The 1,153,433-nt window shown below is 48.8% G+C and overlaps 1 protein-coding gene across 4 annotated transcripts; it reads left to right on the top strand.

Moving 5' to 3' along the window:
- Positions 1–194,861: 194,861 nt before the first annotated feature.
- HDLBP (high density lipoprotein binding protein) lies at positions 194,862–1,128,786 on the top strand. Of its 4 annotated transcripts, none has more exons than XM_085634158.1 (28): positions 194,862–195,004; positions 270,697–270,763; positions 324,108–324,220; positions 333,291–333,436; positions 365,613–365,828; positions 387,802–388,008; positions 388,096–388,311; positions 407,159–407,365; positions 446,129–446,236; positions 502,837–502,941; positions 503,028–503,106; positions 560,310–560,449; positions 560,713–560,817; positions 624,464–624,577; positions 657,974–658,060; positions 713,112–713,243; positions 761,623–761,841; positions 794,546–794,767; positions 800,780–800,998; positions 801,411–801,552; positions 831,560–831,705; positions 925,196–925,300; positions 925,586–925,720; positions 967,244–967,387; positions 1,011,769–1,011,948; positions 1,012,622–1,012,738; positions 1,089,845–1,089,982; positions 1,126,143–1,128,786. In XM_085634158.1, the coding sequence occupies exons 3-28, from the start codon at positions 324,145–324,147 to the stop codon at positions 1,126,230–1,126,232; spliced, it is 3,795 nt and encodes a 1,264-aa protein (XP_085490284.1). In that variant the 5' UTR covers positions 194,862–195,004; positions 270,697–270,763; positions 324,108–324,144; the 3' UTR covers positions 1,126,233–1,128,786. The 4 variants fall into 4 exon arrangements, with proteins under 4 accessions (XP_085490284.1, XP_085490282.1, XP_085490283.1 ...); XM_085634156.1 differs by having other exon boundaries at positions 831,557–831,705; XM_085634157.1 differs by having other exon boundaries at positions 270,694–270,763.
- The last annotated feature ends 24,647 nt before the right edge of the window (positions 1,128,787–1,153,433 follow it).

The following is a 1,153,433-nucleotide window of genomic DNA, read 5'->3' as shown; positions in this document are numbered from 1 at the left end:
GATTTGGAGGGAGTGGATTGGGTGGAATGCAGACTCCCACTCTGGCTGCGTGTCTTACGTTTGCCCCCCGACCCAGTGGGTGTGCCTACTTCACCCTGTGTGTGCGTGCCAGGAGGTGTGCGTATGACCTTCCCTGCTGGTGTGGTGCCTGTGTCTGTTGTGGTGGGTGCATGCTGACGTCTGGGTGTACGTGGGACAGGCATGGGAGTGGGAAGTGTGGATGGGTCAGGGGTAGGGAGTTGGACGTAGCGCTGCAGGAGACCCACTGCTGCAGTCAGTGTCGAGTCAATGGACCTCAGCAAGTTGCGTTGGTCAGCCTGCGATGAGGAAATGCCCTCCAAGTATGCCTCCATGTTGTTCAGCACTTGGCTGTGGCCATGGAGGACATTAAGCATCGCAGCCTGACCAACCTGCAACTGCCGCTGGATGTCCACAGACTCGGCATTGGCGGCAGCAGTGGAGACAGGGGCAGGGGGTGCGGTGCCTGGCAGGAAGGAGACATGTGGTGACCGGGCACGCTGGGAAGGGACACGAGCAAGTGGGAGGCGGCTGATGGCAATGGAGGGGGCGGGGTGAGATGTTTTGCCGCTGTCAGCTGCTGGTGCAGCCTCCGCCCACTCGGAGAGATCATCCTCGGACCCGTCAGCTTCATATTCTGTTGTGCCAGTGGACAGGTCCTCGGCCTTACTCTCCTCCGCCTCAGTTCCACTCAATGTGCCAGCCACGATGTCAACGCTGGCACTGGTGCTCGGTCCCTCCGCTCCGTCTGTGCTCATGTCTCCCTCCGTGTCCCCTGACGATGCTGTAGGCAAGGAGAAGAGACAGCAATTAATCATACACCTGTATACATATGTCACATGAGTCCAATCTACATAGGTTACAGTGCATAGCCTGAAAAGAAAGATCAGTAACATCTAAAAAACAAGGTACAGATGTAGGGCATGCAACACACAGTTGGTTGACCCACCATGCCACTGAAAAACCATGGAGAGCATGACACAATAGCAAATGAAATGAAATGGAGTTTGACAGAGGAGCCAGGCCCTGGGGACAATCCAGCACTGCATCTGCACCACACAGCGTTGCCGAAAATAGGGATGAGCAGGGACCATATCCATGAACTTGAGGCACATGCTGCATAGGTAATACCGAAAACATGCCCACCATGACTGGCTCACTGCACCTTGAGTGTATGTTCAGAAAAACATCACACACTGGCCAGACCTAGCAAGGAGATATCAGGTTTTGACATGTAGGCTTTGCCCGCACCAACCACCCCCTACATGAGACAATTTGTTGAGACACAGGAAGCACTTACATCTCTTAGTCTGGGTGAAATACACAGGGGCTGCATAAATGCAAGAATGGACACCAAATACCCAAGGTGCGCCTGTCCAAATAATCATGTACAAATGGTCATCATCAGATGATTGTAACAAGACACACAGGCACTGGCCACCGTGAGTATGAACAAGGAAAATCAGGTCAGGCTGTACAGTGGACACTTGTACTACATATTACGTCAATATACATGGTGCCAGGGGACAATGGCACAGAGCACAACCTATGCTGTAGACACTGAGAGTGTCCACATTTTGTAATGACACACATGACACCTATAAAAATATGCCCCAGGGGACAGTAGTGGCCACACAACTCCATGGTCCTGAATGGGAATGACTGCAACACACGCCACCATCCCTGCACTATGCGTATCGCACACTCATGCACATCATGTCACAGGCCACAACATAGGACATGACTGCTGTAAGGCATGACACTTGAGAGACTAACTCCCATGTCTGGACTCAGCATCAGTGCCAACTGACATGGAACCCACAAGTACTGAACTGGACAGGGCACAGGCAAGGTCCCAAAACCTGTTACACACCACCCCCACACATGATGCTACAGGCATAGTTCACGTGGAGAAAGTGCCAGCCTACATAACCTTGTGAAGGAGTGACTACACACAGACCAGGGAACACATTGCAAGGAGGGAAAGGGAGGCAGGAGAGCACCGCTATACTGTGGGTAACAGGATCTGCACAGCACCTTTAAACCCTGGCAGTGTATACATGCAACTCTGCACTTACAAATGCTGGTGACACACAACAAACACACAGGTACCTACCCCCTTCCTGCTGCTGCTTCTCCTGTAAGCGCCTCTCCAAGTCTGGAAATACCACCGCCAGCACACGCTTGTGGATGTGGGTCAGACGGCGGCGCCCGCGGTTCTTATGGGTCTCAGGTGAGTCCCCCAGCAGGACCCGTGCGATCCTCCGCGTCCAGCACCGGATATCCTGCCAGCGTTTCCTCACCTGGGCCAGGCGCCGCTTGCGACCCTCCGTCCTCCTCACGGCACTGACGGCGTTCATCCATATCTGCTTCTTGGCAGAGGCGCCTACCTGTGAGGATGAACAAGTGACACTACATCAATACACCTGGCACATGTCACAGAGACACATATTAGAACCAATCTGCTGTTTACAACAAGGCATAGTATGCATCCAACGCATTGCACCTTTGTCATAGGGACATGATCCTCTGGGGAAGGGCAAAAGCAGTACGTGCCATTGAAAGTACACAGGTGGAATGAGGGCACCGACACAATCAATGATCCAGGCTCACACTGTGCATCACAAGCTACACCAGGATAATGTGCAGCACCTCTAAGCAGTCACATGCCACAGGCCACTGACGCTACCTCAGCAGAGTACACAGACACACACAGGCACAGGACATTCACCTGCCATTGCCAAATGCAGCGACAAACCTCACTCTGCACATGTGCCACTAGACGGGGGGGGCTCACAGGTGTGGGGCTGGCTCTGCACGTCAGACACACAGCACTGCTCCCTGCTCACATCACATGGCCAGGGTATATCCATCCCTCATGCAGCCCGGGTGCCACACTCCACATATGCACCCACCCACATGACAGGGGACTTACACACACACCGATGTCCAGGGTCCGAACACATCATGTGGACACTCTCAGCACAGGTACACAGAACTAACACACATCTGTGGGTACAGTCACCTGTCACAATGGGCTGACCACATAATCACATGAGGACTGTAGAGGCTACATTCCCAGGAGGACAAGACAGGCAGAATGTGGCATGCACCATGCAGTGATTGTCACAGTAAACACAATGCAGGTGAGGACGGCAGACATGCACCACAGCATGCTCTGGCTGGGAGACATCAGGCATTCCCCCCCTGGGACCCCCCCTACAGTACATAGCATGTGTGTCACACCTGTACACAATGGCAGAAGTCACAGTCACAAAAAAGGGACACAGTCTGTGCTAGTGGACTCTGCACTCACCTGATACCCTGGTCGCCCATACAGCAGGGGGTACTGTGGGAGGATCACATCCAGCAATGCCAGGTTCTCCTCCAGGGTGAAAGGCTGTGACCTCTCCACAGACCTTGACATGGTTCCAGGGAATCAGTAGCAGCAGCTGGGTCGTAGAATCCAAAGATGTGTAGGCAAGTGCTCCCTCATGGGACCTGGCTGCCTTATATCTGCCTTGCTGGCCTATTTCATGCACAGGAGTACAGTGTGATTGGTCACTCACATTTCCATCCTATGTTTCCTCCAATCCCTTCAAACCTAGCACAGTCAGTGTGTTCTGATTGTGTTTTTTTCTTGAGCATGATGTCAACTCCAGAACCACATTGCAACAAAGTAGATTTATTCAAACTGACTTCTGCTGTGCACCTGCTTAAAAAAATTCAAACTTTAAACTTGGTCTCCATGACAACCAGCATGCATGTAGGCCTTTATACTTGTCCCTCATGTGTCCCCTATGTAATTTGGAGTTTCACACACATGTACGGTGCGTACCAGGGCCCTAGGGCACCACAAAAGCATAGCAACGGCCCGTACAGGCGTGTGTACGGTCCGTATCACTATGGGTGTGCTCGCGTATGCGTACCCATAGTGATAGTGAGCGTACAGGCGTGTGTACGGTCCGTACCACTATGGGTACGCATACGCGAGAACACCCATAGTGATAGTGAGCGTACACGCGTGTGTACGGTCCGTACCACTATGGGTACGCATACGCCAGAACACCCATAGTGATAGTGAGCGTACAGGCGTGTGTACGGTCCGTACCACTATGGGTACGCATACGCGAGAACACCCATAGTGATAGTGAGCGTACACGCGTGTGTACGGTCCGTACCACTATGGGTACGCATACGCCAGAACACCCATAGTGATAGTGAGCGTACAGGCGTGTGTACGGTCCGTATCACTATGGGCGTGCTCGCGTATGCGTACCCATAGTGATAGTGAGCGTACAGGCGTGTGTACGGTCCATATCACTATGGGTGTGCTCGCGTATGCGTACCCATAGTGATAGTGAGCGTACAGGCGTGTGTGCGGTCCGTATCACTATGGGTGTGCTCGCGTATGCGTACCCATAGTGATAGTGAGCGTACAGGCGTGTGTACGGGGCGTATCACTATGGCTTTGCTCGCGTATGCGTACCCATAGTGGTACGGACCGTACACATGCCTGTACGCTCACTATCACTATGGGTGTTCTCGCGTATGCGTACCCATAGTGATACGGACCGTACACACGCCTGTACGCTCACTATCACTATGGGTACACATACGGCAGCACTCCCATAGTGATAGGGAACGTACACAGGCCCTCTGAGCGAATGTACGGTGCCTTTCACACATCACAGTGGTGACAGGCAGCACACAGGAAGGAATAGGGCTGACATACTTGTCCATGGATGGACATCAAGGCATTGTCTGGGCAGTACTACATGTGTGGGGCACAGGTGTGAAAGGCTGTGATGTGGCATATTACTCCTGAGTCGAGAAGGCACCAGATGTATGATGAGATGTGTACAGATGTCATGTGTGACGGTGCAATGTGTGCCAGGCATGCCCTTAACTCCTTTGACATGTGTGCATGTCGTACTGCACACTTGGGATGAGCGTCACTGGCATGGCACAGTCAACAACACACGCAAGTGTCCCCTGATGCCCGCTACAGGGGTTACCACACCAGACATGTGACTACCCACGGTGCACGATGTGTCTATGTCATGTATGTGTGGGGTGTTCCCATTAGCTTGATGTTGGTGCTCCCTCAAAAGCATCAGCTGTTGCAGCAACCAACATGTGTCTGTGTGTAGATGGACATGGCACACTGTTACGCACACCAGGCCACATGTGGTATCGGATGTGAGGTGCGTATGTATGCATGGGACACGGAGTAGCGTCACAAGGACATGTCTGCATCCTCTCAATGAATGTGTGGTGAGTCATTACATGTACACCTTATTGGCAAGGTGTGTGGGCTGTCCTAGTGTGATGTCATGTGACCTGTGGCTCTAGTGTTCCGCTACCAGTCTCTGAAATCGACATCCTACTTCTGCTGATGTGTTGATGTATGTCACTCCTGTGTTGCGTCTGGCTGTTCACTTACACTGGGACACAGCTAATCCCATGCCATGGCATGTGGAGGTTCCCAATCTCCGTGTGTAGCTGGGTCTTGGTAGGAGTGTCACCTGGCAGCCATACGTGTCCAGGGCATGTGGCACATACCTGACTCCGTATGTCGCATATGTGTGTTGACAGATTAACATGTGCCCAGTACAAATAAATTGGTGTTGTAGTGCACTCACTCTTCCTTGTCACTTCCAAATTACTGCAGAGCGCCGCCTCTTCCCCGACCAATTCCGGACTTGGCTGACATGCGGGAGAATGACTGTATCCGGTGCTACCGCTTCCCCCAACCGTTGATTGAGGAGTTGACGGCGAGGCTGGCACCACACCTGCAACCGCTGCACAGGTATCCTACGGCACTGACACCCAAGCTGAAGGTAATGGCAGCCCTACATTTTCTTGCCACGGGTACCTTTCAATATACCATAGCTCATGTTGGTGGCATGTCCCAGAGCATGTTCAGCCGTGTGCTGCATGATTTCTTAGAGGCCATGTTGCTTCACCTGGATGAGTTCATCCATTTCCCAACTCCTGAACTGTTGACTGGGGTCAAGCATGTATTCTATGCCCTGGGAGGGATGCCCCATGTCATTGGGTCCATAGATGGGACACATGTGGCTTTGGTACCACCACAGGCACAGGAGGTAGTGTACAGGAATCGCAAGCACTACCACTCCATCAATGCCCTTGTGGTGTGTCTGTCCAACATGGTGATTTCACATGGCTGTGCTCATTTTCCAGGATCAGCACACGATGCCTACATCATGAGGCGTAGCAGAGTGCCTGAAATGATGACGCAGCTGCGCAACGAACGAGCATGTTTTGTTGGTGGGTACACTCTGTCTGTCCTGTATTTTGCGTAGACTTCCAGCACGACCGCTTCTCCTGTCCTACTTATGTCCATGTGGTTTCCATGTAGGGGACGCTGGCTATCCCAACATGCCATGGCTGATCACACCTCTCCGCAACCCCATCACGCCGGCCCAGCTCCGCTACAACACCGCCCATGGCCGGACAAGGCGAGTGATAGAGAGGACATTTGGCCTCCTGAAGAGCCGATTCAGATGCCTCCACAAGACCGGCGGCGCCCTCCCATATGCCCCGGCGAAGGTCTGCAAAATCTTCATGGTCTGCTGCATGCTGCACAACATGGCAGTTGAGAAAGCTGTGCCACTCATCCTGGATCAAGATGATCAGGACCATCCACCCGTGGAGGACGAAGGGCTTGGCAATGGGGCTAGTGATGTGGAGGATGTGGTTCCGCAAGAGGACATCCGGAGTCGGCTCATACGCGACTTCTTTGCTTAGTGGTGAGTACCAGTGTCTGTGTGTGCACGCATTGGTCCCCGTGTGGCATGTGTTGTGATGTGTGTGTCCATCTGCATGTATGCCACGTGAGTCAGAGGTGTGTGTGGATGTGTCACTGGAGTGATGGTGCCAGTGATGAGTGTATTTCCCCAGTCATAATTGTGACCTAGCATGTTGTCATCCTTACATGTGTCGAGTACATGCACATGCAAGTGGCTGTGCTTTTTGTGGCTGACTTCTTGTGTGTCTCTCATCCCCAGGTACTTGCGCATGCCGTCTGCTGGTTGCATTGTTGTGGCACTGCTATTCCTCATGGACACGTCATCGTGTGCTGACTCAGCGTTACACGCACGGACAAGTTTGGAAGTCTCCTTAGGGTAAGGGATGCATCAGGGGTGTATTGGGTGTGGCAGTTGTTTACGATGTGTGCACACTGCCCCTGTCGATGTTTGGTTCCTCTGCAGACATGTCGCATCACCATGGGACACATGACATGCAGCTGGGTACACCTGAATAGATGGTCAGACTTGTTGACAGTCATCTGTGATGGGATTGTGGATTGTGATGATGGAATCAATGTGTGTTACACTGCCCTCGGACACATACGGTTTGCATTGGCTTGACATGGTGTGGGACTTCCACATCAGAGGATCAATGGTGTATGGCAGCCTCTCCGTGAGCAGCAGGGGGTGTTTAGCTGTTAGCCGACACTTGTGTGCCAGTTCCATGGCTATCACGCATTTGTGCTGCAGAAGGGGGGTTCCAGTGTTGGACCCACATGTTACTCCACATGACCTGTTCATGTGTACTCCGAGTTGCCTCTGCATTCCCAAATACATGACTAATAAAGGTGTCCCTATGCCTCCAAGGGGCCTCTTCTCAGTCAATGCTGGTGTGTTGCCACGGTGCATCCGGCATGTCTGGCATGGTTTTCCGTGATAGTGGCTATGTGTCTGGCTATGTGTCTATGTGTAAAGTAGCAAGATGCTAGCTGTTTGTGTGGGATTAGACTGTGTATTATGCATGATGTCCATGACTGTGTGGGTATTGTGACATGTGCCATCCCCATGCATCCGACGTTGGCCAGGCCACCATTCTCTGCATCCACCTGACTCAAGCTTGCAGGACATGGTTCTGCAACCTGTCCACACATACCAATATGTCTGTCGGCACGGTTGTGCGGCCACCCCCTCAGCTGGTTGGGCCCATCACGGGTGTGTATGGTGCTCCATGTCTGTCTTGCCTAATACAATGTGACCCATGTGTGTCCTGTGCCAGACTCAGGCCCCAGGGTGTGGATGGTTGAAGTCAAATGAGAACTCAGGCATGGTTAGACTTTACAAGACACATGTAAGGTAATAATGCAAAATGCAGGCATCTTCTCTTTATGGTGTAACTTTTTATTTTGGTTGGAGTACGTGGGGGGGGTATGACATGAGGGGCTTTCCGGGTGTGTGGAATCCAAAGTTCACTAGGGGAGTTGGTGTCCTTGCCATTGGAAATCCTCAGAGTCCATGCCACAGTTTTTGTCAACATTGGTCAGACAGTGACCAGCAAGTCCATGTGGCAGAGAATGTCTTTTGCTGCTGTGCTGCTGTTGGTCTAGTGGGCCAGGTGCCAGGCCAGGTGTCCTGGGAGATGGTGCTGTTGCGCTGACCCTTACGGTCTTTTCCGTGGACGACCCGCCCTCCTGCGGGGACCCTCAGAAGCAGGCCGTGACGATGTTTGAGATGCTCCGTCGGATGTCTCCTCCTCCTCCTCATCCCTCCCTGTGGGTGGTGATGTTCTACGCCTGCTGGCACAGGGAGGGTTGCCCATGTTGTCGGCTATCCGATGGAGTGTACTGTGAATTCCCGTGAACACCGTCACGAGCTCAGCCTGTCTGTCCTCCATCCGCCGTTGGTGTCGCAGTAGACAGGCATGTTGCTCCGCATGTTGCTGGGCCTGCTGGGTCTTGATCTCCTCGAGGATGAACACAACCTGGGCCATGCCCGTGGTGTCCTGCCGGTATGTGTCCAGGATGTTTCGGACATGGGAATATACCGGTTCCGCAGCCAACCAGTCAGGCTCGCACCTCCGCCGTCCTCCACTCCCACCACCCCTGCCCACTTGCACCTGGCATGCCCTTGTGGGCACATCGGGTCTCCGGGACCCCTGAGGGGTGGCATTGGCGTTGTCGCCTGCCTCCTCCTGGGTGCCCGGTACACCGTGTCCCTCCTGGCCAGCCTGGCTGCATTGTGGTGGTGGGGCAGGGATCCTGGGTGTCTCCTGGGATGTGGCAGGAGTGGGGGTGGTGGTTGGCCCAGTTGTACCTGACGCAGGTGCTGCAGGTGGTTGGACACCAGAGGGGCCAGGTTGGTCGGGATCGGGTTCGTCCACCAGAGTGGTGAGAGTCGTCGCTGCCGGTGGGTCCATCATCCCGCCGAGCCGGGTCCTGTGAGTCTTCCCCCCAGTGTTGGGGGGTGATCCACGACGTTGACCTGTGTGTGAGAGAGACAATGTTAATTTTGTTCCATGCAACATCCATGTTTCATTCGTTTCTAAGTTGGCACATTTCCTCTGGGAATTTGGATATGTCTTCCATTCCACTCACAGTGCACTTGTGCATGGGTATGTCCCTTGGCCACAGCTTTTGCGACTTTACCTATGTGTGGCACAGTCTTACTTGCTGCATCAATTGTGACTGCAGTCAGCAGTGGAGTGAGCAGGTGTGGCGAGCCATGCATTGGCGCCTTCCGTGTTGCACTGTACGTGGGCACATGGAGTTGTTCCACACACTTAGATAATGCAGGTAGCTGGCTTTGTGCTCGTGCACAGGTTGAGACATGGCCCTGTGTTTTGCCATGGAGAAGAGGGGGGGTTCAGGCACTGGCCAGCCTTGTCTACATGCACGCAGTCCACCTGCTGACGAGCACACATTCCCACACCCCCCAAGGCTGAATTGGTCTCCCTGTGTGTCCCTTTCTCACTCCCTCTCTATCCCCCTCTCCCTCCCTCTGTGTGTCACCCTCTGTCACCTCAGCCCAGCTTCCTAGGCACACACTTTTAGCAGATCTTTGAATGGCCCTTGGCTTGTTGATGTGAGTTTGTTTCTGATCTCCAGGCACCCATTGGGTGTAGTGTCTGTGTCTGCGCTGCTGCTGTGGTGGTGTGTGCTGCCACTCTTTCACAGTGTTGGCTGTTCATTAGCTGCTGTCATGTGCAAAAACGTGCCGTCACCCCCATGTGTTGATGCAAGGCTTGCGCCATTTGCTGGCAAGTCTTTCCTGTGTGGGGACACACTGTTTGTCTGGCTGTGACCTAGGCCATATGGGCAGGGGGCATTGTTGTCTGCTTCTGAGTTGCACTATGTGATTTTTGGGGCCCACACTCCCGCCATCCGGCTTACCGTGTCTTGTGTTGGTGTTTTCTGTGGCCTGTGACTTTGCATTGTCCAGCTGGGTGCATGGGGCATGGTGGCGCCAGTGGCATGTGCGTGTTCATGGAGTGTGGTTGAGTCATGCGATAGCTTGGGGTGGTTGTGTGCCTGTTTGTGAGTTTGGTTGTGGATGACGTTTCCCCCCATGTTAGGTGAGTTGTTTGTGTACTCACCCGGGTCTCGGAGTCCTTCTAATCCGTCCACTGCCACCACCGGCAGTATGGCCATCACCCTCTCCTCCCAGGGATGGTAGTGTACGGGTCTGCGGGGCGGCCCTCCTCCAGTGACGTTGGCCTGGTTGTGGTCGTCGGTCATTTTGGCTCGGACCCTCCTCCGCAGATCGTACCACCTGGCTTGGCATTCATGCCTGGTCCTTCTGGTGGCCGCAACAGCATTCACAGCATCGACAATCCTCTGCCACATGGCTGTTTTTTCGGTCATGCAGGTCTGTCTGACCAATGTTCCAAAGAGGTGTGGCTCGACTCTGAGGATTTCGTCGACAAGGACCTCCAACTCTTGGCTAGTGAACTTTGGATTCTTGTTAGTGGGCATGGTGAGGGGTGTGGGTGTGGATGGTTGGGGGGGTGTGGGTGTGGATGGTTGTGGGTGTGTGGGTGTGGTTGTGCAGGTGTGTGTGTGAATGTGATGAGGGGGTGTTTGTGAAGGTGTGTGTGTGAAGGTGTGCAAGTGTAAGGTGTAGTAAAGGTTCAAGTATGGTGCTGTAGGTTGTCTGTGGGGTCTGGCAGCAGTGAGTCTGTTGCAAAGGCTCATGGTTTGTGTGTGTGGGCCCTTTTTATTGGTCCATTGGTGGGTGTGGCTGTGTTTGAACTTTGGGTGGGTGTGTTATAAGGAGTGATTGTGTTTTGGGCCTCTGTTTTGGATTTTGGCAGTTGCAGGTCAGTGAATGTGTTGTTTTTGTGCTTGTTGGACATGTTTTGTGGCTTTGTGCCATTCGAATGGTGTATTCTTGTGTTGTTTTGCTTTGTCCTGGTTGTGTACGTGCGTTTTTAGCGTGTGTACGGTGTGTGCTTCGGGAATTTTGTTGTACAGTGCTGTTCTTGTGTCTGGCTTGGTACGACTCGTACATGCGCGATGTTGGGTGAAGGTGCTGGTGTTGGGGCCTGGGGTGCGCTCCGTACTTGGAATGTTGGGGTGGGGGTACGCTCCATACGTACGCGGGTGAGGGTATGGGTCGTACATACACGGTTGGGGTGGGGGTACGCTCCATACGTACGCGGGTGAGGGTACGGGTCGTACATACACGGTTGGGGTGGGGGTACGGTCCGTACATACACGGTTGGGGTGGGGGTGCGCTCCATACGTACGCGGGTGAGGGTACGGGTCGTACATACACGGTTGGGGTGGGGGTACGCTCCATGCATACGCGGGTGAGGGTACGTGTCCTACATACACGGTTGGGGTGGGGGTACGGTCCGTACATACACGGTTGGGGTGGGGGTGCACTCCATACGTACGCGGGTGAGGGTACGGGTTGTACATACACGGTTGGGGTGGGGGTACGCTCCGTGCATACGCGGGTGAGGGTACGTGTTCTACATACACGGTTGGGGTGGGGGTACGGTCCGTACATACATGGTTGGGGTGGGGGCACGCTCCATACGTACGCGGGTGAGGGTACGTGTCGTACATACACGGTTGGGGTGGGGGTACGGGCCGTACATACACGGTTGGGGTGGGGGTACGCTCCATACGTACGCGGGTGAGGGTACGGGTCGTACATACACGGTTGGGGTGGGGGTACGGTCCGTACATACACGGTTGGGGTGGGGGTGCGCTCCATACATACGCGGGTGAGGGTACGGGTCGTATATACACTGTTGGGGTGGGGGTGCGCTCCATACGTACGTGGGTGAGGGTACGGGTCGTACATACACGGTTGGGGTGGGGGTACGGTCCGTACATACACGGTTGGGGTGGGGGTGCGCTCCATACGTACGCGGGTGAGGGTACGGGTCGTACATACACTGTTGGGGTGGGGGTGCGCTCCATACGTACGCGGGTGAGGGTACGGGTCGTACATACACGGTTGGGGTGGGGGTACGGTCCGTACATACACAGTTGGGGTGGGGGTACGCTCCATGCATACGCGGGTGAGGGTACGGGTCGTACATACACGGTTGGGGTGGGGGTACGGGCCGTACATACACGGTTGGGGTGGGAGTACGTCTCGTACAAACAAGGGTGTACATACATGGGTGGGGATTCGACTCGTACATAGGAGGGCTGGGGGGAGTGATGGGCGCGTATGCGGGCACATGTCTCCATGGTTGCTATGGGAGTTCGGTGCGGACGGTGTTTTTTCCATGCGGTTGTAACATCGGACGCACGGGATGGATCGTACTTCCGCGGTCGGACTTCACTTTTCACATTTGTACGGTAAATCGTCCGAGGACGTGTCGGACACATTTTCCGACCCGAGGACGTGTGGGGAATAATTCCCAATGCGATTCGTATGGTCTTTTTCCCACGCGAATCGTAGTTGGCAGTTTGTACGGCACTTGTACGATTCGTACGGTAAAAAGACCGGATACGAGTCGTACGGGGAATTTTTTTACAGGATCGTAATTGGCACCAAGGACTGCACACACTCCCTCTCTCTCTCTTTCCACATGGTGGAACGGTACCACATGATTAAGCTCATTGGCAAGCAAGAAGACATTGCTCCTAAAAAACAAATACATTGGAGGCTGAAACAGACTGAAATAAATAAAATGAAACAAGATCTGGGTGCAAGGAAGTAGGTTAATGAACACAAGAAGGAAAATGAAGTAAAGAAAGGTTGGATCCAGCTGGTCGAATTACTACAAACCAAGTTAACAGATCAACCTGGAAAAGGACCAGACTAAGATAATGTCAGATTGATGTATTCTGCCAGACAGAAAGAACAGAGGCTAAGGAAAAACGAAACAAAGCCCTCCACCATCTCAGGAACAATAATTCAGATATGAAGGGGCATGAAAGAAAAAGTCAAAACACTAAGGCGAGCTTACAGGAAAAAGAAATGGGCTGATAAACATGTTGGCCAAAAGAAAAAAAAACTCCGAAAATCTCCAATAAAATCTCTCACTGCTTCAGCAGCAGACGCGGAGTCCGGTGCTCCTGGAGCTTTCAGCAGCCGCAGGGAGGGCCGCGGCAAGGGCGGCGAGAGTCCCAGCGAGAGTCATAACGGCAGCAACACCTCAGCCCCTTGTCTCCCACCCCACTCCGCTCCCTGAATCGAGGTGAGCGACGACGGGGGGGGATCTGAAGGAGCAGTTCTCAGGTTTTAGGACCCACAGAATCGCCCATAGGACGTGTGAAGAGGAGCTGTGTAAGTCGCTGTAAGACTCAAGTCTGAAAAAGCAAGCCCGCTGGAAGGGCCACCGGAAAGGGTCGAAAAGGATCACTAGTAGCTTGTCAGTGACCGCGGTGCTGTCGACCAAGCTGAGCCAAGAAGCAGCGGAGTTGCAGGGAGCGTTGAGCAGTAAACGGTGAGCGGTGGTGCATGGTGGTGCAGGGGAGCAGGCGAGAAACACACGCAGCAGTTTTTCCGGTTTACTGTGCCAGGGGGCCTGCCCAGTGTGTTCTTTGGTGTTCTTGGTGGTACGGACGTGACGGATACTTAGGGGTCAAGCGATTGTGGGGCAGTGAGGGTGAGCAGGACCTGGAGTGGGTGGCACCCTCCCTCGCCCACCACCGCGGCCACTTTCTCTGTCTCCTTCTGTTTCCTGCACCCGCACCCCGCACGCAAGACAAGATTGCTCCCAGCTTGCCGCTCCCCCTCCGCTTACGAACCTCTTGCTTGTGGCTCTCTTTGCCTTGTGCACCGGATCTAAGGCCGGATTAAAGGCCACTGTTAGTTGAGAGCTCATCTGGTGCTGGTGCCCCAGGCGCATGGTTAGGAGCAGAGTTTGGTTCCTGGAGCGCGGAAGGTTGCTGCCGTTGAGCTTGTGTCGACGATCTTCTCCGTCATCACGGTGGGGGTGCTAGGGAGCTGGGGGCTGGTAGTTCAACAGTTCAACAGCCTCCCAGTAACCGCGCGCACCTAGCAGCACCCACCCACCAGCCCTTCTCCCCGCGTTTGGGGCCAGTGGCCAGTAACCAGCGGTGAGCGATTCCCGCCATAGAGCCCTTTCTGGGCCAAAGGCAGGGTTGCCCAAATGAGATCAGGGACAGTCCGTCAAGTGGCGTTTGGCAAAAAACAAGGCAAAAAAACTAAACAAAAGGCCAAGGATTTAAAACCTAACTCAGCAATAGAGGAGGATTTTCTACACAAAGAATCAGTAAACGGAGCAGGTCAAAGTGAGAGGTTGATTTCAGTGACCACACCAACAATAGTACAACCGTCTAACCCGATTAATCAAACAGGGATTTGGAAATTTTTCTTCTTAAAAGATCCAATGGCGGCAATTTACGCCCCCTCAAAAGAATCGTCTCAGTTACCAAGCCCAATTCAGCCGGATAAACTAGAAACAATTGCTCCGTGGACTCCTGTAACCCCCACCAATGCATTACCAAAGGAACCTTCGGTGGGTGTAAAGATGGGCAACTTAGGTTCTTGGAAAGCTGCGATAACAACAGCTCAGGTGCATCAGACAGTCTCTATACCTTCTGTTTCAGCTTTAACGACTAAATATGAAACACCTGCCAACATCCTCTCCGAGAGCGATATAAAGTCAATTACAGTCGCAGATTCAACAGATTCATCAGAGACCATTGTTGGGGGAAGTTCTGAGCGTGAAAACTGTAACTTTAGTCGCACTCTTTCCAAAACAGCACCGAATGGAGTTTCCACTGCCTCGGCCTTAAAGGTCGGTAAACAACGTCGCAGTTCCAAAGAACCAGACCAACCTGACATAAAATGGTCCACACATGAAAAAATAAACCCAATCGAACCTTCAGGAAATGTAGTGCCCATGGAGTCAGCGAGTAGTAAATTTCTTCTGACCAAAACGACTCAAAATTGACGGAATTCTTGGAATTACTAGAATCTAATCGTCAGGTCAACGTCTGTTTTAGCCCAGGCTCAAGCAAAAAAAAAACACAATGGAGATCCAAGCTTACTTCATCTACACCGTTAAGCTCTTCGGGCATAATAATTCCCCAGGCACCAGAAATAGTGGAGATCAGTCATTGCTCATCAATGATTAAACAACAACTAAAAGATCCAAACTTTTCTTTACCAATAACAATTTCGTCTGAAAGCGGATCAGATCTCGGGCTAGAGGCCCCGGTGCAGCATCTTGAAGATCATCCACATTCGCAATGGGCACAAACCCTGATTCAGACCCTTGAACAAGCCATAAGGGTCCTAAATTATCAGTCGGATAAAATGGACGTCCAAATTGATCTCGTAAACCTTATTGCCAGCCACATTTCAGGCATAAACAGCAAAATAGATTTAATAACCACTCTCCTTTCAGGAAGGGAACATTCGGAGCAACAAAATCTCACAAATAAAAACAAGCCAATCTGCTGTTGCAGCCCAATTATTGAGAAACTGGCAACCCTTCCCGAAATGTTAAAAGACGTCCTTGGGGTAGTAAAACAATCCTTCACCAGTAAAGACCACATAAACACCCCCAAAAATAGCGTTGTTCAAGAGGTATGTGTAAAGCAAATCAAAAAAACAATACAAGAATTAGGTGACCCCAATGACGAACCAGTAAAAACAGAGACTGAGTCTCAACCCATTCTATCACACGCCCCAGAGAGTCGTGTCCAACAAGTACTTGAGGTCGCTAAACCCACAAAAAGGGAAAGAAAACGTGCAAGAAAGGCTCGGACTAAACATAACAAACTATCCAGTGCAGCTACGGAAAACCTTTTCCCGCTATTTATAGCAAAATCACCAAGGGAAAAGAAAAAGATCACTCCTTCCCCGTGCCGGGCGGTCTGCTCTGCAAGTGATCATCCACAAGATCTTCAGCTGCCCAATCAAAAGCAACAGGACTCTAGTCAATCCCTCTTACTTCAAACCTCTCCTCAAACTTCACAAGGGGCCACAAACTCCAACTCTAAGGACATAACAGCTCATAGAGACTCCCCGTTAGTGCAAGTCCAAGGAGCAAAAATAGGAGGTAATAAACGACCAGGTCAAGAAAAGTCCCCATATACCTCGGGAAGTAATAGCCCGAGGAGAGGCAAAGGACGAAAGTAACAAAGAGTTAGTACAGGAAAATTACAACTTGCCTCCGGCAAAAACGCTGGATCAGTTAATACCGCACAAGCCTAAAAATGAACTAAAACTAATCGCAGTAACGATTAGCGGTAAGTCCCGCCTATGTAACCTCCTCAACCGGCACCAACGAGATCCACAAAAAAGAAATTAATCGCAAAAAAGCCCGGAACATCGAATTTGAGCATAAGGGCAACGTCCCTGGACCCCCCCGTTTATGTCCCGCAATATGACAAAAACATCCCATTTACCTTAATAACGGAAGGTGGTAGAAAGGAAAAAGATCCCCGTGTGCAGACCGAGCATATTCAATCGGACGAGTCTGAATTGAAATGATCATTCATACCAGAATATTCGTCAAAGGGAATACAAGACGCGCTAAACAGAGGAAACCTCTTGAGGCTGTTTAACGAAATCCCAGAATTAAAAGGTACCCGTTCCAGTGATCTAACCACGGTTGAGTTAAAAAAAACAACTGGGTCAGGAATAGAAGAGACCCTCACAACCTGGTCTTTAAAGGACCTGGTGAAAAAGATAGTATCAACTAGCGAAATGTTCAGAGCATGGGGAATTACGTTAAAGGCTTTTGAACGCCCAAGGTATCCGCATTCTCTTCTTAAAAACACTATTGAAATAGATAGACCAGGAAAAAGCCACCCAACATGTGTACGTGGAGCACGTGCCATCTCACCAACAGCTCCCCCCAGTAATAACAGAAATGATTTAAGAGAAAGCCCCGACATAATCGAGGACTGCCCACTGGAACACAGGGACTGGTCTTGGGTGCCCAGAATATTAAACAATAAGCATCCCTAACCAAGCAAACTCAAGCAAAAAATTAGAGTTGATGATGACCAACAAAGCGGAAGCCGCTTGTACAGTTAACATCTCGCTTTGTTCATGGAATATTCATGGATTTAATGATACGGGGCAAGACCATGAAACAAAATCATTTCTGATTCAACATGACATCCTTCTGCTCCAGGAAACCTGGAATGTGGCTGTAATTTCAATTCCAGGATTCTCAGATCATCACTGTATGGCAGAAAGACACTCACGCTTCGGACACCCGAGAGGGGGCCTATCAACATTCATTTCACACAAACTGAACTGTGTAATGGAAAAATTAGACACTGGGGTCAACTGGATCCAAATGACCAAATTAAGTAGTAACCTGACGTCCAACGAAACAAACTGGCAACTTCTACTAATCAATGTTTACATCCACCCCGAGAGAAAAAAACAGAAGGAAAAATATACAACCTTAACTAAATTAATAACATCTATGCAGAGAAGCCACGAGAATTGTAAATTATTGATCTCAGGAGACTTTAATAGCAACCTTTTAGTCAATCAGTGGGGAAGCAAAAGAAAAACCACCCAGGGAACAAGAACATTCGTGAATAACCTAGATACACTTGACCTAACAATTTTGAACGGAAAAGTTATGGGGGACAAACCTGCAGCTGCAACATATCTAAGTGGAAAAACCTCCTCAACGATTGATTTTATAATCATCAGTAATAACCTGCTCCCACAAATTAACAAACTCAATATCATCCCAAGAGCTGAAAGCGACCATTTGCCTCTTGTTTTAAACATGATTAAAAAAGTCAATCATGCTCCAAAAATTTAATCCATTGTGCATCTGCCCGAAAAATATAATCTTCAAAAGCTAAAATGGCGGGGAGCGGTACCCCAAACCATTCAAGAGACAGCTAAGGTTTTTGTGGCTAAACAGGGCTGCAAAGTAAAGATGGACCGCGTTAAATCCTGGGAGTGTTTGGCTCATCTTGTAGTTCATAAATTCCCGGCCTCCTTGGGACGTACCCTAGGTACGGTGAACAGAAAAGATACCTGGTTTAATCACGACCTCAGAATTCAAAAAAGAGCAATTGCAAGAGAGGTGAATTTGCTATTACAAGCAAAAAAAATGGGATTTAAAACAGATCAAACGAAGTTGCATGCATTGAGGCGTATCTTCAGGAGGAACCTGAGGAAGGCAAAAACAGCGCACAGAGGATCCATTTGGCTTAAATTATTATCTGCCAGCAAAAAGCCTAACAGCAGCGACTTTTGGGGTATAATTAACAAGCTGTCAACTAGCCCAAAAATGCTGCAAGAAGCAGGAATTGGAGCAAACATTTGGACCAAACATGTACATTCACTGTATAATAAGGCAGGAACTGGACCTGTTGGAAGGTCCCCCGGGGAAGCCCAAGATCCAAAAGTAACCCAAGTCCCTATTATTCCACCAAATGCGGAAGATAGCTTATTACAATCAGCTCCTTCCACTTACGGGAAAAACATCTTGACAACTGGGAATGAGTTAAGAGGGCTTATACAGAAACTTAAACCCGAAGGAGCGGCTGGCCCCAACGGTATTCCCAATGCCTTTTTCAAGAACGACCCAGAGTTTTGGTCCTCCTACCTTGCTCCACTCTTCAATGGGATTTACAATCAGTCTAACATCCCGGCCTCTTGGAGGGGGAATATCATTCACCCCATATTTAAAAAGGGAGATCACAGTAAGCCCGGAAATTATAGACTAATTTCACTGATAGATGTGGAAGCAAAATTGTATGCCTCGTGCCTGCTAACTCAGTTGAAATGCTGGATGGAGGAAAAAAACATAATCCCCAAGTTTCAGACAGGATTCAGGCAAGGCATGGGTACCATAACTAACCTTGTAACCCTTGCTCTTTTAACAGAAAAAGCCCAAAAAAGGGATTCCCGACTGTTCGCCTGCTTTGTCGACATTAAATCTGCATTCGACAGGGTAAGCAGGAGCCAGCTATGGAAGAAACTTAATGAATGGGGCCTGCCAACCACAATGCTCAACGCTATAATTGCCTTATACACGGACACCTGGGCAAGAGTTAAGTTAGGCAACGGGTCGAGCACAACTGCAAGTATCCAGACGCAAAGCGGCTTAAAACAAGGCTGTGTTTTAGCCCCCAGCCTATTTAATCTGTTTTTATCTGATATTGCACCCTACATTGAAAAACCAGAGTCTCACCCCCCGAAAATGGGCAACGAGTCAATCTCCATATTACAATATGCGGACGATATAGTCCTGTTGAGCCAAACTGCCATCGGCCTTCAGAGATCAATAAATAACCTCGTGGCCCACCTGGATAAGGAACAACTGGAGTTAAATAAAGAAAAAACAAAAATAGTGCGCCTATTTGATCGTAAGAAACTCAAGTTCAAATGGACGGCTAAGGGGGCAACTGTCGAAGAAGTTAGCTCATATAAATACCTGGGTGTAATAATTGGGCAGGGTGCAACCCACAAAGATCACAAATTGGCTCTAACAAAAAAGGCACATTCTTTAATTTTTGCATACAAATTACTTCGCAAAAAGATGGACTGCCCAAACTTCTCTCACTTACTTAAAGTAATGGCCGCCCAAATACTTCCTAATTTGTCCTACGGCTTGGCTCCATGGTGTGGCAAAGAAGTGCACCTATTGAATACACTGCAGACAAAGATCTATAAAGCAGTTTTCGACCTGCCCAAATCAGCCTCGCCCTCGCAGGTCAGCCTGGAATTTGGGCTCCAGCACCAGAAGTTCCAAGGAATTAGCAGTTTTATTAAACTGTGCCACATGCTCCGCTCTTCTGACCCGGACACTCTAAATAACTTATGCTGGGAAGAAATCAAGCTCCAGGGGGATCCAGTAACATCTAACTCCTGGGGAAGCTTTCTGAGAGTGTCCCTGGCTGAGATGGACCTACAAACAGCATGGGTCAATAGGTTGGATAGAGGAAGCTTTGGCAAAATAGTAAACAGCGCAGCCAAAAATAAATCCTTGTGGGCTGACAAACAAGAGCTCTCCAAGCGGCGGCACGGGTGGACAGTTATTAATTCCTATAGATTTTTGAGGCCACAACCATATTTATCCACCCATTTTAGCTCACAGCTAAAAACGAGTTTTTTAAAGTATCGAATGGGTGTGCATGAGGCAAATGATTCATACCCTCAGTGGAAAACGCCACTCAAAACGGAGTCCTGCAGACTATGTGGCTCTAAAAAGGAAACATTAATCCACCTAACATGTGCCTGTACAGCCGTTTTAGACCAAAGGAGAAAGTACTTGAAACCTATTTTTAATGAGCTGAACATTCGTTCTAGCAGGCAAGCGGTGATTTGCTGGCTAGAGGGTACATACTAGCATGCCGTGGAACTAAATACATGAATCTAGTCAGCAGACATTTACGGCAATCTGAGGGAGATCTTAATTAACATGAGTCCAATGAGATCACCAGTATCCCCTTTGGGTTCTTATTTCCCTGGCGCTCCAAGTAAAAGTTACCAATGTAATTGTTTTTAAACCCTAATCTTACTGATAAGTGATGTGGATTTTATTCTGGATAATAAGGTTTTAGTTTATTGTAATATTTATTTAGGGGGGGGGGTTGTTTTGTTTTGTAATGATTTTAAGTAATCAAACAATAAAAACTTGTATTGTATTGTGTTGGTGAAGAGTAGAACTTGGCTAAACACCATGCAGCCCTCAAGCGAAAGGACTCAAGGAAATTCTGTGGCTTGGTAAATAAGCCTGCACAAACTATCTACCCTAAGCATTGGTCTGCCCATATAAAGCAATTGTACTTCACTTCACAGAGGACAAGTACTTCAATCCTGCCAAGTGACAAGCCAAATATGCATGAGAATAGGGAGTCTGGACACCCAGACCAATCTGCTGAAGCCACTCACTGCTGGGCAACCAAATGAGAAACAAGTCCCCCGTTTAGTCGCAAAAGCTGCACAACAAAATACAAATCTCCCATGCTGCAGATGTTCTGGGCCGGTCAACTGGATCAAAGGCAGCAAGTAAAACACAGGAGCCTCGGAATGACACCATATGACCAAACAAAATACAGGTGGGAAAGGCAATTAGCTTAATGAGGACAGCAGGCACACCAGTCCAAAAGGCCTATCTTCTGCCCTCTTAAAAACAGATTGTTGTGTATGATGTTATTATGTTCTCAGCAAGGGCCCTTCATTCTAACGCTGTTCTGGAGTCTTGGGTCTGTGCTGTAACTCTGATAGTCAGTTGGAAACTTGCCACTGACGGTGTTGGATGTTTTCTTGTGGTGCTGTATTTATTCTAATAAACTAGGATTCTACTCTACACCTGACTACTGGATGTTACATAACGAGCTTGGCGGCAATCCGGGACTCGACAGCACCACCATACGAATCTACGTGTGCATCTCGTTTTATTGGATTTTTTTTCCCCTTCAACTTAAATTCTCACGTGTGTTGCGGCTGGATCTACTTTGCTTACTTTTCGGCATGAGGACTTTTACAGGGATTATTCTACGTTTTTGCACTCTGTGGATGTTATACCTACGCCCTTACTTGTGGCATCTTTTGAAAACAAGTTTTGCCTGACACTCACCGTTGTTCCGAAGCTTCAGTTGAAGGAGAATTCCCTTCCTCCCAAGATTCCTGGTGACGACACGGTCTCACGGAACTCCTACTCCACTGACACTGGATTCTAAATTCTGGGTGATTTCATCTCTTCTACGTACTGACGTCAGAGAGATTACGAGCAACTCTGCTCCTACGTTCCACATGTTGCTTTGGCATTTGACATATCCACGCACTTTACACTATCTACATGCCGCCATCTTTATTTTATTTATTGTTGGGTCATTGCTAAGCAACCACCAGGCTTACACGTCGGACGTTTCTTCGTGGATTTATCACCTGATTTTGCCGTTTTTCAACTGTTTTACCAAAACAGTTGTACTTTTCTGGTGAGTTTATTCCCAGGTTATTGGACAATATTTGTTTTTGTGCACTTTTTACTACTTTTGCGAGACTATTATAAAGGGGTCAAGTTTGGACGCTATCCCCTCATTTGAATATATAGCAAACAATTCCCTTTTCTGGAATTTATATACTTATTTTTCGACTTTTAAATGTCTACACAACATCTCAATTTGGCATTTTGAGATACAAATTTTTCCAGAGAAAATAGAATGTTGATGAGTCGGTTGACAATTACGTTTCTGCTTTAAGAAAACTTTCTTGAGTTTGTCAGTTTGGAAATTTACAAGAAGATTTTATTAGGGACCAGGTAGTCATGCATGTAATGTATTACGCTATACAACACAGGTTGTGGGTCAATGGCGATTCTAAACTTGAAAATATACTAGCCATTGTAAGAAAAGCAGAAATGTCTTGTAGAAGCCATAAGGAAGTAAAGGTAGATGAAAGTAGTAGATCTGGTAATATTGTTGCCAAAGTGGTAAGTTCTGGTGTAAATCATTTTGAAAGAAAGCAGGTAACCACTTATGAACGTAATTCAGTCTCTGACAAAGATAAGTTTAGATGTTACAGGTGCGATAGTAATTCACAGTTGGCAAACAACAAAAGTTGTCCTGCCATTAAACAAAAATGTTCTGTATGTGGTGTCATCGGACATTTTGCTAAAGTGTGCAGAAAAGCCAAGAATAGAAAAGTGAATTATGTTGAGGAGACTGAATCTTGTGAGAGTGACAGTGACAACAAATATCCTGATTTTGAAAAATCGTATTTGTTGAACATTAGAGATACCTCTTCACCTATTTTGAATATTGATAACACATTAGTTAAAAAGAAACCTATCTGCGATATGATAATTGGAGGGGTTGAAGTACAAATTTACGCCGATTCTGGATCTCCGTATTCTATTGTTAACGAGGATATTTGGAAAAGCAAATTTGTAGACAAACTTGGATCTACTTTAGATTCTCCTGATATTAACCCTCAAGGGTACTAAGGTGAGCGGATTAAAATAATTGGTTATCGTTCACTTGTTTTCAGATTTAAAGACCGTGAATGTGTGGCTAAATTATATGTATCCAAACAGGGACCCTCTGTTTTAGGGTGGTCTGAACAAGGTAAACTGGATATCATTTTGAGCCCCAACAATCCTGACCCCATCATGGTTATTGGAGAATCTGATGAATATGGTAAAGTGGTACTAAACAGGTTTCCAGAAGTCTTCAAAGAAGACATTGGAGAATTACGCAATTTTAAACATAAAATTCTTCTAAAGGACAATGCTTGTCCCAGAATTCATAAAGCTAGGAACGTGCCTATTATGGTAAGAAATGAAGTTGAAAAATAACTTAATAAACTGGTTGAAAATAATATTATAGAAAAGATTGAATCTTCAGAATCGGTTTCCCCCATCGTCGTTGCTAGACACGCTAATGGGAACATTAGGTTATGCATTGATTTGTGCCATCTTAATAATATTATCATCGATCAGTTTCCTTTACCGTGCATTACTGAGATGTTGGCTATGGTAGGTAAAGCCAAGTTTTTTCTTGCATTGATTTATCAGCAACCTACCACCAAATTGTGTTGCACGATGATTGTGAAAAATACACTGCATTTATTACACCATTCGGTTGTTTTCAATTTAAAGAATGCCTTTTGGCCTTGTGTCAGCGGCAGCTGTCTTTCAGCGCATCATGCACAATATCTTTAATGATCGTAAAAATGCGGTGTGTTTTCAAGATGATATTTTTGTCTTCGCCAACAAAAAACTTGACCATGACCATGCACTTGATACAGTTCTAGGCAGATTAGCAGATAACGGTTTAACTGTGAAACATGCAAAATGTAAATTTGGTGTCACCTCTGTGACTTATTTAGGCCATGTGCCCTGTCAAGAGGGTATCAGCCCTAAACCTGATTTGATCAAAGCCATTTGGTTAGCACCATCTCCTACGACAAAAGATGACGTTAGGTCATTTTTAGGTTTAATTGAGTTTTACTCAAAATATATTCCGAATTTTTCTTGCAGAGTATTTAACATCAGACAGTTATTAAAAAACAAAAGCAAATTTGTTTGGAGCTGGGAATGTGAGAATGAGTTTAAAGATGTTAAATCAGCTATTGAAAAAGCCACTGCCCTCAATATTTTTGACCCTCACCTTTCGTGTGCCATTACTACTGATGCAAGTTCAGAAGGGTTGGGAGCTGTGTTAGCGCAAAAGCTTGAAAAAGGTGGTGAAGCGATTATTGCTTATGCAGCAAGAGCATTATGTCCCTCTGAGGAAAAGTATTCAACCATTGAGAGGGAAACCTTAGCCTGTGTGTGGGCGTTAGAGCATTTTAGAGTATTTGTTTGGGGCAAAGAGTGTGAGATCAGAAGTGATCATAAACCTTTAGTACGTTTACTTACCACAGATGGAATGTTAAATGCTTCTGCAAGGATTGCCAGAATGTCCATGAGGTTGCAGCACTTTGTTTACACAATAGTATATATTCCTGGCAAAGAAAATGTGACTGCTGATTTTTTATCAAGACTTCCCTTACCTCTTGAGGATAATATTCAAAATCCATGGGATAATTTTCAAATTGCTTTGGTACAGGATGAAGGCATTTTACCCATTAAAAATGAAGATTGGTGTGCTGAATACTTGAAAGATAGAACACTAACTACGTTCCAAAAGTGTTTACTAAATGGTTGGCTTCCCAAGAAACATTTTACTCCAGGACTTAGGAACTTTTGGGAGGTGAGAAATGAGTTAAGCTGTTCCTCCCATTGGTTTGAGACGCGTCATTGTGCTACACGGGCATGAAGGTCACAATGGTATTGTTAGAACTCAGCAATCTGTAAAAAAAACATTCTGGTGGCCAGGGTTAGATATTTTTGTGGAACGGGTTGTCAGAGAATGTGTTAGTTGTGCTAATGCTGACAAATCTCTGAAAACTCTAAAACCTAACATGGGTGACCATTCTATCCCCAATGGGCCTTGGCAAAACCATTGCCATGGATATCATGGGTCCTAAAAATTGTTGAGAAAGTTCATACGGATACTATTTTGTTGTTTTTAGATGAGACATTCACTCAAGAGGGGTTGCCTATACGTGTTATTACCGACAACGGTGTACAAGGCTAAAGACTATTTTCAAAGCATTGGTGTCACACACTCTACTACCTCATTATACAATCCCAGTGGGAATGGGATTATTGAGAGGTTTAATAGGGTACTATAGTGCTATTCAAATTGCTGGTGTTGAGAATGACAAATGGGAGACTCAAGTGATAAAAACCTTGTGGAAATATAAAACTACTCCTAATGACATGACTGACTACTCTCCATTTGAGATAATGAGAGGGAGATTCCTTAGGAAAAAGAGTAATCCTTCTTGGTTGATAACATCTTCCAAGAGTCATGTTGACAGGGTCAAAAGGAGAATGGAAAGATCACAAATGCGCGCGCGGAACGAAATTCATTTTATTTATTTATATTTTTTTCTTACCTCTAATCGGCCGTACTCCGTGGTTTACTAATTAACCAAATGCCTAGGATCCCACAATTTCATCAAACGGGGAAGCCAGGACTGATACCAGGTATCTCGTTTCACATTTTGCAATTCAGACACCATATGAGTATCTCTTTTCCTCTCACATTTTACATTGGGAGTTAATGCTTTGACTTTAATTCTTGGTCCATGAGAATAGAGCATTGGTGGCAGACAAAAGTCATGCGAAGGCTTGGTTTGTTGTCCACACCATGCATCTGCTTCAAGTCCCCTTACGCCCACCGTTCATCACCCGACCCTCTCATTGCTGGCATCAGTGCGGCCCTCGGGCATGCCACAGACAGTACTTTGCGGCCCCTGGGGCAATATTTGCGAGTACCCATGGTTTGGAGTGTGCTACTGACTTACCCTGACTAGGTGTGTGGTTCCGGCTTGGACAGGGTGCATACCTTTGCCAACCAGAAACCCAAGTTCTAACATTACACTAATGTTTTTAAAGGGAACAGGAGCGAATTTGCACATATAACGGAGCACTTTATATTGCGTACAAAGTTCTCATTTGCCACCCGTGAGAGCAACAGCACCCTGAAGGCCTGGCTGAACAACTAAGAGAAGTTCATGCTCTGTAAAAATGTAATATATAATTGTCCAACCATAATTCCTTCTTAAAATGTAATCTTGAGTGAATTTGCAACTTATATATATTTAACTCCAACCACTAGTATCTGTAGTAGATTTTTGTCCTTACTACCATTCTTATGTGAGTTTAGAGTTGAACTGTTTGTATCTTTTATGTTAGTCATGTATTCTGAAGTCCTTATGTAAAGTAACTGGTTCTTTTGTTAAGCACTCTGACACCTTCCAGGTATGTTTGTGCGGTATAAAAATGCACAAATAAATAAATAATTGGCTCAGGTGGGGTAGCTATGACGGATCAGCATTGACTAATGTTAACAAAGTGGCACGATGAACATAAACTAGACTGCGTCAACAGTAAAGATATAATGGTTGGTACAATGGAGCATGATACAACTAGGCTCCCATTGATCCATGATGGTTTTTCATGGTTTTCATACAGGTGAAGGGCAGAGAGAGTTGTTTGTATGAGAAATGCGTTTCAATCATTTAAAAGTGCCCCTTTTTGCATGGTTGTCCCCACTTTTTGCAAATCACAAAATGAAGAGGGGGGACTAGGAGCCAATTAGAGAAGGTCCTGAACCAATGCTCCCAAAATTATAACTTAAGATACAATGGATGGTATCAGTTCCTTTGGGTGAAGGGGAACACAGCCACTAATTATGTGGTGTTATAAAGAAGAGGGGTGGTCTCCTGGGATAGGTGAGTGTGTGAAGAAAGAGGAAGGTACTCCTAGGTTTTGTACGTAGTGCCCTCACACACCCTTTCGAGTGTATAGCATCATCATCGGGCAATGTTGCTCCTCGTGGGGGTGGCGCTGCAGTCCCTCACGGGCCCCAAGGGGCTCTCTAGCGGAGATCTTTTAGGAGTTTGCCACAGTGGTGAGTGCGGGTATGTGGGAAAAAGGTGTCAGTGAATGTGAATTAAAATGGAGCAGGAGGCCCTGTCAGTTTTATTCGTAGGACCCCTGCTTCAGAGTAAAAGTCAACGGGGATGGAGATGCACGTATGTGCCGTAATGAGAGGGGAAATTAAAACAAATAAATTCCCACTTCTCTCAACCCGAGTGTCAATGTGATAAGGTGTAGTTTAAAAAAAGGGGGTCGACATGTTTCGCGCTACAGATTGGTCCCTAGGGGATCCTTAGCGCTTCATCAGGACCAGTTAAAGAAAGAACCCAGGGATCAGGAAAAGACACACTGTATCCCTAGAAAGACCTGATTATGGTAATGATTGGAAGGACCCGTTCTTATACTAAAGTCCTACTTCTCAACCTAAAAAGGAGACAAAAGAGAGGGGGGGGGGGGGGCGGGGGGGGAAAAACAAAGAGAAAAAACACAGAAAGTTCAGAGCCCAGTTACATATTAGTTATATATGTTCCTTTAAAAAGAGAGCTCAAAGTCACAAGTGCACTGGTTGCGCCCAAGTGTCAGATGCATGGGACTGGTGAAGCGTCAGTGCGTCTTCGATGTGACGTGCATAGCAAAGTGAAAAAAAGGGGTGTGAGGTAGGTACTACCTGGGTAACGATGATTGGCAGTACCAACCACGTACTGTAGTGACGGAGGTGCATAGAATAGACTATGCTGCATAATAGACTGGTATGGTAACATCGTGCGTTGAGTAGTACAACTATGCCACCCAGTGCCATATATGTTGATAATAGGTGGCCACAGGTTTGGTGATACACACGGTGGGAAGAGGTAGTGGCGCTGGTTGCAATCACGACCCTGTGTGAGTCCGCTAGAAACGAGACTTACCTAGAGAACAAGGAACTAGATCCAGTGCAACTACGGTGCTCATGTGGGGTCTGGAGCTTAACTAAACCAGACCTGGAGTGAGATTCTCGACCCTGTGAGAATTAGAAGGAGGAGACATGCCTGGAGAGCAGGGAGCTTGGATTGAGTGCAATTGAAGGTGCTCGTGTGGGGTCTGGAGCGTGACTAGACCGGACCCGGAGTTAGGCGAGGCCGATGTGCCCTGCCTTCCCCAACCAGACTTTGTCCCTCGTGAGCACTGGATTTGTTCACCAACAGGCTCTGGCTCCAGCCAAATCTGTGAATCTGGACCACTCTGCACCAAACGTCCACAGCCAGAGTTTGAGTGGCCCAACACCACTAGGAGGTCCCCCCGGTGATCCTGACCTGGGATCTGGTGTTCCCTGACCTACCTCAAGTCTCGCGACGACACCTGCTGCCCCTTTCGGGAGCATCCCACCGACCGCGACTGGAGCTGGTAAGAAAAACCTGATGCCAAAAGACACACCTGCACCCAACTCCCCACGGCCTTGGGTTGCCCAATCAATGGTGTCGGCATTCCATGACATCCCAACTCACCTCACCAACAGGTGGTTGCCTCCAGAAAATCTTCGTCCCGAGCCTGCAGTTTGTTGCAATTGGAGAATCCCTAACAACAGGGCACGTGATGTCAACACAACACCCTGCACCCTGCTGCCCTTGAGCCGCTGTGGGTGCACTTTATTTGCTAACTTGAACCCCCTCTTTGCCCTGAGCTGAACCGCAGGAGCTTTGCTCCTACAACCTTGTTGCCTGCTCGTGAGCAGACACCATCCGGAGGCCCCTTATCCCTCGTTGGATAACATTGGGCCTCAGCACTCTGTACCCGGCCACCCTAGTGCCGCTGAGGGTGCTTTGAGAGTGCATCCTTGGCCCTGGGGGAACCCTTGTTCTAACCCCAGAAACCCAACTCCCAAAACCAAGTACTTCCCTATAAACTAAAAAATTCATTTCCTCCCATGGTATTGCATTGACTGCTTTTCTGTGAAAAATGTTTTAAGTGTGGAGTTGGAAAATTGTATGAAAACTTAACCAACTGTATATTTACAAAAACTGATTTACTCACCTTTTATTTCTGGAAATGTCCCAGTGTGATATCTAGGCATATCACACTGAGTGGGAAAAGTAGTCTGAAAAGTAATCTAAAAGGCATATCATACAGTAATTGCAAAGTAACTAAAAAGTAATATCAACTATTTCGGAATAATTGATCTACCTATATCCAAGCCAATTACATACAACTGCATTCAACTGTAATATTCCTGCAAAGTATTAATTCACTTAAATGTACCTGGCCTTGCTTGGTTCTAGAAATAAAATACCACTAAATAATATTCAGTCTTTGAATGTGTGACAACGTTTCTTGCTTGAGTGTGTACAATAAATGCTTAACACTGCCCTCTGATAAAGCCCACACTACCACAAATAGAGAGTAAGGTATTATCTACTTTTATCTCTGCCTACCTTTGGTGAACCACTGGACTCTGTGCACACTATATATGTATGCGTATATATGTGTGTATATGTGTGTATATATATATATATATATATTACCTACTGGCGGTCGCCAGTAGGTAGTTATAGTTAGGACCCTGTTTCCATAGGAAATCCGCAACATTCTATTTGGAATAACTTTGGCGCCGGTCGACGAATCCTCGCGAAATTTTCAAAATAGGTGGGGCGCTATGCTCCGCTCCTACCCTGAAAGTCTCGGGGGGATTCGTCAAGCGGGGGCTGAGAAAAAAGGGGGGTCCCAAAACGCGTTTTTCCCATGCATTTTTCCATAGGACCTTTAGACACAGCTACTTCCCGAACGGCCGAACAGAGTTACTTGAAATTTGGCAGAGAAGTAGTCTACAGGTCAAGGAAGTGCCTTTTGTAGGTCTGGTGTAAATCTGTTCAGTAGATCCTGAGAAAATAGCATTTAAATCAATATATATATCTGAGCCAGCTTACGGTGCGCTTACCGTGCGCTTACGGTAAGCTTACCGTACGCGTACGGTGCCGTGCGCGAGCACGATTCTGATTGGCTGTTAGATCTTAGTAAACATTCGAATCGGTCGAAACCAGGAAGCGGCGTCCGCCATTTTCTCTCTCGCACTCTGAGGGGGGGAGGAAAAACAAAGGCCAAAAACATGTAAAGGGGCTGTTTATACTGCTCCTAACCACATAGCCTTGATTAAGGTGTCCCAAAAGAACCCCCAATGTAAAAAATTCAATTTTATATTTTTTCGAAAAAACGCCGATTACGCTTACCGTACGCGTACGGTAAAAATTATTTTATAAAAAAAAAACTATCCACACTTGCCCCACCCCGTGTGCAAAAGGTGCCCGAAGGGCCCCTTTGGAGCATGGCATATCAAATTGTATCGGAAAAATTTAAAATATTACCTTTCGCAACGAAGCGCATAATATGTCCTCCATGTGCGGACGGTGCGCGAAGCGCATCGTGCGTACATGGCCCATCTAGCGTAACGTGGGCACGCGGTGCGCGTAGCGCACCGTGTGCCCACCGTGCGTGCACGGCACTAACTGCGTAAAGTGGGCGCGCGGTGCGCAAAGCGCACCGCGTGCTCACTGTGCGCGCACTGTGCGCGAAGCGCACCGTGCGCGCACGGAACGAACTGCGTTAAGTGGGCGCGCACGCCACGAACGGCGTAAAGTAACTTAGCATTTAAAAAACCGTACAAATTCACTGAAAAAACCATAGGTTTCACACACGTTATAGTTAGGAATTAGCATTTAAAAAAACCTTGCAAATTCAGTGAAAAAACCATAGGTTTCACACATGCTATAGTTAGCTGGACATTTTACTGATAAAAAAACCAATGAAATTCCCCCGTTATAGTTAGTGCAGGCAACTATAACTCACGCGACCGCAATCCTCTGCTGATGACATATGTGTCTTTATGAAAAAAAAATATTTGTAATATATGTATAGCTAAAATTTAATGGAAGAAGACATGGGCAAATAAGTGTCTAAATACAGTATTAGCATCAGCAGAGGATTGCGGTCGCGTGAGTTATAGTTGCCTGCACTAACTATAACGGGGGAATTTCATTGGTTTTTTATCAGTAAAATGTCCAGCTAACTATAGCATGTGTGAAACCTATGGTTTTTTCACTGAATTTGCAAGGTTTTTTAAATGCTAATTCCTAACTATAACGTGTGTAAAACCTATGATTTTTTCAGTGAATATATATATATATATACACTGACAAAAACATAGGTTGTAGGGAAAGTTATAGTTAGTTGGACATTTCACTTGTATATAACCATAGAAATTCCCCCGTTATAGTTAGTTCAGCTAACTATAACTCGCGCCCCGCAATGCACTGCTGATGACGTCACATATTACATCACTTATGAGATGGTCAGTGACATCACTGATGACATCACTGATGACATCTAAATGGCATCACTGATGACATCATCCAGTGACTTTGTGTTTCTGTAAAGTTTAAATACGTTTAATATATATATAAAGAAAGGCGTATTGAAGAATGAGTGGGTGTATAAGTCTCTGAATGGATGATTTAGTAGGTGCGTGACTGACTCTATAAGTGAGTGATTAAACTTATCTTACTGAATGCATGGGTTAGTGAGTAAACTGTGTGAACGTCTGTATCTGTCTGTCTGTTGGTGTGTAAGCGACTGCATGGGTTTGCGAATAGCTACATGAGTGTCTATATGGGTTATTTATTGGTTGTCTGAGTTTCTGTATGGGTGCCTGAGTGTTTGTGCGGGTGGGGTGTGTGTGACTGTACATAGATGTGTGAGTGGGTGATTCACTGGGTGCATGGTTTCAAGAGTGCATCTGTGATGGACTGTATGGGTTGGTGAGTGTGTGTATGGGTTTGTTAGTGAGTGAATGTATATCTCAGTTGTATATGTATGGGTAACTACATATGTGAAAGGTAGTATATATGTGTGTTGGAGTATATAAATGGCTATAAGTGAGAGTGGCTGTATGGATGAGTCTGTGCTTGTATCAGTGATTGTATAAGCGTGTAAGTATGTGCTAGTATCTGCATGAGTAAGTGAGCTGGTGTGTGTATAACTGTATAGGTGAGTAAATTGCAGTGTGATTAATTATTTGCATGACTGACTAGGTGTGTGAGTACCTCTATGGATGAGTGGCGGTGTGTGAGTTTCTATATAGGTGTATGAGTGCATATGATAGTCCTGTACTGAGTGACCATAAGTATGAGTGACTGTATGGGTGAGTGAGTGGATGTGTGTGTTAAACTAAGAATCAGTAAGTGTGTATGTAGTTATTGCTGTTGAAGTGTCTATGGTTTTGAGAATGGCACTGTAATTTAGAGTGGGTGTATCAAAGGTTATATTAGGGTGTGAGAAGATGCATCAAATTATCACATGGATGATGTCATCAGTGATGCCATCAGTGATGTCACTGACCATGTCATGAGTGATGTAATATGTGACGTCATCAGCAGTGCATTGCGGGGGCGCGAGTTATAGTTAGCTGAACTAACCATAACGGGGAAATTTCTATGGTTTTATGCGAGTGAAATGTCCAACTAACTATAACTTTCCCTAAAACCTATGGTTTTTTTCAGTGAATTTCTAAGGTTTTTTAAATGCTAATTTCTAACTATAACGTACCTGAAACCTATAGTTTTTCAGTAAATATCAAAGGTTTTTTAAATGCTCATTTCTAACTATAACGTGCCTGAAACCTATGGTTTTTACAGTGAATTTCAAAGGTTTTTTTTTAAATGAAAATATGTAAAGTCTAATATGCCTCAATTCTATAATTTTTTTTATTTTCTCTCTCTATAAATATATATATATATATATATATATATATATATATATATATATATATATATATATAGATAGATAGAGCTGATCTTTCAACCATTGTGTTACTTCATGAGTTAGAGGATGAACAAGAAGATAGCACCATAACTCAGAGATTGGAAGAAAGTGGCATCCCACAAAAAACATGTAAAAGTAATCTTCAATTCAAATCTAAAACGATACCAAGGACAGCATATGATGCGATTGATACTTTCCAGGATATGGTTGTCGAAGAATTAAAAAATCTTTAAAAAAATAAATTTAATGCCAAAAGAAGAAATTTAACGAAACGACAATGGGAAACTATTGAGGAATTAAAAAGAGATGAATCAATCATCATAAAGCCCTCTGACAAAGGGGGGAATGTAGTAATCCTCAGGAAAACACAGTATGAAGATGAAGCATTATCCCAATTAAAGAAGTTGGAGCATTATATTCCAATCAGCAAACAACAGTACACCAAGAGTATTTCGGACTTCCATGATCTTATCATAAAATGGAGGGACGAAGGAACTCTAGATCAGAATGATTGGAACTTCTTGAAATGTGAACACCCTGAATTGGCAACTTTCTATCATTTACCGAAAGTGCATAAAAGCAAAACTTGGCCTCCTGGACGACCAATCGTATCATCTAAGAACAGTCTTTTGGAGAATACCTCAATTTACATTGATTGTTTTATTTCTCCTATGGTGAGGGATTTAACATCTTACTTACGTGACACTAAGGATTTTTTGCGTATCATACAAGGAATTACATGGGAACCTGGTATGCTATTGATAACTTTGGACATTGTTAGCTTGTACACATCCATTAATCACACTAAGGGCTTCTTTCTGGAAAGGAGACCACTAAAATATCGAAAGCATAATGAGATGCTGATGGAACTGACGGAGTTTTGCTTAACAAATAACATTTTTACTTTTTCTGAACAACTCTACTTGCAGAAACAAGGTACGGCGATGGGGACGTGCTTCGCCCCCAGTTACGCGAACTTGTTCGTGGGCTGGTGGGAGGAGCACGTTGCCTGGACCGGTACCAATGCAAAATGGATGGACAACATCGCTCTGTGGACTCGGTACATTGATGATTTGTTCGTCCTGTGGCGTGGTCCACAGAGCGATGCAGAAGAGTTTATCAAAGCTCTAAATGTTAATGATCAGAACTTGCAATTTACGAGTTGCATCAGCAATAAGGAGGTGGTATACCTTGATCTCAGAGTGTACATCGAAGGGAACAACATAGAAACTGCCCTTTATCGAAAACCTACAGCAGGAAACACAATCCTGCATGCAGGAAGTTGTCATCCGAGGAGTGTAGTTAACAACATACCCCTTGGGGAGTTTCTGAGAATGAAACGGAATTGTTCCAAGACCCCAGAATTTAGCAAAGCGATCAGCCAGGCCAAAGTGAGATTTCAGAAAAGAGGGTATTGCAAGGGAATTTTGAACAAAGCTGAGCTCCATTGCAATTCCATTGAAAGAAACGTCTTACTTGTGGATAAGATAAAAAGTAAAGACGATAAAATCAGGATTATCACCAATTTCACTGAGAAATCACCAGAGGTATTTCAAATTCTCAGAAGAAACTGGAGGATATTAAAATCTGATACCATAGTGGGTAAAGTGCTAACTGATAACCCCCTAGTAACATACAGGAGAGGAAATTCCCTCAAAGACCATTTGGTTCAAAGCCACTATATAGCCAAGAAGAAGAAACCTATACCTGTTAAGGGTTTCTTTCCTTGCATGAAATGCAAAGCTTGCAAAAATAGCCACAAAGTGAAAGATTATGCAATACCAGGTAAAACAGGGAGAACCCCGATTTCCAAGCTTTTAAATTGCAACTCGGATCACACAGTTTACTGTTTGGTGTGTCCATGCGGGAAACAATATGTGGGAAGTATGATACATCCCACAAAAAAAAGAATTTTGGAACATCTAAGGGCAATTAATAATAAGGACCATAATTATCCTGTTGCCCGTCATTTTGAAATGGAACACCAAAGCAACAGCAATCTTCTCAGGTTCTTCTGCCTAGACCAGATTGCAAAATCTGAAAGGGGAGGAGACCAGGTGAAGAAATTAGGTATCTTAGAATCAAAATACATCATCAAGTTGCAAACTAAAATACCTAAAGGACTCAATAATGAAGAGGAAATGTGGGTCCATATAGGTTAAACTGAAGGTTCTCCGTATCCAATGAAAATTCAAGGGGGAGCGTTTTTCTTTAAAATGAGAAATATCTTGTAGAATGAACAAGAATGATTTTTATTGTCCAACCAATGAAATAATGCAGACTCCTTGGAGTGTAAGCCCATACAGGGCGTAATCAAAAATACGCGGGGAGGAGGAGCCAAGATGGCGACCGGAGCAGACGCTTGAGCGCCCGGCTCCGCCGGCCCTTGGCCTCGGACTATCATCCTGATTCCTATCCTCGCCGATTTTCGAGGTGCAACGTGCGCGACGACGCGCTGACCGCGCCGCCGCTTTCCCGGAGTCTGAGCCCGCCCGGATGCCGGAGCTCTTGGTGCCTTTGTTCTCCGCGCTGGACCCCTGCTCCATTGTGGCCTTGGCCGGCCCCCTGGAAGCTCCGCAGTCACTGGACCCCCGGCGCAAATCTGAGCCCCGCGGCCCCGATCCCGCCTCACACCACGGACTGTCGCCAGACGAGCCGGGGGAGAGACGCCCGGACACCTCCTTCACCTTTCACCTGACGGGCTGGAGCTATAGGGTAAGCCCCGGTGTGGCGGGTCTCCTGCCCCGCTCTGTGGCCCGCGCTGTGGAAGGCTGCAGACCCCCTTCTTCTATTGCCTAGTCGGCTGCTAAGAGAGTCCGAGGGAGGGGAAGCGACTGTTGGCTTTCACCTGTTGCGGCGCAGACCTGCGGGGAATTGCCTCCTTGTTACGACCCCCCCCCCTGGCCACTGTACCGTTCAGCGGTAAAACATGGCGTTGATTGCCCGCTCGCTGCTGGGGGGTGATGCTCCGGTCTCGCCCGCTGCCCGCTTCGCCCTCCCTCTACCAGACTCCAGCTCCACAGTGCCGTCCCGGATTGCTGCCGATGTGGGGGCGCAGCTTCCGCTGACATGCGGCTCCGTTCTGGCTGCCCTGCGGGACTTTCGTCTGCAATTGTGTGTTGGCTTGCAAACGCTGAGTGAGCGGTTCGACTCCATACTGTCGGCTGCGGGTCGTGAGCGCCCCGTTTGTTCTCAACAAGACGTGGGTCTGCCAGTGCTTCTGTCCTCTTGCGGGGACGCAACGACTGGGTATAACCGTGCTGCACTGGTGTCTGCATCTGGCTTTCCCGGCACCCAGGATCAATCGATCTCCTGCTCAATTGTGGACGCTTTGTTTCCCCGTTCATTGCTGCCTGCTTTGTTGTTGCCTGCCTCACCGCGCCCGCAAGAGTATCCAGCTGAGCGATACCTGACGTCCTCGAGGAACCGTTCACGGTGGCCTACGGCTTCTTTTATGTGGAACTCCTGTACTTTGCAGGCCAGGTCTGGATTTTATATGGTGCACAAGGGGACCTCAATAGATGATCGGCGGCCATTTTGTGACTCTACTTCTCCATCTTCTCCCAAGCGGCCATATTGTCTTTGTCTGCACGGGCTGCGGGGCCTTCATGTGGGGGCTAGTCTAATCTTACGCCCGCGATCGGGCCAGGGCTAGATTGATTTCTATCACCATGGTTTCACGGATGGGCTGGACTGGGACTGGAACTGTCTGCATATGTTGTGCGCACTCGTCGCGATTTGTCTGCCTTCCTTATATTGTTGTGACACGTTATCCTCACACGACCGCCTTTGGGTGTAGTGGGTTCTCAGTGTGTGGAGACGTAGTTGGCCGGTGGTTTCGGGCGCTCCGAGGTTACGTGGGCTCCTCCCCGCTTTCTTCTTTGTTTTCTTATTTTCTTTCCTTTATTCCTACTTTCTCTCTTGTCTATATTTCGGGTTCATTGGGCGACAGGCACTATGCTGGGGGGGGGGCAGGCCGTAGCCTCCGCATTGGTGTAGGGTGGGGGGGTAATTAACTGTTTCTTTTTAGTTCTATGGGCCTTTTTCTTCTATGTTTCTGCGCTATCCTTGTTTCCGATTCGGGGTCCGGGTGTGGGGTGGATTGAGTGGGGGCGGCTTTGGAGGGGTGCGTATTTACCCATGTGACTATCCTGTTATATAACTGCATCGCCTCACTGTCTGAGATTTTCTATGGCCGTTTTTAATGATGCTGCTGCTCTCCCGTGTGATGAAGCCATCTTGCGGACTCGAATCTCCTTGGTTCTATCCTCTACTGACTTTTTCCTCGATAAAATTATTTTGAAAACCTTAAAATTAACCTTCACTTCTCCTTCCCCTGGTGTCAAGGATCTCTCCAGTGTATAACTCCTGAATCGTTGCTAATCTTGACCATTGATGCACAGGGGATGTAATGTTTGTCTCAGTGCTTAACCGTTTTGTGGCCGGCCTGATGGTTGTAGGCCCGTATTTGTTCTTTTAGTATGCACAAATAAAGGTTTAAAAAAAAAAAAAAAAAAAAAAAAAAAAATACGCGGTCAAAAATTTCAAAAAATATTTTTATTAATTTAGTGGCAATGGATTGCTACAATAGTATTTCAAAATTGATGAATAATAATCACAATGAAATGTAAACAAGTGATATTCAATACGTACATGGTATATCCAAGAAATGATTTCATGACATGAATGAAATGTAATGATCGTTCAAAGATGGCCGCCGCAGTAATGATACCTGTGTCTGCATCACTGTACCTTCTTCTATGTTTATTTAAAAACAAATTATTTTCTATTTCCATGAATTGTATGAAAACTTTATTTAAAAAAAGCTCATTATGTAACTGTCGAATAGACACTGACGAAGGCGGTCACGCCGAAACGCGTTTGTCTACTCGTATGCAGTCGAGACGAAAATAAATTGAAACTGGCTTACTAAACGCTGATGGCTTTGAGTGCGCTCCATTGAAAGAGGTTCCTGGGAAGTGAGAACCTGAGTTTTGGAATTGATTTGCGCGATCCTCCAAGCGCTGAGCATGCACCCGTGACGCTGAGGCGCAACGGCTGGTGGACTTGTGTTGGTGATATATATATATATATATATATATCTCCAACACAATCGTTATTTTATTGTTCCGAAAAAAACGATGCCACAGCCACGTATTCCTTTTCCATAGCGTGTTTATTTAATCTTGTTCGGCCAGTCACTCGACGCGTTTCGGAGTACAACTCCTTTGTCACGAGTAAGAGTGCATTGCAAATAATCGTGTTTATACAAACTTAACATGCCACACCCATTTAAGAATAAACAGTGAAAAGAGACCTAACGGCATATTACAGTGCAAGGAGCTAAAGAAAAACAGACTTATCAGTCAAGTCAAATAAATTTTATTTATACATTAATCGGTGTTTGTTTACCTAAAGTCATTCATGGTAACCAATGGGGTACAATTATTTTTTAATATATAAACAACTGTTCATTCATCGATCTTTTGTACAAACTTTATTGTTCCATGATAAAATAGAACAATAAACAAAACGACTCAACAAAGGCCCAAGTGGGCATTCAAAATTCTTTATAAGAGAACTATTTTTTTGTACATGAAAATTGGCCCATTAGTTAATTTTAAACCATAAATACAAATTAATCCAACCCAAGTGGGTGATCGTGATTTCATCCAGAAACTCTTGATTTTATACATTCAGAATGAAACAACAGTAGTCAAATACTTCAAATCAGTCTTATATTCAACTCTCCTCCAGTACCCTGCCGTGTGTCTGTCAAATCAAACAGAAATAAACAATGATGAAACACAGATTTAAAATTTGTGAAAAAATTCACAAGCACTAAATATCATTTAAAGGGCAAACAGGATAGACAAGCTTACTAGTGAATGTACATTTAGATCTATACGGGGAGATGCAGCCAGAAGACAGACATTAACCTAAATGTGTTGAGAGCCCCTCATCATAATTGTGGCCATCAGGTTGTAGAGTGTGATACTTGATAATAAACTTCGATTCCAATCGTCTAAGTTCTTGTACTCTATCTCCTCCTCTTGTTCCGATTGGGATATTATCAAGAACGCAGAAGGACAGAAGTGTATTGTCACCCTTATGATAAGTGGCAAAATGCCTTGCGATTGGATACTGTTTATCGTTGTTCTTAATTGCCCTTAGGTGTTCAAGAATTTGTTTTTTGGCTTTGTGGATGGTACTACCGATGTAGTACTTATCACATGGACACCTAAGGGTATTTCCCCACGAATTCTGAGTTACAAGAGTAGTGTTTAACAATTTTAAAAGGTTTACAATAAGATAACAATTGCACTTCTTTGACGTTGTAACTGTATTTACAGGCTTTACATTGCCGGCATGTGAAGAAACCCTGAATGTCACTTTTCTTTTTCACTGTTTGTGTTAATGCTTGACATAGTGAGTCTTTGAGAGATTTAGCTTTACGGTACGTAACTTGGGGATAGTCCTGAAGACACTCTGATAAATCATGATCGGTTTGTAGAACTCCCCAAAATGTATTCAATGCTCCTTTTACATTCCACGACTGCTGGTTAAAGGTAGTTATGAACCGTATAGTTTCTTTATCATCAAGAATCCCTGTCACTTCTTTTTCTTGTTTGTCTTTAGACTTGATTAACATAGCCCTTTCTCTAGTCTGGACCTCAGACAGTGCTGCTTCAATACATCTAGTACTGTAACCTCTGTCTCTAAATCTTTCACACATGATTTTACTCTCAACCACAAAATCTTCCTCAATGCTACAATTTCGTTTTGCTCGTAACAGCTCACCCATCGGGATACTTTTGATGAGACTGTCAGGATGACAACTATGTGCATGGAGCAGGCTATTACCAGCTGTCTTTTTTCTAAAGAGTTTAGTCACGAGTTTATTATCTCTAGTACTGACTAAAAGATCGAGGAATTAAATTTTTTCTGTATCAATATGACTTGTAAATGTCAAATTGAAATCATTTACATTTAGAATATCAACAAATTCCTCCGCTTCCTCTTTGCTGCCGTACCACACACAAAAAATGTCGTCAATATATCTTACCCAAGTTTTTACATGTATTATATATTGTTCCAGTGGCCTGACCACTTGCTCCTCCCACCAGCCCAGGTACAACCCGGCAAAGCTGGGGGCGAAACAAGTGCCCATTACCATACCAAGGATTTGACGATAGATAGTTCCATCAAACAAGAAAAAATTATTGGTAAGAAAAACGAAAATCATGTCCAAAATCATTTCAGTATGGAAAAAGAAAGATAAGGATCTTGTGTTTAAAAAATGTCGACAAGCCTCTACTCCTCTTTCATGGGGAATACTTGTATAGAGGCTGTTGACATCCAAACTCATGAGTAGGCATCCCGGGTGCCATTCAATTGTGTCAATTAATCGTACAAAATCACCTGAGTCTTTTAAATACGAAGGTAAATTTTGTACTAGAGGCTGTAAATAAAAATCTACATACCTCTACGTGTGTTCAAGACAACTCCCTCTGGAAGACACAATAGGTCTTCCAGGAGGGTTTGTCATACTTTTGTGTACTTTGGGGAGGAGGTAGAGCGCTGGAAGTTTAGGATATTTACATTTAAGAAAATTGTGTTCTTCTAATTCAAGTAGGCCTCTGTCTTTCCAATCCTCCAACTGGTCGAGGAACTTATTGTTTGCCAGTTCATAATCTTTCCTTGTAGTGGTCTCATATTTATTTTTATCACTTAATTGTTGTAAGCCTTCTTTAATATACATTTCCTTTGGTAATACTACAATATTTCCTCCTTTATCTGATTTCTTAATCACAATGCTCTCATCATTTTGTAAAGTTTTGAGCGCAATTGTCTGAGCTTCTGAAAAATTATTTTTCACATAACTCGTATGTTTTGAAATTATTTTCAACTCATTAATGACACCCTTCTCAAATATATCAATTGCTTCATTTACTATTTGCGGTAAAAATATAGATTTCGGCCTAAATCCACTGTCGTGGTTTAAGTCCAATCTTATATTCTCATTGACCAAATTTAAAATATGATTTTGGTCAAGAGACAGATTATCATCTAGCTCATGTAATACCTGAAGGAGGTCAATATCTTGTATAACCAATGCACTCGGGCTCTCAGGATTAATTGGCCTTTGATCTTTTACTTTGGTCTTGAACCATTTTTTTAAACCTGAGTTTTCGAGTAAATTGGAATAAATCAATGCGACATTGTGTGTAATCAAAATGAACTGTAGGGCAAAAGGAAAGACCAAAAGACAGTACCTCAATTTCCATTTCTGTAAGCTTCCGCTCAGAGAGATTAATTACATTTTTTATATCCATTATATATATATGTATATATTTTTTAAAAAAGTTGTAAATCATTTTTAGTTTGGAAAACTATACTTATTCTTTTTTTTAATTTAAATTAGATAGACGTCGTGCAACCTACAAGATCGCTACGCGTAATCTGGTAGCCATGTTGAAAGGTTGCGATTTCGACGTAATTTCTAAAGAATAAAATATTGTACAAATATCATATAAATAATAGTTTTCCTTTAAGTGTTTCTCGAAATTTAATCGTAAAGGTATTTATAAACTATTATTTACAATATGATATTGACGAAAGGAAAGTTAGGAAATGCGTGGTGTAGTCGCTTAGTTTGCGCGACCTCTCCCCGCATGTATTTCCGGGGTCGCACTGTAATCGTGCGAAGATCGCGCCAAAGTCGCAACTTCGGCGTATTTTAAAAGTTGAAAAAATTACTATAGAAAGTTTGAATATGATAATAGAATTAACAGTTTTCGTAATAAACTTATTAAAAGTTTATAGAAATGTCTATTTTACTGTATAATGATATATATGTGTTTCGCGGGTTCGCGATGTGTGCGTGACGACTGCGCGCACCCTGCGCAATGTCCTATTAGCAAAAGAAAAAAGTAATCTGATTGGTTGAAATAATTTTTATTATAGAAAAGGGAGGGTCCATCTTTCAGATATTTCCCTTTCTTTTTGATGTTAGCAGAGAGAAGACCCGTTTGTTCCTTCTCTTCAAAAATTCATCTTTTTTTGTGTGTAAATTTATTTTTAAATTGCAATGGCTTCCAGCTTAACTGAAGTGGATCCTGTTGCTGTGGAAGAAGAAGGGAGGATGGGGCAGTCGAAGAGACAAAGGAGAGAGACCATTGTTTGGGCCTTTTTTACAGTGCCAGAAGGGGAGAAGAAAGGGAATGCAACCAAGGTTACTTGCAATATATGTAAGAGAGTACTCTCAAGAGGATCGGACAAGAAATACTCAAGTGGGACGAGCTCAATGAAAAAGCATATGGAGACTATCCACCCTGTCCACCTTGTGAGAGAAGAGACGAGGAGACAATTAAACTCGAATTCTCTTCAAGACCCCAACAGTCCATCTACCTCTGCAGGAACTCGATCAATACCAAGGCCACATATTATGCCTGAGTTTCTAAATGCTTCCATCAGTTGCGTTAAGTGCGCCGCTGAACTTTGCTTTGGGGAGCAATGTATCGATGTGATTTCAGCTGCCCTTAAAGCGCAGAAATGTAAAAAAAAAATTATAATGCACTTTTGTTTTTGTTCAGCAGTTGATTACCTGTTCATCATTTTTTGTTGTTCTTTGTTAAAATAAAAAACACACAAAAAAAGAAAAAAACTTTTAAAAAATACAAAAAGAAATTTCAACTGTTCCGGAAAAAAGAAACGGTTCTTACAGAACCACATATACTGGTTAAAAAAAGAAAAATTACCTGAATGATTGTATGAGAGTATGCATACTATGTGAGTGATTGGAGGAATGCAAGTGTAGTACATGGTTGTTTTATGAATGTTTGAGAAGTGGCAACGTGATTAAATGAGTTTATAGATAATAGCAGCATAATTAGAGGAGTGCATGAGTACTGTGTAAGTGATTAGATGAGTGCAAGTGTAGTGCACAAGTTATTGTAGTTGTGGATAGTTACTGTCTGAGTTATTGCATGAGTACATGGCTACTAACTGGATGATTACAGTATTGAAATGAAAGTGCATGGTGAATTTATAAGTGCTTGCATATTTGCACACTGATTGGTTAAGTACATGGTGCATGATCGGTGATTAGACGAGTGCTTGGAAGTGATAGGGGGATTGCAGGTGTGCATAAGTACTAGGTGAGTAATTTGAGGAGTAAATCAGTAGTGTATAGGTGGTTAGAGTTCTGCATGAGTAGTGTATGGAATATTGTTACAGTGCATGAGTTAGTGCCTGGGTCATTGTATGAGTACATGGGTAGTGGCTGGATTATTAGAGTACTGCAAAGAGAATGCATGGTGAATTTATAAAGATTTGTGTATTGACAGAGTGATTGGAAAACTACATGATGGTAGATAGGTGATTAGAGAAGTGTACGGGAAGTTACAGTGTGATTGCTGCACTGTATTGGTACTACCTGAATAAATGAAGGTGTGAATGAGTAGTGTGTACATAGTTACAGGACTGCATGTCTAGTATATGGTACTGGCTGGATGAGTGGAGGTGTGTACAGAGAGTGATAGTGTGATTGGGGCACTGCATGAATACTACCTGGGTTATTGCAAGAGTGAATCAGTAGTCTGCAGAGGGTTAGGGGCCTGCATAGATTGTGCACATTTGACTGTAGCACTGCGTGTCTTAATGCACGAGTCATTGTACAAGTGTATGGATAGTGACTGGATAGTTAGAGTGGTGGTAGTTGAGAGCAGGGAGAGTTTATAAGTGCTTGTGTTTTGTCGCAGAGATTAGATAAGGACATGGTTCTGTCAGGATGATTGCAGGAGTGGACAGAGAGTGACAGTCTGATTGGGGCACTGCATGAATACTACCTGGGTTATTGTAAGAGTGAATCAGTAGTCTGCAGGGGGTTAGGGGCCGGCATAGATTGTGCACATTTGACTGTAGCACTGCGTGTTTTAATGCCTGAGGCATTCTACAAGTGCATTGGTAGTGACTGGATAGTTAGAGTACTGGTAGGTGACAGCATGGAGAGTTTATAAGTGTTTGTGTTTTGGCACAGTGATTAGATAAGGACATGGTACTGGCTGAATGATAAGAGTATTGCCAGGAGATCATCTGAGGAAATACATACATGTTTGGGTATTGATAGAGGTATTGAATTAGTACATGCTTCTAGTAGAGGAGTAAAGAACTGTATTATGAGTAACAGAGTGATTGGTGGACTGTATGGTTAGTACCTGAGGTATTTTACACTTTAATGAGCTGTGAATAGGTGGTTAGAGGTTTGTATGGATAGTACACAGGTGAATGTAGTAGTGGGTGGATAGTGTTTGGAGCACTTAACGTTGCCTTTACAGTAGTAGATATCAAAATAATGAAAACATTTTTTGCAGTTGTTTTTTATATTTTAAAGTTTAAAAACTGTTGAACTTTAGAATTAGGATCTGTAAAAGAGAAGAAGAAAAAACACAACATAATTTTAGCATTATAAAAATTATTTAGTTTATCTTTTTTGCTGTTCTCAGAATATATTGAATTTCACTATTAATAGTGATTTCAATGTTACTCATCACATAACAGCGGGCAAAAAAAAACAATCAATAAGATTGCTAAAAAAAAAATCTGTTTCAAAAATAATTTCAACATAGTCAAGTATCTCTGCACACTGAGTAAAATTCTCAATAACATTGCATATAATACAAATATCAAATACATAAAATGCTTCGTGGTAAGAGAATGTTGTCACTATAAAAATATGAAAGAACAAAAACAATAATTCAATCAGGTATTTTTCTTAACTTGCATGTACTCCAAATGAAGTTCTTTAAAACATTTGGGTGCCGATTCCGATCCTGTAAAACCCGGGTACGAATGGTCGTACGGAGCGTTTTCTCCGTACAACTCGTACCCGGGAAATCCTCCTTACAAACCAGCAAGTACGAATCATACAGAAATACCATTTCTGTACGATTCGTACAAAAGTGCGTGCGGCGAAAAAATACCCACAATTCCGATCCGGGACATCGCGTACGTGACGTCCGGACGGAGTCAGGCAGCGTTTTATGGACCAGCAAGTACGATTCGTGCCTATGTCACTCCGCACGGACCATTTTTTACGGCAGCCAAAAACTGCCGGGAAATTGAGGACGAAGCGAAGAACGAGCACCGGTACGCGACGGACAGCCATGGACCCCATCCTACGTGTCATCCCGGCCCTCCTAGCCTACGACCTGGTGCACAGAAACCCACGCAGACGCCGCAGAAGGTCAGAACAACACCCAGGGGCAAAGGGGGGGGGCAGGGGCAGGAAACATAACCCCCACCCAAGTTAAATTGTAAATATGTCCTGTACATACATGACCTCCTGGTTCTGGTCACTTCGGGGGGGGGCATGTCCACCACTCCCTACGTACCGTCACAACGGAAGTGGACGTGGACGCGTACCCGTCACCACGACAATGGTGGTACGGAGCGTACCCACGCTGTGGGGGCATGGGTACGGCACGTACCACCATTGGAGTGGTGATGGAGGTGTACGCGCCGTACCCACGCCTTCAGAGCGTGGGTACGGCCTGTACCACCATTGGAGTGGTGATGGAGGTGTCCGCGCCGTACCCATGCCCTCAGAGCGTGGGTACGGCCCGTACCACCATTGGAGTGGTGATGGAGGCGTACGCGCCGTACCCACGCCCTCAGAGCGTGGGTACGGCCCGTACCACCATTGGAGTGGTGATGGAGGGGTACGCGCCGTACCCACGCCCTCAGAGCATGGGTACGGCGCGTACACCTCCATCACCACTCCAATGGTGGTACGGGCCGTACCCAGGCCCCCACAGCGTGGGTACGGCGCGTACACCTCCACCACCACTCCAATGGTGGTACGTGCCGTACCCACGCTCTGAGGGCGTGGGTATGGCGCGTACACCTCCATCACCACTCCAATGGTGGTACGGGCTGTACCCACGCCCTCAGAGCGTGGGTACGGCCCGTACACCCTATGAATGCGGGGTTAGGGTCCGTCCCACCCGTACCCCTATGGCACCAGTACAGAATGGATACAAGGCGTACACACGCCACGAATGTTGGCATAGGGCCTGGTGCAGCATATAAGCAGTATATTGGTGTGTGTGTATGCACAGGAACAGCAGTGTACTGCACCAAGGGGGCGGGTGGGATGGTGGGTGGGTGGCTGCAGAGGACTCCCAGCAGTGGACAGAGACATGGGGGTGGGTGCCTAGGACTCCCAGCAGTGCCCAGACATATGAGGGGTGGGTGCAGAGGCCTCCCAGCAGTGCCCAGACATACGAGGGGTGGGTGCATATCACTCCCAGCAGTGCCCAGACATATGAGGGGTGGGTGCCAATTACTCCCAGCAGTGCCCAGACATATGAGGGGTGGGTGCATATCACTCCCAACAGTGCCCAGACATATGAGGGGTGGGTGCAGAGGCCTCCCAGCCGTGCCCAAACATATGAGGGGTGGGTGCAGAGGCCTCCCAGCAGTGCCCAGACACATGAGGGGTGGGTGCATATCACCCAAAGCAGTGCCCAGACATATGAGGGGTGGGTGCCTATCACTCCCAGCAGTGCCCAGACATATGAGGGGTGGGTGCCAATCACTCCCAGCAGTGCCCAGACATATGAGGGGTGGGTGCAGAGTCCTCCCAGCAGTGCCCAGACATATGAGGGGTGGGTGCATATCACTCCCAGCAGTGCCCAGACATATGAGAGGTGGGTGCATATCACTCCCAGCAGTGCCCAGACATATGAGGGGTGGGTGCAGAGGCCTCGCAGCAGTGCCCAGACATATGAGGGGTGGGTGCATATCACTCCCAGCAGTGCCCAGACATATGAGGGGTGGGTGCAAATCACTCCCAGCAGTGCCCAGACATATGAGGGGTGGGTGCAGAGGACTCCCAGCAGTGGCCAGACATATGAGGGGTGGGTGCATATCACTTCCAGCAGTGCCCAGACATATGAGGGGTGGGCGCAGAGGCCTCCCAGTAGTGCCCAGACATATGAGGGGTGGGTGCAGATGCCTCCCAGCAGTGCCCAGACATATGAGGGGTGGGTGCCAATCACTCCCAGCAGTGCCCAGACATATGAGGGGTGGGTGCCAATCACTCCCAGCAGTGCCCAGACATATGAGGGGTGGGTGCAGAGTCCTCCCAGCAGTGCCCAGACATATGAGGGGTGGGTGCATATCACTCCCAGCAGTGCCCAGACATATGAGAGGTGGGTGCATATCACTCCCAGCAGTGCCCAGACATATGAGGGGTGGGTGCAGAGGCCTCCCAGCAGTGGCCAGACATATGAGGGGTGGGTGCATATCACTCCCAGCAGTGCCCAGACATATGAGGGGTGGGTGCAAATCACTCCCAGCAGTGCCCAGACATATGAGGGGTGGGTGCAGAGGCCTCCCAGCAGTGCCCAGACATATGAGGGGTGGGTGCATATCACTCCCAGCAGTGCCCAGACATATGAGGGGTGGGTGCCAATCACTCCCAGCAGTGCCCAGACATATGAGGGGTGGGTGCCAATCACTCCCAGCAGTGCCCAGACATATGAGGGGTGGGTGCAGAGGCCTCCCAGCAGTGCCCAGACACTTGAGGGGTGGGTGCAAATCACTCCCAGCAGTGCCCAGACATATGAGGGGTGGGTGCAGAGGCCTCCCAGCAGTGCCCAGACATATGAGGGGTGGGTGCATATCACTCCCAGCAGTGCCCAGACATATGAGAGGTGGGTGCATATCACTCCCAGCAGTGCCCAGACATATGAGGGGTGGGTGCAGAGGCCTCCCAGCAGTGCCCAGACACATGAGGGGTGGGTGCGTATCACTCCCAGCAGTGCCCAGACATATGAGGGGTGGGTACATATCACTCCCAGCAGTGCCCAGACATATGAGGGGTGGGTGCCAATCACTCCCAGCAGTGCCCAGACATATGAGGGGTGGGTGCATATTACTCCCAGCAGTGCCCAGACATATGAGGGGTGGGTGCAGAGTCCTCCCAGCAGTGCCCAAACATAGGAGGGGTGGGTGCATATCACTCCCAGCAGTGCCCAGACATATGAGGGGTGGGTGCATATCACTCCCAGCAGTGCACAGACATATGAGGGGTGGGTGCAGAGGCCTCCCAGCAGTGCCCAGACATATGAGGGGTGGGTGCATATCACTCCCAGCAGTGCCCAGACATATGAGGGGTGGGTGCAGAGGACTCCCAGCAGTGGCCAGACATATGAGGGGTGGGTGCATATCACTCCCAGCAGTGCCCAGACATATGAGGGATGGGTGCCAATCACTCCCAGCAGTGCCCAGACATATGAGGGGTGGGTGCAGAGGCCTCACAGCAGTGCCCAGACATATGAGGGGTGGGTGCATATCACTCCCAGCAGTGCCCAGACATATGAGGGGTGGGTGCAGAGGCCTCCCGGTAGTGCCCAGACATATGAGGGGTTGGTGCAGAGGCCTCCCAGCAGTGCCCAGACATATGAGGGGTGGGTGCATCATCCTCAGATGACCACAACTCCATGGTCCATGAACGCATCCCCAATGTGCGATTATGTTGAGAGTGCCATATCAACACATCACTGACAGCAGTGTCCCACTCCCATGAGGATGGATGTCATTCCCCCACTGCATGACACACCACATATGGGTGCGATGACAAATGACACATGCATACCCACCCCTGGCGGATGCAGCACAATACACACACTGAGATCATGTCACAAGACTGTATAGTTATGTGAAACCCACTAAACTAAGAGAGCGAAAGGGAACACACACTGTCACGCACATTCCAGGACTGATAGGAATGTACAGGTGCTGGCACAGCCACCAAGTTGTTGTCTCCCATGGAAGGAATAGGGTGGACGTCCCACAGATACAATGCCCACAATTGTCAGTCAGGTGACCAAATACCCTGCAGAACAAGTACCATATGTGTGCTAGGCTGGGAGTACACACATGCATAGTGCGGAAAAGGGACCATTTCCCCATGGAGGCATGGCAACATACTCCATACACAAGTACAGTGACTACCAAGGATGGCACAGACGATGCAGCCGGACACATTGCTGAGCAGGCATGGACATAGTTGAAGGGATCCATCAGCCACCAAGCGAATGTAGACACAGGTCAGCACAACAATGGTACAACTCCCTGCAGGGAGGATGTCAGGTGCCACAGAGGAAGGAACACTCCTTGGGACAATGTCTCAAAACACAAAGAGCATACACGACCAAAGAATCATTGCAGAGACCTTGTGATACCATGCAGATACCAGGGTCCACCCCATGAGCAGCAGACTACTACATTTCCCAGATACCCAACACATGATCACCACCCCAACTCATGGAGCATCAGCACCAACTTCAATACCTGAAAAGCAATCATGTGCAAAGTAAAAACAAAATGCTTTATTCAGCATGAAAACAAAAAGTAGAAAAGGACACTATTTACAAAGGCCATAGGCCAGTCCAGACACGAAGTCCTGGGGGGAAGACACATGGCCACACGTCTCCCCTAGCTTGCCTACACATTAGATACCTCTGTACCTCTGGTTGATCGACTGGGGTGGGGGCATCATGTGGGGAAGGACCAGGCACCGCAGGGACAGGAGGGGGTAGGGCAGGTGTTGGGGCTGCAGGGACGGACGACTCCACCACAGGGGGTGGGGCAGCGCCAAAGGTGGAGGTCAGTATTGCGCTGCACACGTCCGCAAGCTCTTGCAGCGTCTCCCCTGCACCCGAAGGAACCACAGGCCCCAAGGAGGGGGGGGTCGGAGGGATGGGTTGCAGCGCTACTGGAGGAGGTGGTGGACAGGGGGGGGACTCAACTCCCCTACCCGTGGAGTGCCTTGCCCGTTTGCGCGCAGGTGAAACAGTGGGGCTGAGGCCCAGCACAGCCAAGTAGGTCTCCTTCTCAGACTGTGGGGCAGGGGAGCCGAGGGGAGTGACATTGGAGGGACTGGGGAGTGAGGCATGCGGACTCCGACTGTGGCTGCGTGTCTGCCTGTGTGCCCTAGACCCAGTGGGTGTGGCTTCTTCCCCCTGAGTGTGCGTGACAGGAGGTGTGCGCTTTCCCTTTCCTGTTGGTGTGCTGCCTGTGTCTGGTGTGGTGCCTGCCTGGGAAGGTGTGTGTGTGGGAGTGGGAAGTGTGGATGGCGCAGGGGTAGGTGGGGGGAGCAAGCACTGCAGGACACTCACTGCTGCCATCAGTGACGAGTCCATGGACCTCAGCAACATCCGTTGGTCAGACATCGCTGATGACATGCCCTCCATGTACGACACCATCTGTGTCAGCAGTCTGGTGTGGCCATGGAGGACAGTCAGGATCGATGTCTGCCCAACCTGCAACTGCCGCTGAATGTCCACAGACTCGGCAGTGAGGGCAGCAGGGGAGACAGGGGCAAGGGGTGCGGTGCCTGGCACGAAGGAGACACGTTGTTGCCCTACACGGACAGAAGGGGCCCGAGCAACTGGGAGGGTGGTGATGGGAATGGAGGGGGCGGTGACAGTTGTAGTGCTGCTGCCAGCTGTTGGAGCAGCCTCCGCCCCCTCAGGGAGTTCAGCCTCGGACCCGTCTGCGTCGTAGTCGATGGTGGTACTACCCAGGTCCTCCGCCGAACTCCCGTTGCCCTCCATGCCACTTGATGCTGCCGACTCGCCAGGAGTGGTGGCACTGGTGCTGGATCCCTCCTCCACGTCCGTGCAGGTGTCTCCCTCGGTGTCCCCCGATGATGCTGTGGGCAAGGTGAAGAGACAGGAAATAATCAGTCACCTGTGTACATCTGACACATGAGTCCAAACTAAATAGGTCACAGTGCATATCATGAAAAGCATCATGAGGTACATCTAGAATACCCAGCACATATGTAAGCCCTGCACTCCCCAGTTGGTTCACCCAACATGCCCCCTGAAATAATGAAAATCAGGACACCACAGCAAATAACTGGATATCCAATTATACAGAGAAGCTAGTGTCTGTGAACAGTGGAGCACAGGCAGACCATGACGGCATGCCACCTCCTGGTCACTGTGAACGAAATAGTTTTGGTGCACCCAATGCCAAATAACAGACACCAATGCTGAAGGGGTCCCCACACTCATAGACCTGTGAGTACTGTAGAAAAGCAAAAGTAATACTATCTGATCCATTGGGAAGCACAAAACTTTACACAATTGACATATTTGGAATGTGTGAATGTCCCACCTGTGGAACAGAACACACATGTGCATGAATATCAGAAGGCACACAAAACTACATTTACACAGTCATTGTATGAGCTGCCCGCCTAATGCCAAGAAGCCAATGTTAAGAAGAAATGTGGTATCAGGAAGTACATATACATGGCACCACGGTGGTCGGGATGACTTGACACCGGTAAGTTGGCATCAGCAACAACCAAGGACTAACCCAAATGCTAACACACTGTGGGAACATGGATATGTATAATTCCTAAACAAATTTTGGACAGAAATGTGCCCATGTTCTAATTGTGCCAGCGTGTTCCACAAAAGTGTAAAAGTGGTACTTGTGCACTCCCTGGGGAGGCATCTGTCATGCAGGTACATCATTGTCCTTCACAAAAATCAAAGTGAAGCATATAAACTATTGGGACATGTTGACAAGTGCAGTGAGTGCCAGGGCACATGACTGCTTGAATAACAACTTAAAACATGCCACCGGTCACATGGCCATCTGTACCATGATGACACAGTTGGCAACATATCTGACACACTACCTGTCATGTGGAGTGGCACACATGTCCAGACACAGGACAATGCATTAGCAAATGGCCCTGAAATTGTGTTGGAATAAGGAGCACCTGCACTGAGGAGACACCCTGATGTGATCGAAGAATGTCCACACAGATGTCAGCACACACAGACCAAACCACATAGCATCTGGAGCACACACCCGTGCCAATAATGGATGAGCAGGAAACATGTTTTTTAACTTGTGACACATGCTGCAAAGCACAAACATGACACCCTGCACAACATGCCTGGGTCACTGCACGTTGAGTGCCTGTCCAGACAATCATCACACACTGGTCAGACCTGGCAAGGAGACATAAGGTTTGGACATGTAGTCCTTGCCCGCAAAAACACCCCATACCTGAGACAATGTGATTGAGACAGTTCAAGATGTGACACCTCTCAATCTGGGTTTACTAAAAAGTGCATCAGGAAATCCTAAATGTACTCCATATCACCTCGTGAGGCTGCCAACACATATTTGTGACAAAAAACCTCAACAGATTGTTGTACATAGACACACAGGCACTGGCTAGTGTGAGGATGCAGAAGCAAAATGGGGTCAGCCTGTACAATGCGCACATGTAGCACACTTTAGATAAATACAAATGAGGCCAGGGAACAATGCCACAGAGGCAAAACTATGCTGAACACATTGAGAATGGGCACAGTGTTGGATGACACACATGATACCGAGGCAAGGGTGTCTTAGGGTACTGTAGTGGGCACACTGCTCCATGGTCCTGGAATTATCTGACTGTAACATGAGCTACCGTCCCAGCACTATGCATATCTCCCACTCATGCACATCATGTCTGAGGCCACAACATCGGTCATGCATGCTGCAAGTCTGTTCACTTGAAACCTCACACTCCTATGTTGAGACGCAGCATCAGTGCCAACTGATATGGACCCCCAAATGACTGAACAGGACAGGGCACAGGCAAGGTAACAACACGTCTCCGACCCCACCCCTACATGATGCAGACAGCAATGTGCACTTGGATTAACTGCCAGCCTAGATGACCATGTGCAATAGTGATTACACACAGACCAGGGAATACATGTCAAGGAGGGGAAGGAGGAAGAACAGCTGCGGATGACTTTGGGGAACAGAAAATGCAATGCACATATTAACCCTGGCAGTGTATCCATGCGACTGAGCACTTCCCAAAGCTGGTGACACACAACAAACACACATGTACCTACCCCCTTGCTGCTGCTGCTTCTGTAACCGCCTATCCATGTCAGGGAAGACCACCGCCAGGACACACTTCATTTGGTGGGTCAGGCACCGGCGCCCGCGGTTCTTGCCTTTTGGTGAGTCCCCCAGCAGGACCCGGGCGATCCTCCTGGTCCAGCAACGGATGTCCTGCCAGCGTTTCCTCACCTGTGCCAGGCGCCGACTGCGACCCTCCACGGAGATCACGGCCCTGACGGCCCGCTTCCATATCTTCCCCTTCTCGTAGGCGGTTACCTGTGAGGATGCCAAAGTGAGAATGGATCACTAAACCTGCCCCATGTCACAGAGACACACATTAGAACATCTTTGATTTGTTGAACAGGGCATAGTATGCTGCAAAATAATAGCACCTTTTTCATAGGGACATTGGCCTCTGTGTAAGGCCCAATGCACTACATGGTATTGGAAGTACACAGGTGGCATGAGGGGTGCGACACACTCCCTGATCATGGCACACACTCTACATCACAAGCAACACAAAGCTGATAGCCAGCACCTCCAAGCAGTCACATGCCCCAGGCCACTGACCCAACATCAGCAGACTACACAGACACACACAGGCACAGATCATTCACCTGCCAGTGGCAACAGCCGATACAAACCTCACTCTGCACATGTGCCACTTGCCTGGGGGGTGTCACAGGCGTGGGGCTAGCCCAGCAAGTCAGACACACAACACGGATCACTTCTCACATCAGATGGGTAGAGCTATTGCCTCCTCCATGCAGATGTGGTGCAACACTCCACATAGACACTCACCCACATGACAAGGAACATTCACACACATCAATGTCCAGATCATTTGGACACTCTCACCACAGCCCCACTCAACTCACACACATCTGTGGGTACAGTCACCTGTCACACGGGGAGAACACTGAATCACCTCAGGACTATAGAACAAGAAGGGCCAAGAGGATTAGCTATGCTGAATGTGCCATGCAGCATGCAGTGAATGTCACAGTAAGCACAATGCAAGTGAGGAGTGCACACATAAACCACATCATGCTCTGCATGACAGACATGAGCCATTCCCCCCCCCCCCGGGACCCACTCTAAACAACATTTCATGTCTGTCACACCTGGACACAATGCCAGAAGTGCCAGTTACAAAAAGAAGGGGCACAGTCAAAGGCAACGGAGTCAGCACTCACATGCACCCCAGGTCTATCATACAGGCTGGGGAACTGTGGGAGGATGACGTCCAGCAACGCCTCATTCTCTTCCTGTGTGAATGGCTGGACCCTCTCCACAGTCCGCGACATGGTGCCAGAGGAATCACAAGCAGCAGCAGTGGTGTCGAATCAAAGGTTGTGCAGGCAAGTGCCCTCTCATGGGTTCTGGCTGACTTATATCTGCCTTGCTGGGCTATTTCAGTAACAGGAGTACAGAGTGATTGGTCAGACTCATTTGCATCCTACGTTTCCTCCAATCCCTTTAAACATACACCAGTGACAGCATTAGCATTTTTTCAAATTTGCAGCATCATGTCAAGTCAACAACCACTTTGCAACAATGTATAATGTGGCCAACTGCTTTTTCCAGGCCACATGATGGAAAAATTTGATCTTTAAACTGGGTATCCATGACAGCATGCATGTAGGCCCTAATACTTGTCCCTTATGTGTCCCCATTGTAATTTTCAAATCCCCACACAGGTACGGTGCGTTTCACACGTACCCCTAGGCCACCACTACTCTAGTGATACGGCCCGTACCCGCGTGTGTAGGGCCCGTAGCACTATGGTAGTGTTGGCGTAGGCGTACGCCATAGTGCGACGGGCCGTACACGCGTGTGTACGGCCCGTAGCACTATGGTAGTGTTGGCGTAGGCGTACGCCATAGTGCTACGGGCCGTACCCGCGTGAGTACGGCCCGTAGCACTATGGTAGTGTTGGCGTAGGCGTACGCCATAGTGCTACGGGCCATACACACGTGGGTACACACGCGGGTATGGCCCGTAGCACTACGGCGTACGCCAACACTACTATGGCGTACGCCTACGCCAACACTACCATAGTGCTACGGGCCCTACACACGCGTGTACGGGCTGTATCTCCATAACGTACGCCTACGGCGACACTCCCATAGGGATAGGACCAGTGTGTACACGTACGTGTGTACGGTCCGTACACACATGCGTACTCCTACCCAAACCCCATATAGTGATACGACCGTACACACGCCCTCAGAGCGTGTGTACGGTGTGTTTCACAGCTTACACTGGTGATAGGAGGCGCACAGGAAAGGAATGGAGGTGTCTGACTCGCACAAGGATGGACATCAAGTCATTGTCAGTGCAGTGCTTCATGTGTAGGGCCTAGGTGTGTCAGGCAGTGAGCTGGCACATGTCTCCTCATGTTTTAACCCAATAGTTGTTTGATGACCTGTGTACACATGTCATGTGTGATGCGGCACTATGTGGCGCACTACCCCTTCACACCTTTTACATGTGTGCATGTAGTTCAAACTTGTCAAGCACTGCATCACTGGCATGGCACAGTCACCAACACCCGTAACTGTCCCCTGATGCCAGGTACACGGATGATGACACCTGACATCTCACTACCAGCGTGCCACGATGTGACTATGTCATGTGTGTGTCATGTGTTCCCATGATCTTGCTGTTGGTGTTCCGTTAACGGCATCTGCTGTAGCTGCATCCAACATGTGTCTGTGTGTAGACGCCCATGTCACACTATTACGCACACCAGGACACATGTGGAATAACACATAACGTGTGTCTGTATGCATCGAACAGGGACTTGCGAGCTTAGGACATATCTGCGTAGTCTCAATGTCTGTGTGATCATTTTTGACATGTACCCCTTCATGGCAAGGTGTGTGGTCTGTCCTTTTTCCATTACATGTGACCTGTGCGTCTAGCTTGCCGGCAGCTGTCTGTATGAGATAACATCCTTCAAATGCACATATGTGGATGTATGTCACTCCTGTAATGTGTCTGGCTGTTCACTCACACTGGCCCACAGCTACTTTCATGGCATGTCATGTAGACCTTGACAATCCACGTTTGTAGCTGGCTTTTGGTAGGAGTATCACCTGGCTGGCATACGTGTGCAGGATGTATTGCACAGGCCAGACTCTGTATGTAGCATATGTGTATTAGCTGTTGAACATGTGCTCAGTTCATTGACATTGGTGTGGTAATGTACTCAATCTTGGTTATTCCTTCCAAATTTCTGCAGGGCACCGCCTCTCCCCCGACCAATGCCAGACTTGGCTGCCATGAGGGAACGTGACTGCATACGCCGCTACAGATTCCCCCAACAGTTAATTGAGGACCTGACAAACAGGCTGGCACCACACCTCCAACCGCGACACAGTTATCCGACTGCGCTGACCCCCAAGATGAAGCTGATGTCAGCCCTACATTTCTTTGCCACCGGTACGTTTCAATTCACCATAGCTGATGTGGGTGGCATGTCCCAGACCATGTTCAGCCGTGTCCTGCATGATGTTTTAGAAGCCATGTTGGAGCACCTGGATTAATTCATCCATTTTCCAACTCGTGAGCAGTTGACAGGTATCAAGGGTGAGTTCTATGCCCTGGGAGGGATGCCCCATGTAATTGGGTCCATTGATGGGACACATGTGGCTTTGGTAGCACCACAGGCACAGGAGGTAGCCTATAGAAACAGAAAACCTTATCACTCCATTAATGCCCTTGTGGTGTGTCTTGCTAACATGCTGATTTCTCATGTCTGTGCACGTTTTCCAGGGTCAGCACACGATGCCTACATCATGAGGCGTAGCAGGGTACCAGAAATGATGCTGCAGCTGCACAAAGAACGAGCATGTCTTGTTGGTGGGTAGACTCTGTTTGTCCAGTATTCAGTGGTATCTTAGTATGTGACAGCATCTCCTGACCCACTTCTTTACATGATGTTTCCATGTAGGGGACTCTGGCTATCCCAACATGCCATGGCTGGTGACGCCTCTCCGCAACCCGAGAACAGCTGCAGATCACCGTTACAACAACGCCCATGGGCAGTCCAGGCGAGTGATTGAGAAGACGTTTGGACGCCTGAATAGCCGATTCCGTTGCCTCCACAAGACCGGCGGGTCCCTCCCATATGCACCGGTGAAGGTCTGCAAAATCTTCCTCGTGTGCTGCATGCTGCACAACATGGCAGTGGAGAAAGCTGTGCCACTCATCCTGGATCCCAATGAACAGGAACATCCACCCGTGGAGGATGACGGCCTTGGTCACGAGGCAAGTGAGGAGGAGGAGGAGGAGGACATCCGGAGTCAGCTCATACGCAACTTCTTCTCATAATGGTGAGTCCCTGGGTCTGAGTGTGCACGCTTGGAGCCTTGTGTGGCATGTGTTGCAATGTGTGTGTCCAGCTGACTGTATGCTAAGTGACTTTGAGGTGTGTGCTGATGTGTCACTCAAGTGCTGATGTCATTCCACACATTTTAGCTGACACACTCAATTGACAACTAGCATGGTGTCAACCTTATTCATGTAGAGTACATGACCATGCATGCGGATGACTATGTTTTTCCTGACTTCTTGTGTGTCTCTCATCCCCAGGTAGTTGCGCATGCTGTCTGCTCGTGGCATCGTTGTGCTCCTGCTATTCCTCATGAGTAATGCAACGTGTCCTGCATCAGCGTTACATGCACGGACATGGTGAAAAGTCTCCTTTGGGTAAGGATTGCAGCAAGGCATTTTGGGTGTGGTAGTTGTTTGTAATGTGTGGGCACTGCTCCTGTGCAGGTTTTGTTACTATGCATACATGTCGACTCACCATGGGGCACATGACATGTAGCATGACTCACATGAATTGATAGTCACATTTTGTGACAGTCATCTGTTATGGGATTGTGGTTTTTGATGAAGGCATCAATGTGTGTACAACTTCCCTCGGAAACATACAGGAGGCTATGGGTGGATATATTGCGGGACATCCCCATAAGAGGCTCAATGGGGAATTGCAGCCTCTCCGTGTGCAGCAGGGGATGTTTGGCTCACCCCCTTCACTTGTGTGCCACTCCCATGGATTTACAGCATCTGTGGTGCGAAGGGGGTGTCCAGTGTAGGTCCCACATGTTAATCCAAATGACCTGTGAGTCTGTTAATATTGATGCATTTCCATAGGTGTGAGCCTGAGTAATAAAGGTGTTCCTCAGCCTCCAAGGTGCCTCATCTCTGTCAATGCAGGTCTCTTGCTACTATGCATGCGCCATCTCTGGCATGGTTGTCAAGGATTGTGCATATGAGTCTATGTGTAGATTAGCAACCTGCATGCTGTTCTACATGTATTTGATTCTCTATTGTGCATGAAGTCCATGGCTGTGTATGTGTTTTGGTATGTTGGTCCCCACAACGGGCCTTCAACACCTTCTGGGGTGTGTTTCCTGTGCGCAGCTTGGCCTTCAGTTTCATGATCCGGTGTCAGTCATCTTTGGGGATTGTGCATCCTTTGTCTCTGGGTGTGCCATTGAAAACCGGTCACTCCTTCCTTGACATACACCTGTTGCAGTAGTCCTCTCTGACATCCTAGTCTTTGTTTGGAAATTGTGGCATAGTTCCCAGGACATGCCGCCTGCTGTTGCAGCCACTGCAGCAAGGGCACACGAAGTTTCCTGATTTGGCAAAACACACACATCAAAGATGCTCCTCCCTTCCTCCATCAACCCATTCATTTGGCTGTCATCAGCTTGTCTGTGCCACAGTTGCGGCCACGCGGTGCCACAGGCTGGACCGTCTGCACATGCAACGTGCACATTGCACGAGCCTCATGTCCTTGCATGACCCACATCACACTACAGTCTGATGTTGCAGCCACCCTCCAAGCAATGTCCAGCCACACATCTGCCGCCAGCTCTCAGAAATACACTAAGCGCACACACAACACCTTTGTATGATGAGTGTGCAACTCCGACTGCCTACACAGCGCTGCCACGCCTTCCAGGCCCTGTCACACCCACCAGGTCATGTCCCTCCTACTCCCCACTGGCTCTGTACCCCGGCAATGCCATGGGAGTGGGACTCAAGGCTTCTGCATGTAGTATGCTGTCGTTGTGAGGCACATGGCACAAGTATCATCTCTCAGTGTGTCAATCTACAATGTGTCCAGGACCCCCCTCTCCACCATCACATGCGCACACAACCTCATCATCAACTCGTATGCCATTGACAGCCAGGTGCTCCTCACCCTCACCAAGGACGCAGACATTGCCAGTTCCAATATTCTAGATTGCATGAGATCCATTGATGAATGGCAGAACAGCAGCAACCTGAGGTTGGACTTGTACAGGACTGAGATCAACATCTGAGGATTGTCCCCTTACAGCTGGGTCCACTGCTTGTGTCCCACCCGCAGAAGCCCCGCACAAGCACCCAGTGTCCATGCACACAAGATGGTGTGCATCATGGATTGCTTGCTCACATTTGCCATGGTAATCACCAGCATCTGTGCCTCAGACTGAAACAGCCTCTGCATTATGCACATGATCTCCAGATAGATCCACTCCAAGGAAAGATGGACCATCCCCCAGGTCCACGACAACATCTGTGTCAAATACTGCCCTGCCCTCTACGGGGCAGCCACATCCAAACTCCCAGGACACTTGTCCACATCCAGGCTGCATCTGCACACCTCAGCTGCAACATCCCACGCCCCAGCCACATCACTGTCCAGCAGAGATAGCTGCAATGGATCACTGTGTGCTGCAGGATGACCTTCAGACTCCCCACCCACACTCAGGAGGCAGGCCACAACCCCGACCCAACACCAACCTTGTACCACTGTCATCCGAGAACGCGTAGTGCCATCTCCGTGCATCCAACCTTGAAATGGCCACCATTCTTCGGATCCACCGTACTCCAGCATGCAGGACATAGTTCTCCCACCTGGGAACACATACCTGGGACTCCCTCCCCGGGAACCTCCAAATGAGGTATGACCTCTATGCCTTAATGATACTCTTCCAAATAGATCTGTCCGCACAGTATTGCAAGCAACCCCTCGGCAGCTTGAGGCCATCACAGGTGAGTATTGTGCTCCATGTCTGCATTGACTGATAAATTGTGACCTATGTGTGTCCTGTACCAGACTCAGATCCCAGGGTATGGATGGCTGGAGTTAGTTCAACACTCAGGCATAGTTTGACATTTACACACACATATGTTGTGGACTAATGCAAAAAGACAGCAACATCTCATGAAAAAATAAAGTTTTTTATTTAGGGTGGGGTACGTGTTTTGGTATATAAACTAAGGTGCTCTACCGGGTGTATAGAATCCAAAGTTTACAGGTGGAGATAGGATCCTTTGCTTTGGAAGTCATCAGAGTCCAGACCACAGTGTTGGTCATCATTGGTCAGACTGTGACCAGCATGTCCATGTGGCAGAGAATGTCATTGGATGAGGTGCTGCTGTTGCGCCAGAGGGCCAGGTGCCAGACTAGGTGACCTGGGAGATGTGGATGGTCCGCTGACTCTCACGGTCTTTTCCGTGGACGACCCACCTTCCTGGGGGGACCCTCAGATGCAGGCCTTGACGATGTCTGTGATGCTCCGTCGGACGAATCCTCCTCCTCCTCCCTCCCTGTGGCTGGTGGTGGTGTTCGCCTGGTGGCACAGGGAGGGTTGCCCATGTTCTCGGCGATCCGACGGAGTGAACGGCTCATGTCCCTTTGCACCGCCAGGAGCTCAGCCAGTCTTGCCTCCATCCGTCCTTGGTGTTGTTGTTGACTGGCATGTTGCTCGGCCTGCAGGTTCTTCATCTCGTCGAGGGTCCCCTTCATCTCTGTGAGGCTCGACACTACCTGGCTGATGCCCCTGGTGTCACGCCGGTATGTGTCCAGGATGTGGCGTATGTGTGACATACCGGTTCCCTCAGCTGCCTGGTCAGGTTCTCGCCTCCGCCTGCCTCCACTCCCACCACCCCTGCCCACACGAGCCTGGGTTGCCGTTGTGGGAACATCGGGTCTACGGGACCCCTGAGGGATGGCATTAGCGGGGTTGTCTGCCTCCTCCTGGGTGCCCGGAGAACCTTGTCCCTCCTGGTCAGACTGGCTGTGTTGTTCAGTGCGAGCAGGGCTCCTGTGTGTCTCCTGGGATGTGGCAGGAATGGGGGTGGGGGTTGGCACAGATGTACCTGACGCAGGTGCTGCAGGGGCTTGGGCACCTGAGGGGCCAGGTTGGTCGGGGTCATCCACGGAGTGGTGAGAGTCGTCGCTGCCGGTGGGATAATCTTCACACTGAGCCTGGGACTGTGATTGTTCCCCCCCCATTGTTGGGGGGAGGTCGATGACGTTGCCCTGTGTGTGAGAGAGAGACAATGTTAATGCTGTTTCATGCCACATCCATGTTTCATACATATTCAAGTTGTCACAGATCTTTCAGGTAGTTGGATGTGCCTAGCATTCCTCTCAATGTACACTTGGGGATGGGTATGTTGCGGGGGACAGATTGGTATGTTCTCCTGAGTGTTTGACCAGTAGAATTTTGGCTCGGATGCTTATTTGGCGATGGATTGGTCTTGTTGTGTCACATGTCCATTGTGAGAGTGGGTAAATCTGTCGGCTGCCCCGGGGGTGTGTGCTTGTGTGAGGGGGGGTGTGTGACCGGGCCTGCTGTTGGGTGTAGTGTGATTTGTCATTGGGTCTCCCAGGTGATGTGTCTGTCCCCTCATGGTGCATGCTGGCATGACAGTGAGTTTGAGTGCCTGTGCTAGATATCTGAGCTTGTGTAGTTGGTGTTTGAGTGTACAGTGGTCACAGGAAGACCTTGTGCTGCATACAGCAGGGCCAAGTGTCAGCTACCTTGTCGGTACTTTGCCAGTCCCTGTGCATTGGGCATGGTGCATGGGTATGTACCTAGGCCATATGGGCTGAGGGCATTGGTGTCTGCTTCGGAGTTGCACAATGTGTTGTGTGAGCCCCACCCTCCCAGCAACCCGGAAATCCAGTCTTGGGTTTGTGGTTGGTGTGGCCTGGGACATGGCATTGCCTTTATTTGTGACTGGGGCATGGAGACATTAGTGGCATGAGCGTGGTTTTTGAGTGTGGTTGTGTGGGGTGAGGGCTTGGGGAAGTTGCGTGCATTTTGTGTATTTGTGGTGTGGATGGCATTCCCCCCATGTTACGTGAGTTGTTTGTGTACTCACCAGGCTCTGCGACTCCTTCGACTGTATTCCCACCGACGGAAGCATGGCCATCACCTTCTCCTCCCAGGGATGGTAATGTACGGGTCTGCGGGGCAGCCCGCCTCCAGCGATGTTACTCTGGGCGTATTCCTCGTTCATTTTCATCTTGACTGCCCTGCGCAGATCGTACCACCTGGCTTGGCATTCATGCCTGGTCCTTCGGATGGGCGCAACAGCATTCACCTTATCGACAATCCTCTGCCACAGGCTTGTTTCTTGGGCTATGCTGGTCTGTCTGACCAATGTTCCAAACAGCTGTGGATCGACTCTGATGACTTCGTTGACGAGGAGGTCCAGCTCCACCCTTGTGAACTTTGGATTCTTGTCTGTGGGCATGGTGTGGGGTGTCGGTGTGGACGGTTGTGGATGTGTGAGTGTGAATGTGACGGTGTGTGTGTGAATGTGAAGAGGGGGTGTTTGTGAATGAGGTTGTGTGAAGGTGTGTAAGTTAAGGTGTAAGTAAGTTGCAGTTGTTTGTCTGTGGGGTCTGTCAGCAGTTGGTATGTTGCAAAGGCTCATGGGTCGTGTGTGTGGGCCCTTTTTATTAGTCCATTTGTGGGTGTGGCTGGGTTTGAATTTGTGGTGGGTGTGTTATAAGAGGTGGTTGTGATTTAGGGCCTCTGATTGCCTGTTTGGATGTGCCAGGTCAGTCATGGAGATGTATTTTGTCATGTTGACGTGTTTTGTGGTGTTGTGCGAGTCGAATTGAGCTGTTTTACAGTGTCCTTTTTCTGTACGAGTATTTTTCACGTAGGTAAGGTCCGTACATATGCGATGCTGGGTGAGGGTGCTGGGGTACGGTGTTGGGGTATGGTGCGTACAGGTACGGGGCTGGGGTACGAGCCTGTGGTGTGTCGTGTACAGGTGGGGGGCTGTGCTACGGTGTTGGGGTACGGTGCGTACAGGTGCGGGACTGTGCTACGGTGTTGGGGTACGGTGCGTACAGGTGCGGGGATGTGCTAGGGTGTCGGGGTACGGTGCGTACTGGTGCGGTGATGTGCTATGGTGTTGGGGTACGGTGCGTACAGGTCTGGGGATGTGCTAGGGTGTTGGGGTACGGTGCGTACAGGTGCGGGGCTGTGCTACGGTGTTGGGGTACGGTGCGTACAGGTGCGGGGATGTGCTAGGGTGTTGGGGTACGGTGCGTACAGGTGCGGGGCTGTGCTACGGTGTTGGGGTACGGTGCTTACTGGTGTGGGGATGTGCTACGGTGTTGGGGTACGGTGCGCACAGGTACGGGGCTGGGCTACGGTGTTGGGGTACGGTGCGTACAGGTACGGGGCTGGGCTACGGTGTTGGGGTATGGTGCGTACAGGTACGGGGCTGGGAGATGGGCCTGGGGTACGGCGTGTACAGGTGGGGGGCTGGGGTATGGGGCGTACAGGTACGGGGCTGGGGTACGAGCCTGGGGTGTGTCGCGTACAGGTTGGGGGCTGTGCTACGGTGTTGGGGTACGGTGCGTACAGGTGCGGGGCTGTGCTACTGTGTTGGGGTACGGTGCGTACAGGTACGGGGCTCGGCTACGGTATTGGGGTACGGTATGTACAGGTACGGGGCTGGGCTACAGTGTTGTGGTACGGTGCGTACAGGTAGGGGGCTGGGAGACGGGCCTGGGGTGCAGCGCGTACAGGTGGGGGGTGGGGTACGGTCCTGGGGTACGGGGCGTACAGGTGCGGGGCTGGGAGATGGGCCTGGGGTGCGGCGCGTACAGGTGCGGGGCTGTGCTACGGTGTTGGGGTACGGTGCGGAGGGGGGGTACGGTGCTGACATATGGGGGTACGGTGCTAACATGTGCGGGGTGAGGGGGGGCTGTACGACTCGTATCCGGGCACAAGTTTACCCGTGTACATGTGTGCTACAGCATTCGCTCTGTACGGTGCCTTTTACATGCGGTTGTGTAATTGGACGGGCGGTACGGATCGTACTTGCGCGCTCGGACCTCTGTTTTACGATTTGCACGTAAAAATGTCCTGCTCCCTATCGGACACTTTTCCCAACGCTATTCGGACGTAAACATTTACGGCTCCCTCTCGGACCATTTTCCCGACGCAATTCGTATGTATTTTTCACGTACGAATTGTACTTCGCAGTTTGTACGGTACTTGTACGATTCCTGTGAATACCAAAATAGTAGTAAGTTTAGGATTTTGTCTTAAGTTAGTTCTGTGAATCGGGCCCACTGTTTTACAGTCTGGTATTGTCAAATATATGAATCTTTCAGTGTCTATGTTAGTGGTAGAAGTAAATCTACAATTTTCACATTCATGTTCCCATTTATAACGAAGTCCAAACAGATTTTCAATTTGTATTCCTTCATCTTCCAATACTGCAAGCATATACATTAGAAATTCCTGAGCATCTTGTTGCACATTCTGTGTAAATTGCGTAGAAACACAACATATATCCAGAAGATTCAAAATATCAGAAACACTTTTGGATTTTACTTTTATCAGTTTTCAATTTTTCAAAAATAGAATGCAACAAAGAACAAAACCTTTTTTCTTGATGCTCCATAATTTGCTGTTGCAGATATTCTAGAAAAAATACAACATTTACCACTACATTAGCATAGCAGTTGATACCTGAACTATTTTCTAACTGATTTACAACAATCTCTTCAATAGTCTCCTTTTTCTTTTTGCTTGGAATCTCAACATTATCTTGATTTTTTTTCTTCTCTTTAACTTCACTACAGATATTCTCATATCTCCATTTTTGACCTACTACACGCTTTTCAATTACAGGATATTCACCTAAATTGGGAGCATGCAATCTTCTTAACCGATTATACTCTCTTACACAATTTGCATCTGCACTAATCTTTCTCTCATCAAAATCAATCAAATGCAATCCAGATAAACTTCTGACTCGAGATAAAGCAACATATGCCATACCCTCTTTAAATACGGTACTTCCAATGTTTACCAAAGCACTGTCTACACTTAAACCTTGAGATTTATGAATAGTCACCGCATATGCCAAAGAAAGAGGAAACTGTTTTCTTCAAACATACAAATCTTTAACTAGCAAAAAACAAGCAGAACAACGAGCAATTTGTTTTACTTCTTCAATCTGATCAAATTTGATTTTCAAACATTCAATTCCATATCTTTTTTGATATTTAACAAAATCAACAACTTTTCCCATTTTTCCATTTACTAAACCTTTTTCCACATCCAAATTATGCCGTAAAATAACCTGACAGTTGACACATACATATATATTCTTTTCTAAATCAGCAGTTTTAGATATAGATTTTTAATTTCTCCGTCAAAATAATAGTAATTACTTCATGTTCTATTTTATCAATGGCTTCCATTTTTATTATTTGTTCATTTTCCAGCTTTAAATGTTCTTCATTGAATGTAGAACACTCTTGCAGTGTTGGCATTAGGACGATTATAGATTTATTTTCGGCAATTTGTTTGTATATTTTTTCAGGAACTATATTTTCATTTGGAAATAAGTTTGTAAGTAGACGACTTTGCCATGTTCTGTCAATACTCCAATTCTTATATCTTGAAGAATGGTGCCATAATCAACATCATTTGCCTGTTGCATATTTTTAATGAGTTCTTTGTATTCAAAATATGACCAAATGTTAACGTTTCCAACACTTCCCAAAGACTTTCTGGTGTCTTCATGCACAAGCGTTTTAAATACTGGTTGCCCTTTTACAGGTGTAAGTTGCAGTAGATCACCAAAAACTATCACGTTTTCTTCCAAATAAGACATCGTAGTCTGTTTTTAGAATTTTCTGCATTCTTAAATGCACAAAGGCAAGCATTAAGTTTGAGACCATGCTCACCTCATCAATAATCCGAAGTTTCATTGTCTTTAGTAATTTTGAAACTTCATAACAAGCTTCTCCAGGTAGCTTATGATATTCTAATTTATTTTCATGCTCTACAGGTAGCATTAGTAAACGATGTAATGTAATTCCTTTAATGTTGTGTGCTGCCAACCCAGTTGGAGCAGTTACAACACAAGACAAAAGTGAGTCAGTTGTTTTCTGTAGGTAACTGGGCAAAAGTTTAATTTAAAAACTTTTTCCTGTACCAGCTTGACCACTGACATACATTCGGATAGGTTAAAATAATGTGCATGTGCATCCTTTTTTTCATGAAGAAAACCATGGTCGATCTGTTGTTTCACTTGCTCATATATTTCTTTCTGTTCAATATTCAGTTGTTCTTCCAAGTTTCCTAAGTCCATAATGTCTTCTTGAGCTTGATGCATTGCTGTTTCCACTTTAGTCATAGCAATTGTTGCTTCATTTTCAAGAATTGGTTGTCCTAGTGGATCTTGACTCAGTGAAGCCAAACTTTGGCTGTCTTGAAAACTGTCTCTAGCAATCTTAGCTGCAATAGTATCTTCTTGATCAATTTCTTCATTTAACATTTTGAGATAATTTGCAAGAGCAGTGCATTCAATGCTATATTTACATGCATTGAAAGAATCTTCATAGCACAGAAAATCTCCAAGTAATTCCAGTACCGTACGCCAAGGCTTGAAAAGTTGCGAAAGTGCTAAATAGTAAAATTCTCTTTTATCAGCAGTATCACAACTCAGTTTCCTGTGATTCCTCAGATTTCCTTTACTATGTTTCACCAAGCATCCTTCTGAACCAATCACTGCATATCTTTCTTCATTTATGTTCTCTGTAGTATTTCTCTTAAAACTTTAATATTGCAGCACTTCATAGAGACATTTGTTCTCAAGATGAGGACTTCTATTTGGATAGTATGTATCCAACATGATTGTTTTGACAATATCTGTGCTTTCCGGTTCATTTAATGCTAAATATTCAATTTCTTGTATAGATTTAAGTACTTGATTTCGCTTTGCAGCAAGACCTAGACTAACCCAAATAATTCCTCTTGACTTTGAATATAAACTTGCAGAGGACAACCAATCTGAGCATTCGTACGGTCCAATCTCTCGATGGGACAGCATCTTCAAACTAAAACTATACAATTTCTTACCTTGTGTAAAATTTCTTCCCACATTTCTTTCAACTCCGTCTTTTCTGATTTTGTTATGCATGATGTTACATACCGAGCAACAGTAATGGAATTATCCGCAACATACTGGATATCCATATTAGTATTCCACATTGAGAGAATAACTGGATTATAATCATTGATATACTTTGATTCTTCACTTCTTTTCAAATTGTAAGTATTTTGGGGTGATTTTCTAGTGATGGTATGTCTCACTGCTGACATGAAACTGTTTACTCTTCCTTTGGATATTACTGGACTTGGAACTCCAAAACGACATTTAGTATAAAACTTTTCCTTTGACTTATATTTCCGTCGACAATATTTGCCACATCGATGACTTTGGAATCTTAACACTTGTTGCCTTAGGGTGTTTTCTTCTGTTCTTTTAGGTATAGCACATGTAACATAATCTTCAATAAAAGATAAAACAGTGTCATCCGAATCAGTTCCAAATTTGGGTGCATCCTTGATCCATAAAAGCATATGTATATGAGGAGCACCTCTAGCTTGATACTCCTTTCGCCAAAAAAAATCAATAACTTCTACCAGAGGAGGATTCTTTTTGTTGCAGATAAAAGACATCAAAGCTTCAAACCTATGATTGAAATATCTGCATACATTTACAGGATCCAAAGAACACAATTCTCCAGGAGTCTTGAATTCAATGTTTTTAATATTTGAATTTGCTTCTTGAAGAAATTGAAGTAAATCATCCCATGCGTATTCAGCACAGCTTAGGGTAACAAACCACGTAGGAGTTCCTAAGTTCCTTAGCATACATTTAAGTTCTCCATGACAATGATCCCAATACTCATTAGTACCTCGCTGACATGCCATCAAATTAATCAGTTGAGATTCTAAATGATCATCTCTCTGATGTAATTTTTCCATAAATTCCTTTGCAGAGACATTTCGAAGATTTTCTCCTGTTTTTAATATGTGGTTGATTGCAAATGAAAGTCCATACAAGTCACTCTCAAACAAAAGATTAAATATATATGGGATACATTGTCGAAATGTAGGATCTTCGGCATACACTCTTGTTGTCCGATATTCTGATGCAGGAATCTGTACTGATCGTTCGTCATATCGTCCACCTTTTCCAGTTGGGAACAGCTGAAGAAAATAACGAGCTTCCAAACTTTTTTCCCAAACACTCACGGGACTCCCCTTCGCTTTCTTCATTTGGAATAATTCAATAGTATTTCCCATCACTTCTTTTGAATGTAATGGATGTGCACTATAATGTTCATAAATTTCTTCAGTTTTGGACATGTCCACTTTCTCAATTTGACTACTTGACATTTCACTATCATCTCCTAAAAGTATTTCTTCTTCTTCCACATGCATGTTTTTGTAGTAATCATTGTTTTTTGTAAGATACAATATTGTCTTTTGCACTTTTCTGACATCCACTAATTCCTGCCAGATCTTCTTACTCTTAGTAGGAACACCATTAACTAAATGTGAGAAGGAGACAGGTTCACCCCGTCACTTACCTTCCGGGGGCCCCCGTATCCCCTGGTCTCGGGGAGCCCGGAGAGCCGACACCCGATGTCACAGGTCCGTCGAACGTATGACGGAAAGGATAACCGCCCCCCCTTGTCCTTCCCCTTCGCAGGGACGAATCAGCGACGTGGAGAGCGTGGTAGGAGGAGGGGCTAACCCCGAAGCACAACGGACCAGACCGTAAAAAGAGACGAGGGACACAAGATCGAGGAGGAAGCGGTCGAAGGACTAGGAGAAGAGCAAGGCGGAAGCAACGGAGAAGAAGGACGCGAGGACCGAGATCGAGTCGGGAGAAAGACCGAAGAGGACGGAAAAGCCAAAGAAGACGAGACGTGGTGCGAGGAGTGGTGGTGCCCACAGGAGGAGGCTGGAGAGCGGCCGCAACTCAGGGAGAGTTGCGGCGGAGCCTGTGAGTAACCCTGAGCGAGGGCGCAAGAGGAGCGGGTGGAGGTTGGGACCGGGTACAGGAAGGGAGGGATTGGCTGACGAGAGGGAGCACTGTTTTGAGTAAAGTCCGCAATTGTCTGCACTGTAATGACTAGTCATCCCTAGGACCGCACTTTCCTGAAACCCCTTTTTCTCCCATGTTCTGTTTGTTGTTTTGAGTTGCCTAAGGGTCATATACCCGAGTAAGGAAGAGAGTACGAACCCTTTCCCGATCTATACCTTACTCCCTTCGTTTCCCCCCCCCTTTTGTTTTACCTCTTCACCGTTCTCGCCCAAAATCACCTGTAAATACAAACACCCTCATAGGAAAGGAGGGCAGCACAATTCTCACGTGGTGTTGCGGTGAAGGGATACAACCTTGACACATACCATATACGTTACTGACAGCCGTCTTTTCCTCTCTCCTATGAGCCTCCCTGGGACGAATGTGGGTCCGGATATACAACTAGAAGAAGAATCTCACAAAGTACTCGGAGCGGTCGGAAGAGGCGGAGAACCATCAGTCGAAGGACCAATAACAGAAGAAGAACCACAAGGGACCGTTGAGACATCCATACCACCCTCGTGTGGCCCATTACCTGTCATTTCGAATAAAACTCGCAGAGCATCTCACTATATACAGCCTCCTCGTCTGATTATCCGACCCGCCCTCCCACAAGTGGTGTCAGAAGTGGGATCCCGAGGAGACATGGAGGCCGTATTAACCAAAATGGCAGAAAATCAGGAGAGCCTAGGAAAGGCGATGGAGAGGTTCCTCACGGTGGTGGAAGAAGATCGTGGGAAATTACAACAAGTCATCACCAATCAAGGACAGACTCACGATACGACCATGGGGAAAATAGCGGATGCCCTTGGACAACAAAGAGGCCCCAGTACATTACCCTCCGTCATCCTACAAAAATACGTCAGTGGTGAGGATCCGGAGTTCTTTTTCAATAACTTTGAGCGCATGGCATTAGCCGCCGCATGGCCAGCTGATAAATGGGGACAATACCTAGGGGCTTTGCTTTCGGGAGAACTACAAGCCTCTTACCAATCAGCGAACATCACGGGACTGACCCCATATCAGGATATCAAACATTGTATCATGGAAAGACTAGGAGTCAATGACGACACATACCGATTGAGACTCAGACAGATCAAAGAAGGGCCCCAAGAAACACCCCGAGCCCTTTACTTTAGAGTAAAAGATATGGCCGACCGGTGGCTAAAACCTGCCACAGCTACCAAGGAGGATATTATGGCCAAAGTCTATTTGGAACAATATTTGTCCTCCCTTCATCCTCCCATACAGAAATGGGTGAGACAGCACGCTCACTTGACCCTGGAAACAGCGGTAGAGATCGCTAGTGCCTATAGCCAAGCCCAAGAAGCACAAAAGGGACGAGAAGAACATCCTTGGAGAACAGGAATAAGCGGGACCCTTCGACCCTCTCGTCCGACGTTAAATCGAAAACCCGATCCTGCTATAATCATCCCAGGACCTCCTCCCTTCAGGCCTCAGGGTCCACCGGTGTTCAGACCTCCCCCCCCTGGGCCCCAATGTTTTCACTGTGGGGGGCTAGGACACATAGCCCGGTTTTGTCCCCAAAAGGAAGAACCCATGGAGATCGGCGTAGCACGGAATTACAGTTGTCACACCTCGACCCGACAAACCCCTCCGTATCACTGCGGGGTCTACGTAAATGGACAGCCCCTGACCGCGTTGGCCGATACAGGCTGCCGACAGAGTGTCGTACGACCCCAGGATCTAGGTCCAGCGTGTGGGGATCCAGATGGCACGGTGCACATCCAGTGCGTACACGGAGACACTAAATCGTACCCCACCACTCATGTTCACATACAGCATGCCTCTGATTCCGGCTCAGATCTCAAAGTGGGCCTGATTCCCCGACTCCCGGAACCCATTATACTGGGGAGCGACTATAAATATCTACCCGAGCTACTCACGAAAGCCGTTCCTGAAGAGAAGGATTGGTGGAAGATAGCACCTTTCTCTCAGGACGAGAATCACGAATGGCCACCCTCCAAGAGTAGAAAAACCAGGAATCAAAGAAGGAAAGAAAAGGGTCATCCAGCGTCCGTTTTTCCCGTCAGGACGGAAGAGGGTCCCTGGGAAACCAACCGAGACTTTCGAGCCGCCCAGAGAGAGGACCCTGTACTACAGGAAGCATGGAACCAAGCCAAGGACCAGGTAGACCCCCTTCATGTAGGACCTCAATTCTTCATCCAGAATGGTCTGTTGTATAGACAGGCCAAAGCCACAGCCAATCCCCAGTTGTTAGTGCCTACCCCGTTTAGGGACAAAATACTCTACCTAGCCCATAGTCATTTACTGGGAGGACATTTTGGAGACGAGAAAACCGAACAATTAATCTTAGAACAGTTTTATTGGCCAGGCATATATAAACAGGTAGAAACCTATTGTCGTGAATGCCCTATCTGCCAAAAAAACAGTAGGTATAGACCTCCAAAAGCCCCATTACAACCCCTCCCAATAATCGATGAGCCGTTTTGTAGGATCGGAATGGATATCATAGGACCTTTACTTCCTTCCCGGAGTGGGTGTCGCTATGTATTGGTACTGGTGGATTATGCGACCCGGTTCCCAGAAGCTGTTGCCTTAAAACATCCCGATGCCACCAGTATCGCCAAAGCAATGATCGCCATATTTGCTAGGGTCGGGTTCCCGAAGGAAATTTTAACTGACCAAGGAACGCCGTTTGTGTCCAAATTAATGAGACAAGTATGTGCCCAATTGGGGATAAAACAGATAAGAACAGCAGCGTATCACCCACAGACCGACGGTCTGGTGGAGCGATACAACGCCACCCTCAAGATCACCCTAAAAAAACTATTGGAACTAGAAACAAGGAAATGGGAGGATATGTTACCCTTAGCCCTATATGCCATCCGCTGCAAAACCCAGAAAAGCACGGGTTACTCCCCCTTCGAGCTCCTGTATGGTCACCAACCTAGGTCCTTAATGGACATGATGCGGGAGACCTGGGAGGCAGAACCCAACCACGCTAAACCGCTAGTAGAATATGTATCCCAACTACGAACCCATCTGGGACAAATAAGAACGATAGTAAGAAACAATCTGGAAAAAGCACTGGAAGCCCAAAAAGTACAATATGATAAAAAGGCGAAGAGTAGAACCTTTGCTGTGGGAGATGCCGTTCTGCTCATGTTGGCCTCCTCTGACCACAAATTATTAGGACAATGGCAGGGTCCCTATATAGTGTTAGAGAGAGTGACCCCTGTTACCTACAGGATCGAATTAGATAAGAAGCGTGGAACCAACCAGGTGTATCATGTGAACCTTTTGAAACGATGGGAAGGACCTCTTCCCTCTTTAGTAGGGGTTGGGAAGGATCTTCCCTTATATGTCCAATGCATTGATGCGGAATTGCCCTCTGACTTACGATCGGAATTAGTCAACTCTCTCTTACCCCTCCAGCCCGTCTTCTCCTTGACCCCTGGACGAACCACTTTGGTGGAACATTCGATAAAAACCCAGGCAGGGAAAACGGTACGCCTTCGTCCGTATCGGATACCGGAGGCCCGTAGGAATACTATACGTGAGGAAGTTCAGCAGATGTTGCAGATGGGCATTATCGAACCTTCCACCAGTGAATGGAACTCCCCAATAGTATTAGTACCGAAACCAGACGGTTCGGTACGCTTTTGTATTGATTTCAGGGAGGTCAATAAAATCTCAGAGTTCGACACCTACCCCTTGCCCCGCGTAGATGAGATGATAGAGCGGATCGGGAAGGCTAAATACATCAGTACCCTGGATTTGTGTAAGGGGTACTGGCAAATACCCCTTCGACCCCAAGATCGAGAAAAGACAGCCTTTTCCACTCCCGATGGGTTGTTCCAATTTGTAGTACTCCCTTTCGGGTTGCACGGGGCTCCGGCTACCTTTCAGAGGGCTATGAACCGGATATTACAACCACATGAAAGGTATGCCGGGGCATACATCGATGACATTGTCATCTACAGTGAAACCTGGGAACAACATTTGACTCATCTCTATGAGGTAATCCAGACCTTGGGCAGTCAGGGACTCAAAATCAACCCGGCCAAAAGCCATCTAACCGCCCAAACTGTAAGATACCTGGGGTATCTGTTGGGAGAAGGAGTCATACGACCACAAGACAATAAACTAGCGGCTATTACACAAATTCCCTTCCCACGTACCGCAAAAGAACTCAGGGCCTTTTTGGGGCTCCTGGGGTATTATAGGAGGTTTATACCCCGGTTCTCCCAGATAGCTGCCCCCCTGACAGATCTATTACATAAATCAGTAAAAACAGAAGTCATGCTAAGGAATCCCAGCCCCACAGTAGTGCAAGCATTTCACACCCTGAAAACCACCCTAACCTCAGACGCTGTATTGGCTAGCCCTGATTATAGCCTGCCGTTTATACTCCAAACTGACGCCTCCGATCAAGGGCTGGGGGCGGTCCTGTCGCAAGTCACCCAACAAGGGGAGGAGAAACCCATACTGTATATCAGTAGAAAACTGTTCCCCAGGGAACAGAACTATGCAGTCATCGAAAAGGAAGCCCTGGCCATCAAGTGGGCCATCGATGCCCTGAAGTATTACCTGGAAGGAAGGGACTTCACCCTGTATACCGATCATGCGCCATTAGAATGGTTGGCGTGGAACAAGGGGAACAACGATAGAGTACTACGGTGGTTTTTATCCCTCCAACCATATCGCTTTCATACCAAACATCGGAAAGGAAGTGAACAAGCCAACGTAGACTTTCTTTCTCGATTTCCTCAAACCCAAACCCCTACGAGAAGGACAGCAAGGGAAAGGGGATGTGAGAAGGAGACAGGTTCACCCCGTCACTTACCTTCCGGGGGCCCCCGTATCCCCTGGTCTCGGGGAGCCCGGAGAGCCGACACCCGATGTCACAGGTCCGTCGAACGTATGACGGAAAGGATAACCGCCCCCCCTTGTCCTTCCCCTTCGCAGGGACGAATCAGCGACGTGGAGAGCGTGGTAGGAGGAGGGGCTAACCCCGGAGCACAACGGACCAGACCGTAAAAAGAGACGAGGGACACAAGATCGAGGAGGAAGCGGTCGAAGGACTAGGAGAAGAGCAAGGCGGAAGCAACGGAGAAGAAGGACGCGAGGACCGAGATCGAGTCGGGAGAAAGACCGAAGAGGACGGAAAAGCCGAAGAAGACGAGACGTGGTGCGAGGAGTGGTGGTGCCCACAGGAGGAGGCTGGAGAGCGGCCGCAACTCAGGGAGAGTTGCGGCGGAGCCTGTGAGTAACCCTGAGCGAGGGCGCAAGAGGAGCGGGTGGAGGTTGGGACCGGGTACAGGAAGGGAGGGATTGGCTGACGAGAGGGAGCACTGTTTTGAGTAAAGTCCGCAATTGTCTGCACTGTAATGACTAGTCATCCCTAGGACCGCACTTTCCTGAAACCCCTTTTTCTCCCATGTTCTGTTTGTTGTTTTGAGTTGCCTAAGGGTCATATACCCGAGTAAGGAAGAGAGTACGAACCCTTTCCCGATCTATACCTTACTCCCTTCGTTTCCCCCCCCCCTTTTGTTTTACCTCTTCACCGTTCTCGCCCAAAATCACCTGTAAATACAAACACCCTCATAGGAAAGGAGGGCAGCACAATTCTCACGTGGTGTTGCGGTGAAGGGATACAACCTTGACACATACCATATACGTTACTGACAGCCGTCTTTTCCTCTCTCCTATGAGCCTCCCTGGGACGAATGTGGGTCCGGATATACAACTAGAAGAAGAATCTCACAAAGTACTCGGAGCGGTCGGAAGAGGCGGAGAACCATCAGTCGAAGGACCAATAACAGAAGAAGAACCACAAGGGACCGTTGAGACATCCATACCACCCTCGTGTGGCCCATTACCTGTCATTTCGAATAAAACTCGCAGAGCATCTCACTATATACAGCCTCCTCGTCTGATTATCCGACCCGCCCTCCCACACTAAAATAATTAGTGGTTCAGTTTCTTCTTTCTCTACACCTATAGTTTCAATATTTTTCTTTAAATCTAGAGGTAAATATACAACTCTTCCTTTTAATCCTCTCTGTAAATCTGTGGGAGGCAATTTATCTGTTTTAGGCTCCATACGAACAATAGCCTGAAATGGGTGTACAGATTGAATCAGAATTGACTCATACGTGTTTAAATCTATCAGTTCTGCAGGAAATGCTACCAACTCTAGATTATTATGGACAGCTCTAGCAGGTATTTTATTATCGTCTAATTTGTTACAACAATATTTACAAATACGCTGATCAGTACCCAAATCAAAGCAATCCTCTACCAACAAATAAGTCACAAATTCCTTCCACTTATAATTATTTTCTCTTTTACTTTTTAAATACAGATCAACAGTCCTAGTCTGATTTTTATAGTGAGTTCGTCAACAACAAATACAGGTATAATTTGGCCTTTCACACGAAATTACCTTAAACTTTGAAATTTGTTCTTCAAACTTCTCTGTACTACTATTTTCCACATTTTCTTCAACACCTTCTTCTAGCAATGTCTCACTTTCTCTACTCTTTTCTTCAGGACCAAAGTAACGAAACTCTATTTCATCACTAACTTTTTATACATCTGATACTGACCCATGCAAAAGAGCACTATTTAAATCATTTAAAAATATTACTGGACTTTCTACGTAATACAATCTTTCTACGTAATACAATCTTCTGACTAACTTCCGCATTTGAGAAAGATGTACTGCTAACATTCTAAAATGATGAAAAACACTTTGACATACTTTTCTAGAAAGACAAGCCATAGAATGACCTTGCAAACCAGTATTTTTTCTCACTCTGCAAGGATCTAGTCCTTGCAACATCTTAATCTTTTAACACTTTATTTTAGTATAGACTCGTAAGAAATTGCATAAAATATCAATAAATTCCTGTCGTATACTGCATATACTACTACAATCCCAAGTATACACTGGGGCAGACCTTCATCAGCTATCACTTCTTCTACATTTCTGGGTATCATCTTTTCTTTTTCAATTGGACAACTGTTTTTAACCTCATAAACACGACCAGAGGTATCAACTGCATGCAATAAAGTATTGATTTGAAAATAGCTTTCTTCATTGAAAAAAGGCTCTGAACTTGAACTGTGTTTCCATTCACCCCAAAAAATATCACAAAAGTTAATTCTGTTAATTACTCTCTTCTTTTTACTTTTGGTCTTCATAAAATTTATTGGCTTATCTAGTGATCGATTTCTGTTTAAAACTAAAATGAATAATTTCCTTTTTAAATCAAAAGCCTTCTCAACAATAGTTTCAATCTGTTTCTTCTTTTTATAAAATGCTGATTTTTTTATATTTCTTCACATCTTTCAACAAATTAAAGATAACTCTATTGTAAAGCATTCTCTTTCTTATTTCTTCAAACTGATTCCTTCTCCTTTAACCATACATTGTTTCTTGGGAATGCAATTTTCAATTAACTTCTCCTTTTTTCTTCTTCTTCTTTGTTGTTGGGACATTCTTTCGACTTTCCACATTGTGCACACTGTTTTTAGCCTTTGAAAGTTTTTTAATAAATTCTTTTGTTTTCTTACCAGAAGACTTTTTCTTTTTCCTCACATGTTGTTGTTCATCTAACTCTTGCTGTTGTGTTTTCTTCAAATAATAGTCCTTTTTTTGTTGTTTCCTCTTTTCTGTTTTTCTAGCCATGGTAAATGTTTCGTAATGATGTTGAACAATACCTGTTTAAAAAGAAATATATATATAATATCATTAAAATATATCTATAAAATATACTATTATATCAGTATACAAACATGTTCTACATAAAATCCATTTAAACACTTTGTTTTCAAATCACTATCCATTTACTGCAGTACACATGTACCAATTGGATAATTATAGCACTGAATAAGTGAATAAGTAGAGTTTATGTGTATAGTGGACTGCATCAATACTGTATAGATGATTGTAACACTGTAAGTATTAGTACCTGGGTCATTGCATGAGTACATAGCTACTAACTGGATGATTACAGTACTGCATCAAAAGAGAATAGACAAATTATTAATGCTTGTGTTTTGCACAGTATGTTTTGCCTGAGGCATTCAACAGGTGTATGGACAATGATTGGATAGTGAGAGTGCTGGTGTTTGACAGGAGGGTGAGTTTATAAGTGCTTGTGTTTCTGCACAGTGATTATATAAGGTCATTGTTCTGTCAGGATGATAGGAGGAGTGGACAGAGAGTGACACTGTGATTGCTGATCTGCATGGCCACTACCTGGATGTTTCTAGGTGTGAATCAGTAGTCCGCATGGGGTTAGGGAACTGCATATATTTTGTACATTTGACTGCAGCACTGCATGTCTTAATGCATGAGGCATTGTACAGGTGCATGGACAGTGAATGGATAGTGAGAGTGCTGGTAGTTGACAGGAGAGTGAGGTTATAAGTGCTTGTGTTTCTGCACATTGATTAGATAAGGACATGGTTCTGTCAGAACGATTGCAGGACTGGACAGAGAGTGACAGTGTGATTGGAGCACTGCATGGTTACTACTTGGATTTTTGAAGGTGTGAATCAGTAGTCTGCATGGGGTTAGGGGACTGCATATATGTTGTACTTTTGACTGCAGGGCTGCGCGTCTTAATGCCTGAGGCATTGTACAGGTGTATGTACAGTGACTGGATAGTGAGAGTGCTGGTAGTTGACAGGAAGGTGAGTTTATAAGTGTTTGTGTTTCTGCACAGTGATTAGATAAGATCATTGTGCTGTCAGGATGATAGGAGGAGTGGACAGAGAGTAACACTGTGATTGCTGATCTGCATGGCTACTACCTGGATTTTTGCAGGAGTGAATCAGTAGTCTGCATGGGGTTAGGGGACGGTATATATTGTGTACATTTGACTGTAACACTGTGTGTCTTAATGCCTAACTACAACATTGGACAATATAGAACCACTAAATCACTACTTATGTAATTACAAAATCACATATTCACTACCTTTGCAATCCTCTAATCTGTCCGTCACCTCTCATTAATTTAGTAAATATACATACAACTATATGTTAGGTTGATAACAGGAGTGGACAGAGAGTGCCAGTGTGATTGAGGCACTGCATGAGTATTATCTGGATTATTGCAGGAGTAAATCAGTAGGCTGCAGGGGGTTATGGGATCGTATAGATTGTGCACATTTACCTACATACTAACTACGAAATTAGACATTAAAGACCCACAAAAACACTTCTCATGCACTTATAAAATCACATATTCACTACCTTTGCACTCCTGTAATCTATCAGGTACCTCTCATTAATTCAGTAAATATAGATACAACTATAGAAATACAATCTAAACAAATACATTACTCATGACATACTATCTACTTAAAGAGACAACTACTACATACCATAAAGAGTAAAATTAACTACATATTGCCAATTAAATCTAGAAATATGCAACATCATCAAACTGAACCTCTCAACAGACTTAATTAAGAAGAGTAATCAACAACACCTTTTTTTATGAGGATTTCTAAAACCACACAAACTGTACAAACTAATAACAGAATTGTAATCATTAACACCTTATATGATCATCTTGCAAACACAGTTGTACCTAATTTTACCAAACTATCTGTAATAATGCCATTTTATTAAACTATACCTCTTTACTGAGAAGAAATATGCATGCCTATTAAACTGCACCTTATATGAACATTTTTGAAAATACACATTCTTCGTGCATATTTAACCAATTAATAACAAATAAGAAGCACCATTCAACTATAACTTTCAAGACACTTAATAATATATATTAGTGCACATACTATTTTTTAAACGAAGTTCAAATACAATAGAAATTATCCCAATATATATCTGTACATTTAATAAATTAATTTAACCAGCAGATTTTCATAAAAATGTCAAATCTATATTACATAAATCTCTTAAAAATATAACTCCCCTTTTAAATAAATCTGTTGAATGAAAAATCTCACACACTCAGTCAGGATTTTCTTTTAGTCACAGAGAATGTAGATGAGCACACTCTTCAATTTAAAAACAGTAAAGCCAAACTTTCCCTCTAATTTTCCATACATATACACATAACTCACAAATGACATTGCTTCCCAGTGTTTTTCAAATTGAAAAACGAATATACATTGGTCACAGAGAATAATACTTTTCAACTGACATCTTCACCCCTTGTCCTTAATGTCAGTTTCCATAGCAACAGGTCATGCAACATTCAACTTAGCTGCCAGGTCACAAGTTCACCACACAATGTTGCAAATGACAACAGCAGGTGTGGTTGGCTTTGCAAAGCATGCCCTTATCCTTTCTGCTGTACCTTTCAAACATTTCTTAATAACTAATAAGAAACATGCTTTCTAAACAAAGTAAAATGCACCCTATATTTGAATGTAGAGTGTTCTTAAACAGCTAATCAAATCTCTACTTTCTTAAAAACAGCATGTTGTCCACCATTTTAGATCGATTTCATTCTACCACCTGCCTACCTCAGCTACAGAAATCTTCTGATTACCTACAGAGATCCCTTCAAGATACTTTCTGTGTGGATTACTGGACACAGCTATGTTTTCTGGTGCAAAAGGTATGCTGAAATCAGAGGTATTGACAAAGACCTAGCTTTGCAAAATGTAGACATTAAATGGATTGGACAGAGAGGATTAAAGTGGCACCAATTGATGCCATTGGTTAAATCCTTTTTGCATCTCGAACCCACTGACCTCATGATTGTGCACTGTGGTGGCAATGACCTAGGCACATTGACTGGGGTAGGTCTGGAAATTCTAATGAAAGATACCTGTGCAGAGTTGATGTTGCTTTTCCCTCAAACTGCCTTTGTCTACTCTAACATATGCCAAAGACAGAAATGGAAGTGGTACAATCAATTTTGTCCACAGATTGAGAAAGCTAGAAAAAATTTCAATAAAGCGGTTTCTGCTTATCTCAGAGACCATAGTATGGGGTCCATTTACAACAACAATCTGCGTTTTGATATAGATCTACAGGAGTGATGGTGTACAGATAAGGGAAACAGTCCTTCTCAACAACTTAAGTTGGTACTTACATATAGCTACAAAAATCTCCCAATAAACATAAGGGCTCTTTTTAGAGCCACCCAAGATGCTAACATATAATATAGCTTTTTAATGAAAAAAATCTTAATTTTTTGTATTAGGAGTCACGCACCCAGTGCGAATAGGATTCGCGCACCCCTCACGTTCACACCAGGGGGCCGCACTGAGAGTCGCGTACCCCTCGCGTTCACACCAGGGGGCCACGCTGGGTGTCACACACCCCTCGCGTTCAAGCTAACCGGGCTCCACACCACACCCCGATCTGGCTCCCCGGGACCGGGTCACTCAAGTTTCATGCCCGCAGCACCGCCGCACCAGGCGCTGATTGCAGCAATTGAGCGGACGCCAGAGAGGCAGGCAGCCCGTCCCGCAACCACCAGGCTGTCGTGCCGCTGCGTGGCCATCACTCCATCTCAACGGGTGGTTTCCAGAAGACTTTCATTCACTGTGGTGCAGTCTCTCCAGGCATCTGCAGGCACTGAGACAGGAGGATGCACACCCAAAAGGAAGGATAAGCAACCGATTAATGGCAGGCTGCGGGGGCTCCGCTAGAGCACATCCGCTATGCTAGATGGCCAAGCCATGCCCCCCCCCACCTTCTGTCTTAAACACAAGCAAACAATATAAGCAATGTGCCACACCTTACAACTTTGCTTCTCCATGTCTCCTGAACAAAAAGGTTACACCACAAAAACAACACAGTGTACCAACTCACTCTCAAACACACTCTCCACTACCTACACACACAGACCCATCAAAATGCCTTCTTAGCCCGCTAGGCGAGGAACACAATACAGAACAGATACACTATTGCTATCTTCATAAAGCTAATACCAGCACTAATGACACCTGCTGCAAGCCAACAAAATACTGCTCACTTTTCTACAAAACAAAGTCACACTATCGCCAAAGCACATTTGCTAAACTGTCTACTAATGAATGCTCAGTCGCTCTCTAAAAACAAACATCACATCTACAACCTTCTCAACGACGCAAAACCAGACATACTATTCATAATTGAATCATGGTTGGGATATAATATGGGTCCAGTCCAGCATGAAGCCGTTCCTCTAGGTCAGATGTCTTCAAACTGGGGGATGGGCCCCCCTGGGGGGGCCCTAAGTGATATCACGGGGGTGTCAGTCTCTTGCCAAGATAAGCCTCATGCTTTGTTTTGAGTGTTAAAAACATGAGCGTCAGTAAGCCACTTTGTAATGGGCCATCACTAACAACTTCTGTCATGTATATCCTGACTGGTAGTAAGTGTAAAAAGAGGTAACAGAGCTAAACTGCAATGTTTAAACATGTTTAGACCTATTTAAATACTGACAATTTAGCAGAATAAGTGTGAAAAAATCGAGGAGGGCCCGAGGATTTTGTTTTCTTCACAGGGGGGCGTAGCATTAAGAAGTTTGAAGACCAATGCTCTAGGCTATCAAACGATCACCCAAAATCGTATAGGAAAAAAGGAGGTGGCCTAGTTGTGTGCAGGCAAACATTACAAATCAATAAAGTTGACGAGGTCTCCATAAAAAATTATGAGGCTCTTTTCACCAGATACAATCCTAAATCGTCTTCCTACTGTAACTTCTTGCTGCTTTACAGACCTCCACCTAGCAAAGCGACAATCCCAGAGAAGCTTCTAAACATGGTTTAAAACCTCATACCACTCCACTCCAACCTATGCGTTCTGGGTGACCTCAACATTTGGTTTGATAAACCCAATATGCCCTATCAAAAACAATCATCGCTGGTCTAGAGGCACTGATCCTGCATCAGATTGTCCACAAACCCACACACAACGCTGGACACATGCTAGATGTCAATTTAGCAAATACCGAACTAGTTACCTTTCAAACTATAACTCCAGTCACATGGTCAGACCACCATTTGCTTGCTTTCCAACATAAAACACACTAAGCGATGCTCCTAAAACCACCTATCATGCATCCACCTATTGACCGTGGAACAAACTCAATTGGAACACTTACAAACACAACTAACATCCAGTACAGATCTAGAAAAAATAAATTCTGTTAAAAAAGTATATGAGTGGCTACAGGAAGCTTTTGATATCCTGATACCACTAATAACCACACAACAGAACAAAAGAAAATGTGCACCTTAAAGAAATACAGAGATAAAAGACATATAAAAACAAATTAGACAGCTAAAACGTGCCTGGTTCAAAACAAACGCCAATCAAGACAAACTTTGCCTACAGAAAATTAAAAGATTATACAAGTCAGCTATCAAGAAAGCTAAGAAAAGATACTATTTACACAGAATTCAAAATGCGAAATGTGCAATTAAAGAATTCTATTAAATACTCAATGAATTTTGTAAACCAAATTGCCTAGAAGGAGCTCATCCTGTTACTCAAGATTTCACAGACAAACTGGCAAATCATTACACAACCAAGGCAGACAAATTGGACTCATACTTAAAACAAAGACAAAGTAACCAGCACTGACCCTTTTACAAAACAACAATCCAATAATACTCTAACCTACCTCTCTGTTCCTTCCAACACACTTCACACTATGAATTTAAGGACCTGGTCAAAGCAGGCAGGCCTGCCAGCAGCCCTTCTGACCCGTTTCCACCGCAAACCTTCAGGACAATTCTTCTAACAACCTGTGCTGCCACTCCAGTAAGAAGAATCATCAACAACTCCTTAACTACCGGAATATTTCCAGAAGAACTCAAAAAGTCATATATACGCTCATTCCAGAAGAAAACAAACTTGGACCCGCTGAACCCTGACAACTACAGACCGATTAGAAATGGACCTTTCCTCAGCAAATTGATAGAAAGAGCAGCGTTCACCCAGATGTCACAAGTTATTGAAGAGAATGCCATACTTTCAGACTTCCAAATGGGATTCCGTCCAGGAAGAGGCACAGAATCTGCCCTCCTTGCCATCTGGGATGGCCTGAAGAACACAGTTGACCACGAGGTTGCTACAATACTTCTCTTGGACCTCTCGGCTGCCTTTGACATGGTTGACCATGACACTCTGATACAAAGACTCTAAAAAGCCGGCATAGAGGGTACTGCCCTAGACTAAATCGCATCCTACCTTCGAAACAGAACGAATGTCATCCTTACCCCACTTTTCTCATCCAAACCATACTCCACAAAAGCAGGGGTCCCTCAAGGCTCTATCCCCTCGCCCATGCTTTTCAACATCTACATGAAGTCATTACCGGTGATGGACCAGGGTTTTCCATAAATAAAACCTGCTCGGATTAAACCTTCCATTGTGTGAAAATTATTAACAAAGTTTTGAAATTAACTTAAAAATCATTATTCATTTTTAGTTTTGGAAAATAATATAAAAACGGCGTAGGAAAATGACAATAGGTTTAAGTAGACCACAAATGATTCCTGCACGAAAAAACAGCAAAGAAGGCGCAAATATTATTTTCATGACCAAATGTGGAATGAAAATGCGTTTATCGTTTAAGCGGGAAATAACCTTTACAACGCAGTCATTACATCGCACTACATTTACAACGCAGTCCATACATCGCAACATCCTTTACAACACATGTCACTACAACGCATCCATTACATTGCATGTCACTACAATGCATGACACTACATCGCATGTCACTACAATGCCGGTATTACATCGCATATCATTACAACACATACCATTACAACGCATACTACCCCCTACACTATCCAACACTTACCCTACTGTTCTACCCCCTGGAGTTGGAATAGTAATTTTTAACCCTACTCTATCCAACACTTACCCTACTGTTGCACCCCCTGGAGTTAGAATAGTAATTTTTACCCCTACACTATCCAACACTGACCTTAAATGCAATGTAATGGTATGCGTTGTAAATGTATAATGCGATGTAATGGAATGCGTTGTAAGTGTAGTTTAAAAACATGTTGTAGTGGTATACGATGTAAATGTACGTGTTGTACAGGATGTTGCGATTTAAAAACTGCGTTGTAAGGGCATGTGTTGTAAATGTATGCGTTGTAACATCATACATTCAATTAAGCTATATTAATCACATAGAATAATAGTTTTAAATGATTGCGCTCATATTAGACTAATGAAAGATTTAAATGAAATTTGAAATGGAGCTTTTATTTTGAGCAAATGACTGAATCTGTTTATTTCTCCTAGAGAAAACGGCATGCTTTACAAAGAAGGACTCAAATCTATCATTAGGGTTAATTTTGCTTTAAAATATAGAAATGCAGATATTTCTACATCTATAGTCATAGATGACTATTGTATTCTTGTTGTTGATGGCTGCTAAGTGTTTGGAGTATCAGTGGAACTTTCTATCGTCCGAGGAAATATTTAGTGTCGTGGATAACTATACTAGTGAAATGCTACAACATTTGTTTGAATGCCCATGTGTCGAGGAAGGAGAAGATTTTGGTTTCCTTTGCTGAAGGACGATGACGACAGGGTGAATTTAAATCAAATAACTTTTGAAAGAGAAGAGTGACGGAAGTGGTGTTTCTTAACACCCTATGCTTCTAGACCACTAAGGAGAGAGACTTTTTCGGATTTCGATACAAGAGTAGGGATGAAATTTTAACTTTAGGGTATAACTATTAGTGATAGAATCCATGTTTTTTGGAGAGAACAAAATGACTTTAGCCAAGAGACTAGGTGAGGTGTGGCGTTTATGTGAGCTGTTTCATTGAGATCCTTTAGCTGATGCTGTCTGTAAGCTGACTCCTTAACTTTGCTCCTCATACTTTAGTGAGAATTGCCGCTTTCCCTTCCGGACAGAGGGTTAGCATTTCCAGCTATTAGCACGCTGTGCTATAGTTTTTTTTAGGTTGGTATGAAATTCTGTACTTGCATTGAGGTTATAAAAATGCTCTTGTGTCTTTTACACTTTCCACTCAACTCATGCTCCTTAATTGAGATGTTATTGTGAATTACTGAATTTGTGTTCTCTAGTGTGATTGTTCTAATTTGACGCAGTACCTTTATTTGACCATTCCATATGCTTTCAAAGAAAATAGATAAAAGCAAAGTAATAGAGAAACTGAGTCTGTCGTTATTGATTATTGTAAATAATGATATATATATATATATTCACTGAAAAAACCATAGGTTTCAGGCCTGATGTAGTTAGGAATTATCATCTAAAAAACCTTAAAAATTCGCTGAATAATATGGTTTTAGGGGTGTTACAGTTAGCTGGACATTACACTCGTACAAAACCATTGAAATTCCTCTGATATAGTTAGTTGTACTAACTACATCTCGCGCGCCCGCAATCCACTGCTGATGATGTCACATATTACATCATTCATGACATGGTCAGTGACATCACTGATGACATCTCAAATGACATTACTGATGACATCATTCAGTGAATGTGGTTGGTTCGTTATTCAAATATGTATTATATATATATAGCAATTTGCATTGAAGAATGAGTGGATATATAAATATTAATATCTGGATGGAGGATTTAGTGGCAGTGTGATTGACTGTTTACTTGAATAATTTATAGTGTCTCACTAAATATATTGGATAGTGACTAAACTGTGTGAATATCTGTATCACTTTGTCAGTTGTTGTGTAAACTGCTGCACCAGTTGGTTACTAGCTACGTGAAAGTCTATATTAGTTATTGATTCGTTAACTGAGTATTTGTATGGGAGAGAGAATGTGTGTGTGGTTCGGTGGGGGGTGTGTGACAGCCCAAAGATGTGTGAATAGTTGATTCAGTAGGTATATGAAGTTAAAACTACATGTTATAACAGTTGTTTGGGTGAGTGAATATCTTTATAGGTGTGTAGGTGTGGTGATGAGCAAATATATGTCTCAATGGTACATATCCAACAAACTAGAAAAATAAAAGCCAGTGTATGTGTCAGTTGTTGTATATAAATAAGTATACATTAGACTCAGTGATTGTATGAGTGACTGTATGGATAACTGTATACTGATTTTATAACACACTAAGTATGAGTTACTATCTATATGAATAGATGAAGTGGTGTTTGTATAAGTCTGTAGCTAAGTATGATCCATTGTTTGCATAAGTGAGTAGGATGACTTCATAAGTGATTAGGATGTGTGCTGGTGTGTAATGTCGATATAGGTGTATAAGTATATTTGATAGTGTTCTATTGATCATTGACAGCATGTATGAGTGAATCTATAGGTAAGTGATTAGATGTGTATAGATCTAGGAATCACTGAGTGGGTGTTTAGAAACTAGTATTGGTGTGTCAATGGTTTCAAATATGGCACTCTGTATTTTACAGTGAGTGATGAAAGGTTATACTAGTGTATGATGAGGTGTATCTGATTGTCAGGTGGATGATGTCATCAGTGATGTTATTTGAGATGTCATCAGTGATGTCACTGTCATGAGCGCATACGGCAAGCGCACACTGCATGACGAAACATTCTAGGAGCGCATCCAGTGCCGGCGTCTTGAACTACACTACCCACGAGCACTCGCGCGTCACGTCTAAACGTCGCGAGAAGTCGGCATAAAGGGCAATGGAGTCCGGAGAACTGTGTCGGAAATTCTTCGTCCCTGGTATAGCTGGCATCGTTCCTGTTCTTGGTGTATTGCAGAACGGTAAGGGTGCCTTGCACCAATTACTTTCCCCTGGCGTTGTTCCACCAACCTCCGTTGGAGAGTGGCTGCTCATGCGGAAGCTGGTGCACTTCCTGAGTGATTCCTCGGCTGGCGTTGCCGACCAGCGGCGAGGAGTTTGCACTTCCTGAGTGATTCCTCGGCTGGCGTTACCGGCCAGCGGCGAGGGGTTTTGGTTTACTGTCTTATTCCTTTTGGGGGCACTTTGACCTTATGTTTCTGCATTACCTATGACTCTACGTGTAAGAGGCATTACACTAGAGGCTCTTCTGTGTCTATTTACTTTGAAATACAAACTGCTGTTTTTTCGAGAGTAAAGCCTAAGGACTTCATTACCACTGCAGTGGTAACAGTTTTGGATTGCTGTTGGTTTACATGTATGGAGGACAGCTAAAGGTCTCGTTATAAGTAATTCTTCTGGCTCTATCTTTAACAGGGGTTGGTATGAGTGGTAGGAGCCTACGCTCTATCCTTGTGAAGTGCGGTGGAGTCTAGACATGGGTAGGTTTGTGCTCCATAACAGAGTACAGGTCATTACAGTTGCTTCTGGCTACTAGGAGTGTGTATATGTCCATGTAAGGCTATATGTTCTCTTATTTTCTCCCTGCTGTTATAACATTCCGGTCCCGTCCACATAGAAGGCATCCCCTTCTATCCAAGCAACAGCCATTACAAGGATGTTTTCCTTTTATTTTCAGGTATAAGAGGTGTATCCACACCTGGTAAGGGTTAGTCTTTGATTTTGCCTTTGTTCACATATCAGTATAAAGAAGGTGTTCTCAGGCTGCTGTTCTTTTCTTTTTTGTTCCAGATCTCCTTCCCTGCTGTTCCCTCCCTTTCAGTGCTGGGCTAAAAGATGCAGCACTGGGTTCTCTCCTGATAACAGGTGAGTAAATCGGAATTCGTAGTTCGGCTGATTTTAGAGGAATATTTGTACAATGGTGAAGGAAGGGGGCGTGGCCTGAGGTAATGAGTGCAAACACGCCCTTTGGCGCGTTTTAAGTTGGGGAATTAATTCCTCTTCAATGCTGCGGTCCCCTGGGGGACAACTAGCCCACCAGGTACCTCCAGTATGCGCCAGGGAGCTGCATTGCAGAGAGGTGTACAATGGTGAAGGAAGGGGACGGGGCCTGAGGTGACGTGTGCAAACACGCCCTGTGGCGTGTTTTAAGTTGGGGGATTAAGTCCCCTTGAATCCTGAGGTCCCCTGGCAGCCAACTAGCCCATCAGGTACCTCCAGTATGCGCCAGGGAGCTGCGTTGCAGAGAGGTGTTCAGAGGCCACGCCCCTTTTGACAACACTCTGTAACGCAGCTCCGTGGCGCTTAGTGGAGGTACCTGGTGGGCTAGTTGGCCCCTAGGGGACCTCTGGATTGAAAAGGAATGAATTCCCCAACTTAAAACGCGCCACAGGGCGTGTTTGCACACATATCACCTCAGGCCCCGCCCCCTACCTTCACCACTGTGCAAACGCGCCCGTGGCATGTTTTAAGTTGGGGAATTAAGTCCCCTTGAATCCTGAGGTCCCCTGGCGGCCAACTAGCCCACCAGCTACCTCCAGTATGCGCCAGCGAGCTGCATTGCAGAGAGGTGTTCAGAGGCCACACCCCTTTTTACAACACTCTGTAACGCAGCTCCGTGGCGCTTAGAGGAGGTACCTGGTGGGCTAGTTGGCCCCTAGGGGACCTCTGAATTGAAGAGGAATGAATTCTCCATCTTAAAACGCGCCACAGGGCGTGTTTGCACACATATCACCTCAGGCCCCACCCCCTACCTTCCCCACTGTGCAAATGCACCCCATGGCGCATTTTAAGTTGGGGGATTAAGTCCCCTTGAATCCTGAGGTCCCCTGGCGGCCAACTAGCTCACCAGGTACCTCCAATGAGCGCCACGGAGCTGCGTTGCAGAGAGGTGTAAAAAGGGGTGTGGCCTCATTACACCTCTCTGCAAGGCATCCCCCTGGCATATACTGGAGGTTCCTGGTGGGCTAGTTGGCCCCCAGGGACCCCCAGTATTCAAGGGGAACTAGTTCCCCCTTTGCAAACGCGCCAGGGGGCGTGTTTTCAGAGTGGTGCAAGGAAGGGGCATGGCCTCTGGCCCGAACCCGTTTTTTTTTTTTAAGAAGGGGGGCTGTGTAGCCCCCCTCCCGGGCCTCTACTAGCCCTGGGGACCCCATCCCCCGGGGCTCTACATTGGGGGCCGTCCCCAATCCCCCCATGGTCCAAGCCGGCTCCCCGCATCCTGCTGGAGCCGGCATTGCTTTTCCACATGGGAAGCAGCTAACATGCTGCTCCCCCTGTGGAAAAGCAATCTGCTTTCCTATTTGGAAGAGAGAGCAGGTTTCCTGCTCTCTCTTCCAAATAGGAAAGCAGTTTGCAATGACAGGGTGGGAGCCGCGAGGCTCCCGCCCTGTCATTGCAAACTACAGTGTCCCGGGGGTGGGCACCCTGGGACACTGCAGGAGCCGGCCCTAGGGGGTGGCGGTCCCCAGGGCCTAGAAAAGGAGCCAGGAGGGGGGCCGCGCGGCCCCCTCCCACATTTTGAAGAAGCCCCGGGGGGTGGCGGTACCCGGGGCTGGGGGGGCCTGATAGCCCCCCCACCCAATTTTAATAAGCCCCGGGGGTGGTGGTCCCCAGGGCTGGGGGGGCCTGAGAGCCCTCCCACCCAATATTAATAAGCCCCGGGGGGTGGTTAAGTCCCCTTGAATCCTGAGGTCCCCTGGCAGCCAACTAGCCCATCAGGTACCTCCAGTATGCGCCAGGGAGCTGCGTTGCAGAGAGGTGTTCAGAGGCCACGCCCCTTTTGACAACACTCTGTAACGCAGCTCCGTGGCGCTTAGTGGAGGTACCTGGTGGGCTAGTTGGCCCCTAGGGGACCTCTGGATTGAAAAGGAATGAATTCCCCAACTTAAAACGCGCCACAGGGCGTGTTTGCACACATATCACCTCAGGCCCCGCCCCCTACCTTCACCACTGTGCAAACGCGCCCGTGGCATGTTTTAAGTTGGGGAATTAAGTCCCCTTGAATCCTGAGGTCCCCTGGCGGCCAACTAGCCCACCAGCTACCTCCAGTATGTGCCAGGGAGCTGCATTGCAGAGAGGTGTTCAGAGGCCACACCCCTTTTTACAACACTCTGTAACGCAGCTCCGTGGCGCTTAGTGGAGGTACCTGGTGGGCTAGTTGGCCCCTAGGGGACCTCTGGATTGAAGAGGAATGAATTCTCCATCTTAAAACGCGCCACAGGGCGTGTTTGCACACATATCACCTCAGGCCCCACCCCCTACCTTCCCCACTGTGCAAATGCGCCCCATGGCGCATTTTAAGTTGGGGGATTAAGTCCCCTTGAATCCTGAGGTCCCCTGGCGGCCAACTAGCTCACCAGGTACCTCCAATGAGCGCCACGGAGCTGCGTTGCAGAGAGGTGTAAAAAGGGGTGTGGCCTCATTACACCTCTCTGCAAGGCATCCCCCTGGCATATACTGGAGGTTCCTGGTGGGCTAGTTGGCCCCCAGGGACCCCCAGTATTCAAGGGGAACTAGTTCCCCCTTTGCAAACGCGCCAGGGGGCGTGTTTTTTCAGAGTGGTGCAAGGAAGGGGCGTGGCCTCTGGCCCGAACCCGTTTTTTTTTTTTTAAGAAGGGGGCTGTGTAGCCCCCCTCCCGGCCCTCTACTAGCCCTGGGGACCCCATCCCCCGGGGCTCTACATTGGGGGCCGTCCCCAATCCCCCCATGGTCCAAGCCGGCTCCCCGCATCCTGCTGGAGCCGGCATTGCTTTTCCACATGGGGAGCAGCTAACATGCTGCTCCCCCTGTGGAAAAGCAATCTGCTTTCCTATTTGGAAGAGAGAGCAGGTTTCCTGCTCTCTCTTCCAAATAGGAAAGCAGTTTGCAATGACAGGGTGGGAGCCGCGAGGCTCCCGCCCTGTCATTGCAAACTACAGTGTCCCGGGGGTGGGCACCCTGGGACACTGCAGGAGCCGGCCCTAGGGGGTGGCGGTCCCCAGGGCCTAGAAAAGGAGCCAGGAGGGGGGCCGCGTGGCCCCCCTCCCACATTTTGAAGAAGCCCCGGGGGGTGGCGGTACCCGGGGCTGGGGGGGCCTGATAGCCCCCCCACCCAATTTTAATAAGCCCCGGGGGTGGTGGTCCCCAGGGCTGGGGGGGCCTGAGAGCCCTCCCACCCAATATTAATAAGCCCCGGGGGGTGGCGGTCCCCGGGGCAGGGTGGGGGGATTGGGACCCCCACCCTATTTTTTTAAAATTCCCCCGGGATTTGGCCCCACCGGGGGCTAATACCCTTTAAAGCGCGGGAGACTGGGTTTCTTTTTTTTTATTTATCGGCAGGATGCACGCATCCTGCGAGCATTGTCCCATTTGGGGGTCCTTGTGGGTCCCCCTGAGCAGGCCTAGGGGGGTCAGGGTGTTTCACCCTCCCCCTTTTCGCGTTTTTCGCATTTTTTTTTTAGGTTTCTTGTGCCTCGGCTCTACCGAGGCACAAGATGGCTGCCAACACTTCCTGATTTGGAGTGTTGACAGACAATTAGAATGCAGCTCGTGCTTGGCAGGGTGCGCTTAGGCTGCACTTAGGGTACGCGGACCCTCCGAGGCCATAGATATATATGTACTTTTAAATGTCATTTTCTCAGGAACTACTGAACGGATTTACACCATTTAAGCAAAAGACACGAGTCTGAACTAAGGACTACCTCTTTGCCAAATTTGGTGTAATTCCGTTCAGCAGTTCGGGTTGTAGCTGCGGCTAAATGTCCTATGGGAAATTGCATGGGGAAAACGCGTTTTGGGACCCCCCTTTTTTCTCGGCCCCCGCTTGACGAATCACCGTGAAACTTTCAGGATAGGAGCGGACAGTAGCTGGCTAAAAGTTTTGAAACTTTTGTGAAGATTCGTCAATCGGCGCCAAAGTTATTCCAAATAGAATGTTGTAGATTTCCTATGGAAAATAGGTCCTAACTATAGCTACCTACTGGCGACCGCCAGTAGGTAATATATACATATATATATATAGTTGTATATAGTGTGGTTTGTATGAATATTTCCTTTGTTCTAAGTCCTCATGAGGGGGATATTCACCTAAATGTTTTGCCTAATCCCTGTCAGCTCTCTGATCTGTAGGAAGACCTGATGTTGATATGGGCCAAAATTCAGTTTTATAAAATGTAGATTTTTATAACTGTTTCAGCACGTGGTATGAATATTATACACTCTGCCTTAGTTAGCCAAAACCCATTTTCCGCTGTGCCACGCACAATTACCGGTACTGATCAATCTATTTCACATGACGTGCTATAACTATACAGATGACACGCAAATACTCCTTCAACTGGAATGCCTCGAAGACTTTGGAAACTTGCCAATTTTCAGTTGTCTCAGAGCTGTGGATCAATGGATGTCGCGCAGTCATCTCAAATTGAATGCTTCCAAAACAAAAAATACTCAAGTGTGCCGATAGGAAACATTATGACCCGCTCACCACCTGGGCTGATGATCTGGGAACACCGCCTAAAGTATGTAAGGAAGGAAGAAACCTCAGAATGACCACGGACTCCAAGTTATTGATGAATGCCCAAGTGGACCCACGATCAAGCTTTGTTACTATAAAAACTCTGCGAGAAATCTTCCCCCATTTGGGATTTCCACACAAGGTCCAAGCTACCATCTCCCTTGTTCTGTCCAAACTTGATTACACCAATAGCCTCTACCACGGATCACCTTTAACGACCATGAAAAGACTACAACAGATTCAAAACTCGACTGCCAGACTACTCGTACATATAAAACCGCAAGACCACAACTCCCCTGCCTTGAAAGCTCATCATTGGTTGCCGGTTGCCAGAAGATCCATGTTCAAGCTGCTTTGTATCACCCACAAAGCGATACATGGAACAGGATCGCTCTTCATCAGGTATTAAATCACCAAACACATTCAACAAATGAAGCTCTGCTCTAGAGTGGCACCTCACCTCAAAATCCCAAGATACAAGAAAAAACATGGGTGGCACATCCTTCTCTGTTCAAGCAGCCAAACTATGAACTCTTTACCCCCCAAAATAAGATCCACAGATAACCACCTTATCTTCAGAAAACAACTCAAGAATTGGCTCTTCCTCACAAAGCCACCATACGCAAACAGAAATTTACAGCATATCCATCTGTATATAAACATTTATTTGTACTATAGATACGTAACTATATATGTGTATTGCTTTGTATAAATGTGTAGAATAATTATGTTTTTAAAAATATATATATAGATATTTATTAGATCTGCGAAACAAATGTACATAGTACTCTCAAGCTTAAGTGTTCAATTTTCAGTGTTTTTGTTCTGTTAGATCTCTTTTTATGCATGTATTACCCCACAGAGAAAAGACTCTTCTCTCTATATATATGCTGGGCTTTCAGTTTCAATGTCATATATACATTTTGAGGGTGTTTTCAGGGGATTTACTGTGGCCTAATGGTTAGGGTATGACACTCTTACTCTCAAGGTTAAGTGTTCTATTCCCGTAGTTTTTGTTCTGTTAGATCTCTTTTTAAGTATATATTACCCCACAGAGTAAAAACTCCTCTCTATGTATATATGCTGGGTTTTCGTTTTGAATATCATATAGAAGTTTTGAGGCTGTTCTCCAGTGAGGCACTGTGGCCTCATGGTTAGGATCGGAGATTCTTCGTCTCAAGGTTAAGTATTTAATTCCCAAAGTTTCTGTTCTGTTAGATATCTTTTTAAGTATGTACTACCCCACAGAGTAAAAACTCCACTCTTATATATATGCTGGGTTTCCGGTTTGAATATCATATAGAAGTTTTGAAGGAGTCCTCCAGAGAGTCACTGTGGCCTAATGCTTAGGGTCTGACACTCTTACCCTCAAGGTCAAGTGTTCAGTTCCCAAAGGATCTCTTCTGTTAGATCTCTTTTTAAGTGTGTATTACCCCACAGAGAAAAATCTCCTCTCATAATATAGGCTGGGTTTTCGGTTTGTATGTCATATATCTGTTTTGGAGGTTTTTTAAACAGTCACTGTGGCCTAATGGTTAGGGTCTTACTCTCAACATTAAGTGTTCAATTTCCAAAGTTTCTTTTCTGTTAGTTCTCTTTTAAAGTATGTATTACCCCACAGAGAAAAAACTCCTCTCAATATATGCTGGTTTTTCGATTTGAATATCATATATACGTTTTGAGGCTTCTCTCAAGTGATTCGCTGTTGCCTAATGGTTAGTGTCTGCCACTCTTACTCTCAAGGTTAAGTGTTAAATTCCCAATGTTTTTGTTCTGTTAGATCTCTTTTTAGGTATGTACTACCCCACAGAGAAAAAACTCCTCCCATAATTTAGGCTGGCTTTTCAGTTTAAATGTCATATAGATGTTTTGAGGGTGTTCGCGAGAGAGTCACTGCGGCTTGATGGTTAGGGTCTGAAACTCTTACTCTCAAGGTTAAGTGTTAAATTCACAATGTTTTTGTTCTGTTAGATCTCTTTTTAAATATGTATTACCCCACAGAGAAAAAACTCCTCTCTATATATATGCTGGGTTTTCGGTTTGAATATCATGTATATAAGTTTTGAGGGTGGTTTCAGGCGATTTAATATGGCCTAATGATTAGGGTCTGAGACTCTTATTCTCAAGGTTAAGTGTTCGATTCCCAATGTTTCGGTTCTGTTGGATCTCATTTTAAGTATGTACTACCCCAGAGAGAAAAAACTCCTCCATATATATATGCTGGTTTTTCAGTTTGAATATCATATATAAGTTTTGAGGGAGTTTTCAGGAGATTCACTGTGGCCTAATGGTTAGTATCTTACCCTCAAGGTTAATTGTTCAATTCCCATTGCTTTTGTTCTGTTAGATCTCTTTTTAAGTATGTACTACCCCACAGAGAAAAAACTCCTTTCATAATATAGGCTGTGTTTTCGGAATGTATGTCATATATCTGTTTTGAAGGTATTTTAGACAGAGTAACGGTGGCCTAATGGTTAAGGTCTTAGACTCTTACTCTCAAGGTTAAGTGTTAAATTCCTAGGGTTTTTCTGCTGTTAGATCTCTTTTTAAGTATGTATTACCCCACAGAGTAAAAACTCCTCTCTATGTATATGCTGTGTTTTCGGCTTGAATATTATATAGAAGTTTTGAGAGTGATTTCCAGGGAGTCACTGTGGCCTCATGGTTAGGGTTGGAGACTCTTACTCTCAAAGTTAAGTGTTCAATTCCCAAAGTTTCTATTCTGTTACATCTCTTTTTAAGTATGTACTACCCCAAAGAGTAAAAACTCCTTTCTCTCTCTATATATATGCTGGGTTTACGGTTTGAATATCATATAGAAGTTCTGAGGGGGTCCTCCAGCGAATCACTGTGGCCTAATGGTTAGGGTCTGAAACTCTTACTCTTAAGATAGAGTGTTCTATTCCCAAAGTATCTGTTGTGTTAGATCTCTTTTTAAGTATGTATTACTCCACAGAGAAAAAACTCCTCTCTATATCTGCTGGTTTTTCGGTTTGAATATCATATATAAGTTTTGAGGGTGCTCTCCAGAGATTTGCTGTCGCAAAATGGTTAGGGTCCGACACTCTTACTCTCAAGGTTAAGTGTTAAATTCCCAATGTTTTTGTTCTTTTAGATCTCTTTTTAGGTATGTATTACCCCACGGAGAAAAAATTCCTCTTTATATCAGTTCAGTTCATAAAGCTTTATTGGATTGTTACAAATTTACAATCATAAAAGCACAATTTAAAAATCATTTTTACATTACATTCAATAAAATAAAGATTACAGAGTAGCAGCTATCGTGTTGTGCAAAATGCTTTCATACAAATTACGATATTATTACATAAAGAGTTGAAAACAATTCGAACAAGGATTATAATTCGTCAATGGTAATTAAACTCTTCCTAAAAAAAAATACTCTCTTTAAAAACATGGCAAGTCTCCATACTACATGATCATTATCCAGTAACTGTAGTTTTAAAAAAGCAGGACAACATTGTCTTAGCCCATAAGTCTTTAGGAGCGGGACCAGCCAGAATTTTCTTAATTCACAGTAAAATTTACAGAAGAGAACGGTGAGGATTGTAGACTTGCATGATTGGTTATCACAGGAACACGGTGGAAGTTGTCTCGACCAATCATTCATCTTGGGCCACGACACCATTCTATGGAATGCATTTCACCTACATCTAGCCAATAACATTCTATCAAAGGTAACAGTTACATAAGACAGGTATGGCTCCATTCCAAAAGTAGTTCAAATCATTTGATGATGGTTAACAGTGGGCTTAGTGAGTTCGCTAGACAGTCTGGCCTCTTCTAACATGCAAAGCCCCTCTCTTTTTAATGTTTCCCGTGAGATCTTCTGCAAGGAGCTTGGGTTTATAAAATACTCTGGGTGCCCTAAATAAGTCATAAAATCACAAACAAATCTGATCCACGGTATTTTTAAGGCTCCATCTAATTTAAGACAATCAGCAAGAATATCCCGGTTTAACTGTGTCTGCTCCTTGATCCAGAAACTATGCCACAATAGTATTGGTTCTATTTTAATTAGATCAGATAAAAAAGGGAGACCCAGCTCTTCATGACAAACAAAGGTTGATGTACTCGGGGGACCGATAATATAAAACTTAAAGAATAATTCTCCACTTGTTGCAGCTGCGTGGTGTTTGCTAGCCCCAAAACCCTGCTCTGTACATTGTGGAGCTGATACACCTTGCCTTGTAGATTTGTATCAGCTCCGCCGGGGGTTTCCGGCCCAGTTTCTTAGAAAACCCCACCAAGGCGTTCATTGTGCGGATAAGCATCAGTTTTTTGGCAATTATAGTTTGGGCCCGCGATTCGTTATGATTAAACATAACGCCCAAATATGAAAAACTCTTGGTTGAGCTTAATTTCTGCCCCTCTACAAAGATGTCCTTCACTTGCATAGGTCCATGGACACATCTCATTACATATGTCTTTGAGATATTAATGCTGAGGCCTAGATCCTTCATAAAAACACAGAATCCATTAAGGACCCTTTGGAGAGCAATTTGAGTTCTAACGGGAAAGTTAACTGTGCGTTCCCCCCCTGTTCCAAAGCGTACACTAGCTGACACCTTGCTATAAAGATTCCTTAAAAAGACAATAATTTGAGGATCTACTTTTAAGTCCTCAAGAACAATCTTGCATGTTTTACCGAATCAAAGGCTGCAGTTAGGTCTACAAAGACCATATACAATCTACTATTGTTTGCCCTCGTGTACTTTCCTATAAGTAGGGCCAGATTTAAACACTGCTCAGTGGTTCCGAGCCCCTTTTGAAAGACGTATTGTAGGTCAGTTAAAATCTTATTCTCTTCTGACCATTCCTGCAGATGTTCTAAAATCACACGCCCCACCACTTTCACTATTGAATCTAATAAGGAGATCGGTCTATAGCAGCCCGGATTCTGACAATCCCCTTTTTTAAAAATTGGTACTATTATTGACCCACCCCAGGTTTCAGGCAGTTTTGTTTGACAGCTTGCATTTATGACCTGCGCAATAATGGGCCCCCATAATGCAATATTAAATTTAAACAAGTCTATAAGGATGCCATCCGGGCCCGGTGCCTTACCGGTCTTACTCCCGTGTAACACTCTAATTACTTCATCTAGGGTGAAATATAAATTAATATTTGAGTGGTCATTCTCTAGATCATCGTCAGGTCCAATATAGGAAGTGTCAATACCATTGTATACCTGTGCGAAATGGATTATCCATTCCTCCTCTGAAATAGCAATGGCTATTGAAGGACCCTCGTGCGTGACTAGGAGTGGTGTCTTCACTGCCCTCCAGAAAGCTGCGCTATCCTTCATTACTGCCGCTGTATGAAGGGCTTTCCATGCTTCATTTCTCAGGGCATTCTTCCTTTCCTTTATTGCCTGACGATATTCCAGTCTTACGAGTCTGATGTTATCCATTATTCTAGGTTGCCTATGTAATTCTACTTTTAAATTGGAATAGGCTCGGGTGTATCTTGAATTGAACCAGCCTGATTCCTTATTTTTCTTGCGATGTTGCACTAGTAGTAATTTTTTAAGGGCATTCGATATTTCAGCATAAGATGCTACTATACTTTTAGCAGGTGCTGACTCAGTCAGGCAAATGTCCATTGCTGACTTGCAGTTAACCACAAGAGATCTGGTTATTTCTGTGGGATCCACCTTTGACCATTTAAGTGTATACCCATTAATCTTATCTAATTCCAGTTCACCTGCTTCCTCACTGTCCTTATTTGTAATAGATACCTTCTTTACAGGTAAGGCAACAACCAAGTGTAGCAGGAAATGGTCACTTAGAGAATTCTGGTCGACCTCAAAGGAAAGTAATCTTAGAGCATGATTATGGGAGGCTAGTATATAATCAATTATAGAGGCACCTCTCCCATTATAAGTATAGGGCATCGTTACTGGGTGATCCATAATCTCATTCACAAAGCCTAGATCATTTGTAACTAAAAATTCATTAAACAATTCTCCCGCCGGGGAATGACAAAAATGAGTTAAATGAGTTGGTTCCTCATGTATATGGCCACATAATCTCTTGTCATCGGTGGGGCACATTGCACAGTTAAAATCGCCCATCATTATTATCATAGTATTGGCAGGGCTAGCATTACCAATCATATTTAATTCCTCACTTAAATTTTTTAAAACCAGACATAGTTCTGTTGAGATCGCGTTATTATAAAAATTTACAAATATTACACATTGATTCATAGTTATGGACACCTTAATTATGTGATAAAAACTGCTCCTCAAAAATGCCTGTACTTTAGTAATTACCAGCTTGTTAGAAATGTACAGGCTCAGGCCGCCCTTAAGCCTGCCCCTAAACCCTTCACGGCCGGTGTATTGAAGATTTTAAAACCATTAATATGATATGATATTTATTCCCCGTGTAGAGACGTACCTAGATCCAGCTCTCTCCAATATGGTTTGAGTAAGGCTAGGTGAGCCAAATGTTAGTACTATGCAATCTCATGACAAGGATTTACTAGACCCTCCTACCCAGGCAATTCTTCTAGCCATTTTAAATTTGGCAAATAGGTTGTTAGTAAGCCCGGTCCTTGCCCCCAGGAGGTGAAGCGACATATTTTTCAAAGTTGTCCAGTGCTCTGCTGTTCCAGTTGGAAGTGGGGGAACATTCGCTAAGACTACAGTATATGGTGTTGCTTCGGGCGGGAGATGCAAGTTCCTGGTTTCTAATGAACATTCCTGCCCTGATATTACATTACCTATTATATTTGCGGGCTTGCCAGCCGTAACGGCAGTCTGCGTGGGATTCTCTGCCACCCTCCCTTTCCCTGTCCCTGGTAATGTGCCTTGTCTGGCATAGGTTGCCTGCATTTGAGTATGAGAAGTGTTTGGTGCACTTATTCTCGGCAACTCTGATCTAATCAGGGCGTTTGTGGTATTCGTGTCTGGCTGTGTCTGCTGCTGTTGTATAACCCCACTCTCATTGTTAGCTAAGTGATGGCTACCTGGCATCGCTCTATTTGAACTGGGGTGAGCTGCTTGATTACAGCAGCTACACACCGTTGTGTTAGTGTTCATTAAGCTCTCCAGTGATGTCAACCTGATGTCAATTTGTGTTAGCATTTGTTTTAATGGATCCAGCATAGACCCCACAGTAGATTTGAGTTTTAACCAAAATTCCTCCTACCCAATATCAGACTGAAGACCTGGACGTAAACTTTCTTGACCACTCGTAGTTGGAACCTTCTCCTGATGTGGCATCTTTCCCACAGGCTTACTCTTATAGGCCTGACATTTTACAGGTTTTCTTTGTTTGTTTACACCCTGTCCCTTTTTCGTATTAGATGAGGGGGTGAGTCTATCACAATCAGTGGATTTGGCCTTTTGGCCTCTAGTGGTCACATTTGTCCTGGGCCTTTTGTTACTGATCTCTGGGTTCTCTATTAAGGCTGCATCCTCTGAGTCCTCCACGATCGACTGAGACACTGAGGTTATACATGGACCACTGTTATGAGGGCTTTTTGCTACGGGGGAAATTTCTACTGGGCAGGCTGTGCGATTTTGTGGTTCCAGCGAGAGCCTGCTCTCAGTAAGCTGTATTAAATTGGATTAACGCTGACTCTGCCCTTGTTAAAAACGCATTTAAAGTTCCCACCACCCCCCTCCCAGTAAGAGATTTTCGCCTGTTCATTGTAAATTGCGGGTCCTCCGCAATAACTTAGACGAAGCACTGTGCTCAAATAACGAAGAAACCTGCCCGACCTCCTCAGATCGGTCCCTGTGCTCTACCAAATTCAAACTATTAGGATCCTGCCTCAGTATTTTTTAGCCCAGTCCATATACGTTAGTAAAGTCACACGTAACAGTACCTTCGTTCCTGGACTGAAGTGTGTGTGCAGGACAATCCGATGAATTTTTCAAAAAGTAAGGGAGGTGGCCCAGCCTTTCTCGGCCCCTGACGGGCAAAGATGTGCCCGCCCTTGGCCCGGGTTTCGACCGGGCTAAGTCCCGCGTCGCGGTGGGAGAGGCTGCGCTATGAGCGCGTTGGCCCTGCCTCTCCCTCACTCGTGACAGCTGCAGAGTCCTGCGGTGCACTCTGGGGTTTGGAGTCCACCCTAGAGTGTGCAGATGGCGTGAAAGTGGCGGTGTTTACCCCTGGGACCATCGTCCCACCAGGGGTTCGTTATCAGGCAAATGCGGGCGGATCAAAGACACCACGGGCAGGCAGGCAGGCAGGCAGGCAGATCTCCCAAGGCTCTGTGGCAGCTCAGCAGCAGTTAGTGTCATGAAATAGAGCTGTGACCACCACGGTTTCGAATAGATGCCACCCAAGACTATGTGGACCCCAGCAGCAAACCTGTCATCCAACACAGCTTTGACCACCACTGTTTACAATAGCAGACCTCCTAAGGCTCTGTGGCAGCTCAGCAGCAGTCACCGTCAGAGCAGCTCAGCAGTAGTCAGTGTCATCCAACAGAGCTGTAACCACCACTGTTTCCAATAGCAGACCACCCAAGGCTGTGGCAGCACAGCAGCAGTCACTATCATTCAACATAGTTGTGCCTATCATTGTTAGCAAATGCCGATCTATGCCCGCGTGGCACGTACGTGGTAGCCACACCATTTTCTAGAACCATGCCCCCGGTTTCCAACAGCTGACATACGACTGCCTGGTAGAGGAGTGGCAGCCGCTGGTATCACAAAATGAAGAACTGTGACCAATGCTACTTAATTCAAGATCCGTGAGACACCAACGTCCACCATCGGTCAGCGGTAGACAAATAATTCACAGGATGGCAGTGCCCAACCAGCCCGTAGCATACTACAGTGCCTACGCACCTCCACGTCGTCTTTGCATGTCTTATATTTTACACAGAGTCACTGTGGCCTAATGGTTAAGGTCTGAGACTCTTACTCTCAAGGTTATGTTTTCAATTCCCATTTTTTCTGTTCTGCTCGATCTCTTTTTAAGTACGTATTACCTCACAGAGAAAAAACTCCTCTCTATATACATATGCTGGTTTTTCGGTTTGAATATCATATATAAGTTTTGAGGGTGTTCTCAGGAGATTCACAGTGGCCTAATGGTTAGGGTCTGACACTCTTACTCTCAAGGTTAAGTGTTAAATTCCCAATGTATATGTTCTGTTAGATGTCTTTTTAAGTATGTATTACCCCATAGAGAAAAAACTCCTCTCAATATATATGCTGGGTTTTCGGTTTGCATGTCATATATCTGTTTTGACGGCATTTTATACTGAGTCTCTGTGGCCTAATGGGTAAGTTCTGAGATGCTTAATGTCAAGGTTATATGTTCAATTCCCATAGTTTCTGTTCCGTTAGATCTCTTTTTAAGTATGTATTACCCCACAGAGAAAACACTCCTCTGAATATATATGCTGGGTTTTCGGTTTGAATGTCATATATCTGTTTTGAAGGTATGTGATAAAGTGTCACTGTGGACTAATGATGAAGGGCTGAGTCTCATACACGTAAGGTTACGTGTTCAAGCCCTGGTGTTTCTGGTTCTACAATTACAAGAGTAAACAATGGTAACTTACTTGCCTGAGGTTGAATTTTTTTTTTTGTCTTTAAACTTCTTTGATTTTTTTTTTTTTTTAAAATGTTATTTGGAGTTCCACATGTACATATATACATAAACAAAGAAAACATACAGTACAATTGACTTTTCCATCGAATACTAATGGAGAAGAAAAAAACAATTCAGAAAAATGATCTATTAATGGTTGCCAAATAGCCATACCAAATTTCTTTGTACGCGTTTTTTTCAACAAATACATACTAATTTCTAAATTATAAAGATTAAATAGTTTGGCTCGCCATAGATCAAAACTCGGGGCCTCAGGTTGTAACAAAGCAGTGGCGATAGAAAGTCGTGTTACAGCCGCAATAATGAACAAAAAATAACGAAATTTACAAAAAGGCTGTCCAATAAATGAAACCCCATCAATCCCTAATAAAATCATACTTGAAGAGATAGTGATTGGTTTACCTAAAATGTGAAACAAAAAACTTTCAATTTGGTTAAAAAAAGAACGTAAGGAGGGGCAAGAAAAAAAAATGTGCACTATATCAGCGTTGCCAGCTTGGCAGCGAAAACATTCCCAAGATTTTGAAGCTTGTGAAGGTTTGCCCCATTTCATAATAACCGCAGGAGTGTAATATAAATTAAATAGAGTTTTAAAGTGCTGGGCTTTTAATGAAGCGGAATAAAAAATCTTATGAGCTATGCCGATGGAATCTTCAATATGGATAGAGGGAGATGAAAGCCAAGTCCTCCATTTCGCATTTGTTTTATCGAGATCGTCTGATCTAGAATCCAATAATATATGATAGATAGAACCTATTCGTAATTGCGATCTCACAGCATCTATAATACGAATAGAGACAAGATGAGAAGTATGTTTCTGCAGAAAATCCCGAATCTGAAGAAATTAAAAAAATTGAGTGTTGACTAGATCAAATTTCTTTTTAAGTTCATCAAAAGAAAGATAAACGCCTTCTGTAGAAACAAAAGCCCCTAACTGAGTAATCCCTTAGATATGCCATTGGCGCGCTATTGAATCAAAAAAAATTGGAGGTAACAAATGAGGTGCAGCAAGAGGAGTATAGTAATAAATGTGGAATAACGGGGCAAGATGGCGGCCGATGCTTCGGCCGAGTGAGCTGGACTAAACTCTCCCTGCCGCTGGTGCTCCCCCACTGACGCCGTTACTGAGAGGACTGAGCGGTTTGACCCTCGGCGCGAGATGCAGGTTTCACCGATTACTTACGTATAGGAGGTGGTGATGTTCGTGGTTCTTCGACGATGATCTGGCTTGCAGCTACATCCCTGCTGACTCCGCACAGAGGCAATTGGCATCTCGGAGTTGTCGGTGCTCTTCGTCTCTCTGCTTTTTTGCCGCTTCTGTTTCTGTGGTGCTCGGCGGTCTTCAGGGGGCTTGTGGAGAGATGCCGCCTCAATCAATCAGCAAGACTTCTGCCAGGAGTAATAAGCCCCGCAGTGCTCAGCCCACAACTGGTACGGATACTTTGGGAAATCCCGGCGGGCTCCCGAAGACGCAGAAATCTCCCTCGGCAAACGGTCAAATAGACTTAATGAAGACATCTGCTGGTAAGACCCCGGCTGCTTCAGCAAATTTTGCTAAGACTACTGCCCCCCTGTTTACCAAACGCTCTTTGAAACAAAGCGTATCTAAAAATGTCAGCACTGAGCTTCCCCCGGAGGTATCTTCTAACCCCCTTCTGTTCGGCACTCAATTGAATTACTCTCTGGGCCAAGAGTGTGGGGGAGCACAAACCCCCTTGGACATCACAGCTTCTGAGCTTAAGGTGGATAGCCAACCTGCAGGATGCATTATGGGACTTGCAGTCCCCATTATTCCTATTATCCCTCCTCCCCCTGCCGGAAGGGCTATTGAGGTGTCAGATGCTATTCTTGAGGCCGAGCCCCCGTCGGGGGCTAGCGGGGGAGGTCCAGTGGTCAAGGTCAAGGTCATAGGAGGAACTGAGCCCATTCATGATAACAATGTGCTGGACACATTTTTTTCTCTTTCCGACGGGTCATCAACCTCCGATGACGATGATGTCACTGGCGGAGACTGGGCTGAGTATGATGCTGGATCTGTTAGCCAGGGCGAGATCGATGATTGTTTGATGGGTGGTGTTGGAAACAGCCCACTCCCACTCCGCAGGGTGGTGGTGGACTCCCCGAACACACTGTGGTAGCTTGGCCCGAGTGGTCAGGAAACAGGCGCAGTGCTAAGCATACAATATACCCATACAAGAACCATGCGTGCATCCGTTCCAAAAACGACTCTACACCGTAAAAATTATGAAAATATTCTTTCTTTATCTTTTTCTCTTAGTTGCTGATTGGAAAAATAAATAAGACAATCACAATATACAAATTTAAATAGTGCAGGTCAAATAAATACTGGCTGTTTGATGAAATAAATAGGGGTGATCATAAATAACAGGGCATAAATACAAGTGCAATATATACAGACAATTAAATACTTTGAGGCAATAAATACTGTACCAATAAATATTGTACACCATCAAGTCCTGAGGACCTATAAATATAGTGCAGCAATAAATAGGTAAAAACTCAATAAATACAGTATCCCCAATAAATAATTAAAAGTATACCGCAACCCTCATATAATCAGATGACACTTCAATTCTTAAGGGCTGATATTGCCCAGGCACAGCTTGTAGGGTTGTGGAAGGCTTGAGGGGGGCTACTCCCTGGCTGGGACAAGGCTGAGGCCTAATCTGAGGTAGATCCAAGGGGGGTATACCAGTGCCCTGGCTTTCTCTCTCCACACAACCTCTCTAGGTTAGTCCCAGTTCACCCCAGGCACAGTCAGGTGGGTTTCAGCACCTCCCTAGCCCCTTAGAGCAGTCTCTCAGGTCTCCACAGGGCCTTAGGCGCCCTCTACTCCACTTACTGCCCTTTTTCTGATGTTCCGACGCCGCTGGAGTCGTGTCGACGCCGTGAGGCGGTTCCGGTTCGGTCTCGGCGGCCTCGGCACAATGTCAGTTCTTTGACGACGCCGGCAGGCGGTTCCGGTCCGATGTCGGTGGCCTCGGTTCGATCTCGACCTCCGATTCGACGGCGTCGGGCAGTCTCTTCACGATGTCGACTTCGGGCGGCTCCGGTCCGATGGCGCTCTCGGCTCCGATGACGTCGGCCGGCCTGGCCTCGATGTCGACTTCCGGCGACTCCGGGGTGCGATCCTCACCCCCGACCTCCGGTGCTCCTCTACCTCGGTCTCCGACGACTCCGGAGGGCGGACTTCACTCCTCCGATGACGCCGCTCGCTCGACCTCGGTTCACTTCCTCCTCGACCTCTGGTATTCCTCACGACCTCCGTCGGCGCCCTCTCACGACCTCAGGCGGCTCCGGGTACGACGTCTGCTACTTCAGTCAGCGCCGCTTCTCCACCTCGGGCTCCAGGTCTTCAGGCTACTCGACGCCGGACTCCAGGGAAACCAGTTCTCAGGTCAGAATCTTGCTGTTTTCTTGGTTCTAAGGCCTGTTCCTGCTGTCCAGGTCCTTAGGATAAGTTTCTTCTGTCTTCTTCCCACACAGGGCTATAGGCTGGGATCCATCAGTAGGGACAAGTATCAAGGGTGGGTTTATGGACCCCACTCCAGGCACAAGTTTCCACCCCTGCTGCTTCACTCCTTCCTCCTTCACTGTTGTGCTCCTCTCTCTTCACCAGTCAGGTGCCAACTGCCAGCTCCAACTGCCAACACTCTGTCTTAACCTCCCAACATTCTAAACGGTCTCCAACTGTCACAGAGTTCTGGAATCTCCTGGAATGTTCTGGAAGGTGCTGGTAGGTTCCAGTGGATGCTGGTGATGTCACAGGTGGCCACCATTTTGTGCTCCAGGCCCTCAGACAGAAGTTTCAGGGGTAGCTAAAATGGCTCCCTGAATCTGTAGCAACACGAAAAAGTCTGGTGGTTCCCAAAAAGGAAAAATTCAAACAGGGTTTGAGGCAAAAGTGGGACAAAATAAATAATGATGAGGAGGGACCACCCAAAGGGCTGACAGGTCTAACACGCGTCCCCCCCAGCTGAAAGTGGGGAGAGCTACCCAACCCCTTGGGAGTTCTCATCACTAAGGCGGAAATACCTTGAGAGACCGTCTGCATTGGCGTGGTCCACTCCAGGCCGATGTTCCACCTGAAAGTCCATCCCCTGTAGGGAAATAGACCACCTCAACAACTTGGGATTCTCCCCCTTCATTTGCATCAGCCAACGAAGGGGTCGGTGGTCGGTCTGAACTAGGAAGTGCGAGCCAAACAGGTATGGCCGCAACTTCTTCAGAGCCCATACCACTGCAAAGGCTTCACGCTCTACTGCACTCCACTTCTGTTCCCTGGGAAGTAGTCTCCTGGATAGGAAGACCACGGGTTGATCCAGACCCTCTTCGTTGAGTTGCGATAACACTGCCCCAATGCCATGTTCTGATGCATCTGTCTGGACAATGAACTTCTTGGAAAAGTCTGGGGCCCTTAAGACCGGGGCCTCGCACATGGCTTTCTTCAATTTCTCAAAGGCTTGCTGACAAGCCTCCGTCCAGACTACCCGTCGAGGTTGTTTCTTGGACGTGAGCTCCGTGAGAGGGGCTACGATGGTACCGTACCCCTTCACGAAGCGGCGATAGTATCCCGTGAGGCCCAAAAATGCTCGGACCTCAGTCTGTGTCTTGGGGGGTTCCCAGGCCATGATGGCCTCGATCTTCGCCTGGAGGGGTTGCACCGTTCCCCTACCCACCAAGTGTCCAAGGTACACTACCGACCCCTGCCCGATCTGGCACTTGCTGGCCTTGATCGTCAATCCAGCTTGTCTCAGGGCCTGGAGAACAGCTTGCAGGTGACGCAAGTGATCCTCCCAGCTGCTACTGAAGACGGCTATGTCATCCAGATAAGCAGCAGAGAAACTCTCCATTCCGGTGAGGATCTGGTTTACCAGGCGCTGAAACGTGGCAGGTGCGTTCTTGAGCCCAAAGGGCATCACACAGAACTGGTAGTGGCCATTGGGCGTGGAGAAGGCTGACCTTTCCCTTGCTCCATCAGTCAAAGAGATCTGCCAGTACCCCGAAGTAAGGTCAAAGGTACTCAGATATTGGGCAGCTCCCAGCCGGTCAATTAATTCATCCGCCCTAGGGATCGGATGTGCATCAGTCTTTGTCACTGAATTCAGTCCCCGGTAGTCCACACAGAACCTCAGTTCTGGTTGGGCACCCGGTGGTGCAGCTTTCGGTACTAACACCACCGGACTGGACCAGGGGCTGCTGGAAGGTTCAATCACTCCTAGCTCCAGCATCTTAGTGACTTCACTATGAATGCTGGCCTTCACCTTGTCTGACATCCGGTAGATCTTGGACTTCACAGGTGGGCTGTCTCCTGTGTCCACGTCATGGACGCACAGGTGAGTCCTACCCGGGACAAGGGAGAACAACGCAGAGTACTGCCCCAGGGCCTGGCGACAGTCCTCCTGCTGTTCAGGAGTTAGAGATGGGGAGAGAATCACTCCCTCCACCGACCCATCCTTTTCCTGAGACGCAAACAGATCAGGGAGAGGCTCGCTTTCCACGTCCTCTCCTCCGTCAGTCACCATCATCAAGATGACTTCGGGCCTCTCGTGGTGGGGTTTGAGGCGGTTGGCATGCAGCACCCGCAGGGGCTGACGAGGGGTCTTCAGGTCCACCAAGTAGGTAGCCTTACCCTTCTTCTCCAACACCTCAAAGGGTCCTGACCAGCGATCCTGGAGGGCACTAAGCTCTCCTGGTTCGATCACCCACACCTTCTGGCCAGGCTCCAACTCCACCGGGTGAGCGTTGTGGTCATACCACGCCTTCATTACTGCTTGGCTGGCTTCCAAGTTGTCAGAAGCTTGCTTCCACAACTTAGCCATTTGGCTCCGGAAGGCCAGCATGTAGCTCACCACATCCTGGGGGAGCTTTCTGGGAGTTCTTTCCCATCCGTCTCTCACCAGGTTAAGAGGTCCACGTACAGGGTGCCCATACAGAAGCTCGAAGGGGCTGAAGCCCACTCCCTTCTGTGGCACTTCCCTGTAGGAAAAAAGTAAACAGGGTAGGAGGACGTCCCATTTCCTCCGCAGGCTTTCAGGCAGACTTCGGATCATGCCTTTTAAGGTTTTGTTAAACCTTTCCACCAGACCATTGGTCTGGGGGTGGTAAGGAGTTGTGAACCGGTAGGTCACTCCACACTCCTTCCACATTGCCCGCATATATGCTGACATGAAGTTGGTCCCCCTGTCGGACACAACTTCCTTGGGAAAACCCACTCGGGTAAAGATTCCCATCAGGGCCCTAGCCACAACAGGTGCTGTTATGGTCCTCAGAGGTATTGCCTCTGGGTACCGTGTGGCATGATCCACCAGAACCAGGATAAACCTGTGACCAGCTGTAGTCGGTGGATCTAATGGACCCACAATGTCGATGCCCACCCTTTCAAAGGGGGTGCTAACGACAGGAAGTGGTTCCAGGGGAGCTTTCAGCTTCACCCCTGTTTTCCCACTGGCTTGGCAAGACACACATGTCCGGCAGTAGGTATCGGACGACACTTTCATCTGAGGCCAATAAAAGTGTGGGACAAGACGGGCGAAGGTCTTGTCTTGCCCCAGGTGTCCTGCCAAGGGTATCTCGTGAGCCAACTCTAAAAGGAAGGCTCGATAACGTTGAGGAACTACCAAGGCTCGTGACGATCCATGTAGGGGTGCCTTGGGTTCACTGTAGAGGAGGCCATCCTCCCAGTAAACACTGTAGTTCCCTTCAACGTTCCCTGCTGCCTGGGCTTCGGCCTGTCGCCTCAGCCCCTCAAGGGTAGGGCACTCCCTCTGGCCCTGGCAGAATTCCTCCCTGGACGGGCCTCCCTCCACGTGCCACTCGGCCGGGATGGGTAGGTCCTCCAGGTTGGTAACGTCCCCCTCCGCAGACTCCTGGTCCACCACCTCCGGTGGCCTATCCGTCCTACGGGGTGGAGACGCCGAGGCAGGCTCCTCCTGTCCTTGGTTCTTCCCTTGACTGGCAGCTGGCTGGGCCTTTGTTCCAGGCTCCAGCCGGAATGAACTCCCTCTTCGGGTAGTCGCGGACCTTGTGCTAACACAGGCCCAGTCAGGTGTACCCAGCATCTCGGTGTGAGTCCGGTATTCCACCTCCTTCCAAGCGTTGTGCTCCATGTCATTGCCCAGCAGACAATCGACTGGCACGGCAGGGCTTACGGCAACTCGAAGTGAACCTGCAACCCCCCCCCATTCAAAGGGAACCTCGGCCACTGGATAGTGACCTGTTCTGCCATCAGCCATCGCGGCTGGGTGGAGTACATCGGGAATTACCTGCTCTGGAGACACCAGCTGGCTACGCACCATAGTCATACTGGCTCCTGTGTCTCTCAGAGCCTCCCCTCTTTGGCCGTTGATGGTGATCCACTGCCCATACTTTGCGGTATTTGCGGGCACCTGGATCTTAGGAACCATCTCCCGTTCTCCCAGGGACACTAAAGTGACACCCGCCCACTCCCTTCCCTTAGTTAAGGGCATCTCCTCCCCGAGCACTACACTAGCTACTCCGGGGGGCTTTCCTCCAGTGGGAGGGGGTGATCGTTTCTGACACTTCGGATCTCCTTTATAGTGTCCAACGCCACCGCACTCGTAGCAATGGACAACCCTTGGCTGCTGACTCTGGCCAGGATTAGGGTTTCTGGGTGGGTTAGCCTTAGAGGTGAATCCTGTTCCCTTCCCTTGGAAGTTATTTTGGGGGCCTTTGGAGAACTCCTTTTTCTTTTCCCCTCCCTCTTTCTTCTGGGGGGCGCCCTGTCCGGCCTTTTGAGTATCCCCTCCAGTCCCCCTTGTGGACACCCGGGTACTAGCCCAAATGTCCGCCTCCTCAGCAAGCTTCCGGGGACTGGTCAGCTTGCTATCCACCAGGTGTTGCCGCAGTTCAGGGAAACATTTCTCGAGTAGGTGTTCCTTCAGTACTAGGTCAAACAGCTCCTCGTAGTTCCTTACTTCACTGCCCTGAATCCAACCTTCCAGTGCCTTCTTTGCATAGTCCAGGAAGTCCACCCAATTCTGTGTGCCCAGCTTGTGACTACCCCTGAACTTCTGTCTGTACTTTTCAGGTGTTAGTCCAAACTTTCTGATGAGCGCCAGTTTCATGGTGGGGTAGTGGGTCTGCTCATCCTCTTCGAGGGCCAATAAAGCATCCCTACCAGCTGGAGGCATGTACTTATACAATCCCCCTCCCCAGTACTTCACTGGAACCCCATGGGCCCTCAACAAGACCTCATAGGCTGCTAGCCACTTGGCGATGTCGTCACCCGCCCCATAGCTAGCTACTATGTCCTTTGGCAGGTAAGGTTTGGGTTCCCTGGTGGACTCTTGGATTTGGCTGCCACCATTAGGAACAGTTGGTGCCCCAATTCTTAGGATCTGAAGCTCTATCTCTTTCAGTCTTATCTCATGAGCCATCCTCTCTTTCTCCGTCTCATGAGCCAACCTCTGTTCCTCCTTCTCCTTCTCCAGCTTTGCTAAATCCCATGTGAGCTGTCTTTTCTCTCTCCGATCTGCTAACTCCACGCTGGATAAGCCCCCGCTAGAGACAGTGCTGCCCTTCCTAGAAAGTGTCCTGGGCCCTGCTGACAGGTTCCCCACCTCAGGTTGGTACATCTCAGCCCCCTCGGGGTCAGGCTCTCCATCCCTGTCTTCCTCCTCAGCCTTGCTTTCTCGGCGTGCCTCCCCCCAAGCCCTTAAGCTGGTTTGGAGTGCACCCTTCTTTGCTCCTGGGGGACAGTACACCCCCTCCCGCTGGCAAAACTCCCTGAGTTGGGCCACAGTGTACGTTTCTAGATTCTCTAGTACAAACTCCATCTTGCCCACTCAGGTTAGAGGACAGGTTTTGTGCAGTAACAATGCAGGGGGGTACCTTTAATAATACCTCCTCCCACCACCAGAGTAAATTTGAAAAAAACAAAAACCCACAATTAGGAAGGCCGCTGTGAGAAAACTCCCGGTGTAGGCCTATGGACTACCCACAGTTATTGTTGAGTATATGTAGGCACAGCTCTATCCCACCACTGAACACCAATTTATGTTGGAAACAGCCCACTCCCACTCCGCAGGGTGGTGGTGGACTCCCCGAACACACTGTGGTAGCTTGGCCCGAGTGGTCAGGAAACAGGCGCAGTGCTAAGCATACAATATACCCATACAAGAACCATGCGTGCATCCGTTCCAAAAACGACTCTACACCGTAAAAATTATGAAAATATTCTTTCTTTATCTTTTTCTCTTAGTTGCTGATTGGAAAAATAAATAAGACAATCACAATATACAAATTTAAATAGTGCAGGTCAAATAAATACTGGCTGTTTGATGAAATAAATAGGGGTGATCATAAATAACAGGGCATAAATACAAGTGCAATATATACAGACAATTAAATACTTTGAGGCAATAAATACTGTACCAATAAATATTGTACACCATCAAGTCCTGAGGACCTATAAATATAGTGCAGCAATAAATAGGTAAAAACTCAATAAATACAGTATCCCCAATAAATAATTAAAAGTATACCGCAACCCTCATATAATCAGATGACACTTCAATTCTTAAGGGCTGATATTGCCCAGGCACAGCTTGTAGGGTTGTGGAAGGCTTGAGGGGGGCTACTCCCTGGCTGGGACAAGGCTGAGGCCTAATCTGAGGTAGATCCAAGGGGGGTATACCAGTGCCCTGGCTTTCTCTCTCCACACAACCTCTCTAGGTTAGTCCCAGTTCACCCCAGGCACAGTCAGGTGGGTTTCAGCACCTCCCTAGCCCCTTAGAGCAGTCTCTCAGGTCTCCACAGGGCCTTAGGCGCCCTCTACTCCACTTACTGCCCTTTTTCTGATGTTCCGACGCCGCTGGAGTCGTGTCGACGCCGTGAGGCGGTTCCGGTTCGGTCTCGGCGGCCTCGGCACAATGTCAGTTCTTTGACGACGCCGGCAGGCGGTTCCGGTCCGATGTCGGTGGCCTCGGTTCGATCTCGACCTCCGATTCGACGGCGTCGGGCAGTCTCTTCACGATGTCGACTTCGGGCGGCTCCGGTCCGATGGCGCTCTCGGCTCCGATGACGTCGGCCGGCCTGGCCTCGATGTCGACTTCCGGCGACTCCGGGGTGCGATCCTCACCCCCGACCTCCGGTGCTCCTCTACCTCGGTCTCCGACGACTCCGGAGGGCGGACTTCACTCCTCCGATGACGCCGCTCGCTCGACCTCGGTTCACTTCCTCCTCGACCTCTGGTATTCCTCACGACCTCCGTCGGCGCCCTCTCACGACCTCAGGCGGCTCCGGGTACGACGTCTGCTACTTCAGTCAGCGCCGCTTCTCCACCTCGGGCTCCAGGTCTTCAGGCTACTCGACGCCGGACTCCAGGGAAACCAGTTCTCAGGTCAGAATCTTGCTGTTTTCTTGGTTCTAAGGCCTGTTCCTGCTGTCCAGGTCCTTAGGATAAGTTTCTTCTGTCTTCTTCCCACACAGGGCTATAGGCTGGGATCCATCAGTAGGGACAAGTATCAAGGGTGGGTTTATGGACCCCACTCCAGGCACAAGTTTCCACCCCTGCTGCTTCACTCCTTCCTCCTTCACTGTTGTGCTCCTCTCTCTTCACCAGTCAGGTGCCAACTGCCAGCTCCAACTGCCAACACTCTGTCTTAACCTCCCAACATTCTAAACGGTCTCCAACTGTCACAGAGTTCTGGAATCTCCTGGAATGTTCTGGAAGGTGCTGGTAGGTTCCAGTGGATGCTGGTGATGTCACAGGTGGCCACCATTTTGTGCTCCAGGCCCTCAGACAGAAGTTTCAGGGGTAGCTAAAATGGCTCCCTGAATCTGTAGCAACACGAAAAAGTCTGGTGGTTCCCAAAAAGGAAAAATTCAAACAGGGTTTGAGGCAAAAGTGGGACAAAATAAATAATGATGAGGAGGGACCACCCAAAGGGCTGACAGGTCTAACAGGTGGTTATAGGAATATGGCTGTACTCGATGGCACAGTTCGGAAAGTCATGCCTTCAAGCACACAGGTTTTGTCTGTAAGTTCCGCACCAGCTAACACCACCTCTGACCCTCTGGTGGAGAATCTGGCCTGGGACTACTCATTCTCAACCACTCAACCACCAGCAATTTGCAACGACGGGAGCGAGGGGATCTCAGCCGCTGCTAGCTCTTCCGATCCTAATAAGCCGATTACCCTTGAAATGGTCTATGACACAATGCTTTCACACAGGGCTGAGTCAAGACTTGAGAATGCCAGAACGCAGGGGGCCTGCCGTAAGCTGCAAAACGCAATTAGACGCATAAGCAAGACATGTTCTGAGATCGGCACCGGAGTAGGGGAGACAGAATCTCGCATATCTATTCTAGAGGACGAAGTAGCAACACAGAGAGGAGTGGTCAACGAGCTAAGGACCCAAAAAGAAGATGTCTCATGGAAACTAGCCGAATTGGAAAACCGGTTGAGACGTAATAATCTACGGGTTTTAGGTATTCCGGAGGGGGCAGAAGGGGTGGATACGAGACAATTTGTCATCCAGCTGTTTGTAGATGCTTTCCCTGAACTCTCCCACTGGGACTGGGAGGTCGAGATTCAGAGAGCCCACCGTTTTCCCTTCCTTAGTAAACCGCAAGCTGCTCGTCCTGGACTAGAGACTCCCTACTCCCGCGCCATTTTGATTTCTATAAATAATTTTCTTGCACTAGAAGCCGTTTACGATCTAGCTAGACCTAACCAGAAGAGAACTGCCAAAGGGGTTAACTTCTTTGTAAGGCCTGACTTTTGTCACGAGACAGTTGTCCGGAGGTGGCAGCTCCGCCAACTAATACCTCTCTTTCAAGCCAAGGGGGGGTCAAGCATTTCTTCTTAATCCTGCAAAGTTGAAAATTGTGTATCAGGGCCAGAATAAGTTTTTTTCTTCCGAAGTTCAGGCCAAAGATTACTTACATTCACTTAAGTCTGGCTCCTGAAGCAGGAAAGGCATAAGCTGGGCATACAAATAGGTCCTCTCCGTAGGTTGTCTTCTTTTGTTTGGTATGTTGATGGTCCAGGGGGGGCACCGCAGGGAGCGTCACCAGCTTCCCATCACAGGGGCTTAGGTCCCATTGCCTCAGGGAAGGGAGGGTGTAGGGGGGTGGGGGTTCGAAGGGAGGCCGTGTGGGGTGGGGGTGGGAAGGTCCGGGGGGGTCTATAATTAAAAAATTGTTCCACAGTACATTTTCAGATTTTTACTCTTTTTCTGTCGTTGTTTATCAGTTTTTTTTTCATGAAAAGGTTTAAACTTATTGATAACTCATTACATGTCGGTCTATGGCTAATAAGGGGATAAGAATAGTCACATATAATGTTTGTGGCCTCAACAATTATGATAAGCGCAAGAAGATTCAGGCTGAATTAAAAATTATTAATCCCGATATCATTTGTTTGCAGGAGACGCATATCTCCTGGACTTATAGCCAGAAATTAGTTGATCTGGGATATACTACACTTGCTATCTCTAAACAATCTGATACGACGCGAGGGGTGGCCATTTTAGCTCGACCCTCTTTAGTCCTTTCGGGGCGTTCTTTAGTAGATAACCATGGCCGGTGGGCAATCCTTGAATGTTTAGTGGGGGAGACAAGATTCACCCTTTGCACGGTATATGGCTCCAATGCAGATGAACCGGACATCTTTAACTATCTAAATGGGGAACTTGCTCTCTGGCCCACTCCACTAATCTTCTGTGGAGATCTGAATATTCATTTATCTGGTGACTGGGCTTGCTCCGCCTCCTTATTACTATATGGGTCGTAAACCCAAAGTTTTTCGAGCTCTGCATAATTTAATGAATGATCATGGGCTGGCAGATGTCTGGAATATAATTCATCCGCATGACCCTGGGTATACTTTTTTTTCTTCACCTCATAGTAAATTATTTCGCTTAGATTATTTTTTTGTATCCGAGGCCTGGGCTCATAGTATTCAAATTCAAATTTTTCCTAGATTAATGTCTGACCATGCTTCCTTAGTTATTTCCCTTTATAATGTTGCTATTTCTAGAGGTGTTAAGGCCTTCTCCTTTGACAGAAAATTGCTATATGATCCTCTTTTTGTAGATCATATGAAAAAATGGATTCAGAACTTTTTTTTGTGTAATCGCGGATCTGCCTCCCCGGCGGGTGTATGGGATGCTTTGAAGGCCTGTTTTCGTGGTGAAGTCTTTAGTTATGGATTATTTGTTCAAAAGTCACTTAATCAAGAAATGTCAGAGCTTCTTTCTCTTCTTCGGAACGCTGAATTGGACCTCGCCACCCAGCTTCGGGCAGAAGCAGATCCTAAAGAAATCTTAGCTAAGCTTGCCCAGTGTAAGGCCAATATTAATCTTACATGGGCCCAGGAGATAGCACTTAAACATCACCTTTACCGGAGACAGCTTTATGAATTCGGCGAATCTTCAGGGAGATTTTTAGCCCAAAGAATACGTGCCAAAAGTCAGGTTTCAAAGATTAATGCCATCTATGATGCTCAAGGTTCACTATTTCATGATCCTCAGACTATTATGAAGGTGTTTCAGTTATATAGCCAACCGAACACCGGTAATCTTCCTATGGATCTGGGGCTTCCTGCACTGACTTGGGAACAACTAGACCCGACTGATGTAGAGAAAATGGATATGCCGTTCACCTTTGAGGAAATTGATCAGGCATTATTTAAAATGCCTTCGGGAAAGGCTGCTGGGCCAGATACTCTCCCTATGGAGGTCTATAAGGTATTTTTTCACGAACTCCAAGAGGATATGCTGAAGACTTTTGAGGCGGCCAGGCAGGGATCCCCTCCTCAATCTTGGGATGATGTGCATATTGTTATATTTCCTAAAAAGGGGAAGCCTCCTGATCAGCCGGGATCCTACCGTCCCATCTCCTTGGTTAACTGCGATGGTAAGTTGTATGCCAAACTCCTTGCTAATCGAATGGCCCCGTTTGTTGCTGGATTGGTTTCATTACAGCAGCATGGGTTTGTTCCTGGTCGGGGTACAGTTGACCATGTTAGCCGGGTTCTCGCTCTTCTCTACGTCGCGCAGGTGGAGTCCAGATCTCTGGGTCTCGTCCTGCTCGACGCCGAGAAGGCTTTTGACCGGGTTGCATGGAGTTTTCTTTGGGAGATAATGGTGCGTATGGGGTTTGGGGGTGGTTTTATCCGTGCTCTTCAGGTTTTCTATCAGGCTCCTACTGCGAAGATATGCGCCATGGGAATTAAATCGGAGGTGGTTCAGATTTGCAGGGGGACCCGTCAGGGTTGTCCCTGTTCTCCTCTTCTTTTTGCATTTTATATTAATCCCTTTGTGAAAATGCTGGAATTAAACACGCAGATTCCCCCTTTTATTGCTCAGAACCTGCCCTATATTGTTTTTGCTTATGCGGATGATATCACTGTGGTCACCTCTAACCTTGATATTGCCTTGCCAGTCATTGAACATCTTGCTGACTCCTTTGGTAGATATTCAGGCTATAAGTTAAATTCTGCCAAAACTCAATGCCTTTGTATAAATCCGGCTACAGCAATCGATCCTAGGGTAGTGGAGGAAGTGGTGTACCTCGGCATTAAGATTAGATCTAATTTAAATTATATGATCTCAGTTAACTGGAATGATATTTTGGATAAAACTAAGTCCACCCTGGATTCTTGGCAGAGTCTTCATCTTACTCTTGTGGGCAGATCCAACCTGCTAAAAATGGTTATTTTACCAAGAGTACTTTACTTCTTTCGCGCTGTTCCCTTACTAGTCAAAAAGCCTCAGATCCGGCAGCTTCAGTCACTATGCGAAAAATACCTGTGGGCCCCTGGTAAGATTCGAAGAGCCTCCCGTTTGATGATGCTACCAGTTGCTCGTGGTGGATGGGCTATCCCTGATTTTGGATTATATCAAATGTCATGTCTACTTTTGAAGATGCGTATCCTTCTTACAGGGGAAGAAGCAGGTAATCCCTCAGAAGCCCCTACTATCTACCAGGTGGCTCTAGGCTGTTGTGCTAAGAACTGTCTGCAAATTGAAGTTGATGGCAGTTATTATAAACACACTCGTTTTAAAATTATTGCTTCTGCCTTTTCTGTTTGGAAAAGTCTTATAAAGATGTCTTTAACCTTCTTTGAATAGATCTCTTTTTAATTATGTATAACCCCAGAGAGGAACAAATCATCTTTATCTCTCTCCTACCATGTCTCTGTCCTTCAGTTTCACACTGTAAACCATTTTACTCTATGTGCACTCTAACCTACAGCTCTATACATGCAGTTTTTTTATGTGAATGTCATATATAAATGTTGTCTCCTCTTGGTAGTGAGTTACTGTGGCCTAATGGTTAGGGTCTGATGCTTTTGCTCTCAAGTTTAAGTGTTCAATTCCCAATGTTTCTGTTCTGTTAGATCTCTTTTTGAGTATGTATTACCCCACAGAGAAAACACTCCTCTCTATATATGCTGGGTTTTCGCTTTGAATATCATATATAAGTTTTGAGGAAGCTCTCAAGAGAGGCAATGTGGCCTAATGGTTAGTGTCTGAGACCCTTATTCTCAAGGTTAAGTGTTCAATTCTCAATGTTTTTGTTCTGTTAGATCTCTTTTTAAGTATGTATTACCCCACAGAGAAAAAACTCCTCTCATAATATAGGCTGGGTTTTCGGTTTGCATTTCATATATCTGTTTTGAAGGTATGTTACACAGAGTCACTGTGGTCTAATGGTTAAGGTCTGAGACTCTTATCCTCAAGATTAAGAGTTAAATTCCCATTGTTTTTATTCTGTTAGATCTCTTTTTAAGTATGTATTACCCCATAGAGAAAAAACTCCTCTCTATATATATATATGCTGGGTTTTCCGTTTGCATATCATATATAACTTTTGAGGGTGGTTTCAGGAGATTTAGTGTGGCCTAATGGTTAGGGTCTGAGACTCTTACACTCAAGGTTAAGTATTCAATTCCCAAAGTTTTTGTTCTGTTAGATCTCTTTTTAAGTATGTATTACCCCACAGAGTAAAAACTCCTCTCTATATATATATGCTGGGTTTTCGGTTCGAATATCATATATAAGTTTTGAGGGTGTTCTCTAGAGACTCCCTGTGGCCTAATGGGTAGGCTCTAAAATTCTTAGCCTCAAGGTTAAGTGTTCAATTACCAAAGTTTTTGTTCTGTTAGATCTCTTGTTAAGTATGTATTATCCCACAGAGAAAAAACTCCTCTCTATTTATATATGTTGAGTTTTCGATTTGAATATCATATATAGGTTTTGAGGGTGTTGTCTAAAGAGTCACTGTGGCCTAATGGTTATGGTCTGAGACTCTTACTTCCAAGGTTATGTGTTCAATTCACAATGTTGTTGTTCTGTTAGATCTCTTTTTAAGTATGTATTACCCCACAGAGAAAAAACTCCTCTCTGTATATGATGGGTTTTTTGGTTTGAATATCATATATAAGTTTTGAGGGTGCTCTCAATGGATTAATTGTGGCCAAATGGTTAGAGTCTGACACTCTTACTCTCAAGGTTAAGTGTTCAATTCCTATTGTTTTTGTTCTGTTAGAGATCTTTTTAGGTATGTATTACCCCACAGAGAAAAAACTCCTCTCTCTATATATATATATGCCGGGTTTTCGGTTTGAATATCATATATACATTTTGAGGGTGAAGTCAGAAGATTTACTGTGACCTAATGGTTAGGATCTGAGTCTCTTCCTCTCAAGGTTAAGTTTTCAGTCCCCAATGATTCTGTTCTTTTGGATCTCTTTTTAGTATGTACTACCCCACAGAGGAAAAACTCCTCTCATGATATAGGCTGGGTTTTCGGTTTGAATGTCATATATCTGTTTTGAAGGGATTTTGTATAGTCACTGTTGCTTAATGGTTAAGGTCTGCGACTCTTTCTCTCAAGGTTAAGCGTTCATTTCCCAATGTTTTTGTTCTGTTAGATCTCATTTTAAGTATGTAGTACCCCACAGAGTAAAAACACCTCTCTATGTATATATGCTGAGTTTTCGGTTTGAATATCATATAGAAGTTTAGAGGGTGCTCTTCAGAGAGTCACTGTTGGCCAATGGTTAGGGTCGGAGACTCTTAGTCTCAAGATTAGGTGTTCAATTCCCAAAGTTACTGTTCTGTTAGATCTCTATTTAAGTATGTACTACCGGGGGAGGAGCCTAGCGCGCAACCATGATGGACGCGTAGGCACAGGGCTCCCGAGACTCACGCAGCCTCCCACGATTATCCTGGATTTCTTCCTGATCTTTTGAAGGAATACTACGGGTGAACCTACGCTGAGGACACCCCTGTTCTCAAAACTCAAATCGGACTCTGGGAACTTTACTTCTTCGGTCTTTGGGAAAGACGCCTGCTCCGCGGCGCTGCCCCGGGCTCGGGTTGGCATCATCCCCGTGTCCCAATTGAACAACAACGGATCCGGAGCGTCAGGCTGACCCGTGCACCCCGGGTTTCACTTTCGCTTTTGACTCTCTTCAGTGACGTGGGGAGCGTGTGCCTGTGAAGGCTCCACATCTGAGCAGCCCGGAGGCCGGCGGGCGAGATCGGTAGCGGGAGCTGTCTACCACTGATTGCGGTGTGCCCCCCCAGGGAACCACTGCAACACACGGGCATCCGGTGGTTGGTTTCCCCTGTCGTGTGATGGCGGCCCGAATAGACGGGGACAAGCTAAGGCCCAAGGCTACCCGGAGAGGTGGCTATGTGCAGACGAATAACATGGATCGGTATGCCCATCAGAAGGGGTGTCCTGGTCCGAGTGGGCCAGCAGAGGGGGCTCGAGAGGGACCGTCATCCTCGGCGGAGCTGACACTTAACGATGTCATGGGTGCCATCGACGCCATGAAAGAATCGGTTGGCCAGCGGTTTGACTCTCTGGCCCACAAGCTGGACACCGTGTCAATTGATGTTAACCTACTCAGAGCGGACCTTTCGAAAACCAGCGACAGGGTCAATTCACTTGCTCTCACGACCTCGGGCCTCACGAAAGATGTTACTGACCTGCAGACGGAGCTTCACAGTCTGAGGGCCCTCACCGACCTCTCGGTCAAGCGGTTGGAGGATTTTGAAGGCCGGGCACGACGAAACAACGTGCGCATTGTAGGTGTGCCAGAGAGGTCGGAGGATGGGTCGTTGGATCTTTTTGTGGAGGAATTGATCCTGAATCAACTCGTGCCGAAGAGCCTCAGCAAATACTTCATGGTGGAGCGGGCCCACAGAGTCCCGGGGGGTCGACCGAAGCCGGGGGCCCCACCGCGTCCCATCATCGCCAGGATCTTTAACTTTAGGGACCGCGATGCCATCCTACAGACCTCCCGTGTAAATGGCCCGCTGAAGTACGAGAACGTGGACGTTAGCTTTTATCCTGACTTTACTCAGACAGTCCAAAAACAGCGCATGGGGTTTCTGACTGTGAAACGGCGTTTAAGAGACATGGGCCTGAAGTACGCCATGCTTTTCCCGGCTAAGCTTCGTGTTGAACTGGAGGACCAAACCCACTTCTTCGACCGGCCTGATGCGGTGGAGGAATGGCTTGATACATTGCATCGTCGGCGCGGGGGGGATGAGCGGACCGAGGACGGCAGGGGTGGCTCGGCGGAGCACCCGTGAACTACTGAACTATTGTTCCTGGCTAATCGTGTGTTGAACTCAGACTTTGGTCAGGGGTGACCTAGCACATGGGACTGCATTGCCCTTCCTTGTGTTGGGGGGCTGCGGGGTATCTGGTGAGACTCTTCCTCCTCCGGGGGAGTTTTCTTTCTTTTCGTAGACTAGGTTTATGTCGGGGCGACAGGCACACTGCGAGTTGGGGTGGCTAGATGTTCTAGTGCAGGGGTGCAGGGTGGGGGGGTGTGTCATGGGAGTTGGGGGGGTGGTGGTGGGGGTGTTGTTGTTGTTTCAGGTTAGTTTTACACCAGGCGATCGATGTTCTGTTTTTTGCTCTCGTAGTGGGTGGGACGATTGCTGTGGCTGGGATGGGGGGTAGGGGGTTGCATATTTTAACATGGAATGTCAATGGCTTGGGGGATCGTGTGAAGCGAGGGGTGGTGCTACAATATCTGAAGCGTCTCTCTCCTGACATCGTCTTCTTGCAAGAGACGCATTTGGTGGGCAACTCCTGTCAGGCATTGAATAGACGGGGCTACCGTTTGGTGGCCCATTCCGGCTTTACCACTGGGTCCAGAGGGGTAGGCATTATGATCCGAGCCTCTCTCCCGCTGGAAATTGATGAGGTGAAGCACGATGACCGGGGGCGTTACGTAGGGCTGGTTGGCCGGTGGGAGGGTAGAACTTTATGTTTGGTTTCAGTTTACGTCCCCCCTGGGTTGCAGACTACCACCTTCGCTGATCTGGGAGGTCTATTGCTTGGGCTCCCTGAGGGCCTGTTGCTGGTTGGTGGGGATTTTAACTCTGTTGTGTCTGGTAGAGAGGATCGACACCCGCCCAGAGACCTCCCTGGGGCGCACTCTTGGTTAGGTGGTTTTATTGACACTATGGGACTGGTTGACTGTTGGAGAACGATGCACCCGGGGCTGGCTCAGTTTACGTTTCACTCTGGGGCCCACGGCTCCCTGTCTAGATTGGATTATGTACTGATGCCGGCCGCCCAAGCCCCAATGATTGGGGAAGTTAAACATCTTGCTCGTGGCATCTCGGATCACTCCCCGGTGCTGCTCCACTTGGATATTGCCTTGGGGGCTGGGTGGCACCGATTAACCCCTGGTATCTCCGTGACCCCACAGTTCGTGCCCAATTGGTGAAGTCCCTGGACCGGTTTTTCGCGGAAAACCAGGGTTCCGTCGCGTCAGCTTTGACATCGTGGGAGGCCTTTAAGGTGGTGATCCGTGGGCAGGCACTATCCCTGATCTCCCTTGCTAAAAAGCGCAAAAACGAAGAGGTAGTGCACCTAGAGTCTGACATAACTAGTATGGAAGGGGATCTCGGGCGGGGAGTCACGAGGGAGAAACTTCACGCCCTTAGCCTTAAGCAGTCGGACTATAGGGCGCTGGTTACGAATGCTGCGAAGCTTGCTAGTCGGGAACAGCAGGGGCGCTTGTATGATGTGGGTGACAAGGCGGGAAAATTGATTGCGTGGCTGGAAAAGAGCGAAAGAGTGAATCGAGTGGTTCCGGTGATTGTGCGTGCTGACGGTGTGAGTATCACGGATCCCGGAGAGATAGTGACTTGTTTTGCAGATCATCTGCGTGACGTCTATACGTCGGTTTCGGATAGGCCGGAGGATGACTCTCGTCAATTGTTACGAGATATTACGTTGCCATGCCTCTCCGTCTCCGACAGAGATTTGATGGACGCGGCATTGACGAATGATGAGATAGCACTGGCGATTCGCACACTCCACTCCGGGAAGGCTTTGGGCCCGAATGGTCTGCCGATCGAGTTATACAAGCTTCGTCCTGAGACGTTGGCGCCTCATCTCCGTGAGATGTTTAATACATCGCTTAAGGTGGGCTCCCTTTCGCTGGACCAACGGCTTGCAACGATTGTGGTTCTCCACAAAGAGGGGAAGCCGCGAGACGGTTGTGCGTCTTATAGGCCTATCTCACTCCTGAATGCCGAACCCAAAATTCTTGCGAAGGTCCTGGCAAATCGACTGGTTACTGTAATTGGCGACCTGGTTCATCCGGATCAGTCTGGTTTTATTCCGCATCGCAACACCGCGCTGAACCTGCGGCGCTTACATGGAGTTCTCGCAAGAGTCGACTGTATCCAGGAGCCCACCGTTTTGGCGTCTTTGGACGCCACGATGGCGTTCGATACGCTGGAATGGTCGTATCTTTGGGCAGCACTGGCTAAGTTTGGTTTTGGATCCGGATTCATTAAATGGGTGAAACTGTTGTATGTGGAGCCGCTGGCGCAGGTGGTGGTGAATGGTAGGGTGTCTGCCCCCTTTGTGCTCGGGAGGGGCACCCGTCAGGGTTGCCCCTTGTCCCCGCTTCTTTTTGCTCTTGCGCTCGAACCCCTGGCGGCATGGCTGAGGTGGGAACCCTCTATGGCGGGTATCCGGTGGACTCCGACGTTTGAGGACCGTGTGTCACTATACGCTGATGACATTTTACTCTACCTCACCTCGCCGCGGAAATCATTGCTGGTGATGTTTGACGTTTTGACCTCCTTCGGCCGCAATTCTGGGCTTGTTATTAATTGGGCTAAGTCCTGTGTATATGTGTTGGTTGGCGACCCCCCTCTTCTCCCTCGCGGCTGTCCGATTCAAATCGCTCAGGCTGGATTAAAATATTTAGGCATCCACGTCTCCCTGAGTTCAGCGGATCGTTACTCTCTGAACCTGCTGCCGCCGCTACAGCGGCTTCGGGCGGACGTGGTTCGGTGGCAGCGGCTTCCGTTATCGCCGCTGGGCAGGGCGGCCTTATTTCAAATGATGTCTCTGCCACGTTTTTTGTACGCCCTACAGAATACGCAGGATGTGGTGCCTGCACGATATTTTCGGGAGGTGGAAAGCCTGCAGCGACAGCTGGTGTGGGATGGGAGACCACACATCGCTCTTGCTAAGCTGACTCTTCCATGGTACGATGGTGGCATAGCTCTTCCTGATATCAGACGGTATTACTGGGCGTCCCAGCTGGTGGCAGTGAACCATGGGACGTATGGCCCGGCCTTGAACCCCGCGTATGAGATGGATAAGCTACTGTTGCCGGGTGGGGATTTCAATCGAATGCTTTATTCCAAGAAGGGACGCGCTAAACTCACGGGCCCCACGAACAATGCTGTACGCGCGTGGCATGGCGCCACTGCTGCTACGGGCTGGAAGGGTCGCCTGACTCGGGCGACTCCGCTGTATGCTTCTGAAGAGTTGGGCGGGCTGTGGCGCACTAAGGGATTTGAGAAGTGGGACACGATTGGTATTAGCCGCGTTGGGGATCTGTGGGCGAAGGGCGCTTTTAAAACGTTCGATGTCCTTCGGGCCGAATATAGCCTGAGCGATAGGGAATTCTTTCGTTACGCGCAGATCCGCCACGCCCTGCTTTCTGCCTTTCCAGACCCGGCTGATATCCCTGAGGCCTCCCCTTTGGAAGACCGCATACTTGATGGTTACTTGCCGGACAGCACCATTTCCCTGATCTATAAAAAAATGATTAATACTCGCGCTGACCTCCTCACCCGCCTGCGAGAAGCATGGGTCGCTGATGGCCTAGAACTGGATGACGAGGACTGGGTCGCGGCTGTAGCCTCGCCGAGAGAGGTGGCCATACCCGCTCGCCTCAGATTTGTGCAGTTAAAGATACTACACAGGGTCTATGTTACCGGTCCCCGCTTGCTTCGCTTGGGATATTCGAGTGATGGTTTATGTAGGCGTGGCTGTGGCCTGCTTGGTACTTTTCTGCATATTTTGTGGGAATGCCCAGTGGTTGTCCGGTTCTGGACTAGGGTGCATGCAGTGATGGAGGAGGTCACTGGTGTGGCCCTACTCCCGGAGGCGCGGCGCTGTGTGTTGAATGTGTGGGAACCGACTGATTGTGACGCGGCCCAGGAGCGCTGGGTGACTCTGGGTAATATGATAGCCAAAAGAGACATCGCGCAGCTGTGGGGCTCGGGTAGGTCTCCTACGGTGTCGAAGTGGAGGGAAAACATGGACTGGTACATGTTCCGGGAGAAAACCGTATATGTTGCTAGAGGCAAACCCAAAAAATGGAATAAGATGTGGGGTCCGTGGAATTCTTACCGTGGTGATATATGCACGCCCCCCCTGGTGATCGCCTCCGATGTGGCCCTGTCCCCTTAGCTCGGATATTCCTGTTCCTCCCTGTAATCGGTGCATGTGTGCTCCCCTGTCCCCCCTCCCGCCTCGCCTAATACTAGCTTTTCCTTATAGTGCCGCTGAGAGGCGGCTGCCCCCCCCCCCCCGCCCTGGGAGAGCAAGTCCCTGCTTATATAGTTTTTATGCCTGGTTTTAGTTTTGCTTGGTTGTTTTTTCTTATAAAATGTTAATTCAAAACCTTCTTGTTGTATGGAGTTTAGTTGTGGGCCGATTAGCTGCCCCCCCGTGCAGGTTGCTCATTTGCTCATTGTAATGATTTTCCTTTTTGCACACTAACGGCCGGCCTCGGAGGTTGTAGGCCCGTGACTGTACATAACTGCTGTGTCAATTAAAGGTTAAAAAAAAAAAAAAAAAAAGTATGTACTACCCCCACAAAGTAAAAACTCCTATATATATGCTGGGTTTTCAGTTTGAATATCATATATAAGTTTGGAGTCACTATGGCCTAATGGTTGGGGTTTGAGACTCTTACTCTCAAGGTTAAGTGTTCAATTCCCAAAGTTTCAGTTGTGTTAGATCTCTTTTAAGTATGTATTACCCACAGAGAATAAACTCCTCTCTATATATACTGGTTTTTCGGTTTGAATATCATATATACGTTTTGAGGGTGCTTTCAAGCGATTCGCTGTGGCCTAATGGTTAGGGTCTGACCCTCTTACTCTCAAGGTTAAGTGTTAAATTCCCAATGTGTTTGTTCTGTTAGATCTCTTTTTTTAATTTTTTTATTTTTTTTATTTTATTGATCGTTTCTCAACAAGAAAAAAACAAGCATCACAATGATGTACAGTACACGGTACAAAGGTGTGTATCTATATAGTACACAATGATAAAGAATCCATTGGGAGCAGGTCAGGATTACACATACAATCATAGAACGGGCATTTCAGTCGGAACATAAGGGAGATGAATATGGACAATGGGGTACAGTGCAGCACAGTCATATAGTAAACATGTCCATCACATTATCCAAAAGAACAGGAGATTAGGTAGTAGGCACAGATAGTAAGTAGGTTGTGAGGGGTGACCAAATGTTCCGTGGCCGTGATGGTGCAGGCAGCTCCTCAGCATAACAGACCAGTTGATCTCGACAGTAGGTTAAGTCCTGCAGCCACAATTTGGTAGTGGGGGCCAGCCTACTCTCCCAACACATGGAAACCCTCCGTTTGGCCACCAGCAACGCAATAGCCACAAATCTTCTACAGGAGGCCTTGACACCAGCAACAAGACCGAGGAGACATAATTGAGGGGTACAATCCAAAGGAAGCCCAACCATCAGGCGCATAATCTTTACAACATCTTCCCAATATGATAACACCTTGGGGCAAACCCATGCCAAGTGATAAAAATCAGCGTCAGGGGCTCCACAGCGTCTACAGGCAGAAGAGTCACGCAGACCATATTTGTACAATTGGGCAGGTGTATAATACAGCTGATGTATATATTTAAAGTGAACCATTCACAGATTCCCGTTAGATGTTAAGTGCCCAGTTAGGCGGCAACAACACGCCCATTCGTCCTCAGCCAAAGCGCGCGGCAAAACTGCATTCCACTTATGCAATGCCGCCACACCGGAGGCAGCATCCTCCCTCTGCGATATCCGATATAATCTAGTGACCAGTTTCACCCTATAGGGAGTAGTTTATAAAAATTGCAGTGCCTCCAGCGTAGGCGGCTCAGCAGGAAATTGCGAGTACAGCACGTGCATGGCCGACCGCAATCTGGTGTAAATGAAGAGGTGCATAGTAGTGATAGGACCTTCAGCAACCAAGGATGCTGAGGCAATGAACCGGCCCCCAGGGTACACATCTCTCATGGTCACCAAGTTCATGCCTCTGAGGATCCGCAGAGCACCCACCTCAGTGGTAACTGAGAGACATGTATGATGAAGCAGAGGCATACTGGGTGCGTAAAGTGGCAGCTTCTGCGCCCGCCGACCTAACTCCCGCCATGCTTTAACCGTGGTCTGAAATGTATCAAACTCCCCCTTCTCGAACACTGTGTGAGTATTAACAAGTATGGCCTTGAGTGGTATGGGGTGCACCGCCCCAGCCTCGACCGCCACATGGGGAATATAAGCAGGGTTATGTTGCCAATAATACGCGAAGTGGGCTTGCGCGCACAGATAGCATAACTGAAAATCAGGTGCCGCAAAACCACCCTGGTCATAAGGAAGCGTGAGATTTTCCCACTTGAGACAAGGCTTTTTGCCCCCCCCACGCTAATGTAATTAAAAGTGATCGAAGGGAGTTAAAAAATTGACGTGACAAATGTATCGGAATATTTAAAAATAGATACAAAAAGCGGGGGAGGATTACCATTTTTATTAAAGCTAGACGGTCAGCAAAAGAGAGGGGCAGCTTAATCCAGCGGGTGACCTGCTCTTCGAGGCGCGCGATAGCCGCTCCATAGTTGGCTCGCACCACCTCCTGGGGATCACGGTGCAACCACACACCCATGTATTTCACTGTATCAGTACACCACACCAGGGGGAAATCTAGGTCAATGGGAGATGTACAATCCGTAAGGGGCAATATCATGGATTTAGACCAGTTTATACCTAGCCCAGAGAACCACTCAAAGCGAACGTATTCCCGGAGGAGGGGTGGCAAATGGAGGGCAGGCTCACGCACATACAGCACCATGTCGTCTGCGTACATGGAGACTGCCAAAGGGCGCTGGAGGAACCGCAATGCCGTCTGGGAATAACGCTGCCTCAAGATACAGGCCAGAGGCTCAAGTATGAGTGTAAACAGTATTGGGGAGAGCGGGCAGCCCTGTCTCGTGCCGCGATGAATAGGGATCGATTGAGATAAATCACCATTAACCCTCACTCGCGCTGTAGGGCAAGTGTAAAGCAGTTTGCTCCAGTTGGTGAAGACAAAGGGCACATACATGTAAAATCGCAAGCATGTAGGACCAGGAGACGAAATCAAAGGCCTTAGCGGCGTCAATGAGCACTGCCACTGCAGGCAACGTAGGTTTCAGGACGTGCATAACCGCGAAGAGCGTCCTAAGATTATGGGAGGTGGAACGAGTGGGCACAAAGCCAGATTGATCCAGCAGGACCATGACCGGCAGAAGCAGCTGTAGTCTGGTCACCAGGACTTTAGCTAAAATTTTAACATCTGTATTAATTAAAGACAGTGGTCGGTAGGAGTCACATCTGTCAGATGGCTTGTCCGGCTTGAGAAGCGTGACCACCAGTGCTTCGCGTAACGTTGGAGGTAGGCATTGAGTCTCATAGGCCTCCTCATAGACCTAGAGCAAGCAAGGGGCAAGAATGTCAACATAGGTTTTATAAAATTCCACTGGCAGACCATCAGCGCCAGCAGATTTACCATTAGGAAGAGCTGCAATAGCATCCTGTATTTCACCTAGGGTGATAGGGTGCATTAGAAATTCCTGAGAGAGCCACACTAACGCGATGTCATCCAAATATTGCTGCAGTTCAGCTTCACTTGCAGCTGGGCGATGAGCATACATGTCTTTATAAAAATCGGCGAATGCTTGCAGGTGTTGTGATGAGTGACGCCATCAACTGTGATCCAACTAACCATGTATGCGCCACCCCGGGGTTCAATAATACGGGCAGCTACTGCTCTGCCAGGCCTACCACCCTCCCCATAGTATCTGGCCTTGCTTCTCCGAGACATGTGACGTACCTCTTGGTCTGCCACTGCGTTATATTCTGCAACTTTCTCTTTAATGAGTGCAAGCACAGAAGGGTCGGGTACACTTTCATAGCGCCGTTCCAACTCCTTCAACACACGTTCCAGTGCAGACATTGTGCCCCTGAGTGACCGAAGAACTCCTGCTTGAAGACCAATACAGACCCCACGTATGGTCACCTTGAAGGCTTCCTGTCACGATCCTTGCGAGACAAATGAAATATGCCGGACGGAAGACCGGCGCCCCCAGCTATTGCCCAGCAGCGCGCAGTGGAATGAGCAACGGGAGCCACACTACAATTCCCAGAAGACTCTGGGGCACTGAGTGCCGGAATACAGGGAGCGGTGCCGCTCACGTGACCGCCGTTATAAGGCCCTCCCCCTCTGTGGGAACGGGGCTTGACAATCCATCAGAACTACCCAAATGCGGCGCTTAGCGGATGGTGTTCCCCGCTGGAGGACGAGCGCGCGCAGAAGCCCGAGACCGCAACCCGTAGACTCGTCATCACAAATCTTGAATCCGAACTTCCCCGAAGTCTTCCGTGGTGGAAACCTCTCGAACCTTGTTTGGGGGCGCCAGTATCAGGTATTTAGGTGGGCGCCGTGGGAGGTGCGGGAGCACTCATTCAACGGACTTTGCCGTGGCAGTGGAGTCAACTGCTTCGGACACTTCTATTGATTTCTTTCCATTGTGGGACCGTGCAGCTAGCGCTGGGAACGCGCTTGTGCTGCAAACAGAACCGGGATAGTGCTGATAACTATCGTAACGGTTGCCGCCTAGGAAAGGCGCTGTGTTCGCTTTCAGTGGACAAGAAACATTGCGGGGTGACTTAAGGAGGATTGCACGTGGCTGTGAATTGAACAGCTTCGTAGGCTGTGGGTTTCGTGGACTCAAAAAACCTTTCTTTTCCTGAGAGAGTTACACCTTTCTTTTCACGAGAGACTAATCACCTCTGGTAAGTGTTGGACCCAGAGGGATGGGAAGGGTCAGAGGGTAGGTTGCATTCTCTTCCCTAACAAGCTCTCTGTTTGTCTCCCCCTTTTCTACAGCCAGCCAAGAGAGTTAATCCCATAGTTCCGCCCCGTTTTGATGGTAGATGACACCACATTGACACTAACAAGTCGTTTGTTTATTTCTCTCCTTTCCCCAGGTGTGCCCCTTCCACGCTCTGGTGTTTTTTTAATACATTGGCGTGGGGTTGCACACGGGTGAAGTAGGGACTTCTCTGCATGTCATTGTTCCCGCCGGCCGACTTCCAAGGTTAGTGGCTTCCATAGTATCCAGCTACTGACGGCCTGACACTTCCCATAGTGTCCCCACCATGTCAACCGACCCGGTATTACGCGCAAAGTTGTCAGCAATGGCCTCCCGAACACCCTCACAGAACACCAAGTCCAGCATGGCAGAGGGCTGGAGCCGCCACTGGAAAGGGGGGGAGTGTGAGCCGGCAGGGCCATACGGAAATGCACAGGGGAATGATCCGAGAGTGTTCTAGGTAAATGTTCAACATGTACTATCCAGTCATTTGCGTCCCGGGTCAGCAACCAGAAATCTATACGGGACCAGGCAGGACGGAAATAGGAGTGACAGGTACCCTCCCTGGTACAAGGATGACGCAGACGCCAGACATCCACAAGCCCCAGCGTCCGCATACTGTCCCGCAGCGCAGTTGCTGCCTTCTTAGGAGGCCTGTCCGTAGTAGACACTCTGTCCATATCGGGGTCCAAAGCCACATTGAAATTGCCCCCACATATAACAGTGGAAGGGGGCAGTTTATAGAGTTTCCCCCATAGGTTGTCATAAAAGGCAGGATCGTCAATGATGGGACCATATACATTAACTAACACCAGAGACCTACCGTACAATGTACCCTGCACTATTAGGTATCTCCCACCATCATCCTCCTCTACAGAGAGTGGTATAAAGGGGGTGCCTTTTTTAATCAGAATCATTACCCCCGGGCATAAGAGGAGTAGGAGGCAGCAAGCCGCACCCCGGACCATCTGGTGGCAACAGTAGATACCGCCTGCTTGGTAAGATGTGGCTCTTGTAAGAGAGCAATTCGAATATGGTGACGGTCAAGATAGGAAAGCACCTGGCGCACTTTTCGCGGATTATTGAGTCCCCTTACATTCCAACTAAGCCAAGATGTTGTCTTGTCAGTGGAGTCAGTTATGTCCCGTCAATGAAGTGCAGATTCCTGTCATAATGTTCATAAACAGCCCCCATCATTGCCCCACCGCAACCGCAGTGTACAATTCAAAACATAGCAATCCCCAACAGCCCACCCCACCCACTCCAGCAGCGCAAACCTGCTGTGACACCCCCGAAAGCAACACTGAAGAAAGTACCCCAGAACATGTTGCATAATTGACAAAGCATACAAGTAGGATCTCCAATCAAAAGGTAATGCAACCAAGACACAGAAATGTGCCAAAACAGAAAGAACAACTTTGTGGGGATTTCCCATTCAGAGAAGCGCTAGAAGCCACTGGCACCCCGTGAAGTACAGGGTGGGTCGAGACTTAGAGGATTGGGCCATCCAAAGCCAGTCGCAAGTGCAGCTGGGTGGCCACATACATTACAACGACAAAAAGGGCCCTCAAACTACCAGCAAGCATCACAACAATCATTACATTCCAATCAGCAAAGACAATGTAGATTGAGATATCAAAGCAGACATAATAAGACATAGTGATATATCTAAAATTGCGCCCCAAGGCAATGGAGGCGATCAAATCTAACATGTGGAGACAGCCAAGCCAATAACGTGCAAGGCAAGTGTATGGCACACAATGCAAAAGGATACCAGGCCCATCCACTCAACCATCAGAATCAGAGTCTCCCACTCTTTCACGTTGCGGCGAGCGACGCTCCAGCTGCCGAAGGTATTGAAGTGCTTCCTTAGGTGTCAAGAAGATGCGGGCCTTCCCATTATGCTGAATGCGTAGGCGCGCAGGGTAAAGCATCTCATATGGGATGCTTAGCGATTGCATTTTTTTTCTTCACAGCATGGAATTCCCTGAGCGCCTGCTTTACCGCCACTGTGAAATCAGGAAATAGCTCCACCTTAATTCCCTGGTAATTCAGGCTGCCCTTCTCTCGCGCCAGACGTAGAGCAGTGTCCCGATCGCGGTAATTTAGCAATCGGGCTATAATAGGTCGGGGTGGCGCTCCCGGAATAGGCCTGGCAGCCAAGGAACGATGAGCTCTTTCAACAATGAGAACTTTCGAAAAATGTTCCGCCCCTAACAGAGAGGTAAGAAGCGTCTCCACATACAACTCCATGGGCCCAGTGTTGGTCGATTCCGAAATGCAGGTAATTCGCAGATTATACCTTCAAGACCGGGCCTCAATGTCCTCATTTTTAGCTCTAATGACCTCCAAGAGCTTTTCCATGCTCGCACATGAGGTACTGACTGCCTTAAGCCGATCCTCAGCGGTAGAGATCCGTTGTTCGGCCTCAGCCAGCTGTGCGCAATGTTTGTCCAATTTGGACGCCATTGTGTCCATACGCAGATTCAGTTTGTCAATTTTGGCATCAATTGTGTGAAGGCTCTGCTGCATGGACATCATCAAGTGCACTGTCAAGAATTCCTGTCATACAAGGGAAACACGCCCTTATGTAAACAGGAGAGCTGTTACATAACTCAAGGGAAACACGCCCTTATGTAAACAGGAGAGCTGTTACATAACTCAAGGGAAACACGCCCTTATGTAAACAGGAGAGCTGTTACATAACTCAAGGGAAACACGCCCTTATGTAAACAGGAGAGCTGTTACATAACTCAAGGGAAACACGCCCTTATGTAAACAGGAGAGCTGTTACATAACTCAAGGAAAACACGCCCTATAAAGGGAGGAACCGGGAGGTACAAGGCTGTCGGATATTGTGTTTACACCGACGTACCTGCTTCGTGAAGAGCAGTGTTCCGGAGTGGTGCTCCAGTAAGGCAAGAACGGAGGTAGGTCGAGTCGTTACTCCCTGGGCCGTGTCTTGCCCCATCGTCACCTGTGAAGGACCCGGAAGCTCTACCGGTCAACCATTGAGCTTCGCTTTTTGACTCGGCTGAGTCCAAGCGCAGTGGCGCTTTTGCTGGTTGGAGTCGTAACTCCCAGCCCGACCAGAGACACAGGGACTGCCAGCTGTAACGCACACCAGGAGGTGTTTGCCGCGTTACAGACTCGGAAGTCCACAGGATCGATCGAGCGGCTGCTCTCGGTTCAGTCTTCTTGCTTGTGATTGGGGTATCGGTGACGCATCACCAGGAGGTGACTCCGCGTCCCGGTGCAGTCTGAGGAAGAGGTTGAGCGGCTGCTCCCTTCAGGTAGAGACCCCGGCTGGGTGTTTCCCTGACTCCTCGATTCTCCCCAACACTCTTCGTGCCCCTCACAGCCTACCGATTGGCATTGTCGGCCATTTCATTTCTGCCCTCTGTTGGCATACGCCGGGATCGGCGTATATGCAGAGGACGGTTAGGACCATCCGTGCTGTGGGCTGGTAACGTACTTAGCCTGGAGGATTCCAGTGACTATAACTTTTGTTTGTTCTTTGTATTTTATTTGCCTTCATTAAAAGAACTAACCCTTCACAAGTGGTTGCGTCCTCATTGTCGTGTCTGTTAAACGATCCTGAGACGTTCAGGGCGTTACAAAATATCCGACCTTAATAACACTAACTGTCTCCCGGTCGATAACAGACATGGCAACACTTGATGATGTGCTGGCTGCTTTAGCGGCCATGCAAGTTGAAGTGGCTGCCTCTAGGCAAGAAACAGCCGATGTAAAAGCCAGACTGGATGCTATCCAATTGGACCCGCTCACGCCCAGCACCTCCCTCACGAACCAGACCCCTGCGGTAGTAGTGGAAATGCCGGTAGCCATCCCCTTGGCAACACCAGAGAGGTACAGTGGGGATCCTAACACAGTGCAGGTATTCCTCACACAAGTGGCGCTACATTTATCGTGCAAACCAAAGGCGTTCCCCACGAGTCAGGCTCGTGTGGCTTTCCTTATATCCTATTTGGCTGGAAACGCGGCACAATGGGCCGTACCTCTGGTGAGCAGGGACGACCCCCTCTTATGTGATTGGGGTGCTTTTCGCGAGGAATTCCTGAAGGTATTCGACAGAAGGGCTGACTCGTACACGGCGGACCGTGAAATGCTTGAGTTGAGACAGGGATCCAACGACCTGGTGCAGTATCTCAACGCGTTCCGAAGGCTGGTTGCGGAAACCAAGTGGCCTGTTGCTAAACAGACGGCGCTCTTCCATCAAGGGCTGTGCGATGAGCTCAAGGACGCCGTGGCTCATATTGACCCTCAACCCAAGACATGTGAGGGCCTTATCAACCTGGTATTACGGCTGGAACATAGGCTAAGTGAAAGAAAGGGGGATCATGGGAGAAAAGGAAAATCCCTTCAATCCTATGTGACGGTGGGAAGTCCTGAAACTTCCACCGCATCCAAGGGAGAACCCATGGACATCAGCGCAATACGAGCGAGCCTCACAGCCACGGAGAAAGAGTCACGCCGTAAACAAGGATTGTGCCTATATTGTGGCAAAAAAGGCCACTACGTACGTGAATGCCCTGCCAAACCGAAGACGTCACGTTATCGGGCCAACCGGTCGGTAACAGCCGTGGTGGACATACCGGCGGAAAACTAGAGGACTCCAAGACCAGAGAAGGGGCATCTCGGAGTCACTCATCCATCCCTTCACTTTCCAACTCGGTCACTAAGGGACAACGACACCTGTTTATCACGGTGCACGTGGGAGTGCATGACCAGTGGATACCCGTTGTAGCCATGGTGGATTCAGGGGCCACTGGCATGTTTATGGACCACAACGAGGCATGCAGGCTAGGGCTAGTGCTTCTTCCCAAAGCAGTACCCGAAGACGTCTATGCGGTAGACGGAAGGCGATTGGTGACGGGGCCCATCGGACAGCACACGGGGGTCCTTCCGATGAGATATGGGAGGAACCATTTGGAACAAATCGATTTTAACATCATCCGAGCGCCCCAATATGGCGTCATATTGGGATTGCCGTGGCTACAGAAACACAACCCCTTTGTGGATTGGCCAACACATCGCATCGAAATGACGTCACCGTATTGCATCCTGCATTGTGGAATAAGAACGGAATCCCTTGACGCAGATGAGAGCGGGAGTCAGACGGTGGCTACAGCGGCAGAAAAAGATGTGGCTCTCCCCCAGGCTTATCACAGTTTTGAGGATGTATTTGATGAGGTGAAGGCGGAAGTGCTACCACCACATAGACAGTTTGACTGCCAGATCGACCTGGTGCCAGGGGCCAGCGTTCCCAGCGGCAGGCTGTATGCCCTGACGGAGCCTGAAAACGTGCATCTCCGGGGGTACCTGGATAAACTCCTCAAGCTAGGATTCATCCGCCCGTCCAAGTCTCCGGCCGCCTCGCCGCTCTTCTTCATCCCGAAGGCTAATGGGGAGCTGAGAGCCTGTGTGGACTTTAGGGCATTGAATGCGATAACCATAAAAAATCGGTACCCCTTGCCTCTCATCAGTGTACTTCTGGAACAGGTCAAGAAAGCTCGTATCTACACCAAGTTGGATTTGAAAGGGGCATACCATCTGGTGCGCATGAGGGACGGAGACGAGTGGAAGACCGCCTTTAAGACCAGGTTCGGCCTTTTTGAGTACCTCGTCATGCCGTTCGGTCTGTGCAACGCCCCGGCAGCCTTTCAGTACTTTTTGAATGAGGTATTCAGAGAGGAGTTGGATATCTACGTGGTCGTATATATCGACGACATCCTCATCTATTCGTCCAGTGTGGAGGAGCACGTACACCACGTCAAAGCAGTGCTCCAAAAGCTGAGGGAAAACATGCTGTTTTGTAAACTCAGCAAGTGTGACTTCCACGTCACATCCGTGGAATTCCTCGGAGTGATGCTGAGTCCAGAGGGACAGGAGATGGCAGAACAAAAGATCAAGGCGGTGAAAGAATGGCCGGTGCCCCAAAGCGTGAAGGACGTCCAAAGTTTCATTGGCTTCGCCAACTTTTACAGGCGGTTTATAGATGGATTTTCAGGAGTGGTGGCCCCAATCACACAGCTACTGAGGAAGTCCAAGGAGTTTGTCTGGTCCCCTGAAGCGAACAAAGCCTTTGAGGCCCTGAAAAGCGCCTTTGGTAAGGCGCCGGTGTTGGCTCACCCCGATCCGGATCTCCCCTACGTGGTGGAAGCGGACGCGTCGGATGTGGCGCTGGGGGCTATCTTGTCCCAACGCAACCACGACACAGGGGTGCTTCATCCCGTTGCGTACATGTCCCGCAAACTCAACGACGCCGAACGCAACTACCATATTGCGGAGAAGGAGCTTCTCGCAATCAAGGACGCCTTCACCGAATGGAGGCATTGGTTGATGGGGGCAAGACATGTGGTATCGGTGTACATGGACCATCGGAACCTACAGTTCATGACGGCCACTAGACACCTTTCTCCCAGGCAGCTGCGGTGGATGATCTTCTTTGCGGGGTTCAACTTCCGCATCACATATCGGCCGGGGACGGAACACCGGAAGGCGGACGCCCTGTCCCGTCAATCTGCAGTTAAGGAACCATTGCCTGCAACCGAGCGTTCCATCATTTCCCCGAGGATGGTATTGGGGGTTATCCAACCGGATACTTTCCTGAGGGGAATAAAGAGAGGGATCAGGTCATTCGCATGGCGGAGGTGGCTCCTCAGTCACAGAGAATGGCAGCTGAAGGACGGGATACCCCTGAAGGGCAGGTGCCTATTGATACCCACGCCTAGGCTAAGGAAACAAGCATTCATCTGGTGCCATGACTCTCCATGCGCAGGTCATTTGGGCTTTGAAAAAACGGTGGCTAGCATGGGACGGCATTTCTGGTGGCCAACCATGAGAGTGGATGTCAGGAGGTGGGGACAGGAGTGTCCTACGTGTGCTACCATGAAGGCCGACCATGGCCGAACCCAAGGGCTCTTACATCCACTTCCGACCCCGGATAGACCATGGGATAGCATATCACTGGACTTCGTGGTGGGCCTACCGGTAGACCAGGGGATGACGGCAATACTGGTGGTGGTGGATTACTTGACGAAAATGGGGCACTTCATCCCCTGCAAGAGAGTCCCTACGGCCGGGGAATTGGCGTCACTACTCCTAAAGAATGTGGTACGACTGCATGGATTACCTGGGGTGATCGTGTCGGACCGGGGATCGCAGTTTACTGCGCAATTCTGGAAGACTTGGTGCACTGCGCTGCATGTTAAGACCGCCCTGTCCACCAGCTACCACCCTCAAACGGACGGCCAAACCGAGCGCCTGAACCAAACGCTCAAACAGTATCTGCGATGTTTTGTGGACCAGGGCAGGGAAGAATGGGTCGACTTGCTATGGGTTGCAGAGATAGCCTATAACAACGCCACTCACAGCTCCACACAGTCATCTCCGTTCTATAGCAACTATGGCCAACATCCCAGGTTCTTGCCATTTCTACATCCGTTCAGAGAGGACAGGATTCCCGCCACAGCGGACAGGGTGGCACACATAAAAGACACGTTGATGCGCTCAAGGGCTGTCCTAATAGAGGCCAAGAGAAGATACAAGGCTGCGGCAGATAGGAAGAGAAGGCCCGGGCCACTGTACCGCACTGGAGACTACGTCTGGATATCCACAAGAAACATGAGGTTTCGAAAGAACAGTGTGTTCCATCCCAAGTACATGGGCCCCTATCGAATTACCAAGTGTATGGGTCCCGTGAACGTGAAGGTGTGCTTGCCCCAGTCATTGCGGATACACCCTGTCTTTCATGTATCATTGCTCAAACCAGCACCCTCCAAGCCGTCTGGGACACCTAGGCCGGTATGCGTGGAGTCGGAGGTGGAGTATGAAGTGTCGGGCATACGGGCGTCCAAATGGCGCAGGGGGAAGCTGTGGTACCTGGTTGCGTGGAAAGGCTATGGCCCGGAGGAGCATTCATGGGAACCGGCTGAAGGGGTTCATGCTCCGCGCTTGGTCTCCTTGTTCCATCGGCGTTTTCCTGCCAGCGCTGGACCCGTGGGGAGCCGCTGAGAGGGAGGATGTACTGTCAAGAATTCCTGTCATACAAGGGAAACACGCCCTTATGTAAACAGGAGAGCTGTTACATAACTCAAGGGAAACACGCCCTTATGTAAACAGGAGAGCTGTTACATAACTCAAGGGAAACACGCCCTTATGTAAACAGGAGAGCTGTTACATAACTCAAGGGAAACACGCCCTTATGTAAACAGGAGAGCTGTTACATAACTCAAGGGAAACACGCCCTTATGTAAACAGGAGAGCTGTTACATAACTCAAGGAAAACACGCCCTATAAAGGGAGGAACCGGGAGGTACAAGGCTGTCGGATATTGTGTTTACACCGACGTACCTGCTTCGTGAAGAGCAGTGTTCCGGAGTGGTGCTCCAGTAAGGCAAGAACGGAGGTAGGTCGAGTCGTTACTCCCTGGGCCGTGTCTTGCCCCATCGTCACCTGTGAAGGACCCGGAAGCTCTACCGGTCAACCATTGAGCTTCGCTTTTTGATGCGGCTGAGTCCAAGCGCAGTGGCGCTTTTGCTGGTTGGAGTCGTAACTCCCAGCCCGACCAGAGACACAGGGACTGCCAGCTGTAACGCACACCAGGAGGTGTTTGCCGCGTTACAGACTCGGAAGTCCACAGGATCGATCGAGCGGCTGCTCTCGGTTCAGTCTTCTTGCTTGTGATTGGGGTATCGGTGACGCATCACCAGGAGGTGACTCCGCGTCCCGGTGCAGTCTGAGGAAGAGGTTGAGCGGCTGCTCCCTTCAGGTAGAGACCCCGGCTGGGTGTTTCCCTGACTCCTCGATTCTCCCCAACACTCTTCGTGCCCCTCACAGCCTACCGATTGGCATTGTCGGCCATTTCATTTCTGCCCTCTGTTGGCATACGCCGGGATCGGCGTATATGCAGAGGACGGTTAGGACCATCCGTGCTGTGGGCTGGTAACGTACTTAGCCTGGAGGATTCCAGTGACTATAACTTTTGTTTGTTCTTTGTATTTTATTTGCCTTCATTAAAAGAACTAACCCTTCACAAGTGGTTGCATCCTCATTGTCGTGTCTGTTAAACGATCCTGAGACGTTCAGGGCGTTACATGCACCAACTTACCCCTGAGCCCTGCTCAAGATCGGGTTCGGCGTCCGAAGTAGCAGAGGTGTGAGACTGAGGGTGTTTTTTGGCTTCAAAATTAAGTTTGCTTTGCTGCTTGTCTGTGCGCCCCATGGCTGGCCAGGAAAGCTACCAGACGTATGCGGGAGAAACTAGCAGCGTCAGAGAATGCCAGCAGGGAGCCGTCAACACTGCCTGATAAGACCCTGTAGTTATTAAGTGGGGTACCGTGGGGCTGAATGAGGCGCCAAACGGCGTAATGGCGCCAGCACCAGGAGTCACAGGGTGCAGGCCGTGCCACAAAGCTGCCAGGTATCCGCAAAGAGGGCCCCACAAAGCTTCAGTAGCCTGCCGATTAATAAATGGCCGTGGAACAATGCGAGCACAGGTGGCCACACAATATACAAGGAAGAGAATGCTAGCACTCCTTTAGGCCCACCCACCGCCAGCATCCACACTGTGCGGCCGAAAGTCACTGAGTCAGGCAATGCACCGTACAACACATGCACTTAGCGCCAATGACAGTAGCCCCCACACAGTAGGCCCCAAGATTTTGTCAATCCGGGGAGTGCACAATGAAGCGCGGGCAGGCAGCAACAGGGCTCAGACAGGCGCCGGTCTCAAATGGAGAGATGAGGTGCAGGCAAACTTGCGGAGTGCAGCGCAGAAGGACCAGGGTCGCGTTAAGCAGCACGGTGAAATACAGCTGCCCCGGTGGCAGCAGAGCAGGCCGAGCAAGGCCCGAGAGGACCGCGACCTCACCTCTTCGTTGCACGTGAAGTCAGGAGCGGCCGCCGCAGCCGGCAGGGGTGCAACGCAGCCTTCAAGGCCACGCAGCAGCCGCTAAGAACAGCAGAGGAGGGTCCACCGATCACCGCCGCAGCCTCTCCACCCACAACCAGGGTTCGCGGCCACACACCAGAGGCCAGACGGGCGCAGGGCGGGGAGCCCGCCCCCACGCTACAGGGCCGCAGTCCCCAGCAACACACAGCTCCGCAGCGCAGCCGCCACCAGAGCAGTCCAGGCACAGCCCCACAGCGCCTCAGGGGACACCCCGCCCCACAGCCAGAGGAGCGCTGCACTCGGTACCAGGACAGCAGCCACTTAGTCAGCAGCCCAGCAGAGGGTGTAGAGCAACGCCGCCATTTCACGCTGGAACCTGATGAGGGGCAGAAATGCAGTTGCGAGGCAGCTATTTCCAGCAAAAGTACACCAGAGTGATCCTCAGGCGGTAAGGAGGGTAGATCCGTTCAGCGGAGCCGTGGATGGCACTGATTAGGAAGGATAATAGGCGGATTGGAGCCTCGGCCAGCAGAGCAGCACTAAGATGCGGCCATCTTGCTCCGGGCACTCTAGCGCCCCCGATCTCTTTTTAAGTATGTATTACCCCACAGAGAAAAACCTCCTCTCATAATATAGGCTGGGTTTTCGGTTTGCATGTCATATAGACGTTTTGAGGGTGTTTTCTAGAGAGTCACTGTGAACTAATGGTTAGGGTCTGAGACTTTTACTCTCAAGGTTAAGTGTTCAATTCCCAATGTTTTTGTTCTGTTAGATCTCTTTTAAGTATGTATTACCCCACAGAGAAAAAACTCTCTATATTTATATATATGCTGGGTTTTTGGTTTAAATATCATATATAAGTTTTGAGGGCGTTTTCAGGAGATTCACTGTGGCCTAATGGTTAGGGTTTGACTCTCTTACTCTCAAGGTTAAGTGTTCAGTTCCCATTTCTTTTGTTCTGTTAGGTCTCTTTTTAGGTATGTATTACCCCACAGAGAAAAAACTCCTCTCTCTATATATATATGTTGGGTTTTCGGTTTGTATATCATATATAAGTTTTGAGGTTGTTTCAGGAGATTTAATGTGGCCTAGTGGTTAGGGTCTGAGTCTCTTAGTCTCAAGGTTAAGTGTTCAATTCCCAATCTTTCTGTTCTGCTAGATGTCTTTTTAAGTAGGTATTGCCCTACAGAGAAAAAACTTCCCTGTATATATATGCTGGGTTTTCGGTTTGCATGTCATATATCTGTTTTGAAGCTGTTTTGCACAGAGTCACTGTGGCCTAAAGGTTAAGGTCTGCGACTCTTACTCTCAAGGTTATGGTTCAATTCCCATTGTTTCTGTTTTGTTAGATCTCTTTTTAAGGATGCATTACCCCACAGAGAAAAATACTCCTCTCTAGCTTTATGCTGGGTTTTCGGTTTGAATATTGTATATTAGTTTTGAGAGTGTTTTACAGGAGATTCACTGTGGCCTAATGGTTAGGGGCTGACACTCTTACTCTCAAAGTTAAATGTTCATTTCCCAATGTTTTTGTTCTATTAGATCTCTTTTTAAGTATGTATTATCCCCCCAGAGAAAAAAGTCCTCTCTATATATATATATATGCTGGGTTTTCGGTTTGAATATCATATCTATGTTTTGAGGGTGTTTCTCAAAGAATTGCTGTGGCCTAATTGTTAGGGTCTGAGACTCTTACGTGCAAGGTTAAGCGTTCAGTTACCAATGTTTTTGCTGTGTTAGATCTCTTTTTAAGTATGTATTGCCCCACAGAGAAAAAACGTCTCTAAATATATATGCTGGGATTTCGGTTTGCATGTCATATATCTGTTTTGAAGCTATTTTGCACAGCGTCACTGTGGCCTAAAGGTTAAGGTCTGGGACACTTACTCTTAAGATTATGGTTCAATTCCCATTGTTTCTGTTTTGTTAGATCACTTTTTAAGGATGTATTACCCCACAGAGAAAAATACTCCTCTCTAGCTTTATGCTGGGTTTTCGGTTTGAATATTGTATATTAGTTTTGAGAGTGTTTGACAGGAGATTCACTGTGGCCTAATGGTTAGGGGCTGATACTCTTACTCTCAAAGTTAAATGTTCATTTCCCAATGTTTTTGTTCTGCTAGATCTCTTTTTAAGTCTGTATTACCCCACAGAGATAAAACTCCTCTCTATATATTTGTGGGAGGGCGGGCCGGATAAACAGACGAGGAGGCTGTATATAGTGGGCTAGTTGTTGGTTTTTATTATCAAAGTCAGAAGTAGGAAGATAGGTTGTAAGTAATCCCTCGGGATCTCCGGATGGTCGTTCGCTAGGAATAGGTACGGTGGTCTCTTTAACTTCCCCGTCGTCTCTGGCTTCTTCTGGGTCTTCGGGTCGACCACGGAGGCTCATAGGGATAAACGAGAGACAAAAGGAGCCGTCAGTCCTATCTTCTCATTACCAAACCCATTCTGGGCAAACCCGTCACCATCTCCAGTGGGTGATGTAAATTACGAGTGTGTAGCCGGTCAGGATCACATGTGAGGGTAGGGGATTTTAAGTGCAAAAAGGGATCAGGATAGGAACAGGGGTATGTGAGGATTCTTGTCAACTCTTAGGGGTATCTCAGGGTGAACACTACTGAATAAGGCCTGTGGGTTGGCCCTCCTACCCAGATTCCACCCCTCCCTTCTCTTCCCCTTCAATGTCTTCTACCGGTCCCTGAATCAGGGTACTCACCAGCTCCGCCGCAACTCTCCCCTGGAGTTGCGGCCGCTCTCCAGCCTCCTCCTGTGGGGACCACCAGTCCTTGCACCACCGTTCGTCGTCCCCTTCGTCTTCTCCGCTACTCGCTCTGGTGTCTTCGTTCTCCTCCGTCTCCGCGATCTCCTGTGTCTCCGTGTCTCTCCTCTCCGATCTCCGTCTCTCCCCGACGTCTTCCTCCTCGTTGGGAGCTGTTTGGTCCTTTTTCTCTGTTGCCGGTCTACTGCTTCCGGGGTTGTTCCCTTCTTCTGTGATGACGTCCGCAGGAAGAGGTTCCTGTATGGGCAAAAGACGGAGGGGTGTGTTTATCCTCCTGTAGGAGGTCGTAGGAGACTGCGGTACCAGGGTCCTAATTCCCACAGGTATGTGTCCGTTATTACGATATGCAGCCCGTGTGTGGGATTCGCTCGGTACCCCCTCACAATATTATCTACTGGCGGTCGCCAGTAGATAGTTATAGTTAGGACTGTGTTTCCATAGGAAATCTGAAAATTCAATTTTGAATAACTTCCGCGCCGGTTGAGGGATCCTTGCGCGCTCTCCAGTCCACGGGATTTGTGGCACAGAGACCCTGTCTGCAGCATAAAGCTGCAATAGTACTTTCGTGTTAAATCTATGGTGTCTCCCATTGCCTAAGGACCTGCCAGGACGCTCTGCTGCTAGAAGGGGGATGGCTGCTGTATCGCACTGTTGCGGGACTGCGAGGACCACGGTGCTCAGCGCCCAGCTGATTGGACTCACCTGGTTCCTCTTCCCGTTCCTGCCTCCACCATCCACGCAACGCCTCGCGGCCCCCGCTTCGCGGGAGCCGCTCGTAGGGCTTGGTTGCATAAAATCTCGGCTGGTGTTCATTCTGTGTGTGTCTCCCATTGCCTAAGGACCTGCCAGGACGCTCTGCTGCTAGAAGGGGGAAGGCTGCTGTATCGCACTGCTGCGGGACTGCGAGGACCACGGTGCTCAGCGCCCAGCTGATTGGACTCACCTGGTTCCTCTTTCCGACCCCGCCCCCTCTTGCCCTTCTGTTCTTTTGCAAGACCCCGCCTGAACGCGCTAGCGGTACGCGCGCGGGACGTAGCACGGGGCGAAGACCGGGCAAAGAGCGGGCCGTTTGTGGCCGTTCGTGGACGGCCGTGGACGGGACGGGTCTATACTCATAGGGGTGTCACTGCCTATGTCACACGAACTGTTGTGCTAGCGTGAATTATCCTCCTATTACTTGTAGATTGTTAGCTAGTTGCAGCAGTTGCTGTAATACCCTCACTGTTTACTAAGTGTTTTTAGATTCTTTCCCGTGCACCCCTTCCCCGGCCGCCCCCGGTTCTGTGTGTTCTTCTTCTCTAAGAATGTCTTCCTTAAGGTCTGGTAGGAAGTTCACGCAGGACAGCACTGTGGGTCGTGTTACAGGGACCCTGGACAACTTTATCACGAGAGCAGCTAGGGTTCTTGAACAGGAAATTATCTTGACAGAAAAAAGATTGTCCTTAGAAATTTCTGCTAAGAGATCGTCCCTTGGTAATATTATGGTAGCTACTTCCCCTGATTCTAGGTCGCCCCAACCACTCATCGATCAACCAGGTAACAACGAGCTTGGGTCAGTGGCCCCTCTAACCTTGAGTTCGTTGGATAACTCACCTGCTATTACCAATACTTCTGCACCCTGTGGTCAGCCTTCTAATACGAGTGATAACCACTCGCTGCTCACTAATAAGCAGCCCGGTGACGATATTACGATTTCGGTTAGTAAATCTCCGTCCATCAATAAGAAGAGAAAATGCGGGGGGGCGCATCCTAGGGGTAAACGTGCTAAAGTGTCCAAATTGTCAAAACCTGTAAATCCTTGTCTACCCCCTCTCCCCAATTTGTCTTGTGGCACCCTTACCACCGTTGGGTGTCCCACGCTATCCCATACTCCCCTGCCCCTTGGACATCTTGAATCCCTAGAGCAACTACTTAAATCTTTTTTTCTACCCCTTTATGAGAGAGTTAATCGTCTTTCTACTTCTCTAGAGAAATTAGAGAGTATGATGTTGTCTAACTCGTCCTTAATGGAGAAGATCATAGTGACACAATCTGTCCCCAAGATTTCATTAACTCCTGATACAGCTCTTGAAGTAGGGGTTGTTTCTAGTGGCACCACCCCCCAGGTTAGCGCATCCTCCGATCTACCTGTTCCTAATGTACATGTTGCGGAAGTATCTCATACTCCATCTACTCTCGCCATGACTGTCGATCCAGTTAGAAATGCTGTTACTAATTTGAGTAACTCTGCAACTGGACAATTTAACACTGAGGACGACAGTCCCTTTCTCAAATTTCCCTGTATTAATCTCCCCCCGGAGTCGAATCCATACACAGTCATTATGGCGGGCGTTCCCAGGCTCCTGCAGGTCAAGACTGAATCTCACAGTGAGTTGAAGAATAAAGTAATTCATTGGTTAAATCGTTATAGGCCACTACCGGCTAGTCTTTGTGCTGAAATTCTTACTGTCCGCAGGGTGTGTTGGTTGGGTAAAGGGGTTAAAAGAGTGGAGGGTGATTGTGTGATTATTAATTTTCGGGATCCTATGGTGGTGACCCATATATGCTCCCATCCTAATACTACGAATGTCACTGGAATAATCACCCTGGATTTGTCATATTTTTATCCTCTTGGCCAGCGTGTTATATCTGGTGATGTGGCACCTGGCTGGGAAAGGGTCAATAGGGTTTTTTTCCGCCAGCCAGGTTTAGATTTTCATCTTCCATTGTTTAATTCCTTTGCCCCTCTGAATAATTTGGACGGGGTCGATTGACCATTCATAAACTGTCATAACCAGGGTAGTGTGTTTAAGGTTTCAGATGACTTTGTTCATCCCGGGTTTGTTAGTTGGGGTGGGCCTAGGAGGGTATTTTCGGGTCCGGGTGCTTTGCTTTCTGATCCTGTTTGTGACCCTGTTATAGCCCCCCCTAGCATTCTAGATCTTCTTCCACCCGCCCTGGCGTGCCATGATAATTTTCTGTCTTCCAGTTTTATAACTGGCAACACCCAAAGAATTGAGCGGACACCTTGCGTTGGTGTGTCGCTTATTGCTAAACCAGCAACCACGCCCACTGTTCCCTGTGTTCTTGAGACTGAAAGTATGGCACCTGATATTAGTGTTTCCTACCCAGCAGTCCCGCGGTCCTCACCCTCTTTATTGTCACCTGATATCCCCAGCTCCCCCCCCTTACCCTGGCCTCATGGAACATTGCCTGTCTCTGAAGCAAAATCTCCACGGAGGACTGGTCTGCTTGGGTAATCACCCACGATATCCTTGTTTTTCAGGAAACGTGGGCTGTGGACCCTATTTGCTTCCCTGGGTATGTGAACTTTTTTAAGGGGGCATCTAGTGGCTCAAGGGGCCGTCCTTCGGGGGGACTCTGCATATGGGTTAGGCAAGCCCTTAGGTATCGCCTCACCGAAACGGCCATTGATAGCCCCGATTTACTGATCATCTCTTTGCAACACAATAATGACCCCAAAATTTTGATTATAAATGTATATAATAGGGGCCTACCTGGTGGGCGTGGCTCAAACACCTTTTTACAACTGGAAGGGTTTTTGGATACTGTCGATCCAAGCATAAATCTGGTAATAGTGGGTGACCTAAATTGTTGTTTTGAGCCAATGCACCCTGCTTGGGAATCACTCACTTTGGATGTGGATACCATTTCGAACATCCCCTTTCTTGACCTCCCACCCATCAAGCGGTGGACTGAGTCCGCCGTTCAGTGGATGAGTCTTTGTATGGAACGTGGTTTTCGGGCTGCTAATGGACGTACTCCATCTGATAAAAATGGCAAGGTGACTTTCTCTGATGGTCGTGGTCGTAGTAGTAGAATCGACTACGCCTTAATTAAAGTGGAGTTCTGGTCCTCTCTATGCGATATGATGGTTTTAGACCGCCCGGAGAGTGACCATAATCCCCTAGTTTTGACTTTCCTGCTCTGCCCTGACCACAGAAACCCACAATCTGAGTTAGTAACAGCAAATGTTCTCCTTACCAACAACCAGCGGAGAGTGCGTTGGGAAAAAGTCGGCCTTGATAGTGCAGTACTTTCTGAGATCAGTCAAAAAGTTTCCTGTGCGCTGGAAGATCTGCAGTCTCTTCGGAACCTGGAGGATGTTGTTGGTGAATCTACTAACATTCATGTAACCCTATTTTCAGGCCTTAAGTCCCTTTTTTCCAAACCTTGCAAGGCCAAGAAACCTTTCACCTTAAAACCAAGTTCTTGGTATACCAAAGCTTGTCGGGCGTCATATAGTAAACTGAAAATTGCCTTTAATACTAAAAATCAGGCAATTATTAGATCTGCCAGGAAAGACTATAACAAGGCCAAAGTACAAGCCAAGCAAGATTGGGACAATGACCACTGGAATGATCTTTTGGCGGCCAGCAAACATAGGAATCTAACAATGTTTTGGCACATTTTGAAGTGGGGCAACTCTCCGAGTATGCAGGTTCCCTCTAACAATGTACCCCCGGACATATGGGTGTCACACTACGAATCTCAGTTCTCGGTCATTAATCTGGCTGAGGCCCCCGTTCTTCCACTTAGTAGGGATTTGACCATTTCTTCGAACTTCAAATTCGAGGATGAAGAGATCAAGACTGCTCTTTCAAAGGTGCCTGGTGGCAAGGCTCCAGGAATTGATTGTGTCCCTGCGGATCTTTTTAAATCTGACCTTGGCAATTGGGTGCCCTATATTGCTTTCTTGGCTAATGCCATAGTCAAGGGGGCTGCCATTCCGGAATCTTGGAAGGGCGCCGAGATTCTACCTATTTTTAAAAAAGGCGATCGCTCCTGTCCGGGGAACTATCGTCCAATCAGTCTTATTGACTCAGTCCAAAAAACTATTGCAAGAATGATCCTGGCAAGGATCCAGTTATGGATCGAGCAGGACGATATTATCTCGCCCCTGCAGGCCGATTTTAGATCCCGCACTAGTACCATAGACCAGGCATTCAAATTCCAACTGATCGTCTGGAAAACGGTATATCTCTGTGGTGGAACAATATATGCTGCTTTTGTAGATCTTCGGTCAGCTTTTGACCTAGTCAACAGGACCAAACTCTGGGAAGCATTAGCGGTGCTTAGGATGCCAGTTGATCTTTTAAACATCATTATTAGATTGCACGAAAACAACTTTGCCCAAATTAGATGGGGAAATCAAGGTCAGGTCACAGAAAGATTCAAAGTTAGTAGGGGTGTCAGGCAAGGGTGCGTCCTTGCGCCCACTCTATTTCTGCTTTTTATAAATAGAGTTGTGCAATATTTTTCTTCTACCTCTACGGACGCCCCCACGTTGGGTGGTTCCAAAATACCCCTCCTCATGTTTGCTGACGACACCCTACTTTTATCCCAGACTTTGTCCGGGTTGCAGACGGCTTTGAATGTGTTTGCCAATTTTTGTTCTGATTTTGACCTTCTAGTTAATGTTTCCAAAACCAAATATATGGTCTTTAACAAAGGTAAACATGTGAAAGGTCATGTGTTCATGAACAATGATACACTTGAACGAACTAATATCATGACCTATTTGGGGGTAGTGTTTGAAAATAAGCTGAATTGGAGGCCACAAATAGACGTTCTCTCTTTGAAATTTGCTCAACTTTCTGGCTGCTTGGTTAAGGATCAGAGGCAATCCCAGATGAAATTGATAGGCCCTCCTATCAAAATCTACAATGCTAGGATAAACTCAGCCATTCTCTATGGTGCCGAACTCTGGGGTTTTGCCGATCTTTCTTCCTTGGTCAAAGCACAATACAAATTTTTTAGAAAGCTTAAGGGCCTCCCCTGTTCTACCCCACTGAAACCGCCCTTGTTGGACCTTGGATGCCATCCCTTCGATGACATCGCAAGGTTCAAACCCTTGGCCTTTTGGAGGAGACTTTGGACGATACCGGAATTAGGTCCCTATGCCAAGGCATTTCTAGATGTCCGCTCTATTTTGGGTTCTGATAACATCACATGGTTCAGGCAAGTTAGATTACTATTGGAATCTATGGGTTTGGGATTGCTTTGGACTGACCCAGGTGCCAACCCTTTCCCATCCAAAAAAGACTTTAAAAATCTTTATTGGTCAATGGTTTTACAAAAACAATCCTCCCTAGTTCCTGTAGAGTCTTTGTCCGGCAGGTTTTATGAACATAAAACAGTTTCTTCCCTTGAAGCCTACTGGGACATTATCTCCAGGCCTAGTGATAGGAAACTTTATCACCAATTTAGGGTCGGCACTTTACCAACTAAATCATTTACTAAAAAATGGAAGGGCGGGTCTTGTGAGTTTTGTAGCTGGTGCCCGGACTGTGTTGAGTCGGTAGGGCACATATTCTTTGCCTGCCCGACTTATGCCGCCCCCAGGGCCAAATGGCTCAAACCCATATGCCGTAATTTGGGAACTAGACAGGGGTTTGCAGCCCTTAGCATCTTGAGATTTGATACTAGTGAACGTGTTGTTGTTGCTGTGGCCAAATTTTTAGCCTGGGTATGGATAATCAGGAATAGGAGGCAATAGACTACTTGTGCGATGTTGTGTTTTTGATTGACCACTATCGTGTTTTTCTGGTTATGTTTCTAATATCTATTTTGATTGTATTTTTAAATGTTTGCAAATGTCTTTTATGATGAAATGTTATCGAAAATAAAGGCAAAATGAAATGAAATAGAATCCTTGTGAAATTTTCAAAACTAATGGGGCGCTCCGCTCAGCTCCTACCCTGAAAGTCTTGGGGGGATTCGTCAAGCGGGGGCCGAGAAAAAAGGGGGGTCCCAAAACGCGTTTTCCCCATGCATTTTCCCATAGGACCTTTAGTCGAAGGTACAGCCCGAACGGCCTTACAGAATTACTTGAAATTTGGCAGAGAGGTAGTCCTTAGGTCAGGGAAGTGCCTTTTGCATATATGGAGTCAATCTGTTCAGTAGTTCCTGAGAAAATTGCAGATAAACGCACATACATATCTATAGCCGCGCACCGTGCGCGTACCGTACGCGTACCGTACGCGCACGGTGCGTGCACCCTAACGTGCGCGAGCGTAATTCTGATTGGTGGATTCATGACAGTCAACATTCGAATCGGTCGAAATCAGGAAGTGTCGGCCGCCATTTTGTGTGTTGTGTGTGTGACAGGGAAAAAGAAAGGTGGGGAACGTGAAAAGGAGGCAGGGTAGAGAGTCCCTGACCCTCTAGGCCTTGTCAGGGGGACCATGAAAGACCTTTTAGGTCTCAAAAAAAAATAAAAAATATCGCGGGGTGCGCGCACGGTGGCAAAAAAAACATTAAAAAAATAGATTAAAAAATCAAGTATAAGTGTTTAGACGTTGGTTGGCTCTAAAAAGAGCCGTTGTGTTAATTGAGTGTTTTTTTGTACCTACAAGTAAGTACCGATGCAGAGTCTGAAGTTCAAGAGGAAGACTCTGTTGCCTTCATCTGTGAAATGAACACCGTCTCCTCTATAAATGCCTTGCATGTTGTAACGCAAGTTTTTGTGGTATATAGAACCCATACCATAGTCTCTGAGGAAAGCAGAAACAGACTTATTGACATGCTTTCTTGCTTTGTCAATCTGTGGACAATAATGGTTGGACCAGTTCCACTTTTGCCTTTGGCATATATTAGAATATACAAAGGTAGTTTGTGGAAAAAGTGACATCAATTGCACAAAGGTGTCCTTAACTAGCATTTCCAGACCTACCCCAGTTAAAGAGCCAAGGTCATTTCCACCACAGTGCACAATTAAAAGGTCAGGCTGTGGGAGATGTAGAAAGGATTTCACCAAGGGCATTAATTGGTGCCACTTTAACCCTCTCTGACCAATCCATTTAATGTCTACATTTGGCAAAGCAAGGTCTTTGAAAATACCTCTTTTTTCTGCATACTTTTCACACCAGAAGACATAGCTATGACCTACAATCCACACTGTGAACATCTTTCAAGGAGATCTGGATGCACTCAGAAGGTGTCTTTCAGTAGAATGGCAATATGAAAAGCAAGATAGTTGTAAAATGGAGGCTAACATACTTTTTTTTTATAAAAAGAGCTCATTGGCTGTTTCAGATCATTCTACACAAAAAACTAGGCTGTAAGTTTAAATTTTTAAAAGCAAGTTTTGTATTGGTTCAGAAAAATGTGTACCCACAGAACATTACTTTAGATTTGCTGTTAGGTTTGAAAAGTCAAGCACTCTTGCTCTTTGGATTAGAAACATTGTGTGCTGAACTTCTGACCTCTCTGCTCCCACCAGTGTTCCATGACCTGTTGCTATGGTAGCAGGCAGAAGTCATGTTGGGGGTAGGGATCATTTGCAAAGGGTTGAAATTTGCAACCAATAGAAATGTGTGTTTCCATTTGAAAAAATGTGGGAAGCACTGTGATTTGAAATTAACATGTATATGTGTGAAAAAAGAGAGGGAAAGATTGCCATTTACTGGTTCTGCTGAGAGGTGTACAGTTCAGAGATTCTGGCTCTGATAATCTGCTGTGTGAGTGCCACATTTCTTTCTCAACTAACTACTTTTAAAGGTGAGTTATGAATTTGAGAGGGGATGTATGTGGTGCATTTTGATATAAAAAAAATATAAATGTGATTCTTGTTTTAAAGTTGTGTTTTACATTTTATGTTTTGGAAGAAATTTAACTGCCATGAACTTGTCAGATAATATGGAGTATGTCTTCAAAATAAGTCAAGGTGTACTGGTATCAACCAGGAATATTGTTTTATGCCTAGAATCACACCATGAGTCTGTGTGCACAGAGGAATTTGTTGTCAGAGATTTAATATGTCGTGGTTTGGTTCTGTGAGACTTGCATTTGTAGGAAAGGGGCAGCTTGTTTTCTTGAACTGTGATGGTTTGCACTGTGTGGTATTTTAGATAGTAGTGTGTAACGCTAACACATTTAGAAGGTGAGTTATGAATTTGAGAAGGGATGTATGTGGTGCATTTTGATTAAAAAAAATTGTAAATGTGATTCTTGTTTTAAAGTTGTGTTTTACATATTATGTTTTGGAAGAATTTTAACTACTTTGAACTTGTCAGATATTTTGGAGTATGTCTTCACCATAAGTTAAGGTGTACTGGTATCACCCAGGAATTCTGTTTTCTGCCTAGAATCACACCATGAGTCTGTGTGCACACAGGAATTTGTTGTCAGAGATTTAATTTGTGGTGGTCTGGTTCTGTAAGACTTGCATTCGTAGGAAAGGGGCAGCTTGTTTTCTTGAACTGTGATGGTTCGCACTGTGTGGTATTTCAGATAACAGTGTGTAACACTAACACATTTAATGTCTCTAAGGCTCATTTCCTTTGCTGTAGTCTAATCACTCACCCAAGTTCCACATGCTCATGCTCTTAAGTAGCTGTTAGGACATGTGCTCTTTTCTGCCTCTCTAAACTATAAGGAAAATGTGTCAGACTCTTACAGTAATTATCACATGCAAAACCACAGCAGAAAATGTGCTTTGAAATTGCCAATGAAAAATCGATTTCTGCCTAGAATTACACTATGAGTCTGTGTGCAACATCTATATTTGAAGACAACTGGACAACAAAAATTAGTTGGAGAACCTCATGTTGGAAAGAAGAAAAAGCCTTCTAGTAAGCAGACTAAGGATTTTTTTTTAAATATCTTCAAGCAAAGAAAAAATGTAACAAAAATATCCACTGGAAATAGTGTTTCAAGTACAAAACAACCAGACAATCGACAGAATACACTAAATGCTAATGTACAAACAGAAGTAAGAAAGAATGACTTAAAAAGAAAAATAGATTTTAAAAACATTCGTAGAAAAATGTTTGAGAGAAGAGTGATGTTCAATTTGTTGAAGGATGTGAAAAAATATAGGAAGAAAGCCAAATTTTATAAGAAAAGGAAACATATTGAAACAATTGTTGCCAAGGCTTTGGAATTAAAAAGAAAACTATTCATTTTAATTTTGAACAGGATCCGTACATTAGATAAATTCGTGAATGTAATGAAGTCAAAAAGAAAAAGAGAAGTGAAGAAAAAAAACTTTTGTAAAGTGTTCTTAGGAGAATGGAAGCATAGTTCAAGTAGTGAACCATTTTTTAATGAAGAGAGTTATCTTCAAAGTAATAGTTTGCTGCATGCAGTTGACACCAGTGGTCGAGCTTATGAAGTTAAGGATGGTTGTGTAATGGAAAAGGAGAAAATTGTTCCAAGAAATGAGGAAGAAGTGTTATCTGATGAGGTTATGGGGAGACGTCCTAAAGCCCCAGTGTACACTTGGAATTGTAGTAGTATTTGTACTGTACGACAGGAATCAATTGATAAATTTCGTGATTTTCTAAGAGAATATAGTTTAAAAAAAAGTGTTAAACAGAAGATTAAGTTGCTTCAAAGACTAGATCCATGCAGAGTGAGAGAGAATACTGGTTTGCAAGGACATTCTCTGGCTTGTCTTTCTAGGAAAGTTTGTCAAAGTGTTTTTCACCATTTTAGGATGCTGGCTGCTCATCATACTGAAAAGAGAAAGTTTGTGAGAAGATTGTATTTTGCTAAAAGTCCAGCTTTAAAGTTAAATGAGTTGAATAATGCTCTGTTCCGTGGATCTGTAACAGGTTTGTGAGGATATTGAGTTTTGTTACTTTAGTCCAGAGCAAGAAAGTGTAGGAAATGACACAGTTATTGAAGAAAATGTGGAAGAAAATGTAGAACTCACTGTTAGTAAAACATTTGAAGATCAAATGACAAAATTTACTATCCTCTCTAATGAAAGACCAAATATTACTTGTATTTGTTGCCGGAGAAGCCATTATAAAAATCAAACAAGGTATGTTGATCTCTATAAAAAAAGTGAAAAAGAAAATAATACTAAGTGGATGGATTTTGCTACATATTTATATCTGGAAAATTGTTTTGATTTGGGTGAATATCACCGTATTTGTAAATACTGTTATAACAAGTTAGAAGAAAATAAAATGCCAGCAAGAGCTGTACATAATAATTTAGAATTGGTTGAAATTCCTGCAGAACTTAGTGATTTACATACGTATGAGTCTATACTCATTCAATGTGTCCATCCTTTTCAGACTATAGTTCGTATGGAGCCCAAAATAGGCAAATTACCTTCTACAGATTTACAAAGAGGTTTAAATGGAAGAGTTGTCTATTTGCCATTAGATTTGAAAACAAATATTGAAACAATTGATGCAGATAGTTTGGAAACTGAACCATTAGTTATTCTGGTTAATGGTGTACCTACAAAGAACAAGAAAATTTGGCAGGAGCTGGTGGATGTACGAAAAGTACAAAGAGCAAATTTATATTTGAAAAGAAATAATAAATGGTATGAATCAATTTATATGGAAGAAGATGAAGAAGTTTTACTAGGAGACTCAGGAATACCAACTGGGCAAATTGAAAAAGTGGATAAGTCAAAAGAAGAAGAAATTTATGAACATTTCAGCATACATCCTCTTCATTCTAAAGAAGTTATGGGAAACACTATTGATCTCTTTCAGATGAAAAAAGCAAAAGGAACTCCTGTGAGTGTATGGGAGGAGAGCTTGGAAGCTCGTTGTTTTCCCCAGCTGTTTCCTACAGAAAAGGTGGACGATATGATGAACGTCCAGTACAGATTCCTGCTTCTGAGTATCGGACTACAAGGTTATATGCAGGAGATCCAAGATTTCGTCAAAGTATTCCTTATTTGTTCTTTTATTTGAAAGTGACTTATCAGCACTATCTTATGCAGTAGATCACATTTTGAAAACTGGAGTACATCTACATAATGTGTCTGCAAAGGATTTTCTGAACAAAGTGCAACAGCGAGATGATCATTTGGAATCACAATTAATAAATCTGATGGCTTGTCAGCGTGGGACTAATGAATATTGGTACCGACGCCATGGAGAATTGAAATGTATGTTACGGAATTTAGGAACTCCTACATGGTTCCTTACCCTAAGCTGTGCAGAGTACGCTTGGGATGATTTACTGGATTTTCTTCGAGAGGCAAATTCAAATATTGAAAACCTCCAATACAAGACAGCAGGAGAATTGTGCTCATTTGATCCGGTTAATGTTTGCAGATATTTCAATCACAGATTTGAGGCTATGATGTCCTTCATCTGCAATAAAAAAAAGCCACCTCTTGGAGAAGTTGTGGATTTCTTTTGGAGAAAAGAGTACCAAGCAAGAGGTGCTCCTCATATTCATATGCTGCTGTGGATCAAGGATGCCCCAAAATTTGGAACAGATTCTGATGATGCAGTTTTATCTTTCATTGAAGGATATGCAACATGTGCTATACCTAAAAGCACAGAAGAAAATTTTTTAAAAGAGCAAGTTTTACGTTTCCAAAGTCATCGGTGTGGAAAATACTGTTGAAGAAAGTACAAGAGTAAAGATAAATTCTACACAAAATGTCGATTTGGATTTCCACGACCTGTTCTTTCAAAAGGAAGAGTAAACAGTTTTATGACAGCTGTGCGACATACTATTACAAGAAAATCGCCTAAGAATACCTATAACCTAAGAAGAAAAGAAGAGTCAAAATATATAAATGACTACAACCCAGTCATATTATCCATGTGGAATGCTAACATGGATATTCAGTATGTAGCTGACAATTCTATTGCTGTTGCTCGGTATGTCACTTCTTACATCACTAAATCTGAGAAAACGGAATTGAAAGAAATGTGGGAAGAGATTTCTCACGAGAAGACTATCAGTAAAAAGCTATACAGTTTCAGTTTAAAGATGTTATCGCATCGAGAAATTGGATCCTACGAATGCTCAGATAGGTTATCATCTGAAAGTCTGTACTCCAAATCCAGAAGAATAATTTGGGTAAGTTTAGGGCTTGCAGGAATGAGAAATCGGGTACTAAAATCTATTCGAGAAATTGAATATTTAGCAGAGTTCGAACCTGAAAGTACAGACATTTTAACAACAAACATGTTGGACACATATTACCCAAAGAGAAGTCATCATCTTGAGAACATGTGTCTCTATGAAGGGCTGCAGAACTACATTTATAAACGGAATGCCACAGAAGACATCAACAATGGAAAATATAAAGTCATTGGTGAGGAAGGATGTTTGGTAAAACAAACAAAAGGAAGTTTGATTAATCACAGAAAGCTGAGTTGCGACACTACTGACAAGAAGGAATTTTACCACTTAGCACTTTTACAGTTGTTTAAACCATGGTGCTCAGAGGATGAATTACTTGGACATTTTCAAAGCTATGAAGATTCCTTTAATGCATGCAAAGATACCATCGAATGCAGTACTTTCACAACTTATGTAGAAATGTTAAATGAAGAAATTGAACAAGAAGCAACAATTGCAGCTGAAGTAGCTAGAGACAGTTCTCAAGACATTCAAAGTTCTGGGATCGCTCAGTCAAGATCCCCTAGGACAACCAATCGTAGAAAATGAAGCTGAAATAGCTATGGCTGAAGTGGAAACAGCTATAAATCAAGCTCAGGAAGATTTAATAAACTTACCAAGTTTGGAACAGCAACTGAATGATGAACAAAAACAAATTTATGAGGAAGTCACAAAACAAATTGATCATGGTTTACTACATGAAAATAAAGAGTGCTCATGCACATCGTTTGAACCAATCAGAATGTATGTGAGTGGACAAGCCGGAACTGGAAAAAGTTTCTTGATTAAAATAATTAGAAGCTACCTACAGCAAAAAACAGATTCAACTTTGTCTTGTGTTGTTACTGCTCCAACTGGGTTAGCAGCATATAACATAAAAGGAATTACCCTCCATCGTTTGCTAATGTTACCAGTAGAGCACGAAAACAAAATACAATACCACAAGCTAACAGGAGAAGCATGTTTTGAAGTTGCCAAGAGTATTGAAAAAAATGAAAGTTCTCATCATTGATGAGGTAAGCATGGTATCAAACTTAATGCTTGCCTTTGTGCATTTAAGAATGCAGCAAATTCTAAAGACAAACTATGACGTGCTATTTGGAGGAAAACATGTTATAGTTTTTGGGGATCTTCTGCTGCTCACTCCAGTTAAAGGACAACCAGTATTTCAAACTCTTACACATGAAGACACAAAAAAGTCGTTAGGAAGTATAGGTAATGTGAATATGTGGACATACTTTGAGTATAAAGAACTCATTACCAATATGCGGCAGGCAAATGATGATGATTATGCAAGTATTCTCAAAGATATCAGAATTGGACTACTCACAGAACATGGCAGAAAAGCTTTACAGAGTCGATTGCTATGTAATTTGTTCCCAACAGAACAAATTGTTCCAGAGAAAATATATAAGAAAATTGCTGGAAAAAATACTGTAATCTGCTTAATGCCAACACTACATGAGTGCTCTATATTCAATCAAGAACTTTTGAAATTGGAAAATCAAGAGATTGTCAAACTGGAAGCTGTGGATAAAATACAACATGAAGGAATAACAATTATATTAACAAGCAAATTGACAACTAAATTGGATTCTCTAGAGAAAAACATCTCGAAAACAGCCGGTTTAGAAAAGAATCTTTATGTATGTATGAACTGTCGAGTAATTTTAAGACGTAATTTGGATGTAGAGAAAGGTTTAGTGAATGGAGCTATGGGTAAAGTTGTGGGTTTTGTAAATTACCAGAAAAAAGTTGGAATTGAATTTTTAAAAATAAAATTTGATCAGATTGAAGAGGTTAAAGACATTTGTCTTTGTTCAGTTCGTTTCTTGCTTGTGAAAGACTTATATGTACGTAGGAAGCAGTTTCCATTTTCTCTAGCATATGCTGTAACTATTCACAAATCTCAAGGATTAACTGTAGATAGTGCTTTTGTAAACATTGGATCTACTGTGTTTAAAGAAGGTATGGTATATGTTGCTTTGTCACGAGTGAAAAAATTATCTGGTTTATTCATGATAGACTTTGATGACTCAAAAGTTAGTGCTGATGCAAACTGTGTAAAGGAATATAATAGACTAAGAAGAAGCTATGCTCCTCATTTAGTTCAGTATCCTGTGTTTGAAAAACGTGTTGTTTGTCAGAAAAGGAGAATTGAGAATATCTGTAATAAGGATGTACAGAAGAGAAAACAAAAGGAGAGTGATGTGATTGCATGCAAAAAGAAAAAGGACAGTGTTGAAGAGGTTGTTGGTTGTCATTTTGAAAATAGCTCTGGTGTCAACTGCTACGCTAATGTAGTGCTGAATGTTGTATTTTATCTTGAAAGTTTGCAAGAGCAGATAATACTTAATCATGTAAAAAGATTCTGTTCTCTGTTAAGTTTTCTTTTTGAGAAGCTGAGTAATGATAAAACTAAAATAGAAAGTGCTTCTGATGTTAGAAAACTTTTAGATGTATGTTCAGGATGCACACAGTTTACTCAAAATGTCCAGCAAGATGCACAGGAATTCTTGATGTATATGCTTATGGTACTGGAAGATGAAGGGGTAGAAATAGAAAATATGTTTGGTCTCTCTTATAAATGAGAACATAGTTGTGAAAACTGTTTGAACACATGCAGCTCTAATGTTGATTCTGAAAGGTTCATATATTTAACATTACCAGAGAGTAAATCAGTGACTTTTAGTAAATTAGTTAAAGATGCCAATCACAACATGGAATGTTCTCAATGTAAATCAGACATGTTATCAACGTTATTTTTAAATAAATATGGACAGTATGTAATTTTAATGATGCAACGTTGTAGAGCTGATGGTACAAAATTGGACACTTTAATAAAGAAGTTTACAGGACATCAATTATCAATATCTGGAAAAACTTTTGTTGCAGTTGCAATAATTTTCCATGATGGACCTTCTATAACTTCTGGTCATTACACAGTTTATCTAAAATGTGAAAAAGGCTGGACACTGTGTAATGATTCACAATTGATTTTCAAGCAACGTTTGCCTGCAGAATTACCAAATTCCTACTTAATTTTTCTAAAACCAAAATTTTAGATACAAATTGCAGCATCTGAACAAACCATTATTTCGATTTTATTGGATTACCATTGGATATTTCACCAAAAAAACAATTTAAAAATTACCATTTGGCCTCATGGAAAGGTAAAAATTTCTCTTGTGGACTTCTTTGACAGATATTATTTGGGTGTATGTGCTTAAGCAACAAGATTTACAGACGATATTTATTGCAAATAGTTATTGTTGTTAGATGATATTTTTATTATATATATTACATTTCTATCAAGGTATGTTTTACTGAGAAGAGATTCAGGGCTTTTTTTAAACAATCTTTCAGATTGTTAATTTTTTTGCCCGCTGTTAAGTGATGAATGCAATTGGTTTCACAATTTGCAGTGAAATTCAATATATTCTGAAAACAGCAAAAAAGGGCAACAAATGTATTTGATAAATATGAAAATATGTGTACTGTATTCTAAAATGTATTGTTAAATATTAATACTTTTTTTCTTTTTTTTCAGATCGAGAAAGAAAATTTAGGAAAATTAATCCATTTTTTCTAGCATTTAATAAAAACCATTAATTTATAATTAAGTTATTTTATTGGTCAGGTAAGTTTGAAATATCTGTATTTCTCACCCCTTCACTTTCATGCTCCCTTTTCTTCACTTCTCCTCACTCTGCTTTTCTCATTCCCCTTCTCTCTGTCTTCTTCATTTACTGCTGTTTCGTAACTCCCTCGCTCCTTCTCTACTACTCCCCTAGGTTTACTGCCTCCATCACTACTTTTTCAAATATGTATCTCTCCCTGTCTCCATGTGTCTCAGTCATTCTAACTGCCTTACTCCTTCTCAGTTCCTTCCTCTCTGTGTCTGATTCTGTCTCTCTCCCTTTGTCTGTCTTACCCTTAATTTCCATTACATCTCTGGGGCAGATTAACAAGGCCTCTGCGCCACCACTACGTCACTTTTCATAACGTACTGGTGGCGCAGGGAGCTCCTTCATATTTACAAGGAGAGGAAAAGCCACCCTGAGTGACTTTTCCTCTCCTCATAAATACAGCCACTTCACACACAGCACTGTGCGTTGAAGGGGCCTTCCATGGGTGTTGTTTTGGGTGTTCCCACGCAACACACAAAGAACTAGACACATCTCCAGGTTTATGAGAAAATGTAACTGTAGAGATGTGTGTGAATGCTAAGCAACTCTAGAGGTGGTGTTGCGAGGCACAACGAGGAGAAATGTTTTTATTTCTTCTCGTTTTTTCCAATTTAAGTGCGTCCTCCATTCTACAGCACGCATTGAAAGAGGAAAAAGCCTTTTGTGGTTGTTTTTGTACAGGAAGGTATCCCTTCCTGCACAAGAACAATCTCCCCACCATGCAGGCATCCTTGTACCATGGTGCAAGGGAGCCTGCGCTGGCGCATGGCTGCAGTTTGTAGGCCTGGGCAGGGGAAGCATAGAGATGCAACAAAATAATTGTATAAAAAATAGAATTTAAAAAAAAGATTAAGTGTTTGGGTGTTGGTTGGCTCTAATAAGAGACATTGTGTTAATTGATTTTTTTTAAAAACCTATAAGTAAGTATTGATCCAGTGTCTAAAGATCAAGAGGAAGACTCTGTTCCCTTCATCTGTGAAATGTACTGTTGCTCTTTGGATTAGAATCATCATGTGCTGAAGTTCTGACGTCTCTACAAACACAACTGTTACATGATCTAATGCTATGCTAGCAGGCAGAAGTCATGTTGGGGGTAGAAATAATTTAGAATGGGTTAAAATATGCAAAAAAAGAAAAAAAAGTGTGTTTCAATTTAAAAAAAAAAGGTGCAGAACGTGAAAAGGGGGCAGGGTACTGAGTTCCTAACTCCCGACCTTTTGAAATGAGGTCCCTGAAGGACCATGAAGGGGGAATAAATATTTTATTTTATTTTAAAACACAAGGGGTGCGCGCACCGTGCGCGCACGGTGGGAACATTTTTTAAAAAAAAGATTATAAAAATTAAAAAAAAAAAAATGTAAGGTGGCTCTAAAAAGAGCCGTTGTGTTAATAGAGGGACAGAGGAAGGAAAGAATGGCAAAATTATATGGGGCCGCTGCTGTATCTTATTATCTAGTAGGAAAATGCTGGACTCCCCAATAGCAATAAGTGCATAACAAGTATTGCACCGTATATGCACCCTCTCAAACATAGAGTGAATGTCCAGAGGAGCAGAAGAAGGTGACGCTCCCACCGCAGAGGAAGTGCTCGGCTAAGCTGCCGATGATGTATTCGGCTGAGCTTCTGCGGATGTGCTCGGCTGAGCTGCTTGAGGGGTTCCTCTAGTAGCTCGAGCAAAAGTCACAGGATGTACATCCCTAATGTGCCTGAACATAGTGAAGATACTAAAAGAGTACTTCTTCTTAGGATCTCCTCTAGATAAGACGCGCCCACAAAGTTTGCAGGTGACTTTGGGAGCATTGACTTTCTTCTGCCCCTCTGGAAATGTAAAATATTGCCAGACAAAAAAATCTTTCTGTTTCCTCTGTCTCTGTCTGACAAGGCTCTCCTGCTCACTCCCAGAAGATGACTGCTGCTCTGCCATTGTATCACAAAAACAGTTCAGCTCCTTCTCCCAGGCAATCAGAAGTAATAATGAGGGGAATGGGTGTGGTGTAGGAAGTTTCTGGAAATGAAAGTACTTTAAACAAATGAAAAGTGTTGTTTCTTGATCACATGACTTACCGTGCGCGCAACGTACGCTTACGGTGCGCGCACGGTACAAGTATGCATGCGCTTACGTAAGACGCGCGCATGCGCATATGGAGCACGCGCGTACGACGCATGCGCGCATGCGCATTATGGGCATGCGCGTACGGCGGACCCACGTAAGGAGCACGCGCGCATGCGCGTACGGAGTCCGCGCGTATGCATCGCAGACGAAGTACGCATGCGTACGTAAATCACGTACGCATATGCACAAGGAGCACTTAGCCATGCAAACTACGTGCGCGCACCATACTTGTACCGTACCGTGCGTGCACCGTAAGCTTACGGTGCGCGCACGGTAAAAATCCCTTTTAAAAAAAACAATGTTTAGAGGTTTGTAGAAGATATTAACTATGCTGTTCAATTATATCTAAACATTTTTTAAAAAGAGGTGAGCCATTCCATATTGCAGGATACATTAAATCTATAATTAAATACATAGGTAGCATATTGTAAAAAAAACCTCAAAAAATAGCATTAAAAAAACCTTGCAAATTCACTGAAAAAAACATAGGTTTCACACACGTTATAGTTAGGAATTAGCATTTAAAAAACCTTTGAAATTCACTGAAAAAACCATAGGTTTCACACATGTTATAGTTAGCTGGACATTTCGTTCGTAAAAAACCAATGAAATTCCCCCGTTATAGTTAGTTCAGCTAACTATATCTCGCGCACCCGCAATCCACTGCTGATGACGTCACATATTACATCACTCATAACATGGTCAGTGACATCACTCATGACATCACTGACGACATCTCAAATGACATCACTGATGACATCACTGATGACGTCATCCATGTGATAAATTACAACATTTTCTCACACTGTAACATAACCTTTCAAACACCGACTGAAAATTTCAGAGTTCCATTCTCAAAACCATACGGACTCAAATACCAATAACTAGATACTCACTTATTAACTCTTAGGTCTACATACAACTCCACTTATTCACCTGTACAGTCACTCATACTTACAGTCACTCCATACAAGACTATCATATGCATTTAGACACCTATATAGACACTCACACACCGCCAATCATCCATTGAGGTACTAACACACCTACTCAGCCGTGCAAGTAATTAAACACAGTACAATTTACTCACCTATACAGTTAAACACGCTCAAATTCACTTACTCTTAAAAATAGTACCACATTCTTACGATCTTATACAATAATTGATACAAGCACACACGCATCCATACAGCCACTCTCACAATCACACACTCTCACATATACCCACTTGTATACTCTTACACGTAGTTAGTCACAAATGTACCAGTGAGATATACATTCAATCCCTAACACACCCATACATACACTCACTCAACCATACAGTCCATCACAGATGCACTCTTAAAACCATGCACCCATAGAATCACCCACTGAAACACATCTATGCACAGAGTAACACACACCCTACCCACACAAACACACAGGCAACCATACAGATACTCAGACAACCAATCAATAACCCATATAGACACTCATATAGCTAATTACACAACCATGGAGCATTTTCAACACCTACACACAGACACATACGGACATTTACACAGTTAAGTCACTAGTCTGCAGTAAGATACATTTAATGACTCACTTATAGACTCAGTTATACACCACAGAAAATCATCCATATACACACTTGTACACCCACTCATTCTTCAACAGGCCTTTCCCTATATATATTAAACATATTAAAATTGTTAAGAAACACATACTCAATGGATGTCATCAGTGATGTCATCAGTGGTCATTTGAGATGTCATCAGTGATGTCATGAGTGATGTCACTGACCATGTCATGAGTGATGTAATATGTGACGTCATCAGCAGTGGATTGCGGGCGCGCGAGTTATAGTTAGCTGAACTAACTATAACGGGGGGAATTTCATTGGTTTTTTACGAACGAAATGTCCAGCTAACTATAACATGTGTGAAACCTATGGTTTTTTCAGTGAATTTGCAAGGTTTTTTAAATGCTAATTCCTAACTATAACGTGTGTGAAACCTATGGTTTTTCAGTGAATATATGCTGGGTTTTCGGTTTGAATATCATATAGAAGTTTTGAGGGTGTTCTCCAGCGATTCACCGTGGCCTAATGGTGAGGGCCTGAGTCTCTTACTCTCAAGGTTAAGTGTTCAATTTTCAATGTTTCAGTTCTGTTAGATCTCTTTTTAAGTATATATTACCCCACAGAGAAAAAACTCCTCTCAATATATATTCTGGGTTTTCGGTTTGTATGTCATGTATCTGTTTTGAAGGTAGTTTAGCCGGAGGCACTGTGGCCTAAAGGTTAAGGTCTGAGACTCTTACTCTTAAGGTTATGGTTCAATTCCCATTGTTTCTGTTCTGTTAAATCTCTTTTTAAGTATGTATTACCCCACAGATTAAAAACTCTCAATAAATATGCTGGGTTTTCGGTGTGCATGTCATATCTCTGTTTTGAAGATATTTTACACAGAGTCAGTGTGGCCTAATGGTTAATGTCTGAGACTCTTACTCTCAAGGTTATGGTTCAATACCAATTGTTTCTGTTCTCTTATATATCTTTTTAAGGATTTATTACTATATATATGCTGGGTTTTCGGTTTAAATATCGTATATTAGTTTTGAGGGTGTTTTATGCGAGAATTACTCTGGCATAATGGTTAGGGTCTGATACTCTTACTCTCAAGGTTAGGTGTTCATTTCCCAAAGTTTTTGTTCTGTTAGATCTCTTTTTAAGTATGTATTACCCCACAGAGAAAAAACTCCTATCTATATATATATATATATGGTGGGTTTTCGGTTGGAATATCATTTCTAAGTTTTGAGGGGGCTTTCTAGAGAATCACTGTGGCCTAATGGTTAGGGTCTGAGACTCTTAATCTAAAGGTTATGTGTTCAATTATCAATGTTTTTGTTCTGTTAGATCTCTTTTTAAGTATGTATTACCTCACAGAGAAAAAACTCCTTTCTATATATATATATGCTGGATTTTCGGTTTGAATATCTTCTAATTGTTTTGAGGGTATGCTCCAGAGAGTCACCGTGGCCTCATGGTTAAGGTCTGAGACTCTTATTCTCGACGTTAAGTGTTCAGTTCCCAATGTTTTTGTTCTGTTAGATCTCTTTTTAAGTATGTATTACCCCACAGAGTAAAAACTCTTCTATATGTATATATGCTGGGTTTTCGGTTTGAATGTCATATAGACGTTTTGAGGATCTTTTCCAGAGAGTCACTGTGGCGTAATGGTTAGGGTCGGAGATTCTTAATGTCAAGGTTAGGTGTTCAACTCCCAAAGTTTTTGTTCTGTTAGATCTATTTTTAAATATGTACTACCCCACAGATAAAATACTCCTCTCTCTATATATATATGCTTGGTTATCGGTTTGAATATCATATAGAAGTTTTGAGGCTGGGTTTTCGATTTGCATGTCATATATCTCTTTTGAAGGTATTGTATACAGAGTCACTGTGGCCTAATGGTTAAGGTCTGAAATGTATTTCTGTTCTGTTAGATCTCTTTTTAAGTATGTACTACCCCACAGAGTAAAAACTCCTCTCTCTCTCTCTCTCTCTCTCTCTCTCTCTCTCTCTCTCTCTCTCTCTCTCTCTCTCTCTCTCTCTCTCTCTCTCTCTCTCTCTCTCTCTCTCTCTCTCTCTCTCTCTCTCTCTCTCTCTCTCTCTCTCTCTCTCTCTCTCTCTCTCTCTATATATATATATATATATATGCTGGGTTTTCAGTTTGAATATCATATAGAAGTTTTGAGGTTGGTCTCCAGAGAGGTACTGTGGCCTAATGGTTAGGGTTGGAGACTCTTACTCTCAAGGTTAAGTGTTCAGTTCCCAAAGCTTCTGTTCTGTCAGATCTCTTTTTAAGTATGTACTACCCCACAGAGAAAAACCTCCTCTCAATATATATGCTGGGTTTTCGGCTTGCATGTCATATATCTGTTTTGAAGGCACTGTATACAGCGTCACTGTGGCCTAATGGATATGTTCTGATACTCTTACTCTTAAGGTTATTTGGTCAATGTCCATTGTTTCTGTTATGTTAGATCTGTTTTTAAGTATGTAATACCTCCAGAGAAAAAACTCCTCTCTATATATAGGCTAGGTTTTCAGTTTGAATATCATAGAGAAATTTTGAGGGTGTTCTGCAGAGAGTCACTGTGGCCTTGTGATTAGGGTCTGAGGCTCTTGCTCTCAAGGTTAAGCATTCAATTCCTAATATTTCTGGTCTGTTGGATCTCTTTTTAAATATGTATTACCCCACAGAGAAAAAACTCCTCTCTCTCTCTATATATATATGCTGGGTTTTCGGTTTGCATAATATATATAAGTTTTGAGGGTGCTCTACAGAGAGTCACTGTGGCCTAATGGTTAGTGTCTGAGACTCTTACTCTCAAGGGTAAGTGTTCATTTCTCATAATTTTTGTTCTGTTAGATCTCTTTTTAGGTATGTATTACACCACAGAGAAAAAACGAATCTCTATATATATGCTCTATATATATGGTGGGTTTTCGATTTGAATATCATATGTAAATTTTGAGGGTGCTCTCAGGAGGTTTACTGTGGTCTAATGGTTAGGGTCTGTGACTTTTACTCTCAAGGTTAAGTGTTCGATTCCCAATGTTTCTGTTGTGTTGAATCTCTTTTTAAGTATTACTACCCCACAGAGAAAAAACTCCACTCATAATATAGGCTGGTTTTCGGTTTGCATGTCATATATCTGTTTTGAAGGTACGTTGTACGGAGTCACTGTGGCTTAATGGTTAAGGTCTGAGGCTCTTACTCTCAAAGTTAAGTGTTCAATTTCCAATGTTTTTGTTCTGTTAGATCTCTTTTTAAGTATGTATTGCCCCACAGAGTAAAAACTCCTTTCTATGTATATATGCTGGGTTTTCGGTTTGAATATCATATAGAAGTTTTGAGGGTATTCACCAGAGAGGCAGTGTGGCCTAATGGTTAAGGTCTGAGACTCTTATTCTTAAGGTTATGGTTCAATTCCCATTGTTTCTGTTTCGTTAGATCTCTTTTTAAGTATGTTTTACCCCACAGAGAAAAAACTCCTCTCAATATATATGCTGTGTTTTCGGTTTGTATGTGATGTATCTGTTTTGAAGGTAGTTTAGCCGGAGTCACTGTGGCCTAAAGGTTAAGGTATGAGACTCTTAAGCTTATGGTTCAAATCCCATTGTTGCTGTTCTGTTAAATCTCTTTTTAAGTATGTATTACTCCACAGAGAAAAAACTCCTCTCTATATATAGGCTGGGTTTTCGGTTTGAATATCATATAGAAGTTTTGAGTGTGGGTTGCAGAGAGTAATTGTGGCCTAGTGGTTAGGGTGTGGAAATATGGATTCTTCTGGTCAGTTATGTCCCCTATCTTGGACCCCAACGGTTCTATGTGCATGTTACAAGTACATGTATGTTCCCTCCAGTTCCAGTTATGAAGACGCAAACACATGTGCGTCCACCGTCAACATGTCCTCTGTCAGATCCGCCATGAATAGGCCGGATATTCCATTCCTAAGTATGAAAAGCCACCGGCTTTATATGGTTCACTTATGCCATTTTACAGTCCAGGCAAGTAGGCCCTGATTCTGTCATCAAGCTTTTCTTGCCTTCTGCCTCTGAAACCTCCAGTCTGAGCCTGCATCTGTGACCATGAACTTTGTCTCATTCTCTGCGCGGCTCACGAAGCCTGACATCAGCCTATTCTCTGCCAAGAACTGTATTTCACCTTCGAGTTATCTGCTCCCCCCTCAGCCGATGCATTCCTGTCTAGTAGTTTAAGTAAACATTCTTCCAGCTACCGAGCAAAAGGCCCGGCTTCTCTGTCTTTATACAAGTAATTCATAGCCTTGTTACTATGGAAGATTCCGCCCTCGCATCTAGTGTAGACACTTAGACGCTTGTACACGCACGCACAGTCAGTATAGAATAGATTCTGTCCGAGAGTCCTTCTTTTGTGGATAACATAGTTCTTTAAACATAGGATGTTAGATATGATTTGGGATTAGGTTGACTTGACCCCCCAGACTTTTCGTCTCCACATGTAGAGCTAAACGTCAAGTCCCCTTCACCCCCTAGTTGCACGTCAATCACACGTCATGCTGCTGCGCGCGCATCTATGCCAAGTATTATCTTATAGATCCACCTATATATGACATCATAACCAATTATGTTCCTTTTTACTCCTTATTACACCCATTTTCGGTTACGCATATGAATCGTCATTTTCCTTATCAATTGTTACGCCTACTGTATTCGCTTCATTGTAATGTATGTACTATAAAAGTCATTTCTTGTCAATAATGTATGTACTTCACTTCCTGAACCTCCGTGGTGATGGAACTTGGAGCAACCGATTATAATCGTTCATTGGAATAAAGCCCATTCCGAACCTCTAATACCACGGATTCTGCCTCTCATTTTACTGAGCTGTTTTATTATGTTTCCGTATCAAATTAAGTCCCGGTAAAGGAAAATTATTTACCACATGAATGGCGCCCGAATAGGGACACTTTCTCATCTCACGCGCCGGCGGTGAGTTGCAGGCCCGGTTTCCTGCCACAGCTGGACGGACAATAACGCGTACCAGCAGGATTTCCTGTATCTCCCTCCGGTCAAGCGGGGGCGACTGAGGCTGCGATCAACACCCAGACGAGGCGGTGAGAAGTGCGAAGTATCCCGACCAGAGCCTAGCTGAGAGAGCAAGATCCGAGGTATACAGAGGCCCACCAGTTTCCGAAGTCCCAAGTCGAGTCCAGTTTCCGACGAGTCGAGTCGAGTCCAGTCCGGTCCAAGTCCAGTTTCCGAGGCCTTCCGTTTCCGAAGCTACCCGGTGAGTACCATTGCTGGGGAGGCATTTCTGACGTGCACATAGGTTGTGCCGGTCAAGACGGGTTTGGGTACACAAATCCGGTCTGCACTGTTTTAGCAGTGTATATGTACTGTTTAGCAGTATATCAAGTATTCCGAAGTATCTAGTTATTGTCAAGAATTATGCTTGGTGATTAGTTATGCAGACGATCATCATTGTTGGTTATTTTAAAGGTTAAGAATGTTTAATGTTTAATGTTTAATGTGTTAAACGTCCTGCATATTGTGGTATGAATGGTTGTTCATTATTGTGCTTTTGTACTAAGTGTGTTCAAGATTAAGTATCAGATCAGTTCTCAATATGCCGCTCTTTTCGAAACTAAGACAGATCACTACAAGAAAAGGGGTACTCGAAGAAGCCGTCCCTATTCCTCCTAGGGACACTCCAGGGTACTTCATGTATCATAAACATGGCTTAGATGCTATATTATTTCTTGATTTATGGGTAGACTACACCAAGGAATTACCAGAAAGTCAGAGGTGGCCCACAGCGGGAACCTGGGATGCAGAGTGCATCATGAAAGTAGAAGAAGAGTTATGGAAAAGGAAAGTCAGACAGTCACAGAAAGATGCCATTGAATTATGGCGTAAAGAATCACATAGACGAACAGAAAAAGCACGTAGACAGGAAGAGAAGAGTAAAGAGAATTCTAATGAAGTCCGAGAAAATCTATTAATTGAGGAAGGTATCCGAGTGAAATCAGAACAAGTAGATAGACAAAGGAATGCCCTTATGAATGGTATGTATCCCCTTCTGGCCGAAGGATTACCTAAAGCTACTCCAGAAATACCGAAAGACTTGCCGCCCCCATTATTCCCAATAAAGGTACATCCTAAGGGGCATCCTAGAACCGCAGAAGATGTTTTTCTTTCCTCATATTTAGATGACGCAGCTCCCGAGTATGCTAATTCCGCCCCACATAGACCACCTATCAGGGAGGTTCAACGCCAAGATCCGGTACCCGTATCTCTACAGCAACGAGTTCCGGCAAGCACATCTGTTTCTACATCTGTTCCCACAGCTGCTTCTATAGCTGTGTCCACACCTATAGTTGCTGTATCACGTTCAACGAATCCTTTCACACCCGACACCCCAGATGGGGCTACGGGAGGTGCTACCAATATTTTTTCTACGCCACCCAGAATAAATAAACTTACTTTTCAAGAGTCAGCACATTCACGTACACCCAAACTCATAAATGCCCGTACGCTTAAGGAACTTCTGATAGATTGTAGATATGACCCTGTGCCCGGAAAAGAGGACGAAATGACCCTAGCATCATTACGTATCAGACGAGCCGCAGTGTACTTAGGGAAGTTACCAGGAATGACTGCGCATCTAGATAAAATATACCATTTTGTCCAAACAGGGCGAGATCCAGAATGTATTAACAGAGCTATGGAATACCAGAAAGTGGAGATACAGGGGGAACTGTTACGTTTCCTCATAAATTGTGTGATCAGAAATGAAGACCGACCGGGGGTAGACCCGGAAGCAATGCAAATTCTTACCAGATGGAGCCAGAATATATCAGAAGGTAGACATGATAAACAAAATTGTATAATAGCCATGTGCCGAAAGATCCGTAAAGAAATAGGACGCCTACACGAAGAAAGATTAGCGGTAGATGAGTTCGAACAAAACGAGGAGGAAGGATCTGGACTGCCCACAGGACAGTCAGACACTATAGCCTATGTAGGTAGAGGAAGATCTTGTAATAGTAATAGATGTCCTATTGACCCGATACGTCCGATATGTCCAGACAATAACAGGAGTTTCCCAACACCCGTAGTCCATATGAGGTCTAACGAGCATTCGTTCCAAGTCGCCGACAAACTACTCCGAGAACGAAGGGGTTATCATTTCCTCGATTCTATGGATGAACAAGATTTAGCTAGGGCAGCTGTCCATTGGGTGGACAGTCCCGGAAAATATGGTGATGATACAGTAGCACGCACGTTTTTGAATCTCACCCCAGATGAACAGAGGTTAGCTGGGATTTATATGATTCAACAACTCATTATACTATATCGGAGTCAGCATTCGGACCCTGGTCCCTTACCTGACATATTGACTGAATTGCTTATGAATAAATGGAGAGGTTCAGGTACTAAATTAATTAAAGAAATTCTAGAATCAAGAAAGCAGTATATTCTTTTTGTATGTTCAGACCGTGTCTCATTACCCGTCAAGGAAAGAACCACGTATTACATGGATAGACAGAATCCCTTACGAGAAGTGCACCCAATAAAGGGCGAGGACAACGAGTTTAAGCGCGTATTTGTATATACGCCCATATCAAAAATAGAATTGTTAGAAATGAAGAAAGTGGTACCCAGTCATGACAAAGACCCAGCGGGTTTTCACCGAGAAATTAAAGACATGTTACTAATGGGAGAGTATACCTATCCCGACATTATGACAATATTAAAGGTATTGATGCCTGCTGGCATTTATGAGAAACTCAGGGAAAAAGAGTGGGAGGTAGGAGACCAAAAGATAGAATGGTCAGTATTAGAAGCAGAAGAAAAGGCCCGAACTGCAGGAGCAGGACTTGGGGATAAAACTAAAGCACTACCAGGTTTATTAGTACAGGTACTGCCACGTTTATTAACTACGAAAAAGGAAGATTGGGGTACAATTTCAGCCTGTAAACAGAAGCAAGATGAAGACACTAGTGATTACTATGCCCGATTTGAAAAATGTTTTGGTATAAATAGTGGCCTAAAAGCAAGTAGCGAATCATACCCACATCTGTTTGTAACAAAATTAGAAGAAAATGCTCTACCCCAGGTAAAGAATAGAGTATTAAAATTCGAGAGTACCTGGCAAGGTAACACTCCATCACAAATGTTACAAATGTTACAATACCATCACAATAGAATTAGAGAGGAACAAGAACATAAACACAGACGCATGAAAGACACGAAAATGAAAATGCTAGTTTCTCAGACAGTTCCAGCTGAAGGACATAAGAAGGGTATGACACATTCCGGTGATTCAGCAGGACCTGTAAAAGGGACATGCAATTATTGTAAAAAGCCAGGTCATTACGTACACGATTGTCCAGTTTTGAAACATAATATCGCCATAGGTAAAACACAAGAAAGATCACGGCCACCTAGACAGGACCAGAATGAACAAGGAGCTCCGCAGCATGCACAGTCCATGCCAGCTCCACCACAGTCTGTGCAGTTTGTGCCAGCTGCACCAGCGCTGCCTGTTGCTGCCACACAAACCACGACACGACAACTGTACCAGACCGCACAGTACGACTATCCTGATTATCAACGATACGCATGAACAAGCCTAGAGAGGGAAGTTGACTTACCCCTTATCGAGATCCCTGTAGATCAAGAAGGACCTTATATACATAGTGAATTATTAGGTCAAGACAGAAAATTTTTACTCGATACAGGGGCAAGTCGAACGACCATAAAACGTAGTGAAGTTCCAGGGGCACCCCTCTCAGGCTCACAGAATATTTCCCTTGGTTTTTCAGGAAAGCCTATTGTTAATGAAGTGTCACAGCCTCTCCCACTTACGATAGGACCTTTGACCCGAACTACCGATTTATTGCTTACTAAATCATGTCCAGAAAATCTGTTAGGAATAAAAACACTGAAAGCTCTAGGAGCCATAATATGTTGTTCTCCGGAAGGAGTAAGATTGTTTTTACGTGATTTTAAAGGTCATTATGTGTCTAGAGACATGGATCCCCGACTACAGACTTTACCTACACATCTATGGGCACAAGGCCCTACTGATGTTGGTTGCATGAATATTACACCATATCGAGTCACATTAAAGGCAGGAGTGGTACTACCACGAATGCGACAATACAAGTTACCACCAGATGCTGTAGTGGCTTTACTACAAATCATTGACGAGCTCATTGCCCAAGGAGTGGTTGTGGAAACAGACTCCAATGTATGTAATTCACCGATAATTCCGATTCTTAAACGAACAGATCCAAAGGCCCCGCCAGTCTATCGATTGGTTATTGATCTGCGCGAGTTAAACAAATGCATTGTGCCACAATTTCCTGTGGTCCCAGATATCTCGTCATTACTGACAGCTATTGATTCCGAAGCGACATTCTTTACTGTAATCGATCTCAAGAATGCCTTTTTCAGCGTCCCAATAGATCCGGAAAGCCAATATTTGTTCGGATTTAGTTTAAATGGACGTAGCTTTAAATTCTCACGCGCACCTCAAGGATTTACAGAAAGCCCCAGCATCTATAGCCAAGCACTGAAACGAGAACTTGACAGTATCCACATGCCAGTTAACACTGCTCTGCTTCAATACGTCGATGATCTGTTGATCACCGCGAGAAGTGAACCGGAATGTGAGAAAGCATCACTGACAGTTTTACAATTTCTAGCCGAAAAGGGGCACAAGGTGTCCCCTTCTAAGCTGCAATTCTGTGTCCAGCGAGTTATTTATCTTGGACACTCGCTGTCCAAGGAGGGAAGGCAGCTTACACCCGACCGCATTCAGTTAATAGCTAACATGCAAATACCCAAGACACAAAAGGAGGTGCGGGCTTTCATAGGCCTCACTTCATACTGTAGACAGTGGATCCCGCAATACGCATTTCTAGCAAAACCACTCATTCAGTTGACAACACAGGAGGCAGCCACATCGACTGTTCTCCCTTGGACCCAGGAACATACACAAGCTTTTGAAAGCCTAAAGAAAGCTTTATGTCAAGCACCTGTTTTAGCAACACCATGTTACAGAAAACAGTTTACACTCTTTGTTACAGAACGCGAAGGTACTGCCTTGTCAGTACTCACACAGGAACAAGCAGGAGCACACAAACCATGTGCTTATTTTTCTAGTACATTAGATCCCGTAGCTCAGGCTTTGCCTGCATGCCTAAAATCAGTGGCAGCGACAGCTTTAGCAATCAGACAAAGCGATGCCATAGTGTTAGGACATCCATTGACAGTTCAAGTACCACATGCAGTAGAGGTTCTTGTAAATAGAACGCAAACACAACACTTGACTATAGCACGACTTACAGGGTACGAGCTTACATTGTTTCAGCCACATATAGAAATCAGACGCTGTAACACATTGAATCCTGCCACACTTTTGCCAGTAACCGGAACAGACCCACTAGCCCATGACTGTATTGAAGTTATTACTATAACGACGAAACCCAGACAAGACTTAACCGATGTCCCATTGTCAGACCCAGACCTGACATTGTATGTAGATGGTTCATGTATGAGAACAAATACAGGAGAATTAGTGGCTGCTTACGCAGTCACAACAGATACTGAAATCATTGAAACTAATCGTATAAATACTTTGTCAGCTCAAGCCGCAGAGCTCATCGCTCTGACACAAGCCTGTATTCAAGCTACAAATAAAAAAGTCAACATATACACTGATTCACGTTATGCATTCGGAGTTGTACATGACTTCGGCGTGCTGTGGCGAGAGAGAGGTTATTTAACTTCCCACGGTGCCCACATTCAGCACGGACCCCTCATTCATGCCTTATTAGATGCAATACATCTACCGACTGCAATATCAATTATGAAATGTAAAGCTCATACGAAAGTTACTGATATCATTTCTCAAGGCAATGATCTAACCGACAGAACAGCTAAACAGACTGCTCAAACCCAAACATCCGACATGACAAAGACAATAGTCCCGATGCCGACACATTGTATGACAGTTAAAGATCCTACCCTTGACGTAATTGACATACAGACACATGCTACACCAGACGAAATAAAGAAATGGACTGAATTAGGAGGGATCCAAACGGACCAAGGATGGATGATGAAGGAAAAGTCTGTGTGGTTCCTCCCTGATTCAATGGTCCAAGTCATTATTAACACTATCCATAGTCCAGCGCATCTAGGAGAAAAAGCTATGCTAGATAGCATTCAACACATTTGGTTCAATAAACATTTACGAGCAGCAGCCAAACAAAAGGTCCGTACCTGTATGATCTGTTGCCAGTTCAACCCAGGAAAAAGTGTTCCCGTAGAACAAGGTGGATTTCATCCTCCTAATCACCCTTTTGAAGTCCTCCAGATGGATTATATCCAGATGGAACGATGTCGAGGATTCAAATATGTTCTCGTAGTTGTCTGCGCTCTGTCCCGCTGGACGGAGGCATACCCGGTTTCAGATTACACTGCCCCGACTACTGCCAAACAGTTGGTTCGAGAATTCTTCCCACGATACGGTTTACCACGTGTTGTTCACTCAGATAACGGCCAGCCGTTCTCATCCGAATTAATGAAACATGTTTCACTTTTGTTAGGTTATCAGTGGAAATTCCACTGTGTCCGACACCCTGAGGCAGCAGGTCTCGTAGAAAGACATAATCAGACACTGAAAATTAGATTGTCCAAAATATGCAGGGAGAAAGGTGTCGACTGGGTAGTAGCACTACCAGTTGCACTCTTTTTCACAAGAATGGTCGCACACTCTCGAACAGGGCTATCCCCGTATGAGGTGATCTTCGGCAGACCACTAAATATGTGGGGGACGCCTATACCACGCAAAATAACTGATATTGACTGTAATATGCTGACAGATTACTTGGCTTCCTTGATGTCTGCACTACAATCTTGTCGTTCACAGGTAGCTGCAGCCTTTCCCGACAACACTGAGGTGAAACCCCATGACGTAATTCCGGGGGACCTCGTCCTTGTGAGGAATTTCGACCGAAAGACTCAGCTGGAGCCCAGGTGGAAGACACCCAAGTTGGTCTTGCTGACCACAAGGACAGCCGTGAAGATCGAAGGCAGGAAAGGATGGATTCATTCAAGTCATATCAAGAAATTTCATGGACTTCCTTCAGATGTAAACAGCCCACCTCGTGTGTCCTCACCAATTGACTCAAAACTACCTCTGGCTGAGACCGACAGTAAAGAACTTTATAAACTAAAATTAAGGCCTAGACCGTCGGACGATTTGATTGTTTAAGTCCTCTCCTAGGTGAAGCGGTTGAATCTGTCTACGACATGTATCGCCTAGACCTGAATCATGGACAGTCGCGAAAAATAATGAAACGACAGGCGTATTGTAAATCACTGCGTAGCCATTGCATAGTGACATTATTAATCTTGTTTTTCTTGAGTCTTTTAATAATTACTGCAAGTATATTGTTGCACATATATTACCCTATTGCCAGAAATGTTTACAATGTTACTGCTGAACATTCTTTTAGTGACTTACCTCCGCATGAATTGTCTTATAGACTTGCGCTGCGCAATAACACTTTCATTAGTATGTTACATCATTCCCATCAGACTAGTAATGCAACTAATTGTTGGGTGTGTGGCCGGCTCCCTCCCTATCAGAATTATGAAGGAGTCTTGCCTTTCTTTCCACATCCGTTTACACATAATGGCTCCTGTGGAGCATGGTTTAGTTTAATCAATTCCATAGACTCAGACACAGCAGTTTACCAAGACCAGTGGGTATGGGGAAATCTGAACCTAGTTTTATTCAAAGTCTGTTACCCTGATAAGGAGGGTCGCCCCAAAGGAACAGGAACTGATCTAGAAAATGAAGTATATGGATTAGGTAACTTTACTCCTAATCCCATGGTTCTAAATGTCGAATCCAAAGTTGAACTAGTTTTACCAACCATGTCAGTATTCCCAGCGAAAGGTGAATTGTGTGTAAGAAAAGTTGGTTCCATACATATGGGCCATAGTAAATGCACTACTACAGTAGAATTCAGTGATCAAGGCAAATCTTCATTTAGAGCTTATCGCCACTCCTACTTTATATGTGGTCAGACTGCATATATGCGTCTACCTCTAGATTGGGATGGTACCTGCAACATTGCATTCCTTTTGCCACCTGTTTTCCTAGCTCCTCCTGATTATTATAGAAATATTCATTTAGTACACAACAGAGAGCGGAGAGATCTCCCAATTGTCGATTACACTGAAACAGCATGGGAAAAATACACAGATTTCAATAAAGGCATCTTTCCCTATATAGGTACTGTTACTAATAGTAAGCTGATACGTAGATTAACTAGAACCCTTGAAGCAGTAGTGAATGAAACTATTTCCGCCTTAGGCAATTTAACAGAAGAGCAATCTGCTATGCGGATTGTTGTGCTTCAAAATCGTCTTGTCCTTGACGTCATCCTGGCTGATAGGGGCGGAGCTTGTAGGGTCATCGGATCAAGCTGCTGCGTATTCATACCAGAAAATTCGCCATCTGTATATAAAGCTATAACTCGCCTTCACAAGATTGTAAGCCAGATACACCAGAACCCAGGCACCTGGACTTGGTCCGGTTGGTTTTGGAGTGTGATATCAGCCTGGGGATGGAGAGTTCTATCCTTCCTAGGTATTGGCCTTCTCATACTATTCAGTTGCTGTCTATGTCTACAATGTGGACCAGCGATCTGTGGTCTGTGTGCCACATCGTGCATTCCACATCAAGATTTTCATTCAAGATCACGGAAGAAGAAAGAAGAACAAATGATGTTATATGAACAGATCAATGGATTGATGAAGATTGATATCTCTTAACGGGCAAGTAGGGGACAAGGAGGGAATGTGGAAATATGGATTCTTCTGGTCAGTTATGTCCCCTATCTTGGACCCCAACGGTTCTATGTGCATGTTACAAGTACATGTATGTTCCCTCCAGTTCCAGTTATGAAGACGCAAACACATGTGCGTCCACCGTCAACATGTCCTCTGTCAGATCCGCCATGAATAGGCCGGATATTCCATTCCTAAGTATGAAAAGCCACCGGCTTTATATGGTTCACTTATGCCATTTTACAGTCCAGGCAAGTAGGCCCTGATTCTGTCATCAAGCTTTTCTTGCCTTCTGCCTCTGAAACCTCCAGTCTGAGCCTGCATCTGTGACCATGAACTTTGTCTCATTCTCTGCGCGGCTCACGAAGCCTGACATCAGCCTATTCTCTGCCAAGAACTGTATTTCACCTTCGAGTTATCTGCTCCCCCCTCAGCCGATGCATTCCTGTCTAGTAGTTTAAGTAAACATTCTTCCAGCTACCGAGCAAAAGGCCCGGCTTCTCTGTCTTTATACAAGTAATTCATAGCCTTGTTACTATGGAAGATTCCGCCCTCGCATCTAGTGTAGACACTTAGACGCTTGTACACGCACGCACAGTCAGTATAGAATAGATTCTGTCCGAGAGTCCTTCTTTTGTGGATAACATAGTTCTTTAAACATAGGATGTTAGATATGATTTGGGATTAGGTTGACTTGACCCCCCAGACTTTTCGTCTCCACATGTAGAGCTAAACGTCAAGTCCCCTTCACCCCCTAGTTGCACGTCAATCACACGTCATGCTGCTGCGCGCGCATCTATGCCAAGTATTATCTTATAGATCCACCTATATATGACATCATAACCAATTATGTTCCTTTTTACTCCTTATTACACCCATTTTCGGTTACGCATATGAATCGTCATTTTCCTTATCAATTGTTACGCCTACTGTATTCGCTTCATTGTAATGTATGTACTATAAAAGTCATTTCTTGTCAATAATGTATGTACTTCACTTCCTGAACCTCCGTGGTGATGGAACTTGGAGCAACCGATTATAATCGTTCATTGGAATAAAGCCCATTCCGAACCTCTAATACCACGGATTCTGCCTCTCATTTTACTGAGCTGTTTTATTATGTTTCCGTATCAAATTAAGTCCCGGTAAAGGAAAATTATTTACCACAAGGGTCTGAAGCTCTTGCTCTCAAGGTTAAGCATTCAATTCCTAATGTTTCTGTTCTGTTGGACCTCTTTTTAAATATGTATTACCCCACAGAGAAAAAACTCCTCTCTCTCTCTCTCTCTATTATCTACTGGCGGTCGCCAGTAGATAATTATAGTTAGGACCGTGTTTCCATAGGAAATCCGCAACATTCTATTTGGAATAACTTTGGCGCCGGTTGACAAATCCTCGCAAACTTTTCAAAATAGGTGGGGCGCTCCGCTCCTACCCTGAAAGTCGCGGGGGGGTTCGTCAAGGGGGGGCTGAGAAAAAAGGGGGGTCCCAAAACGTGTTTTCCCCATGCAATTTTCCGTAGGGACCTTTAGTCCAAGGTACAGCCCGAACGGCTGAACAGAATTACTTGAAATTTGGCAGAGAGGTAGTCCTCAGGTCAGGGATGTGCCTTTTGCAGGTCTGGTGTCAATCTGTTCAGTAGTTCCTGAGAAACTCAAAAGTAAAATCATATATATATGTGGGCGGAGCCTAACCACACATCTCATCCTGAGATCTGATTGGCTGTCAGCACTTCATCCAAGAAGTGTTGGCAGCCATCTTGGGACCAATATACATGATAGCACCTCATTAAAAAGCATTGCAGTTAATAGAAGGTTTTAAGACTTTAGTTACATTATAAATCATTTGTTGATGGTACCATACTCATTTTAGGAATTGTGGTATGTTCTAAGGTGATTTCACCATGTGAAAAAGCGTTCTGCTGGGATATCATGATTGAGAGAAAAATATTTTCTCATGCTTTTCCCACAGAGGTTTGGAAGGTGATCTATAAGCTAAACTGAGAGCTTATTTTCTGTAAATTCACATTATCTTTCTCAGTCATGTGAGAATGAAGTCTGACATTCTCAGTAAAACATGTACATCCAACAAGGGCAGAGACTGTCAGTTGATTCCTTTGTGTTCTACTGCAGCTTCCCAGATTGTTCCAAAGAACAACTAGAGCGCTAACAGTCCTACTTATGATAAACGTATGGCACACCTGAAGCCATCTTGCTTGGATTAAATTGGTAACTCTTAAAACATTTAATTTAAAAAGGAACAAAATGAGGGGGTTCATTTTTCCATAAAAAGTATGATTAGTGCTGCAGAAAGAAAAATTAGGGCACATTTTGAGTGACTTCTCAAATCCTCTTCTATTTCATTAAAACATTCTGACATGCAGACTGAAACATGCACTTTCAATACCAGCAGCAGTTTTCCCTGGTGAGCAGTAGCTTTACTACAGTGATCTAATGAGCAAAAAGAGTGCTAACATTCTGAATTTATGGCAAATGTGTGACACATCTGAATGTCTTCTTGATGGAATCAAAGTAAAAAACTGAAAGTATTTCCTACTGAGGAGACTGCAGTAAATGAGGAAATTAGGAAACTTCATAACAAATAAGTCTCCCAAGATGGCCACCAGAGACAAAAGAGCCCAAATGTAGCCCAAATATCACCCAGATGTAGCCCAAGTATAGCCCAATGACAGAATGTCCCAGAGTGTTCTTAAAAACAACTAGAGCGCTTACTGTCTTCATTATGACAAAAGTATGGCACACCTGAAGCCATCTTGATTGGAATAAACTGGTAACACTTAAAACATTTAATTTAAAAAGGAACACAATGAGGGGGTTCATTTTGCCATAGAAATTATGATTAATGCTGAAGAAAGAAAATGAGGGCACATTTTGAGTGACTTCTCAAATCCTCTTCTATTTCATTAAAAAATTCTGACATGCAGACTGAAACATGCACTTTTAATACCAGGAGCAGACTTCCATGGTGAACAGTAGTTTTACTACAGTGATCTAATGAGCAACTAGAGTGCTAACATTCAGAATTTATGGCAAATGTGTGACATATCTGAATACCTTCATGATGGAATCAAAGTAAAAACCTGAAAGCATTTCCTACTGAGGAGACTGCAGTACATGAGGAAATTAGGAAACTTCATAACAAATAAATCTCCCAAGATGGCCACCGGAGACAAAAGAGCCCAAATGTAGCCCAAAATCACCCAGATGTAGCCCAAATATAGCCAAATGACAGAAGTGTGCAAAACACTTATTATTTTGTGTTTTTGCAGTGTTATATAGTGCAGACTTGTCAGGTATTGGAGTGCTTTACATGAGCATTGGTTACATCACACAAGAACAAATTCATTTTGGTTGTAGACATGGGGAGACTAAGTGATTTGACCAGAATCACAGAATGTCGAGCTGAAGCAGAAACTCCAACCTGGTTCCCCAGTTGCAAAGTCTGCAGTTCTGGAAGTAACACCACATCCTCTCCCTTAAGTGCAACATTTAATCAAGTGGTCAACTGTATAAAAAAACATAAAGGTAACAAATAATTTAAAAGTGCTTTGTCGCTATTTGAAAACTCAGAAAATATGTCCTTATTTTAGTCTTTTAGAGCACTAACCATAATTTTGATGCCAATAAGACCCTCTCATATATGTAATTTCTAAAGGAAATGCTCTAGGTATTACAGTTTTGATTACATCAAGATGACGTCAGGCGTTCCACACTTTTGTAATAAATATAGAATGTTAGCAATCTAGTTGTTCATTAGGATACTGTTGAGAGGCAGAGGCCAGGGGCACGGACTCTGAAAATTGAAGGCAGGTAGGAGGGTGCAAAGGCATCAATTTAACCACACTGAGCAGGCAGGAAGGGCCGTGGCAACACAACAGACTATGGAGGGCAGTGGAAAGGGGGGCAGGGGCAACAAACCAACAATACAGGACTTGCAAGAGAGGCTGTGGCAATGTAATAGACCATTGTGGGCAGAAGGAAGATGCAATGGTAGTACAACCATACATGCCAACAGACCCGATTCAGCCAGGAAACGTCCAATGTTTTTAAGCTCAAATGGGCTTTATTTGATCTGTCTCCTGTCTACAATCTCCTCTTTTTCAATGTAACTCAAAGGGGAAAATCAATACCCCAGTTTTTTTTCAAAATCTCCCTCTTACCAAGTTCAAAATGTTCGCAAGTATGGTACATTGGATCATGGAAGGAAATGGGGTAGGGACATGGACTTGGATAACAGAGGACAGGAGGGACATGGAGAGGTGCACCAAACTGACCCTGCGGGGCAGGCATCAGGGTTTGCAGCAGCACAATACACCACACAGGGCATGCGGGACGGGAGTGCAGCACAACAATCCATAGAAAGCAAGAGGGAGGGGACAGGACCATGCACATGGACAACAGAGAACAGAGGGGCAAGAGGCAATGGTAGCTAGCTGACCATAATGGACAGACAGGAGAGAAAGCTGCAGCATAACAGACCATAAAGGGCAGGAGGGACGGATCAGGGGCATTACAATGGAACAGACAAGCCAGGAGGGAGGGAGTAGGGGTCTGCACATGTAAACAGAGGGCTGGGGGCAAGGGGGCAGGGCAGGAGCAGCAAGATAGCCATGGAGGTCAGGCAGGATGGGCACTAGAAGCAAGACACACCATGAAGAGCAACAGTGAGACTGTGATGGCATACACACAGACCATGGAGGGAAGGTGGGAGGGGTTCAGGGGCAGCTAACTGACCACACAGGGAAGGTGGGAGGGGCCATGGCAGCACAGAAGACCATGCATGGCAAGTGGGAGGGTTAGTGGCAGCACAATGGCTATGATGGGCCAGAAGGAGGGTGCAGGGGCATGCACAAAGGACGATGGAGGATAGAAGGGAGGGTCAGGACCTGTGCACAGACAAGAAAGTTCAGGGGAAGGGGCCTCACAACAGACCGCACGGGGCAGGCAGGAGGAGCAGTTGCAGCACAACAGACCAGGGAGGGCAGAAGGGTGTGGCAATACAATGGACCATGTAGGACAGGATGAAGAGGATAGGGGCATGGCATGTGGACAGGCAGGGTGGAGGTGGCAGGGACAGGGACAGGTTACAGTCATCTGACAATGCTAGGCAGGTGGGAGGGGAGTGGCAGCTCAACAGAACACTCAGAGTAGATAGGAGTGGCAGGTCCATGGAACATGGTGGGCAAAAAGGATGGAGCAGGGGCATGCACAAAGACATCGGAGGGCAGGGGGAAGGAGAATGGGGCAGCAGGCTAAGCACAGAGTTTAAGCAGGAGGTCAATGATGGGGCATAGAATTGGGCAATGGAGGGCAGGAGGAGTGGACTGGTACATCATACTAAATTGAGGGCAGTGGCAGCACATCAGACCATGCATGGCAGGAGGGAGGAGGCTAGTCCATGGATTCACACAACAGAGGATAGGGAGGAGGGGGATGGGGCAGCAAGCTAACTGTTCAGAGAAGGCGAGTATTAGGAACTTTATTGTTTTTAAAACGTGTGTCTGTGTGAACTACTTAAAATATGAACAAGTATGCAGCATAATCTCACTTTTATTCAGGAAGAAGAGGACGTTTGTGACTGTGACTCCGGGCTCACTTGGCAGAAACACCCCCTGACCCTCCACCCCCTATCGCAAAAATGTAATGCCCGTGAAAAGGGTAGGTGAACACAGTGTTATATAGAACATAGTCCTGAGAGCACGATTGAAAATGAAAACTAGATATAATGTATGGTATAAACTATGCACCAAAAAGTGTGATATAAGATGAACCGGGCGTGAAATAGAATATGCAATACATTGTGCGCAATGACAGATTCATTGGAGAGCGCGAGATAGCACAGGCACTAGCGCGTGCTATGCGATATGCGCCTTGGTGTGTAATATGCACAGGGCAGTGTTGTGTAACCTAACTAGTCTCTAAAGTTGTAATATAAAATATGTGCTGGGGAGTGTAACGTTGCATATGCACTGTGACAAAGATATGGATCCCAGATTGTAATATGTATGGCATAGCGCTGTGCGTTATAACATAGGCATCGAGGAGGGCACGTTAGATGGGGCAATATAACCCGTGCGAAGGCAAGTGTGGCATGACATATTCACGGGGTGGTGTTACAGTGCACATGGGCTAGAGAGTGTCATAGCATACGCACTAGCTATTGGAATACAACACAGAGGTGTGTGGCACTCAGCGGGCAATGGTGGGTGTAACACAGCATTGGGCTTTGCCAGGAGCGCGCTGTGACTCTCAAGTGATGTCGTCCCCTTTCCAGAGAGTAAAATAAAAAGTATTACACATCCGGCAGTGGATGTGTGTTTTATTACCCGTGAGGGGGATTTCTTGCATAGTTTTGGTCGAATTTTGGTCGAATCCCCTTTGAATGGCTTGGTGTGCATGTGTATTAAATGTGCCTGTCAATAGCTACCGATGTTTGTATAAATAAACGACAAGGGTGTCTACCGGGATTAGGCACGGTAGGGCATCAGACATGTCAGAGCTTCACTAGTGGTGTAAATACATTCCACGTGGATTCATTGTATGCATAGTCGCCTTTTAATGAATATCACGCAAATCGTCATGGTGATAGGTACGTACGGTTTGTCCAGCATGTCCTAGGTGTGTCTATAAATATATATTTTTTAAAAATAATAAAAAACAGTGGCCGGCCCTGGGGATTGGGGTCATAAAAATATAATTAGGAGACAGGCCCTGGGGGATGGGGTCATCAGGGCCAATAAATTAGAATAAGAAGGGGAACCACACAGCCCCCCTTCTTAAAAAATTAAAATAAATAAAAGACTGGCATCGTGCCGGAGGCCACGCCCCCTCCTTGCAGCACTCTGCAAACGCGCCCCCTGGCGAGTTGTAAGTTGGGGAATTAATTCCTCTTCAATACTGAGGGTCCCTGAGGGCCAACTAGCCCAACAGGCATCTCCAGTATGCGCCAGGGAGCTGCGCTGCAGACAGGTGTTCTGAGGCCAAGCCCCTTTTTACACCTCTCTGCAACGCAGCTCTGTGGCGCTTACTGGAGGTACCTAGTGGTCTAGTTTGACCCTAGGGACCCTTAGGATTCAAGGGGACTTAATCTCTCAACTTAGAACAGTCACAGGGCGCGTTTACACAGTGGTGAAGAGAGGGGACGGAGCCTGAGGTGACGTGTGCAAAAACGCACTATGGCACGTTTTAAATTGGGGATATAATTTTCCTTCAATACTGAGGGCCCCTGGGGGCTAACTAGCCCACCAAGTGCTTCCAGTAAGCGCCACTGAGCTGCATTGCAGAGAGGTGGTCCAGGCCGTGCCACTTTTTACACCTCTCTGCAACGCAGCTCTGTGGCACTTACTGGAGGTACCTAGTGGGCTAGTTGGACCCTAGGGACCCTCAGGATTCAAATGAACTTAATCTCCCAACTAAAAACGGACACTGGGCGTGTTTACACAGTGGTGAAGGGAGGAGACAGGGCCTGAGTTAATGTGTGCAAAAACGCCCTGTGGCCTGTTTTAAGAGGTAGTTTTAATCCCCCGGCCCTATTATATACTTGGGGCTTACAGAGGAGGTCATGCTAATCACAGGGGACCCCAACGCATAATGTTCCCTAGTGTATGTAGGTGTTTTCACTGTATTCTAAGTGTCTTTTAGCACTGGCTCTAGGACTGGTTAGTCAGACTCAGTTACCACCAGTATCCGTCTGAAAAAGTTGAGGGTACAGGATGATTTTGCAACAAGGCTTCTTTCTGCTCTTCTTTTTGTTCTTTCTGCACGTTATCCTTCTTCCTGAACTTTTCTTCGTCTTTGAGGACTTCTGTTGCTTCTTTCTGCACTTCTTTTTTTTCTTTCTGTGCATTTTTTCTTCTTTCTTCACATGTCCTATCTCTGTAGGCATAGTTAGAAATTAGCATTTAAAAAACCTTTGAAATTCACAGAAAAAACCATAGGTTTCAGGCACGTTATAGTTAGGAATTAGCATTTAAAAAACCTCAGAAATTCACTGAAAAAAACCATAGGTTTCAGGGGTTTTATAGTTAGCTGGACTTTTCACTTGTACAAAACCATTGAAATTCCCCCGTTATAGTTAGTTCAGCTAACTATAACTCGCGCGCCCGCAATGCACTGCTGATGACGTCACATATTACATCACTCATGACATGGTCAGTGACATCACTCATGACATCACTGATGACATCTCAAATGACATCACTGATGACATCACTGATGACATCATCCTTGTGATAGAGTGGCAGACCTCCTCTCACCCTAATATAACCTTTGATACACACATTCAAAAATAGAGACTAAACTTTTCAAAACAATGGACATACCAATACCAGTTACAACAACCTCTTCAGTAATTCTAAGATCCACATACACATCCACTCATTCACCAACAGTCCTATACAGTCACTCATACATGTACTCACTCATCATATGTACTCATACACCTATACATCCTGTTACACAATGCCACTCATCCATAGAGTTACTCACACACGTAGTCACTCATGCTAATAAAGAATCAAAGATACATTTACTTGCATATACAGTTATAAACACACCACCACACTTACTTCTACGGAAACTTACACATACTTAGTCTTTTAAACAATCACTTATAGAAACACATACTTATTCATACAGGAACTCTTTCAATCTCTCACTCTCACATATACTCACTTATATACACCAATAGTCACATATACTAGTTTAAAACATATGTAGTTACTCATAAAGACACTATTGAGACAGTCATTCACTCACTAACACACCCATACACACACTCATCCACCCATACAGTCCTGCACACATGCTGTCTTCAACACATACAAAGAGTGAGTCACTCATTCATGCACCTATGCACTACATAATACCCCCCACCGAACCATGCAGACACTCAGACTGATACTCAAAAAACCAACTAATAACCTATATAGACACCCATGTAGCTACTCACCGACCCATGCAGCCACTTATACACAAAGTGAGAGACTGATACAGATATTTACATATTTAAACATTACTCACTAAGCCATGTATTCACTATGATACACTTAATCAGTCAGTTACACAATCAATTTTTCAAAAACAAATCATCCATTTAGACACTTATATACCCATTTATTCTTCCATCGACCTTGAGATATACATATATAAAACATATTTAATTTTCAGAAAAACACACATTCACTGGATGATGTCATCAGTGATGTCATTTGAGATGTCATCAGTGATGTCATGAGTGATGTCACTGACCATGTCATGAGTGATGTAATATGTGACGTCATCAGCAGTGCATTGCTGGCGCACGAGTTATAGTTAGCTGAACTAACTATAACGGGGAAATTTCAATGGTTTTGTACAAGTGAAAAGTCCAGCTAACTATAACACCCCTGAAACCTATGGTTATATATATATATATATATATATGCTGGGTTTTCGGTTTGAATAATATATATAGGTTTTGAGGACACTCTACAGTTAGTCACTGTGGCCTAATGGTTAGTGTCTGAGACGCTTACTCTCAAGGTTAAGTGTTAAATTCCCAATATTTTTGTTATGTTAGATCTCTTTTTAAGTATGTATTATCCCACAGAGAAAAAACTCCTCACTATATATATATGCTGGGTTTTCGGTTTGAATATCATATAGAGGTTTTGAGGGTGTGCTCAGGAGATTCACTGTGGCCTAATGGTTAGGGTCTGACACTCTTACTCTCAAGGTTAAGTGTTCATTTCCCATTGTTTTTGTTCTGTTAGATCTCTTTTTAGGTATGTATTACCCCACAGAGAAAAAACTCCTCCCTCTATATATGTATGCTGGGTTTTCGATTTGAATATCATATGTACGTTGTGAGGGTTTCTTCAGGAGATTTACTGTGGCCTAATGTTTAGGGTCTGAGACTCTTACTCTCAAGCTTAAGTGTTCAATTCCCAATGTTTTTGTTGGGTTTGATCTCTTTTTAAGTATGTACTACCCCACAGAGAAAAATCTCCACTCATAATATAGGCTGGTTTTCGGTTTGTATGTCATATATCTGTTTTGAAGGTACTTTGCACAGAGTCACTGTGGCCTAATGGTTAAGGTCTGAGACTCCTACTCTCACGGTTAAGTGTTCAATTCCCAATGTTTTTGTTCTGTTAGATCTCTTTTTAAGTATGTATTACCCCACAGAGTAAAAACTCCTTTCTATGTATATATGCTGGATTTTCAGGTTTGAATGTCATATAGAAGTTTTGAGGGTGTTCCCTAGAGAGTCACTGTGGCCTAATGGTTAGGGTCGGAGACTCTTAGTGTCAAGGTTAAGTGTTCAACTCCCAAACTTTATGTTTTGTTAGATCTCTTTTTAAGTATGTACTACCCCACAGATAAAAAAAACTCCTCTCTCTATATATATATATACTATATATATATACTGGGTTTTCGGTTTGAATATCATATAGACGTTTTGAGGCTGGGTTTTCGGTTTGCATGTCATATATCTCTTTTGAAGGTATTTTATACAGAGTCACTGTGGCCTAATGGTTAAGGTTTGAGATTTGTTTCTGTTCTGTTAGATCTCTTTTTAAGTATGTACTACCCCACGGAGTGAAAACTCCTCTCTCTATATATATATATGCTGGGTTTTCGGTTTGAATATCATATAGAAGTTTTGAGGGTGTTCTCCAGAGAGTCACTGTGGCCAAGAGAGTCAATGTGGCCTAATGGTTAGGGTCCGAAACTGTTAAGGGAGAGGAGTTGGCCTAACGGCTAGGGTGCTCAACCTCAGACCTGAGGAAGTGTGTTTGAGTCTCAGTAGAGACACTGAACATCTTGTGATTCTGGACAAATCACTTAACCTCCCTGTGCCTAACAAAAAATGAGCATATGTCCTCATGTAACATAAGTGGTGCTATGTAAAGCACTCTGATACCTGATTGGATTCAGGTCAAGTTTGGGTGGTTAGGGTCTGAATCTCTTAGTCTCAAGGTTAAGTGTTCAATTCCCAATCGTTATGTTAGATGTATTTTTAAGTATGTATTGCCCCACAGAGAAAAAACTTCTCTAAATATATATGCTGGGTTTTCGGTCTGCATGTCATATATCTGTTTTGAAGCTATTTTGCACAGAGTCACTGTGGCCTAAAGGTTAAGGTCTGGGACTCTTACTCTTAAGGTTATGGTTCAATTCCCATTGTTTCTGTTTTGTTAGATCTCTTTTTAAGGATGTATTACCCCACAGAGAAAAATACTCCTCTCTAGCTTTATGCTGGTTTTTCGGTTTGAATATTGTATATTAGTTTTGAGAGTGTTTTACAGGAAATTCACTGTGGCCTAATGGTTAGGGGCTGATACTCTTACTCTCAAAGTTAAATGTTCATTTCCCAATGTTTTTGTTCTGTTAGATCTCTTTTTAAGTATGTATTATCCCCCCAGAGAAAAAAGTCCTCTCTCTATATATATATGCTGGGTTTTCGGTTTGAATATCATATCTATGTTTTGAGGGTGTTTCTCAAAGAATTGCTGTGGCCTAATGGATAGGGTCTGAGACTCTTACTCGCAAGGTTAAGCGTTCAGTTACAAATCTTTTTGCTGTGTTAGATCTCTTTTTAAGTATGTATTACCACACAGAGAAAAAAATCCTCTCATAATATAGGCTGGGTTTTCGGTTTGCATGTCATATATCTGTTTTGAAGGAATTTTATACTGAGTCACTGTGGCCGAATGGTTAAGGTCCGAGACCTTTACTCTCAACATTATGTGTTTAATTCTATTTGTTTCTGTTAGACCTCTTTTTAAGTATGTATTACCCCACAGAGAAAAAACTCCTCTCAATATATATGCTGGGTTTTCGGTTTGCATGTCTTATATCTGTTTTGAAGGTATGTTATACAGTGTCACTGTGCACTAATGGTTAAGATGTGAGACTCTTACTCTCAAGGTTATGGTTCAATTCCAATTGTTTCTCTTCTGTTAAATCTATTTTTAACCCCATGGGTGCTCAGGACAGCTCCGGGCCGTCATGATTCATGGTAGTCGTGTGCTCATGACGGCCGGGAGCCATCTGACCATTGCCGCTCCGCCCACGCGTGGCTAATTCCCCGTCTGTGCGTGCAAATTAATTAGTGGGCGGAGTTCGGACGGCTCCCGGCCGTCATGAACACACGCCCACCGTGATTCATGACGGCCGGGAGCCGTCCTAAGTACCTGAGCGCCACGCCTAGCCCCGCCCCCCCTCGCACCGCGGCAGTATTTGCCACGCGGCGAAGGGGTGAAGTATGTATTACCCCACAGAGAAAAAATCTCCTTTCTATATATATGCTGGGTTTTCGGTTTGAATATTGTATATTAGTTTTGAGGGTGTTTTACAGGTGATTCACTGTGGCCTAATGGTAAGGGGCTGATACTCTTACTCTCAAGATTAAATGTTCATTTCCCAAAGTTTTTGTTCTGCTAGATCTCTTTTTAAGTATGTATTACCCCACAGAGATAAAACTCCTCTATATATATATATATATGCTGGGTTTTCGGTTTGAATATCATATAGAAATTTTGAGGGTGTTCTCCAGCGTTTCACCGTGGCCTAATGGTGAGGGTCTGAGTCTCTTACTCTCAAGGTTAAGTGTTCAATTTTCAATGTTTCAGTTCTGTTAGATCTCTTTTTAAGTATGTATTACCCCACAGAGAAAAACTCCTCTCAATATATATGCTGGGTTTTCGGTTTGTATGTCATGTATCTGTTTAGAAGGTAGTTTAGCTGGAGTCACTGTGGCCTAAAGGTTAAGGTCTGAGACTCTTACTCTTAAGGTTATGGTTCAATTGTTTCTGTTCTGTTATACATCTTTTTAAGGATTTATTACCCCACAGAGAAAAAAACTCCTCTCTATATATATGCTGGGTTTTCGGTTTAAATATCGTATATTAGTTTTAAGGGTGTTTTACGCGAGATTTACTCTGGCCTAATAGTTAGGGTCTGACACTCTTACTCTCAAGGTTAGGTGTTCATTTCCCAAAGTTTTTGTTCTGTTAGATCTCTTTTTAATTATGTATTACCCCACAGAGAAAAAACTCCTATCTATATATATATATGGTGGGTTTTCGGTTTGAATATCATTTCTAAGTTTTGAGGGGGATTTCTAGAGAATCACTGTGGCCTAATGGTTAGGGTCTGAGACTCTTACTCTAAAGGTTAGGGGTTCAATTATCAATGTTTTTGTTCTGTTAGATCTCTTTTTAAGTATGTATTACCTCACAGAGAAAAAACTCCTCTCTATATATATATGCTGGGTTTTCGGTTTGAATATCTTCTAATTGTTTTGAGGGTACTCTCCAGAGAGTCACCGTGGCCTCATGGTTAAGGTCTGAGACTCTTATTCTCGACGTTAAGTGTTCAGTTCCCAATGTTTTTGTTCTGTTAGATCTCTTTTTAAGTATGTATTACCCCACAGAGTAAAAACTCTTCTCTATGTATATATGCTGGGTTTTTGGTTTGAATGTCATATAGACGTTTTGAGGATCCTTTCCAGAGAGTCACTGTGGCGTAATGGTTAGGGTTGGAGATTCTTAGTGTCAAGGTTAGGTGTTCAACTCCCTATGTTTTTGTTCTGTTAGATCTATTTTTAAGTATGTACTACACCACAGATAAAATACTCCTCTCCCTATATAAATATGCTGGGTTTTCGGTTTGAATATCATATAGAAGTTTTGAGGCTGGGTTTTCGATTTGCATGTCATATACCTCTTTTGAAGGTATTGTAAACAGAGTCACTGTGGTCTAATGGTTAAGGTCTGAGACTCTTACTCTTAAGGTTATTTGTTCAATTTCCATTGTTTCTGTTATGTTAGATCTGTTTTTAAGTATGTATTACCCCACAGAGAAAAAAGTCCTCTCTATATATAGGCTGGGTTTTCAGTTTGAATATCATAGAGAAATTTTGAGGGTGTTCTGCAGAGAGTCACTGTGGCCTTGTGATTAGGGTCTGAGGCTTTTGCTCTCAAGGTTAAGCATTCAATTCCTAATATTTCTGGTCTGTTGGGTCTCTTTTTAAATATGTAGTACCCCACAGAGAAAAAACTCCTCTCTCTCTCTATATATATATATGCTGGGTTTTCGGTTTGCATAATATATATAAGTTTTGAGGGTGTACTACAGAGAGTCACTGTGGCCTAATGGTTAGTGTCTTAGTCTCAAGGTTAAGTGTTCATTTATCATTGTTTTTGTTCTGTTAGATCTCTTTTTAGGTATGTATTACACCACAGAGAAAAAACTCATCTCTATATATATGCTGGGTTTTCGATTTGAATATCATATGTAAGTTTTGAGGGTGTGCTTTGGAGGTTTACTGTGGTCTAATGGTTAGGGTCTGAGACTTTTACTCTCAAGGTTAAGTGTTTAATTCCCAATGTTTCTGTGGTGATGAATCTCTTTTTAAGTATGTACTACCCCACAGAGAAAAAACTCCACTCATAATATAGGCTGGTTTTCGGTTTGCATGTCATATATCTGTTTTGAAGGTACTTTGTGCAGAGTCACTGTGGCTTAATGGTTAAGGTCTGAGGCTCTTACTCTCAAAGTTAAGTGTTCAATTTCCAATGTTTTTGTTCTGTTAGATCTCTTTTTAAGTATGTATTGCCCCACAGAGTAAAAACTCTTTTCTATGTATATATGCTGGATTTTCGGTTTGAATATCATATAGAAGTTTTGAGGGTATTCGCCAGAGAGGCAGTGTGGCCTAATGGTTAAGTTCTGAGACTCTTACTCTTAAGGTTATGGTTCAATTCCCATTGTTTCTGTTTTGTTAGATCTCTTTTTAAGGATGTATTACCCAACAGAGAAAAAAACTCCTCTCTATATATAAGCTGGGTTTTCGGTTTGAATATTGTTTATTAGTTTTGAGGGTACTTTACAGGCGATTCACTGTGGTCTAATGGTTAGGGGCTGATACACTTACTTACTGTAAAGGTTAAATGTTCATTTCCCAATGTTTTTGTTCTGCTAGATCTCTTTTTAAGTATGTATTACCCCACAGAGAAAAAACTCCTATCTATATATATATATGCTGGGTTTTCGGTGTGAATGTCATATCTAAGGTTTGAGGGTGCTTTCCAGAGAATCACTGAGGCATAATGGTTAGGGTCTGAGACTCTTACTCTAAAGGTTAAGTGTTCAATTGCCAATGGTTTTGTTCTGTTAGATCTGTTTTTAAGTATGTATTACCCCACAGAGATAAAACTCCTCTCTATATATATATGCTGGGTTTTCGGTTTGAATATCATATAGAAGTTTTGAGGGCACTCTCCAGAGATTCACCGTGGCCTAATGGTTAGGGCCTGCGTCTCTTACTCTCAAGGTTAAGTGTTCAATTTCCAATTTTTCTGTTCTGTTAGATCTCTTTTTAAGTATGTTTTACCCTACAGAGAAAAAACTCCTCTCAATATATATGCTGTGTTTTCGGTTTGTATGTCATGTATCTGTTTTGAAGGTAGTTTAGCCAGAGTCACTGTGGCCTAAAGGTTAAGGTATGAGACTCTTAAGGTTATGGTTCAAATCCCATAGTTGCTGTTCTGTTAAATCTCTTTTTAAGTATGTATTACCCCACAGAGAAAAAACTCCTCTCTATGTATAGGCTGGGTTTTCGGTTTGAATATCATATAGAGGTTTTGAGTGTGGGTTGCAGAGAGTAACTGTGGCCTAGTGGTTAGGGTCTGAAGCTCTTGCTCTCAAGGTTAAGCATTCAATTCCTAATGTTTCTGTTCGACCTCTTTTTAAATATGTATTACCCCACAGAGAAAAAACTCCTCTCTCTCTCTCTCTCTCTATATATATATATATATATATATATATATATATATATATATATATACTGGGTTTCCGGTTTGAATAATATATATAGGTTTTGAGGACACTCTAAGTTAGTCACTGTGGCCTAATGGTTAGTGTCTGAGACTCTTACTCTCAAGGTTAAGTGTTAAATTCCCAATGTTTTTGTTATGTTAGATCTCTTTTTAAGTATGTATTATCCCACAGAGAAAAAACTCCTCTCTATATATATATGCTGGGTTTTCGGTTTGAATATCATATAGAGGTTTTGAGGGTGCTCTTAGGAAATTCACTGTGGCCTAATGGTTAGGGTCTGACACTCTTACTCTCAAGATTAAGTGTTCATTTCCCATTGTTTTTGTTCTGTTAGATCTCTTTTTAGGTATGTATTACCCCACAGAGAAAAAACTCCTCTATATATATATATGCTGGGTTTTCGATTTGAATATCATATGTAATTTTTGAGGGTGTCTTTAGGAGATTTACTGTGGCCTAATGGTTAGTGTCTGAGACTTTTTCTCTCAAGCTTAAGTGTTCAATTCCCAATGTTTCTGTTGGGTTGGATCTCTTTTTAAGTATGTACTACCCCACAGAGAAAAAACTCCACTCATAATATAGGCTGGTTTTCGGTTTGTATGTCATATATCTGTTTTGAAGGTACTTTGTACAGAGTCCCTGTGGCCTAATGGTTAAGGTCTGAGACTCGTACTCTCACGGTTAAGTGTTCAATTCCCAATGTTTTTGTTCTGTTAGATCTCTTTTTAAGTATGTATTACCCCACAGAGTAAAAACTCCTTTCTATGTATATATGCTGGATTTTCGGTTTGAATGTCATATAGAAGTTTTGAGGGTGTTCTCTAGAGAGTCACTGAGGCCTAATGGTTAGGGTCTGAGACTCTTAGTGTCAAGGTTAAGTGTTCAATTCCCAAACTTTATGTTTTGTTAGATCTCTTTTTAAGTATGTACTACCCCACAGATAAAAAAACTCCTTTCTATATATGTATGCTGGGTTTTCGGTTTGAATATCATATAGAAGTTTTGAGGCTGGGTTTTCGGTTTGCATGTCATATATCTCTTTTGAAGGTATTTTATACAGAGTCACTGTGGCCTAATGGTTAAGGTTTGAGATTTGTTTCTGTTCTGTTAGATCTCTTTTTAAGTATGTACTACCCCACAGAGTGAAAACTCCTCTCTCTCTCTATATATAGAAGTTTGGAGGGTGTTCTCCAGAGAGTGACTGTGGCTAAGAGAGTCAATGTGGCCTAATGGTTAGGGTCCGAAACTCTTAAGGGAGAGGAGTTGGCCTAACGGCTAGGGCGCTCAACCTCAGACCTGAGGAAGTGGGTTTGAGTCTCAGTAGAGACACTGAACATCCTGCGATTCTAGGAAAATCACTTAACCTCCCTGTGCCTAACAAAAAATGAGCATATGTCCTCATGTAACATAAGTGGTGCTATGTAAAGCACTCTGATACCTGATTGGATTCAGGTCAAGTTTGCACTATATAAAACTCTGGTAAAAAGAAAAAAAAATTACTGATATTTACATTATTCTATGTTTTAACATGTATATAAGTGACTGCATAAATAAGTACATCTTTTATCATAACTATTTATCTACAATTGCTTCACTATTAAATTACAAAAAAATGATAAATAAATAAAATGTATTTTAAGTATAACATCACTTGAAAGCTGGATTTTATTTGATGCATCTTTAATCTACATATACTTACTTCTTTAATGCATCTAAATACCTTCCATGTATTTATGGATCTATATATTTATTACTTTTCTTCGAATTCAGCATGTCCAATGCACTACCCTATTCCTCACCCTGTACCTCTCTCAATATATCCTCTAACTCTGCTTTCTCATTCATCTCAAACCCCATACCACTACTATGATACCCAAAATAACCCTTTCTAAACTCTTCCCTACTCTACCCTTCCTTTCATCATCTCATACCTCTTTTACTATTACGATCCTCAAAACAAGACTTTACAAAGCCTTCCCTCTGACTCTTCCCCCTCCATACCCCTTTTAATCATCTCAAGCCTCTTCCTACTGCTATGACCTCCAAAACAAAACAAAAAGGTCTAAATCCTTTCCTCTTCTATCCCTCCACTATCCTTTTCAATCCAAATAACAGACTAACATGTGGACCTCTAAAATTAATTTCACATTTCACTATACTAATTCACCACTAATCCTTTCTGGGTTCCGAAGTACCTTTGGCGCCTCGTCAGGGGTAGTAAGCGCTATATACATGCAATTACAAAACAGTACGATACAGTAGTATATACAGAGTGAGCTTCTTCCAGTGGGGTAATGAATGTACGGATGCGTTATGTTTGAAGCAATACTTTTTGTGCATGCTCGTCGGGAAGTAATGATTTTAACTACTCGAACATCAATACATTTCAATATTTCTCTCTCTTTTATAACACATTCCCATATACAAAGTATATCTTTGTTTTTGTCTTCCGCTCCACCCGTCACGTCAGTTCCTTAGCGCGATAGACGAGGTGCGACTGTTAATCGATTTAATAGTGCTATAATCTAAAAAAAATCAGAAGGTATCTCACCAATATACAAAATACCGTAAACAAGAAGCTTCTGCAACACTGGTAAGAGGAGTCATACCAATAAAGTATTTTTTTATACTGACCTCCGCCTTGGAGGTGTTTAGATCTTAAGCTCTATTAACAGTGCAGGAATTAAAAAAACACAGACACAGGAACAACCCTAAGGAGAATTGCAGGCTGCCGCCTCAGGCAGCTTGGTTGAGCCGTGGAAGGAGTTTCCGCGTTTTTGGGGCCGCCCCCACTACGGAGTTGGGAAGATGGTGGGCGGGTTCTTGACGGGGCGGACTTTGCACATGGGGCGGGCATAAGCAGCGTGTTCTTGGGGCCGGGCTGACGTGTCTCTCCGGGATTGGCCTCTTCCTTCACCCATATACCCTGAGCAGGCCGCGGCCCTGCTTTCCAGCACGCTCAGCTTTTCCGAGCGGCAGTGGAGCCCGGCCGAAGTGAGTACAGAACCCTGGGAAAATCAAGGGCTTAAGGTTTCCTCTCTGAAGGTCTTGGGCCGGCGGGTGGGTGGTATAGCGGACTCTTCGGATAGAAAGAAGCGAAGGTCACGCCTCCCCTCAGCGAAAAGACTGACGGGAAAGGCTATGATCTCCCTTCCGTTAGAGCACAAGTGAGGGGGTTCGTATGGAAATCTTTATAGTTAACACAGGTTAGGGGAAGGCAGCGATGATATTGGGGTGGGTAAAGTAATGACAGTGAAAGCCCCTGACATACGCGTCTGTGATCAGGGTGTCGTGGGAAGAAAGACTCCATATGTGTCTCCGAAAGATGTGTATGTGGCACTGTATGAATATGTAAACCTAGGGAAGCGGGCTGGAAGGAATTATAATTTCGTCAAGTGGGGATATTTGGTACTCTGATATGTTTACCCCACAAGTTAACCTTCTCCCGCTGCCCGTGCAGGGATGGGACAGCAGGCCACGAAGGCTGCCACATCCCCGGAGTCACTCAGTTGAGTGAGGGGTGTAGCTGTTCCTAACTAGCCCCCGCCTCCTTACCCGAATGGTTGTGCCTTCGTCTCTAAAGGCAGAGTGCTGGTGTTGCAGATGACACTACCTCCGTCTAATCCAGAAACGCACGTTGCGAATGGCCTTCCTCAGACTGAGACAACTGCACCCCCACCCAAACCTAGGTGACCGATCACTACTCCATGAAGGCTACGAGTGTTAGTTCCTTTCTCCACGAATGTCGTTCACAAATAGCGTTATAGGGGCATTTGATCTGCTGCTGAAGACAGCACCGTTCTATTAAGTTGAAGCCGGGGTGTCCATTTCGACCCTTCATTCACAAGCGTTTGATGATGTATCAGAGTTCTTTTACCTCCTGCCCACAGAAACTGCATCACACGTAGATAGAGCCTTTTTTACGTACAATGCTTGGAAGCTCACTCCTCATCCTCCATAGAAGCAGTCTTTGGTGCACTCTAGCTGCTCTCAAGACTTGTACTAAATCACGATCTCTGGAAGAGTGCAAGTTTACTCCCCTAGAGGGCCGACCCTGTGCTATTTTTTTAACTCTTGGTAGGTTAGTGTCTTCTCTTGCTCACGTCAGTCTTCAATTACCGTCCCGGAAGTTTTTTTTTTTTTTTTTGTCGAGATGTGGCTACAATTCCGATTGTGACCGGGAGACGGCTCTTCCCTTTTCCGCATTATCTGACCATAGAGAAATTATAATCGCGACTCCTTCTGCGTGTGCCATGGTTCTTTTTCTTCAGAATGAACGCTTAATGCTTATTAAATGCATAACGAAGCTCAATGTAAAATTACTGGGCTTTTATGATAAACCGTCTGTTCGTCACCACTAGGGGCACTAACCCCACCATGCCTCAACAAACCCTCAGTTTGCAATCCCCGCTGGAGAGAATTACCGGGAGCCAGCTGCATTTCTCATACCCCGACGAATCCCAGAACAGTAATTGCATTTCATAAGTCGACATCCTTCTTTCCTGTGCAATGCAGCCGCTTTGTATAATAGGGTGACTTCCAAATGGCTGCACACCAACAAGTGTGCGTATTAAAAAGTTATTAGAAGTTTGAACTGACATGGGTTTGGAAGTGGTGACGTTGGCAAAACCACGGAGGAGGGATTGGGAAGAGGGAGGATCGTTTCTTAATATGACTCCCTCGCCCCGCCTTCATTTAGCTGGTTTTGCTTTTCGTTAGCCTCTACAATCGAACACTTTATTCGTCTACAGAGCCGTATTTTCATTAATACACCTTTTATGCTATTGAGTTTTTTTTAACAAGGAGGTGTTATTACGTCCTTCTAACTGCAATCGTTCGTTGTGTAGTGTGGCGTGAAAGGCAGTTCTGGTTGCTTGTGGTTTCTTACTAACTGAAACCGCAAGAAAAGTGGATATTCGTTCCTTTCTCTAGGTTAGGGTAGAGGAGGACTCTACACCTGTTCTTTGCCTCCTGAAGCCTGTGAGACATGCCTTTGGCTGGTTTCTGGTGCAGATGGTGGTAGACCAGCGGCGTAACTAAATTAATGAGCCCCCCCCCCTGCAGAATGTAGAGAGGTCCCGGAGTCTCCCATATATCCGCAGATTCATTTGCCTTAGGCTAAATAAGAACCCACTTCAAAGGTTGAGTGGCCCTTCCTGTGCCGCCAGGTCTTGCATTGTACCCCCGTTTTAGACCCTGGGATTTCATAACGCCTAGGTTTTTAAATAGTTCTCAGAGGAAAACATTTGAAGTTGTGTAATGCACTCTGTTATTGCGCAGCATTTTCAGGGGGATATTAATCACTGGCCCTTGTTCCTTTCTAATAGGAAGGTAACTTGAATGTTATTCATATTAGTCTACAGCGATCTCTGTTTACTGAGTTTATCAGCTGACCATTTATATTTTTTCAGATCCTTAAGTTTTATGCTGGAGTCTCGCTGAAGGGTTTCTGTGTGCCCTACTATTGAACCGACCTGAAAATCACATATATATTTTAAGCTTTCTGCTAGTATTTCTGCAGCCGAGAAAATAGTATTTTTGAATTAGTACGTTGTCTTTTTTTGTTGTTGTAGCCATTATTGCCGTTACTAGATTTTAAAGGAAAAGGACTGGAGTAAACTGTCAAATTTGGCATAGGATGATTTGAGTTTGCAGTTGCCACAATATATGGTTTAGCTCTTATCCAGGTCAGTTTAAAAGCCTGCAATGCATTTCCCTGCGAGAATAGGGAGTTAGGCGTAGGTGTCATTTGTTGTGTACCTACTTTTTGTTAACAATTTCTTTCGGAAGATCTTTCTCGCAACCTATGGCGTTTTAATGGGTCTGAGGTGGTTTAGTCTATCTTCCACCACTTGCGTTTTTTTTGTTTCTTATTGTTTTTTCACAGCTTTGTTGAAGGATTCCGTGCTTTTCAGAGTAAAGTGTAGCACTTCCTCCTGTGGCACATGAGCAGGAATGTTAAACTGATTTTGCTGAAGATCACAGATGATATGAATACACGGTTGTATGTTCAATCCAAGTAAGTTTTCACTTTCAGTTAGGTATCCCAGATGTCCAAGCCCACTGTGAAACCTAATTAAAGTCAACATCTACTTGGATTGGAACAATAAAAGCCCATTCATAATATTTAAGATGGTATTGCCCTTCTGATTAATAGTTTTGCCCTGGTCAGTTAACCACCAGAGAGATTTTAACTTCCTTTAAAGCGGAAGAACTCTGAACGGTAGTTGTTGAAATTGCAACTGTCTTTATAAATTGTTCAGATTATTTTGCAGAAGAGACAAAGTGCTGCTACAACATTCAAAACTGTTGTACATGAATGTTTCATTTCCCTGATTATTGCACCGAATGGGCTGTTTATTCAGTGATGGTTGTTGGCACATAAGGCGCATGTCAGAAAACAGATAGGTTTGACAGCATACCCCAGAAGGATTTTATGAAGTCTTTGGTCATGCTCCGTGACTGACATTGCATGTTGCTGTGATATATTCTCTGCGCTGAATCTTCTAATTTAGAAAGGCTAAATATTTTCCACCTAGTTAGATTCCGACGATTGTTTTCTTGTAATTCTACTATTGTATTAATTGTGGCAGGCTGAAGTCTCAGCCATTTCATTAAGTCAATGTAAATAATTTAATGGAAAACTATTCTGAGTAGGTTGTGGATAGTGAATACATAGAATTGGCGTGCCAAATTGAAAGAGCACATAAAATGTGTGTGTGTGTTGAGGAATGGTCCCACTACAATCTGACCAATGATTGATGTGATTTAATGCATCTTTTAGAATATCTGTTGAATACTAAAATTGTTTTTGCACCTTTTTCTCCATCCTAGTCAATGAAAATAAATTGGAATTGGTTATTAAAGAGACCGCACATTTAAAAAATGGTTTGCAAATGTATTAAGCTAAGCAAATTTCCTCCTGGATAATTGACTACAATATTGTTACTTGTCCTTCCAGTGTGAATTTCTTGTCCTTTCCCCACCTGCATATCATGAGGATTCATGGTGACTGTTAATAGTAGATGCTATCTCTGGGTACTTCAAACTAGCCTGTCTTTCATTCTCCAACATACTGTGCATTTTGCTGCTTGTCTTGGGCATGCCCCTTTCTGCTGAGTCCGTGTCTTCAACTTTTCCCAGTAGTCCCCTGACTTGGCAACCTCCTCTGGTAAGTTAATGTTTTGTAGCTTTGTGGACCAAGTTAACTTTTTTGGTCGCACAATCTCACTTTATTAGGTTGTGTACATAAGGGCAAAGTTAATAGTAATGCAGGGAAGGCTGGTGCAATAGAAATTGTCTGGCTTGCTTAAAATCAACTAAATCTTGAAACGAAGCAGTAACTTTCTACAAGAGCCTTTTAAAAATGTTATACATATTGAATTACTATTACATGCATTTACCACTGCATGCATGTGATCTTGATTAAGACCACTGTATGACCTGACTTAAATAGTGTTTTAATACCCTATGTGGAGTGCTTACCTGCATAGGCAGCTTGTCACGCCGTGTAGGGTCCGTGGATCGATGGTTAGATATGTTTTGTGGTCCTATGTGAGTAGCGTTTCCATGTCATGCGTAATGATCAGAGGTGCTGTTGTGTTCCATAAATTTCTCTGATTGACCAGCAATATGTGACTTATTTCTTCATTTACTTCGACTCCTGTTCATTTGGTGATGGCTGGTGTCTCAGCTGGTACAGTATTGGTGATGGACTAGACTTGTTGCAGATGTTTTACATGAGTGTAATGGGGATAAGCTACATTTGCCGAATTCAGTGTTTTAGTGTAGGGTAGAAATGTGATGCATGAATTGACCATAAATGTATGTAAGTGCAGGTAAACCAAGAAGGATTGACCTATGGTTTGCCTGGTCTGTTTCTTTCCCATTTGTGAGTTGTTAGCTTAAAATTGATCTTGAAGGGATGATTCTTTCTGGGATCTATCCCGGGGATGTGAATGTTTTAGCTATGTTGGGAATAGCTGTGTTTTTAACTGTCTTCTAGAGTGTATACGCTTCTGTGAGCTTAAATTGTTTGTTGGTAGTGGATTCCAGAGCTTAGTGGCTTGTACTGAGAAATCCGTGCCCCAAATGGATTTCTTATTAGAAGGTGATTTATAAGTAGTGTAAGCCTTGAGCACAGTGTCCTGTTATGCTTGCAGTGTTTGCATTTACCTTGCAGGTACAATGTTCCTTTTCCTTGGAAGGCTCTGTGGACAGAGCACAGGGCACTGGACATTGTCATTTACCCTTTAGGTAGCCAGTGGAGTGATTGCAAGGCTGGGCTGGTATTTTTTCACTCGACATTTGAAGTGTTGAGCTTTAGACGGTTATTCTTCACCTCTATGTATGCTTAGTGTGGAAGCAATACTCAAGTTTTGAGATGTAGAGCTATTCCTGGCCATCAGTTTTTAGAACGATTTGGATGACATCTGCATAGTTATGACAGGTGAGGTTGGATTTAATTAATCGGGTATGGTAAGGTTGATGAGGCTTTGTTAATGCAGGTTTCTGCAGACCTTCTTTTGTCTAGTCTTCCGTCAGGAAGGGCTGTAACATGCCTGACAACTCATGGCACGTGGTTGGGTCTTAAGAAAAATGAATTCTTTATGAAATCTGAAAACTGTTTATCAAGCTCACGAGTTATGGCTGTTTGTAAACCAAGACAATTAACAATGAGGTAGGTTTTTCTTCATGCCCTTGTATTGTTGGAAACTACATTTGATCTTCGCTTCATCACTTGTGCTCCTGCTAACAAATTATTGATGAGCAAAGCAGGAATGTTAGTAGTTGTTACCGTCCTATTTTGGTGGCTCTTAATCTTTTCAAAGATTTGCCATTCCAAAATTCAGGAGAGTCACTGACCAAGTTCGACAGGTATACTTTTGATGAGTGGTTCAGCATCAAGGCAATCAGGAAGAGTAAAAATATTGATTTTCAAGTTGTTGATAGTCCCATTTCCTGGTGCCAAATATTAAAGTGCCTGAAATGGCTAAGAGACTTTGCGGTGTAGTAACTAAGTCCATTACCAGCCAATTAAGCCAGCACTGCCATGCTAACATCCAGAATTAAAATTGTTTTCTAATCACTTCTTTATTGGTTTTATATCATAAGTGACACAATAGTGATCACATGCCATTCAGTTATGACACATATTTGTTCCTCACGAAAACAAGCGGTTAATCAAAGTCACAAATGTGAGTGATGGGTGCATGGGATATCCCACTTAGTTTGCTTAAAAATACCCAAGGGTGGATTAGAGATGTGTAGGCTTGCATCCTGTGCACTGTTGTAAACACAATTACCTTTACCACTAGTAAGCCAGAGTGAGTCCTGAAGTTTACAGCTCGATTAATTGTAGGGTAGTAATATAGTACACGGTCCCCATTCAAAGTGCTGCAAATGTAGAGAACACTTCCATAAAGTGTTTTTTTTTTTTTTTTTTTCCTCTGCAAAGCCAAGCCACCATGATTAACCATGTTAAAGTGAAATTGGCTTGTCTTCTGAATTTCTAATTTTAATGCACGGACAGGTGTCAGTTTTTATTATTTTATATTTCACGCACTACTAGCATCCTTGCATACAGGCTTTATGTATTCTTCTCCTGAAACTGAACTAGTTCTTGTCTGCATGTTAAAACTGAAACACTGTCTACCCACTGAATTGCAAGACTAAACATGTTCATAATGTGTGCCAAAATGTTTTTGGTCCTCTTACACTTCAATGGTAAAAACTTGAATTCTTTTACTTCATTAGTTAGTTTAGCAAACTGATTGGCACTAGCATAGCCAGTGTCTGACTTGTTGTATTTGTTTAGGTCGGCTCAAGAGATTTGCTTGGAGTTCTTTTTAGTTATTCTTGCCCGTAGGCAGCCCATTGCATGGGTCTGATACTGTAGGTGGCCTGTGAGGGATTGGGCTACCTATGATCTCTAGAAGGTTATAAGATTGCCATGCTTGTGGCATTATTTTGAAGGTATTTCTGGAGCATTTGCTAAAGCAATCTCCTTCCCCAAACATTTCCAGGGAGTTAGTTGCCCGTCCCTCAAGATATCCGTGTTATATGTAAATGGTAATCCTGTTCCAATTACAAAATTGGGTGGCCATTTTGTAAATGACTGTATTTTTGCTCCACAGGCAACTACATGTTTCAGTTGGAACACATGTGCTCACATCGCCCATAAAAAAATAAAATAAAAAAAAATCTTTTAATGTAACTACAGACATTGTCTCTACGATGACTTCTTTTACCACAAAATTATACATTGAAGTGTCATTCCAACCATGGGTAATGAGTCCGTTGTTAAACTGTACATGGCTTATTCCTCTTCACCTCTTCCCTACCCACCCGTCTCATTCATCTGTATCTTATTAACTCCCGCTCCTGTCTTGGTCATTCAATTGGTCTGCATATCATCCCCGATATTCGTTCCATTTCCCCTCCGATTTTTGTTCATTTTTGTGGGCAACCTTTACTCTTGTATACTGCTCTCTTCAAGCGTACTGCAGTCCATATCTGCCCTAATTTCATTCGTCTGGGTCGACTTCCCTCCACCTCTGAGCAAAATAGCGCTTAGCTACCATGAATCCCAATGTCACCCAAAGGTGTTAACTGTTGGTTAGATCCGACTCTTTCCATATGTTCAGAAGACACCACTTTGGCGATTTAATTGCCACTATATTATACTCTTCTCTCATACTTGTCAGTAGTGCCCCCAATATTCTTGGAGCAATTGACAACTCCGAATTGTGTGGAGGAATGTGCCGTCTTGTTCACACCCTCTAGAGCATAGTGGTGAAACAGCTCTCCACATCTTCGCCAGGGTAGTGCATGCAAAGTAGGCTCTGTGTAGAATCTTTAGCTGTACCAGAAGAAAGCGCAGGCGTATGGCCACCTCTTTAGGGAGGCAATTGCCTCTAGCCATTCCTAAAGAAGCTCTATATTTCTCCCCCGCCCCCCCCCTCCCAGCGGGCTCGAAGGACTGATAAACGTTCCGGGGCATTATTCGTAATTTTCCAATACACTAGGGAGATTACTTTCTTGTCTAAGTAATCGTCTAGAAAACTGTCTTTCAATTGGGAAGACTCTGGTATTTATGTTCTTTTCGGTAGCACTGCTCTCGGCACATGGCTGATTAAGAGGTAACAAAAGGTCTCTGACTGCACCAGCTGATATTCAGAGTTGTAAATTCTTTTGTCTCCTCCCTCCCATAGATCACCCACCCTCGAGATTCTGATCCTATCCCATTTGTCAAACTCCCTCTGCTGCACCAATCAACCCAACTTTGTGGAATCTCACAATGAGGTCACGTGTGTAACTTTCACCTGCCAAAGCTCTTGTTGTATCTTGCCATACCTGCAGTGTGGTCTGTCACCTCAAGGAATGAGCCTGCCCTTCTCCCACCATAGATTACTCTGAAGTAACCTCCTGATTGCATATTGCAGCGATCCATTCTATAGGCTGGATCATCACAGGGTCATTGGGACAAGCACTCGCGGAAAGAAGCCGCTTTGAGAGCTAAAGTGCGGTACGTACTAAGGTGTCTTTTCCTTGCAACACTCCGTGAGCATAGCCCTTTCACGAGCAGCCTCAACCAGGTATGAAGATCAAATAAAGACCAGACGAGGCAACCAAGGAAACGGCGATCAGAACAACATCATCTGGCAAGGCCAAACAAAATCAGACGGGCTCCCCAACCCTTGAGGGAAAAGGATGTTGCCACGGTTGACCCTGAGCATATGAGAAAAGGGGGGAAAATAGAGCCAACTATTAACATTCAATTGGATCATTTGGACCCCAAGTCTTCGCCAAGGGCAGAGGGCCATAGGAGCAACATGCCTATAGAGCTGCCTGGTAGCACTAAAATACCAAATCAGGCCAGCAGATTGCATAAAGATTATCTGGGCAACTCTACTATACTTGCGCAGGGCAAGGGAGGCGAAGCGCCAATTAGCCGTGGTGCAAAGAGTCAAAAAAGCCCTAGAATACTGAACACGTCGACTTCCACACTGATGCACAAAGTAACGAAGGAGGCAACCCTCGGACCCTTGGCAGGAATTGTCCCAGTGGACTGTATGCCAGGGCCGGAGACACTATCCGAACCTCCTGAGGTCCTCTCTCATGGAGCTACAACTTCCACGCTCTTCTATTCGGAGTACAAGTCCAAAGGAAGTTGCGACATATTAAACCGCGGAAACATCATGAAACTGATATAAGCTATAGGCCTGTCAAATGCTGTAACATCACAAGACATCACCTCGATAGAATTTATTGCACCAGCACAGGGTCAAATAAATGAAACCACGAAGGTCTCCTGGCGATCGGTTGAGGCAATGAACAAAATCTTAGGGCTCACGAAAACCTTCAAGCAGTGGGGAATTGCTATACTCCCCGGCAGGGAACCAGGCTACCCACATGTTCTGCAGGAAACCCGAGCCATTGAGCGCCCTAGCGCAGGACAAAGAGCGGTCTACTCTGTTCTGAGGAGTGCCCGGGATAAAAGTCCCATCTCCGACTCGAAAGAAAAAAAAGTAAGAGAGGGTCAACACATTCTAAACAGGGGACTGGAACAGGCCTGCACATAGTCATGGTTGGTGGGAACATTAAACTCAACCCGGCTGCTACGCCAACAAAACGACCTAATGGCTCAAGAAGCTTGCCCATTAAGGATCTGCTCATGGAACATAAATGAGCTATCGAACAAACTGGGGGATGATGCCATGACCACCTACCTACAGACATTTTGACATCGTATTGCTTCAAGAGACATGGCTCGCGGAGCCACAGCACCTTGAAGGGTTTAAAACTCGCCACACTCCAGCTTTGAAAACGAAATTCTCCGGACGAGGCAGCGGAGGCCTAGCCATTTAAATATCATCAAATAACGCAATTTCCTCATGGGACCTCGCAAGCTCTTTCCATTCTCTCCAGTCTGTGGGAATTTCTTTCAGTGCCTACAAAGGCCAGTACAGGACCATAATTTTATTGAATGTGTACATCCGCCCAAACTCTGCGTCCAGGCAAACCCTCTCAGACGAGGTGATAGCGACGGTGCTGGGAATGAGATCTGGATCCTCGGACGCAGATATTATAATATCTGGAGACTTCAACATGTGGCTAATGTCTGACCTACAAAAAAACGAGGTAATCAAATCGCAGGAATGCGACTGGGCCATACCACCGCAGGACCATCCCGGATGGACCCGAAGGGCCGCACCTTACAAGGAAATTTACAACATCTTGGCCTTAGAGCCCTTAACGGGCGTTTTTTTCCTGACAAGCCACCTGGCCTTTCATTTTTATCAAAAACAGTTGCATCCTTAATTGACTATACTTTCGTCAGCCTTCCCCTCTTGGATCAAATTTCCGGCTTCGGGCTTGGCAACAGACTCTAAAGCGACCACAGCCCTCAAGAAATACTGCTTAGCACTAGGCTGGTACAACATGCTAAGGCAGGGGCACAATCTTTTGAAAGCTTTACGATCAATTTAAAACTAAGTGCTCGGTCAAAAACCTAAAGCAGGTAGCAATGGAGGCAAAATACATGATTGAGAACACCAGCACAATAACTGAAGATCAAATTGCAAAATGGACAAACTTCGCGAGGATGCTGTCTGCCAAACACGCAAAACCAATAATGCATGTAAAAGCGACAGGTACCCAACAGTCGACCTCTTGGGATCCTGTGATACGATCGGCGAAAAGAAGCATGAACCGGTTATGGCGGGAACTAAAAATAAAGCCAATGGACTCACCAACTATAACCAAACTGAGAGAAGCTCGAAGACATTTAAAGTCTGTAAAAAGAGAACATCGAAGGGCTCATTGGAACTCCTTTTGGGCCAAATTATACAGCGACATCAGGACAACCTCTGCGAGGTTCTGGTGCACGATAAACCGTCTTGGAGGCTGTGTCCAGAAAGCTGCCTCATCAAACATACTGGAGTCTGAGTGGTTCTTCTTTCTGTATAGTCACTTTAATGACCAACAAACCCTCATCCATAATCAGGTTATTGGTATAGAGGGCAGTAATGTAGCAACAGTGGCTAACTTGCCTCCAGAACACTTTCGCAAAGTGCTAATCAGGGAAGAACATTTCCATAAAGGCCACCACAACCGAAAAGCATACAGACTGTCAAAACTATGTAAACCGCATTGAGCACAGTACAGCCCCAGTGGACCAAAATGAAAAGCGGTCCGAAAAGGGTTGGAAAGATGTCAACAGAACTGAGCACAGTTTAGTCCCGGAGGACGAAATTGAAAAGCTGATCAAAAAGGGTCGGAAAGATGGGGCCCCATGACCTGGAGGCATTCCGCCAGTTTTGTTTAAGGAAGATCCAGCCTTTTGGGCCTCCAAGTTAGCTCCACTCTTCACTTCATCTTAGGAAAGAACACCATCCCACACTCTTGGCAAGGATCAATTTTCGTTCCAATTTTTGAAGGAGGAGACAAAAAATCCCCAGAAAATTATCGGTTAGTCACCCTAATCGATAACGAGGCGAAGAACTTTGCAGGGATGCTGCTCAATTCTCTTTGGGCATGGGTCGATAAACGCTCAGTAATCCCTCCAAACCAAACTGGATTTACAAAAGACACTGGCACCACGGTCAATCTCATGGCTCTCTCTTGCTTGATAGATCAGGCAGAGTCTAACACTAGATCACACTACATGGGATTTATAGACTACAAATCGGCGTTTGATAAGGTCCATAGGGTGAAGCTATGGCAGAATCTCACCTTATTGAACATACCAAATGGACTACTAAGAGTAGTACACATGGGTCAGGATCAACATCGGTGACTGTTCTAGACTGTCTCGACCAATTTTAACAACGCAAGTACTCAAACAAGGATGCGTCTTGGCCCCCACACTTAAACTTATTTTTATTGGATCTACCGGAAAATTTAAATGCATTCAATTCGCATGCTCCTAATTTAGGCAGCCTACACCTGTCAAACTTACTATACGCCGACGATGTGGTCCTCCTAAGCAATACAAAGATAGGTTTACAAAGGATCATGGATGCAACTGCCGCATACTCCATTAAGAACGAGCTTCAGATAAACAATAAGAAAACTAAAATCTTGGCGGTTCGTCCGGGAAGGCCCAAGAAGTTGGCATGGGTCTTAAACTCGGAAAGCATCACAGAAACCAACTGCCAAAAGTACTTGGGTGTCCTCTTCAACAACGGAAGATACAAAAGCCAATTGGGAGACCAAAAAAAGAAAGGAACATGGCTAGCTTTTGCACTCTGCTCTATCCACAGGAAATTACTCTGCCTAACATTCGATCCAACACTTCAGGTGGCACAGGCAAAAATCATTCCAACTTGAACATACGGAAGTGAGTTGTTAAAAGGTCTGGACAGTGGCCAACTTGATAAAATTATTGCTAAAATCTTTAGAACAGTCTTCCAGCTGCTTTCAAATACGTCCCCGGCACAAATCAGGCTGGAATTGGGAATTTGCAAACAATCACTGGACAGAATGATGACTTTCCTAGTGAGCTGCCACAAACTGAGGATATCAAAGGAAGGCAGCCTAGCGCAACATTGGGCAAACCTGAAAACAAAACTATGGCTAGCGGGGCATGGCTATTTGTCAAGCGGGTTAAACATCTTAGGCCTGAGCAAAGTATGGGATCTACGCATTAGCCAAAATGAGTTCAAAAGGCTAGCAAAAATAAGCGCAAAAAGGCTCTCCTCTATGGAAGATAAGGCAAGTCTTGCAAAAAGAAGCCACGGCTGGAGGACCCTTAGATCCTATGAACAGCTGACATCTCAGAGTTGTCTAACTTTACCATTCAGTGCACGCACTAAACTCTGTTTCTTAAAACTAAGATTAGGGGTGATACCCTTGTCCTGCCACCTTCCCAAATGGAAAAGAGATCAAACTCAGGAACCATGTCGATTCTGCGGCTATCGTAGGGAAGATATAAATTATGTTTTATGTCTGTGCCCAAGCCTCATGAAGGAAAGAAGGTCCCTCCTACGGAGGGGCTGGAACAATAAGGAAGCTAGATCATGCAGAGCTGCAGTATTGGCATGTTTTGACCCAAGGAACACAAACTTAAACTGTGCAATGGTAAAGTTTATGGACCGTGCAGCAAAAAAATTGGTGGAGAAGAGAAGTTGTCCGCCACCTCAGGTAGCAACTCAGACTTCAGGATCTCTATACCAGCTGGACAAGCTTCCATGTGGGCATTTAGATGCATGGAAATCTGTTGGAAACCCCTAAACAAAACTGCTACAAAAAAAAAGGGATTGTCGTATAGGCTGGCTAATTCTGGGACTTACTATACAATCTAGTGACCACAAATGCCCTTAAGCCTTAAGTTACAGAGGCTTAGTTTTTTTCCTGGTTCCAGTACCCCCTGGGTCCCCACTAGGCCTATTCCTTGCATTTGTATTTTACATGTACTGCTGTAGTGAAAGAATGCATTTAATGAAAAGGAATATAAAGTAGGGTTACTAAAAGAAAAATGCCATGCCATGTTTTGTTTAGAGTCTGTAAAGATCTCCTCTTGACACTAAATAGACTTATAAATAAAAAAGTATGTATGCATCTGTTACGTGACTTTTCTGTCTTTGTTCTCTTTATCAGTATCATTGAGGCAGCCCTAGAACACAATTAAAAGTGCTTTCTATTTATTTTTGCTGTTCGAAGTATGCACAGATAAGTGCTGAAAATACAGCTTTAGGTGACTGCTTATTTTTGTACCGACTGGGCCATCAAAATAATCTGCTGGCAACCCTAACCATAGGACTGTAAGTTTGTTGCAGGATCAGCACATTATTTTTTTCCTTCACCCTCGATCCCCGATTAATGGCGCAATAGTTTAACTTGGATCTTAAACTCTACGCCGCCTTCTATAACATGCTGAGTTACTTCATGGGTCTGGGAATGCACCCTGCATTCAGACAACTCATTCCTCATTCTTGCCCTCCACTTTCACGTTCACCCTGCACTCACAGCGATCACAATGCACTCACAATGATCACCATGCACTCACACCATTCACCCGCTCACCCTGCACTCAGTGATCGCTCTGCACTCACAATGCACTTGCGCTGTTCACCCTATACCTCACCCTGCAGTCACACAAGTACACTACTCATCCTGCACTCATGTGACACTTCACTCACCTGTTCCCCTCACTGCTCAATATGCAACTCACTCAAACAAGCCCATCAGTAATCATACATTCATTCATCCCATTCTGAACTTGCATCCGCACCCAAATTCATACGCCACCTCACTCACCCTGCAGTCACTCCTCCTGCCCTACTCTCACACTGTTGTATCACTCACCGTGCACTCACATGGGCACTCAGGTCACCCACACAGTGCAGAGGGTTAATGTGCCTGCTACGAAGAATATGTACCATGCAGATCACAGAAATTAGTGTGAGTAAACTATGAGTAGCGCTATAAAAAAATTAAATGTTTGTCAGAAAGGTGCTATAGAGAGACGAGGTGCATTGTTGGTGAGTGCAGGTTTAGAAATTTTTGTCAGGAAGGGGTCCTTACGCCTCAAAATGTTGACAGGGGGGTCTCGGCATCCAAAAGTTTGAAGACCTCTGCCTTAAGGGATCATCATTACAGGCATATGTGGGTAGTGTAATTACAAGAGAGCTCGGACATGTGGGGGGGTCAGGCACCTCCTCCTTTTTTTTTTTCTTTTCTTTTCTTTTTTATAGGAATTGGGGTTCAATTTCATAAAACTCATCAATGTGTTACATTTTATTTTACCGATCTTCAGTTCAAGCGACCAGAGGCTCCGGTCTAGGCTGTGCGTATTTCTCCATTTTTGCCTGGAGGCCTGAGCGTTGCCCATTTGTTGCCATGTTTGTTTGTTATTCCTGGTATGCTCTCTCACACTGCTAGGAGCACGGCAAATGCTGGATGGACCGCCTACCAAAGGGTACTGATTCCCTTGTAGCCTGTCTGGTTCCTACCCCTCCCGCTCTTTTACTGCTGCTTTCAGTCAATGTGTTTCAGGCATCCGTTGTGCTAGCAGCAATCTTCCCTGACTCGAGCTCCCAGACTCTGGTGTACCACTGATTATCTGCTTGTTTGCTTTCTCAAGGTATCACATAATTTGTCCCTATTCACAGGGGGCAAGAAGGGAACCATGTCTGCCACTACTCCTTGCAGTATCTCATCCAGTACGATATGTGGCAGAGACTACAGTTCGAGGTGGGTCAGTCTGTTCTGTGGACCATTGGGAAGCACTGATCTCTGTGTGCTTTTAGCAGGCCCTCTGCACTGCTGCCATTTGCAATCCAGGTCTTGGTGGGCTGCCTCTTTCTTCCAAATTCCTCCCCCCCGTGACCATTGCCATCCTCTGTCGTGGGATCCTACAGCCTTTGTTCCAAGACTGGCCTTGTCCCTCCATGCCTGGTCACCCAAGTCTCTTCTTTAGGGCAACTCCCTCCTCATGCAGCACTCCACTCGGGGCCTGGACTTCTTGCTACCAACGCTTCGTGTGCACTTCAGCTTTTCACAGATCATCATAGCGGGGAGGAGAGCTGCCAGAGTGGTCTGATCCGCAGCAGCCGCATTCAGGTCTTAGGAGTTCCGCATCAGCAGCGGCACTTCATCAGATCTGCTGCTGTCCCTGCCTCCTGTCAATGTTCTCTGAGCCCAAGTGCCGCAGCTGCCGAAAATTACACATGGCCGCCTTACACGTCACGTCTCTTCGACTCCTCCTCACTGCACCTCCTGAAGTTTTCCTTTCCGGTGCAGGCTGCGGCGGGTCGCTCTTTGTTCGGACGGTTGTCCTGGAGGTTTCCACTCGCCCAGGTCCCCTTTGGATTCAGCTCCACATCTCCAGTCTTAGGTGGCAGCTTTCTGGATATTTAATGTGATGTTTGGCATTTTTTTTCCCCCCGGTGGTAGGTCAGAGATCTGCTACGCTCTGGCCCTCTTGGTCGGCAGCTGGCCACACTCCCTCCCATGGATAAGTTGTACTGTACATTACCTCAACCCTTATTTGGGCTATAATGGCGCCACAATTTCGCCCAGATCTTGTGGGTTTGTGCGTGCAGCCTACAACTTTATTAATGGGATCTTTAAGTTTTGGGCACCAGTTCATAGATTCCAGTTGTTATGCAGTCTGTAGGTGGGGTGATTGCCAGTAGCAATGCAATATCGCATCTGGGCAGCACTGTTCCAGTCTCATTTAGGGTACGCTCCTCTCTACATTCACCAAACGTGTTTAGGATGTTCAGGAGTGCAATATGGGGAGGGGGGGGGGGGGTTTATGGATAATTGATCTTCCTAGTATGTTAGACAGAGAGGTGAGTATGTATCTATGACTAGTATTTTGCAAAGACTAGACCATTGAAGACGATATGAAATAAGTCTCATTCACGTGCCTTACATTGCGAGCACCAAAATGGGGGTATTGCACCTGCTCACCATAACATCTTGGGAATCGCATGCCCCTCTTGGTCGTATGCAGTTGAGCTGTAAAGGGTGCAACCCCGAGGGGATAGTCAACTTGCATGGAGCGGTTTTAACATCTCTCAATGTGATGTCTTATAGCGGCCCCACCCAGCTTTTCCATCTTTCCTTTATCTCCACCAACCTGTTTTGCTTGTTAATGAGTACTTGTAGACGTGTCATGTGCATCCCTTCCCCATGGGGCCAAATGTAATTTAGGCGTGAGCAGACTGTATTCTGCCAGTTTGTGCACATACGCTTGATAGGCAATTAATGCATATCTCAACCATATGTATTTATAGAATTGAGTATTATGAAGCTCCAATTCCGCTTCACAGTGATGGTCTGCTTTGGTTGCCCCTCAAACCAATACATCATCCTGGTAATGGAACTCTCTGAAATTGTTTGAACATCAATGACCTAGCCCTTTGTAATACCGAGGCTGCAGAAATTGACCTGAAGGGTATACGTTTGAATCTGTCAGCGCCTAGGGGTGCGATGAAGGCAGTGGGATCTTGGACTCAGTGTGCAACCATAGCTGGTAATATGCTGAAGCTACGTTTAGAGGGTGAGAACTTTAGCCTCCCTTAAGTCTGTCAACATTTCTGTAATTGTTGATTGAGGAAAATTGTCCACAACTACTTTATTCAGTGTTCTTAGATCAACACATAAGCGTGCTTGTTGCCTGCTGTGCATTGTATCATAATGGGAAATAACCATTCTGTGCCTCCGTCTGGTTCGGTAACATTCAGATCACGTTTCTCAGTCTATTCTCCCAGCATCGTGTATGTTTACTGGTAGTCTTTGGACTTTGGATAACACCAAGGTTACATTGGATTTTAGCTCTATTTTGTGGATGTAGGATTTGAAGCATCTTAATTTTTCACTGAATTCTTTTAGGAACTTGTGTACACATCAGTTCTCCTGGATTGCCTTAACTTGGATTTGTGGTGAGGCATTGTAACCCAGAATGATTCCCAAGGTTTTTTGTACTGGTCAACATAAGAGGTCACCTTGCTCAGAGATTTGCACTTTAGTTAGGGTTTTCTTCCGACCCTACTGGAAGTAGCCTTCATGTTGATGAGTTGGCCCCCATATCCACTGGGTTGTATGTCCATGTTCATCAATAAGACCCTATTCATCAACTTGTCTCTGAATACCTGGTCGGAAATAATCGTTAGTTTGGAGCACAAATTAAACTGTGCATCTACCTTTACATCTATTTTCATATTGTTCTCTGAAATACCTTTATCATTACCTGTATCGTTCATTTGTAAGACAACTTTGTCACATATTTCAGATATGTTGGAGCTTTTATTTTTGTCCCCCTTTACTTTTATCTACAGCACCCAACAGAATACCCCTTCTTGTCACATTCCATGCAGGGCATTCCCTCCAGTTGGCCATATGGCCTGGCGTCACACCTGACGCACTGCCTTTGAATCTCTAATCATTAGTTTTAATCATCTCCTTCTCTCACATTAATTTCTCCCCTATTTTTATGTGAATTGCTTTATAGGATGGTGCTTTATTCTAGGTAATGTGTAAATAAAATTGGATAAACACATTTCATAAGCATTAGGATCTTCTAGCTCATCAACAGATCGATCTGATAGGTGTTCTAGAACCACCGGCTCTTCTGCTCCTAGGCAGTGTGGTGGCAACGCTACTTTTCTGTCAACCTTTATCTTTCACAGTGTGTCATCCAATTATAAACATGAAAGGAGTTATGAAGATTGAAGATACTGAGCTTGCGCGCAGGCCTCTGTCGCAAAGGGAGTTAAAGTAATTCCCACAGAATGCACAGTTTCCCGGACCATGCTAGTGAAATGAAGACCAAAGGCGTTGGAGTAAGTGAGATGTGAGCGGACGGGGAAAATGAGATTGAGACATTTTGGCAGAACAACCATTTTGACTATTTCCAAGTGTCCCGTTAAAGAAAAAAGGAGTGTATTCCATCTTGGAATTTTCTCCTCAAGCTCTCCATTGATCTCTCATAGTTAATGCCCCACAATTACTCTACAACTCAACTCTGCCATATACCAAGTCGGCTCCTGTGCCCATCCTAATGGAAACTCTGATTCAACCTGAGTAATGCGGTCAGTGAGCGGGAAAAGAATGGATTTGGCCCAGTTTATATGGCTGCAAAATCTTATGACCGCTCAGATGATGGGACCATGGCTTACTTGTGGGCCTCGAACATAGAATATGGTATCCTATGAGTACATCGAGATTAGGATTTTACGTGCTGTGAAAGTGAGCCTGCGCTGGGCATGATGTTTTCTCAGTCGGGCTGCTAGCGGGTTTATCACATTGGCAAAAACAGGGGACCAGGGCCATCCCTGACGGTGCCACACGTTATTGGGAATGGTTTCGATATCAAACCATTAAGTTCAAAGGTGGGACATTAGAGTGGTATCGGGCATGTGGAATTCCTATAGCCCGACACCCAGAATATATTATTTGGCGTCAAGGGAACAAGTTTTAATGTGCCTTAAGTCCTTGGGACAAGTGTGCCCAACCCCCTGTAGGACAAACCCTTTGGCTGCCAGTTTGCAGTACCACATTATGGGTCAGGGAATGGCACTGTCTGCATTTAAGGTAATATTTTTGCCCATATGTTAATGCTGTTCAAACTTGTATTTATGGTTCATTAATTGAAAGCCTTTATTATTAGGGTGAGCGCTCTAAGTAAATGTTGTAAGCTCCGACTGCATTACCGACAGTGGTTCCAGTATAAAAATGTGTACACATGTTTTCAAAGTTTAGCAATATGAGGCTATGTATAATGCGCTCTGATTTGATGCAAATATTTACAGAAGCTTGAAAGCAAGATTGGTTCTTTGCTTTCTAAATCAAATGTTCATAAAAAAATGAAAGCAGGAAAAAAAACATTTTGCTAAACTACTGTAAAATTTCAGGTACCCTTTCTTTGCAGCATCATTTAGTAATGTGTTGATGCATGCTAGTATTTCCCCAAAAATATTCATCCTGGAAAATCAGTGTAACCAGTTTCAATAAGATTATGGGAAACCAAAATAAACAAGCATTGGCAAAGCCGGTAGGTCTGAAATTGGTGGTCTGCTTTTTAGTTTTGTTTATGTGTAACTTGTGTTGGCATGGTTTTTGTAAAACCTTATTGGTGTGGGAGCTGCTGGGTCCTCACCATTTATAACAAACATTGGCAAAAGCAAAAATAGTTTTATGCTCTCAAAAAGCACACACTGCTACAGTAGTTACTAGCACTGAACCAGGGTGGCCTCAGCTTGATCAAGACAGGTGTAGAAGGAAGTACTTGTGTGTAACAAGTCAGTAGGGGTGGACTGCAGTTTCAGATGGTCATTAAGTAGTTCTACCACATAATCTGAGGCCCATGGCTTGCAGTGCATGTTGGCAAGCGTTCTGCCTGGTCGGTCGCCCTCTCCATATCGGTGCACTTTTGCTTTGAGTTAGAAATCTCAGTTCTCTGCCTGCCTCCTCATTATATTCGGTGAGTATTTCCCTGAATGTCGCCATAGTGATAAGAGATTTAGTGGCACAGTACTCCATCTCTAGCACCTGGAGGTGGCGCTACTAGGTGCCCTCTAATTGCCTTGGGGCGCCAGCCTGTTTCACAATGCACACCCCACAGATTACAGCCTTAAAGGCCTCCCGAAATATTGATGGAGAGGAGACTGAGCCTTGATTAAGGGTAAAATCTATTCTAGCAAGCCTGACTGTGGCTCGCATGACCGTCCCAAAGGGCCCTTGTTGGCAATCACCATGTAAATGCACTTTTAAGTCCAGGAGCGCTGGTGTGTGGTCGAAGAGTATCTGAGGTAGATGGGGGAAACAACAGTGGTCCGCGTCGGGACACCTCTAGTAGTAAGCCAGTATTCTGTACATGGCCACATGCCCTGGGTCAATGTAATGCATGTACCCTCCTCACTCTTCCCATGGAAGCTTCTCAATAAATCAGCCGGAGCGGTCGATCGCCGAGTCCAGTATCGCATTAAAGTCTCCTCCCACAGATCTTCGAAAAATATCGATGTGGTATCGGACTATATAGACATGTACCAGCCCAGTCTTTTGCTGGTCATTAAAACCCAGCACATTCCAAGTTGGACATCTAATTGTGGTAGTCATGAATTGTGTGGAATTTAAAGTAAGACATGATACTGTCCTGCGTCAACCCACAGTGAAAATTCCTCAGTGAGATGTAATGCGAGGGTTGTCAATTGGAATAAAGAGTGGTGAGATAACAGTAATGCAACCAGAGGTCTGTTTGGGAACTAGTGTATCGTTTTGTGTTGTATGTAAGGCCTGCCACTGGGGAAATAAAAACATCAAGTAAAATAACTTCCCACCCCCTCCCACTTCAGCTCCTGGACATGGTGGAAGGTAAATGCACCCGCCACCCCAGACCATTCCTGTGAAGAAACCGAATACATGGGGACCATTCCTCAGGGCGATGACTAGCCAGGCTGACTGCCCAGTCTGAATTCGACAGGGTGGCCAAAGGGGCAGAGTACCCCAAGTTGATGACCTGGGGCTCCCAAGTATGGCTGAGAGGTTGCTGGGGGTATTGGCGGTCGAAACAAAAATGTTTGATCATATGGTCTATTATTGACGCCACTTGTTCATTGTCTCTTCATATAAGGAGGATTCTACACCCCAGCGTTGTGCCAGCGAGTCCATGGCATTTTTTCTTCTGTTCCGCGGGGACGCTTGGGGAGTCTTCACATCTGCTGTGATGCTTTTGGCAAATTTGAGGGCGGCCTTTGGGTCAGTAAAGTAGTGGGGCTACCCCTCATATGGTATGTATATCTTGGCGGGGTAGTGAAGTGTTTAGGTAATATTTGCTTTTTGCAGGATTTTCTTGGCAGGCAGGAACTCCCATCGCGCTGTGTGCACCATGGTGGTGCAATCCAGTTAGAAGGAGAGTTAGGTTCCCTAATACTGCGCCTCTCAAAGTTTTTTGAGCTTGGCAAAGGACTGCATCTCTGCTCTTAAAGTTATGGGCGGGCTGACGCGGCCGTAGTGCCAGTTTGTGATGGGCTTGCTCCACAATGAAGTCTGGGGACCGGGCCTCCTCAGAGTTTTCGGGGAATGATTTTAGCATAGTTTTCCATTTTTGTCCATGTTGATGGAAATCAGGCACTTCTGTTATTCGCCGATTGTTTGCGCAATGAGCATGCCTCCGAATCTGCAATCCCCTTTTGTTGCCAAGTTTCCACAGATCTACATACTGGGGCTGAAGGTAGTGGTAAGCAATAGTTTCAGGGTTAGAATGCCCTTTTGAGTCTGTGCAAACCTACTAACTTGCATGTTTTAAGGGTTTTCAACAACTCTTTAATCTTTTCACAGACTGAGAAATGTTGGAAATGTTCTCCCGACAATGGCAGACTTAAACCTTCTTCCAGAGTTTTGGGGGGGGGGGGGGGGGGGGGGGGGACGGAGTGGTTGGATGGAAAGTAAACTTGCAAACACTCAAGATTTGTACATGAGCAAATCCACACATGCATATTTGCTCATGCTAAAATACAGTTTGCTATTTTCTAGGAGTACTCTATCTTGTCCTACTTCTGTAAGTTCTTGGGAATTCAGGAAAGCCGTATATCTGCAATTAATGCAAGGACATATACCCTGAGTGCACGTTTGGTATTTTATTTAATAATTGGGCCCCTGATTGGTCTGGCGTTGACAATGACCTTTGTTTTATTAAAATTCTGTTTATCTCTGGATCGGCTGCCTTCACTCCGAGTGACTGCATTCTGCTCTTTAAAAAGGAGCATATTGGCACAGAGTAGTTTTGTTCCGTGCCAGTAACTAATGTGGCTGTGCATGCTTTTTGAGACCAAAAAACTATTTTTGCTTTTGCCAATGTTTGTTATAATAGTGAGGACCCGGCAGCTCCCACACCAATAAGGTTTTTCAAAAACTATGCCAAACAAGTCACACATTGACAAAACTAAAAAGCTGACCACCAATTTCAAACCCGCTGGCTTTGCCAATGCCTATTTATTTGTGTTTCCCATAATCTTGGGAACTGGTTACACTGATTATCCATTATGAAAATTTTTGGGTAATACTAGCATGCATCAACACTTTACTAAATGATGCTGCAAAGAAATGGTGCCTGAAATTTTACAGTAGTTTAGTAAAATGTTCGTTTTCCTGCTTTAATTTTTTTATGAACCCTTTTTTTTTTTTTAAATCCAAGAATCCTCAATCTTGCTTTCAAGCTTCTGCAAATATTTGCATCAAATCGGAGCATTCTGAGAGTATTTTACATAGCCTCATATTGCTTAACTTTGAAAATGTGTGTAGACTTTTTTTTTTTTTTTACTGGAAGCCCTGTCAGTGCAGTCAGAGCTTACAACATTTACTTAAAGCTCTCACCCTAATAATAAAGGCTTTCAATTAATAAACCATAAATAAAAGTTTAAACAGCGTTAACATATGGGCCAAAATATATTCTTAACTGCATTACGGTGCCCTTTCCTGATCTATAATGTGTTATTGTAAACTGGCAGCCAAAGGGTTTGTGTTGCAGGGGGTTGGGCCTATTTGTCCCAAGGACAAAATACACATGAAAAAGTGTTGTCCTTGACCCCAAACAATATGTCCTAGGTGTTGGGCTATAGGAATTCCACTTCCCTGATGCTGTCGAAGGCAATGCAAACATTCACCCCCACTCTGGGTTGATTGCGTAGCACTTCTCACCCTAAGTTGGCAGGGTATGCCCAGACATGGGTCCCTTGTTCACTGTGCCACTGGATTCCAGATAGCCTGGCTGATGAGGGTTATGAACCCGAAACCAGTCCCAGGATGTTTGTTTCCGGTCCAGGGAAGACCTGGCTTGGCAGTTCGGGCTGGACTGTTACCATGAAGCACAGGGTCAGACTGAGTTTGCATATGGCCATATCTGAACTGGGGTGGTGGAGTGAGCTAAAGCATGATGGATTAAACCCAGATCAGTTGACTGGGGGTGAGTGTTTGATTTGCTCAAACACTCCGTCCATCATCCCCTTTGGTATAGCTTCGTCAAGTGCTCAATGGCCAAAGCGAATGGGAGTGGTGAAGGGGGACAGTCTTGCCTACTACCTCCGCAAATTCGGAAGGGCGGTCAGAGAGTGGCATTCACATTTACTTGTTTGTGAAGCTGCATGTGTACAACACGGGTGTGAGCCCATACGTCAGTACTTCAAACTGGAAGGGCCAGTCAAGAAAATCAAATGCTTTTTCAGTCTATAATCATGAGACTGGTCTAACATGGTGGACTGATCTAGAGCATCTCTATCTGCTCTATGCAGGGTATCTAATGGGAGTTCATCATTAAGGGGCTTGGAAAGTTCCATGGTAGATCTGCCATTGGGCATATAGATCCCTGTAGTAGGAAGCGTGTGCATGGTTCAAGCTGTTCTATCCAAGTTCCCTCTTTTGTCTTTATTACAGGGATTACACTGGAAGTAACTGCACTGGTTGCCAGCCAGTAGAGTTGTTTCCCAGGTTTTTTATAACATTCATACATTTGTCTATTTGGTGCAATGCAGCAGTCCTCGTCTAGGCGCAATTGATGTTGATGGTAGGAGCTAGATTTCCTCATTTTCCTGGCCATACTTTTATGCTCATATATGAGAATCCTTGCCTTGATATTGGTTAGCTGTTGGTTTTTAGCCTTGTCTCATGCATATTAGCTTTCCTGGGTCCCCAGAGCATCCCCGTAGATTCTTCTGACCCAACGTTGAGATCGAAAGATCTTCAGTTCTTGTAAGAGGTATTCCACAAATTGTGCATCAACAGGGCACCTTGCATTCATGCACCAAATCAGGCGACGGGGGACCCGATATGCAGCATAACTGGAAAATGGTCAGATTGGGCAGGATGGTCACAGCAGTTGTGTGTAACACATCCATGGCCGGTAGGAAGAGATTTTCAATTCTAGCTATACTTGTCTGTGTTGCCAAGAGCTGGGTTTACCTGGGTGCTAGATTCTCTAGACCTCACGAAGGGCTAGTGAATCAACCCATTCAGCTCGCATTAAGTCTGTTGCAGTCTCCTTGCCCGTGCTCCTGTGGTGTCTTATTTCTTGTTGTTTTTTTTTTCTTCTCGAGTGGGGTGAGTTCTTTGCTGGGCAAGAGCCAATGCCGAAGGCTGCCCCAATTCAACTCAGAGATGCAACACCGGGCCACTCCTCAGTCTGGGGCCTGTGGGATCTCCCCTGCGGCATGATTCCCTACACGGCAGTGTGAAGGGTGTTGCAGCACCCCCAAGAGCCACCACCATCTTGGCCACTTCCCAAAGTGGGTAGTCATGAACTGTGGGTTGCAGCCATGTTACCCACAATGGCAGTCAGTCTTTCTTTGTAAGCTTGGATTGGATATAAGGCAGCCCTCTTGAAGACTAGACCAGAGTTTGCTTAATTTAAATGCTGGTTTCCAAGAAAATCCCAATTGTTTTTTTTTTTATTCGGTATAGATCAGTAATTGCTCACATAGAATGAATGAGAGAGCTTTTAAATGTATTTACTCTTTCACTACTAAGAATGTCCTTCCTGTTGTCTCATTTAGGTACCCCTACAGTGATGAGGGGAACATCTGTAAATGAGACAAAACTGGGTGGGGGTTTCTAAGTGTATAGTGGTGACTCTCTCAAGAACTAAGTTACTGAGAGGATCAAAGAAACATAGAGCCAACCCACAACTGTGGGTGGGGAAGGGAAAAGACCCTTTTCTTTTAATTGCCCTCACTCACTGCTTCATCTTTGGGCAAACCCGACTTCTAAAAGTCGGGTGGGCTTGACCGTCTATCAGGGAGCACTTAGAGATAATTAGTAAGGGGGCTTACCATTAAAGATAAAATGTCTAACCCACTCCTAAGGGAATCTTTAATAGTGGGGTGGGTCGGAAGGTTAAAATATATACAAAACTGGTATTAAGGATGTGATGGTCCTATGACCCTAAAAACAGCACCAATATGTTTCAGCCCTACTTAACTGGCTTTCTATGAGTCCTGGGCTTTCGTCAGGCTGGGACTTTATGAGGTTACTTCCCCCAAAGACGTGAGTGCAATATGTACTATTTGTCAAGTGCACTAGAAATGTTATAGAAAAGAACAAGCCTACTACTTGCTACCGGACTGGATGAGGAATACCTATGTAGAAAAGAAGAACAAAATTGCAACCGTTAATATGTCCAACTTTGTTATAATTTGATCACCATCAGTACACCGGTACCCCCGAATTAGTAGTTGTGATGGTGTCAGGATTTCCCCCCCTATATCAGTGCGTCGCCTCACCAGCTTGTTGCTGTGGTCCCAAACAAAACGAGATCACAATCCTATCGCTTCACATGCACTTTAGTGGCTTTCACGAGTAGTGTATGAATGCATTATTTCATCCACACTACACTTAAATGTCTCAACACATTCATCCACAACACCAATAAGTATTTACAGTACGTATTAGTGTTCTGTAAAATTACCCCAGTGACTCGGTTATTGATTCTCAAGAGAGCGCAGAAGGGAGGCCTTGTAGTCGCACACTGTGGGTGACCTATTAAGAGTAATGGTATTGGTAAAAAAAGGTTAAGATAATGAGCACGATTGTTGATAAAGTATGGATCTAGCCTAGCGTCTCGCTCTAAAACTTGCCGCTCAAGCATAGGCTCTTTTGACTCAGTTACTGCCACTTACTTCATCAAAGGTCCTTCCCTGCCCGAACTTGCGTCTGCTTGTGCTCCCCGGCTTGTGCGGTTTGTTTGTGTACTATGAGGTATTCTTGCTGTCTAGGTAGTCTAATCGATGGGTAGATGAAGGTGAAGTCAAACCATCTCTAGACGCAAGAACGATATTGTGGGGTAGGAAGATGCGGCCCATGCAGGTGAGAGCAGTGGCCCGGTTGGGCTGGGGGGGGGGGGGCGGGTTCGAGAGGGGGATCTTTGATAGACTGTCTGGGAAAATGTATAATTTAATTTACCATTGTGGTAGTCTGTCAAATCCCCTCTTCCCCCAACCTGGCCCCACTGCTCTTACCTGCACAGGCTGTGGCTGGAGGTAGGAACATTTGCAGTCGAGTTTACTTTTTAGAGCTAGCGCCTGTGTTGCACTGCTCGCGCAGCGAGAGCCCTTTTGTATGGGGTTTTGAAAGCTGACCACACGCTCGCAGGGCTCGACAAATCCACTTGACCGCTCGTATTTGCGAGGTAAATTAAATGAGGTCGAGCTGTTTTTAGGTCCTACTCTCCCTTTCTGGTGAGTAGGAAAACATACTAACTTTTGTCCTCTGTCTTTGAAAACGGAGAATATGTGACAAGAAAACAAGATTTAAAGGCCTTTTTATTGCTTACAAAGCAAATGAGCAATAAAGATGCCTTTAAATCTTGTTATCGTGTCACATTTGCTCCGCTTTCAGAGACGGAGGTCAAGTAGGTTACTGTTAGGTCGAGGAGATTTTTCAAGGTACTAGACCTGCAGGACTAGTACCATATTTCAGATTTTTCGAGCCCTGGCTTGTGTGTGTGATCAGCTTTCGCCGTCGGGCATTGGCTTTCGCGTGTTTTTTCTTTCTTTTTTTTTTTCTCCAAAAAAAGGCACGCAATTGGGCAAAGGCGGGCACATGTCCCACCTTTGCTACGCCTATTCCCAACAGTGGCTAGCACGCGCAGCAGCGCGCGTTCACCTTGCTGTCGCTACCCCGCTCCCCCCACCTCCTCTTTGGTGCGTGCGCACCACTAGTTGTTGACCATCTCGACGCGATCTTTCAATGCTGCTTGTTTTCTTTACTGTTGGTATAATCGCGGCACCCGCGCTTTGCTTCTAACATTAAAATTAAAGCGTCAGTGCCGCGATGCTTGTTTTTTGGCTTTGGCAAGTGCATATTTCTGATCCACAGATCGGTTCATGGCTTTGTGTTTTCTCGCACTGGTAATAGCCAGAGAATACAGGACTTTGGGATGCTTATAGGTCGCCTGTTACTACTACTGTGATTGATAGCAACAATGTTCCAGCATTCCTATATATGTGCACATCCCCATACTAGAAGGTAAAGGTCTGCGACATTGATATTGGATCACTGGCACAGGTCGCATACTCAACAAAATATGTGCCTTTTATGTTTTGGGGACAGATGGGTTTAGTTTAAGTAATTGAACTGTGTGAATTTGATAGTGTGCATAAATACTTTGCATTACTTATAATCACAACTGATACGTAGCTGTGATTTATAATGACTGTCTCCCACTTTGCAACTCTGTGTTCACATAGCAGCACAGTCGCTCGTTACTAGCAGTATTAGCTTTGTATACTGAACTGTGAATTGGTGCAATTATAAAGCCTGCCAGTTAGCAATGTGAAGGCTTTCCCTCTAAAAAAAAAAAAACATTTTTGGACACCGTGTTAAGCGCAATTGGTATCACTACTTCTGATTTTAAGTTAGTTCTCAATTGCCCAGCTTTCTATGCCTTGAAAAGGTTTTGTGCCCCAATTGCAAAAGACAGTCTTCAGAAGTGTTTGTTTACCTGTTTATCTTTAAGACTGACATGCCCTCATATTAGATTTATCCATTACATACTTTAAACAAGTATTGAAAATGCAATAGGTCTCGCCTTTAAGTAAGTTAAAGCCATTTGCTTTGCTAATGGTATTGTACCTAATGAAAGGCGAGACCTATTGCATTTTCAATGCTTGTTTATATATGAGCCCAGGTCCAACCCATACACCTCTCCACTGATTGCCTCCTAAATAATTTGTAATAGATTCTGGCTATCTCTGTCACTATTTATTATGTTGGCCCCATTTGTTTACCCTACCTCCTCAACCCAATTGAGCCCATCTACTCTGCCAGGCCAAATTTCTTTCTACCATAACTGCTTCATGCAGTTTCCTTTTGGTAGCCAAGCAATGTTCTTTAGCTGTTATAGTTTTGGTGGTCCTGTCAGACACAGCACAGCTGCTATACACCTTTACCCAGCTACCTTCATGATCCAGCAGCAAGTTCTCATTTCTGCTGCCTGTTCCCACACCACATCCGGGGCCTCAAAGTCTGTGAATTACTATTTAATTTAATTTAGCAGGGAACAGGGGTACATTCGTAAGCTGCATCGCTGCTGGTTTCTCTTTTAATTCCGGAAACGACTTTTTTCCTTTGCACTCCTAGTGTGGTGTGGGAAGAGCAGAACGAGCCATTTCAAACATCACTTTTCCCAGAACGTGCTGAACTCTCAGGCATGAACCCTCTCCCTGTAATTGAGCAACCTGCCAGTTACTTGATGCAGGGGTACTGGTAGGCGAGCCCAGCGCCAGTGCTATGAGAACCCACTCCACTGCAAAGCATTGGGGTTGGCTCCTCCTCCAGTACTAACGTGTAGTAATTGCTTATATTCACTGTTATGAAGTTCCTCAAGGACCGCACCAATCTTCGCTGTCCCTTTAACTGTTCTGCTGATCTGAAATTCTCTTGAGGCTTTAGGAGCATGATAATTACAATGCGGGTTGTGTTTTAGTATTGGTACATCTGTTTCCACTTCCAAAGGCAAGTGGGTGGGTCTGTTGCTTGCAGCTTCACTTCTTTTGAGTGTAATGGTGTGTTTGCCCCCATGTGGTCAAGCTTACTTAGATTGTTGGTTGTCTGGTGGTACTGCTGGGCTGGTGTACTTGACCAAGTTAGCTTGGTTAGGTCATACATTCACAGTTAAAGTAAATGTAGGCTGCCCCCCTTTTCAGCTCTTCCAGCAGTCGCTCCCATTCTCATTGGTCTTTGTTTGCATCAGGTCTCATTTGTCTGTCTCTTTGACCTCTCCTACAGACCTCCGGTGTTTCTGGCTTTTTACTGCCTGATGTGGAGTGCAGTTTTGCATCAGCAGCTAATGTACAGTAGCAGGATCCACACCCTAAAACAACTTTTTGTATCTTCTGGTTGGGATTAAGGAAAGCCCAAATGACACAACCGGTTTTCCATACCCTATCTCTCACCCTTTTGCAGATTACCAATTTAAAACCGTGCTATTTAGTACTGACCTAGTGGTGCCAGAGGGGGAAATATCTTAAGAGCTTAACAGAACACTTCCACTGTGTGTTCCGTTAGGCCAGATACTCAACTGACCTAACTCACTTGGCCTTGCACAAAAGACAATTTTTCTCAGTTGCAATGCTGCTCAGATCATCCGTCTTAATTTTTCCTCTTATGAATTGGTTTTCTACTTGAAGACTAATTGTTATTTGGTATCAATCACTTAACTACTTTTGCCACTATTCAACCAAATTCCTCATCACGATCCGGGCAAATGTTTGCCATATCTACTACACTTTTTTTTTTTTTTTTGGGGGGGGGGGTTGAGCATACTTTACCGAATGTGTTTCGCTTGCGAGACACTTAAGACAAAGGACACGGAGACCTCATATTGTTAACCATTTGTTGGCTTGCGTGGCACTCTTCTTTTCAGTCTCTTAATTAGTCATGGCAGGCCTAACCTCATTTCCGTTCCTCACTGTGGAGCAGGGACCACGCAGTAATTGATTCAACATAAACAGTTGCCTTCCGCTGTTCCCGACACGATTAAATTACTGTTTTGTGCTGTTTAACTTCTAGTACCCTGCTAACAGAAGGCGTTCGACTGGCAAACGTGCCCAGCAGGACAAACAAAGTCGCAAACATTTATTTTCTATAGTTAACTTTATTTTGCCAAGGCTTCTTTTCTCACTTTGCACGCTTGTTTTCTTTTGTTTCTACTTATGGGCGCTGTTCAAAAAAAAATTTACTATTTTATTGCAGCCTGTCTGGTTACCTTGTATTGTATGGTTTTTCTCCTGCTCAGATTCCAGGTTCTCTTTTCCTTACCACACACCTGTGGCAGACTGTAGTTGGGCAGACCTTAATTGTACTCCAGCAGCGCTGCAGTCATTGGTCCATACTGTAGACCCAAAATGAAAACAAAATTAGAGATGCACCACTCTACAATATTGAGAAAAGTTCTTCGAATAATAATTCACTAAGGATCCACGCAGTCGTTGTAAACTGTTCAAGTTTTTTTTCTTTTTCTTTATTTAATTCTTTAAAACTCAAACGGCCAACTAGTTTCGTCCTAAAAACCAGCACTTCTTCAGGGCAATGTAGGCAAATAGACAGCGGGTTTGGCGTGATAACCTTGTCCCAAAAGTGTTTTATTTATTTATTTATTTTGTTTGTATTGCGGCTGGGATGGTATTCGGACCATTATATTCAACTAACAAGTTTGTTGCACTTATCCATCTGTGTCGGTGCGTAGTCCAATTCATCCAATCCAAAAACAGTTAGTTATCCTTCCGTTATATTAGATTTATTTGTTAATATTGTTATATAGCCGGGCATACGGCTTGCGTGGTATGATAGCCACAACCATTCAATCCAAATGTAGATATTGTCCCCTAGGTCATATCGAAAATGTAGCCAATTGCTTTCTTATTCGTTAATCCTGCACCATATTGTAAATGGCGTTTTCCTGCCGCCAAACACTACTACTGTAGACCCAGTATTGTGGGTGCCTTCTACTCATGCTTTTGGGGCTTTCTCTGCTGATATTGGTGTATAGAATTCAAGCCAAGACCGATTAATGGATTAGAGGAGTCGATGCTTCCTTCTTCTAAAACCACCAGGTTGTTTTGATTTGCGAATGGGCTGCATTCTAATGCACTGTTCTTTGGGATGGACCAGAGTGCCCCTCACCTACCTGTCTGCATTGCGCTACCTTTGGCCACATCTCATTCATTTTTGCGCTCTGCCAGTATAAACCATCTTGTCAGTGGTGCTCTGTAGCAAATGGTAGGGGGCGGGGTGGGGGAGGAGACAAATTGTCAGCGCGCGGTGGTAGCAGCTATATGTGGCTCCATGTAGTTACAGCCTGAAGTAGCCCAATGTCCAGGGCTCGAGGGCCAGACCAGGGGTATGAATGGGATGTGGCCAGTAGATGGGCTTCAAATGGGTTCTCTTTATTGGCAAGATCCTCTGCAGTCACAGTGTGAAGGAACAAGTCCATGTAATGGGCTGGAAAAAGAAAACCACAAAAAATAGCTAGACAGGAGTTGCCTCCAAAAAGAAACACAATAGTGTCCGGACTGTGAGAGATGGGTTCTGCTAGCGGTCTGCTCCTCACTCCGGGGCTTCTTTGCCTTCCCGCTTCTCTCTGAGACATGCTTTCTTCCCGTGGGCTCAAAAGGGGGGGTGGGGGGGGGAGGAAAGGAGAACAAAAAGAGCACTGGGATTAGGTTATGTCGGCTTCTGACTAAGTATTTTGTGCTACCGTTACCAAACGCTGTGAGGGAACCAGGGTGGGACTGTTTTGGGGGAGTGTGTGAGGGAAAAACCTGGTAGAATGTGGCAGTGGATTACCACCCTGTTGTTCACCCACCAGCCCCACCAAAATGATCCCCTTGGAGGCACTTGCCTGGTGCCACAACCCCTGAGCAGGGCTGTAGCGGCGGAACCCGGGGCGTCCTCTCCCTCCTTTGGGCCGCCGGGTTTGTCAGCGTTGTGCTCCTTCTCCGGTGTCTTCGGGATTTCGGGGGTCCTTCCGCTCGGCTCTCTGCTTGCCTCTGCTGTCTCTGGTCTCCTTGGGTCCTCTGGGGCTCCTCTGTCCTGCTCCTCGCGTGCCTAGACTTCTCCTCCTCGTATTCCTGGTTCCGTTGTCCGGTCTTCTCCGCTGCTCTCTGCATCCGCGCTGTTCCGGCCGCCTCCTTGCCATACTCCGCCGTTCTTGTCTTCCGTTTTCGCCGAAGTCCTGACGTCACGCGTCCCTAGTGCGACTAGACAGCAGGCTGCTTCCAGTTCCCTTTTTGTGCCCCAGTCCGTTTTTTCCGACTTCCGCCGGGCTGAACCCTCGTCGTCCTCACACCCAATTTGTCCGAAACAGGTCTGGGGTTGCATGTGTTATGGTTCAGAGAGGACCTGATTTGGCTGTTCGGGCTGGCCTGGTCCTATTGGAGCAGGATCATGATGGATTTGTTGTGGCTGGGTCTAATCAGAGGTGGCATTTAGGGTAAAAAACAGTGGGTTGGTATCATACCACGAACTATTGCCAGTGGTTACAATTATTGCAAGCATTCGTCTGATCACCTTTTTGTGTTTCATTTCTTGTGTATCCACTGCCTGGTTGCTGAATGACTCTGCTTTTGTCCAACCACACTTAAGGATCAGGATTTGTTTTGGGTACAGTACCTGCTTCAAACTGGATGTTGATGTTAGATTTGGGAGGACACTGGTGATTACCATAGTGCACTCGCTTATTAAATCTCTGGTTTAGTGTGGTCGAACCCTCTTAAATGCCCCAGCACATGGCATTTTGTGCCCCTTTGCAGCAAAGCAAATAGATTATTGAAAAATTGGGTATGGTTGTCCCTGTGACCTTTTACCCCATTGATAATGGAGCACCCAGGAGTCAAACTCACCGATAGCTGGTGCCAGACATAAATTTGGTATCCCCAGAAAACCTCTTCAGAATATTTTCTGGACCTGCGGAAGAACATAAGAGTACTGTGACCTGTGAGGAACTCTGAAGGGCTGGACCTTGCTCCCTCTTGTAAAGAGGACAAAACGTGCATCCCATGGGTCAGTTGACTTACTTCCTGTGTGACTACAAGGACCCACATTTTCAAAAGTCCTTCTCCCTTTCATTCCTGGTGAACAGTGGCATCAAACATGAACTGGACTTTCCTGGTGTCTTCTGCTTGGCTCCCTGAGAGTGTAGAGGCCCCTCTGAGATCCTGGGCGGCTTAGAAGTGTACTCCTGTGGTCGCTTGGCTACCCGAAAAGTTTGATCGCTTAAACTTTTAGATCCAGAGCCAAGGGGACCTAGCTCAGTGTCCAACCGGAAGTTCCACTAGTACCCAACTGGCAGTTCCACTCTGGCAATTTAAATTTCAGAGGGGAGTCCTAGAAATTCAGGATATGAATCTGATGTTTCAGCCTTAATCCTGGATTTATGTGAGACTAACTGCTGGGCCTCATGGCCTCCTGCATCTTGCTGGTAACGCATGCCTGCTGGCATCTGCTGGCTTCTCAGTGGGACATGAAGTCTCAGTGCGCACAGTATGAGGGGCAATCTCTTACACCTGGCCCAGATATTGGAGGGACATGCAAAAGAACTGCATTGGTGGCTGACAAACTGCGATTGGATCAGCGGCAGACCCTTCTTCCCTCCCCGTATGACGATCAATTTTGTCAGGTAGGCGAAAAATGTAACTGGGTACAAAAGAGGACTTGGTGGATCTACTTCTGCAGCAAGACCTGTCGCACCTTAGCTAAGAAAGCCTCCTGAAGGATCCTATCCCAATCAACCAGGGCTAAATTATTCACTTCTGCACATGATTGAGAAGCCCCAATTGCGGAGATCTGTAGTGTGGCAAAGTGGGCTTCCTATATCACCCTTTCAAAACACTATTGCATTTGGAGGTGTTTAGGCATGGACACTTAAACAATGAAATCCTGCCAGATGGACATGGTAAACCTTCCATCAACCCTCCCCTTGGCGGGGTATTGCTGTGAAATCTATTTTACAGGTGAGAGATCTGCAGGTAGAAGTTTCCATCTGAAGTTACTTACCTGCGGTAACCATCTTTATTCCTCACCGACCCGACTCTCCCAGTTTGATAGATGAGTTATAGGGCAAGGTAATAAGGTCCAATGTTCTAAATTCTGGTATTGCAATCATTCATCTATGTCACTCTGCCCTGTTGCCTTGAAGAAATTGTAAAGAGACTGCGATCCATGCACTGAAACTGGCTTTCTGTGGCCTTTGTGACTTAGCCTCATGCCGCTCCCATCGTTTACTGGGTTCAGTGTGCTCCACCAGTGACTTAACAGTTTTGAAGTTGTCTGGATCCAGTCTGATACCTGGTGTTTGTACTATGTGATGTATCTGCATGTAGAGTATTCACTAGAAAATCATTACTGCAGGTAAGTAACTCCCCCTCTCCCCTCTCCTTCCATTTCCGCCACCCCCTCCTCACAGTTACTGATTTCAGATAAAACTGGTCTGGTGCAACATCCTCACGACGTTGTAGAAGCCATAGTAGTTTCTCCACCAGCCCCATATTTAAATGAATGTTTTGGGAGTACCCTTGCTGCATAAATCAACTATTGCAGCCTCCATGTATATATTCATTCCATTTTGCTGGTCTTACTTTTGGGTGGTCCTCTAGGTGCCCCAGTATCTTGCTAGGTCTCACCTTGCCACTATCCTTGGTAAGAAACAAAGCACTACCTTGTGTCTTTGTTGTCATTTTTTCGTTTCCCAATGATATTGACCAAAGTGCTGGTATTTGAAAATCCAAAACCCTTCCCAGTTCCAAGCGTATGCTTCAACAGTCTTGCTTCTTGCTGTACTTTGCTACATGACCAGATAGTATGGGAAAAGGTGCCTTCCTCCCTTTCACATTCCGAGCAGTTTGGTGTGGGGGCACCATACTCATTTTAAATAACCTATTCTTCTTACAGTAGACCTTGTTGAGCATTTGTTTAACTTTTTGTTAAACAGTTGCTCAAAACATGTCAACACTTGATACCCCCTGATCCAGAGCGCCCTTGTGTCTAATGATTCGCAGAATCCAGTGACCCTTGTTCTTACCTGCATGCACACTCATCCCTCTATCCCCCCCCTCCCTTTTTAGCAACCTCTGTACTCACTCCACATACCCCAAACTTTGCCCCATTTCTGTGGACATTCTCTACCTTTATAGATTACTTTTACTGCCCCAGAGCACCAATCCAAGTCGGCCTCTCACTCCCTTAGGTCCGGTATTTGCGCCCCCCCCCCTATTTTTTGCTATATTTCTTTTTGCCACCATTGCTGCTACTTTCAGCCAAATTAATGTATACTTTGGCCAGACTTCTTCTCCTGCGACACAAAGTATTGGCCATCTCGGGTCTGTTGGGATCTCTACGTTTAGTGACTTTAGTCATGACTCTCGTCACCTCTCTCCGGAAGACTTGAATATCTTTACATTCCCATAGGATGTGAAAAAGGAACTTATTTCCCCGCATCACTGTCGCGCAATATTTAGACTCTTCATGCCCCATTCGGTGCAGTAGTGATCTGGATGCATAAGATCTATGGAGTATACGCAACTGGACCAGGTGAAACCGGGCCCTTACAGCTACCTCATGTTGGCTCTGTACTGCCTCTTCCCAGTCATCGTCCTCAAAGTCTCAACTCTATCTCCCATGCCGCCCGCAAGGGATCTATTGGATTGGGTGAGTTGTATTTTTTTTTCCCTATGTTAGTAAAGTGGCTTGTGCTGTCATTGGGTCCATCACCAATCTATATTCTAATGGCAAGCAGTCGGGTAGAGCTTCCCTCTCCCGGAGGTACTTTCGGGTAGCATGGCTCGATTGCATATATCAATATCGTTCTGTCTCTGAAGACTTAAAAAAAAAAAAAAAAAAAGAGTATGGAATGGCAAAGGTGTGTTGACTTTGTCCCCTCCAAATATTCTCCAACTTATCAATTCACAGCCTTTACCATTGTGTAAAGAATCTCCGTAGTGTTCCCACTTCCACCAGTTGGTCGCTATCCCACAATGGGATCGCTATCCCGTCAGTTTCCCTTCCCAACCAAAATGTTTTTGTACTTCTCTCCGGACTCGTACCACAGTTTGGTTGTGCGGTGGGAGTTATTTTTCCATGTGTCTATTGTACAGTGCTGCTAAATATCACCTATCACCCATAGCCCAGTGATCAGCCCTGAAAGCGGGGTCTTTCGGTCCGTAAATGCCCACTCATTCACTACTATTAATTGCGAGGCCCAGTAGTACTAATTGGAGTCACTCGCTTTTAACTGCTGCTGGTTTTCTGACGTCCGCTCCCGTGGTTTCCCTGCAGTCGCCCTGTTGAGACAAGGTCCCAGGGCCACATTGATTCACCTCCTGCTGCACCCTTGCCGGCACCACCCTGGGAGAGGACTCCAGTTCCCAGGGTGCAACCTTCTCTGTCCAGGTGCTGTGAGTGAGGGGGAGGCGTGGTCATTGTGCATTAAGAGCTGCCTCTCCCCCCACCCCCCTCCCCCCGCGTGGCCCGGACAAAGCCCGGGCCTGTCTTGAGACTGGTAGAGACTGGGCGGGGGCCATCCGTCCGAGGTTTTGCTTCCGAGGTAGATATTTGCAGTTTGTGTTACTCGGGATTTGTTTTCTTGTACAGGCCACTAATTATATTTTCTTGCGTCCATATTGAAAATGAGTAAGTGTAGATCAAACCAAGGTAGGGGGGCTGTGGGTACTAGACGCTTTTTTGCAAAGGGCTGAATCAGTGCTCATAAATGATATTAAACTTACTGAGCAAAGGTTGTCTCTAGAGCCTTTACCCGCACAATGTAGACTCTCTTTGACCACTGTACTTACTGAGTCTTGTGCGGAGATTAATAATGAGGAATCTTCTTCCCGGCCTGGTGGAATGCCATACGAAGCATCAATTAAACCGATGGATATTGTCTCTTCCTCTAATTCTGAACCAGAGCTCACCCCTGCCAGGTCCACAGTTACTACTAGAGGGCAAAAAGCTAACTTTAATACTGACCATACTGTAGAATTTCCCCCCCCCCCCCCCGAATAGAAAGAAAACCAGAAATACCAGGAAGCTGACTAAACCTGTGCAGAGACCAAAAGGAAAATCAGCTAAAACTTCCATTAAGGCAAGAGTACCCAATGAGGATCAATCGAATGCTATTAATCTTAAAGATACATTATGGTAAAAATAACCTGTGTTGAAGCCAAGTTAGCCAGGTTGGAGAACTACGTAAGTAGGTCAGTTGCCCTATTGGGTTGCTCTAAGCCAAGTCCCTGCGATACAAACACTAGGGAGGCAGGAACGGGGGCTGTCGCTTCATTGAGTTGTGCTTCTAATGGACAAATACAGGCTGGAAGTTCCACTAGTAATAAGGTTTTAAGTACAGCAAAAACGCTAGCTTACAATAAGTTTCCTCTCTCTAAAGAAGGTATTCCAGTAGCACCTATTAGCAACCCCACTAGTACTGAGCATGGAGTGCCGACTGTTGGAACGTCAAGCCAGAACGGGGAGAAAGTGAAAGGTACAAGTTCTGATGATCAATTAGAAACTCCCCTGCATCCTCCGTTCATCTTGAACCTGCCCCCAGCAGCTACACCTTTCACAGTGGTCTTGGCAAATGTCACCCCTTTGTCTCATAATGTTTTTGAGCACTGGGCGGCGCTAAGGAATAAGTCCCTTCATTTCCTGAGCTTAAGGACTGGTTTACATAATTTTCTCTTTTTGAAATTTAAAATGTTTCGTAGAAATGGGTGGGTTGGCCCCTCAGCCAAGTCATTTCGCTGTGACTGTGTTGTGCTGACCTTTAGTGCCCCTCCCCTCGTGCATACAATTTTGGAAAGGGGTAACAATGGACCTTGCAACCCTAACGATACACACATTCTACCTCTGGGCTATTTTTACAAAGCCCCGAGGGTATATGTGTGGGGGAGGCAATTCCGGGGGATTTAGGGAGCCCTTATTCTCGATTCCAGTAAATCGCTTTGAAGCTCTGAACTCATTGGAGGAAATCGATTGACTTCCTACGGGGAATCTGGTGCCCCCAACCCTGCTGTGAATGTGTCTGCTGTTAGGTAAATCTATGGTCCTTCTGTGGCGGTTGTTCATCCACCTCCACCCTCATCCTGAGACCTGATAGCATTGAGGGCCAAAGTCTGATAGATATGAAGTAAAAAAATATGACAATCTCAAGATACCTTGCATGTTTCTCCTCCTTTTCGTAATGAAATCGAGGTTCCAAACGAACAGTGCTGTAAGCGGTAAATAAGCCTTATGCAACGTTCTCTCCTGGAACATTGCTTGCATTTCTTCAAAGTTAAATAATCTTCTGTGGGGAGAATTTATTAGACTCTTTGAGATCCTATGCTTTCAGGAAACCTGGTCTAAGGAGGTGATCCATTTGAATGGATATAGGGCATACCATACCCCCGCAGTTGATAGTTTAAGTTGTAGATTAAAGCGGGGCCTTTGTATATACATATCAGCTAAAATATATTTTTCATATCAATGCTTGTTAATGATATTTATTACCAGCTTGTCAAAATGGACATGCACTCTATAGTTGTTACCAATTTTTATAATATCTCACCTGATAAAGTGAGAGTTGTGATCCCAAATCTACTGAAGGTGTTGAAAAATGTTGGCCGTAGGAAGGGGCAAGATATTATGTTTATACTTGCCGGACACTTTAATTGTAGTTTGTGTGAGTACGGGGGACAAACTATGTGAAGCTGTAAATGAGGACTGGGCATGCTCGTCCCATTTTCAGCACTCAGTCCTGGGAGTACAACTGAACGAGATTATTTTTTCCCTCGATCTGGGTTATGCAAACTAAGTATGCCCTGGACATTTAATTGCCGGGGTCTTCGCTCTATTTATGTTTGAGTCCCATAGTGATCGCTTCCCTCTATGCTTAGCGATTTTCCTACCGTCCACCACAATTTTAAGACGCAATAAGAAAAATAAACAGCTAGAAAACATAGCCATAGGAAGTACCAATGGTTATTCCCTATGTTGGTCCTTAGTGGATCAAGCTAATTTGATCTAAACTGTGGTGGGCAAATGTAACTCAGCTGTTGAAACCTGTCTGAGTGAGACAGCTACCCCAGAAAACATCTTGGCTTCATTTCCGGTAATGACTAACGCGGTCGGAGTCTCTAGACATAATAGCGGTAAGGGACCGCCGAAGGGCTGGTTCGACACTAGATGCACTAAAGCTTATTCCTATTTAAAATCTGAGCTACATAAAAATCGGAGAAATAAAAGTATTGTAAGGATGGCTAGAGATGCATATAAACACGCAATTCGGGACAGAAAAGCCACACTAAAGAAAGAGGCGTGGGACGCGTTACACTCTCAGCCTCAATAGCTAATGATAGTGTGGCTTTCTGGAAAACTATTGGGGCCCCTTTTTTGTCTAGAGAAGATGGTCCATCGCTTGAAATAGCGGAAGACCAATGGATAGCTCACTTTGCAAAAGTGTATCGGGGTGAGTGTAACCTAGACAAGCATAGTGCAAGAAAGGAAAGCATAGGTGGGGAAACAACACTGAAGCCAGGGGTGGGGTGGAGAAGCAATGAGCGATAGAGCAAAGTGGAGCTGGTGGGGAGAAGCACATGGGCGAGCAAGAAAGGGGGGGGGGGGGGAACTATGGGGATCGGGAGGAGAAGCAGTGGGTGTGAGGAGTGAGAGGATGGGGGAAGTAACAGGCGGCAGGGTGAAGAGGAGAAGACATTTGCGAGAGAGCAATTGGGGGTGAACGGGAGTACATGGGTGGGAGAGAGAGAGAAAGAGAGAGAAAATGGAGTGTGGAGGAGGGAAGAAAACACACTAGGAAGATAGCTGGAAAAAACATGCACGGTTGTATAGTGCTCAACTCAAAAGAAAACATAAGTCCATTAAAGTGTGCAATGGACAGCGGAACGACACAAGTAAAGAGACGGTGTTCTAGGACAGGCAAAAGATGGTCAAGGTAAGCCATCGCATTTTAAGCAAGAAAATGAGTGGCAGGTGAGCCAACCAATGGTTAGCAATGGGTGTGCTCCATGCCCAATATGTGCTTGGTAAGCCCACAATTTGTCTAGCAACAGACCGTGCATGTACGGTCTAATAGGCACAGCCTAAAACGTATTCCCCAATAAATAGAAAACCATTGTGGTATGAAGTAAACCTCTCTACTTCACTCAGCTAAGATGTATGCTCAACATATGTCACTGATCTGTCATAAAAATAACTATTTGAGGGCTTTCAGTCCATTCTGTTCTTTGAATGTATACAGAACACAAACATCCGAAGTGAGCAGTACCCAACCAACACATACTAGCAAACCCTCTAACCTCCTAATACCATCATTTTATTTTTTTAAATATGAGGATAGTGAAGTGACATAAGGCATCAGAAATCTATTGAGATAAACATGTTTTCTGTGATCCCAGTTTTATACTCACAGTGGTCCTGCCTCTTAGTTTCATCTGGTCTTGTGTATGTTGGTTAAGAAATATGTTGAGGGGCCCTAGTTCTTCTGAACTTTGCTACTAGATGATCAAACCTCTAATGTATCAAACAAGAGAACATCTGGAACTAAAAGTAGTTGTTCCTCAACGTGAATTAACATAATCACAGCAATTACCTTTTGCCTATACCTTCCTACTAAGGTGAAATCCTTGTATAGCGGGCAGCAACGGACCGTTTTCTTTGTAGGTTTTCATAAGGAATGAATTCACACTACTACACTCTATAGTGTGGTTTAGTTAGTGCTGCCTACTTGATTATGTGCATAGCAGCTGTATTCCTAACTTTTCTTCAGTTTAGGGTTTACTTGATGTTTACCATACAGGGACTTTAGAATAATGTCTTTCGAGCTAGAAACAGTCGGACAGAACGGTAATGTACATTACATGTTCATTACATACACTTCTCCCTAGGATCTACTTTAAGATTAATGACATCAGAGTTTGAAAAGGTACAACTCATGTAAGATTTTTTGCACGCTGGGTTCCCTCTTGGAAACAACTGCTGCTTTGACAACACTGGGGTGTAAACATGAACCTGCATGAAGAGTGAAACTAAATCTGATCACGAGATAGAAGAATCCTCACTATCTTTCTTTTTTAATTACTTTTAAATCCTGTGCAATTGTTTTCAACTACAGGCAAAACACCTGCCCACAGTCCATATTGATAACTGTTTAACTTTGTGTTTTACAACACCCGGAGAAGCAAATTAAAAGAAGGTCAGGGAAAGGAAAAGAGAAAAGAATAGAAAATAAAAGAATAACTGAGCAAGAAAAGTAAAGAAGTACATTGCAGAAGCTATGGCCACAGAAACATGTTTTTCCATGGGCACTGGGTGTTGCATTGACAGCAGTGCTAATGTTGATGTGCACAGCCACTGCACACGAGGGGACAGAACACAGCACTTCTAAACAGCACGTTGCAAAACGGTGTCGATGTGGACACCACACAGCACAGAGAACTGTATTCCACTGGGGCGAATAGAGAAGAGAAGGGGACAGTTTTAAAGAACAGCGAGAACTAAGGGGAAAAAAACTAGTGTTCGCGACCGAGTAATTGAAGGAGGCCGTGTCCCTCCGCAAGTAAAATATCCAATCCCGGTGGGAGAACGCAGCTCTTGCTCCAGGGCTTGTAAGGGTTTTAGACTCTGAAGCAGGATGACGCGTGTTTACACATGACAAACTATACGCCCAATCAAAGCCGCGTCTCTCTAAAATGATTTTATTTTTCAAACCAAGATTGGAGAGATGTGTTTAAAATAAGGAAGCGTGCAGAAAGTCAAAGGTGCTAGCGTCTTTTGGAGCCCTAGACGCAATTACAGCGCTTGCATAGTAAGTAACTATTCTTCCCCTCTTTCCCCTCTTTGAATATTGCGTGTCCTCCTCGGTATTTCGGGGCTCACGTCTTTGCCACACTACAGGGTTTGTTGTCCCCGTTCGGTCAGTGAGTAAAGGTGCTAGCATAGTGCCTTTGGCTGGGGAGTCAGGCCGCGCTGATGTGCCATGGGGGTGGGTCTATTGACATCTGTACACTGCACTCCGGACAGGCCAGAGACCCAGAATGGAGGAGGCCAGACCTGTTTGAACTGGAAGCTTCATCCCCCGCCAGGGAAGTTATAAGCCCTGGTTCAGGTGTGTGCAGGGGGTAAAGGAAGTGTCGCCCCCTGGTGGAAGGTCTCTGTTCCCACTGTATGTGTGCTGCTGCCACCAGCTTAAATACGAAGCATGGGGCGGCTCCTCATTTCACCAGAGGGGCCTCTGATAGTCCATGACCGTAAAGTGCAGGTGATGGTGACTGAAATTTCGTGAGGGGGTGGAGACAGAGGGCAGGGTCGAAGTAAGCGTAGGCCTGCTTAAGGGGACGCCATCATACACACAAAGGGGTCTTTCGTGTAACTAAACCTGGCCAAAGTCGCAAAGTGCCTACAAACAGCCTTCCTTCCTTCGACCACTCTCGCTTTATCAACTGGCACATGTTGAAAGCAGGAGTCTGCCCGAACTCATTCAAAGCACATGCATGGTTCTGGTTGCATACAATTGTCTCAAGCAGGGAGGTGACCCGACCGAGCTATCTCTAGAGGAAAGGACATGCCAGAAGAGTAGCCGTGGTAGCAGCAGTGGTGAGGCACGCCTGTGGCAGGCTTCCTGCCTCTCCCTGAACTGGAAAGTGTAGTTTGGCTAAAAGCAGGAGCTGCCAAGCAAAAGGTGGAGCCACACGTTGGGTGCGAGGGTGGGCCATGGCAGCTCAGGCTGAGGATAGGGGGTGGGAAGGGGGCAGCTCAGGTGGTGGTGGTTGGGGGGGGGGGCGAAGCATGATTGTATAGCGCCATGATGCTGTATCAGATGCACAGTGATAGGTGGGGGTGGGGGGGCAGCTCAGGATGTGACGGGAGAGGCACACTCATAACTGGTGGGGGGAAGCTCATTTGTTTGTTTTCCTGCATGTTTTCAAATAACTGCTGCTCGTGACCTTTGGAGTATAAGGCGCTTTATAAATCATGTTAATTCATCCTTGGGGAATGTGGAAAGAACACACTGGGAGCTAAAGGAGGAGGGGAGGGGTTAAGGGGGCTTTGCTAGTTCGTGGAGGCTGCGAGATGATGCAGATAATGAATCTGTGCATTCTGAGAGTTAGTCTTTTTATTCAATTAAATTGGAATAACTTGTGTGAAAAGATAATGAAGAGAGTAAAAACCGTGGTCTGGTGACGTGGACTGAACCTGAAACCAGTCACTTGGGGCCGTCCCTGTGATGTGCAGTCACTCAGTGTGTTAGCAGACATGGATTTTATGTTGTATATCTCTTGGAAAAGAACCACGACGAACGGTGTGATCTTGTGCAAGTCCTTTCACTCCTTCTGGCCCTTGGTGCCTGATCTGTACATCCAGAGACCTTGGTGGGGGTTGGGGTTGCGGTGAGGGGAGAAGGGGAGGTGGGGAGGGGTTGAGCCACATCAGTGTCCAATATATTGGTGCCGGGAGGATAACTGGGGTGAATGGAGAAGAGCAGGGGACAGTTTTAAAGAACAGCGAGAACAAAGGGGGAAAAAATACATTAAAAGCTCTCGGCTTTGGCAAAGGAAGCCGCATGTTTATAATTGCCTTGCGCTTTCACTTGAAGTGAAAGCGCGGTGCAATTATAAACACGCGCTGCCTTTGCCAAAGGAGAGTGATCACAAAACCGTGCGTAGCGGCTAATTGGGAGAGACTGTCTCCCGCCGCAAGTAAAAGATCAAATCCCGGTGGGCAGGGCTTAAAGGAGACTGGGTGGCAACAAGCTCCTATTGACATGCCTTCAGTGCAATCATTGCACTGCCTTGGGCATAATTCGTGACGTAAAACGACACGCACAAATCAAAACTTAAGGCGGAGCTGAGATGAGGTTTCTGGAATCGTATCGATTCCAAGAAGCCTTATAAGATGAAAGCAGCGCATGCGCTGCTTACGTCAGGCAGAGACCTAAAAAGGGTGACCGTTAAGACCCGGCGTGCTATAGGCCAATTTCCCTATTAGACGCCATAATGAAAGTAGCAGGCAGAATAATACTGGAACGTCTCCAGGACTGGGCGGAAGAAAATTCTGTCATGTCAGACCTGCATTACGGCTTTCGAGCTGGTGTAGGAACCGTAGAGCAGGGATTAAATTCGTCTCTCCTGGTTGGTAAATACACCAGGGCAAAGAAGGGGAACCTATTTTTAGCATTTGTATGCAGATGATGCGGTGCTTATGTCTCGCACACAGGAGGGTACTGAATAATTTTACCAATTTTATGAATGATTTAGGGTTAAGAGTTAACTCTTCTAAAACTTTTATAATTCGTTGTGGTTCTGGCATTATAAAACCCAAAGATGTTTGTGGGTGGACAAACGGTTGGGCCTACTAAAACATTCTCTTATTTGGGCATTTTCTTTGCCAATAACGATACTTGGACACCGGCTGTGTTTGCAAAAAAACTGGTATTATTATGTAGTACATTTGCCATTAGTTCCTTTCCTAAAAAAATTAGGCAAGAGACCTCCTGAGGAACTCCTTAAGATCTATAAAGCAAAATGTGGTTTCTGCGGCAGTTTAGGGGACTGGGGTATGGGGGCCAGTCGATCTGCTTCCCATTCAAAAAATAGAAAATTATTTTATCCGTCCCGAATGGTACCTCACCATACATATGTCATGCGGAGCTGGGCCTCACTTTTATTTCTGATTTGATTAAGCTTGAGCCTGTGCTGATATGGCACAGACTCTGGACCAAAGAAGAGGCAAAATTAAACCGATTCTTTTGGATGTCCTGAGATTGGACGGGGCCCTGAGGATTCCATGGATAAATTATGTTCGCAACTTTTTACAAGATCTTGGCCACCCAGAGTACTTTACTAATCCTCGCTCCATTGGTGACATAACCAGGAAGGATTTTTAAAAATTGGCCCTATTTATGCTGGACACTATCAGACTGATATCTGAGATAGTAAAGCCCAATGTCCTACACAATCAGATTTTAATTACTTTTAATATTCAACCTTACCTTACTTATGTCCCTGCGGCATATGATAGGTTCCTTCTAATCCGATTTCGACTGGGCATTTTCCATAGACTTCCCCCACAGTAAATGACTGGTCTCAAAACCTCCAGTTGTGCCCTTGTGACAATATCTCCAAACAAACTATGCTTCATGTTATTCTTTACTGTCAATTTTACTCCTCTGATGGGAAACTGTCTGGTCCCTGTGTTCAAAATGTTCGGGCGTCCATGTCGACCATCCCTTTTGGCATTGCAATATTTAGATAACGTACACAGTATTTACAGGGTCGTCTTATTCTTGAAAAAGGTTCGAAGTTTAAGGGAAAATCCTTATCTAATCGGTTTTTAATTTATAGTAAGAACTTAAAATTGTTTAAACAAATTTAACATGAATTTGTTCTACGTATAGTAAAGTAATTAATTTTTAATTCGAGGTGAGCCTTGACAATTTAATGTTTTATTTTCTTATGGAATGCTAAATATTTTTAATGTAACGAATTTGTATAACATATGAAATGTTGTAGTAATTATGTTTTATGTGCTTTTATGATGGTCTGTCTACAATCGAATAAAGCTCACTTTGAATTTGAATTTTGAGTTTGAGTCCGGTTCCTCTCTGGAGCTTACCAAGTGCAATTCTAGAACTGCCCCCATCCCATAAGAGTTTTTGTAATTCACTATTCATATCCTTGAAAGCCTTCTAAGGTATTTTATGAGGTATTCTGCAACACATATATAGTAACCGAGGCAGGGACATCATTTTGAAAATAACTGCCCTGACCATCAGGGACACCAGCAGTTTTCGCCAATGCTCCACATCATTTCCCAGTCGTTTTATTTGAGGATATAAATTGTCTGTTAGGAAATTGTCTTCCATTGTGGATATCTGGATACCCAAGTATGTAAGTCTTGTTTTGGTTATTGGCTGCGTGGAACCCTCCAGTCTCTGTGGTATTTTGCCGGTTAGTGGTAAGAGAAGGGATTTAGTCCAATTTATTGTATACATTGAATAGGTACCACACAGGTGGAATATTTGGAGTACCGTATGTACTGATGTGTACAGTTTGGTCAAGTATAAGAGGATATCCTCAGCATACAAGGGTTATCCTGTCTTCCCAGTTGCCCCATCCCTGTATACCTTGTATTATGGGGTCGTTCCGGACCCTTACGCGCGGAGGTTCTAATACCAGGGCAAAGATAATCGGCGAGAGCAGGCAGCCCTGCCGAGTGCCCTTTCCCAGCTGGAATGAACATGACCATTCTCAGTTAACCTTTAATTTTGGAGCATTTTTAGTTGAATGAGTGCAATCTGCTTTCAATTTACACTCACCTTGGGCACATCCGTGCTGCTTCCTAGGCTGTCATCCATCTTGCTTAGATTCTGATGCTTTAGTTTCTTTATTTCATTGGGTGCATAATCTAGATGTTTGTGTTTTTTTATTTTTTTTTTTACTATCTATGAACAAGGTTAAGGCTAAATATTTTGATATTAGGATTTGAGTTTCCAGAGGGGCACCATCTGCATTTCGGGACCAATCCAGGCCTGCTTCCTGGATGACCACTTTTCAATTGGCTGTACTTAAATATCTGGATCAGTCAGGCGGTTCTCGTTCTGTAGCGGCGTGAAAGACTTCATACAATTCCCTTCCTGCAAATTCCCCTAATTTCGTAATGCCTATCTTATCCCAGGCCATAAAGTCTTGCATCTTTGGCAGTCCTGGAATCATTTGATCTCCCCAGAGTGGAGTTTCTTTTGGGATTCTGCCATACCTTACCGTACATCTCCTGGCTTTACTTCATGCCCTTATTACCGTTATTATTTTGGGTATCAAACGAGTCTTCCCTACTCCCCATATCCCAGTAATGTAATGAAGATTGTTCTAGCAACCTCTAGCTTTCCAACATAACCGATGGGTCATCATATCGGGCGAAAATGAAGTCATTTTTTGCTATGACCTGTTTGACCATATAATATGCTCTGTCATAGGATTGTGTATCCCTGTTATATATTTACCTCATCAAGGTCTTACGCCAGATCCTGGGGGTTTAGTGCACAACCTGCAATATATAATCTGCACTATCTTGTCTACACGTTCAAGGTGTGTCTCTGGTGGTATGGTGTGAGGGGTGTTTTGCAGGACATGAAGTAATTTTGGCAGGGCCCTATTTCTGATGTTCAGGGGGTTTGAAATCTCCCGTCAATTTTCAGTTGAGTGCGGGGAAATAAATCACAAGGACTTTATAAAAATAAATTGGTTCTCAATTTTACTAAAAGTCTGATTTAAGGTAATGCGTGCAGCAGTTAAGATCTGGGATATATGGGCTTATGTAGTTTTTTACATTTTTTTTAATTTTATTTTTTTTACAGACTTTATTGAGGACCTTGACAACATGTCAATGCATAGATTTGTACCGAAGGTGTTTTTTCTTCAAACATCTACAAAAGATACATTGCATGAGTCAACTATACAGTGATTCGTCCAGGATGACTGAAAGTACTGCAAATACTTCCAAGTAATAGCTATAGGTTTCTAGAACATTACAGCAGTGTAATATGAATAATCCATAACATAAAGCATATATTTTCTATTAATTGCACTAAACCAACCCTACAACATCCCCTTCCATCCCATACTCCTGGTCTATCTGTTAATGCCAATAGTAACCGAAGGGGATCTAACTGGGTATTTCCTGGGGGTGCATATTATCCTTAAAGTACAGTATGTGGGTCAGGGTTTGGGAGCCTCAAATCAGTTGATCATGGAGCGGTATAGTAAATTATGTTGTTGAGGTACCTTGTAGGGGTAATGGGTCAAGTAGTTCGAATTAGTTTAGCATGAAATCCCATTCCATTGAAATGGGTTGTTATCGTAGTCCCTTCTCTTCCTCCCTCCGAAGGGCTACGCTCTCAGCTTTCCCTCACTGTATCATGTGGTCTTGCCAGCTGGATAACGTTGGGCACCTGGGGGACTTCCACCTCATGGTAAGGGCTCTTCTTGCCAAATTGAGGGCCAGATCTACAAATCTCAGTTGTACCTTCTGTGTTCTCGTATGTCTACGAAGGCCCATAAGGCAGTCTAGGATGTTGTCTGAGACAGTAATGTGTGTGACCCCACCTAACGACTGGGGAACGCCATTCCAGTAGTCCGGATGCAGGGGCAGGACCACAACATGTAAAGTAAGTCCGCCTCATCCCTTTTACACCGAGGGCAGCAATGGTGTGCTTCAGGGAACATATGATGGATCCTTTGTGGTGCGAGATGTGACCTGTGGATTACCATTGTTTGTATGAACTTTAGTTTGGCGTTACTTGCCACTCTTTTAGGGTGTTGAAGCATGCACTTCCAGGCTTTATCTGTGAGTTCCATAGCAGAATCCTCGTACCATCTTGTTCTAAGGGATACAAGTGTGGTTGCGGCATGTGCTCTTATACCCATATATAGCCATCTAAGTGTCCCCCCTTCCCCATATAATATGAGATGGACCAGGTTATGATGCGGAGGTTCATTACGTTGTGGGGCTTAAGTGTTCTTAATGTAATGAGAGACTGCAGTGTGTAAGAGATATAAATGTGTGGGTGCACCTGTAGCCTGTAAAAAGGATTCGTGATCAAGCAGACCCCCTTTGCCGAAAAATGCCCCGACATCCTCCACGCCCGTCTATACCCAATCGCAGATCCTGGCTCTTGTGAGTCTGCCCTGCGGTGTGGGAATACCCAATAAGGGAATGTTCGTCGAACATGGGGCTGCTGTAAAGGTATATGGCAATGCCTTCCTCCAGCACAGTAGTGCGGTCTTCAGTAGGGGCGGGCTAGCCACAGGGATCTTAGCCTTAGGCAGGAGCAGGGAGTGTAATGCGCCCCGGTTCACATCCCTAGGTGAATAGCCAGTTTCCTGTAGGTTCCTCCCAGCCGTCCAATAAGATAACCATTGGAGCTGACTGGCGTAGTAATAGGCTCTGAAGTCAGGAACTCCCAGGCCTCCACACTGAGGTTCCTACTGGAGTTACTGTAAACTCACTCCTACGGCCTGTCCCCTAGATGAGTTCCAATAATATAGCATTCAGGGTATTGAAAATAGACTGTGGGACGACAATAGGTAGGTTCACAAAATAATACAGTAGGCGAGGGAGCATTACCATCTTCGAGATGGCGATACGCCCCATCATCGATAGTCAGCGAGGTCCAAAAAGCCACACTGGCACGAAGGGCTGTTTTGGCCTTCATTAGGTTGCCATCAAGTTGATCTACCTATGTACGATAGACTTGAATGCATAAGTATTTAAAGGTGGTAGGGGCTACTGGCAAGGCGTACTCGCCAAACCGTAGTTCGTCTGGGTAAAGTATGCCCTGGAAGAAGTAGGCCAGAGATTTACTTGCATTAATAGCTAGGCCCGAGACCCGTTCGAACTTGGCAAAGATATCAGGATGGGGAGCATTGTTGGCAGTCAGATCACATAAATATAGTAGGATGTCATCTGCATAAATTGAGATGAGGTGGGTCGCGCCATCTATGGGAATCCCAAGGTGGTCTGCAGACCGTCTAAGTGCTATTACCAGGGGCTCTAGTGCAAGAACAAACAATAGGGGAGACAGGAAACATCCTTGCCTGTTACCTCAGTGAATTATATACTTCGAAATATATCAGCCTGTACGGGCGTGCGCTGTGGGGGGGAAGCATACAGTAGACTCGGCCATTTAAGCTAAGTGTTTGGGAATCCGAATCGCTGGAGTGTCGCAAACATGAAATCCCAGAAGAGGGAGTCCAAGGGCTGTCGTAGGTCTAATGTCAAGCAGCCCGCGGACTGGTATGCATGCGGGGCGGCCTTCATGACATAATGTGGCCGTCTCGTGTTAAGGGATGTACCCACATTGATCCCTATGGATGAGTGTATTAAGGTAGGGTTGAATGCGATTAGCAAGGGCCTTGCTCAGAATTTTATATTCTGTCGCCTGCAGGGAGAAGGGCCTATAATTAGACCTATCAAGGCCGTCTCGTCCCGGTTTGGGTAGTGAGGTGACCAATGCTTGCATGGTGGATTGAGGTAGATGGCCGGCTTCTAGGGTGGCACTTATACTGTCTCTGTGGGTACCAGGGTGTCTGAGTACGTATGATAGAATGTAATAGGCAATCCATCGAGCCCAGGTGCTTTATTGTGATTCAGCTCTTTGATTGCAGTTCGAATTTCCTGTTGGGTGATGGGCCATTTACTACTTTTTGTACTGTATCTGGGAGTACAGGGAAGGTAAGATCCTGCAAAAACTCTGCAATAGAAGTGTCCTCATCTAGTACGGGCGCAGCATAGAGAGTGCTAAGATGCGCGTAAAATGCTAAGTTTATCTCCTGTTGAGTGTGGGCCATACTTCCATCCAGTTTTCTAATTTGGGTTATTATCGGTGGGTCAGGCCTATCTCGCACTAGGCGGGCTAGCAATGTTCCAGTTCTATCCGCTTTTGAGTGTTTACGCTGCATGAATGCCCTATTATCAATTAACTGTAGGGACACTAGTATCTCAGCGTGGTCAATACGGGCACTCTGTAGTGCTTCTCTTTTATTCGGGTCCGTCACTGCCTCCAATTCTAGTGTGGTCATTTGTAGTTCAACTCTGAGCAAGCGTTGATATGTCTCCTGCTGGGCTCCCACTAAATTGCCGCCCCGTACCACTACCTTTAGTGCATCCCGTTCTATTAAGTTTGAGGGTGTGTTCCAATTTTCTGCTAGATAATTTGTGATGGTGGTGGAGAGTGCTGTTCTAAACGGAGCATCCTCTAGTTATTGTGGGTGTAGTTTCCAGGTAGGTACAGGGGTTGGTTCAGTACCCCAGGTTAGTGTGAGCTCTAGGGGATTGTGGTCCGAGAATGTTTTTGCCAGATATGTGGACTGGCAGACCTGGGTGACAATGAAATTGGAGCAGAAGAATCTATTGATCCTGGTATGGGGACCATGTACGGGGGAGTAAAAAGAATATTCTTTGCGTGCGGTGTAGATGTCTCCATGAATCAGAAAGCACCAAACCGTCTGCCCAAGTATTGAATGTCGGCTAGCTTACGGGCATTTGTACCAAGAAGGGGAGGGTGGGGATCTATCCATGTTTGTGTCTAAAACGGCGTTCCAATCGCCTCCCAACACCCATGGGATGCCATCCCATTCAGCCAACACTGCACTCAATCGGTGGAGAAATCGGTCTTGATCAAAATTAGGAGCATAGATACTACCCAGAATCACCATGGAGCCATCTAGCGTGCCCTTCAATAGGATGTATCTTCCTTAGTCATCGATTCGGCGTTCCAGTTCGATAAATTGGACCCTGTGGCGTAACCATATGGTCGCACCCCTAGCAAATGCCGAATAATTAGTAGAGTAAATCTGCCCTTGCCATTTTTTACGTGTTTTTTTGTGTTTCTGACTCTGTTAGATGGGATTCCTGCAGAAAGACTATATGGGCATTGCGCCTGAGAAGATAGGCGCGTATGCGGTGCCTCTTCTGAATCGCGCCCATCCCCGTACATTCCACGGTATTAGGGTATAAGACCCTATGGTGGCAGTGATATTAGGCATATAATAACAGACTGAATGAACCTCCACATTAAATCGACCAGCAGTCACTTTCCCCTCTAACATTAACAAAACACTGCACAGTGTCCGAACTATGCTGGGCCCAACAACAATTTGCAATGATCATACAACAGATAACGGTGCATACGCTCATAGGGGGCTCGCTGCAACCAGCCATGGTTGTGTCTATGCTGAGGCCAGAGTCCTGGCGGTTCTACGGAACTCGGGGGCGGGGTGTTTCTAATCGTGTCCAAGACCTCCTTACAGCTTAAGTAATCTGGTATAGGCTACAGCCGGTATCTCAGCAGTGATAAGTTCGCGGGGGCACAGTTGCCATCTGTCAGTATGTGCTCAGGAGATGACCCACACACAATTACATAATCATACAAATTAAGACATAGCGCTAGCATTATTGTTCAATACACGAAAAAGGATATAATGAATACAGGAAATCGGGGTCCGCATATTCTGCACAAGAGTTCAAAGTATAAAGTCTCTTGTGGTGTTTTATAGACTGTGTGACCATATCGTGTTTCAAGTGTCATTTTTATGTCAACAGCCGCCCTGGGTGTGATGGTGAAGAACAGAGTAATACTATATTCGGAGTCTGAATTTATAGTGCTATCCTCAGTCTGTGGGGATCTTGGTGGAGTACTCTCAATGTCCCGGCCACAGCCAGGGCCCTCTCCTAGTAGAGTCGCTGTTGCTCACGCGATGGTCCAGCGCTGCCTTTGTTCTGAGTGGATTGCTGTGTTAGTTGAAAACCCAGCCTTTGTAATTTACTCGAGCTCTGCGAGGAGTTGTCCGAATGGCTGATCTGACTTGAACCAAGGCACATAACCTCGAGCCATTCCTCTGCGTCCGCCGGGCGTTAGAAGTGGGTTTTTTTTTTGTCGTAAATAACTTTGTCGAGCTGGGTATAAAAAGGCGTATTTGAGTTGCGCTTTCTGGAGTTTCTTCTTCACTGCCTGATAGGACGATCTTGGTCTTTGAACCATGACTGTGTAGTCAGGGTACAGCGAAATGTGATGGTTCTCGTACTGGATCAGTGCTTTTTCTCTTGCCTTTTGTAGCAGCATATCACGATCCCTATAGTTAAAGATTTTTACTTTTAGGGGGTGAGGTGGTGCACCAGGCTTGGGTGCCCCGGTTGGTATTCTGTGGGCCCGCTCAACACAGAAGTAAGGAGAGAGACCCTCCGGTGCTATATTGTCCCTGAACCAGGCTTCCATAAATTCTACCGCCTTGGTACCCTCGCTGCGTTCCGGCAGACCAATGACGTGGATGTTGTGACGTCTATTCCTGCCCTCTGCATCTTCCACCCGGTCCAAAAGGCCAGTCACCTGTTGTTGTAGCTGATGAGTTGCGTTAGTCTCTGTTATTCGGGTATCCATGTCTTCGAGGGCTCGTCCGTGTTCTTTAACGGAATGGGCCAGTTTCCTGTGGTCCGTCCAGAGAAAAGTGAGGCCTGAGTAGAGCGTGTATATCTGCAGTTCAAGTGCCGCCCTGGAATCACGGATTTCTTTAAGTATCAAATCCAGCTTGTCGGGTGTATCATCGATAAACTCCTGAGACGCAGACCCCTGCAAAGGAGGCCAGTCGGAAAGCTCTGGCGCGGTGGAGGGGGTGCCCGTCCCTTGGTGTCCATCCAGTATTTTTGCTCTGACTCTGCCCATGTTGTGTGTCAACCTTGGTGGAGCGTATTATTTTCCGGGTGCTAGGGGTAGGCGGACAAAATTATAGGGGGGAGGGCCTATTCCGCTCCACGTAGCAGCTACCCGTGGGAGCACGCTCTGGCGTCGCCCCGGGAGGTCGTGCTCTTGCAACACTGAAGGACCAGTTAACAGAGGAGGTCTCCCGAAAAAATCAGCAGTAACGTCCCTCCACTGAGTGTCTGTGGGGTGGGTTGGGGGGGTTTCCACATAGGGGACCTCACCGTACAAAAACTCTAGGTACGCCGGCAGAGTCTGGGGGAGGGTGTGTGAGTCAGCTATTGTCTACCATAGCAATGGGGGAGAAAGCATGTATGACGCGCTGGCCGGTTCCAGTCACCTGAGCCTCCGAGATAATGTAGGGTCTTGTGGTGCTTAGTGTAGTCCACCTAGGCTGCTCCAACCAGTCCCAGGGCACGGCGCTGACAGCGCGGGGCCCGAGCTGCCACAAGGCAATGCACGTAAATAAAGGGGCGGCAGCACCCAGTTTCAAGCCCTGTGTAGTAGTGTTGCATCAGGTGGGCGGGGAGGGGTCTGCAGCAGCCAGGGAACAATAGCGCCGACAAGCCCCAGTCCCACCCCGACTTCAGCTCAGCCAGTCCAAGTCTGCAGCGCCAGAGCCACGCCGGACCTCAGGACGCAGAGGGGTCAACAATGCGCCCGGTAATGGAGGCCAGAATGGAGGATGGTGCAACCGAAGCAATGCGGGCGTACCAACTCACCACACTGTCTTCATTCGGATCCGTCCAGCGCCTCCAGGCAGCCAAGCTTATGTAGTTTATATAGATCTGCTCGTTTAGACCACAAACTGGGATTAGTGTCCAGACTGATTCCAGACATCCCCACCGGGTATGTTCGCCTGTATACCAGTTGGCTCACAGTGCCACTGTAAACTCCTATTATTCGGGAGAAAATAGTTTTTGCCAACTATCGAACACGACAACCCTGACCCCTCGAGGATCGTGGGAACATCACAGTACTTTTCCCTCAGTCACTTGTGCTCACTTTGTCTCAGAGATGCACAGAACAAACGGTGGGGACGTTTTCCAATAAGCATTTATTGAACCAGCGTAATGTGTTCTGAAACACCCATAAGACAGAGACCGATACAAACTATTATTAGCACCAACAGAGTAAATGGATGGTAGATTTCTGCCATCATTCTAAAACGATGAATATATGAATACATAACAGTAATAATGTGTACCCCTATGATTCAGGTCCTTACTAGATGTATGTACATAGCCAAGAATCTCCCTAGGATAAAACCAACAAAGAGAATGTATGACCCCTTCTTGGTCTACAGATGGACCCCCCCCCCCCCCCCCCCCCCCCTCGCGAGGGATGTCAGATCACTGCATGCTGGTGTCTATGTGCAAAAACCTCAGTGCCTCGTGTCAGTGTTTTGGCATCAAAGTCTTTCTCCTCTGCCCACCCCAGCAAAGATGTGGTGTTTATATACCCAAAAGGTACCTTCAGGGTGTCTGCCTTGCGGTGTCATGTAGGCAGAGGATAAGTAAAGGGATGGCCCTTATACCCTGTTATACAGAAGATTGAAATTCTGCTGTGATTCTGAGAATCCTCCTGCATACTAAATGAGGCTAGTTTTCTGGGAAAAACACTTGACGTTTATGCAGCACTCAACTAGGTAAAAGGTCTGCACCAAGCCAGTTATGTAGTACAATGGCATGGTAAATGTAGGTGAAAGGTTAGGTGACTACCCAGGCCTATATTGGGGTACATTACAAATCTGAACAGGCGAAGGTGTTTGGAACAAAGCTATATTACTATTAGCTACTGCTATGGAGCTAGAACCTATTTCTCCCCCCTCCCCAAATGTTCACGACCGTTGCACGAATTTGTAAAATGTGTTGATTAGTTGGCAAGGAGATTTATATGGTGGGACTATACTCCTAGTCGCAACTACAGAAAAAGTATGGCTTGCCTAAAGAGTCCCCTTTTAAATATTTACAATTAAAGACATTTTCCTATGTGAGTCAAGAGAGTTGCAGGCTTGTTCATGCATACTGTTAGATAATATGATCAAAGCTAAGAATCAGGAAATTGGAAATTACATTTTTAGAAACCACTGGCGATAGGCTTTGAGATCCAGGCAGGAAAGTGGCGCACCAGACTTGGAAATAAAAAAAAAACTGTTTCAAAACTATCAATCGGTAATCCTTGGGAATTTGTTGTTGCAAACCTCCATCTCGAACATCACAAAAACACGGTTTAATTCTATGTCCGGAACGAAGGAGAGGATTATCCTATCACTCTTCTTTTATTCAACTGCAGCCGTTTCATTAAGAGTCAACACCAACTACGGTGAACCACTCGGAATTTAGAATAATGCAGAAACTGACAACTCTGTATGAATAGTCTAGCACTTTTCAATCACAGGCCACTGCTGCTTATGTAATCCCTTGCCTGCGACCTCACAGCCTTTTTTTTTTTTTTTTTTTTCTGCTGCCAAAGCCAAGTTGCCTTTCTTTGTTGGTAAGCACATTGGTTTTCAAACTTGGATTTCTGATCTGTTGTGTGCTAGTATATGTTCGTCTGTTTTACTGCTGGGCCGCTCTTGCGCTCCTTCGCGGCTGTGCATCATGTGCTTGTTGGGGTTTGAGCTGCAGTGTCGCCTTCCACCCGCTAGTGTTTGTTTTGCGCCACACTATGGTCACGGCGTGCATCTTTGGTTTCCCTCCGCATCGGGTCCTGCGTTGCATGCAGTTTACTGAAGCCTTCCCCTGAGCCTTGCCCTCCTAGAGAATGATGCCCGTGCATGGGGTTGCGGAAGTGGGGGGAGGGAAAGAGGGAGGGGAAGAGGGAGACGGAAAGACAGTCAGTCATCCAAAGTGGTCTGTAATGTTTATTTTGCAGCCTGAATCTTTCTGGATTCACTATGCTGTGCATTATTCCGCGATCTTGTGGTTGGGTCCGGATTCGTAGTCTTTTTTCTTTGGGTTTTTTTTTGTTTTTTTGTAGCCCAGGTGGGCGGCGACGACCCACCATTTGGTGCACCTCCCGTGACGTCGTCGTGCTTCCCACCTTTGGGGCGCCATCTTCAGATTCTTTTTTCCGCCGTTGGGTCTGGATCGTCATCGGGAAGCTCCAGAATTACAATCGAAGGAAGAAGAAAGAAAAGCGAGTTTCGTCGATAACTACTACGAAAATATCACAGGAAAGGAAGAGATTACATCAGGAGCGCGAAGAAAGGAAGTTTTGCGCCTTTTTCTTCAACGCCCTTGGAGAATGCGCACTCAGAGGTCCTGAGCGCAATGGACAAGACGCCATTCAAGTTCTGCCCTAACTGCCACCACAAGTTCGCGCAGAAGGACCAGCATCCGGTCTGCAACCTCTGCCTACCGGTCGACCATCAGAGTAAGGACTGCAACGCCTGCTCAGCCTTCGCACCGAAGACGCTCCGAGTGAGAGATCGGCAGAGAAGAGCCAACGCCAGCATGGATGGCAAGGGTAAGGCCCCGTCGCTCTACGATCTGGGCCTATCCACGGACGATGAGGACAACGTCGCCGAGGGACCCGAAAGCTTCACGGTCGTAGAGACCGACAAGAAAAATGAAGACGAGGTAAGAGAATCGTCGAGCTCAAAACAGAAAATACCTTGAACCCGCGGGTGACAGGAGAAAATCAGAGTCAAAGTCCACGAAGGGAGCCCCGGCGCTGAAAAGTTTGACGACCAAGGGGGGAACCATGGACAAGAGGCAGAGCGGATCCTACGAAAAGGACTCCCTGGTGCCGAAAGACGCCGAAAGGCAAGGATCGTCGAAGTCGACCCATGAGACGGGACGCTCGACGCAGAAAGAGCGGTCGGCGTCGACGCAAGTTCCGTCAAAGGCCCGCTGTCGACGCCGAAAGCATCTCCGAGATGGAGAAAAAGAAGAGGCGGCTCGAGGCCGAAATGGATAACATCCTTCAAAGGAAGGAGTTCGATGCCAAGATGAAGGAATTCAAGATTCCAACGGCTCCACTGACGAACGTCGTCTAAATCGAGGACGAATTCGACACAGAGGGGCTGACAAGAGATCTCGAAGAGGAAGACGAGACATATTATGAAGGCGAAGCCGAGGAAGAAGACCAGCAGTCGTTCTACAGCTCGGCGCCATCTACCAGCCACGACATCGAATGGCAGGATCTCGACACCGAAAACCCGGAGGAGCCCGTAGACACGTACCCTTCGAGGCCTTCGCCACCCGACGACATCGGGGTGTACAACATGGTGGTCAGGAGCGCAGCGACAGCCTTCGGCGTCAAACTCGACGAAGAGAGGCCGAAAGCCGACTTCCTCCTCGAGACCCTGCTCCCCATCCAGACGAGGAGCCAATTCCTCCCCATGCTACAAAGTGTGATGAATCAGGGGAGGGAAGCCTTCAAGGAACCAGCGACCTGCCGTTCGGTCACGCCCAGGACGGAGAAGAAGTAGAAGCACTTTTCTCTGGACCCCCCCTTACATCAAGGGTAGCATCACCGCCGACTCCATCATAGCTTCCACGGCCAGGAGAAGGGCCAACGTACCAGCAACTTCAGGGCCACCACCTGATAAAGAAAGCAGGAGGATAGACCTCACAGGAAGAAAGGTCGAGAGGAACGCCGCAATGCACTGGCGCATGGCGACTTCCAATGCACTTCTCAATAGGCACCAGTACCAGCACTGGGATGAGATGGGGGAGCTGGTAAAGCACCTCCCCGAAGAATACCGCCAGAGAGCCTCGCACCTGGTAGACGAAGGTAAAAACATCGCCAACTCTTGTATAAAGACGGCGTTGGACGGGGCAGAGACTTCAGCAAGACTAATGGCCATAGGGGTCACCGAGAGAAGGCATGCATGGCTAAGAATCTCGGGATTCAAACCGGAGGTGCAGAACAACATCCTTAGCACCCCCTTCAACGGAGAGACACTGTTCGGAGCAACAGTAGACGAGAAACTCACCCAGCTGAAAAAAGAAAACGAAACGGCGAGGTCCATGGGGGCCCTACAGCTGAGGGGAATGAGGCGAGTCAATCCCTCAAGGAGACCCTACGGTAGGGGAGGAAACCAGCAGGGGGCTTCGCACCAGACGTTCCAGCAGGGTGATAGTCACGGACAACAAGGTCAACAGAAGCAAAACTGGCAGTACCAACCTTGGGGCCAGTCCTTTCGCGGGAGAGTGAACGGACGTGGCCAGAGGAGGAGAGGGGGTGACCAGCCCTCATCAAAGTGACTCGGCACGCAAGAGGGCCTACCCTCGACATGCCCCCAATGGTGAGGCGCAGTGCAGTAACATCAGGGGGGAGAGAAGATTCGAAAGCCTACGAGCATACAACACCAGTAGGCGGAAGACTGAGGTTCTACCTTCAGGAGTGGCGGCGTATAACCACAGACAAGTGGATACTGAACGTCATGCAGTACGGATACTGCGTGGATTTGGAGAAAAGACCTCCAAACAGAAGACCAAAGGGAAGGCAGAGATCGGCTCAAGAACTGGCCCTACTCAGAGAAGAAACACGAAAACTTCTAGAAAAGAGCCATAGAGGCAGTGCCGTTCAGAGAACGCAACAAAGGGGTCTACTCAAACTACTTCGTGGTCCCGAAAGTGGACGGAAACCTCAGACCCATCCTGGACCTGCGTTACCTAAACAAGTTCATCAGAACGCAGAAGTTCAAAATGACTTCGCTGCAGGAGGTACTGCCCCAAATAAGACGGGGACTTCATGGTCACCGTGGACCTCAAGGATGCCTACCTGCCCATCCCAATAAACCGAAGACACAAGGGCCTTTTAAGGTTCAACATCGACCAGGAACACTACCAGTTCACAACCCTGGCCTTCGGATTAAAATCGGCGCCAAGGGTCTTTACAAAATGCCTGTCGGCGGTCGCGGCCCACCTACGAAGGCAGGGAATCCATGTCTACCCCTACTTAGACGACTGGCTGGTCAAGGCAAACTCACGCGAGAAGTGCGAGAGGCACGCAAAACGCTTAACAGACACTCTGACGAACTGGGGTTCTCGATTCACTGGGGGAAGTCATCGCTGGAACCGGAGCAGGTGAAGATTTTCCTGGGGGCAAAGATCAACTCCCTGAACAGCACAGTGGTGCCCAGCGACAGGAGGACAGATGCCCTACTGAAGGAGACGCGGCTCTACCGGAAGGGGCGAGCTCTGACAGTGAGGTCAGTGAGCAAGATGATGGGGATGATGGCGTCGTGTATCCAGCTGGTGCTGAATGTACGCCTGCACATGAGACCTTTCCAGGAATGGCTACAACAGCAATGGTCACAAGCAAGCGGAAGTTGGGAGGATCTAGTGGTTGTTACGCACGCAGTGCAGGAGGAGATAACTTGGTGGAACAGAGACAACATGACAGCAGGGAGAAGCCTGACACCACCAAACCCAACAATGACCATTACCATGGACGCATCGCAAAAGGGATGGGGAGCGCACATGGACAACCTCCGAGTGAGGGGTCTGTGGGCTCCAGCAGATGCGGTACGCCATATCAATTACCTCGAATTGAAAACCATCCTGCTAGCCCTGAAGGCATTCCAGAGGCACCTGTACAACCAGAGGGTGTTGGTTCAAACAGACAGCACCACGGCAATGTTCTACATCAACAAGCAGGGGGGGACACAGTCGTTCCCTCTCTCCTCTCTGGCACAGGAGATTTGGAGATGGGCCATACCTCTCAGGATAGATCTACTGGCAATTCACCTTCCAGGGAAGGACAATGTGGAGGCAGACTGGCTAAGCAGGCAGACCTCGGCATCACACGAGTGGGAGCTCAATGGCCAGGAAACTCCCACAATAGACCTGTTTGCAACACGCCAAAATGCAAAATACCAAAGTTTCGCGTCCAGGCAACCAGATCAGCAATCCCAAGGAAATGCCCTATGGATAAGCTGGTCGAGGACATTTGCCTACGCCTTTCCACCGATACCCCTGTTGCACAGAGTGCTTGACAAGTGCAGAACCAGCAACATGACTCTGATCCTAGTGGCTCTGCAGTGGGCAAGGCAGACCTGGTTCTCACAAATTCAAGAAATGGCACAGGGCAATCCACACAGGTTCGAAAGCAGAAGGGACCTGCTCTCCATGCAAAACGGAGAGGTCCTACATCCGGAACCAGAGAGCCTCAACCTGGCGGCATGGCTCCTGAGGACCTAGAGTTCGCTCACCTTAAATTGCCTCCTAGCACTATGCGGGTGCTGCGGGAGGCAAGGAAACCAACTACACGAAAATGCTACAGCGCCAAATGGAAGAGATTTACTGTGTGGTGCAGGAAGAAGGGCCTGCAAAACAGAATGACTAGAGACTCAACCGTACTGAGGTACCTCACACACCTTCTAAAGAGTAACCTCTGCTCGAGCTCCCTAAGGGTACACCTAGCGGCGATCATAGCCTACACCAGAGGTGAGAAGGGTGGAAGTTTCTTCACTTCGCAGGTTGTGAGGATATTCATGGAAGGAGCCAAAAGAATTGCCCCTCCTAAACGGTTGCCGCCGCCGGCATGGAACCTCAACGTGGTACTGACGGAGCTCATGAAGGCACAGTTTGAACCCATTCACAAGGCCACGCTGCAAATGTTGACGATGAAAACGGCCTTTCTGGTGGCCATAACCTCACTACGCAGGGTGAGCGAGCTTCAAGCGCTAACGCTACAGGAACCCTACATTCAGATTCACGAGGACAGGATAGTCCTGAGAACAGACCCACACTTCATGCCCAAGGTGGTGTCGGCGTTCCACATGAACCAGAGTATCCAGATACCGAGTTTCTTCCAAAACCCAACTTCAAACGCAGAAAGGGCTCTGCACACCCTCGACGCTAGGAAGAGCGGTGATGCACTACAATGAGAGAACGAAGGAATTCAGGAAATCAAAGCAGTTGTTTTTGTCCTTTGCTACTAGCTTCATGGGTAGACCAGTGACTAAGGGCACCATCGCTAGATGGATTGCACTCACTATTCAATTCTGCCACAAACCGGCTGGACAGGAGCTAGCAGAGGGACCTCAGGCTCACTCCACAAGGAAGAAGGGGGCCACCGTTGCCTTCCTGGCGAACACGCCCATTCAGTACATATGTCTAGCGGCAACTTGGACATCTGTGCACACGTTCACAAAACACTACTGCGTGGACATTCAGATGAACAAGGAAGCACAGGTCGGACAGAAGGTGCTTCAACACATTTTCAACGACCAACGCTCATCTACCACCCACCCACTACAAAATTAGGAAAACCGCTACAAAGTCTATGCACAGCATAGTGAATCCAGAAAGATTCACGCTGCAAAACGAATAGTTTCTTACCTGTCGGTGTAGTTTTGCAGCTTGAAGATCTTTCTGGATTCACTAGCGAACCCACCCACCTCCGCCAGGAAGATGAGGCTGGAGGAAGAGGGCGTAAAATGGAAAAAATCAGAAGGAATGAAAACGTACAGAAAAATGAACAATAAGGATTAATCAATCGCCTAGGGTTAAAAAAAAAAAAAAAAAAGAGAAAGGAAAAAAGAACCCGAAGATGGCGCCCCAAAGGTGGGACTTCCGCAGGAAGCACGACGACGTCACGGGAGGTGCACCAAATGGTGGGTCGTCGCCGCCCACCTGGGCTACAAAAAAAAAAAAGACTACGACTACGAGTCCAGACCCAACCACAAGATCGCGGAATAATGCACAGCATAGTGAATCCAGAAAGATCTTCAAGCTGCAAAATGACACCGACAGGTAAACTATTTGTTTTAGGACTTGCGAGCCATTAATTGACCCACTCTTAGGCTTAAGTCCCAGTGAAATTGTTGGCACCAAGAGGTTGTCTGTCCCTGGGCAGAGACCCATCTGCTTGTGAGGCTTTGCCCACCAATTTCAGCGGCTGACACTCCATCTAATGAAATTTGTGCAGCTCTTCTGTTATGCTTTTACACACCATAGAGCCCTGAAATGGCACTCCTGCTGTAATTTTTGTGGGTTTATTGCAGTACCTGTTAGTGCCTGCCTAACTGCCCTCCCACTGGCTGCACTCTTGAGTATTCTGAAGATGTTTTGAGGATGCAGATTCTCTAGCTTCCCATCCTTGGGATGATGAGTTTTACCAGGCAGTGGGTGCCTCCATATATAGGGCATTGGAGGAGGCTATGGCCCCTATGGAATCATGCCAGTCCCAACAGGTGATGCATGGATGTGCAAAGCTTGTGAATGCTCCCCACCCTTTGGCCACCAGGCTCCGTCCCAGTCACTGCTAAGTGCCTTGGAGAGGCAGGGGTGGATTACGATGCTTTGGAGCGCTCACAAGAGGCTTTCTTAGCTCAGAACCAGCCCCCTATCCCAGCCTGGGCTTCGATTTGACCCTGATACTGTCGCACCTCTCCTACCCTCCTTTGATAATGATGCCCTCAAGTAGGCCTTCAATCGCCTTAAGGCAAAGTGCCAGTGCCCTTCTCTGGACTGGAAGGTAGCCTTAACACCAGAGCTGAACCCCCCCAGGATGTCCACCTTCTTTGCAAAGTTAATGAAGGGTCCCAAAAAGGTGATTGATTGGATCTTGGCGCGCATGCCAAGATGAGCTCCTTGGCGTCCTTGGGCTGCTCACCAAGATCATTGACATGGCTGAAGAGGCCAAGTCGTCGGGATCCTTTATCTTCCATGGGGTCCTTTCGGTATGGCCACAGCATTGTTGTATTCTTTTGCAGTTTTAACTGTGCCCTGTCTACGGAGCGTCTTTGCTCCTTAGTAATAACGGTGGGTCTGAAATTGTTCGACCTGGCCGACACAGAGGTCTAAGGGGGACTCTTTGGGGAGTCCTTAATCAAAGAGTTTGTTCAAATTTGTGAATACATTAACATTGTTGGACAAGTCACAGACCTCCAATTTAATGAAAGTGTTCTCTACTCTGGTTTTCCAAGGGGCTGGTCGAGGGCAGGGGCTGTTCAACCAGCCAGTCCTTCTTGTTAATTCCCCCTAGAGGGCAAGGCTCTCTGAGAGCACAGTACCTCAGCCAGAACAGGTTCATTTACTCTTACCCAACCCAACGGACGGTGCTTCAGGGAACTTGGAGGCAAGGGCTACGATCGAGCTGCCAATTCTGGTGAGTGTTCACCCTTATTCCCTTCTAAAAGTAGGGGGCTGTCTGGTGAAGTTTATCCCCTGTTAGGCAACGGATTACAACAGATGAGTGGGTCTTTCAGACCATTCCGGGGTTTCAGACAAGAGTTCTTTTAGTTTTCCCCACATAAACCCAGTGTCCCAGGCCACTCCAGTTCTCTGAACAGGAAACTAGCTGGTGGATGTAGAGATCACTGCGCTCCTGGAGAAAGGGGCCATCGGTCCCACCTTCCCTGAATCCCTGCGGCTTTATCAGTAACATCTTCCTGGTTGACCAGGCCGACAGGGAAGGTGGGCAGCAACGGCTGGTTATCAACTTGTGCAAGTTAAATGAATGGCTGGGATAGTTCCACTTCAAGATGAAGGTCTTGCATCTTCTTTGCAATATTATCTGTCCCTCTGACTGGATAGTCTGTTGAGACCGGAAGGACGCTTACCTGTCCATTTTGATCTTTCGGCCCCACAGGCGTTTTCTCCAGTTTCTCTGGCATCACCACACCTTCGAGTTTGTAACTGTTCCGTTGGGCCTCTCTTTTGCCTCTACAGGTTTTTCAAAGGTTCTCAAACTAGTTGTCTGTTCAGCTCCAGCCCTGATTATAGAGTCTGACGCCAGCAGATCAGGCTGGGGTGCTTGGTGTGGGGAATTCTCCTTAGGCGGTGTAGTCTCCTCCAGAGAAGAATTTACATGTCAATTGTTCATAGCTCCTGTCCGGCATGTTTGCGATCTGATTCTGTTCAGGGATGGGATTGTCATGTGTGTGCTTCACAAAATGATACATCAACCATTTGGAAGGCACTCTGTCAAAGGCGTTCTCTGATCTAGTGACCAGTTTTTGGCTTATTTGCCTGAAAGATCAGATCTTGGTCAGTGTGGAGTATCTCCCTGTTCAGGAGAATCAGGTGGTGAACTGGCAGTCTTGCCATTTTTGGGATTCCAGCCTGTGGAGGCTGCACCCAGAGGTCTTCACCATGCTCCAGACCTAGTGGGGCTTGTTCTCAGTGGACCTTTTTGTGTCCAGGCTGGACCTCCAACTTCCCTGATTCTCAGCAGGATTCCAGACCATTAGACGTCAGAAACGGATGCCTTCCTTCAGGGTTGGGAGCTGGACAAGAGTTACGAGTTTCTGCCATTTGCCATGATTACCAGGGTTTCAGCCAAAATGAGGAGCCAGCAGGCAGAGGTACTATTGGTCACCCTGATTTGGAAATCTCAAGTTTGATTTCTGGTTCTTCTGGAACTTTCTTGGTATTTTCCAATCCACCCCCCCCCCTCTTTCTGATGCTTTTGCTCAGTCCAGGTCTCCTCCCCCATCAAATGGTTCTGGAATATTCCTTGCGTCTCATGGCATTGAGGATTTCAGATCTCTATGGTCGGCCCCAGGCCTTTTGGACAAGGCTGAGGAGCTCCTATCCAAGGCCTGGGCCGACAGCACCAAGAAGCGCTATCGTTCTGCATGAACGCGACTGTGTAGTTGGTGTGCGCGAAGGGGGTTACCATCCTGTGGGCCCAGAGGTAGTCAACGTTCTAAATTTTCTGGCACAGGAGGGGTTGGCATAGCGCTCAATTAATACATACCTTTCAACTATTTCTCCAGGACATGCTCCCCTGGATGGCTTTCCGGTAGGGGAACACCCGTTTGTCAGCTGCTGCGTGGGATTCAGTTGTCGCTCCCATCGGAACAAAGATATTTGGTTCTCGGTCTATGTAAACAGGGTGCTCAACCTTTTCATATCCTGGCAACTGAACAGTTTCTTGTCACAGAGGAACTTTCTGCAAAGTTAACCTTACAGCTATGCTTGGTATCCTGTAGATGGACCTTGATGTGTGGGCCCTGGACATTACGTGAAGTCTTCTCTCCATTGGGCTGTTTATCATTAACAGGAGGACAAAATCCAACACTAGGGTCATTGATTACCCATCTTTTCCTGATTTGCCTAAATTGTGTGTAGGTCAGTGCTTCGAGGCTTATGAGGACGTGTCCTCAGTTTCGCGCTCCAGGTGAGAGACTGCTTTTGATGGCACTCCGTAAGCCCCACAAGGCAGTGTCTTTTCAGACTATAGCCTGCTGGGTATGTTGGGTCATGCAGGAGGTAGGTGTGAACCTCTGGATTTTCGGCGCGCACTCAGCGTGGGAGTGATAGTTTCAAAGGCGTTAAGTCTGTGAGCTTCCCTGGAAGACATTATGAATGCAGCAGACGGAGCCTCTGACTCAACTTTCAAAAGCTTTTATTTTAAGCCTGTGTTGGATATGGCGTTTGTAGTGAGCAAGCTTTAACCCCTTGAGTGCCCATGACGAGATAGTCTCGTCATGGGCCGCGGTTGCGCTGTGCCCATGACGAGACTATCTCGTCATAAACCCCGCCCGCTAATTCAACGCCCGGCATAGGGCGGGGCACACAAGGGGTTAAACTAGCATAATCCTCTCCTCCGATCTTGACCTAAAATGAAAGCTATTGTAACGGAAAGTTTCAATTCTATTAAGGACTCTGAGGCAAAGATTAACCCACCACGGAGCCTTGATATAATTCACCCACCCTGTGGCTAGTAAGTAACGGTTCTTTCCTATATTCCCTTGTGTTAACTTGATCGTGCTCTTCTTCATGCATTGTTTGATGCAGTTTACTTCACTAGGGCTGCCGATGTTTTGTCACATAAGATTTCCTCTGTGATTGGTTTCTTTTTTCCAGGCTTGAATTCCGGGAAACTGGACCAGTGAGGATAGCTATGACATAACTCGAGCGACAAAAGAGCCTGTGAGGTTGCAGACAAGGGATAACCTATAATGCTGGCCTGTGATTGGATAGTTCTGGACTGTTCATACAGAGTTGTCACTTTTTTCTTTCGACTAAATTCCCAGTGGTTTATGGGAATTGTAGTTTATGCTAAATCTTAATGAAATGGCTGATGTTGAATAAACGAAGAAAGTGATAGCGTGATCCTCGCATCCGAGTCCTTAATAGAATTGAAACTTTCCTTTATTCTATACTGGCAAAACTAGTTAATTGAGGACATGGAATCAATGACAGATGACCTCTCTTACAAGTGGAGTGGACTTACTACATGTGTTGTGCAAGTTGTTCAAAATTACTGCCTTATTAGGCAGAGGTTTTAAGCTTTACATGTAGATTATTGCAGGAAGCAGATGATACTCCAAAAATAATTATGTGTGATATTTTTATTTCCCAGTGGTGATTGCCACTGGGTAGGTAGGATCTCGATTCCATAGAAACAGTTTGACTGTTCGCCACAAAACTTTAAAAAAAAATAAAAAATTCTACTTTTAGACTAGGTTGCGCATGAGTCCTAAATCGAACGGAACGCACCTTGAATGTGAGGGTTTATTTACCTTTATTCCACCTCCAACAAGGCTGCATTGCATTTATTATGTTCAACAGCTTTAAATGATGACTGCATCTCAACCGCAACCAAATTTTTATTCTCCTCGAACAATCCTGCCTTTCAATTCTTCTTAGATCGCTTTAGTTTAAATAATAGTTGGGACTGCAAAAAAAAAAAAAGCAGGTTGTGTGCTAGGTACGCAGGTAAATGTTACCCTTCACTTACCTTGGTTTATGCATGTCTAAAAAGATACCAAGGGGGTAACCTTAACATTCAGCTTTCAATTTACCTTTATTCCACCTCTGATGTTGCTGCCTTTTTATTTGTTAAAGTTAGACAGCTGTAAATTATATTTGCGACTGCATCTCGCCTCACCCCAACCCAAGTTTTATTTTCAACTTTACTCTGCCAAAAAACCCGCTTCAAGGATACACTTTTTGCTGTGCTTTTAAAAACGAATATCATTCATTTTGTAGCTCAAGCACACGTTGTTCAGGGAACTGCTTGCCTGTTGTATATACACACTGTCCATTGGGTTTCGTTTGACATAAGAAAATGTGCTTCCCACCTCTATTCACTTGTAATGTTAAGGGGTAAATGTCATTAAACTTTTTTTACTAGTGCATGTTAATTTGCACCGTAAATGCAATAATGTCCATCAAATTATTTACAAAATTAAACATTCCTTTCCACTAAAAACTGTATATTCAAACTACCCATTATCCACCCTAGCCATTACCTACCACTACCCACCCCATTCTCCATATTAAGCACCCCCAACCTCCATAAAGTGTTCACTGTTCCATAATACTTTGACGGCCGTTGTTTGTGTCGTTACTTCGTTTCCATTTCCCATTTTAATTCAAATCTCTCGCACATTAAATAACAAGAGTGACTGTTAAATAGCAATTTAAATAAAACTTTAAACATACTTTACAACCACAGTACTGTACAACCTACCTAAAATTGTTATGTTTTGGTGTAAGTCCCTTAAGTAGTTTTGGAAAAATTTAAGGTTTGAAAAACTGTTCATCTCAGGCTGTGGCTGATCTGCAGAGCAAAGTTCATTTATTCATGGTTGAAAAGTTGAAATTCATTATTCCATATGACAAATTATGGCATGTTGAGTCAACAAAGGTACTGATGGATATCCTCTATGCATTTCGGGTAAAAACCCTTCGTCAGGAGGAATCCTGTAAACAGAAACAGGAGAAAAAGTTGCAACTTTTTCTCCTGTTTCTGTTTACAGATACCTTTGTTGACTCAACATGCCATAATTTGTCATATGGAATAATGAATTTCAACTTTTCAACCATGAATAAATGAACTTTGGTTTAACTAAAACGAATTTTGGTAACTTCGTTACCCCACAATGCTGTGCGCATAGAGGGACACCACCCTAGCAGGGATAGTGCAACTCTCGTTATTTCTTCGACCTTGGTTCAGGGGTCGCTCCTCTAGCAGCACGCCGCTACTCGAGTAAACTCAATACACATCAGAGATTAAAAGGGAGTGCGCGATATTTCAACACTTGTCTGATCTGCAGAGCAGACAGATCTCCTGAGGTCTAATTGGCTGCCACCACATCAACCAGGAAGTGGTGGCAGTCATCTTAGGACTCGGTCCTGGGGCCCCAAAACGTTTTTTTTATTTAAACTTTTGCAACTAATCCCGCTTTGCTGAGTGGGATATCTTTGAAGAGCCGCATAACCACTCCTCAAAATCAGTTTGGTCTGTGAGTTGCCCTACATTTAAGAAATCATCCTTCAATTTGCCAGTCCGTCTCTGGATCTGGTACCAAGTTCAGAGTGGGTGAACCCATGCTATGGGCATGAATTGTTTACACGCTCTGCTTAACTTACGCCCTGTAAATGTCCGAAGAGCCATACACAAAAATCTGGGCCCGCAATTATTTTACTGCCGTTGTAAATATTGTAGTTATCCTGTTTCGATCTCTCCCATCGGTTTACCAGGCTTCTTTCAGTTTTTTAACCAGCCTGGTAACATATGCATTTCTCAGCCTTTTGTTGAGTAGTGATGCTATCTTCATTAGCATTGACCTGAATTCGGATTGTTTGAATACCTCTTGCTAGTCTGACAGTGACTTGGGTATCTTTCATTGCTACTTGCAGATGTTCGGTCCCATTCTTTTGGTTGCATTTATGCAAGGCAAGCCGTTAAGTCCTCCTTTGTTTTTGAAACTGTTACTTTACACTTTTGGTGTTTGCCATTGTATTTTATAGTTGAGTAGGAAAAGCCTGTTGAGGAACGTGCTCAGTAGGCACAAGTCTGTGCCCATTAATCTTTTTCGAGCAGGATGTTTGGTTGTGTTGGACCTTGCCTTTTCTACTCTTCCCTTTTCCTGTTTTTGACAGCTCCCGTTAAACACTAGCAGCATTGATGATGTATTTGCTCGGTACTCTTGCCTTACTTACCCCACTTTTGTGGATAAGGCTGTGTTTTCTTCTTTCCTTTTGTCTTTAATCTACTAGGCTTTTGTTGCTTTTTGCTGTCTATTCTAGTTTTTACTCCCTTTTTCGGTGAATGTGGGTATTTATCTTTAGTCTCTTGTACTTTTTGGTGGGGTCAGTCGTGGCTCCCTGTTAGATCAGGTCTCTTGATTTGTGGGGGATGTAGTTTTGTCCCTTGAGTGGTGCAAGGCTTTGTACTATTTACACAAGCGCTCTGTGAATGTTATATTGTGCCCCAATATATGCATTTGTTCTGGCCCAAATCTTTCTTCTGGTTCTCATTGGGGGTTTAATTTAGTGGGTGCGTTTCTCCTGCTCCGTCTGGTTACCTTGCATTTTATGGTTTGTCTTCTGCTCAGATTCCAGGTTCTCTTTTCCTTATCCTCACATCTGTGGCAGACTGCAGTTGGGCAGACCTTAATTCAACTCCAGCAGCGCTGCGGTCATTGGTCCATACTGTAAACCCAGTATGGTGGGTGCCTTCTCCTCATGCTTTTGGGGCTTTCTCTACTGATATTGGTGTATAGAATTCAAGCCAAGAGCGATTAATGGATTAGAGGAGTCAATGCTTCCTTCTTCTAAAACCACCAGGTTGTTTTGATTTGCGAATGGGCTGCATTCTAATGCACTGTTCTTTAAGTTGGACCCAAGTGCCCCTCACCTACCGGTCTGCATTGCGCTACCTTTGGCCTCACCTCGTTAATTTTTGCACTCTGCCAGTATAAACCATCTTGTCAGTGGTGCTCTGTAGCAAATGGTGGGGGGGGGGGCGGGGTGGGGGAGGAGACAAATTGTCAGCGCGCAGTGGTAGCAGCTATATGTGGCTCTATGTAGTTACGGCCTGAAGTAGCCCAATTTGTCGGAAACAGGTTGCATGTGTTATGGTTTCAGAGAGGACCTGACTTGGCAGTTCGGGCTGGCCTGGTCCTATTGGAGCATGATCATGATGGATTTGTGTATGGCTGGGTCAAATCTGAGGTGGCATTGATGGTAAAAAAACAGTGGCTTGGTATCCTACGACAAACTATTGCTAGTGGTTACAATTATTGCAAGCATTCGTCTGATCACCTTTTGTGTTTCACTTCTTGTGTATCCACTGCCTGGTTGCTGAATTACCCTGCTTTTGTCCAACCACACTTAAGGTTCAGGATTTGTTTTGGGTACAGTACCTGCTTCAAACTGGATCCTGATGTTAGATGTGAGAGGACACTGGTGATTACAATAGTGCACTGACTTATTAAACCTCCGGTTTAGTATGGTCGAAATCTTCTAAAGTCTTGAAAATGCCCCAGCACATGGCATTTTGTGCCCCATTGCAGTAAAGCAAATAGACTACAGAACACATGGGCATGGTTGCCCCTATGAGCTTTTGATCCATTGATTATGGAGCACCCAGGAGTCACTCTCACCGTATAGCTGGTGCCAGACATACATTTGGTATCCCCAGAAAACCTCTTCAGAATACTTTCTGGTCCTGTGGAAGAACATAAGAGGACTGGACTATCTGTGACGTGTGACGAACTCTGAAGGGCTGGACCTTGCTCCATCTTGGAAAGAGGACAAAAAGTGCATCCCATGGGTCAGTTGACTGACTTCCCGTGTGACTACAAGGACCCACATTTTCAAAAGTCCTCCTCCCTTTCATTCCTGGTGAACAGTGGCAATAAACTTGAACTGGACTTTCCTGGTGTCTTCTGCTTGGCTCCCTGAGAGTCTCCAGGTGCCCCTCTGAGATCCTGGGTGGCTTAGAAGTGTACTCCTGTGGTCGCTTGTTTACCAGAAAAGTTTGATCGCTTTAGAAACTTTGGATCCAGAGCCAAGGGGAACCTATCTCAAAGTATCCAACCGGCAGTGTCACTAGTACCCAACCGGCAGTTCGACTCTGTCAGTTTAAATTTCAGAGCCCCCCGATACACTCCCTTTCATTTGAGCTGTCCAGACATGGTGTAGTTTTGGACCTAATCTCTTTTATACGGGGAGTCCTAGAAATTCAGGCTAGGATTCTGATGTTTCAGCCTTAATCCTGGATTTATGTGAGACTAACTGCTGGGCCTCATGGCCTCCTGCATCTTGCTGGTAATGCATGCTGGCTTCTCAGTGGGACATGAAGTCTCAGTGCGTGCAGTATGAGGGGCAATCTCTCACACATGGCACAGATATTGGAGGGACATGCAAAAGAACTTCAGGCAGAAGCTTCGGAACCTTAGGGAGACCAGACTATGGCATGTATCTGACTTCCTGTTTCTACCTCTGGAACTTCAATTTCACCCCCCAACTGTTTGTTTCAGTCGCAAATTGAGCACATTTCTGGATGTACACCTACTTGTAACGCATTCAAGTACATTATACTGCGTCTTAACACCGTCTTGCAGATCATCCATCTGGAGACCATACACCCGTAGCCCACCATTTTGGACAACTCTCACCAGAGTACAACCATTTGAGTGACAGTTCTGTTTGGATCTAAACTTCATGGACAAATCTATTCATTGTCTGAATTTGTGTGTTTTTTTTGTTTTTTTTTTTTGGCATTACTACACATCCCAAAAAACTGTGCAATATCCCTTGCTGATACCACCAACACAGGGAACACAGCATCAACTTTTTCCAGGCTAGGTATACCTCCTGAGATATTGAATTAAGTGGAACTGCCATCTGATTGCCACTTAATGGGTATACATCAAAGCACACTCAATCCATCTCGTCAAGGGCTCACACATCCCTCTCCCATCCTTGTCGTAGTGCTTTCATATTGCCGAGGATATTATAAATTTTATATTTAGAGGAAACTGCACCTTTTCCCAAAGGGCCCTGCACAACGTGACTTGAGGAGGGCAGAACGCAGTTGGTGGTTCCACTCAATGGCTCCTGCATGCAGGGTGTTCAAAGTTGGTTGTATTTCTAGTTATACCCCCCCCCCCCCCCCCCCCCTGTGTAGCTGCTCAACAAACTTCACGAGCCTCCTTTTACTCAAGGCACCCAGTTAAGATGCCAAGAAGTTATACCGGGTAATACCTCTGCAGCTACTGCTTCCCATGAGGTGGTGCCCGGGGTGGTTATACCCCCATCCAACGCGGGTTATTGCCCTATCCTACGCAAATAAGGCATCTGGCACAGGGGCTAGAAGATTCTTGTGTGTACACGTGTATTTTCCAGCAAGGCATGGTCATGCTGTTTGATCAAAGGGTCTGCTATCTTAGGCGGTGAATGTGCACCCAAGGAAGTAACCCGCTTCATTAGTGTCGGTCTTTTTTTATTTGTTTTGCCTCTAAGGTGATGGAGGTGCAGCCAGAGGATGACCACATACCTCCATATGTATACCCCGGGGGCGGGACAGGAAGATAAGATATATAAGATAAGTTCAGAGAAGAGGGACAAAGCCCCACCAGGCCCAAGCAGGATATATACAGGTAGATTCTGTTAACTGACTTTTATGCCTTTTTAAAAGTAGGCTGTTAAAGCACATTAAGTCAGCAGCAGAATCCAGACACATTGTGCGAGTCTGATTCAGCGTCCAATACAGGTTTTAATTTGCTAAAATACATGTCTGAAAATGACACGTGGTGTAACTGAACTACCTTTAAGAAAATCATTTTCTCTGCAGAAAACCCCAGAAAGGGTCATTTCCAGCCCTAGGCCAACTCCTACATTGTAATTACCACCTTTGTGTAGCTTTTCTCTCATTTGTCTACAAAACATCTTGGACATTGAAAACAATTGGTATTGCTTTAGCTTTATATGCTGCGATCAAAGAATGGAGTAGTTGATTTCTGATTGTTTACATTTAACACGGCCCCCAAATAATGTATCTAGCTGTGGACCATTTACTGTCAAAATAGATTTCCAGACAAACACATCCTCTGTAATGTGTACTTCTAGACTGACTAAATCTGTTCTACTTGACCATGCAGACCAATTTTGCCTTCACACCGCAGTTTTTGATATAACAGTTTATTTGAAAAGTACTAGTGTTGTAAATGGCGTGACCTCTTATTAAGCAGGCATGTTTTTTTAGTTTGTAACTGAGAATAACTATCATTGGTGTACTTTTATGCTGGTATCCATGAGTAGTACTTTTTGGCCAAACTTTTTTTCACTTGGGAGTTCAGCTCATACTTTGAATGTAAATGGCATCGGGGCTAAAAAAAAAAACATGCCTGCTTAACCCGTTGCACGGTTTCATCCCCCAGGCCCCCCTTTTATAGCCAGAAGTCCATGATGTATTGGTAGGTCCCCATAAAGCAACTGAATACCAGGCATTTCTTGATACCACCTTTTATGAAATTTGTACCAAAGAAGGCAGTGAGCTACATCTTCACAGGTTTCTTCCAGATTTGTGTAGCTGCAATGGAAAATCGGAGCTTTCTTAAGCAGGTTGTTGGTATAGCACAACTTAAACCTGGACTGATTCTTTAGAAATTCTAAATGTTGATGGTTAGGTTAGGATATGTTCGTATCACTCTTGGTGGGAAGGATCAGTGTGTGAAACATGCTGGTTCAGCTTAATTACAAAGTGATAATTTGAAAGATGACATTATTTTACTGTTTGTACACCTGTACTAAGAGGGCTCCATCGCACAGCTAAGCTGGAGCCCATCGATCCTATTGCTTAATATACCAGTGAAAGAATTGGAGTCTACCATTCAGGAAATTGTTACAAACTATGTCCGTCACACCACAAGGATCTAATTTTGTAGGTAATTTAATTCATTGAAGCCAAGTAGGTTCTTATAAACTTGAATGACATGAATCCTTTACCGTGGCGCTATCTAGTCTGTCAAGACAGACCATCGCACAGTGTTTTACTTTGCACTCTTGATGTCTCCTGCTCTTCCTTTAGTCTTTTCATGCGTGAAGTACCCTTTGATTTTCTTGGCTGTGATTCTTAAATTCAAATATTTATATTTTTGTCCTAATTTATTTACGTTTGAGATGAATCTTTGTCTTATAAAGCAACTTATTATGGAAACGCAAAATTTAATTTTTCTTCCAAAGAATTTAATCTTAGTGGTGTTCAAATTATAGAAGACCTCTTAATCCTAGATCTGCCCAAGATGTTACTGGCCAGTTAGTTTGCCTTGATCTTATTTGAGGCGATGTCATTGTTTCTGCTTGAAGAGAAATGACTCCAGGCGTATGGCCACTCTTTAGTTCAGTGCTTATTCTGAAGCCACTGGCCCATACTATTTTTGGACTAACATGGCATCCCTGCACTTACCCTTATAAATATCACTTTAAAGATAATTTTGTGCACAAGTCTGCTTTCCAGCTGCTATCCCCCTCCGCCCCCCCACCCCGTCCTCCCAAGAGGATTAGAAAGCATCCGAATTTGGGCTGTAAAGGGATGTGGTTATCTAATGGTTTGTAATGTAGAGTGGCTCATGCCACAATCCCTGCTACATCTCACCTGGCTGCTTGATAGTATTCCCACCAGGGTCCGTTCACATGCACCATTGTCGTTGTATTACTCCACCCCAATCCTCTTCCTCATAATCAATTGATTTGTAGTTTGGACCTCTTGGCTCAGACCTGTGACAACTGTAACCTCTGGAACTACTTGGTTAAGGTCCCTCAAAGTAGAAAACTGCATCGTCCGAATGCTAAGACAGCCTGGGTATCCACTCCTGTGATGTGTTCATTACGAGGAGCAAGATTGTGTTCTGCAAGTGTTTTCCCCCAAAAATTAACCCTGGGTTCAACTGACTTTTGGGGAGCTGGTGGTTGTGGAAGACCCTTGCATATATTGTGTGTATGCTGGTATAGGTGAAATCCATCACTGGGCTTATGTATGGGTAGCCTTCTGTTTAAATTCTGTGAAGTTATGTGGGGATCATTTAGGAGCTAAGCAACTAAACTTGTGGTGAGGGTAAAAGAGGATTTTGTTGAAGGCAATTTAAGGGTCTTTTAAAGGCCGCATTGGGTTCCGATGAGAGGCGTATGAAGGACATTTGGTGGACCAAATGTAGTGTTGTGGTTGTGCTTTTTTTGTAAAGCACTTATGCTGCATTTAGGCTGCTAAAAGAAGACTGTAAAGAAGATAAGAATTGGAGTTTTGCTGTTGTATGTTCTGCGCTGTAGTGGAGTGGTTTTCTTTCTACTACAATGTGGCAGATATGATGCATGCTTGTTTGTAATATAGCAGAAGTGATGTTTCTATTTACAATATATTAAAACTATGTATAAATAAAAGCGAACTGATGTAGGCTTGTCTGTTGTCTTAAGTCAAATGTATAACTTCTTGCAACAGAAGGTGTGTTGTTCCATTGTAAAGCAGTGGGTCTCAGCCATACATACCCTTGTGCTGTAAAATAACCAGTGATTCAGTTTTCACCTAGGGTTTTCAATCTGACATAGTTGATCAATCCCCAAAATGCTTTAATCTTTTTGTAAAGAATAGTATTTACTTCTGCTTTAGCCTTCTTGTAAAGAATAGATGGGTTTTTGCTTGTTGATAATTGTGAGTTCATGTTGTGAATTTGAGGTGGAATGAAATCTTGAAAATTAACGCTTTGTCTAAATTTTTCCCCCTATATTCCTTTTAAAAGAAGAAGCTGGCAGGCTGACGCAAACGGGCAACTTACAGGACGGACTTACTGGCTATTGACCATTTAGCTGGTGAGTATACTATCCAGTCTTTCCAGCCCCTCCAACCTTCAAAAGTTTTAAGAGTTTGGCTTTGCAGGATCTTTTTATCTCCCCCCCCCCCCCCCCCCCCCCCCTCAAAACCCCAGGGTTGCCATTGGTAATCACTTTATACTGTAAGATTTGATGTTAGGTCATGGTGTTTAACAGTAGCAGGGCCTCCTGCTAACTGCCAACCCTCTTGCTACTTAAGGAACGAGCGAATACATTAACGAGAGTGTTGTGAAAGGAAATTGTTTCTTTTAAGTAGAATGAAAAATTTCCTAGCTATAGTAACAAAGTCTCAATTCTATTAAGGACTCGGAGGCGAGTATTATGCCTGTTTTCACTTTAGTTTCACAGCAGCCATCCGATTTAAAACAATACAAATAACTTTTCCTATGAAACCTTGGGAAAAATATAGTACAAGAAACAACATCCAATCAGGAAACGGTCCTGAACATCCAATCGGGAGGCCCCAAAAGCCCAACAGTCCTGCACTGGCCCTTCACCCTCTTTCGTTTTGTGAAGTCAGCCGCTGGATCACTATCATGAATCCGTTTTTTTTTGCATCAGATCCTACAAAGATGAATATTTTGTCACCCCGTAGGCATTTAACCACTAAAGCCTCTGGGAGAAATAACAGCGAAAGCAGTTACTGTACAATCGAGTCAAACGCCTTCAACTAGATAATTTTAAACTCAGTGTATTACTAACCCCAATACGGGGAGGGCGATCTCCTGAGGGAATCCCTAGGGTGGGATAGTCCTCACCTCAGAGTCCTTAATGGAATTTACTTTTTTTTACATTTATTTGTTTATTTTTAAAAATTTTTATTTATTAGCATTTAACAGGACTTACTACGTCCCGAACAGTTTACAACTTACAGACTGTAAGACTACGACATCCTTCATCCAGTACCCTACAAATACATAGTGACATCTTCCAACTTATTTTTCAATTACAATTTACAATGTGATGCACAATCAATTAGTTTTATTCCCTTGTAAATAGTCCACCAGATATTTCCAATCGTCTCTAGGCTTGGATTCAGTAGGCAGCTCCTCCTCATACGTTTTTAGAGCATCCTTACAGTAGGCCATATCTTCAAGCTAACACTTTGTGGCGGGGGGCTTTCTTACTACCCCAGCATATCGAAATTCTACGCTTTGATAACAGCAAGGCTATGACACAAAAATTACGCTTCGTAGCGTGCACATCTTGGATTAGCCCCAACAAACGAGCACGGATCGTACATTCAATGTTGACACCCACCATCCTCCCCAGCATCTCCACAACTTGTACCCAGTAGGCATTGATCGGCCTGCAAAACCATGCCAGGTGTACAAAATTGGCGTCCTCATCACCACACATTTGACATCCGGCATCTGAGCGTAGGCCATACTTAGTCTGGATGGAGTGCAATAGGCTTGATGCAAGTATTTATAATGCAAAACTAGTAAATTACCATTTGGTGTAAGCATGCTTGTGAGCGCGCAGCACCTTGTACACTTGTTCTCCAGGCTATCATTCCATCTCAATAAGGCCTTATGCACGTTACCATCTATGTTGTCCTGCAATTTAGTGTACAGTTTCGACACCATATGTGCGCAGTGTCAGTTATCGGCAATTGCAACGTTTTTAATTGCGGCGGTTCATCGGGGTAAGATGGATATAGCTTTCTGATGGCTCCCTGTAACCTATAATACGTGAATTTTAAAAAGTAATGTCTGATTGCTAATATATGTGAGGTCCTTAGACTCAATAAAGGTGCCATAATTCTACAAATCACCCAATGTATCAATACCCACTTGTTTGAGTAGTTGTAAACCTACGTCCTCCTTTGTAACGGATATTTCCGGATGTTTAAGCAGGGGCATAGCAGGGGCATATAGTGGCAGTTTACGAGCCAAACTACCCATCTTTTGCCATGCTGCACTAGTGTCATCAATTGTATTAATGTCCCGGGAGTGGAGCGGGGGCCTGTTATAGGGCAAAATAGCTGTCAGTGTAGTTGGATGCGCATCACCCTCCTCTATTGCCACATGTGTTAAATAGGGGACCCTATGATACCAATAATGCGCATATTGAATAGAATCTTTCTGTTATGATAGCTAGCAAACTTTTCATTATGTCTGGACTGGTGGCGAGGATTATGGTAGCTCACCTCGTGGTGAGCAAGCTTTAAGCTATGTTGAGCACTGGCTTGTAGTAAAACCTCTTCAAGGTAGAGTCCAAAGACAATCTGCCGCGTTGAGGATATCCTCCAAACAGGCACCCAAGCCAAATGCTTTAGAGGCCATAGCTGCTCATGTCAATTGTGCCCCAGAAATCCTATCTACCTGCATAATCCACCTAGCTATGGTGGGGGAAGAAACCGCCTCGAAGGACTTGCGTAAGGCAATAATGAGTTATTGCTACCTGGGAGAACAGATCTCTTCAATCATTACCTCGTATGCCTTTTAAGCACCGGACAACACACAGCTTAGAGTCTGGGAATTCTGAGTAAGTAATGACTGGTGTGACACTTTGTACTTCTGTTCAGAGTGAAAGTTACTCCGGTTGGGGAGAATATCCTGCCCGTGATATCTAATGCTCTCACGTCAGAGGCGATGGAAAGAGATGCGGCAGAGCAGCATAGCCAGCTTAGATGACAATTCCTTACTAGACCGAAAAGGAGTTGTTTGACAGGAAAGGAACAGATTGAGAACTTTGTTAACACCCCAAAGAGCCTAGTAGCTCCGGTGGAAGGGAAAGCCTGATAACTCATAACAGACTGCATACCAGTGGGTGTTCCCTCACTGCCGCCTCATTGATTGGGACATGCCCGGCTGAAATGGCTTACTGGAAGGTGTTGATCTAAAAGCCAAACTGCCATGAGCTAAGTGAGCTAGAAAATTCAGAACGTGTACTACATCTGCGTCCAGCGGCTAAAGGTCCCTTTGCATACACCAACGGGACCATCTGCCCCATACAGATTTGTATCTCTTAACAGTGCGGTCTTCCCAAGCCTTGGACATGAAGGTTTCAGCCTTTTCCAAAAGGCCTGAGATCTCTCATCGTCTCCGCTAAGCTGCCACGCCACGCAATCAAGTTCCCTGAATCAGTGGATGGGGAACTTGTTTGTAATTCATGGAGTCTGAAACTGGGTGAGTAGGATTGGAGAGTTCCAGAAGAACTGGAAATCAAGTGTGATCACCAAAGGGGGGGCATCAGAACCACTTCCGCCCGTTGCCTCCTGACCTGTGCTGTCACCCTTGCAATCGTTACAAAAGGTGGGAAAGCATACCCCTTCTTCGACTCCAGTCCACTAGTGGGTCTGGCCTCCAGCTGAAGAAACTGGAAAGCTGGTGATCCAGTCTCGGGCCGAACCAGTCCACCGAGAAAGGACCACAACAGTCGCTCAATGTTGCTAACACCTCTGGGTCAAGCTTCCAAAGGCTACAGTCCCAGGAATTGCAGGACTGGAAGTCCACCTCTTGGTTCTCCCGTCCGGGCAAGTACTCAGCTGTGACCAAAACCTGATGGCCCAGGCAATACTGCCAAAATTCAGCCGAGCGGTCCGAGAGGGCTTTTGACTGAGTGCCCCCTAAGTGGTTGATAGAGCAGACTGACAAAATGTTGTTCATCTTCAGAAAGACACATGACTGGCTAGAGTCTCTCGACTAACAAAGTACTGCGTAGGAGCCTGCTAGATGTTCTATGCAGTTGATATGTAACCTTTGTGTTGAGACCGCAAACCTCTTGTAGAAATAGCGTCACATCTGGCCCCTCCAGCCTACCCTGCTGGCGTCTGATTCTATAACCAAGTCTGAGGCTGATCCGAAGATTGCTTGGGCATTCCAGGCCTCCATGTGGTCTGACCACCATTTGATTTCTTCTGAAGAAACTGGGAAGCTGGTGGATTTCTTCTCGAGCCTCCACTGGTCTTTGACCTCCGTCTGTCTTGTCGACCAGAAAAATATTGCTGATAAATGCTCTGGGGTGGTAGATGGGGGAGGGGGGGGGGCAGGAGGAGGAGAGGGAAATAGCGGCCTTGGAGAGGAGGGATGCGACCTCTTTGTCCACCAGGTGGCATCCTGTTAGAACTGGATGGGGCAAGGACTGGCTCGTTGGTAAGGTTCCCCCGAAAAAGTCTGTGAAATCCCCGAATAGTTTGAAGGACCCATGCATCCCCCCATGATGGAAGTCCAAACCTCGAAAAATTCACCAGCCACCCCCCTACCTTTAAGTGGGAAGAAGGGAGAACATTCACCGGTGCTTGAGAAGGTTGCTGCTTCTCAGTATCCTCTGCCTTAGCCTAGTCTACCCTCTCGTGGGGTACAGGTTCCTGAACCTGGATTGGTCCTGGTACTACCCTTGCCTGCAGCCATGCCCTTTTGTAGGGTACTGGTTGGAAGGGCACTTGTTGGAAGGGCGGCCAGTCGAGCAGCCCCTACCTCGACCGGCCCTGCGGGAACACTTTTCTGACTGATGTCTGGGCTTTATCAAGGTAGGTGAAGGTGTGCACGGGTTTTCCCACCTCCAAAGAGCCCTCCCTGTGCAATAGCCCTAGCTTCTGAATCTGCCAGGTGTCCCAGCTTGGGGTCCACCTTTGAGGAGGGAGCGGAGACACTCGGATAGGGCACAATGTGTGCTGCCCAAAAAAATAATAGCCCTTTGAGCGCACCCTGAGGGTCTTTGGGGAGATCGGGGAGACCTTTAGTATGGCTTCTTCAGCCATGTCGAGGATCTTGGTGAGGGGGCCCAGGGTATCCAGAAGCTTGTCCTGACATGCTTTGCCAGGACCTATCCATTCCTGTCTTGGGGATCTTTCATGAACGTTTGTAGAAAGGTGGCCATATGAGTGTCAATTTCAGGGGGGTGAGAGCCACTTTCCCCTCTAAGGAGGGACGAGGGCACTTGGCCTGTCGGCAGTTACGGGCTTCTTTCTCTAGCGGTCTGCGAATGTGCCCCGCCACGTAACATGCAACCTTGTCAATCTCAGCCCATTCAGAAGACCTGGGATGAATTATGTCATCGGGATCTAGCATGTCTGAGGTGCCCTGGGAGGTCTGAAAGGGGCAGGAGGGGAGCCAGGGCCTGGACAGCCTGTGTCTGTTGTCTGGATCCCCTGTACCTTTAGGAGGGGGAGGAAGAAACCGGAGGTCGTGAAACCCTGTACCCTACTGTTAAGGCTGGCTGGCCCAAGAAAGCTCGCCGGTCAAAGATCCACCCTGTATCACATGTACGTTTGGCTGGGGGTGGCGCTGTGTGGTAAGTGGGGCTGTTGGGGAGGGGGGGGGGGGCGCGAGGTTTGGAAATGTCTGGGCGATGTGGCCGGAGAGTCTCTCCTCTAAAGAGGTCATGGCCTCCTTCACTGCCTGGTAAATCGAGGCATTCACAGCATTGTAAAAATCGTCCCAAGGGAGGTCGGCCAGAGGGTCTTCCACCCCTTGGGAGTCATCCTCCCAGTGAAGGACTATGTTGGGCTCTTGGGGCCTCCTTATTGGATGTTTAGGACGGTTTCCTGATTGGATATTTCTTGTACTACATTTTTCCCAAGGGTTAATGGGAAATGTAGTTTGCATTGTTTTAAATATGATGGCTGCTGTGAAAATTAAGTGAAGAAAGAAAGCATAATCCATGCCTCCAGTCCTGACCTAGAATTGATACTGGATTATGGCAGGAAATTTGTTGCTACTTAACTCACTTTTTTGTATTTGCACATTTTGGATTTGTTCTTTATAAACCCACATCAATCCTTCTTACAGTGGGTAAAAGATAGTGCCGAGCCCAAATCCGTTTTCAATGTGGTTTATTCAATCCAATTCATATGCCAAACCGACGCATTTTGGAACAGCCGTTCCCTTCTCACGGGTCGGTTTACCATTTGTTTTTCCCATAACATTTAGTGCAGAAAAGTGTAAACCATAAAGGACTACATCGTTACCTTCAAATTTGAGGCAAAAACTGCATCCATTTTAGAGTGGTAAATTCGTAAATGACAACATGGTGTGTTAGTAGTGTAAATGAAAATCAAGTGGAAATCTCTTAATAAATTCATCATTATCCACATTAAATACATTTAGGACCCATCCATGTTTGTGTATCTCAAAATATTCCAGTATGGAGTTTGTTTCCATTGACCCTCCCATTGGGTAAAGACTGGATTTACTCCAGTTTATTTTGTAGCCAGTGTGGTTGCCAAACTCCTCAAATATTCGTAATGTCAGGGGTAAGGTTATATCAGGATTCGTGATCTTTAACAAAATATCTGCGTAGAGAGATATTCGTTCATATGCAAGATGATTCCCTATATCTTGAAATCCTCTGCGGTCCAGGTGGGCCCTAACCAAACAGGCCAGGGGCTCCAAGACCAGTGCAAAGAGGAGGGGGGACAGGGGCCAGCCTTGTGTTCCTCTCATTAGGAAAGTCTGCTGATTTTATCCCATTATCTCTGCATCAATGGAAAGGAACACATGCAGAGTAGGCCTGTCCTTGACTGCGTCCAGCCAATTGGCCAATTGGCCAATCTATGAAGGTTGAACCATGTGGCACGGTTGGGCATAAAGCCCGATTGGTCTTGATGAATGAGTGGCATGATCACCATTAAAAGTCTTGCCGCCAAGATTTTAGTTTCAGTATTAAGTAGGGACATTGAACGCTACGACCTGCAACTCTCCGGATTTGTACTGAGCTTTAGGATGACAGTGGCTTGGCAAAGATCTGGCGCGAGCGACCCCTCTTCTCATGCCCCTTGATACATGTTCAAGAGGTGGGGGCCTAGTAGGTTTAAGTTTTGCTTGAATAACTCCGCATGGAGTCCATTGTGTCCCAGGGTTTTCCCTTGTTTTTGCCTATTCATAGCACCCGTTACCTCTGCTACAGTAATATACTGAAGACTTCTGCTTCCTCCCATTGAAGGGCAGGGGTGTCAATTGTAGCAATGTATTTTGCGATCTTGGATTACTTGGCTAGTGGTCTGGCATCGTAGAGTTCCCTATATCGTTCGAATACCCCTGCAATGGTTTGTGCTGTTGCGTGTAACCCCTCTGCCTCTCTGATCTGAGCCACCCAACTCTCCTCTTTCCCTTCTACCCAACAAAGCTAGGAGCCTCCATGCCCTACCTCCTGACTAATAAAGACGGTGGTGCGTGGCTTGGATTTGAGTTGTACTTCATGCTCAGTCAATGCTCTAAGTTCCCTTCGGGTAATTGCTATTTGTTGTATTTGCACATCCTCGTTGTTCGGGGCAATATTACTCTCCAGTTCCAGCAGTTTGCATTCTAATGCCTCTATTTGACTCTCTTCCTCCTTTCTTTTTTGCGCAGTAGTATCCTGCACTCTTCCTTGGGTTACTGTCTTGTATGCTTCCCGGAGGGTGGTGGCCAAAGCCACCAAACACTAATTTTCTTGAAAGTATAGCTTGGTCTTTTTTATTCCCCTTGTAGTTTTATCCCTGAGTTCCCAGCCAGTCCGACCCTTTCTAATGCCCACTCCTCTGGCTGTTAACCATAATGTGGAGTGATCTTCAATTCCCCTTGCCAGATATTCCATTTGGTCTACAGCTCGTATCTCTCCCGCCAGGGCAAGAAAATAGGAGTCTGGAGAAAACTTTGTGGGCTCCCGAGAAGAATTATATTCAGTCTGATAATTGTTGCCACAAGTCAGTCAATCCCAGTGAAGCTACAAAGGTAACCAGCGGGGTGGGGGACACAGGTTCCTTCATTAATGTGCATACAATTTTTAAGTTTGGATCTAATACATCATTAAACTCGCAGCCTATTGGGTGTGTAGATGGGCCCGATTCCAATAATATCTTTGCTATTGCGTGTAGTGTTTGGGATTGCAATCCTGGTGTGGCATAGACACTAATCTGTGTTCTTGCCTTCCCTAGGTCTCCTGGACCACGACTAAACTTCCATCCCCCCCCCCCCTCCCCCAATCCCCCTTGGCCCTCGCTCAAACCCCCTAACTATTAATCACAACGATAAAGGATATGGTTTTCCATTAAGTCTGTGTTCAGGTACACTGAGTCCGAAAGTGTCTGGCGGTGGCTTCTTGGCAATGTTACAGTACATCTGCCTTTGGTCTAGCCCGTGTTTCATTCTTCATCTCCACTCTTATCTTACTGTTGACTCTGTTGGTCGATCATTGAAGCTCCCCGGTCTTCCATGTGGGTAATGTTATTAAGTAGTGGGTGATCACGGTCTGTGTCAGCGAGGTACTTATCTGAGGGTTCTGTGCGGATGCTCCCATGTTGCTTGGAGGGGGTCCTCCTGGCTTTAACGTGTGTGCAATCCTCCTCAGACCACACCTGTTTCTCGGACCATTTTGGAGTTTCTCACCAGGGTGTTCCCGTAAAAGTCTGACATCCTCCCAGGTGTAGGCGTGTTTGACCCTCTGTGGCTTGGGTACTGATCGCCCTGCTGCTTCTCCAGGTGGCATCGGAATGGACCCCGCCTCTCGCCTCAGATAGGGGAAAAGCTAATCTATTCATGCCCATAAATCCTCCGGAGATTGGAAGAAGTGGGACTTGCCCTGGAATGTGACTTTTAATTTGGCAGGGAAAATAAGCATATATTGAATCTGCATGGCTCGCAGTTTGGCTTTCACTGAATCAGACTTCTTTATCGTAGTTTGGACTTCTCTCGAATAGTCAGGGAAAATCATAATTTTTGTGTTGGATAGTTTATGCTCCCCTACTAGACGCAAGTCTGAGGATTGTATCCCGATCGTGGAAGTTGAGGAACTGTGCTATAAATGGGCGCGGGGAGGCACCAGGTGGTGGCTTCGCACTGGGCATCCTGTGGGCTTATTCTTTTATAAAGCAAGGTGAAAACATTGCTGCTGAAAGGGAGTCACAGAACCATGCCATTAAAAAAAACAAAAAAGTCACTGGATCAGAGCCCTCTGCTTCTTCCGCAAATTTGATAAAGAGTAAATTATTTCTGCACGGCCTGTTAACTGCATCGTCCACTTACCATGCCACCTCCCTCTTGGCAGCCTGCAGGTCCCTGATGTCTGTTACTGTATGTGTCGTGTCTTCCATCTCAGAGATGCGATTTTCAGTTTGCGTTACTCTGTCAGAAATCTTATGCATATCTTTACGGAGGTGGGACACCTCTGATCGTATTCTGCATTTTGCCCTCGATAGCTTCCCTCGAGGAGTGTATCGCCTGAAGAATGATCGCATTGTCAGGGGGGCCCGGAGGAACTCCGTCTGCGGGGGGAGTATCTCGGTGTACTTACCCAATTTGCCCTGCTTTTGTGTTCCTTATCTCGTGCCGTTGTCTGGGCCGGGAGAGTCGTCCACCTTCCTCAGTTCCCAGCCGCCGTTGAATTAGCTCAAGGGCTGTATGCACGTAACATGGGTCTTAGGAGGGTCTCTTACTTTCAGTGTCTAGAAGTCCTCGTAGTCTGTGCTGTGGTGGGGGCTCTTTGATTGTCCACACTGGTCCATCTCTGCCACCAGTAGTTTCTCCTCCACCCCTGTATTCACTCCTCGCGGTCTCTCTCACCAACCTAAGTCCCTCTTTCACTCCACCCTGGATCTCAGGTGTCCTCTAACTTCATATTGGCTTTCGTCCTCGGAGGTGTCCCTGCGTTGCCCTCCGCTCCAGTCCCCCTCCACTGGTTTTACTGTTCTTCCACGTCCCAAGGCTCTGGGAGTTCACCTCCACCCCCGCCCAGTAGTGATTTGGGGGGGTGGATGTCTGCAGCTCTCGTTGTCCCTTCTCAAGGTGGCTCAGTTTACTACAATTCACCCCCTCCGCGCTTGTGAGATCGCTAGTGTCCGTCCCACATTTGCTCCTTTCCTCCACATTTGCAATGTCTCAGTTAATGTCTGGCCCTGTTCTCCCTCCAGGTTCCGCAGGGTGTTCTATTTTCCTTTTCCGGCTGTTTTCTTGGTGTTTTTAAATTGTAGTACAGTCTACTATTATTATTATTTGGGGCATGGAGTATGGGTCGGTACCTGGGTCTCTCCTATGACCCCTCCGTTGTCAGTCTCACCCTTTCACCCTGTTTCAGCTGGCGTCCTGGTTGCGCCCTAGTCATTTGTCGGGGCTTTGGCAAGACTTGCCCAGTTATTCTTTTCGCTGCACCCCAGTGGTCGCAACTCACCAGCCTTAAATTCCTTCGAGAGTCATGTCTCCATCCACTCACGGCCTTCTCGGGATTGCTGTGTTTCACCAGGAGGGAACTGACTTTTCACCACCTGTTCTAGGATCATTTGTCTTCATCACTCTCCAGGCAGCACTCTGGGAGCCGCCCCCCTTCCACACACACCCGTCTGAGGACGGCCTCCCTCGCCCTGAGTCTTGTTAAAAGGTCTATTTCAGGGCAGGCAGACTGCTCACCCCCGCATTTCTTTCAAGGCAGGCGCACCCGGTCCAGCAATGTCACCCAGTAAACTCTACCCGGACAGGCGAACCCGTCCCCACATCTCTCCGGTCCCCACTCGGCCGATCCTCAGTCCTCTGTCCCTCTCGGTGTGCGGGGGTGCCCCCATCCCCTCTCTACCTAGTTTAAAACGGGGTGGCTCCCACCGGACCCTTCTCTGAGGCTGTGTGTCGGCAAGGATGGGCTTGTGTTATGTTGATTGCTCAGTGCATTTGCATCATGCTTGCCTCCTTCCACCGCGCGCCCCTCCCTCCTGCGCGCGGCAGCCACCAGCTGGAATGTTGACAGCTGGACGTTCTAAGGTGACAGTTGAGACAGTTGGAAGTATCGTGACTTGTTAGGTTTTGCACTTAGCCTCCGGTTGAGTGTGTCGTCCTGTAGAGCAATAAAGCTACTTACTGGTAAACCTTCTGACGTCTCATCTTTACAGCTTGGTCCTGCAAAACCCCCCCCCCCCCGCCCCCGGATGTTTCTTCCAAAGTTGCCCTCCTTGGATCTCGCCTCAGCTTACCACTGGAGGGTGCGATCTATGCCACTTGATGTCTCTCGTGCGCGGCACTTCTCATCCGCGTACAGACTGAGTCTGCGCCTCCGCACCTCTATTGGTCGCTCTCCTGTCGCTACTTTGGTCCTCAAGATCGGTGCTTGACTGGTTCTCCAACCGTGACCAGTCTCGTCGGGACAGAGCGCACTCTGTCTTCCGCTCTCACGGGTAGCAACTCTCCTCTGCTAGACTTACACGGCTGCCATCTTGGAGAGCCGCGTCTCGTCCCCACATGTTCACTCTACCTCTTGCGGGGCTCTCGGGTGTATGCAACAACAGAAAAGGAAGCCATTGTCTTTGTAGACCGGGGTGCATCACTTGTGTACAGCAAGTAAGGGTCAGAAGACCAGGATTTAGCCCAGGATCATGTTCGGGCTGCCGGAGCCCCGGCAGACGCAGCTAGTCAGCCTTGTAGCTGGCCCCGCCTTTATTCTTAAATTCTCAATATTCAAGAAGCTTTAAAAGTTATGGCATTGTGAGTCTTGTCTTTCTGTGTTATGGCATTGGAGACACCAGAGGGAAAGATGATTTGGAATTTATTATAAATGCAACTTAAATGTATCTGTAGGTACCTGTTAACAGGAAGGTTTTGTCTCGGAATTAAAAGCGTTCATTGAAGGGATGAACAATGGAAGTGTATGAAGATTTTGGACAGGTGATGCAAGTCAATGCGCCTGGAAGAAAAAGGAGTAGACTTTATAATATATTTGTAAGTTCTGTGGCTATACCGCTGGTAAACATGAAGAAATGGAGGCTTCCGTTAAATTAAGTTGTGGCACGCCAACCTTTGAAACTTGAACACCGGAGGCAGGGGGAGTGATGCCAGGCTGTTCTAACGCCGCCGTGAGGGCAACGGCCAACACACAAACTTCAATCCCCAGACGCCCCAGCCGGTCGCCGCTGTGACGCGGCCAAGAGCGCCCGCAGGCGCATAAAGCCTCCAGCAGCCTCCCGCAGCGCGGGACGCGCGCGGGCAGCGCCCTGGCAAAGCCCGGGCCAAGGGCGGGCCCGTCATCGCCAGGAGGAGGCTTGGCTGGGCCCCCCCTCCAACGTTTCCAGTGTGCAGGTGCCCTTAAGATACTGCGGATTAGCTGCTTCGCCCATCTGCTTAAACACTCATTATGGGGAAAAGGATACCAGTCGCGTCCAGAAGAAATGGTAAGCAGAAATTGCATGTATCAACCCCTTCTACCCCACTGCCTAGCCTGACAGCCATAGACAAAATGTTACAGAAGACGATCGGCATTGTCACCACGGCTATTCAGAACACTGAAAGGCGCATATCGCTTCCACCAAGTCTGCCCCTATTTATGCACCAAGAAAAGTTTTTAGAGTCCCTGCTTGCTACATCTTATGCGGGGCTCCCAGGTGCAGACAATAATGAGAACTGTATAATCATAGCTACAGCCCCTCAAGGACATTTGTCTATGGACACCAGGCTTTCGTCGACTCCCACCATGTTAAGGCCAAGCATGAATAGGGACTCTGACTTTTTGCCATCCCCAGTCAACAACCAGACACACTCAGAGGGGGTAGGATTACATCCCGACCTTGATGCACTGGTTATAGATGGGGATAAAAGTACCAGTGTATCGATGCAAACCAGGGGGCAGAAAGCTAAGAGGCAAAAAGCTAAGAGCAAACGAAAACACATAGAGCCAGCACCGAATAAACACAAGGTTGGGGATATCCAATCACGGAGGACTGTCGCCCCCGTAGAGCAAAATAAGGATAAGGGGGATGGTCAACTTGGCGAGAGACTCCCCAATTACAGAAGCCAACACAGTGTCAGGGAACGAAGGATTTTGGGGGAGAATGGAGACCTTGATAACTACCCTTTTAGGGCCAATAAATCAAAAAGTCCTGAATATAGAAAAGAGGCTGAGAGCATTAGATCATGTAATAAAACTGGGCACAGGGCGTAATCAAAAATCTACATCAAATCTGGGGGTAACTATTGTAGATAAACCTCAAACAATTGTGGCCAATACGAATAATAAAGCCCACACTAACGCCCTTTGCCTTCACCAAAACCAAGTACAAGCAAAAATTCATCAAATGTGGAATCTTTAGCCAAATGGGTACTTAAATCGAAAACAACCAAGGCTGCCACCCTTGAAGGTACGGATCAATTTGTTCCTAAAAGTAAAAAGGCACAATTTAGACAAGACAATACCGATAACCGAAACTGTCCAACCTCCCCTTTAGCTAAGCCGGACCAATCTATATCATTTAATACGAGACCGATTCCGGCTCGGATCAGCCTGCTCCCAGAGTGTGGAGCCTATGTATTGGTTCTAGTCAATGTGCCTAAATTAAGGAAGGACCAAGAGGAAAATTTTTAGCACCCCTGTTTATCATCTATATTAATGGTATAGCAAAAGCCCTAAAACAAGTGACTAAAGATGTGCCGATTATTCAGGGGCATCCTTTGCCAGTCTTACTATACGCAGACGATGCGGTCCTTATGGGCCGCACTCCAAATGCCCTCCGTTTGCTTGTGGAAACCTTTGTCCACCACATGGAGGGCCTAGATCTGCGTGTAAATTAAAAAAAAATCTTTTATCATGTCATGTGGGCCAGGGAAACGGAAGCTCAATACCATACATATAGGGTCAGACAAACTAGACTCTGTAAATTCTTTCCCATATTTAGGGTTGGTTTTCGCTGCGAACGGCTCATGGAGTGGGCATTTTGCCCATGCCATGGGCAAGTTCTCGAAAGCCACCAATTCAATATTGAGCCTCTCACGCCCCAAGAAATTAGGCGCTACTAGAGCCATTTTAAATTTTTTTAGATTACAGTGCATTCCAGTGGCTACTTATGGGGCTGAGCTTTGGGGTTCAGGAAAAAGTACCGGTGTCCAGCGCGAAGAGAATAGTTTTTGCAGGAAATTACTGGGCGCCCCAATCTCATCCTCTGAATTTATTTGCCATAAAGAGCTAAACCTCCCCAATGTCTGTGATTTCATTAGATCTAGACCAGCTCTATTCTGGTTGAGGATTTGGAGGAACAATTCAGCCACATTAACACAAGACATCATTAAAGACTGCCTCAAATGTGATCACGGCTTATTGATTCCCTGGCTCGCTGGTGTCCAAAAAACATTGTGTGCTGTGAATAGAGGTGATCTTTTCTCCGACCCACCCAGAATTGCACCTAAAGACAAGGCAGAGGTTAAACAATCACTATATGCACTTTTCGATACAGAGAGAATGGAAAGGGAAATCTCCAAACCTACCATTGCTAGATATATGGAGAATGATCTGTGTAAGCAACCATTTCCACTTTACCTTACTCTCCCCATGTCTAATTGGGAAAGGTCCTTGTTATTCCGATTAAGGGCAGGTTCTGTGAAATTTTTATTGGGCTCTCCGCTGGGTTACCATAACTCAACAGAATATAATCCATGCCCGTGTGATGGTATTAGTACACAGAATGACTTGCACTTCCTATTATTCTGTAAATTTTATTTAAAATATATTAACTGGTTTTTAACACCTTATTTTAGGAAACAAAGACCCCTTTCATTGGGGGAGTCTCGTTTAATGTTGTTCTCCCTGGATACGGATGAACTAATTTTTCGCACTAGCACTTTCTTGAGACTTGTAACACGTGTACGTAAAATGATGGAAAATCCCTGAATGATAGCTGTGCTGGTTTTTAATAATTATGAAATTGTATCCTGAAACTTGTGATAATGAATTGTTCTTGTGTGTACTTTTATGGATTTTATGAAATTCGAATAAAGGTCTTTGATTGATTTGGAATTTATTATTTTTGCTTTTATATAGCAATATGATTCCAGAAAAGCACTAGAGCATACAGCCAGAATGCTGCACCCTAGGAGAGTGCTTGGTTGTAAGGTGTTGAAACTGCTAGGAGGCCTGTGTAGATGTTCTACTAGTGACCAGAGATGTACACCTATCACGCTGTCCCTATATGTATAATCCGAGAAAGGCAGTCCTGGTAAATACCAACAATACGACTGCCACATATTGCATACAGCGGGGGGGATGCCGGAGAGCTTTGCCCAGCTCTCACCACTGAGCACTTCAGATACACATCTTAGTGTGGTAATTTCTCGAGGTGGGGAATAACTTGCAGACCACCTAAGGAGTACGGTCATTCTGATTGCTTCCACAATCTTATTTTCAACACTCCTTGATGTTAGTCTTTTCCCACTAGAACCCCCCCCCCTTCCACCGTACCCACCCCCAAGAGTGCATGGCATCCTTAAACTTGCAGACCTACTAAGCGCGCTGCTTGTGCTGCTCAGGGAAAAAACGTTTGCTCACTATTGTATTCCAAACACATCCGTCCTCTTCGACTCATTGCCCAAGATGTAGTCTGCTATCTACTATGCTGTTAGAAGTCAGGGATGTCTTACACGTTGCTACACCTACACTTAGTTGCCGTAGCTGCTTACTTGTAAAATTGAGAACCTAATTCATTATTTCAAATTCCTGTCATTAAAGCTTTTATGGTAGGCCTCAAGTCATGCTACAGTGTCCCATGTGTTCTCATGCGGAATCTTCTTGGCCTTTACATTTCCTCTCATGGAAAGTGGATTTCCTTGTGGCTGTTTAAATATTTAATTTTTCACTTTCAGCATAATAAGACAAGCAACATGTCAACAGCATTCTCATTAATTCGCGCAATAATCACAATCCACGAACTGTTATTACAGTAGAAAAGGCCACTTTTATCAAGACAGGTAAAAATTTTCGTCTCTTTTTAGGCAAAAACTTATAAACAACATTGACATTATCAAAACCCTTTGAATTGTACTTCAACAAAACCCTAAACATTTGAGCATAAGAATACCCCAAATAGTTCAAACAAAACTTGAAGAATACACCCCATGTAAATGCAAAATCACATCTTTTTCATCATTCCCCCTCCTTTGATAACTTAACCCCCCCCCCCCCCCCCCACACACCCGAGGGATGGATAAGCCTGCTCCAGACTATCCAACCCCCAAAAAACGCCACCGAGGAAAACCAGAGTTTTCCTGGCCCCACCTAAACGATTGCTGAAAAGAAAATAATCCTTAAACACTTTAATTACACCATAATTTTTCGTTCCAGAAATTAGCAAGCCAATCACCCATTGCCCATAAATAATAAGCTTGACTCAGTTGTGATAAATGAACACAATCTTCTCTAAATAAGTGGCCTTCAGAACCTGTAATATTGTCATGCGATAAAACTTTAATACCCATAGCTTGGCAAAACACCTTCATAGACCGATTGAGCTTCCGTCTGGCCTTTTCCACAACTGTGACTCCTTGCCACTCTCCAATGCTTCCTATACACAATCCCTGTCCAAATTAAACATGCCAGACCAATTGTTCTTTAAAATGGCGAGGTCCAACTTAATCTGCTTAATATGACGAACCAGACAAAGGCACTAAATCGTTCTCGTCTAAATGTATAATTAGCATGTCGGGAAAACCTCTTGCAGAAGACGGTTCAGATAGTGGGGAATACACCTTTACCCTTCCAAAATTCTTCGTGCCCAACGCTTGGACGTCCTAGTAATCTGCCATAATTCTGCTGCTCTGCAAAAGTCTCTGCTCATTTAATGGATGCATGTTCCACTATCCAGGTGTGCATTTTTGCTGACAATGGACCCTGCACACAACCTAAATAGAAAAACAAATATTAGCAAAGAAACTTGTTGAACAAAAACAAAATCTCATTTTCTGACATAGCGGGTACAACATGACTATTTCCACCTCCCAATCCTCCTTATACCATCCCAACCCAACCTGGCAGCGTCAGTGACTGCCCTAATACGAAAAGAATGTGTGCCAAACAGGAGAGTATCTTTACCAAGCCTAACCAGGGCCTTCCTTAAAACAACCAAAAAGTGAGCGCTACAAATCTTATTCCCTTTTGTGTGACAAAATATCGTACCAAGCCTGAACCAAGGATCCTTGGTGAATGATTCCCACTCTATCAAAGGACAACAGCCCACAAGCCTGCTACTGTTTGTTAACCCACATGCCTTTGCCTAGCTGATCTGTTTTTGACATCCTCAACCAGATCCTCAGCTTACGCCCTTGTAAGTCAACCGCATTGCTCTGAATGCCAGCCTGATCGCGCAGGCCCAATAGTTCAGAAACCCGGAAGGCACCAGAAAAAATCACCAAATCATGCATAACCTGAAACGAGAAACCTCCCATTCATAATAACAAAAAAAAGGTAACTGTAGCAACAACTGTTGAAATAAATCAAAGGTCACTGGTTCACGTAAAGGCAATGCATGGGTCAGCTCCTGCTGAGTCCTTTAAACATTTTCCTTACAAAACCTCATCAACCGGGTCGTGACCCCACCATAATTGTCCATAAAAGGAAATCCCTGCCAATTTCCCCGCAATGGTAGTGAGATAGGCCCTTGTTTATTAAATGCAACACAAACTGTAGAATGAATAGTTTACCATCTAACTTTCCAAGATAACATTGAGATTTTCCATAACTTAAAAATTCTTTCCAAGCCTGCTGATAGCTTCGTCTGGTGGCGGGAGCTACAGATTTCTCAACAAGCTTTACGATCCTCAATCCCCCAGCACCCAGGCGCTCCGGAATTAGAGTTTTGGAGAGGTCTGCCCCTGGCGCCAAACTGCGAAAACTCTGCCAATGGAAGCGTGATAAAGAGTCTGCTATAGAATTTTTGCTGCTAGGAATGTGCCTAGCTCTGAGAACAATGTTCAACGTTAGACTCTGTAACATGAAAACCCGCAAAAGGCATAACTCTTAAATCTTTCGCTCTGTTTGTTAATTAGATCTACCACAGACCTATTGTCAACGTGGAAAATAACAGATCTATCGCGAGATGTACCCCCCCCCCCCCCCAACCAGCAGAGCCACAATCCGAGGGAATAGCTCCAGGAAGGCAATACTACGCCCTTGTAAAAGCCAATAAGAAGGCCATCTTTCTGCACACCAGCGACCCTCCCAGAACAAGCCAAGACCATGTGCCCCTGACGCATCTGAAAAGAGTTGGATCCAACATATTTTGTTGTTCGCAACAAAATATAAGGACACTCCATTGAACTCATAAAGGAACTGTAGCCAAATATGAAGATCTTCCCTGATGGCTTTAGAAATCTTGATCCTGTGATGGGGGAGATAAGCACCAGACATTGCCATTCCCAAACGCCTGCAGAAAGTCCCGCCTGCACTGACCACTCTACAGGCAAAATTTAAATAACCCAACAAACGCTGGACTTGCCGGAGTTCAAGCTTTGCCTGATCAATGATACTCAACCAAAAAGACCTGATTTCTTGGACTTTCTCTGCTGGCAAATGGGCTGTCATATCCAGTGTATCAATTTCTATTCCCAGAAAGGTTAGCTTGGTGCTGGGACCCTCTGTCTTCTCTGGAGCCAACGAAACACCCAATTCCTGAGCCATGTCCTGAAAATTGCAGAATACCATCCTACACTGATCAGAATGAGCAGCTCCAATGAACAGTCATCCAAGTAATGGCAAACAGAAGCATGGCCGCTCCTCTTAGTAAAGCACCATTGCAGAAAAGTGCTAAACGTCTCAAATGGAGCACAAGAAACGGAGCAACCCATGCGAAGAACTTTGTCTACATACAAAGCCCCCTTAAACATGCCCAAGAGCTTAAAATTCGATGGCTGTATCGGCAATAAGTGGAAAAGCTGACTGAATATCACTCTTTACCAATTCAGCCCCAACCGCCCTTACCAACTTCAAGGCATCATCCACTTAAGCAGAAGACGCATTCGTATCAGAAGGGGAAATAAAATCATTAATGGACTGACCCTCCAGACAGGATAGATGGTGGATCAATCTAAATTCCCCTGCCACTTTCTTAGGCACTAAACCCAAAGGTGACACAATCAAGTTCTCAAGAGGACACTGCCAAAATGGGTCAGTTTGTAATTCCGCATCTAATTTCCTTTGCACAATATGAGGTGACTCTTTCGCGGATTTGAGGTTGTCTGCCCATCTATTCTGCCTTAGCCCTTGATTTCCAATCTGGAAACCGTCTCTGAAACCCCAATAATGTTTAGAAGCATCTTCAACATCTGGATAATCACGGAGCCGTAGTTCCAAAATAGACAGCCTAATTTGGGTATGAGCCCTTTGGTATAGGCTAAAATGTTGTACCCCTGCCTCTTTGGAATCTCCCTTGGTCACCGCACCTTTGCCCAGTGAAACATTGAGTGATAGCATTGTTACCCCCACATTGCGGGCAATCGTGCTTGAATCTACAAAACTGCCTGGTGCAAAAACCCCGGTTTAAGTTCCAACACTGGAGACTGTCCTCTTCCAAACCAACCCGCCCCAGTTTGGGCAGGGCGAGGCTGAAAGGGCCGATATGTAATTGGCAAACCACTTGCCTTATGGGTTGGTGCTGGTGGCTGAGTAGAGGACATCCATTGAAACCATAGCTCCGAGTCGACATCACCCCATGGTTTGTCATAAAATATGCTAACCCTGGCCCTAAATTCTTCGTCGTAGCTGAGCCATGCATAGCAACCGTAGTGCTTTTGGCACCTTACAAATGCTATCCATGTATTTGTACATGGCTATAGCCCCGTCTTGGTGTCTTTCGCAATATATACTCATATATTAAGAAGGCTGACATACAATTTTCAATGTTTTTGGGGACCCTGGGGCATTTTGCAAGCTTCTTCTTTGGACCCCTCTTTAGCCTTTATGTCCTTGTGTAGTAATTTAAAAACATTTACAAACTTGTGCTACTCAAATTCTATTTTCTTTTGTCTTATCGGAAAGATGAGCCCCCAATGGCATCACTATACCCATATAAGGGAGCTTCTTGTGAATATTCTGTTCTTAACTCTTTCACAGTAACAGATATTTGCCTCCTCAACCTTCTTAGCCTGACTACTAGAACTGATGTCAACTAAACCACTGCCTACAGTTTTGTCCTGTGTATTCCTATTCCCCAGGATGAACATACAAATCTGAAGAAAATGATGCCTCCCCAACACCAATTGAATGTGTAGTGTGCTTGTTATTAGCAGATTGAGACCAAGAAGCCCACCATTGTGGCTTACCTGTCGGCAACTGGGTGAAGCGTTTCTGAAATTCCTTAAGATCATCCAGCTTACGATGACCGCGTAGCTGTTCTTGATCTGTTGCTTTGTCCGCTCCTGACTTCTGCAACACACTAAGAATATTTGTTGCCTCCGAATCCCTTGAAACCATGTTCTTTTGTATTTGAAACTTTGCATTATCCGCACAGGGCTCCTCCCTCAATTCCCCCTTCTTCCAAATCATCATAATCTTCCCCATAATCCAATTGATAATCGTACAGATCCAAACCAATGTTGCTTACACCAGGCATTTCCCCATCACCCACACCCCGTCATACAACCTCCAATTGGACACAGACATCGGCTCCAGATGCCCGGCCGCCGGAGGAAAATCCGCTTGAGATCCGCCTTGCCTGTCTGGCTTTTGACTCAAAGCCGTATAGTGCTCTGACAAGGAAGAACTGGAGATTCCAGCCGTTGTCAATTCTCCTGATGTCACCTGTGCCTTCAAGCTGCACTTGCCTGAAGACCATACTTCCGAACCCCCAACCCCCCCCCCCCCCCCCCCCTTGACGAACTGCCACCCGTTGTTGCTGGAAGAGGGGCGTCCGAATGTTCAACCCACTGACCGGACGTAGGACCAAAAGAGGAATCTGGAAACAATGGAGGCTGTGTAGGGGGGGGGGGGGGCGCGAGGTGTAGGAAAAATGAATTCACTCCTTGAAGAAACCCCCCAACTGCCTCAATTGATGTTCTCCCTGACCACCGTGAGGAAGAGATTCAAAAACATCAACCCACTCTGAGGAAAAATCCTGAACCGAAAACCAAGCATCCTCTGACTGTAAGGCTACATTTGGGTCCACCTTTACAGGAGGTGCGTTATAAAGAGGGGGGGCCCCTGGGAACGGCAAACTGCGAAACTAAAGAATTATCTCCCAACAATTGCCCCAATTCAATATCACTGTTTAATGAAGGTGTGTCGACCAAATGATTAGGTGCAGACAACAATACAGAATCCACCATAACCTCATCTCCACTGTTGCTGGAATAACCCACCAGCGAAGCGGAGCGCCTGACAGGAATAACGTGAGGCGCAATGATTATTTTCCGGCTGCCCACACTTAAACAAGGACGATTCATGCCAGAAAATATCTGACATCTGTCCTGCCCTGTAGGGGAGGGGCTTGCCGGCAAAGAAATTGAGGCTGTCACCCTGCCTGAGAAACCCTGCCCCCGCTTCAACATTCCGCGAGAGAGCGAGGCAGAAAGCTTCTTCGCGGCGGTAACTCCTTTTAGGGAAGACCCTCACTTAGCTACCTGGGCCCTACAAGGGGCGGGGACTACCCCGCCTCTGCGACAACTGAGGGAGATCTGCATACCCGCACCACAGCAGCGCCGCTGCTCTTTAGGTAAGGACAGCAAACGTTCATTTGCCAAGATTTGTTCCCTATTTACTGCCGAAAGCGGGACTCTGTCCGACGCCGGCAAACAAGCGGCAACTGCCTCTGCCTGCCACCGCGCTGTCTTGCGTCTAGGGCGCACAGCCCCCCCCCCCCCCCAGCTCCAGCAGACGCACTGGGCCTCAACAGGTCCTCCCGCCCGCCTCACAAAGAACGCGTAACGCTTCTCACTGCCGTGTTCTCTGCCATGTCAAACTCTAGTGAAGAAAACCAAAACTACTTGACCAGAGAGAAATACCTCCACGAAGACTGGAACACTACCAGGCTCAACTGCCGAAGTGTCCTCCCGCCAAAAGCACTCCTACATATAACCTACCCAAGTCACACCCCTTCCACCTACCTACACCTATCGCGCAGCATGGTTTGTTCCACCGCCCCCCCCCCCCCCCCCCGTGTCCCGATTCAGTATTCACATTGCTAGAGTATGGTTATATTGCCCCCTTAAAATATTTCAGTCTTATCCATCAATACCATGTTATTACATAGTGCAGTGATCGACAACCGGTTACTCCCTCATAGTCCATTGGGGGGCCCGTATGTCTTCGGACGTGAGGCCTTTGGAAGTTCTTCTGCATAAATTACTTAGTTGGTTTCACAGTACACCAAGACTCGCAACCGTTTTTCATGTTTGGGTGTCTATCTTTTTTCCCCCCCCAGTGCCACCCTGCTTTTGGCCAATAGCAGCGCTATTGCAATAAGCTTAAGCTTTCCTAGCTTCAGCTAGTGGATCATTCTTAATAGGCACATATGTTGGATGCAAAGCCCGGTCTCAGACAACATGGATCTCAAGTCCCGTACCACAGTGTTCCAGAATCTTTGTACTTGCTCACAATCCCATGCTAAATGTACAAAGTCTGCTCCTCCTCCCCTGCATCTTTTACAGTTCCCATCATCTCTCAACCCTAACAGGTGTAGAGTACATTTATTGTAGGAATTTGAAATGGATAATGCGTAGATTGCAATTCGATGTTAGCATCCCAGTCAAATTACAACAGAATTCCCATTCTTCCAGTGATGATTGTGGGTCTAATGTGGATTCCGTCGATCAAGTACTTGAATGACTGTCCTCTTGAGCTGCATTATATAGTTTATTTACCAGGTGCCTATGTGTAGGGGTAATAAGTAGCGTTAGTAGAGCACAAAGCCAGAATGGGGGAGGGGGGGCGGGTGTAGGAAGGTGGATATCTGACTATGGTTACCCCCAACTTTTTGCCTAATGTCTAGCTGGTTTTTCGACTTAGTTGGCCTGAGATCCTGCCATTCAGGGTCTCAGGCTGTCTGCTCTCTCTTTAAAATGGACTCCATGTACCCTAGGTACATTCCCAATTGGTAAGGATCACCTTATTGGACCCTGTACAGTGTACCCTAGGTACCCAGGGCATAGGTGTACCCTAGGCCTCCCAGGGGCTGCAGCATGTATTATGCCACCCCTGGTCTGGCCTTCCAATCAGACACAACTGGCTGATCACTCAGCTGGGGCAAGGTTGTGTAATCACCCCTTGCTTAGATATAGTATACCTATATCTACCCTTAAAATAGACACATGTGTACCTATCAGTCACTCCTATGGCAGGCCTTAACAATCCTGGGGGCAGAGTGCTTGGTAACATGTGAGATGGTGCTCTAGCATGAGCTGAGCCTGTCTGCAGCTTTCGGAATCATGTCCTTATAGCTGTTCTATGATATAGCCTACCATATACTCTTAAAGTGCCTTATAATCTTAAACGGTTATGGTATCTATGGTTTGGCTTTATCAAAACATGTCGTGTAAGGTGTCTAACACTTTGGAATAATACCCCCATACCATTTCTGGTGATGAGGATATTATTCCCCCCCTTCTAGAGGAAGAGACATGTTAAAATCCTACTTTGCTGTTTAACACTAACCAAAGCCTCAGCATCACAAAATGGATGCTGCTGCCACAGACACTAGTCTGACCTGCTGCTGGGAGTGATCCCGGCAAGGGAGGCTTGGACAATAGGTTTCCTGCTTGGGGAGGTGCTAGCACCTCCCCAGACAGACTTTAGTGTATTGGGGCAGCGAGGGCTGAAAGGAATGAGACATGCCTGGGGCACACAAGGTGCCCCATGCATAGTCCAGTTCAAACCGGTGCTGGGGCACACCAGCCCCAGTCCTGGCGCGAAACTGGACAAAGGGAAGGGGGTGTAACCACCCCCCTCCCAGGTCCCACCCATAAGGCGTGACCTAGCAGGTAACCCAGCCCCCCAGATTAGTATAAGAGTGGTAGCTGGGCCCCAGGAGATTAGATTATCCTGAACCTGCAACTTGAACAGAAACTCTGGACCTTCGACATTCGACGAAAGAAGACTGAAGAATCTCCCTTGTGGCCAAGGAGTGGCTACCCTGTGCAAACAGGCACCATCAAGAGACTACCCTTTGCTTTGCTAAAGTTCTACGAGGGACCGACTGCAGAGCCCGACCAGAGCCTTGACTTCCAGACTTCTCCGACCCTGATCCACAGCCGAGCTGAGATCCGTGGAGGCGACGAGAGACGTGGGACCGGCTACCTGGGAAAAGTGGCTAGTATCTTGCAGCGCAGCTTCTGAGGCACCCTCGAAGTTGTGCACCGGGGATTGAGAAGCCCCAACCCCAAGCACCATCTGCACCGAAGATCAGCCCCCCCACACTCCACGAGTCCTGCGTGGGGCCCTTCTGCATTTTCCTGCTTGCCGCGTCTGTCCGGTTGCTTGCCCGTTGGCTAGTGGCCTTTGCGACGACGCATCCAGATATCTTCACCGCTGGTTTGGCTCCTCCAGACTGGCTCCCGCTTCCTTACAAAAGAGAAGCACCCCAGACCTTCCTGGTCTGCACCAGAAGCAAGTCCTCCGTTCTTCGTGGGTTCCGCTTGCCAAGGCTTGGTGAGTCCCAGTCCAACTCCGCCTCCGCCGACAGCAAGAGCCTTCGTGGGACAGCTCGCCTCCTGGTCCTGGTCGTCCTCTACGTTCCCTGGTCCTCCTGGCTGCAGCGACAAGCTTCACCTTCACCTGCAATCTTCACGACATCGCCTGGTTCCTTCCTGGTTCCACGTGGTCACTGGCTAGTGACCTTGACTCTGTCCCTTCTGCTTGCAGGTCTCCTCTCTTCTTGATCCCAGCCTTGGGATCCACCAGACACTCTTCACTGACTGCCTGTCAGCATCTTTCCTTCAGGCATCCATAGAAGTCCACGACGAAACCCGACGCAAGTTCACACCTATGCACCCGCAGCCTGTGGGCTAGGTAACTTGGGTACTTCGGTGCTCACAAGGGTAGTGACTATCCTAGGGTCTAGTTTCCGAGTCTCGACTCTCTAGCTGCTTCAGAAGTGTCCTTAAACTGTTAATTGCTAACAACTACTATTTCTATAGACTTTTACGCATTACGCGTGAGTGTTTCCACTCTGCACCTGAATCCCGTGGGCCTCCCACTTCCTAACTGTTGCTAGTGTAGTGTAGCCCCAGCGATTGCCTAGGCCTATCCTATTTCCGTGACAGTGGTCCTTATACCACTTACTTAGTATATGGTTTGCGTGGCCCCTAGGGCCTAACTGTATTACTTACCTGTGTGACTTAATGTATGCTTAAATAAGACTGTGTTGTACTTACCTCTAATCTCATAAAGAGTGCTGAGGGTTTGACTAGAATAAATACACTTTATTTTATATAAATATCTGTTGTGGTGTCCTTTCATTTGGTATTCAAGGGATTGTATATGGTATCACAGCTGGCTTCACATGCCATTCAGAGTTTAGCCTAAGACTGCTCTTGTCCATGCTACCACTAGGATAGCTGGTCTATAAGGTTGACTTTACAACCAATCACCATAAGGGTATTTGGACTGATATAAGGTGTACACTAGAACTAGTGACATCATACATCAGGCCAACTTCTCACAGCGGGCCCTCATCCCGAAACTTAGGATATAACTCCTTGTATGGCTGACCATAGACAGTAATATGTCAATATAAAGAGTGGTGCGATTTTTATTTTTTTCTTTGTACATTTTTCTTTGTGTAGGTTCAGTCATCTGGGTTTAGGAATTTCCCTTCAGGGTATATATCGCTCATGGTCTCTAGCCCAGCCTGTTTGAGTGTCATGAGTGCCCCAGACTACGGCGTCTGAGAGGTAAAGGATAATGTCCTAGGGAAAGTCTTGGGGCATATAATGGGAACTAGTTTACTCGCTGTAGGAAGCTGGCTCTATATATACTATACCAAAGTAAGGTGTAGTGTGCAAAGAGTCCAGTGGATTCCCAAAGGCTTACAGAGGTAAAAGTAGACCATGCCTTACTCTCTATTTGTGGTAGTGTGGGTGAGCAGTAAGTCTTTATCAGAGGGTAGTGTCAAGCATTTATTGTACGTACTCAGGCAAGAAATGTCACGCACTTAAAGACTGAACTCAGACCAATTGTTTGTATAAAAAAAAAATGTCTTTGTTGTACTTTTTATAGAACCAAGCAAGACTTGGTACAGGTAAATGATTGTACTTTTCAAGACAGATTGTTTAATAAGCAAGCTGGACGAATATTGTCTTTTCTTACAGGTTTGTAAAAATGTGCAATTACAGTTGTAATTACCTTTGGATTACTTTTTCTACTCTGAGATATTTCTAGATATCAGACCCCCTCCACCCCCGCTCGCTCCCTCCCAACCACCACCACCACCACCAGCAGTCCGGGGCTTCTTTGGACTTCGCCCGGGCCCCCTCCTGGGACCTGGGACTTCGCAATGAGGTTCTGGACTCTTTTCTCTCATCAGAGGCTGGGCTTCCCTCTACTCGCGGGAGCCCCGTGACACATTTCCTGTCTTCTGGGCCGCCTTCCCCCGGCCGGGGGAATTGATGCTTGCAAAGCCTGCCCACAGTCGGGTGCGGGTGCCTGACAGCTGGTTTTCGTGCTCTTCTCGGTGGCTCGGGCTGCGCAGTGAAACGAGGGGTAGGCTCCCTCTAAAGTCAAAATATAGAGCCGGTGGGTACCCGCCACAACAATGAAAGTACAAGCGGGGTGGGCACCTGCAATCTGAATCCAACCATAAGCGGGGTGGGCACCCACAAGGCACAGAAATGTGGGGTAGGCACCCACGAGGCACAGAAAAATGCGGGGTGGGCACCTGCTGTTGAGGCATCATGGGGGAATCCCTACTATGGGGATTCCCTCTCCAAAGGGGGATGCAGCCCAGTCTTGCGGAGCCATCGCGCTCCTGCTGGGAGAATAATGAAAATAACGCGCTTGAAATGCGCTAGAAGCACAGTCCTGCAGAAAGAAGCATCAGGCTTTAGATTAAGAGGCAATGCAGAGCCCAGGGAGACAAGCCCTCCTGGCAGCCTCCCCCTGGGCCCCAGCAGCAGCACGCCCCTCAGGTTCAGGAACAAATCCAGCACAGAACATTTTCCTGGGGTCCAGCCCCTATATTTATACTAAATTTCCCTTTGTGTAAAAGTGCAGGGCATGGGGATACCAGTCAGAACTGGTTTAGGGGGGATTTGGAGCACTTTGTTTTGCCCAGCTCCTCTCCCCTTTGTCAGGTGGGGGCTCAGTGATCAGACACACCACAGGGGGCGGAGCCAGCATTGTGAATTGAAGGCACAGCCTTATTTAGGTCCCAGGTGCAACTCCTCCCCATCTGCATGCAGATCTCTATTCATCACTGGGCTGACTCACCCTGTCTCCTGGAGCCACCACACCCCTCAGCTCCTGTCACTCACAAGCCAGACATGCAATTCACATCAGGCAGGCATACATATAGCACACAAATACCAATTTCTAAATGTGATATTTCTCCACCAGTTACCATAAATCTGCGCACACCATTGCGCAGCATTTATTCTCACGAGTTCATACATACTAAACTCACCCCTGCACTCCTCTCATACCAGGAATTACCATGGACACACATCCCCCATGCATTTCTATGGGAGGACAGGCCCATCTCACCACACGCACAGTGAGCGCACACACTTTACACTGGACCGCCAATACCAGGTCACAGGAAAGGCAAAAAGTTTAGAGGTGAACGTGTCAAAAAGGGACAAGTCCAACAGTGTATTCCGCAGATGCTTGAAGACTTGGTTCTTCAATTCCTAAATTCCTCCTCTTAATCTTTGCTTTCCTACGGGACAGTGCTGGGAAACCCCTTGGGTAGCTGTGCGCCGTACAAATTTGATGATAATAAGGTACACCTTGCGGCCATAATCCTGTAGTTAAAGGGTGTTGAGATTTTCCCTCCAGCTAGAACTCCTCTATGGGAGCTTAACATTGTTCGATTTCAATAAATGGGGCCTCCTTTCGAACCTATTCACAAGGTTTCTTTACGCCACCTAACATCAAAAACAGTTTTGCCAGTGCAGGTTACGGACTAACCTTGGGTGGGTAAACACAGGACTGTCTAGAAAAGCATACATGGGCTTAGTCTTTTACAAAGGCTTTTAGACCCATCAAGCATGGCATCAACGGGTTATGCTTGACACAGTCCTAAAAGCTGCTTCACCAGGCATGGGCTACATGAATCATTGGGTGAACCGAGGTCATATGGTCAACAGGTGACAGCCTGGATGGAAGACTTAAACAGTTTTGTCCAAAGAGGTATTTGCAAGAATACCCTATTTTCGGAAGCGTTTGGTTCGAGTCCGGTGTGACCTTGTATACTAATGCTTAGCATGATCTCTCCATCTAGTGTTGGGCCCGGATATGTGCTATTTGATTTTCTTCTAAGTCTTTTTGAGTCACGAGGTAGTGTTACTCCTACTCTGGCTGGTACTGCGCATGGTCATAGACTCCATTGTTCGATAGTTTTTATTTTTTTCACCATCTGGTTTGGGTGTGGCCTCTTCTGCTGCCGTTCAACAATCGTTCTGTAGCTTTCTGGGTCAGTACCTACTTCCTGTCAGTATTGTTTTTGATCGCAGTCCTTTCAGTCCCTCCGATTCGGTTTGACGTCCACTTCAATGGGGTGAAGCACAGGAGGGTGAGCGCATGTGAATCTACAGCACTGTATGCTTCGAACAGATGCTTACTAGGTCAGTAACCTTTCCCTTTCGGATGTACTCGTGTTTATGAAGGTGTAAAATAGTGTGAAGACAATTTTAATGCTTTAACATTTAATACAGCCTTTCATTTTCAATGCATTGTATGAAAGCTTATGCCTAGTCATTAACAGGGCTTGAAAAATCTACTTGCCCATTTATTTTTAGGGACTACTTGCCCCTTCTGGCAGAGTTGAAAATCCTCTAACTTCAGGGAAGACAAACTGACTTTTGTCCTCTGTCTCTGAAAGCAGAGTGAATGTGACAAGAGAAACAGATTTAAAGGCCTCTTTATTGCTCACAAAGTGAAAGAGCAATAAAAAATGCCAATAAATCTTGTCACATTTGCTGGCTTGCAGAAACCGAGGTCAAGTCAGCTTATCACATTTATTTTTCTTTCTGTGACTTAAGTTAGAGGATTTTGTCAAGTGAACTGTGTGAGAATTGAACTCTGCTAATCATTTTAAATAAAAGGCTGTAAGAAGTTAGGCTTTTTCCTAACACAATATTGAACTAGCTAATTGAACTGTTCAAACATTTCAAATATATTTCTCTAGTTATGAAGACCCATTTTTATAATTCTGTGTTGGATTTTTTTTTTTTATAGAATCAAAACAAATTGGAACACTTTACTTAGTGATGTGTGCAAATTTTAAATATTTTTGCTCAAGCCCAATTTCCAAAAATTGTTTATGCGCGATTATCAGCAAAACTATATGTAAGTGGGAAAGTTTTGTGCCCATTTCAATGGAAAATATGCAATCTGTAAATGACAATGCACTTCCACATCATGCTTTGGTAATATATTTGAGAGTTTTTAAACATGAACTGGGAATTATTACTGCTCCTGCCTAGATGACAATGCTATTAGTTAACATAGAGGTAAGCCAGGAATCGTGTGTACCCTATATATGGACTTGATTCTTGTTATACATAGAGCAAACATTGTCTAGTAAATAGGTTTTTTTGTACAGCAGAAATAGTGAACTTGCATGTTTGAAGGTGCTCTATTATCTGATAAGAAAAAGGCGTCTCCATAAGACAAAATATTTGCCTAGATTACACAATTTGAGACCAGTTGTCGGGTCAAGTACATTAATTAGACCGAGTAGATTATTAAAGTTACTAGACCTGCATGTCAACAGTTTTATGCTTTTTCGAGCCATGATTAATACAATTTTATTAATAGTTTACATTCTGCTGCTTGTATTAAACTGTTTTTGTATGCTGGCCGGTTATCTCTAAGGACTAATTTTGTAAATTGGTATCAAAGACATGTTAGTGATGGATTCCTTACCTTGGAACATCCCCAGGCGTCCGACTGGATCCGAAAAGGTTTTTGTCAGCAGTACCCCTGCGCGTCAGTAGGTGTCGTCGTGTGGCTCTGCGTATGTTGCTGGCGTCGTAGCCGCCGAGCTGATGTTGTCGGAGCTACTTAGACGTTCCCACGCGCGCTGACGTCTGTTTCTTTTTCCGCGTCAGCAAGCGCAGATCCGAGAGATCGGTACCCGTAGTTAAAATTTTTAATTTGGTTTCAGAGAACTTGTTTTGTCGAGTACTCTACTCCTGGTGCAGTAGGGATGCCTGGGTTTAAGCCCTGTAGGGCCTGCTGTCGGAACATGTCGGTAGCGGACCCGCACGACACATCTCTTCTGCTTGGGGCACACCCATGACCCCGAGGCGTGCCCAGATTGTTGGGCCATGGTGCCGAAAGCTTTGTGGGAGCATTCCCGAAAGTTGTTGGAGGTCTGGCAATCGGTTCCGCGCTGATCGAGGTCCTGCTCCCATGGGAGATCAATGGACTGGTCGCAGAGCTGACACCATCGCTCATATGAATCGGTGACGGGTAAGTCACAGTGCCATAAAGTCGAAGATGCGGCGCCGCGGTCACTCTCCCGCGGCTCCGATGGTGCCTCCGTTGTTGCCTGCGGCCTACCCACCCTTTCCAGGCCCACACACAACTCTGGACGAATTACAGGCCTTCCTGTAGGCCATGGGCCAATTGTTTGGCCCATCAGGTCCCTCTGGAGCGCCTTCAAGCCCCGTGGACCCATTGGGTAGTTCTACTGCCGTGCTGCCGCCTTTGGCCCTGGTTACGACAGAACGATGTCCTGTGGCGCCGCTGACTCCAGCCCCAGACGGTGTCGAACCAGGATTGGTCTATTACCCCACAATTCCACTTCTTGGTGGGGAGTTTATCCCATTTCCCTGGGCACCTCGTCCTTACCGGCTTATTACACAGCTGGTGAACGAAGGGGAGTACTGGGAGGCGTCTGAAGACCCTCTCGCAGCTCAATGCGAGGATGAGCCTGAGTGGGAGGGTGATATGCAAGGTCCAGGCGATCTGGATTTCTTTCTACACCCTGGTACACTGTCCCCATCGTCCGTGGCTACGGAGGAGGTTGGGGCTTTTTCTGTGGTGTTGCGTAGGGCGGCTGAGGTTCTTAATCTCAAGCTCCCATCGGTGCCGATCAGGACCAATCTCCTGACTGAGGTACTGCAGCCAGCGTCCTCCTCCGTGGAGCCGCTGCTGCCCTTCAACGACGCATTTACTTCCTGTTGAGCACCTGGAACAAACCTAACAAGGGGGTTCCTGTGAATAAGGGTGTGGCACTCCGCCATCGCCCGGCGACACCAGCTTTCTCACCCGACGCCCGAGAGTGATCGTCCAGGCCTCTGCCTCACCAAGTGCATTCCCTTCTGCTCCTCCGGACAAGGAATCTAAAATTGGAGCAGTTTGGGGGAAAAAGATTTTCACTTCTGCCAGTTCTGGGTTGCGGGCAGTGAATACGGTGTGCCTGTTGGGCCTCTATTGACATTCTGTGTGGCACAGTGCTGCCTCAGTGCCCTGTGGAAGCTCGGGCGGTGCTCTCCCAGGCCATTACCGAGGGGAGAGATGCTGCTAAATTCACTCCATTGTGGTCTTGACACGGCCGATTCACTTGGCAGGGCACTTTCCACAACGGTGGCGCTCCGCCGTTGCGCTTTGCTCAGAACTACGGACTTCTCCGGGAATGTCCAGAACACTTTGTTGGACATGCCCTTTGATGGCACATGCCTCTTTGGTGAACAGGCGGACAGCACCCTGGAACGGTGTAAGGACTTTCGAGCTATGGCCCAGTCCTTGGGTCTCGCCACCATGCGCGCACTCTCGGGGTCTGCTTTTCGCTCGTTTCGAGGTCAGGGTCGAGACGCCCAAGCGCATTCCTTTCAGAACCGCAGGCCTGCGCAGCCGCAGTCTCAGCACAGCAGTGGTCGTGGGGCCTGCTGTGGTGGGTCCTGAGGCCACCGGGCGGGTCAGTCCACCCCTGCCACCACTGGCGCTGCCACCACCGCCTCAAAACCTTCCTAGTCTTGTGTTTCAGGCCCACCAGACGCCAGTGGGCGGCAGGATTCGCCATTACCTCCCCCACTGGCGCACCATCACTTCCGCCAGGTGAGTTCTACAGATAGTCCGAAGGGGTTACTCCCTCCCCTTCGAGTCTACCCCTCCAACCATGCCACCTCAGTGCCACTGCATGTCGGGGGATCATTTGGCACTTCTCCAGCAGGAAGTTGTGTCCCTCTTAGCCAAGGGGGCCATCGAGCACGTTCCGACGCCAGAAGTAGGTCGTGGTTGTTACTCCCACTACTTCTTGGTTCCCAAGAAGGACAAAGGTCTGCATCCTATTTTAGACCTCGAACGTCAATCGCTTTCACCGGAAGGAGAAGTTCAAGATGCTCACGCTTGCTCAGGTCTTGTCTGCCCTAGACCCGCAAGACTGGCTAGTAGCGTTGGACTTGCAGGATGCTTATTGTCATATCCCCATCCTGCCAGCCCACCGGCGTTACCTACGGTTCATGGTAGGCCACTAGCACTTTCAGTTCACTGTGCTCCCTTTCGTCCTTACCAGCGCCCCTCAGGTGTTCACGAAAGTGATGGTGGTTGTCGCAGCTTATCTGTGCAGATCAGGGGTTCCAGTCTTCCCCCCCCCCCCCCCCCTTATGTCGACGACTGGCTGTTGAAGGCGGGCTCGCCTCAGGCAGTCGTCACCCACCTCCAGACTACGGCCGACCTCCTGCATTTGCTGTGGTTTTCCATCAACGTGCCAAAGTCGCACCTGGACCCCTCTCAGAAGTTCCTCTTCATCAGAGCGGTTCTTGATACGGCGCAGTTTCGGGTTGATCCTCCCGAACAGCGAGTCCGAGACACTCTGGCTACGATTCCAATCTTTCGGCCCTGGTCCTGGGTTTCGGTCAGGAAGACCCTGAGGCTGCTGGGCCTCATGGCCTCCTGCATCCTGCTGATCGATCATGCCAGATGGCATATGCAGGCTCTGCAGTGGGACCTGAAGTTCCAGTGGACGCAACATCGGGGAAACCTGTCTGACTACGTCCAGATCTTGGAGGGCACTGCACAGCAGTTGCAGTGGTGGCTCATGAACCAGCATTGGGTTAGCGCCAGTTTCCCTCTCCCTTCCCCAACCAGAGGGCACAGTGGTGACGGATGCGTCCCTCCTGGGATGGGGCAGTCACATGGGAGAGGCGGAGATCAGAGGCCTCTGGTCTCCGGCGGAGTCCAAGCTCCATATCAACCTTTTTGCGCTCAGGGCGATCCTACTTGCACTGAAAGCATTCCTTCCCTCTGTCAAGGAGAGAGTAGTGCAGGTTTTCACGGACAACACCACTGCCATGTGGTACTGCAACAAGCAGGGCGGTGTGGTGTCATGGACCCTATGTCCGGAGGCTCTGCGTCTCTGGACGTGGCTGGAACGTCAAGGCATTTCCTTGGTGGTTCAACACCTGGCAGGTTCCCTGAACGCAAGGACGGACGAACTCAGCCGCAGATGCATGTTGGATCACGAGTGGCGTCTTCACTCCGAGGTGGCGCTAGGTCTCTTTCAGCAGTGGGGAGAACCTTGCTTAGAAGTATTTGCCACCGAAGAGAACGCACAATGTCAGCAGTTCTGCGCGTTAGGTTCCAAGGCGGCACTCGCTTGGCGACTTTTAGTCACGAGTGGAGTTCCGTTCTGTTGTACACCTTTCCTCCTATACCACTTCTGCCCAGAGTGCTGAACATCAGGCTCGACCAGGCCCCAAGTTATTTTTGTGGCTCCGGACTGGGCTCAGAGTTTGGTATCCCGAGCTACTTAGTATGAGCGTGGATTCCCCTGATCCGGCTGCCTCTTCGGAGGATCTTCTGTCGCAGCAACCGGGGACGGTCCTCCACCCGAATCTGTCAGCCTCCACCTTCTTGCGTGGAGATTGAGCGGCGACAGCTAATTCCATTTGACTTGCATCCTGAAGTCTGTAATGTGATTCTGACAGCCAGGCGTCCCTCCACTAAAACGGTATACGCCTGTCGGTGGACAAAAAGTGTGGCATGCTGCACAGCGTAGGCTGTAGACCCCCTTTCTGAGGTCCTCTTGTTTCTTTTCTCCTTGGCCCAGCAGGGCTCTGCTCTGGGCACTATCAAGGGCTACCTTTCTGCTCTTTCAGCCTTTTAGGCTGCCTGATCAGTCCTCTCTTTTTAAGTACCCTATTGTCAATAGATTTCTCAAAGGCATTACTCACCTTTTCCCTCCTATTCCTTTTGTGATGCCTCAGTGGGACTTGAACTTGGTTCTCACATACTTAATGTGCGCTCCCTTTGAGCCTCTTCATAACTGTCCTTTGCGGTTATTGACTTTGAAAACTGTTTTCCTGGTGGCCATCACCTCTGCTCGGCGGGTGAGCGAGCTCCGGGCTTTTTCCTGCAAACCTCCTTTCTTGGCGATTCATCCGGACAAGGTGGCGCTTCTACCACGTCCCTCCTTTCTACCGAAAGTAGTCTCTGCCTTTCATCTTGGGCAAACTGTTATTCTGCCCACTTTCTTTCCGCCTCCGCACCCTTGAAGAGAAGAGGAGAGGCTCCACTGTCTGGACCCAAAACGTGCGCTTTCGTTCTATCTGAACCGCCCACAACAGTTCCGGTTGTATGACCAGCTCTTTGTTGGCTACGTGGGTGCCAAGACAGGCTGGGCTGTGCACCAGCGTACTATTGCCCATTGGGTTGTCTTGTGCATTGAAGCCTGTTACTCTCTGGCCAACAAGGAACCTCCGGTAGGGCTGCATGCTCATTCTACCAGGGCGATGGCAGCTACTAAAGCATTGGGACGCGGTGTCCCCCTGCAAGAGATCTGTAAGGCAGCCACTTGGGCCTCGCTGCATACTTTCACTAAGCACTATTGCCTTGACAGTCAAGTCCGGAGAGACTGCTTCTTTGGCCGTTCGGTTCTCTGGGACTTTCTGGTGTAATCTCACTTCGCAGACCCACCACCTGGGTTGGTATTGCTTGGGTATGTATTCTAAGGTAAGGAATCTATCACCAACGTGTCTTTCAGATGCACAAGTTACTTACTTGTGTAACGATATATCTGTAAGAGACATTAGTTAGTGATAGATTCCTTACCGCCCGCCCATCCTCCCCGTTCTGCGAACTGTTCTCTAGGGTTCAGGTCATCTTTCAGGGCGCTAGTTCTGTTGCACCAGTAGTCGTTCTCTGGCATGGCTCAGTGTTCCTGGCGCGGAAAAGTCATGTACAGAACTGACGTCAGCGAGCGTGGGTGCGTCTAAGTAGCTCCGACTACATCATCTCGGCAGCTACGATGCCAGCGACATACGCGGAGCCGCACAACGACGGGTACTGCTGACAAACTTTCCAGATCCAGTGACACCTGTGGATATTCTAAGGTAAGGAATCTATCACTAACTAATGTCTCTTACAGATATATCGTTACGTAAGGAAGTTGTGCTTTTGGATGCCATCAAACTTTTTTTAAATGTTGCCTCTCTCCCAATCATACATTAAATTTCTCCATAGAACATTTTAACATTTCAGTGCTTTTTAATCGGGTTTAGAGGTAGTCTGGGGGAACTTGGATAATCAGTAGCCAGTCTTTTATTTATTTTTTTGTTTTATTATGCATATGCGTAAATGTACAACAACCGGCTCATCAGTTAAAACTGACAGCAACGTGCTTTCCAACAGAAACTGATTCTCTGGAAGGTACTTAAAATCCATTCATTGAATTCACAATGTGGCGTGTGAAATCTCATCCTATTACAATCACTAATGTTCATTTCTGACTCTTTCGGAGGTGGCACATAGCCACAGTCTTGTCTACCATTGATGTCATAAAACACGAACAGCCCAGTTCTGGGATGAAGGTCCTCTCCATGGCCTGGAGAAGCAGAGGTCTACTGTCTTGCCTGGTTATTTTTTTCAGATTAGCTCAGTGGTTTTCCTGCAATGAACAAAATCCACTGGATGTTTCTATATTTTTCTTGATAGCCCCTTGTCGAATGTATTCTCTTCTAACACATACAGCATACCTTCATTCTGCATGAGGGTGGCAACTCTCTCCCTCACCCCAAGCTATATGGTGACCGGCAGTGGTTGGAGTCAGTGTTTGGAGGGGTTGCTGGTGCACGTTTTGTTTTGTGCGTATCTGCATCCGGCTCTTTCTGGCTAAAATATTTACGTTCACATAACATGGATTCCTTGCCATCCCCGTGTGGAAGCAGTCTGCATGTGTGATGTGGATACTTAAATAATGTTGCATTCGAACCCTGAGTGTGCTGTATGTGATGGTGGCTCTCCTGAATACAAACTAGCATTTTTTTGTGTAATGTTTTTCTTCCTTTTGTTTGCCTCATGAAACATTTTAAATAATGTTTTGTTTTGTATTCGCTATTCTTGAACTTTATTTTTGCTCAGGGATGTGTCCGATTCATTAACCTTTTCTCTGCCAGATGTTATCAGTCCCCAAGGCTTTACCTAGGTAACAGTTGGTATGTCTGAGCATTCATTAATGAATCATTGTACCTCAAGGAATTAACCTCAAACTTAGTCTTGACTGCTCCAAACATCAGGGGAGTCCAATTGCGTGCAGTGCCAGAAACTATGGTTGGGGAAAAAAGTCTGTGTATATGCATATTTGTTCGCTCAAGTGACTGATTCTTTGGTCTTTTTTGCATTCTTATTGGAATGTGTCCACTACAGTGTTGCTTTGGATTTCTTGCTTTGGTCTTTAAAGATATTCCATTTTAGTGCTTGCATTGATTTTCTGTTGCACATTCATGAACCACCGTAGGCTGATTCGAAAATCAGTGATGATTATGTAGCATTCAGGTAATGGATTCCGAGGCAGAAAGACATTTTAGAGTCCTGATGGCAATCAGTGGGGATTCCTTATTTTACTCCTTTTATTCTCCTTTTTTATTTCATATACTCCTTTTCCTTAATTTGTTTCTCCCTTCTTTGCAACCAGATTGATGGGAAGTTATTTCCAAAGGTCCTTGTGGGAATAACTTTAAAATGGCTTACTCCTCTTGTGATTATTTTTGTCTTGTATGCTATACCAATATAGACACTTAACTATAGTAAATATTCACTGAAAAAAACCATAGGTTTCAGGCTGGTTATAGTTAGGAATTAGCATTTAAAAAACCTTAGGAATTCACTGAAAAATCCATAGGTTTCAGGGGCGTTATAGTTAGCTGGACTTTTCACTCTCACAAAACCATTGAAATTCCCCCGTTCTAGTTAGTTCAGCTAACTAGAACTCGCGCGCCCGCAATGCACTGCTGATGACGTCACATATTACATCACTCATGACCTGGTCAGTGACATCAATCATGACATCACTGATGACATCATCCAGTGAATGTGTGTTTTTCAGAAAATTTAATGTTTTATATATGTATATCTCAAGGTCGATGGAAGAATAAATGGGTCTATCAGTGTCTAAATGGATGATTGTTTTAAAAAAATTGATTGTATAACTGACTGATTAGGTGTATCTTAGTGAATACATGGCTTAGTGAGTAATGTTTAAATATCTATCTTTGTGTAGAAGTGGCTGCATGGGTTGGTGAGTAGCTACATGAGTCTATATAGGTTATTAGTTGTTTTTTTGAGTATCCGTATGAGTGTGAGTGCCTGTATGGTTCGGTAGGGGTATTGCGTAGTCCATAGATGCATGAATGAGTGACTCACTGTTTGTGTTGAAGACAGCATGTGTGCAGGACTGTATGGGTGGGTGAGTGTGTGTATGGGTGTGTTAGTGAATGACTGTCTCAATAGTCTTTGAGTAACTGCATATGTTTTAAACTAGTATGTGACTATTGGTGTAAATAAGTGAGTATATGTGAGAGATTGGAAGAGTTCCTGTATGAGTAAGTATGTGTTTCTATAAGTGATTGTTTAAAAGACTAAGTATGTGTAAGTTTCTGTAGAAGTGTGGAGGTGTGTGTAACTGTATATGCAAGTAAATGGATGTTTGATTCTTTATTAGCATGAGTGACTGTGTGTGAGTAACTCTATGGATGAGTGGTGTTGTGTAACAGGATGTATAGGTGTATGAGTACATATGATGAGTGAGTACATGTATGAGTGACTGTATAGGACTGTTGGTGAATGAGTGGATGTGTATGTGGATCTTAGAATTACTGAACAGGTTGTTGTAACTGGTATTGGTATGTCCATTGTTTTGAACATTTTAGTTTCTATTTTTGAATGTGTGTATCAAAGGTTATATTAGGGGGAGAGGAGGTCTGCCACTCTATCACAAGGATGATGTCAACAGCAGTGCATGCGGGCGCGAGTTATAGTTAGCTGAACTAACTAGAACAGGGGAATTTCAATGGTTTTGTATGAGTGAAAAGTCCAGCTAACTATAACACCCCTGAAACCTATATTTTTTTCAGTGAAATTCTAAGGTTCTTTAAATGCTAATTTCCAACTAGGCCTACAGAGATTGGACATGTGAAGAAAGAAGGAAAAACGCACAGAGAAAAAAAAGAAATGCAGAAAGAAGCAACAGAAGTCCTCAAAGACGAATAAAAGTGCAGGAAGAAGGATAACGTGCAGAAAGAACAAACAGAAGAGCAGAAAGAAGCCTTGTTGCAAAATCATCCTGTACCCTCAACTTTTTCAGACGGATACTGGTGGTAACTGAGTCTGACTAACCAGTCCTAGAGCCAGTGCTATGTTAAAAGATACTTAGAATACAGTGAAAACACCTACATACACTAGGGAACATTATGCGTTGGGGGTCCCCCTGTGATTAGCATGACCTCCTCTGTAAGCCCCTAGTATATAATAGGGCAGTGGGGATTAAAACTACCTCTTAAAACGCGCCACAGGGCGTGTTTGCAAACGTCACCTCAGGCCCCGTTCCCTCCCTTCCCCACTGTGTAAACACGCCCTGTGGCCGTTAAAAGTTGAGAGATTAAGTCCCCATGAATCCTAAGGGTCCCTGGGGTCAAACTAGCCTACTAGGTACCTCCAGTAAGCGCCACAGAGCTGCATTGCAGAGAGGTGTAAAAAGGGCGTGGCATCAGAACACCTGTCTGCAACGCAGCTCCCTGGCGCATACTAGAGATACCTGTTGGGCTAGTTGGCCCTCAGGGACCCTCAGTGTTGAAGGGGAATTAATTCCCCAACTTACAGCTCGCCAGGGGGAGTGTTTGCAGAGTGCTACAAGGAGGGGGCATTTTTTTTTTTTTTTTAAGAAGGTAGGTTGCGTTGCCCCCTCCTCAGGCCACTTATGGCCCCGGGGCCGGCCTTTGTTTTTTATATTTTATTCTATATATTTATAGAAACACCTAGGACTTGCTGGACAAAACCGTACGTACCTATCACCATGACTATTTGCGTGATCTTCATTAAAAGGCGACTATGCATACAATGAATCCACGTGTAATGTATTTACACCGCTAGTGAAGCTCTGACGTGTCTGATGCCCTAACGTGCCTAATCCCGGCGCCCCCGCCGGTGGGTACTCTCCAAGTAGACACCCTTGTCGTTTATTTATACAAACATGGGTAGCTATTGACGGGCACATTTTAATACACATGCACACCAAGCCTTCAAAGGGGATTCGACAAAAATTCGCAAACTATGCAAGAAACCCCCCTCACGGTTAATAAAACACACATCCACCGCCGGATGTGTAATACTTTTTATTTTACTCTCTGGAAAGGAGGCGAACCTCACTTGAGTCACAGCGCGCTCCTGACTGAGCCCAATGCTGTGTTGCACCCACCAGTGCCCGCCGAGTGCCACACACCTCTGTGTTCCACCAGCTAGTGCGTATGCTATGACACTCTCTAGCCCATGTGCACTAAAACCACCCCGTGAATGTCATGCCACACTTGCCTTTGCACGGGTTATATTGCCCCATCTAACGTGCCTTCCTCGATGCTGGTTATAACGCACAGCGCTATGCCATACATATTACAATCTGCGATCCATATCTTTGTGACAGTGCATATGTAACGTTACACTCCCCAGCACATATTTTATATTACAACTTTAGAGACTAGTTATGTTACACAACACTGCTCTGTGCAGATTACACTCCAAGGAGCATATCGTATAGCACGCGCTAGTGCCTGTGCTATCTCGCGCTCTCCAATGAATCTGTCATTGCGCACAATGTATTGCATATTATATTTCACGCCCGGTTCATCTTGTATCACCCTTTTTGGTGCATAGTCCACTCCTCATGCCCTCCATTGCCCAATTATATGCCCCATCATTGACCTCCTGCTTAGCTTGCTGCCCCTATTCTCCTTCCCCCTGCCCTCCGATGTCTTTGTGCATGCCCCTGCTCCATCCTTTTTGCCCACCATGTTCCATGGATCTTCCACTCCTATCTACTCTGAGTGTTCTGTTGAGCTGCCACTCCCCTCCCACCTGTCTAGCATTGTCAGATGACTGTAATCTGTCCCTGCCACTTCCACCCTGCCTGTCCACATTCCATGCCCCTATCCCCTTCCTCCTGTCCTCCATGGTCCATTTTACTGCCACACCCTTCTGCCCTCCATAGTCTGTGCTGCAACTGCTCTTCCTTCCTGTCCCGCGTGGTCTGTTGTGAGGCCTCTTCCCCTGAACTCTCTTGTCTGTGCCCAGGTCCTGACCCTCCCTTCTATCCTCCATGGTCCTTTGTGCATGCCCCTGCACCCTCCTCCTTGCCCATCATAGCCATTGTGCTGCCACTAACCCTCCTGCTTGGTATGCATGGTCTTCTGTGCTGCCACGGCCCCTCCCACCTTCCCTGTGTAGTCAGCTAGCTGCCCCTGACCTCCTCCCACCTTCCCTCCATGGTCTGTGCGTATGCCATCATAGTCTCACTGTTGCTCTCCATGGTGTCCATTGCTTCTAGTGCCCATCCTGCCTGACCTCCATGGTCATCTAGCTGCTCCTGCCCTGCCACCTTGCCCCCAGCCCTCTGTTTCCATGTGCAGACCCCTATTCCCTCCCTCCTGGCTTGTCGGTTCCATTGTAATGCCCCTGATCCGTCCCTCCTGCCCTTTATGGTCTGTTATGCTGCAGCTTTCTCTCCTGTCTGTCCATTATGGTCAACTAGCTACCATTACCTTTCACCTCTGTTCTCTGTTGTGCATGGTCCTGTCCCCTCCCTATTCTTTCTATGGATTGTTGTGCTGCACTCCCGTCCCGCATGACCTGTGTGGTGTATTGTCTTCCTGCCTTCCATGATCCAATGTACCATACTTGCGAACATTTTGAACTTGGTAAGAGGGAGATTTTGAAAAAAACCTGGGGTTTTGATTTTCCCCTTTGAGTTACATTGAAAAAGAGGAGATTGTAGACAGGAGACAGATCAAATAAAGCCCATTAGAGCTTAAAAACATTGGAAGTTTCCTGGCTGAATCGGGTCTGTTGGCATGTATGGTTGTACTACCACTGCCTCTTCCTTCTGCCCTTAATGGTCTATTATATTGTCACAGCCTCTTTTGCCAGTCCTGTATTGTTGGTTTGTTGCCCCTGCCCCCCTTTTCACTGCCCTCCATAGTCTGATGTGCTGCCACTGCCCTTCCCGCCTGTCCAGTGTGGTCAAATTGCTGCCTCTGCACCCTCCTACTTGCCTTCAATTTTCAGAGTCCGTGCCCCTGGCCTCTGCCTCTCAACTGTATCCTAATGAACAACTAGATTGCTAACATTCTAGGTTTGTGTGGAACGCCTGACGTCATCTTGATGTAATCAAAACTGTAATACCTAGAGCATTTCCTTTAGAAATTACATATATGAGATGGTCCTATTTGCATCAAAATCCTGGTTAGTGCTCTAAACTAAAATGACTACCTATTTTCTGAGTTTTAAATCGCAACAAAGCACTTTGAAATTATTTGTTAACTTGTTTTTTTTTATCCAGTTGACCGCTTGATTAAATGTTGCACTTATGGGAGAGGATGTGGTGTTACTTCCAGAGCTGCAGAATTTGCAACTGGGGAACCAGGTTGGAGTTTCTGCTTCAGCTCGACATTCTGTGATTCTGGTCAAATCGCTTAATCTCTCCATGTCTACAACCAAAATGAATTTGTTCTTGTGTGATGTAACCAATGCTCATGTAAAGCATTCCAATACCTGACAAGTCTGCACTATATAAAACTGCAAATACACAGTGTTTTGCACACTTCTGTCATTGGGCTACATGTGGGTGATATTTGTGCTGCATTTGGGCTCTTTTGTCTCTGGCGATCTTGGGAGATTTATTTGTTATGAAGTTTCCTAATTTCCTCATTTACTGCAGTCTCCTCAGTAGGAAATGCTTTCAGTTTTTTACATTGATTCCATCAAGAAGGTATCGTTATGTCACACATTTTGACATAAATTCTGAATGTCAGCACTCTAGTTGCTCATTAGATCACTGTAGTAAAGCTACTGCTCACCACGGAAGTCTGCTGCTGGTATTTAAAGTGCATGTTTCAGTCTGCATGTCAGAATTTTTTAATGAAATAGGATTTGAGAAGTCAAAATGTGCCCTAATTTTTCTTTCTTCAGCACTAATCATAATTTCTATGGCAAAATGAACCCCCTCATTGTGTTTATTTTTAAAATAAATTTTATAAGTGTTACCAGTTTATTCCAATCAAAACTGCTTCAGGTGTGCCATACGTTTGTCATAAGTAAGACTGATAGCGCTCTAGTTGTTTTTTAGAACACTCTGGGAAGCTGCAGTAGAACACAAAGGAATCAACTGACAGGCTCTGCCCTTGTTGGATGTACATGTTTTACTGAGAATGTCAGACTTCATTCTCACATGACTGAGAAAGATAATGTGAATTTACAGAAAATATGCTCAGATTAGCTTATAGATCACCTTCCAAACCTCTGTGGGAAAAGCATGAGAAAATTGTTTTCTCTCCAACGTGATTCATGATATACCAGCAGAAGGCTTTTTCATATGGTAAAATCACCTTAGAACACACCACAATTCCTAAAATGAGTATGGTACCATCAACAAATGATTTATAATGTAACTAAAGTCTTTAAACCTTCTATTAACTGCAGTGCTTTTTAATGAGGTGCGATCATGTATATTGGTCCCAAGATGGCTGCCAACACTTCTTGGATGAAGTGCTGACAGCCAATCAGATCTCAGGATGAGATGTGTGGTTAGGCTCCGCCCAGATATGTTATTTTACTTTTGATTTTCTCAGGAACTATTGAACGCATTTACACCATTTAACCAAAAGGCACGACTCTGAACCAAGGGCTACCTTTTTGCCAAAATTGGAGTAATTCCGTTCAGCAGTTCGAGCAGTAGCTGCGATTAAAGGTTTCCAATGGAAAATTGCATGGGGAAAGCACATTTTGGAACCCCCTTTTTTCTCCCCCCCCCCCCACCCCCCCCCTTGACGAATCACCCCAAGACTTTCAGGATAGGAGCGGACCGGAGCGCCCCATAAGTTTTAAAAATTTCGCTACGTTTCGTCAACCGGACCAAAGTTATTCCAAATAGAAGGTTGCGGATTTCCTATGGATAATAGGTCCTAACTAGAACTACCTACTGGCGACCGCCAGTAGATAATTATATAACACCATATATTAGAAGTAGTGCAAAGATTGAATGTTTATGACTTATCCGTGACCGGAGTTAAAGAGTTTGCTTGTGAGTGGATTTGTATTTTCTGTTCTGATTTAGGATGTTTGGTTAAGAAGAGTAAGGAGGAAGCCCTTGCTATCACAGATGTTAGTTTCATAAACATGCCTTGCAAAATAATAATCTGAGAGGTCCAGCTAGACATATATTCGAACATCTGGAAGGCAATATGAGCTATGTGAGAAATGCTAGAGATGTTTAAGCCCTTTCAAATAATTGATTGTGTTAAGTATATGCTTGCCTATTGTGCAGCATCAATCTCATATGTATTTGCATGATTCATGTTCTGCCGTCTGATGGTTTGGTCCTGTGGCTTAAATTAATTGGGGGTGATACTGGACACCTCCTCAGGACCATTCCTATGCAAGGAGTCCAAGACATTTGGGCTATAGTCCCTATGTTTTAGGCTCCGTCCTGGATCGTTCACACTGCTGGGTGACGCATGCATTCTCTGCAATGGAATTTGAGATGCCAGTGGTCTAAACATCAAGGCAGCCTTTCCTATAACACCCAAGTCTTGGAGAATTTGGCTCCATATTTGCAGTGGTACCTGCTCAAAGGCAATTGATCCTACTGCAAGCCCCTTTCTCTTCCCAACCCAGAGCAGACAGTGATTGACAAAGTCCTGCTGACTGGGAAGGTCTGAGGACTGTGGAGCTTGCATCTGCAGGCCATAGTCAAACTCTGAGGCCCTTCCTGATATTTATCAAGGGGAGGCTGGCCTAGGTTCTCATGAACACCACTGCTATGTGGTACTGCAACAAGTAGAGTTGGTGGAGAAGGGTGGGGTGGGAGTGGGCCCTGTAAGAAGAGGCTTTGCATCTCTGGAGGTGGGTGGAGTGCCAGAACATTTTCCTGATTGCATATAACCATGCAGCATTCCTTAATGCTAGAGCTGACAAACTGGGCAGACATCCTGATACATATCACGACTTGCATCTGCATCCAGAGGTGGTGAAAGGCATCTCAACAGCATGGAGAACTTAAGTTTGATGTTTTTGCCACGGTCGAATGTACAGTGTCAACAGTTTTGATTGATTAGAGTATTCACAAGAACGCTCGTAAGTACTTTTTCTGGCCGGAATAGAACACTGGACACCTGTACACTATCCCGCCTCTCCAGCCTTAAGCATGGTCGATCTTGCTAATCTTTAGAGCTCATCCTAATGGCTCCATATTGGGTCAGGAGAGTGTGGTGGAGGGAACTTCTGTACATGAGCATCTGCACTGCGATCAGAGTACCACTTCATGAGCACCTCTTGTCGCTGCAACAGGACAGGGTCCTCCACCCTAACCTACACAATCTACACCTACATGTTTGGACATTGAGTGGTGGCAGTTGAAGGTGTGTAATTTGCTGCCTAAAGTAGTGGTTGTCATGGTTGCTGCCAAGTGGTCTTCCTCAAAATCCTTTAATGTCGGGTGTTGGGACAAATTTGTTAGCTCGTGAGGTGTTCACAACACTGACACCTTACAGGCAAAGCTGTCTTGCGTCCTTTTGTTTTGGTCTTTAGCCCAGGAAGGCCTTGCAGTTAGGACTATGTAAGGTTGTGTTTTTTTTTTTTTTTTTATTTTTTTTAATAATCTTGAATTGTAATTATAATCCAGGCACAAGTGAATCAGATAGTACATATAAGCATTATATCCAGACATAAGCGGGTTTTCGGCAATTGGCGTATTGATATTGCATATATCGCAACAGAGTACCATATTCCATCCATTAAATTCACATCTCCCCGTCATTTTCATCTTCAGACTCCCCCTCTGCCCGTACCTTTGGTGGCTCACAGATGTATCCCCTGAATTTATTCCAGGCCCCCCAGACCCTGCTCCACTTCGGAGGACATCCTAGATTGATAAACACTGCTTTTTCGGCCACCATGGCAGTATCCAGATCCCCACAGCATGTAGTGAGTTGGTGACTCTCCCGCACCCCATTTTTGCGCGATGTTGTGCTTCGCTGTCATTGTCCCCAGTGTGCCCCACTCCCGTGCCGGGCGCGTAAGATCATTTGGCTCCCATACGTTTAGTAAGCATCTCCTGGGTTCCGGCATTAACGACACCTCCACCGTCTGTAATATGGTCCTTATTACTTTTACCCAATACTCCATGATCTTTGGACACTCCCACACAGTATGGAAGAATGTACCCTCCTCCCCACATCGTCTCAGGCAGTATGGGTGTGATGCTGACCCTATTTTGTGAAGAGTGTCTCGTTTAATAGGTTCTATGTAGAATTTTGTGCTGCACTAATTTACGCCTTGAAGGTATTCCCACCTCCAGCTGGGAGGCCAGCGCTTCCCGCCATTCGGAATCCTCGCCCATGTCCCGGGACCACCTTTCTGAGTGCCACGTGTGGGTCAGGTAAATTGTTTACTAATTTTCGGTAGGTAAAGTAAGTCGCCCACTTATGCATGCAGTCTGTCAGCAGCCTATCCTCTAGAGGGGTGGCCTCTGGAACCTCAGTGCCGGATGGCAAGACTGCCTGTAACGCATGTTTTATCTGCAGATATCTAAAGATTTTCAGAGGGCGCTAATTCATACTGTGTTTGAAGACTCTCAAATGTAATCACCTCTCCCTTGTGCCACATGTCACCCACCGTAGATATACCAATTGTGTGCCATTTATCAAATCCTTTGTATGCCGAAGGGCGCCCAAACGTTGTGTGTCCCACAGAGGGGTAAGTTGGGTTATTGCTCCCCTCCAGCCTAATTTAGCGTGTGCTTCATGCCATAGGTTGACTAACTTCCTTGTGGGTCCGATTACCGCTGGTGTACGCTTCCTGTTATAAAGTGCAGACATCATGCCCTCAACCCCCAGTCCATTCCTATCTGCCTTGAAAGCGGGATCTGTCTGCGGGGCGTGTATCCACTGATTGATTACCTTCAGTTGGGCTGCCCGGTAATATAGTTGGATGTCAGAGTGCAATGCCGCCGTCGTACCACCCTCTAGTCAATTTGCACTGTGATATGCGTGCAGGTTTGTTCCCCCCACAACAGCCCGGAAACCTGAGCCGGTGAAAGTAGTCAGGTGGCACTGGGTATGGTGTATTTTCCAATGCGTACAGGAATTGAGGCAGCGCCATCATTTTAAAAAGCTCTGCCTTTCCCAGCAGCGTCAGAGGCCGTGCCCCCCAATGAGTTGCATCCCTTTTTAAACGCTCTAGGGGAGGCGCGGGATTTCTTTTAACAAATTCGCCCGGGTCCGCCGCGATATAGATACCTAGATACTTAAAGGCGTCCCCAGAGATCTGCAGTGGGCAGTCCTTTGGAAGTTGCGGTGGCGGGCCCTGGAGCACAAAGAGTATCGACTTGGACTAGTTTATAGTGTACCCAGACGCCCGACCAAACTGGTCATATATATATTTAGGAGTACCAGAATGGATCGTCTAGGGGAGGCCAGGTATAGTAAAACGTTGTCCGCTTACGAGATGCTGGCTTCCCATCTTTCCATCCACCTAAGACTCCGGATCATTGGCTCTCACCTGATCCATGCCGCTAACTGTTCCAAGACTAGGGCAAATAACAGCGGCGACAGCGGGCAGCCCTGACGCGTGCCCCGGGACAGTGGAAAGTCATATATATGACCATTAGCCGTCACGTGCGCCAGCGGTTTTGCATATAAAAGACGTACCCATGCGCAGAACTTTTGGCCAAAGCCCAAGTGCGTCAGCACAGCGAACAAGAAGGGCCACTCCACCATATCGAACGCCATAAGAGCGTCCAGTGATAGAAGAACGGCTGGATCTTGAAGATGAGGTATGCGGGCCATCACTCCATGCAGGTGCCTCAAGTTCAGTGCCGTGTTCCTGTTGGGCATGAACCCGGACTGGTCCGGGTGAATCATGGTTGTGAGGTGTGGGGTCAGCCTGATCGCAAGGAGTTTTGCTAGAATTTAGGCCTTAGCATTAAGTAAATGGGGCGATAGGAGGTACAGTCCTCCGGGGGCTTCCACGGCTTTGGAATCGTCACCACAGTGGGTAGGCGCTGACCCCGCGGGAGCTCTCCTGTTTGTAAACTGTCATAGTACAGATTAAGCAGGTGCATGGCCACTGTCCCCGCCAACCTTTTATAAAGTTCTATGGGTATACCATTAGGTCCTATCGCTTTCCCAGATTGTAATGAGCCAATCGCCGTCTGCAGCTCGTCGGTTGTAAGGTCTGCTTCCAGTGTAAGGGCCACCTCCGGTGTAAGTTTGGGCATTGCAATATCTTTTATTAAGGTCAGCGCCTCTTCTACGGACATCTCCGACAGTGATGTGTAAACCTGTTGGAAGTGTTGTGCTAACATATGCACTATTGCGCTACTAGATTATCCCCTGTTCGAAGCTGCGCTATCCACTTTCTGTCTCGCTCCCTTTTATCAAGCCCTGAGAGAAGCTTCCCGGCTTTATCGCCGGTCTCGTATCTTATGTCTCGTAGCCAAAAGTCTGAGTTTAGTCACATCCCTAAGATATTCCCTAGGCAGTTGTTGAAGGCGTAAGCGTTGGGCCGTGACCGGAGTTGGATTGTGAGTGTTGGGCGTCATCCATCTGTAACTCAGATTCTATAGTAGTGAGCGCCTGCTGCCGTTCTCGCTTATTTCCTGTAATAGAAGCGATGGCCTGCCCTCTTAGCACGGTCTTGTAGGCCTCCCACAGGTTGGTCGGAGAGTGGACCGATGAAGCATTTTCTTGGAAATAGTGTCCTGTTGTGGTTACCATAGTTTTCATGATCTTGGGAACCCTTAAGTATCCAGGGAGTATGGGAAAAATTTGCTGCGGCCCCCTTTGGTAATATGTGTATGTTAAAAGAATTGGGAGAGTGGTCAGAAATGCCCCTTGGTCTAATCTCAATCTTGTCCACATTTTTCAAACTATCTGGGGATGCAAGAAAGTCGTCTATTCTGGATAAACTGTTATGTCCGCAAGCCCTAGTGCATCCATAAAGCTCCCTAGGTGCGATACCCCCAAGGTCTGCTCCCTCGCAGGGTGCCGGCCAAGGTCCCGTTCACCGTGGCATTGAAGTCTCCCCAATCAGTAGTTCCCCCTCCGGGAGATTAAGGAGGAAGTCACTGGGGGCCGGGAGTGTGACTGCAAGCAGTGCCGGGGGAACATAAACTGACACTATATTGATAGGGTGCCCTTCCTACTGACCGATAAAAGCCGCAAATCAGCGGCCCATGTCAGTCTTTGTTTTATGTGTTATGAGTGGTGACTGTTTTCGAACTAGGATACCTACCCCTCTGTAACCCGATGAGAACTCAGAGTGGGCCGTCATCCTAAACCCCCACCTGTCCAATGCCCGGCAGGCGGTACCAGTGAGGTGTCTCTTGCAACAGGAACATCGTTTAAGACACTAAGACCAAACCTTTTAATTTTGTCCCCTAGGCCATGTACATTCCACGTAATTAGTGGTAGGGAAGCTACCTGTGTTGGGGACCTGCCCTCGATCAGATGGCTGTGAGTTTGGTGTTGTCACTACTGTTCATGTGAATCCGTTATACCCACTACACACTAACAGTGCCACTGCCAACCCATGTCTGGAAAGGTTTCCTATACGAGTGCCTGTGTGTTGCGCGCTAACAAGAAAAAACAACCATAACCACTTACCCTCTCCCTCCACCCCCCTGCCTGCTAGACAGATTTAAAACTACCCGCCACCCCAACATTGCAGAGCGCTTCATACCCAATCCCTGTAACGGTACTTGCGTTTCGGGGGTGAGAAGTCCGGGGAACGCCATAGTCTACCCCCTCCTTGAAGATCATTATGCATTTGAATCTCGCCTTAGCCGCACGGCTAGTCCTACAGCCGCGGACCCTGGTCTACCCACGTCCGAGGAAGGCGGTCACACTAACCGGATATCACCCGGCGGCGTGTCTATTACTACTTTATTGGCGGACCTTGGATACGTCCTTGAAGGTCGGCGAGGTCCATTAGCGCCATGTCCCCTTTTTTGATTCTTCAGCCTCCAACCTTTGTGTGCTGTCGTCTTCCTTCTCTTGACTGTGATCCTTGGGGTCCTCTTCCACCCTTCACTGTTGCTGGCGTCTCCAACTGTCTTGATCCGCCCACTCGTCGCCACCCCTAGAGCCAGTCGTGGGCCTCTTCAGGAGTGTCAAAAAACCAATTTTGCCATCTGCCACTTCTCGTACCTTCGCTGGAAATAGCATGGAGTAAGTAAATTCTCTGCGCCGAAGTTACTTTTTAATCTCGAAGAAGCTCCTGCGACGTTTGGTAACCGCAGCTGTGTAGTCCGGGAAAAAGGATACCACAGAGTTTTGGATGCGAATCGACGGGCCACTCTTGCTGTTTGCAGTATTGCTCCCTGGTCACGGAAATAAAACAATTCGGGCCAGGACTGGTCTGAGAGGTGCTCCAGGCTTAGGCTTACCACCTGGCACCCTGTGCGCCCTTTCTACTGAGAAAAAGGTGTGTCTGAGTTCTTCAACATAGAGGTCCATGGCCGGGCCCCCTTCACTCTCGGGAACGCCCGTGAGTCGGACGTTATTGCGGCGAGAGCGCCCCTCCTGGTAATCCAGCTTTGCCACGATTATTTGGTTTTCAGCCTCCAGGTGGCTAACTTTTTCAAGCAATGTGGCTGTGTCCCCGGCCAGGGTTTTCATTACTTGTTCCTCCTTCATGACCCTTGCGGTCATTTTCTGGAAGTCAGCCCGTAGGAAGGATACATCCGTAGCAATGGTGCCCACCGTCGACTGCACATTAGTGAGAGCGGCCATAATGTCATCCAGCGTCACTTTATTTGCCCCCTCCCGGGGCTTTGTCTGGCGTTTCTTTGCGGTCCGGCAGAGCCGGGAAGACTTTTGCGTACGCATACTTGTCCAGTTTGCCCTTGGTGGTTGTGCGTGGGCCCCTGCCCCCAATTCTTGTCTGGGGAACTTTGCGCCGGCCGGTAATCGCCGCCGCCGGCCGAGGGATTTTCCCTCCACCCGCGGCCTGTCAGTTTTCCTGCCGCGCAATTACCTGATAGGTGTCGGGGCAGAGGGCTGGTATTGGTCGCACCGCCAAGAAGCACACGGTCCCTGGGGGGCACCCCACCTGGCCGAGTGACCTCTGTCAGCTACTCCAGGCTTATAGACAGTCGGGGTGCAAGCATCGGTAATTATGTCCAGGAGAACCCAGTTCAGTAGGCCAGGTCTGCAATGGGCTCCGGGCGTTGACTCGGCCGGCTCTCCCCGGGGCCGTTGCCCCTCTGTGCAGTTGCCCCTCTGCGCAGTCTTCGTAGTTGCGGCTTAATGCTGCCCCGGGCCGCACTGCACACCCCAGGGGTCGCTTCCAGAGTTTATGGCATCAATAATGGCCCCCACCACGAGGCCCTAGTTAGCCTGGGCTGTGTCCGCTGGAGAGGAGCCTTCGTAGATGGGGCTCAGGAGTAGTGGAGGGCCGGGTCTCTGCTGGGCTTCCATGGCCCCACTCTTCACCAAGTGGTTTCTCTCATCTCTGTCCCGCACCTCGTGCCCAAGCATCCCCCCCCCCCCCCCCCCCAACCAAGGATTATTTTACGGATTATGTGCCGGATTTTTAGGGGAATCTATTTTGCCCCCGTAGCTCCTCTAGGATGCGGCCTTCTTAATCAGCAGCAAGCCAGGCCCCCTTGAAGACTCTTCTTATTGTGAATGTCAGTGAACTCTGCCACTTTCAGTGTGACTGCCCTACACTATTTTGCTGAGCGAGTTGGTGCTGGTGACTCTGGTCTTCATACTGAAAGTAGCAGCTCCCTTCCATGTTAAATAATATATCATTGAATCAGTTTTCTTTGCTCACCAGGTCCCTTGAAAGAGACGAGGCCTCATGGATGGACCCTTAAATACTTTAAGCTTTTACATTGATGGTCCCCTCGCTGGTCATTTGTACAGTCTACTTTTTGTTGGCTTCTCTTAAGCAAAAAAGGGAAGTGTGTGCAGAAGCGTACCTTGTTGAGGAGGATAGTCCTCTGCATTAAGTTCTGCTACGCACTTGCTAAGAATCAGCCTCTGAAAGGTCTGATTTCCCATTCCACAAGTGTTAAGGGTGCTAATACTTAGTCAGCATGCACAGTCCCTTACCTTGAAATTTACCAGGTTGTAATGTAGGTGTCTGCATATGTATTTTGTAGCTGTACTGCCTTGAACTCCAGGTCTGGCGGGAAGACACTTGGTGTGAGCCGACTTCCCAGACCCTGCTCCTAGGGTAGTACTGTTTGGGGATCTATCCTAGGGTGGGGGGGTCTGCTGTTAGAAGAACTCATCAAAGACTAGACACATGTTGTTCTGATAACCCTTGGTGGATACTCTATTCCTCTGTGCCCTCCCACCTCCCTCTTCTGTGGCGTGTCTTCTTGTTAACATTTAAAAGAAAAAGGTCCAGTGTTTGTATTCAGCACACTGTAACCTATAGTTCAACCTCTGTGTTTTGAGAGCATTGGAAGAGAAAAGACAAACTTATGTCTGTGCAGGGGTGGCTCTTATATGCACTTCTCTCCGTCACTTCAGGGAGGTATGGAGCCAACACAGAGTTGCATGGTGCCACCATGTTGACGCAGGAGCACCACAACCAGAATCGGTGTTACTAAAGGTCACGAACTTATCGAATACAGAGCTTTTTACCTTTACCCTTGAAGAATGCCATATCCGTGCGACGCCTGTGTACTTTTATTAAAAGGGGATTTTAAGTTCATGTTGGCTATATGAGTCTGGATTGGCTGCACACACGGACTATTAGTGCAGTCCTTTGGCTCAATTGTGTATGTTAAGATTCTTCACCTCTTTGTTTGAGACTTTCGGTGTTTGTCTCTGGGACAGGGTTGGTCAAGCTGTCCCATGAATGTTTCAGCAGCTGGCCTTTGCTGGTTTGTGAGGTAGGTCACTATCCTGGAAGGGGAACAAAAGCTGTTCAGCAGACAGTATTGTTTATGCACAGCTTCAGCGATGTGGCTTGACAGATGCTCCTCAGATTTGGGTTTATTATAAAGTGAGAGTAGGAAAATTTCACTGGGGATTCATTGCGCCCACTACTTACCATTTGCTTTGTAACTCAAATTTGCTTGCTTTCCATTTGCTGTTTTTTTGTTCTTTTTGTTTTTGGCTGTCCAGCTTAAGTTTTTCCCTCCCGTGGAGCATAGCGTGTTTACCATATTCCTTCTATTCGAGTGCTCGCTTTCTGTATACAGGCCTTTACATTTCTTCTGATCTTGCCACATTAACTGTGCATTCAAAGACCGTTCAAATGTCAGGATCTGTGTTCTGATGGAGCTTGGGGTTTACTTTTCTTTCTTGGAGTGAGAATTTATCTTGCGGAATATTAGGGATGGGAAAGGGGGGGGGGGTGTGTGTGTGTGTGTGTGTGTGTGTGTGTGTGTGTGTGTGTGTGTGTGTGTATATACATATATTTTCCCCTTGCGCTCGAATGTTAATGAAGTGCAAATATATTCGAATATATCAGTTAGGAAAGCATAAATGAAGCAACATTTTTGTAATTCTAAAACAAAACTATATAGTGCTTTGGAAATGCATCACCTAATGTATTTATTTATCAGTAAAGCTGTGTGCACAAATGTAATGGTCATTTCAGTTAATGTCTGTAATGACAGCACACTTCCACGCCACTCTGTGCCACGCTGAACAGTCACTGTAGTGTATAATATGGCTAAAACACATTTGCAAAACCAATAGCTCTTGCATTGACAAGACCTATTTGCTTTGCAAATGCTTGTTTGTGGATGCATTTTGAACATCTAACCTCTTACCACTCCTTCTTCAAAATAACCTTGACTACTCTATCCCAATACACTAAGAATGAGGTTTGAATTGCTATTGTGGCCATGGGACTGGTGAGAAATGGCTTTCATTTTTAAAATCCATGGCATGAATTCTGCTTCAACCATTTCTACCCAAGACTATTATATATGCAAAGTAGAGTTGAATAAGATTTTGACTGGAAGTGTTAATGTCTTCCTCTGTTTTCTCACTATAAATTGCAGTGGCATTCCCGGATTGGTTGTAAGTGGGAAATCGACAATGAGCTCCGTGGCAGTTTTGACCCAGGAAAGCTTTGCTGAACATCGCAGTGGCTTGACTCCTCAACAGGCGAAGGGTGAGATCACAGCCTCATTGTGCATTCATTTCTCTTCAATTGTACATGTTCATTTGTGTGCACTCATCTTTCTATTTCTACTTTGTGGTTCAAGTGGTAAGATAACGCCAACTTGTTAATGACATTGGCCAAGTCATGTATAAGATAGGGTTAAAGCTTCCACAACTTCCACGTGGTAAAAGTTTTATTTTGTATGTGGCTGGTCCTTAAATTTCAAACATCAAAGATAGTCACATAATTAAGTAAATTTAAATATGAAAAATAAAATCTAACTGGTTAAATTAGCAGGTTAAGTGGTGATGCAGTAGGTCATGACGCTCATGCCATCCAACTCCACTCTTGACCCCTTGTGACCTACATTGCTAATCTCTTCATATTGTGGCAGGTAGGCCAAAAAACTGTTTCACTAAACCCAGCATCTGAGGTAAGTCCTTATTTACTGGCAGCTGAACTATTCTCAAGACTCCATTATTCTTTATTAAAGCATTTAAGATCTATAAACAAGTGATGTGCTTTGCCAAGTAAAGTAAACGTAGCCAAGCACTGAATATGGTCAGTTACCTGCTCAGTTATTGAAGATCATGCAGCCCCACGGGCCAATGAGGGCCTATTTCCAACTTAACTCTTTAAAACTCCTAATTTTATTTTTATTGACCAGCTCAGTAAGCAAGGGCCCTTGATAGACTAAGATCCTCATTGCAATTTAGAGACCATCACCTTCACTCTCCAGGTGTACAACAAATGCTTAACACTACCCTCTGATACAGCCTTACTGCTCGACCACACTACCACAAATGGAGAGTAAGGTGCTATCTACTTTTACCTCTGTCTACCTTTTGGGGTTCCACTGGACTCTGTGCACACTATACCTTACTTTAGTATAGTATATACAGAGCCAGCTTCCTACGCATGCTTCCCCTTCAAGAATGCTTAGCAAATGAGTGGAACCAGTCGCAGGGTCTCTTAACCGATCTAGTGTTGGTAAACTGCTGTACTAGTTCCTCTCTGCAGTGGTGGAACCCTCAAACTGTCGCACCAAGCTCAAGGCATTTGGAAATGGGCCATACACCTCAAAATCGGTCTCCTATCCGAACACCTGCCAGGAGTGAACTATCAGATTGCTGACCTCAGTAGACATAGGCAGCAAATCCACGAGTGGGAACTTCACCCTCAAGTTCTCCTCCCCTACTTTCAAAGTTGGGGTCTTCGTCAAATAGATCTTTTTGCCACACACACACTAACGCAAAATGCCCACTTAGAAAAGGATTCGCTAAGTGGGACCGGATAGGCATTTCGAGGCTAGGGGACCTACATACGGGAGCCGAGATGATCACGTTTGAACAATTGCATTAAACATATATACTGGCACGCACTGAATACTTCCTTTACCTGCAGATCTGGCATGTTATACAGGCAGCAGCCCCCCAGGGATCTGAACTCCTGGAGTAGTCTCCCCTGGAATGTAGACTCCTCGAGGAGCACTTGCCCCGAAAAGCAATCTTGCTCACATAATGAAAGCTGATCAATAATCTGCTGGACACCCTCACTGCCCTGAAAAACCGCTGGTGTCGAGATGTAACTGATTTACAGGAAGACTGGCTCAAAGCTTTAGCCTCCCTGAGGGAAGTAGCCTTTAGAGCCTGTTTTATACTAGTTCAGCTCAAAATACTACATAGAGTATACATCTCATGCACAGCACTTGTGTAAATGGGACGCAGGGCAGATCAAACCTGTAATAGGAATTGTGCGGAAGCAGGATCGTTTTATCACATACTATGGGCATGCCAAGTGATCCAGAGCTACTTGTGAGCAATATTGTCCTGCATGTCGGAAGTGGTGGGAGAGGAGCTTAAACTTTCACCTAAATGGTGCTTTTTGAATGTCTGGGAGGATACAAATCTGGGACGACCAGACCAAACCTGGGTGACGTGGTGAGGAGCTTGAAGGTGATCCTCTTGTTGACGGGCAGCCAGTGCAGGTCTCTCGTGGGGTGTGATGTGGCTGTGTCGAGGGATGTCGAAGATCAGGCGGGCCGAGGCGTTCTGTATGCGTTGTAGTAGTGTCAGCAGTTTGGCCTGGGCTCCCGCATAGAGGGTGTTTCCATAGTCCAGCCTGCTGCTGACGAGGGCCTGGGTGACCGTTTTTCTTGTGTTGGGATCCACCTGTAGATCTTTCAGAGCATGCGGAGGGTGTTGAAACAGTAGGATGAGACTGCGTTGACTTGCTTGGTTATGGAGTGTTGAGTCGAGGATGAACCCCAGGTTGCGTGCGTGGTCGGTGGGCGTTGCTCCCATGGCGGTCGGCCACCAGGAGTCGTCCCAGGCTGAGAGGGTGGAGCCGAGGATGAGGACCTCCGTCTTGTCCTAGTTCAGTTTCAGACGGCTGTTCTTCATCCATTCGGCGACTGCTTTCATTCCTTCGTGGAGGTTGGTCTTGGCGCTGAGGGGGTCCTTGGTGAGAGAGAGGATCAGCTGTGTGTTGTCTGCGTAGCAGATGATGTTGAGGTCGTGCAGTCTGGCGACGTGGGCGAGTAAGGTCTCTGGGGAGCTACCCCCCTGCCGACACAAAGACTGAAAGAGACATAGACTGGTGCATGTTTGCAGAGAAAGCAGTTTGTGAAAAGAAGGTGCCTAAAAAAGTAGGGAAAGATCTGGACAAATGGAACAAATTCAGGGGGAATCTTTCCACGCCTCCAGTGGGTGAAACAATTCTTTTGGTGATTCATTCAGAGTCTGAGTGATGTCAGGTGTGCCTGGGCAATGTGGGTGGGGACCTCAGCAATGTTTAATGTTGTTGACCCGTGGCTCGCTGTACTACTGCTTGGTTGTGTAGTTAGTCAAGATGAGGTAAAGATGTTGTACTGCTCTTTTGTTATAAAAAGAAAGTTAAGAAAAAAAAAATGCAAAATGCCCAAGCTTTGTCATCCTGTATCCGCACCCGCTCTCCAAAAGCAATGCACTATGGATGAACTGGTCGGGTATATTTGCCTACGCTTTTCCGCGCTTCTCACTCTTTCCATCAGTGGTTCGGAAACTCAGGCTAACATCCCTCACACTGATTTTAGTAGCTCCCACATGGGCCTGTCAACCTTGGTTCACGACCCTGCTGGAGCTATTGGTGGTTCCACATCAAAAGCTGCATCTCTCATCCAAACTCCTCACACAGAGCTATGGAGAAATCAAACACCCAGATCCCAAAGAACTGAGTCTGGCGATCTGGCTCCTAAAGTCCTAGTTTGGTTATCTAAATCTTGTGCCAGACTGTATGAACATTATTAGAGAGGCCAGAAGACCCACTACAAGAGTTTGTTATGCAGCTAAAAGGAAGTGTTTGTTTATTTATTGTAATAACATCAATCCTCATGATGCTTCCATATGAAATATCATATGTTAGTTGTTAAACTTGCAGCAGTCAGAATTAGCTTACACTTCTATCCGTTTACACCTCACTGTGATAGTTGCGTATCTACAGGCCACACTTATCTCTTTAGAGTACCAGTTATCAAAGCTTTTATGGAAGTACTGAAAAGAGTTATACCACCAAGACTTCTGCCTACCCCAGTGTGGAATCTCCGCATACTCCTCACGCAGATTAATAGACCCACCTTTTGAACCAATGCATAAATGTGAACTGCAATTTCTCTCGTGTAAAATCGCTTTCCTCATTGCAATCACTTTACTGAGGAGAGTGGGTGTGCTACAGGCACTAACCATAGAAGAACCATTTTTCCAGCTTCACAAAGACCGTTCTTCGTACCAACCCTAAATTTGTACCTAAAGTAGCTTCTGCCTTTCACATCAATCAGTCCACCAGATTCAGTGGCAGAACGAGCTCTACACACTTAAGATGTCAGAAGAGCCCTCTTATACTACATAGAAAGGACAAAGTCCTTCTGTAAGACTAAACCACTTGTTGCTTTTGCTCTACCGCACAAGGGCAATCCTAGTTCCAAATCTGGTAGTGCCAGGTGGATCGTTAAATGTATTCAAACATGTTGTGCAAAATCAAAAAGAACTGTTCGAGGCATATGAGCTGCAGATCACACACTTAGGATAGTAGATCGCCATCTGGTGTTGGGCTCGGATGCTTGCAGGTGGTTGTTGTCTTCGGAAGAAGTCTTTGGTCACGAGATAGGTGACTCCTCCCTTGGACTAGAGTGCGCATGGGCATCCACTCCATCCTCAGATTGTTTTTTTCCGCCATTGGGTTCGGATGTAACTTTTCCACTCCGGTAGAAAACTTCAAAAACAAGCTTTCGAAGCGAAAAACTTTTACAAAACTACATCGAGGCACCTTCACTCGACATCGAATTCATCGAACCGGTTCCAGACGTAGACGCGGGCGATTGGACCTATCCGCGCCGTGAGGCCTGCGGCTCATGGAAAGGACGCAGTTTAGAAAATGCCCCCAGTGTGGAGCAAAATTCCCACACAGTGACCATCATAAGGTCGGCAACCTGTGCCTGTCGCCGGAACACGAGTCCAGCTGTCCAGCCTGCGCCGCATTTCAGTCCAAAAAGACCATTCGGGATCGAAGAGCTCTATGCCATATCATGGCACGCAGACCAGCCCCGGAACCAGAAAACATCTTCGATGAGGGTCCCGATGTCCAGGAAGAAGATTCCGAGGAACTTCAAATTATCTCAGAAGCCGACGACCCCATTACTCCGGGGCAACGCGTGAGTACCACTGCCCCTACCCCAACCCCTCCAAAACCAAAGGCATTGGTCGAGACTTTGCAAAAACCAAAGGAAATGATGGACTCTGCCACCCCAGTTCAGACATGGCCATATGCAAATCAGTCTGACCCTGTGCCTCATGGGAACAGTCCAGCCCGAGACAAGCTTCCTAGGACCGGTTTCTGGCACAGGGTCAGCCTGATTTGCATATGGCCATGTCTGAACGGGGGTGGCAGAGTGGGCTAAAGAACGGTGACACTTAGAAGATTTGTGAAGAAAAAGCCAGTCAATGTTACCCTATGAGGAAAATGAAGTTAGCGGTTTAAGGGTAAGTACTCGACTGGCAGAGTTGAAATTCCGGGCATGGACTCAGGGGTCCCCCAGTGTCAGGTAGGTACAGTTGGTTCACCCTCAGCGGTTTCAGGACGGCCGGGTGCAGGGAGAGTTAGGCCCAATGTTATCCTATGAGGGATAGGGGGGGCCTTGGTTGGTGGCTGCTGTCTGGCAAGCCACGCGGCTGTGGGAGCTGGGCTCCTGGTCACTTACTCAGGGCAAGTGGGGAAGTAGGTTAGTGTAGAGAGGGCACTGCCAGGGCCACTCGGGCGGCTGGGTGCAGGGTGCTTTTGAGCCTTCGGGCGCTCAATGGAAATCAATGGGAATGTTCCGGTTTGGAAAAAGGCTGCAGGCTCGGGGACGAGGATGTTTCAGGTGCCACCACCACTTCGAGAGGTAAGTTGGGTAGTTGTAGGTTAGGTGGGTACCCCGGGATTGGGCACAGGGGGCCGCCGGGTGCAGGGGTGCCTTTTGACGTCGGGAATCTTACCCTCTGGTTGATCGCGGTTGGGGTGGCACTTGGTTCTGAGGCTGCAGGCTTCTTCCGGGATGTCGAGGGGGGGTCCTTGGGTGCCGGACTCGGGGTCACAGTCGCCGTGGGGTCGTCCTCAGGGTCTTTGTCCACTCCGGCACTGTCCAGGCTTGGCTGGTGCAGAGTGTGTTGGGTCTGCGGTTCCGGGCTGCTGCCAGGGGTTAAAGAGGTTTCTTGAGTAGAGCCTCTACTCATGGGAGTCCCAGGGGCTTAGAGCCAAAAGGTAGCCAGGTCCTCCGGGGTTGGTGAGGTTGCTGGCCACGAGAGATGCCGCGCTGGTGCAGGTTCGAGAGTCGACAGGCCGGTAGGGCTGGGGCCTAAGCAGTTGGTGTCTTCTCTTTTTAGCAGCTGCAGGGCAGGTCTTTGTTCTTCTTGCTCTTCTTGTAATCTTCTATCTGGAATCTAAGGAAGGAAGGTCCAGGGTGCCCCTAAATACTAGATTTAGGGGCGTTGCAGGTAGGTGAAGGCCAGGGACCAATGGGTCCTTGTCCTGGGGAGGGTACACCCCCTATCCTGCCTCTCTCCTGTGGGAGGGGGGCAGTAGCCTAATCCTGATATGGTAGGGCCTCCCATCTTCAAGATGGCGAGAGCCCGGAGATGTGCTTCACCTCGCCTCCCCCACCTGAGGGGTGGGGTGGGCAGGCTGGCACATCCCCTGTCCTTGTATGGGGTTTCCGGCCAAGCTTCCCGCCAGAGTGGGGGGTTGCAGTGGCCTGGGGAAACTCCAAATGGCGGCCTGCCTTTGAAGCTTCCCTTTGCTCATCCTGGGGGAGGAGATTTCTCACCTCACCCAGGATGTGCATTGTTGCAGGCCCGGGAGAGCAGGGGCTCTCCCACCCAGGGGTCCAGCAACGTGTCTGCTGTGTGGCAGCCTGGGCAGCCTCAGAGCAGACGTGGATTGTAAGTTAGCTGTAAGGGGGCATCTCTAAGATGCCCTCTGGGGTGCTTAGTACATTAAATCCTACACTGGCATCAGTGTGGGTTCAATGTGCTGAGAAGTTTGATACCAAACTTCCCAGGCTTCAGTGTTGCCAATATGGTGCTGTGGAGCTCGTGTTTGACAAGCTCTCAGCACCATGTACTCTTAAATGACAGCACTGCACTTACAGTGCCCAGGAATGGACCCGGGTACTGTAGGGGCACAGGGCTCCTGCTCCTGTGCCCACACCATAGGCGTAATGCACCCAGCTAGAGGGGTGGCTGACATATGCCTTGGCAGTGTAGGTGATGGGCATGGTACACAGTGATGTGTGCCATGTCGACTTTGTTTTGTCCTGCACCCAGACACTCAGCCTGCTAGGGCAGTGTGTGTGTAAGGGTACAGGGCCTCTGAGGGTGCCACAATGAGTGCTGCAGCCCTTAGAGTCCTTCCCTGGCCACAAGGCCCTGGGTACCTAGGGTACCATTTACTAGGGGCTGACAAGTGGCTAGGGTTTGCCAATTTGGAGTTTGTGTGGTTTAAGGAAGGAACATAGGCCCTGGGTACCTGTTTGGCAGGAACCCAGGGTACACTCAATCGAAGTACATTCAGCAATTTAGCAAAAAGTGGGGGCATACCATGCAAGAAAGATGGCACTTTCTCACATCTGACCATCTTACATTTGCCCTGAAGAAGCCCTTGTGAAGGGTGAAACGCGTTGCCTGTTTGTGTACAAAGGACTCTCTGAAAATAGACTTACTACTAAACTTAATACGCCTACGGAGCGAACTTTGTTTTTAATGCACCACAATTTGTTGCCTGTCATCAATCTTTCTCTTGCAGATGGTCTTGCCTCTGGCATGCCAGTGGAGCGTGGCCGTGCTGTAGTATCTAAGTAGGTCTTGGGTAGAGGAAGTGGCACTGGGAGCCATGGGCGGAGCCAGTGAGGGTAGGAAGCAGGAGAGACCGACAGCAGATAAAACCAGCAGAAAGCAAGCAGAAAAAAAACTCCGCAGACTGAGGCAGCGAAGCAGCAGAAGGGGGGGGGGTGCCATCACAAAGGACCTGCTCAATGGGACTCAACTGAAAAGGCCTTGCAGAAGCAGACCATCTCACAATGGATCCTGCTTTGCATTAAGATATGCTACACATTGGAAAGGAAGCAACCCACTGGGGCTAAATGTGCTTATTTCACCAGAGCCAAGGCTGCGCTGCGACCACTGAGTCTCCACGCAGAGTCCCTGCTCTGGACATCTGTCAGGCAGCAATGTTGGCTTGGTCCAGATGTTCTCAAAATACTACTGCCTGGACTGTCAGGTTAATCGGGATGGGCACTTTGCCAGTTCGGTCCTGCAGGACTTTTTTGGTATGAAATGGTTTTCCCTAACCCACCTCTGGTGAGATATTGCTTAGGTATGTATTCCAAGGTATGGAATCAGTGGCTAGAAGTTTCTTATGAAATGAATAAGTTACTTGCCTTCGGTACAGCTTAGAGACTATCTAGCCACAGATTACTTACCGACCCACCCATCCTCCCCCCTCTGCAAATGGATTTCGAAGGACAATTTTTCCACATCAGTCATCCATGTTTTCTGTAGCTCCACGCTCTTGGTGTGTAAAGTCGCCGAAAGAAACGGACGTTAACGCGCCTGGGTGCCGCCCATATAGGCACCATTAACGCAGACAGCCTCATGTGGAGTCGATTGACGCTAACTACCGGCGCACAGGGCTCATGGAAGATTTCCACCTCCAGTGACCACTGTGGATAATCCTTTGGTAAGGAATCTGCAACTGGCTAGTCCCTAACAGGTAAGTTCAGTGCAGGTAAGTAACTTGTTTAGTCTGACTCATTGGGGAATTGATTGTTTGGAATCCTCCAGTGCATCCCACCCATCAAATATTTCTTGGGCTGGCACTGGCGCTGGAGTGAGTGTCAGCCTAACAGATTTCAGTTTATCCTAGTGCCCTAGGACGATCTTTCGTGTCCTGAATGGCACCCTAGTTGCAGATGAGGTACCCGTGAGGTTCGCTCTTATAGCGAAGTGTACTGGAGATTGACTGACTACTAGTGCTCATGCTTTTGATTTGTATACCGGGTTCGTATCCAACCAATACAGTCAATTATTAATCCTTAACAAATGTGAGGCTCTGTAGTAAGAGGACATCGTGAGTTTGAAACAATCAACTTTAAAAGGTCTAGAAAAGATCTTGCCTTGTGCAGAGCTCCTCCGGAATTAGTTTACCACCTGGAGACCGTGACCTCATTGCTTTAGATTCTCTTTAAGCCCCCCCACCTGATTAGTCCTTTTCACTGCATATCCTTATTTATTCTATAATGTATTAACTACTCTTTTCAAAGTAATTTCCTTTCAATAAGTTTAGGACCAGAAGCATTACATTTGTTTACCTGCCTGTGTAGACTGTTGTGTGTCGAACGCGAACATCATCTCATGAAAGAAACGTTGACTTCTTGCTTCCCGCTGCACTGCAACAAACTGCCCTAGGCCGCCAGTGGTAAATAATTTCTCAGTTAATGCCCAAGAATCTGGCAGGCCAAAAATAGTTATGTTGTGATGATTAAAGGTTTTTTTTGTTTTTGTTCTTCCAGTTTTAGGCTCTGAAGAGGAAAACGACCCCCCGACCTATAAAGATGCCTTTCCTCCACTCCCTGAGAAAGTTGGCAACGAAGCAGCTCAAGAACCCGCTGGGGCTTGGAGCAAAATCCGACCCATCAAAACTTCAGTTATCACTCAGGTAAGAACAGGGCTTTAAGTGGGATTAAAAAAACATGGGGGGAGGGGCGGAGGGGCGTGGCCAATGTAATTTAGGGCGTGGCTTAAAAACACAAGCTAAAAATCTTTGCTTAGCATAGTGTGCCGCCTGACTTGTATGTTTCGGTTTGTCATTGCCTCCAGATATGATACAACAAGTCACAACATACCAACAACAAGACAGGACTATTGGCTTTGTCAATGGTTGTAAGTTGCGTAAGATAAATAAGCAGCAACTATTGCTTGGTGTATATAATATTGAAAAAGATTCCACTCAAAGCCCTGGTGACACCAGCACAGTTTTGCTGCTCCTGAGTTTCAAAAAGAGAAGGGAAATCCAGAGAAAAAAATGACTCCCTTTAAAGGATTTCCCTTCCCCTACAACGCTCCCCTGGCATGGCCTCATGAATCCACTTCTCCACTAGTGAGCAGTGTGAGCACGCACACGTTGATGTGCCTGCTGTCACTGCAGTCCGGACAAAAAACGGACCGCCTGTGCCAGGGCACAAATCAGAGCCCGATAGACCCGTTTCGAGGCCCCCTTAAAAAAACTGCCGGTGCTCAGAACCGGTGAGACCCGGCGCACTTAAAGCCCTTGGTAGGAATAAGGAAGTCACTCTGGAAAGAGCAGACTACTTTTGTGGCTGAATGAAGTCAGTCTTCAGGTTTGACGTAGTGAAAAAGCATGCCCCTTCACTAAATTGAAGACGTTAGTCTAATTTTCAAATGGCGTGTCAGGAAGAAGGTGGTAAACAAGAACTGTAAATTATAGCTACCACAGGTGTACTTGCTTCCACGCCACTTTAAAGAGCCGTTTGCTCCAGCTATGGCTCTCCCAGGTGGGTGGTTGTTACTAGTGCGGCTGTTTCCAGGACTATGCTGTTCCCCAATGGCACTTCCAGAATGTGTGCCTCCGAGTATGCAAAGGAGAAATATGTTCATGTTTGCGCTGTTGGGAAACATTTATATGATGTAACTGCTGCATTGCAGCTTTAGTTGATTGTAAAACGTTTACAACTCATTTGCATTGCAACGAAATAACGCACATGGTGCTTCAAGCAAATGTTATGCATTTTCTTTAGAGTACACAGGACTGATTCCAACAGTTGAATAATGGTGTTCTGTACTGTGTTTTTTCTGGGGGAGGTGGGCAGTGCAGTACCGTTTTCTAACGATACTAAATGTTCATAGCTGAGGAATGCTAGCTAAATCGTTTGTGCCAAATGAATGTTGTAGGAAGCTGGCTCTGTGTATACTGTACTAAAATTAGGTATAGTGTGCACAGAGTCCAGTGGATCCCCAAAGTCTTTACAGAAGCTCGGGTAGATAATACTAATGCTCGCTCTTGTGGTAGTGTGGGCGAGCAGTTAGGCTCATCAAGAGCAGTGCTAAGCAATTTGTTGTACAGTCTCAAATGATTACTCACTCAATGACTGTCCTCTGATACTGATTTAGATTGGTCTCAGATTTAGTGTTAAGCCAGTCAGTCAGTCAATAAGTCTTTATTCGATTCACATCATAAAAGACATTCTACACATATTAAAACAATTCATATACAATGCAATTCATATTACAATACAAGATAAGACTCGTAAACCTTTAAAATATTACATAAAACAGTAGATTTAAAATAATCGCAACATGATAAAATACAATTAGGGACACGCCAGTTAACCCTAATGGTCCATAATATGATGCTGATTAATAGCAACTAACAAACACAAATCACGACTTGAGTTTCCTTGCCCTAAGGATCCATGCCCAACTAATAAATTTGGCAACACCTATTACTACAGGTTTTGAAGTATCTGTTTTCAATATTCTACTAGCAACCTGTGCAGAACGAGTGCTCATTAATCTGCAGACAGGTCGAAGCCAAACGCGTCGAGGGAGTTGGTAGATTGGGCAACAAAAAAGGAAATGGTCCACGGTTTCGATCTTGTCTACACAAAAGGGGCATTTATCACTACCAAGAGGACTCCAACTTTTGGTGAGTCCTCGCAGTGGTAGGGCGCCCACTCTAAACTGGTGATACAGTTTACGATCAAAATACTTCAGAATAGTATCCCAGTAACTTTCAAAAACAGACTTGTCCTTAAAAACTAGGAAGGTGACAGTCTTCGTGGTGCCTATGAGGGAAGCACAGCTCCTATTCTTAATAAAACTCCAGTATGCATCCTTAAGGACCTTTTTCGACGGGAAGACCTCTGAATCTGGGTTAGCCCATAGGTCACGCATCCCAAGGTCAATCAACAGGGTTTTAATACTAGACAGCCAGGGTATCCTGTACGACCCCTCCAACCCTTTAATCTCCAAAAGGGCTTTTGCGTAAATCGTTAGTTCAGGAGTAGTCCACAGGCGATGCCAAAACGCCAAAGGTCTATACCCTGCCCAATCCTCTATAGGCTGAATTCCCAGATCATACAATAAGGGGATGCGCGGAGTGGATTGAGGGAGCCCAATAGCTGACCGGAGGAATTTATTCTGGGCGGTCATCAATTTAGACAAGTTTTTAAAACCCCAAATCTCAGCACCATATAAAATGGCAGGTAGAATCTTGGAGCCGTAGATCTTCATGAGGGGAGCTATTGGTTTTGTTAAGGAATGTTTATGCTCTTTCAGCAAAGCTCCTCCCAATTGAGCATGTTTGAGAGCGAGAAGATCCAGCTGGTGAGACCAGCTGCAAGTCTCGCTAAAGGTGACCCCAAGATAAGTAAACACTGCCGTTTGGGATAAGTTGACACCACCCAGACACACCTCCGCCTTAATATGCCGGGGACCACGAAAAACCATAAACTTGGTTTTCCCAACATTTATCTCCAACTCATGCTCGTGACAAAAGATCTCGAAGCGAGACGGGGCTAGCTGCAGACCCTGTCTCGTCTTAGAGATCAAAAGGGTGTCATCTGCGAACATGAGTAGGGGAATCTTCATTCCAGCCAGGGTAGGTGCATCAGTAGGGTTGTTGGAAAAATAATTTATAACCCCATTGATGAATAATGAAAACAATGTGGGAGCGAGCACACACCCTTGTCGGACACCTTTAGACACTTTAAATCTATCCGTCACCTCCCCTGGTTTACCCCAGCGAACACTGGCATACGTATTTTCATGGATGGTAACCAAAAAAGATACCAATTCTTTTGGCATGCCCATATCCGAGAGTACTTTCCATAACTTATCCCTCGGCACAAGGTCAAACGCGGACCTTGGGTCCACAAAGGCCGCATACAGCTTACCACCCCCCAAAAAAACTTCCTTCAAGTAAAGAAGTACTACCCTGAATACTTGGTCCAGGGTCCCAATATGTGAGCGAAACCCTTCCTGAAGTGGGGACAGCACATCAAAATCGGACATCCAGATTTGGATACGACCCAGAACAAGACGGGCTATAATTTTTTGTACTGCGTCAATAAGACTAATAGGTCTATAGTTGCCCGGGGCAGAGCGATCGCCTTTCTTATAGATCGGCAATATCTCTGCCCTGAGCCACGAATCAGGGACAGCAGCACCACCCGCAAGGGCGTTAGCCAGCAAGGTCAAGTACGGGATCCATACATCTTGCTCCTGAATGAATAGATCAGCAGGAATACAGTCTGGTCCCGGGGCTTTACCACTCTTAATCGATCTTAGCACTAACTTAACTTCACAGGGGGAAAATTCTATAAAATTTTCAACACCAGATGGACGAAAGATGTGATTAGCCATCATATCACCAACCTTAAACTGTTCCTCGAAATACGCGACCCACTGTTGTGGCTCAACTTGATTAGTGGGGCGAATATCCGAGGGGCAGTTGCCCCATTTAAGGAGATGCCAAAATTGGACCATATTACGGTCGTGGCAAGCCTGGTATAAGTCCCTCCAGCGATCCTCATCCCAGTTTTGCTTGTTCTTAAATTGGGCAGTTTTGTATACAGATCTACATTTTTGAATAGTAGAAAGAGAGCCAGTTTTGATGGCCTGTTTCAGAGCACTTTGGGCCAATCTACAGTCCTTGTTGTACCACGTGCGAGGTCTCAACTCTTTGCCTTTACCGGTGGCGGGATGAGTTTTCACAAAAAAAGATTTAAGTTCGGCGAAGAGCTTATTGTGGATATCCCGAATATTGTCCTTAATCAGGCTTTGAGACTTCATCTGATTAAGTGAGGCCATAGTATTATTAATTAGTTTTCTAATGGCTGCCCGTGAGGTTTCACAAGTGGCGATTTTCGGCCATCTCACCCTTCTAAGATCATTTGTAAGGATAACATCCATAGGGGAATGGTCGTCAGGAAAAGTAGGGGGACAACAAAACTATTATCCTTAATACACAATGCAAGGGGATTGTGGTCGCTCTCGACTCTGCTTACTACCACCATGTCGTCTATGAGCGGCCACAATTCCAAATTGACTAATATATAGTCGATTCGGCTCCCTGTTCTGCCATTGTCAGAAGTCATCATCCCTATCCGATCAGATTTTGTTCGCCCATTAACTGCTCTCATGCCCTGATTTAGCAACAAGCCCTTCATAAAAAGAGCTGCATGAGTCCATTTACTTACAGGTTCCAGCTCCAACAGGGGAACACCCCAGGTTGAATCTTCTTCCTCCCTAAAGTCCCCGCAGTCGACCCCCAAAGGCTCAAAGCAGACGTTAAAGTCTCCAGCCACAATCTTATTAATGAACTTTGGTTCGGTCTCTAAATAATTCTCCAAAAGAAGACAAGTGGGAGAACATTTGCCTCCCGGGAGACCCCTTACATAGATGTTTATTATAAGGAGATTGAGACCGCTACGGGATTTAACCCTGATAATCAAATTATCTGGACTGTCAATTGGGACCTCTGTCACAGTGACGCCTTCACATTGTCGGACCCAAGTGGTTAAGCCACCCATGGGTCTGCCCCTATGACCCTTGACAGCAGGCTTATGAAAATTCAAGAACCCTGTGCGGAAGTGGGGAGACAATGCCCAGGTCTCTTGAAATGCCCATATCTCAAACTCATCAACAAAATTAGCCCAATCGGGAATATCAAGCCTAGACCCCAGCCCTGCGATGTTCCAAGAGCCCATTTTTAATGAAGAGTTTACGACCCCAGTGTCCACTGCTTGACCCGGAACAGCCTGGGGGTCAATCATTTCAGCAGAGGAAAGCTGTTTAAAACCAGGTGAGTTAACCATACAGGAGATATCATTGAGGGGTGGTAACTTGGTAGTAATATCCCGGCTCTGATGACAATTGGGACCCAAAGACCCTGGAGCAAGCATTAAAGAATAAGAAGAACCAACCATACGTCAATCATTATCCTCCAGTGATGAGAGGATATCAAAACGATTGGATGTCACAATGGGCATATCAGACCTTACAGGAATTATTGGAAAGACACGATTATCCCGTATAGGTTGTATGATGCCTGGCCTATAAAAAAAGCCCAATGGGTGAATTTTAATTGAATTTGAATTTGGAGCTGGGGGTAAGTGATGAGCAACATCCAATATATATTTGACTAAAGCAGGAGACTTAAAACTCAACACAACACAATCCCCAGAAAGGGACTTGTAGGACTGACCAATCCAATTGATGCGCCTAACCATGTTAAAATCATCAAACAGGGCCTTACTGTTTCCAATTTTAGAGCTCAGATAATGTAGGGATTTGTTCTTAAGGTTGGACCAGTGTTCGTAAGATGCTTCCAAGAGTGGTGGAACATTTGCCAAGACTATCGAATAAGGGGTGGCTTGGGGAGGAAGGTGTAAACTAGAGGGCATTGTAGAAAACCCTACTCCCACCCCCTCATTACCAGCCCTATTACCTAGAGAGGGGCGTCTTTGCACGTCACAATGGTTGTGAATACCCCTGACGGTAGCTACTTCATGACCTAAATCAGGGCCCTTCTCTTCCCCTATAGATGGTAAGGAAGGCATAACCCCCACTGGCCTTGATAGTCTAGCACAACCGGCCCCTTTGGACACCTCCACTGACGTCACCCTATTTGACAATGTGGGAGGCCCTGGGACTAAAGACTTATTACCAGCAAGTCTAGCTTCCAGTTTATCCAACCTATCGGCTACAAGGTCCAATTTGTGATGGAGAGGAACAAGGAGACAAGCTAAGTGATCTTTGAGGCCAACAAGAAGTAAATCCAAAAGAGGCTGAATCTGGTCCTGGCTCGGGAAAGTAATATTATGGTCAGAGCTGCGCCCTTCAACAGTGGGCCCACTAGGCTCGGAAAGAGACGGCACAACAATAGGCTTACTCGTTCCTTGACCTCTCTTGATTTTGTTAGTAACTTCTTTTTTTTTTTACCTTTATAAGCCAACCTCCCTCTTGTTGTAACCCTGGTAGGACTCTGGATAGCAACACTAGCCTGGGCGGGATCCAAAGACTCCTGAGCAGGGAGTATAGGTACTAGGGGGGTAGTAGTGCCATCAGCTAAACTAAGATGATCAGAAACTGGCGAGTCCATCTGTAACAGGGCACATGGGAGGGAGGAAGAAGTAGGGTCTAAAGAGAGTCTACGTTCCACCGCTAAGATCTCAAGATTCAGTGCTGACTCTGCTCTTATTAAATAATCATCTAGTGTCCCCCCCGCCTTATTGTGAGAAAGTGGCTCTGTATATACTGTTCCCTAATAGGTACAGGGTGTACAGAGTCCACAGTCCCCCAGAGGCTGATAGAGGTCAAAGTTAGGTATGACCTTACTCTCAAAAGTGGTAGCTTGGTCGAGCAGTAAGGCAGTACCAGAGGACAGTGTAAAGCATTTATTGTACACACTCAGTCAGCAAATGGTTTCACACACTCAATAACTGAACTCTAGGCCAATGGTTTATATATATAAAATATATGCTGGTTTTATTTTTAGAACCACAAAGGGGATAAAAATATACTTTCTCAGAATGAGAGGTTGAATATAAATACTTGTGTCTTGAGCAATAAATTGTTGTAAACCGTCACAGTTGGTTGCAATAAACAATCCTATTTCCTAAACATAACCATGCATTGAGCTCAATGGTAAATTCAGGTTATTTGTAATAAATTTCTTTTCAGATTACTTTTGGAATTCCAGGTCTGGCTCCTAGATCCAGCCCTGGGTCAGTACTCTGAATCAAGTGATGAAAGTCGACTTAATAACTGTAATGATTTTTAAATAATATTTAGCTATTTCAAAAGTTAGCACTTAGAAAATATTTCAAGGAAAACATTCAATGGATCTCTATGGCAAGAAATTCAAATTGCAGGTAGAGTACTTTATCGTTACTTTAGTAATCCAGGACTGGGTACCTAGACCCAGGACTGGGGTCCTTATCAAAAACAGGTAAGTAATTTCGTTTGCAGAAATGGTACGATTTTAAAAGAATATTTCAAATTTGCAAAAGTAGACACTTAGAAGAAATTTCACAGAAAAGCAGACAATGGTTTCCTATGGGAGAAAAATGAGTTAGAGGTAAGTATAATTGTGGACACTTTTCAGAGTCAGGGCTGGGCACCAAGATCCAGCACTGGGAGCTCACCTAGGAGCAGGTGAGTAAATTCGTTTTTGTCACTTGGCTGATTTTTGGTGAATATTTGCAGTTTTGAAAAGTTCACACTTAGAAGATTTTTCAAGAAAAAGCCAGTCAATGTTACCCTATGAGGAAAATGAAGTTAGCGGTTTAAGGGTAAGTACTTGACTGGCAGAGTTGAAATTCCGGGCATAGACTCGGGGGTCCCCCAGTGTCAGGTAGGTACAGTTGGTTCACCCTCAGCGGTTTCAGGACGGCCGGGTGCAGAGAGAGTTAGGCCCAATGTTATCCTATGAGGGATAGGGGGGCCTTGGTTGGTGGCTGCTGTCTGGCAAGCCACGCGGCTGTGGGAGCTGGGCTCCTGGTCACTTACTCAGGGCAAGTGGGGAAGTAGGTTAGTGTAGAGAGTGCACTGCCAGGGCCACTCGGGCGGCTGGGTGCAGGGTGCTTTTGAGCCTTCGGGCGCTCAATGGAAATCAATAAGAATGTTCCGGTTTGGAAAAAGGCTGCAAGCTCGGGGACGAGGATGCTTCAGGTGCCACCACCACTTCGAGAGCCAAGTTGGATAGTTGTAGGTTAGGTGGGTACCCCGGGATTGGGCACAGGGGGCCGCAGGGCGCCGGGTGCAGGGGTGCCTTTTGATGTCGGCAATCTTACCTTCTGGTTGATCGCGGTTGGGGTGGAACTCTGTTCTGAGGCTGCAGGCTTCTTCTGGAATGTCGAGGGGGGTCCTTGGGTGCCGGACTCGGGGTCACAGTCGCCGTGGGGTCGTCTTCAGGGTCTTTGTCCACTCCGGCACTGGCCAGGCTTGGCTGGTGCAGAGTGTGTTGGGTCCGCGGTTCCGGGCTGCTGCCAGGGGTTAAAAATAGGTTTCTTGAGTAGAGCCTCTACTCATGGGAGTCCCAGGGGCTTAGAGCCAAAAGGTAGCCAGGTCCTCCGGGGTTGGTGAGGTTGCTGGCCACGAGAGATGCCGCGCTGGTGCAGGTTCGAGAGTCGACAGGCCGGTAGGGCTGGGGCCAAAGCAGTTGGTGTCTTCTTCTCTTTTTAGCAGCTGCAGGGCAGGTCCTTGTTCTTCTTGCTCTTCTTGTAGTTTTCTATCTGGAATCTGAGGAAGGAAGGTTCAGGGTGCCCCTAAATACTAGATTTAGGGGCGTTACAGGTAGGTGAAGGCCAGGGACCAATAGGTCCTTGCCCTGGGGTGGGTACACCCCCTATCCTGCCTCTCTCCTGTGGGAGGGGGGCAGTAGCCTAATCCTGATAGGGTAGGGCCTCCCATCTTCAAGATGGCGAGAGCCCGGAGATGTGCTTCACCTCGCCTCCCCCACCTGAGGGGTGGGCAGGCTGGCATATCCCCTGTCCTTGTATGGGGTTTCCGGCCAAGCTTCCCGCCAGAGTGGGGGGTTGCAGTGGCCTGGGGAAACTCCAAATGGCGGCATGCCTTTGAAGCTTCCCTTTGCTCGCCCTGGGGGAGGAGATTTCTCACCTCACCCAGGATGTGCATTGTTGCAGGCCCGGGAGAGCAGGAGCTCTCCCACCCAGGGGTCCAGCAACGTTTCTGCTGTGTGGCAGCCTGGGCAGCCTCAGAGCAGACGTGGATTGTAAGTTAGCTGTAAGGGGGCATCTCTAAGATGCCCTCTGGGGTGCTTAGTACATTAAATCCCATACTGGCATCAGTGTGGGTTTAATGTGCTGAGGTTTGATACCAAACTTCCCAGGCTTTAGTGTTGCCATTATGGTGCTGTGGAGCTTGTGTTTGACGAGCTCTCAGCACCATGTACTCTTAAATGGCAGCACTGCACTTACAGTGCCCAGGAATGGACCTGGGTACTGTAGGGGCACAGGGCTCCTGCGCCTGTGCCCACACCATAGGCGTAATGCACCCAGCTAGAGGGGTGGCTGACATATGCCTTGGCAGTGTAGGTGATGGGCATGGTACACAGTGATGTGTGCCATGTCGACTCTTTGTTTTGTCCTGCACCCAGACACTCAGCCTGCAAGGGCAGTGTGTGTGTGTAAGGGTACAGGGCTTCTGAGGGTGGCACAATGAGTGCTGCAGTCCTTAGAGGCCTTCCCTGGTCACAAGGCCCTGGGTACCTGGGGTACCATTTACTAGGGGCTGACATGTGGCTAGGGTTTGCCAATTTGGAGTTTGTGTGGTTTAAGGAAGGAACATAGGCCCTGGGCACCTGATTGGCAGGAACCCAGGGTACACTCAGTCAAAGTACATTCAGCAATTTAGCAAAAAGTGGGGGCATACCATGCAAGAAAGATGGCACTTTCTCACACTTATTGCCTGCCCTCCTTTTAGACATGCTACAGGGGCAAAAGAGGACCGATCTTCTCTGAGCAGCCCACCTTCCCTTATAGTAACACAACAGCCTAGGGTGGTGCACAACAGAAATTTGTAACAAGTCAATACCCCACTCGGCCAACTCACAGTTCCTGGACTGAACCACCTGGACGCCGTTCCCCTCACGGCAGCGTCGAGTGGCACTTTATCTGGTCGAGTTCCCACCACAGATGTTAGGGGATTAGCCCAGCCCAGCGTTATCCGGGCTTTGACGGGCAAGGACGGCCCGCCCTTGGCCCGGGCTTCGCCCGTGCGCTGCCCGCGCGCGTCCCGCGCTGCGGTGAGCATCCTGGGCTTAAGAGGGATTCCCCTCAGCTGGTGATGTGCGCACTGCGAGCGCAGGGCCTTCTGGGGATTGTGGTTCTTGCGGTGCAACAGGCCGTTGCTGCTCCCTTCGCGGCCCTGGGGGCTCAGGCACAAGGCAGTCCAAGGACAATGATGGCAGCACTGGACAAAACCGTTCCCCTCACGGTAGGTTAGGAAAACTTCTTCGCGCGTAGAAGACTCAACCTCCGATCGAGTGCGCACTCTGTATTTCGCTCCTCAAACTTCACAAATCAGAAACGGTGATCTCTATTTTGCGTGTTCCCCAGTTTGTCTTGAAACACGGAAGCCTCTCGCCGAGCGAAGGCTGTACCAGCGCGAGAAGTGGTGCAGAGCTCGCCTGCCCCGCCCAGAGTGCCTCCAGTGTTAAGCATTTTTTGTACACACTCAGTCAGCAAATGAATTCACACACTCAAAGACTGAACTTTAGACCAATTGTTTTTGTATAAAAATATTACTATTTGTATTTCATAGAACCAAAGATGCTTTGTTGCAGTAAAATACGTTTTGCAAGATCTGTTATTCAATATAAAAAGAGGACATAGTGCATTTTTCAATCTGTACAATGTTATACTATGGCAGGAAACCATCCACAATATGCAAACTATTTATGGTATTGAGCTTTTGGATATAGAATCGGTGCCAGGTAAGGTTCAGATATGTGACAAAAATGACTACCAGTGGCACTGGGGCGGCCTGGTTCAGAGGTCAAACTTTGGATCTGGTGCCTTTGTTATCCAGTGGAAAAAGGGGGCAATCAAAGTGTTATTACTTACAGGTAAGTAGAACGGTTTGGTAACCTAGTCTCTAGGGGTTAAGGTAAGAACAGGGGGGGCCACAAGGCACCTCCAAACATACACCTTCAGGGGTTCTGGAGGTTGCTGGCTGCAGGACAAGACTATTTTTGGCTCAGGATCTCTGGAAACTGCAGACTGGCCTGTAGGGCTGTGGCCTGTAGGGCTGTGGCCAAGTCAGTTGTTCTCTGCAGTCTCCTCTGCTGGGAGTCTTCTTTCGTCCTCTTTCTTAGGTTGCGGGAATCTTTTCTTGGTTCAGGTTCTGATTGGGGAGTGCCTGTCATCTGCAAGATGGTGGGCACTGAAGAGAGGGCTTCACCTCTCCTCCCCCCACGTGAGGGGGTGGGGTTGGCGGAGGTGGGCACACCTTCTGGGCTGGCTGGTTTTTCCTGCCTGTCTTTCTGCCAAAAAGGAGGGTAGACAGGAAGGGGTCCTGCTCCTGATAGCAGGAGAGGCTGAGGGGTCGAATTACAAAGGCTGCAATGCCTTTGAAGCTCCACTGCCACAGATGGCTCTTCCTGGCCTGGGGGAGGTTGTGAGAGTGCCATCTTTCTTGCATGGTGTGCCCCCACTTTTTGCTGAATTGCTGAATGTACTTTGGCAGGCGTCCAGGGCACTCAGTCAATCAGGTGCCCATGGCCTATGTTCCTTCCCTTAAACAAACAAAATCCAAATTGGCAAACCCTGGCCACATGTCAGCCCCTGGTAAATGGTACCCTAGGTACCCAGTGCCTTGTGACCAGGGAAGGCCTCCAAGGGGTGCAGCACTCATTGTGCCCCCCCTTAGAGGCCCTGTACCATTACACACACACACACACACACTGCCTTTGCAGGCTGAGTGTTTGGGTGCAAGACAAAAACAAAGTCGACATGACACACATCCCTGTGTGCCATGCCCATCACCTACACTGCCATGGCATACATCAGCCACCCCTCTAGCTGGGTGCCTTATGCCAATGGTGTGGGCACAGGAGCAGGAGCCCTGTGCCCCTACAGTACCCAGGTCCATTCCTGAGCACTAAGTGCAGTGCTGCCATTTAAGAGTACATGGTGCTGAGAGCTCGCCAAAGACGAACTCCACAGCACCATAATGGCAACACTGAAGACTGAAGTTTGGTATCAAACTTCTCAGCACATTAAACCCACACTGATGCCAGTGTGGGATTTAATGTACCAAGCACCCCAAAGGGCATCTTGGAGAAGCCCCCTTAAACCTAACCTACAATCCACGCCTGCTCTGAGGCTGCCTAGGCTGCCACACAGCAGACATGTTTCTGGACACCTGGGTTGGAGAGCCCCTGCTCTCCTGGGCCTGCAACAATGCACATCCTGGGCGAGTTGCTAAATCTCCTCCCCCAGGATGGGCAGGGGGAAGCTTCAAAGGCATGCCGCCTCTGTGAGCTTTCCAAGGCCACTGCAACCCCCCACTCTGGCGGGAAGCTTGGCCGGAAACCCCATACAAGGACAGGGGATGTGCCAGCCTGCCAACCCCACCCCTCAGGTGGGGAAGGCGAGGTGAAGCACATCTCGGGCTCTCGCCATCTTGAAGATGGGAAGCCCTACCCTATCAGGACTAGGCTACTGCCCCCCCTCCCACAGGAGAGGCAGGATAGGGGGTGTACCCACCCCAGGACAGGGACCCATTGGTCCCTGCCCTTCACCTACCTGTAACGCCCCTAAATCTAGTATTTAGGGGCACCCTGAACCTTCCTTCCCCAGATTCCAAACTACAAAGAAGAGCAAGAAAAAAGACCTGCCCTGCAGCTGCTAAGAAGAGGAAGTCACCAACTGCTTTGGCCCCAGCCCTACCAGCCTGTCTACCTTCGAACCTGCTTCTGCTCCATCCCGGCATCTCTTGTGGCGTGCAACCTCACCAACCCGGAGGACCTGGCTACCTTTTGGCTCTAAGCCCCTGGGACTCCCATGAGTAGAGGCTCAACTCAAAACCTACCTCTAATCCCTGGCAGCAGCCCGGAACCGCGATCCCAGCCCACTCTGCACCAGCCAAGCCTGGCCAGTGCCGGAGTGAACAAAGACCACGAGGACGACCCCACGGCGACTGTGACCCCGAGTCCGGCACCCAAGGACCTCCCTCGACACTCCTGAAGAAGCCTGCAGCCTCAGAACAAGGTGCCCCCCCTACCGCGATCAACGGAGGGTAAGATTTCCCGACACCAAAAGGCACCCCTGCACGCGGCGCCCCACGGTCCCCTGTGCCCAATCCCGGGGTACCTACCTATCATCCAACTACCCAACTTACCTCTCGAAGTGGTGGTGGCACCTGAAGGATCCTCGTCCCCGAGCTTGCAGTCTTTTTCTAAACCGGAGATTTCCCATTGAAATCAATTGAGCTCCCGAAGGCTCAAAAGCACCCTGCACCCAGCCGCCCGAGTGGCCCTGGCAGTGCAACCTCTACACCTACCTACTTCCCCACTTGCCCTGAGTAAGTGACCAGGAGCCCAGCTCCCACAGCCGCGTGGCTTGCCAGTCAGCAGCCACCAACCAAGGCCCCCCTATCCCTCATAGGATAACATTGGGCCTAACTCTCTCTGCACCCGGCCGCCCTAGAGTCGCTGAGGGTGAACCAACTTTACCTACCTGACCCTGGGGGACCCCTGAGTCTATGCCCAGAACCTCAACTCTGCCAGTCGAATACTTACTCTTAAATCGCTAACTCTATTTTCCTCATAGAGTAACATTGACTGGCTTTTTCCTGAAATTTTTTCTAAGTGTGGACTTTTCAAATCTTAAAATATTCACCAAAAATCAGCCGAGTAACAAACTAAATTACTCACCTGCTCTTAGGTGAGCTCCCAGTGCTGGATCTTGGTGGCCAGCACTGACTCGGAAAAATACTTACAACTGTACTTACCCGTAATCCAATTTTCTTCCATAGGAAACCATTGACTGTTTTTCTGTGAAATTTCTTCTAAGTGTCGATTTCTACAATCTTTAAATATTCTTTAAAAATCGTATAATATCTGAAAACATAATTACTTACCTGTTTTGGATAAAGGTCCCAGTACGGAGTCTAGGCACCCAGTACTGGATTACAAAAGTAACGAACGTTCGAGGCATGTGGGCTGCTGAATTCATATCTGTGCATAGATCGCCGCCTAGTGTTGGGTCCGGATGATTGCACATTGTTGTCCTGGAAGAGTCTTCGAAGTATCATGAGATAGGTGGCTCCTCCCCTGGACTACAGTGCGCATGGGCATCCTCTCCATCCTCAGATTGTTTTTTTCCGCCATTGGGTTCGGATGTGACTATTTTAGCTCAACTTAGGAATACTTAGTTTTAGGCCAAAAGGCCTTTAGTTTTCGTCGGTACAGTTACCGTTCGGTGTCGACTACTAGCTTTAGTGCTCCACACCCTCTTCCGACTTTCGTACCGAATTGGTCCAAACTTCGAAGCTCGATAGACGATGGAATCGAGGACTCCGTTCAAGAGGTGTCCGTTATGCCACGCCAAGTACCCTCATATCGACGTCCACCCAGTCTGTAATAAATGTCTCTCGCCGGATGACGATGAATCTAAATGCATGGCCTGTGCATGGTTCCGATCCAAGAAGACTCTGCGGAACCGACGGGCAGCGAGGCTCGAGGCGCAGCAAGCAGCGCCTGCACCCACCAACATATTCAGCACCGAGGACGAGGACGCCGAGAGCGTGGAAGAAGTAGTCTCTAGCCCCGCTTCAGAACCTGATTCCCGATCGGACGACGACGAAGTGATCTTTCGACGTGAAGAAACCGTCGACGACGTAGGAGACTTCGACGAGGCCTACGGGGCCGAAGAAGACAGCTCTCCCGAAGAGCTAGGCCAATCCGTCGAAACGGAGGCCGAAACTGTACGTCGTCATCAGGCTCCGGTCGAGGGATCGCCTTCGGGCCTTACCCAAGATCAAATACATGGTTCCTCGGCCCCCACCTTCCGGTCCGGCCTCGAACACTCTGCAAGAGCCACTATTACCGAAGACGACCGGGTTATTAAACCCAAAACCATCCATCGCTCCAGTCCCTTCAAAATCGAAAGTGAAACTGGTGGTGGTCGGATCGAAGGCGTCCGAAACAATCCACTGCCCCGACGCCGAAAAAAGTCGTCGGCTCCGACCGCGTACAAAGGGACTTCGGCGCCGAGCTCACCGCAGCAGATGCGGTCGACACACAGAAAAAGCACGCCCTCTGGCACCACAAGGCACCGAGACCTTCGGCGCCGACACCGAAGGCCGTAACCTCCGCAGTCAAAATGGCCACCCCGGCTACGTCGACGCCTAAAGCACCGATGCCGAATAAGTCCTAGACTACGTCGACTGTCGATGCATCCCTTCAGGCCAGTGACCCCCCTCCGACAAAGTCGGGGCCGGCCTCCACGTCTACTACCAAGGTGCCCATCAAACCACCATCTGCGTTCGCTGTGCAGCAGGTCTCTGCATCTTTACAACGCATCCGTGACCGGGCAGCCCTCCACTCTATCTCGGGTCCCGACACTACCTCACCCTGTAGAGTGCACTCTGAGCCCACCAACATTACATTTGGGCTGCCACCGACATCGGCACCGAAGCTATTTCAAATTCGGACACGTGTCCTCCACACACAGTCCACCACCTCTGGCCTAACAGAACAAGACTCTTCGGGGCCACAATTTATCGACGACGACACTTGCAGGTTAATGCTCCACAAGCGCAAAATAACGCCAGTCAGGGAAGAGGAGCCATACAAAATTCCTCTTAAACGCAAGCTGCCAGCGGAGCAGGAACCAGTGCTACAAGAACACTTCCAACCCTTCCACTCAGATCCGCAGTCCTTTTTTTTCTACCCCTTCCGAATCGGACGCAATGCAGGACTATGGCGGGGAGGATACCATCTACCCCGGGGACGTAGATCCCGATGAACAACTACAAGACCCTGATCAGGCGTGGGATGATCCCACAGACCAAAGTGTCGCGCCACATACTCAAGATGCGCAACTCTACAACGTAAAAACGTCTCCTACAGAGGACACTGCTGCATTTAATGCCCTCATCGAACGGGCTGCTGCTCATCATGGGGTGGAGCTACATTCTGACGCCATTGAGGAAGACTTCCTGCTTGACACTTTCGCATCTTCAGAAAGAACTGTCAAAACTGCCCATGCTAAAAGGGGTTCTAAAACCTGCCAAAGACATTTTCAAGGACACCACAAGAGCCCGAGTGTTAAACCCCAGGATTGAAAAGAAATATAAGCCTGCACCCGGTGACCCTAAATACATTAGGGGTCAGTTGCCATTAGACTCTATGGTGGCTGCCAACGCTCGCAAAAGAGCCCACTCACAAACGACTGGTGATGCTCCTCCCCCAGACAAAGAGTCAAAAGTACTTGAAACATCGGGCAAACGCATTGCAGCGCAAGCAGCGAATATCCTGCGCATTGCCAATACACAGACACTCCTGGCACGTTATGACAGGTCACATTACGACACGCTGGAGTCACTGCTCCAACATCTACCAGAAGAGTATAAAGAGTCAGCGGAACTCCTCATTAGAGAAGGACAACTCCTCACTAATGCATCCATAAAATGCGCCCTTGACGCAGCTGACACAGGGGCCAGGGCAATAAACACAAGTGTCATGCTGCGACGCCACGCCTGGTTACGCATCTCAGGCTTCAAACCCGAGATCCAAAACAATATTCTGAACATTACCAGTTAACACAGAATTTTTATTTTGTCCGGACGTTGACACTACCCTAGAAAAAATAAAGAAAGACACTGACACTGCGAAATCAATGGGGGCTCTACAAACGCAACCATTTCGTATTGGCTCCTTTTGTCGCACCGGAAATAGGGGAACAACAAGGGGTCAGGGGTCACAACAGCAGTATACTAAAGGTGGCACACAAAGCACCTATGACAAAAAACAACAGGGGTGGATATCGTGGATCCAGCACCAAGGGCAGGGGACGTGGCTATGGCAACACCAGGTCCTCCCCAAAGAACAAACAGTGACGCCCTCTCCTTACCCCCGACCACATAATAACACCTGTCGGGGGACGACTCCAGCTGTTCCTGTCCGCGTGGAAGAACATCACCACGGACAGGTGGGTCAGGGACATCATCCAGCACGGGTACTGTCTAGAACTAACTTCCACTCCACCCAACATACCACCAAAGCACCGTCCTATGTCAGCCGAACACTTAGGTTTACTCCAGCAGGAAGTGCTTGCTATGCTCGTAAAAGGGGCAATAGAAGTAGTGCCCATCGACCAGCAGGGCGCAGGGGTGTGTACTCTGTACTTCTTAATCCCCAAAAAGGACGGCTCGCTCAGACCTATTCTAGACCTGCGACCCCTAAACCTATATATTCTGTCGGAGCATTTCCATATGCTCACCCTCCAGCAGGTTCTCCCACTACTCGGTCAGGGGGATTTCCTAGCTACGCTAGTCCTGAAGGATGCATACTTCCACATACCCATACACCCTTCACACAGGAAATACCTCAGATTCACTATTCAAGGGAATCACTATCAGTTCAAAGTTCTCCCCTTCGGAGTAACAGCACCCAGGGTCTTTACCAAGTGCCTGGCAACAGTGGCCGCGCACCTGCGAAGACAAAACATTCACGTCTTCCCTTATCTGGACGACTGGCTAGTTCAGGCCAAGTCAGCACAACAATGTGCCACCCACATGTCCCACACCATTCACCTTCTTCACGATCTGGGATTCTCACTAAATTACCCAAAATCCAGTCTCCAACCTGCGCACGTACAACAGTACTTAGGCGCAACAATCAACACTCTGGCTGCCACAGCTCAGCCAACTTAAATTCTTTTTATTTGCATTTTCAACAACAAAACAAACGTAATTCACTGCAGGGTGCATAGGATATAGTACCGACGAGACAGTTCCCCCCACACACAATGTTATCCAGAGGACCGACAAGTGTCCACACATTAGTGCTTGAGCAAAAATCAAAAGCATAGTCCACCTCAGTCTCAGCCCCCCCGTACACCCCCAATACCCCCCACATTTCCAGCGCCAATCGCAGTAACCCAGTTTCCACTCCGACATCCGTCTCCTCCCAGCCATCCACCGTGAAAATCAGTGTGCTACAGTGTATGAAGCGGTGTGTGAGTCAACCAATGTGAGAAAGGTTCCCATATATCCCTCGGGCGTGTGCGCGGTGGCAGGAGTTCCCAGAATAGGGTGAGCTGCGTCTGGCAGTATACCACACTCTTAAACCACTCCCTAATGGTGGGTGACGTGGTAGCCCCCCAATGTATCGCCACCTGGCGCTTGGCAAGTAAAATGAGCATGGCCGGCAGCCGGCGATGTTTAGGCTGAATCATATGCAAGATCCCCAGAAGCGCAGCCTGCGGAGTGCATGGGATCTGCAGCCCCGTGATGATACACACCAGCCGCATTACCTCGGCCCAAAAGGAGGCCAGCATGGGACATTCCCACGCCATATGCAAGAAATCAGCGCCGCGCGCAGTGCACTTCCAACAATTGTCCGTGTCTCTTAAGCCAATACGATGAAGTCTGCTTGGGGTGCGATATATCATGTGTATGTATTTGAAATGGATCAGCCGGAGTCTGTAGTTAGGGGATAGTGTCTTAAGCATTTTACAGCATAGGTCCCAGTGAGCGTCAGTGATGTCAACCCCCAATGCAGTACTCCACAAATCGCGTGCCGCCGGGGTCACTATTGGATGGTCACTTTGCATGCGTCCATATAGGCGGGAAATTAGTTTACGCCCCGAGTCTATCTTTAGGACATTCTCCAAAGCCATCAGACTCGGCGGCGGTTCCGGGAATGTAGGAAGCAGTGCCTGACATGTATGTCGAAGCTGATAATGGAGCAGGGTGTCAAGCATCGTCTGGGTCTCCGCAGCGCACATCCGCTCCAGCGTGATGAACACCATCAGGGAAGATGTCCCCCGCCGTATGAAGACCACGCGAAGTTGCGAGTTCTCCCGTTTTCATGCGCTGCAGCGAGGGCCACATAGGGTTCCCGCGCAGAGGGATCGACGAAGTGTAAAGGAAGTCCAGCTTAGCCCGGCGGCTTAACCCGTCCCAGGCCCACTGAAGCGCATGCACAGTGTCAATTTCATTCCGCCTCCTCTTGTGTGGCGCGTATAGGGCAGTGCTGAGTGGTAACGGGGCAACCATATCCGCCTCTATCACCACATGTGGCTGAAACGGCGTGGGGTGCACCCAATAGTGCAGGAATTGCGCCTGCGCACAGTACGCATATAGCGTAAAGTCTGGTGCCGCCATACCTCCCTGCCGCTGTGGGAGAGTAAGGGTCTCCCAGGCTACCCTCGGCTGTTTACCCCCCCACGCCAGTTCGATCATGAGCGAGCGTATCTTATTCAAGAAATGCTTAGTCAAGGGGAGTGGGACATTAACAAATAAGTATAGGAGCTTGGGCAGTATGACCATTTTGGCCACGGCTATCCTACCCGCCAGCGACAGGGGCAAGTGCTTCCACCGGCCGACCCTTTCCTCTATCCACCGCATCGCCCGCCCATAATTCTCCTTCCACAATGCTTGCAAGTCTGTGCTAACCCATACCCCCAGGTAGCGTACCGGACCGGTTGCCCATTCCAGCGGGCAATCCGGCGTGAAGCGGGGTGTCGCATCCGTCAAAGGCAGGATGACCGATTTCTCCCAATTAATGGTCACTCCCGATAGCAGGCCATACCGTATCAATTCACTCGTCATGGGGGAGAGATTATCTTGTGGGTCGGTTACATACAGGGTAATATCATCTGCGTACATTGAAATGGTCAACGCCCGGGATGAAAAACCAATGCCCCTGTCCGCATGGTGTTGCCTGATCCGGGCCGCCAGTGGCTCGGTGGCAATCGCAAATAGTAGGGGTGACAGGGGGCAGCCCTGTCCCGTGCCCCTACCGATAGCAAAGGGTTCGGATACAAGCCTGTTCACCCTCACACGGGCAGTGATGGTAGTATAGAGTAGTCGAATATAGCGGATAAACGCTTCACTGACCCCCATTCGCTGCAGCAATGGAAATAGGACTCCCCATTCCAGGGAATCGAACGCTTTCGTGGCGTCCAACAGCACCACCGCGGCCTTGACGTGAGGGGCTAAATAGTGCAGTACCCCAAACAGGGTCCGTAAGTTATGGGCCGTGGAACGGCCCGGCACGAACCCCGTTTGATCTGGGCGGATCATGAGTGGCAACACCGGCTGTAGCTGCAAAGCGAGCATTTTAGCAAATATTTTCGCATCTGTGTTTATTAGGGACAGTGGCCGATACGAGTCACACCTCTGGGCATTCTTATCGGGTTTTAAAAGGGCAATAATGAGGGCCTCTCATCGTCGTAGGGAGTACACCAGAGTCTACTGCCTCAGCGTATACAGTCAGCAGCCGGGGGGCTAGGAGGTCAGCGTATTCCTTGTAAAACTGCGCTGGTAGGCCATCCGGCCCCGGCGCCTTGCCGGGTGCCAAGGACCCAATGCCTCCTTGACATCTTAAAGTGTGAAGGGGCGGTCGAAGTACCCTTTTTGGTGCGCATTAAACCATATTAGCTGAACCGTGTCTAGGTAATCGGAGAAGTCTTCCGACGCGGGCCCACCCCGGGAGCGGTATAGGTCTTTATAAAAGGACCGAAATGTATCTAGAATCTCCGGAGGGGAGCACACGGTGTCGCCCGCGACGTTTCGATGGAGGGAATGTATGAGGAGCCCTTCTGCGAGCGCAACAACTGGGCCAGTGTTCTGCCCGGGCGATCCCCCCTCGCCATACCGGCGCGCCGTCGCGTGTTTATGTAAAAATTTTAGCTCCCTATCTGCCTCAGTTTGGTATTCCGTTAGTGTGGTGCGTGTTTCCGCTAGCGTGGTCGCTGAGGGGTCAGAGCTGTATTGTACTTCTAGAGTATGTAAGCCGTCCTCTAGTCTCTGGAGTGTATTTCTAATGTCCTTCAGCACTCTAGCCTGTCCCGCAATGCAGTGGCCCCGGATGACCACCTTGAATGCATCCCATAGGGTGCCCACAGACTCCACCGAGTTTGTGTTTAGTTCAAAATAGTCGAGTATATGCTGGTGCACTTCCTCGCGAAAAACCGGATCCAGCAGGGCCTGCGCCGGCAACTGCCACGTGAATGGGGTGATGTATGGTTTGGGGACCCGTAGCACCAGTTCAACCGGAGAGTGGTCCGAAAGGGTGCGCGCTCTATGATGAACTTCAGATGTCCAGGCATGGACATGTGGGGTTAGGAGCCAAAAATCCAATCTAGACCATGCCTTCCTGTGTGGTGTGAAGCATGTGCCCTCTCGCCCACCGGGGTGTAGGATCCTCCACGAGTCCAGCAGGTTGTATTCCTCCATTAGACCTCGAAGAAGGTCCGCTGTGTGCGGGTGTGTGCGCGCTGCCCCCTCCCTGTCGTGTTCCAGCGAGAGCACCGCATTGAAATCTCCTCTCCATATGTACTCCCCCGTGCCAAGGGACTGCGCCTTCAGCCAGACAGTCCTGAAGAAACCCGGGTCATCTGTGTTGGGACCATAAGTGTTAATTAAGATTATCTGCTTATGGAACAGTTTCCCCAGTATTATTAAATACCTGCCCTCCGAATCAGCATTCACTTTAAATGTTTGCCAGGGCAGGCCTCTACGTATTAATATTGCCACCCCCCGGGAATAGTTGGAGCATCCGGACGTGTGCACCTCACCTCACCCCACCTGGCATTTCGCAATCGGTCTCCCGCTTTCTGCAGCAGGTGGGTCTCCTGTAAAAGACAGATGTCGATGTGGTGTCTGGCTAGGTGCGCATGAGTCAACCTAATCTTGCGGTGGTCGTTGAGACCTCGTATATTCCACGTCAGACAGCGCAGCGCGGTCAGTGAAGTAATGGGTAATGTGCCCTACGCGGCAGTGTGTATCTGCGGGGTTAGGGGCAGGGCAGACTGCCAAATATCCAGCGTATCATATCTCGCACTTATCAGGAAAGTGTGTGCGTACAGGGATAATACCGTGTCATCCTTCAATAGTACATTACATTGCTGCAGCTCAACAACATCAAACAATACAAAACCCCCTCCCCTCCTCCCACTCCAACCCCCCAATTAGGTTGAGATGCTGTACCCCTCCCAATTCTAACCCAAAAATAGAGCGGCTGCACAGGAATCATCCCTTCGAGGGCGTGGGTTTACCGGCACACTCCCCCATCTGCAATCGATAGGGTGGCCGAACATTCTGCCGTCCAAAGCCCCAGCAGACCATACACAACAGGCAACGACTTTTGCATCGCCCAAAACAGTTGCGGTGTCACCCGTAGAGTCCATAAGCATCAGTAGTCTGTGTGGCGTCCGCCTCAGCGACCTCTTTCCGCATCCCCCACCCACCGCAGGTATCAAGGCACGGTCAGTAAACAAAGTAATGGGTACTTATCAGCCGAGTGTTAGGACGCCATTCAGCACAACAGAAGTTCAGGGTTCACAGAAACGTCTGTCGGTTCATTCCACATCACTCAGCCTGTCCACCGGGGAGGCCGCACGGCTTGCGCGATGCTCCCCATTTGCTCGTTCTGCTTTCCTAGCAAATTTCAGCGCCTCTTTCGCCTCCGTGAAGATCAGCGGCTTCCCTTTGTGATGAATTTTTAACTTGGCGGGGTACAACATGGCGTATCTGGTCCCCACTTTTTGGAAGATCTTTTTGGCAGGTATGAATTCGCGCCGCGCTGCCTGCACAGCCTGCGTGAAGTCAGGATACAGGGAAATGGCCATGTTCTGAAAAGTGAGCTCACCTTTTTCCCGGGATAACCGCAGTATGGTGTCCCGGTAGTTGAGAACGCGAGCCAGGATCGGTCTTGGCGGCGCCCCCGGCACCGGGCGCGGTCCCAGCGTTCGATGTGCACGCTCGACCAGGAACATTGCCGACAGCTCTGCCCCAAATAAATCTCGGAACATGCCCTCCACAAATTGCTCCATGTTGCCAATGTTTGTGGACTCCGCAATACCAATAATGCGCACGTTGTTTCTGCGGGAGCGGGCTTCCAAATCCTCATTGCGCCCACGTATTACCTCCAAGACTTTGTCCATGCGGAGCAGTTGTTCCCGGGTGTCCCCTTGGCCCACTCCACAGTCCGCAATCCGCGCCTCCGCCGCCGCAAGCCTTTCCCCATGTTGATCGACTGTGCGCGACAGGCCCTCCATGCGCTGTGCCATTGAGTCAAGCTTGGAGTCAATCTCCCTCAGGCAGCCCTTTAGATCACGAAACATACTTTTTATGTCGTCGTCTTGTGGGGGTTCCAGCTGCGTCTCGGGGACCACAGTCTGCGAGGCCGGCTCCACTTCCACATTCCGGGTGGACTTTCTTTCGAACTGCAGCCGCGGCTGTTTGCTATCCGGTTTTCCCATGATCAGCCAGGGGAGACCTCTCAGTGGGATATCGTGGGGGGGGGGGGGGGGGATATCCCAGCCAGCCACTCCAGGTAGTGATGCACTGCCACCCCGGTAGGCCTCACGTCCGAGGCACGTGGCCACCAGTCGCTCCCCGTGGTCCCCAGCACAGCTGCAGCGCCAACTGGCCCCCAGCGCTCGCAGCTAGCCGCTGTAACAGCTTCTCTGCTCAGAGCATACGTCCTTTGGCCGCTATGGGGATATTCAAATGTTGTGACCCATAGACGTAAGATGGAGGAGGGGGTCGATCACTGTTTGCATAGTTTTCTGGCATCAGTTTCCAAGACAATACCTCATTTAATTCGTTGCTTCTCCTACCGCCAAACCCAGCAAACACAGTGCTTCCATCAAGGTGCAGAAACAACTTGGGCATTGAGGCAGGAGTTTCAGGGTAGCGTAGTTTGTGGTGATGCACTACTTTCTGACTGCGGCACCCTAGGCACGGGCCGTCATCCCCTCCGGACAGCAGCAGCCGGCAGTACACTCCCTCGCAGGGCCGGCAAAGCAAGAGGCAGGCAACGACCCTCAGCAGCCAGGCAAACGCCGTCCTCGCAGGCCCTCTCGGCCGCCGTCTGCGCTTCGGCAGCAGCACTAGCCGCGGCAGCTCCCTCAGGCGTCTCCGCAGTGCCCAGGCCTCACCAGGTTTCTCCGTTGTGTCCCCGTGTAGCGACACCTTCCGGGGGTAGCCAGCACGCCTTCGCCTCAGGTCCACTGAGCGGCGATCTGGCCTCACGGGCCACGGCAACAGCAGCGCCGCAGGCCCCCTCCGCTGGGCCGCCCCACGTGTCAGATCGAAGGCCCCGGCCGGGGACTCGCGTAGCGGCGACGGCCGACGTGCGCCGCGTGGGTGTCTCGGCAGTACGGCGCAGGGCCCGTTCACCGGTAATACGCCGCCGATTTCAGCCGCAAAAGCAGCCTCCGGGTCTCCGACACCTCTCTTCTCAACTTTGTCTGCCCGGACAAGGAGGCTTATTCGGATGGGCCGTCGGATAGTGTGTTCGGCCGGCAGAGCCCTGTTATACGGTGGCCATCTTGCGGCTCGGCCACGCCCCCACAGCTCAGCCAACTTTCGTGAGAATCAACAGCATGCAACTGCTGATCTCAAAATTCAAACCTCAACACTCCCTTCCGGCGCGAGTGTTCATGCAGTTGATAGGCATGATGGCCTTCTGCATTTTCATAGTCCCACACGCGAGACTACATATGCGCCCGCTTCAGGAGTGCTTAGCACGTCAATGGAATCAGGCTCACGGGCAACTAAAAGACCTAGTGTTGGTGAGCGGTCGGGCATACAACTCTCTGCATTGGTGGAATCCACAAAACCTTTGCAAGGGCCGACCGTTCCAAGAGCCTGTTCCACAAATCACACTGAGAGCGGACGCGTCTCTCCAGGGATGGCCATTCAGAGGAACATATTCCTCATGGCAGAACACCTCCCGGGCAAGGACAACCACAACCAGATGGCGGATCTGCTCAGCAGACCCAGCCACCAGATGCACGAGTAGGAGCTACACCCATCAGTTCTCCAACCGTACTTCCAGCAGTGGGGTCATCCAGAGATAGACCTATTCGCCACAAAACAAAACGCAAAATGCCAAAGCTTTGCCGCCAGGTTCCCACAGTCGCAGGGCAATGCGATATGGATGAACTGGTCCGGCAGATTTGCGTACGCTTTTCCCCCAGCACCATTAATACCGCTGGTGGCGCGCAAACTACGGCAACACTCACTAACCCTGATCCTAGTTGCTCCAACGTGGGCACGCCAGCCGTGGTACACCACCTTTCTGGAACTTTCCGTGGTGCCTCATCAACGACTGCGGATAAAACCAGCATTTTTAACGCAGAACCATGGCGAAATTCAACACCCAGATCCCCAGCAACAGAACCTGGCGATCTGGCTCCTGAGGTCTTAGAATTTGGCTACCTAAACTTACCACCTGACTGTATGACTATCATCAAAGAAGCCAGGAGACCCACTACCAGAGCCTGCTATGCGGCCAAATGGAAAAGGTTTGTCATTTACTTCAACAATGACATTAACCCACTGGACGCATCTATTCAAAACATCATATGCTACCTCTTACACCTATACCGCTGTAATCTGGCATACAACTCAATACGCATCCATTTGACCGTGATAGCAGCCTACCTCCAAAACAGGCAGCACCTCTCCTTATTCAAGGTACCTGCCATCAAAGCTTTCTTGGAGGGACTCAAACGAGTAATTCCCCCAAGACACCCACCAGCACCAGTGTGGAACCTCAACTTGGTCCTCACCAGACTGATAGGTCCGCCCTTTGAACCTCTCCATTCATGTGAGATTCAATTCCTCACCTGGAAAGTGGCTTTCCTGGTGGCCATCACTTCCTTGAGGAGAGTTAGTGAACTTCAGGCACTAACCATTCAGGAGCCATTCATTCAGGTCCACGCAAACAGGGTTGTCCTACGCACCAACCCCAAGTTCATGCCCAAAGTCATATCACAGTTCCACATTAATCAAACTATCGAACTGCCCGTTTTCTTCCAAAATCCGCAAAATGTCGTGGAAACAATGCTCCATACACTAGATGTAAAGCGGGCTCTCATGTACTATATTGATAGGACAAAGGATTTTAGAAAAACTAAACAACTCTTCGTTGCCTTCTCTCCACAACACAAAGGCAACGCCATTTCCAAAGCAGGAATAGCCAGATGGATCGTTAAATGCATTCAGATTTGCTATCACAAAGCTAAACGCACATTAACGGTTCCCCCACGAGCCCACTCAACACGAAAGTTAGGGGCATCCATGGCTTTCCTAGGAAACATCCCTTTACACGAAATTTGTAGAGCAGCCACATGGTCCACTATACATACATTTACCAAACACTACTGCGTAGCTGTACGCTCAAGACAGCAAGCAGCTGTGGGACAGGCTGTTCTCAAAACTCTTTTCCAGACTGCTGCAGCTGGCACAGGTAGCCGCCGCTAGGGGAGGTACTGCTATATATTCTATGCACAGATATGAATTCAGCAGCCCACATGCCTCGAACTGATTATGCTACTTACCAGTATGCATCTGTTCTTGGCATGTAGGGCTGCTGACATTCATATCGCCCACCCTCCTCCCCGGCGCCTGTCGCGGCTGCAGCACTCAGTATTTTCTGTATAGCATGGTCATCACTTACTATATCTACTCCATCACTGCCACAATGGCGAAAAACAATCTAAGGATGGAGAGGATGCCCATGCGCACTGTAGTCCAGGGGAGGAGCCACCTATCTCGTGATACTTAGACTCTTCCAGGACAACAATGTGAAATCATCCGGACCCAACACTAGGCGGCGATCTATGCACAGATATGAATGTCAGCAGCCCTACATGCCAAGAACAGATGCATACTGGTAAGTAGCATAATCAATACTGTACCTGGAACTTGAATTTTCTGCCATAGGGAATCATTGACTGTTTTCTTTGAAATATTTTCTAAGTGTCAACTTTTAAAATAGCTAAATATTGTTTAAAAATCATCACAGTAATTAAGTCGACTTTCATCGCTTGATTCTAAAGTACTGACCCAGGACTGAATCTAGGATCCAGTCCTGGAATTCCAAAAGTAATCCTAAAAGTAATCTGTTGCAAATAACTTGAAATTTCTATTGAGCTCAATGCTTTGTTGTGTTTAAAATCGAGTTGCCTATTGCAACCACTTGTCACTGTTTACAAAAGTCAATTGCATATTACAAAAGTATTTATATAAAACATCTCATTTTGAGAGTGTATTTTACATCCAATTGTTGGTTCTAAAATAAAACAAGCATATATTTTTTATATATAAACCATTGGCCTAGAGTTCAGTTCTTGAGTGTGAGAGACCATTTGCTGACTGAGCGTGTACAACAAATGCTTTACACTGTCCTCTGATACTGCCTTACTGCTCGACCCAGCTACCACTTTATAGAGTAAGGTTATATCTAACTTTAGCCTCTGTCAAACCCTGGGGGACTGTGGACTCTGTACACCCTGTACCTATTAAGGAACAGTATATACAGAGCCACTTTCTCAGAGGTGTGAACACCTCTGCCCAGGAGAGGCTTTGTTTCTGGGCTCAGGGAGCTAAGGCCCCCACACTAGGGGTCCAGAAACATGTCTCGTGGTGTCAGGCTGGTGTGTACTAGTCTGGGAACCCACCATAGGCTGGCCTTTTTTCAGGGAGCATCTCGAAGATGCCCTCTGAGTGCATTTTTCTTTAAATCCTACACTGGCACCTGTGTGGGTTCAATGTGCTGAGAAGTTTTAAAGCAAACTTCTCAGTTTTCAGTGTTGCCATTATGGTGCTGAGTGGTTCGTGTTTGACGAGCTCTCAGCACCATGTACTCTTAAATGGCAGCCCTGCACTTACAGGGCCCAGGAATGGACCTGGGTACTGTAGGGGCACAGGGCTGATGCTCCTGTGCCCACAACACTGGCATAGGGCACCCAGCTAGAGGGGTGACTGATCTATGCCAGGGCAGTGGGTTGTAGTCATGGCACACAGGGATGTGTGCCATGTCGACTCTTCACTTTGTTCTACACCAAGGCACTCGGCCTGCAAAGGCAGTGTGTGTGTAAAGGTACAGGGCCTCTAAGGGAGACACAATAAGTGCTGCAGCCATTAGAGGTCTTCCCTGGTCACAGTGCCCTGGGTACCTGTGGCACCATTTACCAGGGGCTGATCTGTGGCCAGAGATGTAAATTGGGTTTGTTTTGGGAAACGCAGGCCCTGGGAACCTGATCGCAGGGACCCAGGGCACATCAAGTCAGTGCATCAGTAGTCTGACAAAGTGTGGGGGGGTTCCTGCAACAGAAACCCACTTTCCTACAACAGCCAATTCAACATACACTTTAGGTTCAGAGGACTGGCACTGAGGTTTGGTTTCCAGGCATCAGTGCACTCAGTCGAAAAGCCAACAGCATTAGTTGAAAAACCTGGGGGCAACCTTACAAAATGTAATTTCCTTCCACCCACTCTTCATCCTTCCACCCCCACGTGTGAAAACACGCACCTGCCACTGCTCGTGAAGCCCTTGAACAAGGCAGGGAGTCTAAGGGTTATGGGAGACTGCCCAGACTAAGGAGCTGTGAGTCCCAGATTATAGGAGTACAATTTCATAGGCCAGAACCCCAGACTATCACTTTGACTTGCTCCTCTGCCCAATCAAAAAGGCAGAGCCAGTTTGACAACTGGGTACACTTTGAGCCTCACTCAAAAGTAGATCCCACAGCTAATCTCGTATAACTGAAGTGCGTACTTCCTGTGTAGTTGTACAGTTGAGATCTCTGGGCAAAAAAGCACACAGGGGTGTTAGGAAAATTTCCAAAAATGGTACACCGCTTTAGCACTTCTGTCTCAACATGACCAAAAAGAATAACTTGACTATTCTACAAGGGTAGACCAGAAATGTTTCCTTGGGACGTCAGCAATAAACGGTATTCATAGGATAATTGTAAGAAAGTGCCATCTTTCTTGCATGGTATTCCCCCACTTTTTGCTGAATTGCTGAATGTACTTTGACTGAGTGTGCCCTGGACTCCTGCCAATCAGGTGCCCAGGGCCTATTTTCCTTCCTTAAAAACACAAAACACAAATTGGCAAACCCTGGCCACATGTCGGTCCCTGGTAAATGGTACTCTAGGTTCCCAGGGCCTTGTGACCAGGGAAGGCCTCTTAAGGGCTGCAGCATTCATTGTGCCACCCTTAGAGGCCCTGTACCCTAACACACTGCCCTTGCAGGCTGAGTGTCTGGGTACAAGACAAAACAGAGTCGACATGGCACACTTCCCCGTGTGCCATGTCCACCACCTACACTGCCCTGGCATATATCTGCCACCCCTCTTTCTGGGTGCCCTATGCCAGTGTTGTGGGCACAGGAGCATCAGCCCTGTGCTCCTACAGTATCCAGGTCCATTCCTGGGCCCTGTAAGTGCAGGGCTGCCATTTAAGAGTACATGGTGCTGAGAGCTCGTCAAACACTAACTCCACAGCACCATAATGGCAACTCTGAAGACTGAAAAGTTTGGTATCCAACTTCTCAGCACATTAAACCCACACTGATGCCAGTGTGCGAGTTAATGTACCGAGCACCCCAGAGGGCATCTTAGAGATGCCCCCTTACAACTAACCTACAATCCACGTCTGGTCTGAGAGGCTGCCTAGGCTGCCACACAGCAGACATGTTGCTGGACCCCTGGGTAGGAGAGCCCCTGCTCTCCTGGGCCTGCAACAATGCACATGCTGGGCATGCCGCCTCTGTGAGCTTCCCCAGGCCACTTGCAGCCCCCACTCTGGCGGGAAGCCTGTCCGGAAACCCCAAATAAGGACAGGGGGATGTGCCAGCCTGCCAACCCCACCCTTCAGGTGGGGGAGGAGAGGTGAAGCCCTCAGGCGCTTGTCATCTTGAAGATGGGAGGCCCTGCCCAATCAGGACTAGGCTACTGCCCCCCCTCCCACAGGAGAGTGGCAGAATAGGGGGTGTACCCTCCCCAGGACAGGGACCCATTGTACCCTGCCCTTTACCTACCTGTAACGCCCCTAAATTTAGTATTTAGGTGCACACTGAACCTTCCTTCCCCAGGTTTAAAAATAAAAAAGAGGATCAAGAAGAAAGCAGACCTGCCGTGCAGCTGCTAAGAAGAGGAAGACATCAACTGCTTTGGCCCCAGACCTACCGGCCTGTCGACCCTCGAACCTGCTCCTGCTACATCCCAGCACCTCTTGTGGCCAGCAACCTCACAAACCCCGGAGGACCTTGTTACCTTTTGGCGCTAAGTACCTGGGACTCCCATGAGCAGAGGCTCTGCTCAAAATCTGCTTCTAATCCCTGGCATCAGCCCGAAACCGCGAACCCTGCACACTCTGCACCCGCCAAGACTGGCCTGTGCTGAGTGAACAGAGACCACGAGGACAACCCCCACCGGCGACTGACTCTGAGTCCGGCACCCAAGGACTTCCCTCGTCGCTCCTGACGAAGCCTGCTGCCTCAGAACCAGGTACCCCCCCCCCCCAACCTCGATCAACAGAGGGTAAGATTTCCCGACACCAAAAGGCACCCCTGCACCTGGCGCCCTGCGGCCCCTTTGGCCCCCTGTGCCCAACTCCTGGGTACCTACCTATCCTCAAACTACCCAACTTGCCTCTCGAAGTGGTGGTGGCACCTGAAGAATCTTCGTCCCCGAGCTTGCAGCCTTTTTCCAACCAGGAGCCTTCCCATTGAAATGAATTGAGCGCCCTAAGGCTCAAAAGCGCCCTGCACCCAGCCGCCAGAGTGGCCCTGGCAGTGTAACCTCTACTCCTACCTACTTCCTCATTTGCCCTGAGCAAGTGACCAGGAGGCCAGCTCCCACAGCCGCGTGGCCTGCTAGACAGCTGCCACCAACCAAGGACCCCTGCCTCCCAATGGATAACATTGGGCCTAACTCACTCTGCACCCGGCTGCCCCTGTGCCGCTGAGGGTGTAACAACTGTACTTACTGACCCTGGGTCCCCTGAGTCTGTGCCCAGAACCTTAACTTTGCCAGTCGAGTACTTACCTAAAAGTCGATACCTCAATTTTTTCCATAGGGTAACATTGACTGGCTTCTTCTGAAATTTCTTTTAAGTGTGGAGTTTCTAAAACTTAAAATATTCACCAAAAATCAGCCAAGTAATGAAAACGAAAATACTCACCTGCTATTAGGAGAGATCCCAGTGCTGGATCTTGGTGCCCAGCACTGACCCTGAAAAATATTCACAACCGTACTTACCAGTAACCCAATTTTCTCCCATAGGAAGCCATTGACTGTTTTTCTGTGAAATTTCTTCGAAGTGTCGATTTTTACAAACTTCAAATATTATTCAAAAATCTTACCAACTTTGAAAACGTAATTACTTACCTGTTTTAGATTGAGGTCCCAGTACTGTGTCTAGGCACCCAGTACTGAGTTTTGGCACCCAGTACTGGATTACAAAAGTAACGAGAACATCTACTATACCTGCAACTTGAATTTTCTTCCATAGGGAATCATTGACTGTTTTCTATGAAATTTCCTCTAAGTGTCCACTTTTAAAATGGCAAAATATTGCCTAAAAATCATAACAGTAATTAAGTCGTCTTTTATCACTTGTTTCGAAGAACTGTCCCAGGACTGAATCTAGGATCCAGTCCTGGTATTACAAAAGTAATCCTGAAAGTAATCTATTGCAAATAACTTAAAGCTCCCATTGAACTCAATGCATTATTGTGTTGCCTATTGCAACAACCTGTAACTTTCTACAAAAGTCAATTGCATATTGCAAAAGTATTTACCTAAATCATCTCCTTCTGAGAAAGTATATTTTAATACCTATTGTTGGTTCTAAAATAAAACAAACCTAAAATTTTTATATAAACCATTGGCCTAGAGTTCAGTTATTGAGTGTGCGTGACAATTTGCTGAGTGTGTGCAACAAATGCTTTACACTGTGCTCTGATACTGCCTTACTGCTTGTCCAAGCTACCACTTTAGAGTAAGGTTATATCTAACTTTAGCCTCTGCCAGACCTCTGGGGACTGTGGACTCTGTACACACTGTACTTATCTGGGAACCGTATATACAGAGCCACTTTCTCACAATAATGTCCAATGACCACTGATTGTCACAGGGCTGTAAATAAAGGCCTTGGGCATATTTGGTAAAATAGTTAAGCATGTGTTTTCTATATTTTGTTTTTATTGCATATGTGTCAGTTGACAAGCTTTCTCTTACGATAGGACTATGGCAGTGTAGGCAATATGCTAAAAGTTATTTATACTTTGAATTGTATTTGTATAGGTCTTTCACGTGCCCTTGGAGGAGAGGAAGTACAAGGACATGACCCAGTTTGGGGAAGGGGAGCAAGCCAAGATCTGTCTGGATATCATGCAGAAGACTGGAGCACACCTAGAGCTGTCTCTTGCTAAGGATCAAGGGCTCTCCATCATGGTATCCGGCAAGCTTGAAGAAGTTATGAAGGCCCGGAAAGAGATAGTCACCAGACTTCAAACGCAGGTGCGTTCTTGGAGTCCCATGCTGGTTTGACTTGTACAGAAAATCTTTAGCAAAACTGTTAAGTGATTTTATAACTGTTAATAATTTGTGGCTGTAACTCTGTTGCTGTCAGATTCTACCGGTCTATGCAATCAAGCAAAGAATCATTTTCTTGCAATATATATTTAAAAATCAGAACTTCAGGTTTAGCAGCATCAGTCTTTCCTGGATTCACATTCTGTGCATTTTCCCGCCATTTATCGGAATTCTTCTTTTGCAGTCTTATCTTTTTTTGTCTCCTGCTGGGTGTCCTCTAAGACCATTTGTTGGTATGGCCTTCCTTTTGTTAATCAGATGTAGGACCTAGAAGCCACTGTGCTCTGTTTTCACCTGCACATTTATAACTGTATAGGAACTTCGAAGAATATCGATGAAATATGTGAGAACATTGACAATACTTTGAAGTTGGACCCTCACTGACCATGTGGTCGGAGAATATGCAACCAATGACCCGGAGGTGTTGGAGGGTAGATAGGGACGCTCCCTTTAAATTTTGCCCAACATGCAATCACAGGTTTGCTCAAAAGTATAGCACGAAGTGCATGTTGTGTATACCAATGACCATAGCACCAAGGGTTGTGAAGCTGGTTCTGAATTTCAGCCAAAAGCACTAAAGTTTTGGAGAAATAAAGGTGGGCATGTTATACAATGATGCAGTCACAGCAGAAACAGACTTGGCTCAAGGACATCTACTTCTCCAGTGAGTTAACCCTAATTGGTGCAGGCAAACAGCTCATCTACCACAAAATACTGAATGTGACACGGAGAGCATTAAAGTGTGGCAAGGCAAAGAAAAACCAACAGTTAACACACCCACACTCCCTAACCCCCCTAGCCCCCTAACCCCACACATCACCACACACCCCCACCCCACCCACCACACCTCCAAGTTTCCAGAGAACCTTCCGGGTTCAAAACAGTAAGCAGCTTAGGGCAAAAAAAGCACAAGAGCCCCACTGGTCCAAGACGAAGCACACTGCAGAAGGCTTCGATCCTTAAACGGGCTTGAAATGGGTCGAGGGGGAAAAAAAAGGCTAAAGACAAGGAAACGCAGAGGAGAAAATTGACAGTCAGTGCTGATCAACAAGCACTTAAGGTAGAGTATAAGAAACATTGACTGGTGGCCAAAATGGTTGCAAAGAGAGGGGTTTTGACATTTTGTTAAAAGGGTTTGGAATCCCAGTAAGGACACCAGAGACCAAATCTGTGGGAAGAGCAGATAGAGCATGAGTGTCTGACTAAGTTTGAACCACGCGAGGAGGATCAAATGAGTTCTTCTATGAAGATGAGGGCAACTTAAGGTACATTGCCTTTCAGGAAGTTGAAAGCTCACATGGAGGTTTGGCATGACCGAGATACTCGCACCCTGGGGGAGGAGGTAGACTCTTATCCTTTAGGGCCATCGCTGCCAGATCTAGTGGTGTACTACTTAAAAGTTAAACGAGCAGCAGACATTTACTGGGTGTAATTGGAACAGACTGAGCCCTCCTGCCTTCTATAAACCTTTTTTTTATTATTGATCATTTCTCAATAAAGAAAACAAACAGTGCAATGAAATACACTACACAGTGCAAAGGCGGGCATCTATACAGTACATGATGAGAATAAAAAATCTATTGGGAGTAGAGCAGGAGCACGCATACAATCATAGACTGACAGTACTGTCGGAACATCAGCGAGAGGAGCATGGACAAGGGGGTACAGTGCAGCACAGTCATATAGCAGATCTGTCCATCACGTAATCCGAAAGAACAGGAGATTAAATGGTGGGCACTGATAGCAAGTAGGCCGTGAGGGGTGACCAAATGTCGTGTGTCCACGATGGGGTAGGCAGTTGCTCAGCATAACATACCAATTGATCTTTACAGTAGGTCAAGTCCTGCAACCAGAGCTTGGTAGTGGGGGCCAACCTGCTCTCCCAACACATAGAGACCCTCAGTTTGGCCACCAGCAGCGCAATAACCGCAAATAGTCTACAGGAGGCCTTGACATCAGCAATAAAACCGAGGAGACATAACTGAGGCGTACAGTCCAAAGGAAGCTCAACCATTAGGCGCATAATCTTTATAACATCTACCCAATATGAAAATGCCCTAGGACAGACCCATGCTAGGTGATAGAAATCAGCATCAGGAGCCCCACAGCGTTTACAGGCGGCAGTCACGCAGACCATATTTGTGTAACTGGGCAGGTGTGTAATACAGTTGATGGATACATCTGCAGATTCCCATTCGACGTTAAGTGCCCAGTGAGGCGACAACTCACCCACTCATCCTCAGTCAAAGCGCGCGGCAAAACAGCATTGCATTTAGTCAGTGCCACCACATCTGAGGTAGCAGCTTCCCTCTGCGATATCTGATAAAGCCTAGTGACAAGTTTCACCCTGGAGGGAGTAGTATACAACAATTGCAGTGCCTCTAGCGTAGGGGGTTCAGCAGAAAATTGCGGATACAGCCCACGCATGGCCAACCTCAATCTGGTGTAAGTGAAGAGGTGCATAGTGGTGAGAGGACCGTCAGCAGCCAAGGATGCTGAAGTGATAAATTGACCCCCGGGGTATACATCTTTCATGGTCACCAAGTTCATGTCTTTGAGGATCCGCATGGCGCCCTCCTCAGTGGTAACCGAGAGACATGTATGATGAAGTAGGGGCATACCAGGCGCATAAAGTGGCAGCTTCTGCACTCGCCTACCTAACTCCTGCCAAGCCTTAACCGTGGTCTGAACAGTATCAAACTCCCCCTTTTCAAACACTTTGTAAGTATTAACAATCGTGGCCTTGAGTGGTATGGGGTGCACCGCTCCAACCTCGACCGCCACATGGGGAATATAAGCAGGGTCATGTTACTAATAATACGCAAAGTGTGCTTGTGCACAGAAATAGTACAACAGAAAATCCGGTGCCGCAAAACCCCCTAGCTCATATGGTAGCGCAAGCTTTTCCCACTGGAGACTAGGCTTTTTACCCCCACGCTAGTGTAATTAAAAGTGCGCGAAGGGAGTTAAAAAATTGACGCGACAGATGTATTGGCACGTTTAAAAATAAATACAAAAAACGGGGAAGAATTACCATTTTTATCAATGCTAGACGGTCGGCGAAAGAAAGGTGCAACTTAACCCAGCGGGCGACCCGCTCTTCAAGCTGCGTGATAGCTACTCCATAATTGGCTCGCACCACCTCCTGGGGATCACGGTGCAGCCACACACCCAAATATTTCACTGCATCCGTACACCACACCAGAGGGAAATCTAAATCAATGGGGGACGTACAATCCGTTCGGGGCAATATCATGGCTTTAGACCAATTTATGCCTAGCCCTGAGAACCACTTGTAGCGGACATACTCCCGAAGGAGAGGAGGCAAATAGAGGGCGGGCTCACGCACATACAGCACCATATCTGCATACATGGAGACTGCCAGAGGGCGCTGCAGGAACCTCAACGCCGCCCGGGAAGAACGTTGCCTCAAGATACAGGCCAAAGGTTCAAGTATGAGCGTAAACCGCAACGGGGAGAGCGGGCAGCCCTGTCGCGTACTGCGCTGTATAGGGAACGGCTGAGACAGAGCACCATTAACCCTCACTCGTGCTGTAGGGCAAGTGTGAAGCAGTTTTATCCAGTTGGTAAAGACAAAGGGTACCCCCATCCGGTGTAAGATCGCGAGCATGTAGGACCAGGAGATGGAATCAAATGCCTTGGCGGCTTCAAGGAGCACTGCCACTGCAGGCAACGTAGGTTCTAGGACATGCATAACCGCGAAAAGCGTCCTAAGCTTATGGGAGGTTTAGAGTAGTCACAAAGCCAGATTGGTCTGACAGAACCATGATTGGAAGAAGCAGCCCATGATTGGAAGAAGCAGCTGCAGTCTGGTTGCCAGGACTTTAGCTAATATTTTGACATCTGTGTTAATTAAGGACAGTGGTCGGTAGAAGTCGCAGCTATCGGATGGCTTGCCCGGCTTGAGAAGAGTGACCACCAGCGCTTCGCGCAATGTTGGAGGTAGGCATTGAGTCTCACAAGCCTCCTCATAGACCTGGAGCAAGCAAGGGGCAAGGATGTCCATATAGGTTTTATAAAACTCCGCTGGCAGGCCATCCGAGCCAACAGATTTACCATTAGGGAGAGCAACAATAGCATCCCGTATTTCACCAGGGTGAGAGGGTGCATTAAAAACTCCTGCTGTCCCCGAGAGAGTCACACTAAAGCGATTGTCGTCCAAATATTGCTGCAGTTCCGCTTCAGCTGCAACTGGACCCTGAGCATAAGTATCCCTATAAAAATCGCCAAACGCTTGCAGAATATGGGAAGTGTCGTGATCGGTAACGCCATCAACTGTGACGGAACTAACCGTGTACACACCCCCTCGAGGTTCCATAAGATGAGCCGCCAGTGCTCTGCCCGGCCGACCAACCTCCCTATAGTATCTAGTCCTGTTTCTCCGCGACATGTGGCGCACCTCTTGGTCTGCCACCTAATTATATTCAGCAAATTTTTCGTTACTGAGGGATAACACAGACGGGTCAGGTGTGCTCTCATACCTCCGCTCCAGCCCTTTCAGCTCACGTTCCAGACATTGTACCCCTGAGTGACCGAGGAACTCCAGCCTGGAGTCCAATGCAGACCCCACGTATGGTCACCTTGAAGGCTTCCCATAATGTCCCCACCGCGTCAACCGATCCGGTATTCCGCGCAAAGTAGTCAGTTATAGCCTCCCAAACACCCTCACAGAACACCAAGTCCAGCAGGGCGGAAGGTGAAGCCGCCAATGGAAGGGAGGGGGAGTGCATGCAGGCATGGTCATGCGGATGAGCACAGGGAAATGATGGGAGAGTGTCCTGGGTAAATGCTCCACATGCACAGTCCACGGGTCAGCAACCAGAAATCTATACGGGACCAGGCAGAACGAGCGACAAGTACCTTCCCTGGTGCAAGGGTGATGCAAGCGCCAAACATCCACCAGCCACAGCGTCAGCATACTGTCCCGCAGAGCCACAGCTTAGGAGGCCGGTCCACAGTAGAGATACCTTATCCATATCGGGGTCCAAAGCCACATCAAAATCACCCCCACAGATAACAGTGCAAGGAGGCAGGTTATAGAGTTTCCTCCATAGATCCTCATAAAAGGCAGTATCGTCGATGTTGGGACCATAAACATTAACTATCACTAGAGATCTACCATACAGTGTACCCCACACTATGAGGCATCCCCCCCCCCCCCCCCAATCATCCTCCTCTACTGAAAGTGGTATAAAGGGAGTGCCTTTTTTAACGCAGAGGGTCGTGAGTACTCTACCCCCCCCCCCGGCATAAGAGGAGTAGGAGGCAGCAAGCCTCACCCCAGCCCATCTGGTGGCAATAGTAGACACCGCCTGCTTGAGAAGATGCGTCTCCTGTAGGAGAGCAATTCGAATGCGGTGATGGTCAAGGTTGGAGAGCACCTGGCGTACCTTCCTCGGATTATTAAGCCCCCTTACATTCCAACTAAGCCAAGATATTGTCAGGTCAGCAGAGTTAGTCATGTCCTGGCAAGGAGATAGAGTCCTGGTACATCGTTCATAAATGGCCCCAAACATTATCTCACCACACCCGCAGTGCCCTACCAATGCACAATTCAGAACATTATAAACCCCAACCACCCATCCCACCCACTCCAGCAGCGCAAGTCTGCTGTGACATCCCAGGAAACAACATGGAATAAAACACCCCGGAGCATGTTGCAGCATGATCCACGCATACAAACATGATCGCCAATCTGGCGGTAATGCAACCAGTGCACAAGAATGTACCAAAGCAGTAAAGACAACTTTGTGGGGATTTCCCATTCAGAGAAGTGCTAGAGGCCACTGGCACCCCGTGAAGAACAGGGTGGGTCGAGACTTAGTAAATTAGGCCATCCAATACCGGCCAGAATTGCTGCTGAGTGGTCACTGACGTAACCCTTACAACAAAGGACCTCTCATCCCCAGCAAGTATTGCAGCAATCATTTAATTCCAAGGAACAGAGACAGTGTAGAGCAAAATATCAATGCGGACACAAACTAGAGAATACATCTGAACATTGCGCCACAGAGCAGTGGAAGCAAGCAAATCTAACATATGAGGACACCAGACCAGCAACGTGTAAGGCAAGGGTGTAACAAACCATGCACAGGGATACCAAGCCCTGCTGCTCAGCCCTCAGTAAACCATTTTCTCACATTGCGGCGATCGTCGTTCTAGCTGCCGAAGGTATTGAAGTGCATCCTTAGGTGACATGAAGATGTGGGCCTTCTCATTATGCTGAATGCGCAGGCGCACAGGGTAAATCATTACATAGGGGATACTGAGCGCATGAAACTCCCTGCACGCCTGCTGCACCTTCACTGTGAAATCAGGAAATAGCTCCACCTTCATTCCCTGATAGTTCAGGCTGCCTTTTTCCCGCACTAGACGCAGCGCGGTGTCTCGATTTGCAGTAATTTAACAATCCGGCTATAATGGGTCGGGCTGTGCTCCTGGAATAGGCCGAACAGCCAAGGAGCGGTGAGCTCTTTCAACATTAAAAAACTTTCGAGAAATGCTCCGCCCCTAACAGAGGTAAGTAGCGTCTCCACATAAAACTCCATGGGCCCAGTGTTGGTCGACTCGGAAATTCCTGTAATTTGTAAATTATTTCGTTGAGAGCGGGCCTCAATATTCTCATTTTTAGCCCTGATAACCTCCAAGAGCTTTTCCATGCCTGCACAGGAGGTACTAAGTGCCTCAACCCGGTACTCAGCTGTGGAGATGCGCTGTTCGGCTTCAGCTAGCTGCGCTCCATGCTTGTCCATCTTGGGTGCCATTGTGTCCATACGCAGATTCAGGTTACCGATTTTGGTATCAATAGTGTGGAGGCTTTGCTGCATGGACCCCATCATGCGTTCCAGCTTAGCTCCCGAGCCCTGCTCAAGATCGGGTTCGGCATCCGAAGTAGTAGGAGTGTGGGGTTAGGGGTGTTTTTTTGGTTTCAAAAGTGAGTTTGCTTTGCTGCTGGTCTGTGCGCCCCATGTCTACTCCAGAAAGCCACCAGATGTATGTAGGCCAAAAATATCGGTGGCGGATAATGTGAGAAAGTGCCCTCTTTCTTGCATGGTATGCCCCCACTTTTTGCTAAATTGCTGAATGTACTTTTACTGAGTGTACCCTGGACTCCTGCCAATCAGGTGCCCAGGGCCTATGTTCCTTCCTTAAAACACACAAACTCCCAATTGGCAAACCCAGGCTACATGTCAGCCCCTAGTAAATGGTACCCTAGGTACCCAGGGCCTTGTGACCAGGGAAGACCCCTAAGGGCTGCAGCACTGATTGTGCCACCCTTAGGGGCCCTGTACCCTTACACACACACACACACACTGCCTTTGCAGGCTGAGTGTCTGGGTGCAGGACAAAATGAAGAGTCGACATGGCACACATCTGTGTGCCATGCCCAACACCCACACTGCCAAGACATATGTCAGTCACCCCTCTGGCCGGGTGCCTTATGCCCATGGTGTGGGCACAGGAGCAGGAGCCCTGTGCCCCTACAGTACCCAGGTCCATTCCCGGGCACTGTAAGTGCGGTGCTGGCATTTCAGAGTACATGGTGCTGAGAGCTCGTCAAACACGAGCTCCACAGCACCATAATGGCAACACTAAAGACTGGGAAGTTTGGTATCAAACTTCTCAGCACATTAAACCCACACTGATGCCAGTGTGATTTAATGTACCATATTCCTAGCCTTAAAAGCATTTCAAAAACACATATCCGGCAAGGCTGTCTTAGTCCGCACAGACAAAATGACAGCCATGTACTACATACAAATAAAAGGCAGGACTCACTCTCTGCAGCTCTCTCAGCTAGCACAGAACATATTGAGGTGAGCTATTCCTCAGAACATTTTTCTCCTAGCCCAACGTGTCCCAGGAGTCCAAAACACCATAGCCGATCTGTTGAGCCATCAAACACAACAGATCCGCGAGTGGGTGTAGGAGAGTAGGGTCTGCTTTCTATGTTCACCCCCACTTTTTGCTTTTGCTTTACTGGTTTTCGACTTAGATGTGGCTGTGGGCCTGCCAACCAGACCCACAGCCCTGCTGTTCTCTCTCTAAATTGATACTATGTACTTTAGGTGCATAACCCATTTGGATAGGATCACCTTATTGGCCCCTGTACAGTGTACCTTAGGTACCCAGGGCATAGGTGTATCCTAGGCCTACCAGGGGCTGCAGCATGTATTATGCCACCCCTGGCCTGGCCTTCCATTATGACACAACTGGCTGATCACTCAGCTGGGGCAAGGTCGTGTAATCACTCCTTGCTTAGGTGTAGTATTCCTATACCTAACTTATATAGACACACCTGTACCTATCAGTCACTCCTATGGCAGGCCTTAACAATCCTGGAGGCAGAGTGCTTGGTAACATGTGAGATGGTGCTCTAGCATGAGCTGAGCCGGTCTGCAGCTTTCGGAACCATGTCCTTATAGCTGTTCTATGATATAGCCTACCATATACTCTTAAAGTGCCTTATAATGTTAAACGGTTATGGTAACTATGGTTTGGCTTTATCAAAACATGTCGTGTAAGGTGTTTAACACTTTGGAATAATACCCCCATCCCATTTCTGGGGATGAGGATATTATCCCTCCCTTCTAGAGGGAGAAGACGTGTTGTAACCTACTTACCCGGTTAAAGTTAACCAGAGCCCCAGCACCACAAAATGGATGCTGCTGCCACAGACACAAGTCTGACCTCCTGCTGCTGGGAGTGATCCCGGCAAGGGAGGCTTGGACAATAGGTTTCCTGCCTTGGGAGGTGCGAGCACCACCCCAGACAGGCCTTAGTGTATTGGGGCAGGGAGGGATGAAAAGAATGAGACATGCCTGGGGCACACAAGGTGTCCTGTGCATAGTCCAGTTCAAACCGGTACTGGGGCACTCCAGCCCCAGTCCTGGCGTGAAACTGGACAAAGGGAAGGGGGTGTAACCACCCCCCTCCCAGGTCCCACCCATAAGGCGTGACCTAGCAGGTAACCCAGCCCCCCAGATTAGTATAAGAGTGGTAGCTGGGCCCCAGGAGATTAGATTATCCTGAACCTGCAACTTGAACAGAAACTCTGGACCTTCGACATTCGACGAAAGAAGAAGACTGAAGAATCTCCCGTGTGGCCAAGGAGTGGCTACCCTGTGCAAACGGGCACCATCAAGAGACTACCCTTTGCTTTGCTGAAGTTCTACGAGGGACCGACTGCAGAGCCCGGCCAGAGCCTTGACTTCCAGATTTCTCCGACCCTGATCCACAGCCGAGCTGAGATCCGTGGAGGCGACGAGAGACGTGGGACGGCTACCTGGGAAAAGTGGCTAGTATCTTCAAGCGCAGCTTCTGAGGCACCCTCGAAGTTGTGCATCGGGGATTGAGAAGCCCCAACCCCAAGCACCATCTGCACCGAAGATCAGCCCCCCCCACTCCACGAGTCCTGCGTGGGGCCCTTCTGCATTTTCCTGCTTGCCGCGTATGTCCGGTTGCTTGCCCGCTGGCTAGTGGCCTTTGTGACGACGCATCCTGAAATCTTCACCGCTGGTTTGGCTCCTCCAGACTGGCTCCCGCTTCTTTGCAAAAGAGAAGCACCCCAGACCTTCCTGGTCTGCACCAGAAGCAAGTCCTCCGTTCTTCGTGGGTTCCGCTTGCCAAGGCTTGGTGAGTCCTAGTCCAACTTCGACGCCGCCGACAGCAAGAGCCTTCGTGGGATAGCTCGCCTCCTGGTCCTGGTCGTCCTCGACGTTTCCTGGTCCTCGTGGCTGCAGCGACAAGCTTCACCTTCACCTGCAATCTTCACGACATCGCCTGGTTCCTTCCTGGTTCCACGTGGTCACTGGCTAGTGACCTTGACTCTGTCCCTTCTGCTTGCAGGTCTCCTCTCTTCTTGATCCCAGCCTTGGGATCCACTGGACACTCTTCACTGACTGCCTGTCAGCAACTTTCCTTCAGGCATCCATAGAAGTCCACGACGAAACCCGACGCAAGTTCACACCTATGCACCCGCAGCCTGTGGGCTAGGTAACTTGGGTACTTCGGTGCTCACAAGGGTAGTGACTATCCTAGGGTCTAGTTTCTGAGTCTCGACTCTCTAGCTCCTTCAGAAGTGTCCTTAAACTGTTAATTTCTAACAACTACTATTTCTATCGACTTTTACGCATTACGTGTGAGTGTTTCCACTCTGCACCTGAATCCCGTGGGCCTCCCACTTCCTAACTGTTCCTAGTGTAGTGTAGCCCCAGCGATTCCGATGGCCTAGGCCTATCCTATTTCCGTGACAGTGGTCCTTATACCACTTACTTAGTTTATGGTTTGCGGGGCCCCTAGGGCCTAACTGTATTACTTACCTGTGTGACTTAATGTATGCTTAAATAAGACTGTGTTGTACTTACCTCTAATCTCATAAAGAGTGCTGAGGGTTTGACGAGAATAAATACACTTTATTCTATATATATATATCTGTTGTGGTGTCCTTTCATTTGGTATTCAAGGGATTATATATGGTATCACAGCTGGCTTCACATGCCATTCAGAGTTTAGCCTAAGACTGCTCTTGTCCATGCTACCACTAGGATAGCTGGTCTATAAGGTTGACTTTACAACCAATCACCATAAGGGTATTTGGACTGATATAAGGTGTACACTAGAACTAGTGACATCATACATCAGGCCAACTTCTCACAGTGGGAACTTCAGTCGCAAGTTCTTCAACCGTTTTTTCAAATGTGGGGGCAACCACAGATAGACCTCTTCGCCACCCACACACGCCAAATGCCCCAGCTTCGCCGCCAGATATCCACACCCATTGTCCAAATGCAATGCGATATGAACTGGTCAGGCAGATTTGCCTACGCTTTTCCGCTTCTCCCACTCATTCCACTAGTGGTTTTCGAACTCCAGCAACATTCCTTAACTGTCATCCTAGTTGCTCCAAGTTGGGCCAGACAACCGTGGTACACCACATTGCTGGAACTCTCTGTAGTTCCACACCGAAAACCATACCTCTCTCCATGCCTCTTAACCCAGAACCATGGAGAGATCAGACACCCGGACCCAGCTCAGCTCAACCTGGCGATCAGGCTCCTGAGGTCCTAGAATTCGGTTACCTTAACCTTCCCCCTGACTGTATGAACGTCATTAAAGAAGCTAGACGACCTACCACTAGAGCATGCTATGCAGCCAAGTAGAAACGTTTTGTAATATAGTGTCATAATAACACCAATCCCCTAGATGTCTATCCAACACATCATAGGCTACTTACTACACCTCCAAAGATGCAACTTAACCTACACGTCTATTAGACTGCATCTTGCTGCCATAGCGGCATATCTACAAAATAGACAACATCTATCACTCTTCAGAGTACCTGTCATAAAAGCGTTAATGGAAGGACTCAAAAGAATAATTCCCCTCAGAGTGCCACCTTCACTCGTGTGGAATTTAAACATCGTTCTCACAAGGCTCATGGGGTCGCCATTTGAACCTCTACATAAATGTGAGCTACAATTCTTAACATGGAAAACTGCTTTCCTAGTAGCTACTACGTCTCTCCGAAGAGTTAGCGAACTACAAGCACTAGCTATTCAGGAACCCTTTCTGCAAATGCATCATAATAAGGTTGTACTCGGAACTAATCCTAAATTCCTCCTTAAAAGTCATTTCTCCCTTCTACCTCAATCAATCTGTGGAGCTGCCGTATTCTTCTCGCAGCCACAAACAGTCGCAGAAAGAGCTCGTCACACCTTAGATGTCAATAGAGCACTGCTGTACTACATCGAGAGAACCCAACCTTTTCGTAAGACCAAACAACTATTTGTGTCTTTCTCACCACTACACAAAGGCAACTCCATATCAAAATCTGGGATAGCTAGGTGGATTGATAAATTCATACAAATTTGTTACCACAAAGCAGAACGTAAATTATCTGTTCCTCCTAAAGCCTACTCTACACGAAAGATAGGGGCTTCCATGACATTTTAAGGGAACATTCCCTTAGATGATATCTGCAGAGCAGCTACATGGTCCTCACCGCACACATTCACAAAACACTATTGTGTAGGTGTGCAAACTGAAAAAGCTAGTGTGGGCCAGGCTGTACTCAAAACACTATTTCAAACTACTGCGACAGATAGTGGTGGTCGCCGCTAGGAGCGATTACTGCTATACAATCTGTGCATAGTGTGTAATCTGCAGCTCATATGCCTTGAATGGGAAATGCTACTTACCAGTATGCATCTGTTTTTGGCATGTAGAGCTGCAGATCTACACACGCCCACCCACCTCCCCGGCTACCTTTATCTGTTCCAGTTTTATCTTATTTAGATACAGCACACATGGGCATCTTTACTATTTCTTACAAAGCTCCATCATTTACCTGCTGGCGAAAAACAATCTGAGGATGGAGCCGATGCCCATTAGCACTATGATCCTAAGGAGGAGTCACCTACCTCGTGACTTCCAAAGACTTTCCAGGACAAAAACAAGTGCAAACATCCCGGCCCAACACCAGATGGCGGTCTAAGCCGAGTGTGTAGATCTGCAGCTCTACATGCCAAGAATAGATGTATACTGGTAAGTAGCATTTCCCTTAACCCTTCTCCACCATACATTCCACCTTCACCCTTCGATCAAAATGTACTCATTACACCTACACATTCTCCTCCACCATCACCTGACCCACAGTATACAGGGGATGGGGATATAGATGACTACACCACAAGATAATGAGTCGTGGGATAATTATAATTCTGAGCCCCCAACCAGATAATGACCATGACCTAAGTCCATCTAGACCTTCTCCAGACAAAATTGGATATATTGAGCTCGTTAACAGCTGCACAATATCATGGCGTAGAGCTTCATAAAGAGACTTTAGAGGAGGATTTTCTGTGTGACACACTAAGTTCATCTCAAAAGGCTACACAAACTTTACCGATGTTGAAGGGTATGCTTAAACATATTGATATCTTTAAAGATCCTGTAAGAGCTAGAATAGTCACTCCCAGGGTGGAGAAAGTTCAAATCTGCACTTAATGATCCTGTATATATCAAAGGCTAGTTACCCTTGGACTCTCTGGCAGTTTCCAACGTTCGTGAAAGAGCTAATTCTCAAACAGGATAAGCCCCTCCTCCTGATAAAGTGTCCAAATTACTTGACGCTTTGGGCAAAAGAGTAACGTCACAAGCTGCTAATCATTGGTGCATTGCCAATGCTAAAGCACTATTGGCAAGGTATGATAGAGCTCATTATGATGATTATAAATATCTAAATTAACTAAAACCTCTATCTGGTGTTTCTTTGGCACAGCAGGGCTCTGCTCTGGGCACCCTTAAAGGCCATCTTTTGGCCATTTCGGCTTTTCTCGCCTTCCTGATCAGCCTTCTCTTTTTAAGTCCCTTATTGTAAATAGATTTCTTAAGGTCATTTCTTACCCCTTTCCTGCTATTCCTTTCGTAATGCCCCAGTGGGGCTTGAATCTGGTTTTAACGTACCTTATGTTCTCCTTCCGGGCTGTTACATAAGACTCTTAACTCTCAAGACTGCTTTTCTGGTTGCCATCACCTCTGCTTGCAGGTTGAGTGAGCTTCAGAATCTTTTTTCTAAACCTCCTGTTTGAGGCACTTGAGCTGTAGATCACATGCTAAGCATTAATCGCCATCTGATGTGTGGTCCTGACGTTTGCACTTAGTTTTTGTTCGAATAAGTCTTTCCAGTCACGTGGTAGGTGTCTCCTCCTTTCGGTGATAGTGTGCATGGGCATCGACTCCATTGTTAGATTGTTTCTGCCATCGGGTTCAGACGTGAATTAGTGTGCTCTGGTTCAACGCTATTCTCGGGTTCCCCTCTGTGCACAATCCACTACCCTCAACGGTATTGTCTCTATCTCGTATTCCTGCTTTCGCGTATCATATCTATTTCACAACTTCGATCGGAAAACCTTGTGTGAGGCCCTTGGGCCTAGTCGCAGTGACTGAATTCGCAGTAGATGGATCGGACCCCATTCCACTTCTGCACCAGGTGCCCCTCCAAGTACCCCCGCACTGATCTTCATAACGTGTGCCCGAACACATTGAAGACAACTGCGAAACCTGCCGATTCTTCTAATCGAAAAAGATGCTCTATGACCATCTGGCTTGACGTCACGAGATGTATCAACATGAAGACTACAAGGACTCCGCTCTGGACCTGTACGGGGAATATGTCAATGAAGAAATCCTCTAAGCACATGGAGCCGAGGAGGAAGAGCAAATTTACGTGTCTGAGGAAGACTCTGACATCGAGGAAGACATCGCACCCGGTCAGCCTACTGTGAGTAAAGATAATACTTTGTCCCAAAAAGTACCCCTTAAATAAGCTTCAATCCCTCCTCCGCCTTCGGGCCAAGATCGGCACCAAGATGAAGTTTCCAACGCCCCGCCATCGGGCTCGGCACCAAAACAGATAGTAAAGCCTTCAGGCTCGGGAACAAGTCTATCTTCGGGGTTCGGCACCGAAAGATGAGCTAACTGATCCCTCAAACTTCGGAACTGAAATACACCTCAGATCCAAAATCATTGGAGCTGAAATCCTCTACCCCAAAATCCCCGGCTCCGAAAACGCCGGCACCGAAATCTTCGATGCCGAAAATCATGGCCCCAAATGAAAAGACTGTTCCTCCTCCACCCAAGGAAACTAGTTTGGACGTTCCGCCTGCTAACACAAACCCCAAACAAAAGGAATTGGTTATTAACCCAAAAATAGGACACCTTTCTGCAAAGCTGCCAGGAAAAAGAAAACCAGAATTTGAGCAATCTTATCATATCTCTCTAAAGAGAGAATATGGGGACTAATACTTCTCCTCCACCTCTTTCACCATCCTGACCTCTTCCACCAATTGACCCTAACCTTCTTATACTTCCAAAAATTCCCCTCCGCCACAATCACCAGTTGAGCACGATGATGCGAATGGCGATCTAGATGATGCACATGGGGATGTACCACAAGATTATGCTTCAGACCGCCGAGTAGATTATAACAGTCCTCCTGACAATGATCCAGATCTATACCTATCTAGACCTTCTCCTCCAGATGATATTGTGGGGTTTATAGAATTGCTTAATCGAGCTGCACAGTATCATGGGGTGCAACTCCATAAAGAGCCTCTCGAGGAAGATTTCTTATTTGAGACACTGAGTGCATCACAAAAAACTACACATACACTACCTATGTTCAAAGGTATGTTAAAGCATGCAGATGAGGTGTTCAAAGAGCTAGTACGAGCTAGTATACTCATACCTAGAGTGGACAAAAAATACAAGGCAGCTTCTACAGACTCCATTTTTATTAGAGGTCAGGTTCCACTCGATTAATTTAATTGGTGGTTTCAAATGCTCGGAAACTAGCAAATTCTCAGTTAACGGGAGACGCTCCGCCTCCTGATAAGGAATCTAAATTAATAGATACCTCAGGCAAGAGAGTAGCAGCACAAGCAGCCAATCCTTGGCGCATAGCTAACACACAAGCACTCTTGTAATATATGACAAAGCTCATTATGATGGGCTAGAACAACTGATGCAATATCTGCCTGATAAACATAAACCCAAAGCTCATGACCTCGTTCAGGAAGGGAAACTTGAGTTCGAGGCATATGAGCTGCAGATTACACACTTAGCATTAGATCGCCATCGGGTGTTGGGCTCTAATGCTTGCACCTTGGTGTTTTGTTGGAAGAAGTCTTTAAAGTCACAAGATAAGTGACTCCTCCCTTGGTCGATCATAGGCATGGACTCCATCCTCAGATTGGTTTTTTTCCGCCATTGGGTTCGGATGCAATTTTGCGCACCGGTTCGAAACTGTTAAACTTTTTTCGACGCGCAAATCTTTCTATAACTCTTCAAATTGACTTCGAGCATCGAAAGCTTCGCGCCTTTCATTGGTTTGATTCCAGCTGTCGACGCGGGCCGCTGGGCCTATCCACGCCGTTAAGGCCTACGGCTCATGGAAAGGACGCGGTTCAAAAAATGCCCCCAGTGTGGAGCTAAGTTCCCACACAGTGACCATCATAAGGTCTGTAACCTGTGCCTTTTGCCAGAACACAAGTCCAGCTGCCAAGCCTGCGCCTCTTTTCGGTCGAAAAAGACCATTCGAGATCGTCTGGTTTGACGTCCCATCATGGTGCAGAGGTTCAGCTCCGGAACCAGTGGACATCTTTGACGAAGGCCCAGATGTTCCAGAAGAAGATTCCGAAGACGTACAAATCGTGTCTGAGGCAGAAGACTCAGACGATCCCATCACTCCTGGTCCAGGGCCTACGTTCCTTCCCTAAAATTGCATTGAAGCTTAAACCCAATTGGCATCTCTGGCCACATGTCAGCCCCTGGTAAATGGTACCAAAGGTACCCAGGGCACTGTGACCAGAGAAGACCTCTAAGGCCTGCAGCACTTATAGTGCCACCCTTAGAGTTCCTGTACCCTGACACTCACACATTGCCTTTGCAGGTGGTGTCTTGGTGCAGAACAAAGTGAAGTGTCGACATGGCATGGGACCTAGCATACCAGGGACAGGCTCCTGCCCCCTTTCCACAATATGGGGTGTACCCACCACAGTAAAGGGACCCATTGATCCCTGCCCTTACCTACTTGTAACGTCCCTAGATCTAGTATTTAGGGGGCACCCTAAACATTGCTTCCTCAGATTCAGCCTGACAATAAGAAGAAAAGGACAGAACAGCCGTGCACCCAGCTAACGAGGAAGACAGCTACTGACTTTTCCCCAGCCCTACCGGCCTGTCTCCCCTCGAACCTGCTCCTGTGAAATCCCGCTGTGTCCTGCAGCCAGCAACCTCAAAAACCCGGAGGACGTGCCTGCCTTCACTTCCCTATGCTGCTTCTCCTGTGAACACCAGATTTGTTCAACTGCAACCCGGCCCGAGCTAGAGTGGAAAAACACAACTAGGAGGTCACCCGGCGATCCTGACCGGTGATCCGGCGACCCCTGACCTGCCTCCAGCCGACGCCTGCAGCCTAAATCCAGAAGGCCCTCTTGACCGCAACCCGGAGTTGGAAAGAAGATCCGACCTCAAAAGGCACCCCTGCACCTGACGCCCCACGGCCTTGTGTGCCCAAACCAACGAAGCGTAATCAACCCTTATCTTCCCAACTTACCTCTCGAAGTAGTGGTCGCACCCAGAAGTCCTTTGTCTCCCTGCCTGCAGTGCTTTTGCAAACCAGACGTCAAAACAGCACCCTGCACCGGGCCGCCCTAGTGCCACTGAGGGTGCACCTTTTGGTGCTAGTTTGGTTCCCTCTTTGCCCTGCCCTAAAACCTAGGAGCTTTGCTCCCATAGCCTTGTGTCCTGCTTGCCAGCAGCCACCAACCGGATGCCCCATATCCTCCATAGGATAACATTGAGCCTCAACACTCTGCACCCGGCCGCCTTCGTGCCGCTGAGGGTGAAACAAAAGTGCATCACTGACCCTGGGGGACCCCTGAGTCTAACCCCAGAACCTTAACTTCCACAGACGATTACTTGTGAACCGATAACCTGTTTTTCCTCCATAGGATAAGTTTCTACGTGTGGAGTTTTGAAATCTAAAAATCTTTAAAAATCTCACAAATATCTAAAACTTATTTACTTACCTGTTTACAGGAAATGTCGAAGTGCTGAATCCAGGCATCCAGCACTGAGTAAGAAAAGTAACGTACAAAGTAACTTACCTGCAATTTACTGAAAAAGCCTATTCATTCCAATGTACTGTATTTGCGAAGTGTTGCAACCTACTGCATTCCCTGTAAATCAAACAAAGTACAATTTCTATTGCATTTTCAAACTGCTCTATATTCAGCAACTTATTACTTAAAAAGTATTTAATGCTTACCTGTGCCAGGCTTGCTTGGTTCTAAAAATAAAACCGTTTATATTTTTATACAAACACAATTGGCCTAGAGTTCAGTTCTTGGGTGTGTGATTTCATTTGCTGACTGTGTGCATCAAATGCTTAACACTGTCCTCTGATACTTCCTTATAGCTCGACCACAAATAGAGAGTAAGGTTCTATCTAACTTTAACCTCTGCCTACCTCTGGGGCCACTTGGACTCTATACACACTATACCTCATTTTGGTGTAGTGTATATATAGAGCCAGTTTCCTACACTAGCGGAACACCTCCCAGGAGTGAACAATCCAATAGCAGACTTCAGCAGGCAGACAAATTCACAAATGGGAACTTCACCCTCAAGTTCTCATCCCCTTCTTTCAGATGTGGGGGTTTCCAGTCATGATCTGTTCGCCACCCACCAAAATGCTAAATGCCCAAACTTCGCCTCCAGGTATCCACACCCGTATGCAAAGGCAATGCTCTATGGATGAACTGGTTGGGGATATTTGCTTACGCTTTTCTACCTCTCCCAGTCATTCCACCAGTGGTTCAGAAGCTCAGGCAAACATCCCTAACACCAATCCTAGCAGCTCCCACTTGGGCTTGCCAACTTTGGTTCACTACCCTCTTAGAACTAGCAGTATCTCCTCATCAAAAGCTACATCTCGCATCCAGTCTCCTCACGTAGAGCCATGGAGAGATAGGACATCCAGATCCCAAACCTCTCAATCTTAAAATTTGGCACCTAAAGTCATAGTTTGGTTATCCAAATCTTCCACCAGACTGTATGACTATTATTAAAGAGGCTAGAAGACCTACTGCAAGAGCTTGTTATTCAGTAAAATGGAAGTGGTTTGTTATTTATTGTAATAACCATGTTATTCACTTGAAGCTTCTATACAAAATATAATTTATCTGCTACATTTACAACGTTCAAATTTAGCGTACACGTCTATAGGCTTACAACGTGCGGCACTAGTGGCTTATCTTCAAAATAGACAACATCTGTCCCTTTTCAGAGTGCCTGCTAATAAAGGTTTCATGGAAGAACTCAAGAGTTTCACCTGCACCTGTGTGGAATCTTAATATTGTCCATACCAGGCTAATGGGTCCTCCCTTCTAGCCTTTACATAAATGTGAACTACAGTTTCGCACTTGGAAAGTAGCTTTCCTTATTGCTATCACATCAGAGTGAGTGAGCTTCAGGCACTAACCATAGAAGAACCATTTTTACATGTACACCAAAACAAAGTGGTTCTTCGTACTAATCCTAAATTAAAGTACTTTCTGCCTTCCACATCAACCAATCTGTTGAGTTGTCTTTGTTCTTTCCTCAACCAGATTCAGTGGCAGAACGTGCTCTAAACACTTTAGATGTTAAGAGCATTGCTGTATTACATAGAACAAAAGCCTTTCGTAACACTAAACCACTTGTTGTTGTTTTTGCTCCACCACCCAAAGGCAATCCCATTTCTAAATCTGGTATTGCACGGTTTATAGTTAAATGTATTCAGATATGTTATGCAAAAGCAAAAATAACTTTACTTTACAAATTCCCTCTAAAGCGCATTCCACTCACAAACTGGGGGCTTCTTTGGCTTTCTTAGGAAATATTCCCTGAGATGGCATCTGTAAAGCTGCAACAAGGTCTACACCACACACATTCACAAAACACTATTGTGTAGATGTGTTAGCCCGACAACAAGCTAATGTAGGCCAGGCACTTTTACGTACACTATTTCAAACCACTGCAACAGCCACAGGTTAGCCACCGCTTTGTGAGATTTACTGTTGTATAGTCTATGCATAGCATGTGATCTACAGCTCACATGCCTAGAACGGAATATGCTACTTACCCAGTTTGCATCTGTTCTTGGCATGTAGAGCTGTAGAGTCACATGCGCCCACCCACCTCCCCGGTTATGTGTATCTGTTCCCGTACGATCTTACGTAGATAATTACACGTGGGCAACTCTATTCTACTCTTACTTAATCCATTCTCACCCTTAGCGGGAAAAAAATCTAACAATGAAGTCGATGCTCATGATCGCCGAAAGGAGGAGTCACCTACCTCGTGACTGGAAAGACTTCTTCGAAAAAAACAAAGTGGAAATGTCCGGCCCCAACACCAAATGGCGATCTATGCATAGCATGTGACTCTACCGCTCTACATGCGAACAATAGATGCATACTGGGTAGGTAGCATTTTCCTTCCCTGATGTTCATCTGGACAAGGTTGTCCATCGAACTAGACCTTCTTTTCTTCCCAAAGTGGTTCTCTTTCCACCTAGGACAGACCATCACTTTGCCCACCTCCTTCCCGCCCCGCCCCGCCCCCTTCCAAGGAGGAAGAGAGACTCTACCGCCTGGATGCTAAACGTGCGTTATCTTTTTTGATCTGGATCGCACAAAACAATTCCGGGTAGATTATCAACTCTCTGTTGGCTATGTGGGTGCCAAGAAAGGTCTTGGTATGCAAAAACGGACCATCTCTCGATGGGTCATTCATTGCATTAAAATCTGTTATTCATTTGCACTTTGCCCAAAAAGGAGCCTCCGATAGGGCTGCGCACCCTTTCCACCTCTGCGTCCGTAGCTACTACTGCTTTAGGACCTGGAGTTCCCCTCGGTGACATCTGCCAGGCAGGCACGTGGGCATCCCTGCACACGTTCACAAAACATTACTGCCTGGATAGTCCAGTCCGGAGAGACCGCTTCTTTAACCGTTCAGTTCACACCAGAAAGTCCAGGAGAACTTGTGCGCAGACCTACCTCCTGGTTTGGTATTGCTGGGATATCTATTCTAAGGTAAGGAATCTATAAGTAATAGTCTTTCAGATGAACAAGTTACTTACCTTCGTTAGCGATATCTGTAAGACATATATTACTTATAGATTCCTTAACGCCCCACCCATCCTCCCCGTTCTGCGAACTGACTCCTAGAATAAGGGACTCCCTTTCAGGGGCCTAGTTTTGTGCCCTAGTGGGCAGTGTCTTGCATGGCTCTAAGCTTCGGCGTGGAATGTTATGTAAAGAACTAATGTCAGCCTGCAGGGGTGGCGCCTAAGTAGACACCGCGATGTCATTCTGGCAAACACAACACCGACGGATGTGGAGTCGACCGATGCCACCTACTGACGCGCAGGGGTACTGCTAACAAAAAAAATCCCTCATCCAGTCTGACTCCTGGGGGTAATTCTAAGGTAAGGAATCTATAAATCTATGTCTCCTACAGATATCTAGCTAACGAAGGTAAGTAACTTGTTGTTAAGTGCCTAAATCATTTACTGCTACAAATCAGACTGCCTTTGGGTAGTGAAATGGCCCATCCACGCCTGGAGATATGGTTTGTTTTGTGTGTTCACAGACTTTTATGTGCGTGTTGTAGGGTTCTCTGCACAACTGGATGGTAGAATCCGGGTGGACACTCACACAAGCAATTTACAGGTATAACAGCTTGCCCTCAAGATAGCTTCGCCTTGGCCAGGAATAGAAACATTTGTCATAAGGGACATTTCTTCCTTAACTTTTTCATGTCTGTTTATAGTATTTTTCTTTGAAAAGCAGAATGACAATTCTGATGTTTGCATTTGATGAAATTCATGTTTGAATGTAACTCTGCAGCGTACTTGACTGTAAATATTAACTGGTCCACATAATCACACTTTTTTGTAAAGCTGCTAGTGGTGTTCTCGTTTCTGATCTTTTGGAATACTATACTTAACGATTCATATTGTCCTGGTAGCCTGACTTGATATTTTGGACTGGAAGTCTTATATTTTCAACTATTTACTTTTTAGGGCTTATCTTGTATATGGTCATTAACTTTGATGTGAAATAACAGAAGTCACTAGGACTTCTTAGAGGCTTGACATGCCCCCTTACCATATGCTTTTTCAGAGAAAAATATTCAAATTACACTTTTCTTTTTCTTTCAGCTAGTACATCTGGTTCTACTTCTCTGTTAATGTGAATATTTTTAGAAAAGTGAACGGACTTTTACCTGATTTTGGAAAATGTAATGTAGACTGTTTCTCCTCTAGGCCTCTGCAACCGTTGGCATACCAAAGGAGCACCATCGCTTTGTCATTGGTAAGAACGGTGAAAAGTTGCAGGACCTGGAGCTCAAAACTGCTACTAAGATCCAGATCCCTCGCCCTGAAGACACCAGCAACCAGATAAAGATCACTGGAACCAAGGAAGGCATTGAGAAGGCACGGCATGAAATCCTGTTGATCTCCGCCGAGCAGGTACGTTACCGTGCTGTCAGTGCAGTTCTGTCCGTCATGGAACCATCTGCTTTTCAATGGCTTTTTTTCTCTGCTTCCTTCCACCAGGATAAGCGTGCTGTGGAACGCCTAGAAGTGGAGAAGGTTTACCATCCTTTTATTGCTGGCCCGTACAATAAACTGGTGGGCGAAATCATGCAGGAGACTGGGACGCGCATCAACATTCCACCACCAAGTGTCAATAAGACCGAGATCGTCTTCACGGGCGAGAAGGAGCAGCTTGCCCAGGCTGTGGCTCGTATCAAGAAGATTTATGAGGAGAAGGTATGTGCTACATGACCATGTTCAGCTCCTCCTAAGGCTTGGCGGGAGGATTCCTAACTTGTGATCTCTCAACCACCAACCTACTTGAAGGGTTTTATTTTTAAACCATATTTATAGCATCTTCAGTAGATACACAAGTAATATCTACCTTCAAGATTTGGCGGCTTAGGTTTTCCAGGAGCTCACAAGTTTAATGTAATTTTTCAGATTTTTTGCTCTATTGTTGGATTAGCCTAGCACTGCTGTTGATGGTTGCCTCATATTGAACTTGCAACTTGAGTGCTGCGCATAACTGGGATTTCATCCAGGCTGTGAAGGAGACTGATGTATGGGGCTATGTGGTTCTAGTCTAGGGACACTGGCTTGTTTAACTGTTCCAATGTATGCATACTGCGGATGGCTCTCCCTGGTAACTGGCTAGTCCCCCCCCACCCCCCCATAATGATCTTAGGGTTGTTACAATTTGTTCCCAGTGTAACAAGTGAGTAATAGGGTTTACCAAATGTACAAGTTTCCATCCTCCTTAAACATCACAATGTGATTTAGTCACTTGTGTGGGTTGTTTGTAGGCAAGTTATTTCATGATGAATATTAATGGCTCAATAAATACAATAAACCTTTTAGTGGACAGTACAAAACTATTTCTTTGTAAGTGTTTTATAAATATGTCCGAGGCACATGAGCTGTAGATTGTATACTTTAGCATAGATTGCCATCTGGTATTGGGCTCGAATGCTTGCAGTTTGTTTTTGTCGAAGTTTATGTAGTCACGATATAGGTGACTCCTCCTTATGGTGATAGTGCGCATGGGCATCTACTCCATCTACACCATGGTGTCGTTATCGAAACCCCTTCTAAACTCAATCACTCACTGTTGCAAAGTCATCCTGTGCCCTCGGCATCTCCCAACTTTTTGCTGACTGATGCTGATGCTCTGTCTAACCAGACCAGGCTCAGTGCTATGCTGAAAAGAACACATTAGAATACAATTAAAACACCTAACATACACTAGAGTACACTATGGTATGGTGGGGAACCCCTGTAATTGGCATGACCTACCCCATAGGCCCCTAGTATATAATAAAGGCAGGGGATTGAAACTACCTAGAAGTCCCCTGTACCCTGGGGCATGGCCGTTTAGAGGCCAGCAGCTTTTTCTACACTTGCATGTGTGCACTGCTGAAGTCTGAGGTCAGTTTTAAAGCAGCACTGAGTGCCAGGACTGCTTTTTAACAGTAAATTGAGCCCAAACTCGACTTTGGTGGTAGGGGCACTTAAAAATGGATAACCTACAATGTTTTGGCATATTGGGGACCCCCAGGGTCGCCCCTAGGTATCCCAGGGTTGGGGGGTCAGATATGTATAAGGTACACCCTAATGAAAATGAGTTTTTATATGCCTGGGTAAAGTGAAATTTCACATTTCACTCCCCACATTGTGTTAGTGCTGCTCAAATTCGACTTTGAAACTAGAAGCACTGTGGAAGGAGGATCTGCAATATGTCTGCAGATTCAGAACCCCTAAAGTCGCCCCTAGTTGCACATGGGGTGGGAGTCCTGTAGAAATTGGGGAAATACTATGTTTTTATAAGCCCTGGTGCTAGAAAACTGGCCCAAGTCATTTTCCCCATTGCAAATCCCATGGCCCATAGGTTTACATTGCAGGGAGTTAAGTAATAACTCCTGATAGGAAGGAGATAGAGCTACTATACAAACACTTCCTAGAATGGTAGTGAAAAATCCAACAGTATTATGTTGTTGAATTTCTTCTAAAATGTACAGACAAGAAGTTATTACTTTCTTGTTTGTAAGTCCAAATTCAGCCTTTCAGTGGTCTGCCCTGATGGGTCAGAGTTAAGTGGATTAGCCAGGCTGCTTTGAAGAGGTGATAAGGAGCCCTGGGGTTACCAACTCTGCCGGGAGGGCAGTGTGCTGTTCCATAGGAATGCCAGTCAAAAACAACAAGAACTGGTTTTTAAGGCACCTACTGTTAGGCTACACAATTTTGAAACGGAGGCGGGGGTTCACCAACTGTGAATTCCTACTCTTTCTTTTTATGAGGTAATCAAACGTTTTCCGCCTTTATTTAAGAATAAATCAGTTTTTACAACTGGCAGTCACCACTTCTTATAATATTTCCATCAACGTGTAGCAAATGTGAAAAGAGCCCAAAGGTTTCAAAAAGGAAGAAGGAAAAAGGAAAAGATGGGAAAAACAAAATGACCCCTTACGTGCACCACCGTGGTTGGCACTCACCAGCTGTTCCCACTTTTCTCATCATTGGTGGTCATTTTATCCGAAAAAATGAAGATTGGTGTCCAAAAGAAAATAACCAGCGCTGGAAACGGTATGCATGACAAGCAACCGGTTTGTTGCAGGTAGGACACGCGGATGGCTGGCGATATGGACCGGATTCAAGGCGGATGACGGAGGGGTCCGGAGCACTCTTAGAGTGCGGCCGCCATCTTGACGCCTCAGGCCATGCCCTCGCAATATGAATGTTATGATGACTCCTATATGCCCTTATTTTTAGAGGGCTGTAAAGACCTTGCACATTTCAGGATATGCTGTTAATATCTGACATCGTATTGATGTTGTGTGCCATGTGAAGCGGGTATGATACCATGAACTAGAGCAAGAGAAGAAAAAAGTAAAAAAAATGTGTACATTGCAATGTAATCTTAAGCAGGCTAGCTCTCAGATACTCCGTGACCAATAGGCCTGACATCTCCATAAACAATTTATTGAAAACTTAACAATTAAATTGGACCATTCATTTTGCATCAAAAGAGCAGGATCTAGCATGGTATAAGGTTCAGTATGTTCACATAGAGCTTTCACCTTCTGGAATGCGTGCCAAGCCTCCTGCATCCCTGGGGTAAAGTCATTGAAAATGGAGAGTTTAGAGTCTTCGTAAGAGAGGGCACCCCTCTACAGGACAGTGTCCCAATGGTGATAGTTCAGTAACCTGGTGATTGCGAGGCAGAGGGGCACGAGGTATGGGCCCAGTGAGCAATGAACATGCTCCACAAGGAAGCTTGTGGAGAATGAGCAACTTTTCAATGAATGTTTCAATCTTCCCAGTGTTAGTGGAATCCAGGATGGCCACCAGGTGCGAGGTATTCCTTCTAGAGCAGACCTCCAAGTCATCGTTCTTGGCTGCTACATTAAGGAGCACAGTGCCTAGCTTTTGATAATTACATGTTAATGTGTCTTGATCGTTTCGAGTGAGGATATGTGGTTTTCCACATCAGTGGTTCGCGTTTCCTGTCTAGCAAGTCGAGATTCCAATTTGTCTAGGTGTCCAGTCAAGTTATCAATTTGTGTCAGTTGTAGACTAGAACTCATCTGAAGCACCAAGGGCTGAGTGCCTTGTTCATTGCAGATGTTTTGGGCGTTTCCCATCGTACCCCGGTTGTCTTTAGTTTTTGTGGGATTTGTCCCTACGAGGTTCAAATCCTTGCTTGAGTTGGTTCTGGTCCGTTTTACCCATGGTTGAGGTGTATGTATGTGAGGCAAATCCCCAGTCCGCTTAGGCTGGGCACCCCCAGTCAGAGGACGGCACTTAACTTGCAAGCAACAAGTAGACATGGCTTGGCGGTCAATGTAACAGGTCAGTAAACGTAGAATCTGAAAGACACGTTAGATTCCTCACCTTAGAATATCCCCAGGCGTCCGGCTGGATCCGGAAAGATTTTTCGTCCGCAATACCCTTGCGTGTCGCTAGGCGTCATCTGCGGCTCCGCGTCCGTCGTCGTTGTGTGCCGGGATGATGTCGTCGGAGTACTTAGACGCTGCCCTCGCGCGCTGACGTCAGTTCTTCTTCTTCTTTTTTCCGCGCCAGACAGCGCCGATCCGGGAAGGGCATACCCCTTTTAGTCATTTTTTGACTAAACGGTTTGGACTCTTTTTTTTGGTCTATTCTCGTCGACTCGACTCTGGTGCCGGTAGGATGCCTGGTTTTAGACATTGTGACTCCTGTCACTGATGTCTTTTACGGCCCACCACCGCCAGTGCCTCTACTGCCTTGGGGCCGACCACGATGCTGAGTCGTGCCTCGACTGCTAGGCCTTGACTTCGAAGGCTAGGCGGGAGCGGTCCCGCAAGCTACTTGAGCTCAGGCTGTCGGCTCTGCGCCGTTCACGGTCCCGGTCGAGGGGGAGGTTGAGGGACCGGTCGCGGAGCCGCAGCCATCACCACTTGTCTGGTTCCAAGTCTTCGGGTAAGTCGAAGCATAGTAAGAAGTCCAAGAGGCGATAATCGCTCTTCGGACTCCCCTCGCCAGTCTCACGAGTCTGCTGAGGGTTCAGGTGGTACCACCCACGCGGCTCCGTCGGAGCCGCAGGAATCACGTCCGTCCCCATACCCGCCGGTCCCTTGGTCTGGCGCTACTCCGGCGGAGATCAGTGCCTTCCTCTCGGCCATTAGTGGCCTGGCTCCGCCGTTGAAGCCTGCCGGCGTGCCTTCGGGCCCCACGTGCTCGACTGGGAGGCCTAGCAAGCCGGTGGCTCGGGCGCCGTCGTCGACTCCGGTCCCGACGCCGCAGGTCCCCATGTGATCCAGGCCTGGATCCAAGTCTGCGCCGGATGACCTCACTCTTGTGCCGCCTTCGGACAATGCCGTTCCTCGGTTCATTCCCGGTCCGGGCCCGGCGTCGGAGCGGCGCTGCATCTGACGCTGATGGGTGGCAATTTCATCTTCTGCCCGGTTCTGATCATTCCACCGGTCTACCAGGAATCTGAGGACGGTGACGACTGGGAGGGGTCTGATGACCCTCTGGCCCGGCAGGGCCAGTTATCACAGGACTGGGCAGACAAGCTGGGGGATGCCAGTGGTCTTGACACCTCCCCTGTCACTGGCTTCATCTCTCCTCCGACCGTGGCTTCGGAGGAAGGTGCTGCACTTTCTGTGGTGCTGCGCAAGGAGGCCGAAGCCCTTGGGCTGGAGCTACCTGCTGTGGCCGTGAGGACTAATCTCCTCACAGAAGTGCTCCAGCCTTCCGCAAGCTCCTCGGAGCCTCTGCTGCAGTTTAATGAAGCACTAGTGGACGTTCTGCAGGGCACCTGCTCCAAGCCCTCTACGGTACCTCCTGTGCACCGGAACGTGGCCCGGCGCCACTGCCCTGCACCGGGCGACCCCAGTTTTCTGTCCATGCACCCCACGCCCCAGAACCTGGTTATCCAGGCCTCTACTTCCCAGACCTCCTTCCCGTCCGCTCCCCCGGATCGGGAATCCAAGAGACTAGAACAGTTTGGTAAGAAGCTGTTCTCCTTCCTTAGTTTGGGACTGCGGTCTATTAACACCGCATGTCTCTTGGACCGTTACTCCCACTCCCTGTGGGATACGGTGGAGGATGTGCTGCCCCAGTGTCCGAAGGAGGCCCGGACACTGCTCGCCCAGGCTCTTGCCGAGGGGCGGGATGCAGCGCAGAATGCAATCCGATGTGGATTGGACACTACAGACTCGCTGGGTAGGGCAAGGTCCACCACGGTGGCGCTTCGTTGCCACGCCTGTCTGCGGTCCACAAGTTTTTCTGCGGATGTCCAGTGCACCCTCATGGACATGCCCTTCGATGGCAGTCGCCTTTTTGGCGACAAAGCGGATAGTGCGCTGGAGCGCTTTAAGGACTCCAGGGCTACGGCCAAGTCCTTGGGCCTCTTGGCCCCGCGCCCGCAAATGTCCACTTTTCGCCCCTTTCATGGCCAAGGAAGGGGCGCCCCCTCACGTCTGCCTAGCCACAGGCCGCAGAACCAACCTCCACGCGGTTGAGGATTCCGCCGAGGCGGTACAGGGGGACAACGTGCTGGTCCGTCCACATCTACCCCAGCAGCATCCGCCTCAAAGCCCTCCTAGTCCGTGCTTTCAGGCCCATTCCACGCCAGTGGGTGACAGAGTTCGCGATCACCTGCTCCACTGGCGTTCCATCACGTAAGACAGGTGGGTGCTGCAAATCATCCGAAGGGGCTACTCCCTCCCCTTCGAGGCGACCCCCTCCAGCCATGCCACCGCAGTAGCAACGCATGTCGGGGGACCACTTGAAACTTCTACAGGAGGAAGTTACGGCCCTCTTGGCCAAGGGGGCCATCGAGCGTGTTCCTGGTCCAGAAGTAGGTCGTGGTTATTATTCCCACTACTTTCTGGTTCCCAAGAAAGGCAAAGGGGGCCTACTCCCTATCTTGGACCTCAGGAGTGTCAACGTCTTCCTCCGGAAGGAGAAGTTCAAGATGCTCAACTTAGCTCAGGTTCTGGCTGCCCTAGACCCTGGAGACTGGATGGTAGCGTTTGACTTGCAGGACTCATATTTCCACATCCCCCGTCCTGCCGGCCCACCGGCGTTAACTGCGGTTCACGGTGGGCCAAGAGCATTTTCAGTTTACCGTGCTCCCCTTCAGCCTCACCAGTGCCCCTCGGGTGTTCACGGAAGTGATGGCGGTGGTCGCAGCTCATCTGCGCAGATTGGGGGTTCCGGTCTTCCCCTATCTCGACGACTGGTTGTTGAAGGCAGGCTCGCCCCAGGCAGTCGTCTTCCCACCTCCAGACTACGGCCGACCTCTTGCATTTGCTGGGGTTCTCCATCAATGTGGTGCTGCGGCTTCTGGGTCAGATGGCCTCCTGCATCCTCTTGGTGCATCACGCCAGATGGTGAATGCGGGCTCTGCAGTGGGACCTGAAGTTTCAGTGGGCCCGGCATCGGGGCAACCTGTCCGACAAGGTCTTGATCTCGGAGAGCACTGCACGACAGTTGCAGTGGTGGCTCACGGACCGCGATTGGGTCAGTGGCAGATCCCTTTCCCTCCCCCAACCGAAGCACGTAGTAGTGATGGATGGGGGGGCCACATGGGAGAGGCGGAGATCAGGGGCCTCAGGTCTCCGGCGGAGTCTCGGCTCCATATCAACCTTTTGGAGTTGAGAGCGATCAGATTTGCGCTGAAGGCATTCCTTCCTTTTGTCCGAGGAAGTGTAGTGCAGGTGTTCACGGACAACACCACCGCCATGGGGTATTGGCAACAAGCAGGGCAGGGTGGGCTCGTGGACCCTTTGTCAGGAGGCTCTGCGCCTATGGACATGGCTCGAACATCAAGGCATCACCCTGGTGGTTCAACATCTGGCGGGCTCTCTGAACGCCAGAGCAGACTAACTCTGCCGCCGGTGCATGATGGATGACGAATAGCGTCTAAACTCAGATGTGGCGCAAGGCCTCTTTCGGCAGTGGGGAGAGCCTTGGTTAGATCTATTCACTGCCGAAGAGAACGCGCAATGTCAGCAGTTCTGCGCGTTGGCGTTTCCGAGGCAGCACTCGCTCGGAGCCTCTTTTCGTCGCGAGTGGAGTTGCGGTTTGTTGTACGCCTTTCCGCCTATACCACTTCTGCCCAGAGTGCTGAAGAAGATCAGGCGCGACCGGGCCCAAGTCATCTTGGTGGCTCCGGATTGGGCACGAAGGTACTGGTATCCTGAGCTACTCAGTCTGTTGATCGATCCCCCGATACGACTGCCTCTTCAGGAGGACCTTCTGTCGCAGGGGACGGTCCTCCACCCAAACCTGTCCAGTCTCCACCTCCATGCGTGGAGATTGAGCGGCGACTGTTGATGCCATTTGACTTGCCTCCTGAAGTCTGTGATGTGATTCTGGCAGCCAGGCGTCCCTCCACAAAATCTGTATACGCCTGCAGGTGGAACAAATTTGTGGCATGGTGCACAGCAAAGGCTGTGGATCCCCTTTCCGCCCCTCTTTCTGAGGTCCTCCTCTTTCTTCTTTCTATGGCCCAGCAGGGCTCTGCTCTGGGCACTCTCAAAGGTTATCTTTCAGCTATCTCTGCATTCTTACGGCTTCCTGATCAGCCTTCTCTTTTCAAATCCCCCGTTTCTCGTTTCTTCAAGGGCATTACTCACATGTTTCCTCCTGTCCCTTTCGTAATGCCTCAGTGGGATTTGAATCTGGTATTGACGTATCTGATGTGCGCTCTCTTTGAGCCACTTCGTCTGACACTCAAGACTGCTTTCCTGGTTGCCATCACCTCTGCTAGGAGGGTGAGTGAGCTCCAGGCTCTGTCTTCTAAGCCTTCTTTTCTTTCTGTCCATCCGGACAAGGTTGTTCTCAGGACTCGTCCTTCCTTTCTCCCTAAGGTGGTAACTGTCTTTCACATCGGGCAGTCTGTTACGTTGCCTACCTTCTTTTCGCCTCCGCATCCTTCGAAAGAGGAATAGAGGCTCCACCGTCTGGACCCAAAACGGGCGCTGTCCTTTTATTTGGACTGCACCAAGCAGTTCCGGGTGGACGACCAACTCTTTGTTGGCTACGTGGGCGCTAAGAAGGGGCGGGCGGTGCACAAGCGAACCATCTCTCGGTGGGTCGTTTTGTGTATCAAAGCTTGTTACTCCTTAGCTAAAAAGGAACCTCCTGTAGGGCTGAGGGCCCATTCCACTCGGGCCACAGTGACGACAACTGCCCTGGGTCGGGGAGCCCCATTGCAGGGCATCTTTCAGGCAGCAACGTGGGCCTCGCTGCACACGTTTGCCAAACATTGCCTGGACAGTCAAGTCCGGAGAGACTGCTTCTTTGGCTGTTCTGTTCTCCAGGACTTTCTGGTGTGATCTTGGTTCGCAGACCCACCACCGGGGTTAGTATTGCTGGGGTATCTATTCTAAGGTGAGGAATCTAACTAACGTGTTTCTTTCAGATGAACAAGTTACTTAACTTTGGTAACTATATATCTGTAAAAAACATTAGTTAGTTAGATTCCTCACCGACCCACCCATCCTTCCCGTTCTGCGAACTGATATCTAGGGTTGAAGTTATCCCTTTCAGGGCCCTAGAATTTTTTGGCACCAGTGTCGGTCTCTTGCATGGCTGTGCGTTCCTGGCGCGGAAAGCTGTGTACAAGAACTGATGTCCGCACGCGAGGGGGTTGTCTAAGTACTCTGACGTCATCCAGGCGCACGATGCCGACGACGGATGCGGAGCTGCAGACGACGCCTAGCGACGCGCAAGGGTATTGCTGACCATCTTTTCGGATCCAGCCTGACGCCTGGGGATATTCTAAGGTGAGGAATCGAACTAATGTTTCTTAGATATATCATTACCGAAGGTAAGTAACTTGTTAGAATGGTATCTTGTAGTGCGTGGCATAGCAATGCCCTAAGGGGCTGCCATCCAGCCATTGATATTTAAGTCCAGTCCACCTCTGGGATGTTCATATATTCCAACAGAGCTAGGTCACCTGGGAATACGTAGAAGTCTTAGGTTATCAGACTTGTAACTCGCAAGAGCCACCCCCTCTGCCACCTCCAGCAGTCCAGCAGGTCGGAGGATGTGTGGTCTCCATAGACCCCAGTGACCAGCAAGAGAAGGAATGGGCACGCCAGCAAAAGCAGCTCAGGTGGGTATTACAGCAAGCAGTAAGGTTGTGCCCACAGGTTACAATTCAAGACATCCAGCAATAGAGAGCATGCTATCCGCAAGGGCCCCACACTTCAGTATGATGACATTCCATATATAATCATGAGTTGAGGGTAGGCCCGCTCCCGTGCACCCTAGGATAGTAATGCAGAATAGTGGACAGTTTGGGGAAGGCCAGCCAGTGATGTCTTTTACCCGGGGAGCAGGCCACATCAAGGCAACCAAACAGCACCCACAGATCTTCTACAGGCTCAGCAGTAATCCCCCAGTGTAGATGTCGAGGGCCTTCTCACTCAGGATGCACTTAAGGGCAGGTCAGAGCAGGGCACCAGACCCTGCCAAGTCCCGAAAGCAAGCCCCGCCTGGTCCAGGGCAGAGGAGTTCCAGGCTCACTTGCAGGCACACAGGACATCCTACGCAGCATACCAGACCAGGCTGTGCCCAGGCTGAAACCAGAGGCCATCTGCCCCATTGCAGGCCTCACCCAATGTCCCCTCCCTGGCCCCATTAGGGGGGATGCCATGCACCAGCTGCTTACTGCAGCAGGAAAAGAGCCCCAGGGGCCTTCTGCCAGTACACTCCTGCCTACCTGGCCCGCAGCTGCACCTCCCATGCTGGTACCACTGAGTTGGCAGAAGAATCTGACCCAGAACTGCGAGTCATTGGGGCAAAGCTGTAGATGGACCACAGGGCCCCTTGGACACCTTGCCCACACAGCTGTACTGCAATCCCAGCCGGAAGTGGGCGGCAGCTGTTCAGGCCGCTTTCCATGAGGGATTGCCTCCAACCATCGCCGCTCCTGCCAGTGTTATTCAGCAGGGTAAGTTAATCAATTTTCATGGGGGGCAGCAGCTAGTCTCGTCCTAAACACATAGATGAGAAGTATGCATGTGATCATCTCTTAAGGAGGATGGATTCCATCGGATGATGAGGGGAGTGGAGCACACTTTCAGGTAGCCAACTTAGTCTGCTGTATGGCCACGCCTCCATGGGCCTAGTGTTTGACACTCGCCTGTTTGATGGCAAGGCGAATTGTGCTCTGGAGTGGTTCAAGGAGAGTAAGACCATGACGCACTCCCTTGGCTTATCTGCTTCACCTCGCCAACCACATCAGCCCAATTGCTATTCAGCCAATCCAACCTCAACGAGGTGCCCATCAGTGTCCTGGTCGAGGCTGTGGTGCCCACCACCGCAAAGGAAAGGGCAACTTGCAACTCAGTCCTCCACATCCCCCACCCAAGACTCCCCTTCACCAGGATCCCGCCTGCCAAACCCCTTTAGCGTGACATCAGTGAAGCTCAGCCATTTGTTGGAAAGCAGGATGTGACGTTTCTTGCTGGTGTTGGCCAATAACATTGGACAGAGGTGGGTCTTGTACATTTTTCAAAGGGGGCATATCTTGCCCTTTATTTCCACACACCACCTTCCCTTCCCCCCTCCAATGCCACCCCCTCCACCCCAAAACAACTGACTGAGGATCATCTGTCTGTTTTGCAGCAGGAAGTGCAAGCCCTTTTTGCCAAAGGGGCTACAGAGAGAGTGCGAGGCTGAGGTTCTTTCTGCAGCTTTCTGTTGCCATAGAATGGTTGAGTCTTATCTAATTTTACACCTGTGCCCTCAACGCGTTCCCCCGGAAGGAAAAATCCAAGATTACTTACTATAGCATAGGTGTTGTCCACCCTCGACCTCTTGAGACTGAATGGTGGTGTGGGACCTGCAGGACTGTTATTTCTATATACCCTTCATATGAAAGTGCCCCTTTTAAACCTGGTCACCCCCACATTTTGCCTGGTATATGATGTGATTTCGACTGGAAGTGCACTGGGTTCCTGCTAACCAGATCCCCAGTGCAAGATCTTTTCCTCCAAGTGTACAATTGTTTCCCCAATTGGTAATACCTTCAGCAAGCACTGTAAGTCCATAGTAAAAGGTATTGAGGGCCTTGGGTACTTAAGAGGGTACCCCAAGGGCTGTAGCACAAATTGTGCCACTCTAAGGGACGCCTCTCCAAACACATGCACAACTGCCATGCCAGGCTGCATGTTTTGGTGCATACAAAAGTGATAAGATTACATGACCCACATCTGTGTGCCATGTTGCCTCACACTGCATGTAATATGTGCAAGTCACCACTACAGCAAGCTTGACAGTGGTAAGGCAGGTTGCTTAGTACTACATGTGGGGGCATAACTGCATGAGAAGATGCCCCTGTGCTGGTCCGATCCATTACAACCAGTACAAGTGAACAGGGAATCCATTTTTATAACATTTGCTGGGCACTGGTCAAAACTAGTTCCCCAGCTACATGATGGCTTCAATAAAAATAGGGATGTTTGGCATCACACATCTTGTATTTATAAACCCACTCTGATTCCTGTAGTAGATTTATTAATACATACTCCCAGAAGGCACATTAGATTTGTCCCCTGAAAGCCTACCAGCCTCTGGTGTTGGCCGACTGGTCTCTTTGACTGGTCTCCTCTAGCCTACCAGCCGAGACAGATTTCTAACCTCCGAGGGTGATGGTCTTTGCCCTCAGGCGGTCAGGAGCCAGGAACAAAGCCCCTCTGTGAAAACCAGGTTGTTGCAAGAGAAATCTTGGGGATTAAATGGGCAAAACCCTTTGTTCGAGGCATATGAGCTGCAGATTACACACTGCATAGATCGCCATCTGGTGTTGGGTCCGGATGTTTGCACTTGTTTTTGTCCAGGAAAGTGTTTATAAGTCACGAGGTAGGTGACTCCTCTTTAGGATCATAGTGCGCATGGGCATCGGCTCCATCCTCAGATTGCTTTTTTCCACCATCGGGTTCGGATGTGTTTCTCACGCACCAGTGCGGAACAGTTACCGATTCCTGTTTGGACACGCAATCCTTCACCCTTTCGACGGTATTGTCTCGATCGCAAACCCTACTCGGCACGCATCTCTACTACTCTTCGATTCCGGTCATCGTACAAGGCCTTCGGGCCGACCCGAGACTTGGCATCTGGCTCATGGAAAGGACGCCTTTCAAAAAGTGTCCTCTATGTGGGTCGAAGTTTTCCCACACTGATCTGCATGAGGTGTGTAACCTCTGCCTCTCTCCCGAGCACGAGGCCAGAGACTGTCCGGCTTGTGCCTCCTTCCGCACGAAGAAGACCATCCGGGATCGACTAGCTCAAAGGACCATGGCACGTTCGTAGAGTTCGATCCACGACATCTTCCAGAAGGGTGTCTATGTGCCAGAGGAGCGGGTGGAAGAAGAGCTGATCAGTGCCTCCGAAGCCGATGACTCCGAAGAAGTGACTCCAGCTCAACGGGTCGGAAGTAGAGACGTTGACCCCGACCCACTCCCTACAACAAAGGCTTCGGTCACACCTTCACCTTCGGGCTCAGGTGCACACCGACACTGCTTCCCGTGCCCCGCCCCTGGGCCCGGCAAAGAAGCCTAGCAAGCCTTCCGGCGACTCAGGCTCAAGTCTGCCTGCCACCGGTGCCGAAACCCAATCTGCACCGAAAAAGAAGCCACACCCATCCTCTGGGCCGACCGCTACTTCCACCACGAAGCCCTCGGCACCGAAGACTCCAACCAGTGACTCCCCTGCACCGAAAAAACTATGAGCCGACGAAGAAGCCACTCCCCAAAAGTTCGGACTCAGACTCTTCGGAGCCGAAAAAAGCATCGACGCAGAAGCACACAGACTGGTAAATCACACGGCTCGAAGCCCAAAACCGCTCCGCAGCCAGCGCCGAAAAAGCCCTCGATGCCGACACCCAACCTTCTTCAGAACAGCTTTTTCGACCAGACCCTCAACAAAAAACTCTAAAGACCCTAAAACTGGTCAATTGACTCTCAGTTCCAGAAAAAGACCACTGGACATGCCTGCACCAGCTCCACCACCTAAAAAGAGGGATATAGCCACATCACCTCTTTGGGTCCCTTCTCCTCCTCCACAACCTCGTTCTCCTACGCCATCTCCTTCACCGGTAGATGACGACGACACATGATGACACAGGGGACGGTGACAACATGCCACTAGATGACCCCAGTCCACCAGGTTCCCCTGACCCCTGGGATGACTATAATACGCCTGATGTCCCGCAAGACGACATCTGCCCCTCTAGGCCTTACGCACCTGAAGATACCATGGGTTTTAATCAGCTAATACACCGGGCTGCCCAGTACCATGAAGTCGACCTACATACAGAACCAGTCGAAGATGATTTTTTTAATGGACCCTTTTGACACCACCCAAAGGTCCACATCCACTTTACCCATGCTCAAAGGGGTGATTAAACACCCTACAGAAGTATTTAAAGACCCTGTCAGGACTAGTATCATCAATCCTAGAATTGAGAAAAAATACAAAGCTGCCCCTACAGACTCAGCTTGCATTAAGGGCCCTGTTCCATTAGACTCCATGGTTGTCTCAAATGCTAGGAAAAGGGCTAATTCGCAGACATTAGGTGATGCAGCTCCACCCGACAAGGAGTCTAAACTCCTGGACGCCTCTGGCAAAAAAAACAGCGTCCCAGGCAGCTAATATTTGGCGCATCGCAAATACTCAAGCCCTGTTAGCCAGATACAATAGGGCTCACTATGATGAGTTGGAGTCCCTACTCCAACACCTCTTGGACAAATACAAACATAAGGCCAATGACCTAATACAAGAGGGTAAAATTATCACCAACACCTCTATCCAGTGTGCTCTCGATGTGGCAGAAACCGCATCCAGAACAGTAAACATAGGCGTCCTTCGCAGGCACACGTGGCTATGCATTTCCAGGTTTAAACCTGAGGTGCAAAGCTCTATCCTCAAACAACCGAAGAACCAGGCTGAATTAGGCCTGGCGGCGCAGGGTACACCTTAATCTCCTGAGTTCACCTGCTTCGTTGAACAGAGGCAAAGGACACTCTGAGCGTAGAAGATCAGGTTTGTTAGCTGCATCTAAGTACAGTTGTCACAGAAGTACACCTGGTATGTTCTTAGGAGACTGCCACTTTACTCCATGGCGCACAATCTTTTATAGCACATAGATTCACCAAGAACACTCCCAAAGCATACATGAATAGCCAATGAGAAGAGTTTGAAAACAAGGTATAACCAATGAAAAAAGTTTGAAAACAAGATATCAAGTAACCCAAATACACCTCTTTTCCAACTGTTTTTGTCACCCCTCCCCACAAGTTAATCAGTGGTAGTATCTACTACTCAACTTGCAGGTGGCAGGACACATTTGTAGGCTTTGGAGGACAGTTGTGAAATGAGAGAATACAAGTAGAGAATAGCGAAGGCCAGAAGATAAGATAAAGTCAGGAAAGAATGGTGCGAACCAACAGACAGTTGAGACAGGGATCAGTCGGAAAAGACGGGAATTAGTGGACTTAGCTAGTCCCTGACATCAGTCTTGTAAACCGAGGCAGGAGGTTATTTTGACACGTTGCAGTGAGATCAGCAGAAAAACTTTTGTTTATTGTGCTGCCTGAGTGAGGGCAACACAAAATGGCGGTGGAACACAAAATGGTGGCTAAATACAAGCAAGATCGAAAATCGAATTTCCTCACAACCATTCGACCAACACCACCTTTTTGGCCCTAATGTTGATGCATCCCTTGAAGATGAAAAAGGACACACACAACCAAATCAATGGGAGTCTTGCAATCACAAGCTCCCAGATGTTCTTTTCGTCGCTCATCCTACAAGGACAATTCCAGGGGATACTAGTCTGATACCCCATCCACCTCCTACAAGACTCCCACCCAATCCACCTTCACCAGAGGTTATCAGAGAGGAGGATACAGAGGCAACAATAACCAGGGTAGAGGCAAGACTAACACCCGCTCTGCCTCCACCACTGCCCAATCACTTCCCTCCGCTTCCCCCGGACCATTCCACTCCTGTCGGGGGAAGACTACAGCAGTTCCTTCCTGTGTGGACCAACATCACCACAGACAGGTGGGTGCGACAAATAGTGCAATCAGGTTACTGTCTCGAACTTACCTCTACCCCCAAACATTCCACCCAAACAGCGTCCAATGTCCGCAGAACCTTTGTCACTCCTCAAACAAGAACTAATTTCCTTACTACAAAAAAGTGCAATAGAACTAATTCCCCTGCACCAACAAAACACAGGAGTTTACTCCCTTTATTTTCTCAAACCAAAGAAGGATGGCTCTCTGAGACCTATTCTAGACCTCAGGCCACTAAACCTGTACATACAATCAGACCACTTCCACATGGTCACACTTCAGCAAGTCCTCCCACTACTTTCACAGGGCGACTTCCTAGCCACCTTAGATCTCAAGCATGCCTATTTCCATATTCCCACACGCTTCTCAAAGAAAATCTCAGATTTGTAGTGGACGGGCAGCACTATCAATTCAAAGTACTCCCTTTCGGAGTCACAACAGCACCACGGGTATTCACAAAGTGCCTAGCATTAGTCGCAGCCCATCTAAGAAGACCACACATTCAAGTCTTCCCATACCTCGACGACTGGCTCATAAAAGCCAGCTCGTACAACCAGTGTGTTCATCACACTCGCGCGACTATCCAATTACTCCACGACATGGGGTCACAATAAACCACACCAAGTCTCATCTGCAACCCTCTCACACACACAACAGTACCTCGGCGCCACAATAAACTCCTCAGAAGCGCTAGCCTATCCCAGTCCAGCCAGGATAGCAAGCATTCTCGCTCTCCTACCCAAATTTCAGCCGCATCACTCTTCCAGCTCAAGTGTTCATGCAGCTCATGGGGATGATGGCCTCCTGCATATTCATAGTGCCTCACGCAAGACTCCAGATGTGTCCTCTACGAGTGCTTAGCACGCCAATGGAACCAGGCTCAAGGTCAGCTAACAGATCTGGTGTTGGTAGACGGTCGCACTCATCGCTCTCTGCAGTGGTGGAACACCAAAAACCTTTCCAAAGGGCGACCATTCCTAGAGCCAGTTCCTCAGATTGTCATGACAGCGGACGCATCGCTCTCCGGCTAGGGAGCTCACCTATTACATCACACCATGCATGGCAGATGGACACCGCAACAGAAGTTATTCCACATCAATTACCTGGAATTACTGGCCATATTCCTAGCCTTAAAAGCATTTCAAAAACAAATATCAGGCAAGACTGTCCTAGTCTGCACCGACAACATGACAGCCATGTACTACATCCAAAAACAAGGCGGGACACACTCTGCAGCTCTCCCAGCTAGCACAAAACGTATGCAGGTGGGCTATACCTCAGAACATATTTCTTCTAGCCTAACGCATCCCAGGAGTCCAACACCATAGCCGATCTGTTGAGCCGTCAAACACAACAGATCCACGAGTGGGAACTCCATCCACAAGTTTTTCAACCATACGTTGAAATGTGGGGGCAACCACAGATAGAACTCTTCGCAACCCACAAACGCCAAATGCCCAAGCTTCGCCACCAGATACCCACACCCATTGTCCAAAGGCAATGCTATATGGATGAACTGGTCAGGCATATTTGCGTACGCCTTTCCCATTCATACCACTAGTGGTGCGCAAACTACAGCAACACTCACTGACTCATTTTAGTTGCTCCAACTCGGGCCAGACAACCGTGGTACACCACATTGCTGGAACTGTCAGTAGTTCCGCACCAAAGATTACACCTCTCACCACGCCTCTTAACCCAGAACCGTGGAGAGATCAGACACCCGGACCCAGCTCAACCTTGCGATCTGGCTCCTGAAATCTTAGAATTTGGTTACCTTAACCTTCCTCCTGACTGTATGAACGTCATTAAGGAGGCTAGACGCCCTACCACTAGAGCCTGCTATGCAGCCAAGTAGAAACGATTTGTGATGTATTGTCATAACAATAGCATCAATCCCCTAGCTGTGTCTATCCAACACATCATAACCTACCTACTACACCTACAAAGGTGCAACTTAGCCTATACATCTATACGGCTACACCTTACTGCCATAGCAGCATATCTACAAAATAGACAACATTTATCACTATTCAGAGTACCTGCCATCAAAGCCTTTATGGAAGGACTCAAAAGGATAATTCCTCCCAGAGTTCTACCCTCACCTGTGTGGAATTTAAATATCGTTCTCGCATGACTAATAGGACCTCCTTTTGAACCTCTACATAAATGTGAGCTACAATTCTTAACATGGAAGGTTGCTTTCCTAGTGGCCATAACTTCTCTAAGAAGAGTTGGTGAGCTACAAGCCCGAACTATTCAGAAACTATTCTTACAAATCCATCACAATAAGGTGGTTCTCCGCACTAATCCTAAATTCCTCCCTAAGGTCATTTCCCCCTTCCACCTTAATCTGTGGAGTTGCCCGTATTCTTCTCGCAACCACACAGTCGCAGAAAGAGCTCTTCATACTTTAGATGTTAAGAGCATTGCTCTATTACATTGAAACAACACAACCTTTTCGAAAAACCTTTTCGAAGAACAACTTTTTGTTTCTTTCTCACCACCACACAAAGGCAATCCCATATCCAAGTCCGGGATAGCCAGATGGATTGTTAAATGCATACAAATTTGCTACCACAAAGCAAAACGCACTTTAACTGTTCCTCCTAGAGCCCACTCTACAAGAAAAATAGGGGCTTCTCATCAAAACAACAAGCCAGTGTGGGCCAAGCTGTACTCAAAACCCTATTTCAGACTACTGCAACAGATCCTGGTGGCTGTCGCTAAGGAATGGGACTGCTGTACAATCTATGCATAGTGTGTAATGTGCAGCTCTCATGCCTCGAACGAAATATGCTATTTACCAGTATTCATCTGTTCTTAGCATGTAGAGATGCAGGTCTACACACGCCCACCCGGCTTCATTTATCTGTTCCAGTATTATCTTATTTAGATACAGCATACAAGGGCATCTTCCTGTTTCTTACAAAGCTCAATCATTTCCCGGCTGGCGAAAAACAATCTGAGGATGGAGCCGATGTCCATGCGTACTATGATCCTAAGAAGGAGTCGCCCATCTCGTGACTTCCAAAAACTTTCCAGGGCAAAAACAAGTGCAAACATCCGGACCCAACACCAGATGGCGATCTATGCATAGTGTGTAGATCTGCAGCTCTACATGCCAAGAACAGATGCATACTGGTAAATAGCATAGTCCTTTCAACGCTTACATTGTTTTGCTTTTAAGAATTTTATATGTGCAGAATAGAGTAGGTAAAAAAGACTGCAAGCAAAGAAAACATGATTGCCTCATGATGCACCAAGCTTCATCCACTGGGCAGCATAGCTAAGTACTTAGGCTTTGAGTGATGTGTTGCTACAAGTGACGACCTCTGCAAGTCCCTGTAGAGCTGTTTAACAGTTGTAAGAATTATGCATGTGCATATCTTGTTTTTGAAGCATCTTTCTTGACCTTCTCTGTAATTAGTTTGTTTGTCCAAGTATCTTCTAAACTAGTTGTAATAACTTCATTCTCCTGTCACCTTAACTCACTGTAGAAAAAGAAGACGACCACAATTGCTGTTGAAGTGAAGAAGTCTCAACATAAGTACGTCATCGGTCCTAAAGGCAATTCCCTGCAAGAGATCCTGGAGAAAACCGGAGTCTCAGTCGAGATCCCACCTACTGAAAGCAGCTCTGAGACGGTGATATTGCGTGGCGAACCTGAAAAGCTGGGTCAGGCATTGACAGAAGTCTATGCCAAGGTGAGAGGTTATATGCAATATATACTTTAACACCAGTCACAGGTACATCCGCACTGGTGTTAACTTTGCTTGATTTTAAAGGCCTGTTTGTAAATACTTTGAACATACCGGCAAGTATTTTCTTTGTTTTTTAATCTCTCTTCAAGGCTATGGATTAATAGTTTTTCAAAAATGTATTCACTTTGTGTTTTCAGTTGGTGGTTTAAAGGGACAGAATGTTTGTGTTTGATTTTGTTCTCCACGTAAGAAATCCGTTCCTTTGATCTTCTGCTGTGTACTTGGACAGCTGTGAATGCATTTCCAGTGAAACCTACCAATATAAATCATTCACAATTAAATGATGGAGGAAGCTAGCTCTGTATGTTCGAGGCATGTGGGCTGCTGAATTCATATCTGTGCATAGATCCTGAGATAGGTGACTCCTCCCCTGGACCACAGTGCGCATGGGCATCCTCTCCATCCTCAGATTGTTTTTTTCCGCCATTGGGTTCGGATGTGCTTATCTTGACTCAAGTTAGGAGTCTTTAGTTTTCAGGCCAAAAGGCCTTTAGTTTTCGACGGTACTGTTCCCGATCGGTATCGACAGTTTACAGGCTAGTTTTTCACGGCTTTAACAAATTTTCGGATCCATTAAATCCGACCATCGACCGAACTTCGACGATGGAATCGAGGACCCCATTCAAGCGGTGTCCTGTTTGCCACGCCAAATACCCCCATATCGACGTCCACCCGGTGTGTAACAAATGCCTCTCACCGGATCATGACGAATCGAAATGCATGGCCTGTGCCCGATTCAGATCCAAGAAGACTCTCCGGAATCGACGCGTCGCGCGACTGGAAGCACAGCAAGCGGCCCCCGGCCCCCGCCAACATCTTCAGCACCGAGGACGAAGATGTGGAAATCGTGGAAAATATACCCTCCAGCCCCACTTCCGAACACGGTTCCCGATCGGAAGATATCGATGAAGAGCTTTTTCACAGGGAAGAAGCAGACGACTAGGTAGGAGACTACGATGAGGCCTTAGGGGCCGAAGAAGGTAGCTCCGGTGAGGAGCAAGGCCTACCCGTACAGATTGAGGCTATCCCAGTGTGTCAGTCGACTGCTCCGGTCGAGGGATCGCCTTCGGGCCTTACCCAAGACCAATCCCGCAGTTCTTCGGCCCCGCCCTCCGGCCCGGCCACGGACATTCAGCAAGAGCCATTGTTACCTAAAAAGACTGTTTTCCCTACCACCAAACCGAAACCAATCATCGCACCGGTTAAACAGAAACCGAAAGTGAAACTGACACTGGTCGGCTTGAGGCCCACCACACCTTCGACGCCAGCCAAACCCGTCGGCTCCGACCGCACCAAAAGGGACATCGGTGCCGAACTCGCTGCAGCCGATGTCGGCGCCGACCCAAAAAGAAAAGCCGTCGGTACCGTCAAAGCGCCTCGGCCCCCGGCACCGAAGCAATCGGCACCGACCACCAAGGTGAAAATAGCCACTGCATTGCTATCCACCTCGGAGGCAGCGACTACGGTACACTCATCGATGCCGTCGACGGCTCCTACCCCTCCTCGACTCGATGACCCGGTCCCTTCGAAGAAGTCCACACCTGCCTCTACGGAACCACTCGGCGCCAAAGAACCGTCGGAGTTCCAGGTGCGACAAGTGGCAGCGTCCTTGCAACGCATCAGGGAAAAGGCAGCCCTCCAGACCTCGTCGGGCTCCGAACCGACACGGGCACAGAAGGCACCTTTGGCACCAGCCAACATCACCTTTGGTTTGCCACCATCCACGGCGCCGAAAATGTTCGAAATCAGAACCCACGTTACCCAGACAAGGTCCCCATCTACCGAACACTCGACTACTGGGACATTGCCGTCCCACTTCATCGACGCCGACACCGGCAGGCTCATGCTCCGAAAGCGGAAGATCACTTCAGGGCAAGCTTTGGACTCTTACAGGATCCCGCTAAAACAAAAAATGCCGGCGGGATCGGAACCAGTTCTTTATGAACGCATCCACACCTCTTTCACAGATCCATCATTCTCTCCAACGCACTCCGACACGGATGCAGTGGAGGACTACATGGGTGACGACACCACCTACCCCGAGGACATAAACCCTGAGGGGCAGCAAGACCCTGATCAAGTCTGGGATGACCCTGTAGACCCAGGCGCCGCTCTGGATACACAGGACACGCAACTTTATGGCGCAAAAACGTCCCCCACAGAGGACACTGCTGCATTCAACACCCTCATTGAACGTGCCGCAGCCAATCATGGAGTGCAACTCCACTCAGACACTTTCGAGGATGATTTCTTGGTGGACACTTTCGCATCCTCCGAGAGGACTGTAAAGACTCTGCCCATGTTAAAAGGTGTCCTCAAGCCAGCTAAGGACATTTTCAAGGAAACCACCAGGGCACGGGTAATAAACCCCAGGATCGAGAAGAAGTACAAACCCGCACCTGGGGACCCCCGTACATTAGAAGCCAGTTGCCTCTGGACTCCATTGTAGTTGCCAATGCTCGCAAACGGGCACACTCTCAGACAACTGGTGATGCTCCTCCCCCGGACAAAGAGTCCAAGGTTCTAGAGACCTCCGGCAAACTGATTGCAGCCCAGGCAGCAAACATATGGCGCATCGCCAATACACAGGCCCTCCTAGCTCGCTACGACCGCTCACACTATGACACGTTAGAGACCCTACTCCAACACCTGCCAGACGAGTACAAAGAGGCAGCGGAGCTCCTCTTCAGGGAGGGACAACTGCTCACAAACGCATCCATCAAGTGTGCACTGGATGCCGCAGACACTGCTGCAAGGGCAATAAACACCAGCGTCATGCTACGACGACACGCCTGGTTACGAATCTCCGGATTCAAACCGGAGGTCCAAAATAACATCCTCAATCAGCCGGTCAACCCCGACTACTTATTTCGACCGGAGGTTGACACCACCTTAGAAAAGATAAAGAAAGACACGGACACTGCGAAGTCAATGGGGGCTCTGCAAACGCAAACATTTCGTAGTGGCTCCTTTCGTCGCCCCGGAAATAGGGGTGCAGGTAGAGGACAGGGGGCACAGCAAACCTACAATAAAGGGGGCACACAGAGTTCCTACGATAAAAACACCCGAGGTGGATATCGTGGCTCCAGCACCAAGGGCAGAGGACGTGGTTACGGCAATACCAGGTCCTCCCCCAAGAACAAACAGTGACGCCCTCGCCCTTCCCCCCCCGCCCACATAACACCTGTCGGGGGAAGGCTCCAGCGGTTCCTGTCCACGTGGGATTCCATCACCACGGACAGGTGGGTCAAAGATGTTATCCAACACGGTTACTGTCTCGAATTAACCTCCACTCCACCCAACATACCGCCAAGGCACCGTCCTATGTCCTCAGAGCACTTAGCGTTATTACAGCAGGAGGTGCTCAGTATGCTGCAAAAAGACGCAATAGAGGTCGTGCCCGTACACCAGCAGGGAACAGGGGTGTTCTCTCTGTACTTCTTAATACCAAAAGACGGGTCACTCAGACCTATCCTAGACCTGCGACCCCTCAACCACTACATTCTCTCAGAGCATTTTCACATGCTCACCCTACAGCAGGTTCTCCCGCTCCTCCGACAGGGAGATTTCCTAGCCACGCTAGACCTCAAAGATGCGTATTTCCACATACTCATACACCCGTCACACAGAAAATATCTCCGGTTCACTATTCAGGGGCAGCACTATCAATTCAAAGTCCTCCCCTTCGGAGTGACAACAGCACCCAGAGTTTTCACAAAGTGCCTAGCTACCGTGGCTGCACATCTACGAAGGCAACACATTCACGTCTACCCTTACCTGGACGACTGGCTTGTTCAGGCAAAGTCAGCCCAGCAATGTGCCAGCCACATGTCCCGCACCATTCACCTTCTTCACAGTCTGGGATTCTCACTAAATTACCCGAAATCACATCTCCAACCCGCACACGTACAACAGTACCTAGGTGCGACCATAGACACTCTGGCAGCCACAGCTCAGCCAAATTTAGTGAGGATCAACGGCATGCAAATGCTCATTTCCAAGTTCAAACCCCAACGCTCCCTTCCTGCGCGAGTGTTCATGCAGTTGATGGGCATGATGGCCTCCTGCATTTTCATAGTCCCACACGCGAGACTACATATGCGCCCGCTTCAGGAGTGCTTAGCACGTCAATGGATTCAGGCTCAAGGGCAACTAAAAGACCTAGTGTTGGTGAGCGGTCGGGCATACGACTCTCTGCATTGGTGGAATCCACAAAACCTTTGCAAGGGCCGACCGTTCAAAGAGCCTGTTCCACAGATAATACTGACAGCGGACGCGTCTCTCCAGGGATGGGGAGCCCATGTACTCCATTACACAGTGCAGGGACTATGGACTACACAACAAAAAAAGATGCACATCAACCTTCTGGAACTGATGGCAATCTTCCTGGATATGAAAGCATTCAAAGTACACCTGTACAACAAGGTCGTGTTGATCCGGACGGACAACATGACTGCCATGTACTACATACAGAAGCAGGGAGGAACACACTCTCCGCAGTTGTCTCATCTGGCTCAGAGCATGTGGAAGTGGGCCATTCAGAGGAACATATTCCTCATGGCGGAACACCTCCCAGGCAAGGACAACCAGATGGCGGATCTGCTCAGCAGACACAGCCACCAGATGCACGAGTGGGAGTTACACCCATCAGTACTCCAACCATACTTCCAGCAGTGGGGTCATCCAGAGATAGACCTATTCGCCACAAGGGAAAACGCAAAATGCCAAAGCTTTGCCGCCAGGTTCCCACATCCACAGTCGCAGGGCAATGCGATATGGATGAACTGGTCCGGCAGATTTGCATACGCTTTTCCCCCAGCGCCGTTGATACCGCTAGTGGCACGCAAATTGCGACAGCACTCACTGACACTCATCCTGGTTGCTCCAACATGGGCACGCCAGCCATGGTACACCACCTTTCTGGAACTTTCCGTGGTGCCGCGTCAAAAGCTGCGGATCAAACCCGCGTGTTTAACGCAGAACCATGGAGAAATTCAGCCCCCAGATCCGCAACAGCTGAACCTGGCAATCTGGCTTCTGAAGTCCTAGAGTTTGGCTACCTAAACCTGCCACCTGACTGCATGGAGATCATTAAGGAAGCTAGGAGACCCACTACCAGAGCTTGCTATGCAGCCAAATGGAAGAGGTTTGTCATTTATTGTAATAACAATGACATTAACCCGCTAGACGCATCCACTCAAAACATAATCTGTTACCTCTTACACCTATACCGATGCAATCTGGCATACACCTCAATACGTATCCATTTAACCGCAATAGCAGCCTATCTCCAAAACAGGCAGCACCTCTCTTTATTCAGAGTGCCTGCCATCAAAGCCTTCTTAGAGGGACTTAAACGAGTAATTCCCCCAAGACACCCACCAGCACCAGTGTGGAACCTCAACTTGGTCCTCACCCGACTGATGGGTCCACCCTTCGAACCTCTCCACTCATGTGAGATTCAATTCCTCACCTGGAAGGTAGCTTTCCTAGTAGCAATCACTTCGTTAAGAAGAGTTAGTGAACTCCAGGCACTAACCATTCAAGAGCCATTCATACAGGTTCACCCAAACAGGGTCGTACTACGTACCAACCCCAAATTCATGCCTAAAGGAATATCGCAGTTCCACATGAATCAAACCATTGAACTGCCTGTTTTCTTTCAGAATCCACAAAATGTCGCTGAAAGGATGCTCCATACACTAGACGTCAAAAGAGCCCTCATGTACTATATAGACAGAACTAAAAACTTTAGGAAAACAAAACAACTTTTCGTCGCCTTTTCCCCACAACACAAAGGCAACGCAATCTCCAAAGCAGGTATAGCCAGATGGATCGTTAAATGTATTCAAATTTGATATCAAAAGGCTAAACGCACATTAACGATTCCCCCACGGGCCCACTCAACACGTAAGTTAGGGACCTCCATGGCTTTCCTGGGAAACATTCCTTTACATGATATATGTAGAGCAGCCACATGGTCCACTATACATACATTTACCAAACACTACTGTGTAGATGTACACTCAACACAGCAGGCAGCTGTAGGACAGGCTGTTGTCAAAACTCTTTTTCAGACCGCTGCAGCTGGCACTGGTGGCCGCCGCTAATGGGAGGTACTGCTATGTATTCTATGCACAGATATGAATTCAGCAGCCCACATGCCTCGAACTGAATATGCTACTTATCTGAAAGAAACACGTAAGTTAGATTCCTCACCTTAGAATATCCCCTAGGCGTCGTCTGCGGCTCCGCGTCCGTCGTCGGCGTCGTGCGCCGGGATGACGTCGTCTGAGTACTTAGACGCCGCCCTCGCGCGCTGACGTCCGTTCTTCTTTTTTCCGCGCCAGTAAGCGCAGATCCGGGAGAGCTACCCCTTTTAGTCTTTTTTGACTAAATCTTTTTTGATCCTTGTCTGTCGACATCTGGTGCCGGTAGGATGCCTGGGTTCAAGGCTTGCGAGGATTGCCATCGACTGATGTCGGTGACCGATCACCACCGCCGGTGCCTCTACTGCTTAGGCCCCGACCACGACGCGGAGTCGTGCAACGACTGCCAGGCCCTGACTTCGAAGGCTAGGCGGGAGCGGTCCCGCAAGCTTCTCGAGCTTCGCCACTCGGCTCCGTGTCGTGCGCGATCCCGGTCCAGGAGGAGGTCCAAGGATCGCTCGCGGAGCCCTAGCCGACGCCATCGATCGTCCGGCTCCAAGGCGTCGGGTAAGTCCAAACGCTCAAAGAAGTCCAAGAGGCGACACCGCTCTTCGGACTCCCCTCGCCGGTCGCGCGACTCGGCCGAGGGTCAGGGTGGTTCCACCCCTGCGGCTCCGGCGGAGCCGCAGGTGCCGCGTCCGCCCCCATACCTTCCGGTCCCTGGGACTGACGCGGCGCCGGCGGAGATCAGTGCCTTCCTCTCGGCCATGAGGAGCCTGGCCCCGCCGTCGACGCCCGCTGGCGCGCCTTCGGGCCCCGCGGACTCGACTGGGCGATCTTGCCTGCCGGCGGCTCCGGCCCCGGCGCCGTCGACGACTCCGGTCTCGACGCCGCAGGTCCCCGCGGGGACCATGCCTGGGCCCCAGTCGACGCCGGTTGACCTAGTCACTCCTCCACCGGCGCCGACGCCTGAACCACCGACTCCGTCACCGGCGCCGCCGACGCCTTTGGCGCAGACACCCCAGTTTAGCCCTCATCCGGACCCGGCGCCGACCGACGCCGCATCCGACGCCGCTTGAGTCCTACCATCTCTACAGTCCGGTTCCGATCATTCCTCCTGTTTATCAGGAATCGGAAGAAGGGGGCGACTGGGAGGGGTTCGAGGACCCTATGGCTGTTCAGTCACAGCTTTCTCAGGACTGGGCAGATGAACTGGGGGAGGCCAGTGGGCTGGACACCTCGCCAGACACTGGATTCACTTCTCCTCCGACCGTGGCTTCGGAGGAGGGTGCAGCATTTTCTGTGGTGCTGCGCAAGGCGGCCGAGGCCCTTGGGCTCGAGTTGCCTGCCGTGGCTGTGAGGACTAACATCCTCACTGAGGTGCTTCAAACCTCAGCAAGCTCCACTGAGCCTCTGCTGCCGTTCAACGAGGCCCTCACTGACGTTCTGCAGGGCACCTGGTCCAAGCCCTCCACAGTTCCTCCTGTGGATAGGAACGTTGCCAGGCGCCACCGCCCTGCTCCGGGCGACCCCCGTTTCCTGTCCCAACACCCCACCCCCGAGAGTCTGGTTATCCAGGCCTCTACCTCCCAATCCTCCTTCCCGACCGCTCCGCCGGACCGGGATTCCAAGAGACTCGAGCAGTTTGGCAAGAAACTGTTCTCGTCCCTTAGTTTGGGCCTGCGGTCCTTAAATACCGCCTGTCTCTTGGACCGTTATTCCCATTCCCTGTGGGATACGGTGGAGGACGTGCTGCCCCTGTGCCCGGAGGAGGTCCGGACGCGTCTTACCCAGGCTTTGGCCGATGGGAGGGATGCAGCACGGCACGCCATACGATGTGGGCTTGACACCACGGACTCGCTGGGTCGGGCGATTTCAACCACGGTGGCGCTCCGCCGCCACGCCTGGATGCGGTCCACGTCATTTTCCGGGGATGTCCAGACCACCCTCATGGACATGCCCTTTGATGGCACTCGCCTGTTTGGTGAGAAGGCGGACAGTGCGCTGAACCGTTTTAAGGACTCCCGGGCTACGGCCAAGTCCTTGGGCCTCTCGGCTCCGCGGGCGCACACCTCCGCTTTTCGCCCCTTTCGTGGCCAAGGAAGGGGCGCCTCCTCACGTCCGCAAAGCCACCAGCCGCAGAACCAACCTGCGCGCGGTCGCGGACGTGGCTTCCGCCGTGGCGGAAATGGAGGCCGACGTGGTCAGCCCACTTCCACCCCGGCAGCATCCGCCTCAAAGCCCTCCTAGTCCGAGCTTTCAGGCCCATACCACGCCAGTGGGCGGCAGAGTTCGCCATCACCTGCTCCACTGGCTGTCCATAACATCGGACAGGTGGGTGCTGCAAATCGTCCGAAGGGGCTACTCCCTCCCCTTCGAGACGACCCCTCCAGCCATGCCACCGCAGCACCACCGTATCTCGGGGGATCATTTGAATCTTCTCCGCGAGGAAGTTTCGGCTCTCTTGGCCAAGGGGGCCGTCGAGCGCGTTCCGAGCCCAGAAGTAGGTCGTGGTTGTTATTCCCACTACTTTCTGGTTCCCAAGAAGGGCAAAGGGGGCCTACGCCCTATCTTGGACCTCCGGAACATCAATGCCTTCCTCCGAAAGGACAGGTTCAAGATGCTAACGTTGGCTCAGGTTTTAGCTGCCCTAGACCCTGGAGACTGGATGGTAGCGTTGGACTTGCAGGACGCATATTTTCATATCCCCGTCCTGTCGGCCCACCGGCGTTACCTACGGTGGGCCAAGAGCACTTTCAGTTTACCGTGCTCCCCTTCGGCCTCACCAGTGCCCCTCGGGTGTTCACGAAAGTGTTGGCGGTGGTCGCAGCTCATCTGCGCAGATCAGGGGTTTCAGTCTTCCCCTATCTCGACGACTGGTTGTTGAAGGCGGGCTCGCCCCAGGCAGTCGTCTCCCACCTCCAGACTACGGCGGATCTCCTGCATTTGCTGGGGTTTTCCATCAACGTGCCGAAGTCACACCTGAGTCCCTCTCAGAAGCTCCTCTTCATCGGAGCGGTTCTCGATTCGGCGCAGTTCCGGGTCCATCCACCGGAACAGCGGGTCCGGGATATACAGGCCCTGATTCCCATCTTTCGGCCTCTATCCCGGGTTTCGGTCAGGCTAGTGTTGCGGCTTCTGGGGCTGATGGCCTCCTGCATCCTACTAGTGCATCACGCCAGGCGGCGCATGCGGGCTCTGCAGTGGGACCTGAAGTTTCAGTGGGCCCAGCATCACGGCAACCTGTCCGACCATGTCTTGATCTCGGAGGGCACTGCACAGCAGTTGCAGTGGTGGCTCACGGACCGCGAGTGGGTCAAGGGCAAGAGCCTCTCCCTTCCCCAACCGGAGCATGTCGTAGTGACGGATGCGTCCCTCCTGGGTTGGGGTGGCCATATGGGGGAGGTGGAGATCAGAGGCCTCTGGTCTCCGGCGGAGTCTCGTCTCCACATCAACCTGTTGGAGTTGAGAGCGATCCGGCTTGCACTGAAAGCCTTCCTTCCCTCTGTCAGGGGAAGTGTCGGCAGGTGTTCACGGACAACACCACAGCCATGTGGTATTGCAACAAACAGGGCGGGGTGGGGTCGTGGACCCTTTGTCAGGAGGCTCTGCGCCTCTGGACGTGGCTGGAACACCAGGGCGTCACCCTAGTGGTTCAACATCTGGCGGGCTCTCTGAACGCCAGAGCAGACGAACTCAGCCGCCGGTGCATGATGGATCACGAATGGCGTCTGAACTCCGAAGTGGCGCAAGGTCTCTTTCAGCAGTGGGGAGAGCCTTGGTTAGATCTATTTGCCACCGAAGAGAACGCGCAATGTCAGCAGTTCTGCGCGTTGGAATTTCCAAGGCGGCGCTCGCTTGGCGACGCTTTTCGTCACGAGTGGAGTTGCGGTCTGTTGTACGCCTTTCCGCCTATACCACTTCTGCCCAGAGTGCTGAAGAAGATCAGGCACGACCGGGCCCAAGTCATCTTGGTGGCTCCGGATTGGGCACGAAGATACTGGTATCCCGAGCTACTCAGTCTGTTGACCGATCCCCCGATACGTCTGCCCCTTCGGGAGGATCTTCTGTCGCAGCAGCAGGGGACGGTCCTCCACCCGAACCTGTCCAGCCTCCACCTCCATGCGTGGAGATTGAGCGGCGGCAGTTGATGCCATTTGACTTGCCTCCTGAAGTCTGTGATATCATTCTGGCAGCCAGGCGTCCCTCCACAAAGTCGGTATACGCCTGCCGGTGGAACAAATTTGTGGCATGGTGCACAGCAAAGGCTGTGGATCCCCTTTCCGCCCCTCTTTCTGAGGTTCTCCTCTTCCTTCTTTCTCTGGCCCGGCAGGGCTCTGCCCTGGGCACCCTGAAAGGTTATCTTGCTGCCATCTCCGCCTTCTTGCGGCTTCCTGATCAGCCTTCTCTTTTCAAGTCCCCTGTGGTTACACGCTTTCTCAAAGGCATTACACACACGTTCCCTCCTGTCCCTTTTGTAATGCCTCAGTGGGACTTGAATCTGGTATTGACATTCCTGATGTGCGCTCCCTTCGAGCCTCTTCACAATTGCCCTCTTCGTCTTCTAACTCTAAAGACTGCTTTTCTGGTAGCCATCACCTCGGCTAGACGGGTGAGTGAGCTCCAGGCTTTATCTTCAAAGCCTCCTTTTCTATCTGTTCATCCGGACAAGGTTGTCCTTCGGCCTCGTCCCTCCTTTCTTCCTAAAGTGGTGACTCCATTTCACCTTGGGCAGTCTGTCACCTTGCCCACCTTCTTTCCGCCTCCGCATCCTTCCAAAGAGGAAGAGAGGCTCCACCGTCTGGACCCAAAACGTGCGCTCTCCTTTTATCTGGACCGCACAAAACAGTTCCGGGTGGACGACCAGCTTTTTGTTGGGTACGTGGGCGCTAAGAAGGGGAAAGCTGTGCACAAACGCACCATCTCTCGGTGGGTCGTTTTGTGTATAAAAGTTTGCTATTCCTTGGCTAAAAAGGACCCTCCTGTTGGGCTGCGCGCCCATTCTTCTCGGGCCACGGCGACTACTACTGCCTTGGGACGGGGAGTCCCTTTGCAGGACATCTGTCAGGCGGCGACGTGGGCTTCGCTACACACGTTTGCCAGGCATTATTGCCTTGACAGCCAAGTCCGGAGGGATGGCTTCTTTGGCCGTTCTGTCCTCCAGGACTTTCTGGTGTGATCTTGGTTCGCAGACCCACCACCGGGGATGGTATTGCTTGGGTATCTATTCTAAGGTGAGGAATCTAACTAACGTGTTTCTTTCAGATGAACAAGTTACTTACCTTCGGTAACGATGTATCTGTAAGAAACATTAGTTAGTTAGATTCCTCACCGACCCTCCCATCCTCCCCGTTCTGCGAACTGACATCTAGGGTTAAGGTTGTCCTTTCAGGCCCCTAGATTTTATTTTTGGCACCAGTGTCGGTCTTTGCATGGCTCTGCGTTCCTGGCGCGGAAGGCTATGTACAAGAACTGACGTCAGCGCGCGAGGGCGGCGTCTAACTACTCCGACGTCATTCCGGCGCTCGACGCCGACGACGGACGCGGAGCCGCAGACGACGCCTAGCGACGCGCAAGGGGTATTGCTGACGAAAAATCTTTCCGGATCCAGTCTGACGCCTGGGGATATTCTAAGGTGAGGAATCTAACTAACTAATGTTTCTTACAGATACATCGTTACCGAAGGTAAGTAACTTGTTCACCAGTATGCATCTGTTCTTGGCATGTAGGGCTGCTGACATTCATATCGCCCACCCTCCTCCCCGGGGCCTGTAGCAGCTGCAGCTCTCAGAATTACCGTATAGCATGGTCATCACTTTCTGTATCTACTCCATCACTGCCACAATGGCGAAAAACAATCTGAGGATGGAGAGGATGCCCATGCGCACTGTGGTCCAGGGGAGGAGTCACCTATCTCAGGATACTTCGAAGACTCTTCCAGGACAACAACGTGCAAACATCCGGACCCAACACTAGGCGGCGATCTATGCACAGATATGAATGTTAGCAGCCCTACATGCCAAGAACAGATGCATACTGGTAAGTAGCATATTCAATACTACACCAAAGAGAGGTATAGTGTGCACAGAGTCCAGCGAATTCCCAAAGGTATAGCGGAGAATAAAGTAGATAATACCTCACTCTCAATTTAGTTTTACCTCGGCTGAGCAGTTAGGCTTATCAGAGGGTAGTGTGAATATACATTTGGTGTACAGACTCGTACAAAGCAGGAACACACACACACTCCGTGACCAACTCCAGGCCAATATTTGTGAAAATATTACTTTAGTTATTTTATTCTTAGGAACCAAGTTGAACTTAGTTATAGGTAAGTAGACTTTTCAATTATGCAATACTTTCAAGATTATTGGCAAAAGGTTGTATAGCATCTAACAATTATCATGCACATGAATTACTTTTAAATGTGATAAAAGATACGTTGTATTTAGAATCAACACTTGGTACAATGCAGTGAGACCTATGCAATCATAGGGGAGGAAAGACAGGTGAGTTACTTACAGGTAGGTAATTGATTTTCAAGTTCAGTGTCTGGGGGTTTTGGTCACACTAGGCAAGGTTCGGACCAACGTAGGTACTGCACCACTAGTGTCCCCACTAGTGTCACTGGGGTGGCAAGTTGCAGAGCTCACTTGGCCCAGTGTTATCCTATAGAGGCTTGGGGGCAACTCGAAGTGGCACTGGTTAAAGGCAAGTACCTGCTGGTCAGGGACACAGGCCCTGGGCTTTAAGGTCGGCATTGGAGGGGCTTCCAAATAGCACAGGGGTTGCCGGATGCCAAGTGCAAAGGATGCGTCGGGGAGTGGAGATCCTCGGAAGGCTGGGTGAAGGAATCACATGACTGGAGAGGTAAGTTGGATAGTGGGGGGGATGCCGGGACACTGTTGGTTGGGCACTCCTAAGCCTTTGGGATGCGGGTGCAGGAGTGTCTTTAGGTGTCTGGTTTCTCTGAAAAGATCTGGTTGTGGACGGTGGGATCCTCCAGTTTGAGCTTGCAGGTGCCATTGGGAGGGTCATGAGAAGATGTCCTTCGCTAGATCCCAGGTCCGGATTGCCGGGGAGACTTCACTGGGTCGGTGGGCCACCTGGACTCGGGCCGTGGGCGAATGGTGCAAGTGTTGCCGAACTCCCTGGATCTGGAGGCCTTGTGGTAATTTCTTGTTGGGCAAATCCAGTGTCTATGGGAGACCAGAGTCTTTGTTGAAGGCATCACTGGTCCCCAGGGTTCTTAGAGGTTGCTGGCTGCAGGCCACGCTGTTTTTTGAGGCAGGGTTGCTGGAGGAACAGACAGGCCGGTAGGGCTGGAGCCACGCCAGTCGTCGTCTCCCCTGCTGCATGGCTCTTCGGTCCTATTTCGTAGGTAGTCTAATCTGAGGTTCAGCAGAGTCCTTAAATACTAAGTTTAAGGGAGTTACGGGGGGGGGGGGGTTTATCCATAGTCTATTGTCCCCTAGGATGACTACACCCTTTGGGTGCTCCCTCCCTTTGGGGAGAGGGGCACATCCCTATTTGGCTTAATTCTCGATTTTCAAGTTAGTTTCTAAGAGCGCATTCACCTCGGCTCCTGGCGACCCTAGGGGTGTGCCAGGGTAAGGTGGACACTCCTACTCTCCTTACTAATTATCCTGCCTGTCCTGCTGCCAAAAGTGGGGCCTGGATAGGGGGTGGGCATCTCCACTAGTTGAAGCTGCCCAAATCGGCACATCTCGAGGTGAGAGCCTTTGAGGCTCACCGCCAATTGTGACTTTTTCCGCCAGGAGAGGTGTGAAGCACCTCCACCTAGATCTGGCTTTGTATCTTACCGCCGAGAGCCCAAAGGCTCTCACTCCATGAGGTCAAAAACATGTCTGGTGGTGGTTGGTGGGGATAAGTCAGCCAGTACACGGAGTAGGTAATTTTTAAGGGGGCATCTCTAAGATGCCCTCTGGGTTTATTATGCTGAGAAGCTTGGTACCAAACTTACCATCAGTTAAGCCATTATGGAGCTGTGGAGTTCATAATGAACCCTCTCAGCCCATATATACAATATGGCCTCATTGCATTTACAATATGCCCTCACTGCATTTACAATTTCTGTGAATTGGCACAGACACTGTAGGGGCATATTCCTTAGGCAACTATGCCCTCACCTGTAGTATAGTGCCCTCTGCCTTAGGGCTGTGAGGCCGGTTAGAGGGGTGACTTACCGATCCCACAGGCAGTGGTTGTGGGAATGGCACACATAGGTGTGTGCCATGTCGACTATATAGTTTGGTCTGCACCAAAACACGCAGCCTGCAATGGCAGTGTGTTGACGTTAAGGTGAGGGGTCTCTGAGGGTGGCACAATACATGCTGCAGCCCTCATAGGCCCTCTCTTGCCACAAGGCTCTTGGTACCAGGGGTACCTTTTTACAAGGTACTTGCATGTGGTCTGGAGGTGTGCCAATTGTGGAAACAAAGGTATAGTTTTGGGGGGATAAACACTGGTGCTCGGGCCTTATTAGCAGGGTCCCAACCCACACTGAGTCAAGTTGGCATCCGGAATCTGGCAAAAAGTTGTGGGTAACCATGCAAAAATAGGCACTTTTCTTGTGAACTGCACCATTTACTAGTTGGGTTGGGACACTTCTTTTTGTAGAGTGTGTTTTTGTATCTTTAAACTGCACAGCTAGTGATTCCTCTCATTAGGTTTTCCAGCCATGCCTGGGGCCACACATATTGCACAGTTGCTATATTATTTTCTGGCACCTCCTGACCCATTAAGTTAAAGATTGAGTGTAAAAGAGACATGAGTTACAAAGTTTTAAGAGTTGACCCGCGCACAGCCTAATTGGAAGGCAAGGGACGTTATTTTAAGTCTACCTCCTAAACAGCTAAAAACCTTAATTGGTCTGTCTGCCCCAGAAATTGGCTAATACATTCTTATTTTCTTTCTACATCCTATTTCAGCTTTCTTTATTTACCTATTTTGAACTTTAGTGTTATTTAGTGTGTTTCTAACCAGTTACAGATCCTGTAGTAAGGGCTTAACTGTTCCACTTTGGTGTCCCTGGACAGACAAGTGATGTTGCGGGTAAACTGTAATAAAGACAAGACGACTACTGGAAATGCAAAAGCAGATGTTCGAGGCATATGAGCTGTAGATTGTACACTTTAACATAGATCGCCATCTGGTGTTGGGCTCGGATGCTTGCAGTTTAAGTCGCAGAAATCTTTGTAGTCACAAGATAGGTGACTCCTCCTTCTGGTGATAGTGTTCATGGGCATCAACTCCATCTTCAGATTGTTTTTTCCGCCATCGGGTTTGGATGTGAATTTCTGCGCTCTGGTCGGTGTCGTTATCGAAACCCCTTCGCACAATCACTCACCTCTCAACTATATTGTCTTGATCGCGTTTCCCTTTCGACGCTCATCCTCTACAATCAAGCGACCGAGACTTAGATGCGGGCCGGTGGGCCTACCCGTTCCCACGAGGTTGTACGTCGATGGAATGGACTCCCTTCAAAAAATGTCCCCAGTGTGGTGCTAAGTTCTCACACTCTGACCTACACGTGGTATGTAATCTTTGCCTCTCGCCAGAGCACGAAAAATACACCTGCGAGGCCTTGTCTAACTTTCAGGTCCAAGAAAACCATCTGTGATCGTCTGTCTCGATGCCACTAAATGTCCTGGAGAAGCACTTCGATTCTGGACATCTTTGAACCAGGTCCTCATAATCTTCCAGAACAAGGAGTCAAGGAAGAACAGATCTCAGCCTCTGAAGCTGATGACTTGGTCAACGAGTCACTCCAGATCAACGGGCTGTGAGTACTGAGACCCCTGTCCTTCCCCAGGCCCACACAGTAGGCTCCTGTAACACCTTTGCTCCTAGGTCCACACCGGCTGAATATTTCGTGTGCCCCGCCCGCCGGCTCTGCTATGAAACAAAGATAAGCCTTCGGGCTCGAGCCAACACCGCTCCGGTACTGATAAAACACCTTCGGCACAGACGTCCAAACACATAAATGTGCCACCACCGGTGCAGAAAACACCTTCGCAAAAATCCTTGATGCCGAAACAGTCAAAAACCAAGCCGAAACAGCCTAAACCGAAGTCTTCGGAGCCTAAGAATGTCCCGGAACCATAAACTCTTACACCTAAGCCTAAACAGGATAAAACGCCTCATAAGGCAAAGGAACATGGGGACGAAAAATCTTCCGCTCCGAAAAAGGACACTGGATCCAAACACCCTTCTGTATCAGACCTTCCAGATCCAAAGTAGAAAACAATACATATTGATCCAGAGACTAGTCATATCACTTCCACACCAAAAAGGAAACCAGACTCTTCACAAGATTCTCCAGTTCCTCCTAAGAAACGAAATATAGGCAACAATACCTCTCCACCTCTTCCACCTCCTCCACCCTCTCCTCCTCCTACTGATCCCAATCAACTAATTTCTCCAGTACATTCCCCACAAACCTCGATTTCACCTCCATCACTAGACGAAGATAGTGATTATGGGGGTGGGGATGGGGATAGCGATGAGAACCCAAATCCACAAGGGGATGATGTCGACACACATACCATCCCACAAGATCCAGATCCCTGGCAGGATTATAATACTGATCCAGATCTACTCCATGACCCGGACCTATATCCCTCTCGCCCTTCCTCTCCAGATGACAATATGGGGTTTGCGCGACTAATCACCAGGGCTGCACAATATCATGGTGTACAATTACACTCGGATCCCTTAGAGGAAGACTTCCTATTAGAAACCTTCGCACAGCCACAAAAGTATACACACACCCTACCATTATTGAAGGGATTGTTTAAACAAGCATCAGAAGTACTTAAGACCCCGTCAGGGCCAGGGTTCTTAACCCTAAATTTGATACAAAATATAAGGAAGCTCCCAACAATCCAATATACATCAAGGGTCAGGTCTCTTTAGACTCCCTGGTGGGTCCAGTGCACGTAAAGGGGCCAATTCACTAACCACAGGAGACACACCACCTCCTGACAAGGAATCGAAACCTTTAGACTCATCCGGAAAACGTATTGCGTCACAAGCTGCAAATTATTCGAGAATTGCCAACACCCAGGCTTTGCTGGCAAGATATGACAGGGCTTACTAAATGTAAATGTCAAGGTACTTATAGAGCGACTGTCACCAGACAGCCACCTTGCGGTGTCGCCTTTGCGGTTTCCTGGCGCTGATACTCATACCGCTGTGGAACCCCTCCTGGCTTTCCCTGTGAAGTGTCCACTCCTGAGCACCCCCAGGGTGAAGCCAGGCATCCGTAGCGCTGTTGGGGCCGGTGTGGAGGCTAAGCAAGCTATTGCCCAGAGTTGCAGCGTGGGGCCCGTGATTAGAATAGGCACCGAGGCGAGAATAGACAGGTCCAAGGAAATTGAGCCCGAGCCCCGCCGAGGCCGGAATCGAACCCTGGTCCCTGGCCAGAACTCTGTTTCAGGGTCTAACCATTGAGCCACACTCCTCCACATGATGAGCTTGAAGCTTATCCAGTATCTCCCTGACCAATATGAGGACAAGGCAAATGGCCTGATATAAGGAGGTAAATTAAATACAAATACATCCGTTAAGTGTGCTCTTGATGCAGCTGATGCCGCATCTCGTGCCGTTAATTCCAGCGTTTTATTACGCAGGCTTCCTTGGCTCCGGATATCTGGTTTCAACCAGAGGTGCAAACCAGTTTTCTTAACCAGCCTTTCGACCAAGAACATCTCTTCGGACCTGCAGTCGACACATCTTTAGAAAAGGTTAAGAAAGGTAGAGATTGCAAAATCTATGGGGGCCTTGCAATCTCCTTTCCCGAGGTTCTTTTCGTCGCTCCTTTTTATAGGGGTGGCTCCAAAACCAATGCATCAGAGCAGCCTTTGTCATCCTACAAAAGGCCCAATCAAAGTTCCTTTTCCAAAGGATATTTTAGGGGAGGATACAGGGGTAACAACAATAAGGGAAGAGGACGTGGTAACAACACCCGCACCTCCCTTACAACTTAAATGATTTCCTTCTGATCACTCCACACCGGTCGGGGGACGTCTATCACAGTTCCTACCTGTATGGAATTTCATCACCACAGACAAGTGGGTAAGACAAATTATCCAGTATGGTTACTGCCTGGAATTCTCCTCCAATCCCCCACATATCCCTCCCAAACACCGCCCAATGTCCAGGGAACATTTGACCCTTTTAAAACAGAAGGTTCTGTCTCTTACAAAAAAACGCAATAGAACCAGTCCCCTTGCATCATCAGGGCACAGGGGTTTACTCGCTCTATTTTCTAATCCCAAAAAAGGACGGCTCTCTCAGACCAATACTGGACCTCAGACTCCTAAGCCTCTATATTCAATCAGACCACTTCCACATGGTCACTCTCCAACACGTGCTCCACTACGTCACAAGGCGACTTCCTCTCCACTTTGGATCTAAAGGGCGCCTACTTTCATATTCCTATTCATCCCTCTCACAAAAAATACCTCCGGTTCATAGTGGACGGTCAACACTATTAATTCAAAGTCCTCCCATTCAGAGTGACCACAGCACCCAGAGTCGTCACCAAATGCCTCGCAGTGGTGGCAGCTCACTTACAAAGGCAACACATTCACGTGTTCCCTTATTGGGATGACTGGCTCATCAAAGCTAAGTCTCACAACACTTGTGTACAACACACACACCAAACCATCCAATTACATCACGACTTGGGGTTCACAGTGAACCTCACCAAGTCTCACCTTTAACCATCCAAAATACAACAGTATCTAGGAGCCACTCTAGACACTCCAAAAGCCCTAGCATACCCCAATCCATTCAGGATCTCCACCATGCAGGCTCTAATATCTCAATTTTAGCATCCACATTCATTGCCAGCTTGAGTCTTTATGCAGCTAATCGGAATGATGGCCTCTTGCATCCTCATCGTCCCTTATGCAAGACTCCAGATGTGGCCATTACAAGAATGTTTGGCACATCAGTGGAACCAGGCTCAAGGCCAGTTGACAGATCTGGTGATGTTGGACAGCCACACACCTCACTCTGCAGTGGTAGAACACAAAATCTGTCCAAAGGGCGGCCGTTCTTTGACCCGGTTCCACAAATAGTGCTAACAGATGCATCGCTCACCGGCCGGAGAGCTCGTCTTCAAAACCAAACTGTTCAGGGCATATGAACCCATCAACAAAAACAACTTTGCATAACTCACTTGGAGTTACTGGCAATCTTTCTGGAACTTAAGTCTTCAACTTTTGATAGTAGGCTAAGCGGTCTTGGTACGTACAGACAACATGACCGTAATGTACAACATACAAAAACGGGGGGACACTTCAGCTTTCACGACTAGCGCAAAGCATATGGAGGTTGGCCATTCCTCAAAATGTATGCCTCCTCGCACAACATCTCCCGGGAGTACACTATCAGATCGTGGAACAGCTCAGTCGTCAAACACAGCAGATCGACTAATGGGAACTTTATCCTCAAGCTCCCCTTCCATTCTTTCACATGTGTGGCTACCCATAATTAGACCTGTTCGCCACACCCTAAAACTCTAAATGCCCAAGCTTCGCCTTCAAGTATCCACGTCCATTGTCCAAAGGCAATGCGCTATGGATGAACTGATAAGGCAAATTTGCATACGTTTTTCCGCCTCTCCCGCTCATTCCATTAGTGGTTCGAAAGCTCAAACACTCATTCACAATGATCCGAATTGCTCCAACATGGGTGTAAGAAACTGGCTCTATATATACTACACCCAAATGAGGTATAATGTGTATAGAGTCCAAGTGTCCCCAGAGGTAGGTAAAGGTTAAAGTTCAATAGAACCTTGCTCACTAATAGTGGTAGCTTGGTCGAGCAGTAAGGCAGTATCAGAGGATAGTGTTAAGCATTTGATGTACATACTGAGTCAGCAAATTAATTCACATACTCAAGAACTGAACTCTAGGCCAAATGTTTTTGTATAAAATATACTGTATTTTTAGAACCAAGCAAGTCTGGCGCAGGTAAGCATTAAACTTTTCAGTAATAAGACACTGGGTATAGAACAGTTTGAAAATGCAATAGAAATAGTACTTTGTTTGATTTACAAGGAATGCAGTAGGTTGCATCACTTAGCAAATACAGTACATTGGAATGAATAGGCTTTTTCAGTAAGTGCAGGTAAGTTACTTGTCTCGCTACTTTTCTAACTCCGTGCTGGATACCTAGATTCGGCACTGGGACATTCCCTGGAAACAGGTAAGTAAATACGTTTTGATTATTCACAGGATTTTTAAAGAATATCTTTAGTTTTCAAAACTCCACACATTGTCAATTTTTCTTTCAATGTTTCTGTTAACCTCTGGAGGAAAAACAGGTGTTCGAGGCATGTGGGCTGCTGAATTCATATCTGTGCATAGATCGCCGCCTAGTGTTGGGTCCGGATGATTGCACATTGTTGTCCTGGAAGAGTCTTCGAAGTATCACGAGATAGGTGGCTCCTCCCCTGGACTACAGTGCGCATGGGCATCCCCTCCATCCTTAGATTGTTTTTTCCGCCATTGGGTTTGGATGTCCTAATCTTAGCTCTTGGAGTATTTAGGCCTTTACATTCGTCGGTATTTTCGTTCGGCGCAAAGTATTTTTGTCGAGGGCGTTCTCGAGTAGATCATCGACGATGGAACCAAAGACATCGAATAGCCCCTTTAAGCGTTGCCCTCTTTGCAACGCTAAGTATGCTAGCTTCGACGTGCACCCGGTGTGCAACAAGTGCCTCTCTCCAATCCACGACGAAGCCACCTGTATGGCGTGTTCCCGGTTTCGCTCGAAGAAGACCCTTCGCATTCGTCGAGCAGCTCGGCTCGAGGCACAGAAAGCGACGCCGAACCCGGACAACATCTTCGGGACAGAAGATGAAGAGGTCGTGGACCTTGACGTTCGGGGGGAGCTCTCTGATCCGGATTCGAAGCGAGAATCAGACTATGATGCCGAAGACTAGCGGATAGTAAACTAACAGGAGGATGGTGTCGAAGAGGTAGGAGACGACGAGGAGGCCCTTGGGGCCGAGGAAGATGGCTCAGAAGATGAGCTAGGCCCACATGTCGGTACGGGGCCCAACGAGGCACTCGATAAGGCTCAGGTTGAGGGGTCGCCACAAGGCCTTACCCAAGATCATTCCTCTCGTTCTACAGCCCCGCATAAAGGCCCGGCTACAAACTACCCTAAAGAGCCATCGGTATCGAAAGCGCCATCATTCGATCAAATGCAAATTTCTGCGAGACTCATTCAAATCTTGTGGTATACGGACATGCAGACAGGCAGTCAAACTTTGCTTCAATCCCAGCAAAACAAAACTAAACTGTCAGGCCGTAAAATTCTTTGAACTGGCCGGAGACAGATACATGAGAGCTTGAGGACTGTTGATTTTGACAATGCAACACTTTAATCTGAATCAACTTGTCAAACTCACAGGACAGAGAGAACTTTTAAATACCCTTTGGTTAATTCTCTTTGCAACTTTTAATTGTCCTTTTAATGTTTTTTATTCGACTTGTAAAGATTTAATTAATCATGTACAAATATTTACTTACTTACTACTTACTTACATTCGATCAAATGAAATCGAAACTGAAGGCATAGGCACCTACATCGAAACCGAAAGTGAAAGAGGCTCTCATCGGCAACAAGGCCTCGAAGCCCTCTGAGCCTAACAAACAAAAGAAGGCCGTCGACGCACGGAGACTTCATGGGGACGTCGAGCCGAAGGCGGCGCCAACAACCAAGGTCAAGGTTGCCGTCCCGAAAAAATCGGCGCCGAGGATCGTCGACACAAAAATACAGAGCGCCTCGCGACAGCCGACCCATCCCGGTCCACGTGTCGAGAACACGGCGTCTGGTTCGGGGTTAGATGCCACGTCCAAAAGGGTATCGACGGAACGTGTCGACTCAACAACACAGTCTCCCTTCCTAAAGAAGGTGTCGGAGTCGTTACTCCGCATCCACGACACGGCTTCCATGCTCGGCGCAAAAGCACCCCCGCAGCCGAAGACGGTCAGCGCAGTTCACATCGCGTCGACGCACATAAAATTCGGACTACCACCGGCGGTACGACCGAAGATGTTCGACGCAAAGAAGGGTCTCGAGCCGCAAAAAGGGGTCGACCCGAAGAAACCTGTCGAAGCACCAACAGGAATGCCAATGGGGCAGAGCTGTCGAAGTACCTCAGGAAGATGAGGAGCCAAGGCAGTTTATCGATGCGGAGACTGGTAGACTGTCAATATATAAAAGAAAGATACTGCCAGAGAAATCAATGGAGCCATACAAAATTCCATTGAAAAAGAGGACCACGTCACCAGTTCTAGTAGAACATGTTCACTATTATGACCAGGAGCCTCAGTCATTCTCACCCACACACTTTGATGTGGATGCAGGGGATGCTGGTGAAGTTGAGGACACTTATCCTGTGGACACTGACCCTGAAGATCAAAACCAACCTTGGGTGGACGATATTGGTACAGGGGACCCACATACTGCTCCAGACACACCGGCATATGTGGTAAAATCATCTCCTACTGAGGATACTGCTGCTTTCAATGCCCTGATTGAGAGAGCAGCTAAAAGTCATGATGTACAGCTCCACACTGATCCTATTGAGGATGATTCTCTACCTCAGAAAGATCTGTTAAGACTCTGCCCATGCTGAAGGGGGCCCTAAAACCGGCTAATGACATTTTTAAGGAGACCACAAGGGCGAGGGTACTAAAACCCTAGGATTGACAAAAAATATAGGCCAGCTCCTGTGGACCCTACCGACATAAGAGGCCAGTTGCCTTTGGACTCGTTGGTGGTGTCCAATGCTCGGAAGAGAGCCAATTCACAGACAACGGGTGATGCTCCTCCCCCAGACAAACAGTCTAAGGTCTTGGAAAATTCAGGGAAAAGAGTTGCTGCACAGGCAGCTAACATCGGGAGAATTGCCAACACTCAGGCACTTCTGGCTCGTTACGACAGGGCGCATTATGATACCCTAGAGACACTGCTACAGCACCTCCCAGATCAGTTTAAGGAAGGAGCAGAGTCGCTTATTACAGAAGGTAAGCTCATAAGCAACGCTTCCATTAAGTGCGCGCTTAACGTTGCGGACACTGCAGCTAGGGCTATTAACACCAGCGTCATTTTAAGAAGGCATGCTTGGTTGAGAATCTCAGGATTCAAACCGGAGATGCAAACAACAATACTTAATCAACCTGTCAACCCTGACTCCCTTTTTGGCCCCGAAGTTGACACCACCCTAGAAAAGATCAAGAAAGATACAGAGACTGCAAAGTCTATGGGGGCTCTGCAATCACAGCAGTTTAGGAGTGGGTCCTTTCGTCGCTCTACCAACAGAGGACCCTCTAGAGGCCAGAACTCCCAACAGTCGCATTACACTAAACAAGGTACACAGACCACCTATAATAAAAATAATAGAGGTGGATACAGTGGAAACAACGTCAAGGGCAGAGGCCGAGGAAACAGCTCTAGGTCCTCCGCCACCAACAAACCGTGACGCCTTGTCACTGCCCCCCGACCATGTAACATCTGTCGGGGGGAGACTCCAGGAGTTCCTGCCGGTCTGGAAGTCCATCACTACAGACAGGTGGGTGAGAGACATTGTCCAGTACGGTTAATGTCTGGAGCTCACTTCCACTCCACCAAACATACCGCCAAGACACCGTCCTATGTCCGCAGAGCACTTGCACTTATTCCACCAGGAAGTTCTCAGTATGCTCCAAAAAGGAGCCATAGAACTCGTGCCAGCAGAAGAACAGGGATCAGGAGTGTACTCACTATTTTCTGATCCCCAAAAAGGACGGGTCTCTCAGACCCATACTGGATTTAAGACCTCTAAACCGTTACATTCTGTCAGAGCATTTTCACATGCTCACCTTGCAACAGGTGCTGCCGTTGCTCAAACAGGGAGACTTTTTCGCGACACTAGATCTCAAAGATGCGTATTTCCATATACCCATACACCCAGAAAATATCTCAGGTTCACTGTTCTCAACCAACATTACCAGTTCAAAGTCCTCCCTTTCGGAGTAACGGCACCCAGAGTGTTCACCAATGCCTGGCAACAGTGGCGGCGCACTTAAGGAGACAGCACATACATGTCTATCCTTATCTGGACGACTGGCTTATCCAGGGAAGGTCGGCCCAGCAGTGTGCCAACCACGTAACCCACACAATTCACCTTCACAGCCTTGGCTTCTCCCTGAATTATCCAAAGTCCCACCTTCAACCCGCCCACGTACAGCAGTACCTAGGCGCGACCATAGACACTCTGGCGGCCAAGGCACAGCCCAATTCAGTAAGGATCAACAGCATGCAGTTGCTCATAACAAAGTTCAAACCTCAACACTCACTACCGGCACGAGTGTTTATGCAGTTGATAGGCATGATGGCCTCCTGCATCTTCATAGTCCCGCACGCGAGGTTACATATGCGCCCTCTTCAGGAGTGCTTGGCACGTCAGTGGAATCGGGCTCACGGACAATTGAAGGACCTAGTGTTGGTGAGCGGTCGGGCATACAACTCTCTGCATTGGTGGAATCCACAAAACCTTTGCAAGGGCCGACCGTTCCGAGAGCCTGTCCCACAAATCATACTGACGGCGGACGCATCTCTCCAGGGATGGGGAGCTCATGTACTTAATTACACAGTGCAGGGACTATGGACGACACAGCAACAGAAGATGCACATCAACCTACTGGAACTGATGGCAATCTTCCTAGCAATGAAGGCATTCAAAGTACACCTGTGCAACAAAGTCGTGTTGATCCGGACGGACAACATGACTGCCATGTACTACATACAGAAGCAGGGAGGAACACACTCTCCACAGTTGTCTCATCTGGCTCAGAGCATGTGAAAGTGGGCCATTCAGAGGAACATATTCCTCATGGCGGAACACCTCCCGGGCAAGGACAACCAGATGGCGGATCTGCTCAGCAGACACAGCCACCAAATACACGAGTGGGAGATACATCCATCAGTACTCCAACCGTACTTCCAACGGTGGGGTCATCCAGAGATAGACCTATTCGCCACAAGGGAAAACGCAAAATGCCAAAACTTTGCCGCCAGGTTCCCACATCCACAGTCGCAGGGCAATGCAATATGGATGAACTGGTCAGGCAGATTTGCGTACGCTTTTCCCCCAGCACCATTAATACCGCTGGTGGCACGCAAACTGAGGCAACACTCAATGACGCTCATCCTGGTTGCTCCAACGTGGGCACGCCAACCATGGTACACCACGTTTCTGGAACTCTCCGTGGTACCGCATCAACGACTACGGCTAACACCCACGCTTTTAACGCAGAGCCATGGCGAGATTCAGCACCCAGATCCGCAAGAGCTGAACCTGGCGATCTGGCTCCTGAGATCTTAGAATTTGGCTACCTAAACTTGCCTCCAGAATGTATGAATATCAAGGAGGCACGGAGACCCACTACCAGAGCCTGCTACGCGGCTAAGTGGAAAAGCTTTGTCATTTATTGTAAAAATGACTATCAATCCACTGGATGCATTAACGCAAAACATTATCTGTTATCTATTACACTTGTACCGATGCAATCTGGCATACAATTCCATCCGCATACATTTAACCGCACTGGCAGCTTACCTTCAGAACAGGCAGCACCTCTCACTGTTCAAAGTGCCTGCCATCAGAGCTTTCTTGGAGGGACTCAAACGTGTGATTCCTCCAAGACACCCTCCTTCACCAGTCTGGAACCTACATGTGGTCCTCACCAGACTGATGAGACCACCTTTTGAACCTCTACACTCTTGTGAGATTCAATTTCTAACATGGAAAGTAGCTTTCCTGGTTGCCATTACTTCCCTAAGACGAGTTAGTGAACTTAAGGCACTAACCATTCAAGAGCCATTTATACAGGTTCATGCCAACAGGGTCGTACTACACACCAACCCTACTTTCACGCCCAATGTAATTTCGCAGTTCCATATGAACCAATCCATAGAACTACCGGTGTTTTATCCTAATCCTGAGAATATAGCAGAGAGAATGCTCCACACACTTGATATCAAAAGAGCTCTCCTGTACTATATTGACAGAACACAAAATTTCAGGAAAACAAAACAACTGTTTGTTGCCTTTTCTCCACAGTACAAAGGCAACCCCATTTCCAAAGCAAGAATAGCTAGGTGGATCATTAAGTGTATACAGATTTGCTATGAAAAAGCTAAGCGCACACTAACAATTCCTCCGAGAGCCCACTCCACACGGAAGTTAGGGGCCTCCATGGCTTTCCTGGGAAATATTCCTTTAGAGGAGATATGTAGAGCAGCCACAGGGTCCACTATACATACATTTACAAAACACTACTGTGTAGATGTACACTCAAGACAGCAGGCAGCTGTAGGACAGGCTGTTCTCAAAACTCTTTTTCAGAGTGCTGCAGCTGGCACGGGAAGCTGCCGCTAAATGGAGGGACTGCTATATAATCTATGCACAGAAATTAATTCAGCAGCCCACATGCCTCGAACCGAATATGCTACTTACCAGTATGCATCTGTTCATGGCATGTAGGGCTGCTGACATTCATATTGCCCACCCTCCTCCCCGGCGCCTGTCGCGGCTGCAGCACTCAGTAAATACTAGTTAGCATGGTCATCATTCACTGTATTCCACTCCATCTATGCCACAATGGCGAAAAACAATATAAGGATGGAGGGGATGCCCATGCGCACTGTAGTCCAGGGGAGGAGCCACCTATCTCGTGATACTTCGAAGACTCTTCCAGGACAACAATGTGCAATCATCCGGACCCAACACTAGGTGGCGATCTATGCACAGATATGAATGTCAGCAGCCCTACATGCCAAGAACAGATGCATACTGGTAAGTAGCATATTCGGCAAAGATCGCCATCTGGTGTTGGGCTCAGATGATTGCAGTTTGTTGTCTTGGAAGAAGTATTTGTAGTCACGAGATAGGTGACTCCTCCCCTGGACGATAGTGCGCATGGGCATCGACTCCATCTTTAGATTGTTTTTTTTTTTCTTCTGTCATCGAGTTCAGATGTGACTTTCGGCGCTCCGGTTTGGTACCTTGTTTCCAAACCTTTTCGACTCGCAAACCATCAGTACTCGATGGTATTGTTTCGATCGCGTGACTTCGACTCGCTAACCCCAAACTCCTCTATTCTGGTCGTTAACGCGTGCCGCTGGGCCTATCGGCGCCATTCGTGCCTATTGCTAATGGAAAGGACTCCATTTAAAAAATGCCCCCAGTGTGGAGCTAAATTTCCACAGTGACCACCGCAAGGTCTGCAACCTTTGCCTCTCGCCAGAGCACGAAGAAAAGGATTGCCACGCCTGCGCATCTTTTTTCAATCCGTGATCGCCGGGCTCGATGACGCGTTATGGCTCAACATGCTCCACAGGTGCCGCACGTCCTCTTCGAGGCTCCCGATGTTCCAGAGACAGAAGACTCAGAGGATCTTAATGGCAAAGTTGAGAACCCCCTTTAAGTACGAAAATTGAAGGTCAGGGAGAAGAGGGGAAAGCACAGTATAAAGGAGCTCCCTCGTGACCCATCTTGCTGCATCAAATCTGAGTCCATTTCAGCATGGGCTAACAAAGTGTGTCTGAACAACAACAAGGTATGAAGAGAAGACATGACATAATTCTATGAAGGCTCATTTAACTTTTTGGGTTTATTTCAATATCAAAAATTTCTGTTCGAGGCATATGAGCTGCAGATCACACACTTAGCATAGATCGCAATCTGGTGTCGGTCCCTGATGTTTGCACTTGTTTTTGTCCTGGAAAGACTTTGGAAGTCACGAGCTAGGTCACTTCTCCTTTGGATCATAGTGCGCATGGGCATCGGCTCCATCCTCAGATTGTTTTTTTCCGCCACCAGGCTCGGATGTGTTTCTCGTGCCCCAGCTAGGAACAGATTCATTTTCGACGCACAATCCTTCACCCTTTCTACGGTATTATCTCTATCGCGAACCCTACTCGTTGCGCATCTCTCAAAGTCGAAGTCTTTCATTCCAGTCTCCGTCGGGCCTTGGCATCTGGCGCATGGAAAAGACACCATTCAAGAAGTGTCCTCAATGTGGGTCGAAGTTTCCCACACCGATCTGCATGAGGTGTGTAACCTCTGCTCGTCACCGGAGCACAAGGCCAGAGGCTGTCCAGCTTGTGCCTCTTTCAGCTCCAAGAAGACCATTCGGGATCGGCGAGCTCGCAGGACCATGGCTCGCTCGTTGACAGCCATCCCCTACGACATCTTCCAAGAGGGCGGCGATGTACCGGAGCAGGAGCGGATCGAAGAAGGCCTGGTCAGCGCCTCCGAAGCCGATGACTCCGACGTCGAAGAAATCACTCCGGCGCAGAGGGTCGTAAGTAAAGACAACGACCCGACCCCCTCCATACAAAATAGGCTTCGGTCACACCTTCACCTTCGGGCCCAGGTGCACACCGACACACTGCTTCCCATGCCCTGCCCTCTGGCCAGGCAAAGAAGCCTACCAAGCCTTCCGGCGGCTCTGACTCGAGCCAGCCTGCCTCCGGTGCCGTAACTCAATCTTCGGCACCGAAAAAGAAACCGCCCGCCTCCTTCGTGTCGACTGCTGCTTCCACCTCAAAGCCTTTGACACCGAAAACGAGCACCGACTCGCCGGCACCCAAAAAACACTCGGAGCCGACCAAGAAGCCACTCCTCAAGAGTTCGGACTCCCACTCTACAGAGCCGAAAAAGTCGACACTGAAAAAGCATACAGAGACTGCAAAACAACACAGGTCCAAACCCAAGGACTCTCCGGAGCCAGTGCCGAAAAAGCCCTCTGAACCGAAACACTCGGCGCTGATAAACCAACATTCACCAGAAGAGCTTTTTCGACCAGACCCTGCACAAAAAAACTCTGGTTAAAGACCCTAAAACTGGTCAATTGACACCAAGTTCCAGGAAAAGACCACTGGACAAGCTTACACCTGCTCCACCACCTAAGAGGGACATTGCTACATCCCCTCTTAGAGTCCCTTCTCCACCTCCTCCTCCACCACCTCGTTCTTCTACACCATCTTCTACACCAGTAGATGACACCTCTGACGTGTGGGAGGGGTGGGGGAGGGCGAACGATCTGCCACTAGGAGATCCCAATCCACCTGATTCCCCTGACCCCGGGGTGACTATAATACACCTGATGTCCTTATTCTCCCGCAAGATGACATCTACCCCTCTAGGCCTTCCCCACCAGAGGACACCATGGGCTTTAATCAGCTTGTACACCGAGCTGCCCAATACCACGGGGTCGACCTACACACAGACCCCGTAGTGGAGGATTTCTTGTTGGACACTTTCGACAACACCCAAAGGTCCACATCTACTTTACCCATGCTCAAAGGAGTTATTAAGCATGCTCCAGATGGATTTAAAGATCCTGTTAGGGTTCGAGTCATCAACCCTCACGTAGAGAAAAAAATACAAAGCTACCCCTACAGACCCAGCTTACTTTAAGGGCCCTCTTCCATTAGACTCCATAGTGGTATCCAATGCCAGAAAGAGGGCTAACTCTCAAACATCAGGTTACGCAGCCCCACCCGACCAAGTCTAAACTCTTGGACGCCTCCGGCAAGAGAACAGCCTCACAAGCAGCTAACATATGGCGCATCTCTAACACTCAGGCCCTGCTAGCCAGATACGATTGGGCACACTATGATGAGTTAGAGTCCCTATTGCAACACCTCCCTGTGAGAAAGTGCCATCTTTCTTGCGTAGTATGCCCCCACTTTTTGCTGAATTGCTGATGTACTTTGTCTGAAAATACTCACCTGCTATCAGTAGAAATCCCAGTGCTGGATCTTGGCGCCCAGCACTGACCCTGAAAATTAATTACAACCATACTTACCGCTAACCCAATTTTCTTCCATAGGAAACCATTGACTATTTTTCTGTGAAATTTCTTCTGTCGATTTTTTTTTTTTTTTTTTTTTTTTTTTTTTTTTTTTTTTTTTTTTTTTTTTTTTTGGTAACTACAAATATTCTTTAATAATCGCACCAACTGTGAAAACGTAATTGCTTACCTGTTTTAGATGGATGTCCCAGTGCTGAACCTGGGAGCCGAGCACTGGATTACAAAAGTAACGAGAACATACTTTACCTGTAATTTGAATTTCCTTCCATAGGATAACATTGCCTGTTTTTTGCTGAAAAAGTTTCGAAGTGTCGATTTTACAAACTTACAAATATTCGTTAATCGCCTGTATAACAAACACATTCTTTCAACTGTTTACAGGCGATGCACCAGTGCTGGATCTAGGATCCTACACAGACCTAGAAAAACTAACCATAACTCCACTTACCTGCTAAGTGAATTTCCTCCCATAGGATAACATTGGTGATTGTATGCGAAAAGTTTCTAAGTGTCAACTTTAAAAATACAAAAATATTGCATAATTTCAACTGTAACCAACGCTTTTACTGAATTGTTTACAGGAAATGTCCCAGGACTGAATCCAGGGTCCAGTCCTGTGGTTTGAAAAGTAATCCTTAAAGTAACTAATTGCATTAGACTAGAAATTCCCATTGAGCTCAATGTATTATTGTGTTTGAAATTGTGTTGCCTATTGCAACCACTGTAACTGTTATATTCAAAAGTCTATTGCCTATTAAAGTATTTATCTAAGGCATCTCATTCTGAGAAAGTATATTTTGATACCTATTATTGGTTCTAAAATAAAACTATATATTTTTATACAAAAAAAACATTGGCCTAGAGATCAGTTCTTGTGTGTGAGACCATTTGCTGACGGAGGGTGTACAACAAATTCTTTACACTGTCCTCTGATACTGCCTTACTGCTCAACCAAGCTACCACTTTAGAGAGTAAGGTTATATCTAACATTAGCCTCTGCCAAGCTGTGTGTGTGTGTGTGTGTGTGTATGTATGTATGTATATATATATATGTGTGTGTGTGTGTGTGTGTGTGTGTGTGTGTGTGTGTGTGTGTGTGTATATATATCTGTTCCTGCTTGGGAGTAGGTTTGGAGCACCTCCACCCAGAGCAGGCTTTGTTCCCGACCCACTAGAGCAGAAGGCTCCCACCTCAGGGTGTCAAACCTGTCAAGAGGTAGCAAGCTGGTGGGGACCAGTTAGGCGCACACTAGCTAGTTGGTACGATTTCAGGGGCACCTCTGAGGTGCAGTCTGGGTGCAGTTTTTAATAAATACACCAAAGGCATCACTGTGGGTTTATTAAGCTGAGATGTTTGATACCAAACATCTTTGAATTCATGGAGATGTGGAACTCGTAGTGACAAGCTCCCAACCCATGTACTCAGTATGGTTTTGCTGTGCACTTATAATGTCTAAGAATAGATGTAGACTCTAAAGGGGCATTGTGAGAAAGTGGCTCTGTATATACTGTTCCTTAATAGGTACAGGGTGTACAGAGTCCACAGACCCCAAGGGTTTAACAGAGGTTAAAGTTAGATATAACCTTACTCTCCAAAGTGGTAGCCTGATCGAGCAGTAAGGCAGTATCAGAGGACAGTGTAAAGCATTTGTTGTACACACTCAGTCAGCAAATAGTTCCACACACTCAATAACTGAACTCTAGGCCAATGGTTTGTATAAAAAAAAAATATATGCTTGTTTTATTTTAGAACCAACACTTGGAATTAAAATATACTTTCTCGACAGGAGAGGTTTCATAAAAATACTTTTGTATATGCAATGGACTTTAGTAAACAGTTACAAGTAGTTGCAGTAGGCAACTCTATTCCTAAACACAATACATTGAGCTCAATGATAAATTCACGTTATGTGTAACAGATTACTTTTTAGATTACTTTTGTAATTCCAAGACTGGATCCTAGATTCAGTCCTGGGTCAGTTCTCAGAATCAGTTGATGAAAGTCGATTTTGGTACTGAAATGATTTTTAACTAATATTTCACTATTTTAAAAGTTAACACTTGTGAAATATTTCAGAGCAAAAAAATCAATGATTCCCTATGGAAGAAAATTCAGGTTATAGGCACAGTAGGTTATCGTTACTTTTGTAATCCAGTACTGGGTGCCTAGACTCAGTACTGGGACCTTTATCCAAAACAGGTAAGTAATTACGTTTTCAGATGTTATACGATTTTTGAAGAATATTTACAAATTGCAGAAATCAACACTTAGAAGAAATTTCACAGAAAAACAGTCAATGGTTTCCTATGGAAGAAAAATGAGTTAAAGGTAAGTATAGTTGTGGGTACTTTTCAGAGTCAGTGCTGGGCACCAAGATCCAGCACTGGGAGCTCATTTAAGAGCAGGTGAGTAAAGTCTTTTTTGTCACTCGGCTGATTTTTGGTGAATATTTGAAGATTTGAAAAGTCCACACTTAGAAGAAATTTCAGGAAAAAGCCAGTCAATGTTACCCTATGAGGAAAATAGTGTTTGCGGTTTAAGGGTAAGTACTCGACTGGCACAGTTGAGGTTCTGGGCACAGACTCGGGGGTCTCCCAGGGTCAGGTAGGTACAGTTGGTTCACCCTCAGCGACTCTAGGGCGGCCGGGTGCAGAGGGAGTTAGGCCCAATGTTATCCTATGAGGGATAGGGGTGGCCTTGTTTGGTGGCTGCTGTCTGGCAAGCCACGCGGCTGTGGGAGCTGGGCTCCTGGTCACTTACTCAGGGCAAGTGGGGAAGTAGGAAAGTGTAGAGTTTTCACTGCCAGGGCCACTCGGGCGGCTGGGTGCAGAGTGCTTTTGAGCCTTCGGGCGCTCAATTGATTTCAATGGGAAATCTCCGGTTTGTAAAAAGACTGCAAGCTCGGGGACGAGGACTCTTCAGGTGCCGCCACCACTTCGAGAGGTAAGTTGGGTAGTTGGAGGATACAGAGGGCCGCGGTGCACCGGGTGCAGGGGTGCCTTTTGGTGTCGGAAAATCTTACCCTCTGTTGATCGCGGTTGGGGTGGCACACTGTTCTGAGGCTGCAGGCTTCTTCAGGATTGTCGAGTGGGGTCCTTGGGTGCCGGACTCGGGGTCACAGTCGCCGTGGGGTCGTCCTCGTGGGTTTAGTTCACTCCGGCACCGGCCAGGCTTGGCTGGTGCAGAGTGGGCTGGGATCGCGGTTCCGGGCTGCTGCCAGGGGTGAAAGGTAGGTTCTGAGTAGAACCTCTACTCATGGGAGTCCCAGGGAATCAGAGTTCAAAGGTAGCCAGGTCCTCCGGGGTTTCTGAGGTTGCTGGCCACAAGAGATGCCGTGCTGGAGCAGGAGCAGGTTCAAGGGTCGACAGGCCGGTAGGGCTGGGGCCAAAGCAGTTGGTGTCTTCCTCTTTTTAGCAGCTGCAGGGCAGGTCTTGGTTCTTCTTGCTCTTCTTGTAGTTTCGAATCTGGGATCTGGGGAAGGAAGGTTCAGGGTGCCCCTAAATGCTAGATTTAGGGGCGTTACTGGTAGGTGAAGGGCAGGGGCCAATGGGTCCCTGTCCTGGGGTGGGTACACCCCCTATCCTGCCTCTCTCCTGTGGGAGGGGGGCAGGAGCCTAGTCCTGATTGAGCAGGGCTTCCCATCTTCAAGATGGCGAGAGCCCGGAGATGTGCTTCACCTCGCCTCCCCCACCTGAGGGGTGGGGTTGGCAGGCTGGCACATCCACTGTCCTTATTTGAGATTTCCGGCCAAGCTTCCCGCCAGAGTGGGGGGTTGCAGTGGCCTGGGGAGGCTCACCGAGGCGGAATGCCTTTGAAGCTTCCCACTGCCCATCCTGGGGGAGGAGATTTAGCACCTCGCCCAGGATGTGCATTGTTGCAGGCCCAGGAGAGCAGGGGCTCTCCTACTCAGAGGTCCAGCAACATGTCTGCTGTGTGGCAACCTAGGCAGCCTCAGAACAGACGTGGTTTGTAGGTTTAGGATTCAGGGGGCCTCTCTAAGATGCCCTCTGGGGTGCTTGATACATTAAATCCCACACTGGCATCAGTGTGGATTTAATGTGCTGAGCAGTTTGCTACCAAACTTCTCAGTCTTCAGTGCTGCCATTATGGTGCTGTGGAGTTCGTGTTTGACAAGCTCCCAGCCCCATATTCTCTTAGCTGGCAGCACTGCACTTAGTGCCCAGGAATGGACCTGGGTACTGTAGGGGCACAGGGCTCCTGCCTCTGTGTCCACACCACTGGCATAGGGCACCCAGCTAGAGGGGTGGCTGATGTATGCCAGGGCAGTGTAGGTTGTGGGCATGGCACACAGGTATGTGTGCCATGTCGACTCTTGTTTTGTCTTGTATCCAGACACTCAGCCTGCAAGAGCAGTGTGTGTGTGTGTTAGGGTACAAGGCCCCTAAGGGTGGCACAATGAGTGCTGCAGCCCTTAGAGGCCTTCCCTGGTCACAAGGCCCTGGGTACCTAGGGTACCATTTACCAGGGGCTGACATGTGGCCCGGGTTTGCCAATTTGGGTTTTGGCTGTTAGGCAGTTTTTAGGGAAGGAACACAGGCCCTGGGCACCTGATTGGCAGGAGCCCAGGGCACAACAAGGAAAAGTGCATCAGCTATTAGGCAAAAAAAGGGGGGGTTACTGCAACAGAAACCCACTTTCTTACAGGCATATCTGCTCATGCAGTTATGCCCTCACAAGAGGTATTGTGCACCCTGACTTAGGGCTGTAAGACCTGGTGTAGGGGTGACTTACCTATGCCTCTTGCAGTGCTGGTAGGCCTTGCACACAGAGATGTGTGCCAGGTAGACTTCACTTTTAGTTGCTCCAAAACACGCAGGTTGCTGTATGCCTGTGTTTGGGGGGGGGGTCCTCTTAGGGTGGAATAATATATGCTGCAGCCCTTAGAGATCCTCTCTGGTCACCAGGTCCTTGCTACTACTGGTACCTTTTACAAGGCAGTAATGTGAGCCTGAGGTGTGTCAATTGGGGAAACAAACGTAGAAGGTTTGAGAAATAACAGAGGCACCCGGAACCTTTTTAGCAGGGACCCGATGCACACTCAAAGGTGGATCATTCGGGCTAAAAGTGGGGTTAACCATGCCAAAAAGAATACTTTCCTACAGTCCTAATAAATTCAGTACTGGCAACCGTGTAGCTTTATTAAGACAGGGTTTTCAATACCATGCACCATGGCTTTCCTGTACACTTACAATAACTAGTAATAGACCTAGACTTCACAGGGGCATATATGTTGATGTAATGAGATAGATCCTCAAATTAAACACACCCTACCTTGGGGCTCCAAGGCCTGCTGTAGTGGTGGCTTAAATATATTTTATGCTATGAGTGTGCTATGTCATGTTTTCAATCATGGTTGCACCATGTCACACAGCCTGCAATGCAAGTCTGCATGCAGTTTGTCTCTTAGGGTGACATAATGCATACTTCAGCCCTTAGGGACCCTCTTTAGTACCCATGCCCTAGGTACCAGGGATACCATTTACTAGTTATGGGGTACTGAAGTGTGTGCTGATAGTAACGCAGACCGTTTTACCTGGTTTTTAGGGACAGAGCACTGGCACTGGGGCCTGGTTAGCAGGGACCCAGTGCACACCAGATGAAAAAACATCTGTACCAGTGGTGAAACGTGGGCGCGACATAAAACAAAGGAGCACTTTCTTACACGATCTACTTTGGGCCCTGGGGCCTGCACCTGTTTTTGGTGGCTTCTCTCTGTATGCCCCAGGAGGCCTCTGGCTCAGTTTCCGAGTCCGCGATGCCAGTCACGCAGGCATCGCCCCAGGGCCCTCAGCCTGCTATGTAAACATGGAGCGCTCATCAGGGGCCACACATCGCTCCGTCCTTAGCAACCACCTCTCAGCATCTTCGGGGACGCAGGCAAGGTTGCTGACAAGGCGGCGGTCCCACGAGGCTTTTCCTCTTGCTGGGTCTTTGGCCTGCACCAGGTCTTGCTGTGCAGAAGGCAATCTTAGGATGTATCATACTCTGCATCAAAATCTGCTATGCATTGGCTAAGAAGCAACCCTCTAAGGGTTTGGGTACTCATTCCACCAGAACTAAAGCTGCAACCACTGCGTTAGCTCACTGAGTTCTAGTCCTTGACATCTGCCAGGTAGCAGCATTGGCTTTCCTGCACACATTTACCAAACACTGTCTGGACAGTCCGGTCCGTAGGGATGGGCACTTTGTCTGTTCGGTCCTGGAGTACTTCATCTTGTGAAAGTGGACTGCAGGCCTACCTGCGAGAGGTATCGCTTGGGTATCTATACTAAGGTAAGGAATCTGCGGCTAGAAGTGTCACATAAACAAGTGAAATACTTATTGTAGTGCCTTATGTACCGACCCGCCCATCCTCCCCTCACTGTGAACAGATTTCTAGGGACAGTACTTTCCCCTTTCAGGGCACTGGTTTTCCATACCAGTGTTCAATGTACTTTGTGGCTCTGCACTTCTGGTGTGGAAAGTTGCAATAACAACTTGTCAGTGCACATATGTGGTGCTTATATAGTCCCTGCGAGCGTCTCTTCCGGCTTGGACGACGCCAACAACACCACACGTAGCCCAATGACTCAATCCACCGGTGTACAGGGGTACTCCCAACAATATTCCAGATCTAGTCTGACACCTGGGGCTAGCTCAAGTTAAAGAATCTGCAGCTAGATGGTCTGTACCAGATAAGGCTTTACCGAAGGTAAGTAACTTGTCATTCACTTCATGTCATGCTTTGCAAATCTACAAACTGCTTCTGAGTGCTCTATACCCAAATTGTTAATAGATAAGTATGCATCTAATGTATTGCAATGAAGGAACATTTCTTTATGCCTCTGAATTTTACATTTTTTCTTTACAAAACAGGGACAAGTCTTTTACCACGACAAGTTTTGCTTGCAGGAATGTAATCTGTATCCCCTTATGTTGGGCATTAGCTCCCACTTACTAAATTTAAATGATAATCACTTCCAGATTTATGCAGTACATTAGTATGTTTTAACCTGGCTATGTTTACTAAACCTTAGTATGTGGACATTTAGGTCTACTTGAGAAGCCGCACAATGGCACATATTAAGGAAAAGGTTTACAACTTTTATTGCATGCTGTTTTCAACAGAGGCTGGAGTACTGCTTTGTAGTGTATGCTCTACTGTTCTTTTGAGAGAAGATTTCTGTTCTATAAAGTCATTTAGCATAAAAAGGTTTTCCACCATATATTTACATGCAACTTTCACAACTACTGATGGAGAAGAAGAAATTCGTATCGTTCCAAAGCTATGCCTATCAAATCACATTGGTAACAAGCCATTTGTTTCATAATTCTGTCGAATATTGTTTGTCTGCATGACAGAGGACTGCTGTACATAATTATTCACTGCATTTGAAACGGGGAATGAGACCAGTAGACATTTTGGTGTATAGTTGTTGCATCTCACCATCTTAGTGTGGTGAACAAACCGTTCAATTTCCTGCCAGGAGTTCAGTTCAGGTATGCCCACTACCAATGTATTCAGAATCTAGGATCTCCAGAGTCACAAGTGCGAAAACAGTCTAATAGTTTACTGAATTGGTATTTTAAAGTGTAGTTGGTTTTAAATTAAACCTGTACCATAGCAGGTTTTGTTATGCCGTGTGGTGGGCCATGCCATCCAAATCTGCCAGGAGAAGATTTGCAAAACATGGAGATTTTTATGAATGTTTTATATAGCATGTGCATATATGACAAATTCATTACAGTGAAGTAACTTTAACTCTAGTAGTCTATTTGCTGTTTTCTCTGATAGATTCAAAAGTAACACACCCAACTTTGCTATGAATGTAAAGAGATTTAAACATATACATTGAATGAAGTGACCCGATTAGGGCCACCTGGGTCACCACTGACCACCTCTCAGTCTTCAATGGCAAATGAAGAGTCAAAGAAAACAGAGAATATACACAGATAATCATTTATTGTGCAAGCTCAGAGCGGGGCCCCGTCTGCAGTCTTGAGTGTTAGAGGCAACTGAGAAACTGTAAGCATAAAGATACATTATATGCATTGCATGGTCAACTAATCAAACTCACCATCGAATTTTCCAAACTGATGTGGATGAACAGCGTAAAGACAGAAAAAAACTTCTACTCTCGTATCTTGCACAACCCAGAACATTTTCAAGGCCGTTCCACCCTGCTCTGCAAATAAATTGCCAGACAGGTGGGAGAGGGCCTTTACCTAGAGAGAAAGTTATGCACTGGCACTAACAGTTTGTTGCAGAAACAAAACTTAGCAAGAAGCATTTCTCAGAATCGAGCAGGATTAGTTTTGAATAGCAGGAAAATAGCATCTAAAGGAAAATGGCGTAGGTAATGCTAACTTATACATGGCATTAAAAGGTATCGGCGAGCATAATCTAACAACTTATTGCAATTTTGTCACAGCCAAAGAAGTGGTCTCACATTTTTTTGACTACATTACTACTAAGATGTTATTCATGTTCAGAGGTACATGGTTGACCGCTAATAACTCGGGACAAAACCTTTAAAAACATTTGCACCATCTGAATTTAGAAGTGATGTCAGGCTGCATACACATTGTGACCGGAGTAAATAGTTAAATGTTAATTTTCTAAATTAATTTTACTTCTTTCTTTCAGGCCAACAGTTTCATCGTCTCATCTGTTTCTGCCCCATCATGGCTTCATCGTTTCATAATTGGCAAAAAAGGGCAGAACTTGGCAAAAATCACTCAGCAGATACCAAAGGTATGTGTGGGACTTTGACATTGCTTGGATAGTAGTGGTAATTGCTGTATGTCTCCCTTAAGGTACAGTTCATAAGAATATAGTGTTAGCAGGATATGTAGCTGTAGATATACATGCTATGCATACTCCTGCCATCTAGTGTTGACTTTGGAAGTATGCCAGTTTTTGTTCGAAGAAGTTTTTTGATTCATGAGGCGTAGTGGCTCTCCCTTAGTTGGCAAAGCGCATAGTCTCCAGGGTTAGATTGTTTTATTCTACTTTTGGGATTGGATGTGCTTCACTGGGTCTTTAAACCAACACTTTGTGGAGACATTTATTGGAGCTTCTCGAGTTTTCTGCTCCCAGTAACCCTCAACAATCCTTTGGTGCGCCTACGTTTTGCAGTGTGAATGTTTCCTGGATTCGCATGCTGTGCATTATTCTGCCATCTGGAACTCTCCTCTTACATAGTAGTCTCTATTCCTTAGTCAAGCCTCTCCTGATGTCAGACGTTCTCCCTGGAATTCTCTGTCCATGGTGGCAATCTTCATAATCTTTTTTCGTGCTTTTGGGTTTGAAAGTATCGCTGAAGCTCTCCATTTAAACCAAAGGAAGAAAAGAAATATACCGGGGAAGTTCATTTCCATAGCAAAAGGAAGTGAGCCTCACATAGAGATTCTGCTGACGTCCAATGACAATCACTAAAGTAGATGGAACATGTGTTGAGTGGAGGGCACAGACTGGGCGGACACTGAGCAGACTCCTCTGTGTGAGATGGAGAACACATCTTTCTGTTTTTGCTTGAAGTACCCTCAAGTTTGCCTAGAGTTACAACCACCAGATGGGCAAACTCTGCCTGCCAAGAGACATCAAATCTGACACCTGTGAAGTGTGAGAAAGTGCCGTCTTTCTTGCATCGTATGCCCCCCCTTTTTGCTTAATTGCTGAATGTACTTTGACTGAGTGTGCCCTGGACTCCTGCCAATCAGGTGCCCAGGGCAGATGTTCCTTCCCTAAAACCCAAATTGGCAAACCCTGGTCACATGTCAGCCCCTGATAAATGGTACCCAGGGCCTTGTGACCAGGGAAGGCCTCTAAGGGCTGCATCACTTATTGTGCCACCCATAGAGGCCCTGTACCCTAACACAAACACACTGCACTTGCAGGCTGAGTGTCTGGGTACAAAAAAAAACCAAGAGTCGACATGGTCCACATCCCTGTGTGCCATGCCCACAACCTACACTGCCCTGGCATACATCAGCCACCCCTCTAGCTGGGTGCCCTCTGCCAGTGGTGTGGGCACAGATAATGAGCCCCGTGCCCCCACAGTACCCAGGTCCATTCCTGGGCGCTGTAAGTGCAGTGCTGCCATTTAGGAGTATATGGTGCTGACAGCTCGCCAAACACGAACTCCACAGCACCATAATGGCAACACTGAAGACTGAAGTTTGGTATCAAACTTCTCAGCACATTAAACCCGCACTGATGCCAGTGTGGATTTAATGTACAAAGCACTACCGAGGGCATCTTAGAGATGCCCCCTGAAACCTAACGTACAATCCACGTCTTGTCTGAGAAGCTGCCTAGGCTGCCACACAGCAGACATGTTGCTGGACCCCCGGGTGGAGACCCCCACTCTCCTGGGCCTGCAACAATGCACATCCTTGGCAAGGTGCTAGGTCTCCTCCCCCAGGATGGGCAGGGGGATAGCTTCAAAGGCATGCCGCCTTTGTGAGCTTCACCAGGCCACTTGCTGCCCCTACTCTGGTGGGAAGCCTGGCCGGCAACCCCAAATAAGGACAGGGGATGTGCCAGCCTGCCAACCCCACCCCTCAGGTGGGGGAGGCGAGGAAGCACATCTCCAGGCCCTCGCCATCTTGAAGATGGGAGGCCCTGCCCAATCAGGACTAGGCTACTGCCCCCCTTCCACAGGAGAGTGGCAGAATAGGGGGTGTAACCACCCCAGGACAGGGACCCATTGGTCCCTGCCCTTTACCTACCTGTAACGCCCCTAAATTTAGTATTTAGGGGCACCCTGAACCTTCCTCAGATTCCAGATTCCGAAAAACAAAGAGCAAGAAAAAAGAAGACCTGCCGTGCAGCTGCTAAGAAGAGGAAGACACCAACTGCTTTGGCCCCAGCCCTACCGGCCTGTCGACCCTCGAACCTGCTCTTGCTACATCCCGGCACCTCTTGTGGCCAGCGACCTCACAAACCCCGGAGGACCAGACTACCTTTTGTCTCTAAGCACCTGGGACTCCCATGAGCAGAGGCTCTGCTCAAAACCAGCTTCTAACCCCTGGCATCGGCCCGGAACCGCGAACCCTGCACACGCCAAGCCTGGCCTATGCTGGAGTGAACAAAGACCCCGAGGACGTCCCCCCGGCGACTGTGACCCCGAATCTAGCACCCAAGGACTCACCTCGATGCTCCAGACTATGCCTGCAGCCTCAGAACCAGGTACCCCCAACAACCGCGATCAACAGAGGGTAAGATTTCCCGACACCAAAAGGCACCCCGGCACCCTGCGGCCCCCTGTGCCCAACTCCTGGGTACCTACCTATCCTCCAACTACCCACCTTGCCTCTCGAAGTGGTGGTGGCACCTGAAGAATCTTCGTCCCCGAGCTTGCAGTCTTTTTTCAACCCGTTGAAATCCATTGAGCGCCCGAAGGCTCAAGAGCACCCTGCACCCAGCCGCCCGAGTGGCTCTGGCGGTGTAACCTCTGCACCTATCTACTTCCCCATTCGCCCTGAGCAAGTGAGCAGGAGCCCAGCTCCCACAGCCACGTGGCCTGCTAGTCAGCAGCCGCCAACCAAGGCCCCCCCCCTGCCTCCCATAGGATAACATTGGGCCTAACTCACTCTGCACCCGGCTGCCCCTGTGCCGCTGAGGGTGTAACAACTGTACCTACCTGACTTACCTGATAGCCGATAAACACATTTTCTCCATAGCGTAACATTGACTGGTTTCACTTGGAAATTCTTTTAAGTGTCGAGTTTTTAAACTTTAAAATCACTAAGAATCAGCCCAACAACAAACTAAAATACTCACCTGCTATTAGGAGATATCTCAGTGCTGGATATTGGTGCCCAGGACGGACCCAGAAAAATATTCACAACTGTACTTACCAATAACCCAATGTTCGAGGCATGTGAGCTGCAGATTATACACTGTGCATAGATCGCCATCTGGTGTTGGGCCCGGATGTTTGCAGTTTGTTTTTGTTCTTGGACAGTCTTTGGAAGTCACGAGTTCGGTGACTCCTCCTTCGGTCCGTACTGCGCATGGGCTTCGGCTCCATCCTCAGATTGTTTTTTTCCGCCATCGGGCTTGGATGTGATACTTTGTGCTCCGGCTTCGAACCCTTCCAGTTCGACCTTCGATGAAAAATCCTCGTCCATCGAGATTCTTCAGACGAAATCGGCTTCTTCATCTCTCTCTTCGGCACTTCCTCGATTCCAGGCAGCGGCCTTCGGGCCTATCTCGACTCCGGTCTCGGCCGATGGAAAGGACTCCCTTCAAGAAGTGCCGAAAAATGTGGGTCTAAATTTCCCCACACCGAACTCCATCAGGTGTGCAACCTCTGCCTCTCTCCCGAACACGAGGCCCGAGACTGCCCCGCCTGCAAGTCTTTTCGATCGAAAAAGACTATTCGAGATCGACTAGCTCGACGCACCATGGCGCACTCATCGACCTGATATCTTCGGAGAAGACACCGGAGCTTCGGGACAGCAGCCCACCGAACAGGAGGACGATGTCGTCAGCGCTTCCGAGGCCGACGACTCCGACGTGGAGGAGATCACACCGGCACAGAGGGTCGTGAGTACTCTACCCCCTCCCACTCCCGCGCCCATACCGAAAGAGACTCCGGTTACCCCTTTGCCTCCGGGCCTAGGGAAAACCAAGCATACCGCTTCCATCACCCCACCTTCGGGCCCGGTGAAAAAGCATCACAAGTCTCCTGGCGGCTCGGGCTCGAGCCAGCCTCCTAGTGGCGCCGAAAAACACCCTTCGGCACCGAAGAAAACCACACCAAGCTCCGTTCCGAAGCCATCGGTGTCGAAACCTGGCCTCTCGGTGCCGACCAAACATAAATTCCTCGGCACCGACGCTTCCGTGTCGAAGCCTGCCTCGGCGCCGAACAAAAAATCGGAGGCCCCGAGAAAGCATGGCGCGGATAAAAGAATGAAGCCGTCGGTTCCGAAAACATCGGCACCGATAGAGGAATCTGTGCCGGAGGAGCTTTTCACGCCAGATCCTCTTCAAAAGACTTTAACAAAGGATCCAAAGACTGGACATTTAACTTTGTCTTCCAAGAAAAGACATTTAGACAAGCCAACACCTCCTCCACCGCCAAAACGGAAGGACTTTGCCACATCCCCATTCAGAGTACCCTCTCCACCTCCTCCACTCCCTCCATCTCCGCCCCACCTTCTCCACCCTTGCCTCATCGCTCTCCAACCCCGTCTCCAGACCCTGATGACCAAGGGGATCCATACTATGATCCAACAGATGCCCCGCAGGACCCCACTCTTCTGGGAACACAGACCCATGGGAGGATTATCACAATCCAGATGTCCCAGATGTGTCTCCTGATGATCTTTATCCATCCCGGCCATCTCCACTAGAGGAGTCCCTGGGGTTCCACCACCTCTTACAACGGGCGGCACATTATCATGGGGTGGAGTTACACAGTGATCCAGTTGAGGAAGACTTCCTACTTGACACGTTTGACATAGCAGATAAATCCACCGCTATATTACCCATGCTTAAAGGGGTGACCAAACATGCGACAGAGGTTTTCAAAGACCCCGTCAGGGCTAGGGTCTTAAACCCCAGAATAGAAAAGAAATACAAGGCAGCCCCCACAGATCCTGCCTATATTAAAGGACCTGCGCCCCTAGACTCATTAGTGGTTTCCACAGCTAGGAAGCGCTCCAACTCTCAGTCATCTGGTGAGGCTCCACCACCCGATAAGGAGTCCAAGCTCTTAGATGCGTCAGGCAAACGCACTGCCTCGCAAGCTGCCAATATGTGGCGCATCTACGATGAGCTGGAGGCTCTCATGCAACATCTCCAAGAGAAATATAAAAATAAGGCTCATGAACTAATACAAGAAGGAAAGATTATTACTAACACCTCTATTAAATGTGCACTTGACGCAGCAGACACAGCTTCCAGGGCTATAAACACCAGTGTTCTGCTTCGCCGCCACGCCTGGCTCAGGATCTCAGGCTTTAAACCAGAGGTCCAAGCATCTATATTGAACCACCCTTTTGACCAACACATATTTGGCCCAAAAGTAGTCGAAGCCCTGGAAAAAATAAAGAAGGGTTCGAGGCATGTGGGCTGCTGAATTCATATCTGTGCATAGATCGCCGCCTAGTGTTGGGTCCGGATGATTGCACATTGTTGTCCTGGAAGAGTCTTCGAATATCACGAGATAGGTGGCTCCTCCCCTGGACTACAGTGCGCATGGGCATCCCCTCCATCCTCAGATTGTTTTTTTTCTGCCGTTGGGTTTGGATGTCCTATCTTAGCTCTTAGAGTAGTTAGGCCTCTACTCGTCGGTATTGTTTTCGTTCGGCGCCGAGTTATTTCATCGAAGTTAGCCATTTGCCCTTCGACGTCCAAGGCCCGAGCGGGATCGACGATGGAGCCAAAGACTTCAAATAGCCCCTTCAAGCGTTGCCCCCTGTGCAACGCGAAGTATGCTCGCTTCGACGTGCACCCGGTGTGCAACAAGTGCCTCTCCAACCCACGACGAAGCCACCTGTATGGCGTGTTCCAGGTTTCGCTCCAAGAAAACCCTTCGCATTCGTTGAGCAGCTCGGCTTGAGGCGCAGAAAGTGGTGCCGAACCCGGACAACATCTTCGGGACCGAAGATTAGGAGGTCGTGGACCTTGGAGCTTGGGGAGAGGTATCGGATACGGCGTCGGGAGCGCGAATCCGACTATGATGCGGAAGACTAACATATATTAAAACTAGAAGACAACGTCGTCGAACAGGTAGACGACGAAGGGGCCCTTGGGGCCGAAGAGGATGGCTCAGAAGATGAGCTAGGCCCACAGATCGGCACAGGGCCCACGGAGACACTTGATAAAGCGCAGGTCGCGGGATTGCCACAAGGCCTTACCCAAGACCATTCCTCTCGTTCTTCCGCCCCGCATAAAGGCCTGGCGTTGAACTATCATAAAGAGCCATCGGTATCAAACGCCATCACTCGATCAACGGGAATCGAAACTGAAGGCGACGGCACCGAAATAGAAAGGGAAAGTCTCATCGGCAACAAGGCCTCGAAGCCCTCGGAGCCGAAGACACAAAAGAAGGCGGTCGACGCCGACAAATGTCATGGGGACGTCGAGCCGAGGGCGACACCAAAGATCAAGGTCAAGGTTGCCGACCCGAAACTATCGGCGCCAAGGATCGTCCACTCCGAGATGGAGAGTGACCCTCAAGAGCCAACCCATTCCCGTCGTGTCCAGAAGACTACGTCGGGGACAGGGTTTGATGCCACAACAAAGAAGGCGTCGAGGGACCGTGTCCAATCCACACCCTCTCCCTTTGTAAAGCAGAAGGTGTCGGAGTCGTTAGCACGCATCCACGACAAAGCTTCCATGCCGGGCGCAACCATAGCCCCCCAGCCGAAGACGGTCAGCACGGTGCACATTGCGTCGACGCACATCAAGTTCGGGCTCCCGCCAGCGGTGCGACCGAAGATGTTCGACGCCAAGAAAGGTCTAACCCTGCAAGACGGTGTCGACTCAAACAAATGTCAATGCACCGACAAATTCAAATGGGACTGAAAACTGTGACAGTACCTCACGAACATGAGGATCCGAAGCAATTCATCGACGCCAACACTGGTAGACTTTCCATTTACAAGAGGAAAATAGTACCAAAGACACCAATGGAGCCATACAAGATTCCATTAAAGAGGAAAAAAGCCACATCACCAATTCTGGTGGAACATATTCAATATTGTGCCCCAGAACCTCAGTCATTCTCACCAACACACTCTGATATGGATGTTGGAGATACTGGTGATATGGAGGACACTTATCCTGTGGACACTGACACTGACCATCAAACCCAACCTTGGGTGGACAATACTGGTGCAGGGGACAATACTGCTCCAGACACACAGGCATATGTGGTGAAAACATCTCCTACAGAGGATACTGCTGCTTTTAATGCATTAATTGAAAGAGCTGCTAACAATCATGACGTACAGCTCCACACTGATCCTATTGAAGACGACTTTCTAATGGATACGTTCTCTACATCAGAAAGATCTGTTAAAACTCTGCCTATGCTAAAGGGGGTCCTCAAACAAGCCAATGACATTTTTAAGGAGACCACAAGGGCTAGGGTTCTCAACCCTCGAATTGAGAAGAAATATAGGCCAGCTCCTGTGGACCCTGCCTATATAAGAGGACAGTTGCCTTTGGACTCATTGGTGGTTTCCAATGCTCGGAAGAGAGCCAACTCACAGACCACGGGTGATGCTCTTCCCCCCGACAAAGAGTCTAAGGTCTTGGAGACATCTGGAAAGAGGGTTGCTGCCCAGGCAGCTAACCTCTGGAGAATTGCCAACACTCGGGCACTTCTGGCTCGATACGACAGGGCGCATTAGGATACCCTAGAAACACTACTACAGCACCTCCCAGATCAGTATAAGGAAGGAGCAGAGTCACTTATTCGAGAGGGGAAGCTTATTAGCAACGCTTCCATTAAGTGTGCTCTTGACGCAGCTGACACTGCAGCTAGGGCCATCAACACCAGCGTCATGCTACGAAGGCATGCTTGGTTGAGAATCTCAGGATTCAAACCTGAAATACAAACCACTATCCTCAATCAACCTGTCAACCCTGACTCCCTCTTTGGCCCTGAGGTTGACACCACCTTGGAAAAACTCAAAGATACGGAGACTGCAAAGTCTATGGGGGCTCTGCAATCACAGCAGTTTAGGAGTGGGTCTTTTCGTCGCTCTAGCACCAGAGGACCATCTAAGAACCAGAACTCCCAACAGTCGCAGTACACTAAAGGAGGTACACAGACCACCTATAATAAAAATAATAGAGGTGGATACCGTGGAAACAACGTCAAGGGCAGAGGCCGCGGAAACAACAGCTCCAGGTCCTCTGCCACCAACAAACAGTGACGCCTTGTCACTGCCCCCCGACCACGTAACACATGTTGGGGGGAGACTCCAAAAGTTCCTGCCGGTCTGGGAATCCATCACTACAGACAGGTGGGTGAGAGATATTATCCAGTACGGTTATTGTCTGGAGTTCACGTCCACTCCACCCAACATACCACCAAGACACCATCATATGTCCGCAGAGCACTTGCACTTATTCCAACAGGAAGTTCTCAGTCTGCTCCAAAAAGGAGCCATAGAACTCGTGCCTGCGAAAGACCACGGATCAGGGGTATACTCACTGTATTTCCTAATCCCCAAAAAGGATGGGTCTCTCAGACCCATACTAGATTTAAGACCTCTAAACAAGTATATTCTGTCAGAGCATTTCCACATGCTCACTCTGCAACAAGTGCTGCCGTTGCTCAGTCAGGGAGACTTTCTCGCAACACTAGATCTCAAGGATGCGTATTTCCATATACCCATACACCAGGGTCTTCAAAGTGTGGGGCGCGACCCCCAGGGGGGGCGTGAAGTGATGGAAAGGGGGTCGCGCATTCCCGGTCACACTTCTGCCCAGGCACAACAAGGGATTCAGCCCCCCTCCTCCCCTGTAGTATGTCTCGGCTCGAGCTGTTGTGGGCTCCGCTGGGCTGTCTGCAGTCTTATCTCCTGAGTTTTTCACAGGTCGTTAAGGACCATTTGCATGTTTACATACCTTTTGTAAAGTGGTTACTGAGGCTTAGTTTTTTTTTTAGTTTCAGTACCCCCTGGGCCCCAACTCTGCCTTTTCCTTACATTTGTATTTTACAGTTACTGCAGTAGTGTGAGAATGCATTTCATGAAAATAAATATAAAGTAGGGTTGCAAGAAGAAAAATGCCAGCCATTTGATGTTTAAAGAGCCTGCAAAGTCCTCCTCTTGACACTAAATGGGATTGTAAATAAAATCATATGCATTCATTCGTGTGACTTTTCTGTCTTTGTTCCCTTTAATTATCAGTCATGGATCATTGTGGCAGCACTAGAACACAATTAAAAGTGCTTTCTATTTATATTTGCTGTTCCAAGTACGCACAGATGAGTGCTGAAATATACAGCTTTAGGTGACTGCTTATTTTTGTACCGTCTGGGACATCAAAATAATGAGCAGGCAACCCTAACCATAGGACTGGAAGTGTGTTGCAGGATCAGCATATTTATTTCCTCCACCCTGTATCCCTGATTAATGTCATAATAGCAATAGTTTAACTTGCATCTTAAACCCTACGCTGCCGTCAATAATATGCTGAGTTACTTCAAGTGTTTGGGAATGCACCCTGCATTCAGAGAACTCACTTCTCATTCTCACACTTCACTTTCACGCTCACCCTGCACTCACAGCGATCGCAATGCACTCACACTGAGCACCATGCACTCACATCATTCACCCTCACACTGCACTCACAGTGATCACTCTGCAATCACAATGTACTTGCGTTTTTCACCCTGTACCTCAGCCTGCAGTCACACCACTCATCTGCACTCATGTGACACCTCATTCACCTGTCCCTTCACTGCTCAATTTGCAACTTGCTCAAACAAGCCCATCATTAACCATGCATTCATTCGTCCCACTCTGCACTTACATCCACACCCAAATTCATGGTCACCTCACTCACCCTGCAGTCACTCCTCTTTCCCTACTCTCACACTGTTGCATCACTCACCGTGCACTCACATGGGCACACTTCTCATCCGCAGAGTGCAGAGGGTTAATGTGCCTGCAACAAAGAACATGTACTATGCAGATCACAGAACTGTGAGTAAACGGAGTAGCACTATAAAAAAAAAAAAATGTTTGTTAGAAAGGTGCTACAGAGAGATGAGGTGCTTTGTTGGTGAGTGGTAGTGAGGGAATTTATGGAGAAGGAGGAAACTGGGATGGGGCACCAAAAAAGACTGTTGCGCAGTGTATGGCCAGCCCTGCCTGGGAGTGTAGGACCCCTCGCGAAGTTTGGGGTCTAGTCGCTCCCATGCTTCTGCTTAATACTATTTTTTACATTTGTAGTGTGCTGCTATTACCAAAAGGTGTCCTGGGCGAATAGCCATCTGCTGCCTGAAGGCAAATGAGAAACATACAGAAGGGGAAGGAGAACCAGCCAAATGGGGTGACCTACAGAGCATAGAGCCAGGATTTTATATCTTCCTAAAGGATAATAGTCTTGGTGGAGCGAAGCAAAGGAGGGTGGACATTCCATAACTGTGTGGCCTGCACCAAAACAGCAAGACAGACAATTCGTGCCTTCCTGAATTAGGGAACAATGAGCAGAGTGGCACAGGCCAAGAGGAGCATACGGGTCCAACCCGTGTGCTCGGTGAGGAGAGATGATAGGATGAGAAAGGACAGCAAGGGAGTGAGGGAATTTGATTGAAGAGGTCAGGGATGAGGAGAAATGTGAAGTGCCGAAGGGAAGTGCGGACATGCAAGAAGTGAGTGTGAGGGAAAGCTTAGGGCACAGAGGAGGGCTACTGTCAAATTGTGAGAAGATAGCTGAGAGATGATCTGTGACCTAAAAAGTAATTTGATGCGACATTGGTGAGGGACAGCAGCGATAGGGGAAGAGAGGGAGTACTGGGGTGGGTGCTGAGCAGTGATTAATTTGCAATTAAACATGTGCCAGGAACCTCACCAGTAGGCCACTAACTTTAACCACCCACCCATTGCCTTGCATGTGCGGCCAATGTCAATACCTATGCAACTACAAACCATAACACTGTACAAGTGTGACTATATCAAGCCCCAAAGCTATAAGAATGGCATGGATGTCAGGAGTTTATCGTTTTTAATGTATATTGAATTAATAAACAGCTGTTCTGCTCATCTCTAAATTACACAGACCGAGCCATCAAGTGGCATGTGGCAGACGGTCATATTGCCAGTGTGCACAATTAGGTGCCAGTGCGGAGCAACGGAAACCACCTGCTCAAATTAGGCACTGGTGCTGAGGTAACAGGGGAGAGGGACATTGGTTCAAGAAGGTGTGAAAAAACAAAGGATAGATGTGAAAGATGAACGGGGGACTGGAGAGGTGTAAGATACAAATAGACAACTATTTGAACGGAGAGACTTGAGATGAATGAGAAGTGCAGATGGGCACGGGAGGTGACAGGGCCAGAGAGGCCATGAGATAAATGCGAGAAACTGTTTGAGATGAGGGCAGTGAAAAGGCAGAATGGCAAGAGGTGATTATGGGTGAAGTGAGAAGTTGAATGGGGAGAGTTTAGAAGTGGTAAGAAGGGGTGAAAGAAAATGGCCTGCAAAGTGAGAGAGGGATCCAGGATTGGGAGAGGAGAGGAGAGAGGGATGGAAGGGAGGGGTGAGAGGAAAGTGGCATGGGTAAATTGCTTAGCTCTGCACAAGACCGCCAGGTTTTTAAGGGACCCCTGCTGCTCCCGGCCAGGGCCAGGTGAGCTTCTAATGTGGCAACACGTATTCCTGCGGAGTGGAAGGCCCATCACAAAGGTTGACTCGACATCTTTCTGATGTTAATTGCTGTATTTTGGTTATAAACTGGTACTGATGGGGTGAAATCTTTTCTCAGTGTTACTGTGTGCAAAAAAAAATCAAAATAATGAAGCAATTCTATCCCAAAATAACGCTGCATCAGATAACATTATTTAAATTTTCGTCCCACACAATTTAGTCAAGCCTGTCGTGTAATTTGGTCCTCACCTGCCTCGTAATTCCAGAAGCCCTGCCTACAGGTTTAGAAACGTTTATCAGGAGGGGGTCCTTACGACTGAAAATGTTGACAGGGGGGTCTCGGCACCCAAAAGTTTGAAGACCTCTGCCATACACCCATCACACAGAAAATATCTCCGGTTCACTGTTCTAAATCAACATTACCAGTTCAAGGTCCTCCCTTTCGGAGTAACAACGGCACCCAGAGTGTTCACCAAGTGCCTAGCGACAGTAGCGGCACACTTAAGGAGACAGCACATACATGTCTATCCGTATCTGGACGACTGGCTTATCCAGGGAAAGTCAGCCCAGCAGTGTGCCAACCACATGTCCCGCACTATTCACCTTCTTCACAGCCTGGGATTCTCACTGAATTATCCAAAGTCCCACCTTCAACCATCCCACGTACAGCAGTACCTAGGCGCGTCCATAAACACTCTGGCAGCCACGGCACAGCCCAATTCAGTGAGGATCAACAGAATGCAGTTGCTCATAAACAAGTTCAAACCTCAACACTCACTACAGGCACGAGTGTTTATGCAGTTGATGGGCATGATGGCCTCCTGCATATTCCTAGTCCTGCACGCGAGATTACATATGCGCCCGCTTCAGGAGTGCTTAGCACGTCAGTGGAATCAGGCCCACGGACAGTTGAAAGAACTAGTGTTGGTGAGCGGTCGGGCATACAACTCTCTGCATTGGTGGAATCCACAAAACCTTTGCAAGGGCCGACCGTTCCAGGAGCCTGTTCCACAAATCATACTGACGGCGGACGCGTCTCTCCAGGGATGGGGAGCTCATGTACTCCATTACACAGTGCAAGGGCTATGGACTACGCAACAGAGGAGGATGCACATCAACCTTTTGGAACTAATGGCAATCTTCCTTGCAATGAAAGCATTCAAAGTACACTTGTGCAACAAGGTCGTGTTGATCCGAACGGACAACATGACTGCCATGTACTACATACAGAAGCAGGGAGGAACACACTCTCCGCAGTTGTCTCATCTGGCTCAGAGCATGTGGAAGTGGGCCATTCAGAGGAACATCTTCCTCATGGCAGAACACCTCCCGGGCAAGGACAACCAGATGGCAGACCTGCTCAGCAGACACAGCCATCAAATGCACGAGTGGGAGGTACACCCATCGGTACTCCAGCCGTACTTCCAACGGTGGGGTCATCCAGAGATAGACCTATTCGCCACAAGGGAAAACGCAAAATGCCGAAACTTTGCCGCCAGGTTCCCACATCCACAGTCGCAGGGCAATGCAATATGGATGAACTGGTCCGGCAGATTTGCGTACGCTTTTCCCCCAGCACCATTGATACCGCTCAGTGGCACGCAAACTCAAGCAACACTCTATGACGCTCATTCTGGTTGCTCCAACGTGGGCACGTCAGCCGTGGTACACCACGTTTCTGGAGTTCTCCGTGGTACCGCATCAAATGCTACGGCTCACACCTACACTTTTAACGCAGAGCCATGGTGAAATTCAGCACCCAGATCCGCAACAGCTAAACCTAGCGATCTGGCTCCTGAGATCTTAGAGTTTGGCTACCTAAACTTGCCTCCAAACTGTATGAATATCATCAAGGAGACCCACTACCAGAGCCTGCTATGCGGCCAAGTGGAAGAGATTTGTCATGTATTGTAAAAATAATGACATAAATCCACTGGATGCGTCCACTCAAAACATTATCTGTTATTTATTACACTTATACAGATGCAATCTGGCATACAATTCCATCTGTATACATTTAACCGCACTAGCAGCGTACCTTCAGAACAGGCAGCACCTCTCACTGTTCAAAGTGCCTGCCATCAAAGCTTTCCTGGAGTGCCTCAAACGTGTGATTCCCCCCAGACACCCCCCCGTCACCAGTCTGGAACCTGAATGTGGTCCTCACCAGACTCATGGGACCACCTTTCGAACCTTTACACTCCTGTGAGATTCAATTTCTAACATGGAAAGTAGCTTTCCTAGTTGCCATTACTTCTCTGAGACGAGTTAGTGAACTTCAGGCACTAACCATCCAAGAGCCATTTATACAGGTTCATGCAAACAGGGTCGTACTACGCACCAACCCTACTTTCATGCCCAAGGTAGTTTCACAGTTCCATATAAACCAATCCATAGAACTACCAGTGTTTTATCCTAATCCTGAGAATGTAGCAGAGAGAATGCTCCACACTCGCTCTCATGTACTATATTGATGGAACACAAGGTTTTAGACAGACGAAACAACTATTTGTTGCCTTTTCTCCGCAGCACAAAGGCAACCCCATTTCCAAAGCAGGAATAGCTCGGTGGATTGTTAAGAGTATACAAATTTGCTATGAAAAAGCTAAGTGCACGCTAACAATTCCTCCAAAAGCCCACTCCACACGAAAGTTGGGGGCCTCCATGGCTTTCCTGGGAAATACTCCTTTAGAAGAGATATGTAGAGCAGCCACATGGTCCACTATACATACCTTTACCAAACACTACTGTGTAGATGTACACTCACGACAGCAAGCAGCTGTAGGACAGGCTGTTCTCAAAACTCTTTTTCAGACTGCTGCAGCTGGCACGGGTAGCTGCCGCTAATGGAGGGACTGCTACATAATCTATGCACAGATATGAATTCAGCAGCCCACATGCCTCAAACCGAATATGCTACTTACCAGTATGCATCTGTTCTTGGCATGTAGGGCTGCTGACATTCATATCGCCCACCCTCCTCCCCGGCGCCTGTAGCAGCTGTAGCATTCAGTAATTACTAGTTAGCATGGTCATCATTCACTGTATTACACTCCATCTATGCCACAATGGCGAAAAACAATCTGATGATGGAGGGGATGCCCATGCGCACTGTAGTCCAGGGGAGGAGCCACCTATCTCGTGATACTTCGAAGACTCTTCCAGGACAACAATGTGCAATCATCCGGACCCAACAATGTGCAATCATCCGGACCCAACACTAGGCGGCGATCTATGCACAGATATGAATGTCAGCAGCCCTACATGCCAAGAACAGATGCATACTGGTAAGTAGCATATTCGATACAGATACGGCGAAGTCTATGGGAGCACTACAATCACACACCCCTAGACGCTCCTTTCGCCGTTCCTCCTTTCGAGGCTCTGGCATAGGTTACTCTTCCAATAACGCCACCACGTCCTATAAGTCCCCTCCTCAGAATACCTTCACAAAGGGCTATCAAAGAGGTGGATATCGAGGAAACAATAATAAAGGCAGGGGCAAAACCAACCCCGCCTGTTCTGCCACACCGCCCACACAATGACTTTCCCCCGCTCCCCCCAGACCATTCCACTCCGGTCGGGGGCAGACTACAAGACTTCCTTCAAACCTGGGAGACCATAACATCAGACAAATGGGTGACCCAAATTATTCGGTCAGGGTACTGTCTCAAACTAACTTCTACCCCCCCCCCCCCCAAATATTCCACCCAGACAACGTTAGATGTCACAAGAACATACCACACTCCTGAAACAAGAGGTACTCTCTCTCTCCTGCAAAAACAGGCTATAGAGCAGGTCCCCGTCAATCAGCAATATTTAGGGGTCTAATCTCTGTACTTTCTGATACCAAAGAAAGACTAGACCCTACGGCCCATTCTAGACCTCCGGCCTCTAAATGCATACATACATTCAGACCATTTCCATATGGTCACCCTCCAACAAGTTCTCCCACTCCTCTGTCAGGGCGACTTTCTCACTACACTGGATTTGAAAGACGCATACTTTCATATTCCAATACACCCTGCTCACAGAAAGTACCTCAGATTTGTGGTGGACGGCCAACATGATCAGTTCAAGGTTCTCCCCTTCGGGGTCACAACCGCACCACGGGTGTTTACCAAATGCCTGGCAGTAGTGGCGGCACACCTCAGAAGACAAAACATTCACGTCTTCCCCTACCTGGACGACTGGCTCATAAAAGCCGCGTCCTACCACCAGTGTGTGCAGCATACAAACACTACCATCCAACTACTCCACCAGCTAGGCTTCACGGTGAACCACCAAAAGTCCCACTTGATACCGTCTCGCACAAAGCAATACCTCGGTGCCACTATAGACACCCCAAAAGCCATAGCCTATCCCAACTCAGCCAGAATCGCAAGCATACAAGCCTTGCACCAAAGATTCCTCCTTCAGCACTCTCTCTCCCAGCAAGAGTGTTCATGAAACTAATAGGGATGATGGCATCTTGCATCTTCATAGTGCCTCATGCAAGACTTCACATGCGTCCACTCCAAGAGTGCCTAGCACGCCAGTGGAACCAGGCCCAGGGACAGCTGACGGATCTGGTGTTGGTGGACGGTCGCACCCATCGCTCTCTGCAGTGGTGGAACACCACAAACCTTTCCAAAGTGCGACCGTTCCTGGACCCGGTTCCTCAGGTGATTCTAACAGACGCATCGCTCTCCGGCTGGGGAGCGCACCTATTACACCTCACAGTACAAGGTGTATGGACCCCACAACAGAGGTTACTCCACATCAACCATCTGGAGTTATTGGCGATCTTTCTAGCACTGAAATAGTTTCAGAAACAAATCACAGCCAAGGCAGTCCTCATTCGCATGGACAATATGACTGTAATGTATTATTTTCAAAAACAGGGGGGGGGACACACTTTCCCCAGTACTCTCGCTTAGCACAGAGCATATGGAGATGGGCAATCCCACAAAAAATCTTTCTCCTGGCACAACACGTCCCAGGTATACAAAACACCATGGCAGATCTGCTCAGCAGGCAAACGCAGCAAATGCACGAATGGGAACTGCATCCACAAGTTCTTCACCCATTCTTTCACAAGTGGGGGCATCCTCAGATAGACCTCTTCGCCACCCACGAAAACAAAAAATGCCCAAGCTTCGCCGCCAGATACCCACACCCATTGTCCAAAGGCAATGCGATATGGATGAACTGGTCAGGCAAATTTGCATACGCCTTTCCACCTCTCCCGCTAATTCCATTAGTGGTAAGGAAGCTACAACAGCACTCCCTCACACTCATTCTGGTAGCTTCAACATGGGCCAGGCAGCCGTGGTACACCACACTGCTACAGCTCTCGGTGGTGCCACATCAAAAACTGCACCTGTCCCCATGCCTCCTAACCCAGAACCATGGAGAAATCAGGCACCCGGACCCAGCTCAGCTCAACCTTGCGATCTGGCTCCTGAAATCTTAGAATTTGGATACCTTAACCTTCCCCCTGATTGCATGAACATTATCAAGGAAGCCAGACGTCCTACCACTCGAGCATGCTATGCCGCAAAGTGGAAAAGATTTGTTGTTTACTGCCGTAACAATACAATCAACCCTTTAGATGTATCCATACAGCACATCATATGCTATCTGCTCCATCTTCAAAGGTGTAACCTGGCGTATTCATCCATCCGTCTACACCGTCTACACCTAGCAGCAATTGCTGCTTACCTGCAAAACAGACAGCATTTATCACTTTTCAGAGTGCCTGCTATTAAAGTCTTCATGGAAGGCCTTAAAAGAGTAATTCCGCCCAGGGCACCACCCTCACCTGTGTGGGTCCGCCTTTCGAACCAATGCATAAATGTGAGCTACAGTTCCTGACTTGGAAAACCGCTTTCCTCGTAGCTATCACTTCCCTTAGAAGGGTTAGCGAGATACAAGCGTTCACTATACAAGAACCCTTTTTACAGATACATCACAGCAAGGTGATACTTCGCACAAATCCGAAATTTCTGCCCAAGGTCATTTCCCCCTTTCATCTTAATAGGTGGAATTGCCGTTTTTTTTCTCGCAACCTCAATCTGTTGCGGAAAGGGCTCTACATACACTTGATGATAAAAGGGCCTTACTGTACTACATACAAAGAACGCAACCTTTCAGAAAGACTAAACAGTTGTTCGTCTCCTTCTCTCCACCGCATAAAGGCAACCCCATCTCAAAATCAGGGATAGCTAGGTGGATTGTAAAGTGTATACAAATTTGCTATCACAAAGCAAAAAGAACTTTATCTGTTCCACCTAAAGCCCACTCTACAAGAAAGATAGGGGCTTCTATGGCTTTTCTAGGGAACATACCCTTAGATGACATCTGCAAAGCAGCCACATGGTCAACACCGCACACCTTCACAAAACATTACTGTGTAGACGTGCACTCCAAACAAGAAGCTAGTGTGGGCCAGGCTGTACTAAAGACACTGTTTCAAACCACTGCAACGGATACCGGTGGTCGCCGCTAGGGTTGGGTATTGCTATATAATCTATGCACAGTGTATAATCTGCAGCTCACATGCCTCGAACGGAATATGCTACTTACCAGTATGCATCTGTTCTTGGCATGTAGAGCTGCAGATCTATACACGCCCACCCGCCTCCCCGACTACCTGTATCCGTTCCAGTCTATCTTATTTAGATACAACACACATGGGTTTCTTTACTATTATCACTACACTCCATCTTTTCCCTGCTGGCGAAAAACAATCTGAGGATGGAGCCGAAGCCCATGCGCAGTACGGACCGTAGGAGGAGTCACCGAACTCGTGACTTCCAAAGACTGTCCAAGAACAAAAACAAACTGCAAACATCCGGTCCTAACACCAGATGGCGATCTATGCACAGTGTATAGATCTGCAGCTCTACATGCCAAGAACAGATGCATGCTGGTAAGTAGCATATTCCTTTCTTCCATAGGAAATCATTGACTGTTTTCCTGTGAAATTTCTTCTAAGTGTCGATTTTTGCAAACTAAAAATATTCCTTAAAAATCGTACCAACTCTGAAAACTTAATTGTTTACCTGTTTTGGATAAAGGTTCCAGTACTGAGTCTAGGAGCCGAGTACTGGATTACAAAAGTAACGAGAACATACAATACCTGCAACTTGAATTTTCTCCCCTAGGGAATCATTGACTGTTTTCTATGAAATTTCTTCTAAGTGTCAACTTTTAAAGTAGCAGAATATTGCCTAAAAATCACAACAGTAACTAAGTTGACTTTTATCACTTGTTTCTAAGAACTGTCCCAGGACTGAATCTAGGATCCAATCCTGGAGTTACAAAAGTAATCCTGGAAGTAAGCTATTGCAAATAACTTAAAACTTCCATTGGGCTCAATGCATTATTGTGTTTGAAATTGTGTTGCCTATTGCAACAACCTGTAACCAGTATTTACAAAAGTCAATTGCATACTGCAAAAGTATTTACCTAAAGCATCTCATTCTGAGAAAGTATATTTTAATACCTATTGTTGGTTCTAAAATAAAACAAGCATATATTTTTGATATATATAAACCATTGGCCTAGAGTTCAGTTCTTGTGTGTGAGACCATTTGCTGACTGAGTGTACAACAAATGCTTTACTCTGTCCTCTGATACTGCCTTACTGCTCGACCAAGCTACCACTTTAGAGAGTAAGGTTATATCTAACTTTAACCTCTGCCAAACCTCTGGGGACTGTAGACTCTGTACACACTGTACCTATTTGGGAACAGTATATACCGAGCCACTTTCTCACACCATCTCCTTGATTACACAATCCAGGGTCTCTGGGAAAACAAGCACAGACATCTCCAATTAAGCTATCTAGAGCTTCTAGCAGTATTTCTAGTGATGAAACCTTTTCAGTCTCATCTCATAGGCAAAGTTGTCCTAGTCCGCACTGACAACATGACCGCTATGTACAAAAACACGGGGGGCACTCCCACTGTCATGCCGCTCTCAGAGCATTTGGACCTTGTCAATCCATCACAACATTAATCTTCTTGCAGAGCAGCTTCCAGGAGTAAATCAGATTGTCGACCTCCTCCGCAGAAAGAGGCAGCAAATACATCAGTGGGAGCTTCATCCCCAAGTTCTCCTTCCATACTTTCAACAGTGGGAATTTCCACCAAAAGATCTGTTCGCCACAGTGTACAACTCAAAATGCCCAAACTGTGCCTCCAGGTTCCAACACCCCTTATCAAAAGTCAATACTCCATGGATGAATTGGTCAGGGATGTTTTCCTACGCTTTTCCACCTCTGCCACTCCTTCTGTTTCAGGAACTCAGGCAAACATATCTCACACTGATTTAAGTAGCCCCCCCACATGGGCCCGCCAACCATGGCACACCACCCTGTTGAGTTGTCAGTAGTGCCACATCAAAAACTGCATCTCACTTCCATTTGTCTCACTCAGACCATGGAGAAATCAAGCATCCAACTCCAATGGAGCTCAGCTTAGCAATTTGGCTCCTGAAATTATAGTTTGGATATTTAAACTTGCCACCAAACTGTATGACTATTCTAAAAGAAGCAAGAAAGCCTACTATTAGAGCTTGTTATACATCAAAGTGAAAACTATTTGTAGTCTATTAACAAAATGAATCCTGGATGCTTCTGTTCAAAATATTATTTGTTAACTTCTGCACCTACAGCAAATTACTTTAGCTTACGCTTCTATTAGTTTGCACCTTGCATCAATAGAGGCGTATTTGCAAAACAGACAGATTTATCTTTGCTCAAATATCTGGTCATTAAAGCTTTTATGGCGGGCTAAAAGAGTAATACCACCCAGAATAATTCCAGCACCAGTGTACACCCTTTGAACCATTGCATAATTGTGCTTTACAATTCTTTTAATTGAAGGTTGCATTTCTCATTGCAATCACTTCATTAAGGAGAGTTGGTGAACTCCAGGCATTAACCTTAGAAGAACCCTTCTTTCAGCTTCATGAAGTTAGGGTAGTTCTTCGCACCAATCCAAAGTTCCTTCCTAAAGTAGTTTCTGCTTTCCATATTAACTAATAAGTTACTTGTGTTTTTCCTTAAACCTGATTCTGTAGCGGAACGAGCTCTTCACACACTTGATGTCAGTAGAGCATTATTGTACTATATTGAGAGGACAAAACTGTTTCGTAAGACAAAGCAACTGTTTGTTGATTTTGCTCCACCTCACAATGGCAATCCTATCTCTAAAACTGGTATTTCAAGATGGATTGTTGACAACTTAAAAACTTGCTATGCAAAAGCTAAAAACTTATCTATACCCCCTAGAGCGCATTCCACTCCTAAATTAGGAGCTTCTATGGCCTTTTTAGGTAACATTCCCATAGCTGACATCTGTAAAGCAGTAACAGGGTCTACACCATACACATTTACCAAACACTATTTGTGGATGTATTAGCACGCCAACAAGGCAGTGTAGTGCAAGCAGTGCTAAAGGCACTTTCAGACATCTACTGGTTAACCCCCACTTTGAGATAATACTGCTATATAGTCTATGCAAAGCATGTGTATTTACAGCACAGACTGGGCCCTCTATGGTCCCGCAGGATATCTATCTCTCTCTCTCTCTCATCCGTCCCGTCTGTCCGGTCTATCTAGTCTATTCTCGGAGATAACCACCTGCCATGCCTTCCCGAAAATGAAGTCAGACAGAGAATTCACACAAGCTTGTATTACCAATACTCTGCAGAGGAGTCTCATTAACTGCCCCCAAGATGACCAGAGAGACTGCCTCTTCCAGGCATAAGAATAACAATTATACATTTCAGCAGGAGCATAAGACAAACCCACCCAGTAACTTTCCACAGAAGGCAGCAAGGGCTCACAAGGATGAGCCAAGAGTCTGAGGCCAGGTACACACACGCTGGCAAGGTCATTCTGCTTGCCTGCAGCTGAGCCAGAGGGAGCAGGTTCCGTCTCTAGGGAAACATATGCTGGAGTATAAACAATATATCCATTAGTACAGCGAGGCCCAACCTTAGGAGAAAATGCACCCCAGCAGCTTTCTGCTGAAGCAAGCAGTACATACACATTCAGTCAGTCTAAAATGGCTTGCGAAATACAAAATAGAGTCACACGAGCTAACTAAAGCTTACATGCTGCGAGGATATCTCAGTGGGTTGCATAACAGGAATACAAATGACGTCTATTTAGCCACACATTTCTAACCTAATGTAGCTTAACAAGTGCATTACGGGAAAGGGGAATTTCAAAACTAACGCAAACGGATAATGTTACTTACTCAGTAAGCATCTGTTCTTGGCATGTAGAGCTGTAGATTCACATGTGCTCGTCGACCTCCCCGGACACTTTTAGTTCTTGCAGTTCTCATTTACATTACATATGCATGAACATCTCTTTATTTACGATTTTCTGTTTTACCTGTAAAAATCAAGGTCTAAAGGCCTTACCTAATTCCATTAATCTTGGTGTCGAAATTTATACAAAAATCTAAATAAATTGGTCTTGAGTGTTCGAGGCATATGAGCTGTAGATCACATGCTGTGCATAGATCGCCCACTAATGTGGCGTCTTGATGTTTGCACTTGTTGTTCTTTGAAGCAGTATTTCCAGTCATGAAGTAGGTGACTCCTCCTTTCGGTGATAGTGCGCATGGGCATCGAATCCATTGTAAAATTGTTTTGGGTTCGGACGTCTATCGTTGCGCTTCGGTTCAACACCATTCCTTCGGTTTCCCTTGATGCGCAAGATACTGACCCTAGACGGTATTGTTTTTGATCGCGTCTCCCTTTCTATTGTGTATCGTGATTACTTAAAATAATTTTTCAAACCAAGTTTGTGGAAGGCCATCGGGCCTACCTGTGTGGGGTCGACCTGCAGGCTATTAAACAAACTCTCTTTAAATTCTGCACTTGGTGTCACACGAAATACCCGCGCACCAACTCACACGAAGTGTGTAACCTGTGATTGTCCCCCGAACACAAAGAACTATACTGCAACGCATGCCAGGCTTTCCGCTCCAAGTAAACACTTTGCGACCATCTGGCTCGACGTTGCGACTAGCAGAGCCAGCACACAAGCTCCATTCTGGACATCTTCGGACAACAATCAAAGAGGCTGGTAAGGACATGGGAACGGAGCAGGAGCCGATCGCCATCCTGGAGCTCGACTCCTACCAAGAGGATGACATCCCACAGGTCAACGTACCATGAGTACAGCTCCCCCCAAGACACAATTTCAATTAAAAAGAAGGCTCCGGTCCAACCTGCGCCCTTGGGCCTAGTCTGCACTGAGATCACGCTTCTGACGCTCTGCCCTCTGCCCTCTGACTCAGCACCGAAGCCGAACAAAAAGCCTTCCGGCTCCGAAAAGGCTCCCTCCAAACAGAGTTCGGAGCCCAGTCCTGCAGTGTCGAAACACAAGTCTGGCACCGACCCCCACCATTCAGCCTCGAAAAAACTTCAGATCCGAAGACATAAACGGTTTCAACTCCGGCACCAAAAATTTCAGCGCTGAAACACAAAAGTGCAGAAAACTACAAAGCCCAGTTTCGATGCCCCAATTGAAAAACAGGATCTGAAACAAAAGCTTTTGCATATCCATCCACAGACTGGCCACATCGCCACTAAGGTGACTCTAAAGAGAAGGGTTGATGCAGAAGAATGTTGTAGGAAACTGGCTCTACATATACTACACCAAAATGAAGTATAATGTGTATAGAGTCCAGGTGACCCCAGAGGTAGGCAGAGGTTGGAGTTAGATAGAACCTTACTCTCTAAAGGGGTAGCTTGGTCGAGCAGTAAGGCAGTATTAGAGGACAGTCTTAAGCATTTGATGTACACACTCAGTCAGCAAATGAATTCACACACTCAAGAACTGAACTCTATGCCAATTAGGTTTGTATAAATAGTTTATTTTTATAACCAAGCAAGCCTGGCACATGTAAGCATAAAATACTTTTCAGTAATAAGTTACTGAATATAGAACAGTTTAAAAATGCATTAGAAATAGTACTTTGTTTGATTTACAGGGGATGCAGCAGGTTGCAATACTTAACAAAAGCAGTACATTGGAATGACTAGGCTTTTTCAGTAAATTACTGGTAAGTTACTTTGTACGTTCCTTTTCTTACTCAATGCTGGATACCTGGCTTCAGCACTGGGACATTTCCTGTAAACAGGTAAGTAAATACGTTTTGGTTATTTGTGCAATTTTTGGAGAATATTTTTAGATTTCAAAACTCCACACATAAACGTTTTGGAAGAAAATTGTCAATGTTATCCTACGGAGACAAAACAGGTCAACGGTTCACAGGTAAGTAATCGACTATGGGAGTTAAGGTTCTGAGGTTAGACTCGGGTCTCACAGGGTCAGTGATGCACTGTTGCACCTTCAGCGGCACTATGGCGACCGGGTGTAGAGTGTTGAGGCCGAATGTTATCCAATAGGGGGCCTCCGGTTGGTGGCTGCTGGCAAGCAGGCCACTGGGTTGTCGGAGCAAAGCTCCTAGGGTTAAGGTCAGGGCAAATAGGGAAACAAAGTAGCACAAAAGGTGCTCCTTCAGTGGCACTGGGGCGGCCGGGTGCAGAGTACTGATTCGATGTCTGGCACCCTGTTTTCAATGGAGAACCTCTGGTTTGCAAAAGCACTGCAGGCAGGGAAACTAAGGACCTCTGGGTGCGACCACCACTTGCCGGGGAGACCTCGTGGTGTTTTTCCGCGTGGGCCAGGTTTGGCGGGTGCAGAGTGGGCTGGATTCGCGGTCTCCGGCTGCTGCCAGATGTTGCAGTTGAACAAATCCAGTTTTCCTGGGAGAAGCAGTCTTTGGACGTGAAGGCAGGCAGGTCCTCTAGGGTTTTCGAGGTTGCTGGCTGCAGGACACCGAGATTTCGCAGGAGCAGGTTCAAGGTGAGACAGGCCGGTAGGGCAGGAGCCAAGCCAGTGGGTGTCTTCCTCTTGTTAGCTGGCTGCACAGTCCTTTTTCTTGTCTTCTTCTTGTCAGGCATGATCTGAGGAAGCAAGGTTCAGGGTGCCCCATAAATACTATATTTATTGGCGTTGCACGTAGGTAAATGGCAGGGATCAATGGTTCCCTTCCCTGGGGTGGGTACGCCCCCTATCGTGCCACCCTCCAGTGGGAGGGGGGCAGGACCCTGTCCCTGGTTGGTTGGGTCCCCCCATCCTCAAGATGGTGGGGGACTCAGAGTTGTGCTTCACCCCGCCTCCCCACCCTGAGGGGTGGAGTTGGCAGATGTGTGCACACGTCTTTCCCTCACTTTTTTTCCTGCCGGTTCTCCTGCCCAAAGTGGGGGGTAGAACCAGTGGGTACCAGTTGCTGAAAGCAGCAAATGGTCTGGCCAGGCTCTCAAAGGGGGCATGCCTTTGAAGCTTCCCCTTCCTGAACCCTACCCATCCTGTGGGACGAGGCTTGGCACCTCGTCCCTGGATGTGCATTGTTTCAGGCCTCCGAGAGCAGCAGGCTCTCAACCCAGGGGTCCAGAAATATGTCTCTTGGTGGCAGCCTAAGCAGCCACTCAGTCGGGTCACTAGAAGTTGGTCGAGTTTTCAGGAGGCATCTCTAAGATGCCCTCTGTCGTGCATTTTACATTAAATCCCACACTGGCATCAGTGTGGGTTTAATGTGCTGTGTAGCTTGATACCAAACTTCTCAGTTTTCAGTGCAGCCATTATGGTGTTGTGGAGTTCGTAATGACAAGCTCCCAGCACCATATACTCTTAAATGGCAGCACTGCACTTACAGTGCCCAGGAATGGACTTGGGCACTGTAGGGGCACAGGGCTCATGCACCCGTACCTTCACCACTGGCATAGGGCACCCAGCTAGAGGGGGTGACTGATGTATGCCAGGGAAGTGGTTTGTGGGCATGGCACACAGATGTGCCATGTCAACTCTTCATTTTGTTCTGCACCAAGACACGCAGCCTGCAAAGGCAGTGTGTGAATGTAAGAAAGTGGCTCTGTATATACTGCACCAAAGTAAGGTTCAGTGTGCAAAGAGGCCACAGTCCCCAGAGGTTTGGCAGAGGATAAAGTTAGATATAACCTTACTCTCTAAAGGGGTAGCTTGGTCGAGCAGTAAGGCAGTATCCGAGGACAGTGTAAAGCATTTATTGTACACACTCAGTCAGCAAATGGGCTCACTCTCAAGAACTGAACTCTAGGCCAATGGTTTGTATAAAAAATATAGTTTTATTTTAGAACCACAACTAGGTATCAAAATATACTTTCTCAAAATGAGATGCTTTAGTTAAATACTTTCAGTAGGCAGTAGACTTTTGAATACAGTAGTTGTTGCAACAGGCAACACAATTCAAACACAATTATCACATTGAGCTCAATGGGAATTTCTTAGTAAATGCAATTAATTACTTTTTGGATTACTTTTCTAACCACAGGACTGGATCCGAGATTCAGTCCTGGGACATTCCTGGAAACAGGTGAGTAAATGTGTTGTGGTTAAAGGCATGATTTTTAAGGAATATTATTGTATTTCAAAAGTTGACACTTCGAAACTTTTTCACATAGAATCACCAATGTTATCCTATGGGAGGAAATTCACTTAACAGGTAAGTAGGGTTATCGTTACTTTTTCTTACTCAGTGCTGGATCCTGGATTCAGCACTGGTGCTTCTCCTGTAAACAGTTGAAAGAAATAGTTTGTTATATAGGCGATTTTTATTTTTAAGGAATATTGGTTTCAAAAATCGACACTTAAAAGAATTTCTCATGAAAACCAGGCAATGTTATCCTATGGAGGAAAATCAAGGTAGCGGTAAGTACAGTTGTAATTACTTTTCAAGGTCCGGGCTGGGCACCAAGATCCAGCACTGGGATCTCTCCTGATAAGAGGTGAGTAATTTCGTTTTCGGGCTGATTTTTAGTGAATATTTTGAAGTTTAAAAACACGACACTTAAAAGAATTTCCAAGTGAAACCAGTCAATGTTACCCTTTGGAGAAAATGTGGGTTATCGGATATCAGGTAAGTACTCGACTGGCAGAGTTAAGGTTCTGGGCATAGACTCGGGGGGTCTCCCAGGGTCAGGTAAGTACAGTTCTTGCACCCTCAGCAGCACAGGTGCAGCCGAGTGCAGAGAGTTAGGCCCAATGTTAGCCTATAGCGGGCAGGGGGCCTTTGGTTGGTGGCGGCTAGCAGGCAGGCCACACGGCTGTGGGAGCTGGGCTCCTGGTCACTTGCTCAGGGCAAGTGGGGAAGTAGATTAGGATAGTTGTTGCACTTCCAGGGGCACTCGGGCGGCTGGGTGCAGGGTGCTTTTGAGCAGTCTGGCGCTCAATGGATTTCTATTGAGAAGCTACCAAACGAAGGCTGCAAGCTCGGGGACGGAGATTCTTCAGGTGCGACCACCACTTCGAGAGGTAAGTTGGGAATCTGTAGGACAGGTAGGCACCCAGGAGTTGGTGTGAGAAAGTGGCTCTGTATATACTGTTCCCTAATAGGTACAGGGTGTACAGAGTCCACAGTCCCCCAGAGGCTGATAGAGGTCAAAGTTAGGTATGACCTTACTCTCAAAAGTGGTAGCTTGGTCGAGCAGTAAGGCAGTACCAGAGGACAGTGTAAAGCATTTATTGTACACACTCAGTCAGCAAATGGTTTCACACACTCAATAACTGAACTCTAGGCCAATGATTTGTATATATAAAATATATGCTTGTTTTATTTTTAGAACCACAAAGGGGATAAAAATATACTTTCTCAGAATGAGAGGTTGAATATAAATACTTTTGTCTTAGGCAATAAATTTGTGTAAACAGTCACAGTTGGTTGCAATAAACAATCCTATTTCCTAAACATAACAATGCATTGAGCTCAATGGTAAATTCAGGTTATTTGTAATAAATTACTTTTCAGATTACTTTTGGAATTCCAGGTCTGGCTCCTAGAACCAGCCTGGGGTCAGTATTCAGAATCAAGTGATGAAAGTCGACTTAATAACTGTAATGATTTTTAAATAATATTTAGCGATTTCAAAAGTTAGCACTTAGAAAATATTTCACAGAAAACATTCAATGGATCTCTATGGCAAGAAATTCAAATTGCAGGTAGAGTACTTTATCGTTACTTTAGTAATCCAGGACTGGGTGCCTAGACCCAGGACTGGGGTCCTTATCAAAAGCAGGTAAGTAATTTCGTTTGCAGAAATGGTACGATTTTAAAAGAATATTTCAAATTTGCAAAAGTAGACACTTAGAAGAAATTTCACAGAAAAGCAGACAATGGTTTCCTATGGGAGAAAAATGAGTTAGAGGTAAGTATAGTTGTGAACACTTTTCAGAGTCAGGGCTGGGCACCAAGATCCAGCACTGGGAGCTCACCTAGGAGCAGGTGAGTAAATTCGTTTTTGTCACTTGGCTGATTTTTGGTGAATTTTTGCAGTTTTGAAAAGTTCACACTTAGAAGATTTTTGAAGAAAAAGTCAGTCAATGTTACCCTATGAGGAAAACGAAGTTAGTGGTTGAAGGGTAAGTACTCGACTGGTAGTGTTGAAATTCCGGGCATGGACTCAGGGGTCCCCCAGTGTCAGGTAGGTACAGTTGGTTCACCCTCAGCGGTTTCAGGACGGCCGGGTGCAGAGAGAGTTGGGCCCAATGTTATCCTATGAGGGATAGGGGGGCCTTGGTTGGTGGCTGCTGTCTGGCAAGCCACGCGGCTGTGGGAGCTGGGCTCCTGGTCACTTACTCAGGGCAAGTGGGGAAGTAGGTTAGAGTAGAGTTTTCACTGCCAGGGCCACTCGGGCGGCTGGGTGCAGGGTGCTTTTGAGCCTTAGGGCGCTCAATGGAAATCAATGGGAATGTTCCGGTTTGGAAAGAGGCTGCAGGCTCGGGGACGAGGATGTTTCAGGTGCCACCACCACTTCGAGAGGTAAGTTGGGTAGTTGTAGGTTAGGTGGGTACCCCGGGATTGGGCACAGGGGGTCGCAGGGCGCCGGGTGCAGGGGTGCCTTTTGACGTCGGGAATCTTACCCTCTGGTTGATCGCGGCTGGGGTGGCACTTGGTTCTGAGGCTGCAGGCTTCTTCCGGGATGTCGAGGGGGGTCCTTGGGTGCCGGACTCGGGGTCACAGTCGCCGTGGAGTCGTCGTCTGGGTCTTTGTCCACTCCGGCACTGGCCAGGCTTGGCTGGTGCAGAGTGTGTTGGGTCCGCGGTCCCGGGCTGGTGCCAGGGATAGCAAATAGGTTTCTTGAGTAGAGCCTCTACTCGTGGGAGTCCCAGGGGCTTAGAGCTAAAAGGTAGCCAGGTCCTCCGGGGTTGGTGAGGTTGCTGGCCACGTGGGATGCCGCGCTGGTGCAGGTTCGAGAGTCGACAGGCCGGTAGGGCTGGGGCCAAAGCAGTTGGTGTCTTCTCTTTTTAGCAGCTGCAGGGCAGGTCTTTGTTCTTCTTGCTCTTCTTGTCGTTTTCTATCTGGAATCTAAGGAAGGAAGGTTCAGGGTGCCCCTAAATACTAGATTTAGGGGCGTTACAGGTAGGTGAAGGCCAGGGACCAATGGGTCCTTGTCCTGGGGTGGGTACACCCCCTATCCTGCCTCTCTCCTGTGGGAGGGGGGCAGTAGCCTAATCCTGATAGGGTAGGGCCTCCCATCTTCAAGATGGCGAGAGCCCGGAGATGTGCTTCACCTCGCCTCCCCCACCTGAGGGGTGGGCAGGCTGGCACATCCCCTGTCCTTGTATGGGGTTTCCGGCCAAGCTTCCCGCCAGAGTGGGGGGTTGCAGTGGCCTGGGGAAACTCCAAATGGCGGCCTGCCTTTGAAGCTTCCCTTTGCTCATCCTGGGGGAGGAGATTTCTCACCTCACCCAGGATGTGCATTGTTGCAGGCCCGGGAGAGCAGGGGCTCTCCCACCCAGGGGTCCAGCAACGTGTCTGCTGTGTGGCAGCCTGGGCAGCCTCAGAGCAGACGTGGATTGTAAGTTAGCTGTAAGGGGGCATCTTCTAAGATGCCCTCTGGGGTGCTTAGTACATTAAATCCTACACTGGCATCAGTGTGGGTTCAATGTGCTGAGAAGTTTGATACCAAACTTCCCAGGCTTCAGTGTTGCCAATATGGTGCTGTGGAGCTCGTGTTTGACAAGCTCTCAGCACCATGTATTCTTAAATGACAGCACTGCACTTACAGTGCCCAGGAATGGACCCGGGTACTGTAGGGGCACAGGGCTCCTGCTCCTGTGCCCACACCGTAGGCGTAATGCACCCAGCTAGAGGGGTGGCTGACATATGCCTTGGCAGTGTAGGGGATGGGCATGGTACACAGTGATGTGTGCCATGTCGACTCTTTGTTTTGTCCTGCACCCAGACACTCAGCCTGCAAGGGCAGTGTGTGTGTAAGGGTACAGGGCCTCTGAGGGTGGCACAATGAGTGCTGCAGCCCTTAGAGGCCTTCCCTGGTCACAAGGCCCTGGGTACCTAGGGTACCATTTACTAGGGGCTGACATGTGGCTAGGGTTTGCCAATTTGGAGTTTGTGTGGTTTAAGGAAGGAACATAGGCCCTGGGCACCTGATTGGCAGGAACCCAGGGTACACTCAATCGAAGTACATTCAGCAATTTAGCAAAAAGTGGGGGCATACCATGCAAGAAAGATGGCACTTTCTCACAGTTGGGCACAGTGGGCCGCAGGGCGCTGGGTGCAGGGGTGCCTTTTGGCGTCAGGAAATCTTACCCTCTGCTGGTCACGGTTAGAAGGGTCCCTGGTTCTGAGGCTGCAGGCGTCAGGAGCGTAGAGGAGGGTCCTTGGAGCTGAATTCGGGGTCAGTCGCCGGGAGGACGTCCTCGTGATCTTTGTCCACTCCAGCACAGGCCAGGCTTGGTGGTGCAGAGTGTGCAAGAGTTGCGGTTCCTGGCTGGCACCAGGGGTTTGTTACTTGCTTTGAGCTGAACCACTGCTCGTGGGAGTCTATTTAGAGTCAGAAGGCAGTCTGTTCCTCCGGGGTTTTTGAGGTTGCTGACCACTAGAGACGCCGGGGTTTAGCAGGAGCAGGTTCGAGGGTCGACAGGCCTGTAGGGCTGGGGCCAAGTCAGTTGGTGTCTTCCTCTTGTTAGCAGCTGCACGGCAGGTCTTCTTTCTTCTTGTTCTTGCTTGTTTCGGAATCAGGATCTGACCAAAGGTTCTCAGGGCGCCCCTAAATACTAAATTTAGGGGCGTTACAGGTAGGTAGAGGTCAGGGACCAATGGGTCCCTTCCCTGGGGTGGGTACACCCACTAGCCTGCCACTCTCTTGTGGGAGGGGGGCAGGAGCCTAGTCCTGATTGGATAGGACTCCCTATCTTCAAGATGGCGAGAGCCCGAGGTCGTGCTTCACCGCCCCTCCCCCACCTGAGGGGTGGGGTTGGCAGAGGCTGGCACACCCCCTTTCCTCCCTTGGGTTGTCCCGCCAGAGTGGGGGTCAGAACCGGTGGGGGCCAGTTGCTGAGTACAGCAAGTGTCCTGGGGAAGCTCACAAAGGCGGCATGCCTTTGAAGCTTCCCCTGCCCATCCTGAGGGAGGAGACCTAGCACCTCGCCCAGGATGTGCATTGTTGCACACCCACGAGAGCGGATGGCTCTCTACCCCGGGGTCCAGCAACATGTCTGCTGGGTGGCAGCCTCTCAGGCAGGACGCTGGTTGTTGTTTAGTTTCAGGGGGCATCTCTAAGAAGCCCTCTGTTGTGTATTTTACATTAAAACCCACACTGGCATCAGTGTGGATTTAATGTGCGGAGAAGTTTGATACCAAACATCCCAGTCTTCAGTGTAGCCATTATCGTGCTGTGGAGTTCATAATTGTGAGAAAGTGGCTCTGTATATACTGTTCCCTAATAGGTACAGGGTGTACAGAGTCCACAGTCCCCCAGAGGCTGATAGAGGTCAAAGTTAGGTATGACCTTACTCTCAAAAGTGGTAGCTTGGTCGAGCAGTAAGGCAGTACCAGAGGACAGTGTAAAGCATTTATTGTACACACTCAGTCAGCAAATGGTTTCACACACTCAATAACTGAACTCTAGGCCAATGATTTGTATATATAAAATATATGCTTGTTTTATTTTTAGAACCACAAGGGGGTAAAAATATACTTTCTCAGAATGAGAGGTTGAATATAAATACTTTTGTTTCAAGCAATAAATTTGTGTAAACAGTCACAGTTGGTTGCAATAAACAATCCTATTTCCTAAACATAACAATGCATTGAGCTCAATGGTAAATTCAGGTTATTTGTAATAAATTACTTTTCAGATTACTTTTGGAATTCCAGGTCTGGATCCTAGAACCAGCCTGGGGTCAGTATTCAGAATCAAGTGATGAAAGTCGACTTAATAACTGTAATGATTTTTAGATAATATTTAGCTATTTCAAAAGTTAGCACTTAGAAAATATTTCACAGAAAACATTCAATGGATCTCTATGGCAAGAAATTCAAATTGCAGGTAGAGTACTTTATCGTTACTTTAGTAATCCAGGACTGGGTGCCTAGACCCAGGACTGGGGTCCTTATCAAAAGCAGGTAAGTAATTTCGTTTGCAGAAATGGTACGATTTTAAAAGAATATTTCAAATTTGCAAAAGTAGACACTTAGAAGAAATTTCACAGAAAAGCAGACAATGGTTTCCTATGGGAGAAAAATGAGTTAGAAGTAAGTATAGTTGTGAACACTTTTCAGAGTCAGGGCTGGGCACCAAGATCCAGCACTGGGAGCTCACCTAGGGGCAGGTGAGTAAATTCGTTTTTGTCACTTGGCTGATTTTTGGTGAATTTTTGCAGTTTTGAAAAGTTCACACTTAGAAGATTTTTGAAGAAAAAGCCAGTCAATGTTACCCTATGAGGAAAATGAAGTTAGCGGTTTAAGGGTAAGTACTCGACTGGTAGTGTTGAAATTCCGGGCATGGACTCAGGGGTCCCCCAGTGTCAGGTAGGTACAGTTGGTTCACCCTCAGCGGTTTCAGGACGGCCGGGTGCAGAGAGAGTTGGGCCCAATGTTATCCTATGAGGGATAGGGGGGCCTTGGTTGGTGGCTGCTGTCTGGCAAGCCACGCGGCTGTGGGAGCTGGGCTCCTGGTCACTTACTCAGGGCAAGTGGGGAAGTAGGTTAGAGTAGAGAGGGCACTGCCAGGGCCACTCGGGCGGCTGGGTGCAGGGTGCTTTTGAGCCTTAGGGCGCTCAATGGAAATCAATGGGAATGTTCCGGTTTGGAAAGAGGCTGCAGGCTCGGGGACGAGGATGTTTCAGGTGCCACCACCACTCCGAGAGGTAAGTTGGGTAGTTGTAGGTTAGGTGGGTACCCCAGGATTGGGCACAGGGGGTCGCAGGGCGCCGGGTGCAGGGGTGCCTTTTGACGTCGGGAATCTTACCCTCTGGTTGATCGCGGCTGGGGTGGCACTTGGTTCTGAGGCTGCAGGCTTCTTCCGGGATGTCGAGGGGGGTCCTTGGGTGCCGGACTCTGGGTCACAGTCGCCGTGGGGTCGTCCTCTGGGTCTTTGTCCACTCCGGCACTGGCCAGGCTTGGCTGGTGCAGAGTGTGTTGGGTCCGCGGTCCCGGGCTGGTGCCAGGGATAGCTAGTAGGTTTCTTGAGTAGAGCCTCTACTCGTGGGAGTCCCAGGGGCTTAGAGCTAAAAGGTAGCCAGGTCCTCCGGGGTTGGTGAGGTTGCTGGCCACGTGGGATGCCGCGCTGGTGCAGGTTCGAGAGTCGACAGGCCGGTAGGGCTGGGGCCAAAGCAGTTGGTGTCTTCTTCTCTTTTTAGCAGCTGCAGGGCAGGTCTTTGTTCTTCTTGCTCTTCTTGTCGTTTTTCTATCTGGAATCCCTGGAAGGAAGGTTCAGGGGGCCCCTAAATACTAGATTTAGGGGCGTTACAGGTAGGTGAAGGCCAGGGACCAATGGGTCCTTGTCCTGGGGTGGGTACACCCCCTATCCTGCCTCTCTCCTGTGGGAGGGGGGCAGTAGCCTAATCCTGATAGGGTAGGGCCTCCCATCTTCAAGATGGCGAGAGCCCGGAGATGTGCTTCACCTCGCCTCCCCCACCTGAGGGGTGGGGTGGGCAGGCTGGCACATCCCCTGTCCTTGTATGGGGTTTCCGGCCAAGCTTCCCGCCAGAGTGGGGGGTTGCAGTGGCCTGGGGAAACTCCAACTGGCGGCATGCCTTTGAAGCTTCCCTTTGCTCATCCTGGGGGAGGAGATTTCTCACCTCACCCAGGATGTGCATTGTTGCAGGCCCGGGAGAGCAGGGGCTCTCCCACCCAGGGGTCCAGCAACGTGTCTGCTGTGTGGCAGCCTGGGCAGCCTCAGAGCAGACGTGGATTGCAAGTTAGCTGTAAGGGGGCATCTTCTAAGATGCCCTCTGGGGTGCTTAGTACATTAAATCCTACACTGGCATCAGTGTGGGTTCAATGTGCTGAGAAGTTTGATACCAAACTTCCCAGGCTTCAGTGTTGCCAATATGGTGCTGTGGAGCTTGTGTTTGACAAGCTCTCAGCACCATGTATTCTTAAATGACAGCACTGCACTTACAGTGCCCAGGAATGGACCCGGGTACTGTAGGGGCACAGGGCTCCTGCTCCTGTGCCCACACCATAGGCGTAATGCACCCAGCTAGAGGGGTGGCTGACATATGCCTTGGCAGTGTAGGTGATGGGCATGGTACACAGTGATGTGTGCCATGTCGACTCTTTGTTTTGTCCTGCACCCAGACACTCAGCCTGCAAGGGCAGTGTGTGTGTGTAAGGGTACAGGGCCTCTGAGGGTGGCACAATGAGTGCTGCAGCCCTTAGAGGCCTTCCCTGGTCACAAGGCCCTGGGTACCTAGGGTACCATTTACTAGGGGCTGACATGTGGCTAGGGTTTGCCAATTTGGAGTTTGTGTGGTTTAAGGAAGGAACATAGGCCCTGGGCACCTGATTGGCAGGAACCCAGGGTACACTCAATCGAAGTACATTCAGCAATTTAGCAAAAAGTGGGGGCATACCATGCAAGAAAGATGGCACTTTCTCACACAACCCCCCCCCAAACGAAAGGTGATGAGACTAACCTTGTCCTATGGAGTCTTCATTGTCTAAGTGGAAGAACCTGGAAAGTCCATCTGCATTGGCATGGGCAGTCCCTGGTCTGTGTTCCACTTCAAAGTCCATTCCCTGTAGGGAGATGGACCACCTCAGTAGTTTTGGATTTTCCCCTTTCATCTGCATTAGCCATCTGAGAGGTCTGTGGTCAGTTTGAACTAGGAAGTGAGTGCCAAACAAGTATGGCCTCAGCTTCTTCAGGGACCAAACCACAGCAAAGGCCTCCCTCTCAATGGCACTCCAACGCTGCTCTCTAGGGAGTAGTCTTCTGCTTATAAAAGCAACAGGTTGGTCTTGGCCTTCATCATTGGTCTGGGATAGGACCGCTCCTATCCCTAGCTCAGAGGCATCAGTCTGCACTATGAACTGCTTGGCATAATCTGGAGCTTTTAGAATTGGTGCTGAGCACATTGCTTCTTTTAGGGTGTCAAAAGCCTTTTGACAACTAACTGTCCAGTTAACTTTCTTCGGCATTTTCTTGGAGGTGAGTTCTGTGAGGGGGGTCACAATGGACCCATACCCCTTCACAAACCTCCTGTAGTACCCAGTCAAGCCAAGGAATGCCCTGACTTGGGTCTGGGTTGTTGGAGCTATCCAGTCCATGATGGCCTGGATTTTGGGTTGTAAGGGCTGTACCTGGCCTCCACCTACAAGGTGGCCCAAGTACACCACAGTGCCCTGCCCTATCTGGCATTTGGATGCTTTGATAGTGAGACCTGCACTCTGCAGAGCCTCTAAAACCTTCCCAAGGTGGATCAGGTGATCCTGCCAGGTGGAGCTAAAGACAGCAATATCATCAAGATAAGCTGCACTAAAGGACTCCAACCCAGCCAGGACATGGTTCACCAACCTCTGGAAGGTGGCAGGGGCATTCTTTAACCCAAAGGGCATCACAGTAAACTGATAATGCCCATCAGGGGTGGAGAATGCTGTTTTTTCTTTTGCTCCTGGGGCCATGCCAATCTGCCAGTACCCTGCAGTTAAGTCAAAGGTACTGAGAAATTTGGCAGCCCCCAATTTGTCTATCAGTTCATCTGCTCTTGGGATAGGGTGAGCATCTGTCTTGGTGACAGAGTTGAGCCCTCTATAGTCCACACAGAACCTCATCTCTCTCTTTTCACCCTGTTGATGAGGTTTGGGGACCAGAACCACTGGGCTAGCCCAGGGGCTCTCTGAAGGCTCAATGACCCCTAACTCCAGCATCTTGCTGACCTCAGCTTTGATGCTTTCCTTGACTTGATCTGACTGTCGATAGATTTTGTTCTTGACAGGTGCACTGTCACCAGTGTCCACATCATGGGTACACCAGCTTGTCAGACCAGGGGTCAGGGAAAAGAGGCTAGCATATTGTTGCAAGACTTGCTTGCAGTCAGTCTGCTGTTGGGCAGAGAGGGTGTCTGAGAAAATCACACCATCTACTGACCCATCTTTGGGGCTGTAGGATAGGAGGTCAGGGAGTGGCTCACTCTCTGCTTCCTGTTCTTCATCAGTCACCATCAGCATGGTGATGTCAGCCCTATCATTGTAGAGTTTAAGGCGGTTCACATGGAGGACCCTTTTGGGTGTCCTGCTAGTGCCCAGGTCAACTAGATAGGTGACCTCACTCTTTCTCTCTAGGATAGGGTAAGGGCCACTCCATTTGTCTTGGAGAGCCCTTGGTGCCACTGGCTCCAAAACCCACACCTGTTGCCCTGGTTGAAATTCAACCAGTGCAGCTTTTTGGTCATACCAGTGCTTCTGGAGCTCCTGGCTGGCCTCAAGGTTCTTGGATGCTTTTTCCATATACTCAGCCATTCTGGACCTTAGGCCAAGCACATAGTCCACTATGTCCTGTTTGGGTTCTTGAAGAGGCCTCTCCCAGCCCTCCTTTACAAGACACAGTGGTCCCCTTACAGGATGACCAAACAGAAGTTCAAAGGGTGAGAAACCTACTCCCTTCTGTGGCACTTCCCTGTAGGCGAAAAGCAAGCATGGTAATAGGACATCCCACCTCCTTTTGAGTTTCTCAGGGAGTCCCATGATCATACCTTTCAATGTCTTGTTGAACCTCTCAACAAGGCCATTGGTTTGTGGGTGGTAGGGTGTAGTAAACTTGTACTGCACTCCACACTCTTTCCACATGTGTGTTAGGTAAGCAGACATGAAGTTGGAACCTCTGTCTGAAACCACCTCCTTAGGAAAACCCACCCTGGTGAAGACACCCAGGAGGGCCTTGGCTACTGCAGGAGCTGTAGTAGTCCTAAGTGGAATTGCTTCAGGGTACCTAGTAGCATGATCCACTACTACTAGAATGAATTTGTTCCCTGAGGCTGTGGGAGGTTCGAGTGGACCCACAATGTCCACACCTACCCTTTCAAAGGGGACCCCCACCACTGGTAGTGGAATGAGGGGGGCCTTTGGGTGGCCACCTGTCTTGCCACTGGCCTGACAGGTAACACAGGAGCTGACAAACTCCTTCACCTTTTGGTGCATCTGGGGCCAGTAAAAGTGACTCACTAACCTTTCCCAAGTTTTGGATTGCCCCAGATGTCCAGCTAGGGGGATGTCATGAGCCAAAGTTAGGAGGAACTCCCTGTACTTCTGTGGCACTACCACCCTCCTGGTGGCTCCAGGAGTGGGGTCTCTTGCCTCAGCATACAGTAATCCCTCTTCCCAATAAGCTCTGTGGGTACCACTGACATCTCCCCTGGCTTCTGAAGCAGCTTGTTGTCTCAGGCTTTCAAGAGTGGGACAGTCTCGCTGACCCTGGCACAGCTCTTCCCTAGAGGGTCCCCCTGGGCCCAAGAGTTCAACCTGGTAAGGGTCAAGCTCCATGGACTCAGTTCCCTCAGAGGTATCTACATCCTCTCCAGGGGGAGAGGGGTTCTGAGTGTTTGGCTGTACAGAAGCTGGTCCCCCAGTCTTCTTGCCCTTCCTCTTGGTTGGTTGGGCCATTATTCCAGGCTCCAAACCTACTTTTTCACCCTTCCTCTTGCTCTGTGCTCTGGTTTGCACACACACCAATTCAGGGATGCCCAGCATGGCTGCATGGGCCTTTAACTCAACCTCAGCCCAGGCTGAGGTTTCCAGATCATTTCCAAGCAGACATGCAGCTGGCAACTTTGGAGAGACCACTACCTGTTTCAGGCCAGTAACCCCCCCCCAGCCTAATGTTACCATGGCCATGGGATGACTAGTGGTGACACTGTCAGCGTTGGTGACTGGGTAAGACTTCCCAATCAAGTATTGCTCAGGGGAAACCAGTGTGTCTTTCACCATAGTGACACTGGCACCTGTATCCCTCAGAGCTTCTACCCTAGTTCCATTCACCCAGGGGTACTGTAAGTATTTCTTCAAGTTGGGGGGCCACACAGCCACAGTGGCAAACTCCACTTCTCCCAAGGAGACTAAACTTGCTTCAGTGTGTTCCCAGATTTGCTCAGGGTACACCTCTGATCCCATTTGTATACTTGCTGCCCCAGGAGTGGCTGTACTGGGTGCCTTAGGGGCTTTGTTTTGGGGGCAAGATACAGTTAGGTGTCCCTGCTTCTTACAGGTATTACAAAAGGCCTTTAAGGGATCAAAGTTCTTCCCCCTATATGGTTGGGGCACATAGGGAGTAGTTTGGGTCCCACCCACCTGAACAGGTTTTTGGGGCCCTTTGGAAGACTCAGACTTTTTATCTTGGGGATTCTCACCACCTTTCCCCTGGGGAGGTTTTGTGACCACCTTCTTTTGGTCACCCCCAGTGGTTGTCTTGGTCACCCTAGTCTTGACCCAGTGGTCCGCCTTCTTTCCCAATTCTTGGGGAGAAATTAGACCTAGGTCTACCAAATGCTGATGCAACTTTTCATTTGTGCAGTTACTCAAAATATGTTCCTTCATGAATAAATTGTACAATCCAGTAAAATCCTGCACACCATGTCCAGCTAACCAACCATCCAGTGTCTTCACTGAGAAATCTACAAAATCAATCCAGGACTGGGTCTGGGTTTTGTGAGCCCCCCTGAACCGAATTCTATACTCCTCAGTGGTGAATCCAAATCCCTCAATCAGATCTTTCTTCATGAGGTCATAGGATCCTGCTTCTGGCCCAGAGAGAGTCAGAAGCCTGTCCCTGCAGTTACCAGAGAACAGTTCCCACAGGAGTGCCCCCCAGAGAGGTTTCTTTACTTTCCTGATATCACAAGCCCTCTCAAAGGCTGTGAACCATTTGGTGATATCATCACCTTCCTCAAATTTAGGGACAATCCCTTTGGGGATTTTAAGGTCAGAAGTTTCCTCCCTATCCTTGTTTTTATTATTGCTGCCACCATTGATGGGTGCTAAACCCATCTCTCTCCTTTCCTTTTCTAGAGCCAGCAGCCTGGACTCTAGATCTATTCTTTTGGCCAGCCTCACAAGGCTGTCCTCTTCACTGGGGGGTCCCCCAGTGTTGTCTCTGGGACCAGAGCCACCTGTGTGGTCTCTAGGTGCCCAGATGCTATGTCTTGAGTTGGAGGGTATGGGTGCCATCTCCTCCCTAGGGAATAGTATGGGGAGGTTGCTGTCCTCCTCCCCTGTTTCCCTTTCCTCATCTGACTGGCCATCACCATGTTCAGATGGGTGGTCTTTAGCATACTCAGCCAGGAGCTCCTGGAGCCCTTGTTTGGATGGATGCTGACCCATTTGTAAATTTTTGAGTTTACATAAGGACCTCAATTCCTTGAAAGACAAGTGTAAGTAAGGTGTGAGGTCGAGCTCCTCCACCAGGTCCATGTTATTATTATCACTAATAGCTGGGTTTGTTTGAGACATTCTAACCTGACAGTTCTAACCCTCTACCCTGACTATAGTGACTTTTATTTTTCTAAAATTCTAATGGGACTTAAGCAAGGCCCTAGCAAGACTTTTAGTAATTTTGGAAAAACCAATCAGAATTCTAAAGGCAATTTTTAAGAGTTCTGTCGTGTGATCAGATGGTAACCAAGTAGTCCAACAAATGCAAGTTTGTATCCCACCGCTGATCCACCAATGTGAGAAAGTGGCTCTGTATATACTGTTCCCTAATAGGTACAGGGTGTACAGAGTCCACAGTCCCCCAGAGGCTGATAGAGGTCAAAGTTAGGTATGACCTTACTCTCAAAAGTGGTAGCTTGGTCGAGCAGTAAGGCAGTACCAGAGGACAGTGTAAAGCATTTATTGTACACACTCAGTCAGCAAATGGTTTCACACACTCAATAACTGAACTCTAGGCCAATGATTTGTATATATAAAATATATGCTTGTTTTATTTTTAGAACCACAAGGGGGTAAAAATATACTTTCTCAGAATGAGAGGTTGAATATAAATACTTTTGTTTCAAGCAATAAATTTGTGTAAACAGTCACAGTTGGTTGCAATAAACAATCCTATTTCCTAAACATAACAATGCATTGAGCTCAATGGTAAATTCAGGTTATTTGTAATAAATTACTTTTCAGATTACTTTTGGAATTCCAGGTCTGGATCCTAGAACCAGCCTGGGGTCAGTATTCAGAATCAAGTGATGAAAGTCGACTTAATAACTGTAATGATTTTTAGATAATATTTAGCTATTTCAAAAGTTAGCACTTAGAAAATATTTCACAGAAAACATTCAATGGATCTCTATGGCAAGAAATTCAAATTGCAGGTAGAGTACTTTATCGTTACTTTAGTAATCCAGGACTGGGTGCCTAGACCCAGGACTGGGGTCCTTATCAAAAGCAGGTAAGTAATTTCGTTTGCAGAAATGGTACGATTTTAAAAGAATATTTCAAATTTGCAAAAGTAGACACTTAGAAGAAATTTCACAGAAAAGCAGACAATGGTTTCCTATGGGAGAAAAATGAGTTAGAAGTAAGTATAGTTGTGAACACTTTTCAGAGTCAGGGCTGGGCACCAAGATCCAGCACTGGGAGCTCACCTAGGGGCAGGTGAGTAAATTCGTTTTTGTCACTTGGCTGATTTTTGGTGAATTTTTGCAGTTTTGAAAAGTTCACACTTAGAAGATTTTTGAAGAAAAAGCCAGTCAATGTTACCCTATGAGGAAAATGAAGTTAGCGGTTTAAGGGTAAGTACTCGACTGGTAGTGTTGAAATTCCGGGCATGGACTCAGGGGTCCCCCAGTGTCAGGTAGGTACAGTTGGTTCACCCTCAGCGGTTTCAGGACGGCCGGGTGCAGAGAGAGTTGGGCCCAATGTTATCCTATGAGGGATAGGGGGGCCTTGGTTGGTGGCTGCTGTCTGGCAAGCCACGCGGCTGTGGGAGCTGGGCTCCTGGTCACTTACTCAGGGCAAGTGGGGAAGTAGGTTAGAGTAGAGAGGGCACTGCCAGGGCCACTCGGGCGGCTGGGTGCAGGGTGCTTTTGAGCCTTAGGGCGCTCAATGGAAATCAATGGGAATGTTCCGGTTTGGAAAGAGGCTGCAGGCTCGGGGACGAGGATGTTTCAGGTGCCACCACCACTCCGAGAGGTAAGTTGGGTAGTTGTAGGTTAGGTGGGTACCCCAGGATTGGGCACAGGGGGTCGCAGGGCGCCGGGTGCAGGGGTGCCTTTTGACGTCGGGAATCTTACCCTCTGGTTGATCGCGGCTGGGGTGGCACTTGGTTCTGAGGCTGCAGGCTTCTTCCGGGATGTCGAGGGGGGTCCTTGGGTGCCGGACTCTGGGTCACAGTCGCCGTGGGGTCGTCCTCTGGGTCTTTGTCCACTCCGGCACTGGCCAGGCTTGGCTGGTGCAGAGTGTGTTGGGTCCGCGGTCCCGGGCTGGTGCCAGGGATAGCTAGTAGGTTTCTTGAGTAGAGCCTCTACTCGTGGGAGTCCCAGGGGCTTAGAGCTAAAAGGTAGCCAGGTCCTCCGGGGTTGGTGAGGTTGCTGGCCACGTGGGATGCCGCGCTGGTGCAGGTTCGAGAGTCGACAGGCCGGTAGGGCTGGGGCCAAAGCAGTTGGTGTCTTCTTCTCTTTTTAGCAGCTGCAGGGCAGGTCTTTGTTCTTCTTGCTCTTCTTGTCGTTTTTCTATCTGGAATCCCTGGAAGGAAGGTTCAGGGGGCCCCTAAATACTAGATTTAGGGGCGTTACAGGTAGGTGAAGGCCAGGGACCAATGGGTCCTTGTCCTGGGGTGGGTACACCCCCTATCCTGCCTCTCTCCTGTGGGAGGGGGGCAGTAGCCTAATCCTGATAGGGTAGGGCCTCCCATCTTCAAGATGGCGAGAGCCCGGAGATGTGCTTCACCTCGCCTCCCCCACCTGAGGGGTGGGGTGGGCAGGCTGGCACATCCCCTGTCCTTGTATGGGGTTTCCGGCCAAGCTTCCCGCCAGACTGGGGGGTTGCAGTGGCCTGGGGAAACTCCAACTGGCGGCATGCCTTTGAAGCTTCCCTTTGCTCATCCTGGGGGAGGAGATTTCTCACCTCACCCAGGATGTGCATTGTTGCAGGCCCGGGAGAGCAGGGGCTCTCCCACCCAGGGGTCCAGCAACGTGTCTGCTGTGTGGCAGCCTGGGCAGCCTCAGAGCAGACGTGGATTGCAAGTTAGCTGTAAGGGGGCATCTTCTAAGATGCCCTCTGGGGTGCTTAGTACATTAAATCCTACACTGGCATCAGTGTGGGTTCAATGTGCTGAGAAGTTTGATACCAAACTTCCCAGGCTTCAGTGTTGCCAATATGGTGCTGTGGAGCTTGTGTTTGACAAGCTCTCAGCACCATGTATTCTTAAATGACAGCACTGCACTTACAGTGCCCAGGAATGGACCCGGGTACTGTAGGGGCACAGGGCTCCTGCTCCTGTGCCCACACCATAGGCGTAATGCACCCAGCTAGAGGGGTGGCTGACATATGCCTTGGCAGTGTAGGTGATGGGCATGGTACACAGTGATGTGTGCCATGTCGACTCTTTGTTTTGTCCTGCACCCAGACACTCAGCCTGCAAGGGCAGTGTGTGTGTGTAAGGGTACAGGGCCTCTGAGGGTGGCACAATGAGTGCTGCAGCCCTTAGAGGCCTTCCCTGGTCACAAGGCCCTGGGTACCTAGGGTACCATTTACTAGGGGCTGACATGTGGCTAGGGTTTGCCAATTTGGAGTTTGTGTGGTTTAAGGAAGGAACATAGGCCCTGGGCACCTGATTGGCAGGAACCCAGGGTACACTCAATCGAAGTACATTCAGCAATTTAGCAAAAAGTGGGGGCATACCATGCAAGAAAGATGGCACTTTCTCACACAACCCCCCCCCAAACGAAAGGTGATGAGACTAACCTTGTCCTATGGAGTCTTCATTGTCTAAGTGGAAGAACCTGGAAAGTCCATCTGCATTGGCATGGGCAGTCCCTGGTCTGTGTTCCACTTCAAAGTCCATTCCCTGTAGGGAGATGGACCACCTCAGTAGTTTTGGATTTTCCCCTTTCATCTGCATTAGCCATCTGAGAGGTCTGTGGTCAGTTTGAACTAGGAAGTGAGTGCCAAACAAGTATGGCCTCAGCTTCTTCAGGGACCAAACCACAGCAAAGGCCTCCCTCTCAATGGCACTCCAACGCTGCTCTCTAGGGAGTAGTCTTCTGCTTATAAAAGCAACAGGTTGGTCTTGGCCTTCATCATTGGTCTGGGATAGGACCGCTCCTATCCCTAGCTCAGAGGCATCAGTCTGCACTATGAACTGCTTGGCATAATCTGGAGCTTTTAGAATTGGTGCTGAGCACATTGCTTCTTTTAGGGTGTCAAAAGCCTTTTGACAACTAACTGTCCAGTTAACTTTCTTCGGCATTTTCTTGGAGGTGAGTTCTGTGAGGGGGGTCACAATGGACCCATACCCCTTCACAAACCTCCTGTAGTACCCAGTCAAGCCAAGGAATGCCCTGACTTGGGTCTGGGTTGTTGGAGCTATCCAGTCCATGATGGCCTGGATTTTGGGTTGTAAGGGCTGTACCTGGCCTCCACCTACAAGGTGGCCCAAGTACACCACAGTGCCCTGCCCTATCTGGCATTTGGATGCTTTGATAGTGAGACCTGCACTCTGCAGAGCCTCTAAAACCTTCCCAAGGTGGATCAGGTGATCCTGCCAGGTGGAGCTAAAGACAGCAATATCATCAAGATAAGCTGCACTAAAGGACTCCAACCCAGCCAGGACATGGTTCACCAACCTCTGGAAGGTGGCAGGGGCATTCTTTAACCCAAAGGGCATCACAGTAAACTGATAATGCCCATCAGGGGTGGAGAATGCTGTTTTTTCTTTTGCTCCTGGGGCCATGCCAATCTGCCAGTACCCTGCAGTTAAGTCAAAGGTACTGAGAAATTTGGCAGCCCCCAATTTGTCTATCAGTTCATCTGCTCTTGGGATAGGGTGAGCATCTGTCTTGGTGACAGAGTTGAGCCCTCTATAGTCCACACAGAACCTCATCTCTCTCTTTTCACCCTGTTGATGAGGTTTGGGGACCAGAACCACTGGGCTAGCCCAGGGGCTCTCTGAAGGCTCAATGACCCCTAACTCCAGCATCTTGCTGACCTCAGCTTTGATGCTTTCCTTGACTTGATCTGACTGTCGATAGATTTTGTTCTTGACAGGTGCACTGTCACCAGTGTCCACATCATGGGTACACCAGCTTGTCAGACCAGGGGTCAGGGAAAAGAGGCTAGCATATTGTTGCAAGACTTGCTTGCAGTCAGTCTGCTGTTGGGCAGAGAGGGTGTCTGAGAAAATCACACCATCTACTGACCCATCTTTGGGGCTGTAGGATAGGAGGTCAGGGAGTGGCTCACTCTCTGCTTCCTGTTCTTCATCAGTCACCATCAGCATGGTGATGTCAGCCCTATCATTGTAGAGTTTAAGGCGGTTCACATGGAGGACCCTTTTGGGTGTCCTGCTAGTGCCCAGGTCAACTAGATAGGTGACCTCACTCTTTCTCTCTAGGATAGGGTAAGGGCCACTCCATTTGTCTTGGAGAGCCCTTGGTGCCACTGGCTCCAAAACCCACACCTGTTGCCCTGGTTGAAATTCAACCAGTGCAGCTTTTTGGTCATACCAGTGCTTCTGGAGCTCCTGGCTGGCCTCAAGGTTCTTGGATGCTTTTTCCATATACTCAGCCATTCTGGACCTTAGGCCAAGCACATAGTCCACTATGTCCTGTTTGGGTTCTTGAAGAGGCCTCTCCCAGCCCTCCTTTACAAGACACAGTGGTCCCCTTACAGGATGACCAAACAGAAGTTCAAAGGGTGAGAAACCTACTCCCTTCTGTGGCACTTCCCTGTAGGCGAAAAGCAAGCATGGTAATAGGACATCCCACCTCCTTTTGAGTTTCTCAGGGAGTCCCATGATCATACCTTTCAATGTCTTGTTGAACCTCTCAACAAGGCCATTGGTTTGTGGGTGGTAGGGTGTAGTAAACTTGTACTGCACTCCACACTCTTTCCACATGTGTGTTAGGTAAGCAGACATGAAGTTGGAACCTCTGTCTGAAACCACCTCCTTAGGAAAACCCACCCTGGTGAAGACACCCAGGAGGGCCTTGGCTACTGCAGGAGCTGTAGTAGTCCTAAGTGGAATTGCTTCAGGGTACCTAGTAGCATGATCCACTACTACTAGAATGAATTTGTTCCCTGAGGCTGTGGGAGGTTCGAGTGGACCCACAATGTCCACACCTACCCTTTCAAAGGGGACCCCCACCACTGGTAGTGGAATGAGGGGGGCCTTTGGGTGGCCACCTGTCTTGCCACTGGCCTGACAGGTAACACAGGAGCTGACAAACTCCTTCACCTTTTGGTGCATCTGGGGCCAGTAAAAGTGACTCACTAACCTTTCCCAAGTTTTGGATTGCCCCAGATGTCCAGCTAGGGGGATGTCATGAGCCAAAGTTAGGAGGAACTCCCTGTACTTCTGTGGCACTACCACCCTCCTGGTGGCTCCAGGAGTGGGGTCTCTTGCCTCAGCATACAGTAATCCCTCTTCCCAATAAGCTCTGTGGGTACCACTGACATCTCCCCTGGCTTCTGAAGCAGCTTGTTGTCTCAGGCTTTCAAGAGTGGGACAGTCTCGCTGACCCTGGCACAGCTCTTCCCTAGAGGGTCCCCCTGGGCCCAAGAGTTCAACCTGGTAAGGGTCAAGCTCCATGGACTCAGTTCCCTCAGAGGTATCTACATCCTCTCCAGGGGGAGAGGGGTTCTGAGTGTTTGGCTGTACAGAAGCTGGTCCCCCAGTCTTCTTGCCCTTCCTCTTGGTTGGTTGGGCCATTATTCCAGGCACCAAACCTACTTTTTCACCCTTCCTCTTGCTCTGTGCTCTGGTTTGCACACACACCAATTCAGGGATGCCCAGCATGGCTGCATGGGCCTTTAACTCAACCTCAGCCCAGGCTGAGGTTTCCAGATCATTTCCAAGCAGACATGCAGCTGGCAACTTTGGAGAGACCACTACCTGTTTCAGGCCAGTAACCCCCCCCCAGCCTAATGTTACCATGGCCATGGGATGACTAGTGGTGACACTGTCAGCGTTGGTGACTGGGTAAGACTTCCCAATCAAGTATTGCTCAGGGGAAACCAGTGTGTCTTTCACCATAGTGACACTGGCACCTGTATCCCTCAGAGCTTCTACCCTAGTTCCATTCACCCAGGGGTACTGTAAGTATTTCTTCAAGTTGGGGGGCCACACAGCCACAGTGGCAAACTCCACTTCTCCCAAGGAGACTAAACTTGCTTCAGTGTGTTCCCAGATTTGCTCAGGGTACACCTCTGATCCCATTTGTATACTTGCTGCCCCAGGAGTGGCTGTACTGGGTGCCTTAGGGGCTTTGTTTTGGGGGCAAGATACAGTTAGGTGTCCCTGCTTCTTACAGGTATTACAAAAGGCCTTTAAGGGATCAAAGTTCTTCCCCCTATATGGTTGGGGCACATAGGGAGTAGTTTGGGTCCCACCCACCTGAACAGGTTTTTGGGGCCCTTTGGAAGACTCAGACTTTTTATCTTGGGGATTCTCACCACCTTTCCCCTGGGGAGGTTTTGTGACCACCTTCTTTTGGTCACCCCCAGTGGTTGTCTTGGTCACCCTAGTCTTGACCCAGTGGTCCGCCTTCTTTCCCAATTCTTGGGGAGAAATTAGACCTAGGTCTACCAAATGCTGATGCAACTTTTCATTTGTGCAGTTACTCAAAATATGTTCCTTCATGAATAAATTGTACAATCCAGTAAAATCCTGCACACCATGTCCAGCTAACCAACCATCCAGTGTCTTCACTGAGAAATCTACAAAATCAATCCAGGACTGGGTCTGGGTTTTGTGAGCCCCCCTGAACCGAATTCTATACTCCTCAGTGGTGAATCCAAATCCCTCAATCAGAGCTTTCTTCATGAGGTCATAGGATCCTGCTTCTGGCCCAGAGAGAGTCAGAAGCCTGTCCCTGCAGTTACCAGAGAACAGTTCCCACAGGAGTGCCCCCCAGAGAGGTTTCTTTACTTTCCTGATATCACAAGCCCTCTCAAAGGCTGTGAACCATTTGGTGATATCATCACCTTCCTCAAATTTAGGGACAATCCCTTTGGGGATTTTAAGGTCAGAAGTTTCCTCCCTATCCTTGTTTTTATTATTGCTGCCACCATTGATGGGTGCTAAACCCATCTCTCTCCTTTCCTTTTCTAGAGCCAGCAGCCTGGACTCTAGATCTATTCTTTTGGCCAGCCTCACAAGGCTGTCCTCTTCACTGGGGGGTCCCCCAGTGTTGTCTCTGGGACCAGAGCCACCTGTGTGGTCTCTAGGTGCCCAGATGCTATGTCTTGAGTTGGAGGGTATGGGTGCCATCTCCTCCCTAGGGAATAGTATGGGGAGGTTGCTGTCCTCCTCCCCTGTTTCCCTTTCCTCATCTGACTGGCCATCACCATGTTCAGATGGGTGGTCTTTAGCATACTCAGCCAGGAGCTCCTGGAGCCCTTGTTTGGATGGATGCTGACCCATTTGTAAATTTTTGAGTTTACATAAGGACCTCAATTCCTTGAAAGACAAGTGTAAGTAAGGTGTGAGGTCGAGCTCCTCCACCAGGTCCATGTTATTATTATCACTAATAGCTGGGTTTGTTTGAGACATTCTAACCTGACAGTTCTAACCCTCTACCCTGACTATAGTGACTTTTATTTTTCTAAAATTCTAATGGGACTTAAGCAAGGCCCTAGCAAGACTTTTAGTAATTTTGGAAAAACCAATCAGAATTCTAAAGGCAATTTTTAAGAGTTCTGTCGTGTGATCAGATGGTAACCAAGTAGTCCAACAAATGCAAGTTTGTATCCCACCGCTGCCACCAATGTGAGAAAGTGGCTCTGTATATACTGTTCCCTAATAGGTACAGGGTGTACAGAGTCCACAGTCCCCCAGAGGCTGATAGAGGTCAAAGTTAGGTATGACCTTACTCTCAAAAGTGGTAGCTTGGTCGAGCAGTAAGGCAGTACCAGAGGACAGTGTAAAGCATTTATTGTACACACTCAGTCAGCAAATGGTTTCACACACTCAATAACTGAACTCTAGGCCAATGATTTGTATATATAAAATATATGCTTGTTTTATTTTTAGAACCACAAGGGGGTAAAAATATACTTTCTCAGAATGAGAGGTTGAATATAAATACTTTTGTTTCAAGCAATAAATTTGTGTAAACAGTCACAGTTGGTTGCAATAAACAATCCTATTTCCTAAACATAACAATGCATTGAGCTCAATGGTAAATTCAGGTTATTTGTAATAAATTACTTTTCAGATTACTTTTGGAATTCCAGGTCTGGATCCTAGAACCAGCCTGGGGTCAGTATTCAGAATCAAGTGATGAAAGTCGACTTAATAACTGTAATGATTTTTAGATAATATTTAGCTATTTCAAAAGTTAGCACTTAGAAAATATTTCACAGAAAACATTCAATGGATCTCTATGGCAAGAAATTCAAATTGCAGGTAGAGTACTTTATCGTTACTTTAGTAATCCAGGACTGGGTGCCTAGACCCAGGACTGGGGTCCTTATCAAAAGCAGGTAAGTAATTTCGTTTGCAGAAATGGTACGATTTTAAAAGAATATTTCAAATTTGCAAAAGTAGACACTTAGAAGAAATTTCACAGAAAAGCAGACAATGGTTTCCTATGGGAGAAAAATGAGTTAGAAGTAAGTATAGTTGTGAACACTTTTCAGAGTCAGGGCTGGGCACCAAGATCCAGCACTGGGAGCTCACCTAGGGGCAGGTGAGTAAATTCGTTTTTGTCACTTGGCTGATTTTTGGTGAATTTTTGCAGTTTTGAAAAGTTCACACTTAGAAGATTTTTGAAGAAAAAGCCAGTCAATGTTACCCTATGAGGAAAATGAAGTTAGCGGTTTAAGGGTAAGTACTCGACTGGTAGTGTTGAAATTCCGGGCATGGACTCAGGGGTCCCCCAGTGTCAGGTAGGTACAGTTGGTTCACCCTCAGCGGTTTCAGGACGGCCGGGTGCAGAGAGAGTTGGGCCCAATGTTATCCTATGAGGGATAGGGGGGCCTTGGTTGGTGGCTGCTGTCTGGCAAGCCACGCGGCTGTGGGAGCTGGGCTCCTGGTCACTTACTCAGGGCAAGTGGGGAAGTAGGTTAGAGTAGAGAGGGCACTGCCAGGGCCACTCGGGCGGCTGGGTGCAGGGTGCTTTTGAGCCTTAGGGCGCTCAATGGAAATCAATGGGAATGTTCCGGTTTGGAAAGAGGCTGCAGGCTCGGGGACGAGGATGTTTCAGGTGCCACCACCACTCCGAGAGGTAAGTTGGGTAGTTGTAGGTTAGGTGGGTACCCCAGGATTGGGCACAGGGGGTCGCAGGGCGCCGGGTGCAGGGGTGCCTTTTGACGTCGGGAATCTTACCCTCTGGTTGATCGCGGCTGGGGTGGCACTTGGTTCTGAGGCTGCAGGCTTCTTCCGGGATGTCGAGGGGGGTCCTTGGGTGCCGGACTCTGGGTCACAGTCGCCGTGGGGTCGTCCTCTGGGTCTTTGTCCACTCCGGCACTGGCCAGGCTTGGCTGGTGCAGAGTGTGTTGGGTCCGCGGTCCCGGGCTGGTGCCAGGGATAGCTAGTAGGTTTCTTGAGTAGAGCCTCTACTCGTGGGAGTCCCAGGGGCTTAGAGCTAAAAGGTAGCCAGGTCCTCCGGGGTTGGTGAGGTTGCTGGCCACGTGGGATGCCGCGCTGGTGCAGGTTCGAGAGTCGACAGGCCGGTAGGGCTGGGGCCAAAGCAGTTGGTGTCTTCTTCTCTTTTTAGCAGCTGCAGGGCAGGTCTTTGTTCTTCTTGCTCTTCTTGTCGTTTTTCTATCTGGAATCCCTGGAAGGAAGGTTCAGGGGGCCCCTAAATACTAGATTTAGGGGCGTTACAGGTAGGTGAAGGCCAGGGACCAATGGGTCCTTGTCCTGGGGTGGGTACACCCCCTATCCTGCCTCTCTCCTGTGGGAGGGGGGCAGTAGCCTAATCCTGATAGGGTAGGGCCTCCCATCTTCAAGATGGCGAGAGCCCGGAGATGTGCTTCACCTCGCCTCCCCCACCTGAGGGGTGGGGTGGGCAGGCTGGCACATCCCCTGTCCTTGTATGGGGTTTCCGGCCAAGCTTCCCGCCAGAGTGGGGGGTTGCAGTGGCCTGGGGAAACTCCAACTGGCGGCATGCCTTTGAAGCTTCCCTTTGCTCATCCTGGGGGAGGAGATTTCTCACCTCACCCAGGATGTGCATTGTTGCAGGCCCGGGAGAGCAGGGGCTCTCCCACCCAGGGGTCCAGCAACGTGTCTGCTGTGTGGCAGCCTGGGCAGCCTCAGAGCAGACGTGGATTGCAAGTTAGCTGTAAGGGGGCATCTTCTAAGATGCCCTCTGGGGTGCTTAGTACATTAAATCCTACACTGGCATCAGTGTGGGTTCAATGTGCTGAGAAGTTTGATACCAAACTTCCCAGGCTTCAGTGTTGCCAATATGGTGCTGTGGAGCTTGTGTTTGACAAGCTCTCAGCACCATGTATTCTTAAATGACAGCACTGCACTTACAGTGCCCAGGAATGGACCCGGGTACTGTAGGGGCACAGGGCTCCTGCTCCTGTGCCCACACCATAGGCGTAATGCACCCAGCTAGAGGGGTGGCTGACATATGCCTTGGCAGTGTAGGTGATGGGCATGGTACACAGTGATGTGTGCCATGTCGACTCTTTGTTTTGTCCTGCACCCAGACACTCAGCCTGCAAGGGCAGTGTGTGTGTGTAAGGGTACAGGGCCTCTGAGGGTGGCACAATGAGTGCTGCAGCCCTTAGAGGCCTTCCCTGGTCACAAGGCCCTGGGTACCTAGGGTACCATTTACTAGGGGCTGACATGTGGCTAGGGTTTGCCAATTTGGAGTTTGTGTGGTTTAAGGAAGGAACATAGGCCCTGGGCACCTGATTGGCAGGAACCCAGGGTACACTCAATCGAAGTACATTCAGCAATTTAGCAAAAAGTGGGGGCATACCATGCAAGAAAGATGGCACTTTCTCACAATAATTACAACCTCCCAGCACCATATACTCTTAATGGCAGCACTGCACTTACAGTGCACAGGAATGGACCTGGGCACTGTAGGGCTACAGGGCTCATGCACCTGTACCCTCACCACTGGCATTGGGCATCCAGCTAGAGGGGTAATTGATGTATGCCAGGGCAGTGGTTTGTGGGCATGGCACACAGGGATGTGTGCCATGTCGACTTTGCTTTGTTCTGCACCCAGACACTCAGCGTGCAAAGGCAGGCCAATGTGAGTGTCGGGGTACAGGGCCTCTAAGGGTGGCACAATACGTGCTGCAGTCCTTAGGGGCCTTCTCTGGTCACAGTGCCCTGAGTATCTATGGAACCATTTACCAGGGACCTACCTGTGGCCAGAGTTGCCAATTGGGTTTTGTTTTGGGGAAGGAACACAGGCACTGGGGTCCTGATTGGAAGGGCCCCAGAGCACATAGTTAAAGAGCATCAGTAGTCTGGCAACAAGAACAAAAAGGGGGCGGTTTACTGTAACATAAACTCAACTTTCTCACAGTGAGTGTCAGGGTACAGGACCTCTAATAGTGGCACATTAAGTGCTGCAGCCCTTAAGGGCCTTCTCTGGTCACAAGGCCCTGGGTACCTAGTGTACCATTTACCAGGGGCTGACATGTGGCCAGAGATGTCAATTGGGTTTAGGCTTCAATGGAGTTTTAGGGAAGGAACATAGGCCTTGGGTGCCTGATTAGCAGGAGCCCAGGGCACACTGTCAAAGAACATCAGCAATTCAGCAAAACGTGGGGGCATACCATGCAAGAAAGAGGGCACTTTCTCACAAATATCACATCCCTTTAAAGAAGAGATCTGTTGGAACTAACCCTTCCCCTCCTCCTCCTCTTCCTCCACCTGTTCTTTCTTCATCACCACCTTCCCCTCCGCTTCAACCAATTTCACCTGCACATTCACCACCACATACACTTGACAACCAGGATGATGGGGAGGATGATCAGGATAGGGATGATGATCATACATTACAAGACCCATGGGATGATTATAACACCAATTCGCCCATGGGCATTGATCCCGACCTGTACCCTACCAAACCCTTTCCACCAGATGATAGTGTAGGCTACATTGCTTGACTGGGTAGAGCTGCCAACTACCATGGGTTGCAGCTACATAAGAAGTCATTAGAAGAGGATTTCCTCTTTGAAAGCCTCAGTACCCCACAGAAGTCATCACATACACTACCCATGCTTAAAGGGATTGTCAGGCATGTAGATGACATTTATAATGACCCAGTCAGAACTTTTATTCTTACCCCTAGAGTGGACAAGAAGTAGTAGCCAGCACCATCGGACCCAGTATATATAAGGAGACAATTGCCACTAGACTCCCTGGCTCTGTCCAATGCAAGAAAAAGAGCCAACTCCCAGACAACAGGAGAGGCTCCACCGCCTGATAAGGAATCAAAACTTATTGAAGCTTCTGGGAAAAGGGTAGCTTCTCAAGCAGCCAATTTATGGTGCATCTCCAACACTCAGGCACTGTTACCGCGATACGATCTTGCGCACTGGGATGAAATGGAAAAACGGATCCAATATTTACCCCCGGAACACAAATCAAAAGCGGAAGATGTGGTTCATGAAGGGAAAATTATTGCTAACAATCAAATAAGATGCTCTCTAGATGCTGCAGACGCTGCTGCAAGAGCTATAAACACTAGTGTCCTTTTAAGAAGGCATGCCTGGCTCCGTATATCTCGTTTTAAACCTGTGGTTCAAACGCCATCTTAAAATCTCCATTCGATAAGGAACATCTATTTGGTCCTCTGGTAGATTATTCACTTGAGAAAATGAAGAAAGATACTGAGGTAGCCAAATCTGGGATCCCTTCTGTCCACACAGGGTTGTGCTTCCTTTCGATGCTCCTTTTACCAAGGAGGTGTCAAGAATACCTCATCAGAAGCCACCTCCCCCTAGAAGGGCAATAACCAACCATCTTCATTTAGTGGTTATTTCAGGGGAGGTTACAGGGGTAACAATGGTAAGGGCTAGAGCTGGGGTTCAAACACACGCACCTCCTCCGCCAACACAAAGCAGTGACTAGCCTTCACTCCCCCCAACCACTCAACACCTGTTGGGGGTAGACTGTCAGATTTTCTGGTAATCAAGAACAGACAATTGGGTACTGTGAGAAAGTGCCATCTTTCTTGCATGGTATGCCCCCACTTTTTGCTGAATGTACTTTGACTGAGTGTGCCCTGGACTCCTGCCAATCAGGTGCCCAGGGCCTATGTTCTTTCCCTAAAACAAACCAAACCCAAATTGGCAATCCCTGGCCACATGTTAGGCCCTGGTAAATGGTACACTAGGTACCCAGGGCTTTGTGACCAGGGAAGGCCTCTAAGGGCTGCAGCACTCCTTGTGCCACCCTTAGATGCCCTGTACCCTTACACACACTGCCTTTGCAGGCTGAGTGTTTGGGTGCAAGACAAAAACAAATTCGACATAACACACATCCCTGTGTGCCATACCCATCACCTAAACTGCCATGGCATACATCAGTCACCCCTCTAGCTGGGTGCCTTATGCCAATGGTGTAGGCACAGGAGCAGGAGCCCTGTGCCCCTACAGTGCCCAGGTCCATTCCTGGGCAGTAAGTGCAGTGCTGCCATTTAAGAGTACATAGTGCTGAGAGCTCGTCCGTCAAACATGAGCTCCACAGCACCATAATGGCAACACTAAATACTGGTAAGTTTGGTATCAAATTTCTCAGCACATTAAACCCACACTGATGCCAGTGTGGGATTTAATGTACCCAGCACCCCAGTAGGCATCTTAGAGGTGCCCCCTTAAACCTAACCTACAATCCACGTCTGCTCTGAGGCTGCCACCCCGCAGACATGTTGCTGGACCCCTGGGTAGGAGATCCCCTGCTCTCCGGGGCCTGCAACAATGCACATCCTGGGCAAGGTGCTAAATCTCCTCCCCCAGGATGGGCAGGGGGAAGCTTCAAAGGCATGCCGCCTCTGTGAGCTTCCCCAGGCCCCTGCAACACCCCACTCTGGCGGGAAGCTTTGGCCGGAAACCCCAAATAAGGACAGGGAATGTGCCAGCCTGCCCACCCCACCCCTCAGGTGGGGGAGGCGAGGTAAAGCACATCTCCGGGCTCTCGCCATCTTGAAAATGGGGAGCCCTACCCTATCAGGACTAGGCTACTGCCCCCCTCCCACAGGAGAGAGGCAGGATAGGGGGTGTACCCACCCCAGGACAGGGACCCATTGGTCCCTGCCCTTCACCTACCTGTAACGCCCCTAAATCTAGTATTTAGGGGCACCCTGAACCTTCCTTCCCCAGATTCCAGATTCAAAACTGCAAAGAAGAGCAAGAAGAAAGAAGACCTCCCCTGCAGCTGCTAAAAAGAGGAAGACACCAACTGCTTTGGCCCCAGCCCTACCGGCCTGTCGACCCTCGAACCTGCTCCAACTCGGCTTCTCTTGTGGCCAGCAACCTCACAAACCTCGGAGGACCTGGCTACCTTTTGGCTCTAAGCCCCTGGGACTCCCATGAGTAGAGGCTCTACTCAAAACCTACCTCTAATCCCTGGCAGCAGCCCGGAACTGCGAACCCAGCACACTCTGCACCAGCCAACCCTGGCCAGTGCCGGAGTGGACAAAGACCCCGAGGACGACCCCACGGCGACACTGACCCCGAGTCCAGCACCCAAGGACCTCCCTCGACACTCCTGAAGAAGCCTGCAGCCTCAGAACAAGGTGCCCCCCCCTACCGCGATCAAGAGGGTAAGATTTCCCGACACCAAAAGGCACCCGGCGCCCCGCGGCCCCCTGTGCCCAATCCCGGGGTACCTACCTATCCTCCAACTACCCAACTTACCTCTCGAAGTGGTGGTGGCACCTGAAGAATCTTCGTCCCCGAGCTTGCAGTCTTTTTCTAAACTGGAGCTTTCCCATTGAAATCAATTGAGCGCCCGAAGGCTCAAAAGCACCCTGCACCCAGCCGTCCGAGTGGCCCTGGCAGTGAAACCTCTGTACCTATGTACTTCCCCATTTGCCCTGAGCATGTGACCAGGAGCCCAGCTCCCACAGCCGAGTGGCCTGCTAGTCAGCAGCCACCAACTAAGGCCCCCCTACCTCTCATAGGATAACATTGGGCCTAACTCCCTCTGCACCCGGCTGCCCTTGTGCCGCTGAGGGTGAACCAACTGTACCTACCTGACCCTGGGAGACCCCTGAGTCTGTGCCCAGAACCTTAACTTTGCCAGTCGAGTACTTGTGTTTAAACCGATAACTCAATTTTCTCCATAGGGTAACATTCCGTGGCTTTTCCTGAAATTTCTTCTAAGTGTGGACTTTTCAAAACTTAAAATATTCACCAAAAATCAGCCGAGTAACAAACGCTCACCTGCTCTTAGGTGAGCTCCCAGTCCTGGATCTTGGTGCCCAGCACTGACTCTGAAAAATACTTACAACTGTACTTACCAGTAACCCAATTTTCTCCCATAGGAAATCATTGACTGTTTTTCTGTGAAATTTCTTCTGTGTCAATTTCTGCAAACTACAAATATTCCTTAAAAATCGTACCAACTCTGAAAACGTAATTGTTTACCTGTTTTTAGATAGAGGTCCCAGTACTGAGTCTAGGAGCCCAGTACTGGATTACAAAAGTAACAAGAACATACTATACCTGCAACTTGAATTTTCTCCAATAGGGAATCATTGACTGTTTCCTATGAAATTTCTTCTAAGTGTCAACTTTTAAAATGGCAAAATATTGCCTAAAAATCACAACAGTAACCAAGTTGACTTTTATCACTTGTTTCTAAGAACTGTCCCAGGACTGAATCTAGGATCCAGTACTGGAGTTATAAAAGTAAACCTGGAAGTAAGCTATTGCAAATAACTTAAAACTTCCATTGAGCTCAATGCATTATTGTGTTTGAAATTGTGTTGCCTATTGCAACAACCTGTAACCAGTATTTACAAAAGTCAATTGCATACTGCAAAAGTATTTACCTAAAGCATCTCATCCTGAGAGTATATTTTCATACCTATTGTTGGTTCTAAAATAAAATACTTATATTTTTTTATATAAACCATTGGCCTAGAGTTCAGTTCTTGAGTGTGAGACCATTTGCTGACTGAGTGTGTACAACAAATGTTTTACACTGTCCTCTGATACTGCCTTACTGCTCGACCAAGCTACCACTTTAGAGAGTAAGGTTATATCTAACTTTAACCTCTGTCAAACCCTGGGGGACTGTGGATTCTGTACACCCTGTACCTATTAAGGGACAGTATATACAGAACCACTTTCTCACAATACCATGATGGTTAAGCTCTACTCCAGGAATGGAGGACTGTTCATGGCTTGCTGAAAGATGTTTGTGTTCCTGCCTTGGAGCGGTTTCCCTGTGGCTTGTCTTTCGAGATGCTATGTTGTGTGGTAGGAGAGTCCTTGGGGAAAATAAGTATGTTCTTTCTGAATAATCACCTTAGAAATTGCTGAAGACCTTTTTGTTTTTATTCTCTGTTCTTAGGTGCACATAGAGTTCACTGAGGGAGAGGATAAGATCACCCTTGAGGGCCCCACAGAGGATGTGAATTTGGCTCAGGAACAAATGGAAGCCATGGTGAATGAATTGGTGAGTTAGGTTCTTGCTCAGCTGGGAATGTTGCAAGCAGGATGCACCGGACTGTCTCAAACTGATTGTGGTCTTTGCCTCCTTAGATTGCTCGAATGGATTTTACAGAGATCACTATAGACCATCGATTTCACAGACACCTCATCGGAAAAAGTGGAGCCAACAGTGAGTCAACAGCTGATACAAACAAAGCCTTAGTGATCCTTGTTGAATAGTTGGCTCTGCTAAACTAACTTATATCGTTCTTATTGCTCTGGTGCAGACGGAGGTTACCAGGTGGTATTCTGTGTGGGCATTGTCCTTTTACAGCAGGAATCTCAGGGCCATCCAAGTGGCCATTACTTCAATTTCTGTGGCAGTGTGGGGTTACAGGGTCTGTCTTTCATGGTAATTTGTTTTCCACTGGTATCCCATAGCCACAGTACTGTTCAGTTCCAGTTAAATAACTAAGATCTACTGCTTGGAAATTTTCAAAGATTTACCTGTTTGAATTCTTCATCGGGGCTGGGACTGCCCTGCAGTAAATGCTGAAACGGCATGTTAAAGGTTTAAAGGCTTTGGGCAAAGAGGATCTTTGCAAATTAGTTAAATGTTTTCCATCCATAATTGTGCCCTTGCCGCCACAAAATCTGTATGGCTGTGGCGCAATGCCGCCGTTGTTGTTGACTTTATCATCAACACAGTTCAGGAGAAAGTTGATTAACTATCTGTAGGAAGCTGGCTCCATATATACTATACCACAATGAAGTAGTCTGCACAGAGTCCAGTGGAACCCCAAAGGTAGGCAGAGGTAAAGGTAGATAGCAGCTTACTCTTGCTATTGTGGTAGTGTGGGCGAGCAGTAAGGCTTTATTGGAGGGTAGTGTTAAGCATTTGTTGTACACACTTAGGCAAGAAAAGATGTCACACACTCTGACTCAACTCAGACCAATTTGATTTGTATAAAAATATTATTTAGTTAATTTATTTCTAGAACCAAGCCAAGCCTGGTGCAGGTAAGTGAAATAATACTTTGCAAAATCTTATGCAGTGATTAGGTGTTGAATGCAGGTTCAAATGCAGTTGGTTGAATTACAGGTAAGTAAATATTTCTAAATTACTTTTCAGTTACTTCACAGATTACTTTGTATGTTACTTTTTAGATTACTTTTTGAGTTACTTTTTCTACTCAGTGTGACATGCCTAGATATCACACTGGAGCATATCCTAGAGAAAAGGTTAGTAAATCAGTTTGCTGTTGACTCCCACTGACACCAGGATCTTCGTGTGTGGGGGGGGGAAGCCGCAGGGGAAACTACAACTGCCACAACCCCCTGCAGCACTCGCGCATATAAGTGTGCACCACGCACGACACTCCGCGTGCCTGGGCCGAGGGAGGGCCTGTCCAAGCCCAGAGGAGGCTGGGCCACCTCTTGAACAGCCATATTCTGGGAGGATTCCAGCATTATAATAATTCGTAGGAAGGAGTGCCTCCTACAATGGATAAGAGGAAGGCAACAAGTGTGAGAAAGTGCCCTCTTTCTTGCATGGTATGCCCCCACTTTTTGCTGAATTGCTGATTTACTTTGACTGAGTGTACCCTGGGCTCCTGCCAATCATGTACCCAGGGTGTGTGTTCCTTCCCTAAAGCTGCATTGAAGCCTAAGCCCAATTGGCATCTCTGGCCACATGTCAGCCCCTGGTAAATGGAACCATAGGTACCCAGGGCACTCTGGCCAGAGAAGGCCCCTAAGGGCTGCAGCACTTATTGTGCCACCCTTAGAGGCCGTATACCCTGACACACACCCACTGCCTTTGCAGGCTGAGTGTCTGGGTGCAGAACAAAAGACGACCTGGCACACTGTGTGCCATGCCCACAAACCACTGCCCTGGCATACACCAGTCACCCTTCTAGCTGGGTGCCCTATGCCAGTGGTGAGGGTACAGGTGCACGAGCCCTGTACCCCTACAGTGCCCAAGTCTATTCCTGGGTCCTGCAAGTGCAGTGCTGCCATTAAAAGTATATGGTGCTGGGAGGTTGTCATTACGAACTCCACATCACCATAATGGCTGCACTGAAGACTGGGAAGTTTAGTATCAAACTTCTCAGCACATTAAACCCACACTGATGCCAGTTTGGCATTTAATGTAAAATGCAAGACAGAGGGTATCTTATAGATACCCCCTGAAACTCTACCAACTCCCAGTGACCGGACTGACTGCGCAGGCTGCCACCACCAGACTTGTTTCTGGACCCCTGGGACGAGAGCTTGCTGCTCTCGGGGGCCTGAAACAATGCACATCCTGGGACGAGGTGCCAAGCCTCCTTCCCCAGGATGGACAGGGTTCACAAAGGAGAAGCCGCCTTTGTGAGCTTCTCCAGACCACTTGCTGTACTCAGCAACTGGTCCCCACTGGTTCTACCCCCCATTTTGGGCGGGAGACCCGGTGGGAAAAACAGTGAGGAAGAGGTGTGCCCACCTCTGCCAACTCCACCCCTAAGGTGGGGAGGCGAGGTGAAGCGCAACCTAGAGTTTCTGCCATCTTGAGGATGGGGGGACCCAGCCAATCAGGGACAGGCTCCTGCCCCCCTCCCACTGGAGAGTGGCAGAATAGGGGGTGTACCCACCCGAGGGAAGGGACCCATTGGTCCCTGCCCTTAAACCTACCTGTAACACTCCTAAATTTAGTACTTAGGGGCACCCTGAACCTTCCTTCCTCAGATCCAGCAACCACAAGAAAAGGCGACGAAGGATTAGAAGCTGTGCAGAGCTATCAAGAGGACGACGGACACTGACTTGGAATTTCTTCTAAGTGTCAACTTTTAAAATCGAAAAATATTGCCTAAAAATCATAACAGTAACTAAGTCGACTTTTATCACTTGTTTCTAAGAACTGTCCCAGGACTGAATCTAGGATCCAGTCCTGGAATTACAAAAGGAATCCTGAATCTTCCATTGACCTCAATGCATTGTGTTTAAAATTGTGTTGCCTATTGCAACAACTTGTAAATATCTACAAAAGCCAATTGCATATTGCAAAAGTATTTACCTAAAGCATCTCATTCTGAGAGTATATTTTAATACCTATTGTTTGTTCTAAAATAAAACATTATATTTTTTTATATTTAAACCATTGACCTAGAGTTCAGCTCTTGAGTGTGTGAAACCATTTGCTAACTGAGTGTATACAACAAAATGCTTTACACTGTCCTCTGATACTGCCTTACTGCTCGACCAAGCTACCACTTTAGAGAGTATGGTTGTATTTAACTTTAGCCTCTGCCAAACCTCTGTGGACTGTGTACACACTGTACCTATTTGGGAACAGTATATACAGAGCCACTTTCTCACACCCTACTCCTCTTGTACCCAAGCTCCCATACTCACGACCAAAAAACAATGCCTCCTGGCATAATTTCCTCCCTATAACTGAGCACGAAGTCCACAGCAATATTACTTAACTAAAACCATTCTCCCATACCAAATACCCCTCCCTTCTAACCTTGTCTAAGACGTAAAGCACATAATCGTCCCATCCTGGACCACAATCCTCAACACCTCCCTTGCTACTGGAAAGGTCCCTAGCTCCCTCCAACTTGGTCAAATCTCCCCCATTATCAAAAACCCTGATGCTGATCCTAATGACTTAAACAACCTCCGCTCCATCACCAACTGCCCCCCTTTTTTCTAAAGCAGTCGAAAAATGCGTCTTGCTCCATATAGACAAACACAATGACAAATTCAACCTTCTGGATCCCTTACAATCAGGCTTCAGAAAAGGCTGCAGCACTTAAACTGCCATACTAAACATTGTTGATGACATCCACCACTCACTTAATGGTGAGCCATGTCTTCTTATCCTCCTTGATCTCTCCGCAGCTCTTGACACTGTTGACCACTCTGCCCTACTTAATGTGCTTAAAGATCGCTTCGTCCTCAATGGTACTACTCACAAATGGTTTGTCTCCTATCTTCAACATCAAACCCAACAAATTAAAATTCAAGACTCTCTCTAAACCCACTCCGGTCAACCTATGAATTCCCCAGGAATCTGTTCTCTCACCCTCACTCTTTAACCTCTTTATGGAACCCCTCACCTTCATTCTAAATCAAGCTGGTGTCCACTACCATCTGTATGCCGATGACACCCAACTCTATTACAAGATCAAAACCCACGCTGACATCATACACCTTCACTAAAATCCAATCCTGGTTCCACCTTAATCATCTCAAACCCAACTCCAAAAAAACTGATATCATCCTCTTCTCCACCAAAACAACCCTCTCCCCATTCAAACTTGGATCTCCGACCTCAATGCCCTCAACTGCTCTCTCTCCTTGTCCAACTCCGTAAAATCTCTTGGTATCCTCCATCGATAAGTCTTAACCTCAATGTCCACATCAAAAATTCGGCTGAAGGAGCCCTCTTCACTCTGCGTCATCTCAAGAAAATAAAACCCTTTCTCCCAACTGAAGATTTTAAATTAGTGGTTCAATCCCCTGTCCTTTCACGAATCGATTACGCCAATGCCATCCTCACCGGAATCCCCAAGGTCCACCTAGCTCCACTCTAATCTGTACTCAACCTTGCAGCCAGGCTCATCACAGACTGTAAACGGTTCGACCACATTTCCCCAGCTCTCAAAACTCTAAAATGGCTTCCCATCGAAGGCAGATCTGCCTACAAAAACGCATGCATCACACACAGTCCTCCATCAAAATGCACTACCATACCTTGCCAAAAAACTCTGCAAAGCGGGCAGCACACGACCCCTAAGAAGCACCAAGACCCTCCTCCTTGTCCCCACCCCTGCTAAAAAAGAAATCCACTCAATTTGCTCCTTCTCCGGAAATGCCCCCTACATCTGGAATTGCCCTCCCCAAAGACCTGTGATGCAACCCTTCCTACACCAGCTTTAAAAAAGATCTCAAAATTCACCTCCTCAATAAATGTTGGGGGTCTCTATCTGAGCCTTAAACTTGCTCTTCCATATCTTATAGGTATTTCAACTTTTCTCAGAGTATATGTTTACATATGTTTAACCTCAAGCCTTTTGTTCTCGGTTTTACCTGCTGTTTATCCTATGATGTTGTAATTTTGTTTTACCATATGTATCTGTCTTGTTAACCCCTTCGGTGCTCATGACGGAACGGTTCCGTCATGAGCGTCGGTTGAGCTGTGCTCATGACGGAACCGTTCCGTCATGACCACGCCCGCGCAAGCAACGGTCAGCACCGCGGGGGAATCCGCGCCGCATGGAAGGGGTTAAGCACTCTGATATTTTTGTTATTCTTTTATGCTGTAATTTATCTCTTACCGTAACTAGCTCTATCATGTAAAGCGCTCTGATAACTCTGGGTCCAGCCAGCGCTATATAAAACCTATAAAATAAATACTACACTGTGTAGGAAAAGTAATCTGTAAGTAATGTACTGGTCATTTTACTGAAAAGCCCATTCAAAATAAATGTCCTGTATTTACAAAGCATTGCGTTTCTCAGTAACAATACTGTGTCAAAACAAAGTGCATATACAATTACAATCCAAACTGTATTACAACTGTGTTCGAGGCATGTGGGCTGCTGAATTCATATCTGTGCATAGATCGCCGCCTAGTGTTGGGTCCGGATGTTTGCACGTTGTTGTCCTGGAAGAGTCTTCGAAGTATCCTTGGATAGGTGACTCCTCCCCTGGACTACAGTGCGCATGGGCATCCTCTCCATCCTCAGATTGTTTTTTTCCGCCATTGGGTTCGGATGTGCTATCTTAGCTCAAGTTAGGAAAAAATTTTGTCGAGGCCTTTAGTTCGCGTCGGTACTGTTTATCGATCGGTTTTCGATACTCTCTGTTAGTTTACTAACTTCCAGCACCGACTTTGTTCGCATTTACCTGTCCATCAACTACTTCGACGATGGAATCGAGGACGCCATTCAAAAGGTGTCCGGTATGTAATGCGAAGTACCCACACATCGACGTCCATCCGGTGTGCAACAAATGCCTTTCGCCGGACCACGACGAGTCGACATGTATGGCCTGTGCCCGGTTCCGTTCAAAGAAGACTCTGCGGAATCGTCGAGCGGCGAGGCTCGAAGCGCAGCACGCGGCACCGGCCCCAGCTGACATCTTCGACGACGCGGACGACGTCGAAGAAGTAGAAGTCTTACCCTCCAGTCCCGTTTCCGACCAAGAACCCGGATCGGACGAGGCCGACGAGTCACTCTTCCACAGAGGTGAAGACGACACCGAGGTAGGAGACGACGAGGAGGCCTTAGGGGCCGAAGAGAGTAGCTCCGATGATGAACAAGGCCTACCTGTTCAAACCGAGAATTCACCAGTGCCACAGACTATGGCTCCGGTCGAGGGATCGCCTTCGGGCCTTACCCGAGACCTATCACGCAGTCCTTCGGCCCCGCCCTCGGGCCCGGCCTCGGACGTTCAGCGGCAGCCATTACCGCTTAAGCCAGCTGGTTTCCCTTCCACGAAACCGAAACCGAAAGCTGCTCAGGTTCCTACGAAACCGAAACTGAAAGTGGCGCTAGTCGGATCGAGGCCTTCAACACCTTCGACGCCGGCGCACCGTGTCGGCACCGACCGCACCAAGGGGGACTTCGGTGCCGAACTCGAGACGGGCGACATGGGAGTCGACAAACGGAAGAAGGCCATCGGCGCCGAAAAACCTGCTCGGTTACCGGCGTCGACGCCACCGACACCGAGGGCCGTCCCGCCTGCTACGCCTCGCAGCACCCCCTCGACGACACCGAAACCTCACGTGTCGAAGACGTCGACGGTGATCTCCGCACCTCGGCTCGATGCACCACGGGCGCAGAAGATATCTGCAGCCGCCTCGACGACCCTGGCGGGGGCCACGACCTCTAAGGCGCCCCGAGTACGGCCTGGCGCAATGCCAGGCTGCAAAACCAAGGCTGCCCTCCAGGACCAGTCGGGTTCGATCGATCCAGCGGTTTCGTCGGTGCCGACCAGCATTACCTTCGGCTTGCCTCCATCCACAATCCCGAAGGCGTTTCAACTCAGGACACAGGCCACCAAAACTGCGGTTACGCCTGTCGAGCCGTCACCGTCACGCGTCATCGACGCCGACACTGGCAGGATGATTCTCCACGACCGAAGGATAACTTCGGAACCGCCATTGGAACCTTTCAGGATCCCGCTAAAGAGGAAGCTGCCTGTGGACACAGAACCTCTCCTGTATGAACCCTTTCATTCACCCTACCAGGATCCACACCGGGCCTCCCCCACACGCTCCGACACGGATGCATTGGAGGACTACATGGGTGAACAAGTCCCCTACCATGTGGACACGGACCCTGATGACCAGCAGGACCCTGACCAAACTTGGGGCGACCCTGCAGACCCCAGTGCACCTCTTGATGCACAGGACCCACAACTATATGGGGCAAAAACGTCACCCACAGAGGATACTGCGGCGTTCAACGCTCTGATTGAACGGGCGGCGAACAACCATGATGTACAGCTTCACTCTGATATCATCGAAGATGACTTTCTAATGGACACCTTTGCATCCTCAGAAAGACATGTAAAGACTCTGCCAATGTTGAAGGGGGTCCTTAAGCCAGCCACTGACATTTTCAGGGAACCCACCAGGGCACGAGTGATAAACCCCAGGATCGATAAGAAATACAGATCAGCACCTGGGGATCCTACTTACATCAGAGGACAATTACCACTCGACTCCATCGTTGTGGCGAATGCCCGCAAGAGGGCACACTCGCAGACAACGGGTGACGCTCCTCCCCCGGACAAGGAGTCCAAGGTGCTGGAGACCTCCGGCAAGCGAGTTGCCGCACAAGCTGCAAGCATATGGCGCATAGCTAACACTCAAGCGCTCCTCGCTCGCTACGATAGGGCGCACTATGACACAATGGAGCAACTCCTTCAACACCTCCCTGACCCCTACAAAGAAGGTGCAGAAATCCTTATCAGAGAGGGACAGCTACTCACAAATGCTGCCATCAAATGTGCACTAGACGCTGCTGACACGGCTGCCAGGGCCATCAACACTAGCGTCATCCTACGACGTCACGCCTGGCTACGTATCTCAGGATTCAAGCCTGAGGTACAAAACAATATCCTTAATCAGCCTGTCAACCCCGACTTTTTGTTCGGGCCTGAGGTTGACGCCACCCTCGAGAAGATAAAAAAGGACACGGACACTGCAAAGTCCATGGGCGCCCTACAAACTCAGTCCTTTCGGAGCGGCTCCTTTCGTCGCCCCGGAAACAAGGGAGCAGGCAGAGGACAGGGGTCACAACAAACATATAACAAGGGTAATACGCAGACCACCTACGATAAGAACACCCGAGGTGGCTATCGTGGCTCCAGTACCAAGGGCAGAGGACGTGGCTACGGCAACACCAGGTCCTCCCCCAAGAACAAGCAGTGACGCCCTCTCCCTTCCTCCCGACCACATAACACCTGTCGGGGGAAGGCTACAACGGTTCCTGTCCACGTGGAACTCCATCACCACGGACAGGTGGGTCAAAGATATTATAAAATACGGTTACTGTCTGGAGTTAACTTCCACTCCACCCACAATACCACCAAGAAACCGTCCTATGTCTTCAGAGCACTTGACGCTCTTACAGCAAGAGGTAGAAAGTATGCTTCTAAAAGGCGCTATCGAGGTCGTACCCGTCCACGAGCGGGGCACGGGGGTTTACTCCCTCTACTTCTTAATTCCAAAAAAGGACGGGTCGCTCAGGCCTATATTAGACCTGAGACCCCTGAACCAGTACATTCTTTCGGAGCACTTTCACATGCTCACTCTACAGCAAGTCCTTCCGCTTCTCCAGCAGGGAGACTTCCTAGCATCACTGGACCTCAAGGATGCGTATTTTCACATACCCATCCACCCCTCACACAAAAAATACCTCAGGTTCACTGTTCAGGGGCAGCACTATCAGTTCAAAGTCCTTCCCTTCGGCGTGACAACAGCGCCCAGGGTTTTCACAAAGTGCCTAGCTACGGTGGCGGCACATTTACGGAGACAGCACATACACGTCTACCCCTACCTAGACGACTGGCTCGTTCAAGCGAGATCGGCCCAGCAATGTGCAAGCCACGTGTCCCGTACCATTCACCTTCTTCACAGTCTGGGATTCTCACTAAATTACCCAAAGTCTCATCTCCAGCCCGCACACGTACAACAGTACCTAGGTGCGACTATAGACACTCTGGCGGCCACAGCTCAGCCAAATTTAGTGAGGATCAACGGCATACAAGCGCTGATCTCCAAGTTCAGACCCAACCACTCGCTTCCAGCGCGAGTGTTTATGCAGTTGATAGGCATGATGGCCTCCTGCATCTTCATAGTCCCGCACGCGAGATTACATATGCGCCCACTTCAGGAGTGCCTAGCACGTCAGTGGAATCAGGCTCAAGGACAGTTGAAAGACCTAGTGTTGGTGAGCGGTCGGGCATACAACTCTCTGCATTGGTGGAATCCACAAAACCTTTGCAAGGGCCGACCGTTCCAAGAGCCTGTTCCACAAATAGTACTGACAGCGGACGCGTCTCTCCAGGGATGGGGAGCTCATGTACTCCACTACACAGTGCAGGGACTATGGACGACACAACAGAAGAAGATGCACATCAACCTTCTGGAACTGATGGCAATCTTCCTGGCCATGAAGGCTTTCAAAGTACATCTGTGCAACAAGGTCGTGTTGATCCGGACGGACAACATGACCGCAATGTACTACATACAGAAGCAGGGAGGGACACACTCTCCACAGTTGTCTCATCTGGCTCAGAGCATGTGGAAGTGGGCCATTCAGAGGAACATGTTCCTCATGGCGGAACACCTCCCCGGCAAGGACAACCAGATGGCGGATCTGCTCAGCAGACACAGCCACCAGATGCACGAGTGGGAGTTACACCCATCGGTACTCCAACCGTACTTCCAGCAGTGGGGTCACCCAGAAATAGACCTATTCGCGACAAGCGAAAACGCAAAATGCCAAAGCTTCGCCGCCAGATTCCCACACCCGCAGTCGCAGGGCAATGCGATATGGATGAACTGGTCCGGCAAATTTGCGTACGCTTTTCCTCCAGCACCGTTGATACCGCTGGTGGCTCGCAAACTCCGACAACACTCCCTGACACTCGTCCTAGTTGCTCCCACGTGGGCACGCCAGCCGTGGTACACCACCTTCCTCGAACTTTCCGTGGTACCGCATCAAAGGCTGCGGATCAAACCCGCGCATTTGACGCAGAACCATGGAGAGGTTCAGCACCCAGATCCGCAACAGCTGAACCTGGCGATCTGGCTCCTGAAGTCCTAGAGTTTGGCTATCTCAATCTGCCACCTGACTGTATGGACATCATCAAGGAGGCCAGGAGACCCACTACAAGAGCTTGCTATGCAGCCAAATGGAAACGGTTCGTCATTTATTGCGGTAATAATGACATTAACCCGCTGGACGCATCCATCCACAACATCATATGTTACCTCTTACACCTATACCGATGCAATCTGGCGTACACCTCTATACGGGTCCATTTGACCGCAATATCAGCCTATCTGCAAACCAGGCAGCACCTCTCTCTCTTCAGAGTGCCTGCCATCAAAGCATTCTTGGAAGGACTCAAACGAGTCATTCCACCTAGTCACCCACCGGCTCCAATGTGGAACCTCAACTTGGTCCTCACACGCCTGATGGGTCCACCCTTTGAACCTCTACACTCATGCGAGATTCAATTCCTTACCTGGAAAGTAGCCTTCCTGGTAGCGATCACTTCCCTAAGAAGAGTTAGTGAACTCCAGGCACTAACCGTTCAAGAGCCATTTATTCAGGTTCACGCCAACAGGGTCGTACTACGTACCAACCCCAAATTCATGCCCAAGGTAATATCGCAGTTCCACATGAACCAGACTATTGAACTGCCCGTTTTCTTCCAAAACCCACAAACTGTTGCAGAGAGGGCATTACATACACTAGATGTACGGAGGGCCCTCATGTACTACATCGACAGGACTAAACCCTTCAGGAAGACAAAACAACTGTTCGTTGCCTTTGCCCCACACCACAAAGGTAACGCCATCTCCAAAGCAGGGATAGCCAGATGGATAGTTAAGTGTATTCAAATCTGTTATCAAAAGGCAAAACGCACATTAACTATTCCACCACGAGCCCACTCAACACGCAAGTTGGGGGCTTCCATGGCCTTCCTAGGAAACATTCCCCTGCATGATATATGCAGAGCAGCCACATGGTCCACTACACACACATTTACAAAACACTATTGCGTAGATGTGCAGTCAAAACAGCAGGCAGCTGTAGGACAGGCTGTTCTCAAAACACTTTTTCAGACCGCTGCAGCTGGCACGGGTAGCCGCCGCCAATAGAGGGCACTGCTATGTATTCTATGCACAGATATGAATTCAGCAGCCCACATGCCTCGAACTGAATATGCTACTTACCAGTATGCATCTGTTCTTGGCATGTAGGGCTGCTGACATTCATATCGCCCTCCCTCCTCCCCGGCGCCTGTCGCAGCTGCAGCTCTCAGAATTACTGCAAGCATGGTCATCACTTTCTGTATCTACTCCATCACTGCCACAATGGCGAAAAACAATCTGAGGATGGAGAGGATGCCCATGCGCACTGTAGTCCAGGGGAGGAGTCACCTATCCAAGGATACTTCGAAGACTCTTCCAGGACAACAACGTGCAAACATCCGGACCCAACACTAGGCGGCGATCTATGCACAGATATGAATGTCAGCAGCCCTACATGCCAAGAACAGATGCATACTGGTAAGTAGCATATTCAATATTTACTGTAAAGTATTTATCAACTTACCTGTGCCAGGCTTGCTTGGTTCTAGGAAATAAAGTAACTTGAATATTTGTATACAGAAACTATTGGTCTGAAGTTCAGTGTTTGAGTGTGTGAATTCATTTGCTGACTGTGTACACAACAAATGCTTAACACTGTCCTCCGTTAAAGCCTTACTGCTTGACCACACTACCACAAATCGAGATTGAGGTGATATCTACTTAACCTCTGCCTACGTTTTGGGTTCCACTGGACTCTGTGCACACTATACCTCACTGTGGTATAGTATATTCAGAGCCAGCTTCCTACACTTGGTTCACCACACTACTGGAACTTTCAGTAGTTCTATACGGGAAGCTTCACCTCAAGCAGAATCTTCTCACTCAGAACTATGGCGAAATCAGACATCCAAACTCAAAGGAGCTAAACCTTGTGATTTGGCTCATGAAGTAATGGAATTCAGGTAATTAAATGTGCTTCCATAATGTATGACCATTCTTAAGGAAGCACGTAAGCCTACCGCTAGAGCTTGTTATGCAACTGAGTGGAAAAGATTTGTTTTTTATCATTGTAACCATATATTGATCCATTCAATGAATCTGTACAAAACATTTGTTACCTTTTGCATTTACAGCACTTCGGTATTGCTTATACTTCCATAGTTTTACACCTTGCAGTAGTTGCATCCTATCTACACACTTTTGGCGGGAGAATAGTCAGGAAAACGGGAGGAGACGTGTGCCCAACTCTGCCAACTTAACCCCTCAGGTGGGGGAGGTGAGTCGAAGCGCAACTCAGTCCCCGCCATCTTGTAGATTGGGGGGGGAACCCAGGCAACCAGAGTGAGGCTTATGCCCCACTCTCACTGGAGGATTGCATAATAGTGGGTGTACCCACCCGAAGGACGGGACGCATTTGTCCCAACTTGTACCTACCTGAAACGCCTCTAAATTTAGTATTTAGGGGCAACCCTGAACCTTGCCTCCTCAGACGAGAAAAAACTAGAAGGACCGAAGAGCCATACTGAATGAAGAGTGGGACACCAACTGACTTTGCTCCAGCCCTACTCGCCTGTCCGGACCTCGACCTGCTCCAGCGGAATCCCAATGTGTCCTGCAGCAAGCAGAACCCGGAGGACCTGCCTTGCCTTCCCCAACAGTCTCCTGTGAGCACAGGATTTGCTCACCAACACACTCTGGCTTCAGCCAAATCTGTGAGTCTGCACCACTCTGCACCCGACACCCACGGCCAGAGTGCCAGTGACCCAAAACCACAAGGAGGTCTCCCCGGTGATCCTGACCTGGGATCTGATGATCCATGACCAATCTCAACTCTCCAGACGATGCCTACAGCCCCTTTTTGGAGGATCCCCTGACCGGAGCTGGTAAAAAAAAAACAATGCCAAAAGATACCCTTGCATTAGACGGCCCACGGTGTTGGGTGGCCCAACACTGTGTCACAGCATCCCACAACATCCCAACTTACCTCTCCAACCGGTAGTCTACTCCAGAATGTCTTCCCCGAGCCTACAGAGTTGGTTGCAACTGGAGAATCCCCATTGACAACAGGCACCAACTCCCAAACAGCGCTCTGCACCGGGCTGCCACTGTGGGTGCACTTTGTGCTAACTTGAACCCCACTTTGCCCTGAGATTAATTCCAAAAGATTTGCTCCCACAACCCTGTGGCCTGCTCGTGAGCAGCCACCAACCGGAGGCCCCCTATACCCCTCTGGATAAAATTGGGCCTCAGCACTCTGCACCTGGCCGCCCTAGTGCAGCTGAGAGTACTTTGAGAGTGCATCTTTGACCCTGGGGGAACCCTTGTTCTAACCCCAGAAGCTGAAGCCCAAAGAACGAGCACTTACCTGTTAACCAATGAGTTCATGTTCGAGGCATATGAGCTGCAAAATTCACTCTGCGCATAGATCGCCATCTGGTGTTGGGCTCGGATGCTTGCACCTTGTTGTCTTGGAAGAAGTCTTTTGTAGTCACGAGATAGGTGACTCGTCCCTTGGACGATAGTGCGCATGGGCATCGACTCCATCCTCAGATTTCGGGTTCGGATGTAACTTCTGCATTCGGTACTGTATTATCCAAACCTTTTCGATGCACAAACAATCAAACTTGACGGTATTGTTTTCGATCGCGTGCTCTTCGATGCGCTCCTGAAATACCCGATTCCAGTCGTCGACGCAGGTCGCTGGGCCTATCGACGCCATTCGGGCCTACGGCTAATGGCAAGGACTCCATTCAAAAAATGCCCCCAGTGTGAAGCTAAATTTCCACACAGCGCGACCACCACAAGGTCTGTATCCTCTGTCTCTCACCTAGGCACGACGAGAATAATTGCTAGGCCTGCGCCTCCTTTAGATCTAAAAAGACTGTCTGTGATAATCGGGACCGACGACACATCATGGCGCAACGAGCAGCTCCGGTGCCGGAGGACATCTTAAACGAAGGCCCCGATGTCCCGGAGGAAGATTCGGAGGATCTGAAAATAGTTTCCGAGAAAGAAAGACTACTCCGACCACATCACTCCAGGTCAACGAGTGAGTACAACTGCCCCAACCCCACCTGAAAAAAGAAGGCTCCGGTCAAGACTTTGCCTGTGGGCCCCAGTCACGACCGAAAGAGCTTCAGAAGCCCCGGCTCCGAAGACAGGAGAAGCCTTCCGGCAGCTCGAGACCGAGCAAGCTACATGTCAGTGCCCTGCAGATACTATCGGCACCGAAACCGGGAGCGCATCCTATTCCCTCAACCAAAAAGACATCGGCACCTTGGCGCCAAAAGTAAAGACCTCGGATCCGAAACCAAAACACTCAGAACCGGGAGATTTCCGACTCTGTGTCGAAGCCGAAGGATCCAAAAACCCCTTCGAAGGCTCCAGAGCAGAAATCGAAACCTCGCTCGGACACGAAAAATCGGCGCCGAAAACGACTGTCGAAGAGTAAGAACTTTTTCTACCAGATCCCATCGATCCAAAACAAAAAACACTCCACATTGACCACATGTCCTGTTTTTGGGGTCTATGTTTCACGCAAGAAGATGAAATTGGACGCCCCACACATCCCTTAAGTGCCTGTAAAGAAAAGACTGTGCCACTTCACCTTTAAGACCCACTTCTCCTGTTCTTCCTACTAAGCCTGTCTCTCCTCCAAATTTTCCCATACTTCCATCACGCTCACCACCATCACAGGTCGATGATGATTTAGGGGATGGGGAGGGAACAATGACCCTTTCACTGACCCTGATGACAACACAGATGTACCGCAGGACGATTGGGATGATTATAACCCAGTAGATCCTCCTGATCCCGATGCATACCCTACAAAGCCATCTCCCCAGATGACAATATTGGTTTTAGTCAGCTAATAAACAGAGCCGCCCAGTACCATGGTGTTCAAATGCATTCGGACTCCACAGAGGACTACCTAATACACATCTTTGCACAGTCTCAAAAGACCGTACTAACCTTTCCAATGTTAAAAGGCGTCATTAAACACAACCCAGACATATTCAAAGACCCTGTAAGGGCTAGAATTCTCAATCCTAGAATTGACCAAAAATATAAACCCGCTCCCAATGATCCCACCTACATCAAGGGACAACTTCCTTTAGATTCTCTAGTACTGACCAACGCTAGAAAACGTGCCCACTCTCAGACCTCTGGGGACGCTCCACCTCCGGACAAAGAGTTCAAATTATTAGATGCTTTGGGCAAACTATTTGCAGCCCAAGCAGCCAGTCACTGGAGGATAGGCAATGCACAAGCATTACTTGCTTGGTACGATGGGGCTCATTACGACCGACTAGCAACCCTATTGCAGCATTTGCCTGATCAATATAAAACCAAGGCCAATGATTTAATTGAGAAGGGTTCATTAATAACGCGTCAATTAAATGTGCCCTCGAAGCAGCACACTGCATCTAGATCCATTAACACTAGTGTGTTACTACGGAGACATGCCTGGCTACGCATTTCTGGCTTTAAACAGGAGGTACAAACAACTATCCTCAATCAGCCGTTCAATCAAGAACAACTTTTTGGCCCAGCTGTTGATACAGCGTTAGAGTAAATGAAAAAGGACACTGAGCATGCTAAATCCATGGGAGCCTTACAGTATCCATCTACACGAGGTTCCTTTTGATGTTCCTTCTATAGAGGTGCGTCCAAAAATATCAGCGCAGACACCGCTTCTTCCTCCTATAAAAACCCCTCGCAAACATCCCCCGACAAGGGATATTTTAGACGTGGGTACAGAGGAAACCACAACAAAGGAAGAGGCCGAGTTAACAACAGTCGCGCCTCTCCCAATAATAAACACTGTCTTCCCTCCAGACCATTCCACGCCGGTCGGAGGGAGACTTTCACAGTTTTGCAGCTTGAATCTTTCTGGATTCACTATGCTATGCATTCTTCCGCCATCTAGTGGTTGGGTCCGGAATTGTAGTATTTCTTCTTTTTTTTTTTTTCTTTTCTTTTTTTCGTGGCCCAGGTGGGCGTCGACATACCACCATTTGGTGTCCTTCGGGATGTCGACGCGCTTCCTCCGGAAGCTCCCACCTTTGGTTGCCATCTTCAGATTATTTTTTCGGCCGTTGGGTCTGGATCAACCGGAAGGAGCTCCAAGAACTTTGGAGAGAAGAATCGCCGAAAGATTGGAATACATCACCGGGGAAGACACCGGAGACCAAGTAGGAAGAAACTCTACTACAGTTCAGAAAACTTCGAAGAATTCAACGTTTTTCGAAGGAGAATGTGCATACAGGGGGCTCCCTGGGCGCGGTGATGGATAAGACTCCGTTCAAATTCTGCGCAAACTGCCACCACAAGTACATGCAAAAGGACCAACACCCGGTTTGCAATCTCTGCTTGCCGCTCGACCATCGAAGCGAGGACTGCAACGCCTGTGCAGCATTCACCCAGAGTAAGGGAGAGACAGAGAAGAGCAAACTACAACATTCAGGGGCAGGGGACGCCCCATCGCTACGAGATTTGGGACTCTCCAGTGGAGAGGAAGACAACGTAGCAGAAGGACCAGAAGACTTTTAGGTCGAAAAGAAAACGTCGAAGGAGGTAAGAGTCGTCGAACCCTAAACCCTCCACTGATACTCGCAAAGGCGAGCCAAAGTCCTCGAAAGGAGCAGGGCCGTCGAAGCACTCTACGTCAACTACTGCATCCAGGGACAAATAGTCCGTCGGATCCTCTGAGAAGGACCCCCAGGCGGCAAAATCCCAAGACCACGGTAAGGTGCCGAAGAGCAGCCACGAAAGAGGCCTCAACGTCGAAAGGCGAAGGCCCGAGACAGGTTTTGACGTCGACAACCGCGAAGAGGAAGGTCGAGGCCTTCGAAGCTGATCACCCGGCAGAGATGGAGACGAAAGAGGCTCGAGGCCAAAATGGATAACCTCTTGCAACGCAAGAAAGACTTCGACGAAAAGCTAAAAGTTCGAGGCATATGAGCTGCAGATCACATACTTAGGATAAGATCGCCATCTGGTGTTGGGCTTGGATGATTGCAGGTTGTTGTTGTCTTATGAAGAAGCCTTTTGGTCACGAGATAGGTGACTTCTCCTCTGGACAACAGTGCGCATGGGCATCCACTCCATCCTCAGATTGTTTTTTTCCGCCATTGGGTTCGGATGAACTTTTCCACTCCGGCTGAAAACTTCTGAAAATCCAGCTTTCGAAACCAAATACCTTTGCAACTCGACGTTGAATTCTAATCGGACCGGTTCCGGATACGGCTCATGGAAAGGACACCTTTTAAAAAATGCCCCCAATGTGGAGCAAAGTTCCCCCACAGTGACCACCACGAGGTCTGCAACCTGTGCCTCTCGCCGGAACATAACGAATCCAGCTGTCCAGCCTGCGCCGCATTCCGTTCCAAGAAAACCATCCGGGACTGAAGAGCTCAACGCCATATCATGGCTAGATCTGCTCCAGAACCAGAGGACATCTTTGCCCAGGATGTCCCGGAAGACGATTCCGAAGACCTCCAAATCGTATCCGAAACGGACGATTTTGATGACCTCATCACTCCGGGGCAACGAGTGAGTACCAGTGCCCCTACCCCAACCCCCCCAAAAAAGACATTGATCAAGACTCCGCCAGCTGGCCCCAGTCGTCTTCAGAAGCCCCGCCCTCGGGCCCCGGCTCCGAAGAAATACAAGTCTACAGGTGGCTCGAGCAAACCATATGTTATTGTGCCCACAATACCTTCGGCACCGAAGACTCAAGACCTCTCTGCACCGAAGCAGGCTCCGAAACCATCGAGGCCGAAATCTCCACCGGCACCAAAACATCCTTCAGCACCGAAATCCCCGCCGGCACCGAAACCATCATCGGTACCAAAAAAAGTCCGCAAAGACTCTACCAATCATCCAAAACATAGATCGGAACCAAAAAAGTCAGCACCAAAGCCACTTTCGGACAATGAAGAACTTTTTCGCCTGGATCCGAGGCAAAAAAGGATTTATATCAATCCAAAAACCGGACATGTCACCGCTGTGCCATACAAGAAAAGGAACCTGGAGACAACACCTCCTCCAGCTCCCATAAGGAAGAAGGACTTCGCCACCTCACCCATTCGTCCTTCCTCTCCTATATCACCTCTCATCCCACCCCCTCTGCCCCCATCTCCTTCTCCTCTACCATCTCCTTCACATACACCACCTCCACAGGATGATGATTAGGGGGGAGGGGGGGATCCGGATAACCTGAATGATCGTAATGATCCTTTCACACTCCCGGATACGGCACCCTTAGATAACTGGGCTTACCCTTTACCTGATATTCCTGATCCCACTACATACCCCTCCAAACCCTCCCCTCCTGATGACCACCTAGGGTTTGGGCAGCTGATAAACAGGGCGGCACTTTTCCATGGCGTCACCATGCATTCAGATACCCGAAGAGGACTTTCTTCTAGACACATTCGAGCAGTCGCAAAAATCAGTTCAGATCTTGCCCATGATTAAGGGAGTCATAAAACACGCCACAGAGGTTTTTAAAGACCCTTTCAGAGCTAGAGTTCTTAACCCCCGAATTGAAAAAAAATATAGACCGGCCCCACAGGATCCCGCGTACATTAAAGCACAGCTCCCTCGACTCTTTAGTCGTTTCAAATGCAAGAAAGCGGGCTAACTCCCAAACAGGAGACACACCGCCCCCCAGACAGAGTCTGAGCTATTCGAGGCCTCGGGCAAAAGAGTTGCAGCACAAGCTGCTAACCATTGGCGTATTGCCAACACACAAGCCCTATTAGCCTGATATGATAGGGCTCATTATGATCAGTTAAAAGATCTTTTGCAACACCTGCCAGATCAGTACAAATCCCAGGCCAATGACCTCATCCAAGAGGGAAAACTCATATCTAATGCATCAATCAAATGTGCACTAGACGCCGCGGACACTGCTTCTAGGGCGGTCAACACATGCATACTTCTTAGACGCCACGCATGGCTACGTATTTCAGGCTTTAAGCCGGAAGTACAAACAACAATTCTTGCTCAACCATTCAACCAAGAGCAACTATTTGGACCCGCAGTAGATACTGCACTAGAGAAGATGAAAAAAGATAACAAGACTGCTAAATCAATGGGAGCATTACAGTCTCCACAACAGCGAGGCTCCTTTCGACGCCCATTTTATAGGGGAGCCTCCAAAAATGTAGGAACAGACACCTCTTCCACTTGTAAAACCTCCGCACAAACATCCCCTAACAGAGGATATTTTAGAGGAGGATATTGGGGAGACAACACCAAGGTCCGAGGTCGGGGCAATACCAACACCCGCACCTCTCCAGCCACTAAACATTGACTTGCCTCCACTCCCCCCAGACCATTCCACTCCGGTCGGGGGAAGACTCCAACACTTCCTACCTGTCTGGAATTCCATTACAACAGACAAGTGGGTAAGACAAATTATCCAGTTTGGTTACTGCCTCGAACTCACAAACACCCCCCCACACATACCACCCAAACACCGTCCAATGTCACCACACCATCTTACACTCCTCGAACAGGAAATTCGGTCCTTGCTTCAAAAACACGCAATAGAACCAGTTCCACTCCAACATCAGGGTACAGGAGTATATTCTCTATACTTCCTAATCCCCAAAAAGGACGAGACGTTAAGACCCATACTCTACCTCAGACTCCTAAATCAGTACATACACTCAGATCACTTCCATATGATCACTCTTCAACAAGTGCTCCCACTACTTCAACAAGACTACTTCCTTGCCACATTGGACCTCAAGGACGCATACTTTCACATCCCCATGCATCCCGCTCACAAGAAGTATCTAAGATTTGTGGTAGACGGACAGCACTATCAGTTTACAGTCCTCCCATTCGGAGTAACAACCGCACCCAGGGTATTCACCAAACGCTTAGCAGTAGTGGCAGCGCACCTCAGGAGACAACAAATCCATGTCTTCCCGTATCTCGACGATTGGCTCATAAAAGCCAATACTCTCGACAAATGCGTTCTCCACACTCACCGCACTATTCAAACCCTACACGACTTGGGATTTACCATCAACTATCCCAAATCTTAACTGCAACCCTCCCAAATACATCAATATCTGGGAGCCACCATAAATACGTCCAAGGCCATAGCTTATCCCAGCACAGCCAGGATAACCAACATACAAAACCTCATCTTAAAATTTCAAACTCAACACTCTCTTCCAGCAAGAGTGTTTATGCAACTGTTAGGCATGATGGCGTCCTGCAGCTCCATTGTGCCTCACGCACGACTTCAAATGCGTCCCTTGCAAGAATGTCTAGCACAACAGTGGAACCAGGCTCACGGACAACTTACTGATCTGGTGTTGGTCGACAGTCGCTCACTTCGCTCACTGAAATGGTGGAATACCATCAACCTGTCCAAAGGGCGACCGTTCTTGGAGCCTCTTCCACAAGTAGTGCTGACGACCGACCCATCTCACAGGGTGGGGAGCCAATCTCCTTCAACACACCACTCAGGGCAGATGGACCACTCAACAAAAACTGCTACATGTCAATCACCTAGAACTTCTGGCGGTGTTCCTAGCACTGAAATCCTTTCAAGTACATCTAAGGAACCAAACTGTCCTCATCCGCACAGACAACATGATGTCAATGTATTACATACAAAAACAGGGGGGGACACATTCTCTCCAACTGTCCCAACTCGCACAGAACATCTGGAGGTGGGCAATTCCCCAAAACATCTACCTGCTAGCGGAACACCTTCCAGGGGTCCACAACCAGGTTGCTGATCTCCTAAGTCGTCAGACACAGCAAATCCACGAATGGGAATTACACCCCAAAGTCCTATTCCCATTCTTCCAAAAATGGGGCCAACCAGACATAGACCTGTTCGCTACACAAGAAAACGCAAAATGCCCAACCTTCGCCGCCAGGTTCCCACACCCACAGTCAAAGGGCAATGCAATATGGATGAACTGGTCAGGCAGATTTGCGTACGCTTTTCCGCCTCTCCCACTCATTCCATTTGTGGTACGCGAGCTCAAGCAACAGTCTCTAAAACTGATACTAGTAGCTCCCACTTGTGCACATCAACCCTGGTTCATGACACTTCTGGAACTCTTGCTAGTTCCACATCAAAAACTGCACCTTTCCCCGGCCTTATTAACCCAGAACTATGGAGAAATCAGACACCCAGATCCATAGCAACTGAACTTGGCAATCTGGCTCCTGAAGTCTTAGAGTTCGGTTACCTCAACCTCCCACCAGACTGTATGAATATCATAAAAGAAGCTAGAAGACCTACTACTAGGGCATGTTATGCTGCAAAATGGAAAAGATTTGCCATTTACTGCACTAACAATAATATACGTCCACTGGATGCTTCCATCCAAAACATTATTTGCTATTTACTACACTTGCAAAGATGTAGTTTTGCGTATTCCTCCATGTCTACACCTAGCAGCGTTGGCAGCCTACTTACAAAATCGACAACACCTGTCACTATTTAAGGTACCAGCCATCAAAGCCTTTATGGAAGGTCTCAAAAGAATTATTCCTCCAAGATTACCACCTTCCCCCAGTGTGGAATCTAAATATTGTTGTAACAAGGCTCATGGGCCCTCCATTTGAACCTATGCATAAATGCGAACTGCAATTCCTTACATGGAAAGTGGCTTTCCTTATCGCAATCACATCCCTACGAAGGGTAAGTGAGATACAGGCCTTAACTCTTGAAGAACCATTCCTCCAACTACATCGTAACAAAGTGGTTCTTAGGACAAACCCAAAATTCCTACCTAAAGTCATTTCCCCTTTCCATCTCAACCAATCAGTCGAGCTACAAGTCTTCTTCCCTAATCCAGACTCAGTAGCTGAGAGAGCCCTTCATAGCTTAGATGTTCAGAGCCTTGCTTTATTACATCTACAGAACCAAACCTTTTCGCAAAACCAAACAACTGTTCATTGCTTTCTCTCCACCACATAAAGGCAACCCCATTTCAAAATCAGGTATAGCCAGGTGGATAGTTAAATGTATCCAAATATGTTACCAAAAAGCTAAACACACTCTTACTGTTCCCCCTAGAGCGCACTCCACGCGTAAAATAGGGGCTTCCATGGCATTTTTAGGGAACATTCCCTTAGAAGATATTTGCAAAGCAGCCACATGGTCTACCACACACACCTTCACTAAACATTACTGTGTTGATGTGCAATCCAAACAACAAGCTTCTGTAGGCCAAGCTGTCCTAAAAACTCTATTCCAAACTGCTGAAACAGATACAGGTGACCACCGCTAGGGGAGACACTGCTATATAGTCTATCCTAAGTGTGTGATCTGCAGCTCATATGCCTCGAACGGAATATGCTACTTACCATTATGCATCTGTTCTTGGCATGTAGAGCTGCAGAGCCACACACGCCCACCCGCCTCCCCGGGACCTGTGTCTGTTCCAGCATTGTCTTAATTAGACATTACACATGGACATCCTTTCTCTTTATTCTTATACACCATCATTTCCCATCATGGCGAAAAACAATCTGAGGATGGAGTGGAAGCCCATGCGCACTGTTGTCCAGAGGAGGAGTCACCTATCTCGTGACCAAAAGGCTTCTTCCGAAGACCACAACCTGCAATCATCCGAGCCCAACACCAGATGGCAATCTTATCCTAAGTGTGTGGCTCTGCAGCTCTACATGCCAAGAACAGATGCATACTGGTAAGTAGCATATTCCTTCTACAGCATACCGTCGAAGACTACACACGAAACGGGAAAGGGCGTCTAGGAATTAGAAGCACCGAACACACCTGAACCTGGAGAGGAATAGGAAAAGGACCTGTACTACGGGACAGGCGAAGGGGAAGAAGATGAGACTTACCAAGAGTCTACTTCTTCGGAGGCTCACGACTTGCCGTGGGAAGATCTCGACGCCGAATCACCGGAAGAGGGCGTAGATTCATATCCGTTGAGGCCTTTGCCGCCGGACGACATATTGATCTACAATCAAGTCATCAAAAGGGCGGCTGAGACGTATGGGGTGCAGTTGGAGGAAGAGAAATCCCAGTCTTGCTTCCTCTTGGAGACCTTGCTGCCTTCATACTAAAAGCCAGTTCCTGCCCATGCTCCCAAGTGTGCTGAACAAGGGGAATGAGGCATTCAAAGAGCCTGCCTGTGTAGAGCTGTGACTCCACGAGCAGAGAAATATACACATTTTTCGAAGGACCCCATGTACATCGGAGGGTCCGTACCAGCCGACTCAATCATTACATCCACAGCTCGGAAAAGAGCAAATATACCCACAAACTCTGGCCCTTCACCAGACAAAGCAAGAGGATGGACATGATGGGTAGGAGGATGGAAAGGAGTGCAGCCATACAATGGCACATCGCCAACTCCAATGCGCTCATCAACAGACACGAATACCAGCACTGGGAAGAAGTGGGAGAACTCCTCAAGCACGTACCAGAACAATACCAGAGAAGAGCAAGCCCCCTGGTAGAAGAGGGGAAGAACATGGCTAATACATGTTTAAAGTCAGCCCTGGACGCAGCAGAGACATCGAGCAGGCAGATGATGCTGGGGGATCACAGAAAGGAGACCTGCCTGGTTAAGAATTTCTGGTTTCAAGAATGAGGTCCAAAACAACATCTTCAACACACCCTTCAACGGGGAACAACTGTTTGGAGCACCAGTTGATGAAAAGTTGAACCAGCTGGAGAAAGATAACGAAACAGCTAGATCTATGGGGGTGCTGCAGTTCCGAGGTATGAGAAGAGGAACACCTTCCAGGAGACCGACAGGCAGAGGAAATCATCAGCCTAGGGCAACACACCAAACCACCCAGCAAAGTTATCAAGGGAGTAACCAGGGACAGCAGCAGCAAAACTGGCGGTACCAGCCCAGAGGACAATCCTTTCGAGGGCACGGCCGTGGAAGGGGTAACGGCCAGAGGGGAAGTAAGCCTCCCACAGGAAAGTGACAACAGCAGAAACAACACACTCCTGGATGAGACCTCAGTAAGTGCAGAAAGAGACCAGACAAAAACCAGCAAAAAATCTAAAACTTTAACAGCTCCTCCAACACACATCACCGGTAGGAGGCAGATTAAGACACTTCCTCCAGGAGTGGAGGAAAATAACATCAGACAAATGGATATTAAACCTCCTACAATATGGATACTGTATAGACCTGGAAAGGCCACCGCAAAGCAGAAGGCCAACGGTCAGAGTGCGCACAACAAAAGAGCTGACACAATTTAGCGAAGAAGCAAGAGAATTGCTAAAGAAAAAAGCCATAGTAATTGTGCCACAAAAACAAAGGGTTATACTCAACCTACTTCCTCATACCAAAGGTAGACGGAACATTACATCAAATTCTAGTCCTCCGATTCCTAAACCGGTTCATAAAGACTCAAAAGTTCAAGATGACCGCCATCCAAGAGGTCATACCTCAACTACAAAGAAGAAACTACATGGCAACTATAGACTTAAAGGACGCCTATTTGCACATCCTCATCAGCAGCAAACGCACACCTCCTCAGGTTTACAAGAGGCACAAATCACTACCAGTTCACAGTGCTAGCTTTCGGACTAAAATCTGCACCGAGAGTCTTCACAAAATGTCTGGCGGCAGTAGCAGCACACTTAAGGAGGAAGGGGATACATGTATTCCCATACCTCGACGACTGGCTGGTAAAAGCAAGCTCATACCACAGGTGCAGGAAGCACATAGTGATACAGATGCTGGCCCAACTGGGGTTTTCGATCCATTGGGAGAAAACGTCAATAGAACCAGAACAATTGAAGAGGTTCTTAGGAGCAGAAATCAACACCATACAATGCACGGTGATTCCATGTGCAAGGAGACGCGGCTTTACCGCAAGGGGCAAGCTCTGACAGTAAGGACTGTGAACAAACTGATGGGGATGATCGCATCATGCATACATTTGGTACCAAATATTTGCCTACAAATGAGGCCATTCCAAGAATGGATCCAGCAGCAATGGTCACTAGTGACAGGGAGTTGGGAGGATCTAGTGGTTGTCACACAGACAGTACAGCAAAAAATAGCGTGGTGGAACCAGAAGAACTTAGCACAGGGGAGATCATTCACACAACTAACTCCAACTGTAACCATTACAACAGATGCCTCCCAGAAGGGGTGGGGAGCGCACACAAACCACCTCCAAAGTAAGGGGGTTGTGGGGACATCGGGATGCAATAAAGCACATCAACTACCTAGAACTCAAGACCGTGTTCCTAGCATTAAAGGCCTTTCAGAAACTGCTGTACGGGAACAGAGTACTGATACAAACAGACAATACAACTACCATGTTCTACATCAACAAGCAAGGAGGGACACGTTCAGTGACACTCTCACGGCTATCGCAGGAAATATGGAGATGGGCAATCCCCTGAAAGATAGACCTGTTAGCAATACATCTACAAGGGAAGGACAATATAGAGGCAGAATGGCTCAGCAGACAGACATCAGCATCCCACGAATGGGAGATCAACCAACAGGAAATCCAGAAGGTATTCCACATATGGGGGACTCCACAAATAGACCGCTTTGCAACACACCAAAATGACAAGCGGTTAAGACAAGCTATCCAGTATGATTACTGCCTGGAACTTACTGCAACCCCCCCCCCCCCCCCCCCCCACCCCCCCCCCCACAACATTCCACCCAAACTGCATCCCATGTCCACAGATCATCTAACGCTCCTCTAACAAGAAGTTCTTTCGCTGCTTCAGAAGCACGCGATAGAACCAGTCTTATACAACAACATGGTACAGGAGTTAACTCCCTGTATTTCCTAATCCCCAAAAAAGACGAAACCTTAAGGCCAATACTGGACCTCTGACCTCTCAATTTCTACATACAATCCGATCTGAAAGACACGTTAGTGATAGATTCCTAACCTTAGAATATCCCCAGGTGTCACTGCATCCGGAAAGTTTTCGTCAGCAGTACCCCTGCGTGTCTGTAGGCGGCGTCGTGCGGCTCCGCGTACGTCGCCGGCGTCTTAGTCGCAGAGATGACTTAGTCGGAGCTACTTGACGCGCCCATGTGCGCTGATGTCAGTTATTTCTTTTTCCGTGCCAACAAGTGCAGATCCGAGAGAGAGCGGTACTCCTAGTTAATATCTTAACTTGGTTTTTGTGAACTTGTTTCTCTTATTTTGTTGAGTACTCTACTCCTGGTGCAGTAGGGATGCCGGGGTTACGTCCTGTCGGACCTGCTGTTGGAACATGGCAGCGGACCCACACGACGTGTTTATTCTGCTCGGGGCACGCCCATGACCTCGAGGCGTGCCCTGATTGTCGAGCCATGGTGCCGAAAGCTTTGTGGGAGCGTTCCCGAAAGTTGTTGGAGGCCCTGCAATCTGTTCCGTGCCGATCAAGGTCCCGCTCCCGTGGGAGGTCGGAGGACCGGTCGCGGAACCGACACAATCGCTCATCTGAATCGGTGACAGGTAAGTCATTGCACTACAGGAAGTCGAAGAAGCAACGTCGCTGTTAGTCTACCCCTCCTTGGTCGCGGGACACGGTGGAGAGGGCGGGGGCCTCCCCCGCGGCTCCAATGGAGCCTCTGTTGCCTGCGGCTACCTGCCTTTCCAGGGCCCACACGCGACTCCAGAAGCAATACAGGTCCATTGGGTCCCCCCGGCATGCTTTCGGGCCCGTGAACCCATCTTCCTGTCAGCCATGGGCAGTTTGTTAGCCCCATTGGGTCCCTCCGGCGCCCCTACGGGCCCCGTGAAGCCGTTAGGTGGTCCTGTCCCCATGCTGCTGCCTTTGGCCCGGTCTATGCTGGCACAATACCCTATGGCACCGCTGGCTCCCGCCTCGGCGCTGCCGCTGGCTCCCGCCTCTGCATCTAAGGACCCTCTCCCAGCTCAGTGTGAGGATGTCAGGGGGATGACACTGGGGAGGATCCAGGCAATCTTCCTCTCCAAACCCTGGTACACAGTTCCCCTTCTTCCGTGGCTGCGGAAGAGGTTGGAATATTTTATGTGGTGTTACATGGAGCAGGCCGGGGCTCTTCACCTCGAGCTCCCGACAGAGCCTATCGGCACCACTCTCCTCTGAAGTGTTGCACACAATGCCTCCTTGGCGGAGCAGCTACTGCCCCCTTTCACGATGCACTTTCAGTTATTTCTTTACACGCCTGGTTCAAACCTAACGCAGGGGCTCTTGTGGGCGACCAGTTTCCTCACTCGACGCCCAACACCGGGGAGTCTGGGTGTCCAGGCTTCTCCCTCTCCGAGCGCATTCCCAGCCGCACCTCCGGATCGGGATTCCAAGCCACTAGAGCAGTTGGACAAACAGATCTTCCACTTCTGCCAGTTAGACTGCGGTTGGTGACTGCTGCTTGCCTTTTGGGTCGCTGTTCAAACACTCTGTGGGACACAATGGCGTCTGTGCTGCCTCACTGTCCGGCGGAAGCTCGGGCGGTGCTTTCCCAAGCCATTACTGAGGGGAGGGATGCGGCATAATTCACTATCTGTTGTGGCCTTCACATTGCTGAGTCCCACGCCTGGGCAAATTCCACAAAAGTGGCACTCCGCCGTTAAACCTGGCTCAGAAGGCTTCTTGGGAGAGGTCTGGAACACCTTGTTAGACATGCCCTTTGATGGCACGCACTTCCTTAGTGACAAAGTGCATTGCACGTTGGCACGCTTTAAGGACTCCCAGGCGACTGCCCAGTCCTTGGGCCTTTCAGCCACACCCAGTTTCAGCGCAAACGTGGGCGGGGGTTCCCCTGAGGTGGGTCACGGGGCCAGTGGGTGGTCAGTCCACCACTGCCCCGGTTGCCACAGCCTCCAAACCTTCCTAGTCCGATGTTTCAGGCCCACCTCATGCCAGTGGGTGGCAGGATTTACCATCGCCTCCTCCACTGGCGCCCCGTCACTTCGGACAAGTGGGTTCTGCAGATAGTCCGAAAGGGCTCCTCCCTCCCCTTCGAGACTACCCCTCTAACCATGCCTACTTCGTTCCACCGCATGTCGGGGGCTCACTTCGAACTTCTCCAGCAGGAAGTTGTGGCACTCTTGGCCACGGGGGGGCCATAGAGCGCAGTCCAACACCCACAGTGTCGTGGTTGTCATTTCCCACTACTTCTTGCTACCAAAGGAGGACACAGGTATGCATCCTCTTAGCCCTCAGGAATGTCAATCGCTTCCTCGGGACGTAGAAGTCCAGGATGCTGATTTTCCCCTAAGACGCTCCTCTTCATCGGAGCGGTTCTGGACACTGCGCAATTTTGGGTTTCTCCTCCCAAAATGCGAGTCCGGGACATTCGGGCTATGATTCCGATCTTTCAGCCCTTGTCCTGGGTTTCGTTCAAAACCCAACTGAGGCTGCTGGGCCTCATGGCATCCTGCATCTTGCTGATCCCTCAATCCTATTGACGTATGCGGGCTCTGCGGTGGGATCTGAAGTTCCAGTGGGCGGAGCATCAAGGGGATCTGTGAGTATGTCCAGATCTCGGAGGGCACTGCACAGCAGTTGCAGTGGTGGCTCACGATCCAGCATTGGGTCAGCGGAGGATGACTCTTCCCTAACCGGAGCGCACAGTGGTGACCGATTCGTCCCTCCTGCGATGGGGCAGCCACATGGTAGAGGTGGAGATCAGAGGCCTCTGGTACCCTGAACGCCAGGGCGGACGAACTCAGACGCAGGTGTATGTTGGATCACGAATGGCGTCTTCAATCAGAGGTGGCTTAAGGTCTCTTTCTGCAGTGGGGATAACCTTGGTTGGCTCTCTTCGCCACTGCACACATCGCACAATGTCAAAAGTTCTGCGCGTTGGAGTTTCCAAGGCGGCACTCGCTCAAGGACGCTTTTCGTCGTGAGTGGCGTTAATACGCCTTTCCGCCTACACCAATTTTACCCAGAGTGCTGACAAGGATCAGATGCCACCGGGCCAAAGTCATTCTTGTGGCCCCGGACTGGGCTCGAAGACTTTAATATCCCTCGCTACTCAGTATGAGCGTGGATCCCCCAATACGACTGCCTCTTAGGGAGGATCTTCTGTCGTAGCAGCAGGGGACGGTCCTCCACCCAAACCTGTCCGGCCTCCACCTCCTTGTGTGGAGATTGAGCGGCAACAGTTGATTCCATTTGACTTTCCTCCTGAAGTCTGTATTGTGATTCTGGCAGCCAAGCGTCCCTCCACTACAACTGTATACGCCTGCCGGTGGATCAAATTTGTGGCATGGTGCAGAACGACTGCTGTAGATCCCTTTTCTGCCCCTCATTTGATGTCCTATTGTTCCTTCTCTCTTTGGCCCAACAGAGCTCTGCTCTGGGCATTAAGGTCTGTCCTTTGGATTTTTCAGCCTCTCTCAGGCTGCCTCATCGGCCTTCTCTTTTCAAGTCCCCTGTGGTCAATAGATTTCTCGAAGGCATTACTCTCCTATTCCTTTTGTGATGCCTCAGTAGGACTTTAACCTAGTTCTCACATACTTGATATGCGATCCCTTTGTGCCTATTCATAACTGTCCTTTACGGTTATTGACTTTGAAAACTGTCTTCCTGGTGGCTGTCACCGCCACTGGGCATGTGTGTGTACTCCAGGCTCTTTCATGCAAACCTCCCTTCCTGGCGGTTCATCCGGACAAGGTTGTGCTTCGGCCGTGTCCCTCCTTTCTCCCAAAAGTAGTCACTGCCTTTCCTCTGGGGTAAACCTGTTTGAGAAAGTGCCGAATAGCTGATGCACTTTTCCTTGTTGTGCCCTGGGCTCCTGCCAATCAGGTGCCCAGGGCCTGTGTTCCCTCCCGAAAAACTGCCTAACAGCCAAAACCCAAATTGGCAAACCCTGGCCACATGTCAGCCCCTGGTAAATGGTACCCTAGGTACCCAGGGCCTTGTGACCAGGGAAGGCCTCTAAGGGCTGCAGCACTCATTGTGCCACCCTTAGAGGCCCTGTACCCTAACACACACACACACACACACAGTGCTCTTGCAGGCTGAGTGTCTGGATACAAGACAAAACAGAGTCGACATGGCACACATCCCTGTGTGCCATGCCCACAACCTACACTGCCCTGGCATACATCAGCCACCCCTCTAGCTGGATGCCCTATGCCAGTGGTGTGGACACAGAGGCAGGAGCTTTGTGCCCCTACAGTACCCAGGTCCATTCCTGGGCACTAAGTGCAGTGCTGCCAGCTAAGAATATGGGGCTGGGAGCTTGTCAAACACGAACTCCACAGCACCATAATGGCAGCACTGAAGACTGAGAAGTTTGGTATCAAACTGCTCAGCACATTAAATCCACACTGTTGCCAGTGTGTGATTTAATGTACAAAGCACCACAGAGGGCATCTTAGAGAGGCCCCCTGAATCCTAAACCTACAATCCACGTCTGTTCTGAGGCTGCCTAGGTTGCCACACAGCAGACATGTTGCTGGACCCCTGGGTAGGAGAGCCCCTGCTCTCCTGGGCCTGCAACAATGCACATCCTGGGCGAGGTGCTAAATCTCCTCCCCTAGGATGGGCAGGGGGAAGCTTCAAAGGCATTCCGCCTCTGTGAGCTTCCCCAGGCCACAGCAACCCCCCACTCTGGCGGGAAGCTTGGCCGGAAACCCCAAATAAGGACAGGGGATGTGCCAGCCTGCCAACCCCACCCCTCAGGTGGGGGAGGCGAGGTGAAGCACATCTCCGGGCTCTCGCCATCTTGAAGATGGGAAGCCCTGCCCAATCAGGACTAGGCTCCTGCCCCCCTCCCACAGGAGAGAGGCAGGATAGGGGGTGTACCCACCCCAGGACAGGGACCCATTGGCCCCTGCCCTTCACCTACCAGTAACGCCCCATAATCTAGTATTTAGGGGCACCCTGAACCTTCCTTCCCCAGATCCAGATTCGAAACTACAAGAAGAGCAAGAAGAACAAAGACCTGCCCTGCAGCTGCTAAAGAGGAAGACAGCAACTGCTTTGGCCCCAGCCCTACCGGCCTGTCGACCCTCGAACCTGCTCCTGCGCAGCATCTCCTGTGGCCAGCAACCTCCGAAACCCCGGAGGACCTGGCTACCTTTGAACTCTGATTCCCTGGGACTCCCATGAGTAGAGGCTCTACTCAGAACCTACCTTTCACCCCTGGCAGCAGCCCGGAACCGCGATCCCAGCCCACTCTGCACCAGCCAAGCCTGGCCGGTGCCGGAGTGAACTAAACCCACGAGGACGACCCCACGGCGACTGTGACCCCGAGTCCGGCACCCAAGGACCCCCCTCGACAATACTTAAGAAGCCTGCAGCCTCAGAACAGTGTGCCACCCCAACCGCGATCAACAGAGGGTAAGATTTTCCAGCACCCCTGCACCCGGTGCCCCACGGCCCTCTGTGTCCAATCCCGGGGTACCTACCTATCCTGCAACTAACCAACTTACCTCTCGAAGTGGTGGTGGCACCTGAAGAGTCCTCGTCCCCGAGCTTGCAGTCTTTTTCCAAACCGGAGATTTCCCATTGAAATCCATTGAGCGCCCGAAGGCTCAAAAGCACTCTGCACCCAGCCGCCCGAGTGGCCCTGGCAGTGAAAACTCTACACTTTCCTACTTCCCCACTTGCCCTGAGTAAGTGACCAGGAGCCCAGCTCCCACAGCCGCGTGGCTTGCCAGACAGCAGCCACAAAACAAGGCCCCCCTATCCCTCATAGGATAACATTGGGCCTAACTCTCTCTGCACCCGGCCGCCCTAGAGTCGCTGAGGGTGAACCAACTGTACCTACCTGACCCTGGGAGACCCCTGAGTCTGTGCCCAGAACCTCAACTGTGCTAGTCGAGTACTTGCCCTTAAACCGCGAACTTCATTTTCCTCATAGGGTAACATTGGCTGGCTTTTTCCTGAAATTTCTTCTAAGTGTGGACTTTTCAAATCTTCAAATATTCACCAAAAATCAGCCGAGTGACAAACGAATTTACTCACCTGCTCTTAGGTGAGCTCCCAGTGCTGGATCTTGGCGGCCAGCACTGACTCTGAAAAGTACCCACAACTATACTTGCCTCTAACTCATTTTTCTTCCATAGGAAACCATTGACTGCTTTTCTTTAACTTGAATTTATCATTGAGCTCAATGTATTGTGTCTAGAAATAGTTTGCTACTGCAACTATTTGTAACTGTTTACTAAAAAGTCTATTGCATATACAAAAGTATTTTTATGAAACATCTCCTGTCGAGAAAGTGTATTTTAAATCCAAGTGTTGGTACTAAAATAAAACAAGCATATTTTTTTATATACAAACCATTGGCCTAGAGTTCAGTTATTGAGTGTGTGGAACTATTTGCTGACTGAGTGTGTACAACAAATGCTTTACACTGTCCTCTGATACTGCCTTACTGCTCGACCAGGCTACCACTTTGGAGAGTAAGGTTGTATCTAACTTTAACCTCTGTTAAACCCTTGGGGTCTGTGGAATCTGTACACCCTGTACCTATTAAGGCACAGTATATACAGAGCCAATCAGGTGCCTAGGTCCCATGTTCCTTCCCTAAAACCCAAATTGGCAAACCCTGGCCACCTGTCAGCCCCTGGTAAATGGTACCCAGGGCCCTGTGACCAGGGAAGGCCTCTAAGGGCCGCAGCACTTATTGTGCCACCCTTAGAGGCCCTGTACCCTAACACACACACACACTGCCCTTGCAGGCTGAGTGTCTGGGTACAAGACAAAACAAAGTCAACATGGCACACATCCCTGTGTGCAATGCCCACAACCTACACTGCCCTGGCATACATCAGCCATCCCTTTAGCTGGGTGCCCTATGCTAGTGGTGTGGGTACAGGAGCACGAGCCCTGTATCCCTACAGTACCTAGGTCCATTCCTGGGCACTGGAAGTGCAGTGCTGCCATTAAGAGTGTATGAAGCTGGAGCTCGTCAAACACAAACTCCACAGCACCATAATGGCATCACTGAAGACTGGGAAGTTTGGTATCAAACTTCTCAGCACATTAAACCCGCACTGATGCCAGTGTGAGATTTAATGTACAAAGCACTGCAGAGGACATCTTGGAGATGCCCCCTGAAACCTAACCTACATTCCACGTCTTGTCTGAGAGGCTGCCTAGGCTGCCACACAGCAGACATGTTGCTGGACCCCTGTGTGGAGAGCCCCCGCTCTCCTGGGCCTGCAACAATGCACATCCTGGGCGATGTGCTAGATCTCCTCCCCCAGGATGGGCAGGGGGAAGCTTCAAAGGCATTCCGCCTCTGTGAGCTTCCTCAGGCCACTGCAACCCCCCAAACGTGTGAGCTTCTCGAAGCCACTTGCTGTACTCTGCAACTGGCCCCCTCCGGGTCTGACCCCCCACTCTGGCGGGAAGACTGGCCAAAAACTCCAAGTAAGGACAGGGGATGTGCCAGTCCTGCCAACCCCATTCCTCAGGTGGGGGAGGCGAGGTGAAGCACATCTCCGGGCTCTCGCCATCTTGAAGATGGGAAGCCCTATCCAATCGGGACTAGGCCACAGCCCCCCTTCCACAGGAGAGTGGCAGGAACAGGGGTGTACCCCCCACCAGTGGTCCCTGCCCTTTACCTACCTACCTAGAACGCCCCTAAATTTAGTATTTAGGGGCACCCTGAACCTTCCTTCCTCAGATTCCAGATTCTAAACTAGCAAAGAAGAAGAAAAGACCTGCCGTGCAGCTGCTAAGAGGAAGACACCAACTACTTTGGCCCCAGCCCCACCGGCCTGTCGACCCTCGAACCTGCTCCTGCTAAATCCAGGTACCTCCTGTGGCCAGCAACCTCACAAACCCCGGAGGACCTGGCTACCACTTTCTGATTGTTTACTCCTGGAAGATATTTTGCTAGAAGATATGTGAGAAAGTGGCTCTGTATATACTGTTCCAAAATAGGTACAGTGTGTACAGAGTCCACAGCCCCCAGAGGTTTGGCGGGGGCTAAAGTTAGATATAACCTTACTCTCTAAAGTGGTAGCTTGGTCGAGTTATAAGGCAGTATCCGAGGACAGTGTAAAGCATTTGTTGAAAACACTCAGTCAGCAAAATGGTTTCACACACTCAATAACTGAACTCTAGGCCAATGTTTTATATAAAAAATGTCTTTTATTTTAGAATCAATCATTTTTATTACGTGATACTCATCCAAAGTACACAGCTCAACAGCCTACAACCAAGGGCTGGAGAGAGCGAAACAGGATGGTCAGTACACAGCGCACAGGTCTACAGCCCGGCCCCCTCCCCCCCCCCCCCCCCCCCCCCCCCTGCAACAAAGGTTTAGTGTAGAACAGACCTGCAGGGCAATTGCTCATGTACCACTTTTATAAAAATTGACAACAAGACAAACCAACCCTCAACCCCTCCCAAAATCCCCACCCTCTCCGCGAGGTCAACAGTCCTAGTCCGAGATGAGTCAAACTGCCCCAGTAGCCCCTGCCGGTTCCAAAGGGATAAGCTGAAGAATTTGTAAATATTTTGGGCATGTGACTTCCCTCAATTCCTTTGACAGAAGCTGCAAGATGGGACCCCAGAGCTTTGCGTATTCTGACCCCTTCCCATCAACGCTGAGCGATAGGCGCTCCATCGCGAGAAGGTGCCAGAGCCTCCGTATCCAATCCCTCGGGTCCGGTGCAGTCAGAGCCCCACTGCGCCAGAAGAACCTGCCGCGCCGCAAGCAACGCTAACGCAAGTTGTCTGCCCCTCAACGAGCGGAATGGAAAGGACCGGGGTTGAGTAAGACCCAACAGCGTGTACACAGGATCCCGGGGAACGTGATCTGGAACGCCTCATCAAGGTCATCCAGAATCGCCGCCCAATACCGCACCAGCTTCGGGCAGTGCCACAGCAAATGAACTAGGGTGCCAGGATGACCACACCCCGCCAGCAGAGGCCGGACTTAGTGTTGTCCCAAGACTGAATACGCGCTGGAGTTTAGTACCAATATGCCGCCACCTTATAAGCAGATTCCGCACCCGCCGTGTCTGACGCTGTATGATGGGCGCGGTAGAAAATATGCTCCCCATTCCTTGCACGTCAGAGGGCGCCTCAACTCAGTCTCCCACTGTGAGAAAGTGGCTCTGTATATACTGTTCCTTAATAGGTACAGGGTGTAGAGAGTCCACAGACCCCAAGGGTTTAACAGAGGTTAAAGTTAGATATAACCTTACTCTCCAAAGTGGTAGCCTGGTCGAGCAGTAAGGCAGTATCAGAGGACAGTGTAAAGCATTTGTTGTACACACTCAGTCAGAAAATGGTTCCACACACTCTATAACTGATCTCTAGGCCAATTGTTTGTATATAAAAAATATATGCTTGTTTTATTTTAAAACCAACACTTGGAATTAAAATATACTTTCTCGACAGGAGAGGTTTCATAAAAATACTTTTGTATATGCAATTGACTTTTTAGTAAACAGTTACAAGTAGTTGCATTAGGCAACTCTATTTCTAAACACAATACATTGAGCTCAATGATAAATTCAAATGATATGCAACAGATTACTTTTTAGATTACTTTTGTAATTCCAGGCCTGGATCCTAGCACTTAGAAAATATTTCAGAGCAAACAATCAATGATTCACTATGGAAGGAAATGTAGGTTACAGGTACAGTAGGTTATCGTTACTTTTGTAATCCAGTACTGGGTGTCTAGACTCAGTACTGGGACCTTTATCCAAAACAGGTAAGTAATTACGTTATCAGATGGTATACGATTTTTGAAGAATGTTTAGAAATTGCAGAAATCAACACTTAGAAGAAATTTCACAGAAAAGCAGTCAATGGTTTCCTATGGAAGAAAAAGGAGTTAAAGGTAAGTATAGTTGTGGGTACTTTTCAGAGTCCGTGCTGGGCACCAAGATCCAGCACTGGGAGCTCACCTAAGAGCAGGTGAGTAAATTCGTTTTTGTGTCTCGGCTGATTTTTGGTGATTATTTGAAGATTTGAAAAGTCCACACTTAGAAGAATTTCCAAGAAAAAGCCAGTCAATGTTACCCTATGAGGAAAATGAAGTTAGCGGTTTAAGGGTAAGTACTCGACTGGCAGAGTTGAAGTTCTGGGCATAGACTCCGGGGTCTCCCAGTATCAGGTAGGTACAGTCAGTTCACCCTCAGCGGTTTCAGGACGGCCAGGTGCAGAGAGAGTTAGGCCCAATGTTATCCTATGAGGGATAGGGGGGCCTTGGTTGGTGGCTGTCTGGCAAGCCACGCGGCTGTGGGAGCTGGGCTCCTGGTCACTTACTCAGGGCAAGTGGGGAAGTAGGTTAGAGTAGAGTTTTCACTGCCAGGGCCACTCGGGCGGCTGGGTGCAGGGTGCTTTTGAGCCGTCGGGCGCTCAATTGATTTCTATGGGAAATCTCCGGTTTGGAAAAAGACTGCAGGCTCGGGGACGAGGACTCTTCAGGTGCCACCACCACTTCAAGAGGTAAGTTGGGTAGTTGGAGGATAGGTAGGTACCCCGGGATTGGGCACAGAGGGCCGTGGGGCGCCGGGTGCAGGGGTGCCTTTTGGTGTCGGGAAATCTTACCCTCTGTTGATCGTGGTTGGGGGGGGGGGGGGCACCTGGTTGAGGCTGCAGGCTTCTCCAGGATTGTCGAGGGGGGTCCTTGGGTGCCGGACTCTGGGTCACAGTCGCCGTGGGGTCGTCCTCGTGGGTTTAGTTCACTCCGGCACCGGCCAGGCTTGGCGGGTGCAGAGTGGGCTGGGATCGCGGTTCTGGGCTGCTGCCAGGGGTGAAAGGTAGGTTCTGAGTAGAGCCTCTACTCATGGGAGTCCCAGGGAATCAGAGTTCAAAGGTAGCCAGGTCCTCCGGGGTTTCTGAGGTTGCTGGCCACAAGAGATGTTGCGCAGGAGCAGGTTTGAGGATCGGTAGGGCTGGGGCCAAAGCAGTTGGTGTCTTCCTCTTTTTAGCAGCTGCAGGGCAGGTCTTTGTTCTTCTTGCTCTTCTTGTAGTTTCGAATCTGGGATCTGGGGAAGGAAGGTTCAGTGTGCCCCTAAATACTAGATTTAGGGGCGTTACAGGTAGGTGAAGGCCAGGGACCAATGGGTCCTTGTCATGGGGTGGGTACACCCCCTATCCTGCCCCTCTCCTGTGGGAGGGGGGGCAGTAGCCTAATCCTGATAGGGTAGGTCCTCCCATCTTCAAGATGGCGAGAGCCCGGAGATGTGCTTCACCTCGCCTCCCCCACCTGAGGGGTGGGGTTGGCAGGCAGGCACATCTCCTGTCCTTGTATGTGGTTTCCGGCCAAGCTTCCCGCCAGAGTGGGGGGTTGCAGTGGCCTGGGGAAACTCCTAGAGGCGGCAGGCCTTTGAAGCTTCCCTTTGCTCATCCTGGGGGAGGAGATCTATCACCTCACCCAGGATGTGCATTGTTGCAGGCCCGGGAGAGCAGGGGCTCTCCCACCCAGGGGTCCAGCAACGTGTCTGCTGTGTGGCAGCCTGGGCAGCCTCAGAGCAGATGTGGATTGTAGGTTAGTTGTAAGGGGGCATCTCTAAGATGCCCTCTGGGGTGCTTAGTACATTAAATCCCACACTGGCATCAGTGTGGGTTTAATGTGCTGAGAAGTTTGATACCAAACTTCCCAGTCTTCAGTGTTGCCATTATGGTGCTGTGGAGCTCGTGTTTGACGAGCTCTCAGCACCATGTATTCTTAAATGGCAGCACTGCACTTACAGTGCCCGGGAATGGACCTGGGTACTGTAGGGGCACAGGGCTCCTGCTCCTGTGCCCACACCATGGGCATAAGGCACCCAGCCAGAGGGGTGGCTGACAGATGCCTTGGCAGTGTAGGTAATGGGCATGGCACACAGAGATGTGCCATGTTGACTCTTCATTTTTGTCCTGCACCCAGACACTCAGCCTGCAAAGGCAGTGTGTGTGTAAGGGTACAGGGCCTCTAAGGGTGGCACAATGAGTGCTGCAGCCCTTAGGGGCCTTCCCTGGTCACAAGGCTCTGGGTACCTAGGGTACCATTTACCAGGGGCTGACATGTGGCCAGGGTTTGCCAATTTGGAGTTTGTGTGTTTAAAGGAAGGAACATAGGCCCTGGGCACCTGATTGGCAAGAGTCCAGGGTACACTCATTCAAAGTACATAAAGCAATTTAGCAAAAAGTGGGGGCATACCATGCAAGAAAGATGGCACTTTCTCACACCCACCTACTCTGTGCCTTCGACCGTTGCTGCTTAGGACGCGCCATTATCCTTGCATACAATTCCGATATGAGTTTCCGGTCATCTTTCTTACAAACCAACCAGCGCTCAAGTGGTCAGGGGACGCGACAGCAATGGGAAATTAGAAGGATGGGGTCACCCAGTGTGCCAATTGCGAGTAATGGAAGGTGTCAGACTTTGACAAGTCAAAATAGTCTTTGCGCACTTAGGCGATGGGGATCATGCCATCCAAATCAAAGAGGGAGTCCACTCTCTTACACCCCTCCTCCCTCCATCACTGAAAGACAGGAGACTCCCATCCCGGCGGAAAGTCAGGGTTGTCCACGATAGGGGTCATAGGGGATGGAAACGTGGTCCAACCCCTAGGGCCAGCCAACTGATCCCACGCTTTGAGAGTCGGGGAAGTCACTGGCGACTAGTAGAGGCCCCATGCCCTATGCTTCTGTGGAAGCCAGAATTCACGCCATATATTACACCCAGCGACCGTCTGATCCATAAAATTCCAGTGCTTGCTGGACAGCGGCCGATTCCACTCCGTGATATAGCGCAGGCAAGAGGCTTGGTAATACGAACTCAAGAGTGGAAAGCCCAGCCCCCCCCCCCCCCCCCCCCCCCCCCCCCGCGGCCTTCGGCGAGGTAACAAGGGATAAGGCGAGCCTCGGTCTCTTATTATTCCACAAAAACTTAAGAAGCCCCTGCAGCTTCCGGAGGATACCCGGTGGAGGCTGCGCAGGGAGCATCTGAAACAAATAAAGGACACGTGGTAGCACTGTTAATTTTATCGCCGCAAGTCTCGCATACCAGGCCAGATTAAGGCGAGACCAGTCGGAGAGCGATTTCGTAGTTTGATCCACCAGCAGGTTGTAGTTGAGGGTGACAGTTTTAGCAATGGAAGAGGTCAACCGGATACCCAGATAGAGAATGTCAGAATGCACCCACTGGAAGGCAAAGTCACGCTGCAGGTCATGAACCTCTTCCTCAGGGATAGAGTGTAAGAATCTGCGATTTCGAAAAATTCACTTTAAACCCTGCCACTGTTCCAAAATCATGAAGCTCCCTCGCCAAGTACCGCAGGGTGGTGTGAGGGTGGATAAGTGAAAGAATAACATCGTCCGCATACAGACTGATTTTGTGTATGTCGGTGCCGAAGTTAATGTCCTCAACATCCAGATTCGAGCATATGCGCTGGGCAAAGGGCTCCATATAGAGTGCAAATAATAGTGGAGACAGGGGGCACCCCTGCCTCGTCCCCCTGGAGATGGGGAAGAGGGAAGACCTACACCCATTCACTCTCACCGATGCCTTTGGGGCTGCGTAAAGACATTGCACCCAGCGTATAAAATTCTCACGGAGCCCAAAGGCTCGCAAAACGGCAAACAGGTAGTCCCAGTCCACTCGATCAAAGGCTTTCTCGGCGTCGATAGAAAGCAGACAAGCCTGTGCCCGAGACCGATTAACTACATCAATGAGATGGAGAATGCGCTTGGTGTTGTCCCCACCCTGTCGTGTAGGTATAAAGCCTGATTGATCCGGGTCTATGATACCATCCATCAAAGGGCTAAGGCGCACCGCCAGGATACTCGCAAACAACTTTGCGTCTATATTTAAGAGGGAAATTGGCTGATAAGAGCCACAGTCCCTCGGATCCTTCCCGGGCTTAAGGATGACCGTAATCGCGGCCTCCGACATGGAGGGTGTTACTTCCCCAGTATCCAGAAAAGAGTTGAAAAGACGCGTTAAAAACCGAGCCAGCTCAACGCAAAAGGTTTTAAAAAAACAGAGCGGAAAAGCCATCCGGCCCGGGTGATTTGGCTATCTTGAGACAGGCTATCGCAGATATGACTTCCTCAATGCGGCTAGCGGACTCCAAAGCGTCGGCCGAGGATGCAACGGCGTAATGCAGCAGGATGCAAGATAATCCTCCCTCCCCACTGGTCCCGACACCTCCCTGCTATACAAGCGCTGATAGAAATGGCGGAAAGAATCCACAATAAGGACTTCAGAGGTATGCTCAACCGCTTGGGAGTCCCTAATGGACTATATCGCTGTCCGCTGTGCGCACTCTCGCAACCTATGGGCTAACAGCAGCCCCCCTTTATCCCCACACAGGTAAAATTTATGACCCAAGCGCAGAAGTGCATGCTCGGCCCTATCGAGGTCTAAATGCTTCAGCATGCGCCGCTTCGTTTCAAGCTCCCTCCACCCCCTAGGAGCACCTGTTCTTTTGTGGACAGACTCTAAAGCTCCCACCTCCTTCTTCAGCTCTGCTTGTTTAGCCTGACGCCAACGCGTGAACGCAGCCGTCAGCGTGATGACTTCACCCCGCACTACCAGCTTTAGGGCCTCCCAGACTGCTGCCAAAGACGTACTCCCTTGGTCATTATCTGCCAGGTAAGCGACGATCATGTCCCGTATACGAGTAACTAACGATTCAGAGTGTAGCAAAGAATCGTGCAAACGCCAGCCGGGAGGTGTGGGCCTCGTACCTTGAGAGTTGAACTGCACCGATATGAGGGCATGGTTGTAGAGTGAGCGGGGGGTGATAATCGCGTCAGATAAGCAGGGCAAAAGGGATGTGGAGGCGAAGAAATGGTCGAGGCGGGCATAGGTTTTATGCGCTGCTGAATAGTAAGTGTAATCGCGCTCAGTGGGGTGTTGTACGCGCCAAACATCATGCAAACCGCCATCCCTCAGCCACTGCTTTCCCCCTTGTGAAAGGGCGTGCTTACGATTGGTCCGCTGCTCAGACCTATCCATACACGTATCTATCACCACGTTCAGGTCCCCACCCACATCAGGGTGTCTGGGGAAGCCAGAATCTCAGAAAAGGCCGTCCTCAGGAAGGGTTCCTGATGCTCGTTTGGGGCATACAACGACCCTATAGTGAAATGCGTATCCCCCCATTGCACACGAACCGCAAGGAATCTCCCCTTAATCTCAACAACCTGGGAGAGAACTTCACACTGAGCGCGCGCGCGCTCAAAAGGATTGCAACCCCATGCTTTTTAGCTGCGCCTGAAGACCACATCTGTAGAGGGAAGCGCTTGTCTCTCATCCGCTTAGTGTCCTTAGAAAGGAGATGAGTCTCCTGCAGTAGACACACGTCACCCCCCATGCCCTCCAGGAGGGATAGGATAGCGTAGCGCTTAACAGGGCTATTCAAGCCCCTAACATTCAGGCTCACCACCTTTATGCTCTTACCCATAGAAGTCGGGGAGGGAAGAGCCATGACCTAGTCTCAGAACACCAGAGCGAGAAGGTGGGCAAGAGGGCAGTGATCCCAGGCCATACATCTCACAAACCCAAGGGAGAACTGATGCGGAGCCCCAAAACATTCCCAAAAACAACCCCCCCCCCCCTCCCCCCAATCCAAACCCATAGGACACAACAAACACAGAAAATACAGATCAAAAAAAGGGGACACAGGAGCCCCGCAAAGGGACAACAGTCTGTCACAAAGATCAAACGATGATGGAAAATTACACCGCTCACTGAATGCGACATACATCCATCCCTCAAGGGGTAGTTGATGGTAAGAACGCTCAACCAAGGTCCTTTCTCCTCCGGTGCCGAGAAAGAGCCCGCCTGATGCCAGCCATGCGTAGCTCATGGAATGGCGTTGTTGTCCGTCACCTCTGCCACTGATGTGACAGCCGCCTCCCTCTCCATGAGACTAGTGGACACGTCGGGCCCCGAAGACTGCGGGGATCTCCCAACCCGCTGCCAGCCATCTGAGCGCCTGCGCCGCCGCGGGGGAGCGCCAGCCATCCCAGACTGAGAAGAGGGCCGGTCCAACCCCAGGACTTCGTAAGCGGCATCCAAAGAACGAAGCTGTAGGAGTTTGCCCTGGTACCTGAAGATGAGACGAAACGGGTGACCCCACGAATAAGGGATGCCTTTCTCACGGAGGTGACTAGTGATGGGCTTAAACTCCCTACGTTTAACCAGGGTGGAAGCAGCGAAGTCCTGAAAGAGTGTTGGCTGGTGACCCCGGAATTGCGCAGGGTTGAGATCGCGGGCCTTCCGAAGGATTTGCACCTTAAGCTGGAAATCGTGCACGCACACCAGAATGTCCGGCGGGGAGCTTTAGCACCCCTTGGCAAGCCAACACAGTGCATGCGATCCATCTGGATTTCCCTCTCTTCCCGCTCTCCCAAGACCTGCCAAAAGAGCTGGAGAACTTACTCGCGGAGGTCGTCCCCTTCTCCTTTCCATGGCACAGCCCGGATTCTGATATTATTCCGTCGAACAGTTTTCCAGGTCCTCTACGTGGGCTTGCAGATAAAGGTTTTGCTCTGTGAGACTGACATCCTGCTGGAGCTGATGCAGATAATCCTCGCGCCCCAAATCGTGCTCCTCCACAGTAGCAACGCGCTCCCCAAGGGCGTCCACGCCGCGCCGCACCTCACGGAGATCGGAGGAGAGCTGGGAGCGAAGCTCCAGAATATCTTCCTTGATGGCTGAGAATAAGTCCAGCATAAAAGCCTTAGTGGCCGGCTGATCACTATCCTCTGACTGCGGCGAATGTGGGCCCGATTGGGATGAGGCCGGGCCCGTTGATTTCTGCAAAGCGTCTTTTAGGATCTTATCACGCCTATGCTTGGTGGATGACATGGCAGCCAAATGAAGCACGCATAGCCAGTGCCCCAATGCGGCAACACAAAAAGGGGGGGGGCACGGACCATCCCACTCAGCAATATTCCACAAGGCCCTACAGTGAGGCCCCATGCGCGCTCCTCAGACGCGCGGACCGAGAAGCTCCACCCTGCGGCGAGCACTCCCCCTCTCAGCAGCACTCGCCATCGTCGCCAGGATTCCGCTTTCCGCCGGGGCATCAAAGGGCGCGGACTCACGCCGAGAGGCCGGAAGTCGCCGGGCCCTCCAGAAATGGAAATGGCGGCCAAGGAGCAGGCCGCTCCACTGTCTCCACGCTGGTTCCGGGCCAACCAAGAGGCGAGCCCCAGTCGACGCTGCTGTCACTGCCACCACAATGCCTCAGGGCGCCGCCAATGCCTCTCGAAGCCGCCGATCGCGGCAGGCGATCCGAGCCAGCAAGGCCGCCAGGCCGGGGCCGGATGGTCCCGCGGACCCTGCAGATCGCCGGCGCTCACCAAAAATAGGACAGCTGGAGGTACTGGGTAAGCCGCGCACACAGTGGCGCACCACGGCAGGCTCAGATGGGGGCCAGATAATTAAAGCGAAAGTCGGGCGGCGCCGGAGAGACAGAGAAACGCGTCTCACTCCGCTGCCATCTTAGTCACGCCCCCTGTTTTATTTTAGAACCAACAATAGGTATTAAAATATACTTTCTCAGAATGAGCTGCTTAATATAAATACTTTTGCAATATGCAATTGCTTTTTGTAGAAAGTTACAAGTTGTTTGCAATCGGCAACACTGTTTTAAACGCAATAATGCTTGAGTTCAATGGAAGTTTCAAGTTATTTGCAATAGATTACTTTCAGGATTACTTTTGTGATTCCAGAACTGGATCCTAGATTCATTCCTGGGACAGTACTTAGAAACAAGTGATAAAAGTCGACTTAGTTACTTCTAGGATTTGTGAGTAATATTTTGCTATTTTAAAAGTTGACACTTAGAAGAAATTTCATAGAAAACAGTCAATGATTCCCTATGGAAAAAAATTCAAGTTGCAGGTATAGTATGTTCTCGTTACTTTTGTAATCCAGTACTGCCTATACTCAGTACTGGGACCTTTATCCAAACAGGTAAGTAATTTTTCATACTTTTTACGATTTTTAAAGAATATTTAAAGTTTGCAGAAATTAACACTTAGAAGAAATTTCACAGAAAAACAGTCAATGATTTCCTATGTAAGAAATTTGGGTTACTGGTAAGTACGGTTGTGAATATTTTTCAGGGTCAGTGCTGGGCACCAAGATCCAGCAATGGGTGCTCACCTAATAGCAAGTGAGTATTTTTGTTTTCGTTACTCGGCTGATTTTTGGTGAATATATTAAGTTTTGAAAACTCCACACTTCAGGTAACATTGACTGGTTTCTTCTGAAATTACTTCTATCGAGAAAATTGAGTTATCGACTTTAAGGGAAGTACTCAACTGGCAGATTTCAGGTTCTGGGCATAGACTCGGGGGAGGGGGGGGGGGGGTCTCCCAGGGTCAGGATAGTAGCGTTGTTACACCCTCAGCGGCACAGGGGCAGTCGGGTGCAGAGTGAGTTAGGCCCAATGTTATCCTATGGGAGGCAGGGGGGGGGCCTTGGTTGGTGGCTGCTGACTAGCAGGCCACGCGGCTGTGGGAGCTGGGCTCCTGGTTGTGAGAAAGTGCCATCTTTCTTGCCTGGTAGGCCCTAACTTTTTGCTGAATTGCTGAATGTACTTTGACTGAGTGTACCCTGGACTCCTGCCAATCAGGTGCCCAGGGCCTATGTTCCTTCCCTAAAACACACAAACTCCCAATTGGCAAACCCTGGCCACATGTCAGCCCCTGGTAAATGGTACCCTAGGTACCCAGGGCCTCATGACCAGGGAAGGCCTCTAAGGGCTGCAGCACTCATTGTGCCACCCTTAAAGGCCCTGTAGCCTTACACACACACACACACACACTGCCTTTGCAGGCTGGGTGTCTGGGTGCAGGACAAAACAAAGAGTCGACATGGCACACATCTGTGTACCATGCCCATCACCTACACTGCCAAGGCATATAACAGCCACCCCTCTGGCTGGGTGCCTTATGCCAATGGTGTGGGCACAGGAGCAGGAGCCCTGTCCCCCTACAGTACCCAGCTCCATTCCTGGGCCCTGTAAGTGCAGTGCTGCCATTTAAGAGTACATGGTGCTGAGAGCTAGTCAAACACGAACTCCACAGCACCATAATGGCAACACTGAAGACTGGGAAGTTTGGTATCAAACTTCTCAGCACATTAAACCCACACTGATGCCAGTGTGGAATTTAATGTACCAAGCACCCCAGAGGGCATCTTAGAGATGCCTCCTTACAACTAACCTACAATCCATGTCTGCTCTTAGACTGCCCAGGCTGCCACACAGCAGACACGTTGCTGGACCCCTGGGTGGGAGAGCCCCTGCTCTCCTGGGCCTGCAACAATGCACATCCTGGGCAAGGTGATAAATCTCCTCCCCAGGATGAGCAAAGGGAAGCTTCAAAGGCATGCCACTGCAACCCCCCACTCTGGCGGGAAGCTTGGCCGTAAACCCCAAACAAGGACAGGGGATGTGCCAGCCTGCCTACCCCACCCCTCAGGTGGGGCGGGCGAGGTGAAGCACATCTCCGGGCTCTCGCCATCTTGAAGATGGGAGGCCCTACCCGATCAGGATTAGGCTACTGCCCCCCTCCCACAGGTGAGAGGCAGGATAGGGGGTGTACCCACCCCAGGACAGGGACCCATTGGTCCCTGGCCTTCACCTACCTGTAACACCCCTAAATCTAGTATTTAGGGGCCCCCTGAACCTTCCTTCCCCAGATTCCAGATTCGAAACTACAAGAAGAGCAGGAAGAACAAAGACCTGCCCTGCAGCTGCTAAAAAGAGGAATACACCAACTGCTTTGGCCCCAGCCCTTCCGGCCTGTCGACCCTCGAACCTGCTCCTGGTCCAGCGCAGCATCTCTCGTGGCCAGCAACCTCACCAACCCCGGAGGACCTGGCTACCTTTTGGCTCTAAGCCCCTGGAACTCCCATGAGTAGAGGCTCTACTCGAAACCTATCTCTAACCCCTAGTAGCAGCCCGGAACCGCGAACCCAGCACACTCTGCACCAGCCGAGCCTGGCCAGTGCCGGAGTGAACAAAGACCCTGAGGACGACCCCACGGCGACTGTGACCCAGAGTCCGGCACCCAAGGACCTCCCTCGACATTCCTGAAGAAGCCTGCAGCCTCAGAACCAGGTGCCCCCCCAACCGCGATCAACTGAGGGTAAGATTTCCCGATACCTAAAGGCACCCCTGTGTCCAACCCCGGGGTACCTACCTATCCTCCAACTACCCAACTTACCTCTCGAAGTGGTGGTGGCACCTGAAGAGTCCTCGTCCCCGAGCTTGCAGTCTTTTTCCTAACCGGAGATTTCCCATTGACATCCATTGAGCGCTCGAAGGCTCAAAAGCACTCTGCACCCAGCCACCCGAGTGGCCCTGGCAGTGAAAACTCTACACTTTCCTACTTCCCCACTTGCCCTGAGTAAGTGACCAGGAGCCCAGCTCCCACAGCCGCGTGGCTTGCCAGACAGCAGCCACAAAACAAGGCCCCCCTATCCCTCATAGGATAACATTTGGCCTAACTCTCTCTGCACCCGGCCGCCCTAGAGCCGCTGAGGGTGAACCAACTGTACCTGTAATCTGCATTTTCTTCCATAGGGTATCATTGATTGTTTTCTCTGAAATATTTTTTAAGTGTCAACTTTTAAAATAGCTAAATATTAGTTAAATATCATTACAGTACTTAAGTCGACTTTCATCACTTGATTCCGAGAACTGACCCAGGACTGAATCTAGGATCCAGTCCTGGAATTCCAAAAGTAATCTGTTGCAAATAACTTGAATTTACCATTGAGCTCAATGTATTGTGTTTAAAAATAGAGTTGCCTACTGCAACCTCTTGTAACTGTTTACTAAAATCTATTGCATATTGCAAAAGTATTTATATGAAACATCTACTGTTGAGAAAGTATATTTTAACTCCACGTGTTGGTTCTAAAATAAAACTAGCATATATTTTTTATATATAAACCATTGGCCCAGAGTTCAGTTCTTGAGTGTGCAAGACCATTTGCTGACTGAGTGTGTACAACAAATGCTTTACACTGTCCTCTGGTACTGCCTTGCTGCTCGACCAAGCTACCACTTCAGAGAGTAAGGTTATACCTAACTTTAACCTCTGTCAAGCCCTGGGGGACTGTGGACTCTGTACACCCTGTACCTATTAAGGAACAGTATATACAGAGCCACTTTCTCACACTGGTCACTTGCTCAGGGCAAATGGGGAAGTAGGTAGGAGTAGCACTGCCAGGGCCACTCGGGTGGCTGGGTGCTTTTGAGCCTTCGGGCGCTCAATGAAGTTCAATAGGAAATCTCCAGGATGAACAAATGCTGCAAGCTCTGGGACGAAGAATCTTCAGGTGCCATCACCACTTCGAGTGGTAAGTTGGGTAGTTGGCAGTGCTTAATTTGAGCCGGTGCTGAGCACCGGCACGTAATTGGTTTCCGGTGCGCTGCACCGGCACCTCATTGTCAACACCACACTTAGGGCAGTCTGCCACAAGATGGTGCTGCTAATGTAATTCAGAGATGAGCAGTATAACAGTTGTCTAGCAAAACAGTATACATTAAAAAATTGCTAATACCTACCTCCCCAGCCATTCCTTTAGCTTTGGGGACCTGGAATAATCTGAACTGTCACATTTACATGCAAGAGATATGGGTAGTAATTGTTATGGCAGCAATAACAAGGGTGATGCAGCTGCAGTGGCCGCTTGGCCAGAGCCCTGGCACTTAATATTTCACAAATTAAGCACTGGTAGTTGGAGGATAGGTAGGTATCCAGGTGTTGGGCACAGGGGGCCGCAGGGCGCCGGGTGCAGGGGTGCCTTTTGATGTCGCGAAATCTTACCCTCTGTTGATTGCGGGGGGGGGGGGGGGTACCTGGTACTGAGGCTGCAGGCGTCGTCAAGAGTGTCGAGGCGAGTCCTTGGGTGCCGGATTCGGGGTCACAGTCGCCGGCGGGATGCCCTCGGGGTCTTGGTTCACTCCGGCACAGGCCAGGCTTGGCGGGTGCAGTGTGTGCAGGTTTCGCGGTTCCGGGCTGATACCAGGGGTTAGAACTTGCTTTGAGCAGAGCCACTGCTCATGGGAGCCACGAGGTAGCCTGGTCCTCCGGGGTTTGTGAGGTTGCGGGCCACAACAGGTGCCGGGATTTAGCAGAAGCACGTTCGAGGGTAGACATGCCGGTAGGGCTGGGGCCAAAGCAGTTGGTGTCTTCCTTTTCTTAGCAGCTGCACAGCAGGTCTTCTTTCTTCTTGCTCTTCTTTGATTTTTCAGGATCTGGAATCTAAGGAAGGAAGGTTCAGGGTGCCCCTAAATACTAAATTTAGGGGCGTTACAGGTAGGTAAAGGGCAGGGACCAGTGGGTCCCTGCCCTGGGGTGGGTACACCCTCTATCCTGGCACTCTCCTGTGGGAGGGTGGCAGTAGCCTAGTCCTGATTGGACAGTGCTTCCCATCTTCAAGATGGCGAGAGCCCGGAGATGTGCTTAACCTCGCCTCCCCCACCCTCCCCTGTCCTTACTTGGGGTTTCCGGCCAGTCTTCCTGCCAGAGTTGGGGTCAGAACCGGTGGGGGCCAGTTGCTGAGTACAGCAAGTGGCCTGGAGAAGCTCACAAAGGCGGCATGCCTTTGAAGATTCCCCCTTCCCATCCTTGGGGAGGAGACCTAGAACCTCTCCCAGGATGTGCATTGTTGCAGGCCCATGAGAGCGGGGGCTCTCCACCCAGGGGTCCAGCAACATGTCTGCTGTGTGGCAGCCTAGGCAGCCTCTCAGACCAGACGCAGATTGTAGGTTAGGTTTCAGGGGGCATCTCTAAGATGTAGTGCTTTGTACATTAAATCCCACACTGGCATCAGTGCAGGTTTAATGTGCTGAGAAGTTTGATACCAAACTTCTCAGTCTTCAGTGTTGCCATTATGGTGCTGTGGAGTTCGTGTTTGACGAGCTCTCAGCTTCATATACTCTTAAATGGCAGCACTGCACTTACAGTGCCCAGGAATGGACCTGGGTTCTGTAGGGGCACAGGGCTCATGCTCCTGTGTCCACACCACTGGCATAGGGCACCCAGATCGAGGGGTGGCTGATGTATGCCAGGGCAGTGTAGGTTGTGGGCATGGCACACAGGGATGTGTGCCATGTTGACTCTCTGTTTTGTCTTGTACCCAGACACTCTGCCTGCAAGGACACTGTTTGTGTAAGGGTACAGGGCCTCTGAGGGTGGCACAATGAGTGCTGCAGCCCTTAGAGGCCTTCCCTGGTCACAAGGCCCTGGGTACCTAGAGTACCAATTACCAGGGGCTGACATGTGGCCAGGGTTTGCCAATTTGGGTTTGAGGTTTTAGGGAAGGAACATAGGCCCTGGGCACCTGATTGGCAGGAGTCCAGAGCACACTCAGTCAAAGTACATTCAGCAATTCAGCAAAAAGTGGGGGCATACCATGCAAGAAAGATGGCACTTTCTCACTCATGGAATGTAGCTTTCCTTGTCACAATCACCTCTCTCAGGAGAGTGAGATCTAGGCTTTACCCATAAAAGGACCATTCTTACAGATTCATCGTAACAAGGTGGTTCTTGGGACAAATCCAAAATTCCTTCCCAAAGTAATCTCTGCTTTCCACCTTAATCAGTAGAGTTAAGAGTATTTTTCCAAAACCCTGATTCGGTAGCGGAAAGAGCTTTTCACACGCAAGTCGTCAAAAGAGCTTTACTTTACTACATAGACAGGACTAAAGCCTTTGGAAAAACAAAGCAACTGTTTGTAGCTTTTTCTCAACCTCATAAAGGCAATCCTGTTTCCAAAACTGGAATTGCCAGGTGTATAATAAAATGTATTCAAATATGCTATCAAAAAGCAAAACGTATGTTAACAACCCCCCAACACCAGATGGCGATCTATGCACAGTGTGTGAATCTCTGCAGCTCTACATGCCAAGAACAGATGCATACTGGTAAGTAGTATTTTCCTTCTCTCGATAGGAATACATTGACTGTTTTCCCTTAAAATGTTCTGTCAAGTTGATTTTCATGAAAACCACCTGAAAATCTACTACTGTGCAAAACTGATTCTACTTACCTTTACTCCAGGAAGTGTCCCAGTGTGATATCTAGACATATCACACTGCGTAGAAAATAACTTAAGTAATCTGAAAAGTAATTTTGACAATTTAACTTGCCTGTATTTCAATCAACTGCATTTGAAACTGCATTCAATTGTGAAACACTGCATAGAATTTTGCAAAACATTTATTTCACTTACCTGTGCCGTGCTTGTCTTGGTTCTAGAAATAAAAAGAATACTGTTAATTCACCTTTGCCGTGTTAACCAATGGCAAAGCCCACACGTCCCTTAACCATATATATAGCTATCTATATATATATATATATATATATATATATATATATATCCTACTGGCGGTCGCCAGTAGGTAGTTAGTTAGGACCCTGTTTCCATAGGAAAACCGCAACATTCTATTTGGAATAACTTTGGCGCCGGTCGACGAATCCTCGCGAAATTTTCAAAACTAATGGGGCGCTACGCTACGCTCCTACCCTGAAAATCTCGGGGGGATTCGTCAAGCGGGGGCTGAGATAAAAGGGGGGTCCCAAAACGCGTTTTTCCCATGCATTTTTCCATAGGACCTTTAGACACAGCTACAGCCCAAACGGCTGAACAGAGTTACTTGAAATTTGTCAGAGAGGTAGTCCTCAGGTCAAGGAAGTGCCTTTTGTAGGTCTGGTGTAAATCTGTTTAGTAGTTCCTGAGAAAATAGCCTTTAAATCAATATATATATATCTGAGCCAGCTTACGGTAAGCTTACCGTATGCGTACGGTGACGTGCGCGAGCGCGAATCTGATTGGCTGTTAGATCTTAGTAAACATTCGAATCGGTCGAAACCAGGAAGTGGCGGCCGCCATTTTCTCTCTCGCACTCTGAGAGGGGGTTAAAAAACAAAGAGCAAAAACATGTAAAGGGGCTGTTTAGACAGCTCCTAAGCACCTAGCCATGTTGAGGGAGTCCCCAAAGTTCCCCTAAAGCCAAAAACGGAATTTTCATTTTTTCGGTAATTTCGCCGATTACGCTTACCGTACGCGTACGGTAAAAATTATTAAAAAAAAAAAAATATCCACACTCTCCCCACCCCATTTGCAAATGGTGCCCGAATGGCACCATTTGTGCATGGATTATGTAATATATTGAAAAAATAAAATATTACCCTTCACAACGAAGCGCATCATATGTCCTCCATGTGCGCACCGTGCGCGAAGCGCATCGTGCGTACATGGCCCATCTAGCGTAACGTGGGCACGCGGTGCGCGTAGCGCACCGCGTGCCCACCGTGCGCCCACCGTGCGTGCACGGCACTAACTGCGTAAAGTGGGCGCGCACGCCATGAATGGCGTAAAGTAACTTAGCATTTAAAAAACCGTACAAATTCACTGAAAAAACCATAGGTTTCACACGTTATAGTTAGCAGGAATTTTACTGATAAAAAACCAATGAAATTCCCCCGTTATAGTTAGTGCAGGCAACTATAACTCACGCGACCGCAATCCTCTGCTGATGACATATGTGTCTTTATGAAAAAAAAATATTTGTAATATATGTATAGCTAAAAATTTATGGAAGAAGACCTGGGCAAATAAGTGTCTAAATACAGTATTAGCATCAGCAGAGGATTGCGGTCGCGTGAGTTATAGTTGCCTGCACGAACTAGAACGGGGGAATTTCATTGGTTTTTTTATCAGTAAAATTTCCGCTAACTATAACATGTGTGAAACCTATGGTTTTTTCAGTGAATATATATATATATATATATATATATATATATATATATATATATTTTTCACCAAAGTGCCCCAAAGCAGCAGGAGAGCACTCGACAGCACTCTCATTAATAATTCAGCCTCGCTGCCGCTCGCTTCCCTGAAGCCATTAATTATTGTCAAAGCCGACGCGTTTCGAGGCATTGCGCCTCTTCTTCCTGGGCTGTCATGAATGCACTGAAAGTTCACCTGATTCATTAACTTTTATTAGCATAATGGCGCTTTAGTAGGCGTTCCCACACAATTAAATCTGTGCTTTTGTATGCTGGGACTTGTAGTCTTTTCAAGGTGAGTAATCACATTTTAAAATCCTATAGTAGGTTTCAGTGCGCAATTATCATGAATAATTTGTCCATTTAAACTCCTTTGTAGGATGGGAACAGGAAAGCGAGCTTACTTTCATGCTGAGAGCGCTGTGCTTCGTAGGGTAGAATCTTCCACTCCACAGCCTTTTCGTAGTACAGAAAATGGTGCATCTCCTCACGGCAAGGGCTGCCGTGTATAATATTTTTCACCAAAGTGCCCCAAAGCAGCAGGAGAGCACTCGACAGCACTCTCATTAATAATTCAGCCTCGCTGCCGCTCGCTTCCCTGAAGCCATTAATTATTGTCAAAGCAGACGCGTTTCGAGGCATTGCGCCTCTTCTTCCTGGGCTGTCATGAATGCACTGAAAGTTCACCTGATTCATTAACTTTTATTAGCATAATGGCGCTTTAGTAGGAGATGCACCATTTTCTGTACTACGAAAAGGCTGTGGAGTGGAAGATTCTACCCTACGAAGCACAGCGCTCTCAGCATGAAAGTAAGCTCGCTTTCCTGTTCCCATCCTACAAAGGAGTTTAAATGGACAAATTATTCATGATAATTGCGCACTGAAACCTACTATAGGATTTTAAAATGTGATTACTCACCTTGAAAAGACTACAAGTCCCAGCATACAAAAGCACAGATTTAATTGTGTGGGAACGCCTACTAAAGCGCCATTATGCTAATAAAAGTTAATGAATCAGGTGAACTTTCAGTGCATTCATGACAGCCCAGGAAGAAGAGGCGCAATGCCTCGAAACGCGTCGGCTTTGACAATAATTAATGGCTTCAGGGAAGCGAGCGGCAGCGAGGCTGAATTATTAATGAGTGCTGTCGAGTGCTCTCCTGCTGCTTTGGGGCACTTTGGTGAAAAATATTATACACGGCAGCCCTTGCCGTGAGGAGATGCACCATTTTCTGTACTACGAAAAGGCTGTGGAGTGGAAGATTCTACCCTACGAAGCACAGCGCTCTCAGCATGAAAGTAAGCTCGCTTTCCTGTTCCCATCCTACAAAGGAGTTTAAATGGACAAATTATTCATGATAATTGCGCACTGAAACCTACTATAGGATTTTAAAATGTGATTACTCACCTTGAAAAGACTACAAGTCCCAGCATACAAAAGCACAGATTTAATTGTGTGGGAACGCCTACTAAAGCGCCATTATGCTAATAAAAGTTAATGAATCAGGTGAACTTTCAGTGCATTCATGACAGCCCAGGAAGAAGAGGCGCAATGCCTCGAAACGCGTCGGCTTTGACAATAATTAATGGCTTCAGGGAAGCGAGCGGCAGCGAGGCTGAATTATTAATGAGAGTGCTGTCGAGTGCTCTCCTGCTGCTTTGGGGCACTTTGGTGAAAAATATTATACACGGCAGCCCTTGCCGTGAGGAGATGCACCATTTTCTGTACTACGAAAAGGCTGTGGAGTGGAAGATTCTACCCTACGAAGCACAGCGCTCTCAGCATGAAAGTAAGCTCGCTTTCCTGTTCCCATCCTACAAAGGAGTTTAAATGGACAAATTATTCATGATAATTGCGCACTGAAACCTACTATAGGATTTTAAAATGTGATTACTCACCTTGAAAAGACTACAAGTCCCAGCATACAAAAGCACAGATTTAATTGTGTGGGAACGCCTACTAAAGCGCCATTATGCTAATAAAAGTTAATGAATCAGGTGAACTTTCAGTGCATTCATGACAGCCCAGGAAGAAGAGGCGCAATGCCTCGAAACGCGTCGGCTTTGACAATAATTAATGGCTTCAGGGAAGCGAGCGGCAGCGAGGCTGAATTATTAATGAGAGTGCTGTCGAGTGCTCTCCTGCTGCTTTGGGGCACTTTGGTGAAAAATATATATATATATATATATATATATATATATATATATATATATATATATATATATATATATATATATATATATATATATATATATATATACAAAATTGGTCTGAGTTCAGTCTTTGTGTGTGTGACTTCATTTGTTGATTGAGTGTGTACAACAAATGCTTAACACTACCTTCTGATAAAACCTTACAGCTCACCTACACTACCACAAATAGAGAGTAAGGTACTATCTACTTTTACCTTTGCTTACCTTAGGGGTTCCATGACTTTGTGCACACTATACCTCATTTTGGTATAGTATGTACAGAGCCAGCATCCTACAACTGTGAAACCAGCTTCCTGCAAAGTGTGCCAAGTTTGAGGCCAGGTTCCGTGGTGAAAAGGCTCCAAGTGGCTAGGGCTCACCACCAGGAGTGAAATGAGCCGAAGACCAAGGGGAACGGGCCCGATGTTCCCTAGAGTCTTGAAAATGTGCCCATTTTAACGTGACTTAAAAAAAGAAAAATCAAGAGACTCCCGTGTTGGGCTCCTCTGTGTATTTACCCTGAGGAGGCTTAAGCCCCTTGAGGAAACCTGAACACTTTTTAAAAACAGAATGCCAGATGCTGTACTTTAATACTAGCCCCCCACCACTTCCCCATAGTAGGCCTCAGACTGCCCTGTTTGCTATCCTGTGAGTCAAGTGCTTCAAAGGGGTGTTTGGTTTCCAATGAGGGGACAATTGTGGACATGTTACTTGTGCATGCCTCAACTCACAACCTGCTTTCCTAGAACTATCAACTCTTCCTCAATTTCTCAGTCACAAGGGAAGGCTATGCACAGCAGTTTAGTAACACATTTGATGTGAAGTAATAGAAGCATCGCCATAAAGAGATTACAAGGTTTTTGTATTTCCAACCTTACACAACCACGTCGCAGTAACTGACTAAACAGTCGTTTTATGCCAACATTCCAGCACAGAAGGTACCAAAACGAAAAGGAACTGGAAATAGGAAGGGGCACAAAATAAGGGTAAAACTACACAAATATGAAGCAGTAGTGAGAGTATTCATTGGATGGATACAAAAGTACAAAATACCAGAAAATCATATGTTGCACATAACAATCCATTACAAAAACATTGGTTTCCTAAAGTGACATACTTTCTAGACAGTCAAGCTAATGAAGGTCTGATTTTTCTATAGCATAAATCTGGCTAAGCGGCAGAGGATCACTGTACAGGATCAAAGACCATCATGACATGAGAAATAGGAGAGGTAGCTGGTTTGTGGACTGTTAATGCTTTATGTATTTTTATTTAAAGAGGTGCTTCAACTCTTTCCTAAATTAGTGTTTGCATTGATGCGGTCCTGATGTTGCTTTTCCTGGGTGCACCAATGGAAAAGATTTGCTGCTTTGTTTTGCGTTTTACACTTGGTTATATTTGATCAAATTGCAGACTATATGAAGTGTTCCTATTTCTTAGACCTCACTTTTTTCAGATTTCAAATGGCGCTTAACCACATAGTGTGAGTTTATACAAGAGAAAACAATTTAGTGCGATGCCACAGGTGAGGGGAAAACCCCTAAACCTTCAAATTGGGACCTAAAGGTCCGACTAAGTACATACAAGTGCTATGCACACGCATGTGGGTAAAAAACAGTACAACACAAATTCTGTTCAAGAATGAAGACAGGTGTCATTCTTTTTCGAATGTTCACTTTTAATGCTGTTTCTTAGCAAGCCTGCCAACACGTGTTTCGTCAATAGGGTGTTAAACTCTTGACTTCTTCAGGTCTGTTAAGAGGCAAGTGGATTTTTAGACCTTGAAACCAGTGATACTTCCGACCCGGTGGGTCATAAATATTCAGCAGTGCCAGTCTTAATGTGTATCCTTATAGTTTCTGTGATGTGTCTCAGTTCAGGGTGTCCAGTACTATTCTAAGCCAAATCCATCGTATAGTAGAGTGAGGCACCTCCGGTTGAAACATGATCCCGGAGATACGAGGAGAGTCTGACATACTCGCTACGGACCAACTTACAGCTTATTGTGCAGCACTTACTGATTTGATACTGCTATACTGTGGCTTGACCATTTTTTAATCTAAGCATTGAGGTGCTGCACTCGGCTATACGATGGATTTGGCTTAGAGTAGCACTTGACAACCTGAGCTGAGACTCGCATCACAAACGATAAGGATTCACATTAAGACTGGCACTGCTGAATATGACCTACCGGGTCGAAAGTATCACTGGTTTCAAGGTCTAAAAATCCATATGCCTTGTAACGGCCCTGAAGAAGTCAAGGGTTTAACACCCTATTGATGTAACACATGTTGGTTGGCTTGCTAAGAAAGACAGCATTAAAAGTGAACATTTCCAAAAGGACACCCTTGTCTTCTTTCTTGATCAACAGAATTTGTGTTGTACTGTTTTTTACTCACATGTGTGCATAGGACTTGTAGTACGTACCATTTGGTTACTTTTCGATTTCCTCCTCTGTTTTTATCAATTATGACGTCCTCTACTTGTATAGCAGTACTTTCTATGCTTAAGCATTTCAGAGATGCTGTGATGGAGAAAATAAAGACCATTACCTGTAAGTTTAGTTCTCCATCATGGGTATCTTCTGTGAATTTAAAAACAAAATGCTTCCTTTCTTGGGTAAAATGTATTGTAATAGACTCAGAGATTTTTTTCAAACAAACTTACAAGGCAGAGTCATCAAAAAGAACTCTTCCCAGTCTTTGCACTCCATTTTGAGGGTTGGAAGCTGTTCAGCTGCTTATAGCAGTTGATTTTTACTCCTTAAGAGGCTGTTACCCTCCTGCCTAATTTGCTACTACTTGTTAGAATTAGATTATAAGTTTGTCAGTTTTATTTGATAATGTAATTGATTTGTGTTCAATTTCATGAAAAAGTTTCTGTAGGTATTCTGGAATCAGTGCACATAACCAAGAATATTCACTGTGTAATAATGATGCACCTGATGGAGAACTTGCACAACTTGCATATTCTTTTACTTCCAAAAGCTCCACATGGCAGCATGCCTTCTTAAAGAATATATATACAATAGGAGATACCCTGCTTACTGTTAATTGTTTGATATTCTTGTCCCTTAATTTGTGACACTCTGATGTCAACAGTCCTTACCTCGGAGGCTTAATCCATGCATTTCTAGATCTGCAGCACTGTTGGGCTGTGTATTTCCTTCATTAAACAGTTATTTTTTCAGTTAACAGAATCAAGGAGCAGTACAAGGTATCTGTGAGAATCCCTCCCGACACTGAAAAAAGCAACCTGGTCCGTATTGAGGGGGACCCCCAAGGGGTTCAGCTTGCCAAGACAGAGCTGCTGGAACTTGCATCGCGCATGGTAAGTGAAATGGAGCATGTGACGAGTATGTGGTTGTATGAATTCTTAACCATTCTAACTCTGTTACCTAAAGTGAGAGGCTGGAATGGCAAAAAAATACATTGTTTTAGTGTTTAATATTTGACTAGGGATTGTAACTGATGTAAATCCTTGCATCTTTCGTTCAAGTACCTTGTAATTCGATGGAAGGCAGTACACCACTTTGTCTAATTGATCCCATGCATTTGAGCCTTGAATAACTGTTCCAACACTTGCATTTCCAGGAGAATGAACGTACCAAAGATTTGATCATCGAGCAGAAATACCATCGAACTATCATTGGACAGAAAGGCGAGCGAGTCCGCGAAATTCGCGACAAATTCCCAGAGGTAAAGTTTTTCTTGATTTGTTATTGGCTCCTCAGCATTTACGACCTACCCAAATATTGTACTGAACTACTTCCAGATAGATCAAAGTGTGTTTGTAAGATAAATTGCTTGTTAGCACATAAACCTGTTGCAAGATCATGAAATGTGCAGTGCACTTAAACTGAATTCTGTAGTCTGTCTGCATGCACAGAGATGCAGTGGTATTGGCAAAAACTAAACTAGTCTTATTGACTTCACAGCCTTGGAAGTCATAGTGGTGCTGTTCTATATTGATCATGGTAAAGGACATAAAAGGGCAACAAACTAAATACTCAATGTTGAAAATCAAAATTTCGCACAAAGGAAGGTGCACTCAGAATTAAGTCCCAATAAACAAGTATATTCCCAAAATTCTTCTTTTATTCTTAAGATCATTTAAGAGACCGCAGACAGCCAACACATTTCGTTCCTTTTGCTACAGGAACTTCTTCAGGGTTTTGATCAAATGATATATATAAATCCTTCAGTAAGGCATAAGCAGATTGCTTGATATTCAAGTTGAAGCGTAAAATTCAAAAAGATCTTCAATGTTGAAGGTGCAAATGAAGCCCCACAGAGAAAGCAGATGTCGAAAATTGGGGTATTGTCCCTTAAAGACGGCAGCACACATAAATATATAAAGATCAGAAAAATCCTGACGTGACAAGCGGCATGATAACCGGCAGCAACCGGTTATCATGCCGCTGAATTTTTGGAATATATTTAGTTTATTGGGACTTAATTCTGAGTGCACCTTCCTTTGTGCGAAATTTCTTGGATCATTTAACATCTAACAACGGCAGATGTTGGAAGTAGTTGCACCAAATTGGCAATATATGTATACTTAGGAATTTAAGTGCTTAACCTTGGTCCGTCGTTTGTTTGTACATTTGAAAATCAAAATGTTTGAGTGTGCAATTTCATCAAAGCTAATGGCCTAAAAAGTATCTAAGATAATACACACCTATTAGCCAATACTCATTTTTAGCCTTCACATCCCTTTTACTTAAATGCTGATGTCGATACCAGGAGCGTTTTCAGGTGTAAGTGTTAACACATGCAATTAGTGTATATGTGTAACGTGCAGCTCAGTTTCAAGTCCAGTCCACCAGATGGGACAACCACATAGCATTTAGTTGTTCAGACAGTTGCATTTAAGCATTGAGATGCCTATGGCAGTACTGAAAGAAGGTGATTCCTAATTAAGACATTTTCTCCAGTATTTGGGGTGTCTTTCATAGATTCACATGCCTGAATCATTCTCTGTCGTCGGAGTGGGAGTCCCACGGTACATAAAAAAGCAATAATTATGCATATAATAACCAAAAAACCTTGCTAACGTAAAACCAGCAAGTAAAATAGCCTCAGCTATAAGAAAAAAGCTTCCACACCTATGACTGTCAGTCATTATATATAGTCCAAACTGCAGCCAATCAGGCGACAGCACCCACCAGAATGTTCTCCTCAGAGGCTCAGGCTCTCAGATTTTCTACCGCACGTCGTGTGAAGGGAATCTCCCTGAGCTCTGCTCAGTACTTCAGTTGTTTTCTGGATTTTTTGCTTACTTCATGATGTCAACTTCTAAGAGGTCTCTCTTTAGGCCTTGTGAATCCTGTGGGAAGCTCCGGCTAGTCTCTGAAGATCCCCACAAGAAGTGTATCTATTGCCTCTATCTGGAACATGAGGTGAGGGATTGTAAGATCTGCAGGACCTTCCATCAGAAAACCCTCTGGGATAGAGAAGGGCGCCTACTTCTGTGGCTACAGATGATTAAGGACTAAGATAACCCTTTATCTGAGGTGGAAAGTGCAGCCTCTGGGTCGTCTGTATCCTCCAGAAAGAGGATGGCTGAGGAGGACTTATCTCCTGGGGCAAAGGTGTTGAGGAAAGTTCAGCCTGCTAAAAGCTCTGGCTTGTCTTCTACTTCTTCAAAAAAGGCTTCTCCACCTTCCCAGTCTAAGCCTGCTACGCCCCGAGGAAGTCAGGGAAGTCTCTGGCACATAAATGACTCCCGGACAAGGAATTACCTCAGCAAAAAATGCCGTCGTCGTCGACGGCTCCTTCGTCGAAGATTATCATCATCGGCGCTACGTCGACGGTTACATTCTCGTCTCCGAGACCGAAGATGAGTATGACATCGGCTTCGTCTCCGTCGACACTGGTCTCCGTGGCTGTTAGACCCATTTCGTTGACGAAGGAGATTTCATTTCTAGTCTCCGCTCTGTCGACGGTAAGGTCAAAGGATCTAGTCAGCGACTGCTGCGTCGACGTCCACCTCGCCGACTAAGACTGCCGCGTCGTCGACTGCTGCCCAGTCGTCGACGAAGATTGCCTCATCGACTGCTAACCTCTCGTCGACGAAAGTTGCCTCGTCGTCGAAGACTGCTTCCTCATCAGCGCACATCTTAATGCCGCCATCGTCGGTGGTCCCGTCGACTGCGTACTCGTCGACTCCTCCTCTTTTGTCTTCCTGTACAGATTTACAGGTTTGGACTGCAACAACGGCTTCTGCTTCATCCATCCAGCCGTCGACAGCGGCTTAGCTACTACGTCGTGGCTCCTCTTGGGAAGCCCTGTCACCATTGAAGCTGCCGGAACAGCTATTCGATTCTGAGGAGGAGGATGAGGAGGACGAATCTGGAGAGGATGACAGATTCCGCATTGCAAGGAGTCCATCAGAACTATTTATTAAATACCAGGATGACAACCAGGAGGAAGAACCAGGTACTAAGCCTCAAGGTCCACCTCCTGTCACAGTTCCTTCAGCACAAATGTCTTTAGAATTTCTGAACAATTTACAGTATATGTTGCAGGACTATTATCGGCGCTTCCCTCCATCAGAATCGGCAGAGTCTCTTCCGTCTACGTCTATGCCAAGGGTTCCGATACCCTCTTTCCAATCTCCCAGACCACCTTCTCCACTGCCATCATCGTTCCCATGATGCAAATACAACTGATGAAGACAGGGAAGAGGGAGAGGTGGATGACCAGTCAGTGCTGTCTGAGTGGGATGAATCCCAAATCTAAACTGTCACTGTCCGCTCCGGCCCCCGTGAACTCTCCTCCAGTGGATATCGGAAGTTTTCATCTCCTTATGGAGAGGGCAACAAAGAGATTTCTAATCCCTATGGAGGCAAAGAAAGATGACTGCTTTCTTTACGATTTTAAGGATCAACCGCAAAAACAGATCAGGACAATTCCAATAATAGATTTTATCTGGAAAGAAGGCTTAAAAATCATGGCGACGCCAAATTCTCTTCCAGCAGTCTTGCCTCCGATTGAACAAAAAAATACAAGGCACCAAGCGATTCACCGGCATGCCCCATAGGCCAGCCTAAAGCTGACACTGTCATCGCCCAAGCGGCGCAGAGACGGGCCAGGAACCCCTAGTCTCCTATATCAGCTCCACCTGACACAGGGATGGCAGACGGTTGGATTCAATTGGAAAAAAGGTCTCCACGATGGCTGCGACGACGGTTCGGGCTGCAAATTCCCTAGCCATATTAGGGAGATACGATCGACAAATGTGGTCCGACATCTCCCCCTACATTAATATGCTGTCGGAGCCTTCCGAGGCCTTGAAGATCTTACAGGAGGGAGAATATACCTCGGCTGAAATCATCGACGCAGCCGTGGATGTGGCATCTACTGGTTTTAGACAATTGGTGGGTGCAGCAATATTGAGGTGACAAGGTTGGCTGAAGTCAACATCTTTCCGTCAAGAAGTCCAAACAAAGATCATCGATATTCCGTTCGATGGAGAGTCTGTTCGGACAACATGTTGATGAGGCCCTTCAGGCTATTAAAGATACAGAGACGGCGAGGTCTCTTGGTAGCCTGCAGTTTAGAAAGTCGTCTTTTCGTGGTGCCAAGGGACGTGGATCTTTCACCAACGGAGGATATAATCAACAACGTTCTTATCAGACCTCCCAAACTAATCAGATTCCAAAACTACAGGCAACAATCTTATGGACAACGAAGTAACTCTTATTCTCAGTCAGTCATGAATGCTTTATTCGACAACTTAATTTCATAAAAGTAAACATTTCATTCAATACTACAATTCATTTTAAAAAGAAGCCATCCTAATATCAGCTCGGTAGGCAGCTCATAACAATCCATGTAAAAAAGAAACTTAATGGGCAGGATTCAAAAATACAAGAAGTGCAAAACTTCAAGAGTCTTTTCCTTGATCCGTCTTATAGAGCTAGAGCTTTGCTAAGCATAAAGTACAGATTTTGTATAAAGTGCAAAATGTAGTTAAAGTTCATGGATTAAAATAGCGCGTTAGACCTCGAAATAAAATTTCAAAGTGCAAAAAGGCAAACATATTAAAATACAAAACTTCAATTTTCACTCCCTATAATATATCTTAAAGTGCAACGTGTTTTATAAAGTGCAAAATGCTTAAGATATAATCCATACGGGGCAAACTACAGAAATTTCATTCCAGACAACCATATAAAGACGTTATTTAAGGTGCTACGTGCATATAAGAAAAACTCATAGATTTATGATGATCTCTAGAATGTTGACACATTGTGGGCCTCCTAAAGTCCTTCATATGAAAATCATTGTTACTAAAATCACGGACCTATAAAATTACATGACAACATTTAAGAATCTAAGCAATAATCAAGTGGCAAACAGGGGTGGGGAATTCCTATCTCCCGACGCCCGAGACATCTAGATTTCTTACAAGGGCAAGAGGTTTTAATTTCTAACTTGTCCAAAGGACAAGTAGACAGGTTTACGGTAATCTGATACACAGCTGTTTAACCCTCTTGGTCACAGCCAGTTAATAAGGAGCTCTGAGCAGTTTATTGGCAGTGAAAGGGTCAATTCAAAAGCTGGGGCCTGCACTTTCATTTCACCAGAGCAGAACAACATGAGTGAGCTGAGCTCAAAGTTGCAGCTCCATATAAAACATCCACAGCACTGTCAGGCAAGAGTCATTTTGCTTTCTCCCCGAGGCTTCCAGGCCCTCCTCTGGCCCTTTCCTTTTCTTCGAGCACAAGATGCAGCTCCAGAACACTCACATCACTGAAATGTAAGAGGCTGGGCCTCTTGGCTCATGCTCTGACTTTAACCTTGTGACCCGTGCCTTTTGTTCTGTGCTTCACCCTTCAGCCTCAAATCAGCCCCAAGATCCCTCCTGCCCTCGTCTCCGGGGGCCTACAGTAAAGCCCATGCTTTCTCTTCTCTTGCAGCCCCTGCATAACCCTCCTTTGCACTTTGCCTTTCCTGTGCACCTTATGTTTCACCCAGTGCCTGTACTTGCTAACCCCGCTCCCCTTGGCCTCTCATATCTTACATCATCCAGGGCTTACATTAAAGTTCATTAGTTTACCCATGGGGAATTCATGCAATCCTCAGGTGCACCCTAATTTCTCTCCTTGCACTGGGCCTCTCCTCTCACTTTGTGCTTGCACCAGGGGCATCTGAACACGCCACTGTAGCTAACAGCAGCTGTGGAGTTCTTGATGGGCCTCTTCTTTCTGCAGTTCCATACAAAGGTTCATAATTTACTTGAAAGGGTTGATGGATATATACATGGGTGGATACAAGGCTGGATGCGTGAAAGGATGGATGGATGAGTGGATGGATGGATGGATGAGTGCAAGAATGGATGGTTGAATGAAAGGGTGGATTAATGGATGAGAGAGAGTGAGTGAATGAATGGCTGATGGAATGGGTGGGTGGGTGGGTGGGTGGATGGCTGGGTGGAAGGATGGATGGCTGGGTGGAAGGATGGATGGATGGTTGGATGGCAGGCTGGGTGGAAGGAAGGATGGATGGATGGCTGGATGGGTGGAAGGATGGATGGCTGGAAGGATGGATGGATGGATGGATGGATGGCTGGCTGGCTGGCTGGCTGGATGGATGGCTGGATGGCTGGCTGGGGGGGAAGGAAGGATGGATGGCTGGGTGGGTGGAAGGATGGCTGGATGGCTGGGTGGAAGGAAGGATGGATGGATGGATGGATGGCTGGGTGGAAGGATGGATGGCTGGGTGGAAGGATGGATGGCTGGGTGGAAGGATGGATGGCTGGGTGGAAGGATGGATGGATGGATGGATGGATGGATGGCTGGGTGGAAGGATGGATGGATGGCTGGGTGGAAGGCTGGGTGGATGGATGGGTGGATGGGTGGATGGGTGGAAGGATGGCTGGGTGGGTGGGTGGATGGGTGGATGGATGGATGGATGGATGGCTGGCTGGGCGGATGGATGGATGGATGGCTGGCTGGGCGGATGGATGGATGGATGGCTGGCTGGGCGGATGGATGGATGGCTGGCTGGGCGGAAGGATGTGAAGATTGATGGGCGGAAGGATGTGAAGATTGATGGGCGGAAGGATGTGAAGATTGATGGGTGGAAGGATGTGAAGATTGATGGGTGGAAGGATGTGAAGATTGATGGGTGGAAGGATGTGAAGATTGATGGGTGGAAGGATGTGAAGATTGATGGGTGGAAGGATGTGAAGATTGATGGGTGGAAGGATGTGAAGATTGATGGGTGGAAGGATGTGAAGATTGATGGGTGGAAGGATGTGAAGATTGATGGGTGGAAGGATGAGTGAAACGATGGATGGATGAGTCAAATGGTGGATGGATGGATGGATGAGTCAAATGGTGGATGGATGGATTTGAGTGAAAGGGTGAATGGATTGGAGTGAAAGGGTGGATGGATTTGAGTGAAAGACGGAAGAGCAAAAGGATGGATGAATGGAGGGATGAGTGAAAGGGTGGATGGATTTGAGTGAAAAGGAGGATGGATGGGGTGAAAGACGGAAGAGCAAAAGGATGAATGATGGGATGAGTGAAAGGGTGGATGGATTTGAGTGGGATGGAGGAGTGAAAGATGGAAGAGCACAGGATGGCTGGATGGAGGGATGAGTGAAAGTGTGGATGGATATGAGTGAAAAGGTGGATGGAGGGGGTGAAAGTGGGTGAATGGATGCGCAAAAGGATGGATGGATGAGTGGAAGGAGGGATGGATGAGTTTGAATGGTCGATTTGGAGCTGGAAGGATAGGTTTGGCCAGGGGTGTTGTGAACCACTCGCTTTAGCAGCTACAGCGGGGTGGAGCTCTTGATGAGCCTCTTCTGTCTGGAGCTCGGCAGACAAAAGCCCATAATTAACGTGTAAGGATGAGTGAGTGAAAGGATGGATGCGAGTGAAAGGGTGGATGAGTGACAGGGATGTTGGATGGACGATGGATGTGTTGATGAAGGAAAGGGTGAAAAGATAGATGGGTTGCAGGGTGGATGGATCAGTAAGCGAAAAGATGGATGAGTGAAAGGGTAAATTGATGGATGAGTGGAAGGATGGATGAGTGAAAGGGTAAATTGATGGATGAGAGGAAGAATGGGTGAGCGAAAAGATGGATGGATGGCTATGTTTGAAAGGATAAATGTGTAGGTCTGCAGAAAAGAGGCAAAATACGGAAATCACTAGTTTTCAAATCCTTCTATACTATGAGCCTGACATAACCAGAGAGGCTATTATCCGAGCTCTTCTATAATGATTGCTGCCATTATTTGACGGTGCACATCAAGGCACCAAAGGGACAAGTGGATTTTGTACAGGACATGTAGATTTATGAAGCTACCTGTCCCATGGACAAGTAGATATTTTACTAAATTCCACACCCCTGGGCAAATATCTGTTTTTCTTAATCCTCATAGCATCAACAAAAAACACGCAATATTAAAAAATTTCCCATGGAGTGTTCAATGTCTGGCGATAGAGTAATGCTGGTCTAACCTGCAGGAAACCCCTTCCACTCAGAATGGGAATTATATACTTCTTACGGATATCAGTATAAAAAGGACAAAACATAAAATGGAGGGTATTCTGAGAAGAAAAATTATCACAATGACAAGGAACCGCATATTCGGGGTTGCACCACTCCTGGAAATCACCTAATAAGAAAGGAACCAAATTAAAACTAAACCTAGTTAAAAGCCAACGATGGAAGGGCTTATTTACTATTACCAAATACGTTTCAATACAGATGTTCGTTTTTGTTAGAAAATGGGCCCTGACTGAGGGTTTATGCAACTCTGATTCTTCCCTTTCTGCAGACAATTTCTTAAAGCTTGTTTTCACCCACCGCACATCCTCCCTCCGAATCTTTTCAGGCGCTTCAAATAGCTCTGGCCGCTCCAATTTGGTTAACATACTTTTAACATAAGACAACCACTTAATCTTGTTAGACTTGTCTAAATGAACACAGTCTCGTAGGATCTCATGATTCAAAGTCAATTCTGGATTAATCCACGTTTTGAGCCAACAGAGCAACGGAGCTATGCTCAAAGTGTCCGAAATATAACCGATCCCCAGTTCCTGATGTATCGAAAAAACTGGCGTTGAATGTGGAACTGATAAGAGACAGCGTAAAAATTTGTTTTCGGCTATTTGAATACCAGGCTGTTCTTTAAAACCCCATATAGAGGAACCATAGACCGCAATCGCTACTCACTTTGCACTATATATTTTCAATATACTCTCAATCGGTCTAGCCCCCAGACGCTTTGCGAACCCCATTAATCCCGGGGCAGATCGAGTAATAGAATACTTTTTAATTTTCTTTTGAGGTAGCCAAGAAAACTTCTCATCAAATACAATCCCTAAGTAGGTGAAGGAAGAGACCGAAGACACTTCCAACCCATTACAAAAAAAAAAGAATAGGGTTTTCTTGCCCTACGACCAGAAGACAAAATGTGTGACTTGCTATTATTTACTACCAGGTCCAGCGACTGCATGTGTGCCCCAAAGGCATCCAAGAGCCACTGGAGACCCTCCGCCGTGCGTGCTAGAAGAACAGCGTCCTCCGCGTATAGGAGAACCGGGATAGATCGGTCTCCTACACGCGGGATATCCAAAGATGCCTTCAAAAGGGATCTGTCTAGTTCATTAATATACAAAGTAAAAAGAACCGGCGCCAGGATACACCCTTGACGAACTCCACGGGCTGATCTGAATGAGCTTGAGCATTTACCATCCTTTGAGATCCTGACCGAGGCAGTAAGATCTTGGTGGAGATCAGCCAGGAAATACACTAAAGATGGATCAAGACCTTTGTCCAACAGAATGTTCCACAGCTTTGACCTGTTAACCAGGTCAAACGCTGAGGATAGGTCCATAAATGCCATCCTTAAACAGCCTTCTTTTGCCACAGTGTATTTGCTAATTAGTAAAGACAAATTAAGACACTGATCGATGGTGCTTCTACCTTTTCTGAACCCATATTGTAAGACAGAAATCATGTTCTTCTCGGTGGCCCAATTCGAGATTTTAGTTCAAATAATTTTTCCTGGAATCTTCACAGAAGAATCAATCCGGGATATTGGTCTATAACACCGTGGGGTCCCCTCTCTGGCCCTTCTTAAATATCGGAATGATAATCGATCGAGACCATGATGCAGGGAACCCTGAGGTGCCAGAAGCATTAAAAACATTAACCAAGATCTTTGCCCAAAATTTAGTTTCACTTTTGTAGAGATCTGCAGGAACAGTGTCGGGACCAGGGGCCTTATGACTGATGGTCTCCATTATTGCTTTCTCCACTTCTTCTTCAAGGAACACAAATGGGACTCGGACTTGAGAAGGTGATGAACTAAGAAACAAGTCTTGAGTCTCTATTGAGGCATATATTGCCTTAAAATGGGACAGACATTGAGCCTCTGTGATGTTACCTTCCTGGATCTCATTATCCATGCCTGAGAAAAAAGGGGTATTGATAATTCCCCAAAATTGAGCTATCCCGGAGTACATCTACTGATAGCAACACGTGCCATGCCTCAGCCTTAATCTCTGCTTTCCGACTATTAATTACCATCTTGTACTGTTTCCGTAAATCAGCAATTAAGACCCTATCACGTGGTGAGTTTTTCAATGCTAGATTTAAAAGTCGATGAGCATGTGAGCATTTATTATCAAACCATTTTAGGCCACGTGTCGCTCTCTGCTTAGGGTGACTGTTAATTCGCTAGTTATTTGACTGCAAATACCCTCAAAGGCTCTAAAAATAGCATCTTTTGTGCTTAAAGGGTCGGCACATATTAAAATATTCCCTTTGCATTTCTCGCACAAATCTGTAAAGATGATGTCCGGCATAACTTTGGACCATCTGAGCCTTCTCCCCTGATCACAAGTAATTATGGGACTGGGTGTGAAGTGCCTACTACCAGGTGCTAATAGGCCGCAGCTTTTATCTAGATCCAAGATGACGGGGTTATGGTCACTAAAGGGCGATTCCCTGGCATTATAAAAAATTACTTTGTCTAAGAGCACAGGAGACAAGAAAATGTAATCAATAATAGTATCTCTGGCTATGGATTTAAATGTAGGACACCGGTCATGAACGTTAACAAAACCAGGTTCAGAGAGGTCAACTTCAGACAAGAGGGACTCTAAGCCCTCCCCCCGCTCTGAATGTTCAAAATGGGGGGGGGGGGGGGGGGGGAGGAGGAGTCATTGCAAAATTATAACCAAGATCATCTTCAATACAACAATGAGAGCAGCAAGGATGAATGCTAAAATCGCCCATAAGCACAACATTATATAGAGTGGTTTGCATTACCCTGTAATTTCCCTAAAAAAAAAATTCAAAGTATTCAAGTGTTGGTTCCTGTAGTCATTTTCCCCAGAGTTATAAAAATTCACAAGAAGTATCTTGGGGCAGTTTGGGGAACAGATTTCTACTGCCAGACAATTAAAGGAGTCTGTCAATCCTTTTCATAGATCCCCGTAAATTCAGAAACAGAAGTAACATAAGACCACCCTTAGCTCTTCCTGCTGGAGCTGCTCGGGCTGGTAAGAAATAGGAGCTAAAACCATCCAGCCAAAAATTATCCTCTCTATCCCAAGTTTCCTGAAGGGCAATTGCGTCAAAAGCTTCTATAAATTCTAGCCACTGAGGGTTATCTTTTACTTCTTAAGCCCCCAATGTTCCAGCTAATACTGCATTTGGTTAAATTTGCGTCGCCAGTAACTTCTTGGGCATAAATGATACGAGGCATAACAGATATTTTTCACTCCCGGTATCAATACCCTCCGACATTAAGACTAGGAACAGAAGAACTAACCGCTATCACTGGAAGTCAATCATTTGACTCCAGCTGGCTTAATGGATGAAATCTACTTGACAATGGTAAACCCTCCTCCTTAGAACCTGACCACATGTAAGGAGACAGGGCACCAACTCCACACAAACTTGCAGGACTAGAAACACTGCTTACAGGTCTTACAGGCCGGTGCGGCAGCAAATGGGAAGTAATATTAGCCTTTGACCTATTGCAAGAATAACCTGTACTTATTGGTGGTTAAAAATAACCCAACGGGACGGCCCTTATGCCGTCCACAGTTAGGTCAGTAGCAACCGGTCCGCTATATCTGGTTTGTTAAAATTGACTATTATACAATCACCAGCGATGATTTTTATTTTTTTATTTATTTTGGGGGGGGGGGGGGGGGAGGGGGGATGGGGATGATTACCCACCCAGGACACCAGTCTAGCCATATTATTATGGTCTGAGATCTTAGAGGAACCAGAACAATGATTACACCAACTTTTTGTTTTACGCAACAAACCATTTGTTGATTCTTTTTCCGGATGCTCTAGGGAAGGAACCCCAACAAGAACGGCAACCAAAGAAGTAGCTTCTGGGGGGGAGATCAATCCTATTGTGGTTATAAGATATAGAATTTTTATACTGCTCAGAATTCTCCCTCATGGCTATAGGCAGCCCTCTAGGTTGCCTTGTGTCGTTGCAGCGGGTAACATTCGGACCCCATTGGCTCACGGTAAGAGGGACATCCATCGTATCCCCTGAATTCAGGGTACCGCCCCTCCCCAAGGATGGCAGCAAGTCACTCGATTGGTTGTTCCGTCTATTAGCTAAACCAGATGCTGCTAGAAACACATCAATTTTGTTAACCATGGGACACGATTTTTCTCTCAGACGGGAGTCCATAATAGTGTTTAAATGTTCACATTTCTTTTTTAGATTAGCCACACAAGAATTCAAAGTGTCAATCATGTTCTTAGCTATAGTGGTCCGCATTAATTCGAATCTTGTACTAAAAATATCCTCAATAAGGGACCGCAAAGACTGTTAAGTGGATTCATCAATTCCCTGGACGGGCTTAGAGGTGCTGTTCTTAGAGCCCTTGGTGCGCTTTATAGTTTTTTTTGTGGGAAAGTTGTACTCCAGTAGGCCCCTCCAGGGGAGCCCTTTCTAATTTGCCACATGGTAAAGTACTAGTGCTCTGGGGGCTAGGCATGCCATCTATACCGGCCAAAGCAGAGGGAAGAGCATCGGTCTTCGATTTGGGAACATTAATCAATACCACAGGGTCCAGGGGTACGGGGGCAGATGCCAAGAATGCTGTCACCTCGATCCCTTCCCTAGGTGCTTCACTTGAGTCCAAGCCTAGCTCCTTTTCCGCGTTTGCTATTTCTTTATTCAAGGCTCCCACGGCAGAGGTTAGGTACGAAATTATAGATGGTGACTTTCTGGGTATTTTAGCTTTTAGACCCCCCTTATCAGAGTTACCCAGACGTTTGCGCTTACCCATCTGGAGTTAGAGGGATGGCCCAGTCCGGACTCCTTTGGGCTTCGGGCGCGGACAGGCCCGCCCTTGGCCCGGGCACGCCCGCGCTCATCCCGCGCTGGGTGTGCCCCGTGCTGATTAAGAGGGCTTTAGGCGCCCTCTGATGATGCCGATTCTCGGCGCAGAGCTGGGCCTTATGGGAGATATAGTCCTGCACCCAGAAGCCGTTCCCCTCACGGCAGCAGATTGAAGAAAGTTTGTTTCAGTGCCCAAAAGCCGTTCCCCTCACGGCAGCGTTATGTGAGCTGTAGAGCCGATCACCTTGCAGAGGTCGAAGAAATTGAAAGCAATCCTTTCGTGGACAGGAGTCCAATAAAAAGCAATGTGGTCAGCCAGCTGCCACCATTTCTGCCGTTGCCCCATACAAGAATTGGAGGAAGAATATCCCACTTCTACTCGAACTGGTCCAGAATTACTACAGGCAAGTGGGTTTTGGATATGGTAGTCAGAGGCCATGCCTTGGAATTCACAAAGATTCCTCCAAACTCTCCTCCCAAAGGACCACCACCTGCTCATCTCAAGGAGCTTTTTTCCCCAAATAAATCTGATGATCCGGAAGGGAGCAATCGAAAAAGTCCCTCTGTTGCAAAGAGGAACAGGATTTTATTCGAGATTTTTCCTCCTCCGAAAAAAGTCGGGAGAATGGTGCCCTATTCTCGACCTTCGCGCCCTCAACAAATTCTTAAAGAAGCTATCCTTCCGAATGTTAACACTTCAAGAAATTCTACAATTGATTTTGGCGAGGGATCACATGGCCACCCTCTACCTCCAAGACGCTTATTTTCATGTGCTGATCCTTTACAGGCACAGAATTTCTACGGTTCAGAGTGGCTGGCAGAGACTTTCAATTCAGAGTCCTTCCATTTGGACTCCGTTCAGCACCCCGGGTATTTACAAAGGTCATAGCGCCAGTGACCGCACACCTTCGCCTGCAGGGCATTCAAATTTTCCCGTACTTAGACGACTGCCTCATCAAGGCGAATTCTTTCAAAATATCTGAACATGTTCAGAAGTGTCTGCTACTTTTCTAGTCTCTGGGTCTTTCCATAAATTTCGAAAAGTCTCATCTGACTCCATCACAGAGAAAGACCTTTCTAGGAGCAACAATGGACACAAAACTGACCCACACCTTTATCTCAAAAGAAAGACAAATCAAAATCTGCAACCTCGCACGCTCCTTGCTGTCAAAAGAATGCGTTTCAGTCAGTTCGTACAAGTCCTTCCTAGGGATGATTTCTTCTGCATTCCTCTGATTCCCAACTGTCGTTACAGAATGAGGCCACTGCAGGAGGAACTCAACCTTCAATGGCTCCAGATTTCGGGATCGCTCGACATCGTTCGCATCACTCTTCGGATGCAGGAAGCCATTGGTGGAGCAGGATGGAGAACTTAAGAGAAGTATGTGCATTTCTAGTTGAAGTGCCGGATTTCACCATAACCACACATGCTTCCATCGAGGGATGAGGGGGGGGGAGCGCACCTTCAAGGGATGACAGTCAACAGCAGGTGGACTTTGGAACAAAAAAGGTGGCATATCAACCTTCTAGAGTTACGAGCCATATTCTTGGCTCTAAAATCGTTTTGAATCGTCATCAAAGGAACATCCGTACTAATATGAACGGACAATACGACAAGTATGCATTACTTGAACAAACAAGGCGGGAGAAAGTCAGCCCTATTATCTCAACAAGCACAAGAGATTTGGGATTGGGCGATTCGTCACAAAATCTGCTTCAAAGCCATTCATGTCCCGGGAGTCACCAATGTTCTGGCAGATTCCCTCAACAGTTCCACAATATCAAGCCACGAGTGGGAACTACATCAACCATCCCTAAACCAGGTGTTTCGAGAATGGGGGCATCCCGATCTAGACCTGTTTGCAACCAGCCAGAACCGCAAATGCCCATCCTTTGCAAGTTGGGTTCCCCACAAAGACTCACTCTGAAATGCCTTTTTGATGAATTGGTCACAAATATATGCCTATGCTTTTCCACCGATTCCATTGGTTCCGCGAGTTCTTAGCAAGATCAAGAAACAACCATGCCGCATGATACTCATCGCTCCCAGGTGGCCTCGCCAGTACTGATTTACGGAACTTCTCCTCCTCTCGGAGTGCGAGCCCATCCAGTTCCGGCCACTTCCGAACCTTCTGTCCATCCAGAACGGACACATTTGTCATCCGGACCCAGCATCGCTGAGATTAGCGGCATGGCTCCTCAACACCTTGAATTTGCACACCTAGATATTCCTCTGGACTGGTTTTAGCTAATGCTCGAGCACCTGCTACGATTAAAACTTACAAACTATAATGGAAGAGGTTTTCCATGTGGTGTCAATCTGCCAATATGCACCCTATTCAGGCAAGACCAGAACAAATTCTACCATACTTTCTTCAATTAGCAAGATCCGGCCTCTCCCATTCTACTCTAAAGGTATTCTTGTTGGCAATTTCAAGGTTTCAGCAGGATGGTGTTAACTCTCTTTATTCAAATAGTCATTCAACAATTCTTCAAAGGGTTGTTCCGAATATTTCCCCCTATTCGACGTTGTTAGACATGGGTGTCTCTAGTTGGCAATGGCTGGCCACTGTCCAAGTAGGGACCCTTCTTTCTAAGTCAGAGTAAGCAGCTTACACCCTTTGACAACCCCTGCGCAACCCTGTGGTAACGTAGCACGAGCAGCTAGGCTTATCTCAGAGGCAGTGTGTGAAGCATTTGACCATACACAGTAATATGAGGAACACTACAAATGGACACCACTCAAGTAGTTATAAAAAATAGGTATATGTATATAGACTTAATCACAAGACCAATAACAGTAAAAATCCACAATACTAGAAAATTATAGTTACTTTAAAAATGCTGCAAAAATAGTTCAAGGTGCACAACATGATGTTCAGTTCAATGCAGTGGTCTCTGCGACCCTTTTACTCACAAGGTATCTGAATTCTGTAGCAAAGCAACAAAAATGCCGCTAAGGAGTTGTAGTGATACATTTCCTCACGCTAACCAGCGATGCGTTGAATCCTTACCGCTAGGGAGGATGATGCGCTGGGTTGCGGGCAGGACAAAGTGACAAACTTCTTCATGCTAAGCCGGTGATGTGATAAAATCCTTGCCGCTAAGGGAGGATGATGCACCGAGCCTGTTGCGTGTACGATCTTGCTGCGATGTAAGAAAATGGCACTCCGCGAGGGAGCGACGATCCTGATGCGATGCGGGGAAATGGCGAACGCTCTGCGTCCGCGCTGCGATGAGCTTGATGCGATGATTTGGGGTTAGCAAGCACTTTGGGGCACGCTAACAGGCAATGCGACAATCCTTGGGTTAGCAAGCGTTTTAAGACCCGCTGAAAGGCTCTGCGACGATCTTCGGGATAGCGGGCGTTTTCAGGCCCGCTGATGGGTGATGCGATAATCTTCGGGGTTAGCGAGCGCTCGCCGGCAGCAGAGCGACTATTTTTCTCACGCTCACCAGCTGTAGCGGCCCGCTAACGGGGGTTAGTGACGATTTTCAGCTCTCTTTTCTTAGCAGTAGAACTAGAGGCCCTGGAACTCACAGGAGCCTCACCTGCAGATAGGAATCCTCGCTGGGAGGACACAGGAGGCTGGTGGTGGAGTCTGGTGTGCCTGAGACCCCTGCAGGAGGCTAGCTCTCTTCTAGCCCTTGGGTGATTGAAAGAACTTTTATTTTGTGGCTACAGCAAAGTCCTTTTCCTCTTCTTCCAAGTCCAGTAGTAACCACTGCAGGCCAGTCCAAGAAACAGCACACAAGCACAAGGACAGTCCTTCTCCTGCAGATTCCTGTAGTCACACGGACAGAGGTTCTTCTTGTTGTCCAGGAGCAATACAAATTGTAGGGGTTGGGGCACAAATATTTATACCCCCAAAGTCTTTGTTCTTAGGAGTCACAAGTCTCTGAACCCAGCCAGAACCAGTTCTGCCCAGCCCTGGAGCACTTTGTTTACCAGGCTGCACCCTTCCTTTCAGAAAGAGGCGGTTTGCCTTCAGACGCACAGTGGGAGGTGGAGCCAGCATTCACCTTGCCAGGCACAGCCCTATTCAAGTGCAGGAGCTACCCCTCCCCTCACTCCAAGGCAGATCTCTCTATTCAACCCAGGTCTGACTCAGCCTACCCTGTCCCTCCAAAACCAGGCAGCCAATACACAATAGCAGAGCACACTGGAAGGCTTGGTAGTTTCAAACACAGAATATAAAAATAACCTTCACTAAAAGATGTATTTTAATATTCTGAGCTCAGGCATACTAAATTCGTTTTTCTACCATGTTCTGTGGGTCAGTCAGGACTATAGGATGTAATAGCCCAGACCTCCCATTATGGCCTATGGAGAACAGGTAGCCTTACAGTAGTGAAAAACGAAATTGGGTGTAATTCACTACTAGGACATGCTACACACATCAGAGCATATCCTACCGTACACATACAATGCACCCTATCATAAAGGTGGCTTACAGGATGCCAAGGGAAGGTTCAGGGGCTGGGAAGTGGGTGCACTTCACAGCCAAGATGCCAGTTCTGGACTGCACACAGACGCTGCAGTGGCAGGTCCGAGACACTTTACAAGCTGCTTCTGTGGGTGGCACAAACCAGTGCTGCAGGCCCACCAGCAGCATTCGGTTTACCAGCCCTGGGCACACACAGGCCACGCTACTAGGGACTAACAGGTAAACCAAATAAGGCAATCATGGATGTACCAATTCACATGTCATCTTTACAAAGGGAGCATTCGCGCTGTGGCACTGGCACAGCGCCCAGAGCATCTATAATCAGCAAAAACAGAGGAGAGACAGCGAAAAATGGAAGGGAGACTCACGTCAATGGTGCCAGGTCTAACAGACGTCCACCTCCTTCTTGGCACCTTAATATAGCGCTTACACAACTAATGCGGCACCCTTTCGAACCCATTCACAAGGTGGATTTAAAGTTCCTTTCTTGGAAGGTTTCCTTGTTACTGGCTTTAACATCAACCAGAAGAGTTGGTGACCTACAAGCGTTCACTATTCATCCTCCTTTTCTACAATTTACATCGAAATATGTAGTGCTGCGCACTAACCTAAAGTTCATGCCAAAAGTCCCTGCGGATTTCCACCTGAATGAACCTATAATTGTAAAGACTTTTTTTCCCAAATCTGCTCACAGCTGCAGAAAGGGCTTTGCTTTCCCTTGACATCAAAAGATGTCAAGTTCTACTTGCAAGGGACAGTAACAATACGCAAATCAGACCAACTGTTTGTGGTATATGGCAAACCACACCAAGGACATTCGGTCTCAAAACCAACCGTTGCTCGTTGGATCTCTGCTGCAATTTGCTTATGCCATGATCAAGCGGGAAGACCATTGCAAGCAACCCCAAGAGCGCACTCTACAAGAACGATTTCTTCATCCACAGCTCTTTTTGCCGGTGTGCCTCTTCACCGGATCTGTAAAGCGGCAACATGGTCCAACAGACACACTTTTACCAGACACTGTTTGGAAGCCTCAAGCGATACAGATGCGTCAGGTTATTATATGCATAATTATTGCTTTTTTATGTACCGTGGGACTCCCACTCCAACGGGGAATGATTCAGGCATGTGAATCTGAAAGACACCAATACTGGAGAACCACAGGTAAGTAACTATTCTTCTATGACATAGAACAATTTAGCTCTGCGTGAAACTGTTCTAAGTTATCAATGTTAGTTCCTCATAAAAAACAAGGGTTGTAACATCTTAGGTTGGAATTGAAGTACAAGGCTGCCTCACAAGACCTACTGTAGGTAAAGGGACATTTCCTATCAGGTGGACACTGCCAGAAAGTTTATTTACAGTGTGTGGCTGCTTTTCTGCCACTGGTTTAAAAAGTAATCTGAGAAATAGCTGTTATCTCAAGGAACTGGAATATGGGAAGATTGAGCGTTCATGACGAGAGTGAGCCACAGATTATAATGGTGGCACAAGGAGAACCTATTGATGGGCAGATATTTCATAGAACCAGAGAAGCACGTTACTAGGGCAATGGATGCCTCACACACAATATTGCAGACCTATTTCTGACCTAAGGTTGCAGGGAAATTATCTGACTGAAAAATAAATGGTTGTACTGTAGTTAGTCATTCTGATCAGTCTCATTCCTGAGCACTTACTATTAATCAATAGCAGTCTTGATGATCTACTGAACAGGCATCATCAATGGATGAACAAGTGTAAAATCAGAGGTAGTAATACTAGGGAATTTAAGCCTTAGGGCATTGTAAGTAAACGGGTGTTTTGCAGGATTACTCCCCACATTTTGACTACTACGTGCTGGTGTAATGGCTTTGAAATGCTGAGCCCTGCTGAACAGGACCCAGTGCATGTGCTCTGACTTGTAAGATCCTGGTATAGGGTACCAAAGGAACCTTGGACCTGTAGGACCACTGCACTGGTTGTGCCCCCCCCCCCCCCGTAGTATAACAAGGTAAATCATGACTCCTGTCTACCACTGCAGACTGGAAGGGTAGCTTAAAACTGCCGACTTTACGATTTAATGTAATGTCAAAGCCCAAACCTCCTTTTTTAATTTATGCAGGTCACCCCTCTGGCAGGCCTAACAACCCCAAGGCAGGGCGCTGCATGTTAAAGTGGAAAAAGAGTACGTTTTGCAGTGTGAATCTTTCTGGATTCACTATGCTGTGCATTATTCCGCCACCTTAGCGGTTGAGTCTGGAATTGTTGTCGGCCTCCCTTTTTTATTTTTTTTGTTTATTTATTTTTGTGGCCCAGGTGGCCGTCGACATACCACCATTTGGTGTCCTTCGTGTCGACGCGCATCCTCTGGAAGCTCCCACCTTTGGCCGCCATCTTCAGATTCTTTTTTCCGCCGTTGGGTCTGGATCGTTACCGAAGAGTTCCAGAGAATCAACGAAAAAAGTCGACACAAATCGTAGATTTAAACACACCCCACCACAGGTCAGGTAACCGGGACGACGAAGGAGAAGGTTTTCACCGAGATCTCTACATTCAAAGGAAAATGCGCACACAGGGGGTTCCCTGAGTGCAGCGATGGACAAAACACCTTTCAATTTTTCCGACACTTGCCACCACAAATATGCCCAGAAAGACCAGCATCCTGTCTGCAACCTCTGCCTGCCGCACAATCACAACAGCGAGGACATACGCGTGCTCGACGTCCACACCCAAGACTCTCCGAGTAAGCGAGGCAGAGAAGGGCAAACTAAACCATGCAGGGGCAGGGGCCACCTCCATCCCTCTGAGACTTGGGCCTCTCCAGTGGGGAAGAGGACAACATCCCGAAGGACCCGAGGACTGCACGGTCTTCAAAGTCCAAAAGAAAACGTCGAAGGAGGTAAGAGTTGCTGAACCCCAGACACTCGACTGACACTCGTACGAGTGAAGCAAAGTCCTTGAAGGGAGCATTGCCGTAGAAACACTCGGCGAAAGCAACAGCACCCAAGGACAAGCAGCCCAGCGGATCCTTCGGGAAGGACTCCCAGACGGCAAAAAAAACCAAGAAAAATCTAGGTCGTCGGAGGCTGCCCTCGAAGGACACCTTGACTCTGAGAAAAGAAGGGTCAACAATGACTTTGACGTCAACTACCTCTAAGCGAAGCACTCAAACTCACGAAGCCGACCGAGCTGCTGAGATGGAGAGGAAAAAAAGGAGGCTCGAGGCCGAAATGGCGAGCATCCTGCAACGGAAAAAGGAATTCGACGACAGGATGAGCCAGTACACCATCCCCCCCGAAGCCCGTGATCGAAGGGGGCGACTAAGACTGAGCTGCCGAAAAGGCCCGAACCGGTCAAAACAGGAGAAAGAGGCCCTATATTACTTATGGGCAAAGGCGAGGATGATCAGCAAACCTACCAGGACTCGACGTCCTTGGAGGCGCAAGACTTGGAGTGGCATGATTTCTACGCCGAAATACCGGTAGGAGGAGAAGACACATACCCTTCGAGGCCTTCACCACTGGACAATATAGGGGTCTATAATATGGTGGTTAAAAATGCTGCAGAGACATATGGAGTGAAGTTGGAGGAGCAGAAGCCAAAGGCATGTTTTCTCCTGGAAACTCTGCTACCCACACAAACAAGGAGTCAGTTCCTGCCTATGCTTTCTTGTGTGCTGGACCAAGGCAGGGAGGCCTTCAGTGACCTAGCTGTATGTAAATCAGTGACCCCAAGGACAGAAAAGAAGTACAAGCACTCCTCAAAGGACGCTGCATACATTCAGGGATCCGTGCCAGCTGATTTAATAACCGACGGCTAGGAGAAGGGCAAATGTACCCACTAATGCCGGACCACCCCCAGACAAGGAGAGTAGAAGAATGTACCTCATGGGGAGGAAAGTAGAATGGAGTGCGGCAATTCAATGGCGCATCGCCAACTCAAACGCTATAATCAACAGGCACGCGTACCAGCACTGGGAGGAAGTGGGGGTAACTCCTGAAGCACTTACCAGATCAGTACCAGCAAAGGGCAGTCCACCTGGTAGAGGAAGGGAAAAACATGGCTAACACATGTTTGAAGTCTGCCTTAGATGCTGCGGAGACGTCCAGCAGGCAAATGATGATTGGGGTAACGGAGAGGCACGCATGGCTTAGGATTTCGGGATTCTAGCCTGAGGTACAGAACAATATCCTGAACACATTTCAACGGAGAGCAGCTTTTTGGAACGCCAGTTTGACGGCAAGTTAACTCAGCTCAAAAAGGACAATGAGACCGCAAGATACATGGGAGCACTGCAGTTCAGAGGGATGAGAAGGGGTACACCCTCAAGAAGGCCAAATGGTAGGGGAGGAAACCAACCTAGTAATCACACCAAACCTTCCATCAAGGTGATCAAGTAAACGGCCGGGACCAGCAGCAGCAGCATAACTGGCAGGACCAGCCACGGGGCCAGCCCTTTTGAGGGCGCACAAACGGACGAGAGCAGGCACGGAGAGGAGGACAAACCTACCACCAAGTGACTTTGCCGTAAGGCAGACGCCCACCCTAACATCTCTAGGGGGGGGGCATCAAAACATAAAACAAAACCACAACCTGATTCTACAAAACAAACAGTTCCTCGAACATATAACACCAGTAGAAGGTAGAATAAGGGACTTCCTCCACGAATGGAAGAAGGTCACTACGGACAAATGGATACTAAACCTCATACGTTACGGATACTGTATAGAGCTAGAAAGACTGCCTCCAAACAATAGACCAAACAACTAAGTGCACTCAGCAAAGGAACTTTCGCTCTTGCTACTAGAAGCGCAGGAACTGCTCAGCAAGGAGGCAATAGAGATGTTACCGTACATGGAGAGAAACAAGGGGGTTTACTCCACATACTTCCTCGTACCAAAAGTGGACGAAACGCTAAGACCTATTCTAGATATAAGGATCTTAAGCAAGTTCATAAGGACACAAAGATTTAAAATGACATCTCTGCAAGAAGTAATACCCCAAATACTAGAGGGGGATTACATGGCAACTATAGACTTAAAAGACGCGTACTTGCACATCCCCATCAACAAGACACACAAACGCCTACTAAGGTTTTTTTATAAACCATACTCCCTACCTGTTCACAGTACTAGCATTCGGACTCAAATCCGCACCAAGGATGTTTACAAAATGCCTAGCAGCGGTAGTTGTGCACCAAAGGAGGCAAGGAATACACGTATACCCCTACCTCGACAACTGGCTGTGAGAAAGTGCCATCTTTCTTGCATGGTATGCCCCCACTTTTGCTGAATTGCTGAATGTACTTTGACTGAGTGTGCTCTGTACTCCTGCCAATGAGGTGCCCAGGGCTTATGTTCCTTCCCTAAAAACTATGCTGAAAAGTAAAACCCAAATTGGCAAACCCTGCTCACATGTCAGCCCCTGGTAAATGGTACACTAGGTACCCAGGGTCTTGTGACCAGGGAAGGCCTATAAGGGCTGCAGCACTTATTGTGCCACCCTTAGAGGCCCTGTACCCTGACACAAACACTCTGCCCTTGCAGGCTGAGTGTCTGGGTATAGGACAAGACTGAGTCGACATGGCACACATCCCTGTGTGCCATGCCCACAACCTACACTGCCCTGACATACATCAGCCACCCCTGTAGCTGGGTGTCCTATGCCAGTGGTGTGGGTACAGGAGAATGAGCCCTGTGCCCCTACAATACACCGGTCCATTCCTGGGCACTGAACGTGCAGTGCTGCCATTTGAGAGTATATGGTGCTGGGAGATCACCACGAACTCCACAGCACCATGATGGCTCCACTGAAGACTGAGGTTTGGTATCAAGCTTCCCAGCACATTAAACCCGCACTGATGGTCTGGTCTGAGGGGCTGCCTAGGTTGCCACACAGCAGACCTGTTGCTGGACCCCTGGGTAGAGAGCCATCTGCTCTCCTTGGCTTGCAACAATGCACAGCCTGGGCGAGGTGCTAGGTGTCCTCCCCCAGGATGGGCAGGGGGGAAGCTTCAAAGGCATGCCGCCTCTGTGAGCTACTCGAGGCCACTTGCTGTAATCAGCAACTGCCCCCCCCCCTTGGCGGGAAGACTGGCCGGAAACTCCAAGTAAGGGCCCCACCCCTCAGGTGGTGAAGCACATCTCCGGGCCCTCGCCATCTTGGAATGGGGAGCCCTACCCAATCAGGACTAGGCCACTGCCCCCCTAACACAGGAGAGTGGCAGGATATGGGGTGTACCCATCCCAGGACAGGGACCCTGTGGTCCCTGTCCTTTACCAACCTGTAACGCCCCTAAATTTAGTATTTAGGGACACCCTGAACCTTCCTTCCTTAGATCCAGATTCTAAAACAGTAAAGTAGATCAAGAAGAAAAGACCTGCTGTGCAGCTGCTAAAAAGAGGAAGACACCAACTGCTTTGGCCCCAGCCCTACCGGCCTGTCGACCCTCGAACCTGCTCCTGCTAAATCCCAGCACCTCCTGTGGCCAGCCACCTCACAAACCCCGGAGGACCTGGCTACCTTGTGACTCTGAGCACCTGGGACTCCCACGAGCAGTGGCTCTGCTCAGAGCAAGTATCTCACCCCTGGCATCAGCCTGGAACCGCGAACCCTGCACACTCTGCACCCGCCAAGCCTGGCCTGTGCTGGAGTAGGCAATGACCCTGAGGACGTCCCCCCGACGACTGTGACCCTGATTCTGGCACCCAAGGACCCACCTTGACGCTCCTGACGACGCCTGCAGCCTCAGAACCAGGGACCCCCACAACCGCGATCAACAGGGGGTACGATTTCCCGACACCAAAAGGCACCCCGGTGCCCTGAGGCCCCCTGTGCCAGACTCCTGGGTGCCTACCTATTCTCCAACTACCCAACTTACCTCTCGAAGTGGTGGTGGCACCTGAAGAACCATCGTCCCCGAGCTTGCAGCCTTTGTTCGTCCTTGAGCTTTTCCATAGCAAGCCATTGAGCGCCCGAAGGCTCAAAAGCACCCTGCACCCAGCCGCCCGAGTGGCCCTGGCAGTGCAACTTCTACTCCTACCTACTTCCCCATTTGCCCTGAGCAAGTGACCAGGAGCCCAGCTCCCACAGCCGCGTGGCCTGCTAGTCAGCAGCCACCAACCAAGGGCCCCCTGCCTCCCATAGGATAACATTGGGCCTAACTATCTCTCTGCACCCGGCTGCCCCTGTGCAGCTGAGGGTGCAACAACTGTACTTACCTGACCCTGGGAGACCCCCGAGTCTATGCCCAGAACCTTAACTCTGCCAGTCGAGTACATACCCAAAAGCCGATAACTCACTTTTCTTCCATAGGGTAACATTGGCTGGTTTCACTTGAAAATTCTTCTTTGTAGAGTTTCTGAACTTTAAATATTCACCTAAAATCAACCGAGTAACGAAAACGGAAATACTCACCTGCTATCAGGCGAGATCCCAGTGCAGGATCTTGGTGCCTAGCACTGACCCTGAAACGTACTTGCGACCGTACTTGCCACTAACTCCATTTTCTCCCATAGGAAACCATTGACTGTTTTTCTGTGAAATTTCGTCTAAGTGTCGATTTTTGCAGACTACAAATATTCTTTAAAAATCGTACCAACTGTGAAAACGTAATTAATTATCTGTTTTAGATAGATGCCCCAGTGCGGAGCCTAGGAGCTCAGCACTGGATTACAAAAGTAACAAGTACATACTTTACCCGTAACTTGAATTTTCTTCCATAGGAAACCATTGACTGTTTTTCTGTGAAATTTCTTCAAAGTGTCGATTTTGCAAACTTATAAATATTCCGTAAAAATCGCCTAAAGTTTCTCAACTGCTTACAGGTGGTACACTAGTGCTGGATCTAGGATCCAACACTGACCTAGAAAAAGTAACCATAACCCCACTTACCTGCTAAGTGAATTTCTTTCCATAAGATAACATTGGTAATTTGATTAGAAAAAGTTTCTAAGTGTCGACTTTTGAAATGGCAAAAAATTGCCTAAAAATCAGAACAGTAACTAAAACGAATTTACTCACTTGTCCAGTCCTGTAGTTAGGAAAGTAATCCTGAAAGTAATCAATTGCATATAACTTAAAATTCCCATTGAGCTCAATGTATTATTGTTTGAAATTGTGTTGCCTATTGCAACAAACTGTAACTATTATCTGCAAAAGTCAATTGCCTATTGCAAAGTATTTAACTAAAGCCTCTCATTCTGAGAAAGTATATTTTGACACCTATTGTTGGTTCTAAAATAAAACCATATATTTTTTTTTTATACAAACCATTGGCCTAGAGTTCAGTTCTTGAGTGTGTGAGACCATTTGCTGACTGTATGCAACAAATGCTCTACACTGTCCTGATACTGCCTTACACTGTCCTGATACTGCCTTACACTGTCCTGATACTGCCTTACTGCTCGACCAAGCTACCACTTTGGAGAGTAAGGTTATATCTAACTTTAACCTCTGCCAAACCTCTGTGTACTCTGTACACACTGTACCTATTTGGGAACAGTATATACCGAGCCACTTTCTTACACATAGGGCACCCAGATTGAGGGGTGGCTGATGTATGCCAGTGCAGTGTGTGTTGTGGGCATGGCACACAGGGATGTGTGCCGTGTCGACTTTGTTTTGTTCTGCACCAAGACACTCAGCCTGCAAAGGCAGTGTGTGTCAGGGTACAGGGCCTCTAAGGGTGGCACAATAAGTGCTGCTGCTCTTAGTGGCCTTCTCTGGTCACAGTGCCCGGAGTACCTATGTACCATTTACCAGGGGCTGACATGTGGCCAGAGATGCCAATTGGGTTTACGTTTCAGTGCAGTTTTAGGGAAGGAACACAGGCCCTGGGCACCTGATTGGCAGGAGCACAGGGCACAGTCAAAGTGCATGAGCAATTCTGCAAAAAGTGGGGTCATACCATGCAAGAAAGATGGCACTTTCTCACACCTCCTCCGGATAAAGAATCTTAATTATTGGACGCATCTGGTAAACTGGTTGCGTTACAGGCGGCATATTTCTGGCGCATTGCCAACGCCCAAGTTTTGTTGGCCCGGTATGATAGGGCGCATTATGATGAGCTTGAGACACTCATGCAACATCATCCAGAACAATATAGGTCTAAAGATAACCTCGTACAAGAGGGAAAACTAATTACAAACACCACTATCAAATATGCTCTTGATGCAGCGGACACAGCTTCTCGTGCTGTTAACACAAGTGTTTTACTACTCAGGCATGCATGGCTATGCATATCTGGTTTTAAACAAGAGATACAGTCTCAAATTCTTAATCCACCTTTTTATCAAGAACACTTGTTTGGACCCACGGTAGACACAGCTTTAGAAAAGATGAAGAAAGACCCTGAAACAGCTAAATCCATGGGAGCCTTATAGTCCCCAACAACTAGAGGTTCCTTTTGTCGCTCCTTTGATAGCGGCGCCTCCAAGACCATTGGAACAGACAACACTTCTTCCTACAAAAGCCCCACTCAAACTTCCTCTAACCGAGGATATTTTATAGGTGGTTACAGAGGAAATGACAACAAAGGAATAGGCTGCGGTAATAACACCTGCACCTCCCCTAGCACAAAACAGTGACTTGCCTACACTCTCCCCCCCCCCCCCCCGACCAATCCACTCCGGTCGGGGGAAGACTGTCACAGTTCCCACCTGTCTGAAATGCCATCACCACAGACAGGTGGGTGACACAGATTATCCAGTATGGTTACTGCCTGGAACTCGCCTCTACTCCTCCACTAATACCACCCTAACAACGTCCGATGTCCACAGAACATCTCACGCTCCTAAAACAAGAGATTCTTTCTCTTGCAAAACCACGTAATAGAACCAGTTCCCCTACACCATCAAGGCACAGGGGCTTATTCCCTTTTCTTCCTTATCCCAAAAAAGGACGGTACTATAAGGCCAATATTAGACCTCAGAACGTTAAACCTGTACATTCAATCTGACCACTTTCACATGGTCACTCTCCAACAGGTCCTCCCATTGCTCCAACAAAGCGATTTCCTTGCCACTCTAGATCTCAAGGACGCCTACTTTCACATTCCTATTCATCCTGCTCACAGGAAATATCTACGGTTTGTAGTGGACGGTCAGCACTACCAGTTAAAAGTTCTCCCATTCAGAGTGACTAGAGCACCTAGTCTTCACAAAATGTCTCACAGTAGTAGGGCTCACTTGTGAAGACTACGCATTCATGTGTTTCCTTACCTCGACGACTGGCTCATAAAAGCCAAGTCACGCAGCGATTGTGTGTACCACATTGTGAGAAAGTGGCTCTGTATATACTGTTCCCAAATAGGTACAGGGTGTACAGAGTCCACAGTCCCCAGAGGTTTGGCAGAGGCTAAAGTTAGATATAGCCTTACTCTCTAAAGTGGTAGCTTGGTCGAGCGGTAAGGCAGTATCAGAGGACAGTGTAAAGCATTTGTTGCACACTCAGCCAGCAAATGGTCTCACAAACTGAACTCTAGGCCAATGGTTTATATATAAAAAATATATGCTTGTTTTATTTTAGAACCAACAATAGGTATCAAAATATACTTGCTCAGAATGAGATGCTTTTTATAAATACTTTTGCATATGCAATTGACTTTTGTAGAAAGTTACAAGTGGTTGCAATAGGCAACACAATTCTAAACACAATAATGCATTGAGTTCAATGGAGGTTTCAAGTTATTTGCCACAGATTACTTTTAGGATTACTTTTGGAATTCCAGGACTGGATCCTAGATTCAGTCCTGGGTCAGAACTTGGAATCAAGTGATAACAGTCGACTTAATTACTGTGATGATTTTTAGACCATATTTTGCTATTTTAAAAGTTGACACTTAGAAAATATTTCATAGAAAACAGTCAATGATTCCCTATGGCAGAAATTTCAAGTTGCAGGTATAGTATGTTCTTGTTACTTTTGTAATCCAGTACTGGGTGCCTAGACTCAGTACTGGGACCTTTATGCAAAACAGGTAAGTAATTACGTTTTCAGATATACGATTTTTGAAGACTATTTACAGTTTGCAGAAATTTACACTTAGAAGAAATTTCACAGAAAAAGTAAATGATTTCCTATGGGAGAAAATTGGGTTACGGGTAAGTACAGTTGTAAGTATTTTTCAGAGTCAGTGCTGGGCACCCAGATCCAGCACTAGGAGCTCACCTAAGAGCAGGCGAGTATTTTTGTTTTCGTTACTCGGCTGATTTTTGGTGAATATTTTAAGTTTTGAAAAGTCCACACTTAGAAGAAATTTCAGGAAAAGCCAGTCAATGTTACCCTATGGACAAAATTGAGTTATCGGTTTAAAGGTAAGTACTCGACTGGTAGAATTAAGGTTCTGGGCATAGACTCCGGGGTCTCCCAGGGTCCGGGCTGCTGCCAGGGATTAGAAGTAGATTTTGAGTAGAGCCTCCACTCATGGGAGTCCCAGGGGTTTAGAGTCAAAAGGTAGCCAGGTCCTCTGGGGTTTGTGAGGTTGCTGGCCACAAGAGATGCCGGGTTGGAGCAGGAGCAGGTTTGAGGGTCGACAGGCCGGTAGGGCTGGGGCCAAAGCAGTTGGTGTCTTCCTCTTCTTAGCAGCTGCAGGGCAGGTCTTCTTTCTTCTAGCTCTTCTTCGGATTTTGGAATCTGAGGAAGTAAGCTTCAGGGTGCCCCTAAATACTAGATTTAGGGGAGTTACAGGTAAGTGAAGGGCAGGGACCAATGGGTCCCTGTCCTGGGGTGGGTACATAGACATGGAGAAATATTCGACCTATATTTGGATAAAACCCAATTGAATTGGAAACAAAATTTAGGGTCGCTATGGAATATCCCTGCTGGTTTTACCCATTATCCCGTACCTACGGGTGTTTCCTTAACCCCTTCGCTGCTAGGACAAAAAAGCCATTTGTGCCAACGTTTTCAACTGTAACTTTTTCAAATTATGAGAGCTGTTTGAAAGCAATATACCGTTACATCCGCTGGACCTTTCTGATTGTGGGGATATATAGGACTTGTAGGTTCGCCAAGACCCCGACGAACCCTGAGCCAATAACTGAGCAGCATCTTGCAATGGTTTATTATGTAACTGGTATAGAGCAATTCATTTGGGAAAATATATACATGGAAAAATTGGTATGAAAGACACCTATGTATTTCTGAAATTGGAACAAAATATAGAGTTTAGAAATAGTAGATATTTGCACGTTTCCGAAATTGTGAGTCCCCATACTAGCATGAGAATTATAGGTCATTTTTCAAAATGACTTCTTTTTTATACATTGTCTTTCATTTGGAAGGCAGAAATGCATCGTAAGTCAAAAGGTAACAACAGTTGCTCGACAATTCTGTGTTTCCCTAAGTCTCCCGATAAAAATGGTACCTCACTTGTGTGGGTAAGCCTAGTGCGCGCGACAGGAAATGGCCCAAAACACAACGTGGACACAGCACAGTTTCTCAGTGAGAACTGACCCTTTTTTTCCCCAAAGTGCCTAGTTTTAGATTTTGAACCCTAGCTCTGCCGGCACCTAGGGAAACCTAGCAGACCTATACTTTTTGAATACTAGACATCCAGGGGAATCCAGGATGGGGTGAATTGACTGGCTCTCACCAGGTTCTGTTACCCAGAATGCCGTGCAAACCTAAAAATTTGTAAAAAACAAAAAACAAATTTTCCTCCTATTTCTGTGGTGGAAAGTTCTGGAATCTGCGTGGATCCACTAATTTCCACCCACCCAGCGTTCCCCAAAGTCTTCTGAGAAAAATGGTACCCCACTTGCGTGGGTAGGCCTAGAGCCCACGACAGATAATGGTCCAACGCAACGTGGACACATTTTTTTTTTCCTGTGAAAACGGACCCTGTTTTTTTGCAAAGTGTCTATCTGTAGATTTTGAACCCCAGGTCTGCCTGCACCTAGAGAAACCTAGCAAACCTATACATTTTTGAAAACTATACACCCAGGGGAATCCAGGCTCTCACCAGGTCCGGTTACCCAGAATCCCTTGCAAACCTACAAAATTTAAAAAAAAAAAAAAAAAAAACCATTTTCCTCACAGTTCTGTGGTGGAATGTTCTGGAATCTGTGTGGATACCCCCCCCCCCCCCCCCCTCCCTCCGGTCTCCTCATAAAAATGATACCTCACTCGCGTGGGTGGGTCAAGTACCCGCGACAGGCAAAGGCCCAAAACCTATTGAGGCGACATCAAAATTACCTATCACAAAACAACCCAGTTTTGCAAGGGGTGTCACCTGGGGTATTGTCCCCGGGCTCGGAGGCCATATTGGGAAACTACCAAACATTTCTGAAAACTAGACACACGGGGGAGTCCAGCGAGGTATGGCTTGCGTGGGTCCCACAAAGTTTTCCTACCCAGGATCCCCTGCAAACCTTAAATTTAGCTGAAAATCACTTTTTCCATACATTTTTGCATGGGATCACCGTGCCAGCACAAATGTCCTAACACCTAGCGTTCCCCTTGTTCTCCCGAGTAAAATGGTACCTCACTTGTGTGGGTGGGGCAAAGGCATGTGACTGGGTAGAGCCCAAAACACAGGGATTTAGGGTATGGCACCGAGAAATCTAAGCGCTACATTTTAAAAACAAAACTTTTTTTGCCAGTTCTGCTTTGGACACCCACACAAGTGAGGTATCATTTTACTCGGGAGAACAAGGGCAACGGTGGGTGGTAGGACATTTATGTTGGCACTGTGATTCCACACAAACATATGTTGACAATGTTTGTTCGAGGCATATGAGCTGCAGATTACACACTATGCATAGATAGCCATCTGGTGTTGGGCCCAGATGTTTGCACTTGTTTTTGTCCTGGAAAGTCTTGGAAGTCACGAGATAGGTGACTCTTCCTTAGGATGCTAGTGCGCATGGGCTACATCCTCAGATTGTTTTTTTCCGCCATCTGGCTCGGATGTGTTTCTCGCGCTCGAGTTCGGAACTGTTACTGGTTCTACTTTCGACGCACAATCCTTCACCCTTTTCGACGCACATTCCTTCACCCTTTTCGACGGTATTGTCTCGATCGCGTTTCCCAATCTACGCGAGTCTCAACAGGTTCGAAGTCTTCGATTCCGGTCGTCGACAAAGGACTTCGGGCCTACCTGGGCCTTATCTGGCTCATGGAAAGGACCCTGTTCAAGAAGTGTCCTCAATGTGGGTCGATGTTTCCCCACACCGATCTGCATGAGGTGTGCAACCTTTGCCTGTCACCGGAGCACAAGGCCAGAGACTGTCCAGCTTGCGCCTCTTTCCGCTCCAAGAAGACCATTCGGGACCGACTGCCTCAAAGAACCATGGCCCGCTCGTCTGCATCCATCCCAGACGACATCTTCCAGGAGGGCGTCGACGTGCCAGAGCAGGAGCGGGTCGAAGAAGGCCTCATCAGCGCCTCCGAAGCAGATGACTCTTACGTCGAGGACATCACTCCGGCACAGCGGGTCGAAAGTAGAGATGTCGACTCCTCCCCCAACCCCACCCCCCACCCCCTTCTATACCATCTAAAAAGTCTTTGGTCACGCCTTCACTTTCGGGCCCAGGTGTACACCAAGAGACTGCTTCCAATGCTTCGCTCTCGGGCCCGGCAAAGAAGCCTACTAAGCCTTCAGGCGACTGACTCTAGTCCGCCTACCCTCGGTGCCAAAACACACTTACCGGCACCGAGAAAGAAGTCATTCTCCTCCTCATCCTTGTCGACCGCTGCTTCCACATCTAAGCACTCTGCACCGAAGAGAAGCACCGGCTCCTCGACACCGAAACACTGGGGAGCCGAGCAAAAATCTCCCTCCAAAGGACTCTCATGCTCCGGAGCCGAAAAAGGCCTCGGAACCGAAGAAACAGGTTCCATAGGCCACAGAGACTGTAAAAACCCACGGTTCGAAACCAAAAGAGCACAGAACTGCTACAAAGCTGGCGCCGACAAAACCACCGAAACGGTCGGCACCTAGGGATCTGCCTCCTACAGAAGAACTGTTTAAAGCAGATCCAACTCAAAAAACTCTTAAAAGGATCCTAAAACTTCTCACTTAACTCCAAGAAAAGATTACTGGATACGCCTGCACCGGCTCCACCACCTAAAAAGAGGGACATTGCCACCTCTCCTCTAAGGATCCCTCCTCCTCCAACACCATGCCACTCTCCTACACCATCCCCAACTCCAGTAGATGATTACGATAACACCTCTGACATGGGGGTGCGGTCGATCAGCCACTAGAGGACCCTAGTCCACCTGCTTCCCTGGCCCCTGGGATGACTAGAACACTCCAGATGTCCCTAACGTCCCACATGATATCTACTCTTCCAGGCCCCCCCACCCACCCCCCGCCCCGAGGACACACAATGGGCTTTAACCAGCACATCCATAGAGCTGTCCACTACCACAGGGTTCAACTACACAGACCCCATGGAGGAGGATCTCCTTATGGACACTTTTGATACCACACAAGTCCCCCTCAATGCTACCCATGCTTAAAGGGGTCATCAAACATGCACCAGAAGTCTTCAAAGATCCTGTTAGGTCTCGAGTCATTAACCCCAGGATCAAGGAAGTATAAGGCTGACCCAGCTTACATTAAGGGCCCCGCACCACTAGACTCCCTCGTAGTCTCCAATGCTAGAAAGAGGGCCAATTCTCAGACCTCGGGTGAATCCCCCCCCCAACCCACCAGATAAGGAGTCTAAACTCTTAGACGCCTCTGGCAAGAGAATGGCGTCACAAGCAGCAAACATGTGGCGCATCACCAACACTCAGGCTTTATTAGCTAGGTATGATAGGGCAAATTATGATGAACTTGAGTCCCTAATGCAACACTTCCCAGAGAAATACAAAAATAGGGCCAATGAACTCGTACAAGAGGGTAAGGTTATCACCAACACCTCCATCTGTTGTGTCCCTAGACGTAGCAGATACAGCTTCAAGGGCAATAAACACAAGTGTCCTTTTGCGTAGGCATGCCTGGTTACGCATTTCAGGTTTTAAACCTAAAGTCCAAAGTTCCATCCTCAACCAACCATTTGACCAGGAACACCTATTTGGCCCCAACGTAGACCTATCCCTTGATAAAATGAAAATGGATACAAACACAGCAAAATCTATGGGAGCCTTGCAGTCGCAAGCTCCCAGACGTTTCTTTCGTCGCTCATCCTAGAAGAGCACCCCAAGAGGCTACTCCTCAGATAGTCCCTCCACTTCTTACAAAGCTCCCACTCAGTCCACCTTCACCAGAGGTTACCAGAGAGGAGGCTACAGGGGCAACAATAACAAAGGCAAATGTAAAACTAACAACACCCGCTCTGCCTCCACCCCTACCCAATGACTTCCCTCCACTTCTCCCAGACCATTCCACTCCAGTCGGGGGAAGAATACAACAGTTCATTCCTGTCTGAACCATCATCGCATCATAGGTGGGTGCAACAAATAGTTCAATCCGGTTACTGTCTCGAACTTACCTCTTCACCCCAAACATACCACCCAAACAGCGTCCAATATCACATGAACATTTGTCACTGCTAAAGCACGAGGTAATCTCCCTCCTACATAAAAGTGCAATAGAACCCGTTCCCCTGCACTAACAAAACACGGGAGTTTACTCCCTGTATTTTCTCCTACAAAAAAGAACGGGTCTCTGAGACCTATTCTAGACCTCAGACCCCTAAACATATACATTCACTCAGACCGTTTCCACATGGTCACACCTCAGCAGGTCCTTCCTTTTCTTTCACAGGGCGACTTCCTTGCTACCCTAGATCTCAAGGACGACTACTTTCATATTCCCATTCACGTGGCTCACAGGAAGTATCTCAGATTTGTCGTGGACGGGCAAAACTATCAATTCAAAGTACTCCCATTCGGAGTCACAACAGCACCATGGGTATTCACAAAGTGCCTAGCAGTAGTGGCAGCCCACTTAAGGCAAAACATTCAGGTCTTCCCATATCTCGACGACTGGCTCATAAAAGCCAGCTCATACAACCAGTGTGTACAACACACTCACGCCACTATCCAACTACTGCACGACCACTCCAAGTCCCATCTGCAACCATCCCCCACACAATACCTCTGCCACAATAGACACCTCAAAAGTGCTAGCCTATTCCAGTCCGGCCAGGATAGCAAGCATGCAGGATCTCCTCACCAAATTTCAGCCGCAACACTCTTCCAGCTCGAGTGTTCATGCAATTCATATGGATGATGGCTTCTTGCATATTCATAGTGCCTCATGCAAGACTCCAGATGCGTCCTCTCCAAGAGTGCTTAGCACACCAATGGAACCAGGCTCAAGGTCAACTAAAAGATCTGGTGTTGGTAGACTGTCGCAATCATCACTCTCTGCAATGGTGGAACACCAAGAACCTTTCCAAAGGGCGACTGTTCCTAGAGCCAGTTCCCCAGATAGTCATGGCAGCGGACGCATCGCTCTCCAGCTGGGGACCTCACCTACTACAGCGCACCATGCAGGGCAGGGGGACACCTCAACCAAAGTTACTGCACATCAACCACCTGGAGTTACTAGCCATATTCCTAGCCTTAAAAGCATTCCAAAAACAAATATCAGGCAAAGCTGTCTTAGTCCGCACCGACAATGACAGCCATGTACTACATCCAAAAACAAGGTGGGACACACACTCTGCAGCTCTCCTAGCTAGCACCGAGCATATGGAGATGGGCTATACCTCAAAATATTTTTCTCCTAGCCCAACATGTCCCAGGAGTCCAAAACAGCATGGCAGATCTGTTAAGTTGTCAAACGCAATAGATCCACGAGTGGGAACTTAATCCGCAGGTTCTTTAACCGTTCTTTCAAATGTGGGGGCAACCACAGATAGACCTCTTCGCCACCCACAAACACCAAATGCCCAAGCTTCGTTGCCAGATATCCACACCCATTGTCCAAAGGCAATGCAATATGGATCAACTGGTCAGGCAGATTTGCGTACCCTTTTCCGCCTCTCCCACTGATTCCACTGGTGGTGCGCAAACTACAGCAACATTCACTAACTCTCCTAGTTGCTCCAACTTGGGCCAGACAACCGTGGTACACCACATTGCTGGAACTGTCCGTAGTTCCGCACCAAAAATGACACCTCTCACCACGACTCTTAACCCAGAACCATGGAGCAACCTTGCGATCTGGCTCCTGAGGTCTTAAAATTTGGTTCCCTTAACCTTCCCCCTGACTGTATGAACGTCATTAAAGAAGCTTGACGTCCCACCACTAGAGCCTGCTATGCAGCCAAGTGGAAACATTTTGTAATATTTCCACAACAATAACATCAATCCCCTAGACGTGTCTATCCAACACATCATAGGTTACTTACTACACCTCCAAAGATGCAACTTAGCCTATACGTTGATTAGGCTACATCTTGCTGCCATAGCGGCATATCTACAAAATAGACAGCATCTATCACTTTTCAGAGTACCTGCCATAAAAGCCTTTATGGAAGGCCTCAAAAGAATAATTCCTCCCTGAGTACCACCTTCACCTGTGTGGAATTTGAACATCGTTCTCACACATTCGATGGGTCCTCCCTTTGAACCTCTACATAAATGTAAGCTTCAATTCCTAACATGGAAAGTGGCTTTCCTAGTGGCAATTGGCTCTCTACAGCGAGTTAGTGAGCTACAAGCACTAACTATTCAGGAACCTTTTCTGCAAATCCATCATAATAAGGTTGTTCTCCGATCAAATCCTAAATTCCTTCCTAAAGTCATTCCTCCCTTCCACCTCATCAGTCTGTAGAGTTTCCCGTATTTTTTTCACAACCACAGACTGTCACAGGAAGAGCTCTTCATACTTTAGATGTGAAAAGAGCATTGCTATATTACATCGAGAGAACACAACCCTTTCGTAAGACAGAACAACTTTTAGTGTCTTTCTCGCCACCACACAAAGGCAACCCCATATTAAAATCGGGGATAGCTAGATGGATTGTTAAATGTACACAAATTTGCTACCACAAAGCAAAACGTACTTTATCTGTTCCTCCTAAAGCCCACTCTACACGAAAGATAGGGGCTTCCATGGCATTTTTAGGGAGCATTCCCTTAGATGAAATCTGCAGAGCAGCTACATGGTCTACACCGCACACATTCACAAAACACTATTGTGTAGATGTGCAAATAAAACAACAAGCTAGTATGGGCCAGGCTGTACTCAAAACACTATTTCAAACTACTGCATCAGATACTGGTGGTCGCCGCTAAGGAGGAGTACTGCTATACAATCTATGCATAGTGTGTAATCTGCAGCTCATATGCCTCAAACGGAATATGCTACTTACCAGTATGCATCTGTCCTTGGCATGTAGAGCTGCAGAACTACACAGGCCCACCCGCCTCCCTGGCTACCTTTATCTGTTCCAGTAAGATCTTATTTAGGTACACCATACATGGGCATATTTCCTGTTTCTTACTAAGCTCCATTTCCCTGCTGGTGAAAAACAATCTGAGCATGCTCACTAGCATCCTAAGGAGTCTCCGCCTATCTCGTGACTTCTAAAGACTTTCCAGGACAAAACAAGTGCAAACATCCGAGCCCAACACCAGATGGCGATCTATGCATAGTGTGTAGATCTGCAGCTCTACATGCCAAGAACAGATGCATTTACTGGTAAGTAGCATATTCCTTTTCAGCTAAATTTGAGGTTTGCAGGGGATTCTGGGTAGGAAAATGTTGGAGGACCCATGCAAGCCATACCTCGCTGGACTCCTTCGGGTGTCTAGATTTCAGAAATGTGTGGGTTGGGTAGGTTTCCCTAGATGGCCGCCGAGCCCGGGGCCAAAAACACATGGGACCACCCCTTGCAAAACCAGGTTGGTTTGTGATGGGTAATTTTGATGTCGCCTCAATAGGTTTTGGGCCCTTGCCTGTAGCGGGTACTTGATCCATCCACACAAGTGTGGTACCATTTTTCACGGAAGACTTTGGGGGACAAGGGGTGGGTGGAGTTTTGTACATCCATGCAGATTCCAGAACTTTCCATCACAGAAATGTGAGGAATTTTATTTTATTTTTTTGTTGTTTTTTGGACACATTTTTCGGTTTGCAAGGGATTCTGGGCAACAGAACCTGGTGAGAGCCAGTCAAGTCAGCCCATCCTGGATTCCCCTGGGTGTCTAGTTTAAAAAAATGTATAGGTTTGCTAGGTTTCCCTAGGTGCTGGCAGAGTTAGGGTTCAAAATCTACAGCTAGGCACTTTGCAAAAAAAGGGTCCATTTTCACTGTGAAAATGTGGTGTGTCCACATTGCGTTTGGGCCGTTTCCTGTCGCAGGCACTAGGCCTACCCACACATGTGAGGTGCCATTTTTCTCGTGAGACTTTGGGGAACGCGGGATGGATGGAAATTTGTGGATTCACCCAGATTCCAGAACTTTCCACCACAGAAATGTGAGGAAAGTGGTTTTTTGGGACACATCTTTAGGTTTGCAAGGGCTTCTGGGTAACAGAACCTGGTGAGAGCCAGTCAAGTCAGCCCATCCTGGATTCCCCTGGGTGTCTAGTTTAAAAAAATGTATAGGTTTGCTAGGTTTCCCTCTGTGCCAGCAGAGCTAGGAACCAAATTCCACAGGTAGGCACATTCCGAATAAAAATAAGTCAGTGCCTAGTGGGCTTTCTTCCACCCTGGAGAGGGGGGAAATCAGGGGCTATTGCCCCAATATGTCCCCGAGGGGGTGCAGACTGTGGCTACTCTTTTGAGGGGTCGGGGGCATTGGGATGCCCATTCTGGTCAGCCCCCACCCCTGTGTATTAACCCCTTCGATGCTCATGACGGAACGGTTCCGTCATGAGCATCGGTTGAGCTGTGCTCATGACGGAACCGTTCCGTCATGGCCCCGCCCGCGCTCGAACCCTTCAGCACCGCGGGGGAATCCGCGCAGCGCTGAAGGGGTTAAGAAGCCAGCATTATCGCTGGCACATAGTGGGCTACTGCCCCCATCTGCCTCCCGGGGGGGCAGAAAGACAGTGGCATCTTTTTTGGGGTGGGTGGGGGCATTGGCATGTCCATTATTGGCAGCCCCACCCCGAACTTTATAAAGCAAAACTCCCTGGTGGCTAGTGGGCAGAAAGACTAGCATTTTGTTTGGGGTGGGGGCATTGACATGGGCTTTCTGGGCAGGCCCCACCCCTACCTATATAAAAAAATAAGAAAAATCCCTGGCTTTTAGTGGGCTTTCTGCCCCCTCCCTGGGGGGAGCAGATCAGGAGCCAATGCCCCAATCTTCCTCCTGGAGGGGTGGAAAGTCTTCTTTTGGGGGGGGGGGGGCATTTGCATGCCCACTCTGGGCAGCCCCCACCCCAGGCATATAAAAAAAATAATCCCTGGCATCTCGGGTGCTTTCTGAAACCCTGGGGAGGCAGAAAGGCTGGAATTTTGTGGGGGGGAGGGGTGGGGGCATTGGCATGCCCATCTTGGGCAACCCCAACCCCTAAATTTATCGGAGGGGTCAGATTGAGGGCTACTGTCCCCCAGGAGGGGCAGACAGACTGTACCTTTGCGACCCGGGGGGGGGGGGGGCATTGGCATGCCCATATTGGGCAGCCCTTACCCCAAATTATAATTAAAAAAAAAAAAAATCCTGGTATCTAGTGAGCTTTCTGCCCCCACAGATTGGGGACTACTGGTGGCTGAAAGACTAATTTTGTGGCCGGGGGGTGGGGGCACCGGCATGCCTGTTTTGGGCAGTCCCCACCCATAATAAATATCCCATGAAAAATCCCTATTTTCTAATGGGCTTCTACCCCCCAGGGGAGGCAGAATGACTAATCATGCCAAAATATTTATGTGGGAGCAAAGGCCCTTGCTCATGGGGCCGCTCCCCCCTCCCTGGTGCCTAGTGGGTGGATCCCTGCTTTGGGATTGCCCTCCTGGGTTGATCCCCAAGCAGGGACCCACTTGGGAGGGGTACAATTGGAAAGGAGATTCTCCCCTTTCCAACGATGCCTCTCCTGAGTTTCTCCGTGCTCAGGGGGCTGAGATAGCCCCCCTGAGCACGTAGAAACTGAAATGAGTCTCTTGGCTCATTTCAGTTTCGGTTTCACTGAAATGACATCAGCATGACGTGCGCGCCTATCGCCATTTCAGGGAAACCGGGGTGGGGGGGGCCTCGGGAGCTGGGGAAGCTCTTCCCCAGCTCCCGAGGCTTTAGGGGAGAAAAGGGAATCCCTCTGGTGCCCACACCAGAGGGATTTCCGGTGCTGTGTGCATTGACGAGCTGGAATCGTCATGAGCACTGAAGGGGTTAAAAGAGAATTAACATATCAATGAATAAGCCTTGAAAAAGTTACCGAAAGTAACGAAACGCGTGTCGGCTGCTCCGAACTGCCATCACTTGGAAGGTTCTAGAAATAGGACCCTTATTTGGCGACTGTACATTCTCTCCTTCTGTTTAAAAAAAAATAAATGTTATGGGCATATAATCTCTATGCTTAGTCACTTACCAACGTGTTATGACTATTTTGGATTAAAAATCTAGATTTACATAGGATTTATGTTTACCTGACGCGCATCAGAGGGGGGACGCGCATCAGAGGCACTAGAGGTTTTTCCTTTCGCCGCAAGTTTACCGGCAGGCTGCATTCCAAACTCTGTGAATTGGATACTGACTTTGGCACTCACCAGCAGCAGCGAAGCCGTGAGGGGAACGGCAGCCGCTTCCCAGCAACTACAGCCCCCAGAGGCCCTAGCGCGGGTGACGCGCCGAACACCAGCACCTGGAAGCCCTCAAATTACCAGAGCGCCTCCCGCAGCGCGGGACGCGCGTGGGCAGCGCCCGGGCCAAGGGCGGCCCGTCAAAGGCCGAAGGAGGCTGGGCTGGGCCACAACTCTTGGACGCTGACACTGGGTTAGTTTGGACTTCTATTCTTCGTTGGTTATTGATTACAAACTTTTGTTATATTATATGTAGCATTCAGCCATAAGCTGTGCATAGTGTTCTATTTTTAACAAATATTGTTTAGATATTAGCTATTTTCCCGCATAGGGGGATCTTTCTTGTACTATACCTGCTTGTCAGTACTGCGTCTGAACTATGGGGAAACACTCTAAACCTTCAACGAGTCAACCTATGACTAGACAACTAGCTAATTCAAATCCGCCGCTCCCAAGCCTCACAGCTATAGATAAAATGCTGCAGAAAACAATTGGGGTGGTTGCTACAGCCATTGAAAACACGGAAAGACGGCTGTCCATTACCCCTGCATTTACTATGGCACCACCTTATGACGGTTTGGCTGATTCGTCTTTAAATCAGGTGGACATAGAAGCTATGTCCTCTATGTTGCCCTCCTTTACCCACCTACCTTGTGCTCAGGTGACATTAGATGAGTCTGAGCAAGTGGAAGTCGGTCCATTATCATCCTCCTTGGTATCCATAGTGGCGCCCAAGAAACAGGAAAAGCCAAGGAAAAAAAAACAGAAAACAAAAAAGAGCATACATCTTGCCCCCTCTGCAGCTAGGCCTGTCCTTCCAGTTTTGGCCCAACACCCTCCTATTGCAAACCCACCGGTCTGGGCTACTGATCTACTAATAGACCTACAGTCGCATATAGACCACTCCCTAAACCATCTTTTAAAAACCCTGTCGTCCAAGATCGACAGGTTGGTATCTTTAATCAATACCAAAGGTATTGGGAAGAAGCAGCCAAATCATCACCTACTGCATAACTCTGGTAGCGTGGAGGGTGTTGGTACTCAAGCCACGATTAGCAATCCCACTCTACAGGGTCATTTTATTTCCCCCTCGCACCCTACTCCTTCTTCTGTTTTAGTTCAGCCATCCTCGGCGCTGCCAGCTCCCCCTCCTCTTTCTGGTGGTCCTCCTATGCCCTCGATCATCCCCCGAGCTTCTATCACTCCACCAGCATGTGATCAGTTCCACAGTAACAAGGATCGCATTTCACGGACCCCTGGTGGGGGTAGGCTTCTTTCAAATTTGGGTGGGAATTCAGTTTCATTGAGCCTGGCTAATTCCTCTCCCCTTTTACAGCTCCCCCTCGAGGCAGCACCCTATGTGATTGTGCTTACAGGAGTTCCTCCACTAACAAATGCTAAGGGGGAATCTTACTATTAACTAAAAAATAAAGTCATTCACTGGTTGTCTAAAAATAGACCATTGAATGGAGTAGGTCGGGGGGAGATCCTTTTTGTTCGCAGGGTTTGCTGGTTGTTGACTCGACCAAAGGATATCGGTGGGGATTGTGTCCTAATTAATTTTAGGGACCCTAGAGTAGTCGGGCATATATTGGATCTGGGCGGGAAGTTCAAACTAGGTTCCATTGATACTTGCCATTTGGGGTATTTCTACACTCACTTCAATGCTCTGAACCCTGTGGAACTACCCTACTTCCACGGAACTAAGCACATCAAAACGGTTGCCAACCGTTTTGATGTGCTTAGTTCCGTGGATTGACCATCATCTTTGAGGCATAATAAGGGAAGGCATATGCATATGAGGGGGAGTTTGGGCAGGGAGGGCCATGTTGTGGAGATGGATTTCTCCATGGCCGTACTTGGTACCGGGATAGGACTCACTTCCACCTCTTTTTCGTTTCTGAACAATAGCTCTACGGAAGGGTGCTCTGAGTTGGGTCCTCTTGACCAAACTGTTTCTCACTGCTCTATCATCTCTGTCCCCTTAGTGGCCAGTCCCCTCCATACACCTACACGTAGACCTCTAGTAGGGTCCTGGAATGTGGCTGGATTGGAGTCCAAACTCTCTGACCCAGAGTGGGGAGAGTTAATGGACAATTATGATATTTGCCTATTTCAAGAAACATGGCTACGGCACACTCCAGTGAGGGCGGGCTATGCATCTTTTTCTGTTCCTGCGGTCCAAGGTGCCAGGGGCAGACCTTCGGGGGGGTTAGTCGTTTGGGTTGCAACCCACTTAGGTTGCTCTGTAAAGCCCGTAGATTCAAAGTCCCCTGATATTTTATGTTTGTTACTCACTTTTCCTGCCGGATACTCGCTGGTAGTACTAAATGTCTACCTGCGTCCCCATCCGGTACAGCTGGGTCTGTCGATTCTGGGTGCTCTAGATGATATTTTATATTCCCTTCCCCCAGCGTCTCATAAATTAATAGGTGCTTATTTTAATTGCCACTTTGAACCCCTCCTTGGGATTCCCTCTCCTACCTGTGATGAGGACGAAAATTATAAAATTCCAGACCCTACCATCTACCCAGCCAAACGTCTTCTCCCATTGGCCCTCGAGATTAACAAGCTTGCCATCGCGCATTCCTTGAGGGCTTGTAATGGCAGACTTTTTCCCGAGGTCCCGGGTTTATACACCTTTAATAGACCCGGGAATTGTTCGACAATCGACTACATCCTGGTGAATGTGGAATGTTGGGGTTTTTTAGCAGCTTTCTCTGTTATACCTAGGGTCGATAGTGACCACAATTTATTGTCTTTGGAGTTGGCAAATAATATTGATGGTAGCTTAGTCCCTCAGGGACCAGCACTATCAAATAGTGAGAACTTGGTGCTAGCTACAGGAGGTAGACGCATTAGGTGGGCAAGGGTCGTGACCGATGAGTCAAAGCTTGCAGCATTATGTAGCAGTGTCACTCGCTCTCTGGAGGTGGTTTCCCACCTTTTGAGTCCCAATGGTGATATTCTGCAGAATAATTTCCCAGATTTCCAGAATATCCACAGGGAACTCCTAGGTGGCCTGGTTGGCTTTTTCTACAGTTCTAGTGTGCCAAGGATTTCAAGGCCTGAGCATTGGTACAATAGATCTTGCAGGCTAGCCAAGACTGCCCTGATTAAAGAAGTAAAAAAGGGTACACAGTCAAGCATCAAAGCTGCGAGGGCCTTCTACAAAAATCTGATTAAGGAGGCAAAATCTGAGTGGGAGGATTTAAGGTGGCAAAATATGAAGCAAGCATTAGTAGATCGTGATTCGAGGGCTTTCTGGAACATTGTTCGAACAGGTACGGCAGCAAGCTGCCCTGCTATTATTCCCAATCTCAGTGAGGAGGTTTGGCTTGCGTATTTTAAACCCCTCTATTCTCTCAGTAACTATAGTGGTGGATTTGACTCGGCAATCCAGCCTAATGCCACTGTAACGAATCAAACGGACCATGAAGATTCGGTGAGTCGGTCCTTTTCCCTTCCAGAAATAGAGTTGGCCCTTAGCACCTTATCAGTAGGGAAAGCTCCGGGGCTCGATAGGATCCCTGGTGATCTGTATAGAAGTGAAACAAAAATTTGGGCCCCCTATATTCGGGTTTACTTTAATGCTATTCTTCAGGGCCTTGAGATCCCGGATACCTGGTTGGGAGCAGAAATCATACCCATTCATAAAAAATCTTCCCCTTTGGATCCAGCTAATTATCGCCCCATACGTTTGATCGATGTCTTACAGAAGCTGTTTGCCCGAGTCCTTTTAACAAGACTGCAGACCTGGATGGAGGACCATCAAATCTTAACCTCCCTCCAAGCGGGGTTTCGAGCAAAGGTTTCTACCATTGATCAATTGTTTAGGTTACAGTTAATTCATTGGAAGACAGTTTGTATGGGTGCCGGTAATCTTTACTTGATTTTTGTGGAGCTTCGGTCCGCATTTGATATGGTCCAAAGGGAAAAACGATGGGCCTTATTATTAGAGATGGGTGCTCCCCCCTACCTTTGCCATCTATTTAAACGTCTGCATGAAGGCACTTATGCAAGGGTGAGATTTGGGAGATGTGGGGAAATTTCAGGCCCATTTCCAGTTGAAAAGGGTGTGAGGCAGGGTTGTGTCCTGGCCCCCACACTCTTCTCCCTTTTTATTAATGGGTTGATTGAGCACCTCTTGTGCGCCGCTAATCTGGATTCTCCAATCCTAGCGGGGCGTAAGATACCGGCCCTAATGTTCGCGGATGATACGCTCCTGTTGTCTAAATCTTACATGGGCATCCAGCGTACATTAGAGGCTTTCTGCTCCTTCTGTAAAAAAAGGCATCTGGAATTGAACCTACCTAAAACAACATTTATGGTTTTCAGCTCCAATTCAACCAATTGTCCTCACCACAAGATGGGAGATGAAGAGCTGGATAGGGTTTCTACTTTTGATTATTTGGGGGTAACCCTTAATGACAAAATGAAATGGGGGTCTCACATGCCGAAGGCAAATTTGAAGCTAACGCAATCAGTGGGGGGCATCCTGAAGGTTTTTAATAACACTTCTTCTAAACCTCTGGGCCCCCCCATAGAAATCTACAAATCCCAAGCAAGAGGGGGTGCGCTTTATGGCGCTGAACTCTGGGGACATTGTACTTCTGCTTCCTTATCGTCAATTGAGAATTCTTTTATTAGGCGATTGCTGAAACTACCCATGAGTACCCCCTTAATTCCCTTGAGATGGGATCTAGGTTTAGTTCCCATCGAAGAGATCGCCCTGAATCGCCCTCTCCTGTTTTGGAGACGACTCTGGTCAACGCCCGAGCTTGCAATTTATAGGCATGATCTCGGCGATATACTGTCAAGGGGGAAATTGGGAAAAATACTTTGGTTAATATATGTAAAGAACCTTTATCTCATAGGGATGGGGGACCTATGGTCCGCACCGGAAGAGACAAGCAGCTTGTTAACTAAGAAATCACTGCGTGAGGCTTTACAGCTGTACCGGAAGGAAATTTTATTGCATTCCTCTCTGGGAAGGCTTACTCACACCTTTCTGGATATTAAGATTAGTCCCCAGTTTGAAGTTTTTTGGATGTTATCCAACCCCCTATGGCAAAGAAACTTTACATTCAGTTTAGACACGGCTCGTTACCACTGAGGGCTTTCACACATAGATGGTCTAATGCATCTGACCCCTTAAGCTCGTGTCCCGAATGTATTGACATCTGTGAAACAGAGTTGCATGCTGTTCTTTTCTGTCCTTTATACACCAAGGCAAGGAAGAAGTGGATCATTCAACTCTGCAAGTCCAGGGGTTTCAGGGACTATCAGGAGGTGTTTAGAATCCTGAAGTACGACACTATCCCATTGATAGTGTTTGTGATGGCTAAATTTCTTCTTTCTATGTGGTTCACCAGGTCCAAAAAATTTTTATCTGCCACATAACATGCCTGCTTCTAGTATTGTCATTCTTCTTACTATAGAAGCTTGTGGTGTAGTGAGACTACTCTGGGCCTTGGATATAGTCTTAACAATATGTTTTCACGTGAATTTTTTTTTTTTTAATTGTCCGTGTAATTTCTTATTACAAAAACTATTAATGTTTTGATGGATTATACTCTATGCAATGTCTATTTAATCATGTTTTATTGTACATAATTATTTGTCTTTTTATGGTATTTTACCGAAATAAAAGCTTTGACTGACTGGCTTACCTGACGTATTTTTCCTGAGAGTATACATACACAAATATATGAAGAATTGTTCTTTCTTATGTGACCATATTTTTGCAGACTATTTTAGATACTGTGTATATTTGATCTATTAGTGCCGAGGTGCAATACTTTGATAAAAGTCTGAACTACCAGTCTTTTTTCCTCAACCAGACTCAGTAGCAGAATGGCTCTTCATACGCTTGATGTCAAAAGAGCTATCCCTTACTACATTGAAAGGACAAAAACTTTCAGGTAAACTAAACGACTTTTTGTATATTTCTCACCACCACATAAAGGCAATCCTATATAAAAAGCTGGAATTGCCTGGTGGATCGTTAAATTTATCCAGATATGCTACCAAAAAGCAAAGCGTTCATTATCCATTCACCCTAGAGCGCATTCCACACGCAAACTAAGGGCTTCTATGGCATTCTTGGGAAACATTCCCATAGATGACATTTGTAAAGCAGCAACATGGTCTACACCGCACACTTTCACAAAACACTATTGTTTAGATGTGCAGCCAAAACAGGCTAGTGTGGGCCAGGCTGTACTAAAGACACTTTTTCAAACCACTGCAACAGATACAGGTGGCCACTGCTAGGGAGAGTACTGCTGTACAGTCTATGCACAAGTATATATTCTGCAGCTCGTATGCCTCGAACGGAAAATGCTACTTACCAGTATGCATCTGTTCTTGCAATGTAGAGCTGTAGAATTATAGCTGCTGCTCTCGGGGGGCCTGAAACAATGCACATCCTGGGACGAGGTGCCAAGCCTCCTCCCACAGGATGGGTAGGGGATCACGAAGGAGAAGCTTCAAAGGCATGCCAACTTTGCGAGCCTCTCCACACCATTTGCTGCTTTCAGCAACTGGTCCCCACTGGTTCTACTCCCCACTTTGTGTGGGAGAACCGCCGGGAAAAAAAGTGAGGAAGAGGTGTGCCCACCTTTGCCAACTCCACCCCTCAGGTGGCGGAGGAGAGGAGCAGCACAACCTCCAGTCTCCTCGATCTTGAGGATGGAGGGACCCAGCCAATCAAGGATAGGCTCCTCACCCCCTCCCACTGGAGAGGGGCAGAATAGGGGGTGTGCCCACCCCAGGGAAGGGACGCATTGGTCTCTGCCCTTTACCTACCTGTAACGCCCCTAAATGTACTATTTAGGGGGCACCCTGAACCTTGCTTCCTCAGATCCAGAAACGACACGTAAAGAAGATAAGGACGAAGAGCCGTGCAGAGCTAACGAGGACAACGCCCACTGACTTGGCCCCAGCCCTACAGACCTGTCTCGCCTTGAACCTGCTCCTGCGAAATTCCGGTGTGTCCTGCAGCCAGCAACCTCAAAAGCCCCGGAGGACCTGCCTGCCTGCCTTCACTTCAAAGTCGGAATCTCCTGTGAACACCGGACTTGTTCAAACTGCACCTTCTGGTGCCAGCCAGAGCCCGTGAATCCAGCCCACTCTGCACCCTCCTAATCCTGCTCGAGCTAGAGTGGAGAAACACCATGAGGTCTCCCCGGCGAACCTGACCCGAGATCCGGCGACTCCTGACCTGCCTCAAGCCTCCAGCCGACGCCTGCAGCCTAAATCCAGAAGGCCCCCTCACCGCGACCTGGAGCTGGTAAGAAGATCCGACCCCAAAAGGCACCCCTGCACCCGACGCCCCACGGCCTTGTGTGCTTGAACCGACGGTGCCTAGCCAACCCTTAACTACCCAACTTACTTATCCAAGTGGTGGCTGCACCCAGAAGTCCTTCTTATCCCTGTCTGCAGTGCTTTTGCAAACCGGAGGTTCTCCATAGAAAACAGGGTGCCTGACGTCGAAACAGCACTCTATACCCAGCCGCCCCAGTGCCGCTGAGGGTACACCTTTTTGTGCTACTTTGTTTCCCCATTTGCCCTGACCTCAACCCTAGGAGCTTTGCTCCCACAACCCAGTGGCCTGCTTGCCTGCAGCCACCAACCGGAGGCCTCATATCCCCCATTGGATAACATTGGGCCTCAACACTCTGCACCCGGCCACCCTAGTGTCGCTGAGGGTGCAACAGTGTATCACTGACCCTGGGGGACCCCTGAGTCTAACCCCAGAACCTTAACTCCCACAGTCGTTTACTTACCTGTGAACCGTCAACCTGTTTTCCTTCCGTAGGATTACATTGACATTTTTCTCCAAAAAGTTTTGAAGTGTGGAGTTTCGAAACATAAAAATATTCTTTAAAATTCACACAAATAACCTAAACGTTTTTACTCGCCTGTTTGCAGGAAATGTCCCCATGCTGAATCTAGGTATCCAGCACTGAGTTAGAAAAGTAATGTGAAAAGTAACTTACCTGCAATTTACTGTAAAAGCCTATTCATTTCAATGTACTATATTTGCTAAGTGTTGCATACTACTGCTCTCCTGTAAATCAAAGTACAATTTCTATTGCATTTTCAAACTGTTCTATACCCAGTGTCTTATTACTGAAAAGTTTTTAATGCTTACCTGTGCCAGACTTGCTTGGTTCTAAAAATACAGTATATTTTTATACAAAAACAATTGACCTAGAGTTCAGTTCTTGAGTGTGTGAATTAATTTGCTGACTCAGTATGTACATCAAATGCTTAACACTGTCCTCTGATACTGCCTTACTGCTCGACCAACCTACCACTATTAGTGAGCAAGGTTCTATTGAACTTTAACCTTTACCTACCTCTGGGGACACTTGGACTCTATACACACTATACCTCATTTTGGTGTTGAGTATATTTAGAGCCAGTTTCTTATAACAAGCACTTTCAGTTTACCATGCTCCCCTTTGGCCTTACCAGCGCACCTCAGATGTTCACGAAAGTGATGACGGTAATCGCAGCTAATCTGCGCAGATCAGGGGTTCCAGTCTTCCCCTATCTTGACGACTGGCTGTTAAAGATGGGCTCGCCCCAGATAGTGGTCTCCCACTTCCAGACTACGGCTGACCTCCTGCATTTGCTGGGGTTCTCCATCAATGTGCCAAAGTCGTACCCGATTCCCTCTCAGAAGCTCCTTTCATCGGATCGGTTCTGGATACGACGCACTTTCTGGCCTATCCTCCCGAACGGCGAGTCCAGGATATTCAGGCTATGATTCAGATCTTTCAGCCTTTATCCTGGGTTGAGGCTGCTGGCCTCATGGCCTTCTGCAGGTCATTTATGCCAGATGGCATATGCAGGCTGTGCAGTGGGACCTGAAGTTCTAGTGGGCGCAGCATCAGGGCAACCTGTCTGGTTACTTCCAGGTCTCGAAGGGTACTGCACAACCGCTGCAGTGGTGGCTAACGAACAGTCATCAGGTCAATGGCAGATCCCTCTCCCTTTCCCAACCGGTGCACACGAGGGATGCGTCCCTCCTGGGATGGGGGAGCCACATGGGAGAGGCGGACATCAGAGGCCTCTGGTCTCCGGCGGAGTACAGGCTCCATATCAACCTTTTGGATCTTCGGGCGATCCGAATTGCACTGAAGGCATTCCTTCCCTCTGTCAAGGGGAAAGTAGTGCAGGTGTTCACAGACAACACCACCATGTGGTACTGCAACGGGCGGGGTGGGGTCGTGGACCCTATGTCAGGAGGCTCTACGCCTCTGGACATGGCTGAAACATCAAGGCATTTCTCTGGTGGACCAACACGTGGCAGGTTCCCTGAACGCCAGGGCGGGCAAACTCAGCTGCAGGTGCATGATGGATCAGGAATGGCAACTTCACTCAGACGTGGCACAAGGTCTCTTTTGACAGTGGGAGAGCCTTGGATAGATCTATTCGCCACCGAAGAGAACGCGCAATGTCAGCAGGTCAGCGCGTTGGAATTTCCAAGGCAGCACTCACTAGGCGACGCTTTTTGTCCAAGTGGAGTTGCGGTCTGTTGTACGCCTTTCCGCCAATACCACTTCGGCCCAGAGTGCTGAACATCAGGTGCGACCGGGCCCAAGTCATTATTGTGGCTCCAGACTGGTCTCGACGTGTTTGGTATCCCGAGCTACTCTGTATGACCATTGATATCCCGATCCGACTGACTCTTCGGGAGGATCTTCTGTCGCAGCAGCAGGGTTCGGCCCTCCACCCGAACCTGTCCACATCCTTGCGTGGAGATTAAGCGGTGGCGGTTGATTCCTTTTGACTTGCTTCCTGAAGTCTGTGTCATTCTGGCAGCCAGGTGTCCCTCCACTAAGTTGGTATACGCCTGCAGGTGGAACAAATTTGTAGCATGGTGCACAGCAAAGGCTGTGGATCCCCTTTCTGCACCTCTTTCAGAAGTCCTACTGTTCCTTCTTTCTTTGGCCCAGCTCTGGGCACTATCAAGAGCTACCTTTCTGCTATTTCGGCCTTTCTCTGGCTCTCTGATCAGCCCTCTCGTTTCAAGTCCCCTGTATTAAATAGAGGCCTCAAAGGAGTTACTTATCTTTTCCCTCTTATTCCCTTCATAATGCCACAGTGAGACTTGAGCCTGGTTCTCACATATTTAATGTGCCCTCTCTTTGAGCCTCTTCACAACTGTCCTCTTTGTCTTAACTTTGAAGACTGCTTTCCTGGTTGCCATCACCTCTGCCAGGAGAGTGACTGAGCTCCAGACTTTCTTGTAAACCTCCTTTTCTGTCTGTCCATTCGGACAATGTTGTGCTCAGAACAAGTCAATCCTTTCTGCCAAAGGTTGTCACTGCTTTGCACATCAGGCAGACCATCACTTTGTCCACCTTCTTTCCGCATCCTTCCTGAGAGGAAGAGAGGCTCCACGGTCTGGACACAAAATGTGCGCACTCTTTTTACCTGAATCGCACACAACAGTTCCGGGTTGATGTCCAGCTCTTTGGTGGCTATGTTGGTGCCAAGAAAGGTCGGGCCATACACAAGCAGACTATCTCCAGATGGGTTGTCTTGTGTATTAAAGCCTGTTATTCTCTGGCTAAAAAGGAGCCTCGGTTGGGGCTGCGCGCCCATTCCACCAGGGCGACGGCTGCCACTATGGCATTTGGACGTGGTGTCCCCTTACACGACATCTTTCAGGAAGCTACGTAGGCCTCGCCGCACACTTTTACTAAGCACTATTGCCTGGACAGCCAAGTCCGGAGAGATGGCTTCTTTGGCTGCTCTGTTCTCCTGGACCTCCTGGTGTGATCTTGGTTCACAGACCCACCACCGGGGTTGGGATTGCTGGGGTGTCTATTCTAAGGTAAGGAATCTATCACTGTGTTTCTTTCAGATGAACACGTTACTTACCTTTGGTAACGATATGTTCGAGGCATATGAGCTGCAGATCACACACTTAGGATAAGATCGCCATCTGGTGTTGGGCTCGGATGCTTGCAGGTTGTTCACTTCTGAAGAAGTCTTTTGGTCACGAGATAGGTGACTCCTCCCTTGGACTACAGTGCGCATGGGTATCCACTCCATCCTCAGATTGTTTTTTTCCGCCATTGGGTTCGGATGAAACTTTTCCATTCCGGTAGAAAACTTCTAAACCAAGCTTTTCGAAGCGAAAAACCTTTTATAATTTTCATCGATACACCTTTACTCGACATCGAACTCATCGGGCCGGTTCCGGACGTCGACGCGGGTGATTAAACCTATCCGCGCCGTGAGGCCTGTGGCTCATGGAAAGGACGCAGTTTAAAAAATGCCCCAAATGTGGAGCAAAATTCCTAAACAGTGACCATCACAAGGTCTGCAACCTGTGCCTGTCGCCGGAACATGACGAGTCCAGCTGTCCAGCCTGCGCCGCATTCCGATCCAAGACCATTCCGGATCGGAGAGCTCGACGCCATATCATGGCACACAGACCAGCTCCGGAACCAGAGGACATCTTTGAGGGCCCCGATGTCCCGGAAGAAGATTCCGAGGAACTTGACGTTATATCAGAAGCAGACGACTCCGACGACCCCATTACTCCGGGGCAACGCGCGAGTACAGATGCCCCTACTCCAACCCCTCCAAAAAAGGCATTGGTCAAGACTTCGCCAGCTGGCCCCAGTCGCGACCGAAAACAACCTTCAGAAGCCCCGCCTTCGGGCTCTGCTACGAAGAAATACAAGCCTTCAGGTGGCTCTGGCCCGAGCAAATATATTATTGTACCTTCGGCACCGAAGACACAAGACCTCTCGGCACCGAAGCTGGCACCTTTGGCACCAAAACCATCGAGGCCCGTAGACAAGCCGGCACCGAAAGTTCCCAAGCTTAAAGACTCCATTTCGGCACCGAAACCTTCATCGGCACCAAAACAACCGGCTAAGGTCTATACTACACCTCCTAAAGACTCTACCGATCACCCAAAACATAGATCGGAACCGAAAAAATCGGCGCCAAAGTCGTTTCCTGAAGACCAAGAACTTATCCACCCAGATCCAACGCAAAAAAGGATCTATATTAATCCAAAAACTGGACATGTCACTGCTTTGCCATGTAAGAAAAGGAAGCTAGACACAACACCTTCTCCAGCTCCTGTAAAGGACTTAGCCACTTCACCCATTCCTTCTTCCTCTCCTGTACGACCTTTTACCCCACACCCCCTGCCTTCACCACCATTTCCTCCACCATCTCCTTCACATACACCACCTCCACAGGATGATAATGATGACCTAGGGGAGGGGGTGATCCAGATGATCTTAATGGTCCTAATGATCCTTTCACAAATCCGGATATTGTACCATTGGACGACTGGGCTTACCCTCTGCCTGATGTACATGATCCTACTACATACCCTTCCAAACCCTCACCTCCAGATGACCACCTCGGGTTTGGACAACTAGTACACAGAGCAGCACTTTACCATGGCGTGACCATGCACTCAGATGCACCCGAGGAAGACTTCCTTTTCGACACTTTTGAGCAGTCTCAGAAATCAGTTCAAATTTTACCTATGATTAAAGGGGTCATAAAACACGCCACAGAAGTATTTAAAGACCCCGTACGGGCCAGGGTACTTAACCCTCGAATTGAGAAAAAATATAGACCTGTCCCAGAAGATCCTTCCTATATTAAAGGACAGCTCCCTCTGGATTCTTTGGTGGTTTCCAAAGCAAGGAAGCTGCTTAACTCTCAAACAGGAGATACACCACCCCCAGACAAAGAACCATTGGCGTATTGCCAACACACAAGCCCTATTGGCACGCTATGATAGGGCTCACTATGATCAGTTAGAAGATCTCATACAACACCTACCAGACCAATACAAGACCCAGGCAAATGACCTTATACAAGAGGGAAAGCTCATCTCAAATGCCTCAATTAAATGTGCACTTGACACCGCAGATACTGCCTCTAGAGCAATCAATACAAGCGTACTTCTTAGACGCCATGCATGGCTACGTATTACAGGCTTTAAGCCAGAAGTACAAAGTACCATACCTAGCCAACCATTTAACCAAGAGCAACTGTTTGGACCAGCAGTAGATACTGCACTTGAAAAAAATGAAGACAGACACAGACTGTGAAGTCCATGGGAGCATTGCAGTCTCCACAGCCACGTGGCTCATTTCAACGCTCCTTCTATAGAGGAGCATCCAAAAATATTGGAGCAGACACTTCCTCCACGTTCAAAACCTCTACACAAACATCCCCCAATAGAGGATATTTTAGAGGAGGATATAGGAGAAATACCAAGGGGACGAGGTCGAGGCCATACCAACACTCTTACCTCCCCCGCCACTAAACAGTGACTTTCCTCTACTCCCCCAGACCATTCCACTCCAGTCCGGGGAAGACTCAAACAGTTCCTACCTGTCTGGAATTTCATTACAACAGACAAGTAAGACAAATTATTCAGTATGGTTACTGCCTGGAACTCACAAATACCCCCCCACATATACCACCCAAACAGCGTCCCATGTCGCCAGACCATCTTACACTCCTCAAGCAAGAGGTTCTCTCCTTGCTTCAAAAACACGCATTAGAGCCAGTTCCCTTCCAACATCAGGGCACAGGGGTATACTCTCTATACTTCCTAATCCCCAAGGACGAGACGTTCAGACCCATACTCGACCTCAGACTCCTAAATCTGTACATACACTCAGATCATTTTCATATGATCACTCTTCAACAAGTGCATCCACTATTACAGAAAGGAGATTTCCTTGCCACACTAGATCTCAAGGATGCCTATTTTCACATTCCCATGCATCCTGCTCACAGGAAATATCTAAGATTCCTGGTAGACGGGCAACACTATCAGTTTACTGTCCTCCCGTTCGGAGTGACAACTGCACCGAGTATTCACCAAATGCCTAGCAGTAGTAGCAGCACATCTCAGGAGACAACAAATTCATGTCTTCCCATATCTCGACGATTGGCTCATAAAAGCCAATTCATTCAGCAAATGCGTTCTACACACTCGCCAAACTATTCAACTTTTACACAACTTGGGATTCACCATCAACTATCCCAAATCTCAACTACAACCCTCCCACATACATCAATATCTGGGAGCCACCATAAATACCTCCAAGGCCATAGCTTATCCCAGCCCAGCCAGGATAGCCAATATACAAGCTCTCATCTTAAAATTTCAATCCCAACACTCTCCCAGCAAGAGTGTTCATGCAACTCATAGGCATGATGGCGTCCTGCATCTTCATTGTGCCTTATGCACGACTTCAAATGCGTCCCTTGCAAGAATGTCTAGCACGTCAGTGGAACCAGGCTCACAGACAATTTACGGATCTGGTGTTGGTGGACAGTCGTTCACATCGCTCACTAAAATGGTGGAACACCATAAACCTGTCCAAAGGGCGGCCGTACTTAGAGCCTCTTCCACAGATAGTGCTGACAACCGACGCATCTCTCACAGGGTGGGGAGCCCATCTCCTAGGACACACCACTCAGGGCAAATGCACCACTCAACATAAAGTGCTCCATATCAATTACCTGGAACTACTGGCAGTGTTCCTAGCATTAAAATCATTCCAATTACATCTAAAGAACAAAACTGTCCTCATCCGGACGGACAACATGACAGCCATGTATTACATACAGAAACAAGGAGGCACACATTCTCTCCAACTGTCCCAGCTTACACAGAACATTTGGAGATGGTCAATTCCCCAGAACATCTACCTGCTAGCAGAACACCTTCCAGGAGTTCACAATCAGATTGCCGATTTGTTGAGTCGACAAACCCAACAGATCGACGAATGGGAATTACACCCACAAGTCCTACTCCCATTCTTCCAAAAATGGGGCCAACCAGACATAGACTTGTTCGCCACACACCAAAACGCAAAATGCCCAACCTTCGCCGCCAGGTTTCCCCACCCACAGTCGAAGGGTAATGCGATATGGATGAACTGGTCAGGCAGATTTGCGTACGCTTTTCCGCCTCTCCCACTCATTCCATTTGTGGTACGCAAGCTCAAACAGTCTCTCAACCTGATACTAGTAGCTCCCACATGGGCACGTCAACCCTGGTTCACAACACTACTGGAACTCTCTCTCTAGTTCCACACCAAAGACTGCGCCTCTCCCCGTCCTTATTAACCCAGAACCATGGAGAAATCGGACACCCCGATCCACATCAACTGAACCTACCGATCTGGCTCCTGAAGTCCTAGAGTTCGGTTACCTCAACCTACCACCAGACTGCATGAATATTATAAAAGAGGCCAGACGGCCTACTACTAGAGCCTGCTACGCTGCAAAATGGAAAAGATTTGCCATTTACTGCACTAACAATGATATACGCCCACTGGATGCATCCATCCAGAACATCATTTGCTACTTATTACACTTTCAAAGATGTAATTTAGCATACTCATCCATACGTCTCCACCTAGCAGCATTAGCAGCCTACTTACAAAATCGACAACACTTGTCACTATTTAAAGGGTCTGCGATCAAAGCCTTCATGGAAGGTCTTAAAAGGATTATTCCTCCCAGATTACCACCCTCTCCAGTGTGGAATCTAAATATTGTTCTCACTAGGCCCCCCATTTGAACCTCTGCATAAATGCGAACTACAATTCCTTACATGGAAAGTGGCTTTCCTTATTGCTATCACATCCCTTTGAAGGGTAAGTGAAATCCAGGCTTTAACCATACAAGAACCATTCCTACAACTACATCATAACAAAGTGGTTCTTAGAACAAATCCAAAATTCCTGCCAAAAGTCATTTCTCCATTCCATCTAAACCAATCAGTCGAGCTACCAGTGTTCTTCCCAAATCCGGACTCGGTAGCTGAAAGAGCTCTTCATTCCTTAGATGTTAAAAGAGCCCTGCTGTATTACATTGACAGAACCAAATCTTTCCGCAAAACCAAACAATTGTTTGTTGCTTTCTCTCCACCACATAAAGGCAACCCCATTTCCAAATCAGGGATAGCCAGGTGGATAGTTAAATGTATCCAAATATGTTACCAAAAAGCTAAACGCACTCTTACAGTTCCCCCTAGAGCGCACTCCACACGCAAAATAGGGGCTTCCATGGCTTTCTTAGGAAACATTCCCTTAGAAGATATTTGTAAGGCAGCCACATGGTCTACAACACACACCTTCACTAAACATTACTGTGTTGACGTGCAATCAAAGCAACAAGCTTCTGTGGGTCAGGCTGTCCTTAAAACTTTATTCCAAACTGCTGCAACCGATACAGGTGACCACCGCTAAGGGAGACACTGCTGTATAGCCTATCCTAAGTGTGTGATCTGCAGCTCCTATGCCTCGAACGGAATATGCTACTTACCAATATGCATTTGTTCTTGGCATGTAGAGCTGCAGAGCCACACACGCCCACCCACCTCCCCGGGACCTGTTTCTGTTCCAGCATTGTCTTAATTAGACATTACACATGGACGTCCTTTCTTTATTCTTACACACCATTTCCCATCATGGCGAAAAACAATCTGAGGATGGAGTGGATGCCATGCGCACTGTAGTCCAAGGGAGGAGTCTCCTATCGCGTGACCAAAAGACTTCTTCCGAAGACAACAACAACCTGCAAGCATCCGAGCCCAACACCAGATGGCGATCTTATCCTAAGTGTGTGGCTCTGCAGCTCTACATGCCAAGAACAGATGCATATTGGTAAGTAGCATATTCCATCTGTAAGAAACATTAGGTTCGAGGCATGTGGGCTGCTGACATTCATATCTGTGCATAGATCGCCGCCTAGTGTTGGGTACGGATGTTTGCACGTTGTTGTCCTGGAAGAGTCTTCGAAGTATCCTGGGATAGGTGACTCCTCCCCTGGACCTGTTTTTTTCCGCCATTGGGTTTGGATGTGCTTATCTTGACTCAAGTTAGGAAAAACTTTTTACAGGCCAAAAGGCCTTTAGTTCGCGTCGGTACTGTTCCCGATCGGTATCGATAGTTATTTGTTAGTTTACTAACTTCAAAAATAACTTTTTCGCATCTTACCCGACATCGACGATGGAATCGAGGACACCATTCAAGCGGTGTCCTGTATGCAATGCGAAATATCCCCATGCCGACGTCCACCCGGTGTGCAACAAATGCCTTTCACCGGACCACGACGAATCCACATGTATGGCCTGTGCCCGATTCCGATCCAAAAAGACTCCGGAATCGACGAGCAGCGAGACTTGAAGCGCAGCACGCGGCACCGGCCCCGACCACATCTTCAGCGCCGAGGACGAAGAGGTCGAAGAAGTGGAGAACCTACCCTCCAGCCCCGCTTCCGAACACGACTCCGGATCGGAAGACGTCGAAGAACAACTCTTTCACAGAGACGAAGCCGACACCTAGGTAGGAGACTACAATGAGGCCTTAGGGGCCGAAGAGAGTAACTCCGGTGACGAGCAAGGCCTACCCGTACAGACTGAGGATATCCCAGTGCGTCAGTCTCTGGCTCCGGTCGAGGGATCGCCTTCGGGCCTTACCCAAGACCTATCCCGCGGTTCTTCGGCCCTGCCCTCTGGCCCGGCCTCGGACATTCAGCGGCAGCCATTACTACCCAAAACGACTGGTTTCCCTTCATCGAAACCGAAAGCCGTATTGGTTCATCAGAAACCGAAACTGAAAGTGACACTGGTCGGATCGAAGCCCACTACACCTTCGACGCCAGCCAAACCCGTCGGCACCGACCGCACCAAACGGAACTTCGGTGCCGAGCTTGCAGCAGCCGACGTCGGCGCCGACACACGGAAAAAGACCATCGGTCCCGCCAAACCGCCTCGGCTCCCGGCACCGACACAATCGGCTCCGGCCACAAAGGTCAAAATGGCTGCTGCGTCTCACACTGCTTCGAAAGCAGCACCAAAGGCACACTCATCGACGCAGTCGACAGCTACTACCTCTCCTTGACCCAGTGGCGCCGAAAAAGTCCACGCCCGCCTCTACAGAACCGGTCGGCGCCAAAGAACCGTCGGCGCTCCAGGTGCGGCAAGTTGCAGCGTCCTTGCAACGCATCAAAGACAAGGCAGCCCTCCAGGACACGTCAGGCTCCGAGCTGAAAAAAAGCTCAAAAAGCTTCTCCGGCACCGGGCAACATCACTTTTGGCCTACCACCATCCACGGCCCCAAAACTGTTCGAAATCAGAACACGTGTCACCCACACCAGGATCACACCTGCCGAACGCTCTCCTGTGGAGACGTCACCATCGCACATCATCGATGCCGACACCGGCAGAATGATGCTCCACAAGAGGAGAATAACTTCCGAGCCAGCTTTGGACTCCTACCGGATCCCGCTAAAGAAAAAACTGCCAGTGGATTCGGAACCAGTTCTTTACGAATCTCTCCATACCTCTTACCAACATCCACTGTCCTTCTCTCCAACACACTCCGAAACCGACGTTTTGGAGGACTACATGGGTGACCACGTCCCCTACCCCGGGGAGATGGACCCTCAAGGCCAACAGGACCCTGACCAGGCTTGGGATGACCCTGTAGACCCGGGTGCACCTATGGATACGCAGGACACGCAGCTATATGGCGCAAAAACGTCTCCCACAGAGGACACTGCCGCATTCAACGCCCTCATTGAACGCGCTGCGGCCAATCATGGTGTGCAACTTCACTCTGACACCATCGAGGACGATTTTCTCATGGATACTTTAGCATCCTCAGAAAGGAATATCAAAACTCTACCCATGTTGAAAGGTGTCCTCAAACCAGAAAAGGACATTTTCAAAGAACCCACCAGGGCAAGAGTAATAAACCCCAGGATCGACAAATACAGGTCGGCGCCTGGGGACCCTACCTACATTAGAGGCCAGTTGCCTCTGGATTCCATAGTAGTCGCGAACGCTCGCAAACGGGCGCACTCGCAGACAACAGGGGATGCTCCTCCCCCGGACAAAGAGTCCAAGGTGCTAGAGACCTCCGGCAAACGGGTTGCAGCCCAAGCAGCTAACATATGGCGTATTGCCAATACTCAGGCGCTCCTAGCTCGCTACGATCGCGCACATTATGACACATTAGAAACATTACTCCAACATCTCCCTGACCAATACAAAGAGGGAGCAGAGATCCTCATCAGGGAGGGACAACTCCTCACGAATGCATCCATTAAGTGTGCACTGGATGCCGCAGATACAGCTGCCAGAGCCATAAACACTAGCGTCATGTTACGACGACACGCCTGGTTACGAATCTCCGGATTCAAACCTGAGGTACAAAATAACATCCTCAACCAGCCGGTCAACCCCGACTACTTATTCGGGCCAGAGGTTGACACCACCCTAGAAAAAATAAAAAAGGACACAGACACTGCAAAGTCCATGGGGGCTCTCCATACGCAGACCTTTCGGAGCGGCTCCTTTCGTCGCCCCGGAAATAGAGGAGCAGGTAGAGGACAGGGGTCACAGCAAACCTACAACAAAAGAAACACACAAAGTTCCTAAGTTCCTGGATATCGTGGCTCAAGCACAAAGGGCAGAGGACGCGGATATGGCAACACCAGGTCCTCCCCCAAGAACAAACAGTGACGCCCTCTCCCTTCCTCCCGACCACATAACACCTGTCGGGGGAAGGCTACAAAGGTTCCTGTCCACGTGGAACTCCATCACCACGGACAGGTGGGTCAAAGATATTATCAAACACGGTTACTGCCTAGAATTAACCTCCACTCCGCCCACAATACCGCCAAAACACCGTCCTATGTCCTCAGAGCACTTAACACTATTACAGCAGGAAGTGCTAAGTATGCTACAAAAAGGCGCAATAGAGGTCGTACCCGTCCACGAGCAAGGTACGGGGGTGTACTCCCTGTATTTTTTAATACCGAAAAAGGACGGGTCACTCAGACCTATACTAGACCTGAGACCCCTCAACCGCTACATTCTCTCGGAGCATTTCCACATGCTCACCCTGCAACAAGTCCTACCACTGCTCAAACAGGGAGACTTCCTAGCCACGCTAGACCTCAAAAATGCGTATTTCCACATACCCATTCACCCATCACACAGGAAATATCTCAGGTTCACTATTCAAGGGCAGCACTACCAATTCAAGGTTCTTCCCTTCGGCGTGACAACAGCGCCCAGAGTTTTCACAAAGTGCCTGGCTACTGTGGCCGCACATCTACGGAGGCAACACATTCATGTCTACCCCTACCTCGACGACTGGCTTGTTCAAGCAAAGTCAGCCCAGCAATGTGCCAGCCACATGTCCCGCACCATTCACCTTCTTCACAGTCTGGGGTTCTCACTAAATTACCCAAAATCCCATCTCCAACCCGCACACGTACAACAGTACCTAGGTGCGACCATAGACACTCTGGCGGCCACAGCTCAGCCAAATTTAGTGAGAATCAACAGCATACAAATGCTGATTTCCAAGTTCAAACCCCAACACTCCCTTCCCGCGCGAGTGTTCATGCAGTTGATAGGCATGATGGCCTCCTGCATTTTCATAGTCCCACACGCGAGACTACATATGCGCCCGCTTCAGGAGTGCTTAGCACGTCAATGGAATCAGGCTCAAGGGCAACTAAAAGACCTAGTGTTGGTGAGCGGTCGGGCATACGACTCTCTGCATTGGTGGAATCCACAAAACCTTTGCAAGGGCCGACCGTTCCAAGAGCCTGTTCCACAGATAATACTGACAGCGGACGCGTCTCTCCAGGGATGGGGAGCTCATGTACTCAATTACACAGTGCAGGGACTATGGACAACACAACAAAAGAAGATGCACATCAACCTTCTAGAACTGATGGCAATCTTCCTGGCTATGAAAGCATTCAAAGTACACTTGTGCAACAAAGTCGTGTTGATCCGGACGGACAACATGACCGCCATGTACTACATACAGAAGCAGGGAGGAACACACTCTCCACAGTTGTCTCATCTGGCTCAGAGCATGTGGAAGTGGGCCATTCAGAGGAACATATTCCTCATGGCAGAACACCTCCCGGGCAAGGACAACCACAACCAGATGGCGGATCTGCTCAGCAGACACAGCCACCAAATGCACGAGTGGGAGTTACACCCATCAGTACTCCAGCCATACTTCCAGCAGTGGGGTCATCCAGACATAGACCTATTCGCCACAAGCGAAAACGCAAAATGCCAAAGCTTTGCCGCCAGGTTCCCACATCCGCAGACGCAGGGCAATGCGATATGGATGAACTGGTCCGGCAGATTTGCGTATGGTTTTCCCCCAGCACCACTGATACCGCTGGTGGCACGCAAACTCGGACAACACTCACTGACACTCGTCCTGGTTGCTCCAACGTGGGCACGCCAGCCATGGTACACCACCTTTCTCGAACTTTCCGTGGTGCCGCATCAAAGACTGCAGATCAAACCCGCGCTTTTGACGCAGAACCATGGAGAAATTCAGCACCCTAATCCGCAACAGCTGAACCTGGCAATCTGGCTCCTGAAGTCCTAGAGTTTGGCTACCTAAACCTCCCACCTGACTGTATGGACATCATTAAGGAGGCCAGGAGACCCACTACCAGGGCTTGCTATGCAGCCAAATGGAAAAGATTCGTCATTTATTGCAATAATAATGACATTAACCCGCTAGACGCATCCATCCAAAACATAATTTGTTACCTCTTACACCTATACCGATGCAATCTGGCATACACCTCAATACGTGTCCATTTGACCGCAATATCAGCCTATCTCCAGAACAGGCAGCACCTCTCTTTATTCAGAGTGCCAGCCATCAAAGCATTCTTGGAAGGACTCAAACGAGTAATTCCTCCAAGCCACCCACCAGCGCCAATGTGGAACCTCAACTTGGTCCTCACACGCCTGATGGGTCCACCCTTCGAACCTCTACACTCATGCGAGATTCAATTCCTCACCTGGAAAGTAGCTTTCCTAGTAGCAATCACTTCTTTGAGGAGAGTTAGTGAACTCCAGGCACTAACGGTTCAAGAGCCATTTATACAGGTTCACGCCAACAGGGTCGTACTACGTACCAACCCCAAATTCATGCCCAAGGTGATATCGCAGTTCCACATGAATCAAACTATTGAACTGCCTGTTTTCTTTCAAAACCCACAAACTGTCGCAGAAAGAGCACTCCATACACTAGATGTAAAGAGAGCCCTCATGTACTATATCGACAGGACTAAGGTCTTTAGGAAGACTAAACAACTTTTCGTTGCCTTTGCCCCACACCACAAAGGTAACGCTATCTCCAAAGCAGGTATACCCAGATGGATCGTTAAATGTATTCAAATTTGCTACCATAAGGCTAAACGCACATTAACGATTCCCCCACGAGCCCACTCAACACGTAAGTTAGGGGCCTCCATGGCTTTCCTAGGAAACATTCCTTTGCATGATATATGTAGAGCAGCCACCTGGTCCACTACACACTCATTTACCAAACACTATTGTGTTGATGTGCAACCAAAACAGCAGGCAGCTGTAGGACAGGCTGTTCTCAAAACTCTTTTTCAGACCGCTGCAGCTGGCACTGGTAGCCGCCGCTAATAGGAGGTACTGCTATGTATTCTATGCACAGATATGAATTCAGCAGCCCACATGCCTCGAACTGAATATGCTACTTACCAGTATGCATCTGTTCTTGGCATGTAGGGCTGCTGACATTCATATCGCCCTCCCTCCTCCCCGGCGCCTGTAGCAGCTGCAGCTCTCAGAATTACTGTAAGCATGGTCATCACTTTCTGTATCTACTCCATCACTGCCACAATGGCGAAAAACAATCTGAGGATGGAGAGGATGCCCATGCACACTGTAGTCCAGGGGAGGAGTCACCTATCCCAGGATACTTCGAAGACTCTTCCAGGACAACAACGTGCAAACATCCGGACCCAACACTAGGCGGCGATCTATGCACAGATATGAATGTCAGCAGCCCTACATGCCAAGAACAGATGCATACTGGTAAGTAGCATATTCATTACTAATATTCCTTACCGCCCCACCCATCCTCTCCGTTCTGCAAATTGATTTCTAGGGTTAAGGTCCTCCCTTTCAGGGCCCTAGTTTCAATGCACCAGTGGTCAGTATCTTGCATGGCTCTGCGTTCCTGGCGCGGAAAGTAGTGTACAGAACTGACGTCCGTGCATGAGGGTGGCGTTTAAGTAACTGCTGCGACGTCATCTCGGCGACCACAAGGCCAACAGCGGACGCGGAGCCTCTTGACGCCACCTTCCGACGCGAAGGGGTACTGCTGACAAACTTTCCAGATCTAGTCTGACGCCTCGGGGTAATTCTAAGGTACAGAATCTATCACAAACTGTTTGTTGCAGATATATTGTTAACGAAGGTAAGTAACTTGTTCAACTCGCTACAGGCTCATTCCCAAAGAGGTTATGAACCACCATCGATTTTTCTAGGAAACATTCCATTTGCTGGTATGTTACTCTGCTACATGCTCATCAGCTCATACCGTCACATAACATTATTTTGTTGACTTTCAAAGTTAGAAAGTAAGGACGTGGGTCAAACACTTGAATATTTTAGTTTTTACTACCGCTACTAGATTACCTTGGCCACAGATTAGAGGTCTAGGTAATTGTTGACAGTCTTTTCCTCCATGTGATATGCAACACATCCTACAACCCATGTTCTGCTTAGTATTGTAAATTCACATGTGACTCGCTTCCTTTCTGAATGGAAATTGGTTTGTGTTAAAACAATGGATGACTTTTCATATATGATCTTTTGCATCACACATTAGATACATAGGCACAGTCCAGAGACATTGTGGGTTTGACCGCAGAAGGAAGCTATTCTATGCGCACTTGAAGCTAGAAGATAAACTGAGTAAACATAACTTGCAATATTCTAAACATGTCTTTAATTTTTCTTGCCTTAAGCATTCGTCTCATCCGCGTGTGTTGACTTTCACAGGTTATCATCAACTTTCCAGATCCAAACCACAAAAGTGACATTGTGCAGTTACGTGGGCCCAAGAATGAAGTGGAGAAATGTGCCAAGTACATGCAGAAGATGATGGTGGATCTGGTAGGTGGCATTGCACTTTCTGCCTCTATATACTAGTGTGATTCTCAGTTAAAGACCAGCAACATGACACACGGGTTTTGGTATTGTCTGGACTTTAAATTTTAATGTGAATTTAAATTTTTCTTTGAACAATAAGTTTATTAGACAAATCTGGGTATAACCAAAACAATTTTGCAGCATGAATCTTTTCTGGGTTCAGATGCTGTGCATTATTCCGCCATCTAGTGGTTTGTTAAGGAATTCTCCTCTTGTAGTCCGCACCGCCCCCTTGCGTCCCCACCCCCTTAGTTTTTTCAGGTCCAGCCTGGCCGCCCGCTTGCGACGTCTGCAAGACTGTTTTATTTACTAAAAGGACTGGGATCCCGCCTGCTGCTTACCATATGTTGACTCCAGCGTCGCTCTTCATTCCTGCCTCCTGATTTGGTCGGGCACCGGATACATCACTTCTGTTTCTCACCGAGGAGGGAGCCCCTCTCAAGTACAGATTAATTTGACTTGATTAGTGCCCCTCTGCTGATGCAGGTACTATTAAATAATTGTTGCATTTTGCCAGTCTGTCCCTTGCTCAATTTCTCCGTCCCTTTCACTTTTACACGCTGGTGTTCAGGAGCGGTGCAATGCTGCCATAAACCTCTTAGATGGGTCTTTTCTGTTTTCTGTGAGCGAGTGGAGCTTATCGTCTGATAGTTTCCTGCGCTGCAGTTTTGGGATGTGCTCCTTAACTGGCGGACGATCATTAGTTATGTTCAATGTTTGTCTTTTTTTTCCTTTTTTGCTGGCTCATCTTTATTTTCAGATCGCTTTTGCTTTACATAAACTTGTGTACTTTTCCAACATGGTGTCCATTCTAAGGGTACCTGTTTTTTTTCGTTTCATGTCTTTAGCCTCTTTTTAGGTGCGCGATTGCCGCCTTCGATCGGGCATTGCTAACAATGGCGTTGAGCCTACATGCCATATTGATAGTGAGCTTACTTGCATGGAGGTATGTGTGAGGTCTCGTGATGCGGCCTTGCTGTGGGCTTCGAGCTGCTGATGGCTGCAGAGTGTGAGCCGTGGAGGAGGAGGGTTGAGCGCGCTGGGGCCCGGTGGCTGTCATAGAATGAGACAGACTGGGCACAAGCAAAGCACCCTTTAAGAGCTGTGTCAGTTGAGTGTTGTAATTGTGAGAGTAAAGGTCACCCTTACGAGAGAACTCAATCTGTAACAGTTTTCCCCTCTTCCCGTGGCCATTGAGCCTTCTCTCCCTACGAAGAGATCCCCTCTCCGACCCAATTATAGGATCTGTGAAAGCGCATTCCTTCCCTTACAAGAGGCTGCAAAAAGTGGTCTTTTTGCAAGGGCAAGTAATCTTGTTTCTAACAGTGGGCGTGGTATGCCGATCGCTGCACACTGCCACCTCCCCGTTGCTGGGCGGATCTTTAGGTCTCGCCTGAGACAGCGCTTTAGCGCTGCTCTGACGAGACTTATAGTAAGTGAGTTTGGAAGTGCAAACGAGTGCTTTCAGGCCTCCAAATACAGTGCATGTGTGCCGGGCGCGCGCACCATTTGGAGGCCTGAAAGCACTCGTTTTCTTTCACTTTCGCCTGTCACACAGCCGCGCTTTGAAGTGTGATCGCGATTGCGATCACTTTCACTTTCACGTCCGCTTGTTATCATTGTTGTTCTCCTTCACGCAGCGCTCGGAAGAGTAGGTTGACTTCAGCCAACAGCTACATTTACATGTTATGCATTTGGCACACAAAGCTTTTCATGTGAGCCTTTCGCTCTTTTTTTTCCTGTCATTCCTTCTCTCCTTGTTCTGAAAGGAGAGTGTGTAACATAAAAACACCCGTGTGTTTAGACAATAACAACGGCAGTGCTTTCATAGAAAACGTGGTTCACTGTTTGCTAAACACGTCTTGAAGTTACAGAATACTCCAAATTTGGAGGACTGGGGTTGTAAATTTAATCTATAAAATTACGTTTGTGTAATTATTTATTCAGGGCTGCCGATAAACTACACACGCATATTTTGAAAATAGATTTCGTGAAAGGCCGTCAAATGCTCTCCACAAGCTGTGTTAAAGTTGCTCAGTTGATGCACTTTCCCCTCCCCCTTCCACGGACAGACCCCCCACCCTCTCCTCTCCCCAGAACAGAGCTCTGGTCCGATAAGGAGGGGTGAGGCCTCCAGCAGGGCGCTTATTTATGAATGTTCTGTGCTTGTTAGTAAAGTGCCCCGACTCACGACCGAGCACCAACAGGCTGGTCTACTCACACCACACAAATCCACAACAGACCTGTTAGCAAAGAAGAGGGGGTCTGGGGAGACCCCCTGCAGTCTCTGCCCATCGGGGAAGCCCAGTGCAGCGGGGGGCGGGGCATTCACACTGGCCTTCTAATTGCTTCACCGGCGACACCTCAGCCTCATGTCTGTGCTGTGAAGATGTTGGCTTGAATTCTGTGTGCCATGTGCCCAAACACAAGCACTTGTGTGGGGCGCTTCCCGCTCCCCCACCCTGCTCGAAGCACAGGGATGCTGGCCGCAGCCCAAGGCATGGAAGTTTAAGCCAACAAAGTCTGCTCCAGAAAATAATCCAGGGAGCAGAAGGTGTTGGGGGCCCTGCCTTTAGGGGTTCTTGTTTGCACTGCCTCCCGAGCAGGCCCTTTGCGCACTGCAAAGTGCTTCACAGCACTTCAGAGGCTGCTCACTGCTGGGGGGGGGGGGGGCGCGAGCCCTGCAACCACACACTCATTGTCTGTGAAGGGAACACAATAGGGGCGTGTGCATGTGTGCGCGTACCCGCCTGCGTGTACACACTTGTGAGTAGTCGTAAACATAACGATATGTCCATGCCTTACTCTTAATATCTGCGCACAAAAGTCCCCTTGCCTAGGTTTATTAAAATAATACACATAAAGCGTTATTTTATACATGCAAATATGACAGCGTTTAGGGGTTCATTGATTTCATATTTGTATGTAAATAAAAGTACTATGTTTTGGCCTGCAGTCCGTGTACTATAAATGTAAATTGTATATTTACACACAAGTAAAACATGCACAGAGTGCAAAATACTCACACTGCTGCCTCTCTTACATTGCTGTCTCTCTCATACTGCTGTCTCTCTTACACACCATGCTCTCTCTAGGGGACACACACTGCTGTCTCTCTCACACTTATCATATTTATCAATTGAATCGGTGGATGGCAAAATACACGTACACTAGGTGCTTGGAAATGGGTAGTGGGGATTTAATGACATTTGAGACAAGAATGGTTAACCCATAACATGTATACCCAGTTTAACTATTTTTATATACTGAACTCCTGCTGACATCCTAATTGTAATATTTACTATAGATTGGAAAACATAGCTGCTGTATGCTGCCCACCTCTTTCGGTAGGAACAGAGGCTGATAATTTGCAGGACCTCCTCTTTGGCCCAGTTCATAACTTTTCCATAGCTATCGTGCCCGCGCGCAAAGCAGCCATATGGCTTAACGTCGCTCTCCCTCGTAGCCCCTATCCGCCCCCTTCCCTGCTGCTATTTCACACTCCCGCTTCTCTCCCCCACCCCCTCCACCATCGCGTCTCGTTTCTTTTTTCCACAGTCCACAATGTTTTCCGCGATCATATCGCAACAGTCGCCCAAATATAGATGACTGTCTTCATTAGTCAACCATATATTTTAATAATGCAGCCTCACCTAATAAATAGTCTTTTGATTATGTCTGCATACCAATATGCGAATGGTGGGCTAGAAAGCTTTCCAAATAGTTTACAATCGGCCTCTTTTACAGTATTACGGCTAAAACCATAAACGTAACACTATACTTCGTTTTCCTCTTACTCGGTATCAGTCCTACAAGACTTGTTAACAACGCAAGAAATGCTTGCTTGTCAGTACAACTTTAAATACGAAATGCTCTCCTACTACAAAGTGCAGTGGTTCAAGTGTTTCCAAAATGTGACAAGCATATATTTGCTGCAGCTATAGCATTCGGTGGGCCTTTACCCAAACTGAGCCTATGCAGTTATTTGTATGCCAGGCAGTTCTGCTGTAATACCTCGAATTTTCTATCAAATGTAGCCTTTGTTGACACCAGTCTTGTATGGAGCTCTACCGTCGCCTCGTTTCATCTGAGAGATCTGTCTGCAGATTGCACTGACAATTATTTTATCCTGGTGGTGTGCACTGTAGGATATGACATTTGGGAGTATCATTATCTTTCCTTGGTGTAAACAGGCTCCCACTAGTCCCAGCTCCAGGCATTTTTAGGTTTATTCTGGGTTATGGACTATTTTTTAACAGGGCACTGTTTGAATCTTAATGTAGGTTATACATTTCCAATCTAGTATACTCTTTTCTCTAAAAGTCCTCAAAACGTAATAATACATTTACTTTAAAGCATCCGTGCACTGTACCATGTACATTTTTAAAACCTTGGCCCAGTTTATAATCTGTTTTGTATCATTGATGCTACATATTTTCCTCCCCCAGTCCTGCTGTTTTCTGTGCAGCATACATGTCACTATCTGTTGAAGGACTCCGCTGTCCCATAAGAGCAGCACAATACAGTAATTGTATCAGTATCCCTTTATGCACTGTGCGATGCATTCTCTGTACCTGGCTGTAGTTTTTGCCACAAAAGAGCACACACGTTAACGCTTCAATTCTTCGTCTGGCTTTTCCACAGACCTAACAAAGCCCCGGCCTCCTATCCGGCATTATAGGTGCACCAAAATGACGATGAGATTTTCAATTAGAGACTTATTTGGTAATGTCGGGGCATTAGAGCTGTCCATGCTTGTGGCCAGACATCTGGCATCTGACAAAAGCATTTCGACTATCCAATAACACACTGCTGCATTAAACATTGCTGCACGCCGCACACCGCCGCACACTGCTGCACGCCGCACACTGCTGCACGCCGCACACTGCTGCACGCCGCACACTGCTGCACGCCGCACACTGCTGCACGCCTCACACTGCTGCACGCCTCACACTGCTGCACGCCTCACACTGCTGCACGCCTCACACTGCTGCACGCCTCACACTGCTGCACGCCTCACACTGCTGCACGCCTCACACTGCTGCACGCCTCACACTGCTGCACGCCTCACACTGCTGCACGCCTCACACTGCTGCACGCCTCACACTGCTGCACGCCGCTCACTGCTGCACGCCGCTCACTGCTGCACGCCGCTCACTGCTGCACTCCACACACTGCTGCACTCCACACACTGCTGCACTCCACACACTGCTTTTATGCGAGTTTATGCTACTGACATTGTAAATGACAATGCCTTTTATTTGTTTTAAAACCAAAACATAAATAAAAGGCATTGTAATTTTACAATGCCAATAGCTCAAACTCTTATAAATGCGAGACCTATTGCATTGCAAATGCTTGTTCCTTGATATTGCTGCATGCTTGTGCCCGCGATGGGACTGACTTAACCACACGAGGTCGCCAGCTGTTGTGACCGGTTTTCCACTATCACTTCTTATCTGCGCTATTTTAGGGGTGTTTTCTTTTGATGGTTCACGCTGGCACTCCTTCCCCCCCCCCCCCCCACACACACACACACAAGTGGGGATGTGTTTTTATGCCCACCTTTATTGGAGCTCGGACCCGACACAATCGTTTGCAGGACATGTTCGTTCATTGAGTGATGTAATTCAGACGTCAGTACCCTCCAGACCCAGCTGCAGTATAAGGATAGGTTCTGTTCTCCCTTTTGGGTCTTATTTTTACAATTGTTTACTTTATTAACTAAATCGGTGCTGTTTGTGGAAGCCACCTAAACAAGGTTTTAATGTAGACGCTTGGCTACTTGATTGCAATGTGTAGGTTTAAGTTTGTCCGATTGCTAGCTTACAACCTAGCAGTATACATGTTGACATTTTGACATTCACAAGGCCCAAAAACACAATGCATCCTATATACGCCTCTTTTTTAACAACCTCGGTCTGTTAGATTCTGACGAACACGGTTCACAGTACAAAATACTGGCCTGCTTGCGAAATTTTAAGTTCTGCTTTTAGGTGCAACTTGACAGGGATTAATTGATACTCAACACAATAATACAATTGCACAGGTGATTTATAATCACCAATACCTTCTTACGTATGTGGGTTGTGATGCATTAAATTAGCTCAGTGTTAGGCACACTTGGAATTCCCTGTTCTTATTTGAGACAGACATGCACGTGCCCCATTTGACATTATGCTTTAATAGCTTCTCGTGTACAAAGTTGATGGAGGGTATGTTTATACTCCGACCTTTGTGGCAAGCATTTTGGGTTGCCTGTGATTGTCAGAAGGGGGTTTCAGCTTTTTGGTTGCAGTCTTCCTAGATTGTACAAGTCATTTTTATGAATCCGTATCTCCACGGGATATCCCATTGACTTATGGTAGATGTCCTGTCTCTGCTCTAGGGAGGTGGTTTCCATATATTTGTACATGAATGGAATTTTTTTTTGAGGTATTTGCTAGTTTACCTCTGGTATGGGAGCCATAAATTCATGATGCAAAAATGTATTGACCCACTAAAGGCACCAACAAGGTGCAAAATGCAGGCAAAAGAGAATGAGAAGAATGCCAATAGAGAGATCGATCTATAGCAGCCAAAAGCAAAGGCAGCAACTGGTTCTGGCATATTGTGGCTAAGGGAAATTGGAGCCAGGTTATAGAGGAAGATTATTATGTCCAACTGATGTCCTAGGTAACATTTTTTAGTACACTTTACGCCGAAGAGACTCAAAGGACTGGGGATAGATAATCCATTACAGGCAAGTAAAAACAGGCAATCCTTTGATACTGATATTGATTCTATTGACTTTAATTTGGAGGAAACTAGACTAGCCCTTACCACGCTTCAGAGAGTTAAGGCTCCTGGACTAGATAAATCCCTGGTGACCTTTTCCCTTCTGAAGTGAATGTATGGAGTGTTATCCTCCATCTTTGTTTTAAATGGTGCACAGGTTCCTGATTACTGGTTAGGGGCGGAGGTGTTCCCAGTGCATAACAAGCATTGAAAATGCAATAGGTCTGGGCTTGAATTAAGTTAAAGCCATTTGCTTTGCTAATGGTATTGTTTAACAAAGCATATGGCTTTAACTTAAAGGCGAGACCTATAGCATTTTTAATGCTTGTTTTGTTTTGTTGCCAGACTACTGATGCTTTGACTTAATGTGCTCTGGGGCCCTGCCAATCAGGACCCCAAGGCCTGTGTTCTTTCCCCAAAACAAAACCCAATTGGCAACTCTGGCCACAGGAAGGTCCCTGGTAAATGGTACCATAGGTACCCAGGGCGCTGTGACCACAGAAGGCCCCTAAGGGCTGCAGCACTTATTGTGCCACCCTTAGAGGCCCTGTACCCTGACATTCACATACGCTGCCTTTGCAGGCTGAGTGTCTGGGTGCAGAACAAAATGAAGAGTTGACATGGCACACATCGCTTTGTGCCATGCCCACAAACCACTGCCCTGGCATACATCAGTCACCCATCTAGCTGGGTGCCCTATGCCAATGTGAGGGTAGAGGTGCATTAGCCCTGTACCCCTACAGTGCCTAGGTCCATTCCTGGGCCCTGTAAGTACAGTGCTGCCATTAAGAGTATATGGTGCTGGGAGGTTGTCATTACGAACTCCACAGCACTATAATGGCTACACTAAAGACTAGGAAGTTTGGTATCAAACTTCTTAGCATATTAAACCCACACTGAAGCCAGCTCGAGTGGAAAAACACCACGAGGAGGTCACCTGGGCGATCCTGACCAGAGATCCTGCGACTCCTGACCTGCCTCAAGCCTTCAGCTGAAGCCTGCAGCCTAAATTCAGAATGACCCCCTGACCGCGACCCGGAGCTGGTAAAAAGATCCGACCCCAAAAGGCACCCCTGCACCAGACGCCCCAAGGCTGTGTGTGCCCAAACCGACAGTGCCTAACCAACCCTTAACTTCCCAACTTACCTCTTGAAGTGGTGGTCGCACCCAGAAGTCCTTTGTCTCCCTACCTGCAGTGCTTTTGCAAACCGGAGGTTCTCCATTGAAAAGAACAGGGCACCTGACCTCAAAACAGCACCCTGCACCCGGCTGCCCCAGTGCCGCTGAGGGTGCACCTTTTTTGTGCTACTTAGTTTCCCCATTCGCCCTGACCTAAACCCTAGGAGCTTTGCTCCCACAACCCAGTGGCCTGCTTGTCAACAGCCACAAACCGGAGGCCCCCTATCCCCCATTGGGCCTCAACAGTCTGCACCCGGCCGCCCTTGTGCCGCTGAGGGTGCAACAATAGTACATCAATGACACTGGGGGACCCTCGAGTCTAACCCCAGAACCTTAACTCCCACAGTCGATAACTTACCTGTGAACCAATAACCTGTGTTTGAGTCATATGAGCTGCAGAATTCACACACTGTGCATAGATTCGATCCGGTGTTGGGCTCGGATGCTTGCACGTGGTCTTGGAAGAAGTCTTTTGTAGTCACGAGATAGGTGACTCCTCCCTTCGACTATAGTGCGCATGGGCATCGACCCCATCCTTAGATAGTTTTTTTTTTTTCCTCCATTGGGTTCGGATGGAACTTCTGCGCTCCAGTTTGGGACTGTATTATCCAAACCTTTTAGACGAGCAAACCATCAAACTCGACTGTATTGTTTTCAATCGTGTGCTCTTCGACGCGCTCCTCAAATACCAGATTCCAGTCGTCGATGCGGGCCTTTGGGCCGTTCGACGCCGTTCGGCCTACGGCTAATGGAAAGGACTCAATTAAAAAAAATGCCCCCAGTGTGGAGCTAAATTCCCACACAGCGACCACCACAAGGTCTGTAACCTTGGTCTCTCACCGGAGCATGACGATAATAATTGCCAGGCCTGCGCCTCCTTTAGATCTAAAAAGACTATCCGTTATAGTCTGGCCCGACGACACATGTCGCAACGAGCAGCTCCGGTGCCGGAGGACATCTTCAACAAAGGCCCCGATGTCCCTGAAGAGGATTTGGAAAATCTGGAAATCGTTTCCGAGGCAGATGACTCAGACGACCACATCTCTCCAGGTCACCGAGTGAGTAAAACTGCCCCTACCTCAATCCCACCTGAAAAAAGAGAAGGCTCCGGTCAAGACTTCACCTGCTGGCCCCAGTTGCGACCGAAAGAGCTTCATAAGCCCCATGCACCCGGCTCCGAAGACAAAGGAGAAGCCTTCCGGCGGCTCGGGACCGAGCAAGCCACATATCAGTGCCCTGCAGGTACCATTGGCACCAAAACCGGGAGCGCATCCTACTCCCGCAACCAAAAAGCCATCTGCACCGAGCACCTCTGCGCCGAAAGAAAAGGCCTCTGATCTGAAACCAAAACACACGAAACCCGAAAAAGTTTTCCGATTCAACATCGACGCCGAAGAATCCAAAAACTCCTTTGAAGGCTCCAGAACAGAAATCTAAACCTCGCTCGGACCCGAAAAAATCGGCGCAGAAAGACTACTGAAGAGGAAGAACTTTTTCGACCGGATCCCATCGATCCGAAACAAAAATTCTTCACGTAGACCCCCAAAACAGAACATGTGGTCAATGTTCCACACGCGGAGGAAATTGGACATCCCCGAAGTGCCTGTAACGAAAAGAGACGGTGCCACTCACCTTTACGACTCTCTTCTCCTGTTCTTCCTACTAAATCGGTCTCCTCCAAATTCTCCCATACTTCCACCATACTCACCACCACCACAGGTTGATGATGATTTAGGGGATGGGGAGGGAACAATGACCCTTTCACTGACCCTGATGACGACAGACGTACCACAGGACGATTGGGATGATTATGATGACCCAGTAGATCCTCCAGACCTTCTGAACCTGATGCATACCCCACAACACCATCTTCCCCCAGATGACAATATTGGTTTTAGTCCGCTTCTAGACAGAGCTGCTCAGTACCATGGTCTTCAAATGTGTTCGGACCCCACAGAGGAGGACTTCCTCATAGACACCTTTGCACAGTCTCAAAAGACCCTACAAACCTTACCAATGTTAAAAGGAGTTATTAAACACCCCCCCAGACATATTCAAAGACCCTGTAAGGGCTAGAATTCTCAATCCCAGAATTGACAAATCTAAACCCGCTCCCAATGATCCCACCTACATCAAAGGTCAGCATCCTTTAGATTCTCTAGTGGTACAAACGCAAAAAAAGTGCCAACTCTCAGACCTCTGGTGATGGGCCACCTTTGGACAAAGAGTCTAAAGTTCGAGGCATTTGGGCTGCTGAATTCATATCTGTGCATAGATCGCCGCCTAGTGTTGGGTCCGGATGTTTGCACGTTGTTGTCCTGGAAGAGTCTTCGAAGTATCCTTGGATAGGTGACTCCTCCCCTGGACTACAGTGCGCATGGGCATCCCCTCCATCCTCAGATTGTTTTTTTTCCGCCATTGGGTTCGGATGTGCTATCTTAGCTCAAGATAGGAAAAAACGTTGTCGAGGCCAAAAGGCCTTTAATTCGCGTCGGTACTGTTTATCGATCGGTTTTCGATACCACCTTGTTAGTTTACTAACTTTCAGGACCGACTTTTTTCGCATTTACCTGTCCATCGACTACTTCGACGATGGAATCGAGGACGCCATTCAAGAGGTGTCCGGTATGCAATGCGAAGTACCCCCACATCGACGTCCATCCGGTGTGCAACAAATGCCTTTCGCCGGACCACGACGAATCGACATGCATGGCCTGTGCCCGGTTCCGTTCCAAAAAGACTCTACGGAATCGACGAGCGGCGAGACTCGAAGCGCAGCACGCGGCACCGGCACCAGTAGACATCTTCAACGAGGCCGAAGATGTCGAAGAATTGGAAGTCCTACCCTCCAGTCCCGTTTCCGAACACGACTCCGGATCGGACGAAGTCGACGAATCACTCTTCCACAGAGGTGAAGACGACACCGAGGTAGGAGACGACGAGGAGGCCTTAGGGGCCGAAGAGAGTAGCTCCAATGATGAACAAGGCCTGCCTGTTCAGACCGAAGAAAGCCCAGTGCCACAGTCTATGGCTCCGGTCGAGGGATCGCCTTCGGGCCTTACCCGAGACCCATCCCGCAGTTCTTCGGCCCCGCCCTCGGGCCCGGCCTCGGACATTCAGCGGCAGCCATTACTGCCTAAACCGGCTAGTTTCCCTTCTACAAAACCGAAACCGAAAGCTGCGCCGGTTCAAACGAAACCGAAACCGAAAGTGGCGCTGGTCGGATCGAGGCCTTCCACGCCTTCGACGCCAGTGAAACGCGTCGGCACCGAGCGCACCAAAAGAGACTTCGGTGCCGAACTTGAAGCGGGCGACGTCGGAGTCGACACACGGAAAAAGGCCTTCGGCGCCAACAAACCTGCTCGGCCCCCGGCGCCGACGCTACAGACACCGAGGACCGCACTGCCTGCTGCGTCTCGCATCGCTCCCTCGACAACACCAAAGCCTCACGCATCGAAGACGTCGACGGTCATTTCCGCACCTCGACTCGATGAACCACCGGCGCCGAAAAAGTCCACGGCCGCCTCTACGAACCTGGTCGGTGCAAAAGCCTCAAAGGCGCTCCAAGCGCGACCCGTTGCGGCACAAAGCAGCAAAACCAAGACTGCCCTCCAGGACCCGTCAGGTTCCGGACCGATCGACGCTCCGGCAGCCTCTTCGGTGCCAGCCAACATTACCTTTGGCTTGCCTCCGTCCACAATCCCGAAAATATTCCAACTCAGGACACGGGTCACCCAGACCACGATTACACCTGCCGAGACGTCTCTTGCACATGTCATCGACGCCAACACTGGCAGGATGATTCTCCACGAGCGGAGGATAACTTCGGAACCACCGTTGGACCCTTTCAGGATCCCACTAAAAAGGAAGCTGCCTGTAGAATCAAAACCTGTCCTTTATGAACCTTTCCACTCATCCTACCAGGATCCACAATTATTCTCTCCCACACACTCCGACACGGATGCGTTGGAGGACTACATGGAGGACCAAGTCCCCTACCATGGAGACATAGACCCTGATGACCAGCAGGACCCTGATCACACTTGGGGCGACCCTGTAGACCCAGGTGCACCTCTCGATGCACAGGACCCACAACTCTATGGGGCAAAAACATCTCCCACAGAGGATACTGCAGCCTTCAACGCTCTTATTGAACGTGCTGCGAATAACCATGGGGTGCAGCTTCACTCTGACACCATCGAAGATGACTTTCTTATGGACACTTTCGCATCCTCAGAAAGGCATATAAAGACTCTGCCCATGTTGAAAGGAGTCCTCAAACCAGCCAAGGACATTTTCAAGGAACCCACCAGGGCACGAGTGATAAACCCCAGGATTGATAAGAAATACCGATCAGCACCTGGGGATCCTACTTACATCAGAAGCCAATTACCACTAGACTCCATTGTCGTAGCGAATGCTCGCAAGAGGGCACACTCGCAAACGACAGGTGACGCTCCTCCCCCGGACAAAGAGTCCAAGGTGTTAGAGACCTCTGGCAAGCGAGTTGCCGCCCAAGCTGCCAACATATGGCGCATAGCCAACACTCAAGCGCTCCTTGCTCGCTATGATAGAGCGCACTATGACACATTGGAGCAACTACTCCAACATCTCCCTGACCAGTTCAAAGAAGGCGCAGAAATTCTCATCAGAGAAGGACAGCTACTCACGAATGCTTCCATCAAGTGTGCACTAGATGCCGCTGACACAGCTGCCAGGGCCATAAACACAAGCGTCATGCTGCGACGACATGCCTGGTTACGAATCTCTGGATTCAAGCCTGAGGTTCAAAATAATATACTCAACCAGCCTGTCAACCCCGACTATTTATTCGGGCCGGAGGTTGACACCACCCTTGAGGATAAAAAAGGACACGGACACTGCAAAGTCCATGGGCGCTCTCCAAACTCAGTCCTTTCGGAGCGGCTCCTTTCGTCGCCCCGGAAACAAGGGAGCAGGTAGAGGACAGGGGTCACAACAAACGTATAACAAAGGCAATACACAGACCACCTACGATAAAAACACCCGAGGTGGATATCGTGGCTCCAGTACAAAGGGCAGAGGACGCGGCTACGGCAACACCAGGTCCTCCCCCAAAAACAAGCAGTGACGCCCTCTCCCTTCCTCCCGACCACATAACACCTGTCGGGGGAAGGCTACAAAGGTTCCTGTCCACGTGGAACTCCATCACCACGGACAGGTGGGTCAAAGATATTGTCAAATACGGTTACTGTCTGGAGTTAACCTCCACTCCACCCACAATACCGCCAAGAAACCGTCCTATGTCCTCAGAGCACTTAACGCTCTTACAGCAGGAGGTGCAAAGTATGCTTCTAAAAGGCGCTATAGAGGTCGTACCCGTCCACGAGCAGGGTACGGGAGTGTACTCCCTCTACTTCTTAATACCAAAAAAGGACGGGTCACTCAGACCTATATTAGACCTAAGACCCCTGAACCGGTACATTCTTTCAGAGCACTTTCACATGCTCACTCTCCAGCAAGTTCTTCCGCTTCTCAAGCAGGGAGACTTCCTAGCCACGCTGGACCTCAAGGATGCGTATTTCCACATCCCCATTCACCCCTCACACAAAAAATACCTCGGGTTCACTGTTCAGGGGCAGCACTACCAGTTCAAAGTCCTTCCCTTCGGCGTGACAACAGCGCCCAGGGTTTTCACGAAGTGCCTAGCTACGGTGGCAGCACATCTACGGAGGCAGCACATACACGTCTACCCCTACCTGGACGACTGGCTCGTTCAAGCGAAGTCAGCCCAGCAATGTGCCAGCCACATGTCCCGCACCATTCACCTTCTTCACAGTCTGGGATTCTCACTAAATTACCCAAAGTCCCATCTCCAGCCCGCACACGTACAACAGTACCTAGGTGCGACTATAGACACTCTGGCGGCCACAGCTCAGCCAAATTTAGTGAGGATCAACAGCATGCAAATGCTGATCTCCAAGTTCAAACCCAAACACTCGCTTCCAGCGCGAGTGTTCATGCAGTTGATAGGCATGATGGCCTCCTGCATCTTCATAGTCCCACACGCGAGATTACATATGCGCCCGCTTCAGGAGTGCCTAGCACGTCAGTGGAATCAGGCTCAAGGACAGTTGAAAGACCTAGTGTTGGTGAGCGGTCGGGCATACAACTCTCTGCATTGGTGGAATCCACAAAACCTTTGCAAGGGCCGACCGTTCCAAGAGCCTGTTCCACAGATAATACTGACAGCGGACGCGTCTCTCCAGGGATGGGGAGCTCCTGTACTCCACTACACAGTGCAGGGACTATGGACAACACAACAGAAGAAGATGCACATCAACCTTCTGGAACTGATGGCAATCTTCCTGGCCATGAAGGCATTCAAAGTACATCTGTGCAACAAGGTCGTGTTGATCCGGACGGACAACATGACCGCAATGTACTACATACAGAAACAGGGAGGAACACACTCTCCACAGTTGTCTCATCTGGCTCAGAGCATGTGGAAGTGGGCCATTCAAAGGAACATGTTCCTCATGGCGGAACACCTCCCCGGCAAGGACAACCAGATGGCGGATCTGCTCAGCAGACACAGCCACCAGATGCACGAGTGGGAGTTACACCCATCAGTACTCCAGCCGTACTTCCAGCAGTGGGGTCATCCAGAGATAGACCTGTTCGCCACAAGCAAACGCAAAATGCCAAAGCTTTGCCGCCAGGTTCCCACATCCGCAGTCGCAGGGCAATGCGATATGGATGAACTGGTCCGGCAGATTTGCGTACGCTTTTCCCCCAGCGCCGTTAATACCGCTGGTGGCTCGCAAACTCAGACAACACTCCCTGACACTCGTCCTAGTTGCTCCTACGTGGGCACGCCAGCCATGGTACACCACCTTCCTCGAACTTTCCGTGGTGCCGCATCAAAGGCTGCGGATCAAACCCGCTCATTTGACGCAGAACCATGGAGAGATTCAGCACCCAGATCCGCAACAGCTGAACCTGGCAATCTGGCTCCTGAAGTCCTAGAGTTTGGCTATCTCAACCTGCCACCTGACTGTATGGACATCATCAAGGAGGCCAGGAGACCCACTACAAGAGCTTGCTATGCAGCCAAATGGAAAAGGTTCGTCATTTATTGCAGTAATAATGACATTAACCCGCTGGACGCATCCATCCAAAACATCATTTGCTACCTATTACATCTATACCGATGCAATCTGGCGTACACCTCTATACGTGTCCATTTGACCGCAATATCAGCCTATCTGCAAACCAGGCAGCACCTCTCTCTATTCAGAGTGCCTGCCATCAAAGCATTCTTGGAAGGACTCAAACGAGTCATTCCACCTAGCCACCCACCGGCTCCAATGTGGAACCTCAACCTGGTCCTCACACGCCTAATGGGTCCACCCTTTGAACCTCTACACTCATGCGAGATTCAATTCCTCACCTGGAAAGTAGCTTTCCTGGTAGCGATCACTTCCTTAAGAAGAGTTAGTGAACTCCAGGCACTAACCGTTCAAGAGCCATTAATACAGGTTCATGCCAACAGGGTCGTACTACGTACCAACCCCAAATTCATGCCCAAAGTAATATCGCAGTTCCACATGAATCAGACTATCGAACTGCCTGTTTTCTTCCAAAACCCACAAACTGTCGCAGAAAGGGCACTCCATACACTAGATGTACGGAGGGCCCTCATGTACTACATCGACAGGACTAAACCCTTCAGGAAGACAAAACAACTGTTCGTTGCCTTTGCCCCGCACCACAAAGGTAACGCCATCTCCAAAGCAGGGATAGCCAGATGGATAGTTAAGTGTATTCAAATCTGTTATCAAAAGGCAAAACGCACATTAACTATTCCACCACGAGCCCACTCAACACGTAAGTTAGGGGCTTCCATGGCTCTTCTAGGAAATATTCCCCTGCATGATATATGCAGAGCAGCCACATGGTCCACTACACACACATTTACTAAACACTATTGTGTAGATGTGCAGTCAAAACAGCAGGCAGCTGTAGGACAGGCTGTTCTAAAAACTCTTTTTCAGACCGCTGCAGCTGGCACGGGTAGCCGCCGCTAATAGAGGGCACTGCTATACATTCTATGCACAGATATGAATTCAGCAGCCCACATGCCTCGAACTGAATATGCTACTTACCAGTATGCATCTGTTCTTGGCATGTAGGGCTGCTGACATTCATATCGCCCTCCCTCCTCCCCGGCGCCTGTCGCAGCTGCAGCTCTCAGAATTACTGTAAAGCATGGTCATCACTTTCTGTATCTACTCCATCACTGCCACAATGGCGAAAAACAATCTGAGGATGCCCATGCGCACTGTAGTCCAGGGGAGGAGTCACCTATCCAAGGATACTTCGAAGACTCTTCCAGGACAACAACGTGCAAACATCCGGACCCAACACTAGGCGGCGATCTATGCACAGATATGAATGTCAGCAGCCCTACATGCCAAGAACAGATGCATACTGGTAAGTAGCATATTCATTATTAGATGCTTCGGACAAACTAGTTGCTGCCCCAGCTGCTGATCACTGGAGGATAGCCAATGCACAGGCATTACTTGCCAGGTATGTGTGAGAAAGTGCCATCTTTCTTGCATGGTATGCCCCCACTTTTTTGCTGAATGTACTTTGACTGAGTGTGCCCTGGACTCCTGCCAATCAGGTGCCCAGGGCCTATGTTCCTTCCCTAAAAACCTCAAACCCAAATTGGCAAAACCTGGCCACATGTCAGCCCCTGGTAAATGGTACCCTAGGTACCCAGGGCCTTGTGACCAGGGAAGGCCTCTAAGGGCTGCAGCACTAATTGTTCCACCCTTAGAGGCCCTGTACCCCAACACACACACTGCCCTTGCAGGCTGAGTGTTTGGGTACAAGACAAAACAGTCAACATGGCACACATCCTTGTGTGCCATGCCCACCACCTACACTGCCCTGGCATACATCAGCCACCCCTCTAGTTGGGTGCCCTATGCCAGTGGTGTGGGCACAGGAGAATGAGCCCTGTGCCCCTACAGTTCCCAGGCCTGCAACAATGCACATCCTGGGCGAGGTGCTAGGTCTCCTCCCCCAGGATGGATAGGGTGTAGCTTCAAAGGCATGCCGCCTCTGTGAGCTTCCCCAGGCCACTTGCTGCCCCCACTCTGGCGGGAAGCCTGGCCGGAAACCAAAAATAAGGACTGGGGATGTGCCAGCCTGCCAACCCCACCCCTCAGGTTAGGGAGGCGAGGTGAAGCACATCTCCGGGCCTTCGCCATCTTGAAGATGGGAGGCCCTGCCCAATCAGGACTAGGCTACTGCCCCCCCGCACACAGGAGTTGCACAATAGGTGGTGTACCCACCCCAGGACAGGGACCCATTGGTCCCTGCCCTTTACCTACCTGTAACGCCCCTAAATCTAGTAATCAGGGGCACCCTAAACCTTCCTTCCTTAGATTCCAGATTCCGAAAAACAAAGAAGAGCAAGAAGAAAGAAGACCTGCCGCGCAACTGCTAAGAAGAGGAAGACACCAACTGCTTTGGCCACAGCCCTACCGGCCTGTCGACCCTCAAACCTGCTCCTGCTACATCCCGGCATCTCTTGTGGCCAGCAACCTCACAAACCCCGGAGGACCTGGCTACCTTTTGGCTCTAAGCCCCTGGGACTCGCATGAGTAGAAGCTCTACTCAAAACCTACCTCTAATCCCTGGCAGCAGCCCGGAAGCGTGAACCCAGCACACTCTGCACCAGCCAAGCCTGGCCAGTGCCGGAGTGGACAAAAACCACGAGGACGTCCCCACGGCGACTGTGACCCCGAGTCCGGCACCCAAGGAACCCCCTCGACTATCCTGAAGAAGCCTGCAGCCTCAGAACAGAGTGCCACCCCAACCGCGATCAACTGAGGGTAAGATTTCCTTATCCTCCAACTACCCAACTTACCCCTCGAAGTGGTGGTGGCACCTGAAGAGTCCTCGTCCCCGAGCCTGCAGTCTTTTTCCAAACCGGAGATTTCCCATAGAAATCAATTGAGCGCCCGACGGCTCAAAAGCACCCTGCACCCAGCCGCCCGAGTGGCCCTGGCAGTGAAAACTCTACTCTAACCTACTTCCCCACTTGCCCTGAGTAAGTGACCAGGAGCCCAGCTCCCACAGCTGCGTGGCTTGCCCGACAGCAGCCACCAACCCAGGCCCCCCTATCCCTCATAGGATAACATTGGGCCTAACTCTCTCTGCACCCGGCCGCCCTAGAGCCGCTGAGGGTGAAACAACTATACCTACCAGTCCCTGGGAGACCCTTGAGTCTGTGCCCAGGACCTCAACATCGCCAGTCTAGTTCTTGCCCTTAAACCGCAAACTCTATTTTCCTCATAGGGTAACATTGGCTGGCTTTTTCCTGAAATTTCTTCTAAGTGTGGACTTTTCAAATCTTCAAATATTCACCAAAAATCAGCCGAGTGACAAAAAAGACTTTACTCGCCTGCTCTTAGGTGAGCTCCCAGTGCTGGATCTTGGTGCCCAGCACTGACTCTGAAAAGTACCCACAACTATACTTACCGTTAACTCCTTTTTCTTCCATAGGAAACCATTGACTGTTTTTCTGTGAAATTTCTTTTAAGTGTTGATTTCTGCAATTTCTAAATATTCGTTAAAAATCGTATAACATCTGAAAACGTAATTGCTTACCTGTTTTGGATAAAGGTCCCAGTACTGAGTCTAGGCACCCATTACTGGATTACAAAAGTAACGATAACCTACTGTACCTGTAACCTACGTTTCCTTCCATAGGGAATCATTGATTGTTTGCTCTGAAATATTTTCTAAGTGCTAACTTTTGAAATAGCTAAATATTAGTTAAAAATCATTACAGTAACAAAGTCGACTTTCAACAGCTGATTCTGAGAACTGACCCAGGACTGGATCTAGGATCCAGGCCTGGAATTACAAAAGTAATCTATAAAGCAATCTGTTGCATATAATTTGAATTCATCATTGAGCTCAATGTATTGTGTTTAGAAAGAGTTGTCTACTGCAACTACCTGTAACTGTTTACTAAAAAGTCTATTGCATATACAAAAGTATTTTTATGAAACATCTCCTATCGAAAGTATATTTTAATTCCAAGTGTTGGTTCTAAAATAAAACAAGCATATATTTTTTATATACAAACCATTGGCCTAGAGTTCAGTTCTCGAGTGTGTGAGACCATTTGCTGACTGAGTGTGTACAACAAATGCTTTACACTGTCCTCTGATACTGCCTTACTGCTCGACCTGGCTACCACTTTGGAGAGTAAGGTTATATCTAACTTTAACCTCTGTTAAACCCTTGGGGTCTGTGGACTCTGTACACCCTGTACCTATTAAGGAACAGTATATACAGAGCCACTTTCTCACAGGTTCTATCTAACTTTAACCTCTGCCTACCTTTGGAGTCACCTGGACCCTATACACACACTAGACCTCATTTTGGTGTAGTATATATAGAGCCAGTTTCTTACAGCAGTGGGAGTAGAGGTTCTGAAGGTTAACTTGGGGGTCCCTCAGTGTCATGGATGCACTCTTGTTACTCCTTTAGCTGCACTAGGGTGGCTGGGTGCAGAGTGCTGAGGCCCAGTGTTATCAATAGGGGATAGGGGGCCTCCGGTTGGTGGCTGCCTACGAGCAGGCCACTGGGTTGTGGGATCAAAGCTCCTGGACTTTAGCTCAGGGCAAATGGGGAAACAAAGTAGTTTCAAAGGTGCACCCTCAGCGGCACTAGGGCGGCCAGGTGCAGTTTCAATGTCGGATTCCCTGTTTGCATATGGGGAACCTCCAGTTTGCAAAGGCACTACAGGCTTAGGGACGACTGTCTTCTGGGTGCGACCACCACTTCGAAAGGTAAGTTGGGGGTTGGTTAGGCACGGTCTGTTTGGCCACTCAAGGCCGTGGGGCATCTGGTGCAAGGGTGCCTTTTAGGGTCGGATTGTCTTACCAGCTCCTGGTCGCAGTTGGGGGGGACCTTCTGCATTTAGACTGCAGGCATAGCCTGGAGGATCTACACCTTGTCCGGGGAAATTCTGACATACACATACATCTGTGGGTGGATCACTGTTTATTGATAGCCTGGAGGTTTGAGGCAGGTCACGGATCGCCGGATCTGGGGTTAGGATTGCCAGGGGACCTCCTCGTGGTGTTTGCCCACTCTAGGTCGGGCCGTGGACGGCAGGTGCAGAGTGGGGCGGATCAGGGGGGTCTGGCCGGAGCCAGAGGTTGCTGATGAACAAATTCGGTGTTCACGGGAGACAGTCTTTGTGGTTGAAGGCAGGCATGTCCTCCAAGGTTTTCGAGGTTGCTGGTTGCAGGACACACCGGGATTTTGCAGGAGCTGGTTTGAGGTGGAGACAGGCCGGTAGGGCTGGGGCCAAGTCAGTGGGCTTTTTCCTCTTGTTAGCTTCTGCACTACTGTTCGTCCTTATTCTTCCTTTCTTGTAGTTTCTTCTGGTCTGAGGAAGCAAGGTTCAGGGGTGCCCCTAAACACTAGATTTAGTGGCGTTTAAGGTAGGTAAAAATGTTAGGACCAATTTTTCCATTCCCTGGGGTGGGTACACCCCCTATTATGCCACCCTCTAGGGGGAGGGGGGCATAAGCCTGTCCCTGGTTGGCTGAGTCCCCCCCCCATCTGCGAGATGGCGGGGACTGAGTTGTGCTTCACCTCACCTCCACCACCTGAGGGGTGGAGTTGGCAGAGGTGGGCACACCTCTCTTCCTTACTTGTTTTTTCCCGCTGGTTCTCCCGCCCGAAGTGGGGGTCAGAACCAGTGGGGACCAGTTGCTGAAAACAGCAAGTGGCCTGGAGAAGCTCACAAAGGCGGCAAGCCTTTGAAGCTTCCCCTTCGTGAACCCTGTCCATCCTGGGGGAGGAAGCTTGGCACCTCGTTCCAGGATGTGCATTGTTTCAGGCCCCGGAGCCGCAGAATTTCAGCCCAGGGGTCCAGAAACATGTCTGGTGTTGGCACCTGAAAGCAGCCCCTCAGCCTGGTCACTAGTAGTAAGTTAGTTTTCAGGGGGCATCTCTAAGATGCCCTTTGGGTGCATTTTTCATTAAATCCCACACTGGCATCAGTGTGGGTTTAATGTGCTGAGAAACCAACACAAGGACTCTCGGTCCAGGCGAATCCGCTATACTTGTTCCACTCTGCACATAACGCCCACGGCCCCATCGCAGGTGGCCCATCTGCCCAGTGAAGTCTCCACGGTGATCCTGGCCTCGGATCCAGCGCTGGACTACCTCTCCTGACCTCCCCCTTGATGCCACAGCCTCACCCACCCCCCCCCCCCCCCCCCCCAAATTACTGTGAACAGATCTGATGAGAACCTGATGCCAAATCACATTACTTCACCTGCAAGGCCCCCCCCCCCCCCCCTCTCCCTTCCCAACCTTGGTGTCCCGGCATCTCCCCACAATCCAACTTAGCTCTCCCGTCATGGGATTCCTTTAGTCAACCTCCGGGACCAAGCCTGCAGCCTTTTTCCCCAGCCGAGGATCTCCAGTGCTCCGATGCCTTCTTTGCACTCTTAACCTCGCTGCCCCTGTGCCACTGCTTGTGCACTCTCTGTGCTCTTTGGTGGCCCTTCCAGTGCTGATCATAAACCCCCTAGGGGCCTATGCCCCTGACTCGCACGTGCTTAACGTTTATCTGTGCCTCTTCGAGGTGCCCCCAGTCTCCATAAGATAACATTGGGCCCAGTGACGTCCACACCCGGCCGCACCAGTGCATCTGGCGGTGCAGTACCTACTCTGGTCAGACCCTGGCACCGTGTTGACCACAATCCCCAGAGACTGAATTTGAGAACAGCTTACTTACCTAAGTTACTCACCTTTCTTTTTACCATATGATTGCATTGGTCTCACTGTATTGTACTGTGATCCAGCATACAAAGTATCTTTCTGTAATGTAAAGCATTTCATGTACATGCAAAGTATTGTTTGATACCATGCAATCCCATTGCCAGTAATTTAAAGTATTGCATAAAAGTCTACTTACCTGTAACTGAGTTCAACTTGGTTCCAAGAAATTAAAGTAACAATGTAATATTTTTCCACAAACATTGTCCTGGTGTCAGTCGTTGAGTGCGTTTCTGCCATGCATGAGTATGCACACGAAATGCAGTCACACTACCCTCTGATAAGCCTAACTGCTTAGCCCAGCTACCACTAAATTGACAGTAATGTTTTACCTACATCAGGGGTCTCCAACCTTTTCTGTAGTGAGAGCTACTTCTGATCAGTGAAAAGCGTCCTGAGCTACTAAAGGCGAAGCAACGCGCACATTTTTTCAAGGGACCCCACTTACCCAGCTTCATTGACTTTAAGTCTAATTTCTTTGGAGCCCATGCTGTGGTTTGAACAAAATACTTAGAGTTCCCTAGAATATATGTTCATGTGACACATTTTACTCTAGGGCACATGAAACGCTTAAAAAAAGTCTGCTTTATTTCAATGATTCCATAGTACTCATCCCATCTTTGATTAATAAAACATCACAAGTCACTCTCACACTCAAGCAGTACACCCTCCGGTTGAGCCACAAACAAAGCAGTGTTGGAGGGGAAAGACAAACACCTGGATGCTGTTATAAATGAGACAAAAGTTCTTCCCAGATTAGACTGCAGCGGAGTATGGGGTTCTGAACCCTGGAATGGGAAGATGGAGGCTGGTACTGAAGGTGTCTCAGTATTTCCATATGGAGTTTAATGTGCTCTTAAAAACAATACCTTGGAGTAAAACACGTATTGAACAGCAGGAGAAACAGGGTGTTCCATGTACCTCACATGCACAGCCTTGTGCATGCCTGCTCCCTGCATCTCACATGCGATATCATAAGTTTGTTCCCCATATCTTAAATGTAGTTCTGTTTGCTCCCTGCTCCTCACGCAAAGCATCATGCCAGCTTGTCCTTGTACTTCAAATGCACAGCCTCCTGTATGCCTCCCCGCTTTGCACATGTACAGCCTCTGTACCTGCACGTCACATTCAGTCATGTAATTTTTTTCCCTGCACCTCACATGCACAGTCATCTCTGCGTGTCATCATGTGTGCCAGCCCCTCAAGTGCAGCTTCTTAATTGCCCCCTTCCCTGTGCCCCACATTTGCAGTATCAGTGTGTTCCCTACACCACACATAGGCTCGTGTTTATCTGTCCCTTCACCTCACATACAGAGCTCCAGCTCTCTGCTGCACTTCAAATATTCAGCCATCATGTCTGGCTGTTTTAGAAGCCAGCAGTTCATGTGCAGAGTGGCATGTCTGACTCCTCATTGCACAAAATATTTTAATTCACGAGTGCATCATTAATCTCTTCTCCCCCTCCTCACCCTCTCCTCGGCACGCCTTCTCCTCGTTATTGACAGTGACTCTGGGCAAGAATATTTTTGGCGCCAGGGGCTGAGAAAGTCCAACACTTAAGCTAACACTTATTCAGCAATTAATTCAGTGGCCATGGCGCAGCGAATAAATCAAGACAGGACTTACCTCCCAAAAGACTCTGAGTCGGACTGAAAAAGGCAAGTGGTGCTGGCACTGATAGGGCGGTAGCAGTTCAATACTTCCTGTGCCACGCCACTTGCACGCCAACAAGCTTTTCGGCCCCTGCTGCTCTGCGCCGGCAATGCGCACGTCGCGCAGGATGTAAGCACAGTGCAAGGCTCCTAAAGGCAGTGGGAGCAGCTCCATTCCAGCAGTGCACACGTTGCACACAATGAAAAGCACGGTGGCAGGCTCTTAAAGGCAGGTGGAGCGGATGGGCTACGGCCGCTACGATGACTCCGATACGAATGTCGTCATCCTCTTCAGCCCGCCCCTGCTAAGCTTAGGCCCATCAGAGCAGCTGGTTTGAGTGAGGATGGGCAACGGCTCTTAAAGGCCTAAAACGATAAAGACTATAGAGGGCTAAAAAATTGAAAATGCCATCGTGAGCTACTCATGGGGCCTCGGTGAGCTTACCGGTAGCTCGCGATCGACCGGTTGGAGACCGCTGATCTACTTTAACCTCTGCGTACCTTTTGGGACTTACTGGACTCTGTGCATACTATACCACTTTTTGATATTGTATATGCAGAGCCAGCTTCCTATAGGGAGGTCATCTCTTTCAAGTCTATGCAAAGAATTAGATCTACAGCACTACTGTAGCTCAATGGGTTCTGCCCATTTAATCCGCCTTTATTTTTTGCTTTTGGATCAACTAGTTTTTTACTTTCTTTTGCGGGTGAGCCTCACAACTGGTGTCTCACCCATGGTAATCGAATGGCAAACGGACTGTGCGTGCTTATAGTCAGTGTCTGCCTTGTAAGATGAGGCTGCTGCATCCTGGTTAGAGTAACTTGACTGGTGTAAGAAACTGGCTCTATATATACTGCATCAAAGTGAGGTTCAGTGTGTATAGAGTCCAAGAGTCCCCAAAGGTAGGCAGAGGTTAAAGTAAGATAGAACCTTACTTTCTAATAGTGGTAGCTTGGTCGAGCAGTAAGGCCGTATCTGAAAGAAACACGTTAGTTAGATTCCTCACCTTAGAATATCCCCAGGCATCAGGCTGGATCCGGAAAGATTTTTGTAGCAATACCCCTTGCGCGTCGCTCGGTGTCGTCTGCGGCTCCGCGTCCGTCGTTGGCGTCGTGCACCGGAATGACGTCGTCGGGAGTACTTGGACGCCGCCCTCGCGCGCTGACGTCAGTTCTTCTTTTTTCCATGCCAGACAGCGCCGATCCGGGAAGAGCTTACCCCTTAGTCAATTTTTGACTTAACTTTTTGACTCTTCTTGGTCTTCTGTCGACTCGACTCTGGCTCCGGTAGGATGCCTGGGTTTAAAGCCTGTGACTCCTGTCATCGACTGATGTCGGTGACGGACCACCATCGTTGGTGCCTTTACTGCCTGGGGGCTGACCACGACGCGGAGTCGTGCCCCGATTGTCAGGCCTTGACCTCGAAGGCTAGGCGGGAGCGGTCCCGTAAGCTTCTCGAGCTTCGGCACTCTGCTCCGCGCCGCTCACGATCCCGGTCCAGGAGGAGGTCCAAGGACCGGTCGCGGAGCCGCAGTCACCATCATCGCTCGTCGGGCTCGAAGTCTTCGGGTAAGTCGAAGCGATCAAAGAAGTCCAAGAGGCGACACCGCTCTTCGGACTCCCCTCGCGCGACTCGGCCGAGGGTTAGGGTGGTCCCACCCCCGCGACTCCTGTGGAGGTCAGTGCCTTCCTCTCGGCCATGAGGGGCCTCGCTCCGCCGTCGACGCCTGCCGGTGCGCCTTCGGGCCCTGCGGGCTCGACTGGGCGACATCGCGTGCCGGCGGCACCAGCCCCTGTGCCGTCGACTACTTCGGTCCCGACGCCGCAGGTGCCCGAGGGATCCAGGCCTGGATCTCTGTCTGCGCCGGTCGACCTCACGACGCCTCCGGCGCCGACACCGGTTTCACGTCTGGCGCTGTCTCCTGACGCCACCGTTCCCCGGTTTAGCCCCTGTCCGGACCAGACGCCGGCGCAGCGCTGCCCAGCGCCGCACCGGACGCCGATGGATGAATGTTTCATCTACCATCCGGCTCCGATCATTCATCCTGTTTATCAGGAATCGGATGGAGGGGGCGACTGGGAGGGGTCTGAGGACCCTATAGCCCTCCAGGGCCAACTTTCACGGGACTGGGCAGACTAACTGGGGGATGCCAGTGGTCTGGACACTTCACCGGACGCTGGTTTCATCTCTCCTCCAAGTGTGGCTTCGGAGGAAGGTGCAGCTTTTTCAGTGGTGCTGCGCAAGGCGGCCGAAGCCCTGGGGCTTGAGTTGCTTGCTGTGGCCGTGAGGACTAATATCCTCACAGAGGTGCTTACACCGTCAGCAAGCTCCACAGAGCCTCTGCTGCAGTTCAATGAGGCCCTCATCGACGTTCTGCAGGGCACTTGGTCCAAGCCCTCCACAGTTCCTCCTGTGGATCGGAACGTGGCCCGGTGCCACCGCCCTGCTCTGTGCGACCCCAGTTTCCTGTCCCAACACCCCACCCCTGAGAGCCTGGTTATCCAGGCCTCCACTTCCCAATCCTCCTTCCAGTCCGCTTCTCCGGATCAGGAATCCAAGAGGCTGGAACAGTTCGTAAAGAAGCTGTTCTCTTCCCTGAGTTTGGGCCTGCGGTCCTTGAACACCGCTTGCCTCTTGGACCGTTTCTGCCACTCTCTGTGGGATGCGGTGGAGGACGTGCTGCCCCTGTGTCAGGAGGAGGCCCGGACATGTCTCTCCCAGGCACTTGCTGACGGGTGAGATGCAGCGCGACATGCCATACGGTGTGGACTTGACACCACGGACTCGCTGGGTAGGGTGATTTCCGCCATGGTGGCGCTCCGGCGCCACGCCTGGATGAGGTCCACGTCGTTTTCGGGGGATGTCCAGAGTTCCCTCATGGATATGCCCTTTGATGGCGCTCGCCTTTTTGGTGAGAAGGCGGATAGTGCGCTGGCTCGTTTTAAGGACTCCCGGGCTACGGCCACGTCCTTGGGTCTCTCGGCCCCACGGCCGCACACTTCCGCCTTTCGTGGCCAAAGAAGGGGCGCCGCCTCACGTCCGCCTAGCCACCGGCCGCAGAACCAACCTGCACGCGGTTGCGGACGTGGCTTCCGCCGTGGCGGTACTAGAGGACAACGCGGTCAGTCCACATCCACCCTGGCAGCATCCGCCTGAAAGCCCTTCTAGTCCGAGCTTTCAGGCCCATTCCACGCCAGTGGGCAGCAGAGTTCGCCATCACCTGCTCCACTGGCGATCCATCACTTCGGACAGGTGGGTGCTGCAAATCGTCCGAAGGGGCTACTCCCTCCCCTTCGAGACGCCCCCTCCAGCCATGCCACCGTATATCGGAGGATCACTTGAATCTTCTGCGGGAGGAAGTTACGGCCCTCTTGGCCAAAGAGGCCGTCGAGCGCGTTCCTGGTCCAGAAGTAGGTCGTGGTTGTTGTTCCCACTACTTTCTGGTTCCCAAGAAGGGCAAAGGGGGCCTACGCCCTATCTTGGACCTCAGGAGTGTCAACACCTTCCTCCGGAAGGAACGGTTCAAGATGCTAACTTTAGCTCAGGTTCTGGCTGCCCTCGACCCTGGAGACTGGATGGTAGCGTTGGACTTGCAGGACGCCTATTTTCACATCCCCGTCCTGCCGGCCCACCGGTGTTACCTGCGGTTCACGGTGGGTCAGGAGCACTTTCAGTTCACCGTGCTCCCCTTCGGCCTCACCAGTGCCCCTCGGGTGTTCACGAAAGTGATGGCGGTGGTCACAGCTCATCTGCGCAGATCGGGGGTCCCAGTCTTCCCCTATCTCGACGACTGGCTGTTGAAGGCGGGCTCGCCCCAGCAAGTCGTCTCCCACCTCCAGACTACGGCCGACCTCCTGCATTTGCTGTGGTTCTCCATCAACGTGCCGAAGTCACACCTGAGATCCTCCCAGAAGCTCCTCTTCATCGGAGCGGTTCTCGATTCGGCGTAGTTCCAGGCTTATCCTCCGGATCAGCGGGTCCGGGATATTCAAGCTCTGATTCCCATCTTTCGGCCTCTATCCTGGGTTTCGGTCAGGTTGGTGCTGCGGCTTCTGGGGCTGATGGGCTCCTGCATCCTGTTGGTGCATTACGCCAAATGGCGAATGCGGGCTCTGCAGTGGGACCTGAAGTTTCAGTGGGCCCAGCATCGAGGCAACCTGTCCGACTATCTTGACCTCGGAGGGCACTGCAAAACAGTTGCAGTGGTGGCTCACGGACCGCGATTGGGTTAGCGGCAGATGCCTCTCCCTACCCCAACCGGAGCACGTAGTAGTGACGGACGTGTCCCTCCTGGGATGGAGGGGCCATATGGGAGAGGCGGAGATCAGAGGACTCTGGTGTCCGGCGGAGGCTCAACTCCATATCAACCTTTTGGAGCGGAGAGCGATCCGGCTTGCACTGAAAGCCTTCCTTCACTCTGTCTGGGGAAGTGTCGTGCAGGTGTTCACGGACAACACCACCGCCATGTGGTATTGCAACAAACAGGGCGGGGTGGGGTCGTGAACCCTTCGTCAGGAGTCTCTGCGCCTCTGGACATGGCTGGAACACCAGGGCATCATCCTGGTGGTTCAACATCTGGCGTGCTCTCTGAACGCCAGAGCAGACGAACTCAGCAGCCGGTGCATGATGGATCACGAATGGCGTCTGAACTCGGATGTGGCGCAAGGTCTCTTTCGGCAGTGGGGAGAGCCTTGGTTAGATCTATTCGCCACCGAAGAGAATGCGCAATGCCAGCAGTTCTGCGTGTTGGCGTTTCCAAGGCGGCACTCGCTCGGAGACGCTTTGTGTCGCGAGTGGAGTTGCGGTCTGTTGTTCGCCTTTCTGCCTATACCACTCCTGCCCAGAGTGCTGAAGATCAGGCGCGACCGGGCCCAAGTTATCTTAGTGGCTCCGAATTGGGCACGAAGGTTCTGGTATCCCGAGCTACTCAGTATGTCAATCGATCCCCCGATATGACTGCCTCTTCAGGAGGACCTTCTGTTGCAGCAGCAGGGGACGGCCCTCCACCCGAACCTGTCCAGCCTCCACCTCCATGCGTGGAGATTGAGCGGCGGCAGTTGATGCCATTTGACTTGCCTCCTGAAGTCTGTGATGTCATTCTGGCAGCCAGGCGTCCCTCCACAAAGACTGTATAAGCCTGCCGGTGGAACAAATTTGTGGCATGGTGCACAGCAAAGGCTGTGGATCCCCTTTCCGCCCCTCTTTCCGAGGTTCTCCTCTTTCTTCTTTCTTTGGCCCAGCAGGGCTCTGCTTTGGGCACCTTGAAAGGTTATCTTGCTGCAATCTCTGCCTTCTTACGGCTTCCTGATCAGCCTTCTCTTTTCAAGTCCCCTGTTTTGCGTTTTCTCAAAGGCATTACTCACATATTCCCTCCTGTCCCCTTCGTAATGCCTCAGTGGGACTTGAATCTTGTTCTGACCTTTCTGATGTGCGCTCCTTTTGAGCCTCTTCACAATTGTCCCATTCGTCTTCTGACCCTGAAAACTGCTTTCCTGGTAGCTATCGCCTTGGCTAGACTGGTGAGTGAGCTCCAGGCTCTGTCATCTAAGCCTCCTTTTCTTTCTGTTCATCCGGACAAGGTTGTCCTCCGGACTCGTCCTTTTCTACCAAAAGTGGTGACCCCCTTTCACATCGGGCAATCTGTCACGTTGCCCACCTTCTTTCCGCCTCCGGAGCCTTCAAAAGATGAAGAGAGGCTCCACCGTCTGGACCCAAAACGTGCGCTGTCCTTTTATTTGGACCGCACCAAACAGTTCCGGGTGGACGACCAACTTTTTGTTGGATACGTATGGGCTAAGAAGGGGAAAGCGGTTCACAAACGGACCATCTCTCGGTGGGTCGTGTTGTGTATTAAACTTTGTTACTCCTTGACGAAAAAGGACCCTCCTGTTGGGTTGAGGGCCCATTCCACCCGGGCCACAGCGGCGACTACTGCCCTGGGTCGGAGAGTTCCCTTGCAGGACATCTGTCAGGCGGCGACGTGGGCTTCACTGCACACGTTTGCCAAGCACTATTGCCTGGACAGCCAAGTCCGGAGAGATGGCTACTTTGGCCGTTCTGTTCTCCAGGACTTTCTGGTGTGATCTTGGTTCGCAGACCCACCACCGGGGTTGGTATTGCTGGGGTATCTATTCTAAGGTGAGGAATCTAACTAACGTGTTTCTTTCGGATGAACAAGTTACTTACCTTCGGTAACGATGTATCTGTAAGAAACATTAGTTAGTTAGATTCCTCACCGACCCACCCATCCTCCCCGTTCTGCGAACTGACATCTAGGGTTAAGGCTATCCTTTTCAGGGCCCTAGATTTTTTGGCACCAGTGTCGGTCTCTTGCATGGCTCTGCATTCCTGGCGCGGAAGGCTATGTACAAGAACTGACGTCAGCGCGCGAGGGCCGCGTCTAAGTACTCCGTCATTCCGGCGCACGAGGCCAACGACGGACGCGGAGCCGCAGACGACGCCTAGCGACGCGCAAGGGGTATTGCTACAAAAATCTTTCCGGATCCAGCCTGACACCTGGGGATATTCTAAGGGGAGGAATCGAACTAACTAATGTTTCCTACAGATACATCGTTACCGAAGGTAAGTAACTTGTTCATCAGAGGACAGTGTTAAGCATTTGATGTACACACTCAGTCAGCAAATTAATTCACACACTCAAGAACTGAACTCTAGGTCAATTGTTTTTGTATAGAAATATAGTGTTTATTTTTAGAACCAATTAAGCCTGGTACAGGTAAGCATTAAATACTTTTCAGAAATAAGTTACTTGATATAGGACAGTTGAAAAATGCAATAGGAATTGTAATTTGTTTGGTTTATAGGGGAGCAGTAGTATGCAACACTTAGCAAATGCAGTACATTGAAATGAAAAGGCTTTTTCAACAAATTGCAGGTAAGTTACTTTTTTGTTACTTTTTCTAACTCAGTGCTGGATGCCTAGATTCAGCACTGGGACATTTCCTGAAAACAGTTGAGAAAATGCGTTTTGGTTAATGTTTCGATTTTTAAGGAATATTTCATGTTTTCAAAAGTCCACACTTAGTCGTTTTTTCGAAAGAAAATGATCAATGTTATTCTATGGAAGAAAAACAGGTTATTGGTTTGCAGGTAAGTAAATGACTGGGGGGGGGGTTAAGGTTCTGGGGTGAGACTCAGGGGTCCCCCAGGGTCAGTGATGTACTGAGATTGCACCCTCAGCGGCACTAGGGCGGCCGAGTGCAGAGTGTTGAGGACCAATGTTATCCAATGGAGGATAGGCGTCTTCCGGTTGGTGGCTGCTGGCTAGCAGGCCACACGGCTGTGGGAGCAAAGCTACTAGGGGTTAGCTCAGGGCAAGTTGGGGACCAAAGTAGCCTAAGGTGCACCCTCAGCAGCACTAGGGAGGCCGGGTGCAGAGTGCTGTTTTGAGGTCGGGTGCACTGTTTCCAATGGAGAACCTCCCGGACAAAAACACTGCACGCTCTGGGACGAGGATCATTTGGGTGCGACCACCACTTCGAGGGGTAAGTTGGGATGGCGTGGGTTGGTTAGGCACCGTTGATTTGGGCTCAAAAGGCCGGGGGGGGGGCGTCAGGTGCAGGGGTGCCTTGGGACGTCGGCCCGCTCTGGTCGCGGTAGGGGGGTCCTCTGGATTAAGGCTGCAGGCGTCGTCCGGAGGCTTGTGGCAGGTCAGGGGTCGCTGGATCTCTGGTCAGGATCGCCGGGGGGACCTCCTCGTGGTGTTGGTTTGCTCAGGCCGGGGTCGGCGGGTGCAGTGTGTGCTGGATTCGCTGTCTCTGCCTGGCACCAGAAGCTGCAGTTTAAACACATCCGGTGTTCTCGGGAGATAATCCTTGAAGTGAAGGCAGGCAGATTCTTTGGGGTTTGTGAGGTTGCTGGCTGCAGGACATGCCGGGATTTCGCAGAAGCAGGTTCGAGGGGAGACAGGCCGATAGGGTTGGGGCCAAGTCGGTGGGCGTCGTCCTCTTGTTAGCTCTGCAAATCTCTTCGGTCCTTCTTATCTTCTTTTCTTGTGGTTTCTAATCTGAGGAAGAAAGGTTCAGGGTGCCCCCTAAATACTACATTTACGGGCTTTACAGGTAGGTAAGAGGGCAGGGACCAACGGGTCCCTTCCCTGGGGTGGGTACACCCCCTATTCTGCCACTCTCCTGTGGGAGGGGGGCAGGAGCCTGTCCCTGGTTGGCTGGGTCCCCCCATCCTCAAGATGGCGGGGACTCGAGGTTGTGCTTCACCTCGCCTCCCCCACCTGAGGGGTGGAGTTGGCAGAGGTGGGCACACCTCCTTTCCTCACATGTTTTTCCCACTGGTTTTCCTGCCCAAAGTGGGGGGTATAACCAGTGGGGACCAGTTGCTGAAAGCAGCAAATGGTCTGGAGAGGCTCACAAAGGCGGCAGGCCTCTGAAGTCTCTCCTTGGTGAACCCGACCCATCCTGGGGGAGGAGGCTTGGCACCTCGTCCCAGGATGTGCATTTGTTTCAGGCCCCGAGAGCAGCAAGCTCTCGACCCAGGGGTCCAGAAACCTGTCTGGTGGTGGCAGCCTAAACAGACACTCAGTCCGGTCATTAGGAGTTTCAGGGTGCATCTGTAAGATGCGCTCTGTTGTGCAGTTTTTATGTTAAATCCCATTCTGGCATCCGTGTGGGGTTAATGTGCTGAGAAGTTTGATACCAAACTTCCCAGTCTTCAGTGTAGCCATTATGGTGCTGTGGAGTTCGTAATGACAAACTCCCAGCTCCATATACTCGTAATGGCAGCACTGCACTTACAGTGCCCAGGAATGGACTTGGGCACTGTAGGGGTACAGGGCTTGTGCTCCTGTACCCTTAGCACTGGCATGGGGCACCCAGCTAGAGGGGTGTCTGAGGTATGCCAGGGCAGTGGTTTGTGGGCATGGCACACAGGGATGTGTGCTATGTCGACTCTTCACTTTGTTCTGCACCAAGGCACTCAGTCTGCAAAGGCAGTGTGCGAGTGTCTGGGTACAGGGCCTCTGAGGATGGCACAATAAGTGTTTCAGCCCTTAGAGGCCTTCTCTGGTCACAGTGCCCTGGGTACCTGTGGTACCATTTACCAGGGACGGACTTGTGGCCAGAGATGCCAATTGGGTTTAGGCTTCAATGCAGTTTTAGGGAAGGAACATAGGCCCTGGGTACCTGATTAGCAGGAGCCTAGGGCACACTCAAAGAATATCAGCAATTCAGCGAAAAGTGGGGGCATACCATTCCAGAAAGAGGGCACTTTCTCACAACTGGCTACACGTAATCACACGTAAACATGTTGATGGGCTACATGTAAGTGCCAACAGATGTACGCAGCTTATGTGTCTTCCAGAATTGTCATTTTTCTCTGGGTCAGCTCAGGATCTGAGCCCAGGCCTCTTGTCACCCTGCTGGGCCAAACTATTTCCATTGCTCTCCAGCAGAAGTAACAAAGGCCTCGACACCAAAAAGGGAGCAATTAACAGTGCTTTTCTCCGTTCCTGCGGAGGAATGGGTGGAGAAGAAAATCTGCATCTGTTAACATGCTGTCACACTACCGGGGTTGGGACAGCAGAGTCCCACTGAATAAAGGAGCGATCCCAGTGCTCCTGAGCCAACAGAGGAGGAAAATTTCTATTGGAGTAGAACGCAGTTTGATTTGCATTAAGGTTGATCCTTTTTTGTAGAGATGTAAGAGGCAAACGAGTGACTGGCAAGTGGCTCTGACTGATTGCCACTGACTGACAATTTTACTTTTGTATTTTTGTTATCCTATTGAAGGACTTCAAAATGTGTATTTATTTGAAATAAATATATAGTGCTGTTCTATTGCTGTATACGTGGGAGGGATGTATGGGGTTGTTTCCCCTTAACGCTCAATGTGTGCTTTTTTTTTTTCTAGGTTGAAAACAGCTATTCTTTATCTGTCCCCATCTTCAAACAGTTCCACAAGAATATTATTGGGAAAGGAGGTGCAAACATCAAGAAGGTGAGGCACAAGATGTAGATCGGTGTCTATAGCTGTCTTCAAACACCATGTCTGGGAGGTGGTGAAATTGGTGGAGGCTTTCTGGCCTTCAAGTTTACACGTCTGCTCACATTTACTTAAACTATGGCCATGTGATGAAACCTGGTAGGAGCATGCATATTTAAATGGATATCTGACATAGTTAAAGTTTTTTTTAATAATAATGCTGGAAACTGAAGTTTTTAGCCATTGTTTTAAGCATAGTTTGCCATTTTGTAGGAAAGCTGATTATTTGGGGTGGGAGTGTCCACCTCAAATGAGATCACCACCTGCTAGATGTAACACAAATTTAATGTAATTACTCTGTGCTCAATCTTTGGTAACGAGACATGAAGCAGTCCGGCTTAAATAAAATGCAATGTGTAAAAGATTTATAAGGTTCATGCACGGTGCATACACAGTAAAGAACATCCAAGAAAACTCAGTAAAATTCCACAACCAATTTTAAAATAAACATATTTTATGTGAAAAAAAGAACAAAAAGCAACAAATATGAATGCTTAAACTTTAAAAATGTCTCTCAAAAGCACAAAATGCCTATGATCGTCCGTGGAAGTGGTACTCGGGAAGCTAGGTGTGCATTGAGGCAAACTGCAATGGAGCCCTTAATGAAGTCCAAAACTTTAAAGTTTTGAAGTCCTAACACACTTGTCACTTCAAAAAATATTATGTTCGAGGCATATGAGCTGCAGATTATACACTGTGCATAGATCGCCATCTGGTGTTGGGCCCGGATGTTTGCAGTTTGTTTTTCCTCTTGGAAAGTCTTTGGAAGTCACGAGGTCGGTGACTCCTCCTCTGGTTAGTATTGCGCTTGGGCTTCGGCTCCATCCTCAGATTTGTTTTTTTCCGCCATCGGGCTTGGATGTAATACTTCGCGCTCCGGTTCCGAACTTCCCAGTTCACCGATTGACGCACAAATCCTCGCTCATCGATCTTCAGATAATAAATCATCTTACTCATCTTCTCTTCGGCACTTCTTCGATTCCGGTCATCGACGGCGGCCTTCGGGCCTATTCCGGCTCCGGTCTCGGCTGATGGAAAGAACTCCCTTCAAGAAGTGCCCTTGATGTGGATCCAAGTTGCCCCACACCGATCTTCAGGAGGTGTGCAACCTCTGCCTCTCCCCAGAACACGAGGCCCGAGACTGTCCCGCCTGCAAGTCTTTTCTCTCAAAAAAGACCATTCGAGATCGTCGGGCTAGACGCAACATGGCGCACTCCTCGACCTCCGCTCCATTCGACAGCTTCGGGGACGACGTTTAAGCTCCGGGACTGCAGGACATCGAACAGGAGGACGACTACCTCGTCAGCGCTTCCGAGGCTGACGACTCAGATGTGGAGGACATCACCCCGGCGCAGCGGGTCGGGAGTACAATACCCCCGCCCACGCCGATACTGAAAAAGACTTCAGTAACACCTTCGCCTCCGGGCCTAGGCAAGACCAAGGACACTGCTTCTCACATCCCACCTTCGGGCCCGGTAAAGAAGCCTATTAAGCCTTCCGGCAGCTCGGGCTCGAGCCAGCCGACCACCGGTGCCGGGAAACACCCTTCGGCACCGAAGAAAAAATCGGCTTCCACCTCCACACCGAACCTGGCACCGAAGTCTTCGGTGTCGAAACCTGCTCCTCCGGCGCTGACCAAACATCACAAGGCCCTCTGCACCGGCACTCCCGTGCCGAGACCTTCTTCGGCACCGACCAAAAAATCGGAGGTCCCAAAGAAGCACGGCTTCGATAAGCCTAAAAGACCGTCTGCCCCGAAAACGCCGCCGACCGTACAACTAGTGTCGCAGGAACTTTTCACACCGGATCCTCTGCAAAAAACACTCACCAAGGATCCAAAAACTGGACACTTGACATGGTCTTCAAAAAAGAGACACTTGGACAAGCCGGCTCCACCTCCACCTCCAAAGAGAAAGGACATTGCTACTTCTCCTTTCAGGGTGCCTTCCCCACCTCATCGTTCCCCCACCTTGTCTCCTGTCCCAGACGATTTGGGAGACCCTTATTATGATCCAGCAGATGTGCCACAAGACCCCACCCCTACTGGATCTCCAGACCCATGGGATGATTATAACAATCCGGACATCCCAGATGTCCCACAGGATGACCTTTACCCATCTAGGCCATCACCACCTGAAGATTCCTTGGGTTTTCACCATTTTTTACAACTGGCGGCACACTACCACGGGGTGGAGTTGCATACTGACCCAGCGGAGGAGCATTTTCTCCTAGACACCTTTGACTATGCACATAGGTCTACTGCCATTCTACCTATGTTAAAGGGTGTAATTCAACATGCCCCTGAGATTTTTATAGACCCAGTCAGGGCCAGGGTCCTAAATCCTCGTATAGAGAAGAAATACAAAGCCGCCCCCACAGACCCTTCTTACATTAAAGGCCCTGCACCATTGGATTCCCTGGTGGTATCTACAGCTAGGAAGCGCTCAAATTCTCAGGCGTCGGGCGAAGCACCCCCACCTGACAAAGAGTCCAAGCTCCTAGACGCGTCAGGGAAGCGCACTGCGTCACAAGCTGCCAATATATGGCGTATTGCCAATACGCAAGCACTGTTGGCCCTATACGACAGGGCGCACTATGATGAGCTAGAGACCATCATGCACCATCTCCCTGAAAAGTACAAGACTAGGGCTAATGAACTGATTCAAGAGGGGAAAACAATAACTAATACCTCGATACGCTGTGCCCTAGATGCAGCAGATGCAGCAGATACAGCCTCCAGGGCCATAAACACCAGTGTCCTTCTCCGTCACCATGCCTGGCTCAGTTTCAGGGTTTAAACTGGAGGTACAAGCCTCTATATTAAACCACCCATTCGACCAAGATCATCTATTTGGCCCCAAAGTAGACGAAGCCCTCAAAAATGAAAGGATACAGACACGGCGAAATCCATGGGAGCCCTGCAGTCACATACTCCCAGGCGCTCCTTTCACCGCTCTTCCTTTCGGGGCACGGGCAGAGGCTACTCCTCGGATAGTGCATCCATGTCCTACAAATCCCCAGAGGCAGTAATAATAAGGGCAGAGGCAAGACAAATACCGCCCGCTCTGCCACACCTCCTGCCCAATGACTTCCCCCGCTCCCTCCAGACCATTCCACTCCGGTCGGGGGCAGACTACGACATTTCCTTCACGTCTGGGAGACAATCACCTCAGACAGATGGGTGACACAAATTATTCAGTCAGGGTATTGCCTAGAATTAACATCTACCCCCCCCCCCCCCCCCAACATTCCACCCAGGCACCGCCCTATGTCTCAAGAACATACTGCGCTACTAACACAAGAGGTGATCTCCCTCCTGCAAAAAGGAGCAATATAGCAGGTCCCCATAAATCAACAAAATTTAGGGTCTACTCCCTGTACTCTGATTACAAAGACGGACGAGACTCTACGACCTATCCTAGATCTCAGACCTCTAAACACCTACATACATTCAGACCATTTTCACATGGTATCCTCAACAGGTTCTTCCACTCCTCTCCCAGAACGATTTTCTCACCACTCTGGATTTGAAAGACGCATACTTTCACATCCCAGTACACCAGTCTCACAGAAAGTACCTCAGATTTCTGGTGGACGGACAACACTACCAGTTCAAGGTGCTCCCGTTCGGGGTAACAGCACCAAGGGTTTTCACCAAGTGCCTGGCAGTAGTGGCTGCACACCTTGGAAGACAGCACATTCACGTCTTCCCGTATCTGGACGATTGGCTGATAAAAGCCACGTCCTACCAACAATGTGTGCAACATACCGGCGCTACGGTCCAACTACTTCACCAGCTAGGTTTCACGGTGAACCATCAAAAATCCCACCTGGTACCATCACACACAAAACAATATCTCGGTGCCACCATAGACACCTCAAAAGCCATAGCCTATCCCAATCCTGCCAGGATTGCAAAAATACAGGCTCTGCGTCAAAAATTCCTATGTCAACACACTCTCCCAGCAAGAGTGTTTATGCAGCTCATAGGGATGATGGCCTCTTGCATCTTTATAGTGCCCCATGCAAGACTCCAAATGCGTCCACTCCAAGAGTGCTTAGCGCGCCAGTGGAACCACGCCCAGGGACAACTGACAGATCTTGGTTTCCAGAGGTCGACCGTTCCTGGACCCGCAAATAATCCTAACAGATGCATCGCTCTCCGGCTGGGGAGCTCATCTGTTACATCTCACAGCACAGGGCACATGGACGCCGCAACAGAAGTTACTCCACATCAACCATCTGGAGTTACTGGCAATCTTCCTCGCCCTAAAATCCTTCCAGACGCAGATTTCAGGCAAGGCAGTCCTCATTCGCACAGACATGACTGTCATGTACTACATTCAAAAACAGGGGGGTACACACACTCCACAGCTCTCTCAATTAGCACAGAGCATATGGAGATGGGCAATTCCACAAAAGATCTTTCTCCTAGCCCAACACGTCCCAGGAGTCCAAAACACCGTGGCAGATCTGCTCAGCAGGCAGACACAGCAGATCCACGAGTGGGAACTTCACCCACAAGTTCTTCACCCGTTCTTTCAGAAGTGGGGGCATCCACACACAGACCTATTCTCCACCCACGAAAACAAGAAATGCCCAAGCTTCGCCGCCAGATATCCACACCCATTGTCCAAAGGCAATGCGATATGGATGAACTGGTCAGGCAAATTTGCGTAGGCTTTTCCACCTCTCCCACTAATCCCATTAGTGGTGCGAAAGCTACAACAGCATTCCCTAACTCTGATCCTAGTAGCTCCAACATGGGCCAGACAACCGTGGTACACCACACTGCTGGAACTCTCAGTAGTACCACACCAAAAGCTACACCTCTCACCATGCCTCCTAACCCAGAACCATGGAGAGATCAGGCACCCGCACCCAGCTCAGCTCAACCTTGCAATCTGGCTCCTGAGGTCCTAGTATTCGGATACCTTAACCTTCCCCCTGATTGCATGAACATTTATCAGGGAAGCTAGACGCCCTACTACTAGAGCGTGCTATGCAGCAAAGTGGAAAAGATTTCTTGTTTACTGCCACAACAACACAATCAATCCTTTAAATGTATCCATACAGCACATTGTTATTTACTACATTTACAAAGGTGTAACCTAGCATATACTTCCATTCGGTTACACCTCGCTGCAAGTGCTGCTTATTTACAGAACAGGCAGCACCTCTCACTTTTCAAAGTGCCTGCCATCAAAGCCTTTATGGAAGGCCTCAAAAGAGTAATTCCACCCAGAGTACCACCCTCACCTGTCTGGATCTTGAATATAGTCCTCACACGGTTAATGGGACCCCCTTTCGAACCATTACATAAATGTGAGCTGCAATTTCTCACATGGAAAACAGCTTTTATAGTGGCCATCACTTCCCTCATAAGGGTTAGTGAAATACAAGTACTCACTATACAGGAACCTTTTCTCCAGATGCATCAGAACAAGGATGTACTCCGCACCAACCCCAAATTTCTACCCAAAGTCATTTCTCCATTCCATCTAAACCAGTCGGTAGAATTACCAGTCTTTTTCTCGCAACCCCAAACAGTTGCGGAAAGGGCTTTACACACACTGGATGTTAAAAGGGCTTTACTTTACTACATCCAAAGGACACAACCTTTCAGGAAAACCAAACAGCTATTTGTTTCCTTCTCCCCACCACACAATGGCAACCCTGTTTCTAAATCAGGGAAAGCTAGGTGGATTGTAAAATGCATACAGATTTGCTACCACAAAGCAAAACGAACGCTATTGGTTCCCCCTAAAGCCCACTCTACAAGGAAGATGGGGGCTTCTATGGCTTTTCTAGGGAACATACCACTAGATGACATCTGCAAGGCAGCGACATGGTCAACACCGCACACCTTCACAAAACATTACTGTGTAGATGTGCAAACCAAGCAACAAGCTAGTGTGGGCCAAGCTGTACTAAAAACACTGTTTCAAACAACTATAACGGATGCCGGTCGTCACCGCTAGGGTTGGGTACTGCTATATAATCTGTGCACAGTGTATAATCTGCAGCTCATATGCCTCGAACGGAATATGCTACTTACCAAAATGCATCTGTTCTTGGCATGTAGAGCTGCAGATCTATACACGCCCACCCGCCTCCCCGGCTACCTGTATCCGTTCCAGTCTTATCTTATTTAGATACAATACACATGGGTTTCTTTACTGTTACTACTACGCTCCATCTTTCCCTGCTGGCGAAAAACAATCTGAGGATGGAGCCGAAGCCCATGCGCAATACGAACCAGAGGAGGAGTCACCGACCTCGTGACTTCCAAAGACTTTCCAAGAGGAAAAACAAACTGCAAACATCCGGGCCCAACACCAGATTGCGATCTATGCACAGTATAGATCTGCAGCTCTACATGCCAAGAACAGATGCATACTGGTAAGTAGCATATTCTTTTCCTTGAATATTACTAACATAGATGAAAATAAAACAATCAAGCAGTGACAATGGAGGCAAAACAAGCACTGTCAAGGCAGTAGATATAAACGTTACATCTCTTATAGCTTTACTCCACAGGGCGATATTAATACTACATAATCTATACACAGCATGCAAGTCTAAAAAGAGGTTTCCTCTGCAATAGAAAGGTTAATTCACTTTTACAATAGTCTTGCAACGTGATGCTTATCTAGGTACCCGTATTCTTACCCACAACGTTATTCCATAGCGGAAAGGGCCTTGCCCACCTTGGACATTAAACAGGCACTTGTGTATTATACTGACTGGACTAAGACCTTCTGCAAAACTAACCAGCTGTTTCTAGCTTTTGCTGAACCTCACAAAGGTCACCTTTCCAAGGCTGGCATTACGAAGTGGATTGTCAAGTGCTTTCAAACTTGCCATGTGTAAGAAAGTGCTCTTTTTGCATGGTTGCCCCCACTTTTTGCCATACTGTTGATGTACTTTGATTGTGCCCTGGGTTCCTGCACACCAGATACCAGGTTCTTTCTTAACTGTACTGTTGCAAAACCCAATTGGCAACTCTCTGGCCACGTGTAAAAGGTGCCCTAGGTACCAAGGGCACTTTGACCAAAGAAAACCTCTAAGGGCTGCAGCACTTATTGTGCCACCCTTAGAGGCCCTGTACCTTTATACACGCGCACCCCCGCCTTGCAGGCTGCATGTTTTGGTGTAGAACAAAGTGAAGAGTAGACATGTTACAAATCCCTGTGTGCCATGCCTACAAACCCCTGCCCTGGCATAGGTAAGCCACCCCGCTAGTTGGGTGCACTATACCACTGGTGAGGGGTCAGTTGCATGAGCTGTTTTTGGACATTGTAAGTGTGGTAAAGCCATAAAGAGTATATGGCCTGGGGGTTTGTCATTCCGAACTCCACATCACCATAATGGCTTTACTTAAAAATGAGAAGTTTGGTATTAAACTTCTCAGCACATTAAACCCACACTGAAACACGATTTTCAGTCTTCACCATCTTGAAGATGGGGGACCCAGCCAACCAAAGTGAGGCTTATGCCCCCTCCCACTGGTGGGTGGCATAATAGGGGGTGTACCCTCCCCGAGGAAGGGACCCACTGGTCCCAACTTGTACCTACCTCAATCACCCCTAAATTTATTATTTAGGGGCAACCCTGAACCTTGCTTCCTCAGACAAGATACAAGAAAGACCAAAGAAGCCGTGCTGAAGGAAAAATAGAAGAATACCAGCTGACTTGGCCCCATGCCCTACCGGCCTGTCCCAAACTCGACCTGCTACTGCGAAACCCCGGTGTGTGCTGCAGTCAGCAGCTCCACTGAACCTAGAGGACCTGCCCTGTCTTCCCAAACCAGACTTTTTCCTTTGAGCACCATATTTGCTCACCAACAAGCTCTGGCCAAATCTGTGAGTCTGCACCAGACGCCCACGGTCCGAGTTTGAGTGGCCCAACACCACGATGAGGTCTCCCTGGCGATCATGACCTGGGATCTGGTGATCCCTGGCCTACCTCAAGTCTCCAGCTGATGCCTGCAGCCCCTTTCTGGAGGGCCCCCACGATCAGAGCTGGTAAGAATCAGCTGCCAAAAGACACCCCTGCACCCGATACTCCAAGGCCTTGGATGACCCAACCGAGAGTGTTCCGGCATCCCAACTTACCTCTCCAACCAATGGTCGCCTCCAAAGGATTTTCTTCTTCACGCCTGCAGTGTTTGTTGCAACCGCAGAATCCCTGTTGAAAACGGGGCACCCGGCGCCAAAACAGCACCCTGCACCCAGCTGCCCCTGTGCCGCTGTTGGTGTACCTTGTGTGCTTCTGTAGAAAGTTTTAAGTGTGGAGTTGGAAGTTAAATGAAAAAGTATACAAGTATATTATAACCTATTGCATCACTTTCCTTTTAACAAAAAAAAAAAACTAGAAGACATTTTTTCTGTTAATCTGTTTTTTAATCCGGTTTTTCACTTGTATATAATGTCGTCTTGGTTTGTATAAAGGTAACAAATGCTTAACACTTTTTATTATTACTTTTCAACATGATGCACAGCAGCCACAATGCTCTACAACATAGCCAAAAGTTCTGGCTAAACACATAAGGTCCCAAAGGCGAGACCTATTGGCTATGCCATTGCGTTTGTTTATTGCAAACAGTAAATATCTGGCCTCTAAACTTCTAACATGGCAGCAGATGCAGTTCACGTCTGCAAATGGCTCTAAGCAAAGGGACAGGGGTAAAAAAGAAAACGCCCCCTCCACTTCAAGCAAAGGGACCCCATAAAACTTGTGCTTATCTCAACAAAGCGCATTCCTCAAGCAAGCCGAGCAGAGCACTGATGCCCCAGCAACAGCACAAATCATTTGTTGACCATTACCAGGGCTCTCAGGCAGATTAATACAAACATTAACAGGGGGTAAAAATGCAACAGTTTGCATTCTCTGGGTCCATCAAAATATACAACTACACTGCAAAGCTTTTAATATTTAGAAAGCAACAGTTCACCACTACACTATCCTGGTGCCTCTAGCACGCACGAACACGTGGAGCACTGCTACATTTACCATGTTGGTTAGGTGATAAACTATAATGATACAAAACCAGTACAATCTTTATGCAAATTAATTTTTATGTTCGAGGCATGTGGGCTGCTGAATTCATATCTGTGCATAGATCGCCGCCTCGTGTTGGGTCCGGATGTTTGCACGTTGTTGTCCTGGAAGAGTCTTCGAAGTATCCTGAGATAGGTGACTCCTCCCCTGGACCACAGTGCGCATGGGCATCCTCTCCATCCTCCGATTGTTTTTTTCCGCCGTTGGGTTCAGATGTGCTTATCTTGACTCAAGTTAGGAAAATTTAGTTTAAGGCCAAAAGGCCTTTAGTTTTCGTCGGTACTGTTCCCGCTCGGTATCGACAGCTTACTTGCTAGTTTAGCAAACTTATCAAGTTTTTTCGGATCCGTTTAATCCGACCATCGACCATGGAATCGAGGACCACATTCAAACGGTGTCCTGTTTACCACGCCAAATATCCACATATCGACGTCCACCCGGTGTGCAACAAATGCCTCTCGCCGGATCACGACGAATCGAAATGTATGGCCTGTGCCCGATTCCGATCCAAGAAGACTCTCCGGAATCGACGGGCAGCGAGATTAGAAGCGCAGCAATCTGCACCGGCCCCGACCAACATCTTCAGCACCGAGGACGAAGATATTGAAAGCGTGGAAGACATAAACTCCAGCCCCGCTTCCGAACACGATTCCCGATCGGAAGACGCCGATGAAGCGCTTTTTCACAGGGAAGAAGCAGACTATGAGGTAGGAGACTACGATGAGGCCTTTGGGGCCGAAGAAGATAGCTCTGGTGAAGAGCAGGGCCTACCCGTCCAAACGGAGGCTATCAAAGTGCGTCAGTCTACGGCTCTGGTCGAGGGATCGCCTTCGGGCCTTACCCGAGATCAATCCCGCAGTTCTTCGGCCCCGCCTTCTGGCCCGGCCTCGAACATCCAGCGAGAGCCATTATTACCGAAAAAGACTGGTTTCCCTTCAACGAAACCAATCGTCGCACCGGTTCAACAGAAACCGAAAGTGAAACTGGCAGTGGTCGGCTCGAAGACCTCCACTCCTTCGCCAGCCAAAACCATCGGCTCCGAACGCACAAAAAGGGATTTCGGCGCCGAACTCGCTGCAGCGGATGTCGGCACCAACCCAAAAAGGAAGGCCATCGGTACCACCAAAGCGCCTCGGCCCCCGGCACCGAAGCAATCGGGCCGACCACCAAGGTTAAAATGGCCGCTCCATCGGAGTCCACTTCGAAGGCAGCAACTAGGGTCCAGTCATCGACGCCGTCGACCGCTACTACCTCCCTTCGACTCGATGACCCTGTGGCTCCGAAGAAGTCCACGCCTCCCTCTACAGAACCACTCGGCACCAAAGAACCTTTGGCGTTCTCGGTGCGACAAGTTGCAGCGTCATTGCAACGCATCAGAGAACAGGCAGCCCTCCAGTCCACGTCGGGCTCCGACCCGAAAAAGGCTCCAAAGGCACCTTCGGCACCAACCAACATCACTTCCGCCGTCCACAGCGCCAAAAATGTTCGAGATCCGAACACGTGTCACCCAGACAAGGTCCCCATCTACTGGACACTCTCCTACTGGGCCTTCACCGTCCCAATTCATCGATGCCGACACCGGCAGACTCATGCTCCGAAAACGGAAGGTCACGCCAGACCAGGCTTTGGACTCTTACAGAATCCCTCTAAAGCAGAAACTGCCAGCAGAATCTGAACCGGTTCTATATGAACGCCTGCACACCTCCTATCCAGATCCCCAGTCCTTTTCTCCGACGCCCTCCGACACGGACGCAATGGAGGATTACATGGGTGATGATACCACCTACCCCAGGGATATAGATCCTGAGGAGCAGCAGGTCCCAGATCAAGCTTGGGATGACCCTGCAGACCCGGGTGCCACAACAGATACCCAGGACACGCAGCTTTACGGCGCAAAAACATCTCCCACAGAAGACACTGCTGCCTTCAATGCCCTCATAGAACGTGCTGCAGCCAATCCTGGAGTGCAACTCCACTCTGACACAGTTGAGGACGACTTCTTGGTGGACACTTTCGCCTCCTCAGAGAGGACTCAAGACTCTGCCCATGTTAAAAGGTGTTCTCAAGCCAGCAAAGGACATTTTCAAGGAAACAACCAGGGCACGGGTGATAAACCCCAGGATTGAGAAAAAATACAAACCTGCGCCCGGGGACCCTATGTACATTAGAGGTCAGTTACCTCTGGACTCCATGGTGGTTGCTAACGCTCGCAAACGAGCGCACTCGCAAACAACTGGTGATGCTCCTCCCCCGGACAAAGAGTCCAAGGTGCTGGAGACCTCCGGCAAAAGGATTACAGCCCAAGCAGCAAACATCTGGCGCATTGCCAATACACAGGCACTCCTGGCTCGCTACGATCGTCCACACTATGACACGCTAGAGTCACTACTCCAACATCTACCAGACGAGTACAAAGAGGCAGCGGAGCTCCTCATCAGAGAGGGACAACTTCTTACAAACGCATCCATTAAGTGTGCACTAGATGCTGCCGACACAGCTGCGAGGGCGATAATCACCAGCGTCATGTTACGCCGACACGCTTGGTTAAGAATCTCCAGATTCAAACCTGAGATTCAAAATAACATCCCAAATCAGCCTGTCAACCCAGACTACTTATTCAGACCAGAAGTTGACACCACCTTAGAAAAGATCAAAAAGGACACGGACACTGCAAAGTCAATGGGGGCTCTGCAAACGCAGACATTTCGTAGTGGCTCCTTTCGTCGCCCCGGAAATAGGGGAGCGGCTAGAGGACAGGGGTCACAGCAAACCTACAATAAAGGGGGCACACAGAGTACCTACGATAAAAACACCAGAGGTGGATATCGTGGCTCCAGCACCAAGGGCAGAGGACGCGGTTACGGCAACACCAGGTCCTCACCCAAGAACAAACAGTGACGCCCTCTCCCTTCCCCCCCGACCACATAACACCTGTTGGGGGGAGACTCCAGCGGTTCCTGTCCACGTGGAATACTATCACCACGGACAGGTGGGTCAGGGATGTTATCCAGCATGGTTACTGTCTCGAATTAACCTCCACTCCACCCACAATACCGCCAAAGCACCGTCCTATGTCCTCAGAGCACTTAGCATTATTGCAGCAGGAAGTGCGAAGTATGCTGCAAAAAGGTGCAATAGAGGTCGTGCCTGTCCACCAGCAAGGGACAGGGGTGTACTCTCTGTACTTCTTAATACCAAAGGAGGACGGGTCACTCAGACCTATACTAGACCTGAGACCCCTCAACCACTACATTCTCTCAGAGCATTTCCATATGCTCACCCTACAGCAGGTTCTCCCGCTGCTCAAACAGGGAGACTTCCTAGCCACACTAGACCTCAAAGATGCGTACTTCCACATCCCCATACACCCGTCACACAGGAAATATCTCGGGTTCACTACTCAGGGGCAGCACTACCAATTCAAAGTCCTCCCCTTCGGTGTGACAACAGCACCCAGGGTTTTCACCAAGTGCCTAGCTACAGTGGCTGCACATCTACGGAGACAACACATTCACGTCTACCCTTACCTGGACGACTGGCTTGTTCAGGCAAAGTCAGCCCAGCAATTTGCCAACCACATGTCCCTCACCATTCACCTTCTTCACAGTCTGGGATTCTCACTAAATTACCCAAAATCACATCTGCAACCCGCACACGTACAACAGTACCTAGGTGCGACCATAGACACTCTGGCAGCCACAGCTCAGCCAAATTTAGTGAGGATCAACAGCATGCAGATGCTGATTTCAAAGTTCAAACCTCAACACTCCCTTCCTGCGCGAGTGTTCATGCAGTTGATAGGCATGATGGCCTCCTGCATTTTCATAGTCCCACACGCGAGACTACATATGCGCCCGCTTCAGGAGTGCTTGGCACGTCAATGGAATCAGGCTCACGGGCAATTAAAAGACCTAGTGTTGGTGAGCGGTCGGGCATACAACTCTCTGCATTGGTGGAATCCACAAAACCTTTGCAAGGGCCAACCGTTCCAAGAGCCTGTTCCACAAATAATACTGACGGCGGACGCGTCTCTCCAGGGATGGGGAGCTCATGTACTCAATTACCCAGTGCAGGGACTATGGACAATACAACAAAAGAAGATGCACATCAACCTTCTAGAACTGATGGCAATCTTTCTGGCAATGAAGGCATTCAAAGTACACTTGTGCAACAAAGTCGTGTTGATCCGGACGGACAACATGACTGCCATGTACTACATACAGAAGCAGGGAGCAACACACTCTCCACAGTTGTCTCATCTGGCTCAAAGCATGTGGAAGTGGGCCATTCAGAGGAAAATATTCCTCATGGCGGAACACCTCCCCGGCAAGGACAACCAGATGGCGGATCTGCTCAGCAGACACAGCCACCAGATGCACGAGTGGGAGCTACACCCGTCAGTACTCAAACCGTACTTCCAACAGTGGGGTCATCCAGTGATAGACCTATTCGCCACACACAAACGCAAAATGCCAAAGCTTTGCCGCCAGGTTCCCACATCCACAGTCGCAGGGCAATGCGATATGGATGAACTGGTCCGGCAGATTTGCGTACGCTTTTCCCCCAGCGCCATTGATACCGCTGGTGGCACGCAAACTGCGACAGCACTCACACTCATCCTAGTTGCTCCCACATGGGCGCGCCAGCCATGGTACACCACCTTTCTAGAACTTTCCGTGGTGCCGCATCAAAAACTGCGAATCAAACCTGCACTCTTAACGCAGAACCATGGCGAAATTCAGCACCCAGATCCGCAACAGCTGAACCTGGCAATCTGGCTCCTGAAGTCTTAGTTTGGCTACCTAAACCTGCCACCTGACTGTATGGAGATCATTAAGGAGGCCAGGAGACCCACTACCCGAGCCTGCTATGCAGCTAAATGGAAGAGGTTTGTCATCTACTGCAACAACAATGACATTAACCCGCTAGACGCATCCATTCAAAATATAATCTGTTACCTCTTACACCTATACAGATGCAATCTGGCATACACCTCAATACGTATTCATTTGACCGCAATAGCAGCCTATCTCCAGAACAGGCAGCACCTCTCTTTATTCAGAGTGCCTGCCATCAAAGCCTTCTTGGAGGGACTTAAACGAGTAATTCCCCCAAGACACCCACCAGCACCGGTGTGGAACCTCAACTTGGTCCTCACCCGACTAATGGGTCCACCCTTCGAACCTCTCCACTCATGTGAGATTCAATTCCTCACCTGGAAAGTAGCTTTCCTAGTGGCAATCACTTTGTTAAGAAGAGTTAGTGAACTCCAGGCACTAACCATTCAAGAGCCATTCATACAGGTTCACGCAAACAGGGTCGTACTTCGTACCAACCCCAAATTCATGCCTAAAGTAATATCACAGTTCCACATGAATCAAACTATAGAACTGCCTGTTTTCTTTCAAAATCCACAAAATGTAGCAGAGAGAATGCTCCATACACTAGATGTAAAAAGAGCCCTCATGTACTATATAGACAGAACTAAGGTCTTTAGGAAGACAAAACAACTTTTCGTTGCCTTTTCTCCACAACACAAGGGCAACGCCATTTCCAAAGCAGGTATAGCCAGATGGATAGTTAAATGTATTCAAATTTGCTATCAAAAGGCTAAACGCACATTAACGATTCCCCCACGAGCCCATTCAACACGTAAGTTAGGGACCTCCATGGCTTTCCTGGGAAACATTCCTTTACATGATATATGTAGAGCAGCCACATGGTCCACTATACATACATTTACCAAACACTACTGTGTAGATGTACACTCAACACAGCAGGCAGCTGTAGGACAGGCTGTTGTCAAAACTCTTTTTCAGACCGCTGCAGCTGGCACTGGTGGCCGCCGCTAATGGGAGGTACTGCTATGTATTCTATGCACAGATATGAATTCAGCAGCCCACATGCCTCGAACTGAATATGCTACTTACCAGTATGCATCTGTTCTTGGCATGTAGGGCTGCTGACATTCATATCGCCCACCCTCCTCCCCGGCGCCTGTGGCAGCTGCAGCTCTCAGAATTACTGTATAGCATGGTCATCACTTTCTGTATCTACTCCATCACTGCCACAATGGCGAAAAACAATCTGAGGATGGAGAGGATGCGCATGCGCATTGTGGTCCAGGGGAGGAGTCACCTATCTCGGGATACTTCGAAGACTCTTCCAGGACAACAACGTGCAAACATCCGGACCCAACACTAGGCGGCGATCTATGCACAGATATGAATGTCAGCAGCCCTACATGCCAAGAACAGATGCATACTGGTAAGTAGCATATTCAATTAGTGCTCTAAATATTTATTAACAGTTGATGCTCTATAACACAGTTAAATACCGTATGGCCCCGCTATTGCTGGTACTATATCAATATTTACCAGTCACTGTGGTAACTTAAAATAAGTGTTATAAACTCGATGCATAACATTGCAATATGCAGAATCCCTAATCAGAATTTACCAGGTTCGAGGCATGTGGGCTGCTGAATTCATATCTGTGCATAGATCGCCGCCTAGTGTTGGGTCCGGATGTTTGCACGTTGTTGTCCTGGAAGAGTCTTCGAAGTATCCTTGGATAGGTGACTCCTCCCCTGGACTACAGTGCGCATGGGCATCCTCTCCATCCTCAGATTGTTTTTTTCCGCCATTGGGTTCGGATGTGCTATCTTAGCTCAAGTTAGGAAAATATTTTGTCGAGGCCAAAAGGCCTTTAGTTTGCGTCGGTACTGTTTATCGATCGGGTTTCGATACAATCTTGTTAGTTTACTAACTTTCAGCACCGACTTTTTTCGCATTTACCTGTCCATCGACTACTTCGACGATGGAATCGAGGACGCCATTCAAAAGGTGTCCGGTATGCAATGCGAAGTACCCACACATCGACGTCCATCCGGTGTGCAACAAATGCCTTTCGCCGGACCACGACGAATCGACATGCATGGCCTGTGCCCGGTTCCGTTCCAAGAAGACTCTACGGAATCGACGAGCGGCGAGACTCGAGGCGCAGCATGCGGCACCGGCCCCAACAGAAATTTTCGACGAGGCCGAAGACGTCGAGGAATTAGAAGTCTTGCCCTCCAGTCCCGTTTCCGAACACGAACCCGGATCGGACGAGGTGGACGAGTCACTCTTCCACAGAGGTGAAGACGACACCGAGGTAGGAGACGACGAGGAGGCCTTAGGGGCCGAAGAGAGTAGCTCCAATGATGAACAAGGCCTACCTGTTCAAACCGAAGAAACACCAGTGCCACAGCCTATGGCTCCGGTCGAGGGATCGCCTTCGGGCCTTACCCGAGACCCATCCCGCAGTTCTTCGGCCCCGCCCTCGGGCCCGGCCTCGGACGTTCAGCGGCAGCCATTACTGCATAAACCAGCTGGTTTCCCTACCGCAAAACCGAAACCGAAAGCTGCTCCGGTTCCTCCGAAACCGAAACTGAAAGTGGCGCTGGTCGGATCGAGGCCTTCGACGCCAGCGCAACGCGTCGGCACCGACCGCACCAAGAGAGACTTCGGTGCCGAACTTGAAGCGGGTGACGTCGGAGTCGACAAACGGAAAAAGGCCATCGGCACCGACAAACCTGCTCGGCTACCGGCACCAGCGACACCGAGGGCCGTACCGCCTGCTGCGTCTCGCATCGCTCCCTCGACGACGCCTAAGCCTCACGTATCGAAGACTTCAACGGTGATCTCCGCACCTCGACTCGAGGAACCGCCGGCGCCGAAAAAATCCTCGGCCGCCTCTACGAACCTGGCCGGTGCCAAAGCCTCAAAGACGCCCCAAGTACGACCTGGTGCGACGCAAGGCAGCAAAACCACGGCTGTCCTCCAGGACACGTCGGGTTCCGGTTCGATCGGAGCTCCAGCAGCCTCTTCGGTGCCGGCCAACATTACCTTCGGCTTGCCTCCGTCGACAATCCCAAAAATGTTCCAACTCAGGACACGGGTCACCCAAACTACGGTCACACCTGCTGAGACGTCTCCGGCACGTGTCATCGACGCCGACACTGGCAGGATGATTCTCCACGACCGAAGGATAACTTCGGAGCCGCCATTGGACCCTTTCAGGATCCCACTAAAAAGGAAGTTGCCTGTAGAATCAGAACCTCTCCTTTATGAACCTTTCCATTCATCCTACCAGGATCCACACCGGTTCTCCCCCACACGCTCCGACACGGATGCATTGGAGGACTACATGGATGACCAAGTCCCCTACCATGTAGACACAGACCCTGATGACCAGCAGGACCCTGATCAAACTTGGGGCGTCCCTGCAGACCCCAGTGCACCTCTCGATGCACAGGACCCACAACTCTATGGGGCAAAAACATCTCCTACGGAGGATACTGCGGCGTTCAACGCTCTTATTGAACGTGCTGCAAATAACCATGGGGTACAGCTTCACTCTGATACCATCGAAGATGACTTTCTAATGGACACCTTTGCATCCTCAGAAAGATATGTAAAGACTCTGCCAATGTTAAAGGGGGTCCTCAAACCAGCCAAGGACATTTTCAAGGAACCCACCAGGGCACGAGTGATAAACCCCAGGATTGATAAGAAATACAGATCAGCACCTGGGGATCCTACTTACATCAGAGGCCAATTACCACTCGACTCCATCGTCGTAGCGAATGCACGCAAGAGGGCACACTCGCAAACGACAGGTGACGCTCCTCCCCCGGACAAAGAGTCCAAGGTGTTAGAGACCTCTGGCAAGCGAGTTGCCGCCCAAGCTGCCAACATATGGCGCATAGCCAACACTCAAGCGCTCCTTGCTCGCTATGATAGAGCGCACTATGACACACTGGAGCAAATATTCCAACATCTCCCTGACCAGTTCAAGGAAGGCGCAGAAATGCTCATCAGAGAAGGACAGCTACTCACGAATGCTTCCATCAAATGTGCACTAGATGCTGCAGACACGGCTGCCAGAGCCATAAACACAAGCGTCATGCTGCGACGACATGCCTGGCTACGGATCTCAGGATTCAAGCCTGAGGTACAAAACAATATACTCAACCAGCCCGTCAACCCCGACTATTTATTCGGGCCAGAGGTTGACACCACCCTTGAGGATAAAAAAGGACACGGACACTGCAAAGTCCATGGGCGCTCTCCAAACTCAGTCCTTTCGGAGCGGCTCCTTTCGTCGCCCCGGAAACAAGGGAGCAGGTAGAGGACAGGGGTCACAACAAACATATAACAAAGGCAATACACAGACCACCTACGATAAAAACAGCCGAGGTGGATATCGTGGCTCCAGTACAAAGGGCAGAGGACGTGGCTACGGCAACACCAGGTCCTCCCCCAAGAACAAGCAGTGACGCCCTCTCCCTTCCTCCCGACCACATAACACCTGTCGGGGGAAGGCTACAAAGGTTCCTGTCCACGTGGAACTCCATCACCACGGACAGGTGGGTCAAAGATATTGTAAAATACGGTTACTGTCTGGAGTTAACCTCCACTCCACCCACAATACCACCAAGAAGCCGTCCTATGTCCTCAGAGCACTTAACGCTCTTACAGCAAGAGGTGCAAAGTATGCTTCTAAAAGGCGCTATAGAGGTCGTACCCATCCAAGAGCAGGGTACGGGAGTGTACTCCCTCTACTTAATTCCAAAAAAGGACGGGTCGCTCAGACCTATATTAGACCTGAGACCCCTGAACCAGTACATTCTTTCAGAGCACTTTCACTTGCTCACTCTACAGCAAGTCCTTCCGCTTCTCAAGCAGGGAGACTTCCTAGCCACACTGGACCTCAAGGATGCGTACTTTCACATACCCATCCACCCCTCACACAAAAAATACCTCCGGTTCACTGTTCAAGGGCAGCACTATCAGTTCAAAGTCCTTCCCTTCGGCGTGACAACAGCGCCCAGGGTTTTCACGAAGTGCCTAGCTACGGTGGCAGCACATCTACGGAGGCAGCATATACACGTCCACCCCTACCTAGACGACTGGCTCGTTCAAGCGAAGTCAGCCCAGCAATGTGCAAGCCACATGTCCCGCACCATTCACCTTCTTCACAGTCTGGGATTCTCACTAAATTACCCAAAGTCCCATCTCCAGCCCGCACACGTACAACAGTACCTAGGTGCGACTATAGACACTCTGGCGGCCACAGCTCAGCCAAATTCAGTGAGGATCAACAGCATACAACTGCTGATCTCCAAGTTCAAACCCAATCACTCACTTCCAGCGCGAGTGTTTATGCAGTTGATAGGCATGATGGCCTCCTGCATCTTCATAGTCCCGCACGCGAGATTACATATGCGCCCACTTCAGGAGTGCCTAGCACGTCAGTGGAATCAGGCTCAAGGACAGTTGAAGGACCTAGTGTTGGTGAGTGGTCGGGCATACAACTCTCTGCATTGGTGGAATCCACAAAACCTTTGCAAGGGCCGACCATTCCAAGAGCCTGTCCCACAGATAGTACTGACAGCGGACGCGTCTCTCCAGGGATGGGGAGCTCATGTACTCCACTACACAGTGCAGGGACTATGGACAACACAACAAAAGAAGTTGCACATCAACCTTCTGGAACTGATGGCAATCTTCCTAGCCATGAAGGCATTCAAAGTACATCTATGCAACAAGGTCGTGTTGATCCGGACGGACAACATGACCGCAATGTACTACATACAGAAACAGGGAGGAACACACTCTCCACAGTTGTCTCATCTGGCTCAGAGCATGTGGAAGTGGGCCATTCAAAGGAACATGTTCCTCATGGCGGAACACCTCCCTGGCAAGGACAACCAGATGGCGGATCTGCTCAGCAGACACAGCCACCAGATGCACGAGTGGGAGTTACACCCATCAGTACTCCAACCGTACTTCCAGCAGTGGGGTCATCCGGAGATAGACCTATTCGCGACAAGCGAAAACGCAAAATGCCAAAGCTTCGCCGCCAGATTCCCACATCCGCAGTCGCAGGGCAATGCGATATGGATGAACTGGTCCGGCAGATTTGCGTACGCTTTTTCCCCAGCGCCATTGATACCGCTGGTGGCTCGCAAACTCCGACAACACTCCCTGACACTCGTCCTAGTTGCTCCCACTTGGGCACGCCAGCCGTGGTACACCACCTTCCTCGAACTTTCCGTGGTGCCGCATCAAAGGCTGCGGATCAAACCCGCGCATTTGACGCAGAACCATGGAGAGGTTCAGCACCCAGATCCGCAACAGCTGAACCTGGCGATCTGGCTCCTGAAGTCCTAGAGTTTGGCTATCTCAACCTGCCACCTGACTGTATGGACATCATCAAGGAGGCCAGGAGACCCACCACCAGAGCTTGCTATGCAGCCAAATGGAAAAGGTTTGTCATTTATTGCGGTAATAATGACATCAACCCGCTGGACGCATCCATCCAAAACATCATCTGTTACCTCTTACACCTATATCGATGCAATCTGGCGTACACCTCTATACGTGTCCATTTGACCGCAATCTCAGCCTATCTGCAAACTAGGCAGCACCTCTCTCTATTCAGAGTGCCTGCCATCAAAGCATTCTTGGAAGGACTCAAACGAGTCATTCCACCTAGCCACCCACCGGCTCCAATGTGGAACCTCAACTTGGTCCTCACACGCCTGATGGGTCCACCCTTTGAACCTCTACACTCATGCGAGATTCAATTCCTTACCTGGAAAGTGGCCTTCCTTGTAGCGATCACTTCCCTAAGAAGAGTTAGTGAACTCCAGGCACTAACCGTTCAAGAGCCATTTATACAGGTTCACGCCAACAGGGTCGTACTACGTACCAACCCCAAATTCATGCCCAAAGTAATATCGCAGTTCCACATGAATCAGACTATTGAACTGCCAGTTTTCTTCCAAAACCCACAAACTGTTGCAGAAAGGGCACTACATACACTAGATGTACGGAGGGCCCTCATGTACTACATCGATAGGACTAAAACCCTTCAGGAAGACAAAACAACTGTTCGTTGCCTTTGCCCCACACCACAAAGGTAACGCCATCTCCACAGCAGGGATAGCCAGATGGATAGTTAAGTGTATTCAAATCTGTTATCAAAAAGCAAAACGCACATTAACTATTCCACCACGAGCCCACTCAACACGTAAGTTAGGGGCTTCCATGGCTTTTCTAGGAAATATTCCCCTGCATGATATATGCAGAGCAGCCACATGGTCCACTACACACACATTTACAAAACACTATTGCGTAGATGTGCAGTCAAAACAGCAGGCAGCTGTAGGACAGGCTGTTCTCAAAACACTTTTTCAGACCGCTGCAGCTGGCACGGGTAGCCGCCGCCAATAGAGGGCACTGCTATGTATTCTATGCACAGATATGAATTCAGCAGCCCACATGCCTCGAACTGAATATGCTACTTACCAGTATGCATCTGTTCTTGGCATGTAGGGCTGCTGACATTCATATCGCCCTCCCTCCTCCCCGGCGCCTGTCGCAGCTGCAGCTCTCAGAATTACTGCAAGCATGGTCATCACTTTCTGTATCTACTCCATCACTGCCACAATGGCGAAAAACAATCTGAGGATGGAGAGGATGCCCATGCGCACTGTAGTCCAGGGGAGGAGTCACCTATCCAAGGATACTTCGAAGACTCTTCCAGGACAACAACGTGCAAACATCCGGACCCAACACTAGGCGGCGATCTATGCACAGATATGAATGTCAGCAGCCCTACATGCCAAGAACAGATGCATACTGGTAAGTAGCATATTCATTACTGCGGTAAAATAAAAAAAAATAAAAAAATCAACCTGTTGCATAGTATTGCAACAGGCGATGCAAAGGAGGTACTTCATACTACAAGGTATAAATACACGCATATGGTAGCATTACCTACTAGGCCTCTAGAAACTCTAAGGTGACAATGGCAGGTTAATATGAGATGTTAACCTTATTATACCAAGAAGTCCAGCAGTGCAAATCATTTAATCACCACATCTGCAACAAAAGGGAGTACAAAAAGGTTTATTATACATGCCAGGCTAATTCAGCTGGGAGAGTGATGTGCTATGAGCGAAGCACAAGTCAGTTTCAACTAACATACACTTCAAGTCTACTTCTTATAATACTAATTTTGGCCTAGATCCATGTTTAATACAATGTTCACAGTAGAAAAAGCTTCCTGCTTTTCCGTTATGTCCCACCCAGATTACATACATTTATTTAAAGAACAGCTCTTTCCTGTTTCTGAATTCTAATGCCTAACTAACGGACTACAATGGAAAACATTCTTGCTGATCTGAATTTCCTGTTAAATATTCTAGGCAGGACGTTCTCAGCTCGAATACAATGAAGCGGAAAAAACACTTAAACCAAACCGCATTGAGACCTTTTTTGAAAGCAGGCTGTAGGTTATTTCCAGATACAATTGTGCAACTTTAACATGCCCGTTTAAACAGCATTATACCGTTTTTCTGTCCTTACATAATATTTCAGTGTGTGGGCACGTCAGATAAAACTGAATAATTAGGTCCTAAATCTCAATTGGGGTATTGAGTCCTTTCAGATGTAAACCAGTGTTTCTTCAATGGGCATTTCTGTGGTGAGTTAATTGGGATGATCTGGTTCTTCAGCGAGCAGGGGACCTGGCAGGGACTGCCCGACACCACTAAGCTAGGTCACTAGACCGACATGCTTCCGGCCACTGCAAGAGCATGCCAAGTAGTGGTCAGTCGTGCGTGCAGAATCGGGCACTTGCCTCCCCTTCCATGCATCAAAGGCGACAGGTGCAGCGCATCCAGCACACGCGAAACACATTTATTATAATGTGAGAAAGTGCCATCTTTCTTGCATAGTATGCCCCCCTCTTTTTGCTGCATTGCTGAATGTACTTTGAGTGTGCCCTGGACTCCTGCCAATCAGGTGCCCAGGGCCTATGTTCCTTCCCTAGAACACAAAACCCCAATTGGCAATCCCTGGCCACATGTCAGCCCCTGGTAAATGGCACCCTAGGTACCCAGGGCCTTGTGACTAGGGAAGGCCTCTAAGGGCTGCAGCACTCATTGTGCCACCCTTGGAGGCCCTGTACACGCACACACTCACACACACACCCCCCCCCCCCCCCACACACACACACACACACACCCCCACACACACACACCACCATAATGGCAACACTGAAGTGAAGACTGAGAAGTTTGGTATCAAACTTCTCAGCACATTAAACCCACACTGATGCCAGTTTGGGTTTTAATGTACCAAGCACCCCAGAGGGCATCTTAGAGATGCCCCCTTAAACCTAACCTACAATCCACGTCTGTTCTGAGGCTGCCTAGGCTGCCACACAGCAGACATGTTGCTGGATCCCTGAGTAAGAGAGCCCCTGCTCTCCTGGGTCTGCAACAATGCACATCCTGGGCGAGGTGCTAGATCTCCTCCCCCAGGGTGGGCAGGGGGAAGCTTCAAAGGCATGCCACCTCTGTGAGCTTCCCCAGGCCTCTGCAACCTCCCCACTCTGGCAGGAAGCTTGGCCGGAAACCCCAAATAAGGACAAGGAATGTGCCAGCCTGCCAACCCCACCCCTCAGGTGGGGGAGGCGAGGTGAAGCACATCTCCGGGCACTCGCCATCTTTAAGATGGGAGGCCCTACCCTATCAGGACTAGGCTACTGCCCCCCTACCACAGGAGAGGGGCACGATAGGGGGTGTACCCACCCCAGGACAGGGACCCATTGGTCCCTGCCCTTCACCTACCTGTAACGCCCCTAAATCTAGTATTTAGGGGCACCGTGAACCTTTCTTCCCCAGATTCCAGATACCGAAATCCGAAGAAGAGCTAGAACAAAGAAGACCTTGTGAGAAAGTGCCATCTTTCTTGCATGGTATGCCCCCACTTTTTGCTGAATGGACTTTGACTGAGTGTGCCCTGGACTCCTGCCAATCAGGTGCCCAGGGCCTATGTTCCTTCCCTAAACAAAAACCTCAAAACCAAATTAGCAAACCCTGGCCACATGTCAGCCCCTGATAAATGGTACCCAGGACCTTGTGACCAGGGAAGGCCTCTAAGGGCTGCAGCATTCATTGTGCCACCCTTAGAGGCCCTGTACCCTAACACATACTTATTCATACAGGAACTCTTTCAATCTCTCACTCTCACATATACTCACTTATATACACCAATAGTCACATATACTAGTTTAAAACGTATGTAGTTACTCATAAAGACACTATTGAGACAGTCTATCACTCACTAACACACCCATGCACACACTCATCTCCCATACAGTCCTGCACACATGCTGTCTTCAACACATACAAACGGCGATTCACTCATTCATGCACCTATGCACTACGTAATACCCCCCACCGAACCCTACAGACACTCATACTGATACTCAAAAAACCAACTAATAACCTATATAGACACTCATGTAGCTACTCACCAACCCATGCAGCCACTTATACACAAAGTGAGAGACTGATACAGATATTTACACATTTAAACATTACTCACTAAGCAATGTATTCACTAAGATACACTTAATCAGTCAGTTACACAATCAATTTTTCAAAAACAAATCATCCATTTAGACACTTATATACCCATTTATTTTTCCATCGACCTTGAGATATACATATATAAAACATATGTAATTTTCAGAAAAACAAACATTCACTGGATGTCATCAGTGATGTCACTGACCATGTCATGAGTGATGTAATATGTGACGTCCTCAGCAGTGCATTGCGGGCGCGCGAGTTATAGTTAGCTGAACTAACTATAACAGGGGAATTTCAATGGTTTTTGTACGAGTGAAAAGTCCAGCTAACTATAACGCCCCTGAAACCTATAGTTTTTTCTGTGAATTTCAAAGGTTTTTTAAATGCTAATTTCTAACTATGCCTACAGAGATAGGACATGTGAAGAAAGAAAAAACGCACAGAAAGAAAAAAAAGAAATGCAGAAAGAAGCAACAGAAGTCCTCAAAGACGAAGAAAAGTGCAGGAAGAAGGATAACGTGCAGAAAGAACAAACAGAAGAGCAGAAAGAAGCCTTGTTGCAAAATCATCCTGTACCCTCAACTTTTTCAGACGGATACTGGTGGTAACTGAGTCTGACTAACCAGTCCTAGAGCCAGTGCTATGTTAAAAGACACTTAGAATACAGTGAAAACACCTACATACACTAGGGAACACTATGTGTTGGGGTCCCCCTGTTATCAGCATGACCTCCTCTGTAAGCCCCTAGTATATAATAGGGCAGGGGATTAAAACTACCTCTTAAAACGTGCCACAGGGCGTGTTTGCACACGTCACCTCAGGCCCCGTCCCCTCCCTTCACCACTGTGTAAATGCGCCCTGTGGCCGTTCTAAGTTGAGAGATTAATTCCCCTTGAATCCTGAGGATCCCTAGGGGCAAAATAGCCCACTAGGTACGTCCAGTAAGCGCCATTGCAGAGAGGTGTAAAAAGGGGCACGGCCTGCACCACCTCTCTGCAACACAGAGCAGTGGCACTTACTGGAAGCACCTGGTGGGCTAGTTGGCCTCCAGGGTCCATCAGGATTGAAAGGGAATTATTTCCCCAACTTAAAACGCGCCACAGGGCGTGTTTGCACACGTCACCTCTGGCCCCGTCCCCTCCCTTCACCACTGTGTAAATGCGCCCTGTGGCCGTTCTAAGTTGAGAGATTAATTCCCCTTGAATCCTAAGGGTCCCTAGGGTCAAACTAGCCCACTAGGTACCTCCAGTAAGCGCCACAGAGCTGCGTTGCATAGAGGTGTAAAAAGGCGCGTAGCCTCAGAACACCTGTCTGCAACGCAGCTCCCTGGCGCACACTGGAGATACCTGTTGGGCTAGTTGGCCTTCAGGGACCCTCAGTATTGAAGGGGAATTAATTCCCCAACTTACAACTGGCCAGGGGGCGCGTCTGCAGAATGCTGCAAGGAGGGGGCGTGGCCTCCAGTGCGATGCCGGTCTTTTATTTATTTCATTTTTTTAAGGAGGAGGGCTGTGTGGCACCCCTTCTTTTTCTAATGTACTGGCCCTGGGAACTCTATTCCCCAGGGCCTGCACCCTAATTATTTTTGTTGAAAAAAATAAATTTGGCCCTCCCAAGGCCTTAATCGGCCCCGGGGACCCCAACCCCCGGGTCATGGCCTTTTTTTTAATTTAAATTCTTTAGGAGGGGGCTGCGTTGCCCCCCCCTCCTCAGGCCACTTATGGCTCCAAGGACCCCATCCCCCAGGGCCGGCCTTTGTTTTTTATTATTTTGAAAATATATATATTTATAGAAACACCTAGGACATGCTGGACAAACCGTATGTACCTATCACATGACGATTTGCGTGATATTCATTAAAAGGTGACTATGCATAGAATGAATCCTCATGGAATGTATTTACACCGCTAGTGAAGCTCTGACGTATCTGACGCCCTACCGTGCCTAATCCAGGCGCCCCCGCTGGTGGGTACTCTCCAAGTAGACACCCTTGTTTATTTATACAAACATGGGTAGCTATTGACGGGCACATTTAATGTACACGGACACCAAGCGATTCAAAGGGGATTCGACAAAAATTCGACCAAACTATGCAAAAAAAAAAACCCTCCCGGTTAATAAAAAACACATCCACCGCCGGATGTGTAATACTTTTTAGGAGACTAAGCTCACTTTAGAGTCACAGCGTGCTCCTGGCTGAGCCCAATGCTGTTACACCCACCAGTGCCCGCCGATTGCCTCACACCTCTGTGTTGTATTCCACCAGCTAGTGCGTATGCTATGACACTCTCTAGCCCATGTGCACTGTAACACCACCCCGTGAATATGTTATGCCACACTTGCCTTCGCATGGGTTATATTGCCCAATCTAACGTCCCTTCCTCGATGTGTATGTTATAACGCACAGCGCTATGCCATACATATTACAATCTGGGATCCAGATCTTTGTCACTGCATATGCAACGTTACACTCCCCAGCACATATTTTATATTACAACTTTAGAGACTAGTTAGGTTACACAACACTGCCCTGTGCATATTACACTCGAAGGCGCATATCGCATAGCACACGCTAGTGCCTGTGCTATCTCCCGCTCTCCAATGAATCTGTCATTGCGCACAATGTATTGCATATTATATTTCACGCCCCGGTTCATCTTGTATCACACTTTTTGGTGCATAGTTTATACCATATACTATATCTAGTTTTCATTTTCAATCGTGCTCTCAGGACTATGTTCTATATAACACTGTGTTCACCTACCCTTTTCACGGGCATTACATTTTGCGATGGGGGTGGAGGGTCAGGGGGTGTTTCTGCCAAGTGAGCCCGGAGTCACAGTTACAAACGTCCTCTTCTTCCTGAATAAAAGTGAGATTATGCTGCATACTTGTTCATATTTTAAGTAGTTCGCACAGACACACATTTTAAAAACAATAAAGTTCCTAATACCCACCTTCTCTGAGCAGTTAGCTTGCTGCCCCATCCGCCTCCTTCCTATCCTCTGTTGTCTGAATCCATGGACTAGCCTCCTCCCTCCTGCCATGCATGGTCTGATGTGCTGCCACTGCCCTCCATTTAGCATGATGTACCAGTCCACTCCTCCTGCCCTCCATTGCCCAATTCTATGGCCCATCATTGACCTCCTGCTTATCCTCTGTGCTTAGCTTCCTGCCCCTATTCCCCTTCCCCCTGCCCTCCGATGTCTTTGTGCATGCCCCTGCTCCATCCTTTTTGCCCACCATGTTCCATGGACCTGCCACTCCTATTTACTCTGAGTGTTCTGTTGAGCTGCCACTCCCCTCCCACCTGCCTAGCATTGTCAGATGACTGTAACCTGTCCCTGCCACCTCCACCCTGCCTGTCCACATGCCATGCCCCTATCCCCTTCCTCCTGTCCTCCATGGTCCATTTTACTGCCACACCCTTCTGCCCTCCCTGATCTGTTGTGCTGCAACTGCTCCTCTTGCCTGCCCCGCCCCGTCTGTTGTGAGGCCCCTTCCCCTGAACTCTCGTCTGTGCCCAGGTCCTGACTCTCCCTTCTATCCTCCATGGTCCTTTGTGCATGCCCATGCACCCTCCTTCTTGCCCATCATAGCCATTGTGCTGCCACTAACCCTCCCGCTTGCCATGCATGGTCTTCTGTGCTGCCATGGCCCCTCCCACCTTCCCTGTGTGGTCAGCTAGCTGCCCCTGACCCCCTCCCACCATGGTCTGTGTATGCCACCATTGTCTCATTGTTGCTTTCCATGGTGTGTCTTGTTTCTAGTGCCCATCCTGCCTGACCTCCTTGGTCATCTTGCTGCTCCTGCCCTGCCACCTTGCCCCCAGCCCTCTGTTTCCATGTGCAGACACCCTATTCCCTCCCTCCTGGCTTGTCTGTTCCATTCTAATGCCCCTGATCCGTCCCTCCTGCCCTTTATGGTCTGTTATGCTGCAGCTTTCTCTCCTGTCTGTCCATTATGGTCAGCTAGCTACCATTGCCTCTTTCCCATCTGTTCTCTGTTGTCCATGTGCATGGTCCTCTCCCCTCCCTATTGCTTTCTATGTATTGGGCTGCACTCCCGTCCTGCATGCGCTGTGTGGTGTATTGTGCTGCTGCAAACCCTGATGCCTGCCCTGTAGGGTCAGTTTGGTGCACCTCTCCATGTCCCTCCTGTCCTCGGTTATCCAAGTCCATGTCCCTACCCCAATTCCTCCTTCCTACCATGATTCAATGTACCATACTTGTGAACATTTTGAACTTGGTAAGAGGGAGATTTTGAAAAAGAACTGGGGTATTGATTTTCCCCTTTGAGTTACATTAAAAAAGAGTAGATTGTAGACAGGAGACAGATCAAATAAAGCCCATTTGAGCTTAAAAACATTGGACGTTTCCTGGCTGAAACTGGTCTGTTGGCATGTATGGTTGTACTACCACTGCCTCTTCCTTCTGCCCACAATGGTCTATTATATTGCCACAGCCTCTCTTGCCAGTCCTGTATTGTTGGTTTGTTGCCCCTGACCCCTTTCCACTGCCCTCCATAGTCTGTTGTGCTGCCACTGTCCTTCATGCCTGCCCAGTGTGGTCAAATTGTTGCCTCTGCACTCTCCTACCTGCCTTCAATTTTCGGAGTCCGTGCCCCTGGCCTCTGCCTCTCAACAGTATCCCAATGAACAACTAGATTGCTAACATTCTATATTTATTACAAAAGTGTGGAACGCCTGACGTCATCTTGATGTAATCAAAACTGTAATACCTAGAGTATTTCCTTTAGAAATTACATATATGATGGGGTCTTATTTGCATCAAAATTATGGTTAGTGCTCTAAAAAACTAAAATGAGGACATATTTTCTGAGTTTTCAAATAGCGACAAAGAACTTGTAAATTCTTTGTAAAATGTGGTTTTTTTTATCCAGTTGACCACTGGATTAAATGTTGCACCTTGGCGAGAGGATGTGGTGTTACTTCCAGAGCTGCAGACTTTGTAACTGGGGAACCAGGTTGGAGTTTCTGCTTCAGCTCAACATTCTGTGATTGTGGTCAAATCACTTAATCTTCCCATGTCTACAACCAAAATGAAGTTGATCTCGTGTGATGTAACCAATGCTCATGTAAAGCCTTCCAATACCTGACAAGTCTGCACTATATAAAACTGCAAATACACAGAAAATAAGTGTTTTGCACACTTCTGTCATTGGGCTACATGTGGGCTACATCTGGGTGATATTTGTGCTGCATTTAGGCTCTTTTGTGACTGGTGGCCATCTTGGGAGATTTATTTGTTATGAAGTTTCCTAATTTCCTCATTTACTGCAGTCTCCTCAGTAGGAAATGCTTTCAGTTTTTTACTTTGATTCCATCAAGAAGGTATTCAGATATGTCACACATTTGCCATAAATTCTGAATGTTAGCACTCTAGTTGCTCATTAGATCACTGTAGTAAAGCTACTGCTCACCACGGAAGTCTGCTGCTGGTATTACAAGTGCATGTTTCAGTCTGCATATCAGAATTTTTTAATGAAATAGAAGAGGATTTGAGAAGTCACTCAATGTGCCCTAATTTTTCTTTCTGCAGCACTAATCATAATTTCTATGGCAAAATGAACCCCCTCATTGTGTTCCTTTCTAAATTAAATGTTTTAAGTGTTACCAGTTTATTCCAATCAAGATGGCTTCAGGTGTGCCATACGTTTGGCATAAGTAGGACTGTTAGCGCTCTAGTTGTTCTTTAGAACACTCTGGGAAGCTGCAGTAGAACACAAAGGAATCAACTGACAGTCTCTGCCCTTGTTGGATGTACATGTTTTACTGAATTTCAGACTTCATTCTCACATGGCTAAGAAAGATAATGTGAATTTACAGAAAATATGCTCTCAGTTAGCTTATAGCTCACCTTCCAAACCTCTGTGGGGAAAAGCATGAGAATAGTTTTCTCTCAAACATGATTCATGATATCACAGCAGAAGGCTTTTTCACATGGTAAAATCACCTTAGAACACACCACAATTCCTAAAATGAGTATGGTACCATCAACAAATGATTTATAATGTAACTAAAGTCTTAAAACCTCCTATTAACTGCAATGCTTTTTAATGAGGTGCGATCATGTATATTGGTCCCAAGATGGCTGCCAACACTTCTTGGATGAAGTGCTGACAGCCAATCAGATCTCACGATGAGATGTGTGGTTAGGCTCCGCCCAGATATGTGATTTTCTCAGGAACTACTGAACGGATTTACACCATTTAAGCAAAAGGCACATGCCTGACCTGAGGACTACCTCTTTGCCAAATTTCAAGTAATTCTGTTCAGCCATTCGGGCTGTACCTTCGACTAAAGGTCCTATGGGAAAATGCATGGGGGAAACGTGTTTTGGGACCCCCCTTTTTTCTCAGCCCCTGCTTGACGAATCACCCCGAGACTTTCAGGGTATAGGAGCTGAGCGGAGCGCCCCATTAATTTTGAAAATTTCACGAAGATAAGTCAACCGGCGCCAAAGTTATTCAAAATGGCATTTTCAGATTTTCTATGGGAACTCGGTCGAGAGCAGCACTCGAGACCACAGACCGCTTATTACCCCAAGAAAGCCTTTATTGGTACGAGCAGCTCACATAATCCAGTCCATTAAAAAGCAGCCGACCGCTGCCTGACGCGTTTCGAGATCAACTCTTCCTCAGAGGCTGTGGCGGTCGAAAGAAGGCATGGAGGGCTGCAACTTCCTGTTTATGGAAAATCGTGGGACCTGATTGGTCCACTCTGAATGAGATACACGTTGCAGTCTGGGATATGCAGTCCTTAATAAATCATTGCCCTTTGTGATGTATGCTCAGATAAAGCCCTCAGTGAGCCCTGGGAAATGCGCCTGCTCTCAATCCAAGGTCTGTGCTCCACAACTGAGTCCCGTATCGTCGAGCTCTGTGGCCCCCTGTTTCTGTGATGGTGCTTGCTCGGCGGCAGGACGGCCGCCAATTATATACCGCTCTGTGGGGTGTCCAACAAGAGAGCAGCACTCTAGACCACAGACTGCTTATTACCCCAAGAAAGCCTTTATTGGTACGAGCAGCTCACATAATCCAGTCCATTAAAAAGCAGCCGACCGCTGCCTGACGCGTTTCGAGATCAACTCTTCCTCAGAGGCTGTGGCGGTCGAAAGAAGGCATGGAGGGCTGCAACTTCCTGTTTATGCAAAATTGTGGGACCTGATTGGTCCACTCTGAATGAGATACACGTTGCAGTCTGGGATATGCAGTCTCATTCAGAGTGGACCCATCCGGTCCCACGATTTTGCATAAACAGGAAGTTAGCACTTAGAAAATATTTCAAAGAAAACATTCAATGGATCTCTATGGCAAGAAATTCAAATTGCAGGTAGAGCACTGGGAGCTCACCTAGGAGCAGGTGAGTAAATTCGTTTTTGTCACTTGGCTGATTTTTGGTGAATTTTTGCAGTTTTGAAAAGTTCACAGATTTTTGAAGAAAAAGCCAGTCAATGTTACCCTATGAGGAAAATGAAGTTAGCGGTTTAAGGGTAAGTACTCGACTGGCAGAGTTGAAATTCCGGGCATGGACTCAGGGGTCCCCCAGTGTTAGGTAGGTACAGTTGGTTCACCCTCAGCGGTTTCAGGACGGCCGGGTGCAGAGAGAGTTAGGCCCAATGTTATCCTATGAGGGATAGGGGGGCCTTGGTTGGTGGCTGCTGTCTGGCAAGCCACGCGGCTGTGGGAGCTGGGCTCCTGGTCACTTACTCAGGGCAAGTGGGGAAGTAGCTTAGTGTAGAGGGCACTGCCAGGGCCACTCGGGCGGCTGGGTGCAGGGTGCTTTTGAGCCTTCGGGCGCTCAATGGAAATCAAGTGGAATGTTCCGGTTTGGAAAAAGGCTGCAGGCTCGGGGACGAGGATGTTTCAGGTGCCACCACCACTTCGAGAGGTAAGTTGGATAGTTGTAGGTTAGGTGGGTACCCCGGGATTGGGCACAGGGGGCCGCAGGGCGCCGAGTGCAGGGGTGCCTTTTGACGTCGGGAATCTTACCCTCTGGTTGATCGCGGTTGGGGTGGCACTTGGTTCTGAGGCTGCAGGCTTCCTCCGGGATGTCGACGGGGGTCCTTGGGTGCCGGACTCGGGGTCACAGTCGCCGTGGGGTCGTCCTCAGGGTCTTTGTCCACTCCGGCACTGGCCAGGCTTGGCTGGTGCAGAGTGTGTTGGGTCCGCGGTCCCGGGCTGGTGCCAGGGATAGCAAATAGGTTTCTTGAGTAGAGCCTCTACTCGTGGGAGTCCCAGGGGCTTAGAGCTAAAAGGTAGCCAGGTCCTCCGGGGTTGGTGAGGTTGCTAGCCACGAGAGATGCCGCGCTGGTGCAGGTTCGAGAGTCGACAGGCCGGTAGGGCTGGGGCCTAAGCAGTTGGTGTCTTCTCTTTTTAGCAGCTGCAGGGCAGGTCTTTGTTCTTCTTGCTCTTCTTGTAATTTTTCTATCTGGAATCTGCGGGAGGAAGGTTCAGGGTGCCCCTAAATACTAGATTTAGGGGCGTTACAGGTAGGTGAAGGCCAGGGACCAATGGGTCCTTGTCCTGGGGTGGGTACACCCCCTATCCTGCCCCTCTCCTGTGGGAGGGGGGCAGTAGCCTAATCCTGATAGGGTAGGGCCTCCCATCTTCAAGATGGCGAGAGCCCGGAGATGTGCTTCACCTCGCCTCCCCCACCTGAGGGGTGGGGTGGGCAGGCTGGCACATCCCCTGTCCTTGTATGGGGTTTCCGGCCAAGCTTCCCGCCAGAGTGGGGGGTTGCAGTGGCCTGGGGTGGGGGGGGGGGGGTGGGGGGGGGGGTGGGGGGGGGGTGGGGGGGGGGGGGGGTGGGGTGGGGGGTGGGGGGGGGGGACACATTCTCTCCAACTGTCCCAACTTACACAACAAATCTGGAGATGGGCAATTTCCCAAAACATCTACCTGCTAGCAGAACACCTCCCAGGGGTTCAGAACCAGGTGGCCGACCTCCTAAGTCGCCACACTCGGAAAATACACAAATGGGAATTACACCCCAAAGTCCTACTCCCATTCTTCCAAAAGTGGGGACAACCAGACATAGACCTGTTCGTCACACAAGAAAACGCGAAATACCCAACCTTCGCCGCCAGGTTTCCACACCCACAGTCAAAGGGCAATGCGATATGGATGAACTGGTCAGGCAGATTTGTGTAAGCTTTTCCGCCTCTCCCACTCATTCCATTTGTGGTACGCAAACTGAAACAACAGTCGCTAACACTCATCCTAGTAGCTCCCACTTGGGCATGTCAACCCTGGTTCACCACACTTCTGGAACTATCTCTAGTTCCACATCAAAAATTGCATCTCTCCCCGGCTCTATTAACCCAGAACCATGGACAAATCAGACACCCAGATCCTCAAACACTGAACTTGGCAATCTGGCTCCTGAAGTCTTAGAGTTCGGTTACCTCAACCTTCCTCCAGACTGTATGAATATCATAAAAGAAGCCAGAAGACCTACTACTAGGGCGTGTTATGCTACAAAATGGAAAAGATTTGCCATTTACTGCACTAACAATGACATACGTTCACTGGATGCTTCCATCCAAAACATCATTTGCTATTTACTACACTTGCAAAGATGCAATTTAGCGTATTCCTCTATACGTCTACACCTAGCGGCATTAGCAGCCTACTTGCAAAATAGACAACACCTGTCCCTCTTTAAGGTACCAGCCATTAAAGCATTTATGGAAGGTCTTAAAAGAAATATTCCTCCAAGATTACCACCTTCCCCAGTGTGGAACCTTAATATTGTTCTAACAAGACTCATGGGTCCCCCATTTGAACTAATGCACGAATGCGAACTGCAGTTCCTAACATGGAAAGTGGCTTTCCTTGTCGCAATCACATCCCTGCAAAGAGTAAGTGGAATACAAGCCTTAACTCTTGAAGAACCCTTCCTACGACTACATCGTAACAAAGTGGTTCTTAGGACAAACCCAAAATTCCTCCCTAAAGTCATCTCCCCTTTCCATCTAAACCAGTCAGTCGAACTGCCAGTCTTCTTCCCTAATCCAGACTCAGTAGCTGAGAGGGCACTTCATACCTTAGATGTTAAAAGAGCCTTGCTTTATTACATCGATAGAACCAAACCTTTTCGAAAAACCAAGCAACTGTTGCTTTCGCTCCACCACATAAAGGCAACCCTATTTCCAAATCAGGTATAGCCAGGTGGATAGTTAAATGTATCCAAATAAGTTACCAAAAAGCTAAACGTACTCTTACAGTTCCCCCTAGGGCTTACTCCACGCGTAAAATAGGGGCTTCTATGGCATTCTTAGGGAACATCCCCTTAGAAGATATTTGCAAAGCAGCCACATGGTCTACTACACACACCTTCACTAAGCACTACTGTGTCGATGTGCAATCCAAACAACAAGCGTAGGCCAAGCTGTCCTAAAAACTCTATTCCAAATTGCTGCATCGGATACAGGTGACCACCGCTAGGGGAGACACTGCTATATAGTCTATCCTTAGTGTGCGATCTGCAGCTCATATGCCTCGAACGGAATATGCTACTTACCAGTATGCATCTGTTCTTGGCATGTAGAGCTGCAGAGCCACACACGCCCACCCGCCTCCCCGGGACCTGTATCTGTTCCAGCATTCTTAATTAGACACTACACATGGACATCCTTTCCCTTTACTTCTTATACACTCCATTTCCCATCATGGTGAAAAACAATCTGAGGATGGAGTGGATGCCCATGCGCACTGTTGTCCATAGGAGGAGTCACCTATCTTGTGTCCAAAGACTTCTTCCGAAGACGACAACAACCTGCAATCATCCGAGCCCAACACCAGATGGCGATCTTATCCTTAGTGTGTGGCTCTGCAGCTCTACGTGCCAAGAACAGATGCATACTGGTAAGTAGCATATTCCTTCCCATCACTAGAGCGACAGAACAAACTTCATTTGGCAAGTCACATAAAATCCAAGAAGTCTCTCAGTACGCCTTTTCAAATCCCTTCTCGGAATGATGTCATCCTGTATTCTGCTTGTTCCTTACTGTTGCCTCCACATGCGTCCTCTCCAAAAAGCACCATCTGCTCAATGGATTCAATCCGAAGGATCCTTCGATTTCGTTCAAGTGTCCCCTCCGATTGTCACTGCTCTGCAGTGGTGGACTCTTCCACGGAATCTTTCTCAAGGCCGGCCTTTCTTGCTCCAAGCTTCTCCACAGGTCATCACAACAGATGTGTCCCTGGAGGGTTGGGGAGCTTTCCTCCAAGAACTTCGAATCAGCGGGAAGTGGTCTCCTGCCGAACAAAAGCTTCACATAAACCTCCTCGCGCTACGAGCTGTCTATCTGGCTCTCCTGGCGTTCCTTCCCAGGATCAAAGGTTCTCTAGTGCTTGTCCGGACAGAGAATACTACGATGATGCACTACCTGAACAAGCAGGGAGGGACTTGTTCATTGACACTATCTCACGAATCTCAAAAAATCTGGAACTGGTTACTCCACCACAACATTTCTCTAAGAGCAGAATATGTTCCAGGAACAGACAACGTACTGGCCGATTTTCTAATCAGGCAATAAACATGCCACGAATGGGAGTTGAACCAGCGGACTCTCGACCGCATATTCTCCCAATGAGGCACTCCTCTCTTGGACCTATTTACTACCAAGCAGAACGCCAAATGCCAAAACGGGGGTCTCTCGGGAATGCATTTTCGATCGCATGGAAATCATGCTCTTGGGCAACAAATGGACCTCCATCCCACCATCAGTATGGCCGGATGCTTTTGGTGACATCCCCAAACCTAAAAAAGAGATTAAGACACTGGGGGTGTGGCTTGAACCTGACCTCACCATGAAGACCCAGGCAACCAAAACTGCTGGAACTTGTTTTGGCCTCTTGCGGTCAATTCGTAAGATTCTCCCCCTCCTTCCCCCTCTCTCCAGGAAACTATTGGTTCAAGGGCTCATCCTAGCCCGGCTGGACTACAGCAACGCCGTTTACCTCGGCGCACCAGAATTTACCCTGGCCAAACTCCAACGGACCCAAAACGCGGCGGCGCGGCTTATCATGAACCTTCCTCCCAGAGCCTCTGCCAAGCCGGCTCTCAAAGCTCTTCACTGGCTCCCTGTCCGCCAGCGTGTTGAGTTTAAAGCCCTGTGCACCACCCATAAACTTATCAACGGGGTTGGTCCAGCAGTCCTGAAAGACATGATCACCCCCTACAGGGCTTCCAGACTCCTCCGCTCTGACGGCGAACATCTGGCCACAGTCCCTAGGTTTAAGAAGGCACGCACCGGTGGCCGACGTTTCTCTGTCAAGGCCTCTGTAGGTTGGAACTCTCTTCCTCGCAACCTGCGTCTGGAACCCTGTCACGCTCTTTTCCGAAAAAAATTAAAAACTTTCCTGTTCCCCAAATAGTTCACTCGGTCCTCATCTCTTGGTTCACACAAAGTTATAGCGCGGGGATGCCTACGGGTCACCAGGCGCTTTATAAATCGCTAAATAAATAAATAAATAAACGTCTTTGCATACGCTTTTCCACCGATTCCCCTGATTCACAGGTCCAGGTTCTGCATCTGGTGTAAGTCAGCGAAAATACACCCTCTTTCGTCTTCCCCAGAACAAATACTGCCTTACCTTCTCCATCTGGCAACTTCAGGTCTTGCTCACGCCTCTATTAAAGTTCATCTAGCAGCAATATCCCGTTTCAGGAAATCTTCTGCAGGCCCTTCTCTTTGGTCTAGTAGGTTGGTTAAACAATTTCTCAAAGGCCTATTCAAGACTTTTCCTCCAGTGACGTCTCTGCCTCCCACTTAGCACCTCAACACGGTTCTTGCTCAGTGTGATAATGTTCTGGTTCCACGTGCGAACTTCGAACGTGGAACCAGGGTTTCGCAGGGTTCTGGGAGGACAGTTTGTTTGAGCTCGTCTGGATGGGGTTTACTTAAATAAAGCCTCACTCAAACTCTACCTATAAAAGGCTGTTTAGACTTTATTACACTGGCGACTATCGCGTGGGATGCGCAAGACTAAACCCGAACATCGGATACAAGAATATAAGCCTGAACGACGAACTGGTGCGTGACAGCGTTTAATGAGGGAAAAAAACGTAAACGAAGTTCGTACCTGATTTAAGAAGAGGAGGCGTTTTGAGCATGCGGCTGTTCTTTGGATCCGGTGAGGTGTTGTGGCTTAGAAAATAGTTAACGCGGTCGGGTTGAGTTTCTGGTGTGTGACGCGTCATTTTGCGGAGCCCAATTGCCTAAGGAAACAAGGCTGCAGACAAGTTCGACGCTGCGTGAAGAAATATGCCCAAATTCCTCTGGAAATAGGTCTAAAGGTTTACGGAGGCGGCCATCTTGGGTGTTTTCTTGGGTTTCTGGTAAAACAAGCCCAATTTCCAATAATAAAAGGATCAAAAGACTGTGGGCGGAAGTTGTACTATCAATCTCTTCAGAAGGCAACTAGAAAGGATTAAAAGTTGTATATTAATATCTTCTCAAGGAGAACAAGTGGGACACGGTATAACTAAAGTACAGTGTTAAAAAAAAAAGTGTCTCATCACGGTGATTGCACACCTTTGACATTAGAGAGAACAACATTTTTGTTTTTGGAAAAGTTTTTATATTTGGAGAAGAAAATAGAAGTTGAACGAGAACTTTTAACAATTGTATATTCTTTTTTTTTTTTTTGGGTGCGTGTGGTTTGAGAAATTATTTAAAGGACTTGTAGGAAAAGAACGTTTACATTTTTAAATTATTTTTTAAGATGCAAAATGTAACTGCACCTCCGTTTTTCCTGTCAAATCCAGGGGAACCCCCGGTGAGGTGGAAGAAATGGAGGAAAATTTTTGAAAATTATGCAAGTGTGTGGAACAAATTTGAGTGCAGAGAGGAAACAAGCGTTACTACTTCATTGTTTAGGTGGTGAGGGACAGGAGGTTTTGGAAAATTTACCACAGTTGAGCCCGGCGGAACAAGGGGGATTGAATGAGTACGAGATATGCTTCAGACAATTAGATTTGCATTATCTTCCAAAAGTAAGCACCATTATGGAGCGTTATTATTTTGGTAAAAGAGAACAAGGCAAGGAGGAAAAAGTGGAGGAATTTGTGACTGCTCTAAGAAAGTTAGCTTCGAGTTGTAAATTTGGTGATCTTGTGGAGGAGAGAATACGAGATCAGTTTGTCTTAAGATGCAGCAGTGATGAAATTAGAGAGGAGCTTTGGTTAAAGGATGAGCCACCATTGGAGGAGGTAATGGCTACTGCCAAACGGGTGGAACATATGCTCAAATGTGTGGGGGAATTGAGCAAAGAAGGAAGGGTATCTTCACATGAAGAGAAAGTTGAAGAGATTGTTTGTCAATTTAAAAAGAAAGGTGATTCAGTCAACTACAAGGGTGGAGAGGAAGGAAAAGAAAATAAGGCAGGGAGTGTACCTCAAGAAAGGAGGAGCATGTTGGTTTTTCAGGGCACATGTTATCGATGTGGTAAATTTGGTCACAAAGCAAATGCAAGGGAATGCCCTGCTCTTAAGGTTCTGTGTAACTCTTGTGGGAGGAAGGGTCATTTCACTAAGAATTGTCGTTTTCAGAATAATTCAAATAGTAAAAATGAAGTAAGAAAAGTCTCTTGCCAAGTGAATGAGTGTGGTGTGGAACATCCTACTGAATGGGTCAAGGTGGGGGAGGTAAGGATAAAAATAAAATTTGATTCTTGGTCTCATCTTACTTTCATTTCTAAAGAAGAGTTTGTGAAGAGTTTTAAAGGAGATGTCAAATTGTTAAAATCAGATGTTAAGCAACAGGTTATGGGGGTACTCCCATAAAAATGTTGGGGTATTTTTTGAGCTGTGTGGAGTGCAATGGAAGGTTTACTGATGCTAAGGTGTATTTGGCGGAGAAAGGAGACAATTTGTGGAGTTGGACTCATCAGGCTTGCCTGGGTATTAGCCTCAATCCAAATAGCAACCCCCCTGTGCAAGTAGTCCATTGAGAATGGGGATAACAAATTTATAAAGGAGTTTGAAGGTTTGTTCAGAAACGCTTTAGGCTGTTTAAAAGGGTATAGCCATAGAATTAAACTTAAGTGTGGTGCTAGACCCAGTGCAGCGAAAGTTAGGAGTATTCCTATCAATGTACAAGGAGCAGTTCAAACAGAGTTGGATAGGTTACTGAGTGTTGGGGTGATAGAGCCAGTGGAGGCTACAGAATGGATGGCGCCCATTGTGGTAGCGAGGAAGGCCAACAATGAGATTCGTCTATGTGTGGATCTTAGGGCTCTCAATAAAGAGGTGGTAGTGGACAGGTTTCCGCTCCCTAATATTGATGAAATGGTTTCGACATTAGAGGGTGCATGCTATTTTAGTACGTTGGATTTGGCATCAGCGTATCACCTGGTGTCTCTTAACAAAGACTCACAGGATTTGACTGCGTTTGTAACCCCCATGGGGGCATTTAAATTTCTAAGGATGCCTTTTGGGTTGGTGTCAGCAGCTTCGCTGTTTCAGAGGATTATGAATGATGTCATTAAAGGGATTCCTGGTGTGAGATGTTATCAAGATGATCTTTTGATATATGGGAAGAACTTCGAGGAGCATGATAGAAGAGTTAGAAAGGTTTTGGAGAGGTTACTCAAAGCCGGTCTAACTTTACGTCGTGACAAGTGTAAATTTGGGGTAACTGAGGTAGATTACCTTGGTCACCACATTTTTGGGTGTGGAGTCAGACCAAAAAAGGAGTTGGTTGATACCATAGTGAATTTGAATGAACCATGTTCAAAGGAGGAGCTTTCCTCTTTTTTTAGGCATGGCTGAATTCTATAACAAATTCATTAGAAATGTTGCTGATAAAACTGTAAATCTCAGAAGGTTGATGTGCAAAAATGCAGAATTTCTGTGGGATGAGGTGTGTAAAGAAGAGTTTTCGAGAATTAAAATGGATCTTAAGAATGCTCCTGATTTAAAAGCATTTAAACCAGGTGATGCAACTTTCATCATGACCGATGCAAGCAATAAGGGCTTGGGTGCTCTGCTTTTTCAGGTGAGAAATGGTCAGCGGTATTTGGTTGCATGTGCATCGAGGTGTCTCAGGGGTGCTGAGCTTAATTACTCGGTCATTGAAAAAGAGGCCCTTGACCTATTTTGGGCGCTCAATAAATTTAGGAAATTTGTTTGGGGCACCGCTTTTACTGTAAGATCTGATCACAAGCCTCTAAAGGAAGCTTTTGAAAAAAAAGGTCTTGATTCGATCTCCTCTAGGATCAGGAGGTGGGTTATCTCTTTACAGGAATATAATTTTAATTTTAAATATATTCCTGGAAAAACAAATGTCGGCTGACTGTCTCTCACGTTTAGTTAACAGCGTAAATTCAAATAACTTGTCTTGTGAGGAGGGGATGGAAGATGAATTTGAGGTTAAAGTGTGTGACATCACTTTAGGGGTGATAAAAGAAGATGAGTGGAAGGAGGCGTTGAAGGAAGATTCAGAATTGGTGGGTGTGATGGAGTTATTGTCACAATTTAAAGAAAACAGTCTTGAGAAACCATGGTTGTTAGTTTCTAATGAATTAGCTGTTGTGGATGGTATCTTAACTAGAGGCACAAGATTAGTTCCACCCAAGTGTTTTAGGGAAAACATTGTTCAGATTGCACACGAAGGACATATGGGAATTTCAAAAACCAAAGAGAGAATCAGACATGATTATTGGTGGCCAGGGTTGGATCTTATGGTAGAACGGGCAGTACGTGATTGTGTGCCATGTTCGTTAAGTGACAAAATTCATAAACCCAGACATCCACCTATGGTTTGTAGGAGATTACCCATGTGTCCTTGGGATGAAGTTGCGATTGATATTGTTGGTCCTCTTAAAGGTGAACATCAAACTCCTTATCTGATTGTTTTGCTTGATTTATACTCTCGGTGGGTCGAAGTAAGCTCTGTGAGAGACATAACTACTCAATGTGTAATCAAATTTTTGGATTCCATTTTCAAACTTGAAAGTTTCCCAAATTCTTTACTATCTGACAATGGGCCACAATTTTGTTCACGTGAAATGGAGGAATATTTGTTGAAGTGTGGAGTTGAACACAAGAGGATTTCGCTTTACCATCCTGAGGGTAATGGAGCAATAGAGAGGTTGAACAAAACATTGAAAGAGAGTATACAATTGGCGAGGGTTAACTGTTTGAACTGGAAGGATGAGTTACAACGTAGAATTTCTGCATACAGATTTTCACCTCATTCTACAACTGGAAAATCGCCTTTTGAGTTGTTCAAGGGAAGATCTCCGAACACCATTTTGTGTCCAGGGTGGATGACTTTGGACAAAGGCTTAAAAGATAATGGTATTAGTGATTGGAGGGAAAAGGAAATAACTCTACAAAGGAAAAGGTAGATCTATGTTGACAATCATAAATCCGGTAAGATTGTTAAGTTCAAAGTGGGGGACAGAGTCCAAGTCAAGGCTCCGGTGGGATGTCTTAATTGGTCGAAATTCACTGATACAAAAAGTGTGGTGAAACTGTTCAAAAATGCGGTTAAAACCAATGATGGACGTATCTGGAATCATAGTCGAGTTGTTCATGTTAGTCCAGGTTGTAACAGTTTTTGTGAGACTGATTTTTCCGATGGGACCTCCTCACGTGGGGAACTTAGGCCAATTCGTAAGAGTGTAAGGGTTTGCAAAAGCCCAGGTTATCTTCATGATTTTGTGAGAAGGAAGAAGTGTGATAATGTTCTGGTTCCACGTGCGAACTTCGAAAGTGGAAACAGGGTTTCGCAGGGTTCTGGGAGGACAGTTTGTTTGAGCTCGTCGATGGATGGGGTTTACTTAAATAAAGCCTCACTCAAACTCTACCTATAAAAGGCTGTTTAGACTTTATTACACTCAGCTTATGAAACACCCTTTTGAGCCGATACACAGAGCTGATCTTAAATATCTTTCTTGGGAGATGGCACTCCTTCTAGCCCTTACCTCTGCCAGGCGAGTGAGTGAGCTACATGCATTCTCAGTTCAAGACCCTTTTCTTCAGTTCAAACATGACAGGGTCATACTGCGGACTATGCCCAAAGTCCTGTCAGACTATCACCTCAATAAACCTATAGTCTTACGGACCTTTTTTCCGAATCCTCAAACGGCGGCAGAAAGAACTCTACACTCTCTAGACCTTAAACGCTGCCTTAAATTCTACCTTCACAGGACAAAATTGTTCCGCAAATCCAACCAACTCTTTGTGGCTTACAGTCGACCTAGGAAAGGTCTTCCACTGACTAAAGAAAGTATCTCTCGTTGGATCTCTGGAGCAATTACTTTCTGTCACCAGCAAGCAGGCCACCCCTTGTATTCCACGGTTCGAGCCCATTCCACTAGGGCGATGTCTACTTCCAGGGCACTCTTTGCGGGTGTCCCTATCACAGACATTTGCAGAGCGGCAACATGGAAGACACCGCATACATTTACCAAGCATAACTGCTTGGATACGGAACTCATGAAGGATGCTGCAGTGGGACAGACAGTGTTGCGTCCTCTATTTCGCTAGAGGTGAGCCCTTTTTTTCATCCCGCCATCCTTTCTTTTATACGCACATTTCTCTATTGTGTTCCATAATGTTTTCTTTGGTACTTTCAATGTATTACATTGATATTTTATTATCTGGTGAATTTTTATATGCTGTACCATCCAAAATGTGCTTATCATTGCTTACTACTCTGATTCAGGCATGTTAATCTATGAAAAATACCCTAATACTGGATAAGGAATGCGTCACTTACCTGTAACTGCAGTTATCCAGTATTGGTATCTTTCATATATTCACATGCAACCCACCCGCCTCCCCTAGTTCTCTGTGATGCACCTTCTTAGCACTATGCTTAAGAAAATCTGAGGGACTAGAGCTCCTTCCAGGTGGGTTCCAGAGGGTGGTGATAGCCGATTGGCTCTTCTCTAGAGTTCGGTCCTTTTTACAAAAGGACATGGAGATGTTACTAATGTGAGGTCCTTGGTCTATTACTATACATGTCTAATGGGACACTACTTTATTTATGTACCGGGGACTCCCATCCCGATGACGGGGAATGATTCAGGCATGTGAATCTATGAAAGATACCAATACTGGATAACTGCAGTTACAGGTAAGTAACGCATTCCATCTACAGCTCGCATGCCTTGAATGGAAAATGCTACTTAACCAGTAAGCTTCTGTTCTCTGGCATGTAGATCTGTAGATTCACATATGCCTATCCGCCTCGCCAGATACCTGTAACTGTTGCAGTACTTTCTTACTTAGATACATACGCATGTACATCTGTTCTACTCTTACTAACTCCATTCTCACCCTCTGCGGGAGAACAATCGAACAGAAAGGAAGAGTCACCTACCTCGTAACTGGAAAGACATCTTTGAAGAAAAACAACTTTCAAACATCCTGACCCAACATTAGATAGCAGGGGTATGCAAAGCATGTGAATCTACAGCTCTACATGCCAAGGACAGATGCTTACTGGGTAAGTAGCATTTTCCTTACATTCGGTAACGACTTATCTGGTAAAGGCAGGATCTAGCTGCAAATATTTGATCAATCCACCCATCCTCCCCACTCCGCGAACTGAGGGTCCTGTGGTCTCCTAGATACCTCTTTGGTTTCTACTGTAACTCTTTCAATTTGTATTGGTTGTTACAAGATTTTTCCCTTTTTGGCACACTGTTTTCTGAGACTCTTTTTCTATGCCGGTTCACATTGTTGGCACTGACATAACTACAAAAGAAACTGACCATAGCGTGTCGGGGGAGGGCTTTATATGGACTCTGTTGACGTCACATTTGGGAGACACCGCTGTGCAGTTGGTTGACTCCCTCTACTAACTTGCAGAGGTACTGCTGAAAAAAGGCCTAGCTCCTGGGGAGGATTGTAAGATCAGTAATCTGCGGCTAAATCCTGTCTCTACCTGATCAGGCTTTACCGAAGGTAAGTAACTACCATCCCAACAGATCTTTCCATCACTTCTTCCTTTAACCTTTGCCTGTTCAGGACCATACACTTTTACAGAATATCTCAGAATGGACAAACTAGTACAGTAACCAGCTCAGTGGAGTATGAATATAAGAAATATCAGAGGGATCTGCAGAGCTGCTCAAAACTGCCAGCTTACTGAAAACCATAAACTGCATGCCTAGCTCCCACACTTTATCACACTAAGTGGTTTATCCCACAAAATAGTAACCGCATCTCAGTTGCCCTTGCGCACAACTTCCTCATAGGATCAAAACAAAGACAACACACTTCAAACCAAACACCCTACATGGTGCAGTGTACTACTGGAGTAGGCAAGCGCTTCAGCGCCCCCTCCCCCCCCCCCCCCCCACAATAGGGGATTAAGTGCTATATAAATGATACAATACAACTTTTCTAAGCTTCTGTTGCCAGTATGCCTTAATTCTGTGCGAGCATTATTAATTGCAGGGTTATTCAAATGGTTACCATTATCCAGATATGTGAGGGTATTTCTTACATGTGATATAAAGAGACTTGCTGTAGCTCTTTCATATGATGGTACCTCAAACCAATCCAAGGTGCACTTGAGCCCATGGATTCCTGTTTGATCGTGCCCACTACACAAATTATCAAACGTCTACTACATCAGAATTCAAATTGATGTTTAGCTTTCAGATGTAAAGGAACCAGAGGGTTTCTGCTACCCATGGAAAGTAAAGATCTTAATTAAAAATAACTATCAGTAGTCCCCTGATCCCAAAATACCAAATTTCCAAGCCATAAATAACATTTTGACTGTATACTTGCAAGGTTGTAATAATGAGCTGGCTAATAAATAGCCTTTTGCTTCATTAGTATAGCACTAGTTTTTGGCATGTTTATGAGCAAGTCCTTTTCATTACTATGTTTGACAAAAGTAAACCGTGTTTGCAAACAGCAGGGTGAGGTTTTTTTCTCATAACTTTGTGGTATCAATGTGTTTGAGGTATATGAGCTGCAGAATACATACTTGTGCATAGTTCGCCATCTGCTGTTGGGCTCGGATGATTGCAGTTTGTTGTTTTGGAAGAAGTCTTTGTAGTCATGAGATAGGTGACTCCTCCCTTGGACGATAGTGCACATGGGCATAGACTCCATCTTCAGATTGTTTTTTTCCGCCATCTGGTTCGGATGTGACTTCGGCGCTTAGGTTCGGTACCGTGTTTCCAAACCTTTTCGAGGCGCAAACCATCACCACTCGACGGTATTGTTTTCGTTCGCGTGCCGTGCAACGCGCTAACTCAGAAAATCCACGATTCCGGTCGTCCATGCGGGCCGCTGGGCCTATCGGCACCATTCAGGCCGACGGCTAATGGAAATGACACCATTTAAAAAATGCCCCCAGTGTGGAGCTAAATTTCCACACAGTGAACACCACAAGGTCTGCAACCTTTGCCTCTCGTCAGAATACGAGGAAAAGGATTGCCAAGCCTGCGCCTTTTTCCAATCCAAGAAGACTATCCGTGATCGACAGGCTCAACGACACGTTATGGCTCAACAGGCTGCACCAGTGCCAGATTACATTTTTGATGAGGACCCCGACGTTCCAGAGGCAGATTATTCTGAGGAGCTCGACAGTCTCCAAAGCTGATGACTCCAACTCCGATGACCACATCACTCCAGGTCAACGAGTGAGTACAAATGCCCCTGCCCCACCCCATGAAAATTAGACTCTGGTCAAAACTTTGCCTGAATGCCTTAGTCGAGACCGAAAACTTCAGAAGCCCCGCCTCCAGGCCCGGCTCCGAAGACAATCAAAGCCTTCCGGCAGCTCGGCACTGAGCAAGCCACATATCGGTACCCAAAAAACACTGTCTGTGCCGAAATAAGGAATACATCCTACTCCCATTACGTCAAAAGAAGCCTCGGCATTGAGCTCTTCAGCACTGAAAGACCATAAGGCCTCGGATCCTGACAAACCCCAAAACCTTCGACACTGAAGCCAAAGGAGCACAAAACCCCTCCTACGGCTCCAGAGCACAAATCGAAACCACGTTCGGAACCGAAAAAATCTGCACTGAAAGGAGGCAACAACCAGGAAGAACTGTTTCAACCAGATCTTTTCGATCCGAAACAAAAGACATTGCGTGTGGACCCTAAATCAGGCCATATTGTTAGTCTCCCAACAAAGAAGAGGAAATTAGATAACTCACACTCCTGAGGAGCCTGTGAAAAAAGGAGACTTTGCAACTTCACCCCTAAGACCTCCTCTTGATATTCCTACTAAGCCTTTGTCTCCTACAAAGTCTTCCATACACTCCTAGAGTCTCTCCATGCTCACCCTTACCACCACAGGATGACTGTGACCTAGGGGATGGGGTTGGACATCATAATGACCCTGATGACACTGCTATACCACATTATACGTGGGCAGATTACAATGATCCTTCAGATCCTCCAGACATTCCTGATCCAGATGCATACCCAACAAGACCATCTCCCCCAGATGCAGATGCATACCCAACAAGACCATCTCCCCCAGATGACAACATAGGGTTTAGTCAACTTACTAATAGGGCTGCGCAGTATCATGGCGTACAACTACATTCATACCCCATGGAAGAAGACCTCCTGTTAGATACTTTTGCCCAGTCAAAAAAGACAATACAAACATTGCCCATGCTCAAAGGTGTCAAACAGGCACCAGACTTCTTTAAAGACCCTGTCATGACCAGGATTCTCAATCTTCGCATTGATAAAAAATATAAACCTGCCCCCAACGAATCAATCTACATTAAAGGACAACCCCCTTTAGATTCTCTGGTAATGTCCAATGCAAGTAAACGTGCTAATTCACAAACCTCTGGTGAAGCTCCACCTCCAGACAAAGAGTCTAAACTGCTAGACGCATCGGGCAAACAAGTTGCCTCCCAAGCAGCTAATCACTGGAGGATAGCTAATGCACAAGCACTACTTGCCAGATATGACAGGGCTCACTACGATGAGCTTGAGGACCTAATTCAACATTTCCCTGAACAATGCCAATGATCTAATCCAGGAGGGCAAGTTAATTACAAATGCATCCATTAAATGTGCCCTCGATGCAGCAGACACCGCATGGTTGCGCATTTCTAGTTTTAAACAAGAAGTGCAAACAGCTATCTTAAATCAGCCGTTTGATCAAGAACACCTGTTTGGCCCAGCTGTAGACACAGCTTTAGAAAAAAAAATTAAAAAATACACACTGCAAAATCAATGGGAGCATTGGTCTCAAACATGAGGTTCCTTTCCTCTCTCCTTTTATAGGGGCTGTTAGAACTGGGAGTCTCTAGTTGGCAGAGGTAGGTACCTTTGACCAAATAGGGACCCTTGCTTCTAAGTCAGAGAAAGGGGATTGCACTACTGGATAACCCCTACTCACCTCCTTGGTAGCTTGGTACAAGCAGACAGACTGATCTCCGAGGCAGTGTGTTAAGCATTTGTGAACACACACAGAAATACAGTGAAAACACTACGTATGGACACCACACAGGTTTTCTAAAAATAAGTATTCTTTATATAGACTTAACACAAGACCACAAACGACAAAATCCACAATAATGTACTCAAAATAGATTTAAAGATGGTAGAAGTAACTTAGTTCAAGTAGGTGATAAATGCGACATGTTTCTCTAAAAAGTACCTTGATGCATAACGCAAAACAAACAAAAGGTTCGCAGGGATAAAAATGCGTTTGTTCCTTGCTTCGGGGGAGTCAATGCGTCGCGCTTCAATGATTGCGCAGAGTAGGGGATGCGTCTTGGTCCTTACCGGAGAGGAGGTGATGCGTTGATTCTCGTACTGCGTTTCGGTTACGATGCAACAAGATGGCACCTCGATTCGACAATCCGATGCGATAAGATGGTGCCCTTGATGCAACGACGTGAAGACTATGCGTGCACGCCTGGTGGTCGTGGGGCGAACTCCAACTTTGGAGCTGCGACAGGCCCTGCAACACGCTTCTCCGGTGCTGCGACTGCAACATCTGTGGTGGCGACACGCTTCTCTGGTGATGCGCCGGGTAACATCTTTGACAATGGCACACGTCTCTGGTGATGCGGCGGCAACAGCTGCAACATGCTTCTCATTGAGTTGCGCTTCCAGCGACATGCAGGCTTCTGCAGACAGAATTCCCAGCAAGGAAATTCAGAGGGGAGCTGGTGGTGAAGTCTTTTGTCCCTGAGACTTCATCAGGAGGCAAGCACAAGTTCAAGCCCTTGGAGTAATATTCTGCAAGATGATGAAAGTTCTTTGAAAGTTCCTTCTCCTCTCCTTGGCACTGAAGACACAACTGTAGGCCAACCCAGCACACTGGCGGGGGACAGTCCAACTCCTACAGCTTCCTTGGTTCTTCTCCTTGGCAGAGGTTCGTCTTGTTGTTCCAGAAGTGATCTAAAGTCTTGGGGTCTGGGTCTCCATATTTATACTACTAAATCCTTTGTCTTCTGAAGGCAGAGTGGCCTGTACCTTATCCAAACCAGTTCTGTGCAGTCCTGGAGCACTTTGTTTACAAGACTCCTTCTTTCCTTTGGCAGGGTGGGCCAGGGACATCAGACGCACCACAGGAGCTGGAGCCAGCATTGTGGAAGGCAGGCACAGCCCTATTCAGACCCAGGTGCTAATCCTCCCACCACTCTACATGCAGATGGGTCTATTCAGCTCTGTGCTGACTCACCCGGTATCCAGGAATCCCCCAGCCCCTGTCACTCACAAAACCAGATACACAAGCTAGCAGAGGCAGGCTGGATGGATAGGTAAGAAAATACCTACTTTCTAGAAGTGGTTTTTCAAACGCAGAATTTTAAAACCAATTTCACTAAAAGATGTATTTTATCATTCTGAGTTCAGGCATACTAAACTCCAACTTCTACCATGTTCCCAGGGTCAGCTAGGATTATAAGGTGTTATAATCAAACTGTCCATTCTGGCCTATGGGGTACTGGTAGCCTTGCAATAGTGAAAAACGAATATGGCTGTAATTCACTATTAGAACATGGAGATGGGGCGTCATCTACGCCCCTGCCAATTGCACTGCTGAATATGCCATTATGGTACTTCTGTTCACACTACTTTTTTCTCACTTAATCTTTATAAACCATTTTTTTCAATATTTCTTTTTCAATTGTTCGTTAAATTCAGCCACGTGCGGAATTATTTGCCATTTTCCAGACTTCTTATGTTCCAATCGTGACCATCCGGACCTCAAAAAGGAACACGACCAATGCAACAATTCATCCAAGGCAGTGCTTTTATTAAAAAACCCAATGCATTTCGGGCACTCAAGTGCCCTTCGTCGGGGGTCACTATGAAATAACAGTAAAAACAATAATGTCAATTACTTTTTTGAATTAATAATTATATGTCTATTCGCAATATAATTGAAACATGTTCATTTTTTCAATACGTCATTTCCAAGTCAGCCCTCGCCTATTTTCCCATCATACCTTCACTGTATATACTCAAAAGAAAGCTCGCCCTCCTCCTGCCTAATCGTTATACTAAAGAGAAACATTCCGTGAATCGTTTCCATGAGATTCCCAACCTGCTGAACAGTCAACTTTCCCTTCCTTTTCTTTCGAATTCCATCTCACGTATCCTTATACTTCTTTCCACCAAATCACCATCCGGCACCCTTCCCCCATCATTCTATCTTGCTATAACACTAAACAAGACATACTTCCCCCAGAGGTTGTGTCCAAAACTGCAGCTTACGTGATATCAATGTTTACTAAGTTTTTATCCCTTATACCTATATCTTTTCATCCCGCCATAGCTCAAACTTTATCCACACGTTCACCCATCAATTAAATTACACAACCCCTCTCGTCAACGTACCTGCCGTGAAATGTTTAAAAATTCATCCGGCCTCTGGTTCGTCCCAAACTATCAGTACTCCCTGTGCCCCTCCCTTATTTAACCACGTGTTCATCTCTATACAACTTTCTGATAGGCTGGCGGCGAAAGCGTTGGGAATAAGCCTATCAGAAAGTTGTATAGAGATGAACACGTGGTTAAATAAGGGAGGGGCACAGGGAGTACTGATAGTTTGGGACGAACCAGAGGCCGGATGAATTTTTAAACATTTCACGGCAGGTACGTTGACGAGAGGGGTTGTGTAATTTAATTGATGGGTGAACGTGTGGATAAAGTTTGAGCTATGGCGGGATGAAAAGATATAGGTATAAGGGATAAAAACTTAGTAAACATTGATATCACGTAAGCTGCAGTTTTGGACACAACCTCTGGGGGAAGTATGTCTTGTTTAGTGTTATAGCAAGATAGAATGATGGGGGAAGGGTGCCGGATGGTGATTTGGTGGAAAGAAGTATAAGGATACGTGAGATGGAATTCGAAAGAAAAGGAAGGGAAAGTTGACTGTTCAGCAGGTTGGGAATCTCATGGAAACGATTCACGGAATGTTTCTCTTTAGTATAACGATTAGGCAGGAGGAGGGCGAGCTTTCTTTTGAGTATATACAGTGAAGGTATGATGGGAAAATAGGCGAGGGCTGACTTGGAAATGACATATTGAAAAAATGAACATGTTTCAATTATATTGCGAATAGACATATAATTATTAATTCAAAAAAGTAATTGACATTATTGTTTTTACTGTTATTTCATAGTGACCCCCGACGAAGGGCACTTGAGCGCCCGAAATGCATTGGGTTTTTTAATAAAAGCACTGCCTTGGATGAATTGTTGCATTGGTCGTGTTCCTTTTTGAGGTCCGGATGGTCACGATTGGAACATAAGAAGTCTGGAAAATGGCAAATAATTCCGCACGTGGCTGAAATTAACGAACAATTGAAAAAGAAATATTGAAAAAAATGGTTTATAAAGATTAAGTGAGAAAAAAGTAGTGTGAACAGAAGTACCATAATGGCATATTCAGCAGTGCAATTGGCAGGGGCGTAGATGACGCCCCATCTCCATGTTTGCATTTACCTGGTGTCGTTTGGGCAAAGACACTCATGCCAGATTGCACGCATTCTTGGATCAAAGGATAATGTATGGATAAACATATAAAAACGGTGTGCATCCCAGCTCCTATAATCGAATGTAATTCACTATTAGGACATGCCACACACACCAGGGCATGTCCTAACTTATACTTGCAATGCACCCTGTCCTTGGGCCTACCTTGGGGGTGTCTGGTATGAAGAAAAGGGAAGGTGTAGGGACTGGCAAGTGGGTGCACTTACCAAGTCAGCAGGGCAGTACTAGACCGCACACAGGCTCTGCAATGGCAGGCCTGAGACACACTTTACAGGCCCAGTGCTGCAAGCCCACCAACAGCATTTGATTTACAAACCTTGGGCACACATGGTGCACTGTACAAGGGTCTGACAAGTAAATCAAATAACCCAATCATGAAGTCCCTAATCAATACATCAATTTACAATAGGGAGAGCATATGCACTTTAGCACTGATCAGCAGCGGTAAAGTGCCCAGAGTCATAAAACCAACAAAAATAGGTCAGAGAAAATACAGGCGGAAGGCAAAAAGTTAATGGATTACCCTGCAAAAAGGGCCAAGTCCAACAGGGGCGCAGCCAAAAACATCAGTACAGAAACTACTTCCTCATCCTACGAAAGCCCAACACAAACATCCCCGAACAAGGGATATTTTAGAGGAGGGTACAGGGTAAGTAATAACAAAGGGAGAGGCCGAGTTTACAACAGTCGAACCTCCCCCACTACCAAACAATGACTTCCCTCCGCTCCTTCCAGACCATTCCACTCCAGTCGGAGGAAGGCTCTCAGTTCCTACCTGTCTGGAACTCCATCACTACAGACAGGTGGGTAAGACAAATTATCCAGTATGGTTACTGCCTGGAACTTACCACAACTTCCCCCGACATACCGCCCAAACTACGTTCATTGTCCACAGAACATAAATACTCCTCAAACAGGAAGTTCTCTCACTACTTCAAAAGCATGCAATATAACCAGTTTCCCTCCAGCATCCAGGGATAGGTGTTTACTCCCTTTACTTTCTCATCCCCCAAAAGGACGGTACTCTCAGACCAATACTGGACCTCAGACCTCTCAATATCTACATACAGTCAGATCACTTTCACATGATTCAGCAGGTCCTTCCACTGCTTCAACAAGCCAACTTCCTTGCCACTCTAGATCTCAAGGACGCCTATTCCATATTCCTATACACCCTGCTCACAGGAAATATCGAAGGTTTACTGTGGACGGCCAATACTATCAGTTCAAGGTCCTCCCATTCGGAGTAAAAACAGCACCCAGAGTCTTCACAAAGTTTCTCGAGGTGGTAGCCGCACACTTGCGGAAACAACAAATTCACATGTTTCCATACCTGGACGACTGGCTGATAAAAGCCAAGTCATACAGCCAGTGTGTTCACCACATTCTCCAAACTATTTAACTGCTCCACAACTTGGGGTTCACAATAAACCTCACCAAATCACATCTCTAGCCCTCCTGCATACATCAGTGTCTAGGGGCCACAATAGACACTTCCAAAGCTCTTGCATACCTCGATCCCGCCAGGATAGCTAGTATGCAAACCCTCATCACAAAATTTCAACTCCAACACTCGCTACCAGCTCAAGTGTTTATGCAGCTCATTGGAATGATGGCCTCTTGCATTTTTATAGAACCTCATGCAAGACTTCAAATGCGCCCTTTACAGGAATGTTTAACACATCCGTGGAACCAGGCTCAAGGTCATCTTTCAGATCTGGTGTTGGTGGACAGCCGTGCACATCGCTCTCTGCAGTGGTGGAACACACAAAACCTTTCCAAAGGGCAGCTGTTCCTAGACCCAGTTCCGCAAACAGTGCTGACAGCGGATGCATCCCTCACATGTTGGGGAGCCCATCTCCTAAACCTCACAGTCCAGGGCAGGTGGACCACTCAACAAAAAGTGCTCCACATCAATCACCTAGAATTATTGGCAATATTTCTAGCATTAAAATAATTCCAAATATCTCAACAAAACTGTCCTTGTCCGCACATACAATATGACAGCAATGTATTATATACAGAAACAAGGAGGAACACATTATTTGCAGCTGTCTCATCTAGCGCAAAGCATATGGAGATGGGCCATCCCAAAGACACACCAACTATTTGTAGCCATCTCTCCACCTCATAAAGGAAACCCCATCTCCAAAGCTAGAATTGCCAGGTGGATAGTCAAATGCATACCAGAAGGCAAAACTCACATTAACAATTCCCCCTAGAGCGCACTCAACACGCAAACTAGGGGCTTCAATGGCATTCTTAGGGAACATTCCCGAAGATGACATTTGTAAGGCAGCAACATTGTCTACGCCACATACCTTCACCAAACACTGTTGTGTAGATGTGCAGGTAAAACAGGCTTCTGTAGGCCAGGCTGTTCTTAAAACACTTTTCCAGACCACTGCAACAGATAAACCGCTAGGGGAGAGCACTGCTATACAGTCTATGCACAAGTATGTATTCTGCAGCTCATATGCCTCGAACGGAAAATGCTACTTACCAGTATGCATCTGTTCTTGGCATGTAGAGCTGCATAATGACATACGCCCACCCGCCTCCCTGGAACCTCTATCTGTTCCAGTGTTATCATACTTAGATACATTACACATGGACATCTTTTCTGTTTCTTACAAACCATTTCCCATCATGGCGAAAAACAATCTATAGATGGAGTCGATGCCCATGCACACCATCGTCCAAGGGAGGAGTCACCTATCTTGTGACTACAAAGACTTCTTTCAAGCCAACAACAAACTGCAATCATCCAAGCCCAACACCAGATGGCGATCTATACACAAGTATGTCATTCTGCAGCTCTATATGCCAAGAACAGATGCATACTGGTAAGTAGCATTTTCTTTAGCTACCTCCTTGAAGTAGTTAACCTCGTATAAATACAGACTAAAAGAGGAGCTCATCCACACCCCTGACGAGCTCCTTATGGTATTAGGAAGCTGTTGCTACATGTTCATAACAGACCCTAGTTTACCCAAGCAGGTCTGTGGCTGACTTAAAGATGCAGCTTTGGACTGTAGACCAGGTCAAAGGCTTTATTGTAGGTTTACAAATGTACTATATAGTGCAGTTTATTTTAATGTGCACACATTTTATGAAAATGTAAAAGAAAATTACTTGAAAAATGTGTTTAGTAGCGTGAGCAAATATCCTGGAAACAGGGTGCCCCGTTGCAACGCTCTACTAGGAAAAGATTAAATCATGAAGCAATTCATACAATGCTTGGATACCACAACTAGATGGCAGGGATATGCCCACTATTCTGTCTGAGACGTAAAATTGTGCACTGTTGCACAAGGAAATTGTTATCCGTGTTCTAACCATGATGTGCATTTTCCTGCCCAGTATTCCAGTACTCCCAGTTTGAGTTTAGTGTCTTTACCACTTATCGTAGGCATTTATCTACTTGCAGCTCTTTAATTGCCTCTGTTAGTCTTCATTTTGACCAGTCACATTGTTGCATTTTGTCTTCTCATCTTAAAATGTCCATTTCAGATCCGTGAAGAATGTAACACCAAGATTGATCTCCCGGCGGAGAACAGCAACTCGGAGATGATCGTAATCACAGGCAAGAAAGAGAACTGCGAAGCCGCCAGGAACCGTATCCTGGCTGTCCAGAAAGAGCAGGTAATCAAGATGGTTTATTCAGTTTGGTCTGTCTCCTGCCTTCCTTTTTCAGCTTCTTTTGTACCCTATAGGATATTTTTGGTTGCCAAAGGTCTTGGTAACAGTAGAATACCTTTAAGTTCTTTCTACTGGTTCATAAAGTTTTAAACGTTCCATAAATGTAAAATTATGTCTAAAATATGTATTTGTATGAAATACCAATTTTCATTAGTTTACTTTTGGAACATCACTCGGAGGAATGATTATTCTCCGTCATGCACATAGTCATTAATTCATAAACACTGAATTACGTCTTGGGACATATCACAAGTGCCTTATCCACATAATTATAACTAAACTTATTTGTGCCGAAGTTAATTAAAGCAAACCGATTCTAGCTGCTGATGGTTATTTGCCCGTTTTAATTTTCCGAAACTGAAAAGGCATGTGGGGCCTGCAGTTGTAGGTTCTCAGAAATTGTGTTCGATAGCATGTGGCTGTGGATACATATGCTCTTGCCTTCTAGTGTTGGGTTTGAAATTGTGCAATTTGTTTTTCTTAAAAGATGTCTTTTGAGTTACAAGGGAGAGTGACCCCTCTTGGTGATAATGTGCATGGGTATAGACTTCTTTGTTAGATTGTTTTCTCTCTGCTGTCTGGGTCGAACGTGTTTGTGTTTTTGACTGTTTGCTACGATTAAACGGTATTGATTTCTATCGTGCTTTTTTCACTTCTGCGCTGCTCTCGAATTTCGTCGGTTCGGCCTTTGACTAACCTCCCTTCGGGGCACTGCCCATCACTGGCCTAATCTCTTCCATTGAAGATGCCTTTCTGATGGAACGCATGCCCTTCTGATTTTTACGCATTTGCATGCGAAATAGACGCACGCCGATCAGCACCTCTCGCGTGCAATTTGTTTTTCTCCCAACCATCGTGGAACCGAATGAGACACGCAAGTCGCTTCGGTATAAGAAACTCTACTACAGCATCGTTGGTTGGAAATGTCTAACAAGCGGAAATGACACAACATTTTCAGCGAGGACCACACCCAGGAGGAGCCAGCTACAGAAGACGAGGAGGAGGCCTTCTCCGCTCATGAAAGCTCTGATGTGGAGGTGGATGTGCATAGCCTTCCATCCAGCCAGAGTGCGAGTACTGTGGCCCCAGAACCAGTCCCAATACTGTAGGAAAGTGCCCCTTTTTGCATGGTTACTCCCTAGCATGTTGCCAGCTACATGATGATAAATTGACTGAGTGTGCCCAGGGTCCCTTTAAATTATGCTTTCAAGGCCTGTGAATTTGTCCACAATTGGCACACCTCTGGGCCACCTAAACGTCCCTTGTAAAAGGTACCCCTGGTAACCAGAGGGGGCCTCTGAGGACTACAGCATGTATTATGCCACACTCTGTCCACTCATCTTAACACCCATCCACCCCCTCTGCAGGCTGCATGTTTTGGTGCAGACCAAACTAAATAGTTGACATGGCACCCATCCCTGGGTGCCATGTCTACCAACACTGCCTGTGGCATGGATAAGTCACCCCTCTAGCAGGCCCGGCAGCCCTAAAGGCGGTGTACACCATACCACTGGTGAGAGCATAGCTGCACAAACAATATACAGTGCCAGTGCCATTCACAGGCATAAGTGCAGTGAAGCCATTTATAGTATAGGTGCTGGGAGTTTGTCATTACTAACCCCGCAGCCCCAGAATGGTTCCACTGAACTTTTGGTACCAAACTTCTCAGCACATAAACCTACACTGATGCCAGTGTGGAATTTGATGTAAAATGTACTCCTAGGGCACCTGAAAGATGGCCCCTGAAAAAACGAACGGCCCAGGTGTGGTTCCTGACTGGCTACCTGCTGTTTGGCACCACCAGGCAGATTTCTGGACCCCTGGGTAGAGAGCTGACTAAGTGCCCTCATTTTGCATGGTTCCCCCCTACTTTTTGCCAAACTGTTGATGTACTTTGAGTGTGACCTGGGTTCCTGCCAAACTGGTACCCAGGGCCTATTCTTTTACTAAAACTGCATTAAGACAAAACCCAATTGGCACTCTTTGGCCACATGTAAGTCCATTGTAAATAGTACCATTGGTACCAAGGGCACTGTGGCCAGGGAAGGCCCATAATGGCTGTAGCACTTATTGTGCCACCCTTAGAGGCCCTGTACCTTTAAACACACCCACTGCCAGTGCAGGCTGCGTGGTTTGGTGCCGAACAAAGGCATGGCACTCATCCCTCTGTGCCATGCCTACAGCCCACTGCCCTGGCATAGGACAGCCACCCCTCTAGCTGGGTGCTCTATACCAGTGGTATACCAATCAGGTGCCCAGGGCCTGTGTTCATTCCATAAAAACAGCCCAACAGCCTAAACCCAATTGGCATCTCTGGCCACATGTCAGCCCCTGGTAAATGGTACCCTGAATATCCATGGCCTTGTGACCATGGAAGGCCCCTAAGGGCTGCAGCATTTATTGTGCCACCATTAGAGGCCCTGTACCCTAACACAACCACACTGCCCTTGCAGGGTGAGTGTCTGGATACAAGACAAAACCAAGAGTCGACATGGCACCCTTCCCTAGGTGCCATACCCACAACCTACACTGCCCTGGCATACATCAGCCACCCCTCTAGCTGGGTGCCCTATGTCAGTGGTGTGGGCACAGGTGCATGAACCCTGTGCTGCTACAGTACCCAGGTCCATTCCTGAGTACTGTAAGTGCAGTGCTGCCATCAAGAGCATTTGGTGCTGGGAGGTCGTCAACACAAACTCCACAGCACCATGATGGCACCACTGAAGTTTGGTATCAAACTTCTCAACGCATTAAACCCACACTGATGCCAGTTAAATGCCAATTTAATGTAAAATGCACGACCGAGGGCAACTTATGTATTTATGTCATTTGTAAAGCGCTTGAATCACCCCGGGTGGGGTATCTCCGCACTGAGGACGAGAAGGGTGAAAGCTGGAGGGAATTAGAGTGTTGTTTTAAGTTTTTTCCTAAAGGACAGGTAGTTGTTACACAGCCGGATGTCCAAAGGAAGCTGGTTCCAAAGTTGGGGGGCAAGGTAGGAAAAAGACTTGCCTCCCAATCTGGTTTGTTTTATCCTAGGAATGGTCAGGAGACCTTTCCCTTGGGAACATTGGGTACGTGAAGGTGAATACCTAACTAGTTTGTCCGCCAAGTATGTTGGTCCCATGTGATTGAGGCCTTTGAACACCAAACAGCAGATTTTAAACTGGATCCTCTTACGTATAGGTAACCAGTGAAGTTTACGGAGTAGGGGAAGAGAAGGTGTGCGGTAAGGTGCACTGGTCGTCAGACGAGCTGCCATGTTCGGGACCACCTGCAAGCTATTCAGGGAGGATTCCTTTGCGGCGATAAGTAGGGCATTGCTAAAGTCCAGACGGCTGAGTACTAGGGCATGTATCAATGTTTTCCGAGTGGACGTAGGGAGGAAGTGGAAAACTCTGCGGAGTAGGCCAAGGACATGGAAGCATGCACGTTTGTTGATTTTGTGTGTTCATCCAGATTAAGTTTACTGTCAATTAGAACTCCTAGGTTTTTAATCACTGGTTTAGGGGAGGGGGGCGGGTCTAGTTCTTCGGGCCACCAGCTTGGTGCCCAGCTAGTAATTGCCTCCTTGAATAACATTATTTCTGTTTTTTCCGCATTGAGCTGTAGGAAGTTATTGCTCATCCATGATGTTATAGACTTCTGAAAAGATATTTTTGGTGTTGGGGGGGGGGGGGGGGAGTCTTTATCAAAAGAGAGAAGAAGCTGAGTATCGTCAGCGTACGAGATTGGAGTGAATCCAATGTTTCTCAGAAGAGTGGCTAGAGGAGTGACCTACACGTTAAAAAGGGAGGGGCTGAGGCAGGAACCCTGAGGAACTCCCTTTGTGACCAACGTGGTCTTGGAACTAAAAGGACCTAGGTTTACTGTTTGTGTTCTTCCTTTGAGGAAGCTTCGTAGTCAGTCTAGAGCCATGTCCTGTATTCCTATATTTTGCAGTCTTTTCAGTAGAATCTGGTGTGAAATGGTGTCGAATGCAGCGGATAGGTCGAGCAGTATGAGAATTACTGCTCGGCCAGCGTCCGTCTGCATTCGAATGTCATCAATGACATTGACTAAAGCTGATTCTGTGCTGTGCCGGGGGCGAAATCCTGATTGTGAATGGTCGAGGCAGCCGGAAGATTCAATGAATGCGGACAGGTGGGTGTTGATATGTTTTTCTAGCAGTTTGCTGTGTAAGGGGAGTAATGAAATTGGGCGATAATTAGATATCACATCTGGAGATAATTTAGTGTTCTTTCTTATAGGCATGATCTGTGCTGCTTTCCAGTCATCGGGTAGCTTGCCTTCCTCAATAGATTTGTTGAGGATTTGACAAAGTGGTAAGGCAGGTTCCCCTGCTAAATTTTTCGAGATTTTGGCTGGAATAAGGTCCCTGGGAGCACCTGATTTGGCAGATCTCAATAGTGATTCAGTTTCTTGAGACGTGAGCAGAGGAAATTTATGAAGGCTGAGTGCAGTAGGAGATGGGGAGACTGCTGTAATGTGTAGATTCTGGGGCGAAGTAGTGTAAGTTATTTAATTATATATATCGTTTATTTTCTGCGAGAAATGATTGGCTATGTTGTCACAAAGTGCCTGAGTGGGTTCATCTTCTGGGTTACAGGCTTTGGGGCTAATGAGAGTGTTGAGTATTTGGAAAAGGACTTTAGGTGTATTGTCTGTAGCCTCTAAAAGATTGGCAATGTGGCTTTTCCGGGCAGCTTTAATGTTTTTGATAGGAGTCCAGGGCTGATTTGTATTTGCCCTTATCCACAGGGTCCTTAGTTCTGCGCCATAAACATTCTATTTTTTTGCAGAGGCTTTTTTCTAAGCGGAGGTTTTCGGAGTACCATTGGGCCTGAGTGCGTTTAGTGGTGGCTGAAGAATATTTCAGGGGGATTAAGGCATCTATGGAGGATTTGATTGAATTTTGAAGAGTGGTTATACATTTGTCTAATGAATCAGAGGCAGAATATTGAGGAGGGATGAATGTATCACGGAATAGTGTGGTGGTTAGTTTGTGCCATTGTCTGCATTCTCCTGATACTGGTTTATTTATGGTTATTTGGTCTGCAGGGCTTAATGGATTACATTCTATAGAGGAGTGATCAGACCAAGTCAGGGGATTAGTTGATGGGTATTTAATGTGTGATGTATTAGAAAGGACTAAATCTAAAGTATGGCCTCCGCTATGTGTAGGAGCAGTATTGATTTTGGTAAGAAGTAGTGTTGATAGTTCGGCCAAAAAAATAGACGCCTCTGGATCATTAGGGATCTCGCTATGGACATTGAAGTCACCCAGAAGAAGAAATTTACTGCAGGATATCACATGCGAGGCAATATTATTGAGGAGGTGGTGGATTGAATCTGAAATGGGTCCAGGAGGACGGTATACCAGTGCTCCTTTCCAACTTGGCCGCAAATGAATATCCATTCTAAAGGATAGAATTTCAATTTTATCACTAATATATTGATCAAGCATGGTTGCTTTTATCGGATCCTTGTATATGATGGATATGCCACCCCCTATTTTATGAGGTCTGTCAACTTTGAGCAGATGGTATCCATCAGGTATTGCGATGGCAATGGCGGGGGTGGAGGAGGGTTTTAACCATGTTTCGGTAATGAATCCTGTGAGAAGTTGGCCTGATATATGATGTCACTAGTTCTAGTGTACACCTTATATCAGTCCAAACAACCCTTATGGTGATTGGTTGTAAAGTCAACCTTATAGACCAGCTATCCTAGTGGCAGCATGGACAAGAGCAGTCTTAGGCTAAACTCTGAATGGCATGTGAAGCCAGCTGTGATACCCTATATAATCCCTTGAATACCAAATGAAAGGACACCACAACAGATATATATATATATATATATAAAATAAAGTGTATTTATTCTAGTCAAACCCTCAGCACTCTTTGAGATTAGAGGTAAGTACAACAGTCTTATTTAAGCATACATTAAGTCACACAGGTAAGTAATACAGTTAGGCCCTAGGGGCCACGCAAACCAAATACTAAAGAAGTGGTATAAGGACCACTGTCATGGAAATAGGATAGACCTAGGCCTAGGGAATCGCTGGGGCTACACTACACTAGCAACAGTTAGGAAGTGGGAGGCCCACGGGATTCAGGTGCAGAGTGGAAACACTCACGCGTAATGCGTAAAAGTCGATAGAAATAGTAGTTGTTAGAAATTAACAGTTTAAGGACACTTCTGAAGGAGCTAGAGAGTCGAGACTTGGAAACTAGACCCTCGCATAGTCACTACCCTTGTGAGCACCGAAGTACCCAAGTTACCTAGCCCACAGGCTGCGGGTGCATAGGTGTGAACTTGCGTCGGGTTTCGTTGTGGACTTCTATGGATGCCTGAAGGAAAGATGCTGACAGGCAGTCAGTGAAGAGTGTCCGGTGGATCCCAAGGCTGGGATCAAGAAGAGAGGAGACCTGCAAGCAGAAGGGACAGAGTCAAGGTCACTAGCCAGTGACCACGTGGAACCAGGAAGGAACCAGGCGATGTCGTGAAGATTGCAGGTGAAGGTGAAGCTTGTCGCTGCAGCCACGAGGACCAGGAAACGTCGAGGACGACCAGGACCAGGAGGCGAGCTGTCCCACGAAGGCTCTTGCTGTCGGCGGCGTCGAAGTCGAACTAGGACTCACCAAGCCTTGGCAAGCGGAACCCACGAAGAACGGAGGACTTGCTTCTGGTGCAGACCAGGAAGGTCTGGGGTGCTTCTCTTTTGCAAGGAAGCGGGAGCCAGTCTGGAGGAGCCAAACCAGCAGTGAAGATTTCTGGATGCGTCGTCACAAAGGCCACTAGCCAACGGGCAAGCAACCGGACAGACGCGTCAAGCAGGAAAATGCAGAAGGGCCCCACGCAGGACTCGTGGAGTGTGGGGGGCTGATCTACGGTGCAGATGGTGCTTGGGGCTTCTCAATCCCCGGTGCACAACTTCGAGGGTGCCTCAGAAGCTGCGCTGGAAGATACTAGCCACTTTTCCCAGGTAGCCGGTCCCACGTCTCTCGTCGCCTCCACGGATCTCAGCTCGGCTGTGGATGTGGATCAGGGTCGGAGAAGTCTGGAAGTCAAGGCTCTGGTCGGGCTCTGCAGTTGGTCCCTCGTAGAACTTCAGCAAAGCAAAGGGTAGTCTCTTGATGGTGCCTGTTTGCACAGGGTAGCCACTCCTTGGCCACAAGGGAGATTCTTCAGTCTTCTTCTTTCGTCGAAGGTCCAGAGTTTCTGTTCAAGTTGCAGGTTCAGGATAATCTAATCTCCTGGGGCCCAGCTACCACTCTTATACTAATCTGGGGGGCTGGGTTACCTGCTAGGTCACGCCTTATGGGTGGGACCTGGGAGGGGGGTGGTTACACCCCCTTCCCTTTGTCCAGTTTCGCGCCAGGACTGGGGCTGGAGTGCCCCAGCACCGGTTTGAACTGGACTATGCATGGGACACCTTGTGTGCCCCAGGCATGTCTCATTCCTTTCAGCCCTCCCTGCCCCAATACACTAAAGTCTGTCTGGGGAGGTGCTAGCACCTCCCCAATCAGGAAACCTATTGTCCAAGCCTCCCTTGCCGCGGTCACTCCCAGCAGCAGGAGGTCAGACTTGTGTCTGTGGCAGCAGCATCCATTTTGTGATGCTGAGGCTTTGGTGAGAGTTAAACAGCAAAGTAGGATTTTAACATGTCTCTCCCTCTAGAAGGGAGGAATAATATCCTCATCACCCGAAATGGTATGGGGGTATTATTCCAAAGTGTTAGACACCTTACACGACATGTTTCGATAAAGCCAAACCATAGTTACCATAACCGTCTAAGATTATAAGGCACTTTAAGAGTATATGGTAGGCGATATCATAGAACAGCTATAAGGACATGGTTCCGAAAGCTGCAGACAGGCTCAGCTCATGCTAGAGCACCATCTCACATGTTACCAAGCACTCTGCCTCCAGGATTGTTAAGGTCTGCCATAGGAGTGGCTGATAGGTACACATGTGTCTATTTTAAGGGTAGATATAGGTATACTATATCTAAGCAAGGGGTGATTACACGACCTTGCCCCAGCTGAGTGATCAGCCAGTTTTGTCTGATTGGAAGGCCAGACCAGGGGTGGCATAATACATGCTGCAGCCCCTGGGAGGCCTAGGGTACACCTATGCCCTGGGTACCTAGGGTACGCTGTACAGGGTCCAATAAGGTGATCCTTACCAATTGGGAATGTACCTAGGGTACATGGAGTCCATTTTAAAGAGAGAGCAGACAGCCTGAGACCCTGAATGGCAGGATCTCAGGCCAACTAAGTTGAAAAACCAGCTAGACACTAGGCAAAAAGTTGGGGGTAACCATAGTCAGATATCCACCTTCCTACAAATCCTATTTTGGGGAGGGTGGAGGAAATCAGATCCCAGATGTTAATTGCGTGTTTGGGCAATGAGCGTACATTGGCTAAAAAGCAGTTCCAGCTAGTTTTTGCTTCCCTTGTATTGTCGGGGTTGATCATTAGTGTCGGGTCGGTAGTCTGAGGAGGTGGAGTGATTTGAAAGCCGCAGGTTATGCATGCAATGGGGCCTTCGATGGCTGCAGGAAATTTTTGAGTACATAAGAGGGTTTGAGAGTGATAGGGGTGGGGGGGTATGTACTCTTTTAGGTATTTTAGCTCCACACTTGAGTAAATAATTCGCTTGGTGGGATGAGTGTTCAGCTGGGCGGTGGTTGGACCAGGGTTTATGGCTCCTGGCGACGGACGGGCGCAGACGGGCTTGCCTTTGGTGCGCTCGCTGCCCGCGTTCGCCATAGCATAACTTTTATCCTCGATGCCCCGGAAGTGAGGGGGAGGAGTCACGCCCAAGGTCCACCCTCCGTGCGATCGGCACTAGCCGCGACGGACCGGGGTGCAGGGCAGCTCCAGGTATAGCAGGTCAGTGTGTTGCGCCACAGAGTAAAAACACAGTATACGATCGAAGCGGAATCCTCGCTCTTCGCGGTATTGTTCAGATCCTGATCTCCTCAATCACCTTCTCTTCGACACACCTTCGATTCCAGTCGTTGACGGCGGCCTTTGGGCCTATCCAAGCTCCGGTCCCGGCTGATGGAGAGAACTCCATTCAAGAAGTGCCCTCGATGTGGGTCCAAATTACCCCACACCGATCTTCATGAGGGGTGCAACCTCTGCCTCTCCCCTGAACACGAGGCTCGAGACTGTCCCGCCTGCAAGTCTTTCAGATCCAAAAAGACTATTCGAGATCGAAGGGCCAGACGAAACATGGCACACTCCTCGACCTCCGTTCCAGTCGGCATCTTCGGGGACGACGTCGAAGCTCCGGGACAGCAGCACACCGAAGAGGACCTAGTCAGTGCTTCCGAAGCCGACGACTCTGATGTGGAGGACGTCACCCCGGCGCAGAGGGTCGTGAGTCAAATACCCCCTCCCACACCCGCACCGACACCCAAAAAGGCTTCGGTCACGCCTTCGCCTCCGGGCCTAGGCAAGACCAAAGACACTGCTTTGAACACCCCACCTTCGGGCCCGGTGAAGAAGCCTAATAAGCCTTCTGGCGGCTCGGGCTCGAGCCAGCCTGCCAGCGGTGCCGATAAGCACACTTCGGCACCGAAGCAGAGATCAGCCTCTACCTCGACACCGAGCTCCGCACCAAAGCCCTCGGTGTCAAAACCCAGCCTCTCGGTACCGACCAAACATCATAAGGCCCTCGGCACCGACACTCCTGCGCCGAAGCCTGCCTAGGCGCCGACCAAAAAATCGGAGGTTCCAAAAAAGCACGGCACAGACAAGCCTAAAAAGTCATCGGCCCCGACCGAACAGCCATTGTCTCAAGAACCGTTTACACCGGATCCTTTGCAAAAGACACTTACCAAGGATCCAAAAACTGGACATTTGGCGCTGTCTTCTAAAAAGAGACATTTGGACAAACCAGCTCCACCTCCAAAGAGGAAAGACGGTGCTACCTCCCCTTTCAGAGTGCCTTCCCCACCTCCTCCACCCTCTCCACCTCTGCCCCCTCTGCCTTCTCCACCCCTGCCTCATCACTCTCCGACCCCGTCTCCAGACCATAATGATCAGGGGGACCCATACTACGATCCAGCAGATGTGCCACAAGACCCCACCCCTTCAGGATCCCCAGACCCATGGGACGATTATAATAATCCAGACATTCCAGATGTCCTACAAGATGACCTTTATCCATCCAGGCCATCTCCACCAGAAGACTCATTAGGTTTTCACCACCTACTTCAGAGGGCGGCACATTATCACGGGGTAGAGCTACACACTGACCCGGTAGAGGAAGATTTCCTCCTTGACACCTTTGATACCGCACATAGGTCTACTTCTATACTACCTATGCTCAAGGGGGTAATAAAACATGCGCCAGAGGTTTTTAAAGACCCAGTCAGGGCTAGGGTCCTAAACCCACGCATAGAGAAAGTATAAAGCTGTCCCCACAGATCCTGCCTACATCAAAGGGCCAGCGCCACTGGATTCCCTAGTGGTATCCACTGCACGGAAGAGGTCAAATTCCCAGGCGTCAGGTGAAGCACCACCACCTGACAAAGAGTCAAAGCTACTGGACGTGTCAGGAAAGCGCACTGCGTCACAGCCAGCCAATATATGGCGTATCGCCAACACTCAAGCGCTATTGGCCAGATACGACAGATCGCATTATGATGAATTATAAACCATCATGCACCATCTCCCAGAAAAATACAGAAATAGGGCCAATGAATTAATTCAAGAGGGTAAGACCATAACTAACACCTCTATACGCTGTGCCTTAGACGCAGCAGACACAGCCTCCAGGGCCATCAACACTAGCGTCCTCCTCCGTCGCCACGCTTGGCTCAGAGTTTCAGGCTTTAAACCTGAGGTACAAGCCTCCATATTAAATCATCCATTTGATAAAGACCATTTATTTGGTCCAAAAGTAGATGAGGGCCTCGAAGATGAAGAAAGACACAGATACGGCAAAATCTATGGGAGCCCTACAGTCACACCCTCCTAGGCGCTCATTTCGCCGCTCTTCCTTTCGGGGCACAGGCAGAGACTACTCCTCAGATAGTGCGTCCACTTCCTACAAATCCCCTGTTCAATCCACCTTCACAAGGGGTTATCAAAGAGGCGGCTATAGAGGCAATAATAAAGGCAGAGGCAAAACAAATACCGCCCGCTCTGCCACACCGCCTACCCAATGACTTCCCCCTGCTCCCTCCAGACCATCCCACTCCGGTCGGGGGCAGACTACAAAATTTCCTTCACGTCTGGGAGTCCATCACATCAGACAGATGGGTGACCCAAATTATTCGTTCAGGGTACTGCCTAGAATTGACATCTACACCCCCCCCAACATTCCACCCAGGCAACGCCCAATGTCACAAGAACATTCCACGTTACCAAAACAGGAGGTAATCTCCCTCCTACAAAAAGAGGCGATGGAACAAGTCCCCGCCAATCAGCAAAATTTAGGGGTCGACTCCCTATATTTCCTGATACCAAAAAGAGACGAGACGCTACGACCTATCTTAGATTTCCGGCCTCTAAACACATACATACATTCGGACCATTTTCACATGGTAACACTTCAGCAGGTTCTTCCGCGCCTCTCCCAGAACGACTTCCTCACCACACTGGACTTGAAAGACGCATACTTTCACATTCCGGTACACCATGCCCACAGAGTACCTCAGATTTGTAGTGGACGGGCAGCACTACCAGTTCAAGGTGCTCCCATTCGGGGTCACAACAGCACCAAGGGTATTCACCAAGTGCCTAGCGGTAGTGGCGGCACACCTCAGAAGACAGCACATTCACGTCTTCCCATATTTGGACGACTGGCTAATAAAAGTCACGTCCTACAATCAATGTGTACATCACACCGCTACTACAATCCAACTACTTCACCAGCTAGGTTTCATGGTGAACCACCAAAAGTCCCAGCTAATACCATCCCACACAAAGCAATACCATGGTGCCACCATAGGCACCTCAAAAGACATAGCCTACCCCAATCCTGCCAGGATTGCAAGCATTCAGGCTTTGCGTCAAAGATTCATGCCTCAACACTCTCCCAGCAAGAGTGTTTATGCAACTGATAGGGATGATGGCCTCTTGCATTTTCATAGTACCTCATGCAAGACTCCAGATGCGTCCACTCCAAGAGTGCTTAGCGTGCCAATGGAACCAGGCCCAGGGGCAACTGACAGATCTGGTGTTGGTAGACGGTTGCACCCATCGCTCTCTGCAGTGGTGGAACACCACAAATCTTTCCAGAGGTCGACCGTTCCTGGACCCGGTTCCACAAATAATCCTAACAGACGCATCGCTCTCCGGCTGGGGAGCTCATCTACTACACCTCACAGTGCAGGGCACATGGATGCCGCAACAGAAGTTACTCCACATCAACCATCTGGAGTTACTGGCAATCTTTCTAGCCCTAAAATCCTTTCACACACAGATTTTAGGCAAAGCAGTCCTAATTCGCACAGACAACATGACGGCCATGTACTACATTCAAAAACAAGGCGGCACACACTCTCCACAGCTCTCAACTAGCACAGAGCATATGGAGATGGGCAATTCCACACAATCTTTCTCCTAGCCCAGCATGTCCCAGGACTCCAAAACACCATGGCAGATCTGCTCAGCAGACAGACGCAGCAGATCCACGAGTGGGAACTTCACCCGCAGGTTCTTCACCCGTTCTTTCAGATGTGGGGGCATCCACACATAGACCTCTTCGCCACCCACGAAAACAAAAAATGCCCAAGCTTCACCGCCAGATACCCACACCCATTGTCCAAAGGCAATGCGATATGGATGAACTGGTCAGGCAAATTTGCGTACGCCTTTCCACCTCTCCCACTAATTCCATTAGTGGTGCAGAAGCTACAACAGCACTCCCTCACACTGATTCTAGTAGCTCCAACATGGGCCAGACAACCGTGGTACACCACGCTGCAGGAACTCTCGGTAGTGCCACACCAAAAGTTAAGCCTCTCACCATGCCTAGAGATCAGACACCCGGACATAGCTCAGCTCAACCTTGTGATCTGGCTCCTGAGATCTTAGAATTCGGATACCTAAACCTTCCCTCTGACTGAACGTCATCCGAGAAGCTAGACGCCCTACTACTAGAGCCTGCTACGCTGCAAAATGGAAAAGATTTGTTGTTTATTGCCATAACACAATCAACCCTCTAGACGTATCAATACAGCACATCAAATGCTACTCACTCCATCTACAAAGGTGTAACCTAGCATATACATCCATTCGGCTACACCTAGCAGCAATTGCCGCTTACCTACAAAACAGACAGCACCTATCACTTTTCAGAGTGCCTGCCATTAAAGCCTTCATGGAAGGCCTCAAACGAATAATTCCCCCCAGAATACCACCCTCACCTGTGTGGAACTTAAATATAGTTCTCACAAGGCTAATGGGACCGCCTTTCGCACCTTTGCATAAATGTGAACGGTAATTTCTCACATGGAAAACACCTTTCCTTGTAGCCATCACTTCCCTTAGAAGGGTCAGTGAGATACAAGCATTTACTATACAAGAACCTTTTCTCCAAATGCACCCAAACAAGGTTGTTCTCCGTACCAACCCAAAATTCCTACCCAAAGTCATTTCCCCCTTTCATGTGAACCTATCGGTAGAATTACCGGTTTTTTTCTCGCAACCTCAAACTGTTGCAGAAAGGACTCTACACACACTTGATGTTATAAGGGCCTAACTTTACTATATCCAAAGAACACAACCTTTCAGAAAGACAAAACAACTGTCTCTTTCTCTCCACCACATAAAGGCAACCCCATCTCAAAATCGGGGATAGCTAGGTGGATCGTAAAATGCATACAGATTTGCTACCACAAGGCAAAACGCACACTATCTGTTCCCCCTAAAGCCCACTCTAAACGAAAGATTGGGGCTTCTATGGCTTTCCTAGGGAACATCCCATTAGATAATATCTGCAAAGCAGCTACATGGTCAACACCGCACACTTTCACTAAACACTACTGTGTATATGTGCAAACCAAGCAACAAGCTAGTGTGGGCCAGGCTGTACTAAAAGCACTATTTCAAACCACTGCAAGAGATACCGGTGGTCGCTGCTAAGGTTGGGAACTGCTATATAGTCTATGCAAAAATGTGTAATCTGCAGCTCATATGCCTCGAACGGAATTTGCTACTTACCAGTATTCATCTGTTCTTGACATGTAGAGCTGCAGATCTACACACGCCCACCCGGCTACCTGTATCTGTTCCAGTCTATCTTATTTAGATACAACACACATGGGTTTCTTCACTGTTATTACTACGCTCCATCTTTCCCTGATGGCGAAAAACAATCTGAGGATGGAGCCGAAGCCCATGCGCAATACGATCCAAAGGAGGAGTCGCCGACCTCGTGACTTCCAAAGACTTTCCAAGAGGAAAAACAAACTGCAAACATCCGGGCCCAACACCAGATGGCGATATATGCAAAAGTATGTAGATCTGCAGCTCTACATGCCAAGAACAGATGCATACTGGTAAGTAGCATATTCCTTCTATAACCAAGCAAGCCTGGTACAGGTAAGCATATAAATACTTTTAAGTAGTAAATTACTTGTATGAACACAATTCAAAATTGCAGGGTAACTTGTACTGGTTTTGGTTACAGTTTTAAGTAAGCAGTTTGCAACACATTGCGGATATAGTACATTCAATTGAATGTACTTTTTAAGTAAAATGCAGTTACTTTTCAGATTACTTTTCTAACCACATGACTAGATCCCAGATTCAGCCCTGGGATATTTCCTGAAAACGGGTGAGTAAATGCATTTTGGTTAAAGGTACGATTGTTAAAGAATATTATTGCATTTCAAAAGTGGACACAAACTTTTTCACATAGAATCACCAATGTTATCCTATGGGAAGGAATTCACTTAGCAGGTAAGTTATGTTATCGATACTTTTTCTTACTCAGTGCTGGATCCTAGATCCAGCACTGGGACATTTCCTGAAAACAGTTGAGAAAATGCGTATTCGTTAATCGGCTGATTTTTAAGGAATATTTGTATTTTCAAAAGTCTACACTTAGAAACTTTTTGGGAGAAAAAGTGTCAATGTTATCCTATGAGGGAAAATGAGTTATAGGTTTCGAGGTTAGTAATCGGTCTTGAGTTAGGATTCTGGGGTTGGAGTCCCCCAGGGTCAGTGATGCACTGTTGTTGCACCTTCAGCGGCACTAGGGCGGCCGGGTGCAGAGTGTTGAGGCCCAAATGTTATCCTATGGAGGATAGGGGGGGCTCCGGTTGGTGGCTGCTGGCAAGCAGGCCACTTGGTTGTGGCTCCTAGGGTTAAGCTCAGGGCAAGTTGGGGACCAGGTTAGCACAAAAGGGACACCATCAGCGGCACTAGGGCGGCCGGGTGTAGGGTGCTGTTTTGAGGTCTGTGGGTACACCCCCTATTCTGCCACTCTCCAGTGGGAGGGGTGCAGGAGCCTGTCCCGGGTTGGCTGTGTACCCCCCCCCATCCTCAAGATGGCGGTGACTCGAGGTTGTGCTTCACCTCACCTCCCCCACCTTAGGGGTGGAGTTGGCAGAGATGGGCACACCTCTCTTCCTCACTTGTTTTTCCTGCCGGTTCTTCCGCCCAAAGTGGGGGGTAGAACCAGTGGGGACCAGTTGCTGAAAGCGGAAAATGGTCTGAAGAGGCTCACAAAGGCGGCATGCCTTTGAAGCTTCTCCTTCCTGAAACCTGCCCATCCTGGGGAGGAGGCTTGGCACCTCGTCCCAGGATGTGCATTGTTTCAGGCCCCCAAGAGCAGCAAGCTATCGACCCAGGGGTCCAGATACATGTCTGGTGGTGGCTGTAGGAAAGTGGCTCTGTATATACTGTTCCCAAATAGGTACAGTGTGTACAGAGTCCACAGTTCCCAGAGGTTTGGCAGAGGCTAAAGTTAGATATAACCTTGCTCTCTACAGTGGTAGCTGGGTTGAGCAGTAAGGCAGTATCGGAGGACAGTGTAAAGCATTTGTTGTACACGCTCAGTCAGCAAATGGTCTCACACACTCAAGAACTGAAGTCTAGGCCAATGGTTTGTATAAAAAATATATGGTTTTATTTTAGAACCAACAATAGGTATCAAAATGTTCGAGGCATGTGGGCTGCTGAATTCATATCTGTGCATAGATCGCCGCCTAGTGTTGGGTCCGGATGTTTGCACGTTGTTGTCCTGGAAGAGTCTTCGAAGTATCCTTGGATAGGTGACTCCTCCCCTGGACTACAGTGCGCATGGGCATCCTCTCCATCCTCAGATTGTTTTTTTCCGCCATTGGGTTCGGATGTGCTATCTTAGCTCAAGTTAGGAAAATATTTTTTCGAGGCCAAAAGGCCTTTAGTTCGCGTCGGTACTGTTTATCGATCGGGTTTCGATAGAATTTGTTAGTTTACTAACTTTCAGCACCGACTGCTTTCGCATTTACCTGTCCATCGACGACTTCGACGATGGAATCCAGGACGCCGTTCAAAAGGTGTCCGGTATGCAATGCGAAGTACCCACACATCGACGTCCATCCGGTGTGCAACAAATGCCTTTCGCCGGACCACGACGAATCAACATGCATGGCCTGTGCCCGGTTCCGCTCGAAGAAGACTCTGCGGAATCGACGAGCGGCGAGACTCGAGGCGCAGCACGCGGCACCGGCCCCGACAGACATCTTCGGCGAGGCCGAGGACGTCGAGGAATTGGAAGTCTTGCCCTCCAGTCCCGTTTCCGAACACGAACCCGGATCGGACGAGGAAGACGAGTCACTCTTCCACAGAGGTGAAGACGACACCGAGGTAGGAGACGACGAGGAGGCCTTCGGGGCCGAAGAAAGTAGCTCCAATGATGAACAAGGCCTACCTGTTCAAACCGCTCAAACACCAGTGCCACAGCCTATGGCTCCGGTCGAGGGATCGCCTTCGGGCCTTACCCGAGACCCATCCCGCAGTTCTTCGGCCCCGCCCTCGGGCCCGGCCTCGGACGTTCAGCGGCAGCCATTACTACATAAACAGGCTGGTTTCCCTATCACAAAACCGAAACCGAAAGCTGCTCAGGTTCCACCGAAACCGAAACTGAAAGTAGCGCTGGTCGGATCGAGGCCTTCGACGCCAGCGCACCGCGTCGGCACCGACCGCACCAAGAGGGACTTCGGTGCCGAACTTGAGGCGGGCGACGTTGGAGTCGACAAACGGAAAAAAGCCATCGGCACCGACAAACCTGCTCGGCTACCGGCACCGACGACACCAAGGGCCGTACCGCCTGCTGTGTCTCACATCGCTCCCTCGACGACACCTAAGCCTCAGGTATCGAAGACTTCGACGGTGATCTCTTCACCCCGACTCGATGACCCTCCGGCACCGAAAAAATCTACGGCCGCCTCTACGAGCCTGGCCGGTGCCAAAGCCTCGAAGGCGCCCCAAGTACGACCTGGTGTGACGCAAGGCAGCAAAACCACACCTGTCCTCCAGGACACGTCGGGCTCCGGTTCGGTCGGAGCTCCCGCAGCCTCTTCGGTGCCGACCAACATTACCTTCGGCTTGCCTCCGTCAACAATCCCAAAAATGTTCCAACTCAGGACACGGGTCACCCAACCTACGGTCACACCTGCTGAGACGTCTCCAGCACGTATCATCGACGCCGGCACTGGCAGAATGATTCTCCAGGACCGAAGGATAACTTCGGAGCCGCCATTGGACCCTTTCAGGATCCCACTAAAAAGGAAGTTGCCTGCAGAATCGGAACCTCTCCTTTATGAACCCTTCCATTCATCCTACCAGGATCCACACCGGTTCTCCCCCACACGCTCCGATACAGACGCATTGGAGGACTACATGGCTGACCAAGTCCCCTACCATGTAGACACGGACCCTGATGACCAGCAGGACCCTGATCAAACTTGGGGCGACCCTGCAGACCCCAGTGCACCTCTCGATGCACAGGATCCACAACTCTATGGGACAAAGACATCTCCTACGGAGGATACTGCAGCGTTCAATGCTCTTATCGAACGTGCTGCCAATAACCATGGGGTGCAGCTTCACTCTGATACCATCGAAGATGACTTTCTAATGGACACCTTTGCATCCTCAGAAAGACATGTAAAGACTCTGCCAATGTTGAAGGGGGTCCTCAAACCAGCCAAGGACATTTTCAAAGAACCCACCAGGGCACGAGTGATAAACCCCAGGATTGATAAAAAATACAGATCAGCACCTGGGGATCCTACTTACATCAGAGGACAATTACCACTCGACTCCATCGTCGTAGCGAATGCACGCAAGAGGGCACACTCGCAAACAACAGGTGACGCTCCTCCCCCGGACAAAGAGTCCAAGGTGTTAGAAACCTCTGGCAAGCGAGTTGCCGCCCAAGCTGCCAACATATGGCGCATAGCCAACACTCAGGCGCTCCTTGCTCGCTATGATAGAGCGCACTATGACACACTGGAGCAAATATTCCAACATCTCCCTGACCAGTTCAAGGAAGGCGCAGAAATGCTCATCAGAGAAGGACAGCTACTAACGAACGCTTCCATCAAATGCGCACTAGATGCTGCAGACACGGCTGCCAGAGCCATAAACACAAGCGTCATGTTGCGACGACATGCCTGGCTACGGATCTCAGGATTCAAGCCTGAGGTACAAAACAATATACTGAACCAGCCCGTCAACCCCGACTATTTATTCGGGCCAGAGGTTGACATCACCCTCGAAAAGATAAAAAAGGATACGGACACTGCAAAGTCCATGGGCGCACTACAAACTCAGTCCTTTCGGAGCGGCTCCTTTCGTCGCCCCGGAAACAAGGGAGCAGGTAGAGGACAGGGGTCACAACAAACATATAACAAAGGCAATACACAGACCACCTATGATAAAAACACCCGAGGTGGATATCGTGGCTCCAGCACAAAGGGCAGAGGACGCGGCTACGGCAACACCAGGTCCTCCCCCAAGAACAAGCAGTGACGCCCTCTCCCTTCCTCCCGACCACATAACACCTGTCGGGGGAAGGCTACAAAGGTTCCTGTCCACGTGGAATTCCATCACCACGGACAGGTGGGTCAAAGATATTATAAAATACGGTTACTGTCTGGAGTTAACCTCCACTCCACCCACAATACCACCAAGAAGCCGTCCTATGTCCTCAGAGCACTTAACGCTCTTACAGCAAGAAGTGCAAAGTATGCTTCTAAAAGGCGCTATAGAGGTCGTACCCATCCACGAGCAGGGTGCGGGAGTGTACTCCCTCTACTTCTTAATTCCAAAAAAGGACGGGTCGCTCAGACCTATATTGGACCTGAGACCCCTGAACCAGTACATTCTTTCAGAGCACTTTCATATGCTCACTCTACAGCAAGTCCTTCCGCTTCTCAAGCAGGGAGACTTCCTAGCCACACTGGACCTCAAGGATGCGTACTTTCACATACCCATCCACCCCTCACACAAAAAATACCTCAGGTTCACTGTTCAGGGGCAGCACTATCAGTTCAAAGTCCTTCCCTTCGGCGTGACAACAGCGCCCAGGGTTTTCACGAAGTGCCTCGCTACGGTGGCAGCACATCTACGGAGGCAGCATATACACGTCTACCCCTACCTAGACGACTGGCTCGTTCAAGCGAAGTCAGCCCAGCAATGTGCAAGCCACATGTCCCGCACCATTCACCTTCTTCACAGTCTGGGATTCTCACTGAATTATCCAAAGTCCCATCTCCAGCCCGCACACGTACAACAGTACCTAGGTGCGACTATAGACACTCTGGCGGCCACAGCTCAGCCAAATTTAGTGAGGATCGACAGCATACAACTGCTGATCTCCAAATTCAAACCCAATCACTCACTTCCAGCGCGAGTGTTCATGCAGTTGATAGGCATGATGGCCTCCTGCATCTTCATAGTCCCGCACGCGAGATTACATATGCGCCCACTTCAGGAGTGCCTAGCACGTCAGTGGAATCAGGCTCAAGGACAGTTAAAGGACCTAGTGTTGGTGAGCGGTCGGGCATACAACTCTCTGCATTGGTGGAATCCACAAAACCTTTGCAAGGGCCGACCGTTCCAAGAGCCTGTCCCACAAATAGTACTGACAGCGGACGCGTCTCTCCAGGGATGGGGAGCTCATGTACTCCACTACACAGTGCAAGGACTATGGACAACACAACAAAAGAAGTTGCACATCAACCTTCTGGAATTGATGGCAATCTTCCTAGCCATGAAGGCGTTCAAAGTACATCTACGCAACAAGGTCGTGTTGATCCGGACGGACAACATGACCGCAATGTACTACATACAGAAACAGGGAGGCACACACTCTCCACAGTTGTCTCATCTGGCTCAGAGCATGTGGAAGTGGGCCATTCAAAGGAACATGTTCCTCATGGCGGAACACCTCCCTGGCAAGGACAACCAGATGGCGGATCTGCTCAGCAGACACAGCCACCAAATGCACGAGTGGGAGTTACACCCATCAGTACTCCAACCGTACTTTCAGCAGTGGGGTCATCCGGAGATAGACCTATTCGCGACAAGCGAAAACGCAAAATGCCCAAGCTTCGCCGCCAGATTCCCACATCCGCAGTCGCAGGGCAATGCGATATGGATGAACTGGTCCGGCAGATTTGCGTACGCTTTTCCCCCAGCGCCATTGATACCGCTAGTGGCCCGCAAACTCCGACAACACTCCCTGACACTCGTCCTAGTTGCTCCCACGTGGGCACGCCAGCCGTGGTACACCACCTTCCTCGAACTTTCCGTGGTGCCGCATCAAAGGCTGCGGATCAAACCCGCGCATTTGACGCAGAACCATGGAGAGGTTCAGCACCCAGATCCGCAACAGCTGAATCTGGCGATCTGGCTCCTGAAGTCCTAGAGTTTGGCTACCTCAAACTGCCACCTGACTGTATGGACATCATCAAGGAGGCCAGGAGACCCACTACCAGAGCTTGCTATGCAGCCAAATGGAAAAGGTTCGTCATTTATTGCGGAAATAATGACATCAACCCGCTGGACGCATCCATCCAAAACATCATCTGTTATCTCTTACACCTATATCGATGCAATCTGGCGTACACCTCTATACGTGTCCATTTGACCGCAATATCAGCCTATCTGCAAACCAGGCAGCACCTCTCTCTATTCAGAGTGCCTGCCATCAAAGCATTCTTGGAGGGGCTCAAACGAGTCATTCCACCTAGTCACCCACCGGCTCCAATGTGGAACCTCAACTTGGTCCTCACACGCCTGATGGGTCCACCCTTTGAACCTCTACACTCATGCGAGATTCAATTCCTTACCTGGAAAGTGGCCTTCCTAGTAGCGATCACTTCCCTCAGAAGAGTTAGTGAACTCCAGGCACTAACCGTTCAAGAGCCATTTATTCAGGTTCACGCTAACAGGGTCGTACTACGTACCAACCCCAAGTTCATGCCCAAGGTAATATCACAGTTCCACATGAACCAGACTATTGAACTGCCCGTTTTCTTCCAAAACCCACAAACTGTTGCAGAAAGGGCACTACATACACTAGATGTACGGAGGGCCCTCATGTACTACATCGACAGGACTAAACCATTCAGGAAGACAAAACAACTGTTCGTTGCCTTTGCCCCACACCACAAAGGTAACGCCATCTCCAAAGCAGGGATAGCCAGATGGATAGTTAAGTGTATTCAAATCTGTTATCAAAAGGCAAAACGCACATTAACTATTCCACCACGAGCCCACTCAACACGTAAGTTGGGGGCTTCCATGGCCTTCCTAGGAAATATTCCCCTGCATGATATATGCAGAGCAGCCACATGGTCCACTACACACACATTTACAAAACACTATTGCGTAGATGTGCAGTCAAAACAGCAGGCAGCTGTAGGACAGGCTGTTCTCAAAACACTTTTTCAGACCGCTGCAGCTGGCACGGGTAGCCGCCGCTAATAGAGGGCACTGCTATGTATTCTATGCACAGATATGAATTCAGCAGCCCACATGCCTCGAACTGAATATGCTACTTACCAGTATGCATCTGTTCTTGGCATGTAGGGCTGCTGACATTCATATCGCCCTCCCTCCTCCCCGGCGCCTGTCGCAGCTGCAGCTCTCAGAATTACTGCAAGCATGGTCATCACTTTCTGTATCTACTCCATCACTGCCACAATGGCGAAAAACAATCTGAGGATGGAGAGGATGCCCATGCGCACTGTAGTCCAGGGGAGGAGTCACCTATCCAAGGATACTTCGAAGACTCTTCCAGGACAACAACGTGCAAACATCCGGACCCAACACTAGGCGGCGATCTATGCACAGATATGAATGTCAGCAGCCCTACATGCCAAGAACAGATGCATACTGGTAAGTAGCATATTCAATACTTTCTCAGAATGAGATGCTTTAGTTAAGTACTTGGCACTAGGCTATTGACTTTTGAATGTATTAGTTATTGCAATAGGCAACACAATTTCAAACACAATAATACATTGAGCTCAATGGGAATTTCAAGTTAAATGCAATTGATTACTTTTAGGATTCCTTTTCGAACTCCAGGACTGGATCCTAGATTCAGTCCTGGGACAGTTCCTCGAAACAGGTGAGTAAATACAATTTAGTTACTGTTGTGATTTTTAAGAAATATTTTGGTATTTTAAAAGTTGACACTTAGAAATTTTTTCTAATGAAATCACTGAAATTATCCTATGGAAGGAATTCACTTAGCAGGTAAGTGGGGTTATTGATACTTTTTCTAGCTCAGTGTTGGATCCTGGATCCAGCACTAGTGTACCACCTGTAAGCAGTTGAGAGAATGCGTTTAGGTTATACAGGCGATTTTTAATGAATATTTAGAAGTTTGCAAAATCGACAAACTTTTTCAGCAAAAACTAGGCAATGTTATCCTATGGAAGGAAATTAAAGTTGCAGGTAAAGTATGTTCTCGTTACTTCTGTAATCCAATGCTGGGCTTCTAGGCTCAGTACTGGGACATCTATCTAACACAGGTAAGTAATTACGTTTTCACAGTTGGTACGATTTTTAAAGAATATTTGTAGCTTGCAAAAATCGACACTTAGAAGAAATTTCTCAGAAAAACAGTCAATGGTTTCCTATGGGAGAAAATGGAGTTAGCGGTAAGTATGCTTGTAATTACTTTTCAGGGTCAGTGCTGGGCACCAAGATCCAGCACTGGGAACTCTCCTAATAGCTGGGGAGTATTTTCGATTTTGTTACTCTGTTGATTTTAGGTGAATATTTAAAGTTCAGAAACTCCACAAAGAAGAATTTTCAAGTGAAACCAGCCAATGTTACCCTATGGAAGAAAAGTGAGTTATCGGGTTTTGGGTAAGTACTCGACTGGCAGAGTTAGGGTTCTGGGCATAGACTCGGGGGTCTCCCAGGGTCAGGTAAGTACAGTTGTTATACCCTCAACTGCACAGGGGCAGCCGGGTGCAGAGTGATTTAGGCCCAATGTTATCCAATGGAAGGCAGGGGGCCCTTGGTTGGTGGCTGCTGACTAGCAGGCCACGCGGCTGTGGGAGCTGGGCTCCTGGTCACTTGCTATGGGGAAGTAGGTAGGAGTAGAAGTTGCACTGCCAGGGCCTCTCGGGCGGCTGGGTGCAGGGTGCTTTTGAGCCGTCGGGCGCTCAATGGATTGCAATGGAAAAGCTCAATAACTAACAAAGGCTGCAAGAATCTTCAGGTGCGACCACCACTTCGAGAGATAAGTTGGGTAGTTGCAGGATAGGTAGGTACCCAGGAGTTGGGCACAGGGGGCTGCAGGGCGCCGGGTGCAGGGTGCCTTTTTGATGTCTGGAAATCTTACCCTCTGTTGATCGTGGTTGGGGGGTCCCTGGTTCTGAGGCTGCAGGCGTCAAGAGCGTCTAGGTGGGTCCTTGGGTGCCGGATTCCGAGTCACAGTCGCCGGGGGATTTCCTCTGGGTATTTGTCCACTCCAGCACAGACCAGGCCAGGCTTGGCGGGTGCAGAGAGTGTAGGGTTCGTGGTTCCTGGCTGATGCCGGGGGTCAGTTACTTGCTTTGAGCAGTGCTACTGCTCGTGGGTGTCCCAGATGCTCAGGTTACCAAGGTAGCCAGGTCCTCCAGGGTTTGTGAGGTTGCTGGCCACAGGAGATGCCAGGATTTAGCAGGAGCAGGTTCAAGGGTCAACAGGCCGGTAGGGCTGGGGCCAAAGCAGTTGGTGTCTTCCTCTTATTAGCAGCTGCACGGCAGGTCTTCTTTCTTGCTTTCTTCTTGATCTTCTTTGCTGTTTCGGAATCTAGAATCTAAGGAAGGAAGGTTCAGGCTGCCCATAAATACTAAATTTAGGGGCGATACAGGTAGGTAAAGGGCAGGGATCACTGAGTCCCTGCCATGGGGTGGGTACACCCCCTATCCTGCCACTCTTCTGTGGGAGGGGGGCAGTGGCCTAGTCCTGATTGGGCAGGGCTTCCCATCTTCAAGATGGCGAGAGCCCGAAGATGTGCTTCACCTCGCGTCCCCCACGTGAGGGGTGGGGTTGGCAGAGGCTGGCACATCACCTGTCCTTCCTTGGGGTTTCCGGACCGTCTCCCCACCAGAGTGGGGGTTTAGAACAGGTAGGGGCCAGTTACTGAGTACAGCAAGTGGCCTGGAGAAGCTCACAAAGGCGGCATGCCTTTGAAGCTTCCCCTGCCCATCCTGTGGGAGGTGACCTAGCACCTCGCCCAGGATGTGCATTGTTGCAGGCCCAGGAGAGCGGATGGCTCTCTACCCAGAGGTCCAGCAACATGTCTCCTGTGTGGCAGCCCCTCAGACCAGACGTGTATTGCAGGTTAGTTTCAGGGGGCATCTCTACGATGCCCTCTGTCGTGCATTGTACATTAAATCCTGCACTGGCATCAGTGCGGGTTTAATGTGCTGAGAAGTTTGATACCAAACTTCAGTCTTCAGTGGAGCCATCATGGTGCTGTGGAGTTTGTGTTGGACGAGCTCCCAGCACCATATACTCCTAAATGGCAGCACTGCACTTACAGTGCCCAGGAATGGTCCTGTGTACTGTAGGGGCACAGAGCTCATGCTCCTGTACCCACACCGCTGGCATAGGGCACCCAGCTAGAGGGGTGGCTGATGTATGCCAGGGCAGTGTATGTTGTGGGCATGGCACACAGGGATGTGTGCCATGTCGATTCTTCATTTTGTCCTGCACCCAGACACTCAGCCTGCAACGGCAGTGTGTGTGTGTAAGGGTAGAGGGCCTCTAAGGGTGGCACAATGAGTGCTGCAGCCCTTAGAGGCCTTCCCTGGTCACAAGGCCCTGGGTACCTAGTGTACCATTTACCAGGGGCTGACATGTGGCCAGGGTTTGCCAATTTGGGTTTTAGGTTTCAGCACAGTTTTTAGGGAAGGAATATAAGCCCTGGGCACCTGATTGGAAGGAGCCCGGGGCACACTCAAAGTACATTCAGCAAGAAGTGGGGGCATACCATGCAAGAAGGATGGCACTTTCTCACAGTGGCAGCCTGCGCAGCCACTCAGTCAGGTCACGGGAAGTTGGTCGAGTTTCAGGGGGCATCTCTAAGAGGCCCTCTGTTGCGCATTTTACATAAAATCCCACACTGGCATCAGTTTGGGTTTAATGTGCTGAGAAGTTTGATACCAAACTTCCCAGTCTTCAGTGTAGCCATTATAGTGCTGTGGAGTTCGTTATGACAATCTCCCAGCACCATATACTCTTAATGGCAGCACTGCACTTACAGTGCCCAAGAATGGACTCTGGCACTGTAGGGGCTCAGGGCTCATGCCCTTGTGCCCTCACCACTGGCATAGTGCACCCAGCTGGGAGGGGGGCTTGCTGATTCTAGGCCAGGGCAGTGGTTTGTGGGCATGGCACACAGGGAATTGTGCCATGTCGACTTTGTTTTGTTCTGCACCAAGACACTCAGCCTGCAAAGGCAGTGTGTGTTTGTCAGGGCACAGGGCCTCTAAGGGTGGCACAATAAGTGCTACAGCCCTTAGAGGCCTTCTCTGGTCACAGTGCCCTGGGTACCTGTATTACCATTTTACCATATGCTGACCTGTGGCCAGAGAGGCCAATTGGGTTTAGGCTTCAATGCAGTCTTAGGGAAGGAACACAGGCCCTGGGTACCGGATTGGCAGGAGCCCAGGGCACACTGTCAAATTACATCAGCAGTTCAGCAAAACGTGGGGGCATACCATGCAAGAAAGAGGGCACTTTCTCACACCGCGCCAGCAAGCGTAGATCCAAGAGAGCGGTACTCGTAGTTAATATTTTATCTTGGTTTCTGAGACTTGTTACTTTTGCTTTGTCCAGTACTCAACTCCTGGTTCAGTAGGGATGCCTGGGTTTAAGTCCTGTAGGCCCTGCTGTCTTACCATTTGGAAGCAGACCCGCATGGCGTGTTTCTTCCGCTTGGGGCACACCCATGGCGCCGAAGGCTTTGCAGGAGCGTTCCCGAAAGTTGTTGGAGGCCCAGCAGTCTATTTCGCGCCGCTCGCAGTCCTGCTCCCATGGGTGGTGGAGGGACTGGTCGCGGGGCCGACACCATCGCTCGTCGGAATAGAGGACTGGTAAGTCAAGGCACCATAAGAAGTGACGTCGCTCTTGGTCTACCCCTCACCAGTCTCGTGACGCGGTGTAGGGGGCAGATGGTCAATCCCCCGCGGCTCTGGTGGAGCCTCGGTTGTTGCCTGCGGCCTACCCGCCTTTCCCGGGCCCGCACTTGACTCCGGAAGAAATTCAGGTATTCCTGTCGGTCATGGGCCGTTTGTTTGCCCCAGCGGGTTCCTCCGGATCGCCTTCGGGCCCCATGGACCAGTTGGGTGGTTCTGCCCCCGTGTTGCCGCCTTTGGCCCCAGCTATGCCGGCAAGATACCCTGCAGCGCCGTTGGCTCCGGCCTCTGCGCCGGGCCCGACGCCCCCTCCGACGCCGTTGCCTACGCCGGACGCGACGCCATTGCCTACACCGGACACGACGCCGTTGCTTACGGGGCCGGACTACGTCAAACCTGGATTGGTCTATTATCTTCCAATTCCAGGTGGGGAGTTTATTCCCATTCCCTGGGCCCGTCGTCCTTACCAGCCTCCTAAACTGCCGGAGGATGAAGGGGAGTCCGAGGACCTTCTCGCAGCTCAATGCGAAGATGAATCTGAGTGGGATGGTAATATGGATGGTCCAGGCAATCTGGATTTCTCTCCGCACCCTTGTACACTGTCCCCTGCTTCCGTAGCTACGGAGGTGGTTGGGACTTGCTCTGTGGTGTTGCGTAGGGCGGCTGATTCTCTTAACCTCGAGCTCCCATCTGTGCCGATCAGGACCAATCTCCTGACTGAGGTGCTGCAGCCAGCGACCTCCTCTGCGGAGCTGCTACTGCCCTTTAATGCCGCGCTTACAGACATTCTGTTATGCACCTGGACCAACACAGGGGTTCCTGTGGATAGGAGTGTGCCGCGATGCCGTCGCCCGGCTACGGGCGACCCCAGTTTTCTCACGCAACACCCAACGCCTGAGTCTGGTTGTCTAGGCCTCTTCCTCTCCTAACGCATTCCCTGCCGCACCTCTGGACAAGAAATCTAAAAAACTGGAGCAGTTTGGGAAAAAGATTTTCATCTCTGCCAGTTCTGGGTTGTGGGCGGTGAATACTCTGTGCCTGTTGGGCCGCTATTCCTGCTCTGTGTGGGATGCAGTCGCACAGGTGCTGCCTTAGTGTCCAGTAGAGGCTCGGGCGGTGCTCTCCCAAGCCATTACCGAAGGGCGAGATGCTGCAAAATTCACTATCCGTTGTGGTCTTGACACAGCCGATTCCCTCGGCAGGGCAATTTCCACAACGGTAGCGCTAATCCGTTACGCTTGGCTCAGAACTTTTGGCTTCTCAGGGGATGTCCACAACACTTTGTTGGACATGCCCTTTGATGGCACACACCTCTTTGGTGACTAGGTGGATAGCACTTTGGAGCGCTTTAAGGACTCCCGGGCTACGGCCCAGTTATTGGGTCTTGCCACCACGCGCGCTCCCTTGGGGTCTGCATTTCGCTCCTTTCGAGCTCCGGGTTGAGGCACCAAAACGCATTCCTTTCAGAGCCGGCGGCCTGCGCAGCTGCAGTCTCAGCGCAGCCGAGGTCGGGGGTGGGGGGGGCGCCAAAGTGGGTCACGGGGCCAGCGGGCAGGTCAGTCCACCACCGCCCCTGCCACCACTCTCACAAAAACTTCCCAGTCCGGTGTTTCAGTCCCACCTGTGGCTGGCAGGATTCGCCATCCCTTCCCCCATTGGCTCACCGTCACTTCGGACAGGTGGGTTCTGCAGATAATCCTACGGGACTACTCCCTCCCCTTCGAGACTACCCCTCCAGCCATGCCGCCTCAGTACCACTGCATGTCAGGGGATCACTTGGCACTTATCCATCAGGAAGTTGCGGCCCTCTTGACCAAGGGTGCCATTGAGCGCGTTCTGACGCCAGAAGTAGGTCGTGGTTGTTACTACCACTACGTCCTGTTTCTGAAAAAGGACAAGGGCCTATCTTAAACCTCCACAACGTCAATCGCTTCTTACGGAAGGAGAAGTTCAAGATGCTAACGCTTCCTCAGGTCTTGTCTGCCCTAGACCCGCAAGACTGGATGTTAGCGTTGGACTTGCAGGATGCTTATTTTCATATCCCCATCCTGCCAGCCCACCGATATTACCTGTGGTTCACGGTGGACCACAAGCACTTTCAGTTTACTGTGCTCCCTTTCGGCCTTACCAGTGCCCCTCTGGTGTTCACAAAAGTTATGTTGGTGGTCGCAGCTCATCTTTGCAGATCAGGGGTTTTAGTCTGCCCCTATCTCGATGACTGGCAGTTGAAGGCGGGCTTGCCCCAGGCAGTCGTCTCCCACCTCCAGTCTGCGGCCGACCTGCATTCGCTGGGGTTTTCCATCAACGTGCCGAAGTCTCATCGGATTCCCTCTCAGAAGCTCCTCTTCATCGGAACGGTTCTGGATACAGCAAACCGCTGGTAACACTGGTGGGCCGGCCGGACGAGAATGTGAAATTAGGTGTCCTGCAAGTCCAACGCTACCATCCAGTCTCTAGGGTCGAGAGGTCCGGAGGAAGCGGTTGACATTTCTGAGATAAGATAGGACGCAGGCCTTTTTCCTTTTTGGGTACCAGAAACTAGTGGGAATAGCCACCACGACCTACTTCTGGGCCAGGAACTCGATCGATAGCCCCATTGGCCAAGAGAGCCAACATTTCCTGTTGGAGAAGGTCCAAATGATCCTCTGACATGCGATGGTACTGAGGTGGCATGGAAGGAGGGGTAGTCTTGAAGGAGAGGGGGTAGTCTCGAAGGGGAGGGAGTAGCCCCTTCGGACTATCTGCAAAATCCACTTGTCCGACATGATGGTGCGCCATTGGGCGAGGTGATGGCGGATCCTACTGCCCACTGGCGATTGGTGGCCCTGAAAGTTCAGACTAGAAGGGTTTGGAGGCTGCTGGAGAGTGGGCACTGGTGAACTGGCCTGTCGCTGGCCCCCAGAGCCAGGACATTGGGTTCCACGTCCCCTGCCGCGCAGGGGCTGGACAGCTTGCGCAGGGCCAGGCTCTGGGTTGAACATAGAGGGGCACCCCTTCCGTAGCCACGAAAGGGAGCATAAAGCAGATTGCGCAAGGCGGGTGGTGGAGAGGCCCAAGGACTTGGCCGTATCACGAGAGTCCTTGAAACGCTCTAGTGCGTTGTCTGCTTTGTGACCGAACAGGCAATGGTCATCAAGGGGCAGGTCCATCAGGGTAGCCTGGACATCCCAGGAAAAAAACAGTCACCCTCGGCCAGGCGTAGTGTCGAAGAGCTTCCAACTTTGAAATCGTCCTGTCTAGTGAGTCGGCGGTATCCAGCCCATATCGTACGGGAAAACTTGGCTGCCTCTCTCCCCTCGGCGACTGCACTGGAGAGCACGGCCAGGGCATCCTCCGGGCACTGGGGCAGCACTTGTTACTGTATCCCACACGGAGTGGGTGTAACGGCCCAACAGACATGTGGTGTTTTCCAACCGCAATCCCAAGTTTGAGGAAGAAAACATCTTCCCAAGATGGTCGAGCTTCTTGGATTCCCTATCGGGTGGAGAGGTAGGGAATGCACCTTTGGATGTCGAGGCTTGGACCACCAAGCTCTCAGGGTTGGGTTTTGGGAAAGGAAACTTGGGTCGCCCAGAGCAGGGCGGTGGCGTCGGGCAATCATCCTAACCAGAGGTCCCCTCTCTGGTCACGGCGCAACCTGCCAAGGTTCAACACTTGCCAGGTTCTTTGAACGCCAGGGCGGACAAACTCAGCCACTGGTGCATGATGGATCACGAATGGTGTCTTCACTCTGAGGTGGTGCAAGGTCTCTTTCAGGAGTGGGGACAGCCTTGGTTATATCTATTCACCACTGAAGAGAAAGCGCAATATCAGCGGTTTTGAGCATTGGAATTTCCAAAGCGCCACTCTCTCTGCAACGCTTTTTGTCACGAGTGAAGTTGCGGTTGTCTATATGCCTTTCTGCCTATTCCGCTACTGCCCAGAGTGCTGAATATCAAGGGCGACCAGGCCCAGGTCATTCTTGTGGCTCTGGATTGGGCACAAAGTGTGGTATCCCAAGCTATTACATCTGGCCATCGATCCTCCGATCCGACTGCCTCTTCGGGAGAATCTTCTGTCGCAGCAGCAGGGGACGGTCCTGAACCTGTCCAACCTCCACCTCCTTGCGTGGCGATTGAGCGGCAACAGTTGACAGCCTTTGACATCCCTCCCAAAGTCTGTAATGTTGTTTTGGCAGCCAGGCCTTCCTCCACTAAGACGGTATATCCCTGTGGCATGGTGCACAGCAAAGGCTGTGGATCCCCTCTCTGCCAGTCTTTCCTGAGGTTCTTTTGTTCCTCTTTTTATAGCCCAGCAGGGCTCTGCTCTGGGCACACTTTAGGGCGGTCTCTCAGCCTTTCCTAGGCTTCCTGATCAGCCTTTTCTTTTTAAGTCCCCTATTGAAAATAGATTTCTTAAAGGCATTACTCTTCTCCTTCCTCCTATCCCTTTTGTAAATTCTCAGTGGGACTTGAACTTAGTTCTGACATATCTTATGTGCGCTCCCTTCGAGCCACTGCATAACTGTCCTTTCAGACTTTTAACTTTCAAGACTGCTTTTCTGGCGCACATCACCTCAGCTCGCAGGGTGAGTGAGCTTCAGGCTCTGCCCTCTAAGCCTCCTTTTCTCGCTGTTCATCCAGGCAAGGTTGTCCTAAGAACCAGACCTTCCATTCTCCCCAAAGGGGTTACTTCTTTTCACATTACAAACCATTACTTTGCTCTCCTTCTTTCCGCATCCTTGTAAAGAGGAAGAGAGGCTCCACCGTCTGGATCCGAAATGTGCGCTTGAATTTTTTTTGGATTGCACCAAGGAATTCCGGGTGGATGACCAACTCTTTGTTGGCTACGTGGGCACCAAAAAGGTTCGGGCCATGCACAAATGGACCATTTCTAGGTGGGTCGTTTTGTGCATTAAAGCTTGCTACTCTTTGGCGAAGGAGCCTCCAGTGGGACTGCGTGCCCATTCCACCAGGGCGACTGCAGCTACCACTGCTTTAAAACGGGGAGTCCCCTCTCAGTAACATCAGTCAGGCAGCTTCGTGGGCGCCTCTGCCGATGTTCACAAAACACTACAGTCAGTACAGCAAAGTCCAGAGAGACTATTTCTTTGGCAGTTCTGTTATCCAGGACTTTCTGGTGTGAACTTAGTTCGCAGACCCACCTCCAGGGTTGGTATTGCTGGGGTATCTATTCAAATGGTAAGGAATCTATGACTGTCTCTTTCAGATGAACAAATTACTTACCTTCAATAACAATATATATCTGTAAGAGACATAGATTAGTCATAGATTTCTTACCGCCCCTCCCATCCTCCCTGTTCTGCGAACTGCCTTTTTAGGGTCAGGGAATACCTTTTCAGGGCCCTAGTTTTGTGCACCAGTGGTCAGTGTCTTGCATGGCTCTGCGCGTCTGGTGTGGACTTTCGTGTAAAAACTTACGTCTGCGCGTGAGGGCGGCGTTTAAGTAGCTACCGTGACGTCATCCCGGTGACGACGCCCCCAACGATGAACGCGAAGCCAACTGATGCCACCTTTCAACACCAATTGGTACTGCTGATGAGAAAATTCTACAGATCCATCTGGTGCCTGGGGTAATTCAAAAGGTAAGGAATCTATACCTAATCTGTCTCTTACAGATATATCGATACCGAAGGTAAGTTACTTGTTCATTAAGACAAGGCGTTTGATACCAAACACCATTAATTTCAGTGAAGCCATTGTGCAGCTAGATAGCCCGTAAAGACCAGTAACAGTACATAACATAAGGGTTTCCTGATCACTTACAATGACTAGCAGTGAAGCTAGGCATCACAGGGGCAGATCTGCTCACTCAGATGTGCCCTCAAATGCACTATAATGCACCCTGCCTTATGGCTCTAACGGCCTGCTGTACGGGATAATGTACATTATACATGTAGTGTACTTGGGCATTGCACACAGGGAATGGGCAATGTCATGTTTTCAGAATGGCTTGCACCATTCACGCATCCTGCAATGGCAGGCTACATGCAGTTTTTGTGTGGGTCCCTAAGGGTGGCATAATGCATGGTGCAGCCCTTGGGGACCTTTTTTAGTGCCCTTGGTACCAGGGGCATTTACCAGGCATTTAAAAGGGTGCTACATTCCTGGTCAATAGGGTTCCAATTAAGCATCTGTTTCATTTTAGGAAAAGCACTAGGGCCTGGCTAGCAGGGACCCAGTGCACATCCAATCAAAAGCATCACTATCAGTTAGCAAAAAGTGGGGGGTGGCAATGTCAAAAAGAGTTACACTCCTGCCTTTTGCCCAAGATCCTTCATAGCATGTACCCAGACAAACTGAAAAGATGTCTACATTGTGGGTTTGATGGGACTGTCATTCGCATAATTTGGCCATTTGTAGAAGTTGATAATGAGGGAAGTAGTAGTCTAAGGATTGGTCACTGTGGCTCGATATCCACTCACTTAAGAACCTAAACGTTATTTGCTGGGTACAGTGTAATGCATATTGCAGTGCCTTATGTTGCTTAGCAATGTATCCCATGCATTGCACTACGTCATCATTGCCTTGATTTGAGAGCTGGCTTAGAGATGTGCAGGAATAGTAATTTGCCAATAAAGTTCATAGGTTGGGTCCTAGATGTGAAGCTAAAACTCCACTTAAAATATGAGAGAATTCTGGCGATTCTATTTCCGGCAGAGCTCTCTTAACCTCTTCAGTGTACACTAAGTGCAGTCAGATTCCTTTCTGATAAATGCTCTCATCACTGCTTGTGCAAGTAAACTTATTTTCACATTGAATACTGTAAATGTTTGTGTAGGAAGCTGGCTCTTTGTATAGTATACTGTAAGAAAGTGGCTCTGTGTATACTGTACCAAAGTAAGGTTCAGTGTGTACAGAGTCCCTAGTCCCCTGAGGTTTGGCAGAGGCTAAAGTTAGATATAACCTTACTCTCTAAAGGGGTAGCTTGGTCGAGCAGTAAGGCAGTATTGGAGGACAGTGTAAAGCATTTGTACACACTCAGTCAGCAAATGGTCTCACACACTCGAACTGAACTCTAGGCCGATAGTTTGTATATAAAAATGTTGTTGTTTTATTTTAGAACCAACAATAGGTATCAAAATACTTTCTCAGAATAAGATGCTCTAGTTGAATACTTTCAAATAGCAATGGATTTTTAAATGCAATAGTTAGTTGTTGCAATAGGCAACACAATTCAAACACAATTATAACATTGAGCTCAATGGGAGTTTTTAAGTAAATGCAATTTCAATTACTTTGCGTATGATTTTCTTCCTCCGGGTTGGATCCTGGATTCAACCCTGGTGCATTTCCTGTAAACAGTTGAAGGAAATCGTTTTTGTTACACAGGCGATTTTCAAGGAATATTTGTATGTTTTAAAAATCGACAATTTCTTGCAAAAACCAGGCAATGTTATCCTATGGCGGAAAATCAAGTTATCGGTAATTACAGTTGTAATTACTTTTCAGGGTCAGTGCTGGGCACCAAGATCCAGCACTGGGATCTCTCCTGATAACTGAGTAATTTTGTTTTTGTTGATCGGCTGATTTTTAGTGAATATTTTAAGGTTTCAAAATTCGACACTTAGAAGAATTTCCAAGTGAAACCAGTCAATGTTACCCTATGGAGAAAGTCTAGGTTATAGGCTTTCAGGAAAGTACTCGACTGGCGGAGTTAAGGTTCTGCAAAAACAGTTGATGGACAGAATGCAGAACCATGTCATAGATTCACCCCAGTGCAGAGATCTGGGCCTAAATCCATCGTTTTTTTGCTCACCATGCTGTTCCAGTTTGAACCCAGCCATATGTAAATCAGTCTTGACCCTGTGCCTCATGGGAACAGTACTCGACTGGCAGAGTTAAGGTTCTGGGCATAGACTCAGGGGTCTGCCAGGGTCAGGTAGGTACTGTTGTTACACCCTCAGCGGCACAGGGGCAGCCGGGTGCAGAGAGTTTGGCCCAATGTTAGCCTATGGCGGGCAGGGGGCCTTTGGTTGGTGGCTGCTAGCAGGCAGGCCATGCGGCTGTGGGAGCTGGGCTCCTGGTCACAGGGCAAGTGGGGAAGTAGTTTAGGATAGATGTTGCACTTCCAGGGGCACTCGGCGGTTGGGTGCAGGGTGCTTTTGAGCCGTCGGGCGCTCAATGTATTTCAATGGAGAAGCTGCAAGATGAATGAAGGCTGCAAGCTCGGGGACGAAGATTCTTCAGGTTCCACCACCACTTCGAGAGGTAAGTTGGGTAGTTGGAGGATAGGTAGGCACCCAGGAGTTGGGCACAGGGGGCCGCAGGGCTCCGGGTGCAGGGGTGCCTTTTGGCGTCGGGAAATCTTACCCTCTGCTGGTCGCGGTTGGAGGGGTCCCTGATTCTGAGGCTACAGGCGTCGTCCGGAGCGTTGAGGAGGATCCTTGGGTGCTGGATTCTTCCTTAGTCGCCGAGGGGGACGTCCTCTTGGTCTTTGTCCACTCAGGGGCTCGGCAGGTGCAGAGTGTGCTGGATTCGCGGTTCCTGGCTGGCACCAGGGATTGTTGCTTGTTTTGAGCAGAACCACTGCTCGTGGGAGCCCCAGTCTATTAGATGAGCAAGGCAGGCAGGTCCTCCGGGGTTTTCGAGGTTGCTGTCCGCTGGAGATGCTGGGTTTTAGCAGGAGCAGGTTTGAGGATCAACAGGCCTGTAGGGCTGGGGCCAAGTCAGTTGGTGTTGTCCTCTTGTTAGCAGCTGCACAGCATGTCTTTATTTTTGTTCTTCTTTCTTGTTTCGGATTCGGGATCTGAGGCAGGAAGGTTCAGGGTGCCCCTAAATACTAAATTTAGGGGCGTTACAGGTAGGTATAGGTCAGGGACCAATGGGTCCCTTCCCTGGGGTGGGTACACCCCCTAGCCTGCCACTCGCCAGTGGGAGGAGGGCAGGTGCCAAGTTGTGATTGGGTAGGGCTCCCCATCATCAAGATGGCGAGAGCCCGGAGTTGTGCTTCACCTTGCCTCCCCCACCTGAGGGGTGGTGTTGGCAGAGGCTGGCACACCCCTTTTCATCACTTATGGTTTCACGCCGATCTTCCTGCCAGAGTGGGGGTCAGAACCGGTGGGGGCCAGTTGCTGAGTGTGAGGAAGTGCCATCTTTCTTGCATGGTATGCCCCCACTTTTTGCTGAATTGCTGATGTACTTAGACTGAGTGTGCCCTGGGCTCCTGCCAATCAGATACCCAGAGCCTATGTTCCTTCCCTAAAACGGTGTTGAGGCCTAAACCCAATTGGCATCTCTGGCCACATGTCAGCCCCTGGTAAATGGTACACTAGGTACCCAGGGCCTTGTGACCAGGGAAGGCCTCTAAGGGCTGCAGCACTCATTGTGCCACCCTTAGAGGCCCTGTACCCTGACACACACACACACACACTGCCCTTGCAGGCTGAGTGTCTGGGTGCAGAACAAAACAGTCGACATGGCGGAGTAGTGTGGCTCAATGGTTAGAGCGGCAGACCCTGAAGCAGAGTTCTGGCCAGGGACCAGGGTTAGATTCCCGCCTCGGCGGGGCTCGGGCTCCATTTCCTCAGACCTGTCTATTCTCGCCTCGGTGCCTATTCTAATCACGGGCTCCACGCTGCAACTCTGGGCAATAGCTTGCTTAGCCTCCACACTGGCCCCAACAGCACTAAGGATGCCTGGCTTCACCCTGGGGGTGCCCAGGAGTGGACACTTCACAGGGAAAGCCAGGAGGGGTTCCACAGCGGTATGAGTATCAGCGCCAGGAAACCGCAAAGACGACGCCACAAGGAGGCCGTCTGGTGACAGTGCGCTCTATAAGTACATTTACATATAGATCCCTGTGTGCCATGCCCACAACACACACTGCTGTGGCATACATCATCCACCCCTCTAGCTGGGTGCCCTATGCCAGTGGTGTGGGTACAGGTGCATGAGCCCTGTGCCCCTACAGTACTCTAGTCCATTCCTGGGCACTGTAAGTGCAGTGCTGCCATTTAAGAGTATATGGTGCTGGGAGATCGTCAACACAAACTCTACAGCACCATAATGGCACCACGAAAGACTGAGAAGTTTGCTATCAAACTTCTCAGCACATTAAACCCGCACTGATGCCAGTGTGGGATTTAATGTACAATGCACGACAGAGGGCATCTTGGAGATGCCCCCTGAACCTAACCTACAATCCACGTCTGGTCTGAGGGGCTGCCTAGGCTGCCACACAGCAGACATGTTGCTGGACCCCTGGGTAGAGTGCCATCCGCTCTCCTTGGCCTGCAACAATGCACATCCTGGGAGAGGTGCTAGGTCTCCTCCCCCAGGATGGGCAGGGAAAGCTTCAAAGGCATGGAAACCCCAAGTAAGGAAAGGGGGTGTGCCAGCCTCTGCCAACCCCACCCCTCAGGTGGGGGAGGCGCGGTGAAGCACATCTCCAGGCTCTCACCATCTTGAAGATGGGAAGCCCTGCCCAATCAGGACTAGGCTACTGCCTCCCTCCCACAGGAGAGTGGCAGGATAGGGGGTGTACCCACCCCGAGCCAGGGACCCATTGATCCCTGCCCTTTACCTACCAGTAACGCCCCTAAATTTAGTATTGCCGGAGTGGACAAAGACCACAAGGACGTCCCGCCGGCGACTGTGACCAAGAATGCAGCACCCAAGGACCTACCTCAATGCTCCTGACGCCGCCTGCAGCCTCAGAACCAGGGACCCCTCCAACCGCGACCATCTGAGGGTAAGATTTCCCGATGCGGAAAGACACCCCTGCACCCGGCGCCCTGCGGATCCCTGTGCCCAGCTCCTGTGTGCCTACCTAGCCTACAGCTTCCCAACGTACCTCTCGAAGTGGTGGTCGCACCTGAAGAATCTTCGTCCCCGAGCTTGCAGCCTTTGTTCGTCATTGAGCTACTCCACTGAAATCCATTGAGCGCCCGACGGTTCAAAAGCACCCTGCACCCAGCCGCCCGAGGGGCCCTGGGAGTGCAACCTGTCCTATTTTTCTTCCCCACTTGCCCTTATCAAGTGACCAGGCGCCCAGCTCCCACAGCCGCATGGCCTGCCTGCTAGCAGCCACCAACCAAAGGCCCCCTGCACGCCATAGGCTAACATTGAGCCTAACTCTCTCTGCGCCCGGCTGCTCCTGTGCCGCTGAGGGTGTTGCAACTGTACTTACCTGACCCTGGGAGACCCCCGAGTCTATTCCCAGAACCTTAACTCTGCCAGTCGAGTACTTACCCAAAAGCCGAGAACTCACTTTTCTTCCATAGGGTAACATTGACTGGTTTCTCTTAGAAATTCTTCTAAGTGTCGAGTTTCGAAACTTTAAAATATTCACTCAAAATCAGCCGATCAACGGAAATGAAATTACTCACTTGTTATCAAGAGAGATACCAGTGCAGGATCTTGGTGCCCAGCACTGACCCTGAAAAGTAGTTACAACTGTACTTACTACTAACTTGATTTTCCTCGATAGGATAACATTGCCTGGTTTTCACCAGAAATTCTTCCAAGTGTAGATTTTAGAAACAAACAAATATTCCTTAAAAATCACCTATGTAACACAAACTATTTCTTTCAACTGTTTACAGGAGATGCACCAGTGCTGAATCCAGGATCCAGCACTGAGTAACAAAGTAATGATAACCCTACTTACCTGGTAAGTGAATTTCCTCCCATAGGATAACATTGGTGATTCTATGTGAAAAAAGTTTCCAAGTGTCAACTTTTGAAATACAATAATATTCCTTAAAAATCATACCTGTAACCAAAACTTATTTACTTACCTGTTTCCAGGAAATGTCCCAGGACTGAATCTAGGATCCAGCCCTGTGGTTAGAAAAGTAATCCAAAGAGTAATTAATTGCATTTACTAAGAAATTCCCATTGAGCTCAATGTTATAATTGTGTTTGAATTGTGTTGCCTATTGCAACAACTGTATCTATTGCACTCAAAAGTCTATTGCCTATTGAAAGTATTTAACTAAAGCATCTCATTCTGAGAAAGTATATTTTGATACCTATTGTTGGTTCTAAAGTAAAACCACCATATAATTTTATGTACAAACCATTAGCCTAGAGTTCAGTTCTTGAGTGTGAGACCATTTGCTGACTGAGTGTGTACAACAAGTGCTTTACACTGTCCTCTGATACTGCCTTACTGCTCGACCAAGCTACCACTGTAGAGAGTAAGATTATATCTGACTTTAGCCTCTGCTAAACCTCTGAGGACTGTGGACTATGTGCACACTGAACCTTACTTTGTTGCGGTATATACAGAGCCACTTTCTTACGTCAAGGCACTCCTTGTTTGTCAGGACCTGCCATGTGTGCTCTTTGTGCTAGCCTCTGCAGTGCTGATGTCCCTAGTCAGCTGGCCGTCTGTGAGGGTGTTGGAGTCTGGACTGGACTTTCAACAAGCTTTGTTGTCGGCTAGGGGTCTTGTACCCAGTGTTTTGGTGCTGGAAGGCTCGTGGAGGTCCTGGTATCTTTAGGTTTGGCAGGAAGACCGATCTAACCACCTTGTGTGCTGACCTTCTGGCCGGCTACTGCTTGGTGTACCCGGTGGGCAGCATCTTCTTTAAGCAGTACGTCGCAGTCTGTGGCTGCAGAGTAGTAGCTCCTCCAGTCCAAAGGAGATGCTGGCTGATTGGCTAAGTCCTGGCACCCTTCGGGGGCTTGTGGGGGATGCACAGCTGCAGGATGAGTTGGTTCTTTCAATTGTCGAGTTTCTGTGCGACAGGCAGGGTTTTGCATCAGAAGTTCACAGCAGACTTCAGTTCTTGTTGGGATAAGCTCTTCAGTGTTGTCTTTGTAGTAAGTGGAATCTCAAGTTCTGGAATCGGGGGGGCTACCTAAATACTACATTTTGGAACGTTAGGGGAGTGAAGAGTAGTAGTCAGTGGGCTACCAACCCTTGGTGTCATTACATCCCCTATAGTACCAGTTCCTATGGGAAGTTGGTATAGCCCTGTCCCAGTTTCCTAATTTCTGCCAAGATGGTGGAATTTTCCTCGAGTGGGGCACATCATGCAGATCACCTATGGGGTGGGTCTGAGCTGGGTGTGCTCCACACCTACACTCATAATAATTTACACCAGTCCTGGTAACAAATGGGCCTCCGGGCAGGGTGTGGCATCTCCAAGGTCTGGGGGATGCTGAGTTTGCATATTTAAGAGGGCAGAGGCCTTTGAAGTCTCTGACCTAGGAATGCTGATTGCTAGCCATTCTGTTTCAAGGAGGTGTCGCGGGTCAGAAGCGCACCTGTGTTGGCAGGCTGGGCTGAACCAGACAGCCCACTACTAGACTAGTAGGTTTAAGGGGCTACCTCTAAGGTACCCTCTGGGTGCATGTATTAATAAATCCATCACTGGAATCCGTGTGGACATATTAATATGAGATGTTTGATACCAAACATCCTAGGTTTCAGTGAAGCCATCAAGTAGCTTGGAAACTCGTATTCTCCAGTTTCCAGTACATGTACTTAAGATGGCTTCCCTGTCCACTTTCAGTGCCCATGAATGGACTTAGACCTCTGGGAATATCTGCACATCAAGACATGTCAACACAGGTAATATAACACACCTTTCCTTAGGGCTTAAACCCCTGCTGTAGGGGTGACTTACATATATTGCCTGCAGTGTCTGCAGGCACGGTGCACAGGAGGTGTGCCATGTTATCATTTTTGTCTGCATCACGTCTCACAATCTGCCATGGCAGTTGGCATGACAGTGGTCAGGGGGTCCCTTAGGGTGGCACAATACAGGTTTGTGAGAAGCTGGGTTTGTGCCAGACTAATGATGCACCTTTGACTTGATGTGCCATGGGTCCCTGCTAATCAGGTTCCCAGGGCCTGTGTTCTTTCCTCCCAAAACAGTACCCTAACCCAATTGGCATCCCAGGCCACAGGTCAGCCCCTTTTAAATGGTACCACAAGTACCCAGGGCACTGTGACCAGTGACCACTTATTGTGCCGCCCTTAAAGGCCCTGTACATTTACACACACACACTGCCATTGCAGGCTCCTGCATGCTTTGGTGCAAAACAAAGTGACGAGTCGACATGGCATCCATCCCTGTGTGCCATGCCTACAACCCACTGCCCTGGCATAGATCAGTCACCACTGTAGCTAGGTGCCCTATACCAGTGTTTGGGTACAGGTGCAAGAGCTCTGTACCCCAATAGTGTTGAAGTCCATTCTTAGTACTGCCATTAGGAGTATATGGTGCTGGGAGCTTGTCATTACGAACTCCACAGCACCATAATGGCTACGGTGAAAACTGAGAAGTTTGGTATCAAACTTCTCAGCACATTAAACCTACAATGAAGCCACTGTGGGATTTAATGAAAAATGCACAACAGAGAGCATCTTGGAGATTCCCCCTGAAAAATGACCAGCCTCTGGTGGGTTCCCTGAGTGGTGCACGCCAGCCTGCCACGACAAGACATGGTTCTGGACCCCTAGGGTGGGAGCCTTAGCTCCCTGAGCCCAGAAACAAAGCCTTTCCTGGGTGAGGTGTTCACACCTCTCCCAGGCCAAGAAAAGCCATCTGTGTCAGGGGAGCTTCAAAGGCCTGGCAGCCTTTGTAATGCGACCCCCAGCCACTCCTGCTGTCAGGAGCAGGCCCCCTTCCTGTCTCCCCTCCTTTTCAGCGGGAAGACAGGTGGGAAAAATTAGCCAGCAAAGGTGGTGTGCCCACCTCTGCCAGCCCCACCCCTCAGGTGGGGGAGTAGAGGTGTAGCCCACTCTTTAGCGCCCGCCATCGTGCAGATGGAAGGCACTCCCCAATCCGGATTAGGGATTGTACTCACTCCCCCACATGGGGTGAGCACACCAAGGGTGTAGTCACCCAAAGGTCTGTAGCCCATTGGCTACTGACCTCGGGACCCCTAAAATGGCCCCTAAATACTGTATTTAGGGGACAGTCCTGAACCATGAACGCAGATTCTTGCAACCTAAGAAGAAAAAGAACTAAAGACGCCCAGCAGAGGAGACTGCAGAGAACTGACTTGGCCCCAGCCCTACCAACCCGTCTGCAGTTTCCAGAGATCCTGCGTCAAATAGTCTTGTCCTGCAGCCAGCAACTTCCAGAGCCCCTGGGAGAACTGACTGCATTCAACAAGGGAAGCTCGAGTGGCTCACCGGACCCAGCAAGGTCCCCCAGCGCTCCAGAGTCCGAGTCTACCATGGGATGACCGCTCCAGGACTCCTCGACGTCGCCTGCAGCCTCTGCACAGAGACAGCCCCAGCCCCCCCACCCCCAACTGCAAGTGGCCGGTAAGGTGATATCTGACCTCAAGACACCCTTGCATCCAGCCGCCCTGCACCCTGGAGAAAAAAACCCGAGGTGCGCATACATCCCCGAGCTAACATTAGACACCCCAGATACTAAAATATACAAGTGCAGCTTGCCCACTGCAAGGAGCGGATTATTGGGTAAGACAATCCAGAACATGCGTCCATAGAGGCTTAGGTGCTACAGAGGAAGATGGACCAGAGACCAATGTCACAACTATCGCACACTCACAAGTCATTCCCCGATTGGTCTCCTAAATCTGAGAACCAAATGGGAGAAAGATATCAGCGAAATGGAAGACATAGATTGCATCCTAGGGAAGTGACCATCGGGCAAGGCTATGATTAGTGCAAATTAAAATATTGTACAGGATCTATTCTAACAGAAGTGAACACTGTAATATGCGAAGGGCTGGTAGCTCTAATTGCATAAGATGGGCTGCTGAGGTGGAAACTTTTATACATACAATAAGGGGATGCCCCAAACTGGATAACTACTGAATGGGAGTAATCCGAGAGCTGGAGGAGGTACTGAGCCTGGAGATACCGGGAACACCCCAACCTGTAATACTAGAGATCCCTAACGACTTGGATATGTCGTGAATCCCAGGATATTATGCATTTTGGGGTTTATGGTGGCCAAGAAAGGTGTGACCCAAACTGTGGGGAGGGGCACCGATCCCTTGGTCACAAGATAAGAAGCAATGGATGTGAGTAGAACCAGAAAGGGTGGTGTTTCAAGGTAGGTGATGCCCTAAAAAATTTGAAAAAGTGTGGGGAACATGAAGAGCATCTTCAGGGATTGATGCTTTGCAGAAGCAGACACAGGCGATCTGAAAGTATAAGTTCCCTCGCATGGAGTAAGATGGTGGTATCACCAGGATGAAAGATGGGGACTAGCCTGTATGAGAGGCATGGAGGGTGGAAGCTCTGCATAACTGATTTAATCCTACTACACTGTATGCCATGTTGTATTTTTAAAATCAATAAAAGTGGAAAAGTAAAATAAATCCCTTGCATGGCTGTGTTAGAGCTGTGTTGGCCTCACCTTTCTTGTTTTAAACTGCCTAGTGTTTGGATAGTCTTGATAGTGTCCCATCTACTTTCTTGTAGGAACATGACTTATTTGGGGGCATGTCCAGTCAAAATTAATAGTCTGCTTTGGGATGTCTGTAAATAAGTCATTTTGGATATATTAAAGCGTCAAACTCAACAATTGTGTAGGCCCGTTAGAGGTGCTTTAGGTATTGTATGTTGATGTCAACTTGGAGCTAAGCTTCAATGCTGATGGGGTGCTTACATTTTGTCCTCTCTTCTGAGCGAGGCTAGTTACGGATTACTTAATCCAGAGCATGCAACATGTTTCTATCATAATTAAAGTGCAGGAGCCCATGTCTTTTTACTTGTACCCTGGAGCACTGGCTGTACTCAGTATGGTAAAGTACTCGCATCTGGGTTCCCTTTCTTTCATAATGTCTGATACGATTGTTTTTGTATGGGGTGGGAAGGTTATTAATAGGTTAAGTTAGTGGTCTGAGGTCCAAGTTGACCCTATCTGCTGTACACATTGTCGCCAGAGTGGAGCTCCTCTGTCCATTTCATACATGAAAGCCTCCATATCTGATGGACATCTAGCCACAGATTCCTTAACATAGTGTTATTTCCAGGCGTCAGACTGGATCCGGATTTTTTTTTGCAGCAGCACCTCTGCGCGCGGGGGTGCCACATGACCCCACCCTGACTTCGTCCACGGACATGACGTCAGCGAGGTCATATAAGTCCCTCCCGGCGCGCTGACATCAGTTTGCTCCTTTTCCAGTTTCTCTGGCCTGTGCGCGGGGGCAACTCAGACCCAGATGGCGGCCTATGCAGCGGCCCTACAGGCCTCTCTTGGGTCCCTCTCCTCTCCCTGGGGCGTCCTCGGACCCTCCGCTACGCGCGGTTGCTCCGGTGGACTCGCCGGTGGATCCGCCACCGGCGTCGACTGAGCCCCTTGCCTCTCTGGATGATGGATATATGGCGTCATCAGGGCGTGGCCCGGCTGGGTCCCCCTGTTCGCCCCATTGCACTCCTACTGCGCCGCATAGTCCTGTGGGGCTTCCTGTGGCGTCACAGGTGGTTGCTGGCGCTCGCAGCTCGACTCCGAGCCCGCCTCGGCCTTCAGGACAGGCAGCTGCATTTTCGTAGGCCGAGCCTGTGCCGGTTCGGTGCCGTAGGCTTGCCTCCCCGGCTCCGGCACAGTTCCTTTCTTCGGAACCTGAGCCTGTCGTGGTTGAGGTTGAGTCGGCGCCGGACAAGGCACCGCCTCGACGCAGGATCATTGACTTCTCTCCGGAGGCTTCCGGGGGGGAAATCAGCGTCACGTCGTTTTCCTGCGACACCGGATCCGTCCTTGTCAACCCCCCCCCCCCCCCCTCTGAAATGGGGGGGGGGGGGGGGGGTGGCTACCAGCTGCCAGGGCTGGTGCAGCATTTACAAGAATGGTTTCCTTGGCTGCCGTATTCTGAATATGCTGCCCCCTTCGGTCCCGCTGTTGACCTGCTGTTGGATGTCCTCCACCACGGTTCGGGGAATGTTGAGCCGCTTCTGCCGTTTGAAGCTTCTCTGTATGATGTCCTTTTGGGCACCTGGGCTCGGCCGGCGTCCGTCGGATCCGGTGGCTCGTTCTATCAGGCACCGCTGCCGCCCTGCTCCAAACGATCCAGTTTGCTTGTTTGTTCATCCAGACGTTCTGGGGCTTGTTCTGCAAACTGCTTTTCCTTCCTTGCCTCAGCTGCTTCTTCCTCCCTCCCGGGAGTCCAGATGGCTGGTGTCGTAATATTTTCGCATCCACTAGCGCAGCTCTTCGCTCACTCAATACAGTGTGTCTTGGCTCTGGCTACTTCGGCCCTTTGGGGGTTTGCCGAGTCTCTTCTGTCTTCCGCCTCTGAGGGCACTCGTATTGACCTCCTCCATTTTCTCCGTGATGGCCGTGATCTGGCTGAATTAACTATCCGTTCGGCCCTGGATACCTCCGATTCCTTAGGCCGAGCTGTTGCTGGTTCGGTTGCACTACGACGCCACGCTTGGTTGCGGGATGGCGTCTTCCCAGAGAATATTCGGCAACGCCTTGTTGACCTGCCCTTTGATGGGGTCCTTTTGTTCGATTCTCACGCCGATTCGGCGGTTAAGCGCCTCCTTGCGTGTCTTAGCCCTCCCCCATGGGTCTGTACTTACCAGTTCTCAGGCTGTCCTATCTTGGGGTGGTTACCCTTTCATTTAACATCCACCAGTTGGACTATGCATTTTTGGGCTGGCAGGAAGCCTACTGTGGCAGTGTTCCACAGGTTGTTGTGTTCTGTCCTCTGACTGTGGTTTGCCTTAAGAGGTGTTCCCCTGTTTTCTTGGGGGCGTGATATACTCCAGGTGGGGTAGCTGTATGCTATTGTATGGCTCCGCTTGCGCCACGCAGCCGTGGAGGTCCCTTTGGGCTCTCTACGTCTACTGACACCATTATCTTACCGTTGGACGTTTTTCAGTGTTGTGCCTTCTGGCGCTGCCTCCTACACGCCACGGGTCTCTCCTTGCTTGAGCCTTGCGTGTGTGCTTCATTCTCCTCTTCTAGAGGTTTTTTCCTTGTACTAACTTTTCTCAGTGTATTTCCACATGCTTCACATAATGTTGGCTCCTGCCACGTGTGCATTAGGTGGGTCCCTCCTATATAGCGCCTGAAGCTGCGTGGTCTCGGGGCTCGTCCCTCTTTTTTTTATCTATATACCCGCGGGTTGACAGTTGGTTTCCCTTTTTACACACCGCCACCTCTCCATTTCTGCAAGGTCTGGTCCTATATCCTCGTTTTTCGGGGAGCGGTTGGGTGCCTTGTACTCAAGCTTGCCATCGTTCTGCATGGCGGTGTTTTTCTTAGCACGGTTATAGTGCACTTTGATGCCCTTTCCTGCATCTTCGCACTAGGAATTCTTAGGGCTCCGGTTACTGGGATGGACTTCTCTTCTGTATGCTCTTTCCTTGGGGGTTTTGTCTGTCCCGTTCATGTACTGCACATTCCCTCTCTTCTGTGGGGGTGCATTTCCCCTCAGGTGGGAGGTGGTGACCTGGACATCTTATGATCTCATCAGCTATGTGTGTTCTTCTTCTTAGTTCCTATGGGCGCCTTCGGTGTATTGGATGCCACACCCTTCGGATGTGTCTTTTTTCTTTGGATGTCTCCCTAACCGGTGTCTGGTGTACTTGTGGGACAGCTCCTCTGATGACGGTCGTCCCAGGTTTTGTGCCTGCGTCTGTCTTCCGTGGGTGCGTTCTCCCCTTGGCCTTCCAACTGCCTTGTTGGGCAGTCCCATACTCGTCTTAGCTACGCCACTTTGTGGTCTCCGTAGCTGTCTATGTGCATGCTGTCTTTGTGGTCCACCTCGGTGTGCTTCAGCGTGGCGCTCTCCGCCCCTGTCGACTTTGTGACTGTGTGCACTTGGCGTGTCTTTTGTTGTTGCATGTCTTTCTGAGACCTTGCTCAATTCCTGCCTCTTGCCCATCGCTTCCTGGGTGCTGCCTGTCCGGTCTCCCTTGCAAAGTCTTGTCTAGTGGGCTCTGGTTACGTTCCTCCATATTACCCTCTAGCTTTCGTTGGTGCCAAATTCGTGCACCCTTGAGCTCTGGGCGTAGTTCGTAGTTATGAACTCTCCCTTCAAGTCTGGGATATGGCTTGGTGCAGTTTCTACGTCTCATGCTCACACTGGTATGGTCTTGCGCCATTCTGGCATTCTTGTAATACCTTGCCTCCCGTTGTCTTTTGCTCTGAGCTGCTTGGTTTACTGACTGGCTGATGCCACAGCTTTCCCCATAGTCCGTCCCTTTGTGGTTGGCTCAATGGTATTGGGCACTTTCTATTCTGTCGCAGACCTCCCCCCCCCCCCCTTGGGGTATGGCTATGGTATCTATGCTAAGTTAAGCAATCTGCGACTAGATGTCTCTATCAGATGTACGAGTTACTTACCTTCGGTAACGATGTATATGGTAGAGACGTTGTCTAGTTGCAGATTCCTTAACGCCCACCCATCCTCCCCGTTCTGCCAGGACCTCGCCAGGTGGGCTTCTCTATTTTGCCTCCTTTCAGTTGGCACTGGTCTTCATCCAAGGTGCTCACATTAGTGCACCAATTTTAAGAATTGCCATATGCAGTGGCTTCTCTTCCTGTAAAGCGGTGCTTTTTGGTTCACCTTCACCGGTAGATTCTTCCCTTTCACTGCATTCCTCCACTCGGGTCCTTCCAGTGTGGGGTCTTCTCCTGTTGCTTTTCCTCCCTCCCGCCTCCTCCATCGACCTAGAGCTCTCGTCTCCTCTACAATTGTCTTCTTTGGGATCTGCTGGGCTGTGCTTCGGTCTTCCATTTCTATCGGGGGGAAGTGCTGTTCTTGTACTACCTTCTTGCAGAAGATTGTTGTTCTTCCTGTGCTCGGCCCTTGTGGCCGACACAGTTCTACGTTGTATTAACAGTCTACCTTTTGTCCGTCGAGATATTCTTCCCTTGTTACTCAGCCTCTGGGGAGGGCCCACGCTTCGCTTTCAGGGGTTGTTTCTCAAAGCGATCCTCTGCCTTTACTTCTTGTTTTGTAAGTGGACAGTGTGTGTTACAGTCCTTTATGATGATGTTATGCGCCATCAGCTTTCCTTGCTTTACGGATCTTTTCCTTCTTTGCACACTGTTCCCATACTTTCAGAGTTTTGTTGGTGGGCCTGCGTTGTGCCGTGGAGAAGTTTCTCCGAAGAAAACTGATGTCAGTGCGCCGGAAGGGACTTATATGAACTTGCTGACGTCACATCTGAGGACGACGTCAGGGCGGGGTCGTGTGGCGCAGTCCCCCCCACGCGCACAGGTTCTGCTGCAAAAAAGTTTCCGGATCCAGTCTGATGCCTGGGGATAATTCTGAGTTAAGGAATCTGCGGCTAGACAACGTGTCTACCAGATAAATCGTTACCGAAGGTAAGTAACTCGTACGTCGATCACTCAAATACCTGTGTACCTGGTGAACAGAGGGGGGAGGGCAAGTTGTACATGAAAGGTGTATTGTTACCTTCTCCATTGCATTGAGTTGATGCAGCATTCAGTCTGATCCCAGTTTATATCGCACCTAAACAGTAAGAGTTGGTCTGAAAGTAGACTCTCATACTCAGAAGCCTGTGAAAGGTTTGAAGAAGCTGAATAACTTTCGAATATTGGAGACCCTCTTGTCTTACATTTCACATTGGGAAGAAAAGGGGCACTTGACTCCTTGGCCTCTTCTGGGTTAGTTTTCAGTGTTTATGTATTGTATCAAAGATCCCATTATAAACCTTGGAATTAAATAGACCCACTGCTAAATCATCCCCTCTCGCAGCCTTTCCGGATGTCTTTATAAGAGTGCAAGTTGGACTTTACTGGTGGCCTTTTTCTAAAGACTCTACCCTTTACTATTTTGTTTCTTCCAGGCAAACATTTCTGAAATGGAAGTCTCCATCCCTTCCAAACTGCACAACTCACTTATCGGAGCCAAAGGACGCTTTATTCGCTCAATTATGGAGGAGTGTGGGGGAGTGCACATTCACTTCCCGACTGAAGGATCTGGTAGTGACACGGTCACCATCCGTGGCTCTGCTGAAGAAGTGGATAAGGCAAAGAAACAACTTATGCAACTAGCTGAAGAGAAGGTGAGTCTCTTATCCACCTAACCTAGATGAACCTTGGTGCACTTTATCAAAGACCTCAATATTGAAACAAATGTTTTCAGTAACATTACTGATCAAAAATGTAGTTTGGTGCCAAGTGTTTGTGTTCTATATTTTTTTTTTCCCCTGGGCCTAGAAACCAAGCAAAAAAAAGTAAGAGAAACTGCAGAAACATATTTTATATTAGATGTGTGGCTATAGATTCACAAGCTTAACATACTCCTGCCTTCTAGTGTTAAGGTCAGATGTTTTCAAGTTTTTCTTGGAAGAAGTCTCATGGGATGTCCTGTGACTCCTCTCGCTGTGCAAAGCGCATGGGCACTGACTCAATGTTAGATTGTATTTTTTTTCTGCTATTGGGTTCGGGCATGCACCGAGTAGGCTGCGAGATTGCTGTTATTAATTTGTTCTTCAGGCCCAGTTAGTGTTGCTCTCTACCTGTGTCAGGCTCCTTCAACGTTAAGTATTTTAGCAGCTGAAAACGGTGAGGGCTTAGCTGCATTTGGGGACCAACACAGTTTCTGAACACCCATCGCCTGAGAATGGAGCACCAATTATGGAAAACATACAATTTCAATTTTGCCCTTGATGCCACATGTAGTTTCTGTTGACAGACTGTAGGTAACTTCTGTTGCAGTACCCACTCCTCCCCCCCCCCCCCCCCCCCCCTCTTTTTGCCAGATTACTGATGCACTTTTGACTTGATGTGCCCTGGGCCCCTGCCAATCGGGTCCCCAGGGCCTGTGTTCTTTCCCCCAAACTAACCCAAACCCAATTGTCATCTCTGGCCACAGGTCAACCCCTGGTAAATGGTACCACAGGTACCCAGGGCACTGTGACCAGGAAAGATTTGTAAAGGCTGCAGCACTTATTTTGCCACCCTTAGAGGCCCTGTACTTTTACACACACACACACTGCCTTGGCACACTGCAGGTCTTGGTGCAGAACAAAGTGAAGAGCCGACATGGCACAGTGTGCCATGCCTACAACCCACTGCCCTTACATAGATCAGTCACCCCTCTAGCTGGGTGCACAATGCCAGTGGGGAGGGTACAGGTGCATGAGCCCTATACCCCTAAAATGTCTAATTCCATTCTTAGACGTTGTAAGTGCTGCCATTTAGAGCATATGGTGCTAGGAGTTTGTCAATGCGAACTCCACAGCACCATAATGGCTACAATGACGACTTGGAAGTTTGGTATTAAACTTCTCAGCACATTTACCACACAGCAATCTGATTCGCATCGAGCCATGATACACAGGCCCCATGTCGTTGTCACAGGTGCCTCAAATGCATGAGAAACCCCCCACGCAGCAACTACCAATCATATCTTGGAATGTTAATGGTCTTCAAGATAAGCTAAAAAGAGGACTAGTTCTACAATACTTGAAACGTAAGGCACCGGCAGTCACCCTGTTGCAAGAGACCCACTTAACGGGGACAGTCTGCAAAGCCCTGGATAGATAGGGCTTTAGGCTCGCGGTGCACTCGGATTTTACATCTGGTTCGAGGGGGGTGGGAATCCTCCTGAAGAAGCAATACCAGATTGTCATTAAATACATAATCACGGATGATCAAGGTAGCTTTGCGGCGCTCTCGTGCCAGTGGGAGGGACGCATAGCTAACATAGTGTCTGTCTACATCCCACCTGCACTCCACTCCATGGCTTTTCCGGCGCTTAGCGAATTCCTTCTCCGACTCCCGCAGGGCTATTTAATAATAGGAGGTGACTTCAATGCCACTTTAGATGATACTCTAGATCGCACACCTCCTCGACAGCAACATCGATCACACTCTGTCTTAACTGACTTCCTGGACACCATAGGCATGGTGAACATCTGGTGATCCTGCTCCCCCCGGACACGGCAATATACTTACTACTCGGGGGCGCACAATAGCCTCTCCCGAATTGACTACTTGCTGGTGCTTGCAGCAGAACTTGGAAACTTCTTAACAGTAACACATTTACCAAGAGACATTTCTGATCACTCTCCGCTTAGCGCACTCTACACTTGGCACTCCACAGCGCAAAACCGCATTTTCCCCATATACTCCAGATACTTTAAGGCCCCAGAGATGGGGAAAGGACTTACCGATACTACCAAATATTTTTCCGAAAATGCACGCTTTGTCTCCTCTGGGATCGTCCTCTGGGAGGCGTACAAAACAGTGCTTCGTGGGCAGGCGGTCTCCCTAATCACCCATCGTAAAAGAGAAAGTCAGAACTTCGACGCAAACGCTCACTTATTACAACTTAAGAAGCAGGGGTATAGGGAATATCTATGGGAGGCAGCGAAAACTCGACTTTCCAAGACCCAACATACCATCTATGAAAGCGGAGACAAAGCTGGCAAGCTTTAGGCCTGGCTTGACAAAAGAGAGGGCAGATAGATGGATCGCGGAACTTCAACTCCCCACTGGTTACACCACACAGAACCCCCCAACACATAGTAGACTTATTAGCGTATCATTATGAACAGATTTACACCTCCACCCTCACAATCGCACAAACGTACGCGGTGGCGCTCCTCCACGATATTAAACTCCCCAGACTAGGCGAAACGGAGTCCCACTCTTTAGAGGTAGAGTCCTGTGCGAAGAAATTGCGATGGCATTAGGTAAACTAGAGTCCGGAAAAGCGTTTGGGCCGAACGGAATTCCCATTGAGTGGTACAAGCCTAACGCGATGACACTCACACCGCACATGGTGGCAATGTATGAGGCCAGCTTGGAGGGGGGGGGGGGTGGTACTACCACGCGACCAGAGGACGGCAACAATAGTAGCTATCCATAAACCCGGAAAACCCGCACTGGAATGTTCATCCTATAGGCCCATATCGCTGATCAACGCGGAGGCCAAAATATTTTCCAAAACCCTGGCCAACAGACTTACTTCGCACTTAGCAACACTGATACACCCGGACCAATCCGGGTTGATGCCCGAAAGAAATACAGCTCTAAATCTTCGGCGCCTCCACAACGTGATGGGCCATAGACCTACCATTCGAGAAGCAGCAATAGTTTTGTCCCTAGATGCAAGCATGGCCTTCGATACAGTCGAGTGGCCCATCGTCTTCGCTGTTCTCCGAAAACTAGGATTTGGACCGAAGTTTTTCTCCAGGGTCCGGCTACTCTACACTGCTCTTGTCGCCCATGTAGTGGCCAACGGGCATAGGTCTAGGGATTTCCCTTTACATTGCGGCACAAGACAAGGCTGCCCGTTGTCACCCCTTCTTTTTGCCCTAGTGCTGGAGCCTCTGGCAGCCTGGGTACGACAGGACCCGGTCATCTGAGGACTTAGATGGACTGAGGACTACGAAGACCGCATATCTTTATATGCGGACTACATCTTTCTATACATGGGCTCTCCCAGACGTTCAGTGTCCCGTCTGTTAAATATCTGTAGCTCCTATGGACGTCATTCGGGATATACGATCAACTGGACGAAATCAGTGCTCTGTCCTGAGGGGTTCCCCCCCCCTCCCTCACTTCTCCAGGCTGGCTGCGTAGTCAAGATAGTGGAAGACACCTTTAAATATTATGGGATTCATGTCGCTCATGACCCAGAAGTGTTTACGACCCTAAACCTCCAAGCCCCTCTGAAACGATTACAAAGACTGGCAGTCGTTGCCTTTCACTCCTGGGAAAAGCGGCACTTTTCAAAATTATGGTGCCCCCCCAGGTTTCTCTACGCTCTCCACAATACACCTTTTCCAGTCCCCCAGGCCTACTTCCGTGCCATTGAGGTGGAAGTCACCAAACTCCTTTGGGACAACAAACCAGCCCGTATAGGTTTGGAGAAATTATACCGCTCCTGGTATGATGGGGACATCGCACTCCCAAACATACAATCGTATTACTGGCCGCTCAAAAATCGGTGGATTCATGTCCCCCACACGGACCGTGTCTATGCTCTTGATAGGCTGAAGCTGGGGGTGACAGGGCCCCACCGGGCGCTCTACAAGATCCATTCTATGATGGCCCTGACAACATACACTCCAGATCTGGAAAACAGTGCAAAAAAAGTTAAATGGCACAACGCACTCACACGAGCAACACCCCTATGAGTAACGGACAAGCTGGGTAGGTTGGTAAACAGTAAGGGCTTTCACAAATGGGATCTCATTGGGATATCTAAGGTGGGTGACCCCTGGGTACGAGGGAAACTGATCCCATTAACACAACTCCAGACAAAATGGCACCAATGGAATACTTCCGGTACCGACAGATTAAACACGCTCTTGAAGCGGCGATTTTCCCTTGACACCACCCTGCCCGAGTCCTCCCCATTTGAGGACAGACTACTGACGGACTATATGGACAAAAAGACCATATCCCTGACCTATCGGAAAATTATCAATAACATGCCAGATCCGATTACGAAGCTTAAAGACAAACTGCAGGCAGACCTGGATGAATTAGACGACACAGATTGGCAGGAGGCGCTGGAGTCCCCTAGAGAGGTAGCGTTCAGATCTAAGCTTCGCCTTGTACAACTCTAGATTCTCCATAGAATTTATTACACTGGAACTACCCTCTGTAAGATCAGAAAAATAGACAACCCGCTCTGCCTGCGACAATGTGGGGAGGTTGGCACGTTTTTTCACACTATATGGACATGCCATGCAATAATATCATTTTGGGAGTCTGTTTGTCCCTTATCACAAGGGTAAGCGCGAACCTGGTCCCTGCGGAGCCTAAATGCGGTTTACTTAACATCTGGGTGTGAGAAAGTGGCTCTGTATATACTGTTCCTTAATAGGTACAGGGTGTACAGAGTCCACAGACCCCAAGGGTTTAACAGAGGTTAAAGTTAGATATAACCTTACTCTCAAGTGGTAGCCTGGTCGAGCAGTAAGGCAGTATCCGAGGACGTGTAAAGCATTTGTTGTACACACTCAGTCAGCAAATGGTTTCACACACTCAATAACTGAACTCTAGGCCAATGGTTTGTATATATAACAAATATATGCTTGTTTTATTTTAGAACCAACACTTGGAATTAAAATATACTTTCTCGACAGGAGAGGTTTCATAAAAATACTTTTGTATATGCAATTGACTTTTTAGTAAACAGTTACAATTAGTTGCAGTAGGCAACTCGATTTCTAAACACAATATATTGAGCTCAATGATAAATGCAGATTATATGCAACAGATTACTTTGTGGATTACTTTTGTAATTCCAGGCTTGGATCCTAGATCCAGTCCTGGGTCAGTTCTCAGAATCAGCTGTTGAAAGTCGACTTTGGTACTGTAATGATTTTTAACTAATATTTAGCTATTTCAAAAGTGAGCATTTAGAAAATATTTCAGAGCAAACCATCAATGATTCCCTATGGAAGGAAATGTAGGTTAAAGGTACAGTAGGCTATCGTTACTTTTGTAATCCAGTACTGGGTGTCTAGAATCAGTACTGGGACATTTATCCAAAACAGGTAAGTAATTACGTTTTCAGATGTTATACGATTTTTAAGGAATATTTAGAAATTGCAGAAATCAACACTTAGAAGAAATTTCATAGAAAAGCAGTCAATGGTTTCCTATGGAAGAAAAATGAGTTAAAGGTAAGTATAGTTGTGGGTACTTTTCAGAGTCACTGCTGGGCACTAAGATCCAGCACTGGGAGCTCACCTAAGAGCAGGTGAGTAAATTCGTTTTTGGTACTCCGCTGATTTTTGGTGAATATTTTGAGTTTTGAAAAGTTCACACTTAGAAGAATTTCCAAGAAAAAGCCAGTCAATGTTACCCTATGAGGAAAATGAAGTTAGCGGTTTCAGGGTAAGTACTCGACTGGCAGAGTTGAAGTTCTGGGCATAGACTCGGGGGTCCCCCAGTGTCAGGTAGGGTACAGTCAGTTCACCCTCAGCGGTTTCAGGACGGCCAGGTGCAGAGAGAGCTAGGCCCAATGTTATCCTATGAGGGATAGGGGGGGCCTGGGTTGGTGGCTGCTGTCGGGCAAGCCATGCGGCTGTGGGAGCTGGGCTCCTGGTCACTTACTCAGGGCAAGTGGGGAAGTAGGTTAGAGTAGAGTTTTCACTGCCAGGGCCACTCGGACGGCTGGCTGCAGGGTGCTTTTGAGCCGTCGGGCGCTCAATTGATTTCTATGGGAAATCTCCGGTTTGGAAAAAGACTGCAGGCTCGGGGACAAGGAGACTGCAGGCTCGGGGACAAGGACTCTTCGGGTGCCACCACCACTTCGAGGGGTAAGTTGGGTAGTTGGAGGATTGGTAGGTACCCCGGGATTGGGCACAGAGGGCCGTGGGGCGCCGGGTGCAGGGGTGCCTTTTGATGTCGGAAATCTTACCCTCTTGTTGATCGCGGTTGGGGTGGCACTCTGTTCTGAGGCTGCAAGCTTCTTCAGGATAGTCGAGGGGGGTCCTTGGGTGCTAAACTCGGGGTCAGTCGCCGTGGGGTCGTCCTCGTGGGTTTAGTTCACTCCGGCACCGGCCAGGCTTGGCGGGTGCAGAGTGGGCTGGGATTGCGGTTCCGGGCTGCTGCCAGGGGTGAAAGGTAGGTTCTGAGTAGAGCCTCTACTCATGGGAGTCCCAGGGGATCAGAGTTCAAAGGTAGCCAGGTCCTCCAGGGTTTCTGAGGTTGCTGGCCACAAGAGATGCCGGGTTTGGAGCAGGAGCAATTCCGAGGTCGACAGGCCGGTTGGGCTGGGGCCAAAGCAGTTGGTGTCTCCCTCTCCTTTGCAGCTGCAGGGCAGGTCTTTTCTTCTCGCTCTTCTTGTAGTTTCGGAATCTGGAATCTGGGGAAGGAAGGTTCAGGGTACCCCTAGATTTAGGGGCGTTACAGGTAGGTGAAGGCCAGGGACCAATGGGTCCTTGTCCTGGGGTGGGTACACCCCTATCCTGCCCCTCTCCTGTGGGAGGGGGGCAGTAGCCTAATCCTGATAGGGTAGGGCCTCCCATCTTCAAGATGGCGAGAGCCCGGAGATGTGCTTCACCTCGCCTCCCCCCCCCTGAGGGGTGGGGTGGGCAGGCTGGCACATCCCCTGTCCTTGTATGGGGTTTCCGGCCAAGCTTCCCACCAGAGTGGGGGGTCGCAGTGGCCTGGGGAAACTCCTAGAGGCGGCAGGCCTTTGAAGCTTCCCTTTGCTCATCCTGGGGGAGGAGATCTATCACCTCACCCAGGATGTGCATTGTTGCAGGCCCGGGAGAGCAGGGGCTCTCCCACCCAGGGGTCCAGCAACGTGTCTGCTGTGTGGCAGCCTGGGCAGCCTCAGAGCAGACGTGGATTGTAGGTTAGTTGTAGGGGGGCATCTCTAAGATGCCCTCTGGGGTGCTTGGTACATTAAATCTCACACTGGCATCAGTGTGGGTTTAATGTGCTGAGAAGTTTGGTACCAAACTTCCCAGTCTTTAGTGTTGCCATTATGGTGCTGTGGAGCTCGTGTTTGACGAGCTCTCAGCACCATGTACTCTGAAATGGCAGCACTGCACTTACAGGGGTAAGCACAATGAGTGCTGCAGCCCTTAGGGGTCTTCCCTGGTCACAAGGCCCTGGGTACCTAGGGTACCATTTACTAGGGGCTGACATGTGGCCAGGGTTTGCCAATTTGGAGTTTGTGTTTTAAGGAAGGAACATAGGCCCTGGGCACCTGATTGGCAGGAGTCCAGGGTACATTCAGCAATTTAGCAAAAAGTGGGGGCATACCATGCAAGAAATAGGGCACTTTCTCACACAACCCCCCCCCCCCCACCCCCCCCCCCCAAACGAAAGGTGATGAGACTAACCTTGTCCTATGGAGTCTTCATTGTCTAAGTGGAAGAACCTGGAAAGTCCATCTGCATTGGCATTGGCAGTCCCTGGTCTATGTTCCACTTCAAAGTCCATTCCCTGTAGGGAGATGGACCACCTCAGTAGTTTTGGATTTTCCCCCTTCATCTGCATTAGCCATCTGAGAGGTCTGTGGTCAGTTTGAACCAGGAAGTGAGTACCAAACAGGTATGGTCTCAACTTCTTCAGGGACCAAACCACAGCAAAGGCCTCCCTCTCAATGGCACTCCAACGCTGCTCTCTGGGGGGTAGCCTCCTGCTTATAAAAGCAACAGGTTGGTCTTGGCCTTCATCATTGGTCTGGGATAGGACCGCTCCTATCCCTAGCTCAGAGGCATCAGTCTGCACTATGAACTGCTTGGCATAATCTGGAGCTTTTAGAATTGGTGCTGAGCACATTGCTTCTTTCAGGGTGTCAAAAGCCTTTTGGCAACTGACTGTCCAGTTCACTTTCTTGGGCATTTTCTTGGAGGTGAGTTCTGTGAGGGGGGTCACAATGGACCCATACCCCTCACAAACCTCCTGTAGTATCCAGTCAAGCCAAGGGATGCCCTGACTTGGGTCTGGGTTGTTGGAGCTATCCAGTCCATGATGGATCTTAGGTTGTAAGGGCTGTACCTGGCCTCCACCTACAAGGTGGCCCAAGTACACCACAGTGCCCTGCCCTATCTGGCATTTGGATGCCTTGATAGTGAGGCCTGCATTGTGCAGGGCCTCTAAAACTTTTCCAAGGTGGATCAGGTGATCCTGCCAGGTGGAGCTAAAGACAGCAATATCCTCAAGATAAGCTGCACTAAAGGACTCCAGCCCAGCCAGGACATGGTTCACCAGCCTCTGGAAAGTGGCAGGGGCATTCTTTAACCCAAAGGGCATCACAGTAGACTGATAATGCCCATCAGGGGTGGAGAATGCTGTTTTGCAGCATGAATCTTTCTGGATTCACTATGCTGTGCATTATTCCGCGATCTTGTGGTTGGGTCCGGATTCGTAGTCTTTTCTTTTTTGTTTTATTTGTAGCCCAGGTGGGCGTCGACGACCCACCATTTGGTGCACCTCCCGTGACGTCGTCGTGCTTCCTGCGGAAGTCCCACCTTTGGGGCGCCATCTTCAGATTCTTTTTTCCGCCGTTGGGTCTGGATCGTCATCGGGAAGCTCCAGGATTTCAGTCGTAGGAAGAAGGAAAAGCGAGTTTCGTCGATAAATAACTACGAAAAGATCACAGGAGAGGAAAATATAACATCCGGAGCGCGAAGGAAGAGTTCCACCTTTTCTTCGACGCCCTTGGAGAATGCGCACTCAGAGGCCCTGAGAGCAATGGACAAGACGCCATTCAAGTTCTGCCCTAACTGCCACCACAAGTTCGCACAGAAGGACCAGCATCCAGTCTGCAATCTCTGCCTACCGGTCGACCACCTGAGCAAGGACTGCAACGCCTGCTCAGCCTTCGCGCCGAAGACGCTCCAGGTGAGAGAACGTCAGAGAAGAGCCAACGCCAGCATGGAAGGCAAGGGTAAAGCCCCGTCGCTCTACGATCTGGGCCTCTCCACAGATGATGAGGACAACGTCGCCGAGGGACCCGAAAACTTCACGGTCGTAGAGACCGACAAGAAGACTCAAGACGAGGTAAGAGTCGTCGAGTTCAAAACACCCGAAAACGCCTCGAAAACCCGAGGGTGACTCGAGAAAATCTGAGTCAAAGTCCACAAAGGGAGCCCCGGCGCCGAAAACTTCAACGACCAAGGGTGGAGCCATGGACAAGAGGCTGAGCGGATCCTTCGAAAAGGACTCCCTGGTGCCGAAAGACGCCGAAAGGCTAAGTTCGTCGAAGACAACCCATGAAACGGGGCGCTCGACGCAGAAGGACAAGCCGGCGTCGACGCAAGTTCCGTCGAAGAGGCCCGCGGTCGACGCCGAAAGCATCTCCAAGATGGAGAAAAAGAAGAGGCGGCTTGAGGCCGAAATGGAGAGCCAAGATGAAGGAATACAAAATTCCAACGGCTCCGCCGACGGACGTCGTAGAAATCGAGGATCAGAACAATTTCGACACCGAGGGGCTGCAGAGATATCTCGAAGAGGAAGACGAGACCTATTATGAGGGCGAAGCCGAAGAAGACGACCAGCATTCGTTCTACAGCCATCAACCAGCCACGAGATCGAATGGCAGGATCTCGACACCGAAAACCCCGAGGAGGCCGTGGACACGTACCCTTCGAGGCCTTCGCCGCCCGACGACATCAGGGTGTACAATATGGTGGTCAAGAGCGCAGCAACAGCCTTCGGCGTGAAACTGGAGGAAGAGAGGCCGAAAGCCGATTTCCTCCTCGAGACCCTGCTCCCCATCCAGACGAGGAGCCAATTCCTTCCCATGCTACAAAGTGTGATGAATCAGGGAAGAGAAGCCTTTAAGGAACCAGCGAGTTGCCGTTCGATCACGCCCAGGACGGAGAAAAAGTATAAGCACTCTTCTCTGGACCCCCCTTACATCAAGGGTAGTATCACGGCCGACTCATCATAGCTTCCACGGCCAGGAGAAGAGCCAACGTGCCAGCGACTTCAGGGCCACCACCCGATAGAGAGCAGGAGGATGGACCTCACAGGAAGAAAGGTGGAGAGGAACGCCGCAATGCACTGGCGCATGGCGAATTCAAATGCACTGCTCAATAGACACCAGTACCAGCACTGGGACGAGATGGGGGAACTAGTAAAACACCTCCCCGAAGAATACCGCCAAAGAGCCTCCCACCTGGTGGAAGAAGGAAAAAACATCGCAAACTCTTGCATTAAGACTGCGTTGGACGGGGCCGAGACTTCGGCCAGACTAATGGCCATAGGGGTCACCGAGAGAAGACCTGCATGGCTAAGAATCTCGGGATTCAAACAGGAGGATCTGAAAGAAACACGTTAGTTAGATTCCTCACCTTAGAATATCCCCAGGCGTCAGACTGGATCCGGAAGATTTTTCGTCAGCAATACCCCTTGCGCGTCGCTAGGCGTCGTCTGCGGCTCCGCGTCCGTCGTCGGCGTCGTGCGCCGGGATGACGTCGTCGGAGTACTTAGACGCCGCCCTCGCGCGCTGACGTCAGTTCTTCTTTTTTCCGCGCCAGTAAGCGCAGATCCGGGAGAGCTACCCCTTTTAGTCTTTTTTGACTAAATCTTTTTGATCATTTTTGATCCTTGTCTGTCGACATCTGGTGCCGGTAGGATGCCTGGGTTCAAGGCTTGTGAAGATTGTCATCGACTGATGTCGGTGACCGATCACCACCGCCGGTGCCTCTACTGCTTAGGCCTCGACCACGACGCGGAGTCGTGCAACGACTGTCGGGCCCTGACTTCGAAGGCTAGGCGGGAGCGGTCCCGCAAGCTTCTGGAGCTTCGCCACTCTGCTCCGCGTCGTGCGCGATCCCGGTCCAGGAGGAGGTCCAAGGATCGCTCGCGGAGCCCTAGCCGACGCCACCATCGCTCGTCGGGCTCCAAGTCGTCGGGTAAGTCCAAACACTCTAAGAAGTCCAAGCGGCGACATCGCTCTTCGGACTCCCCTCGCCGGTCGCGCGACTCGGCCGAGGGTCCAAGTGGTTCCACCCCCGCGGCTCCGGCGGAGCCGCAGGTGCCGCGTCCGCCCCCATACCTTCCGGTCCCTGGGGCTGACGCGGCGCCGGCGGAGATCAGTGCCTTCCTCTCGGCCATGAGGAGCCTGGCCCCGCCGTCGACGCCCGCTGGCGCGCCTTCGGGCCCCGCGGACTCGACTGGGCGACCTCGCGTGCCGGCGGCTCCGGCCCCGGCGCCGTCGACGACTCCGGTCTCGACGCCGCAGGTCCCCGCGGGGCCCTTGCCTGGGCCCCAGTCGACGCCGGTTGACCTTGTCACTCCTCCACCGGCGCCGACGCCTGAACCACCGACGCAGTCACCGGCGCCACCGACGCCGACGCCTGTGACGCCGACGCCCCGGTTTAGCCCTCATCCGGACCCGACGCCGTCACGGCGTCCGCCGACGCCGCATCCGACGCCGCTTGAGTCCTACCATCTCTACAGTCCGGTTCCGATCATTCCTCCTGTTTATCAGGAATCGGAAGAAGGGGGCGACTGGGAGGGGTTCGAGGACCCTCTGGCTGTTCAGTCACAGCTTTCTCAGGACTGGGCAGATGAACTGGGGGAGGCCAGCGGACTGGACACCTCGCCAGACGCTGGATTCACTTCTCCTCCGACCGTGGCTTCGGAGGAGGGTGCAGCATTTTCTGTGGTGCTGCGCAAGGCGGCTGAGGCCCTTGGGCTCGAGTTGCCTGCCGTGGCTGTGAGGACCAACATCCTCACTGAGGTGCTTCAAACCTCAGCAAGCTCCACTGAGCCTCTGCTGCCGTTCAACGAGGCCCTCACTGACGTTCTGCAGAGCACCTGGTCCAAGCCCTCCACAGTTCCTCCTGTGGATAGGAACGTTGCCAGGCGCCACCGCCCTGCTCCGGGCGACCCCAGTTTCCTGTCCCAACACCCCACCCCCGAGAGTCTGGTTATCCAGGCCTCTACTTCCCAATCCTCCTTCCCGACCGCTCCGCCGGACCGGGATTCCAAGAGACTCGAGCAGTTTGGCAAGAAACTGTTCTCGTCCCTTAGTTTGGGCCTGCGGTCCTTAAATACCGCCTGTCTCTTGGACCGTTATTCCCATTCCCTGTGGGATACGGTGGAGGACGTGCTGCCCCTGTGTCCGGAGGAGGTCCGGACGCGTCTTACCCAGGCTTTGGCCGATGGGAGGGATGCGGCACGGCACGCCATACGATGTGGGCTTGACACCACGGACTCGCTAGGTCGGGCGATTTCCACCACGGTGGCGCTCCGCCGCCACGCCTGGATGCGGTCCACGTCATTTTCCGGGGATGTCCAGAACACCCTCATGGACATGCCCTTTGATGGCACTCGCCTGTTTGGTGAGAAGGCGGACAGTGCGCTGAACCGTTTTAAGGACTCCCGGGCTACGGCCAAGTCCTTGGGCCTCTCGGCTCCGCGGGCGCACACCTCCGCTTTTCGCCCCTTTCGTGGCCAAGGAAGGGGCGCCTCCTCCCGTCCGCAAAGCCACCAGCCGCAGAACCAACCTGCGCGCGGTCGCGGACGTGGCTTCCGCCGTGGCGGAAATGGAGGCCGACGTGGTCAGCCCACATCCACCCCGGCAGCATCCGCCTCAAAGCCTTCCTAGTCCGAGCTTTCAGGCCCATACCACGCCAGTGGGCGGCAGAGTTCGCCATCACCTGCTCCACTGGCGGTCCATAACATCGGACAGGTGGGTGCTGCAAATCGTCCGAAGGGGCTACTCCCTCCCCTTCGAGACGACCCCTCCAGCCATGCCACCGCAGCACCACCGTATCTCGGGGGATCATTTGGATCTTCTCCGCGAGGAAGTTTCGGCTCTCTTGGCCAAGGGGGCCGTCGAGCGCGTTCCGAGTCCAGAAGTAGGTCGTGGTTGTTATTCCCACTACTTTCTGGTTCCCAAGAAGGGCAAGGGGGGCCTGCGCCCTATCTTGGACCTCCGGAACGTCAATGCCTTCCTCCGAAAGGAGAGGTTCAAGATGCTCACGTTGGCTCAGGTTTTAGCTGCCCTAGACCCTGGAGACTGGATGGTAGCGTTGGACTTGCAGGACGCATATTTCCATATCCCCGTCCTGCCGGCCCACCGGCGTTACCTGCGGTTCACGGTGGGCCAAGAGCACTTTCAGTTTACCGTGCTCCCCTTCGGCCTCACCAGTGCCCCTCGGGTGTTCACGAAAGTGATGGCGGTGGTCGCAGCTCATCTGCGCAGATCAGGGGTCCCAGTCTTCCCCTATCTCGACGACTGGTTGTTGAAGGCGGGCTCGCCCCAGGCAGTCGTCTCCCACCTCCAGACTAAGGCGGATCTCCTGCATTTGCTGGGGTTTTCCATCAACGTGCCGAAGTCACACTTGAGCCCCTCTCAGAAGCTCCTCTTCATCGGAGCGGTTCTCGATTCGGCGCAGTTCCGGGTCCATCCTCCGGAACAGCGGGTCCGGGATATACAGGCCCTGATTCCCATCTTTCGGCCTCTATCCCGGGTTTCGGTCAGGCTAGTGTTGCGGCTTCTGGGGCTGATGGCCTCCTGCATCCTACTAGTGCATCACGCCAGGCGGCGCATGCGGGCTCTGCAGTGGGACCTGAAGTTTCAGTGGGCCCAGCATCACGGCAACCTGTCCGACCATGTCTTGATCTCGGAGGGTACTGCACAGCAGTTGCAGTGGTGGCTCACGGACCGCGAGTGGGTCAAGGGCAAGAGCCTCTCCCTTCCCCAACCGGAGCATGTCGTAGTGACGGATGCGTCCCTCCTGGGATGGGGTGGCCATATGGGAGAGGCGGAGATCAGAGGCCTCTGGTCTCCGGCGGAGTCTCGTCTCCACATCAACCTGTTGGAGTTGAGAGCGATCCGGCTTGCACTGAAAGCCTTCCTTCCCTCTGTCAGGGGAAGTGTCGTGCAGGTGTTCACGGACAACACCACCGCCATGTGGTACTGCAACAAACAGGGCGGGGTGGGGTCGTGGACCCTTTGTCAGGAGGCTCTGCGCCTCTGGACATGGCTGGAACACCAGGGCGTCACCCTGGTGGTTCAACATCTGGCGGGCTCTCTGAACGCCAGAGCAGACTAACTCAGCCGCCGGTGCATGATGGATCACGAATGGCGTCTGAACTCCGAAGTGGTGCAAGGCCTCTTTCAGCAGTGGGGAGAGCCTTGGTTAGATCTATTCGCCACCGAAGAGAACGCGCAATGTCAGCAGTTCTGCGCGTTGGAATTTCCAAGGCGGCACTCGCTCGGCGACGCTTTTCGTCACGAGTGGAGTTGCGGTCTGTTGTACGCCTTTCCGCCTATACCACTTCTGCCCAGAGTGCTGAAGAAGATCAGGCGCGACCGGGCCCAAGTCATCTTGGTGGCTCCGGATTGGGCACGAAGATACTGGTATCCCGAGCTACTCAGTCTGTTGACCGATCCCCCGATACGTCTGCCCCTTCGGGAGGATCTTCTGTCGCAGCAGCAGGGGACGGTCCTCCACCCGAACCTGTCCAGCCTCCACCTCCATGCGTGGAGATTGAGCGGCGGCAGTTGATGCCATTTGACTTGCCTCCTGAAGTCTGTGATATCATTCTGGCAGCCAGGCGTCCCTCCACAAAGTCGGTATACGCCTGCCGGTGGAACAAATTTGTGGCATGGTGCACAGCAAAGGCTGTGGATCCCCTTTCCGCCCCTCTTTCTGAGGTTCTCCTCTTCCTTCTTTCTCTGGCCCGGCAGGGCTCTGCCCTGGGCACCCTGAAAGGTTATCTTGCTGCCATCTCCGCCTTCTTGCGGCTTCCTGATCAGCCTTCTCTTTTCAAGTCCCCTGTGGTTACACGCTTTCTCAAAGGCATTACACACACGTTCCCTCCTGTCCCTTTTGTAATGCCTCAGTGGGACTTGAATCTGGTTTTGACATTCCTGATGTGCGCTCCCTTCGAGCCTCTTCACAATTGCCCTCTTCGTCTTCTAACTCTAAAGACTGCTTTTCTGGTAGCCATCACCTCGGCTAGACGGGTGAGTGAGCTCCAGGCTTTATCTTCAAAGCCTCCTTTTCTATCTGTTCATCCGGACAAGGTTGTCCTTCGGCCTCGTCCCTCCTTTCTTCCTAAAGTGGTGACTCCATTTCACCTTGGGCAGTCTGTCACCTTGCCCACCTTCTTTCCGCCTCCGCATCCTTCCAAAGAGGAAGAGAGGCTCCACCGTCTGGACCCAAAACGTGCGCTCTCCTTTTATCTGGACCGCACCAAACAGTTCCGGGTGGACGACCAGCTTTTTGTTGGGTACGTGGGCGCTAAGAAGGGGAAGGCTGTGCACAAACGAACCATCTCTCGGTGGGTCGTTTTGTGTATAAAAATCTGCTATTCCTTGGCTAAAAAGGACCCTCCTGTTGGGCTGCGCGCCCTTTCTACTCGGGCCACAGCGGCTACTACTGCTTTGGGACGGGGTGTCCCTTTGCAGGACATCTGTCAGGCGGCAACGTGGGCTTCGCTACACACGTTTGCCAGGCATTATTGCCTTGACAGCCAAGTCCGGAGGGATGGCTTCTTTGGCCGTTCTGTCCTCCAGGACTTTCTGGTGTGATCTTGGTTCGCAGACCCACCACCGGGGATGGTATTGCTTGGGTATCTATTCTAAGGTGAGGAATCTAACTAACGTGTTTCTTTCAGATGAACAAGTTACTAACCTTCGGTAACGATGTATCTGTAAGAAACATTAGTTAGTTAGATTCCTCACCGACCCACCCATCCTCCCCGTTCTGCGAACTGACATCTAGGGTTAAGGTTGTCCTTTCAGGCCCCTAGATTTTATTTTTGGCACCAGTGTCGGTCTTTGCATGGCTCTGCGTTCCTGGCGCGGAAGGCTATGTACAAGAACTGACGTCAGCGCGCGAGGGCGGCGTCTAAGTACTCCGACGACGTCATCCCGGCGCACGACGCCGACGACGGACGCGGAGCCGCAGACGACGCCTAGCGACGCGCAAGGGGTATTGCTGACGAAAAATCTTCCGGATCCAGTCTGACGCCTGGGGATATTCTAAGGTGAGGAATCTAACTAACTAATGTTTCTTACAGATACATCGTTACCGAAGGTTAGTAACTTGTTCTTCAGAACAACATTCTCAGCATCCCCTTCAACGGCGAAACACTGTTCGGAGCAACAGTAGACGAGAAACTCACCCAGCTGAAAAAAGAAAACGAGACGGCAAGGTCCATGGGGGCCCTACAGCTCAGGGGGATAAGGAGAGGCAATCCCTCTAGGAGACCCTACGGTCGGGGAGGAAGCCAGCAGGGAGCGTCGCACCAGGCATTCCAGCAAGGGCAGCAGGGTGATAGTCACGGACAACAAGGTCAACAGAAGCAAAACTGGCAGTACCAACCTCGGGGCAGTCCTTTCGCGGTAGAGGAAACGGACGTGGCCAAAGGAGAAGAGGGGGTGACCAACCCTCATCCAAGTGACTCAGCACGCAGAAGGACGCCTACCCACAACATACCCCCAGGGGTGAGGTGCAATGCAGTAACATCAGGGGGGAGAGGAAAACCAAAAGCCTACGATCATCCAACGCCGGTAGGCGGAAGACTGAGTCTCTACCTTCAGGAGTGGCGACGTATAACCACAGACAAGTGGATACTGAACGTCATGCAATACGGATACTGCGTGGATTTGGAGAAAATACCTCCAGACAGAAAACCAAGAAGAAGGCGGAGATCGGGTCAAGAGCTTGCCCTACTCAGAGAAGAAACACTGAAGCTACTAGAAAAAAGAGCCCTAGAGGCAGTGCCGTTCAGAGAACGGAACAAGGGGGTCTACTCGAAATTCTTCGTGGTGCCGAAAGTAGACGGAAACCTCAGACCCATCCAGGACCTGCGGTACATAAACAAATTCATCAGAACGCAAAAGTTCAAAATGACTTCGCTGCAGGAGGTGCTGCCCCAAATAAGGGACGGGGACTTCATGGTCACCGTGGACCTCAAGGATGCCTACCTGCACATTCCAATAAACAGAAGACACAAGGGTCTTCTAAGGTTCAACATCAACCAGGAGCATTACCAGTTCACAACCCTGGCCTTCGGGCTAAAATCAGCGCCAAGGGTGTTTACGAAATGCCTGTCGGCAGTCGCAGCCCACCTACGAAGGGAGGGGATCCATGTCTACCCCTACCTAGACGACTGGCTGGTCAAGGCAGACACACGCGAGAAGTGCGAGAGACACGCAAAACGCGTGACAGACACTCTGACGAACCTGGGGTTCTCGATACACTGGGGGAAGTCATCGCTGGAACCAGAGCAGGTGAAGATTTTCCTGGGAGCAAAAATCAACACCCTGAACAGCACAGTGGTGCCCAGCGACAGGAGAACAGATGCCCTACTGAAGGAGACGCGTCTCTACCAGAAGGGGCGAGCTCGGACAGTGAGGTCAGTGAGCAAGATCATGGGGATGATGGCGTCGTGTATCCAGCTGGTGCCGAATGTACGCCTGCACATGAGGCCATTCCAAGAATGGCTACAACAGCAATGGTCACAAGCAAACGGAAGTTGGGAGGATCTAGTGGTTGTTACGCACGCAGTGCAGGTGGAGATGACTTGGTGGAACAGAGACATGACAACAGGGAAGAGCCTGACACCACCAAACCCAACAATGACCATTACCACGGACGCATCTCAAAAGGGATGGGGAGCGCACATTGACAATCTCAGAGTGAGGGGTCTGTGGGCTCCAGCAGATGCGGTACGCCATATCAATTACCTCGAATTGAAAACCATCCTGCTAGCCCTGAAAGCATTCCAGAGACACCTATACAACCAGAGGGTGTTGGTCCAAACAGACAACACCACGGCAATGTTCTATATCAACAAGCAGGGGGGAACTCAGTCGTTTCCCCTCTCCTCGCTGGCACAGGAGTTTTAGAGATGGGCCATACCTCTCATGATAGATCTACTGGCAATTCACCTTCCAGGGAAGGTCAATGTGGAGGCAGACTGGCTAAGCAGGCAGACCTCGGCATCGCACGAGTGGGAGCTCAATGGCCAGGAAACGGAGAAGCTTTTCCAGAGATGGCGAACTCCCATAATAGACCTGTTTGCAACACGCCACAATGCAAAATGCCAAAGCTTCGCGTCCAGGCAACCAGAACAGCAGTCCCTGGGGAATGCCCTATGGATACGCTGGTCAAGGACATTTGCCTACGCCTTTCCACCGATACCCCTGTTGCACAGAGTGCTCGACAAGTGCAGAACCAGCAACATGACACTGATCCTAGTGGCTCCGCAGTGGGCAAGGCAGACATGGTTCTCACAAATTCAAGAAATGGCGCAAGGCAATCCCCACAGGTTCACGAGAAGAAGGGACCTGCTCTCCATGCAAAACGGAGAGGTCCTGCATCCGGAGCCAGAGAGCCTCAACCTGGCGGCATGGCTCCTGAAGACCTAGAGTTCGCTCACCTTAGATTGCCTCCAAGCACTATGCGGGTGCTGCGAGAGGCAAGAAAAACTACACGCAAATGCTACAGCGCGAAATGACAGATTTACTATGTGGTGCAGGAAGAAGGGGCTACAAAATACAATGACAAGAGACGCAACAGTACTGAGGTACCTCACACACCTTCTAAAGAGTAACCTCTGCTCGAGCTCTCTAAGGGTACACCTAGCGGCGATCGTAGCCTACACCAGAGGAGAGAAGGGTGGAAGTTTCTTCACATCGCAGGTTGTGAAGAGATTCATGGAAGGAGCCAAAAGAATAGGATAGGGTAAGGGCCACTCCATTTATCTTGGAGAGCCCTTGGTGCCACTGGCTCCAAAACCCACACCTGTTGCCCAGGTTGAAATTCAACCTGTGCAGCTTTTTGGTCATACCAGTGCTTCTGGAGCTCCTGGCTGGCCTCAAGGTTCTTGGATGCTTTTTCCATGTACTCCGCCATTCTGGACCTTAGGCCAAGCACATAGTCCACTATGTCTTGTTTGGGTTCTTGAAGAGGCCTTTCCCAGCCCTCTTTTACAAGACAAAGTGGTCCCCTTACAGGATGACCAAACAGAAGTTCAAAGGGTGAAAAACCTACTCCCTTCTGTGGCACTTCTCTGTAGCGAAAAGCAGGCATGGTAACAGGACATCCCATCTCCTTTTGAGTTTTTCAGGGAGCCCCATGATCATACCTTTCAATGTCTTGTTGAATCTCTCAACAAGGCCATTGGTTTGTGGGTGGTAGGGGGTAGTAAACTTATACTGCACCCCACACTACTTCCACATGTGTGTTGGGTAAGCAGACATGAAGTTGGAACCTCTGTCTGAAACCACCTCCTTAAGAAAACCCACCCTGGTGAAGACACCCAGGAGGGCCTTGGCTACTGCAGGAGCTGTAGTAGTCCTAAGGGGAATTGCTTCAGGGCTCATTTTGTAATCACTCTACCTGCCACAAGGAAGGATCACGGAACGCTGCTCACGGAGGGCGCATTGCCACTTGTCTTGATCACGAAGGGTCGTGCCGCTGGTGGGAGCTTCTCCGCAATCGGCGGACAGCCTGCACGCTCCCAGCGTGCACTAGACTCCAGGGCTACCTGTTGGCTTCACCGGGGGACTGCGAGGACCAGCAGCCCCTACATCCAACAGCTGGTGCCTCTTCCCCCGGAGGCCACGCCCCCCTCAGACGCCTACTTACTTTTCGCGACACCCGCTTCGCGGGTGCCGCTCATTTTGTAATCGCTCTACCTGCCACAAGGAAGGATCACGAAACGCTGCTCACGGAGGGCGCATTGCCACTTGTCTTGATCACGAAGGGTCGTGCCGCTGGTGGGAGCTTCTCCGCAATCGGCGGACAGCCTGTACGCTCCCAGCGTGCACTAGACTCCAGGGCTACCTGTTGGCTTCACCGGGGGACTGCGAGGACCAGCAGCCCCTACATCCAACAGCTGGTGCCTCTTCCCCCGGAGGCCACGCCCCCTAACTGTCTTATTATAAACTGACCAGCCCCAAACGCAACGCGGGACGCGCGCGGGGAGAAGCGCGGGCGAAGCCCGGGCCAAGGGCGGGCCCGTTTAAGCCCGTTCAAGACCGGGCAGGACTGGACTGGACCACCCCATTTGCAGTTCGTGCTTTAATATTCTGCCATTGTCATTTCACATTAACTTTTTACTATTGGCTTGAGAATATTCATTGTTCCTCACGATCGTAATAATTTTCACGGTACAATGTCCCCGAGAACCACTAGGAACACAGTTAAAAAGCAGGCTCAATCCGCTGGTGAGGTCATTGGCCCAATTGACCAATTTATAACTAAAGCCAACGATGCTATTGAGCAGGGCATTATCCTACTGGATCGGAGGATCTCACAGGACTTGGTGATTGCCAGACGCTCTTCGATGGGCCTACTGGCCACTGCAAAAACCCCCTTACGTCCTGTTGATCTACCTCCTCCAGTGACAGTGCATGCAGAAACGCACACTGTTCCCTGCACAGTGGACCTTTCTGCATCTTTAGACTTGTCTGATTCCCATCTCTTCCTGGAAAAATCTCCTGCTATTTTTGTTACTCAACTAGATAACACCCCCTCTTCCTCAATGGCTAGGGGTATACGAGAAGGAGCAATCCCTAAAAAATCAAAGAGGAAGACAACCACTAAGCTCCCCCATTCCACCATTCCTCCTGTTACAACCATCCCTGCAACTCCTCTTGCCTCTAATTTTCCCCCGCAAAACCCTAACCCTTCATCCCTCCATCATTCTCCTTCACTGTTAAATGTTCAAATAGTGGATTCTATTCCTGCTAATCTGAACATCAGCTGCACCAGCTCAAGTAGCAATTACAGCGGAGGAGATATGGTAAATGGTAATCTTACAATCAATGCATGTAGCAACGACAGCCTATTGCTCACCAGAATTGGCGATCTATTTAAATTTCACTTGGAACCCATAGAAAAGGCCCTACACATGGTTCAGTCTCAACTTACCCAACTGTCCCTTGCACTATCCCAAAGTACAGGAAACAAGAAGGATTCCAATTTGGCGAAAGGCAGGCCCATTACTTCAAACACTCCAAACGCCAAAGCGTTAAAACCTGGAACCTTCGCGCAGAACCCCAATTCTAACAAACAAAGTCCCTGAGAAGCCTACTCAAAATTATTCCCTAGCATCTACAAACAAGCCGCAACCACCTCCTAAATCCTCTAACCCTTTACCACCCCGCCCCGTAACCAATCCTAAACCAACAGCACTTTCCCTACCAAACCCTCCTTCTTCCCTTCCCACCTCTACAGCCCCCACTCCCGCTCCTGTTCAATCCAATAATGCTACTGGATTCAACACCATTCCTAATAATCGTAAGAGAAGGATTCCCCCTATCCATCTCCCACCTGAGGCCTCTCCATATGTAGTAATAATGACTGGGGTTCCGGAACTCCCCCCAAACCAAGATGAACCGGTTTGGTCCCTAAAAAATAAAGTAATATTCTGGTTGTCCAACAATAGACCGCTTCCAATCTTTATGGACAACAGAGTTACTACAGTGCGTAGAGTGCCTTGGTTAGGCAACCTACCAAAAAACACACAGGGCGACTGTATTATAGTAAATTTTGAAGATCCAAATACAGTCGAGCATATTTGCTCCTGGGGTGATCAAATCTCTACTGAAGGGATAGCTACCCATAATTTGTCGTATTTCTATCCCCCTAATACACGACGTAACGCAGGTCCTCCGTGGTCCTGGACGAGGGTAGGAAACTGGGGCGGAATCAGAGACCGAAACCAGTGGTCGGGGTATGGCTTTAGCAACCCACCACCAGGCCACTTTAGCAATTGGAGAGGTCCACTACTATCCAATCGATATGATTGCCTGGATATGGTGGACTGACTACCATCTCTACCCATGACAGACAGCAGTTACAACAGCGTCTTTCCTAACCCAAAAGACCCCTGTAAGAGCATTCGGGCGGCTGGCTCCTTCTCGCCATCTTTGTATGGTACCCAGCTTGAGTCTTCCCCTCCCCAGTACACCCTGACCCAACAGCAGTCATCTTCTCCTCACCAGGTCGCGTGTCACACCATGTCAGCTACCCCCGCAGACCCGCTCCCAAATCTACAATCTACTACTCCCCAACCCAGTGAGCCTAAACCCAACCCTCCTCTTTCTGCTATAACCACTCAGTCCCCGTCCCAACTCCCACATTCCTCTGCTGAACCTCAGCCTCCAAATTCTACTTTTTCATCAACCCAGGACCTTCCAATTTTATTCTGGAACGTAGCTGGCTTAAGATCGAAAATCCATCTTCAGTCTTGGGTGGAAGTAACCAACAAATTTAAGTTAATCTGCCTAGAAGAAACTTGGGCAATTGACCCTATTCATATTCAGGGTTTTAAAACATTTCACCTCCCTTCCTTACCGTCCACTCATGGTAGATCCAAGGGCGGCTTAGCCATCTATGTTTCCAACTTAATTCCCTTTACGATCACGGAAGTTCCGTTAGTCTCGTCAATTTCTCAAATCCTCAAAATAGTTCCAGACAATAACTCCTGTTATTATCTCATCAATATGTATAATAACTCTTCACCCAGCGACTGTGTAAAATCTCTGTCGGAAATTACTTTGTATTTACAAGACCAAAAAGCTACGAATCAAGAGTTAAATTGTCATATTGTGTGGGGTGGGGATTTCAATGTGTATTTGTGTAACAATCATAGCAAAGGTATTTGTGGGCTTTTAGATGAGCATGATGTCCCCCTGGCCCACTTCACCCACAGTACAGTGGGTCACGCACTAAACATCTGTATTTTCGCACTAGAACTTGAATTCGCGAACATTTTAGTGTGTCCTGCTGTAGAGTTCAAGACTACTTTTCATGGTAGAGGTGCTACCACAATCATCGATTTTATTTTATGCTCTCAATCCCTAAACAACCGACTGAAGCAATTTACAACTGGCACCGACCCCTCAAGCGACCACTACTCAAATAGCATAACCATAGCATTAAATACTCCATCCTCAGCCTGCCCAAAAACAAGCCTCTTAGCGCAGCACTCTCTGGAGATGAATAAAATGAACGGTTATACTGTTAAGTGGACGATGACCAACCCCACAGAGATCACCAGTAAGATCATCCAAAAAACCCTTCCTTTAATCCACCACTGTCTGGAGAAGTCATCTTCCCCCCAGCTGATCCTCTCCAGCTTTGTCAAGATATTAGAAGTCATCAGACAAGAGCTTACCCGTCCCCATAGGACTCACGACAATGATAAGGACTCAAGAGGGTGGTTTGATTCCCGTTGCCGTAAAGCGCAGCGTGCACTGAAAAATGCTCTACACAATCAGACTAGGGACCAGCCCCAAATCGCCTCCTTAAGGAAAAACTATAAGATGGCACAGCAATCCCGTAAACGGGAAATAAAAAATAATCTCTGGGCCCAACTACACCAGAGCACTCTAACCAAGGACTCCACCATGTTTTGGAGAACAGTTAAGGCCCCTTTCCTAGCTGATGAAACCGCGATACAGCATCTAGATGTGGCAGTACCCGCTGATAAATGGGTAGCACACTACTCGCAGATCTTCGGGGACAACCCCTTGACAACCGAGGCTCCCAGACCAGATGCGGAAGCTCCCACTAGCAATAACATCTTCCCTATTGACCTCCACTTCGATCTAGAGGAGATAATCACAGCACTGACTGCCTCAAAGACCGGTAAGGCGCCCGGTCCAGACGGGGTCCCCTTAGACATATTTGTGAGCAATATAGATCTTTGGTCTCCAATTGTCACACAGGTCATGTCTGCAGTTACCCAGATCGGCCTTATTGATTCTTGGTCTACTTCTGTGCTCCTGCCCATTTTCAAAAAGGGAGATCGGGACAACCCAGCCTGCTACAGGCCCATCTCCCTTTTGGATTCCCTAGGTAAGGTTGCTGGCAGACTAATCCTGGAGCGATTAAGGGACTGGGCCACAGAGAATAAGATCTTAACTGACTTACAGTTTGGGTTCCAGGAGGGCCTGGGCACTGTGGAACAGGCCTTAAACCTGACTTTACTCATAGGCAAATATGCTGGGGCCAAAGGCGGTAAACTTAATCTAGTCTATGTGGACTTGAGTTCCGCATTTGATTGCGTAATTCATTCCAAGCTATGGGCGATCCTGAAAAATCTGGGCATAGATCTTGCACTGCTGAATTTTCTCCGAGAGCTATACTCGGACGCAAAAGCTTGTGTGAGATACGGTATCAAAGGGGAGCTTACTGAATCCTTTAACATCGAAAAAGGCGTAAGGCAGGGATGCGTCCTTGCTCCATTCCCATTTAACATCTATACTAATGGACTGGAGCAAGCGATGCTAGCTGATAGCAAAGATCTCCCCTGCATAAGCTCCCGCCCTATCCCTGCATTACTGTATGCAGACGATTCAGTCATCCTAGCAAGGACACCTAATCAACTTCAGACCCAACTAGAAAAATACTGCGAATTTATGTCTTCTCTTGGTCTCAAAGTCAATAAGTCCAAGACTTTCGTTATGAATATCGGGAAGAGAGCCCAAAAATGTAAATCTCTCTTTATTGAGAAGACCAGATTAGAAACTGCCACTACCTACCCCTATCTAGGTATCCTTATTGATAACCACCTGTCCTGGAAATCTGCCATATCCAGCAAAAAACTGCAGTTTCAACGCACAACATCTGCACTGACTTCGTTCTCTAGGAAACTGGGTAAGCCCGCTCCTACTGTGCTTTTGAAGATCTACCAAGCTAAATGCATGAGTGTGGCTACATACGGCGCCGGAGTCTGGGGCTATGTGTCCGCAGACGAGCTACAAATTATAGAAAACTACTTTCTGAAATACATATTAGCCCTCCCCCGTAGTGCTCCTACTTTCGGCACCCATGTGGAACTCGGTTGGGAGTATCTGACTGACATCATTAGTTACCAGCCGATTCTACTATGGCATCGTATATGGACTCAGGAGCAATGTCATCTAACTAGGTCACTAATATCTGACTGTCTCACTTTGTCCCATTGGAAAAAGATTCCTTGGCTGTTATATGTTTCAAAATTTTTGACAGATTTGAATCACCCTGCATATTTCACTGACCCTGAATCTCTATTGGACATATCCAGAAAATCTTTGAAAAAGCTATGTGCTGACCACCTAAGCGATCTTGGTTTGTGTTCTGAACTTGTCAAAAAGCCAAATGTTCATTTAACGATGGTCCAATCTTCTTATGGCATTCAACCTTATTTGTCATTTTTTCTGTCAAATTATGAGAGGTATGTTTTAACCAGATTTCGGTTTGATGTATTTTATCGCCTTGTCTCACTGCCTGTGCCCTTAGACTGGTCACGGGAACTAACAAACTGTCCCTGTGACGGTCTTACTCGCCAGTCAACTCTGCACGTAACCTTTTTCTGCGGTTTCTATAAATCCCCGCGGAAACGATGGCTGGTTCCATTGCTCCGACACTTAGGACTGAGAAGATGCAGACCGGCCCTTTTGGCACTTCAATACCTAGACACCCCGTACGTTGCCAAAACCGTAGCCTGCTTTCTCAAAGCCTGCTTGAAAACTCATTCCCAACTATTGGCAACTGTTTCCTAAGATTTTACTGACTACTGTGCTATTATTCTTGTATATAGAGTGTTAGTGTTTACTTGTAAAATGCCTGCCTTCCTTAGCAGCCAATGAGCAAACCGAATTTTTACTGACTACTGTGTTATTATTCTTGTATTTAGAGTGTTAGTGTTTACATGTAAAATGCCTGCCTTCCTTAGCAGTCAATGAGCAAACTGAATTTTTATAATATTGTAATGTTTTAAATGTACTTTTTATGATTGTAAATTCAATCGAAATAAAGTTAAAAGTAAGTAAGCTTCAGGGTACCTAGTGGCATGATCCACTACCACTAGAATAAATTTGTTCCCCGAGGCTGTGGGTGGCTCAAGTTGACCCACAATGTCCACTCCTACCCTTTCAAAGGGGACCCCCACCACTGGTAGTGGAATGAGGGGGGCCTTTGGGTGGCCACCTGTCTTGCCACTGGCCTGACAGGTGACACAGGAGCTGACAAACTCCTTCACCTTTTGGTGCATCTGGGGCCAGTAGAAGTGACTCACTAGCCTTTCCCAAGTTTTGGATTGCCCCAGATGTCCAGCTAGGGGGATGTCATGAGCCAAAGTTAGGAGGAACTCCCTGTACTTCTGTGGCACTACCACCCTCCTGGTGGCTCCAGGAGTGGGGTTTCTTGCCTCCGCATACAGTAATCCCTCTTCCCAATAAGCTCTGTGGGTACCACTGATATCTCCCCTGGCTTCTGAAACAGCTTGCTGCCTCAGGCTTTCAAGAGTGGGACAGTCTCGTTGACCCTGGCACAGCTCTTCCCTAGAGGGTCCCCCTGGGCCCAAGAGTTCAACCTGGTGAGGGTCAAGCTCCATGGACTCAGTTCCCTCAGGGGTATCCAAATCATCTCCCTGGGGAGAGGGTTCCTGAATGGTTTGCTGTGCAGAAGCTGGTTCCCTAGTCTTCTTTCCTTTTCTCTTGGTTGGCTGGGCCATTATTCCAGGCTCCAGACCTACTTTTTCACCCTTCCTCTTGCTCCTTGCTCTGGTTTGCACACACACCAATTCAGGGATGCCCAGCATGGCTGCATGGGCCTTCAGCTCAACCTCAGCCCAGGCTGAGGTTTCCAGATCATTTCCAAGCAGACAGGCAGCTGGCAACTTTGGAGAGACCACTACCTGTTTCAGGCCAGTAAACCCCCCCCCCCCCCCCCCCCCCCCCCCCAGCCTAATGTTACCATGGCCATGGGATGACTAGTGGTGACACTGTCAGCGTTGGTGACTGGGTAAGACTTCCCAATCAAGTATTGCTCAGGGGAAACCAGTGTGTCTTTCACCGTAGTGACACTGGCACCTGTATCCCTCAGAGTTTCTACCCTAGTTCCATTCACCCAGGGGTACTGCAAGTATTTCTTTAAGTTGGGTGGCCACACAGCTACAGTGGCAAACTCCACTTCTCCCAAGGAGACTAGACTGGCTTCAGTGTGTTCCCAGATTTGCTCAGGGTACACCTCTGATCCCATTTGTAGGTTTGCTGCCCCAGGAGTAGCTGTACTGGGTGCCTTAGGGGCTTTGTTTTGGGGGCAAGCTACAGTTAAGTGTCCTTGCTTCTTGCAGGTATTACACCAGGCCTTTAAGGGATCAAAGTTCTTCCCCCCCCCCTATATGGTTGGGGCACATAGGGAGTAGTTTGGGTCCCACCCACCTGAACATGTTTTTGGGGCCCTTTGGAAGACTCAAACTTTTTATCTTGGGGATTCTCACCACCTTTCCCCTGGGGAGGTTTTGGGACCACTTTCTTTTGGTCACCCCCAGTGGCTGTCCTTGTCACCCTAGTCTTGAACCAGTGGTCTGCCTTCTTTCCCAATTCTTGGGGAGAAATTAGACTTCGTTTGTGCAGTTACTCAAAATATGTTCCTTCATGAATCAATTGTACAATCCATTAAAATCCTGCACACCATGTCCAGCTAACCAACCATCCAGTGTCTTCACTGAGAAATCTACAAAATCAATCCAGGACTGGGTCTGGGTTTTGTGAGCCCCCCTGAATCTAATTCTATACTCCTCAGTGGTGAATCCAAATCCCTCAATCAGAGCTTTCTTCATGGGGTCATAGGATCCTGCCTCTGGCCCAGAAAGGGTCAGAAGCCTGTCTCTGCAGTTACCAGAGAACAGTTCCCACAGGAGTGCCCCCCAGAGAGGTTTCTTCACTTTTCTGATATCACAAGCCCTCTCAAAGGCTGTGAACCATTTGGTGATGTCATCACCTTCCTCAAATTTAGGGACAATCCCTTTGGGGATTTTAAGGTCAGAAGTTTCCTCCCTATCTTTCTTTTTATTATTGCTGCCACCATTGATGGGTGCTAAACCCATCTCTCTCCTTTCTTTTTCTAGAGCCAGGAGCCTGGACTCTAGCTCTAATCTTTTGGCCAGCCTCACAAGGCTGTCCTCTTCACTGGGGGGTCCCCCAGTGTTCTCTCTGGGACCAGAGCCACCTGTGTAGTCTCTAGGTTCCCAGATGCTAATCCTTGGATTGGAGGGTATGGGTGCCCTCTCCTCCCTAGGGAATAGCATGGGGGGGTTGTTGTCAACCTCCACTGCTTCCCTTTCCTCATCTGACTGGCCATCATCATGTTCAGATGGGTGGTCCTTAGCATACTCAGCCAAGAGCTCCTGGAGCCCTAGTTTGGTTGGATGCAGGCCCATTTGTAAATTTTTAAGTTTGCATAAGGACCTCAATTCCTTGAAAGACAAGTGTAAGTAAGGTGTGAGGTCGAGCTCCTCCACCAGATCCATGTTATTATTCTCACTAATAGCTGGGTTTGTTTGAGACATTCTAACCTGACAGTTCTAACCCTCTACCCTGACTATAGTGACTTTTATTTTTCTAAAATTCTAATGGGACTTAAGCAAGGCCCTAGTAAGACTTTTAGTAATTTTGGAAAGACCAATCAGAATTCTAAAGGCAATTTTTAGGAGTTCTGTCGTGTGGTCAGATGGTAACCAAGTAGTCCAACAAATGCAAGTTTGTATCCCACCCTGATCCACCAATGTGAGAAAGTGGCTCTGTATATACTGTTCCTTAATAGGTACAGGGTGTAGAGAGTCCACAGACCCCAAGGGTTTAACAGAGGTTAAAGTTAGATATAACCTTACTCTCCAAAGTGGTAGCCTGGTCGAGCAGTAAGGCAGTATCCGAGGACGTGTAAAGCATTTGTTGTACACACTCAGTCAGCAAATAGTTCCACACACTCAATAACTGAACTCTAGGCCAATGGTTTGTATATATAAAAAATATATGCTTGTTTTATTTTAGAACCAACACTTGGAATTAAAATATACTTTCTCGACAGGAGAGGTTTCATAAAAATACTTTTGTATATGCAATAGACTTTTTAGTAAACAGTTACAAATAGTTGCAGTAGGCAACTCTATTTCTAAACACAATACATTGAGCTCAATGCTAAATTCAAATTATATATGCAACAGATTACTTTGTAGATTACTTTTGTAATTCCAGGCTTGGATCCTAGATCCAGACCTGGGTCAGTTCTCAGAATCAGCTGTTGAAAGTCGACTTTGGTACTGTAATGATTTTTAACTAATATTTAGCTATTTCAAAAGTGTGCACTTAAAAAATATTTCAGAGCAAACAATCAATGATTCCCTATGGAAGGAAATGAAGGTTACAGGTACAGTAGGTTATCGTTACTTTTGTAATCCAGTACTGGGTGTCTAGACTCAGTACTGGGGCATTTATCCAAAACAGGTAAGTAATTACGTTTTCAGATGTTATACGATTTTTGAGGAATATTTAGAAATTGCAGAAATCAACACTTAGAAGAAATTTCATAGAAAAGCAGTCAATGGTTTCCTATGGAAGAAAAATGAGTTAAAGGTAAGTATAGTTGTGGGTACTTTTCAGAGTCAGTGCTGGGCACCAAGATCCAGCACTGGGAGCTCACCTAAGAGCAGGTGAGTAAATTCGTTTTTGGTACTCGGCTGATTTTTGGTGAATATTTTGAGTTTTGAAAAGTTCACACTTAGAAGAATTTCCAAGAAAAAGCCAGTCAATGTTACCCTATGAGGAAAATGAAGTTAGCGGTTTAAGGGTAAGTACTCGACTGGCATAGTTGAAGTTCTGGGCATAGACTCAGGGGTCTCCCAACGTCAGGTAGGTACAGTCAGTTCACCCTCAGCGGTTTCAGGACGGCCGGGTGCAGAGAGAGTTAGGCCCAATGTTATCCTATGAGGGATAGGGGGCCTGGGTTGGTGGCTGCTGTCGGGCAAGCCACGCGGCTGTGGGAGCTGGGCTCCTGGTCACTTACTCAGGGCACGTGGGGAAGTGGGTTAGAGTAGAGTTTTCACTGCCAGGGCCACTCGGGCGGCTGGCTGCAGGGTGCTTTTGAGCCGTCGGGCGCTCAATTGATTTCTATGGGAAATCTCCGGTTTGGACAAGGACTCTTCGGGTGCCACCACCACTTCGAGGGGTAAGTTGGGTAGTTGGAGGATAGGTAGGTACCCCGGGATTGGGCACAGAGGGCCGTGGGGCGCCGGGTGCAGGGGTGCCTTTTGATGTCGGAAATCTTACCCTCTTGTTGATCGCGGTTGGGGTGGCACTCTGTTCTGAGGCTGCAAGCTTCTTCAGGATAGTCAAGGGGGGGGGTCCTTGGGTGCCGGACTCGGGGTCACAGTCGCCGTGGGGTGGTCCTCGTGGGTTTAGTTCACTCCGGCACCGGCCAGGCTTGGCGGGTGCAGAGTGGGCTGGGATCACGGTTCCGGGCTGCTGCCAGGGGTGAAAGGTAGGTTCTGAGTAGAGCCTCTACTCATGGGAGTCCCAGGGGATTAGAGTTCAAAGGCAGCCAGGTCCTCCGGGGTTTCTGAGGTTGCTGGCCACAAGAGATGCCGGATTTGGAGCAGGAGCAAGTCCGAGGTAGACAGGCCGGTAGGGCTGGGGCCAAAGCAGTTGGTGTCTCCCTCTCCTTTGCAGCTGCAGGGCAGGTCTTTTCTTCTCGTTCTTCTTGTAGTTTCGGAATCTGGAATCTGGGGAAGGAAGGTTCAGGGTGCCCCTAAATACTAGATTTAGGGGCGTTACAGGTAGGTGAAGGCCAGGGACCAATGGGTCCTTGTCATGGGGTGGGTACACCCCCTATCCTGCCCCTCTCCTGTGGGAGGGGGGCAGTAGCCTAATCCTGATAGGGTAGGTCCTCCCATCTTCAAGATGGCGAGAGCCCGGAGATGTGCTTCACCTCGCCTCCCCCACCTGAGGGGTGGGGTTGGCAGGCTGGCACATCTCCTGTCCTTGTATGGGGTTTCCGGCCAAGCTTCCCGCCAGAGTGGGGGGTTGCAGTGGCCTGGGGAAACTCCTAGAGGCGGCAGGCCTTAGATCTCCTCCCCCAGGATGAGCAAAGGGAAGCTTCAATCACCTCACCCAGGATGTGCATTGTTGCAGGCCCGGGAGAGCAGGGGCTCTCCCACCCAGGGGTCCAGCAACGTGTCTGCTGTGTGGCAGCCTGGGCAGCCTCAGAGCAGACGTGGATTGTAGGTTAGTTGTAGGAGGGCATCTCTAAGATGCCCTCTGGGGTGCTTGGTACATTAAATCTCACACTGGCATCAGTGTGGGTTTAATGTGCTGAGAAGTTTGGTACCAAACTTCCCAGTCTTTAGTGTTGCCATTATGGTGCTGTGGAGCTCGTGTTTGACGAGCTCTCAGCACCATGTACTCTTAAATGGCAACACTGCACTTACAGTGCCCGGGAATGGACCTAGGTACTGTAGGGGCACAGGGCTCCTGCTCCTGTGCCCACACCATGGGCATAAGGCACCCAGCCAGAGGGGTGACTGACATATGCCTTGGCAGTGTGGGTGTTGGGCATGGCATACAGGGATGTGTGCCATGTCGACTCTTCATTTTGTCCTTCACCCAGACACTCAGCCTGCAAAGGCAGTGTGTGTGTGTAAGGGTACAGGGCCCCTAAGGGTGGCACAATGAGTGCTGCAGCCCTTAGGGGCCTTCCCTGGTCACAAGGCCCTGGGTACCTAGGGTACCATTTACTAGGGGCTGACATGTGGCCAGGGTTTGCCAATTTGGAGTTTGTGTGTTTAAGGAAGGAACATAGGCCCTGGGCACCTGATTGGCAGGAACCCAGGGTACACTCAATCGAAGTACATTCAGCAATTTAGCAAAAAGTGGGGGCATACCATGCAATAAGGAGGGCACTTTCTCACAGGGCATATAAGTGGTAGGAGTTTAAGTACATTTTCTTGGGTAAGGATATGATGTGCACTAACCTAATTTGTGATTTTCTTTCGATTCAATGCTTGAAGCACTACTTACAGCCCCGGTTTACTATTCTTAAACTTTACTTGCTTAAGGGAATCCAATAAAATAAATCTCTTGTGTTGAATGCAGGTGTTGGATATTTCCTGTTGAATGCTAAATAGTTTTGTTGGAAATATATAGACAGTCTTAGTGTATTGTGATACTGCTTACCTGATATCAGTTAACTGTGAACATTATATAAAACTTGAGCAAAGTATTAGCCAATTCAAAGAGCACATTCCAAGCTCCCCTCTATGGAGATCATTGACTGAAAACTGAATATAAATATCAAGAATTTGAAAATGTGTTTTTGCTAAAACATTTTTCTGTTACAATTAAAGTACTAGTTCTATTTATACTCTGCATATCTGTAACAGAGATTCTTATTGTGTTTTAGTTTGCACATGTTCATGTGACTACTTTTAAAAGCATTCTCAGGTGTTCTCAATATTTTCTTTAGTCCTGTTAAATTTGTGGCAAGAGATTACTCAGTAACCATTTTCTTGTATTCCTTTGTGGCATAGCAAACTAAAAGCTACACAGTAGAACTTCACGCTAAGCCGGAGTACCACAAATTTCTTATTGGTAAAGGCGGCAGCAGCATTCGCAAGGTGCGAAACGATACTGGTGCCCGAATCATCTTTCCAATGCCAGAGGATAAAGACCAGGAGCTGATAACCATCATTGGTACTGAGGAAGCTGTGAAGGAAGCACAGAAGGAGCTTGAGACACGCATTAAGAACCTGGTGAGTAATGCCAAACTTTCATAGCTTCCCTGCTTTGCATTTGTCTAACCAAAATATGTACATGTATTTGGCATCTGTACTGTGGCAAACAGTGGACTGTGAAGCAGTTGCATAATTATACATTGCCAGTTAGACGCTCTTTGAAATAGTGATGATGCCCTGTTTAAACAGAAAAAGCTTAAAAGTTATTGTAGGATTTTTTTGTTTGTGCAGAGCAGGCTAGTTGAGGCTTAAAATCTATTTTCGTATTGTAGGTACAGTATCAGAACATAAATGATTTGTAAGGTAAATATATATTACACCAACTTTCACTTTCTATCTCTACACGGGTAGTAAATGCACTGGGCAAATTTCTTAAAACTTGTTTGAATCTATACTTCCTGAAAAGGTACTTTAACGTTCCTCCAGAGTAAAGTTAGAGTTGAAACTAGGCATAGTGAGTTCCATTGTATGGTGTAGCAGCAAGAGAAAGGTTTATGGTTTGTTGTTTTCTGAATCGCAGTGTTTTCAGATGCAGCATATTACTGCTGCACAGTTTCATTGTGCCACTGTATATTCCAGGTTTGTTCGTTCTTTAAAAGAGTCTTCTTAATTAGAGGGTCATGGAGGGCCACTAAGACAGCAATCATTGATTACTTGCATTTTGCCAATCATTAGGTTGTATGCTGTACTTTATTGAATGCATCAAGTTAATTCATGGTAACTAACATGTTCATGGCATGCGTGGCTGCTATAGATTCACATGCTTTACAAACTTCCACCATCTAGTTTTAGGCTCCAACATGTACAACTTGTTTTGCTTCTAAGGAAACATTTTCGAGTCACTGACCTAGTTACTCCACCTATTAATGGTAAAGTACATCCGCATTGTTTCCATTGTTGTTTTTTTTCCCCCTGTTTAAATGTAGGGTTGGTTCTACGCCGCGTGGTCTCTCCAGGCCTTCAGATCGGTTTCTCATTGGTTGTTGAAACAGGCATGCTTTCTCATCCGTCTTCACTGGCGCGTTATCTTTGATTCCATCCTGTTGGACTACTTTCTGGAATTTCATCACAGAGGTCAAGAATGCCTCTGTGATGTAAAGGACTCCACTTCGGTTCTACTCTACTTGCCACGCCAAGTATCTAAGTACGGACTTCCACGAAGTCTACAATCTGTCTCCTGAAAACTATGAAAACTTCTGTTCAGTGCATCTTGTGTTGTGGAATAAAAAGACCCTTTGGAACTGAAGAGCTAGCCACATCACTTAGGCCACTATTGAGCACAGAAGGGAGGTGGAAGACACTCCTGACCTCTTCAGAACTAGAGAGGAGCTGGATGTTCAACAGTTGGAAGCCCCAGCTGTCAAAATCAAGGTGGATTATCGCTGGAAATTGTAGACTCTGAGGTGGATGTCAAAGCAGAAGAGCCTCCACTGGCCCAGCGCCTGCCAAAAACCATGGTGAGTACTGTCTCCTCCTCTATTCACCAAAGACGCACCAACTTTGACTTCCTGGGTTACCTCTGAGGCCTCTGGTGCTCCCCTGCCTTCCTGCAATGGTAGACACCGCTATTTCAAGCTGGACCTGATGCCCATATTTCACTTGATGCCAAAGTCCTCCCTGAGCGTCTACGTCGACTACTGCCTTTGTGCCATATCTAAAGTTGCAGGCTCGGCCCCCATCTGAAACGAAACTGGGTTACCCAAAGCATTCAGAGCGGAGATCGGCTTTGGTGCTGTCAGAACATCTTACCTCGTCTGCTCTTTCCAGACTGCCATATGCAGTTGTGTACTCTGCTGCTTCTTAAGATTTCGGGAAAAAAAAGGTCCATTCGGCTGCAAGATCACCTTAGTGCTGAGGAACAGTGGATCCATATCCAACCGGGCACTGTTTGGGTTCTGGCAAAGCCTCCTCAGGTGCTGAAAGACAGTTTCTGAGAAAGTGCCATCTTTCTTGCATGGTATGCCCCCACTTTTTGCTGAATGTACTTTGACTGAGTGTACCCTGGACTCCTGCCAATCAGATGCCCAGGGACTATTTTCCCTCCCTAAAAACTATGCTGAGACCTAAAACCAAAATTGGCAAACCCTGGCCACATGTCAGCCCCTGGTAAATGGTACCCTAGGTACCCAGGGCCTTGACCAGGGAAGGCCCCTAAGGGTTGCAGCACTTATTGTGCCACCCTGTACCCTGACAGACACTGCCCTTGCAGGCGGAGTGTCTGGGTATAGAACAAAACAGAATCAACATGGCACACATCCCTGTGTGCCATGCCGACAACATACACTGCCCTGGCATACATCAGCCACCCCTTTAGCTGGGTGCCCTATGCCAGTGGTGTGGATACAGGAGCATGAGCCCTGTGCCCCTACAGTACCCAGGTCCATTCCTGGGTACTGTAAGTGCAGTGCTGCCATTTAAGAGTACATGGTGCTGGGAGATCGTCAACACGAACTCCACAGCACCATGATGGCTACACTGAAGACTGAAGTTTGGTATCCAACTTCTCAGCACGATAAACCCGCACTGATGCCAGTGCAAGATTTAATGTACAATGCACTACAGAGGGCATCTTAGAGATGCCCCTTGAACCTAACCTACAATCCACGTCTGGTCTGAGGGGCTGCCTAGGCTGCCACACAGCAGACCTGTTGCTGGACCCCTGCGTAGAGCCATCCGCTCTCCTAGGCTTGCAACAATGCACATCCTGGGCAAGGTGCTAGGTCTCCTCCCCCAGGATGGGCAGGGGAAGCTTCAAAGGCATGCCGCCTTTGTGAGCTTCTCCAGGCCACTTGCTATACCCAGCAACTGGCCCCTACCAGTTCTAAACCCCCTCTGTGGCAGGAAGACTGTCCGGAAACCCCAAGGAAGGACATGGTGTGTGCCAGCCTCTGCCAACCCCACCCCTCAGGTGGGGGAGGTGAGGTGAAGCACATCCCCGGGCTCTCGCCATCTTGAAGAGGGGGAGCCCTACCCAATCAGAACTAGGCCACTTCCCCTCCCCCCCTCCCACAGGAGAGTGGCAGGATAGGGGGTGTACCCACCCCAGGCCAGGGACCCAGTGGTCCCTGCCCTTTACCTACATGTAACACCCCTAAATTTAGTATTTAGGTGCACCCTGAACCTTCCTTCCTTAGATTCCAGATTCCGAAACAGCAAAGAGCAAGAAGAAAGGAGACCTGCCGTGCAGCTGCTAACAAGAGGAAGACACCAACTGCTTTGGCCCCAGTCCTATTGGCCTGTCGAACCTGCTCCTGCTAAATCCCGGCACCTCCTTTGGCCAGCAACCTCGCAAACCCCGGAGGACCTGGCTACCTTGTGACCCTGAGCATCTGGGACTCCCACGAGCAGTGGCACTGCTCAAAGCAAGTAACTAACCCCTGGCATTAGCCAGGAACTGCGAACCCTGCACACTCTGCACCCGCCAAGCCTGGCCTGTGCTGGAGTGGACAAAGACCCAGAGGACGTCCCCCTGGCGACTGTGACACCGAATCTGGCACCCAAGGACCCACCTCGACGCTCCTGATGACGCCTGCAGCCTCAGAACCAGGGTTCCCCCAACCGCGATCAACAGAGGGTTAGATTTCCTGACACCAAAAGGCACCCCGGCGCCCTGCGGCCCCCTGTGCCCAACTCCTGGGTACCTACCTATCCTCCAACTTACCTCTCGAAGTGTTGGTGGCACCTGAAGAACCTTCGTCCCCGAGCTTGCAGCCTTTGTTCGTCCTTGAGCTTTTCCATTGAGCACCGAAGGCTAAAAAGCACCCTGCACCCAGCCGCCCGAGTGGCCCTGGCAGTGCCACTTCTACTCCTACCTACTTCCCATTTGCCCTGAGCAAGTAACCAGGAGCCCAGCTCCCACAGCCGTGTGGCCTGTTAGTCGGCAGCACCAACCAAGGGCCCCCTGCCTCCCTTAGGATAACATTGGGTCTAACTCACTCTGCACCCGGCTGCCCCTGTGCCGCTGAGGGTGCAACAACTGTACTTATCCGACCCTGGGAGACCCCGGAGTCTGTACCCAGAACCTTAACTCTGCCAGTCGAGTACTTACCCAAAAGCCAATAACTCACTTTTCTTCCATAGTGTAACATTGACTGGTTTCTCTTGAAATTTCTTCTAAGTGTGGAGTTTCTAAACTCTAAAATATTAACCTACAATCAACCGAGTAACAAACGGAAAATACTCACCTGCTATTAGGAGAGATCCCAGTGCTGGATCTTGGTGCCGAGCACTGACCCTGAAAAGTACTTGCAACCGTACTTACCACTAACTCAATTTTCTCCCATAGGAAACCATGGACTGTTTTTCTGTGAAATTTCTTCCAAGTGTCGATTTTGGCAAACTACAAATATTCTTTAAAAATCGTACCAACTGTGAAAACGGAATTACTTACCTGTTTTAGATAGATATCCCAGTACTGAGCCTAGCCCTGGATTACAAAAGTAACGAGAATATACTTTGTAGCTAACAGAAGGGTCTTGTACTGTCAATATAATACATTAGCGCCCTCATGACATCTAAAGTATGCAGAGCATGTTCCGCTACAGTCTCTTGGTGTGGAAGGAAAACTGGGACCTCTATGGTCTGATTAAGATGAAAATTGAAGACTACTTTAGGGAGGAATTTGGGATTGGTTCTGTGAACTACCCTATCATGATGAACTTGGAAGAAGGGCTCTTCTATGGTGAGAGCATGCATCTCACTAACTCACCTGAGGGAAGTGATAGCTACAATGAAAGTCTCCTTACAAGAAAGGAACTGCAATGGGAAAGCGTAGTGGTCTAAAAAGTCCGCTCATGAATCTTGTGAGAACTATATTAAGATTCCACGCAGGAGGCATCCGAGGTGGGATAATATGTTTGAAGCCTTCCATGAAAGCCTTAATGGGTTTTATTCTGAACAATCAAGTATGTTGTCTGCTCGGGAAGTAGGTGGCTACAGCAGCCAGATGTACTGTGAGAAAGTGGCTCTGTATATACAGTTCCCAAATAGGTACAGTGTGTACAGAGTCCACAGTCCCCAGAGGTTTGGCAGAGGTTAACGTTAGATGGAACCTTACTCTCTAAAGTGGTAGCTTGGTCGAGCAGTAAGGCAGTATCAGAGGACAGTGTAAAGCATTTGTTGTACACCCTCAGTCACCAAATGGTCTCACACACAAGAACTGAACTCTAGGCCAATGGTTTATATAAAAAATATATGCTTGTTTTATTTAAGAACCAACAATTGGTATTAAAATATACTTTCTCAGAATGAGAGGCTTTAGTTAAATACTTTTGCAATATGCAATTGACTTTTGTAGACAATAGTTACAGGTAGTTGTAATAGGCAACACAATTTCAAACAACAATACATTGAGCTCAATGTGGTTTTTTAAGTTATTTGCAATAGATTACTTTCAGGATTACTTTTCTAATTCCAGGACTGGATCCTAGATTCAGTCCTGGGACAGGTCTTGGAAACAAGTGAGTAAATTCGTTTCAGTTACTGTTATGATTTTTAGGCAATATTTTGCTATTTTAAGAGTTGACACTTAAAAGAAATTTCATATGAAACAGTCCATGATTCCCTATGGGAGAAAATCCAAATTAGAGGTAACAGCTATTTCTCCTACTCCAAGCCACACTAGGGGCCTGCTATTTCCAAGGCAGATGTTGCACTTTGGCTGGTCAAGTGCATTTAGATCTTTTACACTAAAGTTAAAAGAAAGCTGTCTGTATCAAACAATTGAGCTGATGTCCATGCGCATTGTCGCTAATCGATGGTCACTAGGTCATGTGACTCAGAATTACTTAGAAGAAAAACACGTTGTACACATCCGAGCCCAACACTAGACAGCTGAAGTTTACACAGCATGTCAATCTACAGCACTACATGCCACGAGCAAATACTTATCGTAAAGTAACATTTTTCTTGTATGGTATTTATTATTTGTAACTCTGAAGGAATTAGCTAGTGTTTAGCGACACAATCAAGTGTATAGAGGACATGGCACTAGTACAGTACCCCTTTCCTCTCTTTTTCCCCAATCTGCAGGAGAATGTTGTGGAAGACTCCATGAGCGTGGACCCAAAGCATCATCGCCATTTTGTCATTAGACGTGGTCAGGTTTTGCGGGAGATTGCTGTAGAGTATGGGAATGTAATGGTCAGCTTTCCTCGCTCTGGTGCCCAGAGTGATAAGGTCACCTTGAAGGGAGCCAAGGAGTGTGTGGAGGCAGCAAAGCACCGCATTATGGAGATCATAGAAGATCTGGTACAGTCCTGTGTCTATAGTAATACTACTTTCCCTACCCTGAATGTTATTGTCTTTCTCTCTGTTTCGCTGGAATCTTTCTATATGTGGACACATTCCCTTTCATGCCCTCTGCAGCCTACACACTATTCCGTTGACCTCATATAAAGTACTTTTCCTCACTTGAGCGTATATATTTTTCTATCTTACTTTTGAGCCAATTCTGACTTTTCAGGCTTTAATGTTTAATTTTCTCCAGGTCAAGTAGCTCTACTACTGCCTATAACACTTCTCAAAGCAGTTCCCATGTCCAACACACAAGGATATAATTTTACTGCTTACATCAAGGGAAGATTTAAATTCCTGTTCTTTAAAGAATTTTAACCTTGTCCTGCACTTACCAGTTCTGCAATTTATCATATTTTCTCTGCAGGAGTCCCAGGTGACAATTGAGTGCCTGATACCTCAGAGATATCACCGTTCCATCATGGGTCCCAAAGGCTCCCGTATCCAGCAGATCACTAGAGATCACGGAGTCATGATCAAGTTTCCTGACCGAGAAGAGAACCCTGCTGGTATGTGTTCTACAACATGTTGTACAGATATCAGTCGTTTGAAAAGCATGATATGGGAAAAGCCGCTCTGTTTTGGAGGTGTTGCCCTGCTAAACCATCACTGCTCCCCAGATTGGACTCCAGTGTTTTGTGGCATTTGCTTAGTACCCATTCCACAATTGCACAGTGAACAGTGCCCTTAGCAGCTTTACGAACTGACAAGGTGGCAGACCAAGAAGATTTTAATATTAATTACATTGTATTGTAATTGCAGTTATACAGTGCATACTACCCCTGATGAAGTGTTGAAGAACCAAGTTCAATAGAAGGCCAGGCTAAGGTTTGAAGGAAGAGGAGACTGTTGTAGTGTTCACCCTATCTGAAAGAAACAGTTAGTTATAAAGTCCTTACCTTAGAATTACCCCCAGGCGTTAGACTGGATCCAGAAGGTTTTTCGTCAATAGTACCTCTGCGTGTCGCAAGGTGGCGTCTGTCGGCTCCGCGTTGGTCGCCGGGATGATGTCGCAGTGGCTACTTAGATGCTGCCCTCGCGCACTGATGTCAGTTCTTTCTTTTTCCGCTCCAGCCAGCGCAGATCCGGAGAGAGCGGTACCTCCAGTCACTTTTTGACTGACTTTTTCTCGACTTTTGTCCACTTCGTTTTTTAGTCCACAACTCCTGGTGCACGAGGGATGCCACTCTTCAAGGCCTGGGGTTCCTGTAACCGACTGTGATGGATCCGCCCTGCGTGTGCCTCTACTGCTTGGAGTGCGACCACGACCCCAAGTCGTGCTCCAACCATGGCCCGAAGTTCCGAAAGCTACTTGAGGCCCGGCAGTCGGCTCCGTGTCAATCGAGGTCCAGGTCGCGTAGCAGGTTGAGGGGCCAGTCGCGGAGCCAACATTATTCTTCTAAGTCTTCGCACTCTGGGTCAGGTAAGTCGAAGCGCAAGAAGAAGATGAAGAAGCATCGTCGATCTTAGACTTCTCCCCATCCGTCGGCCGATGCGACAAGGGAAGCGGGTGGTGCGGCTCTGTGTGCGGAGCCTGTATGGTCTGCTTCGGGTTTCCCCCCTTCCAGGGACTGGGAGCAGCCCCTGTCCAGCTTCGTCAGTTTTACAAAGCGATGTACACGGTCTTCGGCCAGCTTCACTCTGCCGGTGGCTTCGGCTTTGGTGCCGCAGGATCCAGGCCTGGATCCGAATCTGCACCGGTCGACCTTGTTACACCTCCCCCCGCGCTGATTCCCACAGCACCACGTCTGCAACCAGCGTCTGCTGTGTCCCCAGGAGACGTCAACCCCGGCCTCCACCTCGAGGTAGACACGGAGGTTGACGCCGGATCTGGCTTCGAAGGGTTCTTTTGTGCACCTTTTCTACCCTGGCTCTTTGAGACCAGATTGGCAGCCAGAGGGGAGTGAGGAGGACTGGGAGGGGTCTGGGGCCCTTTAACTGACCAGTTGGTTTGTGAACAGGACTGGAAAGAGGAACTGGGGGAAGCTAGTGGTTTGGATACCTCACCAGACCTTGGCATGTTGTCTCCTACCATAGCTATGGAGGAGGGAGCGTCATACGCAGTGGTGTTGCCTAGGGCGGCCGAGGCTATCCACCTCGAGCTTCCTACTGGCAGTCAGGACTAACCTCCTGACAGAGGTGCTTCAACCGCAAGTTTAATGAAGCCCTCACCGACTTCCTTTTGGGCACCTGGTCCAGGCCCAACACGGGGGCTCCCGTGTATAGGATGATTGCCCGACACCACCAACCAGCCCCGGGCGACCCCACTTTCCTCTCCCAACACCTCACCCCTGAGAGCTTGGTGGTCCAAGCCTCTTCTTCCAAGAGTGCATTCCCTAACGCTCCACCAGCCAGGGAATCCAAGAAGCTAGATCATCTTGGAAAGAAGATTTTTTTTCTTCCTCCAGCTTGGGACTTCGGTCGGTAAACACCGCATGTCTATTGGGCCGTTAATCCAACAGGCTCAGTGTCCGGAGAAGTTCCGGACTGTGCTCTCTCAGGCTGTTGGCGCTGGGAGGGATGCAGCAAAGTTTACCATCCGTTGTGGGCTGGATACCGCCCAATCTCTAGACATGACTATTTTCACGTCGGTACGCCTGGTTGAGGTCGACTGGCTTTTCTGGGGACGTCCAGAATAACCTCATGACATGCCTTTTGATGACCGTCTCCTTTTTGGCGACAAAGCGGACCACGCTTTGAAGCGTTTCAAGGACTCACTGGTTAAGGCCAAGTCCTTGGGCCTCTCCAGCCACCCTGCGCAGTCTGCTTTTCGCCCCTTATGTGGCTACAGAAGAGGTTCCCCACTACGTTCCACCCAGAGCCACAGGCCGGCGCAAGTTCCCCAACCTTCGTGTGGCCGGGGACGTGGAAACCACTGCCGTGGTTCAGGGGGTCAGCGGGCGGGCCAGTTCACCAAACCTCCCCCTCTACAGCAGCCTCCTTCCTAGTCTGACATATCTGAAAGAAACACGTTAGTTAGATCCCTCACCTTAGAATATCCCCAGGCGTCCTGCTGGATCCGGAAAGATTTTTCGTCCGCAATACCCTTGCGCGTCGCTAGGCGTCGTCTGCGGTTCAGTCGTCGGCGTCGTAATCGCCGGGATGACGTTGTCTGAGTACTTAGACGCCGCCCTCGTGTCCTGACGTGAGTTCTTTTTTCCGCACCAGTAAGTGCCAATCCAGGAAGAGCATACCCTTTTAGTCACTTTTTGACACAACTTTTTTTGAACTCTTTTGGTTCTATTCTTGTTGACATCGACTCTGGTGCCAGTAGGGATGCCTGGCTTTAAGGCTTGTGACTCCTGTCACCGACTGATGTCGGTCACGGACCTCCACCGTCGCGGACCTCCACCGTCGGTGCCTCTATTGCCTTGCAACCGGCCATGACGCTTAGTCGTGCCTCGACTGCCGGGCCTTGACTTCGAAAGCTAGGCGGGAGTGGTCTCGCAAGCTACTCGAGTACTGGCAGTCAGCTCCGCGCCGCTCAAGGTCCTGGTCGAGGGACCGGTCGCGGAGCCGCAGCCACCACCACTCGTCAGGGTCCAAGTCTTCGAAATCCGGTAAGTCGAAGCACAGCAAGAAGTCGAAGAAGCGACATCGCTCTTCTGACTCCCCTCGCCGGTCGGGCGACTCGGTCGAGGGTTCGGGTGGCACCACCTGCGCGGCTCGACTGGGAGGCCTAGCGATCCGGCGGCTCTGGCGCCGTCGTCTACTCTGGTCCCGACGCTGCAGGTCCGAGGGGGATCCAGGCCTGGATCCTAGTCGACGCCGCTCGACCTCACGACCCCTCCGCCGGCGCCGACTCTTCCGGTGCCACCCCCGGCTCCGTCCCCGGACAACGCTGTTCCCCAGTTAAGTCCCGGGCCCGGCGTCGGAGCGGCACCGTCCGGTGCCGCACCAGACACCGAAGGGTGGCAATTTCATCTTCCGCCCGGCTCTGATCATTCCACCTGTATACCAGGAATCGAATGGCGGTGACGACTGGGAGGGGTCTGAGGACCCTCTGTCCCGGCAGGGCCAGTTATCTCAGGACTGGGCAGACTAGCTGGGGGATGCCAGTGGTCTTGATTGTAGGAGAGTAGGTTCTGCTTTCTATGTTCACCCTCACTTTTTGCTTTTGCTTCACTGGTTTTCGACTTAGATGTGGCTGTGGGCCTGCCAATCAGACCCACAGCCCAGCTGTTCTCTCTCTAAATTCACACTATGTACTTTAGGTGCATAACCCAATTGGTAGGGATCACCTTATAGCCCCTGTATAGTGTACCCTAGGTACCCAGGGCATAGGTGTACCCTAGGCCTACCAGGGGCTGCAGCATATATTATGCCACCCCTGGCCTACCATTATGACACAACTGGCTGATCACTCAGCTGGGGCAAGGTCGTGTTATCACCCCTTGCTTAGGTGTAGTATTCCTATACCTACCTTGTATATAGACACATGTGTACCTATCAGCCACTCCTATGGCAGGCCTTAACAATCCTGGAGGCAGAGTGCTTGGTAACATGTGAGATGGTGCTCTAGCATGAGCTGAGCCTGTCTGCAGCTTTCGGAACCATGTCCTTATAGCTGTTCTATGATATCGCCTACCATATACTCTTAAAGTGCCTTATAATCTTAAACGGTTATGGTAACTATGGTTTGGCTTTATCGAAACATGTCGTGTAAGGTGTCTAACACTTTGGAATAATACCCCCATGCCATTTCTGGACATGAGGATATTATTCCCCCCTTCTAGAGGGAAAGACATGTTGAAACCTACTTACCCGGTTAAAGTTAACCAGAGCCCCAGCATCACAAAATGGATGCTGCTGCCACAGACATAAGTCTGACCTCCTGCTGCTGGGAGACCTTCCAGCGAGGGAGGCTTGGACAATAGGTTTCCTGCCTTGGGAGGTGCTAGCACCCCACCAGACAGGCCTTAGTGTATTGGGGCAGGGAGGGATGAATGAAACTAGACACTGCCTGGGGCACACAAGGTGTCCCATGCAAAGTCCAGTTCAAACCGGCGCTGGGGCACTCCAGCACCAGCTCTGGCGCGAAACTGGACAAAGGAAAGGGGGTGTAACCACTCCCCTTCCTGGTCCCACCCATAGGAGGGACCCTGCAGGTAGCCCAGCCCACTAGCCCAGTATATCAGTAGGTAGCTGAGCCCTGCTAAATTAGATTAACCTGAATCTGCAACTTGAACAGAAACTCTGGACATTCGACCTCAGGAAGAAGACTGAAGAAATCTCCCTTGTGGCCAAGGAGTGACCACCCTGGGCAACCAGGCACCATCCAGCGACCGCTGCTTGCTTTGCGACTGATCCTACGAGGGACGACTGCAGAGACTGACCAGCGCCGAGACTTCTAGACACCTCTGAACCAGATCCACATCTCCAGCGAAGCTGAGACCCGTGGAGGCGACGAGAGACGTGGGACCGGCGACTTGGGAAAAGTGGCTAATAACTGACTAGCGCGACTTCCGAGGCTGTGCTTGGGGAATTGAGAAGCCCCAATCCCGAGCACCATCTGCAAAGAAGATCAGCTCCCCACACTTCACGTGTTCTGCGTGGGGCCCTTCTGCAGCTGAGTTGCTCGACGTGTTGTCCGGTTGCTGGCCCGTTGGCTAGTAGCCTCTGCGACGACGAACCTTTGATTTCACCTTGCTGGTCCGGCTCCTTCAGACTGGCACCCGCTCCTCTGTGAAAGAGAAGCACCCCAGACCTTCCTGGTCTGCACCAGAAGCAAGTCCTCCTTCCTGCGTGGGCTCCGCTTGCCAAGGCTTGTCGGGTCCTAGCTCGACATCGCCGCCGCCGACAGCAAGAGCCTTCGTGGGACAGCCCACCTCCTGGTCATCCTCGATGTCCCCGGATACCCGTGGCTGCTGCGACAAGCTTCACCTCTTCACCTGCATCTTCACGACATCGCCTGGTTCCTCCTGGTTCCTTCCCAGCTCCTGGCTGGTGACCTAGACTCTGTCCCTTCTGCTTGCAGGTTCCTTCCTTCTTGAGCCCCTCCTTGGGATCCACCGGACACTCTTCACTGACTGCCTGTCAGCAACTTTCCTTCAGGCATCCATAGAAGTCAACGACGAAACCCGACGCAAGTTCACACCTATGCACCCGCAGCCCGTGGGCTAGGTAACTTGAGTACTTCGGTGCTCACAAGGGTTTTGACTATCCTATTGTCTAGTTTCCGAGTCTCGACTTTCTAGCTATTCCAGAAGTGTCCTAAAACTGTTAATTTCTAACTGCTAGTAATTCTATCGACTTTTACGCATTACGCGTGAGTGTTTCCACTCTGCACCTGAATTCTGTGGTCCTCCCACTTCCTAACCTTTGGTAGTATAGTGTAGCCCCAGCGATTCCCTAGCCCTATCCTGTGTTCGTGACAGTGGTTCTTGTACCACTTACTTAGTATATGGTTTGCGTGGCCCCTAGGGCCTAACTGTATTACTTACCTGTGTGACTTAATGTATGTAAATAAGACTGTGTTGTACTTACCTCGAATCTCATAAAGAGTGCTGAGGGTTTGACTAGAATAAATATTCTATTTTTATATATATCTGTTGTGGTGTCCTTTCATTTGGTATTCAAGGGATTATATATGGTATCACAGCTGGCTTCACATGCCATTCAGAGTTTAGCCTAAGACTGCTCTTGTCCATGCTACCACTAGGATAGCTGGTCTATAAGGTTGACTTTACAACCAATCACCATAAGGGTTGTTTGGACTGATACAAGGTGTACACTAGAATTAGTGACATCATATATCAGGCCAACTTCTCACATTGGCTTCATCTCTCCTCCGACCGTGGCTTCAGAGGAAGGTGCTGCATTTTCTATGGTGCTGCGCAAGGCGGCCGAAGCCCTTGGGCTAGAACTGCCCGCTGTGGCCCTGAGGACAAACCTCCTCACCGAAGGGCTTCAACCATCAGCAAGCTCCTTGGAGCCTCTGCTGCAGTTCAATAAGGCACTCATTGACGTTCTGAAGGGCACCTGGTCCAAGCCCTCCACAGTTCCTCCTGTGGACCAGAACGTGGCCCGGGCGCCCCCAGTTTTCTGTCCCAACACCCCACGCCCGAGAGCCTAGTTATCTAGGCCTCCAACTCCCAGACCTCCTTCCCGTCCGCTCCCCCAGATCGGGAATCCAAAAGGCTAGAACAGTTTGGGAAGAAGCTGTTCTCTCTTAGTTTTAGGTTGCGGTCTACCAACACCGCTTGTCTTTTGGACCGTTACTCCCACTCCCTGTGGGATACGGTGGAGGATGTGCTGCCCCAGTGTCCGGAGGAGGCCCGGACACGACTCGCCCAGGCTCTTTCCGAGGGGCGGGATGCAGCACAGCATGCCATCCGATGTGGACTGGACACAACAGACTCGCTGGAGAGGGCAATGTCTACCACGGTGGCACTTCGTCGCCATGCCTGGCTGCGGTCCAGGAGTTTTTCCGGGGATGTCCAGAGCACCCTCATGGACATGCCATTCGATGGCAGTCGCCTTTTTGGCGACAAAGCGGATAGTGCGCTGGAGCGCTTAAAGGACTCCAGGGCTACGGCCAAGGCCTTTTGGCCCGTGCCCGCAAACTTCCGCTTTTCTTCCCTTTCGTGGCCAAGGAAGGGGCGCCCCCTCACGTCCGACTAGCCACAGGCCGCAGAACCAAACTCCGTGCGGTCGCGGATTCCGCCGAGGCGGTACAGGGGGACAACGTGCCGGTCCGTCCACATCTACCCCAGCAGCATCTGCCTCAAAGCCCTCCTAGTCCAAGCTTTCAGGCCCATTCCACGCCAGCGGGCGGCAGAGTTCGCCATCACCTGCTCCACTGGTGCACCATCACATCGGACCGGTGGGTGCTGCAAATCGTCCGAAGGGGCTACTCCCTCCCCTTCGAGGTGACCCCTCCAGCCATGCCACCGCAGTGCCACCGAATTTCGGGGGATCACTTGCAACTTCTGCAGGAGGAAGTTACGGCCCTCTTGGCCAAGGGGGCCATCGAGCGCCTTCCTGGTCCAGAAGTAGGTTGTGGTGGTTATTCTCACTACTTTCTGGTTCCCAAGAAGGGCAAAGGGGTCCTACGCCCTATCTTGGACCTCAGGAGTGTCAACTCCTTCCTCCGGAAGGAGAAGTTCAAGATGCTCACCTTAGCTCAGGTTCTGGCTGCCCTAGACCCTGGAAACTGGATTTTAGAGTTGGACTTGCAGGATGCTTATTTCCACATCCCCATCCTGCCGGCCCACCGGTGTTACCTGCGGTTCATGGTGGGCCAAGAGCATTTTCAGTATACCGTACTCCCCTTCGGCCTCACCAGTGCCCCTCGGGTGTTCACGAAAGTGATGGCAGTGGTCGCAGCTCATCTGCGCAGATTGGGGGTTCCAGTCTTCCCCTATCTCGACGACTGGTTGTTGAAGGCGGGCTCACCCCAGGCAGTCGTCTCCCACCTCCAGACTACGGCCGACCTCTTGCATTTGCTGGGGTTCTCCATCAATGTGCCAAAGTCTCATCTGAGTCCATCCCAGAAGCTCCTCTTCATCGGAGCGGTTCTGGACTCGGCGCAGTTCCTGGCCTATCCTCCTGAACAGCGGGTCCGGGATATTCAGGCTCTGATTCCCATCTTTTGGCCTCTATCCCAGGTTTCGGTCAGGTTGGTGTTGCGGCTTCTGGGTCTGATGGCCTCCTGCATCCTGTTGGTGCATCACGCCAGATGGCGAATGCGGGCTCTGCAGTGGGACCTGAAGTTTCAGTGGGCCCAGCATCGGGGCAACCTGTCCTACCACGTCCTGATCTCGGAGGGCACTGCGAGACAGTTGCAGTGGTGGATCACGGATCGCGATTGGGTCAGTGGCAGATCCTTGGATGGGGGGGCCACATGGGAGAGGCGGGGATCAGAGGCCTCTGGCGGAGTCCTGGCTCCATATCAACTTTCCGGAGCAGAGGGCGATCCGACTTGCACTGAAGGCATTCCTTCCCTCTGTCTGGGGAAGTGTGGTGCAGGTGTTCACGGACAACACTACCGCCATGTGGTATTGCAACAAACAAGGCGGGGTGGGGTCGTGGACCCTTTGTGGAGGCTCTGCACCTCTGGACAGGGCTGGGACATCTGGTCATCACCCTGATGGTTCGACATCTGTCGGGCTCTCCGAACGCCAGAGCAGACTAACTCAGCCGCCGGTGCATGATGGATCACGAATGGCGTCTAAACTGAGACATGGCGCAAGGCCTTTTTCGGCAGTGGGGATAGCCTTGTTTAGATCTTTTTGCCACCGAAGAGAACCCACAATGTCAGCAGTTCTGCGCGTTGGAGTTTCCAAGGCGGCACTCGCTCGGGGACGCCTTTCGTCGCGAGTGGAGTTGCGGTCTGTTGTACGCCTTTCCGCCTACACCACTTCTCCCCAGAGTGCTGAAGAAGATCAGGCACGACTGGGCCCAAGTCATCTTGGTGGCTCCGGATTGGGCACGAAGATACTGGTATCCCAAACTACTCAGTCTGTCGATCGATCCTCCGATACGACTGCCTCATCAGGAGGACCTTCTGTCGCAGCAGCAGGGTACGGTCCTCCACCCGAACCTGTCCAGCCTCCACCTCCATGCGTGGAGATTGAGCGGCGACAGTTGATGCCATTTGACTTGCCTCCTGAAGTCTGTAATGTTGTTCTTGCAGCCAGGCGTCCCTCCACAAAATCGGTATATGCCTGCAGATGGAACAAATTTGTGGCATGGGGCACAGCAAAGGCTGTGGATCCCCTTTCCGCCCCTCTTTCTGAGGTTCTCCTCTTTCTTCTTTCTTTGGCCCAGCAGGGCTCTGCTTTGGGCACCCTCAAGGGTTATCTTTCAGCTATTTCTGCTTTCTTACGGCTTCCTGATCAGCCTTCTATTTTCAAATCCCCTGTTTCTCGGTTCTTTAAGGGCATTACTCACATGTTTCCTCCTGTCCCTTTCGTAATTCCTCAGTGGGATTTGAACCTTGTTTTGACCTTTCTGATGTGCGCTCCCTTTGAGCCACTTCATAATTGTCCCCTTCGTCTTCTCACTCTTAAGACTGCTTTCCTGGTTGCCATCACCTCTGCTAGACGGGTGAGTGAGTTCCAGGCTCTCTATTCCGGCTCCGGTCTCGGCTGATGGAAAGAACTCCCTTCAAGAAGTGCCCTCGATGTGGGTCCAAGTTTCCCCACACCGATCTTCATGAGGTGTGCAACCTCTGCCTCTCCCCAGAACGCGAGGCCCGAGACTGTCCCGCCTGCAAGTCTTTTGGCTCAAAAAAGACCATTCGAGATCGACGGGCTAGACGCAACATGGCGCACTCCTTGACCTCCGCTCCAGTCGACATCTTCGGGGACGACGTTGAAGCTCCGGGACAGCAGGACATCGAACAGGAGGACGACTACCTCGTCAGCGCTTCCGAGGCCGACGACTCAGATGTGGAGGACATCACCCCGGCGCAGCGGGTCGTGAGTACAATTCCCCCTCCCATGCCGATACCGAAAAAGGCTTCGGTCACACCTTCGCCTCCGGGCCTAGGCAAGACCAAGGACACTGCTTCTCACACCCCACCTTCGGGCCCGGTAAAGAAGCATATTAAGCCTTCCGGCAGCTCGGGCTCGAGCCAGCCGACCACCGGTGCCGAGAAACACCCTTCGGCACCGAAGAAAAAATCGGCCTCCACCTCCACACCGAACATGGCACCGAAGTCTTCGGTGTCGAAACCTGTTCCTCCGGCGCCGACCAAACATCACAAGACCCTCGGCACCGACACTCCCGTGCCAAGACCTTCTTCGGCACCGACCAAAAAAAACGGAGGTTCCAAGGAAGCACGGCTTCGACAAACCTAAAAAGCCGTCGACCCCGAAACCTTCGGCGTCGACAGAGCAACCAGTGTCACAGGAGCTTTTCTCACCGGATCCTTTGCAAAAAACCCTCACCAAGGATCCAAAGACTGGACACTTGACATTGTCTTCAAAAAAGAGACACTTGGACAAGCCTGCTTCACCTCCACCTCCAAAGAGAAAGGACATTGCTACCTCTCCTTTCAGGGTGCCTTCCCCACCTCCTCCACCCTCTCCACCTCCACCCCCTCCACCTCATCGTTCCCCCACCTTGTCTCCTGTCCCAGACGATTTGGGGGACCCTTACTATGATCCAGCAGATGTGCCACAAGATCCCACCCCTACTGGATCTCCAGACCCATGGGATGATTATAACAATCTGGACATCCCAGATGTCCCACAGGATGACCTTTATCCATCTAGGCCATCCCCTCCTGAAGATTCCTTGGGTTTTCACCATTTGTTACAACGGGAGGCACACTACCACGGGGTGGAGTTACATACCGACCCAGTGGAGGAGGATTTTCTCCTAGACACATTTGACGATACACATAGGTCCACTGCCATTCTACCTATGTTAAAGGGCGTAATTAAACATGCCCCTGAGGTTTTTAAAGACCCAGTCAGGGCTAGGGTCCTAAACCCTCGGATAGAGAAGAAATACAAAGCCGCCCCCACAGACCCTTCATACATGAAAGGCCCTGCACCATTGGATTCCCTAGTGGTATCTACAGCTAGGAAGCGCTCAAATTCTCAGGCGTCAGGCGAAGCACCACCACCTGACAAAGAGTCCAAGCTTCTAGACGCGTCAGGGAAGTGCACTGCGTCACAAGCGGCCAATATATGGCATATTGCCAATACGCAAGCACTGTTGGCCCGATACGACAGGGCGCATTATGATGAGCTAGAGACCATCCTGCACCATCTCCCTGAAAAGTACAAGACTAGGGCTAATGAACTTATTCAAGAGGGAAAGACAATAACCAATACCCCGATACGATGTGCCCTAGATGCAGCAGATACAGCCTCCAGGGCCATAAACACCAGTGTCCTTCTCCGTCGCCATGCCTGGCTCAGGGTTTCAGGGTTCAAACCAGAGGTTCAAGCCTCTATATTAAATCACCCATTCGACCAAGATCATCTATTTGGCCCTAAAGTAGACGAAGCCCTCGAAAAAATTAAAAAAGATACAGACACGGCGAAATCTATGGGAGCCCTACAAACAGACTCCCAGGCGCGCTTTTCGCCGATCTTCCTTTTGGGGCAGAGGCTACTCCTCGGATAGTGCATCCACGTCCTACAAATCCCCTCGTCAATCTACCTTCACAAAGGGTTATCAAAGAGGCGGATACAGAGGCAATAATAATACGGGCAGAGGCAAAACAAATACCGCCTGCTCTGCCACACCTCCTGCCCAATGACTTTCCCCCGCTCCCTCCAGACCATTCCACTCCGGTCGGGGGCAGACTACAACATTTCCTTCACGTCTGGGAGACAATCACCTCAGACAGATGGGTGACACAAATTATTCAGTCAGGGTATTGCCTAGAATTAACATCTACCCCCCCCCCAACATTCCACCCAGGCACCGCCCTATGTCTCAAGAACATACTGCGCTACTAACACAAGAGGTGATCTCCCTCCTGCAAAACGAGCAATAGAGCAGGTCCCCATAAATGAACAAAATTTAGGGGTCTACTACCTGTACTTTCTGATCCTAAAGACGGACCAGACCTTACGACCTATCTTAGATCTCAGACCTCTAAACACCTACATTCATTCAGACCATTTTCACATGGTAACCCTTCAACAGGTTCTTCCACTTTTCTCCCAGAACAATTTTCTCACCACTCTGGATTTGAAAGACACGTACTTTCACATCCCAGTACACCAGTCTCACAGAAAGTACCTCAGGTTTGTGGTGGACGGACAACACTACCAGTTCAAGGTGCTCCCGTTCGGGGTAACAGCACCAAGGGTTTTCACCAAATGCCTGGCAGTAGTGGCTGCACACCTCAGAAGACAGCACATTCACGTCTTCCCCTATCTGGACGATTGGCTGATAAAAGCCACGTCCTACCAACAATGTGTGCAACATACCGCCGCTACGGTCCAACTACTTCACCAGCTAGGTTTCACGGTGAACCATCAAAAATCCCACCTGGTACCATCACACACAAAACAATATCTCGGAGCCACCATAGACACCTCAAAAGCCATAGCCTATCCCAATCCTGTGAGGATTGCAAAAATACAGGCTCTGCGTCAAAAATTCCTATGTCAACACTCTCTCCCAGCAAGAGTGTTAATGCAGCTCATAGGGATGATGGCCTCTTGCATCTTTATAGTGCCCCATGCAAGACTCCAAATGCGTCCACTCCAAGAGTGCTTAGTGTGAGAAGTTGGCCTGATGTATGATGTCACTAGTTCTAGTGTACACCTTATATCAGTCCAAATACCTTTATGGTGATTGGTTGTAAAGTCAACCTTATAGACCAGCTATCCTAGTGGTAGCATGGACAAGAGCAGTCTTAGGCTAAACTCTGAATGGCATGTGAAGCCAGCTGTGATACCATATATAATCCCTTGAATACCAAATGAAAGGACGCCACAACAGATATATATATATAAAATAAAGTGTATTTATTCTAGTCAAACCCTCAGCACTCTTTGAGATTAGAGGCAAGTACAACACAGTCTTATTTAAGCATACATTAAGTCACACAGGTAAGTAATACAGTTAGGCCCTAGGGGCCACGCAAACCATATACTAAGTAAGTGGTATAAGGACCACTGTCACGGAAATAGAATAGGCCTAGGCCTAGGGAATCGCTGGGGCTACACTACACTAGCGTTAGTTAGGAAGTGGGAGGCCCACGGGATTCGTGTGCAGAGTGGAAACACTCACGCGTAATGCGTAAAAGTCACTAGTAATAGTACAGTTTAGAAAACTATAGATTTAGGACACTTCCGGAGTAGCTAGGAAGTTGAGACTGGAAAACTAGACACTAGGATAGTCACTATCCTGATGAGCACCGGAGTACCCAAGTTACCTAGCCCACAGGCTGTGGGTGCATAGGGGTGAAGATGCGTCGGTTTTCGTCGTCGACTCCTATGGATGCCTGAAGAAAGATGCTGACAGGCAGTCAGTGATGAGTGTCCGGTGGATCCCAAGGCTGGGATCAAGAAGAGAGGAGACCTGCAAGCAGAAGGGACAGAGTCAAGGTCACTAGCCAGTGACCACGTGGAACCAGGAAGGAACCAGGCGATGTCGTGAAGATTGCAGGTGAAGGTGAAGCTTGTCGCTGCAGCCAGGAGGACCAGGAAGCGTCGAGGACGACCAGTACCAGGAGGCGAGCTGTCCCACGAAGGCTCTTGCTGTCGGCGGCGTCGAAGTTGGACTAGGACTCACCAAGCCTTGGCAAGCGGAACCCACGAAGAACGGAGGACTTGCTTCTGGTGCAGACCAGGAAGGTCTGGGGTGCTTCTTCTTTGCAGAGAAGCGGGAGCCAGTCTGGAGGAGCCAAACCAGCGCAGAAGATTTCCGCGTGCGTCGTCACAAAGGCCACTAGCCAGCGGGCAAGCAACCGGACAGACGCGGCAAGCAGGAAAATGCAGAAGGGCCCCACGCAGGACTCGTGAAGTGTGGGGGGCTGATCTTCGGTGCAGATGGTGCTTGGGGTTGGGGCTTCTCAATCCCCGGTGCACAACTTCGAGGGTGCCTCAGAAGCTGCGCTTTAAGTTACTAGCCACTTTTCCCAGGTAGCCGGTCCCACGTCGCTCGTCGCCTCCACGGATCTCAGCTTTGATGTGGATCAGGGTCGGAGAAGTCTGGAAGTCAAGGCTCTGCAGTCGGTTCCTCGTAGAACGTGGGCAAAGCAAAGGGTAGTCTCTTGATGGTGCCTGTTTGCACAGGGTAGCCACTCCTTGGCCACAAGGGAGATTCTTCAGTCTTCTTCTTTCGTCGAATGTCGAAGGTCCAGAGTTTCTGTTCAAGTTGCAGGTTCAGGATAATCTAATCTCTTGAGGCCCAACTCCCACTCTTATTCTAATCTGGGGGGCTGGGATACCTGCTAGGTCACGCCTTATGGGTGGGACCTGGGAGGGGGTGGTTACACCCACTTCCCTTTGTCCAGTTTCGCGCCAGAGCTGGGGCTGGAGTGCCCCAGCGCCGGTTTGAACTGGACTATGCAAGGAACACCTTGTGTGCCCCAGGCATGTCTCATTCCTTTCAGCCCACCCTGCCCCAATACACTAAAGGCTGTCTGGGGAGGTGCTAGCACCTCCCCAAGCAGGAAACCTATTGTCCAGGCCTCCCTGGCTGGGATCACTCCCAGCTGCAGGAGGTCAGACTTGTGTCGTGGCAGCAGCATCCATTTTGTGATGCTGAGGCTTTGGTCAGAGGCTAACAGTGAAGTATGATTTTAACATGTCTTTCCCTCTAGAAGGGGGGAATAATATCCTCATGTCCAGAAATGGTATGGGGGTATTATTCCACAGTGTTAGACACCTTACACGACATGTTTCGATAAAGCCAAACCATAGTTACCATAACCGTCTAAGATTATAAGGCACTTTAAGAGTATATGGTAGGCTATATCATAGAACAGCTATAAGGACTTGGTTCCGAAAGCTGCAGACAGGCTCAGCTCATGCTAGAGCACCATCTCACATGTTACCAAGCACTCTGCCTCCAGGATTGTTAAGGCCTGCCATAGGAGTGACTGATAGGTACACATGTGTCTATATGTAAGTTAGGTATAGGAATACTACACCTAAGCAAGGGGTGATTACACGACCTTGCCCCAGCTGAGTGATCAGCCAGTTGTGTCGGAATGGAAGGCCAGGCCAGGGGTGGCATAATACATGCTGCAGCCCCTGGTAGGCCTAGGGTACACCTATGCCCTGGGTACCTAGGGTACACTGTACAGGGGCCAATAAGGTGATCCTATCCAAATGGGTTATGCACCTAAAGTAAATAGTATTAATTTAGAGAGAGAACAGCAGGGCTGTAGGTCTGATTAGCAGGCCCACAGCCACATCTAAGTCGAAAAGCAAAAAGTGGGGGTGAACATAGAAAGCAGACCCTACTCTCCTACACTTAGCGCGCCAGTGGAACCAGGCTCAGGGACAACTGACAGATCTGGTGTTGGTAGACGGTCGCACCCATCGCTCTCTGCAGTGGTGGAACACCACAAACCTTTCCAGAGGTCGACCGTTCCTGGACCCGGTCCCACAAATAATTCTAACAGCAGATGCATCGCTGTCCGGCTGGGGAGCTCATCTGTTACATCTCACAGCACAAGGCACATGGACGCCGCAGCAGAAGTTACTCCACATCAACCATCTGGAGTTACTGGTGATCTTCCTCGCCCTAAAATCCTTCCAGGCGCACATTTCAGGCAAGGCAGTCCTCATTCGCACAGACAACATGACTGCCAAAAACAGGGGGGCACACACTCTCCACAGCTCTCTGTTAGCACAGAGCATATGGAGATGGGCAATTCCACAAAAGATTTTTCTCCTAGCCCAACACTTCCCAGGAGTACAAAACACCGTGGCAGATCTGCTCAACAGACACAGCAGATCCACTAGTGGGAACTTCACCCACAAGTTCTTCACCCGTTCTTTCAGAAGTGGGGGCATCCACACATAGACCTATTCGCCACCCACGAAAACAAAAAATGCCCAAGCTTCGCCGCCAGATATCCACACCCATTGTCCAAAGGCAATGCGATATGGATGAACTGGTCAAACAAATTAGCATACGCTTTTCCACCTCTCCCACTAATTCCGTTAGTGGTGCGAAAGCTACAACAGCATTCCCTAACTCTGATCCTAGTAGCTCCAACATGGGCCAGACAACCGTGGTACACCACACTGCTGGAACTCTCAGTAGTACCACACCAAAAGCTACGCCTCTCACCATGCCTCCTAACTCAGAACCATGGAGAGATCAGGCACCCGGACCCAGCTCAACTCAACCTTGCAATCTGGCTCCTGAGGTCCTAGAATTTGGATACCTTAACCTGCCCCCTGATTGCATGAACATTATCAGGGAAGCTAGACGCCCTACTACTAGGGCGTGCTATGCAGCAAAGTGGAAAAGATTTGTTGTTTACTGCCACATCAACGCAATCAATCCTTTAAATGTATCCATACAGCACATTATATGTTATTTACTACATTTACAAAGGTGTAACCTAGCATATACTTCCATTCGGTTACACCTCGCTGCAATTGCTGCTTATTTACAGAATAGGCAGCAACTCTCACTTTTCAAAGTGCCTGCCATCAAAGCCTTTATGGATGTAATTCCACACAGAGTACCACCCTCACCTGTCTGGAACTTGAATATAGTCCTCACACGCTTAATGGGACCCCTTGTCGAACCATTACATAAATGCGAGCTGCAATTTCTCACATGGAAAACAGCTTTTCTAGTGGCCATCACTTCCCTCAGAAGGGTTAGTGAAATACAAGCACTCACTATACAGGAACCCTTTCTCCAGATGCATCACAACAAGGTTGTACTCCGCACTAATCCTAAATTTCTACCCAAAGTCATTTCTCCATTCCATCTAAACCAGTCGGTAGAATTACCGGTCTTTTTCTCTCAACCCAAAACAGTTGCGGAAAGAGCCGTACACACACTGGATGTTAAAAGGGCTTTACTTTACTACATCCAAATAACACAACCTTTCAGGAAAACCAAACAGCTATTTGTCTCCTTCTCCCCACCACACAAAGGCAACACTATTTCTAAATCAGGGATAGCTAGGTGGATTGTAAAATGCATACAGATTTGCTACCACAAAGCAAAACGAACGCTATCTGTTCCCCCCCCTAAAGCCTACTCTACAAGGAAGATAGGGGCTTCTATGGCTTTCCTAGGGAACATACCACTAGATGACATCTGCAAAGCAGCGACATGGTCAACACCGCACACCTTCACAAAACATTACTGTGTAGATGTGCAAACCAAGCAACAAGCTAGTGTAGGCCAAGCTGTACTAAAGACACTGTTTCAGACAACTGCAACGGATGCCGGTGGTCGCCGCTAGGGTTGGGTACTGCTATATAATCTATGCTCAGTGTATAATCTGCAGCTCATATGCCTCGAACGGAATATGCTACTTACCAATATGCATCTGTTCTTGGCATGTAGAGCTGCAGATCTATACACGCCCACCCACCTCCCCGGCTACCTGTATCCGTTCCAGTCTTATCTTATTTAGATACAATACACATGGGTTTCTTTACTGTTACTACTACGCTCCATCTTTCCCTGCTGGCGAAAAACAATCTGAGGATGGAGCCGAAGCCCATGCGCAATACGAACCAGAGGAGGATTCACCGACCTCGTGACTTCCAAAGACTTTCCAAGAGGAAAAACAAACTGCAAACATCCGGGCCCAACACCAGATGGTGAGCTATGCACAGTGTATATATCTGCAGCTCTACATGCCAAGAACAGATGCATACTGGTAAGCAGCATATTCCTTATTTGCATTTTAATCACTCAAAAAAACAGTACAATAAAGATCCAGCGCTTACATGAGGCATACTAAGGTACAGCTTCCTTTATACTATCATCCCTATTGCAAGTCAATGGTATACTAACTGTTTCGGTGCTCCCCCAGCAAACCTTGCGGAGTAATCCCTTGTAAGTCCGCCATCCAGTTTCCACATGCTGGCAGATCGTACACATATAGATCGCGGAGACTCCACTCAGAAGGCTCCACGGTGCAATTGATACAACTTATCTAAAACCTAACAACTACCCTGTGGTACTTCCCTCCCCCCAACCACCACCCCCTACCCACACCCCCCTCCGGCGTGACTTATTGACTGGATACATATCAAGGCACTCAAGACTTTTACTCTACTCCATAGACTTTCCCAACACAGGACCACCAACAACCCAAGTGTGCTATTGTCTGATCCCTCAGCTCTCTTCTAACCAGACTCCGAGGAGGGCAGGACCCGCGCCACCTCCGTTTCAGAGGCCACGTCCGTATCGGTGTCAGCAGCTTTTAAGAGTTCCGCCAGTACACCCCAAGCACGGGCTGATTCCAACGCCTTATCACTGAGCATGGGTAGCCGACTGCACCCGAAGAACCGCTTCACAATCTGCCCACCGAGTAAATTCCGCCCTCCACTTCTGCAACAATAAAAAACAATTGTATTGAAAGAATGATAGCAAGGTGAAAAAACACATGATTCTATTGTGCTAATGGTGAGATGAGAACCCTGACTGTATCAAAGTAACAGTATTATAGAAAACCACTATCTAATTTGTCGTTAAGTCCAAATGGCATCATGGTGTTCATTTTTTTTATCCAGTAAACTTCTTTCTGAGATAAAATTTGACTGGGATCAGCGCCCTCTCTAGGTGTAACTTTTTCCAATACTATAAAACAAACTTGTGCTATTTTATGGCTGTGATCCAGCCAGTGTACCACCAAATTGGAGTTAGTGTTCTTTGTGCGAATCATACTTTTGTGTTCAGCGATTCGGATTTTGATGGCTCTTGCAGTTTTACCTATATATAGCAGGCCACAAGGACATTTGATGCCACAGATCACGTTGACAATGTTTTCGTCCGAAGTTTGTTTAAGGGTAATTTTTTCTCCGGCTCTGGGGTGTTTAATGAAATTCTGTTGGAGAACATTATTGCAGTGAGTGCAGTTGTAAAATTGTTTCATACAATCATAGTTTTGGATGCAGGTACTCTTTTTGACTGCAAGGAATTCCTTGATTTTGGCTTCTGGTAAATGCGAATAATGGCCGCTCTTGGAATGAATTGCCAAAATCGTGTTAGTGTTGCTACAGTTCCCACCTCTTGGTAATGATTTTTTGAATGCTTCTGTATCTCGTGGAAAATTTCGACACAAAAACCATGCGGTTGGTAGTAGGTTTGCCTATGGTGGTTAATAGTGCATCTGATAGTCTACTAGCCGCAGATTCCTTCACGTAGAATTATCCCCAGGCGTGAGACTGGATCCGGAAACTTTTTGCCACAGCATCCGTGCGTGCTGGGGGTGGGATGACATCACACGACTCCGCCCAGGTGTTGTCCACGTACGTGACGTCAGCAAGGTCACAGACCCGCCCCGGGGCACCCACAGACCCGTCCCGGCGCGTCCACATCAGTTTTTTCCTTTTCCGTGTGCAACGCGGATCTGTTCCTTGCTTAGGGCCCCCTTTCTTCCATTCTTTTTGGTGGAACAGTGTGCGAATGCCTTCGGGTTTTAAAACTTGCACGTTTTGTGGGTGTCTTATGTCGGCGACAGACCCTCACCTCATTTGTATGTGATGTTTGGGGGAGGATCATGGCATCACAGATTGTGCGTCGTGCCAAAAGTTGAAGTCGTGGCTGGAGCGCCGAATGAAACTTCTCTCGGCGCGTCTCTCCAGCTCGACGTCCTCCCTTCGGTCTGCTTCGGCGGACGGCTTCAGGTCCGGCTGTGGTCGTCGTTCTCGCCTTTCTCCGATGTCACGCGAGCGTCGCTCCCCGGTGTGAAGTGTTGCAGTTCGTCCCCAGGGGCTGGTATCCGGCCTACCAGGGGCGTGGACTCTCCGCGGGTAATGCGGCCCCGCGTGTCGTCCTACCCACCGTTTACCGGTGTTGGGGCATCGAGAGTCTAGATGGAGACTTACGCGGCGGCTTTGCAGGCCTCGCTAGCGTCTCCTCCTCCTTCCTCTCCTGGGGTGTTGTGAGAAAGTGGCTCTGTATATACTGTTCCCTAATAGGTACAGGGTGTACAGAGTCCACAGTCCCCCAGAGGCTGATAGAGGTCAAAGTTAGGTATGACCTTACTCTCAAAAGTGGTAGCTTGGTCGAGCAGTAAGGCAGTACCAGAGGACAGTGTAAAGCATTTATTGTACACACTCAGTCAGCAAATGGTTTCACACACTCAATAACTGAACTCTAGGCCAATGATTTGTATATATAAAATATATGCTTGTTTTATTTTTAGAACCACAAGGGGGTAAAAATATACTTTCTCAGAATGAGAGGTTGAATATAAATACTTTTGTTTCAAGCAATAAATTTGTGTAAACAGTCACAGTTGGTTGCAATAAACAATCCTATTTCCTAAACATAACAATGCATTGAGCTCAATGGTAAATTCAGGTTATTTGTAATAAATTACTTTTCAGATTACTTTTGGAATTCCAGGTCTGGATCCTAGAACCAGCCTGGGGTCAGTATTCAGAATCAAGTGAAGAAAGTCGACTTAATAACTGTAATGATTTTTAGATAATATATAGCTATTTCAAAAGTTAGCACTTAGAAAATATTTCACAGAAAACATTCAATGGATCTCTATGGCAAGAAATTCAAATTGCAGGTAGAGTACTTTATCGTTACTTTAGTAATCCAGGACTGGGTGCCTAGACCCAGGACTGGGGTCCTTATCAAAAGCAGGTAAGTAATTTCGTTTGCAGAAATGGTACGATTTTAAAAGAATATTTCAAATTTGCAAAAGTAGACACTTAGAAGAAATTTCACAGAAAAGCAGGCAATGGTTTCCTATGGGAGAAAAATGAGTTAGAAGTAAGTATAGTTGTGAACACTTTTCAGAGTCAGGGCTGGGCACCAAGATCCAGCACTGGGAGCTCACCTAGGAGCAGGTGAGTAAACTCGTTTTTGTCACTTGGCTGATTTTTGGTGAATTTTTGCAGTTTTGAAAAGTTCACACTTAGAAGATTTTTGAAGAAAAAGCCAGTCAATGTTACCCTATGAGGAAAATGAAGTTAGCGGTTTAAGGGTAAGTACTCGACTGGTAGTGTTGAAATTCCGGGCATGGACTCAGGGGTCCCCCAGTGTCAGGTAGGTACAGTTGGTTCACCCTCAGCGGTTTCAGGACGGCCGGGTGCAGAGAGAGTTGGGCCCAATGTTATCCTATGAGGGATAGGGGGGCCTTGGTTGGTGGCTGCTGTCTGGCAAGCCACGCGGCTGTGGGAGCTGGGCTCCTGGTCACTTACTCAGGGCAAGTGGGGAAGTAGGTTAGAGTAGAGAGGGCACTGCCAGGGCCACTCGGGCGGCTGGGTGCAGGGTGCTTTTGAGCCTTAGGGCGCTCAATGGAAATCAATGGGAATGTTCCGGTTTGGAAAGAGGCTGCAGGCTCGGGGACGAGGAGGTTTCAGGTGCCACCACCACTTCGAGAGGTAAGTTGGGTAGTTGTAGGTTAGGTGGGTACCCCAGGATTGGGCACAGGGGGTCGCAGGGCGCCGGGTGCAGGGGTGCCTTTTGACGTCGGGAATCTTACCCTCTGGTTGATCGCGGCTGGGGTGGCACTTGGTTCTGAGGCTGCAGGCTTCTTCCGGGATGTCGAGGGGGGTCCTTGGGTGCCGGACTCTGGGTCACAGTCGCCGTGGGGTCGTCCTCTGGGTCTTTGTCCACTCCGGCACTGGCCAGGCTTGGCTGGTGCAGAGTGTGTTGGGTCCGCGGTCCCGGGCTGGTGCCAGGGATAGCAAGTAGGTTTCTTGAGTAGAGCCTCTACTCGTGGGAGTCCCAGGGGCTTAGAGCTAAAAGGTAGCCAGGTCCTCCGGGGTTGGTGAGGTTGCTGGCCACGTGGGATGCCGCGCTGGTGCAGGTTCGAGAGTCGACAGGCCGGTAGGGCTGGGGCCAAAGCAGTTGGTGTCTTCTTCTCTTTTTAGCAGCTGCAGGGCAGGTCTTTGTTCTTCTTGCTCTTCTTGTCGTTTTTCTATCTGGAATCTGAGGAAGGAAGGTTCAGGGGGCCCCTAAATACTAGATTTAGGGGCGTTACAGGTAGGTGAAGGCCAGGGACCAATGGGTCCTTGTCCTGGGGTGGGTACACCCCCTATCCTGCCTCTCTCCTGTGGGAGGGGGGCAGTAGCCTAATCCTGATAGGGTAGGGCCTCCCATCTTCAAGATGGCGAGAGCCCGGAGATGTGCTTCACCTCGCCTCCCCCACCTGAGGGGTGGGGTGGGCAGGCTGGCACATCCCCTGTCCTTGTATGGGGTTTCCGGCCAAGCTTCCCGCCAGAGTGGGGGGTTGCAGTGGCCTGGGGAAACTCCAACTGGCGGCATGCCTTTGAAGCTTCCCTTTGCTCATCCTGGGGGAGGAGATTTCTCACCTCACCCAGGATGTGCATTGTTGCAGGCCCGGGAGAGCAGGGGCTCTCCCACCCAGGGGTCCAGCAACGTGTCTGCTGTGTGGCAGCCTGGGCAGCCTCAGAGCAGACGTGGATTGCAAGTTAGCTGTAAGGGGGCATCTTCTAAGATGCCCTCTGGGGTGCTTAGTACATTAAATCCTACACTGGCATCAGTGTGGGTTCAATGTGCTGAGAAGTTTGATACCAAACTTCCCAGGCTTCAGTGTTGCCAATATGGTGCTGTGGAGCTCGTGTTTGACAAGCTCTCAGCACCATGTATTCTTAAATGACAGCACTGCACTTACAGTGCCCAGGAATGGACCCGGGTACTGTAGGGGCACAGGGCTCCTGCTCCTGTGCCCACACCATAGGCGTAATGCACCCAGCTAGAGGGGTGGCTGACATATGCCTTGGCAGTGTAGGTGATGGGCATGGTACACAGTGATGTGTGCCATGTCGACTCTTTGTTTTGTCCTGCACCCAGACACTCAGCCTGCAAGGGCAGTGTGTGTGTGTAAGGGTACAGGGCCTCTGAGGGTGGCACAATGAGTGCTGCAGCCCTTAGAGGCCTTCCCTGGTCACAAGGCCCTGGGTACCTAGGGTACCATTTACTAGGGGCTGACATGTGGCTAGGGTTTGCCAATTTGGAGTTTGTGTGGTTTAAGGAAGGAACATAGGCCCTGGGCACCTGATTGGCAGGAACCCAGGGTACACTCAATCGAAGTACATTCAGCAATTTAGCAAAAAGTGGGGGCATACCATGCAAGAAAGATGGCACTTTCTCACAGGTGTCGATCCTTCGCCCTGTGCAGGGCCCTCCGTGGCACCGCCCTTGGCTCCGGCGCTGACTGGGTCGGATCCAGGCTTGGAGGATGTGGTGCTGTTGGGGTGCAGCTCCTCTGGGGCACCTCCTTCAGGCCACGGCGTCTCTGCCTCGCCGCAAACTCCAGCGGGGGTCCCTGTGGTGTCGCGGGAGGTCGCCGGGGCTCGGCTCGCATCTCCGAGCCCCTCTCGGTCCCTTGGCAGGGTGGTCCTGTCTAAGGCTGAGGTGACGCCGCTACGGCGCCAGCAGGAGCTGGACCGTGTGGAGCCACAGGGGTCGGTGGACTCTCCTCGCCCTGCTCTGGGCCGAGGGCAGACCCCTCGTCCCTCTCCGGGCCCCTCTCGTACCTCATCATACAAAAAGAAGAAATCTATGGTCTCTAAAGCAAATATCTAAGTCTACTAGAAAATACTCAGTAGAATGAAACTTTTTAGGGAAACAACGGAATACCATCACCCACCGAGATGGCTTGCTTCATCATTTGGGATATCCACTCCACTGCATGCCCTTATTGGATCAAGAGGCTGCAGACTTTCCAAAAGTAGAAGGGAGTTTTGAAAAAAGTTTCCATCAGTACGATATCAAAAAATGAGGAGCTCATAAGAATATTGGGAAGGGTGATGGTTGCAGTGCTTGTAATGTGATAACGTAAGAAAACATGTGATGTTAAAATTGGCTAGCAGGATACTGACTGACTTTAATTAATGCTACTGTGATGCCAAAACTAAAAACAGTGCAACTACAGTTTAAAAGAATAACTGTAGTAAGTCCATAAGGAGAAGGTCTACATGTACCTCCCCACGGGCGGCTGACTCGTTGGAGGGCGAGTCGGAGGTTATCGTCCCTGGCGCCGCCACAGGTGTTGCTGGGTGACCTTCGCCTCCTTCTGGGCCGCTGCCGGCAGAGGGCTTCGGGCCCGTCCCCCCACGCTGGAGGTTGCCTCGGCGGGGGTCAGGCCGGCGTTGTCCCGGTGCCGCTCCGGGGCCAGTGCGACTCCAGCTCTACTCCGGTCCCCGCTCCGGTCTCCGGTGCGGGGTGACTTGGAGGTCCCTTGCCCAGTGACGCCGGATGGCGCCGGCGTCCTGCCTCAAGCAGCGGACTCTACGGCTCCGCACAGGGGTTGTACCGCGGATTCGTCCTCGGACGCTCCTTCCCCGAAGGCAGGCTGCATATTGGTGTTGTCCTCCCCGGAGACTTGTCGCCGTGTGGTGTCCTTTTCACTGGCGTCTAAGGGTGGCGGCTCCCCAGCCCTTCCTGAGGCAGAGGTGTTCGTCGGAAGAGCAGCAGGTCCCTCATTCTTCGGCTCCTCCTGACTTCCAGGTCTGGCCCTTGCCCGCCCCGCTTTGCCTCAGGGATGGCCGCCTTAGTTTGCAGCCGTCGCCCACGGAGGAACTGCTTTCTCCACCGCGGGGCCCTACGGATGCGGGTGCGGCCTTCGCTCACGCGGTGTCCACGGCTGTGGGCATCCTACACATGGGTGAGCCAGTGGCTCACTTTCCGGCGGTCCGTCTGTTGGAGGTCCTCCACCAGGGCTCTGGTGGGAGGGAAATCTTGCCTCCCTTTGAAGGTTTGCTCCTTTCTGCCTTGACGGGGGCTTGGAGGCGTCCTACCTCCAGGGATCCGGTGCCTCCTCATCTTCTGCATCAGCACCTTCTGACGCCGCGTGACCTGGCATGTCTGTCCCTTCACCCCTCAGCCGCCAGCCCCCTTTTGCAGACTGCTTTTCCCTCCCTGCTGCCCCTGTTGGTTCCACTGTCCCGAGAGGCCCGCTGGCTGGACACTTGGGGACGCAACACCTTGTGTGTGCTGGCTAGGGCCTCCTCCTGTTAGTGGGACTTGGCTGAGTCTTTGGGGTCTGCGGCGTCCCAGGAGTCTACTCCGGTGGATTTGCGTTATCATGCATTGGATGGCCGGGAGCTTGTGGCATTTATTCTCCGCTCCGCTCTGGACGTCTGAGGTGCTGGGCAGGGCCATGGCTTCCTCAGTCGCTCTCCGTCGCCATGCTTGGCTTCGGGACGGCGTCTTCCCCGAAAATATTCAGGAGAGGCTCATTGATCTACCATTTGATGGCAGTCTGTTTTTCCATGCCCCGGCTGACTTCGCCATCCAGAGGCTCTTGGCAGGGCTCCATCTTCCTCCTCCGCCTTGTCCTCCTCCTCCTCCTTCTCTGTCCCCTCAGTGCTTTCGGAGTTGGGTTGCTTCTGGGCCTTCTTAGGCCGGCTGTTACGATTGTGGAGTACGTTTTTCTGCCAGTTTACGTCCATCCTTGGGACTTTAACATTGTTGGCTGCTAGACGGCCCTCTTGTTGATGTGTGAGAGTTCTGCAGGAGTTGTTGTGCAGCCTTGGACATGAGATTGGGCTTTCTGCTTTGCTTTGGCTGCTGTCAAGCCTGCAGCGGTGTGCTTTTTTTTCCCCCTTGGTTCTTTTGTTTCTTTCTCTGCTGCGGAAGTTCTTCCAAAGAGGGTTCCCATATCTTGGGACTTCCCGTGCCCTATGTGGAGTAATGGTAGCTGTCATATGGCTTGCGCTCTGCTGGAGGGTTCTGGTCGCCTTCGGGTACGTGTTCTCCATGGTGTTTACGTAGGTTGCTTTTGCTCCCTGAGGTCGTGTGCGCGGCCACTCGTGGTGGTGGCACGGGCCGCTCCCTTTTTGCGGTCTGGGATGTCCCTGTGTTCTCCCTTGCCAGGCGTTGCCTACTCGGCCTTCCTGGGACCTCTGGCTGTTCTGCTTGCTTCTGGCCTTGACTGCCGGCATTGTTCTGGCTGGCAGGCTGCTCTCCATCTGGAGTGGGTTTGCCTTCTTCTCCCTAGTTTCCTTGGGCCCTCTAGGCTTCTTCTTCTATCTTCCTGTCTTGGCATTCGGCGGAAGCTATGTTGCCTTGTGGGGGTAGCGGGGTGCTTCGGCCTCAGTCCTTGCCCTTGGTTCCTCTGCTGTGAGTGTACAAGCCTCTTCAGCCTTCTTTCCCTCCTACATCCCCTTGGGGTCGGTGGGGTTCTGCTTGTGGGGGTTCCCTTGGCCTGGCAGGGGCGAGGTTCTACCTGGTCCACAGACCTGGTCCCCTGTGGTGCCCTCTGTTCTGCATTGGCTGGTGGGGTCCTTTCGCAGACCCTCCTTCCCAGGGGGTTTTGCTAGGGTATCTATTCTATGTGAAGGAATCTGCGGCTAGATGTAAGAGTTACTTACCTTCGGTAACGATGTATCTGGTAGTGACGATTCTAGCCGCAGATTCCTTCACGGCCCGCCCTTCCTCCCCTATTCTGCGAGTACCCCGGGGTTAGTCTTCGGTGCTTGCCTCCCGGTGGGGCGCTGTCTCCTGTGAGTGCCTTCCTTGTTCTGGGCGGGTGGCTCCGTCTGGGGGCGGTTCATTCCTCTTTTTGCCCCTTTGGAGGATGGGGTTCCGGTGCGCCAGTGCCCTGCTGCTCTGGCTACTCCAGGTTTGCTTCTATCCTTGTCCTCCCTCCCCTCCCTTCCTTCCATTGCTATCCTCTGGCCATGTCTTGCCCTTGTCCTTGTGGGGGTTGCCCTCTAGGCTGGGGTGGCTTGGAAGTATGTTGTCCCGTCTGACTTGGGACGGGTACCATTCCTTGCTCAGGATGGGGGGGGGGGGGGGGGTTGCCTACGTGTGCCATGACTTTTACTTATGCTCTTGCCTCCTGGGCACAGGGATGGGAGGTTGTCTGGGCTGGCAGGGTGACTGTGTAGGTTCCTGCTTCTTCTTTCCCTGCCCTTGGGTTCTGCAGTGTTTGCACTACTCTGGTGTTGTTTTTTCACCGTTTCTTTCCAATTTTCCTGCTCTTCGCACACTGTTCCCATGCTTCCACAGTTTATCTGGTGATTCCGCGTTGTGGTGCGGCAAAGTTCTCCGAAGAAAACTGATGTGGGCGCGCCCGGGCAGGTCTTGTGTGTCCTCACTGACGTCACGTACGCGGACGACGCCTGGGCGGAGTCACGTGATGTTTCCCCGCCCCCGGCGCTCAGGGATGCTGTGGCAAAAAGTTTCCGGATCCAGTCTCACGCCTCGGGATTATTCTACGTGAAGGAATCTGCGGCTAGAATCGTCTCTACCAGATACATCATTACCGAAGGTAAGTAACTTGTACGTCTCGTGAAATGGTTTTCATACGTGCTTCCACTTTATCAATGGTCTCCTTGGGATAACCCCGTTGTCAAAATCGATTTCTGATCTGACTGACATCCCGGTCACATTTATCTTGTGTAGATTAAATCCCTTTGATACGCAACAATTGAGAATAAGGCAAATTCTGAATCAATTTAGGTGAGTGGAAACTGCGGAACAACAAAGTGTTGTTGCGGTCAGTTGTTTTAACAAATACACTGGTGTTGATCCCGGTTTCATTTTTCTCTACCAATACATCCAAAAATGGCAATTAAATATTGCTGATGGTGTGAGTGAATTGTATTTGGTTGTTTTTAGTGTTTAGAGACCTGATGTTGCATTCAAAGGCTGCTTTGGTGTGAGACCAAATTAAAAAAATATTGTCTATCTATCAACAATACATCACCAAATGTTGACTCCAAGCGAGATCTTTGAAAATGTATTAATCTCCGAAAGCAGCCATGAGGACGAACTCAGCCGCAGATGCATGATGGATCACGAATGGCATCTTCACTCGGAGGTGGTGCTAGGTCTCTTTCAACAGTGGGGAAAGCCTTGGTTAGATCTATTCGCCACAGAAGAGAATGCATAATGTCAGCAATTCTGCACGTTGGAATTTCCAAGCGCGCACTCGCTAGGCGACGCTTTTCGTTGCGAGTGGAGCTGTGGTCTGTTGTACGCCTTTCCACCTAGACCACTTCTACCCAAAGTGCTGAAGAAGATCAAGCGTGACAGGGCCCAAGACATTCTTGTGGCTCCGGACTTTGCACAGAGTCTGGTATCCAGAGCTGCTCAGCATGGCCATCGATCCTCCGATCCGACTGCCTCTTTGGGAGGATCTTCTGTCGCAGCAGCAGGGGATGGTCCTCCACCCAAAACTGTCCAGGCTCCACCTTCTTGCTTGGAGAGTGAGCGGCAGCAGTTGACGTCATTTGACCTGCCTCCTGAAGTTTGTGACGTGAACTTGGCAGCCAGGTGTCCCTCCACTAAGACGGTATATGCCTGCAGATGGAACAAATTTGTGACAGGCACCTCTTTTTGGGGTTCTCTTGTTCCTCATTTCTTTCGCCCAGCAGGGCTCTGCTCTGGGCACTATCAAGGGCTATCTTTTGGCCATTTCTGCTTTTCTTCAGCTTCCTGATCAGCCTTCTCTCTAAGTTCCCGGTTGCAGATCGTTTCTTAAAAGGCATATCTCATCTCTTTCCACCCATTCCCTTCGTTATGCCTCAGTGGGACTTCAATCTTGTCTTTACCCATTTTGTGTGTGGTCCCTTTGAGCCGCTTCACAACTGTTCTTTAAGACTTTTAAGCCTTGAAACTGCATTCCTGGTGGCCATCACATCTTCTAGACGAGTGAGTGAGCTCCAGGCTCTTAAATCCAAATCTCCTTTTCTGGCTGTACATCTGGACAAGGTTGTCCTTAGGACTCGTCGATCCTTTCTCCCCAAGGTGGTTACTTCTTTTCACATCGGGCAAACCATCACTTTGCCCACCTTCTTTCCGCCTCAGATTCCTTATAAAGAGGAAGTGAGGCTCCACCGTCTGGACCCAAAACGAGCGCTTTCTTTCTATCTGGATCGCACAAAACCGTTCCAGGTGGATGACCAACGTTTTGTTGGCTACGTAGGCGCTAAGAAAGTTTGGGCCGTACACAAACAGACCATTTCTAAATGGGTCATTTTGTGTATTAAAGCCTGCTATTCTCTGGATAAAAAGAAACCTCCAGTGGGGCTCTGCTCTCTTTCCACCAGGATGATGGCAGCCACTACTGCTTTGGGATCAGGAGTTCCTCTACATGACATATGTAAGGCAGTCACATGGCATCACTGCACACATTTACGAAACACTACTGCTTGGACAGTCAAGTCCGGAGAGACGGCTTCTTTGGCCGTTCTGTTCTCCAGGACTTTCTGGTGTGAACTTGGTTCGCAGACCCACCTCCGGGGTTGGTATTACTGGGGTATCTATTCTAAGGTAAGGAATCTATAACAGACTGTTTCTTTCGGGTGAACAAGTTACTTACCTTCAGTACCGATATATCTGTAAGAAACATAGGTCAGTTACAGATTCCTTACCGCCTCACCCATTCTCCACGTTCTGCAAACTGATTTCTCAGGTTAAGGACATCCTTTCCGGGCACTAGTTTTGTGCACCAGTGATCAATGTCTTACATGGCTCTGCGTTTCTGGTGCAGAAAGTCGTGTACAGAACGGACGTCAGTGTGCGAGGGTGGTATCTTAAGTAGCTACCGCAACGTCAGCTGGGTGACCACAATGCCAACGACTGACGCGGAGCCGACCGACGCCACCTTCCGACGCGCAAAGGTACTGCTGACTAAAAACTTTCCGGATCCATTCTGATGCCTGGGGGTAATTCTAAAATAAGGAATCTATAACTAACCTATGTTTCTTACAGATATATCGTTACCGAAGGTTAGTAACTTGTTCTTTAACAAGCCAGAGTAAGTAACTTTGTTTTTTATTAGGAAAAAAAGGATTGTTTCTTCATCGGTGGTGGTCTGTAGTAAAAATTTTGACCTTTTTTTCATGACTGTGAGGCAGCTCATATGCATCATTTGCTGTACAAGACAGTTTACTCTGACCTCGAATTGGGGACACAGTTAACATGGCATTTATCTCTTAGTAGCCCCAGGTGCTGAGGTGACTTTGCCAGAGCTTGCAGAGGAGAATGGGGAGGTGAAAGAGGTAGATCCCAGCTCGCCAAAGAAGTGTGATGTCATTGTCATCTCTGGGCGCAAGGAGAAGTGTGATGCGGCAAGAGAAGCCCTTCAGGTGAGAAAAGGTTCTACAACAGCATGTGTAGTTTCTGTGAAAGGACTCCATTTTTAGCATTCTGCAACTGCTTGTACCTGGAGTGCTTGTCTCCATGCAAGATGTAAAATAAAAAGATTTCAAAGGAAAATAAACAAAATGCAGTCCAAATTGATGGTTTCCATAATGTAAGAGTAGCACCATTGTTAGGTAGGTGTTGAATCCTGAAGGAATCGAGACTCCCCATTTCTCCTCTTCACAGGCTATGGTGCATTGTTATCCTAAACTGCGATGTCTCAACTTCCAAAGGCAGAAGGCCTTGGAAATCATGCAGCCACCAGCTATGGCAGAGGGCAAACTCTGTGGCGACACTGGACTGATGCAACTGGCTGGTATGGATGCAATAATAGCCAAACTCTGGGCAGGCTTTTGGGCCATCAACAGCCACTTAGAGACCCTCAGCATATGCCTAGATTCCTTTGGTGAGATCCTTGAAAGCCATGACAACGGACTGGAAGCCACTGAGGGGAGCGTGTCGAACCTAGACGATGGGGCTGTGCAATCTATGAAGCGGATGGAAAAACTTACATCTGTGGCCATGAAGAACGAAGATCTCCGTTTTGGGGTGGGCACATCGCTCACTGAGCCCCAATCATGGCCTCTCCCCAAGGCGTATAATTGCCCACCTCCTAAACTTAATAACCGTAATGTTGCCTCGAGACTGGCCGATGAACATAGCCCGTTACAGTGGCAGGGCCCCACCATCTCCTCATTCCCACACTTCACAGCTGTGGTCCAAGAGGCTTGCTGGAAATTTACAGACGTCAAGGCCACTCTCCGGAAACTGGGACTCTGGTATGGTTTGATCTACCCAGCAAGCCTTGGGGGTCTAGGTCAACCGTAAGCTAAATTTACCCCAGTATTGGAACTTTCATAGATTCTCATGCTTTGTATCATTCCCCGTCGTCGGAATGGGAGCCTCGGTAACAAAATATATATATATATACATATGTATAACCATAGAAACAAAAGAGAAAAATAGGCCTAGGCCTCATCTCATTTTGTAGTATATCACCCTCTTTGTGTAAAAGAGCCCAAACTTTTGCCAGGGCCAATCAGCACAGCCTCACCCTCTGGAACCTTCCTGAGAGAGCTCAGAGCCTCAGATTTTTCTACCGCACGTTGTGCTAGGGAGTCTCCACTGAGCTCTGCTCAGTTTTTCACAGAGGACCTTGAGAGACAGAGAGGGGCGCTTGCTGACGTGGCTGCAGAAGATAAAGACCAGGGAGGTCATTTCTTCGGATGAGGAAGGATCTATCTCTGGTACCTCCTCCAGGAGATCGAAGAAGAGGGGTAGGTCATCGCCCTCCACTTCTGCGGAACCCCCTCTCAAGGTTCCTCTCAAAGCCCCTCACGGGATCTCTGACAGGTCTGAGGAGGCTGGTCCCAAAAAATCTCCTCACGACAGTGTAAAGGAGAGGCAGGGACGGGCTACTGTGGACATAGCCCCTAAGGACAATAAGGGGGTTGCTACATCTACCCCTCCGTCCCAGAAGGAGAAACCTGTAAAGAAACAGGCTGCAGAAACTCCTCAGTCGGTGCCACTGAAGAAACCGCGTCCGTCGACGCAGGCGGCAGCAGGTACGTCGACGACGATCTCCTCAATTAAGCCTATTTCCATGGGGTCGTCCACGAGACCGTCGACAATATCTACTTCGTCGACGACGAGGACCACGTCGACGATGACGACGACGACGACGAGTTCGTCGATGTTGATGACTACAAGTTCGTCGACGAGACTGTCGACGGGTGCTCCGCCGACGATGAAACAGACTACGTCGACGAAAAAGAAAGCTCCGTCGACGACTGCTCCGTCGACGACTGCTCCGTCGACGACTGCTCCGTCGACGACTGCTCCGTCGACGACTGCTCCGTCGACGACTGCTCCGTCGACGGCTGCCCCGTCGACGACTGCCCCGTCGACGACTGCTCCGTCGACGACTGCTCCGTCGACTAGGATTACAGGACTGTCGACGGCCTCATCGTCGACGACGATTTCAGCTCCGTCGACGACAGTTGCCTTTCAGTCGTCGTCGAGTGCGTCGACATTGGAAATCCCGTTGCCATCGACTCCGTCGACGAGACCGCCGACGGGACCGTCGACGACGAAAAATTTGGATTTTTCAACCCAAAGATTAGTGATTACACCGGACATGACTTCCCCTAGGCGGGTCACGCCTTTGCCACCATCCATGCTTCTCGAGGACTCGGAGGAGGATGAGGAGGATGGGCAGTTTGGGGACGCATACAGCCTTTCAGACCTGAATGTTAAACAGCAGGACACAGATACGGAGGAGTTTTATGGCCCAGAGGGGCAGGAGAGGCACCAACAGGGATTACGCCCCCGCCCTATAAGGCAGGACCTAATTGCCTTGCCAGTGGCTTTGGTGTCGGATTTGCAACAGATGCTGCAAGACTATAGATCTCGTTTTCCGACGTTGCCGGATCGCACTCCAGTGCGTCCTTCTCCTTTGGAAGTGCCACGTGACATACCAATGGACTTGCCACCTCTACCAAGAGAGGTACCTCGGTCCATTTCACCAGTGCTGCCCTTAGTGGTTCCCCAACCTTCAGGTACGGAACCTGCTGATGATGACGCGGACGATGGAGATACGGACGAAGACGACGAGGGACAGGTGATCCCTCTTACAGATCCAGGCGATCCAGATGGGGACCCTGATGATACACAGGATCTTGATGCTGTAGGCCGAGAGACAAATATATCGCCTCCGGTGGACATTGGGGGTTTCCATAATTTGATGGAACGGGCATCCAAGAGGTTTGGTTTGCCCTTTACGGCGGAGCAGTCCGACTGCTTCCTTTATGACTTTAAAGCCCAATATAAGAAGTCTGTAAGATCAATTCCCATTATAGAACATGTCTGGGATGAGGGACTGAAGACAATGCAGAATCCAGCAACCGTCATTCCGGTTCTTCCCCGGCTGGAGAAGAAATACAAGGCACCAGAGGGCAGTCCTGCGTGTCTTCTAGGACAACCTAAGCCGGATTCTGTTATTTCTCAAGCTGCTCAAAGTAAATCTAAGAATCCGTCCACTCCTTTAACCACGCCTCCAGATAAAGAAGGCAGAAGACTGGACAATGTGGGTAAAAGATTCTCCACCATGGCCAGCTTGTTGGTGCGGGCAGCTAATTCTCTGGCTATTCTGGGCAGATACGACCGCCAGATGTGGTGTGATATGGAACCATTCCTGGACCAGCTACCAGAAACTAGTCAAGACGAAGCCAGACAGGTGCTGTTGGAGGGAGAACGATGCTCTTCGGAAGTCATCGACTGTGCGATGGACATTGCCTCAACTGCTTTCAGGGCTTTGGCGGGCTCAGCCGTCTTGCGCCGCCAAGGCTGGTTGAAGGCGACTTGGTTTCGCCAGGAGGTCCAGAATAAGATCTTGGACCTCCCCTTTGACGGAGAGATGCTTTTTGGAAAGCATGTGGATGACGCCCTCCAAGGCATTAAAAAGGACACCGATACAGCTAAGTCCTTAGGCTCTTTGACCTACCGTAAGGTGCCATTTAAGGGGGCACGTGGTCGGGGGTTTTCTAACTACAGAGGAAACCAACGACAGTATTCCTCTCAATCTGGACAGTCCTATAAAGGACAATATTCCAGCCAGCGCCAAGGACAGTCGGCGTCTTTCTCTCGGCAGTCCCAGAGAGGACGTCAGAATCGTCAGGGACGAGACAACGCCAAGAGGCAATAGCGGCCTCCTGGCTCTGGCTACTGTTCCTCCACTGCCACAAACACCGATCGGGGGCAGGATATCTTTTTGTCTGGACAGCTGGGTGCGTTTAACATCAGACCGGTGGGTCTTGAACATAGTTCAGAGTGGCCATACGTTGGAGTTCCAAGATCTTCCTCCAACAAGAGCTCCAGACGCCCGTGCAGCGAAACATCTCCGACTCTTACATCTCGAAGCCCACCAGCTTTTCATCAAGGGGGCGATAGAGCCTGTGCCACTTTCACAAAGGGGCAAGGGGTTTTATTCCAGGTTCTTCCTGGTTCGGAAGACGGAGGAGGCATGGCGTCCTATACTAGACCTCAGGGAGCTCAACACCTATCTCATCAAGCTCTCTTTCAGGATGGTCACACTCCAGGATATTCTAAGGCTGCTCAATCCGGGAGATTTTTTGGCATCCCTGGATTTAGAGGATGCTTACTTTCATGTTCCGATCCACCCAGCTCACAGGCAATATCTACGCTTCACAGTAGGCAAGAGCCATTTCCAGTTCAAGGTGCTCCCGTTTGGCCTTCGGTCGGCACCCCGCATTTTCACGAAGATGCTGGCACCAGTCGCTGCTTTCCTGAGAAAACAGTCCTTGGAAGTGTTCCCGTACTTGGACGACTGGCTCATCAAGGCTCCATCGTTCAGGGCAACGTCTCAGGCTGTGTCAACTTGCATAAGATTGTTCGCCCATTTGGGTCTTCAGCTCAATGTGTCCAAGTCGGAACTGATACCCTCCAGGTCACGGAAGTTCCTTGGGGCAATTCTGGACACGAGACGATGCACGGCTCGTCCGTCAGAGGAGCGTCAGGGCAAACTGGCCGCTTCCGCTCGTCTAATACTGCACAAGAGACATGTATCGGTTCGACAGTACAAGTCCTTGCTCGGATCAATCTCATCCTGCATACCTTTGATACCGCATTGCAGGCTACATATGCGTCCTCTACAGGAGGAGCTGGACAAACAGTGGCGTCAGGCAGAAGGATCGTTCAACGACAAAGTATGGATAACACCTGCCATGCGCACGGCTTGCGAATGGTGGCTGGTGAAGGAAAACATCGCAGGAGGATTAACGTTCCGAGTCCCTCCTTCGCCTATGGTGGTGACCACGGATGCTTCCCTAGAAGGGTGGGGAGCTGTCCTCCAGGAGCTTCAGGTCAGCGGTCACTGGAGTCCAGCAGACAGACTGCGCCACATCAATCTTTTGGAGCTGAGGGCCATTCACTTAGCCTTGCTGGCGTTCCTCCCCAGACTTCAGAACCGTGCAGTGCTGGTCCGGACAGACAACACTACGGCCATGCACTATATAAACAAGCAAGGGGGAACGAGATCACGGACGCTGTCCAAAGAAGCTCAGGTGATCTGGGAATTTGCCATCTCTCACGGGATCACTCTGCGAGCCGAGCACCTGGCGGGGTGTCTCAACATCACAGCGGATGCTCTAAGTCGGCAGACGAAGGTGACACACGAGTGGGAGCTGGATCAGGCCACTCTGGAGGCAGTGTTCAAGAAATGGGGTACTCCGACCATAGACCTCTTTGCGACCCCGGAGAACGCCAAGTGCCGGTTTTACGCAAGCAAGGTTCCCCAGCGAGAGTCTCTGGGGAATGCCCTTTCGATTGCTTGGTTCGGCGCATTTTGCTACGCCTTTCCTCCAATTCCCCTCATTCCTCGAGTTCTCAGGAAGGTCAGGGCAGAACCATGCAAAATGATCCTCATTGCTCCAGCATGGGCGCGGCAGTTCTGGTACTCGGAACTCCTACTTCTCTCCCAAGATCGCCAGATTCGCTTGCCACTGATTCCATCTCTGTTATCGAGAAATCAGGGGCAAGTCCTCCATCCGGATCCGGAATCACTTCACTTGTCAGCGTGGCTCCTGAACACAGAGAATTCCGCCATCTGAATCTGTCTAAGGAATGCAGGGATGTTCTATCTCAAGCACGGGCACCAAGCACTAATAAGACCTACAGGGCAAAGTGGAAGAGATTTTGCCTTTGGTGCCAGAGGAATAAACTCCATCCTTACAAATCCCGGCCACATCAGATTCTGCCCTATATCCTGTCCCTGGCAAAATCAGGTCTGGCGCACTCTTCGATCAAGGTGCATCTGGCTGCCTTATCCCGCTTTCGACGGAAGACATCGGGGCCATCTCTATGGTCTGCAAGAATTGTTAAGCAGTTCCTTAAGGGGTTATTTCGGATGTATCCTCCGGTCCGGCCACCTCCGCCTATCTGGCAACTTAACCTGGTACTGGCTCAACTGATGAAAGCGCCCTTTGAGCCGATTCACAAAGCGGATTTGAAGTTCCTATCTTGGAAGCTGGCCCTTCTCCTAGCATTGACTTCGGCTAGGAGAGTTAGTGAACTCCAGGCTCTCTCTATAGTGGAGCCTTTTCTACAGTTCAAGAGGGATGTCATGATTTTGAGAACCAACCCAAAATTCATCCCGAAGGTGCCTTCGGAGTTTCATTTGAATGAACCCTTAATTTTGAACTCCTTTTTTCCGCGTCCTTCCACTCAAGCGGAACGAACATTGCATTCTTTGGATGTCCAAAGATGCCTGAAATTCTATCTGGAGCGCACACGCTCTTTCAGAAAGTCTACTCAACTATTTATCGCCTACAGTGCACCACGGAAGGGGTTACCGCTCGCTAAGAGTGGCATTTCCCGCTGGATCTCCAGTGCAATTCAGTACTGTCATCAGGCTGCGGGCAAACCTTTGGATAAAAGGGCCCGGGCGCATTCTACGAGAGCGATGGCGTCTTCAGTGGCTCTCTTTGCTGGAGTGGCGATTAAGGACATCTGCAGGGCAGCAACGTGGAGCAGTGTACACACCTTCACGAAGCACTACTGCCTGGAATCGGTGGGACGAGCTGACGCTGCGGTTGGTCAAGCAGTCCTCCGGAATCTTTTTCAATGAGAGGTGAGCTTTCCCTACAATCCCTCCATCCTGGTAAGCACATTTGGTTTCAGTAATGGTTGTTTTATCATGTGCACTGAGATGATTTTGTAAAGCCATGTAATTACCGAAATGTGCTTGTCGTGATCTACTGCTTGCTATTCTGATACAAAGCATGAGAATCTATGAAAGTTCCAATACTGGGGTAAGAAAACAAGTTACTTACCTGTAACTTTGGTTCCCCAGTATTGGTAACTTTCATAGATTCTCATGCGCCCACCCACCTCCCCTGGGAAAGCTCTGCCGGTTTACTAAGGTAGTGGCTGTTGGCACAACGGCTACGAAAATCTGAGGCTCTGAGCTCTCTCAGGAAGGTTCCAGAGGGTGAGGCTGTGCTGATTGGCCCTGGCAAAAGTTTGGGCTCTTTTACACAAAGAGGGTGATATACTACAAAATGAGATGAGGCCTAGGCCTATTTTTCTCTTTTGTTTCTATGGTTATACATATGTATATATATATATATTTTGTTACCGAGGCTCCCATTCCGACGACGGGGAATGATACAAAGCATGAGAATCTATGAAAGTTACCAATACTGGGGAACCAAAGTTACAGGTAAGTAACTTGTTTTCTTCTTTGACACTCCAGCCGCAGTCCAAACATTCTGCCAACAATACTCCAGCAAATGACCATTCTTTCCGCTCCACTCTGGACAGAACCCGCCAGACATTCATTCTAGCGCCAGGTCTGATCTCTTCCCCACAGGCTGAAGGCTGTATTTCTCCCTACCTTACTGCCGCTCTGCTTAACCAGCGACACTTTATTTTAGCATCCATGTAGGCACGTTCATATGAACTGTTTCCACTTGGAGGCTCACAGAATCTCATTAGACTGTTTGCTGATCTTGTATATAAAAAGGTATATGTTGTAGCATTGTCACCCCCTAATGGTACACACAAATATTATATTGTTTTGCTTAGTTGGGATTAGCTTGTTGGGTCTATAGTGGGCCTTCCTGAGCCTGGTCTGGGTGGGGTTGTTGTTATGACAGTTCGAGTCATTGCTTGTTGTTTGCCGTGCTGCCCTAATGTATATAATGTTCGCTGCCTATCCTTCTTTAGTTTTAATTGTACCACGTTATGAGCCATACCCACCTCCCTGAACCAAATTCTCTCCCTATCACACTTGTATCCTGTGAGCCTAATCCAACATGGCTGCTTGGAGCTTTTGCTCCGTAGAAGCCCCGTGCTCTACAACCTAGCGCGGTGCTTTAACTCCACCAATACAGCTGATGGAGTCATCCCCGGTAATCGGAAGTTGGGGAGCGTCTATCGAGGTGGCCGCCGTGACATCTAGTCCCTGCATCGCCAGGTTTATCGCGGAAAGTCCTGCCGTACGATCCCACCTCAAGATGGCGCCTGGGATGTTTTCAGAGCTGGGGCTGCGACATTGAGAGCGGAACCCCGGGAGCCTGCCCTCCCGCTTCCCTGATGGGCGCCCGCAACGGAAGTTTTTCGGCTACACCTGCGATGCAGTCCTGTTCATCAGACCTGCACCCAGTTTGTGTCTGGCACACTGTGAGCCTCCCTACGCTTGTGTGGCCCAATAGTTGCGTGCAGAAGACACCCGTCGGACGCAGCGGACATGCCAGAGTGTTTCCATGGACCTTTGAGACTCTTCTTGCCCAGGTTGGTGGTGAGCGGATCCCCCGCCTCCCCCTCCCCCCCCCCCACCCCCCTTCCTGTCTGTCCGTCTGCTTCCCAGCGCGAAGCCAGTAGACAGAAGCTCTGCCGCGCATGGTTTGAAAAGGGTCCCAGGATGCCTGACCCTAACATGGCTGCCAATGGTGACTGTTTTTCCCACTCCTGATCTTCTTCCAGACATTACCTCTACCAGGACTACGCCTGACCGCAAGTTGACGCCTGTAACTCACTGGGACAATGGCACTCCCTCCCACCCCGTCCCCACGCACTAAGCTGACTACCTCGGAGTCCCTGAGTGCTCTTCAGCTCTTTCCCGACAGCGGAGTCGGAGCACCATGTCCGACGCCCAGTGGAGCTGCTCTGCTCAGCTATAGATGAGATTGGCCTTGGCTCACCCCCTGACCGTCACCTACCCAGCCGGACCTTGGGCACAGTTTCTCTCCGTCTCCCTGTCTCATAATCCACCCCCCAACCTCTTTCCCCCTTTTCATTCTGTCTACCGCCCATGCTGCTATCCTCTCTCCCCTGAATCTCTTCCCTTGCCTGCTTTTTCACTTACGTATATGTTTTTAACTCCTGTAACTACACTCCAGCAACTTGTAACAATGCTCTGTAACTGTTTAACTTGTAACTATGACCTGAAACAATTGCTCGTCCTCATGTAAAGCGCTTGGATACCTCTGGTTCTAGCCAGCGCTATATAAAATTTTTCAAATCAAATATTAGGGGTCCTAATGACAGTCTGTAGGAAGCTGGCTCTGTATATACTATACCAAAGTGAGGTATAGTGTGCACAGAGTCCAGTGGAACCCAGAAGGTAGGCAGAGATAAAGTTAGATAGCACCTCACTCTCTATTTGTGGTAGTGTGGTCGAGCAGTACGGCAGTATCAGAGGACAGTGTTAGGCGTTTTTTGTACACACTCAGTCAGCAAATGAAGTCACACACTCAAAGACTGAACTTCAGACCAATTGTTTTTGTACAGAAAATGTTCTTTTAGTTATTTTATTTCCTAGAACCAAGCAAGCCTGGCACAGGTAAGTGTTATGTACTTTGCAGTAAATATACAAATTAAATACAGTATGGATTGAAATGGTATATGCACTTTGTTTTGACTTACAGTATTGTTGCAGAGAAATGCAATGCTTCGTAAATAGAGTACATAGACTTGAATGGGCTTTTCAGTAAAATACCAGGTAAGTTAGTTTTAAGATTACTTTTCTTACTCCGTGTAGTATACCTAGACAATAATCTGGGACATTTCCTGTAAACGGGTAAGTAAAATAGTTTGTGATGTACAATTTTAAAGAATTGTTTTTGGTTTTCAAACTCCACACTTAGACACTTTCCCCAAAAAAACAGTAAATGTTATCCTATGGAGGAAGATAGTGTTATCTGTGTTAAGGTAAGTATTCAGTAGTTGGAGTTGAGGTTCTGGGAGTAGACTCAGGGGTCCCCCAGGGTCAGGGATGCACTCTCGTTACACCCTCAGCGGCACTAGGGCGGCCGTGTACAGAGTGCTGAGGCCCAATGTTATCCAGTGGGGGATAGGGGGCCTCTGTTTGGTGACTTCTGACGAGCAGACCACTTAGTTGTGGGAGCAAAGCTCCTGGACTTTAGCTCAGGGAAAATGGGGATCCAAAGTAGCACCGAAGGTGCACCCTCAGCGGCACTAGGACGGCCAGGTGCAGGGTGCTGTTAGTCGTCTGGCGCCCTGTTTGCAATGGGGAACCTCCGGTTTGCAAAGGCACTGCAGGCTTGGGTATGAAGGTCTTCTGGGTGCGACCACCACTTCCAGAGGTATGTTGTGGGTTGGTTAAGCACCATCTGTTTTGTCACCCAAGGCCGTGGGATGTCAGATGCAGGAGTGCCTTTTAGGGTCTGATCTTCTTACCAGCTCCTGGCCGTGTTTGGGGGGGGGGCTTCCAAATTTAGGCTACAGGCTTGAAGAAGGCAGGGGTTGGCGGGTCTTGGATAAGATCGCCGGGGGGATCTCCCGTGGTGTTTGCCCACTCAAGCTCGGGCCGTGGACAGCGCGTGCTGAGTGGTGTGGATTTGCGGTGTCTGGCCGGAGCCAGAGGTTGCAGGTGAACAAATCCAGTGTTCACAGGAGACCATCTTTGTGGTTGAAGGCGGGTAGGTCCTCCGGGGTTTGAGGTTGCTGGCTGCATGACACACCAGGATTTCCCTGGAGCAGGTTCGAGGAGGAGATAGGCTAGTAGGGCTGGGGCCAAGTCAGTGGGCGTCTTCCTCTTGTCAGCTTCTGCATGGCTGTTCGGTCCTTCTTCTTTTCTTGTAGTTTCTTATTGTCTGAGGAAGCAAGGTTCAGGGGTGCCCCTAAATACTAGATTTAGGGGCGTTACAGGTAGGTAAAAAGGTTGGGACCAATAGGTCCCTTCCCTGGGGTGGGTACACCCCCTATTATGCCACCCACCAGTGGGAGAGGGGCATAAGCCTTTCCTTGGTTGACGGAGTCCTCCTATCTGCAAGATGGCGGGGCATGAGAGTTGTGCTTTACCTCACCTCCCCCACCTAAGGGGTGGAGTTGGCAGGGGTGGGCAGACCTCTCTTCCTCACTTGTTTTTCTTGCCGCTTCACACGCCCAAAGTGAGGGTCAGAACAAGTGGGGACCAGTTGCTGAAAGCAGCAAGTGGCCTGGGGAGCCTCACAAAGGCGGCAAGCCTTCATGAACCCTTCCCATCCTGGGGGTGGAGGCTTGTACCTTGTCCCAGGATGTGCACTGTTTCAGGCCCCAGGAGGCAGCAGGCTCTTGACCCAGGGGTCCAGAAACCTGTCTGGTGGAGGCAGCTTTAAGCAGCCACTCTGCCTGGACCCTAGTCATAGGTTAGTTTTCAGGGGGCATCCCTAAGATGCCCTCTGTGCGCATTTTCCATTAAATCCCACACTGGCATCAGTGTGGGGTTATTGTGCTGAGAAGTTTGATACCAAACTTCTAAGTTTTCATTGTAGTCATTATGGTGCTGTATTGTTCGTAATGACTACCTCCCAGCAACATATCCTCTTAATGGCAGCACTGCACTTACAGTGTCTAAGAATGGACTTAGAAACTGAAGGGGTACAGGGCTCATGCACCTGTACCCTCACCACTGGTATAGTCAACCCAGCTATAGGGGTGACTGATCTGTGCCAGGGCAGTAGGTTGTAGGAATGGCACACAGGGATGTGTACCATGTCGACTCTTCACTTTGTTCTGCACCAAAATACGCAGCCTGCAAAGGCAGTGTGTGAGTGTAATGGTAGTGTGAGAAAGTGCCCTCTTTCTTGCATGGTATGCCCCCACTTTTGCTGAATTGCTGATGTTCTTTTACTGAGTGTGCCCTGGGCTCCTGCTAATCGGGTACCCAGGGCATATGTTCCTTCCCTAAAACTCCATTGAAGCCTTATATACTGTTCCCTAATAGGTACAGGGTGTACAGAGTCCACAGTCCCCCAGAGGCTGATAGAGGTCAAAGTTAGGTATGACCTTACTCTCAAAAGTGGTAGCTTGGTCGAGCATTAAGGCAGTACCAGAGGACAGTGTAAAGCATTTATTGTACACACTCAGTGTGAGAAAGTGGGTTTCTATTGCAGTAACCCCCCCTTTTTTTGCCTAATAGCTGATGCACTTTCCCTTGTTGTGCCCTGGGCTCCTGCCAATCAGGTGCCCAGGGCCTATGTTCCTTCCTTAAAACACACAAACTCCCAATTGGCAAACCCTGGCCACATGTCAGCCCCTGGTAAATGGTACCCTAGGTACCCAGGGCCTTGTGACCAGGGAAGGCCTCTAAGGGCTGCAGCACTCATTGCGCCACCCTTAGAGACCCTGTACCCTTACACACACACACTGCCTTTGCAGGCTGAGTGTCTGGGTGCAGGACAAAACAAAGAGTCAACATGGCACACATCTCTGTGTGCCATGCCCATTACCTATACTGCCAAGGCATATGTCAGCCACCCCTCTGGCTGGGTGCCTTATGCCTATGGTGTGGGCACAGGAGCAGGAGCCCTGTGCCCCTACAGTACCCAGGTCCATTCCTGGGCACTGTAAGTACAGTGCTGCCTTTTACAAGTACATGGTGCTGAGAGCTCGTCAAACACGAACTCCACAGCACCATAAGGGCAACACTGAAGACTGGGAAGTTTGGTATCAAACTTCTCAGCACATTAAACCCACACTGATGCCAGTGTGGGATTTAATGTACTAAGCACCCCAGAGGGCATCTTAGAGATGCCCCCTTACAGCTAACCTACAATCCACGTCTGCTCTGAGGCTGCCCAGGCTGCCTCACAGCAGACACGTTGCTGGACCCCTGGGTGGGAGAGCCCCTGCTCTCCCGGGCCTGAAACAATGCACATCCTGGGTGAGGTGAGAAATCTCCTCCCCCAGGATGAGCAAAGGGAAGCTTCAAAGGCATGCCGCCTCTAGGAGTTTCCCCAGGCCACTGCAACCCCCCACTCTGGCGGGAAGCTTGGCCGGAAACCCCATACAAGGACAGGGGATGTGCCAGCCTGCCCACCCCACCCCTCAGGTGGGGGAGGCGAGGTGAAGCACATCTCCGGGCTCTCGCCATCTTGAAGATGGGAGGCCCTACCCTATCAGGATTAGGCTACTGCCCTCCTCCCACAGGAGAGAGGCAGGATAGGGGGTGTACCCACCCCAGGACAAGGACCCATTGGTCCCTGGCCTTCACCTACCTGTAACGCCCCTAAATCTAGTATTTAGGGGCCCCCTGAACCTTCCTTCCCCAGATTCCAGATAGAAAAACTACAAGAAGAGCAAGAAGAAAAAAGACCTGCCCTGCAGCTGCTAAAAAGAGGAAGACACCAACTGCTTTGGCCCCAGCCCTACCGGCCTGTCGACCCTCGAACCTGCTCCTGCTCCAGCGCGGCATCTCTTGTGGCCAGCAACCTCAAAAACCCCGGAGGACCTGGCTACCTTTGACCTCTGATTCCCTGGGACTCCCATGAGTAGAGGCTCTACTCGAGAAACCTATTCCTAACTCCTGGCAGCAGCCCGGAACCGCGGACCCAACACACTCTGCACCAGCCAAGCCTGGCCAGTGCCGGAGTGGACAAAGACCCTGAGGACGACCCCACGGCGACTGTGACCCCGAGTCCGGCACCCAAGGACCCCCCTCGACATCCTGGACGAAGCCTGCAGCCTCAGAACCGAGTGCCACCCCAGCCGCGATCAACCAGAGGGTAAGATTCCCGACGTCAAAAGGCACCCCTGCACCCGGCGCCCTGCGGCCCCCTGTGCCCAATCCCGGGGTACCCACCTAACCTACAACTACCCAACTTACCCCTCTAAGTGGTGGTGGCACCGGAAACATCCTCGTCCCCGAGCCTGCAGCCTTTTTCCAAACCGGAACATTCCCATTGACTTCCATTGAGCGCCCGAAGGCTCAAAAGCACCCTGCACCCAGCCGCCCGAGTGGCCCTGGCAGTGCACTCTCTACACTAACTTACTTCCCCACTTGCCCTGAGTAAGTGACCAGGAGCCCAGCTCCCACAGACGCGTGGCTTGCCAGACAGCAGCCACCAACCAAGGCCCCCCTATCCCTCATAGGATAACATTGGGCCTAACTCACTCTGCACCCGGCCGTCCTGAAACCGCTGAGGGTGAACCAACTGTACCTACCTGACACTGGGGGACCCCTGAGTCTATGCCCGGAATTTCAACTCTGCCAGTCGAGTACTTACCCTTAAACCGCTAACTTCATTTTCCTCATAGGGTAACATTGACTGGCTTTTTCTTGAAAAATCTTCTAAGTGTGAACTTTTCAAAACTGCAAATATTCACTAAAAATCAGCCAAGTGACAAAAACGAATTTACTCACCTGCTCTTAGGGGAGCTCCCAGTGCTGGATCTTGGTGCCCAGCCCTGACTCTGAAAAGTGTTCACAACTATACTTACTTCTAACTCATTTTTCTCCCATAGGAAACCATTGTCTGCTTTTCTGTGAAATTTCTTCTAAGTGTCTACTTTTGCAAATTTGAAATATTCTTTTAAAATCGTACCATTTCTGCAAACGAAATTACTTACCTGCTTTTGATAAGGACCCCAGTCCTGGGTCTAGGCACCCAGTCCTGGATTACTAAAGTAACGATAAAGTACTCTACCTGCAATTTGAATTTCTTGCCATAGAGATCCATTGAATGTTTTCTGTGAAATATTTTCTAAGTGCTAACTTTTGAAATAGCTAAATATTATTTAAAAATCATTACAGTTATTAAGTCGACTTTCATCACTTGATTCTGAATACTGACCCCAGGCTGGTTCTAGGAGCCAGACCTGGAATTCCAAAAGTAATCTAAAAAGTAATTTATCACAAATAACCTGAATTTACCATTGAGCTCAATGCATTGTATGTTTAGGAAATAGGATTGTTTATTGCAACCAACTGTGACTGTTTACACAAATTTATTGCTTGAAACAAAAGTATTTATATTCAACCTCTCATTCTGAGAAAGTATATTTTTACCCCCTTTGTGGTTCTAAAAATAAAACAAGCATATATTTTATATATACAAATCATTGGCCTAGAGTTCAGTTATTGAGTGTGTGAAACCATTTGCTGACTGAGTGTGTACAATAAATGCTTTACACTGTCCTCTGGTACTGCCTTACTGCTCGACCAAGCTACCACTTTTTGAGAGTAAGGTCATACCTAACTTTGACCTCTATCAGCCTCTGGGGGACTGTGGACTCTGTACACCCTGTACCTATTAGGGAACAGTATATACAGAGCCACTTTCTCACACTCAGTCAGCAAATGGTTTCACACACTCAATAACTGAACTCTAGGCCAATGGTTTATATATATAAAATATATGCTTGTTTTATTTTTAGAACCACAAAGGGGATAAAAATATACTTTCTCAGACTGAGAGGTTGAATATAAATACTTTTGCCTTAAGCAATAAATTTTTGTAAACAGTCACAGTTGGTTGCAATAAACAATCCTATTTCCTAAACATAACAATGCATTGAGCTCAATTGTAAATTCAGGTTATTTGTAATTAATTACTTTTCAGATTACTTTTGGAATTCCAGGTCTGGCTCCTAGATCCAGCCCTGGGTTAGTATTCAGAATCAAGTGATGAAAGTCGACTTAATAACTGTAATGATTTTTAAATATTTAGCTATTTCAAAAGTTAGCACTTAAAAAATATTTCAAAGAAAACATTCAATGGATCTCTATGGCAAGAAATTCAAATTGCAGGTAGAGTACTTTATCGTTACTTTAGTAATCCAGGACTGGGTACCTAGACCCAGGACTGGGGTCCTTATCAAAAACAGGTAAGTAATTTCGTTTGCAGAAATGGTACGATTTTAAAAGAATATTTCAAATTTGCAAAAATAGACACTTAGAAGAAATTTCACAGAAAAGCAGACAATGGTTTCCTATGGGAGAAAATGAGATAGAGGTAAGTATAGTTGTGAACACTTTTCAGGGTCAGGGCTGGGCACCAAGATCCAGCACTGGAGGCTCACCTAGGAGCAGGTGAGTAAATTCGTTTTTGTCACTTGGCTGATTTTTGGTGAATTTTTGCAGTTTTGAAAAGTTCACACTTAGAAGATTTTTGAAGAAAAAGCCAGTCAATGTTACCCTATGAGGAAAATGAAGTTAGCGGTTTAAGGGTAAGTACTCGACTGGCAGAGTTGAAATTCCGGGCATGGACTCAGGGGTCCCCCAGTGTCAGGTAGGTACAGTTGGTTCACCCTCAGCGGTTTCAGGACGGCCGGGTGCAGAGAGAGTTAGGCCCAATGTTATCCTATGAGGGATAGGGGGGGCCTTGGTTGGTGGCTGCTGCCTGGCAAGCCACGCGGCTGTGGGAGCTGGGCTCCTGGTCACTTACTCAGGGCAAGTGGGGAAGTAGGTTAGTGTAGAGAGGGCACTGCCAGGGCCACTCGGGCGGCTGGGTGCAGGGTGCTTTTGAGCCTTCGGGCGCTCAATGGAAATCAATGGGAATGTTCCGGTTTGGAAAAAGGCTGCAGGCTCGGGGACGAGGATGCTTCAGGTGCCACCACCACTTCGAGAGGTAAGTTGGGTAGTTGTAGGTTAGGTGGGTACCCCGGGATTGGGCACAGGGGGCCACAGGGCTCCGGGTGCAGGGGTGCCTTTTGATGTCGGAAATCTTACCCTCTGGTTGATCGCGGTTGGGGTGGCACTCTGTTCTGAGGCTGCAGGCTTCTTCCGGAATGTCGAGGGGGGTCCTTGGGTGCCGGACTTGGGGTCACAGTCGCCGTGGGGTCGTCCTCAGGGTCTTTGTCCACTCCGGCACTGGCCAGGCTTGGCTGGTGCAGAGTGTGTTGGGTCCGCGGTTCCGGGCTGCTGCCCAGGGTTAAAAATAGGTTTCTTGAGTAGAGCCTCTACTCATGGGAGACCCAGGGGCTTAGAGCCAAGAGGTAGCCAGGTCCTCCGGGGTTGGTGAGGTTGCTGGCCACGAGAGATGCCGCGCTGGTGCAGGTTCGAGAGTCGACAGGCCGGTAGGGCTGGGGCCAAAGCAGTTGGTGTCTTCTCTTTTTAGCAGCTGCAGGGCAGGTCCTTGTTCTTCTTGCTCTTCTTGTAGTTTTCTATCTGGAATCTGTCGAAGGAAGGTTCAGGGTGCCCCTAAATACTAGATTTAGGGGCGTTACAGGTAGGTGAAGGCCAGGGACCAATGGGTCCTTGTCCTGGGGTGGGTACACCCCCTATCCTGCCTCTCTCCTGTGGTAGGGGGGCAGTAGCCTAATCCTGATAGGGTAGGGCCCCCCATCCTCAAGATGGCGATAGCCCGGAGATGTGCTTCACCTCGCCTCCCCCACCTGAGGGGTGGGGTGGGCAGGCTGGCACATTCCCTGTCCTTGTATGGGGTTTCCGGCCAAGCTTCCCTCCAGAGTGGGGGGTTGCAGAGGCCTGGGGAATCTCCAAGAGGCGGCATGCCTTTGAAGCTTCCCTTGGCTCATCCTGGGGGAGGAGATTTATCACCTCACCCAGGACGTGCATTGTTGCAGGCCCGGGAGAGCAGGGGCTCTCCCACCCAGGGGTCCAGCAACGTGTCTGCTGTGTGGCAGCCTGGGCAGCCTCAGAGCAGACGTGGATTGCAGGTTAGCTGTAAGGGGGCATCTCTAAGATGCCCTCTGGGGTGCTTAGTACATTAAATCCCACACTGGCATCAATGCGGGTTTAATGTGCTGAGAAGTTTGAGGCCAAACTTCCCAGTCTTCAGGGTTGCCATTATGGTGCTGTGGAGCTCGTGTTTGACGAGCTCTCAGCACCATGTACTTGTAAATGGCAGCACTGTACTTACAGTGCCCAGGAATGGACCTGGGTACTGTAGGGGCACAGGGCTCCTGCTCCTGTGCCCACACCATAGGCATAAGGCACCCAGCCAGAGGGGTGGCTGACATATGCCTTGGCAGTGTAGGTGATGGGCATGGCACACAGAGATGTGTGCCATGTCGACTCTTTGTTTTGTCCTGTGCCCAGACACTCAGCCTGCAAAGGCAGTGTGTGTGTGTAAGGGTACAGGGCCTCTAAGGGTGGCACAATGAGTGCTGCAGCCCTTAGAGGCCTTCCCTGGTCACAAGGCCCTGGGTACCTAGGGTACCATTTACTAGGGGCTGACATGTGGCCAGGGTTTGTCAATTTGGAGTTTGTATTTTAGGGAAGGAACACAGGCCCTGGGCACCTGATTGGCAGGAGCCCAGGGCACAACAAGGAAAAGTGCATCAGCTATTAGGCAAAAAAGTGGGGGGTTACTGCAACAGAAACCCACTTTCTCACACCCTCTGGAAGGGGAGGAATAATATCCTCATCACCAGAAATGGTATGGGGGTATTATTCCAAAGTGTTACACACCTTACACGACATGTTTTGATAAAGCCAAACCATAGTTACCATAACCGTTTAACATTATAAGGCACTTTAAGAGTATATGGTAGGCTATATCATAGAACAGCGGCGTCTAAGTACTCTGACGTCATTCCGGCGCACGATGCCGACGACGGACGCGGAGCCGCAGACGACGCCTAGCGACGCGCAAGGGGTATTACTGACGAAGAATCTTCCGGATCCAGTCTGACGCCTGGGGATATTCTAAGGTGAGGAATCTAATGTTTCTTACAGATACATCGTAACCGAAGGTAAGTAACTTGTTCGTTAGCCTTTGGAATCTGTAAAAGACAGTGTTTATATCCTGGTGATAGAGCACATTCAATTTCACTCACCGCACCATCTACCACACTCATCCACTTTAAACTCATAGAAATGATTAGATAAGTAATCTCAACGGAGGGGTAAAAAAACATTTCCTCCACCCCCCAGGAGAAGGGTGCCTATACATGTCTTGATGATTTCTATTTGTTATAGAGTAAAAACTCATGAGGGTTAAGATGATCAAAAGCCTCCATTTTAGATGGACTTTTCAAATATAATAAAGTGTCTACCTGTCACGGTATCAGGCTGTACATCCAAAATGAACTGCAGTAACTATTGTCCGCAGGCCCATACATGAGGATTAACTATTCTCTCCGTAGGGCTTCACTCTCGGAATTCAGGATTGATCTATGGAGAATAACTACCCTTATTCCTTGAAACATTGCTCAAAATCATACCTCTAGTTATAGGGTGAGTGCTCAGTAGCGAAACAAACATACCTTCCAATTGTCTATTCAAGGTGCTTCCGATATTGGAAATAAAATAGAGGAAGACCACACCCTGCTCCTGCAATAAAAGAAAATACACTGTAGAATCCCATATATCTATGTTTAACAGTCATAGGTACCAGACACATACAAATTTAGTGTTAACTTAAATTTGTGTTGGGCTTGTATCTTCTGAAATATACGTCATTCAAATAATCCGTAATCTAAAATATATTTTCCCGTAATAAAAGAAAGTTTTCCGTGGTTATATTATACCAAAACCCATGTGCAACTTGACGAGATTTCATCAATTCTGGCCGGTTGTGTTGATTCTGAAAGACACAGAAATAGACTTTTTAATTGATTCCTAATACCCGACATGGTGCCATTCACCAGTCGCTATAAAAAGCATTGTAGTACTTCAAAGGAAGACTATTATGGTTGCTCGCCCCTTCCTATATACTATTTATGTGATTAATTGTAAAAAGCACCGAAATAGACCTTTTAATTAGTTCATAATACGCGACACGGAGCCATTCACCCGTCGTCGTAGAAAACACTACAGTACTACAAGGAAGACTATCTTAATTCCTCACCCTCTCCTGTATACTATTTAAGTAATGTCTTGCATTTGCACAAAACCGCAAGATCCTGTGAAAACCGGGTATTAAGCATGTCCCTCACATCGTGCTACTATACTCGCCGCCAGACAAATCCACGGAGACTACGCTAAAACAACCCAGAAAGCACCCTGATTCTCTTCCAGGGGATCCTCATCAATAGTCATAAGCACTGAATATTCCCGCCCATGTGCGGGGACCCCGGAAATAATAAAATTATATATGTAAAAAACATACATATATACAGCTCTGTATATGTATAAACATATATCATTTTTTCCAAGCAAATGCAGCTCCCATAAAAGGCTCGGCAATGTAAATATACACATCCAATAACACACACATATATATATATATATATAAAGGTATAACAATACACCTAAATCTCTTTTTTTTTTTTTTTTTTTTTTTTTTTTTAATGAGGTAAACACTCATGAGAAAGCAAAAAATAAAGAGAACAAACTGTGGAAAAACACAGATGTACAACACATTGCCAGCCTGCAGGCTGCATTGCAATATAATACCATAGAGACTAAAAAGCCCTGTACAGGTAAAAACTGGCACCGTGCCTTTAAGGCAGCCCTGACTTCCATATCCCATCATGCCTCAGGGGTGACAGTTAGGTCAGTTGTTCTTTCCGGCTCCTTCAGTCAGGACCCTGGAATTCAGCTCTCTTCTTTTTTGACTCTTTAGTCAAGAATTATTACAACTTTAAGATTTTTTTGGACTTCTTCTTACAACTTCTGTGAGGAAGTCAGTATCCTGTGTTTTTCTGACTGATTTTTCAGCCGTTTTGTCAGAAAAATGCCTTCTTTATTTGTTCCATGCCCATCTTGTGGAAAAAAGAAGGCTGCGTCAGACACACATGAGGTGTGTATCATCTGTCTGCCGGACTCTCACTCTCCAGCAACATGTCGTCATTGTGAAGACCTTTCCAAAAGGACTTTAAAGGAGAGGGAGAGGATTAGGCTGTATGGCCTAGCAGAACGGTCGACGTCGAGGCAGTTGGTCCCTGTTTGCTCCCCATCGACGTCGGGCTCGGCGTCGAAGACTCCAGCGGCGGGATCGTCGCGGAGAGGTGAGGAGTCAAGGGGAAGTCATGCTGCAAAGAGAAAATCGTCGTCGACTTTAGATTCAGCGTCGAAGCGGATGCGTTCGACGTCGACGGCGTCTAAAAGCTCGGCGTCGAGGTCTCGGCGCCACAGTTCAACGTCGAAAAAGCATCTGTCGACGTCAAGAGAAGATCGATCGACGTCTGCACAGAGATATCGTTCGTCGTCGAAAGAAAGACATCGTTCGACGTCGAGGTCGGCGAGACATCATTCGACGTCGCGAGAAGTACGTAGGCGATCTCCACAGTCGACGTCGAGACCAAGATCGCCGTCAAGATCAAGATCGCCGTCGAGGAAACATCGTTCGGCGAAGAGGCTTTCGACGTCGTCGGAGCATTCGACGTCGAGACAAAAGTCTCCGTCAGGAGTGACGTCGGGGCAGACGCCTCCGTCAGGGCCGACGTCGAGGCAGGAGCCTCCGTCGGAGTCGACGTCGAGGCAGAGGCCTCCGTCGGAGTCGACGTCGAGGCAGGTGCCTCCGTCGGAGTCGACGTCGAGGCAGGTGCCTCCGTCGGAGTCGACGTCGAGGCAGGTGCCTCCGTCCTCACAGGTCTCCAAAGCTTTGGTGAGGTACATGAAGCCTCCGTCGAAGATAATCTCGACGTCGAGACAAGAAGCTCGGAGCCTCGAAGATTCGAGTCAAAGATCTCCGGTGATAGGCCTATCACCGTCGAGGCAGCCCTATGTTGAGGGTACGCAGGAGGTTTCACATATTCGCCTCACGATTCGACCAGTCTCAAGGCGAAAATCTCCTCATAGACTGATATATACAGCTCCGGAGTCACCGCGTATCATTTCTATCTCGCCTTCAGGATCAGAGGGCTCAGGTTCAAGGTCAGGATCACCAGAGCTTGTACATCAATCTCCAGTTCCTGCAAGAGAAAGTTCGCAGGAGGAGGACAATGCTGTGCCTCAGAGTCCCGTAAGGGAGATGCCTCAGGACCCTGCTATGACAGACACAATAAAGGCATCGCTAACAAGAATAAGGGGCGTGGTATTCCCAGCGACACCGATCAGACCAAGATCTCGAGAAAGAGAATCCCGAAGTCACTCTCGAGCACCAAGAAGGCGATCCAGGTCTGCCTCCCTCAGAAGAGAGTCGACCAGATCAGAGAGAAGGCGCCGTAGGACCCCTTCTACCTCCCCTTCTTCCAGATCATCCAAAAGGGATTATTCACCGACACTCTCGGAGACGCCACCCTCTCGGGTATCTCCGGTAGATGATATTTCTACATTTCAAGAAGTGTTGTGTAGAGGAGCTACAAAATTAAATATCCCTATGCCGGTTCAGGAGACCACCGCATCCATAATTTTTGAAACTCTTCATGAACGCACAGTGACACGCCCGTTATTGCCATTAGTCCCCGGTTTGCTACAACCGGTAATGGATATCTTTCTCACGCCAGCAACCACCAAAACGGCGCCGGCGAGAATTCTAAAAAAGTACCGTCCAGCTCCGGAGGATCCGCTATTCCTTAAAACAGATCCTCCACCGGACTCTGTCATCACCGCCGCTGCCAGAAAGACGCATGCAGTAGCTGGATCTTCAACGGTGCCACCAGATAAGGACAGTAAAACGCAAGACTCCTGGGGGAGGAAAGTTTGCGGCTCAGCATCCTCAAGCTTGAATGTGGCAAGTGCCTCGGCGCTTCTGGGGCGCTATGATAGGTCACTATGGGACTCTCTTCAGAGGTTCATTGAAAAAGTTCCATCAGAGGACAGACGGGACTTTGAAGAGATTTTGCATGAGGGGAGTCTGGTTTCTAACCAGATCATAAGTGCAGCGGCGGATGGGGCAACACTGGCAGCGCATGAATATGCACATGGAGTCACAGCCAGAAGAACATCCTGGCTTAGATTGACGGCCTTGAAACCGGAAGCGCAGGCAAGAATTTTAAATCTGCCTTTCTCCGGTAGTTCTCTTTTTGGGTCCCATGCAGACGAGGAAATGGCCCGTATGAAAGCAGAGCTGGAGACCATGAAAGCAGTCGGGCTTGAAAAGAGGAAAGAGTTTCGACGCCGCAAGGGAAATGACAGGCGCAATTACCAACAGAGGGTTCAAACCCCTCATTGGCAAAAGAACCAGGACCAGCAAGGTCAAAAGAAACAGCAATACCAGTCCCGCAAGCCATCCAGGGGACGAGGTAACAACAGGCAGTCTAATGCTGGAAACAAAGCACCGGGGAAGCAATGAGAAACCGCTTCCTCCGATGCTGTCCACCGCTCCGGTGGGAGGAAGTGTTGCGCATCATCTTCCAGAGTGGCAGACAATCACAAAGGACAAGTGGGTACTCAATATACTGCGTCATGGGTACTCGCTTCGTTTCAGAAGTCACCCCCCATCGATTCCTCCTGTCAAGTCATCCCAGCATCTAAAGCAGCTCAGAGAAGAGGTAGCGACGCTACTACTTAAATCTGCAATAGAGAAAGTGCCCATAAACCAGAGAGGAAAGGGAGTTTACTCCAGATATTTTCTCATCCAAAAGAGGAGTGTGAAGGTGGAGTTCAGACCCATTTTAGACCTACGGATACTGAACAAGCACATAAGAAAGGAAAAATTTCGCATGCTGGCGCTCCACCAAATATATCCTCTTCTCCGGATGGGCGATTGGATGTGTTCACTGGACCTTCAGGATGCATATTTCCATATTCCCATCCTAAGGAATCATCGAAAATTTCTCAGGTTTGTGGTAGGCAACGCTCACTATCAGTTCAAAGTCCTCCCATTTGGCCTGAAGTCAGCTCCTCGAGTATTCACAAAATGCGTGGCAGTAGTAGCGGCTGCTCTGAGGCGCGCAGGAGTCTTCGTCTATCCCTACCTAGACGACTGGCTAATAAAGGGCTCATCACCACAGAATGTGCGGACACAGCTGTCGCTATGCCTGAACTTATGTCGCAGGTTGGGTCTCAGAGTGAATGTCAAAAAGTCCAATTTTTCACCAACGCAGAGGATCCACTACCTGGGTGCAACTATAGACTCCGTAGTAGGAAAAGTGTTTCCTTCGGAGGAAAGACAGTCATCCATTATGCTAAAAGGCAGACAGATTATGACCAGCAATCTGTCGTCGGCAAGGCAAATCTCATCTCTGCTAGGGGCCATGGCATCCTGCATCTTCCTAGTGCCCAATGCCAGGCTAAGGATGCGTCCTCTCCAGCAAGATCTCGAGGACAAATGGGATCAAAGGAACTCCCTGTGGGAAGAAAAGGTTTGCCTCTCCTCTGCAGCCAAACAGTCAATCAAGTGGTGGCTGAAGCCAAGGAATCTGCAAGTGGGGATTCCCTTCCATCAAGAGCCCCCAACTCAGACCTTAATCACCGACGCATCCCTTCAGGGATGGGGTGCGCATTTTGGGACTCTGCAAACTCAAGGACGGTGGTCCAGCAGCGAGCAGTTGTACCACATCAACATGCTGGAGCTCAGGGCGGTCCACCTAGCCCTCAAAGCGTTCCTACCTGCGATAACGACGAGTACCATTCTAGTACAGACGGACAATACCACCACAATGTACTACCTGAACAAGCAGGGGGGTACTCGATCCAGAACGCTCTCGCTGGAAGCTCAGTCCCTGTGGCACTGGATCCTAGCAAGGAACATCTCATTGAAAGCGGTGCACCTACCAGGAGAACTCAACGTGCAAGCAGACTTGCTCAGTCGGCATTTTCAAGAGCCAGAGGACTGGGTAATCAACGACGAAGTGTTAGACATCTTCGGGGAATGGGGGCGCCCGCAAGTGGACCTCTTCGCGGACGAGCAAAACACAAAATGCCGAGGCTTCGCCTCAAGATACCATCGACCAGGATCCCTAGGGAATGCCCTTTTGATCAATTGGTCAATGACATTTGTGTACGCTTTTCCGCCTCTCCCACTAATTCCCAAGGTGGTGACCAAGCTACAGAATTCATCTGCCAAGATGATACTCATAGCACCGGACTGGCCGAGGCAGTGGTGGTACACGGATCTCCTACACATGTCGATCCGCCCCCACAAGCGGCTGCCGTGCAGGCCGGACTTGTTATCCAAGATGCAGGGGAAGATTTACCATCCCAGCCTTCCCTCGCTGAGCTTAACAGCATGGCTCCTGAAGTCCTCCAGTATGGCCATCTGAACCTCCCTCAAGAGTGTATGTCCATACTGAAGGAAGCCAGGAGGCCTTCGACAAGACACTCCTACTTCTGTAAGTGGAAAAGATTTTATATATGGTGTGCTCAGCATCATTATGATCCCACTAAATGCCAGGAGGATGTAATTTTGCCCTATCTTCTACATTTAGCAAGGGCAGGGTTGAAATTTTCATCCATAAAGGTTCACCTAGCAGCCATAACAGCATACAGGCGTTCGCCTTCACAGCAGTCATTTTTTAAAGTGCAGGTAGTGAAGGATTTCTTGCAAGGACTCAAGAAAGTCTATCCCCCTGTTAGACCTCCCTCTCCTTCCTGGGAGCTAAACTTGGTTCTGTCGAAGCTCATGGGTTCGCCTTTTGAGCCTATTCATAAGGCTACCCTACAGCACCTCACATGGAAGACAGCATTTTTAATAGCCATCACTTCAGCACGGAGGGTCAGTGAGATACAGGCCCTCTGTTCTAAAGAACCCTACACTGTTTTTCATCTAAATAGGGTGGTGATGAGAACTCACCCTTCGTTCCTACCCAAGGTGGTATCGGAGTTTCATGTAAACCAAGCCATCTCCTTACCAACCTTTTTTCCCAACCCCTCCTCTCCGGCAGAGAGGGCGTTGCATTCTCTGGATGTCAGAAGGGTCCTAAAATTCTACCTAGATAGGACTAAGAATATCAGGAAATCTGACCAATTGTTTGTGAACTATGGGATTGTCCGTATGGGCTTTGCTGCATCCAAACGTTCCATTGCTAGGTGGATTGTTTCTAGTATTACTTTGGCCTACCAACTGGCTCAGAAACCATTGGGGGCGCGCCCTAAAGCGCATTCGACAAGAGGAAAAGCGGCTACCGCGGCTTTTCTCAATAATGTCCCACTCTCCGAGATCTGCAAGGCAGCCACTTGGAGATCTGTCCACACTTTTACCAGGCATTATTGTCTGGATTCGGACACCAGAGCAGACACTCAAGTAGGACAAGCCTCCTTGAGGAATCTGTTCCAAACATAATCATTTTCATGATTCTTTTTCTCCATGGGTGATACAACCTTAGTTTCATTTGCCTGCTGGTGGAAGGGGAGCTTGCTACTCTATTCAGTGCTTATGACTATTGATGAGGATCCCCTGGAAGAGAAGGGTAAGTTACTTACCTGTAATCCTAGTTCTCTTCCAGGGGTATCCTCATCAAAGTCATAAGCAACCCACCCACCTCCCCAGGCAAATGAGAAGAGGTGTATTATTCATTATGGAAAGGATATATCTTTGTGTTTAGGACTACGGTCCCGCAAAGAACAACTGACCTAACTGTCACCCCTGAGGCATGATGGGATATGGAAGTCAGGGCTGCCTTAAAGGCACGGTGCCAGTTTTTACCTGTACAGGGCTTTTTAGTCTCTATGGTATTATATTGCAATGCAGCCTGCAGGCTGGCAATGTGTTGTACATCTGTGTTTTTCCACAGTTTGTTCTCTTTATTTTTTGCTTTCTCATGAGTGTTTACCTCATTAAAAAAAAAAAAAAAAAAAAAAGAGATTTAGGTGTATTGTTATACCTTTATATATATATATATATATATGTGTGTTATTGGATGTGTATATTTACATTGCCTAGCCTTTTATGGGAGCTGCATTTGCTTGGAAAAAATGATATATGTTTATACATATACAGAGCTGTATATATGTATGTTTTTTACATATATAATTTTATTATTTCCGGGGTCCCCGCACATGGGCGGGAATATTCAGTGCTTATGACTTTGATGAGGATACCCCTGGAAGAGAACTAGGATTACAGGTAAGTAACTTACCCTTATCCCACAAAGCCAACCTGGGGCAATACAGCTAAATTCAGACCCAACTGCTCAAGGGCCATTAGAGTGTTGCCCACAGAGCGGTACTTTACTGATTGATCCCAGGTAAGCCGCCTCTACTTTGTTCTAACGGAGCCCCTGCCTCACTCGATCTGTCCGCGCCGCTGTTGCTCTTACCTTCAAAGTCTCGATACACCAGGGTAAAGAACCTCTGGAGCCGATAGAGCCTCTGTTTCCCCATTATTCCTCAGATTTAAATACCACTGTTCTTCCCATGTGAAGTGCTCACAAGGACCAGCTGTGCCGGTACACAGATATGCTCCAAACCCTCTCAACTGTGGCAGCCATCTTAGTAGATCTATGCATGTTATTCACGCAGGGATATTCAAATAAACACATTCCCTGTGAATATCTCCTGAATTCCAAAGGCAACTTCCTGCTCATTATTTTCAATCTAGTTTTTAAACACAAACTGAGAATAATTCCTCATTTGCCTATCCTCTATTTCAAATACGGTCACCATTTTGACCTTTCCTCAATGTTAATACTAGCGGCTCTAGTAAAACTCCTTTCTTCACAGGCACCATCTTATTAACTGTGGCATGAAGAAATATAAATAGATTCAAATTCCCCCAATCAGACGATCCCATTCTTCTTTTGAATTAAGACCATTACGGACCGTATAATACAGCGAAATAAACCACTGTTCTCTGGCCTTACGTTTCAGTGCCTCCTCGTGCTCCCATCTGAATTTTCTCTAAGATGAACCACTCTATATCCAATTCACTATGTCCCTTTTCTAAAAAAAATGTACTACTAGAGGGGCATTGATTTTTTTGGTTCTAATTGCTGAGCGATGTTCTTGAAGTCTTGTATGTAGTTCCCTGCTAGTTTCCCCTACGTAGCCTTTACCACAGGGGCAACGTAGGAAATACTGTTTTTGCTCCTACAGTTATTCAGTGTCCTTGAGTTCACTTGACAGCCATTATGTTGCAAGCTTTTTAACTCAATGCATGCGGCACACGCATTGCACATCCCGCATTTAACATTACCAATTGCTGGCCTTCTATCTAGTGTGCTCTGTGTGCTTCCTTGCCTATCACGGTAAGTATGTACCAGTTCACTTTTCTAGTTCCTATTCTTCTTAAAGGCAAAGATCAGCCTGTCCAACTTTTTCTCTTCCTCGTTATTAATGATATGCCAGTTACTATTGATAAAATGTTTTGTCCGATTACTGATCTGGGAAAAATTGCGTTCGAGGCATATGAGCTGCAGATTACACACTGTGCCTAGATCGCCATCTGGTGTTGGGCCCGGATATTTGCAGTTGTTTTTCCTCTTGGAAAGTCTCTAAGTCACGAGGTCTGTGACTCCTCCTTTGGATCTTATTGCGCATGGGCTTCGGCTCCATCCTCAGATTGTTTTTTTCCGCCATCGGGCTCGGATGTGATCTTACACGCTCCGGTTCCGAACAGTTTCCAGTTCTCCAATCGACGCGCAATCCTCACCCCCTTTCGCGGTATTGCTTTCAATCGCGATGCCACACTCGACGCGGCTCTCATCGATCAAGTCCTTCGATTCCAGTCGTCGATGACGGCCTTCGGGCCTACCCAAGCTCCGCTCCTGGCTAATGGAAAGGACTCTAGTTACAAAACGGTTGGATACCGGAGGGTCAGAGGGAGCAAGTTTAGAGACCGCACAGGATTGGATCCCCCAACAAAGTACTTATAACACAGAAAAATCCTGAGGTCTATAAAGGCAAAGAGAAAAGGTGGTATGTAGAGTGAGGGAAAGAAGCCTAATGTACGTGGTGGAAGGGCAAAAACTCCGAAGACGTGGTCATACAATCACCCTGGGTAACTAACCCCATCACATGGGATTTTCATCCCAAAGAAAATCTCAAACTCCCAAGGGGCAACAAGACCCTCAGCGAGAGGTGAGAGCTTTATGCTATTGGGATTATGCACTGAGAAGTGGAATGAATCCACATATGAACGGGATGTGAGTGGGGGTTGCAGTGCTAGTGAAATAGTAGTGCAAAAAGGAGTGTATTAAAACTAGTGACGGGACGGCCAGGAGAACTCTGTTAGACAACGCCGTACCGATGCTAGATTAAAAGGAGTGAAGGCACCACTAATCCGATGTAATCAGTGGAGCAATGTATGAGGTAATGGTCGACATGTTTCAGCCGTGGCGCCTAACTAGGCTCGGCTTTCATCAGGACCTAGTAAGCTACTGCAAGGAAGAACGTGACAAAGGATATAGGGGACGCCCTCAAGTTGCTTGTAGGGTGCACGACTCCTCAATGATACATACATCACCTAGACAAAAAAAGGGGAGACTCAGTGTGAGAATGTGGGACAATGTCGCTCAGTTAAGACAAGTGAGAAAGTATAAACTTAAAGCAAACTCCACTCACCCGTATAAACTGGGTGGAAAAAGGACCTCCACCTGGCAACCGCTCAGGAAGGAACACCGCTCTGAAAAAAAGATGTAAGACTACTGAAGGGATAGTGGCTTACATGTCATGAGCGAGTGTGAAATATGTGAGTAGGTCATCTAAAAACGAGGGAGACTGACAAAAGCAGTATTTGCACAGAAAGCTAAACTAAGCAAAGATCATCGTTTGTCAATTGAAATAAGCAGAGTTGGAAACGTGACCTGTGCATGGGTAATGGGTCAGAACAAAATGAAATTGTACATGTCTGTACAATAGTAAATCAAAGTCAACAGATATATTTTAAAAACATCGCTCGAAGGTGGAGGAGTAGTCACCTTCATAGTAATGTGAACGAAAAATGAAGCAGGGGCAGTGGAGCCCAGCGAGAAAGCGTCCTACCTCTCCGTCGGGGAACCGGGCTGGAATGAGCCTGCAGCCGGAGGTCCTGCGGGGTTGGACGGAGGCGGATAAAGTAAGAATGTGTCAGCAAAAAACGGACCAATCGCGGGACAGGTAGTTCATGCTCTCAAGAGCGAGAGCCAATGCGGAGCGCGGAGTCACCCGTATGGCAGTAACCTAGGAGATAGGAATGCAGCTGACAGGTAGAGGGTGACGCTGTCAAAAGTTCAAAGGTAAGAGCGCCACATTCAATTAGGGAGATGACGTGGTAGCGCAATAGCGCAAAGAATGCGGAAACGCACGTCTTATAGCAGAGCTAGCTGTCAAAGTGCGTGTCGCTCCGCGTTGCAAGAAACGCTGAGGAGGGTGCGAACTGATGCGAGAGATCGGCTCCAACAGCGCAGGGCGTGAAAACTGCCCTGTATTCGCCGGGAAATAAATGGCGAATAAAAGATGAAAGTGCAGGGAATAGTACATCAGCAGGGGGTGTATGTGCCGGTGTACAGGGCAGATGCAAACAAAGGTTTATCATGACGATAGATATGTATAAAGGCTAGATCGAAGGTGCCCATGAAAACGGTGTGAGGCATGGGTCAGTTGGTGAGGAGGTATGAACGAGCCATGTGTGTTATAAAGATAGCCAAGGAATATCATCGTTCAGACCCTGAACGTGTGTTTTCAACTTGTACACCCACCTCTGCTCACGTTTGAATAGGAAAGAGGAGCTGTCTCTGAGATGTGGTGGTATGTAGGGTTTGTCAATGACTGTCCAGTGTAGGTCACTGGGAGCATGATTGACCTCTAGAAAGTGGTTGGTGAGTTTGGTAGAGGAGCGACCACACTGTATCGTGCTCTTGTGTTCCAAAATGCGAGTTTTGATACGGCGGGTGGTCATTCCAATATATCTCAGCCCGCAGGGGCAGGTTATTAGATAGATCAATTGAGAGCTGTTGCAATTACTGTGGCTTCTAAGAGTCCACGGTCTGCCAGTGCCAATGTCAATTTCCTTGGTCACGGAGGTAAGGCTGCATGCCGCACATGAACCACATGGGTAGTGGCCCACAACTGGAGGGAGACCCCACAGAGTTTGTTGGGTGCATCTTTGGTTGGTGCGTGGGCGGGTGTGTACCAACTGGTCTCTGATATTGCTGCTGCGTTTGAACGCAAAGAGGGGTCTAGGCAGCCCTACCTCACCTATGTTGAGAATTTTCCAATTGGATAAAATGATTTTCTTGAGTTGGTTGGAAAATTGACAGAGACAGCTCCTCTTTCCTATTCAAACGTGAGCAGAGGTGGGTGTACAAGTTGAAAACACACGTTCAGGGTCTGAACGATGATATTCCTTGGCTATCTTTATAACACACATGGCTCGTTCATACCTCCTCACCAACTGACCCATGCCTCACACCGTTTTCATGGGCACCTTCGATCTAGCCTTTATACATATCTATCGTCATGATAAACCTTTGTTTGCATCTGCCCTGTACACCGGCACATACACCCCCTGCTGATGTACTATTCCCTGCACTTTCATCTTTTATTCGCCATTTATTTCCCGGCGAATACAGGGCAGTTTTCACCCCCTGCGCTGTTGGAGCCGATCTCTCGCATCAGTTCGCACCCTCCTCAGCGTTTCTTGCAACGCGGAGCGACACGCACTTTGACAGCTAGCTCTGCTATAAGACGTGCGTTTCCGCATTCTTTGCGCTATTGCGCTACCACGTCATCTCCCTAATTGAATGTGGCGCTCTTACCTTTGAACTTTTGACAGCGTCACCCTCTACCTGTCAGCTGCATTCCTATCTCCTAGGTTACTGCCATACGGGTGACTCCGCGCTCCGCATTGGCTCTCGCTCTTGAGAGCATGAACTACCTGTCCCGCGATTGGTCCGTTTTTTGCTGACACATTCTTACTTTATCCGCCTCCGTCCAACCCCGCAGGACCTCCGGCTGCAGGCTCATTCCAGCCCGGTTCCCCGACGGAGAGGTAGGACGCTTTCTCGCTGGGCTCCACTGCCCCTGCTTCATTTTTCGTTCACATTACTATGAAGGTGACTACTCCTCCACCTTCGAGCGATGTTTTTAAAATATATCTGTTGACTTTGATTTACTATTGTACAGACATGTACAATTTCATTTTGTTCTGACCCATTCCCCATGCACAGGTCACGTTTCCAACTCTGCTTATTTCAATTGACAAACGATGATCTTTGCTTAGTTTAGCTTTCTGTGCAAATACTGCTTTTGTCAGTCTCCCTCGTTTTTAGATGACCTACTCACATATTTCACACTCGCTCATGACATGTAAGCCACTATCCCTTCAGTAGTCTTACATCTTTTTTTCAGAGCGGTGTTCCTTCCTGAGCGGTTGCCAGGTGGAGGTCCTTTTTCCACCCAGTTTATACGGGTGAGTGGAGTTTGCTTTAAGTTTATACTTTCTCACTTGTCTTAACTGAGCGACATTGTCCCACATTCTCACACTGAGTCTCCCCTTTTTTTGTCTAGGTGATGTATGTATCATTGAGGAGTCGTGCACCCTACAAGCAACTTGAGGGCGTCCCCTATATCCTTTGTCACGTTCTTCCTTGCAGTAGCTTACTAGGTCCTGATGAAAGCCGAGCCTAGTTAGGCGCCACGGCTGAAACATGTCGACCATTACCTCATACATTGCTCCACTGATTACATCGGATTAGTGGTGCCTTCACTCCTTTTAATCTAGCATCGGTACGGCGTTGTCTAACAGAGTTCTCCTGGCCGTCCCGTCACTAGTTTTAATACACTCCTTTTTGCACTACTATTTCACTAGCACTGCAACCCCCACTCACATCCCGTTCATATGTGGATTCATTCCACTTCTCAGTGCATAATCCCAATAGCATAAAGCTCTCACCTCTCGCTGAGGGTCTTGTTGCCCCTTGGGAGTTTGAGATTTTCTTTGGGATGAAAATCCCATGTGATGGGGTTAGTTACCCAGGGTGATTGTATGACCACGTCTTCGGAGTTTTTGCCCTTCCACCACGTACATTAGGCTTCTTTCCCGCACTCTACATACCACCTTTTCTCTTTGCCTTTATAGACCTCAGGATTTTTCTGTGTTATAAGTACTTTAATTGAAAGGACTCCCTTCAAGAAGTGCCCTCGATGTGGGTCCAAATTCCCCCACACCGACCTTCACGAAGTATGCAACCTCTGCCTCTCCCCTGAACACGAGGCTCGAAACTGTCCTGCGTGCAAATCCTTCCGGTCCAAGAAAACCATTCGAGACCGAAGGGCACGTAGAACTATGGCACACTCGTCGACGGCGATCCCAGCGCCTCCGAAGCCGACGATTTAGATGTGGAGGACATCACTCCGGCAGAGAGGGTCGTGAGTACCGAAATCCAACCCCCCCCCCCCCCCAACACCCTCGACGGCATCAAAAAAGGCTTCAGTCACGCCTTCGCCTCCGAGGCTAGGCATGACCAAGAACACTGCTTCCCACACCTTCGGGACCGGTAAAGAAGCCTATTAAACCTCCGGGCGGCTCGGGCTCGAGCCAGCCCACCGTCTGTGCCGAGAAACACTCATATCGACACCTATATATCTCGAAGCCGAAAACCATCTCGGAACCAAGTAATCAACCAGCCCTTTCCAAGCGGCATAGTTCAAAACAGCGGACTAATGCAGACTCCAAAAAAACGGCCCGATGCCTTCGGCGCCGACCAACAAGCCACTCTCTGAAGAACTTTTTACGCCTGATCCAATGCAAAAAACACTGGTCAAGGATCCTAAAACCAGACATTTCATGCTCAGCATCAAAAAGACAGCTGGACAAGCCTGCCCCAGCTCCACCTCCAAAGAGGAAAGACTTTGCTACCTCCCCTTTGAGAATACCTTTGCCACCTCCCCCGCCCCCCCCCCCCCCACCCCCACCCCACCCTCATCATTCCCCCACACCCTCTCTGGATGATGACAATGATGTCTATGATGGCATAGGGGACCAGCCCCATTACCAACCTACAGGGGACCCCACTCCTACAGGCTCCCTAGACCCATGGGACAACTATAACATTCCTGACATTCCTAACGTCCCACAGGATAATCTCTACCCTTCCAGACCATTCCCACCAGAAGACTCATTGGGGTTCAACCACCTACTCCAGAGGGCTGCACACTACCACGGTGTGAATCTCCATACCGACCCCGTGGAGGACTTCCTCCTTGATGCATTCGACACCACACATAGGGCCGCCTCCATACTGCCCCTGCTCAAGGGAGTTATCAAACACGCGCCGGAGGTCTTTAAGGACCCAGTCGGAGCCCTTGCATAGACAAAAATATAAAGCCGCCCCTACAGATCCTGCCTACATCAGAGGGCCAGCACCACCACTAGATTCCCTAGTAGTGTCTACAGCACGAAAGCAAGCAAACTCCCAAGCATCAAGCGAGGCACCACCACCTGATAAGCGTCAAAACTCTTGGACGCATCGGGCAAGCACACTGCATCCCAAGCTGCCAACATATGGCGCATCGCAAATACACAAGCGCTTTTGGCAAGATATGACAGGGCACATTATGACGAACTAGAAGCCATAATGCAACACCTCCCTGACACACATAAAAATAGAGCCAATGAGTTAATTCAGGAGGGCAAAACCATCACCAATACCTCCATCCGCTGTGCCCTAGATGCAGCTGACACCGCCTCCAGGGCCATTCACACCAGCATCCTCCTCCGTCGCCATGCCTGGCTAAGGATTTCAGGCTTCAAACCAGAGGTGCAAGCTTCCATCCTGAACCACCCTTTTGACCAGGAACATCTGTTCGGACCAAAAGTAGATGAGGACCTGGAAAAAATGAAGAAAGACACTGATACAGCGATGGGAGCATTAAAATCGCACCCTCCCAGGCGCTCTTTTCGCCGCTCTTCCTTTTCGGAGCACATCCAGCGGCTACTCCTCTGACACCGCTTCCACTTCCTATAAAGCCTCTACCCAATCCAGCTTTACAAGGGGTTACCAAAGAGGCGGCTACAGGGGCAACAATAACAAAGGCAGAGGCAAGACAAACACCTTCCGCTCTGCCTCTACCCAATGACTTCCTTCCACTCCCCCCGGACCATCCCACTCCAGTCGGGCAGACTCCAATATTTCCTTCCTGTCTGGACTACTATCACCTCAGACAAATGGGTACTTCAAATAATTCGGGCAGGATACTGCCTCGAACTAACATCTGCTGTCCCAAACATTCCACCCAAACAACGCCCCATGTCACAAGAACATTTAACATCACTAAAGCAGGAAGTAATTGTGAGAAAGTGGCTCTGTATATACTGTTCCCTAATAGGTACAGGGTGTACAGAGTCCACAGTCCCCCAGAGGCTGATAGAGGTCAAAGTTAGGTATGACCTTACTCTCAAAAGTGGTAGCTTGGTCGAGCAGTAAGGCAGTACCAGAGGACAGTGTAAAGCATTTATTGTACACACTCAGTCAGCAAATGGTTTCACACACTCAATAACTGAACTCTAGGCCAATGGTTTGTATATATAAAATATATGCTTGTTTTATTTTTAGAACCACAAAGGGGGTAAAAATATAATTTCTCAGAATGAGAGGTTGAATATAAATACTTTTGTTTTAAGCAATAAATTTGTGTAAACAGTCACAGTTGGTTGCAATAAACAATCCTATTTCCTAAACATAACAATGCATTGAGCTCAATGGTAAATTCAGGTTATTTGTAATAAATTACTTTTCAGATTACTTTTGGAATTCCAGGTCTGGCTCCTAGAACCAGCCTGGGGTCAGTATTCAGAATCAAGTGATGAAAGTCGACTTAATAACTGTAATGATTTTTAAATAATATTTAGCTATTTCAAAAGTTAGCACTTAGAAAATATTTCACAGAAAACATTCAATGGATCTCTATGGCAAGAAATTCAAATTGCAGGTAGAGTACTTTATCGTTACTTTAGTAATCCAGGACTGGGTGCCTAGACCCAGGACTGGGGTCCTTATCAAAAGCAGGTAAGTAATTTCGTTTGCAGAAATGGTACGATTTTAAAAGAATATTTCAAATTTGCAAAAGTAGACACTTAGAAGAAATTTCACAGAAAAGCAGACAATGGTTTCCTATGGGAGAAAAATGAGTTAGAGGTAAGTATAGTTGTGAACACTTTTCAGAGTCCGGGCTGGGCACCAAGATCCAGCACTGGGAGCTCACCTAGGAGCAGGTGAGTAAATTCGTTTTTGTCACTTGGCTGATTTTTGGTGAATTTTTGCAGTTTTGAAAAGTTCACACTTAGAAGATTTTTGAAGAAAAAGCCAGTCAATGTTACCCTATGAGGAAAATGAAGTTAGCGGTTTAAGGGTAAGTACTCGACTGGTAGTGTTGAAATTCCGGGCATGGACTCAGGGGTCCCCCAGTGTCAGGTAGGTACAGTTGGTTCACCCTCAGCGGTTTCAGGACGGCCGGGTGCAGAGAGTTGGGCCCAATGTTATCCTATGAGGGATAGGGGGGCCTTGGTTGGTGGCTGCTGTCTGGCAAGCCACGCGGTTGTGGGAGCTGGGCTCCTGGTCACTTACTCAGGGCAAGTGGGGAAGTAGGTTAGTGTAGAGAGGGCACTGCCAGGGCCACTCGGGCGGCTGGGTGCAGGTTGCTTTTGAGCCTTAGGGCGCTCAATGGAAATCAATGGGAATGTTCCGGTTTGGAAAGAGGCTGCAGGCTCGGGGACGAGGATGTTTCAGGTGCCACCACCACTTCGAGAGGTAAGTTGGGTAGTTGTAGGTTAGGTGGGTACCCCGGGATTGGGCACAGGGGGTCGCAGGGCGTCGGGTGCAGGGGTTCCTTTTGACGTCGGGAATCTTACCCTCTGGTTGATCGCGGCTGGGGTGGCACTGGGGGGTGGGTACACCCCCTATCCTGCCTCTCTCCTGTGGGAGGGGGGCAGTAGCCTAATCCTGATAGGGTAGGGCCTCCCATCTTCAAGATGGCGAGAGCCCGGAGATGTGCTTCACCTCCCCTCCCCCACCTGAGGGGTGGGGTGGGCAGGCTGGCACATCCCCTGTCCTTGTATGGGGTTTCCGGCCAAGCTTCCCGCCAGAGTGGGGGGTTGCAGTGGCCTGGGGAAACTCCAAATGGCGGCATGCCTTTGAAGCTTCCCTTTGCTCATCCTGGGGGAGGAGATTTCTCACCTCACCCAGGATGTGCATTGTTGCAGGCCCGGGAGAGCAGGGGCTCTCCCACCCAGGGGTCCAGCAACGTGTCTGCTGTGTGGCAGCCTGGGCAGCCTCAGAGCAGACGTGGATTGTAAGTTAGCTGTAAGGGGGCATCTTCTAAGATGCCCTCTGGGGTGCTTAGTACATTAAATCCTACACTGGCATCAGTGTGGGTTCAATGTGCTGAGAAGTTTGATACCAAACTTCCCAGGCTTCAGTGTTGCCAATATGGTGCTGTGGAGCTCGTGTTTGACAAGCTCTCAGCACCATGTATTCTTAAATGACAGCACTGCACTTACAGTGCCCAGGAATGGACCCGGGTACTGTAGGGGCACAGGGCTCCTGCTCCTGTGCCCACACCATAGGCGTAATGCACCCAGCTAGAGGGGTGGCTGACATATGCCTTGGCAGTGTAGGTGATGGGCATGGTACACAGTGATGTGTGCCATGTCGACTCTTTGTTTTGTCCTGCACCCAGACACTCAGCCTGCAAGGGCAGTGTGTGTGTAAGGGCACAGGGCCTCTGAGGGTGGCACAATGAGTGCTGCAGCCCTTAGAGGCCTTACCTGGTCACAAGGCCCTGGGTACCTAGGGTACCATTTACTAGGGGCTGACATGTGGCTAGGGTTTGCCAATTTGGAGTTTGTGTGGTTTAGGGAAGGAACATAGGCCCTGGGCACCTGATTGGCAGGAACCCAGGGTACACTCAATCGAAGTACATTCAGCAATTTAGCAAAAAGTGGGGGCATACCATGCAAGAAAGATGGCACTTTCTCACAGTAATCTCCCTCCTTCAAAAGGGTGCCATAGAACCAGTACCTACCAATCAACAAAATATGGGAGTTTACTCCCTATATTTTCTCATACCAAAAAGCGACAACACTCTAAGGCCCATCCTAGACCTCAGACCCCTAAATCAATATATTCACTCAGACCATTTCCACATGGTCACACTCCAGCAAGTACTTCCACTGCTCTCCCAAAACGACTTCCTGACCACTTTAGACCTCAAAGACGCCTAGTTCCACATTCCTATTCACAACGCTCACAGGAAGTTTCTCAGATTTGTGGTAGACGGCCAACACTACCAATTCAAAGTGCTCCCCTTCGGAGTCACCACAGCACCACGGGTGTTTACCAAGTGCCTAGCGGTAGTGTCAGCACACCTGCGATGGCAACACATTCATGTCTTCCCATATCTAGTCGATTTGCTCATAAAAGCCAGCTCATACAACCAATGTGTACAACACACCCAAGCCACTATCCAATTACTTCACGACCTGGGCTTCACAATAAATCACATGAAGTCCCATCTGCAACCATCCCATGTAAAACTATACCTCCTGCCTCCATAGATACCGCAAAACCGCTAGCCTACCCCAGTCCGGCCAGGATAGCAAGTAGTCACGCTCTCCGGGCCAAATTTCAACCAGAGCACTCTCTTCCAGCTCGAGTGTTCATGCAACTAATAGGAACGATGGCCTCTTGCATATTCATAATACCCCACACAAGACTCCAGATGCGTCTCCAAGAGTGCTTAGCGCGCCAATGGAACCAGGCCCAGGGTCAATTAACAGATCTGGTGTTGGTAGATGGTCGGGCACATCGCTTTCTGCAGTGGTGGACCACCACAAACCTTTCCACAGGGCGACCGTTCCAGGACCCGGTTCCTCAGATAGTACTGACAGCAGACGCATCGCTCTCTGGCTTGAGAGCTCACCTATATCACATCATGCAGGGCAGGTGGATACCTCAACAAAAGTTACTCCACATCAACTATCTGGAGTTACTAGCCATATTCTTAGCACTAAAAGCCTTTCAAACTCTTGGCTCGGGCAAGGCCGTCTTAGTCCGCACCGACAACATGACAGCCATGTACTATATACAGAAACAAGGCGGCACACACACTCCGCAGCTCTCTCAGCTAGCACAGAGCATATGGAGATGGGCCATACCCCAAAAAAATATTTCTCCTAGCCCAACATGTCCCAGGAGTCCAAAACACTATGGCAGATGTGCTGAGCAGAAAAACGCAACAAATTCACGAGTGGGAACTCAATCCACAAGTTCTTCACCCGTACTTTCAAATATGTGGGCATCTACATATAGACCTCTTCGCCACCCACGAAAACACCAAATGCCCAAGCTTCGCTGCCAGATGTCCACACCCATTGTCCAAAGGCAATGCGATATGGACGAATTGGTCAGGCAAATTTGCGTACGCTTTTCCGCCTCTCCCACTCATTCCATTAGTGGTGCGCATACTACAACAGCACTCCCTCTCTCTCATACTAGTAGCTTCCACTTGGGCCAGAGAAACGTGGTACACCACACTGCTGGAACCATCTGTAGTACCGCACCAAAAACTACACCTCTCGCCATGCCTCTTAACCCAAAACCATGGAGAGATTAGGCACCCAGCTCAGCTCAACCTTGCGATCTGGCTCCTGAAATCCTAGAATTCGGTTATCTAAATCTTCCCCCTGACTGCATGAACGTCATTAGAGAAGCTAGGCGACCCACCACTAGAGCTTGCTACGCAGCGAGGCAGAAACGTTTTGTGGTCTATTGTCACAACAATAACTTCAATCCCCTAGATGTGTCCATTCAACACATCATAGGCTATTTACTACACCTACAAAGATGCAATCTAGCCATCTGAAAGAAACACGTTAGTTAGATTCCTCACCTTAGAATATCCCCAGGCGTCTGTGAGAAAGTGGCTCTGTATATACTGTTCCCTAATAGGTACAGGGTGTACAGAGTCCACAGTCCCCCAGAGGCTGATAGAGGTCAAAGTTAGGTATGACCTTACTCTCAAAAGTGGTAGCTTGGTCGAGCAGTAAGGCAGTACCAGAGGACAGTGTAAAGCATTTATTGTACACACTCAGTCAGCAAATGGTTTCACACACTCAATAACTGAACTCTAGGCCAATGATTTGTATATATAAAATATATGCTTGTTTTATTTTTAGAACCACAAAGGGGGTAAAAATATACTTTCTCAGAATGAGAGGTTGAATATAAATACTTTTGTTTCAAGCAATAAATTTGTGTAAACAGTCACAGTTGGTTGCAATAAACAATCCTATTTCCTAAACATAACAATGCATTGAGCTCAATGGTAAATTCAGGTTATTTGTAATAAATTACTTTTCAGATTACTTTTGGAATTCCAGGTCTGGATCCTAGAACCAGCCTGGGGTCAGTATTCAGAATCAAGTGATGAAAGTCGACTTAATAACTGTAATGATTTTTAAATAATATTTAGCTATTTCAAAAGTTAGCACTTAGAAAATATTTCACAGAAAACATTCAATGGATCTCTATGGCAAGAAATTCAAATTGCAGGTAGAGTACTTTATCGTTACTTTAGTAATCCAGGACTGGGTGCCTTATCAAAAACAGGTAAGTAATTTTGTTTGCAGAAATGGTACGATTTTAAAAGAATATTTCAAATTTGCAAAAATAGACACTTAGAAGAAATTTCACAGAAAAGCAGACAATGGTTTCCTATGGGAGAAAAATGAGTTAGAGGTAAGTATAGTTGTGAGTACTTTTCAGGGTCAGGGCTGGGCACCAAGATCCAGCACTGGGAGCTCACCCAGGAACAGGTGAGTAAATTCGTTTTTGTCACTTGGCTGATTTTTGGTGAATTTTTACAGTTTTGAAAAGTTCACACTTAGAAGATTTTTGAAGAAAAAGCCAGTCAATGTTACCCTATGAGGAAAATGAAGTTAGCGGTTTAAGGGTAAGTACTCGACTGGCAGAGTTGAAATTCCGGGCATAGACTCAGGGGTCCCCCAGTGTCAGGTAGGTACAGTTGGTTCACCCTCAGCGGTTTCAGGACGGCCGGGTGCAGAGTGAGTTAGGCCCAATGTTATCCTATGAGGGATAGGGGGGCCTTAGTTGGTGGCTGCTGTCTGGCAAGCCACGCGTCTGTGGGAGCTGGGCTCCTGGTCACTTACTCAGGGCAAGTGGGGAAGTAAGTTAGTGTAGAGAGTGCACTGCCAGGGCCACTCGGGCGGCTGGGTGCAGGGTGCTTTTGAGCCTTCGGGCGCTCAATGGAAATCAATGGGAATGTTCCGGTTTGGAAAAAGGCTGCAGGCTCGGGGACGAGGATGTTTCCGGTGCCACCACCACTTCGAGGGGTAAGTTGGGTAGTTGTAGGTTAGGTGGGTACCCCGGGATTGGGCACAGGGGGCCGCAGGGCGCCGGGTGCAGGGGTGCCTTTTGACGTCGGGAATCTTACCCTCTGGTTGATCGCGGCTGGGGTGGCACTCGGTTCTGAGGCTGCAGGCTTCGTCCAGGATGTCGAGGGGGGTCCTTGGGTGCCGGACTCGGGGTCACAGTCGCCGTGGGGTCGTCCTCAGGGTCTTTGTCCACTCCGGCACTGGCCAGGCTTGGCTGGTGCAGAGTGTGTTGGGTCCGCGGTTCCGGGCTGCTGCCAGGAGTTAGGAATAGGTTTCTCGAGTAGAGCCTCTACTCATGGGAGTCCCAGGGAATCAGAGGTCAAAGGTAGCCAGGTCCTCCGGGGTTTTTGAGGTTGCTGGCCACAAGAGATGCCGCGCTGGAGCAGGAGCAGGTTCGAGGGTCGACAGGCCGGTAGGGCTGGGGCCAAAGCAGTTGGTGTCTTCCTCTTTTTAGCAGCTGCAGGGCAGGTCTTTTTTCTTCTTGCTCTTCTTGTAGGTTTCTATCTGGAATCTGGGGAAGGAAGGTTCAGGGGGCCCCTAAATACTAGATTTAGGGGCGTTACAGGTAGGTGAAGGCCAGGGACCAATGGGTCCTTGTCCTGGGGTGGGTACACCCCCTATCCTGCCTCTCTCCTGTGGGAGGAGGGCAGTAGCCTAATCCTGATAGGGTAGGGCCTCCCATCTTCAAGATGGCGAGAGCCCGGAGATGTGCTTCACCTCGCCTCCCCCACCTGAGGGGTGGGGTGGGCAGGCTGGCACATCCCCTGTCCTTGTATGGGGTTTCCGGCCAAGCTTCCTGCCAGAGTGGGGGGTTGCAGTGGCCTGGGGAAACTCCAACTGGCGGCATGCCTTTGAAGCTTCCCTTTGCTCATCCTGGGGGAGGAGATTTCTCACCTCACCCAGGATGTGCATTGTTGCAGGCCCGGGAGAGCAGGGGCTCTCCCACCCAGGGGTCCAGCAACGTGTCTGCTGTGTGGCAGCCTGGGCAGCCTCAGAGCAGACGTGGATTGTAGGTTAGCTGTAAGGGGGCATCTCTAAGATGCCCTCTGGGGTGCTTAGTACATTAAATCCCACACTGGCATCAGTGTGGGTTTAATGTGCTGAGAAGTTTGATACCAAACTTCCCAGTCTTCAGTGTTGCCATTATGGTGCTGTGGAGTTCGTGTTTGACGAGCTCTCAGCACCATGTACTTGTAAAAGGCAGCACTGTACTTACAGTGCCCAGGAATGGACCTGGGTACTGTAGGGGCACAGGGCTCCTGCTCCTGTGCCCACACCATAGGCATAAGGCACCCAGCCAGAGGGGTGGCTGACATATGCCTTGGCAGTATAGGTAATGGGCATGGCACACAGAGATGTGTGCCATGTCGACTCTTTGTTTTGTCCTGCACCCAGACACTCAGCCTGCAAAGGCAGTGTGTGTGTGTAAGGGTACAGGGCCTCTAAGGGTGGCACAAGGAGTGCTGCAGCCCTTAGAGGCCTTCACTGGTCACAAGGCCCTGGGTACCTAGGGTACCATTTACCAGGGGCTGACATGTGGCCAGGGTTTGCCAATTGGGAGTTTGTGTGTTTTAAGGAAGGAACATAGGCCCTGGGCACCTGATTGGCAGGAGCCCAGGGCACAACAAGGAAAAGTGCATCAGCTATTAGGCAAAAAAGGGGGGGGTTACTGCAACAGAAACCCACTTTCTCACACAAGCCCCCCCCAGCCCAAAGGCCAGGAGACTTCTGCCAAAGCTGGGAGAGTCTACCTAGTCTTTCAGGCGAGGAAGAGTTGGGGAAGTGGTTTGAAAGTTGCAGGGCCTACTCTGCCTTACATCCTTCTGCCTAGGTCAATCCCTTTGGGGAGCTGGCCTGTCTTGTTAGTTTCAGGACCTAACTCCCAAGGCTCCTCTCCTTGTCTTTTACTGTCCTGGTCCCATCTTTCTATTTTGGGTTTAGAGGTGTATACCTCGGTAGTTTCTAACTTAGCCAGGGCTAGGCCCAGCTTACCCACAGAGGCTACCCACAGCTTGAGCAACCCCACCATGACCAATAAGGTCAGGGGGCCTGACTTGCTATTTGGCAGGGGGTTAGGCCACCATGCCAAGGATAGGGCTGCCATGAAGGCTAACACCCAGCAGAGGCTGCTGACAGCTGTCAGTGCCCAGTACCATACCTTTAGCTCCTGACTGGCAAGTGAGGGGGCTATTTTATAGTTCTCTTTGGGTCCTGGCTGTTGGTCTGTTTGAGGATAGGGGGTCCCTACTCTTGGTAGGGAACACCCCTCCTCTACCCCTTGTCCTGCCACCTGAGGAGCCACTAATTCAGGCTGGACAGTTGCCTGACTAGTCAGGTTTTGCTGTTGGCTAGGGGGGGCTTTACCAGTGCCATTGTGGGAGTTTTCCCTTACTGGGATAGCATCTCCCTGGCGCTCTGGAACTGTGGCTAACAGTTGCCCACCTTTCCTACCCTGTTTCTTCTCATTCTTTTGGGACTCAGCTGCACTGACTGCAGGTTGAGCCCCCACAGGTTCTTTGGGCGAGGCCTGGCATTGGGCCAGCACCTCTCTTTGGCTCAGTTCCACATCTAAGTGATCATTCCCCAAGAGACAATCAAGGGGGAGGTTTTTACTGACTATCACTTTCCTCCATCTAAGGGACCCAGCTGTGGCTAGGGGCACTATAGCCACAGGCCTAACAGTGACTCCCCCTGGGACAGTTCTTACCCTTCTTGTTTCCCCTGAGACATATTGGTGTGGGAATACCAACCTGTCATGTACCACAGTGTGACTGGCACAGGTATCTCTCAGGGCAGTGGCTGGGATTCCATTCACCAGTAGGTGGTGGAAGTGTCTACTTCCTTCTGGGATCTCCAGCTTGCTTCTTGGGCCCATTCCCCAGTTGAAAGCTAGGAGGACTTCCTCATCTGAGGACCCTCCCTCCCAAGCTACACTGGCAACCCCTGGGGCTACACTAGTCACCCCTGGAGCTGTACTAGGAACCTTATTTTTAGGACAGCTAGAGTCCTGGGTGTGGTGTCCAGCCTTCTGACAGTTGAAACACCATATTCTGTTGGGATCCCAATTCTTACCTTGGTACCCTGGTTTAGTTTGTGAGGTGTCTTTGGGCCCACCCTCCTGGTCAGGTTTTTGGGGGGCTACCTGGGACTCCTTTCTTTTATCCACAAGGGGTTCACTCTCTTTCTTCTGGGGAGGTTTTGGGACCCCTTGGTTCTGGTCCCTCCCAGTGAACGTCCTAGTCACCCTAGTCTTGACCCAGTGGTCTGCTCTTTTTCCCAATTCTTGGGGGGATTTTAGACCTAGGTCTACCAAATGCTGATGCAACTTTTCATTTGTGCAGTTACTCAAAATATGTTCCTTCATGAATAAATTGTACAATCCAGTAAAATCCTGCACACCATGTCCAGCTAACCAACCATCTAGTGTCTTCACTGAGAAATCTACAAAATCAATCCAGGACTGGGTCTGGGTTTTGTGAGCCCCCCTGAATCTAATTCTATACTCCTCAGTGGTGAATCCAAATCCCTCAATCAGAGCTTTCTTCATGAGGTCATAGGATCCTGCTTCTGGCCCAGAGAGAGTCAGAAGCCTGTCCCTGCAGTTACCAGAGAACAGTTCCCACAGGAGTGCCCCCCAGAGAGGTTTCTTTACTTTCCTGATATCACAAGCCCTCTCAAAGGCTGTGAACCATTTGGTGATATCATCACCTTCCTCAAATTTAGGGACAATCCCTTTGGGGATTTTAAGGTCAGAAGTTTCCTCCCTATCCTTGTTTTTATTATTGCTGCCACCATTGATGGGTGCTAAACCCATCTCTCTCCTTTCCTTTTCTAGAGCCAGGAGCCTGGACTCTAGATCTATTCTTTTGGCCAGCCTCATAAGGCTGTCCTCTTCACTGGGGGGACCCCCAGTGTTGTCTCTGGGACCAGAGCCACCTGTGTGGTCTCTAGGTGCCCAGATGCTATGTCTTGAGTTGGAGGGTATGGGTGCCATCTCCTCCCTAGGGAATAGTATGGGGAGGTTGCTGTCCTCCTCCCCTGTTTCCCTTTCCTCATCTGACTGGCCATCACCATGTTCAGATGGGTGGTCTTTAGCATACTCAGCCAGGAGCTCCTGGAGCCCTTGTTTGGTTGGATGCTGACCCATTTGTAAATTTTTGAGTTTACATAAGGACCTCAATTCCTTGAAAGACAAGTGTAAGTAAGGTGTGAGGTCGAGCTCCTCCACCAGGTCCATGTTATTATTATCACTAATAGCTGGGTTTGTTTGAGACATTCTAACCTGACAGTTCTAACCCTCTACCCTGACTATAGTGACTTTTATTTTTCTAAAATTCTAATGGGACTTAAGCAAGGCCCTAGCAAGACTTTTAGTAATTTTGGAAAAACCAATCAGAATTCTAAAGACAATTTTTAAGAGTTCTGTCGTGTGATCAGATGGTAACCAAGTAGTCCAACAAATGCAAGTTTGTATCCCACCGCTGATCCACCAATGTGAGAAAGTGGCTCTGTATATACTGTTCCCTAATAGGTACAGGGTGTACAGAGTCCACAGTCCCCCAGAGGCTGATAGAGGTCAAAGTTAGGTATGACCTTACTCTCAAAAGTGGTAGCTTGGTCGAGCAGTAAGGCAGTACCAGAGGACAGTGTAAAGCATTTATTGTACACACTCAGTCAGCAAATGGTTTCACACACTCAATAACTGAACTCTAGGCCAATGATTTGTATATATAAAATATATGCTTGTTTTATTTTTAGAACCACAAAGGGGGTAAAAATATACTTTCTCAGAATGAGAGGTTGAATATAAATACTTTTGTTTCAAGCAATAAATTTGTGTAAACAGTCACAGTTGGTTGCAATAAACAATCCTATTTCCTAAACATAACAATGCATTGAGCTCAATGGTAAATTCAGGTTATTTGTAATAAATTACTTTTCAGATTACTTTTGGAATTCCAGGTCTGGATCCTAGAACCAGCCTGGGGTCAGTATTCAGAATCAAGTGATGAAAGTCGACTTAATAACTGTAATGATTTTTAAATAATATTTAGCTATTTCAAAAGTTAGCACTTAGAAAATATTTCACAGAAAACATTCAATGGATCTCTATGGCAAGAAATTCAAATTGCAGGTAGAGTACTTTATCGTTACTTTAGTAATCCAGGACTGGGTGCCTTATCAAAAACAGGTAAGTAATTTTGTTTGCAGAAATGGTACGATTTTAAAAGAATATTTCAAATTTGCAAAAATAGACACTTAGAAGAAATTTCACAGAAAAGCAGACAATGGTTTCCTATGGGAGAAAAATGAGTTAGAGGTAAGTATAGTTGTGAGTACTTTTCAGGGTCAGGGCTGGGCACCAAGATCCAGCACTGGGAGCTCACCCAGGAACAGGTGAGTAAATTCGTTTTTGTCACTTGGCTGATTTTTGGTGAATTTTTACAGTTTTGAAAAGTTCACACTTAGAAGATTTTTGAAGAAAAAGCCAGTCAATGTTACCCTATGAGGAAAATGAAGTTAGCGGTTTAAGGGTAAGTACTCGACTGGCAGAGTTGAAATTCCGGGCATAGACTCAGGGGTCCCCCAGTGTCAGGTAGGTACAGTTGGTTCACCCTCAGCGGTTTCAGGACGGCCGGGTGCAGAGTGAGTTAGGCCCAATGTTATCCTATGAGGGATAGGGGGGCCTTAGTTGGTGGCTGCTGTCTGGCAAGCCACGCGTCTGTGGGAGCTGGGCTCCTGGTCACTTACTCAGGGCAAGTGGGGAAGTAAGTTAGTGTAGAGAGTGCACTGCCAGGGCCACTCGGGCGGCTGGGTGCAGGGTGCTTTTGAGCCTTCGGGCGCTCAATGGAAATCAATGGGAATGTTCCGGTTTGGAAAAAGGCTGCAGGCTCGGGGACGAGGATGTTTCCGGTGCCACCACCACTTCGAGGGGTAAGTTGGGTAGTTGTAGGTTAGGTGGGTACCCCGGGATTGGGCACAGGGGGCCGCAGGGCGCCGGGTGCAGGGGTGCCTTTTGACGTCGGGAATCTTACCCTCTGGTTGATCGCGGCTGGGGTGGCACTCGGTTCTGAGGCTGCAGGCTTCGTCCAGGATGTCGAGGGGGGTCCTTGGGTGCCGGACTCGGGGTCACAGTCGCCGTGGGGTCGTCCTCAGGGTCTTTGTCCACTCCGGCACTGGCCAGGCTTGGCTGGTGCAGAGTGTGTTGGGTCCGCGGTTCCGGGCTGCTGCCAGGAGTTAGGAATAGGTTTCTCGAGTAGAGCCTCTACTCATGGGAGTCCCAGGGAATCAGAGGTCAAAGGTAGCCAGGTCCTCCGGGGTTTTTGAGGTTGCTGGCCACAAGAGATGCCGCGCTGGAGCAGGAGCAGGTTCGAGGGTCGACAGGCCGGTAGGGCTGGGGCCAAAGCAGTTGGTGTCTTCCTCTTTTTAGCAGCTGCAGGGCAGGTCTTTTTTCTTCTTGCTCTTCTTGTAGGTTTCTATCTGGAATCTGGGGAAGGAAGGTTCAGGGGGCCCCTAAATACTAGATTTAGGGGCGTTACAGGTAGGTGAAGGCCAGGGACCAATGGGTCCTTGTCCTGGGGTGGGTACACCCCCTATCCTGCCTCTCTCCTGTGGGAGGAGGGCAGTAGCCTAATCCTGATAGGGTAGGGCCTCCCATCTTCAAGATGGCGAGAGCCCGGAGATGTGCTTCACCTCGCCTCCCCCACCTGAGGGGTGGGGTGGGCAGGCTGGCACATCCCCTGTCCTTGTATGGGGTTTCCGGCCAAGCTTCCTGCCAGAGTGGGGGGTTGCAGTGGCCTGGGGAAACTCCAACTGGCGGCATGCCTTTGAAGCTTCCCTTTGCTCATCCTGGGGGAGGAGATTTCTCACCTCACCCAGGATGTGCATTGTTGCAGGCCCGGGAGAGCAGGGGCTCTCCCACCCAGGGGTCCAGCAACGTGTCTGCTGTGTGGCAGCCTGGGCAGCCTCAGAGCAGACGTGGATTGTAGGTTAGCTGTAAGGGGGCATCTCTAAGATGCCCTCTGGGGTGCTTAGTACATTAAATCCCACACTGGCATCAGTGTGGGTTTAATGTGCTGAGAAGTTTGATACCAAACTTCCCAGTCTTCAGTGTTGCCATTATGGTGCTGTGGAGTTCGTGTTTGACGAGCTCTCAGCACCATGTACTTGTAAAAGGCAGCACTGTACTTACAGTGCCCAGGAATGGACCTGGGTACTGTAGGGGCACAGGGCTCCTGCTCCTGTGCCCACACCATAGGCATAAGGCACCCAGCCAGAGGGGTGGCTGACATATGCCTTGGCAGTATAGGTAATGGGCATGGCACACAGAGATGTGTGCCATGTCGACTCTTTGTTTTGTCCTGCACCCAGACACTCAGCCTGCAAAGGCAGTGTGTGTGTGTAAGGGTACAGGGCCTCTAAGGGTGGCACAAGGAGTGCTGCAGCCCTTAGAGGCCTTCACTGGTCACAAGGCCCTGGGTACCTAGGGTACCATTTACCAGGGGCTGACATGTGGCCAGGGTTTGCCAATTGGGAGTTTGTGTGTTTTAAGGAAGGAACATAGGCCCTGGGCACCTGATTGGCAGGAGCCCAGGGCACAACAAGGAAAAGTGCATCAGCTATTAGGCAAAAAAGGGGGGGGTTACTGCAACAGAAACCCACTTTCTCACACAAGCCCCCCCCAGCCCAAAGGCCAGGAGACTTCTGCCAAAGCTGGGAGAGTCTACCTAGTCTTTCAGGCGAGGAAGAGTTGGGGAAGTGGTTTGAAAGTTGCAGGGCCTACTGTGCCTTACATCCTTCTGCCTAGGTCAATCCCTTTGGGGAGCTGGCCTGTCTTGTTAGTTTCAGGACCTAACTCCCAAGGCTCCTCTCCTTGTCTTTTACTGTCCTGGTCCCATCTTTCTATTTTGGGTTTAGAGGTGTATACCTCGGTAGTTTCTAACTTAGCCAGGGCTAGGCCCAGCTTACCCACAGAGGCTACCCACAGCTTGAGCAACCCCACCATGACCAATAAGGTCAGGGGGCCTGACTTGCTATTTGGCAGGGGGTTAGGCCACCATGCCAAGGATAGGGCTGCCATGAAGGCTAACACCCAGCAGAGGCTGCTGACAGCTGTCAGTGCCCAGTACCATACCTTTAGCTCCTGACTGGCAAGTGAGGGGGCTATTTTATAGTTCTCTTTGGGTCCTGGCTGTTGGTCTGTTTGAGGATAGGGGGTCCCTACTCTTGGTAGGGAACACCCCTCCTCTACCCCTTGTCCTGCCACCTGAGGAGCCACTAATTCAGGCTGGACAGTTGCCTGACTAGTCAGGTTTTGCTGTTGGCTAGGGGGGGCTTTACCAGTGCCATTGTGGGAGTTTTCCCTTACTGGGATAGCATCTCCCTGGCGCTCTGGAACTGTGGCTAACAGTTGCCCACCTTTCCTACCCTGTTTCTTCTCATTCTTTTGGGACTCAGCTGCACTGACTGCAGGTTGAGCCCCCACAGGTTCTTTGGGCGAGGCCTGGCATTGGGCCAGCACCTCTCTTTGGCTCAGTTCCACATCTAAGTGATCATTCCCCAAGAGACAATCAAGGGGGAGGTTTTTACTGACTATCACTTTCCTCCATCTAAGGGACCCAGCTGTGGCTAGGGGCACTATAGCCACAGGCCTAACAGTGACTCCCCCTGGGACAGTTCTTACCCTTCTTGTTTCCCCTGAGACATATTGGTGTGGGAATACCAACCTGTCATGTACCACAGTGTGACTGGCACAGGTATCTCTCAGGGCAGTGGCTGGGATTCCATTCACCAGTAGGTGGTGGAAGTGTCTACTTCCTTCTGGGATCTCCAGCTTGCTTCTTGGGCCCATTCCCCAGTTGAAAGCTAGGAGGACTTCCTCATCTGAGGACCCTCCCTCCCAAGCTACACTGGCAACCCCTGGGGCTACACTAGTCACCCCTGGAGCTGTACTAGGAACCTTATTTTTAGGACAGCTAGAGTCCTGGGTGTGGTGTCCAGCCTTCTGACAGTTGAAACACCATATTCTGTTGGGATCCCAATTCTTACCTTGGTACCCTGGTTTAGTTTGTGAGGTGTCTTTGGGCCCACCCTCCTGGTCAGGTTTTTGGGGGGCTACCTGGGACTCCTTTCTTTTATCCACAAGGGGTTCACTCTCTTTCTTCTGGGGAGGTTTTGGGACCCCTTGGTTCTGGTCCCTCCCAGTGAACGTCCTAGTCACCCTAGTCTTGACCCAGTGGTCTGCTCTTTTTCCCAATTCTTGGGGGGATTTTAGACCTAGGTCTACCAAATGCTGATGCAACTTTTCATTTGTGCAGTTACTCAAAATATGTTCCTTCATGAATAAATTGTACAATCCAGTAAAATCCTGCACACCATGTCCAGCTAACCAACCATCTAGTGTCTTCACTGAGAAATCTACAAAATCAATCCAGGACTGGGTCTGGGTTTTGTGAGCCCCCCTGAATCTAATTCTATACTCCTCAGTGGTGAATCCAAATCCCTCAATCAGAGCTTTCTTCATGAGGTCATAGGATCCTGCTTCTGGCCCAGAGAGAGTCAGAAGCCTGTCCCTGCAGTTACCAGAGAACAGTTCCCACAGGAGTGCCCCCCAGAGAGGTTTCTTTACTTTCCTGATATCACAAGCCCTCTCAAAGGCTGTGAACCATTTGGTGATATCATCACCTTCCTCAAATTTAGGGACAATCCCTTTGGGGATTTTAAGGTCAGAAGTTTCCTCCCTATCCTTGTTTTTATTATTGCTGCCACCATTGATGGGTGCTAAACCCATCTCTCTCCTTTCCTTTTCTAGAGCCAGGAGCCTGGACTCTAGATCTATTCTTTTGGCCAGCCTCATAAGGCTGTCCTCTTCACTGGGGGGACCCCCAGTGTTGTCTCTGGGACCAGAGCCACCTGTGTGGTCTCTAGGTGCCCAGATGCTATGTCTTGAGTTGGAGGGTATGGGTGCCATCTCCTCCCTAGGGAATAGTATGGGGAGGTTGCTGTCCTCCTCCCCTGTTTCCCTTTCCTCATCTGACTGGCCATCACCATGTTCAGATGGGTGGTCTTTAGCATACTCAGCCAGGAGCTCCTGGAGCCCTTGTTTGGTTGGATGCTGACCCATTTGTAAATTTTTGAGTTTACATAAGGACCTCAATTCCTTGAAAGACAAGTGTAAGTAAGGTGTGAGGTCGAGCTCCTCCACCAGGTCCATGTTATTATTATCACTAATAGCTGGGTTTGTTTGAGACATTCTAACCTGACAGTTCTAACCCTCTACCCTGACTATAGTGACTTTTATTTTTCTAAAATTCTAATGGGACTTAAGCAAGGCCCTAGCAAGACTTTTAGTAATTTTGGAAAAACCAATCAGAATTCTAAAGACAATTTTTAAGAGTTCTGTCGTGTGATCAGATGGTAACCAAGTAGTCCAACAAATGCAAGTTTGTATCCCACCGCTGATCCACCAATGTGAGAAAGTGGCTCTGTATATACTGTTCCCTAATAGGTACAGGGTGTACAGAGTCCACAGTCCCCCAGAGGCTGATAGAGGTCAAAGTTAGGTATGACCTTACTCTCAAAAGTGGTAGCTTGGTCGAGCAGTAAGGCAGTACCAGAGGACAGTGTAAAGCATTTATTGTACACACTCAGTCAGCAAATGGTTTCACACACTCAATAACTGAACTCTAGGCCAATGATTTGTATATATAAAATATATGCTTGTTTTATTTTTAGAACCACAAAGGGGGTAAAAATATACTTTCTCAGAATGAGAGGTTGAATATAAATACTTTTGTTTCAAGCAATAAATTTGTGTAAACAGTCACAGTTGGTTGCAATAAACAATCCTATTTCCTAAACATAACAATGCATTGAGCTCAATGGTAAATTCAGGTTATTTGTAATAAATTACTTTTCAGATTACTTTTGGAATTCCAGGTCTGGATCCTAGAACCAGCCTGGGGTCAGTATTCAGAATCAAGTGATGAAAGTCGACTTAATAACTGTAATGATTTTTAAATAATATTTAGCTATTTCAAAAGTTAGCACTTAGAAAATATTTCACAGAAAACATTCAATGGATCTCTATGGCAAGAAATTCAAATTGCAGGTAGAGTACTTTATCGTTACTTTAGTAATCCAGGACTGGGTGCCTTATCAAAAACAGGTAAGTAATTTTGTTTGCAGAAATGGTACGATTTTAAAAGAATATTTCAAATTTGCAAAAATAGACACTTAGAAGAAATTTCACAGAAAAGCAGACAATGGTTTCCTATGGGAGAAAAATGAGTTAGAGGTAAGTATAGTTGTGAGTACTTTTCAGGGTCAGGGCTGGGCACCAAGATCCAGCACTGGGAGCTCACCCAGGAACAGGTGAGTAAATTCGTTTTTGTCACTTGGCTGATTTTTGGTGAATTTTTACAGTTTTGAAAAGTTCACACTTAGAAGATTTTTGAAGAAAAAGCCAGTCAATGTTACCCTATGAGGAAAATGAAGTTAGCGGTTTAAGGGTAAGTACTCGACTGGCAGAGTTGAAATTCCGGGCATAGACTCAGGGGTCCCCCAGTGTCAGGTAGGTACAGTTGGTTCACCCTCAGCGGTTTCAGGACGGCCGGGTGCAGAGTGAGTTAGGCCCAATGTTATCCTATGAGGGATAGGGGGGCCTTAGTTGGTGGCTGCTGTCTGGCAAGCCACGCGTCTGTGGGAGCTGGGCTCCTGGTCACTTACTCAGGGCAAGTGGGGAAGTAAGTTAGTGTAGAGAGTGCACTGCCAGGGCCACTCGGGCGGCTGGGTGCAGGGTGCTTTTGAGCCTTCGGGCGCTCAATGGAAATCAATGGGAATGTTCCGGTTTGGAAAAAGGCTGCAGGCTCGGGGACGAGGATGTTTCCGGTGCCACCACCACTTCGAGGGGTAAGTTGGGTAGTTGTAGGTTAGGTGGGTACCCCGGGATTGGGCACAGGGGGCCGCAGGGCGCCGGGTGCAGGGGTGCCTTTTGACGTCGGGAATCTTACCCTCTGGTTGATCGCGGCTGGGGTGGCACTCGGTTCTGAGGCTGCAGGCTTCGTCCAGGATGTCGAGGGGGGTCCTTGGGTGCCGGACTCGGGGTCACAGTCGCCGTGGGGTCGTCCTCAGGGTCTTTGTCCACTCCGGCACTGGCCAGGCTTGGCTGGTGCAGAGTGTGTTGGGTCCGCGGTTCCGGGCTGCTGCCAGGAGTTAGGAATAGGTTTCTCGAGTAGAGCCTCTACTCATGGGAGTCCCAGGGAATCAGAGGTCAAAGGTAGCCAGGTCCTCCGGGGTTTTTGAGGTTGCTGGCCACAAGAGATGCCGCGCTGGAGCAGGAGCAGGTTCGAGGGTCGACAGGCCGGTAGGGCTGGGGCCAAAGCAGTTGGTGTCTTCCTCTTTTTAGCAGCTGCAGGGCAGGTCTTTTTTCTTCTTGCTCTTCTTGTAGGTTTCTATCTGGAATCTGGGGAAGGAAGGTTCAGGGGGCCCCTAAATACTAGATTTAGGGGCGTTACAGGTAGGTGAAGGCCAGGGACCAATGGGTCCTTGTCCTGGGGTGGGTACACCCCCTATCCTGCCTCTCTCCTGTGGGAGGAGGGCAGTAGCCTAATCCTGATAGGGTAGGGCCTCCCATCTTCAAGATGGCGAGAGCCCGGAGATGTGCTTCACCTCGCCTCCCCCACCTGAGGGGTGGGGTGGGCAGGCTGGCACATCCCCTGTCCTTGTATGGGGTTTCCGGCCAAGCTTCCTGCCAGAGTGGGGGGTTGCAGTGGCCTGGGGAAACTCCAACTGGCGGCATGCCTTTGAAGCTTCCCTTTGCTCATCCTGGGGGAGGAGATTTCTCACCTCACCCAGGATGTGCATTGTTGCAGGCCCGGGAGAGCAGGGGCTCTCCCACCCAGGGGTCCAGCAACGTGTCTGCTGTGTGGCAGCCTGGGCAGCCTCAGAGCAGACGTGGATTGTAGGTTAGCTGTAAGGGGGCATCTCTAAGATGCCCTCTGGGGTGCTTAGTACATTAAATCCCACACTGGCATCAGTGTGGGTTTAATGTGCTGAGAAGTTTGATACCAAACTTCCCAGTCTTCAGTGTTGCCATTATGGTGCTGTGGAGTTCGTGTTTGACGAGCTCTCAGCACCATGTACTTGTAAAAGGCAGCACTGTACTTACAGTGCCCAGGAATGGACCTGGGTACTGTAGGGGCACAGGGCTCCTGCTCCTGTGCCCACACCATAGGCATAAGGCACCCAGCCAGAGGGGTGGCTGACATATGCCTTGGCAGTATAGGTAATGGGCATGGCACACAGAGATGTGTGCCATGTCGACTCTTTGTTTTGTCCTGCACCCAGACACTCAGCCTGCAAAGGCAGTGTGTGTGTGTAAGGGTACAGGGCCTCTAAGGGTGGCACAAGGAGTGCTGCAGCCCTTAGAGGCCTTCACTGGTCACAAGGCCCTGGGTACCTAGGGTACCATTTACCAGGGGCTGACATGTGGCCAGGGTTTGCCAATTGGGAGTTTGTGTGTTTTAAGGAAGGAACATAGGCCCTGGGCACCTGATTGGCAGGAGCCCAGGGCACAACAAGGAAAAGTGCATCAGCTATTAGGCAAAAAAGGGGGGGGTTACTGCAACAGAAACCCACTTTCTCACACAAGCCCCCCCCAGCCCAAAGGCCAGGAGACTTCTGCCAAAGCTGGGAGAGTCTACCTAGTCTTTCAGGCGAGGAAGAGTTGGGGAAGTGGTTTGAAAGTTGCAGGGCCTACTCTGCCTTACATCCTTCTGCCTAGGTCAATCCCTTTGGGGAGCTGGCCTGTCTTGTTAGTTTCAGGACCTAACTCCCAAGGCTCCTCTCCTTGTCTTTTACTGTCCTGGTCCCATCTTTCTATTTTGGGTTTAGAGGTGTATACCTCGGTAGTTTCTAACTTAGCCAGGGCTAGGCCCAGCTTACCCACAGAGGCTACCCACAGCTTGAGCAACCCCACCATGACCAATAAGGTCAGGGGGCCTGACTTGCTATTTGGCAGGGGGTTAGGCCACCATGCCAAGGATAGGGCTGCCATGAAGGCTAACACCCAGCAGAGGCTGCTGACAGCTGTCAGTGCCCAGTACCATACCTTTAGCTCCTGACTGGCAAGTGAGGGGGCTATTTTATAGTTCTCTTTGGGTCCTGGCTGTTGGTCTGTTTGAGGATAGGGGGTCCCTACTCTTGGTAGGGAACACCCCTCCTCTACCCCTTGTCCTGCCACCTGAGGAGCCACTAATTCAGGCTGGACAGTTGCCTGACTAGTCAGGTTTTGCTGTTGGCTAGGGGGGGCTTTACCAGTGCCATTGTGGGAGTTTTCCCTTACTGGGATAGCATCTCCCTGGCGCTCTGGAACTGTGGCTAACAGTTGCCCACCTTTCCTACCCTGTTTCTTCTCATTCTTTTGGGACTCAGCTGCACTGACTGCAGGTTGAGCCCCCACAGGTTCTTTGGGCGAGGCCTGGCATTGGGCCAGCACCTCTCTTTGGCTCAGTTCCACATCTAAGTGATCATTCCCCAAGAGACAATCAAGGGGGAGGTTTTTACTGACTATCACTTTCCTCCATCTAAGGGACCCAGCTGTGGCTAGGGGCACTATAGCCACAGGCCTAACAGTGACTCCCCCTGGGACAGTTCTTACCCTTCTTGTTTCCCCTGAGACATATTGGTGTGGGAATACCAACCTGTCATGTACCACAGTGTGACTGGCACAGGTATCTCTCAGGGCAGTGGCTGGGATTCCATTCACCAGTAGGTGGTGGAAGTGTCTACTTCCTTCTGGGATCTCCAGCTTGCTTCTTGGGCCCATTCCCCAGTTGAAAGCTAGGAGGACTTCCTCATCTGAGGACCCTCCCTCCCAAGCTACACTGGCAACCCCTGGGGCTACACTAGTCACCCCTGGAGCTGTACTAGGAACCTTATTTTTAGGACAGCTAGAGTCCTGGGTGTGGTGTCCAGCCTTCTGACAGTTGAAACACCATATTCTGTTGGGATCCCAATTCTTACCTTGGTACCCTGGTTTAGTTTGTGAGGTGTCTTTGGGCCCACCCTCCTGGTCAGGTTTTTGGGGGGCTACCTGGGACTCCTTTCTTTTATCCACAAGGGGTTCACTCTCTTTCTTCTGGGGAGGTTTTGGGACCCCTTGGTTCTGGTCCCTCCCAGTGAACGTCCTAGTCACCCTAGTCTTGACCCAGTGGTCTGCTCTTTTTCCCAATTCTTGGGGGGATTTTAGACCTAGGTCTACCAAATGCTGATGCAACTTTTCATTTGTGCAGTTACTCAAAATATGTTCCTTCATGAATAAATTGTACAATCCAGTAAAATCCTGCACACCATGTCCAGCTAACCAACCATCTAGTGTCTTCACTGAGAAATCTACAAAATCAATCCAGGACTGGGTCTGGGTTTTGTGAGCCCCCCTGAATCTAATTCTATACTCCTCAGTGGTGAATCCAAATCCCTCAATCAGAGCTTTCTTCATGAGGTCATAGGATCCTGCTTCTGGCCCAGAGAGAGTCAGAAGCCTGTCCCTGCAGTTACCAGAGAACAGTTCCCACAGGAGTGCCCCCCAGAGAGGTTTCTTTACTTTCCTGATATCACAAGCCCTCTCAAAGGCTGTGAACCATTTGGTGATATCATCACCTTCCTCAAATTTAGGGACAATCCCTTTGGGGATTTTAAGGTCAGAAGTTTCCTCCCTATCCTTGTTTTTATTATTGCTGCCACCATTGATGGGTGCTAAACCCATCTCTCTCCTTTCCTTTTCTAGAGCCAGGAGCCTGGACTCTAGATCTATTCTTTTGGCCAGCCTCATAAGGCTGTCCTCTTCACTGGGGGGACCCCCAGTGTTGTCTCTGGGACCAGAGCCACCTGTGTGGTCTCTAGGTGCCCAGATGCTATGTCTTGAGTTGGAGGGTATGGGTGCCATCTCCTCCCTAGGGAATAGTATGGGGAGGTTGCTGTCCTCCTCCCCTGTTTCCCTTTCCTCATCTGACTGGCCATCACCATGTTCAGATGGGTGGTCTTTAGCATACTCAGCCAGGAGCTCCTGGAGCCCTTGTTTGGTTGGATGCTGACCCATTTGTAAATTTTTGAGTTTACATAAGGACCTCAATTCCTTGAAAGACAAGTGTAAGTAAGGTGTGAGGTCGAGCTCCTCCACCAGGTCCATGTTATTATTATCACTAATAGCTGGGTTTGTTTGAGACATTCTAACCTGACAGTTCTAACCCTCTACCCTGACTATAGTGACTTTTATTTTTCTAAAATTCTAATGGGACTTAAGCAAGGCCCTAGCAAGACTTTTAGTAATTTTGGAAAAACCAATCAGAATTCTAAAGACAATTTTTAAGAGTTCTGTCGTGTGATCAGATGGTAACCAAGTAGTCCAACAAATGCAAGTTTGTATCCCACCGCTGATCCACCAATGTGAGAAAGTGGCTCTGTATATACTGTTCCCTAATAGGTACAGGGTGTACAGAGTCCACAGTCCCCCAGAGGCTGATAGAGGTCAAAGTTAGGTATGACCTTACTCTCAAAAGTGGTAGCTTGGTCGAGCAGTAAGGCAGTACCAGAGGACAGTGTAAAGCATTTATTGTACACACTCAGTCAGCAAATGGTTTCACACACTCAATAACTGAACTCTAGGCCAATGATTTGTATATATAAAATATATGCTTGTTTTATTTTTAGAACCACAAAGGGGGTAAAAATATACTTTCTCAGAATGAGAGGTTGAATATAAATACTTTTGTTTCAAGCAATAAATTTGTGTAAACAGTCACAGTTGGTTGCAATAAACAATCCTATTTCCTAAACATAACAATGCATTGAGCTCAATGGTAAATTCAGGTTATTTGTAATAAATTACTTTTCAGATTACTTTTGGAATTCCAGGTCTGGATCCTAGAACCAGCCTGGGGTCAGTATTCAGAATCAAGTGATGAAAGTCGACTTAATAACTGTAATGATTTTTAAATAATATTTAGCTATTTCAAAAGTTAGCACTTAGAAAATATTTCACAGAAAACATTCAATGGATCTCTATGGCAAGAAATTCAAATTGCAGGTAGAGTACTTTATCGTTACTTTAGTAATCCAGGACTGGGTGCCTTATCAAAAACAGGTAAGTAATTTTGTTTGCAGAAATGGTACGATTTTAAAAGAATATTTCAAATTTGCAAAAATAGACACTTAGAAGAAATTTCACAGAAAAGCAGACAATGGTTTCCTATGGGAGAAAAATGAGTTAGAGGTAAGTATAGTTGTGAGTACTTTTCAGGGTCAGGGCTGGGCACCAAGATCCAGCACTGGGAGCTCACCCAGGAACAGGTGAGTAAATTCGTTTTTGTCACTTGGCTGATTTTTGGTGAATTTTTACAGTTTTGAAAAGTTCACACTTAGAAGATTTTTGAAGAAAAAGCCAGTCAATGTTACCCTATGAGGAAAATGAAGTTAGCGGTTTAAGGGTAAGTACTCGACTGGCAGAGTTGAAATTCCGGGCATAGACTCAGGGGTCCCCCAGTGTCAGGTAGGTACAGTTGGTTCACCCTCAGCGGTTTCAGGACGGCCGGGTGCAGAGTGAGTTAGGCCCAATGTTATCCTATGAGGGATAGGGGGGCCTTAGTTGGTGGCTGCTGTCTGGCAAGCCACGCGTCTGTGGGAGCTGGGCTCCTGGTCACTTACTCAGGGCAAGTGGGGAAGTAAGTTAGTGTAGAGAGTGCACTGCCAGGGCCACTCGGGCGGCTGGGTGCAGGGTGCTTTTGAGCCTTCGGGCGCTCAATGGAAATCAATGGGAATGTTCCGGTTTGGAAAAAGGCTGCAGGCTCGGGGACGAGGATGTTTCCGGTGCCACCACCACTTCGAGGGGTAAGTTGGGTAGTTGTAGGTTAGGTGGGTACCCCGGGATTGGGCACAGGGGGCCGCAGGGCGCCGGGTGCAGGGGTGCCTTTTGACGTCGGGAATCTTACCCTCTGGTTGATCGCGGCTGGGGTGGCACTCGGTTCTGAGGCTGCAGGCTTCGTCCAGGATGTCGAGGGGGGTCCTTGGGTGCCGGACTCGGGGTCACAGTCGCCGTGGGGTCGTCCTCAGGGTCTTTGTCCACTCCGGCACTGGCCAGGCTTGGCTGGTGCAGAGTGTGTTGGGTCCGCGGTTCCGGGCTGCTGCCAGGAGTTAGGAATAGGTTTCTCGAGTAGAGCCTCTACTCATGGGAGTCCCAGGGAATCAGAGGTCAAAGGTAGCCAGGTCCTCCGGGGTTTTTGAGGTTGCTGGCCACAAGAGATGCCGCGCTGGAGCAGGAGCAGGTTCGAGGGTCGACAGGCCGGTAGGGCTGGGGCCAAAGCAGTTGGTGTCTTCCTCTTTTTAGCAGCTGCAGGGCAGGTCTTTTTTCTTCTTGCTCTTCTTGTAGGTTTCTATCTGGAATCTGGGGAAGGAAGGTTCAGGGGGCCCCTAAATACTAGATTTAGGGGCGTTACAGGTAGGTGAAGGCCAGGGACCAATGGGTCCTTGTCCTGGGGTGGGTACACCCCCTATCCTGCCTCTCTCCTGTGGGAGGAGGGCAGTAGCCTAATCCTGATAGGGTAGGGCCTCCCATCTTCAAGATGGCGAGAGCCCGGAGATGTGCTTCACCTCGCCTCCCCCACCTGAGGGGTGGGGTGGGCAGGCTGGCACATCCCCTGTCCTTGTATGGGGTTTCCGGCCAAGCTTCCTGCCAGAGTGGGGGGTTGCAGTGGCCTGGGGAAACTCCAACTGGCGGCATGCCTTTGAAGCTTCCCTTTGCTCATCCTGGGGGAGGAGATTTCTCACCTCACCCAGGATGTGCATTGTTGCAGGCCCGGGAGAGCAGGGGCTCTCCCACCCAGGGGTCCAGCAACGTGTCTGCTGTGTGGCAGCCTGGGCAGCCTCAGAGCAGACGTGGATTGTAGGTTAGCTGTAAGGGGGCATCTCTAAGATGCCCTCTGGGGTGCTTAGTACATTAAATCCCACACTGGCATCAGTGTGGGTTTAATGTGCTGAGAAGTTTGATACCAAACTTCCCAGTCTTCAGAGTTGCCATTATGGTGCTGTGGAGTTCGTGTTTGACGAGCTCTCAGCACCATGTACTTGTAAAAGGCAGCACTGTACTTACAGTGCCCAGGAATGGACCTGGGTACTGTAGGGGCACAGGGCTCCTGCTCCTGTGCCCACACCATAGGCATAAGGCACCCAGCCAGAGGGGTGGCTGACATATGCCTTGGCAGTATAGGTAATGGGCATGGCACACAGAGATGTGTGCCATGTCGACTCTTTGTTTTGTCCTGCACCCAGACACTCAGCCTGCAAAGGCAGTGTGTGTGTGTAAGGGTACAGGGCCTCTAAGGGTGGCACAAGGAGTGCTGCAGCCCTTAGAGGCCTTCCCTGGTCACAAGGCCCTGGGTACCTAGGGTACCATTTACCAGGGGCTGACATGTGGCCAGGGTTTGCCAATTGGGAGTTTGTGTGTTTTAAGGAAGGAACATAGGCCCTGGGCACCTGATTGGCAGGAGCCCAGGGCACAACAAGGAAAAGTGCATCAGCTATTAGGCAAAAAAGGGGGGGGTTACTGCAACAGAAACCCACTTTCTCACAGCGTCAGACTGGATCCGGAAGATTTTTCGTCAGCAATACCCCTTGCGCGTCGCTAGGCGTCGTCTGCGGCTCCGCGTCCGTCGTCGGCGTCGTGCGCCGGGATGACGTCGTCGGAGTACTTAGACGCCGCCCTCGCGCGCTGACGTCAGTTCTTCTTTTTTCCGCGCCAGTAAGCGCAGATCCGGGAGAGCTACCCCTTTTAGTCTTTTTTGACTAACTCTTTTTGATCATTTTTGATCCCTGTCTGTCGACATCTGGTGCCGGTAGGATGCCTGGGTTCAAGGCTTGTGAAGACTGTCATCGACTGATGTCGGTGACCGATCACCACCGCCGGTGCCTCTATTGCTTAGGCCTCGACCACGACGCGGAGTCGTGCAACGACTGCCAGGCCCTGACTTCGAAGGCTAGGCGGGAGCGGTCCCGCAAGCTTCTCGAGCTTCGCCACTCGGCTCCGCGTCGTGCGCGATCCCGGTCCAGGAGGAGGTCCAAGGATCGCTCGCGGAGCCCTAGCCGACGCCACCATCGATCGTCGGGCTCCAAGTCGTCGGGTAAGTCCAAGCACTCAAAGAAGTCCAAGAGGCGACATCGCTCTTCGGACTCCCCTCGCCGGTCGCGCGACTCGGCCGAGGGTCCCAGTGGTTCCACCCCCGCGGCTCCGGCGGAGCCGCAGGTGCCGCGTCCGCCCCCATACCTTCCGGTCCCTGGGGCTGACGCGGCGCCGGCGGAGATCAGCGCCTTCCTCTCGGCCATGAGGAGCCTGGCCCCGCCGTCGACGCCCGCTGGCGCGCCTTCGGGCCCCGCGGGCTCGACTGGGCGACCTCGCGTGCCGGCGGCTCCGGCCCCGGCGCCGTCGACGACTCCGGTCTCGACGCCGCAGGTCCCCGCGGGGCCCATGCCTGGGCCCCAGTCGACGCCGGTTGACCTTGTCACTCCTCCACCGGCGCCGACGCCTGAACCACCGACGCCGTCACCGGCGCCGCCGACGCCTGTGACGCCGACGCCCCAGTTTAGCCCTCATCCGGACCCGACGCCGGCACGGCGTCCGCCGACGCCGCATCCGACGCCGCTAGAGACCTACCATCTCTACAGTCCGGTTCCGATCATTCCTCCTGTTTTTCAGGAATCGGAAGAAGGGGGCGACTGGGAGGGGTTCGAGGACCCTCTGGCTGTTCAGTCACAGCTTTCTCAGGACTGGGCAGATGAACTGGGGGAGGCCAGCGGGCTGGACACCTCGCCAGACGCTGGATTCACTTCTCCTCCGACCGTGGCTTCGGAGGAGGGTGCAGCATTTTCTGTGGTGCTGCGCAAGGCGGCTGAGGCCCTTGGGCTCGAGTTGCCTGCCGTGGCTGTGAGGACCAACATCCTCACTGAGGTGCTTCAAACCTCAGCAAGCTCCACTGAGCCTCTGCTGCCGTTTAACGAGGCCCTCACTGACGTTCTGCAGGGCACCTGGTCCAAGCCCTCCACAGTTCCTCCTGTGGATAGGAACGTTGCCAGGCGCCACCGCCCTGCTCCGGGCGACCCCAGCTTCCTGTCCCAACACCCCACCCCCGAGAGTCTGGTTATCCAGGCCTCTACTTCCCAATCCTCCTTCCCGACCGCTCCGCCGGACCGGGATTCCAAGAGACTCGAGCAGTTTGGCAAGAAACTGTTCTCGTCCCTTAGTTTGGGCCTGCGGTCCTTAAATACCGCCTGTCTCTTGGACCGTTATTCCCATTCCCTGTGGGATACGGTGGAGGACGTGCTGCCCCTGTGTCCGGAGGAGGTCCGGCCACGTCTTTCCCAGGCTCTGGCCGATGGGAGGGATGCAGCACGGCACGCCATAAGATGTGGGCTTGACACCACGGACTCGCTAGGTCGGGCGATTTCCACCACGGTGGCGCTCCGCCGCCACGCCTGGATGCGGTCCACGTCATTTTCCGGGGATGTCCAGAACACCCTCATGGACATGCCCTTTGATGGCACTCGCCTGTTTGGTGAGAAGGCGGACAGTGCGCTGAACCGCTTTAAGGACTCCCGGGCTACGGCCAAGTCCTTGGGCCTCTCGGCTCCGCGGGCGCACACCTCCGCTTTTCGCCCCTTTCGTGGCCAAGGAAGGGGCGCCTCCTCCCGTCCGCAGAGCCACCAGCCGCAGAACCAACCTGCGCGCGGTCGCGGACGTGGCTTCCGCCGTGGCGGAAATGGAGGCCGACGTGGTCAGCCCACATCCACCCCGGCAGCATCCGCCTCAAAGCCTTCCTAGTCCGAGCTTTCAGGCCCATACCACGCCAGTGGGCGGCAGAGTTCGCCATCACCTGCTCCACTGGCGGTCCATAACATCGGACAGGTGGGTGCTGCAAATCGTCCGAAGGGGCTACTCCCTCCCCTTCGAGACGACCCCTCCAGCCATGCCACCACAGCACCACCGTATCTCGGGGGATCATTTGGATCTTCTCCGCGAGGAAGTTTCGGCTCTCTTGGCCAAGGGGGCCGTCGAGCGCGTTCCGAGTCCAGAAGTAGGTCGTGGTTGTTATTCCCACTACTTTCTGGTTCCCAAGAAGGGCAAGGGGGGCCTGCGCCCTATCTTGGACCTCCGGAACGTCAATGCCTTCCTCCGAAAGGAAAGGTTCAAGATGCTAACGTTGGCTCAGGTTTTAGCTGCCCTAGACCCTGGAGACTGGATGGTAGCGTTGGACTTGCAGGACGCATATTTCCATATCCCCGTCCTGCCGGCCCACCGGCGTTACCTGCGGTTCACGGTGGGCCAAGAGCACTTTCAGTTTACCGTGCTCCCCTTCGGCCTCACCAGTGCCCCTCGGGTGTTCACGAAAGTGATGGCGGTGGTCGCAGCTCATCTGCGCAGATCAGGGGTCCCAGTCTTCCCCTATCTCGACGACTGGTTGTTGAAGGCGGGCTCGCCCCAGGCAGTCGTCTCCCACCTCCAGACTACGGCGGATCTCCTGCATTTGCTGGGGTTTTCCATCAACGTGCCGAAGTCACACTTGAGTCCCTCTCAGAAGCTCCTCTTCATCGGAGCGGTTCTCGATTCGGCGCAGTTCCGGGTCCATCCACCGGAACAGCGGGTCCGGGATATACAGGCCCTGATTCCCATCTTTCGGCCTCTATCCCGGGTTTCGGTCAGGCTAGTGTTGCGGCTTCTGGGGCTGATGGCCTCCTGCATCCTACTAGTGCATCACGCCAGGCGGCGCATGCGGGCTCTGCAGTGGGACCTGAAGTTTCAGTGGGCCCAGCATCACGGCAACCTGTCCGACCATGTCTTGATCTCGGAGGGCACTGCACAGCAGTTGCAGTGGTGGCTCACGGACCGCGAGTGGGTCAAGGGCAAGAGCCTCTCCCTTCCCCAACCGGAGCATGTCGTAGTGACGGATGCGTCCCTCCTGGGTTGGGGTGGCCATATGGGAGAGGCGGAGATCAGAGGCCTCTGGTCTCCGGCGGAGTCTCGTCTCCACATCAACCTGTTGGAGTTGAGAGCGATCCGGCTTGCACTGAAAGCCTTCCTTCCCTCTGTCAGGGGAAGTGTCGTGCAGGTGTTCACGGACAACACCACCGCCATGTGGTACTGCAACAAACAGGGCGGGGTGGGGTCGTGGACCCTTTGTCAGGAGGCTCTGCGCCTCTGGACATGGCTGGAACACCAGGGCGTCACCCTGGTGGTTCAACATCTGGCGGGCTCTCTGAACGCCAGAGCAGACGAACTCAGCCGCCGGTGCATGATGGATCACGAATGGCGTCTGAACTCCGAAGTGGTGCAAGGCCTCTTTCAGCAGTGGGGAGAGCCTTGGTTAGATCTATTCGCCACCGAAGAGAACGCGCAATGTCAGCAGTTCTGCGCGTTGGAATTTCCAAGGCGGCACTCGCTCGGCGACGCTTTTCGTCACGAGTGGAGTTGCGGTCTGTTGTACGCCTTTCCGCCTATACCACTTCTGCCCAGAGTGCTGAAGAAGATCAGGCGCGACCGGGCCCAAGTCATCTTGGTGGCTCCGGATTGGGCACGAAGATACTGGTATCCCGAGCTACTCAGTCTGTTGACCGATCCCCCGATACGTCTGCCCCTTCGGGAGGATCTTCTGTCGCAGCAGCAGGGGACGGTCCTCCACCCGAACCTGTCCAGCCTCCACCTCCATGCGTGGAGATTGAGCGGCGGCAGTTGATGCCATTTGACTTGCCTCCTGAAGTCTGTGATATCATTCTGGCAGCCAGGCGTCCCTCCACAAAGTCGGTATACGCCTGCCGGTGGAACAAATTTGTGGCATGGTGCACAGCAAAGGCTGTGGATCCCCTTTCCGCCCCTCTTTCTGAGGTTCTCCTCTTCCTTCTTTCTCTGGCCCGGCAGGGCTCTGCCCTGGGCACCCTGAAAGGTTATCTTGCTGCCATCTCCGCCTTCTTGCGGCTTCCTGATCAGCCTTCTCTTTTCAAGTCCCCTGTGGTTACACGCTTTCTCAAAGGCATTACACACACGTTCCCTCCTGCCCCTTTTGTAATGCCTCAGTGGGACTTGAATCTGGTTTTGACATTCCTGATGTGCGCTCCCTTCGAGCCTCTTCACAATTGCCCTCTTCGTCTTCTAACTCTAAAGACTGCTTTTCTGGTAGCCATCACCTCGGCTAGACGGGTGAGTGAGCTCCAGGCTTTATCTTCAAAGCCTCCTTTTCTATCTGTTCATCCGGACAAGGTTGTCCTTCGGCCTCGTCCCTCTTTTCTTCCTAAAGTGGTGACTCCATTTCACCTTGGACAGTCTGTCACCTTGCCCACCTTCTTTCCGCCTCCGCATCCTTCCAAAGAGGAAGAGAGGCTCCACCGTCTGGACCCAAAACGTGCGCTCTCCTTCTATCTGGACCGCACAAAACAGTTCCGGGTGGACGACCAGCTTTTTGTTGGGTACGTGGGCGCTAAGAAGGGGAAAGCTGTGCACAAACGAACCATCTCTCGGTGGGTCGTTTTGTGTATAAAAATCTGCTATTCCTTGGCTAAAAAGGACCCTCCTGTTGGGCTGCGCGCCCATTCTACTCGGGCCACGGCGGCTACTACTGCCTTGGGACGGGGAGTCCCTTTGCAGGACATCTGTCAGGCGGCGACGTGGGCTTCTCTACACACGTTTGCCAGGCATTATTGCCTTGACAGCCAAGTCCGGAGGGATGGCTTCTTTGGCCGTTCTGTCCTCCAGGACTTTCTGGTGTGATCTTGGTTCGCAGACCCACCACCGGGGATGGTATTGCTTGGGTATCTATTCTAAGGTGAGGAATCTAACTAACGTGTTTCTTTCAGATGAACAAGTTACTAACCTTCGGTAACGATGTATCTGTAAGAAACATTAGTTAGTTAGATTCCTCACCGACCCTCCCATCCTCCCCGTTCTGCGAACTGACATCTAGGGTTAAGGTTATCCTTTTCAGGCCCCTAGATTTTATTTTTGGCACCAGTGTCTGTCTTTGCATGGCTCTGCGTTCCTGGCGCGGAAGGCTATGTACAAGAACTGACGTCAGCGCGCGAGGGCGGCGTCTAAGTACTCCGACGACGTCATCCCGGCGCACGACGCCGACGACGGACGCGGAGCCGCAGACGACGCCTAGCGACGCGCAAGGGGTATTGCTGACGAAAAATCTTCCGGATCCAGTCTGACGCCTGGGGATATTCTAAGGTGAGGAATCTAACTAACTAATGTTTCTTACAGATACATCGTTACCGAAGGTTAGTAACTTGTTCTACACGTCTATTAGACTGCACCTTGCAGCCATAGCAGCTTATCTACAAAACAGGCAACATCTATCACTCTTTAGAGTACCTGCCATAACCCCCCCCCCCCCATGGAAAAATGCCTTTCTTGTAGCCATCACTTCCCTCAGAAGGGTCAGTGAGATACAAGCACTTACCATTCAAGAACTTTTTCTCCAAATGCACCATAACAAAGTTGTTCTCCGTACTAATCCAAAATTCCTCCCTAAAGTCATTTATCCCTTTCACCTAAACCAATCTGTGGAACTACCAGTTTTCTTCTCGCAACCGCAGACCGTTGCAGAAAGAGCTCTCCACACATTAGATGTCAAACGAGCCTTACTCTACTACATCGAGAGAACACAACCCTTTCGTAAGACCAAACAACTGTTTGTGTCTTTCTCACCACCACAAAAAGGCAACCCCATCTCCAAATCAGGGATAGCTAGATGGATTGTCAAATACATTCATATTTGCTACCACAAGGCAAAATTGACGCGATCTGTTCCCCCTAAAGCCCACTCTACACGTAAGATAGGGGCTTCCATGGCATTTTTAGGGAACATTCCCTTAGATGATATCTGCAGAGCAGCTACATGGTCAACAGCGCACACTTTCACTAAACACTATTGTGCAGATGTGCAAACTAAGCAACAGGCTATTGTGGGCCAGGCTGTACTCAAAACATTGTGTTCGAGGCATATGAGCTGCAGATTATACACTTTTGCATAGATCGCCATCTGGTGTTGGGCCCGGATGTTTGCAGTTTGTTTTTCTTCTTGGACAGTCTTTGGAAGTCACGAGTTCGGTGACTCCTCCTTCGGTCCGTACTGCGCATGGGCTTCGGCTCCATCCTCAGATTGTTTTTTTCCGCCATCGGGCTCGGATGTGATACTTCGTGCTCCGGCTTCGAACCTTTACAGTTCGACCTTCGACGGAAAATCCTCGTCCATCGAGATTCTTAAGACAAAAATCATCTTCTTCATCTCTCTCGTGGCACTTCTCGATTCCAGACATCGGCACCGGCATTCGGGCCTCCCTCGACTCCGGTCTCGGCCGATGGAAAGGACTCCCTTCAAAAAGTGCCCAAAATGTGGGTCTAAATTTCCCCACACCGACCTGCATCAGGTGTGTAACCTCTGCCTCTCTCCCGAACACGAGGCTCGTGACTGCCCCGCCTGCAAGTCTTTTCGATCGAAAAAGACCATCCGGGATCGAAGAGCTCGACGCACCATGGCGCACTCATCGACTTCGGCTCCACCCGACATCTTCGGAGACGACACCGGAGCTTCGGGGCAGCAGCACACCGAGCAGGAGGAAGAACTAGTCAGCGCTTCCGAGGCAGACGACTCCGACCTGGAGGAGATCACACCTGCGCAGAGGGTCGTGAGTACTCTACCCCCTCCCACTCCTGTACCCACACCGAAAGACTCCGGTTACACCTTCGCCTCCGGGCCTAGGGAAAACCAAACATACAGCTTCTATCACCCCACCTTCGGGCCCGGTGTCGAAGCATCACAAGTCTCCCGGCGGCTCGGGCTCGAGCCAGCCTACTCCTGGTGCCGAAAAACACCGTTCGGCACCGAAGAAAACCACACCCAGTTCGGCTCCGAAGCCATCGGGCTCGAAACCTGCACTCTCGGTGCCCACAAAGCATAAGCATAAGCCCCTCGGCACCGACGCGCCGAAGCCTGCCTCGGCACCGAAGAAATCGGAGACCCCGAAAAAGCATGGCATGGAGAAACCATCAAAGCCCTTGGCTCCGAAAACATCGGCACCGACAGACTATTCGGTGCCAGGAGAACTATTTACGCCTGATCCTTATCAAAAAACTTTAACAAAGGATCCAAAGACTGGTCATTTAACTTTGTCTTCCAAAAAAAAGACATTTAAACAAGCCAGATCCTCCTCCACCGCCAAAACGGAAGGACTCTGCCACATCTCCCTTCAGAGTACCCTCCCCACACCTCCTCCACCTTCTCCACCTCCTCCACCTCCCATATCTCCGTCACCCTTGCCTCACCGCTCTCCAACCCCATCTCCAGACCCGGATTATGGAGATCCAGATTATGATCCGGCAGACGCCCCAATAGACCCCACACCTCCAGGGACACCAGACCCATGGGAGGATTACCACAACCCCGATGTACCAGATATGCCTCAGGATGACATTTATCCATCTAGGCCATCTCCTCCAGAGGAATCCCTGGGGTTCCACCACTTAATACAGCAGGCGGCACACTACCATGGGGTAGAATTACACAGCGAGCCAGTTGAGGACGATTTCCTACTGGACACTTTTGACATACAAGATAAGGCCACAGCAATATTGCCCATGCTAAAAGGAGTAACCAAACATGCTGCAGAGGTGTTCAAGGACCCAGTCAGAGCTAGGGTATTGAACCCCAGGATAGAGAAGAAATATAAAGCAGCCCCCACAGATCCTGCATATATTAAAGGACCTGCTCCCTTAGACTCATTGGTGGTATCCACAGCTAGGAAGCGGTCTAACTCTCAATCCTCAGGGGAGGCTCCACCACCAGATAAGGAGTCAAAGCTCTTACATGCGTCTGGTAAACGCACTGCCTCGCAAGCCGCAAATATGTGGCGCATCGCCAACACACAAGCACTGCTTGCACGTTATGATAGAGCACATAACGATGAGCTGGAGGCTATCATGCAACACCTCCCAGACGAACATAAACACAGGGCTCATGAGCTAATACAGGAGGGAAAGCTCATCACCAACACCTCCATTAAATGTGCCCTCGACGCAGCAGACACAGCTTCTAGAGCTATAAACACCAGTGTTTTGCTTCGTCGTCATGCCTGGCTCAGAATCTCAGGGTTTAAGCCAGAAGTCCAGGCATGTATATTAAATCACCCCTTTGACCAACAACACCTATTTGGTCCAAAGGTGGACGAAGCATTGGAGAAAATGAAAAAGGACACGGATACAGCAAAGTCTATGGGGGCATTACAATCCCATACCCCTAGACGTTCATTTCGTCGTTCCTCCTTTCGGGGCACAGGCAGAGATTACTCTGCCGATAGCGCCTCTACTTCCTACAAGCCCCCTCCTCAGAATACCTTCTCAAAGGGCTATCAAAGAGGTGGATATAGAGGAAGCAATAATAAAGGCAGGGGCAAAACCAACAACACCCGTTCTGCCACACCGCCCGCCCAATGACTTTCCCCTGCTCCCCGCAGACCATTCCACTCCAGTCGGGGGCAGACTACGGCATTTTCTTCACACCTGGGAGACCATAACATCAGACAAATGGGTGACACAAATTGTTCAGTCAGGCTACTGTCTCGAACTAACATCTACCCCACCCAATATTCCACCCAGGCACTGTACAATGTCACAAGAACACACCACACTGCTCAAACAGGAGGTGATCTCCCTCCTGCAAAAACAAGCTATAGAGCAGGTCCCCGTCAATCAGCAAAATTTAGGGGTCTACTCTCTGTATTTTCTAATACCAAAGAGAGACGAGACCCTACGGCCCATTCTAGACCTCCGGCCTCTAAATGCATACATACATTCAGACCATTTCCATATGGTCACCCTCCAACAAGTTCTCCCACTCCTCTGTCAGGGAGACTTTCTCACTACACTGGACTTGAAAGACGCATACTTTCATATTCCAATACACCCTTCTCACAGGAAGTACCTCAGGTTTGTGATGGACGGTCAGCATTACCAATTCAGGGTTCTCCCCTTCGGGGTCACAACCGCACCACCGGTGTTTACCAAATGCCTAGCGGTAGTAGCAGCACACCTCAGAAGACAACACATTCACGTCTTCCCTTACTTGGACGACTGGCTGATAAAAGCCGCGTCCTACGACCAGTGTGTGCAACATACAAACAGCACCATCCAACTGCTCCACCAGCTCGGCTTCACGGTGAACCATCAAAAGTCCCACCTCATACCATCTCACACAAAGCAATATCTCGGGGCCACTATAGACACCTCCAAAGCTATAGCCTATCCCAATTCAGCCAGAATCGCAAGCATACAAGCCTTGCGTCAAACATTCATTCTTCAGCACTCCCAGCAAGAGTGTTTATGAAGCTAATAGGGATGATGGCATCTTGCATCTTCATAGTGCCCCATGCAAGACTCCACATGCGTCCACTCCAAGAGTGCCTAGCACGGCAGTGGAACCAGGCCCAGGGACAGCTGATGGATCTGGTGTTGGTGGACGGCCGCACCCATCACTCTCTGCAGTGGTGGAACACCACAAACCTTTCCAAAGGGCGGCCGGTCCTGGACCCGGTTCCTCAGGTGATTCTCACAACAGACGCATCGCTCTCCGGCTGGGGAGCGCACCTTCTACACCTCACAGTGCAAGGTCTGTGGACGCCACAGCAAAAGTTACTCCACATCAACCATTTGGAGCTATTGGCGATCTTTCTAGCTCTGAAATCCTTTCAGAACCAAATTTCAGCCAAAGCAGTCCTCATTCGCACAGACCATATGATTGCAATGTATTGTATTCAAAAACAGGGGGGGACACACTCTCCCCAGCTCTCCCGCTTAGCACAGAGCATATGGAGATGGGCAATTCCACAAAAAATCTTTCTCCTGGCACAACACGTCCCAGGCATACAAAACACCATGGCAGATCTGCTCAGCAGGCAAACGCAGCAAATGCACGAATGGGAACTGCATCCACAAGTTCTTCGCCCATTCTTCTTCCACAAGTGGGGGCATCCTCAGATAGACCTCTTCGCCACCCACGAAAACAAAAAATGCCCAACCTTTGCCGCCAGATACCCACACCCATTGTCCAAAGGCAATGCGAAATGGATGAACTGGTCAGGCAAATTTGCATACGCTTTTTCACCTCTCCCGCTAATTCCATTAGTGGTAAGGAAGCTACAACAGCACTCCCTCGCACTCATTCTGGTAGCTCCAACATGGGCCAGGCAGCCGTGGTACACCCCACTACTACAGTTATCGGTGGTACCACATCAAAAACTGCACTTGTCCCCATGCCTCCTAACCCAGAACCATGGAGAAATCAGGGACACGGACCCAGCTCAGCTCAACCTTGCGATCTGGCTCCTGAAATCTTAGAATTTGGATACCTTAACCGTCCCCGATTGCATGAACATTATCAAGGAAGCCAGACGTCCTACCACTCGAGCATGCTATGCCGCAAAGTGGATGAGATTTGTTGCTTACTGCCGTAACAATACAATCAACCCTTTAGATGCATCCATACAGCACATCATATGCTATCTGCTCCATCTTCAAAGGTGTAACCTGGCATATTCATCCATACGTCTACACCTAGCAGCAATTGCTGCTTACCTACAAAACAGACAGCATTTATCACTGTTCAGAGTGCCTGCTATTAAAGCCTTTATGGAATGCCTTAAACAAGTAATTCCACCCAGGGCACCACCTTCCCCTGTATGCAATCTCAATGTAGTTCTTACAAGGCTCATGGGTCCACCTTTCGAACCAATGCATAAATGTGAGTTACAGTTCCTCACTTGGAAAACAGCTTTCCTCGTAGCTATCACTTCCCTTAGAAGGGTTAGTGAGATACAAGCGTTCACTATACAGGAACCCTTTTTACAGAGACATCACAGCAAGGTGATACTTCGCACAAATCCAAAATTTCTGCCCAAGGTCATTTCCCCCTTCCATCTTAATCAATCGGTGGAATTACCGGTTTTTTTCTCGCAACCTCAATCTGTTGCGGAAAGGGCTCTAAGTACACTTGATGTTAAAAGGGCTTTACTGTACTACATACAAAGAACGCAACCTTTCAGAAAGACTAAACAATTGTTTGTCTCCTTCTCTCCACCGCATAAAGGCAACCCCATCTCTAAATCAGGGATAGCTAGGTGGATTGTAAAGTGCATACAAATTTGCTATCACAAAGCAAAAAGAACATTATCTGTTCCACCTAAAGCCCACTCTACAAGAAAGATAGGGGCTTCTATGGCTTTTCTAGGGAACATACCCTTAGATGACATCTGCAAAGCAGCCACATGGTCAACACCGCACACCCTCACAAAACATTACTGTGTAGACGTGCACTCCAAACAACAAGCTAGTGTGGGCCAGGCTGTACTAAAGACACTATTTCAAACCACTGCAACGGATACCGGTGGTCGCCGCTAGGGCTGGGTACTGCTATATAATCTATGCAAACGTGTATAATCTGCAGCTCATATGCCTCGAACGGAATATGCTCCTTACCAGTATGCATCTGTTCTTGGCATGTAGAGCTGCAGATCTATACACGCCCACCCGCCTCCCCGGCTACCTGTATCCGTTCCAGTCTATCTTATTTAGATACAACACACATGGGTTTCTTACTATTATCACTATGCTCCATCTTTTCCCTGCTGGCGAAAAACAATCTGAGGATGGAGCCGAAGCCCATGCGCAGTACGGACCGAAGGAGGAGTCACCGAACTCGTGACTTCCAAAGACTGTCCAAGAAGAAAAACAAACTGCAAACATCCGGGCCCAACACCAGATGGCGATCTATGCAAAAGTGTATAGATCTGTAGCTCTACATGCCAAGAACAGATGCATACTGGTAAGTAGCATATTCCTTCAAACCACTGCAACAGATACTGGTGGTCGCTGCTAGGGGTGTGTAATCTGCAGCTCATATGCCTCGAACGGCAAATGCTACTTACCAGTATGCATCTGTTCTTGGCATGTAGAGCTGCAGATCTACACACGACCACCTGCCTCCCCAGCTACCTTTATCTGTTCCAGTTTATCTTATTTAGATACAACACACATGGGCAACTTCACTGTTATTACTACGCTCCATCTTTCCCTGCTGGCGAAAAACAATCTGAGGATGGAGCCGAAGCCCATGCACAATACGATCCAAAGGAGGAGTCACAGACCTCGTGACTTCCAAAGACTTTCCAAGAGGAAAAACAACTGCAAACATCCGCGCCCAACACCAGATGGCGATCTATGCACAGTGTGTAGATCTGCAGCTCTACATGCCAAGAATAGATGCATACTGGTAAGTAGCATTTGCCTTACAAATACCACTTTCTCTTTACTTCTTTTTGGGTTCAGTTTTATTTATCATGACCTCCCTATCATTAAATCCTGTTCGCTTGCAGGAGTGAGATTAACTATTTGGGGTGACCCCTGTCTTTAAACTTCTTTTTTAGATTCTCTGCATGTTTGTAGAAATCATTTAGGTCAGAACAATTTCTCCTTAACCGGAGAAATTGGCTAAAGGGGCTATTGTTCCGTTGGGACTAGGGAAGGAAGCTCGAATAGTGTAGCAAGGTGTTCTTAGCCATAGGTTTTGTATAAAGTTTGTATAGTTCTTTAAATGTAAAGATGTTATTCATCAGAACCATCCTAGCACACTCTACTACAAATTCCTTATTCACTCCATCTAATTCAGCATCATTAATAGCCCTGCGGACAACCTCAACCGTTTCTTCCTTTGGAATGTTTGTGTAGAGAGACTCAATGTCCAGGGTGACCAGACACGGAGTCTCTCTACAGAACACCGTTCCTTCCAACGAGGAAATAATGTGTGATGAAGCTCTCACATAGGGTTTAAGATTCACCACCAATGAACGCAAAAAATGATCAACATATTTGCTAAGGGGCTCTGTGAGTCAATACTGCTCACGATTGGTCGCATGGGTGGGTTGTCATTGCTCTTGTGTATCTTTGGTAGGCCATACAAGGCAGGAATTCTCGGTCCATTACTGCTAAAAAATTTGAATTCCTGCTCGCAGATCCAACTCTTTTCTTTGGCCTCAGTTAATAACGCCTGGCAATCCCTAGCTAATTTCTCCAATGTACTTCTGAGGACCGCTTTGTAGTGCTCCTCAACCTTAAGCATTTCCTGCATTCTGTATTCATAATGATTAGTGTTGAAAACAACTACCCCTCCACCCTTATCTGCAGGCTTAATTGTCAAAGATAAATCATCTTTAATGGACTTTAAGGCCATCTTCTCCGCTCTACTCATATTTTCCATGGAGTTTCTAGGGTTCTCAGCCAAAATGTTATGTATACCACTCTCAATGGCTTTATCAAAGACCTCCAAATTCTTTCCTACCATGGCCAATGTGGGGGTAAAAGTGGACTTCGGTTTCAAGCCTGACCTATTGGTGATCTCACCAGCAGGTTGATCCTCAAAAAATCTTTTTAATCTAACTTTCCTGAAGAAAGTTCACAAGTCCTTTTCCAATTGATACTTATTAATGCCTGTAGATGGGATAGAGCTAAAACCTTTACTTAGGACTTGGGATGGGCGGAATTTGCGAAAGTAACTTTAGCAAATTATCGCGAAAAAGTTAAAAAATCTCCGCAAACACGCGGAAATATCGTGAAGATGCGGAAGTTTTTTTCCCGCCCGTTCGCGGTATTTTCTGCGTGGTCGTGGCTCGCCAGCTTACCAATACAATGCGGTTGCAGGCGCAGCCATCTTGTTTTCACTCTTCTCGCGGTGCATGATCGCAAGAAGAAAGAAGTGATCGCGCGACCAATGACATTACTGCGGGCGCGAACTGTCGCGACACAGCGCAAATGGCTACCAACACTCCAACATCTCGTGGAGAACGCGACCGGATCGGGAAAACTTGTCGGCGAACGCGGGGATTCAGGTAAGGCGATCGTGCGCGAGAATGTATTATTTTACAGAAACAAATTATCGCTAAGCTGCGGAATGCGGAAATTTTGAAATTGCGAAAATGTCAAATCGCAATTTCCGCAAGCAGAACGGAAATTTAGCCCAAGCCTACTTAGGACCTCAATTTCTACCTGTGTTCTCTGTTTGACAGGTTAATTACTGGTGCTCCATCTGGCGGCCCCAAATCTGTAGACCTCTCCACTGGTTCCCGTTGTATCTCTGCCCTCTTCTCTGTCTGTGTTCTAAAAAAAAAAAAAAATCTTTGGGATTTCCTCTATTGCTGTTTTCTTCTCTAGGGGCAGTATCCTCCTCGCTACTTAATCCTGATGTGTCAGAGAAGGTTACCCCTTTTCCTCCTCCTTTTGCATACTGGCCTGTTCGTGGGTCTTTCCTAGCCCTGAACATTGATTGTTGATAGTAGTTTTCATTTAAATACGGATAGTACTGAATCTTTCTATATCCATTTTTTTATTTTTTTTTTTTTTTATTAAGAAGGTTGTCACTACCCTTCGATATCTCTATTAATTTCCTCCAGTTTCCTTTTTGCATCTTCCACAGCTGTGCTGTCCCGAAGTTCCGCCTCTAGTTTCTCAATAGCCTCTTTTTCTATTACGATCAATTTGTGGGCTGTCTCAATAATGAGGAGCATCCAGTCCCTACTAAATCAATTAGAGATCTGGGTCCAGATCTCCAAGAATCTCTTATTCTCCACAAACAAACCTGGCTCATTCCTAACCTGTAGTCCGATAGGGATGGTCCCAGACTTCACATATTCTATTAGGAAGTCTGCATGGGCTTCTGTAAGAATCAACTTTTTTTAAATTCACCTGTTTTCCCCAGTTAGCTCCTCTTCCAGTTATTACTGTGATTTTGTTCCCATTCTTAGCGTTGATAATCTTGTTAAGTTGATCACTAAACCCAAAGGTCTTGAAATGATCCATTGGTCTGGTGTTTAAATAGAACAAATAGTCCGCAAGCGGTGACTCGCCAGCCAGCTGGCTGTGCTAATAGTATACAAAATAAATGAGAGGCAGAACTTGGGGACAGCACAGCCGTGGAAGATGCAAAAAGGAAACTGGAGGAAATAAATAGGGATATCGAAGGGTATAGTGACTACATTCTTAATAAAAACAAGCATTTGCAATGCAATAGGTCTCGCATTTGTGAAATTTTAAGCTATTGGCATTGTAAATGACAATGCCTTTTATTTATCTGTTTTTAAAATCAACACTTAGATAAAAGCTTTGTCATTTACAATGCCAGTAGCTGAAAGTTTCGCTAATGCGAGACCTATTGCATTGCAAATGCTTGTTTCAGGTTACAGCCAGCCAATCGGATGAAAAGGACCTACGGAAAAAAGGTATCTCCGTCAATCGGATTAGTCTCTTTTTACAATTTATGGTACGTCAGCAGTCCTGCAGAACTCCAGCAGGTACAGCCGTTCAGATAGACCTATTTTCACCTCTTCATGAACACCACATGTAAATCTTTAAATGCAAATTTCTCAAATGACAGAACAGATTCACACCAAATAATAAAAAAAGAGCTCTTTATTATTAAAGTCCTAACATTCAGCAAAATTTGGTGTAACTCTGTTCAGCAATTTTTTCTTATCGCTTTCCAAAACTTTCCTATGGAAATTAACATGGGAAAACAATATTTTGGGATCCTTCCTTTCTCTAGGCCCCCGCTTGATGGATGACCCCAAAACTTTCTAGGCAAGAGCTGAAGTGGATGAACTTTTTTTGGGAAAGTTTTATGAAGAATTGTCAAATGACAGCCAAGTAATTAACCCAAAAACAAAAAATGTATGTTTTTCAGAGGCGCAGGATATACATATATATATATACTGAAAAAACCATAGGTTTCACACATGTTATAGTTAGCTGGACATTTTACTGATAAAAAACCAATGAAATTCCCCCGTTATAGTTAGTGCAGGCAACTATAACTCACGCGACCGCAATCCTCTGCTGATGCTAATACTGTATTTAGACACTTATTTGCCTATGTCTTCTTCCATTAAATTTTAGCTATACATATATTACAAATATTTTTTTTTCATAAAGACACATATGTCATCAGCAGAGGATTGCGGTCGCGTGAGTTATAGTTGCCTGCACTAACTATAACGGGGGAATTTCATCGGTTTTTTTATCAGTAAAATGTCCAGCTAACTATAACATGTGTGAAACCTATGGTTTTTTCAGTGAATTTGCAAGATTTTTTAAATGCTAATTCCTAACTATAACGTGTGTGAAACCTATGGTTTTTTCAGTGAATTTGTACGTTTTTTTAAATGCTAAGTTACTTTACGCCATTCGTGGCGTGCGCGCCCACTTTACGCAGTTAGTGCCGTGGATGGGCCACGTGGTGGACATATTATGCGCTTCGTTGTGAAAGATAAACATTTATATTCAGTTTAAATTATATATATTAGGCAAGGCAAAAATGGTGCCCTTCGGGCACCATTTGCACACGGGGTGGGGAGAGTGTGGATAATTTTTTTTTGATAAATTTTTTTACCGTACGGTAAGCGTAATCGGCGAATTTTCGTAAAAAAATAAAAATGAATTTTTGGCCTTGGGGGTTCTGTGGGGACACATTTAGCAAGCCGAGGTGGTTGGGAGCTGTCTAAACATTCCCTTTACATGTTTATTCTCTTTGTTTTTCATCCCCCCCTCAGAGTCCGAGAGAGAAAATGGCGGCCGCCGCTTCCTGGTTTCAACCGATTCGAATGTTTACTAAGATCTAACAGCCAATCAGAATCGCGCACGTCACCGTACGCGTACGGTAAGCGCACCGTAAGCGCGCCGTAAGCTGGCTCAGATATATATATTGATTTAAAGGCTATTTTCTCAGAATCTACTGAACAGATTTACACCAAACCTACAAAAGGCACTTCCTTGACCTGTAGACTACCTCTCTGCCAAATTTCAAGGAACTCTGTTCAGCCGTTCGGGCTGTAGCTGTGTCTAAACGTCCTATGGAAAAATGCATGGGAAAAACGCGTTTTGGGACCCCCCTTTTATCTCAGCCCCCGCTTGACGAATCCCCCCGAGACTTTAAGGGTAGGAGCGGAGCGTAGCGCCCCACCTATTTTGAAAATTTCGCGAGGATTCGTCGACCGGCGCCAAAGTTATTCAAAATAAAATGTTGCGGTTTTCCTATGGAAACAGGGTCCTAACTATAACTACCTACTGGCGACCGCCAGTAGGTTATATATATATATATATATATATATATATATATATATATATATATATATATATATATATATATATATATATATATATATATATATATATATATATATATATATATATATATATATATATATATATATATATATATATATATATATATATATATATATATATATATATATATATATATATATATATATACACACACACACACACACACACACACTATAATTACCATTGTTGAGTGGAGACGCCATGACTTTCTCACGAGGAGCAAAGCCCTGAGTGGTTCATAATGCCAGTAACTTCTCTCCGATATTATAATAAATACCATATATATGGTTTATTCCATGCCATATTTTTCATCTGTTTTTATTTTACTAAAGTTATTTAACCAAAACCCCAAGTGGTCATGATGCAACAGGTGGCAAATCTCTAAGGATGTGGACTAAAGTGTTCCATAACTTACCAGGAATTACTGGTGGATGGGAGGTGCCCGCACCCAGGTGGGCTTCCCTGTGATATGCAGGGACATTTCATTAGCACACAGATGCTGCAGCTCCAGCTGAATTCCAAGCCCTCCCACAGGACCAGCCGGTATCACAAAGACACATCTGAATAACCAAAGAGTTCCAGTTAAACACATGCAAATGCGCTTCTCCCCTTTGTTGAGGGTTTGTCACAAACACCACACAAGCTCCCTTTCCCTCTGTGCTCCTGTTCAGTGCAAAAAAAATCCAACACTAATATGTTTAAAGCATGATACGACCTTTTCCAACCAGAGATGAAACATATCGATTGGTGGCTGCAGAAGACACCATTAAATCCGGGGACGTTTGATTTCGTGTCCCCCCTATAATGTGCCATACTGGGTCATCTATGCACCGCTGACCCTGCCAGCTCAACTATTAAAGCATTTCTCTCTGAGGAGGCCTGATGTAAACATGATAATCTGTTTGGTGGGTCTGATGATGGCCGATGAATAGAACATGCCACAACACAGCGTGAGCTGAAGAGCTTACTATCTGTTACCAAAAGGGATGGTTGCAGGCTCCCGGAAGGCCCGGCTGCCCTCGATCCCACGGGCTCTGCACTTCTTTTGCACTCCTCCTCACCCCAGAGAGGGGTGGCCGAGGAAGGCTTTGTCTGTGACGAGAACTGCGGCTCTTCCAGAGACTTTACTTAACAAGGACACGTGCTACGGACGTTAATGTTTAGGATGTAAAACCGCGCAAGGACTTACTCTCGGTTGAATAACAAACACGTTTATTTTCGTTCACGTGTTCTGATATGTAGGGCCCTGAAAACAATGGACGGTTTCAGTGTATAGTTTGAAAGAAAGTAAAAATACCTCATGTTGTGCGCGTCATTTTGAGGAACTCTTTAGAGTTTAGAGCGCCGCCTTCCCGCCTACTGAAAGTGAGGAGCTGTGTGATTAACTAATAAACTCTGTAATCACAGGCCTGGCACGGCAGAGAGAGGAAAACCTGTCCCTGGCTCCGTATATAGGGTGAATTCATTCAACCAGAGTAGTATTATTGTTCAATATGACCTTTCCAGGCCAACAAGAGTCATTGTTCTGCAAAACGAGGTTTAGTTTTGAAAAGCACAGACACTGAAACTCGTGACACATTTTTTCATCCCGGAATCTCTACCTTCGCGCGCAACGGTTATTTTTAGGAAGGGTATGTGATGTGGTTTTTAATAATTCACTAAATATTTCGCTGCGTGCAATTTTGTGTAGGATGCGAGAGACTGTTAAACGGCGGGATTTCATAACAAGCCCGGCGGAGCGTGGCGCACGCGCTTGGCGGGGGAGCAGACCCATTGAAGTGCGATGCCAAACGGATTGTATGGCGGCGCGTGATTGTGCGCGTGCTCGCCATGCAATCCGCTTTTGGGAGCACTTTTGGGAGCCCCTTACAATAGTCTCGCTTTGCGATCGCTTACGCGATAGCAAGGCGAGACCTAAAAATGAATAAAAAAACCTTGAGATATAGAAAGATTCAGTACTGAGTCTTATCTATCCGTATCTAAATGAAAACTACTATCAACAAAAAAATCATCAGGGCTGGGAAAGACCCACGAACAGGCCAGTATACAAAAGGAGGAAGAAAGGGGGTAACCTTCTCTGACACATCAGGATCAAGTAGCAAGGAGGATACTGCCCCTAGGGAAGAAAACCGCAATAGAGGAAAACGGGAATACTTGCGTACGAGGAACCAACGCTACTGGCGCCAGATGGAGCAGCAGTAATTAACCTGTCGAACAGAGAATTAACACAAATTGGGGTCCTAAAGTAAAGGTTTTAGCTTTATCCCATCTACAAGCATTAATAAGTATCAATTGGAAAAGGACTTGCAAGCTTTCTTCAGGAAAGTTAGATTAAAAAGATTTTTTGAGGATCAACCTGCTGGTGAGATCACCAATAGGTCAGGCCTGAAACCGAAGTCCACTTTTACCCCCACATTGGCCATGGTAGGAAAGAATTTGGAGGTCTTAGATAAAGCCGCTGAGAGTGGTATAAATAAGATTTTGGCTGAGAATCCTAGAAACTCCATGGAAAATATGAGTAGAGCGGAGAAGATGGCCTTAAAGTCCATTAAAGATGATTTATCTTTGACAATTAAGCCTGCAGATAAGGGTGGAGGGGTAGTTGTTTTCAACACTAATCATTATGAATACAGAATGCAGGAAATGCTTAAGGGTGAGGAGCGCAACAAAGAGGTCCCCAGAAGTACATTGGCGAAATTAGCTAGGGATTGTCAGGCGTTATTAACTGAGGCCAAAGAAGAGTTGGATCTGTGAGCAGGAATTCAAATTTTTAAGCAGTAATGGACCGAGAATGCCTGCCTTGTATGGCCTACCAAAGATACACGAGCAGTGACAACTCACCCATGCGGCCAATCGTGAGCAGTATTGACTCTCTCACAGAGCCCCTTTGCAAATATGTTGATAATTTTTTGCGTCCATTGGTGGTGAATCTTAAATCCTATGTGAGAGCTTCATCACACATTATTTCCATGTTGGATGGTAAGGTGTTCTGTAGAGAGACTCCGTGTCTGGTCACCCTGGACATTGAGTCTCTCTACACAAGCATTCCTCAAGAAGCCACGGTTGAGGTTGTCCGCAGGGCTATTAATGATGCTGAATTAGATGGAGTGAATAAGCAATTTGTAATAGTGTGCTTGGATGGTTCTGATGAATAACATATATTTTTATTTAAAGAACAACTCTTCAAGCAATTGAAAGGGAGCAGCATGGGGGCCCCCTGTGGCCCAAGTCTAGCATGCCTCTATGTGGGGGGAGTTCGAGAACCAACATATCTACAGCAAACTTGCACCGTTCTATGAGAATGTAGCGGGCTGGTACCGCTACATCGATTTATAAATTCTTCATCTGGGAAGGCGAGGAAGTACAGCTGGAGGAGTTTTTAACGTGGTTGAATATGGGAGATCCAAATCTGAAACTTGCGTCCCAACATAGCAGGTCTAAAGTGGACTTCCTGGATATTTCAATTAAGTAAAATGGTGGGGTCTTGGTGGTTGTACTTTATACAAAACCTATGGCTAAGAACACCTTGCTACACTATTCGAGCTTCCATCCCAAGTCCCAACGGAACAATATCCCCTTTAGCCAATTTCTCCGGTTAAGGAGAAATTGTTCTGACCTATATGATTTCTACAAACATGCAGAGAATCTAAAAAAGAAGTTTAAAGACCGGGGTCACCCCAAGAAGTTACTCTCACTCCTGCAAGCGAGCAGGATTTAATGCTAGGGAGGCCATGATAAATAAAACTGAACCCAAAAAGAAGGAAGGAGATAAAGCGGTATTTGTAAGCAATTTTTCCCATATCAGTAATCGGATAAAAAACGTTATCAATAGTAACTGGCATATCATTAATAACGAGGAAGAGAAAAAGTTGGAGAGGCTGATCTTTGCCTTTAAGAAGAATAGGAACTAGAAAAGTGAACTGGTACATACTTACCGTGATAGACAAGGAAGCACACAGAGCACACTAGATAGAGGGCCAGCAATTGGTAATGTTAAATGTAGGATGTGCAATGCGTGTGCTGCATGCATTGAGTTAAAAAGCTTGCAACATAATGGCTGTCAAGTGAACTCAAGGACGCTGAATAACTGTAGGAGCAAAAACAGTATTTCCTACGTTGCCCCTGTGGTAAAGGCTACGTAGGGGAAACTAGCAGGGAACTACATACAAGACTTCAAGAACATCGCTCAGCAATTAGAACCAAAAAAATCAATGCCCCTCTAGTAGTAAATTTTTTTTAGAAAAGGGACATAGTGAATTGGATATAGAGTGGTTCATCTTAGAGAAAATTCAGATGGGAGCACGAGGAGGCAATGTTGAACTGAAACGTAAGGCCAGAGAACAGTGGTTTATTTTGCTGTTTAATATGGTCCGTAATAGTCTTAATTCAGAAGAAGGATGGGATTGTCTGATTGGGGGAATTTGAATCTATTTACATTTCTTCATGCCACAGTTAATAATATGGTGCCTGTGAAGATAGGAGTTGTACTAGAGCCGCTAGTATTAACATTGAGGAAAGGTCAAAATGGTGACCGTATTTGAAATAGAGGGTAGGCAAATGAGGAATTATTCTCAGTTTGTGTTTAAAAACTAGATTGAAAATAATGAGCAGGAAGTTGCATTTGGAATTCAGGAGATATTCACAGGGAATGTGTTTATTTGAATATCCCTGCGTGAATAACACATGCATAGATCTACTAAGATGGCCGCCACAGTTGAGAGGGTTTGGAGCATATCTGTGTACCGGCGCAGCTGGTCCTTGTGAGCAGGTCACATTGTAAGAACAGTGGTATTTAAATCTGAGGAATAACTGGGAAGCATAGAGGCTCCAGAGGTTCTTTTCCCTGGTTTATCGTGACTTTGAAGGTAAGAGCAACAGCGGCGCGGACAGATCGAGTGAGGCGGGGGCTCCGTTAGAACAAAGTAGAGGCGGCTTACCAATCAGTAAAGTACCGCTCTGTGGGCAATTCTCTAATGGCCCTTGAGCAGTTGGGTCTGAATTTTTCTGTATAGCCCCAGGTTGGCATTGTGGGATAATCAGGGCGCTTTCTGGGTTTTGTGTTAGCGTAGTCTCCATGGATTTGTCTGGCGGCGAGTATAGTAGCACGATGTGAGGGACATGCTTAATACACGGTTTTGACTGGATCTTGCGGTTTTGTGCAAATGCAAGATATTAATTACTTAAATAGTATACAGGAGAGGGCGAGGAATTATGATAGTCTTCCTTGTAGTACTATAGTGTTTTTTGCAGCGTGAATCTTTCTGGATTCACTATGCTGTGCATTATTCCGCGATCTTGTGGTTGGGTCCGGATTCGTAGTCTTTTCTTTGTTTTTTTTTTTGTTTTTTTTTTGTAGCCCAGGTGGGCGTCGACGTCCACCATTTGGTGCACCTCCCGTGACGTCGTCGTGCTTCCTGCGGAAGTCCCACCTTTGGGGCGCCATCTTCAGATTCTTTTTTCCGCCGTTGGGTCTGGATCGTCATCGGGAAGCTCCAGAAATTCACTCGGAGGAAGAAGGAAGAAAAGCGAGTTTCATCGATAGAATCAAGAGAAGACATCAGGAATAGAACAGATTTCATCAGGAGCGCGAAGAAAGAGGACCAGCGAACCTTTTTTCTTAGACAGCCTTGGAGAATGCACGCTCAGAGACCCTGAGCGAAATGGACAAGACGCCATTCAAGTTCTGCCCAAACTGCCACCACAAGTTCGCGCAGAAAGACCAGCATCCGGTCTGCAACCTCTGCCTACCGGTGGATCACCGGAGTATCGACTGCAACGCCTGCTCAGCCTTCGCGCCGAAGACACTCAGAGTGAGAGAGAGGCAGAGAAGAGCCAACGCCAACATGGATGGCAAAGGGAAACCCCCGACACTCTACGAGCTGGGCCTCGACACGGACGACGAGGACAACGTCGCCGAGACAGCCGAAAACTTCACTGTCGTAGAGACCGACAAGAAAAAAGAAGACGAGGTAAGAGAATCGTCGAGCGCAAATCAAAAGACACCTCAAACACGAGGGTGACTCGAGAAAAACTGAGTCAAGGTCCACGAAGGGAGCCCCGGCGCCGAAAACTTCGACGTCCAAAGGGGGAACTTCGGACAAAAGGCCCAGCGGATCCTTACAAAAGGACTCCCTGGGGCAGAAAGACGCCGAAAGGCAAGGGTCGTCGAAATCGTCCCATGAAACTGGCCGATCGACGCAGAAAGAACGTTCGACGTCGACGCAAGTTTCATCGAAGAGACCCGCGGTCGACGCCGAAAGCATCTCCGAAATGGAGAAAAAGAAGAGGCGGCTCGAGGCCGAAATGGAGAACATCCTTCAAAGGAAGAAGGAGTTCGACGCCAGGATGAAGGAATTCAAGATTCCAACGGTTTCATCGGCGGACGTCGTCGAGGTCGAAGGCGAGTTCGACGCCGAAGGGCTGACAAGGGATCTCGAGGAAGAAGAGGAGCCCTATTATGAGGAAGAAGCCGAGGAAGAAGACCAACAGTCGTTCTACGAATCGGCGGCATCTACCAGCAACGACGTCGAATGGCACGATCTCGACACCGAAAACCCGGAGGAGGCCGTGGACACGTACCCCTCGAGGCCTTCGCCACCCGACGACATCGGGGTATACAATATGGTGGTGAAGAGCGCAGCAATGGCCTTCGGCGTCAAACTCGACGAGGAGAGGCCGAAAGCCGATTTTCTCGTCGAAACACTGCTCCCCATCCAGACTAGGAGTCAGTTCCTCCCCATGCTACAAAGCGTGATGAACCAGGGGAGAGAAGCCTTCAAGGAGCCTGCCACCTGCCGGTCGATCACGCCCAGGACAGAGAAGAAATATAAGCACTCCTCCCAGGACCCACCTTACATCAAGGGTAGCGTCACCGCAGACTCCATCATAGCCTCCACGGCCAGGAGAAGGGCCAACGTTCCAGCAACTTCGGGCCCACCTCCGGATAAGGAGAGCAGGAGGATCGACCTCACAGGCAGAAAGGTCGAGAGGAACGCCGCAATGCACTGGCGCATGGCGAATTCGAATGCACTCCTCAATAGACACCAATACCAACACTGGGGATGAGATGGGGGAGCTAGTAAAGCACCTCCCCGAAGAATACCGCCAGAGAGCCTCTCACCTGGTGGATGAAGGCAAGAACATCGCCAACTCCTGTATAAAGACGGCGTTGGATGGGGCAGAGACTTCAGCAAGACTCATGGCCATAGGGGTCACAGAGAGGAGGCATGCATGGCTAAGAATCTCGGGATTCAAACCGGAAGTGCAGAACAACATCCTTGGCACCCCCTTCAACGGAGAGACACTGTTCGGAGCAACGGTGGACGAAAAGCTCACCCAGCTCAAGAAGGAAAACGAGACAGCGAGGTCCATGGGGGCCCTACAGCTGAGGGGAATGAGACGAGGAAATCCCTCGAGGAGACCCTACGGTAGGGGTGGAAGCCAACAGGGGACGTCGCACCAGGCGTTCCAGCAAGGTCAGCAGGGCGAAGGTCACGGACAAAGTCAGCAGAAGCAAAACTGGCAATATCAACCTCGGGGCCAGTCCTTTCGCGGGAGAGGGAACGGACGTGGCCAAAGGAGGAGAGGGGGCGATCAGCCCTCCTCGAAGTGACTCAGCACGCAAGAAGACGCCTACCCTCGTAAGGTCCCCAAGGGTGAGGCGCAAAAAAGTGTCATCAGGGGGAAGAGAAGATTCAAGAGCCTACGAGCATACGTCACCAGTAGGCGGAAGGCTGAGGTTCTACCTTCAGGAGTGGCGGCGTATAACCACAGACAAGTGGATACGGAACATCGTGCAGTACGGATACTGCGTAGACTTGGAGAAAAGACCTCCAAACAGGAAGCCGAGGGGAAGGCAGAGATCGTCCCAAGAACTGGCAATACTCAGAGAAGAAACACGGAAACTCCTACAAAAGGGAGCCATAGAGACGGTGCCGTTCAGGGAACGCAACAAAGGGGTCTACTCAAACTACTTCGTGGTGCCGAAGGTAGACGGAGACCTCAGACCCATACTGGACCTCCGTTACCTAAACAAGTTCATCAGAACGCAAAGGTTCAAAATGACTTCACTGCAGGAGGTACTGCCACAGATAAGAGAAGGGGACTTCATGATCACCGTGGACCTCAAGGATGCCTACCTTCACATCCCAATAAACAGAAGGCACAAGGGCCTTCTAAGATTCAACATCGAACAGGAACACTACCAGTTCACAACCCTGGCCTTCGGATTAAAATCTGCGCCAAGGGTCTTTACGAAATGCCTGTCGGCGGTAGCGGCACACCTACGAAAGCAGGGAATACACGTATACCCCTACTTGGACGACTGGCTGGTCAAGGCAAACTCACGCGAGAAGTGCGAGAGGCACGCAAAACGCGTAACGGACACCCTCACAAATCTGGGATTTTCCATCCACTGGGGAAAATCATCGCTGGAACCGGAACAGGTAAAGATTTTCCTGGGGGCAAAGATCAACTCCCTCAACAGTACAGTAGTGCCCAGCGACAGGAGGACAGATGCTCTACTGAAGGAGACGCAGCTCTACCAGAAGGGGCGAGCTCTGACAGTGAGGGCGGTGAGCAAGATGATGGGGATGATGGCGTCCTGTATCCAGCTGGTGCCGAATGTACGCCTGCACATGAGACCATTCCAGGAATGGCTGCAACAGCAATGGTCACAAGCAAACGGAAGTTGGGAGGATCTAGTGGTTGTTACGCACGCAGTGCAGGAGGAGATAACTTGGTGGAACAGAGACAACATAACAACGGGGAGAAGCCTGACACCACCAAGCCCAACAATGACCATTACCACGGACGCATTGCAGAAGGGATGGGGAGCGCACATGGACAACCTCAGAGTGAGGGGTCTATGGGCTCCAGCAGACGCGGTCCGCCACATCAACTACCTCGAGTTGAAAACGATACTGTTAGCCCTGAAGGCATTCCAGAGGCACCTGTTCGGCCAGAGGGTGTTGGTACAGACAGACAACACCACGGCGATGTTCTACATCAACAAACAAGGGGGGACACAGTCGTTTCCCCTCTCATCCCTAGCTCAGGAGATTTGGAGATGGGCCATACCTCTCAAAATAGATCTACTGGCAATTCACCTACCAGGGAAGGACAATGTGGAGGCAGACTGGCTAAGCAGACAGACCTCAGCATCACACGAGTGGGAGCTCAATGGCCAGGAAACGGAGAAAATCTTCCAGAGATGGGGGACTCCCACAATAGACCTATTTGCAACACGCCACAATGCAAAATGCCGAAGCTTCGCGTCCAGGCAACCAGATCAGCAATCCAAGGGAAATGCCCTATGGATAAGCTGGTGGAGGACATTTGCCTACGCCTTTCCACCGATACCCCTGTTGCACAGAGTGCTCGACAAGTGCAGAACCAGCAACATGACTCTGATCCTGGTGGCTCCACAGTGGGCGAGGCAGACATGGTTCTCACAGATTCAAGAAATGGCGCAAGGCAAACCGTACAGGTTCGAGAGGAGAAAAGACCTGCTCTCAATGCAAAACGGGGAGGTCCTGCACCCAGAGCCAGAGACACTCAACCTAGCAGCATGGCTCCTGAAGACCTAGAGTTCGCACACCTAAGGTTACCTCAGAGCACTATGCGAGTGCTACGGGAGGCAAGGAAACCTACTACAAGAAAGTGCTACAGCGCAAAGTGGAAGAGATTCACGGTGTGGTGCAGGAAAAAGGGCCTGCAAAACAGAATGACAAGAGACTCAACTGTGCTGAGGTACCTCACACACCTTCTAAAGAGTAACCTCTGCTCGAGCTCCCTAAGGGTACACCTAGCAGCGATCGTTGCCTACACCAGAGGTGAGAAGGGTGGAAGCTTCTTCACCTCGCAGGTGGTGAAGAGATTCATGGAGGGAGCCAAAAGAATGGCACCCCCGAAAAGGTTGCCGCCGCCGGCATGGAATTTAAACGTGGTTCTGACGGAGCTCATGAGGGCGCCGTTTGAACCCATTCACAAGGCCACTCTACAAATGTTGACGATGAAAACTGCCTTTCTAGTGGCCATAACCTCACTACGCAGGGTGAGCGAGCTTCAAGCACTAACGCTGCAGGAGCCCTACATTCAAATTCACAAAGACAGGGTAGTCCTGAGGACGGACCCACACTTCATGCCCAAGGTAGTGTCGGCGTTCCACATGAATCAGAGTATCCAGATACCGAGTTTCTTCCAAAACCCGACTACAAACGCAGAAAAGGCCCTGCACACCCTCGATGCCAGGAGAGCGGTGATGCACTACATTGAAAGAACCAAGGAACTCAGGAAGTCGAAGCAGCTGTTTGTGTCCTTTGCTACTAGCTTCATGGGTAGACCAGTCACCAAGGGCACCATCGCTAGGTGGATTGCCCTCACTATTCAATTCTGTCACAAACAGGCTGGACAGGAGCTAACGGAGGGGCCCCAAGCTCACTCCACAAGGAAGAAGGGGGCCACAGTTGCCTTCCTGGCAAACACGCCCATCCAAGACATTTGTCTCGCAGCAACTTGGGCATCTGTGCACACGTTCACAAAGCACTACTGCGTGGACATTCAAATGAATAAGGAAGCACAGGTCGGACAGAAGGTGCTACAACACATTTTCAACGACCAGCGATCATCTTCCACCCAGCCACCACAAAAATAGGAAAACCGCTACAAAATCTATGCACAGCATAGTGAATCCAGAAAGATTCACGCTGCAAAACGAAAAGTTTCTTACCTGTCGGTGTAGTTTTGCAGCTTGAAGATCTTTCTGGATTCACTAGCGAACCCACCCACCTCCGCCAGGAAGATGAGGCTGGAGGAAGAGGGGGTGAAATGGATAGGATCAAAGAAGTGGAAACGTACAGAAATATGGACAAAAGGATTAATCAATCGCCTAGGGTTAAAAAAAAAAAAAAAAAAAAAAAAAGGGAAAAAAGAACCCGAAGATGGCGCCCCAAAGGTGGGACTTCCGCAGGAAGCACGACGACGTCACGGGAGGTGCACCAAATGGTGGACGTCGACGCCCACCTGGGCTACAAAAAAAAAAAAAGAGAAAAGACTACGAATCCGGACCCAACCACAAGATCGCGGAATAATGCACAGCATAGTGAATCCAGAAAGATCTTCAAGCTGCAAAACTACACCGACAGGTAAGAAACTTTTCGTTCTACAACGACGGGAGAATGGCACCGTGTCTCGTGTTAAGAACTAATTAAAAGGTCTATTTCGGTGCTTTATAGAATTAATCACATAAATAGTATATATAGGAAGGGGCGAGCAATCATAATAGTCTTCCTTTGAAGTACTGCGCAATGCTTTTTATAGCGACTGGTGAATGGCACCATGTCGGGTATTAGGAATCGATTAAAAAGTCTATTTCTGTGTCTTTCGGAATTAACACAACCGGCCAGAATTTTTTTTTTTTTTTTTTTTGAAAAACCTTTGACGTTTCAATCATTTACACGTATGGGCCTACAACCCCCCGGGGCCGGCCGCTAAGCAATCAGAACAATGAAAGCACGTGTAAACACAGGCGGCACCTCGAGAGCAAAGTCAACAATACAGTATAGTCCGGCCAAGGAGCCGCTCAGGTAGGACACCAGGAGAGAAAAGGTTTTTCATTTTATAATAAAACAAAACAGTAGGATCAGGTGCCAAACAGTTTCCCAACAGCGATAAGGGCTAGGATAAGAGACGCAAGCAGCAAGCAGCAATACATTGAATCAATGGCGCAGACACGGGAAAGTACGGATAGGGAGAAATATCAAAGATAGTTGCGCCTACAGGTCCCCGTACCTAAAGCCCAGCGAACCCCCCGGAAACTGTGGCACACATTAAGAGCAAGCGATTCACGATAAGAGAGGTGTACCGCGCTGATCCCAGAAAAACAAGCAAAAAGAAACAGAGAAGAAAAAAGGAGGCCATGGAAAAAGAGATAAAGACTAAAGAGTCCCCTCCCCCATCCCCCCACCCTGCACCTCTGCGAATGAGTATGGCCCCACCCCCCAGCAGTGTGCCTGTCGCCCTGGAACTAGACCCGAAATATAGAAGACAGGGAAAAAAGGAGTAAGAAAGAGCCCCCCCAGACGGGGGGGCGGAAGAAATGTAATAAAACTGGAGGAGGGCCTTCAAAACATACCCCCGGCTTCTCCCTCCCGCACGGTGAAGTCTCCCCACGGCAAACAATTAGCAGCACCAAGTTGATCATATCAAAAAAGGAGGGGGGGAGTGGGGAGCATTATGCACCAACAATGCGAATAACCATGAGAGCACGCAACCATGAGTCCGCCTGTCTACTAGGTGACCACTCCCGAAGGATCAGCCTCAGCCTTGACCGCTCTTTGCAATTCTGCCCATGCCTGCCCCTCGACCCAGCACCATGTCCGATGTCCCAAGGTACAGGAGTGTCCAAAAACAGTCGGGAAGCGACGCACACAGGTGGGGTGGAAGTCTCTGAGCATCAGCACGGTCCGCTTCATGGGGGGGCGTCGTTTCCAGTGCTGCCCCAGGATTTACACTGCACACAAGGTCCAGACAGGCTGAAGCAGTCGAATGAGACACACGCTGCCGGAATCGTCCCTGGGCCGCCAGAGACCGCGCACGGGACAAGGCCTCCATCTTCCGCTCAGGTCCAATACCTCCGGAGCAGATCAAGCCCACAGTTAGCCGACCACACGGTAGCATACTGTCCGGAGTGTCCGGCTGTACACTAATCGCGGGGGGGCCGCAACATCTTCCTCCTGTGTGTAGTGTGGAAAGCCACTGTGTACTGGTGGACCAGCATGCCGCCACTGTCCCAACGCTGATACCACACCATCTAGCTTCCTCCCCAGAACCCCGGCGCCATGAGCCAAGGAGTAATGAAGGGCACCAAGGGCCTCCAGGAGGTCGCCGTACCCCAGGGCAGCTCTCTCCGATCGCTCTGCCACACTCCCGACCGTCACACACCCCCAGTCCCGCTGCGTCCCAGCGGACAGGATGGTAGGCTGCATAGTGACAAAATGGCCGCTGGGAAGGCCCGACTCGTATTGGGGCCAGGACCCCGGGACCAACGCCTCAAGGTCCACGTCGCTGAAGACAAGGATCCTGGGGGAGGAACAGATGCAACCGTTGCGCGGTCACGGGCAATAGTCGTCTCCGCCACGGACCAGCTCCCGCAAAAAGCCGGGAGCAGCCCGCAAGGATCAGGGCGAACCAGGGACGGCGTCCGGGCAGCTCACAGTCAAAGGCAGGGGCAAACACCACAGAATCCGAGAATCGCACACCCGGGCATGTCCTCGGTCCGCAGCGCTCAGCAGGGGGGGAGCGACCACAGCAAAATGCAGGCCGAGGGGAGCAACACTCCGGCGGACCGACTCCACCCAGTCACCACAGGCCGCTGTTGTTAAACTGCCGCCCGGCCAAGGCGTCCACATCGAGGTCCCGGCTTCGGGACCGCACGGGCCGCAAAGTTCAATCGCTGATTTCTCCGGCGGTACTGCAGTCAGAAACCTCAGGATCACACGATCGGTTGCCACTTTCGTTTATAAACACGATCGCGTAGCGCAGAATAAGGATCTCATGCAGGATATCCGTGCGGGATGCGGAGGTTCACGGAGCCGGGAATCTACGCTGCCGTCCCGGTCGCCATCTTGGCTCCTCCTACAACAACCGGCCAGAATTGATGAAATCTCGTCAAGTTGCACAGGTGTTTTGGTATAATATAACCACGGAAAACTTTTTTTTATTACGGGAAAATATATTTTAGACTACGGATGATTTGAATGACGTATATTTCAGAAGATAAAAGCCCAATTCAAATTTAAGGTAACACTAAATTTGGATCTGTCTGGTACCTACGACTGTTAAACCTAGATATATGGGATTCTATAGTGTATTTTTTTTTTATTGCAGTGGCAGAGTGTGGCCTTTCTCTATTTTATTTCCAATATTGGAAGCACCTTGAATAGACAATTGGAAGGTATGTTTGTTTCTCTACTGAGCACTCACCCTATAACTAGAGGTATGATTTTGAGCAATGTTTCAAGGAATAAGGGTAGTTATTCTCCATAGATCAATCCTGAATTCCGAGAGTGAAGCCCTACGGAGAGAATAGTTAATCCTCATGTATGGGCCTGCGGACAATAGTTACTGCAGTTCATTTTGGATGTACAGCCTGATACCGTGACAGGTAGACACTTTATTATATTTGAAAAGTCCATCTAAAATGGAGGCTTTTGATCATCTTAACCCTCATGAGTTTTTACTCTATAACAAATAGAAATCATCAAGACATGTATAGGCACCCTTCTCCTGGGGGGTGGAGGAAATGTTTTTTTACCCCCTCAGTTGAGATCACTTATCTCATTATTTCTATGAGTTTAGAGTGGATGAGTGTGGTAAATGGTGCGGTGAGTGAAATTGAATGTGCTGTATCACCAGGATATAAACACGGTCTTGTACAGATTCCAAAGGCTAACTGATTGTTTTTTTGTGTATCTTTTTCTTGTAACATGTATAGATCCCAAAAATCCATGTGGGAGGTATTTCTTGTCCTGAGGATGGTGGTGTTTTGAACAGTTATACCCACTGAAACGCATCGACGCACACTGTATAAAGGCATACTGTAGATTGTGGTGACATTTGTGATCTGTTCTTGTGAATCTAATTCAAAACGGCTATGTGTTGAACAAATGATCTGGATCTAATGTATGTGCTTTTTTATGATGAAAAAGTATCTTTCTTGCATATAGTCTCCATTTGATTGTGTGGATTGAATTCTGTGTATGTTTTTATCTTTTTTAAATATTGTAAAATGATCTCTTGCTCTTGATTATTGTTGGATCATTTCCAATAAAATATTTTTATACTTCGTACACATTCTGGCCTTTGATGGTGGTGGTTTTATGTTCTGGTGATATTGAATGTGATGAGTGCTTTGGCTTTCTTTAATTAAGCTAACCCAATGGGGATTTGTTCTTGACTACGGTCTATTTAATGCCCAACTGCTTTGGCGGTTAAGGGGCTCCTCTCTTGTTTTGTATATGGTGTTTGATCTGAGCCATTTCTCAGGCCCACCACCTCGAGTTACTCCTTTGGTATGCATTCGAAAGTGAGTAATCTGTGGTTAGCAGTATCCATCAGAACACAATTTGTACCTTTTGAAATATTTGGTTGGATAGAGTATCCACCAGAAAGATCGTTCTAGAAGGTTAGTAACTTGTTCTTGTGGGGTTCCTGTTCTAAAACTAATAGGGATGCCAAATATCTACCTTGATTACTCTTAGTTGTGTAGGGTTCCCTATGCATGAATACCAATCATGGAATGGTTTACTTACCTTGCCCATTATTTGCATTTCTGTTTTCCAGGCCCTTGTCCCCATCACCACTGAGGTGGAAGTACCATATGATCTCCATCGTTTCATCATTGGTCAGAAAGGAAGTGGAATCCGTAGAATGATGGATGAATTTGAGGTATTTGACTTCTTTGTAGGACACATTGCTCAGCCATGTGTGGTATTTTTGGGGATTTTGTACTGTTCGGCATATACAAGGATATTGAACAGTTTAGGGCTTGAGGATTGCTGAATGCTAACCTCAATCGAATACATTTGCTAGTGCCTCAAGTCATGGTTGCGTTAGTTGATTTTGTTTTCTCTTAAGACCGGTTTCCAAATGCTATTTTTCTTTTTAAGTGATCTGGGTAGATTTTGTTTAGTGTAGACTATCTGCAAAGTAATGTTGTTCTCTCTTCCATAGGTGAACATCCAGGTCCCATCCCCTGATATGCAGTCTGATATCATCACCATCACTGGACTCTCATCGCATCTGGAGCGTGCAAAGGCTGGCCTGTTGGAACGTGTGAAAGAGCTCCAGGCAGAGCAGGAGGATAGAGTATGTATCACTTCTAAGGAGGATAATTTATTTATTTCTAGGCAAGAAGTTAGAGCATGTAAAATTGAAAAACCGATAAAACATAAGCAGCAGATCAAGAGGGTCTGACCTATTTATTTCCCTGGTTATGAATAGTTTTTCATCGGCGTATGACATCATTAAATAGCCATTTGATTATATAGCTCAATATGTCAGGTTTAAGCCCAGTATCACTAGCCAATTATGATATAATTGACCCCAAATAAGCCAATGAACCTTCACTTAAACATGTTTTTCCTCTCAAATGGTTTCTGAAGGCTCATTTAAAGGCAGTGGAGTGTGCAGCAACTGTGCAGTACGCTACATGGGTACTTTAATGTCATATCACAGCACTGGTGCACTCCAAATTTGATAACCAACCAAGGTTCTCCTGTAGAGCACAAGAGTGTTAGTATAGCATGTTAAGTAGGGGCTTTGAAACACGAAATCACTAGGATACTCTAGATGAAACACAATGACTCCAGTGTGCAAGCAGAGTTTCACTTAATAAAAGGAAAAGGAAAGTTAGTGATTGATAAATGCATGACACATTTAAGATTACAACAGTCAAGTCAATCCAAAACATATTTTGCCCTTTGGGCCCAAATGACAACTGCAGAGGTTTTTATGAATGCATCTCAGTTGTTGAGACCTACGGTTATTGGTGTACCTTATGGATAAAGTTATCCCGAGGATAAGGCTTTGTGTTAATCCTGTAAAGACTAGAAGTTTTGTGTTATGAAATAAAGGCAAGGATACTGGTATAAGTTATCGTAACCTGAGACTATTCTAGAATCACGTGATGTGCATATTTACATAAAGTGGTTATATCTTTGCATAGTTACAAACCATTATGTTCGAGGCATATGAGCTGTAGATCGTATACTTGTGCATAGATTGCCATCTGGTGTTGGGCTCGGATGTTTGCACTTTGTTTTTGTCTTGGATGAAGTCTTTGTAGTCAGGAGGTAGGTGACTCCTCTTTAGGACGATAGTGCGCATGGGCATCGGCTCCATCTCTAGATTGTTTTTTTCCGCCATCGGGTTCGGATGTGATTTGCTGCACTCCGGGTCGGTGTTTGTTTCGAACCCCCCTTCAACGCGCAATTCCTTTACACTCAACAGTATTGTCTTGATCAGGGTTCCCTTTCGACGTGCATCTTTAAAAACAAACTCCTTGATCTTCGACGCGGGCCGTTGGGCCTATCCGCGCCGACCATGCCTGCAGTCAATGGAAAGGACACCTTTAAAAAAATGCCCCAGGTGTGGTGCTAAGTTCCCACACACGGATTTGCACGAGGTTTTTAACCTCTGCCTCTCCCCGGAGCACGAAGAACTGCGAGGCCTGTTCATCTTTCGGGTCAAAGAAAACCACCCGTGATTGTAGGGCTCGACGTCACAAAATGTCTCATGGAAGCAGCTCAATTCCGGCCAACTTCGTAGCAGATCCCAATGTCCAGCCGGAGCAACACGGTGATGAAGAAGACATCTCGGTCTCCGAGGCCGACTACTCCGATGTCAAAGAGGAGACACTCACCCCAGCTCAGCGGCCTGTGAATACCGAAACCCCTCTCTGTAGGAAAGTGGGGTTCGAGGCATGAGAGCTGCGGAATTCATACTGTAGCATAAGATCGCCATCTAGTGTTGGGCTCGGATGCTTGTACCTTGTTGTCTTGGAAGAAGCCTTTTGTAGTCACGAGGTCGGTGACTCCTCCCTTGGATCGTATTGCGCATGGGCTTCGGCTCCATCCTCAGATTGTTTTTTTTCTGCCCAACGGGCTCGGATGTAATCTTCGCCCTCCGGTTCCGAAAATTTCCAGTTCGACGATCGAAGCGGAATCCTTGCTTATCGCGGTATTGTTCAGATCCAGATCTCCTCAATCACCCTCGACACATCTTCGGCGGCCTTCGGGACTACCCAAGCTCCGGTCCCGGCTGATGGAAAGAACTCCTTTCAAGAAGTGCCCTCGATGTGGGTCCAAATTCCCCCCCCCCACACCGATCTTAATGAGGTGTGCAACCTCTGCCTCTCCCCTGAACACGAGGCTCGAGACTGTCCGGCCTGTAAGTCTTTCAGATCGAAAAAGACTATTCGAGATCGAAGAGCCAGGCGAAACATGGCGCACTCCTTGACCTCCATTCCAGTCGACATCTTCGGGGACGACGTCGAAGATCTGGGACAGCAGCACACCGAAGAGGACCTTGTCAGTTCTTCCGAAGCAGACGACTCAGATGTTGAGGACATCACCCCGGCGCAGAGGGTCGTGGGTACTATACCCCCTCCCACACCCGCGCCCACACCCAAAAAGGCTTCGGTCACGCCTACGGGCCTAGCCAAGACCAGAGACACTGCTTCACAACACCCCACCTTCGGGCCTGGTGAAGAAGCCAAATAAGCCTTCCGGCGGCTCGGGCTCGAGCCAGCCCTCCAGCGGTGCCGAGAAACGCACTTCGGCACAGAAAAAGAAACCGGCTTCTACCTCGACACCGAGCTCTGCACCGAAGTCCTCGGTGTCGAAACCAAGCCTTTCCGTACCGACGCCATCTTCGGTACCGACCAAACCCCATAAGTTCCTCGGCATTGATACTTCCACGCAGAAGCCCACCTCGGCACCGACCAAGAAAACGGAGGTTCCCAAGCCCGGTGCTAAGCAAGGCACGGACAAGCCTAAAAAGTCATCGGCCCCGAAAACTTCGGCGCCGACAGAACAAACATTGTCACAGGAACTGTTTACACCAGATCCCTTGCAAAAAACTCTTACCAAGGATCCAAAAACTGGACATTTAACACTCTTCCAAAAAGAGACATTTGGACAAACCGGCTCCGCCTCCACCTCCAAAGAGGAAGGACTCTGCTATCTCCCCTTTCAGAATGCCTTCCCCACCTCCTCCGCCTTCTCCACCCCCACCTCATCGCTCTCCGACCCCGTCTCCAGACGATGATGATCAGGGGGACCCATATAACGATCCAGGGGATGTGCCCCAAGACCCCACCCCTACAGGATCCCCAGACCCATGGGACAACTACAATAATCCAGATATTACAGACGTCCCACAAGATGAACTTTACCCTTATAGGCCATCTCCACCGGAAGACTCATTAGGTTTCCACCACCTACTTCAGAGGGCGGCACATTATCACGGGGTAGAGTTACACACTGACCCAGTAGAGGAGGATTTCTTCCTCGACATCTTTGATACCGCACATAGGTCTACCTCCATACTACCTGTGCTCAAGGGAGTGGGAAATCGGGTTTTAAGGACCCAGTCAGGGCTAGGGTCATTAACCCACGCATAGAAAAAAAGTACAAAGCTGCCCCTACAGATCCTGCCTATATCAAAGGGCCAGCGCCACTAGATTCCCTAGTGCGTTCCACTGCACGGAAGAGGTCAAACTCCCAGGCGTCAGGCGAAGCACCACCACCTGACAAAGAGTCAAAGCTACTGGACGCGTCGGGAAAGCGTACTGCGTCCCAGGCAGCCAATATATGGCGTATTGCCAACACCCAAGCGCTATTGGCCAGATACAATAGGGCGCATTATGATGAATTAGAAACCATAATGCACCACCTCCCAGAAAGATGCAAAAATAGGGCCAATTAATTAATTCAAGAGGGTAAGACTATAACTAACACCTCTATACACTGTGCCTTAGATGCAGCAGACACAGCCTCCAGGGCCATTAATACTAGCGTCCTCCTCCGTTGCCATGCTTGGCTGAGAATATCATGTTTCAAACCTGAGGTACAGGCCTCCATCCTAAATCATCCCTTTGACCAAGAACACGTGTTCGGCCCAAAGGTAGATGAGGCCCTCGAGAAAATGAAGGACACTGATAGGGCGAAATCTATGGGAGCCCTGCAGTCACACCCTCCTAGGCGCTCCTTTCGCCGCTCTTCCTTTCGGAGTGCGGCTAGAGGCTACTCCTCAGATAGCGCGTCCACTTCCTACAAATCCCCTACTCAGTCCACCTTCACAAGGGGTTATCAAAGAGGCGGCATCTGAAAGAAACACGTTAGTTAGATTCCTCACCTTAGAATATCCCCAGGCGTCAGACTGGATCCAGAAGATTTTTCGTCAGCAATACCCCTTGCGCGTCGCTAGGCGTCGTCTGCGGCTCCGCGTCCGTCGTCGGCGTCGTGCGCCGGAATGACGTCGTCGGAGTACTTAGATGCCGCCCTCGCGCGCTAACGTCAGTTCTTCTTTTTTCCGCGCCAGTAAGCGCAGATCCGGGAGAGCTACCCCTTTTAGTCTTTTTTGACTAAATCTTTTTTGATCACTTTTGATCCTTGTCTGTCGACATCTGGTGCCGGTAGGATGCCTGGGTTCAAGGCTTGCGAGGATTGCCATCGACTGATGTCGGTGACCGACCACCACCGCCGGTGCCTCTACTGTTTAGGCCCCGACCACGACGCGGAGTCTTGCTCCGATTGCCAGGCCCTGACTTCGAAGGCTCGGCGGGAGCGGTCCCGCAAGCTTCTCGAGCTTCGCCACTCGGCTCCGCGTCGTGCGCGATCCCGGTCCAGGAGGAGGTCCAAGGATCGCTCGCGGAGCCCTAGCCGACGCCACCATCGATCGTCGGGCTCCAAGTCGTCGGGTAAGTCCAAACGCTCTAAGAAGTCCAAGCGGCGACATCGCTCTTTGGACTCCCCTCGCGCGACTCGGCCGAGGGTCCGGGTGGTTCCACCCCCGCGGCTCCGGCGGAGCCGCAGGCGCCGCGCCCGTCCCCATACCCTCCGGTCCCTGGGACTAACGCGACGCCGGCGGAGGTCAGTGCCTTCCTCTTGGCCATGAGGAGCCTGGCCCCGCTGGCGCGCCTTCGGGCCCCGCTGACTCGACTGGGCGACCTTGCCTGCCGGCGGCTTCGGCCCCGGCGCCGTCGACGACTCCGGTCTCGACGCCGCAGGTCCCTGCGGGGCCCATGCCTGGGCCCCCGTCGACGCCGGTTGACCTAACCACTCCTCCACCGGCGCCGGCGAATGAACCACCGATGCCGTCACCGGCGCCGCCGGCGCAGACGCCTACACCTCCGCCGACGCCTTTGGTGCCGACTCCGGACGGCGTCCAACCCCAGTTTAGCCCTATTCCGGACCCGGCGCCGCAACGGCGTCGACCGACGCCGCGTCCGGCGCCGCTTGAGACCTATCATCTCTACAGTCCGGCTCCGATCATTCCTCCTGTTTATCAGGAATCGGACGACGGGGGCGACTGGGAGGGGTTCGAGGACCCTATGGCTGTTCAGTCGCAGCTTTCACAGGACTGGGCAGATGAACTGGGGGAGGCCAGTGGTCTGGATACCTCGCCAGACACTGGATTCACTTCTCCTCCGACTGTGGCTTCGGAGGAGGGTGCAGCATTTTCTGTGGTGCTGCGCAAGGCGGCCGCAGCCCTTGGGCTCGAGCTGCCTGCCGTGGCTGTGAGGACTAACATCCTCACTGAGGTGCTTCAAACCGCAGCAAGCTCCACTGAGCCTCTGCTGCCGTTCAATGAGGCCCTCACTGACGTTCTGCAGGGCACCTGGTCCAAGCCCTCCACAGTTCCTCCTGTGGATAGGAACGTTGCCAGGCGCCACCGCCCTGCTCCGGGCGACCCCAGTTTCCTGTCCCAACACCCCACCCCCGAGAGTCTGGTTATCCAGGCCTCTACCTCCCAATCCTCCTTCCCGACCGCTCCGCCGGACCGGGATTCCAAGAGATTCGAGCAGTTTGGCAAGAAACTGTTCTCGTCCCTTAGTTTGGGCCTGCGGTCTTTGAACACCGCCTGTCTCTTGGACCGTTATTCCCATTCTCTGTGGGATACGGTGGAGGACGTGCTGCCCCTGTGTCCGGAGGAGGTCCGGACACGTCTTACCCAGGCTTTGGCCGATGGGAGGGATGCAGCGCGGCACGCCATACGATGTGGGCTTGACACCACGGACTCGCTGGGTCGGGCGATTTCCACCACGGTGGCGCTCCGCCGCCACGCCTGGATGCGGTCCACGTCATTTTCCGGGGATGTCCAGAACACCCTCATGGACATGCCCTTTGATGGCACTTGCCTGTTTGGTGAGAAGGCGGACAGTGCGCTGAACCGCTTTAAGGACTCCCGGGCTACGGCCAAGTCCTTGGGCCTCTCGGCTCCGCGGGCGCACACCTCCGCTTTTCGCCCCTTTCGTGGCCAAGGAAGGGGCGCCTCCTCACGTCCGCCAAGCCACCAGCCGCAGAACCAACCTGCGCGCGGACGTGGTTTCCGCCGTGGCGGATCTGGAGGACGACGTGGTCAGCCCACATCCCCCCCGGCAGCATCCGCCTCAAAGCCTTCCTAGTCCGAGCTTTCAGGCCCATTCCACGCCAGTGGGCGGCAGAGTTCGCCATCACCTGCTCCACTGGCGGTCCATTACATCGGACAGGTGGGTGCTGCAAATCGTCCGAAGGGGCTACTCCCTCCCCTTCGAGACGACCCCTCAAGCCATGCCACCGCAGCACCACCGTATCTCGGGGGATCATTTGAATCTTCTCCGCGAGGAAGTTTCGGCCCTCTTGGCCAAGGGGGCCGTCGAGCGCGTTCCGAGTCCAGAAGTAGGTCGTGGTTGTTATTCCCACTACTTTCTGGTTCCCAAGAAGGGCAAAGGGGGCCTACGCCCCATCTTGGACCTCCGGAACGTCAATGCCTTCCTCCGAAAGGAAAGGTTCAAGATGTTAACCTTGGCTCAGGTTCTAGCTGCCCTAGACCCCGGAGACTGGATGGTAGCGTTGGACTTGCAGGACGCATACTTCCATATCCCCGTCCTGCCGGCCCACCGGCGTTACCTGCGGTTCACGGTGGGCCAAGAGCACTTTCAGTTTACCGTGCTCCCCTTCGGCCTCACCAGTGCCCCTCGGGTGTTAACGAAAGTGATGGCGGTGGTCGCAGCTCATCTGCGCAGATCAGGGGTTCCAGTCTTCCCCTATCTCGACGACTGGTTGTTGAAGGCGGGCTCGCCCCAGACAGTCGTCTCCCACCTCCAGACTACGGCGGATCTCCTGCATTTGCTGGGATTTTCCATCAACGTGCCGAAGTCACACCTGAGTCCCTCTCAGAAGCTCCTCTTCATCGGAGCGGTTCTCGATTCGGCGCAGTTCCGGGTCCATCCACCGGAACAGCGGGTCCGGGATATACAGGCCCTGATTCCCATCTTTCGGCCTCTATCCTGGGTTTCGGTCAGGCTAGTGTTGCGGCTTCTGGGGCTGATGGCCTCCTGCATCCTACTAGTGCATCACGCCAGGCGGCCCATGCGGGCTCTGCAGTGGGACCTGAAGTTTCAGTGGGCCCAGCATCACGGCAACCTGTCCGACCATGTCTTGATCTCGGAGGGCACTGCACAGCAGTTGCAGTGGTGGCTCACGGACCGCGATTGGGTCAAGGGCAAGAGCCTCTCCCTTACCCAACCGGAGCATGTCGTAGTGACGGATGCGTCCCTCCTGGGATGGGGTGGCCATATGGGAGAGGCGGAGATCAGAGGCCTCTGGTCTCCGGCGGAGTCTCGTCTCCACATCAACCTGTTGGAGTTGAGAGCGATCCGACTTGCACTGAAAGTCTTCCTTCCCTCTGTCAGGGGAAGTGTCGTGCAGGTGTTCACGGACAACACCACCGCCATGTGGTATTGCAACAAACAGGGCGGGGTGGGGTCGTGGACCCTTTGTCAGGAGGCTCTGCGCCTCTGGACGTGGCTGGAACACCAGGGCGTCACCCTAGTGGTTCAACATCTGGCGGGCTCTCTGAACGCCAGAGCGGACGAACTCAGCCGCCGGTGCATGATGGATCACGAATGGCGTCTGAAATCCGAAGTGGCGCAAGGTCTCTTTCAGCAGTGGGGAGAGCCTTGGTTAGATCTATTCGCCACCGAAGAGAACGCGCAATGTCAGCAGTTCTGCGCGCTGGAATTTCCAAGGCGGCACTCGCTCGGCGACGCTTTTCGTCACGAGTGGAGTTGCGGTCTGTTGTACGCCTTTCCGCCTATACCACTTCTGCCCAGAGTGCTGAAGAAGATCAGGCACGACCGGGCCCAAGTCATCTTGGTGGCTCCGGATTGGGCACGAAGATACTGGTATCCCGAGCTACTCAGTATGTTGACCGATCCCCCGATACGTCTGCCCCTTCGGGAGGATCTTCTGTCGCAGCAGCAGGGGACGGTCCTCCACCCGAACCTGTCCAGCCTCCACCTCCATGCGTGGAGATTGAGCGGCGGCAGTTGATGCCATTTGACTTGCCTCCTGAAGTCTGTGATATCATTCTGGCAGCCAGGCGTCCCTCCACAAAGACGGTATACGCCTGCCGGTGGAACAAATTTGTGGCATGGTGCACAGCAAAGGCTGCGGATCCCCTTTCCGCCCCTCTTTCTGGGGTTCTCCTCTTTCGTCTTTCTCTGGCCCGGCAGGGCTCTGCCCTGGGCACCCTGAAAGGTTATCTTGCTGCCATCTCCGCCTTCTTGCGGCTTCCTGATCAGCCTTCTCTTTTCAAGTCCCCTGTGGTTACACGCTTTCTAAAAGGCATTACTCACACGTTCCCTCCTGTCCCTTTTGTAATGCCTCAGTGGGACTTGAATCTGGTCTTGACATTCCTGATGTGCGCTCCCTTCGAGCCTCTTCACAATTGTCCTCTTCGTCTTCTGACTCAAAGCCTCCTTTTCTCTCTGTTCATCCGGACAAGGTTGTCCTTCGGCCTCGTCCTTCCTTTCTTCCGAAAGTGGTGACTCCATTTCATCTTGGGCAGTCTGTCACCTTGCCCACCTTCTTTCCGCCTCCGCATCCTTCCAAAGAGGAAGAGAGGCTCCACCGTCTGGACCCAAAACGTGCGCTCTCCTTTTATCTGGACCGCACGAAACAGTTCCGGGTGGACGACCAGCTTTTTGTTGGGTACGTGGGCGCTAAGAAGGGGAAAGCTGTGCACAAACGGACCATATCTCGGTGGGTCGTTTTGTGTATCAAAATTTGCTATTCTTTGGCGAAAAAGGACCCTCCTGTTGGGCTGCGCGCCCATTCTACTCGGGCCACAGCGGCTACTACTGCTTTGGGACGGGGAGTCCCTTTGCAGGACATCTGTCAGGCGGCGACGTGGGCTTCGTTACACACGTTTGCCAGGCATTATTGCCTTGACAGCCAAGTCCGGAGGGATGGCTTCTTTGGCCGTTCTGTCCTCCAGGACTTTCTGGTGTGATCTTGGTTCGCAGACCCACCACCGGGGATGGTATTGCTTGGGTATCTATTCTAAGGTGAGGAATCTAACTAACGTGTTTCTTTCAGATGAACAAGTTACTTACCTTCGGTAACGATGTATCTGTAAGAAACATTAGTTAGTTAGATTCCTCACCGACCCACCCATCCTCCCCGTTCTGCGAACTGACATCTAGGGTTAAGGTTGTCCTTTTCAGGCCCCTAGATTTTATTTTTGGCACCAGTGTCGGTCTTTGCATGGCTCTGCGTTCCTGGCGCGGAAAGCTATGTACAAGAACTGACGTCAGCGCGCGAGGGCGGCGTCTAAGTACTCCGACGTCATTCTGGCGCACGACGCCGACGACTGACGTGGAGCCGCAGACGACGCCTAGCGACGCGCAAGGGGTATTGCTGACGAAAAATCTTCCGGATCCAGTCTGACGCCTGGGGATATTCTAAGGTGAGGAATCTAACTAATGTTTCTTACAGATACATCGTTACCGAAGGTAAGTAACTTGTTCTATAGGGGCAATAACAATAAAGGCAGAGGCAAAACAAATACCGCCCACTCTGCCACACCGCCTACCCAATGACTTCTCCCCGCTCCCTCCAGACCATCCCACTCCGGTCGGGGGCAGACTACAAAATTTCCTTCAGGCCTGGGAGACCATCACCTCAGACAAATGGGTGACCCAAATTATTCGCTCAGGGTACTGCCTAGAATTGACATCTACCCCCCCCCCCAAACATTCCACCCAGGCAACGCCCAATGTCACAAGAACATTCCACATTACTAAAATTTATGTTCGAGGCATATGAGCTGCAGATCACACACTGAGGATAAGATCGCCATCTGGTGTTGGGCTCGGATGATTGCAGGTTGTTGTTGTCTTCGGAAGAAGCCTTTGGTCACGAGGTTGGGGACTCCTCCCCTGGACAACAGTGCGCATGGGCATCCACTCCATCGCCAGATTGTTTTTTTCCGCCATTGGGTTCGGATGAACTTTTTTCCGCTCCAGCAGAAAACTTCTAGCAATCAATTTAACTCCTTAATCTTCATTCCATCGACTTTGAAATCAACTCGGACCGGTTCCGGAAGCGGCTGATGGACAGGACACCCTTCAAAAAATGCCCCCAGTGTGGAGCGAAGTTCCCCCACAGTGACCACCACGAGGTTTGTAACCTCTGCCTGTCGCCGGAACACAACGAGTCCACCTGTCCAGCTTGTGCCGCTTTCCGTTCGAAGAAGACCCTCCGGGACCGAAGAGCTCGACGCCATATTATGGCCAAACCAGCTCCAGAACCGGAGGACATCTTTGCTCAAGATGTTCCCGAAGACGACACCGAAGATCTCGAGATCGTGTCCGAGGCCGATGATTCCGATGACCTCATCACTCCAGGGCAGCGTGAGAGTACCACCCCCCCTGCCCCTGCCCCATCCAAAAAAGCATTGGTCAAGACTCCGCCAGCTGGGCCCAGTCGCGACCGGAAATCCTCTTCAGAAGCCCCGCCCTCTGGCCCGGCTCCGAAGACATCTAAGCCTGTAGGTGGCTCGGGCTCGAGCAAACCTCATCTGATTGTGCCTTTAACACCCTCAGCACCGAAAAAACCACTATCGGCACCGAAACAGGCTTCTAGACCGAAATCTCCATCGGCACCGAAACGTTCCTTGGCACCGAAGTCTCCACCGGCGCCGAAACGTTCTTCGACATCGATGCCTAAAAGTCCCTCTGCACCGAAACATACATCGGCACCGAAACATACATCGGCACCGAAAACTCCATCGGCACCGAAAACTCCATCGGCACCGAAAAATCCATCGGACCTGAAACATCCTTCGGCACCGAAAACATCATCGGCACCGAAAACTACGTCCACACCGAAAACAGCTCATAAAGACCCGAAGCGGACGTCGCCGCCACCACCTTCGGAGCCAGATGAACTTTTTCGACCAGATCCTACTCTAAAGCGGATCTACATCAATCCTAACACTGGACATGTGACTGCCATCCCATATAAAAAACGGAAGCTGGACACTACACCTCCCCCAGCTCCCATACGGAAAAAGGACTGTGCCACTTCACCACTTCGTCCTTCCTCTCCTGTTTTACCTTCTAACCCGTCCCCCCCTCCTCCTCCTGTTTCTCCTTTACCTTTACCTTTACCACCTCCCTATCATTCACCTCCTCCACAGGATGATAATGATGACTTAGGGGGAGGGGCGGACCCTGATTTATTTAATGATCCTGTTGATCCAACCGACCCGTTTACTTTTCCAGACACAGCACCGGTAGATGACTGGTCTTATCCAATGCCTGACATGCCTGACCCCACTACCTACCCCTCCAAGCCCTCCCCTCCTGATGACCACCTAGGGTTTGGCCAACTAATAAATAGGGCAGCAACGTTCCATGGTGTCACTATGCACACGGACCCCCTTGAGGAGGATTTTCTCCTCGATACCTTTGAGCAGTCACAAAAAACTGTTCATATACTTCCCATGATTAAAGGGGTTATAAAGCATGCCACTGACGTCTTTAAAGACCCTGTTCGAGCGAGGGTTGTCAACCCCCGCATCGAAAAAAAGTACCGACCAGCCCCGCAGGACCCTGCATACATTAAAGCCCAGCTCCCTTTAGACTCCTTGGTCGTATCAAATGCCAGGAAGCGCGTTAACTCACAGACAACTGGAGAAACGCCCCCCCCAGACAAGGAGTCTAAGCTTTTAGAGGCCTCAGGCAAACGAGTCGCCGCACAGGCGGCGAACCACTGGCGTATTGCCAATACCCAGGCCCTGTTAGCTCGGTATGACAGGGCACATTATGACCAACTTGAGGACCTTATGCAACATCTGCCTGAAACCTTTAAGTCCCAGGCCACTGACCTCATTCAAGAAGGCAAATTAATATCTAATGCCTCCATTAAATGCGCCTTAGATGCGGCAGACACTGCTTCTAGGGCGGTCAATACTAGCGCCTTACTCAGACGACATGCCTGGCTCCGTATTTCCGGTTTTAAACCGGAGGTTCAAACCGCAATTCTGGCTCAACCTTTCAACCAAGAGCAGTTATTTGGCCCTGCAGTGGATACTGCATTAGAAAAAATGAAGAAGGATAATGAAACTGCCAAGTCTATGGGAGCACTGCAGTCTCCTCAAAACCGGGGCTCCTTTCGTCGCTCCTTTTATAGAGGAGGCTCCAAAAACACATCAACTGAGACCACGTCCACCTTTAAAAATTCTGGACAAACATCCCCTAACAGAGGTTATTTCCGGGGAGGTTATAGGGGAAACAATAACAAAGGCCGAGGGCGGGGCAACAACAACACCCGCACCTCCCCAGCCACCAAACAGTGACTTGCCACCACTCCCCCCAGACCATTCCACTCCGGTCGGGGGGCGACTCCAACAATTCCTACCTGTCTGGACTTCCATCACCACAGACAGATGGGTAAGACAAATTATCCAGTCTGGCTACTGCCTCGAACTCATACAATCCCCTCCAAACATACCGCCCAAACAACGCCCAATGTCCTCACATCATCTCTCTCTCCTCAAACAAGAAGTTCAATCCCTGTTACAAAAACATGCGATAGAACCAGTCCCCCTTCAACATCAGGGAAAAGGGGTATATTCTCTATACTTCCTCATTCCCAAAAAGGACAAAACACTAAGGCCCATACTGGATCTCAGACTACTAAACCAGTATATACATTCGGATCATTTTCATATGACCACTCTCCAACAAGTCCTCCCACTTTTACAACAGGGAGACTTCCTTGCCACATTAGACCTCAAGGACGCATACTTTCACATCCCTATGCATCCCGCTCACAGAAAATATCTACGATTTGTGGTAGATGGGCAACACTATCAATTTACAGTTCTCCCATTCGGAGTAACAACAGCACCCAGAGTGTTCACCAAGTGCTTAGCAGTCGTGGCAGCGCACCTCAGAAGACAACAGATCCATGTCTTCCCCTATCTGGACGATTGGCTCATAAAAGCCAATACATACCAAAAATGCGTTCTCCACACTCATCGCACGATTCAAACTCTCCACGATTTGGGATTCACTATCAACTACCCCAAATCCCACCTACAACCTTCCCACTTACATCAGTATCTAGGAGCAACCATAGATACATCCAAGGCCATTGCTTATCCCAGCACTGCCAGGATAGCCAGTATACAAAATCTCATCTCTCAATTTCAAACTCATCCATCTCTTCCAGCAAGAGTGTTCATGCAGCTCCTAGGCATGATGGCGTCATGCATCTCCATAGTCCCACACGCACGACTTCAAATGCGTCCCTTACAGGAATGTCTAGCACAACAGTGGAACCAAGCTCACGGACAACTTACCGATCTGGTGTTGGTGGACAGTCGCTCACTTCGCTCACTGAAATGGTGGAACACCATCAACCTGTCCAAAGGGCGACCGTTCTTAGAGCCTCTTCCACAAGTTGTGCTAACTACCGACGCATCTCTCACGGGGTGGGGAGCCCACCTCCTTCACCATACCACTCAGGGCAGATGGACCAGTCAACAAAAACTGCTCCACATCAACCACCTGGAACTCTTAGCAGTGTTCCTAGCACTAAAATCCTTTCAAGTTCACCTAAAGAACAAAACTGTCCTCATACGCACAGACAACATGACGACAATTTATTATATACAGAAACAGGGAGGGACACACTCGTCCCAACTGGCACAGCAAATCTGGAGATGGGCAATTCCCCAAAACATCTATCTGTTAGCAGAACATCTCCCAGGGATCCACAATCAAGTGGCCGACCTCCTAAGTCGCCACACACAGCAGATCCACGAATGGGAACTACACCCCAAGGTTCTACTCCCCTTCTTCCAAAAGTGGGGACAACCAGACATAGACCTGTTCGCCACTCCCGAAAACACAAAATGCCCAACCTTCGCAGCCAGGTTTCCACACCCACAGTCCAAGGGCAATGCCCTATGGATGAACTGGTCAGGCAGATTTGCGTACGCCTTTCCGCCTCTCCCACTAGTTCCATTTGTGGTACGCAAACTGAAACAACAGTCACTAACACTAATACTAGTGGCTCCCACTTGGGCACGTCAACCGTGGTTCACCACGCTTCTAGAACTATCCTTAGTTCCACATCAAAGGCTACGCCTCTCCCCGGATCTATTAACCCAGAACCATGGAGAAATCAGACACCCAGATCCTCAAACACTGAACCTAGCGATCTGGCTCCTGAGGTCTTAGAGTTCGGTTACCTCAATCTCCCTCCAGACTGTATGAATATCATAAAGGAAGCCAGACGCCCTACTACTAGAGCGTGTTATGCCGCTAAATGGAAACGATTTGCCATCTACTGCGCTAATAATGACATACATCCATTGGACGCTTCCATCCAAAACATCATTTGCTATCTACTACACTTGCAAAGATGCAATCTAGCGTATTCCTCTATACGTTTACACCTAGCAGCCTTGGCAGCCTACTTGCAAAATAGGCAACACCTGTCCCTTTTTAAGGTACCAGCCATCAAAGCGTTTATGGAAGGTCTCAAAAGAATCCTTCCCCCAAGATTGCCACCTGCACCAGTGTGGAATCTCAATGTGGTTCTAACAAGACTCATGGGTCCCCCATTTGAACCTATGCACAAATGTGAATTACAATTCCTAACATGGAAGGTAGCTTTCCTTATCGCAATCACTTCCCTACGCAGAGTAAGTGAAATACAAGCCCTTACACTAGAGGAACCTTTCTTACAACTACACCGTAACAAAGTGGTTCTTAGGACAAACCCTAAATTTCTTCCAAAAGTGATTTCCCCTTTCCACCTTAACCAATCAGTAGAGCTACCGGTCTTTTTCCCAAACCCAGACTCCGTAGCTGAAAGGGCCCTACATACCTTAGATGTCAAAAGAGCGTTGCTTTATTACATCGACAGGACAAAACCCTTTCGAAAGACAAAACAACTCTTTGGGTTGCCTTTATGTGGTGGTGCGAAAGCAACAATCTCCAAATCAGGTATAGGCCGGTGGATAGTTAAATGCATCCAAATATGCTACCTCAAGGCTAAACGTACACTTACAGTTCCCCCTAGGGCGCACTCCACACGTAAAATAGGGGCTTCTATGGCCTTCTTAGGTAACATTCCCTTAGAAGACATTTGCAAGGCAGCCACGTGGTCTACCACGCATACCTTCACTAGACACTATTGTGTTGATGTGCAGGCCAAACAACAGGCCTCCGTGGGCCAGGCTGTCCTAAAAACTTTATTTCAAGCTGCTGCAACGGATACAGGCGACCACCGCTAAGGGGAAGCACTGCTGTATAATCTATCCTCAGTGTGTGATCTGCAGCTCATATGCCTCGAACGGAATATGCTACTTACCAGTATGCATCTGTTCTTGGCATGTAGAGCTGCAGAGTCACACACGCCCGCCCGCCTCCCCGGGACCTGTATCTGTTCCAGCATCCGTCTTACTTAGACATTACACATGGACATCCTTTCTTTCATTTCTATACACTCTATCTTTTCCCATCATGGCGAAAAACAATCTGGCGATGGAGTGGATGCCCATGCGCACTGTTGTCCAGGGGAGGAGTCACCAACCTTGTGACCAAAGGCTTCTTCCGAAGACAACAACAACCTGCAATCATCCGAGCCCAACACCAGATGGCGATCTTATCCTCAGTGTGTGACTCTGCAGCTCTACATGCCAAGAACAGATGCATACTGGTAAGTAGCATATTCCTTTATTTATTTATTTATTTATGGTTTTCTAGAGCGCGTAGTCACCCAGAGGGTATCCCAGCGCTAAACCTCTTAACTAACTAAAACAGGAGGTAATCTCCCTCCTACAAAAACAGGCAATAGAACAAGTTCCCGCCAATCAGCAAAATTTAGGGTTCTACTCCCTATATTTTCTAATACCAAAAAGGGACGAGACACTACGGCCTATTCTAGATCTCCGGCCCCTAAACACATACATACATTCAGACCATTTTCACATGGTAACGCTTCAGCAGGTGCTTCCGCTCCTCTCCCAGAACGACTTCCTCACCACACTGGACTTGAAAGACGCATACTTTCACATTCCGGTACACCATGCTCACAAAGTACCTCAGATTTGTAGTGGACGGGCAGAACTACCAGTTCAAGGTGCTCCCATTCGGGGTCACAACAGCACCAAGGGTATTCACCAAGTGCCTAGCGGTAGTGGCGGCACACCTCAGAAGACAGCACATTCACGTCTTCCCATATTTGCACGACTGGCTGATAAAAGCCAAGTCCTACAACCAATATGTACACCACACCGCCACTACAATCCAACTACTTCACCAGCTAGGCTTCACGGTGAACCACCAAAAGTCCCAGCTAACACCATCCCACATAAAGCAATACCTTGGTGCCACCATAGACACCTCAAAAGCCATAGCCTACCCCAATCCTGCCAGGATTGCAATCATTCAGGCTTTGCGTCAAAGATTCATACCTCGACACTCCCTTCCAGCAAGAGTGTTTATGCAACTGATAGGGATGATGGCCTCTTGCATTTTCATAGTGCCTCACGCAAGACTCCAGCTGCGTCCACTCCAAGAGTGCTTAGCGCGCCAATGGAACCAGGCCCAGGGGCAAGTGACAGATCTGGTGTTGGTAGACTGTCGCACCCATCGCTCTCTGCAGTGGTGGAACACCACAAATCTTTCCAGAGGTCGACCGTTCCTGGACCCGGTTCCACAAATAATACTAACAACAGACGCATCGCTCTCCGGCTGGGGAGCTAATCTATTACACCTCACAGTGCAGGGCACATGGACGCCGCAACAAGTTACTCCATATCAACCATCTGGAGTTACTGGCAATCTTCCTAGCCCTAAAATCCTTTCAAACACAGATTTTAGGCAAGGCAGTCCTCATTCGCACAGACAACATGATGGCCATGTTTTACATTCAAAAACTAGGCGGCACACACTCTCCACAGCTTTCAACTAGCACAGAGCATATGGAGCTGGGCAATTCCGCACTAAATCTTTCTCCTAGCCCAGCATGTACCAGGAGTCCAAAACACCATGGCAGATCTGCTCAGCAGACAGACGCAGCAGATCCACGAGTAGGAACTTCACCCGCAGGTTCTTCACCCGTTCTTTCAAATGTGGGGGCATCCGCAGATAGACCTCTTCGCCACCCTCAAACAAAAAATGCCCAAGCTTCGCCGCCAGATACCCACACCCATTGTCCAAAGGCAATACGATATGGATGAACTGGTCAGACAGATTTGCATATGCCTTTCCACCTCTCCCACTAATTCCATTAGTGGTGCGAAAGCTACAACAGCATTCCCTCACACTGATCCTAGTAGCTCCAACATGGGCCAGACAACCGTGGTACACCACACTGCTGGAACTCTCGGTAGTACCACACCAAAAGCTACACCTCTCACCATGCCTCCTAACCCAGAACCATGGAGAGATCAGGCACCCGGACCCAGCTCAGCCTTCCGATCTGGCTCCTGAGATCCTAGAATTCGGATACCTTAACCTTCCCCCTGACTGTATGAACGTCATCAGAGAAGCTAGACGCCCTACCACTAGAGCCTGTAACACTGCCAAGTGGAAAAGATTTGTTGTTTATTGCCATAACACAATCAATCCTCTAGACGGGTCTATACAACACATCATATGCTACTTACTCCATCTACAAAGGTGTAACCTAGCATATACATCCATTCGGCTACACCTCGCAGCAATTGCCGCTTACCTAGAAAACAGGCAGCACCTATCACTTTTCAGAGTGCCTGCCATTAAAGCTTCATGGAAGGCCTAAAACGAATAATTCCCCCCAGAGTACCACCCTCACCTGTGTGGAACTTGTATATAGTTCTCACAAGGCTAATGGGACCGCCCTTCGAACCTTTGCATAAATGCGAACTGCAATTTCTCACATGGAAAACAGCTTTTCTTGTAGCCATCACTTCCCTTAGAAGAGTCAGTGAGATACAAGCACTTACGATACAAGAACCTTTTCTCCAAATGCACCAGAACAAGGTTGTTCTCCGTACCAACCCAAAACTCCTACCTAAAGTCATTTCCCCTTTTCATCTTAAACAATCAGTAGAGTTACCGGTATTTTTCTCGCAACCTCAAACTGTTGCATAAAAGGCTCTCCACACGCTAGATGTCAAACGAGCCTTACTTTACTATATCCAAAGAACACAACCTTTCAGAAACACCAAACAACTGTTTGTCTTTCTCTCCACCACACAAGGGCAACCCCATCTCAAAATCGGGGATAGCTAGGTGAATTGTAAAATGCATCCAGATTTGCTACCACAAAGCAAAACAAACGCTATCTGTTCCCCCTAAAGCCCATTCTACACGAAAGATAGGGGCTTCTATGGCTTTTCTAGGGAACATCCCATTAGATAATATCTGCAAAGCAGCTACATGGTCAACACCGCACACTTTCACTAAACATGAGGCTTTCTCTGTAGGTGCAATGGTATCTGCACTGCCTCTAGTAGAAGACGCATCAGGCATGAGCATGAGATCCTGCAGAGCTGAGTTCGATCCTGACCAGGGGGGCGAATGTAGTGAGAAAGAGAAGGCCCCCAGTGAGTGTTTCTTTTCAACTTCTGAAGGGGCTGGGTGTTCCGAGGATGACGAAGTCAGTATAAGCTCGGAATCTGAGGCCGACTCAGGCAGCAACCTGGAATCAAAAGTCCCTGTAACGGCGGTCAGGCCTCCTTTGGCGACAAGAGCTATGACGCAGAGCCTCGACACTAGATGTGATCTTTCCTATGCTCTACCTCTCCAGGGGAGCCCAGGAGAAGAAAACAATAACCGGATACTCCTAGAGACAATCCACCAAGAAATTATAGCGCACAGAGAAGAGACTCGCCAGGACAATAGAAAAGCCCAGGCGGCAATGAGAAAGATGCAGGGTGTTGTGAGGAAACTTTCTAAGGCTTGCGCAAATACGGGGGACAGAGTTACAAATCTGGAAGAGAGACTGGTAACAACAGAAGCGGAGGCCGCTGAAGCTATACGCAAGGTTGATGCCCATTGCGACCAGGTGGTCGATCTTCAATGGAAGACTGAGGAGTTAGAAAATAGGCTCCGTAGAAATAATCTGAGGGCCCTAGGGATTCCCGAGCTGGCCGAGGGATTGGATATAAAGGCCTATATCATCAAGCTATTCCAGCAAGCGTTCCCGGAACTTTCTAGCTGGAACTGGGCCACCGAGATCCAGCGGGTTCACCGTACCCCCTTTAAAATCCGAAAGAACGCGAGGGAAGGAGACAAACCCAGAGCGGTACTGGTATTTTTTGGTAACTTTATCTTAAGGCAGGCTATCGCTGAAAAAGCGAGGCCGGACGCCAAGAGAGCTGGTGAAGGAATTTCGTTTTTCGTCCGCCCAGACTATTGCCACTCGACTGTCGAGCGAAGGTGGAGATTAAGGGAGCTGATCAAACCGTTCCGGGACAAGAAAATGCAGGCTTTCTTGATAAACCCGGCACAGTTAAAAGTAATCAATGATGGCAAGACTCTCTACTTTAGCTCGGAAATTAAAGCTAAGGAGTATTTGGACTCTGTTAGTAATTAGTCTTCAGACCATAAGCTACTCTTTGGGCCAGGTGTAAAAATGTATCTGCACCTTTCTCCTTCGGGAGCAAGGTAGTGGGAAATCTAATTGGAATATAATTTGCAAAGTTAAAAATGGGTCTCTTTCTCCTTTTTGTTTTTTCTTTTCATTGCTTCTTTTTATCTTTATCTTTCTTATACTTGCTGGATATGTATATTCCTTAGATTAAAAGGGCTCTAGTAGGTACTAGCTTCTCTCAAGCTGTCTCCATTGCAGGCACCGCTGCCCATCATGTGCACAGACTAGGTCTGAGCGCTTCGCAGACGGTGGTAGGCAGGGGCTGGAAGGGGGGGGGGATTTAGTCAGGGGTTGGAAGGGGAGGGCTTGGGAGTGGGGTGGGGTTTAGGAAAAGGGGGAAAAATTTGCAGTTTGGTACACTATGGGTCTAATAGGTGGGGTAAGGTTTTTGGGATTTAGCATCAGTTGAAGCTTCAGGCAGTTTTAGCCGTTCAAGTAGACTCTCAGGATGGCGAACATTAGGATATGTACAGTCAATATTGGTGGGCTGAACGATTGGAGGAAACGCCAAAATTTAGCCCATTTCCTCAAGTTTAATAGATTGGATGTCTTGTGTATGCAAGAAACGCATCTCCCATGGGCCAAAAGGAATCTCATGTCTGTGAGAGGCTATCAGCTAGTGGCATGCACATCGCAATCATCTACCATTAGGGGGGTCGCAGTTTTGGTTAGAGCTTCTTTGGGAGGAGTCAGACGGATTAAAGTGGACGGAAATGGGAGATGGGTTCTAGCTGAGCTGGAAAAGGGCTTCACAATTTGTGCAGTCTATGGATCAAATAACGATGACCCAGAGATTTTCGACTTTTTGGAAATAGAGTTAGCTACTTGGTTAACTCCCATAATTTTTTGTGGTGACCTTAATATTTCAGCAGACTGGGGTCCGAGTGCAATCTACACAGGGCGAAAACCCAAAGTTTTTAGGGCAGTCTCATCTTTAATCAGGTCACATGGGCTACTAGATGTTTGGGGGATTAAGGAACCTAAAGATCCAGGGTATACATACTTCTCAAATCCCCACCAGAGGTATTTCAGGTTGGATTATTTCTTAATATCTGATTCCGTAATAAGTAGGATAACAATCTCTAAATCCCCAAAGACATTATCGGATCACAACCCTTTCGTTTTAACTTATAAACTGGACGGGTTAGAAAGGGCACGAACAAGGTGGACATTGGAAAGGAGATTACTATTCGACGACAGATTTGTAGAACATGTTAGGAAATGGGTCGAGGAATACTTTTCAGCCAACAGATATAGTGCCTCACGCAATTGCGTATGGGAGGCATTCAAGGCCGCCTTAAGAGGCGAATTAATAAGTTGTGCGGCAAGATTGAGAAGGGAAGACAGGAGTGAGATGGAAAGATTAATGCGGGAACTCGCAATAGCTGAGGTTCAACATACCACCGATATAGTACAAGGCAGGGATAGCTCAGAGAGTCAAAGGAAATTAGTAGCAGCCAAAGCAGATTTACAGAAGGCCTTTACATTCAAGGCAACAAGTGAATTCAAAACTACTAGGATTCAACGTTACGAAACCGGAGAGCAAGCCGGTAGGATATTGGCACTACAAATTAAACAGGAAAGAGTTAAAAATAACATTATTAAGATAGAAGATAGTGGGAAAGAGTACACGGAAGCTAAAGATATCCTCCAGGTGTTTAAGAATTTTTATCAAGATCTCTATAGGGAGGAAAATGTTAGAGGCCGACGAGGCCACGAGTGTATAGATATCGGCCCACGTCTCGACAATATCGCCAGGGAGGAATTGGAGGACGATATTAGTGAGAGTGAGTTAGTAAATGCCTTGCAGGAGCTTCCCACTGGCAAAGCAGCGGACCCGGACGGGATCCCGCTCGAGGTATATAAATGCTTTGCTTCTGCCATTACCCCTTACCTGCTTGATTTATTTAATGGTATAGTTTATACAGGGGTGGTCCCAGATTCTTGGAGGGAAACTAATATAGTGGTGTTTCACAAGAAGGGGAAGCCCAAGGAAAAACCTGGATCCTATCGTCCCATCTCGTTAATAAACGCTGATACCAAACTTTATTCTAAAATTCTGGCCAAAAGGTTGGGCAGGGTCATAGGTGATCTTGTCTCCCCTTGGCAACATAGGTTTGTTCCTGGACGGGGCACCACGGACCACATCAGGAGGGCCATAACACTGTTCGATGCCCAGTCCACGGTGGGAGACGGGATCGCCATGATCCTGCTCGACGCAGAGAAGGCCTTCGATAGGGTGGTCTGGGACTTTCTCTGGGGGATTTTGGCAGGAAGGGGATTTGGTGAGAAACTTATGAGAGCATTAAGGGCAATGTATATCAACCCAGTTGCTAGAGTAGTGGTTATGGGTGAGAGATCTGATCCGATAACAATAAATCGTGGTACACGTCAAGGCTGTCCTTGTTCCCCAATCCTCTTTGCGTTATACATTGACCCGTTTATTCAAAAGATTCTTGGATGCCCGGGAATTAGTCCAGTGATATGTGAGGGATTCGAAACGAAGGTTATGGCATATGCGGATTACCTGGCGGTGACCACAGTGGACCCGCATCAGGCACTCCCTGAGTTGATACAAATGGCAAAGGACTTCGGTGTAGATTCAGGATACTTACTGAATGAATCCAAAACACAAATAATTTGCACCGAAAATATCAGCAAAATTGATGAAAGATTTGTTGACTCAGCGACATACTTGGGGGTCAGAATTAATGCGGCAACAGAGAAAACTGTCGCTGAGAATTTCGGATCATTGAGCAAATCCATAGAAACAGAGCTAAAAAGAATTGATGTCCTACACCTTTCATTGATTGGAAGGGTCAACGTACTAAAAATGACTATGTTCCCCAAAGTTCTTTATCTATTTCGTGCCATACCCCTTTTAATAGATGAAACAGTAATTAAAGGTCTGGAATCAATCTTCATAAAATTTGTTTGGCAATACGGGCGAGTTAGGCGTTCTACTAATTTATTATCTCTCCCCAGGGAAAGGGGGGGTCTGGCATTACCGAATCTGAGGCTTTATCATTGGTCATGTCTGCTGGTACATATGTCTATCCTCTTTCAGACTGAGGCTAAACCCACCCAGGGGAATCTTGGTACTCAGATGCCTCCCTCAATATTTGAATTATTAATTGGCCGTAAAGCGGTAGGTCTACTTATGCGGGAAGTAGATCGAAGGTATTATAGAAAGGCCCGCTTTAAGGTATTGGAAGGGGCTTGGGGGGTCTGGAGGGCAGTGTCAAAGTTTTTTGGAATCCCTAAAGTAAATCGATATCTTCACCTCCATAATTCTAGGATATTTCCTCAGATGGCAGATGATAGAAATCTGCAGGTATGGGGAAATCTAGGAATTAGGACAGTTAGGGATTTAATGAGCGGGGTGGAGATCTTGGATTTTGAGGCAATACAATACAGTGTTGGCATTTCTCGTAAATACTGGCTATTGTATTTAAGATTGACAAGCTGGATGAAGGCCGTAAGACCTAGGACTCTACTGGTAGACGAATTCCCCATTATGGACCAGCTAGTCAAGGGGTGTGAGAAGATTAAGGCTTTCTATACTCTATTTATTGGCTCAATACAAGATGATTTGGAAAAAATAGAATCCTCTTTGGCTATGAAACTGGGGAATCCTGATGTAGATTTAGATTATGCCCTTCTCTTACAAAAGAAAATATTCCGTTCCTCTAATTTGAAGGCGCAACATTATAAAACCTTGTTCAATTTATACCATACGCCTGCGAAACTATACTCTTGGGGGATAAGGGAAGATGATCGTTGTCCCAGATGCAAGACAGGCCAGGCTGATTTGCTCCATATGTTTAATGATTGTAAGGCCCTGGAGGGAATACAGAGGGAAATAGAAAAATTTTGGGAGGGGCTGTTAGGCCAAAAAATCCTATTGTCAACTACCCTTATGATACTAGGCACCGATAATAGGCTAAATCTGGGGGAAACAGAGGAGGCCCTGGTGTTTATCTCCGTTGCAGTACTTAGGTTATTAATTTCTGCAGGTTGGAAAGACACTGTCGCTCCTTCTTTTCAAATGTGGCTCACTAGACTACTTGGCCTACATAATATAGAGATCTTGCTGTACGCTCAGAAAGGGAAAAAAATAGGTGATTTTGGGAAAGGTATCTGGGCTCCGATTACAAGGTGGAGGAAGGCAAGATCAAGAGAATGAGTGAGGAGGAGAGCAGGTCATAGTGAATAGAAAGAAGGAATTTAATTTGTTGTTAGTTGCTCCTGAGGGGGCAAATGACTTTTGAAGATGATGCTACAACTGTAAGTTTAAAATTTGTGTACTGGTTTGTTTCTTGATTTATTATGATGTCATTATGTACCTACTGCAAATAAAAAAAATATTTAATAAAAAAAAAAAAAAAAAAAGAGATACAAGCACTTACCATTCTCCGTACCAACACAAAATTCCTACCTAAAGTCATTTCCCCTTTTCATCTAAACCAATCGGTAGAATTACCGGTATTTTTCTCGCAACCTCAAACTGTTGCAGAGAGGGCTCTACACACGCTAGATGTCAAACGAGCCTTACTTTACTATATCCAAAGAACACAACCTTTCAGAAAGACCAAACCACTATTTGTCTCTTTCTCTCCACCACACAAAGGCAACCCCATCTCAAATTCAGGGATAGCTAGGTGGATTGTAAAATGCATCCAGATTTGCTACCACAAAGCAAAACGAACGCCATCTGTTCCCCCTAAAGCCCACTCTACAAGGAAGATAGGGGCTTCTATGGCTTTCCTAGGAAACATACCACTAGATGACATCTGCAAAGCAGCGACATGGTCAACACCGCACACCTTCACAAAACATTACTGTGTAGATGTGCAAACCAAGCAGCAAGCTAGTGTGGGCCAAGCTGTACTAAAAACACTGTTCCAAACAACTGCAACGGATGCCGGTGGTCGCCGCTAGGGTTGGGTACTGCTATATAATCTATGCACAGTGTATAATCTGCAGCTCATATGCCTCGAACGGAATATGCTACTTACCAGTATGCATCTGTTCTTGGCATGTAGAGCTGCAGATTTACACACGGCTACCTGTATCTGTTCCAGACTATCTTATTTAGATACAACACACATGGGTTTCTTCACTGTCATTACTACGCTCCATCTTTCCCTGTTGGCGAAAAACAATCTGAGGATGGAGCCGAAGCCCATGCGCAGTACGATCCAAGGGAGGAGTCACCGACCTCGTGACTTACAAAGACTTTCCAAGAGGTAAAACAAACTGCAAACGTCTGGGCCCAACACCAGATGGCGATCTATGCAAAAGTGTGTTAATCTGCAGCTCTACATGCCTAGAACAGATGCATACTGGTAAGTAGCATATTCCTTTTTCAAACTTTTTCGATGCGCAAACTCTCTATAACTCTCCGGTATTGTTTCCGATCGTGTGATCCTCGACACTCATCTCAACAACTCGATTCCGGTCGTCGATGCGGGACGCTGGGCCTATCCACGCCGTTCGGGCCTACAGCTCATGGAAAGGACTCATTCAAAAAATGCCCCCAGTGTGGAGGGAAATTCCCACACAGTGACCATCACAAGGTCTGTAACCTGTGTCTCTCGCCAGAACACGATGAAAACAATTGCCAGGCCTGCGCCTCTTTTCGATCGCAAAAGACCATCCGTGGTTGCCAGGCCCGACGACTCATCATGGCGCAGAAAGCGGCTCCGGCACCAGCGGACATCTTCGAAGGCCCAGATGTCCCAGCGGAAGATTCCGAAGACCTGGAAATAGGGTCCGAAGGAGACGACTCAGACGACCACATCACTCCTGGTCAACGAGTGAGTACAACTGCCCCTACCCCATCTCCACCCAAAAGAAAGAAGGCCCTGGTCAAGACTTCGCCTGCTGGCCCCAGTCGTGACCTGAAAACATACATCAGAAGCCCCGCCCCCGGGCTCGGCTCCGAAGATCAAGGACAAGCCTTCCAGTAGCTCGGGACCAAGCAAACCGCATATTCCCATCCCGAAAGCGCCTTCGGCACCGAAGCCGGGAGAACAACCTACTCCCCCAAAAAAAATAGTCTCCGACCACTTCGACGCCGAAAGAAAAACCTTCGGATCCGAAACCAAAATCTTCGGAACCGAGAAAGATTTCTGTCTCCATAGCCAAGCCTAAGGACTCTAAAATACCGCCTAAGGCCCCGGAGCTCCAATCTCAACCCAGCTCGGACCGAAAAAGTCGGTACCAAAAGCAGTTACCCTGTAGGAAGAACTTTTGCGACTGGATCCTGTTGATCCCAAACAGAACTCCATATTGACCCCAAAACAGGACATGTGGCCTCTGTACCACACAAGAAGAGGAAGCTGAACACAACAGACACTCCTGCAGTGCCTCTGAAGAAAAGACTGTGCCACTTAACCCATAAGACCCTCTTCTCCTGTTCTTCCTGCTCCTGTTCTTCCCCCTATACCTATCGCACCTCCACAGCCTATAACACCACATACATCACAACCACAGGATGAGCATGATGATGTTGTAGGGGGACAGGGAGACAATGAACTTTTCGATTGTGATGATTATAATGACCCATTAGATCCCACAGACCCCCCCCAGATCCTCAACCATATCCAACAAAACAGTCTCCCCCAGATAACAATATTGGGTTTGGGCAGCTTGTTAATAGAGCTGCAGTTTATCATGGAGTTCACATTTATGCAGACCCTGCTAATGAGAATTTCCTCCTAGACACTTTTGAACAGTCACAAAAATCTGTACAAATACTGCCAATGCTCAAAGGAGTCATTAAACATCCCCAGACATATTCAAAGACCCAGTGAAAGCTAGAATTCTCAATCCTAGGATTGATAAGAAATACAAACCTGCCCCCGATGATCCAGCCTACATCAAAGGGCAGCTACCCCTAGACTCACTAGTAGTGTCTAACGCTAGAAAATGCACCAATTCCCAAACCTCCGGTGATGCACTGTGAGAAAGTGCCCTCTTTCTTGCATGGTATGCCCCCACTTTTGACTAAATTGCTGAATGTACTTCTACTGAGTGTACCCTGGACTCCTGCCAATCAGGTGCCCAGGGCCTATGTTCCTTCCTTGAAACACACAAACTCCCAATTGGCAAACCCTGGCCACATGTCAGCCCCTAGTAAATGGTACCCTAGGTACCCAGGGCCTTGTGACCAGGGACGACCCCTAAGGGCTGCAGCACTCCTTGTGCCACCCTTAGAGGCCCTGTACCCTTACACACACACACTGCCTTTGCAGGCTGAGTGTCTGGGTGCAGGACAAAATGAAGAGTCGACAGCCCCTGCTCTCCCGGGCCTGCAACAATGCACATCCTGGGTGAGGTGAGAAATCTCCTCCCCCAGGATGAGCAAAGGGAAGCTTCAAAGGCATGCCGCCAGTTGGAGTTTCCCCAGGCCACTGCAACCCCCCACTCTGGCGGGAAGCTTGGCCGGAAACCCCATACAAGGACAGGGGATGTGCCAGCCTGCCCACCCCACCCCTCAGGTGGGGGAGACGAGGTGAAGCACATCTCCGGGCTCTCGCCATCTTGAAGATGGGAAGCCCTGCCCAATCAGGACTAGGCTCCTGCCCCCCTCCCACAGGAGAGAGGCAGGATAGGGGGTGTACCCACCCCAGGACAGGGACCCATTGGCCCCTGGCCTTCACCTACCTTTAACGCCCCTAAATCTAGTATTTAGGGGCACCCTGAACCTTCCTTCCCCAGATTCCAGATTCCGAAACTACAAGAAGAGCAAGAAGAAAAGAAGACCTGCCCTGCAGCTGCAAAGGAGAGGGAGACACCAACTGCTTTGGCCCCAGCCCTACCGGCCTGTTGACCTCGGACTTGCTCCTGCTCCAAACCCGGCATCTCTTGTGGCCAGCAACCTCAGAAACCCCAGAGGACCTGGCTACCTTTGAACTCTGATCCCCTGGGACTCCCACGAGTAGAGGCTCTACTCAGAACCTATCTTTCACCCCTGGCAGCAGCCCGGAACCGCGATCCCAGCCCACTCTGCACTCGCCAAGCCTGGCCGGTGCCGGAGTGAACTAAACCCACGAGGACGACCCCACGGTGACTGTGACCCAGAGTCCGGCACCCAAGGACCCCCCTCGACTATCCTGAAGAAGCTTGCAGCCTCAGAACCGAGTGCCACCCCAACCGCGATCAACAAGAGGGTAAGATTTCCGACATCAAAAGGCACCCCTGCACCCGGCGCCCCACGGCCCTCTGTGCCCAATCCCGGGGTACCTACCTATCCTCCAACTACCCAACTTACCCCTCGAAGTGGTGGTGGCACCCGAAGAGTCCTCGACCCCGAGCCTGCAGTCTTTTTCCAAACCGGAGATTTCCCATAGAAATCAATTGAGCGCCGACGGCTCAAAAGCACCCTGCAGCCAGCCGCCCGATTGGCCCTGGCAGTGAAAACTCTACTCTAACCTACTTCCCCACTTGCCCTGAGTAAGTGACCAGGAGCTCAGCTCCCACAGCCGCGTGGCTTGCCCGACAGCAGCCACCAACCCAGGCCCCCCTATCCCTCATAGGATAACATTGGGCCTAGCTCTCTCTGCACCTGGCCGTCCTGAAACCGCTGAGGGTGAACTGACTGTACCTACCTGATACTGGGAGACCCCGGAGTCTATGCCCAGAACTTCAACTCTGCCAGTCGAGAACTTACCCTTAAACCGCTAACTTCATTTTCCTCATAGGGTAACATTGACTGGCTTCTTCTTGGAAATTCTTCTAAGTGTGAACTTTTCAAAACTCAAAATATTCACCAAAAATCAGCCGAGTACCAAAAACGAATTTACTCACCTGCTCTTAGGTGAGCTCCCAGTGCTGGATCTTGGTGCCCAGCACTGACTCTGAAAAGTACCCACAACTATACTTACCTTTAACTCCTTTTTCTTCCATAGGAAACAATTGACTGCTTTTCTGTGAAATTTCTTCTAAGTGTTGATTTCTGCAATTTCTAAATATTCCTCAAAAATCGTATAACATCTGAAAACGTAATTACTTACCTGTTTTGGATAAATGTCCCAGTACTGAGTCTAGCCACCCAGTACCGGATTACAAAAGTAACGATAACCTACTGTACCTGCAACCTATATTTACTTCCATAGGGAATCATTGATTGTTTGCTTTGAAATATTTTCTAAGTGCTCACTTTTGAAATAGCTAAATATTAGTTAAAAATCACTACAGTACCAAAGTCGACTTTCAAAAGCTGATTCTGAGAACTGACCCAGGACTGGATCCAAGCCTGGAATTACAAAAGTAATCTAAAAAGTAATCTGTTGCATATATAATTTGAATTTAGCATTGAGCTCAATGTATTGTGTTTAGAAATAGAGTTGCCTACTGCAACTATTTGTAACTGTTTACTAAAAAGTCTGTTGCATATACAAAAGTATTTTTATGAAACATCTCCTGTCGAGAAAGTATATTTTAATTCCAAGTGTTGGTTCTAAAATAAAACAAGCATATATATTTTTTATATACAAACCATTGGCCTAGAGTTCAGTTATTGAGTGTGTGGAACTATTTGCTGACTGAGTGTGTACAACAAATGCTTTACTCTGTCCTCTGATACTGCCTTACTGCTCGACCAGGCTACCACTTTGGAGAGTAAGGTCATATCTAACTTTAACCTCTGTTAAACCCTTGGGGTCTGTGGACTCTCTACACCCTGTACCTATTAAGGAACAGTATATTTTGTTTTATTTTAGAACCAACAATAGGTATAAAAATATACTTTTTACGAATGAGATTCTTTAGTTAAATACTTTGCAATAAGCAATTGACTTTTGAATGTAATAGTTAGTTTGTTGCAATAGGCAACACAATTAATTTCAAACACAGAATACATTGAGCTCAATGGGAATTTTAAGTTAAATGCAATTGATTACTTTAAGGATTACTTTTCTAACTCCAGGACTGGATCCTAGATTCAGTCCTGGGACAGTTCTTGGAAACAAGTGAGTAAATACGTTTTAGTTACTGTTGTGATTATTAAGCAATATTTTGGTATTTTAAAAGGTGACACTTGGAAACTTTGACAGCAAAAGCTAGGCAATGTCATCCTATGGAAGGTAAACAACGTTTACCCCGAAACTTTTTAAACGCAGGGGATCAAAACCCGGTTGTTACAACGACAGCGTTGTGATTACTGTGAGAAAGTGGCTCTGTATATACTGTTCCCTAATAGGTACAGGGTGTACAGAGTCCACAGTCCCCCAGAGGCTGATAGAGGTCAAAGTTAGGTATGACCTTATTCTCAAAAGTGGTAGCTTGGTCGAGCAGTAAGGCAGTACCAGAGGACAGTGTAAAGCATTTATTGTACACACTCAGTCAGCAAATGGTTTCACACACTCAATAACTGAACTCTAGGCCAATGATTTGTATATATAAAATATATGCTGGTTTTATTTTTAGAACCACAAAGGGGGTAAAAATATACTTTCTCAGAATGAGAGGTTGAATATAAATACTTTTGTTTCAAGCAATAAATTTGTGTAAACAGTCACAGTTGGTTGCAATAAACCATCCTATTTCCTAAACATAACAATGCACTGAGCTCAATGGTAAATTCAGGTTATTTGTAATAAATTACTTTTCAGATTACTTTTGGAATTCCAGGTCTGGATCCTAGAACCAGCCTGGGGTCAGTATTCAGAATCAAGTGATGAAAGTCGACTTAATAACTGTAATGATTTTTAAATAATATTTAGCTATTTCAAAAGTTAGCACTTAGAAAATATTTCACAGAAAACAGTCAATGGATCTCTATGGCAAGAAATTCAAATTGCAGGTAGAGTACTTTATCGTTACTTTAGTAATCCAGGACTGGGTGCCTAGACCCAGGACTGGGGTCCTTATCAAAAGCAGGTAAGTAATTTCGTTTGCAGAAATGGTACGATTTTAAAAGAATATTTCAAATTTGCAAAAGTAGACACTTAGAAGAAATTTCACAGAAAAGCAGACAATGGTTTCCTATGGGAGAAAAATGAGTTAGAAGTAAGTATAGTTGTGAACACTTTTCAGAGTCAGGGCTGGGCACCAAGATCCAGCACTGGGAGCTCACCTCGGAGCAGGTGAGTAAATTCGTTTTTGTCACTTGGCTGATTTTTGGTGAATTTTTGCAGTTTTGAAAAGTTCACACTTAGAAGATTTTTGAAGAAAAAGCCAGTCAATGTTACCCTATGAGGAAAATGAAGTTAGCGGTTTAAGGGTAAGTACTCGACTGGTAGTGTTGAAATTCCGGGCATGGACTCAGGGGTCCCCCAGTGTCAGGTAGGTACAGTTGGTTCACCCTCAGCGGTTTCAGGACGGCCGGGTGCAGAGAGAGTTGGGCCCAATGTTATCCTATGAGGGATAGGGGGGCCTTGGTTGGTGGCTGCTGTCTGGCAAGCCACGCGGCTGTGGGAGCTGGGCTCCTGGTCACTTACTCAGGGCAAGTGGGGAAGTAGGTTAGTGTAGAGAGGGCACTGCCAGGGCCACTCGGGCGGCTGGGTGCAGGGTGCTTTTGAGCCTTAGGGCGCTCAATGGAAGTCAATGGGAATGTTCCGGTTTGGAAAGAGGCTGCAGGCTCGGGGACGAGGATGTTTCAGGTGCCACCACCACTTCGAGAGGTAAGTTGGGTAGTTGTAGGTTAGGTGGGTACCCCGAGATTGGGCACAGGGGGTCGCAGGGCGCCGGGTGCAGGGGTGCCTTTTGACGTCGGGAATCTTACCCTCTGGTTGATCGCGGCTGGGGTGGCACTTGGTTCTGAGGCTGCAGGCTTCTTCCGGGATGTCGAGCGGGGTCCTTGGGTGCCGGACTCTGGGTCACAGTCGCCGTGGGGTCGTCCTCTGGGTCTTTGTCCACTCCGGCACTGGCCAGGCTTGGCTGGTGCAGAGTGTGTTGGGTCCGCGGTCCCGGGCTGGTGCCAGGGATAGCAAGTAGGTTTCTTGAGTAGAGCCTCTACTCGTGGGAGTCCCAGGGGCTTAGAGCTAAAAGGTAGCCAGGTCCTCCGGGGTTGGTGAGGTTGCTGGCCACGTGGGATGCCGCGCTGGTGCAGGTTCGAGAGTCGACAGGCCGGTAGGGCTGGGGCCAAAGCAGTTGGTGTCTTATTCTCTTTTTAGCAGCTGCAGGGCAGGTCTTTGTTTTTCTTGCTCTTCTTGTCGTTTTTCTATCTGGAATCTAAGGAAGGAAGGTTCAGGGGGCCCCTAAATACTAGATTTAGGGGCGTTACAGGTAGGTGAAGGCCAGGGACCAATGGGTCCTTGTCCTGGGGTGGGTACACCCCCTATCCTGCCTCTCTCCTGTGGGAGGGGGGCAGTAGCCTAATCCTGATAGGGTAGGGCTTCCCATCTTCAAGATGGCGAGAGCCCGGAGATGTGCTTCACCTCGCCTCCCCCACCTGAGGGGTGGGGTGGGCAGGCTGGCACATCCCCTGTCCTTGTATGGGGTTTCCGGCCAAGCTTCCCGCCAGAGTGGGGGGTTGCAGTGGCCTGGGGAAACTCCAACTGGCGGCATGCCTTTGAAGCTTCCCTTTGCTCATCCTGGGGGAGGAGATTTCTCACCTCACCCAGGATGTGCATTGTTGCAGGCCCGGGAGAGCAGGGGCTCTCCCACCCAGGGGTCCAGCAACGTGTCTGCTGTGTGGCAGCCTGGGCAGCCTCAGAGCAGACGTGGATTGCAAGTTAGCTGTAAGGGGGCATCTTCTAAGATGCCCTCTGGGGTGCTTAGTACATTAAATCCTGCACTGGCATCAGTGTGGGTTCAATGTGCTGAGAAGTTTGATACCAAACTTCCCAGGCTTCAGTGTTGCCAATATGGTGCTGTGGAGCTCGTGTTTGACAAGCTCTCAGCACCATGTATTCTTAAATGACAGCACTGTACTTACAGTGCCCAGGAATGGACCCGGGTACTGTAGGGGCACAGGGCTCCTGCTCCTGTGCCCACACCATAGGCGTAATGCACCCAGCTAGAGGGGTGGCTGACATATGCCTTGGCAGTGTAGGTGATGGGCATGGTACACAGGGATGTGTGCCATGTCGACTCTTTGTTTTGTCCTGCACCCAGACACTCAGCCTGCAGGGGCAGTGTGTGTGTGTAAGGGTACAGGGCCTCTAAGGGTGGCACAATGAGTGCTGCAGCCCTTAGAGGCCTTCCCTGGTCACAAGGCCCTGGGTACCTAGGGTACCATTTACTAGGGGCTGACATGTGGCTAGGGTTTGCCAATTTGGAGTTTGTGTGGTTTAAGGAAGGAACATAGGCCCTGGGCACCTGATTGGCAGGAACCCAGGGTACACTCAATCGAAGTACATTCAGCAATTTAGCAAAAAGTGGGGGCATACCATGCAAGAAAGATGGCACTTTCTCACAATTACGCATACCATTACTCCACAAGTCGGAACAACTTGGGGGGGGGGGGGGGATTTGTTGGATTTAAAATCCAACACCTTCCCTAGTCTCCGCACAGACTGTAGTTGGAATAGTAAATTATACTATTCCAACATCCAGTGCCCCAATCCCCCCCCAGTCGTTCCGACTTGTGGAGTAATGGTATGCGGAATCACAATGCGGTCGGTGTAACAACCGCGTTGTAATTCCCTGTGGGATAAAGGGCTGCGGAATAACATAATACATTCCCTATGGAAGGAAATTCAAGTTGCAGGTAAAGTATGTTCTTGTTACTTTTGTAATCCAGTGCTGAGCTCCTAGGCTCAGTACTGGGACATCTATCTAACACAGGTAAGTAATTAAGTTTTCACAGTTGGTACGATTTTTAAAGAATATTTGTAGTTTGCAAAAATCGACATTTAGAAGAAATTTCACAGAAAAACAGTCAATGGTTTCCTATGGGAGAAAATTGAGTTAGCGGTAAGTATGCTTGTAATTACTTTTCAGGGTCAGTGCTGGGCACCAAGATCCAGCACTGGGCACTCTCCTAATAGCAGGTGAGTATGTTCGATTTCGTTACTCGGTTGATTTTAGGTGAATATTTTAAAGTTTAGAAACTCCACACTTAAAAGAATTTTCAAGTGAAACCAGCCAATGTTACCCTATGGAAGAAACGTGAGTTATCGGGTTTTGGGTAAGTACTCGACTGGCAGAGTTAAGGTTCTGGGCACAGACTCTGGGGTCTACTAGGGTCAGGTAAGTACAGTTATTACACCCTCAGCGGCACAGTGGCAGCCGGATGCAGTGTGAGTTAGGCCCAATGTTATCCTATGGAAGGCAGGGGGCCCTTGGTTGGTGGCTGCTGACTGGCAAATGGGGAAGTAGCTGTGAGAAAGTGCCATCTTTCTTGCATGGTATGTCCCCACTTTTTGCTGAATTGCTGAATGTACTTTGACTGAGTGTGCCCTGGACTCCTGCCAATCAGGTGCCCAGGGCCTATGTTCCTTCCCTAAAAACACAAAACACAAATTGGCAAACCCTGGCCACATGTCAGCCCCTGGTAAATGGTACCCTAGGTACCCAGGGCCTTGTGACCAGGGAAGGCCTCTTAAGGGCTGCAGCACTCATTGTGCCACCCTCAGAGGCCCTGTACCCTTACACACACACTGCCCTTGCAGGCTGAGTGTCTGGGTGCAAGACAAAAACAAAGTCGACATGGCACACCTCCCTGTGTGCCATGCCCATCACCTAAACTGCCATGGCATACATCAGCCACCACTCTAGCTGGGTGCCCTATGCCAATGGTGTGGGCACAGGAGCAGGAGCCATGTGCCCCTACAGTACCCAGGTCCATTCCTGGGCACTGTAAGTGCAGTGCTGCCATTTAAGAGTACATGGTGCTGAGAGCTCGTCAAACAAGAACTCCACTGCACCATAATGGCAACACTGAAGACTGAGAAGTTTGGTATCAAACTTCTCAGCACATTAAACCCACACTGATGCCAGTGTGTGATTTAATGTACCAAGCACCCCAGAGGGCATCTTAGAGATGCCCCCTCAAACCTAACCTACAATCCAAGTCTGTTCTGAGGCTGCCTAGGCTGCCACACAGCAGACATGTTGCTGGACCCCTGGGTAGGTGAGGCCCTGCTCTCCTGGGCCTGCAACAATGCACATCCTGGGCGAGGTGCTAAATCTCCTCCCCCAGGATGGGCAGGGGGAAGCTTCAAAGGCATGCTGCCTCTGTGAGCTTCCTCAGGCCACTGCAACCCCCCACTCTGGCGGGAAGCTTGGCCGGAAACCCCAAATAAGGACAGGGGATGTGCCAGCCTGCCAACCCCACCCCTCAGGTGGGGGAGGTGAGGTGAAGCACATCTCCGGGCTCTCGCCATCTTGAAGATGGGAAGCCCTGCCCTATCAGGACTAGGCTACTGCCCCCCTCCCACAGGAGAGAGGCAGGATAGGGGGTGTGCCCACCCTAGGACAGGGACCCATATGTACCTGCCCTTCACCTACCTGTAACGCCCCTAAATCTAGTATTTAGGGGCACCCTGAACCTTCCTTCCCCAGATTCCAAAATCCGAAGAAGAGCTAGAAGAAAGACATGCCCTGCTGCTGCTAAGAGGAAGACACCAACTGCTTTGGCCCCAGCCCTACCGGCCTGTCGACCCTCGAACCTGCTCCAACCCGCTATCACTTGTGGCCAGCAACCTCACAAACCCTGGAGGACCTGGCTACCTTTTGGCTCTAAGCCCCTGGGACTCCCATGAGTAGAGGCTCTACTCGAAACCTATCTCTAACCCCTGGCAGCAGCCCGGAACCGCGAACCCAGCACACTCTGCACCAGCCGAGCCTGGCCAGTGCCGGAGTGAACAAAGACCCTGAGGACGACCCCACGGCGACTGTAACCCCGAGTCCGGCACCCAAGGACCTCCCTCGACACTCCTGAAGAAGCCTGCAGCCTCAGAACCAGGTGCCCCCCCAACCGCGATCAACCAGAGGGTAGGATTTCCCGACCCCAAAAGGCACCCCTGCACGCGGCGCCCTGCGGCCCCCTGTGCCCAATCCCGGGGTACCCACCTAACCTACAACTACCCAACTTACCTCTCGAAGTGGTGGTGGCACCTGAAGAGTCCTCGTCCCCGAGCTTGCAGTCTTTTTCCTAACCGGAGATTTCCTATTGACATCCATTGAGCGCCCGAAGGCTCAAAAGCGCACTGCACCCAGCCGCCCGAGTGGCCCTGGCAGTGAAAACTCTACTCCTTCTTACTTCCCCACTTGCCCTGAGTAAGTGACCTGGAGCCCAGCTCCCACAGCCGCGTGGCTTGCCAGTCAGCAGCCACCAAACAAGGCCCCCCTATCCCTCATAGGATAACATTGGGCCTAACTCTCTCTGCACCCTGCTGCCCTAGAGCTGCTGAGGGTGAACCAACTGTACCTACCTGACCCTGGGAGACCCCTGAGTCTGTGCCCAGAACCTCAACTCTGCGAGTCGAGTACTTACCCTTAAACCGCACTCTATTTTCCTCATAGGGCAACATTGGCTGGCTTTTTCCTGAAATTTCTTCTAAGTGTGGACTTTTCAAATCTTCAAATATTCACCAAAAATCAGCCGAGTGACAAAAACGAATTTACTCACCTGTTCCTAGGTGAACTCCCAGTGCTGGATCTTGATGCCCAGCCCAGACTCTGAAAAATCTCTACAACTGTACTTACCCTTAACTCCATTTTCTTCCATAGGAAACCATTGACTGTTTTTCTGTGAAATTTCTTCTAAGTGTCGATTTCTGCAATATTTAAATATTCTTCAAAAATCGTAGAATATCTGAAAATGTAATTGCTTACCTGTTTTGGATAAAGGTCCCAGTACTGAGTCTAGGCACCCAGTACTGGATTACAAAAGTAACAAGAACATACTGTACCTGTAACCTGCATTTTCTTCCATAGGGAATCATTGATTGTTTTCTCTGAAATATTTCTAAGTGTCAACTTTTAAAATAGCTAAATATTAGTTGAAAATCATTACAGTACTTAAGTCGACTTTCCTCACTTGATTCTGAGTACTGACCCAGGACTGAATCTAGGATCCAGTCCTGGAATTCCAAAAGTAATCTAAAAGGTAATTTGTTGCAAATAACTTGAATTTACCATTGAGCTCAATGTATTGTTGTGTTTAAAAATAGAGTTGCCAACTGCAACCTCTTGTAACTGTTTACTAAAATCTATTGCATATTGCAAAAGTATTTATATGAAACATCTACTGTTGAGAAAGTATATTTTAACTCCACGTGTTGGTTCTAAAATAAAACAAGCATATATTTTTTATATATAAACCATTGGCCTGGAGTTCAGTTATTGAGTGTGTGAGACCATTTGCTGGCTGAGTGTGTGCAACAAATGCTTTACACTGTCCTCTGGTACTGCCTTACTGCTCGACCAAGCTACCACTTCAGAGAGTAAGGTTATACCTAACTTTAACCTCCGTCAAACCCTGGGGGACTGTGGACTCTGTACATCCTGTACCTATTAAGGAACAGTATATACAGAGCCACTTTCTCACAATCAGCAGCTAGATGTCTCTCTCAGATGGACAAGTTACTTATCTTCGGTAACGTCTTATTTGGTAGATACATGATCTAGCTGCAGTTTCCTTACACATCCACCCATCCTCCCTGCACTGTGGAATTGTTTTTAGTGTTAGATGTTACCCTTCAAGGCCCAGCTGTTCTTGTTAACACACCATGGTCAGTCACTTCATCATGGCTCTGCGCTTTTGCCGTGGAAAGTCATGGAAAGTACTGAGGTCAGAGTGGCGGTTGTATTGATGATGCGGACGTCATGCCTATGACTAACACGACGCTGACATCACGCGGAGTCTACCGACGCCACCTAACGGTGTGCAACAGTAATACTACGAAAAATCTTCCAGATCCAGCCTGATGCCTGGAAGTTCAAAGGTAAGTAATCTGCGGCTACCAGATATGGTGTTAGCGAAGGTAAGTAATTTGTCCATTAATGCAAAGTGTTTGATACTAAACACCAAAAGTTTCAGCGAAGCAGTCCTGTAGCTGGGGAGCTTCTTTTTACCAGTGTCCAGCACATGAAGTTAAAATGGCTTCCCTGTTCACTTGTAATATCTTAGAATTAAGTTAGTAATCACAATGGCATATTTGCTCATGCAGATGTTCCCACAGATGTAGTATAGTGCACTGTAGGAAGGTGGATATCTGACTATGGTTACCCCCAACTTTTTGCCTAGTGTCTAGCTGGTTTTTCGACTTAGTTGGCCTGAGATCCTGCCATTCAGGGTCTCAGGCTGTCTGCTCTCTTTAAAATGGACTCCATGTACCCTAGGTACATAACCAATTGGTAAGGATCACTTTATTGGACCCTGTACAGTGTACCCTAGGTACCCAGGGCATAGGTGTACCCTAGGCCTCCCAGGGGATAGGTGTACCCTAGGCCTCCCAGGGGCTGCAGCATGTATTATGCCACCCCTGGTCTGGCCTTCCAATCAGACACAACTGGCTGATCACTCAGCTGGGGCAAGGTCGTGTAATCACCCCTTGCTTAGATATAGTATGCCTATATCTACCCTTATATATAGACACATGTGTACCTATCAGTCACTCCTATGGCAGGCCTTAACAATCCTGGAGGCAGAGTGCTTGGTAACATGTGAGATGGTGCTCTAGCATGAGCTGAGCCTGTCTGCAGCTTTCGGAACCATGTCCTTATAGCTGTTCTATGATATAGCCTACCATATACTCTTAAAGTGCCTTATAATCTTAGACGGTTATGGTAACTATGGTTTGGCTGTATCAAAACATGTCGTGTAAGGTGTCTAACACTTTGGAATAATACCCCCATCCCATTTCTGGTGATGAGGATATTATCCCTCCCTTCTAGAGGGAGAGACATGTTAAAATCCTACTTTGCTGTTTATCTCTAACCAAAGCCTCAGCATCACAAAATGGATGCTGCTGCCACAGACACAAGTCGGACCTCCTGCTGCTGGGAGTGATCCCAGCCAGGGAGGCCTGGACAATAGGTTTCCTGCTTGGGGAGGTGCTAGCACCTCCCCAGACAGCCTTTAGTGTATTGGGGCAGGGTGGGCTGAAAGGAATGAGACATGCCTGGGGCACACAAGGTGTTCCTTGCATAGTCCAGTTCAAACCGGCGCTGGGGCACTCCAGCCCCAGCTCTGGCGCGAAACTGGACAAAGGGAAGTGGGTGTAACCACCCCCTCCCAGGTCCCACCCATAAGGCGTGACCTAGCAGGTATCCCAGCCCCCCAGATTAGTATAAGAGTGGGAGTCGGGCCTCAAGACTTGAGATTATCCTGAACCTGCAAAACTGAACAGAAACTCTGGACCTTCGACATTCGACGAAAGAAGAAGACTGAAGAATCTCCCTTGTAGCCAAGGAGTGGCTACCCTGTGCAAACAGGCACCATCAAGAGACTACCCTTTGCTTTGCCCACGTTCTACGAGGAACCGACTGCAGAGCCCGACCAGAGCCTTGACTTCCAGACTTCTCCGACCCTGATCCACATCGACAGCAAAGCTGAGATCCGTGGAGGCGACGAGCGACGTGGGACCGGCTACCTGGAAAAAGTGGCTAGTAACTTAAAGCGCAGCTTCTGAGGTACCCTCGAAGTTGTGCACAGGGGATTGAGAAGCCCCAACCCCAAGCACCATCTGCACCGAAGATCAGCCCCCCACACTCCACGAGTCCTGCGTGGGGCCCTTCTGCATTTTCCTGCTTGCCGCGTCTGTCCGGTTGCTTGCCTGCTGGCTAGTGGCCTTTGTGACGACGCTCCCTGAAATCTTCTGCGCTGGTTTGGCTCCTCCAGACTGGCTCCCGCTTCTCTGCAAAGAAGAAGCACCCCAGACCTTCCTGGTCTGCACCAGAAGCAAGTCCTTCGTTCTTCGTGGGTTCCGCTTGCCAAGGCTTGGTGAGTCCTAGTCCAACTTCGACGCCGCCGACAGCAAGAGCCTTCGTGGGACAGCTCGCCCTCCTGGTCCTGGTCGTCCTCGACGCTTCCTGGTCCTCCTGGCTGCAGCGACAAGCTTCACCTGCAATCTTCACGACATCGCCTGGTTCCTTCCTGGTTCCACGTGGTCACTGGCTAGTGACCTTGACTCTGTCCCTTCTGCTTGCAGGTTTCTTCTCTTCTTGATCCCAGCCTTGGGATCCACCGGACACTCTTCACTGACTGCCTGTCAGCATCTTTCTTCAGGCATCCATAGGAGTCGACGACGAAAACGACGCATCTTCACCCCTATGCACCCGCAGCCTGTGGGCTAGGTAACTTGGGTACTCCGGTGCTCATCAGGATAGTGACTATCCTAGTGTCTAGTTTTCAAGTCTCAACTTCCTAGCTACTCCGGAAGTGTCCTAAATCTACCGTTTTCTAAACTGTACTATCGCTATTGACTTTTACGCATTACGCGTGAGTGTTTCCACTCTGCACACGAATCCCGTGGGCCTCCCACTTCCTAACTAACGCTAGTGTAGTGTAGCCCCAGCGATTCCCTAGGCCTATTCTATTTCCGTGACAGTGGTTCTTATACCACTTACTTAGTATATGGTTTGCGTGGCCCCTAGGGCCTAACTGTATTACTTACCTGTGTGACTTAATGTATGCTTAAATAAGACTGTGTTGTACTTACCTCTAATCTCATAAAGAGTGCTGAGGGTTTGACTAGAATAAATACACTTTATTTTATATATATATATCTGTTGTGGTGTCCTTTCATTTGGTATTCAAGGGATTATATATGGTATCACAGCTGGCTTCACATGCCATTCAGAGTTTAGCCTAAGACTGCTCTTGTCCATGCTACCACTAGGATAGCTGGTCTATAAGGTTGACTTTACAACCAATCACCATAAGGGTATTTGGACTGATATAAGGTGTACACTAGAACTAGTGACATCATACATCAGGCCAACTTCTCACATGCACCTTGCCTTAGAACTGTAAACCTTGTTGTAGGCTGGCTTACCTGTACTGCATGCAGTGTCTGCAGGCATGGCACACAGGACTGTGTGCCATGTCGTGTTTTCACTTTACCTGCACCATGGCTCACAGCCTGCGATGGCAGTTTGCATGTTGGTGCTGAGGGGCTTCTCAGGGTGCGCAAAAGGGTGGTACAAAATTCATGCTGCATCCCTTAGAGCGGTACAAAAGGGGGTGGTGATGGACGGAGCATCAGAACCAATCAAACACTCACACCCAGTCAACAGATCTGGGTTTGATCCATCACCGTTCTTTAGCCCACTCTGCCACCCCAGTTCAGACATGGCCATATGCAAATCAGTCTGACCCTGTGCCTCACGGGAACAGTCCAGCCCGAACTGCCAAACCATGCCTTCCCTGGACCGGAAACAAGCTTCCCTTAGAGACCCTCCTTAGCTACTCTGCCCTAGGGACCAGTGTTACCATTTACTAGGGACTGAGAGGAGGTGCTAAACATATTGCCAAATGAGGAGCAATTGTAAAGTTTAAGGAAAGAGACCTGGCACTGGAGACCTGGAATGCAGGACCCCAGTGCACTCGTCAGAATTGCATCAGAACCCAGTCAAAAAGTGGGGGTGACCATGTCAAAAAGGGGCACTTTTCTACAGTTATTTTTACCGAAACAAAGGTGGAGGTGTATATGTAAAGAAGGGAAAAAATAGACTAGGATTTTCTGGTCTAAATAATTTGTAAGATAGAGTCCCAGGGCAAGACTGTTGATTTTACTAATGATTAACTTTTATTTTCTCACCCAACAAAATGTTTCAGGCGTTGAGGAGTTTCAAGCTTGTCATCTCTGTGGATCCAAAGCATCATCCGAAGATCATTGGACGTAAGGGAGCTGTAATAACCCAGATTCGCACAGATCATGAAGTCAACATCCAGTTTCCTGATAAAAACGATGAGAGCCAGGTGAGGATTCAAGAAGGGGATAGATTGATTCTTGGGGTGAGTAAATCGCACACACACAAGTATGGTCAAGGAATGTATGCTGTAGATACACATGCTTTGCATACTCCTGCCATCTAGTGTTGTGTCCCGATGTTTGCAAGTTGTTTTTCTTCGAAGAAGTCTTTCCCAGTTACGAAGTAAGGTGACTCCTCTTTTCGGTGATAGTGTGCATGGGCATATCTGCATTATTAAATTGTTTTCTTTCCGCCATCGGGTTCAGACGTGTATTGCTGCACTCCGGTTCGAAACCATTCTTTGGGTTCACCCGACCCTCGATGGTATTATCGTACGTGTTTCAGTGTTCTCCACTGAAAAAGTGCCATCTTTCTTGCATGGTATGCCCCCACTTTTTGCTGAATTGCTGATGTACTTTGTGTGCCCTAGGCTCCTGCTAATCAGGTACCCAGGGCCTATGTTCCTTCCCTAAAACTGCATGAAACCTAAAACCCAATTGGCATCACTGGCCACATATCAGCCCCTGGTAAATGGTACCCTAGGTACCCAGGGCCTTGTGACAGGGAAGGCCCCTAAGGGCTGCGGCACTTATTGTGCCACCCTTAGGGGCCTTGTACCCTGACACACACACACACACTGCCACGTGTCTGGGTGCAGAACAAAACAGTCGACATAGCACACATCCCTGTGTGCCATGCCCACAACACACACTGCCCTGGCACACCTCAGTCACCCTTCTAGCTGGGTACCCTATGCTAGTGGTGTGGGTAAAAGTGCATGAGCCCTGTATCCCTACAGTACCCAGGTCCATTCCTGGGCACTGTAACTGCAGTGCTGCCATTAAGAGTATATGGTGCTGGGAGGTCGTCAACACGAACTCCACAGCACCATGATGGCAACACTGAAGACTGAGAAGTTTGATATCAAACTTCTCAGCACATTAAACCCACACTGACGCCAGTGTGGGATTTAATGTACAGTTGCCTCCTGAACCTAACCTACATTCCACGTCCTGTCTGATGGGCTGCCTAGGCTGCCACACAGCAGACATGTTGCTGGACCCCTGGGTAGAGAGCCATCCGCTCTCCTGGGCCTGCAACAATGCACATTCTGGGCGAGGTGCTAGGTCTCCTCCAGGATGGGCAGGGGAAGCTTCAAAGGCATGCCGCCTTTGTGAGCTTCTCCAGGCCACTTGCTGTACTCAGCAACCGGCCCCCACCGGTTCTGACCCCCCACTCTGGCGTGAAACCCCAAGGAAGGAAAGGGGGTGTGCCAGCCTCTGCCAACCCCACCCCTCAGGTGAGGGAGGCGAGAGGTGAAGCTCATCCCCGGGCTCTCGCCATCTTGAAGATGAGGAGCCCTGCCCAATCAGGACTAGGCTACTGCCCCCTCCCACAGGAGAGTGGCAGGATAGGGTGGGTACACATCCCATGGAAGGGACCACTTGGTTCCTGCCCTTGACCTACCTGTAACGCTCCTAAATTTAGTAGTTAGGGTGTGAGAAAGTGGGTTTCTGTTGCAGTAACCCCCCCCTTTTTTGCCTAATAGCTGATGCACTTTTCCTTGTTGTGCCCTGGGCTCCTGCCAATCAGGTGCCCAGGGCCTGTGTTCCTTCCCTAAAATACAAACTCCCAATTGGCAAACCCTGGCCACATGTCAGCCCCTAGTAAATGGTACCCTAGGTACCCAGGGCCTTGTGACCAGGGAAGGCCTCTAAGGGCTGCAGCACTCATTGTGCCACCCTTAGAGGCCCTGTACCCTTACACACACACACACACTGCCTTTGCAGGCTGAGTGTCTGGGCGCAGGACAAAACAAAGAGTCGACATGGCACACCTCTCTGTGTGCCATGCCCATCACCTACACTGCCAAGGCATATGTCAGCCACCCCTCTGGCTGGGTGCCTTATGCCTATGGTGTGGGCACAGGAGCAGGAGCCCTGTGCCCCTACAGTACCCAGGTCCATTCCTGGGCACTGTAAGTACCGTGCTGCCATTTACAAGTACATGGTGCTGTGGAGCTCGTCAAACACGAGCTCCACAGCACCATAATGGCAACACTGAAGACTGGGAAGTTTGGTATCAAACTTCTCAGCACATTAAACCAACACTGATGCCAGTGTGGGATTTAATGTACTAAGCACCCCAGAGGGCATCTTAGAGATGCCCCCTTACAGCTAACCTACAATCCACGTCTGCTCTGAGGCTGCCCAGGCTGCCACACAGCAGACACGTTGCTGGACCCCTGGGTGGGAGAGCCCCTGCTCTCCCGGGCCTGCAACAATGCACATCCTGGGTGAGGTGAGAAATCTCCTCCCCCAGGATGAGCAAAGGGAAGCTTCAAAGGCATGCCGCCTCTAGGAGTTTCCCCAGGCCACTGCAACCCCCCACTCTGGCGGGAAGCTTGGCCGGAAACCCCATACAAGGACAGGGGATGTGCCAGCCGGCCCACCCCACCCCTCAGGTGGGGGAGGCGAGGTGAAGCACATCTCCGGGCTCTCGCCATCTTGAAGATGGGAGGCCCTACCCTATCAGGATCAGGCTACTGCCCCCCTCCCACAGGAGAGAGGCAAGATAGGGGGTGTACCCACCCCAGGACAAGGACCCATTGGTCCCTGGCCTTCACCTACCTGTAACGCCCCTAAATCTAGTATTTAGGGGCCCCCTGAACCTTCCTTCCCCAGATCCCAGATTCGAAACTACAAGAAGAGCAAGAAGAACAAAGACCTGCCCAGCAGCTGCTAAGAGGAAGACATCAACTGCTTTGGCCCCAGCCCTACCGGCCTGTCGACCCTCGAACCTTTTCCTGCTCCAGCGCGGCATCTCTCGTGGCCAGCAACCTCACAAACCCCGGAGGACCTGGCTACCTTTGATCTCTGATTCCCTGGGACTCCCATGAGTAGAGGCTCTACTCAGAAACCTATCTCTAACCCCTGGCAGCAGCCCGGAACCGCGAACCCAGCACACTCTGCACCAGCCAAGCCTGGCCAGTGCCGGAGTGGACAAAGACCCTGAGGACGACCCCACGGCGACTGTGACCCCGAGTCCGGCACCCAAGGACCCCCCTCGACACTCCTGAAGAAGCCTGCAGCCTCAGAACCAGGTGCCCCCCCAACCGCGACACCAAAAGGCACCCCTGCACGCGGCGCCCTGCGGCCCCCTGTGCCCAATCCTGGGGTACCCACCTAACCTACAACTACCCAACTTACCTCTCGAAGTGGTGGTGGCACCTGAAGCATCCTCGTCCCCGAGCTTGCAGCCTTTTTCCAAACCGGAACATTCCCATTGATTTCCATTGAGCGCCCGACGGTTCAAAAGCACCCTGCACCCCGCCGCCCGAGTGGTCCTGGCAGTGCACTCTCTACACTAACCTACTTCCCCACTTGCCCTGAGTAAGTGACCAGGAGCCCAGCTCCACAGCCGCGTGGCTTGCCAGACAGCAGCCACCAATCAAGGCCCCCCTATCCCTCATAGGATAACATTGGGCCTAACTCTCTCTGCACCCGGCCGTCCTGAAACCGCTGAGGGTGAACCAACTGTACCTACCTGACACTGGGGGACCCCTGAGTCTATGCCCGGAATTTCAACTCTGCCAGTCGAGTACTTACCCTTAAACCGCTAACTTCATTTTCCTCATAGGGTAACATTGACTGGCTTTTTCTTCAAAAATCTTCTAAGTGTGAACTTTTCAAAACTGCAGATATTCACCAAAAATCAGCCAAGTGACAAAAACGAATGTACTCACCTGCTCCTAGGTGAGCTCCCAGTGCTGGATCTTGGTGCCCAGCCCTGACTCTGAAAAGTGTCCACAACTATACTTACCTCTAACTCATTTTTCTCCCATAGGAAACCATTGTCTGCTTTTCTGTGAAATTTCTTCTAAGTGTCTATTTTTGCAAATTTGAAATATTCTTTTAAAATCGTACCATTTCTGCAAACGAAATTACTTACCTGTTTTTGATAAGGACCCCAGTCCTGGGTCTAGGTACCCAGTCCTGGATTACTAAAGTAACGATAAAGTACTCTACCTGCAATTTGAATTTCTTGCCATAGAGATCCATTGAATGTTTTCTTTGAAATATTTTCTAAGTGCTAACTTTTGAAATAGCTAAATATTATTTAAAAATCATTACAGTTATTAAGTCGACTTTCATCACTTGATTCTGAATACTGACCCAGGGCTGGATCTAGGAGCCAGACCTGGAATTCCAAAAGTAATCTGAAAAGTAATTTATTAAAAATAACCTGAATTTACCATTGAGCTCAATGCATTGTTATGTTTAGGAAATAGGATTGTTTATTGCAACCAACTGTGACTGTTTACAAAAATGTATTGCTTAAGACAAAAGTATTTATATTCAACCTCTCATTCTGAGAAAGTATATTTTTATCCCCTTTGTGGTTCTAAAAATAAAACAAGCATATATTTTATATATATAAACCATTGGCCTAGAGTTCAGTTATTGAGTGTGTGAAACCATTTGCTGACTGAGTGTGTACAATAAATGCTTTACACTGTCCTCTGGTACTGCCTTACTGCTCGACCAAGCTACCACTTTTGAGAGTAAGGTCATACCTAACTTTGACCTCTATCAGCCTCTGGGGGACTGTGGACTCTGTACACCCTGTACCTATTAGGGAACAGTATATACAGAGCCACTTTCTCACATAGGGGCACCCTGAACCTTCCTTCCTCAGATCCCGATTCCGAAACAAGCAAGAATAACCAGAAGAAAGAAGACCTCCCGTGCAGCTGCTAACAAGAGGAAGACACCAACTGACTTGGCCCCAGCCCTACAGGCCTGTTGACCCTCGAAACTGCTCCTGCTGAAACCCGGCATCTCCAGTGGTCAGCAACCTCAAAAACCCCGGAGGACCTGACTGCCTTGTGACATTAAAAAGACTGGGACTCCCATGAGCAGTGGTACTGCTCAAAGCAAGTAACAAGCCCCTGGTGCCAACCAGGAACCGCGACTCCTGCACACGCCAAGCCTGGCTTGTGCCGTAATGGACAAAGACCACAAAGACGTCCCCCCGGCAACTGTGACCCCGAATCCAGCACCCAAGGACCCACCTTGACGCTCCTGACGACACCTGCAGCCTCGGAACCAGCGACCCCTCCAACCTCGACCAGCTGAGGGTAAGACTTCCTGACGCGAAAAGACACCCCTGCGCCCTCCGGCCCCCTGTGCCCAGCTTCCCAATTTACATCTCGAAGTGGTGGTCGCACCTGAAGAATCTTCGTCCCCGAGCTTGCAGCCTTTGTTAGTCACTGAGCTTCTCCATTGAAATCCATTGAGCGCCCGACGGCTCAAAAGCACCCTGCACCCAGCTGCCCGAGTGCCCCTGGGAGTGCAACCACTGTCCTATTTTTCTTCCCCACTCGCCCTGAGCAAGTGACCAGGAGCCCAGCTCCCACAGCCGCGTGGCCTGCCTGCTAGCAGCCACCAACCAAAGGCCCCCTGCCCACCATAGGATAACATTGGGCCTAACCCTCTCTGCACCTGGCTGCCCCTGTGCCGCTCGGTGTAACAACTGTACCTACCTGACCCTGGGAGACCCCCGAGTCTATGCCCAGAACCTTAACTCTGCCAGTCGAGTACTTACCCAAAAGCCGATAACTGACTGTTCGAGGCATATGAGCTGCAGATTGTACACTTAGCAAAGCAATATCTCGGGGCCACTATAGACACCTCCAAGGGTATTGCCTATCCAAACTCAGCCAGAATCACAAGCATTCAAGCCTTACGCAAAACATTCCTTCCTCAACACTCTCTTCCAGCAAGAGTGTTTATGAAGCTCATAGGAATGATGGCGTCTTGCATCTTCATAGTGCCCCATGCAAGACTCCACATGCGTCCACTTCAAGAGTGCCTAGCACAACAGTGGAACCAGGCCCAGGGTCAGCTGACGGATCTGGTGTTGGTGGACGGCCGCACACATCACTCTCTGCAGTGGTGGAACACCACGAACCTTTCCAAAGGGCGGCCGTTCCTGGACCCGGTTCCTCAGGTGACTCTAACAGCGGACGCATCGCTCTCCGGCTGGGGAGCGCACCTTCTACACCTCACCATGCAAGGTCTATGGACGCCACAGCAAAAATCGCTCCACATCAACTATCTGGAGCTCTTGGCGATCTTTCTAGCCCTAAAATCTTTCCAAAAACAGATTTCGGGCAAAGCAGTCCTCATTCGCACAGACAATATGACTGCAATGTATTATATCCAAAAACAGGGGGGGACACACTCTCCCCAGCTCTCCCGCTTAGCCCAGAGCATATGGAGATGGGCAATTCCTCAAAACATCTTTCTCCTGGCACAGCACGTTCCAGGCGTACAAAACACCATGGCAGATCTGCTCAGCAGACAAACGCAACAACTACACGAATGGGAACTGCATCCACAAGTTCTTCACCCATTCTTCCAACAATGGGGGCATCCTCAGATAGACCTCTTCGCCACCCACGAAAACAAAAAATGCCCAAGCTTCGCCGCCAGATACCCACACCCATTGTCCAAGGGCAATGCGATATGGATGAACTGGTCAGGCAGATTTGCATACGCCTTTCCACCTCTCCCACTAATTCCATTAGTGGTCAGGAAGCTACAGCAGCACTCCCTCACACTCATTCTGGTAGCTCCGACGTGGGCCAGGCAGCCGTGGTACACCACGCTACTACAACTGTCAGTGGTACCACATCAAAAACTACATCTATCCCCATGCCTCCTAACCCAGAACCATGGAGAAATCAGGCACCCGGACCCAGCTCAGCTCAACCTGGCGATCTGGCTCCTGAAATCCTAGAATTCGGATACCTTAACCTTCCCCCTGATTGCATGAACATCATCATGGAAGCCAGACGCCCTACCACTAGAGCATGCTATGCCGCAAAGTGGAAAAGATTTGTAATTTACTGCCGTAACAATACAATCAACCCTCTAGATGCATCCATACAGCACATCATATGCTATCTGCTCCATCTTCACAGGTGTAACCTGGCATATTCATCCATACGCCTACACCTAGCAGCGATCGCTGCTTATCTACAAAACAGACAGCATTTATCACTCTTCAGAGTGCCCGCTATTAAAGCCTTCATGGAAGGCCTTAAACGCGTAATTCCTCCCAGGGCACCACCTTCCCCTGTATGGAATCTAAATTTAGTTCTTACACGACTAATGGGTCCGCCCTTCGAACCAATGCACAAATGTGAGCTACAGTTTCTCACCTGGAAAACAGCTTTCCTTGTAGCGATCACTTCCCTTAGAAGGGTTGGTGAAATACAAGCGTTCACCATACAGGAACCCTACATACAAATGCATCGCAGCAAGGTCATACTTCGCACAAATCCGAAGTTTCTGCCCAAAGTCATTTCCCCCTTCCACCTCAATCAATCAGTGGAATTACCTGTCTTCTTTTCGCAACCCCAATCTGTTGCAGAAAGGGCCTTACACACACTTGATGTGAAAAGGGCGTTGCTATACTACATACAAAGAACGCAACCCTTCAGGAAGACTAAACAATTGTTCGTTTCCTTCTCTCCACCACATAAAGGCAACCCCATTTCTAAATCAGGGATAGCTAGGTGGATTGTAAAATGCATACAAATTTGCTATCAAAAGGCAAAGAGAACATTATCTGTTCCTCCTAGAGCCCACTCTACAAGAAAGTTAGGGGCTTCTATGGCTTTTCTAGGGAATATACCCTTAGATGACATCTGCAAAGCAGCCACATGGTCTACACCGCACACCTTCACAAAACACTACTGTGTAGATGTGCATTCCAAGCAGCAAGCTAGGGTGGGCCAGGCTGTACTAAAGACACTTTTTCAAACAGCTGCAACGGATACCGGTGGTCGCCGCTAAGGTTGGGTACTGCTATATAATCTATGCTAAGTGTACAATCTGCAGCTCATATGCCTCGAACGGAATATGCTACTTACCAGTATGCATCTGTTCTTGGCATGTAGAGCTGCAGAGTTGTACACGCCCACCCGCCTCCCCGGCTACCTGTATCCGTTCCAGTACATCTTATTTAGATACAACACATGGGTTTCTCACTGTTATTACTACGCTCCATCATTTCCCTGTTGGCGAAAAACAATCTGAGGATGGAGCCGAAGCCCATGCGCAGTACGGACCGAAGGAGGAGTCCCCAAACTCGTGACTTCCAAAGACTGTCCAAGAAGAAAAACAAACTGCAAACATCCGGGCCCAACACCAGATGGCGATCTATGCTAAGTGTACAACTCTGCAGCTCTACATGCCAAGAACAGATGCATACTGGTAAGTAGCATATTCCTTCCTTCCATAGGGAATCATTGATTGTTTGCTCTGAAATATTTTCTAAGTGCTCACTTTTAAAATAGCTAAATATTAGTTAAAAATCATTACAGTACCAAAGTCGACTTTTAACAGCTGATTCTGAGAACTGACCCAGGACTGGATCTAGGATCCAAGCCTGGAATTACAAAAGTAATCTACAAAGTAATCTGTTGCATATAATCTGAATTTATCATTGAGCTCAATGTATTGTGTTTAGAAATAGTTGCCTACTGCAACTATTTGTAACTGTTTACTAAAAAGTCAATTGCATATACAAAAGTATTTTCATGAAACATCTCCTGTCGAGAAAGTATATTTTAATTCCAAGTGTTGGTTCTAAAATAAAACAAGCATATATTTTTTATATACAAACCTTTGGCCTAGAGTTCAGTCATTGAGTGTGTGGAACTATTTGCTGACTGAGTGTGTACAACAAGTGCTTTACAGGTCCTCTGATACTGCCTTACTGCTCGACCAGGCTACCACTTTGGAGAGTAAGGTTATATCTAACTTTAACCTCTGTCAAACCCTTGCAGTCTGTGGACTCTGTACACCCTGTACCTATTAAGGAACAGTATATACAGAGCCACTTTCTCACACCAAGGCCTCACGGAGCTCTTTATCTCCACGGTGACTACCCCAATCTAAGAAAAGAGGGGAGTAAAAAATACCCAAAGATATAGGGATTTGAACCGCAGTTGGTTTGTATACCTTCTTTTTTCTGCGCCAGTAAGCGCCGATCCGGGAAGAGCATACCCTTTTAATCACTTTTTGGCTAAACTTTTTTGAACTCTTTTGGTTCTATTCTTGTCGACATCGACTCTGGTGCCGGTAGGGATGCCTGGTTTTGCAGCGTGAATCTTTCTGGATTCACTATGCTGTGCATTATTCCGCGATCTTGTGGTTGGGTCCGGATTCGTAGTCTTTTCTTTGTTTTTTTTTTTTTTTTTCTGTAGCCCAGGTGGGCGTCGAAGTCCACCATTTGGTGCACCTCCCGTGACGTCGTCGTGCTTCCTGCGGAAGTCCCACCTTTGGGGCGCCATCTTCAGATTCTTTTTTCCGCCGTTGGGTCTGGATCGTCATCGGGAAGCTCCAGAAATTCACTCGGAGGAAGAAGGAAGAAAAGCGAGTTTCATCGATAGAATCAAGAGAAGACATCAGGAATAGAACAGATTTCATCAGGAGCGCGAAGAAAGAGGACCAGCGAACCTTTTTTCTTCGACAGCTTTGGAGAATGCACGCTCGGAGACCCTGAGCGAAATGGACAAGACGCCATTCAAGTTCTGCCCAAACTGCCACCACAAGTTCGCGCAGAAAGACCAGCATCCGGTCTGCAACCTCTGCCTACCGGTGGATCACCGGAGTATCGACTGCAACGCCTGCTCAGCCTTCGCGCCGAAGACACTCAGAGTGAGAGAGAGGCAGAGAAGAGCCAACGCCAACATGGATGGCAAAGGGAAACCCCCGACACTCTACGAGCTGGGCCTCGACACGGACGACGAGGACAACGTCGCCGAGACAGCCGAAAACTTCACGGTCGTAGAGACCGACAAGAAAAAAGAAGACGAGGTAAGAGAATCGTCGAGCGCAAATCAAAAGACACCTCGAAAACACGAGGGTGTCTCGAGAAAAACTGAGTCAAGGTCCACGAAGGGAACCCCGGCGCCGAAAACTTCGACGTCCAAAGGGGGAACTTCGGACAAAAGGCCCAGCGGATCCTTACAAAAGGACTCCCTGGGGCAGAAAGACGCCGAAAGGCAAGGGTCGTCGAAATCGTCCCATGAAACTGGCCGATCGACGCAGAAAGAACGTTCGACGTCGACGCAAGTTTCATCGAAGAGACCCGCGGTCGACGCCGAAAGCATCTCCGAAATGGAGAAAAAGAAGAGGCGGCTCGAGGCCGAAATGGAGAACATCCTTCAAAGGAAGAAGGAGTTCGACGCCAGGATGAAGGAATTCAAGATTCCAACGGTTTCATCGGCGGACGTCGTCGAGGTCGAAGGCGAGTTCGACGCCGAAGGGCTGACAAGGGATCTCGAGGAAGAAGAGGAGCCCTATTATGAGGAAGAAGCCGAGGAAGAAGACCAACAGTCGTTCTACGAATCGGCGGCATCTACCAGCAACGACGTCGAATGGCACGATCTCGACACCGAAAACCCTGAGGAGGCCGTGGACACGTACCCCTCGAGGCCTTCGCCACCCGACGACATCGGGGTATACAATATGGTGGTGAAGAGCGCAGCAATGGCCTTCGGCGTCAAACTCGACGAGGAGAGGCCGAAAGCCGATTTTCTCGTCGAAACACTGCTCCCCATCCAGACTAGGAGTCAGTTCCTCCCCATGCTACAAAGCGTGATGAACCAGGGGAGAGAAGCCTTCAAGGAGCCTGCCACCTGCCGGTCGATCACGCCCAGGACAGAGAAGAAATATAAGCACTCCTCCCAGGACCCACCTTACATCAAGGGTAGCGTCACCGCAGACTCCATCATAGCCTCCACGGCCAGGAGAAGGGCCAACGTTCCAGCAACTTCGGGCCCACCTCCGGATAAGGAGAGCAGGAGGATCGACCTCACAGGCAGAAAGGTCGAGAGGAACGCCGCAATGCACTGGCGCATGGCGAATTCGAATGCACTCCTCAATAGACACCAATACCAACACTGGGATGAGATGGGGAGCTAGTAAAGCACCTCCCCGAAGAATACCGCCAGAGAGCCTCTCACCTGGTGGATGAAGGCAAGAACATCGCCAACTCCTGTATAAAGACGGCATTGGATGGGGCAGAGACTTCAGCAAGACTCATGGCCATAGGGGTCACAGAGAGGAGGCATGCATGGCTAAGAATCTCGGGATTCAAACCGGAAGTGCAGAACAACATCCTTGGCACCCCCTTCAATGGAGAGACACTGTTCGGAGCAACGGTGGACGAAAAGCTCACCCAGCTCAAGAAGGAAAACGAGACAGCGAGGTCCATGGGGGCCCTACAGCTGAGGGGAATGAGACGAGGAAATCCCTCGAGGAGACCCTACGGTAGGGGTGGAAGCCAACAGGGGACGTCGCACCAGGCGTTCCAGCAAGGTCAGCAGGGCGAAGGTCACGGACAAAGTCAGCAGAAGCAAAACTGGCAATATCAACCTCGGGGCCAGTCCTTTCGCGGGAGAGGGAACGGACGTGGCCAAAGGAGGAGAGGGGGCGATCAGCCCTCCTCGAAGTGACTCAGCACGCAAGAAGACGCCTACCCTCGTAAGGTCCCCAAGGGTGAGGCGCAAAAAAGTGTCATCAGGGGGAAGAGAAGATTCAAGAGCCTACGAGCATACATCACCAGTAGGCGGAAGGCTGAGGTTCTACCTTCAGGAGTGGCGGCGTATAACCACAGACAAGTGGATACGGAACATCGTGCAGTACGGATACTGCGTAGACTTGGAGAAAAGACCTCCAAACAGGAAGCCGAAGGGAAGGCAGAGATCGGCCCAAGAACTGGCAATACTCAGAGAAGAAACGCGGAAACTCCTACAAAAGGGAGCCATAGAGACGGTGCCGTTCAGGGAACGCAACAAAGGGGTCTACTCAAACTACTTCGTGGTGCCGAAGGTAGACGGAGACCTCAGACCCATACTGGACCTCCGTTACCTAAACAAGTTCATCAGAACGCAAAGGTTCAAAATGACTTCACTGCAGGAGGTACTGCCACAGATAAGAGAAGGGGACTTCATGGTCACCGTGGACCGCAAGGATGCCTACCTTCACATCCCAATAAACAGAAGGCACAAGGGCCTTCTAAGATTCAACATCGAACAGGAACACTACCAGTTCACAACCCTGGCCTTCGGATTAAAATCTGCGCCAAGGGTCTTTACGAAATGCCTGTCGGCGGTAGCGGCACACCTACGAAAGCAGGGAATACACGTATACCCCTACTTGGACGACTGGCTGGTCAAGGCAAACTCACGCGAGAAGTGCGAGAGGCACGCAAAACGCGTAACGGACACCCTCACAAATCTGGGATTTTCCATCCACTGGGGAAAATCATCGCTGGAACCGGAACAGGTAAAGATTTTCCTGGGGGCAAAGATCAACTCCCTCAACAGTACAGTAGTGCCCAGCGACAGGAGGACAGATGCTCTACTGAAGGAGACGCAGCTCTACCAGAAGGGGCGAGCTCTGACAGTGAGGGCGGTGAGCAAGATGATGGGGATGATGGCGTCCTGTATCCAGCTGGTGCCGAATGTACGCCTGCACATGAGACCATTCCAGGAATGGCTGCAACAGCAATGGTCACAAGCAAACGGAAGTTGGGAGGATCTAGTGGTTGTTACGCACGCAGTGCAGGAGGAGATAACTTGGTGGAACAGAGACAACATAACAACGGGGAGAAGCCTGACACCACCAAGCCCAACAATGACCATTACCACGGACGCATCGCAGAAGGGATGGGGAGCGCACATGGACAACCTCAGAGTGAGGGGTCTATGTGCTCCTACAGACGCGGTCCGCCACATCAACTACCTCGAGTTGAAAACGATACTGTTAGCCCTGAAGGCATTCCAGAGGCACCTGTTCGGCCAGAGGGTGTTGGTACAGACAGACAACACCACGGCGATGTTCTACATCAACAAACAAGGGGGGACACAGTCGTTTCCCCTCTCATCCCTAGCTCAGGAGATTTGGAGATGGGCCATACCTCTCAAAATAGATCTACTGGCAATTCACCTACCAGGGAAGGACAATGTGGAGGCAGACTGGCTAAGCAGACAGACCTCAGCATCACACGAGTGGGAGCTCAATGGCCAGGAAACGGAGAAAATCTTCCAGAGATGGGGGACTCCCACAATAGACCTATTTGCAACACGCCACAATGCAAAATGCCGAAGCTTCGCGTCCAGGCAACCAGATCAGCAATCCAAGGGAAATGCCCTATGGATAAGCTGGTGGAGGACATTTGCCTACGCCTTTCCACCGATACCCCTGTTGCACAGAGTGCTCGACAAGTGCAGAACCAGCAACATGACTCTGATCCTGGTGGCTCCACAGTGGGCGAGGCAGACATGGTTCTCACAGATTCAAGAAATGGCGCAAGGCAAACCGTACATGTTCGAGAGGAGAAAAGACCTGCTCTCAATGCAAAACGGGGAGGTCCTGCACCCAGAGCCAGAGACACTCAACCTAGCAGCATGGCTCCTGAAGACCTAGAGTTCGCACACCTAAGGTTACCTCAGAGCACTATGCGAGTGCTACGGGAGGCAAGGAAACCTACTACAAGAAAGTGCTACAGCGCAAAGTGGAAGAGATTCACGGTGTGGTGCAGGAAAAAGGGCCTGCAAAACAGAATGACAAGAGACTCAACTGTGCTGAGGTACCTCACACACCTTCTAAAGAGTAACCTCTGCTCGAGCTCCCTAAGGGTACACCTAGCAGCGATCGTTGCCTACACCAGAGGTGAGAAGGGTGGAAGCTTCTTCACCTCGCAGGTGGTGAAGAGATTCATGGAGGGAGCCAAAAGAATGGCACCCCCGAAAAGGTTGCCGCCGCCGGCATGGAATTTAAACGTGGTTCTGACGGAGCTCATGAAGGCGCCGTTTGAACCCATTCACAAGGCCACTCTACAAATGTTGACGATGAAAACTGCCTTTCTAGTGGCCATAACCTCACTACGCAGGGTGAGCGAGCTTCAAGCACTAACGCTACAGGAGCCCTACATTCAAATTCACAAAGACAGGGTAGTCCTGAGGACGGACCCACACTTCATGCCCAAGGTAGTGTCGGCGTTCCACATGAATCAGAGTATCCAGATACCGAGTTTCTTCCAAAACCCGACTACAAACGCAGAAAAGGCCCTGCACACCCTCGATGCCAGGAGAGCGGTGATGCACTACATTGAAAGAACCAAGGAACTCAGGAAGTCGAAGCAGCTGTTTGTGTCCTTTGCTACTAGCTTCATGGGTAGACCAGTCACCAAGGGCACCATCGCTAGGTGGATTGCCCTCACTATTCAATTCTGTCACAAACAGGCTGGACAGGAGCTAACGGAGGGGCCCCAAGCTCACTCCACAAGGAAGAAGGGGGCCACAGTTGCCTTCCTGGCAAACACGCCCATCCAAGACATTTGTCTCGCAGCAACTTGGGCATCTGTGCACACGTTCACAAAGCACTACTGCGTGGACATTCAAATGAATAAGGAAGCACAGGTCGGACAGAAGGTGCTACAACACATTTTCAACGACCAGCGATCATCTTCCACCCAGCCACCACAAAAATAGGAAAACCGCTACAAAATCTATGCACAGCATAGTGAATCCAGAAAGATTCACGCTGCAAAACGAAAAGTTTCTTACCTGTCGGTGTAGTTTTGCAGCTTGAAGATCTTTCTGGATTCACTAGCGAACCCACCCACCTCCGCCAGGAAGATGAGGCTGGAGGAAGAGGGGGTGAAATGGATAGGATCAAAGAAGTGGAAACGTACAGAAATATGGACAAAAGGATTAATCAATCGCCTAGGGTTTAAAAAAAAAAAAAAAAAAGGGAAAAAAGAACCCGAAGATGGCGCCCCAAAGGTGGGACTTCCGCAGGAAGCACGACGACGTCACGGGAGGTGCACCAAATGGTGGACGTCGACGCCCACCTGGGCTACAGAAAAAAAAAAAAAAAAAACAAAGAAAAGACTACGAATCCGGACCCAACCACAAGATCGCGGAATAATGCACAGCATAGTGAATCCAGAAAGATCTTCAAGCTGCAAAACTACACCGACAGGTAAGAAACTTTTCGTTTTAAGGCCTGTGACTCCTGTCACCGACTGATGTTGGTCACGGACCAACGCCGCCGGTGCCTCTATTGCCTTGGAACCGACCACGACGCTGAGTCGTGCCTTAACTGCCGGGCCTTGACTTTGAAAGCTAGGCGGGAGCGGTCCCGCAAGCTACTCTAGTAACGGCAGTCGGCTCCGCTCGTCGGGGTGTAAGTCTTCGAAATCCGGTAAGTCGAAGCACAGCAAGAAGTTGAAGCGAAATTGCTCTTCTGACTCCCCTTGCGCGACTCGGCTAAGGGGTTCGGGTGGCACCACCCGCACGGCTCTGGAGCCGCAGGGATCTCGTCCGTCCCCATACCCTTCGGTCCCTGGGACTGATGCGACTCCGGCGGAGGTCAGTGCTTTCCTCATGGCCGTGAGGAACCTGGCTCTGCCTTCAACGCCTGCCGGCGCGCCTTCGGGCCCCGCAGGCTCGACTGGGAGACTTAGCCAGCCGGTGGCTCCGGCGCCGTCGTCGACTCTGGTCCCGACGCCGCAGGTCCCGGGGGGATTCAGGCCTGGATCCCAGCCGGCGCCGGTCGACCTCAGACCCCTCCACCGGCGCAGACTCCTCGCGTGCCACCCCCGGCGCTGTCCCCGGACGACGCCGTTCCCCAGTTTAGTCCCGGTCCGGGGTCGGAGCGGCGCCATCCTGCGCCGCACCAGACGCCGATGGGTGGCAATTTCATCTTCCGCCCGGCTCTGATCATTCCACCTGTATACCAGGAATCGGATGACGGTGACGACTGGAAGGAATCTGAGGACCCTCTGTCCCGACAGGGCAGTTATCTCAGGACTGGGCAGATGAGCTGGGGGATGCCAATAGTCTTGACACCTCCCCTGACACTGGCTACATCTCTCCTCCGACCGTGGCTTCAGAGGAAGGTGCTGCATTTTCTGTGGTGCTGCGCAAGGCGGCCGAAGCCCTTGGGCTAGAACTGCCTGCTGTGGCCGTGAGGACGAACCTCCTCACCGAAGTGCTTCAACCGTCAGCAAGCATCTTGGAGCCTCTGCTCCACTTCAATGAGGCACTCACTGACGTTCTGAAGGGCACCTGGTCCAAGCCCTCCACAGTTCCTCCAGTGGACCGGAACATGGCCCGGCGCCACCGCCCTGCACCGGGCGACCCCAGTTTTCTGTCCCAACACCCCACGCCCGAGAGCCTGGTTATCCAGGCCTCTACCTCCCAGACCTCCTTCCCGTCAGCTCCCCCGGATCGGGAATCCAAAAGGCTAGAACAGTTTGGGAAGAAGCTGTTCTCTTCTCTTACTTTGGGGTTGTGGTCTATCAACACCACGTGTCTTTTGGACCGTTACTCTCTCACTCCCTGTGGGATACGGTGGAGGACGTGCTGCACCAGTGTCCAGAGGAGGCCCAGACACGACTCGCCCAGGCTCTTGCCGAGGGGAGGGATGTGGCACGGCATGCCATCCGATGTTGACTGGACACAACGGACTCGCAGGGCAGTGTTGACTACGGTGGAGCAGGTTTCGGTCAGGTTGGTGTTGCGGCTTCTGGGTCTGATGGCCTCCTGCATCCTGATAGTGCATCACACCAGATGGAGAATGCGGGCTCTGCAGTGGGACCTGAAGTTTCAGTGGGCCCAGCATCGGGGCAACCTGTCCGACCACGTCCTGATCTCGGAGGGCACTGCGAGACAGTTGCAGTGGTGGCTCACGGACCGCGATTGGGTCCGTGGCAGATACCACTCCCTACCCCAACCGGAGCACGTGGTAGTGACTGATGCGTCCCTCCTGGGATGGGGGGGCCACATGGGAGAGGCGGAGATCAGAGGCCTCTGGTCTCCGGCGGAGTCTCGGCTCCATATCAACTTGTTGGAGCCGAGAGCGATCCTGCTTGCACTGAAGGCATTCCTTCCCTCTGTCCGGCGAAGTGTCGTGCAGGTGTTCACGGACAACACCACCGCCATGTGGTATTTCAACAAACAAGGCGGGTTGGGGTCATGGACCCTTTGTCAGGAGGCTCTGCACCTTTGGACATGGCTGGGATATCAGGGCATCACATGTCAGCAGTTCTGCGCGTTGGAGTTTCAAAGGCGGCACTCGCTCGGGCGCCTTTCGTCGCAAGTGGAGTTGCGGTCTGTTGTACGCCTTTCCGCCAATACCACTTGTGCCAAGAGTGCTGAAGATCAAGTGCAACCGGGCCCAAGTCATCTTGGTGGCTCCGGATTGGGCACGAAGATACTGGTATCCCGAGCTACTCAGTCTGTCGATCGATCCCCGATACGACTGCCTCTTCAGGAGGACCTTCTGTCGCAGCAGCAGGGGACGGTCCTCCACCCAAACCTGTCCAGCCTCCACCAACATGCGTGGAGATTGAGCGGCGGCAGTTGATGCCATTTGACTTGCATCCTGAAGCCTGTAATGTTCTGGCAGCCAGTCGTCCCTCCACAAAATCGGTATACGCCTGCAGGTGGAACAAATTTGTGGCATGGTGCACAGCCAAGGCTGTGGATCCCTTTTCCGCCCCTCCTTCTGAGATTCTCCTCTTTCGTCTTTCCTTGGCCCAGCAGGGCTCTGCTCTGGGCACCCTCAAGGGTTATCTTTCAGCTATTTCTGCTTTCTTACGGCTTGTTGATCAGCCTTCTCTTTTCAAATCCCCTGTTGTTTCTCGGTTCTTTAAGGGCATTACTCACTTGTTAACTCCTCTCCCTTTCGTAATGCCTCAGTGGGATTTGAACCTTGTTTTGACCTTTCTGATGTGCCCTCCCTTTGAGCCACTTCAGAATTGTTCCCTTCGTCTTCTCACTCTTAAGACTGCTTTCCTGGTTGCCATCACCTCTGCTAGACGGGTGAGTGAGCTTCAGGATCTCCCTTCTAAGCCTCCTTTTCTTTCTGTCCATCTCGACAGTTCTTCTCAGGACTCGTCCTTCCTTTCTCCCTAAGGTGTTAACTGCCTTTCAAATCGGACAGTCTGTTACTCTGACCACCTTCTTTCCGCCTCTGCATTCTTCGAAAGAGGAAGAGAGGCTCCACCGTCTGAACCCAAAGAGGGCGCTGTCTTTCTATCTGGACCGCGCCAAACAGTTCTGGGTGGACGACCAACTCTTTGTTGGCTGCGTGGGCGCTAAGAAGGGGCGGGCGGTGCACAAACGAACCATCTCTTTGTGGGTCGTTTTGTGTATCAAGGCCTGTTACTCCTTAGCTAAAAAGGAACCTCCTGTAGGGCTGAAGGCCCATTTCACTCGGGCCACAGCGGCGACCACTGCCCTCGGCCGGGGAGTCCCCTTGCAGGACATCTGTCAGGCAGCAACGTGGGCCTCGCTGCACACGTTTGCTGAACACTATTGCCTGGACAGCCAAGTCTGGAGAGACTGCTTCTTTGGCCGTTCTGTTCTTGTTCTCCAGGACTTTCTGGTGTGATCTTGGTTCGCAGGCCCACCACCGGGGTTGGTATTGTTGGGGTATCTATTCTAAGGTGAGGAATCTAAATAACGTGTTTCTTTCAGGTGAACAAGTTACTTGCCTTCGGTAATGATATATGTGTAAGAAACATTAGATTCCTCACCGCCCCACCCATCCTCCCCGTTCAGCGAACCGATATCTAGGGTTGAGGTCCATCTCTTACAGGGCCCTAGAATTTTTGACTCCAGTGTCTGTCTCTTGCATGGCTCTGCGTTCCTGGCACGGAAAGCTATGTAGAAGAACCGACGTCAGCGCGCGAGGGCGGCGTCTAAGTACTCCGTCATCCCGGCGATGCCGACGACTGACGCGGAGCCGCAGACGACGCCTAGCGACGTGTAAGGGTATTGCTGACTAAAAATCTTTCCGGATCCAGCCTGACGCCTGGGGATATTCTAAGGTGAGGAATCTAACTAACTAATGTTCCTTACAGAGATATCGTTACCGAAGGTAAGTAACTTGTTCCCCAGGGCTGGATCCTGGATTCAGCCCTGGTGCATCTCCTGAAAACAGTTGAAAGGAATAGTTTATAGTAAACAGGCGATTTTTAAGGAATATTTGTAAGTTGCAAAAATCGACACTTAGAAGACATTCTGGTGAAAACCAGGCAATGGTATCCTATGGGGGAAAATCAGGTTATCTGAAAATCAGTTGTAATTACTTTTTAGGGTCAGTGCTGGGCATCAAGATCCAGCACTGGGATCTCTCCTGGTAACAGGTGAGTAATTTTGTGTTCGAGGCATATGAGCTGCAGATTACAGACTTTTGCATAGATCGCCATCTGGTGTTGGGCCCGGATGTTTGCAGTTTGTTTTTCCTCTTGGAAAGTCATTGGAAGTCACGAGGTCGGTGACTCCTCCCTTGGATCGTATTGCGCATGGGCTTCGGCTCCATCCTCAGATTGGTTTTTTCCGCCATCGGGCACGGATGTAATCTTCGCGCTCCGGTTCCGAACATTTCCAGTTCGACGGACGAAGCGGAATCCTCACTCACATCGCGGTATTGTTTCAATCGCGATCTCCTCAATCACCTTCTCATCGACAAATCTTCGGTTCCAGTAGTCGACGGCGGCCTTCGGGCCTACCCAAGCTCTGGTCCCGGCTGATGGAAAGAGCTCCATTCAAGAAGTGCCCTCGATGTGGGTCCAAATTCCCCCACACCGATCTTCATGAGGTGTGCAACCTCTGCCTCTCCCCTGAACAAGAGGCTCGAGACTGTCCAGCCTGTAAGTCTTTCAGATCGAAAAAGACTATTCGGTACCGAAGAGTCAGACGAAAGATTGCGCACTACTCGACCTCCGTTCCAGTCAACAGCTTCGGAGACGACGTCGAAGATCCGGGACATCAGCACACCGAAGAGGACCTAGTCAGTGCTTCCGAAGCCGACGACTCCGATGTAGAGGACATCACCCCGGCGCAGAGGGTCGTGAGTAATATACGCCCCACACCCGCGCTGACACCCAAAAAGGCTTCGGTCACGCCTTCGCCTCCGGGCCTAGGCAAGACCAGAGACACTGCTTCACGCACCCCACCTTCGGGCCCGGTGAAGAAGCCAAATAAGCCTTCCGGCGGCTCGGGCTCAAGCCAGCCTTCCAGCGGTGCCGACAAACACACCTCGGCACCGAAAAAGAAAACGGCCTCTACCTCGACACTGAGCTCCGCACTGAAGTCCTCGGTGTCGAAACACAGCGCTTCCGTACTGACGCCATCTTCGGTACCGACCAAACTCCATAAGGCCCTCGGCACCGACACTTCCATGCTAAAGCCCACCTCGGCACCGACCAAGAAATCGGAGGTTCCCAAGCCCAGTGCTAAGCACGGCACTAACAAGCCTAAAAAGTCATCGGCCCTGAAGACCTTGGCGCCGATGGAACAAACATTGGTACAGGAACTGTTTACACCGGATCCCTTACAAAAAACTCTTACTAAGGATCCAAAAACTGGACATTTGGCACTCTCTTCCAAAAAGACATTTGGACAAACCGGCTCCGCTTCCACCTCCAAAGAGGAAGGACTCTGCTACCTCCCCTTTCAGAATACCTTCCCCACCTCTTCCACCCTCAAAAACCCCCTCTGCCTTTTCCACCCCCACCTCATCGCTCTCCGACCCCGTCTCCAGACAATGATGATCAGGGGGACCCATATCACGATCCAGGTGATGTGCCCCAAGACCCCACCCCTACAGGATCCCCAGACCCCTGAGACAACTACAATAACCCAGATATTCCAGACGTCCCACAAGATGACCGTTATCCTTCCAGGCCATCTCCACCGGAAGACTCACTAGGTTTCCACCACCTACTTCAGAGGGCGGCACATTATCACGGGGTAGAGTCACATACTGACCCAGTGGAGGAGGATTTCCTCCTCGACACCTTTGATACCGCACATAGGTCTACCTCCATATTACCTATGCTCAAGGGGGTGGTAAAACATGCGCCAGAGGTTTTTAAGGACCCAGTCAGGGCCAGGGTCATTAACCCACGCATAGAAAAAAAGTACAAAGCTGCCCCCACAGATCCTACCTATATCAAAGGGCCAGCACCACTAGATTCCCTAGTGGTTTCCACTGCACGGAAGAGGTCAAATTCTCAGGCGTCCGGCAAAGCACCACCACCTTACAAGGAGTCAAAGCTACTGGACGCGTCAGGAAAGCGCACTGCGTCACAGTCAGCCAATATAAGGCGCATCGCCAACACCCAAGCGCTATTGGCCAGATACGATGGGGCGCATTATGATGAATTAGAAACGATAATGCACCACTGTAGGAAGATGAATATCTGACTGGTTACCCTCAACTTTTTGCCTAGTGTCTAGCTGGTTTTTCGACTTAGTTGGCCTGCGATCCTGCCATTCAGGGTCTCAGGCTGTCTGCTCTCTCTTTAAAATGGACTTCATGTACCCTAGGTACATACACAATTGGTAAGAATCACCTTATTGGACCCTGTACAGTGTACCCTAGGTACCCAGGGCATAGGTGTACCCTAGGCTTACCAGGGGCTGCAGCATGTATTATCCCACCCCTGGTCTGGCCTTCCAATCAGACACAACTGGCTGATCACTCAGCTGGGGCAAGGTCGTGTAATCACCCCTTGCTTAGATATAGTATACCTATATCTACCCTTAAAATAGATACATGTGTACCTATCAGCCACTCCTATGGCAGGCCTTAACAATCCTGGAGGCAGAGTGCTTGGTAACATGTGAGATGGTGCTCTAGCATGAGCTGAGCCTGTCTGCAGCTTTCGGAACCATGTCCTTATAGCTGTTCTATGATATAGCCTACCATATACTCTTAAAGTGCCTTATAATCTTAAACGGTTATGGTAACTATGGTTTGGCTTTATCAAAACATGTCGTGTAAGGTGTCTAACACTTTGGAATAGTACCCCCGTCCCATGTCTGGTGATGAGGATATTATTCCTCCCTTCTAGAGGGAGAGACATGTTAAAATCCTTCTTTGCTGTTTAACTCTGACCAAAGCCTCAGCATCACAAAATGGATGCTGCTGCCACAGACACGAGTATGACCTCCTGCAGCTGGGAGCCCTCCCAGCCAGGGAGGTCTGGACAATAGGTTTCCTGCCTGGGGAGGGGCTAGCACCTCCCCAGACAGACTTTAGTGTATTGGGGCAGGGAGGGCTGAAAGGAATGAGACATGCCTGGGGCACACAAGGTATCCCATGCATAGTCCAGTTCAAACCGGCGCTGGGGCACTCCAGCCCCAGCTCTGGCGTGAAACTGGACAAAGGAAAGGGGGTGTAGCCACCCCCCTTCCTGGTCCCACCCATAGGAAGGGACCTTGCAGGTAGCCCAGCCCAGTATATCAGTAGGTAGCTGAGCCCTGCAGAATTAGATTATCCTGAATCTGCAACTTGAACATAAACTCTGGACCTTCGACATTCGACCTCAGGAAGAAGACTGAAGAATCACCCTTGTGGCCAAGGAGTGACCACCCTGGGCAACCAGGCATCAACCAGCGACCGCTGCTTGCTTTGCGACTGATCCTACGAGGGACAACTGCAGAGACTGACCAGCGCCTAGACTTCCAGACACCTCTGAACCAGATCCACCTCTACAGCAAAGCTGAGACCCGTGGAGGCGACTAGGGACGTGGGACCGGCTACTTGGGAAAAGTGGCTAGTAACTGACTAGCGCGACTTCTGAGGCTTCCTTGAGGCTGTGCTTGGGGAATTGAGAAGCCCCCATCCCAAGCACCATCTGCAAAGATCAGCTCCCCACACTTCACGTGTTCTGCGTGGGGCCCTTCTGCACCCGAGTTGCTCGACGTGTTGTCCGGTTGCTGGCCTGTTGGCTAGTAGCCTCTGCGACGACTAACCTTTCATTTCACCGTGCTGGTCCGGCTCCTTCAGACTGGCACTCACTCCTCTGTGAAAGAGAAGCACCCCAGACCTTCCGGGTCTGCACCAGAAGCAAGTCCTCCATTCTGCGTGGGTTCCGCTTGCCAAGGCTTGGTGAGTCCTAGTTCGACTTCGCCGACAGCAAGAGCCTTCGTGGGACAGCTCGCCTCCTGGTCGTCCTCGACGTCTCCTGGTACCCGTGGCTGCTGCGACAAGCTTCACCTCTTCACCTGCATCTACACGACCGCCTGGTTCCTTCCCGGCTCCTGGCTGGTGACCTAGACTCTGTCCCTTCTGCTTGCTGGTATCCTTCCTTCTTGATCCCATCCTTGGGATCCACCGGACATTCTAAACTGACTGCCTGTCAGCAACTTTACTTCAGGCATCCTTAGGAGTCAACGACGAAACCCGACGCAAGTTCACACCTATGCACCCGCAACCCGTGGGCTAGGTAACTTGAGTATTCCAGTGCTCACAAGGGTATTGACTATCCTAGGGTCTAGTTTCCAAGTCTCGAACTCCTAGCTATTCCAGAAGTGTCCTAAAACTGTTAATTTCTAATAACTACTATTTCTATTGACTTTTACGCATTACGAGTGAGTGTTTCCACTCTGCACCTGAATCCCGTGGGCCTCCCACTTCCTTACCTTTGGTAGTATAGTGTAGCCCCAGCGATGGCCGAGGCCTATCCTGTGTTCGTGACAGTGGTCCTTATACCACTTACTTAGTATATGGTTTGCGTGTCCCCTAGGGCCTAACTGTATTACTTACCTGTGTGACTTAATGTATGCTTAAATAAGACTGTGTTGTACTTACCTCAAATCTCATAAAGAGTACTGAGGGTTTGACTAGAATAAATACATTCTATTTTTATATATATATCTGTTGTGGTGTCCTTTAATTTGGTATTCAAGGGATTACATATGGTATAACAGCTGGCTTCACATGCCATACAGAGTTTAGCCTAAGACTGCTCCGTGCTACCACTAGGATAGCTGGTCTATAAAGTTGACTTTACAACCAATCACCATAAGGGTTGTTTGGACTGATACAAGGTGTACACTAGAATTAGTGACATCATATATCAGGCCAACTTCTCACAACCACCTCCCAGAAAGATACAAAAATAGGGCCAATGAATTAATTCAAGAGGGTAAGACAACACCTCCATACGCTGTGCCTTAGATGCAGCCGACACAGCCTCCAGGGCCATTAACACTAGTGTCCTCCTCCGTCGCCATGCTTGGCTGAGAATATCGGTTTTCAAACCGGAGGTACAGGCCTCCATCCTAAATCATCCCTTTGACCAAGAACACCTATTCGGCCCAAAGGTAGATGAGGCCCTCGAGAAAATGAAGGACACCAATACCGCGTAATCTATGGGAGCCCTGCAGTCACACCCTCCTAGGCGCTCCTTTCGCCGCTCTTCCTTTCGGAGTACGTCTAGAGGCTACTCCTCAGATAGCGCGTCCACTTATTACAAATCCCCCACTCAGTCCACCTTCACAAGGGGTTATCAAAGAGGCGGCTATAGGGGCAATAACAATAAAGGCAGAGGCAAAACAAATACCGCCCGCTCTGCCACACCGCCTACCCAATGACTTACCCCCGCTCCCTCCAGACCATCCCAATCCGGTCAGGGGCAGACTACAAAATTTCCTTCAGGTCTGGGAGACCATCACCTCAGACAAATGGGTGACACAAATTATTCGCTCAGGGTACTGCCTAGAGTCAACATCTACCCCCCCCCCCCCCCCCCCCCCCCCCCAAACATTCCACCCAGGCAACGCCCAATGTCACAAGAACATTCCACATTACTAAAACAGGAGGTAATCTCCCTCCTACAAAAACAGGCAATAGAACAAGGTACCGCCAATCAGCAAAATTTAGGGGTCTACTCCCTATATTTTCTAATACCAAAAAGGGACGAGACTCTACGACCTATTCTAGATCTCCGGCCCCTAAACACATACATACATTCAGACCATTTTCATATGGTAACGCTTCAGCAGGTGCTTCCACTCCTCTCCCAGAACGACTTCCTCACCACACTGGACTTGAAAGACTCATACTTTCACGTTCCGGTACACCATGGTCACAGAAAGTACTTTAGATTTGTAGTGGACGGGCAACACTACCAGTTCAAGGTGCTCCCATTCGGGGTCACAACAGCACCAAGGGTATTCACCAAGTGCCTAGCGGTAGTGGCGGCACACCTCAGAAGACAGCACATTAACGTCTTCCCATATTTGGACGACTGGCTGATAAAAGCCACGTTCCTCACCAACTAGGCTTCACGGTGAACCACCAAAAGACCTCAAAAGCCATAGCCTACCCCAATCCGGCCAGGATTGCAAGCATTCAGGCTTTGCGTCAAAGATTCATACTTCAACACTCCCTTCCAGCAAGAGTGTTTATGCAACTGATAGGGATGATGGCCTCTTGCATTTTCATAGTGCCCCACGCAAGACTCCAGATGCGTCCACTCCAAGATTGCTTAGCGCGCCAATAGAACCAGGCCCAGGGGCAACTGACAGATCTGGTGTTGGTAGACGGTCGCACCCATCGCTCTCTGCAGTGGTGGAACACCACAAACCTTTGCAAAGGTCGACCGTTCCTGGACCCGGTTCCACAAATAATACTAACAACAGACGCATCGCTCTCCGGCTGTGGAGCTCATCTATTACACCTCACAGTGCAGGGCACATGGACGCAGCAACAAAAGTTACTCCATATCAACCATCTCGAGTTGCTAGCAATCTTTCTAGCCCTAAAATCCTTTCAAAGACAGATTTTAGGCAAGGCAGTCCTCATTCGCACAGACAGCATAACGGCCATGTATTACATTCAAAAACAAGCCGGTACACTCTCCACAGCTCTCTCAACTAGCACAGAGCATATGGAGATGGGCAATTCCGCACTAAATCTTTCTCCTAGCCCAGCATGTACCAGGAGTCCAAAACACCATGGCAGATCTGCTCAGCAGACAGACGCAGCAGATCCACGAGTGGGAACTTCGCCCGCAGGTTCTTCACCCGTTCTTTCAAATGTGGGGGCATCCGCAGATAGACCTCTTCGCCACCCACGAAAACAAAAAATGTCCAAGCTTCGCCGCCAAATACCCACACCCATTGTCCAAAGGCAATGCGATATGGATGAACTTCTCATACAAATTTGCGTACGCTTTTCCACCTCTCTCACTAATTCCATTAGTGGTGCGAAAGCTACAACAGCATTCCCTCACACTGATCCTAGTAGCTCCAACATGGGCCAGACAACCGTGGTACACCACGCTGCTGGAACTCTCGGTAGTACCACACCAAAAGCTACATCTCTCACCATGCCTCCTAACCCAGAACCATGGAGAGATCAGGCACCCGGACCCAGCTCAGCTCAAACTTGCGATCTGGCTCCTGAAATCCTAGAATTCAGATACCTAAACCTTCCCCCTGACTGTATGAACGTCATCAGAGAAGCTAGACGCCCTACCACTAGAGCCTGCTACACTGCCAAGTGGTAAAGATTTGTTGTTTATTGCCATAACAACACAATCAATCCTCTAGACGTGTCTATACAACACATCATATGCTACTTACTCCATCTACAAAGGTGTAACCTACCATATACCTCCATTCGGCTACACCTCACAGCAATTGCCGCTTACCTACAAAACAGGCAGCACCTATCACTTTTCAGAGTGCCTGCCATTAAAGCCTTCATGGAAGGCCTCAAACGAATAATTCCCCCCAGAATACTACCCTCACCTGTGTGGAACTTAAATATCGTTCTCACAAGGCTAATGGGACCGCCCTTCGAACCTTTGCATAAATGCGAACTGCAATTTCTCACATGGAAAACCGCTTTTCTTTTTTTTTTTTTTTTTTTTTTTTTTTCTTTTTTTTTTTTTGAAAACCTTTATTTCGAAATTCAGGACACAGCTATTCAGCCGACAGCCCGAAGGTTCGGCAGCATTGCAAGTTAGATACAGTAATGTGTCCCCGATACAGTACGATGAGTAATGCAAAGGTCCAATTTTAAATAAACACAGAAAAAACACACAACAAACCCCAGCAAGGCAGAAACATTGAAATCCCATGGCGAAAGCCCCCAGGGGAGGCAGGACCCCACTCATCTACTAAGTATAAGACTGTGTGCGGAGGAAGAAGGGGAACAGCAGAGGCCCAGAACGGTTACCAAAACCAAACTGTGCTGGAAGGTAGGTCAGGGGGAAAGCTGTTCCTCGTGAGGTTCCAGGTCCGGGGCAAGACATATTCCCCCCCTGTATTGGTTCCACCGCCCCCAGATGGCATGCCACTTCCGGGGGCGACCTCTAGAGCAGTAGACCGTCTTCTCCCTAAACATGCTCCAATCCATGTTCTCCTTCCACGCGGTCAGTGTAGGGGGTCCCGAGGAGCCCCATAATCGCGCGATATCCCTTTTAGCTACCATGTTACCCAGAGTCACCGATTGGGTCTGCGCCTCATCGAGATCAGTGGGCCCCCAGACGTTCAGGAGGCAGCACCGCGCCTCCGGCTGTACCACAATGCCCGTCACCTCCCCCATAACTGCATGGACTCTCCTCCAGAACTCCACAATGACACCACATTCCCAAATGATGTGCAGGAAAGTACCCACCATACCACATCCCCTTCTGCACAGGCCGTCCTCCGAGAATCCCATGTGGACCAGCCTTGGCCCCGTAACATACACCCGGTGCAGTATTTTAAGCTGCACCAGCCTCAGACGCGACGGGATGGCAACCTCCTTAGGCGAAGAAACCGCTGACTGCCAGTCCTCATTATCCAACTCTAGGCCATCCCTGGTCCACTGTTCTCTCAGCCCCAATAGCAAGTCTGCCCGGACGTTTATCAACTTCTTATATATGAGCGAAATCGTGCTCTCGGGCATATGACCATCAAGGACTCGGTCCTCAAGGGGAGAGGACTCCGGCACCTTCTCACCCTCCACGAGGACTGATCGGAGGGCGTGACGCAGCTGGATATACCTAAAATACTCTGAAGGCCCTAGCTCAAACTCAGTCTGCAACTCCTCGAAGGACTTCACCCTCCCCTTATGCAGCACATCTCCCACCTTGGATATACCTATCAGGTCCCACTTATCAAAGCCCTTCGTGTGCCAGAGTCTTCCCAACCTTTCCGATTCAAACAATGGGGTAGCGAGGGTGAGCCTATCCTTCCAGCCCAGCGAGTCGGTCGCCATCTTCCATACGCGCACCGCCACACCTGTGGGCCCCGTGAGGGACGAGTCCAGGGACCGCGAATACAACGCCCTGTAGTAGTTGCCGCCGCGCAGCAGCCACCTATCCATGGCATACCCAGGGCTGAGGGCAGGGCCGTAAAACCCATGGTTGATCGCGCTCAGCTGCGTGGCCCAATAGTACCGTCGGATGTCTGGGAGCGCAATGCCCCCATCGTACCATGGGAGCGTCAACTTTGAAATAGCTATTCGCGGCCGCCCATCCCACAGCAACGTCCTTTGGAGGCCTTCGACCTCCCGAAAGTATTTGGCCGGTACCCAGTCCAAGGTGTTCTGGAGGACGTAGAGGAAGCGGGGAAGAGACATCATTTTGAACAGGGCCGCACGCCCAACAAGGGAGAGCGGCAGCCTCCGCCAACCTTCAACATCTCGCCTCAAGCGTGCCAAGGGGGGGAGCAGGTTCCTCTCATAGCGCACAACAGGATCCATGGATATAAAAATCCCCAAATACACAAAACCTTGCTGGGCAACCTGTATCGAACATGTTCTAGGGATCGGTGGGACCTCGCCACTAAGAACGTACAAGTACGATTTGCCCCAATTAATCACAAGCCCCGAGTTCCTACCGAACGATGCGAGTACGTCACAGACCACTATAAGTGACTTCTTTGGTGAGGCAAGATACAACAGGATATCATCGGCATAAAGCGAAATACGGTCCTCGTGATCAGGCGACCACCGAAGGCCCCGTATATCCGGGTGCCAACGTATCCACGCAGCCAACGGTTCAAGGGCGAGGGCGAACAACAGAGGCGACAGGGGGCAGCCCTGCCGAGTACCCCTACCAAGCTGAAACGGGGTAGATGCCCGACCATTCACCACAACATTTGCTAGTGGCCCCTCGTACAGCAACCGGACCCAACTCACAAACCCGCGACCGAAACCAAACTTGGCCAGCACGGCCCATAAGTATGCCCACTCCACCGTGTCAAAGGCCATCGTGGCATCAAGAGATGCTACAACAGCCGGTTCACGCAGCGTGCCCGCCCTGGCATTGACGCCATGAAGACGCCTAAGGTTCAATGCTGTGTTTCGGTGCGGGATGAAGCCAGATTGATCCGGGTGGACCAGGTCGCCAAGTACCCTAATCAGACGGGTAGCCAGGAGTTTGGCCAGAATTTTCGGCTCAGCGTTGAGGAGTGAAATGGGCCGATAGGAGGCGCATCTATCTCGGGGTTTACCCTCTTTGTGTATGACCACGATCGACGCCAGCCGCTGATCCAACGGAAGGATCCCATCTCCCCGCGCCTCCAAAAACATGGCGCGCAGGTGAGGGGCGACCCTATCCGGGAACAGTTTGTACAGATCGATCGGCAGTCCGTTCGGTCCAGAGGCCTTACCCGAATTCAACGCGCGAATCGCCCCCGCCACCTCGTCAACCGTGATGTCGCCATCCAAATCGTCCCTATCTATGTCAGAGAGGCAGGGCAACTCGATATCACGGAGGAGATCAGACGAGTCCTCGGGCGGCCTGTCCGACACAGAGGAATAAACCCTATGAAAATACTCCGCGAAACACTCCACAATCCCCTCAGGTTCCACAATCGCCTCTCCCCCCTCTCCAATCAACTCTGGCACCACTCTATTGACCCGTTCCTTCCTATCCAGCCACGCCAGGAGTTTCCCTGCCTTATCTCCAACATCATACAGACGGCCCTGTTGTTCCCTGCTGAGGGTCTTGGCGGCGTCCGTCACCAGGTCCCTATACTCCGCCTGCTTCAAGCAAAGCTCATGCAATGAGGACTCTGTGACCTCCTCCTCCATATCCCCCTCAAGGGCCGCAATCTCCTCCTCCACTTGCCGCACTTCGCAATCCCTCCGATTCTTGGCAGTCACCACCAGGGAGAGGGCCTCCCCCCGAAGCACGGTCTTAAAAGCTTCCCACAGCGAGATCGCCGAGTCCACGGTTCCCAGATTGTCCTTAAAGTAATTATCTACCTTCTTTACCAGGGCGCTGCGCATCTTGGGGTCTCGGAAATACCATGGGTTAATGGGGGCCATCCTCCCTCCCGACCGAGATCCAGCCGGATCCACACTGGCGAGTGATCAGAAATACCACGTGCCATGTGCCTCGCCTTGGATATCAACGAGGCATGTGCGGCCAGAGTGAGCAGGTAGTCAATCCTGGAGAGGCTACCATGCGCCCCGGAGTGAAACGTGTATTGACTCTGTGTGGGGTGCCGGAGCCTCCAGCAGTCTATCAGGCCAAACGTGTCCAGGAGGTCTGGAAGCCATTTCTGAGCCCCCCCTGTGTCCCTGGGCGGGTATCTATCCAGCAGTCCGGAACCCACAGCGTTGAAATCCCCTCCCACTACCAGCATGCCCCCCGGGAGAGTCAGCAAAGCCCTGCCCAATTCAGCAAATGTGGCGGCCTGCAGGGCCGGCGGGACATAAACCGAAACCAAAACCAAAGTCCTTCCTTCCCACCGCCCCGCCACCGCCACAAACCTCCCCCTATCGTCAACAATGGTGGAGTCCACCTCAAAAGGCAGCGATGCTCTAACGAGGATGCCCACACCCCTGGACCCAGAAGAGAATCCCGAGTGTGCAATGAATTTATACCCCTTCCTATTCAGGGCATAGCACGTATTGCCTATGAGATGCGTCTCCTGCAGCAGTACAACGTCTGGCATTGAGCGTTTCAGAAATTGCAAAACATTCCCCTCTTAATGCGATCCCCCAAACCATTAACATTCCAGCTTATAACACTTAGGCCTCTACCCCCCATCCTCAAACGGAAAGAGGCCCACCCCACACCCGAGGCGCCACCATGGAACAACCCTGAGGATAATCATCATGCCTTGCAAAAATAAACCCCCCAACAACAAACTCAAACTCCCCATACCTCCCCCCACCCTGCACCCCTGCTGCAGCTTAAAAAGCCCCCCCAACTTGCAGTGTGCCTGTCGCCCTACAAAAACAAAAATCTACAAAAAGTACCCCAAGGGAGGAAAAGAGCACCCCTCGTCCTCCCGCAACCCTCCACAGTTACTGCACTCTGTTCAAATCTTCAAATATGGTCAAATCAAGTCAGGCCGGCTTTGAGATATCAGCCCTGTCCATCTCGGCCACTGTCTCCATGCTCAGCTGTGTCGTCCCCGGTCCGTCGCCGGGGCAAAGCGTCCAGCCATTCGTCGGCCATAACAGGAGAGTCAAAAAACAATGTCCGATCTTCATGCACCACCCGTAGTCTGGCGGGGAAAAGCATGGCATATTTTAGGTCCCGTTCCCGAAGTCTTCGCTTCACCCCCAGAAAGCTCTGTCTCTGTACCTGCTGGGTGAAGTCCGGATAAAAATTCACCGACGCATTCTGGAAGGGGACTGGGCCCGTCACCCTCGAAGCTTGCAGGATAGCGTCCCGATCTCGAAAATGAAAGAGCCGGGCGACAATCGGCCGCGGCGGGGCACCCGCCTTGGGCCGTCCGCCCGGCACCCTATGGGCCCTTTCCACCGCAAAAAACTTTCCAAGGCCCTTAGGCTTCAGATGATTGAGGACCAAATCTTCCACAAGCAGGTCCGCCGAAGCCTCATCCGAGGACTCCGGGACCCCGATGACGCGCACGTTGTTGCGCCTGGACCGGCTCTCGAAGTCCTCCAGCCGGCGGGCGGCGAGGTCACTCTCGGCCCTCAGCTTCCGGACCTCGTTCTGCAGATCTGCAACCTCATCAGTGAGGCCCGTGGTCTTGTGGTCCAGGTCCTTAACGCGTTCGTTTGTCTTGCCCAGGTCCGAGCGGATCAAGTTGACATCCACCAGGATGGCATCCACCTTATGCGCCAGGGCCTCGAATTGCCTCCCCATCGAGGTCTGCATCCCATCAAGCGCGCCCATGACATCCTGCAGGGAGAGCTCCGGTGTCCCAGGCGAGTCCTCCTTCTGGGCATGCGGCGCCTGGCTCGATCCACTCGGCGATGTCTTCAGGAGGGCGTAGCGGTCCATACTGTTGACTTGGGAATACGTTCCCCGCCTGGTGGACTTAGTCTTCGGCCGATCTCCTTCTGCCTTGCCCGACATAATGGACTCCAGGCAATCCAATGCAGTGAAGACCGTCCCCTCCCAGAGAGAGGTATAAAGAGTGAGCAGGTCCGCCTTGTTCTGCCAAAGTAGCCCACCGAGCGTCCCCGGGGTTATAAAGCCACCCAGAGCACTACAGTGTCCGGGCAGACAAAGGGAACGAAACCGAAAGCGAAAGAGCGAGGGCCTCCGTCCGACAGTTCACACCTCCCCAGGCCGTTGTTGATCAACTAGGAGTCGGGCATCCTGCCAACTCTAGCCCCTGGCATCTCCGGGAGTTAGGCCGCAATCTTTCGCCAGTCTTAAGTCCGGTTCCCGATGGGCGATCCGACCGCGGGTAGCATCAATCGCCTCCCTGACAACTCAGCAACACAATGCCATGCATACCATCAGGATTGGAGACAGGATAGTCGACGGAGGGCGCGAGGGTCTCGGGAGCTCTAAGCTCACGCGGCCATCTTGGTCAAGCGCTAGGCTCCTCCCCACCAAAACCGCTTTTCTTGTAGCCATCACTTCCCTTAGAAGGGTCAGTGAGATACAAGCACTTACGATACAAGAACCTTTTCTCCAAATGCACCAGAACAAGGTTGTTCTCCGTACCAACCCAAAACTCCTACCTAAAGTCATTTCCCCTTTTCATCTTAAACAATCAGTAGAGTTACCGGTATTTTTCTCGCAACCTCAAACTGTTGCATAAAAGGCTCTCCACACTCTAGATGTCAAACGAGCCTTACTTTACTATATCCAAAGAACACAACCTTTCAGAAACACCAAACAACTGTTTGTCTTTCTCTCCACCACACAAGGGCAACCCCATCTCAAAATCGGGGATAGCTAGGTGAATTGTAAAATGCATCCAGATTTGCTACCACAAAGCAAAACAAACGCTATCTGTTCCCCCTAAAGCCCATTCTACACGAAAGATAGGGGCTTCTATGGCTTTTCTAGGGAACATCCCATTAGATAATATCTGCAAAGCAGCTACATGGTCAACACCGCACACTTTCACTAAACATTACTGTGTAGATGTGCAAACCAAGCAACAAGCTAGTGTGGGCCAGGCTGTACTCAAAACATTATTTCAAACCACTGCAACAGATACCGGTGGTCGCCGCTGAGGTTGGGAACTGCTATATAGTCTATGCAAAAGTGTGTAATCTGCAGCTCATATGCCTCGAACGGAATATGCTACTTACCAGTATGCATCTGGTCTTGGCATGTAGAGCTGCAAATCTACACACGCCCACCCGCCTCCCCGGCTACCTGTATCTGTTCCAGTCTATCTTATTTAGATACAACACACATGGGTTTCTTCACTGTTATTACTACGCTCCATCTTTCCCTATTGGCGAAAAACAATCGGAGGATGGAGCCGAAGCCCATGCGCAATACGATCCAAGGGAGGAGTCACCGACCTCGTGACTTCCAAAGACTTTCCAAGAGAAAAAACAAACTGCAAACATCCGGGCCCAACACCAGATGGCGATCTATGCAAAAGTGTGTAGATCTGCAGCTCTTCATGCCAAGAACAGATGCATACTGGTAAGTAGCATATTCCTTTCGCTGATCGGATAATTTTTAGTCAATATTTCAAAGTTTCAAAACTCGACACTTAAAAGAATTTCCAAGTGAAAACCAGTCAATGTTACCCTATGGAGAAAATGTAAGTTATCGGCTTTCAGGTAAGTACTCGACTGGCAGAGTTAAGGTTCTGGGGTTTGACGGGGGGGGGGTCTCTCAGGTACAGGTAGGTACAGTAGTTACACCCTCAGCGGCACAGGGGCAGCCGGGTGCAGAGAGAGTAGGTCCAATGTTAGCCTATGGCGGGTAGGGGGCCTTTGGTTGGTGGCTGCTAGCAGGCAGGCCATGCGGCTGTGGGAGCGGAGCTCCTGGTCATTTACCAGGGCAAGTGGGGAAGTAGGATAGAACAGATGCGCACTTCCAGGGGCACTCGGGCGGCTGGGTGCAGCGTGCTTTTGGGCCTTCGGGCGCCCAATGGTTTTCAATGGTAAAGCTGCGAGACGAACAAAGGCTGCAGGCTCGGGGACGGAGATTCTTCAGGTGCGACCACCACTTCGAGAGGTAAGTTGGGAAGCTGTAGGTTAGGTAGGCACCCAGGAGTTGGGCACAGGGGGCCGCAGGGTGCCGTGTGCTGGGGTGTCGTTTGGCGTCTGGAAATCTTACCCTCTGCTGGTCGCAGTTGGGGTCCCTGGAGTTGAGGCTGCAGGCGTAGTCAGGAGTGTCTGAGGGTCCTTGGGTGCTGGATTCTTGGTCACAGTCACCGGGGGGACATTCTCGTGGTCTTTGCACCCACTGAGCCCGGCCAGTGCCTGAGTGAACAGTGTGCTGGATTCGCGGTTCCTGGCTGGCACCAGGGTTTGTTGCTGTTTGAGCAGAACCACTACTCATGGGAGTCCCAGTCTTTAGATTAGCATGGCAGCCAAGTCCTCTGGGGTTTTTGAGGTTGCTGACCACTGGAGACGCTGGGGTTTAGCAGGAGCAGGGTCGAGGGTCGACAGGCCGGTAGGGCTGGGGCCAAGTCAGTTGGTGTCGTCCTCTTGTTAGCAGCTGCACGGCAGGTCTTCTTTTTTTTCTTTTTTGTCTTTGTAGTTGCGTGATCGGAGAAAGGAAGGTTGAGGGTGCCCCTAAATACTACATTTAGGGACGTTGCAGGTAGGGAAAGGTCAGGGACTAATGGGGCCCTTTCCTGAGTACACCCCCATCCCGCCACTCTCCAGTGGGAGGGGGGCAGGAGCCTAGTCCTGATTGGGTAGGGCTCCCCATCTTCAAGATGGCGAGAGCCCGGATTTGTGCTTCACCTCGCCTCCCCCACCTGAGGGGTGGGGTTGGCAGAGGCTGGCACACCCCTTTTCCTCACTTGGGTTTTTCCGCCAGTGTTCCTGCCAGAGTGGGGGTCAGAACTGGTGGGGACCAGTTGCTGAGTAGAGCAAGTGGTGTGGAGAGGCTCACAAAGGCGGCATGCCTTTGAAGCTTCCCCTGCCCATCCTGTGGGAGGAGGCCTAGCGCCTCGCCCCAGGATGTGCATTGTTGTAGGCCCACGAGAGCTGATGGCTCTCTACCCAGGGGCCCAGCAACATGTCTGCTGGGTGGCAGCCTCTCAGTCAGGACATGGGTTGTGGGTTACTTTGAGGGGACAACTCTAAGTTGCCCTCTGTCGTGCATTTTACATTAAATCCCACACTGGCATCAGTGTGGATTTAATGTGCTGAGAAGTTTGATACCAAACTTGTCAGTCTTCAGTGTAGCCGTCATGGTGCTGTGGAGTTCGTGATGACGACCTCCCAGCACCATATACTCTTAATGGTAGCCCTGCACTTACAGTGCCCAGGAATGGACCTGGGTACTGTAGGCTTATGCGCCTGTACCCATCACTGGCATAGGGCACCCAGCTAGAGGGGTGGCTGATGTATACCAGGGCAGTGTGTTGTGGGCATGGCACACAGGCATGTGTTCCATGTCGACTTTTTGTTTTGTTCTGTGCCAAGACACTCAGCCTGCAAAGGCAGGATGTGTGTGTCAGGGTACAGGGCCTCTAATAGTGGCACAATGAGTGCTGCAGCCCTTGGGGGCCTTCCCTGGTCTTAGTGCCCTGGGTACCTAGGGTACCATGTGTAGGAGAGTAGGGTCTGCTTTCTATGTTCACCCCCACTTTTTGCTTTTGCTTTACTGGTTTTCGACTTAGATGTGGCTGTGGGCCTGCTAATCAGACCCACAGCCCTGCTGTTCTCTCTCTAAATTGATACTATGTACTTTAGGTGCATAACCCATTTGGATAGGGTCACCTTATTGGTCCCTGTACAGTGTACCTTAGGTACCCAGGGCATAGGTGTACCCTAGGCCTACCAGGGGCTGCAGCATGTATTATGCCACCCCTGGCCTGGCCTTCCATTATGACACAACTGGCTGATCACTCAGCTGGGGCAAGGTTGTGTAATCACCCCTTGCTTAGGTGTAGTATTCCTATACCTACCTTGTATATAGACACATGGGTAACCTATCAGTCACTCCTATGGCAGGCCTTAACAATCCTGAAGGCAGAGTGCTTGGTAACATGTGAGATGGTGCTCTAGCATGAGCTGAGCCTGTCTGCAGCTTTCGGAACCATGTCCTTATAGCGGTTCTATGATATCGCCTACCATATACTCTTAAAGTGCCTTATAATCCTTGCGGTTATGGTAACTATGGTTTGGCTTTATCAAAACATGTCGTGTAAGGGGTTTAACACTTTGGAATACTACCCCCACCCCATTTCTGGCAGTGAGGATAGTATTCCTCCCTTCTAGAGGGAGAAGACATGTTGAAGACCTACTACCCGGTTAAAGTTAACCAGAGCCCCAGCGTCACAAAATGGATGCTGCTGCCACAGACACAAGTCTGACCTCCTGCTGCTGGGAGTCCTTCCAGCGAGGGAGGCTTGGACAATAGGTTTCCTGCCTTGGGAGGTGCTAGCACCACCCTAGACAGGCCTTAGTGTATTGGGGCAGAGAGGGATGAATGAAACGAGACACTGCCTGGGGCACACAAGGTGTCCCATGCATAGTCCAGATCTGAAAGAAACACGTTAGTTAGATTCCTCACCTTAGAATATCCCCAGGCGTCAGACTGGATCCGGAAGATTTTTCGTCAGCAATACCCCTTGCGCGTCGCTAGGCGTCGTCTGCGGCTCCGTATCCGTCGTCGGCGTCGTGCGCCGGAATGACGTCGTCGGAGTACTTAGACGCCGCCCTCGCGCGCTGACTTTAGTTCTTCTTTTTTCCGCGCCAGTAAGCGCAGATCCGGGAGAGCTACCCCTTTAGTCACTTTTTGACTAACTTTTTCGATCTTTTTTGATCTTGTCAATCGACCCGGTGCCGGTAGGATGCCTTGTTTTAAAGCCTGTGCTGACGGTAGCCGCCTGATGTCGGTTACGGACCATCACCGCCGGTGCCTTTACTGCTTGGGCCTCGACCACGACGCAGAGTCGTGTTCCGACTGCAAGGCCCTGACCTCGAAGGCTAGACGGGAGCGGTCCCGTAAGCTTCTCGAGATCCGCCACTCGGCTCCGCGCCCCTCTCGATCCCGGTCCAGGAGGAGGTCCAAGGATCGGTCGCGGAGCCGCAGCCGACGTCACCATCGGTCATCGGGATCCAAGTCTTCGGGTAAGTCGAAGCATTCCAAGAGGCGACACCGCTCTTCGGACTCCCCTCGCCGGTCGCGCGACTCGGCCGAGGGTCAGGGTGGTTCCACCCCCGCGGCTCCGGCGGAGCCGCAGGCGCCGCGCACGTCCCCATACCCGCCGGTCCCTGGGACTGACGCGACGCCAGCGGAGGTCAGTACCTTCCTCTCGGCCATGAGGAGCCTGGCCCCGCCGTCGGCGCCTGCTGGCGCGCCTTCGGGCCCCGCGGACCCGACAGGGCTGCCTTGCCTGCCGCTGGCTCCGGCTCCGGCCCCGGCGCCGTCGACGGCTCCGGCCTCGACGCCGCAAGCGCCCGAGGGACCCGTTCCCGAGTCCCTGCCGACGCCGGTCGACCTAGTCACGCCTCCTCCGCCGGCGTCGACACCGGTGCCACCGCCGACGTAGACTCCGCTCGACGTCGGGCCCCAGTTCAGTCCCACTCCGGACCCGGCGCCGCTACGGCGTCGATGGATGCCGCGTTCGGCTAGAGACACACTATGTCTACCGTCCGGCTCCGTACCTTCCTCCTGTATACCAGGAATCGGATGATGGGGACAACTGGGATGGATCCGAGGATCCTATGGCCGCTCAGGCTCAAATGTCACAGGACTGGGCAGATGAACTGGGGGAGGCCAGTGGCCTGGATACCTCTCCAGACACTGGATTCATCTCTCCGACTGTGGCTTCGGAGGAGGGCGCTGCTTTCTCTGTGGTGCTGCGCAAGGCGGCCGCAGCCCTTGGGCTTGAGCTGCCTGCCGTGGCTGTGAGGACTAACGTCCTCACTGAGGTGCTTCAGTCTGCAGCAAGCTCCACTGAGCCTCTGCTGCAATTCAATGAGGCCCTCATTGACGTTCTACAGGGCACCTGGTCCAAGCCCTCCACAGTCCCTCCTGTGGACAGGAACGTCGCCAGGCGCCACCGCCCTGCTCCGGGCGACCCCAGTTTTCTGTCCCAACACCCTACCCCTGAGAGCCTGGTTATCCAGGCCTCCACCTCCCAATCCTCTTTCCCGACCGCCCCGCCGGACCGGGATTCCAAGAGACTAGAACAGTTTGGCAAGAAGCTGTTCTCCTCCCTTAGTTTGGGCCTGCGGTCTTTGAACACCGCCTGTCTCTTGGACCGTTATTCCCACTCTCTGTGGGATGCGGTGGAGGAGGCGCTGCCCCTGTGTCCGGAGGAGGTCCGGACACGACTTACCCAGGCTCTGGCCGATGGGAGGGATGCCGAGCGACATGCTATACGATGTGGGCTTGACACCACGTACTCGCTGGGTAGGGCCATTTCTACCACAGTGGCGCTTGGACGTCACGCCTGGCTGCGGTCCACGTCATTTTCGGGTGATGTCCAGAGCACTCTCATGGACATGCCCTTTGATGGCACTCGCCTTTTTGGCGAGAAAGCGGACAGTGCGCTGAACCGCTTTAAGGACTCCAGGGCTACGGCCAAGTCCTTGGGCCTCTCGGCCCCGCTTCGCAAACTTTCGCCTTTCGTGGCCAAGGAAGGGGTGCCTCCTCACGTACGCCTAGCCACCAGCCGCAGAACCAACCTGCGCGCGGTCGCGGTTTCCGCCGAGGCGGATCTGGAGGTCGACGAGGTCAGCCCACATCCACCCCGGCAGCATCCGCCTCAAAGCCTTCCTAGTCCGAGCTTTCAGGCCCATTCCACGCCAGTGGGCGGCAGAGTTCGCCATCACCTCCTCCACTGGCGGTCCATCACATCGGACAGGTGGGTGCTGCAAATCGTCCGAAGGGGCTACTCCCTCCCCTTCGAGACGACCCCTCCAGCCATGCCACCGCAGCACCACCGTATCTCGGGGGATCATTTGAATCTTCTCCACGAGGAAGTTTCGGCCCTCTTGGCCAAGGGGGCCGTCGAGCGCGTTCCGAGCCCAGAAGTAGGTCGTGGTTGTTATTCCCACTACTTTCTGGTTCCCAAGAAGGGCAAGGGGGGCCTACGCCCTATCTTGGACCTCCGGAACGTCAATGCTTTCTTCCGGAAGGAGAGGTTCAAGATGTTAACTTTGGCTCAGGTTTTAGCTGCCCTAGACCCTGGAGACTGGATGGTAGCGTTGGACTTGCAGGACGCATATTTCCCCATCCCCGTCCTGCCGGCCCACCGGCGTTACATGCGGTTCACAGTGGGCCAAGAGCACTTTCAGTTTACCGTGCTCCCCTTCGGCCTCACCAGTGCCCCTCGGGTGTTCACGAAAGTGATGGCGGTGATCGCAGCTCATCTGCGCAGATCAGGGGTTCCAGTCTTCCCCTATCTCGACGACTGGTTGTTGAAGGCGGGATCGCCCCAGGCAGTCGTCTCCCACCTCCAGACTACGGCGGATCTCCTGCATTTGCTGGGATTTTCCATCAACGTGCCGAAGTCACACCTGAGTCCCTCTCAGAAGCTCCTCTTCATCGGAGCAGTTCTCGATTCGGCGCAGTTCCGGGTCTATCCACCGGAACAGCGGGTCCGGGATATTCAGGCCCTGATTCCCATCTTTCGGCCTCTATCCTGGGTTTCGGTCAGGCTAGTGTTGCGGCTTCTGGGGCTGATGGCCTCCTGCATCCTACTAGTGCATCACGTCAGGCGGCTCATGCGGGCTCTGCAGTGGGACCTGAAGTTTCAGTGGGCCCAGCATCACGGCAACCTGTCCGACCATGTCTTGATCTCGGAGGGCACTGCTCAGCAGTTGCAGTGGTGGCTCACGGACCGCGATTGGGTCGAGGGCAAGAGCCTTTCCCTTCCCCAACCGGAGCATGTCGTAGTGACGGATGCGTCCCTCCTGGGATGGGGTGGCAAAATGGGAGAGGCGGAGATCAGAGGCCTCTTGTCTCCGGCGGAGTCTCGTCTCCACATCAACTTGTTGGAGTTGAGAGCGATCCGGCTTGCACTGAAAGCCTTCCTTCCCTCTGTCAGGGGAAGTGTCGTGCTGGTGTTCACGGACAACACCACCGCCATGTGGTATTGCAACAAACAGGGCGGGGTGGGGTCGTGGACTCTTTGTCAGGAGGCTCTGCGCCTCTGGACATGGCTGGAACACCAGGGCGTCACCCTGGTGGTTCAACATCTGGCGGGCTCTCTGAACGCCAGAGCAGACGAACTCAGCCGCCGGTGCATGATGGATCACGAATGGCGTCTGAACTCCGAAGTGGCACACGGTCTCTTTCAGCAGTGGGGAGAGCCTTGGTTAGATCTATTCGCCACCGAAGAGAACGCGCAATGTCAGCAGTTCTGCGCGTTGGAATGTCCAAGGCGGCACTCGCTCGGCGACGCTTTTCGTCACGAGTGGAGTTGCGGTCTGTTCGGGAGGATCTTCTGTCGCAGCAGCAGGGGACGGTCCTCCACCCGAACCTGTCCAGCCTCCACCTCCATGCGTGGAGATTGAGCGGCGGCAGTTGATGCCATTTGACTTGCCTCCTGAAGTCTGTGATATCATTCTGGCAGCCAGGCGTCCCTCCACAAAGACGGTATACGCCTGCCGGTGGAACAAATTTGTGGCATGGTGCACAGCAAAGGCTGTGGATCCCCTTTCCGCCCCTCTTTCTGAGGTTCTACTGTTTCTTCTTTCTTTGGCCCGGCAGGGCTCTGCCCTGGGCACCCTGAAAGGTTATCTTGCTGCCATCTCTGCCTTCTTGCGGCTTCCTGATAAGCCTTCTCTTTTCAAGTCCCCTGTAGTTACACGCTTTCTCAAGGGCATTACTCACACGTTCCCTCCTGTCCCGTTTGTAATGCCTCAGTGAATCTTGTCTTGACATTCCTGATGTGCGCTCCCTTCGAGCCTCTTCACAATTGTCCTCTTCGTCTTCTGACTCTTAAGACTGTCTGTTCATCCGGACAAGGTTGTCCTTCGGCCTCGTCCCGCCTTTCTTCCGAAAGTGGTGACTCCATTTCATCTTGGGCAGTCTGTCACCTTGCCCACCTTCTTTCCGCCTCCGCATCCTTCCAAAGAGGAAGAGAGGCTCCACCGTCTGGACCCAAAACGTGCGCTCTCCTTTTATTTGGACCGCACAAAGCAGTTCCGGGTGGACGACCAACTTTTCGTTGGATACGTGGGTGCTAAGAAGGGGAAAGCTGTGCACAAACGGACCATCTCTCGGTGGGTCGTTTTGTGCATCAAAATTTGCTATTCATTGGCGAAAAAGGACCCTCCTGTTGGGCTGCGCGCCCATTCTACTCGGGCCACAGCGGCTACTACTGCTTTGGGACGAGGAGTCCCTTTGCAGGACATCTGTCAGGCGGCAACGTGGGCTTCGCTACACACGTTTGCTAGACATTATTGCCTTGACAGCCAAGTCCGGAGGGATGGCTTCTTCGGCCGTTCTGTCCTCCAGGACTTTCTGGTGTGATCTTGGTTCGCAGACCCACCACCGGGGATGGTATTGCTTGGGTATCTATTCTAAGGTGAGGAATCTAACTAACGTGTTTCTTTCAGATGAACAAGTTACTTACCTTCGGTAACGATGTATCTGTAAGAAACATTAGTTAGTTAGATTGCTCACCGACCCACCCATCCTCCCCGTTCTGCGAACTGACATCTAGGGTTAAGGTTATCCTTTTCAGGCCCCTAGATTTTATTTTTGGCACCAGTGTCGGTCTTTGCATGGCTCTGCGTTCCTGGCGCGGAAAGCTATGTACAAGAACTGACGTCAGCGCGCGAGGGCGGCGTCTAAGTACTCCGTCATTCCGGCGCACGACGACGGACGCGGAGCCGCAGACGACGCCTAGCGACGCGCAAGTGGTATTGCTGACGAAAAATCTTCCGGATCCAGTCTGACGCCTGGGGATATTCTAAGGTGAGGAATCTAACTAACTAATGTTTCTTACAGATACATCGTTACCGAAGGTAAGTAACTTGTTCTTCAAACCGGTGCTGGGGCACTCCAGCTCCAGTCCTGGCGCAAAACTGGGCAAAGGGAAGGGGGTGTAACCACCCCCCTCCCTGGTCCCACCCATAGGAGGGACCTAGCAGGTAACCCAGCCCCCCAGATTAGTATAAGAGTGGGAGCTGAGTCCCTAGGACTTTGGATTATCCTGATAACTGAACTTGAACAGAAACTCTGGACCTTCGACATTCGACTACGGAAGAAGACTGAAGAATCTCCCTTGTGGCCAAGGAGTGACCATCCTGTGCAAACAGGCACCATCAAGCGACCTGCCGTTTGCTTTGCCCGAAGTTCTATGAGGAACCGACTGCAGAGCCCGACCAGCGCCTTGACTTCCAGACTTCTCCGACCCTGATCCACATCCACAGCAAAGCTGAGATCCGTGGAGGCGACGAGAGACGTGTGACCGGCTACCTGGGAAAATTGGCTACTTGCTTCCAGCGCAGCTTCTGAGGCATCCTCGAAGTTGTGCTCTGGGGATTGAGAAGCCCCAACCCCGAGCACCATCTGCACCGAAGATCAGCCCTCCACACTCCAAGAGTTCTGCGGGGGGCCCTTCTGCATTTTCCTGCTCGACGTGTCTGTCCGGTAGCTTGCCCGTTGGCTAGTAGCCTTTGTGATGACGAACCTTTAACTTTCCACCGCTAGTTTGGCTCCTCCAGACTGGCCCTTGCTTCCCTGTGAAAGAGAAGCAACTCAGGCCTTCCTGGTCTGCAACAGAAGCAAATCCTTCATTCTGCGTGGGTTGCGCTTGCCATGGCTTGTTGTGTCCCAACTCGACATTGACGCCGCCGACAGCAAGAGCCCTCGTGGGACAGCTCGCCTCCTGGTTCTGGTCGTCCTCCACGCCTCCTGGTACCCGTGGCTGCTGCGACAAGCTTCACCTCTTCACCTGCATCTTCACGACATCGCCTGGTTCCTTCCCGGCTCCTGGCTGGTGACCTAGACTCTGTCCCCTCTGCTTGCAGGTATCCTCCTTCTTGATTCCATCCTTGGAATCCACTGGACACTCTTCACTGACTGCCTGTCAGCATCTTTCTTCAGGCATCCATAGGAGTCGACGACGAAACCCGACGCAAGTTCACACCTATGCACCGCAGCCCGTGGGCTAGGTAACTTGAGTACTCCGGTGCTCACAAGGGTATTGACTATCCTAGTGTCTAGTTTCCAAGTCTCCAACTCCTAGTTCCTTCCGAAGTGTCCTAAAACTCTTAATTTCTAAATTCTACTATTTCTATCGACTTTAACGCATTACGCGTGAGTGTTTCCACTCTGCACCTGAATCCCGTGGACCTCCCACTGCCTAGCACCTGATAGGATAGTGTAGCCCCAGCGATGGCCTAGGCCTATCCTGTGTTCGTGACAGTGGTTCTTATACCACTTATTTAGTATATGGTTTGCGTGGCCCCTAGGGCCTAACTGTATTACTTACCTGTGTGACTTAAGTATTCTTAAATAAGACTGTGTTGTACTTACCTCGAATCTCATAAAGAGTGCTGAGGGTATTTTGACTAGAATAAATACATTCTATTTTTATATATATATCTGTTGTGGTGTCCTTTCATTTGGTATTCAAGGGATTATATATGGTATCACAGCTGGCTTCACATGCCATTCAGAGTTTAGCCTAAGACTGCTCTTGTCCATGCTACCACTAGGATAGCTGGTCTAGAAGGTTGACTTTACAACCAATCACCATAAGGGTTGTTTGGACTGATATAAGGTGTACACTAGAACTAGTGACATCATACATCAGGCCAACTTCTCACACCATTTACCAGGGGCGCTGACATGTGGCCGTAGATGCCAATTGGGTTTAGGTTTCAATACAGTTTTAGGGAAGGAACACCGGCCCTGGGCACCTGATTGGCAGGAGCCCAGGGCACACTCAGTCAAAGTACATCAGCAATTCAGCAAAAAGTGGGGGCATACCATGCAAGAAAGATGGCACTTTCTCACACCCTGGGTACCTGATTAGCAGGAGCCCAGGGCACACTCCAAAGTACATCAGCAATTCAGTACAAGGTGGGGGCAACCATACAGAAAGAGGGCACTTTCTCTAAGTATTCTCCTCAGTAGTTTACTCATCTATATTGTGTGAACTATCATGTAATCCATCGCCATTCTTTCAATAAATCCATCTTTTCCTTTTTGTGATAGGACCAGATTACCATCACCGGGTATGAGAGGAACACAGAGGCTGCACGTGATGCTATCATGAAGTTGGTGGGTAACCTGGAGCAGATGGTATCTGAAGATATCACATTGGACCACCGCATCCATGCCCGCATTATTGGTGGGCGAGGCAAAGCTGTTCGTAAAATCATGGATGAATTCAAGGTGTGCTCAAGTTTTTGGTGGCAGTGCTTAGAAGATGATGGTCTGACTTTGTTTCCATTCCTCTTAAGTACTTGGTAGATAAGGCACAGGAAGGGTTCACCTAATGCAGATAAAGTCTAAGGCACCAGTTAAGAATTTAAAATAGGAGAATGTTATTCCCAAATAGGATCATTTAGGAAGGGCTTTTTATTTAGGGAGTAAATATTCTGCGTCTCAAAGGGAGTACTTGAAAATGTTTGACAGGTTAAAGACAGTTTTGTTGCTATCTCTAATTTATTATATTACATTTAACAAATCATTTTAATAGACAAGACCCTCATTAGATCAGGCAGAGACAGTACTTTAGCATCTCCTTGTAGCACGTCTGTCTTTTGCTATTCTGAGCATTTCAGAATTTTGTTTTGCTAGTTGAAGCCGAGCCTAACTGTTTCCTACATTTCTTGTAGTGTCTTGTCATACAATTGAGTGACCAGATTTCAAGATTGTAGTTTATTGTGAATTTATTTGGAGCCTTACAAGTACAATGCTACCAGTATTTTTGTTATGATTTTTACAGTTTAAACTATTCCTCTGCACTCTCGATTTGCCACCGGTTTTGGTTCCATGGTATTGAGGGTGCTTAGCCTTTTCACTCTACTTCAAAGTCTTTCATAGCATTTCATTTTGATTATAGGTGGATATTCGCTTCCCTCCAAGTGGAGCTGCAGATCCAGACTGTGTGACTGTGACAGGAATGCCAGAACAGGTGGATGAAGCCATTGACCATTTGCTGAATTTGGAGGAGGAATATGTAAGTACTTTGAGTATAGCTGAGTTCTTTTCCCGGTGCCATGGGCATTTGCAAAATATTGGTACATACCCTCTGTGCGTATGTTAGGCTACTCCTAAAAACATTCAAATGTCCTCAATACTTCTATTTTAAAGTTAAATAACCAAGTACTCCCTCTAGACACTTGCCTATGTCAGAGTCGTAATGGCAAGCAGCAAATAATCTAGGAAGTGGAGTAGTTTAGAGACTTTGAATCAGTATGACACTTAACTTCCCCAGCTTTGGATAATTTCTAGAATTTCATGCTTGAAATATTCTCCATCGTCAGCCAAGACTCCCCAGCATTATATAGCACCCAATTTCAGCCAATCAGTTTCTTGTACTAACACTCTCACTCCTTAGAGGCCATTATAGCTGATTTCTGATGGATACTTCTGCAGATTCATCACCTTGTGGATACATCCAGGTAGCTCACTTCCTCGTGTCTTTTGATGAGCTTTCTTCAGAATATTTCCTTGTGTGCAAGGTACTGTGTTCTCTCCAAAAACGACAGTCTTTATAACATGTAGGGATTGTCATAAGCAGATGGTTGCCTACGGTCCTCGCACAACTCTACGTCTTGCAGGGACTGCTCCTGGATGAATCCCAAGGCAATCCAGAATTGCCAAGTTAAGCTCTACGTTGCTGGATACCACCTAAAAGCACTTAATGGCTGTTACATCTTGAAGTAGAGCACACTCTCAAGGTCTGTCCATAGTAAGATGAGTCTCCCTATAGGAAGCTGGCTGTGTATGTGATATTGCCACTAGGTGGTAATACTGTGCACATAGTCCAGGGGTTCCCCAGAAGTGTACAGGGCTCAATGTAAAACCGAAAGTGCTTCATTAGTGGTAGATTGGGCGAGCAGCCTTAGACCTAACACAGAGGAGTGTAAGACATTTATTGCACAACAAAGATCCATAATGGACACACGACTCAAGAAAGAGAGCCATACCTATTTTAGAAAATGATATTTTGTTTGCCCTTTATTTGATGACCAAGACCTTCGTATTAAAGTAAGTACATTTTTAATTAGAAATACGGTGCACTTGGAAAAATCGACACTTCTAATATTTTCAGCACAGTTCAATGTTATCCTATGAGAAAAATAGTTTTGTGGTTAATCAGGTAAGTAGGAAATGTACAGTTCCAGTCTTTGGGACAAAAGGTCAGCAGTGGGCAAGAGTTAGGTAAGTATCAACTCTGCACCAAGAACAGCAGCCTGGTTGCTGAGGTCAAAATCAGAATTCGGCCCAGTGTGTTTCTATGAAGACTGGGGTTCCTTGGGGCCACGCTGCTTGAAGGTAAGGGGAACTGTTGCAGGGGCCAGGCTTTAGGTGGAAGGACCAGCATTGGAAGGGGGGGGGGGGACACAAAACCACACTAAACATACACCACCGGCTGCACAGGGGCAGTCGGATGCAGGGTGCAAATACAGCGTCGGGCGCCAAATGCAATCCTATGGCGTTTCTTCATTTTGGGAAGAGGCTGCAGGTGTTGAACCAGAGGGTCCAGTAAAAACACAGACAGCACATGTAAGTTGGGGGGTGGGGTCACAGGGGCACCGCTGATCGAACTCACCAAAGCCTAGGAGCTGCGGGTGCAGGGTGCCTTTAGACATCAGAAATCATCTTTCCGGTTGCGGAGCGTGTCTTCAGGTTCACTTGTCAGGCGCTGTCGTGGAGGTCAGGTGGTCAGCCACTTCACTGGGCTGTTGGGCCTCTCAGACTGAGGCCATGGGCTTCTGGTGCAGAGTGAGCATGAGTCGTGGATCCTCCTGGATCCGTGGTCTTTGTTGTTTTTGTTTTGGACAGGTCCTCTGGAGATTGGAGTCTTTGTTGAAGTCGGCAGTCCTCCCAGAGGTTTCAGATGTCGCTGGCTGCAAGACAGGTTGCAGGTTCATCGAAGCTGGATACAGGCCGGAAAGGCTGGGGCCAGGGCATAGTCTTCTAACTTCTCTGCAGGGTCTTCCTCATTCTTTGTAGGTCGTCGCAGATCTAGTTTCCAGGTCTGGGGGAGCCACCTAAATACAAGATTTAGGGGCGTGTTAGGGGAGTTGCAGGTAAGGCCAATGGGCACCTTACCTGGGGTGACTATACCCTCTATTATGCCCCCCCCCCCCCCCCCCCCCCCCCCCCCCCCCCCCATTTTCAAGATGGCAGGGACTGAAAGATGTGCTTCACCTCGTCTCCCCTTTAGGGTGGAGTTGGCAGATGTGGGCACACCTATGTTTTCCTGCTGGTTTTCCCGCCCAAAGTGGGGGTGTAAACCAGGGGCTGCCATCTGCTTCTAGTAGCAGAGGCTGGGGGTCACATTTCAAAGACGGTAGAACTTTGAAGCTTCCCTCTTCGTGCAGTGACCTTTCCTGGGGGAGGCGGTGTGACACCTCTGCCCAGAATGTGCATCGTTTCTGGTCCCAGAGAGCAGGGTCTCTCTACCCAAGGGTTCAGTAACACATCTGGTGGTGGCTGAATGTCTAAAGCCAGTCAGTGCCTACACAAGTATCGGTAGGTTTTCAGGCGGCAACTCTGATGTGATGTGCCATCTGAGTCCATGTTTTAATAAATCTCACACTGGCATCAGTGTGGATTTATCACAAGGTGCGGTTTGGTACCAAACACTCTTGGGTTCAGTGAAGCCATCATGGTGCTATGGAACTCACGTTGAGTTCCCAGCCCATGTACTCTCTATGGTTTCACTGGCACTTATAATAGACCTTAATACTGTCATGACAGATCTTCTCCTGCAGATCTGTCTACACCTGCAATATAGTGCACCCTCCCTTAAGGCTGGTATGGTCTGTTAGAGGGGTGACTGACCTATATCTCAGGCAGTGCTAGCTGGCATGGCACAACGGCAGTGTGCAATGTCGACTTGGTAATTTTTTTTTTCACCTCACAGTGGGATGCCAGCTGCAGAGGCATGGTCCTAGTGAGGGGTCCCAGGGGACCCTCTTCAGTCTCTAGGCCTTAGGTACCTAGGGTGCCCCTTTCTAGGGATTTGCAAGGGGCAGAAGTTACAATTGTTAACATGTTTTTAGGGGAAGGACACTGATACTGGGAACCTCGATAGCAGAGATCCAGTACTCTACAGTCTGTTGCATCTAAAGCCAGGCAAAAAGTGTGGGATGGGGTAGTCACCTTTCTTGCACTTTAATCACTTAATTGCCCTGTATTGTATTACTTTATGGACAGCCATATTCATGAATCTGTGTGTTTAATATTCATATAATACAAAGTGTCATTTCTAACTAAAAAATATATCTGAAAGAAACCCGTTAGTTCGATTCCTCACCTTAGAATATCCCCAGGCGTCGGGCTGGATCCGGAAAGATTTTAGTAGCAATACCCCTTGCGCGTCGCTAGGCGTCGTCTGCGACGCCGCGTCCTTCGTCGACGTCGTGCGTTGGAATGACGTCGTCTGAGTACTTAAACGCCGACCTCGCGCGCTGACGTCAGTTCTTCTTTTTTTCCACGCCAGTAAGAGCAGATCCGGGAAGAGCTTACCCCTAGTCACTTTTTGACTAACTTTTTTGGTCTATCGACTCGACTCTGGTTCCGGAAGGATGCCTGGTTTCAAAGCCTGTGATGCCTGTCATCGCCTGATGTCGGTGACGGATCACCATCGCCGGTGCCTTTATTGCCTGGGGGCCGACCATGACGCGGAGTCGTGCCTCGATTGCTAGGCCTTGACGTCGAAAGCTAGGCGGGAGCGGTCCCGTAAGCTCCTCGAGCTTCGGCACTCGACTCCGCGCCGCTCTCCGTCCCGGTCCAGGAGGAGGTCCAAGGTCCGATCGCGGAGCCGCAGCCATCGTCATCGCTCGTCGGGGTCTTCGGGTAAGTCGAAGCACTCCAAGAAGTCCAAGAGACGACATCGCTCTTCGGACTCCCCTCACCGGTCGTGTGACTCGGCTGAGGGTCAGGGTGGTCCCACCCCCGCGGCTCCGTCGGAGCCGCAGGAGCCGCGTCCGTCCCCATACCCGCCGGTCCCTGGGACTGACGCGACTCCAGCGGAGGTCAGTGCCTTCCACTCGGCCATGAGGGGCCTGGCTCCGCCGTCGACGCCTGTAGGCGTGCCTTCGGGCCCCGCAGGTTCGACTGGGCGACCTTGCGTGCCGGCGGACCCGTCGACGGCTCTGGCCCCGAGGGATCCAGGCCTGGATCGCGGTCGGCGCCGGTCGACCTCACTACGCCGCCGACACCGGTTCCACCCCCGGCGCCGTCCCCGGACGACGTCGTTCCCCAGTTTAGCCCCGGTCCGGGCCCGACACTGGTGCGGTGCCGCCCGGCGCCGCTACCGGCGCCGATTGGTGAACGCTTCATCTACTGTCCGGCTCTGATCATTCCTCCTGTTTAACGGGAATCGGATGACGAGGGCGACTGGGAGGGGTCTGAAGACCCTATGGCCGCTGAGGCCCAACTTTCTCAGGACTGGGCAGAGGAATTGGGGGATGCCAGCCGTCTGGATACCTCCCCGGACGCTGGTTTCATCTCTCCTCCGACTGTGGCCTCGGAGGAGGGTGCAGCCTTTTCAGTGGTGCTGCGCAAGGCAGCCGAAGCCCTAGGGCTGGAGTTGCCTGCACAGAGGTCCTTCAACCGACAGCAAGCTCAACTGAGCCTCTGCTGCAGTTTAATGAGGCCCTCATTGACGTTCTGCAGGGCACTTGGTCCAAGCCCTCCACAGTCCCTCCTGTGGACCGGAACGTTGCCCGGCGCCACCGCCCTGCTCCGGGCGACCCCAGTTTCCTCTCCCAACACACCACCCCCGAGAGTCTGGTTATCCAGGCCTCAACCTCCCAATCCTCCTTCCCGTCCGCTCCTCCGGATCGGAATCCAAGAGGTTGGAACAGTTTGGCCAGAAACTGTTCTCTTCCCTGAGTTTGGGGCTGCGGTCTTTAAATACCGCTTGCCTTTTGGACCGTTATTCCCACTCTCTGTGGGATACGGCGGAGGACGTGCTGCCCTTGTGTCCGGTGGAGGCCCGGACACGACTCGCTCAAGCACTCGCTGACGGTTGAGATGCAGCACGGCACGCTATACAGTGTGGACTTGACACCACGGACTCGCTGGGTCGGGCGATTTCCACCACGGTGGCGCTTCGGCGTCACGCCTGGCTGAGGTCCACGTCATTTTCGGGGGATGTCCAGAGTTCCCTCATGGACATGCCTTTTGATGGCACTCGCCTTTTTGGTGAGAAGGCGGACAGTGCGCTGGCTCGGTTCAAGGACTCCCGGGCCACGGCCAAGTCCTTGTGTCATTCGGCCCCGCGGCCGCAAACTTCCGCCTTTCGTGGCCAAGGAAGGGGCGCCTCCTCACGTCCGGCCAGCCACCGGCCGCAGAACCAACCTGCACGCGGACGTGGATTCCGCCGGGCAGTACTGGAGGTCAACGTGCCGGTCAGTCCACATCCACCCCGGCCGCATCCGCCTCAAAGCCCTCCTAGTCCGAGCTTTCAGGCCCATTCAACGCCAGTCGGCGGCAGGGTTCGCCATCACCTGCTCCCCTGGCGCTCCATCACGTCTGACAGGTGGGTGCTGCAAATCGTCCGAAGGGGCTACTCCCTCTCCTTCGAGACGACCCCTCCAGCCATGCCACCGCTGAACCACCGTATGTCGGGGGATCATTTGCATCTTCTGCGAGAGGAAGTTTCGGCCCTCTTGGCCAAAGAGGCCGTTGAGCGCGTTCCTGGTCCAGAAGTAGGTCGTGGTTGTTATTCCCACTAGTTTCTGGTTCCCAAGACCTCAGGAGCGTCAACGCCTTCCTCCGGAAGGACCGGTTCAAGCTGCTCACTTTAGCTCAGGTTTTCGCTGACCTAGACCCTGGAGACTGGATGGTAGCGTTGGACTTGCAGGACGCTTATTTCCACATCCCCGTCCTGCCGGCACACCGGCGTTACCTGCGGTGAACGGTGGGTCAGGTTTCAGTTCACCGTGATCCCCTTCGGCCTCACCAGTGCCCCTCGGGTGTTCACGAAAGTGATGGCGGTGGTCGCAGCTCATCTGCGCCGATCAGGGGTTCCAGTCTTCCACTATCGCGACGACTGGCTGTTGAAGGCGGGCTCGCCCCTGCAAGTTGTCTCCCACCTCCAGACTACGGCCGACCTCCTGCACTCGCTGGGGTTCTCCATCAATGTGCCGAAGTCACACCGGAGTACCTCCCAGAAGCTCCTTTTCATTGCAGCGGTTCTCGATTCGGCGCAGTTCCGGGTCTATCCGCCGGAGCTGCGGGTCCGGGACATTCAGGCCCTGATTTCCATCTTCCGGCCTCTGTCCTGGATTTCGGTCAGGTTGGTGCTGCGGCTTCTGGGGCTGATGGCCTCCTGCATCCTGTTGGTACCTCACGCCAGGTGGCGGATGCGGGCTCTGCAGTGGGACCTGAAGTTTCAGTGGGCCCAGCATCGAGGGAACCTGTCCGACCATGTCTTGATCTCGGAGGGCACTGCGAACCAGCTGCAGTGATGGCTCACGAATCACGATTGGGTCAGCAGCAGATCCCTCTCCCTACCGCAACCAGAGCATGTCGTAGTGACGGATGCGTCCCTCCTGGGATGGGGTGGCCATATGGGAGAGGCGGAGATCATAGGACTCTGGTCTCCGGCGGAGACTCGGCTCCACCTTCCTTCCCTCTGTCCGGGGAGGTGTCGTGCAGGTGTTCACGGACAACACCACCGCCATGTGGTATTGCAACAAACAGGGCGAGGTGGAGTCGTGGACCCATTGTCAGGATTGGACATGGCTGGAACATCAGGGCATCACCCTGGTGGTTCAACATCTGGCGGGCTCTCTGAACGCCAGAGCAGACTAACTCAGCCGCCGGTGCATGATGGATCACGAATGGCGTCTGAACTCCGAGGTGGCGCAAGGTCTCTTTCTGCAGTGGGGAGAGCCTTGGTTAGATCTATTCGCCACCGAAGAGAACGCGCAATGTCAGCAGTTCTGCGCGTTGGAATTTCCAAGGCGGCACTCGCTCGGAGACGCTTTTCGTCACGAGTGGAGTTGCAGTCTGTTGTATGCCTTTCCGCCTATACCACTTCTGCCCAGAGTTCTGAAGATCAGGCGCGACCGGGCCCAAGTCATCTTGGTGGCTCCGGATTGGGCATGAAGGTACTGGTATCCCGAGCTACTCGTATGTCCATCGATCCCCCAATACGACTGCCTCTTCAGGAGGACCTTCTGTCGCAGCAGCTGGGGACGGTCCTCCACCCGAACCTGTCCAACCTCCACCTCCATGCGTGGAGATTGAGCGGCGACAGTTGATGCCATTTCACTTGCCTCCTGAAGTCTGTGATGTCATTCTGGCAGCCAGGCGTCCCTCCACAAAGACGGTATACGCCTGCCGGTGGAAAATATTTGTGGCATGGTGCACAGCAAAGGCTGTGGATCCCCTTTCTGCCCCTCTTTCTGAGGTTCTACTCCTTCTTTCTTTGGCCCAGCAGGGCTCTGCTCTGGGCACCTTGAAGGGTTATCTTGCTGCAATCTCTGCTTTCTTACGGCTTCCTGATCAGCCTTCTCTTTTAAAGTCCCCTGTTGTCTCAAGTTTTCTCAAGGGCATTACTCATATGTTCCCTCCTGTTCCATTCGTAATGCCTCAGTGGGACTTGAACCTTTAGTCTCACTTTTCTGATGTGCGCTCCCTTTGAGCCCCTTCACAACTGTCCCATTAGTCTACTGACTCTGAAAACTGCCTTCCTGGTGGCTATCACCTCCGCTAGGCGGGTGAGTGAGCTCCAGGCTCTGTCAGCTAAGCCTCCCTTCCTTTCGGTTCATCCGGATTGTGAGAAGTTGGCCTGATATATGATGTCACTAATTCTAGTGTACACCTTGTATCAGTCCAAACAACCCTTATGGTGATTGGTTGTAAAGTCAACCTTATAGACCAGCTATCCTAGTGGTAGCATGGACAAGAGCAGTCTTAGGCTAAACTCTGTATGGCATGTGATGCCAGCTGTTACACCATATGTAATCCCTTGAATACCAAATGAAAGGACAACACAACAGATATATATAAAAATAGAATGTATTTATTCTAGGCAAACCCTCAGCACTCTTTGAGGTTCGAGGTAAGTACAACAGTCTTATTTAAGTATACATTAAGTCACACAGGTAAGTAATACAGTTAGGCCCTAGGGGCCACGCAAACCATATACTAAGTAAGTGGTATAAGGACCACTGTCACGAACACAGGATAGGCCTAGGCCATCGCTGGGGCTACACTATACTACCAACAGTTAGGAAGTGGGAGGCCCACGGGATTCAGGTGCAGAGTGGAAACACTCGCGCGTAATGCGTAAAAGTCGATGGAATACTAGCAGTTAGAAATTAACAGTTTTAGGACACTTCTGGTATAGCTAGAAAGTCGAGACTCGGAAACTAGACCCTAGGATAGTCAATGCCCTTGTGAGCACCGAAGTACCCAAGTTACCTAGCCCACGGGCTGCGGGTGCATAGGTGTGAACTTGCGTCGGGTTTCGTCGTGGACTTCTATGGACGCCTGAAGGAAAGTTGCTGACAGGCAGTCAGTGAAGAGTGTCCGGTGGATCCCAAGGTGGGGATCAAGAAGGAAGGAACCTGCAAGCAGAAGGGACAGAGTCTAGGTCACCAGCCAGGAGCCGGGAAGGAACCAGGCGATGTCGTGAAGATGCAGGTGAAGAGGTGAAGTTTGTCGCTGCAGCCACGGGTACCAGGAGACGTAGAGGACGACCAGGACCAGGTGAGCTGTCCCACGAAGGCTCTTGGTGTTGGCGGCGTCGAAGTCAAGTCAGGACCCAACAAGCCTTGGCAAGCGGAACCCACGCAGGATGGAGGACTTGCTTCTGGTGCAGACCCAGAAGGTCTGGGGTGCTTCTCTTTCACAGAGGAGCGGGTGCCAGTCTGGAGGAGCCGGACCAGCAAGATAAAAACAAAGGTTCGTCGTCGCAGAGGCTACTAGCCAACGGGCCAGCAACAGGACAGCACGTCGAGCAACACAGGTGCAGAAGGGCCCCACGCAGAACACGTGAAATGTGGGGAGCTGGTCTTCTTTGCAGATGGTGCTCGGGAGTGGGGCTTCTCAATTCCCCAAGCACAGCCTCGAGGGAGCCTCGGAAGTCGCGCTAGTCAGTTACTAGCCACTTTTCCCAAGTCGCCGGTCCCACGTCCCTCGTCGCCTCCACGGGTCTCAGCTTCGCTGGAGATGTGGATCTGGGTCAGAGGTGTCTGGAAGTCTCGGCGCTGGTCAGTCTCTGCAGTCGTCCCTCGTAGGATTCAGTCGCAAAGCAAGCAGTGGTCGCTGGATGGTGCCTGGTTGCCCAGGGTGGTCACTCCTTGGCCACAAGGGAGATTTCTTCAGTCTTCTTCCTGAGGTCGAATGTCGAAGGTCCAGAGTTTCTGTTCAAGTTGCAGATTCAGGTTAATCTAATTTAGCAGGGCCCAACTAGATACTAATATACTGGGCTAGTGGGCTGGGCTACCTGCAAGGTCCCTCCTATGGGTGGGACCAGGAAGGGGAGTGGCTACACCCACTTTCCTTTGTCCAGTTTCGTGCCAGAGCTGGGGCTGGAGTGCCCCAGCACCGGTTTGAACTGGACTATGCATGGGGCACCTTGTGTGCCCCAGGCAGTGTCTCGTTTCATTCAACCCTCCCTGCCCCAATACACGAAATCCTGGCTAGGGTGGTGCTCGCACCTCCCAAGGCAGGAAACCTATTGTCCAAGCCTCCCTCGCTGGAAGGACTCCCAGCTGCAGGAGGTCAGACTCGTGTCTGTGGCAGCAGCATCCATTTTGTGATGCTGGGGCTCTGGTTAACTTTAACCGGGTAAGTAGGTTACAACATGTCTTCTCCCTCTAGAAGGGAGGGATAATATCCTCATCCCCAGAAATGGGATGGGGGTATTATTCCAAAGTGTTAGACACCTTACACGACATGTTTTGATAAAGCCAAACCATAGTTACATAACCGTTTAAGATTATAAGGCACTTTAAGAGTATATGGTAGGCTATATCATAGAACAGCTATAAGGACATGGTTCCGAAAGCTGCAGACAGGCTCAGCTCATGCTAGAGCACCATCTCACATGTTACCAAGCACTCTGCCTCCAGGATTGTTAAGGCCTGCCATAGGAGTGGCTGATAGGTACACATGTCTATATATAAGGTAGGTATAGGAATACTACACCTAAGCAAGGGGTGATTACACGACCTTGCCCCAGCTGAGTGATCAGCCAGTTGTGTCATAATGGAAGTCCAGGCCAGGGGTGGCATAATACAAGCTGCAGCCCCTGGTAGGCCTAGGGTATACCTATGCCCTGGGTACCTAAGGTACATTGTACAGGGGCCAATAAGGTGATCCTATCCAATTGGGTTATGCACCTAAAGTACATAGTATCAGTTTAGAGAGAGAACAGCTGGGCTGTGGGTCTGATTAGCAGGCCCACAGCCACATCTAAGTCGAAAACCAGTGAAGCAAAAGCAAAAAGTGGGGGTGAACATAGAAAGCAGACCCTACTCTCCTTCACGGATAAGGTTGTCCTCCGGACACGTCCTTCTTTTCTTCCTAAAGTCGTGGCTCCCTTTCACATCGGGCAATCTGTCACGCTGCCCACCTTCTTTCCGCCTCCGCATCCTTCAAAAGATGAAGAGAGGCTCCACCGTCTGGACCCAAAAGGTGCGCTGTCATTTTATTTGGACCGCACAAAACAGTTCCGGGTGGACGACCAACTTTTTGTTGGCTATGTAGGTGCGAAGAAGGGTAAAGCTGTGCACAAGCGCACCATCTCGCGATGGGTCGTGTTGTGTATTAAACTCTGCTATTCCTTGGCGAATAAGGTCCCTCCTGTTGGGCTGCGAGCCCATTCCACACGGACCACAGCGGCGACAACTGCCCTGGGACGGGGAGTCCCCTTGCAGAACATCTGTCAGGCGGCGACGTGGGCTTTACTGCACACGTTCGCCAAGCATTATTGCCTGGACAGCCAAGTCCGGAGAGATGGCCACTTTGGCCGTTCTGTTCTCCAGGACTTTCTGGTGTGATCTTGGTTCGCAGACCCACCTCCGGGGTTGGTATTGCTGGGGTATCTATTCTAAGGTGAGAAATCTAACTAACGTCTTTCTTTCAGATGAACAAGTTACTTACCTTCGGTAACTATGTATCTGTAAGAAACATTAGTTAGTTAGATTCCTCACCGACCCACCCAGCCTCCCTGTTCTGCGAACCGACATAGAGGGTTAAGGTTCTCCCTTTCAGCGCCCTAGATTTTTTGGCACCAGTGTCTGTCTCTTGCATGGCTCAGCGTCCCTGGCGCGGAAAGCTATGTATAAGAACTGAAGTCAGCGCGCGGAGGGCTGACGCCTGGGGATATTCTAAGGTGAGGAAACTAACTAATGTTTCTTACAGATACATCGTTACCGAAGGTAAGTAACTTGTTATTTTGTCCTTGTGGTGTGTTCCTAGTATTCTTGTGTTGTTCAAAAGTGACGTAGAATTATTTTCCCATTCAAAAGTGTAAATGTTCTTCACAAAAAATTGATTGTTGGGGATACATTGATTGCATTGAACAAAGAAATTGACACTTTCCTGACATAACCACTTTGATATATCGTAAATACCCAGGTTCTGAGGGACCCACGGTCACCCCATTTTTGCTAATGGTTTCCAGGATATGGGCATAAAGCTCCACCCATCATATTAATTTGCTCCTGTCCTTTGTAAAGGGTGGCTTTTCATTGGTCAATAGTCTTAGTAGTCCCTCCTTAGTACCGCGTTGTCTCTTCTTGTAACCTCTCATGAGGGCACCCCCTGTTACATGTGTTACACCCTAGGTTTTAATTACAGCCTCAAGGCACTATTGCCTTGTAAGGCTTCAGGCAGGACACACACTTGGTCCTAAGCTAGACTGGCAGTGGTTACTTCACTCACTAGAACATTCTCAAATTTATAAGACAGTCTATAAATTTCCCCTTAACGGCTCCACACAGAGTACAACCTAATCCGAAATTAATGTAATAATTCTTTTGTCACATTTCAAAGCTACGAATTGTATATATGGACATAGCTATTTGAATGTACTTGTAGTAGGGTGGATTTACCATATCTTCTGCAGGGTGCACTATCGTATGTGACCAAAAGAGGTCCCCTTTTGGCCACATACGGTACTGAACACTGCAACTTGGCTAGGTAAAACACTGCCCTTTATAATGCCAGTAACTCCAACTTTTTAGAAATGCAGTACTGGTGCCTTGCTTACTAAGAACCTCTAGGAGCAGCTGCGGTACTGCACCGAAACATGCAGTGCTGGTGTCTTGCTCACTCGGGACCTCTAGGAGCAGATTGCGGTACTGCACCTAAACATGCAGTGCTGGTGCCTTGCTCACTTCGGGACCTCTAGGAGCAGCTTGCGGTTCTGCACTCAGACATGCAATGCTAGTTCCTGGCTCACTACGCAAGCATTTGCAATGCATTAGGTCTCCCATTACTGAAAGTATGAGTTACTGGCATTGCATTATTAGTTGCAGCGGCAGTATCTGGGCGCACAGCCTGACCCTTAACGGTGCGGCTCATATCTGCAGCTTTGGTGGTTTGCTTTGCAGAAGCACTGCATGGCTGTTAGCGGCGCGTGGTCTTGGGCCCCTCATCGGTGTAGTAAAGTGGCTCTGTATATACTGTTCCCAATTAAGTACAGTGTGTACAGAGTCCACGGTCCCCAGAGGTTTGGCAGAGGCTAAAGTTGGATATAACCTTACTCTCTAAAGTGGTAGCTTGGTCGAGCAGTAAGGCAGTATCAGAGGACAGTGTTAAGCATTTGTTGTACACACTCAGTCAGCAAATGGTTTCACACACTCAAGAACTGAACTCTAGGCCAATGGTTTGTATATACAAATATATGGTTTGTTTTATTTTAGAACCAACAATAGGTATCAAAATGTTCGAGGCATGTGGGCTGCTGAATTCATATCTGTGCATAGATCGCCGCCTAGTGTTGGGTCCGGATGTTTGCACGTTGTTGTCCTGGAAGAGTCTTCGAAGTATCCTGAGATAGGTGACTCCTCCCCTGGACCACAGTGCGCATGGGCATCCTCTCCATCCTCAGATTGTTTTTTTCCGCCATTGGGTTCGGATGTGCTTATCTTGACTCAAGTTAGGGAAAACTTTTTTTCAGGCCAAAAGGCCTTTAGTTCGCGTCGGTACTGTTCCCGATCGGTATCGACAGTTACTTGTTAGTTTACTGACCTAACAAAACCAACTTTTTCGCATCTTATCCGACCATCGACCCCACATCGACGATGGAATCGAGGACACCATTCAAGCGGTGTCCTGTTTGCAATGCGAAATATCCCCATGTCGACGTCCACCCGGTGTGCAACAAATGCCTTTCACCGGATCACGACGAATCCACATGTATGGCCTGTGCCCGATTCCGATCCAAAAAGACTCTCCGGAATCGACGAGCAGCGAGACTTGAAGCGCAGCAAGCGGCACCGGCCCCAACCAACATCTTCAGCGCCGAGGACGAAGATGTGGAAGGCGTGGAGAACCTACCCTCCAGCCCCGCTTCCGAACACGATTCCGGATCGGAAGACATCGAAGAACAACTCTTTCACAGAGATGAAGCCGACAACGAGGTAGGAGACTACGATGAGGCCTTAGGGGCCGAAGAAAGTAGCTCCGGTGACGAGCAAGGCCTACCCGTACAGACGGAGGATATCCCAGTGCGTCAGTCTATGGCTCCGGTCGAGGGATCGCCTTCGGGCCTTACCCAAGACCTATCCCGCAGTTCTTCGGCCCCGCCCTCGGGCCTGGCCTCGGACATTCAGCGACAGCCATTAGTACCCAAAACGACTGGTTTCCCTTCCTCGAAACCGAAACCAAAAGTTGTCGGTTCCACAGAAACCGAAACTGAAAGTGACACTGGTCGGATCGAAGCCCACTACACCTTCGACGCCAGCCAAACCCGTCTGCACCGACCGCACCAAACGGGACTTCGGTGCCGAACTCGCAGCAGCCGACGTCGGCGCCGACACACGGAAAAAGGCCATCGGTACCGCCAAACCGCCTCGGCACCCGGCACCGAAACCATCGGCTCCAGCCACAAAGGTCAAAATGGCCGCTGCGTCGCACACCGCTTCGAAAGCAGCACCTAAGGCCCAATCATCGACGTCGTCGACGGCTACTACCTCTCCTCGACTCGATGACCCCGTGGCCCCGAAGAAGTCCACGCCTGCCTCTACAGAACCGCTCGGCGCCAAAGAACCGTCGGCGTTCCAGGTGCGACAAGTTGCAGCGTCCTTGCAACGCATCAAAGAAAAGGCTGCCCTCCAGGACACGTCGGGCTCCGAGCCGAAAAAAGCTCAGAAAGCTTCTCCAGCACCACCCCATATCACTTTTGGCCTGCCGCCATCCACAGCGCCCAAAATGTTTGAAATAAGAACACGTGTCACCCAAACTAGGATCACACCTGCCGAACGCTCTCCTACGGAGACGTCACCGTCCCACATCATCGATGCCGACACCGGCAGAATTATGCTCCACAAGCAGAGAATATCTTCCGAACGCGCTTTGGACTCCTACCGGATCCCGCTAAAGAAAAAGCTGCCAGCGGATTCGGAACCAGTTCTTTACGAACGTCTCCATACCTCTTACCCAGATCCACAGTCCTTCTCTCCGACACACTCCGAAACCGACGTTTTGGAGGACTATATGGGTGACGACGTCCCCTACCCCAGAGAGATGGACCCTGAAGGCCAACAGGACCCTGACCAGGCTTGGGATGACCCTGTGGACACGGGTGCACCTATGGATACACAGGACACGCAGCTATATGGCGCAAAAACGTCTCCCACAGAGGACACTGCCGCATTCAACGCCCTAATTGAACGTGCTGCGGCCAATCATGGTGTGCAACTCCACTCTGACACAATCGAGGACGATTTTCTAATGGATACTTTCGCATCCTCAGAAAGGAATATCAAAACTCTACCCATGTTAAAAGGTGTCCTCAAACCAGCAAAGGACATTTTCAAAGAACCCACCAGGGCAAGAGTAATAAACCCCAGGATCGACAAGAAATATAGGTCGGCGCCCGGGGACCCTACGTACATTAGAGGCCAGTTGCCTCTGGACTCCATCGTAGTCGCTAATGCTCGCAAACGGGCGCACTCGCAGACAACTGGCGATGCCCCTCCCCCGGACAAAGAGTCCAAGGTGCTAGAGACCTCCGGCAAACGGGTTGCAGCCCAGGCAGCTAACATATGGCGTATTGCCAATACCCAGGCGCTCCTAGCTCGCTACGATCGCGCACACTATGACACATTAGAAACCCTACTCCAACATCTCCCTGACCAATACAAAGAGGGAGCAGAGATCCTCATCAGGGAGGGACAACTCCTCACAAACGCATCCATTAAGTGTGCACTGGATGCCGCAGATACAGCCGCCAGAGCAATAAACACCAGCGTCATGTTACGACGACACGCCTGGTTACGAATCTCCGGATTCAAACCTGAGGTTCAAAATAACATTCTCAATCAACCGGTCAACCCCGACTACTTATTCGGACCAGAGGTTGACACCACCCTAGAAAAAATAAAAAAGGACAGACACTGCAAAGTCCATGGGGGCTCTCCAAACGCAGACCTTTCGGAGTGGCTCCTTTCGTCGCCCCGGAAATAGAGGAGCAGGTAGAGGACAGGGGTCACAGCAAACCTACAACAAGGGCAACACACAAAGTACCTACGATAAAAACACCAGGGGTGGATATCGTGGCTCCAGCACAAAGGGCAGAGGACGCGGATACGGCAATATCAGGTCCTCCCCCAAGAACAAACAGTGACGCCCTCTCCCTCCCTCCCGACCACATAACACCTGTCGGGGGGAGGCTACAAAGGTTCCTGTCCACGTGGAACACCATCACCACGGACAGGTGGGTCAAAGATATTATCAAACACGGTTACTGCCTAGAATTAACCTCCACTCCACCCACAATACCGCCAAAACACCGTCCTATGTCCTCAGAGCACTTAGCGCTATTACAGCAGGAAGTGCTAAGTATGCTGAAAAAAGGCGCAATAGAGGTCGTACCCGTCCACGAGCAAGGTACGGGGGTGTACTCCCTGTACTTCTTAATACCAAAAAAGGACGGGTCACTCAGACCTATACTAGACCGGAGACCCCTCAACCGCTACATTCTCTCAGAGCATTTCCACATGCTCACCCTACAACAAGTCCTCCCGCTGCTCAAACAGGGAGACTTCCTAGCCACGCTAGACCTCAAAGATGCGTATTTCCACATACCCATACACCCGTCACACAGAAAATATCTCCGGTTCACCATTCAGGGGCAGCACTATCAATTCAAAGTCCTCCCCTTCGGAGTGACAACAGCACCCAGAGTTTTCACAAAGTGCCTAGCTACCGTGGCTGCACATCTACGAAGGCAACACATTCACGTCTACCCTTACCTGGACGACTGGCTTGTTCAGGCAAAGTCAGCCCAGCAATGTGCCAGCCACATGTCCCGCACCATTCACCTTCTTCACAGTCTGGGATTCTCACTAAATTACCCAAAATCACATCTCCAACCCGCACACGTACAACAGTACCTAGGTGCGACCATAGACACTCTGGCAGCCACAGCTCGGCCAAATTTAGTGAGGATCAACAGCATGCAAATGCTGATTTCCAAGTTCAAACCCCAACACTCCCTTCCTGCGCGAGTGTTCATGCAGCTGATAGGCATGATGGCCTCCTGCATTTTCATAGTCCCACACACGAGACTACATATGCGCCCGCTTCAGGAGTGCTTAGCACGTCAATGGAATCAGGCTCACGGGCAACTAAAAGACCTAGTGTTGGTGAGCGGTCGGGCATACAACTCTCTGCATTGGTGGAATCCACAAAACCTTTGCAAGGGCTGACCGTTCCAAGAGCCTGTTCCACAAATAATACTGACAGCGGACGCCTCTCTCCAGGGTTGGGGAGCTCATGTACTCACTTACACAGTGCAGGGACTATGGACAACGCAACAAAAGAAGATGCACATCAACCTTCTGGAACTGATGGCAATCTTCCTGGATATGAAAGCATTCAAAGTACACCTGTGCAACAAGGTCGTGTTGATCCGGACGGACAACATGACTGCCATGTACTACATACAGAAACAGGGAGGAACACACTCTCCACAGTTGTCTCATCTGGCTCAGAGCATGTGGAAGTGGGCCATTCAAAGGAACATATTCCTCATGGCGGAACACCTCCCCGGCAAGGACAACCAGATGGCGGATCTGCTCAGCAGACACAGCCACCAAATGCACGAGTGGGAGTTACACCCATCAGTACTCCAACCGTACTTCCAGCAGTGGGGTCATCCAGAGATAGACCTATTCGCCACAAGGGAAAACGCCAAATGCCAAAGCTTTGCCGCCAGGTTCCCACATCCACAGTCGCAGGGCAATGCGATATGGATGAACTGGTCCGGCAGATTTGCGTACGCTTTTCCCCCAGCGGTGTTGATACCGCTAGTGGCACGCAAACTGCGACAGCACTCACTGACACTCATCCTGGTTGCTCCAACATGGGCACGCCAGCCATGGTACACCACCTTTCTGGAACTTTCCGTGGTGCCGCATCAAAGGCTGCGGATCAAACCCGCACTTTTAACGCAGAACCATGGAGAAATTCAGCACCCAGATCCGCAACAGCTGAACCTGGCAATCTGGCTCCTGATGTCCTAGAGTTTGGCTACCTAAACCTGCCACCTGACTGTATGGACATCATTAAGGAAGCTAGGAGACCCACTACCAGAGCTTGCTATGCAGCCAAATGGAAGAGGTTTGTCATTTATTGTAATAACAATGACATTAACCCGCTAGACGCATCCACTCAAAACATAATCTGTTACCTCTTACACCTATACCGATGCAATCTGGCATACACCTCAATACGTATCCATTTAACCGCAATAGCAGCCTATCTCCAAAACAGGCAGCACCTCTCTTTATTCAGAGTGCCTGCCATCAAAGCCTTCTTGGAGGGACTTAAACGAGTGATTCCCCCAAGACACCCACCAGCACCAGTGTGGAACCTCAACTTGGTCCTCACCCGACTGATGGGTCCACCCTTCGAACCTCTCCACTCATGTGAGATTCAATTCCTCACCTGGAAGGTGGCTTTCCTAGTAGCAATCACTTCGTTGATAAGAGTTAGTGAACTCCAGGCACTAACCATTCAAGAGCCATTCATACAGGTTCACGCAAACAGGGTCGTACTACGTACCAACCCCAAATTCATGCCTAAAGTAATATCGCAGTTCCACATGAATCAAACCATTGAACTGCCTATTTTCTTTCAGAATCCACAAAATGTCGCTGAAAGAATGCTCCATACACTAGACGTCAAAAGAGCCCTCATGTACTACATAGACAGAACTAAAAACTTTAGGAAAACGAAACAACTTTTCGTCGCCTTTTCCCCACAACACAAAGGCAACGCAATCTCCAAGGCAGGTATAGCCAGATGGATCGTTAAATGTATTCAAATTTGCTATCAAAAGGCTAAACGCACATTAACGATTCCCCCACGGGCCCACTCAACACGTAAGTTAGGGGCCTCCATGGCTTTCCTGGGAAACATTCCTTTACATGATATATGTAGAGCAGCCACATGGTCCACTATACATACATTTACAAAACACTATTGTGTAGATGTACACTCAAAACAGCAGGCAGCTGTAGGACAGGCTGTTCTCAAAACTCTTTTTCAGACCGCTGCAGCTGGCACTGGTGGCCGCCGCTAATGGGAGGTACTGCTATATATTCTATGCACAGATATGAATTCAGCAGCCCACATGCCTCGAACTGAATATGCTACTTACCAGTATGCATCTGTTCTTGGCATGTAGGGCTGCTGACATTCATATCGCCCGCCCTCCTCCCCGGCGCCTGTAGCAGCTGCAGCTCTCAGAATTACTGCATAGCATGGTCATCACTTTCTATATCTACTCCATCACTGCCACAATGGCGAAAAACAATCTGAGGATGGAGAGGATGCCCATGCGCACTGTGGTCCAGGGGAGGAGTCACCTATCTCAGGATACTTCGAAGACTCTTCCAGGACAACAACGTGCAAACATCCGGACCCAACACTAGGCGGCGATCTATGCACAGATATGAATGTCAGCAGCCCTAAATGCCAAGAACAGATGCATACTGGTAAGTAGCATATTCAATACTTTCTCAGAATGAGATGCTTTAGTTGAATACTTTGCAATAGGCCATTGACTTTTGAATGCAATAGTTACTTTGTTGCAATAAGCAACACAATTTCAAACACAATAATACATTGAGCTCAACAGAAGTTTTAAGTTATTTGCAATAGATTACTTTCAGGATTACTTTTCTAACGCCAGGACTGGATCCTAGATTCAGTCCTGGGACAGTTCTTGGAAACAAGTGAGTAAATACATTTTAGTTACTGTTGTGATTTTTAACAAAAATGTTGGCATTTTAAAAGTTGACACTTCGAAACGTTTTCTGATCAAATTACCAATGTTATCCTATGGAAGGAAATTCACTTGGCAGGTAAGTGGGGTTACGGTTACTTTTTCTAGGTCAGTGTTGGATCCTGGATCCAGCACTAGTGTAACACCTATAAGCAGTTGAGAAACTGCGTTTAAGTTATACAGGCGATTATTAAGCAATATTTATAATTTTCCAAAATCGACACTTAGAAGAAATTTCACAGAAAAAGTCAATGGTTTCCTATGGAAGAAAATTCAAGTTAGGGGTAAAGTATGTTCTCGTTACTTTTGTTATCCAGTACTGGGTCCCTAGACTCAGTACTGGGACCTCTATCTAAAACAGGTAAGTAATTACGTTATCTGAAAGAAACACGTTAGTTAGATTCCTCACCTTAGAGTATCCCCAGGCGTCAGACTGGATCCGGAAGATTTTTCGTCAGCAATACCCCTTGCGCGTCGCTAGGCGTCGTCTGCGGCTCCGCGTCCGTCGTCGGCGTCGTGCGCCGGAATGACGTCGTCGGAGTACTTAGACGCCGCCCTCGCGCGCTGACGTCAGTTCTTCTTTTTTCCACGCCAGTAAGCGCAGATCCGGGAGAGCTACCCCTTTAGTCACTTTTTGACTAACTTTTTTGATCTTGTCTCGACTCCGGTGCCGGTAGGATGCCTGGTTTTAAAGCCTGTGCTGACTGTAGCCGCTTGATGTCGGTTACGGACCATCACCGCCGGTGCCTTTACTGCTTGGGCCTCGACCACGACGCGGAGTCGTGTTCGGACTGCAAGGCCCTGACCTCGAAGGCTAGACGGGAGCGGTCCCGTAAGCTTCTCGAGATTCGCCACTCGGCTCCGCGCCCCTCTCGATCCCGGTCCAGGAGGAGGTCCAAGGATCGGTCGCGGAGCCGCAGCCGACGTCATCATCGGTCGTCGGGATCCAAGTCTTCGGGTAAGTCGAAGCACTCTAAGAAGTCCAAGAGGCGACACCGCTCTTCGGACTCCCCTCGCCGGTCGCGCGACTCGGCCGAGGGTCAGGGTGGTTCCACCCCCGCGGCTCCGGCGGCGCCGCAGGCGCCGCGCAAGTCCCCATACCCACCGGTCCCTGGGACTGACGCGACGCCGGCGGAAGTCAGTGCCTTCCTCTCGGCCATGAGGAACCTGGCTTCGCCGTCGACGCCCGCTGGCGCGCCTTCGGGCCCCGCGGACCCGACTGGGCAACCTTGCCTGCCGGCGGCTCCGGCCTCGACGCCGCAAGCGCCCGAGGGACCCGTTCCCGAGTCCCCGCCGACGCCGGTCGACCTCGTCGCGCCTCCTCTGCCGGCGTCGACACCGGTACCACCTCCGACGCCGACTCCGCTCTGCATCGAGCCCCGGTTCAGCCCCACTCCGGGCCCGGCGTCGATGGACGCCGCGTTCGGCGCCGCTGGAGACACATTTTGTCTATCGCCCGGCTCCGATCCTTCCTCCTGCATACCAGGAATCGGATGATGGGGACAACTGGGAGGGATCCGAGGATCCTATGACCGTTAAGGCTCAACTGTCACAGGACTGGGCAGATGAACTGGGGGAGGCCAGTGGCCTGGATACCTCTCAAGACACTGGATTCATCTCTCCTCCGACTGTGGCTTCGGAGGAGGGTGCTGCTTTCTCTGTGGTGCTGCGCAAGGCGGCCGCAGCCCTTGGGCTCGAGCTACCTGCCGTGGCTGTAAGGACAAACGTCCTCACTGAGGTGCTTCAGTCTGCAGCAAGCTACACTGAGCCTCTGCTGCCATTCAATGAGGCCCTCCCTGACGTTCTGCAGGGCACCTGGTCCAAGCCCTCCACAGTTCCTCCTGTGGACAGGAACGTCGCCAGGCGCCACCACCCTGCTCCGGGCGACCCCAGTTTTCTGTCCCAACACCCTACCCCCGAGAGCCTGGTTATCCAGGCCTCTACCTCCCTATCCTCCTTCCCGACCGCTCCGCCGAACCGGGATTCCAAGAGGCTGGAACAGTTTGGCAAAAAGCTGATCTCCTCCCTTAGTTTGGGCCTGCGGTCTTTGAACACCGCCTGCCTCTTGGACCGTTATTCCCACTCTCTGTGGGATACGGTGGAGGTCGTGCTGCCCCTGTGTCCGGAGGAGGTCCAGACACGACTTACCCAGGCTCTGGCCGATGGGAGGGATGCAGCGCGACATGCTATCCGATGTGGGCTTGACACTACGGACTCGCTGGGTAGGGCGATTTCTACCTCAGTGGCGCTTAGACGTCACGCCTGGCTGCGGTCCACGTCCTTTTCGGGCGATGTCCAGAGCACCCTCATGGACATGCCCTTTGATGGCACTCGCCTTTTCGGCGAGTAAGCGGACAGTGTGCTGAATCGCTTTAAGGACTCCCGGGCTACGGCCAAGTCCTTGGGCCTCTCGGCCCCGCGGTCGCAAACTTCCGCTTTTCGCCCCTTTCGTGGCCAAGGAAGGGGTGCCTCCTCACGTACGCCTAGCCACCAGCCGCAGAACCAACCTGCGCGCGGTCGTGGACGTGGTTTCCGCCGAGGCGGTTCTGGAGGACGACGAGGTCAGCCCACATTCACCCTGGCAGCATCCGCTGAAAAAGCCTTCTTATTCCGAGCTTTCAGGCCCATTCCACGCCAGTGGGCGGCAGAGTTCGCCATCACCTGCTCCACTGGCGGTCCATCACATCGGACAGGTGGGTGCTGCAAATCGTCCGAAGGGGCTACTCCCTCCCCTTCGAGACGACCCCTCCAGCCATGCCACCGCAGCACCACCGTATCTCGGGGGATCATTTGAATCTTCTCCACGAGGAAGTTTCGGCCCTCTTGGCCAAGGGGGCCGTCGAGCGCGTTCCTAGCCCAGAAGTAGGTCGTGGTTGTTATTCCCACTACTTTCTGGTTACCAAGAAGGGCAAAGGGGGCCTACGCCCTATCTTGGACCTCCGGAACGTCAATTCCTTCCTCCGGAAGGAAAGGTTCAAGATGTTCACTTTGGCTCAGGTTCTAGCTGCCCTAGACTCTGGAGACTGGATGGTAGCGTTGGACTTGCAGGACGCATATTTCCACATCCCCGTCCTGCCGGCCCACCGGTGTTACCTGCGGTTCACGGTGGGCCAAGAGCACTTTCAGTTTACCGTGCTCCCCTTCGGCCTCACCAGTGCCCCTCGGGTGTTCACGAAAGTGATGGCGGTGATCGCAGCTCATCTGCGCAGATCAGGGGTTCCAGTCTTCCCCTATCTCGACGACTGGTTGTTGAAGGCGGGCTCGCCCCAGACAGTCGTCTCCCACCTCCAGACTATGGCGGATCTCATGCATTTGCTGGGGTTTTCCATCAACGTGCCGAAGTCACACCTGAGTCCCTCTCAGAAGCTCCTCTTCATCGGAGCGGTTCTCGATTCGGCGCAGTTCCGGGTCTATCCGCCGGAACAGCGGGTCCGGGATATTCAGGCCCTGATTCCCATCTTTCGGCCTCTATCCTTGGTTTCGGTCAGGCTAGTGTTGCGGCTTCTGGGGCTGATGGCTTCCTGCATCCTACTAGTGCATCACGCCAGGCGGCGCATGCGGGCTCTGCAGTGGGACCTGAAGTTTCAGTGGGCCCAGCATCACGGCAACCTGTCCGACCATGTCTTGATCTCGGAGGGCACTGCACAGCAGTTGCAGTGGTGGCTCACGGACCGCGATTGGGTCAAGGGCAAGAGCCTCTCCCTTCCCCAACCGGAGCATGTCGTAGTGACGGATGCGTCCCTCCTGGGATGGGGTGGCCATATGGGGGAGGTGGAGATCAGAGGCCTCTGGTCTCCGGCGGAGTCTCGCCTCCACATCAACTTGTTGGAGTTGAGAGCGATCTGACTTGCACTGAAAGCCTTCCTTCCCTCTGTCAGGGGAAGTGTCGTGCAGGTGTTCACGGACAACACCACTGCCATGTGGTATTGCAACAAACCGGGCGGGGTGGGGTCGTGGACCCTTTGTCAGGAGGCTCTGCGCCTCTGGACGTGGCTGGAACACCAGGGCGTCACCCTAGTGGTTCAACATCTGGCGGGCTCTCTGAACGCCAGAGCAGACGAACTCAGCCGCCGGTGCATGATTGATCACGAATGGCGTCTAAACTCCGAAGTGGCGCACGGTCTCTTTCAGCAGTGGGGAGAGCCTTGGTTAGATCTATTCGCCACCGAAGAGAACGCGCAATGTCAGCAGTTCTGCACGTTGGAATTTCCAAGGCGGCACTCGCTCGGCGACGCTTTTCGTCACGAGTGGAGTTGCGGTCTGTTGTACGCCTTTCCGCCTATACCACTTCTGCACAGAGTGCTGAAGATCATCAGGCACGACCGGGCCCAAGTCATCTTGGTGGCTCCGGATTGGGCACGAAGGTACTGGTATCCCGAGCTACTCAGTATGTTGACCGATCCTCCGATGCGTCTGCCCCTTCGGGAGGATCTTCTGTCGCAGCAGCAGGGGACGGTCCTCCACCCGAACCTGTCCAGCCTCCACCTCCATGCGTGGAGATTGAGCGGCGGCAGTTGATGCCATTTGACTTGCCTCCTGAAGTCTGTGATATCATTCTGGCAGCCAGGCGTCCCTCCACAAAGACGGTATACGCCTGCCGGTGGAACAAATTTGTGGCATGGTGCACAGCAAAGGCTGTGGATCCCCTTTCCGCCCCTCTTTCTGAGGTTCTACTGTTTCTTCTTTCTTTGGCCCGGCAGGGCTCTGCCCTGGGCACCCTGAAAGGTTATCTTGCTGCCATCTCTGCCTTCTTGCGGCTTCCTGATCAGCCTTCTCTTTTCAAGTCCCCTGTAGTTGCACGCTTTCTAAAAGGCATTACTCACACGTTCCCTCCTGTCCCTTTTGTAATGCCTCAGTGGGACTTAAAACTTGTTCTCACATTTCTCATGTGTGCTCCCTTTGAGCCTCTTCATAATTGTCCTCTTCGTCTGCTGACGCTTAAGACTGCTTTTCTGGTAGCCATCACTTCTACTAAACGGGTGAGTGAGCTCCAGGCTTTATCTTCAAAGCCTCCTTTTCTCTCTGTTCATCCGGACAAGGTTGTCCTTCGGCCTCGTCCCGCCTTTCTTCCGAAAGTGGTGACTCCATTTCATCTTGGGCAGTCTGTCACCTTGCCCACCTTCTTTCCGCCTCCGCATCCTTCCAAAGAGGAAGAGAGGCTCCACCGTCTGGACCCAAAACGTGCGCTCTCCTTTTATTTGGACCGCACAAAGCAGTTCCGGGTGGACGACCAACTTTTCGTTGGATACGTGGGTGCTAAGAAGGGGAAAGCTGTGCACAAACGGACCATCTCTCGGTGGGTCGTTTTGTGCATCAAAATTTCTTACTCCTTGGCAAAAAAGGACCCTCCTGTTGGGCTGCGCGCCCATTCTACTCGGGCCACAGCGGCTACTACTGCTTTGGGACGGGGTGTCCCTTTGCAGGACATCTGTCAGGCGGCGACGTGGGCTTCGCTACACACGTTTGCCAGACATTATTGCCTTGACAGCCAAGTCCGGATGGATGGCTTCTTTGGCCGTTCTGTCCTCCAGGACTTTCTGGTGTGATCTTGGTTCGCAGACCCTCCACCGGGGATGGTATTGCTTGGGTATCTATTCTAAGGTGAGGAATCTAACTAATGTGTTTCTTTCAGTTAGTTAGATTCCTCACCGACCCACCCATCCTCCCCGTTCTGCGAACTGACATCTAGGGTTAAGGTTATCCTTTTCAGGCCCCTAGATTTTATTTTGGCACCAGTGTCGGTCTTTGCATGGCTCTGCGTTCCTGGCGCGGAAAGCTATGTACAAGAACTGACGTCAGCGCGCGAGGGTGGCGTCTAAGTACTCCGACGTCATTCCGGCGCACGCCGCCGACGACTGACTCGGAGCCGCAGACGACGCCTAGCGACGCGCAAGGGGTATTGCTGACGAAAAATCTTCCGGATCCAGTCTGACGCCTGGGGATATTCTAAGGTGAGGAATTAACTAACTAATGTTTCTTACAGATGCATCGTTACCGAAGGTAAGTAACTTGTTCTTCACAGTTGGTACGATTTTTAAAGAATATTTGTAGTTTGTAAAAATCGACAGAAGAAATTTCACAGAAAAACAGTCAATGGTTTCCTATGGGAGAAAATTGAGTTAGTGGTAAGTACGGTCGTAAGTACTTTTCAGGGTCAGTGCTGGGCACCAAGATCCAGTCCTGGGATCTCTCCTAACAGCAGGTGAGTATTTCCGTTTTCGTTACTCGGTTGATTTTAGGTGAATATTTGAAAGTTTAGAAACTCCACACTTAGAAGAAATTTCAAGAGAAACCAGTCAATGTTACCCTATGGAAGAAAAGTGAGTTATCGGCTTTTGGGTAAGTACTCGGGGGTCTCCCAGGGTCAGGTAGGTACAGTTGGTTCACCCTAAGCGGCACAAGGGCAGCCAGGTGCAGAGAGTTAGGCCCAATGTTATCCTATGGAAGGCAGGGGGCCCTTGGTTGGTGGCTGTTGACTAGCAGGCCACGCGGTTGTGGGAGCTGGGCTCCTGGTCACTTGCTCAGGGCAAATGGGGAAGTAGATAGGAGTAGAGGTTGCACAGCCAGGGGCACTCGGCGGCTGGGTGCAGGGTGCTTTTGAGCCTTCAGCCGCTCAATTGATTTCAATTGGAAAGCTCCGGTTTAGAGAGACTGCAAGCTCGGGGACGAAGATTCTTCAGGTGCTACCACCACTTCGAGAGGTAAGTTGGGTAGTTGGAGGATAGGTAGGTACCCCGGGATTGGGCACAGTGGGCTGCTGGGTGCAGGAGTGCCTTTTGGTGTTGGGAAATCTTACCCTCTGATGATCGTGGTTGGGGGGCACCTGGTTCTGAGGCTGCAGGCTTCTTAAGGAGTGTCGAGGGAGGTCCTTGGGTGCCGGGCTCGGGGTCACAGTCGCCGTAGGGTTGTCCTCGTGGTCTTTGTCCACTCCGGCACAGGCCAGGCTTGGCAGGTGCAGAGTGTGAAGGGTTCGCGGTTCCGGGCTGCTGCCAGGGATTAGTAGTAGATTTTGAGTAGAGCCTCTACTCATGGGAGTCCCAGGGGTTTAGAGTCGAAAGGTAGCCAGGTCCTCTGGGGTTTGTGAGGTTGCTGGTCACAAGAGATGCCGGGTTGGAGCAGGTTCGAGGGTTGACAGGCCAGTAGGGCTGGGGCCAAAACAGTTGGTGTCTTCCTCTTCTTAGCAGCTGCAGGGCAGGTCTTCTTACTTCTAGCTCTTCTTCGGATTTTGAATCTGGAATCTGGGGAAGGAAGGTTCAGGGTGCCCCTAAATACTAGATTTGGGGGCATTACAGGTAGGTGAAAGGCAGGGACCAATGCGTCCCTGTCCTGGGGTGGGTACACCCTCTATCCTGCCTCTCTCCTGTGGGAGGGGGGCAGTAGCCTAGTCCTGATTGGGCAGGGATTCCCATCTTCAAGATGGCGAGAGCCCGGAGATGTGCTTCACCTTGCCTCCCCCACCTGAGGGGTGGGGTTGGCAGGCTGGCACATCCCCTGTCCTTATTTGGGGTTTCCGGCCAAGCTTCCCGCCAGAGTGGGGGTTGCAGTGGCCTGGGGAAGCTCACAGAGGCGGCATGCCTTTGAAGCTTCCCCATGCCCATCCTGGGGGAGGAAATTTAACACCTCGCCCAGGATGTGCATTGTTGCAGGCCCAGGAGAGCAGGGGCTCTCTTACCCAGGGGTCTAGCAACATGTCTGCTGTGTGGCAGCCTCAGAACAGACGTGGATTGTAGGTTAGTTTTAGGGGGCATCTCTAAGATGCCCTCTGGGGTGCTTGGTACATTAAACCCACACTGATGGCAGTGTGGGATTTAAAGTGCTGAGATGTTTGATACCAAACGTCTCAGTCTTCAGTGTTGCCATTATGGTGCTGTGGAGTTCGTTTTTGAAGAGCTCTCAGCACCATGTACTCTTAAATGGCAGCACTACACTTAGTGCCCAGGCCTGGGTACTGTAGGGGCACAGGGCTCCTGCTCCTGTGCCCACACCATTGGCATAGGGCACCCAGCTAGAGGGCTGTAGGAAGGTGGATATCGGACTATTGTTACCCCCAACTTTTTGCCTAGTGTCTAGCTGGTTTTTCGACTTAGTTGGCCTGAGATCCTGCCATTCAGGGTCTCAGGCTGTCTGCTCTCTTTAAAATGGACTCCATGTACCCTAGGTACATACCCAATTGGTAAGTATCATCTTATTGGACCCTCTACAGTGTACCCTAGGTACCCAGGGCATAGATGTACCCTAGGCCTACCAGGGGCTGCAGCATGTATTATGCCACCCCTGGCCTGGCCTTCCAATATGACACAACTTGCTGATCACTCAGCTGGGGCAAGGTCGTGTAATCACCCCTTGCTTAGGTGTAGTATTCCTATACCTACCTTATATATAGACACATGTGTACCTATCAGCCACTCCTATGGCAGGCCTTAACAATCCTGGAGGCAGAGTGCTTGGCTTGGTAACAAGTGAGATGGTGCTCTAGCATGAGCTGAGCCTGTCTGCAGCTTTCGGAACCATGTCCTTATAGCTGTTCTGTGATATAGCCTACCATATACTCTTAAAGTGCCTTATAATCTTAAACGGTTATGGTAACTATGGTTTGGCTTTATCAAAACATGTCGTGTAAGGTGTTTAACACTTTGGAATAATACCCCCATACCATTCCTGGTGATGAGGATATTATTCCTCTCTTCTAGAGGGAGAGACATGTTAAAATCCTACTTTGCTGTTTAACTCTCACCAAAGCCTCAGCATCACAAAATGGATGCTGCTGCCACAGACACTAGTCTGACCTCCTGCAGCTGGGAGCCCTCCCAGCCAGGGAGGCCTGGACAATAGGTTTCCTGCTTGGGGAGGTGCTAGCACCTCCCCAGACAGACTTTAGTGTATTGGGGCAGGGAGGGCTGAAAGGAATGAGACATGTCTGGGGCACACAAGGTGCTCCATGCATAGTCCAGTTCAAACCGGTGCTGGGGCACTCCAGCCCCAGCTCTGGCGCGAAACTGGACAAAGGAAAGGGGGTGTAGCCACTCCCCTTCCTGGTCCCACCCATAGGAGGGACCTTGCAGGTAGCCCAGCCCACTAGCCCAGTATATCAGTAGGTAGCTGAGCCCTGCTAAATTAGATTAACCTGAATCTGCAAGTTGAACAGAAACTCTGGACATTCGACCTCAGGAAGAAGACTGAAGAAATCTCCCACCCTGGGCAACCAGGCACCATCCAGCGACCGCTGCTTGCTTTGCGACTGATCCTACGAGGGACGACTGCAGAGACTGACCAGCGCCAAGACTTCCAGACACCTCTGACCCAGATCCACATCTGCAGCGAAGCGGAGACCCGTGGAGGCGACTAGGGACGTGGGACCGGCGACTTGGGAAAAGTGGCTAGTAACTGACTAGTGCGACTTCTGAGGCTTCCTCGAGGCTGTGCTTGGGGAATTGAGAAGCCCCAATCCCGAGCACCATCTGCAAAGAAGATCAGCTCCCCACACTTCACGTGTTCTGCGTGGGGCCCTTCTGCACCTGAGTTGCTCGACGTGTTGTCCGGTTGCTGGCCCGTTGGCTAGTAGCCTCTGCGACGACGAACCTTTGTTTTCATCTTGCTGGTCCGGCTCCTCCAGACTGGCACCCGCTCCTCTGTGAAAGAGAAGCACCCCAGACCTTCCTGGTCTGCACCAGAAGCAAGTCCTCCATCCTGCGTGGGTTCCGCTTGCCAAGGTTTGTTGGGTCCTAACTCGACATCGACACCGCTGACAGCAAGAGCCTTCGTGGGACAGCTCACCTCCTGGTCCTGGTCGTCCTCGACGTCTCCTGGTACCCGTGGCTGCTGCGACAAGCTTCACCTCTTCACCTGCATCTTCACAACATCGCCTGGTTCCTTCCTGGTTCCTTCCTGGCTGGTGACCTAGACTCTGTCCCTTCTAAATTGCAGTTTCCTTCCTTCTTGATCCCATCCTTGGGATCCACCGGACACTCTTCACTGACTGCCTGTCAGCAACTTTCCTTCAGGCAGCCATAGAAGTCAACGACAAAACCCGACGCAAGTTCACACCTATGCACCTGCAGCCCGTGGGCTAGGTAACTTGAGTACTCCGGTGCTCACAAGGGTATTGACTATCCTAGGGTCTAGTTTCCGAGTCTCGACTTTCTAGCTATACCAGATGTGTCCTAAAACTGTTAATTTCTAACTGCTAGTAATTCTATTGACTTTTACGCATTATGCGTGAGTGTTTCCACTCTGCACCTGAATCCCGTGGGCCTCCCACTTCCTAACCTTTGTTAGTATAGTGTAGCCCCAGCGATTCCCTAGGCTTAGGCCTAGCCTGTGTTCGTGACAGTGGTCCTTATACCACTTACTTAGTATATGGGTTGCGTGGCCCCTAGGGCTTAACTGTATTACTTACCTGCGTGACTTAATGTATGCATAAATAAGACTGTGTTGTACTTACCTCGAATCTCATAAAGAGTGCTGAGGGTTTGACTAGAATAAATACATTCTATTTTTATATATATCTGTTGTGTTGTCCTTTCATTTGGTATTCAAGGGATTACAAATGGTATAACAGCTGGCTTCACATGCCATTCAGAGTTTAGCCTAAGACTGCTCTTGTCCATGCTACCACTAGGATAGCTGGTCTATAAGGTTGACTTTACAACCAATCACACAGAGAGAGAGAGAGAGCGAGATAGAGATAGATATATATATAGAGAGATATATATATATAGATATATATATATAGAGAGAGAGATATAGAGAGAGATAAATGTTCAGGGCCTCTAAGGGTGGCACAATGAGTGCTGCAGCCCTTAGAGGCCTTCCCTGGTCACAAGGCCCTGGGTACCTAGGGTACCATTTACCAGGGGCAGACACGTGGCCAGGGTTTGCCAATTTGGGTTTTGTGTTTTTGGGAAGGAACATAGGCCCTGGGCACCTGAACATAGGCCCTGGGCACCTGATTGGCAGGAGTCCAGGGCACACTCAGTCAAAGTACATTCAGCAAAAAGTGGGGGCATACCATGCAAGAAAGATGGCACTTTCTCACAGTCGGGCCCATTTTGTTAGACATGCCCTTTGATGGCACGCCCTTCCTTGGTGACAAAGCGCAGTGCACGTTGGCACGCTTTAAGGACTCACGGGCAACGGGCCCAGTCCTTGGACCTTTCCGCCACGTGCAGTCTCAGCACAGCCGCGGACGGGGGTCCCCCTGCGGTTGGTCGCAGGGCGAGCGGGCGGTCAATCCACCACTGCCCCGGTCGCCACGGCCCAAACCTTCTTAGTCCGGTGTTTCAGGCCCACCTCACGCCAGTGGGCGGCAGGATTTACCATCGCCTCCTCCACTGACGCACCGTCAATTTGGACAGGTGGGTTTTGCAGGTAGTCTGAAGGTGCTCCTCCCTCCCCTTCGAGACTACCCCGCCAACCATACCTATTCCGTTCCACCGCATGTCGGGGCTCCCTTCGAGCTTCTCCAGCAGGAAGTTGCGGCCCTCTTGCCATGGGAACCATCGAGCGCGTTTCAACGGCCACAGTGGGTCGTGGTTGTCATTTCCCAAGTCTTATTGCTTCCAAAGAAGTTCACAGGTATGCGTCCTTTCTTAGCTCTCCAGATTATCAATCGCTTTCTCGGGACGGAGAAGTCCAGGATTTTGATTTTTCCTCTAAGACGCTCCTCTTCATCGGAGCGGTTCTAGACACGGCGCTATTTCGGGGTTCTCCTCCCAAAATGTGAGTCCGGGACATTCGGTCTATGATTCCAACCTTTCAGCCCTTGTCCTGGGTGTCGGTCAAAACCACATGGAGGCTGCTGGGCCTCATGGTATCCTGCATCTTGCTGATCCCTCAATCCAATTGATGTACGCGGGCTCTGCGGTGGGACCTGAAGTTCCGATGGATGCAGCATCAGGGACACCTGTCTGTCTGCATCCGGATCTCGGAGGGCACTGCACAACACTTGCAATGGTGGCTCCCGAGCCAACATTGGGTCAGCGGCAGATCCCTCTCCTTTCCCCAACCGGAACACACAGTGATGACTGACGAGCCCCTCCTGGGATGGTGGGGTGCCACATGGGAGAGGCGGAAATCAAAGGCCTCTGGTCTCCGGCGGAGTCCAAGCTCCATATCATTCTTTTGGAGCTCAGGGCGCTCCTGCTTGCACTGCAAACTTTACTTCCCTCTGTCCAGGGGTGGATAGTGCAGGTGTTCCCAGCCAATACCACCGCCATGTGGTACTGCAACGTGCAGGGCGGGGTGGGGTCGTGGACCCTATGTCGGGTGGCTCTGCGCCTCTAGACGTGACTGGACCGCCAAAGCTTTGTCTTGGTGGTCCAACACTTGGCAGGTTCTTTGACCGCCAGGGCGGACAAACTCAGCAGCCGGTGCATGCTGGATCACGAATGGAGTCTTCACTCTGAGGTGGCACTAGATCTTTCAGCAGTGGGGAGAACCTTGGTGGGCTCTCTTCGCCACTGCACACAACGCACAATGTCAGCAGTTCTGCGCGTTGGAGTTTCCAAGGTGGCACTCGCTCAGGGATGCTTTTCGCCGCAAGTGAAGTTGTAGTCTGTTATACGCCTTTTCGCCTATACAACTTCTACCCAGAGTGCTAACAAGGATCAGACGCCACCGGGCCCAAGTTATTCTTGTGGCCCCGGACTGGGCTCGAGGAGTTTGGTATCCCGAGCTACTCAGTGTGAACGTGAATCCCCCGATATGACTGCCTTTTCAGGGGGATCTTCTGTCGCAGCAGCAAGGGATGGTTCTCCACCCGAACCTGTCCGGCCTCCTCCTCCTTGTGTGGAGATTGTGCGACGACCGTTTACTCCATTTGACTTACCTTCTGAAGTCTGTATTGTGAATCTGAAAGAAACACGTTAGTTAGATTCCTCACCTTAGAATATCCCCAGGCGTCAGACTGGATCCGGAAGATTTTTCGTCAGCAATACCCCTTGCGCGTCGCTAGGCGTCGTCTGCGGCTCCGCGTCCGTCGTCGGCGTCGTGCGCCGGGATGACGTCGTCGGAGTACTTAGACGCCGCCCTCGCGCGCTGACGTCAGTTCTTCTTTTTTCCGCGCCAGTAAGCGCAGATCCGGGAGAGCTACCCCTTTTAGTCTTTTTTGACTAACTCTTTTTGATCATTTTTGATCCCTGTCTGTCGACATCTGGTGCCGGTAGGATGCCTGGGTTCAAGGCTTGTGAAGACTGTCATCGACTGATGTCGGTGACCGATCACCACCGCCGGTGCCTCTATTGCTTAGGCCTCGACCACGACGCGGAGTCGTGCAACGACTGCCAGGCCCTGACTTCGAAGGCTAGGCGGGAGCGGTCCCGCAAGCTTCTCGAGCTTCGCCACTCGGCTCCGCGTCGTGCGCGATCCCGGTCCAGGAGGAGGTCCAAGGATCGCTCGCGGAGCCCTAGCCGACGCCACCATCGATCGTCGGGCTCCAAGTCGTCGGGTAAGTCCAAACACTCAAAGAAGTCCAAGCGGCGACATCGCTCTTCGGACTCCCCTCGCCGGTCGCGCGACTCGGCCGAGGGTCCAAGTGGTTCCACCCCCGCGGCTCCGGCGGAGCCGCAGGTGCCGCGTCCGCCCCCATACCTTCCGGTCCCTGGGGCTGACGCGGCGCCGGCGGAGATCAGCGCCTTCCTCTCGGCCATGAGGAGCCTGGCCCCGCCGTCGACGCCCGCTGGCGCGCCTTCGGGCCCCGCGGGCTCGACTGGGCGACCTCGCGTGCCGGCGGCTCCGGCCCCGGCGCCGTCGACGACTCCGGTCTCGACGCCGCAGGTCCCCGCGGGGCCCATGCCTGGGCCCCAGTCGACGCCGGTTGACCTTGTCACTCCTCCACCGGCGCCGACGCCTGAACCACCGACGCCGTCACCGGCGCCGCCGACGCCTGTGACGCCGACGCCCCAGTTTAGCCCTCATCCGGACCCGACGCCGGCACGGCGTCCGCCGACGCCGCATCCGACGCCGCTAGAGACCTACCATCTCTACAGTCCGGTTCCGATCATTCCTCCTGTTTATCAGGAATCGGAAGAAGGGGGCGGCTGGGAGGGGTTCGAGGACCCTCTGGCTGTTCAGTCACAGCTTTCTCAGGACTGGGCAGATGAACTGGGGGAGGCCAGCGGGCTGGACACCTCGCCAGACGCTGGATTCACTTCTCCTCCGACCGTGGCTTCGGAGGAGGGTGCAGCATTTTCTGTGGTGCTGCGCAAGGCGGCTGAGGCCCTTGGGCTCGAGTTGCCTGCCGTGGCTGTGAGGACCAACATCCTCACTGAGGTGCTTCAAACCTCAGCAAGCTCCACTGAGCCTCTGCTGCCGTTTAACGAGGCCCTCACTGACGTTCTGCAGGGCACCTGGTCCAAGCCCTCCACAGTCCCTCCTGTGGATAGGAACGTTGCCAGGCGCCACCGCCCTGCTCCGGGCGACCCCAGCTTCCTGTCCCAACACCCCACCCCCGAGAGTCTGGTTATCCAGGCCTCTACTTCCCAATCCTCCTTCCCGACCGCTCCGCCGGACCGGGATTCCAAGAGACTCGAGCAGTTTGGCAAGAAACTGTTCTCGTCCCTTAGTTTGGGCCTGCGGTCCTTAAATACCGCCTGTCTCTTGGACCGTTATTCCCATTCCCTGTGGGATACGGTGGAGGACGTGCTGCCCCTGTGTCCGGAGGAGGTCCGGCCACGTCTTTCCCAGGCTCTGGCCGATGGGAGGGATGCAGCACGGCACGCCATAAGATGTGGGCTTGACACCACGGACTCGCTAGGTCGGGCGATTTCCACCACGGTGGCGCTCCGCCGCCACGCCTGGATGCGGTCCACGTCATTTTCCGGGGATGTCCAGAACACCCTCATGGACATGCCCTTTGATGGCACTCGCCTGTTTGGTGAGAAGGCGGACAGTGCGCTGAACCGCTTTAAGGACTCCCGGGCTACGGCCAAGTCCTTGGGCCTCTCGGCTCCGCGGGCGCACACCTCCGCTTTTCGCCCCTTTCGTGGCCAAGGAAGGGGCGCCTCCTCACGTCCGCAGAGCCACCAGCCGCAGAACCAACCTGCGCGCGGTCGCGGACGTGGCTTCCGCCGTGGCGGAAATGGAGGCCGACGTGGTCAGCCCACATCCACCCCGGCAGCATCCGCCTCAAAGCCTTCCTAGTCCGAGCTTTCAGGCCCATACCACGCCAGTGGGCGGCAGAGTTCGCCATCACCTGCTCCACTGGCGGTCCATAACATCGGACAGGTGGGTGCTGCAAATCGTCCGAAGGGGCTACTCCCTCCCCTTCGAGACGACCCCTCCAGCCATGCCACCACAGCACCACCGTATCTCGGGGGATCATTTGGATCTTCTCCGCGAGGAAGTTTCGGCTCTCTTGGCCAAGGGGGCCGTCGAGCGCGTTCCGAGTCCAGAAGTAGGTCGTGGTTGTTATTCCCACTACTTTCTGGTTCCCAAGAAGGGCAAGGGGGGCCTGCGCCCTATCTTGGACCTCCGGAACGTCAATGCCTTCCTCCGAAAGGAAAGGTTCAAGATGCTAACGTTGGCTCAGGTTTTAGCTGCCCTAGACCCTGGAGACTGGATGGTAGCGTTGGACTTGCAGGACGCATATTTCCATATCCCCGTCCTGCCGGCCCACCGGCGTTACCTGCGGTTCACGGTGGGCCAAGAGCACTTTCAGTTTACCGTGCTCCCCTTCGGCCTCACCAGTGCCCCTCGGGTGTTCACGAAAGTGATGGCGGTGGTCGCAGCTCATCTGCGCAGATCAGGGGTCCCAGTCTTCCCCTATCTCGACGACTGGTTGTTGAAGGCGGGCTCGCCCCAGGCAGTCGTCTCCCACCTCCAGACTACGGCGGATCTCCTGCATTTGCTGGGGTTTTCCATCAACGTGCCGAAGTCACACTTGAGTCCCTCTCAGAAGCTCCTCTTCGTCGGAGCGGTTCTCGATTCGGCGCAGTTCCGGGTCCATCCACCGGAACAGCGGGTCCGGGATATACAGGCCCTGATTCCCATCTTTCGGCCTCTATCCCGGGTTTCGGTCAGGCTAGTGTTGCGGCTTCTGGGGCTGATGGCCTCCTGCATCCTACTAGTGCATCACGCCAGGCGGCGCATGCGGGCTCTGCAGTGGGACCTGAAGTTTCAGTGGGCCCAGCATCACGGCAACCTGTCCGACCATGTCTTGATCTCGGAGGGCACTGCACAGCAGTTGCAGTGGTGGCTCACGGACCGCGAGTGGGTCAAGGGCAAGAGCCTCTCCCTTCCCCAACCGGAGCATGTCGTAGTGACGGATGCGTCCCTCCTGGGTTGGGGTGGCCATATGGGAGAGGCGGAGATCAGAGGCCTCTGGTCTCCGGCGGAGTCTCGTCTCCACATCAACCTGTTGGAGTTGAGAGCGATCCGGCTTGCACTGAAAGCCTTCCTTCCCTCTGTCAGGGGAAGTGTCGTGCAGGTGTTCACGGACAACACCACCGCCATGTGGTACTGCAACAAACAGGGCGGGGTGGGGTCGTGGACCCTTTGTCAGGAGGCTCTGCGCCTCTGGACATGGCTGGAACACCAGGGCGTCACCCTGGTGGTTCAACATCTGGCGGGCTCTCTGAACGCCAGAGCAGACGAACTCAGCCGCCGGTGCATGATGGATCACGAATGGCGTCTGAACTCCGAAGTGGTGCAAGGCCTCTTTCAGCAGTGGGGAGAGCCTTGGTTAGATCTATTCGCCACCGAAGAGAACGCGCAATGTCAGCAGTTCTGCGCGTTGGAATTTCCAAGGCGGCACTCGCTCGGCGACGCTTTTCGTCACGAGTGGAGTTGCGGTCTGTTGTACGCCTTTCCGCCTATACCACTTCTGCCCAGAGTGCTGAAGAAGATCAGGCGCGACCGGGCCCAAGTCATCTTGGTGGCTCCGGATTGGGCACGAAGATACTGGTATCCCGAGCTACTCAGTCTGTTGACCGATCCCCCGATACGTCTGCCCCTTCGGGAGGATCTTCTGTCGCAGCAGCAGGGGACGGTCCTCCACCCGAACCTGTCCAGCCTCCACCTCCATGCGTGGAGATTGAGCGGCGGCAGTTGATGCCATTTGACTTGCCTCCTGAAGTCTGTGATATCATTCTGGCAGCCAGGCGTCCCTCCACAAAGTCGGTATACGCCTGCCGGTGGAACAAATTTGTGGCATGGTGCACAGCAAAGGCTGTGGATCCCCTTTCCGCCCCTCTTTCTGAGGTTCTCCTCTTCCTTCTTTCTCTGGCCCGGCAGGGCTCTGCCCTGGGCACCCTGAAAGGTTATCTTGCTGCCATCTCCGCCTTCTTGCGGCTTCCTGATCAGCCTTCTCTTTTCAAGTCCCCTGTGGTTACACGCTTTCTCAAAGGCATTACACACACGTTCCCTCCTGCCCCTTTTGTAATGCCTCAGTGGGACTTGAATCTGGTTTTGACATTCCTGATGTGCGCTCCCTTCGAGCCTCTTCACAATTGCCCTCTTCGTCTTCTAACTCTAAAGACTGCTTTTCTGGTAGCCATCACCTCGGCTAGACGGGTGAGTGAGCTCCAGGCTTTATCTTCAAAGCCTCCTTTTCTATCTGTTCATCCGGACAAGGTTGTCCTTCGGCCTCGTCCCTCTTTTCTTCCTAAAGTGGTGACTCCATTTCACCTTGGGCAGTCTGTCACCTTGCCCACCTTCTTTCCGCCTCCGCATCCTTCCAAAGAGGAAGAGAGGCTCCACCGTCTGGACCCAAAACGTGCGCTCTCCTTCTATCTGGACCGCACAAAACAGTTCCGGGTGGACGACCAGCTTTTTGTTGGGTACGTGGGCGCTAAGAAGGGGAAAGCTGTGCACAAACGAACCATCTCTCGGTGGGTCGTTTTGTGTATAAAAATCTGCTATTCCTTGGCTAAAAAGGACCCTCCTGTTGGGCTGCGCGCCCATTCTACTCGGGCCACGGCGGCTACTACTGCCTTGGGACGGGGAGTCCCTTTGCAGGACATCTGTCAGGCGGCGACGTGGGCTTCTCTACACACGTTTGCCAGGCATTATTGCCTTGACAGCCAAGTCCGGAGGGATGGCTTCTTTGGCCGTTCTGTCCTCCAGGACTTTCTGGTGTGATCTTGGTTCGCAGACCCACCACCGGGGATGGTATTGCTTGGGTATCTATTCTAAGGTGAGGAATCTAACTAACGTGTTTCTTTCAGATGAACAAGTTACTAACCTTCGGTAACGATGTATCTGTAAGAAACATTAGTTAGTTAGATTCCTCACCGACCCTCCCATCCTCCCCGTTCTGCGAACTGACATCTAGGGTTAAGGTTGTCCTTTCAGGCCCCTAGATTTTATTTTTGGCACCAGTGTCGGTCTTTGCATGGCTCTGCGTTCCTGGCGCGGAAGGCTATGTACAAGAACTGACGTCAGCGCGCGAGGGCGGCGTCTAAGTACTCCGACGTCATCCCGGCGCACGACGCCGACGACGGACGCGGAGCCGCAGACGACGCCTAGCGACGCGCAAGGGGTATTGCTGACGAAAAATCTTCCGGATCCAGTCTGACGCCTGGGGATATTCTAAGGTGAGGAATCTAACTAACTAATGTTTCTTACAGATACATCGTTACCGAAGGTTAGTAACTTGTTCTTCTGGCAGCCAGGCGCCCCTCAACTAGAACTGTATATGCCTGCCGGTGGAACACAATTGTGGCATGGTGCACAGCGACTGCTGTAGATCCCCTTCCTGCCCCTCTTCTGAGGTCCTATTGTTCCTTTTCTCTTTGGCCAAGCAGAGCTCTGCTCTGGGCATTAAGGACTGCCTTTCAGATTTTTCAACCTCTCTCAGGCTACCTAATCAGCCCTCTTTTCAAGTCCCCTGTTAATAGAATTCTCGAAGGCATTACTCTCCTATTCCTTTTGTGATGCCTCAGTGGGACTTGAACCTCTCACATACAATTCAATTCACAAAGCTTTATTTCGGTTAAAAACCATACAAGCACAAAGATATGGTACATATTGCACATTAATAAAAATTCATAGATCATATTATACCGTAGTACATTAGATAAAATAGATAAAGTGTACTTAAAAGATAAAACAATAACACTATCTGTGGGCAATTTGGGGACCGTAAGTCTCAGAGTGAAGCATAAGGTGCTAAACATTATGTTCGAGGCATATGAGCTGCAGATTATACACTGTGCATAGCTCGCCATCTGGTGTTTTGCCCGGATGTTTGCAGTTTGTTTTTCCTCTTGGAAAGTCTTTGGAAGTCACGAGTTCGGTGACTCCTCCTTTGGTTCGTATTGCGCATGGGCTTCGGCTTCATCCTCAGATTGTTTTTTTCCGCCATCGGGTTCGGATGTAATACTTTGCGCTCCGGTTCCGAACTTCCCAGTTCAACGATCGACGCAAAAATCCTCGCTCGTCGAGCTTCTTTAGATAATAAATCATCTTACTCACCTTCTCTTCTGCACTTCTTCGATTACCGTCGACGGCAGCCTTCGGGCCTATTCCGGCTCCGGTCTCGGCTGATGGAAAGAACTCCCTTCAAGAAGTGCCCTCGATGTGGGTCCAAGTTTCCCCACACCGATCTTCATGAGGTGTGCATCCTCTGCCTCTCCCCAGAACACGAGGCTCGAGACTGTCCCGCCTGCAAGTCTTTTCGCTCTTAAAAGACCATTCGAGATCGACGGGCTAGACGCAACATGGCGCACTCCTCGACCTCCGCTCCAGTCGACATCTTCGGGGACGACGACGAAGCTCCGGGACAGCAGAACACCGAACAGGAGGACGACTACCTCGTAAGCGCTTCCGAGGCCGACAACTCAGATGTGGAGGACATCACCCCGGCGCAGCGGGTCGTGAGTACAATACCCCCTCCCACGCCGATACCGGAAAAGGCTTCGGTCACACCTTCACCTCCGGGCATAGGCAAGACCAAGGACACTGCTTCTCACACCCCGCCTTCGGGCCCGGTAAAGAAACCTATCAAGCCTTCCGGCAGCTCGGGCTCGAGCCAGCCGACCACCGGTGCCGAAAAAAACCCTTCGGCACCGAAGAAAAGATCGGCCTCCACCTCCACACCGAACCCGGCACCCAAGCCTTGGGTGTCGAAACCTGCTCTTCCGGCGCCGACCAAACATCACAAGACCCTCGGCACCGACACTCCCGTGCCGAAGCCTTCTTCGTCACTGACCAAAAAATCGGAGGTTCCAAAGAAGCACGGCTTAGATAAGCCGAAAAAGCCGTCGGCCTCAACCTTCGGCACCGACCGAACAACCAGTGTCGCAGGAACTTTTCACACCGGATCCTCTGCAAAAAACACTCACCAAGGATCCAAAAACTGGCCACTTGACATTGTCTTCAAAAAAGAGACACTTGGACAAACCACCTCCACCTCCAAAGAGAAAAGACATTGCTACCTCTCCTTTCAGGGTACCTTCCCCACCTCCTCCACCCTCCCCACCTCATCGTTCCCCCACCTTGTCTCCTGTCCCAGACGATTTGGGAGACCCTTTTTATGATCCAGCAGATGTGTCACAAGACCCTACCCCTACTGGATCTCCAGACCCATGGGACGATTATAACAATCCGGACATCCCAGATGTCCCACAGGATGACCTTTACCCATCTAGACCATCCCCACCTGAAAATTCCTTAGGCTTTCACCACTTGTTACAAAGGGCGGCACACTACCACGGGGTGGAGTTACATACTGACCCAGTGGAGGAAGATTTTCTCCTAGACACTTTCGACGATGCACATAGGTCTACTGCCATTCTACCTATGTTAAAGGGCGTAATTAAACATGCACCTGAGGTTTTTAAAGACCCAGTCAGGGCCAGGGTCCTAAACCCTCGTATAGAGAAGAAATACAAAGCCGCCCCCACAGACCCTTCATACATTAAAGGCCCTGCACCATTGGATTCCCTAGTGGTATCTACAGCTAGGAAGCGCTAAAATTCTCAGGCGTCAGGCGAAGCACCACCACCTGACAAAGAGTCCAAGCTCCTAGATGCGTCGGGGAAGCGCACTGCGTCACAAGCTGCCAATATATGGCGTATCGCCAATACGCAAGCGCTGTTGGCCCGATACGACAGGGCGCATTATGATGAGCTAGAGACCATCATGTACCATCTCCCTGAAAAGTACAAGACTAGGGCTAATGAATTGATTCAAGAGGGAAAAACAATAACTAATACCTCTATACGCTGTGCCCTAGAGGCAGCAGATACAGCCTCCAGGGCCATAAACACCAGTGTCCGCCGCCGCCGCCATGCCTGGCTCAGAGTTTCAGGGTTCAAACCGGAGGTACAAGCCTCTATATTAAACCACCCATTCGACCAAGATCATCTATTTGGCCCCAAAGTAGATGAAGCCCTCAAAGATGAAGAAAGATATGGACACGGCGAAATCCATGGGAGCCCTGCAGTCACATACTCCCAGGCGCTCTTTTCGCCTATCTTCCTTTCGGGGCACGGGCAGAGGCTACTCCTCGGATAGTGCATCCACGTCCTACAAATCCCCTCCTCAATCTTCCTTCACAAAGGTTTATCAAAGAGGCGGATACAGAGGGAATAATAATACGGGCAGAGGCAAAACAAATACCGCCCGCTCTGCCACACCTCCTGCCCAATGACTTTCCCCCGCTCCCTTCAGACCATCCCACTCCGGTCGGTGTCAGTATACAACATTTCCTTCACGTCTGGGAGACAATCACCTCAGACAGATGGGTGACACAAATTATTCAGTCAGGGTATTGCCTAGAATTAACATCTACCCCCCCCAAACATTCCACCCAGGCACTGCCCTATGTCTCAAGAACATACTGCTCTACTAACACAAGAGGTGATCTCCCTCCTGCAATAGAGCAGGTCCCCATAAATCAACAAAATTTAGGGGTCTACTCCCTGTACTTTCTGATTCCAAAGACGAACGAGACTCTACGACCTATCCTAGATCTCAGACCTCTAAACACTTGCATACATTCAGACCATTTTCACATGGTAACCCTTCAACAGGTTCCACTCCTCTCCCAGAACGATTTTCTCACCACACTGGACTTGAAAGACGCATACTTTCACATCCCAGTACACCAGTCTCACAGAAAGTACCTCAGATTTGTGGTGGACGGACAACACTACCAGTTCAAGGTGCTTCGTTCGGGGTAACAACAGCACCAAGGGTTTTCACCAAGTGCCTAGCAGTAGTGGCTGCACCCCTCAGAAGACAGCACATTCACGTCTTCCCGTATCTGGACGACTGGCTAATAAAAGCCACGTCCTACCAACAATGTGTGCAACATACCGCCACTACGGTCCAACTACTTCACCAGCTAGGTTTCACGGTGAACCATCAAAAATCCCACCTGGTACCATCACACACAAAACAATACCTCGGTGCCACCATAGACACCTCAAAAGCCATAGCCTATCCCAATCCTGCCAGGATTGCAAAAATACAGGCTCTGCGTCAAAAATTCCTCTGTCAACACTCTCTCCCAGCAAGAGTGTTTATGCAACTGATAGGGATGATGGCATCTTGCATCTTTATAGTGCCCCATGCAAGACTCCAAATGCGTCCACTCCAAGAGTGCTTAGCACGCCAGTGGAACCAGGCCCAGGGGCAACTGACAGATCTGGTGTTGGTAGACGGTCGCACCTATCTCTCTCTGCAGTGGTGGAACACCACAAACCTTTCCCGAGGTCGACCATTCCTGGACCCGGTCCCACAAATAATCCTAACAGATGCATCGCTATCCGGCTGGGGAGCTCATCTGTTACATCTCACAGCACAGGGCACATGGACGCCGCAACAGAAGTTACTCCACATCAACCATCTGGAGTTACTGGCAATCTTCCTCGCCCTAAAATCCTTCCAGACGCTGATTTCAGGCAAGGCAGTCCTCATTCGCACAGACATGACTGTCATGTACTACATTCAAAAACAGGGGGACACACACACTCCACAGCTCTCTCAATTAGCACAGAGCATATGGAGATGGGCAATTCCACAAAAGATCTTTCTCCTGGCCCAACACGTCCCAGGAGTCCAAAACACCGTGGCAGATCTGCTCAGCAGACACATCAGATCCACGAGTGGGAACTTCACCCACAAGTTCTTCACCCGTTCTTTCAGAAGTGGGGGCATCCACACATAGACCTATTCGCCACCCACGAAAACAAAAAATGCCCAAGCTTCGCCGCCAGATATCCACACCCATTGTCCAAAGGCAATGCGATATGGATGAACTGGTCCAACAAATTTGCATGCGCTTTTCCACCTCTCCCACTAATTCCATTAGTGGTGCGAACGCTACAACAGCATTCCCTAACGCAGATCCTAGTAGCTCCAACATGGGCCAGACAACCGTGGTACCCCACACTGCTGGAACTCTCGGTAGTACCACACCAAAAGCTACACCTCTCCCCATGCCTCCTAACCCAGAACCATGGAGAGATCAGGCACACGGGCTCAGCTCAACCTTGCGATCTGGCTCCTGAGGTCCTAGAATTCGGATACCTTAACCTTCCCCCTGATTGCATGAATATTATCAGGGAAGCTAGACGCCCTACTACTAGGGCATGCTATGCTGCAAAGTGGAAAAGATTTGTTGTTTACTGCCACAACTACACAATCGATCCTCTAAATGTGTCCATACAGCACATCATATGTTACTTGCTCCATCTACAAAGGTGTAACCTAGCATATACTTCCATTCGGTTACACCTCGCTGCAATTGCTGCTTATTTACAGAACAGGCAGCACCTCTCACTTTTCAAAGTGCCTGCCATCAAAGCCTTTATGGAAGGCCTCAAAAGAGTAATTCCACCCAGAGTACCACCCTCACCTATCTGGAACTTGAATATAGTTCTCACACGGTTAATGGGACCCCCTTTCGAACCATTAAATAAATGTGAGCTGCAATTTCTCACATGGAAAACAGCTTTCCTAGTGGCTATCACTTCCCTCAGAAGGGTTAGTGAAATACAAGCACTCACTATACAGGAACCTTTTCTCCAAATGCATCAGATCAAGGTTGTACTCCGCACCAACCCGAAATTTCTACCCAAAGTCATTTCTCCATTCCATCTAAACCAGTCGGTAGAATTACCAGTCTTTTTCTCACAACCTCAAACAGTTGCGGAAAGGGCTTGACACACACTGGATGTTGAAAGGGCTTTACTTTACTACATCCAAAGGACACAACCTTTCAGGAAAACCAAACAGCTATTTGTCTCCTTCTCTCCACCACATAAAGGCAACCCCATTTCTAAATCGGGGATAGCTAGGTGGATTGTAAAATGCATACAGATTTTCTACCACAAAGCAAAACAAACGCTATCTGTTCCCCCTAAAGCCCACTCTACAAGGAAGATAGGGGCTTCTATGGCTTTCCTAGGAAACATACCACTAGATGACATCTGCAAAGCAGCGACATGGTCAACACCGCACACCTTCACAAAACATTACTGTCTAGATGTGCAAACCAAGCAGCAAGCTAGTGTGGGCCAAGCTGTACTAAAAACACTGTTCCAAACAACTGCAACGGATGCCGGTGGTCGCCGCTAGGGTTGGGTACTGCTATATAATCTATGCACAGTGTATAATCTGCAGCTCATATTTCTCGAACGGAATATGCTACTTACCAGTATGCATCTGTTCTTGGCATGTAGAGCTGCAGATCTATACACGCCTCCCCGGCTACCTGTATCCGTTCCAGTCTATCTTATTTAGATACAATACACATGGGTTTCTTTACTGTTACTACTACGCTCCATCTTTCCCTGCTGGCGAAAAACAATCTGAGGATGGAGCCGAAGCCCGTGCGCAATACGAACCAGAGGAGGAGTCACCGAACTCATGACTTCCAAAGACTTTCCAAGAGGAAAAACAAACTGCAAACATCCGGGCCCAACACCAGATGGCGAGCTATGCACAGTGTATAGATCTGCAGCTCTACATGCCAAGAACAGATGCATACTGGTAAGTAGCATATTCCTTACCTTAATTAATACATTTCTTACATACCACATAGAGAGAAGAAATCTCGAAGTGGCAAATACAAACACAGGGGTCGTGTCATATCTTAATAATCTAAAAACCTCCCTGTAGTCCCTGAGATCTCTTAATTTGCAAAGGGAAATAATCCATTTAGTACGTGCCCTGGTGTAAGAGGGACAAAAAAGCAAAACATGCAGATCGGTCTCCTCCACTAGATCTCAACCAGGGCAAGGGCACCATTTATTTGACAGGGCCCGCAGTGGTAAGGATCTGTGTCTGAATTGGAGGTACAGTTTTTTTTGCTAGCGAGGGCTGGATGTCATCCAGGAATTTTTCAAAAACAATGATCTTTCACCTCCAGGAATCGGAGAGATAACATGCTCAGGCTAGAGTTCAGATCACGGAGATTCAGATGGTGCTGTTTAAAAATAGCCACCAACGCCCTCTTACTGATCAGGGGACAAGATGTTTCAGGCGAGGTCCACAAATCTTCCCTGTGCAAATCGTAGCAAAGTTGTTTAACATGTTTAAGCCACAAGATGTTACCCGATCCCCTAATAGACAATAGTTCGACTAACTCCTCCTTATAGCTTAACAGCTCAGGAGTAGACCAAAGTCTCCTCCAGTATAGCAAAGGTCGAGATAAAATGGTCTCCTGGATAGAGGCCAATCCCAAGTCCAGTCTTGGGGGGGGGGGTCAGAAGAGTACTCTTGGGGAGATTTAGAAGACGCCTGATAAAGTTGTTTTCAGTAGCGGACAAAGAACTGGCGTTAACATGGCCCCAAAGCTCTACGCCGTATAATGCCGCTCCCCTAGCCTGAGCCCTGTATATTTAAACTGGGGGACCTAGAGGTTTATAGGAGCATTCATTAAAAACCTTTAGGATTCCACCTGTTGATTGGATCAGCTTGAGGTTAACCTTAGCCATATGGGAGTCCCACTCCATCCTATCATTCAGGGTGACTCCCAAGTAATCAAAAGTGGAGACTCTCTCTAGAATACGTCCCTCCAGGTGTGGGTGGGGGTAAGTTGAAGGTTTGGAATTAAAAACCATGAATTTGGTTTTTGATAGATTAATCTCCAAATTTCTAGAGCAGCAGAAAGAACAAAAGGCCTCCAAAGTTCGCTGGGCACCCATTGGAGATTTTGAAAGTAGAAGGGTGTCATCAGCGAACATTAGGGCTGGTATTCTGCGTGCTGCTAGAGTCGGAGAGTCTAGATCCTTTGCCCCCAAGAGATGTGAAATCAAACCATTCATAAATAGGGAAAATAAAGTGGGGTCCAACACACACACCCCTGCCGAACACCCCTGCCTACCGAGAAGGGAGCAGAGAGCTCACCATTCATACCATAACGAACCCTCGCAAATGTTCCAGAATGGAGACGCTTGAAGAGGTCACAGAGGTATGGGGGAGCGCCCATCTCAAGCAAGATTAACCAAAGCTTGTCCCTCTGTACCAGATCGAAAGCGGATCTAAGATCCACAAAGATCAGGTAGAGAGAGCCCGTCCCCAAAAACACCATCTTCCAGTATACCAGCTGTAGCTTGAACAGCTGGTTGGTTGTGGAAACCTAAGGGCGAAAGCCTGCTTGAAAGGGCGATAGAATTTGAAATTCTTCCATACAACTTTCAAGCCTAGTTAATAAAATTCGGGCAAACACTTTCTGAAGGATGTCGATGAGGCTGATAGGCCGATAATTTACTGGGTCTAGTGGAGAGGCCTTCTTGTGGATGGGGATAATTTCTGCACCCTTCCAAGTGTGAGGGATATCCATACCAAAAAGAATTGCGTTAAAATATATCCATAGGTATGGTACCCAGACCAGCGGTTCACTAATAAATAGATCCCCGGGAATCCTATCTAGGCCAGGGGCTTTACCAGAAGAAAGACTCTTTAGGGCAGCCTGAATTTCACGAGAAGTGCAGAGTGGTGGATCGAGCACCCATACTTCGTTATTCACTTGGGGAGATATACTTGTCAGAAGTGGTGGTAATTCAACCGCATGATCACTTGTCGGAAGACTAAAAAGGGGCTTGAAATGCCTCAACCAAACCTCTTCACTTAGGCAAGGTGTTATAGCTGAAGATCCCTCATATCTACCACATCTGACTAAATTCCAGAAGGTCCTGGAATCATGGCTATCCAGGGTGTCCTTTATACTGGCCCACCTGGCAACCTCCCAATCTTTTTTGGATGCAGATGTAATAGATTTATACAAGAATCTGGCTCCTCTGATACTATGCGGGGTACCATTTTTCACCTCCCGCAGCAGTGCCCGTTTAGCATCCATGCAGCTAGAGTTGAACCAATTAGCTTGATTCCTCGCCCCATTTAACTTTGCTTTTGCCGCAGCATAAAAAAAACTGGCGGCCTTAGAAAAGAGTTTGGTGTGGATAGTCTCTAGCTCTTGGAAATATGATAAGTCCTGACTACCCTCTATGAGAACAAACTCTTCAGCTAAATGAGTGGCCACATGGGAGTATAGTGCAGCGATTTTATTTGAAGTTGTCAAAAATTTTACCCACCTAATGCGTCGGCCACCTGCCACCACTGTTAGATTGGGTACTATAGATTGGTCCAGAGTCCTTGGAACTCGTGTTGGATCCAAATGGTGCAAAAATTCCAAACTGAGGAGATTGTGGTCACTATCAGCCCTATCCACTATGGTAAAAGACTTGAGATGGAACCAAAACTCGACGTTTACCAAGATGTAATCAATGGTTGAACTTTTACCCAGTCTGTTAGAAGTATGCTTCCCCGGGGCATCTGGAGCAAGTCTGCCATTACAAGCTCGAAGAGAGTGAGTTACTAAGAGCTTGTTGATCTCAATAGCCAGAGGTGTTAAACGCGGAGCAGAATACATAAGGCAGCCCTGGATGTTCCAGGTTGAATCCTCCTCAGAAGTAATAGAGGGGATACCAGCCAGGGGTTCAAAGTGGCAATTAAAATCACCCCCAATAATCTTATAGGTAAGTTTGGAAAACAGGGTCAAAAGGTCATTGAGGGCATTAAGAATGGTGAGTCCCAGTCATAGTGAAGTGGGGCGTAAATAGATATTGATTACCAGTATCGAGGTACCGTCCCCAAACTTCAAAATAATACAAAGAATATCTAAAGAGTGGGAGTCGATAACTCTAACTGTACACCCCAGGTGTGTGGCCACCCAAATACATAGACCCCCCGAGGGTCGCCCCCTGGGGCCCTGCACTGCCGGGACGCTATAAGAGCAAAACCAGCCCTAACCGGAGAGGTCGTCATCCACGTCTCTTGAAAGAGACATAGATCGTAATCATCTACCAGTGCCTCCCAGTCAGGATTGGAGAGTTTGGTACCCAGCCCTGCTACATTCCATGACCCAATTAAAGAGCCGGAGTTGACGTCCCCAAAAGAGCTGCGGGGTTCAATCTCTAGACCTAAAGGATGGCCTCGGTAAGATACCGAGGTCAATTCTACGTCATCAACAGAAATACCAATACTAGAGCCAGGGGAAATCATAGATGTATTGGGATAACAAGCGGTAGGAAGACCAACCTCTACACCCTCCCCCTCCAACTTGGAGGCATTGGCCCTGCCATAAGATAGACCTGTAACCCCCTCACAAGGGACTAGTCAAGCTTCGCTATCCAAAAAGCCAAAGGAGTTGGTAACTGGAACATTGTAAGCAGCAGTTTGCGGGCCAAAATAGGAGTTCCTTAAGGCAGACCTTGCCAAGCCGGCCGGCTGTTGATAGAAATAGCCCAAAGGTAGAAGAAGAATCCAGCTCTGGGAGGGCGAGCCTTGCCATTCAAGAATAAAATTAACCACTCTAGGGTCCCTGAAGTTGATGATAACGCAATCCCCTCCCTTGTCTTTTTGGTTCACCCCCAACCAACTTACCCTTCGCGCAAACAAAATTTCCCCATGACCCCCTCTTGGTAGAGATCTAAAAGTATTCAACCAATGGGTAACCTTGTTCTTCAACTCGAGGAAAGATTCCTGGCGAGCACCGGACAATGGGGGGACGCCTGAGAGAACCACCACGTATGGTGAGGCCTCCGGAGGCAGCTGTGGGAAAAGGGATGGTGGTAATTGCCCAGAACTATGGTCATTTCCATCTATAAGATGGGGTATCAGAGCACTGTCCACTCTCCTCTTACCAGGTGCTAAAATGGGAAAAGTAGAAGGGGGTGGAGGCACACTAGATACGGGCACAGATGGCCTGGAGAGTGAGGGGAAATCAGGTACATTAGAACTTATGGTGGAAAGAAGTGTGTTCGTAGTAGTTAGTACCCATGCCCCGATATCATTAGGACCAGATACACATGCATTAGAACAAGTGCCTTGGTGACTGGGCTTAGAAGTCACAGGAACCATATGAGTAATCCCACTCCCAGGAGGGGCGAATAAATGCCCAGATGATTTACTATTAATTAAGGATACAACTCTATCGATTTTACTCATCAAGCTTTTAACTTGAGAAGTGATGAGTTGTTCCAATTGAGTTTGCAAATCAATTAATAGATGTGTGGCCCATACCGGAGGTGCTGGAGAGGCAGACAATTGTGTTAACCCTGGGTTTGGAGATATTCTAGATGCAGGGTTATTTATAGGAGGTTTAGTAGATGGCTTTACCTTCTTATTTTTGCAGCGAGATTTCTGAATCCCAGATGTTACTTGTGGGACCTGGGGTGGTAGTGTGTTAATCAATGAAGTGGCCGCAGGGCTGGCCGCCAAGTTTGCTTGAGCACAGGGAAGCTCTGCAAATGAGGGTACAAGCAACGAAACCTCATTGTTATCTATAGGGGTGGAAACATTCCCAAGTGATGGAGGGGAAAGTAGACTTTGGGTAAGAGAAAGACGTCGCTCAGTATTCTCAATTGCAGTTGCCACCACCCCTATAGTTTTTTGCAACATCTTACCAATAGCGGTAAGGCTTGGGAGAGGGGTAATAGAAACCACTGTTTGTCTAGTGCAGGGGCGACTAATCACTGGCTTAGATTTACCCATTATCTTAACCCTATTGGAACGCAATAAAGACTAATAACAAACCCCCAAAGCAAAAGCAGTAAAACACTATGACGTCCCTCATATATAATACCAATTTGACCAACACAGTTAGCCACACGAAAATGAGTAGAATTATAAAATCACCCTCCTTAACTCCCAAGCAGACCACTTACATATCATTACAAGACCTGCAATTGTCCACACTCAGGCAGCCAAGAGAAGTTGCCCAGCCCGGCCTCTTGACGGCTTAAGACGGCCCGCCCTTGTCCCGGGCTTCTCCCGGCGCGTCCCGCGGGACGAGGTTCCACACAGGCCTTTATGCGCCTCCTGGCGCCTGGAAGTTGCGTCAGCGATGTCCTCAGGAGAAGCAGGATTGCTGAGGGATGTAGTCCAACCACACCATGCAGTGGAGCCAAGCCCGGCTGAGGAAGAAATCACCAAGAAATAGCGAAGCACAGCCCGGCCAGGGATAATTGCCCAGAATATGTCTAGATATTATAGTGGAATAAATAGGACTACAAATTCCAGAACACAAAGAAAAAACAATAAACTGAATAAACTATTCATGGACGGACCTAGGAACATTGAGCGGTCTGAGTTCACAAAATGTACAGCGGCTCTCAAGCTGTTAAAGTTGTCTTGAGGGATCCTATGACATAAAAATGCTGGTTCAGCTTCACATTGAAATCCATGGCGCTGCTCGAATAGTTTGGGTTTTGTTTTTTAAATAGTTTAAAATAAGGGTAAGTGGGAGTGAGTTGGCATGAGGTAGTGAAAATTCATGGCCGGTTTCAGGTTCCGTCTTCCTATACGTCCCACGCCTTTCTCCTGTGTTCGCCCCAAGGAGGCCACGCTCGGCTCAGTCTATAAGCGGCGGGGGGGTGCCAGCTTCCTTCCCTTTCCAGTGCCGTGAAACAAAACTACAAGTCCCAAAATGCACCGGGACGGTGAGCATTGACTGCTTGAAAAGCCCCAGGGTCACTGACGGGCCCCGTCCCCCTCTCACCGGCTGGGCTCGCGCTCCGTCTTGGCTGGGGCTCCGGTCTCTAGCTCTGTCCAGCACAGCTCGGCCCCATCACAGACCGCGGGCAGCATCAATCCGGGTCACTGGCTCGCGAGGAGGGCTCGCGCACGGGATCCGGTGGGTCGCGCTCACCGTCCTCAGCTGCTGCAAAAGTTCTGACAGCAGCAGCACACGCCGTCTCCGTCGGGGCAGCTTGCGCTCACTACGTCTGGGTGGCGGTGGCAGATACTTTGTGCTTGAGCTGTACCAGAGCCATTTAAATTTGCGGACCTGCTGTCAATCTCACATACTTAATGTGCGATCCCTTTGAGCCTCTTCATAACTGTCCTTTACGGTTCTTGACTTGAAAACGGTCTTCCTGGTAGCTGCCAGCTCCACTAGGCACGTCTGTGTACTCCAGGCTCTTTCATGCAAACTTCCTTTCCGGGCGGTTCATCCCAACAAGGTTGTGCTTTGGCCTCATCCCTACTTTTTTCCCAAAAGTAGTCACTACCTTTCCTCTGGGGCAAACTGTCACTCTGCCCACTTTCTTTCCGCCTCCGCTCCCTTTTAGAGAGTAAGAGAGGCTCCACAGTCTGGACCCATAATGTGCGCTTTCGCTTTACCTCACCCGCACAATACTGTTCAAAGTGGTTTACCAGCTCCTTCTTGGCTCCGTGGGCACCATGAATGGCCGAGCTGTGCACAGGACAATCTATCTCCCGCTGGGTTGTCGTGTAAATTCCAGGCTGTTACTTCTTGGCTGAACAGGAGCCTTTGGTGAGGTTGTGCGCCCATTTGACTTGCACGACGGCGGCAACTACAGCATTGGGAAGCAGTGTCCCACTGCAAGACATCTGTCAGGCGGCCGCATGGGCCTCGCTGCATACTTTTACTAAGTGCTATTGCCTTGATATTCAAGTCCGGAGAGACTGCTTCTTTGGCCGTTCGGTTCTCTGTGGCTTTCTGGTGTAATCTCACTTCGCAGACCCACCACTGGGGTTGGCATTGCTTGGGTATGTATTCTAGGTAAGTAATCTATCACTAAAGTGTCTATTTCAGATGCACAAGTTACTTAATTGCGTGACAATATATCTGTAAGAGACATTAGTTAGTGATAGATTCCTTACCGCCCGCCCATCCTCTCCGTTCTGTCAACTGTTCTCTAGAGTTCAGGTCATCCCTTTCAGGGCCCTTGTTCTATTGCACTAGTAGTCGGTCTCTGGCATGGCTCTGCGTTCTTGGCGCGGAAAAGTAGTGTACAAAACTGATGTCAGCACGCGTGGGCGCATCTAAGTAGCTCTGACAACGTCATCTCGGCGGCTACGACGCCAACGACGTGCGCGGAGCCGCACGACGATGCCTACCGACGCGCAGTGGTACTGCTGACAAACTTTCCGGTTCCAGTCTGACGCCTGGGGTTATTCTAAGGTAAGGAATAAGGTAAGGAATCTATCACTGTCTCTTACAGATATATTGTTACACAAGTAAGTAACTTGTGCGTTAGGGTTGCAGGTGAGTAAACTGTTTCTGAGTTAGTTTTGGAGGGTAGAACTAAGATTCCCCAAGGTTCAGGTTTTCAGGCAAGGAGCCCCACCAGCGGCACTTGAGCGACTGGGTGCAAAGTGCAGGGTACCAATGTTCACCAATGGTGCTAGGGGGCACATTGGTTGGGGACTGCTCACGGGCAGGCAACTTTGTCTCAGGAGTCAAGCACCTAGGGTTAAGATCAGGGTAAAGTGGGTCCCACGTTAGCACCAAGTCCACACCACCAGCGGCGCAGGGGCGGCCAGGTGTAGGGTGTTTAGGTGTCTGGAACCCAATGCAATTCAGTGGAGGATGTTGGTCACCGAAAAGGACTGCAGACTGGAGCCAGAAGAGTAGATGATAGGAACCAACGACTGGTGGATGAAGTTGAAGAGTTGCTAAACACCGTCTGTCGGGCACCTAAGAACTTTGGAGCAGCGGGTCCATGGGTGTCCTTTTGTGTTGGATTTTTTTCACCAGATCCGGTTGTGGGGACTCTTCAGGATGAGGCTACAGGCGTCATGGAGAAGGTCGGTGGAGGTCGTCCAACGCTGGCACTCGGGTCACGATTGCCTGGGGGCTGTCGCTTGGGTGTTGGGTCACTCGGGCCGTGGGCGTCTGGTGGACAGTGGTGAGGACTCGCGGATCCAGCTGTATCTGGAGTCCTGGCTTGGGTGGATATTGGGCAAATCCAGTGTCCACGGGAGTAAGGAGTTATTTGTAAAGAAAGGGCAGGTGTCTGGTGTTCTTGAAGGCTGCTGGCTGCAGGACATATCTGGGTCAGCTCGCAGGGTTTCAGAGCAATAGACAGGCCGGTAGGACTGGGGCCAAAGCAATTATCTTCCTTTTCTGCAGCACTGCTCTTCGTTTCTTCTTATCTGAAAGAGACTGTTAGTTATGGATTCCTTACCTTAGAATTACCCCCAGGAGTGTGACTAGATCCAGAGAATTTTTCTTCAACAGTACCCCTAGGACATTGCGGTATCTACTTAAACACCGCCCCTGCGCACTGGAGTCAGTATTTTCTTTTTCCACACCAGCCAGCGCAGATCTGGAGAGAGCTGTACCTAGTCACTTTTTTCCCCAGACTTTTTGTTGACTTCTTTTCAAGTCATTTGACTCCTGGTGCATAGGGATGTCACATCGGCGGACCAGCTTTAAGCCTTGTGACTCCTACCACAATCTGATGTCTGTGACGAGCCCACATCTTGTGTGCCCGTGGTGTCTGGAGCGCGACCACGACCCGAAGTCATGCTCCGACTGCCAGGCCATGGCCCCGAAGTCTTTGTGGGAGTGGTCCTGAAAGCTTCTGCAGGCCTGGCAGTCGACTCTCTGCCGCTCAAGGTCCTGGTCGAGAGGGAGGTCGCTGGACCGGTCGCGGAGCACCAATCCTTGTCAAAGTCTGTCTTCGTTCAAGTCGAAGCACAAGAAGGCGAAGAAGCACTGCTGGTTGGCTGGGTCCCCCACTCCTCAAGATAGCTGGGACTCGAGGTTGTGCTTCACCTCGCCTCCCCCACCTTAAGGGGGAAGTTGGCAGAGGTGGGCACACCTTTCCTCACTTTATTTTTACCGCCGGTTCTCCCGCCCAAAGTGGGGGTAGAACCAGTGGGGACCAGTTACTGAAAGCAGCAATTGGTATGGAGAGGTTCACAAAGGCGGCATGCCTTTGAACCTCCCCCTTTGTGAACCCTGCCCATCCTGGGGGAGGAGGCTTGGCACCTCGTCCCAGGATGTGTATTGTTTCAGGCCCCGAGAGCTGCAGGCTCTCGACCCAGGGATCCAGAAACATGTCTGTTGGTGTCAGCCTAAGCAGCCACTCGGTCAGGTCACTAGGAGTTGATCGAGTTTCAGGGGGCATCTCTAAGATGCCCTCTGTTGTGCATTTTACATTAAATTCCACACTGGCATCAGTGGGGGTTTAATGTGCTGAGTAGTTTGATACCAAACTTCCCAGTCTTCAGTGTAGCCATTATGGTGTTGTGGAGTTCGTAATGACAAACTCCCAGCACCATATACTCTAAATTGCAGCACTGCACTTACAGTGCCCAGGAATGGACTTGGGTACTGTAGGGGTACAGGGCTCATTCACCTGTACCCTCACCACTGGCATAGGGCACCCAGCTAGAGGGGTGATTGATGTATGCCAGGGCAGTGGTTTGTGGGCATGGCACACCGGGATGTGTGCCATGTCGACTCTTCACTTTGTTCTGCACCAAGACACGCAGCCTGCAAAGGCAGTGTTTGGGTGTAAAGGTACAGGGCCTCTAAGGGTGGTACAATAAGTGCTTCAGGCCTTAGTGGTCTTCCCTGGTCACAGTGCCCTGGGTACCTGTGGTACCATTTACCAGGGGCTGACCTGTGGCCAGAGATGCCAATTGGGTTAGTTTTAGGGAAAGAACACAGGCCCTGGGAACCTGATTGGCAGGGACCCAGGGTACACCAAGAAAAAGTGCATCAGTAGTCTGGCAAAAAGTGAGGGGTTACTGCAACAGAAACCCACTGTTCGAGGCATATGAGCTGCAGATTACACACTTGTGCATAGATCGCCATCTGGTGTTGGGCCTGGATGTTTGCAGTTTGTTTTTCCTCTTGGAAAGTGTATGGAAGTCACGAGGTCGGTGACTCCTCCTTTGGATCGTATTGCGCATGGGCTTCGGCTCCATCCTCAGATTGTTTTTTTCCTCCATCGGGCTCGGATGTAATCTTCGCGCTCCGGTTCCGGACAGCTTCCAGTTTAACGATCGAAGCGCAATCCTCACCCCAATTCGCGGTATTGTTTCGATCGCGATCTCCCCACTCGACGCTCCTTCTCATCGGCACAGACCTTCGGTTCCAGTCGTCGACAGCGGCCTTCGGGCCTACCCAAGCTCCGGTCCTGGCTAATGGAAAGGACTCCATTTAAAAAGTGCCCTCGATGTTGTAGGAGAGTAGGGTCTGCTTTCTATGTTCACCCCCACTTTTTGCTTTTGCTTCACTGGTTTTCGACTTGGATGTGGCTGTGGGCCTGCTAATCAGACCCTCAGCTCAACTGTTCTCTCTCTAAATTCATACTATGTACTTTAGGTGCATAACCCAATTGGATAGGATCACCTTATTGGCCCCTGTACAGTGTACCTTAGGTACCCAGGGCATAGGTGTACCCTAGGCCTACCAGGGGCTGCAGCATGTATTATGCCACCCCTGGCTGGCCTTCCATTATGACACAACTGGCTGATCACTCAGCTGGGACAAGGTTGTGTAATCACCCCTTGCTTAGGTGTAGTATTGCTATACCTACCTTATATATAGACACATGGGTAACCTATCAGTCACTCCTATGGCAGGCCTTAACAATCCTGAAGGCAGAGTGCTTGGTAACATGTGAGATGGTGCTCTAGCATAAGCTGAGCCTGTCTGCAGCTTTCGGAACCATGTCCTTATAGCGGTTCTATGATATCGCCTACCATATACTCTTAAAGTGCCTTATAATCTTAAACGGTTATGGTAACTATGGTTTGGCTTTATAAAAACATGTCGTGTAAGGTGTTTAACACTTTGGAATACTACCCCCACCCCATTTCTGGCGGTGAGGATAGTATTCCTCCCTTCTAGAGGGAGAAGACATGTTGAAGACCTACTACCCGGTTAAAGTTAACCAGAGACCCAGCGTCACAAAATGGATGCTGCTGCCACAGACACAAGTCTGACCTCCTGCTGCTGGGAGTCCTTCCAGCGAGGGAGGCTTGGACAATAGGTTTCCTGCCTTGGGAGGTGCTAGCACCACCCTAGACAGGCCTTAGTGTATTGGGGTAGGGAGGGATGAATGAAACGAGACACTGCCTGGGGCACACAAGGTGTCCCATGCATAGTCCAGTTCAAACCGGTGCTGGGGCACTCCAGCTCCAGTCCTGGCGCGAAACTGGGCAAAGGGAAGGGGGTGTAACCACCCCCTCCCTGGTCCCACCCATAGGAGGGACCTAGCAGGTAACCCAGCCCCCCAGATTAGTATAAGAGTGGGAGCTGCGTCCCTAGGACTTTGGATTATCCTGATAACTGAACTTGAACAGAAACTCTGGACCTTCGACATTCGACTACGGAAGAAGACTGAAGCATCTCCCTTGTGGCCAAGGAGTGACCATCCTGTGCAAACAGGCACCATCAAGCGACCTGCCGTTTGCTTTGCCCGAAGTTCTACGAGGAACCGACTGCAGAGCCCGACGAGCGCCTTGACTTCCAGACTTCTCCGACCCTGATCCACATCCACAGCAAAGTTGAGATCCGTGGAGGCAACGAGAGACGTGGGACCGGCTACCTGGAAAAATTGGCGACTTGCTTCCAGCGCAGCTTCTGAGGCATCCTCGAAGTTGTGCTCTGGGGATTGAGAAGCCCCAACCCCGAGCACCATCTGCACCGAAGATCAGCCCCCCACACTCCACGAGTTCTGCGTGGGGCCCTTCTGCATTTTCCTGCTCGACGCGTCTGTCCGGTTGCATACCCGTTGGCTAGTAGCATTTGTGACGACGAACCTTTAACTTTCCACCGCTGGTTTGGCTCCTCCAGACTGGCCCTTGCTTCCCTGTGAAAGAGAAGCACCTCAGGCCTTCCTGGTCTGCAACAGAAGCGAATCCTTCATTCTGCGTGGGTTGCACTTGCCAAGGCTTGTTGTGTCCCAATTCGACAGTCGCTGCCGACAGCAAGAGCCCTCGTGGGACAGCTCGCCTCCTGGTTCTGGTCGTCCTCCACGCCTCCTGGTACCCGTGGCTGCTGCGACAAGCTTCACCTCTTCACCTGCATCTTCACGACATCGCCTGGTTCCTTCCCGGCTCCTGGCTGGTGACCTAGACTCTGTCCCCTCTGCTTGCAGGTATCCTCCTTCCTGATTCCATCCTTGGAATACACCGGACACTCTTCACTGACTGCCTGTCAGCATCTTTCCTTCAGGCATCCATAGGAGTCGACGACGAAACCCGACGCAAGTTCACACCTATGCACCCGCAGCCCGTGGGCTAGGTAACTTGAGTACCCCAGTGCTCACAAGGGTATTGACTATCCAAGTGTCTAGTTTCCAAGTCTCTAACTCCTAGTTCCTTCCGAAGTGTCCTAAAACTCTTAATTTCTAAATACTACTATTTCTATCGACTTTAACGCATTACGCGTGAGTGTTTCCACTCTGTACCTGAATCCCGTGGACCTCCCACTGCCTATCACCTGATAAGATAGTGTAGCCCCAGCGATGGCCTAGGCCTAACCTGTGTTCGTGACAGTGGTTCTTATACCACTTATTTAGTATATGGTTTGCGTGGCCCCTAGGGCCTAACTGTATTACTTACCTGTGTGACTTAATGTATGCTTAAATAAGACTGTTGTACTTACCTCGAATCTCATAAAGAGTGCTGAGGGTATTTTGACTAGAATAAATACACTCTATTTTTATAATATATCTGTCGTGGTGTCCTTTCATTTGGTATTCAAGGGATTGCAAATGGTATATCAGCTGGCTTCACATGCCATACAGAGTTTAGCCTAAGACTGCTCTTGTCCATGCTACCACTAGGATAGCTTGTCTATAAGGTTAACTTTACTACCAATCACCATAAGGGTTGTTTGGACTGATACAAGGTGTACACTAGAACTAGTGACATCATATATCAGGCCAACTTCTCACAGATGTGGGTCCAAATTCCCCCACACCGATCTCCACGAGGTATGCAATCTCTGCCTCTCCCCTGAACACGAGGCTCGAGACTGTCCGGCGTGCAAGTCCTTCCGGTCCAGAAGACTATTCGGGACCGAAGAGCCAGAAGAACCATGGCACACTCTTCGGCTATTCCGGACGACATCTTCGGAGAAGGCGTCGGCGCTCCAGAACAGCATCACACCGACGAGGGCCTCGTCAGCGCCTCCGAAGCAGACGACTCAGATGTGGAGGACATCACTCCGGCACAGAGGGTCGTGAGTACTGATCAAACCCCCACCCCCCCCCCCCCCCCTTAACAATAACAAAGGCAGAGGCAAAACAAACACCGCCCGCTCTGCCACAACACCTACCCAATGACTTCCCTCCGCTCCCCCAGACCATCCCACTTCGGTCGGGGCAGGCTCCAAAATTTCCTTCCTGTCTGGGCTACCATCACCTCAGACAAATGGGTAACACAAATAATTCGGTCAGGATACTGCCTAGAACTAATATCTACCCCCCAAACATTCCACCCAGACAACGCCCAATGTCACAAGAACATCTGATGCTACTAAAGCAGGAGGTAATCTCCCTCCTACAAAAAAAGGCAATAGAACACGTTCCTACCAACCAACAAAATATGGGGGTCTACTCCCTATATTTTCTCATACCAAAAAGGGACGAGACTCTACGGCCCATTCTAGACCTCTGGCCCCTAAACAAATACATACACTCAGACCATTTTCACATGGTAACGCTTCAGCAGGTACTTCCGCTGCTCTCCCAAAACGACTTCCTCACCACTTTGGACCTAAGATGCGTATTTTCACATCCCAGTGCACAACGCTCACAGGAAGTACCTCAGATTTGTAGTGGACGGACAACACTACCAATTCAAAGTGCTCCCGTTCGGAGTCACAACAGCACCACGAGTATTCACCCAGTGCTTAGCAGTTGTGGCAGCACATCTGCGAAGACAACACATTCGACTGGCTGATAAAAGCCAGCTCATACGATCAATGTGTACAACACACGTCCACCACTATCAAACTACTTCACCTGCTAGGCTTCACGGTAAACCACGCAAAGTCCCATCTACAACCATCCCACTTGAAACAATATCTCGGTGCCACCATAGACCCCTCAAAAGCACTAGCATACCCCAATCCCCCCAGGATTGCAAGTATTCAGGCTCTACGCGCAAAATTCATGGCACAACACTCCCTTCCAGCTCGAGTGTTCATGCAACTAATAGGGATAAAGGCCTCTTGCATCTTCATAGTACCTCACGCAAGACTCCAGATGCGTCCTCTCCAAGAGTGTTTAGCGCGCCAATGAATCAGGCCCAGGGTCAATTAACAGATTTGGTGTTGGTAGACAGTCGCACCGATCGCTCTCTGTAGTGGTGAAACACCACAAACCTTTCAAAGGTCGACCGTTCCTAGACCCGGTTCCGCAGATAGTACTGACAACGGACGCATCGCTCTCCGGCTGGGGAGCTCATCTATTACATCTCACCATGCAGGGCAAATGGACACCTCAACAAAAGTTACTCCATATCAACCATCTGGAGTTACTAGCAATCTTCTTAGCCCTAAAATCTTTTCAAACACAGATTTCAGGCAAGGCAGTCCTAATCCGCACAGACAACATGACAGCCATGTATTCTATTCAAAAACAAGGCGGCACACACTCTCCACAGCTCTCTCAACTAGCACAGAGCATATGGAGGTGGGCCATACCCCAGAAAATCTTTCTCCTAGCCCAACATGTCCCAGGAGTCCAAAACACTATGGCAGATCTGTTCAGCGTACTTTCAAATGTAGGGGCATCCACAGATAGACCTCTTCGCCACCCACGACAACACCAAATGCCCAAGCATCGCCACCAGATACCCACACCCATTGTCCAAAGGCAATGCGATATGGATGAATTGGTCAGGCAGATTTGCATACACTTTTCCGCCTCTCCCACTCATTCCACTAGTAGTGCACAAACTACAACACTCCCTCATACTAATATTTGTAGCTCCAACTTGGGCCAGACAACCGTGGTACACCACACTGCTCCAACTATCTGTAGTACCGCAACAAAAATTACACCTCTCTCCACACCAGAACCATGGAGAGATCAGACACCCGGACCCAGCTCAGCTCAACCTTGCGATCTGGCTCCTGAAATCCTAGAATTCGGGTACCTAAATCTTCCCCCTGACTGTATGAACGTCATCAGAGAAGCTAGACGACCTACCACTAGAGCATGCTACGCCGCCAAGTGGAAACGCTTTGTTGTCTGTCATAACACCATCAATCCCCTGGACGTGTCCATTCAACACCTCATAGGCTACTTACTCCACCTACAAAGGTGCAATCTAGCCTATACGCCCATTCGACTACACCTCGCAGCCATAGCAGCTTACCCACAAAACAGGCAACATCTATCACTCTTTAGAGTACCTGCCATTAAAGCCTTCATAGAAGGCCTCAAAAGAATAATTCCCCCCAGAGTGCCACCCGTGTGGAACCTTAATATCGTTTTCACAAGACTAATGGGGCCTCCCTTCGAACCTCTGCACAAATGTGAACTTCAGTTCCTAACATGGAAAACCGCTTTCCTTGTAGCCATCACTTCCCTCAGAAGGGTCAGTGAGATACAAGCACTTACCATTCAAGAACCTTTTCTCCAAATGCACCATAACAAAGTGGTTCTCCGTACCAACCCAAAATTCCTCCCTAACGTCATTTCTCCCTTTCACCTAAACCAATCTGTAGAACTAACAGTATTTTTCTCGCAACCACGGACCGTTGCAGAAAGAGCTCTTCACACACTAGATGTCAAACGAGCCTTACTCTACTACATCGAGATAACACAACCTTTCTGTAAGACCAAACAACTGTTTGTGTCTTTCTCTCCACCACAAAAAGGCAACCCCATCTCCAAATCAGGGATAGCTAGGTGGATTGTCAAATGCATTCAAATTTGCAACCACAAAGCAAAACAAACGCTATCCATTCCCCCTAAAGCCCATTCTACACGAAAAATAGGGGCTTCCATGGCATTCTTGGGGAACATCCCATTAGATGATATCTGCAAAGCAGCTGCATGGTCAACACCGCACACTTTCACCAAACACTATTGTGTAGATGTGCAAACTAAGCGACAAGCTAGTGTGGTCCAGGCTGTACTCAAAACATTATTTCAAACCACTGCAACAGATGCGGGTGGCCGCTGCTAAGGTTGGGTACTGCTATATAATCTATGCACAAGTGTGTAATCTGCAGCTCATATGCCTCGAACGGAATATGCTACTTACCAGAATTCATCTGTTCTTGGCATGTAGAGCTGCAGATCTACACACGCCCACCCGCCTCCCCGGCTACCTGTATCTGTTCCAGTCTATCTTATTTAGATACCACACACATGGGCCTCTTCACTGTTATTACTACGCTCCATCTTTCCCTGCTGGTGAAAAACAATCTGAGGATGGAGCCGAAGCCCATGCGCAATACGATCCAAAGGAGGAGTCACCGACCTCGTGACTTCCAAACACTTTCCAAGAGGAAAAACAAACTGCAAACATCCGGGCCCAACACCAGATGGCGATCTATGCACAAGTGTGTAGATCTGCAGCTGTACATGCCAAGAACAGATGCATACTGGTAAGTAGCATATTCCTTCCTACACTCTGGTCCTGGCTTCCCTCGACCCTGGAGACTGGATGGTAGCGTTGGACTTGTAGGACACCTATATCACATCTCCGTCCTGCCTGCCCACCTGCGTTACCTGCGGTTCACGGTAGGCCACGAGCATTTTCAGTTTACTGTGATTCCCTTTGGCCTTACCAGCGCCCCTCTGGTGTTCACGAAAGTGATGGCGGTGGTCGAAGCTGATCTGCGCAGATTAGGGTTTCCAGTCTTCCCCCATCATGACTGGCTGTTGAAAGCAGGCTCGCCCCAGGCAGTCGCCTCCCACCTCCAGACTACGGCAGATCACCTGCATTCGCTGGGGTTCACTATCCATGTGCCGAAGTCACACCTGACTCTCCCCTCAGAAGCTCCGTTTCATCGGAGCGGTTCTGGACACGACGCAGTGAGTCCAGGATATTCGGGCTACGGTTCCTATCTTTCAGCCTTTAACCCGGGTTTGTAAGAATGACCCTGAGGCTGCTCGGCCTCATGGCCTCCGGCATCCTGCTGGTGGATCGTGCCAGGTGGCATATGAGGGCTCTGCAGTGGGACCTGTAGTTCCATTGGGCACAGCATCAAGGGTATCTGTCCGATTGTGTCCAGATCTCGGAGGGCACTGCTCAACAATTGCAGTGGTGGCTCACAAACCAGGATTGGGTCAATTAGATCCCTCTCCCTTCCCCAACCAGTGTTTACAGTGATGACGGATGCATAACTTCTGGGGTGGGGCGACCACATGGGAGAGGCGGAGATCAGAGGACTCCACATCAACCTACTAGAGCTCCGGGCGGTTCGTCTTGCACTTAAGGCATTCCTTCCCTCTGTCCGGGGAACAGTAGTGCAGGTGTTCACGGACAACACCACCGCCATGTGGTACTGCAACAAACAGGGCGGGGTGGGTTCGTGGACCCTATGTCAAGAGTCTCTCCGCTTTTGGACATGGCTGGAACTTCCGGGCATATCCCTGGTGGTTCAACACCTGGCAGGTTCTGAACGCCCGAGCGGACAAACTCTGCCGCATGTGCATGATGGATCACGAATGGTGTCTTCACTCAGAGGTGGTGCAAGGTCTCTTTCAGCAGTGGGGAGAGCCTTGGTTAGATCTATTTGCTACCGAAGAGAATGCGCAATGCCAGCAGTTCTGTGTGTTAGAATTTCTAAGGCGGCACTCATTCGGTGACCCTTTTCATCGTGAGTTAAGTTGCGGTCTTCTATACGCCTTTCCGCCTATATCACTTCTGCCCAGAGTGCTGAAGATCAAGCGCGACCGGGCCCAAGTCATACATGTACCTCCAGATTGGGCACAAAGAGTCTGGTATCCTGAGTTGTTACACATGGCCATTGACCTCTGATCAGACTGCCTCTTCGGGAGAATCTTCTGTCGCAGCAGGGCACGGGCCACCACCCAAACCTGTCCAGCCTCCAACTCCTTGCGTGGAGATTGAGTGACGGCAGCTGACAGCTTTCTACCTTCCTCCCGAAGTCTGTAATGTTATCTTGGCAGCCAGGCGTCCCTCCACCAAAACGGTATACGCCTGTATTTGAAACAAATATGTGGCCTGGTGCACAGCAAAGGCTGTGGATCCCCTTTCCGCCCCTCTTTCTGAGGTTCTCTTGTTCCTTCTTTCTTTGGCCCAGCAGGGCTCTGGGCACTCTAAATGGCTATCTCACAGCTAATTCAGCCTTACTTAGGCTTTCTGATAAACCTTCTCTTTTCAAGTCCCCTTTTGTAAATAGATTCCTTAAGGGCATTACCCATCTCTTCCCTCCTATTCCCTTCGTAATGCCTCAGAGGGACCTGAACTTGGTTCTGACTTATCTTACGTGCACTCCCTTTGAGCCGCTACATAATTGTCCTCTCAGACTTATACATTTGAAAACTGCCCACTTGGTTGCCATCACCTCTGCTTGCAGGATGAGTGAGCTTCAAGCCCTTTATTCTAAGCCTTCTTTCTTGGTTGTCCATCCTGACAAGATTGTCCTTCGCACTCTGCCTTCTTTCCTTCCCAAAGTGGTTACCTCTTTCCACGTAGGACAGACCATCACTTTGCCCACCTTCTTTCCGCCTCCGCACCCTTCTAAGGAGGAAGAGCGGCTCCATCGTCTGGATCCAAATGTCCGTTTTCCTTCTATCTGGATCGCACAAGACAATTCCGGGTGGATGACCAACTCTTTGTTGGCTATGTGGGCGCCAAGAAAGCTCAGGCCGTACAAAAACAGACCATCTCTTGATGGGCTGTTTGAGCAGAGGCACTGCTCATGGGAGTCCCAGATGCTCAAAGTCACAAGGTAGCCAGGCTACCTTGTGACTTTGAGCATCTGGGACTCCCATGAGCAGTGGCTCTGCTCAAACCAAGTTTCTAACCCCTGGCATCAGCCCCGAACCACGAACCCTGCACACACTGCACCCGCCAAGCCTGGTCTGGGCCGGAGTGAACAAAGACCCCGAGGACGTCCCCTCGGTGACTGTGACCCCAGATCCGGCACCCAAGGACTCACCTCCACGCTCCTGACGACGCCTGCAGCCTCAGAACCAGGGACCCCCCCCCACCCCCCCCCCCCCCCCCCCAACCGCGTTCAACAGAGGGTAAGATTTCCCGACACCAAAAGGCACCCTGGTGCTCTGTGGTACCCTGTGCCTGACTCCTGGGTAACTACCTATCCTCCAACTACCCAACTTATCTCTCGAAGTGGTGGTGGCACCTGAAGCATCTTCGTCCCTGAGCTTGCAGCCTTTGTTCGTCCTAGTGCTTTCCCATTGAAATCCAAGGCTCAAAAGCAGCCTGCACCCAGCCGCCCGCGTGGCCCTGGCAGTGTAACTTCTACTCCTACCTACTTCCCTATTTGCCCTGAGCAAGTGACCAGGAGCCCAGCTCCCACAGCCGTGTGGCCTGCTAGTCAGTAGCCACCAACTAAGGCCCCCCTGCCTCCCATAGGATAACATTGGGCCTAACTCACTCTGCACCCGGCCGCCCCAGTGCTGCTGAGGGTGTAACTGTACCAACCTGATCCTGGGAAATACCGGAGTCTGTGCCCAGAACCTTAACTGCCAGTCGAGTACTTACCCAAAAGCCGATAACCCGATTTTGTTCCATAGGGTAACATTGACTGGTTTCTTCTGAAATTTCTTGTAAGTGTGAAGTTCTAAAACTTAAAATATTCACCTAAAATCAACCGAGTAACAAACGAAAATACTCACCTGCTATTAGGAGAGTTCCCAGTGCTGGATCTTGGTGCCCAGCACTGACCCTGAGAAGTAATTACAAGCATACTTACCGCTAACTAAATTTTCTCCCATAGGAAATCATTGACTGTTTTTCTGTGAAATTTCTTGTAAGTGTCAATTCTTGCAAATTACAAATATTCTTTAAAAATCGTGCCAACTGAGAAAACGTAATTACTTACCTGTTTTAAATAGAGGTCCCAGTACTGAGCCTAGGAGCCCAGCCCTGGATTACAAAAGTAACGAGAACATACTTTACCTGTAACTTGAATTTTCTCCCATAGGGAATCATGGACTGTTTTCTATGACATTTCTTCTGTCAACTTTTAAAATAGCAAAATATTGCCTACAAATCACAACAGTAACTAAAACGAATTTACTCACTTGTTTCCAAGACCTGTCCTAGGTCTGAATCTAGGATCCAGTCCTGGAGTTAGAAAAGTAATCCTGAAAGTAATCTATTGCAAATAACTTAAAACTCACATTGAACTCAATGTATTATTGTGTTTGAAATTGTGTTGCCTATTGCAAAAACCTTTAACTATTACCTACAAAAGCCAATTGCATATTGCAAAAGTATTTATCGAAAGCCTCTCATTCTGAGAAAGTATATTTTAATACCTATTGTTGGGTCTAAAATAAAACAACCATATATTTTTGATATAAACCATTGGCCTAGAGTTCAGTTCTCGAGTGTGTGAGACCATTTGCTGACTGTGTACAACAAATGCTTTACACTGTCCTCTGATACTGCCTTACTGCTTGACCAAGCTACCACTTCAGAGAGTAAGGTTATATCTAACGTTAACCTCTGCCAAACCTCTGGGGACTGTGGACTCTGTACACACTGTACCTATTTGGGAACAGTATATACAGAGCCACTTTCTCACAATTCCCCCTGCCCCAGTGTGGAATCTCAACATTGTTCTCACAAGGCTCATTGGTACACCTTTTGAACCATTACACAAGTGCCCTATACAGTTCCTCTCATGGAAAGTACCATTGCTGTCACATCACTGAGAAGAGTTGGTGAGCTACAAGCATTAACGTTGGAAGAATGTTTCTTTCAGCTACATAAAGATAGGATAGTTCTCCGTACCAACCCAAAATTCCTTCCCAAGGTAGTTTTTGTTTGTCATATAAACCAATCGGTTGAGTTGCTATTCGTCTTTCCTCAAACCGATTCTGTGGCAGAATACGCTCTTCTCACGCTTGATGCTAAAACAGCTTTACTATACCACATAGATAGAACAAAAGACTTTCTCAAAACAAAACTGTTTGTTGCATTTGCTCCACCTCACAAAGGCAGTCCTATTTCCAAATCTGGTATTGCCAGATGGATTGTAAAATGCACTCAAACTTGCTACATTAAAGCTAAAAGAATTTTAAGTATACCCCCTAGAGCGCAGCGCATTCCACTCGCAAAATAGGGGTGTCAGTGGCATTTTTAGGCAACATCCCTCTAGCTGACCTATGTAAGGCAGCTACATGGTCTACACCACACACATTTACCAAACCCTATTGTGTAGATGTGTTAGCATGTCAACAAGCTAATGTAGGCCAAGTAATACTTAAAACACTATTTCGAACAACTGCAACATCTACAGCTTAGCCACCGCTTTGGGAGTATACTGCTTTATAGTCTATGCAAAGCATGTGTATCTACAGCACACATGCCTCGCACGGATTATGGTACTGACCCAGTAAGCAACTGTTCATGGCATGTAAAGCTGTAGATTCGCATGCGCTCACCCACCTCCCCGGTTACCTGTACTTGTTGCAGTTTTGCAGCGTGAATCTTTCTGGATTCACTATGCTGTGCATTATTCCGCCAGCTAGTGGGTAGGTCCGGAACCATGGTATTTCTTCTTTTCTCTTTTTTTTGGCCCAGTTGGACGTTGACATACCGCCATTTGGTGTCCTTCGTGACTTCGGCGCGCTTCCTCTGGAAGCTCCCACCTTTGACCGCCATCTTCAGATTCTTTTTTCCGCCGTTTGGTCCTGATCGTTACGGAAGAGTTCCAGAGTTTTGGGAGAAAGAATCGACGGAAGAGAAAAAAAATCGACGAAAATCAAACTTTTCAGCACACCAGACTACAGGTCGGGTAACCGGGATGACTAGGGAGAAAGTTTTCGACCAAGATCTCGCCGTTCAATGGCGAATGTGCTCTCAGGGGGCTCCCTGAGTGCCGGAATGGACAAAACAACTTTCAAGTTTTGCTCCAATTGCCACCACAAATCCGCCCAGAAGGACCAGCATCCAGTCTGCAACCTCTCCCTGCCTCTCGACCACAACAGCGAGGACTGCAATGCGTGCTCGGCGTTCACACCCAAGACCCTCAGAGTAAGAGAGGCAGAGAAGGGCGAACCACACCATGCAGGGAGCGGGGGCACCTCCATCGCTCTGAGACTTGGTCCTCTTCAGTGGAGAGGAGGACAACATCGCCGAGGGACCGGAGGACTGCACGGTCGTCTAGGTCCAAAAGAAGACGTCGAAGGAGGTAAGGGAGTCGTTGACCCCCAGACACTTGAGCGACACTCGAAAGGGTGAAGCAAAGTCCTTGAGCGACGCTCGTGGGAGTGAAGCCAAGTCCTCGAAGGGAACATTGCTGCCGAAACACCTTGCGATAGCAACGGCACCCAAGGACAAACAGCCCAGCGGATCCTTCGAAAAGGACTCCCAGACGTCCTGGGACCGGTTTCTGGCTAATCAGCCAGGCTAGCTTGAATCCAGTGGCAATGTGAGCAAGGGACCCACCTCTGGGCATACCCTGCAAACTTAGGGTGAACAAAGCAAAACCAAAGGGGATGATGGACGGAGTGCTGAACATTGCTGTAGGAGAGTAGTGTCTGCTTTCTATGTTCACCCCCACTTTTGCTCCACTGGTTTTCGACTTGTATGTGGCTGTGGGCCTGCTAATCAGACCCACAGACCAGCTGTTCTCTCTCTAAACTAATACTATGTACTTTAGGTGCATAACCCAATTGGATAGGATCACCTTATTGGCCCCTGTACAGTGTACCTTAGGTACCCAGGGCATAGGTGTACCCTAGGCCTACCAGGGGCTGCAGCATGTATTATGCCACCCCTGGCCTGGCCTTCCATTATGACACAACTGGCTGATCACTCAGCTGGGGCAAGGTCGTGTAATCACCCCTTGCTTAGGTGTAGTATTCCTATACCTACCTTATATATAGACACATGGGTAACCTATCAGTCACTCCTATGGCAGGCCTTAACAATCCTGGAGGCAGAGTGCTTGGTAACATGTGAGATGGTGCTCTAGCATGAGCTGAGCCTGTCTGCAGCTTTCGGAACCATGTCCTTATAGCTGTTCTATGATATAGCCTACCATATACTCTTAAAGTGCCTTATAATCTTAAACGGTTATGTAACTATGGTTTGGCTTTATCGAAACATGTTGTGTAAGGTGTCTAACACTTTGGAATAATACCCCCATCCCATTTCTGGGGATGAGGATATTATCCCTCCCTTCTAGAGGGAGAAGACATGTTGAAACCTACTTACCCGGTTAAAGTTAACCAGAGCCCCAGCATCACAAAATGGATGCTGCTGCCACAGACACAAGTCTGACCTCCTGCTGCTGGGAGTCCTTCCAGCGAGGGAGGCTTGGACAATAGGTTTCGTGTATTGGGGCAGGGAGGGTTGAATGAAACGAGACACTGCCTGGGGCACACAAGGTGTCCCATGCATAGTCCAGTTCAAACCGGTGCTGGGGCACTCCAGCCCCAGCTCTGGCGCGAAACTGAACAAAGGAAAGGGGGTGTAGCCACTCCCCTTCCTGGTCCCACCCATAGGAGGGACCTTGCAGGTAGCCCAGCCCACTAGCCCAGTATATTAGTAGCTAGTTGGGCCCTGCTAAATTAGATTAACCTGAATCTGCAACTTGAACAGAAACTCTGGACCTTCGACATTCGACCTCAGGAAGAAGACTGAAGAAATCTCCCTTGTGGCCAAGGAGTGACCACCCTGGGCAACCAGGCACCATCCAGCGACCGCTGCTTGCTTTGCGACTGATCCTACGAGGGACGACTGCAGAGACTGACCAGCGCCGAGACTTCCAGACACCTCTGACCCAGATCCACATCTCCAGCGAAGCTGAGACCCGTGGAGGCGACGTGGGACCGGCGACTTGGGAAAAGTGGCTAGTAACTGACTAGCGTGACTTCCGAGGCTACCTCGAGGCTGTGCTTGGGGAATTGAGAACCCCCACTCCCGAGCACCATCTGCAAAGAAGACCAGCTCCCCACACTTCACGTGTTCTGGCTAATCCGCCATCCCCGATTTAGCCCCTGTCCGGGCCCGGCACCTGATGCCGATGGATGAGCGTTTCATCTACCGCCCGGCTCTGATCAGTCCTCCTGTTTATCAGGAATCGGATGACGGGGGCGACTGGGAGGGGTCTGAGCCCCTCTGGCCAAACAGGGCCAACTTTCACAGGAATGGGCAGACAAACTGGGGGATGCCAGTGGTCTGGACACTTCCCCGGACGCTGGTTTCATCTCTCCTCCGACTGTGGCCTCGGAGGAAGGTGCAGCTTTTTCAGTGGTGCTGCGCAAGGCGGCCACAGCCCTGGGGCTCGAGCTGCCTGCTGTGTCCATGAGGACTAACGTCCTCACAGAGGTGCTTCAACCGTCAGCAAGCTCCACAGAGCCTCTGCTGCAGTTCAATGAGGCCCTCATAGACGTTCTGCAGGGCACTTGGTCCAAGCCCTCCACAGTTCCTCCTGTGGATCGGAACGTGGCCGACGCCACCGCCCTGCTCAGGGCGACCCCAGTTTCCTGTCCCAACACCCCACCCCCGAGATCCTGGTTATCCAGGCCTCCACTTCCCAATCCTCCTTCCCGTTTGCCCCTCCGGATCGGGAATCCAAGAGGCTGGAACAGTTCGGAAAGAAGCTGTTCTCTTCCCTGAGTTTGGGCCTGCGGTCTTTGAACACCGCTTGCCTCTTGGACCGTTTCTCTGTGGGATACGGTGGAGGACATGCTGCCCCTGTGTCCGGAGGAGGCCCGGACTCGTCTCTCCCAGGCGCTTGCTGACAGGAGGGATGCAGCACGACATGCCATACGGTGTGGACTAGACACCACGGACTCGCTGGGTAGGGCGATTTCCACCACGGTGGAGCTCCGGCGCCATGCCTGGCTGCGGTCCACGTCTTTTTGGGGGTGGATGTCCAGAGTTCCCTCATGGATATGCCCTTTGATGGCACTAGCCTTTTTGGTGAGAAGGCGGATAGTGCGCTGGCTCGTTTTAAGGACTCCCGGGCTACGGCCATGTCCTTGGGTCTCTCGGCCCCATGGCCGCAAACTTCCGCCTTTTGTCGCCAAGGAAGGGGTGCCTCCTCACGTCCGCCTAGCCACCGGCCGCAGCCCCAACCTGCCCGCGGTCGCGGACCTGGATTCCGCCGAGGCGGTACTGGAGGACAACATGCCGGTCAGTCCACATCCACCCCGGCAGCATCCGCCTCAAAGCCCTCCTAGTCCGAGCTTTCAGGCCCATTCCACGCCAGTGGGCGGCAGAGTTCGCCATCACCTGCTCCACTGGCGATCCATCACTTTGGACAGGTGGGTGCTGCAAATCGTCCGAAGGGGCTACTCCCTCCCCTTCGAGACGACCCAGCCATGCCACGGCAGTGCCACCGTATATCAGAGGATCGCTTGAATATTATGCGGGAGGAAGTTACGGCCCTCTTGGCCAAAGAGGCCGTTGAGCGCGTTCCTGGTCCAGAAGTAGGTCGTGATTGCTATTCCCACTACTTTCTGGTTCCCAAGAAGGGCAAATGGGGCCTATGCCCTATCTTGGACATCAGGAGCGTCAACGCCTTCCTCCGGATGGAACGGTTCAAGATGCTAACTTTAGCTCAGGTTCTGGGTGCCCTCGACCCTGGAGACTGGATGGTAGCGTTGGACTTGCAGGACGCCCATTTTCACATCCCCGTCCTGCCGGCCCACCGGCGTTACCTGCGGTTCACGGTGGGTCAGGAGCACTTTTAGTTCACTGTGCTCCCCTTCGGCCTCACCAGTGCCCTTCGGGTGTTCACGAAAGTTATGGCGGTGGTCGCAGCTCTTGTGCGCAGATCAGGGGTTCCAGTCTTCCCCTATCTCAACGACTGGCTGTTGAAGGCAGGCTCGCCCCAGCAAGTCGTCTCTCACCTCCAGACTACGGCCGACCTCCTGTATTTGCTGGGGTTCTCCATCAACGTGCCGAAGTCACACCTGAGACCCTCCCAGAAGCTGCTCTTCATTGGAGCTGTTCTAGATTCGGCGCAGTTCCGGGCTTATCCTCCGGAACATCGGGTCCGGGATATTCGGGCTCTGATTCCCATCTATCGCCTCTGTCCTGGGTTTCGGTCAGGTTGGTGCTGCGGCTTCTGGGGCTGTTGGCCTTCTATATCCTGTTGGTACATTACTCCAGGTGGCGAATGCGGGCTCTGCAGTGGGACCTGAAGTTTCAGTGGGCCCAGCATCGAGGCAACCTGTCCGACCATGTCTTGATCTCGGAGGGCACTGCGAAACAGTTCCAGTGGTGGCTCACGGACCGCGATTGGGTCAGGGGCAGATGCCGCTCCCTACCCCAACCGGAGCACGTAGTAGTGACGGACACGTCCCTCCTGGGATGAAGGGCCATATGGGAGAGGTGGAGATCAGAGGCCTCTGGTCTCCGGCGGAGTCTCAACTCCATATCAACTTGTTGGAGCTGAGAGCGATCCGGCTTGCACTGAAAGCCTTCCTTCCCTCTGTCCGGGGAAGTGTCGTGCAGGTGTTCACGGACAACACCACCGCCATGTGATATTGCAACAAACAGGGCGGGGTGGGGTCGTGGACCCTTTGTCAGGAGGCTCTGCGCCTCTGGACATGGCTGGAACACCAGGGCATTATCCTGGTGGTTCAACATCTGGCGGGCTCTCTGAACGCCAGAGCAGACGAACTCAGCCGGCGGTGCATGATGGATCACGAATGGCGTCTGAACTCGGACGTGGAGCAAGGTCTTTCTGCAGTGGGCAGAGCCTTGTTTAGATCTATTCGCCACCGAAGAGAACGCGCAATGTCAGCAGTTCTGCGCGTTGGAATTTCCAAGGCGGCACTCGCTCGGAGACGCTTTTCGTCGCGAGTGGAGTTGCGGTCTGTTGTCCACCTTTCCGCCTATACCACTTCTGCCCAGAGTGCTGAAGAAGATCAGGCGCGACCGGGCCCAAGTCATCTTAGTGGCTCCGGATTGGGCACGAAGGTACTGGTATCCCGAGCTACTCGGTATGTCAATCTATCCTTCGATACGACTGCCTCTTCAGGAGGACCTTCTGTCGCAGCAGCAGGGGACGGTCCTCTACCCGAACCTGTCCAGTCTCCACCTCCATGCGTGGAGAGTGATCGGCGACAGTTGATGCCATTTGACTTGCCTCCTGAAGTCTGTGATGTGATTCTGGCAGCCAGGCGTCCCTCCACAAAATCGGTATACGCCTGCAGGTGGAACAAATTTGTGGCATGGTGCACAGCAAAGGCTGTGGAGCCCCTTTCCGCCCCTCTTTCTGAGGTTCTCCTCTTTCTTTGGCCCAGCAGGGCTCTGCTCTGGGCACCTTGAAAAGTTATCTTTCTGCAATCTCTGCTTTCTTACTGCTTCCTAATCAGCCTTCTCTTTTCAAGTCCCCTGTTTCGCGTTTTCTTAAAGGCATTACTCACATGTTTCCTCCTGTCCCCTTCGTAATGCCTCAGTGGGATTTGAATCTTGTCTTGACCTTTCTGATGTGCGCTCCCTTTGAGCCTGTTCACAATTGTCCCCTTCGTCTTCTGACTCTTAAGACTGCTTTCCTGGTAGCTATCACCTCGGCTAGACGGGTGAGTGAGCTCCAGGCTCTCATCTAAACCTCCCTTTCTTTCTGTTCATCCAGACAAGGTTGTCCTTTAGACTCGTCCTTCTTTTCTTCCGAAAGTGGTGACCCCCTTTCACATCGGTCAATCGGTCACTTTGCCCACCTTCTTTCCGCCTCCGCATCCTTCGCAAGAGGAAGAGAGGCTCCACCGTCTGGACCCAAAACGTGCGCTGTCCTTTTATTTGGACCGCACCAGACAGTTCTGGGTGGACGGCCAACTTTTTGTTGGATACGTAGGTGCTAAGAAGGGGAGGGCCGTACACAAGCGGACCATCTCACGGTGGGTCGTCTTGTGTATAAAAGTTTGTTACTCCTTGGCGAAAAAGGACCCTCCTGTTGGGCTGAGAGCCCATTCCACCTGGGCCAGAGCGGCAACTACTACCCTGGGACGGGGAGTTCCCTTGCAGGACATCTGTCAGGCGGCGACTTGGGCCTCACTGCACATGTTCGCCAAGCACTAGTGCCTGGACAGCCAAGTCCGGAGAGATGGCTTCTTTGGCCGTTCTGTTCTCCAGGACTTTCTGGTGCGATCTTGGTTCGTAGACCCTCCACCGGGGTTGGTATTGCTGGGGTATCTATTCTAAGGTGAGGAATCTAACTAACGTGTTTCTTTCAGATGAACAAGTTACTTAACTTCGGTAACTATGTATCTGTAAGAAACATTAGTTAGATTCCTCACCGACCCACCCAGCCTCCCCGCTCTGCGAACGGACATCTAGGGTTAAGGTCATCCTGTACAGGGCCCTAGACTTTTTGGCACCAGTGTCGGTCTCTTGCATGGCTCTGCGTTCCTGGTGTGGAAAGCTGTGTCAGTGCGCGAGGGCGGCGTCTAAGTACTCCGTCATTCCGGCACACGACGCCAACGAGGGACGCGGAGCCGGAGATGACGCCTAGCGACGCGCAAGGGGTATTGCTACAAAAATCTTTCCGGATCCAGCCTGACGCCTGGGGATATTCTAAGGTGAGGAATCGAACTAACTAATGTTTCTTACAGATACATCGTTACCGAAGGTAAAGTAACTTGTTTGACGGCAAGGTCCATGGGAGCGCTGCAGTTCACAGGAGAAGGCCAGGTTGTAGGGGAGGCAACGTGCCTACTACATAGTACCGCCCAACCAAAGGAACAAGGGGGTTTACTCCACTTATTTCCTCAGGCCAAAGGTGGACGAAACACTAAGACCTATCCTAGATCTAAGGTTCTTGAACAAATTCATAAGGAACACAAAAATTCAAAATGACTTCCCTGCAAGAGGTAATACCACAAATTCAACAAGGGGATTACATTGCAACAATAGATTTAAAGGACGCGTACTTACACATCCCCATCAACCACAAGCTCAAACGTCTACTAAGGTTTGTGATCAATCAAACTCACTACCAGTTCACAGTACTGGCATTCGGACTCAAATCTGCACCAATGGTGTTTACAAAATGCCTAGCAGCAGTAGCAGCGCACCTACGAAGGCAAGGAATACACGTATATCCCTACCTCGACGACTGGCTCGTAAGGGCAAGTTCGTACAGCCACTGCAAACAACACATACAGCTGGTCGTACAAACACCGAGCCAACTGGGTTTCTCAATCTATTGGGAAAAATCGTCAACCGAGCCGGAGCAGATCAAGATATTCTTAGGGGCGGAGATCGACACCATACAAGCCAAAGTGTTCCCCAGCAGGAAAAGAACATTGGCATTACTGAAGGAGACCTGTCTTTACCGAAGGGGCAAGTTTTGACAGTGAAGACGGTGAGCAAGCTAATGGGAATGATGGGGTCATGAATCCACCTATTCCAGAATATTCGACTCCACATGAGACCATTCCAAGAATAGATACAGCAGCAATGGTCACAGGCAACAGGGAGTTGGGAGGATCTAGTGGTTGTCACACACGCAGTGTATCAGGATATAGTGTGGTGGAACGAGGAAAACGTATCACAGGGGAAATTATTCACACAACCAACAGTAACCATCGCAAGGAACGCCTCCCAGCTGCGGGGGGCGTGCACATGAACAAACTCAAAGTGAGGGGACTATGGTCGCAGCAAGATGCGGTCAGACACATCAACTACCTAGAATTATAAACTGTTCCTAGCCTTAAAAGCATTTCACAAGCAGCTGTACTGAAACAGGGTGTTGATTCAAACAGACCACACAACCACCATGTTCTACATCAACAAGCAAGGTGGGACACAATCAGTATCACTATCAGGGCTAGCACAGGAAATATGGACATGGGCCATTCCCCTAATGATAGACCTACTAGCAATGCATCTCCCAGGGAAGGACAATGTGGAAGCGGACCAACTCAGCAGGCAGACGTCCGCATCCCATGAATGGGACATCAACCAACAGGAAATACAAAAAGTATTCCAGAAGTGGGGGACCCCGCAAATTGACCTATTTGCAACACAGCAAAATGCCAACTCCGCATCCTGACAACCAGAACATCAGTCACAAGGGAATGCACTATGGATAGATTGGTCAAAGACATTAGCATATGCTTTTCCCCCAATACCACGGATACACAGGGTACTCAGCAAATGCAGAATAAGCAACATGTCGCTGATACTAATAGCACCTCAGTGGGCCAGACAGTCCTGGTTCTCACAAATATTGGAGATGGCACACAGATTCCCAAGAAGGGACCTGTTAACAATGCAGAATGGAAGGGTGCTACACCCAGAGCCAGAGAGCCTCAGCCTAGATGCATGGTTCCTGAAGACCTAGAATTTGCACACCTCAAACTACCGGCGAGCACAATGGCAGTGCTCAGGGAGGCAAGAAGACCTACCACAAGAAAGTGCTACGTAACAAAGTGGAAAAGATTCTCCGAATGGTGCATTAGGGAGAAACTGCAAAGGAAAATCACAAGAGAATCAACAGTACTAAAATACTTAACGCATCTGCTACAAAGTAAACTAAGCTACATATCCCTAAGGGTGAACTTAGCGGCAATAGTGGCTTACACAAGAGGAGAAACGGGGAAAGGTTTCTTCACCTCCCAAGTAGTAAAAAGATTTCTAGAAGGAGCAAAGAGAATTGCACCTCCAAACAGAATGCCGGCATAGAACCTCAACGTGGTGCTAACGCAATTGATGAAGACACCATTTGAGCCTATTCACAAAGCTACACTGCACATGCTCACGCTAAAGACAGCCTTCTTAGTGGCTATCACATCGCTATGAAGAGTAAGTGAATTGCCAGCGCTAACACTTCAAGAGCCCTACCTGCAAATACACAATGATAGGATTGTAATGAGAACAGACCCACACTTCATGCCAAAGGTGGTGTCACGGTTCCACATCAATCAGACAATCCAAATACCTAGTTTTTTCCAAAATCCAGCTACAAGCACAAAGGGCGCTACACACACTGGACGCCAGGAGGGCGGTAATGCACTATATAAAAAGGAGTGCAGAAAGACAAAGCAGTTTTTTGGGACGACCAGTTACCAAAATACCATTGCACAAACCATACAACTCTGCCACAAACAAGCAGGACAACTGTTGCAAGTAGCAGCTCATGCTCACTTAACAAGGAAGAAAGGAGCTACTATTGCATTTCTAGCTAACACACCAATTTAAGACATTTGCCTAGCTGCAGCATGGTCTTCAGTGCACACGTTCACTAAGAACTACTGTGTAGATATCCAAATGAACAAGGAAGCGCAAGTGGAACAGGTCTTACAACACTTATTCAGTAACCAGAGCTCCTCTTCCACCCAGCCACCACAATAAGGACAAACCGCTACAAAGTCTAGTGAATCCAGAAAGATTCACGCTGCAAAACGTATAGTTTCTTACTTGTCGGTGTAGTTTTGCAGTTTGAAGACTTCTTACAATACACATTCATACGTACACATGGACATCTCTATACTACACTTATTTACTTCATTCTCACCCTCTTGCGGGAAAACAAAATCTAACAATGGAGTCGATGACAATGCACACCATCACCGAAAGGAGGAGTCTCCTTACCGCGTGACTAGAAAAGTCTTCTTCGAAGAAAAACAACTTGCAAACATCTGGACCCAAAACTAGATGGCAGGAGTATGCAAAGCATGTGAATCTACAGCTCTACATGCCAAGAACAGATGCTTACTGAGTAAGTAACATTTCTTTTACCATGTCTCTTTCATGGTGGCACAGATGCTGCAATACCTGAGGGGACACTAACTTACAGGCCCTGGATTCTCTGGTACCATATACTAGAGACTTAGAAGTAAGTTAGCCTATGTCAGTTGGGTGTTGGCTAAACAAACATGCACATTTAAGGGTCATGACACTTTGACTGAGGTCTGGTTAGCAGGCCTCAGTGCACTCTTGAATTAAAAAAAAAACAAAAACGAATTATCTTTCCAAAACCTAGGGGGTGAACATACAAAATGAGGCATTTACTTACAAGCTTTGTGTAACCTATATGGTCAGGAGGTGTTTGAGCCTTTAGAAAGAACTAAGGCGGAGTGCTTTTCAAGTAGATTGCTCATCATCCAAGAGGTTTAACTCACTAAAAGCTTTTTGCTTAGTATCTAGTATATTGCATTGTTGCTTTGTGGATGGAATATTACATGTGGCAAGTATCCATGTTTGCACTGTGAAATTGCACTGTAAGGGGTCTGCAAATTATAGTAGGTATTTGTTGTGCTTGCTGTGAATTGCCCTTTCTAATTGTTTGTTTTGTGTTTCTCCTGGCAGATGTCAGATGTTGTTGAGAGTGAAGCAATGCAATCTTACACAAAACCCCAGCAAGCACAAGGTCTAGATGAATCCAAGCAACCATCCAAGGGCTTTGTTGTGAGAGATGCTCCCTGGACTGCTGGTGGCTGTGAAAAGGTGAGGATTGGGCAGTACTGTGGATAGAAGGAACAGGCTTTTAAAATGTAAAAAGTGACATTACACTGAAGTGTTTTGAAAATAAAATGAATACAGTTAAAACTACAATATGTAATACTTACTGTATTTGTTTAAGATTACATAAAAATGAAAGACCAGTACTTAAATTACTGGCCTTCTGTAGCGATCTTTCTGATGGATGTTCTTTCTACCAGCATATTACTTACCTTTCGAGTTTCCTACAGGCACTAGACATTATCTTGAATGTTCAATCTGAAAGAAACACGGTAGTTAGATTCCTCGCCTTAGAATATCCCCAGGCGTCAGGCTGGATCCAGAAAGATTTTTCGTCAGCAATACCCTTGCGCGTCGCTAGGCGTCTGCGGCTCCGCGTCCGTCATCGGCGTCGTGCGCCGGGATGACGTTGTCGGAGTACTTGGACACCGCCCTCGCGTGCTGACGTCAGTTCTTCTTTTTTCCGCGCCAGACAGCGCCGATCCGGAAAGAGCATACCCTTTTAGTCATTTTTTGACTAAACTTTTTGACTCTTTTGGTCTATTCTCTCGACTCTGGTGCCGGTAGGATGCCTATGTTCAAATCCTGTGACACCTGTAGCCGACTGATGTCTGTTACGGACCACCACTGCCGGTGCCTCTACTGCCTTGGGGCCGACCACGATTCCGTGTCGTGCCTCGACTGCCGGGCCCTGACTTCGAAGGCTAGGTGGGAGCGGTCCCGCAAGCTACTGGAGTTCCGGAGGTCGGCTCCGTGTCGCTCCCATTCGAGGAGGAGGTCGAGGGACCGGTTGCGGAGCCGCAGTCATCACCACCACTCGTCTGGTTCCAAGTCTTTGGGTAAGTCGAAGTGTAGTAAGAAGTCCAAGAGGCGTCATCGCTCTTCAGACTCCCCTCGCCGGTCGCGGGACTCGGCTGAGGGTTCGGGTGGTACCACCCACGAGGCTCCGTCGGAGCCACAGGAGTCGCGTCCGTCCCCATACCCGCCGGTCCCTGGGACCGACGTGACTTCGGCGGAGGTCAGTGCCTTCCTCTCGGCCATGAGGAGCCTGGCTCCGCCATCGACTCCTGCCGGCACGCCTTCGGGCCCTGCGGTCTGGACTGTCGCTGACCTCGGTCCCGACTCCGCAGGTCCCCATGGGATCCAGGCCTGGATCTCAGTTGGTGCCGGTCGACCTCACGACCCCTCCGCCGTCGCGGACTCCGGTTCCACCTCCGGTGCCGCCATCGGATGACGCTGTTCCACGGTTCAATCCCGGTCCGGGCCAGGCGTCGGAGCGGCGCTGCATCCGACGCCGATGGGTGGCAATTTCATCTTCCGCCCGGCTCCGATCATTCCCCCTGTCTACCAGGAATCGGATGACGGTGACGACTGGGAGGGGTCTGAGGACCCTCTGGCCCTACAGGGCCAGTTATCACAGGACTGGGCAGATGAGCTGGGGGATGCCAGTGGCCTTGATACCTCCCCTGACACTGGCTTCATCTCTCCTCCGACAGTGGCTTCGAAGGAAAGTGCTGCATTTTCTGTGGTGCTGCGCAATGCGGCCGAAGCCCTTGGGCTGGAGTTGACTACTGTGGCCGTGAGGACGAACTTCCTCACAAATGTGCTTAAACCGTCAGCAAACTCCTCGGAGCCTCTGCTGCAGTTCAATGAGGCACTCATTGACGTTCTGAAAAGCACCTGGTCCAAACCTTCCACAGTTCCTCTTGTGGACCGGAACGTAGCCCGGTGCCACCGCCCTGCACCGGGCGACCCCAGTTTTCTGTCCCAACACCCCACGCCCGAGAGCCTGGTTATCCAGGCCTCTACCGCCCAGACCTCCTTCCCGTCTGCTCCCCCGATTGGGAATCCAAGAGACTAGAACAGTTTCGTAAGAAGCTGTTCTCCTCCATTAGTTTGGGATTGCGGTCTATTAACACCGCTTGTGTCTTGGACCGTTACTCCCACTCCTTGTGGGATATGGTGGAGGACGTGCTGCCCCAGTGTCCGGAGGAGGCCCGGACACGGCTCGCCCAGGCTCTACCGAGGGGCGGGATGCAGCACGGCATGCTATCAGATGTGTATTGGACACTACGGACTCGCTGGGTAGGGCGACGTCGACCACAGTGGCGCTCCGCCGCCACGCCTGACTGCGGTCAACAAGCTTCTCAGGGGATGTCCAGAGCACCCTCATGGACATGCCCTTCGATGGCAGTCGCCTTTTTGGCGACAAAGCAGATAGTGCGCTGGATCGCTTTAAGGACTCCCGGGCTACAGCCAAGTCCTTGGGCCTCTCGGCCCGCGCCCGCAAACTTCCGCTTTTCGTGGCCAAGGAATGGGTGCCCCCTCACATCTGCCTAGCCACAGGCCGCAGAACCAACCTCCACGCGGTCGCGGACGTGGATTCCGCCGAGGCTGTACAGGGGGACAACCTGCCGGTGTGAGGAAGTGCCATCTTTCTTGCATGGTATGCCCCCACTTTTTGCTGAATAGCTGAATGTACTTTGACTGAGTGTACCCTGGACTCCTGCCAGTCAGGTGCCCAGGGCCTATGTTCCTTCCCTAAAACACACAAAACCCAAATTGGCAAACCATGGCCACATGTCAGCCCCTGGTAAATGGTACCCTAGGTACCCCTTGGCCTTGTGATCAGGGAAGACCTCTAAGGGCTGCAGCACTCATTGTGCCACCCATAGGGGCCCTGTACACACACACGCGCGCGCACACGCACACACGTGCACACACACACACACACACCCCCTTTGCAGGCTGGGTGTCTAGGTGCAAGACAAAACAAAGTCGACATGGCACACATCCCTGTGTGCCATGCCCATCACCTACACTGCCATGGCATACATCAGCCACCCCTCTAGCTGGGTGCCTTATGCCAATGGTGTGGGCGCAGGAGCCCTGTGCCCCTACAGTACCCAGGTCCATTCCTGAGCAGTGTAAGTGCAGTGCTGCCATTGGTAAGTACATAGTGCTGAGAGCTCGTCAAACACGAACTCCACAGCACCATAATGGCAACACTGAAGACTGAGAAGTTTGGTATCAAACTTCTCAGCACATTAAACCCACACTGATGCCAGTGTGGGATTTAATGTACAAAGCACTACAGAGGGCATCTTCCAGATGCCCCCTGAAACCTAATCTACAATCCACGTCTGCTCTGAGGCTGCCTAAGCTGCCACACAGCAGACATGTTGCTGGACCCTGGGTGGGAGAGCCCCTGCTCTCCTGAGCCTGCAACAATGCACATCCTGGGCGAGGTGCTAAATCTCCTCCCCCAGGATGGGCAGGGGGAAGCTGGAAAGGCAAGCCGCCTCTGTGAGCTTCCCCAGGCCACTGCAACCCCCCACTCTGGCGGGAAGCTTGGCCGGAAACCCCAAATAAGGACCGGGGATGTGCCAGCCTGCCAACCCCACCCCTCAGGTGGGGGAGGCGAGGTGAAGCACATCTCCGGGCTCTCGCCATCTTGAAGATGGGAAGCCCTGCCCAATTAGGACTAGGCTACTGCCCCCCTCCCACAGGAGAGAGGCAGGATAGGGGGTGTACCCACCCCAGGACAGGGATCCATTGGTCCCTGCCCTTCACCTACCTGGAACGCCCCTAAATCTAGTATTTAGGGGCACCCTGAACCTTCCTTCCCCAGATTCCGAAGAAGAGCTAGAATAAAGAAGACCTGTCCTGCAGCTGCTAAGAAGAGGAAGACACCAACTGCATTGGCCCCAGCCCTACCGGCCTGTCGACCCTCGAACCTGCTCCTGCTCCAACAAGGCATCTCTTGTGGCCAGCAACCTCACAAACCCTGGAGGACCTGGCTACCTTTTGACTCTAAACCCCTGGGACTCCCATGAGTAGAGGTTCTACTCAAAATCTACTTCTAATTCCTGGCAGCAGCCTGGAACTGCGGACCCAGCACACACTGCACCAGCCAAGCCTGGCCAGTGCCGGAGTGAACAAAGACCACGAGGACGACCCCACGGCGACTGTGACCCTGAGTCCGACACCCAAGTACCTCCCTCGACACTCCTGAAGAAGCCTGCAGCCTCAGAACCAGGTGCCCCCCCCCCCCCCCCCCCCCACCCCAACCGCGATCATCAGAGGGTAAGATTTCCCAACACCAAAAGGTGCCCGCGGTCCCCTGTGCCCAATCCCGGGGTACCTACCTATCCTCCTACCCAACTTACCTCTCAAAGTGGTGGTGGCGGCACCTGAAGAATCTTCGTCCCCGAGCTTGCAGTCTTTTTCTAAACCGGAGCTTTCCCATTGAAGTCAATTGAGCGCCCGAAGGCTCAAAAGCACCCTGCGCCCAGCCGCCCGAGTGGCCCTGGCAGTGCAACCTCTACACCGATCTACTTCCCCACTTGCCCTGAGTAAGTGACCAGGAGCCCAGCTCCCACAGCCGCGTGGCCTGCTGGTCAGCAGCCACCAACCAAGGCCCCCCTACCCTCATAGGATAATATTGGGCCTAACTCTCTCTCTGCACCCGGCTGCCCTTGTGCCGCTGAGGGTGAACCAACTGTACCTACCTGACCCTGGAAGACCCTTGAGTCTATGCCCAGAACCTTAACTCTGCCCACCGAGTACTTACCTTTTAACCGATAACTCATTTTTCTCCATAGGGTAACATTGACTGGCTTTTTCCTGAAATTTCTTCTAAATGTGGACTTTTCAAAACTTAAAATATTCACCAAAAATCAGCAGAGTAACGAAAACACTCACCTCCTTATTATGTGAGCTCCCAGTGCTGGATCTTGGTGCCCAGCACTGACTGAAAAATGCTTACAACTGTACGTACCAGTAACCCAATTTTCTCCTATAGGGAATCATTGACTGTTTTTCTGTGAAATTTCTTCTAAGTGTCAATTTCTGCAAACTTTAAATATTCTTTAAAAAGCATAACAGTAATTAAGTCGACTTTGATCACTTGATTCCAAGTTCTGACCCAGGACTGAATCTAGGATCCAGTCCTGGAATTACAAAAGTAATCCTAAAATTAATCTGTTGCAAATAACTTGAAACTTCCATTGAACTCAATGCATTATTGTGTTTAATATTGTGTTGCCTATTGCAACCACTTGTAACTTTCTACAAAAGTCAATTGCATATTGCAAAGGTATTTATGTAAAGCATCTCATTCTGAGAAAGTATATTTTAATACCTATTTTTGGTTCTAAAATAAAACGATCATATATTTTTTTTATATATAAACCATTGGCCTAGAGTTCAGTTCATGAGTGTGTGAGACCATTTGCTGACGGAGTGTGTACAACAAATGCTTTACACTGTCCTCTGATACTGCCTTACTGCTCGACCAAGCTACCACTTGAGAGTAAGGTTATATCTAACTTTAGCCTCTGCCAAACCTCTGAGCAAGAAAGCTTTCCGGGTCCAGTCTCACGCCTGGGGATTATTCTACGTTAAGGAATCTGCAGCTAGAATCTTCTCTACCAGATACATCGTTACCGAAGGGAAGTAACTCGTACAATAGAACCAGTTCCCTTGCATCAGCAAAACACGGGAGTTTACTCCCTATACTTTCTCAGTCCAAAGAAGGACGGAACCCTGAGACCCATCCTGGACCTCAGACCCCTAAACCTTTACATACAATCAGACCATTTTCACATGATCACACTCCCAACAGGTCCTTCCTCTGCTCACACAAGGCGATTTCCTTGCCTCCCTAGATCTCAAGGACGTCTACTTCCATATTCCCTTTCAACCCGCTGAGGTTCCGTGAAAACTGAACCCATGTTTCTGAGCTAATGGTACCGTGACGATCCTGGCATTAGCGAATTGCAAATAATGAGTCTAATATAAAGCAAGCGTTTTCGCAACGCTGCACTGAAGGATTCGTCATGTATTACTGATTCTTGTGCTCGAACCTACGGGTTCCATTTCGTGCACGACTTCCATTTTGTATCATTGCCCTCACATAGTCGGTGAATGAGCGATGTCCGAACAATGACCCTGATTAGGTAACCTCGAGGGCACGTAGTCCCTAGTGCGCGTTCTGCCGACTTTTGCATGACTTGGCGAAAGCTGACCCTGTCGCCTGAGGCGGACCCTGCCGTACTGGTTTTCTGTCCTGTCCTGCCTGAGCCAAGCTACTGACCCTGACACAATAGACCACGCTTCTTTTATTAGCCTACGAATATGTCTTATCTGACTCTTCTATTTTCTGCATCTGTTCCTGCATTTCCCTTTAGCCTTTTATGATGAGGAGGTGACCAATTTTATTATGGGGCGGTCTGGCCTTTCAATAGAGGGATGTCAAACATGTGATTGAAGGCCAGACACCTGGAGATGGGAATGTGATATTGTGTGATCTTATTGTTTGGAATACAGAAACGGGAATAATTGTAAACTTGCAGGAATGTTTGCCCGAAGCAGAATATTCAGTATTTAAGGAGCGACCTGCTTTGTACAAATCGAGCAGTCTCCTTAGAATCTATCTTGCATGATACTTCTGTGACTTCTGTTCCTGACTGCAGTCATTAAAGACTATCTTTTGACGCCAGAGGAAGAACCCCGTGTCTCTGTTTAAGTACGCCAAAACAGGTGAACCCCGAAGGTTTCAGGTGTTGTCCCCTGGCACCGCTGGGTCTTAGAAATTGCCCAGTCCTTCACCGCTTACAAGAAATATCTCCGATTTGTAGTGGTCGGTCAGCATTACCAATTCAAGGTTCTCCCATTCGGAGTCACCACAACACCCAGAGTCTTCACAAAATGTCTAGCAGTAGTTGCAGCTCACGTCTTCCCATCCTTAAACGACTGGCTCATAAAGGCCAAATCATACAGCCAGTGTGTAAATCACACACACGCCACAATCCAACTAGTTCACGACTTGGGATTCACCATAAAACTCACAAAGTCTTACCTACAAACGTCACACATCCAACAGTATCTTGATGCCACAGTAAACACCTCAAAAGGCCTTGCATATCCCAGTCTACCCAGGATAGCAAGCATACAAAGTCTTGTTACAAAATTCCAACCACAACACTCGCTTCCAGCTCATGTTAATGCAGTGCATAGGGATGATGGCCTCTTGCATATTCATAGTACCTCATGCCAGGCTCCACATGCGTCCACTACAGGAATGCTTAGCACGTCCGTGGAACCAGGCTCAAGGTCCGCTCACAGATCTGGTGTTGGTGGACGGTCGCACACATTGCTCTCTGCAGTGGTGGAACACACAAAACCTTTCCAAAGGGCGACCGTTCTTAGAGCTGGTTCCACAGATTGTACTAACAGCAGACGCATCGCTCACCGGCTGGGGAGCTTATCTATTACACCATACCGTCCAAGGCAAATGGACACCTCAGCAAAAATTACTCCATCAATCACCTGGAGTTACTAGCGATATTTCTGGCATTCAAATCATTCCAGAAACAAATATCAGGCAAAGCTGTCCTAGTCCGCACTGACAATATGACAGCAATGTACTATATACAAAAACAAGGCGGGGGACACTCCCTACAGCTCTCTCAATTAGCTCAGAGCATATGGAGGTGGGCTATTCCTCAAAACATTTTTCTCCTAGCCCAACATGTTCCAGGAATCAAAAACAGCATAGCGGATCTGTTAAGTCGTCAGACACAACAGATTCACGAGGGGGAACTTCATCCATAAGCTCTTAAACTGTTTTTCCAAATGTGGGGGCAGCCAGAGATGGATCTCTTCGCCACACATTACAACACAAAATGCCCAAGCTTCGCCCCCAGATATCCACACCCATTGTCCAAAGGCAATGCGATATAGATGAATTGGTCAGGCAAATTTGCGTACGCATTTCCGCCTCTCCCACTCATTCCATTGGTGGTGCGCAAACTGCAGCAGCACTCATTAACACTCATCCTAGTTGCTCCAACATGGGCCAGACAATCATGGTACACAACACTGCTGGAACTATCAGTGGTCCCACACCACAAACTACACCTCTCCCCACGCCGCTTAACACAGAACCGTGGAGAGATCAGACACCCGGATCCAGCACAGTTCAACCTAGCGATCTGGCTCCTGAAGTCTTAGAATTTGGTTACCTTAACCTACCCCTTTGACAACTTTGTAAACACTCCTGAGGCACAGCCGGGAGCAGATTCTAGATCGTGTTTGTAGCACTGTGTTTTAAAAACTGCAAATTTGGAAACTCTTTTAACTTTGCACTTACCCTCTCTCCACACGATTGCTGTGTGTAGACACCCCGTTTTTCCAGCAAAACGAGCACTGGAAAAGCTGAAACCGGCGCCCTCTATCTAATTGCCATTTCCCACGCCCTGACTTGGCCACGCCCACTACGAGGCCACGCCCCATCCCCTTTTTACCTTCATAATTATGTGCATATACCGGAAGCGCAGCGGACGAGCGCAGCGGGCGCGACGATGGCGCGCCGAAGGCGCGCTTAAGGCAAGCTCGTCTGCGCTCGTCCGCGATCAGGACGCGACCGGGGCCGGTAGCTATCTCCGACCACCTAGCCATGTGATCACTACCTATTCTCGAAAGGAGCTGCTGTCTCTGAAACCCCCTCAGTGCCTTATCTGCCTTTTCCCTTCCTCTGACGTTCAAGGCATCGCTCACGCTTGCTCTGTCTGCAATTTCTCTCTTCCCTCTCCTGGCTACACTATCAGAACGACTCACGTCCTGATTTCCCCTCCTTCACGCGGTCTACCATCCCCCTCGACCCTCCGAGCTGCTCTGATCAACTGCAGATCCCTGAGTAAACACGCCATTGACATCTGGCAGTCCCTTCAGGACAACGACTGGGATCTGCTTTTTTTGACCGAAACATGGCTAAATGACACCACGAATCCCGCCATTACCCTCGCACTTCCGGAGGGCTACAACATCATCTGTGCAAACAGACCCAACGGTAAATCCGGGGGTGGTGTTGCATTAATTCATAAATCCAAATGGGCGGTCTCCCTTCCCCCATTTGACCAAATTGACAGCATTGAAGGTCTCCCCTTCAAATCTCCCCATCCTCTTCTTGTTCTGGAATTCTTATTTACCGCCCCCCGCATTCCAATGTCTCTCACTTACTGGCTCTGGCGGACTATCTTACTCAGCTCAGCACACGATACGCCAATTTCACCGCTCTAGGAGACTTTAATCTCCACGTCGATAATGATTCCTGCCCCCACAGCAGTAATTTCATTTCGACGCTAGCCGCTTGTAAGCTTGTCCAAACAGTTACTCTACCTACCCATAAAGCCGGTCATACTTTGGATCTGATCTGTTCCAATCTACCATCTATCCGAGTCACATCTCCCATCCCGGTTATATGGTCGGATCACTTCCTCATCCCTTTCGAGATTGACATCACCTGCCACGCTAGACCTGCCATCACCCCTAAATCATCAGGTAGAAACTGGAGTTGCATCACTCCCGAATCACTCCTGGGACACCTCAAAAACTTTCCTCCTTGTCTGTCGTCCGATCCGGACATATTGATCGATAATCTGGACTCATGGATTACTCAGGCCTTGGATGCCTTAGCTCCCAGCAAACCCATAAAAACCTACAGGGCGACACCCTCCGCACCATGGTACTCTGATGAGCTGCGGCAGAAAAAGGCCTCTTGTAAATCCCTCGAACGCCTTTGGAGACTCAACTTCTCCCTTGACAGCAAAATTACCTACAAATCAGCCCTTAAAGAATATCGGAGAATGATTGAAAGACACAAACGTGATTTTCTGGCATCCCGAATCCAACTTGCCAGTAATGGCCCTAGGGAAATTTTCAATATAGTGAGATCCTTCACAAACCCCATTGCGCTGACTCGTACTCAGCCTGCCTCCCAGTCGCTTTGCGACAAACTCTCTAAATTCTTTGAGGATAAGATTGAGGACATCTACTCCTCTTTCCCCCTCCCCAAAACCGCAGGGCAAAAAAAGAAACTTTCTACCCCCTCGCCCCAGCTACCTACCCTATTCGAATTTGACACCATATCAGAAGTAGACTCTCTGGCCGAACTAACCAAATGCAAATCAGGCTCACCCAAAGACCCCTGGCCTGCCAAGTTCTATAAAAAACATGCACCCCTTCTCAACCCCTACCTCAATCTCATCTGGAATGATTCATTCAGAACGGGCTGTTTCCCTGCCAAATGGAAACATGCCTCCTTAGTTCCCATCCTAAAGAAACCTAACCTAGATCCAGACAATCCCAGTAATTACAGGCCTATTTCTCTCCTGCCTGCCCCAGCTAAGATCTTGGAAAGACTGGCACATTCCCAGCTGTCGAAATACATTGAAACCCATGGTCTTCTCCACGACTCCCAGCACGGCTTTAGGTCGGGCCACAGCACCGAGTCGGCCCTTATCGAAATGGCCGACTCGGTGAGGTGGACGCTTGACCAAGGATCGAGGGCGGTGTTGGTGCTGCTAGATTTATCGGCAGCATTCGACACCGTCTCTCACAAAATCCTGCTGGGAAGACTGGAGGACCTTGGGCTGGGTGGAGCTGTCCTGAAATGGTTTTCATCCTACCTTTCGGACCGCACACAGCAGGTTTTCACACCCCCTTTTTCTTCTCTGGCCAGACCACTCAAATGGGGAGTCCCTCAGGGCTCTTCCCTGAGCCCGCTCCTTTTTAACGTGTATTTCACCCCTCTGGCCAAGTTGATTGCACAGACGGGGATCAAATCTACCTCCTACGCTGATGACATCCAGCTTCTTTTCACTTTCGATTCTCACTCTGCCTCTGCTTTTGATCCTTTGAAATCCTGTCTCAGGGACATCTCGAGCTGGATGGATACCAATTCCCTCCGGCTCAACGCCGGTAAAACAGAGATCCTTTTTTTCAACACCATCTCCCTTGGATTCCAATATATGGTGGCCAGAAGACTTAAGCCTAGCTCCCATCCCTAAAGACTCGGTGAGAAATCTCGGAGTCCGCTGGGACACTCAACTTAGCTTCAAAAATCAGGTGCAAACAGTAGCAACCTCCTGTTTCGCCAAGATTAGAATCATAAAACGCCTCATCAATTATCTGCCGGTAGACTGCCGTAAGACTGTGATCCAGGCCCTGATCATATCCCATCTTGATTATGCTAATGCTCTCTACCTTGGTATCACAGCGGGCCTCTGCCACAAGCTCCAGACGGTCCAAAACGCCGCCGCACGGCTGGTTGAGAGAATCCCGGCCAGACACCATATTACTCCTCATCTCCGTAAGTTACATTGGCTGCCCATAGCAAAAAGATGTGTATTCAAGGCCATGACTCTGGCCTTTCGAGCTTCAAAAGGCAAGGGATCGGCACACCTCAAAAACATTCTTCGACCTTATGCCAACTCCAGGACTCTACGGTCCAATACCCTCCATTTCCTGGAAACCCCCCGATGTAAACGATCTCGGGCCGGTGGCAAAACCTTTGAGGTCTGTACCTCTCAGTGCTGGAACAAACTTCCATTAGCCTTACGCACCTGTCAGACTGAATTAGTTTTCCGTAAATCCCTGAAAACACATCTGTTCTCCTCATAAATTTGGATATCTGCCCCTACGACCTCCCTTTGTTTTTCATTGTTTCAGCGCCGGGACGCCCCGTTGGGGCCGCTGTGCGCTCTATAAATTTCTCAAATAAATAAATAAATACCCCCTGATTGTATGAATGTTATCAGAGGCTCGACGCCTCACCACTAGAGCCAGCTATGCAGCCAAGTGGAAAAGATTTGTAATATACTGTAATAACAGCATCAATCCTTTATATGTGTTTATTCAGCACATCATGTTACCTACTACATCTTCAAAGGTGTAATCTATTCTCATCTATTGGGTTACACCTCGCTGCCATAGCAGCTTACTTACAAAATAGACAACACTTGTCATTATTCAGGGTACCTGCCATTAAAGCATTTATGGAAGGCCTTAAAAGAATCATTCCTCTTTGGGTACCACCCACACCAGTGTGGAATTTAAACATTGTCCTCACAAGGCTAATGGGCCCTCCATTCGATACTCTGCATAAATGCGAGTTACAATTTCTTACATGGAAAGTCGCTTTCCTTGTGGCCATTACTTCTCTTAGAAGAGTCAGCGAGTTAAAAGCACTAACTATTCAAGAACCATTTTTACAACTCCATCACAACAAAGTGGTTCTCAGGACAAATTCCTTCCTAAAGTTATCTCCTTTTCATCAGTCTGTTGAGTTGCCTATATTCTTCTCGCAACCACAAACAGTCGCAGAGAGAGCTCTTCATACTCTAGACGTAAAAAGATCACTCCTTTATTATATTGACAGAACAAAACCTTTTCACAAAACAAAAGAACTTTTTGTATCCTTCTCACCACCACATAAAGGCAATACTATATAAAAATCTAGGATTGCAAGGTGGATTGTCAAATGTATACAAATTTGCTATCACAAAGCAAAACGTACAGTTCGAGGCATATGAGCTGCAGATCACATACTTGGGATAAGATCGCCATCTGGTGTTGGGCTCAGATGATTGCAGATAGTTGTCTTCAGAAGAAGCCTTTTGGTCACGAGATAGGTGACTCCTCCTCTGGACAACAGTGCGCATGGGCATCCATTCCATCCTCGGATTGTTTTTTTCCGCCATTGGGTTCGGATGAACTTTTCCACTCCGGCTGAAAACTTCTGAAAATCTAGCTTTCGAAGCGAAAAACCTTTACTACTCGACGTCGAAATTCAATCGGACCGGTTCCGGACACGGCTCATGGAAAGGACACCTTTTAAAAAATGCCCCCAATGTGGAGCAAAGTTCCCTCACAGTGACCACCACGAGGTCTGCAACCTGTGCCTCACGCCGGAACATAACGAATCCAGCTGTCCAGCCTGCGCCGCATTCCGATCCAATAAAACCATCCGGGACCGAAGAGCTCAACACCATATCATGGCCAGAACCAGAGGACATCTTTGCTCAAGGCCCCGATGTCCCGGAAGAAGATTCCTAAGAACTCCAAATTATATCCGAAGCGGACAACTCCGATGACCCCATCACTCCGGGGCAACGAGTGAGTACCAGTGCCCCAACCCCCCCAAAAAAGGCATTGGTCAAGACTCCGCCAGCTGGCCCCAGTCGCGACCGAAAACCGTCTTCAGAAGCCCCGACCTCGGGCTCGGCTCCGAAGAAATATAAGCCTACAGGTGGCTCGGGCTCGAGCAAACCACATGTTATAGTACCCACAGTACCTTCGGCACCGAAGACTCAAGACCTCTCGGCTCCGATACCCTCGATACCGAAACCATCGAGACCTATTGATAAACCGGCATCTAAAGCTATCAAGCTCAAAGATTCCCTCTCGTCACCAAAATCTCCGCCGGCACGAAAAGTTCTTCGGCACCGATCCATCATTGGCACCGAAACCATCATTGGCACCGGATCCATCATTGGCACCGGATCCATCATTGGCACCGGATCCATCATTGGCACCGGATCCATCATTGGCACCGAAACCACCATTGGCACCGAAACCACCATTGGCACCGAAACCACCATTGGCACCGAAACCACCATTGGCACCGAAACCACCATTGGCACCGAAACCACCATTGGCACCGAAACCACCATTGGCACCGAAACCACCATTGGCACCGAAACCACCATTGGCACCGAAACCACCATTGGCACCGAAACCACCATTGGCACCGAAACCACCATTGGCACCGAAACCACCATTGGCACCGAAACCACCATTGGCACCGAAACCACCATTGGCACCGAAACCACCATTGGCACCGAAACCACCATTGGCACCGAAACCACCATTGGCACCGAAACCACCATTGGCACCGAAACCACCATTGGCACCGAAACCACCATTGGCACCGAAACCACCATTGGCACCGAAACCACCATTGGCACCGAAACCACCATTGGCACCGAAACCACCATTGGCACCGAAACCACCATTGGCACCGAAACCACCATTGGCACCGAAACCACCATTGGCACCGAAACCACCATTGGCACCGAAACCACCATTGGCACCGAAACCACCATTGGCACCGAAACCACCATTGGCACCGAAACCACCATTGGCACCGAAACCACCATTGGCACCGAAACCACCATTGGCACCGAAACCACCATTGGCACCGAAACCACCATTGGCACCGAAACCACCATTGGCACCGAAACCACCATTGGCACCGAAACCACCATTGGCACCGAAACCACCATTGGCACCGAAACCACCATTGGCACCGAAACCACCATTGGCACCGAAACCACCATTGGCACCGAAACCACCATTGGCACCGAAACCACCATTGGCACCGAAACCACCATTGGCACCGAAACCACCATTGGCACCGAAACCACCATTGGCACCGAAACCACCATTGGCACCGAAACCACCATTGGCACCGAAACCACCATTGGCACCGAAACCACCATCGGCACCGAAACCACCATCGGCACCGAAACCACCATCGGCACCGAAACCACCATCGGCACCGAAACAACTGTCTAAAGTCCAAAAAGACTCTACCGATCGTCCAAAACATAGATCGGAACCGAAAAAATCAGCACCAAAGCCACTTTCGGACAATGAAGAACTTTTTCACCCTGATCCCACGCAAAAAAAAGATTTATATCAATCCAAAAACTGGACATGTCACCGTTGTGCCATAGAAGAAAAGGAAGCTGGACACAACACCTTCTCCAGCTCCCATAAAGAAGGACTCCGCCACCTCACCCATTCGTCCTTCCTCTCCTATATCACCTCTCACCCCACCCCCCCTGCCCCCACCTCCTTCTCCTCTACCATCTCCTTCACATACACAACCTCCACAGGAGGATGATGATGGCTTAGGGGGAGGGGGTGATCCGGATGACCTTAATGATCCTAATGATCCTTTCACACTCACGGATACGGCACCCTTAGATGACTGGGCTTACCCTTTACCTGATATTCCTGATCCCACTACATAACCCTCCCCTCCAGATGACCACCTAGGGTTTGGGCAGCTGATAAACAGGGCGGCACTTTTCCATGGCGTCACCATGCATTCAGATACACCCGAAGAAGACTTTCTTCTAGACACATTTGAACAGTCTCAAAAATCAGTTCAAATCTTGCCCATGATTAAGGGAGTCATAAAACACGCCACAGAGGTTTTTAAAGACCCTGTCAGAGCTAGGGTTCTTAACCCCCGAATTGAAAAAAAATATAGACCTGCCCCTAAAGATCCCGCTTACATTAAAGCACAGCTCCCTCTAGACTCTTTAGTAGTTTCAAACGCAAGAAAGCGGGCTAACTCCCAAACAGGAGACACACCGCCCCCAGACAAAGAGTCCAAGCTATTAGAGGCCTCGGGCAAAAGAGTTGCAGCACAAGCTGCTAACCATTGGCGTATTGCCAACACACAAGCCCTATTAGCCCGATATGATAGGGCTCATTATGATCAGGTAGAAGATATTTTATGACACCTACCAGATCAGTACAAATCCCAGGCCAATGACCTCATCCAAGAGGGAAAACTCATATCTAACGCATCAATCAAATGTGCCCTAGACGCCGCGGACACTGCTTCTAGGGCGGTCAACACATGCATACTTCTTAGACGCCATGCATGGCTATGTATTTCAGGCTTTAAGCCGGAAGTACAAACAACAATACTTGGCCAACCATTCAAGCAAGAGCAACTATATGGGCCCGCAGTAGATACTGCACTTGAGAAGATGAAAAAAGAGAACGAGACTGCTAAATCAATGGGAGCATTACAGTCTCCACAACCACGAGGCTCCTTTCGACGCTCCTTCTATAGGGTAGCCTCCAAAAATATTGGTACAGACACCTCTTCCACTTTCAAAACCTCCGCGCAAACATCCCCCAACAGAGGATATTTTAGAGGAGGATATAGGGGAAACAACACCAAGGGCCGAGGTCGGGGCAATACCAACACCCGCACCTCTCCAGCGACTAAACAGTAATTTGCCTCCACTCCCCCCAGACCATTCCACTCCGGTCGGGGGAAGACTCCAACACTTCCTACCTGTCTGGAATTCCATTACAACAGACAAGTGGGTAAGACAAATTATCCAGTTTGGTTACTGCCTCGAACTCACAAACACCCCCCCACACATTCCACCCAAACACCGTCCAATGTCACCACACCATCTTACACTCCTCAAACAGGAAATTCGGTCCTTGCTTCAAAAACACGCAATAGAACCAGTTCCACTCCAACATCAGGGTACAGGAGTATATTCTCTATACTTCCTAATCCCCAAAAAGGACGAGACGTTAAGACCCATACTCTACCTCAGACTCCTAAATCAGTACATACACTCAGATCACTTCCATATGATCACTCTTCAACAAGTGCTCCCACTACTTCAACAAGACTATTTCCTTGCCACATTAGACCTCAAGGACGCATACTTTCACATCCCCATGCATCCTGCTCACAGGAAGTACCCAAGATTTGTGGTAGACAGACAGCACTATCAGTTTACGGGCCTCCCATTCGGAGTAACAACTGCACCCAGGGTATTCACCAAATGCCTAGCAGTAGTTGCAGCGCACCTCAGGAGACAACAAATCCATGTCTTCCCGTATCTCGACGATTGGCTCATAAAAGCCAATACTTTTGACAAATGCGTTCTCCACACTCACCACACTATTCAAACCTTACACAACTTGGGATTTACCATCAACTATCCCAAATCTCAACTGCAACCCTCCCACATACATCAATATCTGGGAGCCACCATAAATACCTCCAAGGCCATAGCTTATCCCAGCACAGCCAGGATAGCCAACATACAAAACTTCATCTTTAAATTTCAAACTCAACACTCTCTTCCAGCAAGAGTGTTTATGCAACTATTAGGCATGATGGCATCATGCATCTCCATTGTGCCTCACGCACGACTTCAAATGCGTCCCTTGCAAGAATGTCTGGCACAACAGTGGAACCAGGCTCACGGACAACTTACCGATCTGGTGTTGGTGGACAGTCGCTCACTGAAATGGTAGAACACCATCAACCTGTCCAAAGGGCGACCGTTCTTAGAGCCTCTTCCACAAATAGTGCTGACAACCGACGCATCTCTCACAGGGTGGGGAGCCCATCTCCTACAACACACCACTCAGGGCAAATGGACCACTCAACAAAAACTGCTCCATATCAATCACCTAGAACTTCTAGCGGTGTTCCTAGCACTGAAATCTTTTCAAGTACATCTAAGGAACAAAACTGTCCTCATCCGCACAGACAACATGACGACCATGTATTACATACAAAAACAGGGGGGGACACATTCTCTCCAATTGTCCCAACTCGCACAGAACATTTGGAGATGGGCAATTCCCCAAAACATCTACCTGCTAGCGGAACACCTTCCAGGGGTTCACAACCAGATTGCCGATCTCCTAAGTCGACAGACACAACAATTCTACGAATGGGAATTACACCCCAAAGTCCTACTCCCATTCTTCCAAAAATGGGGCCAGCCAGAGACAGACCTGTTCGCCACACACAAACGCAAAATGCCCAACCTTTGCCGCCAGGTTTCCACACCCACAGTCGAAGGGCAATGCAATATAGATGAACTGGTCAGGCAGATTTGCGTACGCTTTTCCGCCTCTCCCACTCATCCCATTTGTGGTACGCAAGCTCAAACAACAGTCTCTAAAACTGATACTAGTAGCTCCCACTTGGGCACGTCAACCATGGTTCACGACACTTCCGGAACTCTCGCTAGTTCCACATCAAAAACTGCACCTTTCCCCGGCCTTATTAACCCAGAACCATGGAGAAATCAGACACCCAGATCCACAGCAACTGAACTTGGCAATCTGGCTCCTGAAGTCTTAGAGTTCGGTTACCTCAACCTCCCACCAGACTGTATGAATATCATAAAAGAAGCTAGAAGACCTACTACTAGGGCATGTTATGCTGCAAAATAGAAAAGATTTGCCATTTACTGCACTAACAATAATATACGTCCACTGGATACTTCCATCCAAAACATTATTTGCTATTTACTACACATGCAAAGATGCAATTTAGCGTATTCCTCCATACGTCTACACCTAGCAGCGTTAGCAGCCTACTTACAAAATCGACAACACTTGTCACTATTTAAGGTACCAGCGATCAGAGCCTTCATGGAAGGTCTTAAAAGAATTATTCCTCCCAGATTACCACCTTCTCCAGTGTGGAATCTAAATATTGTTGTAACAAGGCTCATGGGCACTCCATTTGAACCTATGCATAAATGCGAACTGCAATTCCTTACATGGAAAGTGGCTTTCCTTATTGCAATCACATCCCTGCGAAGGGTAAGTGAGATACAGGCTTTAACTATTCGAGAACAATTCCTACAACTACATCGTAACAAAGTGGTTCTTTGGACAAACCCAAAATGCCTACAAAAAGTCATTTCCCCTTTCCATCTTAACCAATCAGTCGAGCTGCCAGTCTTCTTCCCTAATCCAGACTCAATAGCTGAGAGAGCCCTTCATACCTTAGATGTTAAAAGAGCCTTGCTTTATTACATCGACAGAACCAAACCTTTTCGCAAAACCAAACCACTGTTTGTTGCTTTCTCTCCACCACATAAAGGCAACCCCATTTCAAAATCCGGTATAGCCAGGTGGATAGTTAAATGTATCCAAATATTTTACCAAAAAGCTAAACGCACTCTTAAAGTTCCCCCTAGAGCGCACTCCACACGTAAAATAGGGGCTTCCATGGCATTCTTAGGGAACATTCCCTTAGAAGATATTTGCAAAGCAGCCACATGGTCTACCACACACACCTTCACTAAACATTACTGTGTTGATGTGCAATCCAAACAACAAGCTTCCGTAGGCCAAGCTGTCCTAAAAACTCTATTCCAAACTGCTGCAACAGATACAGGTGACCACCGCTAGGGGAGACACTGCTATATAGTCTATCCTAAGTGTGTGATCTGCAGCTCATATGCCTCGAACGGAATATGCTACTTACCAGTATGCATCTGTTCTTGGCATGTAGAGCTGCAGAGCCACACACGCCCACCCGCCTCCCCGGGACCTGTATCTGTTCCAGCATTGTCTTAATTAGACATTACACATGGACATCCTTTCGCTTTATTCTTAAACACCATCATTTCCCATCATGGCGAAAAACAATCTGAGGATGGAGTGGATGCCCATGCGCACTGTTGTCCAGAGGAGGAGTCTCCTATCTCGTGACCAAAAGCCTTATTCCGAATACAACAACCTGCAATCAACCGAGCCCAACACCAGATGGCGATCTTATATTAAGTGTGTGGCTCTGCAGCTCTACATGCCAAGAACAGATGCATACCGGAAAGTAGCATATTCCTTATCTATCCCCCCCTAAAGCCCACTCTACTCGAAAGATAGGGGCTTCAATGGCATTTATAGTGAACATTCCCTTGGATGATATCTGCAAAGCAGCTACATGGTCTACACCGCACACATTCACAAAACACTATTGTGTAAATGTGCAGGCAAAACAAGCTAGTGTGGGCCAAGCTGTACTTAAAAAAATATTTCAAACTACTGTGACACACTGGTAATCGCCGCTAAGGAGGGAGCTGCTATGCAATCTATGCGTAAATGTGTGATTTACAGCTCCTATGCCTCGAACTGAAAATGCTATTTACCAGTATGCATCTGTTGGCATGTAGAGCTGTAGATCCACACACATGCCCACCCACCTCACCGGCTACCTTTATCTGTTCCAGTATTATCTTATTTAGATACAACATACATGGACCTCTTTTCTGTTTCTTATATAACTCCATAATTTCCCTTCTTGGCGAAAAAACAATCTGACGATCGAGTCGATGCCCATGCGCACTATTGTCCAAAGGAGGAGCCACCTATCCTGTGACTTCCAAAGACTTTCCAGGACAACAACAAAGTGCAAACATCTGGGCCCAACACCAGATGGCGATCTATGCATAAGTGTGTGGATCTACAGCTCTACATGCCAAGAACAGATGCATACTGGTAAGTAGCATTTTCCTTACTGCTCGACCACACTACCACAAATAGAGAGTAAGGTGCGATCTACTTTTACCTCTGCCTACCCTTGGGGTTCCACTCGACTCTGTGCACACTATGCATCATTTTGGTATAGTATATACAGAGCCAGCTTCATACAATGTCACCCCATAAAATGGCAGTTTTTAAGTCCTGTTGGGGACTGTTGCAAATAAATGTCTGTGACAGATCCCAATGATGTGTGCCTGTGGGGTCTAGGGTCGAGTCATGACTCAAAGACCTACAGTGTCGATTAACCTTATGCCCACCTGGGACCGTGAGGCGAAACTTACATCCTCAAGCATCAGAACCATCTCACCGGGTCCTTTCTAAGTCCCGCTCCTTGTTAGAGGTTCAGTCCCGGTCTGTTCCCGGAGTCTATGGAGCTGCTCCAGAGGTCGATCTTCTTTACACTCCAAGTCCTCAGGTAAGCGTAAGACACAAGAACTCCAAGTGGAATTCCACTCCCTCGTGCTTCTTGCATTCCCCTGAAAAGACGCAGGTGCAGTGCCACGTTTATCGATTTCATTCCCGAAGTCAGCAGGTTTTGGAGCTGACCCCACAGCTGGCTCCAGCACACATCTAGTTTCTGGGTCCTTCAGCCATGCAGTGTCAGATCGAAGAGTTCAGCGCACCCATTCTCAGGCTCTTCGGATCCCTACAGTCACACTAGTGCGTCTTCAGGCCCCAAGGAACCAAGAGGCCTTCCATCTGGAAACTGCCTGCAGGTTCACTCTGCACCAGCTGGACCCTCGGAGCCGGTCTTGCCTCCAGTTCTTGTGACCTCACTTCCTGCGCCATGACCCATTCTAGTCCCAGGCACCCAGATGCCAACTTCATCTCCATAGGAAGTGGTCCTGATTGTTCACTCTGACATGTCAAACCTTGACTGACACATCCGAATCTACCTGTCGCACTTCTTCCCCAATTTGATTTACCAAAGGTCAACAACACTCTGCAGTCCCTTTTTGGGCCCGCTTTGAAATAGGACTATGACCCGGGTGATGAGTTTGCTTAGCCCTACTAAGATGATAAACTGTACAAGGACCTACAGGAGGCTAGTGGCCTTGAAACTTCCCAAGAGACTGGTCTTTTTTCTCCCCCTGGCCGAGCCACCGAGGAGTCTCCTTCCTACACCATGGTGACAATAGGGCAGCCAAAGTTGTTGACCTCCAGCTCCCCCCACCTTGGAGGTTAAAGCAAGTGCATTGGCAGAAATCCTCAGTGTGGCAAATTTCTCCCAAGCCCCTTTTTCCCTTTAACGAAGCACTAATGTGTACCTTATTGGGGTCTGCACCTAATCTCCCCCCCCTACCCCCCACCACCACCATCATTCCACCAATTGGAAATGCCATTACCCAGCTCCTGGTGACCCAATACTTCTTTTGCAGCGTGTCACATCAGAAAGCCTAGTGTTGTAGGCTTCCCCCCAGCTGCTCTAATTCCAACACATATCCCACCAATCCCCTGATCTGGAATCTAAGCGAATGGAAACATTTGGCAAATGTGTTTTTTCCCTACCAGCTTGGCCCTCCTATCTTTTAACACCAGCTGTTTGTTAGGATAATCCCATGCTCTTTGGATTTCGGTGGCACAGTTTTTTTTCTTGTGTGTCCGAAGACCTTCGCCCAGTGCTCTCATGCGATTCATGATGGTTGTGATGCTGCTAAGTTCACGATTTGTTGTGGCTTGGACACCACGGATTCCATCAGGTGGGCCATAGGCACCAGCAGTGCCATTCGCTGCCATGCTTGACTGTGATCAACTGGCTTCTCCAGCAATGTCCAATCGTCCCTCAAGGACAGGCCCTTTGATGGGACCCACTTGTTCATGGGTAAAACTAGTTTCACTTTCGAAAGTTAGAAGTAGAGCAAGGCTACTGCTCACTCTTGGCTTTCCTAACTACATTGCCAACCATAACAGTTCTTTGAGGAAATGGAGTATATTATATGGTGTGGTTGTAAAACCCACCATATAATACTTACCAACCCCATCTGATGGAGACATTAGATTCCTTACCTTTGAACTCCCAGGTATCAGAATGGATTTTAATAGCAGTACCCCTGCGCATCGGTAGGTGGCATTGGTCAACTCCGTGACGTCTTCGTCGTGTTCGTTGTGATGTTTGCGTTGTCCATATAACCACCAATCTAAAAGAAACACGTTAGATTCCTTACCTTAGAATATCCCCTGGCGTCAGGCTGGATCCGGAAAGATTTTTCGTCAGCAGTACCCCTGTGCGTCGGTAGGCATCGTCTGCGGCTCTGCATCCGTTGTCTGCATCGTGATCGCCGGGATGACGTCGTCTGAGTACTTGGACGCCGCCCTCGCACGCTGACGTCCGTTCTTCTTTTTTCCTCGCCAGCAAGCGCAGATCTGGGGAGAGTGTACCCTTAGTAATTTTTTGACTAACTTTTTTGACATTTTGTCTATCTTTTTCAAGTCGACTTCAACTCCTGGTTCCGGTAGGGATGCCCAGGTTCAAGCCGTGTGACGTCTGTCACCGACTGATGTCAGTTACTGACCCCCACCATCGGTGTCTGTACTGTCTTTGGGCCGACCACGGTGACAAGTCGTGCCCTGACTGCCGGGCCTTGACGTCGAAAGCTAGGCGGGAGCGGTCCCGCAAGCTCCTCGAGATCCGGCAGTCGGCTCTGCGCCGCTCGAGGTCCCGGTCGAGAAGGAAGTCGAGGGGCCGGTTGCGGAGCCACACTCCTCACCACTTGTCGGGATCCAAGTCCTCGCACTCAGGTAAGTCGAGGCATGGCAAAAAGTCGTAGTCGATGCGACATCACTCTTCTGGCTCCCCTTGCCGGTTGCGCGACTCGGCCGATGGTTAGCATCTGACCCCACACCCTCCGGTCCCTGGGCTTCATGTGACTCCTGCCCAGATTCGAGGCTGCCTCGTGGCCATGAGAACTCTTACCGCTGTTGGTCTGCCGGCGCGCCTCCGTGCCCCGCAGGTCCGACTGGGGGTCCTAGCGAGCCGGTGGCTTCGGCGTCTTCGGTCCTGACGCCGCAGCCCCCTGTGGGATCCAGGCCTGGATCCCGGTCGACGCCAGTTGACCGCACGACTCCGCCGCTGGTGCCGACCCCCATGGTGTCGCTCCCGGCGCCATCCTCTGACGATGCCGTCCCTGGTTTGTCCGGGTCCGGCGGTGGAGTGGTGGCGCCGTCTCCGGCGTCGATGGGTGAGCCTTTCGCTTATGACCCGGCTCCGTCATTTCTGCCTGATTACCAGGGCACGGATGATGAGGAGGAATGGGAGGGGTCTGAGGACCCTCTGGCACAGCAGTGCCAGTTAAGTCAGGACTGGGCAGATGAGCTGGGGGAGGCCATTGGTCTAGACATTTCGCCTGCACTGGTTTCATCTCTCCTCCTTCCGTGGCTACCTGTAATGCCCCTAAATCTAGTATTTAGAGGCACCCTGAACCTTCCTTCTTCAGATTCCAAAAAAGCAAAGAGCAGCAAGAAGAAAGAAAACCTGCCGTGCAGCTGCTAAGAAGAGGAAGACACCAACTGCTTTGGCCCCAGCCCTACCGGCCTGTCAACCCTCGAACCTGCTCCTGTTAAATCCCGGCACCTCTTGTGGCCAGCAACCTCACAAACCCCGGAGGACCTGGCTACCGTGTGACTCTGAGCATCTGGGACTCCCATGAGCAGTGGCTCTGCTCAAAGCAAGTTTCTAACCCCTGGCATCCGCCCAGAACCGCAAACCCTTCACACTCTGCACCTGCCAAGCCTGGCCTGTGCCGGAGTGAACAAAGACCCAGAGTACCTCCCCCCGGCGACTGTGACCCTGAATACGGCACCCAAGGACTCTCGACGCTCCTGATGACGCCTGCAGCCTCAGAACCAGGGACCTCCCCAAACTTCTACTCCTACCTGCTATTAGGTGAGCTCCCAGTGCTGGATCTTGGTGCCCAGCACGGACTCTGAAAAATACTTACAACTGTACATACCAGTAACCCTATTTTCTCCAATAGGAAGTTATTGACTGTTTTTCTGTGAAATTTCTTCTAAGTGTCAATTTCTGCAAACTTTAAATATTCTTTAAAAATCGTATAATTTCTGAAAACGTAATTACTTATCTGTTTTGCATAAAGGTCCCAGTACTGAGTCTAGGCCCCCAGTACTGGATTACAAAAGTAACGAGAACATACTATACCTGCAACTTGAATTTTCTGCCATAGGGAATCATTGACTGTTTTCTATGAAATATGTTCTAAGTGTCAACTTTTAAAATAGCAAAATATTGTCTAAAAATCATCACAGTAATTAAGTCGACTTTTATCACTTGATTTCAAGTACTGACCCAGGACTGAATCTAGGATCCAGTCCTGGAAATCCAAAAGTAATCCTAAAAGTAATCTGTTGCAAATAACTTGAAACTTCCATTGAGCTCAATGCATTATTGTGTTTAATATTGTGTTGCCTATTGCAACCACTTATAACTTTCTACAAAAGTCAATTGCATATTGCAAAAGTATTTATATAAAGCATCTCATTCTGAGAAAGTATATTTTAATACCTATTGTTGGTTCTAAAATAAAACAAGCATATATTTTTTATATATAAACCATTGGCCTATAGTTCAGTTATTGAGTGTGTGAGACTATTTGCTGGCTGAGTGTGTGCAACAAATGCTTTACACTGTCCTCTGATACTACCTTACTGCTCAACCAAGCTACCACTTTAGAGAGTAAGGTTATATCTAACTTTAACCTCTGCCAAACCTCTGGGGACTGTGTACTCTGTACACACTGTACCTATTTGGGAACAGTATATACAGAGCCACTTTCTTACACGGACCCCACTTAGTGTGTCTCTGGTGCCTTGAGCATGATCACGAGACAGTAGTGCTCCAACTGCCGAGCCATGGGCCAAAGGCTTTGAGGGAACGGTCCCCTAAGCCGATTATGGCCCGGCGTTCAGTGCCACCAAGGTTACCTCATCGATCCCTGTCCAGTGTAAGGTCCAAGTACTGCTCCGGAGGGTCAAAGTCCTCTTCCTCAGTAGTCGCAGTCAGGTAAGAGGCACCACAAGAAGTCGATGCATGCTTGGACTTCGCTCTGTCTGTCGTGCGATAAGACTGAGGAACCTCTGCGTTCGAGGCACCACTCTGCGGAGCGAGTGCCTGGGTCTTCTCCGAGGTTCCCTTCCTTTCCGGGGCTAGGAGCAACCCTCTCCCAGTTGAAGGAATTTTGATGCCATGTGCACCATATTTTGGCGGCCTGATCCTGCCGGTTCGCCTTTGGGCCAAGCAGGTTCAGATGAAGGTGACTCCGTGGGTTCCACGGCTCCAGCTTCACGGCCTCCTACTGGACCCGTCCCTGGGTCCGTACTTGCACTGGTCGTACCTCTGATCGACCTTCCCCCCCACACCGTGTTTGACAAAGAGGTCCTCCACGTCGCTGCCGCCCACCAGCGCCGCCTCCCAACACGCCATTCCGAATGACACACAGCAAACGTTTTGCCGGAGATCCTGCTGCCTGGTGTCTCCTCCTCGGAACCCTTGCTGCCCTTCAGCGAGGCCTTGATGGACGTTCTGCTGGGCACCTCGTCCAAGCTCAGCACAGGGGCTACTGTAAACAGAATGATTGCCATGCACCGGGCGACACAGCTTTCCTCACCCCAACTCCACAAAGCGTGGTGGTCCAAGCTTCCACTTCCCATTGCGTGTTCCCTTACGGTCTCCCGGACAGGGAATCCAAGAGTATGGAAAGCTTCGGGAAGAAGATCTTCTCTTCCGCCAGCCTAGCTTTGCGGTCAGTGAACACTGCATGCCTTTTAGGCCATTATTCCCATTTGATATAGGATACGGTTGCGTAGGAGCTGCCTGGAGTTTTGGAGGAGGACCAGATTCTGCTCTCCCAAGCTATTTCATACAGGAGAGATGCAGCGAAGTTCGCCATCCGCTGTGGCTTGGACACAACGGACTCACTAGGCAGAGCAATTTCCTCGACAGTGGCCATACAGCACCACGTCTAGCTCAGGACGTCTGGATTTTCAGGTGATGTCCAAGCGGATCTTATGGACATGCACTTTGATGGCTCCTGTCTCTTCCTAGACAAAGCAGATGTAACGCTTGATTGTTTTAAGGACTCACAGGCTACGGACAAGTCCATGGGTCTCACCTCATCTTCCCGGCCTTTATCTGCTTTTTGCTCCTTTTGTGGATAAGGAAGGGGCTTCCAACCCTACTCCAGCCAGAGGGTCCCGCACATTCAGCAACCTGTGCGGGGCCGTGGCTGTGGTTCACCCAGGCCCAGAGGATCTGATGGTCAGAAGTAGAGCAAGGCTACCATCCCCTCCACCGCAAACATTCCTAGTCATACACGTCCAGTTAGTGACAGGATACGCCATCACCTCCACCACAGGCGGAACTTCACCTCGGACAGGTGGGTGTTGAAAATTGTCCAAAGGGGATACTCCATCCTCTTCGAGACTACTACTCCATCTATGCCGCCAGCTTACAATCGGCTGAGAGAGGATCACCTTGCTCTCCTCCTTGAGGAAGTCAAAACTCTCTTGGCCAAAAAAACTATAGAGAGGGTTCCCAGGCTGTGAGAAAGTGCCCTCTTTCTTGCATGGTATGCCCCCACTTTTTGCTGAATTGCTGATGTACTTTGACTGAGTGTGCCCTGGGCTCCTGCTAATCAGGTACCCAGGGCCTATATTCCTTCCCTAAAACTGCATTGAAGCCTAAAACCCAATTGGCATGTCTGGCCACATGTCAGCCCCTAGTAAATGGTACCATAGGTACCCAGGGCACTGTGACCAGAGAAGGCCCATAAGGGCTGCAGCACTTATTGTGCCTCCCTCAGAGGCCCTGTACCCTGACACACACACACAGCCTTTGCAGGCTGCGTGTCTTGGTGTAGAACAAAGTGAAGAGTCGACATGGCACACATCCCTGTGTGCCATGCCCACAAACCACTGCCCTGGCATACCTCAGTCACCCCTCTAGCTGGGTGCCCTATGCCAGTGGTGAGGGTACAGGAGCATGAGCCCTGTACCCCTACAGTGCCCAAGTCCATTCTTGGGCATTGTAAGTGCAGTGCTGCCATTAGGAGTATATGGTGCTGGGAATTTGTCATTATGAACTCCACAGCACCATAATGGTTACACTGAAGACTGGGAAGTTTGGTATCAAACTTCTCAGCACATTAAACCCACACTGATGCCAGTGTTGGATTTAATGTAAAATGCACAACAGAGGGCATCCTAGTGATGCATCCTGAAACTCGACCAACTTCTAGTGACCTGACTGAGTGGCTGCCTAGGCTGCCACCCCCAGACATGTTTCTGGATCCCTGGGTCGAGAGCTGCTGCTCTTGGGGGCTTGAAACAGTGCACATCCTGGGACAAGGTGCCAAGCCACCTTCCCCAGGAAGGGCAAGGCTCACGAAGGAGAAGCTTCAAAGGCGTGCCTCCTTTGTGAGCCTCTCCAGACCATTTGCTGCTTTCAGCAACTGGTCCCCCCTGGTTTCACCCCCTGGTTTCACCCCCCACTTTGGGCGGGAGATCCGGCGGGAAGAACAAGTGAGGAAGAGGGGTGTGCCCACTTCTGCCAACTCCACCCCTCAGGTGGGGGAGGCGAGGTGAAGCACAATTTCGAGTTCCCGCCATCTTGATGATGGGGGACCCAGCCAACCAGGCACAGGCTCCTGCCCCCTTCCCACTGGAGAGTGGCAGAATAGGGTGTGTACCCACCCCAGGGAAGGGATCCATTGGTCCCTGCCCTTTACCTACTTGTAACGCCCCTATATTTAATATTTAGGGGGCACCCTGAACGTTGCTTCCTCAGATCCAGGAACGACAAGGAAAGAGAAGGACCGAAGAGCCGTACAGAGCTAACAAGAGGACGACACCCACTGACTTGGCCCCAGCCCTACAGGCCTGCCTCCCCTCAAACCTGCTCCTGCGAAATCCCGGTGTGTCTTGCAGCCAGCAACCTCAAAAACCCGGAAGACCTGCCTGCCTGCCTGCCTTCACTTCAAAGACTGAATCTCCCGTGAACACTGGACTTGTTCAAACTGCAGCTTCTGGTGCCAAACAGAGACCGCAAATCCAGCCCACTCTGCAACCGCCAAAACACCACGAGGTGGTCATCCCGGCGATCCTGACCCGAGATCCTGCGACCCCTGACCTGCCTCCAGCCGATGCCTGCAGCCTAAATCCAGGAGGCTCCCCTTACCACGACCAGGAGCTGGTAAGATCTGACCCCAAAAGGCACCCCTGCACCAGACACCCCATGGCCATGTGTGCCCAGACCGACTGTGCCTAACCAATCGTTAACTTCCCAACTTACCTCTCCAAGTGGTGGTTGTACCCAGAAGTCCTTCGTCTCCCTGCCTGCAGTGCTTTTGCAAACCGGAGGTTCTCCATAGAAAACAGGGCGCCCGACGTCGAAACAGCACTCTGCACCCGGCTGCCTCAGTGCAGCTGAGGGTGCACCTTTTGTGCTACTTTGTTTCCCCCTTTGCCCTGACCTTAACCATAGGAGCTTTGCTCCCATTACCCAGTGGCCTGCTTGCCAGCAGCCACCAACCGGAGGCCCTCTATCCCCCATTGGATAACATTGGGCCTCAACACACTGCACCCGACCGCTCTAGTGCCACTGAGGGTGCAACAGTGCATCACTGACCCTGGGAGACCCCTGAGTCTAACCCCAGAACCTGAACTCCCACAGTCGTTTATTTATCTGTGAACCGTTAACTTTTTTCCCTCCATAGGATAACATTGACATTTTTTCTCCAAAAAGTTTTGAAGTGTGGAGTTTTGAAATCTAAAAATATTCTTTAAAAATTGGACAAATAACCAAAACGTGTATACTCAACTGTTTGCAGGAAATGTCCCAGTGCTGAATCTAGGTATCCAGCACTGAGTTAGAAAAGTAACTTAACATATTCATTTCAATGTACTGCATTTGGTAAGTGTTGCATACTACTGCTCCCCTGTAAATCAAACAAAGTACAATTTCTATTGCATTTTCAAACTGTTAAATATCCAGTATCTTATCACTGAAAAGTATTTAATGCTTACCTGTGCCACGATTGCTTGGTTCTAAAAATAAACAAAAGTATATTTTTATACCAAAACAATTGGCCTAGAGTTCAGTTCTTGAGTGTATGAATTCATTTGCTGACTGAGTGTGTACATCAAATCCTGTCCTCTGATACTGCCTCACTGCTCAACCACTCTACCACAAATGGAGAGTAAGGTTCTATCTAAATTTAACCTCTGCCTACCTCTGGGATCACCTGGACTCTATACACACTATACCTCATTTTGGTGTATTATATATAGAGCCAGTTTCCTACAGCACATACAAGCTCTGCAGTGGTGTGAGAAAGTGCCAGCTTTCTTGCATGGTATGCCCCCACTTTTTGCTGAATGTACTTGAGTGTTCCCTGGACTCCTGCTAATCAGGTGCCCAGGGCCTATGTTCCTTCCCTAAACAAAAACCTCAAAACCAAATTGGCAAACCCTGGCCACATGTCAGCCCCTGGTAAATGGTACCCTAGGTACCCAGGGCCTTGTGACCAGGGAAGGCCTCTAAGGGCTGCAGCACTCATTGTGCCACCCTTAGAGGCCCTGTACACTAACACCCACACACTGCCCTGGCAGGCTGAGTGTCTGGGTACAAGACAAAACAGAGAGTTGACATGGCGGCACACATCCCTGTGTGCCATGCCCACAACCTACACTGCCCTGGCATACATCAGCCACCCCTCTAGCTGGGTGCCCTATGCCAGTGGTGTGGGCACAGAGGCAGGAGCCCTATGCCCCTACAGTACCCAGGTCCATTCCTGGGCCCTGTAAGTGCAGTGCTGCCATTTAAGAGTACATGGTGCTGGGAGCTTGTCAAACACGAACTCCACAGCACCATAATGGCAGCACTGAAGCCTGAGAAGTTTGGTATCAAACTGCTCAGCACATTAAATCCACACTGCCAGTGTGGAATTTAGTGTACCAAGCACCACAGAGGGCATCTTGGAGAGGCCCCGTGAAACCTAACACACAATCCACGTCTGTTCTGAGGCTGCCACACAGCAGACATGTTGCTGGACCCCTGGGTAGGAGAGCCCCTGCTCTCCTGGGCCTGCAACAATGCACATCCTGGGCGAGGTGCTAAGTCTCCTCCCCCAGGATGGGCAGGGGGAAGCCTCAAAGGCATGCAGCCTCTGTTAACTTCCCCAGGCCACTGCAACCCCCCACTCTGGCGGGAAGCTTGGCCGGAAACCCCAAATAAGGACAGGGGATGAGCCAGCCTGCCAACCCCACCCCTCAGGTGGGAGAGGCGAGATGAAGCACATCCCCGGGCTCTCGCCATCTTGAAGATGGGAAGCCCTACCCAATCAGGACTAGGCTACTGCCCCCTCCCACAGGAGAGAGGCAGGATAGGGGGTGTACCCACCCCAGGACAGGGACCCATTGGTCCCTGCCCTTCACCTACCTGTAACACCCATAAATCTAGTATTTAGGGGCACCCTGAACCTTCCTTCCCCAGATTCCCAAATCCGAAGAAGAGCTAGAAGAAAGAAGACCTGCCCTGCAGCTGCTAAGAAGAGGAAGACACAAACTGCTTTGGCCCCAGCCCTACCGGCCTGTCGACCCTCGAACCTGCTCCTGCTCCAACCCGGCATCTCTTGTGGCCAGCAACCTCACAAACCCTTGAGGACCTGCTACCTTTGGACTCTAAACCCCTGGGACTCCCATGAGTAGAGGCTCTACTCAAAATCTACTTCTAATCCCTGGCAGCTGTCCGGAACCGCGAACCCAGCACACTCTGCACAAGCCAAGCCTGGCCTGTGCCGGAGTGAACAAAGACCACGAGGACGACCCCACAGCGACTGTGACCTCAAGTCCAGCACCCAAGGACCTCCCTTGACACTCCTGAAGAAGCCTGTAGCCTCAGAACAAGTTGCCCCCCCCTACCGCGATCAACAGAGGGTAAGATTTCCCGACACCAAAAGCCACCCGGCGCCCCACGGCCCCCTGTGCCCAATCCCGGGGTACCTACCTATCCTCCAACTACCCAACTTACCTCTCGAAGTGGTGGTGGCACCTGAAGAATCTTCGTCCCCGAGCTTGCAGTCTTTTTTAAACCGGAGATTTCCCATTGAAATCAATTGAGCGCCCGAAGGCTCAAAAGCACCCTGCACACAGCCGCCTGAGTGGCCCTGGCAGTGCAACCTCTACACCTATCTACTTCCCCACTTGCCCTGAGTACGTGACCAGGAGCCCAGCTCCCACAGCCGCGTGGCCTGCTAGTCAGCAGCCACCAACCAAAGCCCCCCTATCCCTCATAGGATAACATTGGACCTAACTCTCTCTGCACCCGGCTGCCCTAGTGCCGGTGGGGGTGAACCAACTGTACCTACCTGACCCTGGGGGGGACCCCTGAGTCTATACCCAGAACCTCAACTCTGCCAGTCGAGTACTTACCTTTAAACCGATAACTCAATTTCCTTCATAGGGTAACATTGACTGGCTTTTTCCTGAAATTTCTTCTTTGGTGAGCTCCCAGTGCTGGATCTTGGTGCCCAGCACTGACTCTGAAAAATACTTACAACTGTACTTACCTAGATTCAGTCCTGGTTCAGTACTTGAAATCAAGTGATAAAAGTCGACTCAATTACTGTGATGATTTTTAGACAATATTTTGCTATTTTAAATTTGACACTTAGAAAATATTTCATAGAAAACCGTCAATGATTCCCTATGGCAGAAAATTTAAGTTGTAGGTATAGTGTGTTCTCGTTACTTTTGTAATCCAGTACTGGGGGCTTAGACTCAGTACTGGGACCTTTATCCAAAACAGTAAGTAATTACGTTTTCAGAAATTATACGATTTTTAAAGAATATTTAAGGTTTGCAGAAATTGACACAGAAGAAATTTCACAGAAAAACAGTCAATGATTTCCTATGGGAGAAAATTGGGTTACGGGTAAGTATAGTTGTAAGTATTTTTCAGAGTCAGTGCTGGGCACCAAGATCCAGCACAGGGAGCTCACCTAAGAGCAGGTGAGTATTTTCTTTTTCGTTACTCGGCTGATTTTTGGTGAATATTTTAAGTTTTGAAAAGTCCACACTTAGAAGACATTTCAGGAAAAACAGTCAATGTTACCCTATGGAGAAAATGGAGTTATTGGTTTAAAGGTAAGTACTCGACTGGCAGAGTTAAGTTTCTGGGCATAGACTCTGGGATCTCCCAGGGTCAGGTAGGTACAGTTGGTTCACCCTCAGCGGCACAAGGGCAGCCAGGTGCAGAGAGAGTTAGGCCCAATGTTATCCTATGAGAGGTAGGGGGGGCCTTGGTTTGTGGCTGCTGACTAGCAGGCCACGCGGCTGTGGGAGCTGGGCTCCTGGTCACTTACTCGGGGCAAGTGGGGAAGTAGATATGTGTAGAGGTTGCATGCCAGGGCCACTCGGGCGGCTGGGTGCAGGGTGCTTTTGAGCCTTCGGGCGCTCAATAGATTTCAATGGGAAATCTCTGGTTTAGAAAAAGACTGCAAGCTCGGGGACGAAAATTCTTCAGGTGCCACTACCACTTCGAGAGGTAAGTTGGGTAGTTGGAGGACAGGTAGGTACCCTGGGATTGGGCATAGGGGGCCGCCGGGTGCAGGGGTGCCTTTTGGTGTCGGGAAATCTTACCCTCTGTTGATCGCGGTTGGGGGGGCACCTGGTTCTGAGGCTGCTGGCTTCTTCAGGAGTGTCGAGGGAGGTCCTTGGGTGCCGGACTCGGGGTCACAGTCGCTGTGGGGTCGGCCTCGTGGTCTTTGTTCACTCCGGCACAGGCCAGGCTTGGCGGGTGCAGAGTGTGAAGGGTTTGCAGTGCCGGGCTGCTGCCAGGGATTAGAAGTAGATTTGGAGTAGAGCCTCTACTCATGGGAGTCCCAGGGGTTTTGAGTCAAAAGGGAGCCAGGTCCTCCGGGGTTTGTGAGGTTGCTGGGCACAAGAGATGCCGGGTTGGAGCAGGTTCGAGGGTCAACCGGACGGTAGGGCTGGGGCCAAAGCAGTTGGTGTCTTCCTCTTCTTAGCAGCTGCAGGACAGGTCTTCTTTCTTCAAGCTCTTCTTCGGATTTTGGAATCTGGGGAGGAAGGTTCAGGGTGCCCCTAAATACTACATTTATGGGCGTTACAGGTAGGTGAATGGCAGAGGCCAATGGGTCCCTGTCCTGGGGTGGGTGCACCCCCTATCCTGCCTCTCTTCTGTGGGAGGGGGGCAGTAGCCTAGTCCTGATTGGGCAGGGCTTCCCATCTTCAAGATGGCGAGAGCCCGGGGATGTGCTTCACCTCGCCTCCCCCACCTGAGGGGTGGGGTTGGCAGGCTGGCACATCCCCTGTCCTTATTTGGGATTTCCGGCCAAGCTTCCCGCCAGAGTGTGGGGTTGCAGTAGCCTGGGGAAGCTCACAGAGGCGGCATGCCTTTGAAGCTTCTCCCTGCCCATCCTGGGGGAGGAGATTTAGCACCTCGCCCAGGATGTGCATTGTTGCAGACCCAGGAGAGCAACGGCTCTCCTACCCAGGGGTCCAGCAACATGTCTGCTGTGTGGCAGCCTAGGCAGCCTCAGAACAGACGTGGATTGTAGGTTAGGTTTTAGGGGGCATCTCTAAGATGCCCTCTGGGGTGCTTGATACATTAAATCCCACACTGGCATCAGTGTGGGTTTAATGTGCTGAGAAGTTTGATACCAAACTTCTCAGGCTTCAGTGTTGCCATTATGGTGCTGTGGAGTTCGTGTTTGACAAGCTCCCAGCACCATGTACTCTTAAATGGCAGCACTGCACTTACAGTGCCCAGGAATGGACCTGGGTACTTTTGGGGCACAGGGCTCCTGCTCCTGTGCCCACACCATTGGCATAGGCCACCCAGCTAGATGGGCGGTTGATGTATGCCATGGCAGTATAGGTGGTGGGCATGGCACACAGGGATGTGTGCCATGTCGACTCTTTGTATTGTCTTGTACCCAGACACCCAGCCTGCAAGGTAGGGGGGGGGGGTGTGTGTCTGTGTGTGTGTGTGTGTGTGTGTGTGGGGGTGTGTGTGTGTGTGTGTGTGTGTGTGTGTGTGTGTAGGGCCTCTAAGGGTGGCACAATGAGTGCTGCAGCCCTTGGAGGCCTTCCCTGGTCACAAGGCCTAGGGTACCATTTACCAGGGGCTCACATGTGGCCAGGATTTCCCGATTTGTGTTTTAGGGAAGGAACATAGGCCCTGGGCACCTGATTGGCAGGAGTCCAGGCTACACCCAGTCAAAGTACATTCAGCAAAAAGTGGGGGCATACCATGCAAGAACGATGGCACTTTCTCACACCTTCTGCCCAGAGTTCTGAAGTATATGACCAATGGTCGAGCCCAAGTCACTCTAACCGCCCCGAATTGGGCCACAAGAATGTGGTACTTGTATTAACTGGACAATAGCATCTGTCCTGGTCAGGCTGTCCAGTTGTGAGGATAGTCTGCTGTAGCTGGAAGGTTCCTTTGGCCTCCCTCCCAGAGTTATCATCCTGACAGCCAAGCGTCCTTCCAAGAAATTTGTGTGTGCAAGTTGGTGGGATAACTTTATATCTAGGTGCAGTACCTTTCAGACTCAACCACTGTAGGCCAAACGGTCTGATATATTGCTGTTTTTATTGTATTTGGCTCGGCAGGGTCTTGCTGTGGCGCACTGTTAAATGTTACTTGTTTGCCCTTTTGGACGTTTTTTGTTTGCAACATGTTTCTGCCAAAGCCCTCTGTGATGCCAAGATGGTTCTTAAGCTTGGTTCACACTTCCCGCTTGCGTACTCCTATTCAACAAATGCAAAGATGTCCATCACGCTTCCTCCTCTTAAAAAAAAGTCTTTCTGGTTGCGGTAACATCAGCACACCTTGTGAGTGAGCTTCATGCCCTCTTCCTCCAGCCTTTTTATACCACCTTTTTTCTCGACAAATTGGTGTTTTGAGGCGCATTCTTATTGAAGGTGGTAATGCTTTTTCATTTTGGACAAGCCATCTCTCTCCTTACCACCTTTTGTTTGCCTCATCCTTTGAAGGAGGAAGAAAGACTCATTTTATAACCCAAGATGATCATCATCGTTTACAATAATTGTACCATGGAACATTTGGTTGAAGAGCACCTTTTTGTTAGGTTCTCTAGGTCAAAGAAAAGCAAAGTGGTGTAGGGGTTGACCATCTCTCAATGGATACTACTTTGTATTTAGCATTTGCTAAGAACCAGACTCAAGAAAATCTGAGGTATCATTCCATCTGAGCAAAAGCTGCTACCCTTGTGTTTGCACACCCACTGCCTGTCTTGGTTATCTGTCAGGCAGCTATGGGGAATCTACAGTTCGATAGAGTATCCACCAGAAGCGGTGTTACTTATGTTTTTATGTAAGAAGCTTATAGAATACCCAAAAAGATCTCCCGGTGCTAGAGGCAGACAGTAATAAGGGACCAAAGTTAGGTAACTTTTTTTAGTTAAATTTGAACCCATGTTAAATTATTTTCAGCATTCTAAGACTAGTTCATTTTTTTCAAAACACTCTGTAGTCCTTTTGTTAAAAGGATAGAAAACGCCTAGCAGTTTAGATGAGTTTAGTCATAATGTTTGTTTATAAAAATGCTTAAATATTAACTTTTATTTAAAAAAAAAAAGGTTTTAAGATTAACCACGAATGCACCTATATTGGATGCTATTTAATTCAGCATCGATACCCATGATGGAAAGCTTAGATTGCAGTGATTTTATTAAAGTTGTTTTAATTCCACCCCATTGCTCTTTGAAAGCATCCTGTTGGTACAAGGAATTCTCTTGGGATGGAACAAAACCTCACCAGGTGATTCTAAACTTAAACTCCGTGTACCTCCAAATGGTACTAAGAAATGCATTTGAGCCACATCTGCCCTTTTCTCTCTCTGCTGCTACAGATTCCAGAGACATTATCTTTGTGTTCACTCTAATAAGTGAACTGCATACTCCAATCCTTGTGTGGCCTTATCGCTGCACCAAGACAGCCCAAAGGCTATGGGGCAGGCATATATCTGTTACTTTTCTGTCTTGTTGTTTTCTATGTTGCCTATAGGTTCAGATATTATAACTTGCATACAAAAATTGTAGAATGTTTTGACCTTGCAGTGCATGAATTGTGCCATCTACTCATATGGTTTAACAGTTAAATGCATTTTCTCTTTCAGGCTCCTGACATGAGCAGCTCTGAAGACTTCCCTAGTTTTGGAGCACCTGTTCCCCACAAGATTTCTCCCTGGGGACCCAAGCGATTTTAGCCTCTCACCATCTCTTCCAGCCGCTGAGACTGTACTGATGCAGTGTTCTTCCTGAAGTGATCCTGAATGCAGCGGCTGAAATTTGGCCCAAATCGTTCCCTATTTTTAGGGCTCTGTTAATGAAGGCTGGAGTGCCACATTGCTATTTCCTGCTTCTCCCCACCTCCTTTCCCATGCTTCAGCTGTCCTCTCCAAGAATATGTGCTCCCGGAAAATTCACCCAAGTGGTTTATCATCCCATCAAGTAGATACATTTAGATGCACCACAAAGGGAGCTGTAAGTGTGCTCTTTTTCACCCCTTGCTCTTCCAGTAGTCTCTTTAATTGTTGTTTGCTCTTGATTCTCCTTTAGGAGCTGCTTGTCCTTTGCTTAGCACTTGCAGCTGACCAAGAGCTTTAAAAACCTCTTGGGTGGAGAGAAGTGGAAAGAGGATGATCTGGAGTTCTTTTTGTTGTTAATTAGATGATGGAAGGCAAAGGAGCCAGTACTGTTGCGTGCCAGGCTCCCTTATTCTCTTACTAGTTTACCTTGATCATTTTGTTAGCTTAGCCATGGTCTGCTGTGGGGTGAATTCACATAGCCTAGCTTTTTTCAAGCTGAACCATTGCAACAAAGCAACATGTCAGTTGTTTACAAAGGATTCTCTGAAAACTGAGCTCTTTGGGGAAAATTACAATTATGGCACAAACGTGGATAAACTATACCCTGACTTTTATTGAGCCTGCCAGATGACCATGTGTCAATTTTTATGAAGTTTTTTGGTTTCGTTACTGACCGCCCTCTCCCTTCCTGAAACCTAGTGCATACCTTATGCCTTTTGAGCAAATGGCATAGGGCACTCTAGCCTTCCTGTGAGAGATCTAAGACTGTGCCTAGGAATCTACTTCCTGTGTCGTGACCTCAGGAAATGAATTTCCACAACTTTCTGAAAAGCCAAAATAGTTTTGCCCAATTTCTTTTCTTTTCCTTTTTTGTCTCTACCCTTTCCTCCCGTAACATCCCTCCTCAACCTCTCACTATCCCCATCCCTAAACCCCCAGGTCTCCCATGATAGAGTGCAATGAAAACCCTTCCTCCTGCAATCAAATGGCTTGACGAGGGATTGAATACAGATACAAAATATGAAAAATACAAAAATAAAACTAAAGCTGCTTAAATAAATGAACTTGTGGACCACGATCATTGGCCCTCCCCAAGTGGTGGAGTGAGAGACGGCGGTTGGTACTTTGATAAATGGCATAATTTTTATTGTGTGGGGCGACTGCTGTGGGCGTTTGACTTTTCACCGTAGGAGGAAGGGTTAACAGGTTGTTGAGGTTCTCTAACATTAGAATATTGAGTGCCAACACTAACATTAAAGTAGAAAGGTGTGTTGCGACCAGACAAAGTTGCCTAAGAATGCCGCTTCCAAACAAGGAGAAGCCAACATGTGCTGTTTCCTTTGTGCTTTTTTTTTTCTTTTTTACTGATTCCAAAAGGAAATCGGCAACCCTTGTTTTTTGGAAGTAACATGGGCAAGGCTGCTACCGGACTATATCACTGCATGTTGCTTCTTCCTAGAGAAAGCTCTTCTTTATGGAGCCATAGTTCAGTACCTTAAAGCACTGAGCAGCTGTAAATTATATACAATCTGTAGGAATGGAAAACGAGCTGTAGATTGGTAATCACATATAAGGAAGTTTCAACCATGCAGCACAGTGAGGGGGGGATAATGGTGGGGGATAATGGTATTGGTATACAAAGATTGTTGAGTCACCACCTGTCTAGTGCTCCTGTTTATGTAATTGCATCCTCAACCGACTGTTCTTCCGTGCTGTTCTTCACATTTTATATGATAAGACGTCTGAACGTCTAATGTACAGAATGCTTTCACAGGCTCTTGTTGACTATGGCTGTCTGTTTGTACTTGGTAGACCAGAAACCGTTTCATCATAGTGTGAAGCTGTTTGTACATCAGTTCTTTCCATTTCCTACTTTACAAAGGGGTAAAAATCACTCAGGAATAAGTTTGTTCTGCCCTATGTACTAACTAGTACATTTTATTCTTCCACTCCAGGCCTTGTTTGTCCTGGCATGCTGTGCTGGAAAAAAAATTTGTCTTAGTGATATGTCCATTGCTAGATGACTTAATAGAAGCAATGCCCATGGTTTCCTGTATAACCTCTGTTTTGCAGCCTCTTCCCTTTAGGTACCTCATAAAACTTTGAAATACATTTTGAAAGTGTAAACTATTTAAATTGCCATTTCCCATTCAAGGTCCAGTGAATAAATAATGTTCGACCATGCAATCTCCCCCTGGCTCTGGTGCCATTGTCTCCCCCCCCATCCTCCCACTGCCCCCCTCCCCTCCCCCCCCTCAATGTTCCCTCCTTCATTTTTAATTTCTTTGTTTAGTTATTTTTGAAAGTCTTCCATCTGTTCTTGTGTTTCCATGGCGAGGACCCTCGGCCTTAATCATTTGGAACCAGAGGCTGGTGTGCACAGCCCATGGATGACACTGGAATTTTATACGTTCTGAATAATAAAAAAAATAAAGTAAAAAATCAGAAATCATCTTTGCAGTGTGGAAGATTTGTTGCTTTGAAAACAGGGTGATTTATACAATGCTAACTGGGGACGCACATGTGATTTTAGATTTGCTTAGTATTAATCGCAGATCCTATTTGCGTAGGTTTGTGAGTATTTGAATGCCAGATACAGGTTTAACCTTTTCTGGAAAAAGCCCATTATGTTGCAAGTCGTATTAATTCAGTAGAGCTGGGAGTAAGAGTGCTCTGAGTAAGATTTGTCAAAGAGCTATGCAAAACCCACACATTGCTACTAGGTCAGCGTTTTCCTGCTTAAAAATGCTGAAGCTCTAAACGAGCTAAGTAGTACACTGGTGTTGAGTGTGCACTATTCATATAGCACTTGAGGCCAGATCGACCTCTAGAGAATGCATGTCTGCAAAGAATGCTTAAGAGCCTCTGAGTGTGAGCAGGCCTTGTTCAAAGTGGGTGCATTAGTTTTATATTGGTGCTGTAGATGAAGCTGAGGCAGGGTTTTTTGCAAGGCAAATATCCTGTTCCACAAAGAATGAGGGTAATATATACCAGAGATCTTGCTTCATGGCCTACGAATAACCTTTTGCTTACCCTCCCCCCATTTTAATATATGCTATATGCAAGGATACAGATGTGCATAAAACCTTTCGGATGTATACTTTTAACTGCAGATTAATTCTCCTCCAGATGCTAGACTGTATTTGATAACTTGAAATAACTCTCCAGTGCCAGTAGCTGGTACTATGACTCTCTCTCTAGTCTGGGATCCACCGTTCCGATATCAGTTACATAAGGTGCTACCCTGTCGCACAGACCGCAGATCATTTTCTATTCTGCTCCCTCTGTCGTAGATCCTGAATTAATTTTCTCATTACATTTTCTCGTATTTATTTATAGCTTGTAGTGCCTCAGGGATGTCTCCCAACAAATTTCAGATTTTAAACCCGGTCACTGTTCGGTGCCCCTAGCCCCCTTGCCCTCCCATTCAAATTAGGTCTCCGGTACATAGCGTCCTAGAGCAACTCCAAATCCTGCATTAGTATGGGGCCATATACATCAAGGCAATCATGGAGACTCAAATCTTTACATTGTTTGAACTGAGAATTAATGTCCCACTCTGCTGCTTCAGATCCTGCCTCCAACCAGCAGGTCTTCCAAGGAAAACATTCTAAGGATTCTTCGGCTTCCGGTTTACATTGTCGATCCCTTGTCCTGGCCTCAAGTAAGACTTCCAAGGACCTTGTAGGAATCTGCCACTATATATGGTATACCACTAGGTGATTATACTGTGCACAGAGTCCAGAGATTCCCCCAGAATTGTACCGGGCTCAATGCAAACCCAAAGGGCTCTATTTGTGGTAGTGTAGGCAAGCATCATTCAATCAAGAGAGGGGGAGCTAGAAGAGATAGTTATCCATTCATCTTCCAAAGCATATGTCATAAATCAAGGGGGAATGGATCACTTGTAACCAAAAGTAGAGGTTCGTAAATCTAGGTTTGAAACTTTTAACACCTAGATAGGTGTTAATGAGAACCCTCAATAGCGTATTTTTTGAGTGGTATGGGCGGTTCTGGGCGGTTTATCTTGATTCTCCGCCTTAGGAATACGCGTCAGCATTATCATTGGGTCTCTTTTTTGTCATGCTGCCTCCACCTGGAGGGAACCACTGCTTCTTGGTAGTGATCAGTAATAATAGTGCAAAAGTGATGATAGTGAGGTTAAAAGTGTCGCACCCACACTACCTTGAAGAAATGACAATTTATTCTGGTGGGCGTGTGGAGAGACTTTTAAAAAAAGGGAGAGGTGGTGCTGAGGGTTAGGTTATGTAACCAGAGCACTGTAGGTGTCCATATCAAAAGGTCGACATGTTTCTGCCCATTCAGTGCCCCAGGAGGGGGTCGTGGGGCATTCTTCAGGACCTATTAGTAGTGTGAGCTGTTATTGTACAGTTCAAGGAATTGAAAATGCTGTCTTCAAACAATGTGATAGATAGCTACGTCTCAGAAATATTGTTACCTATGGAGAAATGAAAATGAAATCTAAGAGACAATCAATGAGAAGAAATCCCCAATTTCTGGGTGTCAGTGGGCTTAATAAAGATAAGTGAGTTAAAACAATGAACAAACAAAAAATGGCAATTCTTATTGATACTGTCAAGCAACTTATATAATGGCAAATCTCTGATATACTGTGGGAGGGAATTAGCCAAGGAAAGATATATCTCAGTGGGCGGTACGATTGACCGATCACGTTTTTACGATATGTTTCCCTTGGTTTATCGACTTGTTTGAAAACACTTCGCGAAAGGATCTCGTTAGATTCGACAAATAAACAGGGCAATCGTTAGTCATTCTGTTATCTGTACGTTTTGAACATTCACAATACATGCAGACCCCAACGTTAGGTAGGTAGAGGCAGATTACCTTGAGACGCATCCGAGTTGCGGTTTTGCCGTGGCAGCGTCAGTATCTTGCCTGTGAAGGTGAAGAACGGGGAAGATAGGGAGGGGAGGTGGGGCAAGGGAAAGGGGAACGAAGGGGAGGAGGGAGGTTGGGGGATAGGGTGTTACAGATACCGTTAGTATGTTGGGCTTCGAAGCGGTTTGTTGACCACCGACGGGATGTCCCTTCCGTACCTCAGTTGCGGGCAGAGCACGACTTGTGCTGACGCTGGCGGGCAGGGCTCGTGGAGAACGAGATCCCGTGTGTTGCCGGTTTTTTAGCTTCGTGTATAAAAAGAGACTGAAAAAAGACTTACGTATTATTCATGAAAAGGGGTGATAAATTAATAAAAAATTAAAGGGGTGTAGCTACTCGATATAATTAGCATTGACCTGGTGTGTTTTTAAATGGTTAAAAAGCGTTTACAATTCAAAGAGGTCTTACATGTGTATGATTCAGAACTGGGAGCTTATGAACGGATCAGGATGGCATTTTTCAGCGTATTCGGTGCTGTGTAACGAAAGGCCAGATGGCTCATACCTTATTTGAAATTGAGCCAAAGTATATTATCATTCAGGCCTTTTGTGTCTGTGCTGAGGCGGTGGACCCACCTCTGTTCTCTTTCGAAGAGAATTTTCTCGGCATTGTTCTTGCACCCTACTAATGTTTCTATTATGATCCATTTAAGATCGTCCACTGAGTGTTTTTGTTCAATATAGTGACGGCTCATTTTGGTGGTTTCACGTCTGCATTTAACATTACTTCTGTGTTCACAGATTCTCACCTTTATTTTTCTGCAGGACATTCCGATGTACCTGAGATTACACGGACAGGTAATCATGTAGATTAAAAAGGCTGTGTTGCAGTTGGTGTGTTGTTTTATGGTCCATTTCAGGTTGGGTAGCAATTGGATAGTCTTTGTCGGTGTTGTTAAATGACATACCGAACACTGTCCACATGGATCGTGACCTATAACTGGTTGGAGGTCCCATAGGGTGTTTTTCGGTTTAAGTGGAGCCGCAGGTCGTGTGTGTACCAAGATGTCTTTTAGGTTTCTAGTCCTCTTATTTGCAAATCTGGGTTTCTGCCATTTCAGGTTTCCAGAAATCAAGATACGCCAGTTTTTATTGATTATTTTCTTGACAGCATTGCTTGCTGTGCTGTAGGTGGTGACACAAGTGGGTGTATCATCTGTTGGGTTCCTTGCTGTAGTTTGGAGTAGACATTCTCTAGGTTGGTTTCTGGCTCTTTTTTTGCATTTGGAGATAATCCTGATCGGATAATCTCTTCTGAGCAGTTTGGAACTCAAGTCGTCCGCTTGTTTCTTGTATTCTGCTAGATCACTGCAGTTACGTTTGAACCGTAGGAACTGGCTGTAAGGTAGATTTTCTTTCAGGGGGCGTGGGTGAAAGCTGTTGAATGACACAAGACTGTTTTTTGCCGTTGGTTTGAAGAATGTTCGTGTTTTGATGGTGTCATTTTCAACATAAATGGTTAGATCTAGAAAATCGAGCCGTAGATTGTTGGCTGTGTAGGTGAATTTAAGACATTCATCTTGGGCATTCAACCATTGATGAAAGTTGTTAAGGCTTTCCTGGTTACCTTCCCAGATCACCATGATGTCATCAATGTATCGTTTCCAAAAACGGATGTTGGTATTGTATGGGTTGATGGGGTTTTGTATGTACATTTGTTCAAATGCGCTAACGTAGAGTCCAGCTACGCTAGGCGCAAAGGTACTCCCCATCGAAGTTCCGTGTCGCTGTTGGTAAAGTCTCCCTTCGTATTCGAAGTAGTTTTCTGTGAGAGCCAAGGTGCAGCATTGTAGGATAAAATGTCTGGGGGTTTGGTATGTCCAATTTTGACCAAAGAGTATTGTTTCTAAAGTTTCGAGAGTATTTTGTTGAGGTAAGCTGGTATATAAACTCTCTACATCGAAACCTACTAGAAGCATTGTCTTGGGAGAGAAGTTCACATCTTGCAAGAGATTCAGTAGATCGCGAGTATCCTTTAAGTAGGTAGGTGTTTGTTGGACTAACGGTTTTAGAAAATGGTCCACAAATTGTGAAAGCGGCTCCAGGACCGATCCTATGCCCGACACAATGGGGCGGCCTGGAGGTGGTCTCTTCTCCTTGTGTATCTTGGGGAGGGAGTAGAAATATGGTGTTTTGGATGAGATAGTTTTCAAAAATTCGGCAAGCAGCCTTAGGCCTAACACACTGGAGTGTCAGACATTTGTTGTGCACACGAGACCGAGATCTTCGCAGATAGCGAAGTACGTTTTTCAGGAAAAATATTTGTCTTTCAAAAGTCAACACAGTGCTATTTTCAAACAGTTCAATGTTTTAACCTATGGAGGAAAGCAGCAATGCAATATGACGAGTAAGTACCCAACATAGAGTGCCACTCTTCGGGTTCAAGGTCAGCTGAGAGCAAGGTTCACGTAAGCACAAAGTCTGCCCCACAAGCGGCACAGGGGCAGCTGGGTGCAGAGGTAAAATTCGGAGATGGGCCGTTTGAAAATGCCCCTTTTTGCATAGTTACCCTACACTTTTTACTTATTTCAGACGCACTTTGAGTGTGCACTGGGTCCCTGCTAACAAGGTTCCCATTGCCTATGTTATTCCCAAAACTGTACCTTTGTTTTCTTGTAAAAGGTACCAGTGGTACCAAGGGCCTTGTGACCAGAGCAGCATGTATTGTGCCACCTTCAGAGACCCAGCACCTAACACACATACACTGCCATTACAAACTGTGTGTTTTGGAGCAGACAAAACTGAAGAGTCAGCCTGGCACAAATCACTGTGAGCCATGCCTCCCTAACACTGCCTGTGGTATAGGGAAGTCACCCCTTTAGCAGGGCTCAAAGCCCTATGGCAGGGTGCACTATTCCCGAGGTGAGGGCATAGCTGCATGAGTAATATACCCCTAAAGTGTCCAAGTTCATTCTTAGACATTGTAAGTGCAGTGAAGCCATATTGGATACCTGGGCTGGGAGTCTATGATGGCTTTACTGAATACTAAGAAGCTTGGTATCAAACCTCTCAGCACAATAAACCCACACTAATGCCAGTGCTGGTTTTATTGCAAAATGCACTCAAAGCATCTTAGAGGTGCCCCCTGAAAAATGACTGAAGTACTAGTGTGTGGCTTAGTGATCTGCACTAGCATTCCACTTACAGATGTGTTTCTGACCCCCGAGGTGGTAGCCCTTGTATTTTCGTGGGTCAGAAACAAAGCCTGCTCTGATTGGAAGTGCTTCTCACCTAGCCCCAAGCAGTAAGAGCATTCAGGGTGGTGAGCCTCAAAGGCTTCCTGGCCTTTTGTTATGCTAGCCAGGGCCTCTCTGGCAGTGGAGATGCCGCCCCCGCAAGCGAAGCCCCACTTTTTGCAGCAAGGGCTGCAGGAAAATAAGCAAGTAGGAGAGGGGTGTCTGCCCTCATCCTGGACCACCCCGAAGTTGCCCTGGACCAAGGTGACCCCCCCCCCCCACCCACCTTGGCTAAAGTCCTTCCGTTCAAGACGGAGGATTTTCTAATCAGGTAAGGAGATGCCCCCTACATACACAGGGTGTAGTCACCCTAAAAGGGAAGTAGCTCATTGGCTACTACCTGCCAGTACCTGCAGAATGGCTCACCTGTCCTGTGAAGTCTCCCCAGCGATCCTGCCCTCTACTACATCAAAGGCTGACCTCTTTTGGACCTCCACAAAGACGCCGGAGGCCTCATCATAAATGGTCCCCCTGACCGTGACTGACTCTGATAAAGGAAGTCTGACATCTAAGGGCATCCATGCATCCTAAGCCCCTGACCCTAACCAACGGTACCCAGGCCTCCAACAATATCTCCTCTTACCTGCCTAGACGGTGGTCACCTTCGTCCAGCCTCCTGGTCCAATCCTCTGTGTGACCGAGATCCCCCTTTACCTGAATAGGGTATCTGACGATTTCCACCCTGCAAAAGTCCGCCCTGTGCTGCTTGAGGTGTAGCTTTGGTGCTTACTTGTGTCCCCACGTGCTTGCCTTAACCCCCTGGGATTGTGCCCTGAAACCGCAGGTACCTACCTGCCACCACATCCTCTTGTGGGTGCCCCCAGTCTCCACTGACTAAACCTGGGCCTAGTGACCTCTGCACCCATCGCCTCCGAGCCGCTGGTGGTGCAGTACCTACCTTGGTATGACTCTTGCCCGGTGTTAGTTTAAACCCCTGAAGACTGGATATGTAAGTAGAGCACTTACCTGTAAATGTGCATAACTGTTTTTGTTCTATAAGATTGCATTGCATTTCTGCCTATTGCACTAAATGTCTAACTCTTACATTTGCTAAGTTTGCTACTGTTTGACATTACAAAAGTATTTTTAATACTCCTGTAAAGTATATCTGAAAGAAACAGTTATTGATTCCTTACCCTAGAATTACCCCCAGGCGTCAGACTGGATCCGGAAAGTTTTTTGTCAGCAGTACCCCTGTGCGTCGAAAGGTGTGGTCTGTCGGCTCCACGTTCGTTGTTGGCGTCGTGGTCGCCAGGATGACATCGCGGTAGCTACATAGACGCCACCCAAGCGCGCTGACATCAGTTCTCTCTTTTTCCGCGCTAGTCAGCGCATATCCGGGGAGACGGTTAATTCAGTCACTTTTTGACTGACTTTTTGCCGACTCCGTTTTTCGAGTCTTCGACTCCTGTTGCTAGTCAGGGATGCCCAACTTCAGGGCTTGCGCTTCCTGTAGCCGACTGATGTCGGTGACGGATCCGCACCGTGTGTGCCTGTTTTGCTTGAAGCGCGACCAGGACCCCAAGTCGTGCTCCGACTTCCAGACCATGAATCCGAAGTGTTTACGGGAGCGGTCCCAAAAGCTTCTTGATGCCCGGCAGTCGGCTCCGCTCCGTTCGAGGTCCCGGTGTTGTGGGAGTTTGAGGGACTGGTTGCAGAGTCAGCATCACTCTTCTTCAAAGTCTTCGCACTCGGGGTCAGGTAAGTCGAAGCACAAGAAGTTGAAGAAGCATAGTCGCTGTGGGAGCCGGCCTCGTGGCGTGGTCCTGTTTCCCCGCGCTAAGCCGCACGAGGTCCCATGCACATCGGGACTCCTCCATCTTGGATTGCACGTCACTCCACGTGACCACCTGTATGACCCTGTTCTACCCGGCCTCGGTCCCAGCGAGGCCCGACATCGAGACGCCAACCCCTGGCCCGGGGGATACCACGTGAGCCCTTCCCACTCCCGGCGGAGGGCAGTATCGATGGGACCCCCTACCGTCTCTCCACACCTAGGTGTGATCACCCCACAGCTCTCTGGGGCCTGGCGCCTCTCCTGCTGGGCGTCTGGCCGCTCCCTACCCGGCCTCTCCGCCCCCGCCGGGCGCACGGGTCCGGACATCAAAGGGCTCCCGTCCTATATCTGGGGCGACCCGACAACAGGGTGATAGTTGTTTCCTGGAGTCAAGAGCCCTGCTGATCGGATCGCGGCTGACCCTACGGAAGAAGACTCACCCTGAACCACCACTTGAGCCCTGCTGACGACGTCGCGGCTCCACCGTGCTTAAAGACCTTCACGAACCTTGGGGCCTGCTGACACTGTCGCGGCCCGACCTTGTTGAACCTTACCACCAGAGCCCAGCTGACCTCGTCGCGGCTCGACCGAAGCGGACCTACCACCAGAGCCCTGCTGACCGTGTCGCGGCTCGACCTAAGCGGAACTACCATCCGAGCCCTGCAGACGACGTCGCGGCTCTCTACGTCCGAGCCGCTCTGAGACCAGCATCCAAGGTCTGGCGCAGAGCCCTCCCGTGCCTGGCTGGCACAAAGACTGTCCCGCTACCCTACCCTCTTGAACGAACATTGAGACTCTGATAGGATCCCTCGATCCCTCTGTAAATATTGCTCGTATTACTGCAGATAAAGAATCTAATCTCGCAACTACTATTGAGTCCTGTGTGGTGGTGTTACTGGGCCTAGTACGATCATAGGAGAAAGACCTCCCCGAGGGGGCTTCTCAGCGGCGCTCGGCTATAATTTTGCGGTAGGAAGGTGCCCGGAATAGTCTCCCCGACTACCCGGTGGGCCTCCCTCCAACAGTCGCTCTTTGACTTTCCCAGTCTATCGGCTGACACAACGAGCGGTGTGGGTGGTGCCTCTCCCACAGCTCCGCATGCGGAGCCCGAAGGGTCGACTCAGGGTTTCCCTCCCTTCCTGGGACCTAGAGCAACCCCTGCCCAGCTTCAATTTTACTAAGCCATGCATGCCATCTTTGAGCAGCCCGACTCCAGCAGTGTGCCTTCGGGCCCTGCGGATTCGGCTGGGGGCCCTGGGCTTACGACGCTGTCAATTCAGGTGCCGCAGGGTCCGCGTGGATCGAGGCCTGGATCTGGATCGGTGCCCTGGCGCTGAATCCTCTGGCACCCCGTCCGCAGGTTGTGTCCCCAGCCGCCATCGTCTACCCCGGCCTCCATCCCGATGTAGACACGGAGCCAGACAGATGCCGGCGGGTACTTTTGTGCCCTTGTTCTACCCTGGTTTTTAGACTAGATTGGCAGCCAGATGAGGTTGAGGAGGACTGGGAGGGGTCTGGGGCCTCTTTAACTGACCAGTTGGGCTATGAACCGGACTGGAGAGACACTAGGGGAAGCCAGTGGTTTGGATACCTCACCAGACCTTGGCATGTTGTCTCCTCTGTTGTCTCCTCCTACTATGACTACGGAGGAGGGAGCGTCTTAAACCGTGGTGTTGCGTAGGGCGGCCGAGGCTCTCAAACTTAAGCTCGCTACGGTGGCAGTCATGACTAACCTCCTGATATACCTGTTTCAACCACCAGCGAGCTCTTCGGAGCCTTCTACCCTTTAATGAAGCCCTCACCGACATCCTTATGGGCACCTGGTCCAGGCCCAACACAGGGGCTCCTTTGGATAGGATGATTGACCAACGCCACCACCCAGCTTCCGGGTGACCCCACTTTCCTCATCAACACCCCACCCTTAAGAGTTTAGTGGTTCAGGCCTCCACATCTAAAGGCGCTTTCCCTTACGCACCACCTGATAGAGAATCCAAAAAGCTGGACCATCTTGGGAAGATGTTTTCTTCCTCCAGCTTGGGACTGCGGTCAGTAAACACTGCTTGTCTGTTGGGCCGTTACACCTACTTTGTGTGGGATAAGGTGGTGCAAGTGCTACCCCAGTGCCCGGAGGAGGCCCGGGCCGTACTCTCTCGTGCAGTTGTCGAAGGGAGAGAAGCAGCGAAGTTTACCATCCGCTGTGTGCTGGATACCGCCGACTCACTAGGCAGGACGACTTCCACATCGGTAGCCCTTCGACGCTACGCTACGCCAGGTTGAGGTCGACTGGTTTTCAGGGGATGTCCATTCCACCCTGATGGACATGCACTTTAATGGTTCACCTATTTGGCGACAAGGCAGACAATGCGCTGGAGCATATCTGAAAGAGACACGTTAGTGATAGATTCCTTATCTTAGAATATTCCCCAGGCGTCAGTCTGGATCCGGAAAGTTTTCTGCTTAGCAGTACCCCTGCGTGCCAGTAGGTGGTGCTGTGTGGCTCCGTGCCAGTCACTGAAGTCGTGCATGCCGGGACGACGTCACGGAGGCTACTTGGGCGCCACCCATGCGCGCTGACGTCACCGGATTGAGCACGTACCTCGGTCAATTTTTGACAACTTTTTGTCTTCTCTTCTTGTCTCCTGGTGCACGTAGGGATGCCCTGCTTTACGTCTTGCAGATCGTGCCACCGTAATATTTCGGTGGCGGACCCCCATGATGTCTGCCTCTACTGCCTGGAGACCGACCACGACTCCCGGGATTGTCGGGACTGCCTTGCCATGGCCCCGAAGGTATTGCGGGAGTGGCGCCGGAAGTTGCTGGAAGTCCGGCACTCCTCTCGCTGCCGCTCCGGGTCTAGGGGCCGTTCGCGGGACCGCAGCCGCCGCTCCTCGGACTCAAAGTCTTCACCTTCAGATTCCGGTAAGTGACGCCATAAAAAGCCGTCGAAGAAGCGTGTTCGCTCTCCGACGTCCCCCCATTGCTCCCCTGAGGCGGACGTGGGGGACAGGGGCTCTGCTCCTGCGACTCCTCTGGAGCCTGGGAGTCCCGCGGCCTACCCACTATACCCGCGTCTGTCGGCCACTCCCACACAGCGGCAAGAGTTTCTTGCTGCCTTAGACCACCTGTTTAGGCCCCGCGGCCCCGTGTCCAGATCCTGTTGACCCGGCGGCACAGCCTCCGGCCCCAGAGCCACTGGATCCAGCACCGTGGTAAGGTGCAACGCTGCTGGCTCCGGCCCCAGTGCTGTCCTTGGCTCCGGCGCCGCCACAGGCGCCCCACTGGGTGCCGTTTATACCACCCCTGCCTCGGTTCTCGGACCATTTCGTTCCGACCTGGGATCCTCAATGGGAGGGGGCTCCGGTTCAGCCCCGGCCGGCACCGCTCCCGGGGCTAATGGCCCCCGCCCCCGCTCCGGCTCCTGTCCTGCTGCCGCGACCTCCTACCCCGGAGCTGGATGAGGACTGGGACGGATCCGAGGACCCCCTTGTGCGGCAGTGTGACTCCGAGCAGGATTGGGTGGATGACCTTCAAGACGCGGGTGAACTTGATGTGTCTTCTGACCCGGGGTTTGCCTCGCCTCCGCCTACTATGGAGGAGGGCGCTTCCTACACTATGGTGCTGCGTCGAGCCGCGGAGGCTCTCCACCTTGACCTCCCTACGGTGGCCCTCAAGACCAACCCCCTTACGGAGGTGCTCCAGACGGCGTCTACATCGTCTGAGCCGCTGCTCCCTTTCAATGAGGCCCTTACCGAAGTCCTCTTGGGTACTTGGTTGCAGACGGCCTTGTGGGCGCTGGTGGATAAGAACGTCGCTAGGCGTCATCGCCCGGTGCCTGGTGATCCCGCCTTCTTGACCACTCACCCTACGCCTGACAGCCTGGTCATTCAGACCTCGACATCGCAGAGTGCCTTTCCCTCGGCTCCGCCAGACAAGGACTCTAAGAGGCTGGACCAATATGGCAAGAGGTTGTTCTCAGCCTGTTTAGGGTTGAGATCGGTTAATACCGCCTGCTTATTTGGGCCATTACTCCCACGCAGTGTGGGATTCGGTGGCGGAAGTTTTGCCTCAGTGCTCTGCTCTGACGCGGTCCAGGCTGTCCTTTCCCAAGCAATTGCGGAGGGCAAGGATGCGGCGAAGTTTGCCATCAGGTGTGGTTTGGACACGGCTGATTCGTTTAGCAGGGCGATTTCCACGACGGTGGCGTTGCGGCGCCACGCCTTTTTGCGTTCCAATGGCTTCTCAACCGATATCCAGAGCTCGCTCGTGGACATGCCCTTTGATGGCTCCCGCCTCTTTGGTGATAAGGCTGACAATGCCCTGGAGTGCTTTAAAGACTCTCGTGCCACGGCCAAGTCTTTGGGTCTTTACTCAAAGTCATGCCACAACGGGGTTTCGTTCTTTTCGTGGCCAGGGCAGGGGTACCCAGGCGCGCTCTTCCAGCAAACCTGTGAAGAAGCAGACTCCGTGAGGTTTCGGAGGTGGGTTCAGCAGGGGCGCGTCTGGTAACCAGCGTGCGGGCAGTCCACTTCCACCCCCGCCGCTTCGGCCTCAAAACCTTCCTAATCCGAGCTTCGGGGGCACCCCACGCCAGTGGGTGGCAGGGTTCACCTCCACCACTGGCGCGAGATTACGTCGGACAAGTGGGTACTGCAGATAATCTGCCTAGGTTACTCGCTCCCCTTTCTGTCCTCCCCTCCAGCCATTCCACCTCGGTACCACCGCATGTCGGGGGATCATTTGGCTCTTATCCGTCAGGAAGTCACGGCCCTCCTGGCCAAAGGGGCCATCGAGTACGTTCCCGATCAGGAAGTAGGGAGTGGTTCCTATTCCCACTACTTCCTGATCCCCAAGAAGGACAAGGGGGGGCCTGCGCCCCTTCTTGGACCTCCGGAACGTCAATCGCTTCCTCCGGAAGGAGAAGTTAAAGATGCTGACTCTAGCTCAGGTCCTGTCTGCCCTGGAGACTGGATGGTAGCATTGGACTTGCAGGACGCTACTTTTCACATTCCCGTCCTGCTGGCGTTACCGGAGTTTCACGGTAGGCCAGGAGCATTTTCAGTTTGCCGCGCTCCCCTTCGGCCTTACCAGTGCTCCTCGGGTGTTCATGAAGGTGATGGCGGTGGTCGCAGCTCATCTGCACAGGTCGAGGTGTCAGTCTTATCCTACCTCGACAACTGGCTGTTGAAGGCTGGTTCGCCCCAGGCAGCGGTCTCCCACCTCCAGACTACGGCCGACCTCCTGCATCTGCTGGGGTTCTCCATCAATGTGCCGAAGTCACACCTAAGTCCCTCTCAGAAACTCCCTTTCATCTCAGCGGTTCTGGATTCGACGCTGTTTCGGGTTTACCCTCCCGAACAGCGTGTCTGGGATATTCAGGCTATGGTTATGCTCTTTCAGCCTCTATCCCGGGTTTCGGTCATGATGTCCCTCCGGCTTCTGGGCCTGATGGCCTCCTGCATCCTGCTGGTGCTGCGTGCCAGATGGTATATGCGGGCTCTGCAGTGGGACCTGAAGTTCCAGTGGGCACAGCATCAGGGCAACCTGTCCGATCATGTCCAGATCTTGGAGGGCATTGCACGGCAATTGCAGTGGTGGCTCCCGAATCACGATTGGGTCCATGGCAGATCCCTCTTCCTTCCCCAACCGGACCACACGGTAGTGTCAGACGCCTCCCTCCTGGGCTGGGGAGGCCACATGTGAGAGGTAGAGATCAGAGGCCTCTGGTCTCCGGCGGAGTCCCGGCTCCATATCAACCTTCTGGAGCTGTGGGCGATCCGGCTTGCACTGAAGGCATTCCTTCCCTCTCTCCGGGGAAGTGTAGTGCAGGTGTTCATGGACACCACCACTGCCATGTGGTATTGCAACAAGTGGGGTGGGGTCGTGAACCCTTTGTCAGTAGGCTCTGCACATCTGGACGTGGCTGGGACATCAAGGCATTACCTTGGTGGTTCGAAACCTGGCCGGTTCTCTGCACGCCAGGGCAGACTAACTCAGCCGCCGGTGCATGGTGGATCACGAGTGGCGTCTGAACTTGGACGTAGCGCAAGGTCTCTTTCTGCGATGGGGAGAGCCTTGGTTAGATCTATTCGCCACCAAAGAGAACACACAATGTCCTCAGTTCTGCACATTGGAATTTCCAAGGCGGCACTCGCTCGGAGACGCTATTCGTCTCGAGTTGAGCTGTGGTCTGTTGTACTCCTTTCCGCCTATACCACTTCTCCCCAGAGTGTTGAAGATCAGGCATGACCGGGCCCAAGTTATTCTTGTGGCTCCGGACTGGTCTCGAAGAGTATGGTATCCCGAGCTACGCTGTATGAGCATCAATCCCCCGCTCAGTCTGCCTCTTCGGGGAGGATATTCTGTCACAGCAGCAGGGGATGGTCCTCCACCCGAACCTGTCCAGTGTCCACCTCCATGCTTGGAGATCGAGCGGCGACAGTTGACACCTTTCGATCTTCCTCCTGAAGTCTGTGATGTCATCTTGGCAGCCAAGCGTCCCTCCACTAAAACGGTGTACGCCTGTAGGTGGAACAGATTTGTGGCATGGTGCACAGCGGATCCCCTTTCTGCACCTCTTTCTGAGGTTCTCCTGGTCGTTCTTTCTTTGGCCCAGCAGGGCTCTGCTCTGGGCACGCTTAAAGGTTATCTTTCGGCTATCTCTGCCTTCCTACAGCTTCCTGATCAGCCTTCTCTTTTTAAGTCCCCAGTTGTTGACCGTTTTCTTAAGGGCATTACGCATACGTTCTCACCTGTGCCCTTCATAATGCTGCAGTGGGACTTGACTCTTGTCTTGACTTTTCTGATGTGCGCTTCCTTTGAGCCACTTCATAATTGTCCCTTATGTCTTCTTACTCTCACTACGGCTTTCCTGGTAGCTATCACCTCTGCCAGGTGAGTGAGTGAGCTCCAGGCTCTTTCTTCCAAACCTCCTTTCCAATTATCCGGACAAGGTGGTTCTGAGGACTCGTCCTTCTTTCTTGCCAAAGGTTGTCCCGCCCTTCCACATTGGGCAGACCATCACTTTGCCCACCTTATTTCCGCCTCCGCATCCTTCACTGGAAGAGGAGCGGCTCCACCGTCTGGACCCTAAACGTGCTCTTGCTTTCTATCTGCAGCGTATGCAGCAATTCCCGGGTGGATGATCAGCTCTTTGTTGGCGCCAAAAGAGGTCGGCGGTGCACAAACGGACCATCTTCTGGTCGGTCGTTCTGTGCATCAAAGCATGTTACTCCTTGGCCAAGAAGGAGCCTCCTGTGGGTCTGCGTTTAACCAGGGCGACTGCAGCCACTACTGCCTTGGGACGCCGAGTCCCCTTGCAGGATATTTGTCAGGCAGCTACGAGGGCCTCACTGCACATGTTTACCAAGCACTACTGCCTTGACAGTCGGGTCCGGAGAGATGGCTTCTTTGGCCGTTTTGTGCTCCGTGACTTTCTGGTGTAATCTTGTTCGCAGACACCACCGGGGTATCTATTCTAAGGTAAGGAATCTATCACTAATGTGTCTCTTTCAGATGCACAAGTTACTACTTGTGTAACAATATATCTGTAAGAGACATTAGTTAGTGATAGATTCCTTACCGCCCCACCGATCCTCCCCGTTCTGCGAACTGATTACTAGGGTTAAGGTTATCCCCTATCTGATAGACTACTAGTCGCAGATTCCTTCACGTAGAATTATCCCCAGGCGTGAGACTGGATCCGGAAACTTTTTGCCACAGCATCCCTGCGCGGCGGGGGGAACATCACGAGACTCCGCCAAGGTGTCGTCCCTGTACGTGACGTCAGCGAAGTCACATAAGACCTGCCCTGGCGCGCCCACATCAGTTTTTTCCTTTTCCGCGTGCAACGCAGACCCGTTACTTGCTGTGGGCCTGTTTCAGGCCCCCCCTTTCTTGCATTCTTTTTTGGTGGGGGCAGTGTGCGAATGCCTTCGGCCTTTAAAACTTGCACGTTTAGTGGGCGTCTTATATCGGCGACGGACCCTCACCTCATTTGTATGTGGTGTTTGAGGGAGGATAACGGCACCTCTGATTGTGCGGCGTGCCAAAAGTGCAAGCCGAAGTCGCGGCTGGAGCGCCACATGAAACTTCTCTCGGCGCATCTCTCCAGGTCAATGTCCTCCCCTCGGTCTGCTTCGGCGGACGGCTTCAGGTCCGGTCATGGTCATCGTCCTCGCCTTTCTCCGATGTCACGTGAGCGTCGCTCCCCGGTGGGTAAGTGTTGCAGTTCGTCCCCTGGGGCTGGTTTTCGGCCTACTGGACTCTCCGCGGGTGATGCGGCCCCGCGTATCGTCCTATCCACCGTTTCCCGGTGTTGGGGCATCGAAATTTCAGATGGAGACTTACGCGGTGGCTTTTGCAGGCCTCGCTGGTGTCTCCTCCTCCTTCCCCTCCTGGGGCGACGACCGATCCCTCGCCTCGCGCACGCCCCTCGGCAGCCCCGGCGCAGACTGGGTCGGATCCAGGCTTGGAGGATGTGGTGCTGTTGGGGTGCGGCTCCTCTGGGGCACCTCCTTCAGGCCACGGCATCTCTGCCTTGCCGAAAACCCCCACGGGGGTCTCTGTGGTGTCGTGGGAGTTCACTGGTGCTCGGGTCGTATCCCCGAGCCCCTCTCGGTCCCTTGGCAGGGTGGTCCCATCAAAGGCCGAGGTGAAGCCGCTACGGCGCCGGCAGCAGCTGGACCGTGCAGAGCCACAGTGGTCAGTGGCCTCTCCTCAGCCCGCTCCGGGTCAAGGGCAGACCCCTTGTCCTTCTCTGGCCCCCCCTCGTAACTCCTCACAGGTGGCTGCCTCATTGGAGGGCGAGTCGGAGGTTGTATCGTCCCTGGTGCCGCCACAGGGGTTGCCGGGGCAACCTTTGCCTCCTTTTGGGCCACGGCCGGCGGAGGACTTCGGGCCCCTACCCGGGCCCATCCCGTTCCCCCACGCAGGTGGTTGCCTCGGCGGGGGTCGGGCCGGCGCCGCTCCGGGGTCATTGCAGCTCCAGCTCTACTCCGGTCCCTGCTCCGGTCTCTGGTGTGGGGTGACTTGGAGGTCCCGTGCCTGTCGATGCCGGATGGCGCCGGTGTCCTGTCTCAAGCGGCGGACTCCATGGCTCCACAGAAAGGTCGTACGTCGGATTCATCTTCGGACGCTCGCTTCTCCGGAGGCAGGCTGCATTTTGGTGTTGTCCTCCCCGGAGACTGGTCACCGTGTGGTATCTTTTTCACCAATGACGAAGGGTGGCTCCCCCCATCCTTTCTGCGGCAGGGGAGTCAGTCGGAGGTGCGGCAGGTCCCTCATTCTAAGGCACCTCCTGACTTCCAGATCTGGCCCTTGCCTACCCCGCTTGGCCTCTGGGACGGCCGCCTTAGTTTGCAGCAGTCACCCACAGAGGAGTTGGTTTCTCCACCGCGGGGCCCTACGGATGCGGGTGCGGCCTTCACTCACGTGGTGTCCATGGCTGTGGGCACCCTACGCATGGGCGACCCGGTTGCTCCCTTTCCGGTGGACCATCTGTTGAAGGTCCTCCACCAGGGCTCTGGTGGGAGGGAAATCTTGCTTCCCTTTGAAGGTTGGCTCCTTTCTGCCTTGACAGGGGCATGAAGGTGTCCTGCCTCCAGGGCTCGGTGCCTACGCATCTTCTGCATCGGCACCTTCCGACGCCGCGTGACCCGGCGTGGCTGTCCATTCACCCCTCAGCCGCCAGTCCCCATCTGTGGACTGCTTTTCCCTCCCTGCTGCCCCTGTTGGCTCCACTGTCCCGAGAGGCCCGCTGGCTGGACACTTGGGGACGCAACATTTTCGCCTCTACCAACACGACCCCGCGGGCCCTTAACACCTTGTGTGTGCTGGCTAGGGCCTCCTCCTGTTTGTGGGACTCGGCTGAGTCTTTGGGGTCTGCAGCGTCCCAGGAGTCTGCTCAGGTGGATTTGTGGCACCATGCATTGGATGGCCGGGAGCTTGCGGTGTTTATTCTCCGCTCTGGACATCTCAGAGGTGCTGAGCCGGGCCATGGATTCCTCAGTCGCTCTCCATCGCCATGCTTGGCTTCGGGACGACGTCTTCCCCGAAAATATTCGGGAGAGGCTCATTGATCTCCCAGTCTGTTTCATGCCCCGGCCGACTCCGCCATCTAGAGGCTCTTGGCAGGGTTACGTCCTCCTCCTCCTCCGTTCCATGTCCCCTCCTCAGTGACTTCTGAGTTAGGGTTGCTTTTAGGTCTTCTTAGGCCTGCGGTTATGGTTGTGGAGTATGTTTTTCTGGCCGTTTACGTCCTTCCTTGGGACTTTGGCATTGTTGGCTGCTGGACGGCCCTTTGTTGTTGTGTGAGTTCTGCAGGAGCTGTTGCGCAGACTTGGCCCTGAGATTGGGCCTTGTGCTTTGCTTGGGCTGCTGTCAAGCCTGTAGCGGGGATGTTTTTTTCCCCGTGGTTCTGTTTCTTCTTCTGCTGTGTAAATTCTTCCAAAGAGGGTTCCCATATATTGGGGCTTCACGTGCCCTATGTGGGGTTACGGTAGCTGTCATATGGCTTGTGCTCTGCTGGAGGGTTCTGGCCGCCTTTGGGTACCTGTTCTCCTTGATGTTTACGTAGGTTGCTTTTGCTTCCTGAGGACGTGTGCGCGGCCACTCGTGGTGGTGGCCCGGGCCTCTCCTCCTCTCCCTGCTTCTGTTCTGCGGTCTGGGATGTCCCTTGTCAGGCGTTGCCTACTTGGTCTTCCTGGGGCTTCGGGCTGTCTTCTTGCTTCTGGCCTTGCGTGCCGGCATTGTTCTGGCTAACAGGCTGCTCTCCATCTGGAGTGTGCTCACCTTCTCCCTAGTTTCTTTGGGCTCTCTAGGCTTCTTCTTCCTTCTTCCTGTCTTGGCATTCGACGGAAGCTATGCTTCCTTGAGTGGGTAGTGAGGTGCTTCGGCCTCTCAGCCCTTGCCCTTGGTTCCTCTGCTGTGAGTACGAGCCTCTTCAGCCTTCTTTCCCTCCTACATCCCCTTGGGGTCGGTGAGGTTCTGCTGGTGGGGGTTCCCTTGACCTGGTCCACAGATCTGGTCCCCTGTGGGGTCCTTTGTTCTGCATTGGCTGGTGGGGTCCTTTCGCAGACCTTCCTTCCCAGGGGGTATCCTACGTGAAGGAATCTGCGGCTAGTAGTCTCTAGCTGGTAGACAATTCTAACCACAGATTACTTCACGGCCCGCCCTTCCTCCCCTATTCTGCGAGGACCCTTGGGTTGGTCTTCGGTACTCTCCTCCCGTGGGGGGTTGTGTCTCCTGTGAGTGCCTTCCTTGTTCTTGATCCGGTGCCTCCGTCTGGGGGTGGTTCCTTCCTCGGTTCTTTGGAGGATGGGGGTTCAGTGCGCTGGTGTCATGCTGCTCTGGCTACTCCAGGTTTGGGGGGCGCTTGCTTCTATCCTTGTCCTCCCTCCCTCCCTTCCTTCCATTGCTGTCCTCTGGTTTGAGGGTCTTCTGGCCATTTCTTGCCCTTGTGGGTGATTGCCCTCTAGGTTGGGGTGGCTTGGTGGTTTGTTGTCCCTGTCCGTCTTGGGACTGGTCCCCTTTCTTGCTCAGGATGAGGGGGGTGGACTTCCTACGTGTGCCATGACTTTTATGCCTGTTCTTCCCTTCGGGTCACAGGGATGGGAGGTTGTCTTATGTGCGGGCAGGGTGGCTGCGCAGTTATCTGCTTGTTCTTCTTTCCCTTCCCTTGGGGTCTGCGGTGTTGGCACTACCCTGGTGGTGGTGTTAGTCACTGTTTCTTTTCTGCTCTTCGCACGCTGTTCCAATGCTCCCACAGTTTATCTGGTGATTCCGCGTTGTGGTGCGGAAATGTCCTCCGAAGAAAACTGACGTGGGCGCGTCTTATGTGACCTCGCTGAAGTCACGTACGTGGACGACGCCTGGGCGGAGTCGCGTGATGTCGCCCCGCCGCGCAGGGATGCTGTGGCAAAAAGTTTCGGGATCCAGTCTCACGCCTGGGGATAATTCTACATGAAGGAATCTGCGGCTAGAATCGTCTCTTCCAGATGCATCGTTACCGAAGGTAAGTAACTCGTACTTTTGGGCCCTAGTTTTATGCACCAAAGGTCAGTCTCTCGCATGACTCTGCGTTTCGGCGCGGAAAGTTGTGTACAGAACTGACGTCAGCGCGCATGGGTGGCGCCTAAGTATCCTCCGTGACGTCATCCCGGCATGCACGACGACAGTGACGGGCACGGAGCCGCACGGCACCACCTACTGGCGTGCAGGGGTACTGCTAAGCAGAAAACTTTCCGGATCCAGACTGACGCCTGGGGAATATTTTAAGGTAAGGAATTTATCACTAACTAATGTCTCTTACAGATATATCGTTACACAAGTAGTAACTTGTGCTTTAAGGACTCTCTGACTCCAGCCTGTTCCTTGGGCCGCTCCACCACCCGCTCAGTGCAGTCTGCCTACCGCCCCTTTCGTGGCTACGGAAGGGGTGCCCCGTCACATCCTGCCCAGAGCCACAGGCCAGCGCAAGGGCCCTCAGCTTGGTTTTCTGCGCTCGCCTCCCTCTGGGTGGCTTGTCTTCTGTGGGGTTCCTTTTCATTTTCTGCCTGTCGGGCTTCCCTCCAGCTGGGTTCTCTCCAGTGTAGGGGCCTGCTTTTGCTCTTTTCCCTTTGTTGTTAGAATTTCTGATCCCCTAGCGGTCTTCTGCGCTGGGGGTTCTTTTGCCTGTCCTTGGCCTCCTGCTCCTTTCAGAGGCTCTGGCCCTCCTTGACTGTGTAGTCTGGGGATGGATTGCTGTTGCTCCTCTCTTCCGGGCTTGTGGCCCTTTGCTGTGTGGTCTGTGGTTGCGGTCTCTCTCTTTCTCTTACAACGCTTTCCACTACTTTTGCTTCCAGCCTGGCTCTCGTCTTGGCTGGCACGGTGGTTCAACGGAGAGGTGCTTTACGCTTTCCCTACTGTGGCTTTACTGATGCGGTCTTCTGGTACTTTTGTGCTGCCTGGTGCTACCACCTAGCTTGCACAGTTGTTTATCAGAGGTGGTCTGCTCTCTTCCTGCTTTGGCTTTCCTGTTGTATCCTCCTGGCGACTCGGTGCCGCCTGGTGCTGTTCCTCACCTTTTGTCTCTCTCTTTTTGTTTTTCTGGTTTTTTGCACACTGTTCCCATGCTCTCCTCAGTTTTGTTGTGATGGCTCCGTGTTGTGGCGCTGAAAAGTTCTCTGAAGCAAACGGATGCCAGCACGCCGGGGTGAGGTTGTGACCTCGCTGATGTCAAGCCCGTGGAGGACGTCTGGCGGAGTCACGAGGTGCGCCCCCCGGCACGCAGAGATGCTTGGCAAGAAAGTTTTCAGGGTCCAGTCTCACGCCTGGGAATAATTCTATGTTAAGGAATCTGCGGCTAGGATCGTCTCTACCAGATTCATCGTTACCAAAGGTAACGATCTTGTACATCAGGCGAACCTGACCAATTGCATCTAGATCGGAGGGCACTGCACACCAATTGCAGTGGTGGCTAATGAACCAGGATTGGGTCGACGACAGATCCCTCTCCTTTCCCCAACCAGAGTTCACAGTGGTGACCGATGCATCATTCCTGGGATGGGGCCTCCACATGGGGGAGGCCTAGATCAGAGGCCTCTGGTGGAGTCCGGGCTCCACATCAACCTTCTGGAGCTTCGCGAGATTAGTCTTGCACTCAAAGCATTCCTTCCCTCTGTCCGGGGAAGAGTAGTGCAGGTGTTCACGGACAACACCACCGCCATGTGGTATTTCAACAAACAGGGTGCGGTGAGTTTGTGGACCCTATGTCAAGAGGCCCTCCGCCTCTGGACATGGCTGGAACATCAGGGCATATCCCTGGTGGTTCAACACCTGGTAGGTTCCCTGAACGCCAGGGCGGACAAACTCAGCTGCATGATGGATCACGACTGGCGTCTTCATTTGGAGGTGGAGCATGGTCTCTTTCGACAGTGGGAAGAGCCTTGGTTGGATCTATTAACCACCAAAGAGCAGTTCTGTGCATTGGAATTTCCAAGCTGGCACTCACTAGGCGACGCTTTTTATCGCGAGTGGAGTTGCGGTCTTCTATACGCCTTTCTGCCTGTACCACTTCTGCCCAGAGTGCTGAAGATCAAGTGCGACCGGGCCCAAGTCATTCTTGTGGCTCCGGATTGGGCACGAAGAGTCTGGTATCCCGAGCTGCTACACATCGCCATTGATCCTCCGATCTGACGGGGTTTAGGAAAGGGAGTGGAACAACGGATCAGTGCCTAAATCTGCTTCTATTGGCTGGGAAATACACAGTTGCGAAGAAAGATTCACTCCATTTGGCTTTAATGGATCTTTCTTCGGCCTTTGACCGTGTTAACAGATCCAAATTGTGGCATCTGTTATTAAAACTAGGTTTAGATGAAAATATACTACATTTTTGGCGGATCTGCATCAGGAACTTACAACCACGATTAGATTTGACCAAAAAGGTAACCGTACACGTAGTATCCACATTATCAAAGGAATGAGACAGGGATGCATCCTAGCCCCTTTATTATTTACTTTATATATTAATAATTTAGATACGGTTTTAATGGGTGCTAGTTTGGATATTCCTCGGGTAGGAGAGCGGTTAATTCCAGCTCTCCTACACGTGGACGATGCTGCCCTTTTAGCCAGAACGGCTGTTGGCCTGCAGCATCTTAGTGTTTGGACTAACCCGAAGCTTGGGATGAACCTCGATATTATCCGCGATTGTCTAGCCCTTGACTGATCAAATAGTATTCCTTGGCAAAGCTAGTTTAAAAGGACTGCATTTTATTTGGGGAGGCCAGAGTTATTTAGCTCGCCAGAGAAATTGCAAAAGGTGGATAGGCGCTGGGCTAAAAGTATGTACCTGCAATTATCAGAAATGGATAGAGAGGCTGTAGAATTAACAAAGCCCCTAGTGTGGGCGTATCAGTTGCTATCCACCACATCAATTGAACCATATTTAAATATAGTTACTAATCCCCATCATCACTTCCTTTTGGTGAGATTCAGATTGAATCAATTACATCTACTTCTTGCAAAACCATTGAGATGGCACAAGCCTGAGGATTTGAATGTTTGTACCTGTGATAACCTCTACTCAGGATTCAATGTACTTTGTTTTCTTCTGTGAGCACTTTTTGCACATCCGAAATAGGTTTATTTTACCAATTTTAAAAGATAAAGGTTTTATACAGGTGAGACCTGCTTTTCTATATTTGCAAATGTTGACCAATTCTTGGGAAATTTTTAATATAGCAAGTTTTTTTGACCGCAGCAGTTAGAATGCGGAAAAGAAGGACCGCTATTAATTAGTTTATTTTAAATTTAATGATTTATGCTTATGTATCTTGATTCAGATTTTGATTATTCTGTGTTTTGTGATAATCATGTTTTCTGTCATTTTTTCAAGGGAACATTTTATTGTGATTTTTATTGTAGTATGGTCTTATGGTTTTAAATAACCGAATAAAGTGAATTTGACTGACTGACTGCCTCTTCTGGAGGATCTTCTGTCGCAGCAGCAGGGGATGGTCCTCCACCCAAACCTGTCCAGCCTCCACCTCCTTGCGTGGAGATTGAGCGGCGGCAGTTGACATCATTTGACCTGCCTCCCAAAGTCTGATGTTATCCCGGCTGCCAGGTGTTCCTCCACTAAGACGGTATACGCCTGCAGCTGGCATGGTGCACAGCAAAGGCTGTGGATCCCCTTTCCGCCCCTCTTTCTGAGGTTATCTTGTTCCTCCTTTCTCTGGCCCATCCGGGCTCTGCTCTGGGCACTCTAAAGGGCTACCTCTCTGCCATTTCAGCCTTCCTTAGGCTTCCTGATCAGTCTTCTCTTTTCAAGTCCCCTGTTGTAAATCGCTTCCTTAAGGTCATTACTCATCTTTTTCCTCCTGTTCCCTTCGTAATGCCCCAGTGGGACTTGAACTTGGTTCTTACACATCTAATGTGCGCTCCCTTTGAGCCGCTACATAACTGTCCTGTCAGGCTTCTGACTTTAAAAACTGCTTTTCTGGTGGCCTTCACCTCTGTGCGCAGGGTGAGTGAGCTCCAAGCACTTTCTTCTAAGCCTCCTTTTCTGACTGTTCATCCGGACAAGGTTGTCCTTCGAACTTGTCCATCCTTCCTTCCCAAAGTGGTTACTCCTTTCCATATTGGACAGACCATCACTTTGCCCACCTTCTTTCCACATCCTTCCAAAGAAGAGAGGCTCCACCGTCTGGATCCAAAGCATGCGCTTTCCTTTTACTTGGATCGCACAAAACAGTTCTGGGAGGAAGACCAGCTTTTTTTTGGCTACGTGGGAGTCAAAAAAGGTTGGGCCGTGCACAAACTGACCATTTCTAGATGGGTTGTTTTATGCATCAAAGCTTGTTATTCCTTGACAAAGAAGGAAATTCCAGTGGGGTTGCACGCCCATTCCACCAGGGCGACGGCAGCTACCATTGCTTTGGAACGTGGAGTCCCCTTTAAATGACATCTGTCAGGCAGCTACGTGGGCTTCGCTGCACACGTTCACAAGACACTACTGCCTGGACAGCCAAATCCGGAGAGACGGCTTCTTTGGCTGTTCTGTTCTCCAGGACTTTCTGGTGTGAACTTAGTTTGCAGACCCACCTACAGGGTTGGAATTGCTGGGGTATCTATACTAAGGTAAGGAATCTATAACTGTCTATTTCAGATGAACAAGTTACTTACCTTATATCTGTAAGAAACATAGGTTAGTCTAGGCTTAAGGTCTTCCTTTCAGGTCCCTAGTTTTGTGCACCAGTGGTCAGTGTCCTGCATGGCTCTGCGCTTCTGGCATAGGAAGTCGTGTACAGAACTGAAGTCAGCGCACGAGGACGGCGTCTATGTAGCTACCCTGACGTCATCCCGGCGACCAAGACGTCCGCAACAAACGCGGAGCCGGCCGACGCCACTTTTCGACGCGCAGGGGTACTGCTGAAAAACTTTCTGTATCCAGTCTGATGCCTGGGGGTAATTCTAAGGTAAGTAATCTATAACTAACCTATGTTTCTTACAGATATATCGTTACCGAAGGTAAGTAACTTGTTCTTCTATGCCTTTACAACACAATGCCTACTGTATTGTGGGAGAGGATGTTCAAATCTCGGCAGGGGCACTCAGCATCCTGTGATTCTGGGAAAATCGCTTAATCTCCCCATGCCTAACAAAATGAATGTCCGTCTGTAACTCAACT

The sequence above is a fragment of the Triturus cristatus genome, chromosome 11 (assembly GCF_964204655.1).
Source record: "Triturus cristatus chromosome 11, aTriCri1.1, whole genome shotgun sequence".
Lineage (NCBI taxonomy): Eukaryota > Metazoa > Chordata > Amphibia > Caudata > Salamandridae > Triturus > Triturus cristatus.
The sequence above is the reverse complement of the archived record's forward strand: the minus strand, read 5'-3'. Positions and strand labels throughout refer to the sequence as shown.

Coding starts and splice junctions, on each gene's coding strand:
- HDLBP (XM_085634156.1), top strand. CDS start 324,145: ATGAGCTCCGTGGCAGTTTTGACCCAGGAAAGCTTTGCTGAACATCGC. Junction 761,842..794,545: donor TGCAACTAGCTGAAGAGAAG/GTGAGTCTCTTA, acceptor TTTGTGGCATAG/CAAACTAAAAGCTACACAGT. Junction 1,089,983..1,126,142: donor CTGCTGGTGGCTGTGAAAAG/GTGAGGATTGGG, acceptor TTTCTCTTTCAG/GCTCCTGACATGAGCAGCTC.